Here is a 1,138,202-nt window from a genome sequence, read left to right as displayed (position 1 = left end):
ATGAAGTTCAAAGCACACTACGAAATCAAGAAAATAAAGAGTTATCTGATTTTGCAGGTAGCAAAACAGAAACAGGGCCAGTTAGAGACATTAAAATCTCAATGGAAGACATTTACATTGTGTTTATATACAGCAAAAACAATGCTTTGATCACTCAGTTTGGTTTGAACTGCAGGAGAGGAAATAACGTGTCCCTTTTTTGAGTGAGAAGAATGTCTGGCTGTTGATTCAGTCATGCCTAGTTTCTTTAGAAACCTACCTAAACATTTTACCATGAGAACTTTACAAACCAGGGGTCATCTGTTTTCCTGTGCAATCTGAATCTGAATGTACATTTTGCCATTTCTGATGAGGAAACGGTAAAAAGGGAGCATGCCACCCAAATGAAATGCCATTCTTCCCTGTATGATCGAGGGAAAAAAGGTAGTTTACTCTGAAGGCCCCCCCCCAAAAGGAAATCTTGACTGCCCAGTAAAGAATTCTGAACTTGGTCAGAGAGGATCTCGTTGAAAGATACTTACTTCCCATTAACTATACAAGGAGCATTGGTATTTTGTTTAGAGGCATGCTTAAGTGACCACAAATGAAAGTACAGGCCGGGTAGATAGAACCCCACATCCTGTATTGCCTTGTAACCTTGAATGATCCCGTGTCAAGGGGATTTAGCACGTATTTAGCACGTTGACCGCGACATACCCTTCAGTCTGCATTTCAGCTTTCAGTTGTGTGGGAATTTTTTCCTATCAGCTTTCAGGATCTTACTTTGTTCCCTCCATATGGGTCTGTTGCCACAAAATGACGTTGACCCCTGTTGGATTGCACAATTTGCAAAGTCATTTTGTTGTTAAAAAAAAACCAACTTGTGGTATGCTGGGCAGTGGTGAAGTTGAAACATAGGTCACAAGCTCCCACTACTTTATCATTCGTTCTCCAGTGTTTTGTGTGTGTAAGATGCTTTGATTGATAACAGACATGCCACATATAACTTGCATGATACGAGTTTAAAAAGAAAAAAGGGAAGTTTATGCGGTGAGTTCAAAATCTGAGTCAATGGTATCGCTGTGGAATTGGAATGGAGGGAAAGCACTGCATACAGGCAGAATAGAGAGCCCTACAAGGGAAGATGCTGATGCTTCCTTATGACACACATTTTTGTTAAAACACGGCCAAAGTGTTTCGTCTATGGGGACCATGATCAGCCAGCTCTGTTGCTTCTGCATCAGTCACTTACAACAATTCCTCTCTAATAAAGGTGTGACAAAGCTTCCTTTTGCTGTTAGTAGAGAATTTACTTCCAGAGAATTGGCATATCTGTCGATTTGCGGCAGACAAATGGTGGGGGTTAATTAGGATTTGTATTTGATATGGAAATGCTGCTGTGATTCCTTAAAGAGGCTGTCACATCATTGGCAACACAACAGAGCCTAAAGGCAGGCATCTCAAATCAGGTCCCTTGCTTAATAAAAATTTAAGGGGAGAAAAAAGCAAGGGAAAAGATAATAGAAGATGATAAAACACAATAATTAAAATAAAAACCAGAAGCAAGCCTGCAGTGGAAAGCTGCATAAGTGGCAAAAATGATGCGAGTGAACTCATGTGAATACTTCCGACAAGTGAATCAGTAGCCTATCTCGTGTCCCCCGTCTACGTTATGAGCAAAGTTCCCGTTTTTCACATGGTCCACCTTGTTTGGCCATGGTGGAGTTTCCTAAATCTTTAGAAAACACTGAAGTTACCATGTGAAACTGTAGGTGCAGTAGCTGAACATGGTTTAATGGATCAGTGCGTGCCAGCAGATGGGCACTGGGCCGACTCGGACCTGGTACCTGAAGGAATATGTGAAATGCCATGTCCTGCCTGACTGAAAAAGTTGTTCAGGGAGAGAAGGAAAGGAGCCACGTGCCCGTAAGGAAAGGTGGGAGACCTATGGAGAAAACAATGGGGAGTTGGAGTGAACTGATCAATCATTTTAATGTAATGGTGTGGGAGGCTTTCACTTGCTCTGTAATATAAGAGATGACTTACAGACCCCACCACAAATCTGTCATCAGAAAGGAGCAAGATCATCTTTCTCTTTTTCCAACACAAACTTGGTTTTGATATATTTAAACCTAATGTGTATGCCAGGCCTGAGTTGCCTCTGCTGCTGCTGTTTCCACAGTGGCTCTTGGGATGTGGGTATCATGTATCATACAGGAGCTGGAAAGCCAATGTTGGCTTTCCCCCTTTTTTTCCCCCTGTCCGTAGGAAAAAGTATTCTGCAAGGAAGGGATGTATTCTGCAAATCCCTGCTGCAAAGATAATTTCATGGGAGAATTCAGCGCTTGCTTGGATTAGAACCTGTCTTGCCCTGACATCAGTATCAGCGCCGACTCTGTGTAGAAGGCTGTGAGTGTCAGTGGGGCGGGAATCTCCCCTGCACACCTCCGTGTCTTGTGCTAATTATGCAGCCTTCGAGCTGCAGCTGGTGATCTGTGTCCTGTGTCTTTAAACAGTTCTGCTGGTGATGTTAATTGTAGCCATTACTCACACGGAGTGGAGATGATCTAAAGGAAACTGACAACTTTAAGCATTACGCAAAGTCTAAAAATATTAAATTGGTGATTGTTACAAGTAATGCCTGAGATTATGATAACTTAAAGAGTTTCAGGGTTTGGTTGCATTGTATCCTCAATGGGACTTAGTGTAGAATCACTTTCCCTTAAATATGGTTTTCCCTGAGGTTCATGTGCATCTTTCACGCATCAGTGGCAGAAGGAATTAAATGGTAGAACACGTGATTCTAAAACTATGGATATATTCAAAGGGGCACATATAGGATACCTGGCACTATTTAAAAACATTGTTTTGCAGTTAATTAGTGTTCAACTTGACAATAATGTCTCTTTTAAATAATTTGGTTCTCTAGCTCTTTCACCCTATAGGACTGTGAGATGTGTCCTACAAAACTTGCCCAGCTCTGCATCCTTTCTTCACCTAGCCCCTTCCATTCAACAAAATCTTGTCTTCTGTATGTACTTTTTTTCTATGAATAACTGGAGAAAACTGTAAAAAAAACCCTAACACCCTGACAAACTGCAGACAAGAGCTTGAGGATCACTATTTTAAATATTTCCCCTATACAAATCTCTGGTAACAGGGTGAAATGGAAGTTGAGAGCAACAGCTGACCTCGTCATAGAGGAATACAAGAAAGGCTCTGGCTAGGAGTCCCCACAGGTGTAGGGAGACAGTCATCTGAGACAGCTCTTGTGATTTAAGATGTTACCTTCCCCTGACTGTTAATTATCCTTCTTCACGTAGGGACCACTGCCCCAACATTGAAGCAACAATAGGTTATGGAAGTGCTCCTCTCCCAATGAAGGTTGTGCACAACTCGTGCTAACTGTTGATTCTGCACTCACGCAAATGTAAAAGCATTCACATTGTCTATTAATACAACTCTGTTATGAGAATAACGATTAAGAGCTGGTCATGGTGACATCTAAAATTGCTAGATTGGCTATCTGTGCCTTAAGGCTCTCGTGATCTGTAGTACTTGCGTAGCAGTAACCGCTGAATGCATTTTTTCCGCATGCACCGATCTACTTTGGAGCCTTACGGAAAATACTATAGCACCGTTATCAAAAATTCAAAAATTAGATTACAGGAGTAATTTGCAAACAGTGCTTGTATCCTCAGGATAAAATTTGTTTGTTTCTCAGTTTAGTACTGTTAGGACTCAGGGGGTCTGAGATTTGTAAAGCCAGGGCAAGTCTATCAATCATGTTCTCTCTATGTATAGTTTCAATAACTGTTCTCTTTTCACAACTTGTTGTCAGTTTGAATTTTATTCTTGGACCTAGTAAGACGGTTACTTTTGGTCTGTTGTGTTCCAACCTAAAATCTGAAGGTTAAGCAACTTTGTGAAACATGTCACTCTTTATATTGTATATTTAAATATCATCAGTTCTCTGTGATCAATGGGCTGCTTTGGAGAGTACTACTACTTTAAATCATTGTTGGTTACTGAGGAAGAATGACATTCTGTTAAATAAAATATGACCAAATGAAAATTAAAATACATATTTATTTTTGTGTTTGTGCCTGGGAGTGTTTGTCTGGCTTGCTTGTGCTGAAATACGTATATTTCAATTGAATGAACTGTACTTGATTTTTATCAAGGTTTTGAAAGAAAAATGAGAAATAACTGAGTGGTATATCAGCATGTAAGCTTTTTTCTGGTAACACTGAACATCTCTTTCCTCCCAACAGTAAGTTTCAGAGAGGTAACATATTCCACGTTTACAATACTGTTGTGAGCTGTCACTTCTTGGAAGTCTGCAGGTTGGGAACGTCTGCGCAGATGAAGATCATGCAGAGATGCGGCACAAGAAAAGCTCATTTTCTCCTCAAGGATACTTCCTGCTCTGCTGCCTCTTAACTTCTTCTGTACTGTGTTCCCTAGCATCGTCTCACGTTCATTGACTTTTCTTTTGATGCCACATCAGGGACAAGTGATGTTAGCTCCTCACAGAGATGGCTCATTCTTCAGGGAAATGTTGCTGTTCTCCGGAGAGAGTAACCAGGGTAGGACAGAGCAGGCTATGTGATGTCGAAGTGGTGCTTGCAGAATGACCATATTTCATTCGAGATTGTATTTTCCTTGGAAGGGAGAGAGCCAGTAAATGGTAGTTGTGTGTTTATGTGCTTCTCCAATGCTACTCTTTCTGTAGTATTCCTTACTTTAGGCACAAGAACACATTCAAATTTTCTGTACATTTTCTATATCTTAATTTTGCTTTACACAGATTAAAAAAAAAAAAAGGCTGCAGCAGCTTTCTGTTTCACACGTAAGCTCAGTGGTATAGATGCATTCCTTATGCCAATTCTGCAAGGTATAACTTCCCAAGAAGTACAGATTTTCCCAACTACCGTGTTGAAAAAATATTGACGGTTTGTCCTCTACGTGGGAATGTAGTCCGCCAGCTCCCGGGCGCTGCATCGTTGCATACAGTGTGTAAGCCATTGCTGCTCAAGGGTGCATTTCATCGTTACAGCTGTAACAAGATAGATGTCCATACGGTGCTCTGCTCCCTTTGAAATCCCTCACTCGCATCCCTCTTACTGAGCGGAATTAAAGCCCCTGTAAGCCGGTGTGGTTTGCTGCAATACCTCACTACAGCGCTTTGAGTTACAACCACTATCCATTTGTATGTTGCTAGGCTGCTTTCCCCTGAAAACAATGGGATCCCAGGGCGTGTGTGTGTGTGTCTGTGTATGTCTGCTTGTCTCCCCCCACCTCCCAGTTTGGAGCCCTTTTACCAATGTCAGTTATCTTTGAGACAACAACAGAGGCCCAAAGCTCGCATCTGCGTGGACATGTGGCAGCACGGTGTGACATGCCCAGGTTGCCCGGCCCTGTTGTGGGAGCTGGCTGGAGCATCCTGCAGCTCAGGTGTGCCTCCAGCACCTTCGGTTCCTACCAGAGGAGACCGGGCTGTGGGCTGGAGGATGGGGGAGGGAGTACCGGATTTGACTTTGGTCTGAGGGTTCCGGGATGCTAGGGCTACACAGTTTAGACATGTAGTACCATAAAAATATGTATGTGGGCAGAGGAGAGCAATGCATTTCGTTCTATGATGGTGAGCAGAGCGAGCCCTTGCTGTCAGACGCTGGTCTTTCTGTAGAGGCAGGAGGCCATACACGACTTCCAGCCAAAAGGAGAGTGCCAATGTAACTCCCACCGCTGTGGAGGCATGGTCAGATGCATGTGCAAGGAGTATGGGAGACTTGTCCGGGGAATTAACTACCTGTTGTGCTACCACAACTTTGGTGCAGCCTACAGTAGCACTGTAATGGTGTAGGATACAGCAGTGGGTAGTGAAATTTGGAGCAGTGCTATATACTTTCAATAGTACTGGTGGTGCTTACACAACTCTGTAAGTGTCTGTTGAGCATAATATAAACATGGTAAATGTTCACAAAGCCTCAAGGTCCCTATGACAGTAGAAAATAAAGTATTTTGTCTCGTTGCCCGCATGCATCTTGACAGTGCTGGTTTCATTCTCAAGAGCTGAGTAGTGGGGAAAAATAGCACTTGGCCTTCTAGACACGGACAGATGGTTGGCTGGTCAAAAGCCCTTCCGGTGCCTGAACCCTGACTGACAGTGTCCCTTCCCCTCTGGACAGATTACCAGGCTGTCAAGCAATCTTTCTTCCCTTCATCCATCAATTTACCTGTTGAAAGCTCTGGAGATCAGCAGCTGAGAAAGTGCATATGTAGCAAAAATATGTCATACTGGTCAAAATGGAAATTTTTTTTTTTTTTTTTACACTATCGTTCTCTTCTATTCAGAGCTACAACTTTTTAACTTTTATGAAAAATTTAACACCTTGCCTCTTCCCAAATTTACAGAAAAAAAATTATGAATGAAAAAAATATTAATGAAATCTCATTGTTTACATTTTATTTCCAGCAGTGGTAATGCTAGAGGAAACAGTTAATGTATTATTTGATAGCGATATTTTTTATTTGAGTTTCTGGAAACAAATACATTTTTTTTAACAGACAAGCAATTTCTTCCTCATGAAGCAACGAAGTAAGAATCAGGCTGATCTTACCATATCCAGTTCCTAGAATCGCCACATAAAGGCTAACCCTGATGAAGAAGCTGCTGAAATGCTCATCTGAATGAGAAGAAACTAATAATTTTTTCTTTTATTTTGATACATAAACTGAACATTTATAAAATTTGATTATGAAACATGAAGCTTTTAATTAGTTTCTAAATTAACACAATGTTGGAAACTGACAACATATTCAAAAGCTTTACCATTCTTTCTCTTTTTTTAATGCATATAAATTTCCACAGTTTATATGAAGCTACCAAAAACCAACAAGAAAATACCCTGAAATCTTAAAGTTAAATCTTATTAGATCCTTTTAATGCTCATATAGCAAAGACCTCAAGGAGAAATAAAGCATCTTCTTTGCAGAAATTAAAAAAACCCCAAAACAAAACAGAAAAGAAACAAGGTACGGCATACCACAGCTTATACTGATCTTTCTTGGTTTAATTTCTCATATATGTGACTTTTTTTCCTTCTTCAAAAAAACTGTAGCCATGAATCTCAGCCCATGTGGTGCAGCAAGGTAATGCACCCCTGTAGAAGCATGCTAAACTGTAATAGCTCCTTACATTATTATAGTTTCATTTAAAAGATTTAACCTATAGTGTATTTGAAAAAAATAAAGGCTAAACTCAATCATAAAATAGAGATGCAGCACTGAAGAGAGTGTTTGGAAAACCCCTTGCAAATATACCTGTCAGGTACGTAGTCTCTTCAAGAGGTATGGTTTGATGTCACTTTAGGGTATGATGGTCTTCAAGCTCCAGAATTAAAGAAAGGGGAAAATGAATCTATCTGCTAGTAATACATGTTAATCAGCTGAATTAATAAGAGATCATGCTATGGAAGAGTGGACTTAGCCTACTGTTAATTTCTCACTATGAGAAAACTGTCTCATTATATGGCTTTAGTAAAATGCAGAGGCAACTGCAGTGCAGTGTGGATTAATTAAAATTCAGGCATTGACTATGATTGACCTCAAGTCATAATTCCTATGAGTAATATCCTCTATCACTTGTTTTTGTGGAGGATTTTACAGAGTTTTTCCGGGAAAGTGGGAATGTGACCTACTGCCATTGCTTCTTCCCTTCTTTAAGTTCTCTAAAGCTCATTGCCTTTAAATTTCTCTGCTAATGGCCCTGCATTATTGAAGGAAGCAGATGGATCTGCTATGTAGGAACTTCTTTAGTCTTCATTTATAGTCAGTTCCCTGTCTTCTAGTTTTATTGATGCTGAGGTGGGTTTTGCGTTAGGGATTTTTTTTGGGAAGGTGGGGAGGTGATTCCTTTTTTCCATTCCAAGGTAATTCATCAAATGATGTTATCATAACCCTGCAGCTGCAGACATTTGTTTTTGACTGCTTGATACCCCCATTTTATTATTCAAAGATTGGCTGTTGGTAATGATTAAATATAAGCATCTTAGAAATGCATAATGATGCCAATTTTCTGCCTAGTTTCCCTTTTCTAGAAACACCTTATCTGTGCAATATAAAGCCCAAGATGACAGCAATTTACACCTCTGCAGAGACAATAAAATGCAAATAGTGTGGTTTAGCTTGAGTATTTTCTCCTGGAAATACTTAGTTTTACCTTCTCGTTATTTTCCCTTGTGCAAAAAACCATGCACTAATAAGATGACTGCTGTTTTGTTTTGTTCTTTTTTTTTTTTTTTTTTTTTTTAACCTCAGTTAAGAACTTGTCTATTACAAATGCCTATCAGGGAAAGCTGTGTATTTGTTGGGTGCCACATAATGAAGAGGCGCCTGCCTGCTGCCTTTCACCACTGCTTGTTTGCTGAGTGACATTTGTGGCTTTCGAATTGCAGAAGTGAGTTTGTGTTACGGGCTGAAGTCAATAAATAATGAGGGGCCATAGAGGCCAGATACGGCAAAGCTCCTTGGTTTGGATTTGAAATACACAAACCTCTTTATAAACGGTACTTTATATGGGTTTTAGTTTCTGTGGGATTTTTTTCACATAGCCTCGCTGTACGAAACTACTGTACCCTAGGGAAAAAGTATCGGTGCTGTCAGAGAACTAATTTTGGGAAGGCAGAGAATAAAACTGTCAGCTTTTCCGAGCTGAAAGAGTTTCCCAAAGGGACTTCTTATTTTGTGAAGAAAACTACCAGAGGCTTGTAGCATTACTGGTATCGATTTTCATGTTCTGGTTTGCAGTCTTTATTTGCAAGAGCATTTGATTAAAATGATTTGTCTTTGATTTTCCTTGTCAAAATGGCTTTGATTTTAAAATTGATTTTATGGCAGTTTGTAACATGTAACTAAAATGGTTAATTTTATATGGTTTTAAAACCATTTAATTTTTTTTTTATATAACATATAACTAAAATGGTTAAAGTAGTTGCATTTTTTTAAAAATCAAAACCACTGTTCTGAATATTAATGTTAAAGTGATATTATGTGTCTGAATTATTAACATTACATTTTTTGAAGGAAGTCTCAGGTCATGTTTGTTCTCATGTCATGTTTGGCTCTGTGTCAGAATAAGCTCAAGTGCCAAACTAGCACAATTTCTCATGGAAGAGAAATTCCTATATTGAAGTCGCTGTGATGCTTGACTTCTGTCAAAATAGGTCATAGATAGCAAATATATATTGGTTCCTTTCACTGATTCACTCAAATAAGATTAAAGAGACTAAGAGAACACCATAAGTCACTTTCTGATTTACTGAACTAGAAAAATAATCAGATCATTAACTCCCATCTTAAAATGTAAGACTAGTCTTCTGAAAAGTTTAGTTAATGCTTGCACCTGGTCCATAAATTTAAGCAACTCATCCCTCAGCTTTATCACCTCCCTGACATCCACAACTAGTGAGGTCCATAATTCAGAGCGCAGATGATTAATGTCACCCTATTTGGTTTCCTTACTGTAGCCCAGCATCAGAGATTGTCGGAACCTGCCTGCAGCTGCATGATGAGGCAGGGAGGGAGGGGACTCTTTTAAGCCTTTGAATTTTTCCCATCATGAACCTTTGCTTTCCCTATTCTGAGTGAGACTGGCCAGAATTTGTCCAAGCAGCTCTTTCCTACTGAAGATTTTGGATACAGCAAAGCTCAAACTTTGAAACATTTCAATCTCATCTACGTTTTCAAAGTAAATTTTTAAAAAAGTTTAAATGCATTTATTTTAATACAATTTTTCTTTTCATGATATATTAGTTAAAACAATGAAAAATATTTCTGCTTCAAGTTGGGTATTTTATTTTGTTAAAACTTCTGGGATATTTACATTTTGTTATAGTTTGAGACAAATATAATATCAGAATCCATAAATTGTTTTGAGGAATGAAATTTCTTTTTTTATTTTTTGCTTGGGTCAGCTTCTCTAGTTTGCTGTAGAGGACTTTTAGAAAGGTCATAATTTAATTAGTATATGCCTCCAGCTCTTCAGAAGCATATTCATCCATTCAAAATTTCAAAAATTAGTGTGACCAGCAGAATTAGGGAGGTGATTGTCCCCCTGTACTCAGCACTGGTGAGGCCACACCTTGAGTATTGTGTCCAGTTTTGGGCATCTCAATACGAGAGAGATATCGAGGTGCTGGAGCGAGTGCAGAGGAGGGCAACGAAGCTGGTGAAGGGGCTGGAGAATAAATCTTATGAGGAGCGATTGAGGGAGCTGGGACTGTTTAGTTTGAGGAAGAGGAGGCTGAGGGGAGACCTCATCGCTCTCTACAACTACTTGAAAGGCCATTGTAGAGAGGTTGGTGCTGGTCTCTTCTCACAGGTAATTAGCGATAGAACAAGAGGGAATGGCTTCAAGATGCAACAGGGTAGGTTTATACTGGACATTAGGAAAAAATTCTTCACAGAAGGAGTGGTCAGACACTGGAATAGGCTGCCCAGGGAGGTGGTGGAGTCACCATCCCTGAATGAGTTTAAGACTCGTTTAGATGTGGTGTTAGGGGATATGGTGTAGGGGAGAACTTTGTAGAGTGGAGTTGATGGTTGGACTCGATGATCCCAAGGGTCTTTTCCAACCTAAATGATTCTGTGATTCTATGATTCCTTTTTTTCCTTCCTCTTCATCTATCCCAAAGTTTCTGCCTCATCCTCTCTCACCTGAGAACAGCCAAAGAGATCTCCTTCTGAGGTATATATTAAATAAAGATATTTCCTTTCAAAATCCTACCATTATGAGACATACTATGTCAGATGCACTTTCTAATGTATTAACAATGTGAGAAAACAAACGCGTTTCTCTATAGCATGATAGGCAATGAACTCATGTACCTCAAGGAAGCAAAACTAACCACACCAGAGAGAGAGGGAATGGATAAGAGAGAGGGTAAAGTGAAGGTCCAGACCTGACAGTGATGGTAAGGAAGTAAAACATTAGGGTAAACACTGATGTGCTCAAAGTGTTATTCCAGCATGTAAGGGTTCCCATTCCGTTATGATCAGCTATCAACTGAAAATCAACTTACTTTAGCAGAGAGCACACCACATGTCATTTTGTTATTTAAAAAAAATAAATGTATTCCCTTTGCAGTGTTGTTGAGTGCCATCAGCAGTCAATCCAGAAAGTACAGGTCTGCACAGAGAGGCTATAATAAAAATAAAAATTAATAGAGAGTGATAACAAAGGTGCTGTAATGGTATCTGCACATGGAGAGTAAATGTGCTAGGACAGTTCAGCCCCGAAAACAGCCAGTGCAATTTGAGACATGATGAAAGCCTACAAACTCGTAAGTGGCTTGGAGAAACTGAATAGCCGCTTTTTTCTTCATACAAGAACAGAGTCACCACATAAAATGATCAGACTGCACATTCAGGATGCACAAGAGAAGGTGAGTCTTCATGCAACCTCTAACTAAAATCTCTACAGCATTGCCACAGGGCACTGTAGATGCTGAAAGTGCATACGACTTCCAAAAACATATTCATGAAAGAATTGTTCACCTAGGATCATTAAACGCAAAAGAATATGGCCACTGGCTCAGGGAGATCTTGAGACATGGGGCTCCAAGTGTCGCAACAGTTCACCAGGGCAGCATCAGTTCCTGCTTGCAGCGTTCTCATATCCTTCCTGGGCATCGGCTGCTGCCCACTGTCAGAAACAGGACTAGGTGGGCCTTTAGTCTGGCCAAGTATGGCTTTTCCTGCTTTCACTAAAAATAATTCACATGCTACAGATTTATGTAGTGTCTGACATTGCAAAGGATCTAAGATTTACTTGTTATAAGAGCTGTCATCTTTTGTGATTCTTCAAAGGCTGTTATGCTATAGGGTCTTGCTATCATTTAAGGCAGACGTGGGGAATTCATCTCACCCAGCTTTAGAAATCTACATGTGAGGCAATCACCTAGATCCCTCCTCTGATCAGTGAAGAAGAAAATCCATGGTTAGGGCCATCTCACCTAGGAGATGAGCTGTGTGCTATGGAGCCTATCACTCTGTAAGGGGAGCCAAGTGACTAATTCCCATGTAGACACCTACACCGCACTTGTCAAAATTTAGATATGTGAATCCCACTAGGTCTGGAACTAGGTGATGGTGTAACTAGGAAAAATGAACGTTTTTTCCTGTTTTTGAAATCAGCAGATTTCTATTAGCAGGGCCATTGCCCTTGACTGGTGTCCATGTGGAAGACAATGTGAAGGGAGAATTGGTAAGGAAGGGAAGTAAGTAGAGAGCTGTATCCTGGTTCTGCTTCCTCCCATTGCATAAAAATGGAGGAAACGTGGCTTTTTTTTTTTCAAAGTGAGATTTGTATGTTTTCTAAAACAATAGTGCAAGGGCAAACCAGCTGGAAAAACTGTCTGGAATACAGACTTTAACCAGGTTTGGGGTCTACAAAAGTGTTAAAGAAAGGCTTTGTTATCCAGAAAGATCCTTTATTTTCACCTAGAATGTAACATGTCTGAAGAAGATAAACATGACCAGAAAATAATATATTAATTTCTTTATTGTCATGTAATTCCTCCAAAATCACAGTTCTACAATTCGAAGGGCTAGGACTGAGAAAAGTGCATTTAAATCTTTCCTGGCTCTTAAAAACTGTGTTATGGAAATGGAAGTGCCTAAGAATGGTGTCAGACAGGAGAGGACACATAGCAGTGTGTCTGAAGGGCAGCACTAGGAACGGTGGGCAGATATGACTCAGGTTCAGAGGAACTGGACTGCATTCCTGGTGGTTGAATCCATTCACAATAGAATTGTATCCAGGAATATGACCTATATAATTTTCAGCATTGTTTCTGTTTTCAAGATAAAATCATCTGGCCTTCTGCCGTATGAAAGATTGTTTGTTACCTTAATGTTTTTCTTATCACCGGTGAAGAACAACTTCCCAAAGTCTATCTTGTATCTATCCTTTCAACTATCTATATAACTTTTTCCAAGCTGAAAATCATTCTCTTCACTTCCTCTTTGTCTGCATCTAAAATAGGTCATTGTTTCTTCATGATGACACTTAAACTGCTCACCACTTCTTCTTCAGCCAAATTAAATGTACCACAGTGCTTTGAAGATACTCCATCTACCTTGAGATAGGTTTTGTCATATAATCTATACTCCAAATGTTATGTTTTACATTTTTAATCTGAAGGGAACTACTTGCTGTCATGGTGTGATCTTCTGATGCAAAGGTACAGCTATGGGATACTTATGTGAAGGAGAATGTACAGTAAAAACAGCTTAAAATTATCATTTGAGTCAAGATGGGTGTGATTCATTTGACCAAATGTCAGCTACATATGAGCTAGATCTATAGACCCTAGTCAATAAGAGTCACTTCATCACATCCTGAAGCAGAAATCTTAGCTAGGGGAAACGGTTGGTATGAGTGGCAAGGGAGGCATAACGGGAAGCTGAAACAGCATACACACTGCACAGAGGCAGTACAGAGGAGAAGAGAATGTTTCCTTTAGAAATTATTAAACAGGCCCTTTCACACCTTTTATTTGTCATGAAAAGGTAGGTCTCCAAAGGAAAATGTTTGCTTAATAAAATACACTTAATCAGGGCCTTCATCTTTGAAGAGGCACCGTTGCACACCCATCTGCCCCTCTGCTTCACAGAAGACGTGTTGACTCGTGCTCTAAGTACTGAAACATTCTCAGGCTCCTCTTTCCAGAGGCAAGGCAAAGGAACGTACTGCATTATAGCATAAAAACCTTTCCAAATTGATCTTTATTATGGTGAATATTCAAGTCCTCAGAAGTGTGAGGAATGTAAGCTTGGGTTTTCAGAACAACTGATCTGCATGGTGATGGATCGATAGAAGACACTGCAGTGGATCTTAACAAAAAGGGCCTCTTAGCACATGCAGTGAACACTGAACATTGAACTACCTTTCGGGATGGATGCATACTGCCATTTGAAGTTTTTCTTCTTTCCTTAAAAATACCCCCCCCCCAAAATCATAGGGTCCTGTGCCGGATCTAAGGACTCATTGCCTATAAATCTGGAGCACAGTTCTGCAGTCAACCAAATCTCTCTTCTTTGAAAAATCCAGTCTCCATTCAAACAGCAGTGGAGGCTCGAAGCCTTCCTCCTGGAGGCTTTACTCTTAAGTTCTCCCAGTCCCTTTTACTATGGGGGTATCACAACCCAGAGATCCAAAGCTGTTTTAAGTGGTGCGGTTGGAATTTACCACATATTAAAATTCTGAATTACTTGTTATTTTTCATGAAGTGCAGGAATGCACTTCTGAATGGGCAGCGCTTACGCATTTGGGATTGTGGTTACAGTAATTTGGTTGGGTGGTATCAATGACTTCGTGAGTTTGAGCACTGGCTGAGCATTGACTCACGTGCGGACAGGGACCAGAGATGCAGCTCTGATTCTTAGCTCATGAGGCTGCGAGGGAACGATTATTATTTGCTGCTTGCAGTGGTCAGCAGGAAATTGTTTTGGTCCTCACTTGTTCTGTAATTTAAAAGGACAACTATCCTTGTACATTCAGGCTTTAAAGGAGGCAAAAGAGCAAAAGGGAAGTGAGAGAAGAGATGATAGCAAAGCATTTAAAGTGTTAGGGTACTTGTCTTGGTGTGTGAGTTGGAGCTTTATTCTATCTAATGCTGGAAGCTGCTCTCATTTAACAGGTCTGTAAGCACGTACCCACCCTTTGCAGAGCCATTGCCAGCTGTGCAGGCAGACACAGGAATCTGGAGATGGACCAAGGTGTGTACGGCTCTCCTTCAAAAGAGAGAGGCTGCATATCCAGAGCCAAAGCCTGCATATTGCTCTTGGCTATTTTTCAAAATGACTGAGAGTAGCATCAGAAGACTTGTGAGCCTGAAAACCAAGCGTGGTCAGACTATCTATTTCATTAGGAATCAGGACTTTCTGAGGTACGAGTTTATTTCAGAATGGCAGCTTGCTTCTCTTAGCAATAACCACCCCCCCCCGCCGTCTTTTCATTAACTGCCTGAGCTTGTAACACATCAAATAGCTCTTACCCTCCTGTACATCAGTGTACTACCTTCTTCTGGCGCCAGCCATGCAATTGCCTATACTTCTGAGTACATGTTGTACCATTATCCCCTGTCACGTTTCCGTGGAGGGGTGGATGGTAACAATGATTACTATATAGGTTTGAACAATATTTTCTTGGGATTTTATGAAAATTCTGTAGTAGAGCCACCTAAGGCTAATGAACAAAGAAATAAATGGTGTCAGTAGTGGTTAAAAGGTAATTTAAAGAATTCACAGCAGGAAAAGAAAATGCTGTACACAAACTAGTTTATAAATTTCAGACCACCACCTTAAATAGAAGCAGGTGGTAGCTTCCCTATTGCGAATCCAAGGATTTTTTTATTGGAAATCAATCATTCCTTCCATGGGAATCTGTTAGAAACTGTTAATCATAGCAATCTATTGCACCTCACTGTTTTGCAGCAGTCTGATCTCCTGGACTTGTATTTACCAATGATTTAGGATGGCTGGCATCTCTATAAGAAATTAATTAGCTGTACTCCTACTGTGTTTAAATTCTTGCATAAAGACATTGTATATTAATCATAGTTTTCCCCTGGGATTACAGGGAACAAACTTGGTACGTTTAGGAGCAAGCTTGGTTTCATGCTAGAGGACTGAGCACATTATTCATAAATAAAAATGCAACTATGAATATAAGGGAAGGAAGAATTTATAATAACAGTGCAATTTGGTATGATTTTGTGGCTTCAGACTGCAGCTTCAGACCCTCCTTTGAGAGGGGCTGCATTATGTTCCCCATCACCCATGACATTAAAGTCATTCACTTCAGCCCACAGCCTCTTGTCTTTCCAAAAAGGATTCAGGAGAAGTGCAGGCTATAGCTTGAGTCTCCAGCTTGAATGGCATGGAGCTCCTTGAAGAACTGGGAGGCTATAGAGGACAACACAGAATATTTGTTTTATAGAACAATAAACATTTTGTGTCCTGACATATCTTTAGTTTTTACTGTGATCATAATCTGAAAGCACTCCTCTTTCTCTTTGGATGAAGGCAGGGCACCCTTCCATCTGGGCAGAGAAGGTCCTTCTCTTCTCCTGATGGCTTTAGGAGGAGAACAAGCCCGAGTGTGTGCTTAGAGCAAAGACATATATCTGCCTGCTCTCGTGCATGGGCTGGTCGGGAGTCAGATTGTTTTCTGATATGGGCATGAGCTGGAAAAATCTTCCTGACAGATCGAAGCATGTAAGGGAGGATATTAGTACTGACTGTGTCATTATAATTGACAAAATCTGATATTATAATGTTTATGAAGATGTTTACTAAGACTGTTTTAATCAACATGTATGCAAGCAGAAAGCAGGTAGACTTCTGGGCGAGTACCTAAAAGAAGTTTTCAAAACAGGCTTTGGATCTTGGGCATATGGGAAAATTAAGTTTATATTTTAATTCAGTGGGAGAAAGAGCCATGTTTCCTGCTAGTAGAATAACAAGATTAATTTATCTTTTGATGTATTTATGCATGAGCCTGAAATATTAGTCTAAGCAGTTTAAACAAGTTAATTGGGAAGTTTTAACATAAAAAGCCGCAGAAGAGAGTCCTGTGTTTTCGAAGAAGCTCGCAAGGTTAATCTTCAGCAAGGCTGTGACTCCAAGGACATTAAACAGTAGCTGTATATTTAATAACTTGTTATATTCTTAATAATCAATAATAGTTTATGTATGCTTATTTCAACGGTGTAATCTGAGTAAAAAAACATGTTGAGGGAGGGGAATTTTTCTTTATAGCATAAATCTGTAGTGTGTCGTTTATCTTGCTTGTAGTAAGCAAAGAAGAGAAACCTGGTTATAACTTTCTCATCATTAGAAAGCTTATTTGAAGATGTATAATGAACTTTTACCCTATTGTTTTACTATGTAAACATAAATATTTATTGTAAGAACATCAATAATATGGTGTGTTTGAAAAGATTTATCTTACTGAAAAAATTATATATTTAACTGATTTGTGGCTATCCAAAAGTCCTGAAACATGCAGCCATACATCAAGCCCCATTGGTGAGGTAAATGCTTGCATGTATTTTGATTAGAATAAACAATGTTTTTCCAGTTGTCATGTAATTGGCAAGTCAAGTTCTGTTGACAAAACGCAGCGTGTTTTTGGCCTGGTGGAAGGATTAGGAGACTGAACACATCCTCTAGGGAGAGCTGTTAAATTGTGTTTTTCACTCCACCTACCCAGTATCCACAGCCTATCTGCTCACGGGAGTGATCTGCACCCTCTCTTTCAAAAAAACAAGAAGGTCTTAGTCACTAAAACCACAACCGGTTTCCCTGATCACTCTTTGTATAACAAGGTATTTGCAACAACTGCTGCTTACAATGAGGAGACTAGGGTTTGACCTGAGGGGATACACATTTCCCATCTCTGTTTTGTACCCTAGGTCAGGATATGGGGTGAGGGTCACAGGGACACTTGCTGCCGCACTGACCTGGAGATGGGGCACTGAGCAGCTCTGATTACAAACACGAAGGAGCAGGGGCAGAGGGAAGGGAGCTGCAGGCATGGAAATGCTGTGCTGCCCAGTGGTTACGGCACTCCCCTGCTCCTGAAACAAACCATATGCTTTACCCAAAGGGTGTTACGCAAAGGCAGAACAGAAATGGACGTGATGAGCAACAGGCAGTGAGAAAGGCTGCTGCTTGTGTGTGAAGGTAGTGGCAATTCCTGAAAGTTTCTCCACTAGCATTCAGGTGCTTGCCTTACCAGTGTCACATACAGAAGTACACACTCCTCCCCAACCTCAGCTCCACTATTTACTTATTTACAGTGACTTCATTAGCCCCCTTTCGCCTCGTTATCACTCTGGAAGCTCACGTTCAGTTGCTCAACCTGTGTGGTTCTCACTGAGTCCCTGTTCCATATGCAGTATTAGATTTCAGAGGCATGGTACACATGCTTTGGTCTAGAGATAGTTGGCACTTAAAAAGATCATTTGTTTGAGTGGGCCTAGACTGACAAGTTGGATGTCTTCATCATCATTATCTGCTGTCCTGGCAATCTATGTGTCATCCACACATTTTATCAGCAGTCATATTGTGTATTATTCGAGAGCATTAATAAAACGTTATTGAATTAATCCCTGCAAGGGGATCATCCTGTTAGAATATTCCTCACTTCAAGATGACTCTTCATTGACAGCTGCACTTGGGCATCTGCCAATTAGTGAGTTTTTAATCCATTTAATGTGCTCTCTACTGGTTTATAAGAGACTAATTTTATAATAAGGCTCACATGTGGTACTAAATCAAACACCTTATAAAAGGCCAAAGTTACCAATTACTTTTGTCGAAGAAGTTAGAAATTGCATCAAAGAAAGCCATGGATATAGTCATATTGGGGATTGAGTTAGAGAATCTGATTCAAAACATCTTCTAAAGATTTGTTTAAGTCTAATTGCATTGAAAGAAGAAAGAACTATCAGCCTGAACTGTAACTCAGGTGCAGCCTGCTTGCAGGTAAGTTTCTGAAAAGTGAATTAAAATCAAGTGTAGCGTTTTCAGTGGAAGGGAATGAAGATGCCTCCTCTTGCTTCTTTCTTGCTGGTATTTTCATCCCTGAATACCTTACTGCTCAAGTTGTTTATCATAGATTGTGAGAGAGGACTCAGTATGCTGTTCTATTGGACAAAGGGAGTTCGGGAGCTTGGTCAGCAGAGCAAGCCCTCTGCTCCAGACCTGCTTTTTTAACAAGCACTGATTCTTCCTTATCTTTTGAAAGATAGATGACAGCTTCGAGAAGACAATTAGCTTTTCCAAAGGAAAGAGGTGCAACACAGGATAAAGTGTCCAAACTATTCCCTCCTCTACTTCCTTCCATCTCTTTTTCTCAGTGATTAGTTTAGACGTCTCCCAATTCAGCCCTTCTGCAACCCATTTTTAGGTACCTGAAAAGATATCTACACAGGCTGTTGTCTACTGATATGTATGTGCTCTGCCTCAATCTAAGCCTGGTAAACATAGGTCTCCATTGGTCAAGCTGCCATTTTAGCACGGCACTCTGCTAGAGTCAATAGACTTTTCCTCTTTGGAGGGAGCAACATTATATTGCACTTTGGAGCCCTTTCCCTTCACAGCCCTCCTGCTAGAAGTGAAAATAATAAACTCCAGGGTCTTCAGCTGAAGGCCAGGCATTCAGTACATCAATGCTTTTGCAGCTCTAAGTATTAGCATTTGTTAATAGAAGGAAAATCTACCTTAGAAGTGTAATATGAGATCATTCAAACTAGTATCACATTAAACATTTTTTTTCTTTTTTAATTTATCTTACTTCAACAGGTGCCTAGAAACTGAGAACAGTAGCTGCACCAATCTTATAAATATTAATAGATCAGAAACAACTCTTAGGATGTTCAATACTAATAGTGATATTATGCAAAATAACAGCACGCAAGGAAAATCACGTAGACTTTTGGGAACCATAATATTCTATCTTTCCAGATCTATCCAGACGTCTATATCACGATTTTAAAATACCATAATTCCCTTGTATATGGCATCAGTCAGTTTTATGAGCTTTAGGGTAATTTAACCGTGCAGGTGTTGAAAGATTTAAAGTTACTGTCATCAGCCGTTCCTTCAGGTAATCATTGTTACTAGAGAAGACGGGAAGAAATGGATTTAAATATAATGATCTTGACAAATTGGAGAAATGGTCTGAAAAAACTAGGTTGCAGTTCAATAAGAATGAGAACAAAGACTAAGATGAAAATAAAAGCAGCACACAAGACAGGGAAAAAGGCAATTAAGTAGAAGTTCCCAAGGGAAAGATCAAGAGTTGTATTATAAATAAATATAAATATAGCCCTATGGGGTAAGGTCAAAGTTCTAACTAGACTAGTGTCTGTTTCTGACAGTGAAAAACATTGCGTGCTTAGGAAAAGACTACAAGAAACAGGAAGGGCAGAGTGCCATCTCTCCTGATGCACTCTTTGACCTTCTGGCACTCTGGATAAAGAGATTGCTGAAGCAGAGTCACATCTCCAACATCTTATTTTAGAATACCTTAGGTGATCTTCCATGATTTATTAAAAAGTCTCTGGACCTATACATATTTGTGCTATCCAAATCATCCTGTGGCAAAACGTTCCACAATTTAATTGTGTACTGTACAAAACTTTGCTTCCTTTTGTTTGTGTTAAACCTGCTGCCTATAATTTCATCGTATGCCCCTTACCTTATATATTATGAAAAATAATATTATTGTTCCCTATTTATGTTTTCCATGGTGTGATTTTTGTTTTTTAATTTAAAAACTCATTTAATAAATGTTGATTATGTCTTTCTACGTTTTAAGAAGGGTCCTACTCTATGTAATTTGTCCTCAGAAGCCATCACATACTTCTGATAATCCTTGATAATCCTTGTTACATTTCTCATTCTCTTCTGATTCTACTTTACCAGTTTCTGATATCTGCTCTATGATTTCTGATACAGGGTGGCCAGAATTGCACACAGCATTTGAGATATACACACACAAGAATTTTATTCAGTGACCTTATGTAGTTTTCTTCCCTTTCCCTTTCCTAAAAATGCTACATATTGTAACTGATTTTGTGACTGCTGCTGAATACTGGGCTAACATTTTCAAAGAATTGTTTACAGTATCTACAAAGTCTAATTTCTGAGTCGTAAAATCTTATTGAAAGCCTGCTGCGGTACATATAGAATTACAATTATTTCTGTTCATGGGATTTATTTTGCATTTATTGACTCTGAATTTCTCCTGAAATCTTTTCATGCTTTATCATGAGATCCTTCTTCAGCTATTTTCAGCCAGTTTAGCTGTGACTAACCTGAATGTGGGAGCAAGTGCTGAACCTCAAGTATAAGCCCATCTCTTACTTAGAAGTGGATCTACACTTCAATGAGTTGTTTGCCTCTGTGCACAACCACTCAGAATGTAAGATCTTTGTAAGGCCTTTGTGAGGCCTTTGACACGGTCCCCCACAACATCCTCCTCTTTAAGTTGGAGAGGTATGGATTTGATAGGTGGACTGTTCGATGGATGAAGAATTGGTTGGACGATCATATCCAGAGAGTAATGGTCAATGGCTCAATGTCCAGATAGAGATTGGTAACAAGCAGTGTCCCACAGGAGTCCGTATGGGGACCAGTACTGTTCAGTAGCTTCATCAGTCAGGACTGAGTGCACCTGCAGCAAGTTTGCAGATGACACCAAGCTGTGTGGTGTGGTGGATACGCCTGAGCAATGAGATGCCATCCAGAGGGACTTGGACAAGCTTCAGAAGTGGTCGTGTTTGAACATCATGAAATTCAACAAGGCCAAGTGCAAGGTCATGCACCTGAGTTGGGGCAATCCTCAGTATCACTACAGGCTGGGGGATGAAGGGATTGAGAGCAGCCCTGAGGAGAAGAACTTGGGGGTACTGGTGGATGAAAATCTGGACGTGAGCCAATAGAGCGTGCTCACATCCAAGAAGACCAACCATGTCTTGGTCCGCATCAAAAGAAGCGTGGCCAGCAGGTCAAGGCAGGTGATTCTGTCCCTCTACTTTGCTCTGTTGAGATCCCCACCTGGAGTACTGTGGCCAGCTCCGGAGCCCTCAGCACATGAAAGACATGGACCTGTTGGAGCGGGTCCAAAGGAGGGCCACAAAAATGATCGGAGGGATGGAGCACCTCTCCTATGAGGACAGGCTGAGAATATTGGGGTTGTCCAGCCTGGAGTAGAGAAGGCTCGGGGGAGACCTTATAGCGGCTTCCAGTACTTATAGAGGGCTTATAAGAAAGGTGGGGACAAACTTCTTAGTGGTGTCTGTTGCAACAGGACAAGGTGTAATGGTTTTAAACTAAAAGAGGGTAAATTTAGACTAGCTATAAGGAAGAAATTTTTTACACTGAGGGTAGTGAAACACTGGAACAGGTTTCCCAGGAAGGTGGTAGATGCCCCATCCCTGGAAACATTGAAGGCCAGGTTGGATGGGGTCTGAGAAACCTGATCTAGCTGAAGATGTCCCTGCTCATTGCAGGGGCGTTGGACTAGATGACCTTTAAAAGTCCTTTCCAATCCAAACTGTTCTATGAGTCTATGAATATAAGCACATATGTGTGCAGATACCTGATTCATGATTACCCAGCTGGCATTTATGCACAGAAATCAGACTTCCTCAAACATCTGTGTTTGCCCGTCACCAAAAATCTGTTCCTCAGTGAGTTAAATGCTGTCCTAGTTAAAAACATAGCTTCATGCTGCACAAGTGCTATGTGTATGTAATACAATCTATGAGTCCCAGGACTGAAAGAGAAGTCAGTCATAAACTCTGCATGTTGGTGCTATCAGTGTCGAATTCTTCTCAAAAGTTTAATAGATTGCTGTTGAATGGAGTGTGTAATGTGATTAATGACAACACCAACATTGGGGCCTGGTGGGACCATTTATAGTTTTCTGACAAGGCTGAGCTGGGAAAAAAAAAATAAAAGCTTATAGGCAGAGCTGCTGTGTATGTTTTTTGTGAACAGACGTGATTTCCATTTGTTCGATTTTATAACTATGAAAGAATTATTATAGAGCCTCCATCCAAAATGTTAAAGGTAAGCAGAAGACTAGGAAAATAATTTTCAAAATGAGGTATGCCCAATTAGGTGTGAGTTAGCTGAATGCCTGATTGTGCACCCAATTGACACATTAAATTTGTCATGGTTTCTTATTCAGTTTGGGTAATTGTGCATGCAAATGAACAGGTAGTCATGTAACCTGTAATTTCCATAAGTAATTGACATATTTGCATGTGTAATTACTTTCTTCGTAACTGAAACTCAAATTTTGACTACCTTAGGTTCATCAATGGCATGAGCTTTGGTCCTTTCAACAGGAAATGAAGTTCAGCGATCCACTGACAAAATGGAGTTCACCTCACAAAACCAGGGAATTATCTTGCCAACCTAGATTACCCTAAAATGTTCTTTTGCTGACCAAGGAAGAAGGGATACCAGCCTGGATCAGCAGTGATAGATGACAAGATCCTAGCTAAATGTAAGCAACAAGGATCTAGATACCAAAAGTTTACTCTTAGTAGCTACTAAGGCACTAAGATTTTATTTGAAAGGCATAAAAATGGGAATAGCTGGACAGCCCATCAAAGTTTTCTATACTATATACCATAGACACCTATATATTAATGCAAGAAACCTAATCACATCACTGTTGTGAAGTAACTGGCATAACAGAGATGAGGTAAGTCATGTGACTGGAAGATGAACATAAATCAGTATAGTAGCTCAAGGAGGACCAACAAGGCAGAAGGGAAAAAGTATCACCTTGTATATGGAAGATAACACACTTGCTTGGTGGTTGAAAGTGTAAACTGTATGCCAAAAGTCTCTGGTTAATAGTTAAAGAGAATAGGGAAGAAAGACTGCAGGTTTGTTGACAGATCTTGACAATTTGGTCTGAAAAACCAAGATGAAGCTTAATGGCAACATGGATAGAAATAACTGACAAAACAGAAATAGGATCAAAGACCAGATCTTTGAGACAGAATGTGGGATTTACAGTGGACCACAAGCTGAACATAAGTTAATAGGGTCGTATGGCTGGGAACATCATGCCTGGGATGTGCAATCAAAAATGCAGGATTTCTACTCCTCTCAGACCTGTATTGCCAAGCTGGATTGCTGTGGTCATTACACTTTGAGAAAGGTGTGAAGCGACTGGAAAGAGTCCAGGAGAATCTCTAGAAAAGATGGCCTCTGGGGCAATATTGAAAAAACGACCTGGGTAAGACACAGAATAAGAAATGGTTGGGGCAAGATAACAGACTTTAGGTGTATAAAAGTCTGCTACAAAGAATGAGATGATAAACTATTTTCCAAGTCCCTGGTAGATATAGAAACAGTAATTGGCTTTGTTTTCAGCAAGAAAAGATCGAGTAAGATATTAGGAAACACTTCCCATTTTTAAGGGAAAGTGACAGTGCTAGTCAAAAATATAGCTTTGTGTTGTATGAGCAGATGCCTGCAGAGGTTGTAAAATGTTAATTGCTAGAGATATTAAGAACAGTTTAGCCATATGTCTTTCATGAACGACACAGGGATAATTGATCCTGCCAGAGCTGGGATAACTGATATTCTCAGGGTTACTCCCAACTGTTGTTTATATAATTCTGTTATTTTATGGTTGTATTTAAAATTATGTATTTTTAAGAATTGCATAGGCTTTTAGAAAACCAGAATTGAAAAATTTTAACAGCCCAGCAGTGTATAGTTTCACAGCTACCTACAGTTCCTGTTCTCCCCCGGCCTCTTTATTTAGTGTCCATTTCCAGAAAAATAGTGTCTTAGTGTACTTGTCCCTTTGGAGGGACCCTGAGGAGAGGCTGGAGGTAATTTCAATGTCCACAGGAGAAAAATCATGAAGACTTTATTCCTTTGAAAGTTGGCTAATCCAAGCAGGCAGGGTTGTTAGGGTTGGATAATTCTCCAAGTCTGTCAAGAACAAAATGACTCTGACTTTCAGTCTATTTTTCATCATCTCTTATCCTGACTTCATGCTCTGAGTGTTTCTGGGAGGTAACTGTGGAGATGGTGCAAAACCCCCGGACTCATTCACTGCCCTTCTGAGAGGAGCTCCTTTTGAATCTTTGATCCAGAGATCCGAAAGCTGAGAACAGGTACTGGGAAGGGAACATGCGTGGCTGCCCCTACAGGTGGAGTCTTCCATCTTTTCTGAAAGTCGTATCCCAAAAGCCATGTGTAGTCTCAAGCAAAAAGCTGGAACAATACCCAAAACCAAAAGCTAAAGTTTTAATAAAATAGATATGACATATATTTTAAATGAAGATTACTTGGTTTAATTATTTTTAATAATTTTGATTATTTTAATGAAGATTTAATAAAGACAATAATGAAGATTCATGGTCAAATTTTATAGACCTGAAAACACCTAGCAATCCACATTAGCTAGCATAACTTTACAGTGGGAATCAAGAGACCTTTAACACCTTCCTCAATCTTTCCCCGCCCTTCCCACACCAGAAGTGGCTGGGCTAGGTGGGCTCCGCCGTCGCACTGCTTGGATCTGTGCTGTGTCTGCAATTGGCTAGCTTAGATGGGGATGGCATAAGCAGGAAAATCTAAACCACAATAGTAGTACGAAATGTGAGGCACTGGCATGACTCTGAATTGAAGCTAGGAGTTGAGCTTGTTGCATCTGGAGAAAAGAGAGAAATCCTCCAGAGCTTGTGGGGATCGCTTGGCTCCACCACTATTTCATGAAAGAGGAACCACAGCTTCTCAGGCCAACATACAACAAAAGGGCTTTGTGTGAAACACCCAGGAATAAGTCATAACACCCCTTACTGTTAAGAACAGCAATTTATATCCCCTGTGCTTGCAGTCCTGTAGGTATAGTTCTGAATTTATTAGCTTTGACTCTGGTAAATAAGCCTCTGCTTTGTCTTACAGCGAAGCCTGTGTGGTGTCGGGGAGTGAAACGAATCTGAGCAAAAGCAGCAAAGAGAGGGGGTCTGCTCTGACAGGGGCAGTCAGAGAGCATGGGTTGGGGTGTGCTGGCAGCTTGGAGGCATCCACCTCCTGGGGACATGCTCGGGGCGGGGCTGGCGTCCAGGGACCAGACTGCCAGACATGGCAGGGAGCGCTGGGGAAGGTTATGTCAGCGGCCTATGAGTCGGCAGCAGGAGGTTTCTCTAGAAGTCACAGAGGAGCTCTGTCTGCAGGAATCAGGCAACAGTAGATACCTGTCAGCCTGGGATCTCACCAGGGCTCCCAGAGCCACGGCCTGCTGGCCACCACACTGCATGAAACACGCTGTGAAGACCAACCTTTGAGAGGGGTATGAGTCAATGAAAACTAGTGGCTCTATGCAGAGGTTTGCCTTACTGAAGGCTTTTGTGCAGTCAGATCAAGCAGGGTTTAATGAGACACCTGGTCTCTGGAGGGTTCCTGTGCTGGCAGCTCAGCTGGGGCTACAGCTTCCTTTGTGAGAGGGGAAGGGAGGACAAACACATTTGCCATTTATACTGATAATAAAGATCACTGATCTTTGCAAATTCAGACTCAAAGTCGTAGCCATATTATTCTAGCCACTTTTTAAAACTCTAAGGATCTCCGCACTATGAAATAACCAGGCATACATTGACACAAGCACTCTCTTCAAAATATGAAACAAAACACACTGATGCTGAAAACTCAGTTGCATAATTTCTATGAGAGAGATCGTTTTATTTGGTATGTGAATGCAGCTGTAAGACCTGTTTACAGCTATGAGAATTTTTCCTTGTGAGTCCATATCTTCCCTGGGCTAAATTACATTTAAATAATGGGTTTGCTTTCAGGTTACTGCAGAAGGACAAATATTGAGACCTCAGAGCATTCGCAGTGAAATGGGGTCATAGTAGATGCATTTCAGTTACACTTGCAGCAATTTTGATTGTTTAAAGAAGATCTACAGAATAAAATTGTTCTATGTCTTACAAAACCAGATGCAGATGCTGCTTCTAATATTTTAACAAGGATTTTTTTTTCAGATATTATTGCTATGAATTAAATTTTCACTCCTGTGTCTCAGTCTCTCATGTATGTATATGTCCATGGCCAAATCCTGGGTCATATTTCTCGTCAGTCAATGAAGAAATGGTACAGCGTGAGACCCCTAAAATTTCTTAATAGTAGGCAATGAAAAGAAGTAGGCTGGGAAGCTGTAGGTAGGTGGCGTCTTGAGGGTATCTCGGAATGTCTTTACATTGTTTTCTACAGAAGAGTGTCAGCTGGCATCTGTCCAGAATAAGTAGAAAATAATAAGGTTCAATCAATAAGGATTCTTCCAAGATCAAAGTGAAGTAAGCAGGTATCCCCTTGAGGAAGTATTTTACTTATCAGAAGCTGATAAGAATTTTTGTATATCAAATTTGTATTACTTGTGTATCTGTAGAAGTGCTGGTAAGAACTGGGAACAGGACTGTTTCTCTTCTGCATTGATTTTGCTGGACTCACATTTTCTGTAAAAGAGGTTCAGTGATAGGATAGATTTGTGAGGTCCTTTCCTCCCAGTATAACAAAAAATTAGCATAACTGGAAAAAGTCATTGTCCTTTGAATTACGGCTAAGGAACATAGCTCCTCTCTTTGTCTAAATTGTTAGAATATTCCATTGGAAAGGATCTACAATGATCGTCTAGTCCTTGTCGGTAACAGGTTTCCTGCTATTCTCAAGTAATGCATTAGCAACGACAGTGCCAGCTACTGGTGCAGGAAGTGTTGGTAAGGTTGATGTGAAGACAAAGAAGAACTGGAACAGGGCACCCAGGAAAGTTTTTGCATCTCTATTTTTGGTGGGTTTTGAAAAATAAGACAGGTACAAATCTGTTGGTAGTAGTTTAGGCACAGCTTATCTTGCCTACTCAAGATCCCTCCCAGTTCCATTTTCAGTTATTTGTTGATTTTTAGCACATATCTCAAACTGTGTTGTTTTGTTTTGTTTGATTGTTTCTTTTGTTTCTTTTTGGGGGACCTTTTTTTTTTTTTTAAGCTCCATACTGTGAGAACCTAAGCTAACAATGAAAAAAATTAAAGTATGTTCCTACCTGCAGAGAAGGGCTGAAATAATTGACACTAAGGTAGCCTGAGGACACAACCCAAGAAGGATTTAACAACAAAACCCCATTCTTAAAACAAATCCTTCTGTGAACAGCGGAATTGAGGAAGCCTAGTTTCCTTTGGAGTCTTGCACAGCATTCCTTGCCTCTTCACCATCATAACCCCGACTCGCTGCAACTACTCCGTGCCCCCCACCGTGCTACCTCCCATTCTCCTACAAGACCTCTTCAATTGATCAGAATAGGAAATTCATTTTTCTCACACAACAAAGGATAATAATCTTCCCCAAGAACCTCATTTGCTTGGCTTATCTCTTTATAATGCTGCTCAGGCAGGCATCAATTGATTCAAAGCTGTGGAGATGGTGACTGCTGGCTGCTGCTGCTGTTGGGCAAGATACAGAAGCACTGATGTGCCCCTGCCTTTCCACCACAAGGTGCACCACTGCTGCTCCACCTGACTGGTGGTTTCGTTGTACTTGCCGGAACTTTGTGGAACTTCAGTACCTCTGTAAAAATGTGATTTATATTATTTAGTGCCCCAAAGTGACTCTGAGAGACTGGTGGACTGACAGCATGATCACTGAAGCCTCGATTAAATTAGATAAAATAAATCTTGCAGTTTTAAAGATAATGAAGTTTTTGGGAAACTGGCTCATAGTTCTTGAACTGCTGAAATTGGCAGGTCTGAAAAAAAAGTGTTTTATAATAAATAATTCGACAATCTAGTATCTTGAAAGCGCTGTCACTGGCTGCTTTAAATAAGCCTCTTTCTTTGCCAGGAATGTAACTCCACTCTTTCGTTTTAACCCCAGTGATGTGGAATTGTTCTGGTAAACTAATATATCTTTCTCTGGAATTGAGAAAACTACAACTGGCTCTAAGTCATATAAAATAAATTGTTTCAAAGATGATAAAAGACGTCCTGCAGATCTGATTAAGAATTTAATTGTTGGAGAGCTGCATTTTCTGATTATCAGGAGATATTTTGGAAATATGCTCATATGGTTTTACACCACCTGCTCTCAGGAAAGGACAAAACAAACTGATACTGATTCTTGTTAGTATTCCTTTGTTTTGTCAGCAGCTATGGATTTTCTTAAAAAATACGTTTAGATTCTTTTTCCTTTGGACATAGTGATTATAAACCCAAAGATCATCTTTGGTATATGGTAACTTGACAGTAGTTTATTAAGAGTAGTTACTTTTAAATTATTCTGTGTGTAGAATTTTCATTTTGATAACTAAACAGATGAAATACTGTATTAACCTGAAGCACATACATGAAATATTCATTCGTAGAATGGGCTAAATAAATATTATGAAATTATAACTTTAAAGACTCAGAAATAATACTCAGAAAATTACTCAAAGGTAGTATTGCTGAAGGACACTAACTCAAATAACTTTTAAAATTCCCTGCCATGATTTAATATGACAGGAAAGAAACCTCAAAGACTCTACAGCAGCAGGAGTTTTTGACTTTGCTATGACCGTCTAACCTAATTCAGTTAGAAGGCCAGGCCTGAAAATTATAGCTCTGAGACTAAAAATGGGAGGATTTTTATACATTTGCTGGTGATCTCTTTTTCTTTTCTGGTTGCAGGTATAAAGTAGGAAATGGGCATGAAACAAACCTATCATCAAAGGCCAGCCCGCAAATCACGTTTGAAGACTGAGTGTATGGAAAATAACATTTCTTCAATACCATGCTTTTTCTATAGTTAAAACAGCAGTAAATGATAGTGGCTTTGATTTCTGTACATTTATCCCTGATCTCATGGTGACTTTTTGTTCTCAGTAGGATTCGGTTGTCCTCAAGCCAGAATAAAAGCTTACATTCTTACTCACAGTGGAGCTGGGATTTACTGTCATCACATCCTCTGTTATCTCCTTTTGGACTGGAGAAGTAGAGTGAGTCCTGACATGAAGTATATGATACTGAAGCTTTGGATTTCATAGATGTATGGCAAGTTGAAGCATGATATAACATTGCTCTATGTGTCTCGAAACCAGCAGTGAGAAAGAAATGTCTCTTTCCCCTGAAAGTGATGACTACCTGTTGTCCTTCTTTTTGATTTTTGGACGTTGCATTTAGAGTAAAAATTTCTCTTCTACAGAAGCATGTGGATATGTATTGTATAACCTGCTTATTCAAACAAGCATTCTCCTTAATGGTTTTTATCTTTTCGTCACACTTAATTATTCCCACCACAGCCATATGTTGTGGTGGAATAATGCTGTTATTTATAGACCTATATATTTATAGACCTATATATTTGTATATATAGACCTACAGGCACCTCAGTAGGTCTAGGAAATTTGATGATGTGGAAAGACAAGGTCAGTTGTTTCTTTGCATTGTCTCCTTTCAGTTCTACAGCAGTTGAAAACATATTTTTCTCCTTGAGGGCCAGCGGGGCAGAGGGCGGGCTGCCCAGGGAGGCTGTGCTGGCTCTGTCTGGGGGTTTTCCAGCCCCCATGGTACACAACCCTGAGCAGCCCTGGCTGACTCCAGTGCTGAACCAGCTGCGGCAGGGACGGACCTGAGCTCCTGTCCAGCCTAAGCCACCCTGCAACCCTGTGGTATGTTAGTGTTCTTTACCTTCACTTACTGTAGTGTTCCGGAGAGGTGCCGGATGACTGGAGAATGGCCAATGCGATGCCCATCTACAAGAAGGGCCGGAAGGAGGATCCCGGAAACGACAGGCCTGTCAGCCTGACCTCGGTACCGGGAAAGATCATGGAGAGGATCATCCTGAGTGAGCTCTGAAGGCAAGGGAAGGGCAGCCAAGGGATCAGGGCCAGCCAGCATGGGTTTATGAAAGGGAGGTCCTGCCTGACCAACTTGATCTCTTTCTGTGACCATGTGACCCGCTTTCTCGATGAGGGGAAGGCTGTGGATGTTGTCTACCTGGACTTTGGTAAGGCCTTTGACACCGTCCCCCATGGCATTCTTCTGGAGAAACTGGAGAATCATGGCATAGACAAGTGTACCCTCCACTGGATAAAAAACTGGCTGGATGGCTGTGCCCAGCAAGTTGTGATTAATGGAGCAAAATCTGGTTGGCGGCCGGTCACCAGTGGTGTCCCTCAGGGCTCAGTTTTTGGGCCAGTCTTGTTCAATATCTTTACTGATGATGTAGACAAGGGGATTGAATGCACCCTCAGTAAGTTTGCGGATGACACCAAACTAGGTGGGAGTGTTGATCTGCTTGAGGGTCGGAAGGCGTTACAGAGGGATCTAGACAGGTTGGATCAATGGGCCAAGGCCAATGGGATGAGGTTTAATAAGGCCAAGTGCTGGGTCCTGCATTTTGGTCACAACAACCCCGGGCAACGCTACAGGCTTGGGGAAGAGTGGCTGGAAAGCTGCCCAGCAGAAAAGGACCTGGGAGTGTTAGTGGACAGCTGGCTTAACGTGAGCCAGCAGTGTGCCCAGGTGGACAAGAAGGCCAATAGCATCCTGGCTTGTATCAGGAACAGCGTGGCCAGCAGGAGTAGGGAAGTGATCGTGCCTCTGTACTCGGCACTGGTGAGGCCTCACCTCGAGTACTGTGTTCAGTTTTGGGCCCCTCACTACAGGAAAGACATTGAAGTGCTGGAGCGTGTCCAGAGGAGAGCCACCAAGCTGGTGAGGGGTCTGGAGAACAAGTCCTATGAGGAGAGGCTGAGGGAACTGGGCATGTTTAGTTTGGAGAAGAGGAGGCTGAGGGGAGACCTCATTGCCCTCTACAACTACCTGAAAGGAAACTGTAGAGAGGCAGGGGTTGGCCTCTTCTCCCAAGGGAATAACGGCAGGACCAGAGGAAATGGCATGAAGTTGTGGCAGGGGAGATTTAGATTAGATATTAGGAAGAATTACTTTACTGAAAGAGTGGTCAGGCACTGGAACAACCTGCCCAGGGAGGTGGTGGAGTCACCATCCCTGGAGGTATTTAAGAAACGTGTAGACATGGCTCTTCAGGGCATGCTCTAGTGCCCAAGATTATTGGTTTGTGGTGTGGGGTTGTGGGTGTGGAGTTTAGTTGGTGGGTGCTTTTTTTTTTTGTGTGTGGTTTTTTTTTTTTGTTTTTTTTTTTTTTTATGTGGTTGGGCTCGATGGTCTCAAAGGTCCCTTCCAACCACTAAGATTCTGTGATTCTGTGATTCCATATTTTTACTGATTTCAGAACACACCCCTCTGGGTAAAGATGAATTTAGGGACAAGACCACATTTGTTGCTGCCAGAATTGCCTATATTAGGAAGGAAAAATCAATCTGAAACATGTAGAGCCAACAAATCCAATAGTTCTGTGATTGAAACTTCTTTTATGATCCTCCCTGTGTGAATAGTAAAATATCAGTCCCTTCTGGAATGGTGAAACGAAGGTTTTCTTATCGAAGGACAGATGGGATCTGTTTCTCTGCATCAAAAGAGAAAGTCACTGGTATGAGGAAAAATTCACACAGGGTTTTTAATTTGAGATCTGAGAAATCAAGAAACTCCAAATATTTATCTGGTAATAAACTGATCGTTGAGTATTTCACTCAAGTGGGTGTACCTTTATGAGGATGTCTATGAAGATAGCAGCACATAGGCATTTTCAGTGGACAGTAAAGTTGATTCTGAAAAGGTTAGGGAGGTCTTTACTTTGTGTATTAGGGTACCGTTTTGCCTCTAAGCCTTTCCATGGCTTTTACTTTTCACTATGGACTACAACTCATGCAACCACCTGATTAAGCAGGTACCTGCTTAATCATGCACCTAAGTAGCCAAACCCCTTGCTGTGGCACCCGCCCTGTAACCATTTTTTGAGTCGACAGATTCAACTGGCCCTTTCAAGCCCTTTTTCTTTGACCAGGAGGACTGATGAAAGAACTACCTGTGCTCCAGAGTCCTTTACTGCCATTCTCAGCATGCTGTAATCCTTGTTTCTCCTCAGACTGCTCCCGGAGGTATCACTGATGCCCACTTAAAACAACAGCAGCAGATAACAGTCAGTGGACTGGACAGGACTTGGTAGTCTCTCAGTGACATCCCTCATATGAGTCTCCGGTAAGCAGCACACCTCTCTAGAGAGTGTGTCAGGTTGGCAAAAAGGTGCCTCCCTACCTCTCAGAACAGTCATCTAATACTATCACCCGTCACCTTTTCTTAGTTGTTCTGGTTGTTATACGAGGAGCAGATTGGGCTGCCTTACTCAGCTCCAGCGTCTTTCCTGATGTGACTGGCCTTTCCTCTTCACTCTGCAGAGCGGTGAAGCGGTTCTGCAAGAACACCTCAGGCTTCAGGGGAAGTCTCTTCCTCCTGCTGGTCCTTGCCATTGCAAGTTCCATTCTTCTGCGTTATTGGCCCCCCTCCCTTCTGCGTGTGCCAGTGGGTGAGTTTTTGGTTTTTTGGCCCACTGGTTTTTTAGGTCCACTGCAGACTGCACTTGGAACCAGCTATCTAACACATCATATAGGAGCTGTACAAGTGTGTCAATGTTTTGAGGAACATGGTTCATTACAGAGAAGATCCTTGTATGTGTGTGTTTTGTCGTTTTTTTTTTACCACAATAACATAGGATTGCTATATCAGATCAAACCACTGTCTCGTCATATCTTGTAGTCTGCCTCTTCCCCTAGCTAATATCTTAGGGTTTAAAAAACGGGAAAAAATCCTATAATGCACCTGGACTATTATGCAGTACTCTGGATCCGAGTTGGGTGTTGACAAGATTTCTTTCTGATCTCTTTTCCAAGATATGTTTCTGTATCAAAGATTTTCTTATCTGTTACTTCAGATGCATCATTGCTATAGTAATACAACTCACCTTTTTTTTTTTTTAAATAAGTCCATAATACTTGATGCAATATAAGGGGCTTAAAAAAATATCTACAAATCAATGTGAATTTGCAAGAGTTTTAATTAAGCACGAATGGGGCAGACCAGGAATCATGATGCTTTTTCATACAGAGAAAGACAGAAATAGAAAATAATTTAATTATTATCATATTGCTCCTTTCTTTCAAAAACAACCCATGATTTTTATCTCTGGTTCATTGTTACGTGGTCAGGGTCTTTTGTCTCCAGGTAAGATCATAGTGGTTTGCTGAATCAAAATAACAGATATCTGCTGAAGGCGATATGAATGCATTATTGTTATGCTGCTGAACTATTGTCAAGAACATAAATACATACGCAAAGTCGTAAAAGAATTGGGCATAATGTCAGGGTTTCTTTTGTAAAGTTTTCAGTTTACTGAAGATTTACATTTTTAATTACCATTAGTCCTTTACAAAAAAAATGGTGTGCAGATGGAAGGCATCATTTCAACAGGCCTGTTTCTGTAGAAGCTGCAGCTACCATACTGCTAATGGATAGCTGATTAATCAGCGAGCTGGCTGGAAACCTGTGTTTAGTTCGGTTTCCAGATCTCCCATAGACTTGCATGACCTTGGGTAAATCACCCTCCCTAAATCCTTGAAGGAACATCTGTCATTTTATGCCTTTCACAACCCCTGTGCAACGAGTAGGAAGCCATGTAGCCCAGCTTTGTATGACCTTCTTGCTGATTTACTGTGGCAGGAACTGACCCTGCATTACTTAATGCTACCCAGAGCAGGACTAGAGATGGAATTTAGGCTGGGGAAATCCCAGGGCTGTTCTGGTTGGAAGGAAGCTCTGCAGGTGATCTGGTCCTACCTCCTGTGCAGAGCTGAACTGTTATCAAAGTTATATCCGTTTGCTCCAGAACAGGCTGGATTAGTGAAAGTCTGAAAATCTCTGAGGATGGAGCTTCCGCAGCCTCTCTGTGCACTGGTTCTGTTGCTTACCGCTCTGATGGTGAATTTTTTTTCTTTTGCTGGAGCTTGGCGACCATTGCACCTCCAAGAAGAAACCTGTTTTTGTCTTTTCTGTAATCATACTTTAAGTTGTGGAAGATTGCAGCTGGTTTTCATTCTTAGCTTTCCCTTCTCCAGGCTGAAAAAACCCTGTTCCCTCAGCCTTGCCCCGTGTACTGCAAGCCCCTAACCACGCTACTGGCCCTCCTCTGGCCTGCCTGCAGGTCATGTCTCTTGTACTGGAGTGGCAAAACTGGAGACAGGGCCCCACATTCCTCTTCACAAGTGCCAAGCAGAGCAGAATAATCATTTTCTCCAACCCACTTACTGTACCCCTGTTAATGCAGCCCAGCGTGCTCTTCGCCTTCATCACTGCAAGGATGCACTGCTGCCTCATGTTTAACTTGTTTCCTACCATGATCCCCATGGTTTTTCTGCAGTCAACCACTAGCTAATCACAGCTAATCACTAGCCTGTGCTGTTGCATGGGGTTTTTTTCTGCCCTGAGGCGCTCAGATTTATCTTTGTTGAACTTTGAATCATTAACCACAACTTTAAGCTAGTTTGTGGTCCAGCAAGTGATTCACCCACCTTGTAGTTTAGTCATCCAGTTCATCTCCCCACATCTTACAGAGATTCTTTTAAAATAAGTTTTCTGTATTCCTAGTCCCATTGTTATAACTTAAAATTTTGCTCACTGAGTAAATGACAGTAAAAACACACAGGGGAAAGAAGTTTTTCCTTTTCATTTAGCAATAAAAAGGATTGATTTTAGAGTTTGAACATGCTATCAAGCAGAAGCTATTCTGGACAAAGTCTATAGCACAAATATTGCAATTTTATTGCTGGGAGAGAGAATACTGGGTCAGGGTGATTGGGGAATAAATGGTGCCAGGTGGCACTACCAAGGATGGACTATGACGGCTCTGGCTGAGAGGATGACAGAGGAGTGCTGAGAATCTGCACAGGATGTCTAGTTCTGGGGACTCTAGGTATGAACACTTTGGTGAGTCCTAAATGCAGCAGAATAATTATTCTACAAGGTATGAGTGAATGCCAGAGATTAATTGTCCCAACCATCTTGTTCACTGTTGACTTGCTGCCCTCCCTCCTTGTAGGTCAGTTATCATTTTGTGCAGCTTAATGGTTGTGCATTAAACTCCCAGAGGGGTGATGCTAGCAGGAGTTAGCACACTCAATTTCCCTGAAGCAGGAAAGTTGGAAACATATACATGCAGTTCATTAAATTTTGTTCTAATTAGAGTTCTATTAAGCATATTTATTTGACTCCTACTGCTATTTATCCTATGTTCTCTGGACTCATGTATTTACTGGAGTCAAGCATTAATGTTATCGATCAAATCAATTAATGTTATTGACCAATTTTCAGTGCTATTCCTACTATATATTTAATTCAGTAAGAAGTCTGACCTCAAGAATAAGTCAAACAAATTTAAGAGCAATGACCTGTTGAGTTTAAACGAAAATTAAATATTTGCTGTATCTGAGTAATTTCAGCACTACGTGTACAATTTTTTGGGCATATGTCTGTCCCTCCATAATGGAGAAATATTTGGTTTAGAGAGCACAGTGAAGTATTTTTTCCTTTGTGAAGGAAAGGACTCTAAAGAATCACGTTAGGAAAGGGAAGCAGAACATGTAAAAGCACAGCTGCCTGAAGGAAGAGGCAAAAGGAGACAACCATTAAGTAACTGGATTAACCTCTATTTGGCCTTTTTCAGCTGAGTGAGATTTATTTTGATAATATGCTGTTTGTTTTCTTCCAGGCTTGCACACAATGTAGAAGCCTTTCTCAAAGACTGAAAAAGAAATTGAAGTATGCATCTCAGTAAAAGTCCCTGACTGGGTAATAAAATAATACATCTCTCAGTAACTTGGAATCTGGAACAAGGTTGTCCCAGTAGCCATAACCTGAATAATACACAAATGGAGATACTATACTCTCTTATACACAGCTGCTTTCTGAATTACAGCTGCAAGGACAACCTGAGGAGGAAATGAGGAAGAAAGCTACTCTTATTTTACTTGAAAATGAATGTACTGAAGAAAAATTATCTATCTTCAATTAGAACAAAACACCAAAATCTAAGGCTTGGCAAAAATGGAAATCCAAAATGTATTTGATTAAAATAAAATAAATTTTCTTTTTTTAATTTTTTTATTTTTCACTGGAATCTAAAAAAACTGATTGTGCTTAAATTAAATATACTTATCTTAATTGAAACACAAAGTTATATCAAAGCAGGAAAGTGTAAATCTTTTGTTAGAAAAGATCAAAATAGTTAGTTTTGGTAAATTAGAAAGTTAAAAATCCAGGTATTTTCTTCTAACATCTTAGCCTATTATACAGATACATAATTGTAAATTTCTCTAACAAATATATGTATTACATGTACAGTCACTATATGTAGGTAGTGCTTATTTTTTTCCAGGCCTACATCTTAATTTATCTAGTTTCTGCCTATTTTGCTTGAGAAGAACTTAATCAAGAACACAGTGCATTTTCCATTTCTGTGGATGAAGTATATCAGGGTTCCCTTTGTCTGCTCTGAACATGGGTCTGGTGTGAGAGTGGTCCAGCCTATGACCTTCAGATGTATCCATCCAAAACACCCAACCCAGCCATAGCAACTGCATCTATTATTGAGATGAGGATGGGTTTGGGGCCACGGGCTGGATGGCTGATGTTTGATTTGAAAGGGAACAAAGTGCTGGGTCTGGGAACCAGCAGGAACAGATGGCAAAGATAATATTGCTAGTTTTGACTCAGAAGAGGCAAATAGAAATGAAGTTAGTTCACTGCTGATATTAAAAAATCAGAGTGCTACTATAGAGGAAGGGATCTGGTTTCCCTCCTTGTCCTTCACCCTCATTTAGTTACTTATCTGGGCTCATTTCTTTAAGTCATACATTTGGTAGCTATTACTTTCAGCTCAGACTTTGCAATGAATTTTACTAAGGGCTATACTTTACAACCATCTGGAGACTGAAAGTGTAACAGAATTTGAGTCTCTGCTCATTAAGAGCATATCTTTCTGCAGCGCACATGCTAATGTTTCTGTATTTGTACCATCTACACAGTGGGATCTAAATAGGATTTTGTTTAATTTGTTGGCCTGGGACCAGTTTTCCTAAAGTATCTCCTCTCTCCTCAGGCCAATCTGTTACTGCTGTGGTCAGAAGGAGACACATTTCACCCCTTGCCTCTGCACAGCCCAATTGCCCACAGAGGATACCGCAGTCAGCAGCCTGCCTGGCAGGGTCCTGCCTTCCAGAGGCGAGTGGGGTGATGGACAGGTTAAATGAAGCACAACCTCTCTTCCATGCTGAACCACTACCCCAGACACTTTCACACATCTCTCCAAACTCCCGGAGGACAGTTAGAGCCCCAGAAGCTTTGAAATAATGTCAGCACAAACAAACAGGTTGCAGAAACACCTTGTCCGAGCATTGGGAGTGCCAGAAAGTGTCGTGATTACTGAGTCTGGTGTCCCAATATCATGGGGATAACTACAGCATAAAATCCTTTTCATAAAAATAGCTGTTGTGGTTTAACCTGTCAGGCAGTTAAACACCACGCAGCTGTTCACTTACTGTCCCCCAGTGGGATGGGGGATAGAATCAGAAAAAAGGTAAAAAACGTGGGTTGAGATAAAGACAGGTTAACAGGACAGATAAGGAAGGGAAAATAATAATAATGATAAAACAATATACAAAACAGGTGATGCACAATGCAATTGCTCACCATCCTCTGACTGATGCCCAGCCAGTCCCTGAGCAGCGGACGCCACCCCCGGGCCAACTACCTCCAGTTTTATTGTTCAGCATGATGTCGTATTGCATGGAATATCCCTTTGTCCAGTTAGGGTCAGTTCTCCCAGCTCTGTCCTCTCCCATCTTCTCGTGCATCCCCAGCGTCCTTGCTGGCAGGGCAGAATGAGGAGCTGAAAAGTCCTTGACTTGGTGAAAGCACTGCTCAGCAACAACTAAACCATCAGTGTTTTATCAACATTATTCTCATCCTAAATCCAAAACACGGCACTATATCAGCTACTAGGAAGAAAATTAACTCTATGCCATCTGAAACCAAGACAATATCTACCGCTTATTCTATACCATCTACATCATGCCCAGGTCCAACACTCTCCAATACATCCCAATTAATCACTATCATCGCTCCTGTTTTTTGATATATACATATAGACATTCCTCTAAAATGTCCGTTGAGTTCATTTAGTCCATGACTCTGGACTCCATTTGTTATAACAGTCCTTCAGCGCAGGAGAGACGCAAACTCCTTCTTAAAACTAGCTAGGATTTTTTTTTTTCTTTCACAATATGACCTCTGGAAGGGCTGCTTCAGATCCATATTCTAATGACAGTTAATGTTACTGATGTTGCCTTCTTTCAATTTCAGTTACCTATGGACAATTGCTAAGCAGTTGTCCTCCTCAAGATTTTAGTGTCTTCAGAAGTTAGACTGTTTAATACAGAAAGAAATTTTGTGCATGGCTGCTTCTTTATATCTTTTACAGTCCAATCCTTTTCATTGAGAAAAGGCTCATTTCACCACATAAAATGGTTTGAATCAAACTGGTTTATTTTGCTTAGCTAAAAGATTCCTACTTGAGTTGCCTAGTATAGGATTTCCATGAGAAGTTATAATTTTAGATCCAAAAGATTATTAAATATCAGAGGTTCATGCCTCCTTTGTGACCTCACAGATTTAGGTATAAGATTGAACAAAGTTAATGAAATCTGCTAGTAGTTTTCCACTCTGCAACTTTTCTTATGACACTTTATCACCAGAAAATGTCACACACACTGGTTTTATGCTGAAAATCCAGTGCTGAACTAACTACGTAGTCTTCAAAGAACATAGAATGTAAACAAGTCCTAGAGAAAAAACAGCGCTAGAAGACAGGTTTAAGATTTACAATTCCTTTCCCTCAAATTTTGTGTAGAATTTCAGCTGAGAAGAAACAAGAGAGTAACAATGTAATTAAAATGTCAGAAACATTACAAATAGCACCGTTTGAGACAATACAGTTTCCTCTTGCCAAATCACTGGCAAGCCTGAAGGAAATTATATGAACTTGTGTGATCTCTTCCTTTTGTTAACAGTGTGGAGCAGGATCTGAACTTAAACTCTAAAAAATATTTCTTTATCCCTGTGATTAATTATGAAACAAAATCAGATGTAGCAACCAATGCATTTAAAGACATACACTAAACACTTTCCTCTACTGTCCTTATGCTCTGCATGAATCATAGAATCACAGAATACCAGGTTGGCAGGGACCTCAAGGATCATCTGATCCAACCTTTCTTGGCAAAAGCATGGTCCAGACAAGATGGCCCAGCACCCTGTCCAGCTGAATCTTAAAAGTGTCCAATGATGGGGAATCCACTACTTCACTGGGGAGATTATTCCAATGGCTGATTGTTCTCATTGTGAAAATTTTCCCTCTTGTGTCCAATCAGAATCTCCCCAGGAGTAACTTGCACCCCTTACCCCTTGTCTTTTCCATGTCACTCCATGTGAAAAGGGAGTCTCCATCTTCTTTGCAGCTACTCTTTAAATACTAAAACATAGTGATAAGGTCTCCCCTAAGCCTTCTTTTCTCAGTTATGAACAAATGAAATTCTCTCAGCATGGAAGTGCTTTGATGTGGGGAGATGTCTGTCTCTCCCCTGGTTTCTTGCCCTGGATCTGATGCATTAGGGAGTGAAAATGTGGAGTTTTAGACAAATGTGAGCAAGTAGGATTTTACCAGACCCTTTCTCCAAAAGGACCTTAGTACTATGCTCTCCATACAGTTTTCACCCAGCAGAACCAAGAACTGGAGGTTCCCATTTAGAGCCTTGTGCATCACATATAGCCCAGACTGCCAACGCTAACATTTCACTCGCCATCCCCGTTCATGTTTTGGGACGGAGAAAGAATCACTGATGCATAGAGAGAGTGAACTGGTCACTTGGCAGGAACCAGACATCGTTCTCTTTTGCAGTCCTGCCTATACTGTGCCTTTTTTTTTCTTCCAGAGTACTGCTACTGACATACACCTATGCTTCTCTCGAGCTAAAGATACCTCATTCCCCACCACAACATGAAGTAGCTAGAAAGTACAGAAAAACCTGCTATCCTGAGCCTTGACACTAGAGGCAATGGGTCATTTCACCTGCTTTTCCTATTGCTGTGAATAAGGTTGCAAAAAAAGACTCCACAAGAAGCTAAGGAGATGGAGGTTAAGAGTTAATAGTTTGATGTCCGGAAGCAGTACTGAATTATTTGAATGTTGAATCATTTATAGAGAATTTATGAGTTCTCATGAGGCAAGTGGGAAAAGTTTTTTTCAGGTAATGTCATATGTATAACACATTTTGGGAGAGAATAAAACAGAGGGAGGTCCTTGCCAAAATCCTGAGAGGATCTCACCAGACTACATTTTCTTGGATTTTTTTCTTCTCTCATCAGAAAAGAAAAAAGACTGTACACAGCTGATGTCTCCCTATTTCTGCACTGAATGGGTGTGTTTTTTTACAATGTAGCCAAGACATTACTTGTTGAATTATTTATTTTTCAACAGAGGACAAAAAGACACAGTGACCCCAGGTTTCACGTGTGAAAAGCTCTTCACAAATAACTATTTTGAAAGCCAGAGCAGCACGTAGGTGAGATGCCTTAGGTATGTTTAATTATTTAAGTTAACTTTCATCCTCTTTTCTCAGCAGGCTAAGCAATTTTAATAGGCACTTTTAAGGCAGACTGTGACAAATGTAGTGTCTCTCTGCTCTGAATAAGGTGCTGTGCTCCCTCATTTTGAAAATATTTTCTCTAGTTTCAGGAAGTGGAAAAGAACAGGTTCATATCTTAGAGAACTCAGATTGGGTTTGGATTTCGTTACAGCTAATAACTGAATAATATGTGTTAGGAAAGATGTTCTGAAAATCCACTAAGGGGAAATTGACTTGAAAGATGTGACCAGGCTGAAAGAAATGCTTTTCTAGCAATTTATTTCAATGATCAAATTGCCCTGCCCCCGGGACCTGAAATCCTAATCACACAAACAAATTTGGGTGACTTTCCAGCAAACAATAGATAGGTTTTAATAGAGTAGGCAATATGTTCTGGGACAAATGTTATTTACTGTCATAATTTTAAATCTGAAGCGAAGATGTATTCCAGTTCGGTCACTTAATATTTCAGATAAACAACAGATGTTGATGTTAGGAGAAACAATGGTGTCAAAACATGAATCCAGAAGCTGAACCCTTTTCTTTCCTTTAAGGGATAGAGTGTTATAAAAAAAACAAAACCAAAACCCAACCCAAACCATCATATTTGCTTTATAACTTGCTCTTTCATCTACAGGGAGCTGCAACACTATTTTTGCATAGGTACCTTTTTTTTCTGTATGTTCTCATAGCTACATCATATGCAGTCCCTCAATCATTAATCCTCCTTTCCATGCTTCTTCATTTCCAAATGACTAACTGTCAGGTCATTGTTCCTCTGTGAACAACCTTCTACTCTGTAGTCCTCAGTTTCACCTCACTCTGTTATTGCAGTATCAAAGATCATCTAGCTTTTTCCTACCCTCCCTGAGTTGATAATGTTGTTCTTTATTAGGTCTTATAAAAGTTTCATTATTACAGTCCTAGTTGTTTTGTCCTTGATGAAGTTCTTTGGCAATTAAATTAATTTTGCTGAAGAACTTTCTCCCGAACCATCATTCCTCTAAATGTACTCCTCAGCCTGGCAGACTGATTTCTGATGGGTTACAAAAGGGATCTTTTTCTCACATGAAAGGCAATTATCGTTTCTTTTTAGGTTCCACCAAAGTTGTTTCTATTAGTCTAGGAAAATTTCTAAGTCTCCTTAACACTGAAGAGATCAGACATAAAATCTCTTTTCCATTTGGATAAATGGACTACAGATTTAAATACACCACATGTTGGAAAAATTGCATGATCTTAGGAAAATGGTTAGCATTCAGTCACTCACATCTAGAACTTGAACTTTAAATTCACAGTGTGATTTATTCTAACATTTCATAAGCAGAGATATCAGTTAAGAAACCAATTTGGTACAGTTACAGGCAGCACAACATTTAAGAAATCTTAGAAGGCAGCATGCTGCACAAAAATTTCTCTATTATATATGAAATATTATATACTATACAGGACCTTTCTAAAATGTAACAATGATATGGCGCAGCTGGGAGTCATTTCACTACCAAAAAATTTAAGAAAATTAGCTTTATGACTGCTCAGATTTTGTGCTTTAGCCCTGCTTTTCCAGAATTATCCTGGGGATGCTTACGCAATGCTATTGGATCCCTTTTGGATTGCAAAAAATTTTGTTTGGTTCCAGGGATTATAGATAGCAGGGATTTATTTCCATTCCAAGTAAAATGGCTGGAAAATTAATATGAGAAGAAATTGTGAATATTTACCTGAATTTGGCTGGGAGGGACAAACCAAGCAAGATATGAAAAAGGACAATCATACTCTTTTAATATGTTAGAAGAATCTGTCTAGATAATTATCCACTATTTTAATGTTAGTTACTGTATTTAGTTTGTGTGGCAAGGTTTTGGTAGCACGGGGGGGCTCCAGGGGTGCCCAAAAAAGGCTGTGACCCCATAGGAAGCCCACGCTGGAGCAGGCTCCTGGTAGGAACTCTCGTCCGTGGAGAGAGGAGCCCACACTGGAGCAGGTTTGCTGGCAGGACTTGTGACGCCATGGGGGACCCATGCTGGAGTGATTCGTGAAACACTGAAGCCTGTGGGAAGGACTCATGTTGGAGAAATTTGGGGAGGACTGTCTGCCGTGGGAGGGACCCCATGCTGGAGCAGGGGAAGAGTGTGAGGAGTCCTCCCCCTAGGGAGAGACAATGTGTGATGAACTGACCACAGTCCCTATTGCTGTCCCCCTGTGCCACTCAGGGAGGAGATAGAGCATTTGGGAGTAAAGTTGAGCCCAGGAAGAAGAGAGGGGTGGGGGGAAGGTGTTTTAAGACTTATTTTTTACTTCTAACTACCCTGCTCTGATTGGATTGGTAATAAATTAAACTAATCTCCCCAAGTTGGGTCTGTTTTCCCCATGACAGTAATGGGGAAAACTCCCCAATTTTCAGTAATTACTGAGTGATTTCCCCGTCCTTATCTCAACCTGTGAGCCTTGTGTTATATTTTCTCTCCCCTGTCCAGGTGAGGAGGGGGAGTGATAGAGCAGTTTTGCTGGGCACCTGCTGTCCAGCCAGGGTCAACCCACCACAGTTACAGTAGTTGTCCTTTCAATGAATTATTTTGTTTCTGTATTTCATGGGAGTTATTGAATTTGACAAAGGTCTTGATGGGTTGGGGTTTTTTCATTCTTTTTTTGGTTTGTTTGTTTTTTAAATTCGAGGGAGGCTACCTTGTTATTTACAGATCTTGTGATTTCCAGAGGCTGCAGAAAAAAAGGGAAGGCAGAAAGAGAGAGAGGGAAAAGCTAGAAAGAAGAGGAATCGCAGAGAACTATTACCCTCCTAAATGTCGACATTTTAAATTTTTCTCAAATTACTGTGGGATAAAACTGCTTGGTGAGCATGTTCAAATGCTTTCATTCCAAATGGAATAAAAATAATCTTTTAAACATCACATGATGGCTGATCAGCTAGCTTTTCTGATTTTCTCCAATTGCCTACCACAAAGCATAGCATCAAAATAATTTTTCTGATATCAGTTTCTTCATTCTTAAGAAGAGAACAGGATTCTGTTCTAGTCATATAAAAATGTACCTTGCAAATAATGCCACTTCCGTTGGCATTCTTTCTCTGACATTCCATAGATAAAAAAGAATTGCTTCTTTCAGGCAAGTGCCATGCCTCTCATGCTGATTACACAGTGCCAATACATTTTAGCATTTGTAGATGTTGGATCTGATTTCACCTTTATATGGTGTGGTAAAAGTAATTAGTAATTTGACTAAAGTCAGTGGAGTTTTTCTAAAATGACTAAAAATGGTTTTAGTTTGAAAACATTGGTCCTTGAATGAAGAGACTTTGTTTCTCCAGTTATTTCAGTGGGGTTGGGCCACTTCCATGTTAGCAAAACTCCATTGAGCTAGTCTGCAGGAGTCATATTTAAAATTTGTCTTTATTAGAATAATAGATGATTTTGGTACAAACTTTCAGGTCTAGTATTCATATGTTCTTATATGAAGGAAGACTTCTCTATTTTGTTAACAATCAAATAGTATGACTTTTATTTACTGTCTATTCATTGATCTTTAGTATGATAGCTGAGCTCAGAACGGTAATGTTACCTATTTCTCTGGGTCCAGCGCTTCCTGTGCTGAAATGTGAAATTTTGTTATTTTAGAATAATTTCCTTAAATAACTTAACAGCTCTTCATATGTTTTCAGTTTAACTTTTTCATTCGGTTGACAGGCTTCATATGCATTTTTTGACCTGGATTTAAATTTGACCTTGGAGTATTTTCAAAATCAAAGTTTATTGAAGAAAAAGTAAAATAAAGAGTCTTCTCCTTAGAAACTGTTCTTGCCAGTATCAGAACATTCAGGTAAACTAGGAAAGACCATCATCACATTTGTTACTTAGTAAGCCTGGGACAAGTCTGCTGTTAGTATTCTAACCAAGAAGGAACTGGGAACTGCTGTGTTTATCAGTGAAACACATGAAATGAATTTTGGACCATCAGTGTCTCTGTAGATACATTACGTCTTTCTCCATCACTGACTTTGTCTGTTACAGTCTTAGACTGGCAGATTTTCAAAATCTAATAGTTCATTAAAGAAAAATGCTCGCTAGGCTCTATGCTGTATTTGAGAAGATACTATATGGGGCATAACGACTGCCTCATGTCTAAACAGGATGAGAGCTTGTTACTCAGCTCTTTCAGCATGATTCATGAAGCTCCTGAAAATGAAGGTGGCCTCAATTAAGAATTGTCTCAATCTGCTTTTTCAGGTCAGATCAACAGCCATATCAATATAGCTAATGGCTGCACATCTCTACAAACTATCAGTTTGCTACCCTCTGCTAAATAAGGTGCAGGAGAATCCTGTGAGGAAAGAAGGGAAATGAGATATTGTTATAAAGCATCTGTCAACAGGAAAATTTCCGAGGTGAAAGGCTCCTTTGACAAATTGAGTTGTCTTCATTGTCCTAAATTAGAGGAGAGTTGTAATTTATTTGCCATTAATTGACTAAGGAAAGAGAATGTAAAGGTGATATGAATTAACACAATTGAAATTGGAAACTTACCAAACACCCAAAATGGCAGCATGTCAATGGATAAGGCATTTCCACTTCAATAATGTACAGGAAAATAGAGGTCAGCCTCCTTAAAGAATTAAAAATTTAAACCATTCCAATGGGAAACATGTCCCATGTCATAACTCAAGCCAAGGCATATCTGAACTTTTCCCAATACTACATTACAGTTTTTTGACAAAATATTCTAATGCAAAGACAGCCATTCACAGAAGATGGACAATGTGAAAGCAATGAGGTAACAGTAACAGTAACGTACTATGCCAGCAAAACTTTCCAGTTTGCTGCAGAATCATTACCGAACCACAGGTCTGCAATTTTGAAATGGGCTGATCAGACTTTATGTCTGTTCCTGTCTCTTTTCTTTGTGCAGTTGTGAATTGGTAGGTAAATTTCATCCCAGTTTGGCAGAGGAGTTGGTTCTTAAATTGATTTTGTTCCAGAAAATGTCATGTGAACTGGCGCCTAGGTAGAGAAGGGGTGCCCATGTTGGTGCTTCTCTTGGTGGAAAAGCATGTGTAAATGGGAACAGTGGTAAGCCATCCAAGTGGTGGTGCACATCAGTACATCTTCAACAGGCAGTGTCTTGACCTGCCTCTTACTTTGCTGAAAAAATGAAGAGTGTGCGCCATGTGGCTACGTGACAATGGGAGAGTTCATGGCATTGTGGGAGTAAGCCATAAGGGTTAGACAGGACATCCTGAGACAGGGAAAGTTATGAGAGTGTGGAGGGAAACTACTATCATGGAGGGACATGGCGGATTCATTAATTCGAGTGTTGCAGAACAGCACTAATTTTTGCATCTTTTACTTATTTGTTCATCACAACGTTTATAATGCCACTCTCTTTTATGATCTCAAACAAATGTCTTCACCTTCCTCTTCCTTAGTTTCTCATATGTGCAATGATACTTTTTCTTGTTGTATCTTGGAAATGCATAGACCATTTAAAAAAAATGATTCTGTTATTAATCTTCTGGGAAACATCAGTCCAGTAAGTCTAATTAAAATAATAGGACAGTACAAAGTCGATTTTGGCAAGGATGTGTCATGAACATTTTATATGGAGAGAACTAATTCAGTTAATGTGTTGCTGGACTAATGAAAAAGAAAGTCTGATGACAAAAGTGTTCTGGAAAGGAACTTGGCAATAGTGGAGAGAGGTAAACCTTTCATGCTTGGAAGAAATAATGTGCAGTCTGATAGGCTTAAGAATGCAGAAGAATAAAATCAGTACTGGAATGAGTGAATAAGTTGTGTGAGGTGTATCAGACATCAAATGTCAATGTGAAACTTAGAAATTTCTGAAAAGCATGCAAATAACCACATTGAGGAGTCAGTAGTATTACTTCTTGAAAGGACTGGCTTAGCTTTGCCTAGCACTTTTTGACTGTGATCCTTCATTCCTCTACCTCTGGCCTGTAAATCAAAACACAGATTATACAGTCTAAAAAGGAATCACGTGTGTTTCAGTCACTTCCTTGCAGAGCTTGTGTTGATTATTCTTTGGGAACAAGTCAGGAACATAATGTAGCAGGCTAAGTTAGATAAGTAGTCTGCCTAGGCTACCTCTCTAGTGGTAAACACTTTGAGAAGGTGATTCACAGCAATCAGAATCAGCTTCTATCTTAACTGACTGCATTAAATATTTATACATGAATGGAGTAGGTATACCCCAGTTTGTATATATTTGGTATGAGGCAATTGCTGTGGTGTTTTATCTTCCTTGCTGGTGCACTAGAAGATACCAAGGGAAAAAATGGTCATACCGCTTCTTAATATATCAGAATCCTCATGGAGAGAAGGTAAGCCTGTTGCATTCTGGTTAAAAAGGAACCAAAGCGTTCCTGTGCCGGAGCAGTATGAGAAGAAATGATAACTCATGATCTCGTTTCTTTTTCAGATTCTGTCAGGGCTTCTCAGCTGTGTAGCATCCCATGAACAAAGCTTATTGAAATGTATAGATCCTGTTGAGAGTTATTAGTTCATTTCTTCCACTATGCAAGACTCAATACAGGAACATTACCTACATATTTATATATTCAGGTGATCAGTCTTTTTCTGCTTCGTGTGAATCTGTTGTTCTATGATACATTTACCATTAAGCAGCTTTCCCTGAGACTAACAAATTTGTATCAGATTCTAAGGAAGTGTCAACAAAAGCTCTTGATATGAATAAGTACAGCTGAGTGATGGCTTGGGATCTTTGAACGAGGATTTCCCAACGGAAGGGTCAAATGTAGACAGGCTTAACACTGCTCCAGGGGGCTAGATTTGAAGACACTTCACTCTATCTGAGAACATCAAGATGAACCACAAGGGAAAATCGTTTCACCTTGGAGTCCGCTACAGAAGGTGCTTTCCATATACAAATGAACATCCTTTTCCTGGTAGCATGACAATGTTATTTGTCTTGCAGACCGTGCTGGATTTTGTTTTTAGTCTCTTTCTGGAATATTTTAGTACCAGGAAGAAAAACTATGGTAGCATTGCTTTGGTATTTATGTAGTCACTGCATGTGTCACTTCTGTTGTGAGTACCTAATGAAGACAAATAAATGGTGCCAAAGATGGACACATTTGCTCTGTGTCATGATTGCTTATGATATAATGGAGCACAGGCAACAAAACCACAGCAAAGGTCAGCACACAGAGTGGGTAATGGGGAATACATCTGTAATTGTCCAAGTGTCCCATCAGGGTACGAAGGTGCCATTGTCAGTGGTGCATGGAAGTCGAATGTGTCTTCATACACCATAGAGCTGGTGCAGAACAGACATTGGCTGATGCTGCAAAGTTCTCCCATTGGCTCACTAGGGGACTTCATTCCTCATTTCATACACTGAAAGAGTAGAGACGGACTTAATGCACAAGGAGATTGGAACAGCAGAAACTGCTGATGAATGGACAAAGAAAGGCCAGCAATGGTACTGGCTTTTGTGATGTGGGCTTCTTTTCTTCAGGAAGTGAACTGGGAAAATAATGCATTTCACAGCTGGCTGCACTGTCATGTGGAAATAATGCTCAGGCAGGAGCAGCCAGGTCTGGCTTGAAACCAGCTTTCAGTACTGAGTCTTGGTGTCCCATTGCTATTCTCCTGACCTCTACAGCTGTTTGACTATACAATTTAGTCAATTACCAACAACAGGTTTGCTGAGCACCATGGTGTGAAAAATGAATAGTTAAGTTTTCAAGAGTTGTCTGATGACAGGTTATTTTTTGCTGGAGATGAATTGTTTTATTGGGTGGTCCTGTTCTGCTGCGCTCTTATGCCTCACATCTTATCACTCCAGCCTACGCTGTTTATTTTTACAGACATAAATTTGGTAAGTTGAAATACAGGTGCCAACTGCATTCTATCATATTGCACATGTGAGTAATTTTGCCAAATCTGCTAGATAGATGCAATAGCTCCTGGGGTCCTCCATTTTGATAGAGGGGTGCACCTCTGCATTGCGATCTAGCTGTATGTTGGTAATCTGTATGTTGTCAGTCTTCCCGCCCTCCCTGATGTTTCCAAGCTTGATATATGCAACAAGACTACTGTATTCCAGCCTAATGGCCTTATTAAAATTAAGCCTCTTGGGCACAGCTGGATTTTTTTGCAAAGAAGATGCTGTGTCTATGGCAAGAACTTCTATAACGGAACCAGGTGTTTCATTCTAAATTACTCCTACACACAGCCTGTTCTTAGGGTTTATGGATAAGCAACAGTAACAAAGTAGGTGTTTTTTAATGAAGGGTCAAGCAACATTGCACATCCAGCATTGCTCACTATACTGCAATCTACACAGTCCTCTGTACATTAGCCGTGCATGCTAAAACCCTACTGTAGAATGTCCTAGAGGTTTATTGAAAAGCCACTGCCAAGGAGATCCTCCTTTTTCTTCAGAACTGCAGATCTTCATAACTCAGGCACCAGTTCTCAAACAAAAACCTGAACAAGAGAACCCTCACAGGAAATCCATGTTTTTGATCATTTGTATAATTATTAGTGGAAAGTAACACATGGATTTCTTGACAATTTTTTGTAGATTAAGAAAATTATATCAGCAAAATATGTGCATGTTTAGTACCACTTTTGCTTTAATTCTTACCTCAATAAAAGAGCACAAATCCCCTTTTCAAGACATCCCCTTTTCAACATTACTTCACTGATGAATGACGATGTAGACCTGGGCTTTTCAGGTTGAAAAAAAAGTATGACTGAAGATATAAAAGAAAAGCATGAAATCAGGAGTATCATAAAGGACAGAAATAGAAAATTACTGTACAGTCCCTTTTAGTACAAAAATGGAGGTCAATCAAGTGAAACCAGCAAGTGGCAGGTGAAAACAAACTAAAGGCTATGATTCTTCCCTCAGCATGCTATTAAACAGTGGAGCCCATTCACTCCAAAATATTTTGGGTGCTAACATTTTACGGAGTTTAAAAAATGGTTAAACTCACAAAAGAATAATTTGTTAAAGGTTACTAATTAGAAAGACAAGCCTAGTTCAGGAAACTTATTTCTGAATGTTGTTGAATTTCCAAATAAAATATTGTACATCTGCCCTATTCTTGTATTATTTCCTAGGCATCTTCTGCCAGCAACAGACATTGATCTAAACAGAGCAAAAATATGTCCATTTTTCTTTTCTGGTGGAAAATTTGTCTAGTCTTGTTAAATGGTGTGCTGTTTTATTGCCCTCAAAGAGTCTGTGCTTTCTTTGCCCTATCTTTGGTGTGGTGTATACGGAGTGACTTATTTCAGTTATGTAGTTAAGAGGTCATGGAGTGCGACAGAAAAATTGAAATCCTTCTGACAATTCAAGATTGTATCTTTCTATCCAGTTGTTTTAGGGAAAGTGCACAGTGAGCAGGACCCTTCTGGCATACCTAATGCAATACAATGTACTGCAGACTTACCCAAGCTATTTCTAAATATGCTTCCAAGATCCTAATTAACTCACCTAGATGTGTCGTAGACTTCAATATGGTTATAACCTAACAAGTATGCAAAATCACAGAATTACAGAATGGTTCGGGTTGGAAGGGACCTTAAAGATCATCTGTTTCCAACCCCCCTGCCATGGGCAGGGACACCTCCCACTAGACCAGGCTGCTCAAAGCCCCATCCAGCCTGGCCTTGAACACTTCCAGGGATGGGGCATCCACAACCTCCCTGGGCAACCTGTTCCAGTGTCTCACCACCCTCACGGTAAAATGAATTCTGCCAAACACCTCCTTTACTTTCAGTAGTTTCATAACATTTGGTGATGCTTCTTCCCCCTTTTTCACGTTTCGTCTTGCCTGTAGGTTGGCCCTAGCTTCGTACCTGGAGAACACTTGCAAGAGCCAGGGAAACTAATAGGTTTTACCTCTTATCTCTCTTGACTGACTGGGTCATCCTTACAGCATTACAACACTTGATTCCACTCATATGTAAATATTCATCATTTTAATGGATAAGTGCTCTAAGCTGGAAGTAATTTAGTGTTTTTACTGTCTGCATGTATGCTTTCAGTACTATCACAAAGCTGAACTGGAATTGCACAATAGGTGTTAATTAACTCCTGAGAACAACTTTTGTAAAATAATACTTCTTATTCACTTATTAATACAAAAAACCCCACAACAGGATTGCGTATAGGAAATAAATTATCCAGAGTATGAAAAAAAAAGATGGCACCAAAATATGATGTATTTGGTGCAAAGAATTCACTGGAGAGATCTGAAGAGGAATTCAGTGTGATCATAGTGGCAGATAAAGTGAATGAAATTTGTTTCAATATGTTGAATAACTAAGAGACCGAAGAAGTGAGAATGTAGGAAGTTAGAATGCACTAGTCAAAATTTGGAATGGTCATATAAAGCCTAGTTTATTTTGTTGTGGAATGGAGAAGAACCCATAAATTTTAACAATATGGAAATAAAGACACTTGACATCATAGATGCAGTATTGGAAGGAGAAATTACGGTGCTTGAAATGGTACTGTTGGCTAGATAGGCATTTTTTCCTCCATCACAGGAAAAGGAAGAAATGACTTTCAATTTAATTCTTTAAATTGCCTCTTTCTCTGTTACCCTTAGAGCAATTACGTATTTGAACATGTCATTTGAGTCACTGACTAGCTCTTTATTAAAACACACACAAGGACAAGAAACAAGGCAAAGCCAAATTTTAGAGACAGTATGATGATAAATTTAAGCCCTGAACTTCAGCCAACAATAGAACTTGGGTGTGATGTCAGTCCTTCCAGTGGTGCAGTAATTGAGTGAACTGCAACACGGTTCACCATCAAGCCTTCACATACATGCGCCTCTGAATACACTCCACGTGTAATGTATGGAGAGCTTTAGTATGTCTATATGTTATTATCAAAATGAATAAGCATATTAAAGTCTACACATTAAAATTTTGCATAATAAAATCTTTCATTTATCATATGCTAAATGAAGTACACAGAGCGTTCAGAAATTATATGTCACCTGCCTGCTTTTTATTAATCAGCTGGTGTTTCATTGGAACTGTTCCTTATCTACAGCACAAAAATGCCAAATAAAAATGTCTTTTGATTTATTTAAGAAGTCTTATTAACTCGATTTCAGTTATAATTTCTCATTTAAGCAAACTTTTCATTAATTTTATCAACAAGATCAAGCATTAAAAATAATTAGTAATAGAAATACTTTAACAGTATTACACTATATCTTTATTATACCTTATTCACTTGGAAAAGGTACCTGTAAGGGAAACATTAAAACCACAAATGCATAATATAATAACTGGAATTACATTGTTGTTATTCTGTATTTTCATTATGATTTTTTTTTTCTATGACAGCAATTGCCAACACATGGGATCTTAGTACAAATCCAAGTTTTTCTAAAAAGTGTGAAGGAAAAACTTACTGAAAAATAAGAGGAAAAATCTGCAAATGAGGAGATAGATAAAACTTTTCAATTTTATTTTCCCATTTTCTGTTTATGAGAGGGTTTTCAATCTTTTCTTTACAACTTTTTCTTCTGAAATGCTTATAAGGCTGTAATTCATACCAAAAATAATATTTGTGGTATCAAAACCTTTTAGAATGGAAAGGTCGTTTGGTCTGATAGAAGATATATTTGGATAACTTGTAAATAAAGAATTCAGTAACATATTCTATATCAGTAACATATTTAGTATTCCACGGGCAAAACTTTAGATATGGTCTCCATGAATTCATACTGGCACGGTGCAATATTTTGGGGTGGGATGGTTATTCAATTTCTTAGACCCATTTAGAGTACACATACACTTATTACGTGACTTTGCATCTAAATCAGTTTCTTTAGGGAAACCGATTCCTTCAGACCTCCTTCAAACATACTTAAAAAACATTGAAAACAATGTCAACAGTAGACAGGAACTGAGAGGTATAATGGCTTATTCGGCACAATAATATAAAATTCAGGTGGTTTTTTGTGTGTGATTTATTATACATCTAGCATGTTCTGAGTATGTGTGTTGGGTTGGGTCCTGCGAGGACTGTCAGTGCTACTCTGTCTCACGGAGCTTGATTTGGCTGTGTCGAGCATGAGATGCCTCACACGGGTTTTGACAGTTTTACGCTTTGTCAGAAATGTACTTGTGGGTTTGTGAAGATATCAGATCAAACAGGAAGGTATTTAATGAGTATTTAATTTACGGACCTAAATTTTTCTTAAACTTTTTTTCGTGTATCTAGGTGCTTCTTTCTGGTTCAACAGCCAGAATAATTATCTTCAAAGCACATGTATAGAGAAATATATTGTTTCTCTCTTTTGTACACACTCGGTATTAACTGAAATACTTCTGTTTCATCAAGATACTGACAGACAGTCAAACAGTTGTCAATCCTTATAACAAAAAAGGATATGGGAATACTGGGATCCAGACTCCAGGCTTTCTTTTCTCTTACAACTTGTCCATGCCCTTGATCCCTCTCTGCCTACTTCAGACTGACATATATATGAAAGAAGGTGCATTTTTCTGAAGTTCAAGAGAAGAATTGGGGATCTCTCCTCCAGTTGGCATGGGGTAGGTGAAAAAAATGGAATTTGACAAAAAAAATAAATTAAAAAGACAATGTTGGCACTAAGAGTGATAAAGATCAGAGAGGATGATCTTTTTAAATCACTCTAGATGTTATGATATGCTAAGGCAGGAGTAAAATATGTGCACTTTCATTAAAGATGTAGGAATTATGACAGAGCCATGCACTCAGAGCTCTAAATTTGTCATGTTTGGTATATAGATGAAACAGCAGAATTATCTTGGATCATCTCTGGACCATTGATGAGTAAGTATAGCCTGGCCTGGGCTTGCTCTCCACAGTGTTGCCACTGAGGAGCTCACCACCGAGGGACAAGAGGTTCAGGGACAAATATTCTCTATCTACATGGTGGGAGGCACACTGCCTTTTGTATTGCACCTGATGGGCAGCTGTATTTTAAGGACCTGACCTTCCAGTGGTTTGAAGAGTGGAAATGTTCCAGTTGACTTCAACGGTGCAAATTCAGGCTTTCAAGTTGAGAGGAAAGCCTTTGCCAAAGTTTTATTCCTGAATAGGAATATTATTGGCTGCCATGGTTTCATCAGTATCTCTGCAGAGGAATGAATCACTGATTAGGAAATGAGTGGTTTACACCTCTCTGAATTTGACGCAACTGTAGTAAGTCAAAGGAAAAAAACCCACAAAACCCTGCACAAGCAGTATCAGTAAAAGAGTGAAATTTCCCCACGTTTTTATAATGTCCCAAACAATTCAAACAAACCTTATGTTCTACATAGTTCAGGGAGGGTGGGGACTGACAGGGGATACTGTAAAAATATTGTTCATAATTTGAGCTGATTTATACTCATGTTCTTTGAATCCCACCTGGCAGAGAGCTATGTTCTTTCTTTTAGCCTGTTTCTTATGTTACTTCTTTTTGTTCCTGAAGAGAAAACAGGATGGAAATGGAAAGCAGCCTGTTGTTTATAGGATCAGGGACTTAGCAGGAGCATTGGTACTTAGGGATGGCTTTTCCTTGTTTGGATCTGCAGTTACTCTGTGATGGAAGTACATATTTTAAATATCAGTAAGCCCTTGTATTGTAACTCTCCCACCTCATTTACAACAAAAAGACAAAGTCTACAAATCCAAGTTATGCTTGTTCCATTTTCATTCGCTAGGTATACTTATGTAAATAGTGGTGGCCTCTGCGAAGTGTCACCTAATCACTTGGTGAGAAAAAAACTCACAATTTGAAAGTCTAGTGGAAACTTATTCCTGTGACACGGAATTAAGAGAGGAGAGGGAGTGGGAAGAGAGAAATCACACTAATGTACCAAACATAATGTGAATATTTTTACTTTAGGCAACTAAAACCTGACAGAAATACAGAAGAAAGCTGCATTGCACTTTTTCCAGTCATCACGATTAAGGTCGTATACTGAAAGCATGTCCATTTCTAGCTTTAGTTCTAGGCACATAGCATCATAGTATCATAGTTGAGTCTCATACAGCTTTAGCCTTATGAAAGCTAGAGGGGTCTGCTCTTAGCTAGTTAAGAATACTGCAAATGAAGAAAGAGGTGTTCCTCTCATGGCTGATTCATCCCACCTCTCAGATATGTATTGCAGAATAGGTGAACTGTCATCAGGAATTACTGGTCTCTCTTCAATGACTATAGACTTAACATTGAGTAACTACTTGAGACCGGACACCTGACAAACCAGAGATAAAGTTAAAAGTGAGACAAATCACATTCAAAGTGTCCTTCGAGTGATACAGTTCCATATTCACTTTGAGTGTTAGCTGTTCTCCTTTTGTATAGCAGCTCATCTGCTCTCTGACCTATTGGGAAATCAGAAATATAGCCTCAGAGATTGTTCACAGTTTGTTTTACAGATTTATTCTCATAAAGTCTAAAGTAACAGAAATATGTAATACAGCTGGATTTTTTTTTCTCATTCCTCTATAGCTTGACAAATTAGGACAGCTGCAGGAATCTTAAATAACAGGATTTCATTTCTAGATGTTGGTACAACTCAATGTTTCTGGAACAGCAGTTGCGTCACTGAGATTCGCAAGGGTTTTACTACAGAAGTGAGGTCTGACTTATCAGAAATAAGTTTAATGTATCCCCAAATTTGCAAAGATATTTGAAAATATGCCATAGTATAGAATGTCAGAATGCAATCGTTTCAATGAAAGCAGCTCAAATGCTGTTTTGAAAGCTGGTTGACTTTCGAGGAGCATATACTTTGGAATTTCAGAATTTGTTGTTACACGAAGAAAAATATTAAGGATATACGCTGACACAATCATAGCACATAGGACTAGAATGGATATTGCATGGTGATCATTTTGCCCCTAGGCAGGATCAGCTATAATGTTGTCACTCCTGACACATGTTTATAGAATCATAGAATCATAGAATCATAGGGTTGGAAGTGACCTCTGGAGATCATCTAGTCCAACCCCCCTGCCAGAGCAGGGTCACCTAGAGCAGGTTGCACAGGAACGCGTCCAGGCGGGTTTTGAATGTCTCCAGAGACGGAGACTCTACCACCTCTCTGGGCAGCCTGTTCCAGTGCTCTGCCACCCTCAAAGTAAAGAAGTTCCTCCTCATGTTTAGGTGGAACTTTCTATGCTCAAGTTTGTGCCCGTTACCTCTTGTCCTGTTGCTGGGCACCACTGAAAAGATCCTGGCCCCATCCTCCTGACACCCACCCTTTATGTATTTATTTGTAAGTGTTGATAAGATCCCCCCTCAGCCGTCTTTTTTCCAGACTGAAGAGACCCAAATCCCTCAGTCTTTCTTCATAAGAGAGGTGTTCGAGTCCCCTAATCATCTTGGTAGCTCTCTGCTGGACACAGTACTCCAGGTGTGGCCCCACCAAGGAGTACTGTGTCCAGTTCTGGGCTCCCTGGTTCAAGAAGGACAGGGAACTGCTGGAGAGGGTGGAGAGGGACCTCCCTCAACCTGCTGGCCACACTCTTCTTGATGCACCCCAGGATGCCACAAGGGCACATTGCTGGCTCATGGTCATCCTGTTGTCCACCAGGACTCCCAGGTCTCTTTCCGCTGAGCTGCCCTCCAGCAGGTCAGCCCCCAACCTGTACTGGTGCATGGGGTTATTCCTCCCCAGGTGCAGCACCCTACAATTGCCCTTATTGAATTTCGTAAGGTTCCTCTTTGCCTTTTATCTAACCTGTCTTTTAAAAGTTCTGAAAAGTCTTTGGAGTCTGCCAATTTTCCACTGATTAAGTGTCTTTACAACCAGAAAGTGTTTAACCAAACCCTTCAGTATTTCTGATAGTTGGAGTGTAAGCGGAGAATCTAATCCTGGGAAAGTTTAGACTGGGTATTAGGAAAAATTTTGTCACTGAAAGGGTTGTCAAGCATTGGAACAGGCTGCCCAGGGAAGTGGTTGAGTCACCATCCCTGGAGGTATTTAAAAGCTGTGTAGGTGTGGTGCTGAGGGACATGGTTTAGTGGTGGATTTGGCAGTGCTAGGTTAATGGCTGGACGTGATGATCTTAAAGGTCTTTTCCAACCCAAATGATTCTATGAGGCCATGATTCTACGAGCCTATAATCCTGTCTTTATTTCTGCAGTGAGAGGAGTATGTGCATTTTCTTCTTCTTACCCTCACACACTGGAATTTTACTCAGCAACCAGAATCACATTTGTTGAAGTACTACACCATGTAGACCAGAAGAGACAGTGCCTACTATGGAGGAAAAAAAGACTTATTATATATGAATATTTGTTTTACATAGAGAATTCCTAGTATATGAGGTTATGCTTTTGTACAGCACAGGGGTATTAAGCCCAGGGCTGTGGTTTGAAAGAAAATTTAATGCTTAAAACCACTGTTAGCTGTTTTTCATTCGGTCATGAGAGACTGGCAGAAGCAGGCAATGGAAAAAATGTTTCATAGAATCTTCTGGAAGGCTGAGGCAGGAGCTGTGGGAAGGGAAAAAGTTTTACTGGGTGTGATACCAGGCTCTGCACATCTCTTCCTACAGCTTAGGTAGAAGGTACTTCATTGTCTCATGGGATATTAGTGATTATTTTTTTTCTTTATTCAAAAAAGAACAAAAGCATTATCTAATATTTGTTCCAATGGAACAAAAATTAAACATCTGAAGATGCCTTTGGACATATTAAAGGAGCAGAAAAGAGCAAAATTAATTAACTTTGGGCTGAACAGTTGGTTTTCTGTCAGGCAGAGTGATGAGATCTGGGGCCTTCTGTTTTTCTTTTTTGTACCTGTGAGGATATAATATAAATTACTGCCCAATGAAATTGGACAAGGGGATAAAACTCATTACACTTTTTGTATAATCCTACATATGTTTAAGTTTTTAAATTAGATGAGCTTAACAGTGATTGTTTTGCTTTTGTCAATTTTAAGGTTAAGACAAGTATTAACACAGTAATATACATTGGACTCATGATAGTTAAAGATCAGATGACTTTTTAGCTAAATTGTCATTATAATAATATATAATTATTATATATACTATTATGATTTTAATGTTAAGATGTGAGCCAAACCCTGTGCAAATACATAGCAAATGATGGTTACTAATGATGACAATTAACAGAGCAACCAGCCTAGAAGAGCTGAGGAGCACTCTGCCTGGGTGCCCTGTTTGGCATGAGCTGGGGGTAACTACGCTGGTTCTGACAAACTCATGAAGCAAATGACCCTCAGTCTTCACAACCGCAATGGGCCCCATCTCCATAAATACTTTTGAGACCATGTCTGGTGTGGGAGGTAATTGCCTGCGAGGTGACAGCAGTTCAGTCCACAGGAAGAGTCAGGATTACCAACACCTCACAGAAGCAAGCCTTTGTTGTATAGTAATTATCCAGCACATGATCATCAGTTTTCCAAACAGCACTGGGTCACACTGTAGAGAGGCAATTTTTATTTCCCCAGAGGAAATAACAGCCAAAGCGGTTTGGGGTGATGTTTGTCCACCAGCAGAGGATTGTACAGACAGCTTGATGTATTTGGGTGCTTGCCAGACAGAGAGGGAAGGAAGAGAGAATGCTAATTTTTTGGAGGGTCAGCAGCTTCGGATGCATAGCTGCAGATTTGTGCTGGCTAGGCCAATTGATTTGATCAGGGACTGATACCCATCAAAGCTATTACCAAAAAATAATTAAACAAAAGCAGACACAGTCTGCCTGTGGCTTGCAAGGGGAATGGATTGAATTCCCTGTTCATAAAACAGAACATGAGCATCCAAAGATAGCTCCTCAGAAATACTTGCAAAATTGAATGCTATGGTTCCAGGGAAGAATAGTGAATGCTTGAGTGTGCCAAAATTTAACTTTGTAGCAGTGACATTGTGGTTTCTTGAGTTCCATAACCTCCAAATAGCCCAGGGCCTAGTGTCCCTTGAGCCTTGACTTTGCTTTCATCTGCTTTCACTGTCCTCCTGCTTCTCGCTCTCTACAATGACCTGAAACGAGGTTGTAGAGAGGTGGGGGTCGGTCTCTCCTCCCAAGTAACAGGTGATATGACAAGAGGAAATGGCCTCAAGTTGCACCAGGGAAGTTTAGATTAGATATTAGGAAAAATTTCTTTACCAAAAGGGTTGTCAATTATTGGAACGGGCTGCCCAGGGAAGTGGTGCAATCGCCAGCCCTGGAGATATTTAGAAGACAGGTAGACATGGTGCTTACGGACATGGTTTAGTGGTGGTTTTGGCAGTGTTAGATTGATATTTGGTATTGATGATCTTAAAGGTCCCTTCCAACCTAGAAGATTCTATGATTCTATAAATACAGACAGCATGGGAAAAAGAGAGTGCTTAATATACAAACTGTTCTGTTATTTTGTGCAAGGTGAACTTTAAACAGTTGTGCTTTATTCCAGCTTGAGTTATTGGGTTTGATATAAAAGGCCATAGGATGAATTATAAGGACCTATTTTGGCTTTAAATTCCATGAATTTACAAATGTGCACTGAAGGAGAGTGCTTAGCTCTCTGCATATGCGTGTCCATAGGAGTACAGGTGCCTTGCTGCATCCACACACACAGAGACATTTCGTCTCATCAGCCTTTGCATGCTGTTTTCGCAATGACTGTGAAAGCTATGTCCGCAGATTGCTGGTATGGTGTAGCTCCACTAAATCTACTTTTCAAGCAATTCGCATTTGAGCCATCAATATGTAAGGTACCGTCGCCAGCGTAAAAAGCAGTCATTGCTGTCATCTCAGAAGACAGCATCTATGTCATGTGATTCTGGATTTAATTACCCATTGCTATTTTTCAAAAACAATCTTTAAAGTGTACAAAAATATTGGGGAAGGTCTTGCATGCTTTTACTCAGTGATCTTAGGATCTTAGTAAAAGTATCAAACAGCCTCGCATTTTAATTTATATATTTTTCTTTCACGTAAAAGTTTTGGTTAAGACAGTTATATAATAAAAAAAGAGGAAAAAGGAACCGAAGCAGATGATTTAAAAATAAAATACAAAGCCTAAATACAATACAAAATAAGCCTAAAATACTCAGCTCCATACCAAAGCTAAGTCTTTGCATCTTAGCCAATGGTTTTATTTTTATAGCATATTAAATTAGAAAACAAACGTTAGAGAATGGCTTTAACACTGAAAATATGTATATATCTAAACAAAAGCAGAGAATGGTACATACTTGGAAGCAAAAGACTGACAATAGTTACAGTCTATAGAAGCTGTTCATAGTAGGGGTCTCAGTATGAAGGGTGAAAGCTGTCAAACGGGGTCATACTCAAACCTTAACTGCTCTATTGCTGCAATTTTTTTCAGAGAATTTATGATGTCAACTAAATTGCAGAAACCCTTTTTATTGCAGTGTGCCAATCACTACCATCCATGAAACAGATGCCCACAAATAAATGAAAAACGTGAATTGGTCTCCTGTACCTGGATTAATTTGATCATATATCTGTCTTTGGTTACACGGACTTATCATTCTCGCTAATTGTAACACACAAACGATAGGACATCATCAGCACTGCTATAAACTGAAAATGCTAGATTTAATGCTAAACTTAAGTCGTTAAGTTTCAGGCAAATTAGAGGCGTGCTGTTGGTTTTATTTCCTGGAAGCTGAAGCACCCAGATGTTTCATTTTCAGTGACATTTAGCATTTAATAACCTCACTGCCATCAGTATTAATTTTCCAAGTGCCTTTTCTGATTCTGTTTTGAAAATGAAGATGCGAAAAAATGCTTTGGTACTTCAGTTTTCTTTTCTACTTCTTGGGGAAGCTTCCAAAATGATTAGCTAAATGATCAATCGGTTAAAAAAAGTGGATTCAGGATTGGATCCAAAGGTCCTTAAAGTGTATAGAATTCTATTAACTTCTATTACTTGTGCCCAGAGATGATAAATAAGGTGGCAAGGCATTAATGGGAAAACACTCTTGACAATTAACTAAAAAGAAAGAAGATTTGCTTGATTTAAACAGTCAGGGTCTTAAAATCTTCTTAGAAAAGCAGATATTTTAATTAGTTCTTATCTTCTGCTTTTGTAATTTTTTTTTTATTTTTTTTTGTGGATTTGAAAAGAACAGTTAATGCTATTTGACTCACCACTCCAGCTTCCTTGTTCTAGTTTACTAATTTGACCGATCAGAGAACATGTTGTCATTCCAATTAAAATGTCAGTGGTAGATATGCAAGTATATTATACCTATGTATACACTTACATATATATATATATATATATACAAGACAGCAGAACACTGTATTGACTTCCACACTCTAAAAACTCACCAAGCAGTAGTGATTTATTCAGATTTTCTCAAGCCACACTTACACCCACTCACATCAAGGTCAAGGAGAGAACAAAGAGACTCAGTTGTTTTGAGAAAGGGTGCCCGTATCACTTTGACAGGAAGATACGATACTTGGAGAGGCATATGGAAGATTCTCATCAAGTTGTCTTCATGTTGCCTTTTCTTCATTGAAATGCTACGGCTAAGTTCTAATTTAACAGCGTGGTACTCAAGACTCCTCCTTTACATTGTTCATCTTCTGAAAGGAAAAAAGCACAGGAGGTGGGTTGCACATTACATGTGCATTTATATCTTTGTCATTCAGCTGCAAAGTGTGGAGTATTGATGCCAGAAGCTTTATTTTCCCATTTCTTTGACAGGTTCAAAACCAGGAAGACCTTAATTTTGTAATGCCCCTCTGCAGAATGAAAAAGCAGCTGATTAAAGTGTTTCTGTTTACCCTTTACCATAATTACAATTTTGCAGTTTGGTCATTTGTTTTCAAAGAATGTTTGCTTTTTCTACTCGCTGGAGCTTAGCATGGGGTAGATGGGAGAATAAAGGTATTTCTGAGCAAAATTTAGCACAAAAAATGAGAAACCTTTACAATTATGAGAGGAAATATCACACTTATCAGGAAGAAACTGCTTACTACCTCCGCTACTAACCACATTCAGTGATTTGCTCATTCAGACACCAGACGATATTACCTAGTACAATTTCCTATTCGTAACTGAGACAAAACCCAAACGTTTAGGATATGAGCATGCTTATTACCATTAGATATTCTGAGAGAAAATTAGGAGAAGGTTTCAGGTAAAAACAAATCTGGAAAGAAGTTTGCCTGTGGGGAGAGTATCCTTTAATCTATAGAAAATTACACCACTTAGGTTTTTCCTGACACAGAATGAGAACCAAACCAAAGGGAACAGAGGGTCACATTGGTCGTTTGAGTAAGGACATATTTTTCCCTTTGAAAATAAGCAACTCATTCAAAGAAATGGGCTCAAAGTTGTAAACAAATTTTATCTAGTGAGTACTGGGAAAACAGAACCTCCTTTTTCCCCATACATAATAAAGGCGTTATCTGGAAACTGAATTTTTTGCAATACCTTTTTAAAAGGAAACATCACTGAGTAAATTAAGTTACTGAGCTTTTGGACCAGGCAAAATAACATTGTGTTCCAAAAATTTTACTCATTTCTATCACAATAAAAGACATGACTGGAAATTGAAGAAAACTCCTGAGAAATATTTACAGCAATAACTAACACAGTTCTTGAGATGTGGGCACTGCAGAACAGTTTGTTGTGTGGAGGTTGTATCACAAACAGTAAGCATACAGAGAAATCCGTAAACCAAGAGAAAAAAACATAAAAGCTTATGTTATTTCATTGTTTAATTAAAAAGGCTAAGACTTCTGCATTGAGAGGTACACTCTGTATAAGGAGGTTTTGCCTACAGGTGAATAGTATGACTACTTAACTATTTGGCTAATTAGGAATTTTGGGAGAACTCCACTCAGGATAAAGGGATGGTATGAAAGCTAGATGTCTAGTGACCTTTTCAGGTGTATAAATAACACATGCTTCATATTTTCATTTGCCTTTGTGTTTCTTCCTTCTGGAGAACTAAAAGGTGGCAGAAATATAACCTTCTCAAAGCCGAATCTTTACCAAATTATTTTTCTTTTATGCATAGTTCCTACCTAGGAGTCCTGATAAGGCATTTGATATTTCCTCTTATTTTGTCTTTTACCAGCCCCGCACACCTTCCCTTTCTCCTTGTCCCAGTACCATTCATGTTACCCTTTTCCTTTTTTCTTGGCTTCCAAAATCTCGAATCCTTGGAAAGAAGTGTTACTGCTGGTATGTAACTGTGCGCAGTCAGCAGCTGACTGTCTTAAGTCCAGAGCAGCTTAAACAACCAGTGTTCTCCCTAAGGGAGTAAGTCTTTCACTCATTTCTCACTATACCGAGTGGATTATACAGTGGGATGCTGCAGTGGAAGTAAAGCATTAAGTGAGATAGGAAAGGGAAGAGTCTTTCAGCTTCTCTCCTGAGTGCCTCTGTCCTGGCAGATAAAGCAAGCCCTCTGCAACTGTGTTTATTGCACTTCTCTTGTATTATGTTGGATTAAAGCGCAGTGTCATAGAGGTTTTCTGCAGGGAACGTGGCATCTAAACGAGACTGTACTAAGTAGTAAATGGCTGTGTATAAAAAAGCTAGCAGTGCAGCTCTGGAGTTGGGGATCAATGGGTTAAACGTTTGCGGCGATGTACAAGTTATGTGTGTTCTGTCTTGTGGTCTAAGTGTAAAGGTAGGACAAATAGCAGTTTGCTGCCATTTAGTAGGAGGTGTGCAGGGTCTGTGTCACATCCAGCTGTGGCGGGTTGCCTGTGGCTACCAGCCGAACTCACGCCCAGCCGCTCGCTCACTGCTTCCCTCAGGGGGAGAAAATAAGAAAGAAGAATAGGAACAAGAAAGCTTGTGAGTCCAGATAAAGACAGGTAGGCTGATTACTGTCAGGCACAAAGCAGACTCGGGCTGATGTAGGCATGACATAGTTTCGTGTGTGTGTGTGTGGTGGTGGAATATCACCACTTTCACTCTCTCAGTTTCTTGGTGGTTGTTTTCCCAGTTGTCTGGACTACAGACTAGTCACTGGAGATTGCAGGTTTGTCTGCATTGGTTGTGCCGTTGTATTTTAAGTAACTACTTAGGTGAACATATGTGACTTGGCTACAGATGAAGGCCTACCTTGAATGACTGCAGTAACAATTTAGCTTTTCGTATGTCAGAGTGTAATCCACAAAGTGTGTAAAAAGACTAACCAGGATAAGTATTGCAAAAGGCTCATTGGGAATAAATACAATGTTGAATGATTTATTTTTCCCACCTAATTGTAAGAAATGCCGCATGTTTATATTCAGAAGATTTGCATGTACTTACCTGGGATAGAAAACTTACATATGTAAACTCTTGTCCTCCACTTTTGGATTCACAGGAAAACATATCACAGCCATTGGAGCAAGGTTTATATTCTTTATTTTCCAAAATGGATAACAATCAGCATATGATTTTGCAATATTTCAGGCTAATTTGAGTAAAACCATGCAGTTCAGTTTTTTTTAAGTTACCAGATGGTTTTAAAGAGAAAAATGCTTGCCACTTTGAGAGCGGACCTGTTTCTTCTGTTCTTCGAGGCAGTCACTGAGCTTAGGAAACAATAATAAATGACTGGTTTTATATAATTTTTTCAATGATATTAATTGCTTATATTTCCAAAGCTTTCAGATACCTAATTTAAACATTATGGAAATGAGATCTGGAACATATTCTTGTCATGTCCCAACTCAAATAGGAAGTTAAGGCTAACTATAATGAACAAAATTTATTTTGCCGCAAGAAGCTGAAAAAATAACAGTTTATAGTATCTTAAAATTTTGTCCAGATTATTGGAATTAGATATAGTCTTGAATTAAATTAACTGAATTTCAGAAAGTTACAATCTCATTTTAAGACAGGTTTCACAGTAAAAACCTAGGGAAATAACATCCATAATAATATGTACAAAATCACATATTGGGAAGGAAAAAAAGTCACTGGAAATATAAAAAGTCCCACTGAAAGAAAACGAAAGATTGTCACTTTGCCATGAAACTCTGTTATTCTGTTGATAGCTCTGTCTCCAGAGCAGATTTCACAGTGACGGTGGGGGCATTCGCCATGAACACTTTTATCTGCAGTGTGCTCCTGTGTGGGGAGATCTACTCCTAGAGCAGGATCTGTTCCTACCTTTTTCCAGAAACCACTGTCTAGACCGCTCGTTGCAATGACAGTTTTTGCAGCACAGGATCTGTGCAATATGAGAACGCTTTAAGGCCAAGAACCCAGTTCGCCTGAGGCCATGACCAGTAATCAGAGAGTACCAACCTGACCCAGCAGTGCAACAACAAAACTTTCTGAATTGCATAAACCTGTCAAAGACTCAGTTGTCCAAAATTCACGTGAGTCGATTATTTGATTAAGGTAAGAGTAGGTTGGCAGCGAGACGGGTGGGGGAAGGGGCTGTTGTTATCTTGAACTAAGCTAAAAATAGAAAAGCAGTATATAATTACTGGTGTGATCAGACTCTACAAGTAGCCGGGTTGTACAAAGAGTACCATGCTGCTTCACCAGGTAACTATATAACTAAGATCACCGCTGTACATTTCACGAATTAAATGCAAAAATATAATAAGGAGATACAAACACATAGCAGCTTGCAAAAACATATGACTATTTACACTGCCAGACACACAGACAATTGAGATGGCAGTTTTCAGACATGTGCCTTCACATGGGTCAAATGCCATCCCATCTCTTTCTTAAGGCAACAAATCCATTATTTCTACAGAAATGCACAAAAGAATGTTGAGGATTGGCATATCTACTTCCATTTCTCCTCTATAAGATATCAACAGTACTGTGCTGTGAGGAAGTCCTTTCATTTCATCTAGTAAAATCAGGTACTCGGATTATTTCATATGCTCCTGTTTGTTGGTTTGAATTTTTTGGGTTGGTTTGCTTGCTTTTTTGATGATCTGAGATTGCATCAAATTGGCGTGTTTACCCGCTGGAAATTTGGGTTGCTTTAGTTTCATGAGGGGCATCGCACATCATAGCTTTTCATCTGACTTATGTTAATAACAAATGGCTGGCTGATATATTCTCCATTTATATGGCCTTCACTGCAAGTCAATCCGATTAACCCACAGAAGAAAAGCAGAAGTACTAAAATGACTTCGTTTTTTTCTTCATGTTGGTAAAACACTGGTTTTCCTCAACTTTGCTGTGTTGTTTCATTTTTTCTGCTCGCTTTGGGCTTTAGAAACTGAAGGGATTGTATTTCACCAACAGGCAGGGCAAACGGACCATGCTGCTACTGCTTCGAGTTAAATAGAAATATTCATCATTAACGTGACTTGCGGAGCTAACGTAGTGGTGGTATATTGAGCTGCTCAGCGCAAATGTGAGCTTCAGGCTGCACTGGTCAATGAGACATAAAAATAGCACCAGTCACAGAGCACATTTTCATGACTTAGTGAGGCTTTTTCCTGTCAGCAGTTTGATTGAACGTTAAGAAGAAATGATTTAGGATTGCAGGTAGTCTTGCAATCTTGCTGATATAAGAGCTATATTCAACCTTTCACTCCCTAGATAAGATTAAATGGAAAACAGACTCACTTCAATGCTGAGCAGGTAGGTAAAGAAAAACAAGGAGAGCAAAAGAGGCAGGAAAACACACACACACGCTCACACACACCATCAGGCCAATGCTTTCTTAGCATTGCAGCCTTTCCATGAGGAACGGGGCACTTTTTTACATTTCTGCCTTTGTCAAACACAGTTCATTACTGCTTGTTTTGCCTCTGCCCCATGGAAACTTTTTCCAGGTACCTGTGTCCAAGTGGATCACATGCTTGCAATGACAAATACCACTGTAACTACTGTGGACCTCAGCAGAAAAGATAAAGTGCAAAATGTGAGTGATCATACAACTCAGTCTCCCTACTGCCCTGGTTTCCTTGTCTTTCTCTTGGAAGTCTTTGAGTGAGTCTTTTCTTCCTTGTTCGAAGCGGGATTAGTGGGAAATTGCAGTCCAAATCCATTAGGTCCATTTAGGAAGACACATTGAAAGTAGCGGACAGGAGCTAGGAAAACAAGGAAGAGATGGTTAATGTCTATGGCTTCCAAACTGGGGCCATGAGTCCATTCCGTGTTCTTTCAGAAAACATCTGTGTAATTTCATTTCCGTTAAGTGAGTTATAACAGCACAAATCTCTAGTGTGATCACAAGCCAGGTTCCACATATCAACAAGGTTTTAGCTAAAAGGCTCAATGAGACATATATGTAGCACAAGATTAGAAATTATTGACAATTTCACATTTAAACCCATTATTCCTATCAATGTTACAGTCCTATTTCTCCCAGAATATTTGCATTTTGGGATAGCTGAATGGAAGTCCTCAAACTTCACACATATATTTTCTGATTTTGTATTTCACAGCCACTTTCAGATACATTGAGGAGTTCCAGGAGGACTCATATCTAATAGTGATAATGACATATTTTATTGGGTTTCAAATGAATTATCTTTTATTCTGAATAAATGAATAAATGACAGTACCTCTTTCCTAGTCTTTCACAATCAGGGAGGTTTTCTCCCTTTTGATTTTTGAGCACTAGGCTGTGTAGTCACGTTTTTTTCCATTATGTTTTAAAAGCTTTCAAGAAAACATACTTTAGCACAGATGGAATTGACATAATTTGTTCCAAAACTGAGTTTTGCACTCTGAGATTAACGCTGACAAGGTTTTAAAAGATAAGTATTAGTCAGTTATGTGTTTGGGAAAATGATTGGAGGCATGGTGGCATCTGAAACAAGTTAGTTTTCATGCAATTGATTTTCTGATGCCTTTTTCTTTCCTCTGCTGTTCATTCCATATTAAAAAAATTAGCCGTTCCCTGTGACAGTTCTGAACTGAGATGGACTCCAGGGCTCCCTGTGTTATAAACTGAGGTGCAGCGTTTATTTATTGACCGCCAAGTCACAGTGAATGGTGGAACACAGAGTGGTGCGTCAGAAATGCTTGATTATTCAATCCAGTTATATTATCCTCTGTGGTCTTCTTGGCTGATTCGCACAAAGGTTAAGTCTTTGTTATTTAAAAAGCGCACTCGAAAATGGAGTTGGAAAACGGATCCTTCTGCAAATGGCTTACTGCTTTTCCACTAAATCTAAGAAAGGAAGCGATTTTTTTCCCCAAATTTTCAGTATTTCTGATGTTTCTCTTCGAGATGAATCTGAGACTTCTTCAGAAAACAGAGACAAAGTGACTCCCGTGACTAGAGCTCACAGCCTGAACGTGACAGACCAATGTTTCCCTGTGAGGCCTGACAAGCCACAGACTAGGTGCATGGTGTGGATGTGCTATGTCCTCTACTGTTGGCTGTTTTACAGTGGTGCTTGGGCAAGACCAGAAAGTTTCTGGGATATGTTATAGTTTCAACAAATAGACTTAGTTCATCCTTGAACCAAGGTAATTTTTGTGAGTAAAACTAACTAAAAGTAGTATATTGCCACAAGACCCAGTACGATTAAAACCAATATTTTCCTACCAAAGTAAAGTACTCTGTCAGAGACTTCTCAATCAGATCTTAGAAAAAACAACAAAACTACCAAACACACAGCCCCCTAAAATTTACTCCCAGTTGGTGCCAGTTTGATAAAGAGAACTACCTTACAGGAAGAAAACTGCCAATCAAAAACTCACCTTTCTCTGTTTAAATGGAAATTATTTCTGCATATTCCTCTTATGGATTTAAAAATTAAATAAAATGTCAATAACCCTCTTCTTTTTGAAGAAGGCAAGTAGGGCATTGTGCACTTGCTACCCCCAATAAATACCAATTAATAGTTTACCTAAGGATAATAAAAATGATTAAACTCCCCTGTATTTTACATGCAATCAGAATGCAAAGAAAATATCTGTTTTGTTACATACATTCACAAAGTCCTGATACATACCAGCTTATATATCTACATACTTACAAGCCTTTTAAAGATGCTTATGTCATGTAATTATAGCATGCCTGACACCACAGCGTTTTCCAGAGTTGTTATCTGATAATCATTCTAAAATCACCAGTAGTACTGACCACTGCAAACATTTCACTTGGAACTTACAGTCTATTGTTAAAAGCCACTAAATTCATGGAGGGAAAAGGGAAAGGGCAAACTTTCAGATTTTTGCAACTTGGCCAACAGCCACAAACTAATTATGGTGGACTGTAATACTGAATTTGAAAAACCAGCACAGAAAATAATTGTTTGAAAAAAAACCTGTCTAAAATTTATGTGTATTTGGAATGTGTAGGGCTAAAGATTACCCTTGATTGTATTATTTCTGAGATACCTGTAGTGTGGTGAAGTGAGCTCTGTTGTTTGGCTAATATCATAGAATCATAGAATAGTTTGGCTTGGAAGAGACCTTTAAAGGTCATCTAGTCCAACCCCCCTGCAATGAGCAGGGACATCTTCAACTAGATCAGGTTGCTCAGAGCCCCGTCCAACCTGGCCTTGAATGTTCCCAGGGATGGGGCATCTACCACCTCCCTGGGAAAGCTGTTCCAGTGTTTCACCACCCTAGTTGTAAAATATTTCTTCATTATATCTAGTTTAAATCTTCCCTCTTTTAGTTTAAAGGCATTACCCCCTGTCCTATCTCAACAGGCCCTGCTAAAAATTCTATCCCCATCTTTCCTGTAGGCCCCCTTTAAGTACTGGAAGGCCGCAATAAGGTGTTTCCAGAGCCTTCTCTTCTCTAGGCTGGACAACCCCAACACTCTCAGCCTGTCCTCATAGGACAGGTATTTCAGCCCTCCTCTGGACCTGCTCCAACAGGTCCATTTCTTTCCTGTGCTGAGGGGTCCAGAGCCAGCCACAGTACTCCAGGTGGGGTCTCACGAGAGTGGAGTAGATGGGCAGAATCACCTCCCTTGACCTGCTGGCCACGCTTCTTTTGATGCAGACCAAGATATGGTTGGTCTTCTTGGATGTGAGCATGCACTATTGGCTCATGTCCAGGTTTTCATCCACCAGTACCCCCATGTTCTTCTCCTCAGGGCTGCTCTCAATCCCTTCATCCCCCAGCCTGTATTGACACCAGGAGTTGCCCCAACTCAGGTGCAGGACCGTGCGCTTGGTGTTGTTGAACCTCATGATGCTCACGTGGGCCCACTTCTTGAGCTTGTCCAGGTCCTTCTGGATGGCATCCCATTGCTCAGGCATATCCACCACACCACACAGCTTTGTCTCATCTGTAAACTTGCTGAGAGTGCACTCGCTCTCCTTTTGAATGTGCACTCGCTCTTATGTTTTATCTAATCAAGCAACCAGAGCTTTGAAACAGACATATTGTAAACGTCTGTTTTATTATTTATTTATTTATTATCTGTCTTCTTTATTGATGATGAGATTTACACTTTCTGTAAACTGAATGGTCTGTCTTTAACATATTCTAACTTGTTAAGTAAAACAAAGTTAGCTGCCCATTTAGTAAGTCTATGCAGGAGGAAATGGTTTCAGAATGACACTTTTTGCTATGTGTTTTTTCACTATTTCCCTTTCATGTTGCCCTTCTTAGGCTGCTTTATCATGCAAACCTCAGCTGCAAAATACACAGATAAAAACTTCATTCAAAAAACACCAACCCCTAGAACTGTGTCTGTATCAGAATCTGCAACAGTGTTACGATACAAGCCATAGCCAGGAGAACAATTGGAATTTTGGCATGCAAATAAGACTACAAATGCATCCCATTTTGCCTTCACAATTCCCACATTCAATGTGAATACAGAACGTGTCTTTTAATCTGAAGTGGGTTCTCACTTTGCATGTATTGTCTCATATCTTCAGGGCAAATGTTACCAAAAAAAGATGAACAGTAAGAGCAAAATATGTGGTTTAACACTTTTGTCAGCTTAGCTGAGACAAAAAAAAAGGGTTATACCTGGCCTCATGCTTCTGTTTAGAATGTAGTTTATGAGAATTAGTATATTAGTTAAATTTCCCTTATAAGTGCTACTAAGGAAACAAAAAAAAAGTCAATACTGGAAAATTGCAGAAATGTTTTTTGAACAAATTATAACCAAAGCTGTTATATAAGGACATCTGATATCTAAGACAAGTTCATTTCTGAAAGGCTGGAGGAGGGAGTATTTGCTTCTTTGTCTTTCACTTTGTGAAAGATAAAGGCATTTTTTTCTCTCACGAAAAGAGAGAAATCTTTTAAATGATTTATGATTTTTTAAAATGAGCTAGAATGCAAATGACATACTATTTGTTGTTAATTGTTCTCATTAAGAGTACTGAATGAAAAAGGTAACAGGTAATAGGTAAAAGGCAACTAGATGACACAAGTCCCAATAAGGGACGAGACACTAGAGAGCAAAGAGAATCCCAAAGCCGTAAGATTGCTGGAACAGTAAAACAGTGATTTTAGATGATGTTCAATTTCCATATATTCATATAAGGCAAAAATACCAGCAGAATTGACTTGGCTGAGAACCAGCAGGCAGGCACACTGAAGTCCAAACACATCCCAGAATGAGATCTAACTTTCAAAGTATCCATAACTGTCATATTCCCTACAGATACTATTATGGTGACATCCACAAGTCCTTTATCAACCCAAATAGACTGATTACTCTGTGTCTCGTCCCTGACAGAGGCAGTGAGGAGTTAAATCCATCTGTATGTAGCATAAATCATCAATTTCTGTGAATCTGTATAGAACATTAGAATCAATGTACGAGAAAGCCTCACCCTCAGGTTTGAATATTGCTTAGCAGGTGGTTACAGTTTTTTGCCTTATGGTGGCTTATACTGGTTTAACAGTCTTTATTTACTGTCTGAGCAGAGAGGTTCACACTCAGCCATTTACATTTCCAAAGCATGAGAAAGCAGACACTGATGAAGTTATAATAAGATCCAAAATCTCTTGCAGCTGAGAGAAGGGTTAAGGAATTGCTGGGAAAGAGAAGAGTTTTAAATCTGAATAGATAACCAGAAGAACCTTCCATGCTTTCCTTTCCAAAGGGAATCAAGGGGTCCTCTACCAGGGGTCTGTGACAAATCTGGACAGAGAAAGATTTTCATGAGAAGCTCAGTCACCAGGACAGAGACTATTAAGCATCTGTCAGCTAATTAAATGAACCCTGTAGTGGAAGAGACTATAAAACTCAGTGCTAGGTAAGCACTGACTTGTTCATTTTCATCCTGCATATTTATGCCTTAATAGATCCCTACACTCTAAGCAGTCTATTTTGGAATTGTTTCTATGCTCATCTAGCTGATTTAGTTCTTCAAGAAAACTGATGAATACGAGGGCACTCCATCCTTACAGGCATGATGGACCTTAAAATTCAAGGTTCTGGGACACTGGAAAAGAGCTTGGCTTCCAATGCCTTGATCCACAATTTCCAAAGGATGATAGGCTCTAGCTACACTTAAGCAATGTCTGGTTTGGGAACTGGTAATTCAGGGGCTAAAAAGGAAAAGCACTTTTCATTTCCCCCCTTAGCTCCATGCAGTCTAGTTGGGAACATGTTTAAATCCAAGGATGTCCAGGGACCTTGTGATAATTTTCATGAAAGCTTCTCCTGAGTTAATATGACTTAGTATCATTTTGGAGAAGACTAATTCAAAGTGCCAAACTACCATTCAAGTGCCTACTCAATGGGAGTTTTGTGCAAGGAATTATGGTCATACAAATAAATAAATAAATAAATAAATGCATTTTTTCACTACAGTCTTCTTTAAAATTAATCTTATAAGGAAAGGGGGTAGAAAATTCAGAGAGGAATAAAATTTACTAATTCTAAGAATGTAAATGTGTTCCTGTTTACTTGTCATACTGGTTAAAGTCCCATTTCTACAAAGCTCAGATAGCTGTTTTTAAGGCAAGCCACCAAATAAAATATTCATTAAAAAGTAAGAGCTTTTAGCAACAAAAGTTTGGTTATTAGGGAAAAATTACAGAGAATATGTGAGGAAACAATTTTTATTAACGATGTTTTCTAGTTTGAATAAAATTTCTTCACTTAGAGGCTTTCCTAATAGAATTCAACAATTCAACAAAGCACAAAAATTCAGGCAATCATAGCATTAGAAACAACTAATTGGTAACCAATTATAAGTAGGAGGAAAGTATTAACAATTTTTCTCATTTCTTTCTGATGGCTTCTCAGGAATGCACATGCTGTGTTTTGGTTCAGCAATCAAAACTCAACCACGCAAGAACAAAGAAAACTTGTTCCAATGACTAGGGAGCTGAACTTTTTTATGCTTACAGAAGGGTGAAGAAGAAAAGCAGGTATTTTCTTCCTTGCTCTGCTTCTTTCCCTATCAAATAATTTGGGCTCTTTCCCTTCACTATTCAGTAAATTTACACTATGACAAACTGACAGGAGAAAGCACAGGGGTGGATGGGGAATAGTTGTAGCGTGGAACCCTTGCTAAATATCACGTTTTGCCTTCACATTTTCAAATCCAAGTATCTAAGTCTTTGTGCTTAGATGCACTGTGTAACTGACATTTAATTAAGTCCCATTTCACTGAATAGCAAAGGTGAATGCTGAGGGCCTGTGTTTTCTTAAATTCATGATATGGTTCATGTTTAGATACTGGCTATTCAAAACAACACGGTTAATTAGATTTATCTTTTTTGGATAAATCTTTTCAGCTCCTTTCTTATTATTGAGCATGCTGTACAGTCACACTACTGCCATTCTCAGGAAGTAAAATGCTTAATGGGAAAGAGGAGGGAGGAAAAGAAGAGGAGAAATGTCCATTACACACGTGCAAGTAATATCAGTACCACTTTAAATCCATTCTATATAGCTAAAACATCCCCTTAAAATGACATTTTTCTAGCATTGTATAGACAATGTGTAGACAGTAAAGGGAAAAAAGAAATTGTCCCATGAGGATACTACTTTCACATCTTATTTCCTGTCTTGAATAAGGAAAGAAAAAGAAGAATGGTCAGAAAACATCCCTTAAAGCTACTTTCAAAGTGTCTGTGATATAATGCAATAATTGCTCATCTTTGCAAACACCATCCAAGTTTTCACATCCATTTTAGCAGGGGAACTGTCAGATAATAAGTTATTTAATAAACAAGTACCAAAGCTGTTTGAGTAGCAGAGTTAAATACTAGCAACAACATTGTTACTACAGCCATGAGAACTCAGATTGCACGTTCTCCTTAACAGCTCCTTTTCAAGCACCATGGAACTGCAAGGTCTGGAGAAGGTAAAATAGTTATATTTTAAAAGAGTAAATACACATCCTTTCAAAAATTGTGCTCAACAATGAGCAAATAACACCCAGAAGATTGCTCTATTTCTTAAGAGTGTCTGTAGTCCCAACTAACTCAGGAAATTTGCTAAATACACAAAAGAAACTAGCCTTCATTGGTGTTTAAATCAGAGTCACAAAAATAGTATCAGTACAAAGTCAGTAGTACATGTCTTTAATAATGCTTTCTTGGTATAAAACGTATTGTAAATGTATCGGATCAATAGTGCCAGGAGGTCACTCTGGTCATATTTAATGTCATTAGAAGGGGGAAAAAATCACCAGGGTAAAAACACGTATAAGATCCCAAGATGAGAACTGGTTAAAACCGGTTGTGATTTATTACTTATCAAAGTCAGTGCTCTTTTTGAAACATAACAACAAAGCTCAATGAATGAGATCTTTATTCTAACAAAACCAATTTCCGCAATAAAAGGTGAAATTTAATATTTCTGTCTTTCCACTTGAATGCGATAGATGACACCTAACAATCATTTAAGGGAACAAAAAAAATCTGTATTTTGCTAACTGGCTCTTGCATTGTCTAGTAAGAAGGCTTAGTGGATAAATAAGCTGTATGTTTAGAGAAAAAGTGTTATACTCCATGTTATGGTCACCGCACACAAACCACGTAACTCTCACGTAAATGTGTGAATATCTCCAAAGTGTGATATTCCCCCAAAATTCATTAAAAATTTCTTTTTGTTAGACAGTAGAACCATGCAAGATGTAACAGTACGACACATATGTGGTAATACAGACACTTCCAACAAAGCATAGCAATGATCAGAGCACGCAGGCTTTACAATTTTGCTAGCATTGAGCTTTCGAAGCTGGCATGATATGTTTTCTTAGTGAAACATTGGAGCAAATGAATGAATGAAAGAACGATATTTAAGAGGGACCAAAAAATTAATGCAGACCTGATCCAAAGACTATTATAGTCTGTTGGATTTATTCACAGTCTGCAATGATAATTACATGAGACTACAGTGGTATTTGGTGGACAGCAATATAGAATTGGATTTTATTGCTATTGCTCAATAAACAATAAGAGTATCTTGGTAGGATGCACTGTGTGTTGATCATGTACCTTAGGCATGTTGACGTGGCATGGTCTCTGTCGACTCATTCTTATGGCCAGCATGTTCAACTAATGTAATTACAATATATTGCATTAAAATCATTGTTTCTAATGAACTACCAGTCATTAAAAGATTGGTTTAAAACTTACATACGAACACATTTAAAACATATAAAACCAAAGAAGAAGGTAAAAACAATCAGGGATCTTATTATGTTAACAAGGATGGATACCAAATAAATGGAAGTTAATACCAAATATTTATTCAGCTGTGAAGGCATGGGATGGAGATAGGAGGGAAAAGGAAGGAAGGGGAAGGAAAGGGAGAGGAGAGAAACAGTGAATGATAAGGCAGTTAAACAACTAATGAAAGCGAAGCTGATGTTTGAATGATACAAGCGCTTTCTTCATTTTGGTTATTCAAACTGAAATCTTTATTAAATAAAGGGTGGGTTTTTTTGGATGCATGTAGCATTATGTGTACATATTTATCTTCCCTAGTGAGAATTTTTATGTTAGGAGCAGCAGCACTTCTTTATGACAATAAAAACTCGAGGAAAAGACTTGAACTATGCTACTGACAAACCCTGATATGCCTAAATTCATCCTGCTTAACATCAGACACTGGAGGAGCAACCTTCTGGATTTATCTCTTGCCGCATGAAGTAATGCTAGGAGGCAACTCAAATTTCCAAGGGATGAGTAACCCATTGGAGAAGTTGCTCTCTCACTGACCATAGAACTTGTGCAAAGATGCCCTTATTTAAGCGTCTATGATTAGGAGGATTGGATCCGTGCCTGTGTGCTACTTACAATAAAAGATGAAGCTAAATTAGAATGTCTTCCCCGCTCCGAATTTGCACAGTTGTAGGAACAAGTTAAAACAGAAAGAAACTGTAGGAGCTCAGTAGGCTGGCTTCTTTAAAGTATTTCAGAGCATCTGCTGCCAGTTCTGGTCTCACTAATAAGGAATTGCATCACATAATTACCATATGTCCACTGGATTTGACTATACTGATGGCAACCTGGAAACATGAACTCACTCCAACATCAGGCTGCCTGTTTTTCTGTTGGTAAATGTTTAAAAGTGAAATCTATGTTGATAAACAAGTAAGACAGTTGTTCTGTCCTCTAAGCAATGTGCCCATTAGAAGAGAAGGAATATGGCATTAGAGGAATTACTTTCCTAAAGTTCAAGAGGGATTTGAAGAAATGGCCATTTATCTGAAACTGAGATAAATAATCTCTGACTTGGAAAACTCTTGAAGAATTACATTTTGTACCGACCTTTCCTTCCACGAAATATGTCATGGAAATACATAATATTTACTTTTCTTCTCTTTTTTTTCAGTGTGATTTAAGAAGATACAACAGTCAAATTAAAGGGCAAAACCAACTTAACAATGAGAAACATTAAGATACTAGATATTGATGTTTCATTTGTGGCAAAATCATTCAGAGCCTTATACTGAGATTTTTTTTTCCTTTTTTTTTCATTTGACTTGGCACAAATTTAGTGTACATTTATAAATGCTGGGAGCCACTTAGTTTAATTTTAGCAAAATGTTTTGACCCAGTTAAGAGAAAGGGAAAGAAATCATTGTCCAACAGGAGTAAATACCATTACTAATTGGATTCATTTTGCAAAGATAGGCAAAACAGACTCTTATTACTGCATCTAAACCAGCATGCTAAACATATTTTTTTTCATAGTCTTCTTTTCTATAGGCTGCGACCCTTATATGTTGTTTAGTTAGACTAATTTATCCCTATGTTTACAGAAAAATAAGTGTTTCTCTAATAATTTGCTAGGAAAATCATTTTTAGACTTAACATGAGAAATAATTAATTCATTAATTAATTGTAAAAAACACCAAATTTTGATTATCTTGTCTGTTTTCAACTTTTGCTGATCCTCTAACTCATTTTTTTGCCAAAGATCCTTCTATTTCTGGGATCTCTCTCTGGACTCTGAGGTTTCCCTTAGTGTATTCCCTGGTAGAATTTTGCTTGTTCCCTTTTGATGTAAACAACCATTCCAAGCTCAGAGGGGACATTATCAAGTATGTGAGAGACTGAATAATGTTTGTGGACCAAGACTTAGAGTGGACTTTGGACACCTTGAACGAGATTTAGGTTGAATGACAGCACCTACGTTTGAAGTCATGTTCACAAACCAGCTCTCCGATGACAACAGGAAATATCCCTCCACTACCAGAGGTGCCTGATAGTATAAGAATTAGTCAAGAATTATTTCTAAATTTTTCCCAGTAGCCGTTTTGAAGTATTTTATGTAAAGGGGTTTTGAAGCAGAAACAGACCTTTGTATCAAATCGAGAAATCTTGTCTATTAATCTCCAGTACCAATGGCTCTTGTATTAATGGGTCTGGAATTATGCAAATTCAAGAGGAACAGGCAACTGGTGTTTCACCCTTATTATTCTGTAACTCAGTAGCCCTAGTGCCCTCCTGGGAAGCAGAAGGTATAAAGTTGAGTCTCTCCAGGTGAAGAAGGCTCTGAAAGAGTGTCAGCTAAATCCCTTGGAGAGTGCACAATGATTACACAGGTATAGAGGAAATATCACTGTCACCACCATTTTGAAAGCAAAGTAATTATAGGTGCATTTTGTCAAGGGCCTGATGTTGCTGCCGGGTTAGTTGTACTCAAAGCATGTCTGTCAGACAGGAATTGTTAATCAAGTTTCTGGATCCTAATGAAGTTTTTGTAGGAACTGTGCACTAGGCCGGCAGTTTTCCCTGTTTCAAAAACAGGAATATATGGGCCAAAAAAATCTGTGCTTGCATGAGAAGGTGCCTTACGGATGTAGAAACCTTAAGCTTTATGGAACATATTCAACAGACTGTTTGGGACACTAAAATCTTCAAAAATAATGTTTTGGGTCTGACCTTATATTCGTAAGAGTGGTTTTCACTGTTGATTGTCAAGGGCTCTCTCTGCTTGTTAATCTTCAGGATTTCTCTCTTACACCTTTTAAATGAGAGTCTATCAGTGGGGTCTGTAAAGTGTTTTCACGGTTGTGGCACAGCTGAAGTTTGCATAATAATAAGAAAATGTTCTCAGTCTTGAAGACTGAGCTAGTAAAATTCAAGTGCTCTTAACATGTAGGTAATATTTAGATGGTACATAAAAATTGAACTGAATCAACCCTACTTTTGTCACTTTGTTGGTAACTGTGAAAACTTACGATTGCTTATTGGGGAGGTGGTCTTTAAACTGAGTCCAAGTAACTCTCGTCATAATGCAAAGCTGATTGAGAATCAATCTCAGTAATTCCTATGTGTAAAAAAATCTTGACAACAAATAAACTCATGGTAAGGTAATGGAATTACCAAATACAGCCAAAGGTAAAAAAGGAGATTAGTTTAAAGCCAGGGATAGATGCCCCTCTGTAGAAGACACAGCAGGAACCCAAAGAGCTTCTAGATTCTCCCCATGAAGTTCTTTGTTTCAAAAGATAAAACTTACCCTTTGGGATTTAAATAGAATGTCTGTAATTCGTAATTTAGATTACAATGTCACTATGCTGAGAGGCCCTCTATAAGCTTATAATTAACAGAAAACCTCATGTATTTTTCTCATTTGTGGTGTGTATTTACAGATTTTGAGTTTCAAAACTTATTGCAATCTGTAAGAATTTTTCCAGAGAGATTTATTCAGGATCAGACCAGACCATAAAGCTTTCATTTTACCTAGCTACACAATATGGCTGATCTTTCTCCCTTCTATGGCTTTTCTATCTAGGAACCATCAGGAAGATTAATTCAAGTTAACTTTAAAAATGGATTAATTAGGTCATATAAAATTGTTACATGGGCACTCATTTAGAATTAAAACAGCCTTAGTGAAATTTTCATCAATCCAATTTCAAAATAGGTTAAAATTAATTAAATCAGGGTCACCTTAGTTCTTAATAAGTGACACTCAAGCATTTAGCACTGTTTAACTGAGCTCTTTAAGCATACACCTCTTGTTAATGCACAGTATTCCTCCATGTCTCCACTTAGACAAGCCTGCTGAGAATTAGTCTCCAAGTATTTCTTTAAAAGTCAACTTCAGAATAGTGGAATGACTAACACCGAGTTAGTTGTTGGAAAGCCTGCATATGCAACCTTGGTCCTCACAATTGTAACAAACATGAAATGTTGAGACATTCATGGGTACCCACGGAATGGAGGCTGTTCTACACGGACCCTCTTGCAAACAGCCATAACGTGCAGCTCATCCTGCTCTCATGCTGAGCGCTTCTACCGCAGAGTGATGAGCACCCTGGAAAATCTTACTGAATGAGAATATCCCGCATAGACACAGGTTTTGTAAATGAATGAGCACAGAACTTCTCAGAGTGCCAGCTCCTTCTATTATTTTCCAGCCAATGGCACACTTCTTTATGTTCAGAAAATACGAAATTAATATGAGTGATTTATTGCTGAATTCTGGTGAGAAAAAAAAAAAGATTAATCTCTACTACTGTTTTCATTATTACTTTCAGAGACACAACTGTTACAGTTAATGGCCCCTTCCTTGATCTATATTTCTATTTTTGTGAAAAGACATAATATCTTTTCTCCGCAACGTTATTCTTCAGCTTCTTTGATCTAGTTGCATTCAAAGACCAAGCTTCAGGAGTATGAGTTTATGCAGCTGAAGTTCTGAAAGAAACTGCTGACAGAATACCAGAACCGTCAGCCATCTGGGATACACAGACTCTCCGGGCAGCAAGGAGAATAGAAAATAGAGTATCTGCAGTTCATCACCTATCTATAGATGAGAGCTACCTGTCCTGCACTGATGAAGCTCTTTCTTACCTTCTCTTTTGAATATTGTGCACTATTTTTAAAGTAGTTCAATGCTTCTGTTTTATAGAACAGGACCAATATGTTTGTACTTGATGAAATTGACAAAAACTATAATTTCAGAATAAAGAAAAAAGATCATATTTTCCTCCAAAGTCTTCAAATGCTTCAGAACCAAGGAAAAAATAAAGGAAAGTGGTCTCATTCTCTTTCAAAATAATGATGCAAGGAAAAAATCTTACATATTGCTCTGCTAACAAGTTTATGTTCCCCCAGCACTGAGGAACATCCTTGATAGTGTCTCAAATGTCTCTCTTATCAAATCTCACATTAAATAGAAGATTTGGAATATTATTTGGAATATTAAATAGCAGATTTGGAAATCGCCTTTGCATTGGAAAATATGTTACAGGAAGACAGAAATTGCAAAGCAATAAAACAACTTTACAGTAATACACCAATCACCATGTGGTAATACAGACATGTAATGAATTCATCCACTTGAGTAATGGAGGTCTTCATGTGGTGATCACTATGTTCCATTGAATACCTTTTGTTGATAATATGATGAAATGATTCCTCTTTATGCTAGAAAACATCTGAGAAACTGTATTGCTCTCTATCACTGCAGAAGCAGAGGAAAAATTTAGCTGAGAAATGCTTTGTTTCATAAAAGCGCTAGCATAATATGTTCATATAAATGGTGTTCCAACTCTGCTTAATAATAATCTTAGTTTTCCCAGAGTTACAACTTCTTTGAATAGGCAGTAAGTATAGAAACTCTCATGTGCAAGAAAGCTTTAAAGCTCTCATAATGTACAAGGGTAGATGCATGAATTACATAAGTCTATTTACAACACATCTATTAACATGGAAGATAGCATAACTAGTTTGATTTCTCTTAACCGTGAGAATAATCCACACGTTTCTCTAATTTAACAAGGAAATTTATACAGGATTAGTATCAATCTCATTATTTTTCCTTTTTCATTCTCTTCCATCACAGCCTCTCTCTATTTCTGCCACATTTGCACATCTGTGGCCTTAGATAGCAGCACACTAAAACCATCAACCTCTTCAGCTCACTGTATGGCAAATGCAATACATGTTGCTTCCTGAGTTTTCAGCCATGAGGACAGTTGCAAGGTAATTGCAATAAACATAATCACCTTTTGATTAATCTAGATTTTCATACTCTGGTACAAGCCTTGAAACAAACTAGGACTTATATAAAAGCATCCAACTGTTCATTCAGGGTATGGTAGCTAGTCCTCACCACGGAGTTGAATTCGTACACTCCTCAAACTTTACACCAGGAGTCAAAAACTCTGCTTCTGTGAACTTGCAAATACATTCATTATACGGTAGAAGGAAAAAAATGGAGTTCCAAGAATTCCCGGTTTTTTGTGTAGGTAAGTTTCAGTCTGAGTCCAAGTGTCAATTTTGACATTTAGGACAGGAGAAAGAAGGGGAAAGAATTATAATTGCTTGCAGCATACAGGGGAGTGACATTTAATGTCTACTGCACATATCACCATTGTTTATGAAAGGTACAGTACTGTTTAAAATTCTGTTTAAATGTGGAGCATTCTAAAATTAAAGATTTATACAGCTTTTTAAATTGCTTATTTTTCCTCATCTGATTGCTTTTTAATATCAGGGAAAGGCTGAAGAACTGATCAAAATCTAAGAACATGGGAATCTACTCTATTCAGTTTTTGAAAGCTGAAAGATTTACTATTTAAATTTTTAGATTATCTCAGAATGTATAAATCCTTCTATACTTCCATTTATCAGCGAGAAGTATTAGTATTCAATGCACTGGTGAAAATGCACTGGCTTCATCTGCAAACAGAATAGGCAAAAGCTATCAAGTTCCAACTCAAGCGTACATCACCTAGGATTTGGTCTCAACTTTTAAATTCTCAATTTGAGCAAATACCAAAGAACAACATTCATAAAGAGAAATCACTTTGATGTTCTTCTGTAAACCTCTCATCCATTGCCTGAAAACTAACTTATTCTTTTTAGTGGACAAAGAATAGTTTGAAACTATTTACATAGTAAGCTCTGTTTGCAAAGCCAGTTATGAAGAACTGTTTGCACAGAGCTGCTTATGATCTGCGAAACATCCACTCATGAATAATTGCACAATTACAATGTAGAATTAAGTTGACGAATCATAACAATTACTGTAAATGAAAGCCACAGTAACACAGTTTTTGAATGATGTAAACTTTGCCAGAGTGTGATGTGCAGGAGAAAGTCCACTGACAAACAAGTTTAGTGCATTCCTGTTTTACACTGAATTTGGAATTTTGCTCTGTAAGGAAATTCTTTTCTCTCCTGGCAAACTATGTGCTTTAACTTACTGGTTACTTATTATGATTATTACGATTAGCACTACTTGATCTATATGAATTCTATATTAATAAACTAATAATAACTTTTTGCTAGCATAGATTCTACCTTCTGCATCTCTCAGTTAACAACAAAATCACTAAAAGGAATTAAAGTCTATAACTGACTCTATAACTTTGTGTTCCTGATTAAAAAAAAAAGAGATTAAAAAAAAAAGCTAAGCTATTCTTATATGTAAATGTCGTTGCCCTTATACAACAAGATCGTGTGAGCTCCACGTGCAAATATTTTCATACGAATAAACATGCTAACATGTGGATGCTTGATCTTAGCATTTATTTTGCATTTTTTCTTCCTTGGTGTCAGATTGTTCTGTACTTTTATATTTAGCTACCTTTTTTATTATTCTTCAAATATTGTAAGTTTATACCTATACCTATGGAAAAATACATATTTCTAAATACATAGATTTATATAACTACACATATATTACACATTTTATACCGTGTATATAGGACTCTAAAGCATTCTACTTATAGTAAAAAAGGTAAAAAAATCATATACAACAAGACAGTCTGGATGATTAACAGTAAAATTTTTTCCTCAGTAGTTTAAGATAAAAAAATTGCACTGGACAAACCATATTAATATTTAGTTCATGTTTGCTGTGTAAACCAGTTGCACCTCATAAGTGAGATTAAAGTTTTTGATCCTTGTCTGTCACGAATCAGTGCAGTTTCACTTAAGTCATGGGAATTAACTTATACTAGACAAGAATCTGGAATATATTTTTATTTTTACTGTAAGCTATGAAAAACATGGAGCTAACTGATAACACAATGCAGGGACAAGTCCTCCTAAGATGCCCCACCTTATTCACCTTTTTTTCAGGGTGGGTTGGGGTGGTGGGCACACTTTTATGGGAGACAATGTTTATTAATGTCAGAGAAAATAAATTGAACACGTTTCTCCTTATGTGGTTTTGTTATGGAACAGATTTTCTATGAGGAGCATAAACAGTGCACTGCCAAATTAATTACAGCCCACTTAGTTTATAAAGTAATTAGCTGAATTTATGTTTAAAAGTTTAGGAAGGTGGTAAAGCAATACCATTTGAGCAAATCATTCTCCACAGGAACAATATTCATGGGTTTGATTTACTTCTTGTTGCCTAGACTTGCCTCACATCTTGTCCCCTAGACTTGAATGAGAGGTGTGAAAAGATTGCAAGTGTGATCTCCTTTACAAAAAAACCCCAACCAAATCCAAACAAACAAAACCCCCAACCAAAACATGAAAAACAAAAAGGAAAATTTTGGAAAGGAAAAGGAAGTTCCTTTACAGTAAAAGGAAATTGTGTACCTGTTGTCAGGTTGTGATGTCGTGGAGCTTCTTTTACCGGCGGGACTCCTAAAGAACGAAACGTAGATGATAAATTAATCTTCAGTTTCAGGCTAAAATATTTAAATAAATTTCAATAAGCACCATGCTAGTCTCTTGGAATTAACTCACAAATTGGAATCTCTATAAACCAGATTTATTTTAAACGTGACTTTTCTAGTAAACTATTTAAACGTATAAATTTTATGTAGTAAGACCATAGAAGCAAACTCCTTCTAGATACTAGTTTAGGAAACTTTCACCAGCCCAACTAACTGGTATCCTTTGAGGTTGCAGGACTTCAATATAGTGTTTATGTGCAAGTCACTCTCTTTTACCAATGAAGAGAAGACATTTATGTCTTAGACACCTAACTTAATAAATTAGTGTAACATGTTACTATTAATTACATTCAGAGGTATATCAGAAAACTTTTCCCTGTCTGCATATTACTGTAGGGAAACAATCAAGGCAGTGCTGTGTCCAACAGGTAAATCAGAATATAAGTGACCATGAAGTACCTCTTACGTGTAAAAGGTGCTTCTTGTTATCAATGTAGTTATGTTACAATAGGAAGCTGGTGATCTAAAGCATCACACAGGCTATGGAGATGAGCTTTGCGATACCTCGTTGGGAGTTTAACAGCAGACTAAATGGGGATTACTAATCCCCTCTTCTGCGGATACAGTGCTGGAGGACCCTGCAGCCAGGCTAATGCTGCCCCAGCCAGGGAGGGTCAGAGGCAGGGCACCGCTGTGGCCAGATTGGATGTGCCTATCTAATCCTTGACACTCACGTGCAAAGGGGCCACCAGACGTTGTATTACTGGGGATTTATGCACAATTTCATCACTCTGGCTTACTTGCACATACACAGAAAGACTAACAAAGCTCCATTTTCCAATCCCATGAAAAAAAATAACGTTTGCATTTTCATTGCTGTTGGCAGAGATTTTCATCCCTTTATTACCTTTGCTTTTTTCATCTTTCAGATGTTTCTTCTCAATTGTTTTTTCTAGCAAGGAAAAAATAACACAGTTCAAGGTTGGCAAATTGAATAGTAAATAGATCATTACCTAGAGTTTTCAAATATAGTCCTTTGAAAATTAACACACATCTTTAAGGGGTTTGTTTCAAATAGCAATATATGCAAAATTGTAATCTCATACTATTTTTATTTTGATCTTCTACATATATAGGCACACACAGAGTAAATTCCTACCTTCTCTTTCTTTAGCTGTCTTTGTTTTTTTCAAGGCTAGAAAAATTTGCAAGGAAACAATATTAAGTGACAGGTAGCAGAAATATGGGGCTCTTGCCGTAAGTACATTGCACAAAATGAATTGCCTTAGTAATTTCCCTGGAATAATAACTGTGGTAAATGTGTCTCATGGCATGTATACAATGCATCTAATATTACAACAGTGGCTGGTACCGTTAGTGGCAGTAGCAGGTCTCAGCTGTCTGAAGAGTCATTGGAAATTGCAGAGTAGTTTGGAAACTCCTGCTAAAGGCTTCAGGCACTAGAATTCTGTAATTCCCTAACTACTGTCAGAATTTCTAATTATTGATTCCCAAAATGCATCAGGGAAGGATCCCTCTGCCTATTGCCTCGTTTTTACACTCTTTCCCAGGAGCAATCTCAATCATATGAAACAAATAAACAAACAAAAAAAACCCCCAACCCCAGTATATAGAGCTAAATGGACTTTTAGAACCAACAAACGTGAGCACCCAGAAGTCCTGCAGTAGAAGATTCTGATTTATTTTATTTAGTTTATTTTCTCTAATTGTACATACACGTAGAACATGTGCTTTTTTTTTCCCAGCATCCTTTTCCCCAACCTGCAAACACAGACGTTTGGTCTGTGACTGCGTTCAACAAAGCAGATTAAAATTAAGTAAGGTGTATCGCTTCAGACATCTGAGCCCATTTCAGTATTCCCTCTTGACTACAGCAGAAAACTGGCAGGCTGCCTTTCAATTGTTCATTTTCACTTCATATCGCCCAACCAGTTGTGATAACACTTCGTTCAATGCCTTCTGGTGCATGTGTTATCTGATTAACACTGGCTTGTTCAGTGCTGATCACCTGTGCCTAGCTCACCAAAACCTGCTGCAGAAGATGAACAGTGAAAATAACACATATCAGCTGATCAGAGCAGTTTTTGGTAGGGAACTGCATAGCTGCAATGCTGTCAGTTCACTGTTGCTGCTTTACATCAGCATTGTTCATTGTTGATGAACAATATGTATTCATCAACACTGATATGCTCATTAATTCTTTCCATAAGACAATAAGACATAACAGACAAACGTAGTATTTACCTGCTGTTGGGATTTCACCTGTTGGCTCTCCCAGAAAATAATCAGAAATGAAGGGGAAGGGGGAAGAAAAAGAATATGAGGTTCAGTACCATGTTTTTTCAAGGCAAGGAACCATTTAAATAGATGTCTTTCATCTGCAACTTTTCTGCAGGGTATTAATTTTTCAAAGAAATGTGCCTTAACAATGGGCGTGTACACAGAATTTCACACTGAAAGCTACGAGTCCCACTCTTTGAAGTGCTGTAATCCAGCATGCAATGGTTCCTGCAAATGCAAACAGCGTGCCAATCAAAGCTTTCTGGCACGAAATATTTAGAGTTATTTTTAAATGTGCATTCAAGGTTATAGCTGACTATGGTATTTTCTAAAAAATGTATACAGTTTAATTGTTACCTTTCTTTTCTTTTCATCCACCATCCCAGCCAAAGACTGACACTGACCTTGAATAGCTGGCATTCACCCCTGCATAACTCTTTCTCCTGCGTTATCAGTTTGCCTTGCCTTTTAAGAGTAAAACCTCTTGAGAGCTGGAAAAATTTGGACTACATCTTTGCACAGCACCTAGCACAAAAGAAGCATATATTCCTGTGCTATTATAATACCCATAATAATTAATGAAAAGTGATCAATGCAATGGGATAGAAATTCCCTGGTATGAAACATTATTACTCTTTTTAAATCAAAGGAATGAATTAAATTGTGATTTGGAATCCAAGAATTTTTCACACATCGCTAGTTCATTGGTCTCAGTTTTATTTTAGAAGCCCATTTGAAGGAAAGAGAATAACCTCAATAGCCAAGAAAAACTTTTATTCTTTGAACCTAGAGCTGGATAAAATAGGAATATGCTCACAAAATATTTCAAGGTCTCATTTGATTGAACTATCTCTGTGTTTTCTTCATGCCGAGTTTTGGCTTCAGATGAACATGAGGTTCTACACCTCACACCAAGGTGAAAATGTTTCAGTCAATGCTTTTTCAACAGGAAGACTGAGCAATTAAGCATGGTTTCCACTAACACATCCCAGGAAACTTTCATTCAGGTTTTCGTTCATAAGGAGACTCATAAATGTCAGTGCTCAATATCTAGGCACCACAAGCATTCAGCAAAGGCCAGTTTTGTTGCTAGTAAATGTTAGCATGCTTAAGTCCTTTAATATTTACATTTCTGCTTATGCTTATGCTCATAGTTGCTGAAAGCTGATACATTACTGCATCGTGACCCATGGATTAACATCCCTTCTCATTTTCACAAGGAAAAAAAAAAGATTTTTCTGAGGCACCAAATCTAGGAAAGGAGTTCTTCCTCTTGATTGCAAAACAAGGTTTGGTATTACTTCTCGCATGAGTAAAAAAAGCCACTGGTTTTGTTCTTGTTTGAGGTAACCTCTCACGATTTGAGAGTCTTTAGCTAGTATGCAGGAAGTAAATTCTGAATTTCATTACACATTCAAATTTGATATAGGATCAATTGCTGGCAAAGACCTTCCTGCATGCTAAACCAGAAAGTGTGAAAAATAAGGTAGTTTCCTAATTACTTTTATGATTGCATGGTAATTCACTTAGCAGGGGACTCTGAAAATGTATTTATTGTTAATCTGGGGACTTTTCAAACTCAACCTTGTATTCCTGTTTATAACCTGTCATTCATTTAATGATACAATCTCTCTACTGATTTAAACCCCGTTCACTTTTACAGTAAGACTTCACAGGGTATAATGTGTGAATAAATTTGGCCCAGGAAATGTGTATGGATTTATTTTACATTCCTACCAGACCTGAACTCCAAAATCAGTAAGTATTTTGTGTCCATGGCTACATCTCATGCTAAATTACATGATAGCTATGCTCATATTATGGCAAGCATACTGTATACCTAGCTGAGAAATACATGAAGCAAAGCTATACAGAGCTCTAGAAATAACGAAGGCAGTGATCCAACTAAGCGTTCTTCTTTGAGTGGAAAAAAGTAATTTAAAATAGATATCTCTGGTGCTTAAAATCTTGTACTAGATATATTCAAGGATTATTAGCTCAAAATAGGCAGTGTAAACAGAATTACTTTTGTATATGACCATAAATTTACCTGTTAGTGTTTTTGATTTTCTTTTTTTTTTTTTCCTTTCTTTTCCTGCAGGCCCTGTTAACCTTTATAATGATTTCAAGCAGCAGGATATAAGCTCAAGAATGTGGTACAAATATCCCTCTGCAAAGGTCAAGGGAAAATATCTTGGCTGTTCCTTATATTCACAATATGGCAGGTAATATAGCTCTTGATAAAAAAAAAAAGCACTGTAGACAGTGATTTTGAGTTAAAATGATCCTTATTGCAGAAAGCATGAGGAATTAGTCACTTAAATCTCTGATGGTTCTCTAATAGAAGACAGTGCCATCAGTGGGTCTCTCAGATAAATCAGTACAGAAGACATAAAATGTCAGTGAACAGATTCAGTGAACATAAGACTGAACAAATCTGAAAAATGGAATCAAATAGAGGAAATTTTACTTAAAGTACTGGCAAAAATGCAAATAAACCCACCAATAGCTTCACAGGAAGTAATAATTTTGCAATGATGACTTGAAAACTGAACACTGCAATTCAGAATTGCAGGAGATCCTTCAGTGTTGGCACATTTCAGATGCTTCTTGTTCCCCCTTCCCTTTGTAGCTGGGGTTCAGAATACCAATGTGTCTTCTGACAGGCGTTTAAGAGTGAGTATTCATCTTGTCTAACTTCAAGCACCTAACATAAGAGACTAATTTAGGAAGCTTAATGGCATCAGCTTGCCTTTCTTTGTTGTCAGCTTCTGACCTGGAGAAGGAAGAGGGCTGTGTCTTATGGAGCTTAGCCTTGGTTTTGGGTACTCTTTATAGATACTTTGCATCAGAATAACACCTGGTCTGGTTTTGATGTGCCAGGCACAGTATGAAAAAAGAAAACGAACCTGTTCTAGAGAGGCTACAAATAATTGTGAAGGTCCATACTTCAATATTTTCACAATTCAAGGCATACAGTGTAAACACTGACCTTCTGGTTGTTGTTTGATCATGATTTGCGGTATGTGACGTGCAATGACTTGCCACAATAAGCATAAATCCCAGTCTTTATCTATTCGGTAGTCTTACTGACCTTAACAAGGACATTACTCAATTACTTCAGTGGAAGTCTTTGTTATGCAAGAGATTCCCCTTGAATCCTCCTGAAAGCTGATCTAAATTGGGAATATTCCTTGGTCTTCTTTAATTTAATTTAGTTTTTATTAAAGTAGAAAAGAAAAGCGTATTGAAAAACGGCCAAGAACGTGCTCAGTGAATTCATGAAATAAGTCATTTCCAAATGGTAAAAGAAGTAACGAAAAGGTTGTCTAATTCAGTTATGCTACATGCCATTTTGTTATTTTTAATAAACAATATATTTGCATAAAGATAAATTATGTGTCTACACTTATTTAAAATCACCAGAACATCAATTATGTTACTAGCATTATTTACTTTACTTTTATAAAAAGTAAAAATTGCAAACAGAGTTTGAGTGTTACAGCTTCACAATATTAAATTATAAATGTACTTAGTTTTGGTGTGTTCAGCTGTTACTAAGCAGACTGAGTACAAGAGTATCTGTAGTATAAGCAGGAAAATAGCATCATCTAATATGACATAATTGCAAAAATGGAAATTGAGACAACATGCATCTGAAAAGAAGGTTTATATCCCGTAGGAAACAAGACGTGACACATACTTGCAGTGCTTTTCAGTTTGACTGGAAAGTAAAAAGAGGAAAGAAAAAGGGTGAGAACAGTCAGGTGCAGCATAATAGTGTTTTGGTGGAGAATGACCTTACTTCTTCTATGTATTTACTGCATATCAAAACATAATTTTTAGTAATCTCACAGTAATTAACAGCAATCTAATGATGGATAATAATAGTAGGAATGTTCTCATCTACACATGATAGTTGCTGTGCTAGAGTTAAGAATGAATAATACTAACAATAAGAATTTTAATTCTTCGCTTATTTCTTTGCACTGAGAAGCATGGAGAAGACATTTTTTAAACCCATGTTGATGGCTTCACAGTGCAACTGAACGGTGCTGCTTCCTATACCAGCAAGAATTTTGGTCCATCTTGTACAAGTGAGGCTGCATAGGAGTTATGATATGCAGAGATATTTATCACAGATGATGGATAGTGCCAGGTCACGATTTGAATAGAATATCATATAATACCTGCTATGGAGGAAAATTAAACTGCTGCTGGTCCTGAGAAGCTGGCTCATACAGGAAGGCTGTGAAGTCCAAGTAAATGGCAGATACCCACAAATAATTAGCAAAATGAAGCTATTCGAGGCAAGCACTTTCAGAAAATGGTTTGAAGTCTTTGCTGGCATAGCTTCTTTGACATCGGTGGAATTACAGAAGCAGAAATTTGACCTTTGATATGTATTTTTCCAGAAAACAACAACAGGCATTGTAAATACATACTGTGCTACCTTAGCTATGGTATGACAGGTCAAGGGCATTCTATACAGGAAAATAGATGAAAGGGCCATGATTTTTACGTTTGTCATATGCAATTGTATTTTGAGATTTCTTGAAATAACAGTTGTAAAAGTAATGAATGCATAAAGTGCAGGAGTGCCTACCCGGTTTTGTAGGTGGAACATCTTTTTCATGTCTGACTGCTTCATGCTCTGGATAAAAGAAACAGCATAATAAAATTGCCATAATGTTTCTACGTTATGTTTTGTATGTCTTTTTTTTTAAAATTTAATTTAACTAAGAAGGATTGCATGTATATTTTTCAGGAATAAACACTCATTTTCTGTCGCTTCATGCTGTTATTTTGGAAAAAAGCCAAATGCATAGTTACTGACAGATTATCCACTGCAGGATCTGCCACAAAATAGCGAAGTTCAGTAATACTGCACATGGCTCCACACATACAGCTACTGTTAATGTTACTGAGAGTTATGCATGTATCTTGAGGAAGAAGCCAGTTAATAGGGGCTCCCCTCAATTTCTAAAATGTAATTTCTATCTGCTTTCCATTTGTGTTATTTGAAAGGAGAGAACAGAGCAAACTCAGCAACCATCAGTTGACTTCTATGTTGTTGAGTCAGACGTACTTGAGCTGAATTCCCAAAGCCTCAAACACATCCTATTCCATATGACTATGTTATATCTAGCTGTGAAAATTAGAGAACTAGCACTTATTGGTAAGCAATGCAACTCTTTTTTTTTTCCCCTTACTGCTGTCCTTTCAGAATTAACAGAAAAAAAAAGAGAATTTATGTTAAGTTGCTGAAAATAGAAAAGATGAAGAAACTTTGTTTTAAAATCAGGTCTTACACTACATAATTTATAAAAAAAGTTGTACCTGCTTAAAAGGAATTGAAAAAAATCCACAAAATCTTATAGCATAGTAGCAGCTATGCCAAATTCATGTAAGTAGGGGCCACGATACATTCTAGAGTGGACGAATCAATAGACAGCTATGGTGGCCTTGTTTCCAAGTGATGTTTCCCACAGCTAAAAAACTGTACATCAGGTTCTCTTTGAGCAAGAAGAAAGACATAAAACTGGGCTATAAAGTGGAAAATGTTCAAAATGTGAGTAGCCCCTGAAAAAAGGGCATTATGCCTCAGCCCTTCTGCTACTTAGATGAATAATTGAACTCCAAGGAGCTGTGATTTCAAGTAAAGATATATGCTGGGAAACGCTGAGATGAAGACATAATAGGGAATTTCAAATGGGAAACAATTTTATGAGGTGTGAATTAAAAGTTACATCAGTAAAGAGTGATATTTTTCCCACATCTGGGCTTTTTTTGGAGCGTGACAGTATTTGGGAACTAAATGGAATATATATATTTTTTCTACTTTTGCAGTTTACCTTGCATGCTGAAGGCATGAAAATATAGAAAGTTGACAAACAGGCTGAGTGATTTGTTAAGGTATGGATGGTCTCCGGTTCTTTTTAACTGAGAACACTTCTAGATGCAGTTATACTAAAATAATAAATTATTATGAAGAAAAAGTGATGATGTCTTTCTTTTTTCTCTTTAATTCATCAGGAGTATTAATTCCACCTGACTAATTGTTAACGGTGATTTTTAAAAAGCTGCTGTAGTAATTTTTTTTGTTGAGACTTGTGATATGGGAAGCACAGAATAAGTTGACTCCTGTACTGATGAAATTGGTTATGGCAAATGGACTTTTAAATAGCAGTGACAAGACAATATGTTAAATGAAAGTAATGGAAGACATAGTGATAAAGACACTATAGCTTTACACAAAACTAGAAATTGTTAAGGGACAGTTTCCATAGGTTAAAGTCAAAAAAGCCACATATATCCAGCTATATTACAGGAATTTTTCTGATCAAGGTAGGTACCACGTACTTGCTGGCTTTGCCTGGACTACAGAAGACAAAAGAAGGTAAATTGTGATATTTAAATATAAAGAGAAAAGAGATTCTGCTTTTTTTTTCTTTTCAATATTCAAATATTTTTATGGCAGTCAGTTCTGACTTGTTCTTAGTTTCCTCTGCTCGTGTAAAGATGCACAGCATTCAGGCCCGTAAAATGCAGGTAAGCTCTAACATGTTTAGACCTTTGCAAGTCCCACTATCAGCTCCTGTTGAAACAGTACAGTATCCTGACATTTAACACTGTAATACATTTATGTGTTCCAGGACCATTTATCCCTGTGTAACAGTGTAAATCAGAAGGAGCTCCAGACCAGTTGACAGACAATTGGAAATTTTGGATGGGATTCAACTGATTTGCAACATCAAGAAAACATTTGTCTATACTTTTAGTCATGAGAGTGATAGCCATCTCCAAAGGATAATTCATATCATTACAAAATGTTTCTTAAAGAAAGATGGGATGACTTACCCACTCTTTGAAGTTGCCTGTTTCAAGCTCAACAAGTATTGATCTGAAAACTTACAAGTTATTTTTGTACTGTTGTATGTTAAGATAGCCAATCTGAAATACTGCATTTGCAGTTTGGTTGCATCAAACAGGAAAAAGATTTGGCACCTGACTCAAATCTTAGGAAAAGTAGTCAAGTCGATATTTCTAGCAGTTTTGTTTCCAACCGGTGCTAAACCACAGCTTGAGCCTTCTGATTTTTCTCACAAACTAAGAGTGAAGCTTCACTGACCCTAAAAAATTTTGTGAATTTAGGTGTGAAAATATTGTAAATTCAAAGATGTAATTTCTTCCTGCTTTAAATTGTTTGTCTGTCAGTAATTGCTATCTCATTGAAAGTTCAGGTTAGCAATATATTTAAGTACTTTGCAATAATTTCTCCAATTCTATTAACAGAATCATGATTCATATGGTTTTGAACAAGCTACAGCAGTTTATGATCAGATAAGAACTATCAAAACAATATTTTTATTGGATAAATAGAGTGCTGTAAAACATCACTTCATAGTAAAATGACAGATTATCATGAGAGTTCTGACAGAAAGCAATATAAACTCACAAATTATATGAATGTTCACAATTAGAGACAGAATCATACTATTCTGTACATCTATTCTGCTACTGAAGAGAAGAAAAACATACAAAATAAGAATAGAAATGAGGTATTAAACAGCACCATTCAGCTTAAAAGAAAACAGTATTTCATGTTATGGAAAATATTCATCATGATCATCATCACCATCATCATCATATCAAATGAAAATCCATTGTTGGCATCATTGTCTAAGATTTGGCCGTCTTTCATTTTATGTTTAGATCAAGGCTACCCCCAATAGAAATCAAGAGGTTGATATCTAGAAAAAGCCTTCAAAACAGCTTTGTGTAGACTGTCAGTGATGATGAAAATGTTCTCATTCCTTGGGTGACCCTTCAGGGTCATAGCAGTCAATATACTTGAATCTTTTCTGTGAGTATTATTGTTACAAAACCTACAAGGTATAAATCATAGAAAAGACCCAAAAACTTAGAGGTTAGTTCCAAAAACATTTTCCCTATGAGAAAGCCAGTTTAAGACCCATCCAAGTGCCTAATCCAACTGGCAATTCACTCTCCTGCATCACTCTCTACTTGGGGACTGTTCTCTATGCTGTAAATTCAGTTGCTTGAAAGATCTGAATTAAAAAAAAACAAAACACCAAAACCAACAACCAAACAGCAATGCCTTACAAGGATATTTGGGATCATTTCAGAGATCTGATTTACAGCTCCACCCCATTTCATTAGCCCAGCTCTGTCAGAGAGGCTGGAACAAGGAGCCCAAGAGCTGAAATGTCTTGACCTGGCTTTGTCATTGGAAAAGCTGTTCTTAGAATGATATCTGCAGTTGCCACTCTGCTCTAAGAGAACTTTATCAGTCTTATTTTTCCAAATACTGTAACAAAATGATTGCAATGCAAATGTACCACATTAGAAGAGTCATGAATAGTGTTTAACCCCCCCCACTACCCCCCAAAATTCTGGAGAGAATGACTTGTTCCTACCTGACTTCTCAGTGGGAGTTGTCTTTTGTTGTTTAATTTTCTCCTCTGTATTGTGAAAGCAGCATTAAAATTAGAAATTCACACTGTCTTAGCAATGGCACATATAACTGGAAAAATATCTTTGTATGTGATGTTATACATATGGTTCACAATGACAAAATTAATGCATGTCTTTAGCATCACTATCCCATTGTGGCACTGTAAAACAGCACGTATGCATTATGAGTTCTGACTGCATGGTGAGATCATACTTCACGGAAAAAATAAATTACCGGGTCTAATGTCTCAGCCACCAGAAAACAGCCACATACCTGGTAGTGTCTTTCAGGAAGGCACTCTACTGTTAATGTACAGAAAACTGTATTCTAATAACTCAACTGTTATAACTTTGTGGACATCACCTTGCCCAGTGTCTAAGTTCAACAGTTGGGTATTATACAATGCTGAGAACTCCTGCTCAGATATTGCCTGACCACAGTTATGTACAGACGTATCCATGTGTGTCTACACTCTGAAGATAAGAAAGTTAGGAGACCCCCAAGCACATGCTAACTTGCAGAGCCATATCCACATAGGACAGTGTCAGTCTGACCGTCAGTTCCTACCACCTGCTGCTGGCCAAGCTTACCTAGACCCAGCTGGATATCTGTCACAAAACCTTAGAGCAGCCCTCAGCTTCTGCTAATCTCGTGAGAAAAGCTGCCCAAGTTCACGTGCTCTTGAGCTGCCTGTGGCTTTGCTCTGCACAGTTCTCAGATGAGGTGGACCCATATTGACATCAGCCACCAGACCTGAGCTGCCTCTCCTCCAAGCAGGCTGGGGGATGAAGCTTCAGACAGAGGTGCAGGAGGACTACACTTTCTGATCAGGTGGTGTTTGTCTTTTAACTCCCCAATTGCCCAGTCAGGTGGGAATTGGGATATTTATTTTTGGATCTCTACACAGCCTAGTTTGGTTGACTTGAAATTTCCCCTTCTTGATCCTGTCATAGGTCTGCTCCCATTTTCTCTCTTTTCCCGTACCTGAATTCAAAACCCTCTCCTAACCCCTGCCTTTCAACATTCACATACATCACAACTTTTCTTTTTAAATATGTTTAAGACACATTCAGAATGTATTTCCCTTTCCTCTCCTTGATGGAAGCAGTTTACAGTCACATGCCTCTGGCCCCTTCCTTTTCCCCAAGACCTCTGTGAGGCATCAGATGCAAGCTGACAACGGCTGGGTGGAGGTCAGGTTGTGCAGGGATGTCTTGTCTCCTGAAGCCATTCAACTCATCTGAGTACTAGCTGGCTAGAAACCCCTCGGGGTAGTCTGTCTGTGCATGCACAAAGCTGCTTGTCTCCTGAACACGAGCAATGTTTCCAGCCTGGCAGCCAAGCTTGTTCTTAAACAAGATGATGGAGGGAGGTACTAGGAAGGCGCTGAGTGGCTGGAACCACCTGTGAATTATCTGATCCCTGGTTTATCCATCACTGTACCTATGTACCCTCAAACACAACCTCAAGAACTGCTGCTTTTGCGGGGGGGGGGGGGGGGGGGGGCTATTCCTCTGGAACCCAAATGTCCAAGTTCGGATACTAAATTCTAAATCTGCACTCCGACTAAATATAAGGATAGCACAGTATTTAGAAGGGCAGACTGCTGAGTGGTCTCAACACACGATATTTCCTTCGAATTTGGCATGTAACTTCCAGAGGATTTTTTTTCTGAGGGCAGAGAGCAGGTTTATCTTCTTCTCTGTGCTTATTTCTTTTTAACTTAGCTCTCTGAGATTCTCAGAGGTATACACTTGCGAGAGAGGCCTAAAAAGACATTTATCATATGTCAATAAATGGAGAGAAAGCCTCATTACTGTACAGTCCATGTTTCTTGTCGATAACCCAGCAATATCCAGCAAAGCTATTGTGCAAGTATCGACATGAAACATACAGCGATTGTGGCTTGGGTTTTGTTTGTTTGCTTTGTTTGGGTTTTTTGGGTTTGTTTCTGGAAGGAAATCAGTACTGATGGGGGAAAACACAGGGAGGGATAAAGCTCCATGGTTACTGATCTTTCCTATTCTTTGGAAAGAAAACATAACCCTGCATTGCTGTGCTTTTCAGTTGTTGTCTGGTAGGTGGCGATTTAATTTCTCTTCACTTGTATTAAGTTTAGGGCTTTTTTTGCCCTTACTCAGCTATTGTTATTGTCAGCTTCTTATGAAAGCTGTGAATTAAAAACTCTCGTCTCCGTTTCATTGCTCTCTGTGAAGCTAGAAATGTTTTTATAGCACAACCAGCAGCTTGAAGATGCAAGTTGTTGAGATAAAGTATCCTCTTTCTGCTCTTAGATAAGCTTTAGTATATAACGATGAATTTCACTAATTTAATTGGGGTGTTAAGTTTTCCATGTACCAATACACAAATAGCACCAGCATGCTGAATTCAAACGTAGGCTTTGTAATATCCACTAGATTAATGACAAGTAAAGCTCAAATTTCTTTGGCTATTATCCCCACTCTTTTGAACACTAAATAGGATATTTTTGCTTTTTCTAATTCTGGTGAGAATTTACAGCAGTTTTTGCTCTGTAACTCTAGGAGTCAATCAGATAAGTCTGTGAGTGGATGGCACGTCTGATCCACTAAAAAGTAAGGGAGGGATTTTCCTTTCAAAATGAATTCATTCCTGAAAGCAGAGTGTCTTGAACAGGCCAGTGGACTTGCATTTATCTGGGAAGAAATACGGTCATTCTTTGGTATTCATTCACCTACCTATTCCGCGACCTAACCACACAGTAACTATTTATCTGCTGATTCTACTGGAGAACACCCTCACCCGTTTCCTGGCAGATCTCCAGGAGGTGGCTCTATGTTTTTTCTCTGAGTTTCTAACCAAGGAAAACTGAAGGAGCAGATTATCAAAACTTAAGGACAGCACTCTCCACGAGGGAACACACTTCAAGACATCAGGAAGTTTCACAAAACCATTTCTGGTGAGGGTAATACATTGTATTTTGTCAAGAACCAAAGAAATATTTCCAATTTCTCATGTACTTTTTGTTTATTGTACCAATAGGAGCCTGACAAAAAAAAAAGAAAAAGAAAAGAAAAAAAAATTGATGACCTCATAAAGCTGGAAAAAATCCAAAATATTTTTTTTGTGAATATTTCTGAATAATCAGATTTTTCTTCAGCTTTTGAATAAGCTGAAAGTTTAAAGTTCTGAAATCTTTCATCGGAGAGAATTTCTTTCCTCTGCAGAACTCTAGTTTTGCAGTACTACAAGCATAAATATTCATTTTTTTCCCCTGACGTATCTAATTTAAATGGAAAAATATAAAGCTGTAAATATTTCTCTGTGTATTTCAGGCAGTTTCAGAAGAATTACATCAGGAATGAATCTCTTGCTTTTCTTGCTCTCACACACATACACAAAACACTCTTTAATTTAAACATTCCCCTACAGGATCAATATATTTTCTGAAATTCTCTAGTTTCTCAGTCATGTGATACTTCTAAGTCTGATGGCAGGAAGCATAGGAATAATAGTTTGAAGCTGCTCGGAATCAAGGTGAAAAAGGAGGGCACCGCTTTGTACAGAATGAGGCTTTTATAATTCAGTCTGCTAACTCAAGAGCACTCACTGGCACACAGCAGGCAGAAGCACTACTACCACCAGTGCTTGCAGATTAATACTTCCAGTCATCAACTGAAACTCAAAACAGCCAATGCTCTCCAAAGCAACCATTAATCTCCTGAGAAGAGATCTTTTATACTAAAGGAAATTTAGTTAGGGGTTGGTTTGGTTTTTTTCTTTTCTTTTTTCTTCCTTCAAGCATTTAGATGCCGAGAGCTTTAGTCTGGAATATACTACGCTATACAGGAATAAGATCCTAATCTTTCCAATGTACTGGTTTGTGACGTGATGCTCTGATCTTTGCAAATGCCTCACAAGGGAAATTTATTTTTATGCTGCTATCTGGATGAGATCAGCAGGACTGATTTCATTTTGCAGAAGAGATGAGTGGTCGTGCCACCTGGCTGGGCAACCCACTGTTTGGCCACCACCGAACCCTCTCAGGACACACAGAGCTGGATGAGGTGGCTTCCTCACTAGGATGCTCCTGCCTTGGCTGAGCCCATCTGCACCTACCAGCTGCCTGAAGCTCTCTGCTAGCTACTAAGACACAAAAAGTAGTCAACGAGGCAAAAAGAAAAGCTAGGCCTCTGTCTTCAAAGGCTGCAGTGAGAAACATTGCTTTTTTCCCCTGCTGACTTAACCCCAGTACTACAACTTCACTAAATCACTCTTCTCTAAATTTTCTCTAAATCTCTATATTTACTCTAATCTCTAAACTTCACTAAATCACTCTCACTAAACTTCACTCAAGGCTTGTAGGAAAACTCAAAATGTCTATGAAAATACTTAACTTACAAATAAAATATTGTATTATAAAAACAAGTGAGAAAAATAGTCAATGCAAAGGAAAAATTGTTTTCTTTCGAAAAAAAAGCAGGAAAAGAAACAATAAAAAAATGGCTGCCTGCTTATCATTGAACACATAAGGTTTTAAGTGGTTTATCTAATCACTTATTCATGAGGACTTCATCTTTATGTGAAGTTTAAACAGCAGCGCTGCCAGCAAAAGTCGATGGGATGCTGATACTTGCTCTTCAGTGCCCACTGCATCTGATAAGACATCTCAGGAGCGATGCAAGCAGAGCACCAATAGCTGAGTTTTCTATGAGGATATCTTTACTCTTGTTTCTTCACACCAAACCCAACTGTGGATCCCTGAGCGTCCTCCTCCTCAAAAAGCCTTGTGATGAGGCACAAAGCCCTGGTCTGAAAGGGGGGGGGACCCCTGTCCTGCTCATTGCAGTCAGTTGTCGCTGGTTATTACTTACAGTTTATCTGAGTGCATAGTCAGCCCAAGATTATTTTTTTCAATTGTTCAGCTTTTGTTCTTCTGAGATTCAGTAACTGGAGGCTGCGTCTGTGCGGGCTGTCATGTACCCAGTGAGATTGTAGCTCCTCCTTTTTGGGGACCAGACTCACTTCATGTAACAACCGGTTTAGAGAAAAGGCTGAAATGGTGTAACTCCCAATAATCCTCTTTGATGTACTGAAAGGCAGTAGAGAACTCCTTCCCCAAACTGGAAAATGGGTTTTGCTAACACTTTATAAGCTGTACTGCACTAAGGAGAGTCACAGGAACTATGAAAGAATGCCTAGCTCAAGAAAGTCTCCCAGTTTTGCAAAACACACAAATTCTTATTAAATGGAGCCTGGAGTTACTGGAAATTAAATTACCAAACCTACCTGTCTTAGTCTGAGAGATAGCTTTTTCATGTTTAACGCGTGCATGCTCTGAAAATAAGAAGAACGCCTACGTTAGAGGGCTTTTTAATTTTTAGAAGATTTTAGAAATAAAAGATTCTCTTTATCATTTTAAAAGATGCATTATATATTCACACTAGACTTGAGAAGAATTTTTTTATAAATATCTTTCTTCAGAAAAGGCATTATTCTTTTTCCTAAAATATAAAAATAATACCAAAGAAAAATAAATGTTTACTTTTTAATGTGGTTTAAGTAATCACAAAATTCCATTCTGTGTTTGTTAGAAATACCATAGAATTTCTAAAATTGTGAAATGCTTCCATGACTAATTTTGATTGCTATCACCTATCTTCTATATGGAAAATTTCTCCTTGATGTTTAATACAGAAATCATGGAAGTATTTTATTACAACAGTAAGTAGGGTTGTCTCATATAGAATGCCAAATAAAAGTTCATTATAGTGCATAAAAAAACCTCAGCTTTCCACATTTCTCTGTTAACCTGGATCCCATAGATATAATGTAAAGCAGTAATTCTCCAGGCTGAGAGAGTTGGGGTTGTTGAGCTTGAAGAAGAGAAGGCTCCAGGGTGACCTTCTAGCAGCCTTCCAGTATCTGAAGGGGGCCTACAGGAAAGATGGGGAGGGACTCTTTATCAGGGAGTGTAGTGATAGGATGAGGGGTAATGGCTTCAAACTGGAAGAGGGTAGATTTAGATTAGATATTAGGAAGAAATTCCTCACTCTGAGGGTGGTGAGACACTGGAACAGGTTGCCCAGAGAGGTGGTGGCTGCCCCATCCCTGGAAGTGTTCAAGGCCAGGCTGGATGGGGCTTTGAGCAGCCTGGTCTAGTGGGAGGTGTCCCTGCCCATGGCAGGGGGGCTGGAACTAGATGATCTTTAAGGTCCCTACCAACCCAAAACGTTCTATGATTCTAAAAATAATAAATATTATACTGCATTAAAATATAAGCTGTATGCAATTTTTTGCTATTTAAAAACAGTGAGATATCCAAAACCCAACATTATGAGACAGAAAAAAGAAAGCCCTGGAATTTCAGAGGAATGCCAAAAATATGTTTCCTTCTGATTTATAGCAGCTAAATTTAAATTATGTAGCAGGTGAGGGCTGCAGCATACCGAGAGATAAATTGCCTGGATCAAGCCCTTCCCAGAGAATTGCAATGACCCTTCCTCATCTGTGTCTCCCTTACTGTCTTCCAGTGAGAAGCTGCCATGGAGGCAGAGGGCACAGCTGGATCTTACCCCAGCCTGGATTGGAAAACAGTTTCCATGCGCACTGGGACCTGTGAAACACAGCTGGTCCTGCATTACAGAGTCATGGAAAACCATTTTGATAAGTAAAAATTTCCTGTGAGCTTGCGTTGATGAATCTCATCTTTAGCTGCTAACACTTTGGCAACACAAAGGAAAACCTTCCTCCCTAAAAGCTGAAGTAACAATATTATCAACTTGATACTTACTGTTTTCGTGAGGTTTCTCTGAGGTAGCTAGAAGTAAACAAAAAAAAGGTGTATTTTAATATTTTTTGACTGTAGTGCAGGATTTGATGCATTTATTCATGACATTTGTAGACTGGTAAAATAAATGTTCAGTGAAATCTATATTAAAACGTGCAACAGTTAGCATTGCTTTACTTATACTACCCACCCCAACTGGGACACTTAGTTAAGGAACACAGACACTCTAAATTCCTCGTTTATCCAATGTTTGATACAAATACCCCTGGCAGGCTCTGCACCTCCTTGGTGGGCTGAGTCACCCTCTCTAAATGGTGACCATATATCAAGCCTGGGGCAGCTACCTTGCTAAGTGAGGTGCTCAGTTCAGTGCCCACTGAGAGACAGCACAGCTTCAGACCACGAGGTGTCTGATACTGGACCAAGCCAGGTAGATAATTTTAGGTTGAGTGACGAAATGACAGCTCGGGCAGTCTAAATGTAAGAGTCCCTAACAATTGCACCTGCTCTAGTGAAGTCAATGAATTTCAGATGGATTCAGTGATACTCCATGGAGCAGAAGGATGTATATGAAAAGGTAATTAACGTAATCAGGACACATCTAAAATAAAGGACTCGGCATTTCAGTGTTGCAGCTCCTAAACTTTGTGCTATTTAATTTTCCACTTCTTTTCCAGAATAAACAGATGAGGCAAAACTGAAAACTGAGCTAATACTTTCCATGGACCTTAAGAGAACTTTTCTCAGGTAAAGCCAGAGCTCAGGGAGCTTTACCCAATGTCACTATTGGTGCTACAGAAGGAACTGAAATGCCAAGGCCTAGCCCACCAGATGGATTTTTCTTCTTGACTTTTGCAATACAGCTGTTGTTTTTAAGAGAATAAAGGCCCTACCACCTGCATGTAGCAGTTCGCTGTGTGTGAAGAGTATAATCCCACGGAGAGATGCAGCAGTGCTGGGAAGGAGCTGCCTCTGCAGGCCCAGCACCACGAGCAATAATTCTGCTGCTGCGAGCTCCTGGGCTGTGGTTCGCTGAGCTCCCGAGCCCCCACTCAGGGCAAAAACGTAAGTAACTGCTGTGCAAGTGGGTTTTTGTTTTGCTTGTTTTCCCAAATCGATCCTATTTTTTATCCAGTCTCTTATTTAATCCAAGTTGCTGGTGTGCATTTAAGGAGACAGCAACTGGTGATGGTGTGCAGAGCAAAGCAAAAATAACAGAACATTTTTGGGGTGATAGAGACAAAAGATACAAATTAAGGGTATATACTTGCTCCTAAGTGAGGAACCAGAAAAAAGAAACAGCAGAAAAACAGCGATCCTATGACAAATCCACATTTGTTATCTTTATGTGCATAAGAAAAACTTCTTGTAAATTTAGATTCAATTGTTTTGCCTAAACACTCCCAAACCCACAAAATATAGTTTCCTAAACCTAAAGCTTAAGGTAAATTCTTTTGTAATTGAGCATCCATGAAGTATGTCTGACACTTGAAGAGGAAAAAGATTTTGTATTGTGTCAAAAGACATAGCGAGATAAGCTCATCTAGCTATGAATTTCAATTTGAAAAAGGAAATTCATGGCAAATATTAAAAAAAAATCTGTACTTCAGGGGCTGGTATAATGACTTACATAACTATTACAAAATTTTGAGTCACATAACACTTTCAGTAGCCACCGACAATGATCACACCTAGGCCACATATGAATAGTATTCATTTAAAGACTTTACTGACACTGCTTAATGAATTCTACAAACAAGCTTTTGTTATAGCACACTTAGATCTGCAATTTGTTTTAAAACACTAAAATCCAAACAAAACCATTGCACCTTAACGTTCTGGTGAAGCCAGTTCAGTTATTTTCTTTTTTTTTTTTTTGCTAGTGAATGAGTCATGGAGAATGTTTAAAACATTAGGAAGTCAGTCCAGGTCTGGTCCCTCAAATCTAGGAAGGTCTCTGTGTTGCCCTTGTCCACATTGTGGCAGTATTAATTACTCAAACTCATATAGTGTTAGTATCCAGCCAGAGTTTGAACACTGAGATTATTGCTACCAGAGCTTTGCCTAAAATCTCAGCTGCCTTTTTTTTTTCTGGCATAACACTCAGAAATATTTCTACCTCGTATTTTGATGAAATAATGAAGATCATCTAAAGTTAAAAATTTTTACAGGATGTGTTGGTTATTCTAGAACATATCTATATTTGTTGGAAAAAAACCCAAAATGAAATTTTGAGATGGTCTTTGGGCCATAAAGATAAACTTTTATGTTTTGACAAATCTGATAACTATAATTTCAGTCTATTCAATATTAACCCTATCTTCCTTACGTGTCATATTATCTCATCAAAGATGTAATTCAAATGACTCAGACAATAAACAGAAAATTGAAAAATGAAATCCCAAGACCCTTAGTTTCATTTTTGCAGTATCACCATTGTTTATAACACAGATACCCTGATTTTTGTTCTACTTAGTGAAAATAGGAAGAAGATAAAAGCTAAATATCAATGAGCTAGTCAGACTTTCCAGAATACTTAGTGATCTATTATATGGTACTTAACCTAAAGGGTGAGAAATGAAAGGCTGTACTCTGCTGCTCTCACTCATTTCATGTAGTACCTTGCACTGAAAGTAAAGCAGCTCTATTTAAATTTTGTGTTTAAATAATATTTTGCCTAGATAATGCCCAGATAAGCCATGAAATTCCATGCTGCAAAATGTGCAGATGTTGAAAATTTTCACGATTTCAAAAAGTGACTGGGCAAATTAGAGAAAAATCTACCAAGTGCTCTTAAACATGAAGATACAGTTTCTGGCTCAGGAAGTTTCTGAGCTGAGATTGCAAGAGGTCACAAGGCGATTTCTGTGTGGCTGTTTTATTCCTGTACTCTTCCCTAGGCGTTTGATGGTTTGGCTATTGGTGGAGAGAGGACGTTGGATTAGATGAACTCTTGGTCTCACTTCAAACAGCTGTTCTGACGTTATTGACTAACAAGACTACATGTTGGGTAAATAACTGCTTGCTGTTCACAATGTTAGAAGAGTCCTAAGTATGTATTTCATCTTAATTTATTCAACAATTAAACTATATTAAGAGAGGGAAAAGGGTCAGATTCAAATCTAATGAAAACAGATGGATCTTTGATGAAATACTTGAAGGTACATAAGATCTAAACCAGATCAATGAAATTACCTGGTTCTAGCCTCAGCAAAAGCATTTCTGAAATTTCTTTTGTGTCATTCTGAATTAAATTTGGTAACTGGCCTTGGTAGTTATCCTGCTGTTTTTCACATTCACTTCAAATTTTCTTTGACTCTCGCCTGTTATTCTGAATGCCATAAGGGTATTAATTATATATGGCATATTTTTGTAAATTAGCTTCTGATATGGGTTCAGAAAAGAAATACTCTAGTTTATTGAAACATAAATTGGTGAGGCTAAAAGCAGAACATGCTTTTTGATTATAACATGTCTATTTTCCATCTGGATAACAATCATTTGCTGTTCAGACAGCAAATATATTTGTGAGTGTGCACACTGTGTAAGAAAGGAATATGTCATGCAAGAAATGAAAACAATGCCAGAATTACTTGTTTTAGTGAAGAATAACAAAATAATAATACATTGTAGCTGAGAAAATTATTTCTAATTGGATAGTCACATCTGTATTATAAATAAGAAAGTTACTTTCCCTTTGGCTAAGTAAGAGCCTGGTTCATCTCTCATTAAAGAGAGAACAAAGACTCTTTAACGGGATTTGGACTGGGCATTAGACAAACACACCCATGACATTAATCTCTAACACCATTACAGACCAAAAGAGGAATCAAGATCAACAGGAGTCTTTTATTGGAATTCTCAAGATTTGCGCCTTAACCTTCCAGTTTATATGTCATGAAAAAGGATAATCTTTGATTTCCTTATTCAAGCTAAGTCAGTCCATTCTCCCTGAAAATGAGCTCTAGACAAACTAACAATTTGGCCCTTAGACAAGCTAATGGACATTCCTCCTTCAAAATTCAGTGGGAATACTGTAGTCTGCAAGAGCTTAAGATGCCACAACATTCTGCCTAATCGTCAATGTGCTTTTAATTTAAAGTTGAATAAAACAGTTTTATTGTATCCAGTGCAAGGTTTTTCAGACTGTGGAGCAACTCTGTTATCAAAAAGTAAACCAGAATAAAACATATTCCTTACATTGGGCCAGTTCGGAATGTCTCAGATCATAACAACTTTGGAAAGAAAAGATGTTATTAGGATTTATCAATCTGTCCAAGACCAGCTCCCTGCCTTTGTGAAGTTATTGTCTGTACTCTTTGTCATTCAAAGGAGAAGTCAAATATTCCCACAAGTTTTCTAGATCAGCAGACCTGATCCCTCAAATCTGCCTGTGTCCTCTTCAAGTCCTGCTGGCTGGCTGAGCAACTGGCAGACTGATCATGTAGAAAGAAGTCTAATGAGCATATGTCTAAAAAAATGATTCCCCACAAAACAGATTAGCTGCAAAAAGATGGCTTGTTTGGAAATTGCCTTGACAGTGTATTGCCAATAGTTACCCTATAGATGGGTCAAAGTAAAGAAAGCAAGAAGAGTGTGGTGGTGCTGGTGGCACAAATAGAGGCAGCTGGTGTATGATTATTTTAATGTGTATTCTGTGCAAGCCTTGTCCTTACAGATCTCTTAACTCCCTACAGCATCCACTTTACATTTCTGATTACTTCAAAACTACCATTTTCCAAGATATTTTCCCAGGTTTCTACACATTAACGAAGTATTATTCCAAATTAACATGACAGGTATGAAAAACTAAGTGATTTATCTAAGACTATCTGGAATGTTTGCAGGGAAGCAGAGAACTTGAGCTTCCAGCTAGTGCTCTCACTCTTATTCATTACCAGGGAGTGCTTGTCTGTGCAACACCACACTCCGCCTTGGCCCACTGTTTCAGCAGCACTCTTGTGACTAATGATGACAACAGGGTAAATGGTTAAGGCAAACCCTCCTAAAATGCCACGGTTTGCCGTTATAATTAATAATTAAGGATTAACCGCTGATATTAGAGCCTGTAATATTCAGGCTGTAAAATTCACTTGCAACAGACTGATCTTTCTATTGCCAATTTCCACCAAAAAAGCTGGCGTTGCTCTCACAGTTCATTCTGCTTTATTTCCATTACCCGAGCAGCCTGATCCAAGATATCTGCTTGTATACAGTTAGCACGTTTGTGTCCTTGCTGTTTGGTTTGCCTTATACCTCAGGGCTTCATAGTGAAGAATGAGCTGACTCTTGGTTTTGGCGGATTTTGCTGTTGTTGTCTAGATCAACTTGTTTTTGAAGACTTATTTTTAACTGGCAATTCAAGAGTACTTTATATAACTGAGAAAAACAAAAAATAGTTCAGAAAGAGGAGGGAAGGGAGAAACTTTAGCATGGGGTAAATATAGTAGATGTAGCAAAGAAGTACAGACATTTCCAACATTTTTAAATGATTTTTAATGAGAGGAATTGCTTCAACTTGAATCTGAGATGCATGCCTATAGGGAGCATCAGTAATGATCCCAGTCTTTCTCTGTTTCCCAGTTTGTCAGTTAAACAATAGAAATGCACTGGGAAATGTAAGTCTTGTTGAAACAGCAATCTTGCATGATAGCACTGAAAGCTAATGTCTTTAAAGCACTCTAAGTCCTAAAATCCCAGGAGGACAAATCTTCCATCGACGGAGCTGGAAAGAATAAAATTTCAGTCAAATGTAGATGAGGTACATGTGCTGCATTAATGCATTTCATCTTTAGGCACGTGTGGTGATAGACCTGAAGAGCTTCCTCTCAATATCATCCTCAGCTTCTGACGTTTTCATGTGCTCTTCCCTGGAATTATGGGATGGGAACATACAGATGAGGGAGAATATGCTTAACAAGCTTTCACTTTTAGCAATATCAGTTTTACATTTACGTATAGCTAAGGCAAAACACAGCCAAGCTCAGGCCATGCTTTATTGCAACAGAAATGATTGACTCATAAAGGGTAACTGAGTGAAACCGGGCAGACTGAGGTTGTAGAACATTATAGTGATGACATTTTTTTCTGAATATTGAATTTAGTTTATGTAAAAGTAGTGTTGTTCATCTTTATGTATAAACAATTGGAGCCAAAAGGAGCACCTCTTGACGATGTTATTATTCATTAATATTTGAATCTTCAGTCTATTTCATAATGCCTGCTATTTGTGAAAGGTGCCAAACTAACACCCTGGGTCCAGATTCCATGCAAATACTTCTTTGTTGAGCTCCTTCTTAACTATGACTGGATCTGTAAAAGTACAATCATAGCTGAAGGTATACATTCTAGAAAAGAAGAATTTTGGAGCAGTGATTAGTTGATATTATGAGTGGAGAACAATAAAAAAATAATTAGCTTTTGAAAAGATGGACTTTTCCCAGTGTGCTACCCAAATTAATATGGTGATTAAAGCAGAGGGCTAATGACTAACTTCTAAGGCAGAACATCCTTAACCATCTTCGTTCCTCATGAAACGCTGATCACTGTTTTTGCTTTAATTACAACTTTGTAACAGCACATTTCTGAAAATGATGTCTGCATAGATAAAAAAGGAAATGAAGATTGCCACTAAAAGAACTGTTAATTCTGGAATTGCATCTGAATAGAATACCTCTGAGCATTCATTTGCAGACATCTTTGCGCAGAGGAATAAAGTGATAGTTTATCCCATGGGGAAATTTTTAGCCAATTAACCAAGTGTTATATGGCTATCCAGGTGTTTAAGCATATTATGCTGATTGACAGGTGAGAGTGTTGCTGACATGATGCAAATACACATGTATTACACCTAACTTATAGTAACAACACAGACCACCAATCACACAGATCACTCTTTCTTCAGAAATCACAGCTGTTTCATAATCATTAAAATACTAGTTTAGCTGTCTCCATTTATTGGTAGCAGGGGCTGAATAAATCACTGTTGTACTTTAAGGCAAGTAAGAATGATTAACACAAGTTGTAATCATTACTGCAATTGAAATGCTATGACAGATCTATCAATATGAATTGTTTTGCAGGTTTGTTGTTACTTAAGACATACAGAAAAATATCATCTCAATTTTACCTTGAATGGAGTACAAAGGTGTAACCAATGACAAGGTTTAGATTAAATCCTGTTGAGAATAAAATTCTGGGTATTTTTTTAAAAAACATGGATGCAAGTTTGCATCATTAGTTTTACATGTCTCAACTATGAATACACTGAAAACAAGGTGCTAGAAAGCTAAACATGGAATTTGCAGCTTAATGTTAAGAATTCCAGATTAAATATTTGCATTACCCCCTCTAAGTTCAATGAGAGTGTATACTCAATCAGCTATTGAGATCCATAAATGACTTCCTGCTTTTTTTCACCTTTCTTCTCTTTCGATGTCAGATTCTTAAAAGAGAAAAATTAACTAAAGGTTTAGGGAGAGTTCTCAAAATAATTCACAACAAACTATCCTGATGTTCATTTCAGTTTGTTTTCTATTTTTGTTACTAAGCCTAAACTATGTTCTTTGTATTAGGCAAGTCAGAAGTACGGTTATCTCCAGGGGGACAATTCTTTGCATTCTGACAGATATATAAGATTTACAGATGAAACACTTTCTGCAGATGCTTATTTCTCTCACTCTGAAGTGAGACTAGGGTGAATAGCTTCAACGTAGATGACTAATTTAGACATCTGAATTTGTATGAGTTAAAGTTTCTTAATGATTAAGTTCATCTGAGGATCTAGAAAAGTTCTTTAAATTTATGAATTCATTGAAAACTGTTGAGCCTGCTGCACTCACGATTCATCTGTCTACTTTCTACTTATATTGACTGGGTACTCTGGAGGGTGTTTTCTGGTCATGTCTTATCTTAACTGAAGTATCTGCAACATGTAAAGTACTTGAACCTGATCCCTCAAGATCTGGCCATCACTTAACAGAGGTTGTACAGATCACTAAGTCTCATAACGCTGCAAAATGGACATAAATTATTTATACCCCCCAAGATAGTTGAGACAAGGTAAACAGAGATCAAGCAAATTTCAGCTAACTGCTGTAGACTTTTTAAAGCATTTTCCGTATTTCATGCAAATTCTCCATTCATCAATATTCCTTGAAAATGCCGGGGGGTTGATGTTTCAGCGTGGGAAGTCAAAGCTCACCAATGTATGGCCAGTCATGTATTAAATGACAAATATGTTTAGGCAGGAGTGGATTTACATTGAAGAATACCTTGTCTGTAGTTTAGAGCCCTCATAAAGTGTTTGGTAAAAATGCCTTATTTAGTTCTTAATCTGATTCAGGAAGGCGATGTTAACTACCGGCTTGAGATCCTTTGGGCTCCATCTTGTGGCTAATTCAGTGACTGTTACCTCTCGAGGGAGATGCCTACCTTCAACCACAGCACTGCTAGTCGAAAGAGCATAGTAGCATGCTCTTTCGTACATATTTTCTCATACATAATACTGAATTTTTTACACTATTTTAAGAAATGCTATTAAAAGTATCTTTACTCTTTTTTTTTTTCTCTGTTTAGGAATACACATTCTATTAGGGGGCTGTGTAATACACTTTGCAGTTATAGAATTAGGTAGACCACTTTCCTATCCTTTGAGGCATGTCAGAAAACTGCATAATGAAGGTGTGGTTCATTTTTCACCAGTGACATTTCCAGATGAGCAGAACTCCCACTGCTATGACCATTTGCTTTATGAATAAGAAGGCTGTCTTCCAGTTTTTCTGGTCAAATACAAAATGAAGCAGTTCTGAAATGCACTGTTGCCCAGTTCTTTTTCAGTTTGGAAAGCATCTTGATTTTTATATACATTGAAAAGGGACACTGCTGTGCCTTGGCCAGTTCATAGCCCACTCTGTATGCAGAACAGCAGTTTCCAAGCGATGCGTGGAATACCATTACCATTAGGTAATGCTCCTTTACCAGACTGGCAAAAATATGTAGTTTGCGTTTATTGGGAAAAGGTCAAAATGTGATCCTGCATGCTCTCCTGTCAGTTTATTATTGCCAAAATTTGTCAGATGAATGTGGTTTTCGGCATTCTATAAACTAGTAAGTGAATTTAAGAGCAAGCTGCTGGAGCAATAATGCCGAAAATCAGAACAGGAGTCATGTGATTGACAGGCAACTAGCTTCCACATCTCACTAGCTTACAAGTACTCATAACATCTAATTGTACACAGTCCATATAGGACATGAGATTCCCAGAAAACCACTACCCTGAGTTAGATGCGCAGTCTAGCTTGCTCTCAGAAGCAAGACAGAGCCCTCTGTTTCATTCATCAGCCGTAGGGGACCCTGGAGAAACCAACATCCTGGCAACTCAGGTTTGTGATTCACTTTAAACAATGAGATGGTTCTTCTTACACCTGTGTCTGTGGATGCATAACCCATAGGGATGATGTGATGGTTAAATCCTGTTTGGATTCACTAGAATCACAGAAGTAATGAATCTTCAGGCAAGCTTTCCTGAGGCTGACCTGGAGGGAGAACTTACTAAGCTTGTTAAGGTTGCTTGCTTGACATCCCCATCTCAGTCCATACCCTCTTTAGTGAGAAATCAATAAGGAGATGAGAATGAATCAATAAGAAATTCCATTTTATACAGAAGTAGGAAACCTTGAAATTGGCCTTAATCTGGTTCCATTTCACACAAAGTATTTTTTTAATTCTCTGTGATTATGAAATATTTTTTAAATGTAAAAATACTGTTTCGGTTTAAAAATATTGACATTTCTTTCCTTTAAAAAGGGCACGTAAAACTGAAAAAATGATGAAATATTTTGGTGTTACAGCTCTTTTCATTGTTTTCTGGAGGTGCCCTGAATCTAATGGGCTTTATCTCACATCACCAATACTTGGGTCTATTGTAATTCATTTGAATCCCTGCTTGCAGTGCTTTGAATTATGAATGAGCGCTAAAAATTTTAGTGTACTGGCAGCCAGATTCGCTCTTGGGGATTTTAAGAAGTGCCTTCCTCATGCAAAGGGTTGCTACCTCTTGCCCTTTAGGAACTGACAACTTTTTAACACATTTCTATGACAGCTTCTCTACCCCACACATGTTGAAAGAAGGCATAACATGATGCTGGAAGCTGAAGCTGACTATTTTCTAGGACTACGGTCACAAAGTCTTAGCGAGCTAACCTTTCAAATAGAAACGGTTAATGTATAAATTGTGCTTTAAGGTTCTTGTTAGTATCACTCATATTTGGAGAAATCAGTGAAATATGTAAGCTTCCTCCATCTTAATTTTTTTCTTTTCTGTCTCTTTCAAACTCCTTCATGTCTGATTTATGCTCTGCGCAGAATGTACCGTCGATAGAAAGTGTCATTCCATCTTCTTCTCTTCCCTTTTTATGATGGCTTGCCACTCTGTATTCTCATTATTCTTGTTTTTCTAGGAAAGGGATGTGTATTTGAATAAGCAGAATAATTGGAGAAAGCTTTGTATACAGTACAGGGCATATGTGCTGCATGATTCGCATGAGAGACGATAAAGTGGTGTCTGAACTGTGCATGCTACTACCACAATATATTTTGGATAACGAGCCAGTCAATTTAGAGCACTGCCTGGCTACTTCTATTGTTTTGGCAGCTGGGTAAAAAATACTGTCTCTTAAGCAAAACCAGCAAACATTGCTCCTTTTTACTACAAGTTAGAGGAATACACATGTAGCCTGGAGCAACTTTTGACGACAACCGAATAAGTAGAAATAAATAAACCTGATGATTTGGGGAGTTAGCTATTAACATGCAATATTTTCTGTGTGGGGCCTGCACAGAGTGTGAAGCCAGATGAGAAAGCAAAAGCATGGTATGTTCATGTTTGGGAAGAGGCCTTTTTACTTCTCTCCAGTTGGACATTTTAGTGTATATCTACTGAAGACGGTAACATTACTGAACCAGTTTTCCTTAGTTACTGGAAAATTTCTTTGGACTACCATGTTTTTCACTGCAATCACTACCTTCCTTGATGACAATGTTGGTTATGGTCTCAGAAAACCAGAGGGAAGTTTAGTCCAAAATTTAAAAAAATTATTGTATCAGAAGAATGACCAAAGCTGACTTTCATTTTGCACCTCCATGTTTCTGTGAAGTAGGTTGGTGGTAATCGGCAGGATGAGGTATACCCTGCCCTGAGCCAAGTGCTTGAAAGTATCCTACCTATACTTGTTGGCAAAATCCTTTCAATAAATTAAGAAACCAGAGGAAATTATTTTTTAGCAGAAAATATAAAAAAAAGAAAATGAAATGGAAAAATTGAACGAACTTCAAAGAATGTTAATTAAAAATGCATTTTTTAATCAATTTTGTTGGAGAAGATTATGGTTAAAGAGGAAAAAAATCCTAACCTATGAAAAATGAACCAAGTGCAAGCAGTAGGTATTTCAACCAAATTCCCTTGATGTTCTTCCGTAAATGAATGGACCTGTGGCAAGGCTGACAGAAGTAGCACCCTTAGCAATTACCTCACTCCTTTCTTTCCATTAAGGATGTAACAGTCCATGTGATAAATTCAAGGCTGTGAACACAGCAGGCATTTTGATGCCTGAAAACCAATGGCTGTAAGCGTAGCTGCCAATTTTCTGATTGCCCCTGCTTCATGTGCTGCCTTTCATGCCTCAGCTGTTGCAAATTAATCTTTGGACAAAATATCCTTCTTGATACCTATAAAGCATGGTTGTTTTTGATAACCAAAATGAATTTTATTATTCTGTTAAACACATGAGGTGAAATTTTGGCTCCAGTGGAGTGAATGGGAATTTTGCCACTACCATCAGCACAGCCAAGATTTCACTCGTGAGCTGTTAAAACAGTTGAGACTATTATTTTTTTCCAGTTCAGTTAATGACTCTGTATAGGGATAACAGAAAAAATAATAAATTAACAGGATTGAAAATATCTTCATGTATAGACAGCAAAGGTTGGCTTCATCGTTCAACTATGTGAATTGCAGAATTTCCAAACTTTTTTGAAATGACAAAAGTCACTCCCTCCACCCTCCGCAAAATTAACTGTCCCATCAGTAAACTTCAGAAATAAAGAGCCATTTTTTAATGATTTTTATGATACTAAATGTCAAATAATCCTCTGAAATCTATGGAAGAGTCCTGGAAGTGTTCCCAGTTCAGTAAGCAAGATATGGATTATAAAGCAAATAACCAATAAGGTTGAATAGATTAAAGAAAAGTATTACCTTAATGCTGATATTTCATTATTTTTGCAGTTGAAATAAAATTGTCAAATTACAAAAGAATATTTCAACTCAGTGATTCTTATTCTGAAAGACAACACTATAAATGGATGTTTAAAATCTGAAAAATCCAATCTATTTATTTTTTACCATTTTAAGTAATGTTTTAGGTTCTGATTCAGGGCAAATTTTTCTACTAATCTGTTACAATACCAAAGAATGACTTCAGCAAACCTTACATTCATGCGACATATAATCTGAAAAGAGGAAATTAAATGTCCCTAGGAAAGCACCTTCTGCAAAGAACAAACAGCCAGGTCAGCATGCACGGCGCACTGCAAGTTTTGTTCTCCTTGACAAATCCTATCATGGTAACAAAAGCCTTTCATTTTCTTCCCAATCAGAACGACGAAGTGTCTGATACTGGGCTGTTTTGGCCTGTGGTAAAAAGGAGCTAACAATACTGGAAATGACAACTGTGTTATCACAGTAGGAGTAGATAAAGCCAGCTGATGGTAGCACATGAGGTGGTGTATGTCATCGCAATTGTATCACTGAATGAAAGAAACATTTCTCACAGCGGTCACAGCCTGAAAGACACTTCAGCAAAGGGAAAATAATTGATTTACCTTTCTTTTCCCCTTCCTTTTTCAGCGCAGCTGAAATGGAAACAAAAATACTGTATTTTCACATCCAAAGTTATAACATGTTATATTAGAAAAAAAGAATTCAAACTCCTATATATGAGACTTCTGTGTTGATATCTCAAACCATACATATATTATGTAATATAAGAATAGATTTGTTTGCCAGACGAAAACGTTAATAATCAGAAAGATAAAGTGTTTCTTCACAGACACCCAGCTCTGCTATTGATGAGAGCAAGTTCCAGCTTTCTACATTCCCACACTTAACTTTAGTCACAGTCATCGTTCCTCCCAGACACTAATACTGGGACATACGTGTACAGAGTGGGTATTTCAGAATCAACAATGAAAAAGGAGGATAGATTGGAATGGGAAGGCATGAAAGGGTAAGGAGAGGCTAGAAGAAGGTTATGAAGCATCATCTATTTTAGAGAAATTTGTGCCTTTTTTTTTTTATTTCAAAGCTTGTAGTGATAAAAAAATGCATAAAATAAGAAGCAAAAAACCACCTGAAGTCATGCTCAGGTTTCTAAGCCTCTGCCTAACATAGGGAATTACAAGACTTGATAATGCATCAATCCCACCTCCAAATCCTACAGCATGAGTTTTGTGGGAAAGAACATTGGATAGAAACTGGAAGGACACTGCTGCATATTCCCCATCTTTACTGTAGGGCCTCTTTAAGTACTGGAAGGCGGCAATTAGATGTCCCCAGAGCCTTCTCTTGTCGAGGCTCAACAATCCCAACTCTCTCAGCCTGTCCTCACAGGAGAGGTGCTCCAGTATCTGATAATTTTTGTGGCCCTCCTCTGGCCCTGCTCCTACAGGTCCTGTCTTACATAAGTCCATTTGAAATCCATGCACCCATCCTATATTTATAGGTCTGAATCTTCTAAAATGAAATCATGGATGTCACTTTATTCTGAAACATGTCTGCCAGAAGTGGCGGTAGTAAGCCTCTGCCTTAGGCTAGCTTTTGTGGGCAAAAGAAGACAGAGGAGTTCAAATTCAGAGCTCTTCCACCCCAGAAAAAAGCAAATGTCACCAGGCTGTATGAACAGACCTGATGTGTCACTGGAACTGGAAAGGAAACAAGCAGAAGCAGCGTTTTGCCCTTCCTTTGGAGAATGTGCCCTGGTGCAGGACAGAAATCAAGGGTCATGAGGCCAAAGGCAGGAATAGGCACGGTTTCAGGTGTTTGCATTTTGGGTTTGGGTGCTGATTTCTGCCTCTTCAGTGTTCTTAAAATGAAAAGTTCTTTTATTTCAAACTGTTAGTACATTTGGATAAAACATCTCAAAAAGGAAAAGGTTAAACCTGAAATTACTGAAATGCTATCTATCAATGGCCTGTGGCAGAAAGAGGATTCCGATTTCAAAGATTTTTCAAGGTTTCTGCCACTTATTCTCCTTTGAAAATGAAATAAGTTTTTACTATCTCAAGAATGTACCCAGCAGTGGAAAAAAGTCTTTATGCCTAGAATTAGTGAAAATTAAGCACAAGGTTTCCAGGAGCTGGTCCTCTTTGCAAGCACTTTGCTTTCATAGGTGATGTGGATATCAAAGCTGTGAAGTGCACCTTTCACAAAACTTTCATTACAGACGATTTAGTATTTTTCCCCCAGAAGCTGATATAGAAGCCTCAGTGGCTTTCGAAAGGCATACTTGCCACTTGAAGCATGTTGGAGGAACTCCCAAATCATCAGAAACCCCAAATATCAAGACTCTGTGTAGGGCTTGTAAGTTAACGTGCACTGCACCTCTGGGCTCCTCCTGACTTCAGTCCTGCCAGTTTATGGGATGTGCCTGACAATACTTCTGGTCCCAAGGCAAGCTCAGGCAGAGCAAGGTCCGTCTGTGCCTGCCACTGCATTTATGGCTAGCTATATTTCTGTTATTATGCTATTATATCCTGTTGTGACATCTATTTGAATTTTCACCTTGGCCACGGTTTATCTGAGGGAATGTACTGTAAATACTCGACAAATCTTAAGAGACAGAAGAGACCTCATTCTGACTACTGTTGCCAATAGCACTGCTCTGATCAAATCCTGCTATTCAAACTTAAAATGACAAGGAATAAATGAAAAAGAGCACAAACACCATAATTTGCATTGCTCTTTCAGAAGCTGAGAAATGTGTTTGTATCTGATATGCAGCAAAAAGATGGATAGATTAGCCAAGGAATTTGGTCTACAACTGATAAAAAGCCAGATTACCTGTTGAGAACAAACATGAGTAATATATTGTAGCTCGGCAAGGAGGGACATGAAATAAATTACTGATGTAGTAGAAAATGTGATGCTCAGATATGAGAGATGCTCTTGGCTGTGTTCTTTTCTACCTTGATTATTTGGAGAAAGAACAAATTCTTAAGCCGACTTTATTTGCACTGTACTAATGAGAGGTATCATCTAGCTCTTGAATTAGGAATTTGTACCTACAGACCTGTTCAAAAAGGACTGTATTAACAGCCTTAAAACCACAGTGACTCCATTTCGCCACCTGTCTTCCTTTCCTAGACCTATTCAAATCCAATTATACATTTCAAGTTAACATAGTTATCATATGAAGCAAAATATGTTTATCCCATATGTTTATTCCCGTTTCCAGGGATCATGAATGCAGATTGACAACTGCTCTAGAAGCCAGAACTGAGCACCAACATCTTTTATGTTTTGGGAATGGGGGAAAATAGTACCTTTATGAACTAGACCTATGACACGCTTTATTCAAAAATTTTTCAGCAGGGTGGGAAACAAAGGTAAATTTCCAGTGGTGGAAAGGTCACAAAAATGTGTCAATATAGTAAACACTTCATGGAAGGGGAAAAAAACATCAGCTTCAGGATCGTTGTATTGTTTTTAACTTGTATCAGAAACTTGAATCTAGGTCACCAGCAGTCCTTTAATCCCATAGATAGTGATGGTTCTGAGGGACTTGTTTCTGGCTGTTCAGCAAACAGAAACATTTCTGAAATCTTGAAAAAGTCTTGAAAACAACAAAAATCTTGAAAAAGCTGTTTTCTACTCAACAATAGTCCATTCCCTGTAGCTTTATTACCCAGGAGTAGCCAGGAACAGGTAAATACTGTCAAAGTGATTTCTTCCACAAATTCACCTGTTAAATTCACCTTGCTTATAACAAGCAATTGGTTTCCATCCTGATACAAGAAATTTAACTCCCTTTCTAAATTTACAATAATTAATTATGAAAATTTGGGCTATGAAAACTACATTTACATAAAGATATCCAGTTTCTCTGTGGTGTTTTTGAAGAGCCCTTGACTTAAATTTGTGATCTTCAATCTTATGATAGTGCTAATTAATCTCAAAGGTAATCTGAATCTTTCCCATTTCTCTTTCCATGAGACTATTGTTGCACTTTCCTAGCCTGCTCCAGTACTATATTATCAGGTAAGAATTCTGTACATAACGCTCCAGAGAAGATGCGTCTGATTTACACAATGACCTTAGAAAACTATATGCACTGACTTGTCTGCAGTAATACTTAAGTCCTTTCCTGAATTTACGTAGTTAATTTAGAGATAAATTCTTCTTTAATATTTTTCCTCCAGTATATATTACATTCCATTTATTGACTCTAAATTTTCATTCCCATCATGCTGTCCATTCACCTTGTAAATTCAGTGTATAGCAGCCCCTTCTGATCCTGAATTCTTTAACTAATATTATGTCTACTGAAAAATTCATTACATTGCTATTTCTATCTTTTCCTGTTAATTAAGGAATATAACATGAGTCCAGACATGGAATCATAAGCAATTATTCTGTAAACGGGCTGCAAGATGAAAATGAATCAATTGCTCTCTGCTTCCTAATCAGATATTTATTTTCTTCAATACTGGGCCTCTTAGGCAGCAGCTATTTATTTTCTGCAGTAATTCTTATACTGGAACTTTCCAAAGCCCTATTTAAACCACCCCATAAAGGCTGTGATTATTACTTTATTAAGATATTCAAAATACTTATTACAAAGGCATAATTTCCTTTTGCAGAAACCATGCAGCTTAGATCTCTGTCACATGATTTCCCAGATATTTGGTTTTGTTCTGACTTTAATTATGATGTCACCAATTTTCTGACTGATTTTTAAATCTCCGAAGAACCCTAGAACAATTTAAAATATTGTATTTGCCCTGACACTGTGAGACAGGCAGTTACTGATTTAGGTGAAGTTGGTGGAAGTTTTGTCTAAGTTCTTACACTTATTTTGGTTATAGATATGGAAGTTATGGTAAAACAAGATCAAATGCAGATTCATCCCTCTGTCAGGTACTCTCTGATAACTGTTCATATGCATTCTGTTATGCTGAAGTGAAAACCACCTCATGTAGGCAGCTACAGCACAGCAGCTGGCATTTACTAAGTTGATACCATCTTTGCCCATCTCACCATAAATTGCCCATCTGTTCATAGCTTGAGAAGTAGGTACTGTTTTAAAATATTTAAGAACTGTATAAAGTGGTCTTTCTCTCTCAGGTCTTCTGAACAGGTATTTTATCTCTCTCTTCCAGTCTTTCTGAGTTCAGAATTTGTCTTAGTCGTATCAAGAGAAATTTTAATCTTGTTAAGAAACCACACTTGATAGAACCAGTATAGTGAGAAACAGAGAGGAGAATTTAGCCTTTGAATTGTTTGGAGCGTCTGTGTTTAGAATGATTCTCATTCAGCAGGAAACACCTTTTCTGTCCTTTTCCTCCTCTGGTCCAGGTTTTAATTAACAGGTTTGGAGAAATAGCTTCTTATTCAATTATCTTCATGCATTTTATTATTAATGGGCAAAGAAGATGTTGTGGTTGAACTCCCTGCATAACCTGACTATCCCTTTTGTTCTGATCTGTAAACCATAGCTGTCAGACCTACTAAGAAAAATCTAATTCACTAGATAGTCCCAAAAAAATTTACAGTGTTTTACTCTTTATTACCAGAAATGCCTTAATGAGAATACATAAGCACATTTTCTAGAATGAAAGCAACACAAGTGCATGAGTTCTGCTTCAGATTATCAGGATTCACACTATATGGATTACCAGCCCCCCGTAAAGTCACTGAGTAGAGGCAGTAAGAGAGTGGTCACACTCCTGAGTCCCCTTTGACTGTGTGTGGAGTCTGGTTCAGCCTCTCATCGACAACTAAGGAACCAGAAATACTGACTTCTCCCACGCCTGTCTGAGGCCATGAAACCTGGTACCCAAAACACGTGAGGACTCATTCAAGCACTCTCCTAAAGATAGGCACAAATCTCTGTTTGAAAATATCACAAAAGGAGCAGGGCAGAGCTACCCAGGGGTCTGACCTCTCTGCCCCATCAGAGGGTGCAAATCTCTCTTTGCCAATCTCACTTTTCAGAGGGACTGCGAAATGGTTTTGGAGAGGGACAGTTTTTCACTGGATCTGTGCAGAACAGAGTGCAATTGGGCCATAAAATAGCAATAAATCAGAGGAAGCCTGATTCTGAGCCAGAGGGAGCTGTTGAGAATCACACTGTCCCGGAGAGAAGCCTGGTTTCTGGTCTCAAATATTATGTGAAACAATAATATAATGCAACAGGAATTTTGTTTTATTGCATAAGCATGTATAAATAAAAACTTATAGGTATGCATTCAGAGGACTTTTCAGAGTGCTATTCTGGAGATCCGGGACTCCCATCATGTAGCAGTCTCTGCCTCCAGGAAATAACCTAAGTATCAGTAGATGTACTTTCATTTACAAACCTGTTTTGACTACTGAATGTATATTTCTTCATATATATGCAGGTGCTACTTATTAAGCTTGACTATTTTCCAAAAATTACTAAAAAAATCATGTATCAAGCCATTTGGACAACGTTACACTTCATAGCTTGCCATAAAACATGCCTCATCTTTAATTTATATAAACTGCTTTCTGGAATTAAAATTTTATCTCCTTCCTTTTATAAAATGGTATTCATTCATATTATGTATATTATTTCTGTTCTTTTTCTCTTATTTTATATGTCTATTGAAGATTTTTTACAGAGAATTGCTGACTCACAATGGAGATTTTATACCTCCCACTATGACTCAGTCTTGGTATTTATATATCTGTCATTATCTTAGTGCCTGACTTTTAAAGCTCTGATGTTTTCTTGAAGTATTTCTTATCAGCAATTTTCAGTAATGAGGTTCTGTAATGGAGGGACCATTTGAAAAATTGATATTGCAATTTTTATACACCTAATATATCTACCTTACTCTTAGGTTCTTTATTATTCAGGATTTTCTATTGCAATTCTATATCCAGCTTGTGTGAATTCAACTTTCACATTTCAAAAATGTATTTATCTTAACGAAGGTGTTACGCTATGACCATATCTTTAAATGCAATTTACACTAGATTTGACAGATCTCTATAAAGTGGCAAATGCTAATCTGACTACTGCTGTTTCTCAAGGCGTTTTTTGGTTGGATAGTTTAAACTGAGATGTCCACTGAAGAAGTTCCCTATGTACTCTCACTTGGCTAAAAAAAGTACTGGTACTCATAAAGATGACCTCCTGTTTGCACTTCTTTACAGGGCAATGGCCACAAAATTTCTGGAACACTTTTCCCTACAGAGGCTTTTCTCAAACTGTCTGCCTGATCTATGTGACATGTCACTTATCATTGTTAAGAAAGAGAGGTTTAGTGAAGCACAGCATCTCACATGGATGCTTAAAGCCACTTTGTGCATTGGGGTTACACTCTTCTGACAAAATGTCAATGTCTTGTCAAACATATTCAGTGTCACTGAGTTAGTTGTATTTGCTTTTGGAAGTGCTGCATTCCTATGAATCCCAGCAGCTAAGAAATGGCTTATGAAGATCTGTCACATGGAACAGAAAAGACAAACAATTTTTAAAAACCTGCAGCCACTGAGCTGAACTGCCTTCAAAGTGAGCTTGTCTAAAATTTGCTGTGTCATGAACTTCGGTGACTAGAAAATGACTGAATCCTATTGTAGACACTAAGGTGGCGTCACTGTACACATGTATACAACTTGAGATATTCCCACTCAAGTTGCACTTTCCTGTTGCAGTCTTGCTCCAGGGGCCTCGAGGGTTCTGTAGTCCTGCTCAGACCAATCACTCTACAGACCTAACTGAGACACTCAGGACTTAAAGAGAGGCAGTTGGCCTGATCATGTGTCTGACAGCATCTAATTCAAATATTTTTAAGTTCTTATAGAGCCAGCTAGAGTCAAAGAGAAATGTTCCCACTGCTGTGCGATATCAGTTGCTCTCAGTGAGCTGTGCAAGACATCAAGTACATCCACAGGTGATGTGCAAGGACCCATGCTAGCCACTAGGAAAAACCGAAGCCAGTAGTGCTCAACTCACTTGGGAAGCTGCTCATCTCACTTGTGCAGACTCAACACTATTAGTCCCCACTAAATTATGGCACTGGTCTCACAAATATCCTGTTGTTACTGTAAAGACAACCAGTTCTAGTTCAGACTTCATCCAAGCCATTGTTCTTTATCAAAATAATCACAGGTGTCTCTAATGTGACCTTGTACTGCAGTGGAGTTAAACTCTGCATACTCTGCACTAAACATTCAGATCTTGGTTCTTGTGTCTTGACAAGTAGAAAACTGTAAGACTGTAAGATGATACAACAACACAGAATCTTTTATGTATCTTACAGTGTTTTAATCTATTGGTAAAAAAGTTAGCCTGTGTGGAACAATTCTGTGTGATATGAAAGTTCACTGGGGACATAGCTCATATTTTCTACTGCTATAATATAAAGAAAAATCTTTCATTGGTCCTATCAACTACAATGGGAAGAATACTTCATTTTATTAAAAAAAAAAAAAGAGATAGTGAGGTAAATCTCTTTGGTGTACTGAGTTTTGTTCTGAAATGTACTGAGCATAAACGATTTCACGTGTAGTCAGTGAAACTCTACAATGTTTAATTAAACATGTCCTTTCTTGAAAGAACTCAGTTTTAGAACTTGAAAGGAGCTGTTATTCACCAGTTGTTTCACTGGCTGATCAAATTGAGTTAATTAAGTCCTTTTTAAATACTTATTTTTCTGTATAGTTGGGTGGGGGTTTGACACTTCACTGAAGTTAATTCATTATCAGTTCAGCTAAAGAACTCTTACAGACATGTATTATTCCTTTATAGTATTTGATCTTTTGTAATAAATAGTATTTTACTTTTATTATCACTTAAATTTAAATAAATCAGTCTTCAAACCTGAAATATTTATGGAGAGCTGAAGTAAAAACTTATACAAGAAATTCAGTGGGAAGCTCAATAGTCAAATACTTAAGGATCTAATCAATGTTTAACTCTTCATTAACCTACCTATGTTTCACAGATATGTTTGCAAGAACCTAGCAGGAAGTCCATAGGCCTTGCGTGCCTGAAGCTCAAAATATAAAAGCCAAGTTGTACTAAACCAATAATCACTAGACACCCCTCCAACCGCCAGTACTTCAGTACTCCCTGTTGAATAAAGTGAACTAAAAGAAATGGTACAATAATGCATCCCTGTTTTTCTAATGTCCCTGACCTTGGACTATCAATCCAGGTTCATCTGCTTTGAATACTGCAAAGAGTTTCAGACTAATTAAGCCCTGGTTCCTCTTGTAGCACTTAAGCCTTCACTTCGCTTCACAATGATACCACTGTGCAAAGTAATAGCTGATTTTTACAATTCTGCTATTTACTATCTACATAGACTATGTGAAATAGCTGCACTTAAAAACTTGCAAATGTTATCTTTCATAACTTCATCAGAGAAAATATTGCCTCATTATTTCTAGTGATCCTTATGGAAAATCTAAAGATAGGAAGTAATATTATTCAATTATCTGAAGTAGTTTTCAAAAATGACTGGAAGGTTTTAAGATTGACTACTATATTCCCATGGCTCAAATGACTGTTATTAGTTAGGAAGTTATTACATATTCTTATCCATGTTAAATTATTTACATACTTAACCTGAGAGACTGCTTTCTAATGAGCAAGTGGTATTTAATCAATATGCAAATAGTGTCAAAGTAAAACTAAGTTTTATTTGAATTTCATTGATATGAATAAATAAACCTGAAAGTATTTGGTTAATTACAGTTACAGTTTTATGACTGCCTAAAAATGCTTAGTATTTAAGAGGTAATGTACTATACATTATAAATGATTTTTATTTGATGGCTAGTGCTGATGTTTCAAAGTAAGAAGAGAGACCAAAGCACAGTCAAATAATGTGTTAGAGAAAAAAGTAAAATGCAATCTGAAATGACAATTTTAAATAGAAAGAATAAGACAAAATTAAGAAAGAAGATAACAAGTCCTCGTAACTTTGGGGGCTATGAAGTACTACTGCTACAACTTGCTTGGATGCCCCATATGTATCTCTCATTTATCACCCAGGTAAAAAGAATGTTGAGCCGCAGAGGATGCAAGTCAAGGATATTTATGGATGGCTAAGTGAAGAAACTGGGATTTCTTTTGAGAATACTTGCACAAAGGATTTATTTTCTCAACTAAATCTTATGCTAAGGCTCAGCTCAACTTGGGATTGTTACCTTTTTCCTTAGTTGTAGTTGAGGTCTTCATTTCTTTTCCTTTTGAAGAGTCTGGAAAAGATATCAAACACAAAAATGGAAGCAGAAAGTTAGTAATATAAATATACACTGTGTCCATCAGTACTATAACAAACATGCATAACAACAGACCAAGCAAAATGTGCAAAAGAGGTATGTGTTAAGAATTAGAATTTCTGTTTACTTCAATAAAAGGCTCAACTTAAAATTTGAAAGCAAACCAAAAATAATTCCCACTAAATTATCTGGCAAAGTTTCTGCAGGTCAAATAATTCCTGTGCAGCCTATCATTTCAGCATGTCTTGTGAATTCAGTAACAGCTCTGTTACTGATTCACTCAGAATAGACCAGCATTCCAGATGCAATATGAGCTGTGCAGGTCAGACAGCGGTTAAAGAACCTCAGAATAAGGGTTATGATTTTATTATTTCTGAATCGTGTCAAACTCTGCTCCTTTCAATATATCAGATCTATTAATTGAGAAGAAGCTAGGTTTAGTTCCTTTTCACCAAAAACCTGTAATTCAAAATAGATTGAAACTACACTGAGATACCAGCAGACCCTTTCATGAGGATGACTGGTTATTTCCCAACCACATAATGATAAGACATTACCCTTTTCCTTTAAGGCTGCTGGAGGCTTCACATCTTTTCTCTTACCAGTATCTAGAAAGAAACATTTAACATTTATCGCAAGTCAGGTTAGAGAAACAAAATGACACTTGAAAAGAAAGCAAGTCAAACAGTTTGATATGTAGAGAGCAGAAAAGATGCGATAATTAAATGGATTTAACAGCACGGAAATAAAGAACAGGACAAAACAACGAGGTCATTCATTCATCCTTTTAGACTTGGATATGCAAAATAATAGGCCTTCAATATGTCATTAGTTTTGCATTTTGAGGAAACTCTTAAGCTGTCTCACAAGTAGGCAGTGAAGAATAATAACTTACAAAGAGGAAAGCAATTCTATAGAGCAGTTGGCATCAATGGATTTTTCTTTTGCTGAACCCAAATACAAAATTAATCCACATTGATACAATTAAAATATTAAGAATACTAGTCTTGAAAGCCAGAGGCTGCTGATAAAGGTAAGTGGGAGTTTTCTTTATTCAGGACTGACAAAAGGACCAGTTACTCATTTAGGAATCTATTATTCTTTTAATATCAAAGAGGCCATATGGGTATTACCTGTGAACAGGATTTTTCTTCCTGCATATATATAGCCTTTTAAAATCACAGGCAAGCTGGGTATAAAATAAGAGCAGTGTTCAACCTTCTAATGTACATTTATATATTTTATGTCACAATGAATAGTCCAAGAACATAATTTTATCTTTAATTTTCTGCAGTATATGTCAAAATATTAAAGGAGATGGGAAAAACTATTGATATTCTAGTGCTCTTTTTCTTGTACCTGACAAGACAGGACCCAGGACAGAAGAAAATCTGGAAGTTGGCTAAGCACAAATAAAGGAAAACTATGACCTTGTTGTGGTGCCCAGGTGAGATACATGGACTGACAATGCTCACAAAGAGGAGAATCCTGAGCGCCAAGTGGTGCCCTGGTTTCATTCCCCTGGAGCTTTCACAAGGAATAATATGTTCCTCCCAGAAGTGCATCACTTTATTGTATGCCTATTCAGTACCCTGCACTGTGCCAGTCATTATCTGGACTGCATTGAATATCTCCAGCTTCCAAAAAAATGGGACTTTGCCACAATTTGGACCTCAGATATGCCTTTATAGCTTGGGAACCATACACAGTTCTGCTAGCCCTGAAATTCTATTTCCCTGAAATTTTTGAGCTATTTCAGTACTCTTCAGAGAGTCATCAGTCCTTGTGAATCCTATAATTCTTCGCATTAGTGTTCAATACACATGACATTGCAACAAATAGGGTTTTCTCCAAATGGACACTATCAAACAATCGGTGACCTCTGTGTGCACAGCTAGCAGGCCAGCCTCCTGCAATTGAAAATATCAGAGATGTATGTGTCTATGTTGCAAATAAATTAGGAAAAACCCCTGACGCACCAGTCCCCCTCAAACACCTGCATCTGTCAGTAGCCCTCAGCCAGTCTCTCTCAGTCAACGACATTACTGAGCAATAGCCATGTGGACCAGATTTAGTCTAGTTCCCTGCAGGAATGTCCCCACCAAGGGTGTCAGACAACTTGTTTTTGACAGACTAACATCCAAAGATGGTACAAAAATACATTTTAGTTACTTCCCCCAGGATGCAAATTCAAATCTCTGCATTTAAAAGAAGCCCAGGTACTTTCTAGGGACCCTACTGGGGAACTGTATAGCAAAAATGTTAAAATAGTATCATGGATAAAGTAATCTAGACACAAATCAGGATGGGTTTGGTTTTCATCCTCATATATTCCAATTCAAGACCTGTTTGTAGCATTGAATAGCTGTTCTGATATTCAGTTCTGAATTTCTTAACTACTTTAATTACCTTTTTCCTTTGCCACCTCTGGATTCTTGGGATTTTTTCCTTTTAGAGAATCTGTAGGGAGGTAATTAAGCTTTTGAGACTTAGAAGATAGGACCACCTTTCTACGTTTAAAAGGAAACACAAAAATATTCAAATGGATGCAACCTTGACCTGTCTTTACATCCTCTCTAGTAACCATCTTATATTTTTTAAGTTGCAATAGTGTTAGTAGCAAATGCACCAGTAGAAGTTACTATAGATCACTCTGTGGAGACCTAACAGAAGAGAGAAACTGGAAAGGAGAAGGGAAAAATGCAAGTAAAGGTGCAGAATTAGAAATTCTTAGGGCCTTATCCAAGACTTCATGAAGACAGGAAGGATTCTTCTGTTTTCTCTGGTGGGCTGAAGCCTAATTTTAGCATGCGTTTTGGGTCAGCAAGCACAGGAAAAGCATACATTATGTTGTATAAACAACTAATATATAATTATTTTTTTTAATGCAACAGCCTTTTGACCTTTTACGTGTATGTATCAGGGACTATTAGGAGGAAATTGTTTTTTCCAAAGCGAGGAAGTAATTTCATAAGTTTATGAATGTATGTGCTCTAAGTGAGAGAATATCACAGCTTGCAGGATGCTGAGTAGACCAAATTACACTCCATCTGACAGGATATAGCACCTAAGGATCTAGAAAAAACATGCCATTTATTCCAAATGGAAGTTAACCAAATCTTCAGTAAAACTAGATAAAGCTAAAAGAAGATACTTTCCAAAATAAGTTATAGACTGATCATCCTTTTGGCTGCCATGGTACCAGGAAATGATGCCATTTATCCGTCTGGCTTTAAGTGTGAGTTGTAACAGAAAAACTTCACTTCCAAGGTGGCTGAAGCCTTTGGACAAATCACACTGTTCAGGGTTAGGTATTTAAATTAGGAGCCTGGTCTTCACAGCAGCAAGTGGGCTCCTTCAGGGGACTGACAGACAGCTTCCAGTGTGAAGACTCTGAAACCCTTTGAAGGACCCTCTGTGTTGACTACATAGGAAGCCTTGAGGCAACAGCACCCAAACTTCATCATTTTAGTCTGTGTGCACATTTGTGATCTCAGAGATCAGTGGCCACTGCCACTGTACAGCCACAGGCATAAATCACTGCCTTTGGCCTTATGGGTTTGGTGGCATGTGCCCATGAGGTTTTTTTTTTGTCATCTGTGTAGCAGGTTTCCCTCAGATTTCTTATGATTTGTATCTCCTAAAGCAGGTTCAGTGTTTTTGACTCTTACAACTTCTGGATGCAGCTATCAATGCAGGACACTTTCCATGGTGCACTGGCTTTCACAACCTCTGAGCCAAGGCTACTGAGATCACGAGTGCTCCTTCCCTTCCAGGGAGCAGGTTTTCATCTTCAGGGGTTTAAACAGGGGCTCACTGAAGACTTTTCAAGCTTCTGCTCTTGACTGACCACTTTTCCGCTGGTCCCAGAAGGAGAAAAACATAAAGTTGTCTTAAAGCCAACATTCACCTTGCTGCTTTCCTCCCACATCCTACTCCAGGGGTGAGGCTGGGTCAGGTTAGGAAGACGGTACAGAAAGATGCAGCAGTAGCAGCATGTGAACTCTTCAGGGTAAAGATCTAGTTCTCATGCAAATGACAACAACAAATAAGCAGATGGGAATAGGAGGAAATATAAACTGAACAGACACTGCTTTCCTGTAGGTGGGTCTCACAACATAATTTTCTAGTTTTAAAGAATAAAAATGTGTGTTATAAGTAAAGATAAATGCTACAGGCAAGATGTTTCATTTGACTTTTACTTTAAAGGAAGCACGAGCATTACATAGCAAGCACAAATCAGCACATTTGTTTCTTTAATGACAATGTACTATTAAGTATATGGCAAGAAATAAATATACACTACTGACATATTTCCCCTACAAACCTGTGCATAAAAATAAATAGGCTTATTATCCACACATAACTGATGTAAGAAAAGATGCAAAGATATCCCAAAAGATAGCAAAAGCAAACAAGAGGGAGAAAAGAAGCATTTGTTCAGAAAACAAATCATGGAACACAGGGTAAGAGTAAATTTACATTATCTATACAGCACAAATGCTGTCACTTTAGTAACTCAGCATAGTGCAATTCTAGTTAATTTCTTAGAAAAATTCAGTCAGGAGTCCTATATGACATATCATGAGCTTTTAGTGCCACTGTTAGAGACTCTGGATGAAGGAGCTTCTACTCTGATTAGCTGGGTAAGATATCTACCAAAAAAACCACATGGCAAATTATACTTTAGAGTTTCATTGGCTTCACATTATTTGAATATGCTTATGTCAACAGAAAATCAGCTTTTATATTCATTATTGTAAGTGGCCATCTTTACTTTTCTTTACTTCAGGAAAAAGATGAAAGGTAGTTTTAAATTCAGAAGGAGTCCTGAGATGTCCTTTATCACAAGACAATGGAAAGTATATTCTTCCACTGTTCTTATTACTGCCAATAAAATTAGACTCTAAGATTGGAGACAGTTTATTCACCTCATAAAATAGATAAGGTAACATTGTGAGGTTGTGATCTGTAGAGTATCCCAGCAATAACTCCAAATTCAAGGATTTTTTTTCTTATCTCTGCTTTAAATAAAAACATTATGCATCAGTTTATGAAAAATAGTCTGCTTTATGATAAGGTTTTTGATCTGGACATCATCCTTGTTCATCCAAACTTAGTCCATTCTTCAAACAGAATGAGGTATGATGATGCCTCTTTTATTGCATAAGGTGCCAGGCAAACATTAATCATCACATGTGTTTAACACCGCATCTAAAAATGTTGCTTTATTTGGTTTTACACGAATAGTAACAAACTCCCAAGATACAGGATTATGCTGCGCTGGGACGTGCTGACTACGCTGCAGCACACTTGGAGTCTTACCAAGATGAGCCAGGGGCTCCTGAGGTTACAGGAGCCAAGAGGGAAACACCAATGAAATACCTGAAAGGAATTAAGGGGTGCTCCTCTAAGAAGGTGACATGGCTGACAGCCCAGCTAAAATGCCTCTAGACCAATGTCTGCAGCATGGGTGACAAACATGAGGAGGTGGAAGCCACTGTGCTGCTAGAAAGCTAAGATGTAGTTGCAATTACTGAAACTTGGTGGGACGAACCCCGTGACTGGAATGCGGTGATAGGTGAGGAAGGGAGGGACGGAGGCATCGCCCTCTACATCAGGAGATGGATAGAGTGTGATGACCTGTCTCTGAAGAATAGCCAAAGCAGGTTGAAAACTTATGGGTAAGAATTAGAGACTGAGGAAACAAAGGAAGCCTTGTGGCTGGTGTCTACTACAGGCTTCCCAACCAAGGGGAGCCTATTGACGAAGCCTTCTTGCTGTAGCTGTAGGAGGCATCACGCTCTCATGCTCTTGTCCTGCTGAAGGACTTCAACCAACCCAACATCTGCTGGAAAAGTAGCACAGTGAGCTGTAGGCAATCTAGAAGACTCCCGGAATGCATGGAGGATATCTTCTTAAGCCAGATAATAGACAGCCCTACCAGAGGGCATGCGATACTGGACCTGTTCGTCACCAACGCAAGTGAGCTAATCGGTGATGTCAAGATTGGAAGCAGCGTGGGCTGCAGTGATCATGCGCTGGTGGATTTTGCAGTCCTGAGGGATATGGGCCAGGTGAAGAGTAAAGTCAGGACCCTGAATTTTAGGAAAGCAAACTTACAGCTGTTCAAGGAATTAGTCAATAGGACCCCCTGGGAAACTGCCCTCAGGGACAAGGGAGCAGAACAGAGCTGGCAGATCTCTAAGATCTGTCTCTAATATATGTTTATGTAGCACAGTAATCCAAAATGCAATAGGGAAAGCACATAGCCCAGAAAGGCACCAAGATTTTTAAGAGTTTCTCCCACACAGCTTTATACGTGCTTCCTATAGAGTCTTCACTGCCTATATATTTTGAACTGAGCTGTTCAGCTTGCTAATCTGCACCCGCATTTTTAGACACAGACGCTGAACTGTGCAAGTTTGATGTCTATTACAGGAAACAGCGATGGCTGCATCAGCAAGGGCTCTCAGGATCTGAGGGGCCGGGCTCAGCTGGGCTGGCCATCAACATCCCTGCAGGGGCTCAGGAGCCTGCAGTGGGTTTACAGCTGTATTCAGCATCAAGTAGTAGGTCGAGATCTTGCTGTTAGCAGCAGTAATGCATTGTGCATACATGACTGCACTACATGCGATAAAGAATGTGGTGTGATGCTCTAGCTGGTAACACTATGTTGGAATATGTGGAACTTTTATAGAGATTGTTTTGCCTTGTTTTCCTAAAGTGTAGGAAATCTGATATTAACATGGCCTGCACTTGATGTTTAAAATAAATTCTGGCCTGCCCCTTTCTGAAGGCTGGGTGGAGAAGGTCTAACCTCCTCTGTCATGTTAGAAGGACCTGTTAATAACTCAGTGATTGAAGTTGCTGGTCTATTGAGCATGAGCCCAGGAGATTAAAAGTGGCGCCATGGGAGCACTCAGTGAAGGACATGCTACAGAAGCCTGTTCAGGGCTGGCAAATCCATTTCCATGGGTTCTTAAGAAACTTTTGCCAAAGAGGAAAAACCTTTTTGGGTCTCTTCTTTCTTTCTTTTTTTTCTCCCCCCTGCCCCCATTAATCCTTTGCAACGAGCATCCGGCTGAGCATATGCAGGGAAGGAGGGGACAGAGCTGTCACTTAAGTGCCTCCTCTAATTTTTCAGCACAAGCTCATCAGGGAACAACAGATTATAAGCAGCCTTTGGAGAGGACCATGGGATCCCAGGAGAGTTTGGATATGCAGTTCTGGTCCAGATAACTAAGCTCATGTAAATGGGAAGTGTGTACATTAGGAATAGAATACACATAGAAGAACAATACATGAACCACAGGATTTTCACATTATTATAATTTACTTTTAATTTGTGTATAAAGAAGCGACTAATTAGTGATTGCCCAATTAAACATGAGTGAGTGAATGAACACAGCTTCCAGGATTTTGAAAATACGTCCAGTAATAAAATTATTCCTCCTTTTGTTTTAGATTTTTTTCATCTTTCCATAGTGTTGAACTAAACTCTTCATTCAGTTCTGTCTTTGAAATAGCATATAATGACTATAATTTAGAAAAAGCATTAATATGTCTATCCATATGGCAGGTCTTGTTATCCTGAAAAACCTAAAGAAGATGTCAAATAAGACTTACCCATAAATCACTTTTCCTTTCAAATACAGCTATCTCTAGAAAGGAGGGAAGCAATAAAATGGGTAAAAAGCACCCAGCAAAATAAAGGATGAAAGGAAATTCAGCTGAGCTACCACCTACTCTGACCAAATTCAAAAGAAATGGGAAGTGTCTGATAAAAAATAAGGAATAAAAGAAAGATTCACACCAACTGTTATGTTGCAGGCTGTTGACTGGATGAAGTTTTTTTTAACTATAGCTTTTACAGAGCCCAGAAAGCACCTTATCCACTCATATGCTCATAAATTTTACTTTATTCCTATTATGTTCACAGATTTATGCAAGCATTCAGTTCAGACTTTGTTAACTGGCTCCTATGAAACACTATGCATTGTACAGAAGAGAAAGCTCTTAAAAAAGTTCTTAACCATTACTCAAAGTGGCTTTGTGATATTTATTGAAATAATTTTGAGACTTCTGAACATTAATTGGCTCACCATATTCTATTTATGTCCTTTTCCCCCCCTTTTTTCATGCTGTGCGTCCTGTAGAAATTTTAACCAATTAAATGTTGATCGGTTAAGATTTATAATGGGAAAGATTTATAATGATTATTTTAAAATTAATATCTTCATTCTACTTTGTGTGGTTTTCAGCAAGTTTTATATTCCATTATGTATTCTTACCTTTATCTTTTAAAGATGTAGGATTCTTTCCTGCCTTTTCTTTAGCATGTTCTGTAAAAAATAATCTATTAATCTTCAAGCCAGAGTGATAAAAGGTTAACATCTAATAGCTCTGGAATAATGATTGATCAAGTAATTGATGGTTCCTAACTGAGCCATGATACCGATTAGACGTCTAATGCAAAACTGTTTTTCATCAGTTTTCGCATGCTCACAAAGTGAAACCACGAACTTTTCTTAAGTGTGATGAAAGAACAAAGATCGCTCAAAACTTGTTTCACTTTGCAGCTTGTAATAGCAAATGTTCGCAAGTGTTCCTAAATTCTGAGTTTAGACTTCTCAGTTTACATACAGATGCTTCATATTACAAAGACTTTAACTGCACTTCTGATCAAGGTAATGCCAATTAAGTTTTATCATAAATTTACTGAAATAGTATGGTCATAAATTCTTAACTAAACTATACCATAAAAACAAAAAGGCCAATGCATTGCAAGGCTTTTTTTCTTGATGCACATAGATCTTAGGGCTTTATACAATTTTGTTCTGCTGTGTTACCTTTATCTTTTGTAGCAGCTGGAGATTTCAATGCTTTCTCTTTTCCAGGATCTGTAAAAGAAGTATTCACACCAGTAAAGTGGCAGTCAGAAGCCATAACTGAGTGAAACTATGAGATGTAATCATAAAAGAGAATGAAGCACGTAGATCATATTAGAGACTATAACTGTATATTAGAAGAAATAATGAAAAAAGGAGTGATTGCAAGAGTTGTATGAAATTCACCTGTTTCCATTCAGAGAGTTCAGTCCACAAAGTATGTTTTATTGATTTAACTATGAAACCTATACAATTTGCAAGCTTCAAATTAATATGGGATGAGGATAGTTTTTTAACTTTCTTAACAAGAAAGGACAAAACTGAGCCTTTGCCAATTTTGACTCATCAAAGCCGGCTGTGGCCTACTTCCCTCATCTGGGATTGTCCATTCTTGCTGAGCAAGTCCAACAGTATTGAAACTATTAATTTCTGAGGGTCAGATGTGTATCAGATTGAGAGAGCAACACAATAATGGCAAATAGGAAGATGAAGAGTTCTTTTTATTCTGCCTATAGACAAGTAGTGAAGATGGCTAGGCCACACCATCCTTGATGGACACTGTACAAGGAAGGGCAGTCCCCTGCAAAAGGCATAAGAAATGATTTGCATCATGCAGAAAACAAGAATTCTGTTTCAGACAAAATGTGAGATCATCATTCTGGGCTGATGAAACCGAGGTCTCCAAGGATTTTGCAACCGAAAATAAAAAAGCAAATTAGACTGTCCCAAAACAGGCTAGTCAGAAAGAACAGAGACTTGGATTTTAAATTCTTGCATGTTAAATGAGTGTTTTAACCATATGACTATTGGTTACACTGGTTTATTCTTGTTATCTGACAAAAACTAATTAACAGATGTTTTCTGGAAAACAGTAAAATACAATGTTCTCCATCAAATCTGAAGCAAAAAATTCTTTCTATTGAGAAACTTGACAGCAATTCAGTGCTAGATCTTAAAAAACTCTGTTAGAAGACCCTCTTGGTTTCTACACATAAGATAAGAAGTTAAGACTCCTAATAAGGAGGCGGTTGTGCTTGGCAGATAGATATGAAACTTTCAGTAGCTGCAGTGAGTTAGTTGGAGTGATAATTGTTTACTGCCTTAAGCACACACAATTTACAAATTGTTGCTTTTGTGTCCAATAGTAACTTATCATGGTATCAATAAAGCTTCTTGTTCATGATTTGGTCCTTGGCTCTGTGTAAGACAAACTGAGTTCATGGGGAATCTGAATTGAAAGAATCCAGAAATAATACAATTTTATTTATGGTAGAATTAACCATCAAGTAGAAAAAATTAATTTACTGTTGACATTGAAACTCCTATTCTGTGGGGGCTGACCTCAAGGGATAAATGTTTCATTATTTTTCTCCTTCTACACTGTGCTTCTAAAAAGACAATACTTGCAGACAATATAATTTTTAAAGAAGACTTGGGAAAGGGATTTCTTGAACAAGGTAAAAAGTATAATTTTATTGTAATAAAGCTGTCTCTTTCCATCCTCACTACATCCCAGACATCTGCTTTAGAATCTACCCCTGCTCTCCTGCTTCTGCCTTCAGGTTTTGTACCCACCAGTTTATGATTCAGTCACTAATTTTCAAAGTGACAAAACTATTTACTGCAGATGTCTGTGAAGCATATACAGGGCAACGAAGTATCTCTAATAGTCCTAATAAAAAGTCAACACCAATTTTTAAATATTAAGTTAATGACAGAAATCTGTACTAACAGAAATAACACTGAGAAGACTGAAAAACTTGTCCATCTATGCAAGTTATGAAAAATTCCCAAGAGAGATTCCATATTCAGTGCAATGGTCTCCGTGAAAAGAAAAAAAAAAAAAAAAAAAGTGGCACACAAAGTCCTTTTTCTTTGTGTGCGTGTGTGTGTTTGTGTGATTTATGATTCAAATCTAAATACTAAGCTATTCAAAGCTAAATACTACACTATTATGACTCTATCAAAATAAAATATTTAATGCAAAATATAAACCCTTTATTTTCAGGAACCTGCCTGTAAGAACTTAAAGTTGTTGTGAACCTCCATTATTAAGAACACAGTTACCCAAACTGTTGCAGAAGATGTTACCTCAATGATGCAGTTTGAAAAAAAAAAAAAGAACATTAAACAATTCTGAACTGAAAGCTTAAGTCACTACTTGACAAAACTGACTTCAAACAAGCTTCCTTTGTTTTATCCCCAAACCAGGAAAACTTTGGGAAGGTGCTTCAGAGCCAGCTGTCATCTCCAGGAGAAAAAAATGGGTTTTAGGGTAGTGTGGCATATAACACAGACACTGCTGAAGAATTTAGAAAATGACCCAGGACTGACCTGGAAATGGGAAATTAAATTGTAAATAAACACTGGCCAAATTCTGTGGGACTGAACTTACTGAGGTCTGCTAGACAGGCTGCCATAACTTGGCAAAATGACAACTTGTAGCACAAATCCCATCGCAAGAGACTTGTGTTACTTGCTCCGTATTGATTTGCAGTGTTAAGCCCATGTTGACATCAGAATACACAACTGAGACCTGTAATGAGCCTAGCAGCTGCGTAGAGAAGAATTTTGTGTGTAAAATTTTTTTTTTTAATCAAACTTTGGCTTAAACAGACAGAATTTCTCAACATACCCATTATTATTATTGTTATCAACCTTTTTTTTATCAGTTCTAGTCTGTCTAATCAACCATAATCTGCAATTCTGATCAGCAGCAGGAGCTTTTACACATTTTTTTTCATTTATAAATCTGACATTGCTTTATCAGTTATAGGGAGAAGCAATATGTAAAACCATAGCTTACTTCCTTGTTTCGTCTTTGCTTTATCTGAGGAAAAAGAAGAGAAGGGAAGAAAAAGTGAAAAGAAAAAGTAGATATTAGAATACATGTTAACGTAGGAAATTATTTTTAATACAATCAGCTAATGAAAATGTATTTAAATATATGTTGCCCCTAAGTGCTTAAATATATCTCAAAAATGATTTCCACTCCACTGTTGCTTGACAGCATACGGGAAAAGGGTTCATGTTTCCCAACTAGTACCTTGCAGACTGCCAACAAGAGCATAAAAACCCCCAGTCTCATATGACCTGCTTTAACTGATGTTTATTAACTCCTTTCTTAGTACTATTGGATATCACAAGAAAAAAAATCTTCGCCTTTTCCTTATTTCTTTTAAGTATTAATTCTCAGTGGCCTTAGTAACAGGCAGTAACTCCCTGGCAACCATCTGACACTTGTTCATGTCATTTTTCAAACAAAGAGGGCAAAGAGTTAAAGCATTGTCTTTTTCTAGACACTTTTGGCAGTTCTCTGCCTTCTTGCTCTCCTTTTAACAGTTAAAAATGTTTTGTGCAACTTTGCTTTCCTACTAATAAAAGATCAGTCAACTGAAATGTTGCTACAACCTTTTAGCCTGTTTCTAGACCATAGGGATTTGAGGTCAAAGCTGCAACATCGAGTTTTATCACTAAAATCTTCAGGTTTCAAACAAGGAATGTATGTCCTGATTGCTAAACAAATAGATCAGCCAACACTCCAGGTTTTCCCGCAAGTCCCCTTATATTTAGTGTTTTTCTTACATTTCAAATCCCAATTTTGATCAGGTCTGAATCCATGTACTTTTTCACATGTATCCTGGTGTACAATAGCTAGCAGGGCAAATTATTTCATTTCTCAGTCTAAAAGGCAAAAATCCCTTTAAGTTTAAAAACTATTTCCTGGTGTATTCATATTTTCCTGGTTAAGAAGAGCAGTGCCTCTTTTCCTCAGATCTTCCATATACCTGGAACCAGTGAATTAGGTACAGTTTTCTCTTCACTTAAACATGACTCAGAGCTATTTCCATCACCTTATATTTCACTCTTCCATGAGAAATATAAGTGCACACTAATATTCCAAAAACTTCCTGAAAGTTTTTTTGGCTCGTTTATCTTTGAGTGATCAATGTCTTGGCAGTAGTTTCGTACATGTAAGGTGCAGAAATAAGAAGCAGAGGCAAGTGCTATCTGAAAGTGTTTATGTTCGCTTCTGTGCAGCAGAGGAACTGAGCTGCTGCCAGTCCTTGGAAGTAGCTGTAGAAATAGTTGCGATAGACATTACTCATTGCTCTTATTCCTTTGACTTGCAGAAACGAGATGGCTGCTGGCATGGGAAGACAGTCCTGCCAGTGCTGACTGCTGTCATGGGAAATAGTTTGTCCCCCTTTTGAGCTCCCTGGGTATCATCACAAACGATGGTTTAGAAATCCCTGCTCAATGCCAACTGTGTGAGACTATGGTTTGTACCACTCAGTCTGTGCTTTTTATGGCACAGTTAAAACATTTTGCAGCAGATAAAGTCCCATCTACTGGTGGCACATTGTAGAAGGGACAAATCTTACAGCAAACACCACCTCATTGCTGCATGAGATAGCCAAACAGAGGGGAAGCAAGCGCAGATGGCTGGGGAAGCACTTATATAGCAATGGGAAATGGTGTGGAGATACCCAGACTAACAATGACTGAAATCTAGGCCAAGGCCCACCTAATTATAACATTTTCCATGACAACTAACAAGCAGCTGACAGCTGCTGCAGGGCGCCTGCTCTGATTTGAGTAATGCTGGGTAAGGCTGCAGCTGAGAAACCAGAGAAAAGAAAGGGCTAATAGCTCAACTGACCAAGGCTACACTAGCAAATATGCCTTAAACTTTATTCTAAAGGTTACTGGCAAGTTTGGAAAAACTCCAATATAATAAGACTGAAAATGCCAAATTCAACATCAGGGCTCTAATTGCCAATTTGAGCACGAGTAAATACAAAAATCACTTTGGTAGACAGTTACTAACAAAATACAATAGATGAGGATGTATATCATACAAAGGAAGTCAGGGTTGATAAGCTTTGGATCTTTATGCCAGTGTTTTACTACTTTGCTCCTTACCGTACTAACCTAAAAAAGTATGGATTGCCTTTAACAAGTGTACAAGAAGCAGGTATGGAGGATATAATGCTAAAAGTAACAATAATAATAAATATGTGTATATAATGGGAAAAAGCACATCTTTATCTACATGCTTTGAGGCCCCAATCCTTTTCATTTTATGTTCACGATCATCAATCACTCAGTAGCTTGAATTTTGTTTCAGCCTGGGTGTAGACTGTCCCTTGGTGTTCCTGCTCTGGTTGGCTTGGGAAACTGTATGTAGACTTTGTGACCCACCAAATTACGTGCTATCAACACATGCAGTTCTTCTATCCTTTCTTCTTCTGGTGTTCCCAGTCCCAGGCATTCCCATACATGCCTCATCCGTACCAATCCTAAGCTTTTTGCTAAAAACATCTACAAGTGCTGCTCTCAAAACCTTTTGAGTTTCTCTGCAGTGGACCTTCATGGCTCTTCATGGGGCTAATGTTTCATTTGGGATAAGAAAGGCAGCTCAGCTGACTTTAGGGGGCCTTCACCTCATTTACCTTTTTTTTTTTTTTACCCCTTTACCTCATTGCAAGCCACTCTCTAATACTGAACAGTAAAGGCTGATCCCTGCCCAGGCTACAAGAGCAGGAAGCTGCTTCTTGCAATATCTGTGAGACACAAAGTCCCAGCACAGGACCTTTAAGCTGAAGCAGGCAGCTTGTTCACCTGAAGCTTTTTGTGGGAGTTGCAGTTTTGTGGAAGTGGGACAAAGCCAGTTTCCTGGCCAAAATTCCCTGTTGCTCTGATAAACGCACCCTGGCAAATACTAGCAGAGCAATGGATTTAAAGGTTACTGTCAACCAGCTGTCTGAGTTTTTTGTTTCTGTGCCATTGTCTTTTAGGAGAGATAATGCCAGCGTTCTTTGTTTTCTTTTTACCTTGCTCAGCTGCTTTCTTTGCTTTTTCTTCCTGCTTTTCAGGTACTGCTGCAAAACAAAGATAACGTTTAAGCAAGATTTCTAGTCAGAAGTGTTGCTCCAACAGACAGAGCTTTTCTTAAATGCTTACAGATTACTTTGAGGCAAATGATTTGAAAGATTTGCAACCATGAGAAACCCTTTCCCCTCCGATATATGACTACATAATAAGTATTTTTTACCTATCTTAAAAAGAAAAGAGGAAAAGCAAACAGGGAACTGTTTTCTTTCGGAAAATAAATAGCAGCATTGTCTTCTTGATCTCAGGTGGAATAGAGGCTAAACTGCAGCGCGTACATCACAAAGGAGGCAGCAAAGCAAGAAGGTTTCTACTTTGCCCAGCCATGTCAGAGTTCCCCACGCGAGTGTGGTTTTCTGTTTGCATCAGCAGAAACCTCCACTTTCCTAATTTTAAGCATGAAGTTAGTCTCACGGAGGACAGTGGGTCACGGTCAGACTGTATGTTACAGACGCCTAACTTGGTCCTTGTGAATACTGTGGTTCCTGCATGCAAGAGAGGAGTGAACCAGAGCACTTGTGCAGCAGGGTTGCTAGCCCTTTACTGATGCCGGGCAAAGCAGTTGTAACAGCCCAGGTCAGCATGGCTGGACGTATCCAATTATTATTCCCAAGCTTTATCTTGCACAGTTCCTAAATTGATTTGCAGAGCTTGAGAGACAAGGGACGGAAATTATTTATTCATGGTTCCACGCTAAGGTTTCAATGATCTAAGAGGAGGAGATACAGGATGGAATTCCTTCAGACACTGCTCTTTTAGGAAACTGACATCTTTTGTAGTTTCTGACAATTTACATGGCAGGTTTGGGAATGTAGGAGATTTCCTGTGGATGACTGAATATATTTAGGGCAATATATGTATTTTGTCATCTAATTGAATTATTCAGCATTAAGTCTTGCAAATATGTAAACATATTTGTTTAGGTGTAAGTGGCACTGCCAACACTTCACTTTTGTAAAGCCAAGCTTTTGTAGCCATAATTTATAACTGTTATGCTGAATGAGAAACATTGCTTTAATTTAAAAAGGTATCCTCTTACAGTGTTTGAGACAAAAAAATGTGTCATTAAGAAAATAAGCTTCACTGTCATTGCCTACTTTAAAAGTAATGCAAAGAATAAACAATCAGCATAAAAGGCAGGATTTAAAGCGGATGGTGAAAATTAATTTACATCAAATGACTGATAAGTACAGAAATGTCTTTGCAGCTATGGAGTTATCAGCACATAACATCCCCTCAGCTTGTTATTTCAACCTGTCAAGCACATAAATATTTTCAACACAGTGTTTTATTACAGCAAATCACAGCTGTAAATTAAGGCCTTGGCTTTTGGAACCAAAGTAAATACTGAGGGTCAAGTTCTGTTATCATTATTTATGCTGAGAAATTCAGGGAATTCAAAGGACCTACAAAGTGCCTCCATGTACACTTGCTGCTCTTGGAGGGCTGTCCTGGTGGCCCCCTCTGGGGCTGAGCTTGCAGCCCAGGCAGCAGGGAAACCTACTGAAGCTGCTGGGCATGATGGCCCAAGCAGACCAGCAGCGATAGTAAGCTATGGCCTGTCTGCAATGTCTGCAAGTGGGCTGGAGGACAACAGCAGGATCTTCTGTTTCCAGCAGGAAACCTTTCCTGAGACTCAGTGAAATGTCGGGTCTGGACAGATGAACTGCTTCACGTTGAGTTTAAAGATGGACGAACTCACACACATCAATCACTCCCTTGGCACTTGCTCTTGTTTATCCCAGGATGCTGTGGGGTGAGTGGGTGTTTGTGTGCAAGCTCCATGAAAATGGGGAAATATTGCACCTCTGCACCTCCGTTACCTCAGGTAACTTATTTTATTGAAGATAATCCTCAGTTTGCCTGTAAATCAAGTCTAGGCTGAAAGGATGACTGACTGGATCCACGGAAAAAAAATAGTAAGTACTCTATTTCTATCCATGTACCTAACTTTGTATTGGTGTTGCTGGACATAGAGAAAGTCAAAGAGGAGCAAAGTCCCTTCATATTTAGTGTAGATCTCTGCTATTAACATCCATGTTACTTAGGCCCAGATCAGCAGGGCTACTTGAATGAGCAGTAAACTAGACACCTACAAGCCTAGATAAATCTGGGCATTGAGCCCTGCCACCAAGCAAACCAATATCACAGTGCTTCTAAAAACCTTGCTGAAAAGGTCAACATCTTGAAGAATAATTTTATTTTAATATGGAAAAAAGGATACGAAAAGGGGCACCAGAAACCAGTCCCATATGCATTCCAAAATGTATTTTTAGCATCTAAAGCTGCAAAAGCAGCTACAGTAAGAGTAAAATGAATTCTTGAGAACTGTTGTTTTCTACAAATCATGTTATCCTTTTTAGCTATAGCTAAAGCAGTTTTGGTTTGTTCAATTTCTGAAAACCAGAATACTGATGGAAGAAAAATTGAAAGCAGTTTCTGGATACTGAACTGCAGGCTAGAAGAGCAAAACAGCTTTCTAAGGTCAGGTATTTAGAGTTATCAAATTCATGTGGTGGTGGTAGACCATGAGCAGAGTTATGATGAAGGAACCAGCCATCCTTGAGAAGTGTTGAGCTTGCTATTTAAAAACAACAACTAGTACTATTAATAGTATTCTGGCTATCAGTGCATTCAGTAATTCTACGACATTTCTGTGAGTGAGTGTTTGTAAAGAAGAACTTGCTGACACAGACCAGAGCTCTAGTAACTTTTGGGAACTGCCAAGTGGCATCATCTGGACATGGCAGAGTAGTATCTGGAAGAACAAACAGGACATTACATTATTCCTTTTGCTTTTTGAGAAGGGAGGTGTGAGCTAATTTGGTAATGCTGAGAGGTCTTTCATCATCAAGGTAACAGTCTGTATAAATAGAAAGCCTGCACACATAGTGTCTGTTTGGAACAAGATTCTAAAGAAGGTTTGTTTTGCTTCTATTAGAACAGGGAAAAGTTTTCCGAGTAGCTCAAGATTTCATGCCTTCCACTGGGCATTTTCAAAGTTCTTGCCACTTTTGAGTGGCAGCCTGAAAAATTATCTCTTTGTAAAAAATGGTTCCATTGCAGGTGTTCCTGATTTGAGAAGCTGATCCTTTAGCCATATGACTTAAGTAACATGGATGTATTTTAACTTGTTATAATTTTCTCCTCACAGAAGAATATCAGATGTTAAAAAAAGAAAACCCAACAAAAACCTCCAGAAAACCAAACCAAACCCACCCAAATCCCTTGCCTGAAATAATACAAACTAAAACTAATGCAAATAACAGAAAAAGTAGAAATTTGTCAGAGATCCATATTTTCAGTAAATTACAGTTAAAAAAAATAGATTAAGTAAATGGAGTCTGGACTCCAATGTGTATTTTTTTATTTCTCAGTGAAATTCTTGACCACTTGGCATAATGTAGATCAAATAAGTGATTTCTATGATAATTGTTTCTCTGGTTCCATCATAGCCCTTCAGAATCAAATGACAGACAGCCTAGCAGACATTGTTTTGTGCTGCAAGTAGCCAGGAGAGCAATTCATGAGTCAAATATTTCTGCAGTCTCAATAGTTGTAGGCTACAATCAAATTTGTCAGAATATTTTTATCCCAAAAGAGTCAGGTTGCATAACTAGCATCCACACCAGAAATATGCATTCCAAAATGTCACTGATTTTAAAGCTATTTTGAAATGTTTGCTCGGTGTGAAGGAAAGCTAAACGAAATCACTCTGACTGGAGACAACAAACACTTCACTTGCTGAACCCTGAGGTCAGAGAGGCAGGACATTACTAATACCAAGAAAACATGAACCTAAGAAGTGTCTATTATGATTTAGGAACTTTTCTGTTACATGGAGAAATGAAAAAATTCCCTGCCATGGTGGCGTTACAGAACCTTTTCTAAGAAAATGCAACAAAAGTTCATACGAGCCCGATAGTTCATCAGAAGTACAAGCTAGTGGGAAGAGCACAGACCTCTTTCTATGCCAGCAGATTCATATTTTTTAATACGAAATAAGAGAATTTCATCAAAACCCTCACTTTTTCCTCACAGGACTGTTTACCTTCCATGAATATGCTTAAGAATTTTAAAACTTGCCAGCAGCTGCTGAATATTGGAAACCATTGCACCCAGAGAGCTACTAAGCCTAAATGTATTAATGTCAGAAAAATGGGAAATAAGTAAATAAAGAACAAACAAATTCAGATTGAAAAGCAATGGTTTTGTTCAGACTTAGTGAAAGGTATAGCTATTAAAGTCTACTGGAATTCGTCATCGTAAGAAATATATTTAGAAGAAAATAACAGCATTCCTTTGTGATTCTTACTAAGAGGCAAAAGGAACAACTGTAACACTTTAATATAAATATCATTTTTCCCCTGGAGTACAGACTATGTTTGAGTTTCAAAAGTAGCAACATAAAGTTAAATTTAGATCACTTGTTAACAAGTAATTTTTCAGAAATTAACAATTACTCCAGAGCTCATATCACCTATTTCTGTTTAACGGGGGTTGGCAACTAATTAAAACTGTTATTTACTTAAATACTGGAGAATGATTTCATGTTCAACATTAGGCTAATTCTATGGTAAAACTAAACTGAGATGTCTGAGACCAACATTTTCAGTTGTGAGACTGCTCTTTTGACAACACAAATAACAGAATGATTCTTGTTTTATATAACAGAAACTTAGAATTTCTATTTATCCTTAATGAACTGTAAACGCCCTAGAAAATTTTTTCAAGTACGCCTTAATCCAATAACTTGTAAGGAGGGGTTTTCTCACATGCTGCAAAATGCTGGAGACATGATGAAGACATTATATATACAAATACTTGCTTCTTATCTAAATAAATATGAAATATGATATTCACTAGAAAGATTTGAGGCTATTCACAGCAATAAAGCATAGAAGTAAAAGCTCTGTTTTTTCAAAAAATCCTGATAATTCCAGTTGTAAACTTTACAACTGACCTAAACAGAATAACTTTAAATTAAAGGGTAAATATTATCATTGTGAATAACAATTTCAAAAGGTATAAGACAACATTTCCCAGTAGTGGCCAAAGAAAACCTCAAGTTTGCAGAAAGATACTTAATTCTGCAAGAAACAACTGCTTTGCTTCTTTTCAGACCCTGATGGGCACAAGCTTGTCAGAAATGGGTTCACAGATGTTGAAATGTTGACTTCATATGCATAGTGTGGCGTTACAGAAGAAATAAGAATGTATCAAAAAGATTTGCTCCAAGGCTTCAAGCAATAGGGGAAAGCTTTATTCAATCACCCAGCGCAGCAAGACTACCTTTATTTTCAGCTTTGGCTCTCTAGAATTTGCTAAAAATGCAAAAGCTTAACTCAACGTACTTTTTTTTCCCTTTAGTTTTTCTGTTTTGTCTGGTGGGAGTATAAAGAGAACAAATGCCTAAATTACTCTGGTTTCTGTTTTGCTCTATGCAATTAGCTGCAGAGCAATGACAGCATTATGAATTTAGCCCATGAAGCAGGGAACTTAGAAACATCTAATAAAGGGAATAATGTATCAGCTTTGATTTCCTTACATTAATCTCCACAGCTGCAATTCTGCAACCCTTCCTCAAGCTCCAGAAAAGCACTTTACTGCCTTGCAATTCAGCCTGACTGCTTGTGTCAGTATTTACTGGTGAATGAGGCTTCAGAGATGAACTCTAAAGTAAAAGAAGATGCTTGAATGATAGCTGGGTGTTAAAAACTGGAAATTCTTATTTCCCTGCCTTTGACTTGCGGTGGACAGCTCAGAGACCACAAGTCCGAGCAGTTGATACATGCAGTCCTGTCTGTTTGAAAGGGAACGTAAAGGAAGGTGGTCATTATATGAATAAACATGGACTGAGAGTGAGATGCAGTTTGTAATTTGCTATCCCATATTCCATTTGTGTCTAGGATAAAACTGGCATCTGTAATGTTCTTGAAGGCAATTCGGAGCTAGTATCTTGCATTGTATATACGTAAAAAGCCAGATGCTGACATGAACAATTTAAGTATTTTCTCAGCTTGAACTTAAGCCCTTGAGGTTTCTCACTAGTCCCAGTTCCCTGTGCCTTCAGGAAAGGAGCAACCTTTGGAGCAAGCGCTGGTACCCCACACCTCCCACCTTCTCACATGGGCAGTTCTTGTACAAAAGGAAGGCAAAAACTGTTTCACCAAACCTCCCTGTAAAACTGCCTGGACACAGTAAAGTAAACAACTGTTCGGTCACTGGGTTTGTGCTGCAGCTGGCAAAAAGAGAAATATTACTCTTTGTGTCATGTCTCTATAGAAGATTGGTTACTTCTCCTTTTTGCCTTTCACAAAGAGCTTACGGTTTGAGCTAGGGTAAGAAACCGAATTTTATATAGTTGGAGACTTACAGTTTATTAGTCTATGGACAGCTCAGGGAAAAGACACCTTTTTTTTGAGGTGCTTTGAGGTGCTGCAAGGAAGGAGCCATTATAATTTAAAAGGTCCGCTTTGTTTTATGTAAGTCATTTGTTAGCAGTTTTGTCACAAGAAGCTTTTTCATTAGCAGTAGTCAACAACAGCATTTTTCTATTTCAGTTTTAAAAACAAAGTTACCCACCCTTTGACTTCACAGTCTCAACGGATGCTGTAAAACAAAAGAAAACATTCCAGCAAACAAGTTTTGCAAATGCATAAATAAATTGAGATTGATCCTAACACCTCTCTCCTTGGTCAATATGCGACCTATCTATGCAGAGCAGGCATTCATTTTTTTCTATGCAGAGGACAACTGAAACACACACATTTTGCTTGTTTGATAGTCTCATGGCAGATGACTAATTGACCTGCAGATTAAAAGCAATGGGAAACAAGGTCAATATGGAGCTTCAATAGGTCCACTATTTTCAAGTAATGAGGATGAGAGAAGGAGTAAAAACAGGTTTCAGAACAGGCACATATCAAACATAGGTGGAGGGTATGCGATAGAAATCTCCTTTTAATAGTTTCAGTAATTTGGAGAAGTTAAGGATGTGGTTTTTTTGACTTTGATGAAAATTCAAAGCACAGAAATCTTCCAATAGTGATACAGGGGAAGATCCACTTTCAAAAGTTTTCCTTGAACATATATTATTTTGAGATTAATTTGTTTATTATTTTTCCTAATTAGATTAACTAAATCCAAATTAAGCAAGCTACCACGTTTCTCTTTCTCCGTTATTCACACCTCCATTCTGAAGCACTGTGACAGGTTTTTATGCTACAGAAAAGGACAGTTTCATTTTTCTATAAATTGACTGTCTACCGTAGGTATTTTTTGCTCAGAATATATATCACAGAAAATAGAGTCATCTGATGAATGAGTCATCAACCTTGGCTGTAAGAGAAGTTAAAATCTTTATGCTCTTCCAAATTTGGATAAACTGGAGAAGTAGATTCCAGTCAGTAAAAAGAACACCTAGCTACAACAATAAAATACATGGGCATGGGTGCTTGGAATAAAAGCCAAATAAATCAACCTATATTTTTCCTCCCCTTCATGCTCTGGAGCTCCTATTTTGTGTTTTGTTCTCCATTCATTTACTGTAACCTTTAAGCAGGCCCCCTTCCTGCTTGAAAAGATCAACCTTTTCATGGCTGAAATAAAAAATTATCACTCTCGTCATTCTCAGCAAGATTTGATCAGATCCCAGTTCCAGAAAACCAAATGGCTGCATGGATGCTCCGCAGCCATTCATTTGCTCAAGTAACTTTGATTAAACCAGCAAATCTTTATCTCTGGCTTCACTTTTTTTTGTCCCTTTACATAATCCTGTCCTAATTTAAAATTGAACCAGATAAATGAGACTTACTGTCTTTCACAGTTCTTACCACGTGCTTTTACTTCTTTCTTTGCTGTTTTGGCTGTAAAAACAAAGAAAGAAATAGGAAATATTGATTTCTGACATGAATTAATTTTAAACAGTAGGATAGTCGAAAAGTAAGATAAAAAGGGGAGCATATTCACCAGTTTCCATCATTTTTTCTTTCTTGTGTGGTTCTGAAAAAGAAAAAAATCAAGTATATATTTCTCTCCTTATATTGTTTTTTTTAGTTGCCTTGGACAATCATTTTCATGTTACTAGTAGCAGTTGGATGTGGCACAATCTTTTGGAGTCTCAGTCCAGGCAAGCCCTTCCCTATTTTCCTGCGTGTCAAAATAAAACCTTTACAGTTGTCATCAGTCTCTTCAGTGGTTTTCACACTGCGCAAACAGGGTCAGATTAGCTGTTAATAATGGACACCAAAGGATTTAACTCTTGTAATAAGGCGCTAAAAGGAAACTCTAGAAACAGTGTAGGTTAAAATACCTGCAGTTTTACTTCAGGGTGGTGTAAACGAAGGCCTGTGAAGCAGGCATGTGTGCCTCAGGACACCTGTGGTACGGTCATTGCCTTTCTTCACTGGAGAGACTGGAGAATAAGGAAAACATCTAGACCAGCCGCTGCCGCTCTACAGCCACGGGGTAAAGGGAGCGGGGCACGCCTCTTTTACACGAATGGGCAGCGTGGGGGGAGCCGTGGCCCACAGGAGCTAATCACCAAAAGGCGATCCGGGACCTGAAGCTGAAAAGCTTCACCCACCTAAACCCCATGCCCTCTGGCAAACTATGAGTGGGATTTACAAATTTTTACTGGTAGTTTCTGTAACAGCTCTTTCCATCTCGCCAGGGAGTGCTTCCAAACCCCCTCAGAGCAGGAGCAGGCCAGAGGAAGGCCTCTGCCAGAGGAAGGAGGGAGAGACTGGAAGTGTCTCTCAGAAAGTGAGCGGGATCTACCAGCCAGGGCTGACGTTCACAGTAGCAAAAATACAGATAAGCTTTTGCTGTCTGCAGATGATGCCTGCAGATGCTTAAAACAGCATAAGTAAAGGTTCTGGTGTGCGTTTGGATCCACACAGGCACGTTACTTCAAGAGTATCTATCTGAGCTGGCTGATTACAAGATAAAGGCCGTTTCTATTAAATACATACATTTGCCCATGCTCGTCGCTTACCGGTATCTGATGATTACATTTTCTCCATGCTTATTACAGGATATATTTGTATTAATGCTATGGTATACAGTTGTGGAATATTAATGTTTAAACAGTTTCCACTATTCAAGATATAAAGTTCCGTGTTCAAAGTGATTCTGAATGTTCTACCCTCACTAAAAGCAAGCCTATCCTTAAATTTGAACTATCCTTGAACTGAATAAGCAAAAAGGAACAAGAAATGACAATAGAAAACTAAATATTTTGATAAATAACATTAATACAAGTAATATTCACATTAAATATTCATTCATAATCAATGTTAATATTGAATGCACAGTGGACATCTAAAAGAGGTATACTCCATGCAGAGCTATTAAAACAATTGGTGTTAGAAAGGGCAGGCTGATCTGAAATATGAAAAAACCCCCACAATTTCTAAATTTTAAACAAAATATGTCATTGCTACATACTCCCTTAAGTTTGTATCAAGCAACACAGGTAGTTATATCTGAAATAAAATATTCATTTTTGCCTGAGTTTTTAAATCTATCCGAGGTGCCAACATTCATACATTTTAAAGAAAAATATAGTTCTTTAAAAAAATAAAAAATTGGGATTTTTATTTTTCTGTTTTTGCCAAAAATATTGATGGAATTTCATCAGAATTTCATAAGCAATATCTTTCATCCAAAATGTGTATTTTAAAGTATCAGGAGTAGTTGACTGAAATCAGGGACCCAGCTTTAATACGGTTATATAAAGCACATGTTAATGTATTTATTATATAACATATATGTGTTTAAAATATGATAGGTGCTTTATAGTCACATTGTATATGAGAGGTGAGATTCAGTGGAAATGGTCATGAAGCAGGTTGATGTGGGCAATTCAATAAACCAGGAATATGATTTTCCCGGCAATATGGAAAAATGATGGACCTAGAGAGTGAATTGGCATTAAATAGTTTATTGCCTCAATAGATATTATCTTTTCTTGATGGCATCCTACCTTGGGTGGCAACCTTGGTATAGGTCAAGTAGGAGAAAAATAGCAAAAAAATGAGGCGACAGAAGTTGGGACTCAGTAGCTTGTCTGACTCAATGAGCTTAATCATAACAACAGCTGCATCTTTGGTTCTGTGTAGCCCAAGTGCTCTTCAGAATATCCAATTTCATATAGATATTTTAGGAGCCATTCTGTGAAATGAGAATTTTGATTGGTTTTGTAAGGTTTCTGTTTTGCAATTGCTCAGGACTGCTTCCTGGAAACTGAAGGAAACGTAATTATGACTGTAGTGGTTCTGAGGCAATTATTTTTCCCTCTCATTTCAAGATCTGTCAGCTCTCATGAGATCAGGGAACAGTATGACAGTAACAACACTCAGCAAGTGTTTTTGCAAAGTATAAAATTTTCCATTTATTTAGCTTTGTTTCTGTTTTTCAAAACCGCAAACATTAAGAAAGTTCTATAGATCTTCTTTTATAAAAGTTTTACTTCCAGAAACGTATGAAATAAGATTGATCCTTCCCCATGGGGAAAAGAAAAAAAATTAATAACATAGAATTTGTTATCACGAATTTCTGGGGAGATCTGACATGATATGAAATTTCAGGTGATTCCTGCTTTGGTATTTCGATGGAATGAACTGAAACCTTTCATTACATGAGCCGTAAACTTCAGGAGAGTTCAGACCTAGAACTTTCCTTTTTGCTACAAGTTATCATTGCTTGATCTCAATGTCTTTTTTTTTTTTCTTTTCTTTTTTTGGTGTTTTGTTTTGTTACTAATGAATAATAAGTATGACACATGAAAGGATATTGCCAACTGTGGACACATTAGGCATTTTCCATGATACTTGTAATTCTTTTTAACTTTAACCATTTTTGTATGTATATGAGACGATACACCATGATTTTATTTAGAAAACTTGCTGGTAATATATGATTTTTCTACCTTGCATGGAACTGAGATTTGATTTAGTTTGACATTTCACCATCTTTATAAGCTCTATTGCTTTGAACAAATGGCTTTTCTTTTCTGTGAAAATTGGCAAAGTTATGTATAACATGCCCATAAAACCATATAAATGTATTTTTTGTTTCATTACTAGTGACATACTCCAAGACACCCCTGGAGCAGATGGGAGGAGAACCTGAACCTGACTCTGCAGCTCTTTCCTAAGCCACACTTTTCTCTAACATGCACACAGTGCTGAAAAACATCTAGGCTGGCACACTTCCTGTGGTGCACTTTCTTCTTTACTGCCAGGATAGATAGTCACAAAGCGCGATCCTCTGCCATCCACCCGGAAGGAACAATTGATATCCCATCCGAATTTGTGTAGCTATGTGTGCACATATATATGTATTTGTGTGTGCATGTGCGTTATGTCCTAATTCAGATAAAGCATTCATGTCCACAAAGTCTTCAGAATAATAAAAACTGTATATGGAATCACACAGACTGGGAAAACATTCAAATAAATGGCATTTCCAGTGGATTTGCTGTTCTGTGGTATGCACCTCATGTTAAATAACCAACATCCTCCTGCTTGCACTCAGTATCTGCAGAAAAATGGTGTTTTCTGTACTGGTGTTTAAATTTTGCCACAACTATTTCAATGAATCTAGTTTATATTCATTAAAGCCTACTGTTGTTATATTCCATATAGTGTCTTGAATACTTAAATCCTTAGAGAACAGAAAGTTAGCCTGGTCTTACAGTCTTGTAATCTTGGTTTTATAGGCTATATGCCTGTCATTTCCCTTCTCAGACCTTCATATCATGTTGGTTAATTAAAACCAAATGAGACAAGGTGGTAAAGCTCACCAAGATATCCTTTCATTAAGAATATTGAACATAAGCTAGATACAGAAAAGGTCCCTTTAGTCCCTCCTGTTGAAGGGAAAGGTTGCAATATGAGCTCAGTCACTTTATTAGACCTGAGATGTTTCACATGAGAAAGTTTTGCATTAAACTAGGTTTTTCCAGTTCTTCTACTCCCAAGAAGTACTTGTTCTGCTGTATTTGACTGCTGTTTTACTTACTGGATCAATGTAGAAAAACTCACTGCCACCATACGCTTTGATTTATAAAGATTATGAACTGGAAAAAATATAGTTTTTTCTGGAATAAGAACACACCAAGAAAATCCCTTACTTGGTGAGATCGTGCCATGCATATACCTGCTTCTCTTCTGTGAAGAAAAGTGAAGAAAAGGAAAGCAGGAGACAGTTCTCTGTATCAGTATCTTTGTATTAGAAATCTGCTACTATGTTTGGAATAATATTTGGGAATAATAATATTTAGGAAAAACTGTGCAAAGAAAGAAGAGAGGCCTGGATGAAACACAAATGCTTTCAGTCTAACCTGTTGTGTCTGTATCTTTTCTTCACGGGCGGAAAGCCACGGTACCAAAACTGAGGATGGAAGTCTTTACCACTCAGGAAGAATGTCTCAGGATCCCTTAGTGGCCAAAGGATTTAAAGACTTATCTGCAGAGGATTATGCTTTTAGTCAAGCTTTTGATACTGGAGGGTTATACTTTTTTGATTTTGCTTAACAAAATGAATAAATAAATAACTGGGGGGCAGGAGACGGAGACACTGCCTCATATCCAAACACTTGTTTTCACTAGTTGCCTCAGCCTCATTTTAATACAGTTCATTTCTTGTTTAATATAGCTCATGCATCATCCTGGATGAATGACCAAAACTCAGAGAGGAAGCTAGCATTAGGATAGACACCGCCAAATTGACCAAGGTCCCTAATTTTGGGTGAATTAAGTCAGTCCTCAGCAAAGCAAGCTAGACAGTTGTGTTTTCAAAATCCTCCCACATGCCCGTGTATCTGTTCTGCTATTGAAGTTGTTATGAGGAAGAGGCTGAACTGATCATACCTTGGTAAACCCCTCTTTGTGTTTCACAGGAGTCAACAGGCTCTGCCTTTTCCTCACAAGGTATACACAACCAAATAAACCCATCCTGAAGTTAGAATAACGGTAACAGTACATTGTCTTCCATGTTATGTGGACATACTTGAATACAGATTGCTCGAAATCTTCATTCAAGTCTAGTACACCTTTTCTCACCCATCAGAAAGCTAGATTAAAAAAAAAAAAAAAAGAAAAAAAGGTGATCAAAGTGCATTGAGCACTGTCCCTAGGATGTGAGACTTAGAAACTCAGGTCATTCTTAGACTTTAGATCCTTCTTTGAAGCTGATGGGATCTATCTTCCCATACTTGAGTAGGCAGAAAGTCTACCGTCTTTTTTTAGAACATCGGTTACATTAACACAGAGGGAAAGAAACACCTTCTTTCCACAAGGCTCCAGTATAATTATAATGAAGCCTAAAGACAAAGCTGTCTCTCAGCAAAGAGATAGGTACTTTCTTCTCTCCAGACTCTGAAATGCTCTGCTAGTTTCTGCAAAAGTTGCGATAATAAAGAGAACATGAACCATCATAAAGAGGAAATGGAAAGAATGCATATTTCTGATGTCTGTCCTGCTAGCCTGGCAAAGCTCCTCTCAGGTGGAGGAAAAACATAGGCAAATCTGTTGCTCAAGTCAACACTCTTGAAGCACGTACTGATGTAAATGTAGAGTATATTTGATCACTCCAAGGACAACAACACGCTTTCATCACTTTTGCCATATGAGAAGGGGAACATGTGGGTCTTATGGTTTCCCATCAGAAGGAGCAGAACCAATACACAGCGCAGATATATTCATAGACCACAATTGCCTAATTTCCCATTGATATAAAAATCTTTTCTGATTTAGAATCCTTAAAAAGAAAATTAGGTTAATCCTACAATTCTGACTAGAGAATTGCCTGTGCTCAAAACTGATGTACCACCTGTGAACAGCACTCTGCAAAATCCTTACACAGTACAAACAGAGACCTTGTGAAAAGATCAATTCTTAATGCCTATCGCGAGCACTAGTTTGTTTTAAGAACAAATTAACCTCACTTGTCTCAGGATTTCTGGCATGGCTATTCAGGCTAAGGCTCAGCTGGCAAAAACGGTAATTTTAAAAAATGTTATGTTTCTTTCTAGAGAACTAACATCTGCTAGTAGGTCTTTACCTGTGAAAAAACTTAAACTGCATTTCCTTTTACATAGGGATGTGAGGAGTACTTCCAGTCTTTTGAGGACTAAGATGGCTAAGCTGCTCAGATGTAGAGTATTTCTGGTCAATCCCCAATTAGTAGAAGGATACTCTGTTGGATTTTGAAAAATCCTGTGTTGAATCACATCAGTTTGAAGCAGGAGCACTTCTAAGGAGGCATGTCTACATCACTCCAGGTGGAATTTCTCAAAGGAGGGCAACAAGCAACATGGCAAATTACTGAGGATGAGATCAGGTGCAGCAGTTGTACTCATGCTGATAGACCACAGAAAGGTAAAGGTAATTCAGTTTTCTTAATAGTCTCTCATTGTGAGGTAAAATGAGTCATATTACTTTGCAATTGATTTACCCAGTGAGGTCAGTCATAGCTTGGATGGTGCTCAGCCATTACTACTTGCTCATGCTTTAACTCATTCATACTTCACCTTCTTTTGACAAGGGAAGGACTTCTGCTTCAAGCTCCATGACTCATTGAGAATATGAGTCTGGAACACATATTTCAGAAGAGAATTAAAACTTTGAAGCAAATACCAGTTATAGGTTTTGCCTGTCATTAGGCAAACACGATGTGCAGATTACATTAGGTAATTCAGTAACAAAAACAATAGACCCTAAAAATTAATACAGTGAGATCCTAAAGGAATAAATTTAATTTGAAGTTAATGAACTTAGCTCTAACTGTAGCTCCTGACTTAAAGCTGAGTATTGGTGTCAGCTAGCCCAATGGAGTAGGGTAGAATGAGACAGTGAGCAAAACCTTTGGTATATGTTCTCTTAAAGCACAAGACAAAGGACGTGCATCTGGTTAATTAGTTCAAAAGTCTTCTTTGACTGCCTTAATCGGGACAAGCAACTTCTTCAGAAGATATTTGCAGAGGCAGTGTCATGAAGGAGGGCATTGACAGAAAGCGCTAGAAGCGTGCAGTTCAATCAATAAAATGCTGGGAGGAGTCTACTAGATGTATGAAATAAACCCAGCAACAACTATTTCTGAAATATGTAAAGCTCCAAACTTGGGCACTCCAAGCAGCTGTTATAGAAGAGGAAAACGCTCATCAGATTATTTGTGGCACTGTGCAGACTAAAGTGGTACTGTGCATTGGTAATGACTTGTTTTGTACTTATGATACTAGCCTGCAACTTCTTAATACAGAAACTTTCAAATCTATAGTTGACGTAGACCCATATGATGATGTGAGAAAATTCATTTTTAAGAAACATCAGTGTGAAGCATATTGTGTTTCCATTTGCTCTCTCTCTAAAACACAGCACTGCCATATCCAAGAGCATCATGAATTGTAGATGTAATATAATCATATATGGTGTAGGAAACTTTAGTCCACACTACTGCTCCCCTGAAAATCAAGTGCTATTTTCATAATGGTGTTAATGATCAAGATGGGGCCCATTTATTCCCTTTCTAGCAAAGCAAAGGTGGTACCACTTCCAACAGACTAATGCCTGGGAAGGTAATACATACACATTGTATGTGATAGTCTCGATTCAACAAAACTTAAGCATGTGCTTAAATGCTTTTCTATGTTAAGTCCTTTGCTGAAATTTGGCCCAATTCTTGCCAAAAGTGTGCTTAAATCATGAAACAACTTCAGGGCTATGAAAGATTGCCAGCCTCAGAACAAAACCCTTTAAAATACCTTTTCCATAAAGAATGGGCACTAAAATAATCCTTTTAGCTCTGATTTGTATTTAAATAGCATATAATTTTGACCCCCCTTTTATTCTCCTTATTGTTACTTTCGCGTATTAAATAATTTCTTTTTTGTAGTTAACTTGCTCCCCCTGCCTTACTCTTTAAGTAATGACATTTTTGTGTTAGTAATACAACAGTACTTTGCTGCATTGCATAGAATGGACTGTGGCTTTTAAAAATATCTAGTAATAACAAAAGAAACAAGGCTGTATTTTTGGTACAAGTGTCTTCACGGTTCACTACGGTGTGAAAGTACAGGAAATTATTTTAACCGTATATGATCCTGAAACAGAGGATACTGTAAGGAATGTATAAATGCAACAGTAGTATGCCAACTATGAGACCAGGCATTTCAACATTCTAGTAAAAGTAGCAAAAAATATCCTGAATTCTACACCATTTACTCAAAAGTATTTTAAAAATTGGTGAATAAAAAGTGGATTTCAGATTCAAAAGCTTAGTGTGAAATAAGCTATTTCATGCTCCATTTAAATAAATCCTGTATGTACAGAATTTGAGGTTGTAAAGTAGAATCTTCTAACATTGCAAAATTCTTCTCTTTGAGGGCATATATTATGACAAGTCAAGAATTCGTGTTTCGTTTCCCATTCAGCTTTGTGGAATTTGTCTCCATTCACATAATAGATTCCCATAGATATTAAGAAATGGCTGAGTGATGGACTGCCATAGCAGGAAGGTTTTAGCTAGTGAGGGTATAATGAATTCCTGGCAAATCAGGAGCAGAGTCAGCTGCAAGGCTTCACTAACGCGGGTGGAGGTTCTCTGGGACAAACAGGTAAAGACCAAGACCCAGTTTCTCCTATCCTTCTGCAGGTTACTGGGGACTGAGATCAGATAATATCCACCTGCTCTGCAAAGACAGTCAAGCCTGCAACTCTCTCTTTAAAAACAGAAGGAAATTGAGTAAGTCAGGGAAAATGTGGTGTTTAACTACACAAAGAGTTAAGGTGGGAGAAAGCAAGAATTATACTAACCTGGACCAGAAGGAAAGCCTCTGTGATTCAAGAGGTCTACAGAATTATCCCGAACCTAAGCCAAATGACCCTGAGCAGCAGGATTAATACAAGTAGGGTTTCATTATTTTGTTTACCATTGCATATTCACTTGTTACCTGACTGAAGAAATAAACTGCAAAGCCCATCTATATGCATGAAATAAGTTATCTCTATCTTTTGTTCCTGAAGAGTTGTAAACCCAGAAAATAAACCCTGAGAACAGCTGTTAGAAAACTGAACAGACTATTCCAGCTACCAGAAGAATCTTCTTGGTGACACCTGTACCTCAGAAATACATACAGAGCTGCTAAGCAGGGGCAGTGGTTGCTTATAAAGACAAATTTCAGGGCACACAGAGGCACTGAGACATAAGATCCTGAAGAGATTGCAGGATAGCAATCTCTACTTAGGGCCATGTCCACATACGGTGAGAGAGAAAGAGGAAGAAACACTGTTTCTCTCCTTTTTGTCTTTCCAAAAATACTTGCATGGGGGTGTGTAACATGCAATTTACACTGGATTTTGATGTCTCTTCTCTTGGGTGATATATCTATACAAGTAGAGAATAGGGAGATGGATAGATAACGGGGGGATGTGGTGTTGAGAGTAAAATACATCTCTGACGTGTGACTCGAGAGAGCTATCTGACTGTGAAAAACCTGAAAAAGAATACATGATAATTTTGCCTGTTCCACTGTGTTGGTAAATTATTCAATAGAGATGCCGAATTTCATTAATCTTTCATAATATTTACATGGTTTTAGCATTCTTTCTATGTACTTATGTCCTATGTGTGATCATTAAAAGGCAACCAACGAGCCCAGCTCCTTAGTCAACCTTTCCTCCATTTCAAAGTGTACCTGCTATCCCAAAAACTTTGTGTTATTTCTTCCTTTTTAAGTAGAATAGCACTGGTTTTACCGTATGGCAAGTACAATGATTCTTCCCTGCTGCCATTTGAGTTGCTGTTGTTCACCTTGAACCAAGAATTAAAATAATTTGTCTGTTAAGTAAATGCTGCCCAGTACCAGTAGAACCAGTAGTTCTTCCTGCATTAGGCAGAGTGATCTGAACCTCTTCAACCGATCCTCTGACCAGTTTTTTCAGTATAGCCTGTGTTCTAATATTCTGTACCTACCTCATGAATCATTTCCTATATAATTTCCTATATAATGTCTTTTTTTTTTCTTTCTGCTTCTTACCAACAGTGGAAAAATCAGAGGCATAATAATAATAATTCTAACACAACTGACAGAGTCAGTTTGAGAGATTGGACGCAGCTGACATCTGAACACTTAAAACTGGCTATTTGTCTGTCTTACTTATTTTATTCTTGCTGGGTCCAAACTAAATTTCACTGATTTTCAAGGGGTAAATGGTGCTGAAAAAGAGTTTCTGTTATGAACCCAAAGGGAACAATGAATAAGATTTTTTTTTTCATGTCTGTGGAGAAGAAGATGGGAAAAAATATGCATTAAAAATCAACAATTAGGCAGTTAAGTGACAGTACAAAATCTGTTAAACATACTGTAAAATTAAATTAAAATTTGCAAGACCATTCCAGGGAAATTCTGAGCTGCAATTAGGATTTAATTTTTACAGTGTTGAAAAGCGTTAGATCTGATTTTTAAATCAGGCGAATCATCAGGGGAAAGCACTATCGCTGCTGCTTAAAGAAGGTGCAGGAGTGTTGCCTATAATGTGAGGTTATCCCATGAGAAGGACTCATGGACGAGCTGTTCGCGTACCTGACCCTAGCCATGGGAGTGTGTGGGGCTCAGTGGCACCGAGGATCCTTGCTGCCTGCTCGGGAACCCAGTCACCGTTCTGCTAATTTTGTTGAAAGTGCTCCCTGCGTGGTTTGAGCCTGTCTTATGGGCTCCCTTCCTTGCCCCGCACCACCATGCGCTTGCTGTCCTCACCCTGCCAAACCAGACCCAGCACACTTTCCAAGCTGAACTGTGATGTGCCCGTGCCTCACCGCTGACACCTGGACCACTCACCCAGCAGAGCTGGCAATAGCTGCAGGGTGCGATACATGGCACGGTGTGGGAGATCTTCCCAGGTGAGGCTCGGAGGAGATGGGGGCGAGGGAGGAGGTTTCCCTGCACCCCTCCTCAGGGAAAAACGATAGACAGATATTTTGTAAGGCTCAGTCACTCTCGGACCTGTCCTGCTGGCACAGCTGGGGAGGTGATGCACTGTGGTGAAAGAAGAGGAAATGACGGCAGGGTTTGAGATGGGGACATCGTGAGACGGTGTAGCTGAAGTAGACTAGTGTAATGAAATATCTTCAACTTTTTTTTCTCCCTTCAGAATAGGATTACTTGCATATACCTATGAAACTGTTCTGCTTTAAAGCCAAATACTATGCTCTCCAGCCCATCTTCAGATGAGTGCGAGAGGTAATTTTCTCCAGTTAGAGAAAACAGTACATTTGAAAATATCCACTTTGAAAATCAAGTAACAGATATTGTTTGAGGCTGGTTTCCTAGAGCAGCCATCAGTTTCCAGATGCAGAAGCTCTCATAGACATCCAAATTCCACATTTGATTTTTTTGCTTTCTCCATATAAATATATGGAGATAAAAATAGTGCACAGTGTATTAGGCAGGGTTTTCTTCACCAGTGACATTAAGACCAGGAACATATGTGATGTAGAAGCACTGGAAGATGATCAGCTGTGCTCCCAGTCTGGTCAGTCTGTTGACAGGACTAAACCTTCAGCTTTAGGCATTCTGGGGTACAGGCTGCAATGTAATAAGATACGTTGAAGAAAATGAAATATGAAATTGGATAATGTATTTAATTTACTGTACTAATAGGCAGCAGTCTAGTTACAATGTTGCCAAACAAGCATATTTGATATTCTGCTACGGTGAGTTATTCTGGGGATAAACTAATTTTCAGAGAAAAGTACCATTTGGGGAGGGGAAATAAAAATGTGGAAGTCAAAGCCTACTGCTCTTTATCACTTTTAAGGCAAACTAGATATTTAGAAATGTGTCAGAACAGACAAACTAATTTTTTTTCCATCATAAGCCATGCTAGTTTTTCCCCTTTTCTTTATCTTAAGCAGATTACTGTCATCACCATTCTTGCCAGCAAGCAGACTCATTGGAATATTTTTCTAAAATGAACACAAATATTGGATGCAAGCAGGTGGAATGAATTAATTATAAGCATATGGTACTAACATAACGATTTCTGCAGTGTACTGTCGAGACATCTAAGGGTCTAGCTATACAACACACTTTGGCAACAAAGCTGCTTTAAGAAATTATCAGTTACATGCATATAAATGTTTGTGGAGCTAGACTTACTGAAACGATCCAGACTGAACACCCTGACACACACACACACACACACATTTCCAGGAGGGTTTTTAGCTCTCAGCCATGGCAATGGTGTGGTTTATGCTGTTCTCCCAGTTGTGTTAGAACAACTTGAAGATGGCGTCAACCAAACCCAGCAGGCAGGGACTGGGAGCACGCATGGGGAAATGGCGCTTCTTAGGCCAGATTCACACAGTACATGGTACAACTGTACAATATGCCCTACGATAGCCTATATCGACTGCAATTCCAGTCTGCAAGTCCTTTTGTGGTAGAGGCAACTGAAGATGTTCCTGGCTTGCACTGATCCTTGATCAGCTCCTAGTCGCCCCTGCTGACCCAAGTTATTATTCCCTTATTCAGTGCAGGAGATCTCTGAGGTAGACCACTGAAAAGGTCTAAATTAGAGAAAGACAGCTAGAGAACAATCTTAAAGAAAAAAAAAAAGGAAAAATAAAAGATCCCAGATCCACACAGATCTACATAGCAACATACAGTGGGATCAGCTGAAGAGGGAGTGGGCTGGCCACTTCTGTGATGCCAGCACCAGGCACAGCTCAGCAGCACAGAGCCTGGCACAACATTGTCCGCCCCATTTTAGAGTAGAATAATATTACAGTTTTATTTTGATCACATTTTCACATACAAATTCCCAGGGGCTTTTTGTTGGTTAGTTTAAAATGTAGTAAAATTACAAATATCTTGAATATTTAGATTCTTATTCATTATATTGGGGGTTATTAAATTAAGCAGAAATGTGACGTGGAGTTTTTGAAGATGGCTGTGAAGCAGAAGAGATCAGAAATCAATAAAAAGTGGTGGATTTTTACAATACAATCTGAATTCAAATATTAATTTGTGCCATTATTTTGCTTTAAAAAGGTTTAGTTGTCTTTTTGGTGCATATTTATGCTTATCTAAGAAAGAGCTTCATCTTTGTAGAACATACTGTGAGACTAGCACTTTGAAAAATCAGATCCCCTTCTTGAAGTGCTCGAATACAGCTTCACATGGAAACTCATTTCTGTAAATATTGCTTTTTAAATCAGTGTTTAGATTCACATTCATTTTTTGGTCTCAGACCCTGCAGAATGGCCCACTATGCCACCTCATACCTGCCATGAGAGGACAAGAAGCAACCATAATGTTAGAGATCAATGCAAAATGCTTTTTTTCTTAACAAAGATTGCACATATAAATTATCACAATAATTTAGAACAAATGGACAAAAAAAACCCGCAAACCACCGACTTTTATATAATCCAGCAGATGGTGCTATGATGCAACGAACTGGTTCAAGAATACAAGAAATACACTGAATGTGAACATTTTATTCCTTTACCTGGCGCTGCTGTTTTTTTGTTAGCTGGGTTGGCTGCAGGAGCTTTTGCTGGCTCTTAAAAAAAAAAAGAAAAAATTAAATCAATTACTACAAAGTGTTTTATCTTAAAAATAAACAGAAATCTAAGGAAAGGCTTCCAATGAGGTACAGCCTGTGGCAATTTTTTCACTGAACAGTTAGACAAAGAGATTATCCAAAGAGAAAAGAGCTGAGTTGCCTTCAATAAACATAAAGGCATCAACAAAATAGCCAGCTGAAGGGCTAGTAAACTCTTGCTGTTAGGCACTGAACCACTACTTCTAGCTTTTTTTTGTGTCTAATAATCCAATATCTATTGGCAAAGCAGAGCAAAGCAGGTATCTAGGGGTTCAGGCACGGGCTCACCGCTCAGGCAGCAGCTATGGGCTGGGAGCCTCTGCATTAGATCTTGCAGCTATGAGAGCTGAAGGTCCTGAGCCAGCCTACGGCAGCTGGTGAGTATCTGTGAATTCATCAGTGGTGCCTCTTGGGATCCCACAGTTATTCAGGGTGGCATCCTTTCCCCTAATATGAACCTCCCTGATGAGAAAAAGTGAAAGTGGGCTACTTCTGCAAAGTACATTCACAGACACGGCTACACCAGGACTCTCTCTCCATCCTGAGGAATGGAGGAGCATTAGAACAACTTCATGCTTGATCCTGCATTTGAAAGATCAACCGCTGGGTTCTCCTAGCAGAGAATCGGGCCCTCTCAGGCTGCTTAACTGTAGTTCTTCTGTTCTTGGTCTTTCCATGAAACATTTGCACTATCCTCTCTTTGCTGAGGTAGGACATTTCCTTGCAGAATGAAGGTCCAAATGACAGAAGTGTATATGCGTCTCCAAGCAGACTTGGAGAATCTCAACCTTGGACAGAAGAACCCAACTAGCTTACTGGATGTATTTACTCTTTACCAGTGTTCAGTTAATCATTTTTATCCTCAGAATCTACTAAAACAGACTGTACTTGAACTACAATAATTTAACAAATATCCATAAGCTAAACTCCACTGACTTTCATAATGGATTTTTTTATATCAACTAGAAGATCCTCTAACTTAAAATTCACATTCCCATATTGTGAGAGGAAATAATTAATCATTTTAATCACAATCTGAATTACAGAATGCCAAAAAAATGTTAGTTAATCCTTCACATCTGTCATTGTGTTATTACAAAGAAAAAGAATATGGCTAAATCAGGAATGTAATTTTGAGTTCTTCCCCTCCAGTCTTTTCAGAAGTTCATAAAAGATGCATCAGATGTGAAACAGAATGAAAACAAAATATAGTTTGCATGTGTGGGATTGTTTTGTTTCCATCCATTTAAAAGTCTGCAGCAGATAATTATATCCTAACTTAGTTATTATCACAACACTGTAATTACTTGAGGTGCTCACCCCTCCTTCAGGGAAATATATAGAAGATCTTGAAGAGATTCCTTAGTATTACTTTCCTGAGTGCCTGTTCCTGGCAAAGAAGCAGGAGATACAACACAGTCTACAAGTGACAAGATGGACTTAATACAAAACTCTGTAACTCCTGCATTTATTCCCTTCTGAGCTCTCAGTTAGAGCTCACATGCCAGCAAGACTTTCTCTTTTTTATTCTTTTTTTGGTAACATCTGTGAAAACAAATTAAGTTAGGATTCTTTTTGTTCTACCAAGATTTTTATTTTCATTTGAAATATTTCATTTTGCCTGGAGAAGAGGAGGCTGAGGGGAGACCTTATCACCCTCTACAACTACCTGAAAGGAGGTTGTAGAGAGATGGGGGCTGACCTCTTCTCCCTGCTGACAAGTGATAGGACGAGGGGAAACGGGTACAAGTTACGTCAGGGGAGGTTTAGATTAGATATTAGGAGACACTTTTTCACTGAAAGGGTTATTAAACATTGGAATAGGCTGCCCAGGGAGGTGGTGGATTCACCATCTCTGGAGGTGTTTAAAAAAAGGGTAGATGGGGCACTGAGGGACATGGTTTAGAAGTGGCTCTTGTCAGGATAGGCTAAAGGTTGGACTCGATGATCTTAAAGGTCCCTTCCAACCTCAACAATTCTATGATTCTATGATTCTAACTACAATAATTTTAATTGAGGAAAAAAGTTTTGAGTAAAAACTTCTGAAATTTATTTATTTATTTAACTTTTAAGCAGCATTGAAACAAAAGTGTCAAATGTTTTAAACTTATTTTTTTGGAAGCATGCTCTTTTTAGTTTGTAATTCACAAATTATTTCAGTGCTAATGACTCTGCATCTTTATATGAACAAGTTTCAGCTGAAAATTTCACCCTAAAAATTTCACTCTTGTGATGGAGCTGGGAAGTTTTGCCGTGACAGCTGCTGGGGAGTTCTCCCATGAGAGGGATCATGTCCCAGATCAATAGATCCTTTAAGACCTGCTTGCAAACAGGCAGTTAGTTCGCTAACAGGACATTAGTTGCAGACTAAGTCCATTGAACCTTTTGTTCAACGTTTCTGCAGAATTTGGGTAGGAAACCAATGTATAAGCTTTTCTTGATTGCCAAAAGTCGTGTTTTAATAAATTCATGCAAAACTGAGGATGGCAGGGGATTCTTCTGCCATACAGGAAAGATCACATATGGAGACAGGAGTCAGTGCATTCTTTAATTATGAATTTGAATGAGATTTCAAAACTCTGGAGCTTTCCTAATTTTTCTTACATACTGTACTTTCAGAACAGGGATCTGAGCAGATGAAGTCTGACCAGTGAAACTGTCGTGCTATCCTTATTGTGTTGAGGCACTGATGCTTGCAAATTTGTAGAAAACAAAGGTGTAAGAGTTCCCTTGTTAATGATACCATGTTCTCAGAGCATTTTTTGGTTATTTATGCAGAAGAGCCCAGCCCCTGCCTCTCTTCAGCCTCCGAAGTCTCTCTGTCTGAATCTGAGGTAGCTAGATAGACAAGGCCCTTGATTCCCTTTTGTGAAGATAAACTTGATGGTCCTCAGCATGTTGGATGCTCAGTCTTCTCAGTTCATTTACCAAACTTGCTGCCACTGAGAACATGTTCAGCTGAGACCTCATTTGACATTTCCTTCCCCATGAAGCCTTTGGTTTTGAAAACTGTGATAGAAAAGAGGGGAAGGCAAAACTGTCAGTCACCAAGAGAAGTGTGGAATTAGAAGTAGGGTAAGAATGGATTTAGAATGTAGGAGGCAGATGAAGTCTAAACATACTATTTTTCAATTACAAATGGTGTAGCTACTTTCTTTGTATTTTCAACAATTCAATAACTATTACTTTGGATTATTGAAACATGCCATTTGAAACTACATGACATATAAAAGAGATCATAACCTATGGTACAGTAGTTTCTTACTTTTGAGTTCTTTGGACACAGCAGCTTCTTTTTTCTCTGTAAGATAAAAAAACCCACATATGCGTAAAAACATAGTTAGGAAGGACATAGGTAGATAGAAAACTGTAGTGTGTGCTTTAGTGATGAAACACTTATTTGCTGGAAAGTTCATTTGAATGATGCAGTGGCTTCTGATCCATGGCAGAGTTGCATTAATTTAACCTGAAGTGTAAATGCAACAAAATCTGTGTGAACGTGAACATTTTTGTTAAATTTCAATATTGTAATATGTGAAATTTGACATGTGATTGAGTTAACATGGCTTACGTGTACTAGCTGAGCCATGGTAGCTCACCATGTGCACATTGCTGGGTTGCAGAAGTGCACGAGAAGATGTGCTAAGAGCCTAAGAATAGAGCCATGTAATGAAAGGCATTGTCTTCCTACAATTGTTGACAATCATACCACTGAGGCCTAGTTTGCAAGGCTCCAAGTAACACCTTGCCAAAACTCCAGCTGCCACATATTTCCCACATGCCAAAACAAATGGAAGATTTACAGCTAAAGAGAGGAGAGAGTGAATCCGAGCCATCCCTCCAGTCCAGCCTGAAGAAAAGATCCCTGCTTCTCCAAACTTTTCCCAATGTTCAATTAAAGTTCAAGCTAATGAATTTCTCTCATTTATGTGAAAAAGAGCATATGGATGACTCTTACTAAAATTGAGCCAATGTGGAATAGCTTATGAACCTGAAGAAACTCAGTCAGTCCTACACATAAGCATAGGCAAAATCCACCCCTGGTTGATTTAAATAAAGTTACGATAACTCAGCTATACCAAAATACAGCATGGCCAGGCAGCCTACCAGAGATGAGACTGTTCAGTCTCACAGTTAAGGTGGCATTTTCGGGCCACTTTTTTGTAGGACTTTTTTCTGATGGCTGAGAGAAGATTTGGAATCTTTACTAAACAGGTGTAAGTGGGCAGAAATACTCAGTGATAGCTTCTCTCTCCATTATAATTTATGATGTTATTCTACCTTAGGGCTTTTATCTGGGTACAAAAAGCAGCCATTTTTATAACCATACTTGGGGCCTTATGTACCTTTTTCACTAGTCTCAGCTGTGCAAGTAATAAAGGGTTCATGGAGGTCCTGTGAGACAGGAATCAGAGACATGCACAGAGTAGTGATGGAAGTTACTCCACCGCGTACCCATGGGGAAATGAACATCCTCTCTAAGAATCTATAGTGTGTCTAGAATATTGGCAGGATAACGCTTATGTCCACAACATATATGAATGATAAACTAACTGTGCACTTAAACACTAATGCAAGAAATACTTCAGGGCAGAAGCTGCCAAAATAAGTAGCTTGCAAAACCAAGACTATCCCATTACTGATAATAATACAAAGTTACTTGAGTTTCTGTTGCTCTCTAAATTGCTGTAAAAAAGTTGATATGAGATAAGGTAATGCAAATGACTGCCAAGTAGTCTAATAACAAGTCTTGAAAAATTCAGGGGAAAATACATTTCTATTTGGGTGACATGCTGCTCTGAACAGAAATGTTTCTAGGTTAATCCTCTGCTTCCACTAACTCTCTGTGAAAGCATGTTTTGCAGGCATTACTTCAAAGTATGATAATTACCACATTTAGATGAAATTAATCATGAGGCAGCTTTCAGCCACGTTATCTGGCTAAGGCACCTATTGAAGCCTTCAAGAAGTGCCTATTAGTTGCCAGATATGGAAATTTTAAAGAGTGTATATTGCAGGGAAATGAATCATTTATCACAATAATCTTCTGTTGCTGGAGGTTATAAAAAAATAAATAAATTGGCAGCATCATTTACAATAACAGACTGGATCTAAATAAAGCCCTCAAGTTATTTCTTTCCTTTTTAAATAGAAGTCACCATTTATTAGGACTACATACTTTAGTATATTTTAAAGCCATAATTTATGTTAAAAGAACCAAAGTGTTTTTCCATAATCTGAAACACATAACATGTAGTAAAGTCTGAGTAAATATCTGGACAATTTTTCCAGTAAGAAAATCTTATAATTTGAGGGGTTTGGTGTAGTTTTGTTTTGGCTTGGTTTTTTAGAGCAGAAGAATTACCCATAGCTGATTCCAATAACACACAATGATATGAAAATGTAAATATTTGTACTCTTAGGCTATTCTTTTCAAGCCAAGGTGCCTAAAGTTTGATTTCTAAAGCCATACTTATGCAACTAGGCTGGAATGATTTACAGAAAATTGTCCAGAGGAGGTTTTTTAGGATCTTGAACCATGGAGGATCCTTTGAAGGTATATAGTATTTACATCTAGGCACCTCGCACTTGAATGAAATAAATGACCTCACTTGAATGAAATAAATGACCCAAGTACAAAGAATCGAACAATTGGTAGATCTTACAGAAGGTGGGAAAATTGATCAGGATTTCTGAAGTCCTTAAATGTAGTTACCTGCTGTAAGGCACAAATAGCACATAACTAAACAACTCAAAGGATTATAATACCAAAAATGAATTGAACAATTACTATTAATGTAATTAAAGTCATTGAGCATTTTCCCTCATTCATTTTTTGTTTTGTTCAGTTCTAGGGTTTAACTTTTATACTATGGGAGTGTGGTTGGCAAACACAACTTACAGTACAACAGGTTTTTATATCCATGATGTTTTTTTCTTAAAAATAACAACAAGCTCTCTGGCCTCTCAGTGGGTCTGTTTTTTCAGGTTAGTTAAGAAGAGGAATTTTCAGAAGAAATTAACTTTTTTCAAATGCCTGTGCTAGGCAACATATGAACATTATCCTAAAAACATCAGCCTAGGAAGTGTCATCTCCAGAGCTTTAGGCTATTTTCTCTTTAAAACTTTACATCTGAAGTCTGGTGACAGAAAAGGCAAGTGGATGGCATGAGAATGACACCCACACTTCCTGGAAGCCATGTTACTTCATTAGGACCCATATAACACATGAACATCAGCCTGGGTACTCTAGCAGCCTTGACCAGCAGCATGGTCAAAAGCACTGTGACTGTCCTTGCTATTGGTGATGGAATTAGTTGATATCCAGGGAATGCATTTTATTTTCAAGAAAAACCCCACTTTTAGAACAACATAAAGCAATTAAAAAAACTTTAGCAGACTTACTATAGGAGATAAAACTTCGAAATATGATGATTCTGGTAATTTGTTCCCCAAACTGAAACAGTCTATTTTTCAGAAGTTGCTGAGGACACATTTGATATTCAGGTCTTCTTAAAGGTAGAAGTGTAGAAGCCATGGGCTTTTTTGAAAGCACCTGCAACAGGCTTCAACAGGCTAGGCACCATAGCTAACAAAATCATCCGTCAGCTGTGGAGGACTGTGAAGCACCCTTTTCTTTTTACAGCTATTCTAAGGAGATATGTAGACAATTGTATTCTGGACTGTACTCTCAAAAAGCAAGCATTGCTTTTTGTACAGGCTCCCATCTTCCCAGGTGAATGAACAGGTTTTTCTTTTACTCACTCTCGAAAAAGATTAAAGTACAGTAAAACTTTTTTTTATTACTTTATTAAAAAACACTAAATATTTAAACAAACATGATCTGACTTTGTTCTTATCTGTACAGGCTAAAAGGATCAATTTTGAACTCAAACTAGAAATGCGCATCTGGCAGCCAGCACAGATGTATCTTAGTGAAACAGCAAAGCGGTGCTTTATTCTTTCGCCTCCTTTTAGCACATAGCTCGATCTTTTCCTCAGGCCTCGATCAGCATTCTTTTGAAGTAAACTAGCAGTACACAGTAACTGCAAATGACATCTAAACTACACATGGGGCAAGGAAAAAAATCCCTCTAAGCTTATATAGTGCCTTTCATGCCAGCGAGTCCCTAGGAGGTTGGTAATAAGCCATTAGACAAGGATGCCCCAGCGCTCTAGTAGAGAGTGTGGTTGTTTGAGTTTAAACAAACTTCCAAAATGGAATATTTCAAACATTGCTCTGAGGTGAGTTCTAGACCTAGAATTCTGGGGTTCACAAAACTTTTACACTTGTTTCAGCAATGGATTTATAATACAGTGTACATTGTACATTTGAGAACAGCAGATCTTTAGCAGCTCCATACAACCTATAATTTTTATACAAAAAAAAGAAGTTCTGGGAAATAAATAGGTCTCAAATTGTACTTTCTTGAAAGGTTTCTCTGTGCTTTTTCTTCCTAGAAATCTGCCACTCAAATATACATCAGTGTATAAAAAAATCTTAAATTAAAATTGTTGTTTAGATAAATGAATATTTCAGAGACAATATATCGTTAGCTCTGTTAATGATGCCTGGTTTAAAATAGCTGCCAAAACCCACTTTTACTATTGGAAGCAGTATTTTATATGTTTTATCTAAAACAACCTTTCTCTTTGGAAGCTTACCAAAGAACATGACAATAATATCAAACTTACAAACAGAAACTAATTTCAGCATTAGTTGGCTACCACAGTATCCGAGCTGAACAGTAGCTAATATCCAAATCAAACATTGTGTAACCCAATAGCTACGGCTAAGAATCCTAAGAATGCAAGGATTCCTCCATACTGGCTGATCTACACTAAGCACCAAGACCCTACAGAATTACTAGATGCCTCTGAAAGACATGATTCACTGAATCAAAAACTAAAGAGAAATTTAAAATGTTAAGCAGTTACTAAAGGAGGAATTCTCATCCTAAACCTCAGCTAGCACTGACCATCTGCCTTCTCTATCTTTTAGCTGATGATCACATACTAGAATGGACTTAATCAAACCCCACTGATTTGCTAATGATCTACATAGACCCACAAAAAATAAGTTGTGTGATGAAGATGCCTCACACAACGTGACCAGAGGTCTACCAACTGACTCAAAGAAGAATGTTTCTAAGATGACTTACAGAAATCTTGCATCATTGCTTGGCTCTTACGATATATTTTGACTTAGGTATTCAAATAATATTGTAATTAAAAGTAGCAGAAGAAAAAGAGAAGAGGGCAGAAAAATGAACAGAAACTTCAAGAATGAGAGAGAACTGTGATGAAAACTGAAATGATATTTTCCATGTTGTAAAGTCAAAACTGTGCTGGTTCTCCAGAAAAAAAAAAAAGCTGCTTGCTGTTATCACTGACCAAGGCACAATTTGAGAGCATGCTTTCGGAGCTTGGTTCTGGCTTTGCAAATGTAATACAACAGCAGAGCTTTTAAAACAATGCACCTTACAAGTACGACAGTTAATGTTCCCTTTGCTGCCCTGAGCAAGAGTTCACAAGAGTGGAAATAAAAACGATAGCAGGTGGCATCTGATGCCTGAGAGTTTCCATCATGTGAATGAAAAACATAATTAAAGTCGCCTAGAGACCAGTCTCAGTACAGTCTGCTCCCAAACTGGCAGATGTACCAGAATTTAAAACCAATTTATTAAGTAGCAAGATTTGCAGTTAATGTGATTTACAGTGGTAAAAAAGCAAGACACCCCAGATAGCGGAGCATTATGAAAAATGAACTGCTATTGAACATATAGTAATTAAACAAGCATTTTCAAACCTCCTATTGAAATATATTGTGGTATAGTGTTTCTTTTTTCATTTACTCGGTGTTCTTAAAACTTATTTCCACAAAATAGTATTCATTTCAACTAATATTCCAATGTTCTGAGAAGTGTTCAATTCCGAACTGTCTTTAAGAATTTGTTACTCAGTTGCTTTTTAATTTATGCTATTTTTGGTAATTTTACACTAATTGTATGGCATTAATGAAGCAATTGTCATCTTACCACATCTCAAAGCTTTTGGGAGTATTTTTTATTTTGCTTTCAGTCACTTCTGAAACAGCAGATGCCCATGTATAGGGGCATTTTATCACAGTGCCTACGCTTTCTATTGTAATGTCTCCATTTTACAATTAAGATTTTTAAAATTTCATATTACAGGGAATTAAAACAATATTGTTTCTTTTCAGTGGGCTTAAACTCTAGGAAGGGTCTATCAAAACTGCTCGTACTAATGTAAGATTCACTTTTTAACATACTTTCCCAAACTCCTAAAATTTGACATTGGCACAGAAGAGCTGTTCAAAAATACCAACATTTCTCCCACATGGAAAATTCTGTGTTTGGACCAACATTTGATTTTGTTCCCTGACTTAATCACTGAGAATGATATTGCCATATGCTCTGTGACAACTGCTGACAAAAACTCCTCTTGGCTTTCCAAAATATCATTTCTTGGTGAGCATAAGAAAGGCATCTCACTGCACCCGTGCGGGTGAAGATGTACACAAGGAAAGGCAAGGTACTGTGCCACTGCTGCTTCAGAGCTGTTCCTTGACCCATTTGGTGACAGCAGTAAACTCCCAGACCAGAGTTTAGCTAGCTTCCTTTGAGAATAACTTGGGAATAACAGGGAAAATTATTGTCTGAGGCCAGTTAAGTCTTGAATCCTACATTACAGGTTTTATGTTTAAATCTCTCCAGGCTGTAGGACATGAAGTGAGGGGAAACTGCAGATGATGTTACTATTGCTAGGTGAAAATGGGAGGAAGTGGAGCTTCTGTAAGTTAAAATCAAGTTTCCTCAGGCGACACGAGACTGGACTATAAGGAACAATTCTCCAAAGGTACTGATAACCAACGTGGGATGTAAAGAGGTTTGAGGAATTTAGGACTATGAAAAAACTAGCTAGCTAACTAACATGCTTCTGTTGATTACAGTAGAAAATCACTGATAGCACTCTAAAATTTTGACAGATCATTTTCCATTGAAGCAGGAAAAATATTCAAGCCCTTCCTTCCACTCTTTGTGAAGGGTGCCCTCACTCCTTACCATTGTCTCCGTTTCCTCCCCACTCACAGTAGCAAGCTTTTTGATCATTTCTTAGTTTCTTTGGTGTCTCCAAGTCCCTTCTGATCACCAGCACTGTCTCCTCACAGGATTATGCCCATCACCATTTACAAAGGAGCTCAATATTCTGCGCAGCCACTGAGTGTCCGCTAGCCCTGAGCAGCACAGCATCACAGGTAGGTAGTAGCCTAAAGCCTAAAGCTTTCCAGAAAGTTGTGGGGTAATGAGTATGGCTGAAATACTAAATGTTACCTCAGATTTCCCAAGATCATGAAAAAAGTTCACTCAATAGAGTAAAAAATAAAGCAAGTAGAGAAGGACGTGAGCAAACAAGTGATTCAGCTACAGTGGTAGTAAGGAACAGTCTGCACTTTGGGAATGGCCAATTTCAACTGTACCAGTGATTCATGGTTCCACTAATTAGTGATTTCTCCTTTCTCCTTTGTAATTGCTGAAATGGATTCAGTCTCCCCCACTGTAGAGCAGGTGGAAACATGTTCCACTGCCTTCTGTACTCATCAGGAGTGGTTTAAAAGAGCAGAACTCTGGAGCATGATGCGAGATCACAGTCATCCACACACAGGAAGCTGTAAGTGCAGTTAATTGCACAAGCTGCAGTCATTTAGGGGAAAAGTAATGGGGGTTTTTTGTGTGTAGCGAATTCAGGTAATAATCTTAATTCCTAAAATTTAAGAATCAGATCTTTTCCTGGAATAAACTGTCATTTGAATTAGTGTAAATATTGTAACAGCTGAAAATTTTCTTCAGCATATTTTACCTTTTCTTGAAACAGCATGGGGGATGTACTCTCTATGTTTTTCTTAAGAAAGCTCAGCACCAATACCTTTTGGATGATTCACAAGAGGAATTCTTTTTACAGTCAGAATAGGCTTTGTTAAGTGTATGTCTGCTATGAATCCTTGCAATATCTCTTTCTCTACTTCTCAACACATTTCAGTTTCTTTCTTTCTGTTGGATAGATGGATGTACAGATGGCATCTGTAGACATTATCACTAGGATGAAGATATTTTTTGTACTTCTGATCACAGATTCAGTCAGCATTCTTACTCTGAGAAAAGGGAGACTGAATAATGCAATGTCCATCCATTCATCTTTATAGGTGACACACTACTCTAATTACACTCCCGTAAGTGAAGCAAAATCTATGAGAAAGCAACCTCATGCAGAACCTACTGCAATCAAGCTAAAAATCAATGCAATTATAACCACAGCTATGTATGGCTCTTCCGCTGAAGAAGATCTTCCCATTTTATTATCCTAACATTCAATAATACTTCATCCGACTTAGTCTCTCAGAGTTACGTATAGCAAAACCACAAAGTTGGCTCTGCTTCTTGAAAAACAGATCAAGAGAATAAGCATGGCCATGGGGAACATTTAGTGAAAGGTTAAACAATTGTAACTAAGAGTGAAGTGTAAAGGATACCCTACTGTAAGTCAGGAATACCTCTGGTCTATGAACCTTCCTGGGGGAAAGGCATCCAAGAGACTGAAGAATACTTTCAAATAAGTGACATGAAAGTCTTTATCAAATATGTGTTCATTAAAAGCTTTTAAAACCTCATTTCAAGGTCAAGGGAAAATTTACTTTTTCTTTTTAAGTGTAAAGCAAAAGAAAAGAAAAGAAAGAGAATCAGCCTAATCCCAGACTCTGAATATTCCTAATGACTTTATTTAGCTGTGGGTCAAGCCTTTGACTTGCCCATTGAGTGACAGCAGGAAATAGATAGCACTGTGTAGGTATGTCATTGCGGTCTGGCTGATGTGTCTGTGAATGGGTGTTTTGCATAGAATAATTATCCTAAATATCAGACCTGCTGACTCAGATGTACATCTTATTTTGAAGGCACAGAACTGTTTTTCTTCATTAAAAAGATTAACTTTGTGTTGTTTGAGGGATAGGCATACTCTAATCCTGTTATTTCTGGATGTGACTGGAAAAATAAACATTGCATTAATCCCCAGACCAACATAAACAGGGTTGATGCAATAAATTAGATTCTTTAATTAAAGCTATGCCACCCAGCTGCTTGCACAGCACAGGTACTTCATTCTACGTATCTGAAAGTCCAAAGGCAAACTGATTATTTGGTTACCTTTGTGGACTTAGATTGAATATGTATCACCTTCAAGCTTGATTATTTCTAGTATCACATTTCCCCAAAAAGTTCTTTACAAGACTGACAATGCACTGTCAGAAGAGATTGCCTGCCAAACACTAAAATGACTCCTATGCTTTGCTCAAGGAAGATTCTCTTGCCAACTCATCAAAAAGTGAGTTTGTAGTACAAACCCAAGCCTCCCCCCTTTTCTCTGTATTTATTAAAGGGTTGACATTTCTAATTCTTTGCCAACCAGATCTTACCACCATCATTCCCCATTTGCCTTTCTTACATCACTCCCTGCTTTGTGCAATCAAAGATGGAAAAGAACAAACACAAAGAAAGAGGTCTGGGCTGAGCAATATTCAGCATAGCCTTGAAAGTGCTCAACTCACAATAGGTAGCAAAGGGGTCACTGAAAGGTGCTTAAAGCTTATTCATCTGCTCCTAACATTTCACGGACAGAGCAGGCACCTCAGCCAGTGAATATTCACTTTCTTCTCTTCTAGAGCTTTCTTTGCACAACATATGATGGTGGGCAAAGGTGGGAACGGAGACAAGAGTTTCCTCTAAAGCCAATGTGTACTAAAGGAAAGAGAAGGTCAGTCTTCCACCTCAGAGTTGCCACATCAATCGCAATGGAGAGTCAGTCTTATGTTGAGCCATTTGTGAGGTGACGGAGAGACAAGGGGAAGCCAGGAAAAACTTGTTTCTAACCCTTTAACTCTTCTTATTTCATGTAATTTCTAGCTCTTGAACACTGAACGCTAACCGTGTCCTGGAAGGGTGTAAGTGTTTGGTTTGGTCTTGGTGTAAATAATGTTACCCTTCCCATCTGAAGAACTCTTTCAACAGGCAATAAGGGACAATATTTTCAGAAACACCACAGTAGTCTTGCAACCTCTGTACTTTTTTCAAAAGTGATAGAGGTTCTCAGAACTGAGGCTCAGTTCTCTCAGAAAATAATTTTTCTGAGAATTATGTGCCTGGCCTACTCTGACATGCTTGTAAATCCCACCAGGTGCTATGCTACATCTTTAGGTATCTAAATATCTTTGAAATCTTGTTGTTGATCACTGCTGTTGATGGAGCATAAATTCAAAGTCCACTGAGTGCTTTGAAAATTTCAGTGTAGGACATATTTGAGCTGCCTTTTGTCTTGTTTCAGGAGCAGACTCCCTTAACAGCCAGTCACGTGGTGATCATGGGAATTGCTTTTCTGCTGTGTTTGCATCCCTGCTGGATTTTTTGGCTTGTCCCTCACTGTGACCCCAGTTTTATTCTTCTGCTGTTGTTTGAGGAGATACAATTTGATTTTTACTAAATAGCCATATCTGACTCTTGATGATTTCTGGAAATACCAATTAGAAAAGCAGGCTTTCACATTTTCTATGGAAGACTGAATACTTAAAGGATGACTACCAGTCATGTTCAGTTTACAAAGTCTTATAAAAATAATGCAGAAAGGCATTCTGTTTTTCCAATGAACCTGCAAGACAGTTGTCTCCGGCTGCATTCCTGTATTCTCCCCACTGCATTCTATTTTAACTTATCATGGTATCTCTGAGGATATGCCTCCATAATGTTCAAGGCTAGAACACACCACCAGGTTATCTAGTCTGACAGTTTTTTTTCAGGCACTCCTATATTTCAACTAGGCACCTTTTCAGCTGATGTGTATCTTCCATTAGGTAAACAATCATCTTCTGCAGACATCAGGGAAAGCAATATCCACCCTATACTGTGGTAGTTTATCACTCTTAGTGTTAAGAACATGTACCTCATTTTCAGTCCGGATTCAGTTAGCTTCAGCTCCCAGTCATTCATTCTTGTTAAACTCTTCCTACTAGATTAAAGGGAGCTATAGTAGCCAGAATCTTAGTACCCACAATAATAAAGTCACTTTTTTCTAAAGAGATGAATAGAACCCTTCATTCCTCTATGTGAAGAATATCCTTAATTTGTAAATAACCAGAGTGACTCTTTTCTGTTCTTTCTCCAATTTGGACACCATATCGACATGTGAGTTCCAGTCTTTCCAGTGCCTTGTACACAGGTGATGTGCGGCCATAGTCCATGTTCCCCATTGCAAGGTCTATAATTTCACGGCTGTATGAAAAAGTATCAACCTCAACTTGCCATTCACCTTGTCAGTTTTAAAGCGACTTTCCAGATGTAAATGTAAGTGGCAGTATAACACATGAGGCAGTAGGGAATTGGGCCCTTAGGTTAGAAAGACTATATTTGGGTGTCACAAGAGAGTATAACTCTGACTAATGGGATAAAATTAAGCAAGGGAAAATTTAGGCAGACTAGAATGAAATACTTCTTAACTGTGAGATCTATTAGGTTGTAGAATAATCTTCTGTGGGAATTGATGGAGGCCTAGTTACTTCAGACATTTAAAACTAAACTGGATAAAGCATTTGAAGATATTCTGTAAGGAATTATCCTGCATTGCCAGAGGGAAGGATTAGGTGACCTAGTAGGTCATTTCCATCTCCACTTTCTGTGATTTTGTTGTACAAAGCCCCACAAACAGGAAATTTTTATCAAAGTCAAGAGATGCCACTAAACCCTGTCTGTGTCAGAGAAAGAAGAGTGAATAACATCACATGCTGGTAACTGTGCAGGAATCCTAATCCAGCATTTCTGTGGGTTAGTAAATAAAACCAGTGCTGAAGGCTGGGTGCATAGTTTTTGTCTGAAAGCAGAAGCCTCCACTAAAGCAAAAATGTCAGGAAACAGCGGGTGAGTTATGAATAGGATCCAGGAGAAGAGGAGTAGGAAAGAAAAAATCAGGATGGGCCTGACATGCATAATAGTGTCATGAACAAGTTATTAGTCAGGAATGAATCAGCCTGTAGTATAGGAGATGAAACCTGAAGCTCCAGACAGCCAGCTGGGAAAACAAGGTGTTTTTTATAGGTTTTGGTGTATGGGCTTTGATTCATAAAATGCTATTACCGATTAAAATCATAGTTAAGATGAGACCAGAGAAGGGGTCTTTCCTAAGGGTTGTACAAACACACTGCAAGCCAAGCTATGGTGCCTGCAGAAAAGTACATGTGGATGAACAATCTAGCAGAGAAAGCTGTCAAAAGAATACCCATAATATCCTAGAGAAGGATCACACAGTTCTAAGGTCCATAACTTGATCTTCCTTTTTTTGTGTGTGCACTTTAATGTGATTTGTTCCTAAATTTGCTCTCAGCACATAACACACTCCCTTAATTATTGCTCTTATACAGTCATTTGTCTGCATGAGGCAACTCATTGCTTATTATTTCTGTTACTTTCTGTTACTTATTATTTCTGTTACTTATTATTTCTGTTACTTCTGTTACTCCTCCTAATCTCTCTAAACCTAGCTGCAAATAAATACGAGTTATAGGTTCCTGTACTGGATCTGGCTGGGATGGAGTTAATTTTCTTCATAGCAGCCTTTATTGAGCTGTGTTTTGGATTTGTGGCTCAACCACTGTTAACACGCCAGTGTTTTGGCTATTTCTTTTTTTTCCACTCTGCCTGCCCCCACCTAGCTGTGAATTGGTTGGGAAGGGACACAGCTGGGAGAGCTGACGCAAACTCACCAAAGGTATATTCCCTACCATATAATGTCATGCTAAGCAATAAAAACTGAGGGTAGAGGAAGAACAGGGGGAAGGGTGGCTGCTGTTTAGACTGTCTGGGCACTGGTCTGCTTGTGGAAGGTGGTGAGCAATTGCCACTGCATCACTTGTTTTTTTCCTCTTTCTTTCACTTATTAATCTATCTTTGCCTCGACCCACGAGTTTTCTCACTTTTGTTCTTCCTGTTCTCTCCCCCATGCTGTTGGTGGGTGGGGAGTGAGTGAGCAGCTGTGTGGGTGTTTAGCTGCTGGCCAGGGTCAACCCACTACAGTGTCTTTTTTTCGTTAACAAAAAAAGATTAAGCAAAGAAACAGTCAGACGGGGTTCTACCCCTCAAAACTCCTACTTTCCACATGTTGCAGCAGCCACTCTGAAAACAGGCCTGGACAATCCAAAACGCACAGTAACACATACGTGCACCCCAGTTGCTTACCACTGCAGTTTTTGCCTTTTCCTCATATTCTGTCCAATAAGCTACAAGAGAACTCATGAATAAGCATGTTTTGTTTTCTGTATGTGACCAGCCACTTTCAAAATACCTTGGGCTCTCTTGGTCTGGCTTCATGACTCCATTTTGCCCTTGTAAGCAGCCTAAATTGAGCCAGCTTCTGTACCTCACTGGCCCTTGCAGATCTGGCATTGAGGTCCTTCTGAAAGCACCCATCACCCTGCCGTCTGCTGACATCTATCGTGTGACATCTATCACATTAGGGAACATGAGACACGTGGCAGTGCCCAAGCTGGGCTGCTGAAAGCTGTCAGCACTTCAGTTATTTCCTAGCTGGAAATACACTTCTGGGAGTGGGCAGGGCAGAGCGAGGAGTTTCAAACCCTGCTCTTGAGAGGCAACAGAGATGGCTTCCTACAAATGTGTGCAAGCACAACCCATTTGCTCATCAGAAAAAATCTGGGATCAACATTTGGATCCCAGATGAAGCGTTCAATCCATTGCAGATGGATCAACCCAAAGCATTTCAAGCAGTGTGGTGTGCGTCTACTCCTCTAGATCAGTGGGTATGCCAAGAACGTTTTTTTCTAAGTGTAAGCTTATGTCATAAGGTATATTTTAATTTATTTTTACTTTTCTGGCAGGGCTGAAAGTACTGTCGTTCCAAAATGTTTCTTCTGGGAATATTGTCACATTTGGATGGCGTTCTAACATCTTTCTAACCATGACAGCAATAGGATAAGGAGCATGGGAAATAAGTAAAAGGTTCATCATTTCACCAGCAAACTCTTTAAATAGCCACATTTGAACGCAAACAACCAAAAACCCAAGCATATAGAATGAAAAAAAAAAAAAGATAATTGGCCACCAGGTGTCAGTAGTTGTTCTCTTGTAACGGATGGAATCCTATCAAGACTGCAAGGGGAATGGTTGAGCCAAGGAAGTCACAAAATTAAATGGATTGTTTTGTTGTTGCTCATATAAGGAATTTAAAAATGATCAGAGGATTTTGTCTTCCTGTCTGTATAGAGCACAAGAACAAAGAACACACTGTTGGTGTATAAAATGGTCTTTTTCCTCCATTTCCTATTAAATCATTGCCTTTTTTTTGCAAATTACAAAGATTGGTATTTAAAGCAAAGAAAGTACAGTTGATGAAAATGTATCTGTGGTCAGCCAATGTAAAAAGTCACTGGGACCTGGTAGGTCTTATTTGCTCTTGCTTGATCATCTCCACTCTGGCTCTGCCTACCTAATACTATAACATCCCTCCTTCAAAGCGTGATTAAACATAGACTTTCACCCCAGCTACGGGATCTCACTGGGTGACAAGGTAGTAAGAATAACCTGGTTAACTTGGTTCTGTGGCAATCATAAGACAATGTTTTCAATTTTTACGTCTAAGATTAACTTTTTTTTTTCATGACTGCAGAGCGAGTTCACTTGATTGTTACAGTGACATCATTAAAATGTACCTCGGTGTTTGTAATTTTAAACTCCCAGAGACTTTTCCTATTCAGGAGGCAAAGATTTAGTTTGGTAGCTAGAGAGACATCACCACTCCCCTCATCTGCTAACACTGCCTGGTGTGAAACATATGACATGGTATTATGCGTCATAGATATATCTTTATCATAGTCAGATCTTTATCAATGATCTCGACATGGGGATCGAGTGCACCCTCAGCAAGTTTGCAGATGACACCAAGTTGGGTGGGAGTGTTGATCTAATTGAGGGTAGGAAGGCTCTACAGAGGGATCTGGCCAGGCTGGATCGATGGGTTGAGGACAATGGTAGGAGGTTCAACAAGGCCAAGTGCTGGGTCCTACACTTGGGTCACAACAACCCCATGCAATGCTAAACGCTTGGGGAAGAGTGGCTGAAAAGCTGCCTGGAAGAAAAGGACCTGGGGGTATGGGTTGACAGCTGGCTGAATACGAACAGGCAGTGTGTCCAGGTGGCTAAGAGGGACAACAGCATCCTGGCCTGTATCAGAAATAGTGTAGTCAGCAGGACTTAGGGAAGTGATCGTCCCCCTGTACTTGGCACTTGTGGCTGCACCTCAAACACTGTGTTCAGTTTTGGGCCCCTCACTACGAGAAAGACACTGAGGTGCTGGGGCGTGTCCAGAGAAGGGCAACGAAGCTGGTGAGGGGTCTGGAGAACAAGTCTTATGAGGATCGGCTGAGGGAGCTGGGATTGTTTAGTCTGGAGAAAAGGAGGCTGAGGGGAGACCTTATCGCTCTCTACAGCTACCTGAAAGGAGGAAGTACAGTGGACAACTGGCCTGGGTGACATGTCTATACCTGAATTGCCCTTTGTGGAAAGTGGAGGAAAAGGCACTGACTATCCCTCTAAAGTGATTCTAAGACTTACCGTCAAAAAATGCTGCACAAGACCTAGGTATTTTTATTACCGTTATTATTTGAAATTATGCAGCAATAATGGGAAGGCAAGATCATCAATGACAGCCGAGCAGAGCTTTAGTTAGGAAATGGTGTGATGATCCAGGCTGACATTTTCATTGCTTTATAAGCTCATTTATTACCTATGCTATTTGTTGTGAGAACCAGAACAAAGTGGGAAAGGAGTTTGCAGCAATCAAACTTAAAGGCAAAGGCTGCATGTGAACATCATGAGTTTTTAGGAAAGCTGATACAAGGAGCAAAGAAGTTCCAGACTTGAGATTCTGAGAAAGGGACCATCAGGAAACACCCTGCAAGTAAACTATCAGTACCTGAGAACACCAATCTCTGCGTATTCATTTTCATGTAGGGCTGGGTGCTACATCTTTAACAGAGAGGGACCCCTTTCTCAGTCCGATTGCAGGCTGGAGCCCTCCAAGCTGATGCATCCCAATGTCCAGGAGCTTTGGGAGAGCCTGGCAAAGGCTTGTCTCTGCTGGAGATTTGGAGATGCAGCTCCTTTTTCATCCAGAATAGCGCTGGATAGATTTTTGTAAAATGTTTTGAAGTGTGGCTATGCCAGACCCTTGTGTCTGACAATTATGTTTGTTTAAGCAAGACCTCTGAGTTTGTAACAATGGAATTATCTATTTTTCAGGACAATTAACACAATGTTTTTGTACGAGCTGAAGGTCAGAGGATTAATGTGGTTTTATCTACAATGCATTTTTAAAAGCTAATTAAGAATCATTCAGTTCACTCTGTGCTAAAGACTGAGAACGTTTCACATTAGATGACTCTTGCTCCTCTGCAGCAGCAGAAAGAGAGAGAGAAAGGGAGAGGAATGGAGGAAGAGAGGAATGGAGAAAGAGTGAGCTGGCGTGCAAATAAATACATCACAGGGATGCACTTAATGGAGAACATTAAAAAATTCCATTCTGTTACCCCTAGAGATGAAATTTTCTCCTGGACATAAGGGCTAATCTAAAATATTAATCAGCAAAAATATTCATTATTTGCAATCACAAGCATTCCTTGTTAGAGGAGGAGAGGTGGAGAGGAATAGAGGGAAGCGCTGCTCTCAGAGCATTATTGTAGAGGCAGTTTTGTCACCTAGTGCTTACGGAGCATCTCTTCCTCTCTCTTTCTCTCTCTCTCGTGCCTGACAGCCTGCACACACCACCGTTCCTCTATGGGGAAAGCCTAGTTAACGGGCCTTCTGCCAGAGGTGAGTCTTCTGGGAGGAGATACGCGAGGGAGAGGAGCGGAGGTGGGATCGAGGTGCCAGGCAGCTGGCTTCTGGCAAGAAGGACCTGCCTGCTGGCACAGGGATGGGCATGGGTGGTGGTGAGGAGGCAGCGTGCCCTGCACGCGCCCCAGCTTCAGGGATTGCAAAGGTTGGGGGAAGAAAAATGAGACACAAAATCAGAGGCATCCAGAGGTAACGCGAGGATTTGAAAAGCAGGGGCGAGGAATTTGTTTTTAATGCAGTGGCCTCTGCCTAGCCTTTTAATGGGAAAAGGTAAGAAAATTGGAAGCTGTTCCTACACTCTTGCTTGTGGATGCTTATCGACGCTGCTGATTCAAGCGCTCTGAGGTTCATTTGCTGTGTCTGCCCAAAGCATGTAAATACTATCAGACGTTGAGGTACCTCATTTCAAAACCGGGCTATGCGCTACTATTCTGTTGATCAAATGTGGCAATTATTTCAGGCTTAAAACCTTTTAGGGATAACAATAGGTGCTGCCAATCAAAGCTAGAAAGTACACATGCATTCAAAGAGCAAGCTGAATGAGGAATAACAGCAACATGTGTAGCTAGAATATATTATGGATTACCATCGTTTTACACAAAGGCTAGTAAACTCTTCAAAATGCAGCAACCTACGGAGCTAATAAAAGGGACAGAAATGTGCGGATGTCTCGGTTTGTCTAATTTGTGTCTTTCTAGCATTGGTAGGATGACTCACTGGATTTAGCAACAGCTTGTGAAGATGAACATATTAATAACTTTATGCTGCAGCTCTGCCATAAAATGTAATCTTTTACAATTCTGTATTCTCAAGTGAAATACAAGCTTAGAACCAGAATAAAATTAGAGAAGATATTTGAATTGTCAGCTTATTTTCTTTTTAAATCTGTGTTCATACATTTAAATATGCAACTCAACTTGGAGAAGAGTATTCCCTTTCATCCCCATCCCTTCACCAGTGTGCCACTCCCTACTATAAAAGACTGGAACATATTTAAATATGGGGCTACCGGGATAGTACTCCAAGGTACTCTCTGTCATTCTGTGCATTTTTGTATTGTACCAAACGTAAATTAACATTTTCCTCCCCATCCATAAACACTTGAATAGACCATGTACAACTCAATGGCAAAGATGTTATGCAGACCACGTACGACTCAATGGCAAAGAAGCCAGTTGCGTATTGAAATTTGCATATGTAATCCACAATGTTAGTAAACAATGGGATATATATCCGTTCTGCTTTTGATAAAATTCAACAGATTTGAATGATTAGATAATTGAGCACAAGGCTTGCCTGGAGGACATAGTAACTATAGCTCTGAATCTTTCAATCCTATTTTAAACCTTTCTCCATGGTGTTAGGCATCACTCTAGTCTACAGAAAGGTTCATCTGAATACTTGATGGCTTGTAGAATGTTATATAGAAAGTGTCTAACAAATCAGAAAGTAGAACCAGTGTTCCTAGGAATTCAGATGATGACAAAACCACTAGACTGACCAATTTGTTTCTCCTTGATTTTAATGAGACATGATTTTAATGAGACACTTTCACAGGCTGTGTCACTTACTGGAGACATGTTTGCATTTGTGCATTAAACATACTTGCAAATTTACTGAAATAACGGGACAGAAAAGTTACAACAAGTTTAGTGTAGACAAGACACAAATGTTAATTTCTAATCTTTTTGAAAAATTTATCTTTTTATGCTAAATAGCATCAAATGCAATTGATTAGGTTCAGGACATTCACTAACTTTATTTTTAACTTTTTAAATAATTATTTGCTGTGTGTGCGTAAAGTCTCAGAAAGATAAATATCTATTTTCTACCACATTAAGTGGTTTGATATGTTGATCTTCTATCTATTACTTAAAATGAGCTGAATTTGTGAAATAATTTGTGCAAAAAATTATGCACTCCATTCAATCTTTCCATGCCATGCACCCTTTGAAATTACTTATGCTCTTTATTGATTTAGCGTATAAGAGAAAGCAGTGTTTCTAATGTTTTTGTAAAAATACATATATGCATTTATATAATGTGCATAAATTACTATAAATACATAATATAATGAAAAAACCTTACACACACATATATATAAGTATACTATGATGTCTCTCACTCTGTCTTGGATTCTTAAGTGATAATGAATTACATACACCCCTATCTCAAATGCTTAAAACCTGAAAATGCTTACACTAAATAGTCAGATATCTACTGCTGATAAAGACACTTCAATTTCTTACCTGCTTTTTTAATTTCAGGGACAGCTGTCTTCTCATGAGCTTTCTCTTTTTTCCCGTCTTTTTCTAAGATTTAATTAAAGAAAGTAATTTAATATGCTAGAACTCTGAATCATATACTCAAATATGCAGTCAGCCAAGTCCTGGTGGGCACGTGCTGAAAAAACTGTGACTTATTTGGGAGTTTAGTTCAGATTATTCCTTTATAGCACTTGCACCCAACTAGCCACAGAGCAATCAGCTGAAAATGAAAATTAATCAGTATGCATCAACTATGGATGATTTGGACCCTTAATAATTCATCAAAGGCTGGGCAAAAATCATCAGTGCATGAATGTGGTACCTTTTAGCTTAAGCTCCAGTAGCAATGAGATCATTAAAAAATAATGAATGACACAAATATTTTCCCATGAAAGCAAGACCTTAGTGGATTTTAGATGCTTCCTGGCAATGAATGATCCAAAATATTATTTATATGGATATCAAGGCTTTGCAGGTTTGTCACTGCAAGTTTTGGTTGTGATTCTATAAAATGAATAAATAAATCTACCCCATGTTCAGAAAGTGGTGTACCGTGCACTGCATGATATCTCCCATGAGTTTTGTGTGTGGCAGTGTCACTATGTCCTGCTATATATCGTGAGTCCATTAAATTGTTTAACAAGCCCATAGATGACCACCAAACGGGACTTTTTATTTGTCAGAAAAAGGGTTTAGAAAATATCAGACACTGAACACATCGGACGTCAGATACTGAAGAAGCGGTAACATGCAAATAGCGTCTAAGCAACTAAGAGAAGGACGATACAGAGCCAGAAGCATAGGATTAACCGAACAAAAAACAATGACATCTGAGCCAGGAGCAGGAGTAAAAGCTGAATGAGGCCAATAAGAAACATTCCCAAACCATACCTTTCTTCTTTGTTTCAGTCAAAGCCCTCTTTACATCAGTCTTTTTCTTTTCTTCTTTTCTCTCTAAAAAAGGAAACAGAAGTTCAGCTGACTGCTTTTACATATCTATATATATATACACACACACTCACTCACACACATGTATATATATATATTTAGGATCGGAATCCTTGACTGACTGCAATAGGTTCTAGATTTGATAAGCTTGTCACTCAGGCAGGAGTTTACTATCAGCAGCTCAGTTATACAGCTTAATACTCAGAGAGTGAATGTGGCGCTAAGGGTAGAACTGGAAGCAGTATGTACACCAGATAATTACTTAAATAAGTACTAATTCAAGAAATTATGCCCATTAACCTGGTGTAACTAAGAGTTTATTGTGGTGATTCAGTAGCCATGCACCTGTTCTGCTTCTTTTATAAAATCTGACTGAATGGCAGCAAAACTTGCAAGTGGTACTTGGGAATAAGTGAAGAATGCCATGAAAAGCCTGCATATATAATATATCTTTATAACGCTTTTTATGAATTGAACCTTTGAAACTGTCATTACAGGACTTCTGTTATTCATGGAGAATTGCAGCTAAAGCACCATCTACAAATGAACATGACTTGTTCTTTTAAAAGCATCTGCCTCTGTTTTGTCAATTAATTGGACAACAGTAGGAATAAAGATATTTTTTTCTTATTTTACAAAAGCTACAACAATTTAATTACTTATTCCATGAATGTTATTAATTAGAAAATTGAGAGTTCAGTAGAGGAAATGAGGAAGATATAATTCTTATTTTTCCTTTGGGAAATGAATCCCTGTTTTGATGGGGAAGAATACAAGAGTACAGGAACAGCTAATCTAAATGCTTTTTTTAACTGCTCATTGACAAAAAGCCAAATTTGTTACCTTCTGTTTGTGCCGCATGGCTTTGTCTGTTGATGTAGCTAGCGGAACTATAGTTTTCTTTTTGTGATGTTTTACTGTTATGAATGCGGATAAGTTCTATTACTATACAAAATGGCACAACCACAGGACCATAAGCCTTTAAGTGAGAGTCTTTTCTTTACTTGAAAAATATTTAAGGTGTAGGAATATTTTCTGAAGCCAGCAGATCCAAGACGCAAGTATACTATTATCCCTTGCATAAATTAACATGAAGATAAAGGAAAATTGAATAAAGTTACTTTTCACTTCTCTAGCTACCACAATAGACTTTTCTTCTGCATGAAAAAATATATACAAACAGGGAATGAAAAAAAATTAATTGAAATACTGCACAGCGTGTTTCCTAAACCAAAACAAAATATGCGTAGGTTTGATAGAAAAATTGTTATTTTCATCGAGTACATGAATTCCACAGTCTGTCCGTGGTGATTTCATAAATAAAGTTATTTTGCCTGTTGTGGAGGCAATATTCAGGGTCTCCAAACCATACTTCTGCTGATTTTCTGACAATAGTGTTTAACGTTAAGCATCTTCTTGACATGTTCCAGTTCTTTCTTGTTTAAACAGATTTGTTCGTTGCGTTCCCCTTGTTACTGTCTAGACAAAATGAAGCAGAAAATCCTTGCATATGTTTTACAGAATGTTTCTCCCGGTGTTTTGTGCTTAATTCTCCCTGATGAAACCCTAAGCGTAATGGACTTCAAGCTACAAATTCCTTGTGTCGTGAGCGTGCTTTATGACACTCAGGTTTCTTAAGCACGTATAGAGCATCAGAGTAGTGCTGATCCTCCACAAGCTTGTTTGGAGCTTCATTGTCTTGTATAAGTTAATATTTTTGTTGTTGTCTCTCTCTCTCTTCGATGTACTGTTCCAGAGACTCATGCTACAGACCATGGCTGCCTCCCCAAAACAGAAAACTCTTAGCCTCAGATTACACACAAGCTGTTCCACAGCTCCATTTTCCTCTTCCGCCTATGACTTTTCAGTATTTCATTTCCAAATGCAATGTACAGCACTTCTAATTTCTAAAATGTCATTTAGTTGTTTGCTCATTCTGCCTGATTGAACCAAAACTGTTGAACATATCAAATCTATCAGTTACCGCCAGAAATAAAGCTTCTTTCTAACTTTCTTACTTCCAGTAGCCTTTACTGCTAGTAACTAGAGACTGAAGTGCTAGTGGTACTTCTATGATTTCCATTTTTGTCTGAGTGCCTCAATTCTGCTGGAGCTGTTAACAGCTCTGCTCTTCCAGTTAGATTAATTTTTCTGCTTCCTTATACTTCTGGTGCTAGGTGATGCACAGGAATAATTTGTATGCCCAAGGTCCTTACAACCAACAAGATTCTCTCTAATCGAAGGCCATTTCTGCCTTTGAATTTGTAGCATTTTGCATGCTTCTGGGGCCCAGAGAAGCCATATGAAATCTGCTCCAAGTTTCATAGCAAGGTTCAGAGCCATACGTGTCTTGAGAGCCATGAGCTGAGACATGGAGCTTTGAGAATTGGAGCTTTGTATGGAGGATGTACAGTTAGTAGCAGGATTTTTTACTGCAAATAACCTAAAGCACAAGGAGACTACATCCCTGGCTGCAGAGTTGTTATTGCTAAGTCATTCCACCAATTAATTCCACTGACATAATTTTCTTCCATCAAGCTCTCAAGTTGCAATATTCAGTGTCCAGGGAGCCTAGAGACATCTAGATTCGTTATGAATTTTCTAGAGGACGATTGCATAGAGGTATTAAAGGAATGTGGCCCCTATTTCCCACTGGCACTGACTAATGCAAGGTATGCACCCTTGGTCAAGTCTGAGAAAAAACATCAGAGGGCTTCCGTTCACGTCTCAGCTGCATCTGGCCCCACTGATGTCCCTCACAGCGACTACTGACAAAAGTTTATGTAAATGAGAAGGACGGACTCGGTAAATGGATATTATGGAAAGAGCTATTTCCGATTTAAGGAAGCAATCCCATTTCTTGAGTAAATTTATTTCCTCTCAATTTGAGTGTCTCACATTTAGATTGTTGCATATTAAGTGTATATTTAACACCAGCAAAACCTATCGTTTCTGAAGCAGTAAATGCAGTGGGTTTTCTCCAGATATGTACACAGCTAAATTAAGAGGCAGAACAAATAATTAAATAGGAACTTACACAGGTCTTTTGCACTGTAAAATATGTACCCCATCTGTTGATTGAAAGTAGTTATATTTTTTTAGCTAGAAACAGGAACAGGACTACAAATGTCCATGGGTCAGCTGCATAAAGAGGGATCATAATATGGGTGAACAGTGGGTTACAAAAGGAAACACAAGGTGTTTTTGATGATTCAGGGTTGACTACAATATGGAATTCAAGTGCAATTGACTATTAAAAAAACTATTGCTATTGTTACTATTTCTTGATAATGTAATTAATGCTATAGTTTTACCAGGAGCACTAGTCCTGAACCCCATTTTACGTACAGGGTGTAAGTGATATGTGTACAAAAAGACCTCACCTTCAAAAGCCTGCAATGCATTTATAAGAATGAAATAGGATTATAAGCAGATGGAAGAGTAAAAGTGACAGAATCAGTCAGCAAGACAGCAATGGACTTTGCATTTAGTCAAGTTTCTTCTGTAGAATCTACACAAAAGTGGAGTTTTATGTAGTTTAAGGAGGAATCCAGTGAGCATGAGAAGTGTGGATTTGAACAGTGATGTGCTATTGAATGAGAAATTCAGGTAATTTTTTTTTCCTGGGGGAAAAAAAAAAAAGGAGCAGCATAGAATAGTTTTCTTGGGAAGTGACTGGATCAAAGAGAACAGCCCTAAAGCAAAGAAACAGCTGAGATGGAATTATTTACTGCTGAATAAGGTGTGAGGGACAGAGGACACCAGTGGAAATCCACATAAGATTCGACAAAGACCAAGAAAGAGGTGTTTCAATCTAAATTGCCTTTACCAGCTTTGGCAATGTCATTGTATCATTCTCATGGGACGTCAACTAAGTCTTGGACAACAGAGGGAGGGGAGATAACAGAAACATGCTAACAATGCAGCACTTGAAAACAGGCTTGGTAAGACCAGTGTGCTACTGTGCCAGCGTTGAGTGGAATCTAAATTTAGGGATGCATGTGAGTTACTGGGCATAGTGTCTTGGGAATGCTGCCCGGGAACTGGAAAAGGAAGGTGCTCTAAGAGTTTCTTCTCCGTAGTGCTCCAGATGCTCCATGTGCTTATGGAAAAACTGACTCTGGAAGGAACTGTCAGCTCATCCCATCCCCTCTGAGAAACTGAGGTAAGGAGGGCAGCAAAATACAGCCACCGGTACCTTCTTGTGGAGAAGCATGCGTATAACACTAACTAGTGGGACTGAATGCCAGAAGTTTGGAGATGTTTTGGTTCAGATAAGCCTTCTAAAGTTCAGATACTTATACAAGGCTTATCTGCATTTATCTAAAACCCTGTTGTCAGGAAATCTCAGGAGAAAAGCCCTTGTGAGAGATTTGGATATTGCCTGGCTTTGTGAAATACTACAACAGCTTTTCTTGCCTACTGATTCTGGTCCTGGCAGAAATGAGGAGCAGCAGAGATATGTGTATACTCACTTACATACAAAACAGAACAAAACAAACATTAATTTAGCTTTTCCTGAGAAACTATAATTCAGACTGAACGCAATAACTTCATTCCAGGTAAAACTTCATTCCATTTTTCTGCAGGCATCTCTGTACACCTTAGGCTGCCACCAGCATGATTTTAAAATACCATTTCAAAAGAAAATACAAATTGTATTTTAAAAATTGAATTTCCTTATTAATTTTGAAGACATTATGGTTGTATTTCCTTTCTTTTAATTGGTGACTGAAATCCTTTCCCTGCTGAACTCAATGAGTTTTGCTGTGGATTTCAGCGGGAGCTGGAGATCCTTTTAAATATTAAAATAACTCATTACCTTTCAGCTTTTGATGACATTTATTTCCCCTTTGATCTTGCTTAGGGTGGAGACTGACAATAACTGGTCAGTCGCACTTTTGATTCTAAACACTTTCATACACATTCACACAATAAGGACCCTTTAGTGTTACAAATTTTCTGGAGAAATTAAAAAAAAAATCAAGAAAATACTTCTGCTTAGTTTAGGATGCCATGAGGAATCATACTTTTAAGATTAAATCTAAATTTCAAGTAAAAATTTATCTCAGCTCTCTCTTTGAAAAAAATCCCTTTCTGGGATAAAAGTGTCCTTGTTGGTCTAGTTATTTTCTCTATGAGAAATAATTCTATCTTGTCTCAGCCAAACTACTGAAAAGTCAAGAAAGACCAAAGAAACCTAAATTGTATTAATCTGTTACAGTTTGTCCAAACCACGACAATCTAAAGTTCTTAGAATTGCTTCTTTTTGCACACAAACACATATACGCTCGCACACACGCAAACACACCCACGTACACTCTTTAACTTACAGGTGAGTGCTTAGGCCAAAATTAAGTGCATTTTTTTTGCAAAGCTGTGTTTAAACTGCACCATTTCATTTCAGCAGAGTAATGCAATACAATTTGTTCTCATATTGAGCAAGCGAAAGACTAATGGGGCACAAAGGTGATTGGAGATACAGTACACCCTGAAGTCCTAGGCAGTCTCTCCAGCCCGATTTTGCTTTTTGAAACTGCTTCGCTGTTTTCAAATCCCAATATGAAACACCATTTGGCAGCTTTGAAGATTGCTTATGGATATATTTTTGAGGTCTGCAGAAAGTATGTAATAGCAATATCATGCTCGAAATTCCTAGCGCTTTGATGTGACCCCCATAAGTGTTCCTCGTTTCCTCCTGCAGTGATTATAGGCTCCTTTTTCATGGCTCTGTTGAATTAAGCACCAAAACTATTCATTAATAGCATGGGGCCATATGTTACCCTCAGTAAACAACACAGTGTGGAGTGAAGGAGTACGAATACCAGTGTAATGAAACCAGGGTATGCATGCCAAGGGGAAAAAGAGAGGGCATGCCAACTTCCATGACAAGACCAGCAATAGAAAATCCATTGGACAATAGTCAATGGCAAATATGATGAAAATGTGATTATGACGAAGAATTAAGTTCCAAGGGGAGCACTGACTTCTTATGGTATGGCCTTCCCTAGCTAGAGCCAAACTAAGACAGCTAAGGCAGCAGGGTTAGCCTTCTCCTTCCTTGTGGCTGACATTCCTACTAGGCAACATGAATCGACAGCAGCACCAATTGTGTTACCAGTGGTGGGAAGGGTTTTGATGATGCTTTTTATAGGGCACGCTTTTGAGCAAGAATGTCTCAGGTTTCGGAAAACGGGATGACCAGGCTATGCAGAACCTTTTCTGCAAGGGTTTCCCTTTTCTTTCAAAAGAAACATGGAATTGCTGCCTTTGAAAGCCCAGAAAATCTTAATCCAAGTAAGTATTTTCCATTTGCAGGTGCAACATAAATAAAAGATTATTGCTTTTCTATAACAGTTAAAAAACATTTTAAAAAGTTAAAATAATGTTCAGAGTGATTTGGTTTTGTTTTATTGGTTAGATTTTGGTGATAATTTATTTTTAAATGCATAACCTAATACTGTAAATTGGATTATTGTTAATAATAATGAGAAAACACAGTAATATGCTTAATCAAAATACATATCTTTGTACATATTTTTTCTACATTCTAGTAAGCTTTTTTGCCAATGTCTGTTTAATTTTTTTCTGTCTTATGCTAGAATAAAAGTAGCACTGAAGACCCTCGTGTCATTTAGTAAAATGTCAAGGGCTTTCTGAAACAGTGAAGATTTAGGATTTTTTGTCATAGCTAAATCATTAGAGTTCACTGCTTAAATGCCTAATCTAAATCACTAAATAACTCACTTTTTGTGCATATTATTTCAAAGGTTTTAGTGTCTTCACTATAGACTTATGGAGATGTAAGACCCATATTTCTCAAAAATACCTTTCTTTTTATGCTGTGTATACAGTATCCCGTTAAAGCTGCCTAAACTGCTTCTTCTAATAAACTAGACCACAACCTAGTCCATTCTATGATGATATTTCTGACAGAAACATTTTTCTTGTTTCTTTATAGTCTCCCTTGGATTAAAATTTATCAGAAAATGGATTTGCATCCACAAATCATGTCAGTATTACTTAAAATGTTCTAAATGTGGAGAAAACTTCAAAATTCTGCATTTTGGAAAGATTTCTATTTTATCTTGAATCACTGTCTTTCACTAGAAGGATTTTTTAAGGGTAATTGATTTTATAGTACAAAAAACCTTCTGTTTTTTATAGAACAATCTGTGTACAGAAGAGAAGGCGGCCACTGACTGACTGTACAGAGGCAGATTGATTTGTACAAGATTTATACACTTCTGTACATCAAGGGAGCTTTGTCAAAATTTATATTGGCTTTAGTAATTTAGATACTCTTGGTTATATCCCCTAATGTTATATTCATGAACTGAGGTATAGACTAGAAATTCTTCTTAAGATAGTCAGATAGGTACATTCTATACAGCAACAAAGATAGATGCAGATGTCTTTTTCAATGCCAATTTAGCCTCCGCAGGAAATTTGGAGGAAGTTAAACATATTTCACAGCAACTCACTTTACTGCATTCTGCAAAATCTGTAACTAGAGAATTCAAACAGTGATCGAGAAAAAATAATCTTTTTTTCCTCAGAGATCCTCCGAAGACATCACAAAGATTTTAGATTTTTCTTTTTTACCTCATATAATATCACAAATTCTAGGAAGATGGCAAAGAACAGCCAGGATACTCCTGTCGAAGGAGGGGGATATTTGAGAGCTCATCATGATCCTTTAACAGATCAGAACAGTTAGGCTGACCACTGTTCCGTGATAGATGCTCTCCTACCCAAAGATACAAGCACAGATTTCTAGGACAATATAACCTGAATTCTGAAAATCAGATGCAATGCTGTTCGAAGTTTTTTTGTGATACAGTGGTCTTCAAAGTGGTACAAAGCATACTATCTGTTTGAGATCATAAGTAATACACATTAAGATGTCTTCCGCTGAGAGAAGGATTTTGATACACACTTCTCACGAAGGTGCTGTGATCTTATCAGAAAGCAAAGACATCCTATGCTGGACCAACTAATATGAAGCCTTACTAATAACTAAGTAAGCCTCTGAGCTTAGTTTCAACATGTCTTGTCTAACTGCAGCATCTTCCTGAGAGATTAACTTGCCATATCAGAGAGCATAACATGGGAGGACTATCAGAAAGTAAAGTCCTTCTCAGGTGAATGGGGAAATGGAAGAAGCTAAAAGCTATGTGAGCTGAGCAAAAAAGTCAAGACCCGAGAGAGAGATTCACAGAGAATCAATGTACACTGCAGAGCCATTTTAGGGTGTCAGTGGATAACAAAATACAAAGAGCTAGAGTTAAAAGAGGTGGAGAGGAGTACAGTCAAGGAGGAAGCATTTTAAAGTCAAAGTTCAGATAGCCATGGAGAACAGATCTGTTCAAATCACAGCCAGCATCAACGTCCTCCCTAGACGGCAGCATCAGAGTGTCAGCCAAGCTGAAAGTGCTGCTTCCAAGTCCTCGTGAAAGCTCCAGAAAGAGATAAGATAAAGAATTTAAAATAAGTTATTTTACTTTGTGTTTTGCCAAACAAGGTTTCCAAGCTTGGAACACAAGTAGAAGTTAGGTATCAATGTCTTTCTCTTCACAAATTCCCTTTCCCTCTTTCTCTTTTTTATTGTTACAGGGTCTTTTGTTTTGTTTTGTTGTTCTCTTCTATTGGTGACCTGAAACTTCAAACTCTTCATTGATCTTTGACCATAAGATCTCAAGACAGCAGTACTTTTTGAAAAGAGCCAAACCACCATGAAATAGGAGAGCAATCAACTGTTCTTTTCCCTTCTGACCAGATGAGTACAAAGCATTTTTCTTTCTGACCAGGAGATATCTGAAAAGTACAATTCACATGCATGCACTTCAATGCCATTTCTTGCATACTACTAGAATATAGTCTACAAATTGGGATTTTCTTACATAATCACCCCTTACCCAAAAGATTCACTGTGGAGGTGAAGGAAGAGAAAATGGCAATAACAAGGAGAGAAAGGCTGAGATTTAATACTTAATAACAATATTCTTTTTCTAAGACCTCACAAATTCAGCAGAGCATAGTTTCTACTGGGCATTGGATACTATCCAGGAAAAGCTTTCCATGTGAAAGTATCAAATAATCTAAAAACGTTAGAGACATCTGGCACATATACTGCCGCTATTTTCACCTTATCAGAAACCAAGAATGGTCCAAGATTACATAGTGAAAACAACTCAATCTAGAAAAAGGGTAAAATCTTTTCAGCTTTTACCAGCTGCTGCATGGTTTTGTATCTAGTGTCTGAATATCACTGAGTTGGAAAGCCTAGGGTCTAAATAGATCAGTTTCATAAATTTTCTGTGTGACAACCGTTCTGTTACTTCCTACGGTTTTACCTTTTTTCAGAGCTGATTGCTTCTGTCAAGGGCTGGGCCAGTCCTTCCATGTTATATAAAATACATTTCTCAATTAAGAAATGCTTGTACTTGTTCCCTATTGTGAGAACTTATTGTGCTGTCTTTAGCTATATTTATGATAAGAAGAATCTCCTGTTTCAATCTGTCCCTTCCCCTGATCAGTGATTAGAGACGTACCAGTTATAAAAGCACGTATTTAGAAGTCACAGACAGATATCTCTTCAACTATTTCAGAGTTCTAAATTTCTCCTCCTTTTCCTTTCTGACATTGTGCCAAATATTCCCATGAGTGAGTTAATTATTTTCTCCAGGGCTGAAATAAAGCTTCAGGGTTTAGGGTTCCTAAAGGCAATGTGGCATATTTTCTTGTACAGGGAAGGGACACAAGAGTGAAATTCAGCAGCTTTTCATAGGGGCATTTTGCAAATAATTCTTCCTTCTTCGTTTCCTCCAAAACTCTTGCATGAACAGTATTGTATCCTAGTGACTGGCCTTGAGACTTCAAGGGAATTTAGTTGTACAATTCTGAGCAGATAATCTCCCCCCCAATTTGTTTGCCAAATGGGTGTCTAATTTACATTCACAATTACCTCAATTGCATGCATAAATGAGCTAATGAAACACAAATGTGTAACTGGTCATAAATAGTCATTTCCATGTGCAATTGCAGTAATTGCATGCTCCTCATGATTTTGAAAATCAAGAACTTAATGCTAATTTGATGCTAGTTCATGTTGTATAACAGTTATATTTAAAGATTAAGTCTATCACTCAGCAAATGCAGCAGTATTTTCTATTATGTCTTTTTTCCATGATGGTTAATTGGTGGATAACAGTGTTTAACATTGCAGGGACTTCTTCTTGCTGATAAGCAGAGTTCAAACATTTCCCTAAAATAAGCAGGACTGCAAATCTATTTATATACTCTATTGTGTCACAATAACCACAATTTTATACTCCTTTAAACAGTGTGTTTATAAAGAAATTTTCATGTGAGGTAAAAGAGATTTTGGGTAAAGAGATAGTAAGTGACATAACTATTTTTATCCAAATGTTCTGAGTCCCAATAATCACATTACAGAAATATCTAATTAATTTAACTGTTTTAGTCATAGGTTCTGCCAAAATCATTAACTCTCATTTTCTGTTTCCAAATGCAGGCAAATCTTGTAGCTCTTGTTACTTATTCTGCTGCCATCCCATCTGTTTTTCTCTTAGATTGCAATTGCTTTCTGGATAACACAGAACTAAGACCTCTATGAGAGAGATTAGCAAGTGCCATGACATGACTGAATGACGCCCAAGTATTATACGAAAACTGATACATAATTACATTAAAAGACTCACGTGTTTTGTCATCATATGGTGCAGACACCAAGAACGCATATTGCAGTAGCAGTTTTAAGTCATCAAACATAGTCCGTTTTAAAATTAAAATGAATATTTCAACCATTTTACTGATATGATTAGACTGTAAACAACATAATTCAATTGCACGGGTTATGTTTTAATCTTCTGAAGGTAAGATCTGACTTTGCATTTTTCTTTCAGTGGTTTTAACAATAGGAATAGGGTTGATAAATGCAGAGCCAGAAATATTATGTTCATTACTACAGATAATACACAGAAAGATTACTGAATAACAATAGCTGAAAGAGTAATCCAAAGTATATTAAGAGGATAATGATGATGTTTACAGTTAAATGTCAACTTATGGCTGCACACCATCCAAATAATTTCACAGTTTGGGCCTCGATCCCATAATCTATTTCACTCAGGAAATCCCCCGAGCCATCTGTGGAAGTGCTATAAGGAATATTTAGGTCTTGTCATGCATATACGATTGTGCCATTCATGTCCCAGGTCTCATCCTTTGATCAGGTTTGTAACACAGGTTATATTTATAAACATAATTCATTAGAACGAGGAGAAGCGAATAATAGAGGAAAAAACTCAGACTTGCCTTCAATAGCTGCCGGTTTCTTTCTTGGACTGTGTTCAAGAAGAAGACGAGGTGGTACCATTTCCTTATGTCCTGCACATAAGTGTACAGGTTAAGAAGCATAGAAAATGTATTTGCTAACATGCTGCACAGATTCACTGGGAGGCTGAGCTCCCTTCAGAATTGTTCATGGTTAAAATATTACACTGTGCATAAAAGCTATTATCTGCCAGACACCATAGGAAGGAAATGTATTTCTCAACAAATAAAGTAATTTATTTTTAAGAAACACATTTTAAATCAATGAAGTCCAAGTGACTCAAGCATATGCTGAAATGCTTACAGTTCTATTTTTCTTCATTAGACTAAAAAACTCAGAAGAATAATGCTGTGATAATAAGGTTACATATTCATGATGCCTCTTCTACAGTAAAAGCTTATTTTCTTCTGTCAAAAAAATGATCTTCAGTTGTTCCCTCAAGTCCACTTATTATGAACTTCTTGAAACACCAGTAAAAATTATGATGTTTCTCATCCTCAAGGATTATTCTTAATTAGCCAGTACCAACCAGGTCATGCACTGAATACACTGATGAAATTCTGATTCCAGCTGCTGACTGAAACACCTCCACTCTCGCGGAGAGTTGAACTGTGCTCTCTCATAGTATTGAACTGGGACTTTCTGTACTGCATCAGCCTGTGTGCAGATACCACGCCTTATCCAAAATATTTTTGACTTCATTTCCCTAAAGGTTCACAAACAGATCTATTGCACTCTTATATTACTTATGCTTATTTTCTGGTTTATAATGCCTGTTTTCAGTCTCCTTATTTCCTTTCAATTCCTTTCTCTGACATTTATGCTCATTATCTCTCGCTATCATGTCATTGTCATTTGGAAAGCACAATTTGTTGTTACCTGTGAAATAGAATTAAGTAGTTAAATATAATATCGATTCAGTCATATTTATCAGCATACATCTACTGCACCAGAGCCCACATGCCATCAAGCTGTTAAATCTCAGCTCCAGCTCCACATCAGAAGCTCAAAGCCATGCCTCATGCTTGGTGATAGACTCAGAAGAGAAATTAAGGTCTTAGTGAGCCTTGGAAACTGCGGTATCATACTTACCCATCTCCTTTTACAAAGGTATGTATACTCATGGGGAATGCATGAGCAAAACATCACCTTGAAGACAGCAGTGGGATTTGAGCACCATGGTCTTAATGTTGTTGCATCTCGTCAGCATATGTATGATTGCAGGGAAACAATTTGTAAGCATGTAGTTTAGTTCATCTGGTAATTTGTATAAAATATCACACATGGAGCCACTCAAACTTGACTCACATGCCTGAATCACCGACAAGATGTCAACACATTGACAAAATCAATGCATTGAAGGTGCTGTGCAACAAATGGTAAAAATCTTAGGTTTTACATGTATCTCCTGTCTTGGCAATAAACACAAGTGGATATTTACCAATCTCATCACAGAATCACTCTAGCCTTAAAATGAACAGTAGGCAAACTTTAGGAATCCAGATGTCTAGCCATCATTTTCCAAACACTTTATGTCTTTAAAAAAATCATGCTGAAGCTGCAAACTGAGCTAATGAGATGCTGAATACCACTTGTTGCCAACTAGAACAGAAAAGTTATATCCATAACCTCCGACAACATAAACTTAATTAATTGAATTACTAGTTTAGAATGAAAACAAAAACAGTATAAAAATTAATGAAGAGCAGGTGAATAATATTACCTTTTCTGCTAAAGTTTAGTCCATTTTTTTTTTTTTTTTTTTTGTCCTTTTTTGCCTAAACCTATCTCTGGATGGAAGAAATGATAGATTTTGTAACCTGGACTAACTGTTTTGTGTGAAAGATGATGAAGGGCAGTGGCTCAGAATGTTGAGTAAATCGGTAATTAAGAAGGATAGTCAATAATTTGGACTGCAGTGTGGTATCTACTGTGTGGGGCAATGATCTAACACCTCTAGGTCAACGTATGGGCTGGCCCCATTATCTAATCCTGTTCTTTGCTGTAGCAGCAGTTTTCTAATGATTGCACCGGTGTTAGTATAATGCCAGTGCAATACCACTTATTGCTAATGACTTGTCAAATTCTATTTTATAGTTTTACAAGTTTTAAGCAAATCATTTATTTCATGCAAATTGACCACATGATCCAATATGAGAGTGTTTTAAGCACCAAAAGCTTAAGCTTCACAGATCAAAAACTTTCCCTTAGGCCAGAGTGTTTGTTCTGAGCAGGTTCCCATCCACTCTGATAAAAAGCTTCTTTAATGTTTCCATGTGTTATTAAATGTCTCTCTATTCACTTTGATGGGAATGCAAAGGACAGTAGCTAGCTAAATATTTTATCCATTCTTTTGATGAAATATGTTAAAGGGGATATCCTAAGTCAAATTCCTTCTCTCTTCCTTTTTGTCTCCTCTGTAAATTATAAAGAACAAGTGGCTTTCTGCAGTACAGAGAAATCATAAACAGAAAAGAGGAATTGGCCTCAGCAGATCAGACCGTTAGAATTAACGGTGTCTGCTATCTTGACTCCAGCAGTGGCCAGTTGGACACATATCCATGATGTAAATGAGAGGAAGGCAGGATGTTTTTAATGATCCCAGTGCACAATCAGATTAGTACATGAATCATGAGAAGTCATTATCCAGATTACCACTATTATTATTCCACATACAGTTATCTTGCTGCTTTAAAAATGCAGCCAGAGAAGAGCACAGAAATTTAGTGTCTGCATAGCTATTTGCTTCTCATTTCAAATATAGACTTCACTTTTCTACCTTAAGATAAGCCTAAAAGGTTCATTTGACTTGATTTTTTTTTTATTAGGATTTGATTGCTCCAAAAGGATATAATTGCAAACACAAAAATGTGCATACATTTCTACGCATAATCTCTCCATGCGGTTGTGCTACAGATACCTTCTTCATATATGATATTGTAAACAACTATCTGACAACAAATTACAGATGATGGAAAATGAAATAGTGAAATGTTTTGACTTTAAGCTCATGGGAATGTGCTTGCCAGGAGAAAAAGCGTCACGTTAAGACATGAGTAGCTTCCTCCACTCCCTGAAAGGAAAGAAATCTGCTGCAAAGATGAGTAGAAGGTTTAAGACACTAGATGGTAACATGAATACTTTATTGAAAATAAGATACAGTCCTCAAGCTCTGTGAAACTTCTGTCAATCGTGTTTATTAAATCACTCGAGATGTCATGAAGAAATTCATTCTGACTTGGTTTATGAATATTTTAGATTTTATATTACATGATAAGGAATACAAGACAAATTTTAATTACCTTAGTTTTCTCAATCTAGGAAGTGTCTTTCTACATGTGTCAAAAATGTCATGTCCAAGCATTGAGGATAAATTGATTTCTTGTGATAACAACAAATCATGATGGTTTTCTTTCTTCCCTCATCTGCCCAGTTCAATTTGTCTGCAGTGACCTTAATTGACATAGCTAAAGTCTCCAAATTTATCTTTCTAAATCAATAGATCATGGGATAAAAGAAAATGCTTCTAAAATTTTTCAATAATAATAATAGCAACAACAACAAAACAACAACAATAATAATAATAACAATAATAATAATAATAACAATAATAGTAATAAACTAAAGGGATTGTAGTGTGCTGAGTATTCCAGTTGGATATGGGGAGGTATAATGCCATGACAGAGAGCAATATGTGGCAACACCATTCCTATGACTGTACGCTTTCTCACATCCATATATCGGTTGTCTGACAGTGGGAATCCTGCAATCCAGCAGCACCAACACTTTGTTACAGTGTCTCTCAAATAGCGCAGCAAAATGTCTTCAGATAAATCTCATTCTGTCAAAATGTGACATCTTTCCCTAATGATATAGAAATAATTGAAATATTATTTCAATGTGCTCTTTGCAGAGTCATTTGTTATGAAAAGTAAATTCAAATCAAATGTTTCATGAAGCTTGGAACAAGACATGGATTGGCAGAGTGAGGTAAGACTACCAAATATACTGTTAGAGAACTGAAATCTTAATGGAGTCTCACCATTCTATCCAGTTTTCCACTTGTGATGTGTAGGTTGCTTGAAGTTAAAGAGGAGCCTCTCCCCAGTTATCACTGGTTATTCTTCAGACATTAGACTGTCGCTATTCTGAGGAAGGGTTCCTCCGCTTCATATGTGTGCATGAAAAACTATGAGCAAACTGTTTCTTATGAAGAAAGAATAGATTAGGATCAAGAGATGAGGTTGTGTAACTGTTTTGAACAATGCAAACGCTGATTGAGGAGAAGGCATGAATTGAAATACAGTTGCCCCAAATAGGCAATCTTTCTGAGAAATACATCATAACATGATGCTTTTATGTACACTAGTAAATTAAATGGTGCTTGGGAATATTACTGGGCTCTGGAATTCACACATACATATCCTGCCTCATTTTATGGAATAGCCTCTGACAATTTTGACCTGTACCAAGTAGTAATGTTTCGAACAATTCTTTGGTCTGTTCAGGAGTTAGCAAGGGCTGGGGACCACTCCCAACAGGCAGCCAGGATGCAGCCGGCCTGGTTTGACCTTAAGGTACTGTAATGGATGCAGATGACTCTATGACAGAGGGAATCACATTTAGAGAACAGTTGAGTTGAGTTTGATTTACTAATCTAGATGTAGCTCACAAGTCTTAAACGCAATAACAAAATTATGTCAAATGGAAAAAAAAAAGTTTAGACGAATTCCGCTTTTGACAGTGGCAGATGGAATTAAGGGGTAATAAAAGGAGGCTTTTAAGGAGGTCTGTCCTAGAGGCCAACATATATTTCAGTTTTTCAATTACACTTAGGATCTGTCTCTTTATTACGTACAGTGAAACTCCCATTTTGCGTGATATTACTTAAGGAAAAACACTGCTACAGAATATGCAACAATTACCAGTAGCAATATAATCCTTTACATTTTCATATTCTGTTACACCGGCTGTCACCTGGTTACTATTATGATGCATAAGAAAAGAAGAAAATGAGAGATAACATGGTCAATGTCCAATCTGTCTGTATGTTCTACTTGGGTCTAAAATGTATTAAAAATATCACAGATAATATTGGAGCTCTGTGTAGTGTCTAACTTATGTGTAAGTGTCTAACTATGTCTAACATATATTTTTAATATGTAGAGATTTGAGCTCATCTTTTTTGATGATGCATTCTTATATAAATTTATATACATTTATACCTATATAATATGTACCATGTGCATGCACAAGCATGGATGTATATAGGCATGCACATATATACACAAATACATACAGATATTTACTTAGTGATGTTTCTGAACAGAAAATGCTTTTTCTAGCACTATTTGATTTGGTAACTGAACAGGTGTGAGATTCCATCGGCGCAGATTCCTGGAGGTTGTGTGAACATCAGTTTGTCGGTAGGTTTTCACTCAGCCACCAAAACCAATTAAAGTCACAGCTGGGAATTTGTTTGATTTTTTTTTTTTCCTGTGGGTTTGTATCTTACACAATGTAGATATGCATAACGAGTGTACAAATTAGGCAAGCAAGAGAGGCATGGGTAGCGCTATGAGTGGGGTTTCTTCTGTTTTAACCTACAGCCAATGCTACTGGTCCAAATTAGAAATTCATGCAATGAATCTTAGCTGCATGACAGAGCTGCACAGGTAAATCCATTTACAAAAATATACCTGTTTAGATTCTTTTTCAGAGATTTTTACCACATTAAGGCTCCAAAATCCCTCTTTATCTCAATTAATATCTGTGAAAACTGTTGTAATTTTTGTGTTCAGAAGACCAAAGTCATTAAAGAGTTAAAAGTTAAGTTTTCACAGTTTTGTCATTGCACATTAAGTAAGAAGTCACACAGCCTTTCCTCACATTAAAAGAAAATTGAATTGAAAAAATTGAAAATTGAATTTTCTCCACTTCCTCCCATTATTTATCATGTGCATTTAGCAGGTAAAAATAATCCTACATGTTATGTTTAGAAATATTGAAAAACGGATCTCAAAGAACTAAGTCCTAGGACAGTGAAAATGATGGGTTATTGTGTGGAAATGATGGGTTATTAGAGTTATTGCTACATACTGCAGTGCAAAAAGACTGTAAAAGCAGATTATAAAATGAAAAGACATATTCAGCCTTCCACTCTCTCCCCAGATAACCTTTAATAAATTGGCATAATATACAGTTATCCCTAGCATAATTAACATGAATATCAGGAGTTGGTATGGATGCATACTTTTCACAATATGAAGTATCCACAGGAAAATAATTAAAATAGAGAAAAGAAAACAATGCAATTAAATACTTGCTGCTAACAATTATACAGAATGGAAGGGACTGATAAACTGTTCTGATGAAAGGCAACAGACATCGACTATGCCATGGGATCACTGTTCAGTAATCTATGAGTTATTTGTATTGGGTTTATCTGTACATAGCATCATTTCAACTGTCATTAGTCCAACTGCATCTCAGAAACCTTCAATGTTAAAGTCAGAAAAGCTACGTAGACATTACTTCAAGAATGCTAAAACTTTATGTTGTCTTCAAGAAAGAGTGCATATGCCAGGTCTTGCTAAACAAAAACAGCCTAGCATTGAAAAAATCAAATTAGACAAAATATAGTCTCTCACAATTAGAGATATCTATAGATGATGAGTATGTTTAACATAGAAGTCACGGGAAGTCCAACTGAATCCAAATAGCTGTGACAACAACCCAATAAGTTTTTCACCTCTCTGAATATTTTTGCCAGAATGAGAGAAACAAGAAGTTAATTGATTACATTACCTGTCGTGTCTATACTTGACAAACACCTAAGGGAGTGAATCTATAACCTTTTTTCTGAAGTAAAAATTTCAATAATGCAGTTTGAAGTCACAGCGAAAAGAAATGAGACTTTATTTGATCAAATATCAGGAGTAGAGCCCAAAAGTGCAGAGGTGTGGCTACTAACTCCTGTTCCTTGCTCCCACTGAAATCAATGAGACTTAAGTATTAGGTAGGCATTAAGTATCTAATACCCTTGAAGGTTAGGCTCTGTGTAATTCAGAAATTCAGTGAGCTTTCTGTTTCTTCTAAAAGTGCCATGGTTGTAATATTTTTGGGAATGACAAGATTATGACATGATGATAGTAAAAATGTAATGAAATTTGAGGCTAAAATTCACACCCTGTAAAACATAAGGTGATAGGTTTGATGCAATACTCCTCAGCAGCTGTGGTTTCTACAGCAAGACAGAATACATGGCCTGAACTCTTTCAGGCTGAAACAATTTAAACTAAAGCTGCTGGTTTTGCGTACAGGGTAGGAAGAATTATGAGAAATACTGGAACAAAAAAACTGTAAGAATGGAGATATTGATTACTTTAAGACAACCACATTTTGGTAACTTCTGTTTCTTCCTTCCCTTTCCTTTTCCCAGGAAAGATCCTCTTTCTCATAAAAAGGTTATTTTTAGGACAAAGGGTTCTGTGATTCACTGTCATGAGTTCCAACCCATGTGCTCAAAGCCTCCTCTATGATTTTAGGGAAACTGACCTAACTTACCATGCCTTTCTATCCCACTTATAAACAAATATAACAGAAATATTCTAAAATAAACATATAAGTAAACAGAATGTTGTAAGCATACAGCAAATAAAAATTCCAAAGGTTAACTTCTATGAAAGTGAAAGCTGTAAAGACTGGGGCTTTGTTCTGATGCTAAAATTACTTAGGCTTTTTTATTTGTCTCATTTGGACAGGAAATGCCCTCCATATGTATTCAAGAAAATATTTTCCTCCACGTTTCTTCCTTTTCCCCTTCTCTCATTCCCAAAATGACATAGCAATGCTATTACCACCAGTCATACTTTTCAGAGTGGCACTGCTGGTTTCTTGGTTGAGCCACTAACTGCTCCTGATAGATAATACCATTTGAAATCTTGTAGAAAACTTGTCATTTCAAGTCTGCATTTGTGTAAAACCCTTGCTTGCACATTTTTAGCATACTTCTTGAATGTATGTGTCTCTTTCTCAACCAGACATTTAAAAGTTAACTTTTAGACAGTCAAATCTAGATAAGTCACCCGCGGGATCCATTTATAGTCAATGGAGACAAATTGGTACCTTCAAAGCGTGATTCATCTTTTCTATCTTAGGCATCTTTTTTAGGATGAAATTGTCCTCTGGAGGCCTCTATTTCATACCATTGGCTATAAAGCCAGCTAAAGGTTAAAGTTTGGCAATTAACTCTTGGGTATCTAAGCGAGGTACAATGAATTGCAAGCATCTCATTTTGCAGTTCTACATAAAGATGACACTACATGCTACCAAAGTACTCCAGGACTAAAATCAACCGCTCTGCATGATTTTTCACACTATATAACTGCTGCCAAGTAACACAGTGCTCCCCAAACCCCCAGCGATTATATGAATGAATATCACATAGAGTGAAAGGATTTTGTTGTCAAGCTTAACTAAAAAAAAAAAAAAGATAAAAGCATTGCTTAGGTTTAATGTGTGTGGGCATCGAATGCCTTTTGAACTCTATGTTCTGTTTACTCTGTCAGATAGTACTAGTGTATTGAAGGACAAAGTGAAGCAAGAGGAAGGAAAGTGAAGCACCAGAGGGAAGAACAGCATTTCCTGACGAAGAAAAAGTAAATTAGTCTTGACTCATTCTAGGTATATGTCAGTAAGTTGCGTGTCTTTTTTGACAAAGCAGATACATGCAGAAAGTGGACAGCAAAAGGAAGAAGTGCCTGAACAGAGAATGGTGAAAGGAATGGACCTGCCACAGCTAACTGTCGCAGTGGCTGGGGACTAGATGCAGAAGGAAGTGGCCATCAGCAAGGCAGGGAGGGCACATGCTGCTCAGGCCACGGCTGAAAGCTCTTCTGTCCTCTGCATGGCATGTTCTCACAGCAGAAGACGTGAGGAATTACAGCTAAGCTGGAAATGTTTCATGATGGAATGTATCTTGTCAAAGCATTTGTAGATCCTGCCTACGCTCTTCCTATCTGTGTGGTAGGGTGACCAGGTACCATTTCTGTTATTAAAACTGAGCTTCACCATTTTCCAGCAGAGACAAGAGAGAATCTATATTTGGATGAGAAGAGTAACTTCTCTCAGTCCCACAATGGAGCTATAGGTTTTGCCTTGTTAATGGAAAATTCAGAAGAAAACTGAAAGACCTTCAGTATACATTTTTCCTTTTTCACGATGTTTCAGTGTATTCAGCATCAGGAGGTGTTTAAAGGCACATTTGCATAGATCTCAGCTATTTTCCTTTCTGTTAAAGTTGAGACTCATTGTATGGCGGTTAGCTTCCCTAAGAGAGTTTCAGGAGCATATTCTAAAGGTAATGGATTCATTAGCTCACTTACAATTTAGAAATATACATATTTTAGGGATATATAACCTGGGCTTATACAACTAACTGAAGGAGAAGGTTGTGGGTTGTCATGTCTTGCAAAGACAGAAGTTCGCTTGCAACCCATGTGAGGTTCCTAGTTTCCTGTAATGGTCACCATTTAAGATGTAGTTGGCTAGCTTGATTGGCTTAAGCAACTCCATGATGGCCTATATGGTTTCCCAGGTATTGTGTAAGGACATTAAACTTTACTTTTCGAAACTAAAGTGGTTGAGTCTCTTGACGATCCTCTGCAATACAACTAGCTTTTTTCAGACATTGTTAATGAATCTTTTGGAATTACCCTTGATTTTGAAACTTGATTACTGAACTATGTGAAATGGTTAGAATATGAAACAGTAGTAATACAATATAACACAAGTATGAGGATACTTTTCCTATTCCAGTCTCTCTGCCTTCACAGATTGGTTAATTTTCATTAAAATCGAGGAATTAGTCTCATTTACACCAGCAAAGGTTTTGGCTTTCTTTTGTATCACATAAGTCTGATTCCTCAGGGTGACTTGCAGTGAACTATCAAAGAAAGAGATCTGTTTCTCTCTACAGAAGCAGAATACCACGCATTCCCTGGGTAGCTACTTCTGAGAGAGTGAAAGTCATTTGCATTTTTTTTGGCAAAGTTACAATAAAGTGCCAGAAGAGTGTTGACAGATGCAGCTTTGTGTGCCAGCATCTGGCTCTGATCCATGGTGGGATGATACAAACAGGGAATAATGGGTAGCTGTTTTGCCTCTGTGGGATGGTGTCAGGTTTGTGTGCTGATAACGTCCCCATTAAGAGATCAATGTCATTTCAGAGTTTGACCAAATAGACACAGCTTTTGGGGTGAGAGGGGAGTCATAGGCAAGAGCCTTGTTAAAATGACATCAGTGGATATCTTCTAGTTTTACATAAATGAATAAAAATGTAAAGAAGCAATATTTAGACTCCAAATGACAGCTAAAACTATTGCAAGAATTGCACCTTAATAAATTAGATAGAAATTTTTCAATAATTAAAACTTAATTTTCAGTTTCTCATACATATTCTTAAAATTGCTTCTTTCCTTTGAGACTGTTTGAAAAGTATTCGGAATTTCCCCAGGAGATCACTAGAGGAATAAATGCTTCTGTCGTTCAATCATCTCCATTTATGTCATCAGCAGGAACAAATGTGTTGACAAGTGTTTCATCATACGAACAACTCTTTTATAAACTGATGGACAATTAACTGTCAACTCTGAAAATGAATCCAGATGAGTCTCTACAAATGTCGGGGTACAGTACTGCCCTCAGAGGGGGAAGACATGTTGTTTCTTAAGTACCCTTCCTGTTTAAAAAGTAAAAGTTTCACATCTCCAAAACACTCTCTTCACCGTTTCATTAAAAAAAAATCTGGTTTGCTTGTTTTCTACTGTAGGGGAGAAAGCTATTGAGTAGGTAGCATCAGAAAGCACCTCTCCATAGAAAAAAATAATATACTCTATTGTTCTCTCTCAAATGAGGAAGCATATAATTCGTTCCACAGTTTTTCATGCTGAATTTTTCCAAACAAGAAGCAAATAACACAATACTTTCTTATTTATTATGACTGATTTTTTTATTGCACTGCGTCAAATATATCCCCAGAGAAGCTACACTGGTATCGAAGTTGTCCCCATGTAAATTTAATGTAATGAGGTGCAAAGTTACACCCTGTCATTGATATATCCTCAACACATCCTAGTCTTTAATCAAGTAGGAGTGACACTTAAAAATAGTTCAAGAGCCTAAAGCGTTTTGCTATCTGAACAGCGGAGGGCAAGTATTTAGCTCCAGGGCTGCAGCCCACCCACAGCAAGTACAGGCAGTTTGACTTTCACAATTAGGCACTTAATGATCTCAGGTTTTTTCCAGTAATGTACTCCATGATACTGTAATATTGATGTACTTTTATACCAGTATCTCCATAAATCTCTCTGGATATTAAATGGCGAGTATCATACTGACAATTCCCTTACCACATTGTGTAATAACAATAATCCCTGCTCTTTGAAGGAATACTTCTTGACAATGGAAGAGAAGAGACAAGCCTTGGACGAACATTGTAAGCATGAAGGAAAAGCAGTCTGTCACTTCTTTTCGGGACCAAGCAGGCTGTAGGTTCCCTATGGACTCTTGCCACAGTTTGCCTGAATTTCTTAATTCTCTCTGTTTATAATTGTTGGTGTTTTTTTTTTTTTTTCATAAGCATATGTACTTCGGTGAGACTTCGATGATTTTTTAATGAGAAGGTGGGATGATTAGTTTACCCTTTAGGATGCACTCTTGTCATGTAAACGTGCCAGAAATCCTGCTGAATTTCTCCAAGACAAATATTTTTCCAACAGTGTAAGATTAGCAAAATCATCTACGTCACTGTGCCTTTTGGATCCTGGCATGGAAATACACATTAAACATATGAGGGTAAACTGATGAAAGGAAATGGTATGGCCACATACCTTTGCAGTCCAGTTATTATTAGAAACAGTCACGTAGTGGTATAAGGTACATAGCGTAATTGGGTGCTTCAGTGCAAAGATTTTAGATAGGCTAAATTGACAATAATATTACATCTGTGCTCCCACTGTCTTTGTTGTCAATTAGGCAACTGTAAAGATCATCCACTACTGAGTCCAGTCTAATGAGAAATGCAAGTTCTTTAACCAAAACTAGAACACAATAAAATAAACTTTCAAGTGATTAAAACAAAAACAAAAATCTGACCATAAATATACAGTACACTTGTGGGAAACAAGGGTGCCACGTTATGACCAAATACCCAAGAGATGCTTATCACTCTTCATTCAGCAGCACACAGCATGCATATCCACATGCTGAGGCGGGCATGCAAAAAGACAGGCACGCAAGAATACACTTTAGATAGCTGCGAAATAAAAAAGGCATTTCATTGGAAGAACTTCTTGATCTGCCAGAGTGGTTCAGAAAATGTAAATTGTATAGCAGGCTGAAAAAGATTGCAGGGAAAGCAGGGAAATAGTGGTAAAACAGTGTGGAACAGGGGGAATAAAATAGGGCAGATCCAGTTAACTTAGAGAAGCGTGTGCTACATGCTAAAAGAGTGACCAACTAGTCTCCCTGAAATCTGTCCAATCTGTTCAAACTCTCTAAGGCCAAAAACATAGTTATGAAAATCAAGTTAAAGGCTTTTACTAAAATAGAACTTTTTCTCCTATCAACAAAATATAAAAATATGAACAAGAACACTTGAAATATGAACAAAAACACAGAACAAAATTCAGGGATATCAAATAAATTACCAAATGCATGGAATGAACTATACTCATGAAATCAGACAAAAGAAAGTCAGGGGCCTTCTGTATCAGAAAGGCTGTCTTGGACCTCAGAAATACCAGTGCCAGCAGAAGAACAGAGGTGCCAGTCAGAACCAATATATCTCAGCATCTCTTAAAAAACAAGCTTTCTGCTTTAGGTTTTAGAATTTTTAGAAGTGAATCTTGGAAAATTAACCCTGGAAAATATGCATATTAATTCTTCATTTACAGGCTGCCAAAAGCAGTACAAAGCAATTTGGACAGAGTGATTTGTTAATGCTGAGACAGTACTGCCCATACTTGGCTGAGAAACTGGAGTCCAGGGATAAATAAGATCAGAAAATCTGTCCTTTGGAGGAAAAGTGGTTCAGCAGTCCCTCTGAGAAATTGTCACTTACCACATGCATGTTAGACAGAAAGTAAAAAATATTCTCAAGCTCCATACTTCAGATAAAATCAGAAAACAACTATTTATCCTGTATACGGTAGAGCTCAAGAGGGCTATCTATAAATGTCTCAGTAGAACCCAGGGCAGGTCACTGTTGCAGTCATGATATGCATGAGATGGACTTCTGGTTTAGCAAAACCTGTCAGAGTTTACAGATAAAACTCCACTGATATCTACTGTAGATGGCTGAGAACCTCAGATACTTTTCTTTTATAAAAAGTAAAATAAAAGTCTTGGAAGTTAAATGATACTGACATAATTATTGCAATTTACAGGAGGATATGCACGAAACTAGTCAGTATCAGGGACAAATGCTTGCCAGAGAAACAAAAAAAACAGCTAATGCTTCATGAAGCAGCTTAGCAAGAATTCTCCCTCCTATGGCTTCCTATGAATTTGCTGTATACACTTTACACACATTTTGTTCATTTTTTAAAGTTAAGACTGCAGTAACGCGGCAAAACTTTGAGTAAATGAACAAAATTTCAGCCTCACTTGTTAAAATCAACACAGCAGCATTAACTGACCTCCAATAGATTGTTTAGGAGACTGTCAAAATGTATTAATTGGCATAGTTTGAAAAGTGTATCTAATTAATGAAACACAAGGATCTGAGTTCTACTTTTAATTATTTGATCACTATAAAATGCCACCGTCAATGTCCTACTTTGCTATAAATTCTTACATAAAATGTATATAAACCTAAAATAATTTAATGTTGCCAGTAATGAATATGAATTTTTCAATAATACAAATATTCCAAAAATACTATCAAAGGATAAATACTGAATGGTATTGTTATTACTGACATCAGAAATCCATATATTGCGCCTAAAGAATCTAATGAGTGGGATACAGCTCTTATAAACTCACGAAGACAGAAATTCATATTTGGGGTAAACGATCCTACAAAAAGCCAGTATAACTCTGTGAAGGAATTTTCTATGAAAAAAAATGTGCTTTTTCTCTTTCACAAATGGCAGTATTGGGATTGACAGAAATGATCCCTAGATTGAAAGTATTGTGGTGTCAGGGCAACTGTAATTAAATTCTTTAGCTGAATTGCACTCAGATCTCTTTGTTTAGACAACATAATTTACCATAAAATATATAAACCGATAAAAGGATAAAATACATAAACCGATAAAAGGATAAAATATAGCAGATCTTAAAGCTAATTGGATATCAGGGTTATTAAAGGGACTTAGTGTGCTGGTGTTTCCCCCACATTTATCTATTCAAGAAAATGAACTACAGTAATGTTTCAGTTCCCAAAGGCCAGTGTGAAATGAGCACGTTGCCTGAGACAGGCCGTAACAAACACGAACTGAGCAGTGTTTGGTGGCACTCTCCTCAATGACTTCTGTAAAGAGCACAGAGCCGGGCATACCTGGCCTTTGCCTTGCTTCTCAGACACACGGTCTGGATATTTCAGCATTGCCTTTCACAGCTTGTGGCTTGACTAAAGCTTGTTTTGAAGCCAACGGGGTTTTTTTGCCTCCTACAAAAATGTATCAGGCTCCATCAAAACAACCATTCACAGCATTTAACTTCAGATGTCGACAAACGACTTAGCAGGTCAAAAAGCAGTTACTTTACAGGTGGAGCCCCAGGTGGACTTTTGGAGACTCTAAGTTAAGACCCTGCTTTATGACTTATTTCCACTTTCTAGGGCCTCAGGCTGTCACCCTAGTTGTTCACCTGCAAGTCCAGCTGACAGCCCAATGACCATTGAACATTTATCAGCTGTGTAACCAGAGGTTTCTTTGCACAACTCTGTCACAGCACACTCAAATGACAAGGAGAACACTGGGAGGCAGACAGTTATGTCTCTTATCTTCTGAAATTCAAGTCACTACAGACTTCCGTATCTATCTCCCTGCTCCCCTTTGTGGTCTTCCCAGTTTCCTCATAGCTCAAAAGGTCAAAACCTAAAAGCAGTCTTCTCCAAAACTCCCTTCCCACAGCATGTCTGCTCTGCCTTAGGAGAATGTAAAAGAGTCCAAGGAGCCATCTGGAAAAAAGGACTCTGATGTGTCAAAGCTGCTTGCAAATGTCAGAACTACAAGAGAGATCTTGAAGATCTCTATGTGAGTCTTGGTGTTGTGATTTATTAATGGTACAGCTGTGTAAAGCCAGAAACTGGGTGAATCACATCTGGTATAGGGGGTTATTTTTTAAATCAGTGTAACTGATGCTATCTGGAAGGTTTTGCTAACCTTTCTCTCACTCTGAACCTAAATCAGTCCCTCTGTTTATAGCTGGCTGCCTTTAGATGTCCTATATAAGAGGTCATATAATACTTTTCTCTCTTTTAATGGAACCCCCTATCTCTCTATGTCACTCTTTGAGAACAGGCAATACAGACCCTCTCCATCCAAAATCCCAAGCTTGTTCTTTTTTCCTCCACAAAAATCTGTGTCCTCCCTCTCCCCATTTTGGGAGTCTCTGTTTCTCAGCTACATCCTTAGGACTTCCCAGCTTTGACTGGACCTGGGCATGTCAAGAGAGGACCCAAGCCACAAGGCAGAGATAAGAAGACACAACCAATTCAGAGAAGGATCAGCGGAGAGCTTCTTGAGCAAATAACTGACTAAAAAAAGCTTGTAAGACTTAGTGTGTCCTTAAGTATTTTATCCTTGACTCTTTTCAGAAATATAATTGCTTATCGTTCCTAGGATTACGTCCTAGTAGTATGTCCTTTTACACTGGTTTTCAGAAGGAAGAATGTCTACTAAATAAGGTCAGGGTAGATTGACTTAATATTATGAGATGATGCTCAGACATTATCAGTAGGTCTAGCTTCTTTTTTTGGCTAGATGAGTTGTTAGAACAGATGAGCACAGAGATGTGGGAAGAGAGAAGACAAAGCACAGAAGTGATGGATCAGCTAAGATATTTTATGTACTAAGAACAAAAATGGCAGTTCTATTTTTGAAGCATTCTGGGGTTAAGGCTTGCTATTTGTGGGGAAAAAAACCCCAACAAGCTATTAACAATAAGCTCCTTTCTCTTGCATCTCAGACAAAAAAGCATGGAAAATTTTAGCAACTTCTTTAGCCTTCCATTGACTCTACTTTTAACACAACCTTAATTTTAATTCATGCATTGTCAACAGAAAATTAAAAGCTTTAATAATACAGCCATTAGCTCTTATGCTTTATTAAAACTATTTGCACACTCTTTGTTGCACTTGCGAGACCTTTCAACAGTACAAAACACACTTTTAATACATAAAAGGAGCAGAAACTCTCAGGGAAACAGAAGAATATTAGAACAGAGTTCAATTAGGAAAGTACCTGGATAAAAATCCCCTTGCGCAAACATGTCAATCACATAGCGACAGAATGCATATTGATCTAACAGAGCAAAAAGGAAAAAAAAGAGTAATGAAGAAAGTAAATTTAAAAGGTTGTTTCTATTTAACAGTGAAGATAAAACTTGGCAGTGCAAAGACACATTTCAGGGATAGTCTTCCTTATAAGTTTGGGGGTTTTTTTTCCTGACCTTCAAGTAATTCGCATGTTCAGAAAGAGAAAATTTATTGTCCAGATCTAATTCAAGCCTCTCAGCCAAGAACTTCAGAGCTACCAGTGCCCCTGAGCTACCATGTCTTCTTCTGGGCGGGCAGGGCCAGCGTGTGCCCCCGCTCAGCAGCGCGCAGCCTCCGTTCTGGCACAAGTACTGTGCAAACTGCTGCCTGGCCACAGGTCCCAGAGGCTTTTTCTTATCCTTGAAGATCCATTTCAAATAGTCACAGCCAGGTGGTAGAAAAATTCAATAAAGTTTTATATTACAGTATATTGTGTTAATACTGTTCTAGCAGTATAATCAATATGTACATTTAGCGAATGGGAATATAAAGAGAAGTCTGTGTACTTACACTCCTGTAGCAATGAGTTTTTCCATGGAATTATATTGTGTCACTACAGAATTATATTCCAAACACTAATCTTTACAAATATATATATGTATATATTAAATCTCTGTGTGTGTGTATATATATATTTAAACTATGCTATTCAGAAATTAAAAACTTCTGAATCTAAATGAAACTCAGATTTCCAAAATTGTTGATTGTCTATTGATTTCTCCTGTACATAAGCAGAGTTGAAGACCTTAATAAAAATTTCTAACATTAAGAATGGTGAAGAAAAGTTAACGGTTGTAACTGAGTCCAAAAGAATTGCAATAGTATTGCTGGATTCTCTAGTTGGCCAGAATAAAGCACGTTACCCCACTGGACTGTAAGTGACATTAGCTTTGAAAGTTAATGCTGATGACTAAATGCCAACTCTGGTTAGCTAAGTTAATTCCCAACTGTCCTTGAGTTAAGCATATTCATCCATCTGTCCTAGACTGTTCTAGCACAGTTCCTTGGCTACAGAAGTTACATCTCTTCCTCTCTCCACCTCCTGTTGCATCTGTCTCCTACTCACCTACAAAGCCACTTACTTTTGCTTTGACAACTTAAAACCAAACTTATGCAAACTTTGGAATACTTAAAATTTTAAAAATGGCATAGCTGTTATATTTAAATGCAAAATGACATTCCCGAGTGTATAACACTCATTGTATTATTTGTTTTCTTACACAGTTCACTGGAGCATCAGTATTAGTTGATGCTGAGGCATTTATGTGGTTGCGTGCCATAGAAGTCCTTGGGTGGAGAACTGCAGCTTTTAAGTCATGATTTCCTATGCAGTTGCAGAAATGAGGAAAGGGTTTACAAGCTCAGCAAATGCCCCATTATTTCTACTAGTTGATAGGAGCCTGTGCAGCTGTTTCCTGTTACTGAGATGACGAGGGTAATTCTGGTCGGTATTGTAGAACCTGGGGGAAACATTTCGGGATGTACACATGGCTGTGGCTATAAACGCTGCTTTTAAAACCTTTAATGAATATTCATAATAGTTTCTACTTTTGTACTTAGGAATTCAAAGTTATCATTCTGCCTGACTCCAGCCTTGTATTCCATCCTTAAGGAATCTGAAGAATTTGGCTGCACTATCTGCCCTAAGTCTAAGTGCTAATTTTCTGAAAAAAGCAGCAGCGTATGTGTGAGAAAACAAGTATGTACAAACCTATACTCTCAGTAAGCCCATCTAAAGCCACTGAAGTTAGCAAAGTGTTTGCACTGACTTCAGTGCAATTGCAAATAGGGCCTCAGTGAGTCAGTCTGTATTCATAACTAAAATGGGCCAATGCCAATTCTTTAGCCCAGAAAGCAGACGGCAGGGCACAGCTCTTGCCCACAAAGCTGAGTTTTCCTTACCCCTCTCTTGCCAAAACAAGTTGCCTTCGTCCATGCTGCCCATTGGGAAGAGCCCCTGGACTGTTTTAGGGCATTGCATGGAAGACTGCTACATGGCATGGGACCAAACTGTGTCAGGGGACACAAGCTGTACAGACAATCACAGGACAGAGCACAATCCTATGTCGGTTCTCTTTAGGTTATGTATATCATCAGTCTGAGGACCTATCAGCTCACACCATTTCATTGATATTAAAATTATCGATTTTTAAAACGTAGTACAATAGACCAGGATTAAAAGAGACTGTGTGTGTTTGGATTGTTGGATTGGTTTTGGGGTTTGTTCGTTTGTTTTGGGTTTGTTGGTTTTTTTTTTCTTTTTTTCCTTTTTGTGTGTGTGTGTGTATAAATGTAATTTGAATAAACTTTTTTTTTAAAAAAAAACTTTAATCTTGATTGTACCTGAGAACAAGGATTTTGTATCATATGATTTCTTCAGTAACTCAACCCCTGAAAACTGAGATTTATAAAAAAAAATGAAGGCAGAATGTTAAACTCTGAATAACAAAGTAGCATTTCTACTGTATATTAAATAATAAGGTGTACAGTAACTTCCCATTGAAGTTCATGGGAATTCTGCCAGTCATCAAAGATTGAAACCTAAGGAATTTTAAATTAATATGATTTTCCAAATGTCTCTTCATGGCTAAAAAATCATTTTAATTTAAACTCTCCTGTCAAAAAGAAAATTTCACACTAAAGTTTTCACCTTGTAACTCTGTAATAGTGGCAAAGATACTTATACAAGTAGTAATAAATCACTAGGTTCTTATTGATAAAAACTGTCATAGGTATTTCTATCACTGGATCTCATCTGATTTACCCTAGGAGATGACCTATCTTTTTTAATTTTAATTTGAGCACGGAATGATGCAACAGCAGGGACACCCTAACAACCCTTCTGGGATTACTGTTGTATTTTTTACATTGTTGCCGAAAAACTGTCAGAACTAATCCCTTGGGCATGGCAAAATAAGGATTGCAGGATCAGGAAATCTTGGCAAAACCGTATCGACTTCAAAATTATGTTCACCTTGGGTCACAGTGGGACTGAAATATAGAACTGAATTTTCTGAGAGCATCCAGCTGGGCAGCAGCAGCTTATGGTGGAAAAAGGAAGGGCAAAAGCAGAAAAGGCATCTTTCACTGAACGTGCGCAGCCCTATCTCCAGTGATAAGGGCAGTCTAAGAGGCTCCTTCCTTCCTCCACTCCAGCTGCTCATTCCCACTTTCCCCTGCCACGATTCAGCGCGCGGTCACTGGGGTCACACCCTAAAGCAGACTTACAAAGCGATCTGTTAATGTTTAACGTTAAGATGGATCATTTTGCTAATATTTATCAGGTAAGAGGAAGGGGGACACGACCCACAACCTGCCCCCCCCCCCCCCCCCAACAAACAAAATAACCCCACCATCGCTCTCCATTGCTCCCTGAAGTCTTTGCCGCCCCTACTTGCTTAAAATATTTTGCTGTCAGGGAGCAAAGTGCCTCATCTCCACATCATTGCTTTTTGAGACCCTTATCCCGACCGGTGTGGAGTGGATCTCACCGCGCACTGAAAAGCCTGTCAGAGCAAACAAAAACCGAGAGAGATTTGCACCTCACAAGAGGAGCTCAACAATTTGCTGAACTTTCCCCTTGGTCACAGCAATCAGCGTGGAAGATGCTGCCTTGATTTTATGCCTCAAAGGCTCCAGTATTTCGAATAAACCCCAAAATTACATAGAATACAAATAAATGTTTAAAAATGCTGGTTCAGCACATTATGCGTGTCAGAAAGGAGGCTATGTCTCAAAATCTCTCGGACTCCTAGAAACATATAATTCAGGCAACTCCTACGGGTTTCAGAGCTGAGGGCTATGAAATTCTGAGAAAATCTGCCCAGTCAGATTCAGATATCCCGGCAGGGATGGCTGTTTTGATGCTCGGGCATAACAATTTATCAGTGGTTATCAGCTGAAGGGATCAGATAGGTGCGCCACGCAACGCTGAGCTGCCTCTATCAATGTCAGAATAATCCTATGCCTGTCGTGTGGCAACTTGTAGAGAGAGGCAGGTCCTGCCACCTTCATTCATACAAAATTGTACCTAACACCATGGAATAGCCACAGGGAAATCAGGGAACGAGTCAGTGCAATTTGGGAGTGGAAGAATCCAGGCTGGCTCTGACAAAGAGGAGCATATAGTTAACATCTCTCTTTGGAAGTGATGCATATTGATTCTTTGTTTTATCACTTAATTTCTTCCTTTCACCAGGGTAATGGCATTTCTTTCCTTGTTAGGGGAAATCTGGGAGCTGTTCACATCAAATTACATCAGGCAGGTATGTCATTATGTCATAGAATACCTGACAACGTGACAATGCCTCATACAATCTGATGTAATACAAATTATTATGTTCCCTTTCATCTGCTGCTACTTTCCTTATTTAACAGTACGTTTTGTAGAAACAAAACGTAATTCCCAAAAGGTCATTGGACGGTCTGTATTTTCCCAAATAACTTTACTAGCAATACACTACATGGTATCTACTGAGCAAATCCTTGAAGACTCAGGCCTATCTGAAGAGATATTGGTCCTTGGTAAGGAGGAATTTAAACTTAAATGAATCTTTAGCCATGACAAACAGTTAGAATATTCTGGATATTTAGGTTAAACTTATTTTATTCTTGATAGACTCCTTATAGTGGTCTGGGATGCACCTGGAATTTATTTGTACTGCACTTTTCTTTTTCATGGGTGGCCTTAGGTCCTTGCCAGCTTTAACTCCATTCTCTCTGCTTCTTCCCTACTACCTTTTTAAGATCTTCGTCTGTTTCCTCCTGGTTTTGTTTACCTTTCTTTTCCGATTTAGTTACAGTCTGAAGAGCTTTCTCCTCCTTAGCTTTCGGTTTGGCCTTTATTAGCCCAACTTCTGTTGTTTTAGTCTCTGCCTGCTTGACCTTCTCAGTCATCTTTGCTTCTCCTTTTCCATCCTTCACTTCCTTTTTAACTTTTGCTTCCACTTTAGTGCTCTTTACTTTCTTCTCCTCTGCAGGTAATAAAGGAAAAGCTTTCAGTGTCATTCTTTCCCCCCAGAATAATACACAATACCGTTTATCTTGTGCTATTACTAATGAGTATTTCTTCACCACTGACACATGGCTTAGATCTTATGAAAGATATAATCCCCCAAAACCAGACAGACTTAAACAGAAATATGACATGCAAGCATGTTTTCCCTTCAGTCCTGTACCAAGTATTTGGCTATGGCAAATAATATTCAATGTTTTTAATGACAATATGTTAGCTTTTATGGCATAAACTAGTCAAACACAAGTTGATCATGAAACAAACAGACACGGGAGGTACTTCCAGGCTAAATCTGAGTAACTTTAGACTTCAGAGATCAGAGCTAAACTCTGTTGTAAGTGTCGTAGATTTAAATTGTGGCTATTTGTAAGGGTCAGTGTTACGCACTGATTCTAGGTCTCTGCCCAAGAATTCTTGAGTTCTTGAGTGTCCCTCTATGCCAATTCCCCAGGCTGAAAGACTAGTCTGAGACAGGCCAATTCATGATGTGCCCCACAGCAGAGTGAGATTTCCAAGTAGAATTACTGAATTGTAAATATCAGTGGCTGAAGCTGTACAAAAGTTGACGAGATCAGGCATATTCCTTCTGCTCATATATATCAGCAGCTTTTTCTGATCTGAGACATGGGTGCTGACAATAACTGTGTTTCTAGTTCACTTCAGTGGAAAATACAACAGTAATTTAAAATGCCACTGAATATGGTTTAAACTAATCTGTTTCGTGTGGTGTTCACACTTCTGTTTTCTTCATAGTTCTGAAGGTCTCCGTCCTTGAGGCAACACTTGAATACAAGAAAACCCATGGCTTCTGTAAGACTCTGGACTTCTATTTCTATTAAGACGCTGAGATGACTAGACTGATTTTATCAATGTGTAAACTGAATAGTTCTACCTATTCTAAACCAGAATACAGATACTTTTATAAGGGTCAATTCCTACTTTCAAACAAAGCCACGGCATGACCAAATATATTACTGGCTAGTGAAGAAAGAATTTCCTTAACTAGTTATTGTGAAAATATGTTATGTCAAATCTCTTACTTCTAGGCCTACTTCTACTTCATAGGGAAACAGTGGTTCATACCTTTAATTTTCATCTTTGAAACTTCCACATATTTTAAAAGACATCATGCGTACAACTAACACCTGGATTGTGTAAAGACATTTTAATTCGAATTTCATTTTAATTTCATGATAATGTCATGTAGCTGACTTTTCATATGCATTATATTCTCTGCTCCAATAAAATAAAGTTTATGAATTTTAACGTAAATTCTGGTGAAAATATAGTATAAATAAATAAGTACCTTTAGGAGGAGGTTTCTTTTCAGCTTTTTCATGTCTTTCAGGTTTGTCTTTTTGAATTACTGGAAATGAGTACAATTGTATATTAGGGAAAAAACACAACAAAGAATGAGAAAATATTGCTAAAACACAACAGTGTCCCTGGAAGTTCCACATTTTTTCATGTTTCCTGTTATTTGGTTTGCAAAAATCTTACTTCTTTTTCTCAGGTTCACACACACTGGGGTAAAAAGCTTAAAAATATCTGTTGAGACTCACTTGACCAGGAGACAAGGCAATCAGACAGATCTGAAGCTTTGTAGGGAGGGCTTATACGGCATATTCCAGATGCCTCAAACCTGCTCTGCTCAAGCTCCAAGCAGACACAGGCTTGATCCAAGCAGACACAGCCAACGGGAAGCTGTGCAGCTACATTTATCTTAGAGAAAGTGGGTTTTCTTAGCTTGGGCTCGCTGTCGTACAAACACAGCCACAAGCCTGGTGCTCACTCCAGAGCCTAGCTCGAGTGAGTTCATGTCTGCTCAGGATACACTGTGTAAACACACGCAGTGCAGTGTCCCAGAAAGGCTGTCGAAATGTTACGCAGAGACGTCTATCTTGGTTGACATCCAGACATATTGCCAGAACAAAACTGCCTTGAGAGTTAATTACACTTCTTTCAAGTGATAACTGCATAATAGCAACATCCTCTCTAACTGAATTCCAGCTTGGAATTGCTGCCTATATGAGCCATGATTAATATTTAGGCTTGTTTTACTTTTAAGATAGCTGTTTCTTAGACGGTGTGTTTAAATAGCGTTCATATCACCGAAGCTTTCTGAACCCTTTAACAGAGGCTGAAGAAGTACCCTAAGCCTTTTTATCGGACGTAGAGAAAACCTCCTGACCGTGGGGGAAGCAGCCACCTGATTTTCATTACGCCTGTTCCCTGAAGTTGGCCTGGAGCTGAGCATCCTCATGTCCTAGGGCCTGCAAGTGGCTGAAATGGCCCTTCAGCGCTGCTGGCAGCAGATCCAGTTTAGAGCAGCCCCCAGACAAAAGGGAGGTGAGCCTGGCAACGGATAGCTCAGCACACAGACGGCACGGAATGTGCCTTAGGAAGCGCTGAAGGCGACGAGTGCCCCAATGCACTGAGTCCACCCACAGGGACTCGCACGACATGGAAACTATTCAAGAGAGGGTAACACGTCGCTTCGCAGCAGCAAATCTCCCAGATGCAACGTGGCCAAATTCTTCATAAAATTTTCCAGGCAGTGACTAGAGTCATGGCTGCTATTAAACACAATAAAGCTCTAAGCGATTATTTGGTTAGCTAGCAGAAGATAAATGGGTAAACAGGCTGGCTGCTCGTTAGGAATATCTCAGCGATTCTTGGAAGTTATTTGCTTTTCAAATCTACAAAGACACTGTGGGCATTTATTTTATATGGATTACTTCAGTGTGATTTCACTTTATTAAAAAAATCCTACACTTTCAAGTAGAAAAAATGAAAAAATATCCCTTTTCAAGAGAGACTGGACAATGGCTGCCTTTCAAAGTCTTTCAAGGCTTTAAGTCTTCATTCTGCTTTTTCTCTTTCTTCACTCCCTACTTTCTGTTTTACATTTCTATTTAGAGTAAGGTCGAGTCCAATAAAGACTGATTTCTACGTTTGAATCTGTATTGTCTGCACGATTCAAATTAAACCTAATTAATTAATGTGTCCCACCATCATCAAGTTAATCTGAATGCCATAATAGACTGATGTCAAGATACATTGCTTAGGGGATTTTTGTCAAGAGTTAACTGAGTAAACGTAAGAAGGGACAAAGACTGAAACCTAACTTCATTATAGAAATATCTAACTTCACAGACAAAACATTCAAATGTCTTCAAATGCCAAGCAATAATAAATATTCGACTTTAAAAAATAGCATAACAAGGCAAGCTGATTGGATTTTTAAATCCCCCTGTCCGAGTCATGGTTAAAGATGGAATTATCAGTCAAAAGAATACTGAAAATCATCTCTTATACATGAACCTGCTTCAGAATATATATGATAATTAGTAGATATGTTAATCTTAACCTAAGCCACTTCTGCCATGGAGGACAGTACAAATCATGTATTGAAATGAAAATGTTATAGCAAAAAAATAATGGCAAGAAAATGAAAATCTATTTTTGCTTATCATGAAGATCCAGACTGAGAGTTAGTAAACACTCTTGCATTAGGTCTGCGCCAGATTGAAAACGGATACACAAGAGAAAGCCTTCTTTACAGGCAAATTACTGAATCCCATTGTGAAGGAAAAGACATCAAGGAATGGAAATGTAACAATCATAGGCTTATTTCTTTAGCTGCACAAGAATGATTTATAATTAGGTCTGTGCATCAAAACAAGAGAACTATGCAAGAAATATATGCTGAGCAAAGTTTCCCTCAGGGGCTGATCAAGACCTGCTCAAGCAAAAGTGAGAGCACCCAAAAAATATACAGCATGGACTATAAGAGCTTTATACTTTAAATACTCATCTCCACACTCTTCCAAACTATATAAGCACTAAAAACCTAAAACTGTACAATATCTAATACTAATTACCTTTAGGAGGTGCTTTCTTTTCATGTTTTTCTGGCTTTTCAGGTTTCTCTTTGTGAGTAGCTAGAAATAAATAACAACAACATTAATGGTTATTAAAAAAGAGAAATGTTGCATTTTAAGTGAGAAAAAGGAGAAAAAACATCAAGAAACACAACCAGGCACCGTGTCTATCCGTAGAAAGAAAGATTGATTCAGCTGCTGCTGTCTCCTGTTGATGCCAAAACACGTGATTTGAACTTTCAAAAACTCATCTACCACCCTGAGGTCTCTGCCATCAGCTGGGGGAGGAATGGCCTTTCTGGCACAACTGTAATCCCATGAAAGAAGTCAAGAAGAGTCATGCTTATTTGAGTTGTTTACTCATTCATTTTGTTTTGTTTATTAGTTTTGAATATCTTTAATGGTGTTCATTGGTTTGTTTTGGTTTATTGTTATTTTTGAGCTTTCTTGTTTATTACTTTGGTTCATTTCTGAAGGATTTTCTGAACTCCACATAACAACTAACGGTTTTTCCAGCTATGAATGATTAAACACTATAATTAATTACAAATCTAATTGCAATGGCATTATAACTAATGCTCTTTGGGGCTTTTTGTTTGCTTTTAATTTCCGCTTTAGAAATTGAAATAAAGTACACTGTAGTGACTAGATTTCTGGCTCAGGTTTCAGAATACACCTGGATTGTACAATAGTCACTGAGTGGTGGGTAGCCTGGACTATTCTCCTATGTGGGCTCTGATTTGCTAAATTTTTGCGATGCATGTTTACACAGTAAGTTGTCCACGGGTGCGCAGAACTGATATTTGTATGTGTCGGTATCCCCTGAGGTAGCCTACAGGGACCAGGGTGTGAAAACACTTGGCTGCCTATTTGACTCCGGCATTTGAGTTTATACTAAGAACACAAAAATGTATGCATGAGTATTGCTATGTACTCTCCAGCCTTGTGCCGGTGTTTCAAAAGAAAGTTCGAATTGTGGAAGACAAAGCAGTGCTGGATACCTATTTATTGCAAGTAGCTACGTAACGAATTAGTCCTGTCCTATTCAATGCCTATGCAATATGCAAAAACCCTGCTCAGTATTGTATTTAAAATGATTTTTTTTCACATGGCCTGCCCCTTTACCTTTGTTTACAGGTTGTCAGGTGTTTTTCCTGGATGACCATATTCTCTAAGCAACCGTATTTACTGTGACTCCTGGAAAGTCTCAGAGATTACTGGGAGATTATACTAATCCAGAGTATAAAATACATTAACTCCCTTCCTCAGGAAAAAACACGAAAAACATGCAGAAGGAATACAAAATGCTACTCTGTATGTCTGCAAACATTTATATGATCTCATTAATTTCATTTGTCAAGTTCTATAACACTTTTTTCCAATCAAGGGGATAGATAAATAGAAATTGAGTAGACAATTAGGATCTCAATGGGGGTACCACAAAATGTAAAATAAGTTCTGACATTAAATTATTACCTGTGTGCCTTTCCTTTTTTTCAGGTTTTTCTTGTCTTTCCAGTTTGTCTTTATGTATCACTAGGAAAGAAGAAATGTGCTCATATTTATTAAAAAAAAAAACAAACAAACATGGAAAAACTTAAGAATCAAAAATAATTCTACCAAGATAAGCCTTAGGAGACAAAATGACAAACTCTGTTACTCCTGAGATACCCGTTGTGTATCTGCACAGCACATACCACGTAACATGGGTGTGAGCAGACAGCTCTAGCTAAGGTACTGCTTACCACCCAAGCCATGGCAGCGAGCCTCAGCTGTTTGCTACAATAACATCATTGCTTCCAATTGTCTGTCCATTCCTGAAGAGAGATTTTTCAGAAACCGTCAAGGACTAAGCAGAGCTCACAGTAACTGCTGCTGCCTGCACTAAAAAGAGGACATTACCTGGGCCACCCCATACTCTGTCAGGCAGAGGCTGGTAAAAACCCTGGAATCAATCCTGGAGCATAAGAGCATCACATGCACAAATGACGCGTCTGTCACTTGCCAGCTGGCTTGAAATGGATAACCAGTAATGGATACGGATAGCTAGTAATGGACATGGATAGCTAGTAATGGACACTAACTGAGATCAGTCCCTGGCAAGGATGATCTCAGAGACATAATTAGATGCCCAGTATGTGCAAAGTAAAAGCTAACATTATGACAGTGGAAACTGTATTATGCTATCCACCCTGCCACATAACATTTTCCACTCACTTTTCTTAGGTTTTTACACAATAATTTTCCAGGCAAGGGGAAATAAGCATTTGGATTTTAGAGCACTTCAGAAAAATCATCTGTGAAAAAGCAAGCTAGCTTTAACTCTAAATCCTGCAGGGATTTCATCCCCATTCAGCAAAACTCCCTTTGTCAAATATGAAAAAATAAGGAAGTTCTTTTACGGTACCTTGAATACCATATCTAACTGGAAGCAAAAGAATTTAGGTGAGGAATTTTCAGGCTTTCACTTTTTTTTAGCAACATAGTGAAAAATACATGAGCGAGTTCCTGACATAGCTGACTCAGTCACTTGTAAGTGACTGAGACATTTCTAATTATTCTCTGTGTCATTAGATAACTCTCCTAAACTTCGTCACAGAAGTTGATTAGAAATTAGAATAGGGTGTTATTTACTCTCTCTGTTATCTAAATCTTGAAAATGAAATGTATTTACAAGAGAAAATAAGCAGTTAAAATACAGGGATGCAGTGAAACTTTCAAAAGGTGAATACAGAGGATCTCTACATGCAGTAGTGTTTTAGTAGCATTTGTAGCAATAGTTCACTAAACAAAACTAAGTAATACATTCACCTTAAGATAAAATACAGATAGGTAGACAGAATATTAGTAGGAGTTATGACAAGTTAAGTAAGTACAATAATTCCTATTTTTCTTCATTGGTTATCTGAGATTGGCTGGGATAATTTTTTCCTGTTCTAAGAAACTTTTAAAAACGTTAAATATATTCTCCACCTAAATCAAATTGAAGAGTTTCCCAGGTTTTCCACAAAATAACAGAAGTCTTAATGATCCATTCATGTTTTAATATGGGGCATCATAATCTCTGCTTTGTCACATTTCCAAATCTCAGAAAAAAATTCTGTTCTTACCACTGTTCCATTTTCTAGTCCTAAATATTCAAACAGAAACCTGAACTTATGTGCCTGCCGTTAACCTCTAGAGTCAGTTTTGCTAACTCAATGTATTTTGAATAATTTATATAAAATGGAAAAGCTCCGATCACAGACCATTAGAAAGGCCTAGTCAAGCACAGATTTCAAGAAGGTGCATATTCAGTTGGGTTGTGAGACTCACGTTCTTGGTCTGAAATAAATCAGCTGTGGCTGGATATTGGGTCTTCGCCTTGTTTGGGTGATTATTATGACCATTGCCTTACTTGCGCTTTCAGAATGGGTTTCTTCCTCCAGTCTGAGACTTCATTAATCACATTTTTATGTAAAGGGCATGTTCTCAGAAGGCTTTAAGTGTTTTGACAAGTAGGTGTGTTCAAACAAAATTCCATTTTGCCAAAAAATTCATCACAAGAGGCAAACTAGATGGTGGCTTTTGGAGCCCAGAGCTAACTCATGAATCGTGGGTGGAGAGGAAGCATTATCCTCATTCTGACTCCTACAACAGGCGGATCTGTAATTTGTTGTTGGCATACACCAACAGCAAATTAGTAAATCCTCTCTAACACCCTCTCTCCAGCGCCTCTGAAATGATTCTGGGGAAATTTTTTTTCTAAGGCAGGTCTCTGAAGCAGAATGCCTCCAGGGACCGTGCCCTCTATGTTATAATTTACTCATTATGTTTTGCTCAGATGTATTCCCAAAGACAAATATTATGCTTGGATTTATTAAAGAAGAATAAAAAAGGCACCAATTTATGCTCTGGGCATCTTTTACAGAAGTTAATAATACAATAAAAACTTATTCATTAATCTCGGAATATTATTTTAGCCTTTCTGCAGAGTGATGAATTCGAAGTGCTTTTAAAATCCTCATTCTCCTTCCAGCTGGCTTTCATAACACCTCTTGCTTCCTTAAACATAATTGGGATTTACAAGAAGGATTTGCGAGTCAATAGATTATACTGTTTTGAACCACTGGTAAAATGACAAAGAACATAAAATGCTGAATACGTACCCTTTAGGGGTTCCTTCCTCTCAATTTTTTCTTGTTTTTCAGGTTTGTCTCTGTGAATTACTAGAAATAATAAAAACAAAACAAAACAAAACAAACAAAGCAAAAACCCAAACAAACAAACAAACAAAAAACCAAAAACCACAGTAAGTCTGTAATCTGGAGGTATTGCGTACGCTTATTATTATTTCACCAAAATGATCAAGGAAAAATATTTGCAAAATGAAATAATGGATTTTATTTCTGAGTCATAGGTACTAGATGATGTATAGTCCTTTTTGCCAAATAAGTGATTAGTCAGCAACCTTAATCTAATCTGTGGGATCTCTTTTGGTTCCATTACACAAGCACCCTGACTCTAAGATTTCTGACAGAGGAAATTATTTTCGGTCTTTGACAGCATTGATTTCTATTCTTAACAAAAAACAGCTAGCATATTGCTTTCCATGCTCTTTTTTTCTTTATTTTTAGCTGTTACTTCAGCCACAGGATGGATTAACAAGAAAACACCTCTTTTAATCAGAGCGCAACTTCAGGAGGAGCAGCTGTTCAAAACACAACCAAGTACACGTCACGCTAGAAGCAGGCAAACACGAATCCTTACAGACTCTCTTGCCCACCCAAATTTCAGACCCTGTTTTCAGACACGGTTGTATTCCACAAGGTTCAGATAGGCAAAAACATTCCTTGTCAACCTCTACCACTAAAAGACTAGCGTTCCGCAATTTCAGGGAAAAAATATTTCCTTTGCAGTACTCAAGTTTCTGTCAACAAGTAAATGACAGAAAAAACAACTCAGACTAGAAGACAACTGGGAGTTTTATGCACAAGCCCAGTAACGTTTTTGCATACATTCATTTCACCAGCTTTGCAGCAAATGTCATTTCACAGAGGTGCAAGCATTTTTTTTTGGTTGGTTAAATATTTCCTCATTAAAAAATAGGCCCATGTCTTTAAGAAAAATCAGTCCAAACATTCATTAATTTCATTATGTTTTGCATGTGCTTGCATTATCCAAATACGTTCCCAGTCATAACAGGTAAATTATTGTTGATAACAATTAACAGTACAGTGGAAAGAGACTGAAGGGAGATTTTTCAAAGCCTTTAAGGAATGGGGACAACCAATTTAGACTGAAAAAACAGGCTGTGTAGAACGCAGCAGCACCAGCAATGTATTATTGAATGAATTACAGACTGTAACTCATTCAATTGCTTTAGGACATCTAGTAGCACGCCAAGGGGAAGCAGTCTCCTCTCGCCCTATACTGTGCAGAATTTAGATGATTGAATATTTTTGCAGAAACTGTAGCATGCTTTTACATCTTATATTTGTATTAGCAGGTGCTAGCTCTGTGCAAAACACTTTGAGCCAGCTTGTTGTCAGTTTTGGATGGGGCAATAGCACAGTTTTGCAAACAATAGCTCTGTGATGGTCAATGGCAGTGAAACACAAGCTCCTGCACATTGGACAAAAGCCCTTGTAGTCTCTATGCCAAAATATACAGCTGAACTATGTGGAACAGACTGGCAAACAGAAATCTTGGTTTTAGCCACAGAATATCTTACTTGTGTTAGTTTATTCTATTCTGCATCCAGCTCTGGAGCCCTCAGCACAGGCAAGACATGGACCTGTTGGAGCGGGTCCAGAGAAGGGCAACAAAAATGATCAGAGGGCTGGAGCACCTCTCCTATGAGGACAGGCTGAGAGAGTTGGGGTTGTATGGAGAAGAGAAGCCTGGAGAAGAGAAGGCTTTGGGGAGACCTTATTGTGTCCTTATTGTGTATTTCAGTACTTAGAGGGGGCCTACAGGAAAGATGGGGACCGACTTCTTAGTGGTGCCTGTTGCAACAGGACAAGGGGTAATGGCTTTAAATTCAAAGAGGGAAGATTTAGACTAGATATAAGGAAGACTTTTTTTTACAATGAAGGTGGTGTAACACTGGAACAGGTTGCCCAGAAAGGTGGTAGATGCCCCATCCCTGGAAACTTTCAAGGTCATGTTGGACAGGCCTCTGAGCTACCTCATCTAGTTGAAGATGTCCCTGCTCGTTGCAGGGGGGTTGGAGTAGATGACCTTTAAAGGTCTCTTCCAACCCAAACGATTCTATGATTTTCCATAGCATTTCCCTACCTCATGCATTGGTAAAAAAAAAAAACAAACAAAAACAAAACGAGCCTTGAACAACACTAACTGAACTGTCAGCAGACCTTAAAGCAGACACAAAAATCTAATTTAAGGTTCCTTCACATCATCAGAATGGTATAAAGGGCTAAAATGCAAAGAAACAATAATATTTGTGTGGACTCCAAGCTAAAAACATGGAGAAGGTATCAGTTCGCCCCTTCTTGAGAAAGAAAAGTAACTTCGTGTATCTGGGCAGGGAGCCTGGAATGTGGATAAGCAGAGACAAGGCTGGCATAAGCATAAGCTATTTTTCTCTTCTCAATGATAGGCTGAAGACGATCTCTGGCTAGTCCAAAAGCCCTGTCCTGTGTGTTAATATCCCCATACCCTCAGAGCTTGCTAATCTCAGGCTGTAATATTTACCATTACCTCTTATGGACACTGTCAGAGCTAAAGGCTTTTGGGTAGAAACTTATCCGGGGAGGGCAGGTGTTGCCAAAAATTAAAGGGTTCATGTTTCAGGGCTGTGATGACTGGCCATTTTTGACTCTTCAGTAACAGTGCAGCAGGGACACCCAAGTCCACGGAAGGGACCAAAGTCCACATTTCCTCTGACAAACTTAAATATGGTTTTTCTTTTGCATATTAACTAACTGTTTTTTCCCTCTGAAATGTTTTCATGTTCAGCTTCATATGTAGTCCTAAAAGCCCTGTCACAGAAAATACTTCACTGTCCTCAGATCTTTTCCAGATTTAGTTACTTGGATATCAATTTCTTTGTAAAGAACTTAATATATGCCCTTTTTAAAGCCCACAGCGCTTAGGTGCAAGCATGAGGTTTTAGAAATAAACTAGGCTGGCCGTATTGCCATGTTTCTGTGAAAAAAAATAGAGTTAATAAGATTTTCTTTTTTGCATATAAAAAATAAAGAGCAAGCGCATAAAAATGTTTGTAAGGCTGCAAAGTCAAGCACTCTTCAGCTGAAAAATGCTGGAACTAAAGCTGCTTATTCAACCATTTTATTTTCTTTATGACACACTGTAATTAAAAGATCACCTCCTTTTTTTTTTTTTTTTTTTTTTTTTTTAAATAGGATGCTGGATTCATCCAGAAAAAATAAGAAGAATAACTAAAAATAGTTTTATGACACTTGTCTAAGCTAAATTTTTCCCACAACTTATAGAAATTTTCTTGGACTTCCTTGCAAATACCAAAAAAGCATAAACTCAGAATGAACTGTTATTAGCATTGGAAAAAACACAACACCCCAACCTAATTTTCACTAACCTAGATTTTGAAAATTGCTGAAACATTTTTATATGACTTTGAATGAAAATTCAGCCTGAGGCAAAAAGATGAGCATGAAAAATTTCATCCTCAATGACAGGAGTGTGGTAAATTTATAAATAATCTGAAATAGGAGCTTATAATGGAAAATTTTAAGGTAATTTAACGATGTGTTCCAAAATTAATTGTATATTTCTACCTTCTTCACATAAAATTAAAAAGAAGAAGTATAACATATACATGAAAGATTTTTACAAATTTCAGTCATCTAATACTATATTTGATTTTCATCAAATGGAAAACATAGTGAAGGGGAATTTAATTTAGTTTTTCTTCGTTAAAGCATTTGAGAGAGAGACATTCCCCATCCCAAAAAAGCAAGTGCAAATAGAAGAGATGTAATAAGGAGGCACTGATTCCATACCTAAGGGAAGTAAAAATAGTTTCCATCTGAGTACGTCTTAAGTCTGCTGCTTAGTATAAAGCTAGGTGATGAGTGCAATAAGCATGAAGCAGAGATTGCTTGCTCCAGCTAACTGACTAAGTGCTTGTCTACAGAGCAACACTCAGGAAAGTTAAGATAAATGAACTAATACAATGAAGTTAGAGTGCATTAGTCAGAGAGCATTAAATCTCTGCGTAGATGCTTTTATTCAGAAGTAAAGTAACCTTAGATGGCTATAACTTAATTCTTCTTGAAGGAACGCTCAAAAAAGATATTTTTTTTAAAAAAAAAAGGAAAGGGCTTGATCTGGGGTGGAGTACAGGCTTCCAGGTCCAGGACATTAAGCTGAGGAAATTTCAGCAATTATTGAACTGTGGAGGCACCTGAACTCATTGCAAACCACCTCAGTTACCTGTGGAGGGGGACTGGGCTTGCCTCTGAGCTTGCCCAGATTTTCGCCGGCCGCCAACAGACATGACACATTGCTCACAGCAGCGCCTAACCCTGTGCTGGATTTAGCCTTCAACACCAAATGTAAATGCCTACATTAGAGCAAAACAATGTCTCAGGAGATACATGTTTGTACAATTTAAAATTAGATTTAATTGCAGCAGTCAGACAGTGTTACATCCATCTGAATTGAGATTTAGGTTTGACAGCTACTGGTGGTAGCCAACCTGCCCACAGCATTGGCTTCACCCTTGGCTGCTGTAAGCCCGCACAGCTAAATAAATACTTGACGGCTGTACCTGAGCCGCTACAGCTACATCGCTATCTGTACCACATTACTTAGTTTAAAGTTAACTCAGGTATATCTGTAGCCGTACCTCTAGAAATCGGGGTGGACAGCCCCTGTGTCAAATGTTAATATGCCATTTAACTTGCTAATTTTGCCAATTTATTTGGGTTTCTAGTATATTGTGGATTTGTATGGTTCAGCTCTATTTATCTATTCAGCTGTGTCAAATACCTTATCCTTCAGCTACAGCAAATTAAATTATGGGGATACATTATATTTGTCTTTATAATCTCATAATTGCTAAATATATAATCTCACAATGCTAAAACACAAACAGATGTATTCTGTGATGTTTAATATTTGCATTATCAGTTGGGCACTATTAGCATGTTGGTAGAGGTAGGAGGGACTGATATGTGCCAGGCATAATAAATGAAATAGTTTTGAAGGTCTTGGAATCAATTTGTCAAATCAGGCTGAATTCAGAAGTACTTTCTGAAAAAAATCAGAGAGGTTAGTGCTAATTCAGAGGCACGTGAATATCTGTCCTGATATCACTGTGATTTAATCTATGGCTGTCTGAGGTGGCATTTCCTCATCATATTGTCTTTTTCCATCCCTCACTCCAACAATAATGTATCAGTGAAGTATTTGGGAAAAGCCACACAGTAGATCAACCTTTTCCCATTCCTTCTCAATGCGTGCTGTAATAACAGATATTTTCCAGAAATGCAGGTCAATTCATTTAACTGCTAACATCATTTTTTCATAAAAATCAGAAATTATCAGATTGTTGGATCAGATTGGACCTTCTATTAGACAGAAAGTATATACTTCTATCTACTTTTATCTCAATATATTTTATTGTTGTTCTTCCCTGTTGCCAAAGGATTGCGTAGTTACCTCTTCTTCATTGATATCAATAGTGATAGTTATAACACCTACTTCTTAAACAGTCTTCATCAGCAGCTCAGAGCCTTGCAAATTCTGTGTATGTCACAAAATGCCAGACTCACAGGAGTGAGGACAGGACAGACTGTCCCATCCCTCAGTCTCTCCCCTCCGGGCAACTCTCCAGCCATGACTGACCCTTGCAGTGGCCCCACACTGAACTCGCCCCAGTTTATTGATGTCTCTCCTGCATTGGGAGGCCCAGAACTGGACGCAGTATCTAGGTATGGTCTCATGAGAGCTGAGTACAGGAAGATAATTAATCCTTTGCCTCCACTGACTCGTCGAGATCCTGCTTATACAGCCCAGGTGCTGCTGGCCCTTGTGAAAGTACTAATACATCAAATAAATTGTAAAGACCCTATTTTGTAGTGACTTTGTTCTTATGTGTACACGTAATCACGAAATAATTTAATTTCAGTGCTCTTAAGCATGAGTAAATGCTCTGTTGAATCATTTCTCAGAGTATTTCTTCTTTTTGGGATTAAATTGACTAAGTACAATAATTGAAATGGACTTAATTGCTAGTAGTTTATCAAAATATTTAATTAAAAGCAAATTTTAGGGCACAAGTTTGCCTGGCTCTTAATATGTAAGAATCTTTTATAATTTCAGCCACTTCCATCTGGGATTTGCATTCATTGTCTCTATTCCTCATATTTCAGTACAATCTTTTAAAAATGAAGCTTACGGATGGAACTCCCTTGTAAATCCTGGGTCTTGGATTCAGGGAGTTAGACTATTCAAAAATATACTTAAAATTATTTTTAAAACTCTAGTGTCCCCGTATTTTTGGGTGGACGACTGAAATCTGTTTGGGGTATTTGCTTCTATTAAAAACATTCAATTTACCTCTAGATTTTTCCTATTAAAAAACAATCATAAAATCATAGAATCTTCATGGTTGGAAAGGACCTTTGAGATCATCGAGTCGAAACAAACAGACACGCAAAAAAACCCCTACAATCTCTGCCACTAGAGCATGCCCTGAAGTGCCAAATCTACATGTTTCTTAAATACTTCTAGGGATGGTGACTCACCACCTCCCTGGGCAGGCTGTTCCAGTGCCTGACCACTCTTTCAGTAAAGTAATTCTTCCTAATATTTAATCTAAACCTCCCCTGCCGCAACTTCAGACCATTTCCTCTGGTCCTGTCATACAAATAAAAGATTGTATTTGCACACGCTTCTTGGAGGTACTTTAGAAGGTAACAGTAAAATTCCCTGAAGATTCATGCCTTTATGCGCTAGCTTGAGGCCAGACAGAATGTTTTCTTATAATTGTTTCTCCTATATACAAGATGCATTTTTGGGACTAAATATGAAAATGAAAAACAGAAAAAAAATATTTATCATGTGCTTCAGTAAGTGGTTGTATGACAAAAGGCTGCATTATCAGGCATATGCATAAAGGGACTTAACTAATGACACCTGAATGCTTTTTTTCTGGCGTCTTATAACTTCTTAGTAATCATTTGTGTTTTTAGAACACTGTGCTTGAAAAGACCTTAACTGGGATGCCTTGCTAATGGATCTGAGTTCATTATTGCCAGGCTAACCCACTGATACCCTAAAAAATTCATTTTCATACAACATGATTTATTAAGTAGTTGGGAAGCAGTTCTAGGCACTCCAGATGACCCTGATTAACACAGAACTGGAAAGCAAGCACTAGAGGTATAAAATACTATAAAAACACATAAAGAATATATACAGAAATTAATATAATTTTGTGAGGGAGGTTGTATGTATATACAAACACACCATTTTTAATGCTTCCTCCTGCCTTCTTGCTTCCTCCTGCCACTACTAAGCACAGCACTGGTGCATCAGGGAGATGCTCGTCAAATTTTATGTGGCCTAACCTTTACAGAGAAGGCTTTCTTAGGCAAAAAATCTGCACATATCCTAGGAAACTTCTTTGTTTACATGACCTCTGAAAACTGGTCCAAACCAGTTCCTCTGTTGATTTTTGGAAAGTGCCAGTTAGAGGAGATTACACAGTCTGAAAAAGAGCAGCTTCTCAAAATGGAGGCTTTTCTTATCTTTGATACACACCTGGCTCACTGTTAGCCGTGACTTCCTAACTTGGATGGCACCCACTGGCCTATAAATTCGCTTTCCTCCTTGCCCAACACACTTCATGCCTTTTGCACCAGAGGAAGTTCATCAGCACTCTACTTTCTTGCACCTTTGCTACAAAAAAGATTCCTGGATAAGTTTGGTCAGGGGAAACTTCTTATGAATGTGCATTTACAATATAGCCATGCAAACATAAAATTACACTATTTCTTAAGGTATAAGGTATACAGATTTTTTTGATCATTTGCAGTCTGTGCTAACTAATCTTTGAATGCTTATATAATACAATAGTGGTAACATATATAGTTAACAAATACTCTGTATATTACATACATATATATAGGTAAACAGATAAAAAAATACAGTTACCCTTTGGTGCTGCTCTTTTTTCATGTCTCTCCGGCTTCTCTTTATGAATTTCTGAAAACAATGCAATGTAGAATTATCAATATTAAAATAATTTTCACACATGAAAATATCAGATGCATTCACATAATAAAAAATAACTAAGTGCGTCAAATATTTTAGCAGAGACGTGGTTTTATCATTTGCATATTCAGAACGATATACAATAAAGTTCAATTTTACATATATATGCAGACAATATATATGGACAAAAATCATAACATTAAATGACTTTAATATTGATTCTGTTTTTAATTGAGCAATACAGCTAGTTTTAAAGTCAAGCTGGTCTGTAACAGCTATACAGTAAATTGTTGGTCATAATACAAAAACCCCCATGCTTTTACTAAACATTTTTCCTGTATGTATCTGGAGTTGTTTACCAGGATTAGTATTTTATGTTTTCCAAATTACCTTTGGAGGGTAAAAAATGTTCTTTTTACTTCATTTTCTAAATTTTTTTAAAGCTCAAATGCTCAGTTGGTAGCTCCAACACACAATAAAAGTTAGACTCAATGCTGTATACAAATTACAGAGATAAAAGTTGCCAGGTTAGGGATCGTTGTCTCGTGAGGATGACTCATTTTAATCATGCTGTATACCAACGCACTGAGAACTGCCTTGTTAGAAGAGGAAAGTGATACAGTATTTTCCTGTCCTTGCTATGCCATCTCTTTCGAACAAAATTCCTCACTTGTGATGTTGATATTAAATTATTGCTATGTACCTCTGCAACCAATTTTTTCCTACTGTCCTTATTGTGCCAAAACCAGGATAATTTAAAGAATGCAAAATGCTGAATTTGAGAAAATGCAAAGGAGAACTAAATCAAGCTTGCATAGCACTGTTTGCATATAGTGGTAGAAATTTAAAGGGCATTTATTATAGATGCACAATAAAGTAATTAAGACTCTACAGAGTGTCTGTTTTATGGGATTGGGCACGTATTTCCTACAGTAGGAAACCGATATTAATTACTGGATCAAATTCAGCTTTGACAAAAGCACATGCAAGTCTCACTAGACTCTATGGGAGGTGCCTCCTTGAATTTTAGGGTTAGATTTGGTTAGATTTGATCTGCAGGGTCTAAATAACAAGAACACTGACCCCAAAATTAATCCAACAGAGAAAAAGTTGTGCATATTACATATCAAGTCTAAGCAGTTTCTTTAATGCCTATTGAAGACAACTGAAATATTCCACTTATACCCTTAGTTATTTGCTCAGATTGTAACAGGATGCACATTGCCGAAGAGATACAGTAGGAAATGGTATTTTCCCTTCCCAAGACTCTGATCTTTGCATAGGTCCTTGAAAATAAATAGAGAAAGTTTTTATTGGGTAGCATTTGCCATCTGAAATAATGATTATGTCTGGTTTGCAAGACATGTAACTATTCTGTGGCATCAGCCTATGTTGTCTTCAGATAGAGAGAACATTATATCCCTGAGATAAAGGGTAATAAAGGCCAAAATACATATTACTGTTAGGCACTTATGTATGGCAGCATAACTAAGCTAATTATAAGATGTCATTAAGCTAAAAGGACTTTCCAGTTTTAATCTTGTTCTTTGCAGCCTGGGTGTGTGGTTCATTTATTGTTCTATAAACCTCAAAGGTAGTGATTAGGAAGAAATCATGCCCTATTGATTTATTGTATTTCAGCTGAGCCTGGATTATTCTTCTTTCTACAACTATGTGAGGATTTCTTTTCTATCAGCTGAGAGAACCTAGTTGATGGATTTTCAAACTTTTCCCACCTGTACTGCTTAAAAAGATGCATAAACTAGTTTAGGTAGCATAAGTGGTAGGAATGGTGCAAGATGAGATGAGCCGGAGGATTGCTCCCTGAGTCTGAGCACACATGAGCAGCTCTCCACGCTGCTGCTCCAGACTGCTTCCAAACCCTGACTTAGTGCATTTAAAGAAAGCTGAGTCGCTTCCTCTGCGTTCCAGCATACAGCGGACACATACCTCACCCAGCTGAAGAGGTCATCCTGCACACAGATGCAAATAGGGCCCACTAAGCGGTAAATCACATTCTTTGGGCAGTCTCATCTACACAGACATATATTCCTTGCTTGCCTTAAGATGCCTCAGCTGCGCTGGGTTCCCACCGTCTATTATGTGTCCCACTACAGAAAATAAGCCTATTTTTCTTGAAAAAATAAGTATAAACCTCAGTTATTTCTAAAAAAAGGCTTTTAAAATTACAGTGGTTTTAGGGAATTTCTTATCGCCAGTTTGACTGCAAAATATATATGGAGCAATGACAGTAGAGCTGCCCGTCTAAACCAGCCTCACACTGCATCAACGGTGAAGTTTACTTGACACAAATACTTCAGCAAGGTACACAAAAAGATATTTTCTAGACAGCTGCACCAAGAATCTCATCTAACTTGCAGCCACAATTAGGATACCGTCCATCACAGAAAACCCTACACAATTTCCTTGAAGTGAAATACATCTTCATAATACATAAGTGTGTGTATATATGTTTTTATATATTGCAAAGGGTGCCATCATTATGATCTCTTCACAAGCTCCCCATTATAGTTTGAACCATCATAAAAAATTGCAGCCTGGAACACATCAATTCTGATACATTACGATCTAAATTTTCCCAGCACAAATAAATCTAGTCTCAATATACGCTGATCTTGATCAATTTACAAGACAGAAAATAGCGACTCTTTGCTAACACCAAAATATTTAAAATAAGGAAACACATTAGATTATTGGAGATATTTTTTTTCTGCGCAGAGAGTTTTGATACTCTCTGCTTCATCTTTTATGACAAATAGCTTTAATTTTCTAGTAATCACATCATATCTTATTGCTGAGTTGACAGAGTGGCTATAATATCATAGAAGACTTACATGGCCAGTTTAAAGCATGCAATTTATCTCTATCAATGTGACACATTGTTAATAAATCCTAAATATTATGAATTCATGTTTAGAAAAATGACAGAATCAAGGAGCAGCAAGGATAATCTTTGTCACCACGGCAACCATCCTGATTCTTTACGAGATGACAGTATGGTTTATTAAATTATTGTAAGGGAGTACGTATTTTAAAAGCTGTATTTCATTGTTTGTTTTCTTCAGTTATCAAGCAGACATGAAAAATTATCTTTCCCCGTGCATTTCTTGGGTTTTGAACAGATAAGTACTTGATTTCCTTAAATATGGATATTGCTTGACGCCAGTTTCTCTAGACCTCAGGTCTTGTGCAGATATACAGAACATGCAGGGTGATTATTTTAAACAATTCCAAGAAGGGAAGCTAGTAGTCTCCTACTGACCGTATCAAGAGGCTGAAAGGAGATATGTTCAACTATACTGTTAGCAGGCTGATATATTTATGTACTGTTGACCCAAAGCAGGCCCTCACAGCCAGCAGAGGATCAGTATCGCAGTACTGAAAATCCCTGCTGAACATGCAGTTTGGGCACCGGCTTCCCCCACCTCACCCAGCTAATTTTCATTAACAGCACTTCACCGTGTCTGATGACAGCCCAGCATTGAGGGCACACTACAAAGTCCAAGCTCAGGGAAGATCCGGGTAGGAGAAGGAGAAAAACATTGCAGTCCCCTGATTGCGTGGTGCAGCACTGTGCGGGGTTACAGCAGCGAGAGCCGAGAGGCGCAGCCCGTCATGGTAGGGCATGGGGACATTCTCCTGGGTCCTCAAACAGAATTCCATTCTTCGTCTGCTCTCGTGTTTCCGATTTTGATTTTTTGTTATCTCCTTTTTTAACATAGTAAAATATATAGCATTATTCTTAGCTATTTTAACTGTATTATATCACGGTAACACCTATGGGCCTCAGTCCACATGAATTGCTTCAGGTTCCACATGAGTTATAACACCATATGATATCCCATCTCTGTAACAGAGGAGTTCGAACTTTAAGAGGGCAACATTTCTTCTCTTAGCAGGAAAGCACAGGCCTGCATCTTGCTTCATTAGAGGATGAAGCGGTGAGCAGCAATATGGCATTGCTAAAACAGCTCCTAGACCTCACCTTCTGCTGAGTTTCCATCTTACGGATGAAATATAGCTTAAAAAAACCCAATAAACCAAATACAAAATGTCAATGTTACGAGAGGCAAAGTGAGAAAAAAAGGGATTACTGTCCCCATCTGAAAGACAAGAATGTGTTACTCAAGGTAACCCAGAAAGTCAGGAAAAGAACTGGGAACTTAACTCTGATCCCTGAAATTCAATATTATCGCCTCATGCTTAAAGCCAGTGAGTAGTGAGGATGCAACATAGGTTTAATGTATCTACTCTTTTAAAGGTATAATTAAACTGATGGAATTTCACTTGAAATGGTAGAATGGTTCTTTCTAAGCAAATTTTACCAGTCAGTTGTCTTTTTCGTAATCTTACAGGTAACAGCGATATACACCTCCAGTGCTATGACATTCTTTCTTTTATAAATATCCAAGAGTGAAGAGGAAAATGAGTCCTATTCAGAGTACTAGTGAAAAAGAGGTTAATGATTTGCATTTGAGCAGTCAAAACCCTTACAGCTATTGCCAGCAATTTAATGGAGCTATATCCTTGCTAGTTTATCAAGACTAATTAGTAGCAGGCAGCTGATTATCCTGAAGAGTTGGTGGAAATAGATACTGAGGGCAAGGCAAGAGTGAGTGGTGTTAAGAGCTTTAGAAGATGAGAGGGATGTCATTTCTAATGTGTTTCTAGATGCTGTCTGTATGAAGAATTGTAATCAACTCTCTTGCTGCTGGGATCCTCAGGAGAAATTTGCAATTGTGCAACTGATGTCTATTTTTTAATCGAGATAGTACCAGCCGGTGAGGGTGACAGTTATCCTTGTGGGGCTAGGAGGAGAATAAAGGAACTTGTGCATTAGAGCAACTTCTAGCTAACTACTAATACATCATGTAGCTGTACTCTAGAGGAAAAAAAAAGAAACAACAAACAAATTTTGCAACACGAAAAAAACACAGTGAAAAAAAAAGAACAGGAAATATTTAATTGGGGAATTAAATTGGTGTATTATCTCTATATCCAGGAACCAAAGACAGTGTAACAGAAGGCTTTAAGTTCAGTGCTGGAAAGTCTGAATGACACATATGACTAATTTAGGTGACTTCCCTTCTAGCGTGCTAGTAGCACAGTCTGATCCCCAGTGTTTTCTTAGATCTTGTCCTGTTCTGAGGATTCATAGCAACTTCAGGTTGGGGTACAGAATACCTTTTCCTGAAGTCATGTGTCTAAGATCTTTCTTGAAAATGTGACAGGGGATGAATTGCCTTTTACGGATGAGAATGCTGAATGGTTTGTGCGCTCACCCAATGTGTGAGATACCAGGCCACAGTGCCTCTTAAGTATGGTTTCAAAATTGTTTATCCATCTCTTTGGAAATCACAACTACAATTTATAGCATTTAGAGCATACAATTTTTCTTTCGTGTTTTGCAGAATTATACAGCATCTCTTTCATTTGCTGTTAAGACTACTTTTGACAGAGGTCACAGAAGACCATTTCTCATTCTTCTTGGTGAAAACTCTGTGCTCTGGTGTATATTTACCCAAAAACCCACGTTGTTCTAAACTGTAAACGTTGCCGTGAAGTGACGTTGATTGGTCCTAAACCTATTCAGCAAAGCTCAGCTACTTTACCTTAGTTGCCTTTATTCTCTCCACTTGATACTTTGGCATTACTAGACAGCTGTCAGTGATACAGAGAACATGACCCTCAGATAATTCTGAACAATTTACCTATCTTGAGTAGCACACAGCAGACAAGTAGGCTTTATATATTCTCCCAAGAATTCAGGGCTTTAACATGGCCTTCCAGATATATGTTAAGCCTTATTTATAATGCCAGAACAGGACAAAAATAAATAGATTAGATTCCAGTTCAAGAGATATTAAATTGTTTCCACGCTATTGTAGTTTCACTGGTCTATAATAGACATTCATTGTAGGTGACCTGCTGATATCTTCATCATCTTGCTGAGGGGTAATTCCAGGATGATGTTTTATCTTACTTTTATTTTTACAAGACTATACAGAAAGGCATTTTCAGAACAGTGTGTAGGAACAGGAAAACAACCCAGCCCGTGTAAAGATTTCATTATAAACCACTCTTTCATAATCTCCAACTTCCTAACCTGAGCTTATTCCACTGCTCCTTTTCTCTTTATGTTCAAGACAATTGAGTATGTATATATTTTTCCATACTGCTGTTTGAAATAGCTTTCCTTTTGCTATAGAATAAAATAGCTTTAGCAATTAATGATGAGTAAATCATTTTATTACTAGGTACTTACTAAAACAGTTTTATCAGAAAATCCATGATTGGTGTATTTGACCTTTCCCCTTTGTTTTTATATGTTTGGGCTTTTTTGTAAATCTACCAGGGCTGCTTAAAAACTAAATCCTGCAAAGTCTTTCAATACAAAATTTCTTTCAGCAAAATAGGAAAATATTTGCTTTTCCTGAAAAGCTGAGATGAGAGGGAGTTTGACAAGTGTCCCAAGGTTGAAGAATTAGCTGTAAACATGGGAGCTGTTATATACTCTCTTAAGATTTGTTTCTTTGAGATAAATCCAAAAGTTGTACTACATCTTCCACCAGGAAAAAGGAAATGGTTCTGGGTAATTCCAACTTGAAAGCCGCAGTTTACCAAGGCAAATGGAACTTGACACAGTGCACAAACACTTGTTTTCTCTTCTTTCTAAAGCCTAACTGCTTTCATGTTTTGGGTTTACTTTTCCCTCTGTTAAGGTTTCCATTTACAGCAGAAAAATAATATCTTAACAGAAAGTTTTTTAAGGGGAGGAGGGTACTTGCAATTAATTAACTAATTATTTAATTAACTAACTTTCCTGTAAGCAGCAATGGCACCCTTCAGGAAGACTGTATGCGGACTGTTTTGTATGGAGGAATTTTAATGACTGGGCTTTTGAAAGAATTAAAAGTAGAATTTACTAAAAGATCTTCAACCCTAAATATTCTTACATAAAAGTAATTTTTATTCCAAGAATATAAATACGTTAAGACTTTTTTTCATTACCAGATTGCAGTTCTGTAGCTTGGTTGTGAAATGTAAAAGGAATGCTGATTACACTTCGATTAAAAAACAACAACAAAAAATAACCACCAAAGCCCCCAATCCAAATGAATCAGAGATAGAGCCATGTGATCAAAACCAGATTTTTCTTTTCTTTCTGTGGAAAGTAAAATTGTCTTGACATGTTTCTCTTTACGGATTCCACCCTGCAAAGATGTTATTGGACCAGTTTTAAATTATTTTTTTCATAATAAGTTTTATCAGAGTCTGCATTTAATTGAATGTAATTTTATGCAGAAAAAATGCAGACAAAAATTGTAGACCTCTAAACAGAGCAAAATTATATATACGGTAATACATAAAATCTCTAATCTTTATCAGCATCAAAGAAATCTTTTCCCATATAAAACTATTCAATAGGGGTTTTTTTGAGAAAGCAGGAAAAAATGGAATAAGGAAATCACAAAACTAACCACGGCTCCCCTGCTGAGCTTTAAAAACATCAGCTCTGCAGATGCTGCCTCAATGTATTAATCTGCAAATATACATTCCTATAAATTCAATCACTTCTAGATCCAACTGATTTTTTTTAGGGGCCTGTCGTGCGGAAGAGAGACACTGTTTCAGTGGGTCATGAGCATGGGGCTCCACTTGCTATATCCTCTCCTTGGCACAGCAGTAGCTGTGAGGGGTTTTGAGTTCTCTCAGAAACTCTCTCTCAAAGTTTTCTCTGTATCCTTTAAAAGATAGCTGGCAAGTTTGGATTAACGTGTTTCAACTCCAGTTGAAACTCAATCACTATTCTTCAATAGGCAAAAGAACTATAATTGAACATTCCTATTCTCTAGTGGTATATAGTTTTGTTTCATCTAGATAATACGGAAAACGTTTTCTTTACATTATAAAATGCTATTTTATAGTAGATATGCTATTACGGTATTGATCAGAGTAAATAAAACAAGATGAGATTTTTAAAAGAATGTTAATAACAGAAACGGATGCCACAAAAATGCAAAATGCAAAAAATGCATATCTGGAAAAGCAGTTTAACATCTGAGAATTGAATCAATCAATGATTTTCATCTTTTAACACAGGGTGTACTTTACACAAAGGTACACAAAATGCTTTGTAGTAAAGTGTAGCCTAGGGAGACAGTGAAAGCCTTTTAGAGAGATCTATAATAGCAACTCATACACAAAAAAGTGAACATTACCATATGGCAACACAAAAGAAACTGAATTCAGAAGGCATTACCAGTACAAATAGATGTATACTTTAGGGATGAATGGAGCTGCATAATTAATTTCTAAGTCACACACATAACAACCACACCAGCAACCTAGTTTTCAGGTTGGATCTATGGTACTCTGAATTTCTTTTCTCTAGTCCATTTCCCATTTTTCGGTTGGAAACAGTTTTCTGAACTTGAATATTACCTCCAGAAAACCCACTTGTTTTCCTGATTCTTCCAGATTTGTTACTGTATAACAAAAAGGACTTCAAAATGATAAAAGATTATGTTCTAATTTCAGCATTCTGCCCAGAAATAGTTAGTTGCCATATCAGCTACCAATGTGAATTTTTCCAGTTATTCTTCTGATATAAACTATAATAATAAAAATATTATTCATATGTAATTTATAGTTATTTTGAACTTTAGAAAACCCTTTTAGTAAAGAATTTTAAGTGTAAGAATCTTAATAGATTCTTATGTTTAAATGCACCTGGTAGCATCTTAAATATCCTAAGGTACTCTGTAGTCATCAGCTACCCTATAAGGGTGTGCTTCTCCCATAGGTCCTGTGTCATTTCTGCCAGTCCCACGCTGCATCTGAGATACCGTGTGGTATCTAAAATGGCTCTAGTCTGCTATGTTTATTCACCTGAATCCTGCCCAGTGTGTTTCTGTTGTGGGACAAGGTTTTTGCTTCACGATACGGAGTTAAAAGTAAAACTTCCGAATGTGTACAGGACTTCTTTAAGATAACAGATGAGTGGGACTAATTGCTTTTTAACTAATCACGTGGGAATTTAGGAAAGAAAAATGTCTTCTTCAAAATCTTTTTATGAAACCTAACTGGTCCAGCAACTTACTGCCACGGTTGTTTTGCTCCCTAACGGTAATATTCATACTGTCTGTAGCTTTGGGTTCATAGAAAGTGGTAGGTGGATTACAGCCACGCAAGAACTGTGTCCTTCTTGAATTCAGTGACGCCATGGCTCAGGAACTCCCTGACTGGGGCAAATTTCTAGAGCATGGAGAACTATTTTGGGAAATTATCATTGAATTTTTAACAGTTCTTATATCATTCCTGAAGCATTTGCATTGGTCACTCTTGGGCAGCAAAAGGGACTGCTGTCTCATCTACTGGGTAAGTTGGACTTTTGGTCTGATCATATATAACTGGTCTTATGTACTTAATAGATAAAAAAAATGTGACAGGCATTAGAAATTGCAGGACTAAAACCTGAAATATTTGTCGGTATATTTTCCGCTACCCTGTGTGAATACCAGAATGTCAGAACCACTTTCAAATCCAAATCAGCAAATCTGCTACCAGTCTTTAAGCAGGTTGTTCCTGCCTCTCCCCTTTCCCAAACAAAGCCATCATAAACGTTTGCTTCATCACGTTTAAAAGGAGATGTAGGAAATTATCTGATCTGAGAACCTCTCCTTTTGGGAGCATTTTGTTTGTTGTTGTTAGCACAGATTAATATCCAGATCTGAACAAACAAATAATTTGTGTTGAATAAATTCTGACTGTCTTAACCTTGGGGCAGAGAGGGAGTTAATGGGAGCGAGTGTCTGGAGTCAGGTCTGGGGGGACTGCACCTTGGCCAGAGCTGTTGAGAGTAAATCGGTGTAACTGATTGTATCCTTAGAAGTTGCCATGCCTTTTAAGAACATAACGTGCCTGTCTTCAGCATATTAATAATGAGCCTGATACTCGGGCAACAATATTCTGATTTGAACTTAAGAAAGAAGGATAAGGTGCTTTGCTAAAAAGTTTATTTGTAATTAACAAAGTTTCTCGCAACCTTTAACAGAAAATTCTGTTGTTTGTGGCTTCTTGTTTTAATCTATGATTTTTTAACTGTATTTTTCAAAAAAAAAAAAAGTTTTATAGCCAAGTAAGGAGAATAGAATCATTTCATATAACTATTGTATACATCTTTCTATCTCATACATAGGCTAACTCACAGAAATTTAGAGATCCATCTCTACCTCAAGGAAATCAAGTTTCTTTTGATTGTTGGTATAGAATAATCTTATGCCAATAAAAACCTGTGTGGTGATGCAGAGATGGTTAACAGTGTCATGACGGTGCTTTATTTCTTAGTCGACTTTCTAAGTTCATTATATTCATTGAAATGAAAATTACATACTTAGTGACTTACTTGTGTGTGTATGTGTGAAAGAGAGAGGGAGAAAGAGAGTGTGCAAAAGAGAGGATTTAACCTAAGCCCAAATATAAAATCAAGGAAGCATATCTTACAAAACCAATTTCCTAAGCTTCAAAGTATAAAGTAAAAAACCAAATAGTTCTCACCTTGGAATCTTTTTCAAAGGTTTCCAACAACTGACTCATAAGACGACATACCAGATTCATGTTTCCAGACAGAATGCATCAGCTGTTTTGAAGTGAACTAAGATGCTACTTTAACGTTTCCATGGAACACTTGAACAGGCCAGGCTGGATGGGGCTCTGAGCAGCCTGGTCTAGTGGGAGGTGTCCCTGCCCATGGCAGGGGGTTGGAACTAGATGATTTTTAAGGTCCCTTCCAACCTAAACCATTCTGTGATTCTGTGATTCTATGAACATACAAAAAACACTGCTACACGTGCACAGCTTCTCAGGTGTATCCTGGCCAGCTAAATGAGGAATCCATGTTCAGATTTTAAATTTTCAGTTACCATATGTAAACCGGAGAGAAGTTACAGAACAGTTTAATAATGACATTTTTACCCATGGCTGACAATGCTGAAGTGTGTGAAGTTGCCTGTATTTTACAGATCATTACTTCCAATTTTTTGCACCAGGTTTCTCAGCTCTTCTCCAAACTCACAACTGATGTCAGTAATGTCCACCAAAAAATAAAAAGTATTTCTCTATTTGTCTATAACAATAATTTCTAGTAAAAAGGACCAAAATATGAGAAAACATACAGCTGTCAAATAGTTGGATTTGTCTCTGAAGGTTAAACTAACCCTGAAAAAATGAACAAGACTGTCAGCCATAACCATTGTTCTATAAAGAAATGAAGCCAAAAATATATTAAGCCTGCAAGAAACTGTTATTAGGCTTCTCAATATCTTTTGTGAAAATACTCTGCAGTTTTAGCATGTTGAGAATATGCATTGTTAAAGACAGTAAAGTCCTCTACAGAATAATCTTTTACTTCGTCACTGAATAACACGTTTTTTTCCAGACAATATCAAATGTTCACTCTTTTCCAATTATTAAAGATAAATATTAGTGGTAAGACTTGGACCAGCAAAAATAATTGCAATAAAAAACGCACTCGAGGGGCATTTTCGTCCTTTCTAAAGGATTCTGAAACTGGTATTAGTCTTGTTGTGTGTGCAAGCTCATTGTCATTATTGTACTTTTATTATCTTTGCTTTCAATTTACATCTCTAGAAAGGTGATCTTTGCTTTCTTTGGGCTTGTAATTATCATTACACTTTTCTCTGCTTCCTTCTTCACTACACAGTGTCCTTACCACTCCCCTTGAATTTTTTCCAATGTGTACCTGTATTGTGGTACTAGCAATCTTCTTTTTTTTCAGTTACTATTACTATATTCCATTATAAAGTAAATTTTTTGCTAACATTTTAGCAGTCATAAAATCTGCTAGTCAACAAAGCAAAAGATTGAAGGCTTGTCCATACACCAAAAATAGGTATGGAGATTTTTCAAAGCCTCTCAGCCTATTAATGAATACCACAATAGCTGTGGGTTAGGTCCAATACAAATACTTAAAAATTAGGCACAGCAATCGCAATGCATATTTCCAGGGTGCAATTAGATTGAGATTTCCTCTAAATATGTGCAAAAAGTCAAACTATTCATCTTCTGGAGGTGGCAGTAGTGTACTGCACAATCTCACTGGATCATTTTTTTTGTTTAGGGTGTTCAAATGCCACAAGCCTAAGAAGAGTCACCTTAAGAAGGAAAATTCACAAAGCTATAGATAACAATGCTGCGCAGAGTGGAAGGGACTTTGATGCAGAAATGGTCCTTTAAATGAAAGCAGGGAATACTACATAACCTAAAAATTTGGTTCTGATTTTGCGGATCTAACTGCTAATATTTTGATACCCAAAAAGCCTTCAAATTTGTATAGATGGTCCTCCTTTGGGTCCAGCCCTAACAGCAGCCATGTGGCAAAAATCACGGGTGCAATGTCTTGTTTTGTTTTAGCAAGCTTTTCTTCTGGAACTCTCATTTCTGGACCATAGACATGACAGCACACATTAGTTAGGAAAAGCTACTCAAAGAGATGTGCACCTTGTGCTCAGAGGAACAGATTGTGATGTCTGTGAGAGTGCTACCCACATATGCTCGTCTGGAGCCCTCTCCTCTCCTACCAGGGTTTTGCCTTCTGCGCTCATGAGCTTTAGCCGCGGGAGTGAATCTCACTGCGCCGAAGCAGAAAAGCTGTTGACGCTAGGCTTTATCACAGAGCTCTCAGAAAACTTCTATATAGGCTTAGACCCAGGCAATTCAGCTCCTTGATGTTTACACAATTTTAAGAGAAGTCTGCAAAGAGGGACAGTAACGGCTCTGAGGATCTCACGGCTGCCTGTCACTGAGTAGACACGCGCAATACTCTGCTCTGGCATTTCCAAGGGACCAGTCGGTGGCTTCAGGCCACATGTGTTGCATTTCTGTAGCCCAGAAAAAGAGGTGACAAAATTAAATATAATCAAGGCCAGATCCTAGCTGCCAGGATGAAATGGAGACCTCCAGTCATCTGGAGATGGTAACAAGTCATCTGAGGATGTTGCTATGTGAAAGCTTACAGCTATACCCAGAAAGGGTCTTAGACCACTTTCTTTATTTCTTCCAGTCAAGAAACAACTTTCTGCAGGGAGGAAAGGATGGGACTCCTTATCCTCTGAAAGACAGAGAGAAAGATCTTGAGCACACATCCAGGAAGTGGAAAAGCCCACTCAAAATCTGTTTTACTGCTCAGGCAGATGAAGCATGTTTGAATTTGTGCCTTTTCACATTTGTGTGGCTGAGCTGCCCTGTAAGATACCAGCTCTAGAGGAATCACCATCTCCTTGTCCATTTCCTTCACACCAAAGATAGAAGACTATCAGGCATTTATCTCCAGAGCAGGGCTGCGAACTTTGAATACTAAGGAAAACATTTCAAGATGGCAGTTAAATACTCAGCTCCTTGGATGGAGGACTTTCAGGTCCGAACAATCATCTCATCACTTCCAACTGACTAATTTAAGCAGCTTCAGGCTTCTTTTGATGGCTTCTCTGAATTCTATTTCTACAGCCTAGTGTCCCAATGCAAAGTGCAAGGCATGAGCATGTCACCGATTTCCAAAGAAGCAGGGATTGCAATGCTGAGCATAGTGTTGTTCATAATGTTTTTATGGATGAAGACTTCCCAGCAGTGAAGTACCTCCACAGTACTCCCAGCCTGGTCAGCTACACTGGTCCATGGTGAGTAGACACCTTCCACCCATATACGTGGCGTCCCTGCCTACAATGTGCTACAGCTTCAGACTCTGCACCCACTGTAAAATTAACGACGCATTTCTCTCTTTGGGAGAAGAGACAGGGCAATGCTGAACCTTTTGTGATTCTTACTGGTGGAGTAAAGAGATTAAATGTTTTCCTATGCTGTCTATAAGTTTTCTTCAATCCTAACATGAAGGATCATCCACAGGAAGATGAATGGTTCTTGTCTTCAAGCCTATTAATTCCTTGGATGCCCTATTGAGACTGACAAAACGTGTCGTTAAATAGAAACCTGATCCAGTTCCAATTAACTTCAGAGAAAACTGGATTGTAATCTCAGCACCAACTGGGTTGATAGATTCTTCAATATGGGCATTTACCTATTAAGAATTTGATGGATACCAAATTCAGACCACAGAGGGCTGGTTGCACGTCTTGTTATTATCAAGCTGTGCTGTATTTGGAGAAAAAAACCACATCCTAGTTTTGAAAAGCTTTACATCCTATCACCAATATCTCAAGCCTTCTCATACATTTTCATTCTGATTTAATAGAAGTTGAACTTAAGTTTTATGTTTCAGCATAACAATTTTCATGTCTGAAAAGATTTATATTATAAACCCTACTCGCTTCACTTGTCTGCTTTAAAAATTCAATGATAACTAAGTAATTTTTTCAGAAGATTCAGAAGTAGTCCTTATTTTAGGGTTCTGCATTGGCACAAGATAAAATGCTTTTATAACACCTCACCATTATTTCTCATTAAATATTCTTTATATATTATTATTTCTTAATATTATCTATACCCAGACATACGTAGAACTCATATTGGCATGAATAGAAGTCCCACACACAGGACAGCGGTACAAATAATATTTCTGTAATTCTATTGCTTTTTTATGAACATTTTTCAGATTTTCTGGGTGATAACGAAAGAGTCAAGAATTCTCACAGAGCAGCAAACAGAACAGCAAGTATTATTACTCTAGTTTCTTATTTAATGAGTTTGTTAAAACACAACTAACATGGTTAGTAGACTGACAAGTAACTAATTACAGAATCTATGTCACAGATATGCTAGTTAATTCTTAAAACGGTTGCACAATATTTGCCCTCTATAGTAAGGCAACTGACCAACCTTTTTTCAGAGAAGGTTCCACTTCACCTAAACCAAGAGAAAACAACAAAACGTCAGAGAAGGGATATCATCATAAAAAAAAAAATCACATTTTTTCTTGTCTTGGCTCATTTTAATTAAAAAAAAAAAAAAATTCTATTCTTTATATGCTAAATGGCAAGCACTCTATTCTGAGATTTTGGATTTTTCATAGCATATCTGTCTTACCATAGAGTTTTTCCTGGGTCTGGGGTAGATTCAATGTGCAGTAGTAACCAAGGAAACGTTCAAATCTGTGTTTGTGCTTCTGAATGTTAGCTTGTGACTACAATTTACAATTTGCTTGATTTTATGCACGCTTCCATGTTTCAACAAAAGGCCCAGCGGTTCCGTTTTAGCTCCAAATAATAAAATGTATATGCAGGTTAGCAATGTTGTAAATCTAGCAACACTTCCATTGAAGTCCAAGTCAAAAAATACTCAATTTCAGTGGAACAATGAGCACTTGATTGTGCTGCAAGGTGTTATTCCACCTCCACGTAGGACATGGAATTTAAAGGAGTCAGCCTGAACGAGTGTGGCAAGCGTGCAGCCTCAGCTGCGCTGACTGCAGCGCACAATGGGCAGGGAGTTCACACGCACTTACTTTTTATGCCATAATGCAGTAAGTTGCCTACTGCCTTTTCACACTCCTGGTAGATATTGATGAAATTCCACTTGGACTAAAGGCTGGTGGGGCTGAGGTTTCCAAATATTTCTTAGTGAGCATTCAGATCTTGAATTTTTGTATGTCCTACTTGCATTAACACTTACCCACTCAAGTATTTGAGAGCTTGCAGGTGTTTTGGGAGCTATGAAACGGTAAAAATGAACACTTTTCAAATTTTAGCAAGCTCTCCATATTTCACCTTTTCTGTTTTTCAACCATATGAGAGACTGGCTTTCTGCTTGTGGCAAATCATATCTCAGAATAGGATGCCCAGTTCACAGACTCACATGTAGCAGCCTATCTATTAGTATTCATATATGGTGCTGATATAAAAAGCTCATGCACGCGTTCAAAAGGTAGAAATTTGATAATATCTCAAGTTTATGAACAAACAGGTAGAAGCCAGTTTCAGTACATGTTGCTTTTTAATTATATTCTGGTATAGCAAAACAGAATATAAAACAAACTACCGTGAAATGAAGATGTCACTCCTACACTCACTGCTTGTCACAATGACCAATATGATGTGACATGATGATCCACTACTGCTCTGCTCATCACAGGGAAATACTTTTTTTTATAACAGAAGGACAGTTATTTCCAAACTTGAAATGTTAGCAGTTTACTTTCATTTATTGGATGACATCAGATGAAGTATGTTACTATAATGGCAGAACCAAAATTTATAGTAAACGGAATTATTTGCAATATGCTATCCAAAAGTCCTTTAGTTCTGTCAAAATGCTATTTTTTCTTTCCTTTTTTTTTTTCCCAATAGATTGTCCTGTCATCAATATATCAAATAAAAAAGTTCTGAGTTTCTTGTTCCATCTTGTGTATTTACTGAGGTTCTTCAGATTCTTGCTGATTAAAACAAAATAGCTATTGCCATTCTCTGAAGCAGTATCCTGACGCATATTTTGGTTGCCACTTTGAAGTCTTGTATAAATTAACGCTCTTTACTTCAAGATGTACTAATGGTAATATTTAATTCTGACAGCTTTTCTGTAATGCTACATTAAACACGAGATGAAAGCTAACAAAGAGACCAATTTACTGATTGGAATAGCCAGTAGATGCTTTATTAGCAACAACGTTCACTTTTCATTTTGTTTGACCTTCTTGTCTGTGAGGTTAAAAGCTGAGGAAGCCAACATAATGCATGTAAAACAGCAGTTAGAGCAGTTACAGAAGTCTTTACATTACAAATACCTTCATCATTGTCATCATCATCACTCCATACGATGTCAGACAGAAAAGAAATAAAGCCATAAAGCCAATCAGTGGATTCTTCCAATGTCTCATGAATGATTCTCAGTGGTTCTGTGCTGAGCTTGTTAACAGATCTTCCTGAGTGCAGAGTTTAAAACAAAAGCGGTTTGAAAAAAAAAATAATAAAAACCTCCTTCAGTGATTAAAATTAATCTTCATTTTACACAGGGCTAATTATACTACCTCCTTTAACAGAAACAAAGATTGTGAATGTTAATATTTATTATTCAAGGGTCTGAGGACAGCTCTCCTTCCTGTGCAAGACTGGTATAAACTGTATCCTACTGTACTTGCTGTTTGCAGAGTGATTAAGGACCCAGTGGATAATTTGGTCTGATACTGGGCTCCAAGTTCCAACTCTTTTTCTGAGGCTTGGTTGGGCAAAGGAAAAATACAGATTTGATTCTACCTAATATTCATCCTTTTTAGATAATCCCTTCCTTTCAGACCACTTTTTTTCTCTGGCCCAGGTCCTCTGCCTCTTGTTGGCTGCTTAGGATTCACTGCTCTTTATGTCCCGCTCCTCATGTCACATCTCCCTTGTGCCCCATCCCTTACACAAGTCCTAGCTGAGGGAATTGCTGAGCCCTGGCTTAACCACACAGACAGGTCATGAAGTACATGTAAAGGATGGGAAGGCGGCAGCTGTGTAAACTTGGGCCAAAATAAACCTGAGTCCAGAATGAAGGGGAATGTAAAGTCCAAATTGTGACACGGAGACAGCTACTTTCAAACAGGTAGCATTTCTTTCACATATGCTTGTGCACATCTATCTGCATATTTAACTAGTTCTTGTCTTACTGCTCCTGTAAGCAAGTAAGCCGGCAGACAAGGAAGCTGTGTAGTTTAATGTTTTCCACTTTCCTGGGACCTCTAATGGAAGTGAGGCCCCTGCTCCCCAGTGCATCCACACCCAGGGAGAGCAACCATCAGTGGGTAATACAAGTATTCCCTTAAAGGCTTTTCCAATTGTAATTTCACCAGATTTCTCCGTACTCTGTTTATGCTGACATAATATTTCAGTGGAACTTTTTAGCCTCTGACAGAGTATTTCTTCTGACCTTTCTGTCCAGCAGACTTCTACTTTCTTGAAATCTGTAGCAAACACTGCTTAGGAAGAGGGACGGCTCTCCCTCAGTCTGTGTTACTGGTCACTGTACTTGAAACGGCAGACTGAATGGTTGACCTATCTGTGTGATGCTTTCCCACAAATGTAGACAATTGGAGGCAGATCACAAATACGATTTCAGTTGTTGGCCTAGTCTTGTTCCTAGGAGTTTCAAAAGAGATATATACACTGAATTTAACAGTATCAAAATGGGAACCATATCTCTGTTTACCACTGTCTTTCTGTATGCAAATATTTTAGTAGGAAGTTAAACACAAGTCTCTTCAGAACTACTTCTGGTTGCAGTGTTCTGACTCACAAGCCAAGTCTTAGCAGTAATCAGAAGTAGTCTTGCATGGACTTCCAGGTTACAAGGACAGGCAAAGTGCAGGCTTGAAGCAACTTCTTCTATGACAGCAGTATGAACAGTTATTTTTTAAAGTGCTGTAATGAAACATACTGGTAACTTTATCTGAAATTTAAATGCATCACTAAATAGTTCCTTTTATTTCTAATTAATTAACCTGAAACAGAAAAGAACAGGCTGATTTTCTATTGTTTTGCATCTGCTTATAAATAATGTAAACCAAAGAAATATTTTGGTTAACATTTTTTTGAAGATTGTATTATATAGAGATATGTTACTGAACAATCAGGCACAGGCACAGGCAAATAAATTAATCGAGTGCCATGATGAAATGACATAATTTCTAATAAATATGCATGATCTCATTCAGTGTACTATTGTGTACACTATTGTGTTCAGAAAGACCGAGAACTATAACAGGGAATATTTACTTTTATTATTATAAGGCATTTATTTGTTTGCATTGGCCTCATGCACTGAGATGTTTACATTATTTTTTCAACTGATTTGCCACAAATACTCTTCTCAATGTTTACCAGGAGAATGAATACCTATATTTAGGCTATTAAAAAGTAAATCTGCAACCTGACCCTTGACGTTACTTGCATTTCATTCCAGTCTAGAGGTGCTGAGGAGTCCAAGTGGACGAATAGAATGGATATGGCCAGGGGGGTCTTAGCAGAACTGAGGTTTTGATTCACAAGCAGGGATGGTTTAACTTCGGACAGCTGCCTTGATTTCCACTCTGGCTACCCACCCACCCTTTACCCACTGGTTGCTTAGGGGTGGCTCAGTTGCTTTTCCAGCCACAGGCTTTTACAACCGCAGGGACTACAGCTGTATGCTAAACAAGAATTGGTGTCGATTTATTTTAATATACTGGTCTATCAACTAGCAGTTCAAGAACGGCTTCACAGGTAGCAGAGCTGTCCCCCCAGGCAGGCAAGGGATACGCTCAGAGAAGAACAAGATCAAGAGCAGAGGAAATTATTCCAACCACCCCAAGGCAAGCCATCTTTGCTGATGAATCAGAGCTCTCAACGTCATATCCTGGTCTTTAATTCATCACAACTTCATAGCAAACTATGAAAAGGGATTAGATATTGTAAGTGTCCAGAGGCGAAATTCTCCAGTCACGCCTACACTAACAGGCCTAAGTTGGAAATCCTGTTTAACATAAAAAGTTTAGAGAAATCAGTTTGGGGCTGTGTAGAGGACACTTTAGTGGTAGTTGAAAAATTAAATTTTGTATACAAACAGATACTGCGAAGTCCACTTGCGGCCTGATGCAAGTGACACAGGCCTGGAAAGTTGTCTCCTTGTGCATAGATCTTCTGTTTAACTTTTGTTGTATTCCCTACATTTTTAAAAAGTAGTGCTAACAGTAAAAATGTATCCTAAAATGCTTAGGAACACCACACCAGAGAATGCTGAAGTGAAAATTACTACTTGATTAAATCAGTGCTTTTAGCTCTCTTTTACAATCGTGGGTTCTTGCCCTAGTAGAACAAAACACACAAGAAACAAGGGAAACAAAGCAATGCACGGGGTAACAAGTAGAGAGAAAGATGCCATTTGCCTCACGCACATGCAAAGAAAGATAACCATTTCCGGAGGATTTGCATACTCTTGCTTCAAGAGTGAAGCTGACAGAATGCAGGTTTTCATCACAAAGTTTGATCTTTATCTTTTGATGTAATTTAGATTATGATATTTATTTACAGATGTCCAGCAAGGGAACAGTATGATGAATTCTTTTAGAATAGTCTTGGATTCAACACATTCAGACTGGATTAGCTGACTTTTCATTTCTTGGCAGACCTTAGAACACAAATTATTTTAAAACTAAGCTCACAATATACTTCTCTTGCTAGCATATGTTATATAGTATGCAATATATATTTTTTAACTAACCTATAGCAATAAACTAGAATTAATAAATGATATATCATATATCATCTTGTGCTGGGAGTAACAGGGGCAGGATCTTGAATTTAAAATGTAAAAAGCCTTTATGAATACAGAGTATTTATCAGATAGATACAGGCTGTGAAGTTCTGCCTTTTGCTGAACTTGTAAATAGGGACCAAGCCAATTGTTCCTCTTAGATAATATAGAGGAAAGATACTAAATGTCTGTCAAAGTAGGACGGAGGGGAAAGGAAGCGAACGGTTACTCAGCAGGTTAAGCTCAGGCATGAAACATGCAATTAGTATTGAAGACCTTTTGTTGACAGTATGGCATTTCATTTAATCACAGCTTAAGTTTGGATTATCCTATTTAGCCAAATGCACCTGAAAGCCAGGTGTTGAACTCCTGGTGGTTTCTGGACTCCTTCAAAAGCCAATGCAAGAAGATATATTGTGACCTTCAGAAGGCAAGCCTCTCACTTTCCTCTGACACCTTTTATGAATTTATTATATGAATTAATTTCCAAAGATGCCCATCTCTTTTCATTGTCTAGGAAGGAAAGGAAGCCTGAAAAATTAGCATGGACATGACACCTTATTTTCATGTGACTGAGGTATATGACATGGAGCACATTAGTGGCACTGTGTCATATTTAAATCCTTCTTGTGATTGTACATTTTGGCTAAGCACTTAGATTTGTAACTTCATAATTAATTCCAGGTCAATATGACTATTCAACTTGACAGATTACTTGTATTCCAAAACAGCACTGGCACCAGCAACAACGCTTTGCTATAGCAAATTCCAGAACTTTCTGGCAAATGATGAAACTTGGAGGATTTAAAGCTGACAGATAAAGAATCCCAGTCAGATTGAAGGACTTTGTATACTACCTTTCAACAAAATCTTATTGTAGGAAAACTCAGCTGAATTCGGTTGGAAAATGTTTGTTATCTATTGTAGATATCTGCAAGAAAAATGGGAAGCTTTTTGGGATTTTCTTTACTAGACATAATCAAATTTAGTTAAAATAATTCTTTAAGAAATAATTTCAGGTGTGTTAGAGGTATTAAACACTTCTGTAAACTCCCTATGTATTTTGAAACTGGCTTTCATGATCATTACATCAAAATTTAACTGCTACAATTCTTTGTAGCTCTCCAGCATTATTGATACAGAAACAGTAATTTGGTTCAAAATGTGAGAACAGGAATTCTGACCAACTAATTTCTTCAGTTTTGAACTGTCCTTGACTCACAATTTTAACTTCAATTGATTTGAAAATAGAATTTGTACCTTTAACGGTAATTAATAACTCACATTCAACACAATTCTTTGAAATCAACCAATGACAAACTTCTGAATTCTTCAGTCACCATTAGGTCTGTTCATGGAACAGAAAATAATTTTCTTAAAGTGACAAAGTCACTTCACCTTCAGTAAACTTGTGGTATTTTGTGAACAGAATAAACCTTTTTTTCATCAGGACTGATAATGGGTCCTTTAACAGTGGCTTTTGGAAATAGGAATTGATTAATCACACGGTATGATTTTTTGTAGTGCCTCAAGCAAATTTGGTTATGTTTCATGGTCTGTGTCATTTATTCCTGTGAAGTGCACAACAAAAAGTGACTAATTGATTTATCTGTGCAAATCACTTCAGTCATTATCCCAGTCTTAATAATTCTGCCAGGAATGTAGTCTCTTATCAATCTTTTCTGCTTGTCAAATAGTTAAATATATACTCAGAGTTCAACCTATTTTAAAGTTGGTTGGGTTTTTTTAATGAATTGCAATGAATTACTTAATAATTGTTGGATTTTCATCAATTACATATTTTGACTCCAGTGAATTGAATGCAATTAAATTACAAATGACGGTAATTATCTGGTGTAAAGATTGATCTACGAGATATAATCTAATTCATTGATACTGACAAGGTGCAGCTGATGAAGATAGAGAATTTCTGTCATGTTTGATAAAATACAAAAGCCTACCGCTAATTTGTGATAATAAAACATATCCTAGTTTTAGTAGAATATTATGTCAGAAATATAGAGACCTGCATTTTTGTTTGAAATTTTATGTATTTTTAAGATTTTATATTATTATAAAATAGTAGTTTGTTTCTACTCTGCGGTCTTCTGAAGAGTAGGATCTAACATCATACAAAACTCAATACACACATAAAGTCTTCCATCATTAATATTCTAGTCTATCAGCATAGGTGTCCTTAGGTCTTATCTCCCTGTTTTACAGACTCACATTTTTATCATGCGTACAGCACTAAGCATCAGAACAAACTTTGGTGGGTATCATTGAATTATAAGTATAAACATAATAATTTAATTTTGAATTATAAGTGTATTGAGTTATAAGTACAAAAACAGTGCCAAAGAAAACTCAGACTCAACATTACCCAGCAATTTCCATTTTATAGGTAGTTAAACTGTAGATACGAAGACTACAGTCTGTAGTATAAATCTTCCCTGGCTCTTTCTAATATCAGCCTTAGACAATTATATTGAGGTCAAGTCCAAAGAGAAAACCTCACCTGAAAGTGGACAAAGGTATTTTACCCAAAATGAGCACAAAGTAGTTATAGCTAGAATCTACTTGCCAAAATTTAGAAAGAATTTCACAAAGTATCAAATAATTTCAGGTACTTTTGATATAGCCATACACATGGACAAGAATGTAGGTTTAGGATGGGCTTTACGTGTAATTTATATAATTTGATTTGATATCAGCTGAAAGGCTTCTGATTTGATGGATCGGATCCTAATTAGGTGGTGTGTTCTGAAAAAGCCAGTTATTTCATCTAAAATAATTTGAAGCTTTGTTTTTTCTCATTCCAAGGATTTGATTACCTGATGAAAAACACAGATCTTAACTTCAGATTAAAAAGGCAGTGCTGTTAAATAATTGTACAGTGGCATTTTTAAAGGGCATTTATGAGGGTAAAACAAGTATCTCCCAGCTTGCCACCATTTCCTGGGAATCTCCTGAGTGAGGGTGTCTGAGCTGACGGATCTATTTCAAGCACGATGTGAAAATCGGGAGGAGGCCATTGCAATGAGCTTTGCAGCCCCAGCCAGCCAGAGTTGGGGTTAGCAGAGAAGCAGTGCTGCCGCGTCCTTGGCACTCTGCTCGTGCCCAAGCTTGGTTATCACCGGCCAGCAGACCCCCACGCGTATTCAGAACACTGCAGGCAGAATGTCTTTACCAGGTGGTAAACAGGGATCATCGCAATGTTGTGAATAGGTGGCTATAGCGGATGGCAACAGGATGAACCAACCCCAGAAAGGCCAATAGAAAAAGAGGAAGAAACACCGTTAGCAATAACGAACATCCTCAGCTGTCGCTTGACTAAAGGAAGCAGTTACGGAGTGAAGTGAGGAGTTATTTCATCTCTGTGGGGCTGCTGTTACAAAGCAGAAATTGCAGTTCATTAAAAAGAAAAACAATACTCTGTACGTGGAAGGTAATACAGTATGAATCAGAGCAAAGTAAAAACACGGTTAAATAAGGCACAGGTATTTTCCCAAGTTACAAACATATTCTATTGCTGAAAAGAATATATTACATACAGTTTATTCTAGTTGAACTATTTTGATTTCTTCAACAGGAAATAACCAAAAAATTACATCACTGCAATTGTTACTGAAATGAATTACTGGTTTTGTTTGTTCGTTTATAATTAGAAATTTCACAGATACCATTATGGGCCAGCAAGTTGGTTTGTGTTTTGTACCCCATGAAGCAAGCGCACTTAAGCGTGCAAGACTTATTTCTTTTCTTAGATCCTTCCTTATTAATACAGTTTCTGAAATTTCGTATTTTCAACTTCATGACCTCATGAAGCTTGATCTATCACAATTTATCATCTTGTATATGCTAGACCATTTGGGATGAACGCAATACTCGCAGCACCGCAGTACTTCATAGACTGTCATTCTTTCCAGTATAAACTCATTTTCTAGGGGTTTATAACTCAGCGGTATGATTTGTTGCAGAGTGAAACACGGGAAGATGTCATCTAGGCAGCCCTTCTTTAAACTGGAATTGTGTTTAAATCCCTTTAATTGTTTTTATCATTATGGAAGACAGTGAAAAAAAATTTGTTTTGTAGGTTTTGGATACACTAGTGAAAGTCCCGTATAATTCAATTAAGGATTTCATTAAGAACTTTGAAATGCGTAAGCTGTTTATTCATGCTCTGGAATGACACCTGTAAATACAGTAAAAATTGTATTTCAAAAGACTATAGCACTGTTTTGATGAGTTCCATAGTGAGCACAGCAAGGGCCAACACCTTTTTTACGTCCCACTCCTTTGTTCTGTGGGAGATTTATCTAGGGTTTTGCAGGTATGGAAAAGCTTTTACCAATTATTTCAATTTGGTAAGACTGTGAAATACCTCTTGCACTAGAGGTATTTCATGATTCATTCTGTTAAGTTTGCTGGTGCTTTAAACTAAGCCAGAAATTAATCCTGAATAAGTGCAAAAGTATTATCAGTTTTAAAACTGGCAAATATACTGGCCTAAAATACAAGAGTAAATATAGGTGCACTCTTCTTTTTGCAGTTCTTAAAAATTTCCAGTAAACACGAGCCAGTAAACATGCTATAGAATGACTATAGCATGATCATTCCTGGAGAAAAAATGAATGTATATATTCCTAATAATGATTAACTTGCAAAAAACCCCCACTGAAATAAAGCCAGTAGCATAGCCATATTTTGCGGACTTCCACTTCTCTTAATGACAAAACAAACACTCTGTACCTGAGAGATTTTGCACCTTACAGTTTTATCATGCAGGTGACTGGGAAAACAAATGTCTGTGTGTCAATTACAGAGTACGAGCTGTTTGAAGTCTCTACCTTCTTGTGTCTTTTGTCTTCTGAACATATGGATTCTAAGTTTTTGTTTGTTTGTTTTCCTTTGCTGGAGAATATTAATAGGTATATCATCCTGACTACCCAGGGCCAGCCAAAAGCTTTCTGTGGCTACAAGACAATAATAGAAGAGACCGCAAGCTAAGGCAGGGAAATGGTGACTTCAGACTGTGTTAGTCAGAAGCTGATGAGAGAGACTCCACAACATTTTGGCCAGACGTTTTACCATTAACTTAAAAAGGAAGAAAAAAAAAAAAAGAAAAAAAAAAAAAAGCATTAAAGAGAATATCTGACTGGAATCCCTGCCGCTTGTTGTGGAGCTGGGAGCTCCGTGCCTACATATCCTATTTGCTCCCCGTTCCTGTCATTGACAGGCATTACCTCCTCAGAGATCTGCCTTTGCTGCAGGTCTCCGAAAAGCCTCTTTATGGTTGAGCAAACTGAATTATCCTCAACAAAGAGCCTGCTCTTTTTTTCTTTTATGAAAGCAGTCACAATAAGGTGGCAAGCTCACCGTGTTGTGTGGCTGTGCTATATTTTCACTTAGATTATTTTGTGGATAGTTTCGGGCCTCATAGATTTGGTGAGGTTTCGTTAGGTTTGATTTAGTCTGGCCTTTAGGTGACTGGCTAAATCACTATCAATTTACTCTGAATATTGAACACTCTGGAGCTGAAATTAAGGTGGTGTTAATTAGCTGTAATTGGTCACAGAGATGGCAGGGAATTCTGAACACTTTATTAGCCCATTAGCAATTGTGGGCCATCAATCTTTAGGAATAAAATAATCTTAAATTATTTAGTTACATTTACCAATTAAAGTATATAATCCAGTTACGTGTACAAGAAATGCGTGAAATACATTCATGAATTATGAAGCCAATTAACAAGGTGTATTTTCTACCACAAAGGATGGTAGTAATAACAAACTGCTGCAAAGCATTCATCAAACCAAAATTAATTATTTTTTTTAATTTCTGAAAATTCTGAGAATGTATAAGAGATCTTCCAAAGCATTTTTTTACTTATTGCATGTTCGTACACTCTACATACTGCATGGGATTCATAGTTTCTTATAACAGGCTTTTGTAATGCATGTCACCTTCATACCACATTAAAAATATTTCAGTCATGTTTATAGTTGTACAACACGACATGATAGGAATGCAAGCTTTCATTTCTTTCCTCAAAGGAATGAACATAACACACTAAAGCAAAACACTGCAAAATTTAATTTCCTTCTGGGTAGATAGAACAGGGGCGAATCTTTCAGCACTGATCTAATTCTTGGCTTATGCTTTCCTCAAATTCCGCTGCCAAAGCTGACTTGCAGATCCCATCTCTGTTCTAACCTCTGAAAAAATTGACCCATAACCACCAAGGAGGCTGAGCTTTACACATGCACCCCATAACACAGGGTCCTCTTGCAATATTTTCTATCATAACCAGCACCTCCTGAATACTACAGAGTACTATAGAATTTACGGTAATCATATTCTGGATGTGTAAAATTCCACAAAATATATCTTAAATCTCTCTATGAGTGGAGCTTGAATTCATGTCATCTAACTTCAGCTATCTAAAACATTAGCGTTATCCTCCCTCAGCCTCCCTCAGTTCTAAAGGCTCCTTTTCAGACAGTGAATAGAGAGGCCCCCCCCAAAAAGTAATTTACTGCATCTATTTAGGGATGAAATAAACCGCTTAATTTTCATATAGTTATTCCTGGGACAAATTTCATCTTGTATAAATTGTCAAAACTCCCAAACTTGATAGTTTACTTCTAAAAGAACATGAAACCATAGTAACCATGAAGCAAAATCTATGGGTTGGTACTCTCTAATCATAGAGGCAACGTGAAGTTTATACTGACAAATTAAAAGAATATATAAGATAAAATACAGGTATTAATACTCTACATGTTTTTTTCATTATTTGCCTTTAAGATAATGACAGCAAAATTGTTAATTGTTCAAATAAGAAAAAAATGCTTGAGTCTTCCTAGTCTGCTGAGGTCAATTCTGTTGTGTTTCTACTTAGCTCCATGAATCTCTGTGTAATCTCAGGGTGCAAACTCATAATACAGGGTGTTTCACTTCCTTTAGAGGACAGCAGCTCTGTAGTGTAATCAGGAGGAACAAATCTGTGTATATTCCTCAGTCACACGGTTCCCAGCCTGATTTATTAGGTCAGCCCTCTCTTGTTTTCTGCTGCAGTCAGCCCTGTGCAGTATAGTCACTACTAGCGGTTCTGCTATGGAGCAAAAAATCACCAGGACCGCCTGTATGAGCGAGTGAGTGAAATCCTGACTACAAAGGTCCACAGATCCATTCCTCACATGCGAGGATGGGAGCATCCACCCCTTAGTTGCCTTTGCGTCTCCACTGAGATCCCTGGCTAGATGCTTCCTAAATACCTTATATGAATCTAACAGATGTTTCAATGAAATCTTGCAATCACGCAGATGTTGATCAATAGATACCTCTAAAGTTCATCTAGTGCAATCCCTCTCAGTGAAGGACTGTTGCCAACACTGGATCCAGTCAGCCGTGGCCATCTAGCCAAGTATTGAACGCTACCAAGGATGCAGAATCTGCAGCCCCTCTAGGCAACCTGTTTCAGTGCTGCACTGCCCTCCTGGTAAAGACTTCCCCCCACCTCCAGTGTTCAACATGAACTTCTCAGGCAGCAACTTCTGGCCATATCCCCTTCATTATATCACCTGATAAAACAAGGTCTTCATCTTGGTAACTGTTTGTCCTCTGTCATCTTTGTAACTGCCCTTCAAAAAGCTGCAGGCAGCTCTTCGGTCACCCCTCAGTTTCCTCTTCCCTAGACTAGCCGTGTTCAGCGCTCTCAGCTTGCCTCATTCGTATGCTATGCATACTTTATGAACTTGAACTTCGTGGAACTTCAGGTAGAGAAATGGGAAAGAAATTGAAAGCACTGACTTATGAAGGTAACTGTTATTTAAGGAAAAAACACACTGAATATTCTGTGTTTTATAGATTAAAAAATATACAGTTGAATATAATTTCTTTCGCATCTTTAATTTACATTTAAACACTAGGAAATTAATTTTAATCATGCTTGCAAAACTAAACTTACAGTCCTGAAAATAACTATTCACTTTTTTTATGTGGTTCAGCGTGTTCAAAGAGCAGTGTCAAATCCAGGAGAAGTATCACTAGGTTTTAGATTTAAAGAGTCACTTAAAAATATGCTCCAAATCCTTCTTTCTATACGTAAAGACAGCATTACCTCCACTGGTGGCAAAGGGCTAAACTGTTGAAGGGTGAAAATCATTCTGGTATCAAGAACACCAGCCAGGTGGTCCTATGTGAAATCTTCAGCTATTTCCATGGAATTTTTCATAAATCAGTGGGTTTCACCTGGAAAAATCACACTGAGCAGGAGCTCAGGAGTTGAAACCCAGGGGTCATGGTAAGAGCAATGTAGCCATTGTTATATTTATGTAAATACAGAAAACAGACTAATACATCCTGGTCTGAAGGAGCAAAGCCGTTCCTTCTCCTAATATTTCACCACTGAGACCTGATTTAAATGCTCGCTTAATTAATCACTTAGGAACAGAAATAACTTTGGTAAGGAAAAGAAATGAATTCATGAACTCGAAATACTAAAGTATCATCTCTCAGAGATCCCCAGAAAATACGAACTCACCCTGCAGATTAAATTTCACATTTTTTTATTTCTACAACCTGGTCTGAAAATACCGGTTTCCGTCAACACCTTTGGGATTTAAGCTCATTTAACCAATACAACATGAACATGAGATTTTCATCTGCTTAGTTTCCTGCAGTCTGCAGTACCAATACAGATTCTCATTGCTTAACATTACCCTGACAGGTATATCAAGCATGTGTGAGCTGAAAGTCAGTTCAGGAATCACTTTAGAAGTTTTGCCCGAGTTATGCCCTTGTTTGTGACTGCTTATTAAAAACATATTAAGAACTTGATTGATTGACTGGTTCATTTATATTTAATATGGAAAATCAAAAGCAGAATATGGTTTCTCTCTCTTGGTTTACATCTGCGTTGTAACATTAAGTGTGTTGTGTACAAATTAAAATCTGATGCCTGTTTTGGGAGGATCACTCAAAAGGAACTTTACGTGTTTCTGTGACTTAAGTGAATTCCTTTTGAAAACAAAGACAAATGAGAAGCAAAACATTTTAGTGAGGTTTGTGTTACATTTTCTCCACAATTCCAGTTTCTATGTCATCCATTGATCCAGGATTGGTCAGTTTCTTTCAAGCTCTGTCTATGTCTCAAAAGCTTTTTAAGTAAATCTTGAGATCAATATTGATATATAGCAGGACAAAAAGCTATGGATTTATCAGTAAACTAATAAAGTCCAGGAAATTAACTTTGAAACATCAACTCAATTTGTTTTGAATTAAAAGGCTGAAGCCTGAATGTAAATTCCTAGTTAATTATCGTGACAGACGTGATAAGTTTAGATCTAGAATTCTTATTTAAGAAAGAAAAGGACCCTACTCATTTGTTTTCTGCTTCACTTACATGTTTCCCAGTCATTACGGCTGATTACCTCACAGAAGTTTTGCTGCTGAAGTGGCTTGCTGAACGCTACGCACCCTTTACAAACATAGGTAATTGATTTTATTTTCCATTGTATATCATTGCCAGATACAAGACATAAAAATCAAGTAGCAATGAGGTAATTTTTATTCCCCATTTCTTTCTTCCCATTCCTCAACCGTGATCACAGCCCTTGTACCACACACTTCATTTTGATCTTTGCCCTCAGTAACAAATGTGTACCCCAAAACTTGATCTTGTTCAGTCAGTTCGACAAGTCTTAAACTAGGCTAGAATTATTGCCTTATTGAAGACAAAGGTGTGAATTAGCTGATGTTAAGAAACTGGTCTTCTGTGCTTATGTTTTTGAAGATGAATTTAGGATTAGCATGTTTAGAAACCCTCTTTCTTGTCATTGAACTATGTAAGCAGATGTCAGAAGATTCAAGGCAACTATTAAAGATTTTAAAATATATTTCAGAAAATATGAATTAATAATTAATGATATTTTTCTTGAAATACTTTTATATAGAAGTTGCAAAAAAATAGTCTGACCACACATGCCTATATACATATTATATTACTGTCAACATACACATTTTCCAGGATGAGGATGGGCTGCAGAATGGAGAGATTTAAATTATAAAGATGTATGAAGTGTAAACTAATATGTTCTGACATTTCTCACAGTATCTCCTCTCTTGGTAAACTCATCAGAGACACTGTGCTGGCTCCAAGAAGGTGAGAGACATGCAAATTTACGTAATACACACTCCTTAATAAATTTTTAAATTTTAATACACAAGACGTCAAACAGAATAAGCTGAATTTTACCTGCAAAGGCTTTGTAATCCACCAAGTCAAACATTACAATAGCTACTGCCGACCAGGTAACAATCAGAGCAACAACAAGAAGCCATGCTGCTGGTGAGCTGAACGTTGTCACGAGGTCTTCTGTAACTGATTTCTTGCCCACTTTCATGGATGATGAGGGAATGGATCCGTTCTTACCATCTATTATCGTCGTGGTTGTAGACATACGTCCTAGGCAAATAGTCAAAGCAGAGGAAATAGAATGTAACATTTGGAGCTTAAAAATCAAGAATATGAATGTTGTTTTGAAATCCTTCTGTACTCAGAATATTGCAAATAAATGTAAATATTGCATTATGAAAGAGAGGCTCTTTTGCTTTCTGGAAGGAGTTTTTCCTGAGCTGGGGCGACTTTTAGTAAAGTTGATTTGGGAGCAAACATGGTGAAATAGCCATGACTGGCCTTTTTAATTGTAATAAGACATTTTTTAGTCTGCCATGAATAGCTTACAGACCTAGAAGAGTGATTGATGAAAGCATAACACATTATTACTCTCCAAAGGACTGTCTTGTTACGGGCTGTAGGCCAGATTCTCAGGTGATATGATTAAGCGTACTTCCATTGACTGTAATGGTGCTAATGTGTCTATGCCACTCAAGGTTTGGCTGGACTTACGCTGTCAAGGACACATTTCAATGGCAATAGGAATGTGTATACTCCATTTCGTCTAACAGAAACACAAATTATTTCCATGTCCAGTATCTTTATAAGTTGCAAAGCGTGTTGTAGCTGATTTTTAAATACCTACCTTTGTGGCATTTTTTATTTAATGCAATAATCTCCTAAAAAAACAAGAGTTGCAGTGCCAAAGCAGACTTTATTCCAGAAAGCATAGCTTTGGTACTAAAAAGGTGGTAGGAAGGTGAGTACCTATGTTTGCTAAATAAACAGTTGACACACATTGACTGTTTAATGGACAGTTAACAGGAGTGACTTAATCTACTTCTCTGTGGAGCATTAAGAAATGTTAATCCAGGACACAAACCAAAACTATGGTAACTGATACCTGACAACATTTGAAAGTTCTCATATTAGCCCTCCTCACAAAAGAAAGTGATAACCTGAACAATATTGGTTGGTATTTGTTTTCCAGTATATGCAATAAAAATAGCAAAAATATTCATAACTCCGCAATCAACAACAGTAGAAGAGCACAGTACCTCCACTTACCTTAGTTTACAATATCTGCTTGTAAGTTACTTTTAAAATATTAAAAGATATGTTGCATATGTTCCTGGTAGGGTTGATGATACCAACTCTCATAAATTAATGTCAGTGATTTCAGGGACCCTTGCCCACAGAGTTTTGAAATTTCAAGAAATCAGGTGATGCCTGGTTTGCTCATACCTTTGCTTTTCACCCTGAGATCACCTGTCTTCTGTCACAGCTGGTACAACCTACAAAGCTGACAATTTTCTAGGATGATGGAGATAAGGAAAGTGACAGAGCGGCTCTATAGAAGGTAAACAGATTTAGTTTCACTTTTCACATAGAAAATGGTAAATATGCCATGCAAACTTATTGGTAGAGCTAAGTTATCAGGCTGTTGAAGACTTTCAGATATTTACCATCACAACATGTATGTGGCCTCTATTTGAGAATCACTATATTGATATTCTTAAAGAAATAAACAAAGAATTAGATCCTTCATATTACCCATACTTACATATATTTATCCCTAAAAAAAGAGATGGTATAACAAGTCTTCCAATCCTCATGCTAATCAATATTTATTTTGTTTTTTTTCTGTAGAAAGTGAGAACAATACTGTAAAGTGATATTGAAATGACCTTTATGTACCTCACATACATCTGTAGAACAGGGAAGGACAATTCTGGTATCAGACGTTCCCTAACTCTTAATCTTCCATATCCGTACAGTGTTCAAATTCATACCCTGAATTATTATGTAGTGCATTGCATTTGTGTGTACTTCCCTTAGCTCTACCTTTTAAGCTTGCTTCTGCAGATCAGTGCCTTGCTTCAAGCCCCACAAAGCTACTCTGCTCAACAGCAGTGTTGTGTAAGAACAAGATTGGCATATTACATGTTTTTTGGTACTTATTTGAAATTTAGTCTTGTTTATAGAATGTTTATTCTGCTTATGAATAATGTCTATCTAGTAAGATAGAATTTATGTTCTTTTTTTTATATATTATAAAACCATCACTGCTTCCATTTCTCCAAACATAAATTTTGAATCAAACATTTCACAGCAGGAGAAAAAATCTGCCAAGTGACAGCTAGCAATAAAGATCAGTTTCCTAAAGTCAAATTCAGAATCAATAGCATTTTGTTACCCTACTGCATACAAAATGCAAGTGATTTGCGCATGCAACAGGTCATAAATGACACATTATGCATTTTTTTCCCTTGGGGATATCAGTCAGAGTTTATGATGTGTAAGAGAGAATAGAAAGTACTGTTTCATCTCGACAAATCTGATTAGTATCACAGCATACCTCCAAGGACATACTAATGGCAGATATTTGCACAGTTATAATACAAGCAATTAAAACTCTATGTATGTATCTGGATATAGACATATACATATAATTACCCTTCAAAGTAAAAATAGTTCCTTCCTGTTTAGTATACCTAACTTTTCAAATTCAGACTGCTATGTGTCGTCTTTGCTGAAGAAAACGGTTTCCCACAATTTATCAATCCGAGCAATGCTGCAGAGACAAAGCTCAAGTATGCTAGAAGGTTATCTATTGCATGCTTTTGGCTGCTGATGTAGCCAAGTCAGATTTCCCTTTAAAAACCCAGGACGTCATACAGTAAAATACAGCTATTGATGCAAATTTTCCTCGAAGTCAAGCTAAGAAAAATGTTTCTATACTGCTAGATTTTGCCGAGGCAGATTGCTTGCAGTATGATTCAGGTGCCTAAGAAAGGTCTCCAGTGTTGTTATAGGTGCTTTATGGTATTAGAGGCATCCACACAGGACTGGCAGGCATCGCCTACAGGACAGTAACTTCTGAACTGCCTGGAGGAGTCCAGACAGGATGCCCTAAACCACTGAAAATAGAAATTAGATTTTTATGTCCCTAGCTACTAATACAAACAAAATTGTCTGGAGGAGTTTATTTGATGACTCCCGAGGAAGAGTGTGTGCTGATACATAATCTCATGTGAGGAGGATTGTATATTGATACCATTGTAATTTCATGACTTCAAAAAGAAGAGGCAATAACACCAAGATGATTGCCCTCCCCCCTACAGCCACTCTGTTATTGCAGTACCCATGGTCCTATCCCGACGCTTTTCTGTGCCTGGTACCTGCTTTGCAGTCCCCAGTTGTTGTGTACTTTTTTGTCCATCTCCTACCAGTGTTAACCTCCTCTCCAAACCTACAGTGATGCTATTCACACATCTAGACCAGTAGAATAAGAAGGGACCTACGCATGGGCGGTGTTTCAATCAATTCAACCAGCAGCAATTCTCCTCTCTCTCAGAAAAACGCCAGAGTTAGCAAAGCTCCTGCCCGAGAGGTCAGTGAGGCCTCAGCTGCCCAGCAGGCGAATGAGAAAGACAGGTACTTTTGGTGCTTTGAAATCACCTGATGAAGCCTATCAATTTTTACTTGTAAAATTGACAGGGATCCTTCAGCAACAGGTTAAAATCAGATCCCTGAACTTCTCCAGACATTCTTGCTGCCCGTATAATACACATTTTCTCTCCCAAGACAAATTTCACTGTTTGCATTAAGTCAACCAGAATCCAAGTAAGTTTACTTTAGGATACTTAGATGAACACTGCAGTGGACACTGCAGTGGATCAGGAGATTCATGAGCAGATCAGTTGTCCCTATTTTGGGGGAGGAAACATCCGTCACAGGAGTGGAGGGTGCAGCTGAAGGCTGTTACAATTTCAGCCATCCAATTTTAATCCACAACCACATGTCTACTAGAGCCTCCTGGCACTTTGGGTTGTGATTGCTGTTGATTTTCAATGAGGATGGGAACTTCAAAAAGTTATATATACATTTCTATAAAAAGATTACTGTGGGGATGTATACCTCTGACTTCACATCACAATTTCTCATGCTCACAGGACTGCCCCATCAGGTCACAAATGTCACCTTTATGTCAACAGATTGATTTGCTAAATTCCAAACAGCTCAAATTCTGAGATTCTTACTACTCCTCTGGTTTCAGCGTTGTCACTTAGGATACAATCTGAAGACCCATAGCGTCTCATAGGTATAAATAAACCTTGACAATTGCTGACAACTTTGAGGAGAACACTGTGCGACTTTCTGAGTCCAGGGTGAGCTTGTAGTCCTGGCAGCTTAGATAAAATACCCTTTGTAGTTGTGAGCTGACCTCTCCTTAAGGCATAAAAAACATAAGAGTCCATGGCTAAGGGTGGGCACTCGATTTTGCAGTTCAGCAGCTATACCTCCCACTACCCTAGAGGCAAAAAAAAAAGAAAAAAAAAAAAGGCAAAACACAACAAAAAATACCCCTACTTCATTCAGACTTATGCAAATGTAAAATAGTAATTTTCGGTATTTATGGTATTTCATACTTATTTTAGGTATTACAGTATTTGCCAATAGCACCAAAAAAAAAGTCAAGTAAATATTTAATGTGAAATGCCTTTCTAAGGCTGTGTATATTAAAAGCAGAGGGCTTTTAAAAGAGGTTGTTCCCTTCTAAATAATAATATTGTTGCTAGGGCAAATCGGTTGGGATGCGAGAAGCCTCAGTGCAGTCTGCTCTAAATGAAAGAGCTGGTAGATTTTGACTTGTCTTGTCTGTTCCACTCCCCAGATGAACACTCCAACAAACAGGCTATAGGGTATTCTGGATTCAGGTCATTAATGGCTCCTGTTCGACCTATTCCACTTCACTTGGAATATTTAAATACTAATTAAGGGAGCAGAAAAGAGAAAGAATGACTGTATAAATTGGCATTGTATATTAAGCACCGGCTTGAGCCTTGTGCTTTAACCTGGTGACCTTATCAATCCACCACTGTTGCGATCAGGCAGGCAGGAGTCTCAGCTTATGGTAAGGAGGGTACCTCCGGGAGACGAGGACAAGGGATTAGAACCCTTCAGTGAAGGACTGGGCAATGGATATGCAATAATCATCTGCTGCATTTTTTCAGGACCAGCGTATCACCTTTAGTGAGTCCACAGACCTCTACAGTAATCATTTTTTTCCCATGCGGGTAAAATGCTTTTTAACACAAGAAAAGACTACGCCTATGCCTGTTGTTCAGGTGATACTGATGCCTGACTGTGGAGTTGTTCTCTTTTAATTTCTCTGCTGTGGTTTCTGCACCCTTGGTTTATACAAATGGAAAGGAAAAGGCAGAATTTCTGCTGTGGTTAATAACCAAAAGCTTGCAATAGAATAACAGTAACAATATTCTTTCCTGAGGAGGGCTAATGAATTTTGTCCAGAAAGCTTTTTCTTCATTGTAGGTATGTAGCCAATTCCCAGTACTTCCATAGGCACAGGGAGCTGGAAACTCTTCACTGGACTCATGCCTTTTGCCTCCTTTATACACTTGTGTGAGAACAAAATGCTGAGCAGAGAGAAGAGAGAACCTCAGAACCCGCTGTACACACCTGAACAGAAAGCCTCCACCGTCTTATCCAGCCAGCACCAGAGGCCAAGAGACGCAGATACTGGACGGTGAGTAACAGAGTGCAGGACAGATCAGAGAAAGAAAAGCAAGAGGAGTCCAGATGGGCAAACCCTTTTTCTCTCCTCCAAATGCTGATAAAGTATGTGATTACAGTGGATTTAAAACCACTTACTACGGAGCATCTGTAGTCCTGGTAGCCTTCAGTTGGTTAGGAACCGAGTTAGATCCACTAATGTGGATCATGTTTTCTATTGGACATACATGGTAACACAAGGGCAAGACTCTTTCTAGCAGTGATAGAGGGGCACGTGGAAACAGGGAAAGAAAGCTTAAATAGGCTTAAATAGGCAAATTCAGTTTATCTTTGAAATCTCCTCTCTCTCACCATTATCTGCACCGGGCTCTGTGAGTAGGGCAGCGATCTGCAGTTCAGCCCCGAAATGGGTGGTGGGCACCTAGTGTAGGTGGTCTGAGTACGAACAAGTTTCTGCAAGCTGTTGAGCAGAAATGTGATGATCTTAAGAAAAGCTAATTTATTTAGAGCTGCAGCATAAATCTTCTCTTGAGATGGCTGACATTCAGCTATTTCTTTTATTTTGTATCATATTACTTCCCTGTACATACGAATGAATTAACGCAACTGGTATAGCTAAAAGTGAATAATATATAAAAGGAGTTTCACAACTGATACCAGAATTTACAGACTTCAGAATTCATCACACAGAGTACGGAAGTGTTGCTCTATAGTTTATGTAATTAAAGCGCAAAGGGAAAAACCTCTCAATGCCTATGATGTATATATTGTCAAAATTCTCAAAATTAATAGGTAGCCTTTCTGCAGACTAAAGGCTAGAAACCTGTGACTGGGACTGCCTGTGCGGGGAACATTTGCAGATGTATTGGTGACTGATAGTTATAAAAATGTAATATTCTTTATGAAATGTGGAAAATAGGGTTGGGGATTATGCAGCAACCAATTCTACATGACAAAAGAAATAGAATAGAGATTATGGAATATGGAGAGGATGGTGCACGAAAATTAACTGAACAATTGAATTCAGAAGAGGCACTTATAATTACATGCGGTGCTGTGTACTTTTTTAATTTCCTTTTCTGTTATTATATCTGTATAGGTTTATTTTTGATCAATAGAAAGCATCTGATAATTTAAAGAAGTAAATTGTATTAATCTTTCCTATTCATTCTCCAAGAAATTACGTACACCAATCTTTTGATCTCATCAATTCCAATAAGAAGTTTGTAGAATAAAAGATACATCCTATCAAGCCGTTTCATTATCTAGTTCAAAGAAAGTGTGTACTTCATGCAGTATCAGTAAATAATACTAATAGCAGTACTACTTCTAATACATACAGCATTAAAAACTAGAAGTTTTTAATTCTGTATTCAGAGGTGTGATATATATTTTGGGATTGTAATAATGACTGTTTCTTAGGATACAGAACAGTGCCATGTGCTATGTGGGGAAAAAAAAAAAAAACAACAAAACAAAACCAAACCAAAACCAACAAACCAGATTGAAAAAATAATTTAATTAAGACTAATTAGAAAAACTCCATAACTCTATGATAGGAACAGAAGATTACTTTCCAGTGATGTATGGACAGATTACGATATGGACCAGGCAACTGCATGAAAGAAACCAGGACTTTTGACTACAAAGACATAATCTCTGAGTCAGGAATTTTCTTTAGTTCATATCCCTAAATGCTGAGCAAGTATTCTGGCAGGGCAGGGGTTAAGCACTTAATGTCTGAACTTACACTTTTTCCTCAGTCAGTGGCTGCTGATGAAGACAAGATAACCCACCAGCTGGACTAATCCTCTGACATGTTGGTTGTTTCTCATGCTTTTGCTGATCTCATTTTCACTAAATAAATACCAAATAAATAGCAAAGTCAAATAAATGTCCATTTTAAACAGTATTTTATTTCTGTTATTACTTCTCCACTGCTCTTTATTTGCAATGATACTTGTATGGAAACAGGATCTTTAAGATCTTTCTTTAAGACCTGCTGCTTGCAGTCATAATTCTTCCATTGTGATATTACAACCATTTCCATGTCAATCTATTGTGAGGATTACGACGATTCTAAATGGGAGGGAGCAGTGAGAGAAAATGAACTTTGAAGAAGCAAATCTACTATTTTTATGCAAATGTCCTTTATAATAAAAAGGAGAAATAGAAAATGTATGGGAGGATTTGTTTTCCCACATGGAACAATTTTTCAAGACCCGCTGTGAAGTGCTACTGATTCTCAATAGAAGAAATATGGAAAACTCAGAAACTAAGCTCCAATGTTTTTAAATAAGTTCCTTACTCTATTTTGCTCTTTCTTATATAATGCATCATATACCTGGTATAAATTACTTTTTGAAATAATTAATCAGCTGAAGCACAGCAGTTCTTCATCACACTCCAAGAATACCAAATCAAAATGCTTCCAAACCCCACATTTTCCACCTAGCTACAATTATTTGAATGCATGTATCTGATTTTGCTTTTTTCGGAGGACAGCTACAAAGATTACTTTAAAAATACTTTTGTGTATATACAAAAGATTGGTTGTATCTCATGGAACAAGTTGGCATATGTGGTTAACTCCTTGCTACGCAGATTCAAATGTTGGATTTGGACCATTACTGTACGCAAGGAGTCAGAATCCCCTGAGGGCAACCTGGTCTTCACTCCCACGGGAGCCCTCCCGATCAAGGGGACAAATCTCAGTAGCAGCAATTAAGGATGGTTCATCTAGAAAAGCTCAGAGCATGGAATGGGATAGTAGGGAAGTCAATCTTCCACAGTCGTCAAATTCATTCTGCTCTAGCAACAAGTGTAACTGAGAAGATTTTGAAAAGGAATAAGGATATACAACTAAGAAAAGCTATCTTTGCTTCAGACAGATTTCCCCTACAGAGAAGAGTGGGAACAAAAACTCTTACCAAACACTTAACCCACACACAAACAAAAAAGTGTAGATGCTTGCAAAACTAATAGGCACCATATGCATTTTTGGGGAATGCATCATTGGATCCTGTTGAAGATATACTAATACTAGCTATTACTTGTTCTGGAATAGGCCAAAGTATGAACTGTAGTATTGGATAAATTACCTGTGAAGAAGAGGAATTCTACCTATTTGTACAGACGTCTTGAAGTGATCTGAGAACTTCAAGGAGGGGAAGTAAAAGCCAGTTTCAGTTAGCCTCCAATTACATTGTGTTTTAAAATACGATCATCAATAAAATAAGTTAACTTCCTCTCAGCTGACGTACTTCTAACCTTGGACTTCAGAGAGCCCAGTTAGGTCAGATGATGTCTGCAGGATTTAGGAGACCACATCCCATTGAAAATTTATACAAGAAGAGTCCTAAACCACTTGAAAAGTTGAACTTCAGTGATTTGAAGCCGAATTTCCATCTTTCCTTATGTGTTTGAATTTCATAGTCTAGTAGAGCATTAGTTGATTCTTCAAATTAAGTGGAGGAAAATTTGTCTCCTATACCTTTGCAAGGAAATGTAAAAACCGCCTTCACTTCATTCCAAAATTGCTTATAAAGAACATTATGCCAATACAACCTTTAACCTTCTGTCTCTGCGTAGTTGTTTCTTGTGTTCATATGTATGTCAAAGAGCTTTTACATTATTCTGCTTATTCAAGTACAACAGACACAGAAGGGATTACTGGTTAGTTAGTAGTTAAAAGATCTTCTGTGTTGTTGAGCCTGCTGAAATAGTCCTATATGACCGTACTGTGGGCCTCTCTGCAATAATTCATACCTGAAATGACTTTGGAAAGAAAAGTAAGGGAAGCCCTAAGGACCAGGTTTAAAAGATAGCAGGTTTTATTGGGAAATTTTATAGATCATTTTACTTACAGCTATATCACTTTGTGTAGTAATTTCTTGAGAACTTAGAAGACTACAGGGGTTAAAAATAATTAACAAAGAATAAATTACTTCTATAAAATCTAAACTACAGGAGGTACAGTTGATAAGAACAAGAAAAATGCCATTTACTGCACTTTAAACCAGCAACCAAGTATGGTAAAGGGACACTGAGCTGCTCTTTTTTCAAAAGGCTTTGCCTTTGCATGATCTGGAAGTTGAACTTTAATTTTTTTTTCTTTAAATAACTATTCAGTTTGATATGTTTTTACGTTTTCTTTTGGAAATGCTGAGATTTGTTCAGAAATCAAATGTTTCATTTCCAGCTTCTTGGTATGTAGATGAGGTAAGAGTGTAGCTGAATTCTGAACACTAAACATTATGAATTCTGAATACTAAACTATCAGCATCCTGAGAAATCCATTGTTTGGTTGGTTGCCACCTGAATTTTTTTTATCAATCACTAGTAATACCTTCCTTTTTTTGGAAACAGATTTGTGCTCTAAAACAGTAAAAGTTTTACCTTCCTGTTCCTCTTAGAAATCTGACATTTCTGAAAGAGATGCCAAAGGGGTATATAGGTGTGCTTGTGAGTTGATATAAGCTGAGAGGTACTTTTTATCTTTTAAAATGTCAAAATGAAGGTTGGAGGAAAATGGTTGCCATTTATCTTTAAATAGCATGAAACCTTCTGCAGCAAGAGCGCTGTATGCATTCCCTTTGTTATTTGTTTTGGAAACTCAACTCTACACAGCCCTGCAGCCTTCAGAGGGGATTAGAGAAAAACACTGACTTTCTTTTTTGTTGTTATGGAAAAAAAAGAAAAAAATATCTGTTCCCATCTGTAAAATAATGATAATCATAATAAATATTGAAAGTCGCTAGGATAAATAGTAGGTTACAAATACCACTGTCTTCACTCCAGACAAGTGTACCAGTATAAAGAAACTCTGTAAAGAAAATTCAAGATCTTTGCTTCTTCTGGTGGAACTACCATTATCTCCTAAATAAGTGTGTCTAGGAATGATTAATAAGATCATTTGCTTGATTTCATTTATTCCAAGCTAACCTGACACTGGACGTAGGACCAACTGTGTATGTCTTAATGGACTGCTATCTACAGACTCTGAAAATGAAAGTAGTTCAATGGTCTCCACAACTTAAAGTGGAAGCAGCGTCTCACATTGCCAAGTCTTCCATATGGAGCTACCCAGCCATTACAGCACTCAAATATGGAGATTACCACATGCAAACAGTTTGAATATATACACGCATAAGTCATATTGAAGAGACCTGACCCCAGCTGTCTGACCAGAGACGGAAGAAAAAGACATTTTCGGCCAACAAGAATCCAGGAATTGCTATGCAAAGAACTATGTTGTAAAATATATACATATATATGTTGAAAAGACTTTGCTAAAAAATGGAGAAACAAAATTCCTCATCTGACAAAAGGGGAAAACTACAGTAAGTACTTGTGGAAAATCAGTCATCTATGTCACTGACATATCTCAGCTGTAAATGACAACTTACTATGAATCTATTACAGGTTGTGCTGTCTGGGAGACAGAAAATCGAGAGTGATCTACTGAAGAAAACTGTTATGTGGCTTGCAAAACAGTGTAACCAATTTCATGAGAGACAGTAGTTAGCTATAGCTTGGAATAAACAAGAACAGATGAATCAAGGTCCATCTTCTGTCAAGGAGTTACTTTATGAGAGTACTCCATCTGTACTTCAGTACTTCATCTGAACAGCTGAAGGCAAGTCCACTACGTAGGCACCTAAAATACTAGGGAAACAAAGTTTTCTAAAACTTGCTTTGAAACTTATGAGGCTGTCAAAATATACCCCCAAAATGCTTTCTGATATAATATCTGTATTCAGTCTGTATTCCCACAAGAAAAGAATTCTAGGAAGCAGTGGTAGTCATGATAGGAATGGCTCCTCTGAAGGTTTTGGTTTGTTTATTGTTTTCTTCTTTTTTGGTCTGAAAGCATCCTTTGGAAAATATCCCTTCAGTTTTAGGGCATGAGAGGGCTCTTGAACTGACACCGAGGAATAACATTCAGTGTTTAGGTAAAAGTTGATGGTGTGTTTTCTCATTTTCTTTTTGCAATACTGATTCCAAAAATCGTAACCTGAAGTTGAAGATAGACCTTGATAGACTAAATTAATATTTTCATTCATCTCTGGTCTTTATCTGGAAATAGGCGTGATGTCTATGGGCAGCTGAGACACGTAGGACACCCTGTCACAGTGAGAACAGTTGATCTTTGTTGAGGATACATATTAATAATACATCTGTCATCTAAAATGTGTTCTGAGATTCTCAAGAGCTTGGAAATATTTACACTATCTGACAAAGGTTTCTTTAATAGCAGCTAATGACAGATACTCGTATCTTAGAAGAAAACTTTGCTTCGAGTGTGTATTAAGTAACCTAGATAAAATGGGATATGTGAGACTATTGAGACCCATTCTAAGTAGAAAAATCTTTGACCAAGTAGGAAAACGTCACTGTGCCCTCCCTTACTCACAGCCATTTCTGAACCAGCTACCATGAATTAGCCATGTCTTAATCCATTTGATTCAGGATTATATCCTGACCAAGTTTTGGAATGTCTGAAAAACTTGTCAATTCAAGATTGATGAGAAAAGGCCATTACATAGCCTTCATGTACAGGTATGGAGTCTTAGCTATCTTTTCTCCCTGTGCAGATATTTTTGGCACCCCACCTACACACTGAAAAGAAGACAACCCAAGAAGATTATGATTTCTTGAAGGTTACCTGAGGAAAAAAAAAATTGCTTCAGTGATTGTATCCATGCCAGCCCAAACTGATTAACACCTGTCAGTGGAACAAGGTCATCACCACATTTGAGAAATTGGTAGCGATACCTGACTTTTACCCACAAGTAAATTGACAATAAATGAGACTATTAATAAGTCTGTCTTGTACCCATAACTAAGCCATTTTTTTCACACTACTGCATTCTGAACAGGCGAACCCAGAAGAGTTGTTCAAGAGCACGATGAATAGCCTACAGATCGGTTCAGGGACTCTTGCTTTTGTGAGCTGGAAATCAGGCCCCAAACCCTCCTCATCTAATTTTATAAATTACAAGGGATCAGAGATTGACCTGCGGCATAATTTTTCCTATCACACCTCTTCAGACTTCTGCAGAATAAATGAGATAAAATAATAAAGACCTCAACTGACCAGATATGACATTGAGTGGTCTCTAATTTATCCCAGTGATAAATGCCAAGAAGTGGTTAACTGGCTACATTATTTAGTTCCAGAAATTGAGCCATTCTCTATCATAATTCCTAGAAATATCCATCACCAGGCGTTGAGATATCCATGTGGCATATAAAATTAAACTTGAAATTATGGGCAAATCTGGATTAAGATGTATTCACAGGCAAGTACAGTTCCATGCCTTTCCACTACTACATGTCTGAAGGTACTATGGAACCAAGTTCAGCTTTTGTGGGTCAGCTATGACTTTTTCTTGCAAAAATGAGTGCCTGAAAAGCAACATTTTGATGTGTGTACTTAAAAAGGCTACTTGTTTCATCTCCAAACTGTAAGTGAAGTTCCAATTTCTACATCAACTCTAACTTGAAATGTCATGTAAGTTGCATGATAGCCATGGAAATATGCATGGAAGATACCAAGAAGTACAAGTTATTAAAGTCTGGTTTTTTCTGTGTGTCTTATATTAGTGTTATTATATTGCCAGGATATTTTCTTTGCTTAGTCTTTTCTGGTGTATAATAATGGCATTATACAACTTCTGTGACTTACAGAGAGAACTGGAAGAATTATCAACTCATGAACGTCAAGATTTTCCTGTTTCCTACAAAAAATGTTAAGTTATTTTCCCACAAGACAAAGTAAATCCAAATCCCAAATGAATGCTTTTTTCAAGTATATATGACACAATAGTCAGTATTAATGGTTTCCACATAAAGCAAAAATGACATCATTTTAAAGCAGCATCTTTTTCACCAAGCACAAAATCACCAATGCTAGTACAGAACATGTTCCTTATGTTATGAATATATCTATTTTTTCAGTACTAATCTGATGAATCATAAAAGTAAAAATGGCTTTTCCCCTACACCCTTGAAAATACAAATATTTATGCATATAAAAGCTGTAATACCTGAGGAGGATGTTTTTGGTATAGGATTCCAGCCTTAGAAAGGAAAAATTGTACATGGTACAATTGTTAAGTGACTCAGAGAAGTGACATCTTAATCTTGAAAATGATTCATATGAAAGATTTACTTGTAGGATAACAATCCCTTAAACTTATTCAGTGACAGACAAGACAAAAAACTTCCCTGAATTCAAAAATATCTAAACCAGGAGATTATTTATTTTTAATATCTATTTGTATAGAATATGTCTAAAATATCTTTTTATCCTACTTACAGTAAGCTTCTAAGCATATAACCCAAAACAGGGAGAACGCATTAATGATAACCCTGTGTGTTTGTAATATGCACGAAATAAAAATAATTTCTACTGAGAGACATATTTGTGAAATTATTTTAACAATATATTATTCAAAATTATAGAAAAAAATTCAAAATATACATGCTTGTGCAGAGCATAGAATGTTGCAAAACGATAATTAATTTTAATTTACTCTCATTGCATTTTTCAGCACTAGCATAGAAATGGAACAAAAGTGTTGAAACACCCCTGAGTTGCCTTTTCTGGGCACCTCTCTGCCTTACGCATGGGTGGGGCATCCATTTACCTACAGTTTTGGAATGTGAATCTTTCTGAAGTTCATAGCACCTCTGAATTCCTGGGTCTGAATTAAAACGCTAGACACTAAGACAAAGCAGACTTCCACTTATTTGGTCATGGAAGACTAATTAACATCTAAGTGGACTTCAGAAGAAGAGTCTTCAAATCTCAGTGATACATCTTCAAACCAATGAGAAACTTCCCACTTTTTTAACAGCATAATCAGACCAAAAAGCATTCATAATGTTAAAGTCTCACCTCTGTGCAGTTTAGAAGATTTTATTCTGAGTTAAAAAGAGCCTGCATCTCAAGACGCACCCCTCCATGTTGTTGTTGCTAACTGGTACAGAAAATGAGCTACACCAGGGAAAGATTTTGACCTGGTTGGAATGATAGTTTCCTTATTTCCTCCCATGGATTCTAAATCATATAATCTTTAGCATCTGCTGTAAACATGCACAAAGTCATCGCAAAACCATTCCGCTCTTGTTCACTAGCTGTAACGCCTCCCCACGTTCTCTGTAATAGCAGATCCATACAGCAGGAGCCCCAGTATTCCTAGCCCACAGTAACAGCAGGTGCTGCAAAGTTTCCACCCAGCCTGAACACCTTGCATACACATCAGATGCTTGCAGGACCTCTATGATGTTCCTGGCATCTCGCCCCAACCTTAGTTCTTTTGTGCTTCACTTCCTGACGCTCATGGTGACAGGAAAAAAGAAGAACAAAGTTGCATACCTATGCCTGAAGTTCAACCAGCATGCCTGAAAAGGATACTTATGCATATTTGTCCTGATTTTATCCCGCTGTCTTTCATCCAACAGAAAAACCCTTTTGTTCCTTATCAATGAAATAGAGACAGCAGCTGAAAGGACATTTTTCAGCCTGGTATTTCTTTCAAAACTCCTTATGCCGTATTCACAAATCTAGTGAACTCAAACACATTCATATAAACACAATGTTTTCCTATTTACTAAACCTTCACATAGTCTCAGGTCATATTCAAAATGTGAGATTCTGGGTATTTTTATAGATTTCCAAATCTGGATTTATTTGTCTAATATTTTTGTTCCCTCCAGTTCACACGCTGATGTTAAGGCCAAACTATTTTCATTTGAAAGAAAGGAAGTGACGGAGCGATTAAGTGAAGAGTGAAGGCCACACTGGAAGTCTGGGAGGAGGCAGAGCTGAACCTGGGTCTCCTGTTCTAACTTCTGGCTCACTGCTCCTCTACGTCGTGTAAAATTTAACCTAAATTTTTCACAGGCTTCCTCTGAGTGTACTTTTTTGTCTTTGCTCGTATTTTAAAGCCATTTATACACATTCAGCGTGCCTATAAAGTTTCTTGAAGTATTTCCATCTTGGATTTTAAGAATACCAAAGCTACTGCTACTTTCTCATTTCAGGAAACTTTCAAGCAATTCTCTGATGTTTCTTTAATATTAATACAGCAGTCTCAACTCATAACTTTGTCAGCTTAATGAAAAGAGATAGAGATGTCCTCTGCAGATGTAGAAGTTGATAGTCCTTTCTAAATTTTTAAGAAAGCTTTTGAGAGCTACTTAGTTATTCTGTATACATCTTTGCAAGATTTTGCCAGCCGTTATATTCTGGTCAAAGGCCTATTCATCATCTAACCTTTCTTTATTAATTTCCTTTTCCATTATATCAATAGAGTGCAGCTTCAGCTGTAATTAGATAAGTGCTAATAAATAAAAAATGCATACTTTCACATTTATTGAAGATGAACATTTACATTACAGTCGATATTTCAGCCTTACAGCTTACATATATTCTTATGGTCACGTAACTGATAATCTTTCACTCACTAACGCAATTCATCCCCAAAAAAGTACAATGCATTCAGAATGCTATTGAAGTATTATGGTGGAAGACAAGAATAGACACAAAGCGTATCTAAAATAATTGAATGACTAATAACGAATAATACGAAATAGAAGTAGGACATAAGACATTGTACTATACTTGCTATAACTTTTCTTGCCTTTTATTTAAGGTAGTGCTTTATTTAAAACTTAGGCCAGGTACCACATAGGAAGTGTGAAAGGAACTCTATAGGATGATATTCTTAAAGAACTCTACCCACATACTGCACAACATCCCATGTGCTCCCCAGGACCTGCACAGGCAGGCTGCTTTTGGCAGATAAGTGGAGAAAAGCTAGAGTGCTTTTAGGGTTCTTCTACCATTGGGAACTGTGACAAAAGCTTCACACCACCTAACCAGGCAAATAAGACTTAAATAAAAGACACGAGTCTTATTTACAGCTGAGCCTGTTTCCAAGTCCAGATCAACATGTCCCTCCTGCTCATCTTGCTGATCAGGGCATGAATGGTATTGTTAGCTTTTAAGGGGTATTTATAAGGCATCTGTTGGGGGAGAGAGCTGGAATGTTTTCCTTGTCACCAAATGGGCAGGTGCAGGCTAGATTTTCTTCCTTCCATTTCTAGAAGTGCTCAGATGTGGTGGACTACAACCTGACAGAGTCCCTTGGGCCATTCATTCCTCAGAGGGTACTATTCCCTTGCAAACCACTGCATGAATGGACTTGGAAGACCCTTAAACATCAGGGGCTTGTTGAAGTCACCATTCCAGCGGTCAAGTGCTGAAAACGTTATTAGGTCTGCAAGCCTAAGAAAGTGTAAGACCTACTTGTCATGGAAAAAAATTGTCAGGATTTGTGTTATGTACAACGTAGTTCTGTCCCAGCTGATACCAATTCACAGGGTCCTGAAATTAGTATTACCTTTAGTCAGGAGCTACTTTTCTGCAGAAAGAAGTTGAGATTAAAAAGAGGTAGAGTGCTGAAACACTTGCAGATTCATATAGTGGAAGTTAGGGGCATGTAACTTTTATACAGAATAAATTCAGGTGATACCTTCAGAAGGGCACAAGCCATGAAAATGGTATTAGTACAAGAGATCCACGGAAAATTAATAGTCCATGCATTGGAAAGTTCACATTATTCATATCTATGTCCAAAAAAAAGTGTTCATGAAATGCTGGTTATAAAATCAATGAACAATAAAATAATTTATGACTTCCTTATCTTCCCACTTCATTGCCCTAGCATCTAAGCAAGTTGGAAACACAAAACAAAAGAAATATTTCTACAACCAAAATTCAATCGGCAACTTACTAACTGATAATAGACTAAAAATACATGCTTTTTCACACAGAACATGTGCTCTTCTTTTTCAGCTGGTGAGACACTACTGTAGTTCTAGTTTTATTCACTACCATTGAAAATATTCTTTCCAGTCACTGTGACAACAAAAGGTAATATTTCTACATTTAATGTAACAGAAAAGTTTGATTCTTCCAATTAAAAAAATGAAAGGCATAGCAGAAGAGGAAAGATTTAAAGAAAACATAGATATGAAGTCCTGACTGTAGCTGAAAACAAGAGAATTGTTTCCAAAACCAAATTCAGATTTAGCAAACTTCATGTAGGCAACTTGCATTAAAGATCTGAGTAAGTGCATCTACTTTTTGAAGACTTAGAATTATTCAATTAGACAACATGAAATAATTTTCAACAAAAACTTAAAGATAACAAGGATTGTGTTAGCAGTAATAGGAACAATAGTGATTTCAAAGGTATTAACTTATTCAATGAGTCCACAAACGTAAAAGTGTTTAGAGTAAATGTAAAAAGTGGAATAAAAAGAGGACTGAGATGATAGAGAAAAAAGTGGAATGATATCTTCAAGAAGATGAGTGTAGAGAATGTATCCTGTAAAAACATTTTTTGTTAGCTGAGTTCAAGAAGGCTCCGAGGAGACCTTATAGTGGCCTACCAGTATCCTAAGGGGGCCTACAAGAAAACTGGTGAGGGACTTTTTAGGATGTCGGGTAATGGTAGGACCAGAGGGAATGGATTAAAAACAGAGATGGGACAATTCAGACTGGTCGTTAGGAAGAAGCTCTTCACCATGAGGGTGGTGAGACACTGGAACAGGTTGCCCAGAGAGGTGATGGAAGCCCCACCCCCCATCCCAAGTTTTTAAGGCCAGGCTGGATGGGGCTTTGAGCAGCCTGATCTAGTGGGAGGTGTCCCTGCCCATGGCAGGGGGGTTGGAACTAGATGATCTTTAAGGTCCCTTCCAACACAAACCATTTTGTGATTCTATGATTCTATGAGTTTTCATTCACTCTAACTTGAACCAGTGAGTCTGTGGGAAGGTTGTTTTCACTTCTATATTCCTTAGGGACAGCTGACAAAAGTTGCTTTAGTCAGGAAACTATTGAGACAACTATTATAATAAAATATACTTTCAAAAGTACACTGGAGTTTCTGAAGTTTACAGTATGATTCTGCAAAATCACAGACTCTAAGACAAGGCGCAGTTCTTCATGAAGTCCACTAAGCCTGAAGGTTTTAACACCTCCATTTCTCTATCTGCAGAATATTTTAAAGTACATTAATGTTGTATCTCATGTTTAATTTATATTTATTTAATAAAGCACACACTAAAAGGGAATGTACATACCTTTGGTATCGTTTACATTCAAAGATGAGAACTGAGAGGAGAAAGAGGAAGACAGTGTAAAACCAGGACTTCATATGCTTTTGTAAACAATCCAATTTTTTTAGCCCACTTTACACTTTTTGTTTGCTTTAATACCTGTTCTTGTGCAAAAAAGAAAAATATTGGTGTTTTTTTGATTGGTCGATTGGGGTTTAGAGACTGATCTCCATATTACGTAGTGAACTACAGGCTGTTCACCAGGTATCTGAGAAAATGAGTAGTGCTGAAGAAGATCTAGGGAATTCTCTAGATGCTTACCAATACAAGCTTTATTTCACTTTCTTTCCTTTCTAACTCTCAACGCAAGGACCTAATATTAATCATAACTATTTTTTAATATCCTGTGTGCTTACATCACCAGGAATTCAGACTTCTGCACAGTTTTTTGCAGACACCCTACAGGGCAAGAGGAAAGGTCTCCCAGCTTGTTCACACAAACATTGAAAAACAGGGAGAGGTGGAATTGGCTGAAAATGAGATTGCTGGGCTAGAAAACAGACACATAATAGCATTAGAAAGTGGTTTTTTTGTTGCTAGTTAAATAATTTCACCTGGAAAACAGCTGTGTCCTCCAGTAGGATACAGTTGACACTGGAATTCCTCCAATACAAACCACGTATATCTATTTTCAAGACAATATGCAATCCATATCTGTCTACATGGGCATCTTCAGGGAAAGAAGGAACATCTGGAAGTTAAAATTGTGCACATTTGAGAAATGCCAAGAAAATGTAAGCAGCTTAATGAAAGAATACAGGAGAAAGTGGCTGAATCTGCAGATACAGAGAATCAATGGTTACAGCTTGATGATGTTTGTAAATAAACATTACATTTCATTCAACATCCCTTAGAGCAGCTCAGGGCCACAGAGAGAAGAATGGGTGTAGGTTAGTTGAAATTTTGCATAATGTTTGCAATATCTAAAGGAAGGTCACATCATGAAAGAAATCTTGGCCCTTAGGCCTGAAAAGATACTTGTCTAGTTTTAAATTTAGGCACCTGTATTCCAGGGTCTGAAGCCTTAGTTTTAAAACTCATTGAAGATGAACATTTATTTTAAGAGCAATTTCTGCTATGGTGAAAATTTCTTTTAGAACATGAAGATTTCTGAGACTCGAGAACAGGCTCAAAATCACTGTAAGTACAAGAACCGGGAAGCACTATTGCCCTCTGTCCCGCTTGGAGTACTGGTGATTCGAGACAGCAAAACTAAGAATTTAATAGACAAGATGATTAGGGGGGGAACAAAAGGTAAGGAAAAGGAGCAGTGATGGTGGGTTGAAGAAGTGTGTGCCTATGGGGAGCGTGGGCTCAGCTGCCCTCCTCCCTGCACCTGGGGGTGTGGGGCCACCAAAGCCATCTAGCACTTGGAGGAGAGGCGTCCCACTGCAAACGGCTCGGGCGCGGGGCACTGAGGAAGCTTGGAGGTCCTGAAACCCACCAGATCTTGTCATCTCCGGCAGAGTGTAGAGTGGAGTAGTCTCTTTTATTCTTCTTTGGGTTATTCATATAAAAAAAACAGTCAGCAAGCAGAAAATGTAACGCATGATTTATATACCAAAATGGAAGAGGTAAGCACTAAAAATTTTCTCAAGAATTTTAACATTAACTTTTGGAGAGTTGTACAGTTTAATATTTACTTTACTAGAACATTAAAGCTTAACATTATTACCAAGAGGACTTTATTCTCTAAAACATTAAGGAAATCAAACAATCTCTACAAGTTAAAGTTACCGTAAGTTTCTAGTGTAGAGACTCTTTCTTGACACATTAAGTGGTTAGTTCAATGCAGTCCTGACTTCTAGGCACTACCACAATAAATAAAGAAATAAATAAAAATAGATCCAATGCCACCTTATAGTTCTGTCAGCCTCTGCAGATGCAGTATTATTTCTGGTTTTCTACGTTTAGCATGACACGCTGAAAAGAGGGTGGCAGCCATGTAAAACGAATCTAGTCATTTGTATCTCTTCTGTGATACTGCCTTTAGCACTGCACAGTGTGAAATGCATTAGCCTACACTGGGCAACAAATGAAACAACGGCAAATATATTCTTAAAAGAAACTTCCTGCTAATTAGTTTTTAAGACAAAAACCTGGCCCTCATCATTGCTTTGCCTGTATAGTTGAAATTATCTTAATTCATTAACTCGGGCAAAATTGCACATTGCCCCCCCGCCCCCGATACACTAATATCTGCATATGCATATTTAATTCACATTTAGTTTTAATTTTAAGTGTGTGCTGAAACCTCATCAATATTAGTAGCTAACCTTGCAAAGCAAAAAAGCTTTCCTGAAATTGCGTGCTCACATATTTGCAGCTGTTTTCTCCATAATTTCCGAAGTTACTAAATTTCCTTCTTTCCAGAATAACAGCCACCTAATGAAGTTTCCCCTGTGATCCTTCTTACATGACCTTTATATAAATCACTAAAAGAAAACAACAAAAAATCACCGGAAACCTCTGGTTTGATAGGAACTTGCAGGCAAAATATAATAAAGTTGTATTACAGAATCTATGGATTTGTCACTTGTGCTGAACGCAGGGAGTAACGGAGGTGTGTCTCTGGGCAGAGGGCCCAACAGCACTTGGGTTTGGAAGGGGAAGGAAGAGAGAGAGAAGGTTGGGAAAGAAGAATTTTGGCTATTACTGATCCGGAAATTCATCACTTCATTTGGTTTACTAACTGCAGAATAGAGCATTACATTCTCCGGAGTGCTTCAGATGGCTTTTATGTAACCAATAGAAAATTACAATGTTTAGAACAAGAGATGTATTTTAGGATAAATGTGTATCATGTGGATTAATTCTGCTTGGGCGTCTGATAACAGGGCTACTCTTGCTGTGAACAAAAATGCTTGTATTTAGATCTGAGTTGAAATGCATCTTACTGAAGTGGTAACTTTATCAGATTTATTTATATATTAAAAAAAAAGAAAAAAAAAGAAAAGAAAAAAAAGCTTTTTGAGCCCTTCCTTTTTTTTTTGAAGGAGGAGAAAATCTTGTGTTGTCAGAATTTACTCTCTACTATCAAAAGAACATCTTCATTAGCTTTACAGGTTGTGACTCAAATTAAGAGCAGAGTATGCAGTGGTTGTGCTCCAAGTGATAGGATGTTGTCAGCCATCTAGTCATGTGTCTGTCCCAGGCAGCAGGGGTCACATTCAACCTCTATCATGGATCTTTTGCTATAAATACTGTTAAAATACTAGTCCTGGTAAAAAACAAAACAAAACAAAACAAAACAAAACGAAAACCACCACACCAAACCAAAACAAGTTGTGAGTCTAACTTTGGGTATCTGCTTGTTAAATGCTCATATTTTTTAATCCTATCCTGAATGATGATGCAACAAAATCTCTAGGAATAAGGGGATTTGAAGTTTTCCCTTAAAAAAAGAAGAGCAATTGAAATGATACTAAATTCATGTTATGATTACAGTTTATAAAACTGTGAATAAAATGTGTTATAAAACTATGAAACATATATAGCCAGAACTGTATGATGTATACATATGATATTGCCTCTTTGGGATGTTAAGTTGTATCCTGCATCTTATATGCTCATGTATCAATTCAGCTGACTTCAGCAGGAGTTACATAGATAGATCTGAAGCCAAAATGAAGGTCCTACCTGTTATAAGAGGAAAAGGTGAAAGCAAAATGAGGATCTTAACATTTCAATAGATGCATTAAATTATGTCTCTAAAAACAGTAAAATAGTTACCAGAAAACTATATTTATGGTAATTGTGTCAATTGTGAATAACCTCCTAGCAAAGACTGAAACAAGATTTAGCCTTCCTGACATGCATAGAGAACCACAACTTAAATCTACGTAATGGAATATAGGAAAAAATTGAGTTGATTTACATACCAAAGAAGGCTACAAAGGCTTAGATTCATTGTGCCTTTGACAAAGGCAAAGGTACAGAGATACTTTTGAAGTTGTGAGAACATAAGCATGTACAGGGAGTAGCAGGTCTTCACTCATTACATATTTGTAGAGGATTTTTTAAAACTATCTTTGAAGATAGGAAGAGGAGACTTCTCCAGCGAGAAAGCTTTTCTGTGCCTGGAATTTTACATTTTCCTTTCTTATGGTAAATGCCTTCTCATGGCACCAAGCAGAACTTTTAGGCCAGAGACAAGTTCACACTGTGCTGTAGGACTGATTCTAAAAAAAGCCCAAATCAGCCACAGGACTCAAGTGAGGCTTATTCAGGACTTAAAGCCACAGGTTTTGCATTCTGATTTCTAAGGGCAAAACCCAGCACCGACCATGATTTTGAGGACATGAACTGATTTGACTGAAATTGTAACATAGGTAGGTTTTAGCATATGAGAGAGTTCGGGATGAGAAAACACAAAATCCTTATCATCTTCTACAGGTTTTCTGTTTAGCCTTCTGCACATTACATGATCTGTTTTGTTATCTCAGCTCTTTCTGATCAGTCTGAAGAATAATATAGCTCTTTAATGTGTGCTTTACCATGTTTTTCTGATTATGTTTTACATTTAGAGAAGGGAACGGAGTTTAATCTCCTGCATATTACCTGCAGTATTACTTATCAGATCTTGGAAGAGGGAGGAGAAGACAAAGAGGAAAAGGAAAACTACTACAGAGCAGAAAGAGTATCAGAGGCTATGAAGAAAAGGACAGAACGTGGGACAGGACAAGACGCGTTGGCAGCGTCATCTGGTGTCTCTGCGGCTACCTACTAGCGTTGCTCTCTCTACTATCAGCCAAATATTTGGTAGCCATGTACTTGCTTCATAATTCCTAAAATAGACTTACTTACAGAAATCAACTGTGCTGCAGGCAGGTATTAGGAATAAAACTAGAAGCTAAATCTTGCTGGTGCCTTTTGACCAGATACTGCTTAAACACATTCCTACATGGGGATCTAAAGTCTGAATGGTCATGTCTCACTGCACCAAAGCAAGATTTATATAAAGACAGGGCTAAGACTAAAATATGAAATAATCATAATTTCTGATAAAATTGTTTAAAGCTGACAAGAGAACATGGCAGTGGGATAATATGGATAAGAAGCATAGCTAGTTGTCCACAGCTTTAAGTCTGTAGATGCAGTGAGTCTACAGCTTATCTGCTTCATGTTCCCTGTTACCAGTCTGATATGGCAACGTAAAGGAGTAAGGATATTAAGCCCATAACTGTAAAGTTCTATTTGACCATACCTTTGAATTGCTTTGAAATTATTGCAAAAGCACTGTAGAAAGAAACATCGCTGCTGTTTTACACCTACCTATACATCTACAACTACTGAAGACATTTCATTATTAATCTTCAATACTTGTCCTTTTTAAGCCCCACTCAAATGATGCTGTGGTGGGGGAAGGCAGGGAATATAATAGTTGGTGTTTTTTGAATCACAAGCTGAAGTTTTCTTTAAATGCTTTTAAAAGTTAAATATGAAATTAAGAAAAACAGTGCTAAGGATGACACTTTTATACTACTATCTATTGAAATCACTTTTATGTAAACAAATAGCTATGATCAAGTCATTGTAGTTGTGAAGAAAGTAAAAAAAATCACGGAGCTGCTAGAAATCACAGGCTGAGCCGATGGAGTCAAATTAAGCTAGCCTTTTTTTTTGAGAGCATAACCTGTTTGCAAAGCAAAGAATATGTTTTCGATTTCAATTTATTTTACTATTTGAACTCAATTATTATCTTATTCTATGTCAAGAAGTAATAAGGATTTTTTTTTAAAGAAGAAAATATGTTTTCTTCCTCTAACTTTTGAACAAACATTACACAAAAGAAAATTATCTCTATCAGTTCTACATTCCCGTAGGATGCAATGGCCAGAAACTAAATTACAAATACTATTATATTTGTTTAATATATCCCTTAGCATATCAAAACAGGTTCTGTTTCTTTTCCTATATATCCAGTAAAATTACAGTACACAAATATATAATTTTAAAATGCTGGGTTTGTACCATTTTAATTGAATTCCAATTTCCATCCTAATGAACCTTGACAGAAATCACAAGTGAAAATGAAACCATTATCTAGTAAAAAAGAAATGCACCATTTACCATTCTCTATCATTAAAAAAACCCACGTAAAGGCTAAGAATCTGAATAAATGGCTCCTGAACTATAGAATTGTTTAATAGATAGAGATTTAGGTTATCTTTCTCTCTAAGAGTAAAAGGCACAAATTTAGTGTATTCAGTCACCATATTAGTTATCAGCCAACAGGAGTCAGTGTCTCTTTTCCATTCTTTTGGGGAAAAAGAATGATAGACTCATGCAAAAAAGATTAAAATTGCTGTTTTGAAATCTAGGTTTCTTGTTTGTTGATTTACATCATTATTAAAATTGGTTATTTAAAGGTTTTTCATTCAATCATTTTGATTTAAAGAAATCCACCTTCTATTTCTTTAAATATGGTTTAAGCTGGTAAAATGAGCACTGTCAACTAGTTCAGTCTCCTTAAACAGAGCAGAAACCAGACAGTATTAGCATCAGGGAGAAAAGGAAAGCTTCTCCATTTCTGTAATCAGCCGATTTGCCTCAAAGAGGGCAACTCTGGTTTCTCTGTCCTCATTGTGTCCTGGACTGAAGCCAGACCTGCATTATGAAACAAGTTTTAAACTAAACCAGTGTCTGCTTTCTAGAGCAGAGCTGTAAAAGCAACATGAATACACTTCTTACTTAGTGCTTACATTGTAGACAATGGGTAAAAGTACACAAAATATTTATAGAGTAGATTTTTTTTTCAAGGAGTACGTACTTGACATTGTAGACTGGGACTTTTGAGAATATAAGTAGTTGCACAGACTTAATTTTGAAATCAGTAGGAATTGATCACCCTCACTACCAAGGGTAGGAACCCTTTCACACTTGAAAATGCTGCCAGGATTTAAATATATTTCTCTTTACATAAGTAAACTTAAAATATGTTCCAAATACTTAAGAGCACAAGGTTCTTTTAAAGAAAGTGAATAAATGATCAGACCTACAGCCCACCTGTTTGCACACAAGTAAACACGGGTTAACTGCACACGCAGTTAGCCCATCATGAACTAGCATCACGGCTCATCAACTTAAACCTCTGATTTATAGGTGTTAAGGGACGCTGTCCATAGTGAGTTGACTTTCTAACGGTCTACCTAAGATGATATGTTAGAGTTTCTCTGTACCAACTGAACATGCATAGATACTGTAGCAGCTGTGAATAGCAATACCCACAAATTCTTACACCTAAAACTTAAGCTAAATAATTCGGCTTTGCACTTACTTACCTCAACAGGCTATGAGAAAGTACCCAGGCTGAAGTCGACCTGGGGTGTCCAGGCCCACAGGTATGGGGGAATCCAAGTTTTGTGGAATTTAAGTGAGAATTTGGAGCTTCTGTTCCCTCCAAAGACTGAGTTTTTTAAAGGCAGTCCTGGTGTTTCTGAGTTTTTGTCTCTCTGGGTAATTAGGCTGTTGACTTTATCTGGTACTTGTGAACAAGAGCAGACTGATTCCTTCAAATAACTGTTGCCAAAATTGTTGTATTTTCCTTACCCTGATGCAAAAGGTATAGTATCTGCTTCCTCATCAACACTGAAAGCCAGAAAAAGATGACACCTTTTCATTTTGCAAATTCACTTGTTGCTAATCAATTCTATAGAAACCCCCTAACTCAACCCATAAACAGCAGTCCGACTGAAGACTAGGAAACACTTCACACGCCTTTGGCCATCAAAATGAATCATCTAATCTAATCTATTCATCTCAGCTCCTTTAGCAGTTGGCACAACTAGCACCTCTAGCAGCGACTCATGAATTACCATGAGAAGTAGCTATCTCCCTCTTGCCCGCAGTGTGACTTCGCTAAACTTTTTGCCAACTGGAGACTGCTGATAGCTTCTGGCCATCACGCTCGTGAGGTCATTATGATTTTAACCTCTGGCTCTTGTGTGTTATTTCTCATACGTTATCAGTTCCGTGTATAGTAAACTTCAGGCATACAAACCACATTAAATCCACCTTTTGAAAAGGTTTTACATCTTAAAACCTTTCGTAGTTATCAAATAGCCTGAGAAAAGGACTGAAATCCAGTAGCTAATTTTGATTTTGTCACTAACAAGCTGTGTGTGGCCCCAGGGCTAGCCTGTCTCCTTGCAGCCTGCTCTGAGACAGAGGAAATGTGTAGCTGCACAGCTCTCAGCAGCAAAATAAGGACCAAATTGTGGCTCATTGTCACATTTCTGTTCGACTCCCGCTTCTCTATTGCTCCACTGGGGAAATAAGTTGTGTCAGACAAACAGCTGGCATAGAAACCTCATCTTTCTCCTCTCCTCACCTCTCCGGATTAGATCAGTGTACAGTCTGCGGTGCATTGCATCAGGCAGAGCTAAGTCTCTGTTCATTCTTCCCTGCCTGGAAGGATAAAGCACCAGGGGACAGCCGTCAACCTTGCACTGTGACCTGCAGTAGATTGGACTAGAAAGGACCAACTATAGGGCGGCTGCTGGAGCTATTGTGTACACAGAGATTAAGCTGTACATTGGTAGAAGAGGGGGCAGGCTTTTTGTATTCCTGTTTCATTGGTGGCAGCTCTAACTACATCCGCCATTGAGTCCAGTCCAATCCCCGTGTTCATGAACACAGCAGAGGAGCATAGATACCCGTGGCTTCCTAGGCAAGCTCTTAAGTGGATCACAGTAAAGTCCCTGATGGTTACAGAGTACTCAATAAGAGTCAAAACATTGTAGTAGTAATAAATAATAATAATAATAATAATAATAACAATAATAATAATATACCATCCTGAGAATGTCACAAAGACAGACTACTTAGTATCTGTACTGAGATTTTTTTTTTGCTATACCATTTTAAGGACTTCCATATTTTAATAGTACATTTCTGTGCTTGTAATATGAGGATGCTGAAGATAATCCTTTGGAATCTTCTCCTAAATATTTACCAGCAGGAGACCTAGGTCCTGCCAACTTTCTAAGGACATTTATAAATTGCTGTCTTCAGAGATATCCTTTTGTCTTTCACCGGGTACGCTTCACCAGTATTTCCACAACTAATAATCTGTAGCTGTGGAAATGAATAGGCAGCACATGTGGCTTGAGATGCAATAGACATGCCAGCATCATTGCTTGCTGGCTACATTTTTAAGCTACTTACTCTCATTGTCGTTACCATGATGTCGACCTGAAAGAGCCCCCCATCAGCCCAGTGGATCTGTCCCTGAATAGACTATGGTATTGGCAGGGGCTGTCAGAAAAAGGTACCTTGAGATGTGCACCAACAGCACCACTCTGCCAGGGCTGGACCATCTCTCTAAAGCAGCAGCCATGCTGGCCATGGCAGTGTTGAAGCACTGCATTGCTGTTGTGCCGTGCTCTCTGACGTGTCAGCATGGTACCCCAAAAGGCAGGAGCCCGACAGGCTAGCTGATGTGTGGCTGACGGTATAAAATAGAGTTAAGAATACGTCCCATAAAGAGAAAGTAGTTTAATCCTAATAAAGCCACAAAGACTCCAGCAAATCATGGGCTGGTATGTAGCATCAAATAAAATAAAATCAAAAAGGAATTGTGTGAAGCAAGAGGTATTTTAATTGTTTTTTTATTTCTCCAAACTATATGCTGCTGAAGTTTAGATTTGAACTTTCAGATTGCTTCATGAGTGCCTGTAGTAGCCCCAGAGGAAAATAAACTGCTGTGAAACATTAGCCCCGGGCTGAATTCATAATTTTCTGCCATGAGTAAAATTTCCAGTTTAAAAATCAGCCAATTAACATAACTCCATTCCAAATATAAGAAAACAAAACAAAACAAAACTAGGCTAAACTAAACTAAACTAAACTAAACTAATTATATTGCTTATTTACCTGTCATGCTGAAGGTCAGGTTACTGTGGAGCTGATGCCCCTTATCACCTGAAGTCTATTGCTTTGCACAGAAAAAACACAGAAGGCAGACAGGGAATATGACAGCAAAGGAACACCTGTAGCAACACTATAAAAGCACTATAAAACCATTTTCAGACTCTTTGTTTTATTTTTATTTTATTGTAGGGTGTTTTATTTTCTTTCTTTAATAAGATAAATGATTGAAAAGTCACTTGCAGACTGATTGAAAAAAATTCTATTTTTGCTATTGATTTTGCACTAAAAAATATTGCTAATCTTTTGGGTTTTTTGCTTGGAGGTACTTCCATAATGCTCCTCTGACACTGATGTTATTAATGCACGCACTTTGGAACACAAAATAATGTCAGAGATTTCCCTGATAGCAGCTACAATGTAATGAACATTTCCAACAAACCTAGTTTAAGAATACGCAAATAAACTAGCGCTAGCTTTTGGGTTAGGGCTGTCAGACTGAACCACCTGTTTTGACAATATTTGCTGCCAGAAGCAAATTACAGATCCGTCCAACTGCTGATTAAAAAATCATACGCGCATCGTCTCCTTGCTGTGGCTAACCAGACATCAGGCAAGAAGCGTACAATTTGACATAGTCCTAACATGAATCCTTTAGAAGACAACGGGCTCTCTCTCTCTAATAGTGCTTAATGCAGATCCTCTTACAAATATTAACAATGAAAGATGGAAGATGAAAAGTACAACTTTCATACGCTGAAATGCCACATAACCTTGACAAGTAGAATAAAAATAACTTTCAGAAGACTGTTTAAAAGCTTTTCTTTTTTTTTGTGGTGCCATTATTAAATTCTGATAAACAGTGGAGTAATCCACACTGGAAAAAAAGAAGATTGGAATGAAATTCATCTAAAATATTCAATATTAAATTTAAAGAAGGTTGTGTTTTAAATATATCCCCTGTCTGACTGCGGCTGATAAAATATTGTTATGCATCTAAAATGTTATTTAAATATGAATGGTCAGGAAATATTAAAGCACATGAAATATTCATATTTTAGAATATGTATTTATTGGTTAATACAATTGCCTTTCATACTTGCAGACCTAGCTCTGGCACGCTTATTTCAGGACAACTTTCACTGACTCCTTTAGAAGTTTACCTGAAGAAGGATTGCAGAGTTGATAGCCTTTACCCTTCAGTAACTTCATGCACAGTTCACAAATACTCTATGCTCCTTATGGAAAAATCAGGGCCACAAACTAAGCTATTCTGACTCCAGCAAATCTCCAATTATAAGGGACTACCAAAGCTTTACCTGAGCAAAGGCTTGAGGGTGGAACCACCTGACATTCAGATGTTCCCTTTCTTGTATCACTCTAATGGAGCTGCCTAAGCAGTGTTGTTCTGCAAATGACTCTAACGCTATTTTTAGAGGTGTACAGAGATCTAGCTTCGGTAACTAGGAGAAACTCAGGCTATAAGAGTAAAAAAGAAAAAAAGAAAAAAGAAAGAAAAGTAGAAAGCAATTCAACAAACAAAATGAAATGATCCTGGAGTGAAAGCATTATTTGCTAAGAGCAACAAACCATATTGACACACTGGCTCAATTACACTGTCAAAGTACATATCACTTTTGGTTAATTATATTTGAAAATAGTTACCGTACCTTCTGCTGTAATCTCGGCCATGATGAAGATGGTAAGAGATACTCTGTTAAAAAGGTCAAGATCTACTGTGGCAGCTTAGATAATACTTCTGGGTTGCTGGCTCTTGCAGGAGCTGCAGAATGAGAAGAGGGAGGTCCTCTGCTTTTTCTAATTCTGTTCCTTCTTCTTTTGCACCCCTCTGAACTTTCTCTTTCCTCTGCAGACTCCTGCCCTCCCAGAGCAACCTAGGGCCTTCCAGAGGCAACACTTAAAGCTCAGTCTGAAGTATCAGCTTCTAACAAAAATAGCCATGCCTCACAGTGAATCCTCAGCATGATTTTTTCCAATATCCTAAGAACCATGCACACCACAAATAAAAGTTAAAAGGCCCAGCTCTAAACAAGACAGGAGCACATGGAAAGGCAGCGAAAAGCAAAAGAACTGGGAAAGAACTGTCTAACACTCCTGCAGCCTCACTAGCATAATTGCAGTTCTTTGGAGGGTATGTCAGGAAACATGAAATATAGAGTTCAAAGTAACCTTATCCATCCCGGCTCAACTTTATTCTTAGCACACTCAGTGCTTAGCACATTCTTCCTGGCCTTATTTGGTTTGGGGAGGGTCCTATGAAGCTTACCGCTGACTAAGGGGGAGGGTAAATTTAGGTGGTTTTCTCCACTTTGATTCTTAGCCGCAGTTCAGAGCCAATTAAGACACCACTTTAAACCTATGAAAGTCATCTTCTTCAGTTTGGATTTTTTTGGTACTCTTCTGTTTTGCTGCAATTACAACACATAGCTGTGAAGTTCATCTAAGTATTACAGAACACTGTTAAAAACGTAAATAGTAATAGTTGATATACCCTAAATTCATGAAGGTAATATGCAAAATATTAAGCAGATCAGATTTTTTTCTAGGTCTGATTTATGGAAACAATTAAGCACTTCAAAAAAATCTCTGATTTTAAACCAGGTTTTATCAAACTGTATCAAAAATAAACTTTTAAACAAATTTAGAGGAGCAAAAATATTAACAATTTAAATAAGAATAATGATTTTAAAACCTGAGCAATCTTTTCATTGCATTGCTTGCAGTTTCACAGCTGTGGAATGACGTATGTGGGCAAGAGCTTGAAAATTAAATTAGCAAAAAAGTGCCCTCAAGCCAGCATACCTCTACATAAATGTCACAGTCACATGAAATCAGAAACCATCTTAAACAGTTCTTACTAGGGAACCTATAGTCAGCTCGTCTCTGCTACATGGGCTGGCATTTGCACTTCTCATCTTCCCCCCAGGAGATATAAGCACCTGGCTCTGTGGCAAAGTATAAGGAAAGGAATCTGTTTATCCAGTGCACAAGATGCAGAAGTGAAGGCTTACTGGACAGCTTACAGTCACCACCAGGATTTTTCTCTTCCTTCTACTCTAACACAATTCAAACCTGCCACATATCTGAAAATGTTAGCCTTTTCTAGCCAAAGCTTACAATCAGTGCTCCATCCCCTTTTTTCTTCAGCTCTACTGACCAAATCTTTTGCCCTGACAAGCTTTGAGTAATCGGTGCTCAGTAGTCAGTGCTTTTCTGATCATCCTCTTAACCCTTCGTTTGCACCTTTACCCTGACCTTCAGAAGATCCTCCTCACCAAGCCTGAAGAAAAGATTTTATACAGAATATTATTCCTTCAAAAAATACCCTTTCATGAATACTGAAATGTTCTGTGGAATCACATTCCCATCAACAGCTGCCTACAATAGCTCAGTGGTTAGTAAAGTGTTCTAGGATGTGTGACACTAAGGCAAAGCCCGTGTCCTTCTTAATTACTTCTTTCTCTTGTGCTGGAGCAGTGCCATTTCACATGAACAGTTAAATATTTTGGGTCATCTGTATTTTGACAGCTATGCTACTTGCTGTCTCACTTGAGATGTGAGAGGCATCATCTCAGATGACTACGCCAAGCACAGAACTAATCAATATTGCAAAGTCAGGATTGCTTTCACTTGTATTATCATTTGAAGTGAAATAAAATAATAAAGGCTCAGTATGGGTACATAAGAAGAGAGAACTGGGTAAAATATTCATGTCTGAATTTTGTTCTTGTTTTATGTAGCAAGATCCTGAGAATGTGGACTATACTCAGGCATATCTGCTTGTATAACTGTATCTCTATGGTTGATTGTCCCTCACTGTTTCCATTTCAGCTCCTACCACCTGTCCTCTCGCCCCCATGCCTTACTTCCTTGCTGCTATTTATGCTCACCCTCAATCATGGGCTGATATTCCTAAACCAAAATATAAGAGCAGAGGAAGTGAGAGAATCCAGCTGGAAATCAATTTTCCACAACATCAGCCCAGTGGCCAGAAAGAGAACTGCTTGGTAGTCTCTGCACGCCTTATAGAATCAAAACATTCATTCTGTGAAGCAGTCTAAAGCTGTCATACACACAAATATCTTACAAGAAGTACAGCTCTAGGCAACTGCATTGGAAGTTACAAAGTTGCTCCCTTTAAGCGGGGTAAAGTTAAGGGTGCTGGATGTCATATTTACTGGAGATAATCACAGCCTTTGCAAAAATACACGGAACTCAGGTAAACCAAGTTCTGCTTCTGTACATGTACATGTATTTTGAAAAATGAACATTACCACCTGAATTTTATACAGAATAACATATTTCTTCTTTATGAGTCTAAGCAAGGGAAATTCTCAATATTTTATAGGGCTGCTTAGAAGTTTTGTTAAAAACAGAACTTTAGCACCTGGCTGAAGTTTAGGAGTTTCTTCTACACTAATTTGTGAAATTCACATTATGCAGAAGGCCAGCACAAATGCTATACAGCTTTTTATCTGAGAACGTAAACATTAATCCCCTTACTGAGCTTATATAATGAACCTGACCCAGAATGCATTTTGGTGGGAGCCTTCTAACCTGATAGGAAATCTTTTGTAAAATGTCCTTTCTCTCTCCTTGTTCATATTTCAAATGAAAAAAAAAATTAAAGTTACTTTGGTTCTTGCAAGTGATATCCAAACCTGGACACACACAATTTCTCCTTGTTTTCTTCTCATCAGGTCTCAGGCACAATGTGAAAATGCTGTTGGTTCAAGTTAGCAGCAGATATTCCCTTCCCACTCCCAGGGGCTGCATGCTAAATTAAGTGTCCTGGGATCAGATCTCACATTCAGTGGGGATGGAGGGAGTTATAGCAGCAAGGTAAGTGTCCCTCCTCACACCAGATTCCTGAGATATACAAGTCTGTGTTAAAGAAAATGAAAAATGAAGCTTCTCTTTGCTCCGTAGTTGGCTGGATAGGGAAAAAGTAACAACCTTATGAAGATGGGAGAAAGTACCGTATGATGCTACAGATGTCTGCATGTAACCGTTCGCCTTGATCTCAGATAACGTGTATTTCAGTGAAAGTTCTAACTCATAAATCAAAGAAAAGCAATTATTGGAACACTTTATTTTAGGAAAATGTCAGAGGTTGACTATTTGACAGAATATAACACAAACTCTTGCTTTTATATGAAAAGTTGTGTTGTTCATATAATCAAAGTAGGAGTATACAAATACGTTATGAGTTGATTTCTGGGTTGCCTTGAAGACATCAGTAAAAAGGGAATAGGGAAAGACAATAGATCACATTGAATTACTAGGTAATGAGAGCAGAGACTTCCATACTGATACAAAGACGCATTTGAGGAATTGAGTAAAACCCTCAGTCAACAAGAAAACGCAGAACAGTATTTGAGCTTGCCTGCTAACGCATTACCAAGGAATTCTCAGAGTTCAGTCCTACAAAATCAAACTAAACAAAAGAAAAGGGCTTTGCATCTCAGTGCAGGCTCAGCAGCACAGCAGGGTCAAGGAAAGGAAACTTAACCTTACCTACAATATATCTGATGAATCCTGGGAGTACCTTGTTATCAGAAACAGCCAGTAATCAACTGATAAGAACTAAATATAGGATGGAGGTGTAATGCTAGGGAAAGGGTGGATGGTATTGAATCCAATGAATTGTAAAGACAGATGCAGAAGCAAATATAGGATTAGAGTGATGTCTGTCACTGAGCTTTGATGTGCATATGAAGAAAAATACTAGTATTTGTTTGAGGCATCAGCTGGTTTCCACTGAAACAGGCATTTCCACTCTTTTTTTGGTTTGATTTGTGCTTAGGAATATTGTTACTTATAGATGAGCTTTTCATTCAGTCCCAGTGGTAAAACCCTATGTTTTTCAGTATGAATAGGAGCACACATTCTTATTCTGATGCCCTTGAAGTCCTGATCAATCAGAGATGTAGTTGTGACCTTCTACGGACCATTGAACAACTCTAAAGTAATTGTTTTCCATTTGTAATTGATATTTCATGGGTAACAGTTGCAACATTTTTGATATCAGCATGACCAAAGTATAGACTTATTTTGGATATATTAAAGTACACCCAAAATACAGAACTAAACAAGACCTAGGTGTCATATCTGATCTAGGTTAAAGTTTGGTATATGTTTAAACATTCTCATAAATCTGCCTGCATCATTTTTCAAATAGAGTTGCATGCACAGTACCTTTAAACAATTTCTTCTTTAATATGTTAGTTGAACTCTGTACTAGATCTGTTCTACATTTAATGTGAACAACTGACAGACAGTTAAGAAGCCCTGTCTCTGTAGGCAGACTGGTCTGAATGCAAATCAGCCTCTGCCTGGGGGCAGATGACAGGCACACGGCGGTCACATCACCTTGGCACTCCGAGCTCATTAAGGGGCATTTGGTAGGTTAGGTTTCACAAAAAGAAATTACTCCAAAGCTACACGTGAGAAACTCAGCAGATACAAAATAAAATATCTATGATACTGAGTATTCCTCTTCACCATGGGCGATACTCCCAATTAGACATCACGCTGCAAAACTGCTGATGTAGCCTCAGTCTGGGTGCGTGACTGAATAATGAACATTTTCCAGCATACAAAAAGGCCCACTGATTATAAAACTACTTCCAGGGAACGAGAATGTTACGAGATATCCTACTTGGCCTTCTTGCAAGCTGACTGAGTAGATAGTCAGTGGAGGGAAACCAGGCTAAAGCAGCCCCCTTGTTGAAGAGAGCAAGTTTTTTCAGTGTTCTTTGCTCTAACTGTTCTATGCATGACTGTATGACTATCAGCTAGGATCAGGGAGGGAATCTATTGCAGCGTGTCAAGGTGGACTGCAATTGGATGAGATTTAGCAGTTCCATATTACACGCTTTTTCTTTTCCTTTAATCTACTTTATTCTTGCTATTCTTAATGAGTATTTTTTTATTAGCATCCTTGTGGCATTACTTTCACATCTGGGAAATTTCTCAGAAGCTGTCTCACAGATAACACAACGTCCATGATAGCGAAGAATGGATATCTGGAACTGATGCAAAGACAAAAAGTCCACTTTAATTGTCCTTTTCTTCAGGACAAGCTACATCCAAGGTCGATGGTGTACCAAACATAACAGGTAGCCAACTGTTTGGTAGAGATGGGGTTTGGTTCTGACCTAACATGAATTACCACTGTCAGAAATACTGATCAAGAACTGTTTTAATATCCTGATGAGCTTGGCGTGCTAGCTGGTCAAAAATGTTCTTTCAAAGCAAGATGACTTCAATCCTGACGAATTTTTGCTTGAGAACAGATCTTTTTTTCAAAAGATGACTGCTTTTTCAAAATTTTATTTTAAACGAGCTTTCTGTGCTGAAAGAACAAGACTCAGAAATATATCACACAAATATATGTATCAAAAGAACTAAATTGTTCCTGAACTTCAAATTTCAGACCCAACTCCAAATTTCCACTGATACATTTCAAGTTTGTCCTCACACCTTACTCTTAAAAACAGTTTCGATAGAAATCAGCATTTTTTTTTTTTCGGATATGATCACAGTTGAATACACTGCCAAAAACAGATTAAAAGAAAGACAAATTTCGACAAAAGTCTAATGTGAAAAGGCAGACAAATATATGTTCTCGTACCAAGTACTTTGGAAAAAATATGGGGTAAAACCAACCGGCAAGTATCTTCACTAATGCGAATCCCTTCGGGGACACTCGAAACTGGCTGTTCAGTCTGACCTTCACAACTAAGGGGAAATCTCACCTTCTTTTCCATTTAATGGCTTATTCTTCTGCTTGATAAATTACATTATGTACCATCTTAGACATTCAGCTTTGACTGGACTTCCCATAGTGACATTAGCAAGGAATTTGTCTCATAAGTAACTCCAGTCAAAACCTCAGGAGGCCCATCTGGATTTTGGCTCTTTCCTAGCCTTTCTGAGAGCAGATACTCAGGATCTAGGCACAGTGAATTCAAAGCCACCTCCAAGCTAAGCACTGTTTTTTTGTAAATGCAACAATAGTGTGGAAATAGGCTTAGACAATAGAAGGTTATACATCCTAGTCCTTTCTTGCAAGTTTAAGCAGGCCTTTTTTTTTCCCGGATGTCCGTGTGTGTGTAATACAGTTGCATCTCTAAGAGGGGTCCTGTAGACTGTGTGTGTCTCCTGTGGTTTTGTTTTTTTTTTTTTTTAACAGCAGGTTTTTCTGTTACTCCTTGGTCCCTGTTTGCCCTGGGACATTGGGACATGCTTGACTTATGTATTCCCACAGATGGGATAGATATCAGCTCCTGGCAGTGGATAAATCATTCTTTGACTTCTAAAATACAAAAGTCTGCAGCTGGAATTAACCCTTTGTGTCAGTCACCCACCCAGCAATACACAAACCTATGATGTGAAATATTCAAGAAAAACTGGCATCTGTTATTTGTCACAAATATATAGAGAGACAGATACAGAAGAAAGGAGAAAAAATATAAAGCAGGCAAAATATTTCAGCAATTATCAGCTAGAAGAAAGAAATTACATGACAGCAACCAGATTTATAAAAAATATGTCCATTTCAACGGTAGCTATAATTTTTCTTTGCATTTCCTTTTTCTTTCTCTCTCATTCTAGCCACAGTCTTGGACAGATCAAAGTCAGAATTACAGATGAAGAGCCCATTTTGTTATTATTACTACTACTGCCACTATTTTTTTAAAAATCTAAATGGGAAGCTTTCTCATTAGGCGCTTTAGCCTCTTTACAGAGCACAAGCGGAACATATGAATTAGTAAATTCAACCTTGTCAGTGCTGACAGCTGTAACTGCACTGAAAAAATTATGTCTAAAAAATAACAGGTCTTTTAAAAGGAAAAATGAGTTTGAGCATTAATATCTTTACCCCTCATCATAGCAGATATATACTGATTTTCCTTGAATAGCATGTCACCATTTGTCACTGTCAATCACATTAGATTCCTGTCCAAGCTCCAACATATGTCCAAAGTCAACTTCCTAGTGCAAACTATAAAGAATACTTGTTTGCAAAGCAGTTACTGAAAAGACTTCCTAAGTCTTCCTTACTCCTCTGCCTCTCTCCCTGAAAGAGCAGAACAGAGATAGACCAAATGCAGAGGAATACAATGATCCTAAAGAGACAGTTAAACCGTTTCTTTTTTCCAAATTCAGAGCTTAAATGAAAATAAAAGTATTACCCTGGAGACACAGTGTAGAAGATCCTCAGCTGCGTCCCCAGAGCTCGGAAGGCAAGGCAAGGACATTGGGGACTTTTGGAAGTTCCCGTCTGCATTCCCAGGGCCTGAGGAAACCGTGCAGCTCCGGTACAACTGGCACGAACCGCAGCTGCCAAGGAGCTGTTGGCAGGTGTTCCCTGTGGGGTGAAGGGGCTCGGCAGCCAGAGTCAGCAGTGCAGCACGTCGAGCCGTTGTGCCACCATAAAACAATCCAGACTGGGACACAAATTGTTTTCTGCATCAGGGGGACTTGGCCTCCAGTGTAAAGGTTTCTGCTTGAGATCATTTTGTGGGTCTTGGAAATAATTATATCTGTACTTGTACATTTTAAATTCATAGACACTTTTTGAAGTGAGTAGTTGGCTATAAAATCCCATTTTACATCCCTGATGCCTTAAAGGTCTTCCTCTCTGATCACTTGTGGGTCTTCCCCTTTCCTGAGCTACCCGGGCAGTTTAGACTTGTGCTCAAATTCAGGCCAGGGAAAAGGGTTTTGTGAAGCAAATGTAACCTGGATATTTGAATTCCACTGCAACTAACAATGCTACCTTATGACGAACAAGAAAAAAACATGTTTCTTGTTACTTAGGTAACAGACAATTGAGAGGGGAGGGTTTTATTTTTGCTTGAGAGAGGTCAGGTACCCACGGTTTTACTTAATCTCTGCAGAAGGCAGATATAGCAATACTCCTATTCCCCACATCTCAGAGTAACAACAAAAAATGTTATCTGTTTTGCAAATAAGAAACAGAGCATGACAGCTGGGGAAAGCAACCCTTTGGTTCTGCTGCAGTAATAACAAAAACGAGACAGCATCGAAACTACACATATGCAGGGCTGGAAGTACAACCAACCAGAACGTGTACTTTTCACACATAACCAAATTCGAGTTAATGTTCATGATCAAGTTTATGTCCCATATACTGCAAAGAGGTCCTCATAGAAATCTGTGTGCTGTGTGGTCCTGGGGGAGGTTATGCACAGAGGCAGAAGACCACAAGCAGTGAGAGGTGCATGCCAGTAGCAGGATTACGGTCCCAGTCCCCCTCCTTTGCTACCTGACTTGACAGACCTGCTCTGAAAATGACACCATCCCACTTCTTTTACAGCGTTTGTCAAGTGAGTCCTTCTTATCCCACTTTCCCAATCAATACATTTCTTTTCTTAGTTAAAAAACAACTCTTCACTTGTCATGGTAGTGCCCTGACAGTGAACAGCAAATGCTACTGGCAGACTAAATCCTAACAGTCTTTTTAAATCACTCAGAGTAACATTACCAGTTATTCCACTCCATTCTACAAGTGGGATGGGAAATAAATTTGCCGCTGCTCTTTTTTTCCTGACAGACTGCCATCAATGCATACCAGGAAGAGAACAAAAGCTCTTTTGCCTTGCCTGGCCATTCAAGGTCCATCAACCCTTTCACTGGAGTCAAAAGGAGTGGGGGATCAGGCACTTAAAGCCCGTGGTCCTGAAGCAAATTCATGTCTTGAAAAGTCCAGGTGTTTTTTGAGAGGTTCATTTAAAGACACCTGTCACTCTTAAGTACCAGACAGTTGGAGGATACTAATATTCTCTTGAATTCTTTAAAAGATATGACTAATGCTTCATGTGCCATAAGAGTGTTATCTGCAAAAATAACGTCCGTGTCAGTCATTGCTGAGTGATTAGGATTTCATCACTAACATTTATCAGTATTTCTGAGTCCTGAGTGTAAAGGATTCTGCCAGGTTACCAGCTCTCCTTCACCCTCAGGTGTAAAATCCAACTTACAGACTCCTTCACATTGTTTCTTTTGATCAGGGATGAATCAGACAAAGGTATGGAGTCTCCTTCCTGACCAGAATCTCATATAAAAAGATCAAAAATATTTCAGAAAGACTCCTGCTAAACTATTTATTTAACCACCGAAGACTGTGGCGTCAATAAGTTAGACAGTCTGGCATGATATAAGTCTTCTTTCAAGAAGTCAGAAATTGATCCTACAAAATTTTTGTCAGAATCCTGACGAAAAGCAATAATATCTAATGCAATATCTCAGGGAACTGAATGGAATACAATCTACTAACAAAAAAAAAAAAAGAGTTTTCACAGTTTATGCTAATGAATCCCTCCTGCAGTAGTGGTAATGTGGCCAGGTTCATATAAAACAGTCTTCACTTGCACACCGGCAATGAATCATCACTGGGAGGAAAAATGAAAGGGCATTAAAAAGTATGATAACCAAATTTTAGTTCATTTATTGCACAGACTACTTGTCTCCCATGATATGTGTGTGATGCCAGATGAAGAATATTTGGCTATGAAACTTATTTATGATAATTATCTGTTTCTGTTTGAAGGCATTAACGAAGGATATTGTTTCTGCATTCTGCTGCTTCCAAATGGAATGGCACCAGCACAGCAAATCATGCACCCCTTTTAAAGTGTAACTATCTCAGTGGTTCATCAGACAGAAGTCAGTCATGAAGTACACGAATATTTCAAGGAAAGTTCCTTTCCTGCTCCAGCATGGATGGAAGAAGCTTTTTTATCACCTGTTGCTCATGCATTACAGTAGAGGCCTGGCACTAAAGAACCTTTTCCTCTTGCTCACTCAACTCTATCAGTTAGAGCCCAGTTTTCAGACTGTCAAAGACGTAGTTAAAGCAAGTGAGAACTGCTGGAAATTTTGAAAACAGAATGGAGGCTATGTACTTGTATTGCATGTATACTTGCATTGCATATGCGATCAGTAATTGTAAACGTAAGAATTTAATTGAAAGTGTGTATGATCATACTGAAAGACAATCATTTTATTAAGCTATTCAAAGTTTTGCAGTCAATTCACCAATTGTCTTTCATTAAATGGACAACAGCAGAGAATTTGCGTCAGGTTATGGAAGGAATGTGTAAATGAATGAATGAATGAATGAATGAATGAATGAATAGTAGCCACACGTTTTAAAGGTCTAGTCCTTTATTATTTGGTATTCACAGTATAAAAGGACATGTAATATCTGTTACATTTCTTTGTGCAAACCTTGCTGCCCTCTTTTATTTATTTCTAAAATAATCTTGTAGTACACTCAATAGAATTGAAACTTTATTTTCATAACTGGGAGTATCAAGACATTGGATTTCAGATTTCAATTTAATTTTGTAAACTTTGTAAGTAGTTTGTTTTGCACTTCCTTGGACCATTACAGATATACTACATAAAATCCTGTAGTTCATCGGTAGATTGTTAGCAAGTAGTCTCACACAGTGGCAGCAGCTTACCCCATCACAGTCACTGATAGGAAGAAAATGAACATCAGTGAGCAAAATGCACCCCCACACACACCAAAATAAATTTTCAGATAATTTCTAAGGATTCAGTTTTCACGGTAATATTACACTAATAATTTTCATTTGTGTCTTGGCTAGATCCCGACATGTTGCATGTAGCCAATGCATAAGCTTTGTGTTACTTGTGGGGATGGGAACAATTACATTGCCCCAAATTTGCCTAAACATCTAGTCAGAGCTTTTGATCAGGCTGAGAGGATGCCTAAAAAAATTCTGCTGGCACTTTCTGAATGTGTTCTTGGAGAGGCTGCCTTGTGATGTCTGGCTAGCTGTGTGGGATTCTGATTATTCAAATCTCAAGTCAAAATACTGGAAAGTTTTGGGACCCAAGAGTTCAAGCAGGGGCCCAGATGTAGAAGTATATATAGCCCCAGGTTGAACAGTAGCAGCGTTGTGGTTCCTGGGTCTGTGGCTAGGCGTGTGTGAAAGTTCAGACCTACTGCTATAGCAGAGCTGGGGGAGACACAGTGAGGATCAAGAGCTGGTCATCTCACTTTCTGGACTTGTGCTAACCTTCACCAGAGGAAGTATCTGAAATAAATACAGCTCTGGGACAGCAAACAGATATGGGTATATAAAATAATTTATGAATTAAAAGTTCTGATTCAAGTGCATTCGCACACCCTGGTCTCGAGAACTGTTTTCTGCCATATTTTCAGATTTTAGACAGCAATTTATGTCCACAACTCTGAAGAGGTCAAGTGCCTCGTTTGACTGCATCTCACTTAGTTGATATCCTTTTTACATTTCCATTAGGGTGATTTCTGTTGTGCCAAAGGTGTCTAAAAGGAAACATTAAGATGTGAAATCTAACTGATTATTTTACAAACCATCGCAAGAATCTGAAACCCAGTGTGAGAAGTTTACACCTGTGATCACCTACTGTGTCTGTTGCTCAACACCAAAATAACACAGGGAGTATTCGTCTGTCACTATTAAAAAGAAATAAAACAGAACTATTAAATGTAAGCTCACCATGAGAATTTTAAATACTTTCACACATTTTTATAAGAAAAAAAAAAACACTTAAAAGCTATTTTTCAAGTGATTAACATTGATTAATTCACCACTAAAAAGATTATTTGCATAATTTTTAGGATATATAATTAACACAGTGATTTGTATGAACACTTTAGTCTTGAAAGAGTTTTTAAAGGTTCTCCTTTCAAATCAAGCTGCTATTTTTGCATTCACAACCAGTGGGGCATAATTAAATATATATGCCTTGCTCTTTGTACTGTCCACAGTTATGTTACACAGAGAATAAGAGAGCGTATTTTGAGGCTGTTCAGAAGGAGCCGCTGGGGATGGAAATGCTGTGCCTGAGCCTTCTGACAGCTACACAATATAGTGTCATTAAGGTGGAGGAATTCCAGTGGCAATTGCCATTTTACTGGTTGTTACAGTAGATGACTGCTGCTCACACCTGATCACTGCTGAGAGAAAGTCCAGCATTTTGTATTTGTTCAGTTCAAAACAAAAGAACAAAACCTGGTTGTATGAGAAAGTACGTTTAGAAAGTGTGAACGTAAAAGTGCAAAACCAAAAAGACGGGATATACCAGTATCTGCAAGATGAGGGGGGCACACTTAGTTTTCTCCTTTCCTTTCCGACTTGGAAAAAAGACAAAGAAAATGCAGAATTTGAAATTTTCTCTGTTTTCACCCTCCCTTTTTAAGATAATCTAGCATTAGAGCTCTTGTGATCCCAATGCACCAAGACAAGCTGGTAACAGGAAAAAATGCACCTCCTTTGCTTAGTGAATCTTTGGCGGCTGTGAAGCTCACACACTAATTTTGCAGAGACAACATTCTCAAGAATACCCTAACAAAAAGGTGAGCAGATCTACCACATAAATTCATCACAGTGTAGAAACAAATTGTCTGGCTATATCCACCAAGGAAAAACCAAAGTAATAGCAGAAAAAAAGGATACTTGGTGTGAACAGACCAGTGTTTTTCTACTGCTGCTAGAAAAATCATTCTGTAGCCAAAATGCCAGTTAATTGGTCAGTGTGTATCGATAAACCTCAGCTACTTCACAGATCAATATCTAATCTACATTCCTTTCCTGGCAAATTTTAAAACCTTCACCATATTTTGGAGGATCAGAAAGTCTACTATCACTACACTTGATGGCTTGTCAGCAGAAGGATTTGCCTTTTTATTGCAAAAAGAGGCACACGTGTACTTGATCGCAAAGATTTCCTTTAAAAGTTATTTATAAAATGACAGCCTCTTTTCTCTCTCATTTCCCTTCGGAAAACCTAGCATTCACAAATTTGATCTTTTGTCTTCCAGATTTTCAAACATCTCCTGAATCTTTACAATGTCAGATTGATTCTGTCATGGAATTTGAGATGAAGTTAGTCTCTTCTTGATATCCTTATTTCACTATTCTCTCTAAAGTCTTTATTAAAAATCCCCTGCACTCACAATTTATTCCTTTAGCTTTAGAAGTCATCTGGCACAAAAGAAATACTGGAACAAAATATTCCCCTGGTATTTCTCAAACAGCTACCCCTGTCTTCCTCTGGCAGTTTGAGTATGCTGCAGGGACATGTAGGTGAGAAGAGACTGGCAAGCCATTCTGCCTAATTCTACAGACCTGCTTCATCTGGTCCCATCAGGCTTTGCCCTCAGTCATTTGGGAGCACCAGCACCAGTGGCACTTGATCCCTGTGAAGACTATCAGACTGCTACCATTTTCATCCCCGTTGGTCCAGTGAAAGCCCTCCACTACCCAGACAAATCTATTCCCTAACTGTATGGAAATGAGGTGGATTCCCATATAGGCAGGCTGATGAATAACAATGGCTTGCTTTGTCTTGCAAGGGTCGTCAGAAATAAGCTGTACAATTACCCTTGGTGTGGTTGCTTAGACAGAAGATGATCAGCACGACACAAAACATCTCCAAGTATGTCAATAGTTCAACTAAGCTAACTTTTTTTTGGTGGCAAAAGAAACTAATTAATTTCATGCAGTTCATTCAGTCTCTGTCAGCAAAACTCCCACTACAGACAACCACCAGATACAGGCAACTCTTTCCTCCCCTTGTGAGCCTCCAGGTACTTTTTCTCACCACATTGAGCTTCCACCTGTCACCTGAGGCATACTGTTTTTTTGTTACTTGGACAATATCACAGTATTGGGGAACATAGAGCCAATTGCCAACAAGCAGCTTCTTTCTGGATGACCACAGCACCAGGTAGGGATCTGGCAGCTTCACTGCAGGGTCTTTATCATGAATGTTCTCATAGAGAGACTAGTGACTCCAGTAACAGTTGGAGATATAAGGTTGAATATAAGCAGCAGCCAAAATCAGAAGCCACAAAATATCAGTTCCCCCAATTTCCAGGTTTGTCTCTTTTTGAAAGAAAAAATTATGGTAGTAGTAATCCCATCCATCCTTGGAGACCTTCACTATCTTCTCACACCTACCTGCTTCCAGCCGATTTGATAGCTTGCCTAATTGATGAGACAGTTGCATCAGCGTTTCTACTCTTTCCATTTTAGCTATTCAGCACACTCACCTCAGTGCTCTCTGTCAAATCTCCTTAAGGAACAAAACTCAGAATGCAAGATGTGGACATCTCTATATTTCAAATTTGAGCCTAAAGTGGAGACTAAAAGCTAAGTAAAAGAGGTCAAAAAGCAAATTAAAAATTACGTAAGACAGAAAGATTTGTCATTCTGAACCAAGTGTCGGGGCAGTGATGGGCAAAAAATTCCATGGAAAAGTTTTGCTGTAAGACCAGTAGTCAGCTGTATAAAGCTATACTGATCTTTTATTGCAAATGCTTAAATACAGTCTGGTAACAAAACATATAACACTGCATATCAGGACCACCGGGGCCTATGAACCGCTTCCTGCTCTCACAGTAAGGAGCTGAAATATACCATTTTTTAACTTTAATGTGGATGAGTAGTGCTATTAATGTACCCATGTCACACTTCATTGCAGTCTAACACTCATTTGGAAAGAGGGAAAAAAGCTTTCTTGAGAATTGTGATAAATAGAAATATTCTGTTCAAAAACAGTCCTGTGGCTTTGTCCTTCATTTAAATCTTCTCTCAGGATCCCAGATTCTTACATGGAGTTTACCCCTGACTCAAATTATCCTTACGACTCAGAGCATACTGATGACACCTCTGATATTAACAAGATTCCTTTTTTAAGTTCTATTAATTATTTTGTTAGCTTACCTATTGCTGAAATCACCAAAGATTTCAACTTGACATGCGTTTCTTTGTATCAAGATAGAACAAATTCATCAATTGATTTAATTCTGCTGTATTTCTTCCTAAAATAAAACTATATGTAAGTTGTGTTTCTCACTCTATGCTTTAAATATGCACAGACCACTTGGCTGAAAACATCTTGGAATACCAGAGAACTGAATATAAATAATTCTATTAATTTTCACTGACTAAGGCCTAAATCATAGGGTTCTCCTCCTACCCGCTATCCACATTAGTCTTTGATGGTTAGAAGCTGACTGAACTTATAGATAATGTATCATTATTTTATTCTTTTATTGTAACTCTTAGTGCAACTAAAAAGGAACTAAAAAGTTACATGAAATGAAAAGGAAAGTTTGAAGGCAAAGGGTTAGTTTTTAGCAGCCTCCTGTCAGGTCACTGTAGAGCAGCTCAAACCTAAAGACCCTGAAGAGATTTCTTTGCTATCTTTGTATTGCTCCAAACCTAAACCCAGAAGGACAGTGTTTAGTGTTTCGGTAAAGGCAGATTTCACCACCCTGCAACAGAGCCCCCCATTTTTGTCCCTGACTTCTCTAAGAATATGAGAGAAGTACAGAGGGAACAGACAGTGAAAGCTCTCATCCCCAGCAAAGAAGCAAATAGAGAAAATAACATACACCTGTAATATTTCCTCATGAAAAAAAAAAAAAGTAACTTTAATTTCCTCCAGGGCTATTTTAGAGTGGAATTTCTAAACTTGTCTATGGACAAGGACAGTGTAAGAGAAGTAAACTGAGATCTGCGCAAGGAGGCGTTGCAAGGACGGTGCTAAAACACTGTCCTCCTTACACATGTTCACCTTTTCTTAGAGAGTCTGGTATTCTATTTGGAGTCTTTCTTTCGTGATCACCCACTAGTGAAAGAAAACACATTTGTATCCTTATTTAAATGACACGCAAGAAATTGTGAATACCAACTGTTTCTCCCAAGCAAAAGGTGATATGGCTCTCTGACTGCTGGTTGATCAATTTTAAATGGCACACACCAGTTTTCCCTTTACCCTAACAGGATTTAGTCAGAGATCAAGAGGAATGAACTTTCCCTGACCTCATTAAAGTTTAGCGTTGCAGAGCACATCATCAACCTCTACTCCACAACTTGACTTCCGTGTGTTTAAGGAAAGACTTCAAAGAGGTTAGAAACCATTTATTTCAATGTATCAGGACCGGCATCACACTTTCTAATCATTGGAGAAAGTAAAGCAGTAGCACCATCACACACATTTCGTGGCATTTATTGTTGGGAAAGGCCCCAAGAAAGAGCAAAATAAATACAATTTCTTAACAGTTATTAAAGTCAGGTTGTAATAAAGTGCAGTTTTAGAAAACAGTAGGAGATATCAACAGAAAATGTGCTAACAGGGAGCAATGGGAATTCATTTTGGAGGTAAGCTGCTGTATCCTGCATCTCCATATTCTCCATTAGAGAAAACCATCTTAAAGTTGTTTACTACAGGCACCCCATGTCCAGAGGTTCAGTGAACACTGGCTAGGAAAGTTGGGTTAGAACCTGTTAGGGCAGGTAAAAGGTGAAGGGTTTACAGTGCCTGAAATACAGTAGGAGTGTCTGAATGTCATTTCTAAAGTCAACCATTTTACACCCTGAATTAGACTGCAATTTTTTTCCCATTGGGCATTTCTTACGATATTTTTAGTTTTTCTACCAACAGAAGATAACAGCTTGAGTAATAAGAAATTCATTTCTCATGTGTTAGTGACAACCAGATGTTCAGTTCCAGGCAGCTAGAAGAAAGAAAAGCAATGGCAGACATGAAAAAAAAAACATTTCCTTAGATATTCAAGGACCCTGATTTCTCTTGTTCTGCAAGACTGTCACTATTCCATGTAGATACTTCTATGATATATCACTTAGGCAGCAAAGGATAGGAAAAACCTTATGTCACATTTACTAAAATATATTAGATATGTGTTTGAGTCTGGCAACTTTGAAAGAGTGATTGCTTTTTGAGCATGCAAGCACAACAGATACAAAATAGAGTATTTTTGTTATCTTCCCCCCCAAAATATTAAATAACCATATCAGAACTGCATTCTTTTTCTATTTCTTGCACAGATAATGACTGATCTATCATTTTTCTTTAATAACTATAGCTTCAAGTCTATAAGAACCTTGTCCTTACATCCCAAAGGAAGAGAATCAGTCTAAAGAAAAGGTAAAACATGAAAAAGAGAGGATGAATATTTCGCTATGAATGAGCTAAATATCTCTACTAGGTCTTTTCAGTGTTCCACACTCTGAGAATATTTCAGTACTTCTTCCATGTTAGATCAAAGTTGTCTGCATTTTCCATTAGCTGATCAAGACTAGAATATTGAAGATATGTTAGCCTTGAGCAAGCGACTGTGTTTATTCACTCACCCTGGGTAACCGATTGTATCACTCACTATTTCTTCTCCCTGCCAACTCATTTCACAGTGCGCTGGTACAAAGAGTTTGTTGACGGAGATCGAGTTTTGCAAAAGTGGCCATTACTGGCCATCAGTGTCTGCTCACTGTCCTGCACATAGGCTAGAGAAAACGGGGGAGGGATTTCCAACTCCCCGTCATAGATATGCAGTATAGCTTGTGTCTGAGCCCTTTGCAAAAGATCAGCCTATATTAGACATGTTAAAAGATCCTCAGTGAATGGAAAATCTAGGAAAAAAACAGGCATAGGCCACTTTATTTCTCTGGTTTGAGCCAAGGGTAGGACAAAGAGTAACTTAGAGCGGTAAGTCTCAAGTAGGAGGGTCAGTACTATGGAACCATGGCAGGTAGCTTGATACCGAGTGGTTCCTGTCAGCCACATAACAGAAAGAACTGACTTAATTTAGAAAAAGGTGTCCCCTGACCTCCCGATGGGAATAAGGATCAGGATCCGAGAAACGCTACAGGAGCCTGAGAAGGGAAGATTTGCTCTCCTCAGCAACTGTATTATGCACTGCAAAAACCCAGCACGAGCACATTTGTTCTGAAAGTCTTTCCAAGGACTATTAGAAATGGTATGGAATTAATGACTGAATGCCAAATTCTGAAGAAGACTAAAAATCTTTATAGAGATGCATGGCAACTCTATTTCCAGTTTCATACTAATCTAGGGATTTGTAACAGCTAATAATAAGCCCCTGAATACCTTTGGCACTCCTAGAAGATAGCCTAAAATGATGCCTGCCCATCTCCAGTGAATCCTACCACAGGTAGTAGGATGTCCCAAATCAATCACATGCCTGCCATGCTCTGTCTGCCTCTCTCCCCAACATACCGCAGGACTGCTGTAAAGTTTGTAAAATCTTGCCTGCTTCTGTTTTCCTTAGTTTCTGAGTCACAGGAATTTTTCTCAGGCAGGGAAGGGTGCTTTCATAGCCCTTATACATGACTAACCTCAGCCTTGACCTCAAAATCATGGAACGAAAGGGGGGATAAACTCAAGGCAAATAACCAAGATTTACTTTTCTTCTCTATTGTTTTCCTTGATTATGTTTTTTTTTCCATTTAATACACAAAGGAAATAATATTCACAGACTGGAATATGCCTTTTTTATCATCATTAATTATGTTAGATTAGCAGTCTCATGTTATTTCCTATATATTCATCTATTAACTGTTCTCATGATCAATTAACATTAAATCAAACCAAGTAAAATACAAGGTAAAATAGATAAATATCTACATCTGGTAAAATAGGTAAATATCAAAAAGTATGCTTAAATGTCTAAATAAGAAGGCAAGAGAAGAAAATAAAAAATAACTTTTAGGAAACTTCCTTAAATTTAAATATCAAAAAAATAAAAATAATTAATCTATGACACACAAGAGGGAGTTTGATTATCCCGTGATAATAGTTCCCCCAGGCCTTCCCAGCAGTTTTCAATCCAAGATATAAATAGCATCACAGTAAATGCTAACGGCTGAGTTTCACATTCGTTTTCCATGTTATCACCGTGCAGATCTTCAGGGATGCATGCCTGACAATGTCCATCATGTCCTTTTGGAAAATGAGCAGAATTTCAGATGGGGATGTGAACAATAGGTTTTAGAGAGAAAAATATTCCCATTTTTTTAAAACAAATTTTGAAATAGAAGGAGCTGCTGTTATGGAAAATCTCGCACCTCCTTTCATATGCAAAGTGTATTCCACCTCTGAATCATATTTTTGTGAATACCAGAACTCTAATAATAATCATCAGCATATTTCCACTGGTGTTTATATTTTGTACACAGATTACAAAAGAACATTGTATGGCAGCTGCAAAGAATATAGATTAAAAGCATGTTGAACAGTAACTCACCGGGCTGTCTATAAGCTATGAGAATTCTTGAATCCAGAAAAATTAGTGAGGTTTCAACCAATTTACAAAAACTGATAGGAGGAGGTAAAGTTTTTTAATACCTGGAAGGGAAAGGAAACATTTGCCATTAGAGAAGCAGATATCAGAGACGGTTTTATATACAAAATATGTTTTAGTACTTTTCACTAGTGTATATTTCCATCCTCAAATTCAGTGCTCTCAATTTAAATAAGAAGGTAAGGCAGCCATAAATACATGCTGGGAAGGCTTCATGACAAACTGGAACTCCTTAGAGGCACAGTTTACCATGTGTGATCAAACTTGACATATCCCAATTAATATACAGTCTCAGTAGCTTTCAGAGACAGCGTTTGACAGGGTCCAGTGGTCCTGTTACCATGTTTCAACTTGCATCTCACGCATGAATATATGAAAGGTAGACCCACTTACTTGCTTGGAGTTTATTCTTTCAGCAAAGATGCCAGAAGAGACTACTTCTTCCTATTCTAAAATTATAATTTTGCGCCAGAACAGAAGTGTGTATAACTTAGGAAGACACTTTTTGTATTCTCAGCCCAGACATAACACTGAAAATTCATGATTAACAAAAAAATAAAGTGTGGAAAATATTGTGGCAAACACTGGCCATAATTTTTACGTCTCTTACAGGTTGCTTTTCATCAGTGGTTCTCAAAGCTGTGTAGCATGAGACAACATTATTGACTGCCACTTTCAGGCACGAGAAAAAACCACAAAGAGGAATATATAATTATCAAGATCATCAATTACTAAAAACAGAATTTGGAAAACAAACCAGATTTCTTGGGTCTTATACCATGACACTGTTTCTATGTATTTCTCTGATCACCTCTGTACTCTTCAATAAACATTTAAGAGCATTGTTTTATTGTCTATGGTTCAGATTATCAAGTAAGAACTGGATGCATTTGATATTTCATTGCAGTGCTAAGCTTGTTGTCGTATCAAATCCACGCATAAATTATTTTCATTTCTGTTTTTCCTCAAAACACATGCTTACTTTCCTTTGCAAGTTTTAAAGAAAAAACAATTCAAAAACATTCAGAAAATAAATTTAAATAATCACAGGAGGAACATAATTTCCTGTTGCAAAGACATCCACTTACCTTCAGTTATTCTTTTCCTATTCTTATAACATGCCAGATGTTAATTTGGCTCACAACCCCTTGCATACAGCCCTATTGCAACTTTAATCAAGTGATTAAGAGAGCTGTTATTTCATTAGTGCATCCTTTTACTGATCATTGTGACACATTAGTGGTAGATAAAATGGGTACCAGCGGCTTGCTTCAAAAATTGCGCATTGTGGTTTCAACTGCAACACCACTTTTCTTGCCTTTCGACCTGCAAAGTGTCACTGTTCTAAACAATCCAGTCTAGCAGCTCTTCCATCTCCATATAAAGGGCCTTTCATTCTAGAGCAATAACTATTCTATTAGTCTTTTTTTAATATTAAATAAAAAAAATAAGAAAGAAAGGATAAAGCAAACCAGATGAGTTTTAATTTGCTATTTTCAAAGGCTTCTTGACACGAGGGAAAGACTTGTTAATAATAATCAGTCAGATATCTACCTCTTCCATCGCTTGTGGTAAAATTGACCTAACTTCTTAAAGAAGCACTATGCTACAGTTTCCTGGCCCGTGTATGCAAACGATTCAAGGGAACGGATATGAGGAGTTGAGTATTTTCTGTAATGGAGCATAATAAGAAACGAACTCCACAGTGCAACCAAAAGTTTATAGGGATTAAAGCAATGCTGTTAATGGTCAGAACTAAAGTATTGGTTGGTATTACCAGCCATCCATTTTTTGAGCTATGCATGAAAAATTTCAGAAGTTTCCACACAGATGACACAAAGACAAATTATACAAAACTTAATCCTTTAGTGAATGATATATACCTCAGATTTTAAAAATTCAGAAGTCTGTGAAATTCATCCTGTCTTCCCAGACATCTTCAGCTTCATACTATACCACCAGAATTCCGCATATAATGACAAAAACCATTTAGGTATCCGTATACGGTCATGATTTTGCCATTTTGGAGCATACTGACCAAGAGTTTGGGGCTCAGCAGCCCCGCAGCTGACTCCGATGTCCTTCTCAAGGGTCACCACACAGCCAGTGTCTCTCACTTCCCCAGGGTGGATCTGCAACTCTTCCACCGCCTTTGCAGAAGTCAGATTCAGCATGACAATGAATGGGTCACTGAAGAATTCTGTGATATTAATCCTTAAATGCTGTGTTCAGGGAAGAATTTTTAGCAATTAAAAGAAATCGCTACGATCAGCTACGCAGCTTAGAGACCAGTGGAAAAAGTAGCAGAGATTTTTGTCCAAAATGGGATATGATCTAATCTAAGGAGTATGTCAACTTCCTTCAACAGAGAAGCAGGCCTTTTAATTTTGAACCAGCAGGAGGGCCTAATTGAGCAGGTCAATCTTTCTCCTCAATTTCAACCAGAATTTGTAAGATAAACGGATTTGTAAATAGTCATTCATTCCACCAAGAAAAGATGGCTTTCAGAATCGCTATTAAAGAAGCATTTGACATCCTATTATTACAGTCTAATTGCTGCACACATTCACAATGCCATAAAATTGTGAAAGGGTATGCTGTTACTTTTTGCTGGCAAGTGTATTGTGATGTAAAATGTGCAGAAGTATAGGGTATGAAAGAACTATAGTGAAATTCAATTACTGTAGCATACATATAAGCTTTGAGGAAAATGTAACAGGAACATGCAGCTCTGTGTTACTGACAGATAATCAAAGTACTGGCTGCTTTTCACAAGTGTTGTAAGAAGGGGATTTTCTATTAAAGGTTTTTTTCAAAAAAAAAAAAAGTAGAATATGTGCTGCTACTTTAAAGATTACACAAACAACCAAACAAAAGACGAAAGAATGAAATACAGTAACAAAAATCACATTCAGTCTCCTGTAAACCCTCCTGCATCCAAAACAAATGCAGGATAGCCCTGCATTTTATTATAGGTTTCATCAGTAGATTCAGATCCAGAGCTGTGGTTAGGGCCTGAAAATCTTAGGCTGAAACTGAAAGATGCACTTCAGCTGCAAATATGTAGCAATTATCATGAAATGAAGTTCATTCCACATTTTAGCTAATCACCATGGAAACCTATATTCATTGGCTCCTAATTGGAAACATTCCAGACATGGAAAACATTCTAGGCTTAAGACTGCATAATTTCTTATTTAAGCAATTGTACTATTCTTCTGTGTTTGTGACAGTACGCCATGGCAATTTTGGCAGTAACCCTAGAGAAAATATATTTTTCTGAGAAGCCTGTCTTTGCAAGCATTTTTTGTGCTCTGGTGGGACTTCTGCCCCTGTAAGATTGCTTCGTCAAGCCACTTCTACCATTTGTGACATTAATACCTGAATACCCAGAAACAAGTATTATGTGCTAAAACCAGTGCTCTTACAGAGAAAGCCCCTGAGATGTCTGAAGCATCCGCTCAGACAGTACTGGCAAGGAAGGAGATTTCAGTAGAGATGGTAGGTTGCAGCGAGTGCCCAGCCCCTTCTCCTTGTGAAAAGGCAAGTGTCTGCATAAGGTGTGCACAAGTTGACGGTCTGTCACGTCAAATAACCAAGTTGCAGGAAAGAGTTAAAAGGCTGTGCAGTATTTGAGGAGCTGAGACAGAGATAGATAGGTGGTTCCATAACTATGGTGCTGTAGTTGACACCACTGAGAATGAGGCACCTTGGACGCTGGTGACCCACAAAGGCAAGACTCTCCTTCAGTCCCCACCCACCAGCATCACAACCATAAACACATATGAAGATTTAACAGCAGGCACCCACAGGCAAGATCTGCAAGGGGAAACTGTACCAGCAGCACACAGTGGATACTGTAAAAAGAAATCATGAGTTATCGTAGTGAGTGAATCTCTGTTAAAGGGCACTGAGGTGCCCATCTGCCAACCTGGCAGCAAGTCACGAGAGGTATGCTGCCTTCCAGGAGCTAAGGTCTGAGACATTGCGGAGAGGTTGCATGGACTACTATCCACTGTTACTCTTTCACATGGGCATGAATTACACTGCAAGCCAGAACCTGTGCAAAATTAAGGAAGACTATAAAGCCCTGGGGGTGCAAGTGAAAAACATTGGTGCCCAAGTTATCTTTTGCTCCATTTTACCAGTTGGAGGAAAGGGGGCAGCCAGAAATAGATGCATAATGCAAATCAACTTCTGTCTATGTGGCTGGTGCTGTCACAAGGGTTTTGGCTTTTATGACAATGGGACATTCTTTGGTAACTATGACCTGTTAAGGAGGGATGGAATACACCTGTTCAGAAGAGGTAAGGGAATCTTTGGTAGCAGGCTGGCCAACCTATTGTGGTGCACTTTAAACTGAAGGACTTGGGGGACAGCATCAAAAATGGCACCATTGCAACGAACTGGTGAATAAGCCAGGCCAACCAGAGCTGTCACAAATGTTCCTTAGCTGCCTCCCAAGACAAGAACCAGAAGGCCAACCACCTCAAGGGTGTATATGGCTATGGTGGATCCTCTTGCACCCCTCCAGGGAAACCTGAATGCTCAATTACCTCTCTGAAATGCCTGCACACCAATGCATGCAGCACGGGGAATAAAGAGGAAGAACTAGAGATCTGTGTGCGGTTGCAGGACCATGATCTCATTGCAATTACAGAGACATGGTGGGAGAGCTCACATGACTGGAATGCTGTCATGGATGACTATGTACTTTTTAGGAAAGACAGGCCCTGATATTTGCTGAAAAGGCAACACAGACAAGCACACACAGTCCAGGAGGTTTCTACAGAGCATTGAAGATAACTTTTTGACACAGGTGGTGGAGGAGCCAATGAGGAGAGGTGTGCACCTGCACCTTGTACTAACAAACTAAGAAGGACTGGTTGGGGATGTGGAGGCTGGGGGCAGCCTTAGCTGCAGTGACCATGAGGTGGTGGAGTTCAGGATTTTGCATGAAAGAAGCAAGGCAATAAGTAGGATTGCAGCCCCGGATTTCAGGAGATCTAACTTTGGCCTCTTCAAAGACCTACTTGGAGGAATCCCATGGGTTAGGGCTCTAGAAGGTAGGGGGGTTGAAGAGAGCTGGTTAGAGATCATTTAGGCAAACTAAACACCCACAAATCTATGGGCCCTGATCGGATGCAACCATGAGTGCTGAGGGAGCTGGCGGATGTTATTGCGAAGCCACTCTCCCTCATCTTTGAAACAGGTTTCCTGTTTGTTGATTTACATCATTATTAAAATTGGTTATTTAAAGGTTTTTCAATCATTTTAATTTGAAGAAATCCACCTTCTGCTTCTTCAAATATGATTTAAGCTGATAAAATGAGCACTGTCAACTATTGCAGTCTCTTTAAACAGAGCAGAAACCAGCCAATATCAGCATCAGAAAGAAAAGGAAAGCTTCTCCATTTCTGTAATCAGCTGATTTGCCTCAAAGAGGGCAACTCTTGTTTCTCTGTCCTCAGTGTGTCCTGAGTATGCAGAGGTGCAATGAGGAAGGCTAAGGCCCACCTGGAATTAAATCTGGCAAGGGATGTCAAGAACAAGAAGGGCTTCTCCAAGTGCAAGAAGGAAGACTAGGGAAAATGTGAGCTCACTGCTGAATGAGGTGCTCTGGTGAGAGAGGATGCAGAGAAAGCAGATTTACTGAATGCCTTCTTTGCATCAGTCTTTACTACTAAGGCTGGCCCTCAGCAATCCCAGGTGCTGGAGGTAAGAGAGAGAGCCTGGAGAAAGGAAGACTTTCCCTTGGTTGAGGAGGATCAGGTTAGAGATTGTTTAGTCAAACTCAACACCCATAAGTCCATGGGCCCTGACGGGATGCACCCACGAGTGCTGAGGTAGCTGGTGGATGCTATTGTGAAGCCACTCTCCATCACCTTTGAAAGGTCATGGAGATCAGGAGAGGTGCCTGAGGACTAGAGGAAAGCCAACGTCCCTGTAGTCTTCAAAAAAGGCAAGAAGGAGAAACCAGGAAACTACAGGCCAGTCAGCCCCACCTCCATCCTTGGAAAGGTGATGGAACAGTTCATTCTGGAAGTCATCTCTAAGCATGTGGAAGAAAAGAAAGTTATCGCAAGTGGTCAACATGGATTCACCACAGGGAAATCATGCTTGACCAATGTGATAGCCTTCCATGATGGCTTGACAGCTGGGTAGATGGAGGAAAGCAGTGGACCTTGCCTACCTCGACTTCAGCAAGGTTTTTGACACTGTCTCCCATAATATCCTCACAGGTAAGCTTAGGAAGTGTAGGTTAGATGCGTGGACAGTGGGGTGGATTGAGAACTGGCTGAATGGCAGAACTCAGAGGGTTGTGATCAATGGTGCAGAGTCCAGTTGGAGGCCTGTAGCTAATGGTGCTCCCCAGGGGTAAGAACTCCGTCCAGTCTTGTTCAACATATTTGTCAGTGACCTGGATTAGGGGACAGAGCGTACCCTCAGCAAGTTTGCTGATGATACAAAACTGAGAGGAGTGGCTGACACACCAGAAGGTTGTGCCACCATACAGTGAGACCTGGACAGGCTGGAGAGTTGGGCAGAAAGAAACCTAATGAAGTTCAACAAGGGCAAGTGTAGGGTGCCGCACCTGGGGAGGAATAACCCCATGCACCAGGACAGGTTATGGGTTGACCTGCTGGAAAGCAGCTCTGCAGAGAAGGACCTGGGAGTTCTAGCAGACATCTCCACAGGGCTAAGATTTGATCTCACATGTTGACAGGCAACATGCAACACAGCCATTGGTTTGGTTTTTCTTTGTGTCAAAACAGGTTTCTGGGTTCAATCTCTCCTGACAGTGGGAAGCACAGAGAAGTAATGCATATGTTTCAGTGTCTAGTGCAAGCTTTTTTGGATCATCTACAATGATAATGTGGAAGCATGTGAAAACATATCTTTACTCTTTCTATTCTTTAGCTCTTGGTTTGGACTTAGCCTTTGGCACTCAGTCCATATACCCTCCATGTCGCCTTCCGTATTTCACTCTCATAAGCTGCTGAGTATGTGCTCCTATCTTTACTACACAAACTGCTTGTCACAAGGAGTCTCAATATTATCAGGTTATTTACAGTCCATATTTAATTCTCTCTTTTTCTACAATGGAAATTGATGCAAGTTCATGTTCAGTCATGGGTTGTTTTACCTACTGATGTTGCTGCTATGTTAAATTAGTGTTTCACGTATCTATTACACTGACTTTAAAACCTTCCAAGTTTCAGGAACGTTCTTATTAAATATAATGGCCCTGCATACTAATTTATCTGGCATTGCAAAAACCTTTAAATTTTGTTCTAGCACTCCTTCGAGTTTCAAGTCTTGATATATCTGAGAGCTAAAGTTTGAATACATAAGGCTTCTTCTGCTACATCTCCTGAGAACCTTACGAATAACCAGTCTTCAGATGACTAATGTATCCATTCATTTTATTAATCCTTCCTATCTCTGAGTAGTGTTCTTTCTTTCATGCAAATGTTTGGCAAACTTTGAAGTTTTATGTTATTCTAGCACTTAGGAGAGTTCAGAGAGTGTTGATAGCTCTTGCCGAAGCATTCTCCCCAAGCCTTCTTATTGCCTTCAAAAGAGCCACTTTACTCCTGTAAATACTTACATGATGAATGAATGCGTGTTTACTGCTAGTTACATCACAAAATGAGCATTTTTTAAGTTCATGCTTTGAATTCTTATTCTCTAAAATCCATTCCCACAAATGGAACTCCAGAAAGATTGATGGTGTTAAATTAGAGCACACCTATTTTAAATCCGATTGCTCTCTCAATGATTACATTCCTGTCAATATCTTCCTTTCTACATGGTTACCAGGTTGCTCTGTTAGGATGTCAAAGGGGAGGCTGGGATGGCAAAGTGGGGGTTGGAAAATAAGAGGTTTTTTTCTACTTCAGCTGTGCCAAAAATTAATGCAAGAAATTAAAATTAGATTTCATTAAATCAAAAAGCAAAACAAAAGAAATTAACCTCAGGTAAAATAATAATAAATATTTTTTATTAATTATGTTCATTGTTAACACCAGAGTCACAGATAGCGCTTTGTTAATTTATATAGAAGACAAGGAAAAAAAAGGGCTGTTTTGTAAAAAGTGGTTGTCGTTGCCATCTCTTTCCCAGAAGCGCAATGCTTGAAAGACTCTGACAGGATGTATGAGGTAAGGATTTACTTTAAATCCCAGTCTTCAGTGATTTAAACAATGAAGTGCAGACTGGGATATCCCAGTTCAGGGATAATATGGGAATTTTTCAGCTTTCATGCCATACGTAACACCCCATTTTGCACCAAGTACTTTAATTTTAATCTAACTGCAGACAAAATCACCAAACCTTGTCTTTCTTATTTAAAAAGCCATCACAAATATTCAGGTTACATCATTCCCATCTTGGGATTTTGTTCCCCTCAAGACCAGCTGGGCAAGTTGGAGCCACTGTTGTCCTGCTGGGAGCACTGCTGGACGTCATCTTCACTGAGGAATGTTTCTCATTAGAATTTAACTTTTTGAGACAAAATACACCATCAAAAAAAAACCCCAGTGAACAGTTAACTGAACCACAAATAATGTTTATGAAAGGAAGTGGCTCCATGCTTTCCAGAGTATATCCTTCTTTATGCGTTCTCATGGGGGTTAATCTTTCTGAGCATAACTGAGTTTGCTTTAACGTTAGGTACATGCCTTCAAATAATGAAGCTTTTCTAAAATCAGCATTTTACTTTCTGAAAATCAGTTCTGGAGATAAAAAGTTGATGTGTGAACAAGATACGCGTGCATCTAGCCAGCTAAACCTCTCCTATGGTGGACAAAGAGATGCAGGCAGAGGGATTGAAATCAATGTATTTTTTAAAAAGGGGAATTAATTTTAAATCTTACAAGGAAGAGATAAGGGAAAACATGTATTAGTAGGATTCTGAAAGCAGAGAGGGCACTACAATTTGAAAACCTTAAAATACCCATTTTATAAGGTTAGTTTATACCCAGCATGTTATTAAAGTCATTTAATGGCATTCTCTTTCTAAAGAGCCCGTTTAGGACCTTGGACAGTACAACGGCAGGTGCTAATAGAAAACCTAGAAAAAAATAGTAGGGCCGCATTAATTCACATGGAATAGGCTGGCTGGGCTTTACAAAGTTGTTCTCATAACCTTGTTACTTTATAAAGCCGCCAACAGCTGCTAAGTCCAGAATTTGAGTACCATGATAATAAACACCATTCAAAATCTTTTTAACTTTTATTAAAGATACCGAAATGAAAAGAGAAAACAGTTAAACTTTATGACGTATAAGGAACCAAACAAGGCTAATTTTAAACAGCATTTTTTTCTATTACTGTCTGCTTTTGGTCTAAAGCTTTTAGAAATAGACTTCTTATATCACAGCTTTTAGATGGTAATAGCTGTCCATTTGGGATACAGAAAAAAAACTAAAAGCGGTTTAGATAGATGCTGTTATTGCAGTCTGTGTCCTTCAGAACAAAAGAGGATAAACACAGACAAAAAGAAGATAAAAACAGCAGCAAAAAAAAAAAAATGCAGCTTCTGCTTCTGAGCTTCACTTTTGAATTATGGACTAGAGTTTAACAATGTTTTAACTCTGACGAAGGCCATGCTCTCCTTTTGGCTAACTTGAAGAGGGCACATTCCTCCTTTGGGCTTGCATGACCCAGTACAAGACTTAATGGCAGGGTTGGGGCTTCCCTTCCCGAATTGGGTTTTTTTGTGTTTTTTTTTTTTTTTGCAAGGTGTTTGAGAATGGGTAAGTTTCTCCACCCATAATGAGAAGAGGATCCTGTGGTCTGAACAGAGGTCATGCTGTTCTAACCTGCCCTTCAGAAAGATGATGTGAACCTTCTAAAGTATGAACTTCCCTGAAATTCATTAGCATACTTGGATATGGGAAGAACTGAGAGGCTGCCCTAGCTAATCCAGGATGTCCAGTCATTCCACCAGAGACACACATCCTTTTCTGCTCATGGCTGTACTGCCTGAAGAGGTTACTTTTGTCAGCCAGAAGAGGATGAAGTATTTCACAGCAGATAGATAGTCTCTGTGTGGGGTTGGGAAAACCTCTACTAGCAGCAGATTATTTCAGAACATTACTTTAGTAACCTCTATGAGATGAAGCTGTGGCTGGCAAAACTTGGTTCTTATTTACACAGAAGACCAAAAGAGAAAAAAAATCAGGAAAAGAGAAAGGAGAAAAAAAGACATGCGAGGGAAAAAGTGGTGGTATTAGGGCTTTAGCTCATACTGTGAAGCTGGCATTTGCACTTAGTTGTCTCCATCTGGTCTAGTATGTTCGGGGTGTTTCTCACAACTGGCTGTAAAAGTTTTGGGTGTTACGACAGAATACCAAAGATCTTGTGTGCAGGACCCTGGGGGGTGGATCTCAGTTCTTTCAGTAAAGAAAAGGTGATTATCCTATCCTTTTAGCTTTTTTTATCCACCAAGTGCAGTAATTTTTGGACCCACACTCTTGTCTGTCAGACGTGATCTTAGCTCAGTCCTCTGTGGATAATTTTGTGATAATTCCTTTTTTCTTATTTTGGAAGAAAAGAACAGCTTGGCACAGTCAGTATAATACTGGCTTAACAATCTCTGTATGAGATGAATTCAGAAAGTCACCGAATTTGCATAGTAAACCAATTGAAATAATTACGTTGACAAACCAAAACCGTTAATTGAAGAACCTGTGTTTGAAGATAATGCCTTTAATTATAATGAGGTTAAATATTTCTGACAATGGCGAATCCTTCCGATGACATTTGAGTTGGGAAAAGAACGGTAATCCACATTAAATTCCATTGCTGTAACTTATTATTCTTCATAGACTCAAACATGCAAGTGAGCTATATCACAAGTTGCATAGTACTGATCTTTTTACCCTTGAGACTGTTGCAAATGTCTATCATTAAGGCAGCTTCAGCTAGCCAGTCAGTTAGTGTCAATCAAAGCCTGTGAGGCATTTTACAAATTAGTCCCTATTGATATATAATGATATATGAATTAAAAGCAAGAGATGCAGCCATTTGTCATTACAACAGCTAAGTTTCCAATTAGCCTGTTTAGCTACTTTTATTGTATATGCCATGTGTATGCCATGCATTTTTTATTGCTCAATGCATTTTAATTGAATAACACAAATGCTTGAAGGAGCTAACATTAAATCAGAAATCTTTGGGTTTTTTTAATCCACTGTGTGCGTGGAGGAAGGAAGAAAATAACGTTTCTTATTTTATTCTTAACTTCATTTTGCCTACATTATTTACTTCACATTTCTTTATGCACAGGGAGACTTAAGTTATAACCAGTGCCTTTCTGACAATATTTTGGGGCCAAATTTGGTGATAACAAAAGGTAATAGAGCATTCTTGGACATAAAGAATACAGAGTAGAGTAACTATGTCAGTGATGTAGACTAGCTTAAATCTGATGATGATAACTGAGTTGCTCTCACATTTTACAATGAAACTAAGATGAGAAGGTAATCCATATTTTTCAGAAGTCTCCTTGGGGTTACTTCTGAATACCTGCAATGAACCTGTCTGGATCTATGTTCCTTTGCGGGTGTGTTGACGTACCCCAAAATGCATGGTAAATTTGCTCCCCAGGATATTTGACAGGAAACAAGGGAACAGATGAGAAGGCAGAATGAGATTCTTGCAACTGTATTGCAGCATTTCTCTATTCCCTGGCTGGGCATCACCCAAAGCATAAAGAATCAATTCAGCAGCTGGCTGATAAGAAGCAAGAATGGAAAATTGATGCTGTGTCAGGATTGATGCTGGGTCAGGAGCTGCTTTCTGTAATTAGAGTAGGAAACTACTCTTTTAATTACTCTGTGTTGCTCTAGATTTTAAGTGGTGAAGAATCTTTGCTTATCTCAATTTCTAAAATGTATCTCTTTCACATATAATATTATTTATCAGAACAGTAACCCTACCAAGATTATTCTTGAGTTATTTGCATTCTACATGCCAATTTTTGCATATCAGATCTTAAGTATTTCAGGCATTGATTTGTCATTTGTTTGGCCCTTTTTACTCAAATAATATGAAAGTTCCATTAAATGACTCTTGGAAAATTCTGAATTTTAAGGTGACATAATACCATAAAGAATAAGATCCTTTTCAAAGAACAAGAATAAAGAAAACTTGAAGAATAAAATAAAATAAAAGTAAATTATACATTTCACATAACGATATCAAGTAGTTACACAAATCTGCTAGAGTACGGAAGAACAATGACAAGTAAAAGAGGGAACTGTAAGACGCTCTCTCTTCTGGAAGATTTCTACTCCAAAACTTCTTGCCAGATACTCTGTTTTGAATTTTCAAAAACAGTCAAGAGATTTAGATGTTAAAGTCCCACTGGAAGTCCCTTTGAAAGTCCTCCCTAGGAGAACAGTCTGGAAGGAATTTTGTGCAAGGAGTAATTAGGAGCTAGTGTGTACCTGTAAGCTGAGCAGATGCAGAATAACACCATCTGTACAGCAACTCTAATTCTGCAAAGAATTTAGGCCCATAATGTCACCTTCTTTACTTATTAATCTGGTTGTCCTCATTCACCAGTGTGCTTTCCCCTGTGTATACTCCATCTAGAGGGAGAACACTCAGAGTCAACTGTTTGCATTGGGTTTTTTAACACTTAAAAAACCTCTCTGTAATGAGAGTTAGGCTATTTACTGAACTAACAGTGCTTCTTTCATTGTAACATCCTGTACCACTTCTTCACATGAGGATGAATATTATATGAATGTTGTGGAGCACAGGTGCTGCAGGGTACGGACTGACCTGAAAAGGGAGAAATAAAGGCAGGTAAGAGGGGATTACAGGAAATGTTAAAGCCATGAGAGACTGCAGATACATAAGTGGGACAAAAAGAGACAAAAGAAGCAATATGAGTCAAACTCTTTTGAGGAAGGTGTTTTAAAAGGTTTTACAGGTATGATCTACCTTCACGCTAGAGAACCCTGTACTGCTATTAAAATAATGGCAAAATTCCTGAAACAGTTTATGGGAGATCTTTATTTTCCAGATATAAATTAGAATAAATGCCATTAAAATCATGAGCCTGAGAAGAGAGTTGATTGTTCTCTCATAGGGTAAATACCAGAAAGACATAAGAGCGATTTACAATGAAGGACAGAACTGGCATAAAACAAATCAGTGTAGATTGGTGAGGAATGAATTCAGGCTGGAAATTAGAAGCTATCTAACAATCTCAAGAGCAGGGTTCCAAAAGACTCAGCATGTGGCCCAGAAAAATAATCCATTTTATGCTGGAACAGAGAAATTTATGAGGGCAGTAGCATAATAGTTTCATATCCTGGGAAGTGATTAGAAAGTAAAAAAACCAAAAAACCAAAACCAAAACCAAACAAACAAACAAAACAAAAACAAAACCAAAAACAAAACCACCCAAAAAACCCATCCCAAACCCCTCCTGTCAACTGTTCATTTGGCCTGCTTTATATCATTACGTACTTAAACTTTAAGTAGCAATTATCTTCTCACTATATATTTGGACACAGCAAAGGAGAATCTGAATAAAATACAGCTAACATGGTAGAAATAATAACAAAGTAACATTGAGATTTAAAGAGAGCTTTTTAGGGAAAAGATTAAATTATGATAATATCTTCCACAGAAAATTTCAATAAATATGCCCGAGTGAGGTAAGTTCAGAATCAGTGAGACGAGGCTATGAACACATTTATTAGACAGAAATGACCCAAGTGAGTAATTTCTGTGAGTGGGGAAAATCAAGGAAAAAAAAGGAAATAGCTTTTCAGAAAAATGAGAACTTCAAGTTCACTCAAGGCAAACTTTCTGTGTTTTCTCTCTAAGCACAATAGTAGGGTTAAACTCCTTACTTTGCAAGCACCAAATTATCCTAGATGTAGCTCAAGCTTCAGATTTACATAAAAATGTTGGTGCAGTAGAAATTATTATAGCCAAGTAACAAGAACCACCTGACGAGAATTATGTCTTCTTTGAAAATAAATGTTTCAGTGTGCCTTTACTATTACTTCAAATACCTTAGCATTCATGTAAAAGCAAGAGACTATTATCCTGTGACAATGTTCTGTTCAATTCATATTATCTCTTAATTAAATTAATGTATGCTGTATCTCAGGCACTTATTAAAATAATTGTTTGCGTAAAGCAGGGATATCACAGATATAAACATTCCACTCATCTCGATATGATTCAGACATCTTTGCTAATGACTTACTAGAGTAAAAGTCTGGATTTGGCTTGCCCTCTGTCATAATAACTTACTAGAAATTGGGCTAAATTATTACACAAATTCTTTACTAGGCTTACAAAACTTGCTAAAATTATGAAAGGAAGATTTAAAGAAATATTCTGCAACTGTGTGTTCTGGTGATCCTGTTTCCAGGCTCAAATACCTAGGCAAAGTTTCAATTCATACAGATCAAACGTAAGTAAATGAGTAAAAGCACTGACCCCCTGCTTCAGAATACCACATAATAGATGGTCAGAGGGAGCTTCTGCTCTGGAATCATGAACCTGTGTCTTCACAGTGTCACTTGACTCAAATTCATCAATAGCTTTGAGATTTTCAGTACCATTTTCTCTGAGATAGATTTACCTGTTGCACATTTCCTACTAGCAGGAGACTTTCCAAAACAATGACGCGGACAGTCTCCCCTTCCTTTTTTTTTTTTTTTTTTATTCCACTCTCCCCAAGGCATATCTGAGCTGTCTGAAGATTAGTGAAAAAACTGTTTAATTACACCAAAAACTTGAGGTAAAACAAGTGATTTTCACCACATGTAGAGGCTTTCCCCAACAGGTATTAACTTGGTAATGTAATATTAGTGTCGTGGCATGTGCTGTTTAACAAAACAATGATACTATTGTCTTGAACATCACCTCAAGATGTCTACTATGTACAATGCTTAGGAATCAAAGTCAGCCTTTGATTGAACGCTTTTCATTTTCACTGAAACGGACATTAATCACATGGATTCCTGAGCCAAACTTATGAGCTTTACTGATGTCTTCTATGCAGCCTTGATAATAATCTTAACCAGATCCCACCTTCAGACTTTTGTGAGAATGGATCTAGAAACACACCAGGTGACTACGACTGCTCAATTATACTATCAGGTGATATCCTTGTAATGAGAAGAAAAATAGTAATAATACAGCTTCCTCATACACAGCTATTGCAGCTTTAGTCATGCTGAAGATACAGAACTTCCTTTTTGTATTGACTGCCTTAACATAGCCAAATGTATATTCCTGAAGTTTAAGATTTTGCTGAATGGCTCTACTGGCTTCATAATACAGGAAAAAAACCCATGGAATTACTTATAAATTGTGGAATTGGCTCCCAACCCAGGAAGAGATTGGTTGCTATGGCTGCTGCTTGTGAAAGCAGCTGGCTTCTTCAGCATCTGATTATTGTAATGTATTAAGTGGCAATCTCCAAGCACCAGAATTAAAAATAAAAATAAAAATATTAAAATAAAGCCTGCATAGACAGCATTAAGGAAAGCATTATCTGTTTGAATATTCCATGTCTCTACATTCCTTTTTCTGCAATGTTTCAGTTACTGGCCTCAGCCAGACATACTTATAGGACTTGATGGACAAACTGTCTCTTTCAGTATTGTAAATTCTATGCTCCTACTTCTGATAAATTCAGGTTGATGCTATTACATTTGCTTTCGCTTGTAAGGAGAGGTAGGATAATTCATTCATATCTATTCCTCTCAACTGTTTCTTTTTTTTTACCATGAAACTGGAAAGAAATAAGGAAAGTGAGGGATTATCTGTAGTCAGGATTACTAATTCCTAATTTTGAAACAAATTAATAATTGCTAGGATCAACCTGTCTTTTGAGTAACTTTTGCATACTGTTCTAAAACAGTGTGGATGATTTTTCTTTAGGTAATTTTATGTGTCAAAGAATGAATTGCAAACAAAAAAATGAAGTAAGCATATCAAAACAAACCGTAATTCATAATTCACTTAGACATAGCTGATTGTCCTCTTTTTTTCCCCTGTTTTTAGAACTAAAAACCGGAAGGTGTTTTGTTTCTTTGGTGTACAAGTCATTACTTATGCTTGTGTGATGTCAACTTGCTATACTGTAACAAGAAATTTCACGTTCAGCTACAACCACTTTCAGAGGGAATCAGTTGTTTTCAAGGCTTAAGCTACAACTGGAGAAGTTCCAAATCATTACCTAAATTTACATTCTATTCTGTCCGGAAATGTAATTTTATAACTTGCAGACCTTGTCCTATTCATTTTGAAGTCAATAGGAAATTTTGCAATTGAATTCAGTTTGAAAAGAGCATCCCTGTGGTTTTTAAGGGATAACTGAAGGTCACTGAATCATAGAATAACAGAATAGCCCAGGTCGGAAGGGACCTTGAAAGACCATCTGGTGCAAACTTACACGGGAAAGGGAGAGGGAACCTAGATGAGAACCATTCCATTCTCCTATTAGCCTGCTTAGATATGACTCATTGTCTATATTTTTATTTTATTTTATTTTATTTTATTTTATTCTATTTTATTTTATTTTATTTTATTTTATTTTATTTTATTTTATTTTATTTTATTTTATTTTATTTTATTTTATTTTTTTATTTTATTTTATTTTATTTTATTTTATTTTATTTTATTTTATTTTATTTTATTTTAAAATTGAAAGTGTCACAACATCTAGAAGAGACCCGTAGTCTTGCAGAGAGGATGGATGGTTATGGACATAAGGCTAATGTTCTCTCAGAGAAATGTCTTTTATGAACATGTACTGCTGAGACTTATTTCTTACATTTGAACTGCAATATAGCAGCCAGTAAAAGTATGTAGGAGCTCTTTTGTATGACAGGGGGGTGAAAACCTGCTTCCCTTAATCATCAGGTAGAATCCTTCAGGAGTAAAGGACCTGACTACTAATTCTGCTTTAAAATGGGAAACTTGGAGGGCAGAAGATTTCACCACTTAAAAGAACAAGGTATACTGATATCAGTCATCTTAGAATTCAGATCGCTCCCTTGTTGCAAAGGTTGTGCTAAATATAGGAATGGTTTTGAGATGAGGGAGAAAACCTACAAAAATTTGCAGAAAACCCTCATCTAGAAAAGGGTTTTTGCTTGTGAGATTTCTCACATACTTGAAATTAAACAAATGATTAATTTAGGCCAAATTCCACCACTTTACAGAAATCCTTGTTAGACCAAAATCTAATGATTTAGGAGAATAGTAGAAAAATAATTGCCAGATTTGTACTGTGAGTCAGAAAGAACAACAAAAAAAAGGCAATATTATTCCTTTTTTTTTCAGTCACTCTCATGCTATCTTTTCTTCCCAGCTTAAGAGCATTAGCTCAAGAAGCAGGGAGAGAAAAGGAAAGCAAGCATCCACCTAAGACAAATCTAATGATTTTTTTTGGTCATAAAGACAGGTTAATATTTTTGGCAACTTACATTTTTCCCTCTGCAGCTGGAATTCAACAGCTCATAGCTGTCTGCCAAAGCAGATGCATAATCTAGGCCATTGCCTCACAACTCCTTTTGTGAGTGTCGCTAAAGGAAACACTTTCTAAATAAATACTGTGAGAATCTTAAAATTAGAGAATTTGAATAAAAATTACAAGATTCACTTGTCCAAGTTGGATCAGAGGATCCAGATGGTTGGACAATTTAGGTATGGAGATATTTTTTCTCAGTTCTAATAAATACATGTCATTATTTCCTCCCTAACTACCCATAAAATAAAGATCTAGCTGGTAGTTCTAACTCAGAGGATGCTGTATTGACAGAACCAAGCATATTTCATGATATCCTATTAATCTGAATGCAATCATCATGTTATGTTGAACACAGGAAGAATTAAACCACCAGTGTTCACAGTCCAAAGGCTTTTTCAGCTAGTGTCGTGACTGTACAGTTTTCTTTTCAAGTACACTTACACTGCTGGGGTGATACTTTTCACTCCCTTTTTAATTTTGTGACTTGCTTTTCCAGCTGTTTGTTTTTTCCCTCTCTTTCTCTCTCTACACACACACAAACACATGCAGACATGTACCCATTCAAGAAAATAGTTAGCAATCTCCTCCTATTTTAGACCTGGGTGAAAATGGATGCTTTGTATTGGGGATTTGGAGACTGCTATTTACTCAGCTGTCTCCTATGAAAGCACTCACACTAATATTCCTGATAAAACAAACCCATTAAACTCACTAGTTTCAATAATGTTCTATCCAATGCAATATTTTTATAGTGCTGATAGGGATCTCCTTCAAATCAGGATAATTTGATGGAACTGTCATTTGTTACATACAGTTTAAACATTTCTGCATTTGGTTCTCCACCTCTGGAGGTCATCTTTGCTCAAAGTACAGGCAGCACAGCACAGGTTGTTCAGGGCAAGATTTCACAGCCTTTCTGTGAAACCTGCTCCAGTCTTTGATTACACTCACTCTGGTGTTGTTCTTTCTAATATATACTCAGAATTTCTCCTATTGTAACTTATGCCTGTTGTCTCTTGTGCTTTCAGTGCTGACTTCCAAGAATCATCTGGCTCCTTTTTTTTCTACACACCCTCATTAGTTGGTTGAAGACAGCAGTAAGATTCCCCTCAGTCTTCTCAAGCCTAAACAAACACAGTTTTCTCAATCTTCTCAACCTCATGTGTTCCAGCCTTTAATCACATCAGTGGTCCTCAGATGAATTCAATCCAATTACTCAATATGGTTTTTTGCAGCAATGGCGTGTGGATTCACATCTCTGCATATCTACTCATGTATCTATCCCACGGTTTACAGAATTACAGTTAGTCTAGAGGAAAAAAAAAATAAACCCCAAAACACTGAATTACTCCTTCATGGCCATTAATAGTGAAATAAGCAGGACATTTGGTGTAAATTAAACATCACCTCTGCACCAGCTGATGCAAGGAGGACCTTGGCATCTACTTTGTCATGCTTTTCATGCTAAAATATTAATTCTGCATAGACACAAGGTGTCGAACGACACAGACCTCTTATTCTAAAAATCTCAGTCAGTGTTCTCTAAAAGCTTCCCTAACTGATAACTATTTCTGACGTCGATTGCGGAAAGAGTCAATAGGTTTTAATGGAATATCCTTACTGAAAAAAAATGAGTTAAACACACATACTCCTACATCATGAATAAAGGTATTATAAAAAGAAGATGGAGAGGAGGAGAGGAGAGGAGAGGAGAGGAGAGGAGAGGAGAGGAGAGGAGAGGAGAGGAGAGGAGAGGAGAGGAGAGGAGAGGAGAGGAGAGGAGAGGAGAGGAGAGGAAGAAAAACCTCCTAACTTCTAGATACCAAGTTAAAAACTTGATCTCTAACAGATACAGGGTTATCAGGGAAGTAGTCAGAAACTCTTGAGCATGGCGTTAGGTAAACCTTATCTATGTATAACAGAGTTTGTTGGCCAATTTCATGGCTGCGTTCATCAAGCTCCTTTCTCAACCAGTATTGTAGTGAACTTATCGTAGTTAACATTGTCTTAAGACCAAAAAAATGAATTAGAGTGAACCACAAAGAACCACAACGGGCATTGCTTACCGTTTTTATATTCCTGCCATGAAGACAGATGTGTTCCTTTCATACTGCCTGGTACATGTATCCCTGAAGCAATAGCCACAGGAGGTCACTGTTGTTCACTCACGAGTCATAAGCTTGAATCACGGTATTTTTCGTGGACTGAAGCCAAAATGCGTGACTGGAAAATAAAGTTCTTTGCATTGTACATTAACAAAAATACGCAAAAATAGTCATTAACACGGGATATATTACATGCAAACATTAATTGTATAAAATAAAGAATATAAGTTAATATTTTCTTTGAAAAACAGTTTAAAATTATCCCATAGTGGCTGAAAAGAAGCAAGGGTATTATCTACTATATTTACTAGAACTTTCTCTGTAGTAGTTACTCTCCTCTGTAGCTGGTTATGGAACATTTGATGGGCTGTGCTGCCATAAGAACACCAAAAGCGTTTCAAGAAAGAAGTTTGCAATTGTTTAATTGCTTATCTTTTATGACAGAGATTTCTTTTTTTGTTGTTTTGTTTTTGCTTTTACATGTGAAGTTTAATGTCTTGAGAGGAATGAAACTGTAAAATGCTGAAATATTATGAGTGATGTGAGATGCTGTGGCATTAGACAAGCAAGCAATTAGAGCAAACCTGTGTACTGAACTGTGGTGTGAAGCCATTCTGACTGTAAATTTGCTTACAATTTTTTGGTCAATTCTTATAGCTATTATGCTGATAGCGTTTCTCTGCATGATTCATCCATTCATGTGATAATATCAAGGTACATTATCACAACATCTTCTCTTACAAGATTACATAATATATATGATGAATTCAGTGTTATGAGATTTCAGAGAAGGTACATTTATTTTTTACTAAATTATTCTAATTAAAGAATAAGGTGTCATATTCACCAATGCTATATAGTCATGAAATTAAAAACTTTATCGTGATCAAAATCATCAAGAGACTAGAACTGAAATAGCAATCAAAAATGTCAGCTGAATTTGTAGAACTGCATAATTAAAATCTTACTTCCCAAACTAAATCAAATTCACATTCATATGCTGACATTCTTTCAGGAAGGCATGTTTTTATGCTGGTGTATTTATCAGTGTGCATTTAGATGCAAAACCATGATTTTTTCTACTAATAAAATAAAAGACAACTTTAAAAGTTGATTAGTTTTTGCAACATCTTTTATCAAAGAAGTACCATGCTAAGTATCATATTAACTTGAACATTTGAGCATAAAAAAGCCTCTCTATGTTATGTACAAAAAGACTGCTTTAATAGGACATTAACACAGGTAAAACCCCCAGTCATCCGCTCAACAGTTCTTGCATTTATTTCTTCATTTTTAAGCAGGTGAGTAAATAAAATTCCTCATACTGCGTAATTATTTCATAACTTTGGATTCCCATATGGGATTTAAGTGCCCATGAAGAAAACTTAAAAATGGAACACAGTCATCTTCAGTAAAAGAGGAATACCAGAATGAATCTTAAAGGACAGAGCCTGTATAAAAAAAATGGATGAAAAACTGGGTCCTTATCCCCAATTTTTTTTTGACAGTATACTGCCTTAAAACTGCAAAAATAAATTGTCCTCATAATTAAATAAGCATTAGTTTAAATTCTACAGCAGATCTGACTACACATAATGTGACCTCCATGTTTATAGAAACAAAACATAGTATAATTACAAAATATAATTAACTGTACTAATTAAGCTATAAAATAGCAATAACTCTCAGTAAGTATCTCACTACAGTTTCCTGCTCAGCTGAATTTATGATTGTAAAGGAAGGCTAAAAGGACTAGATGCGGGAGTGAGTGCAGGAGTTCATCCTGCTCCAGAAGTCAACTAGATTTAGAAAATCTGTTGGAATAGTTGGTGAAAATCAGTGGCAACAGCATGTGCAGCAGATGGTTGTTCAACAGCGGAAACGAGTTTGTGTGTGCAAGGCTGCAGCCGCTCTTCCAGTAGCTGGTGGCCCTACCACGATATGAAAGGACAAGAAGGGGTTTACCTTAGGATTTATCAGCTGGGTGCCCAAAACGGCAGCTCAGCCAGCACTGCTCTCAAAGAGGGGCCAAACCGTTACTCAGAGAAATGTTTGATTGATGGGATAGCAATAAGGGGGTGTTTTCACTTGCAGAGCACACTATATAAAATTACTTGATAGCGCCATCATGCAGGAAGGGAGAAACCTTTTGCACCCCCAGGCTCGGAGCACTACCGTGGAACAACTGACTACTTTTGTTTTGGCTCTTATGTCCAAATAGATAATCTTGTTTTATTGTACTAACAATTGTCCTAACATATCTGACCTTTTAAACCGTACTAGCTGACAATTGTTGTACAAGATAAATGTATGAGAGGTGTTTTCAGGAACAAGCCATATGACAAACGATTTCAACTTAATGTTGCTTAGGTGTTTATCAAGTAGTGTTTTCCTTCTTTCTTTTCTATTTTTTCTAATAAAGTATTTCTGACTAAGCAAGCAAATAAACTAACATACCTCCCGCTACCTTGCCTTACTCTCTGTAACAAAAATCCTTACTGAAAAAATTTATCACAGGGTAAGGAGCATATTTTTTTAAGTGGAATCCCTTTAAGATATTGGCAACACATCACTGGATTTCCCGGGAAAGAAAAAAAAAATCTTCTTTCCTAGAAAATACATGTTTTAGTGCCAGCTACTATTCCACCTAAAAGATCAGCAACCCAGGAGACTACTTTTGATCCCTGAGTGTTATTGCCTAATGTGTCACTCCAGCAGATGATGATGGGGCAGGTGGAGGGCTCTTCTATTCATTTCTTTCAAGTGAGTTTTAATTTATTCTTCACCTTTTCTTTCACTGAGGACTTCTCTCCCTTGCCTCAGTAACCTACTTCATTCAACGTGTCTGCCAAACCAGTGAAGAAGAGACAGGATAACATATTTTTGTGTGAGTCATATGCTGGTAATGGTCTGAGCTATTTTACTGTCTGAAGTAGTGTAGCTCTTTCATCTCATAGGTAGTTTTACCACTACTGGTTAAAGGTTTAAAGGAATGTATCGCTGGTCTATCTCAGGGGCAGCTGACACACATTCAGAAAATACATTGGGGAAATTTTAGATCAGTGAGGTTCAAATATCATTTAGAAGAAGCAAGCAAAAAAAAAAAGCCTTTCATCACAGCCCTGTGATCTCGAATGTAGCTTTTGTATTGTATCTCTATAGCTCGTAACTTATAAGGACCAAATCTGTAGCATCTTTGAGAGAAATTTTTGAGATTTCATCATTTTAGTTGTTGTAGATTACATTTATAAGAGAAGAATTAGCATATTTGATGTCAAACCACCTGTAACTCTTTTATAAGGATCCTCATCATTTAAACAAACGTATTATAAATTCTGCCTTTCTTTTTCGACAAATTCATCATCCATCCATAGAGATGTAGAGATTCCTGCTAACATAGGCAAATCAGGACTTGATACCATTCAAAAGTCTAACAGGATATAGTAATAACAACAACAACAACAACAACAATAATACTATAATTATAATCATAATTGAACTTGTGTATAACATTAATATGAAGAAAAACAGTTTGTTCCAACTGTTGTGCAGATTTTTGGAATACCTTACTCTCTGTAAAAAAGTTTGTTCTTCCAAACCATGGAAACCAAGGTTCGGAGTCAGAAAAGGCACCATCTCTCCAATCACCAGAAACTTTGACCCTATTCATGTGGTACATAGACCACTTGTATATACCTTCCCTTTACGTGAGTGTGGTTTTTAATCACCTTATCAAGACACCTGGGACATGTAAATATGCAACTAGTTATCTTCAAGGCATTTTTTTAAAGCCATTTTCTCTTGGGAAATGTGTGCATGCATGTGTGCACGTTTTTGTGTGTGTAAACAGGGTCACAGAGTAATTTTGATCGGAAGAGAACTCTGGGGGACATCTTGCCCAGGTCCCCTGCTCAAGGCAGACATACATTCATTCATTAGGCTAGAAACAGCAAATTATTTATTTATATTAGCATCAGGACAGCTACCAAAAAAAGATACTTTAGTGATAAAATAATCTAGTACCTTGCAATTTTGTACATTAAGCAACACCATTTTTCAGTTACCATTCTAACATATGCACGTCTCTTTACATGCATATATATATATATTTATGCACACCACATATAAAGATACAAACACATAAGCTGGAAAGACATATGAAAGGATGTACAAATATATAGCAGAAATTGCATTTGTAAATAGAAGTATGCCTACGTGAAACATTCTAAAATAATATTCTTTTCCTCCCAAAATAAAGGCAAAACCCCAGAGGCTACTAAGAGAGCTAAGAGGTCAGAAGATAAAACCACTTGTCTTTTACTTAGACGAACCTTTTTAAACAAAAGTATCATATAATGGAGCCTGGATACAGGACGTGACATTTTGAGAGCACATCAGTTGCCCTTCAGTGCATTCCGTGTGAGCTTAACAAGTCAATGCTAACCTGGTGACAACTAATTAAGACACTACTAATGAGGCTGCAAAAATCAGGGTCCTTAGAGACTTCTGATTACTGACATCTATTGCTCTTTGGTCATTATATGGGGAGAAATGTCCCTGAGTGAAAGTTTGAATGTTTCAAATAGGTTTTCCAGAGCACAGCTTTCTGTGGTAAATAGAAAACAAATGTAGTTAATCATGCAGATATCAGCAAAACATGGAACATTATGCCTTTGTGTTCATGCAGAAAGAAAATGTGTCTGATGTAGATGTTTAGCTTTATAATAGCTTAATAGAACCAATATTTGGCATATTCAAATACCGAACTACAAACAAATGTGCTGTCACTCTGAAAGCTTTCATATGGTTGCAATTTTCAAATTAGCAAACTGAAAGTTATCTAAAAGGCAACATATTGTTATACTGTAATGGGCCATTATGGCATAACTTATTTACTTATTTAGTTATCTGTTCCAGCTTAAATTCAATTTCTCCAGATTTTGGACCCAGAAACCCCACAGGGCTTTTACGATTTGGCTTCTGCAAAGCCTACTCCTTTCTCAAGAAGCAGACATTTTCTTCTGGCCTGTATTACAGAAGCGTGAACACTACAGGTCTTGGCACGACATCTGAGTAAATGTGACCTGTGTAGGCATTTTTTCCCTGTACTTACCACCCCTATTACAAGAATAGTGTAATGCAAAGACTCCCTTGTCGTAGTATACCCTTGCACACAGTAATGCAACAAGACTGACCTGAGTCTATTCAGAGAGAAAATATCTGATCTCAGCACACAGGGAGAAGTTGAGTGAAGCCAGATTGCAGCCAATTGACCTGAAAGGAAAACATCCGAGCTCCTATATTAGTTCCATTGATGCTCTACTGACCAAAAGGCATTTATATTCACAATAATTTCCCTGTGATTTCTCTCCTGACATTTTATTTTCCTGGTTCTAAAGCAAAGAGCAGGAAAAAAGTTGCCTTCTTTATGCCATACACATAACCCTAACTCAGTAATGCTGTTTTCTCAGATTCAGCATCCTTCCCTGACCCAAACTTTAACTGCCGCAATGTAGATGTCTATTTGTGAAATAGCCACTGTAAACATACTGGCTTTATGGAAAGCCAGTCTGTGTAGTCAACATGGAGCCTGTTTAAGAAGGAAATGCATCTATAGCTTCTTTTCATTGTAATTACCAGGTCTCTGTTGACTACAGTGATAGTGTGTGATGATTTTTCAGAGATCCTTTTTTTGCTAGACGACTCCCAGAATTACCTCAATTTGCCTAATAATAACAACCCATTGCTCAGTGTAGCTACAGCTGGAAAAAACCGTTGAAAACATTACCTTGTTCCTTTGGCTTTTGTCTGAAGGGCTGTTTCTTTAAAGCATCAGTTCTTTCATTCTCGCATATCAAAGTGAATTTCTGAATTAATTTTGATCTTCCTTTACAAAATCAGAGTACACACAAGTGAAGAGTCAAAGTTCTTACCCGTGAAACTCAGAGATAATAACAGCTGGAATATTAGACTCAGGTCTAATTTAATGTTTTTCTTTTCTCTACAAGCATCTAAAACATTCAATTCGATTTTGGAATTTTACGCAGAGTCTGCTGCAGTCTGTTGAAGGATTTGCACAGATGTCCACACTGGATTATGATCCAGATATTTAGATTCTGTAAGAATTTTGGGGGAAAAGATGAATTCTGAGTTAAGTTTGGTATTCATACTGGTTGGATTTTCAGTGCTGCTGAATGATCTGGATGTCCTTATTTCTACATGCACACTGCATATGATCTTTGACTTTCTCCTGGTGACTCTTCTTTCAAAACTGTCTAAAAACTTTTTAAGGTTCTTCTCAGAGCTGCCTTCAATTTTTTTCAATATGTTCCTAATATAGAGATGCCCAGAACTGGTCACAGTATTTCGAGTGTAGTCAGGACAAGAGTAATTATGTCCCTGTTAATGCATGTTCTTTACCAAGGAGTATTTGTTTCCCTTCATAGACGCAATATTAAAATTGCATATCTGCTCTGCTGCCTACGGACACCCTTCCTCCTTCCTTTGAAGAATAATGAAAATCAGGCTATTACCTTCTATGGATTATATTGTTTTATACTGTTCCCCAAATGAAACTGTGTATGTCCTCAGTGGTATCTGCAAAATGTAATGTATTGTCTCCTGTATCATGAATATGCCATTTATTCTACTTCTTCTGAGCTTTTGCTTCAGAAAGAAAAAAAAGACTGACTTACCACTGATTCAGTAGGAATCATCTTAATAACTTTAGCTGTTGACAACGTGGATAACCTTTTCAATTCACGGTTATATGATTTTTCTCTTATAAAATCATTACATGATTTTATTTCTCTCTCTTTGTTTTAGAAGTAATTATATCATATCTATTGAGAAAAAATCCCACTGTGATTATATTCAAGCTATTTTCAAATTATTTAGGAAGGGTTTGCGGTCCCTAATGTAACACTGTAGTTGAAATCCAGTGCAGTCCTCACGATAGAGTTGGAGATTTAGACATCCCTGACTAAGACTACACCCAAGACTGTGTATTTAATAATAATAGGATAAAATACACCAACAATATTTGGAGCAGGAACCAGAAGCTGGCAATATCTTTCCTCCCAGATAAAGACTCTTGTCAATGGTTTGTTACAGATGGTTTTCACCTTTCTGCCATCTCTTTACAGAATGGCCCATTTTTACCATGAAGATGAGAAACATCTTACTGTTATGGTATAACTAGTGATTAGGACAGTTTCCTTGACAACAGAGTAGCACGTAGCTGTTTCTCCAGATTAGTCACACAAGATCTAGTAGCTACAAGCTACAGTACCAACTATATGATTAACAGTGGGGGAAAAGTTATTTATCCGTACTATATAAAAGATATGTTCAATCACATTATCCTCATTGTCTCACGCTTTAAAAGACAACAACGACCCATTGTACCTTTCTAAATGAAATTCATACATGCCTAATTGCAGAAGAATATTTTCTGATTCTCTGTTTCCATCTTCATATATATGCCAACTGAAGACTGTGGGAAAGTGGCTATTATCAAGATATCAGATAATCTAATACTACAAAAATACTCTTTGTAGTATTTCCTGTTGATTTTTATTCACATAAAAGATCTAAGAAACTATTGGTTATAACTATATTACATGATCTGTACACAGACCACCTCTCTTAGACCTTTTACTGGGGCTCTTTTTGAAGCTATCAGTGCTCTCGGTACTCTTGGAGGTAGGGCACTGCAAATCAAAACTCTCGATTAGTAGCCCAGGTTGTTCCCCCCGATTATCAACATTAACAAAAAACAGACCCATAAAATCTTCAGACAGTAACAGTAAAGCAAGACGTTTCAGTATGCTGTCTCACCTACAGTTTTAACTCTCTAAAACCCCCTACACAGGCATGACTTAATGACTTCTCTAGGGTGCATCTCTGCTGCCTTCTGCTGCACAGCATGCTGAGCCCTGAGGCCTGCAACGTGCTGGCTGGTACTGCTCAGAGTGATCCCATCTGGAAAGTGCACTCAGATTTCTTTCGCAGGGAAACTGGAACCTGTGTGGAAGTGTGGGGAGGAGAACAAGATCTTGCAGAAGAGCTGGTGCATGCCCTTCTCTTTCCCCACCAGGATAACCTGATGCATCTATACTTGGGCTTTGCTTTCTGTAAATCAAGATGCCAAGCCTGAATCATAATGCAGCACTCACGACTTCCACCTCATCATTCTTTGCTTTCTGCAAATGGAAACTTTTAAGCTTTTTAATATATATTTCATTTTAAGATTGACCTGAAAATTAAAATCCTGGAGGAAGCCCCAGAGGAATCCTTTGTTATGTTGGTATTCTGTATTGTATCATGCTAGGTTTGCTACTTTTTTCCTTTCCTACATTAAATCTTTTGATCTCACCAAACTGTAAGTAATTTATCACAAAAAATGCACTGTTATGCACTATGCCAACAAACAGAATGCAAATATTTCCCAGTTTGTCACACAGAGCATGTGTCATATCTTGTGACCAAATAACAGCAGCACACTACATATAAACAAGAAGATAAAATTCCTTGACAATATATCAGTCATCAGTTACCACCTCTCTCTCAAGACAGTGTAATGTAAAATTGCTTAACAATCACCTGCTGCTTTTTTTTTTCTTTTAATGAATAAGCCACACTGAAAAGTCTTCTAATTTAAGATAAAACGTACTCCTCCACTATTTTCTCATCATGCCTTTTCCTCAAGGAAACATCTGAGAATCTTGTGAAAAGAGGTTTTGGCCTCTTTTTCCTCTTGGACAGGAGTATTTTTCACTAATATATCTCTCGGCATCCCACCAATGAAGAAAGTTTACAGAAGTAACCAAAAGAAGTTTTCATGGCCTATTTGTTCTGTGACTTTGACCCAGTCTGTTGGAAGATTAAAAATCCCTGTTGAGAACTGCAGGTTTTAGAAAAAAACAGGGAACCTGGTATATTATAGGGTGATTTTCTAGATGCTATAAATCTTCACATTGCTTGTATTAGGACATGAATAGAAGGAACAGTCTTAAAGATAAATAAAATGTTTATAGACATTTATATGGCAGGTCAAATGGAAAAATTATTGTCTTTTATTGAGAGATAATGATTACTTCTTATGACTAAATTTTATAGTGCTGCATTATTTACAAAGCTTTGGGCAGACATTAAAACAGTCATTACCAAGGGGAGGATTCTCCTTTCATTCTGTCTCTGTTCTTTCACATAAAAGAACATATTGCAAATGTAAACACACTTTGAGCTGAATATATACAGTAGTTTTAACACTTTTTCTGGCATCTTGCTGGCAGATGACTGGCTGTGTGATATCAAAAAATGTTTTTGTGACAATTGTTTTATGCGCTTTTTAGTGAAACTTTCTTCTGATACATGTGCTGTCAGAATGCACATGCACAACATATTTATGCTCTGTTGGCCATCCATATTTAAAATATATCAGCTGGGTATAGGACAATGAATGCGGTCGATCTCAAAAGTCTACGCATCTCAGCTCTGCAAAGTGAAGAAATCCAGGTAGCTTTTTAGTAATTACACACCCCAATCCCTCTGTGTTTCTACTTCCTTGCCTGTGTCTATTTACTCTCATTTGTGTGAACATGAAGGAAAAAAAAGAAACACGTACAGGTTGTTATTACAGGCAGGATTAGTATTGGCAATACAGACAACAGCTGAGGTACCCCCTTTTAAGCCCAGACATCCCACAAATTTTCCCTGAAGACAGTGTGCTTCTCTGAGGCCCGGTTTTTTACTCATTTCTCTGTGCAGGCTTAGAATCCATGTGGCAAATATTAGCCTATACCACCAAGAAGTCGCTTTTCCCCTTCTGCTGGTTGTTCGTCTGAGCTAATTGAAAAGCCCGTGAACCAAGGAGAAGCAGGTGGTAACCGCCACCTCTGTGCAGCCGCGGGCAGGTCAGCTCAGAAGCCAAAGTCGTGGCCACCACCGCAAGCGCAGAGCCGCTCTCTGCTTCCCGGCACGTGAAGGCGGAACTGCTAATCAGAAGTTTCAGTTGGCTGCAACGTCGTTAAAAAGTGTGTGGGCCTGCATGAAATGAATAATCAAGACGGAAGAGGGGTGGGAGGCTGAGCTCCATTTACATCTGTAAAATGTAAAAAGAAGGCCTTACTCCTTTGCGAAAGCCACAGCCCACGGGGGAGCGGATTATTGCTGTGCAATTGATGTAGCCGTAAGCCGATTGCATGGTGTGTGGGGTGGATGTGGAGAGATACGAGGGAGAGAAGAGAATCCTATCGTCTTACGGACTCAATATGCTTCTGGTTAGGTAACGGTTCTTAAAACAGTCCCACTATGTTGACTGAGATGGCGGCTGCCATACGTATGGTGTAAAAAGATCACCTTGAGCGAATCATCCAAACTAAGCGCATCAAGGAGAGATAAAGCAGGCAAATTTGGAGAGAAATGAATTCAACACATACAAGATGATGTTAAAAAAAAAAAAAAGTTATACGGATCATATTCCTTTATTCACAATGATTTGCATTATCCCAGTCAGCTCTATCCACTCCTAGAATCTTGTTTGATGAAATGAAAGTCGCTTTAGTAAGATAGTTTGCAGAGGGCATGGAGAACGAGATTGTTTATTCTTATGTTATAACTTTATTACTCTGCATATTTGCAAGCGAAGTTGCTTACTATGAGGAGAAAAAAGGTTTATAGCTTGGGTATTCATTTCTGGTATTTGTGTTTTTTTACTTACATTTCATTTCCCATCTCATTTTTAGATAATTAAAAAGAAAGCTACAAATAGAATCAAGTGGAGACTCACTTATAACAGGGAACCTTGGCAAGGTCAAAACCTGCATGACTTAAGTATCTTCATTTCTTGATTGTAATCTTCAATATTTTCTGATCAAACTGATATAATGAGAAAATAGCAGAAGTGGGAAGATTTTCCAGTATTTCTGAGTCTTCTTCTGGTTTACCCTGTAGCCACGTGTTGAATGTACAGCTGCATTTATTTTTTTCTCCCAGTGCCGTTCAAGCAATGATCAGAATGTTCCTACCAATGTTTTGAGAGGGAAAGAAAGCCCCAGGACTAGCAAAAAGATCGCCTTGAGAGTTTTCTGCAGGAATTATCTGCAAATGAACCACAGAGGTTTTAAGAAAGTTTGGGGTATGGGAGGGATTTTAGCAAGTGAAGAAAGAACTTCAGTGATGTGAAGAAAACTCAGTGATAGAAGCAACACCTACAGGCAGCAAGAGCAAAAAGAAAGTGAGTCAATATGTGTGAAAAGCACAGTGTCAGGGAGTAAAACAGCTGAAGAAAAAGTGGTAAAGAAAGAAAGAAGAGGAGGAACAGGAATAAAATGTGATTGGAGAATACAGTTTTACTATGGATGATTTATTTATGTGAAATCCTCCTAACGAGTAGAGAAAGATTACTCCATGCTGGTTAAACCTTCTTTGACAAAACAATCCTGAAAAACAGACTGAAGGGGAGATTCGTTTTGGACTTTTACTGAATATAATGGTAGAAACAGTACTGAACTCTTACCCTCAGAAATAAATGGTCTTTTCTTTTACATTATTTACCATCTTTTTCACTATCATCTACCAAGCCGTTTCTTTTTGACCGTCAGTCAAAAAGAGAAAGTTTTTTTTTACTATTTCCAGGGAACTGTAGCAAAATGCTGATAAAATCCATGTTTGCTGGGAAGGCTTCAAGTCAAAGTTAGTCCGCCTTGGTTTGTGGTGCTTCTAGCCACAGGTACATGGGATAGCAATACTCAATAGCTGGCTGGAGGGATGGATGGGTAGCACACGGGAGGTACACTTGTATTGTTAGGTGAGGGCATGAGGAACTGAAATGTACCTCAAGAACTTAAATACTGAACAAGAAACAACACACACAATTTCCTAAACACAAAAATAGAGACAGGTGATTTGCATCCGCAAAGGGAATGAAAAAGGTCACTCAAGGAGGATGGCTCTCTCCAGAGAGGAACGTAAAGAAATACCCTGGACCATCAGTAAAAGGCACAGGGAGAAGGGAGCAACAACAAATCTTAAAGAAAAAGTACAAAATGTAGGAACAAATACAATAAAGCCCCAGATCTGGTGGCTGCAGGAATTGACAAACCTTTCTCATCCAAATCTAAACTTAAGGCAGAACATGAAAAATTGGAAAGAGCATTAATTGCAAGAAAACTAAGAGAGAGCTGACAGCTGCCACAGCTAAAGAAAAAAAAGAAATGAAATCCCTTTGAAATACTCAGTGAATTTTAGAGCAATTGAAAAAATCTGCAATAAATCTTCACAGGATACACAAAACAGGAACTTAAAGAACACAGTTCTTTAATGTTCTAGCTTTTTTAATGTTCATTTTTTAAATGCCCAAATGTATTACACATTTTATGATACAGTTAAAGGCCCAATCTCTGTCCTGAAGAATTCAATTTAGATTTAAAGCACAGCTTAGAACAAAAGTATTTCATAAAAAGAACTGGAATTGGTTATATCAGGCTACACTGTTCAGGTGGTTGCTTGTTAAGCTTATGTGTGTCTCAGTGGTTTATGAAATCCATGTTTCATGTTAGAAAAAGCATGTCAGAGATTAATTGTAAAGAAAGGTTTAAAGAAGGAGAAGCTTATGGGATGAGTGAGAGCAAACAGAATAGACCCTAAATTTCTAAAAATAATCAGAGACTGTTACTTCTAAATAATACGCTTGGCTGAAAACTTCAGGAGCCCATTACTATAAAGTAAATAGATCATAATTAAAGATCAAAGCTTAATCTACCTTCATGGCTCTCTGGTAGGTTGGTGATACCAGGGAAGAGGTTTACTTCACAGTTCTTATGATGAGTTGATAGTTTTTTTACATCTTTGCCATAGCTACCTTCCACCAAAAGATCTAATTCCTGTCCTGAGGAATTGTTTGACCTAAACTTTTCTTACATCACTCCGACAGAAAAGAAAATAAATCTGAAAAAATAAATACTGTTTTGGGGTTATCATTATAACTAAACTAATATACATTTAGTGGTCTGAAAGGTTAATATTTTTCCAACATGTATCTTCTTTTGGCACAATAACATCTTACTACTATCATCTCCACATATTAAATCTATCTCAAATCTCTGTGTCAGTTATATAGTTGAAGAAAATCACCATTCATGAAAGACAAATGGAAAGGATCTTCTTCAAGTATCCCATATAAACCACAGCGTAGTTTGCTGTTATCCAAATGCTGAGACACAAAATGTGACACTGGTATTTGATAAACTTTTTAACCCAGTGAGAAAAACCTGATGCATTAAAGCCCTTCCCCTACTCCCTATGAACTGGAAGCTGTTCCTGTGCTCAGGGATGTTTAATGGATGTGAATCACAGAGGAAGAAGATGCCTGAATCTGGAGAAATTCCTACTGCCTATCTTTGTCAGCACTCTGCTCTTCCCATTGGGAATTCACTTTCAGCCTCTTGACATGCATTGGATTGGGAACATCTAACTTCCACTGCACATTTTACCAGGCAGCAGGGCACCAGGGTCCTTTTGCAAATATTGCCTGAGGATGATAAACTAATAACAAAAAGGGAGGACAGAGGGGGAAAAGGAACAGAGCAGTCATTTAGCACAAAATCAAGACACAAAGAATAAGATTAATCAAAGCTCCAAGGGATGCGAAGAAGAAAAAAAATCTTTAATTGCCTATACTTGAAGGCTAGGAGCCTGGCTACTAAACGAGAATTGGGATGGCTCATTTATGAACATGAATTTGTCCTCATGAGCATTACTGAGACTTGATCAGGTGATCTGCATGACTGGAATGTTGAAATCACTGGTTGTAATCTATTTAGGAACAATGAAGCAGGGAGAAAGAGTGGAAAATGACACCTCATGTCAAAAATGGCACTACCTCTTCCCAAGTGCTGACAGAGTAGAAGCGATCAATATTGAAGGTTTATGGGTGAATATTTAACTGGCAAAGTGCAAAGTACCAGCTGGGATTTGCTGCAAGGAAAGTTTGCAAAGAAAATTTGCAGCAGGAAGCCAGGTGCTCAGCTGAGTACCTGTCTATAATGCAGCAGGAATAAGTGGCTGCGTTATCAGAGGGACTTCAGCCTGAGTGACATATGCAGAGGAATTTCTGATACCAGTGTTAAAACTTTTCAAGAATTTAAAAAAGTTCCAGGTGAAAATTTCTAACATATTACTAGGTAAAAAATCATGGTTATGCATTTATGCAAATTCCTAGATTTGCTGTTTGCACAGAGAACAAAGCCCAGCCAGCACTGTTTATGTATTGCTTTAAATGGGTTGATTTCAGAGAGTTGATAGCAATTAAGAACCAAATTAAATGGGGGGGGGGGGGGAGAGTACCACAATAAAATGAGCATACATTGAAGTAGGACTGGTGAAAATAAAGGGAAGAAAACTAAAAGAATACACAATCATTTTATAATGGACCTTGCCAGATCCAAGTAAATCAAGATGAATCAATTACAAAAGTGAAAAGGCAATAAGACCTGCCATGGCTGTTAAGGTCAATAGGAAGAGAGACTATTTGGGCTTTTTAAAAGGATATTAAAAGCAAATAAAATGAGAAGAACAATATTGGCTTTGTACTAGCAGATGGGAATTACAGAATAAAGAATAATAATGCAGGTAAGCCTCGTGTGCTCAGTGCACAGCTCTATTCTGTGTTTAGGGGGGGAAAAAGTAGAAATTTTATCATAAGGTAACACTGAAGTACTTTCCATTCAAGCGGTCACTCCAGAGAATTAAAAGGCAGTTACTAACAGCACACATTTCCAAATAAAAAGGTCCAGATGATTTTCATTGAGGAGTTTAGAAAAACCTGGCAAAGAAATTCTCTGGACCATTAATGTTGATTTTCAATAAGAGTTGGAGCACCAGAAAAGCCCCAGAGAAAAGGAGGAAAGCTAATGTTGTGCTAATATTTTAAAGGGGTAAATGAGATGACCTGGACAATTATATACCTGTCAGTCTAGCATCGATCCGAAGCAAAATGATGAAACAGTGATATAAGACTCAATTAATAAAGAATTAAAGGAGGATAATATAATTAATGCTGATCAACATAAGTTCATGGAAAACAGATCTTGTCAAGCTAACTTGATGGCTTTTATTGATGAGATTACAAGTTTGGATGATGATGGTAATTGTGTTGGTTTAAAAAGTTTAGATTTTGGTGAGCTCAATTTGATGACAATTCGATTAAGAAAACTAGAATGACGAAAAGTCAACATAGAACATATTAAGTTAGTCAAAAAGGTAGCTAACTGATACATCTCAAATTGTAATTTTAAATGGAAAACCACCACTGAATATGTCAACAGCACCTTGTACTATCTGCCATTTTAATTATTTCTACATAAAAGTAAAAAATAAATTGCTATGAATTTATCTTGAAGACAAAAAATAGCTTCAGTGGCATGCCATGAAGAGAACTGGCTACTTTCTCTGTAATTTGGGCAATTTAGCAAGCTAAACACAAAGAAACATATCTGTCTGAGCAGCGCAGAATACCAAGTCCCATAGCCAAGAACAGACAAGGTGGTTCAGAGGGAACTCATGGAGGAGCCTGTCCCAGGAAACAGAACCAGAGAAGGGGTTTTAGAGGTCATGGGAGATGCACAAGATGGACATGACCTCTCATCACGATGACATAAGCAAAAATGCTACAAGACTTTTTGCGTTTGATAATGTCACATTCACTACTCTATTCTCTTCCACTGTCTACATTTCTAGAAAATGTTGAACAAGTAGTGAGGATTTCAAGAAACGCTGTGAGAATGATTAAAGGATTATAAAACCTACCTGGTAGTATAAGACACAGGGAGACCAAGCTCTTTAGCTTATCAGTAGGAAGACTACGTATTGAACTGGTAACAGTCTAGATAAGCTTATAGAGAGAAGAAAACTTTTAACTTTTTTAATTTCTGAAGGGAACTCTTCAGTGTTGCAGGCAGAAGTTGAGCAAGAACCAGTTTTTGAAAAATGAGCTTTAGACAAGAACTAAAATGCAAATTTTTAATATTATAGCTTCTACTGAATCCCTAGGCTATATTACATAGAATCATAGAATGGTTAGAGTTGGAAGGGACCTTAAAGGTAATGTAGTTCCAAGCCCCCTGCCATGGGCAGGGACACCTTCCACTAGAGCAGGTTGCTCAAAGCCCCGTTTCTTTCTTTCTTTCTTCCTAATATCTAATTGAAATCTACCCTCTTTCAGTTTAAAAAGCTTTGTGCATTCCTTATTTTTAGAAGACTTTATATCATGTCTGGATCAGTATTTCCCCAAAGTTTAGTTCTATCAGAAATCAGTCCAAGGAAGACTTGAGACCTCTTACAGGAGGCCAATCTGAATCAACACAGGGACTCCACTTCACCTAGAAAGCCATCAAAATGTTATAAACAAACACAATTAGGGGTCGTCTTTTCTCTGATCAGTTGTGTGAGTTGCAGCCCACCCATGCTCTCAGGAAAACAGGAGGGTCCTCCATGACCGGAGTCCAGAAGAGACGATGAGATCTGCTGCATTTCTTTTACATTTCCTCCTTACACTTCACTCTACATGGAGTCCATTCACCTGCTGGCGTTACTCAGTGGGACGAGCTGCCTTCCGTAGCTTGGTATCTCTGCACCAGCTTCCTCCGTTCCCCGGCGGGCGGGGGAAGGCGGCGGCGCTGCGGGCAGCGGGCAGCGGGCGGGGCGGGCAACGGCGATCGCCGGCTGGAAATCGGTGCATCCACAGGCATCCGCAAGAACGGCCGCTTCCGAGTTCAGGTGTTGTGTCTATACATGAGCACAGTGCCCTCTTTTGACGGGTTGCAGTTTTATACAGAGCGTGAAGGTTCGGCTGCGATTGAGAACTGCTAGAGCTCTTCCAGCTGCTTAGATGGTGAAGAGTTCTCACCACAAAGGCAATAGGAGGGTTCCTTCTATTTTTTTATTTGCCCATCAAGTCTCCTCTTTGAAGATGAGCCTTTTTTTTTTTCCTCTTTTCCCATAGGACTTTTTTTTTTCCTCTCCATTTCTAAGGCTGCAATCACACTTCTGTCACAGCTTCCCCACAGAAGAAAATATCCCCGTGTTATTCAAACGCCAAGATTTTAGTTTCACTGGTAATCAAAATATTTGTTGAAAACAGAGCCCGTTTATTTCAGAATTAAAATACATTAAAATATTGTGTTAAATAGATTCTAATAAATAAAAAAATAATAAATTGAAATCAGATTTGACAGTGGATTATAGAAAAGGCAACTTTCAAGCATATTAATAGTAGAATCCTTAAAAATATATTGGTAGTGTAAATGCATCCATGATTCTGTGACAATGAAGCAAATAAAAAAAACAACAGTCGCAAAGAATAATTTGACCTCCACATTGGCAAATTTTAAAAGTGAAAGGAAATTCCAAAGCTAGGAAAATTATTTCTCCCTTGTGTTACCTTGCCCTAGGCAAAATGAGAACACATTTATTTTCCAGATGAGTTATATAGGAAGCAGAATGTTTAAGCAACTTGCTAAAGGTTACACAAGTTTATAGAAAACAGATAACAAAAATCTACCATGTCAATGTCCAAAGTACCTAACATAAGAAGTGTTTCAAACCTCTGTGCTCAGATCTGCTGAAACATAGGATCAATAATATTCATTTACCTAAACAATGCTTTAACATCCACAGGTGATAAAGCATTGACTAAAAATAAAGTAGTGTTAGCATTATTAGACTTTTTTTTTTTCACAGAAAGGCTAATAAAAGCACAGAAAATAATGGTATTAGTTAAGAAAAAACATTGTACAAATTATGTCCACAGAGAGCAGTAGTAAGCCTCCAGGTTGACAATTTTCTTAACCCTGCCTCTGTGTGAAGCAAGACAACGTGGCAAGGAGTCCCTCCTCCCCTCCGATTCTTCCTTTTTCCCATTCACCCACAGATGGTGGAGCTGTCTGAGAAATGCCGGAGCCATTGCATCCTTGCTGTCTCTCCAGTCTGGGTAGAGAACAAGCTCAGCAGCGAAGATTCAGTGACAGCACTTGGCTTGCCACTATTCTGTGCCCCCAGAGCAGGTTTTTGCCTCTTGTGGTGTGCTGCAGTTGGCGGCCAGGGAAGGTCAAAGACATCCTTGGGCACTGCTCTGCTGAGCTCTGCTCATACCTAATGGGAGCCCTGTGCTGCATCCCACTGCAGGAGGTCAGCTGAGCACCTGGCTGCAGCACCCCTCAAGACAGGTTTGGCATTCAGCCTCATGTATAATTTACTATTATTTTCTACTAGCTTTGATAACGGCAGGTATGTGATGGATACATTGTCTACAAAGTCTGTCTATGACAGAGTGCCAGGGACACATCATTCTCTTCTTCAATCTAACAGCTTGCTGAGCTTCCCCGTCCTATTCCCTTCATGTTTTGAAAACTAGCTTATACTTTGCCCGCACACAAGAAGTTAGAATGCTACTACTGCTACTCCATCCACTCCTTAGCAATAACAAAATGCCCAGAAAATTCCCTTACTGGTAAGCATTGCTAGGTAGAAATGATACATCACATTATTTACAAAATCCAGACACTCAGAAACCTGGTAAGCATTGCTAGGTGGAAATGATACATCATATTATTCACAAAATCCAGTCACTCAGAATCACTCGAGAAACTGAATACATTAAATTAATGGATTATCCTTATTACTTCTACTACTTATACCTCATCTAAGGTATGGATAATGTTGAATAAGGAAGGCAAATCTTATTCTTCTCTTCACACCAGTTCCAGTGACCGAGTATTTCTGTGCAGAGGGGAAAGGGAGCCTGTTTTTCTCTCCAGTAGCCAGTGTGCATGACACGGCCTCAGATCTCCAGCGTAGGTAGGAATAATGGGTCTTCCAAATAGGAGCCAAGTACTTTTTTGTCTTTGCAGTAGCTGGGATGTATCACGGCTTCCCATTTCTGCCCTTCATTTCATCCATGAAGCCATGCCCCTCCTAATTTGCCTCACCCTCTGGTTAGTTGTTGTCTGGTGACTTTTACAAGTCTTAAATTCATGCCTGAAAGGGATTAATACTGGTGTTCTCATTCAGTTAAAACAAAGATTTGCTTAGAAGATGTACGTATTTAAACCTACCTTAATGTTCCAAATATCATTATTTTCAGTAGAAACTGCTTCTTAGTTAAATGGCTTTCAGGCATCAGACTATTATATGACAGATGATTTTGTCACTATGCAAAATGTGAAACCTGTAATCAACTTGTTATGGCATTTCACAAAAGTATGTGACAGTAAAATAAGTAAACTGTCATTTGGGCAATCAAGTCTTGAAATCCTGCAGGAGGAAAAAAAAGTACCTGACACTCAATCTTCATGGTAGGGATGGGGTTCAAAAAATAATTTAATACCACTACAGTCTTACAGGTTTGAATAGAATTCTTACTGCAGTGTGCTTAAGCCTGCAATAATTTTGTATTATGTTTTAATCATGTATTTTCCCCCCTAATTGATTTTTTCCCCAGATAATGTACATGCACGTCACACAGCAAGGTCTGCTCTGTTAACAAGGTGTTAGTTAAATTGAAACAGTATTTTCCCTTTGCTATTGATGACAACATTATCAATTACCAAGCACTCTCAGCCTGGTTTGGTATTAGAACGGATACAGTAGGTAGAAGCCCACGCTGATTTACCAGCGCCTGCGACAGCCGGGGCAGCCAGGGTGCTGGTGACGGGGGAGGGCAAGCTCCTACATGGCTGGAATGCTTGGGATGAAACACTGCCGAATCCGCGCTGTGCTGGCTTTGACGGAGTTCACATAAAAGTTTTATTAAGGGAAAGGGATATATAAGCTACGGTTCATGAGGCGCTTGTGGCCCTTCATGCTGGTTCGTTTGGCCTGCGGCTTGTTCTTGGAAGTCCTTGTTCTCCCCGGTGGCTGCAGGTTTGATGCAGGGGGCTGGTAGCTGCAGCCCTCTCTGGGCTCCTCTCGCCCCCAGGCGCTCCCCCGGGCTTGGGGAAGGAACAGGCTAGGGACAGGCTAACAACTGATTAGTAAGTCCTGTGAAATCACAGGGAAGGCACCGTGGGGGGGACAGGGTTTTGCCATTATGCCACTGAAAGGTGTGTTCCCCGTTCCCCTCAAAAGAGCAGACACCATGGGTATACGGGCACTAGCAATGAGCTCTTATAACTGGGACCGTAAAATGAATCTGTAGCCTTCTGTTTCCATTCATCAGTGATTGTCACAAATTTTGGAACTGATCTCTTTCCTAGAGATTAATTATAGAAATAAGAATAAAATTACACTTGATTATGAGAAGAGTGAAAGGAAACAGAGAAAACCTATTTTTATCTTCTTGTTTTCTTTTTTTCTCCTTGTGGCTTCTTTATGGTCACAAACCAACTGGTGAAACCACTGAAACCTGCAAGTTAATATTTTGCATGGAATAACCTTCGGTGAAGAGCACTGCACAGCCTGGCTGCACAGAAAATTGGTTTTGTTTTGACAAAGTTAAGAACATTTGGAAATTACTCACTGAGCACACACAACAGGCCTTTTGTTAAGTCTAACTGGGAACCTACAAAACAATATTACTGTATGTACACAGCTGATCTCGCAGCATGCTGAAGCTGCGGGGCCCCAAGAACAGGCTTAGACTGGCCTGGGAAAAGCCCTGAGCGTTTGACCTAACAAGAGCTGAACGTAGCTCTCCTGTGGCTCTCCTCAAGTGCTCAAGGAGCAGGGAGCAGTCTAATAAGGATTCAGGGGTAGTGCTTTAGTCATCCTTCCCCCCCGCCTCTGCTCTACATAATCATACCATAACCTTTTTTTTTCCCCTCCCAATATATAATTTGTAGCTTCCCTAATTGCACAGAGCAAGCAAAGGCAAGCCCACAGCAAGCCTAATGGTGGTGAGTCTGTTGGCTACAAGGAGGAGGAATCCTCTTTGACATCTCAACGGCAGGTTACGGCTGGAGACTCTCTCAGAGAATCTAAACGTCACTGTTATCAACAAGATTTAACAGAGATGGAGGGATACTTTTCTCTTTACATCTCAGATTTTTGGAAGGTTCATGCTTGGAAAGGTGGAAAGACTGGAACGGCAGCAGAGGGAAACAGCACCAGAGCTCAGAGAAAGGTCGGGGAACAGAGCAGTTCACACAACTGACTGCTTTGACTTCATCTGCCTCTGTTGAGGACTTATTCTGCTCCTAAGAGGGACTTTACAAAGCAGCTCTGGTCAAAAGCAGAGACGGGACAAAATGTAGTCCATACTCATACATCTGATATTGTAGGACAGAGTGAAAAAGGCTACTCAGCTCCCGCTGGAAAATGGGGCAGAGACAACCCAGAGAAGCCCAAAGGAAGGAGAGGTTGAACGGATAAAAGTGACATAGACTGTTTGTGTGAAAAGGTAAGCCATAGACCAGGGGAAAATGGGGAACAGTGGCAAAGACACAACTACTTTGAAGTGCAGGAGGTGCAAAGAAGTAGATATTCTTACTAAAAAAGCAACACTATAGGAGAAGGTGCTGAGAAAAGAAAAGAATTAGGGAGGTCAAGGAAGCTGTAGGAGTCCCTGGGGATCATCCTTTTGGACTCTGTCACTACTGCCCACATTTTCCTTAGGAAACCTCCCACTGTAATAAACAACCGGGTTAGTTATGGACACACAGAGAACACTAGCTTCCTCTCAAGAGTCTAAAAGAGTACAAGTTACCCTTTCTGCTGTTAGCTTCCCACCTCCCAGTCTCAGATGATCAGATACACTGCTCTTGCCACTTTGCTAGTTTTACCAGGAGACAATCGCTGTGGGTAAATAAAAAGCGTTCTCCATTGGTTTTTGACCACCCCAACTCCTCAGTCGCGCAGGATTCACTCTACTAGAAGAGATCATTACACAAAAACTAACATGCCTGGGAGGAGACAGAAGTACTTATACAGCAACTGCAGAGTCTACTGCTACATCTTGTCTAGTTCAAATCTAAAGTTCAACCAACCATAATGCCAACTAATGTCTGCACACCAATGACACTTCTGTAAAATGCACGAATGGCATGCTGAAGAAGTCAAGAAAGACTCAGTCCAGAGGTACCTGAGCTATTGTCTGCCACTTGCTTGATGTCTCTGCTCTCTGAGCCTCAGCAGCTCCACAGCTTTATTTGTTCTCAGACACAGCTCTCCCAAGCTGTTGTCTCCTTAGGTCCTAAAGGGAATGTGTTCCCTGTGCTTGGTACTCTGCATGACCAGCGATTTGACAGGTCAATACTGTTTCTGATAGCACAGAAGCTGACAATCCGAAGGATGTCCTTATGGAGTAAAGGACAACCAGTGTCACCTTTGTGTGAGATTTGCTCCCCTGTGGAGTGCTCATTACGTTATAGGGCATTTTAGGAGTCATAACTGTTCATTTGACAGGCTGCCACCTATTTTGACAAACCCTCTCGGAAAGCGAGAGACAAACTGTCTGGGGTTCTAAACTTCCAGAGATCTTCCAGTTTCACGGATTATTTGTGCTGCAAACATCCACATGTGCGCAGAAAACCTAGTGGTGTTCCTCCAGTTCATAATTGTTGATACCACTGTTAAAACTACCTCTGCTAATGGGCAGCTCAGCAAAACAGTAACCTGGTCCGAATGCAATGTCAAGATTGCTGCTGATGACACAGCAAGTAAAAGCCTTTGGAGGCTGATTGACAGACCAGAACTTGACATATCATTTCCCACCAACTTTACGTATTCTGGATGCTTCTGACAGCAGAGAAAGGCTGGACCATGCCAGTAAGTATGGATGTTCCCCGTGGTGATGGTGAGCAGGACCAATTCCCTGCAACCAATCAATATTCTTCCTAAATTTGCCCGGTCTTGTCCTTCTTTTCTTGCCCTAACCCAGCAGCTTGGGGCCTCTGCTCCGGATCCCTCCCAGTCGGCCTCGTCTGATCTACCTCCCCCTCCATCCTCTGCTTGGGGTGGGAGGGAGGCCGATGCGGAGGGCAGGGTCGGGCGGGGGGGCCGTCGTGTCCGTGGAGGTCTCCGGGAGCTCTCCGCGCTGCCGGCCGAAGCGGCGGCGGCAGCCGCGGAGGAAGAGCGGGCTGGGGGGCGGCTTCCCCCTTGCAGCGCCAGCCGCGGCCCGGCAGGCGGCAGCAGCGCACCCCACCGCGGGGCTGTGGCCTCGCCGGCTCCGCGCCGCTCCGCACCGGCGGCCCGCGCTCTGCCCCGCTGCCGGCCGCGCCGTGCTCCGCGCCCCTGCCGCCGCCCTCCCTTCCCCCGGCGTGGGGCGGCTGTGCCTGGGCGGCCGCGGTCCTGTGCCGTGCGGGGGATCCTCGGGAGGGTTGGGCGCGGAGAGGTGTCCCGCCGAGACAAAGGCGCCCGGGAGGGTGAAGCCGCCCTCACAGACAAAGCGGCAGCCGCCCGTCCCCGCCCCTCCGCGGGGTAGCCCCCGGGCGAGGGCTTTCCGCTGCTGGGGCTGCCTGAGCCCTACGGGGAGGAGGAGGAGGAGGAAGGACGGGGTGGGGGGGAGGGAGCGGCTGTGCCGTGGGCAGGAGGGAAGCCGCTTTCTGAGCGTGAATAGAGCTCAGCACCGCCGCCTGCCTCGCCTCGCCTCGCCTCCCCGTCCCTCCCTCCTCCCGCCTCCACCCCCCCGCGCCGCAGCCGGCTGCGAGCCCGGATGGTTTGCGAGCGGAGTTGAGGGGGCAAACTTTGAAGCCCAGATGCCTGCGGGGCTGCGCGACAGAGCGCGGCTGCTGCTCCTCCTGCAGGCACCTGCCGCCGCCGCCGCCCTCCCCCCTCCCCCGGCGCTGCCGCCCTCCGCGGGGGCGGCCGGCCCCGCTGCCGGCGGCCGCCGAGGCGGCGGGCGCTGCGGCCGCGGTTAGGGCGGGCGGGCGGGCGGGCGGCGGGCGCGCCCCCATGCGGGTCCCGGGCTGGGGCGCGCCGGCGGCGGCAGGCGGGAGCCGGGCGGCGGCCGGGCGGTGCTCTCCCGCCGCCTGAGTGGGCGCGGCGCGGAGCGGGACGGCGGCGCGGGGTGCCCGGGAGCCATGGGCTATTGCAGCGGCCGGTGCACGCTGGTGGCGGTGTGCGGCGCGCAGCTGGTGAGTGGCGGCGGGGGCGGCCCGCAGAGGTGGCGGGGGCGGGGGGGGGGGAAGGGGCGGCGGGGCGGCTCCCCCGCTGGCCCGGAGGGGGAGCCCGGCGGGCGGGGGGGGGCGGTGGTGGAGCGGGAAGCGCCGAGGGTTTGGGAGAGGAAAAGGGGCGCGGGGGCCGGGATGGGGAAAGGGGTGAGGGAGCGGGGTGGGAAATACAGGCAGCGTTACAGGTAGTTTGGCGGCAGCTTTGCTGGGGAGGCTGCGGTGGGCGCACGGCGGAGTTCATCGTAAACTCGGGCAGTTTTTCCCAAGCGTTGTCTCAACTTGGTACCTGGTTTCCTCTGGCCTCGTGTAAAGCCGTGGCAGGGGCGATGCATGGCTCGCAAACAGTTTGCCATACAGGTGTGTGTGTGAAGTTGTTATGCCTGAGATTTTCTGCAGGTGTATATGTGCATATCCCTTTTCCTTTTTTTTTTTTTTTTTTTTTTTTGTCTTTCAGACTTACTGAGCAGTTTTTGTTAACGTTGTATCATTATGTTGGTACAGAAACTGCAACAATTATATATTTATACTTATCTATAGAGGAGAGACATGTGGCAGCACTTGTAAGCTCAGCTGCCGGCAAAACTAGACTGAGTTTAAAAAGTAGGCACTGAGATACAATAACAAAGAGACTGCCTAAAAATAGATCTGCTTAGCAAGAAGGTTAGACTGTATAATTGTATTGTAGCACCTTAAAAGTGACTGGGTTTAAAGTTAAGAAACTAAAGAAATGTCCCTTTCTGTAATATATAAGTGGATTATTTTATTGTTATCAAATCGGGTACATGATGTATAGACTTCCTATGGATTTGGATGCAGTGACACACAGATAAAGATCCATCAATGGAATATGCCCCATTTCTTATTTTCATTAGATCAAGTGTTTGGGTGCTGGCAGAACAGGTGCTGGAGGCACCTTTGTTAAGCAGTTAACCTTACAGCAGGCAGGAAATAATTCATATTACTCCATCCCTCGATGTCTTACTGAATAGTTTTGCTGAGAAAGTGTTAGTCAGTATCAATAGCAACCATCATTGTTGCCAGTTCCTCTCCTGCAGACAGGTACTAGGAAAACTACAGAAGACAAAAACCCCAGTAGATTTCAGGGACCAAAATCAGTAAAACAGTACACAGAAAAAGGAAGATGTGTTAGCAGATCAGAAATTCAAAATGCCTGTGGTCTTTCTATCGGGTGTAATCAACCCTTAATTCTTTTGTATGCTGGAAAATATTTTATTTGTATATGCTGTTCTCCACGTAAGTTATCTGATTCTTTGTAGCTGGATGTGTTTTATCAGATGTGATTTATTCATGCACACTGTCTAAAAAAAGAGTCTTGAATAGGAGTAGTGAATCTTGAGTGGAATGGTAGGAATGTAACCTTTTCCAGCAATTTGGAAACATAAAATTAATCACTGAAGTTCCTCAGACCTGTTTAAGTTTCAGCAAGGGGGACAAAAATGGTTTGAATTGTACCTTTTACTGATAAAAGTTGATTTATTTTTTTTTAATGCATTCAACAAACTATGACGACTATGGAATGTGCTTAAATTATTATTGTTCTGAAAGTCTGTGAAAAGAAACATATTTGCCAACTCATGGTGACAAAAATACATACAAAACTCATAGCAAAAACATCAACAGAAATGCCCCATAGGAATCTATCAGCAGTTGGATGAGCAGGTAAGCTGGTGTAGAATTGTAGCATTACTGTAAGCTACTTCAAAGTGGTTGTAAACGACAGCGTCAAATATATATATTTCAAAAAGTAAATATTGTATTCTGTAGTAGCTTAAGTGAACTTTTAACATATTTTCATATACTGAAAGCAAACTTGGATATTTTTACTGAGCAAGAAAAGGACGGGCTAGCAGTAACACAAATCTCTGAATCACACTTAGCCTATGTAATGACATTTAGATACGTTCAAAGCAGGAATAATTGTTTACATGAGAATAAGTAGTTGGGAATGGAAAAAATGAACTCTTCGCACTTTATTAAAATGACTTGTCATATTTCTTCCTGTGCCATATACCATCAGATGGGAACAGGTCATGAGTTTTCAGTCAAGGAGATTTAACTCTCCTGAGTAGGCCTATGGGTGGTTGATCAGTTGTCACTACATTTTAGGTAAAGGCTACTTAAGGGAGCAAATGATGTCGAGATTCATCCCCAAATTAGCAGCCACGTTAATGCAGATGTAAATGAAAAACAAAGGATGAAGAAGTTATCTGGCACGAGGAGATGGGCATGGGAAGCATTTCTACAATGGTAACCATACTTTAAAAAAATTGCATAAAGCTTTTCACGTGAAGAACTTTTATTCCTGATACCTGGGTTTCAGTTGTAAAATGGTCATGTTTGAAGTATAAAATATACTTTTCTTTGAGGAAAAAAGTTGACGAAAAAAGTGAAAAGAAGGCTTTCTTCCATTTTTTTTTAATGAAAATATTTTCTTCCAGCTCTGCAGAGCTAAGGTGTGGTGATATAATTGGTCTTTGCAGGCACTGTACAATAAATAATACTGAAGAATACTGCAGTTCAATAGAGAAGTTGTTGCATGTTGTACGTATATAGATGATGTAAGTGTCTGCGAATAGGCAAAAAAAAGGTGGTTGTTTCAAATACTGGTGCAGGAGTAGAGCTACATCAACTTGAGAGACCCTGCGCAAGCAGAATCATTTTCATAAACGCATTTCAAATGCTTAGAGCTAAGGCAACATACTGTACCATCAGATTATCAGAAAGCTCAAGGAATGTTTCTGATCTCAAGGGCATACTGATCATTGCTCCCCTGCTTATTAACATACATATACCTTCCTGTTTGTGCTCTCATTTGTACTATGGAAAACAACCTTTGACAGCTCATTTTCCTCTGCATTTGTAGCCAATGAGAAGAATTAACAGCAAGTAAAAGCTAATTTTGCTGATGTTAGGAACAAGGCATTGCCTTCTGTATGCCAAGCTAATGATCTCAAAATATCTTTTCATTTTTTTCAGATAATAATTTTGGTCTTTCTTGCCCTTTGTCCTTCTGAAGAGAACCCCGGGCATTAGGGGCTCTGGTGGTTTTTGTTGAATGTCAACCATCCCGGCTGCATTGAAAGAATTCTCTGCTATTGCATTTTGTCCTTTAAACCTCTTTATTTTTGGGTGTCTCCTTTTCTATTAATAGCTTACATCAGTAACACTAATATCTTGTTGCTTGGACTTTTTAATAGCAAGAGCAGCAAAGGTGAAACTGCCAAGATTATTGTTGGTTCTGTGCTTTTGGGAAGGCTTCAGGAGCCCCATGGAAACCAGTTTGAAACTTTTTATGTGTCCTCTATTGCTACTTGGGAAGACTCGGAGCGGTGGCAAAACAGTAAAAAGTAATACATGTTTGCAGCTTAGAATCTCTCTTCCCAAGTGCAGTGATGAGAACGGACAACATTTTGTAAGGAAGCTTGGAGTCTCCAGAAATCATTGCCTTATTGTTTCTATCCATCAGGCAAAGATCGCCATAGTCCCAAGGCTAGTTAGATGACAGATAATGCAGCTTTTGTCCTGCCTTCTCTCAGTTTCCATCCGAATTTATTTATATCATTCTTTTTGTACATTTTGCCTGTTCTCTTCTCTCTCTCTCTCTTTTTTTTTTTAAAGTAGATTGTAATACAGTTCAGATATTTTAGGTAAGTATTAAAAACTGTGTAAAATTTGTAAACAGGCTGCATATATATCAAGGCTCAGCTAGCAATTCTGTGGTATTGTCTGATGCTCTAAAGAAGCGTGTGCTACAGCGGGTAAAGGCTCCGCAGTTTCTGAAAATCAGTGTCTTTCACAGACATCAATGTATGACATTTGCAGTCTTCCCTTTTCCTCACTAACACCTCACTGTTTGGGGCGTAAGCCCCATGACCCACAACTTGGTTGTATCTCTCTGTGACCTCTTCCAGTTACGATTCTGGCTGAAGCCGCTGTCCAAGTGTGTTGTTGCGGCCAAGCAGAACAACAAAGGCACACAGAGCTGGTTGCTTTTGCTAACATAGGCCCAGTCTTTATCTTTGCTTTGAGCTAATGGAAAAAATGGTCAAAATGCTAACAAAAAGCTTGTACGGAAATGTCCTTGTTTTGTGTTTTTCCACAAATGAATAATGTGAATTAAGAGAAAATTCAAATATCTCATTAAAAAACGCTATCAGCTGAGGTAACTTCTATACTTACCTGTGATACCGATGTCCATAAACACATATTGAGTTACCTTGTTGCACATGAAGGCCCGTAAAGTGGTGGAACCACTCAAACACAGGAGATGAATTACATACAAACTGGGAAGTAGTACCTACCGTATGTCTTCTGTGACTTCTTCTGATGTCTATATTGCACACATGATATAAGCCTGAAGAGTGTCCTCTTCTCTTCCAAGTCTCTCATGCATTATAAAACATCAGTACATGTAACAGAGCTTGGTTCTTAGTGAAAAAGTCTGCCTTAGTGATCAGTCCTGTGAAGTTTTGGTTTTGGTTTGCCATTTTTAAGCATGAACAGCAAACATTCTTATGCTCCTTCAAACACTTCAGGAATGGTGATCATGGCAAGTTATAGTCTACATCACAAATCTACCTACAAGGTTTTTAGCACATGAATATCTTTGCTTGGGGAAAACCTCATGTTTTAACAGGTTGTGGGTTGAATTGTCTCTGGACCTTCAGGGAGTGAGGTTTGCCAGATTTTAGAGCTGCAGTCCCCCAGAGCAAAGGGGAGGCATTCACACCAGATACTCCCTCGGATTAGCTACTCAGCAGCTTTATGTAATAAAGAACATATTTTTGTTAATATAGACTCTTACACCGTGAAAGTACCATCAGGGTACTTTCCAATAGCACACCAAGTTACATAATTAGTGTGCATAACGTTTATTTTTTTCATTTTTGCTATAGGAAGTGGTAGTGACATTTTTAGGTTCTTTTAAACCCCCAATTATTTTTTTTTTGCGGGGGAGGGTTGTTTTTTCTTTTTGCGTGTGTATTTTAATTGTGTTTCATTGGCGCTGTTGCCAATGGTTTTCAATAGCAGCTTTAGGAGAAAGTGTCTGCAATGGAAAATTCTGATGACATGTACATGTTCCTATGTTTTCTGCTAGCGAAAGGGGAATTAAAGAAGCGGGCTTTCCATGTGGAATGGAAAGTGATGTTGTTACTGCTCTCAGGCTGTGGATCAGTCGGTTTATCAGTCTAGGAAGAGAGTAGAAAGAATTGGTTTCTGTGTTTTGGACAGTACTTATGTTTAAGTACTGCTTTTGAAATTGTGACTATGTCAACAGCTTGTGTCTGTGCCTTCCTTAAAGTTCTCCTTCTTGCTTTGTTTCAATTTTGGTAGGAAAGTGAAAGTCTTAGTTTCATTGTATCCAAAACCCATTGTGATCCTACTAGCAATGCAAAGGAAACAGTCCTGTGAATGGCAGACTTTCAGCAGATCTTTGTTTGAAAGCTATTGTATAATACTAAGGAATAGATTTTGAGGTGTTGCTGGGAATATATAAAACAAGGACTTGATCATGAATTCAGAGAGCTAACATCTTTTGTTGCTATGAAAGAAATATGTAGCAACCTTTTTAGGTTTAAGTAAGACCTTGATAGAAAAGTAAACACTCTTTCTATTCTGTTTTTGAAGTAAAATGCTGAAGATTCATAACCAAACTGTTTTTTTTTTTTTTCTGATAACTTGAGGTCAAAAATAGTGATGCATACAAAGAATGGATGTTAGAGGTAACGACCCATTATGTCATTTAATTTTAGTGACTTGACGTGCACTATGAATGGTACAGTATTATTTGTCATAGAAGTGTGAATGAATAATAATTGTGAATAACCAATCATGCACTTCAAGAAAAGCAGAGTATGTTGTTTCAAGTTACAGGGGTAAAAGATTTCAGACCAGCTGAATAGCAAGTTTGATGCTTTTTGAAGCTGAACTTCTTTAGCGTTCAATGAGCAGACTCAACATTCAGACACAGTGATGATGGGTAGGAGGGAAAGGTTTAGATAGATTGAGAGAAGAGGAGTTGAATAAACTACCTGAATATAGGGACCTAGAATATCTAGCAAAGTTATTCTTCTTGTACAGCCATGAGGCAAATCTTTGGCAGTAGGAATTAATTCTGTATTGACAGAGATATGAGCTAGCACCTTGAATGATGAGCAGCAGGGTGGTTTTTGGTTTTTTTGTTTTTTTTCTTTTTCTGTTTCTTTACAGAAAGCACTAAGTAGCATTTCTAAAAGACACTAAAAACTCTGTAGTCAGTGGAGGGAAATCTCTCATTCTGTAGTCAACAGAAAGGAACAGGCTCCATTGCAGAACGGTTCAAAGCAGAAACATAATGTTTTAAAGTTGGTAGTGATTTTACTGTCCCAGACTGAGCTGTGGGAATGTATACAATGCAAGTGCAGCAGACGAGGTTTGTAAACAGGTACTTGGTAACTCGTTCCAGCAAAGAATCTAAATCCATTGGAGGTCTTCTCAGTGTCCTGGTGCATCTAATCACATGGGTCTCAACATCTAGTTTCAGTTAGCATGAAGTTTTGAGAAACTTCCCTGGGCTTAAGGCCTGGTGAGGTTCAGCCAGTGCCTGCTCTGGAGGTTGGTGTCAGTGCCCAGTGAACTACCTAGGTATCCCCATACACTCCACACTGCTTCCACTCAAGAGATTGTCCTGGATGTACAATGCCAAAAGAGACAGCTATGCCCAATGAGAAAAGATGTGTCAGAAATCTTGAATTTCTATGAGATTTACTTATGATTCTGAATTTAAGTGACATTTAGTGGAGAACCACAATAGTGAATATTTTCATATTTGGTTGGGGCATGGGTATTAATGGTCTGACAAAATTGGAATAATCTCTGTAGGCTCCTCTGTGGCCAGAAGAGGGACTCTTTCAGGCGGCCTAAGGTTGTTTCTTGCCCTAAACTGCCCTTTAGAGTTGTGTCTTAAATAAAGTGGTCCTTCAGTTTAAGTAGGCTTTTTGGGAGGAGCAGAAAGAGAAGAGATCACAGACCCATTGTATGCAGTTTTGCCGCTTACAGTACTTGTTATTTACATTTTCCTCCCTCTTGCATTTTCACTAGTCATTTTACTGACGCCTTCTTGATTTTAATGATTGAGACATGCTGTTTTGGAAAGGTGTTTGTCTTTTCATTGACTGCAGGAGCCTGGTTTCACCGGAGCAATGTCAGCTTTTGTCCAGACGTCCTTTAAGATCCCCTAAAAAAATATGCTAAAATCAAATGGATAAAACCAATTTTTTGGTTTTTAGGTGATTTTCCGTGGCTTCCAACAGGAGCGAGAATGACATGGACCACTGTAATTAATGTCTGACCATAAAGAGTATGCTGAAAACACAGTAATTTTAAAGCATCACATAGTTTATTGTCATCCAGATTAATCCTTATTTTTTTATTATGGTGAGTGAAAGAGAGGGGCTGTTGAGTGCTATGTGACTGGTAAAGTAGAATGGTCACAATAGGTGAAGTGACATTTTCTTGCCCCTGTGGCAAATAAACATTTGACAGTTTGTTATTTTATCCCCTCTCCCCAGATGTATATGTAGCAGCTGGATGCATCTGAGAATTTTTTCAGCATTTTATCATTATAACCCTCTGATAGAAATGACATTTAGAAGAAAAATTACCGATTTCTGTGTTCACTAAAAAGTAAACATGCATAGCTAATAGTTCTATTCACCACAGATCATACTTATGCATTTTTAATAAAAAACTTGATTTTAATTCATACATAACTTATGAGAAATGTTTATAAGTTTAGGGCTCTGCTGATTCCTACTTAAATGTTTACATATATCCGGATACCTTGAAATGTCTTTCATTTGAGGTTCAGATTTACCTTTTATACACAAACTTGCTTCTCTGCTGCCTACATAATGATGTAATGTATATAAGAAATGCTCATTATTGTACTGATTGCTAAAATCAGTAAAAGTACCACTTATATGACATAAATGAATCTCAGATTTTCCTATCCTGTTTGAAGTAGTAGCTTTCTAACGTTGGGGCTTGGGGTTTTCTTTCTGATTTTTTTCTCAGTTGGGATGTTAGGCTGTATCTCTAGTGGCAAGTTACCAGTTACTTGAATGGGAATAGAAAAAGTCTGTCATATCCTATATTCATACCATAACAGATTAAGGTTTGGTTTCCTCACCCTTCTTTTCTTGTGAAGGAATTCTCATTAGTAGAGTTTTGCACAGAAGGCAGCGTATGAGGTTAATTCTATAATTTTTGAGAGGCATGTCGAAATTGTGATGCCTGTCATGTTTATACGTCATGTCACCTTTCAGAAGGAAAAAATGCAGGACCATTTGGAGATGATGGGAAAGAGATTCATGCTATCCCATTCAAGCATGTAATGAGTAGGCCCAGAACCACCTTCTGGAGGTGGCTGCCTCTTTCCGTTGACTATGTAGGGGTCTTTGAGTAGCTGCCCAGTTGGCAACGAAACCCCAGCCTCTATTCTGCATGCAACTTTATTTACTTCATTATATAGTTAAGCCTGCTCATCTTTGGTATTATCTTTATCCTAAAGAAGAGAGGATAGACTGTGAAATCCTTATTTTATAGAATTTAGGCAGGGTAAACACGAGCGAAGCATAACATTTCTCTTGGATGAATGGAAGTCGTGCTAGAGGCCTAGAACAAGGGTCAGAGGGCTGCCCCTGTTCACCTTGAATAAGATGTACTGTCTCTGAGTGATCCTAGAGTAGGGAATGAAATTGGTCTACATGAACAAGATAGTACTAAGAAATAGAGGGTCTTGAATCTAAGGCACTGACTAATATTTCTGTAAGAAAGCTTAACTGTCTTAGAAAACGATGTAATCCCTTTCCAGGTGACTCACACCATGGGTCAATTTACTAATTAAAAATTCCTTTAAACTCCTTCGTAGATGGACTACTAATTGGCCCTCAACAAGTATATTCTTCTCGTTTGAAGATAAAAAGCTTTTGTGAGGAAAGGAAGATAGATGCTACGATGTCTCTTTAGAACAATGCATGGATCTTTGAAAAGCCATTCTTCAATAATTAAACAAAATGTGAAGTTTGCAAATTTTTGCCATGGCCAACAATGGCCTGGCATTTTTCATTATGCTCTGGTCACAGTCTCTGTGGCAGGCTGTTCTATTACAGAGCACAGAAACAAAAGGAGAAAAAGGCCCGTTGTGTGTCATTGCTGCCTTCACAAAGCCAAAAATACATTAAACTCAAGATACTGTTCATTGTGCACTTGAGCCACCAGTGACAAAGGTGCTGTGAGTACCACTGAATATCAGGCAGTCATGTGTCATTACGTCACTGTTCAAATTGGCAGAGCAAATGACAGTAAAACAAATGAAAACATTTGTTTTCTATGCTAAAGGAATGCAAAAGAATAAGAGGCTTGTCTGAAAAAAAGAATGGAAAATATGGTTGTTATTTTTGCCATTAGTTGATTAACCCTTTTTTATTTATTTGTAAGTTCTTGGCCACACCCATCTGTCCCCTTGGGGCCAGTTAGCTTTTATTTGCTTTGACAGTAGCAGCAGTCACAGGCAGCAGCTGGTGACAAGCCAGATGATGGCACTGGTAGTGTTAACATAAGGCATGGGCTTCAGCATATCCTGAAAACAGAGTTCATTGTCTTGGATTTTATCAGACTGGCTTTCCTGAGTGTGGAGCTGGCAGTAAATTTGGTCCTTGCAGAGGGAATACCACAATAAGCTGGATGCAGCATGCAGCAATATACCTAGTAATGCCTCTTTCTGGTGCTGGCAACCTCACAAAATATTTAGAGGAGCTGCTGTCTGGTACAATATTTTGGGTTTGGGTTGGTTTTTTTTTTGTTCTTTATTTTTTAAAATGAAAGCAGTCACCTGGGGTAGGGTCGTAATGGTAGGTACAGAAGAAAGTTTTTGGCCTCAACCGCTGGAAGAGATGGTGTCTGTTCTGCGTCGTGCTAAACCGTGCTTTTTCAGATGCATAATAAAAGTTATTTATGGACACCGATAAAGTGGTATCTGTTGTATAATGTCACAGATAGGCATAAGGACAATAACAAAAGGCATCTGGTTTACTAAGCTCTATTTACTGCAGAAATGTGCTGTTCTTTGCGAATTGAAATAAAAAAAAAATTGGGGAGAGAACGTTGTGGGTTTTTCCTGGTTCCTGGCATTTCTTTGCTTTGCAGTGTGCTTATGAAGACAATTATGTGGGTCCCGTGTCAGTATTGTATTTGTCATGACTGGTGCCTTATTAGAGGACAGCTGTTCCTCTCTGCCCAGCACATATACGTAACTATCACTGACAATAATAGAAGTTATGAGTGTAACCCTCCTCTGCATTACACCGATGGGGGATGCTGGATCTTTCATGGTTTCAGTTCATTAACGCAGGTGTAAAACCAGGAATGATGCAGTCATGAAGCTGGGACTATTCACATGCTTGTTCAGAGTGCAGTGCCTGTAAGGAGGCTTTGAACTTCCAGCAGTTATTACTTGGCCCTTCTGACAGGTGAGTAAGAAAGGCCCTGTCTGAGTGCACAACATCTGAGTCTCTCAGACCATGCTGAGTGCCTTCACTGGAAGGCCAACTATTCAGGTCTCCATCAACCAAGAGCAGCCACAAGGAAGACTGGTGCGCAAGGGGGTGTTTCCACGTTGTAAGCGTTTTATGGTAGCTCCTCAGTCTCTCTCTAATTCCACGGGATTAAAAAAGGTGTGACCTCTCCAAAGCTCCTCAGGTGCGGTAGTGGTGCTTTGCCTGCTGTCACTTTTGCTGAGAACTGGACCAATTTGTAACAAAGAAGAATTTAGAAGTGGCACGGTGCCATCATAATGCCGTTAGGAGCTAATCTAAACTCAGCCGGAGAAACATGTTTGCAATGAACAACAAGGCTTGTTGGCCGTGCCAAACCCAAGAATGTATTCTCAAGAACCACCTCTTGGCATTTTAGCTATTGTAATGAGTTGCATGTGTACATCCTTTAGCACTTGCTTCTGTCTGCTCAGATCTCCATAGTGGGCAGCTCATACTGGTTTAGGGGATGTAAACCCACGTCTTTGTGTTCATGTAGGTTTCTCTTTTGTTGCTGTTTTTTGTTTGCTTTTCAAAATTTGAGCAAATTAGAAGTTCTGCAGTATTTGTGGTGACTAATTGGATTTCTGGGTGAGCACAAGCCCTGACTTTTTTTGGAAGGCGAAGACTATTAGTCTTAAAACTGCAGCATCTATTCCAGACAGTTTCCTTACTAATTTAAGACAAGACAGTTATACAAAGCTACAGTGATGAATGGATTGAACAGTTAATATTTGACATTTCATTTTATGATTATACCATTTAAAAATAGCTGTCTTTTGACACTGCTAGTATGTTTTTATATTAATTAGAAAACCTAGATTGATAGTAAGTTCCCTGTTACCTTTCAGTTTGAGATCTCTGGAGAATGACTGCACTGAAGGTCCTAGCTGCTCTGGTGTTTGGCACAAGTATGGACACATTCAATAAAAATGGCTTGAGGAGGTGGGGGCATTTATTTGCCCTCACAGCTGGACTGGTTAGGTAATAGAGAAATGCAGAATAGCATCACGGTCAGTGCTAAACTTTAAAAAAAAAAAGTTTTTAATTCACAGAATGACAGAATGTGTTGGGTTGGAAGGGACCTTTAAAGGTCATCTAGTCCAACCCCCCTGCAGTAAGCAGGGACATCTTTAACTAGATCAGGTTGCTCAGAGCCTCATCAAGCCTGGCCTTGAATGTCTCCAGGGGTGGGGCCTCCACCACCTCTCTGGGCAATCTGTTCCAGTGTCTCACCACCCTCATTGTAAAGAACTTCTTCCTAATGTCTAATCTAAACCTACCCTGCTCTAGTTTAAAACCATTGCCCCTCGTCCTGTCGCTACATGCCCTTGCAAACAGCCCCTCCCCCAGCTTTCCTGTAGGCCCCCTTCAGGTACTGGAAGGCCAATTGTCTGAGATATTTTAAATCTCTGTAAAAGTGGAAACTGGTGATACCAGCAAGTGCCAGAAGAGGCAGAACAGAACTTTAGAACAGCACTCTGAGGCAGTTTAGAAGGCATGTCTGTCATAACTGGAATCTATGGGAGTTGCAAACCTTGTATTTTAACCTCTCTAGATTTCAGGGGAACTAATCTCTGCACCCTAGGCCCACCTGCACAATTTAGGACAAGATTTTGTCTGCTCTTATAGATGAGTCCCTGGGTGGATCTTATAGATCTCTCCCTGAGGGATCCTGAGGAGCGCATACTCAATATCCTCCATGTAAGCTGTGAATGGTGGCATCCAGGAGGCCGAGCCATGGTGGCACCATTCTTACTCCAGTGCAGTGATGGCCACTGAGTTGGCCACATTCTTTCAGTGTTAAATGCTTTCACAGTGAATTGCATCAATTTCTCACCCATGTAATCCAGCAGGAAGGTGGAGGAGGAGGCTTGTGCTCATGCGGAGACCTGAGACTGGCACCGGCTTGTCTCTGATCTTCTTTAGTGGAGCCTTGTAGCTTAGAGCTTTACACCATTTATGTTGAAGGTGTGATATTTGTTGAGAGGAGAGTGCTGAGGCATGCTTGCTGAGACAAAGGATGGGTAATCTTCCAGGAGCATTTGCATGTAAGTGTCAACTTGCATTTGTGAGGAACCCGTCTTGATGAATGGTGTGGTCCCTGCCAATTCAGTCTTCCTAATTGTGCAGATCCTTCCTGGGGTGGTGCAGGTTTGTGCTGCCTCTTACATAAGGTTCAGCCTAGACCCAAATGTTCAGTGTGCGATGGTGAGTAACTGTGCAGTTCTACTAAAAGTATTGTGCACTACATCATAGCCATCCTAGAATATGTATAAGGTCAGTATGCCAACGCAGCCACCTGAATCCCTTTAGAACATCAAATTTGATAGAGATAAAATGTGCTTAGTGAATATTTTTTAAAAGGTCAAAAAGTAAAGATGATTTATTTACTTCAATTGAAATTCAGCAGGTCTTAGGTTAAGGTGAGGGACAAAGAAAATAAATCTCTAGAATTATGTTATCCTTGACAGAATATTGATCAATAATTGCCTCAGCAGGAGCTGATGGTGAGCTGAAAAGTAGTTTTACAAATTTACATGAATGTTTCTGATTGGCACTCCTTTTTGTTACATTGCTCTGCCTAGATTTTCATCCCACGCTTTGCCTGCACATTAATGTTTCAGAAATGTTACACCATCTCATTTTTGATTAAAAATGGGTTAGAAAATCCCATATTTCAGTTAATGTTCCTACAATGTAAGAAGATAAATATTTGCTTTGACATTATTAGCTTACTAATTTCATGAAGAAGAATGTTTTACACCACAGTGCTTTTACTGGATACGCCACACCGTGAATAGTGCTACCACAAGGAAGCTGGCCTTGGAAAGGGAAAGCACATTCCATAGGCATTTAATGATCACTTAGGGAAGATAGGTGTGTATGAAGTTCTTCTAACAAGAGTACTTATATTTGCAAAAGCTTATATGGTTGTTTTCTTGTTGTGTCTCCTTCACAGTTTTCCTATGAATACAGAAGTAATACAAGCTCTTTCACTAGCCAGCTAGCATAATTTTAAATTAGGTTTTTGTAGTGCTTGTTATTGGAGATCTGTGTCATTTTCTGTACCTCTGTCTTTATTTGCTGCCATGCTTCCCCATTCATGCAAGTGCCTGGGAGGAATTCCCACCAGGTTCCTCAGCGCCTAGGCTGCCTATCAAGATGATGGAGGCAGGCAGGTGCCCCTACATGGGGAATTCACTGCTTTTTGTTAGCATTTAGCAAACTTCACTTAGGTGCTCTAAATCCTCTGGAAGAATCAGTATCTCTGCCGACTTGATACAGAATATCGGGTCCTAAATTAGGGGCCTAGAGTACACAGAACACCTATGTTCTTTCTGTCCCCAAGCACATCTGGTGTCTACTTCTTTGTGCTAAGTGTAGAGTTGGTTAAAATATTGCCAAAACTTTTTTTTTTTACTTTTTTTTGTTTCTTTCTCCCCCTCCTTCTTTTCCACCCCTCTATATTTTTTTCAGCGCCTTCATCTGTTGTGCAACAGCACAGGCAAGCTCTCCTCATTAGGTAGCCTGTGGTTTGCCTGGACCAGCTGTAGGGCCCTAGTCTCTTTTGGTGGCGTGCTGACAGAGGATCTGGAGGATAAAAGACTCCTTTGCAGGGGCTGTTATCGCTTATCCTGACAGACACGCTGTGTGATGGGGTGTGCTGCTTCTGAAGCAGGCCAGGTCTAAAGCAGAGTTGAAAGGTAGATGCTCGCACCGTTCTCTCCTGCCACACACACGTGCGTATGCACACGCACACCCTGCCATAACCAGATTTGTTAAATTAGAGCATTTACTTATGGATCTGCACAATACATCAAGAAAAAAACAAACAAAAAAGAGGCTCTTTCTTCAGGCTTGCATATGTAATAAGATGGATATAATTGTAAACAGGAAATCTGTAAAATAGAGTTAATAAAATTCATCCTTATAAGGACTATTTAACTTCATAATATGACTGAGCCTCTGCTTTTTAAGAGCTGACAGGCACTAATGGAGTATGAGAGCGCAGTTTGCTTTCATACCCTCTTTTTGTCACTGTTCATATCTTTTAACTACGCAGATCCTGCTTATATTACTTCCTTGAAATGTCTTGGTAGTAAGAAAAGGTAGATAGAGCCACTGCTTAGTTGATATTTGTTGTATTAGCTTGCCTTCTGCTGCTGCTATGAGGAATATTGCTTATATAGCTATTAACTAGGCTATATAAGCAGCAAGAATTGCCTACTAAGTAGCTACTAGTTGTCATGGTTTGGGCCGCACTGGCCACTGGGATGAACGACATGAAATATTTCTGGACGCACTCACTCTTTCTGGTTCTTTTGTATGTCATTGAGGCTTCATGAATCTTCTTGGTTGCAGTTAGTCAGTGATCTGCTTGGTGACGAGGCAATGTCTAGCTAAACAAATCCAGCTACAGTTCCCTGGACTATCATCTTTATTCCCATAGGTAACTGTGGTTAAAAACGCACGGGAATATCGCTTCTGTTGGAGAAAAACAAGGGAAAGAGAGGCATAGAGGTTCCCCAACACATCTTGGGAAATGCATCTTTAGTGAAAGAAAATCCATTGACACTAAGTGAATGGAATGACAGTAAGGCTTATTGAGTTAAATAAGTGCAGTTAGGAGAATAAGAACTGGTCTCTGAGGTAGTAACAGAACCACCACCAGATGTGGGGATGAAGGAATAGGGAGGAGAGATGGAGGGAAGAGAAAGGAAAGAAAATACATCACAGATGGGACTGATTTTGAATTTTGGGAATTTAATTTCACAGAGATGTCTTTCCCCTAGGTGAACGTCTTTTTATACTGCTCTGAAATCTAAAAGGTTGAAATGAATAACAGTTTTTCAGGGATTCATAAAGTTGAAGAAAGCATGCCAGTTTGAAATATTTATTCAATATATGTATAGATATACAGGAAATGTATGTGTGTTTATCTAACAGGAAGAAAAATAAGTATGTCTCAGTGAAGTGTAAAGATGTCATATTTAACATCAAATTCGTATTTAAAGCAGAGATGTGTCAGGTACTGCAGGTGTACTGCAGTGCATCCGTGATAACACTCAATATATCAGAGTTGGGGACTTTCAAAGAAAAACTAATACACCTCTACAGCTTGAGGTGGAAAACTGGTCGTCTTGGGGAAAAGATTAGTAGGTGTAACTTAGGCACATGCAAAGTCTTAAACAATATGTTGAATAAAGGGTATGTATAAGCAATGGATTACATGTCCATTTTCAGCTGTGTTGCAAAAAAGGAGAGAGCAGCTTAAGCAAATATGCCTGAATGGAGTCATAACTCTGAATGTGTGTGCTGTGAGTTTTTAAAATAGAATCCTGTTGAATTGAATAGAGTCATCTTCTCCTACGCTGCATGGGTGGTACTCAAGACTTTAGGAGAATGGATGATAAATCTGATGCTAATGGAAGTATATGAGAAAGAGATATGAATTTATCTTGATGCATGTGTCACAGGTGAATTTGTCTTTAGCAGACCTACAAGCTAAGTAAATGATAAATGTTTCATATTTATGTCATTGAATTAAATGGGAAAGGTCATTCATTCTGCCACTTCCTACTATTATTATCAATGCTAGACTGCTAATTTGTGAGAAAAAGGAAGGAGAGCAGAAGAAAAGAAAAAGTAACTTGAATAATGAGTGGAGGTGGCAAGACCCAGGACCCTGCTGGGTACAAAGAAATACAGAACTCCTTTTCTGAGATGGTATAATCTCCAGAAGCGAATACAAACAGAGAACATCTGCTGATGGATCTTGCCGACCAGGGATCTCGTTGGTTCTGGCCATTCTTCAGAGGCATTAGGATGACGCCCCGTGGAAGGGAGAGGTCTTTAGAGACAACAGGGATGGACAAACTGTCACACACAGACAGAGATGTCTTTGTTATGCCAGCAACCAGTATTGCTGACCATCAGAACGGACGTTTCTTTGGTGGAGAAATACCCTGCCTTTCTGTTTATTCCAGTCACCCATAGCTTGCTCACCTGAGAGAGAAATCAGTTGATCCATTTGAGTGGTGTGGGTGGAAAAAAAAAAACTTTTAGCTTATGTGCCGTAGCAGCAAGCACGCACACTTAAAGTTCACTTTATAAAAACCCTTAAAAGTACACTTAACCCAGTAATATAAAAGTTGTAACATAGTCTGTAGTTTAATATATTTAGAAAGTCTACTATAGTCAAGCTTTGGCTCAGAGTTTACTATAAAGGAGTCAACATAAATTGAGGACCCTGCATAATGTCAGTAAGACAACCTTTTATTCATAAGTTGTATAAATGTTGATTTTTAAAGCAAAACTAAGCCCACACTAGCAAGAGAAATGATAAAGGCAAGAATGCATTATGATTGGGCAACCATAGTATTTTTAAGACTACCCACAGGGAGAGAACTTTTGGCTAAGACAAAGTGGTAGTTTGCAGGTTTCTCCTACTTCTGAAACATGTTCTTCTTTACTTTTTCACTCACTTAGCTTACAAAAACATAAAATAATTTTCCTTTTCCATTTTTCTTTTCATTATTTTGTTGAGTTGTACATGCTTTGTAGTTGCTGAATGTATAAAAAATTGTGTTATTTTGATTTTGTAGGGGGTTAATTCTTGCTGATGTGAGCTTTTAAGTGGTTGTTTCTAACTTCATTTTAGTAGTCCTTTAAAAATATCTCTGTTTGTTTCCTGAAGTTCATCAATCACCACAAAAAAAATTCTGTTCAAAATTTAAGTATTTATAAAATTCCCCTAAAGCTTTATTGGTATGACATTGATAAGTCTAGGCTAAATCGTTTTCCCTTAGTTTGCTCTTCTGTACTTACTCATCCAGCTTACCTTAGCTGCTAGTCAGGCCTGAAGACTACATACTTGTGCCGCTTTAGCTACTTGGTAAGCTAAGAAATAGTCAATATAGTGAAAGCTGTTTAAATTAATTCCATGGACTTACCTTAGGTCCTAACATAGGCTAGTTGCTTGGTTTCTCTGCAGTGAACACGGTGGGCAGGGCAGGCTAAAGTACTCCTGGGGCTGTGCTGAGGGTGGGAAGGTATCTCGTTCCCCTTCCTGGCTGGGTTTAGGTGCCCACCCACTGCCCATGTTAGACACCTCTGTGGGGTCAGGATCCACACCTGCAACCTGTGCTGGAGTCAGACGCTGAGGTCACTCTTTTGGTACTGAGGAGAGGCTCGGTCCTTTCTGTCACGATGTGTCTGGAGAAGGAGTGGTGGTAGCTGTAGTGCTGCCCATTTTTCACATAGTAAGTGACTTGGTTTGCGCACACAAGAAAAGAGCATCCATTTGTTGCCCTCTTGAGCAGACTGAGACTGAAGCCTTTGTTTCTCAGCCATCTTAAGAGAGAATACCCTCACCAGCAGCCCAGGAGCAATGGGAACATCTATCCATCTCTTATTCAGTTTGGGCCAAGAATCATAGAATTGTCTAGGTTGGAAGGGATCTTTCCCATAGAAAGAAATAGAATAGGACAGAGAAAGGAAAAAGAGGCTTGAGCTTCATATATGTGAAACTGAAGAGTTCCCTAAAGAAATGTACCTGGACTCAGTTCCTTGGACCACTCTACTTGTTTTCCGTGATAGAGTTATAAAATGCATAAGCAGTATGAGACCAGATCTATACTGGGAATTTGTTTATTGAGTTGGGTAGAGATAATCTCAGTCACGTGCCCAGAGTCATGACATCAATCAGTGGGAATTGGATCTGAAGCCTTAATCCTTGATGCTTTCCCTTTCAGGAGTGATCTTATTTAATTTCTTTTTTAGTAAAGTGGTTCAAAGATTAGTTACACTAATCATTGCTGTTACCAAAAAACTAGATTCAGGCCTCAGGACAAATGTCTCTTTATGAAACAAAAAGTCTTCTTAAAAACACTAACGAAATTCCTAAGAAGATTCCTCATAAACACTACTTTTATTACAATATCAAGTTGTTTTGTCAGGAAAAGCAGGATTAAGGTAGAAGGATCAAACGTAACTTTTCTTTCTTTCTTTTTTTTAACTTGCACTCTAAGATATGGTTGTTTCTGTCATCATCAGTAGTTATCAAAAGGAAATTTCTTAAGCTTGCTTTCTTCTGCTAAGTTACTGGTCATGGTCTGATTTTATTCAGTGAGACTTTAAAGCTGGTTTCAACAATAACAAAAAAAATGAGTATACTTTGAGTTCTGTGGGGCCTAGGAGAAATCCTGAGTAAGTCTAAATGTGGGCAGCCTGATAATTGTTGTAGCATTGCTCTTTTCATTCTCTCAGCGCTGTTGCCCTCTCTGTAGAGCAGCGTCGTGTGTGCGTAGCCTGCCCCAGGCTGAGTTTGAGAGTCCCCTGCAGGCGCGGGATGCCACATGTGAGGGGCCGAGGGCAGCGCACAGGGCACTGGAACTCTTCACTGGATTGTGGTCTTTTGCCTTTGAGTATCCCTCTATGGCTCTTTTATTTCTCCGAATAGCCCCCTACAGCAATTTCCAGAACAGCTGAAGATACTCTAATGTTTGAATCGAGATTCTTTTTTTTTGGACTCATCTTTCCTGGGTGCTCTTTTCAATATGCCTGGACCATGTTTGGCACAGAATGGAGGTTCTGCTGTCTGTCCCATGTTTTATATCCCTGGTATTCCACAGGCAGAACCGAGCTATTCTTTTACTAATTGATTCTTCTCTTTGGCTGTGTTGTCCTTTGAATGTGGGTGAAAAAAAGCGCATTGGGGTTTATTTGTTGCATATCCATCCGATTACTGTTGCCATGAACTTGCTGCCATCTGTCAGACAAGAAAAAAAAACGCACCACCACCCAAAACGTCCCCCTTCCAGTTAAAATGTACTTCTTTATGGCCTACAGTCTTTGTAAGTACAGTTCTGGTACTATCAGATGCATGATGTGCTTTCTGGGCTTATCAAAGGTCAGTGATGTTTCTTCATGTTTCCAGTGTCTTTCAGTTCAAGCAAGTGTGCTTTCAACAGACCGATTCTGAGTTTGTGCAAGACTGAAGTTTTTAAAAGTTGCCCCTGTTTTCAGTCACCCAAATCTGTTAAAATTTAAATATAAAATGGACATCCAAATGCCTTTCTGGTAGCTTTGAAAGTCTTAGCTTATGGGAGCTCAGTAGCAACTGCCAGAGTAACAGTCCATGAAACCTGTGTATCAGCCAAGTGATTCAACTAAATTATTGGTAGCCACCATCATGGTTTTGTTTTCATTGGCAAAAACATTAATGTAGTAGCTTTGCTGTCTTGCCTCAGTTTTTCATCCAGACTGCCAGTAATAAAAAGCATGATTACTTCATTGGAAATGTGCTGCTTGCTATAATTCCTGGAGTCTTCTCTGTTGTATTTTCTTTTCTCTGTCTTATTTTTATTTCTCTTATTATATGCATAAAAATAATCAGATGATGTTTGGCATTTGTAAAGCTTAGTCTGCTCCTTATATTTGGCAATACAAAACTCAGTCAGGCATCTTTTCCAGTTTTGATTACTTTTGAACGTAATGCCTTCTGGCTTTTAGCTTCCCGTTACTCACCTATATCTGCAATTGTAAATACTGTCAAAAAAGAAGAAATATAGTAGAAATCAGTTTCATGACTACTTTTCATTTCTCCCTTTTTGCTTCCATACCATCCCATCTCCCAATGAAGTTTTAAAGCATATGTATCCAACTGACTTCCTTTTCTATAGGAAGTAATTAAATGTTATGTTAAATGTAATTTATAGAAACAGATGGGCAATTATATGCACAATATCAGATGCTATCTCAGTATCTTTAAAATATATCCTTATATGAATGTTTACTCACGTACAAGTTATTCTCTCTTTAAAGAACTCTGATAAGTAATACTATGTGGTAGGTTGACCCTGGCTAGATGCCAGGTGCCCACCAAAGCCACTCTATCACTCCTCTCCTCAGCTGGACAAGAGAGAGAAAATATAACGAAAGGTGTGTGGGTCGAGATAAGGACAGGGAGATCACTCAGCAATTACTGTCATGGGCAAAATGGACTCCACTTGGGGAAAACAAATTTAATTTATTACCAATCCAAACAGAGTAGGGTAATGAGAAACAAAAACTAAATCTTAAAACACCTTCTCCCCACCCCTCCCTTCTTCCTAGGCTCAGCTTTACTCCTGAATTCTCTACCTCCTCCCCTTGAGCAGTGCAGGGGGACAAGAATGGGGTTTGTGGTCAGTTCATCACACTTTGCCTCTGCTGCTCCTTCCCCCTCAGGGGGAGGACTCCTCATTGTGTCCTGCTCCAACATGGGGTCCCTCCGACAGGAGACAGTCATCCACTAATTTCTCCAACGTGAGTCCTTCCCACAGCCTTCCCACAATCCTTCCCACAGGCTTCACGAACTGCTCCAGTGTGGGTCCCTTCCATGGGGTGCAGCCCTTCAGGAACAGGCTGCTCCAGCGTGGGTCCCCCACGGGGTCACAAGTCCTGCCAGCAAACCTGCTCCAGTGTGGGCTTCTCTCTCCACAGGGCCACAGGTTCTGCCGGGAGCCTACTGCAATGTGGGCTTTGGGCATTCACTTGATCCAGCGTAGGACCCTCCATGGGCTGCAGGTGGATATCTGCTCCACCATGTAGCTCATGGGTTGCAGGGGGACAGCCTGCCTCACCAGGGTCTTCACCAGGGGCTGCAGGGGAATCTCTGCTCCAGTACCTGGAGCACCTCCTCCCCCTCCTTCTTCACTGACCTTGGTGTCTGCAGAGTTGCTTCTCTCACATATTCTCACTCCTCTCTCTGGCTGCTGTTGCTGTTGTGCATGTTTTTTTTCCCCTTCTTAACTATGTTATCCCAGAGGTGCTAGCACCACCACTGATGGGCTCGGCCTTGGCCAGTGGTGGGTCCATCTTGGAGCCGGGTGGCATTGGCTCTGTCAGACATGGGGGAAGCTTCTAGCAGCTTCCCACAGAAGCCATCCCTGTAGCCACCCCACCCCTCAAAAAAACCTGGCCACACAAGCCTAATACATACTAGTAGCTAGAATTTGTATGTGAGGAAAGATTAATTTAAGAAAATCTTAAAGCCTAATTTCTGTTCTATTCAAAGCATAATTTCCTTCTGTCTATCTGGCACAGGCATAAGACCAGTTAAACTGAGTTTGTGAACAACTAATTTCGTGTTATGACAAAAAATGTAGACAGTGGTATCAGTGGGTCTAAAGAACACAAAAATAGTTATAGTGAAAAAAGAATGGAATATCTTCAATATTTGGCGACATCTGTCCTGTTAATTTGTATGGCAGTACTGAAGTTAGACTACAGCTGCGTTCTCCTAGTCACCATGTAAAAATATCAGATAACATAGATCCCTGTATGACAAAGCTGTCAGAGTGGTTATTATAGTATGCAAGTTTGGGTAAATTATCAAAAGTTACAAACTAGCGTTTCTAGTCACCCAGAAGAATACAAATATAAGCTGGAAATGGTTATCACTTGTGCTGTCTCCTTAAGCGGCCATTGAGAATCTCCTTAATTCTGAAAGCTCTTCCAAGAACTAATTGGAAAGGAAAAGGATCCTGTCATCTTGCCATTTATGTTGCCTCATCTTTTTTAGCCTAGAATATGAAAGATTTATGGCAAACAATAAGCTATTAAAGGTCTGCTTTTATGTATTTGAAAATTTTTTTAAGGAGCATAGTTTTCTGCCAGCGATAATGCCTGCTAAGATGGAAGTTAGGAGTATTGAAAACAGAGCTGAAGAAGTGACTGAAAAAGTGGTGATCCTTAAGTAAAGGTCCTGTGAACAAGTCATCGCGCCTGTTCATTTTAGATATCTGTTGAAGGGTCCCAGCTTGTCATCGCTAGGCTCTATGATAGTGTAAAATGGCTTTGTTTTACTACCATCTATGTAACATTTTTACTGACTTACAGAGTTTAAGCTCTCGGGGCCAATCCAGAAAAGTATAGATTTCTGTTGTTCACAAACACTCTGGTTCTTGTTATATATGTATACTCTTACAGCGCATTGGATCTTCAGTCTGTTTTACAATGCTCCGCTAAGTCATAGCAATATTTTGAGGACGACAGTCTCCCTGCATTTCACAGGAACAGAAAAGCTGAGGTTGCAGCATTGCTATTGATTAAGCAGTAATAAATAATTGTACTGAAGTATGGTGTCAGCTTCGTATTTAGCTCAACTGATTTCAAAATGCAAAACTTTTCTCTGAGAAGTTTTTCTTTCAGTGTTAATATAATTTTATTTTCTAGGCAGCTTGAGAAATAAATATTGTTAGAATGATCAAAGTGATTCACCCATGTTTCCCAATTCAGGCAAATATTTGGGAATGCTCATCATTAAGCTATGTGTGCATTTGGTCTAGAATATTAACTTTTGAAAAATATTTTATACAAGCATGTTTAATCAAGAGCAACAGCAATCAAACCAGTAGCTATACTGGTAGCAAAACTCGGTCCGGGTTAACAGCTTTATTTTGGGCTGTATTCAGTCCATCTTCTTCAAGGAATCTCTTCAAGGATAGTGTTCAGATTTTAATTAAACAGAAATTGCAATTGGTAAAATTAATTTTATTATGTAGTTCATTTTGCTTCACCTAATACTATGTATGTTTAGCTTCACGTATTTTCAGTTTTTCATTTATTCCTTGACTTTGTCATAGAAAATGTAGCACATACTGTAAAATTTATAATTGATTAATATTGTATTATTTTCAATTACCACTATACTTAAAATACTACTTAGATATTCTTACCAAATGATTATATACTGTTCTTAAAGTATTTACTTTTTTTCAATGGTTGAAGTAGTATTCTGGAAAAAATTACATCTAAATTACATCTCTGGCTAGAAAAAAGGCAAAACAAACAGGACAAAAAGAGGAAAAAATTGATTCCCCAGGTTTGCTCTTCTATCAAAGGTGGTTTTGAGATTTGTCATTGGCGAGCGCTCAACTTCGCAAAAAAAAAATTTAGACTTTGGAACTGAAAAGTGGATGTTTATTCTACAAGCCAAGGATTTTTTTGAAAATAGAATCACTGTAGAATTTTGTAAACATGGAAAATGGTGATATTTTTATTTTTTTTTACAATTGTTTTGGATAGATTCTGATTATTTATATTGTGTGAAAATAGTCATGTCCCAATAAATGTTTGGGTTTTTTTGTTTTTTTTTATCCTCCTGCCTATGCTATAGAGAATTGTAGTTCTTTATCCCTGGAAAGGAGAAAGGATTTCAGGCCTGGTTCCTACACAGATTTCCCCGCCTTGACAAGTGTCTAGTTTAGCTCTACTTCCTTCTTTTGTGGCTCCTTATGCAGGGCAGGTCCTTGCACTTCACTGCTGTGTGTGTCAGTGAGGACTCAGAGTGCTGTTGGCTTGCTGTAAAGGCCAATGCAGGGTTCCACTGTCTCGGTTTAATTCCTCTAAAGATGCAAAGATTTTTTAACTTTTTTTTTTTTTCCCCCTCCTAACAAGATTCTGACTTGAAAAAGTAGCCAGAGCTTTTGATACACAAGGATACAAGAATAACAGAATTCTGAAGCAACAATCCAGAATTCTCTTTGATTATTTCTGCTCTTAGACTTTTTTTTTTAAACACAATTTTTTCCACCTACCTTTAGTCTTTATCATTTTTGAAATATGTGCTGAGAGACCTGTCTGATCATATGATTAAAGATAATATCATAATGCGTTTCTTAATGGTGTATCATAAGGTCAGAAGATTAAATCTGCAGAGGCTGCCTCTTGACTTTTTTCTAAAATTTGCATGTGCCTTTTCTCCAAACTTTATTATAAAATTTTTGCAATTTTTCTTATTAAGAAGCGCATGCTACACATATACGCACAAAGAAAAGAGACTGAATTCCTCCATTTCAAACCCTATTAGCTGCTAGTTGAGTCTGCAGAGTCACTGGTAGCTATTGTAGGCTGCTTGTCCTCCCCTATGTCAGTCATTTAGTAGTGCCTAGCGTCTGCAGGATGCTCAGTAGATGGGTTTCACAGCTGTGTGCTGACCGCAGAGGAGCACTGAGACATGAAAAGTTGTGCAGTTCCTTTGACTCTGGGTCACGCAGAGGTGTCTGTCCAAAGAGGAAGGATGGTTCCCCAACTTGACTCTAGAGTTGTAAGTCTTTACCATTATCTGCTCTCAGCAAGCAGTTAAGAAACCTTTTGTCAAAATGTCTCATCTCCAGAAACAGTTGCTCAAAACAGCAAGATCTTGCCATCGATTACATGCTATATTCATTCTTCTGGATATCATATGATCTGCTGTTAGTGACCTTGTAATGTCTCTTATGAACCTAGGGGTTGAGTGAAAACTTGGGATGGGAAAGAAAGGTTCCATCTTCTGGGAAGGCTGTCTTATTATTTATGATTCCAGTTTCATGAGTCTTCAGCATCTTCGGGGTGCAGAGTGATGTTTAGTGTATTGCCAACACTCTGGAGGACAACTGAACTTCAACACCAGCATCTCCTGTGACATCATGAGACCTACAGTATCCAGACCATGAATCCTGCCTTATACTGCACCACATGTCTCCCTCCTTCATCTCTCTGTGCTGCACAGAGTGTCATTTTTCCCTTCCCACTTCTGTACTAGGTTTGTCCACATCCCATCTGTTGTATCCTTGCAACCCACCTACTCTATACTCACTTACTTTCCTAATTTGGCCCTCTTAAAATAAAAAAGGCAAAGAGCTCGGCTCCAGTATATGGTTCAATATTAGAAGTGATAAACTATGATGTCTTGCTCTGCCAGCATCAGATTACTCTACCTAAACCACATAATCTGAGCCCTGTTTCATGCCCCTATGTACCTGTTCTGCTCTTCTTACTTTTCCCTTTCCCTCCCACCATGATTTTTCCCATTCCCCCAGGCCTCCTCCTTTATTTCAGTCCTCCCTCATTTTCCATCTTGCAACCTGTTTCCTTCCCTGCTCCTTGGTCTGCTTTGTGGGAGTCAGGCTGCCTCTTCCTTCATTTGGTATCATTTGACATGACTGAAAACAAGTGAAAGCAACATTTTATGGCATTGACACAGAAAAAAACCCAAGTGGATTGAAGTCAGGTGGTGGTCTTATCTGTCACCCTCTTCTGGATATTGCTTTTCTACCTCAGAGACATATTTGAAGCAGTTTGTGAACTTCAGAATATGTAGGCACATCAGGTGGGCTGTATGTTGTAAAGATCCTGGTACTGTTTCAAGGGAGGTCTGACATCCTCACCAGGTCACCAGCTAATGGATGGAAGACAGATGTGGCTAGTGTAGCAGAAACCATGTCAGGAGTCCAACTCTTCATCATAAATCAATGCTCTTAGAATGGAAAATGTGTAATTTCTAACCTGATAATGTTGTAGCATATGAAGAAGATTTGATTGGTGAGAGAAATGGTGATTTGGAAGCAAGAGGAGTGATTCTGATGTGTACTTGCAGTCTCTGGCATGTGATTTTCTTCAGTATATGATGGTGTGTTTCTTTAAAATACAAAACAAGCATGTGAACTTAAGCTGTGAAATTTAGAATTGCATAATTAATGTGTGGACAAAAAGGTAATTGCTGGCATGTATTTTTATCTGGCTTTAAAAACTGTTAGGCAACCTTCCAGTCCCACATTTTGGAATTAAGATTCCTTTGCCACTTTCCAAATAAGTCAAATGTAAAATTGGAAAAAGCTTGTAATGTATTCTGGTAGTTCCTCTGCTGATTATCCTGACAGCGTGATTAATAAAATCACTATGTGATTTTACATCATACGGTCTTGGATAACAACTTTTGAAAGAAAGCTTCATTCCTACTCAAATTGAAAATACCTCTGTGTGACTTATTGTACACCTTATCAGAGAATTTCATACAGTTTCTTCTATCCATTCTTGACTGCAAAAGCCACTGGTTGCACTAAAGAAATGGGAAGAACACTGGATTTTGTAAAACACTGGCAGTCAGGCCAACACGCACTCTTAATGGACCGGAGTGACAGACATGGCAAGTTTTTGTTATTCTCCCTGGCAGTTTCTGAGTTAGAGCAGGGAAGTGATTTAATGCTGCTGAGGCCAAGGGAAGTCACAGTGGATGTGTCCGTGGAGGTTGTGAGGCACATGCTGTGGGGTCCCCATCTGCCTGGCTCTTCACTGATATAGATGGGATTAAGGTTGGATGATGAAGCAGTTACCTAGTCCCTGGGGATGCTGTTTTCGGAGGAGCCCTGACATAGCGTGGCGTACCCACCTGGCAACGTAGCAGCCACACAAAAGTAGTTGAGTCCATTGTTGGAAGTCTGGATTCTGGGTGAAGAAGGTCTTGATTCCAAAATTCCATCAACAGGCACAAGGTCTGTAGTCACAGTCCTCTCCATGAGTCACGCAGGGGTTTAAGCAGCAATGGCATTACAGAGCAGTGGCCACAGGCAATACTGCATCTGTCACACTATCTGAATATCATGAATTCATTAATCACAGAGTTTGTCGTAACGTGATTGCCCCTGATCTGAGGATGTGTGGTTGCCAGCAAGATTGTCAGGATTGCACTTTGACTCCCCATGGAAATAGTCTTTATTTACTGTATAATTAATTGGTAAGTTAAATAGCTGAATAAAACAAGGCCTGGCATTAAGTTTGACGCTGGTTTTCTGACAGCCCCTCAGGGCAGTGCTCTCCCTCTCAGTGTTCCCAGCATAATTAAATATCATTTATCCTTTGAAGGACTTCGCAGGTAGCAAGGAAAGAAAAGAGAACAGTGGGAGCAGGGAGGATGGAGGGGAAATAGAGCAGAGGGAGGGACCTTAGCATGGGGGAAAGGGGGAAGCAGGGATGGGATAGGGACAGCATTTGGGGCAGGTAGAGGTGGTCAACACAGGTCCTTCACTTGTATCTGAGAGCAGCCAAGGATCTCAAGTGGTTCAGAAACACAACCGAGTTGTGTTGTTAGCTTTAACATACTCACATATTTAAAAACACTTATCCCTTCAGCTTTCCGGTACCTTTTTTTCGTAGATATATTTAGAAGCACTGGGAAAATGTTTTAGAAGGTGAGGGACCATGTTTTTGTGAGTGGCCACTGCTTTCAGATAGCTCAATTTCAAGTGTATAACCTGAAATACATTAGGACATAATTTCACAGGGGTTTGTAAGCAGAGCTCCTGTTCACTGTATGTTGAATTTTGGATACAACATTTTTGGAATTTAAACCACAAGTGTACTTTGGATGGGATCCATGAAAATGTTGTTCCACTGCAAAAATACTGTCCCAAAGTGATTTTCTAGTTCCCATATGATGACATCAAGAAAAAAGGACTAGATTTTGGGTGCAATCTGCCATTTTATTCAACTGTGAAAGAAAGTAAAAGAAATATTATGCTGCAAGAAGAGCATATGATGCTAATTTGCAACATCAGAAATTGTGCAGTGGAGTTTACAGGTTCAGGTAATGGGACTGTAGTTTATAGAAGTTAAAAAGCATTTTGTAGCTTGTGAAGTAAGTTAAGAACTACAGCTTTGCAGTTTTCATCAAGAATCATTGATGATAAAGAGGGTAGAAATTTACTCTTAACTGAAGGCCTGTGACTAATTCTGTCTTTTTTCTCTCTCAGCAGGGATAAAAAGGAAGGCGATGGGTGACACAGGATGTATTGAATTAAAAAGTTAAAAATACTGAAGTGAATGTAGAACGGGCCTTAGGGTAACAATCAGAAAGCATTCAAAGAACAAGTCTGTTGATGAGTTTCTATCTAAAATGTAGGTACTTTGTAGACAGATAGATGAGATAAGGGATCAAATCATGGAGCTCATGGATTTAAACTAGCTGTGTTTCTAGCCCAGGGGGATTGCCATTCCTTTGGGGGTCTGTATTGCTGCTGTTCTCCAAATACTACCTCTCATCAATTACACTAAATATTAATGGCTTCACATGCCAAGGATTTGTTAATAATTTTATGGTAACTTGCATTTTCTGCAGCTTTGCTGTTGTCAGCCTTCATATATCTGTTCACAGTACCTGATTTTTGCTGCGAGCGTAAGTGCTGGGAGCTAAATTGGGGCTGACTGCTGCTGCTGCTGAGGGCAGGAGGGCCACAGAGCAAAACGTTGCTGCTTTTGACCTGGAAACTTGCGGAGCACAATCTCCGCGGGGAGCTGCAGATGAAGGTCTGGGGGTCCCCAAGCCCAGCAGCGCCACAGCTCCGGCGTATCCATCCCCATGCCTGGTCCCGAGCAGGGGTCAGAGGGGCCCTGTGCTGGCTCTTGCTTTTCCTACTTAGTTACCTTAGTTTCAGTGCTGTGACCCAGCATCAGCCGAACGTTGTGTGATTTGTTTCCGATGCTGTATGTATTCATTAGATGCGTAGGATAAAGTAGACATATACAGTGAGTCCATGGGGGGGAAAAAAAAAAAAGATAAAAATCAGTGAATCAGTAGCTGGAGAAACATTGTTATTAGGCTGTCGGCTGTTCTCAGCAGGGGCTTTCAGATACATGGCACAGCAGACTTCAGCCAAGTGACCTAGAAAGGCGTATGCTTTATCTATCTATTGCCCGCTTCTCAGGCCATAAAGTATGGCAAGTTAATGGTCGGTGGCTGTGTGCTGACCTCTCATGGGCCTGCCCTGCTGCAAACAGGTTTCTGCTCTTGCCCCACCTCTGTGCCCACACACACCGGGCAGGAATTATTTCACTGGGGCAATTTTGATTTAAGTTGGCCTCCCTCATATCTTTCCATAAAGCTATGGAGGCCGTTGCTGGTTTACCAGCAGGTAGGTGGAGGCTGCAGTCTGCTGTGCTGACCAGGGTTATAGCTGTCTGATTCACTGAGGTGTCTTGACTGTCTGTACCCTTCTGCTGTCTTCCATACATGCCATATGCTCTTCAGATCGTTTACTGTCATATTCTGTGTTTGCATGATGCCAAGTCCTGAGATCTGACTTGGATTTTACACACTACAAGAGTACCACTGTTACTATACTCTTCCATATACAGGAGCTGTTGTAATTGTCTCTGTTTAAGGCTTCATTTCCAAAGCAACACTGTAATATTTAATGCTTTGAAATTAGGCTAATTGGAATGTGCCAACCACCAGATCCTACCTCAGATCCTACCTCATACACTCACTAATCCTGAAGCACTGCTAGCGATAAAAATGGGGAGGGAAATATTCCAGGTATCTTTGCTTGGATATGGATTCTCCTACCTCACCACTTCCGTTGGTTTCTAAGCACAACAGCAATTCTTAGATCCTTCAGAAATTCAGATATGGCACAAAATCCAGCAGGAGCCCACACTTTTCACAAAAGTGAGATATTACCAGTCAGAATGCCTTGATGATGTAGAAATTGGGGCCTACTGTGCCCCCCACCTACCGTCTGGTGCTCTCAGGATCTCAGTGGGACCCACAGCCTTCTGAAGGCACACATGTTTTTTCCAAAAAAAATATGATTATGTTCAAAGACACATGAGTGCTCTAGCACACTATTTTCTACTGACCTGCTTTGAGTAGTAGGCGCGGTTTATCTTGAGCACTCCAGAGGCCCCCTAGAAGGATTATAATGCAATTAATTAACTAAAAGGAATATGATGAGTGAAGAACAAGATGTTGAATTTCTTTACACCTGCATCCCCTAGCTTCATAATGTATGCAATCTGAGTATTCTTTTAATGTAATTTTTTGCTCTGTCTCATTTTCCAGATTTCTTCACCTGCCTCCAGAAAGCTCATAATTAAGAAACATAATGAGGCCCACATGTTCATCAGTACTATTGAAAGCACTCATAATTAATAGCAGGATAAGGGTGTTACTGTAAGTGCAGGTGACCACTAGTGGTAGATGTGACATGTATATTGGTATAGAATATATATGTGAATGGTATAGAGTGAATCAGAATTTGCTTTGTAAGGAAAGAATGTAATCAATAGTGTAATACACGTATATAGATGTACAGATTGTAGAAACACATATATACCTGTGGCCACATATGGAACTGGGAGTCCCAATATTAAAGACAAACCAAAAGGCACAGAATAAACTTTGACATGAATCCTTTGCATACTTCTTTCATTGGTTAAGAAGAATTTAGCTCATGATTTCTGATTTGACTGGTTACTGATACTTCATTGCCGGATTGCCTACGTCAGGCCTTCAGCCCAAGCTCTTTGATCAGCTTGTGATGATATTTTCCTCCTCCTCACCCATCCTTACCCTTCTGGATATCAGTGAGGCTGTAATATTTTCTTTTAAATTTGACATTTTAGTATTTTCACGGTGACAGTTTGGTTTTGTGCTACAAGAATGGATGTTTGTGCCCGCTTTTTGCATTTTTAATTACTTCACGTGACTAGCCTAGCCAGCTTGTTCCTAGCAGATTGGTTCCTTATCTGCCAAGAAAGAAGCAATCAAAATTATGCAGAACTTCTCTGTACAAACTGGATTAACATTACACCAAGCTCAAGCTTTCTGTTTTATAAAAGATTTACTTCCACAGACTTTTTCTCCCTTCCCTGCCCTGCCCTGCCCTGCCCTGCCCGCCCCCCAGCCCTTCCAAATCGTTTGTGGGACAGACAGGCTTGCTGGAAAAAAAAATAATCCTGTTCTTCATTGCCCTTTTAAGTTAATTCTCTGTTGTCTCTGAATGACTGAGGCAAATAGTACTTATATTAAAATCTCTAGCCCTGTGGGTTCTGATGATTTCAGAAATCTGTTCAATGCACAATCCTTGGAAACCATCGTATTATCCTCCTGGGCATCAACCTTTTGCAGATTTGTTTACTGTTTTTCTTAGAATGGAAACTTAAACAAGGATCAGATGGCTTCCTTAGAAAGTTGGTGATCTCTTTATTAATACACTCGTAGCCTTTGGGCTGGCCCGTACCCTTCCATAAAAATACCTGTTCTACTCAGGTGTTTACAATTTCAGGGACATTTTGTGAAATTTCTAGACGGAGAAGCTGATGCAGTCTGAGCAGTACTTGCTGATCTGTTCTTTTTTTGTTTGGTTGTATTTTTGTTTGGTTATGTTGTATTTTATTTTATTTTATTTTTCCTCCCTGGAAACTTTTAGCAGTGTAGAATGTCACCTGGTTTATTTACTTCTGGTAAATTAACTGCAAAGGTTTCTGATTTTCATCCTGTCTTACTCTTTAATACTTTTTTCCTTTGTTTCCTTGTTTTTGTGTGCTGATGTTGGATTTTCATGTATTTTTCCAGCTCACATCTTCTGTGCTTGTCCTTTCAAATTATTTTAAAACTGTTCTTCCAAATTGTCTTTTCTGGGTAGTTACTAAAATACACTTCTCTAGTAGAAGTTCATCTTTTCTTACCTGAAGCCAGATAGCATGGTTTGGTTTTTTTTCTCTGAGGCAAATCTGATTGTTGGCTCTTGTGCTCTTACCACCGTTCGTGGTGATATTCCTAGCACTGGACTAAAATGAAGCCTAAAATCAAATCTTTAAGCAGGCTTACAACGGAAGCATTTTTGTTTTCCTCTGTCCTCACATATTACAAACAAGAGCAGATATTATGATTTGCTCTTTTTATTAGTAACATGCAAAGAGACACTGGAACAAAGGATTATGTTCAGGGTAATATCAATTTCCTGGTTGTTTTGTAACAAGATTAAGGGGAAGGGTGGGGGGAGGCCAGTCTACCTACTCCTGCTAATGACTTTGTCATACCCATCGTTACTGGGAAAGAACATAAAATGGAGAGAGGCAGCTGAGCAGAACAGCAAACTGCGGTGACTGGTATTGTTAGGGGACTGTTCAGTTTTTTGAGAGCTTTGTCATGAAGTACAGCTACCAAAGACTAAGGAATTTTCTTCTAACGTGAACCTCGTCGTTTAGGAAGTTGCTCTGTAACTCAGTGTTTCACTGATTGAGTGTTTCACTTTTAGCTTGACTATACATCCCTTCAGTGCCATGGCACAGTAGAGCGTGACTCCCATGACTTGGGATCTTCAGGGGCTTGTGAGCTGCTCAGATGCCGTCCCCTGGTCTGGGCCCCTCTGTGTGACTTGGTCACCCAAATGCGTAGCTGCAGAAAGAAGGTGGCTTGCCCGAAGGTGCCGTTCATACCTCACGAAGGAGCAGAGATGTGGCAGGGAAAATAAGGGTTATCCCCGTCTTATAAACTATTTCCTTTGGCTTCCTGAGGTGTAAGGTCTGAGTCTTCTGTCTTGCCTGGATTACTATTTTGGTATGAGTCTTGAAGGCAGGTGGCTTGGTTGCCCCTTCTCAAGCATCTATCATAGCTAGCACCATGCAATCCCATCACATTCCCATGACTGCATCTTCTCAAAAGGCATGGCTTTTCCATCAGACCAACCAATTGCCAGAAACGGACCAGCTTAGCACCTTAGTTATCTATCCTTAATTAAAATAAAATCCCCGAACCTTGAGTGATTTAGAGCATTAAGAATAAATGAGCCAGAAAAGTTAATTACCAAGATGATCATGCTTAGAGTAAGATGGAGGACTGATTGTGTGTATGTGCATGTGTTGGTTTTGGTGTGTTTTTTTTTTTCCCTAATGGAGGTAAGAAAGAGGTTAAGATGAAGTTTAGGAGCAGATAGGATGAGAGAGGAAAAGAGGCAAGTGTGGATTTTGTCACTGACATATTAAGATCAAGGTCTAGGAGAAAAGTGACTAACTATGAATGGTAGCTTCTCAATATAATGTGGTTGATATATTAGTTAAAATATATATATTTATATGTTTTGACCCATAATAAAGTTGGAATGGGGAAATGCGAAGTTCAGGGCTTTCTCACTGTTAGATTTTCCATTTGAGGCATTGTGTTTTAGAAAGTAACTATAAAGTGTAATTCTAACATCAAGCGTGTTCTTATGCTGGTTTCCATACTGATTCCAAAGTAAACGGCCATCACGGGGAATTCTGTATCAAACTCGTATGCTTTAAATTTGGTGAGGGTCTGTTGTGTTTTGCTTTCAACTTTTAATTGTGGCCATTTATAATTCATCCTTTATATGATAATGTGTGAGGATAATCTGCTAAGAATATTATTCTTCAATTAAACTCGGATGAATGGATGATGTTTTCTTGCTTCTCTGTAGGATCACCTATAGGATATGCATGAAAAGCAAATGAGTTTATCTAAAATACAGCTAAACCTAATTTAACTAATGTAGTTACTAGCTGCTCCTAACATCTGTGAAAATAATTTCACTCTAGGCTATTTTAATGTCAGCTTGCTTTTTGGGACTAATTGTGAATACGCAATAATCATCATATATTATGCAGAATAAGAAAGCAAGGACAAAGGTATACAAAGTAGGTTGGCTTGATTACCCGAAATTACTTACTCTCAGTTTTGCTTTGTCACTTTCTCTATTCGTGTATTTACAGTTTATATAAATAATCTGTGTCTGTGTTTCCTTTGGCTTGGTGTTCCAGAGAGGAAAAGGAAACATAAAATCTTTACCTGAGAGGAATAATTTTCTTTTCAAGAGGAAAGCAACTCTGCTAAGGTGGATAACAGCGAAAAGCCAATATTCTGAAAAGACCACAGTCTCTTGCAAGCAGCCCACAGGAATTCTAGTTCAATTTAGTATGAAGAGCGTGTATGAAGAGTATGAAGAGTATTGAAGCCGAACCAGAGCAACGGTCTGTGTGTGGGTGTGTGTCAAACAGTATGTTTGAGTCTTCACTGGACTCTGGATGGAGGACATGGTGATGGAAACAGGCTGTGTTGGCCATCTACAAGCGTGATTCCTCAGCTAATGGGTGTGTAAATGTGTTCACTGTGTTAATTTCATGTGAAACATCTAGACATACGATGTAACTGATGGTGGAAGAGGCACCATAAAACTCATTGTTTAATAACATGAATTGATCAAGACCGCCACCTTGACAGTCAAACCACCTTCTGAAATAACTGTAATAAATTGAAGTATAAAACCTCTCCTATGTGTTACTTCTAGCCTTCTTGTGCTGGAATTGTTGAAATTTGTGTGGTTCTGATTTGAAAAGCAATTCTCTGAAAAGAACATAACAAGGTTTCATTTTATATCATCTTTCTGCCTCTCATGAGTGCACAATTTACAAGTAAAGCAGTATTATCTTTTTATTTTTTTTTTTTTTTTCACCAGCTACCAACATACCTGGGACTGGGGACCGAGATTCTCACCATGGACTTTTAATAATGCTAAAAGGTCTTCAAGATGAATCATGAGTTCAGTACCTTCATATTTGCATGTTTATAACAGATCAGAATAAGTAGTAAGTTCTGTTGACTCAGGAATGAAAAGTTCCAGTTTGTGCTGTCTGCGTTAGCTCGGGAGGTTTCGTAGGACCAAAGTGCAGTTTTCATTTTCATCTCGGTTGATTACATATTGCTCTGCTGTGCGTGAAATGTAATACCAAGCTGCACCCTAGTTCTGCAGTGGTATTTCTTTAACATTTCCCCGTGGAAAGCTGTGGCCTGCCTTGTGGCCAGTTAGCTGCCCGCAACTGGGGTGGGCTGGTTGCAGCTGATTCCTACCTGCCAAAGTCACCGAATGGCGTGAAGCTACTGGTAGAATGAGTGTGCTGGAGGAGTATAGTAAAGAGACTACAGAAAATGGTAGGATGAGGCAAAAGACAGGGTAAAGACAGATGTCCCTCTAGGATTCATGGGGCTGAACTGTGGTGCAGGGTGCAGTTTGTTGCTAGAGAGAGAAGTCACGACGCTGAATACTTAAACAGAATGGACTTGTTGAATATGGACTTTCCCACAGGCAGCCAGAGTTTTTAAAGGTGTTTAGGTGCCAACCTAATGCTGATTTCTCTAACTGTTAAAATGCTTAAATAACACATCTGACACACACTGATGTCTTTGCTGTCTTGTGTGCTGCTATTATCTGCATAGGCATCTAAATGGTAGGAAGTGCTGTGCAAATAAAGGTACACTGAAAGAGAATATCCTTATTCATTATAAAAATGACCTTTGGAAAATACATGATGTATTAAAAAAATTGCTGTCAAGGTAATATGACCTACTACACCCATGCTAGACACCAATTTAAACAGAAATCCTGGTTAAATTGCATTTCAATACCAATGTCATTTTATTCCTCCTTCTCCTGTATATTTATCAAGCAGCGATGTACAACTGACAGTGCTACTCAATGGCAGATAATTTTGTTGTTAGGCATCGGTGTCCTAGCTAGAATTCTACGTTTTCCATCAGTCTTTGCTGTCAGGTTATTACAGATTATCCGTGGTTGTTACAGTGTTTCTGTTACTTAATGGCATGCGGTAGATATGACACAATATCTGATGTGATGGTAGACACGTGCATTTGCGTAGTGCATTAAACATCACTACTGCCTGACAGTTGAGCTGTGTCAGCATCTGGCATACAAATGTTACTGATCAATGTCTTAAATTAACATGAAGCTATCCTAAGTAGGTGTTCATTTGAATGTCATTACATTAATTGGTCTGCATAGACTTATGGCAGAATTATTAAGGCCATTGTAAAGTTGCAGAGGAGCAGTAGGTTGAACACACTGCTTGTAACCTGTGACTGTAAATGAATTCCTAAGCAATTACAAAAGACGTAGTTCTCGGAGTTTAGGTAGAAGCGTACTGTGATCCCTCAAAGTACCTGAATTATTGTAAAGCCAAACGACCCATAATTGACAGTTAGTTTTGGGGAGGAAAAAAGGGGGGAAATCTATTTTATTCCCATGAAGATTAAGCTGAATTTTTCAATAAAATGCATTCTCCTCACTTTCTGTGGTGGTACTTGCACGTTAAAAGGAAATCTTTGATCTCAAACCACAGTTGTTCTAGTAGCATTTGCCCGATGTTTTCTTAAGGATTTTTCTGAGTTCCTAGAAAACATGACGTGTTCACTTCAGCGAGTCAACAGGCTTTCGTTGTTATTTTAAGAATATGAACAATGATATGTTTTAATTAGAATACAAAATACGAAGAAGGGTACTGAAATACTACTTTATTCTTAACTCTGAATATTCTGCCACTTTTACAGCATGCAGTGTACAAGTGTGTAGAAGCAGCATTTTGTTTGATGCAAATTCTTTACAAATGGTTCTCTGAAGACACATAAGTGATGGCAATCAAATCTAAATTGATGATCTGCTCTATATTGCTTTCACATATGAAAAGCATCCTTAATGGGTGCTGTTCTTTTTTTACTGCATGTTTTATCTGTGCACCACTCTGTCAAGCTAATACAAATTCAGTTTCAGGGCATGTTCCATCTATATGATACAGTCTCTTAAAAATTCAGATTTAAACTTCAACATGAAGAAGGGATTAAACAGACTATTTTTGCAGCCAAAGTTTGTGATTGTTGTGTGACCAGAGTGGAGCAGCTGTAGCTCTGGGCAGGGGAATGTACTTCACAGATAGGGAAGTGAGTCCAAGACACAGATCTCTAAGTATACAACCATTGGAGTTCCCTGTTGACTTACCTAAAAGCATCAACTATTTAGTTCTTTACCAAACTTCGGCCTGAAGCCTCAATATTTCACACATACCTGAATTCCGGAATGGTAGATGCAGGTATTCGTCTTACCTTTCTTGATTGCTTATGGCAGAGAATTTCAGAATGACCTTATTCTATTTTTTTTTTTGTAATTTAAATGTATTTAATTTAAAGTACTAGGCTTAAATACCTAAATACCTAAAATATTAATCTGACATCATATTCTGTCATCAGTGCATATAAATACAGTCTGTAACTGTGAGCTTTTCAGCCTATATATTCTGTAGCTGGTAGTCCTTAGTGGCTATAAAGGCGCTGTAATCATGTAAAAAATGTAATTAAAGAATATTTTTTAGAAAAATACATGTATACTTTTTTTTTTAGATTGCCCATAATGGCTCCAGTGTGTAAACATGTAATTATGGAGTTTTCTTAAATGCTTACTATTTACTCAATAGGCCGTGAGGGCTACAGAAGGAGCTCTTTATTGCTTTGCAGATCATTGAACTTATAGACTGCATAATAGCTCCTTTGAAACCAACATGCGCTATTTTAATGTGGGTGCTGTGTGGAGTCCACATGCCCACATCCCATTTTAAAGACAGAATAGTAAAATGATCTTCTCCTAATAGAAAAAGCAGTTGTTCCACGCTATGGGAGACTTCAAACGTTGTTTTGAAGAACAGAAACCCGTACTGATTTAGGGAGATGGGGCTTAGGTTTTTGTTAGGTATCTTGTGACTTTTATTTTTAGGCTCTATGACCCAGATCGACATTTTTTCAGCTAAATAGTGGCTGACTGAATATAGAACTTCATAAAAGAAAATGTTGACATGATTTAACATTTGGGACATGAACAAACCAATTTTAATCTTTAGGAATCTGATGCTGTTCGGCTGTCAAGTGCTGGTATGGGAAATTTGCCAAGCTGGGGATCAGGAAGGCCTGGAATGGTATTGAGAGTGTATCTCTTTTGCCTGTTGTTTCTGGTATTAGTCAACAGTGTTTTCCTCCTGTTCATCTTCACAATTTCAGTCCTGGAGCTGGTCACTGAGGTGCCTGACATTCAGACCACTGAGCTTTTGGGGCCGTGCCCATAATGAACCTAAATAAGTTTTTCTCCAGGCCAGAGGTGAACAGGGAGAAGGCAGGAACAATTTTCTGCATTAATGGGGGCGAGAAGTGCTGTGGAGATAGACAGAAGAAGCAGGGTGTTAGGGAGAAGGACCAAGTTTGAAGCGCTTGCCAAACTGAAGGGTGAATCTAGCTGTCAGTCTGTGGCAGGGAAGAAAAGCATCCCGCAGGTGGTATGGAGACAAGGGTAGGAGGAATGAAACGCCTTGTTAGTTCCTCAGAAATCATAGTGTGGTTGTTTCTGTGTTCTAAGAGCTGGCAGCAAATATATGTTAGTTTAAATAAGCTATTCCTGCAGCAAAAAGGGGAGAAAATGCACCGTGTTGTGAAGACCTCAGTAGTGTTCCTGAGCAATGTGGGAACAGAAGATCAAAGCTTCCATTTTCATAATTTCATTTAACTTCTCTGATATATAATTAGCTACATCCAGATGCCCGAGAAATTATGTCTGAAGAGTAAAAGTGACACGAATTCTGAGTTTGACAAGAGTAATGAGCTAAAAAGCAGCGCGTATTCTGATGACTGAGAAGAGGGTATTGTTCTTTTCTTCTTTCATAAGAGCTTGTGACTATGAATTGCCTCAAAGCAAAACAAACTCCATCTCAAAACAAATCTTTTTGCAAGGGAAAAGAAACGGGTCATTTCAATAACTGCATTGTAAATACCTTAATTTCATAAAGTTGCTCACAAATGAGGAATAGATGAGTTTGAAGAATAACTGTTCCTAAATATGAATACTATCATTCAAGTTAGAGAATTTAATTAAGATAAGAGTTCTTAAATTGCAGCAATCTGTTAAGATATTTGAGATGAGTGTATTGTGAATGGAGAGTTTGCTGTAATGCCAACGTGCATGTCAAAGTTAGACACAGCACCATAAATTAGGAATAGCAACACTGTCAGATTTTATGTATGTCTTTCATTTTGTTTTTATGATGTAGTGTAATGATGTTTTGTTAGCTGACTAATTTGTTGATGTTCTACTGTATACAAAAGGGCCATTAGATGTACCAACATAAAAACATTTCCTATCAGTCATTCACAGAAGAGTTTATTAAAGGGCAACATTGTGAATATCTGATTGGTTGCTAATCCATTTTGTAGTTTGTTACTAGTGGCACTAATTGGCATTAACTTGGTAAAGATGAATAACGTTCTCTGTCTTCATGGCCCTTCAATTGGCTTTTCCATAAACATCAAATCAACGTACAGGTTGCACTGCTTTTACCTTGTATTGAAACTATTGCGCTGATAAGAGAGGCCCTTGCAGTCTAGAGCTTTTCAGAATTGCACTCTTTTAAAATATGTATTACAATCGTATATGCAAGTAAAATGTAAAGAAAAGTGATAAATGAAGGCAACTCCTCTGTTACTCAGCTTGTTTTTCTCCCCTTGAGCTGAAAATTGCTAGGATTGAAAGTGAAAGTTAAAAACAACGACATTTTAATCATCAGCCTTCTAAGTCTATATTAATAGGGACAGGTGGGTAGACAATTTCATGCCCTTCAAGATGATGTCCTCATTCTGCAGAGCCCTGTTACAAAGATCTTCTGGATAGGACTGAGATAACCCAAAATCTCCCTTTCCCTAGGAAGTGGTATGTGAAATGGGGCAATGAATTTGAAGATGACCCATCAACATAAAACTACTTACAACTGCAGTAGAGGAGGAAAAAAGAGTGTTGTCCTCTGGAAGTGTCTGTCCAGTTCAGGCATCTGTCTTAGGTTGAGATGGATTGTCCACAGGATAAGCCTATTTGTTTCCACAAAGGCAGCATAGAGTTTCTAATTTAGATATAACTAATTTTTTTATAGAAGTTTGAAGTTGGGTGATACACATTTCACCATGACTGTGTTACCTATGACAGCCCTTGTGCGTTGATTTCAGTGCATTGTTTATTGAACGTATTGCTCAGAAATCTCCATAATCTTGTGTACAGCAACTTTTGGAAGTTAATACTGTTGCTGTTTCTAAGGCAAACAAAGAAAATCATTGTGTGTTCAGTATAAAGCCTACCATGTCAATGTAAGCAACATTTCAAAATGCCTCTCACTAGAACGCACATCAGTAGAAAGTGTATGGAAAGCCTTTCATCCTAGCAACTAACATTTTGCTAATCTGTTGTTTATTCCCACACTGATTCTTCTTTCAGCTGCATGGATAAAATCATACTCTGTTCCCCATCTCCCAACTCTGTTAATCCCCTTTTGTTTTGTAAGCAGCTCCAATAAAAGAGGTAGAGTTGTATTTCCAATATCACTTAAATCAATCAGTGTTGAGAACTGCTGTTTGGGGATTCCCTATTAAAAATATAACAAAAAATAATATGTACAGGAAGATCAAATTCAAAGTCCTCAGGCTGTGCCTAGTTTCAACATACTCTTGTTTGCAGTATAAATAAACACCTAAACGATCTCTGAATTCTTCAGCTGTGAAGTTTTGTGCTTGTGCAGGGTCTAGAGAAAAAGTCGTCTGAGGAGTGGCTGAGGGAGCTGGGGTTGTTCAGCCTGGAGAAAAGGAGGCTGAGGGGAGACCTTATCGCTCTCTACAACTACCTGAAAGGAGGCTGCAGCGAGGTGGGAATTGGTCTCTTCTCCCAAGTAACAAGTGATAGGACAAGAGGAAATGGTGTCAAGTTGCACTAGGGGAGGTTTAAATTGGATAACAGGAAAAATTTCTTCACCAAAAGATTGTCAAGCATTGGAGCAGGCTGCCCAGGGAAGGGATTGAGTCACCATTGCTGGAGGTATTTAAAGACATGTAGATGTGGCATTTAGGGATATGGTTTAGTGGTGGGTTTGATGGTGTTAGGTTAACGGTTGGACTCAATGGTCTTAAAGGTCTTTTCCAACCTAAATAATTGTATGATTCTATGATTTTACTAAGGGGTATTTTTCACAGAGGGAGAAGAATTCTCTTAGATGTAAAATCTTTAATATCTCAACCTCCAGGTGTAGACAGGTGAAGCATCCTCTGCAGTGCACTTCGTAATAAAGTAGTCAGTGTCATGGGGCAGGTATAGCCATCAGGAAATGCTGGTGGCCTGGAAAGTGCCAAGACATTGGGAAGCACCTGAAGGAGAGCCATGGCTGGAGCTCTCCTCAGGAGGGGTGGTCATCTTAGGCCACAGGGGACCACAGGGAAACGCTGAAGGTATGTTGGTAGAGCTGCACTTTTTGAGAGTGATTCAGTCAGACAGACTGATGTGGTGGGGAGAAAGGCTGTCATTAAGCATGCCAAATGGTCAGTGTCGTGTATCCTGGGCGCATGTATTGAGATTCCCTCTTCCGGTTCGTACTCCCTCCTTCCTCCACCCTGTTCTCCTTCATTCCCTCCCCTCCTGCTGGAGACGAGTGGAGGATGGATTGGAGGAAGTAGTTGGGGAAGGTCAATCAGTTCACAGAGACTTGAGATTCATCCTCTCAACTCAACTCATGCAGTCAGTACATTTTATTCAGATGAAATCTGGAGAGCTTTTCTTCCCTGTGCTAATGCACAGAGATTCACTGTGGCGATTGTGTCCATTTCTGCCTTATGCCCAAACTTGTGGACTTCCTTATACAAAGTTGTTTGTGTTTATTCTTATTTTACCTTAAGCACTACTGAGCACTACTTTATCCTTTCTCTGAAGCATTCTTGCCTTTCCAGGCCTACTGATTTTGAAAACGGCAGCACACTACTGATCTCCAGCCGTACATCAGATATGTTTTTCTCTGTTCATGACTTACAAGCCTGTGACTTGCCCACGGTTGCCAAGAAGCTAATTATATCAAGCCATCATTTCCTCTGGGGTATAATTTTCATCAGCGCATACTGGCATTTTTATGAACTTACTAAAAACCCAAGACAGAGTAATCTGAACCTGTTCACAGAATAGTGGCATTAAACCCAGTCCCCAGTAAATAACAAAAAATGTTAATTGGCCTCTTCAGGTACCATAAGAGTCTTGAGGGGAAGGACATACAGTATGGATTGGCTCAAAAAGAGAAAGAATTGGGCTTCCCATCACATTTGGAAGGCATTTTGGAACTACCATTAATAGTATTAATGGGTCTCATGATCAGCTGCAAAACTAACAATGCAGTTTGCTGCACTTGGGGAAAAAAATAGTGATGAAGACACTGTAGAAAGAGTTATTCCCTTGTCTGAGTATTATGCTAGGAATGAAAAATAGAGATTTGCAAAATGTTTGGTGTTTCTTTTAGAAACCAGCCTATCTGAATGAACACCATCCAGACCGGCCGTTATGTGTCTCAGTTTATTTAAAAGTAGATTGGTTGCCAGTGGGTTCTTACAGCGCTTTTTCGCTCTGAGTTTAATTTAGTGGTCCAGATCCTCTGGGACATTTTAGCTCTGATGGCAGAAAGATCTAGGATACAGTATCACCCCAGTCAGTTGTGAATTTCCTGCAATGTGCCCAGCAGCACTGACTAGGCAGTAAGTTGTGGTTTGGGACTACCAGCAATAAATTTGCACAGACATTTTCTGTCAGAATGTTTTTTCAGAAAGACAGTGCTTTATCAGAATTCCAGTTTGGTTGAAATTTGGAAAGTGAAGCATATGAGCACCCACACTGTCTTACCCAAATACGTCTTCCTGGGATAGCTGGTGTTGAAACACCTCCGTAGAGATAAAACTCAGGTTAGTGTCTCTGCTATGCTTAATTTAAAACTTGGTCTCCCAGGTCTTAAGAAGGTGTTCAGATCTGAAGGCTATTTGCCGTTCAGTATTGTTGCCTTAGCTTGTTTTAAGATTTTGTTTTAGTTCCAGTGCTGAACGTGAAAAGATTTTGAAACCCTGATATTTTTGTGGGAGTAAAGCTCTGCTTCTCTCCCCAGTCTGTATTTGCCAGCTGGTGTATGGCAGAGTGGTCCCAAAGCTGTACATGAAACTCACCAGTTGAAGAGGCTGTAGAGATTTCATCAGTCCTTCCCTTCTCCTGTGCCACCTGGAACGTGAGGACAGCACAGGATCTCCACCAACGCTGTTGTTATGCTCTTGAAGGGGCATACATTTGTTAACTATGTTTTGAGATTGTATGAGGCTGGAAGGAGTTGTACACCGTACCAAAGGAAAGAAAACGATTAAAAAAAGAAGAAGAAAAAGTGATGGTGTCATCACTCAATTTGACAGGGGAACAGCAATTTGGTTTTGAGCAATGTATCTAGAATGGTTGTCACATCCTGGCTCAGGAAGGTGTCGGTTCAGTTCTACATAAGGAGTATTGGGGCATGGGAACATTTGACAAGGCTGCTTTATTTATTGGTATATTTTCACAAGCTTGTCAGGGAACTCCCAAGCTTGGAGTGGGAAGGGGTTGCAGAAGAGTGAACTTTAGACATAAAAACCTGTGCAATGTTGCTGAGCAGCACACAAAACCCTACCTTCAGGTTTTAGCACCTGAAAAATTTGTAAACATTCTGATGCAGCGTCAGTGTTTTTTTGTTCCTTTTTTTTTAAATCTATTTTTTTAAGTGCTTTGTGAAAACAGGAGAGATATTAAATGGTATGGACTTGATCTTTCACTAGCAATGCATAGAAGTGGAACCATTATAATTAATCAGTCACATAGGTTTACCACTAATGTGCATTCTGATCTGCATTTTCTTACCAAAATTCCTCTCATTAAGCTGAAATTACGTTGGTCCTTACTCTATTTCAGGTAGGACTTGCGTGACTCATAGACTTTGTAGTGATTCTATGCATGACTTGATTTCACCTCCGGCAGAGAATCCAGCGTAAGTTAGATAGCTAGATGATCTAAACAGGAGCAGATGGAAACACTATTCTGTAAGTTTTAAGTTGGGTTCTTAGTCTCGAGGTTGGCAGAGGTGCAGATTATCATATGCACACGACAGCTAGGGAAGGAACTGGGCGGCTCCTGTGAGAAACAGGTGGTCGATCATGCCAGAATGTATTTCTTTAAGACCCTTTATTCAGTTTCATCTTTTCTGTTTTCTCTATCTTCGCTCCAAAATATCTACAATAGAATCTATGAAGAAATCAACAGCTTTCTCTTTTTGTATTTTTTTTTGTTCCTTTTCTTGTATTTCTGTCACAGAAATCACGAATCTCAGGAATCTAACTAAAATGAAAACAAGGCATGGTATGATTCCCGTGGAAGATGAAGATTTCCATTCTGTTCTTCAGTTTTAAAGTTTATATTCCCGTCACTTCATAGATCTCTGATCCTTTCAAATGTTTCAGAATTTGACAATAAAAACATTTACCTACAGGGAAAGGAAAAAACCCAACTCCAAGACTTCAGCTCCTTACGTGACATAAAACATAACAGAAAGGTTCAATTAACCTGACCCAAGCTCTTCTTTAATAAGCTGCAGTTTATCCATTGTATCCAAAAGATGTTAGTGTGCCTAGTGTCTGGAAACACCATCTTCTGCTTTAGGAAGGTTATTGTACCAGTCATTAGGTATTTTCTGTTCAAAGTAAAGTATTATATTTTAAAATCCTTTAGTATAAACAAGCTGCCAGTAGTCATAGAAGTGTTTCGCCCTCTTCCTCAACTCTCCATCTCTGTAATTAGGCCTGGGTTTGAAAAATAAATGATTGGCTTTGGCATTTGTGTCAAATCACAGGAGGAATAAGGTAAAATAATTTTATCCTGCCAAGAAACATTGTCTCAAAACCAGTAGACAGAGAACAAAGTGCTGGTTAGACTACTTGAATGGTGAGTCGGGTGAAATTCTTCAGCCATATAAGATCACATTTGGTGATTGCTGAGCTTAACGCTGCTGTGGGCATTATGGCACCGACCTCACCAAGAAGGTCAGATGGGCACTACTGCAGCAGACTCTGGGTCAGAAGGCGAAGGGATCTGTAAGAAAACGATCTCTCTGGAACAAATATGGACTTCTGAAGAAAGCATAGGATTATATGTCCAAACAGCTGACAACTATTATAGAAGACACAGCTGGGACGAAGTCTGTACCTTATTACTGATATTGAATATTCTATAAGAAAATGCTGCTCTGTTAAAAGCAAACTAGGAGCAAACACTTTAAACTGCTCTATTACTCAAAGCTAAAATGAGCTAATGAGGTATCATATATATTATGCAAGGAGTTTAATAAAAATCTCATAACAATTTGTGTAACTTGGAAAGAGAATTTTTCCTGAATGGAAGGAAAGATTATACTCTAATAGTTATTTAAAAAAAACCCTTTAAAATAAATGCAGGATATGTTCAGGAACTGTGCAACATATCTTAATAGACTATTGCAGTGAAGAGGTTATATGGCGTGTACTTAGAACAGTTGTACCTAAGTAAACGAAGGCTTGCCTTTCTAGCTCACGATGTAGGGATTTTTGTTTATTCTGGATAAACCCTAGCTAGCATTTGTGCATTGCTCTAAGCATGAGAGGGAATAAATGTTGTTTTTTTGGGAAATACTACAACCAGAATGAGACATTAAATAATAAACAAGCTATGAAGGCATTTGCAGTAGGAAAACAAGACAGTGAAACTTCTCACCTTATGAAGACAAGAAAAGTGGATTTGACAAATATAGTGAGTTGCTTCTTGTTCCCAAAAAAGAGTGGTCCTTCTGTTAAGAGACAGTACCCTACTGCATTTGCAGAGCGCTTTTATACTCCCAAGGGTTTAAAAAAGGGGCAAATCTGTGATCCACACAAAGAACACTAAACCAGCAATGTTATTGATTAAGACTGCATTTCCTTTTCTCTTCACATATTTGAAGTAATTGCTTAGAATAGATTTTATTTTTGAGAGCTCAATAAATTAAATATAACCCTCCTAAACCTTAATAACATAAAACCTATTTTATGTTTTTTATGACATCTTGTTCCAACCCTCCTGCCATGGGCAGGGACACCTCCCACTAGACCAGGTTACTCAAAGCCCCGTCCAACCTGGCCTTGAACACTTGCAGGGATGGGGCATCCACAACTTCTCTGGGCAACCCGTTCCAGTGTTTCACCATCTTCGGAGTAAAGAATTTCATCCTAATATCTAATCTGAAACTCCCCTCTTTCATAATTTAAATCTGTTACCCTTTGTGCTATCGCTATACTCCCTGGACTCCTTCCTGGTCAACAGGTCCATGTCCTTTTGATGTTGGGGGCCCCAGAGCTGGACGCAGTACTCCAGGTGGGGTGTCACAAGAGTGGAGTAGAGGCGTAGAATCACCTCCCTCGACCTGCTGGCCTCCTCAACCTGCTGCTTTTGATGCATCTCAGGATGCTGTTGGCTTTCTGGGCTGCAAGTGCACATTGCTGGCTCATGTTGAGCTTCTCATCCACCAGCACCCCCAAGTCCTTCTCCTCAGAGCTCCTCTCAAGCCATTCTCTGCCCAGCCTGTATTTGTGCTTACAATTGCCCCAATACACGTGCAGGACCTTGCACTTAGCCTTGTTGAATTTCATGAGGTTTGCACAGGCTCACTTCTCAAGCTTGTCCAGGTCTCTCTGGATGGCATCCCTACCCTCCAGCGTGTCGACCACTCCACACAGCTTGGTGTTGTTGGCAAACTTGCTGCGGGTGCACTCCTCCTGCGGTCCATGTCACTGTCAAAAATGTTAAATAGTATTGATCCCAGTACCAACCCCTGAGGAACGCTACTCATCACTGATCGCCACTTGGACATCCAGCTGTTGACCACAATTCTTTGAGTCCAGCCATCCAGCCAATTCCTTATTCACTGAGAGGTCCATCCATCAAATCCATGTCTCTCCAATTTAGAGACAAGGATGTCATGCAGGAAGGAATAATAGAAATCTCATCTTTTTAACGTCTCTCATCATGTTCTCTAAACACAGCAGTGAAGAAAGAGATAACAGAGATAAAGTTAAGATGTGCTAACACAGAATGGTTCAAAGGATATTGCATGCATGTGCCAAAGAACACATATTCTTCACAGTTTTGTGATGTATATATTTTAAGACATATTGTTGAAACAGATGAAAAAGTTGCAACACACCTTTGCCGGATTGAAAACTTTACTGTGTGGACTTTTCACTGGGAATTTTGTTAATGTTTAAGAAAAAAATGGTTTCCAGTTGGTATTTCAGTAGGAGCTGACTAAATGGGCATAACGTATTAAGCATAAACCCAAAGTGTTAAAGGGCTTCTGTGTGTTCAGTAACTGTGCCTGCTAACTTCCCATCAGGAAATCAGGAAAAAATGGTGCAGAAATGCTCATTATTTTTTCCAGTTTTGGAGTAAAGCTTGTTTTTAAAGTAGCTTAGTTTTTTTGTTCAATTATTCTGTCAATGATATCAACACAGGGTCTCAATTATGTTTCTTGGTTAATTACTGCTTCAAAATGGGCAAGCGATGAGAATTAAACATCTTTGTGCTTAATCCAGAGAGATTATTTTGCAATAAATATAGTTTTTCAGTGACAAAGCAATAGGTATCTTTTAAAAGCTACTGTGAAAAATACTGTCTTATGGCCTTTCCATAAATGTCCCTTCTTTTAATTTTTGGCAATCTTTTTCAGCAGTGATTTAAACAGAACTTCGGCTACCAAGCAGAGCTGGTTAAACTGAAACCTCCCAGAGCTGTCTGTGCGTTCATGTTTTCTCTGCAAAATACTGCACTTGAATCCCTACAGATTCTTTAGCTTTCATCCTACTGAAGTGAAGCAAATAGGAACCATATATTCTGGCTTCCAAGACAAATCAGCAGAATATCTCTAGCTCCATGCAGACACCTGAGATTGTCTCACAGTTTTCTAATGCTTACAACAGGGTGTAACTAATTTTTTGGTCAGCATTACACTGCAAGTAGATAAATGCAGATTTAGAAATGGAAGCCACTCCACAGCAGTACAGCATTATAAGTGTGTAACAAAGCTACATTTTTGCCATGCCCTGTTTGACTGTTTTTCCAGCTGTCAGTACCTCTTCCTTTTCTTCCCCATATATAAGTGCAGTAACTTCACTTAGATTCATGCACAGAAATCAGCCTCTACTGTTAATGTTCTTTCCACATCTACTTCCACCTGTTTGTGGATATGTGAATTTGAGAGTTTGACTTTCGTAAAATTTTGCTCGTAATATGCATTAGCAAACCATTAGACTTAATCATTTGTTTGGCCCCAAATGGGTTTCCATTAGCACCCTTGTGGAAACTAAAATGGAAAAATGATTTGCTTATGAAAGGCAGAAAAGGAGAAATTCAGAGACGAGCGCTTTCCTGATCTATATATCTTTCTGATCAGCCAGCAGAAAATAGGACTGAAATAAGCATGGTCATTGAAAAAAAATCAGGATCACCAGCCACTCATGCTGTTTTCCCCCAGGACTCTGTAAAGGTTTCATTCTTTGATTCCGAAATGATTTCTTTTAGAATCATAGATATTCATGAAATATGTTATTTGGTAACAAGTCAGCCACTCTAGTTTAACTCTCTAGCAACACAGTTATTCTGTCACGGTCAATCACCAAGTGAGTTATGATTGTTGCAGATGAATCAAGAATTTCATTTGAGACAGGGATTTACCAGTCTTTCAAAGGGTTTGGAATTTTTTTCCTTTTCATTCTCAGACATTGCTTCAATTTTTTTTGTCACGTTATGTAAAATGCTCCAATATCAAGGAGTTCACAGACAATGGATGGAAAATATCTACCTTCAGGTACACTGTGGCCTAATGATTTTCCCTTCTAAGTTCTACTATATCCTGATATCTAGCCTTTTCCTTTGCCTCATTTCATGTTCTTATTCCTTATTAAGCATCCTTTGTCAGAACTAGTTAGTGTACTTAGCCCGTGTACTCATTTTTTTCTTCAAGGTATATTGAATGCATTTTTAATAGTGTTTAGGTTTGCATCAAGAGGGTGCTTTGAAATTAATCTCTTGTTCATTCCCAGCTTTAGGGCTGTGGTTCATAATGAGGATTTTAACTGGATCCCATTTGGATCAATCTAAACCAGGACTGCCAGGAACAAACTTCACATGCTTTTCTTACGAAAGCAAACTCAGGCCTTGGGACACGATTAGGGCTCATTGAAAGTACAACCCTCTCAAATGTGTAGGCGTCAGGTCCTCAGCGCTAATTGTTTTGCTCAGGAAATCCGCTGCTATTAGTCTTCACTAGATGCTGCTGTAGACGGAGGCATTTAGTCCTGGTTCCAGTCACACTACACCTAATGGAGTCTTATGCAGAAGGATTTGTTCTTAGAGATTACACCTCTGATAGTTGTGTCTGGATTTCTGAATATCCCACTTGGACGCATATAAAATGTTCTTTTAGTTTATTTGTCAATCTCATAAGTATTTTCAGTTTCTTCTCTGGATTCTTACTACTGTTTTCTTTTTCTGTGTATGTTATAATTCCCCATCGTTATTATAGATGCATTATTTGTAAGGAGAAAGATTGCAGGGCTCTATCACAATATTGTCAAGGAACTATAGGCACTATTGCTTTCCCCTCCTTTAAGACATTATAAACTTTTTTCTCATTTGTCTTTTATTAATATCCTTGACATTTCTACTGTAGGCTAGAACCGAGACTCAAGAATCTTGCACTCTAAGTCAGGCTGTACCACGGGCCTTGTGGATCACCTTGGCCGTATCATTTACTGCCCTGTATGGCTGTTTCTCATTCTCTGAGAGAAAGAAATAATTTTTGCCCAAATTTCTTAAAGTTTGAGATGAATAAATTAAAGTGCACGCAAAACCTTGATGTCCTAATTACTAGTGACTTTCAGCCACCTTGTTGAATATATTCTTCTCTTCAAATGCAAGAAGATGATGTTTTATAGTAACCTGAGCAAATACAGAATATAAAACAAAAATCAGGAAATGCAGGCAACTTACTACATTGTTGTGTTTACCTCACTCTAATTTTTATTTTTTTCCTCTCCTGTGAGGATGGATTAGAAATATTATGTAGTCAGGGAGCAGTTTTGAGAAGGTTTCAAAGAATAATATCAGACATTAGTACCATACAGTAAAGTTGTCTGGAAGAGGATTGCTACTTTGCTGAAAGAAATAGAAGAGGATGCTTCTTGGTCAGTAGGCTTTCCTTTTCTCTGTTACCTCCAAAGGGCAGAGAGAAGTATGTAGGTAGAAAAGGTAGAAACATGGTAGAAACACTGTCATCTATGTGAGTATTTCCTGTGGGTTGGTTTTTTTTTGTGTTTTGTTTTGTTTTGTTTTTTTTTAATGCATACTTTCTGAAGTTATTGGCATAATTTAACATAAATCCTTGCCTTTATCTCTGTGGTGAAGGCGGAGCGGAATGAAAATGTTACATAACTTAGGCAATGCTAAAATAAAGCATCTGACACTGGCAGAAACAAAAGCAGTCTTTTTTTCCGGGTGAAATTACTGGTACTGAAATAACATTTCAACAATAAAACATAAAAGTGATACACAGTGGGAGATCATTAAAAAGTATCCTGTCACTTGAATCAGACCATGTATTGTAATGCAGATTATATTGATTTGCTGCGAGTTTCAGATTGAAACTAGAGTTTCCCCCAGGTGAGCACAGGTACTAAATCTCTTTGAATTACGGTGGCAAGCAGCAGGGTAGTTGGTACAACGTCTCTCTTACCAAAAACTTGAGATCAGAAGGTTATTAGTAGGAGGTTTTCAGATTTCTTTCTGAAAGCTCAATAAATTATTAACCAACTGCATTCATATTATTCGCAGTACTGCTGATGGATAGTTTTTTTTAAAAAGAGCAGTGCTGTGCCTTTATTTTTGTTGTAAAGTAGAATATTATTCATGTTGTTCTTTTCAAAGATTAAGAGACATTATCTCAGGTAGAGGCAAGATGCCCTTTCCTAAGATCTAAATTCAGATCTTCCACGTTATAGTTCCCTGCAATTACCAGGCCTGTAAGGACAGTCCTTGTTGTTGCTTTTTGAAAATGTCCTAACTTTATCAGTTTTACCTTTGGTAGATACTGTGTCCCACATCCTCAAAGGATGTGAGCAGGAATAGGAAAAGCCATAACAGAAAGGCATGTCAAGACTATAGATGAGGCTGCTAGAATTACCCTCTCAAATGATCCTCTGTGACATTCGAAAGTATCAAATGGGGTAGCAAACTTCTCAGAGTTAATCTGATCAGTCTGCGTCATGCAAGATAGAGGTTTCCTCCCATTTAGGTCCTGTGATCTCTCATTCATGTCCTGCCAGCTGAAGGCCATCACAGTACAGACTGTCCCAGTTTCCATGACAATTCACAAAAAGTTCGGTGGGAACATGTACGATGGCTAATGTGCTGCTTTGGGGAGCTGAGAGACAAAGGACTGAGTAAATCTACTTCTGCTGAAGGCCAGTAGCAAGAAGCCTGACTCAGTTACGTTAAGGTCTCTTTAGGTTGCCCAAGTAGCATGAAGCAACCTGGCGGTCACAGAAACAACCCCAGTGTGCAAGGAGTAGCCTACAGCCAGAGCAGAGACCGCAGGACTGTATGAGTCTGCTTACAGCCTCTAAAGGGTGAGATCCATCAAAGACTGAACTTGTGGAAGGGGAGGCAATTAAAGAGAGAACAAATCTAGAGCTGTACTGCGCACCATTTTTGCAGACTCTGACAAGGAGAGGTCGGTTGTCGAGGAGGACCGCAGGAAGCACAGCTTCAGGCAGAGCAGCCCGAACCCCCTTTGACTTTTGCTGCTGAGTCTCAGCCTGTGTCAGAGTGCTGGAGTACAAAGTGTTGGTGATTCAACGCTCATCTCGTCTCAGCTCTTTGGTCTGTTGCAAAAATTGCATATCTGAGAGCTGGGACAAGGGAGTGGAATAAGATCAGAATTGCTCAGTAGCTGGTGGTGATACCTTTGAGGATCACACCACCGGTACTAAAAACTACTGTAGATTTTCATCACTTTTCAAAGAAACTGCATTCAATTTCTACTTTGCCTTGATGTATCGTATCAGATCTGTCAGATTCTGTTTCACATTAGATCTGGCTTTGAAAATATTATTTTACCATTTCTTTCCCTGAAAGACTTTCCAACTAAAGTGAGGGAGTGTGTTGTTATTTTATTTTTTAGCTTGATTTAGTACTCTGAAGCAGACTCTCTCTGTATTCTTATATTATTGCTGTTACTGAATTTAGCCCTCATAGAAGAATAGCCTTTCAGGCTGCGTGTCCCTGTTGCAGAAGAGATACGACTTGAGCATCTACTTTCTTGCCCTAGCATTACTCTGTCAGCATGCTCGCCTTCTGTCTCAAGGAGCACTCCTTAATCATGAAGAACAGTTCTTTTCAGAGATCTGTTTCATCTTGGGCATTTTTGCTGGGCCTGTTGTGATGGTACAGAGTTGAAGGGGTGGGATTTTTCTTGTGGCATTTTCTTAATTGGGTTTTGGACTGAGTCTGCTGTCTTGTGTCAAATAAACTAATGAATATGGAACATGGTGCAGGCAGTTCAAATCATCCTACAACCTTAAGTACCAATTTCTGTCAGTTCCTGTCAAAATTTTACCTTTTATAATTTTGGAAGGATTTCTTATGCTAAAACTGTAGCTGAGCTGTACCCCTATATTGTGCCAGAACTTCAGCTGAATGTGCGTTGCTTTATACTAACAAGGTGATTTTGCATAATTTGTGGATTTCTAAAGGGAAGGAGGGGAGATGTCTGACCAGGTGCAAGTCTGAAAGCCTTTCAGCATTGTTAAATTACTAGCATTTCAGTACAGGTTACTGAACATTGATTGAAAGGAAGTTCAAAAGGATTACAAGAAGAACAAAATCTCAATTGTGGACCTTAAAGTAATAGGTTTGTTCTTAACAGGTGTAGATTTTTGTAGCTCTAATGACATCCATGAAATTACACCTTTATGAAACTTTTCTTCTGAAAAGCTCTTCCTCTTGGATTATGCAGTTTCCTGCAAATACAAAGAAGAGAGATTAATTCTACTTGAAAATGAGCATTCATGATTTTGACTTGTCTTCTCAATTGTGATATACTGTGTCCCTATTTGTTTCACATTGTTTTTATTTTCTCTGACGTTCAAAATCTGCTGGAGAAATATTCTAGCTCTTGCCTGTTTTTCAGTAGATCGGTGTCTTTACCAAATGTTAGATTTGCAGCACACTATGGGATCATGCCAAAAGTAATCATTGCCTTTTTCAGTGTTTGGATCCCAAATTTCAATTAATTGCTGTTATTTTATTTATTACTGTCTTTTAGAAGACTTAGTAATACATTTGTACCATGCCATAGCACTTTTGGAGTAGAGCTAATGGCAAATTCATGGAAGAGAGCTAGCTGGCAAGAGAGCTAACTGGCAAGAGAAACCACTGAATTACGGCTTAGGAAGGATTGTTCAATGTGGAGCTCATGCATAGCAGACTTAGACGTGCCAATGGAACAAATGGCATTAGGGATTTTTGTTCAGTAGTTCTTTGATGTTTAAAAAGGTCAACTTGATCTGCACAGTTACAAGATATAAATTCATTTCTGTAATCAACATATTTTTTGTTTCAAGCTCTCACCCCTAGTAGCGTGAAACTGCATTGAGAAAGAAGCTCGTATTTTAGATTCCAGTTTTCCTGGAACATACTCCTATCAGCTGGTGTCACATTTGCCTCCTTTTCAGACATCTAAGCTGAGATTCTTTTCGCCCAGTAAATGCTAAAAGCTAGTCATCTCACCCTAAGTGACCCACTCCCTCCTTTTACCCAATGGAGAGAAACAGCTACATCAAGTGAAGGCAGATATCTCACATCCTCACAGTGAAATGAAGCACACTTCAGAGGTGCCTATTTCTCTCCATTGATTATTGCAAATCCTAGTCTAGAGCATAGGTTGTCTTAGCTAACCCGTCAATGCCTAATTTAGGCAGAATGACTGTACTCTTGATCCTTACTTCCAAGTTCATAATTTGTCACTGAAGCTTCTCAGAAGAGCTGACGCATGCAACCAAACTGCAGGAACGTTTGTTAAAAAAATACTAAAAACCATTCAACCAGGAATTGAAAAGCACTTTCTTAGCTGGAGGTTAGGCACGTCCCCCATTTGAACTCGTCCTTAAAAATGTAAGATTAAGCTCTGGGCTCTGGAAGCAGTCTTTAACAAATTATGTTCTTGACTCGTAAGAGCTGCACATATTACTGTAAGAACATGTTCCTGAAGTGAGAGAACTGAAAGGAAAGGGTAAAGGAAGACCTCAAAACTTAATGTGCATTAGCTGTTGGGTCAGTTGGTTAGATTCAAAAGAGATGTAGGGAGCCTTCATAGGCTGGAAACCCACACAATAAAAAGGAAAGACAAAAACAGTCAGTGCAGTCACAATGGCATATCTCACTTATTAATGACCCTTTAATAAAAGATTCTGGAAGAGAGTTTGTCTGTAGTTCTTTTATTCTTTCAGTTTAGAGTGTTAACTGACAAAGCTTTATGAAATGGTTTTGCACTCAAAAGAAGTTTTGTTCATGTGATGACCTCCAGTTTTAAAAGGAATATTTTTTAATTAATAAAGAGAAGGTTACAATTTATCAGCTATGGATAGAGGTACTAAAGCTGCTTTATAAAGACGAAGTCTATATTGAGGAAGAAATTAAGCAGCTTGATGTACACTTGTACATATTTTTTAAAAGGTTAGAGGTATGAAAAGTATGAAAGTCACAGTACCTTTCCTTTCCTGAGGTATTCCGACAGTTAAAATTGCTAGACCCTAAGAAATCGGGGCTTGCTGTTTTCTTCAGTGATTAACCTTAAGATGTTAGAATGTTAGAATGATAAGATCACAGAATTATAGAGTCATAGAATGGTTTGGGTTGGAAGGGGCCTTTAAAGGTCATCTAGCCCAACCCCCCTGCAACGAGCAGGGACATCTTCAACTAGAGCAGGTTGCTCAGAGCCCCATCCAACCTGACCTGGAATGTTTCACAGAATGGTCCATCTACCACCATTCTGGGCAACCTGTTCCAGTGTTTCACCACCCTCATTGTTAAAAAATTTCTTCCTTCTATCTAGTCTAAAACTTCCATCTTTTAGTTTAAAGCCCTTGTCCTATCGCAACAGGCCCTGTTAAAATGTTCTTTTACTCGGAACTCATAAAACAATTTGCGTATTGATAAATGGATAGTGCATTTTCACAGCTGCTTTCTATAAATAAATAAGCAAAGAAGCATTAAAATACAGTAATAGCAGCACCAAAGTTTTACAATGACCAATTTTTCAGCATTCCATATCTCTTTTCTTGCGGTAATTCTATACCACATTGCTTAGTTATATAGACAATGAAACTTTTGTTTCTTTATGTTTTGAGAAGTCATCATTGTGTTTGCTGTTCCACGTGTACTGGAAGATGATTGCCCTTCTAGCATTAACCAACGGAAGTTTTCCCACTTCTTTCATACTGGAGTTAGTTCTTCGCCTTTTCCCATGCAGAATATACTTTTAATACTGCCAGAAACCAACTAGAAGAATGCCCTTACCTGCAACTCCAAAAAAGTAAGAATCTCACTAGTGTCACCCTCCCACCCAAAAAAAAGAAAAAAACAAACAAACAAAAAAAACCACAAAAGAAACCCCAAACCCCCAAAGCAATAACTGAGCAAAAACATAGAAAGCCACAGAGTTTTACAAGATTTTCATACTTTAACCTCTGGATTGCTTGTCAAGAGACTGGCATGTTCTACAGGGGATTTCAGTAGGCAGCCACCAGAACCAAAAATTTAATTGACAACCACAGAACCAATCTTGTCAACTTCATTTGTATTTAAAAGGAGTTGATATAGAAGATCTCTGTGCAAGCTTAGGGAATTCCGCAATTCCCTTGTTGTTTATCTACTGTAGGAACACTTTGCAATTCATCTTCCCTGTCTTGCCAACATTGTAATGTTGGTGTCAGTAGCAAGCTCAACCAGAACTGAGAGTTCAACAGAAAAACTGGGGAACAAAAACCTAAGAATTTCTGCATAGCAAAGAAATCCAGCATAAGCATATTGGCAAGCTCTGCATGACATGGGTTGGGGTGAAGCTTCATGCCATGCTGAAGTATTTCTTGTTTGGTGAGGAGAATCAGTGTCGGTGCTGCTGTGTTTCATCGTCTCAGTTACTAAAAGAGTTTTGAAGTGCAACCCTAATCATAAAAGCAATGTTAATGCTTTGTGACAAATTTGAAGTCGATTAAATGTTTATTTACTTTACAGGACACACAAGGAATCTGTGTAAGTGTCATTATGATACTGTAAAGTATCATTTATCTCAAAGGGCTCAAAAGGTACAGCAGTTGCAGGAAAATGAGCAAAAGGAGAATGTTAGAGGAAAAAGGCTAAAGACAATGTCAGCTTTCCTCCAGTATTTCCTACTCTTCCTTACAGTTATCTATTGCTTTCTTTTTTCAACCTCTTTTCAGCTTTCCAGTGATACCTTCATACTTGTACCTATGTAATTTTTACCAATGTTTACTTATTCCTTTGCTTTAGCCCTAGATCTTTGCATTTAATGTGCTGTGTGGCAGTACAGACAGTACAGATTGCTCAGCTTTGGCCGAGGACTTCACGCATGACAACAGGCAGAATTTGAACTCTCTCTTTGCCTCTTTTATGAAATGCATCACCTATAAAAGAGCTAAAGAATATAACAATTGGTTTATTCAGAGGGGATCTAACTGGCTCATAGGCACTCTTCTGTGCCATTCAGAAAGCAGCTGTCAGACTAAATAAAAATACATGATAAAACAAACTCATCTTTTTAATTGATTTTAATCTAGCTGCATCCAGCCATAAAATGCATCCCATTGATGATATAGCAAATAGTGTGAATGCAATTAGTTAGCAATTCAATGTGCCTTCCAGAAAACAGTCTCCAAACCTTCCTGGAAATAACTTTCTTCTGTCATAATGAACAAATTTTTTTGGAGATGTATGAAACCGCCAGGTTTTAGAATCTCTTCAAATCTGAATTCTGATAATTTATATGGTCTTTCTGAAATTGATACAAAAACTTTGGTGGGGGAGGCAATGGATGCTCGTTTTAAAGGGAAAGAAATAACTGTGGCATGCCCTAGCATATAGACACTCTTCTGAAAACATTTGTACACCATGTTTTTATCTTGTGCCAGTCAGGGTGCTCTGCAGAACTGAAATAACTTCTTTCACATTTTCTTAAATGTACAGTTACCATGATTTGAAGATAGACTTCTATTTGTTTTTCGAAGTTTGTAGCAACTTGTGATCAAGTTGCTACAGGAAGGATATATTACAACTACTCACTAAAAACCCAAAACCACAAGTGGTAATCAGTCCATTAGTGTACCACATACCATTTCTAAGTGATTCTGGAGCATTCTCTGGTAAAAGGGAAAGTCTTAACGGAACTTCTCTGCTTCTGATACTTCTAATTATCTCAAATTGATTGCACAGGTTATTCTTTCTACATTGGATTACGAGCTGGTTTTAAGCATCCTCAGCCATATGATGTCCATGCCCTCAGTCACTGTGCAGCCCTACAGTGGTTGTTTCCTCTGGATCATCCAGATCCATTTGCTGCATGTGTTGCTACGTTCAGGAGGGAAAACAAGCACTTTCTAACATATAGCAATAGAAATAAAGTTGAAAGACCAAAAGCTACAACTGAGAAGAGCACTGAGGTAAGTCAAGAGTGACTGCCTCTGATTAGCTTCCTTCTGTTTACCCACCAACACACCACCTTCCTGTTTGTGGTGCAAATAGCCTTGTCATTGCTGATGACATGATAAGCAACAGCTTTTAATTTCCAAGCTGGTGCACCTGGATTTAGATTGTTGGATGACTATTATTACCCTTGTTCCTTTTTTTTTTTCACCTGAGTCAGTTTGTCTAATGGGAGTTATATCGAAGCACGAAGGCAAAACTGTCATTCACCGGTTTTCAGCAGGAGGTAGGCTCCTCCCAAGCTCTTACTGAAGGGTTGAAGAAAATTGTTTCTTTTGGAGTTTTTCTTTTACTGTGATTGAGGTATGAGTCGCTAATGAGATGGCTCCACAAAATGACCAGAAATGAGTAAAAATCAGACACTCAGTTCTTCTCAGTGCATGTAAAGATTATGCCTGGTTTTACAGCTGGTTCCCCAGTTCCCGTCAGTTTCTAATGAACCAGCACCAGGCTGCAGCTGATTGCCCTGGTAGGTAAGAGCCTGATACATTTTGGGCTCATACAGGAGATTAACTTCTGGTTACCTCGTGGCTTTTATACCGGATTGAGGTACCCTCCTTGTTGTTCGGTGTGCTTCAGGGGCAGCCCAGCCCTTGAAGTAACTCCTCTGCATACGTAGTGTTGTCCCGCTCTTTTGTGTACTTGAAAGTCTGCTCGGTTACTGAGCCTACCTCAGCTGCAGGCCACTTCTCTGCTCTCATCAGGGGGAAATACCCCTTGATAAGTGCTTAATCTTAGTTGAGTTGCTCTGCAGCATTTGACTCTCTACTGCAAGAAGGTTTGAAAGTTTTACTGGGAAACTCTTGAGACTTTTTTCATCAATGAGCTTTCCCAGCAGAGTTAATCTATTTCACTTTCCCAGCACCTGCTAAGATTTCTTAAGCCCCTGGTTTCTGGTACTTTTAAAATGATGTAATATTGTTCTCTTGAATAAACTAAAGACAGTTTAGTCTATGTATTTCTCCATAGTTGTCATTAATTCCAGTTGCGGTGGTACATGTAAAGGAAGGTAAGACTTCTCTTGGTTCCCTAAATTTATGGTGAAGTGAATGACCTTTATTAATGTGCTAATATTGCACATTTTTCCTTTTCAAGAAGTTTCTTTGAAAGTAGAGTTACAGGCATAATGTATTACTGTGACTAAGCATAATGAAATATCACTTTAAGAAAAAAATTATTTTTAGTTGTCACCTAATGAGCCCTACCTCTAGTTTAAGTACTCTCTATGGAATAACATGAGATTATTTTTGCCTGAAGGCTATTGCTATTAAATATTTGAAAAATACCCATAATTTATATAAGCTAGCTTCTCTCATTATTAATGATTTTTGCCTATAGGACTTTCAGCACTTTTGCATACTTCTTAAATGTATTGATTCATTTGACATCCTCTGGAAGTCAGATATAATTAAAAAAATTTGAAAGTGTTTGTTTACTGGAATAATTTTTTGAACTGCAGAAATAACACAGTGCTTATGCTAGAAAAAATTCTGATTATGAATCTAATGAGGATTATGTTGCTAAGTGCTTCTGTCTCCTAAAAGGCAAGAAACGGATAGCCACAATATGACATCTTAACACCAATGGATGAGTGTAACTGACAGTTTCGTTCCTCTGAGTTTTGAACTGTTGTTGAAAGCAATGAGACACTTTGCATGTTCTGTGTAATGCAGCATCCTTGGCTGGAAAAATGAAAATATGGAAATGGAAGATATTTGAGTCTAAAAGCATAAATTTCCACTAGGTCAGCAAATCTGCAGTGCAAAATTGACCATAGTGGCTACGTATAGAGTGCATTTAAGGGCTTAAAAGAACCAAATCATACTGCATTTTTTTTTCTTTTGAAGTGGAAATAAAATCCCGTCACTAATTCATTTAGGTGTTACATGTGTTATTCGTTTTGGAGGTTTTTTGGGTTTGTTTCAGGGCGGAGTTTTGGGGCTTGGGTTTTTTTCCCCTGTAGCAATAGTTAATAGGTGAAAAAGGTTACTAATTACTTTGTGAAGCAGAGCTCCTTCGCTGTCTTCTATGGCACTTAGTGCCCATTTAATGATGTATTTTGTGTTACCTCCATGGACTAAGAATGTGAGGAGAGAAGATAGAAATTAAGATATGATTTACATAAGAACTGTTCCTATTCTAATTTTTTAAGTTTACACAGATGAAGAACTTCACTTTCTGAGGACAAATGAAAGGACTGGAATGTTGATTTTATGGGAGTAACTCCTCTAGTTGAAGACAAATGTATTTGATTTTTAGTAGATCCTAGCAGTGTGTATTTATTTTAAATTTATTTGACACATTAAAAAGCACCCATCCAGGGTTGGAAATGCCTTTGACATTTATCGAAAATACAGCCGTACTCTAAGCAATTGTTGATTCTTTCCATAATTATACAGCCTAGGACTCAGCAAAGCATGTATATAACTCTAAGTACACACTTAAATGCTCTGATGGATAGGACAGCTTGGCTACTACATGGCAGCGCGGAAGAATGAAATGGAAAGGTCATGGTCTCTTCTGTGTTTGAGTACATCTGCCAGGGCAAAGAAATCAGAAATTGGACGAATTTTACGATGTGGATGTGGGACCAGCAGAGCCAGATTTTATTTCACTCTATCAGAACAGTGCCAGAGAAACGTGAAGAGGCACGTGGCAGGAACTCATCAGCCTGCAACACATCCTATGGCTGTTATAGTGTCTGGTGAAAATGCGATCAATGAGATCTCTCAGAGAAAGGAGAAGTAAACACCTAACGTGATCTTTGACAGCTCTTAGGAGCTGATCCCAATCAGGGTGTTGCAAAGAATATCCTTGCCCTTGCCTCAAGCGTAACTCGAACAAATGCAGTGTTACAATATTCAAAGTTAAGAAAATGTGGATCACTTAAAGATTTTTTTTTTTCTCTTTGATTCATTAGGAAGAGACTGTGCATTCCAGCTAAATTGATGGATTCTTGAGACCAGTTTTGCTGCTTCCACAGCCTCTGTTCAAGTAGTCTTACTTAGATGAACGGCCTGTTTAAAAAAACAAAACAAAACAAAAAAGGGTGTGTGTGGAAATTCCTAACATGATTTTGTGGAGATCTTGCATATTCTCGGTGACCTACATACTTTTTTCCACCACTTTATGCATTTATTATATATATAAAGCTGGGCTTTAGGCCTCGTTCTGAAAAGAAAATGCTGTAAACAAAAGAGTAAACGTACTGCTTCTGGTACAAGAGCCTTGTTGCAGCTATCTGAGGGGATAAAGTGAACTATGGGATCTCCTTAATTATAATTTTTAGGGGGAAAAACATAGGTAGCACTGTTTTAAGTCACAGCTTAAAACAGTGACTATGAAGTGTAGAAAACTGGCAAACCCATATTCACTTCGTGCTTTAGATTACGAAGATCACGTGCCTGGATTCTCAGCAGTTTCCTAGTGATCACTAAATAAAAAATCTTATTTAGTGGGGAGAGAAACTTAAGTTTTATTAGAAATCCTTTGGTTGGGAAAGTAACTGTCCTTCTGCTGTGCATTGAAGACAAAAAGATTGGTGTCACCAGGACTAACTACAGGGCCTTGTCATCTGAAAAGCGAGGAATCCATAGGTGGATCTCATTCCTAAGGTAATGGAGCCTTCCAGCGTGTGCTGTCCACATGGGTCTTGCATCCCAGGCTCTGGTCACTTTTAGTATAGAACAGGTCAAGGCAGAAGCAGATGGGTTCTGTGGAATAACTGAGCTAAGCACATGATATGTTGCAGTGACCCCAAGAGTACAGATATATACATCTACGTGTGAGGCTGACATCTGGTTTGGTGGCTCTTACAGTCTGTATAGAAAAATAAATAGCCTTACAATTAAAGAAGAAAAAAGAATCCAGACTCTAGGATCATGCTCTCATTTTATTGAGAAATTTTTAGATCACCGGATCCTACATAGCCATAGTCCTCCTTGATGGAAAGGAATCCCTTTCATTTAGGTACCTTTTTTGAAAGTGTGTTTTTGATACAAAGTTGTACAAGAATATATTCAGCTTTAGCCTTTTCAAGGAGGAAAAAATAGTGCAGGCTATCCTCAGTTTATAACCTCTTTCAAGTAAGCTGTGACCAAAAGAAAGAAGTGTCTGTCAGAGATCCTTGAATTTTTTTTCTGGGGGGGATTTCCTGACTGCAGGCTGCGTTACAGTTGGTCCTTTCCTATTGTATAATTATACCTACCCTACATGCGTGCACAAACACAAAAGGATATTGAAATTCCAGTGTGATACCTAGAAGTTCATTGAAATGGCAGTAACTGATACCTCTAAAATGATAGTGCTAGTAGTTCATGTTGGACTGTCGTGTTGCCAGGGATGTTTTCTTAGGACTGAACACAAAGACAAGAACTCAAACAATAAACAACTTGTCCAATCTCTATCACATGCATACTAAGCTTCTTGAAAGCCAGTGCTGACATATCTACTTACTGCCCTGCTCTCTGACCACATTCAAGCCTTGTATCTAAACCCACTTTCTTTCTAGGGTTATTTTGAGAATTTTCTGTAAACTTCCTTGAGGTTGATGTTCATTTTTGTTTGCTTTTGTTTGGTTTTTTTTTTTTTAATCTTTTTTTTTTCTTTTTCTTTTATTTTTCCCAGCATGTATATTCCACTATGGGTTGAAGTAGATATTAGGGACATGTAATCATGATAGGAAAGAAAGATATATTATTAAGTATTGAAAACAATAAAGCATGAAACTAAAGGAGACTGTCTTGCCTTTACTGTCTTCTGAGAACAGAGGAGTTTGATAAGGTGGAGCCATGGGTAATTTTGAGGGCTGGTCATGGTCTGTCCTCCAAAGATGTAGCATGCAAAAGGATTCAGGAAGTGGCGCGGGGACCCCTTCAGGGATTCTGAAGTTACAGAAGGATCTTAGTGAAAAACAATTACTTGGCTTTCTATAAAACAAAAGTACATTAAAAATAATGGTGTCCCAATCATGATAAAAAGTCAAAATTTTTGCTCTTTTCAATAAATTAAACTGTTCTTGGTTTTAAATAAAATGAAATAATTCTATATTATCATTTCAGTTTTGTGTACTTTTGCATTATTATAGATAGATTAATTCCCTCACCATCCCCCAAATGTTATTTTAAATCAAAGACTGGATTTTTCAATCAGAGAAATCAGAAACAAAATTCTAGGGTTTTTTTCTGGAGTTTTGAGCATCAAAAGCTGGCTTTAAAAAATTGTCCTTTTCTTTATAAAGATACTGTGTAGCACTCTTGCTAGATTTGCAAACTTCATTGCTCTGGAATGAATCTGTCCTATGTTCATCTTAAATGACACATTAGACTGACTTTATCAGAAAACTCTGCCTCAGGTATTGGTACAATATTTTCATTTGTCAGAAAGATTAAGAGAACACGTAACAACTCAAGTAGAGAATCTGAGATGCAGAGGAGTAAATACTGTACACCAAGAAACAAGTCCAGAAAACGAATTAGAGAGATAAGACTTCTTGTACTAGAAATTTTATATCTCTGGGCTTTTTCAGTTTAATAAATATAGACAGATACAGCTTCAATAGTAGTGATATTAATAAATGGAGACAATTGTATTCCAGTATGTCAAAAGCCTGAAAGTCATTGCCCTCTCCTCCCCAAATAAGATATTGACAAGAAAGGAGAAAAAAAATGTAGTTTTTGAAATACCTTAAAATGTTGAGGAGACTCCAGGCACTGGACTCCCATTATTCATTTCATGAAATAAGTTATTGCCTACACATCCATTAAAACAAAAAATAGAAATAACAGCTTAATTGGTACACAGGATAAGGACTAAACAGCATAGTAGAAGCTGAAACAAAATGGGAGGTTGACTTAGTCTCATGCTAGTGTCAATGCTTATTGCCATGTGGGGTAGATTAACACAAAACTATTTCTTATCAGTGTTTCTGCTTGCTTTATTTTCCCCTTTTCTGTCATCAGTTTGTTTTTTTTCTTCTAGTGGTGTGAAGTACTCTTGTAAAGCCGTATCGCTTTCCTCTTGACATTATCTGCTGGTGCTGGAAGTTCTTATGAGTGGGAAGTATACGTGTTTTCATGGAATCTCGTTGTGTAGTGTTTACATGTGGAAGATGTATGCTAATCCCCCTCCTGCAAATTAGCTCTTTAGATCCTTAAAATAGTCTCTATAAAATAGGCAAATGCAAACACTCGAGAAAGGTGCCTGTGTGGAAAGAGCAGAGTAGAATTATGCCACCCCATTGTATAGATTTGGCAGTGGCTGTATAGCTCCTACCAAATTTTCTGCAACAAATGTGTTTCTGAAAGTTGCAAAATGGGAAAAGTAGCTGAGCTCAAGAAGAGGAAGAACTTTATAATGAACACTATGAAAGTGATACAGACGTTTCCTGTATTGTCTGACAACTTAGTCTCAATTGATTCTGATACACGTACTGTGGGAGAGCAGAGGTGGCCAGAGCTTTCATAGAGATGTGGCCACATCTGTTCCTTCAAGTGAGCAACCCAAAACCACTAAAAGCAAGTAGGTCTTGAAACAAAGAAAACTCAAGATTTATTGGTTGAGATGGCTTAAAATAAATGGTTTGAGAGCAGATCTCTCTTACCCCTCCCAACCCACTGTGTTTGTTGAGTGGGTCCTGTCCTGCTGTCAATCCAGCAACTTTCATCAGCTTTCTGAGCTGCAACAAATTCTGCATTTTCTCTTCTGAACCTCTACGAATATATCTTTTTAATCATGAGCTCTGAGGCTTGGCTTTGAGCTTGTTCCCTGCTTGTCTTAGGAGTCTCTTATTCTCTGCTTTTGCTGGAGGCTCCTAGCTTGCTGTGTTTCTCAGTCATTCTGTCTGCTCCATCCTGTAATCAAACATATCCACTCCAAGACAAGCATCCACTCCCATCCAGGAGGCTCCACACCCGTTCTCAGCAAGTGCATATGCGGCATACGTGCTGCAACTGGCAAATGCACAAACCAGGACGGATGCCTTTCATCAGCCTCCCATTGGCCACCTGAGTGATGGGTTAACATGACAACACCGCAGGAGAGGTAGCTGTGCTGTGAATTTGAGGAGCCTGGTGGTACCCAGAGTCAGAGTGGTTACAAGGAGAAGAACTGTAAATGGAGTTATAGCCTGCTGTTGTGCCCAACATTTAGGAAGAGGTGGAGAGAAAGAGATAAGAACAACAAGTAATTAAGGAGACAGATCTGAAGGTCTGTTTCCTTTCATAATATATTCATATAGTATCAATTGTTTGTGTTAAAGGGTTTTGGCTGTCATTCCCTGCAGATTTATTGAGTGTGGGAGGCCAAGCCTCCTGTTCCAAGTAATGGTGAATGATGAATGACTGCTTCCAGGTAAATTCTTCCTCCCTCAGATGACAACAGAAAGGACCAGAATGATGTGTAGAGTCTGTCACTTGGTGATACGATTTTATTAAACAGAATAGTTGACCTATCTTTTAAAATGTAACATATAATAAAAAACTGAAAAGAATAAAAATAAAGTGTTTCTCAGCTTGATTGCTGATTATCTAGCTCATTCACATTGACAAAAGCTTGCGAGGGAAAAAAAAATACCAACCCTGAAAAAGAGTAGAGCCAATTGTCATAGTATAAAGTATAGCATGATAAAAAAGAAATTTTGAGTGAACAAATTTACAATTGACCAAAGCATAGCTGCCATCTGTCCTTCAAATAAATGAGAATGCAGCTGCTCAATGATGTTACATTAGACTAATGTACCAAGGACTACAAGACTAAATGATGACATCTGAGTCATTTGGCATATATGAAATGGACATTGAAATAAATCACTGTCCCAGAGCAAAGATCTCTTTGAAAGCAAATGATTCTGGCTCAGCATTTATTCTTGATAAGTTCCTTCTCCCCACCTCTGTTCCATACTTGCAGCACCAGTTGTGTAGCCACACACTTTAAAAAGGCACGAGCGTATGTGCCCCACGCAGGCTGCGCAGATTAAGCGGAGGCAGCACATGATTCACTAAACGGCAAAGGGACTTAGTGACTTAGTCAGAACCAATATGAAAGTGAATGGGTCACTTTTAGCCATTTGACAGTTCTGGCTTTGTAAGTAGGTCACGACATTGGAATATTAACGTATTACAGTGAACTTAATTATATGCAACAGCAAGCTTGTAAGGAGAGGATTTTAACTGTAGCTTCTGGATCTGCATTGAGTTCTATAAGCAGAGGAAAGCAGATGATTGATTTCCCTTCTTGCTTTCTTTTGTAAAGGAGCCAAAATCGTTTTATCCGAAGCCCTTTTTATTTGGATGTATAGACTGCAGATATAATTTTATAATGCTTCGTCTTAACGGTAAGTGGAGGGTGTCTTGTTGAGTGTATGCCTGTATAGTTGGTTTTGCTGCTACACTGCTTTCTGGAAAGCAAATGGAAATAATTTGAGAGAAAGAAGATGTTGCAGAGAGAACCTGACCTGGACGTCCCTCAGAAACACAAACCTTGTGGAGAAGATAAAATCTGTGCTTTGAAAGATCTTACTTTAAAATGCAAAGCTTTCTCCCACATTGGTGTCACCAATGAAGAGCTTATTTCGCAGAGGGTTCTGCTTTTAATTGTAGGGCACTACATCAAATTCCAGAAGATAAATGAACATGGAACAAATTTGTACTGGCTCTGTCAATAACTAATCTGACATCAGCATTTAGCTCTTGGACAAAGGGAGCTTTGAGATCCAGAGAAGATGACAAAAGGGCCTTTTCTTTGTGTTTTAATTTGAATGTTAAATTTCTGTCAGCTCAAGCACTATGTTATTAATTAAAAAAAAAAGGGGGGGGGGAGAAAAAAAAGGAAGCTGATGTTTGCTTCTTTTTCATAACGTGCACACATGCTGTTTTACTGAGACCTTTACAAGCTGCTGTTGGCTATCCGTACACTCCTGAGGCTGTTTTATTATTGTTCACCCTTTCTGCAGAAAACAAAATGCAGCAACTTGTGCCATGACATTTTGTGACATTTCCAGATATGAACATCTGGGAAGTTTAGTGTGACAGTGACAGCAAAGCCGACAATGATTTTCCAGTGCCATGTACAGCCCGGGCATCTGCAGTCATTGCCTTTTCATTTTATTTGCCTCTCCCTCCCTCCCTCCTTCTCCCACCCAAATGCTTAATAGAGCCCTTCTCTATTTTGGCCTTGAAGATAGAATAATATCCCACATTTATTTCAAAGCTGTGCGTGGAGCATTGTACATCAAGTGCATCACAAAGCGGTTCGGAGCAAAAGGGAAGTGCATTCCAGCTAGCAAGAGGAAGCGCAGCTGCACAAGTTGGTCTAATTGCAGACATTGGGTGGATTTGATCATCAGATGTCTACTCTGCATAAAATGGAAGTTAAACAGCTAAACATTAATTACTTCCATTATTGCATTTATATAATGAGATGAAAGGGAAAAAAACCCCAACAACCCACACATCTTGGGTAGTAAGCCAAAGGGAGACAAGGGGAAGAAACAACAAACAAAATGCCAAACGGTTGCTACATTTAAAATGTAAAATGCGTGATAAAAGGTGCACTGGAGGAAGATAACGGATTTATAAATGACTCAAACTGCAACACTAGTATGGTTAGTTAATAAAATAATGTAAAACAAATCAAAGGACGCTGAAACTTTTGAGAAATGTTATCAGGATCATCTTGAATTAAAATTATATTCATAAACATTGGTGACTGTAGGGAGTTATCAATAGCAAAAGACAGGACTGTGTGCCAGCTATGTAAGTTCGTGTTGGATTTAAATGCTGCATCTAACAACCTGTCTAAAGGAGGAATTTTTGATGTTGTGAAATTATGGCTTACTGTGACCTAACAGTATGAGGCACAAACACGTAGTCAACATGTTAACTTCATTTTCAGCTTAAACTATTTATTTGCCTTTTCTGGTCTCTTGGACCTCTACAGAAATTGTCTTTTGTAAGGAACTATCTCTCTGTTGCTTTGAGAGCCAATAGTGAGTGGCATTAGGAAGAACAAAAATCGCGTAATGTTATCTAGTGTGTTGTAGCATTTGCAGCCACAAGACCATTTGAAAACCTCAAAAAAATTGTAGCAACCAGGCTTTAAAATTACAGTGTCTTTTAAAGATAATTTGAAAGACTAATGACTCAAATAAAGCCTCCTTATCTTAAAAAACATTCAAACGGAAGATTCAGTATTGACCTTAAGTTTTATGTGTAGAGAACCTCTACTTCGGCACAGAGTGACAGCAAAATAGTTTATATGTAATTATTTTCGTTTGTATTTACCGCGGTCAAACACTGTACTGTGTTTGGCTGGTTTTAGGTACAACACTGGTCTTACAGCATTTTTCCTGCAGTGAGCGGCTTTGAAATATTCATAGTGTTGCTTTAAAAAAAAAAAGTGCTAAGATGAAGAAAAAGGTAGGGTACAAGAGGAAAGAAGTAATGTGTATTAGGTGAGCATTTTGTTCATATCCTCTAGGAAAAATTTATATTAGTTTGTTCAGAATTGCTTTCTTGGGAGGATGGGAACAGCCATGTGTAGTCCAGTCCACTATTCTGTCCCAGAATGGACCATATTCATAGAAACAGTGTCAGCTTGGCAGATAGAAAATTATCTTCCTAGTCCTTATTATCAGACATTTCCCAAAACACAAGGTTTTCTCTTCCTTGAAAAATACTGCATTTCCTCTGCTCCTCTTGAGAAAATCTCACCAATAAACTAATTTATGAGAATATTCCTTGAAGGCAAATGCTAAAGGAGCGTGGTAGCAGAGTGCAAAGGCCATGACTTGTCAACTGAAACCAGAGAATTGGCAGATTGGGCCCACAGAGCAATTCCTCGCTCAGACCAGAGAAGCTGATGCTCCTGGAGGACAAGCAGAGCTGGAGGATGTTTCCGTGTTGCTTTCTGGTGAGCGTCTGCCAGGCCACGAGACGGCAATGACTTCTGGTCACTAGGTGATTTTCTCCCTTCCCCTGGAAATATATATAATGAGTCAGAGCGAATGTTTTTTAGACTGCCATTAGCCAGTGGTTGTTTCAGCCTGAGACAATTCTGATTGAAATAAAGTAATTTCCTTACCCAGCTGAATATATTAAAACAACGGAGATTATAATAATCTTAACTGCAAAGTGGCCTGATGAATCAGATTCAGTGAAAGGTTTCTCTTTTGCCTCTTCCCCCTTTCCATCCTCCTCCTCCCCCAGCTTTCTCTTCATTTGAAACACACGTCTTCCTTTTACTTTTCAGGACCTTTGTCTTACTTTGCTTTACCCCTTTTTATCCTGCTGAAAACCTAAGCAAATTGATAGAGCGAAGCCCAAATACAGTGTCAACAGCCTACAGAGAGCTTTCCTTAGAAGACAGCAGGCACAGACTTGCTTTTCTGCTTCACAGTATGAGGATGCAGCAAATCCGACCAGCTGTTCCATGGAGAGTTTTGGCACAGTGAAACCATTTTGTGCAATGATGCTCTGGCCTAGCCCCAAACTTTCTTTCTCCCAAGCTCCCTTATGCAGTGTACTGGAGAGCTCAGTTGGCTGGGGATGCGGTGTCCCCCTTCCCCTCACCCCAGCCCCTATGCATCTTCTCTGCAGTTTGAGCCACCTGCTGAGAAGAAATATTCTTTCTATTGCTTTCTGTTGCTTTTGGCCCTTGCACATCAGTATTGACAAACACAAGGTTGTTTGTGTCCCCTTCCTTGGCTGGTGGCTGGATCACAGTGTTGCATCATCCAAAACACCTACTCTGCGCTGTCTTTTGGCTTGGCTAAGTGACCCTCCATTCACCCTGGCCTTTGCGTCCTCCTCTTGTGGCAAGAATAGCAAATTCAGTCCTGTTTACTGCAGCTCCTTTTCTTCCATTCCTAGGCCTTTCTCCTGAAATTTTCACCTCTGTGAACTGGCAAGTACTTTACAACATATCTAGAGAAGTTACTGCTCTTACAGTGCGTCTTTTCCCATCTATGTTCATGGCTGGAATCTGTTCATAGGGGCATGTTTTTTGTAGTTAAACTCTGAATTATTTCTCAAATTGTTTCGCAGGGATTTGTGTGAATGTCGCTACACAAACTCGTCTTGACTTCCATGTGACTCCCGTGCTGTAATCTAGCTAAGGACTAGTTTATGCATGTACATTGGTGGAAGTTTAAAAATTCCTAATAAATGATTCTTGCATCTGTTACCATCCCTGGATACTCCCTTGGCAATGTGTGGCTACTATGGGTACCCATGGGTGACCAGGCTGCAGTGCCACTGGCACGGGCACTGTTTGAAATCACTTTAGTTGCCATGTAAGAGGTTGAGGTACCAGCGCTGATGATATACCAGCATGGAATCTGGAAAGAGGAAATGGAATGAAGTAGGAAATACCTCAGGCATTCCAGTGATGGGATCCCAGCTCATCTGTCTGAAATGGACCGTGGAAATTTATGGATTCAACCAAAACATAAAGGGGTGTCAGAGGATACTTAGGCATCTGATGGAGCCTGAAACTGAGAAGGTTCACTTGGATTGTGACCCTTTAGCTACACCGTCAGGATGTCGGGCACAGAATTTTACATGGCTGTGACCCTTTAGCTAGTTTCTCGTGCCCCACTTGTAAGAGAGACTTCCATAGACTTTTTGATTGACATTGGTTCTCCCCCCACCCCAAAAATAATAGAAACCACACAGAATGGTACTAAGAATAAGAATTGCATTACATTGCTTATAAAACTGCAAAGATTGCAAAGTATATATTAAGCTAGTTTTAAGTAGCTTGAATGTGAGTTTTGCAAACAATTTAGCAAAATATATGATATGGAAGAACACAGGAATATTACAAAAATCAAGGAAAGTTAAAAAAAACCCCAACTGTGTGTTTTTTCAGACCATAGCACAAGTGACAAGTGTTAGTTGTGGTTCGTGTGCTTGTTCTGTCAATCCATCTATTAGGGGTTTGAGCTGTCTTACTGAGCCCCTGCTTGGGACTGCACACACACTATTACACTCTTTGATTTTCCCTCTGACATGACGCTATCTCTCACCCTGAAGCTCAGTATTATTTTACGCCATGTGTTAATTTCTTGCATGAATGCCTTATTTACCTTCATTTAGAGTATGCTGCAGGTGGAAACAGAACAGTACTTACTGGCAATATTTTTGGTGGCAAAAAACTGAAGGACAGCTCAGGGTCTTGCATAGCTCCAAGGTATCACCACTGTGAAAGCAATTTGGAGGTGTGATTTGTCATTAAGGAGGACTGGTTTCTTAAATACTGGTGCTTCATAGGACTAGCCACGTGTATGAAGTTGGGCAGCCTCTTCAAAGCAAGCAGATCTAACAATTTCTGGGCTCCATCCAAAAGCCACTCAAGTCAATGCAAGTCTTTCCTGGAATTTTAACCAGGGTTTGATCAGGCCCTCAGAAACATTTGTTTTTGTTTGAAAGTGTCTGGTAAGACCAGCTGAACTCTTGGTGCTAAAATTACAAATTTATGTAATAATTGAGTAAGGTTCCGTTACTAAATTGTTAATGGCTATCAGTAGCTGTTCTAACTACTTCCCCCCCCTTCTTGTAATATATAGTATTTACTACACATTGTTCTGTTTTATAAGCATATATATATATAAGCATTATAGAAGTTGTGTCCATATGATTTATATCAGTTTCCTTATAACTCAGGTGCCCTGACTTTAGTAGTAGTTACAGTGTGTATGCAACAAGGGTAGCTAGGTATGCATATACATTAAGACACTTTCAACCAGTGCAATAAGCTTTGTAGAAGATCCATTCAGTACTGTACCATATAGAGGGATCATTCCTTTTCAGAGTTTCTCATTGTTTTCCTTTGTTAGTTGGGTAGGTTTTGATTTTCGAAGAGGTCTTTAAGACACTTGCACTGCATGTATGACTTTTCCATCATCTTTGAGGTTTTCTATCTGTTTTGCTTTGCAACCATTTGTTCCTCTATTAATGATCCTCCGAACAATGGAGCTGGTATTTTCAAAGTAGTAGGGTACACATTTCTTCAGTTAGTTTTAATGACTGAATATATGGCTAATTTCCCTAGGCCGTTTGGGGAATGTACATTTAATTTTATATTTTTCCATTTTCTCTTTCCCCGTTCTCTTCAAAGGCTAATAAAACTGCTTTTCAGTGTTTAAAATTGTATTCAGCAATAGAAAGGTTTTAATGCTTATGTCTGTGTGTGGTTTTGGTGTTGCATGATTACCAGAAATAGATATTCACACGCGTATGACTGCACATGTGCATGTGTGTGTATATATATATATAAGCTTAAACCATAATTTTAATAGAGTAGAAAAGGAATGCAGCTAGATGTAAAGCGGTTTTAAGCTTCTGTCTTGTGCTTCTCTTTGCTTCTCCTTCGAGGGATGCAGAAACATGGTTTGTGTTTGCCTTGAGGATGAGTGCAGGGGCTCCTTAAATGGCAGCTACAAAAAATTCTTATAACCTTTGCATTTCAAGAGCAAAAATCCAGCAAAAGTAAAACCACAAGGAAATACCTTTAAAATTAAGCATATACAGTAATAGTACACTAATACTTTTGAGCAGTATAGAACTTGCTGTCATAAGACGCCACGAGTCTAAAGTTTAGCACAATTTCTATGAACACGCAAGCTTCAGGGCATAAACTAACTTCTAAATTCAAATTTGAGAAGCAACTTTACTTATTGAAAGGTTATTCCATAATTGCCAATTTCATGGTTTCTTGCCCTTTCCTCTGAAGCATCTGATGCTGGTCACTGTCAGAAAGAGAATATTGGACTAGATGAATTGGTCTGAATCACTATGACAATGGCTGTGTTTCTTATTGTGAGGAAATGATCGTTTCTGCCGGTGTCTTACCAATAAGAGCACTTCTAACATGTAGGCGCTAGACTGAGAAACAATCTGTGGTAACACACTTACACACTGTGATGATTTTAGAATGCACAACTTCTTTAAAATGCAAAATTGCAAACTGATCAGCCAGTTTTTATTGGAGAAAAATTAATTAACTGCCTTCTACCTTTTTTTAAAAGAAACACGAGCCAGTGTTCTGCTCAAGCTAATGAAAGTTCGGAGTTAGTAAATAATGCACAATACAGGAGGGGTGATGTATTTCAGATGAGCAGCTTATGACCTTTTCAGGAAAACAAACCTGAATCTGCTCCCAAATTTCAGACTTTTATCACAGTGATTTCTGGTCTATAACTTGGGCTTCTAGATAATACAAATAATAAACTGTAATAACAACACTTCCAAATATGATATTTTTATCCAGTTGTTTACTCTTTTCTTGGTTTCAGTAGTAGTGGCAAAACTAATAGTCCCTCTAAAGTAGTGAGTGATGCATCAGAGAGAAGCAGATACACTTCATGGGAAACCTTTCTGCGGTAGGTTACGCAGAGGGCTCTGGCAATTTTTTTGGTATTTTCTTCTTCTGTAAAAACTTTCTCCACTAGGTGTCCCAAGTCCAAGGAATGTGCGATTCATGTCTTCTAGTTTTAAACATTGACCTTTTTTTCCCAAATCAAGCATTCCTGTTAGGATATATTCAGTGTTCATTCTGATTAAAGTTAAAGGATTTATTCTATTCCAGCCTAGTACTTTTATAAAAAAGATATAAAAAACTAAAACCGACTCAGAATAGTTTTAGTAATCTTTTGCTTCATTCCTACCTCATATTCATGTAAAGGTGACCTGCAAGGTCATCACTGGGACCTTTGTAAACACTTAGCTGCAGGACTCCACAGAGTTGAAACAAATAGCTTTGAAGAATTTTTTTAGGGCTGTCCTTCAGAGTTAGGAAAAAGAAACATTCAATCCTTGTCTTAGAGCACAAGCTGATCCTTCTGGAACCATTGCATCAGATAATTCTTAAAGTTTCCAGAAATCTGTGAGAAAGAGAGCCAAACCGCTCCAAATTCAGCATAAAAATATGCGCAGAACCTGTAAATTGTTGGACATGCTGCGTACTTCTGTGCTGCGGAGAAAAACACTTCCATTAATGAGGCCTCACTGGAACCTGCAAAAATATTTGGCAAGGACCTTGAATTGTCATTGCAGATTCAAAGGCAGCAGACAAAATATACATATACTGTGTGCCATTTGTGAGGACAGAACAGACTGATGCAAACTCCTGCTGAGAGGGAGCCAAGATGATCAGATCTGCTTGGTCATAAAAGTTATTCACTGGCAAGCTTGCCGTTTAGAATGTCAAATTATTAGGTCCTTCTGGCATGTTATGATTTTCTTAATTATAATAAGTTTACAGATTTTGTTGATGAGGTCACCACAGGAGCATAGAAAAGAATTTAAATCCCTAATTGCTGAGGGACAGTTAGCAGCAAGAGCACCTTTACAGACAGCTCTAGATGCTGCAGTGACCACGTTACAGTCAGTGGAAATATGTGCGGTAATGAGCCGTTCTTTTCTTGGCTCTGGAGTTCTGAGATCCCAGGAGCGGTGTAGACATCAGAGGAGGATCTTCTGTTTGGATGGTGGGAATTAGTTCTGCATGAAAAAGGGCAATGCCCTTCACACTTTGGAGGATTCTTTTGCGGCATTTTTTTCTTTCAATGTGTACATGACTGCAGAAAAACAAAACAGAATTTTCTGATGGTTGGTCCATGGGCAGAGTAGGACAACACGGAAAAATTGGACTGCTCAAGGTCTCTGTTTCTTATTGATTTTATCAAGTAACAGTCCTTCTGATAAGATGCGTTACGCCAGGGGAGGTTTAGATTGGATATTGAGCAACCTGATCTAGTGGGAGATGTCCCTGCCCATGGCAGGGGGTTGGAACTAGATGATCTTTAAGGTCCCTTCCAACCCTAACAATTCTATGATTAGGAAAAATTTCTTCACCAAAAGGGTTGTCAAGCATTGGAACTGGCTGCCCAGGGAAGCTGTTGAGTCACCATCCCCGGAGGTCTTTAAAAGACACGCAGATGTGCTTAGGGACATGGTTTAGTAGTGATCTTGGCAGTGCTAGGTTAACGGTTGGACTCGGTGATCTTAAAGGCCTTTTCCAACCTAAATGATTCTGTGATTCTAAGACTGTTTTGAGTTACCATTTTAGTCACTTTTCCTTGCATTGTAAACTACCTTTTCTCATTCTTGGTGTTGAGATACTGAACAACATGGACTGCAAGGTCAGAGAATGCTGCAGGTTGCCTGATACCTGTCCCCAGCTGTTTTATCTTCCCCTTAGAATCATTTTGCCAGAATCTGTTGCCAGTGGAAGTGAATCTTCTCTGTATTTTGCAACAGGGGAAAACCTTCATGAATAAGAAGCAAGAATTTCTATTCACACTATTTCATGGTTTTTCCCCACAAAGGAGAGCTTGAGAGTCCTCCCTACCTTCATTGCCCTGTTAACATCCAGAAAGATTTCCAACACTTTGTTACATTCTCAGATGACAGTCAGAATTTGACAGCACCTACAGATCAACCTCTTGCATTTTTTTTGTCTAGCAGTGCTCCTAACTTTGTCTATGCTAGATAACAATATCACCTGAAAACATCACACAGGCACAACTCGGACATGTAGCTAACAATTCTGTCCTTATTGACTTCTGATATAAAGATCCTGGCAAAGTAAACAAAAAGAAAAAGTTATTTTTGACTAAGACCATGATCAGCTATATGGTTTAGGAGATATAAGGCCTCATGACGTCTCCTCTTTATATAATTTATATAAGAATTTGTTGGCCGTATAAGGACGGACTTAGACTCCAAGTAACCAATACCTTCCCAGCACGTATCTTGGGAATAATACAGTTACAGATCAACCATGTAGTGATCCAGGAGTTAGTAGTCAGAGATGGCATCTTTATAGTTAATATACCTAAATCGAATTATTGAACTAATGCAAACTTTCCTATATTTCCTGAAACTTCTGTCATTCCTGGTTTTCTTAACCATGCCTTGAGTTCTTGCTAAAAACGCTATCAAGCTTCCCTATAGATCTCATTTGTCTGCATAATTTCACTGGTTGTCATCTGATTATGGAGGACCTAATCTCAGTGTTTAGATGTTCCAGTCTTTTTGTGTAAAACAAATTAAACCCTTCTAGAGTTTCCATCAGACTTACTTGTTACTTATCCAAAGAAAGACCTGTTTTTGTCTAAAGATTATCTAAACAGTTTTCAGAGATAATCAAGCTATGTTATTAAGGTAACTGGACTAGAATCTCTGGGTGATACGTAGTTCCATCAAACTAGACATAGACAGGTTTTACTACCTCTTTGAGAAGCATCCCACTCACTGGCACATTTATTTAAAGTTGCACGGACTATTAGTTACTTCCACGATATGTACTCATTTTGTAAGAGTAGTATTTTGCAGTCTATTTTTAGGGTAGCTCCAAATCGCCGCAGTGCTTAGATCGAGTCACTGCATTTAAGTTAAGCAAGCATTAGAAACTCTGAATAAGCTACTTGCTTATACAACACCAGAAGTTCTTAGGCATTTGTTGTCCATAGCTTTATAATAGTGCATACTGTTCTGCAGCTGGCTCTCCTTTCCCTATATTACAAGGCATGATGAAGATTGTATTCTGCAATGGAGAAAGACCTGAATGTATCTTCATCTCTCCTCTCGCTGACACAGAGCTCACACTGCAACCTCTGCCAGATACTGCAGCATATTCCCTAACCGACATTTTGAAGCCTGAGGATATGCCATGGAGGTACACCATCCCTGGGATGAAGAGCAGACGTGTCAAGAAACTGTATTCAGCTTTTCTATTAACCACTAAAGTCTGTTTTGCTCTCAGCTCTGAGCATTTGTGTGGTGCTTACCAGCTCAGTTACTTTTGTTATTCTTTTGAATGTGTTTACACTTTGCTCGACTTTGAGAAAAGCATTATTGTTTTCTCAGCCCTGGGAATCATTTATAATTTCACATATAGAGGAGTAAGCATAACTGACAATATGTAAATTAACTGCTTGTTTTACCCGAAAGAAACCATCTTTAGATGAAATATAATTCTGAGTATTCTAATTCTGCTTAGTGCTCTGCTGCACTTGTTGGGAAAGTTAAATGGTATAATCTTCAGTACTCATCAGAAGCTCTGGGCAAGGAATGAACATTTTATGGCTTATCAATCAGTGGCTGCCAAAGACCTTGCAAAGAAAACGGAGTTTTGATTGGTTAATGTATGCATATTTGGAGAATTCTAGCCCTCTGAACGTAATATATTGTACTGCCTGAACAGGTGAGCAAAATACTAGCTACCACATTAGGAGAAATCCAAAACTGCACCATCTACAGTTTTTTAGAAAATCTTTACAGCTTTTCTTTTTTAAATAGGCTATATAGAACATCTGTATGAAGTATGGCTCTAAAGTACCCCTGTGCAAATGTGTGGCTGTGACTGGCTAAATCCTGTTTTTAAAATTACTTTCCCGTCGTTAACAGCAAAATTTGAATGTCTCCTTAAAGCCTGTTGATCCGTGGAGCTAACTTGCTAAGCCATTTCCAGCAGCCAGTGCCACACGTCACGATGTCAGTGCTTCGGGGCTGGGTTCACCAAGGCTGCCTTCAGCCTCGTAGCAAAGCAGGATCTGGTTTCTTTGCATCCAGACAGAGCTACCTTAACAGCTTTCCCGCTATCATTTATGACAATGGAAGTATCAAAATGAGAATGCGTGGAACAACTGCGCCAAGTGTCGTCACAATGTGGCAGAGAAGGTAGGCTGCTCCTCCTGGCAAGCACCAACACCAGCTGAGGTTAGAGCAGCCAAGTGGGTTGTGCCTATAACTGAGGGTACTGAACCTTCACTAAGAGGAGCAACTGGCTATTTCTACTCTGCTTGACGGGCAAGGCAAGTGCTACATGTAGGAGATGATACCTTTCTGCTGGTGGTTCATTTATATGACAGAGGTGCTCCACGGGTGATATTCAGGTAGTGTCCAGTATCTTCACCCCACCGAACTGACAAAAAGTAGTAAGGTTGCAAGGGAGTATTTGATCCGATAGATCAAATCCAATATATCCAATATCTGAACCTCCTAAAAAACATTTCTTAATAAAGCATCTTTCTAAATAAATGGCCATTTCAGGAGTGTTCTTCATCACAAAAGGTTTTAGAAGATGAGCCTGGTGATTATAGCAGTCATTGTCAAGGTATAAGGAATTTTAGCCTATGTGTCAGTACGTTAGCCAGGATTTTTAAGAAATTAAACCTTTGTATTAAATTTCAGCATAAAATACCATGTAATAAACAGAGTAAAAGCTATTACTCATTTTCAACTGATAGGTGATTTACTGTATGCAAATGAAGTATCACAGTGGAAAAACATTCAGGCACTTTAAAAAAATTAATGAAAAGTTATGCCTCCATAAATCATCATGTTACTGGTTCATTTCATCATTTTCCTATCTTATTCTGATGCATTTCAGAGCCTGTAGATAGGCATACCAGAAAAGGCAAACCAGAGGGTCGCTGAAAACTTCTGAGCGTGGATGGACACATCTGATCAGGAACTCCCGCCCCTGAGAGCAGGACAGCTTGTGCCAAGATTTTCCTTAGGAGGGAAGGACAGTGCAGCTCAGTATCACATTGAGCAGCTGTTATTCTGGAACTGACCGTCCAAGAGAAGTGGGATAAAATACCTGCTTCTACAGGGATGTAAGACAAGATCGTTTGGAACAGAGTCAGAAATGTATCAGCTTTCAAGAGAGGTTCATATTTCAAAAAGAAGAGGGGAAAAAAGGCTGTGTGGAGGGCTGTAACCTTGTTGAAAAGCTTTTTTTGAACAATGCAGTTGTGTTAAAGGCATGGGTCTGATGTCTTAAGAAATGTAAAGCCAGATGTATGCACATCTCGGCTTTCACAGTTCTCTTGCCTTAGATTGCAGCTATCGCTTTCAGCGATTGAAAATGCGTGTTGGCAATTGTAAATCTGTGTGTGACATTCTAGTAAGGAAAGACAAAGCTGTAAAAACATAGTGCCATAAATGCACTGACTTGCCTCCAGTGTCCCATTTTCAGCAACAAAAGGAAATAAGTCTTAAAACTGTACATAAAGCTCTCCTGCCGTATATTGCTATTATTCCTCATTCATTAAACACTTTCTTGCTATAATCAAACTTGTGGGAAAATGGCCATAGAACAAATGTGGAAAAATAAAAGCACAATTGCTTGTGCATTATTATTGCTATTAATCAGCACTGTGGGACTTGTACAGTAGTATGATGTTTCCATAGTATATCTTACATGTTCATAAGCAGTACTTCGTCTATGTAAAGTATCACAGACAGGATAGCAACGAGACAAACCAGAAAAATAATAAAAAAAAAAAAGGCAGTAATTGTATGTAGACAGGTATTTCGGCTGGGCCTCAGTTTAGTGCAAAAGCATGTTCAATATTTGCTGGAACAAACCCCGCATTGTGCAAACAAACGGGTATGCGTACTTGGATGGTCACCCAGAAGATATCCGTGCTGTAATGGGGCAAAAGGCCAGAATTTCTGGTAGCCTAGCAACAACACTATTCTGGACCAGAACCCCCAGGGCGTTGCCAGGCCTCTGTAATACCAAGCTTAGGAGCCCCTAAGCTAGTTACACTTGAAGCCCCAGCAGAGGCAGAGGAATAGGAAGTCTCCTAGACCAGGAGCTGGCAGAATCATAGCTCAAATTCTCATGAAAAGCAAAGGGATGAAGTCAAACATTTTAAGCGCTTCTGCCCTACATAGCTTGGAAAGTTTCACTTTGAAAATTGAAGACCATAAGTTTGGTGAAAGTACGGAAACAACTCGGCTAAATAGTACTGTTGAGTAAACACCTGTTCTGTGCGTGCTAGGGCTTCCCCTGCGCTTGAGAAGGAGACACGGCTGAACGACATTAATCAGGAGCAGGAACAAGAAGCAACGGAGGATTGGTCAGAAGCACAAATCCTTTTTTTTTTTTGCAAAAGTTATTTGTGCAACGGTTGCTGTGGTATCAGGAGATTAAGGGTCTGGAGAGAGACATTATTCTTTGAGTCAGTAAGTCCATAAATATAAAATGTAACCTTATGGCTCTTCACTTTGTCTGTATAACAGGAAGGACATCTGATTACAACAGGTGAAGAAAGCAAGAGATTAAAGAGCTTTTCTCCTGCTTTGATTTAGGATTAATTTTCCTTGATTAGTTTTGGTGTGTCTTCACTCCATATTAGCCTAAGTAATTTGTGGTTGAGGGTGAAGGTGTTGATTTACCTTTGTTCAGCACCAGCAGAGGTTATGACAGAGTTGCTGTGTTGCTGCTGTGTGGTAGGTGAACTGCTTGGGGGGGGGGGGGTGGGGCTGTTGCTTGTGGTATTTTGTACAGCTGTTAGCACAGGTGTTTTGAGTGTCTCCTGATAGAAGAGCTGGTTGGCTCTCCTGAGCTTGGAGAAAAAAGTACTGCGGAGAGGTATTCAAATGCTCTCAACCCTTCAGTGACTTAGTTTCGTCCTCACAGAAATCAGACTTGTTACCAGTCTAAATACGAACTGGACCTAAAGGCTATGCTGTGCTTCCAGATGGGTGTGACTAAAAGCTCCAGCAAACTCAGGTTAGCGAGTTTTTATGTGAGAGTGGTGGGATTTCTGTGTGTATGTTTGGCTGGCTTTGAAATGGTGATAATGTCATCACATTGTGAAGGATGTCTCAGTGGCTGAAGGTTTAAAAAAGTTGCAGGTATTTCTTCACCTCTGTTAAGGGTGAGTGGTTTGTATAGGTGGGTGGATTAAATTAAATTCCATTATGAGTTGTTCTTGTATCCCCCTCCTGCAGCTTTTTCTTATCGTCTCAGGTCTGTTACTCAGAGTGTGTGGGAAGATGGCTGAAGTAAGATTGCTTTTTCTATCTATCCAGTGGGAGGTTTACCACTGGATATGGTTATTTTATGAGTCTTTTCTGTGGTAGAAAGTTGATGCATGGGAACAAATAGAAGCTTGTTGAATCTTAAGGTAAACAGAGAATTAAGGACTTCATTAGGTGTTATTTTCCAGTGCCCTCTTCCCTATAATCCTGTAGGGCTGATTTGCCAAAGGGAGATTTTTGTTAAAATAAATTCTATCCCGGGGTGGGGAAACCAGGATGTGAGTGAAGATCTTGAATAATAACTGTTACTGAAGTTTTACCTTGTCTTGGAAGTTACTGTTTCACTTGTATCTCTCCTTACCGACAAAGACTGCAGTTGGACTAGTACTCTGATGTCTTGAGGCGTGGAGATGTAGTGCCCTACAGCCTCTCTTGTATTGGGAAATCCCGAAATAGATAATGTAATGGCTGTCAGATTTTCAATTGCAAGAACTTTGATCCTCAGCGTAGTGGTAGGAAACAGATGAATACATGGCAAGAGGTGTCAATGAAGTATTATGTCCTTATGTTCACTGCTAAGTCTCTATGCCATGAGACAATAAAGAAAATGATCTATGCAAATATCCAAAATTAAAATCTGTTCCTCTTGAAATGCAGTGCTTATGTATGTGTCTCTATGTATGTACGTATCTGTAGCGTAAGGGTGGTTTGTCTGCTTTTATAGGCTTGAAACGTGTTTCTCTGGCTAGTAGAGTTAAAACTTTGTCATGCTGTGTGGTCTTTGAAGATAACCACTTTTGCATTAAGGTTTCTATGTGATTTATAACATAAACCTGATGTATTCTGAGGTAAAGGTTTGCTTTCAAATAATTTGTTGCATAGTTAAAATAATAACGCATTGGTGAATTAAATAGTCGACTTGACTTTGCAAGCAGCCATGACTATTATGGTCAGAGTTTACCCATTGTGAGAAGTCAGGCTTTGGATAAGCGTAGGCCAGACATGTTTGGTGATGCAAACAATTTCTGCATGTAGAAAAATACTTAACAAATATTTCACCTGTTTTAACATCTGTTAGTTTGGGTGTGCTTTAACAATAAGGTATGTTTTGTTGATGCTTCTACTCTAAAACCTTTCTTGCTTTCCTTGTGAATTTCTAAATATCCTTTTTCATGATCTTTGCTTTCTGCAAGTGAACTGAGCAAGGGCACAAGACCCTAGTTTCATCAGAAGCAATTTTATTGTAGGTTATTAGTTGGTTGTGTCTTCAAGGCTCAGTGAATCATGGATCAGGTTTAAGTGGCAGGGAAGAGGAGAAACATATATAGTTGGACCTAAGATTTCACTTGGGAGCAAGAAGAGATCAATATAGAATTCCAGCTAGGGAATTCTAGTCCTTGAAAGATGTGACCATGATGTCAGTTACTTCATGTAAGGTGATAAGATTTTTCATTTTTTTAAGAAATTGCCCAAAGGCTATTGCAATAAAAGCTCTACTTCTAATAAGGATGGAATTCCTTGGCCAGTGTTCTGCAGTGGGTAACTCTAGATAATCACACTTAAAGCCTGCAAAGCCAAATATGTTCTTTCTTCCTTGGGCTCAAGTTAGTAAAAATAGTCTTGCTGAGGATTTAGAAAGTGAGCACTTGTGTGCAGATTTATGGTAGTTTTTACATCGAGCAGAGAAATGGGAAGCACTTAATTTTGCATTATTGAATTCTATTGACCTAATAGCTGCATTACTCGTGGTCTATATGATGATCTAAAGAAGTCTTCAGGTGGAAAACTTGGTAGATTAAGTAAAAATTTCTAGTTTTATGACAGAACTAGAAATGGGGGGGGGGGGGGGAGAAATGCTTTTGATCAGAGTTTTCAAAACAATGGAATTTCTTTGACAGCAGAAAAGATCGATTGGAAATTGGTGATCCTGTATACATAGTCCTAGCGTTAATGCTCTCCATCAAGAATAGTGGGTAACTTCTGTTATTTTTTTTTTTTTTTGCTAAATTAGCTCACTGATAAATGAGGTCTCTGAAGTGCAAGATAGTGTTAGAAAAAAGAGCTGTCAGACACTGAGTAGAAGCTGTGGAATAAAGGGAACATGGGCAAGCATGGTTGGAAAGATGGTCTTGGTTAAGAACTTTGCTCTTTTTATCTTGCTTAGCATTGTGAAATAAAAGCAGCTCTGCAAAACAGAAATTTACAGTGTGATCTATGTTAAAATGGAGAGTGCCATACTTTGAGAGCTTATTTGTGTATGCTAGAACACAAAATTAAAATGCTAAAAGCCTTCAATATAAGGTGGCTCATTTGGTAGTCAGTCACTCTAATGTAGCTCAGCTGAAATCAACCAGTGTAAATCAGTCTCCTGTGTTTACTTGTCAGATTGGGCGATGATGGCTTTTTTTTGTTTGCTTTATGTATAATTGAGATGTTGCAGGTTTTTTTTGAGAATGTTCTGGTTACAGCTGTATAACATCTTGCATGACTCTGGAGTCAATGTTCAATTTAAAAGATGTATTACACCTAAGAAGCGTTTAAGATTAAAAGGCTATATTTTGGGGAACTAAATGACTATACAGTGCCACTTAAATCTGCAACAGTGTTTACAATATAAAAGAAAGATCTTTGGGGTTTTTTGTACTACTGGAGACCAAAGCTTCAGAAGGCTTTATAGCAATACATGTTCTGAGAGAAAACTGTATTTTTATAGCTAAATTCCCAAAGTGGGAGATGCCTAACTCTCCAAATTAATACTGGAGCTAAAGAACTGTAAGAGACAGGAAGAGTAAAGTGCTTGGAAAATGAGGAAGATTAACAGACCTACACTTCTTTGTGTGTGTATAGTCTTTAATCAGCCTTAGGATACATACACTTTACAGTATTATTCAGCTCATAATCATATACACTAGTATTTATAATGTGACAATAATGAAAGTCTAGCTGCAACTGAGAACCGTTCATCTTAGTCATGACTCCATTCAAATAAAGGGAAAAGCATCTACCCTTCTGTACTGGACTGAGCTTGATAGCACTGTGGGTGGTTTCCCTAATGCTGTGGGTGTTGCGGCTTTCTGTTTTCCATCTGATTGCTTGATCATGTTCTTCATCATTATGGAAGAGTACAATAATTGGATTAAATGATTACACATATAAAGAGGAAAACAGGTAACATATTCTTACTATTTTTTTTTTGTTATCCCTTTGCTTCCTGAGTAGGCCCAGCTGAAGGTTTGGCTGTTGTCAGTGCTTTGATGTGGGCTGTGCTGGTATACTTTCTGGTGGCAGAAACAAGCAAACCCTTGTGCTTTTTAGGGTGGAATGAAGGTGCTATAAATACCAAAGAAATGATACTCAAATGTATTTAGGAAGCCAAATCCTAGTTGATATAATTACAAATGCTTAAGCCCCTTCTGAAAATCTCAGCGGCTTTGTGGTTTGAGTCATATTCTTTCTCCTCTCATAAACAATGTGCATGTGTGATGGAAGGGGAGGATAAAACATCCTCCTTGAAATGGTGTTGTGGTTTAACCCCAGCCAGCAACTAAACACCACACAGCTGCTTTCTCATTCCTCCTCTGGTGGGATGGGGAAGAGAATCAGAAGAAAAAAGTGAGAAAACTTATGGGTTGAGATAAAGACAGTTTAGAAGTAAAGCAAAAGCCACACATGCAAAGCAAAACAAGGGAATCCTTCACTAATTCCCATAGGCAGGCAGGTGTTCAGCTATCTCCAGGAAAGCAGGGCTCCATCACACATAATGGTTACTTGGGAAGACAAATGCCATACCCCTAAACATTTCCCCCCCTCTTCTTCTTCGCCCAGCTTTATATACTGAACGTGATGTCACATGGCATGGAATATCCCTTAGGTCAGTTGGGGTCAGCTGTCCCAGCTGTGTTGCCTCTCAACTTCTTGTGCCCTCCCAGCCTACTCACTGGTGGGGCAGTATGAGGAGCAGAAAAGGCCTTGACTGACAACAGTCAAAACCCCCAGTGTGCTATCAACACCACTCTCATCCCAAATCCAAAACATAGCACTATACCAGCTGCTAGTAAGAAAGTCAACTCTATCCCAGCTGAAACCATGACAGATGGATAGGGGAATTGGCAGAATGGGAGTCTCTCTGAAAACAACATGGTGAATTGAAGGGGCCATCCTTCAACAGACGGATTAGGGAGGTGGCAGCCGGTAGGAGAAGAGAGCAGGAAAGCAAAGCTGCACTCTAACACTTGATGTAAACTACATCAGCTGGAATTCTCTGTGTTGTCTTGCTCCAACTGCCCCCTTCAGTTAATCGCTGAGGAAGACGGTCCCAAAAGCAAATTAGCTCTTAGGATGGAAAATTTACACCAGTGGAGATTGTTTCATTCAAATCAATGAAAGTACAAAAACCCCCAGGAAATTCTAAAGCTTTCAGTGCTGCTGTATTTCACAAATTATCTAAAGCTCCATTCTGTCTCTGGACTTCATACCTTACCTGCCTTTTTCAGAGAGAGCTGAGAAGAACAGGCAATCAAGAAGAAAAATAAGAACATCAGTGTTTGTATGATTAAGGTTTTGGCGAGCTAGAATTGTTTTCAGCCATAGTGTTTACATTTACTTGGACTATTTCTATTTAACGAACAATTAATTTTGTGGCGTTCTTGCTGTTTCTTCTTGGAAAGATGCTTGAATGACATCTCCTGCAATCCAAGTATGCCGAACTCTGACTCTTTGTAATCAGGACAACATTGTCTACAGGAGGAGCCTAGATTAGCCATTGAAAAATCCAGAGGTCTGACTCGATCATTATCTTCGTAGACTCAAATTAGCTGGACTGTGTGACAGTATGTCTGGTCATTGTGAAGGCAGCCAAGAGCTTGAGGGAGTTCTGAAGTGCTGTAGGAAGGGTGTGTAGAATAGTGTCAGTGCACCACAAAACCAGGTAGGATCTTGACCCTGATTTGAGACACGTGGTCCTGAAAGTGTTTTTTGGGTACTGTGATTCAAAAGGTTGCAGCTGCTAGGAATGTGACCCTCGCTCTGAAACAACAAAACCACACCTTGCATTTGGATGCCAATTGTCAGATGCATGCTGGTAGTTAAATCATCTATTGGATGAAGGGCTTTAAGTAAACTATTTGAATAAAATCAAGAATAACTGACCATCTTCTAGTTCTGTCAATCTTGACCTAGACGATAGCACTACCACTGAGACAAAAGGAAATTCAGTAGCGGGACAGTAACTGAGAAGCCAACAAAAGATTGGTTGGTTGTGCTTTGTCTTGATCCAGCCAAGCTTATTGTATGACTTCCAGTCTATGAAGGTTGTCCTTGTCATACATTGATCTCTCATGTATTTAAATGCATTACAGGATCTTTAGAAAATTTTTGTCCTGGTTCCTACTTGGTAGTTAAAAACACAAAGCTCCCTTTGTGTCTTTTGCTGGTGTTACGCTATAGTTATCCCATTGCTTGGCTATACAGGAATTCTCTGTCACGGTTTGAAGGCAGTTATTGCCAGTAGTGGGCACCAACTGCAGCAGATAAAACAGTTTGAAAGAACTGTGGAAAAACTTTGAAGTTTCCTCAACAGGCATAACATCCGCTTTAATTTCTCATGTTTGCTGCCTGTAAGCCTCTTGCTGGCTGAGAAAAAGAGGGTATTGTCTCTCATCAACAGCAGGACTGTTTGCCAGCCCTTTGACTCAACAGGAGAATTTTGAGCTTTTGCAAAATTTGCAGTTGAGCAGATGGACAGTACACAGGAGGCCAAAATGACACAAAGGGAGCCCTTAGTTTGTAGAGCACAGTTTGGGTCTGTCTCTAGATTGTCAGCTTTGTGCTCTCTGCAAATGAGGCTGGTACAAAGAAAAGAGTACAGGACTGAGACTGAAAGGAAATCGTCTGTGATGAGTGAGAGCACAAAATGTGGGTCAAGACTTTTAAACCTCCTCCCTAGTTCTTAGAACTGGATAGAGAATGTGAAAATTGGAAGACTGATACACAAGAAGCTTTGTCCTTCCTTACTCAGCATATGCCTTAGAGTTAGCAAACACGCAGAGGGTTTTTGAATTGTTTCCACCAAAAATGTTGAGGCACGTCATTGAGACCTTGCAAAAGACATAGGGTTCCTTTCTAGTACAGCTTCACTTAGCTCTTTCTGCTCAGAAAAGCCTTAACACTTGAGCAATGCAGAATCTGGCTAAGACTTCACATAGTGACCCTGAAAAAGTGATTAATGCAAGAGGATAGTCTTTCCTCTCCAGAACTAGGAACAGAGAAGAAATTGAAGTCATAGGGAAAGGAAAGGAAGAAAAAAAAATATTAAGAAACACACTAAGGATTAAGAACTCATATACTCATTTCCCTCCTCAAAGGCTTCTTCCTTTGTTGGAGGCTGAGGCATTGGCACTTGACCCACAGGACTCGAAAGAAGAAACTCAGGACAGATTGTTCCCAAAGGATTTATTTGATACTGTGGTCAAATAGTCATAAAAACTTCAGAGCTGCAGCTGGCAATAGGAAAAGAAAAAGTAAAATGCAAAAGGAGAAATACTAATAGTAAAAGGCAGTCTGATTCTTTCCCCTTAGGACAAGACTTGTAGATAAATTCAGAGGTTCTTGAAGGAAAACTCTGAAATATCAACAATGTGGTATTAAAAAAAAACCAAAACAAAACCCCAACACCCAACCATCCACTGATTTCACTACAACATTGCTCTTCTGGTGTAATGTATTAAAAAGTAAATAAATAGGAAAAAAAAAAAAAGGGATTAATTGACACTATATTAGATGTCTTCCTAACAGTAACTCCCCACTTGATGTTCTTCTGGAAGTAAGACATCATCAGTGTCCTTGGCAGTGCAGTATTAACCCTTCCCTCAGTGGTGCCGTTCCTGTAGCTCTAGAAAGTTAAGGTCAATTGGAAAATAGATCTGTTAAGGGGAAAACAAAAAGTTTAATATAGCAATGCAAGAATATCTAAACCATGATCTTTTATTTCTTTCAGCCCAACCATACAAGGAATGATTACCCATATACCAGACAGACGTAAACCACAAAGGGACAGAGACAGGGAAATTCAGTCACCCCCCACCCCCCTCCCAACTTTCTGTTTTACAGAGACGCTCCCCAGGAGGAGAAACTGTCCTGCTTTAAGTCAATGTGGAGCATCCTTTGCATTCAGCAGAAGGAAAACATGCCCGAAGTGGGATGAGATGGTCTATGTAGCAATTAAGGAGCTATCTTATAACTTAGAAGACATGCAAAGGAGACTTCTGTCAGTGAAGTGACTGCCTTCAGTGGGATCGGTGTTTTCCCTCATGCCTTTCAAAACCTTAGGGCTACCTGTGTATTTCTGGAACGTGTGATTTTATTTAACTAAGAGGCAATACTAAGGCCAGGAAAACACTGATAATAAGCTTCAGGAGGTTTTCTGGGACACAACTGCTATTCTGGTCTCAGTCCAAACATGGATCTTAATGCAGCTTTGGGATCTTGCAGTGTTCAAGAGCTCATTTGGGACCAATGCACTAGTGCAGGCAGACCCGCTGTGGCAATCCATAATCGGCTGACTTATCTTCTGAACGTAGCAGATATGGAAACAGTTCTGACAAATGTTTCTGAAATTAATACCGTGTTGAATATTGAAAGCATGCTGGAAAAATTAATTCTCTTCCATAGGCCTTCAACAGGGGTTAAAAAAAAAGAGATTGGAGAGATGAGGCAAAGAGTTAGCCTGGTGAGAAGAGGGCTAAAGGGGATCAGTGTTTCAGAGACTGTTACCAAACCGGTGTATGTACATATAACTGGCATTTAGTTGGTACTTGGGCCAAGCTAGGTATATGAGCACTATCCACTTTTTCCTCCCTTATCTTCCAAACCCTTCATCAGAGTTTTTTTTTGGGGACTCTCAGTCATTCCTTCGTTTTTCTAGGAAACCTGCCCTCGCATTGTTTAATTCTGGTAACATACACTATTCAGGACTCTAGTTCATACATTGTACCTGCTGTCCAGATGCATCCTGTGGAGTTTACCAGCTAATGCAAGGTGGTATGGATTTTGCATTACCAGTTTTTGGGTAGTGCTTGCAGCTCAGAGGAGGACATTCTGTGAAACTGAGTTACATGGGGGTGGTGGTCTTGTGCGTCTGCACTCCTCATTGTCAGGTATCACTGCATGCAATGTTTTCCTGTTTGCCAGACTATTCAAACAACTGTATCACTGGAAAAGATTTAGGCATAAAATTGGCCTGCTTAGGTGATTTTATTTAACAGGTTTGTTAACGTAACAAAAGACTTTCTTGGGTGTTTGTTTTGTTGGGTTTTTTTTTTGCATTCACTGATAAAACCTTCCTTAGTGGCCCCAGTGTCATGGATAATTTAAGAAGCTGGGTTATTCACTGCTACAACTTTTCTCAAAGCTGATATCCTTTGAAGATTTGTTGCAACTATGGTTTTTCTATTCATACTGTTGGAAAGAAGTATTGGGGCCACCCAGGGCAATTATTATGAGCAGGATTTTCCTTAACCTAAGCTAAAATAACCTCCTTTGTCTCCTTGGGTGTTTGCCCCTAGTTGTTTATGGTTGAGTTGTGGTGATGTTGCACTAAGTTATATGGTCATGGTGACAGCAAGAGGGCATGACGCTACTTCTTTCCTTAGCCTTCCTCAAGGCTAGCACAGATGTCCTAGTTAAGAAACTTGCATGCTTTAATAGCAAGCAATGTAGATGCCCAAAATTTTGGATTATGAGGTTTTAAATATTAAGACCCTCTACTCATCCATTTTTTATTTTTTTTCTGCTATCTGAGATTTTTATGTATGCAGTCATTTACTACTTCTGGATCCATCTGAACTGCACAGAACCCATAACAATTCTCAAGTGAAAAATTCCTACTGTGGGGGAACACTCAATATGTAATAACAGGATGGTTTTTTTATGGTTTTGCCATATCGTTCATGTTTTCATCTTCTCTACGTAAGTTTGGGGTTTTCTTTTCCTTTAGTTTTAGAATTATTTTCTGTTGAAACCCAGAAGACTGCTGTACTTGATGTATAATATGCACTCTTCTATTCACAGAAGCTTGAGTTTGAATCTCTTGATTATTGCTTCATACAGCTTGATAAATGCAATATATCTATCTTCCTTTAGTTACAAGTTCATGAGTCTCTTGCCAATTTGCCTTTTTATAATAACTGTTTGACCATGGTGGAACAGGAGAGAGATGAAGAATGAGAAAGACTCTGTTAGAGGAATTGAGTTTGAGATTAGATTTTGACACTGAGCTGCAAATTTAAGTGTATGATGATTAGACACCAGATTAAGAGGTAGTTATGCAATGACACAACTTTATTCCTGTTGTTTTGATGTGGTGCAAACTCCGAGTAAGTGATGCTTGTTTAGGGAGAAATAGAATTCTCCTACCTCACCTCAGCAAGCACAAATACGCACTGAGGAATGCTTTCCTGTTATGCCTGTCTTCTTTCAGAAGCTGGACGAATGTTTGCAGACAGCCTGGCTTTGAGGAGTAATAAAACTTATATAACTGAAGTTACAAAATGACAAATATTGTTATTATATTTTCATCATATGCTGCTCAAGATCAACATTTCACACATTGGCCTGAAATGTAGTTATGCATTGAAAACCTTGTGAAGCTCTCAAGATGTAGTGGTACTGCCTTTGTATTAACTGTCTAAGAGCACGGATGTCCTCCTCTTTGGTTATTGCTTCTGCTGAGAGTTCAGACAAAGATTCAGATAAAGAACAGGTCATTGTGCAGTGCATCAAACCCCTGAATTGTCACAGGGCTTCTGTGCAACTTATGAACAAGGGTAAATGCCTGTAAATGGGATCTATAAAAGCAAGGTGCCTGCTTACTACCCGTGACCTTTTTCTCGTTCTCTGTCTAAATTGGTTTGGTATGACTACACCTAAATGAAAAGCAAGGCTTTTGGACTGTGGGAGACCTTAGTTATATAAATTTTGGGGCTTGAGTGATAGTTCAAGACAAGCTTTATTTAGGAAACAACTGTCGTTATTTCTGAGGCTGGTCAGTAGGTATATTTACAGTAGTGTTTTAGTTTAAAAAGCGCTCTGTTCATCTGAAGTTAATTTTGTGATTATATCCACTTACATTCTTTGGTATGCATGTTGCAGACTGGTTTCTTGTTGGACGAAGCAGACCTCGATGTGCACTATCACAATAACTAACGTACCACAGCTGCTAGTGAGCACCTCGTCCATGGGACCACGCTGTAGCTACTTTGAAATAAAAAGCCTGTGTAACATCCTTTGTTTCGGTGTGTAACTCTGCTCTTAGTGGACCGCAATATTTGCTAACATAGTTGTAGTTAATGATGCCAGTGCTGACATCAGAATTCGGGGCTCCGACCCTTGGAAAACTCTGAACTGGAACAATTCACCTAGACTCCAACGAGACTTTTACTACCACTTGCTCTTACGACAGCATCTCTCGAATCAGATCTGGCAGTGAAATTTCTAGATATTGCACAGAGGCACCCATGTTGGTGCCTAGAAGATTCAAAATAGGATTAATTTCAACTAATTCTAGACATCTACAATGTGAAGATTTGTCTGCAATAGCTGATTTATTGAAAGTTTGGGCAGCGAAAATAAATTAATTCATTGTGATACAATTTGATCTATTTTAGATGCCTACTCTAGGATGAAATGAATTGTTCCCTAGTCGTAGCTGTTTCTCTCCCTGACTTCAAAACAAAAAAAACAACCCACCAACCCCAAAACTAGGGTAAACAGCGTAAATGTAGTCAGCTACAATCACCTACAAAATAGGTTTCTTAAATTGATGTGTTTCTGAGGTTGAAGTCAGTTATGCTCCTTAGTGATGGAGAGTAAAAGTACTGCTCCAGAGTTTGTTTCAGGGATATAAACTTCCAATTTGAACACGACAAGGACAGGCATTCAAGGTCCACCATGGGTGGAATTCAAAATCTGTGCCCCAAAGTACTTGCAATGTTAAGACAGCAGTCCTACAAATGCATGCCCTGCTTGATATTTTATGTTGTTGGTATTAAATAGATGTTTTACTCTGTTTGGTCAGCAAAACGTCTCTTAAGAGCTTACTTTCACAAGTTATTTGAGCTGAATCTCCATAAATGTTATGTTTCCGTTTACAGAACGTACTGTTGTATTTTCTGAGCCTGTTTCTGAGAAACATACAGTAACAGCGCATTTGCTGGGCTCTTGATATCATGGCCACGTGTTTCTTAAGCAGGTGTCTGCATGCTGGACTTACTTATTTAGATTGATTATCAAATCACTTCTTCACAGCGTATCAGGTACAAGTGTGTTACTGTAGCAGGAAACGAGTCAACATTCACAAAGCTACTGAAATACTGTTTCAACATATTAAATCCTCATCAACAACAATACCGCATTACTTGGCACTTGCAGTCTTTGGGTCAGGGCCAATGCCTGATGTTGATCTGTTCAATACATTCTACATCCTAAAAGTTCTAGGAAACAAAATGATTGCATCATTTATAATTCTTCCTAAAAGTATTTGTGAAAGCTTAGTGAAGTGCTACAGCAATTAAAATAGCCCCTATGCTTACTAGTTGTAGTTAAGATTGTGTGAACTATGTTTTCATTCCAAACCTCTGGTTTGTTGCTCACAAACTTTGGCAACATTTTACTCTTCATACTGGCTTTTTCCAGTCATCTTTCCTACCTGAAGGTGGTTCTGGTGGTGTTTTATTGTGGACTTTTAGCAGCAATAACCGTTCTGCCATTTTTAAGTGTATGAAAGCTAGGGAAAAAACCTTTTGCCTTCAGTGACTCTTTGGATCTGTGTTTAAAGCGCCCCACTAGCCAACAAGGCTGGAGGTAGAAAGCTGAAATAGCCCCTACTGTGGAAAAGCAGATTTCAGTGTTTATGGTGAAAACTGGTTTTAGTTTGAGCAAATGAGGAGGAAACTGCAAAAATACACACATGCGGTTTTTCTGTACTTTAAATAACCAGTTTAATGTGATTTTTATCACAAAATATGCTCAAATAACTGTGGATATTAACCAAGGACTTTGCAATGGAAAAGCTGTCAGTTTTATGTCCCAAATAGCACACTGAAATACTGAGCAATAGCTGTTTGCTTACAGCATTTCTATAGTTCTTAATTTATCAGTGTCAAATAGATCACTATGTTTTTACTATGTAGCTGTTCCACGTTAACCCCGAATGCAATCGGGCAACTAAACTTTGTCCAAAAGGGAAAACTAATATGCCTTACCTCATATCTAATTTTCATGTGAGTTTGCATGTACGTAGCTCTTTCTGAGCTAGAAAACAAGCTGTATTTAATTTTTCTAGGTTTCAAATGCAACTTTTTGTTAGCTTTTCCACTGGAAAAGTATAGCAGCCTTTTATTGGTTGTACAGTATCTCTAAATCTTCCTGAATGGTATCTAAAACTGATGGCAACAAGGTTGTAGAAATTCACTTTATGTTACTGACATGAATTCAATCCCTATGATAATGATCTTAAACTTTTAGCTCTTCAGTATGAAGGGAATTGTTGTGGAAATGCTAGTCAACTGTCGGAACAAATATAGTGATATTAGAAGATACGCGCCGATGTTCTGAAAGCTGGTGTTTTTAATTTCGTGCAGTGCAATGATAAAAGATATTTATATACTTAAAAATACATGTTGTGAAAAAAGTTAAATGTTCAAAACCAGTCTTGTACAGGCACAGTTAATATACTGTGTCTGGGATTCCTGGTCTGTGATCAATGGTCTGTTTTGGTGTTTTTGAAGTGGAGACATGAGAACTGAATTAGGGCAAGAAACTTCTCTGTCCTGGGCTTCAGTTTCTGTCCTTGGATTTCTGATAGCAGCTGCGACAGTAACTCTTTTTTGAATGCAATATCTTTCTATGTATCACACTAATATCTGTGTTCAATTTAAAAAAAAAAAATAAATGGTGAAGTACCTTTTTACATATAACCCAGCTCTTTTGATAACAAGCTTTTTTCTTTCTCTTTTTTCCTCCCACTAGGGGTGGGAAGAGATACAGGGAATGGGAGTGGAACTGGCCCAAGATGTTCTGTAGAATTAGATGGGTGTGTTACTTATAAGGCAACATCCATCATTGCTCACCTACAATTGAATACCCATTGTCTCTTATTAACTTCAAGACGAAATTGAGACATTTCCAAATGCCACCAGAAATAAAGAATATGGATTGGTTGGTACAGTATTTTGAAGAATAGAGTGCAAAGCTGTTAATGAGCTGTAGTGGCTGCCTTCTATAAGACAGACAAGTTACTTTAATCAGAAAGGTCATGCGTGTCAGATAGCATTATTGTTTTCTGTGTTAGCTTGACTCTACCTCAGTCTGGGGGAATTAAGATTTCAGTGAACATTACTAATAGTTAAGACGCATGTCTGGGGCTGTGGATGCTCCTGCATTCAGCTCTGCTGAAATTTCACTTTTGATTTATTGGCATTGCTGTTAAATACTGCTTAAATACAACCAGCTTATATGTGTCACTGAAGCCCCTAGAGTCATGCAAGTGTTAAATTTATGGCACAGAAAATAGCTCAGGGACCAGTGAAGCACAGCTAGTTCCAGCTTGGGTTTGAATGCTAAGAGCACCTTCATCATACCCAGGACTCAAGTGATGTAGTCATCTTTCCTAGATATCCTGGAAAGAAAATGGAAGGGTTGTGGCTCAATTAGGCTGGGACTCAATTGATTTAGGAATTATCTGTAGATAACAATTCTCTGCAGGTGGTCAGGCCCTCCTAGAGGTTTTTACTTACTCAGTGATTTAAGGGGGTTAGAGAAGAATGTGTTTGGAGGCAGTGTCCCAAAGACAGTGTAAATACAAACTTTGTTCTTCCCTCCCCCGCCATTGTGTTCCTCGCTTTTGTGGATGTGTAAGCTGTATTGTGGCTAGCAACTATTAGTTACTGCATTAAAAAAATTGGTGCAAATATAGGCAAATACTTTAAGGTCTACCTTTATTTGGTATAAACCACCAGTTTCCCCAAATACATTAAGCCTTCTTGACGCACTTTTACAGTGTATGATCTAATGTGCATCAAACAAGCTTACAGTTTTCAGTGGAGTGCTGACTGAGGACTTGTTGAGCAAGTTTTCCTTTTCACAAGATAGTGGTTATCTGGATGAATTCCACCCTCCTGGGTGTCAGCAAATGGTTCAGGTTTGTTACTTTTTTCCTATCTGGTCAGTCTTATATTTGTAATTTAAGTCATGCACTAGGATTGTATTCCCCTGATTGGGGAACCTGTGATTTCTTAGCCAACCTGAAGGGCTTTTCTGCAACAGGAGATAAAAGTTTCTCTCAGTTCTGGTCTCTATCTCTGTCATGTTTTTTCTTGACTCCCAAGCATCCTGACCAGCCACAGTATTGCTGAGAGAAGCGTCAAGTTATTTTTGTTCTTTACTAGTGACTGTGGGAAAATAGTCCTATCAAGGAAATGTTCAAATTGGAAACGCTTTCTAAACATTATTTCACAATAGGATCTCCAAATAACAGAAAGCTGTATACAGGATAATCCAAGATAATATCTATATTTTTTGTCATACTTGGGAGTTTTTTCCTATGATCATGATTTTATTATACATGTGTATGCAAAAAAAAATGTTCATCCATTAAGAGCTGACAAAACTGGTTTTGTCCCCAAATACAGAAATGGTGGGGGGAGGGGGGGAAGTGAAGTGGGGGAACCCTCCACCATTCATCAAACCTGGAAGCATTTGGGGAAAGGTGTCCTGATGAGTGTTTCACCTGTGCTGGCCAGACAGCAACACGGAATGTGTGAGGTTCCGCAGGACTCCTGTCCTAGCAGAAAGAGTAGTGCTGCTGTTGACCTGCAGTGGTGCTAGACTGTATAGAAATTCCTTTATTGCAGCTTGAGTGGAAAGGAAGGGTAGTCATCTTGTATATAGATATAACAGACACGTAGAGTTCACTGGGAGGGAAAACAGGGGCAGAAAAATGAGGCAAAAATATATTTAGCTCGTTATTACTACTACGAGCCTTTTTACTGGACTGAGGTCAAGATTCTGTTCTGTGGCTGATAAAGGCTAACGTAGGAAATGATTGCTTTCAGAAATTGCATGGCAAACTTGCATGTTGATTCTTCTCATTGCCTGGGAAAGATTGTGTACTTTAGTTGTATTTTCTCCGCTCTGATTCACTGGAGGCTTCCTCTGACTTTTTTTTTATTTATTTTAATCTTAAGGTTTATTCTGCTCTGCTATCTAAGCCCTTTCTTCAAGCACAGTAAAAGTTGGATATTTTAACTAAATTCTTGAAACTCAGGTTAAAGAATCCAGTTTGGTGGTACAGGAAATGAGATGAATGTCTAGGTACCTGAAAAAAATCAAGTTTAGAACAGAGTCAGTGCAACTGCATAAGAGGACTGTATGTGTGCACACCAAGTGCTTATTAGAAATCATACAAATTGGTATGGCCTTTACCTGTGGGAGCTATTGTGCCTAAGTGAGCTGTGCAACTAAAAATTCGTGAACTTGCATTCAGCATTCCTTTTTAAATAGAAAAGCATCGGTCAGCACTTCTTGCCATACCTTCTGCCTGTGCAAAGGCTGTGGAGAATACTTGTCAAACGTAAGACTGTGCTCAGCAAGGTAAGTGTGGGCTGTCCTGGAGTACACCATCTTTCCCTTCAAAAGCCATGATATCATACAGGAAGATCAGTGCACTTTTCCTGGTGTGATCTGTGTATTCCGCTCCCATTTAAAGGCATTCTGAAATGTGTTTGGATACACAGCCAAGATACTTTCCCTCCTTTTATCCAAGCAGTCTGCAGCTCCAAGGGAGATGTATATCCTCTGCACAAACTATTTTTCATCTATTTTCATCTTCTCCAAGAGGAATGGGCAAGTACCTGTGCAGCCGCTAATTACAGAGTGATTAAAATAGACTTCTCGATTAAAAAAAGGAAGCTCAGCACTACTTTTTCAAGCCAAAGCAGATAAAGAAGCTGACAATATCAGGAAGTACACGCCAACTGAGAACAGCAGCAGCAACAACCAAAAAGCAGGGCCAGCAAAAATTGTCATAACCGTGTCAAAGACAATATTCCTTTTTGCACGGTCAAGAGGCAACACCATCTTTGAATGTACTACTTGCTCAATGCAGGAGCTGTACGCATAGGATGTGACAACTCTGATTACATTGAAACGCCAGCAGTGTTTTAGTATCTGTCAGCTCGTTCCTGTTTGTGACAAAGCTCTTCACCAAAGGAAAGCTAGGAAACATCTACATTAAAACTACCCAAGTCTATCCTTCCCTAACTGATTTTTGATTCTGAAGAAGAAAACAAGAAAAGCCATACCAGCGAGCATGGTTATAGGTTAATTCTGGAAAGTGTAACTTTAAGTTGCACTCTGCCAGAGTGAAAACTTGAAGCTTCCCAGTATAAATCCTCTAGATCATGAAGAAAAAAGAGGAAATCATAAACCTCTTCCTCGTGATGTCTTATGCAAGAGTGGCCTGGATTAAATGCTTAATGAAGGAAAAGATTGAAGATTAGAAATAGTACAACCTTTCTTCTTTTTTTTTCCTTTTGTCTTTACTTGTCCTGTATTTTATGTCTAATGATTAAACCAGGGCATGCTATTCAGTAGCATTTCAAACTTAGTCTATTTCTCACCTTTGCAAAAGAGGTGCCAAAATGACACTGTTAAATTTCTGTAGCCCCATATTATGGTGAGATGGAGAGGAGCAAAAGCAACATTTTGCAAGTTGCCTGAGAACTTCCATCAGGGTACCTGAGGTGCTATAGGTCAGATTAGACTGGTCCCAGAAATCAAAACCTTGAACCAGATACTCGTGCTAACACCCACTCAATCTTGTACCTGTGTAACAGAAGTGATTAGGAATGTGATATTTAAAATGTAATTGTCCCCTCATGTCCTCTGTCTTCAGTGTAGCTTGCATCAATAATATATAGGTGCTTATTCTGGTGGACTATGATCCCTTTTTTCAAAGCTTAGCTAGTTACATTTTTTAGATTTCCTCTTATGTCTACACTGTGCGACCGGTACTTTATTGCAGTAAAAAGTAATCATAGTGAAAATTCTGTAAGCAAAAGCCCTATTAACCTATTTTCCCACTCATAGAGTGTTAAATCTTGCTAAATTATATTTGCGTCCCTTCTGTTACTCCTTCTACCCTCGGACTTGTCCAGGGCAGCCTTGGTACAAATGTGATACCAAGGTTGCCGCTGGAGACCTGAGCATAAGGAGCTCTTAGTGCTTTGCTTGCCCTCTAGTGGCATTTTAATGGCTGGGGATGCCCGTTGGATTACACTGCTGACACCCCTAATTGTGGGTGCGTTTAGTCAACGAGGGCACAAACCCAAGAAGTTTTGTTAGCAGAACATCCTTGTTCTACCTTGTGTTTGAAATTGGAATCTATAAGGTAAAGGATACAGTACAAATGCAAAGAGCTTCCTGGTCTTGCAGGTGTCCAAGAGAATGCTTTGGCTGCAAGTGGGAAAGCTGTTCTTCCAAATAAAGTAAGTTACTCTGTTTACAGGAATGCTCAACCCATTAGAGGCTGAAAGTTGCAATTGGAAGTGAGATGAACATCGTCTCGTTCAGATGTTGCTGGAAGACTTTAATTTCATATAACTGACAGATTTTTATTGACATTTTCACTTCAGTGGTTTCTGTAGAATAATGTTAATTACAATTTGTTAGCTGTTTTTTAAATTAAAGACATAATGAAACGCTAATTTACTTGCATCTCAGAAGATTCCCCTAGCTTAGTCACAAAAGAAATAAACATTTTTTGATTTGCCTTAACATAGTATCCTTTTTCTCTAAATTGTGTTTTGGTGCGTTTGATAGCTAAAACTATCTTCTGCCACCCACACTTAAAACTTTGTCTGCAGTGAGATGGTTACACCCTGTTTTCTAGAACAATGATCAAAATGCCAATTCAGATTGTGATCATACAGCTGAATATCGTTCATCGCTCTTCTGCGGGAAAGTCAGCTGTAGAATAATGCCTTCCTTTCATTACTCTTTGGCACTAGGTACCTTTTGCTGCTGCTACATATACTGTTGACTATTGTTACCCTTCAATTACTCCTTTATGAGATGTGATGTTCACTGTGCAAGTCTGAAGTCTCTTTTTTTTTTAAAGTTCAGTTAGATTAACCAAACTTCCCCGTGAAATCAACTGCATCGAGTTTGTCCAGCTTCCTTCTCTGACTAGGACAGATGGTGGTCTGTACATGTGTAAGCCATACTTGTAAGGACCTCTTTTCAAATAAGTATTTCTCAAACAAAATGGTCACTTTCAAGATATTTTCAGCTATTGTTTCTCTGCAAGTTCTTATACTTTTACAATTAAGCATGTGATCAGATGCTTGGGGCTTTTCAAACCATTCTTGCAATAAAAATTTATTATTTTTCTTCTGATATAGTAATTTTAGACATTATAATGGACATGCCGGCATTTTCAGCTTTGAGCTTTTAAGTTGATAGAGTATCATTAAGAACCATTTCATTCATGCTGACACTATAAAATGATCTACGTTTACCAAGCATTAGCATAAAGTGAAAAGAAGTGGATGCTTTTGTACTAGTTAATTACAAAACATCAAATCTGCTAAAACAGCCATCAAACACTTGCATGCTGAAATAAATTCATTAATCTAGCTTTATTAGATGTCTGCTGAAAGCACAAGTGAAGGGTAGAGTACATACAGAGCAGGAAACCCATAACCCGTGAACAAGACTGGAAGTGCAGGTGAGTGTCCCTGTGCTGTATTCGGGAATTTATACCTATCACAGAAGACCCGTATGTTGTACTCTTGCGCAGCCCTTCTCTTCTGCCCACTGGAACCACCCTGCTAAAATACAGTAGTGGACTGAAATGCTGGTGAATTTGTGACTTAGTATGAGTCGTTCATGCTCCAGTGACAGAAAACGCTAATTTGGTAAGAACCTCAAAGCTGTACCAAGCTTGGTTGTGGCCACTGAAGTTATGTTTTTGTAGGATGGATGCTGTGATTGCGTCTACATTCAAAATAATTTCCCAGCCTTTGGAATGAGAACGTGTAGCTCATTAAAATGTTTACATATTTTCAGGTGCTGCTTTTGCCTGTAACAGCAAGCATGTTCAAGTATTTGTGTTTGCGTGTGCACAATTCAGGAGTTGGGATGCTTGGGTGAATGTTCCCGATGTGCAGTCTGCATGCAGTCACCCTGTCCCGAACAGCCAGGAGTTGGGCAGGTTGCTCTGTGCCAGTAGGCCTCGGTGTCCAGGAATGAGTGGCATGTTGCATTTACTAATATGGATACAGCTAATAAGAATCTACTTATATTTTCTGTGATATTCATTAGTAACTCACTGGTTTGAGATTGGTAATGATGAAACCAAAACTTGGTGGTCTTGTAGAGGCTCAATGAAGAAGGTCCAGCTTTTTGAGGTGTGTTTGATTCCCCTATCTGCATTGGAGAAGGGAGCAGTATTTCCATGTCATTTCAGAAGAAATACACATATTTTCTTCAGGAAATAATAGGGGAAAGAGCAGAAGAGAAACAGCTCTCTTGTAGCTGATGTATTTTCATTTATGCCCTTGAAACACAAGTCTTAATATCAATTCCAAAATTTCAGTTAGTGTCAGGTAGCTAGTGTGCTAACTAGGGACCCCTTTTAATACCTGAATAACAAAATGTCTGCTTTCTTTTTGAGTCTGCTCAAAGTCTCTTGATTATTTGTAACAAGGATGAGATGTGACAGCAGACTATCTAAGTTTACCTATCGAAGGATTGTTGCACCTTTATTAGTCACCAGCAGCAGGCTACGGGACCCTCCTGAACCTTGACATCTTCAGTCATCTGTCAGCTTCTGTGTTACCATGAGGCTATAAAGCGGTAGGTCCTTCAGATAAACTTTCTGATTGCTTTGTAAAAGTGAACTAGATACCTTTTTGTAATGATGAGGACTTAATGTTTATCCTTTGTAAAGCCTGAATAGTTCCTAGTAAAGATACGGGTTAAAGCTGTGCTCAACGCTTGCTTTTTTGTCCTTTGTTTTTGTCAGATCACCTCTCTTTCTGAATAGCAGGTGATGTTTACCTGTGAAATCAAGCATTCCCCTAAACCCAGCTTTACTAGTAATTTGGGAAACTAATATGAAAACTCAATGAATTTGCATTTTTTTGTTCTGTTTTCCAAGGCTGTTGTATGCTTGATTCATAAATAAAAATTAATTTTACATGCTATACTGTTAAATCAGTCTTTGAAAAGAACAAAAAGATAAGTGCAGAAATATACTTCATGGTATTGCATATCTTGAAGCTATTTTGCCTGAACAATATAGGACTCCGATACGTCCCCATTTTTGAGATAGCTTGCCTTTTGTTGCATGAGGCTTGATGCTGAGTAAGACTTAATACTGAGAAGGGCAAAGAGATTGGTATGTAGGAACTGAGGTTCCAACTAGAATGATTTATAATGACTTTTTTGCTACTCCTATTATCTGAAGAATATGACAGTTAGCACTTTTTCCAGCTTAGTTAAAATGAGATGCCTCTTGGAAAGCTTTATTGTCCCTCCCTTTAACTAAGCTGAAAGAAAGTTGGAGCCAAAGGTAACGGATGAACCCCTCCTGTTAAAAGGAGAGGCTCCATAAGAAGAAACTTATGAAGGTTTCTTAATAGACAGGGGACTGATATTGCTCAGTTCTTGAGAGTTCCAATTGAGTTTTTCAAACTTAATTGAGAGAGTTCTTGAGAGTTCCAATGAGAACTTTCATTCATTTAGTCATTTGTCAGTCAAGGCTAGATCTGCAAGTAGTTTTAAGTCTGTTTTCAAAGCTCCTGGTACAGGGACTTCTTTGTAATAGGCAGGTTTATGGGAAAGCATATATTTACTAATAATAGAAAGTGTAAATCAGGTTAGGGGTTATGCTGTACTAGCTTCAAGCAAATAGTTTCCATAAAATGTTGTATATAAACATGCTTTACCGGGGGCTTTGGAGTTAGCATGTGATTCATTTGTATTCATGTATAGCTTGCGTGGGCTTTTTAATGGCACAAATGTCAATCTGTTAGATTCTTTCTTCTTCTTATGAATTGACCTGTTTAATTTCAGTAGTAGACGTATGAAGAGAATCATGTGATCCTAGGGTATGTATGTCTGTTTATAGCAAATCAATTCCATTCAGACAGCAACAGGAGCTCAAATAATAATGACAAGAGAAAGGTGAAGGTATACTGAGATTAACCAAGAGTCTGCCTACAATAGATACCCAAGCCATAAAAATGTGCACAGGATTCCAGAAACTGATGATGCCCTTTCAAAGGAGAGCCTTGGGCGGAGGGAATTGGGTAAGTGAGAGACTGCTCAGAATCAAGCAATGGTTTATGGGAAAGGTCAAACTGCTCAACTGTCAAAGCTCATTGCTTCATCCTACCATGCAAAGTGCTAACAGAGTTTGCACTTGCAAGGATAACAATTGTACTGTTTCTTCTGAGGAAACATGGGAAAGCATTAGATCTAGTGAAAGTGAGCCTGACAGGATGCATATGACTGTTATCTTGATTATAAACTAGGGGAAGGTGGTGCATTGCAACCCAACGACCAGGAAGGATCATGCTGGAGACTCTGAGGGATGATAACAAAGAGTAAGTTTAGCCTACTGAGTGGAATCTCCCTAGACTGTCTTTTGAATGATGCAAATGGGGGAAAAATAAAGTTTAGAAAGGTTTGTTTCAGTCAGCAAAAGTTAGCCTCCTGTGATTAATGTTCTCCTCCTTCTCCTCTGGAAGTCTCTTAACAGGTAGCACACTGAAACTAAGAAAGGAGATGACTGGTAAACTGCATTAACATGGTCAGCCTCCATACTACTACTTGGTCATCAAAACTCATAAAGGATTTTCAGCAGGGACTCTGGCAGACAATGGGTAACAAACACCTTTCCTTTGGAGACACTTATTTCTTCTTGATGCCCTGCAGCTACCTTTCTTACCTTGCCAGCACTAACATTGTACATTGACATGGCAAAGTAGCAGCTTTGAAGGGAAATGGGCAAGAAGCCTGGTCAAGTCAAAAAGAAAGGAATTGTTGTAATACACCCTCAATAGCCTGACTTGGAGTGATGGAGGTCCTACTTGCTTCATATCCAGTAGGCAGGGTACAGAAACAAAATCTCCGATGTATAAAGAACACGTAGCTGTAATGAATGTGAATTAATGCATATATTGATAGTCGAAGAATTTCCTGAGGAGAAAACTAATTATCTAAAATATTTCAAGGAAACTATGAAATGATATGGCCAGCCCTATGGAAATTTCTCTTGACCCTTTATGTAAAACCTAGAGTGGCTGTTATTTCTGTGCCAATTTATATAGTATGGCACCTGACTGCATTATAAGTTTAAAATAATTTTAAATATTTCTCTGAACAGATTTTTTTATTACTTTTATAGCTTTGCTCACAATGTGTGTTCTGAGTACGATGAAGTAGAGATAGACAAGTAGAGAGAACTCTGTATTCATGAGTGGTTTCCACAAACTATTATAAAAAAAATGTAATGGCTTAATGGTATTGATCTTGATCTTTTTCCTTTAAAGGCAAAAAAGACTTAATTTGGTGTTATATATTTACATCACATCTTAAAATAAAATCTGCATAGTAAGATGGGTTTCTTCTATGTGTTTTACTGCTGAGGATTGAGAGTTTAGTCACTTTTAAGACTTGAAAGCATTTCAGTTTTTGAGATGTAAATAATATTAGTGTTTTCACACCCATTATTTAAATAGGTTTAACAACCACACTATCAAAACTGCAGCTACTATGGCATTTAATATTGAGACTTCACATAAAATGAGATTTTTATTTTCAGTTCTCTCGCAAATTCGCTTTTATCTATCATCTGATTCTGTATCTCCAGGGAAGTCTGTACAGATTTTGGTTCCCTCAAGAAAGAAAACGTGGGTTTTGAGGTTTTTCATATGTTAAACTAAATTCTCTCATCACTGGAGTTAGTGCAGGGCCTCACAGGTCTTATCATCTCACAGGAGTCACATTAACATAAACCAAAGGAGAGAGGTGAAGATGGGGATGGGTCTTACTTCTATTTCTCTTTTTTTTTTTTTTTTGGTAACATCACAAATGAAGCAAGACTTCAAAAAAGTGGAAAACCAACATTTAATTAACATGAGGCTGGAACGTTCATAGCAATTGCGAGCTGTTAGTCTGAGACATTAACAGTTAACCAGATCTAAAATCTGCATCATATAGCAATCCAGTTTGAAATGCATGAAAAAATTTGGAGCAGGCACAATGTTTGAAGGCATGAAAACCTAAACAGTAACCTCTTCTTAATGGTAGTGTAATTCATTAGCAAAATACTACATCTGCATTTTCTTTATGCTTATTTAGGAGGTATCAGCTTGCTAGTTTGTTTTTTATCCTTTTATCTATGGCTGTGTAGAACTTGAAATGTAATTCAATATGCTTAAAAAAGCAAAACAATCGTATATAGCTATACTTCTCTGCAAAATCAAGAACAAAGGCTTCCTAGAAAACAATAGAATTGATGCTGGCATTTGTTTTCCCTCCAAATGTCAGGAAGTTCAATAATACACACCCTGAGAAATCAAGTAGGAATGTATATCGGGGGGAAAAAAGCAGAATAAACAGTTTCTAAGAGGCATTAAGGACGCACCCACAAAAAAGGCCTAATTGAGATGAGAACATAAGTGTCCTCTGAACACAATAACTGCGACAGCTTTTGAGGGCCAGCTAGTCTGTCCAAACTCTAGCAAGGCATTAGCTGAAAGGACAAACACATGCATTTTTAATATGCCTCATTTGGATCATTCACATCCTGGCCAGTGTTTCTGCCTCCGTGAAAATAGTTTATGAAGCTATTATGGAATTTTGTTTAAGAACATCATTTCTGCTTGGAGAGAAGCCTCTGAATAGATCAAGATCATTTGGGCCTTTTAAAGAGGTTGCAGGTAATGGGAGGAGTCCAAAGTGTGAACTTCAAAAAGTATGCAGATAACTCTGCATGAGCCTTGCCTTGGAAAAAAAATAAACTCTTTCATGACTCAGTTTGCAGCTGTGTGTGTACATTATGTGTATTTTTGCTGAATGCCTTTGTCATTGACATGATGTTATCTGAATATACTTTGCAATGGTGGGGCAGGAGGGGAAGAAGCGTAACCCTCTCTTTACCATCTCTGAACATATTTAGAAATGAGAAATAGCAGTCTCTGAATATATTCATAATAGTATGACAAAATCCCAACCCTGCTGAAGTAAATAGAAATTTATAAAGATTACAGTAGTATCAGGATTTGACTTTTAATTATCAGTACTTACAGTATGTTCGCACAGTGCTCTCCCAGTATAGATTAGTAATTGCTTGCTGCCTCAAAAGTCTTTGTTTAATTATATCTAGGAAAGAAGAGTTCCCTAGAGCAGCTGATATGTGATGATCTCTTTTATAGAAGCTAACAAGTGCTGCCAAGGATTTCACTTAAGCTGTCCGGTCAGGTTTTCAAAAGGGATCAAACCCCAGTGTGACAGTGATAATCATGTTAATATTTGGTGTTGAAATGGAGCTGAAAGTATCTGAGAATCTTGGCCTGGGTTTGAATTGCAAACTGTCTTGTGAATTGTATAGGTGGGAAAACTACCAAGTGAGATGAATGGTCTTTGAAATTAAAGAAATGAACATTCAGTAAGAACCAAAAATAGCCATGCTGCCCAAGTAAAAGTTTTCACTTGACTAATCTTTTTTCGAGTGAAGTTAATCTTAAGAATGCTGAAAGACTCCTCACAAGTGAGAACATTTTCTATGTATAGCAGTTTAATATTCTTATTTTTATAAAGGCAAGAGACATGAAATCCCACCCTGATGAAGTCAAAGGGAATCTCTTAAATGTTTCATAGGAAACTGGGATTTTTTTTTTTTGCTTTAGGTCTTCAACTTGGGCTTTTAGAAAAGCAGAGGGAGGGTGAGTGTTTGTTTATTTTGATGCTTTTATTTGCTAGAATGAAAAGAAGAAGGAGAAATCAAAGTTGCCTGAAAGACAAAATATAAAATTGCTTTTAATCTATTTCAATAACAGCTTTCTCTTCCAGGATATCAAATGCTGATTTAAAAATGTGGAATCAATGAAACCTAGACATATGTGGATACCTGTATGGTCACTCAAATGACTCGACTGGTTACTGAAGTGCTAAATGAAAAGGAGAACGTAAAATATTCCAGGCTGGAAGGTTAAAATATTAATGAATCATGAGTTTCAACATCATGAGAGCTCTAAAAATATCTAGATGTTTTATTCAGGTTCTGTTAAAAGGATTTTAGGTGGAAAGTCACTTACTTTCTTGCCTTTTGTGCTCTCAAAGTAACTATGGACATATATGTAATTGTGTACCATCTTTGCAAAGCAACATCATGCTCAAATCAGTAAAGAGTCTCTGCTTGGTGTTCCTGTTCCAAATAGGGTCTTCCATTTTGGAGATGTGACTAGCTGTGGAGACTTCTACAGTATAAATTGTATTGGGATATGATGAGTTGGGCATCTAGTGTTGAAACTTTTGTTATTACTTTGGGGTTTGTTTTTGCAAGAAGCACAGTAGTTGTGAGGGAACAGAGGAATAACGTTAAGGATCGCTGTTGGAAAGAGTTGACAGCCCCTGCAGATTTATACTGAACATGAATTCACAAGCCCACTGCAGATGAGAAGGTGCATTCAGTTGGATTATAAATAGACTGTAGTTAGCTTTGAAATGCATCCATTTTATTCTGAGCTTCCAGCAAAGTCCTACAGATATGCAGCTCCAGTGAGAGCTCTAAAGTTGGTAATAAAGAGAAAATGACAGGGGTTTTATTTGGAGTCTTCTGACAGCTGTGGAAGAAAAAGAAATCCATACATTGTTGTGGCTGATTTTTTTTTTCTACAAACAGTGAAGGAGTAGATAAAAAAACTTTCTGTTCTCAGGATCTGTTCTTGTTCTGAGACAAATGTGCTCTGTGACTGGAAAGGTATATGGTTCTTGAACCCTTTTCTTCACCCTGTCCTTTCTTATGCTCAGATGCAGTAATCCCATGTGTACTCTGGAAGAAGCCAGGTGCTTCTTGCTTCTAATGGAGGTGGGAAGACAAGACCTATGCTTTTGCTTTTGCCAGCAGAGCATGAGGTATAGATCCACAAGCTGGTCCTCACCTGAGCACACTGTTCAGCACAGTGCTTTTTGTGATACTAGCAGTAAAGGCAGAGCTGCGTGTTGCCCAGCATGAATTAATAAACTTTGTCTTGTGTAGGGTGGCTAGGTCCATGGCCTAGCAGGGTCCCTATTTGACTAGAGTGTCTGTGGAGTAGACTATTGCATGGTGTAGACCTGTCCTAGGTGGAGCAGCAGCAGTGTACCATCCAAAAAGGTATATAGCAGCAAACACGTTACTCTGTGCATATTAAGGAATAATTCTTTGTAAATCTTCCCTGGTTACCACCTGAGGCAGAACTACACTTCTTCAGCCTCATTTTAAGTATTTATTTTGGTGACTGAATGGACAGTGTGTTCTTCTAATGTACATCTCAAACATATGGGAAGTTTTGCATTCAGATGGTCGTTTTTGGCTTTTTAGAATGTGACTGAAACAGGCAATCTCTGTCCCATCACAAAACATGAGAAAGGGTGATGTGTGTTTTGCTGCTAAACAAAGTCAGAGCATAACTCTGTAGATTCTCAAAGTAATTTGATGTTGCATCAGGAGACAGATGGCAGTAATAAACCAGCAGAGAGCTGAGAATCTTCAGCTTGCATCAGGAACTTGTTGGTCTCTTAACTGTCACCAGTTTTGGATTCTATCTAACCATAAACTATCCTTAGAGGGGACATAAGGGTGAGGTCTTCATCATCTCCCTTTGCACACTGTATTTTCTACACAGAATCTATGGTGGGTTTTCTCACCAGCTGTATATGAGTGCTTGCACACTTTGGGATTTGTCTTTGCACAGATAAGAGATAAAATGAACACAATATACAGTTTAATATTGCCGATAGTTTTCCAACAGAACCCAGAAAGGATTAGTTTGTGCAAATCTGGTGACCAGCTGAGGTCCTTCAGCTACTCTGTAGGACTTGTAGGCAGTAGGAGAGCTGCTGTATCCCTAAGTTGACACTGCCTGACAAACTCTGGTTCTTGTGGACTTTCTGCAATGCTGATGTAGTCATTTAGGCATGAAGTAAAACCAGGCATATCTAAAATCTGTAAAAAGAAGAGACTAGTGCTGGTTCTCCTAAGAATTTACATACTGTGTAACTGAGGCCAGGAGAACTATTGACCCCTTGGTAAGATCCTTTATTATTGGTTCTGTGCTGCTACTGGGTTTCCATCGTAAAATAACTGGATAAGCTATTTAATTTGCTGCACAAACCTTAAATTTTACAGTTATCTCAGTACTTTTTGATGGAATTCTCAACCATCATGCTGCATTTGTGTTAGCTTTTGGGTTTAGAGGTGCTTTTATTATTCCCAGTTCCTAAGAGCCCAACGACGAGCTTATCTTGGTGGCTTTAACTTGCAACCCTGCTTGCTAAGACATTCTAGGACTGAGCCTATCAGTCTTTGGATGGCCTGTACTTTCCATGGCAGGTTACTGCCCTCTCTCTTCTCTTGAGTTGGATATGTGTGTTTTATTGCTAGAAAGGGAACCAGGCCCTTCAAAAGCCAGTGCTGCACGTGATGGATTGTTACAAGTTATGAGACAAGTTAGGTCACTTGGCACTGTCCAGACTGGATAGAATATTGAGGCCGGAGCCAGGATTTAGCAGGGCAGAAAGAATTCTTATGATCCCTGTTATGTGTCACTAATCAAGGAACTGTCATTAAGTACATGGCTGCCATTCCAGCAGAAATGTTTGGGTTGGTCCCATAGTTTGATCTACATCCAACAGATTATTTTTGTTTTTGTTCATAGGGACTTTTGTGGCAAGTGTCTGAAAGATGTGATAGCAATCAAATAAATAAAACTATCATTGTAATTGGAAAGGAGTTTTTAAGTATTGGATTGCTTTTGGCACTATTATAACTTACTTGGTGTTCATAGATTCTTTTTTGTTTGTCCAAAACTGCAAAATTTGCAGTTCTCTGGGTCATAAAATCTCACATCACTATATGAATCCAATTATTAGACTTGTTAGAAGCAAACCAACGTGAAACACTACAAATCTAATACTGAACGAAATCAAGCAATAATCATCTCTGTTCTTTCACCTCTTGCTGCGTTCTGAGCATTTTTCTTACTGTTTCTCAAGCTTCCAGGCACCATTTTCTTTCAAGAAGTCGTATCTCTGTTCTCTCTGGGTGTTCATCAGTCTCCGTTCAGTGCTTGTCTTGCTGCCTATCTCATTCATAACAGATACCAGCGCTGTGAATTTTTTTAGGCAACTGCAGTCATTGTAGTTGATGAAATGTTTTGGGGCAATATCAACTCTCTCATGCTAAAGCAAGAATATTGTGTTCAGTTTTCTTATTGGAAAAAGCTGAGAACAAAAACATACTGTTGTTGCAAAATATTCTGTCAGTCTGTGCACAAGTTCATATTATCTTGAGAGCATGCTTCTTGTGATTATTCTCCAAAATAAATAACCGTTTTCTTTTACATACTTATTTTTCCAGTGTGACTGTTCTAATGCCATTGTGCCACTACTGAGTGTAGCGCACATTTAAATAACGGCCTCCCTTGTTGAGTTTACTTTGTTGGAAGTCAGACAAAAAAATATTTTTTTATATGTAAATTGAGTACATTTGGTCATTGAGATACAATGAGCATAGAGCATAATGATAGCACTTCTATAGCCACATTTCAAAGTACAAGTACACTTCATCTTTTTGACCCCTTTGTTCTAATGCTGGAAATAGATGTTTGCTGCTGCATGAGCTTCCATAATGTCACGTGAAAAGTTTTTTAATCAAAGACCTAAGAATCTTATTCCATTGAACAAAAATAACAATTCTGTAGGAGGACTGAAGCTTTAAGATTATTTTTTTTTAATATTCAGCTTTTGCAATAATTAATTGCAATGGGCATCAAAGAGTTCCTGTTGTGCAGTTTGCAAGGAGCTCTCAGCTGTCGCTCCAACCAAGTCCATATATCTACATTGCAATACATGTAATGATGATCGATATTTTCTCTGTCAAAATATGTTTGCTTAGCTTTAGAAAACCTCTCCTCTTCCTAGGGAAAAAATTCTGCTATTGTGGGGACTCTTATTTGGTAGCATGCACAGCAAGACATTTGAAAGAAGCAGATGTCCAGGGTGGGATGGAGAATTAACAATTCTGGTAGTGAGACTTCTTACTACGATCTTGGGGCTCATATTCATGAACCTTAGACAATTTCCGTATCATCCAAATACTGGATGGTGCAATCCGATTGCTCTGACTACTTGTAGTATTTCTCTGCTCAGTGTGTGGCTTATGAACAATATTTTGCATTTCCCATAATTTTCTCCCCCCCCGCATGCGTTTCCTCTTTGCTTGTACAAATGAAAACAACAGTTGACTCAGCTCAGTCTACCACTGTTGTTTGCCTTTTCTAACAAACAATCTCTCATCAAATGTGTAGAGAAACTTCAGGAAGGAGTCTGTAAAACAACAACAAAAAACACCCCACCACCACCCCGCAACCCAAAACTGTATTCATGGAGTAATTTATTTTAAGATGCTACATAAGAAATAAACTTACTTTTAAGGCTGGATTATAGATCCTGTGACTTTACTTAGCATCTAGCATATATTATTTGTCTTATGCGTGTATATATATGCATATTTCTTAGGTAGGTACTACACTGAGTTTTATTCCACTAGTGTTAATTCTCAGAATATCTCTATTTAAAACAGAAAGACATATCTTTGAAGAAACTTTTGTTCTTTATTTTTCCCCTCTGCTCACAAGAGAAATTCTCCACCCAGTCCAGCTCCCACCCAAGTAAGTGAAATATGCAAGGCTTATATGCATTTTACTCTTAGGTCATAGATTCTTCTCTGTCTTGTTTTCCCTCTTTTAAAGACCGTGAGCTGAGATGCAGAGAAAAGTTAAGCTGTCAGCCAACAAGGAAAAAAATGTAGTTACACTGCACTGAATTTTGCATGGTAACGTTGCATGATTTGACTAAGTTGTTATCCATTGGGTGGTCTAGTATCATCAAAACCCTTTGATACAAGCACTTTAATCTGTTATTTTGTCCCTAGGTATCTCTAGTCAGTGACCCAAACGTTCCCTCCAGAATGTTGTTTAGTCTATTCTTTGGCCTGGGCAAAGCGTAACAGCTTCAGCAGGAAGCTGAAGCGCTCCTGAAATACTTGATGATAGCAATTCTTAAGTTCTCATATGCTTATCTATTCATGAGCATGCTTATCTTGAAACGTGTAAGTTGCTTAAAGTGAGATTTCCTTTCATGAAGGCTATTTCTGTAACTTGTCCACTTTGTACTGTTCCTTGTTAATTTTCACATCTCTTCTCTGCCTTTGCCTCATAACTTCTTGCGATTCCTATCGTTACTATGACTGGCCATAGAAGGTATGTCTTCCCTGATCTCTTTTACATGGTTTATGAGTTTGTAAAGACTGAAGGAGTGAAAATACAAAGTGAGCAAGGGAAGTTATCTGATAGGATTCATGCGTGAGGAAAAAGTTGGGTAGTCCAATCAGTTCACTAGCTCTTGCTTATGCTGTAGTATCAGAGGATAATTTTATTGCCTGTTGTATTAATGTGCAATTAAACTGACTGTACTTATTCAAAACCAATTTTGATATTTTTAACCTATAATGCTTGTATATTATAACTATGGAGTTTTCTGAGACTATAACAGGAATGCCTGATGAAGGCATTAAGGATGTGTTCAGGATTATTCTTTATATTTTTAGCAATAGGCACACAAAGGAAAAATGAGGAATGGTATGGATATCTGGAAAGTATCTAGCTACACAACTTTATAACTATTCCACACTGGTTCTTGGAAGATAAACTTGGTGGTCTAGGGAGCTCATCTGTAAAATTTATGAGCTGGATCACCATGTTTTGTGTGGGTAGAACGTGGGGCATGTTTTACTTCAAAATGACTGAAGTATTCTGAAAGCCATTTGTCAATTTTAGCAAAATGGAGATTTTGGCCTAAGGGGATGGCATGTAAGCAGCTCAGTCTGAGGTGTCTGAAGTACTTACTACTAAACCTAAGAAATCCTGAGTTAGATGTATGGCAAAAAGCCTCTAAAACAGATTTTCATCTGCCCTCTTGGTAGTTGCTATTGAGTCTTCATTTCCAGAAGACAGTCTGTGCTCCCGTCTCATTTGTGAAGTGGCCCGTACAGCATTAATCTCCTTCGCACTCTGCCACAGACTTGAGAAATATGCCTACCTGTGGACTGATTTGGGCATAAGCGCTAAATCAGGGTACTTACTGGGTTAAAGTCCAGAACTCGGGGCCTGGGTCACTCTCTCAACCTATGTGTCGTTGCAATTAGCCCAGAAATATGGATGCTGCTGCCAGAAAGAGCCCAGCTGGACTCCCCTACATGTCTCAGCCAGAAAAGGCTGGTAGTTAGAAGGAGGATCTGATTTATGTTGGGAACCAAATTTTGTGTGGAGTCACTAAAGAAGAGTAATGCAAAACCCTTCCCTCTCTCCACCCCCCACTGTGCTCTCTGTGAAGTTAAGAGCAATAAAACACTTTAAAGCTGTCCTCAGACACCCTCATTTGCCTCGCAAAGCTTTTATTGGTAACTATCTGCTGGCTGATGCTGTAGCTTTGCAGGCTGAGTTCACTGTACCATAGTAGGCTGAACAGCATCTTGCACATATGATATATCACCTTGATGCTAGTCAGCCTGTCTCATAAGCTGAAGCGCGTTACTGGTTGATTTCATAGTTCATTAAAACACTTGCATTTTCCTCCAGCAGCTGAGTGGCAAATGGAAATACCAGTGGGTTGCAGAGACTGTGCTACTAAGTAATTCTAGCCTAACTGGCCATGCCTCTAGTAAGCGGTAAAATCATTAACTGTGCCAGCACTGTTATTAATAACGTCTCATTCATCTCATATCCGTGTTCCTTGACTTCAGCTGCTTTTTCTTATGCATATTATTTAACGCTATTTAAAATTATTCCCTAAAAAAGAGAAGGGAATGGATCTAATTCATCTCCTTATAAAAAGCTCTGGTGCTGTGTCTTCAAACAATTATGTCCTCAAAATTTAGACAGAAAATAAAACTGAATTATTCACTTATTTCCAAAAGGCATTCTTATGCACGGCTTGATTTACCTTGATTAACATAGCAATTAACCACACATTTCAAAAAGCGTTGCTAGTATTTTTAGCTCGAAATAGACTTAGATACCTTAGAATTTCCTACTGTATTCCATCAACGCTGTTCAGACTTCAAATGATACTTAATTTTTGCAGGTACAATAAGAATTCATTTTAAATAGACTTTGATAATAACTAACTTAATGAAGTGATATAGTGTTAATGCTATGTTTATTTCTATTTTTTTTTCTCAGCGCTTCCTTGGCAAACCCCTTTAAAATAACATTTTCAGTTAAGTGGTGTGATTCTTATGAGGTGAATATCCTTTCCTCCTTTTCTCTGGAAGAGTTTAGGGGCAAACTCGAATGGTACAGGCAAAACGTTGGCTTCGTGATGTTAACAAAAAGCAGTCAATGCAAAAAAAAAAAAAAAATGAAAATACAAATAACAATCTGAAGCCTTTAGCTTTTGTTTTTGAGTAAGAATAAGGAGCTTTGGTTTTATTTTTTGTTTCCTTCCTAGCAAAAAAAAGTCTTCTAAAATGGCTTCCAAGGATTATAAAAAACTTCTGTAAAATTATAGCACTAAATAGCAGAGGATTTTTTTTTCCGCTTGTTTTTGTCAATTCCACTTTTCCATATAGCGCTTATAAAAGATTAACTGAGAGCACGGTTACAGTGTTTGCCAGGGACCATGCTGTTGCAGTGTTAAGTCTAAAACTCAATAACAGTTTTGAAAACTTCTTCCGCAAATGTGAACCGTCTCTGTGTCCATTTTCAAGAACAAGCCTTTGACTGTCCTTGGAGGTTGTGCTGAGTATGCAAGCTGTAATATTGCTCTGAGCCCAACGAGGTTTGGGTTTTATTTTATACACTCTTGGGGAAGAAGTTTGTTGTGTCCTAGGGTTACCATCCTTTCTAAAGTTCTCCTTTTCACACTAAACAAACAAACGAAAGCTTAATGGAAGTGGATAAGCAGGAACTGAAGAAAATGGTGCCTGTGAATTGCAACATAACATCAACAGAAAAAGGAGCAGCAATCCTCCTGCCCTTCTCCCCTCCGCTCCCCCCCAAAAAGGGAAAAAAAAACAACTCAAACACAACCAACCTGCTAATCGAACAAAAAACTACTCAACAGCAGATGGAAGTTAGGGCAAGTCAAATGTTTGTTATGAGCTTTAAAAGGCGCAAAAGAAAGAAGTGGTCACATCTGAAGTCTGTTGGTTTTGTGTTTTTTTTTCTTTTTTTGAGAGAGTGTATAAAAAAACATGTCTGTATTATAAATATACGCACAAACCATCATGACTCTGTCCTCTGCCAGTCCTTCCAATGTTTATGTGACTGCTGTACAAGTGAGTTTTCCCGCTGATGTGGCAAGTAGGTAGATTTGGCGCAAATGGGGACTGGGTGGTTTTTAGGACCATGTACAGTAAGTGCTTTGCTTGTCACTGAGTCATATCTGTAGGGGCATGGGCAGCAGTAATGATTAGGAGCTAAAAGAAGCTACTTGATCTCTTTGCTTGCTCCCTTAGCATTGGTTTGTTTAATAATTGCTACTCTGCAAACTTTCATAGGGATGAAAAGGTGAGACTGACACAGCAGCGCTGACTATTTCTGAATACTGGGTTTTGAAATTGAGACCATTTAAAAAGATGGAAATAAGGACAGCAGATACCACTTATCACAGTAATTTATCTTCTTTTTAGGGAAACATTTGACAATATGCTATACAGCAGGTTACTCTCTGAATAGCGTAGTAGATTTTCTGGGGAAAATACAATGACAACCAAAATAGAATCATAGAATAGAATCATGGAATGGTTTGGGTTGGAAGGGACCTTAAAGATCACCTAGATCCAACCCCCCTGCTGTGGGCAGGGACACCTCCCACTAGACCAGGTTGCTCAAAGCCCCATCCAGCCTGGCCTTGAACACTTCCAGGGATGGGGCATCCACAACTTCTCTGGGCAACCTGTTCCAGTGCCTCACCACCCTCACAGGAAAGAATTTCTTCCTAATTGCCGGTCTAATTCTCCCCTCTTTCAGTTTGAAGCCATTACCCCTTGTCCTATCATTACACCCCCTGATAAAGAGTCCCTCCCCATCCTTCCTGTAGGCCCCCTTTAGGTACTGGAAGGCTGCTATGAGGTCTTCCTGGAGCCTTCTCTTCTCCAGGCTGAACAACCCCAACTCTCTCAGCTTGTCCTCCACAGCCTAGGTGTTCCAGTCCTCTGACCGTCTTCGTGGCCCTCTGCTGGACCCAGTGGCTTAAGGTAGGAGTTGAAGCCCATCTCCTAAATGGCTGGATGTAAAGGGTAGGGATGAGGCGCTGAAACATGTAGGTTGCAATAGAAGAGTTGTCATATTAGCTGAAGGGTAACTTCAGCCTTATTTTTTGCCAATGTTTACAGTGTTATGAACAGACATCATAGGAGAAAAATAAGATAGTGGACTATTTTTTGGTTTTTCCTACTGTTACATATGATGAATGTGATGTTTTCAGATTAGACATAAAAATATGATTTAGAAGTATCCGGAAACAGTACTGCCACTGATTGGCATATTCAAAAATGTAGGTAGAACCAGAGATTTTGTTTTCTTGTTTATTTTTAAGTGGTCTGTATTGAAATATGTAGATTTTGTGACAGAGTATGAAATGTCTTCTCATGGCACCTCTTCATAGTCTGCAAGTGTCTTATGCAATTCCCAGTGGCTTCAGTGTATGCAGGATCAGGCTCACAGTGGATAAATTTGGAAAAAGATCTCTAAAAGAAGTCAAACACATCTTTCTGCTTTTTTAAAAAGGAAAAAAAAATTAAAAAAGCTTTTTCTATGTATTTCTAAATTAATTTTCTTGTTTAAGGCGCTCTCAGTTTTTTCTGTGGCTTTTCTTTTAATTCAGTATTAAGCAGGCTTTAGCACACATTTAGTTTAGTAAACAAACAAAAAATCCCCCCCAAGAATTGATCCTTTGTCCTATTTTTATTATATAGTGTGCTACTCCTGCTCTAATTCATCTGATTTTATTAATAAATTGAACATTAAAAAAAATAGGCTTTTATGGTGCTGTCCTGATTCATTAAACTGCATGTCATAGTTCACTGTCAATGCAGAAAACTTAAAGCTGTTCCCAGGGTTATTCTGTCTTTTCACATGCACTTAAAATAGTCTATCTGCACTTAAGAGGTTTTTTTCTAGAGCTCAGCCTGAGCTACCTGCCTAGGAGATAAAGTACATTTCCTTAGGCTCAAAGTCAGTTCTGATAGACCGTAGCCAGACCTCATTTCTTATAATTTTTTCAACTTAATTTTTCCTAATGTTTCTCCGTATCATGATTTTTCTCATTACCTCCTCTCCTAATGGTACCACACCACCTGAGGTGCTTCAGCACTTCATTTCTACTTGGGCTGTGTATTCTGGTTCAGTGATGCAGGTTGATTTCCATTCATCACTAGCACAGTATTATGCCTTCCTGAATAAATCCCCTACTTTCCTAATGGACCAAATTACTGAAACCAACATTGGCCGCCTCTTCACATTTCTTAGACTGATCAGGCACTCTTGAAACCTCTCCTTAGCTTTACAGAGCAGCAGACTTTGCTGCCTATCTATTTTTATACAGGCAAACTGGACTCAAAGAGAACTACCCAGGTGCCTAAAGAGACAGGAGCATTGGGAGAATACACAACATGGTATCTAAGACCTCAGCAAGGGCTGGGCAGGCGCCTAGGATGTGGGATTAATGGGAGACACTTCTGGAGTAGCAGCTGGAGAACATACAGGATACTTTAAAGTACTTAGATGCCTAGTTTTAGGCTTCCAAATCACTACCCAGAATTGCTGCTCTGAAAGAAATTGTTGCAGTTAAAAAAAAAAAAAGTACTCAGTCCAAAATATGCACTTGATTTATATTTTTTTTATTTAGTGGTTTTAACCATCATAGTTGCAAAGCCTTTTCTAATTGCAATGCATAAAGTTGCCAAAATATGTATCTGTACATGGTCAGGTCTTCTGAAAATCACAAGAAATATTTGAATAAATATGACAAATAGGAAGAAGTTAAGGCACAGGGTGTCTGCGAAGATTCTGCTTCTTCTAGCAAACATGAAAGAAAATCTTTTAATGGCAGTAATTGTTTCTGAATATGCTGTGGTCCTGCACTGGAGGGGGGGAAAAAATGGTTACCAAAGCACACACACGTACACTTTAAGCCTTACTTTTACTTTTACCTCTTTACACTTCCTTCAGTCTGAGTAAAAAAAATAGCACTAAGGCATTCATAGAGAATTTCATTTTCTGGTCTTTGTACTGCTAGACTATTTTAATTTCCTGATAGTACCAGAAATAGCCACTTCAAAATTTCAGGTTTAATTTTCTTAAAATTGTGAAAGCATTTATTTGTAGAAACCAGGCTTTTGGAGAATCTCTCTTTTTTTTTTTTTTTTTTTTTCTTCTCCTTGCAGAAGATCCTCATCTTGAAGAGGGAGGGTTGGGGGAATGAATATCCACTTGTATTAATGTTGGAAATAAAGTAAGGCTAAAGTACAATTTTCTTTCAGTGAAGCAATGGAAATGAGAAGCGGTGCTTAAAAAGTGCTAATGAAGGACTCAATTATGAGGAAGCTGCAGAACTCAAAAAGCACCCAGGAAATTGCCACTTATTCATATTGTGGTGAAACACATTTGGTCCTATTGGGTATAAATTTTTTCCTGAGCTAAAGACATCATTATTTCAGCTATTGCATAGCCTTGACTCCCACACACAGCTGCACTGGTATTTGGGTTTGGGCATGCAGCAGTAAGCATCACTGGGGCAAATTTCTCCTCTTCCCCCAGAGTGGTTAGAAAAAGGAAGGGCAGAACCTGATGTAGCTCAGGAATACAAGGAAAATAGGTAGGAAAAGATTCCTTGAAAAGTCTGATGCAGAGTGTCTTCCTCATTCAAGGCTTCTTTTAAGAGCACTGTCTGCCCTTATGTATTATTTCATTCTCTGCTCAATAGAGATTACACAAAAAAGTGAAGCATTATTTTGCTTTTAATAAGTTCTGTGTCAGTGAAGTGACATTTCTTTGTTGGAAACAGCCCAGTAACGATGGCAATTAGCTGATACCTCTGTACTAAGTATTTTCACACCTAGTTTGAAATAAAACAGCACTTAAAAAGGATAGAGCAACTAATGATAACTCTAGGTGTGATCAAGGCATAGTCTCAATGAGAACAGAGCTCTTGTTCTTTGTTTTTACTATGGTTCCAGGCAAAGACATCTGAAGAGATTTGGCTAATTTAATGAATATGGTGTTACCTCACACTTGTCCCACTTAGGAAATAGAGCCACCAGCAAACTGCTCTTCATCTGTCATTAATGACAAACACCAGCCCACAAAAGAAAGAAACATCTAAATTATTAACTGCCTGATCAGCAACTCAGTTGGGAATTTCGTAGGGTCATGAATGCTGGCAGGTTGCCAGGGAAACGGGAATAACTTAACCAACTGCTTAGGTTTGTTGAAAGATGAAACCTTTTTACATATTTTTGGTGGCTAATAGCTGAGCTGGATTTGCAAATGATTGCTGAAATGGAAAACACAGTAATTCTTTTGATTCAATACAGACAACTGAGACAATGTAGGTTTTAATTTAGTCTTGATATACGGGTTTCTGTTTTAATTCATGAGAAACTGCTTGGGTCTTCATCATTGTTGCCCTTCCTCACCTTTTCCCTGCTCTAACCATTCATTAATACCTTGTACGAAGATTTCTTGATATCTTGGCAATTTGCAAGCAATTAAATAGTGCTCTGAAGCTCACTTTAGATTAGCCTCCCGAATATGATGAACCGAAATTCCAAGTGGTTCGGGTGCCATCGCTTCTGCTTAACATTTTGAGTCTGGCTCCTTTGTCAACCATACGCCCTTCAGGACCAGGAGTGGGTACGTGCAGTGGCTGAGGCAGTTTCCCTTCATTTTGGATGATAAAACAACCACCTGGAAAGGCAAGTTGAAAATCATAGGCAGAAAAATAGCTGTGTTTGACTGGGAGTTAAAGATTCAATCTATGATTTGGAAAGATGAGGGACTGTTCTGGTTGGCAGGAGGACTTTCCTGCCTGCAGTTAGGCTGTAGTAAGTAGTGAAATGGAGTCTATGGCTCTAAAACTCTCAAAATTCTCTGAGAAGCTCATTAGAATTGATTGCTAATCTATAGGGCTTGCCTGTTCTCCTGAGCATTTGCTCATCTGGAAAGCATCCCGTTGGGAGGGGAGGAAAACAACTGTTACAAGAAGAATCTCTTTATTCCAAAACTTTGTTTGCTAAAAGAATTGGTCCCTCTTCATCTGTTTTGTTTCCTGGTTCTTAGTATGTATGCTAGCACTGGTCAGCAAAAATAAGCAAAGAGTTTTCAGTCACTGAATCACAGAAGGGTACCTGGTTACTGTAGGTAGCATCATTCATTTGACCCCTGATGAGACACTTAGAGAGCAGACAGTATATAACCATCAGTGACAACAGTCAGTATTCGCCAAATATTAAATGATCTATTATTCAGCAACTGATTTCGTGAAGTTTTTGTGCTAAATAGGAGCAATCATGAGTAATCATGCCCATGAGCATTTACTGAGAAGACAAATATAATTCTCAAGTCTGACCGGTCTGGATTTCCTGGGACAATCTGCAAGAATAACAGCTGATGGGAAACCTGGAATCAAAAGGCATGCAATAATCTTTGACCAGCAAAATGTCAAAGATTGAGGCTTTAAAGTATTAGCTGTCTTTAAGAATTTTAGATTAAACTGTTTCAGTTACGCAGAAGTCCTATGGCATCTGAAGTCAGGTTTTCCTGAATTGTCATCATTGGAGTTAGAATAACTACCAAATTCTTATTCTTTTATGAAGTGTTGTACCAGTCTGATATTCTCAGGTTGGACAGATTAAAATATGTCTGATCTTTACCATTCAAATGTGCAATAGAGAAAGTTATATCATAGAATCATAGAATGCATTGGGTTGGAAGGGACCTTTAAAGGTCATCTAGTCCAACCCCCCTGCAGTAAGCAGGGACATCTTTAACTAGATCAGGTTGCTCAGAGCCTCATCAAGCCTGGCCTTGAATGTCTCCAGGGATGGGGCCTCCACCACCTCTCTGGGCAACCTGTGCCAGTGTCTCACCACCCTCATTGTAAAGAACTTCTTCCTAATGTCTAATCTAAACCTACCCTGCTCTAGTTTAAAACCATTGCCCCTCGTCCTATCGCTACATGCCCTTGCAAACAGCCCCTCCCCATCTCTCCTGTAGGCCCCCTTCAGGTACTGGAAGGCCACTGGAACGTCTTCCTGGAGTCTTCTCTTCTCCAGGCTGAACAACCCCAGCTCTCTCAGCCTGTCCTCATAGGAGAGGTGCTCCAGCCCTCTGATCATCTTCTTGGCCCTCCTCTGGACCCGCTCCAACAGGTGCGTGTCCTTCTTGTGCTGAGGGCTCCAGAGCTGGACACAGCACTCCAGGTGGGGTCTCATGAGAGCAGAGCATGTTACCGTTTTGACTGTTCCAAGTCACCGCTTCTCTTTTCTCACCCCTTTGCAGGCTCCCATCCCTTTACAGTGGCTGAATAGGCATAACTTGCCATCAGCATACTTCTGCTGTATTCCTAGATCTGAATGCTGACTTAACAACGGAGAACAACTCATCTCATTTAACTCACCTAGTTGTCTAGACCCACTTTATACTTAGTAGAGAGAAGCAAGCACTTCGAGGAAGCAGTTCGCTCTGTCCAACAACGTAAATACCTGCTTTTGGTGTGAGTCCACTGACTTCATGGCAAGGCACATCTCCTTCTGTTTACAAGAAGTGGAGTCTGGACAATCAGCTCAGATATCTGAAGCATTTAAATCTGTATCCAGGCAGATGAAATGCACCCAACTGTCAAAGGGCAGGTAAAATTATAGCTAGTACTTGGATATGAAAAGAAACCATTTCTCAGTCAGACTTTCTCAGATCCTAAAGCATTTCCTTGCTGGTTAGGAGGCTTGAATAAAAATTATATTCCAGGTAGCAGTCTAGTATTTTGCATGACAGAAATTTCCGTTGGTATGTATTGTCGTATGTACATTACTGGATCTAGTTCCAGCTGGGTTTTTTTATGCTACAAACAAAGTTATACTGCGCACATTCACAAGAGAAAATGTCACTTTCTTGCCCAGACTACCAGAATTTTCTCTTCTAGAAAAATATGTACTTTGTCTCTTTTCTTGCTTAAATGTAGGAACAACTTTCCTTTTACCTGGGCTAGGAAGATAATAAAATTCTTCAGCTGCTCTTGCTTATATTTTTGTTTGGTTCTTTTACAGGCAAACCTCTTACAAGTATAACAACAGTAAAATAAACTCTTTACATTACCTGTCAGTAAAATGGGGAAGCAAAACTATACTCCATAGTATTCAGCATCATCAAATCCATTTCTTCTCTATTTCAAAGTAGTGTTTTTTAAACTGCTAATGAAAGCATTATAAAGATTGGCTTCTGAAGGGGGAAAAAAAAGCTTTCATTTTTTTGCTTCTCATATTCTGTCTGCCATCCGGTTACGGCTCAGAAACACAACCATTTTGCTCTTCAGGACTAAATTCATTTGATGCACTATCAAAGTGCATTCAAATTATCAAAGTCTCATTCTTGCCCTAGAATATGGTATTGAAGTGAGAACACTGATCTGCTGGCATTTCACGGATAGCTTGAAAATATCGAGCTAAGAAACTGCACCTGAAATTACTCATAGTTTCTGCTTGTAGGTCATTATCTGTTTTCCCCTCCTACCATGTATTAAAGTATTATTTCCCTGTAGGTTGATTGTTTTCCCTCTTACCATCTAGTCAAAAGCCTCAATTTTTTATTCTCTATAGTGATCACTTAAACTGGGAGCGCTGAAGCTTTCACAGCTGAAGAGCTGCTTTAATATCAGATCCAGTTAGAGAAAGCCACAAAAGCCTTGCATACAACAGGGACTCAAAGAAGAACGCAAATATATTTATTAGTGAATTTTAATGAGAACTGTTATGGTAAATGAAGATCAGATTATCAAATGAGATTTAAAATATTTTTTTTCTAAGTTTTACTATCACAGAAATATAGTACATGCCGTTCATACCAGTCTGTAACTCTGGCAACCTCTGCAACGAAGTCTGGATTAAAGAGGAGAGGAGCTAGACTATATATGTGTACGTGAGAACAACGAGGTCATCAACTTCTGATGGTGTTCTAAGATCTTTGTGATCGTTTACCCCCTCAAGTTTTCCATGCTCTGCAAAGGTATTTCTCAGCAACTACTGTATTACTCCTTGCTATTGTAATACCCCCACAGTACGGTGTGATACTTCAGCTTGTCTCCAGTAGTGTCTGAACGGTAAAATGCTGTTGTTCTATGTAAATTAACGACTCGTGCGACTTCAATGTCCTTCATATTTTGTTTCTAATACTCAATCTCTGTTCTAAAGAAGGCAGATCATTAAAAAGAGCAAAACACAGAGCTCAGTCAGTACCTAATAAGAGTTAGTATTTTTCAAAAGCAGATAAGCACCTACCAAGGACCGGGAACTTCTGAGATAATCTAGGCAACTTAATGCCATTGATATAGTCACTTGTAAAGCAGTCAAGTATTAGTGCTCTTGTGTCAATTGCTAATGTCTCTGAACGCATCCCTCTGAACCTCTTGGTGGTCGTATTTGGTTGGGACGTGGGCCCAAAACGAATGACATTTTCTACCTCTTTTTGACAAAGTTTCTTACTGTCCATTGATGGTGGTTTGTATCCCTTAGTAAAAAGGCTATTGTTGTGTAAAGCGATACTAGCTACTCAAGGTAACTGATAATAGAAAAAAAAATTATAATAAAGAAAATCTTTAAATAATAATTTAAAAATATTTTTATATGAATTATTAGACCTTGCTAGGTGATGTTTCTGGAAGAATTTTCACCTTCCTTTCTGTCCAGACACTTGCTGCAAAACAAAGAAAAGAGACCATGACGTACAAGTTCATGGTTGGAGGTCTTGCAAGGTCAACGTGAAAAGCCCGAGGTGTGATTAGTACAAGGATGCTTTGCATGAAGCATAAAGATCAAATACTAAGTCTGAATTTTGGGTAAAAAAGATCAAGTTTGCACAGATGAAGAGGATAACAACAGAAAGGAATGTTTTCTGTTCCAGCATTTAATAAATAATTACAAGTGCTTACAATCCACCAAACTTTCTTACAGTGCGCAGTATCACTTTTCCAATCCTGAAAAAGGGAATGGTGCTATTAGTTCACAGCTCAAAAGCCAAGTCATCAAGAGCTGGAATATTTCTAACGAAAGCAATGGCGTCTGGCAAATATTTGGATTAGAGGAGCCATTGGTGCCTTGATCTGTGTGTGCTTACTGCAGAAAAGAGTCCCAAGAGCTTTTTTTTTGTGCATGTAAAGCTGCTGAAAGTACTTTTATTTCATACTGCCGAGGCAAAATAGAGAAATAGGAGTTCTACCAGTTTTATGAGTTACAATTTCCATATTTATAGATTATACTCAATAATTAGGTATTTATATCATCCACAGTAATTAATTTTGTCTTCCTAGCATTGTAAAATATTCACACTTGACATGTTTAACATCTTTTTCTTATGACTAATTAGCAAAGCGACAATATTCACTTATTTCAGTTTTATGCAGGGAAGTGGCATTATGGTAAAATGGTCATTTATCATTAATAAGTGTAGCTGAGGAGGCTGTTTGTTCATTTTATATAATCCTTTCAAATTACATATTGCATTATATTAATAACGTTACACTGGTGTTTTTGCAGCTCTTTCTGTGCAGTTAGTAGGCATCCCAGTTTGCAGTCCATATTCCACTTGATCCTTGGCACTCGCTGAATGCTGTTCTTACTGGAACTAATTTGGAGGGTTGAAGAAATCAGGATTTCTGCCGTCATTTGTTTTACTATGTTCAAGGATAAATAAGCGAATAAAATTGTGCTCTGATGGTTTTCAATACAAAGCCCTATGAGAGTGACTTGGTCCTTCCTTCTATCAAACTTTGGAAGTCTTTCTTTATCTACTAGAGTTCCTTAGCTGCAATGTTCGTCTAGGCCACTAGTAGGAAATTTTTGGACTGTGGCCTCTTATTTAATTTGTTGGCTTTTTTGCTGCTTTGGTTGGGGGTTTTCTTACTTTCTTGCGTAGAAAATGCTATAGCGTATATTAAAGCTTTTGAGAAAGCTTTTTGACTTCCAGTGACAAAAAGGATTTCTACTTTTGACTTAAGTGACTTGTTTTCTGGTGCTCCATTTTTTTAGTTTTCTCTTTCAAGTTCTGAGAGAGCTTAGCAACCTTCAGAAACCAAGGAATATATCCTACTGAGCAGCTGTGTTTGCTTTTAAATTCCAATAGCTTGGGTTTTTTATCCCCTAGGGTATGACACTCATATTTACATTCTAACATCTTTAGAAAAGCTCCTGTTGGCCTTCAATTTGGCCCCAGTGCATATAGCCAACCTCTTTAGCATTTGAGAGGGACAGCCTCAGGATATCTGAGACCACCTCTGTAGGATATGGTATTCTTCCATGTCTGCCTTTTCCTCTATAGATGTCCCTTCAGGAAGCTTTTTATATCTGTAACTAGCTAAATAATGACCAAGCGGAGTGAAAAAGTAACATACTTGTTTTCCCACGCCATACAAAATGAGAATACTCTTTTAGAGCTTAGGGCCAGATTTCATGGCCGCACATGTTAATTGGCAAGCCAGTGGCCTATGGGCTTTCTCTGTGCAACAGGAAGCCAGGGTTGGTTCGTGGTGGTGGCTGGTAGCGGTGAGATACAGACTCATGGGAAATATACTACTGTGCTAATGGTTTACTGCAAGCTTGTCAGAAGATTAAATAATATTGGCAACAAAATTCATTATTTGGGTTGTGTCTGTTTGAACACTTATGAAATGAATCAATTTTCACTTTTTCTTCTCATACATGTTTGCCCTTGTCTGAACAATCGCTGCAAACCTCAGGCACAAGAGCTTAATTCTTTACTGATAGAAACAGGGATGGTAACCTAGTAACCTTTGTCTTGTTCAGAGGCTTAACAATGAGGCTAAGTGGTTCTTTCATGGTGGTAGTGATTATAGTGTTTCAGCTTATTCTTTTTAAATTACATTTAACTCACTTTTAAAAAATCAGAATTGATATAACGCAGTCTTCCAAAGGGCTAAACCAAGATCAGGGTCACTACAGCTAAATCCTTGCCCTTCTTGCCTGCTCCCCCCAGCCCCCCAGTATGTAAGCAGTATATAAAATTATCATGTTAGCGTTGTCATGAAAATAACAGTATGTGCCTGTTTTGTCTGTCCATCTCATTGCAAATGCGATAGATGACAAAATCCAGACAATGAGTTCTCTCATTTCTATAGATATCTAGATACAGGTGGAGAACTTGAAATAATATTGTTGCTGCTTCCTCAGATATTTAATCCTTTTTCTTGTACAAGTAATTTATGGTTTTCTTAGAACTCTTTTGCAGAGCTTAGACTCTTAGCCAAATCTCATTCAAGACAACAGGATGACTTTAATGGATTTCAATAGCTATGCAATCTTTCATCAGTATTACACTTTGGAAGCAGCATCCAGCTTTTATTGCTAGCAAAACTTTCAATACAAAAGCTTAATCTACAAATTCTAGCTGTTCCTTGCCTACCAAAAATGTTCTGCCAAAGATGGAGTCCTACAGTAAGGCAACGCTTTTACAAAACATAATTAGAGAAAAAAAAAAAGGCATCTTATGCTTTTCTGAGAAAACATCTGTTTCAAGGGAAAAAGATTAAAATCTTCCAACAGTCACCTACACCTACCCATTTTGTTGTGTCATGTTGGAAGAGCTGCTCAGAGACATGAAGGGAGCATGAGAATAGAAAAACTCATTTGAATACTTGAGTTTAGTGTTTTTTCCTCACTTTGCCTATTGCTTGTTAGATATCAGTTTTTCTTTTTAAAGATTAAATGTTTTTATTATTTACATTACTGAGTGATTGAACATCATCTAATGATGAATTAATGGTATAAATAGAAGAATTAATCTGTTAAGATACAGCAACTTCCTATTTTTACGTTGGAGTTAGTGCCTGTTTTATTAATAAGTGAAGATCTACAAGTAGAGATCATGAAAGAGTCGCTTCATACATTTAAGAAAAGATTTTTTTCTTTAAGGCACATTTTGGCCACTTATGCATTATCTATCTTATTTAGAAACGTTGAAAGGTTACCTCTCCTCTCCCCTCTGCCCCGATGCATTAGTTACGTTAGAAATGTTACTTTTGCAGTGTGGAAAGCACTATAAGATTAATAGATTTTCATTACAGTATAACTCTAAAAGCAGTTAGAGAATTCCAAGGAAGCTTTATAGCACGGTCAAAATAATAATTCTAATTTATATGTGTGCTTATAAACTTGCTGGGAAAAGTCTCTGCTCATAGGTAAATAACTTGCTTTTTTAGGCTTGAATGAATAACAGAAGCTACTGTGAGAGTGAATAAAATTAAACAAAGACATTCACTAAAGCACTGAAGATAGGGAGCAAAAGTAATTAATCTACTGTAGGTCATAAAGAGGATAAGCATATGTGGAGAGCAGTAAGAATCCTAAGACCAGTAACCTGATTTTACTTGTGAGACAAGTAGTGTCATAAAACCTAGCAGAGCATAAGTACATGGACACTAGAAGTATTCCGTTTAAAGCAGTGTGACGTTTCATTTATGGAGAGTACAAACCCTTAAGAATCAACTTGCCCTATTCTCCTGCTAGAGCAAGACTGTGAAATCTTGATGAAACGTTATTTTGGCGAAATAATCCAACACTGAACCATGGTAATGTGAATTACTCAAGATGGGCCTAGTGATGTAACAGTAGTTCTACAAGATAGAGACTAATTTATCTTTTATATCTATTTAGATATTTATATAATAGATATACTTTTATATATGTATATTTCTATGCATATATATCATATAAAGCTAGTAAATTTTCCAATAACTTTAGATTTTACTGATCTTATGCCCGTTTTGCTTATTTGTTTGATGATAGCCCAGTCAATAGTAAAGGAAAATAGATGATAGCTATTAGGCAGCCTGTATGTCTTTAAAAAAGAAAAAAAAACCCAAAACAAACAAAACCAAAAAATTCCCATCACCCCAAAAAAACCCTACCACACCAAAACCATAAACAATCAATCATAAAGTCCCCTAAAAATAATAGGTTTCATTTTTTACTAAAAATTATTATCTTATGATTCTCCTGTACAAATTAGACTTCACTGTAGATTTAATATCATGCTGGGCATTTAAATATACTTTTGGAATGAAGTAAGACCAACTATAAAATTGTAATAAGTGAACTGGTGGCCTTACTTTCCAGGTCCTGCAGGGCTCTGAGTCCGAAACAAGTTCTGACAAATAGCTGGGAAACACACACACTTCAAGGTGTTTTGGTGCGGGTTGAGTGTTTTATTAATAGATGTTTAATGATTATGCAGTACTGGGTAAGTATTTGTGAATTTACCAATTCTTTGGAAACTGGGATAATGGCAGTGATTAATATGCTTTGTGTAACTGTAAATCTGTTTGGGTCTAGGAAAAGAATATAAAGTGGTTCTTTATGGGAGGTACCTCTTCTGAGTATATGAGATTAGTTTTAAGAAGGAATCCTTAAATATTTATTAATTCATCAGAAAGAGAAAATAAACAACGGAAGCTATTTCTATCAAAGGCATTGAAAATGTTTGGTTTTTTTCTCATGTTTGAATCATGTTCAGAAGGGATGATGCGGGTTAGATGTATGGAAGCTCTAAAACATAAAGATTTTATTTCCACATGTATATGTAGTGGGCCTACAGGCTTAACTTCTTATTGTTTTGCTAATACACGGAATCTACTGGACTAAATGGAAATATAGCAATGAATTCCGAGACATTAATAGCAAATGCAGCAACACAGGTGTAACTCTGTGCCTGGAGGGAAAACCTCTCTGAAACAGTGAGCGAACACTTGACCGTACTTTAGTCAATGGCAATGTTTCCACTGGCTACAGTGATTTCTGAATGTAGCCATCTCCAGCTGCCTTAAACTCTGCGTTGGAATAACTTCCAATTTTTCTAATTATCTTTACTTCATTTCGAAAAGGCAGATCACCTTGGACCTCATGAATTAATGGTTTTGTTACGGATCAAATTAACATTTCTTGTCACATAGCTTGCTTGCTGAAAGACAAAAAGATCTTTTAAGATTAATAAGATCAAGTGTCTATCTAACCTACTTTATGGGCAGAAATCACCTGTCCTCAGGCACATGCAGCTCTTACAACATTTCTGAACCTTAATTGTTTCCTCTGTGTGAGTATGGCATATTAAAGCAAAGCGGCTTTAGTATTTCTCAGTTTACAGATGTAGCTGTCACCTAGAAATTTACATTTAAATATTGGAAGCCTTACATAGCCTGTCTCGTTTGAAGTTCAACTGTGTATTCAGCGTATCCGTATGGATTCTTACGCAGAACACTGATAGTGCTTCTTTATATAGAGTAAGTTCAGTTTGCTGTGTATTCAGAAAGGGTACTGGGCTGAAAAAGCAGAGGGACTGTAAATGTCTAATAAGCCATTTGTACGTGTTAGCAATTCATACAGAAAACGTTTCTGGTCCCTTTCTCAGACAGCTTTTGCTCCCAGCGTCCCGTGGCGTATTGCATTGCGTGAGGCTTGTTCTACCCCGTGGTCAGGGCTGGGCAGTGGGGCTGCTAACACCCTGGCAAAGAATGTGTGTAGTCCCCTTCCCTTCACAACCTGCCGTCTCCAGGTATCGTACCATTACAGCTAGGATCTGTCCCTGTGTGTGTCGGGGTGAGAGAAGGATCAGAAAGATCCCACTGCTTGCGACGTTTTAATCCATTAAAGACAAAGCACAGAGTGCAGGGGTGGTTTCCCCCTTTTTCTTTCTGCTCAGAATGTGCTATGTCTAAAATAGGCAAATAATAACCATGTGTCGTTAATCATTAATAGGCTAGTAGCAAAACACAGGATCAGCTTAATCCTTTTGGACATTGACGAGTGCATGCTGCCACTTTAAATAATGGCATAAAAGGCATCATTGCTACCCAGTATGGATTTACCATAGTAAATGAGTTTGAGTTACTGTATATATTCTGCACTCCATACCCTGTTATCAATAACAGTCCTCAGGCCTCACAAAGGGCAATACGAGCAGGAAAAGAATAATTGCCATTCTGCATGGAGCCAGTTTATTGATGAGGTGGACAGAAGTAATATTTTTAGCCTGCTGGGTGTCCATCTGTAAGCAGTTTCCTGGAGCTGCCACTTCTCCTTTCTCTGGAAACTGTTATGGCTTTGTCTGCCCAAGGAAAATAATGAGATCCATCTATCAAACAGAGAACAAACAATAAACTCTATACCTTCCAATTAATTTGTTTTTCACCTCTGTTTACCAATGTGCACGCGGTTAACTATCCATCATATTATATGCATGTAAAGTAGTACATTTTTCAAAAGGTTGAATCTATTAACCCTTTTGCCAGCAAAATATATCTGCATGCCCTGCAGCTAAACAGGAGACTTGGGAAAAAATCAATCCTTTTGAAGTGCCAGAACCTAAAAACATAGAGCGTGCTGTAAAATCATACTGTCCAATCTTAAGTTTGTACCCTCTGTTATGTTAATAACTGACAGTCCATAAAAATACTCATTTCATGGAACAAAAATGCATTTCAGTCTGCCCCCAAATCTTCAGTAATGAGTCATTTCAGGATGTAGTATGTCTATATTAAATATAGAGATCCCTCAGAAAATGCATTGAGCTGGTACTTGTAGCTGGAGTGGCTTCTCACCATGTTATGATAATTCACTTCTTTGTTCTAGCTGTTCTTCCCTCTCTTAGGTGGTTTTCCACTGTTCTTGCACGGGGATTTTCAAAGGATGTGGGAATGGCCATACCAGATGCTGACCAGGCTATATAGTCCTTTTTGCTATTGATATGGTAATATCAGAGCTTAGTTGTCGTGTTTGTTTTTTGTTTGTTTTTTGTTTTGTTTTGTTTTTTTGTTTACAGAACGCTGGTCTGTTACAGGGTTTTGCTTTTGTGTCTAGAGTCTTGCCATTTGCATAATTAAGAAGCACTTGATACCAGGTATTATTCATCCACTTGAACAGGTTTGTGTGCTATTTCCATGTGTAAAGCATACGAGTTCAATTTTTCAGGACACAGATGGTGTATGATAAAAACCCTAAGAAGCCAACTAGATAGAAACATTAAAAATCTGGGTCTGTACCACCATACACACAAACACACACACACACACAAAAAAACCCACAACAACTGAGAAAACTGGCTCCTAGGAATCAACTTGTTCCTAATATCTCATTAGCTTTTAGGGCATAAAAGGCTTGAACAGTGAAGAAGATTCAAAACAGTGTAGTTGGGCTTCTCACAATATGTCTGGAAAAATGCCTAGTGCTAGAAAAGGAGTGATGCTTTAGATCTTGGCATTCTGGCTGGCTAACTAGGAATAATGTTGTATGAATGGCTCGAGCACTGTATCATTGCCATTAGCCCCTCTGAAATGTAGTAAAATTCCACTGAGGAGGAGCTTGCTTGCTTTTTAAAAAGGAGAGGAATCTCTGTTATGAAGGAAAAGGTTAAAAGACTTTACAACTGAAGTGTGACGAAAGGAAAACAAGATGAGAAAGAGATAAAGCCAAGAAGAAAATGTCTTCCTATGTATTTCTCTCTAAATCAAATCAATTTCTAGCTGCCCTAAGTTAAACAATTGGTAGATGACATTTTATGCAGATGAATCAACGTGTTCCCAATTATAGCTGTATATGCAATATCCAACACGCAGTCAGCATTTTAACTAGTATTTTTTAGCAAGCTGCTTTGAGCTCACCCACAAATATGTCATAGAGAGAAGTCTGTACGTTCTGAGTAAGTGTGAATTAGAGAGGCAGATGTATAACCTGGGAAGATTTCCAGATTCATCTTTCTTAAAAATGGATGTGTTCAGCACTGGCTACGCTGATCAGGATTATTCTTTGTGCCGCAAGCCATCATCAGCCCGATGATAATTCGGAAATAAGCCCAGGCTCACTAACAGATCATGTGTTTGATTGGTCCTGGCCTCAGCCATAGGAACTGGTAAGTCTTAAAGGAAGGAACTGTCTGATCTGGTGCTCTCTTGTATTTCTGTCTTGGTATTGGGCGGACAAATTCTCAGCCAGTATGAATTGGCACAACTCCATTCAATTTAATGCTTAGCTAATGATCTGCATTAAAAAAAACCACAACACAGCACACTTATTAGTCATGAATTTCTTATTAAACATCTGAAATTATGAAAAGTTCTCCTGCACTTCCCTGCATTTTTGGCTTTTGTCCTCCCATCTGGTTGTACGACTATGGTTTTAACTTCTATCCTTTATCACTTATGCGTTGTTCGTTGCTACTACTCTGCCTTTTTCTCTGAAGCAGCAACAACTATTTATATAAAGTTGCTACACAGTACTAGACCCCAGTGTAGTTCATTTAGTCTGAATTTCAACACAGTTCCTTTAAAAACCATCCATGCAAAGTGATTTCCACTAGGATGATACTTATTTCAGTAGGGCTGGAATTTTTTTCGTAATGTTGACATACACACTTTGATATTTCACATACATTGCAATGCACCTGTACCACAGGGGATTTTGACGTTCATCATTATTTTTTTAGTAATATCTCCCTGGATAAAGAGACAAATAACAGAAAGTACACGGTTACTTTAGATTGGCAGAAGGCTATTGTGCTCAACAAGGCTGTGGTGGAAGGGTGTGTTTTCAAGCAATAGGGTTGGAGGCTCCAAGTACTTGAGTCCTAAAGTTTCAGTATCAAGTTTTATTTAAAGTGTGAGTTCTCATAAAACGAACACTAGAAAGTGAATGTTGATGAGATTCTTTTGCCTATATAGGGGACTACAGATGAATTGGGTAAAACTTATTGAAAATCTTGTTCAAAACAAAATGATTTTAAGGCCTGATGGTCAGCTGAAATTACTCTGAAGAGCTTTAGTGAAGTCTACAGAAGATACATAAATTCATACTTTCCCAGAGTACGGCCTATATTTTATAAAGGCTTAGAATATGACATGGTGAAATGAGAAGAATTTGGCTTGAGATATTTCTATAAGATCGATCTGCTTTGTATGGTCAGACTCCTTAAAGCCAACGTGTTTGGCAGTCTGATTCACTACTTATAGTTCACTTCAGACCATAGACCATCAAGTAACGACAAGCAGTTTTTCTTGAGTTACTCTGAACTGACTTTGGTTGCCAAGGTATTAAACGTTTTCTGGCACTTAATGAAAATGTTACTTATGACATTTTATATCCACTAATCAAGAGGCTGATGAAACTTGCATGCATCTACTGTCGAGATGCAAGCTTGATAACACTAGATGCATGTCGTCACAAAGAAAACAGTATTTAGTGCGTTGTTTGTTTTTTTTTTCTTTAAATTCAAGATAATTTAAAGAAATAGTGCTAAATAGGGCAGAAGTGCTGCACCACTGCCTAGAGACAGTATGCGAAAAGCACCGTATTTGTGTAAGGGCTGTCTGAGGGGAGAAATGCATTAGTCTGAGTAACGTAGGCTAGTTTCTGCAAGATTATTACGGTAAAGGCTTTGCAGAGATTTGTAATATGCATCACATACTTTCCAAAAGAAGGCTTACTATGATAGACTGGAATAGCTTAGTGTCTCCAGGTCCTGTAATATTATGCAGCGGTTTGGGTTTTTTTCCAAGTGCTTCAAATATTTCATAATTGAATAATATGACTGATAAACTTCTGAAAGTAAATGTGTAAAAGGCAGGTTTCCAAGCAGAACACAGACCCTTCAAGCTCTGCTGCCTGGCCTCAGTCCACTAAAGCACTTATGTATATATGCAGCTTTAAACACCCAGCAGTCCCATCATCTCCCTTTTTAGGTCTCAAATCGCTTGCATCTGGGAGACTACTTGGGTACTTGAGTTTATTAACATGCTGAAGTTGTTTGCTGGTTAGGGTAGGTTTAAGGAACTCAGCCCAAAAAAAGTGCTTTCTTTGTGGAGAGAGTTCTGCTCTGTGGGAGGGAGATGTGACCACGTCTTGGATCACTTTGTCTCTAGAATGAAGTAGAAACTTCCTGCGGATTCTGCAGCAAGAAGTTCTGTAGGAAAAAACAATCAAAAGTTGAATAATGGATGCATCTGCTGTTCTTTCTTATTTTAGTTTGATCTTTGTATGATTTTAATTAATTGTTCTAAAGGATACCTTAAAAATGTAGCATGAATGATCCTTAAGCAGTATCTATCCACTGCTGCATGAATAATAAATTTCTAAACTAGAAGATTAGATGTGGTGCCCACTGTGTGATGGACTGTGAATTGTTGAGAGGGAGCCTTTGAATACTAAAAATGTGAAAAAGAGCATAATTTGTTATGAAGAATATTCATATCTGCTTCAGATAATATCACGGTATAGTAAGAAAAAAATAGAAGTACAGCCATCTTGAGTTACTTTTTCTTTCTTTTCAAGTTTGTTTCTTGGAAATAGCAAATAATAATCTGTTGGAGGAAAAAAAAAAGATTGTTCTATGAAAACAGAATCTGATTCTGATCTCCTCTTCACTGATGCTAATTGCAAAGTTCCACTTGAAGTGGGGACTGTGAAGGGACACACTGGACAGCCATGGCCCACAGCATATTGGCAGAAAACTGAGGAAATCTGGCAAAAAACAAAATAATCAGTTATAAAGTTTTGGTCAGTGGAAAAGTTTTCAGCATGTCGTAAGAAGGTGTAGATCTGGAGAAAGTATGACTGTTAGGAGTGTTTCAGAGGAATTGGTCACAAGGAATGAAGTAGGTAAGATGCTGTAAAAATCAGCCCCTGATGACAGCCTTCGTTAAACGATTTATTTTTATTTTTTTTTAAAAGAAAGATATTAACAGTTACTCTAGGAGTTAGACTATTTTAAACCTTACTTCAGTATTTCTGAAAGTATTAGGGGTGGAAAAATAATCACCCAAGCATGATTTTAATAGGAGGAGTGTTAAGTTTTTTACCAATGGAACTATGACACATAAAACTTACACTGTTGATCCTGTCAGATTAATTTAAGGCAAGTATATTCTTCTGAGTTGCACTAAAAAAAATTATGAAGTGAGTACGATCAATACTACAATAGTTTCTGGCAAGGAGAGCAGGAGGAAAAGAGTTCTGTACTTAGTTACAAACACAAAAGCATAACTTCCTGTGAGGGAGATCGGGTCTAGTTTCTGCAGATGTTAAAATAAATAGTGCTTGGTTTACATGTATAATATTTGTGTTCTTGAAAGAATTTAGAAATCAAATTCTTCCTTTGGAGGTGTTAAGCTTGCCTGCTTGGTTAACAGAAGCCAATGCCCCAGCTATTCCCACCAGGACTGGGGCTCCTGCTATTTGCCTCTTAAGGTGATTAGGGTTTCTCATGTTTACATCTGAGACCTCAGACACATAAATGAATTTATCCTTGCAACATCCCTGTTGAGATCTGGTGATCCAGACCTGAGCTTACCCCCAAATCATTGTACGTGTCGATCCGCGGGAGCCCTGGGAGATTAATCCTCCCTTCCTGCGTAGAGGAACCATACTGCTTCTCTTGCCTGTCAGGCTTTACGCATGAGAAATAGGGCGAATTTTACCCATAGGGGATGCCTTATGATGAAATAAGATGAAAACTTGTTACAGAGCATATTTTAAATTCATCCTTGTATCCTTTTTTTGAGGTATATTTTTCCTGTACAAAGCAAGTGGTAATAAAAATTTCACTTTGAAAGAATGTTATAGACGTGAAATGGTGCCAATAATTTCACTGTTGTGTTACAGGGTTTTGAAAAATGAAATAAGATACTCAAAGCAATTAACAAACATCAGATTTTCATTCTAGATGCTGAATGTGATTAGAAACTGCAAATGAATAATGCTTCATTCCAGCTGTTCTGGGAGCAGGTTTTCATGCACCATAGCCATACTAAGCATAGCTGTACTTCTATTTATTTGCACAGCCCATCAAAATACCATTTTGATTAATGGGCTTTACTCTGTTAGAGAATTGCAGAGTTATAAACTGAGTCTCTTTGTTATAACAGAGCGGACTAAATCTGTGATATATGGTAAAAGTTGTAGAGATTCTGTTTGAATCAAAAAGTCTTTGGACAAAATTCATATTAAGGTTCTATTTAGCAATAATGTTCCAAGATGCATTTTGGTTCTTTGTTTCATGGAACAGACAGTTTTTATGTGCATAGTCTGCAGTAGTAATTGCAATAGGAGCTAAAGTTTATTGCTTTCCAATTCTCCAGCACAGTGTGGTTTTACTCATTTAAAAGTTGGGGTTTTTTATATCAGTTCCAAACCCTACTAAAGGGAAAAAAGAAAATACTCTGCAAATTTTTTTCATCGTGAAGACTCTCAGGCTTTGCTGCCAGTACATTGAAGAAACTGTTTTTATTAGGCAAGTGAGGAATGTAGCAGTCTTATAAAAACAAATCATGGACAAGCTCTTGGCATTGCCTGAGATATCTCAGATTTTAGTGCTAAGCTTATGGGAACCCTTTTCAGTTAATCACTAGTCACACTCTAGTGATAAAGTCATTGTAATTCTTTATGGTGTTTTCTTCCCTGTTGATTATGTGATACTCAAACTATCAAAACCCATATTCCTACTTAAAGTAGTGCTGTCAATTTGGAAATGGGAATTAAAGGTCTTCCAAAGAATTTTTCCCCATATACTACTACTTCATGTTAATTGCGTAAAAGCTTTTGTCTGAATGTGCTTCTAGGGCTTTAATCATTCATGTGCTTGCTTGGAAGCAGCAGCCTCTCACTTGATCATGTATTATCCAAGTGATATTAAGTAATTTCCATATTAAGTTTTCCATTTGCTTACAGTAGTTTTATGAATGGCTGTTGTGTTGATTCTCCCCCGCCTCCTTTTTTTTCCTTCCCCTGGTCCTTCCTTTCTCTATGCATCGAGGTTAGCTGAGAGCCTGCCTCCTAACACTCTTTGTGCTGCTCCAGAAAAGCTGGGGCTTCCCTTGTCATCTAAGATGAAGTTTTATGTCACTAACTGCTTCTGCTCACTGATAGATGCAGTGAGCAGAGAATTGCAAACTGCTTGGGATATCTGCATCGCTTTATGCTTTGTGCTAGGTCTTGATTCTCCTTTGCGTTGTTCCCTTTGTCACCTGTTGCGTCACTGCAAATGGGAAAGCTGTACCATTCCAAATGGAAAAAGTTTTTTAGTTGTGTAAAGTCATAGAAAAAGGGGAGTAAAGCTCATCTAGTCAATCATTCTGTCGCTGGAAAGCATCTTACCTTCATCCGTCTTACTTGCAAGATCTTAAAAGCCTCTGATGATGAAGACTATATAACGTTTGCAGGCAATCTGTTACAGAACTTCAGTGTGTTTGTCAGTAGGACACGCAGCTGTGTGTGTGTATATATATGTGTATGATCATACATCCAGGCAACTTGAAACTCCCCTCACAGAAATTAATGACCCCCTTGCTACTTGTCCTGTCCGCAGTGGACTCGGAGAACAAGTAATTCTCTTGCTTCCAGCAGCCTTTTACATGTTTTAATCTGTTTTTATATCTCCAATTGACATCTTAGGAACTGACTAGCCCCTCTTCTTTGTATCTTTTCATCACAAAGGTAGAAGCACCGGAGTATAGCAGAGTTCTAGGTTTCAAATTCTATGTTGTTGGGTTTTTTTTATTATTTTGTCTTTTTACCAAAAAATGCACATCAGCTCCCCAGAGAGTGCTGCTTTTTTTCCTCATCTCTTTTTGTCTGCATTTTGTTTCTCTTACCAGCATTACTCTGTGCAGCTTTGGGGACTATTTTTAATTAACTACTGCCTTGTCGAGGGTGGAGGCCCACATGCATTGTGCTTTTATGGACAGACATCAAAATGGAGGCTTGTGTTTTAATTTTTCTGCAGTACCACGGCAGTGCTAGGAAACAAGGTGATTAGGTGTTGATTACGTAATCGCAGATACATCTTCACATTCTGAATTATTTTAGCACTGTTTCTCTAAAAGCAGTGCTACATTATAATAATTTTGTATAAAACATTGACAAGCTAATTGTAAAATTTGCCTTTAGAAGTAATGATATAGAGGTTAATCTGATCAAAGCTGTTGTGTTTGGGTTTTTTTAAAGACATTCTATTTGACTTGGCTATTGCAATTATATTTGTAAAACTTAGAATTTTACAACAGATTATGTGTTTCGTGGCTTTTATTTATAGATACACATATACATACAATATGGTGTATATTGCTTCATTTTCGTATCGAGTTGGACGCTTAGTGCGTTTGAAGTGAGAGAAGCATAACTGATTTGCTCCTTTCTCTGGAAGTTGGTCGTAACATTAAATGCAGGCACCTCCTCCCAGCAGCGCCTTGAGCTGGTACGGCAGACGAGGCACCAGGCACTTTCTGGATGCGGGGTTTCTGAGAGCATTTGCTGCACCCTGTTTCCTTGTCAGACCCCTGCTCCTCCTGGAATGCACACAGGGATAGGAGCCGACAGCCCCGGGCAGAGAGACGGGGTATTGGTGGTGCTGGGGAGCCACGACTGTGAGGTGGAGGAACCGAGCACACAAACATCACTGCTGTGTTCATACACCTCAGCACCCACCTCCCCCCAGATGACATCCTTTCACTGCATGAAGAATTATTCTTCAGAGGCTTGCCTTTCGTCTGCTAATCAACAGAGCTGATGTTATATTCTCCCCTTTTTGCTTTTATCATCATCCACTTGGCTTATTTTTCTGTAGCATCAAACTCTCTCTAGCTTTAATTCATCTCTCACACAGATAAGTCAAAAGCTGCAATTATTTACAGTGCGTGAGGAGGAGGGAGGGAGCGCATTAATTTATAAATCATTTTAAATTTACTATTCATAAAAGGTGGTGTATGGAGAGCTCTGGCCTCCATCCACTCAGCTCAGCCAGAAAACAACAACAGACCTGTTTAGTCAGAAGTAGTGCCAACTATTCCTGTCTCCTACAGCAGCCTTATTCTATAGGGACCACCTGAAAGATGAGAGGTCCGCCTTTCCCTGACCCTGCACAGTTTGTGGCTTTGCTGCTGGAAAAGTCAATACCCCTTCTAGTTCTAAGGCTGAGACTTTTTCACTGCGATGGGACTGGGTTGTGACTGTTGGCTTGTTTTGCCTAGATCGGAGAACTGCTTCAGCATTGCTTTCAGAGTGTTAGTCTGGGGAATGGTGGCCAGGAGACAGACGTTGGACTATTCCGTACAGGGTATTAAGGTTGCTGGAGGTCATTCAGTTGGAACTGTGGGGAGGGGGGGAGTAAAAAAAAAAAGAAATTATCTCAGCACATGTTCTTAGACTGTATGCCATTGAATTACAGAAGACTGGATGAGTAATTTTCTGAGACAAGCAACGTGTAAAGAACATGTGTGGAAGGAAGAATATGTGAGTACTACCAAGGCTCTTCTCAAGTTATGAACCAAGCAGCACAGTGGTAGCAATGGCTAACAAAAAATATTTGTTAATGATAGCTGAAAGAAATGCTTCAGAGTTACAAGCAGGCAAATATCCTTGTATTGGGCTTGTGTGGACAGGTTTTTTGGGGGGGTGGAGTGGCTGCAGGGGTGGCTTCTGTTGAGAAGCTGCTAGAAGCTTCCCCTGTGACTGACAGAGCCAATGCCAGCCGGCTCCAAGATGGACCTGCCACTGTTGAAGACCAAGCCCATCAGTCATGGTGGTAGCACCTCTGGGATAACATAGTTAAGAAGGGGGAAAAACTGCTGCACAACAGCAACTGCAGATGGAGCGAGGAGTGAGAATATGTGAGAGAAGCAACTCTGCAGCCACCAAGGTCAGTGGAGAAGGAGGGGGAGGAGGTCCTCCAGGCGCTGGAGCAGTTTCCCCTGCAGCCCCTGGTGAAGACCCTGGTGAGGCAGGCTGTCCCCCTGCAATCCATGGAGGTTAATGGTGGAGCAGATATCCACCTGCAGCCTGTGGAGGACCCCATGCTGGAGCAGGTGGATGCCCAGGAGGAGGCTGTGACCCCATGGGAAGCCTGTGCTGGAGCAGGCTCCTGGCAGGAGCTGTGGCCCTGTGGAGAGAGGACCCCACGCTGGAGCAAGTTTGCTGGCGGGACTTGTGACCCCGTGAGGGACCCACACTGGAGCAGCCTGTTCCTGAAGGGCTGCACCCCGTGGAAGGGACCCACACTGGAGCAGTTCGTGAAGAACTGCAGCCTGTGGGAAGGACTCACATTGGAGAAGTTCGTGGAGGATTGTCTCCTGTGGAAGGGACACCATGTTGGAGCAGGGGAAGAGTGAGGAGTTCTTCCCCCTGAGAAGGAAGGAGCAGCAGAGACAACGAGTGATGAACTGAGCACAACCCCCATTCCCGTTCCCCTTGTGCTGCTTGAGGGAAGGAGGTGGAGAATCTGGGAGTGCAGTTGTGCCTGGGAAGAAGAGAGGTGTGGGGGAAAAGCGTTTTAAGATTTAGTTTTTAGTTCTCGTTACCCAACTCTAATTGGATTGGTAACAAATTAATTTTCCCCAAGTTGAGTCTGTTCTGCCCATGACAGTGATTGCTGAGTGACCTCCCCGTCCTTATCTCGACCCATGAGCCTTTTGTTATATTTTCTCTCCCCTGTCCAGCTGAGGAGGGCAGAGATAGAGCAGCTTTGGTGGGCATCTGCCATCCAGCCAGGGTCAAACCACCACAGTCCTGTAACTTAGAGAAGAAAATTAAGAGTATATAGCTGAGTATCCCCTGGGTAAGGACTGTAGGTGTGTTGAGGTGGATAGCTGTTGTCCAGCTGGGCTTCACACAAGCCCCAAAAGATGTCAGTGAAAATATATCATAAATGTTCATCAGTCTTGGCATATGCAGTATGCTTATATCTAGGTACTTATGTGGGCTTCTGTAAAATATCGATGATTCGTATGACACATACAGAGAAAATGCTGGGAACTGGGTGTTGTGATACCCCGTAAAGGGCTGCACCCTGTCAGCAGCTCTCTCAGATTGGATGCCGGTTCTGGCAGCAGCTGGTGTCAGGGAGTTGTCTGCCAGCCCCACATCCCTGCGTGAGCACAGGAACATGCTAGGACCATCCAGCACGCTCTGTGCAGTCAGATCAGAACCTTGAAACACGAAATGCCTGACAGCAGCTCTGGCATTACTTGTGCTGGGGGATCACTGTGACACTCTTACTCCTCCTTCCCATCTCTAGGTCCATGCCGAAAAAAGTTTAAACTATTGTATTTGCTTTGGGGCAGTATCTTAAATGACACAGTGCCTGAATCTAGACTGCCACTATCTACCCAGTTTTGAAAGGAGATTGCTAATTTCTTCTTTAAATTCATCCTTATTTTAAATGAGTCTTTTCTGCCCCAGCCTTTCACATGGGTGATGGTGAGGGATGGCCAGGGCTGTGCTCTGTAGCAGTGAGAGCTAACTTTTAAATTACCTGCATTTGCCACGTTTTACCTCTAAAAAGCCTTTGAAACTAAAGCAGGGACAGGTGTGGTCTTCCAAATTCAGCTGGGTTCACTGCAGACAATACTACCCAACTGCCAGTTGATGCTGAATGCCTAACTCTTACCTCCCTTAGAGCTCTACAGTTTAAAATTAGCTGAGCTGGTTCGTCTGTGTCTGCTGATGAAGTAAATGAGGTGTGCTGGGGAGATTTCTCCCTGCAGAGTTCTGAGCTGCATAAAGGACCTCTAAACAGAAGAAAATAAACTTGCACGAACGCTTTCTCCAGCTTCATCCACATGCACTTTTCATCTCGCACTCAGATGTGTCATCCTATAAGCAGGGAATTCTCCTTCTCGCAAAACGGAGGGATGATATACGTTTGTGCCATGCTGTTCTGAAACTGGTCCTTTTTGTACTGCCTAGAATGCCTGTCGAAGCCCTTGGGAGAAGCAGCATAAAGTGGGGATCGCAAACAAGTGACGCTGAGACTTACTGGTACCGTTCTCACTGAGTCAGTTCTATGAAAACAAATTTCTGTAGTACAATCATTACAAGACCCTCCTTTGCAGCTGTACATCAATAACTCTTCCCCTCTCTTCCTGTCAACAAGAGCAAAAACTTGTAAATGATGCTGTGTAACGTGGAGCAGTGGACTCTGTGAGGGTTTTAAGCCCAGATATCTGATGCAGAAAGGGAGCTTTGCAGCTTAAACCATGTACCACACTTTTGTAAATGGGTCCCTGTGGTGTTATAGTAGGAAATGAATGACCTGCAGTGGACAGCAGGGGTTTTGCATGAGGTTTAAGTACTGCAGCCTGTAACTAGCAGTATTTTTAGAATGCTGTTAACCTCCTTGCATGCTTTAAGTGCAGCGTACTCTTAAATATTTTGCTGGAGTAAAGGGGTAGTATGCTCAGCATCTAGTAATTTCAAATATTGGATTAGTGCTATATAAATCCTTTGGTTTGGTTTGAGTATTTTGAGTTCCAGGCTATTTCATTGTGGGGATATGCACAGGAAGTCATTTCAGACCTGTGTTTTGGGAATTGTGCATTTGTTTTAATAATGTGAACGCTGAGGTGCGAAAGGACTCATTTGGAAATGAGTAAATAAGTGATGGGGGAGTCAGAGTATTTTATTTTCTTAATTAAAGTGAGAGTTTATGGTGCAAGTGTGTAGTTAGAAAACAGCTAATTCTCAGCTGACAGGATTAGAATTTCCATAGAGAAATGTGCATTAGAGGGTGTATTTGACTGTACTATTGCAGCATCTTATTTTGTAAATTTGAACTAAATTGCTGTTGCTGGTCATCTTATAAATGCTGCTAGAGAATTGGTGGTGTAGTACTATTATTAGTACTGTTTCCTTTCTGTTAGATGGTAATTTTTGAACAAAACTAAATATCAGTTGTAGTCCCATCAGAGATAATGGAAAAGGGGGAGGTTAGTCTTTTCATGCATACAAGGGCCTGAAAAAGTTACTGTACTGCTTTTCATTTTAGCTAGTTCATCTAGATCTGGAAGTCATTTATGCCAACACACAATTGGTCTTAGAAGTATGGAGTGATGCGCACTGTCAGAAACCTCAGGAGCAAAGCTGGAACACTCCTTTACATTGTAAAGTGATGGACTCTCTACGATGTCATATAATATTTCAAAATCTGAGAAGGTGACAAATGTACATATGGAGATTAGGTTTTATAACTAATTTTACTGAAAACGTCAGTTGTCCAGAAGTGTAATGATGGGAATCCTTAATTGTCTGTGCTAATAAAATGCATATTATAAAATTTTAAAAGTCATTACATTCAGAGCAAAAAGCTAATTGACAGCCAACAGTGGAAGCTTCAGTTTTAAAATATTGGACCATAAATTCTGAAGAAAATAATTGTATATACAGAAATCAAATTTCTTGCTATAGGGAGTAATACAGAGAGCGTGCCTTACAAGTGTTGCCCATGAATGCTAATTTCTTCTCAGTTTTAAATTCAACTTATACAAACTAACCATAAATAAGTGCAAATAGTAAATTTTCACAGTCCAAAACTATCCAGGCTTTAAAAAAAATTATTAGAAAGAAACTGCATTTTTAAAGGCCGTATTTTTAATCACATATGCAAGTGAATTAAATGCATGTTCTTAGAAGTTTTGCTAAATCAGGACTTTAACTTATCATTTTGCTTAGGTGAGCAGTTAAACCCAATGGATCTACACTAGAGTGGATGTTACCCATTAAGACTTGATTTAGTCTGACAATTCAAAACTACTTCAAGGGTATGTGATGCTTCTCTGTCCCACTGCCTCAGTCCTACACCTGGTGGTCCTTCCCCCTTGTTTGCTCTGGAACTTACCATTGCCTTTGGTGGGTCCAATTCAGCTCACTAACTTTGTAGAAAATCATGCAGTTGAGTTTTCCAGATCACTATTATTGCTTTTAATTTAGCAGCATGAATCAGACTGGAACACAAAGTGGGACAGAGTGGTGAGAAATGGAAGTCTAAAAATGGTATGAACAGGACCACTTCCTTTCAGAAGCTCCTGGTGGCTCAAAATAGTATGTGTAATGTCATCTTGAGCAGAATGAGTGCTCAAACTGCATGATATAGTCTTTAGATATTTGCAGTTTTCTTTTTCATTTTAGAAGCTAGTTAAAGAATATGTAAACCAATATATAAATAGGATTTCAATATATAACAGAGGCCTCATAAGAATGATGAAGAGGGATGTTTTACCAAGGTCGATATTGACAGGACAATGGTTTTAAACTGAAAGAGGGTAGGTTGAGATTGGACATAAAGAAGAAATTTTTTACAATAAGGTTGATGAGATGCAGGAACAGGTTTCCCAGAGAGGCTGTGGATGCCCCATCATTGGAAGTGTTCAAGGTCCGACTGGATGGGACTTTGAGCAACCTGATCCTAGTGGGAGGTGTCCCTGCCCATGGCAGGGGGATTGGATTTAGATGATCTTTAAAGTTCTCTTCCAACCCAAACCATTCTGCGATTCTATGAAATGCAGAAATTTTAGAAGCTGGTTTTGGGGAGGGGGAGGTTGGGGTTTTTATGTTGGTTTTTTTTTTTTTCTTTTTTCTTCCCTCCAGCATTTTTTTTTTATTCTTCTACCCTTTCTCTGCTACTACTTTTTAAGTGTATAACTGTAAATGTTGCTGTCTGCAGTACAACTCATTGCTGTTCTGAAGCATCCTTGAATTTGAGGTACCAACCTATATTCTCTCCATAGCCTTTTTTGAGCTACTATTGCTGTTTTGTTCCTCGAGCTGCTGTGTTTTAATCTGTTGAGTCTAAATAGCATTTGGAAGAGTATCTCTGAGTTTTGAGACTCATTCTTGAGGAACATAAGCTCTGCGTAATACCCCTTCTCATGGAAGGGTTTCATGAGACACTGATCTGGCAGTAGCTTACATGTTGCTCAGCTGATTGAATGACTGGCTGCCACCAGAAGGAAGAATTCTTTCTTCCCGCTCCTGGCTGAGCTGGCCTACCCCGTGGCCTGTGCTGGTCCTAAAGGGAAAGCAGCAGATATTTACCCAAGGAAGCGTGGCAAATTTTGAGCATGGATGGATACATAGAGTTGAAGCACTTTATTAAAAAATCGTGTTTAAAAAAAAAAAAAGTCCCAGTAAACCACAAAACTTGTTGAGGTATAGGGAGGGGAGTGGGGACAAAAAGGCAGGTGGGAATCAGGCACAGTGGCTTTCCGTGGTATAGAGCCATTAGCTCAACTGCAGGAGACACTACAGCTGAAGAGACGGTCCAGTGCTCTTGCATCTCCAAAGCAGCACTTCGCTAGGTAGTGTGCTCACTATTCAGGAGGCAAGGAGAGGCTTGAAGATCCAATAAATAGCAAAAAAAAAAATATCCTGCAAGTTAAATCTTCCCTGCATATTTACTACTCTGAGGCATTCAGAATATTTTTTTTGTCAGTGTCTGCAGATACTCAGACTCTCCAGTCTCCTTGTTCATGCCTCACTTGTCCCGTCTTTATAATGCTATCTGTGTAGATCTAGTACCTCAAGCAGTAAAAAAAGCATTCCCTTGGACTACTATCTTCTCTGAATATTGCAGTGGCTATGAGGACTTATTTTGGTAAAAGTGTGCGGGAAAAACTGGGAGTATTTTTGTGCTCGTTTTCCATCCCTTTTAACTCTCTTTTTCTCCTCTTTTTAAAAATTATGATGACTATCTATTGTTTTAAGCTCACTCATGCAGCCAAGTTTTATATGGATTGTGCTGTCCCATTGTTATTTTATTTCTTATTTGAAAGAGTGACAATTCTGGTGAATCACATCTATTGTTCCATCTTGCGAGACAATGTGACACAAGATCTTTTGAAATTCGGGGATTGAAATATTGGCAACAGAGCCCCTTGAAATTGAGATGATGTTCAGAAACAAAAATGAGTTTGCAATTTTATTTTATTTATATGTGTGCATATATATGTTTATGCGCGCATGTATGCGTGCATATATATAGAGAGACAAATCTTTGAAAATACACACATGAATGCCATACATTTACACGTGTCTGCTAAATTATAACACACCTTAATGACCTGACATGGTCAGCAGCTCTAAACATAACCTCCAGATCGCTATTCCTTACTTTGTTATCTTGTTCTTCAACTAAAACAAAGAAAAGCACATTTAGAATGGAAGGCAACTGTTTTCACAGGAGCTCTGGATGAGCAGCACCTCTGAAATTTAGAGACTGGAATAACTTGTTCTTGTCTAATGATAGATTGAATTAGTTTAGGTATTTGAATTAGAATATTTGTCTTAGTCTTCCTTTATCTCTTCAAGATATATACTTCAGCACATTTTTCAATTAAAAAGAAAGACTCTTGGGCTGAGTTGCTAAATTTCAGTATAAATTTTTATTCTGAAGTTATAAGCCCCCAAAAATAGCAAGGGGGAAGATTATAACTGTCTGACACTACCTTATCTATATAGCTGAGAACAGCATCACTACAATAAAAGAAGATAGCAGTGTCTCCCATTGATTGTTGTTTGATGAATGTAAAGCAATTTACTGGAATGCAATTAGCATTCGCAATCGCATTACCACGGGGAATTTTTTTATGCTGGCTTTGAATTGAAAATCTATACGTTTTGTGTCCATGAGTCACTTCTAAGGAAGCTTGCTTTCTCGTTTCTTTTTTTTTTTTTGGTTTCAGAACTATAATTTGTGGAATGCTGAAAGGAAATAAACCTAGAATTTTTATGTTTAAAATATGCTGAAGGACAAATTGTACGGTATATCTACTGCAGTAGATGACTTGGATTTAAATTTGTAATGCTGTGCATTGCTGGGGAATTAATTTTTCGGGGTTTTTATAAAAGAAATACATCTCTTGTAAAACAAACAGCTTCTGGATATGGATATCTTAGCAACCATGAAATAATTTTATAAATGTATGAATTAAGAAGGTTGAAGTACACAGATTAAATAGGCAAAGCAATATACTGAGACAATAAGATCCGTGTACAATGGCAGGGTAAAAATACTGCAAGAAGTAACAAAGCTACCTCTTCACAAACGTCCATCAACAAGAAATGCACATGCATGCAAGTGCTCAGTTGGACACACCGTTCTGTCTGCGCTTTAAATAGGTGTAAATTTAGTTATGTCCCAGTTGTGATTATTTCTGCATCACACAAATTGTATAGAAATTCTTTTGAAAAAATACATAGATGTGTTGGTTCACAATTTGAATTTTCTGTGGAAACATATGTGAATGACTGTCGGTGTTACTGGATAAATCTCAGCTGACATGCAGAAGGTAACGATGAAAAATGCCTGTATGTTGTAGTGGGCTGTCAACATCCTGCTGATGGTGACACATGCATACAACAGCAAAAATAATCTGTCTGGTGCTTTTTAATGGCTTCAGTACATTATGGACCAAGTGCTGCTATCCTAACTCAAAGACGACCACAGAGATTTATTTCCATAGAGAACTAGCCGTGAATGTTTGCTGTTTTCAAAACACAGTTATTTTTAACACTATCGGTTAAAGTTGTCTTGCTATAATGGTAAATAGTGTACCTTAACCACTTTAGGAGAAGCGTCGCTTTTATGTGTTTGACTTTAGAGGTCTTACAAACTCCCATTGTCTATTGCACCTTGTGTACCTTAATCTCGGTGAGGTCTAGAAAGAATTGCTACTGAATTCTTGGATACTGTATTAATTTTCCCACTGGGACGTTATCTTCTGAGCTTTTAAAGGACTTTTTTTTTTTTTTTTTTTGTAATGAAAACCTTTAAAGAAAGCTTAACAGATAGGAATAGGAACAAAGGAGTTTCCGTGTTTATAAATATAGCAGTACTAGATCCTGTTAGTTCTTTTTTCCACTGAGATCTTCCTTCAGTTTTAGTGGTAACAATGGCATTGTAATGGTGACCTTCTTAACTGGGTTGGCATTAATATTTTAGTGGCGTTAGAATTGCCTGTGTGCCCCATTGCTGCCTTGCTTAGGAAAAAGCATGGTATCCCCATTTATCCCCATTCACTGCTGCCGTCTGTGCACTGGCATGTCTGCCAACCTAAGGAGAGGCTAGAGGCTCTGGGACACATCTCACATTGGTAATAAGCAAACATGATTTAGGTAAACTCACTGGGGTAGCAGTGCAGCCCCCGCTTCCTTCAGAATTAACTCTTTGCTGCGTTTTTCTTTAACATGGGTAATCCGTTAATTATTTCATATTTTCCACACTTTCTCCTTGAGGAAAAAGGCTGGATACTTTTGCCATATCGACACAGCCGCGAATTTCCTGTCACTTCTATGAAGACCTAAATCAACCAATACCAATATGAAATGCAAGGAATGAGGTAAAATTTTGACTGTATGCACAGAAGCCATAATCATTTTCTAAAAATAATTAAAAAAAAAATAAAATATAGATTTTCTGTTTCCCTGTCTGAAATACCAGAGACTTTGTAATGATGAGTTTCAAGGCTGGATGTGTTCCACATACAATTATTGCAGACAGTTTTCTTGAGGAGGGATATTTGTATACTTCGTATCTTAAACTTTTAAAATTAAGCTCTTTATGCATCTTCTCTTCTGTATCACTGTCATCCTCAGACCACAAATTGCATTGCTGTGCCCTTAGTTTCCTCACCAAACGGTGCTAAGGCTAAAAGCAGAGAGTGGCTTCGTCCTGTCCGGTGCAAAATATTTTCTTTAAGTCTGTGCTGTCATTTTGTGTTTTTAAGGCTGGTTTGGCACTTTCAAATATATTCATCCAAATTCTCTCTTAGCCTCTATTCTTCTGGAACACAAGTATTTCCTGGGCTCCAGTGGAGTTTGGCTTTTCATCCAGAAACCGCTGAGACTAAACTGTGTACGTAATAGTTGTTATTGAGCACTGGGCGGTACCTACCCAGCGTCCAGACTGGGGAAGATGCTGTGCTGCTGCTTTTTCTATTCTATGAGCAGTGACATATGGTGTCTGGGGGACAGGCTGGCTCAAGAACCATCATCTGGCACGAAGGCAAGAGTGTGCCAGGCAGCTGTTTAAGTTACTCTGCTCCTGTGTGATCAATGACTCCTGCCTCCTGATAACTTTAACTTAACAGGAACCAGTGCACAGCAGGGGATAGGAGTCACTGTTTGTTGTGTTATTGATTATCTGATTAGTGTTGTCTTGTCTCTGAAGGCAACAGCTCCTGTTTCTTGAAAGGATAGGACTTGAGGCTTCACGCAGAGCCTTCTCACGGGGCAAAGGCTGGTCTCTTGCCCTGTGGAAGCTTGTTCCCATTGTGGGAGCCTCTGCCTGTCTTGAAGGAGTATCAGTGGAAGCCCAGAGCCATCTTTTCACACAGAGGCGAGAATATAAAGATCATATGGGAGGGAATATGAGAAGCAATTGCTCCTGTGTGTACAGGAAAGAAGCAGGAGATCCTTCAAGGTAGAATTTAGATGACTCCAGCAGCTCATAAAATATCTTTCCACTTCCATGTGAGGCAGGCATCCTAACTTACGATGCTTAGTGCTGCTTTCCCTCCACCCACCCTATGCCTTTCAAGCAATGTGTACGAGCATCCTTTTGACTTTTTTTATTTCATATTTTTAAGGACCTTCACAAGCAGAAACTTTGTGGTATCCCTTGTAAGAAGGTTAGTGTGTGCTGCGCCTATGCAAGCTCTGTGCAGTGTTTTGATTCCCTTTTGACCCTGGCGTTAAAATAGTTGGAAATTACTCAGGGGAAAGAATAGGTTTTGGAGATCGTATCTCTCTCTACCAGCTATTGCATCCTGGCCAAGCCAGGGAAGGCTGTTGTACCAGTACAGTTACTGCAAGGGAGGCAGACCAGAAGTATTTCATGTGGAAGCTGGAGGACTTTTGTTCAGGCTAAGCAATGAGTGCTCAAGACATGCCAGTGAGTCTGCGTGTTTTGAGAACAGATTGTAGCAAACACAGTTGGCTTTGATTAAATATGCAAGTGAGCCACTTAAATAATGAACACTGGTAAAAGTTGGAAGATCAGGAATTGCATGCCTTTCTGGGGTTAAAACACCAAATTGTGTGTTAGTTTCACTAGTGTGAAGGGGAGTAGGCAGGAGGAGTCATCATAACAGGTTGGAGCTACTTAGAAATGGTAAATCAAAAACATTTAAACCTGCTTTTAATGCAGCTTCTGAAACAAAGGAGGCAGCCCAGCCCCTCTAAAAACGTGTAATTATCATGTGGAAAGTGGGATTAATTTATAAAAATAAATAAACAAACTGCTGCACAGATTGGCATTACCCATCAGGAGGACAGAGCAAACATTATCAGTTCAGCTTATCAAATCAAATACAGGATTTGAAAAAGGTACACTGAGGAAGAGATCATGGAAGCTTCAATCACAGCATTTTGCCCAGAACTGAGTCTTGGGAGTAACTTGGAAGAGAAAACTGAGCTTTGTCTGCCAAAAGTAATGCATATCTTGAGGTCTCATTTGCATCTTTTTCCTGATAATGAACTTTACAGGCAGCTATCAAGAACAGAAGAAGAGCCAAAAGAGCCACCCCAGGATTTATTAGTTAAAAGTCCTGAATGGGAACAGTAAGTGTAATTTGTTTTGGAAGTATATTCTCACCTCATGTGTGTTCCTCTATTTCCATCAACTGTGTTTTGTTTGATGCTGTTGGGATTACAAAAATATAGCATTAATTCATAGATGAAAAATAATTTTAACAACTTGCTGTTAACACATTTGAAAGATACAAAGCAGAATAATAGCAGAAGACGGAGAACAAAGTGGAGGCAGGAAAGTGGTGTCCTTTGAAACCTCTGTGTGCTGAAGTCACACCAGTAACTGAGGCAGCAGGAGTCTTTCTCAAGGGTAAAAGTGTCTCAAAATGTAATTTCTTCTCTGAACAAGATAAATGAACTAATGGCCATGGCTGATGAAATTAGACCATAAATGCAGAAATTAACATACTAAAGTTAATAGTCCAAACACGTAAGAGGAGCGCATCTGGGAAGAAGAGTCTGGCCAAGGATCATGGTATACACATTTTATGGAGATGCTTATGAAACCCTTTCAGAGTGGGGGGAAAAAAGATGCGGTCATCAGGTGCTGTGGAAAGAGGACCTCCAAACAACTGCTCTGAAGGGGAATGCCAGTGCCTCAGGATCTGAAAGTCAGGTTCAGTGCCTTGCAAGGAAAATTGCTAGGTAGAGGGACAAACCTGAGAATGCACTTAACTTACAAGGAGTAATATGTGCTTGGCTGTTGAATAAGAAGTAAATTAAAGATAATCAAGGTCTCAAATGATTGGCAAAATGATGATTTCCTGAGGATTTTTTGAGAATTCTTGTTAGAGCACGTATTCTTCATAAACGATGGACTGAAGTCCTTTTTCACTTAGAAACAATGACAGTGTGACCATTTCTGTGGTGCAGCGTACGCATGAAAGGAAAGTAGATGGTCAGGTATTCAAAGTTGCCTTAAGGACAGGGAAGTTGGAAGTGAACCTCTGGGAAGACTCGTCTTCTAAATCTGCTTTGTGTTCCCCATATTCACGTCTCCATTGTGTTGTTTTCTATGCCATCTACAGAGCCTGCTGCCGTCTGAACAAGAGCAAAACCAACTGCTCACTTGGTACTAGTAACTGTTACAGTCTTCCCCTGTTGTGGTTTGTCTTCTGTGCCTCCTTTTGTTACCTTTGAGAAGGTAAACCCAGAATATCTGACTATGTGTCAGAATGCTAACTACAGCTAAAAAGTATTATTAACTTCATTTAGGAAGGCTGAAGTTTCTGCCTTGAAGTTAGGCTGTAAGTGACAAATGTCACCCTTACCTCCACAATTCTTCACGCTTTATAGCCATAACAACCTGCTAGCCTGTGTTTTCACTTCTGCAAGGCTGAATGTTACAGCACACTGAATGTTACAGCACACTGGTGGGTAGAAGAATTACCTGACTGCAACTTTGAGAGCAAAGGGAAATCTAATACTGTGCTTTATTCATTATTCTTCTCTTGATATGAGGGAAATTATATATGACAGAGAAATGAATAACGGATCTTTTAATGTTGCGTAACATCCTTGGGCATACCATAAAGTGCCAAGATATCTTGGCTAATAGCTATTGCTACCAACCATCAGCAGTAAAAAGCTTCTCCATGGACATTAAAGCTGCCATCAAGCCTATTACACAAGAAGATAGCTGAATAATACCAAAAAGAAAATCAACCTGTTGTAAAAACGTTTCACCGTAAATCACAGATCACAACAGGTAACTGTAGATACTTCTCTCGATAATCAAGATAACACATGAGTCTGGTAAAAACTCCTCATGACACAGGAATGGGAAGAACTGTGTTTGGGAAAAGACTGTATTTTTCTGTGACATGAGGTAATGAAATCAACTGACTAAAAGGTGCAAATGGAATCAAGTCCTTGAAAATAAGTTGGGTGCCTAATTAAATAATCATCATGGAACTGGTTGTGATATCTCAGCCGTAAAGAAGAGACCAGAGGTTTGGACACATAAAGTGAAACAGTCAGCTTTACAAAGCAACTAGAAGGGATATGTTTGCAATGTATTTGCTTGACAACTGTTTCTGTCTTATTCGTTAAGAACTCTTAAAAACTTGGAAGTATGAATAGATGAATACTTTTTAGGGACAAATAACACTCATACAGTATTCAAGTGGAAAAAAAAAAAAGTTCTTGTTTCTCTCACTTCCATTTTAATAACCCCAATAACCTGCTTTTCTGAAATATGAAGTATACTTTGCTTCAGTCTTTTTTTTTTTTCTCCTCCTTGAAATAGAACCATCCTCCATAGACAAAGACAAAAAGAAATTAGAAAAAAAAAAAAAAAGGCACCCCAAAACCAAAGGAAATTAATAACAAGAGCAATCCAGAACACAGAAGAGATTCCAGCAATAGTCATTCTGGCAACTAAAATATGTGGTAATGTGAAAACGTTACATAGCAGAGGAACTGTGAGTTGAAAGGTAGAAGTATTTCATCTGCCTCTGTGAAATGAAAGAGCAATGTCCTGTGAGGTAGCTCACAGGAGAAGCTTGCAAAACAGGAATTATTGTAGGGCAAGTGGAGGTCTTCTGACTACTGAATAAAGAACCACCACACTTCTGACATTTGAATATAGGAACACCTAGCTATCAGTGTTTTAGTGCTTTTGAGGATAGCAGATGATGGAATTGTATTTGTGTTTTGACATATTTGATATTTGTAGTTCTTCCTTTGTATTGCCAAGCATCTTGTTCAAGACTGATTTGTTACTGATAAATGATGCGATACTGATTTGTTATAAATGTTTTTTTTTCTAAATCAAAGGTCTGATAATTCTGAGTAATTTATCAGAATGATTTGGTCCATTTTTTTTTTAAATGTAGTTTTCTCTGTGCCCATCAACTTTTAGAAAATATTCCTGTATGATTATATCATTAATATATGGGGATATTGAAGTGTTCAGGACAGATTATCCTTTTGAAAGGTGGAATTACAACTGTCATCATGCTTAATATAGACTGAAATGAAGAAAGATACACACCCATTCGTATGGTCATTAGCAGAATTTATAAGAGCCAAAAGAGAAGGATGCACATCCAAACTGTCATCTCTTAAAGGATAGTGGAACTTGTGGAAATCTCATAATGAATGTTAATGTAAATAGTAATTCTAGAACAATATTGCATCATGCATGAAGAGGAGGCAGTGACATAGCAGAATGCTGGGACTGTATTTAACCTTCACACATTAGGTGCACCCATGTCTGCAGAGAACATGGAAAGAGACTCAAGGTGTACTCCCAGAAAATAAGGAATTTTTTAGGAAATGAGTTACAGTGGGGCTTCCTTGGATTCTTGAGTTTGGATAAGAAAACAATGAAAACTCAGTAGTAACCACCCCTTCTCTGAAAAAAACCTTCATGTTTGCTATATTTTTATAATGAAATACCTGTAAACACCGAAAGATGCACTAATATGACCATAAACAAAGGCTCTTGCAAGGGATAAAGCTTCAGAAATTTTAGGAATAAGGATTGTTAAGAATTAAGGGTGACTGAGATAATCTTTGATCTAGTACTGGTTTGGTCGTGGTTCCCAGAGTAAAAGTTCCCAGTAAAAATAAAATAATGAACTTTTTCCTTGTACCAATATGATCAGTCTGTCGTATTAGAACTTCAAAACACGCTTAATCCTCAGTTTGTGTTGGGTTTGGTTTTCTACTTTGTTTTTTTTTTTAAAGTATCAAAAGCTCTTCACAACTTCAAAAGTTTTAGGGCTTAATGTTGATTACTATGAGGGTTACTGCTTTTTTAATCCAATTTGAACTGTATTTCATATCTTAATGACTCAAAAAATATGTGCCTTAGTTGTTTTTGATCTGAGCAGTATGAAACACAAAAATATACATATCACTCTCCAATAGTTAGTAAGATTAATCACTGCGTAACAAATAAAATAAGAAAAGTTACTTTAAAGTCGGGGAACTTGTGCTTCTGCAGAGCTAAAAACCATAATTTCTATATTGATTACAAACTAGAAAATTCTGGTTCCTTTGGATTTTTATACTTCATTCAAAGTAATCTAATTCTACAAGACTGTATGATCACACCACTTAAATAGTGTTTGGGTTCTGGTTTTTTTTTTTGTTTGTTTTATTAATATAAAAAAAAACCTTGGTGTGTTCCCAGGAGAAAGGGTATGTGTTTTTTATTTTATGTATTCTCTTGAAGAAAACGTTTAACGTGTAGAAACTCCTCTGGATGCAAAAGGTACTATGAAGCTGTTTAGTGATTTGCAATGTTAAAATACCTCTCATGGGAATGGATGAATAAGCGGCTGATTTGATCAGGCAGGTAGAAGACAAAAATGGTACAGATGTGGTTAATTTGTTCTGAATGTACCCATATCCTCAAGCATCTACTACCTCGTTAGTACCTTTTCTTGTGAATTGGCACTATATTATGTGAGAATATCTACATATTTTACTGAAAATTCCTTCTTTTATAAGAGTAGTATGGGCGTTAATAAGCATTCAGTCTGTCAATATACAGGAAACAGCTCCTAAGGACTCCAATTTTATTTTTTCCTTTTGGAAAAAGAGTAGGAAGTGATCATATTTTCAGCAAGCTGCTTTGTATTAAACATCAAATTCAGTAGTTCCCATGGGTGCTATTAGATGTACTATCATAATGGCTGCTATACTATTTGAAATAGCAGTTGGTGAAGCTACAGTGTGTATGTAATAATATGAATGTTCCTGTTTGTGTGAGCTTGTGCACATCCGTACCCATGTGTGAATATTTTTCCAGTCTCTGTTGCTTCTTTGATCATACTACTTTTGTGGGTATTTATGACCCAGACAAGGTCATTCATGTGAGCTGTGAAGACTTAAGTTTGGAAAACATTGAAGAAAAAGAAGGCATGCGCACCCCCTCTACCCCCAGGAAAAAAACCCAAACAACAAACCACCCAAACCCAACCTGAAACAAGTAAGCATTTATCTAATGAAGTAAACAACGATGTTTGCATGAATAAGTCATTGCTCTGTCTGTTTGTTAAACTGATTGACAGAGGAAATTAAAGTTATACGCTACAGTTGCAGCCTTCCCCCTGCCTCTGATGTCTTGCAGCATTCTGCCTTGCATTGGATCATGATGGCTTGTAGTGTAGTCCTTGCAAACTCTGCGCTCATTGCAAAGTTGCTCAAGTTGTTGTCATGACTTAATTAGACAAATTAGCATACAGAAAGTGATAAACAACTGTGTAGCCCCACTGGCGCGTTTATTCACTTTTAAAACAAATCCTGATGACTAGGCAAACAGCTCATGATAGCCTACATTCACAGCCATTTTTTTTTAGTGAAAACTTCTTTTATGCTCACTGTCATGGTGTAACAGAGTACAAACCAGTTTTCTGTTTTACTGTAGAACATGTTGTATCTTGTTCTATGAATTTACATGTATGTTTTGTTTGTCATTCATAATTGGACCACTGAATCAAGAAGAATGTCCAGCCACTGGTACTTTTTGCTTAGCGTTTTTTCTGAGACTTTAAACTGTAGCCAAAATGGCCTGTACTTAAGACCACACAAACATTTTTCCTAAGCAGGATATGTGGATACTTTCTGGCGTTGACAGAGATTAAACGTTTACCTTCAGATGTTTCCTGGAAAAATGGAGATAATTGAGAAGAAAGTACAGGTGTAAACCATAGCTCCATTGGCCTGGGCAAAGGACAGTTTTCCTTCCCAATTTCCACTGCATATGTATTTTTTTGTAGTTACGTAAAAGTGTATTGTAAGGCTTGTATCACAACTAAACACGAATTTCTATACTTGTTTAGTATAAAATGAAAGGGCATCAATCCATTTACATCTGCAAGATGAGTGTCTAAGTATGAATGTTTAGAAAGACAAAGCTGTTCCTAGACAACTTTATCACATGTTCTGTCAAGACACCTTTGCCTAGGTATAAAGAATTCTTTTGCATTTTGCAAAGGAGTCTTGAGCTGGCCATAGCCTGGAAATGGAAGTACTTGGCTTAGCTTTACAGAGAGCAAGCCAAAACGTACTAAAAGGCTCCAAAAACTTCAAAACTGTTCCATAACAGAGAAACGAACTTGCAGTTCGACCATATGTCATTCAACAGCAGCTTCCCATCTTCTGATTGAGACCTGTTGAAAACAAAGCCTTCCACATCCCTCCTGCTTCCATCTAATTTTCCAGTTAATCCAGGCCCCCTCGCATTCTGCTCGTTCTCAGGGCTGGCTCGCTGCTGCAGGGAACCTCTTGCTCCTCGGAGCAGTGTCCCAGCCACCCTGACACAGCAAGTTACCTGCCTGTTTTCCCTTCTCCTTGACAGCCCCATTTGCTCTCCAGAAGCTTCTCCCAGCTGGACGTGCTCAGTTGCCCTCAGAAAAGAGGTAGTTTTTCTCACCCATCAGGAATGCCTGCCTAACCAAGAGAGATGGGAATAAAGTAAAAAGATGTCTGCCACTGCCTTACTGCATTTTTTAATACAATATGTAGCTTATCAAGCACTTATCAATTGTGAACTGGAAATCTACTTGAACTCTACATTACGCCAGATTTTTGTTAGATGCAGCAAACATGTTCTTGTTTCCAACCTGGAGCTATAGACTTTGTACCTGGCCATCTTTATCACGCGTCTGCTGCTCTTGGTGGTGCCGTTCAAAAACTAACGATGCCTTCCTTGGCCTCTGGTGTGTCAGGATAGCACACAGGATATTTTACAGTGGCAACATGATCTTGTTGCCTTTTTCTATGTCATGCATATCTTCTTCAAATATATTGCCCAGGGTGTTCGAAGACACCATCGCAATCATTATGTGGTGCAGGGTTTCTGGAAACAGTCAGTGGTTTTGGCCTTATTTCCTGTTTAATGACCATTTAATATTTAATGTGCCGCCTAATTTGTCATTTTAGTTTTTCCATCCGCAGTTGAACTGGTTTACCTTTGGATATTTTATGAACACGTCATTATCTTATTGTAATCATTACCTGAAAGATTAACCTGTAGTTGATTCATTCTTCAGAGTATGTGAGGTTTTCATGCTCGTTTTTTCTAGTTATAATTCAAAATGTCTACAACTGCAAAAGAAAATTAGCGTATTTCTTAAAAAGAAATTAAACACGGGCCTTCTCATCTTCAGCAACCTGTACAAGCCACAGATGCGGCATGTTATCATTTCATAATCCATCCCCTCCCTTGTGCTGATTTGGCGCTGTCTTGCATCATACTGGGGTTGCACTAGCCAGGGCTGTATCGCGAGGCCTTTGGGTGGTGGGTAAACCAAGTCTCTGCTGATAACTCCAGTTCGAGTGTGCGTATTCCATGCCGCGCATCTCCGTCTCTCTCATGTTTCATTGGTGTGGCAACTGTCTGATTAGTATAATGAGCGAGTTGAACTTGAAATGATAAACACCGTATCCTTTAGGGGACTCTTTCTTTGCTGGAAGCAGGGCTGTCTTTGAGGTGTTTCTGGCAGTTGAGAAGGCCGTAACAGCCCCCGACGGCCTGCCTTGCTCACTTCTTTCCCTGGAGCGGCAACTGCGCTGCTGCTGTCATCCCCGGTGAGGGGACAGGTTTTTGCGCTGATTGAAGGCCTGTTTTCGCAAAGGAAAAGCACTAAAATTCTGAAAGCTGTTTGTCTCTCTTCTGCACCTGGTGTTTTAGATTTCCACTGAGTAAATTGCAACCTTTTCTCGCTATGCTTCCCCCCCCCCCTTTTCTTTTTCCCCCAAAGGCTTAGTCTTTTGAATTTAAATAATAAAAATCATAGAACCAATTTGCCAGTGTCAGAAAAAAATTGTAGAGTCTACAAAATATCTACATTCACTATAAACCACCTGTGATTGCATAAATTAAAATGAGCATTACTACTAGTAGTTACTCTAGTAAAACAGTCATTTTACTATAGTTAAATTACTATTCCGAATATTTGAGAGTTGTGTTGTCTTTCAAGTTAACTCTTGGGCAGATATTAATGCTATAATATTAATATATCTTTAAGGAGCAGTATCTATAAGTGATAATTATAGATTTATATCTGGCTTCTCTGGGGCTTCACAGGTTAGGTCGGAAGAAAGCATTACTGTACTTTAACAAGCTTCAATGAAAAATCTATGCTCTTTACTTCTGTTTTGACAAGGAAAAAAACCCACAACAATCTAAGGAATGGCAAACCTATACTTAATCTTTACGTTACCCTTGAAGATTGCACTAAGAGGCTAATTTTCAGCTGGCCTACACAATTTTTCTCAGATGTCCTACATCCTTCCTAAGTACTGCGTGTACGCTCCCTGATTTCTATGTAGAGTTGCCCCCTGCCTGTGCTAATTGCACTTTGGTTTTGTTTTTTTTTTTCATAGCACAAACCTACAATCCTAGTGAAGTAACTGAGATGCAGTGAAATCTGTGAACAAGTGGCAATTCTGAGATCCTTTGTACCTTTCAGCAACTACTTTTACAACTAGACTACCGCTTTTGTCACCTATTTAAATTATGTTTCATAGCTTACTTTGGAGAACTTCAGTGTTTTAGCACTGAAAAAGCTTTTGCACCTCATCCAGAGATGGCAGTGCACTGATATGATTTCATGGAGCCAGTCTCCATAAATGGCATCATGTAATTACAGCAACAGCATTTCAGTTGTGATGATATTTTGAGAAAAGGGAGAAAAAGCCTCTCTCGCCCGAAGCATCCAAGTGGCCTAAAATGGTAGCGTACATAACTGCCAGAGTATGAAAAGCATGATATACTAGAGCCATCAAAGAATGGACATCGGAACAGATGAGGAGAAAGAGTAAATGTCACTGAAATAGAACAGATAATGGCTTTTTGCTGCCACATAAATGCTGAGGCCACAAGGTGAAGCAGAAGACATTTCAAAACAGGCGGCATCGATCCTGTGATAACAGTCCCATTACCATGATTTTATTTCTGTGACACTGCTTGATTGATACAGATGTAATCATTTAATTTCTCAGTTGCTGGTGCAGTGGAAGGGTATTTCCTTAGCGCGTGCCCAAGACTGCTTTCCTTGCACAGTCAGAGCTCCCACTCCTATCTCTGTACCAGTACTAACATAGCAGGATGTATTTTGCTTTGAGGCAACTATGTGTAATTGTGTGTGGAGTTTTTATTACATATTTTTGTGGATAATCTAGATGCTTCCTGAAGTTTCATAATCCTTAAGTTGCATTGCTAGTACATTATGGTTGTGCATCCAGCAGTATGATAAGTCATAAATACTGAAACTGCTAACAAATATAAAGCAGTCATTTTGTCAAAGCTGAAGCCAAAAAGAAAAGAAGGACTGGTTTTCAAATGTAGGAAGTTAGTTAAAACCAAGCTATACGAACTCTGCTTACTCTAGATCTAGCCCTAAAAATTTTCTTGTTGTGGGATTATTTTTTTTTTTATATCTTGAGAAGTCAAAAAATAAGTATTTTCTTTCTAAGCAATGTTATGGTTAATAAGGAAAGTGATAATTAGACATCTAACAAACATTTAAAAGGAAAACGTGAATTGTGTGTGTGTGTGTTTATATTTTTTGTGGAGTGATTAACGACTGTATAGCTGTAATTATTTAAGGATATAAGTGGGGAAATGTCTGTAAGGAATATACATTTCATTACAGCAACTGATAGGGTTGGAAGAGGGATGTAGACAAGATTCCTGACACAGAAACCCTTTTTCCTGCATATGTTTGTTCTGTCATTCAGGAGTGCAGCTCAGAAACTACAAAATATGCTATACATCTTTGCCGAAGTGTTTATAGTTTATGTCTTCCAAATTAATTTCTCTAAGTTATACAAACATATTTTAAGTTTTGAAGAAGTTCAAAGTATATAAAAGACCTTTTCAGTCTTACATGAATTTATTCTATAATTTGCCTTATCCAAATGACTAATACTGCTAAAAAAAAAAAAAAAAAAAAAAAAAACAACCCACTTGTTTAATTATTCTGGAGCTCCTATTACAGTGGTGGTGGTGTTTCTTGAGTGTTTTTCTGGAGATCTTCTAGCTGGCACCTTCTTGTATGTTTGAACAGTAATAACGATCAACATGCACTCGAACAGGACTAGGAGACCTCCTGGTTTTCAGTCTCATTTGCATCACTGTAAATCAGATATAAGTCTGACCTTTCCAGATAGCATCTTAGTCCCAGTGAAATCACTACCCTAGTGACTCCCAAGTAGCTTGATAGGTACAAAATTAGAATAAATAGTGAAAGATTATTGGCTAACTGATAGGTGACATAAAAGTACCTAGTTCGTTCACACTTCCGTTATTATAAATAAAGACATTGGGCAATTAGAATTCTGTATTTTTTTTTTTGTCTTTTTGTCCTGTGCAGTGGGGAAATTCTTAACTACTGCATCTAGGGTATTATCAAGTTTAATTAGTTTGTGTTTGTTCAGCGCTACAAAGAGTATTATTGATATTAACCAAGCATGAGATGATTGAAGTATTTAGCGCTGCTGTTCACTAGAACATTTACAGAGAGAATTTACTGTGAACATATATGTTCATTTAGGGCTAGTTCTCGTTCATTCTGGAAAAAACTATCAATGAATAGAAGATTTAGCTATTTCACATGTCAGAGATTTTGTTGACATTTTCATTCAAGAACGTTGAAGTTAAATCACAGTCTTGATTTTGATGCCAACTGTTCTGAATGTTTGGCATCTCAAGGACTATCTACATCTCAATTTATTACTGGGATTCCTATAATAGAGAAGACAATAAAAGAATATCAGAATTAAGACTCTTGCTGTTCAGGAAATTCTTACGCTGTGGTTTCCATATGGGACCTCACTTGCTGTTGGCTTTTTGCACATCCTTGCTACCTAAACTTGAAATCTTTTTTTGTACAAATGCCAACCTGACCTCAAAAATAAATATGACGTCTTCAACAAATTCTAATTATTTTGTCAAGGATTGGGTCATCTCTTTTTACTATATCCATCTGGGCACAAAATACCAAACAAACACTGAATTCAAACATCTTGGGATATAGCCCTTTGTGCTTCATACAGGCCACGCTCTCTTCCCGCGCCCCCCCCCCCCCCCCCCGCCTTCTCCACTACATTTTCATAGGTTATTGGAAAGAACACTTCAGAGACTTCAGTGGAGTCTACCTTCCAGACTAAATCTTTTTTATTCCTTGAATAAGACTCCCTCCATCACTACCCATTATGAGGGGACATGTCCAGATGCCCCAACGCAAGAGCAACACTAAGTGCGCTTTTTTTCCCACAGGTCCTTCCGAGTGCCCTCAATTCTTTCAACTATTTTCTTTTCTCTGTATCTATGTCCAGTGCCGTAATCCCACTCAGGCCTGCGTATGGTCAGAGAAACATTGCTCCCAGTTAGTTATCTCCTCACACAGTTTTGTTAGTGATCGTGTGAGTGAAAGGGGACAAATCTCTTTGCAGCTATGCCCATTGCTTATTGTCACTTGCATGGAAGTGCCTTTGAGGTATGGAACTATCTGAGGTAGCTGAATTACCTATACTTGCTGAAATTTATCAACTGTAAAATTATTTTTCTCCCTACTCAGAAATTTTACTCAAAAACTGGTTCATTCACCATATGATTACTAAATATTAAAGAAAGACACTTACAAGAAAATGAAATTAAAACAAAGCATCTATTTTTGCCTCCTGTCATCACCAAAAAAGTTTTCTTCTTCTAGTTGAGCTAAAGATTATCATGGCCTTCTGCAGTACACATGCCACCTACAAAAAAACTGCTCCACATTCACTTTTAATTGAATCTGAATTCTTAGTGAATTGGTGCAGTTACAGCTTTGAACTTCAGTTCAGTAATAACCTCGTAACTTATTCACTGTAGATTGTGCAATGAGAGGGAAGAATTTGAATGATGAATCTACCACAAGAGATCAATTAAAAAAGCAAGTGGTATCCATTTTTCTCCAATTTACATCTTTTAAAAAGCATTTACAATTTTTGGTGTAGTCAAATATTAACTTAAACGCAGGTTTGTAATTTTTCTTCTGGTGGAATCCTGAATTTGCCCTTCATCTAATTCAGATTTTAAACAGGTTCTGCTGCTTGTTTCCCAAGACCACCATGTCCTAAAATGCTCTTTGCTGCTTTGTTGCCATGACATTTCAAGGGTGGGCATTAAGTTGTTTTGCAGAAGTAACTAGAGCATATTTCACAGTTAAGAACAGTGTACAAAATGTTGAATTGTGTATGCATTTTCAAAACCATTGTTCCTGTTTTGCAAAAATAGCAACTAACATTATAGCTATTTGCAGCATTCTCTTAGGAGAATCACTGAATTCCTAGACGCTGTTCTAGAGTGTTCCTGTTGCCATTTTCATAGAAACACAGAAATAGCCTGCCTGATGTTTTGGGGTTTACATAAAATGTGTGATCATTTTCACTAATATTGATGGGATTACATAGAGCAAACATCTAAATTATTTGGAGATCAGCCTCTAAACATAAAGCAGGTTCTGCAGGCTTAGAATTATTGAAATGTATAAATCAGTATGTTGCATCACAGACCCTGAATGTGATGAGGAACTTGCTGAGATTTCATCTAATCAATAGAAGAATTTTTGGAAAGAGGTGGAGCTAATACCAAGGTGTGTTCTGCATGGCCTTACCAAGGACAGCTTAAAACACGTGAAGAAAAAGTTAAAGCGTTTCTAAGCAATACCATATCAAAGGTATTTCTGTTTTAATACAAAGGATATTTTCTGCCTGATTTTTAAGACAGATGTTGTGTTTTAGAAGATGACAAACGAAATAGATGTTCTGCAGAGCATGGTTTCCTATATAGCAAAGAATGAAAAATACGTTGCCAAGACCGCTATTATTTGAGATAACTCTCTTATTATGAGATTTAAAATTTTCCCTGACCCTGAGCTCGTATGCTGCTCAAATCCATACTAAATGGAATCAAGGATAAGTCACCAAATTCACGGTATATCATTAGTAGAGCTGTTTCCACTTCTAGGCCGTTCTACAGAAAAATAAAAAAGTGGGGAAATAAGCAATAATTTTCTTATAGCTGAAGTATTTCAGAGGACTGGTAATGCCTAATTTGTTTTGCTTGTTTATGACAAAGTCTGAGGACAAAGAGGTCACAGACAAACCAGTAGAGCAAATTAGTCTCAAGATTGCTGTAGTGGTGAGTCTGAGCATGGATGGGTAGGGTGAAATTCACTGGAATAAAACTTATCTCTCCTCAAGCTCATTGTGTTTTGGTATTATTTGTAGTACTCTCTGACAAAGATGTGTAGCGTTGTTTTGTAATTTTACTAATGTTAGTAAATAATACAAAGAATGAACTCATTTAAGCAAAGGAATGCAAGAAATTTTTCCCACCGGTACTGTATTTAACCAGGATATATTAAATTATTTTTATGCTCAATGTATCATATAGGACTATGGTTAGTATATGATACAGGATCCCAGTTCTGTAGATCTTCTTTTTGTAATGTGGCCTGTTGCACTGGTTAAGTGCTCAGGTAGACAGATTCCTGTTTTGATGATACTAGGTTTTTAAGTTGATATCTGTACGGCTTGTGCTAAATGGGTGTATATGTAAATCCAAATAAGTAATGAAGCATGCATACGTTCTTCTTTATAATCTCTATTTAAGATCTCCTTTACTTCATGAAGGCAGGTTGCTGGATTGCTATTTATAGTGGGGTTGAAAACTTATGAATATTCATGACATTTAATATGTCTTATATCTGATTATTCTGAAAGTAGTACGGTTCCCATAAATAAATATTCGAACAAGCAAATGAACTGCAGTGGAACTATAATGCCTATCAGTGTTATCCAAAGAGCAGTGAAGCAGGCACTTTTAGCAAAAGATAAAACTCGGAATAAAGCAACTTTATTTTTTCCACATATCTCTTATTTTCTGAATAGGAAAGGAATAAAGTAATACATCACATGGAGGTGAATATGACTTGTCTAATTAAAAAGCTGATATAGAAAAGTAGTCTCGAATCACATAAATAGAAAAAACACAGATATTCCCTAGAAAGTACTGAATATGTCGGGGGTTTTTTTAAAGTCTGTATTCACTGTGATCTGTATTGTGCTTCAAGATGTATCACAGTTTATATCGTAAAGAAGAGTTGCATGAATTTTGCTTACCTTAATATGCCCTAAATGCAAATATTCAAGACCTAGTGGGACATGATCCCTGGAAGCATAAATTGAAAGCAGATGAATGTTTCAAAGTGTAGTCACAAATAAAATTAAAAGAAACTAAATGCATGGTTCTCCCATTCTAAAGGAGTATAGAAAGCCATTTAGGAACAATTTAAAGAGTCAGTTTGTAAAATATTTCTCAAAACTTAAAAAAAAATGGATTTGGAAAAGCTGAGGAAAGCAATTATGTTCTTGTGGGTGTTCTAACTGCTTAGGGTTCTGGTAGTGCACTGCAAATTCAACTTAGATATAGTTCCTATAAATGCTTTCAGATCAAACAAACTTGAACTAATGGGAACTGCAAGTTATTTTTATAATCCTTTCAGTGATAACCATGCACACCACACTTAAAAGATAAAATTTCTCTCCTTCTTGGTCCTGAAGAGAGGTGTTTGGAAAAACTCATGGTTCAATTTTTGCTTCCAGTGAATTAAACAGAGTTATGATCCTTTTTGCTGTAATGAGTGCAAAATGACACAGCTACACCACCTGTGGAGGGCTTGGGGTGTTTGGGGAGCAGGGGGGTCTGTTTTGTTTCATGTCCATTATATCTTGTGAATGAGATTAACATCAGGGATGCCCATGGCGGAATTCTCACCCTCCAAAATGGTTTATTGAGGAGGAGGAACTTTACTGTTATTTGTACTGAGTTTGCGGTGTAGTACTCCTTAGGAATCCATTGCACCTTTCTCTTGAAGGTGCTGCCAACTGCAAAGAGGAAATCAGACAGGCTGGGGGCAGGTACCCACTGAAGAGCCACCTTGACAGCTCCTGGCTGTGCTGTTCTTAGGGACGTGCTGACGGTGGGGCAATCCCAGAGGTGCCCCCTTCACCCTTCCAATATCCCTTTTGCTCTGGGAAGCAGAGTGCTCCCTTCTCAGCTTGGGATGTTAGGGTGCTTGTAGGACATTCTAGGCTAGGAGTCCTCCCATCTCTGTCTTGTTTGACCCAGTGCTCTGTGGAGATCAAGCAGACACCATCTCCGAGGCAGTCTCTCCAGTATCCCTGGTGTGGCAAAGCCACACTCTAGCCTATTGTGCACATGTGCTAACAGCTGGGTTGCTCCAGACCACGGCATTGCAAATGAAACACTACGGTTTAAATGTGCCCAAGTGATGCTATGGGTTAGAGTGCATATAGATGAATAAGACACACCAGGGACAGTGCAGTAAGACTCAGCATGGATTACACATAATTAGGATGGGGAAAATGAGTGAACAGCATACTAATTACAGGAGCCTGAAATACCAGCCTTGGTATCCCTTTGCAGTGATTGGCAACTACCAGTTCAGAGTGCTCAGCGGACAGCCTGAGCAAAAGCCATAGATAAGTATAAAAATAAATTTGATGAGTTAGTTTTTGGAAAATCGTTAATACTACTAGCCAGATATGTCCAAAATGTTTTTGTGCTATTGCCTAGTATGAAATCTGCTTGAATCTTCTTTACTGTTAGCTTAAGGGAATTAAGTATCAACTTAAACACTTTTGCCAAATACAACAATCAGAAAATGAGGAACTAGTACAGTAATTTTTAGAAGCAGAAATTTTTTCATCCTCAAAGTAGCAAAAGAACTTGTTTGTTAATATCGGAGAGAAATCACCTTTGAGAGAGAATATTTTTCTGTACAAGTTTCAGGAAGGTTTTATGAGAAATTGTTACGCAACAAAAGAAGTGATCACTGAACCTCTGATGTCAATAAAAGGATCAGTTTCTTAGTTCGTATTTTCTGCCATATTGCTGCTTTCTGCATCCTATCAATTTCTTTTGTCTCTTCTGTTAAGTTAGCTCTGGGATTATGATAGTTTGCAATGCCTTTTACACACTATCCCTGCCCTATTGTCTCTCATTTGATAATAAAACATCAACTGACTCAACTGATTCAGCCTTCTTTCCACTGTCCACTTTTCTAGATGATTGTAAAAGAAGTACCTCCTTTTTTATTTTTTTTTCCATACAGCCATTCATATTCATGCAAGAATTTTGAATTTTAATATAGTCTACCTTAGTTTTATGTGGGAAGGAAGACACAATACAAATTTGGGAACTAATATGAAAAACACTGCTTTTTAGCTTTTATACCTGGTTTTATTTTGGTAATGTTTGAGTCTTGGAACTTGGTTACTTCAAGGTGATTCAGCAAACAGGCCTATGTTGAACCACAGTCATTGCCTTAGGTCTTGCCTGAGAACCTTACGGGCAGGATTCGTCCGTCTGACTTTTACTGAGTACTCCAACCCAGTCCTCTAGGCAGCAACTTATAGTCAAGAAGACCGTAGCTTCCGAATGAGGAGGGTAATTCAATTCACATATTTTAGATGTCAGGTTTTTTGATTGAATGAATGTCCCTGTAGAGGTCTCTATTGTTTCCTCTTGGCCCCAGAGGGAGCCCAGAGGGCCAGGTGAGAACAGATGCCTCTGTGGAGAGCTGAATATGAGATCAATCCGCTGTTTTTCTTCAGTTTTCTCTCTTTAACGATGAATCTGACTTTTAACTTAAAAGACTGACATATAGGGGTAAGGGCAGTTTATTTTATTAATGGAGATGTTTTTAGGAATCAGGCTCCTCTTCTGTATTTGATCTCTCTTAATAAGAGAGATGTCTTGTTTGACAAAGCTAGAAAAGTTGTGTAGGGTGGCACGGACTGGTGTCAGTACCAGCTCAGTGAGCGCAGGAACTTCAGGGAGAGATCTCCAGCACCCCATCCTCCCTCGCAGACTGTGTCTTTCACACTTACCTGTATTTTTATTGTTAATAGAAGACATCTAATTGTTCTTTTAGCCATGGTCCCTAAGTATCACTACTGCTATCGCATCACTCAGGTTTCTTTTTAACATTTAGCTGTTAATGACTTATCTCTCTTGTTTGTGAAAAGAGGCTCTCCTCATCACAATTTGCTTTTTCCATTTCCTGTTTGCTTCTGTCTCTTTTTAAAACATTTTCGCAGTGTTTCTTCTTTTCTTTGTGTTTTTTTTTGTTGTTGTTGTTTTGGCTTGGTTGGTTGGGATTTTTTTGTACATTTAGTTATAATTCTTAGTAATATTAAAGGGTCTTACACAGAAAAGTAAAAAAAAAAAATAAATAGAATATCTTCCTTCTCTTGTTTAAGCTTATTTTTCCACTTGATTCTGTGGTTCTTTTAAGGTATTATTTTCTTCTTGCTTTTTAAAGCTAAATGCAGCTGTCTAATAGACTATGTTGCCTTCTCTTAGTACTTTAATTGGTATTATATCTCCTTGACCTAGAAGAACAAGGGCACTTTTTCTAAAGCCAGCAAATTATATACTTCAGGTTGTGTAGCAACATGGTGTTGATGAGCAACTCCTTTAAAGGAGTTCTGTAGAAAGCACTTTCAAATTACAATATACTGAACTAATAATATCTACATTTTTTAGTATGGTATTCATATGCTGCTGTTAACAATGCAAATCTAATCCCATCATTAAAGTCAATGTAGTACAATTTTCTCTACCCAAATTTAGATCTAAAACATTTCAAATAATTTCCAAAATATTGTAATAAGCGTGATTATTAATAATCTATTATTTTCATTAGTTAAAATCCATCTTTGGGCATATTAAGAAAGTGAGAGATAAAACAAAATAAAAAATAGACTTAATTAAAAATAGGGACCAAGATAAGTCAAGCTGCAGAGTGCAGCTTCTAGAAATTATCGAGCAAAAGCTATCTTCTTGTGCATTTCGGAGTGGAAATACACGTAAACCCATGCTTCTTATTTAAAATCTTCAGCTATGTGTATGGAATAAAAGCAATGTTGGTTAATCTCAAAACTTTGATGTGGCCGAATGTCAGAATTATGCAGCAGTGTTAGAGTTCAAACCATCTCTTAAACTCCGTGGGGATTGGGGTGGTAATTAAAGTCCCCTTCCGTTCCCCCAAGGTCTGACCATTAATTCCCCTTCCTTTCCAGCGAGGACTAAGATTCTCCTTCATGCTGCTCATTGCCACAGATCAGCAGAGCTTATGGTTTCTGTAACCAGGGACTGAATGTAGGAAAACAAGCGCTTTGGCGGCTGGAATAAATTGGCTGCCAGCATGGGACTGTAATTGAAGCACAAAGCTAGACAAAGCTCACCTTCCCTCTGCCCAGCAGAGAGTCATTTGCAATGCTCTGTGTCACTAGCCCAGGCATGGAAGAAGATGTCAGCCTCACCTTTTTTAATTAGGTGCTGAAGGCTAAAAATATTCTCCTTGTATGCGACAGAAAGACAAGATAAGGTACACATGCTGACTCCCACATGCTGCAAAACTAGTAAGGTTGCACTCGCTGAATGGCAATCGAGTTAAAACCGGGGAAATGTAGCTTCAATGCAAGCTTCAGAAGGGAAAGCCGGAAAGAACCCTACATTTCACTTGCAAACAGAAAACTTCACCTCCCACACACTGAGCTCTAAGAGCGGCAGCGTGTCCCGGTCCAAACCTGCGGACATGCACAGGGTCATACAGTTCTCTTGGGCTCTCTCCAACTGCAAACCATTGAGAGCGCTGAATAATGCCACAAAGGAAAGAGAGCTATAGTTCTGCTAGCAAAGACATTCTGTCACCTTTGGGAACTGTATCTTCCTGTAGCAATTCAGAGACTCTTCAAGCTGGGAAATGGTATATGTGTTTTGGCAGGAATTAAACTTTCTAAAGAGGATGTAGAGCGTTAGGTAGCTAGCAAAATAAAGGATATTTCAGACTTAAATAAAAAGACCAAAATAATTGTGCCATGAAAAGTCCCTGGGAAAATGCTGTTAGCACTTTTTATTCTTGCTGAATTTTGTCTAGTTTAAAACCATCTCAGCTACTCTGTATTGAAAAGCGCTACCATGCCTAAACTTGAATGTTGCTTTATTTGCATTCTACTCAGAGAGGACCCAAAGCAAAAGCAGGGGGACAAAATACTAGACAGAGCAAAACATTTAAAAAAGCAGGCCCCCTTCTCCTCAGATATACTGATTCCTGTGGGAGACTTAAGTAGGGTTATGAAAAATTAAATGCGTTGATGATGATCTTTTCCCTTTCCTGACACCAGCTGTCTGGTTGCATCAGTGTAGGTACTCTGACAAAAGGGTGCTGAAGTATGTGATCTTTCAGGTCAGCTTCCCAGTAGAGAAGTGATGACATTAGCTTCACAGGGTTCTTATCTTTAATATAACTTATTTTATTTGCACGCAAACATCGGTGTTTGACCAGAGATGGCCCATTATGATGCAAGGCAATAGTTTCCTCTGGTTATCTCAGAGCCACGTTACGTTACATAGTCAGAAACTAAAGCTAAGAATAAATTCTGGTTTTGGTATATCTCTTCCATGCAGGACAGTGTATAACCCAGCCAAAAACCACCACATGCTTTCCCTCCAAGGATGAAATCGCTAAGCAGTCAAGCAAATCAGACTACAGTTAACTTCATCTGGTGTCACCTCCCAGATCAAATGTTACATTCCGCTGTCTACAGGTTGCCTTTCTCATGGGGGTGGCTGGTATCTTCAATCCCTTATATATTTTCTACATTTAATACTGGGAAAAGAAAAATGTCCTGAGAGGAATATGCTGTTCAAATATAGGAGGAAAAGAGTTACCTTAAACTGGATTTATGGTGATGCCAACCCTGTTGTTGGGTTTGTTTTTAAAGGTTTTTCTTGGAAGGGGTGGTATCGTGCAGAGTTGGGTGGAATGGCACAGGAAGGCCCATTTAAAATTTACAGCTGAGCAGGAAATAGAAAGTAAATGTAATCAGATGTCAGAGGTTTCAGAGTAGAGGAAAATTCCTCTCTAAGGGTTCAGCATTGGTTTACTCATGTGAATTGCTGTTTCTGTCTGTTTTCATAAACATCTTCAGTGACCTCAGAATCTTTTCCACGTACTTAACTAACGAGATCCTTTTTCTCCTACATCGTTGCAAGTGCAATCTGTAAGGTACCTGAATCTGTCTATGTTGACAGTTTTAAAGATATTTTAAAACCTTTTCCAGTATTGATAGTTCCACCCGCTCTTCAGAAAGGGAGCAACTTTTTTTTTTTTAATATATTACTATTATTATTATAATTATCTTTAACAAAGCTGAATGAATTGAATATCATCCACAGATATTCAGTCTGCAGGGCAGGAGATCTCCTGAATAAAAGATGGCATTTGAAAGCTCTGTATCTTTGGTTGATTTTGTAAAGTCAGGGATGGTCACCCATATATATGATGGTAGGATCACGCCCTTCAAAGTGCCTGTACAAGGTTTTCTGATTGTTTATAACTCTCAGCATCCTTTAGAGTTATAACCAGTTGCACAGTCAACATTTTTTGCTACATCACCTACATGTCCTTTTGTCTGGAGTCCTTCATCCATAATAATCAAATCATTTTCTTTCTAGTGTTCTAAATACTCATTCTCCTTCCACTCAGTCCTTCTTTGACTAAGTGATTTTCTTTTTTTTTTTTTACAGCAAAAATAACAATGTGTTTAAAATTTTAAGACAAATCCATAGTTGTGAGGAAAATGCAGCATTTTTCTTAAAAAAAGCGCCATGGTTTATTCAGGAGATTTCTTTCCGTACAGATTAATAAAAGTACTTAGGGCTTAAAATGAATCCTTCAAGAATCAGATAAACCTTAGTTTAAGTCATTTAAAAAGTGGAAGCAATGTTATCCAAAGGGTTGTTGTCAGTAAAAGGGTAAAGTGAGGGTGCACAGTACCATCTCATTTATTCAACACAGAGATAGGAATGAGAAAGGTAGTGGAAGGATTTAGAGAAACTTTCAAGATGAACGGTAGATTTTCCAGTAATTTGAGGTACATGGATGATAAAAAATTCATTATTTCAGAAGACGATGGATGAAAGATTATAGTTAATGAAAGGGATGGATATCATAGGAAAAATATTATAAATTTGCAGTTAATATCCAAGACAAAGGAGGTAAAACAAAAAGCAGCGAGAATGTTCTGATGGGGAGGCTCTCCCTCTCCATCCAACCCTTTAGGTTGAATGTCTGGTACATAGGCTCAGTTATTACCCAAGACAGCAAAGAAAGCCCTGGCAAGTTTATCAAGGGAAGTTCAACTTTAATATAAAAATCTATCTTTTGGAGGCAGACTGCAACACCACCAGTTTTCTTTAAATTTTATTTTATTTTTTAAAAAGGCCCTTGAACCTACGTCTCACAGAGAATTGTTTAGAGTTGTATGGCCAGTGAAGAAGTCTAATGGTTGGGTTAGTTTCATAAGGAGAATTGTGTGACAGAAAATCTTATCAACTAGTAATCGAGTCAGCAAATTGGGATTTGTGATGAGATGAGAGAGACAATCATTCAAGGATGCCTGGACAAAGAAGAGTACAAGTGCAAATGAAGAGGAGTGAATGAAATTGATCACCCATCACTCAGAAAGATTAGTGATAATTAAACCACTGTGGCAGGATCTGATTTATCACAGCACCAAATCTCAGAGCAGTTATGGTTAGTGATGAAAATAATGGTTAACAGAAGTAATGTTTACCTTCAGGAAATCAGTGACATAAATTATTTCCCATCTCTGTTGCTAGCTGATGGAGCCCTGCACACCCTCTATCCCACCATGCCAATGTCTGTAAGTTGTGTCTACAGTAGTGACTGGTGCAGCATGCAGAAAGAAGGACAGCATGTTGATTTGTCATGTTCTGTTACTATTCTAGGAGTATATATCTGTATTTTGTGTTTTCTGGCAATGAATTTGATGCTAGTTGCTAGTCTACATACCATGAATCTGTATCCAACAGATGACACAAAGTATATTTCTGTACAGTCATCCCAGATGACCGTCCCCATTGCATGTGCTGTTACTAATAGAAACTCATGCATATGTGGTGAGTACACTGGTGGGTGATCTCCGAGAGGATGTGTTTTCCTCCTGAGGAACATGTGAGGAGCACTTTACCCTGGCATATTACTTCAGCCTTGGTTCTACCTGAGGAGAAAGCATTTCAAGTGTATTTCAAGGTGTAGTTGAGTTCATACCGCATGACTCAAATACAGATGCAATGCAATGCATTTCTATCACTTTACAAGGGAAAAAGATGGTTCCAGTGCACTAAGTGGATTATGTAGATGCACCCTATGTAGATGTCTTGCCAGATAGATAATTTGGACTCCCTCTAGTTAATTTCTGGCCTAAGAAAATGTTATGATTGCCTACAGAATGGAAGTTTTCTTATTCTTCTGGCAGGGCAATTCTAAATTTTACATGGTTTATCTGTAATATGCTGTATACTGTTTTTTCTACATTTTACCGTAAAAGTCTATTCAATGAAATGTCAACACAAGATGAAGGACAGATTTGTTCTTGGTATGCTAAACCAGATGGTATCCACAGAGATATGTGGATAAGGGGTTGGTTCTCTTTGGCATATACAATATTTAGATTGGTATAGCTATGAATGGCAACTTGAGCATCTAAGTGTCGTATCTGTGATCGCTTCCATCTATGGCATGACGTAGTTTAAAAAAAACCCAGCACATTACCAAATATCTTTGTATGTAACTGTACTCATTCATTTTGTGGATGAAGTCTTTTAAAGTATGTGTGTTTACGGTGTCTATTCCACATATACCTTTTCCAGGGTATAATTCACATTTTGAAAGTAGCATTGGGCAGAGGGAGAATCTCGTAGGCATACACATATTTAATCTGGGGAGCAAGTTCATTTCTGTCAGGTTTATTTTTCCCCAGGGTGTCTATCCGCCATCAGTGATTTGTTTAATGAATGCATTTTAGCTATTGCTTCAAATCTCACAGGATTAAAGTTCTTAAATATTTTAATGTCATTAGCTACCACTGGAAATCTCAGTGTAATTCTGAATAAGATAGTTGGGCCAAGGTTTTCAGTCTTCTTTTCAGTCATGTGTGTTTTTCCTGAATGTAAATTCTAAAGGGAGTTCTGCTTCTCCTGCGTACACATTAGAAGTTTGACGGCTTTGTCCTCAACACACAGTAACCTTCCTTAAGACAAAAGATAGTATATGCTGGTTGCAATTACTCTGTATGGATTATGTTTAATTCATGTGTCCTTCCTATCAGAGGTTTTGCTTTGCTTTGCTGTGTGGATTGTTTAGAATTTATTCTTGATCTAATCTTTCACCTTTTTTTTAGTGGAGCTTCTCTTTTTTGTATGTAGGCCTTCGCAATATTTTTCTTGAAGAGTACAGGATAACGCTGCCCGGGATATTTCCTGTTGCTGGTTCCTATGTTTGGCAGCACGCAGCATCAAAAGATGATTCGTTTCATTGAAGGATTCCAGTCAGTCACTGATGAAGGCTATGAAGGCGGTGTCTTTGATTAGTCACAATTAAGTGGTATCCACACCAAGGAGATGTCTTTGACAGGAAGAGATGCTTACACTGACATCTATGCAGGTTGATACTGTTGATCATCTTCCCAGAGCCATTATCTTCAAATTCTACTGGGTTTGGAAGATGTTAGTGGTCTTTCTTCAAATAAGTAGAATAAGAGGTTGAAAATAGCTGTAGTTGCAAGAAGCGGGTATAATGTTTCTGTAAATAAATCTTTAACGATGGGCATGGTATTCTTTATCTTTACTTGAGAGGCTGTACATGTGCAGGGGATGATTTTGTGAGTTTCACAGATGCCCTGATTGGGAATCATTGGGGGGTTTGTCCTTTTTTTTTTTTTTTTAATTGATTCAGCAAAGAACTCATGGAGAACCTTGGTTTCTTTCCTTAATCTCTAAACACCAGATAAGTTTATATGGCAAGCTGGGCTCCTTTGACTCAAGACAATAAATATCCTAGCGGAAATATTCTTAATGTTCTTCTCTTTATCATAGTGTGAGTCCTTTAAAGCTGTAAAGAATAGAAATCCCTCTTCTAACTTAAAGAAAACTTTTAAATCGTGGGAGTTATATTTAATATTCTGAGCTAGTACTGGAAAGCGCTCATCTACAGGTGTGCAGGTGGATGCTTCCTTGTGCATCTGATTCTACCTGTGACAAAGCACTTGAACTGTATATGAGTGCTGAGTGAGGCTCTAATTCAGGAAGCTTTTTTTACACTGCTGTGCAGCTGTGCTTGGACTTACCCAATTAGTCTGGTGTAAGTATACAAGTCCTATCTTCTTGTTCTGTCCACCAATTTCCATTAGAACAAATTTTCTGGATAGGGCAGTCTCTTTTATTTTGGTATAGTGGATCATACAGCTCCTGAAAATATATAAAACTACGATGGGCTGAGGCAATTCATGGGAGGAATAAAAACAATATAATGTCCCAAAATTTTAGCTATATACAAGTCTGTCAAAAGCATTGGAGGGATTTATTACATACATAACAAAAGTAAGAGTCACTTTGTATTTTGACTTCTGTGAACATGATTGACTAAAACTGTGTACTATGCTCAGGGTTGAGTCCTGACACTGCCCTGTAGACTGTCTTCAATACTTCCTTTACTACAGCTAGAGCAGGGTTTAATTTCCATTTTTTATGCCCACATTACATTGGTCACCTATACGTTACTAATCCATCAATTTTTTTATCATCTTCTATTCTTAAATAGGAGGAGTACAAAATAAGAAAATAAGCGACTCCAGATATTCTCAGTCCTTTCTTCTCCAAGTTGTTGTCTATATTTTGGTGAAAAGGGTGCTAGAGAAGGTAGCCACCTTCTGCCATCCATGGAGCAATTTTGATGGTGCATAATCTAATACGGTGTAGTTTCTTAAAGGAATATATTTTTATTGCCATAAGGCAAAAGCAAATTAAGAATGCAGAGAAAGTTCTGGTTTTAGTCTTCTGGATTCTAATTTTAAAATCTTAGTTGCAAACTGATATGATATTTGAAACTGATCATGTTGTTGATGATGAAAATCATTCAGCATCTGGCAAAGTCGATCCACTTGTATGCACTTAATGTTTCATTTATGGATTCATTTGTTTTATTTGATTAGCTGGGCTCTTGTACTCATTCCCCTGAAACACTACAATGTAATGTTTATGGAAGTACATGTGACCTTGGAGATATACTTCCAGCCATTCCCTTGTCTTATGAGAATACAAAATCCATATGGTGCTCTCCAAAAAGGAAAGTGCTTATGCTGCTTTGATGCCAAATTAGTTGTCATTACATTTGAATAAAAGGTGAACAGTTTGAGGCAAAATCTAATTATCATCTATTGCTGCTTATATTCTTTGTGCAAATTGAACATTTACATTTTTTAATAACAATGCAGAAGATCAAAGTACATCTTTGTCAATTTTGCTTATTATTACCATCTCTGCTGGTGTCATAAACTCCGTCACTGACAGACTGACTGACAGAATAGCTAGAGAGCTAATTACTTGAAATAGGTTTCATGAAAGCTATTAATAAAGTGTTGTTGCAATTATCATATGTGAAAACATGAAAAGAGTGCTATATTGGAGCACTTTGTTTCTATTGAAAACTTTGTTTCTATTGAAGAATGAACACAACTTGACTGAAACTATTTACAAACTTGTAATGAATTTTTCATTCAAAACAATTCATTAAGAAAGTGGATAGCTTACATTTAATGAAGGAAAAATTTCAACTTTTCAGCTCAAAAGACTTAATTTCAAAATGCACTTTTAAAAAATGGTTGACATCATTCACAAAAATGTACGCCTAAACTAAATGAAGTGTTCAATTTCTAAGTAATCAAGTTTTGTTTGATATGAATTGGTTGCTTGAACAAGCCACAACCCTTTTCAAGTTGATGTAAAAAAAAAGAAATCCCTCCTCTTCTTAAGCCTACTAATGAAACCAATATCACTAGAATAGAATAGTATTTCAAAGGCTAAGGATGTTGGACGAAATGTTCACATTTAAGAATACATTTCATCAGTAATAATAAAATTAATATAAAAACTGGTAGGAACAGAAGGCTGTAGGAGACCATTAAAGAGGTCTTTACGTTCAGTGCTCTAGAACAGCAGACAGACATCAAGCAATTACACAACTGATGGTGGTCCACAAAACACCTGCCCCATACAGAACAGGCCACAAAGCATTTTCTACTATTTTATGTCAATTCCAACAGCTAAAGGACTGAACATCAAAATTAAAAATAAAAGTAATGTGCCAGAGAGAGAGCAAAGAGATCAAAGGCATTGCTAGTGTCCTAACTGCCTCCAGGTGTGCCTGCAAGAGGACTCTTCTCACTGTGCCATTGGAAGTTGGACCTAAGAGACAGTCCCTGACATGACTGAGGCTGAAATTGCATCCTGTCCTCAAATCTGGAGATCAAAAACACCCTAGTCATATGATCTATACGTTGACAAGATAACTGTGAGAGCTGAAATTGTGTGCTCTTTATTTTGTATATTTGTTTGACTGACAGTTTCTGGAGTGTTTGATGCAACTAGCCAATTACACAGTCTATGGATTGAAACAAAAAAATCCCAGATTATGAGGATCATTCCTGCTCATGCTGGTACTGTTAAGTATTTGGGAGAAGCAAAAGGACACAGTGAAGCTCAATGCACTTCCACATTCAAAAAAATATTTGTGGAAATTTTTTTCTGTTCTTGACTCGGCTCTGGCCAAAAGAAAAATATTTTCATTGACATCTGAAATGATGCATTCAAACCAGTTCGGGGTCAGATTTCTAAGGCCTCAGTATGCATTTGGGGTCACAGAGCTTGAAAAAGTTAAACTCCTCTTTTCAGTTTATCAAAAGCATTTCCCATGGTGACACTGACGACCAGATTTTTCAGAGGTCAGCAGCTGACATGCTGATTTTCCCTTGAAAATCCTCTCTTGACTGTGGGAGCTGGAAAATGCTGGTGATGGTGCACTCCCCACAGTACGCAGCCGCTGAAACTTCCAAGCAGAATTCAGTTTGAGGGATTTTTGCTTGTACAGCTTTATAACTAGGCTGCATTGAAAGATTTCTAGAGTGTGTTGTGTTCACAGATGGTTTCATCAACAGCTACATTAGTGCTGAGTAGACTTGATATCCTGTTTGAGTGTGCTTTCCCATCAGAACAACATACTTCGAGAGGAATACGGCTGGACCTCTCTGTTCACAAGTAGCTAAGAGAATTTTCAAGCTGAGTGTATTCTATGTGAATGTCAAATAGTCAGCTGCCAAGTAATGACACTTCTGACATGCCTCAAGCTTGTAACACATAAATAAGTTTGCAAGTAAACCCAGAATTTCGTTGGTAATATTAGATAAATACTATCTTGCTTGAGCTCCTGAAAGCTGCATTAATATCTTTTACATGTAAAATATGTGATTGGATTCATTCTTAACATCTTAAATGGATATTTTAATGTGTATTAATTTTAAGGAATGACTGGGAGGTTTATTGGAGGGAGGTAAAGTGATGTCTCTGAAGCCTCACTGGCTAATCAAATTGCTAAAAATAACTTTTGATAGTGTAAACCCCTACCCCTAGATGATTTCTCTCATCATCATCCAAGATGTTGAAGAACTGACACCTGCAGAGGTTTGCTGTCAGCTATTCCAAATGGTTCTGAATGTAAATCCTCCCCCCACAACAAATATCTTTCAGTAGAGGGTGTAAGTAGTGTGTAGTATGCCAAATCTTTGTTTTGTGTACATTTGGCAATGAAAACTCATCTTATTTAAACTGGTGTAGACTGGCATTCATGTTCACGCTCAGGTATTGGTCATGGAAGGAAGGCTTAGGGAAAAAAGTGTGCGCCTTTGCTCAGCTCATTTGTGCTGCTCCACACAGTCCATACAGCAAAACCAGAAAAACTTTCATACAACATACACAGATATTTCATAGGGAATGCAACAAAAGGTGGGACAATGCAAAAGTGAATCAAAAGTACACGGACTGGGAGACTTCTTTCTGCAACTGAATGTTGCTGAGAATTGCTATTGGTCCCTCTACATCAGCTCCAAACTCTTTTCTTCTTCTTTAAAATAGATCAGGACTATAGTTTGGTTTTCCAGCAAAAAAACTAGGTAAATGTTAACGCAATCAACTGTAGTTATAGTTTTCCATTTTGAAGGCATGTGTTTAACTCCAAGAAGTTGATTCATTTGTCCAAAATAATGACAAAAAAAGCCAGTGTGAAAGCTGGCCAGGAGCAGGAATCATTCGATCTTAGGTCCTACACATTTTAAACAACCAATTAACTAATTTCACTCCTAGTTTCTATATTCTGTATCTTCGATCAGTCTGACATACTGCAGTCTGTTCCTGTTTAGATTATGCATTTTTCTTATTGTGTTTATGTCAGTCTGTGATTTATATCTACTTCTGATTATATGTATGCTCGTACTTTCTTGAAAATATAACTAAGCATATTAAATATATGCGCATGTGTATATATATGTGCATGCGTGTACATTCACATTTCTGTGCAAATACAGAAAACTGGGAACTTGGGAAGGATCACAGCAGGTTCAAACTAAGTCAAACTACGTTAAATCTGTTGTATTAGTATGATATTAAGGTATTTGATCTTTGGAGTTTTACTAGTTTAGGCCCAGAGTCACAAAGCTTGCTCTCTTTTCCTAGTCTTTTTTGCTTGTAGTCTCAGCTGAGAAATTGGGTATTGAGTGGGCTACAGAATGGGAATCACCTGTGCCTACTGGAGATAGTAATTTAGAATTAGAGATATTTTGTATCAGTGGACAAATGTGAGATGACTGGCAGCAACAGAGCGTGTAAAGGGTGTTCTGCAGTTTAGAACCATCTTACTATAAATTGAGGGCTTAGTGGTCCAGACCTAAACTTAGAAAACAGAATCTTTGTATTCACACAGTTATATCTGTATGAATGAGAGAGGAAAGATGTGAACCTCTTTTGCAGTGGTAGTCTTTTTGACAGCCTTGGGGTTGAAGCTTTGAAATGCACAGTTCCCTTTGGTCAATATGGACACTACCTTTCCCAAGAAAGGTTTCAAGAGTAAGTTTTCCCCAGCGTACCTAGTTAAATACCTTCTTTCTCATCTTGCTTGCACTGGGCTGCACACCAAATTGGCTGTATTTCAGTGCTGCCAAATGTGTACAGTTTGATAAGCACGTTGTAGCAAATCTTCAGGACGCAAGGCACTGTATAAACGTCAAGTTATTTACCCATTTTAGAGCATTTTATCCTCCAGATACATAAATCCAGCACCATTTGCTAACACAAAATTAGCTTTTTAATGCTATAGGACCCTCCAATGTTACACGTATAGCAACGTCCACATCCTTGCTGGTTGAAAAGCCAAAGGTTGATGTGTCTAAGAAAGTGAAGCTTCAGCAATTCAAGTGCTTTATTCACACCAGATTTCGAATCACATTAATAGGCCGTACTAGGTCTCAGTTCAGTGCTTCTGTCGCCCTGCCTTCTCTTATGAGCACTATGGACCAAACATGCTCATGTACATACAGTCATCACTCACAGAAATCAGCATGAGCAGTAAGCGTACAAGCAAGGGCAGAATAGGACTCCCAAGTTTCTTACTGATAAAGTCAGCATAGGAGAGCACGTCGTTTCTGTCTATTACTATATTTGCTTCATAGAAGATTTATGACTTCTTTTTTGGCAATTAGTTGTGGTCGCCTGAAAACTTGGAAAAATGGCAGAAAGCCTCCTTGTTTGTTTCTAGGCTAGTGATGTATTACACACCTTGTGTTTTATCTTTGTTGGTGTTCCATCGTGAATTACTTTTTTTTTTTGTCAGACTATTTCCTTCAGCTTTCCGTTGCCTAAATTTGTCTTACTACTCTCATGTCCTTTTCTTAGAAGAAACAATCAATAGAAAGTGCTTTTAGCAGTGGCACAGCACAGTGGTTTACTGCAGTGTAGGTGCTGGGTGGTGTCAACACTGCTGACCTTCTATATATTGTGATTTTGGTTAAGCAGCAGATATTATGTGATGCTGCTTGAATACGTATCTTTATAGTGCCTGGTCATGTCTGGAGCTGGCCTTTGTTAATACATTTGCTTTAGATTTCGAAATAAGACCTAAGACAGAATCTTATTTGCCATTTTTAAATGCTTCTCAAAGAATATTTGTTCACATATAAAGCATTTCTATTAACAATATAATACTGAGAAAAGGGAACACGAAAATATCAAGTATGAAAATACATTCTACCTTCACTGGATTTTTACTGTTATTGACAGCGTGGCAGGGTGTTAGTGCTTGTTCCTCATTTTAGACCTGTAGATATACTTTATATGTTAAAAATCTTTGAGAATAAGGTCCATTCCCCTTTCAGGACTGTATGCGTGAGATTTAAACTCCTGAGACCTAAGCTCTAGAGAGAATTTAGTATGAATTCAGAACTACCTACAAGTCATAGTCAAGAAATACTTTCTTGCTTGGCAATGGCCTCCCAAAGAAGTGGTAGAGAAGAATGGGAGCCACAGACACATCCGGTGGAAAATGGAGTCTCAGATGAAAGACCTCAGCTCTGGTCTTTCTTCAGCGTTCATAGGCTTAAATCTGTAGTGTACCCATTGCCCCAGGTCTCCCTGTGGCCGTGCAGTTGTGGGCAGGGGGTGAGCGTGGTCCACCTGTGGCTGGAATCAGGCATGGTGCTGCTAGGATTGTAGGAAGCAGACGGTAAGGAAGAGAGGAGCATCAGGGAGCCTGGCTTCAGCATTCTGCAATGGGTCTATCATCAGTGGGATCTTAGACCAGTTCCTGAGGATAGGTGTACACTTTGCATAGCACTCACTTTGAATGAAGAAGAAAACTACTGTCTCGTCTGCGTCTTATTAGTTGCTTCTCCACAGCAAAGTGAGTCAGATTCTTGGCTTTCTTAGAGACACCCAAGACGACTTCAGAGTTAGGAAAAAAGCCTGAACTAGGGTAACACTTAATATAATGTCTGATTTTAATCTGGTTTGATTAGCTCAGACTTAATCATGGCTTTGATTACCTGCCTCGGGAAACATTTGGGTGTGAGGGCAGCCTGTCACAGCACCTGTACAGCTTACACAGGGTCTTTTCCAGGAGATGTTCAGTGTTGAAACCCAAGGAGTCAGATTGGGTTTCCTGTTCTGGTGAGAATCTCGTCTTTCCTCTACTCAGTTCATCCTCTGCTATTATACTTTTTTTTTCTTTTTTTTTTCTTTTGTATAATTATAGCAGCTAAATAGCTTTTGTCTTCCTTTAGAATTGTAATGTCTGACTGAAATTAGGAGACGTCAGTCTCCAGATGGTTTGAGATTTTCACAGGCCTAAGTTAAGTTGCAAGAGAGAAGTTTTTACAAATATTGTGTTAGAAACACAAAACAGGATGTAGTGTTACTACGCCAGATATATTTTTTTTGTTTTATAAAGAAGATACTTGGTAGTCAGCAATTTTTTTCCCTCAGTCTTCACTGGCAATCTTTTTTCACACACCCCTCGAGTGGATAGACCATGAGGCAGGGACTGGGGGAGCTAAGTCCTTTCCACTGTGAAAGAAGATCAGGTTTGTGAACATACATAAGTCTGTGAGATGCACCTGATGAGATGCGTTCCAGAGTCCTAAGGGAAGTGGCTGATGTAGTTGCCAAGCTATTCTCCATGATATTTGAAGTCCTCCTAGAAGCTATGCTAGGGCACATGGAGGACAGGGAGGTGATTTGAGACAGCCATCATGGCTTCACCAAGGGCAAGTCCTGCCTGACCATCCTAGTGACCTTCTACAATGGAGTGACTACATCAGTGGACAAAGAAAGAGCTATGGATGTTGTCTGTCTGGACTTCTGTAAGGCCTTTGACACAGTCCTCCACCATGTCCACAAATTGGAGATACATGGATTTGATGGGTGGACTGTTTGGTGGATGAGGAACTGGTTGGATGATTGCATTCAGAGAGTAGTGGTCAATGGCTCGATTTCCAGATGGAGACTGGCGACAAGTGGTGTCCCTCAGGGTTTTGTATCGAGACCAGTATTCTTTAATATCTTCATCGATGACATAGTGGGATTGAGCGTACCCTCAGCAAGTTTACAGACAACACCAAGCTGAATGGTGCAGCTGACATGCCTCGAGGACGGGATGCCATCCAGAGGGACCTGGACAAGCTCGAGAAGTGGACCCATGTGAACTTCATGACATTCAACAAGGCCAAGTGCAAGGTCCTGCAACTGGGTCAGGGCAGTCCCCAGTATCAATACAGGCTGGTGGATGAAGGGGTTGAGAGCAGTCCTGCCGAGAAGGGCTTTGGGGTACTGGTGGATGAAAACCTGGACATGAGCCAACAATGTGTGCCTGCAGCCCAGGGCTGCAACCGTATCCTGGGCTGCATCAGGAGAAGTGTGGCCAGCAAGTCGAGGGAGGTGATTCTGCCCCTCTACTCTGCTCTGATGGGACCCCACCTGGAGTACTGTGTCCATCTCTGGAGTCCTCAGCACAGAAAAGACATGGACCTGTTGGAGAAGGTCTAGAGGAAGGCCACAAAAATTATCAGAACACTGCTTTTATGAAGAAAGGCTGAGAGAGTTGAGGTTGTTCAGCCTGGAGAAGAGAAGGCTCTGGGGAGACCTTATTGTGGCGTTTCAGTACTTAAAGGGGGCTTATAAGAAAGATGGGGACAAACTTTTAGCATGGCCTGTTGTGGTAATTGTTTTAAACTAAAAGAGGGAAGATTTAGACTAGATCTAAGAAAGAAATTTTTTGCAATGAGGCTCATGAAACACTGGAACAGGTTGCCCAGAGAGGTGGTAGATGCCCCATCCCTGCAGACATTCAAGGTCAGGTTGGAGAGGGCTCTGAGTAACCTGCTCTAGTTGAAGATGTCTCTGTTCATTGTAGGAAGGTTGAACTAGATGTCCTTTAAAGGTCCCTTCCAACTCAAACTATTCTATGACTCTGATTCTAAGATGTACCTTGTCACAAAGCTGTGAGATAAAGCCTCACAAATTCTGGAGCCTTCGTGCTCGATCTTTTTTGTTGCTGAAATTACCTATGATTGATGTTTGCAGAGGCAAAGAGTAGAAACAAAGAACCTGAATGATAATCGGGGGACTTCAGGGAGGTTCCATGATGAAAGCTATAGTCTATTTCTGGAACAAAATAAATTATGGTAATGCAAATAAAAATGACTACCTGAAGCCATCTTTTAAATACCTTTGAGAATCAGTGTAAAGTCATTTGGGAGATTTTTTTAAAAAATTACTAAATATTATCTTTTTGCCTTTTTACTTCCTGCCTAATGAAGATAGCTTGGCTTCAGAAACTTTAATAAGTGCATTCTGTACAGATATGTGGGAATACAAAGAATTTGAAGACCTAAGAAAAAGCTACACTAATGAAATGCCTAATACAGATAAACACAGGAAGCGTTGTTTTGCATTTTGCCTGCTTATTTATTGTTCACAGAGACAAGTAAAGGTCATCTTTTGCTAATGGCATTATAACCTTGGCCTCCTTGGTATCAAAATGTTAAATATTGTAAAGAAATGTTTCTGTGAGAGGAGGATTTTAATTATAATAAATCTTTATGTTTTCATTATAGCACCAGTCCATTTTCTTTCCATACTGAAGTTCTCAGTAATTTATTCATGACCTTTAACTGCTTTTAAGAAATGTAGATTGGGAATTATTGCTCTCTTTGCCATTGGAAGTGCCAAGGCAGGAATGTCTTGAGAAGCTTCAAGGGATTTTATTAATGAGATCCAGTTCTCACATTAGAATAAAACAGCTGAAGCTGCTGGTTTTGCTCATCCTGGTATATATGTGGAGGATCAGTGTTCAATATCGCATGGAGATTTTTGATCCAAGATAAACAAGTGGTCAGACCACATAAGGATACGCATTTTATAATGAATAATCTGGTTTGTTTAGGATTACTTTTCAGCCTTGTGATTCTGACTTCCCTCTCCCTAAAAGTTGAGGTAGTACAAAAAACCATCAGTTCAAATGCTGAGTAAGAAATGGAAAAAATTTCTCCGTATGTATGAATGTATGAGTAGGAGTATATAGTGTGTCTACCCATGTATATGTAACGTACATTCAGAAACACAGATGTAAAATGTATTTCTTCCCAAAATACCTTCATCACAATGGACTAACAGTGTAGACACAAACTTCAAAGAAAGATTTAGAAAGCAGACACTAAGCAAAGCCTGGCAGGCTGACAAGGGTGGAAAGCTCAGGAACCCTCTCTATGTTTTCTTACTTCCCATGGTGATCTACTCTGAATAACTCCTCCATCATCTGATGGAAGTAGGTTTGGAGACAAGGGGAAAAAGCGGCAGGGAGAAAGAGATTGATGCCAACTGGCTGTGTGAAGAGAGAGGCCATGAGAGGAGGAAGGAAGACTGAGAAGCAGGTATTCAGTTTATGGGCCAAGACTAAGAAGACAAGCAGTCAAGTCCTCAGAAATTTGAATTTGTATATGGTAAATTGTTTAGCATTTTCATAGGTGCTAAGAGCACCTTCACCAAGGTCTGCAACAGCTGTGCACTCCCTACAATTGCAGCTCGCACCACTAGTAGGAGTGCTAGGGACACAGAAACTGAAACACTGGGATTCACGTCCCAAAACGTTCTCTGCAAGCTTCCAGACAGCGTGCCTCAGGAACCAGCTTTAGTAAGGTATTAATGGATATACTAGGTTGAGGTTATAAGAACTTCTTTGAAATAATGAATTTGGATTAAGGAGACTACGACTGCATCTGCGCCTGCAGGAGAGGGAATGGCAGTGGTGAAATTTGCAAGTGAAATTTGAAATTTCCTGACCGAAATTTGGAAGTGAAGGTTCCAGAGAAGGATGCTGGGATTAAAAGGGAGAAGGAGATCAGGAATGGCTAGGCAAAGTACATGCTATCTCAGACCCTTTATGCTAGCAAATAGTTGTGAAACATTGACAAAATGTGCATCTTTCTCAGAGAGAATGACATAAGATGGCAACCTCTTGGTTTATTTGGTTCCAGCAGGACATTCTGTCATGGATCTGTACTATCTAACCACTTTGATGACCTGTACCTCGTATTGACTGTTTGAGTTTGTGAACTTAATATTTGATCTTTGGAGATGAAAGGACTAATTGTTACCAGATACAAGTTCAGATCTCTAGCGTTTAACACATTCTAGAAGTGGCAATCCTTTTTACTATACTTAATTTAATAATTCATGCTCTCTGATATAGTCTGTTCTGTGCATTAGATTTTGTATAGACAAATACAGTTAACCTGCCTTTTGACTTACTTTATTTACTCTTATTCTCTACCTACTTACTACTCTGAAGTGATATTTTTTTCAGAAACCTCTCTTTCAACTCACTTCCAATTTTGTAGAAAAATTTACTTTGGTCGTAGTTATAATTTACCACTGAAAGAATAATGCTTTTAAGAAGAAATAATTTAGAATTATGATAAACTCAGTTGTAACCTTGTTTAGAGGAATGACTCTTATTGGCATGTTTTGTTAGAGGTCATGAGAAGCTCACGTCCTATTTCTTTTCTAATGATGAGGTGATATGCTCCTTGCAGGCAGCAGAAATTTTTTTTCCAGCATAGTGTCTTGTGGCTAAAGTAGAGTTTTATTATTTTATTGATGTAAGGTGTAATACAATGGAACTGAAGCATAAGGGTTTTGATCTCATCAGTATAAATTAATAAATGTACTGTAGAAAGACATTTATTGTGATGTGCTTTATTCCCTAAATATGTGTATGGCTTCTCTCCATTTATGAATGATTTTCATAACAGAATTACCTGTGCATCTTTGCTATTGACAAGAAATATTTCAGCTCTTCTGAGGATATCCTTAATATTGTAACAAGTTCTTGAACAGCATCAGGCCCATACAATGCATCATATCACTAAATTTTAGATTCAGTTGCAAAATTTGGCTTGAGCTTCCAGATTGTAATACTTGCCAGGTGTGCTCAAATTCAAATGTACAACTCTGAACCATTTTTACATGATCACTTTTTACTGTATTATATGCATGACCAGTAAGCATTTACCATTAGATGCCTATCATTTAGCATTAGAAGATCTGATGACTAGTTATTTGGCAAACATATCCTATTTAGGTTTAAATTTTACATATTAGGGCCTCCCTAAAAGAAAATCTCTTCAGAATTTAATTGTATAAAACCCAGTATCTACCAAGTGAATGGAGAGAGAGAACACAGGGGACTCTGCAGATGGGAAGGAGGAAACTGGGACAAATGGTAAAAATGGAAATGAAGAAGGGGACTAAGAGATTTCTAGAAGGAAGACAGAGAGGAAATGGGGAGCACAGAGCTGTCAGGGCAGGGCTAGTTCTGGCAAGGGATGGGTTTGAGTGTTTTGGATGATGAATTAGTAAGGACAGTGACTGAATGGTATTTGGGATCAGGAGGGAAAAATGGAGAAAACAAGGATGGGTAAAGCGGGAAATATTCAACATGGGTCAAAGAAAATAAGGCGAACTTAAACGAGTTAGTTTAGATATTAAAAGTAACATTTCTGTGGTAAAAGCCTTCTTGGTAGGAAAAAATATCCTCTGCAGAGCACTCAGTATGCTTCCTCTGTTAGGTTGGACGCTTCAACTCGCTCTGTTCCTCAGTACATTCTGTGGTATAGACAGCCTAGAGCTCAATGTCTCAAGGAGCACGCTAAGGTTGGTTGAGTAAAGAAACTTGAAACTGAGTTGATAGGCTCAGTACAGGTCCAGTTTAGTCAAATAGGACTGAGAAAATGAGCAAAAATTAGAAAGAAATAAAAGTGGGAGAGGAACAGGTTGGAAGAAGAAGAGAGGAAAGGTCAGGCCTGTGAAGATCAGGCAGACCGGCTCCCCACACGGTCAGTGCCTTGGGATGGCCTCCAGGCTTCCCAAACACTTCCTTCTTCTGCTAGCTGTAAATGTTTCTAAAACCCTCCACCAGGTTCTAGACTGATGTTTACATTGGTGGTGCTTCAACAGTCGCTTGCCCACTGCTGCTGCTACTTACTCTGCTTCCTCAAGTAGAAAAATTAGGTGGTGGATTTAAAAGCTCCCCAAATTGCTGGATGTTGGAACACTGATGTAAGTAAAACATCAAATAAGGGGGTTTGGTTTTTTGCTCTGCTTTTAAAATCAAGCTAGACAACTAGGAAATAATTTGCAGAAATAGCTTAAAAGGGCACAACTGAAGTGATGAAAGCAGAGCTTAACATTTGGAAATGACATTCTTCTGCAATTTCAGCTCCTTTCCCTTCTAACATACTCGCAAGGAGTTTTCTTGTTTACACTTCAAACAAAGAGCAGGATGGGCCTACTCTGGGAATTCATCAATACTGAGTAGTGAAAGTATTTTTTCTAATCTGACTTCTGCCGCACTTGTTGCAAAAGTTGGAAAGCATACCCTTAAAGTAGGCAAAGGTCTGCAGGAGAAAAGGGAGCATTTCAGGATAGAAGTAGTTGCCGCTTGCTCTGAGAAGTTGTGTTCTAAGCCTGCCACTGACATCAAGGTCCTATTTTATGCCTGACAGGTGATTAAAGCTGGCTTTTCCTAGATGTGATTTTATGTTCTTCATTTTTAAGATTCCTAACCTAAGATGCAGACTTGCAGATGTGAAGCTTGTCCTCCTTCTTGGAAAATGGGCTTCAAAGTGTGAATTACTGCATATGCTCAGAGCCTTGAAAAACAGGTCTTAAGTGTCTCATCCTGATCCTCAGGAAATAATGGATGCCTTGACCTTCATCTCTCTGTGCTACAGTTGTAGTAGCCAGTAGTGTAAAGGCTGTTGTGGAAATAAATTAGTGAACTTTTTGCAAAATCATATGAAGCATGGAAAGAAGCACCATCAAAGTAGCTCTGAGAAAATTAACAAGTCTGCGAAGAAATTAATTACTCTGTCTTTAGAGCAGGATGTGAATAGTAAGCTGTAGGAAATGCATAGAGCTGCATGTGGAACAACAAAGAGAAAACAAAATATTGAATTATTCCCTAATTAAGTGGCTACTGTCCATCAGGAGCCCTGAATAAGGCGGATATTATGCAGAAAAAAACAGCATGCAGTCAAAGACATAATCTTAATGTATACGCAAAAGGGGCTATGTAAAAGTTGCACAGTCAGCCTCTGGAATTGCCTTGCATTTGAGTACTCAACCTTGCAACTATTTTAACGTTCTTTGATTAGAATTTTGTTTCATAAAAACTTGTGTGCTCATAAATCTGTGTATATTTCTGCACAAATGTTTATTTCATAGTTCCTAATTGGATGATTGCATTCTGTTTCTGTAACAAACTAGATTTTTCCTATTCAAGCTTTAGTTTTAGTAGACCCTAGAGGCTTAATCCAGGATTGAATTTTACTATTCAAGCATGATTATAACAGTCTTTCCACCACAAGTGTTATTACTGTTATAAATTATTTGGGGTTACCGCTTAATATCTTTTGTGCTAAGTTTCTTAATGAAATAATTCGGTTTTCTTAGTGTTCTGACTGTTAAGGTCTTGTCCTGCAACTGGAGGTAACGTTGTCTATACCAGATGACTTTTCCTGGACATTTTGAAGTCTCTAGTCTACAGGTTATTATTATCCCCGGCCTGCCCTCAACTTGTACGTTTTAAAAAAATGAGCTGTGAGATGTCAAGGTAACCCTATATTCAGTACTATTACCACATTTGTCTGTGGTTTCTGCCAAAAAAAGTGATTCCCGTGAAGTACAGGATGATTCTAAAAGCCACGCTAAAAGCTCACAAAGGATTTGAATATAGATTGGCTTGCAGCAGAACAGCAGCTGCCTTCAGTTTGAAATAGCGTCAAACAAAGGAAACGGAAAGTCGTTCTCCCGTGTGTGCGTCTCGGGGGTGTTAGTCTGTCTTTTACTTTTCTAAGTGCAGTAGAGATAGGAAGAGCTTGATTTGTGCAGGTGATGCAGAGGAAAGTGTGGGCACCGCTGTTACAGAAAGTAATTTAGAACTGGAAAAAAGAAATCTTTACATTGCTGCTGCTGGAGGAGGACTTAGCCAGAGAAAAGAGCATCCTGTCCTTATTTTGAAAACATCGCAATCCCATCTTTTAACAACTAGTCATAACCGCCAGTTATTGCACAGCCTGCCAGAAATGCATGTAGGCTCTCCATCTAAGTCAGTGATGGATTAGCAATCGGTATTTCCATACATTTTTATTCCCATTGTAAGAGGACTCCCAACCAATACATCTTATAAAAAGGCATAATAGCAGTACAATGTTTTGATTTTTAGAAACTGACAAAATCCTTTCCAGTGACTGCAATCTCCTCTCGACACAGATTCTGAAGAACCTGGAAAGCTACTCTCTAGAATTGTAACAAAGTGAAATTTCTGTTTTGCAGAGTATTCTGCAAAGTTTAAATTGGCAAGCTTCAAAGTCAGAATATTGAAATTAAAATTTAAAAAACATAATTAACCTTAAAAAATGACATTTTGCTGTAACATAGAAATATGCTTCTGGAACAAGAAGCTTATTCTGAAATCAAAAATGTGTTCCATTCCCAAAATGAAATTTGATCAAAAAGCGTACACTGCTGTAATAAGTTTCAATATTGACAACGTGCCTTTCTGTGTAGTTTTTCTGAAATTGAAGATACTTTCCAATGGAAAATTGTTCTGTCAAAAATTTTCTAATCTGTTCAAGTTGTACCACCCTTTTATCTAAGCCATAAGAATAAATGTATTTCTTTGATATGGAAATTCATGTCTAACTAGGAATAGGAAGTCTCTTTCTGAGCTTATAATGCTTTCATTAAAAGTTATGCGAGTTTAGCAGTTGTGCATGTTGATGTACTTGAAGACAGCTTTCTCAGTTCTATGAAATTGTGTGGCAAGATTATAAGATAAAAATATATGTGAAGTCCTGTTTTAGTGACAAACGTTCAATTTTCTTGTAAAATGAATGGACTGTAATGAAGTAGAAATATACATAAAGGAGGTTTTTTTAAGTTAGAGTTCATTCTGATTTGGAACGAAAGCTACAAAGAAAATAAAAAAAAAGAGACATATAAATCCTGGGTGCCTGAGAGCAGAAGCATCGTTGCCCATTTCAGATTCACAAGATAGGGAGAATCTGAGAGTGGTGGAGTCCACCCTGCCTTGAAGTCTTGAGTTTTTTTGAAAGCACGTACACTGGGGCTTCTGCATTCCCCAAATCTCTTCCTTAGCTTTTTAGCTAGACTATAGGATAATTGAGAGCTTTTGAGATGACTCTTGGCATCTCAGCTCTTGTCTTCTTTTCTGCCTACTACAGTGTAAGGCCTGGAAGCTCAAGATATTCAGATGAATACTTGAAGCTGGCAGATAGACTTGGAAAACATGGGTTCTCCTGTAAATTGACAGAAATTGAATAATATCCGTGAAACACTTTCAGTGAACCAGTATTCTCCTCCAGAAGAACATACATCATAGAACCTCCAGTGATATCTTTCTTCCGTGGCACAGCTGTTTTGACAGAGCTGTCTGCTGAAGCCCTTTTTTTACAGCAGAACTACAACTAGCCAAAAATCTCAGTGCTCCAACTTTATCTCCTTGTCTTTGTCAGATGTGGCTGACTAGAAAAAACAGGACCATTTTCAGAATGCATAATACTGAAAACCAATGGTGACGGGAAAGGACCGACAGAGAGGCATGGCAGTGCTGGATGAGGAGTTAGCTCAGTGACTGACAGACGTCATAGTTGACAAGTGAAAGTTAGGGTTCATTGGGAGGCATAATTTGAGCTAACCATACACATTGCCAGGTTCTAACTGAGCAGTAAAGACCTGATGTGGTCAAGGATTGTTCAATGACTGCAGCAGGAACTGGAAAAGCAAACAGGGTGTTGGGGTGTTTAAGCAGAGAGACAGAAAATAGCGCTATGTGACACATAAGTCAATTATAACCACTCAGCTGGAATGTGACATTCAGTTCCGGTCAAAAAAGATAATTCAGAAAATAGAGTAGGCATATGAAGAGAGGCTGAGTAGAAAGACTTCCATATAAAGATTCCGCATATTATTTTAATTTAGAAAGAATTAAAGAGAAGAAATGATGGAAATGTGTAAGTAGATATATACGGGGAAGATAAAGCACGTTCTCATACTTACCTTTTGTTATTGTATAAGAAAAAATGGATAGAAAATAAAGAACAAAAATGTACTTTTGTAAAATACAAATTTTGTAAGCACAGACTACGTGTGAATCTCATTTTCACAGGCCAGATAGAATTCAGGCCAAGATCTTAATACAGTTTATAAATGAATTAGACACTTGCATGCTTCTTTTGACTTTGTATTATATCAAATAAAGATTTTGTAAGCAATATGCCTTTCAGGCTTAACTCTTAAGAAGAGACATCCCCAATAGGCAGATTATTCCATAACTGTTCATTACTTTCCCCAAGGCATCTCGTCACGCTCTCTGTTTGCAACAGGCTACTGGAATAAACCAGTGTTACAACTTGTTCGTAAAAGTACACTGTGTGGCATTTTGAATGCAATATTTTTAATGACATTAGGCCTGGCTATATTTAAGCACTTTTCAGACATTGTGACTTAAGCTTCAAGAAACATACTATAAATTCTTGCCATGCCTCCTATCAAAGATGACTTTCTGCTCTAGCTCATTCTCTGTATATCAGTGATACAGATAACAGGGAATACAGACAAGAAGCAATACAGAAAACAAGAAAAAGGTTTATCAGCCAAAGGAAATATAACTCAATATACAGTACGATGACTGGCTTGACTTTATAGTCCTTCCCGTTTACAAATCTTCTCCAACCCAATATTAAGTTCAACTCTAACAAAGGCTCTTAAGTGTTTCCTAAATGAAAAGGTCTTTTTTTAAAGTTTGTTGTTTTAGCACTTCTTTTTCTTTAAAATTTGGCTGGAAAAGTAAAAGTATTGTTCACCTGAAACGTCAAGGCAACCAAAACATTCAAAAACATCATGAAGCATTTAAGATACTTATGATTAATTAGGCAATCTATTAATGAGAGACTTGAGGAGCAGTCAGAGATATTTGAAGTGTGCTTAATTAATAGGTTTTATGATCCCTTGTTTTTTCAGTGTTGGTTGCCATTTCAGAGTGTGACATCAAAGATTTACAAGCTCGTTACATTTGCACATTGAGTTCTACGGTTGCTCATGTGGACTGCTACAAGAGAGCATAAACTGCTGTGGTCCAGGGCCCTCTCTGTTACATGTCTGTACTCAGGAAAATGAGGTCTCTACCTTGTTCATGCTTCAATACTAGATTTAACAAATAAAATTTGGAATGAAATCTTGCCTTCCTGAAATCAGCGACAGTTTTGTTGGTCACTTCAGTGGGAATAAGTTGCAGGTACTCTAACCTGTCTCTAGTGATAACCAACTGTAAACTGATATAAAGTCAGAATAAGCCTGTCATAACAGTTCTCCAGAATATTATCAGCCACTCAGTTTAAGGTGTTTACTTCATATTTACTAGCTCTGATAGTCCCTACTCCTTTAACTTGTCCAATCTCCCCTTATTTTCGTCTAAATTTTTATCATCCTCATACTCCTAAAGAAGTATTTCCACAGCTCAACCACACATTGCATCAACATCTCCCTTGGCTTCCTACCTCCTAGATTTTGATACCCCATAGTTCTTGCATTTGAAAAGATGGGGAATGACATAACGCTTTCTACTATAGTACAACATAAACCAAATTAAACATCTCTCTTGCTTTTCTCTGATAGGGACAGACCAACGTGTAGTTCCAAAAGGAAAGATACAAGTCGTCCCACTGAGTTTTAAGCTGAATTGTCACTGCAATAGAGAATTTTGCCTATTATTGGTGATATCACAGGACCCTGTAAATTATTTTTATTAAAAAGGAAAAGGCCTTAAAGCCTCCAAAGGACTTGTTTTAATTCTAATGCAGAGCTTATCTTTAGGGAGGAATGATAAGATGGAAAGTACATTTATTGAATTGCATTCAGCATGGGCAGGAGTTCTGCTGCACCCAGACCCTTAGCATTTGTTACTGGTTTGCTGTGGTAGCTCCTCTGTCAACGTACCGGTTCTTGCTGATTGCTTACCTGGAGGCCCCTTATTTTCCTTAAGTTTTACAAAGGCCAGAAAGGCAGTTAGTGCTGTCTGTAACATTTCACGTGGGTGACCAAGAGAATGAATTTAAGTTTTGAAACACCTTAGATCACCACCTTTAATATCAAGGTGGTTGTATTCAGTTGATACCTTGCATTAGCATAAGCAGATAATCAGCTGTGGGACCATGGGAGAGGCTGGCAGGACACTGGAGAAGGGAAAGAACAGGCTTGAGACAAAATTGCAGTGCAAGTTCTCCAATGTGTGAGAAATAGCTAAAGGTGCCATGCCATAATATTATGGCAGACCGATATGAACTGGATACAGATACCCACCCACGCCGAATTCACAGGATGACGTGGGTTTTAGGACTTGAATATTACCTCTCAAAATTCAATGGGAGTCCTTCCACTGACTCTAATGCAAATTAAATGAGGCTGCTCTTCAGCAACGTGGTTAAGAACAGGCCTAGTTTTCAGGCACATGAGTAATTGACTTCGGAGGGACCTGGTACGTCTAAGTACCTCAGTGAATTGAGACTATATTGAATGATAGGCTGTCTGTTAGGACTAACTAAGATGTGAAGACCATAAAATCTAATGGAAATTGCAATATGAAAGTAGCAGACTTTAGTTTCATTAAATTTTTTGCTAAACATGCTGCATTTGATTTCTTCATTTCCATTCATGAAAATCTTCTTTAAAACTCTGGCTTCTAGTACTCAAATTTATTGTGAAATGGTTAATATTATTTTGACAGAATTAAATATGCCATCAAAGGTCAAAAAGGAAGCATGCTTCAAAACAAAAACACTTAGGAATGATACAGAACCCAGTCCTTACTAACCCAAAAAGGTAAATGTTTTATGTCAGGTTGGTTTTAATTTGTAAGAAATGTCAGAAAAGATATGCTTTGTAAAAATTTAGCATGGGGGGATAGAGTGTTGTTTAGTGCCTGTTTTTATGCTGCCTGAATTTGTTTCTGTTGTAACTAAACAATGGAATACAGTATCTGTAATTATTCAAACAGGCACATTTGCAGTTGTAATTCATTCTTTCACATGCAAAACTATTATTTAAAAATGAAAGGGAAGAAATGAGCTCTTTATGGCTTCAAATTAAAAGTACCAGTTAATATGATAGAGTAATTTATAACTGTTAAAAATTAAAGGTTATTCTTTTGATTTTGCTGGTCTTACGTAGATTTAAAGGTATCAGCCAACTAGTAGCAACTAAATTTAAGACAGTAAGGGTGATTCTGTTATTCTGTTTGTTTTCATAAAGAATTTTTTAAATTGGAAATACTTACGCTAGTTGATTTTAAATGTTGGGACAAGAGGTCTTTCTCTTAACCCTGTTCAGCTGTTACTGGCCAGAGGTTTTAGACATTTCATCACAGCTGGGAAGCCTTCAGCTAGCAGAAGTCAACAATTTCTATTCCATCTCTTTTTCTATCTGTCAGGGCATCCTGGTGTATTTGCATGCTCGGGTTGTGCTCATACCTGATCCTGTATTAGAGCAGCTCTGAAGCTGCCCTAAAATGCACAGTGTTATAGTGTTTGTTACAGAAATGCAAATGCTAGAAGCTTAATAGTTTCTAGTTTTACAACAGTGTAGTTTTATACAGTGACAGCAGGATAAAACTTGAAGAACACAGCAGTGATGCAAGTCTTCCTCATAAATAAGTTTCTAAGAAATAGATGCTGAGTAAAGGTGGGTTCATCCATCGTTTATTCAGGTTGAAGCAAAAATTTCCGTTGACTTTAACTTTCCATAGGTAACTAACCTATGGTAGTGTCAATTTTTGAGGGTTATCTTACAAAAAGCTTGGAATTAACATGTTTATTGTTAGGTCCTGTTTTATATTGTTTACTAACCATTTGGGCATCAGATTAGACACTATAACAATCATTTGGGTTGAGCTTCTTCACATGTGCTCTCTGTGAGTTATAAAAGACAATGACTTGGAAGTGAAAATATACAGCTCACATGGGTAGCACAAGCAATTGTTTTAGCTAGCCGTGCCTTTCTTTGTATTCTGATGCTTCGTATTCAGAAGAAGAATAAATCCTCAAAGTCTTGTACTCTACAAAGAACCTGATGTACGGTGTGTGAGGGTTTGCTCGGCTTTGTACACTCTGCATGACCAAATCTGCAAAAGCAAAACAAAGATAAAAGCTTTTTTCTCCTGAGCATTTTGTTTTCATAGAGACTAATAGCCAATTAAGAAAAAAGGAAATATTTGATAGCTACAATCTAGTAATATTATCTGTCCCAAGTCAATTTGACACTTGATATGCTGTTTCCTCTTCAGCAATTTTACTACAAGGGGCAATTTAAGCATTAAAAGAGAGGGACTGAGCTGCCTCTATCTTGCATAGCTGTTTTTTTGTATATAGGTGGTGTTTTATCATTACAGCAGTGACATTTATTTACGTACATAGATGCTCCATAAAGAAGATTCATTCGTATAGTAAGGGCTTTATTAAGACTGATAATGACCTCCTGAAGAAATATTATTATTACTTTAAATAATTTAAGGCTATCGAATTGTTGGATTCTTCTTTCCAGACTACGAGTAAAAAAGATGGGAAAGCAGATATACCTGTTTTGTATGTGCATGTTTTGATGGATTAATGCAGGATTATTGAATAGTTTTGTAATTTCAATAAGAATACCTAAGCTGTCACAAACATATCTAAGTTGTCAGCAACAGCAATGATGTAGACTCATCAATAATCAATAGCTACTGAAAGTTTTGATTTTTAGTTAAATAGTGGTTTTTTTTTTTGAATCATTGCAACTCAGTGCATGGCCAGTAGTCCTAATAAGTGTTTTTTTGGTGGACCAGCGTGCTGAAAGGGAAAAATAAATGTCACTAATTGATGATTTTTTGTAATGGTTAAATAATTACTTTAGGTTGTTCCCAAGATATTTTTTTTAAAGTGTTACATATAAATACAAGTCACTTTGCAAACCAAAAGCAACCACTGGGCTAGAATTAATAGCTGTAGTTGGTGACAACTGAAACAGTGAATGTACCTATTTAAGTACCTCCATATAACACGCCACTGGCATTTAAGGCATTCATTAGGTTCTGATCAATAACTGCTTTATCTGTTAGGTGTGGAAAATTACCGCTTTTTACATATTTTTTATAGTACACCAAAAAATTGTTTGTTACATAAAGTCTTCCTTTGGTTAAGTGATAATCCAGAGCAGACCGTAACAGGGCTTTTTTTGTTAGCGGATATTTTTTTATTTTTGGTTTCAAAAAGCAATTGCAACTTATCATGTTGAAAACAACAACAAAAAAAAATAGAATCACTAATGGACCTGACCTATAGTGTTCTGGAAGGGTATATGCGAGGAAGGGTCACTTCACACTGCTCCTGTTCTTAGACTGTTCTCTCAGCATCAGCCACAGGCCACTGTCCAAACAGGGATAACAAGACAGGCAGACCTTGGTCTGGGTATAGTATAACTGTGTCTAGTTATGCCTTATTTAATGTGGGCCTGAAGAAAATCTCAGGGAAATTATCAGAAAGGTCGTTGGGGAATAAGAAAATGACACCTTCTCCTCTTAATGCTCTACAGAGGTCATCATAATCTTTGGCAGAAAGTAGTTTTACAGGTGAGTGCCTCTAAACAGGAGACATTCTTGAAATCCCTCCCTGAAATATCTATCATCTCCATTAGCTTTTGTGGATTCTTCAAATATCCTTCAGCTCCTAGCCCCTTATTAGACTATAATTACTAAATTAGAGATTACAGAAGTTGAAATGTATCCTTTGCCCTGTGTATAGGTAGGAATGTCTCTATTACTGTTTAGTTATGGATCTAGAATTCCCTGGTCACCTTCTTCCATACAGACAAGGATATACCCTGTTCTAGTATTCAGCATTCTCAGTCATCCCTAAATATGCTCCCTGCCTTAAATCAGTTTCCTAGTCCTGCTTCTCCTCAGGCTTTCTTACATAGTCAGGATGGTTTTTAATTAGTTAAAATCCTCTCGACTCCTCTGGTTTGCATTGCAAAAAAATGTTGCGTGTGGAGTTCCCTGGTTTAATAGTTCACGTCTGGTTTACGAAAGCACCTCTGCTGTTTCCCATTACAGGCTGAAAAAGAAAATATGCTCAGCTAAATCTCTGTAAATATAATGATTAGTAATTCATATATATAATCCATGAGTTGGAAATGCTGGCTTCAGTCCTGCAAATACAGATGTCTTTTCAGATGCATGCCTTTTGTTTGTTATGCTTCAATGATTGCATTCCTGTTGGAAAATATTTCTTCATCCTGGGACAGCAAAAAAGACTCAGTGCTTCTGTCTAGTTTTCTATCCAGTATAAATGAACTATTTTGAGCATCTTCTTTTGATTCTGTCAGTTGTGCTTATTAATGCTGAGTTATGAGAGTAAAGGCTGGGGCATTTGCAGCCTCCCTGTCTTTGCCACCTGTGACAAAGGGATTTACACGTTCCCTTCTAAATCACTTCTTTTGATAAAGCGGGATTGACAAATATTTTGTTTCTTTTTGGATATTAAAGGACAGATCCTCATGCATATTCACCGTTACTCGATGGCTTTGTGAGATACAGGATGGCCTGGTACTGTTTCCCCCCATACTAAGGAATATCCTCACCACAGGAGCAATGGAGAGAACACGGAATCACGGAATCTTCAGAGTTGGAAGGGACCTCTAGAGATCATCTAGTCCAACTCCCCTGCTAGAGCAGGATTGCCTGAGGGCTGCATCCAGGCGGGTCTTGAAAATCTCCAGAGAAGGGGACTCCACAACCTCCCTGGGCAGCCTGTTCCAGTGCTCTGTCACCCTCACCGTAAAGAAGTTTTTCCGTGTATTTGAACGGAACTTCCTATGTTCTAACTTGTGCCCGTTGCCCCTTGTCCTGTCGCTGGGAACCATTGAAAAGAGCCTGGCTCCGTCCTCCTTAAACCCACCCTTTAGATACTTGTAAACATTAATCAGGTCCCCCCTCAACCTTCTCTTCTCCAGGCTAAAGAGTCCCAGCTCTCTCAGCCTTTCCTCATAAGGGAGGTGCTCCAGCCCCATAATCATCTTGGTTGCCCTTCGCTGGACTCTCTCCAGTAGTTCCCTGTCCCTCTTGAACTGGGGAGCCCAAAACTGGACACAATACTCCAGTTGTGGCCTCACCAGTGCAGAGTAGAGGGGGAGAATGACCTCCCTCGACCTACTGGCCACAGTCTTCCCTATGCAGCCCAGGATGCCATTGGCCTTCTTGGCGACAAGGGCACACTGCTGGCTCATGGATAATTTGCTGTCTACCAGGACCCCCAGGTCCTTCTCCTCAGAGCTGCTTCCCAGCATGTCCGCCCCTAACCTATACTGGTGCTTAGCATTCTTCCTTCCCAGGTGCAGGACCCTACACTTGCTGTTGTTGAACCTCATTAGGTTCTTCAAACACATTCAGTTCCCTGCTAGAGGACTCTCGCAGGTCCTGGTTAGCATGGCGCAAGGAAAGGAAAGAGCGTTAATAGGGCTGGAGCTATAATGATTAAGTCCTCTGCAGGTTTTGTGGGCCTACTGATAGTAAGTAGTGTAAGCCCTACCTGAAAAAAAAAATTCTTCTACGTAGGTTTATACACAGTTTAACCACAGGTTTATGCCAAGCCCCCACTCCCAAGGCCAGTGATATTTTACAGGCAGACCTGCGTTCATTTCCTTTGGGGTGCTGAACATTTTCCTCTAATTAAGGAACAGAAGCTAAACTCAAAACAGCAAAAAAACAGCAAAACACTCTCACTTATGTATGGTTTTATGTATGTTTTGTCAGTATTTGATCAAAACTTACGTTCTCAGTCATGCATGAGCATGCTATTGTACCAGGTAGTCTATAAACATGGCATGAAAATATTGCCCTTGCTCAAAGAGGTCGTAAGACAAGAGATGGCAGGTTGCAACAGACAGATGGGGAAGTGGGTTGAAACAAGGAGACGGAGCTGCTCAGCTGAAGAGGCAGCGTTAGCAGCGTACCAGCAACTTAATCACTGTCAGGCAGTGGAAAGCTTCAAGGAGGGATTTAAAGGAGGTTAAAGAGGAGTCTCTGTGGATGCTTACAGGGAACTCCTATTAGGCATTCGAGGCAACTTTGAAGACTGTATATTTCAAAATACAGCTACTAGCAATGCAAGTGTCATAATTTGGTCAGGGACAGAAACTGTGACAAATGAAAAAAAATATAGGAAATTAATAGTCTATATAATGTTTTGAAATTTGTGTGAAGACAAGTCAATTAAAGTTTATGCTTCAATGGGCTGCATTGCGATGATATGGTCAACACAGTGCCCTGAGAAAGTGGTCCTTGAAAAGCCAGTAGATATTTGATGGTGGCAATTGGCTTTGTTAAAGCAAGACTTTAGTGCCTTGCTGGAGACCTCTCTGTTGTAAAAACAGTCTCTGATAAACCATGTGTGAAATGTAGGAAAAAATCTGCATACCTTTTTTTTGTTGTTGTTCAAGTGCAGTTCAAATTTTTGTTATTTCTATTTTCTTTCAAATCAAATGTCATTTATTTTTCTGTGTTACTTAAAAAGACCAAATTAGTGTATTTTGGTTTTTCCCTCATATTTTTACTCCATTATGACTCAGGCTATAACAGAGACTTTCTTATCATTCAGCTATTCCTACAAGATGAGCATGAATACCTTCATAGAGCTATTTTCCACATTATAGGAGAAGTAGTTTTCTGGCATAGCACCTTCCATTGAGGCAGGACTCTCTGATTGAGGTAAACAATTTGTATTTAATTTATCTGATTGTTTTGACTAAAAGGATTTGTAAAAGTGAAATCAAAATAAAACCCCTTTCCAGATCTCTAGAACAAAGTATACCCACTTCTCATCTAAAAATACTTTTTTTCTGAAGTTAGTCTTAATTTCTCAAGCATTTAACAAAAAAGTGAGTTTCAGATTAAACCAAATGGAATATTTTCTTGACCTGAAGCACCTTTTCTGAATGTTGGTGGTTTTTTTTTTTTTTTAATTCTAGCAATTTTTTGGCCTAGCTTGGCTAACAGTGAGGTCTTTTCTTATTTTCCAAATTTATTATAAAATAGAGTATTAATCTGTCAAACATTGTGTGTGATGGTGGCTCAAATTTACATTGCATGCATAATTGCTACGTATATTGTCTAGATTCCTGCTGTATCAAATATCTTTGGATGGTACACATTAGGGAAGATGAGTATAACAGTTCTCAAATTTCCATATGCTCCTTTAGCTTAAGCTTTATGTACGTACTGGATTTTGGGTGACCTAGAAGCTGTATAAAGCAATGAAAAGCACTTGTATACCAACTATTTATTTTTTTCTTCTTGTCTGTCTGTCAGGAGAACTCTTATGCTACCCTCAACAATAGGAGTGCTTCATAGTTTTAAATCTTTAATTCACCACCATATGGCATATGTATTAGCCAAAACTGTCAATGGAAAAAGTGTAAATTTATTACAGGACTACTTTTGTAAGCATGAAATGTATTTAAGAAAATCTGGCAAGGATCCAAAAAAATCTATTTTTATAGAACTAAGGGATTTTGTAAATGGTATGGAAAAATTGAAGCAGTGTAGGCTTGAGTACTATTTCTCGTGTGTAGCCCACACACTACTAATAACGATGCAAAAAATGTTTCACTCACGATGCAAGTCCACCTCCCGGCTCTGCAACAAGAAAATAAGCACCGCTCTCTTTCTTTGTTGTTAAAGCATCCACATTAGTTCCAAATGATTCTCTTGTGCTGAATTGCTGTAAAAGCTCTTTGGAATAGCAACGTCACCCTCTTTGCTATTTTTTGCTATCTGTGAAGATGGTTGTGCGTCTTCTAAGCAGTGCACATGTGTAGAGCTGATGTAGTGGGAATAAGGAATGCCATGTCTGATTCATTAGTTGCAATTACTTATCATTATTCATTATTTATTTTGATTTATAATGGATAAAAAGAACCTACCCAGGGCCATTTTAGCATGAATGATAAATGGAGTCTCATAAAACGATTAAACTGGCAACTACTGCTTGTCTCTTAAGTGGACAATAATTAATGTAAGATTAAGAAAATTCCAACCAATGCTTGCCTCGGTCTTTTTCATGCAACTCTAATTATAAAATCTGGCCAATCTTCCCCAATGCTAGGAAACTTCTGGAAATTTTTTAGCAAGTGATGAAGAAACAAATTAAGGCCTCATATAAAATAAGGCACTTTTCTTATCACAATCAACAAAACTTATTCTTCAATGTCAGCAGTCAATTCAGTCCAGAGTCTGCAGGGGACTACAATCTTGTCATGGAAAGGTTTGAGTGAAAAATGCTTTAGTTCTTGCGCAGGGTATCTGTCAGAAGATCTAGAACCTTTTCTGCAAGCTGGGAATTGTCTTTCATGATACTAATGTAGTACAGCTGTACATTGAAAAACTAAAATTCCCCACCAAGAACAGGAGAGGACATCAGCTGTTAGGATGTCAGGACATTGTTAAATACAGTAATATTGTATACCAATCAATTCAATATTTCCTAAAGCAGGTGTATTGAAAAGTACCATATAAATATATATATATACACACACACAATTACATACACGTCTTTTTCAACAACTTATATCAGAATTATACTGGAAAGGGAACATATGTCCATAGTTCACATACTTTCACTGATTCTATTGCTGTTGAGCACTTAGGTGCTATGGTATTTCAGTTTCTGTCTGCCTAGTAATGCTATTAACTTTGCTATCCTTTGTAAAAGGAAATCTTGGTGCCTAGGAAAGCCTTGCAAATATAAACATAAGCGAACGTAATTGGGCTTGCGGTCACCAAGAAAGCAATTCTAAGTATCTTCAATTCAAAGATAAAAAGTTTAATTTACCTATCATTATGCAAGTATTCTTTCTCTCTTAGGGGCAAGAAGAATTTCTTGAAAGGGGCTGCCTGCCTGTCCTGTGGCAGGCATATTCTTATGATATGCTAAAGGAAATTAGCTGTCTGTTGTTGGTTGCAGTGATTTGCGAGCAGAGCAGTTCTCTGTAGTGTGACTCTCAGTACATATAAATGGGAAGCAGGATTTATCCTTGTCAGACAGTCTTCAATGAAGCCAGGCCTCAGTATTTTATGAAACTGTAAGAGCTGGAGGTCTTCATGTCTGTGCCTTGAAGAGAAAAGAAATTTAGTGACCAGTCATCTGTGGGACATTCCTTTAGTAAGATCTGCATGGTGGAGTCCTATAGTTGTAGGTAACAGGAATATGGGTATTTTTGTTCAGTAAATCTTGCAAGGGACAACATAGCCCCTGGTGCCTCCCTCAGTCTTTCTTTTGCCCAGTGTGGTGTTTAAATGAGAACTGTAGGAGCACCCCTCAGTTCATGGGAATACCATTTGCCCTTCTTCTCTGCTAGCCACACAACAAGAAATGGTGTCTTGTTAATCAAGGTTATCCGTCAATATATCCACATCACCTATGCAACAGGCCAATTGAAAGGTTTCTACTCAGCCACCTAGGAAGGCAGTATGTCTTAAGCAGGCTAGTGAGTATTTGTGAGTATAGTACTAGTTGTTCTGTCAGCTGTAGAGCTAATGAGAGTGCCTGGTTTCCTACAGACTTTTGTCCTTTAATCTCTCAGATCTGTCTTCCATGGCAATAACATCTGTTCCTTCCTGGGTCTGTCTGTGACACCCCTGCAGATAAAGCATTTTGTCATTAGTCTGCAGCTAGACATGTGCAGAGTGCCTGGCCCAGCTGCCTTCAGATGGGGTGTGTAGCTGTTATTCTGTCTAGCTTCCCTCACAGGAAATTGTCTCAGGATGTAGCTGTGCCCACCGTTATCTGTTTACCTCCCCTTTTCCTAGTCCCCAGTTTTATCACAGCTTTTAGGAAATCAAATTTTCTTTGAGCCTTCTACCCCTTTGCCCAATCTACCTGAAATTGGCCCACTGGCTCAAGTTATTTGGGAGATGTCAGGGAAAGACAAGGAGATAGCGTAAACCTTCTGTCTTGAGACATTTTAAAATTAAACCTATTTCTTAGAAGTCTACCTTTAAATATATATCTGAAATATCTGAATTTGATAAAATGTCGTAATATTTATTTCTATAATGGAGAAAAGGAAAATAATCTGTATTCAGTACATTCACAAACATGTGTAGGATCCCTTATATACTATTTAGTCTGCAGTCTTCACCATATTAATCCTGTAAGTAAATTTATGAAGCTCACTTTCCCAGCAGGAATAGCACAGTATTTGAATATTTTTTTAAGCAGTGTCTTGGATGTTTTTATTACCGTTTATTGACCAACAAACAGGATTTTGATTGACATATACAATGCCAGGATTTGCACAGAGTTTACGTAAAAGCAATAGCAAGTGTGGTGACTCGTGTCCTAGAATCATTTTAGACTAGAGACTGAGACCTCTGCTTTTTTATAGCTTCTTGCAGTGTTTTCACACTTTCTGTGTTCTAGGACTCCTCTGTGCAAAGGCTGATGTTGTAGACTTCTCAGTCACAAATTTTGCTGTATAAGGAGAATAAATTGGGAAGCTGCTAGTTTTCTATTACACATACCTAAAAGCATAGATTGTAGAGGACGTAAAGAAAACACTAATGCACATGAGAATAATTGGCTTTATTTAATAGTAGATATATTCGCCCCCCTTCTGAATTAAGAGTTAAATTATGCATAGACAACATAATAGATTACTCCCCTCCGTGCCCTGACACTTCATCACTTAATGGACAGATAGGTGGAACTTCAGAAATAAATTATTACCATTAAAGAAAAATATAATCAAGTGTAAGAACTTGATTACCACTGCAAGACTTGTCCTAATATTAAGTCTGCAGCGTGTGCTGCATGTAAATGCCTGGTTTGTGTGGTAAAGGGCAAGATGGACGGCCCTGCTACCATGTGCTTACTAATTAACCAGCATTGCAGATAGCCTTGTCATGAGACAACAGTCACCTCCAATACAACTAGGAAGCAAATGATTTTGCTGCTCAGACCAAAAGATGGATACAGAAGCAGGGTGGATGCCGCTGGAACAAAAGGAAAGCAGCTCATGGAAGACTATTAGGTGCCAAAGACACTTTTTCATTGTTTATCAAGAGTTTGGGCCCTATAACATTACTAGACTTACAGGTTTTTTTACTAGTAGCCCTAAACTGAATGGACAATGAAAAAGTGAAGCAGAAAGGAAGAGCTTAAGCAGACAGTACTGCCAAGGTCCATTAGTTTTATTCTATATAATCAATTTTCTGCTATTCTTCCAACATCTTATTTAATGTTTTCAACACTTGCAATAACTTTTGCCTGTCTCTTCTCTTAAAATGCATACATTTATATGCAACAATGAAAATAAGTTAGGGATTTGTTAGAAAATGAATGTTTTATGATCAGCTGTGATAATTCTGTTTTGTTTTATTTTATTTTATTACAACAGCCTTAGCTGAAAATCACACGAATGTAATACAGTTTTCCCAGCCAGTCTCATTTTCCTTACTGGGTCTAACAACACATTTGGGTGTGAACACCTGTTTTTAATAAATAATTGAAGCTGCTGATCTCATGCTTTTCAAGTGTCACACTAAGATAACTGATATGGGAAGTGTACTGTGAAGCAAGCTTTAGATTTTAAGAAGTGAGCTATTATAATAACTTTTAATAGGAATCACAGCAGTTAAAGGAAATTAGCTATCTATTGTTGGTGGCAGTAATTTGGCAGTGCTGCAGTTCTCTCTATTATGACTCTCAGTACATATAACTGTATTTCCCACTGCTTCTATCCCAACCAGCTGATAAGACTAAGTAATTGAAAACAAAATAATACAATACGTTTCTACTTGTGGGAAATATAAATAATTATTCTGTTTTGAACATCACAAAGTATTAGAAAGGATAATATTTTAATCCTGTGAAGATGCAGATTGTAGTGATAATTCCTAGTAACTGTGGGGTTTTTTTCTTCCAAGGAGTATGGATCCATCAAGCAAAGAAGTGTATATACTTTCATTTCTCTTTTTTTTCATGAGGGACAAACCAAGTCTTTTTAGCCCATGAATGTAATTCAGTTATTGACAGTGTAATGCCTGGGCCACCTGTTCAGAAGCTCACAGCACCTTACAGAGCAGTTACACCACATGAAGCTCTGCTCATGTCAGGGAAGATCTCCACTGACAACAGAAATGTATTGCCAGGAAACTCTTTCCAGCCTGGTGGGTTTTATTCCACAGAATTTGTGCATGGTTTTCAATGAATGCTTAAAAAGAGTCTTTAGTAAATGTGTAATATTGTGGACTTAACAGGGAGAGGATAAATGTCTTTTGGCCCAAGATGCTAGTTATTTTTATTTGTGTAGCAGTATGGGGAGAATTTTTGACAGTAGGAAAATTACTCACTAACCCTGCCTACAGTATTAAGGAGAGGCATACAGTCTTCCTAAGGACTCTCTCCCTCTGCTGTCACTATTAAATATCACATTCATTATTGTTTACAATGGATTTTAGTGCTTCTTTTATTGGTATTTATTCCTGAGCTATTCCTCTGTTTTACCCTCCCTGGCTTTGTACAGCTGGTATAAGAGGTTAGTAAAGCTCTGTGTCCCAGCCAAAGGGCCTATATATGTGTCCTTCCTGTATCTTGACTTCTGAACAAGGTGGGATCAACATGAGTATAAACCATGGATTTCCAAAGACAGAAAACTTGGGTTCATGAGCCATAAACGAGCCTCAATGTAATCTATGTAGATGCCCAGTTCCTACAACAAGGGGGCCAGGACCAAACCGTACGGTTGCATCTTAGTCTGGATAGAGCCTTGGAGAATTTTGGCTTAACTCTGCTGTTTTTATTATTCATTACCTTTTAAAGTACTTGCTCTCCTCAAAAAAAAAAAAAAAAAAAAAAAAAAGTGATAGAATGGTCATAACAGTTAATGGTAATTAGTAATCAAAAATCTCCAGCAATATTTACAGTGGAAGCATGATCACTTCACTATTATCTTTGACTAAAGTTTATAAATATTACATGATTTCTAGATAGCTAAACTATAAAATGGCAATCACAGAGTGTTGCAGGTGCAGGTTACGTGTCGTATAAATATTGTTTAACTCCTGAGAAACAGCCAAGAGAAGAAAGGAGAAAAATAACCACATAAGAGCCCTATGAGTTGAATGAAGAAAGGCTGCTGCTCCTGAAGACACGTTGTTCAGGTAGCAAGAAGAGGCAGTCCAGTCCTTTTTATGTCAGATATCTAGCTCACCACTACAAGTATAGAGAGACAATAGTCAGTGTTTGGTGCGTGTCTCCTTGACTTTTAGTTTGTATAACTTTCTATTGCGGATGTGTACCTAAGCATGGGTTGTACCCACACTTACTACTTTGCTGCTGCTACTTCTCCTTCACTGTCTGGCAGAGAGAAGCTCCACATGCAAGGAATGGCAACCTGGGCTCTTGGCTCTATTCGTTTCAGGAAAGATCAAACTCACCATCTCATGTCCTAATCCCTCTTCTGAGTGAGCACATGCTCCTCCCTCCACGTTCGACTTAGGCCACTGTGAGTTAGAAGCACGGAAGTCATGATGGATAGCTCGTTGGAGGGGGGCAAGGCTCTCTTTGTGTCTGGAGAACTTAGAACAGGCATTACTGGGGTTCCAGGTCAGTCCCACGAACAGAAACATATTCTACTTAGGACTGCTTTAGACAAAGAAATAGCACCACAGCAGCAGCCAGGAGCCAGTCCAGTGCCAAACACTTTGCTACAACTATGTTTCCTCATGCTCCTTGTGGCCTTCTGGCTCGTGACTGGCTACCCACAGTCTAGCTGAAAGGGGGAAGGTGGAAAACACATTGACCCTGAGTTAGAAAGCAGAGTGTATTGGTGTGGACCTAGATGAATCTCAGGTATTTAAACAGCAATTTAGATAGGCAGATCTGGTTTATTAAATAAGCATGGAATGATGACTTCTCTCCCACACCTGGAAATGCATCTACCTGAACGGGATTACAGCTGCTGCCCACACTCTCTCCCTTCTTTGTCAATGATAAGAACCTCTTGAGTTCTTAGCAGATGGTCTAATACCTTGATGGATTGCTCAATATTTAACTGAATATTTAATTTGCTTTTCTAACTTCACCAAAGTTTTGTATAATGTCCTGTATTAGCAACAAAATAAACATGTTGGCAGGTTAAGATTAGGTTACTATAATCTATTATTAGTGAAAGGACTGGCTTAGAAAAATAACCAGGAATTTATAGTAGCTGTATGACATGATAAACAGTTTTAGTGTAGGACACTAAGGGAAAAAGAAAATAATGTTGATATTAAGGAAAATAGAAAACGCAATAGTTAGGGGATACTTTAATGCAGGGAAATATTTTACATAATTTTTAAATTATCTGTATATATGAAACAGCCTTCATGTAATGAAACACACACAGCAAATCTTGTAAATCCCGCATAAACTTTCATGTATGTTCCTCCACATTAATGCATTCCAGATAACTGTTGTGAAAGTTTTTGTTTCTTATTTTCTTACACAGAGGCAAGAATAGCGTACTAGGAAATCAAACATGTGACTCCACTAGTAATACCAGTGAAGTAAAAAAAAAACCCAAAGGACCAGGTTTTTAAGGGTATTTAGATACTCTTTGCTTTCAGTGTGGGCCAGACAAAGCCCACACTGAAGCTTAAACCAGCACAGTTTCTTTGGCATCAGTAAAGTTGCGTGTGATAAAATTGGCAGCAGACTTCCATTATTTTATTGAAAAAGGGCAGCAAACATCAGTTTTTGCGTAGGTATTAATCTTTATTATTGTAGTCATTCCGAACCATTGTTTCTAGAAGTCTGAAAATTGTGTCCCTTCAGTGTATGTCTGATGATTACAACTGAAAAGAAAATTTGGGGGAACTGACAACTGACCCCCAATGAGTATATCTGTGTATTGTAGGTGAAGTTTCATGCCTATTGAATGAAATTGGTTGGAGATCCATTTGTTGCATTATCCCCTGTGGTTATCTTGAAAAGAAATACATATGAGCAACCTTCCCTTTAAATTGAGGTGGGGTGGTTGTTTGCAAATTGTCTTAAATTCCTTTACTTTAAGCCAATATGAGAGCTCCAGAAGATAAGCAAAATGTACAGAACAACCTGATGTCGCACATAGGTCAAACTGCTTAGTACACAGCTGTGAGTAAAGGTGCTTACTAATTAGGTGAAAATGATTACAGAAGAACTATAGAGATTGGCGCAAAATAGAACAGAGGCACCTGACAGGAATGAACACTGTACTCAGAAATGACAGCATGAGAAAAAAGCCACTGTCTTGGATTCTTATTCACAGGTTAGTCAGATAGTTACAGTAAATATTTTTCATATTTGTCAAACTAAAATGCTGTGGAGTTTATTTTTAGAGTATTCATGGTTTATTTAGAATTAAGACCTATAATTTCCAGCAGCTGTCGTTCTCAGTATAAGGATGCCAGTGCTTGTGCCTAAGTGGCAGTCTCATTAACAAAAGCTCTGCTAATTTGCATATCATCATAAATGTACTATAAATCGTCTTTTGCTGTAGTCTAGATAACATTTTTAAAAGACTGTTGCTATCCTGGGCGGGGAAGAAAATTCTTAAAGAATGGTCTGTTGGGACCTGTAACCATGGTAACTAGAAAGCCGACTTGCTATAATTTGTTGTAATTTAAAAAATCTAATACTGATTTACTTCTTACTTGACAAAATATAATGGGATCTCTAATAAAGAAGCCATACAAAAAAATGTTGTGCTTCTACTTAGTGTTGAAATTCACTAAAGCTGTATTTTGGGAAAATAATGTGTTTTCTTGGTAATATTTTAATAAATTTTTGTTTTCAATTGTGTCAAGAGATTTTATCATGATGATACTACCTATGAAGTTAAGCTGGACTATATAGGTCTTGGTCCCTTCTAGTGAGTATCTAGGAAATCGTTGCATAGGGCACTTCTAATAGCACTCTAATGAAAATTCTAGCTGTATGTGCTTGCATGTTCTCCTTCCACCATTGACAGTGCCGTATCCTTCCATGCTCTTGTTGTAGTTCCACTTTGAACAGTTGTTTTGCACAAGTACCTAAAATGTACATACAACAGTTGCCTTGTTCAAGTAAAGACATTTTTATATTTTGATATAAAGTGTAAAAACTAAAAGCTAGCATTCAGAGTAGCCCTGCCTCCCCAAGCGCTCTTGAAGGAGCTGAATGGGAGGGAGGGATTCCTGCAAATCAAGACTCTTTTGGAAACAGGAAAAGAAAGGAAACAGAAATGTTGAGTCAACTCTTCCCAGATTGGAAGAAAGAGTCGCTCTCTTTAATTACATTTTAGAACTGGAGAACTTTGAAGTCAAGGATTAGCAACCTTCCTACTTTGGGATTTAAATAAAATAGCTAATTAGCCCCTAGGAGAGAACAGGAGTCCCATGAAGTTGAGCTTTTGGCTTTGTTTTATGCTTCCATGACCTCTGAGGATTACGAAGGTTTTGTTTTGGAAGTAAAGGACCGTTTTGTGGGAAACTGTAACTCAAGGGGATTCCTGCACGAGCCGATTAGAACCTGTGGTGTCTTTGTGCAGAGATTGACCAAGTGCAGATTTCTAAGAATTAAGGCCCAGATACTGAAAGAAAATTACTTCTGTCAAATGTTTTGGCTCTCAGTGCTTGCTGAACAAAACATATATTCTCCATATACCTTTCAATTATAGTAATTGCCTTGTTCAAGTGAAGACGTTTTTATTTATTCCTCATACTTCCAAGGCAAGGATGACATTTACTGTTAATTCTTGAGGGAAAGACAAATTACAGTCTCCTTATGCTGTTCCTTTCTCTGACATTCTTTGCAAGATCTCTCTTCTACTGTTGTGAAATACCAGCCTGTTTCAGTATCTGAAGTTCGCAGGTGGGTTCAGACAGCATATACACACCCCTTAATCCTAATATTTGCAAATTTAATGAAAAAAGCTTTTGAATGCGCTGAGTTAAAAAAAGGGTGAACTTCATATCACTATTTGTCACGTCCACATCAGTAATTGATGGCAGTTTCAGAAACCGCCATTAACTTAGAATATCACAAATGAAATGGAGAGTTTTCAATATCAATCAAAATTTCAATGTAGCAATAGATTAAATAGTTTCTATGTTGAAGTCTATCCATTTGAAGAATCACCCAAAAGGCAAGCTGTCTTTTTATAGAATTTATGTGCTTTGAAGCATCTTTCTTTCTATCAAGAGTGAATATATGATATAAACTCAGGAAGATCGGTTTCTATAAAATACATCTAGATTTTATGAGAGAGTCATAATGGAAGAAAACAAAGTGATGCAATTAGTGCAAATCCATCAGCCTGAAGCTAGGAGAACTAAGAATATCTTCTACCCATATTTCTACTGTTCAAAATTTAGCACTTTCTCCAACACAGTTTCATTTGGGATCTCCTTACAAATGATCTTTGAAGTGTAGTTCAGTCTTGTATATGACATTTTGTCAATAAATATCTTTTAAAATCAGTATGACTGTGAGAGAAAAATATCAGCAGAATTTCTCCTGCAGGTGCACATCAGCCATTCTGCCAAGTTCTAGCTCTTCTTGGATTCTTCTTTGAATTGCTGTTTTATTATGTTCCTTTTAGGGAAAAGGCTTTCTTCTATGGTAATTATAATCTTGAGACAGCTCAAAATATTGAACTGGTTTAAAAATAACACTCCCTTAATAAAGAGGGACCTGAGTCAAAGGGTAGTATATCATTATGTAATTAAAAGGTACATAAAAAATTCATATGCACAAGAGATAAGACTTCAAAAGTTCAAATTTAACTTTTGAATCTCTGATTTTTGATGAGGGAAAATTAATTTTGCATGAAAGTAGAAGCTTACATGGAACAACTTAAAAAGGAAAAAATATATCTCCATTGTCCTTTTCACAAAAATACCTGGAGTTTCAGATTTGGGGTTTTGTCTTGTTTTGTTTTTAAACCATCTTAGTCTATTTTTATGCTATTCTTATTTCCTCTTTGGGTGCATTGTTAATTTAAAGTGATTTTTTTCTAATTTAAAGTCAAATTGACCTCCTTTTCTCTATCATGATAAAGCCTCTCTGTCTCGTATAACCTTTCTCTAGAAGAAAGCTTTTACATTACTGTGTTTCAACAGTGAGTCTGGTTTCATACAAACACATCGTTTGAAACAACAACAACCAGAAGCTTCATAAACTACTGAAAATATAGATTTTTCTACAACTAGAGAGGAAAAACATATGTTCTATAAATTATATTCAAAGAATTTATTTTTAGTGCTGCTCTTAGCTGGAATATGTCTTGGTGCTGGCAATATTGCACCTGAAACAAAATGCACTTGAATAATCTTCTATATCAAGTTTTACCAGAATTAGTTTCATGAATGATAACCAATTATCACTTTTTCTCAAAGTCTGGAAGAGTACATCCTGTTGGGAAAAGCTACTAGTGTCTCCTCAGGGTGCTGTCTTTGCTGCTATGTGTTTGGATTGACCCACCATCCTCACTTCCTCCCAGTTTTCAGGTGCCAATACCCACTCAAAATCTGTGATGTGTTATCAGTAAGGTAAATATCAGAAACCAATTCAGGTGAGATAAATGGGGATAGTAGGTTTTATGGCAGCACTGTTTTTTGTAGTTGTGGACAAGGTATATAGGAAAGGAGACATTAGATAGAGTGGGGAAATATGAACTCATCATGAAGAGGACTGGTGTCAGAAGCTACAAATACAGATCAGGAAGACAGAAGAAGGCATCAAGCATAAGGTAAAAAAAATAATCAGCAACAATAGGAGTGACTGGATGGCATGAATGCTACGTTGGGGAGAATAGTGGCTGATGGAGGAAAGGGCTGCCATACAGAGGGACCTCAACAAATTGGAGAAATAGATTGACAAATCTCATTCAAGTTCAACAGAAACAAATGGAAAGACTTGCTTCCAAGGTGGAATAACTCACTGGAGCAGCACAGTCTGAGGACTGATTGGATAGGAGCAGCTCTGCAGAAAATGAGGTGGGATTCCTGGTAGACAGCAAATTGATTGTGGTTCAGCAGTGTGACTTTGTGGTAATGAAAGGTAATACTACATTAGTAGCTCTGCCTAACAATCGTCTACATTAGCTAGAGTGGAGGCAACAGCTCAAGGAAAGGGATTATTCTTCTTTTTCAACAAAGGACTGATGCAATTCCATCTAGAGTACTGGCTCTAGGTTTGGGACTCTCAGTACAATAAAAGCATTGACAAACTTGAGAGATTCCAGAGAAGGACAGAAGAGGCTAAAGGAGCTGAGCTTGTTTAGCCTGAAGAGGAGAAGAGATGGGGATGGGGAATATAACTCCAATCTGTACTCCCAAACGCAGATTACAGACAGGAACAGACTCTTTGTCTCTGCAAATGAACAGTTGCAGATTGCACCAATAGAAATTAGGATGAGTTATAAGAAAAATGGGTCTTACTGAGAGTGGTTTGACAGTGGAGCAAGTGTTCAGAGAAGCTGTGGAATCCCCACCCTCGGAGATTTTCAGAACTCAGCTGGAAACTGCTCTGTGCAACCTCATCTAACTTTGAAGTTAGCCCTGCCTTTAGCAGGAATTTGGACCAGATGGCCTTCAGAGATCCCTTACAAATTACTTTATCCTATGTTTCTATGATTCTGTCTTTCTACCTAAAAAAAAAAAAAGAAAAAAGAGGTTTGGGGTTTTTTTTAAGTTTATCAATTGTGATTGGAAGCTGCAACTCCGTACATAAAAGAATTCCATACATCATTCAAGTCAGGGGTGCAGACTTTAGTCTGTGTGCCTCTGTATTTTTGACATGCTACAAAGCAGTCGTTGGAAAACCTGCTTCACAAAAGCTGAAAAACCCCAGCATTTTTATGACTGTACATTTTAGTACTCCTTGCCTGAAGTGTTTAGCTATTGTAAGCTAATGATACTCTGCCCAGGGTATAATAACTATACGTAACAGATGTTTTGCTGGCCTAGTATTTGGCTGTAGTTGGCAATCTTGTATTTTGACGCTGCTCAGTGTCAGCTGCGGAGCTGACACTGCATTTCAGGGAGGTGTATCGTGGACGTCTCAAATTTTTGACCTATTGGAAATTTTCGTTAAAAGGTATTACCTTATGTCTCTCCTTTATAACTGACCACACAAAAATATTTCTGGAGATGAACTTTTACTAAGTAAAGTATAAATGGGCAGCTGATTGTCAGGTTGGAGTAGGATACTCCATTATTGGCATTGGCAACTAGTCAAGCTGACATCAGTGCGTCTGTCCACGCTGTGGACTAATCTGCTGTAAATTATGACTATAATGAAAGCAAACTAGTTCAAAACTTTATTTTGAAAATACCTGCTAAATTGCTATTCATTTAGAACCGTACAAGTACTTCTGACTCATTCACATCCTTAGTACGTATCATTTATATACTCTTTACTAAATCAAGCCATTATCTGATTTGGGGGAGGTCATTAGTGGTTAGGAGTATATATTCAAAGGGAAATGAATATGGTTCTTCCAGGGAAAAAATAGTTTTTGTAGTATTGTAGATTAGTTTCTAGAGGAATGCTGTATAATAATAACTTAGTGGTGTGTTTTTCTTCTGATGAGAATCTATTGCTCCAAGCTCCATTCCTGCCCTGACGTGCTTGAAAAGTTTTCCCTAGTCTTCAGCAGTCTGTTTTCCTAAAATGGTGCCATTCAAATGGGAGCTATCAAGTTTTTATTATTCCTGGTTGAGGAGATCCATGGCGTGGCTTTGATACCATAGACTCTAAGACATTAAATGATGCAGCAACTGCATACCCTCATTAGAATTCTACTTGCATATAGAGAGATTCCCTTAATTGTCATATCCTCAAATCGCATCTCCTCTGTTACGTAAATGAAGTGTAAAAATGGCTTACAGCTCCTGCAAGATGCACTGCTGTACAAAGAGCTGCTCATAAAATTACTGAACAGAATGAATGGATTAAGAACATTCACGCTGTTACTTTCAGTGGATTAAATCTCCGTGCTTTTTATTTCAAGTTAATCAGCACTTTGTACTGCGGGACGAAAAACCAAAACCCTGTTCACTAAGCCTCAATAGTAGGAATCATTATCATGCCAAAGAACTTTCATTGCCATGAATAAACTGCTGAACTTTTAGAGATGCCAAATTGCACTTCCTAAGTATGCACTATTTGTTCTTTTTGAAGTGAACATAGAGGTTTATTACGTGATGTATTCAAAAGTTTAGAGTTTAAAAAGTTTCACAAATAATCTAAGCCATGTTATTCATTCTGCCTAAATTGTAGTATGCACTCTGTATAATACACCTTAATATACTCCCACACGTGATATTAATTTTTGTTGGAGGTGGCTGGATGACATAGTGTGGTGGGTTTTTTTTCAAATTGCAGGTCTTAATAAAGAAAGAGATTTTGGTTTTTGACTTACAGAGTGCACAAAAATCCCATATTACTCTGTTTCACTCTAAAACACTTAAGCAAGTAAGGAATATTTTTCATAAAGATAGAAGACGCACAAATGTGAAACCATAATAGAAGACCTTGTGTGACATTGACATGCTACATGAAGTGCCTCTCATAACTATTATATCATATATATACTGTAACTTTTCAATTGTAATATGTATTTACAAACTCTAGGCAGTCTTTTGAAAAATACGTACCTGCTAGTTTTTCCTAGAAGGAAGTATAACATTGACTATGTCCTTATTAAAAAAGCATAATAAACCTCAACTATTTTCTCTAATAAGGCTCACAGATGTGCCACATCAGTATCAAAACCTGAAGATGAATAGATGATACTAAACGAGTATCATGGGTCTAATACCAGTTGTATCAAGTTTGCCAGATCTTTTCAGGATATTGGTTATTTTATCAGACTAATTTTAAAAAGAGGGCTGAGGGCATTTAGGAGTTTTAAGCCAAGATATGTTTATGGCAACTAAGGTATTCTGGAAATACTGTGGGACTTGGCATCATTTCTACTTCGCCCATGTGCTGTAGCCCCCTTTTCACCCCCTTTTCTAGAAGTGAATGTTTCCCTTTTCAAACACCTTGAGACTAAATCCCTGTTTGGGCACCCAAACAGGTGATGTTTCTGCTGTCAATCTGTACCTTAAGCCACAACATGGAAGAAAGCAGGGAAAATCTACACTTGTTTCTCATTACCATGCCTAAGTAATTATTTAAAATTACCTTGGGTAAAGCTTTGGGTACATTCAACAATCCCAAAAGTCTCATTCAGCTATTACTAGCTGCCCTCCCCAGGTGAGTCTTTCCCCCTTGCTCCCTAAATTGAAATGTTTCTTGTAAGAATGACCAAAGTTACTGTCATAGCTTGTGTAGGGCCACAAATAATTTTTTTTTACGGTTTCTAACTATATTTTATTTAGACTGTTTCCTTAGCTTGAAAAATAATGAAGGCTGTAAAAAAAAAAAAGTCTATAAATAGGAACTATTTTATGTATAATCTGAAGAAAGTTCTATATCCATAATTTAAATGCTAGAATTGCAAATGACTGTCAGTCAAACTAAGGGCTACTGTAGTCTCGTAATAATCGTGTAACTCCTAGCTACATAAGAAGTGTTAACCAAATGGTCCGACTAGAAACCCCATACACTTCACACACTTGCTGTATGAGGCACTGCATGAGACTACTGGATGTTTGAGTTCACATTCAGCAGAGTGGAGAACAGATCTTTAAATTCTCAGTTCAGATTGGGCGTTTGCTCATGTGACACAACTACCTGGTACTAATGTGGGGCAATGGTGATCATCCTTTTAACCCCAGCTTATCCTCAATAAACCTTTGCACAGAAGTATAAACAGCTGCCAGGAAAGATAAGAGAACACATTCTTCTGGCTCACAGCTCAGTGTGCTTCCCCTAGGCTACAGGGAATTTATTTCTTGGAAACATGTAGCTGAAGGACACTAATTTTGTCGTGACTAGCCAGACAACAGACAGTGGGATTTGATTGAAGGACCTGATACTTCCAAATTGTGAAAGTCTTGATGTACCTTTTATAGAATCATAGAATCATAGAATTGCTGAGTTTGGAAGGGACCTTTAAGATCATCAAGTCCAACCGTTAACCTACCCTGACAAAAACCACTTCTAAACCATGTCCCTAAGTACCACATCTACCCTTTTTTTAAACACCTCCAGGGATGGTGAATCCACCACCTCCCTGGGCAGCCTATTCCAATGTTTAATAACCCTTTCAGTGAAAAAATATTTCCTAATATTCAACCTAAACCTCCCCTGACATAACTTGAACCCGTTTACTCTCGTCCTATCACTTGTCACCAGGGAGAAGAGGTCATCCCCCATCTCTCTACAACCTCCTTTCAGGTAGCTGTAGAGGGTGATAAGGTCTCCCCTCAGCCTCCTCTTCTCCAGGCTAAACAACCCCAGCTTCCTCAGTCGTTCCTCATAAGGTTTGTCCTCCAGACCCCTCACCGGCTTTGTAGCCCTTCTCTGGACACGCTCCAACACCTCAATGTCCTTCTTGTAGTGAGGGGCCCAGATTTTCTTCCTAATCATTAAGCACCCATGTTGCGTTAAGCACAATTAAGCCTTTGAGATTTTAGTCTTCATCTGTGTTTGATGTAGTATCCTGCTAAACATTTCCATTTTGGACAGGAAATAAGGATCACAAATGGGAGGACCTCACATCTATTTCTTTTGTCTTCCTAGGCAGTGGCAATGTTTACTTTTTTTCCTTTCTAATTTGATTTTATTCAATTATTCAATGTTCTTTCCCTAGTGCATCTCAAAGTTTACAAATATAACAAATATTACAGGGTGGATTTTTATCTACTTGATTCTATCTTGTCTTTCCGAGTTTGTCATATCTCTGTACAACTGCTGTTAAAGTCATGACAGATGGGATCCATTAAATTCCCAGATCTGTGGAAGGTCAAAACTACTCTGGAATTCTTTATCACCCTATCACAAGTCATAGTGTCATCCTCATTGAAAGGTGTTAAGTCAGAAAGTCAGTCCTGTTTTTCCTGATTTTAGCGGCTGTAACTGGGTGCAGCGTAATTCTTGACCCTTCTCCTTGACGCTTCCCAGAGGTTTGCACGCTTTTAGATCTGCCAGCATAACAACATAGATTTCTATCAAAAAATGAGACAGCATTAACACTTAAGGCTGCCTTGAACCAGGCCATGCTGGCCTATTTAAGAACGACAACTTACGCGCGTACTTCCCCAGATCCAGTGGGGCCTGTATTCCTTTAACCCAGTTGAGCTCTAGGCAGCGTATAACATCCCGTCACAACCTGAATGATCATAGCTTTTGTAACCTTCTCTTTGCATGTGCACTTAAAATGTGCCCCTGGATTTATGGTATGGATTACAGTAGGTCAAGCAATATTTGACTGTATCACTTCTGCATCGGTTCTTCAGTCACTGGCTAGATCTGATGGTTCTTTACCAAAACACCTAAGCACCTATGTATTTGAGAACAGGAGCTCTGGGACATCATCCAAAAGCCATTAGGTCCTGGAAGGTCCTGTTTACTTCAAGCTCGAATAGGTCCCTAATAGGACATGCCATTTTGGTGCCATGGTGTTGATAAGGCAGGGGAAGAAGCTGAGCTGTTGCAGATTAGTCAGGGCAGCTTATGGTCTTTATGCTTCAAAGCATGTATGTAATTGCCAAACCAACAGAAGAGGTCAACTGGGTTTTTTTTATTTTTTTGCTAAAGGAAAAGCTGCCAGAAAAAAACAGCCAGTAAAATTACAATGTAAGCCAAGTATGGGAAAGTTGTTACCACAAGAAGTTTCTCAAAATCTCTGTCCTTCAAAAATATTGCAAAAACTTTGTGGAATAAGGTAATGCCCATCTTTCAAAAAAAAATTAGCATTCTTAAAAGAACTCTTTTTTTGATACTAAACATTTGCAGTAAAACTTTCCTTTTTAGTGCTATTTAGCTGAGCGACTATTTACTCTAATAAACATTGGTTGAATAGTGGCACAAGAAACCACAAGCAGATACCATTTAAACCCCAGCCTTATTTATGTGAGAGTGACGATACTTTCTTCTTGACCCAGGACCTTTCCATACTGCTTGTAGCTGCATGGACAATTTATTGAAATCATTTGGACAAAACTACTTTCCAAATAATAAAGAAATGCCATGGAATATATTGTCTTGAATACAATTACTTTGTTTTAAAATGTTCTTATGCATGCCACCCGAAAGAATTAAGCACCTTGCATTCCATCCAGAGCACTTGCCATGCTTTGCTGTTATAGTTGCTTGCGTGGCAAGGACTGATCAACCCATGTGCTCCTTCTCCACTGCTGAACTCAGCAAATGGTCTGTGCAGAACTCCAGCAAATGGGCCTGTTCTCTTCTGACGACGCATATTGTCTTATGGACCATTTTATAGCTTGTGCTTGTTCAATTTGTACCTTAATAGATACACTAATAAATAGACTATCCATGTAGTTCAGCTCTTCACTTCAGAAAGGTGAAAGGTGTCATGAAAAATAGATAACTAAAAAGAAGATGAGGCTAAATGCCTTGATTTCAGTAAGGTCATGGGAGATTTACGCCTGCTGATATATACCTTTTTTCCCACAGCAACCCCAAATAAAGAATGGTATATATTCTTTTAAAAATAAAGAATGCTGTTTTATATTCAATTAAAATATATTACCTTGGTATGACTTACAGTCCTCAGCTGCAGCCAGATCCCTTTCCTGCATGTACTCAATTCCATTCTGCCAGCCCTTATTTGGGGAGTCTCTGAGATGTGAATTAATCTCACTGTGACACAAAAATCTTAATAATTTATAAAAGCAATTAAATGTTACTAAAAAACACACTATGTGTAAGATCTATTCAGGATGGTATTTAAACTGTAGTCAGCTTGCTTGCTTCTGTGGTCAAATATGTGTCCTTTGCAAGAAGGATAACAATGCTAGGGAAATTTATACAGTAGATATAAACCAAAGAGATTTGGAAGATAGTAGCAGCTAATAAAGAATAGAACAGGAATATAAGAGAAAAACATGCAGGCATCAGCTTTAGAGAATCTCACCTCAGATATGCCAAGCAAACAACAAGATTATTCAAATTTGCATGCATCTCTGTCACTCAGAATATTTTAAAGTATTTAAAGCAATTTTCTCCTGTTTGAAAACAGAACAAAACAATGTGAATATGTTCCTGTGCATTCCAAACACTATTGTTTGAAATAATGTCTTCGAGGATACAGAAAAAATGGATTAGCCATCTCTTAATTAAAGCAAACTTTGAGAGGAATTATGTTTTGACTCTGGGTTTTGTGATAGCAGGGCTGTGGGCCAGGATAGAGGTTTGGGGGCTTAGTAGTTCTGACAGCTCTCTAGTAGCTACTGTAAGCTCTGATTCATTCTGCTTTGCTAGTAGGGATGTACTTCCATCACTTGATGTTAAAAAAATAGCCCTATAATTGGCAGCATCAATTGTCTGGGTACTGAGAGGGAGGAATTTTAAATCCATCTCTTCAGGCTAAAAGGATACTCAATGTTTATTCAATTTTAATGGAGATACACTTACAGGAGCATCTTTTTTTTATATACTTATTTTTTGGGGGTTCAGAATGCATTCCAGGCATGAGATAAAAGCCTATGTGTATTCCGTCATATATTCTGCTTTTGTGGGATGTGGGAAGTTACTGGGAGGCTGAGGTGAACGCTCTCTAGGTCACTGTAAGACCTTCATAATATTTGAATCTCTACAGGTATGTCTCTTGATTTCACAAAGGGCAATAATTTTGTTCATATTTAACCCCTAGACGCATCTAGTCTGGTGTCTTGAAGTCAGGGAGTGCAAGGACACACATAAGGAAAAGTATTTGGGTCCTTCAGAAAAGCTCCACCGATACTGCAGGGTTGAGAGAAACAGCATTTATTGTCAACAGCTTCTTGGGTGCTCCTAGCTGTGCTGTGTGGCTGCAGCAGGAGTAGGAGAGAGGAGCTGGCATCCTTTCCCTTTCTCCCAACTGTCAAAATCCTCCTACCTCCTTGTGTTTTCACCAGAACTCTCTACCACATACTCACCCATCAATCGGCCTCTGCAGCATATGTCCTTCTACGTATTATGGAGGTTTCTTGGCTTATGAAGTCTTTTCGTGTCTTGAACTGCATGCAGAAGTACCAGCTTTTCTACCTTTCTAGAACAATTTTGACAGCTGTAAAATTCTATCGACTGCAAAAATACAAGATATAATCCAACCTGAATCAGCGACAATCCCTGTGTGCATAGAGGGAGAAAAAAATATGCCTGTTTAAATACCAAAATCTTTGGTAAAATGATGTGAAAGGACAGCTTGAAACAAAAAAGTCAAACACTATAGAGTAAATGGCTTTTCAATCTTTAATCCTATAACTGTATCTCTGTATTTCAGTTGACACACGTCAATGTATTGCTATGTAGCAGTGTAACTCAAGAATCAGGTGACTTATTCAGAAAAGCAATAACTGATCTTTTGTTTCTTTATTTCAATTTCTTATTTTTATGCACTGAAGAAAAGTATATAAATGAGGAAATTAGAACGAAAAAGTTTTAAAATCAAGAAGGTTACCCATTTTATTATTAGATTTTTTAAAATTCCCTCATTTTGTATATAGTTCTATATTTCTTCTAAAAACTCAGAGTTATAGCTAGAAAAAGTTGAATGGGGTGCATCTACATATATCAGCTATGAAAAAGATTAGTAGTGATTAGGAGACTGTTCATATGTAGCGGGTTTTTAAGTCCTTTTTTGACAGGTCAAAAAAGGTTACTAGGGGTACTGTTTTCTTCTTTTCCCAGAGTTTGCAACTGATTTTACGTTGAAACTCTGTATTGGGTGAATGGGAAGGTAAAGATAACAAGAGAAGAAGAAATGTCAGAAACGGTGGCTGTTAGATTACTAGAGTTCATTGTACACCCATGCGGACAGGGATGCTTATGTTATTCTCATCAGCCCTCTACACCCAATAACAGGTAAAAAGTCTGTCTTCTTATAATAGCTTATTGACTAAGCTGCAGCATCCCCATAATGGAAGGGGCAGAAATGACCCAAAGGCAGATAAGTTGACTGAATGACTCAGAAAATCTTCCCGTTGTTTCATTAGTCCTAGAACATTATCTCTGTCCCTGAAAATGGTCAGTGTTAGTTTAAGTCCATTAATTTCTTTGAATTTGAACTAAGCGTAATCTGAACAGGTTATCTGGGGTAAGGACCCATCTTCTGGACCCAGTCTTGCCAGTTATTCTTCTGGGAGTTGCGTAAGTATGTATGTTTTCAAGATACCGAATTTTGAAACATCAACTTTAATAAAACATTGAGTTAGCTAAATGTGCCATGGCAACCTTAAGTTTTTAATTACTTCGTGTTTAATGTCGTAGCTGTATCATCAGTTTTTACAACAATTTTCTAGTGAGATTTGGCCTGTAGATCTTGGATCATAGCAGTCAATGCTATCAAACTTAAAATTCATCATGTTTCAGCAGGGCACAGAGTTTTTCCATTGTTTCACTTCAAACTTGTACGCTCTAAAGGAAGACAGTGCTGTTCACAGAAATGCATGAAAAAACATTGTCAGTGAGAAGGTTCACATGGCAAGGATAAAGTTATTCTTGCTGGCAAATTATCTACAGAAGATTTCACTGTTTATCAGTTTGTGAGGGATTCCAAATTCAACTCGTCTGTTCTGGAGTTATATTTTGCTGCCAATCATTCTGACACTTGTTATGTGCTACAGAATATCAGCCTGCAGATCACTTACGAGGTCTTCTCCTGTGAGGAGTGCCTCCAGTATTTGCTATTTTCAGTCTATGATTAGCATGCTAAGTCATATGATAATTTTCTGTGATTTAAATTTATATAAAAGCAAAAGCTTGGACACAGTGTCTCTTCCCTAGAAAAATATATATATCAATGCTTCTTATTGCTTGGATAGGAATAAAATTAAGTTGATTAACTACTAGCTGTATCACTGAAAAAATATAATGGCAATAAACTAATTTGGGAAAGGCTCCTCTGTGCTTTTATCTGTAGTACAATAGAGAATTACTGTGCAGGTGCCTAATATTAAATTGGGATGAATGGAACTCTTAGGATTTTTATTTTGTTGTCTAGTTTTGCTGGTTTTATACACTTATTGTTTTTAATATTTGTAGAAGACTCAGTCATGGCTTAGGACTCTCTGTGTGAATAGCAAACAAAATGATGGTTCCTGCCCTAAAGTCTGGCTGCGTGTCGGGAGACCGCCCCATCAGAGATGAAAGAAGAGGCAGGACTGATGAGTATGACAGGCAGTATGTTAACATTCTAACTGTTACCAAATTTTGTCGTGGCTTCAGAACAAAGAAAAATTTTATGGAAGGACATGAAGGAGAATAATAAAGTACTTCTGCATGTGCTTACAAGGAAATCTTCCAAAATCTGAAAAGCAAAATAGGAGAAAAGAAACAGGTGTTTTCAAATGTAGTAAATGGATGGAGGCTTGGATCATGAGCTAATCAGTGGCAGAGTCGTTTTTTGTGGCTGATGAGAGAGAAATAGTCTTGTTATTTGAGGCTGGTATTTGAGTCAACGGTGAAGGAAAGGCGACAAGTGGGTTGGAGTGAAATGGATGCCCCTGCGCAGCGCACTGGAAACAAAGATCCTTGGAACAGTGTTATGAACAGAGATAAGAGAGCAAGATCACGTGCATCCAGGTCAGAAAAAACAATGGCAGTGTCATTAAGACTTCAGATGACAGAGACCTTTATAATTCTTATATAGATGTGCAGGTGAAAAGGCAAAAAATACCTAGGATGTTATGCAGTCAGAATCTGAGAGGTTAAAGCTAAGTAAGTACTTGGGTATTTGCAGGATATTCTCTGATTTAACATCTTAGTTAATGATTTCAAAGAACTAAATGACATGTTAATGAAATTCATAGATAACGAAAGTTGACAGGAGATGCAAACATATTTAGGAGAGAGAAGGTATCCAAAGACTGAAAGAACTGGTTACTTGAGAAAATAAATAAATGTAAATGCAGTAAAGCAGGATTGTTTACAAAGTGTTGGGGTATTAGAAAAAAAAAGCCTGTGATCGTTAAAAACTTAATATCTTTAGGTCAAGATCTGTGACAGAAGTGTGGAAAAGATTCAAAGGTGTTATTTGAGACTTTGTTATAGATTGCCAGTGTTAGGTTATACAAAGTTCGGTGTAATGTTAGTATTACAGGAATAAATGTCCTTTGGGACATTTGAAGTTGCCTGATTAAAGAACAACTGCTGTAAATTATAATAGGTTTTACATATTTTTACACCACTTAATCAGTCTAGCAACAAAAGAGTATTTGATACTGTACAGTGGCAAGTCGTTGTATACGACCTGTTGTTTAAAAACAACACTGCGTGTGTGTTCCTAAAATGGATCAATGTGATGGATTACATAAAGAATACATAAAATCTATATAAGGTTCTTAATTTTAGAAAAGAAAATGTGAATAAAATAATTATGTAGACTGTCCAGTGAAACTAAGTGGACTGAACAGTTCCAGAATTTAAAAATCACGAATGCAAAAGATACTTGAGCTAAGGGAAGATATTTCATAAGGAGCAGCTCAAGTTCACAACAGATAAATAAATTGGTCTTTTTTTTTAAAAGGAATTGAGTGTCAGCAGATAACTTTTTCTTTTTTTGACTAATCAATATGAAAGCTACATATTAGAATTCAGCACGCACTAGGAGTGTGAGTATTGCCAAATATTAAGCCAAGCTACATCATACAAAAAGTAATCAAAACAAGAGGTCTTTAACCATGCAAAATTAAGAATAAAAAAATGAAGAAAAGGGCTCTTTATTCTAGGAACAGGCAGATGTTAAAAATGGCTTATTTGCCCCTAATTCTAAATGAAAATCTTGTCAAAACTTTCAGTAAAGCCAATAGTATGGAATATGGAATAAATGATGAAAATGAGGACATGAAAATGTGATTTACTGCTTCACAGGAAAAAAAAAACCAGCTTAAAAATTTCTGTGTGATCCAGATGGGGGAGATTAGATATTCTTCATTCCATAATTTTGAAAGAAACGTATTTAAAGGCACAGGTCTATTTGATCAATCTATCCCTCATCAGCCTTTCCCAGCTGATACCGTATACCCAGAGAACAATGGTAAAGCCTGCACTTAAAATTTAGAGGGAGATGTTAAGTGATTTGAGATAGTGGGTTGATCTGGCCTTAATAGCATGTAAAGCTTTAGAACAAATTTCAGTTGAAATTACAATGAAATGTATGAAGGCAATTAGAAATGGGACAAAACACAACATGTTTTTAACTCTAATTTTTCTTTGATAAATAATTTTCTAGGCAAATTACATGCAGTAAAGCTCATCTATTTGGACTTTAGTTAAATATTTGATACAGTGCCAAAGAGTAAATTAAAAGTACGATTACTACAAGAATTTTAATGTGCTGCGAGGAAATGACTAAAGGGGAGAAAACCATGTGTGATATTGAAACGGATAAGATATGCTGCAGGGGAAAGGCGTTATTGCCTGAGATTTTTAGCATGAGTTTATAAGGGTTCTCATTTAATATTTTCCGTAATGACCTTAGTCCAAAAGGTAGGAGGATGTCATTGGTATTTGTCTATGATACATACTTAGAAGGATTTTGTCAATTCAAAGAAGAACTACCACAGGAAAAGGAAAAAATTAGAAAAAAAAAAAATGAGGACTAAGAACGGGAACATGGAATTAAATTCATTAGTGCAGCAGATAGTCATAGATTTAGGGACTGCTATGAATTTGCACAATAAACTGGGAGACATTCAGTAGGGGAACAGGAAAAAGAATTGGGTATATTAGGTGACTGAATCTTCAAAATCATTCAGACGTGAAGAAAGCAAACTCAGTTGAGGGGTTGGCTCTGAAAATGAAAAAATGCTAATGTTGTTGTGTAAGGAAGTATTAAAGCCTCCTCTGAAAATCTTTGTAAAATTGAGGTTACTAAGTCTAAGAAAAAATGAATTCACAATGTAGCTGGTGAATGAGAGCATTCCAAAAGGATCAAGCAGGGGAAAAACTTAAGTAAGTAAAGGATACCAAGAAGCTGAAAAAAACTAAAGCTGAGAGCAGATATGATTGTTTCCTGTAAGTCCACCAGAAGGATAAATACAGAAAGGAAGATAATTACAAAGTTAGAAAGTACTTATACCAAGAGAATTAATTCATTATAAACTGTCAGTTAATTATTTTAAGCTAGAAGGTAGAAGATTTTAACCATGACAGCTTTGTGTTTAAAGCTTTCCATCAGAAGTAGAAAAATAAGAAACTAACTGCTTTTAAGATACATATTTACTTCACAAAATAAATCACACGGAGTAGCACTATGTTAAAGTCAGTGAGCCATAAATTCTTTTTCAACCCAATGTTCCTTTCATAACCAAAGGGAAACATGATACAAGTATCTGAAAGATATTTCATTTTTCCTTCCCATTATTGTTTTTGGTGCAGTGCACAGTGGTAACATTACTGTAAGAGTACTGGAATATAATACCAAAAAGGATAAAATTCCTCTGTTCCTTTTGGCTGTGAAATAGCTCTTTAAGAAAAGCAATGGTAGGTTCATCTCCTGGGACACTTAAAACCAGATTCAACAAGCTACTGAAGAAAAATACAGTAGAGAACAAACTGACAGTGAAATGCAGAGGCTTAAGAAGCAGCTTTTCCCCTCCCTGCATCCTGGAGTGCCAGCCCTTCTGCTGTTCTTTGCTCTGGTGTGGCATCTCCAGGTCTGCGCACAGCGCTGCTGCCCTTCTGAATGCAGAGATTAGCGAAGTAGCTAGCGCAAATGTTCAGGAGCTATTTTCAGATTTAAGTAATTTTCTATTTCACTTTTTTTTTCTTTTAATTACAACAACCACTCGCCCGTAAATTGTGCATACCCTTTGATTGTTAATGGAAGATTTAATTTTCTGGTTGAATATTCTGTTGAATATTCATTCTGATTGAATATTTGACTCAAAGAAAATAGCAGTTTCTGGAAACTAACAGCATATATCCAAGAACTATTGAGAAAAATATAGAATTATGGAAGTCTTATATTTTCTTTCTTTTTTTTTTTTTTTACTATAAAACCAAAAAATGGACAAACTTGTCCAGGAAAAATAAGTACATTCAGTTTTCTGTGAGAAATTTCACTTGCAAGTAAAAGCAAAGCATTTCCTAAAACTTTTCTGAATCTAATCAGTGTTGCTTTGGGAGTAAAGCAGAAAAATCCCAGGACTGTCACATCAGAAATATCTGCTTTTACTCTCACAGAGAAAACAGTGTTTAAACGTCAAAATACGCCACGACTGTGGACTTCTGGAGTCATTGTCTTTTAGGCAAAGCTAAACAGGTTACAACCCGCAAGCAGACCATTCAACATTCACAGAGTCTTTTAGACTTAACGGTGTTTCACTGGAAGTCAAGCAATCCATACGTACATTTTAGCTTTCAGAAACATTTATACTGTGGGAAGCAATTCTGCACTGGGATGGAAAGAGAAGCAAACTGTAATCTAACAGTATTTCTTATCACCAGCCCCTTTTGCCAAATTCATCTTTTATCCCATTGGCTCAAGATTTTACAATACATCTTTTTTATGCTTGAATAGATTAACCAAGTTAACAATTTACACTAGGATGATTGAATTCTCACTTTGAAGGTCCAATTTTGAAAGACAAAATAAAAATTGTGAACTTTCGTTAACACTGGTGGGAGGAAGAAGAAAATTTGGCTTCTGGGTCTGGCACTGAACCACTGAAATTGCCCAGTTTAATTCTCCAGATGTCTGTGAATTACTAATCCGGCATAAAACAAAAGCAAAATTTATCTCTTGTTTTTACTGCACCTGTTACGAAGGGTTTATTCCTTCCTATCTTGAAGAAGTGTTACAATTTTAAGAAAGCACTTGCTCTAGTCTTGTTTTTAAAGTCTATGTTTTTCTTTCGAGATATGTAATATCACAATGCTATTTTTTACATTCTTTATAGAGCACCGAAGAGTTCATTGAGGTCAACGGGAAATAGTAGAGTTGCTATTATTTAATGGCACCATTTGCAGTAAGACCAAGTTGCTAGGCAAAGTACTGTTAGATGTACTATAAATTTAACAATAACATATTATTACATGTGTAAATGGCCTAGAAATACTCCATTTAATAAGTACATCTTGTTAGTTGACACACAATTATGTTAATGCAATAGAATTGGAGAGTAATTTAAATGTAATTATCATTTTAGGGCTTAAAAGATAAATCGTACAGAACATGGAACTAGTTCTCATAGAGTATGTCTGAAATACCATTTTACCTCTGAAATTTATTTTTTTCAAGTGGAATAGAGTACGAGTGATTTGTAAATCAAAATAGAATCGTGCTGCTGAGTGCTTCAGTTTGGTTCCCAGTTTAGACTTGCACAATTAAGACTATCAGAAAACATATCCATAACTGAGGTTCAGAATAATCATATGTGTATCATGGCTTCTGATTTTCTGTTTTACTAATGCATAACCTAATAATAAATACTAAATAATTTTTCTGCATTTGTAACTCTGTCTTGTCTATCTGCCTGTCTATCTATCTATGTTCATGGTTTTCATTTTTATAGAGATAACTAACTCAAGATTCATTTGCTGCCATTAATTGTGATAATGCAAGTTTTGGAAAAAATAGATAATAATAATTGTGGATTATTTATTGATTTCACTAGGTCCTTATTGTTTAATGTTGGTCTTCAGAAATTGGATTTTGTTATGAATTTAATTATTATGAGATATATATTTATTTTTTTACATTTCATGTCTTGTTTTATATTTAAAACTGCTCTATTCCCTTTTAGAATATCTTAATAATCTTTTTTTTTCTCCACATGCATTTTTGGGACATATAGTACGGCTAAATTTAAGGTGCTGAAATCCTTAGTGGTGTTATTATTTTGACGAATGAGTGCTTAAATTCTCAACCTTAGCACCATATGATTATTAGTTCTTTTATCACAGAAATAGATAATTAATTATGGTCAGTCTTCAAGGACCACTTTTATTTGCTTTGATCTTTTTGCTAATAGTTCACTAGTGAATAGTTTCACTAATAGTTGTTGAACATGTACAGTGTTTTTTCATGCTTGTTTTGCTTGAGGAATCCATTTCTTTTCCAAAGTAGTATTGTTATTGGGAATACATTCTTTAATATTCTGCTTAAATTTTCCCTTTCATACCCACAGGTTTTTACTCCTCCTTCCTCTGTTCTTACATCCTTTTTCTTTTTCTTGTACTGTTGGCTTGAATGTATTTATAGACTGCAATCATGATTTATTTTTTTTTTGTGGACTATAAATTTAAGGTTTTCACCATTGACTCATTTTTTTATTCTTCTCACTCAATAACATTTTTTTTTCTGCTCCTCTTCATATTTTCTCATGTTTTTCTATGTCCTCCTTACACTGAAGTGCTAAGAATACAAGATTTATGAAAAAAAGAGTGAACGAGGAAAAATACATGCAGAGTTATAGTTATGAAGACACACCCTCTGTCAGTGAGGAGCTAAATATTTATGCTTTTTATGGCAGTCATATGATTACGTACCTGCTCTGCAACAGAAACAAGATCCTCTGCATGCCTGGGATAGAGACAAGTTCTCCTCCCATTTTCTGTTTCTTGTCCTTAGGTATCCCATTTCCTGGATTAGTGACTAATAATCATTAGGCTGTTATATAATAAGGTGAGGGCTGCCACCAAATCCGTGGTTACTTTATCCTTCCTGCCATGTTTTTTACTGGAAATGGCTGAACTGCTGTAGTTTGTGCTGAACTCTTGGTTGTTTATGCCCTGAACACTGCCACAGAACCAGGCACTTCATGAGATTTAGGGTCCTAGTTTGCAAGTCTGAAATGGACTGGGCCAAGAGAGAGGCATGGATTCGCTCACCTCTGCAAAGATTATTACGGCACTTAATGCATACCATAGTAGAAATTCAGCTGTCTTGGTAATTTTATTCAAGACGGTGTAGGCACTTTCAGCCTTTCAGACTCACTTTTTTTGTATTATGCTTTTAGAGTTAGGGCAAAACCTAACCTAGTCTTTTAGATGCTTAATATTAACTTCCACCACACATCAAAACTTTATGTGTCTTTCTCAGGTGTCAGTATAGTCAAAAGTTGAGTAGTATCTCTAGCTGCCAGAATGACTAAATTCCTTACAAAGTAGACGGCAGCAGGCTGATGCCTCTGAAGACCTGCAGTGTTGGTATGGATGCTTTAGCCTGCCCAATGTGTTTTCTCTGTTCTGGTCATACATCTGACTTAGCCAACTGCAGAAGGCAGCATTGGTTGCTTAAGCTAATTGTCTGCCTCTAATGAATGGTGTTTACAAAGCCAGTAAGAAATACCAGTCACCTCCTGGCTACCCTCCTTGCATTGCCACCTTTTCTTTGCCATACAGTTTCAGCAGGAGACAGAGAGTTCTTCTCTTCAGGATACCACCGAATGTCCCTGCTCCACATAGTGTGCTTCTGGAGAGAACACCAAAGCCTGTATGCAGCTTAGAATGAATGTTGCCTGCTTTCCGAATCAGTGTTTAACCACTAAGCTGTTAAACAAGTAATAAGCTCCAGATCCAACTTTTTACATGGAGTTTAAACAGACTTCATATCTGTCTGCCTGATTCTGGATCACAATGGAGCCTTTGGTAGGAAGTGACATCTCCCCTGCCTTTTGAGGGAATTTAGAGCATGCACAGATGAGTAAACAGGGTAAGACAACCTGGTTATCTTAACCACCTTCAGAATTATTCTGCTGGAAAGCAGATTTGTTGGAGCTCAGTTTGGGGACCACATTTGGTTTTAGGCAAAAAAAATTCCAACCTTTGCTGCCAAGGCAGCAAAGTAGCATCCTAAGTATTTTTCCTGGAAATTCCTTAAACATCTGTGAATCCACAGATTTTACTTTCTCCCACTACACACTGACAGAATAAAAGAACAGTGCAAGGGCCCATCCCACAGTTTTGAGAAAGCTCCATTGGCTCCTACAGTCTTCAGACAACTGACTATAAACACAGTGAAAGAGTAACAATTTTATTGTTCCGAAATCCTGAGACTACAAAGCAAGGTCTTCTTAATTCAGAAAAAAGAAAATTATTTGCAATTGTGTGAAGCTGTACTATGACAAATGTTTCAAAAATCTAGAAAATTTGGGCAAAATCCTCAGCCTGATGTTAAGGCTGCTCTGATCTATTCTGTTTTAAAAAGTCATTTGCAACACATCTTGTACAGCAAATGGAAATTTTGCCTTGTGTGTGACATTCTTGTACACTTTTTTAAGCAGCAGGGATCAGGCTGTCAGAATGGTCTATAGGCATAAGTGTTTTTCACTAAGGGCACTAGCATTATTCCAGCCATCTGTTCTAGAATAAATTTCATCCAGTAGGACTTTTTAAAATTGGTATGCTTTTTGCTGTTTTGGTTATGTTTGACTGAATATTTTATTTGAAAACTGTCCGCCACTAAGTATTAGCCAGTCAGCATACGCTGCCATTTTCCTCAGGAAAGCCTGGTGTGATTCAGGTTTCACGTTGGGGTAGATGTAAAAATGAACTTTAATAATGAACTTTTACAGAATCAGAACTGTATTCAGAATGTATCGTTGTGGAGGAAGAAGAGGGAAACTGCAAGACAAGCAATCCAAACCCGATTTAATAATCCCAATGGCTTAGTACAAGCTCATTCAATTGACAGAGCATCTTTTAAGGGATATAAATTAACAACATATATAAAGTTTTGAATTCTGTCTGAGGTGCAAACATTGTCTTGATCTACTAACTATAGCTTTCTGAAGCATAAAGCTGTCTCCATAAAGCATCCTTGAAAAGTCACTCAGAAAAATTTACCATCTTAACAACAGAACATACAGGGGGAAAAAAAAAATAAAAGAAGAAAGAAAACAAAGAACTAATCACTGAAACTAAGGCTGATGAACAGAAACTGGTTTGGCATAGGGGTAGTTTATATAGAGTGGCAAGGGGAGGAGGAATGAAATTGGAGTGATATAGCTTGGCAAGAGCCTGTCCCTCCAGGACTCTGAACAAGAGGTATTTGCTTCTAGATGACAGGTTCAAAAAGCCTGCTGACACTCAATAATATTTTTTAAAGCATTATCATCCTCCCTTGCACAACAGTTACCGTCTCAAAAACAGAAGAAAACTTGCACATAAGGTGCTTTCAGTTCTCTGATGGAACTTCTATCAATAGCTTATATTTATACAATGTAATATGATGTATTTGATTTGGTCAATGCTACATAAAACTCACATTTACTTCATACATGCATTTCCTGTATTTCTTAATTGCTTTATAGAATCATAGAATGGTTTAGGTTGGAAGGGACCTTAAAGATCATTTAGTTCTAACCCCCCTGCCACGGCTAGGGACACCTTCCACTAAACCAGGGTATTCAAAGCCCCTTCTAATGTGACCTTGAACACTTCCAGGGATGGGGCATCCACAGCTTCCCTGGGCAGCCTGTTCCAATGTCTCACTACCCTGACAGTAAAGAATTTCTTCCTAATATCTAATTTAGATATTTTAACAGTTGAAAACTGTTACCCCTCGTCGTGTTGTTCCACTCCCTGATAAAGAGTCCATCCCCATCTTTCCTGTAGGCCCCTTCATAGGAGAGGGGCTCTAGCCTTCTTGATCATCTTCATGGCCCTCCTCTGGACTTGCTCCAACAGGTCCATGTCCTTCTTATGTTGGGGGCTCCAATGCTGGACGCAGCACTCCAGGTGGCTTCACCTGGAGTGGTAGAATCACCTCCCTCGACCCGCTGGCCACACTTCTTTTGATGCAGCCCAGGATATGGATGGCTTTCTGGGCTGCAAGTACACACTGCCGACTCGTGTAGAGCTTCTCATCCACCAACACCCCCAAGTCCTTCTACTCAGGGCTGCTCTCGATCCATTCTCCACCCAGCCTCTGTTTGTGCTTACGATTGCCCTGACCCATGTGCAGGACCTTGCCTTTGGCCTTGTTGAACTTCATGAAGTTTACACAGGCCCACCTCTCAAGCCTGTCCAGGTCCCCCTGGATGGCATCCCTTCCCTCAAGCATGTCAACGACACCGCACAGCTTGGTGTCATCCGCAAGCTTGCTGAGCATGCGCTCCATCCCAACATCCATGTCTTTGACAAAGATGTTAAACTGCATCAGTCCCAATACAGACTCCTGAACAACACCACTTGTCACTGCTCGCCACTTGGACATTGAGCCATTGACCACAACTCTTTGAGTGCGGCCATCCAGCCAATTCCTTATCTGCTGAGTGGTCCATCTGTTAAATCCATGTCTTATATTTAGAGACAAGGATGTCATGTAGAACAGTGCCAAATGCTTTGCACAAGTCCAGGTAGATGACGTCAGTTGCTCTTCCCTTATCTACCAACACTGTAACACCATCGTAGAAGGCCACCAATTTTGTCAGACACAATTTGCCTTTAGTGAAGCCATGTAAGCTGTCATTGATCACCTCCTTATTTTCCATGTGCCTTAGCATAGCTTCCAGGAGGATTTGCTCCATGATCTTCCTGGGCACAGAGGTGAGACTGACCCACCTGTAGTTCCTCAGGTCTTCCTTTTTTCCCTTTTTAAAAATGTGGGTTACGTTTCCCCTTTTCCAGTCACCAGGAACTTCATCGGACTGCCATGACTTCTCAAATATGATGGATAGTGGCTTGGCAACTTCATCTGCCAGTTCCCTCAGGACCCACAGATGCAACTCATCTGGTCCCATCGATTTGTGCACCTTCAGATTCCTCAAATGGTCTCGAACCTCATCTTCTCCTACAGTGGGGGGTTCCTCATTCTCCCAGTCCCTGCCTTTGCCTTCTGCAACTTGGGTGTTGTGGCTAGAGCCCTTGCTGGTGAACATCGAGGCAAAAGAGTTGTTGAGTACCTGAGCCTTTCCCGTGTCCTGGGTGACCAGGTCTTTATTTTTATTCTGGAGTGGGCCCACATTTTTCCTGGTCTTCCTTTTATCCCTGACGTACCTATGGAAGGTTTTCTTGTTGCCCTTGACATCCCTGGCCAGATTTAACTCTATCTGGGCTTTAGCTTTTCTAACCTGATCCCTGGCTGCTCGGACAATTTCTCTGTATTCTTCCCAGGCTACCATTGGAAGCTTTTTGCTTCCAATCTCTGTTGGCTTCTTTTTTATGTTTGAGCTTGTCCAGCAGCTCCTTGTTCATCCATGCAGGCCTCCTGGTGTTCTTGCCTGACTTCCTCTTTGCTGGGATGCATCGCTCCTGAGCTTGTAAAAGGAATTAACCAGCTAAGAAAGCTGGGCCCCTCTTCCCTCCAGGGCTTTATCCTATGGCACTCTGCCAAGCAGGTTCCTGAAGAGGCCAGTCTGCTCTCCTGAAATCCAGGGTAGTGAGCTTGCTGTGTGCCCTCCTCGATGCCCTAAGGATCTTGAACTTGACCATTTCGTGGTGTCCTGGTTTGAGGTAAAACAGAACCAACTTTCTGTTCAGTAATTTTATTTCTTAGCTAGGTCTCTTCTAACTCTCTGAAATTAACAGCATGTTGCATCTAAAACGCTTCGTTCAGAGTGATAAGACAGTTTGTGCCAAGGAATGGTACACAGAAAGGCTCTTGCTTATACTTATTGCTATAACACCCAAGGTCAGCTAATTTCGTTATTTGCCCCGTTAGAGGGTCGGAAGCGGAAAAGCGTAGAGGGAGTCCCACCTGCAGGGAGGAGCGGACAGGACAGGTGACCCAAAATTAACCAACAGGGATATTCCATCCCATCTGCCCCATGCTGAGTATAAAAGCTGAGGGATCAAAGGGTCAACGCTCTTCCTTCAGTGGCTGACGTCTGAGGAGGACCCTGTCTGTTCATCTGCCTTTGATCCCTTTCCATGTGTTCCTGACTCCATCTGTGGAATCCAGTTCCCACCCGTCACTGAGTCCAGCCTGGGACTTCCCCAGTGCCTGCCAGTGACATCATCCTGGGAGCTTAATATGGTTTTGTATATACTGTGTCTATTTCATTATTTCCCTTTTTATTTTATTATTAATAGTTCATTAATTAGTTTCTTCTAAACTTGTAAATCTCTTTATCTCTCCTCCTTCTTTCCATGCACGAGAGGCTGGGTGGGGAGCATCTGTTGCCGGCCATTGGCCAATTTGGCCAAAACCACAACACATGGTCACTGCAGACAAAGCGGCCCTTGAGCTTCACATTCCCCACCAGCCCCTCCTTGTTGGTGAGAACAAGGTCCAGCTTACATTATTTTTCCTAACACACTGTTTTCCCTAAAATAATATTGTAAGTTTTGTTGTGATACATTGTAAATGATGGCTAGGCAAAGAGGAAAGACACTGAATTAATGGCATCATTGAGAACAAGTCTTCAAGACTGCAAGGGAATTTAATAACTATCATTTTTTTTCTGATCTCCTTAATAGCCAGAGTATGCATGCACTGCTTAGTGCATATGTGAATCAGAACTGCCACAGCTCAATCTTGTCTTTTCCTTAGGTCGTTGGTGGGAGTCCTGGGAGAGGGGACATACAGAGTCTATATGAAGATTGAGGGTTATGATTTCATTAGTATCTGGACATATTGCTGGACAATCAGAAGGTCATAAAGGACAGGACAAGGGGCAAGGCTGTTATGGCAGTGGTGGGTTAAGGATGATGCTTTAGGTGACCTGCCCATCACTACAGTTGGTCAGATTTAATGTCTATGTATCAATCCTTTTGCTCCAGGTCGGAGAAGTCATATTGAAATGCCTGGGTTTCACCGGGGCAGTAGTGTGTCACAAAGAAACCCGGGCTGTAAGTGTCAATGCAGCAATGGGCTCAAGGATGTATCAATTCATCTTCTGTGCTTGCTAAAGCAGGGAGTTAAGCCTGCTTTAGAAAACTCCAAGATAGGGATGTTTTGGTTACCCTTTTTCAAACCTATGCAATATGCAGTAAAACAAAGTACATTTTATGGATTAGGAGACTATTTTTGAAATGCTTGACTGAGGGCTTACAAATGGTTCATTGACACCAAAGTATGATTACACAATGACCTTATTTCAACAAAGATTATTAAAAAGTTAAAATTTTTATTTTATGCAAAGTGTATACCAGAGGAAAAAAGGTAAGTCTTCCTTTTTTTTTTTTCCTGAGTCCTATATCTGTTGATCACAGAAAGAATTCAGAATTAAAAAATGTTTTCATCGTGTGTCATTCCAAACCATTAATCCTTTTTTTTCACTGTGAGGTATTTTCTTCATCAGTGAAGGGAAAAAAAAAAATTAAAAGCCAACAGGCTTTCTTCTGTTCCCTTTTCAGGTGTTAGGTTAATTTTGTTGCTCCATTTTCAGGAAGAGCAGAGACAATAACATGCACAGTATGAGAATTAAATTTATCCTCATTCTTGCAGTTCTGTAAGTTGTTAGAGTGATCTGTATCCAGAGAAATAAACTATAAAACCTATTCAGAAAATCTTTTTCTAAAAGGAGCTATTTCAAAGCCAGAAACTTCAGTCTTTAAAGCAAAGCACCACAAAGTTATCTAATTGTTGTGCCACAGATTTCTTTTTATCTCAGCTCTTTCATCGGTTTGTGAGTTTGCTTGTTTTGTTTTGTAACAGTACCATTTTCAATCTCTTCTAGTCTTTTCTCCTTGAAGAGTAATACTCATCCACAGTTTGACCTTTTGCCAAAGAGCTTTGTAGTCTATAAACCCTTTTCTCTCCCTCCTACTTTCTCCAGAGTGATAGCTCTCTGGGAAATGTATTGCTTCCTTCCCAGGCTATCAGGAGTAATCCAGTCAGGGACCCCCACACCTTAGTAAGACATATGGAAGGTGCTGCAGGCATTTAAACTGGAATGTGCTTCACCCTATTGACAGTTTCTTGCTTTGGCATGTGGGAATGATCATCGATTTATCTCATTCAATGTTCTGCCTCTGGCAGTGGCTTATTACACACGATGCCAAAAAGGAGATCATACATATGGCACTTGAACAACTGGGTTATTCTGAGTGAAGTAGGATGAATTGATTCTTTCAACTTGAATGTGAATATTTTTCTCAATTATTTTCTTAACTAGTGTGTCTATGACTGCAGCATGCCTGAGAGTCCCTTGGCTGGAGTTCCTTTGAAATAGAAAAGATGAAGAGATGGCCAGATGTGGTGATATAGGGTATTCCAGAGAAAGACAGATACGAGATACAGGGTGAGATTCAAACAGAGCCCATCCTCCATACAAGGCACAGGAAATGGAGCATCCTTGTCAAAGTCCTTCGTGATCACAGCATTGTTATGAAAAGCGCTTTTTGCCAATTATATTGGAAAGATCACCAGTGCCTAGTATCATGTTGAAATTCATCACAGGGAGGAGAGATTAAAGAAAGGGTGCGTCCAGATCCCTCTTTCTTTGGGATATGTTTAAAGATACAAGACTTTATCTGTAATAGAAAATCTGACCAGAACAAAAATGCTGTTAGCATGTCTGTATTTGAAAACATTTCATTATTTCATACAGCTGCACTTAAAAAGATATCAAAAACCAGACTAATAATTCGTGAGCATTGCACACAGTAATCACATATAGTTTTTTTCTGATTGCAAATTGAAAGTTGTTTTATGTTTACATACAAGTCAGATTTTGATTTTGGCTTTTTTTCTGTTATTTAATCTTGTCATTTGGGGCCTTTAGTAGATAACAGGGCATCATGTTTTCAAATGTCAGAGCCAGAGGTATTTTTTTTAGCTGGAGATTTTTTTTCTGGGACAGGGAGAGATGGGCTTAGGACTTGACTAATTAAAAGTGATTTGTTTTCATGATCTGGATGAAGTGTTTTTGCCAGATGCCTAAGATACCTCTGAGACTCAGGCAGAATTTTGTCACATCATCCAGGAAATCCTTATCAAAACACAGCTTGGATCTCTGGCGGCACTGGGTGTATGGTTTGATAAGTGAGTCCTATTTTCTTGTCCGCACACCAGTCCTTTGTAGCAGAGGGCATTTATTAAGGAAACAGATGGGGAAACATCAGTTATCTTTTGTGCCTTCTGCTTTCTATAAAGGCCAGCAAGACAAGGCAAGCTCAACCAAAATAATTGAAGGCTTCGTAGAATAAGTCAGGTAAGTCAGGGGAAAGTAGATTCACTACAGCTCCAGTAGCAGTATAGTTCCTGATAAAACAAAGTGTCTTTCATGTAGATTAGTAAAACAGCTCAAGTTTTGAAAAGCCAGAGACCTTATATTTCATTTTTTCAAAGAAATTTAAATCAATGAAATTACTTTATACTGATACAGGCTGTTGTGCTAAGTATACATGTAACTCGTATAAACCAATTCTGAACAAATGTTATTTAAAAATTGAAGGCCTCAGAGGTGGTGAACCACCACCTGCAATTTTTATGAACTTCTGCAGAAGTGATCAATAATTATAAAAATCCTAAGAAAGTTATCTTTAATCAGAATCAGAATCATTAAGAGCAATATTTTTGGTCCAATAAATAGCTTTTGTAGTAGTAACTCATGTCTAATGCGATTGTGTTTCTCTTGGTTTTGTGGTGGGTTGACCTTGGCCAGCTGCCAGACGCTCACCCCGCTGTTCTCACTAGCCTTCATCAACAGGACAGGGGCAGAAAATAAGATTAGAAAAGCCCAGGGGTCACGACAAAGGCAGGCAGATCACTCACCGATTACTGTCATGGAGAAAAAAGACTCGGCTTGGGGAAAAATAAACTTACTTTATTGCCAATTAAAATGGATTTGGATGGTGAGACACAAAAACTAAGCATTCCCCCTCCACCCGCCTTTTGCCCTCACTCCTTCACTCCTTTTTCCTTCACTCCTTCATTGCCAGCCTCTCCACCTTGAGTGGCACAGAGGGATGAGGAATGGGGGCTTAGGGTCAGTCCGTGACGGCTCCTCTCCTCTACTCCTTCCTCCTCCTGCTGTTCCCCTGGTCCATCCTGGCCTCTCCAGGGACTGCAAGGGAATCTTTGCTCAGGCACACGGACCTCCTCCTCCTCCCCTCCTTCTGGTATCACCCTGGGGCTCGAAGGGCTGTTTTTCACACATTTCCCCCTCACTTATCGCTCCCGGGCAGTGTTTTGCCCCTCCACACACAGGCTTTCCCTGAAGCGCCACCATCTTGTCTGAGGGGCTGAGCCGGGCCCTGTGGTTGGGGGGGTTGGAACCGGCCGGAACCGGCTGTGTCTGGCTTGGGGCAGCCCCGGCCGCTCCTCACAGGCTCCGCCCTGCAGCCCCTCAGCTGCCAGCGCCTGGGCACCTGCACCAGCACAGGTTTACAAGTAAAATACGAGTTAATTAACAATACTGGAATAGGCATTGCTGAGGCGCGCCCTGCAGTGGGTGGGTTGGAGCCAGTTGGAGCCAGCTGGAACCGGCTGTGTCCGGCTCGGGGCAGCCCCGGCCACTCCTCGCAGGGGCCGCCCTGCAGCCCCTCAGCTGCCAGCGCCTCGGCACCGGCAGCAGCACAGGTTTACAAATAAGATGTGAGTTAATTAACAGTACTGGAATGGAAATGATATGACTTAAGAGGTGATTTCTTTCATCCGAGCTTTGCTCATGTCTGGCTTTCATATTTCTAATAAGGAGGAGTTTTATACTTTTGTTCACTAATGATAAATTTCTTAATTTATAGAGCTGAATTAAATAAATAAAAAGGTAATCACAAAAAATCTGAGGTGATTTCTCATAAAAATCCTCCTGAGAAAAATGCCAAGGAAAGTGAATAGTACAGGTTGATATGACTTCTCTCTATTTTTTGAGACAGTCTCTGCTATATACATGTACAGAATTACAATAATTTAATTGAATTTAGTAATCGAATGCTGCCGTAGCAAGCATTGCACAATCACACAAACTTGTGTTGGGCAATAGCCCATAAAACAGGCTCTGGAAGGACAACATGGGGTTCCTCAGCTGTACATACTGCCACCAGGGAGGACAGAGCGAGGAGCACAGTAATGTGGAGAAATGATCCAAGTTAAGAAACGCAATGACAATGAACAATATCACACTAACGTACATGATAACACCAAAGCTCGCTCTTTTTAACAATTTCTTAACGCTATCACAAATGTTTGTGCAAAGAATGTAGTATTTTTCTACAGCATGTGTATATTGGTTCGTATTATTTTGACTATGTTGAGATAGCTGATGATATCGCTCAGACAATATTACTGGGTTTCCTGCTACAGTGGTCATGATATTTACATACAAGTAGAATTATTTTTCATGTTGCCTATGTTAATGACAAAAATGGTTAAAAAACACAGAGATAAGAAGCTCAGATTTCTAAGTAACCTTTTTTGCAAATACCAAGTGTCTACCTAGTTCTGCTAACATCCACATTTACTGGCTTTAAATAAGAGGAAAAGAAGGGTGATTCCCTACCTTATTACTTTCTGTGTCCAGATCTCTGTCTTTTTTAATCATTGCCTGTTTTCCATTGGTATCCCTGTTGCTTTCCAAGGCAATGAAGTTGTCGTATCATAGCTACAAAAATGCAGTTTATCTATAGGATTCTGATACCAACTGGCTGCATACTGCTTGCATCTTCTGTTATCTCTAGTCATTTCCCTTTGTAGATTCACAAGAAGAAGAAAGCGCTGTAATTGTGGTTTGGAGTTCTCTTAAAAAGAATCTTTTTTATTTTTATGTTTTATTTTTTTTTAAGAAGATCTGTCTTGTGTAACATAATGTAATTGTAGAAGATAAAGGAGCCTAGAACTCATAGCTACCTCATCTCAAGGAAGCTGCAAAGTCCTAGCTAGATGATAAAGAGAGGAAACTCCCTTATCCAACCTGTTTGCTATCATCATTGGCATAAAAATAAATGGCTCATTCGCATTCTGTGGCCCACAGCAAATAGATTACTAGTTTAGGTATGGAAAGTTTCAAAGCGGAGATTAGGCATATAGGAAGAGTTAGAAGGCTAGTTAGCAACAAAGTCTTGTGTGCCTTGCCCATCACTCATGATTTCAGTTACCTCTGCTCTTTTCAAAGCAGAACTCAAATTTCTCATGCTCAGCGTAAGCTATACATTGTTACCTGAAATTGCTGCACTTTACTACTAGTGCCAACTTCACCTTCCATTTTATAACTTAATATGGTGTAGCTTTTTACTGGCCACCATTCAGTGGCTGGCATGTGGCTGATGAAGCACTCAATGGAGTTCTCCATCTGCTGTTACATTCTTCCTGTCCAGGCTTCGTAGGGCATGTATTTTCTCTTCAAACGTTACACTTTAAGGTTGCAAAGAACTTTTTCTGTCTTGTGCTCCAGCTTGCATGGTGTTGCACTAGCCTGCTGTATCTATGTGATATTTTTTTCTTTTGAACATACACGTGATACAAGTGATTTGTTCTTGTTGCAGTGAAAGTTCTGGGTGGGGGTGTATCCTGTAGCAGTTACCAGATGTGTCACCTCTTGATGCCGTGCCAGCTAGTGTTCATCCAATAAAGGGCCAATTAAAATAAGGAAGTTTTCATATTTTGGATGCTTTTAAAGCGTCAGGAACACCATCACCTTATTATTAACGTACCTCACAGTCTTACATTTTTTCATAGTATACATTATTAGAGCCAGGTTGTAATACAGGTAACAGATGCTTATTAGAAACAGATAGATGGCTCTCTTCTGGTTTTTGATAATGAAAGGAAAGTGCCACCTAACAGTTGTCTTCAGTACAAGCAAAGGCTATATACTTCACTGGTTAGGGCTCTCAGCAGGACTGAGGACGTGTCAGCTATTCTCCATGCTGGGGTATTCAGCTGTTGTTTGGGTGAATTTTGGTAGGTCTCAATCGTTCTCATTCTTCAGGCCCTTTTTTTTAAATTGAGATAGTGGTATTTCATGTCCTTTTGTGAGAATTTTTGTATAAAAGGCACAGTAACAGACTTCCAAATTTATTTATTTATTTATTTAGGCAGGGTTGCTAATCACCACAGAGAAGCAGAACAAGAGGAATCATAGAATGGTTCAGGTTAGAAGGGACCTTAAAGATCATGTAGTTCCCCTGCCATGGGCAGGGACACCTCCCACCAGACCAGGCTGCTCAAAGCCCCATCCAGCCTGGCCTTGAACACTTCCAGGGATGGGGCATCCACAGCTTCTCTGGGCAACCTGTTCCAGTGCCTCACCGCCCTCACAGTAAAGAATTTCTTTCTACTATCTAATCTAAATCTCCCCTCTTTCAGCACATCAATACTTATCCCAGGATAGACAAAAGTTACCCATCCCAAAGGATGGATGAATCCAAACTGGGCCCAAGTTTTCCTGTAGTCTCATTTTATCCACAAATACTTGACCTGTGCCTTAGTTTTGCACACCCTCTTTCCCCCCTTTATCTTTACGTGTAAGTAAGTGGGGCCTTTTACAGGATTTTTCTGAATTTTTGAACTAGTGTTGTTCAACATTAAGCTTATATAACATGTGCAATAAGATTAAAATGAAAACAAGGGGATAAGGAGTTGTAAATAATGGAAGTAATTTTGTTTTGTGTTCTCCTATTTTTTGCCTTTCCCATTAGCCACTAGAAAACAGCTTTTTACAGGACCTGAGAAGAGATTACGGTCCTGTGGCGTTACTGAAATTTAAAGGGGGGTTGTCTCTGAAATGATCGTGTTTAAAAGTAATTTTATAAATAAGTTTAGGCAATATGATTTTAGATCATGTTGCTTTGGTTCCTGACCCAATTTAAATGTAAACACTTTCAAAAGTCTGAAGGCATAATATTCTGTGATTTAAGCATAAGTATACATATTCTTGTATGCTGTCAGTGGGCATAATTTTAATACAATTTGTGATTTTGCAGTAATTTCATTGCAATTTAAATTGAAAAGAAAAAAAAGCTGTAAGCTACTTCAAATGGAAGATAAAAAAAAAACATAGTAGATTAGAACAAAAGATCCCCTAACCACAGAGACCTGCCTCGGGTGGCAGCCAGTAGCAGTTGCCTAGAGAACAGTGCAGGACCCTGCAGAGCCTAGCCATTCCATCAATTTACCCTCTCAGGTTTCAGCAATCAGTAATTATGAGACTTAAACCAAATGCTGTGACCAGACCATCGTTTCTAACTGTTATCAATGGACTAATTTTCCATGAAATTCTCTATTTTTTTTTCTGTCTAAAGCGAAAAAGTCTGTGGTAATATTTTTCCAGGTTTCATTATTCAGCTTGTGAAACAATATTTCCTTTTTTTTTTTATTGTTTTCAGTTACTCTCACATCATTGCAGTTGGCCATCTCTATTGCTAGTACTAGGAGAAATAATAAAACTTGTTCCCTACTTATTTACCTTGTATCATCCCTGATTTTAAAGACTTTTTCATATCCCCCTACAGCTCTCTCTTTACTGATTTCAAGAGTCCTAGTTGGCTTAGTCTGTCTTCAGTAGAAATCCTCCACCATTGTGATCATCCCTGTTACGTTTCTTTGTACTTTTGCAGTTTTACTGTGTCTACTGCTGCAAGCATGCTGCTCTCTCCGATAGTGCAGTTCTGTTTCATTGCCCACTCCTTCCTAATGATTTCTAAAATTTCGGTTTTGTTTATCATCAAGCTGACATTTTATGCTAACTATCTGGAATAATTTTATAATTTCCTCAGTAGTAATAATTAATTTAGAAGCATTCACTGTGTATGTTAAATATTCTTTCCCAGGGAGGTACATAATTTTGCATTTATCAGGAGTTTATTTGTTCTGTCATTTTGATGCCTAGTCATTCAGTGCTGTGATATCCTTTGCAACAATTTGCTGTCGATTTTAATATTGTCTACCTTGCAAATTTGGATAGTCAGAAGAATTCAGCACTTCCATACATAACCTCTTCTTACAACATGTTTTCTTCAAGTGTTCAGTATTGCCAAAGTTTTATGAAGGAACAGGTATGCTGAGAAGGTTCAGTCACTGATTCTTAACATCCTTCAGCAAAAGTAGTGTTGATTCTGCCGCAACAAATTATATTCATCAAAATGTTTTCCCAATCTAACGTAATTGTAGTCTGCAATACAGGAAGAGAAGAAGCTGGTTGAATAGCATTTGACCAAAGTTATACTCCATCACACTGACTGTTGATAGGACATTAGCTGGTGTCACCACTGGTTCCTGATCTCCTTTTAGGAGGGTGGAAGAGAAAGTCCAGTGTATAATAATGCTGAAAACTAATATGTACCTTTTCACCTTACAGATTAAACTGGTACACAGAATAAAATATTCAGAAACATTTAAATAAGATAGAAACTTAATAATTAGAGAAAGTCAATGAAGTCTACAGTTCCAAGGGACTTTGTCTTGAAATCAGGATTTAAATACTGCCTGGGTGTATTACCCTGAGATTAAAAGATTTTGTCTGAATCCCATGGGGAATCTGTGGCAGTCCTTGTAACAGCAGACGGCATGACAGTTTATTCATGGACTATCAGTTGTATCAATTAATTTAGTAATAATTATAACTTTTTCAGATTAAATGGATGGATCAGATTCAGTTTTTCTCACTTGGGTGCCTGCACTTAGTCAGACCAGATGTCCCTCTGGAGGCCTTCAGAGACACATACTTTCATTGAGTATATCAGAAATTTGGTGGAAGTTCAATACCTAAAACACAGACAGAAGTTAGGGTTCTAAATTAGGTAGATTGGACCTCACCTCTGTTTTTTAAATAGAAGTTATGACTGTGATGGGCAAGTGTCTTCTTTCCTAGGAAAGTAGTGTCATTACATGGGGAAGGTTTATTTGCTCAGCTGTAAGGGTTTTACATCCACGTATGTGGTGAAACCTACTTCTGGGCAGGGGATGCAGAAAGAGACTTGATCGCAGTTTAGCAACATTCAGCCCAGCAGGGAAGGCAGTTTCACCTAGAGGAGGGCAGCTATGCAGGAAGCAGTATTTCCTATCTGAGCTTATCGCAAAGTGTGAAGATGAACTTCACTTCAAAAATATCATTGGCATTGGCAAATTTGTCAGCTTCGGGCAGAAATCTGCTGGCACCTTGGTTAGTTGCCCACAATACAAAGGTCTTTGTCCTGGAGTTTTACTTTCTGGCATGATTTTCTTTGTATAGTGCGATAAAAGAAAACTTCATGACTCCTGTTTTTAATTCATATTTTCCCAGATGTGCACAAGCGTTATCTATTCCTTCTCTCCAATGTTGAACTACCTGTCAATAGCAGGGCATTTAGAATGGACATTGGTTCTTTCTTTCCTTGGCTGCAGTAACAGAGCAGCAGGGGTGAAAGAGGTTGGCTCTGCTTCGGTTATTTTTTACTGCTCAGAAAGAAGGCAGCAACGTAAGCTCCTTTTCCACCTAACTGTACTACTTGCCAAGGAGGTCAGTTGCCTGCATCTTCATTTTAAATGGAGTTCTAATCAGTATGTCATCAGGCTAGGGATAAACCACAGGATAAACCATTACCCCAGTCAAAACAGTGCCATGCAACGCAGAACAGGAAGCGGCAGGTGCAGCGTTCATTGCACAAAGGTATGCTCTTGCTTTAGCACAGAAGCAACACACACAGTATTATCAGATTATCTTTTCTTGAGTTAAAAATACCCTCTCTAGAGGTCACCTATAGCGTTAAGAAATGTGAAGAAATTTGGTGTTATGTAGATGTTATTTTTTCCTATTATTTCATTAATAATAGGAGTCCACTTTGAAAAAGACATTGTAGTTACCTTCAAATAATTGTATTAAAAGCTACTGTCTAGCAAGGGTTAGAAAGTCAGTAGGCGTGCATCATTTAAAACACTGGCTAATATGATTGTAGGAAAAAAGCTCTACTGTGTGATTTTTTACAATCTTGTGTAATATAGCATACGTTATGAAATTAAATTGAACAGTGTTATCCTTCCTCTCCTAGTCTAATCCACACTAAATCGGTCAAAAACAATTATAAGTACCTCTTTTTTGAGATGTCATGATTGGGTAAATGATTGTTTTTTGTATAATTTGAGGAGGTCATTTACTACCAACACAAAGCATGTAAAATGGCTAGATTTAAGCAGCTAACCTAACGTTGTCAGCTCTTCTCTTTTTTTATTTTTTTATGTTTTTTGCTAGGCACTGTAGAAGAGTCTGGCTCAAGCAATTTAATTTGCCTTTCATAGTCTATCACAAGGCTCATGATTATTTCTTACAGCAAAAAATTCAGTGCAACAAATTAGTAGATTCTGCTATGTTGGTTGGGCTGCATTCCAATTCCTGCCTTAGCGATGCTGGCTGCCTTCAGCGCTGCCAGCACAATAATTATTGCTGAGTTTTCTAGACCTCATCAAACCAGCAAGGTGATCACCCCCTTGGAACAGCTGGGGATATGAGGTATGGAAAAGTAGAAAGAAATTGCTGCGACTTTGTGCTATCATGCCAGCAAGTGCCACTTGAATGATAGCAGCTATTGGCAGGGGTAGGGCTCGGCTGGAGGAGAGCTTGCAGCAGTTCTAGATTATAGCTTTTGCTGCTTCCAAGGAGAATTGCTGTGGGCACTGAATTAAAGCAAGTAAATTGGAAGGTGAGGAAAATGAAGATTTTGAAGGCAAATGTAGAAGTGGAAATGACGATTTGTGACAATGGAGCAATTTTTGTTTTACTATATGTGATTGGCTCTTTTATGAAGCAAAAAACTTCCACAAACACCCTAATGTCAGCTATGCAGGTTTGTTAGGCAGCCCTCTCTAGCCTTCCTCACATAATTAAGGTACCAACCGGTGTCAGCAAATTGATATCATTCTTGTTCCAATACAGAGAAGTATACTACTACTTATCAGTATTTTACCATAGGAAGTACAGAAGCAAAGTAAAAAAATAATCTTATAGTCATCATCAAAAATACTTGCTGAGAGACTGCTACTGTGCTTGAGTGCATATTTTGGATAACCAAATGAGTTTAATCCAGGACACTTGACACTAACCTTTACACAAAATAAGCACCCAGTAGAAATCAGAGTTTAGCCTCAAGTTAGTTTATGTGAATTATCTCTGTGTAAATCAGAGAAGTGTTATTGACTGCAATAAACATTTATGCAAATAAGAAGACCCATTATATCCCTTTTTAGTATCTCTGTTTTTTTTCCTCTTTCTCCCTTTTGTTTAAACATTTTAGTTTTGATCCAACTACTTTTTATTTTCTGGACAGTCTACTCACGTGGAAGTGTAATATTTTGACACCATTCTCATCACTGGGGTACAGTGGCACCTATTAGCAGTTCACTATGGAATATAGCAAGCATTCATCGTGAATTGCCATTCATCATGTGTTTCATGCATTGGCACAAAGTCTTTTGTCAGGGCTGTCTTTTCAGTCTTAACAAACTGGGAGTAGAGCTTTGTGTTTCACTATCTCTTAAGCTGAAACTTTATTATCGTACTCCATTTTTCACTATTTGCTACCTTGTAAATTGATAAGGCTTGGCTGCAAACAGATAATATTTCAGAAACAGTGTACTTAAGAGAAGGATATATGTGTATGCATGTGTGAATTGGCATACTAAAAAGAGGTCAGCATACCGTATTAGTACATTAGTCATTACAGACTAGCTTTTTATTCGTTACATTTGTCATCAGGGCTAGGCAAAAGGAATTGCCAGTCTGCCTTTTAATTTTATTATAGCTTTAATGTTGGAAGAGGCAAGGGAATGAGACTGTAATCTGTACTGCTTACTTACATTACAGAGGCTGTGCTTTCCAGGGGCATGGCATGGGGTTTGTGTTTCTTTAAAACAGAAAGCTTAGGGTCCAATTCATTTAAACATATTGTTTCATAAAACCAACAGAAACATTTTCTTGTTTTCCTTGAAATGTTTAATGGGATCTTTTTGAGGGCAGTGTCTTGACTGACTCACTCTATCTGTCCACAGGGCTTGGAATGGTGACCCCAACACCAATTGCCAAATGACCTAGGGTTTTCCTGTAATTGCTATGACAGAATATGGTGTTACATATGCTGATTTTTATTTTTTTTTTTTATAATCATGTTCCAAAGCAGATTGAATACAAAGGGTGAAATATTGAAAATTGCTGCAAATTGCCTGGCTCTAATCAATGATTCTTGAGTTGACTTAACAATCTTGAACGAGCCTATGAGAATCCTCCATTTTCTTTACCAAAAAAAAAAAAAAAGCTTCACCCTTACGATAGAAAATTCTGTTTGTGGAACTGGGTTGTAGAGAACAAGGGGTGTTCCCCAGCTGTGGTTGAATTTAAAGGTGCTGGACCTGGGTCACTGTGCATCTGGAAGATGAGATCTGAAACCTTGTACTTGTCCCTGGGACTCTGGTGCAGAGAGCAGATAACAAGTCTGACTCTTAAGGTAGCCATGTTGCGGAGAAGACGCATTGCTGCCTTCAGCGCTACTTGGAGTTCCCTAAGGACTAATGGCTTTATACACAGGTAATAGGCAAAGTTCAGCAGCTAGAAACTTTTCTGACTGTGACTGATGTCAATTATCTCACTTCCATAAAGCGGTCTGTATAGTTTAAATGTCAGTTTTCAGGTTGTGCCATGGCATGAAAATGTAGCAGGTGCTTCATATATTCTATATAAGAACAATGAATATTCCAACAGGAGCATTTTAAGAGAGATTTCTGTAAGGTCAGACAAAGTCAGCATCCTGCTTAGCCAGGTTTAGTTGTGGAATGAGTGACTATGAAGCAAGGGGTGCTTCATAGAGACTCAGTGCCTTATGGGTCTGACATGGATTAGTTGTCATTCACTTGCTTTGTGGACACTCTTATATGCCTGAATACAAGTAAAACCACCATAGTGACTCTAGATTGGCTATTTTCACCAGATACAGTCCTCTGATACCAGATGCCCGGTTCTTATTATCACATCGTTCAGCCCTGATGAGATAGTGAGTGGTCCCTGCCAATACCACTCAAAATTATTTGTCTAATGACGTTTCTTACAGGTGTGCTTTTCCTGCTGAAAAGGAGAGGAAACTAATTTTTTGTTGTTTTTAAAAAGGGAACTTTTTTCTATTTTTAGCTGAAAAAACATACACAGAAGATAGTTTCACTACCTCAAGTTAATATACCCTAGATACATCCTCTTGTCAAATCCAAAACAGCATTATCACATCTTTGTTGAGTTTACAAGTGTAGTATACTGTGATTTGGATCACTGTGTAAAAACTAGTTGTGTTGTTGTGAAAGAAAGTGAGACCTGTTTTATTGTCAAATATTTCCATAAAGACAGAAACAATTTGAAAGTATCAGATAAAGCTAATCTTTCTGAACGTTCTCTGAATGCTTGATTTTGCCTTCAGGCTTTACTGCAGGCAAATTCAGATTGTGCAATTATAAAATATTATTAAAGCTTAATTCAAAAGTATTTTTATGTTCAGAACTGGCTCAAGGCTTCTCAGCAGCATCAGTAAAATTGGATTTTGCCACCTTAAAGATAAGGTGTGGGAGCCAGGGCTTTGATGCTCTTGCTAGAAGAAGGGAGCAAAGGAGAGAGAGGAATAGGGCTAGAGCAGAGAGGTGGAAGGGAACCCCTGAGAGATCAGTCTTGGTCTTCCCATTGTCAGTGGCAGAGCAGGAGAAGATGGGGTTGAGCATGTTGGCAGTGTTTAAACCTGTTCTTTCCAGTGGTCACTAAGCCATCTATCGTGGTCCTTCCCTTGGCCACAGTCACAGCTAGCCTGTTACAACATTATCTTGGCTTTAAGGTAAACATGAACCTCATAACTTGACACAATTTATTAGTTTGAGTCTGAACTACTTTTGTGCACATTCAGTCCTTATCTTCCTGGTTTTGGTGGAGTGCAAATACGTCTTATTAAAATAAGGCACAAATTCTTATTACAAATGATCATGAACAGGAAATAAATTACTTTATAGGGATTAAAACTCTTAGCACCTCTAAGCCACTAAAATCCTGGGGCTGAAATACTAACAATGATATTTAGCCTCATGGGTAGAACAGCGTACATGAGAGATTTTTCAAATTTTCTTTCAGGCTTTTTTTTCTTTCAGAAAGTTTTTTCTTTCTTTCAGTTTCTTTCAGAACCAGGATGTGGTTCTGATACAAATCTAAATCTTGTTGCTGTTGGCCAGCCAGAAATAAGTAACTCTCTAGTCTTAAAACATACGCACATGCACACACACACAAAATTTGCTGTAACATGATGTTAAGATTTGTGATCTAAATTGCAGCATGAACATAAGACCCCAACCCATTTAAGCTAGTCATTGGGATCAAGTGTGCAGCTATATTTAAAACTTTGCTCTGAAGACAAATGGATACACTGGAATACTCTTCTGGTTTCAACAGTATTGGAATCTACTATACCTCACAAATTCTGAATTTTTGTTTTAAGTTATTAACAAAGGTGAATTTGGTCTTGTATGGTAAAAAAACAAAACCAAAACTATAGACATCTGAGACACAATTATCTCTATAGCTCTGTGCAGCTCTATAAAATATTGCCATGAATTCAAGTATTTGCTCCAGGTTTCAAAATTTAACATACCTTAAGTGCAACACTTATTTAATTAGGCTTTTATTGTAATTCTAGGAATGTGGTTCCTATAAGGTTATTTTTAAAATAATTTGAGGAAGCAGTATTAAAAATACCAAATCATTGAGTGTAAAATTAGGGACTTCCCCTTCCGCCACCACCCCCCCCCCCCCCCCCCCCGTCATTTATCTCTTGCATGGATATTGGTATTTCATGACTTTTGCAGAGAAAGTATTTTGCAAGAATAGAACTTGTTGATCAAGCATTTTGCCATCAATTTCTTCTTTTTTTTTCTGCCCGCCCACACAGGAGGCGATTCTTTCAGGGAAGTACTTGGAAGACAGGGTTTTGATTTTGTTATTGTTTGAGTCGCTGGGTCTCTATTTAAGTATGGTGAAGTCTAAATATTTATAAATTGTGAATATAATACCCTGAAGATATGTTCAGTGCACAGTAAATCATTTTTATTTAAACCGTCAGCTTCACCAGCTCAGCTTTAGCTAGAATCTTTCTTATTTTCATGTCATAAGTAATAATAACTGAAGTGTTATTTAGATAACAGTTCTGCTTCTCATTATTACATAACGGAAAACCTACTGTAGAAAGCTTGTATTTACCAGGTTTTTATTATTACTGTGTTCAGTTAGAGAAGGCAGCAGCTGAGACTTAGAATACACTCTGTACCCATGGAGAGCCCTGTTGTCCTCAGCAAGTCACAGCAGAAATCCACTTGTAGACAATACGATGCAGGGATGTGGTCTTACACAGGATTTTTAAAAACTATGATTACCTTCTTATCAAGTGTGGTGAAGGCCTATTCCTTCTCTCAGCAGCATCAAGCGGATTAAGGACAGGGGCTTAGTATATACGTGATTCCTTTAAGGAACCAATGGACAAGTGGAAACTAATTCCTTCTTGATTTTAACTTGAATTACCTGTGCTTGTGATGGTTTTTATTAGATGTGCTGAGAACACCATTGTGTCGACAGCTCTTCACAGAACTTAATTTTATTTTTCTCTTTCTTCTTACAGAAAAATTCAGATCTTTTTTCTTTCCCCGCTGTCTTGCGGTAAAGGACTTGACTCATATGCACATATACACTTGCAGATGTATAGGTGTATTTTGTATGGATTTGACTTTCAAAATATTCTGGTTTTCTGCTGGCTAACTGTGGAGAATTCATTGGGTAACTGGGCCCTCTATCTCAGGATACTATCTGAAATGTCGATGAAAAATTAAATGAACCTCTCTAAGGAATGGGACAAATGTATGCATTCTGCCTCAAAATGATGGAAGTTCTGGGGAAGGGTTAGCTGAGGATGTTGTACATGATGCAGGTAGGATTTAGCATTAGAATTCTTTCATAAGCCACAGGTCCAAAATACTTACATTCATTGGGGTCTTTTTAACTTTCTATGCCATAGAACCAAGAACTGAAAGTGGTTAAAAAACTGTATGTCTAACTTAAAAACACACCAAATTATTAGAAGCTGTGGGCATCTGATGCCACACAATTGAGCTGAAGGGACTTAATGAGTTAGTGATTAGAGCTTAATTTCTGTAGCTCATTCTTAGCCTGCACCAGTCATGATATAAACCACGGCTGCTTAATTCTCCTTCACTGTGATTTAAGCTAATACTCTCTTCTTCCTTTGGAGTGAGCTGAGAGCCTGTTACCATGACTCAGCTGATGAGTCCATCCGTTGAGTCTGATACTGTCCCAGGCCCCAGCGTACTGGGTTCCTCTGTGCTGGGCGTGCTGTCCAAGGGCCATGGCTGGCGGGGGCCGTACATACCAGCTTGTGCCTGTGTGCGCTTTAATTTATAGCAATGCAAAGTTTTGATTCTGTATTATTGTGAAGTAGTCGTGGTTGAGTTTCTTCTCAAGGAGCTTGCTGAGGAAAGGCACTTTGTCATTTTCCATTTTGGAGTTTGTGTTATAAATCATCTTTTGACTGGTTTCTCCTTTGTGGTTCCTGTCTGAAATTTTAGTCCAATCATATACTTTAAAAATCATCTCAAAATGGTTTTCTTTATCCTCTGGAAATTCAATTCTTAGATCCCTCAAGGTCAGTAACACTGTTAACCTATTAACAACTAGCCTCTGACAAGAATCTGGAAATAGCTTGAGCTATTCCAACTTGACAGTATACAGGCTGATTTTATTTTGTATTTATTTTTAAAACAGTTAGCAGAAGTCTGGAAAAAAATAATGTATTAGTAAAAATGGTTCACTGTAATTACACTTAACTCTTCTATAATTTTATCAGTGATTACATAAGATAATCTGTCTATGATATTTTATTTCTTTGAAAGCCTTAGAAGACAACGTGGTGGATGTTCATTTTCTAACATTACAAACTGACTCTCCATAACCCTACATTTTGGGTTTACTGAATTATTAAAATGTAGTTGGATTAGAACTTATTTTTCTTTTCTTACCATAGTGTACATTTTCACCCAAAGGATCCATTTTTCCTCATGCCTGTTCTCATTTTAAACTGTTTTTTTCCAGAAGAAGAAAGAAAATGGACAATTCCTTATCTATTCCTAGAGTTTAAAGATTATTATTTCTTTATCGCACCTTTTCTTTGTTCTCTGTAATATCCTTGAAACATCATTAAACGTTTGAAGCTGGTGGATTTGATTTGGAGAAAGAAGTGCAGTTGGTTAACCAAAAAATTTAAGTTTTTAAAGTAAAGGGGAAAAAAAATCATTCAAAATCAGGTCTAAATTTTCTCTTGCTATGTAAGGAAATCCCTTATGATTCTGGCATCTGTGGAAGAGGAGGAAGCTACATAATACTGTTTTTAATAGATTTTGTCAGTACTTTGTCCTGCTTTTCACTTTTCCCCTTTTAGAAACACAGACCGAATGAGATTTTAATTTTTTTTTAGTAACTGCATGTAGTAAGTCCATATTGTTTTTCTGTTTTTGTTTGTGGGTTGTTTCTATTTTCTCTCCACCTTCATCCCTTCAGGAAGTGGGAATAAAGGTCTAGTTCTATCCTATATTTTCCATTTGATAAATCTGCAAGGCACCTTGCTGCGGTAGTCTGGTCTTCTAAGGAACAGCAGCTGCATTTCTGCAGCATTTTATATCTGCACAGTGGACCAGAACGCTCCTATTTCACACATCCAGCAGTACCCACACACAACTGATTCCTTGGAGTGACAGGAGAAAGTCTAATAGCAAGTCTGCCTATGGCAAACATGAGGTAGATACATAGGGACAGAGGTGGTGCGGACCTGTCTCCTTGTTCTGCACCGCCAATGTTTACTCACTGCCTTGTGTGCCATGTTTGGGGGTAGGTGTCCCCCCCCGAAGTTTCAACATGGCCACAACATCTGAGGGCGTGGATGCTTGGTGCTGAAGAAATTGCGGTACATAGGCGCGTGGGAAGCGACGATTCGCATAGAAGAGCCATTTATCCAACACAGCCCCATAAAAATCTTTTGGTGGAACTATTGTGTCTTTCACCAAAAGAAAAAAAATAAAATATATTTGATGCATGATAGTGCTGTTTCCTTTTAACCTCAAGTTGCAGCAGGAGTATTGGGTTTTCTACTTTCTTATATAATTAACTACTGTGTTGCAGTTTTTCTCTATAATTGGCATACTTAACTGTATGATTTCCTACTGATTGAATGATTTGCGTCATCCCTTGTGTTTTTTGCTTGCTGAATGCCTGCTGTTACTATACTAGAAGCTTGTACAGTCTAGACTCTTTTTGCTACTGCTTTGCTATTGTCATTTAGTCTATGTTCAGCTGATGAAAATAAGAGCTGTGTGCTCAGAGTGAGCATTTTCCCTTTGTTACCTGTTTAACAGCACTTAAGGTGTAGCAGATCTTTTGCTGATACCCCTAATGGACATCACACAGACCTACATAACACTGCTTTATGTCATGTGTTGGTCTTTTTTATATAAATTACTGTGTCAGTAGTAAAGGAAATATTTCTTAATGATAAACTTAGAAGTACAGGGAGTCTGAGATTTGATGAAGTTCCTAATACAGCTTGGCCTTCTTTTTCTTTCTTCATCACGTTGTCACCATTAGAATATTATATCTTGGGCTTCTGGGAACTCCTCTATGATGTTGCTGCTAGGGAGAGTTGTAGGATAGCACAAATCAGTTCATTAAGATCTTGGATGATGTAGGACAAAAATACTCTGACTGGCTATAAGGTGGATGCATTGTGTGAAAGGAAATCTTTGTTGTAGAGAGGAATTCAGTGGTTGTCATGAAACCCTGAACTTTCACATTCAAAATGATATGGGAGACAAACTTGCCCAGGTGTATTTTGAGAATCCCTATGGCTGGATGCCAGGTGCTCACCAAAGCTGCTCTGTCACTCCTCCTCCTTAGCTGGACAGGAGAGAAAATATAAAAAAAGGCTCATGGGTCAGCATAAGGATAGGGAGAGATCATTCAGCAATTACTGTCACAGGCAAAAGAGACTTGGGGAAATTAGTTTATTACCAATCAAATCAGAGTAGGGTAATGAGAAATAAAAACTAAATCTTAAAAACACCTTCCCCTCATACCTCCCTTCTTCCCAGGCTTAACTTTACTCCCAAATTCTCTACCTCCTCCCCATGAGCAGTGCAGGGGGATGGGAATGGGGTCAGTTCATCACAAGTGTCTGCTGCTCCTTCCCCCTTAAGGGGAGGACTCCTCACACTCTTCCCCTGCTCCAACATGGTGTCCCTTCCACAGGAGACAATCCTCCACGAACTTCTCCAATGTGAGTCCTTCCCACAGGCTGCAGTTGTTCATCAACTGCTCCAGTGTGGGTCCCTTCCACAGGGTGCAGCCCTTCAGGAACAGGCTGCTCCAGCGTGGGTCCCCCACAGGGTCACAGGTCCTGCCAGCAAACCTGCTCCAGCATGGACTCCTCTCTCCACAGGGCCACAGGTCCTGCCAGGAGCCTGCTCCAGCACAAGCTTCCCATGGGGTCATAGCCTCCTTTGGGCACACATCTGCTCCTGAGTGGGGTCCTCTACAGGCTGCAGGTGGATATCTGCTCCACCATTAACCTCCATGGGCTGCAGGCAGGGGAATTTCTGCTTTGGCACCTGGAGCACCTCCTCCTCTTTCTTCACTGTTCTTGGTGTCTGCAGAGTTGTTCCTCTCATGTATTCTCTCTCTATCTGCAGTTGCTGTTGTGTAGCACTTTTTCCCCTTCTTAACTATGTTATCCCAGAGGTGCTACCACCATGACTGATGGGCTCATCCTTGGCCAGTGGTGGGTCTGTCTTGGAGCCGGGTGGCATTGGCTTTTTTGGACACAGGGGAAGCTTCTAGCAGCTTCTTACAGAAGCCAGCCCTGTAGCCCTCCCCTTCCCCCTGCTACCAAAACCTTGCCACACAAACCCAATGCACCCTATCTTAAAGTTCAACATATGTCAGTAAGTACTATATAATTAACACTCTTTTGCATTTGCGATTCTGGTGTAAGTGTAGGCTGTCTTTTTATTGGCAAGTTTTCCTACTTAATTTCAAAATTGTTGTGGCAGTGGACTGCAATGTGAAAGTTGAAAAAGTCTCCCATAGCTATATCATGCAAGAACAGTAGCGAACAGTAGTTAATTATTCATTTAGTATTTGATCTCAAAAGGTGTTATTCTTTAAATGAATGGAGCGTGTGGCAGATACACTTAATTCAATTAATCCACAGCGTAATATAAACTGAGTAAATAGTCAGCTGTAATTTAATGAAACTTTATAAAGAAACAGTTTGCTTTTTCTTTCTTTCTTTTGTGTGTGTGGTGTTGGCATTGTTGTTGTTGTCATTTTTGTTTTTATTTTTATTTTATTTTTTTTTTAATTTTAATTATTCACATTTTCATGAAAATCATCTATTCACCATTCTAGTTAGTGAAATCGTTGGAATGGTGTCTAAGAAACTCCTTACCCTTTCTGTCTAAATTTAATGCACCATCATGTTGCCTTCTAATATTCATATCAATATTATTTTTATCAAAACATGCCATTCTGCTTATGGGTTGGGGTGCAGTGCTGTGTTTTGATATAATGTCTGAACACTAGTTAAAGGACACCTACTATTTGGATTCTGCAATGAGATCTACTGATACTGTTAGAAATTCTACTTTTTAATTTATCTGCTTGGAATGGTGTTGCCTGAAAACAGTCATCAACAGCCCAAGATTGTCCCTTAATTCACTTTTTAAAATTAAGTATCTAGAGTCTTGAGTAACAGCTTATACTTCACCTGATGTTTGTGACAGTGGGAGGAGGTAAACTAAAGTCATTATTAGTAGAACCAAGTCAAAAAGTTGCATGCGTTTGGTTACAGGTTAAAGCCCTCTGACAGGATAGCTGGGGACATAGGGAAGAGAAAAGATCAACAGGCAGGGAAACAGTGGAAGTAAAGATACAGGACTAGGCTGAAGAATGGGGTTTGGAATGGAAGCAAAGTAGCTGAGATGATGTCATAAGTCTGCCACTTATTTTCAGCACCAATACCCTAGAGCATTATACCATTTACTAGTATATGTAACAAAATGATTTGTGTTTCTCCTCCTGCAAACATACCATCCTAGTGGACAGTTTAGTATCTCGGTAGAATTGCCCACGTGAATATTTTAGCTAGCTGAATGTAACTCAGTAAATTGTCAGTGAGAAATGCAGCTTTCATTAAAACAAGAAGGTGAAACATTTCAAACTCATTTCATGTTACTGCTGACTGAAGTATTTCTTGAATTCAGGGCAATTATCTTGGGTATGGGAAGGGTAAATGCCCTAAGAGATGTTTTCTGGTCTGTTCTAATCTATTTATGCTTTTGCTTTTTAATCTTAGGTTTCTGTGCTCGAGAGGCAGATATTTGACTTCCTTGGTTATCAGTGGGCACCCATCCTGGCTAATTTTATACATATTATTATAGTCATACTTGGCTTATTTGGAACCATCCAGTATAGACCTCGCTACATAACAGGAGTAAGTATTTAATTTTATTTACTTATTCTGATGTGCATGTAAAAAAACAAAAGGTATTCCAAACTCTATTAATTAAATCGAAATCTTATCTTGGTTTAACTTTCTTCTGTAATATTGTGTATGTACTTATTATGCTTTTGAGACACCTGCAGTAGTTAAGTGGCAACAACCTACAAAAGTTGAAAATCAGTATGATGACAAACTACATGACAATATGAACTTTCAAGAAGTAAAGTCAGTTTAAAGAATTACAGCATCCTCAGAATTACAGGGATTTAGAGCTAGAATAAATGCTAGCCATAACTTTCCTAGATACGCTGGACCTCCCCAACAGATCCATGATTTATTATAGTTACTTATTATTGTTATTAACCATTGTTGCTGAAGTGCCTGTTACATATATTTTTGTTAGAAATTACAGTCCAAGTTGAAAATGAAGAATGAGAATACGGTAAGAAATGCGGGTTTGATAGTTATTGACTGAGGGCTCCAGAATAAAAGTAAGGATTTGGATCTTTATATTTTTAATCCATTTCTTTTCCTTATTCAGCTGCGTCTCATACACAGACTCAATATTGCTGTACTCTCTGCTACAATACAGTATTAATGAAATCCTCATTTCATATGCTACGTTCATTTTTTTTCCCCATTTGTAGGTCTATAAAAGCAGAATGACAAATCGGAAAGCCATCGTTCAGAACACCTTTTGTTAGAAATAGATTTGCATAACAATATTTCTATCAAAATTGACTGCTAATTCAGTTAAAGCTTGTATACTTTTCAAAGACAGAGAGCAGTCAAAAAGATTTGCCCGTACACAACCATATTTTCATGTCAAATGAAAGTAACTTCACTGAATCTGTACCTGCTTCTGCAAAGTTTCTTTCTTCTTATACTGTTGTTTCATATACCAGTGATCACTTAGGAGATAGAAATACTTTGCTTATACCCCTGTGCTGCCAGTCATATTGCAGTAGCGTGATGCTAAGGGTATTATATTAAGATTTGTGTCTGTGTTTCTGTCTCTGTGATTTCCTATATGCAGAAAATGTGTGTCCACATGCATAATGTCTTTACGCATGCACACAACTGAATATATTCCAAAACATATGCTATTGACATGGAAAACTATAATGCAAGCCTTAAATATTTAGAGTATTTCCTTCAAGTCACAACTCTGGGATTCACGTGACTGTGAACTGGGATTTTCTTCTTCCATTTCTAGTGCTTTGAACAGTGAAAAAGGCTTGAAAATAATAAAATAAATAAAAATAAAATAAAATTCAAGCAAGTGTCATTTAAATAAAAAGAGTAAAAAGTTCCATCTCAAGACTATTCCAAGTAAGAAAAACGAGCATAAGCATAAAATGCTTATCTGAGGTAAACAAAAAAAGCTAGATTTAAATAGGCTTTTCAATAGGAGTACAGAAAATTACCTGCTACAACGATGAGTGCATTGTGAATGGGGAGGAATACCAGCCTTATAAATAGGTACCATTCACTTGAGTTTCTGGATGATACTGTTTGTGCCACACCATCCTACTAATTTTCACACATATCTTTTCTTAGATCTCCCCCTCACCCTCACTGTGTAGCCCATCTGGCTTTGTGAGTTTGCCCCCCTGGATCCTCTCAGTGAATTGGATAGAACCAATCTAAGGTCAAATTGTTTGTCTTGCTCAGATTTTATAATAGACACCTGAATCTGCCATCTCTCACAGGCTGCTTAGGTGAGGAAACAATGACGAAACTTTCATCCTTCATTTAGTTGGACCAACTGAGGAGCGCTGTGATTTTTTTAATTTCTGCTGATGCTCTTTTTGGAGAGTAGCTAAAGTCAGGACAGAGGAAATGGTACTCGTCACTGGAGCTAGAGATAAGGGAACTGCATCCTTTTCTTCAGTTCTGCTGAGCCCAGAGTAGGCACCTCGTTGAAACTAGGCAAATCTCAGTGGTGTTGTCTGACACCAGGAGTAAAGTTATGAGTTCAAGGGTGAGAAGAAAGACAACAGCCTATAAACCTGCAAGTGTGTAGCTATGAGGTTTTCAGGTGAGTGGATGTAAAAACTCAGATTTCAAAAGATTCTGCAAGGGTCAATCTATCTTGAGTGGACCCTATAGGATCCTTAATCCACAGTCACTTTAGTGCCTCAAGTATAGCTTGCTTCAACAAGACTATGATAAATTTTCTTTTTACAGTGCATGCTTCATAAAGGATATCACAAAAATGTTTTCCAGAGGTTTTGAATCATAGGTTAAAGAGAACAGGGAGGTTTTAAGGTGAGATCTAAAGAAATGATTCAGTGGCTTAGGGAGAAGAGGAAATAAGTTTTAGAAAGATGGGACACCACAGGTGAGAGTGTCCTTGAACTTGCAAGAATCACAGGGAAGTTTAGAAGTGGGTGAGGGGAATAGGTGACTGCATGGTTTCAAGCCTTGGAAAATAGTTCAGATTACATGGGATGCAGGAGTTGTGGTGGACAACGAGGACAGGAAATTGAAGTTTAATATCACCAGAGTGGTTAATTGTAATACAAGTTCAGTAAGAACACATTCATTTTTGCTTGTAAACCTAAGCCATTAACCAATAAATGAGCAATTGATGCAGGAGGTGAAACATCTGTTCTCAGGGTGGGAATGAGTGTCTGTTCAAAGATATCTTTTCGAAAGATAATAATTAAGCCATTTTTTGTGAAAACAATAATGATAAAAGACTGCTTAACAGCACAATGTTGAAACGGAGAATAAGGATTTCAGTAGGAACAAAGGTTAGCCAGCATAATGACTAAGATGTAAATGTGGTTTTTAGCAGTGCTATCATAGGTTCCATCAATGCAAATGCCTGAGAGGTAATAGCAATGCAAATTACTGAGGGTTCTGGAGAGAAGCAATGCTCTTCACCTGGGTAGGGCTCTGCCTGGAGGCTTGGTTTCTCCCTGTTCGGTCTATGGAGGAATTCCAGCTGTGCTGATATGCTCAGCGCATATTCCTCACTCTACTATGGATAATTAGCCACCTGACTAATCTAGTGACATTCTACAATGGAGTAACTACATCAGTAGACAAGAGAAGAGCTATGGATGTAATCTGTCTAGACTTCCGTAAGGCCTTTGGTATGGTCCCCCACAGCACTCTGGCCCCTAAATTGGAGAGATATGAGTTTGACAGATGGACTGTTAGATGAATAAGAAGCAGCTGGATGGCTGCATACAAAGAGCTATACTCAGTGGCTCAATGTCCAAGTGGCAACCAATAACAAGTGGTATCCCTCAAGGGTACATACTGGGACCAGTATTATTTAATATCTTCATCAAGAACATAGACAATGGGATTGAGTGCAACCTCAGCAAGTTTGCCGACAACACCAAGCTGAGCGGCACGGTTGATTCGCTGGAGGGAAGGGATGCCATCCAGTGGAACCTTGACAGCTTTGAGGACTGGCCCATGTGAACATCATGAAGTTCAAAGAGCCAATGTCCTGCACCTCGGTTGGGGCAATCCCCAAAGTCAATACAGTCTGGGGGATGAAGGGATTGAGACCAGCCCTGCTGAGAAGAACTTGGGGTACTGGTGGATGAAAAATTGGACATAAGCCAGCAATGTGAGCTCATATCCCAGAAGACCAACCATATCCTGGGTTGCATCAAAAGAAGCGTGGCCAGCAGGTCGAGGGAGGTGATTCTGCCCCCCTACTCTACTCTGCCGAGACCCCACTCGGAGTACTGTGTCCAGCTCTGGGGCCCACAGCACAAGACAGACATGGATTGTTTAGAGAAGGTCCAGAGGAGGGCCACAAAAACAATTGGAGCGCTGGAACACCTGTCCTGTGAAAATGGGCTGAGAGAGTTGGGGTTGTTCAGCCTGGAGATGTGAAGGTTCCAGGAAGAGCTTATTGTGTCCTTCCAGTACTTAAAGGGGACTTGTAAGAAAGGTGGAGAAAAACTTTTTACTAAAGGCTGTAGCGACAGGACAAGGGGCAATGGGTTTAAACTGAAAGAGGGTAGGTTAGATTGAACACAAGGAAGAAAATTTTTACAATGAGGATGGCGAGACAGTGGAACAGGTTGCCAGAGAAGTTGTGGATGCTCCATCCTTGGAAGTGTTCAAGGTCAGGTTGGAAAGGTCTTTGAGAATCCTAATCTAGTGAAAGATATCCCTGCCCATGACAGGGTGGCTGGAGTAGATGATCTTTAAAAGTCCCTTCTGGCCAAACCGTTCTGTGATATTATGATTCTATGGTGAAAAAGAGCAAGGAAATGCTATTGAATGAACTGATGTTTTCTGGTTCCTGCATATGGGAAATCTTGTCAATGTCATTCTACTGTTCTTTTAACATTTCTAGAAAGCATTCTCAGAATATATAAGAAGGACAAGAAGTTCCATTTGTATTGAATGTCATTCTCTTCTCCAAACAGAGGAATCCACCTGACAGCTGAAGCCCACCTTATGGCTACAGTGCTACAGAGGTAGCACTGTAAAATTAAGTATTTGTTTCTTCACTGCCATGGGAAGAAAATAAAGGAATGTCTATTGGTGCTTGACAGTGACATGAACAAATAGAGAGAAACTTTGAAGTGAATACTGAAGTGTAAGAATTTGAGGAAAATCATGTCTAGGAGGTAGACTCCACTGTAATATCCACTGCTTATTTGTATCTTCTAGACCTGTTATATTTACTTCTTCTAGAATTAGTTCCAACAAAGAGAGAATTTTTGTACAATTTTGTAGGTTTTATTGAGCAGTCTTATAGACAAAGCAAGAGTGATAAGAAAGTGTAAAGGCATTTGCACTGAAGAATAAATTCTCCTGCCTTGAGCATAAAGTGAAGATCGAATACCAATAAGAGTGAAAAATTTTAATCCAGAAGGAATTACCTTGTTTCAGACCTGTGCTAGTAGGAGATTGTACAAATTGTTTTTTCATAATGACCTGTTCATTGCACAGTTCAAGTGGACTTTGGTTGTGTGTGAAGAAAAATTATGCAGTGGACAACAATGTTATTAACATTTTCCCAAGGATTAATTTATTCTGTTCTAGAATTTCCTCCTCTTAAACATTATAGTAACACCCCTAATAATAGTGAGCATAACAGGGACTTGTACAGACCACAGTAGACTAGCAGAAGAGAACAAGGATCTCAGTTTGACACAAAGCAAATATGCAACCTTTAAGAGCAAAAAGAATCTTGTACAGGGTAATACCTGGTCACATTAAGTCTGGGAGGAAAGGATAGATTATTACCGGTACATTACTTAACACGTAATTGCTGATATATATTAAAAAAGAGAAAGAGGCAATTACCTTATGTCTGAGCTTCTTGCAGCATCATCAGTCTGCCAAACCATTAGGCCCTAGAGAGTATAAGTGAGTTAATCTATGTCTTTTTAAAGACTAGACATTGTCAATGGCTTCAACACCCCTAGTGGGATCTACTTAATGCCTTATATGACAACTGGCCCTAAGTCTACCGGATCTGTTTTGGAATATTTCAGTTGTATATTGCAATTTAGTATCTTCCATGTACAGCAGTTCGTCTCTCATATGTACATACTATCAAACATCATTAACCATGCCATAGAAAACTGTAAAGCCAAGGACAGCAGGGTATCTGCATTTCTAGAGACATGCTTGCTGAGCTACTTTTTTTTTTAATTTTAAAGACAGGCTCCATGTAGTTAATGATTTGGCCAGAATTTTTGACGAAAAAAAATTTCAGGAGACGGTTTTACTAAATCTTGTAAGAGAACCAGTTTTCAGTTCTTTTTCCTGATGAAACAGTTAATTATAGTAAAAAAAAAAAAATTCTTATGCTTAACATTTTTTAATAACTGAGTTCTTCTGAGATTAATTTACCTTATTGACCTAATCCGATTTATTTTCCAGATACTTGTTTTGTTTAAAATAAGAAAATATGTGTACTCCAGCTCAGTACAGGAGTTATTACAAAATGTATTTTACTTCTGCTTTCTTTATAACTGTTGGGAAAAAAAATGTATATAAACCCATTTAATGAAGAGGAGGATGAAATTAAATGGAATGATCATTGTACATTCAGGTCAGCCTGCAAGACTTCTTTAAGTCTATGAAGTCAGACTCCAACCTGAGACTGCTCTCTATAAAGCGGTTTCTCAAAAAGTACTTTTGTCTCCATTCTGAAACAAATCATTCAGTTGTTCATGTTAATTACATTTATGTGATGATTTACTGTGTTGCAACTAAAATGTAGACATTTATAGAAGGACGCACGTAGTCACAAAAACTACTTACACAACTTTTCAGAGCAAATGATAATTTGAAGACATAAGCAGTAATCTTCTGCATAATCATTTTGAGCTAATGCCCAATAATGCTATAAGTACAATTAAGTAAATAAAGACCTTGAACATATTAGTAGCAGCTTTGTCTGTTGGCCATCACAGGAGACTGTGAATCAGGATACTGATTCTGTTTCAAAATGTGCCATTGGCAAGATGTTTTGTTTGCTAACATGTCGTTCAAGCACACATAATGATATTCCTCAGTTTGTTCCTTGATTCAGTAGTTTGCCATGGATAATAACGAATGTGAATGTTTATTCTGTAGTCTGTATCTATGCTCTTTCAATGTATTCAGTTACTGAATACAACATTACTAATATTCAACACAGATTACTGGTAATTTTAATTGTAAATTAATGAACAAAATAGCTATATAAATAAATAGATACTATATCTCCTTATGTTTTGAAGAAGACTAGCCTCTTAAACTTGCATTTCTGGCACAAATGTTTCTGAAAAGACAGAATTTATTTTCTGCAAATATCACTCATACCAGGAACAGAATTATTAGAATTATTATTTTTTTTAGGTTATTCTGTCACTATATTTACTAAAATCTTTGCTGAATGTGAACTAGAAAGCTGGCTGAGCAAGACTGAAGTAAATCCACTTAAAATTGGAAATGGTACTTGTATGAAACATTTTTTCACTATCCATGATGTTCTCAGTGGAAAATTTCCAGGATTTATTGGTTTCAATCATGTTGAAAATATCATGATGTAAGTTGATTTGTATTTCAGTACTTACAGGCCAGATCAAAACCAGGAAGCGTGTGACTGCAGAGGTTGCATTTCCATGTTAGTAGAAAAATCTTTGTCAGTAAAAACTTAAGTAATGGCTAAAAAGTCAGAGGTAATCCAAATGTATATATACCCACTGGCAAAGTTAAAACAGAACAAAAGAGAGGTGTCTCAATGACAAGCGATAAAAGAGAATGTTGTCAGAATAGTAATTTCCCCAAATAGTGGAATTCCAGAAATTAAGCACTATATAATGAGTGTGTGCCTTAAACAGGGAGGACAGAATAGCTAATTTATTTGGGAAGTGCATGTGTATAAAGAACTTCTTACCCTTGGGATAAGAATAAGTGGAATTACTCGTCCGGTAGTTTCAAGTCACAGTAATATAAGGACACTACCATTATATTTTCAATCAGAAAGATAAAAAAGATTAAATTAAATACAAACTACACAAAATGAAGATGATAGCATCCCACAAAGTGGTCATTGTGGAAATCTCTGTCCAAACTTAAATAGAACGAATGCCCAGTCAGGCCAAACAAAATAGTTCCTTTATGCTTAGTCATTTATTCTTGGGGCTGTTGATTAAAAATTAGTCACATAGAAAGTTTGCCTTGAGTTGAAAGTAAATCAGATGAGTTTGATCATCAAGTAATAGTGACTACAATATTAGTGGTGACTGTGCCTCAGGAAATATCAAGAAGCAAACATTTATTACTAATTCTCATCTTGGTGAATATTGTGGAATAAAATCTTGATCATAGTTTAAGATTCCCAGAGACTCCCAAATTAAAAAGGAGACGAAGCAAAGGAGAAACAGCACATTCATATGGCTACTTAGTAGAGACAGTTAACTAAAATAAACTTCTCTGTGAGAGTTTGTGTCTGATGAAGTAAATTAAAAAAGAAAATTACTAACATTATAATACAGCATAGGATTGTATAGAAGTAAGAAAAACCTTTGAAGAGCAAAGTGGATGACCAAGAATATGAGGACAAACAAAAAAGTATAGAATAAAAATAGAAAACTGTAAAGAGTACTAGTAAACCTTCAAAATGAGTATTGCAGAACCATTTTTGGGATACTTCGGTAAAACTCCAAATCATAGCATGAATTAAGACTATTACAGTGCTGGACAATCTACCTCAACCCTGAATTAACCCCAGGTTTCATTCATGGTTTCATTTTCATTATGCCAGATAAATCGATGCTAAATGAAGCACTGGTATTTTATGGTATACTAATTACTGCAGAGGGGCACTTTCATGAAATGCTTTCTGTGCCATGAATAGCAACACGAATTCTCCTTAGAACTTTCCATAAGTATTTGATATCATTAACATTCTCTTCATTACAGAATTTATACTAAATCGTTTGGTTGAGGGATGCTTGCTGTTTGTCAAAGCGCACATTCCTAAAAAGATCCTCGGTCCTGGTCACCCTTTCAGTAATCCTCGGTCAGATCTCATCAGTGTTTTCTGAAATATCTCCATGTTCGGAAGTACCTGGAGCAAGAGCATGTTATTTCAACTTTTTCTCTTAAAAATTCTTATAAAAGATTACTGATGACAGTTTGGATGTCACAGAAGAGTAGTGTTTGGGATTCTTTTTATAGTCTGTCCTTTCCCTACTGGGTGCTACCTCCATAAGAATGACCTTTGTAAACTTTGCCAACTGCTATTTTATTGGAGAGTTTTGCTCGCTTCTGGCAGATGCTGTGAAAAATTAGTAGGGATGTAAGTAGAAGACTGCCCTTTGGATTTTAAACAACATTTGCTGAAAGGGATTTCAGTTCACGGGGAGGTATGCTGTTTAATAGAGTCCTTTTGCTGCTGTTGTGCTAAAAGATTAGATTTTAGTATGTTGTGGATTTAAACGTGCTCTCATTTATATTTAAGAGAACAAGCTCAGCAGTTTATTTTTGAAACTGAATCTAGCCTACTTCATGGTAGGGGTGGGAATGTGAAGGGAGTAGAAGTTAGTGAATAGCTAACTGGTCAGAGTCATAGCTGTAGGGGTTTGACTAATCTAAAATTTAATTCTGATGCCTTGCACACATACAGAACTTGAACAAAAAAAAGCTTAAGTATTCCAATGGTCAAAAAGTCGTTCTTTCCTTACGCTTATTGGTTAGTTTATCGATGGAGTATTAAATATCAGTTTAAAAGAGGTGGTCTGCTTTTTTACCTGATAATAAGTCCAGAAAGCTAGTCTAGGCTTTGATTACACTGGACTTTTGATTTTGACTTCTCCTTTTAGAAATATTTTGATGACTTGCAAGAGATCTCAACAGATCCCAAATTCTCCAGCCCTTGAGATTCAGCTAAGTCTTCAGCAAATACGTCGGAGAATCACTTCCAGTTTAATATTATAGAGTGTATCTGTCTTGACTGTATGGAAGAAGATGAAATAAGGTTGCCTACAGTAAGTTTCTGTGGCATTTGCTGCCTTTTTTGGCTCTTGACTTCAAAATTTTCATAATATTTAGAAAAAGGACAACACAAAGTGTTTGGTTTTTTTCATAGAAATTGTCTAAGTGAAGTTTGACTACTTTCATCTGCGCTCTTCACTGGAATATACTTAGGTGTGAGGCATTGATGTACAAAAGGATTAATCTAAAGGAAATTATGAAAAGGAATTTTCTGTTTTCAGAAAATCTGACCCAACTTCTTCTTAAGAAAGTGTAAAATATTCTTTCAAGTTTACACAGTACCCAGTTAGTCGGCCAGCTCTAGGGGAGGGCAATGGAAAAAAAAAACCCACCCTATTGGTCAGAGAAGTAGACAAGACATAAAAAGGAAATGATCCCAGTTAAGAGACTCTAAGTATCTGATTCCTCTAAGTTTTGTATCGGACATTACTTTTTCAGAAGTCCCCTACTGCCTGAAAACAGAGTTCTAAAGAGAAAAAGTGTACCAGCCCTCTAGATTTTCATTGTACATAGTTGAATGAGAAGCTGTCAGACTCCAAGAGGCCTTTTAAATAGTAAACATTTTGAAAACACAATAAACTCTTCTCACTTATTTGAGCATGAAATCTATTAGGTTCTTAGAGCCACTGAATCTTGAAAATTAATTTGGGATGTTTTCAGAAAATATGGTGAAAGACACCCTGGGCAAGACTCCAGGACAGAGTTTATTCAACAGCAGTTCTGCTTGAAGTTTTGTTTTCTTTTAGATTGAGATGGATTTTCTTTAATTTTCAGAAGGTTTTTTAAGTTTTCCATTATAACAAATCCTTTTAAAGATACTTAGCTAATACTGTTTTTTAAAGTGATATATATGTTGAGTATTAGAAGATGAAAGATTTTAATTTGCATCATATAATGAAGTACAGCATGGATTTCCAGGAAATTTTATGCAGAACCTGTTCAGTGCATGAAGCTGACTGATATTTTTAATTTAAATCCTTAATTATTAGTTTCATAGCAGGTTTAACTGGTGTAGAATTAAGCTACATTCAGTCTTCCCTAATGCTTTCATCCTCTTTCAATGAATCGTATTCACATTTAAAAAGTAGCCATTCAAAATGTCTCTCCCTCATCCATTCCACAGAAAAAGAAGATGGTTTTCCAGGGAGGCTCCAGTGAGGGTTACACTTATGTGTAGAACTACTAATAACATATAACGAATATGGTATTTTATTTTCATTCAAACTAGAGCACTCCCTAACAAAATCCCTGGAAAGGTGCCAAAACATGAAGTTCCTCTACATTTCGTTTTCTCTTTCTTTAGAATAGATCCTCTGGTTTGTCACTATAATGATGAGTGGGTTTTGTTTTGCAGGTTTTTTTGTGGTTTTTGTTTGGTTTTTGTTTTGTTTTGTGTTTTTTTTAAGAACAAGCAACCTTTCTGTTAAAATAATGTCTAATTGGCACTTTGTAGTTTGAAATACTCTAAAAAGCATGGAGAATCAATGACTTAGCTGATGATGTCTTTAACATATACTCAAAGGAAGAGATTAGAGAGAAAATCCATGGATTTTGCTACCGCTACCTAAACTGCAGTTGAAAACATTAAAATTCTCTCAAATACCCAATAGCTCTGGCCAGCTAGAGATAATTAAAAACCAAGCAAGGCTAAGGTAATGTTTCCACTGCTTTGAGATGACCTCTGTAGTTCAGTGCCAAATATTTCTCTTTATCTAGTGTAAATAGATTTCTTTGTATTTCCTACAGTTCCTTCTATAGATGTTACTATGGATTTCCACATTGTTTATTTAGTATTTTTTCTGGCTAACATATATTAATTACTGCTGACATTCACTTATCTAAGAGGTTATAGCTCCGTCTTTTTATCTTGTACGTGTTTATGGCATACATTCATGGAGTATCTGTCCACCTCAGAGCTTTTAATGTCTCTGTCCTTGTGTCACACTACTGAAGTAGGGAAGTACTTCCCCCACTGCTTTACAAAGTGGGAACACTAAAAGACTGAGACATTTTCTCAGTACCAGAGGAAAGGCTGTGACAGATGAACATGTGAATCCATTTTTCTCAAGTTACAAGCCAGTGCTTTATCCACTGCATCCTGCAAACTACCAACTCTCTGTAAAATCTAGGAATAAAGACCGGGACCGCAGGTACTTAACAGTGTGGAATGCTTCTCCAAGAAAAAAGAATCATAGAACAGTCTTTGGACAGTATCTCTCTCACCAAGGGAAAAGTCTGCTGATGCCTCAAGCTGTCTTTGTGATAACTCTTTTGTCAGAGTCAGCGGCTGTTACGAAGGCGGCTGGGACCCGTAGTTCCACTCCTTCCAGGAAGAGATTAATATGTTTTAATTAACAGATTATACCACAATGAGATAAGCATTAGAAGAGAACAGGAAACATCGCCTCTGGTCCAAACTACCTATCCGAGTCTCACATTGCTCTGCTCTGCTGCCTCTCCTCGCAACAGGCTGCAGGTTCAGAGCTTGTTCTGGAATACAGTCGCATAACAACAGCTCTGCTGCCGCTCCTCTTTCTCTTCCAGCTCCTTCTCTACTCCTGTGTATGTCTTCCTTTATTCTCGTCATTTTGATTCAGCCACTTATCTCTACACGTGTAGTTAAAATGTCATTTAGCATGTAGCTAAAACGAAGCATTTTAAATGAAGTGAAATCTGAACAACAGTACTTACCAATACGTTGCACTGAAATCCAGTTCTTGCTTTGGCCAGCTGATTAACATTTGGGCAGTCTTGGGCATTCAGGTGAAGACGACTTTAGTCATAGTAGTTTTATATCTCTACACAGCATGACCTGCCAGTACCTGAAGTCCATCCTTATCTTTTCTTCCAGAAGTGTTTTCTAGGCAATGTGACTGGTTCCCTTTTTTTGTGAGTTTCGTTGTCATCCTGATGTTGTGCTTCAGGAAAGGTGCATTGAGAATCACACAGAGCTATACTATCCCATGCATTTACAAATCACCATTTCCAATTTTGAGAGAAGATGGAGATGATTTTCTTTAGTCATATTCCAAATGTGACTTTTTTTGCCTTCCAAACAAGAACGTACATAAAAATCTTTCTGTAAATCTCCTTGTTAGAGTTCTCCTTCAGAGATGTTTCTTACTTTCCGTCTGTACTTATCTTTTTCAATTTTTGATGTTTTCGTTATGATTTTCAACTCCTGAAGCTCCGCATGAAAAAGGACACACTTCCTTTTTTTCAAACTTTACCTGTTGCTGTAAGTACCACTACCAGTGAAGATACATTTTCTGAATGGCACTGAAAGGCAAGATAAACGATGAGTAGAGCTATAAAATGCACTATTAAACATGTTCTAAAAGTTCCATTGCTCCCTGTTTCTATAATTTAGCTGTCAAAGGCACTATTTATTTGCAGGGGGTTTTTTATGGGTCATTGTGTATATTTGGGCATAGATGTTAATCCCCCATACATTCATGTTGGATAAACTTAAGTATAAATAATAAATACATTTAAAATAATAAAGATCATAATTAATAAGTGGTTTATGTGCTGTGATCTCAGCAGATATGATTTGAATTATAAATGCCTGTAAGGATGGAATTTTGTGTATCAATATAAATTTTACTTCTAAACAAGTCTAGTACAGCAACGTTGTAGTTTCACAAGTAAACACTATGATTCCCTCTATACCGGTCTGAGCTACCAATGGTGCTGCTGCTCGGTTTGTTTCCTATCTGCAGTTTCCTTGCTGTTTCCAATCATACTGTTCCTTAGATTTATTTATTTATTTTGTGAAGCTCTACAGCTGTTTTCGTTGATTTCAGTATCAATTTTGGGTGAGTGCAGACATAACAATTTTGGTTTTCATGCTGCTTTATTCAGCCAATAAACCACTTAAAGATTCTGTGGTGCTTCTGCTCTGAGACCAATGCGTGTTTTGTTTGCTTTTCTTTATGGGTCAAAAAAAAATTACATTTAGCTGTGGTGGGTTGACTGTCCAACCAGAAAAAATGCAGCACTTATTAGAAATAGATACAGAGGTTTCCAAGTGAGTTAAATCACCAGCTTTGGGAATAGCCTAGGTATTGGTCCTTGGATAAAATTTTTTCCTAAAGGACAGCATTCTGTAACTAATGCATAAACAAGCACAATTGTTTCAGCCATGTTTCCTTTATTAAATGTTATGAATCAGTGATAAATATGAAAATAAAATCATTCATTTTAAGGTGGCATCATTTATTTTAACAGTTTGCTGTTAAGCAGTTTGGCATTTCTAGTCTAGATCTAAAGTAATCTTCTTCAAAACTTTTCTATCATGTATAAAACCAAAAAAGTTACTCATAGCCTGTGACACTGGGCACTCTGCATATTTCACCTTAATTATGCATCTGCCTGAAGAACAAGCTCCTGTTTGAAATTTAATGAGTTAACTTTTTTACAAGTAACTGGTGTGGTGCTATGTTTTGGATTTGGAATGAGAAATACTTTTGATAGCACACTGGTGTTGGTGACATTTTTTTGTGATATGAAAGGTACAAAGCTTCTGGGTTCTTACTGTACTAGTCTTTCACTTACTGTACTAGTTAAGCCAATTTTGGATTTTGTCTTGATGTGCTGTATTCTGTAAAAAAATTAGATTCGATTTCTGTCTTGAGAGACTTACCCATGTAGTAATTTTAATTATTAGCAATATTAGTGGTTTTGCCTGCATGTCTTAAATTGATTGACAGTGCTTTGCCCTCATAAAGATGTTATTGTTAAATTCACATAAGTATAGACACAATGCGAATAAGCAGCCTTTTGTGATACATGTCTGTTTCTAAGATACGTTGCTCTTTCTGTGTCAGAAGTCTCTTTGAGATGACACTCAAATTGACACCGACTTTTTACCATTCAATAACTGAATTTTAGCGTAACCGATTCTAAAAGATATACAGTTTAATTTATGGCCACAAAAAGTCTGAAAATGGGCATTGGTCAACAGTTTACATTTCAGCTCAGATACAGATAAGACCACAAATAAACAAAACTGCATATATTTTTTAGAGCCCTAAAATTGATATTTAGGTTTATTCAAGGTACTGCACAGGAGTTACATTTACCACAGAAATTCAGGAATCAATATTTTAGTGTAGTAGGTGCAATCCCTAATCAAAGTGCAAAAATGTATAATTACAAACAAAATGCAAAATGGAAACAAAATCCAGTCCACTCTGAACTTACAGAAAGTCACAGGATAAAAAAAAGAATCCACATGTTGACTAAAAAGCCTCAAAAGGACTGACCTAAGAAAAGGCATGTATATGTATATACAACTGTATATAAACAATTCCACTCCAGAGAATTTACCCATAAAAATGCAGTAGGCACTCTACTGATTAAGAAAAATTGTCAATATATGAACATGAAATGCATATTTTTATTTTTTGTGTCTTAAGCCTGGTGTGAAAAGTAATAATTAATGTAAGCTGGAGGTTATAGTAAGTTAAATAATATGACTGCAATGTCTAATGCACAGCCACTGACATCTTTTTTGGAGTTGAACATAAAGTCTGTATGTTAGATGACATGAAAACTAGCAAAATAGTCACGAAATGAGCTAAAGAAGTCTTAATACATGCTGTTATTTGGGCTCCATTGCACTTTAAAAGATGTGTCTGCATAGCAGGAGATTCCTGTACAAACCATATCACTGAGAGTCTGTAGGAACTACAGAGATCTGACTAAATCAGGGTAGTATTGCGTATGTTCATGCATGACAATGACTAGAGATTTTAAATACAATGTTGCCATCCCCATAAGACTAGTCCTCATTCCACTGGTGGGAGAGAAGATGGGACAGTTGTGTTTGTCTCTTTCTGCCATCTGGGAAACAGAGGTGCCAAGTGCGAGCTGGCAACATTGAAATCAATGAGAATTTTTTTATTGTCTTCAGAGAAGTTGGATTTTTCTCTGTGTGTCACCAGAGTAATCCTGAGCTCCAGCTGACACTAACACCCATACTCTGCTGGTGCCAGGTATCCACGTTCTCCTGGCCATTGCTCAGAGGCTGCGTAGGCCTCCTGGCAGTCCAGTTGCTGCTCTGTACACTCAGACAAGGGTACCCAGAATCTCACCTTTCAAAAGAAGAAAAATCCTTTTGTGAAGCACATAGGCGTTCAGGCAAGAAGCATGCTTAAAAACAATACAAACTTGCTGTGGAGTTACTCAAGGAGAACCCGGATGTTTCTGAAAATTTGCAGTTGCACTAGTATGCATTGTAAAAATGTCATATGGACAGGATATTATTTCAGTTCTCTGAACTGTTGAATGAACTTGTATAGATAAGTGGACCAACCTGACAAGGGTAGTGTGAAACACTAGAAATGTGCGGTCTTCAAAATTATTCGTTTTCAAAAATTACCCATTGGAAAAATATTTACCTATGTGTTTTAAAAAGTCATTCTTATCCTGCTTAATTTGTTTACACTGAGTGCCTATGGCTCTCGTCAAAGAGATCAATTGTTTAAAATACTCAGTAGAATGGGTTTTTCCACTATTCCCTCTTCATCTGGATAGAAAGAGATGGCTATTCCATACCTGATTTTATCATCTATAAAAAGGGATAGGTAAAATGTTGCAGTAATGCAAATCACAAACTAACCAACTGAAAAATGGTTGTGGGATCAGTGAACAGTTCATAAGTTCTTAAAAAGTATTCGAATGATCTTTCAGAAAAAGAAGCTAAAGTCATGTAAGATACTTACACTGTAGGCAAATAAAAATGGTAAAAATATTGGTAAGGGCTAACATTGATTTTGCAACAGATTTTACATTTAAGCAGTACCTTATAAGAAGGATAGAAAAGAATAAAATCATAAAGAGCAAATTAAAAGAATCTTGGTAGAGATGAAGAATTACAAGCTCAGCAAGTTGTATATATTATTTTCTGTAAAGTATATGAATATTTTCTGAAATTGTTTAGTGCTATCAGCAGTTATTTCTTTCTCTGTAGGAAGTCTATCCAAACTTGTGCCACATCATTTCAAAATAGGTACCGTTCCTAAAAGAAAGGGAGACTTACTGAAATGTTAGAGTAAAATTTTCTTGTCTTCAAAGCAAACAAAAGAGAATATGGACTTAATCACACTGTATTATTCTTGGCCTTTCTTCTTTATAGAAAACCTTCATTAACTATTGTTAAGTAGTTACAAACCTTGGTGAATGCGCTTTCCTCGCCGTTTATATAACTTAGGTCCCTATATTAGAACTTGTATTCCTTAACATATGCTGTGTCTGGGTGATAATTAGAGATTCTGCCATCTCTGGGCTCCTGGGCTTAGCTGTGGTGCAAATTGTCTACTCATCTGCCCTTCTCAAAAATGGAGTCTGCAGAGTTCTGCTGCCTGTGGTCTCATGCTCTAGTTAACCTGTCTGTAAAAACTGTCCCCCCAAGGTCCAACGCTCTGGGAGCTTTTTGTGTCTTTTCAGTTTTTGTAAGTTCTTTTTAATCCTCTTATCAGCCTTTATATCTCTGTCTGTCTTTCTGGATCTATGACGCAAAACAAGTCCCTGGCATAAAGGAAAGCAATTTTTCAACGTCTTTCCCCATCTTCTCTATTTTCTTCTATATTTTCAAAATTCATATTTTTATTCCTATTACTACAAAAAAAAAAAAAAGGATAGCGAATTTTGTTTTTATTTATTTTTGTTTTAGCTTGGCTGTCTCCTTGGAATAATTACCGCTTCCTAAGGCTAGGTTATTCCCTGCTAATTTGCTTTGAGCCTTGTTTAGATACGGTGGTGAACTTGACTGATTCCAGTTCCACATCTGAATATAGTCTTATATATATTCCAGAAAAACCACTAGACTCCCTAAGTTTAATATATACATATTCCTCAGACCATTAAAACTATGCTGATGAGAAGAGCTGCAAAATATTGGCTTAGTGACAAGTGATCTGGAGTGCTCCAGTCACAGACTCCTAGGGAGTTAAGAGTACATTAAAGAACAGTATGTTGGACTGACACTGTTTTTGAATGAGTTGCCTAATAGTACCTGAGTATTTTCCCATTATTTGAATGACAAAATATTTCAGTATGTTTCTGTGCTTGCACAACATTAACTCAGGTGTCCTATATCAGCTTTCATATTTAGCAACTATCCAGGTTTAGCCTGATGAATTTGGCAATTTCCTTTCACAACCAGCAATGTAAATTTTCAGAGAAACTGTCATTTATTAATTTCAGTGATTAGCATTTGCTTATATTAGCCTCTTTGTGAAATCCAAGTAGAGATACGAATGCTTCAAGCTGTGGTTGGCTTTACGAAGTCAACCATGAGTTTACTTCATGATAAAACCAAAGTAGCTCATATACACTAGCATTTTTCAACTGTTTTATTGCTATTGCTAGAAGCCTAATTTTATTACAATTTAAATTTGACATAGAAATATATTTGTTTTGACAATTAATTTATTTCTACCAAGATTTTTCAAGTGTTGCTATATAGCGAGGGTGGTAGGTGAAAGTAGAATAACTCAATACATTAGTGACTGCTTATCTGATATGTGAGAGAATAAGTTTTAAAATTCTGTAGGCTCGGAAGTGCTCCTACCCATCCTGTTCTGGTGCCGTATTATAAGGCCATTGTCTGTTCTCAACAACTTCTGTTTAGCTGTTAACTTTTTAAGTGTTTTGTTTTGGTTTTTTCTCCAATACACTTTGAAAACAAATCTGAAATGTCAAATCTCATTTTGCGTAATGGGAAAGTTTTTTCTGGGCACTTTGTTAAGTATTCTGTGGGGGATTTTTTGCTCTTTTGGGTTTTGTTTTTTTTTCAGTGAGGTCTTAGATTAGGTAACTATAACATTTGATGCTTCCCATCTCATTTAAAATAATGAATGTGCTATACTGCAGTGAAAACTGATTTCCACCTTTGTAAGGCTTTTCTGCTGTAAAACTTCTGTGAGGAGTAGCATGGTAGGAGAATGGAGAATGATATTGTTAACAGTTTAACTATTTGAAGTTTTCCTGAGCTATAGATTAAATATTTATATCTACCAGAGGGAGAAATGCTATTAATCCATTCCTCATGAAAGGCTTCTAGTCAATAGTTGTGTGCATGCTGTGGTTGTCACCAGTGAAAATGGAAAGCTTTTAATATACATAACAGATAACAGTTGTAGTTGAAATTCTTTTCTTTTCTTTCACTAATCCAGGGAATAAACTGTATCTTAAACAATAAATAGCTGCATTTTAGCTAGCTACTTATTTTAAAATGCTTCTCCAATTGTAAGTTTTCTTTTGCCATTTATGTAATTCTATATGTCCTTCCGCAATAAACACTCGTCCACAAATTTGCCTCGGTTTTTAGCAAATGAGGAGAGTTTTGCTATAACTAAATTATATATGACCTCAATTTGATTCTAATAAAAATTGCAGCCCACATAATGCAAGGTATAACTGAATATTCAGTGCTAACTTTTTCTTCAGAAGTTTAAAGATCCTTTCGAAAGCAAAAATGAGTACAGAGTATCATGATTTCATTACTTTGTACATTCTTTAGTTAAAGTATTGCAAATATTGTGAAAAGGTAATAAGAATGTTAAGGGTAAAAAAAAGGTTAATGTTGATGCTAACACAAGATCTAATTAGAAGTTTTTCATTTCACTCATTCATTAAAGTAGTTGAACTATCCTTTGATTTTCTATGAATAGGCAGCTGTGTGGAGCCATGAGAAGCTTGCTGAAGTGAACAAAGGTATTCAGACAACTAAGGAACCAGTCCTACATACCCCTATATGCATGTTTTAACTTCTCACATATCAGTAGAACACTGAATTCAGCAGGACTACTTAGGCATAAAGAGAAGTATTAACACATTTGGGGAATTGTGGCTACAAATTCTGATCCACAGTATGATTGACTGAAAAGAGGACTTCCACTGGAATTTGACACAGACCTAAAACATGACAGCAAAAACAACTTCTCTTTTTAAATTAAATCAAATTTAACTGCAAATCTACAACGTGAAAGGATTTTTGCCTACTGAGCTTTCTACCCATCATAAACAGAATGATGACTTTGCATTTCAGATCTATGGAGAATGTGCATTTGCAACAAGCATTTTGAAGACATCTTACCAAATAAATATATCTGATCAACCTCGCAAAAACACTTTGGAAAATACATATACAATGTATCAAATTAATTTACATTGCTCCCCATGTCTTCTCTTCCTGGCAGTATTCTCATAAATGACCTTCAGAAGCATGAAACTTCAAGGCTGAGAGACAAAAAAGCCCCATGATTATAATCATGTACATTTGAATATTTGTTGAAGTTGAAAGCAAATCCTACATTCATGTATAATATTCTTAGTTCACTGTATTGATTGTTCAGGTAAGTAAAGCAGCAATGCATACATATAATTTCAGATGATTTATGAAACAGTCTAAGCAACAGAAATATGTACTATTTTTAATAAAATTAAACAGAAGATCAAAGTGTTAATTTTAAGCTTGGTATCTAGTAGCCAATGCATCAAGAAGTTGTCTTGTATGGTGTTTGAGTCAAACTTTTGAGTGATAATGTATTTATATTAATATCTTTTGATTAACTGTGAAGTAAAAAGGTCCAGTTTATAAAATTTTATTTCTATGCATTTGCAGTTTTGAAAATGCATTTATAAGCATTATCACCTTCTCATGCAAGTAATAAATTATACGTTCTCTGGAAAATTGCAGACTAATTTCACACCTTTTAGTTTACTAAGCTTCCCTGGCAGAATGCTGGGATTTGAATTATCACCCAGTAAAATGCATGGTCTGAAAGGTTGCTCTGTTAATATCATTATTAATCACTTTTGTTCCAGTAATTTCTAAGAGCCAACTAAGAATGTGCTTTGTTGTGCTAACCAATGTACAAATACAGTAATGGTGGGATAAGATAGTAACTTGGAGAGAAAAGTTGAAAAGTAAGGAGAATCATAGAATCATAGGATTGGAAGGGACCTCTGGAGATCATCCAGTCCAACCCCCCTGCCAGAGCAGGGTCCCCTAGAGCAGGTTGCACAGGAATGCTTCAGGTGGGTTTTGAATGTCTCCAGAGACGGAGACTCCACCACCTCTCTGGGCAGCCTGTTCCGGTGCTCTGACACCCTCAGGGTAAAGAAGTTCCTCCTCATGTTTAGGTGGAACCTCCTATGCTCAAGTTTGTGCCCGTTACCTCTTGTCCCGTCCCCAGGCACCACTGAAAAGATCCTGTCCCCATCCTCCTGACACCCACCCTTTAAGTATTTATAAGTGTTGATAAGATCCCCCCTCAGCCGTCTTTTTTCCAGACTGAAGAGACCCAAATCCCTCAGCCTTTCCTCATAAGAGAGGTGTTCCAGTCCCCTAATCATCTTGGTAGCCCTTTGCTGCACCCTCTCCAGCAGTTCCCTGTCCTTCTTGAACCGGGGAGCCCAGAACTGGACACAGTACTCCAGGTGTGGCCTCCCCAAGGCAGAGTAGAGGGGGAGGATGACCTCCCTCCACCTGCTGGCCACACTCTTCTTGATGCACCCCAGGATGCCATTGGCCTTCTTGGCCACAAGGGCACATTGCTGGCTCATGGTCATCCTGTTGTCCACCAGGACTCCCAGGTCTCTTTCCACCGAGCTGCTCTCCAGCAGGTCAGCCCCCAACCTGTACTGGTGCATGGGGTTATTCCTCCCCAGGTGCAGCACCCTACACTTGCCCTTGTTGAACTTCATAAGGTTTCTCTCTGCCCAGATCTCCAACCTGTCCAGGTCTCTCTGTATGGCGGCACAGCCTTCTGGTGTGTCAGCCACCCCTCCCAGCTTTGTGTCATCGGCTGAGGGTGCACTCTATCCCCTCATCCAGGTCATTGATGAATATATTGAAGAGGACTGGACCCAGTACTGACCCGTGGGGAACACCACTCATCACTGACCTCCAACTAGACTATGTGCCCCTAATCACGACCCTCTGAGCTCTGTCTTTCAACCAGTTATCTATCCACCTTACTGTCCATTCATCTAGCCCGCTCATCCTAATCTTCCCTATGAGGATGCTGTGGGAGACCATGTCGAACGCCTTGCTTAAGTCAAGGTAGACCACATCTACCACCCTTCCCTCATCTGTCTATCCATTCCATCATAGAAGGCTATCAGATTAGTCAGACATGATTTCCCCTTGGTGAATCCATGCATGTTGAGTACTTCTGATAGCTTTCTTTTCCTCCACATGCCTTGAGATGATGCCCAGAACGAGGTGTTCCATCATCTTTCCAGGGATGGAGGTGAGGCTGACCGGCCTGTAGTTCCCCGGCTCCTCCTTCTTGCCCTTTTTGAAGACTGGAGTGACGTTGGCTTTTCTCCAGTCCTCAGGCACCTCGCCTGTTCTCCAGGACCTTTCAAAGATGATGGAGAGCGGCCCAGCAATGACTTCCACCATCTTCTCTTTCCAAGAAGAAAATGTAGCAATCACAGTGACAAAGGCAAGAGTAACGCTGAACTGAGGAGACATTTCTTGTGTTTTATGGCAAGGGCATACACCAGGCTCCCATTTTGAAAGGGATCCCCCGTTTTAGATCCTAGCACCTAATGACCACACACTAAGTCAGACAGGACTTCTGTTATGGTCTCCTGGGGGTGTCAAACTCCTTGGAGGGGCTGGGAATGGGAGCATCACCCCATGCACACCCTCAGCATGCTGAAAGACGCTGCTGGGACAGAAGAGAAAAGCATGCCCTTGCAGAGGCTCAGCACAGGGAAGTCCCGTCATAACTGCAGAAAGGTCTCAGAGGCTGATGCTCCGTCTGGCTTCTTTCTGTGATTGTTAAGGCAGGAGAGTCCCTCTGAAGTTTTACCTCATTTGCCTGGGGAACAGAGAAGGATCACTGTGGCTCTGTTTGTCCATAGCCTGGTGTCTGCTGTTCGAATGCTGCCAGGATACAATGATTATGGAAGAGTTTATTGATTATCTTAAAATAGGAGCTTACAGATAAGTGTCTTTTCAGCTTTGTCTCCTTTTCTAACAAGATGACACATTAGATGCCATACAAGTTATTAAATGTCTAGCCGCTATCAGATACAGGATGTCACAAAAAGATCACACAGTTATCACAGGCCAGCAGATGTGAGGATTTAAAATCCTTGTCTGGATTATAGCCCTGGTGTAAATACGTGGGAAGCTATTGCTTTCAGTGGAACTTTACTGAATGTACCATCTAAGAATTTGATGTTAAGGGCTGAAAGTAGCTTTTTAGAATAGTAGACAGAATGCTTTTTTCCCCTGTGGTAAATGAAAAGAAATAACCACTACCACCACCACCACCACCACAACAAATCAGCAGCATAACTTTAAGAGTAATTTTATTAGAGCCTGAGAACAATACCTGTTTTGTCAACACCTTCCCCCCTTTCAAAAATGTCATGATATTGCAGATGCAGAACTTAGTTGAGGTCTTGCTTTTTGTTTTTATTACATGGAATTCTCATGGAAAGAGGCAACTTGATAGCATTAGAAAACTAAGCCATGTTTTTTATCCACCAAACAGACACAAGCATACTGTAGTCGACATCTCTGTTAGCATCTGCATTATAACCTGCCGTGCACCTAATCCTAGGCCAATAGGTGAAATAGTAGTTTAGTTCCAATATTAATATATGTAAATTTTCCATGACCAAATATTGCAATCTTTGGCCTATCTGCCTCATATAATCTAATCAAAATAGGTATTTTTACAACATTCACTACTGTGGCTTCTGAGTGCCTTCAAATATTTTACATTTTTAGCATTTTAAAACTGAGAAAATTAGTCATATTTCTATGAAGAAATATATAGATACAAAGATAACATCTTCTTCCAGCATAATCTGTTGCTTTAGGAAGTTTTTTAACCTCTTTATTTCATTTTTTTTTCTTTTTTCTTCTTCTTAGTCCATTGTTTTTATAGAGGAGATTGTGTATTGTCATTGGTAAGGGAATTCAGTTCTGATGTGTACTGTCGGTTAGATATCCACTACATTTAACAAAACCAAAACCCAAATTTCATTCTTCAATAGGATTATATTTAACATTGCATTTTATTCAGCCAGGTTTCTTATGCTTAGCGAGTACTTAAGTTCTAGTGACTGCGATGGACTTTGCTGAAAGTTAATCATATATATTTACACATATTTTTGAACAGGGATTAAATTAATCATGCTAGATTAGAGCATTAGATCTCTAAGAACTATGTAAGATTTCTGCCCGTGCAATAGCTATTACCTGATGATGACCCCAGGATTCCTTCATTTATTGCTGTTAGTTGATTGGTTCTGTCACAGAAGAGAAAAGCTTCAGAAAAGTTTGATTTGTCCTCCTGAAATCTTCATAGGTTTGGACCTGGTTTTAGAATCCAGTGTGAAATTCCTGAGTGTGCTGGGTAAATATTTTCAGCGCCAGCTTAATGTTTTTCCACTTTACTTATCACATAGCAAATGTACTGTCAAATTTTGCACTGTGTGGAGCTTGCTAAAGGGGAAACACAAATGGACATGCGGGAGTAGCGTATGGCATGCACACAGAGAGCGTAAACATCAGTAAACAGGTTCTGCAGCAACTCCAGTGCAGGTCATTAAGAAATGAGAACTTTGAAGGGAAGTCATGCTAAATTGTACCATTGTGTCTCTAATTTTTAGCCCTTGAAACCAGTCAACTCTGAGTCAGTTTTAATTATTAACACATTTGGGTGGCAAAGGGGAAAATACTGAGGGATAAGAAATTAAACAAAACAAGTGACTGCTTCTGTGGGTGGCAAGAAACAGCAATGTTTCTGTTATGAAGGTAGAAACAGTCGTCATAGATACAGAGGGAGATGATTCCGGAGCCAGTTAAAATGTCCATGGAAAGTCAGCCAATATTTGATAATATTGCTAAAAGTGAAAGGAAAAGGATAAATGTGGGGGAAAAAAAACCCAGTATGGTGAAGTTCACAGTCTACAGCTATCCAGTTTTACTCTCAAGCGTAAATATAGCAGAATTATTGCATCTCTGATTGACAAGAATTCATGAACTCATGATTTTGGTTAGAGCTGTGTACTCTAGCAACAGAATAGACACCATGAACTGAAGTTCTTGGGTCCTGAGTTAACAGTAGAGCAACAGGTGTTGCAGTTGAAATAACTGCAAACATTTTAATACTATTTAAAAATTCTTTCAGATTAATAACCTCTGCTGGCTTTAGAAAAGGTTTTAAAAATTTCTGCCAGGAAGTATGATAAGATGATGATGAGGTTGTTGTTAGTTTTTTTGTAATTTGTTGAATTTGTTAGAAAATATGGTAACGTTTTTTCTGATTCTTGTGCTTGCAAATGCATCAATAAAGCCATCAAAGCTTCTCAGACACTTGGCCACAAAGCAATAGGAGTTTAAAGATAAGACTATAGATTTTTTAGTAAGGAAATTACAAGAAAATAAGGAGATATCATTTATGGAAGCGGGGTGGGGGGAATAAAGAAAAAAAAGTAGTTACTATGCCAGGCAAAACATTGAAGACTGCTTACCTGATCTTTCCTAAGACAGCAACACAAGGCAGGAAATCTCATACTATTGGGAAATCTCTAAATATGCCAGAAGCAACTGACAAGCGTAACGCTATTCTTGGAGTACAGCAAAGCTACAAACAAGCTAAAAAAATATTTCAACAGTATGTCTGACAACAGAATGAAAAAATTAAAGACATGAGTTCAGTTGTAAAGTCAACCTTGGACAGAAATGGCATTAGGCTGATATTTGAATTTTACTGGCTGCTCAGGTGATGTTTGGATTACTTGCTAGGTATATTTGCACAGTTTTTATTGCGTTATTCAAAATTAATCTGATCTAAAACAAAAGTATCCTTGTAAATAACATTGGAATAGGAACTTTGTAGTGGTATCTATAATTCTTTTTTTTTTAATCACATTAACTGAAAAGGAGGATAGCATAGTAATGAAATAGCATTTATACTGATGATCTAACAGCAATCATGTAAATGTAATTAGATATATTTTCCCCTTCCAGGTCTCAAACATTTCCATTAAGAACAAAAATGAATTCTTATTTGAACACTGGGGCTAAAATCCTTCTTTGTTATTATTAGAAAGACATAACTCTGTTTTTCTCCTTTTATTCTTGCAGTGCTGTATGCACATTTAGAATTTATTAACATTTTGAAGTTTGTTCTTTTGGCTAGAAAATGCTGAACACAGCTTAAAATGTCATCATAGGAGGGTTCTTTGAGTAAAACAGCATCCCTTTTTCTCCAGAGGCATCTAAATTGGCTGTGCAGCTCTCCCACTTGAGGATAATATGTAACAAACAGGAATAAAAATGTACTTTTTTACACTGGGATCAAGTCTCCCACATGTTCTTTTGTGTTATTCATTACTTTTCTATCTGCAACACATTTTTTTCTTTGTTTTACCTCAGATTTTTAAGCCCTGATTTAAAGTCTTCAGAATTACAGGGGCTACTGCATAAGACTCTTGTCCATCTATAAATTGCCTTCCTTAGCATTTGACCTGGAATAAAAATGATCTTATCCAGCTAGAAGGTAGTTAACTTTAAACAAGTGCATTTTAAACAGTTAGACAACTTTTACATACATTTTTCACAACTGATCTTCAGTTCAAGAATCAGAAAGAAGTGTTATTTATATCACATAATAGGTTTCTGTTAGGTATCCATTACTGAAAGGGTTAGAGCAGGTATACTCTGCATTGTTTGGGAAAGTTTTACCCTGAACAATCTTTTTCTTGATAAACTACCATTTAGAAGTACAATGGATGTCATAGCTATTTCCAAATCAGGACTGGCTTTCACAGAAATGTTCAAGAAATGTTTGTCTGTGGAAGCGCCACAACCCTTGTGATATATCTTCAAAAAATACAGCTCTCTGGATAATAGTCTTGGTATCTTCTAGTTGTGAAAATAAATGAACCCAAGCCTTCTTTTCTGCTTTCTAATTCCTAAGAATTAACATAAAATGGGAAAATTAGCCATAATACCAACTCTTACGGCATTCTGTTAATTACATCTGTGTGTCCAGACAAGCTATGCTTTACATGTCCAGCATAGGGTCCATTTCTTACTTGCTTTCTAACATATAGAGAGTGACGGAAGCAAACTAATCATACAAAAGGTTATGAATTTGCTGGACAGCGCATTATTTCTTTCCCCTGATTTCCTGTGATTTCTTTATTGCTATGCCAAATCCCCAAGGTTTGGAGTAGGTTGGGTATCAAAAGGCATATGGGAAGGAGCTGTAGACTTGCCACACCGAACAGATATTCTCACCCAATCTGTCATAGCAGTGATTTATACATACTGGCTACAGATGATTTTGGGGAAGGATTCTGAACAGTGCAATTCATGCCAAAGTCAAGAATTTAGAGGACTAACATGTTTCTTAAGACAAAGATTTAGGACTTTCCTGTAGCTGGGTAGTTGTTCCCATATCTTTCTTTTATCAATAAAAATGTTGTACTGTAGGCTTTTTAAGGCTTAATTTCTGCAGGTTTGTATATAGTGATCTTTCAGTTTCCACAACAAAATAAGGTATTAAGACAGAAATCCCTGGTGAATCAAAACAATTGTACAGACCAGCCTTTGGCTTCTTTCCAGTGAGAGTTGAGAGATCACATCTGCAGTCTGCACTTGAGACCTTCTATAAGACTTGCCATTTATTAGTTTGAATGTTCTGCACGAATATCCCATGGGATAACTAAAAAAAGATCCACTTCATTGCTTCCTAATACACCTTCAGCAGGCAAAAGCATCTGCACACTTAGAAGAACAGCTCTGGGGTAAATAGGGAATGTGAGTTAGATATCCCAGCCACACAGCAGCCTCTTATGATGCTTCATCTGCTTTCTGCAGCATTTTGTTCCAAAATGAGTGCCATGGGAATTTCATCTTGACAATAGGTTCTCACTTAAACCAGGAGCAGACAAGGTTGCCACAGAATTAAGTCAGCCAAATACACTGCAAATGTTGGAGCTGGGCAGAGGACCAGCGTGCACTATCCTTTTTTCCCCATCCTTTCACCCCCAAGCAAATGTGGACTCAGGTTGGGTGATACAAGCAAGTGCTCAGTAATGGGAAAGGACAGAGATTTCTAAAGATCCCCTCTTAGTAGGTCTGCCTTCTGCTACTCAGCCCAGTTAACACAATGAGCATTTGCATAAACCCTGAGATGAATCCATGTTGACACTGCTAAGCCAACGCTTTCTGATTCCTTCAGACCAATTCTGCCTGGTGGGGGAGAGTTCATTTTCTACTTCTATAGCTAGGTCTGTGTGACAAGTCTATGGGTGTTTCAGATTTCCGTCTTCTCATTTTAATGTCAAACCACTTTGCAGTTACTTCCATTGCTTTTCAATGGAAGTTTGGTCCTGCAGCTAAGAGATTGCAAACATAAGCTAATTGTTCTTTTATCTTTCTTGGCATTTCATTAGTGTTCTGGGACAGAATCCAACTGCCATGGAAGTTTTCTTAATCCTCCAACTCTAATTTCTTGCTGACCACTACTGACCTGATAATGATACTCTGACATTTTTCTTTTTTTTCTTTTTTCCCTTGGAGTTTTATAGCTATCTTTCTGGCTTTTGTTCCCAAGTGCTTATGTGAGGCACAGATCCTGTCTACATTTTAGAATTACCTTTTTCTTCTGTCAGTGAAATTACTCTTTTTATGCCTTAAAGATGGGACCATATTCTGCAATGATCTCTTGTGTTTATGTATTTGGACATTATCTTGTTTACTTAAACTTTCACTCAGTCCTTTCTCTTTTGAGACTTTTTCTCTAACTCTCTTTGCAGTATTAATATTCTTATTTCCCTTACCCTTCTTGCTTTGGAAATTCACCCGTTTGTTCTCTATATTACTCTTGCTATGGGATGTCTGTAATGAAGGAATGAGGGCAAAAGTATTTCTAAAAATGAGGAGAGTTGACCAGCAAAAACCAGCAAGATTTGAATAATCCACTGAAATTTCTTGTAGACGAAAGGACAGCAGAGCCTTTCTGTGGGACTCTGTTTCTTTTGAAGTATCATCAAAGAATGGGGACATCTCTGCTGAATGTTACTGAGGTCCCAGCAGTGCGTTTACTCAACATCTGAAGTTCTAAAGGGGGATAGGGAAAAAGAAATAACTGGATCTATGTAATGATCTGCATAATGATAGTCAGGTTTGGCAATAAGTGTTTACACATAAAGTTGTCTAGCATTTTCCATTACAGGACCTTGATATTAAACCACGTTTATGAGTGAGCTACGGTTAAGCCCTTCAAACTAAATTTTTGCCTAAGTCTATTTATTATTTTACATTTAAAGCAACTCAGCCTTTCTGATCATCTAGATCAATGGAATTAACAAAAAAATCAATGGATTATGTTTTTTATAGCCATTACACTAATGAGTTCTAATAATTCTTTTTTGCAATGTCAATGTGACATTTGACATGGAAAAAAAAGAGGGAAGAGATGCCACAGGGCATCGTTTCAGGCTGTCGTTTGTTCCCGTTGCAAATTCATCTAGCTTTGTTTGAATGGGCAGTGATTTCAAATTAGGGGATGGCAGCAAATTCTAGGCAAGAGAGCCAGCGTGCAGCCGTCCGTCCCACAACTGAGCCGCGGTGCTGAGGGAGCAGGCGCGGCTCGTACTGAACAGACGGACAAACCCTGGGGGCTGCGCAGGCCCTCACTCTGCCTGTGCCACTCCTGGCTTGGGCAACTGGCACCTGTGTGGGATGGAGAACAAAAGAGACCATCCTTTCTTTAGGCCATGTGGAGGAGAGGAAGGAAGCCATCATTCACTGCAGGGAGAGGGGGAAGGGCAGAGCACAGAACCCTCTAGCCCATATAATTGTGGGTGGTGCGGTGTTGCCTCCTGTGATTTTGTTGCCTTGTCACAGAACTGTTCTGAGAGGCTAAGGGTCTCTAATGTCTCATGTGTAGATCAACATCTTCTTGTAATAGTGTTTTAGGGTTTCTTTTTGTGTTCAATGTTTCCTTTAAATAAGATAGAAGTACTTATACCTATGTATTAACAGAAAACTTATCTTGGACCTAAAAGAGCATTCTCCTCTGGCTATCATCAGTTCATGTGGAGGACACTGCTCATCACATGTGGCTACCTGACTGCATAACACCCACTATATAAGTGCAGATGTGAAAATACCTACATGCACGCTTTTACACGCACTGGAACAAGAGTCTAATAAAGCTACAAATGCAGCACCCAAGACTGAGAAAGTTTCAGAATTGAAGCTGCCTCTGTGACCTTTATTTAGCCACCTGTGTTTTTGAATTATGCTATAGTCTTTAATTGTGTGATCAAAGTGACCATCTCCTTATTAGTGCACAACATGGGTGATGAATAATGTGCTTGCCTTCCGCGTCCCAGACTCATTCGTGGCAGAAATTTCTCATGTCTAACATGGGACTAATAACTATTACCCTGCCCAGCCAGGGTCTTAGGAAGGTAATCCATGCTTAAGATGTACTCAGAAGCTGCAGTAAGTCATCTAGCCTAAGAAAATCCAACAATCAACTGAATGTGGATGATGTGTGGATGAATGTCAGTAAATAAAGCACAAGGCTGGACTGGGTGACGAAGATAAAAAGAAATATTGAACAGCAGCATCCAGTGAACCTTTGCTGTGATACATGAGAAAGAATTGGATGTTGATGTAAATTAACATGGGTCACTTCTCATTCTTACTTTTCTTAATTTTTCAGTATTTTACTTACGTTTTCTTTGAATGCTTGGAAGCATATTTTTTTTCTTTGCATGAAATACGTTATTGTGCTTGCACGGGAAATTATTTTTGAAACATACAAGCAATGAGGCCAGCAGCATATTCTAATTTAAATCAAGCATGAAATATAAGCATGAACTTTAGCTTGCATAGTTGCAAGTTTTTTCAATGGTCACAAAGTTATCCTGTTGATCTTAAGGCAACAGCAATTAAAAAATGACAGTATTTTCCTACTGGGTGTTTCAGTACTTATTTCCACATACCAGGAGGAGTATGCACTTGGTCTGGCACTCTGAAATGGAATTGGAGACTGGGAGAAACCTGTTCAATTTTCATTATACGTTACAGAATATGGAATAATTAAGTCTGGTCTCTTCAAAAACCCATTGCTTTTCCAAGCAAAGTTATCAGTCTGTCATGCTGTTGTCTCTTGTCATAAAACTGTCATCACAGTCTCTCTGATGTGGCAATGCTGGGGGCACTGGCAAAGCTTCTTGGCTTGGTGGTGCTCAGATTTTGCATGGCAAACTAGGTTGCTGCAATGGAAGTCACATGGCTCTTCTGCCACAATGTGGGAGCTACCATGCCTTTCATTACTAATGTCATCAAATACCACCTTGACATCTGGATATATTCCCACCCCATTTGAAGTATCAGCTGTTTATTTCCTCACTGTTGACCTTTCTTACCTCCTTATAATTTGTTGAGCTATCATCCTTTCAACAACCTGCACTTTTTTTTTCTTTTTTTTTTTCTGAAAAGTGCTGGGAAAGGGTCTGTGTAACACTGAGTGTTTATCAAAATAATGGATATGCTTTTCCATCTGAGCTGTGCATAGGTTCTAATACAAAGAAAGATCTGTAAGAATCAAAGAATGGAGGAAAAACTGGGTTAGGAGGAACCCCTGAAAATCATCTTGCCCAACACCCCTCGCAAAGCAAAGCAAAGTTGTATAATCTTATGTTTCAAGGCAGCTTTTGGACCCTGTAGTCATACCGTTGGGTTTCTTGATTGTATTTGCTATATCTCCTAAAGTTGTTATATCAGAAATCATGCTGTAATTGATGGTATTAATGATACATGACAAATTCGTACTGGTACCTTGCAAGTCAGTTTAATTCCCTCATCGTGTAGTTCTCAAGAATTTTTTTTAAAGACTTTTTTAATTTAAAGGTTAAATAATCTCCTTAGATTCCAATTTGCTGAGTTAGGACTGCTGTAAAAAGAATATGTAGTCTAGCCTTGGCTTGAAATAACATCTATGCTGAACAATGATTGTTTTCAGGTGATACATCCAAAGAGAACTGTAACTGTATTTTAATTTGATTTTCTACACTATCCCCATATATTAATGATGGATTTACAAGAACTCTAGAACACTGTACTCCAGAGGTGTTTTTTTTTTTTTCATAAATCTTTTCCAACAAGTCTCCAGCCTTTGGATATCTCATTAATCACCAGTTTGTTGTAGAAAATAATCTTTTGATGTTGTAAACGTTTCTTGACAGAACTATTTTAACTAACTGCTTTCACCTCATAATCAGTACTTTGTACAATTTATTTTTTTTTTTTCATCATAGGAAATAAGTAAGGTTTCCGTGAACTATTTTTCATTAAATTCCTCTTGAGAATGTGAAAATGACAGACTTCTTTATGCCTAAGGAAATAATGTGATGTTTTTACTAGGAACTATTCTGTGATTAAAGGTTCACATCCAAATAGCTGCAGTTTCTTCTTTTACTTTTATATGTAGATCCAGTTTTATTCTATTGTAGTTGTTAGTTTTGATGCAATTATGTTCTCCATGGAATTTTGTGACCTTGATTTATGCAATGAGGAGAAAAACATTTTTAAAATAATATATTTCTTAATTAAAAGATTGACTAAACTATGGATACAAACTGAAAAAAAAAAGTTCATTACATTTCTGTGGGAATGGTGTGTCATCTCTGTAGGACAAACTAAAGGCTATTTAGAACATCTCAGGTATATGTTGCCATATAATAATCCATTTGAATTCCTTTTTAGTGTGATCCAGTTCCTGCATTTGCAAAGCTCTCTTTGTTTCAAAATGTGTAAAATGAGGTGAGGTGGTATTTTTGCATGGTTTTTTGTCCTTTGAATTAGCAGCATTTAGTGCACAATACTTAAACTATACCCCTAACCTACCATACTCTCTGGATTTTATCTCATAATGGCTTTGTTTATCAGTATCTTATCTGTAGATACTGCTTGCTTTCCCTTTGACTACCATTACCATATCTTTCTGTGGAAAAGAGATGTAAAAATGGTTTTGGCAAAACTCATCATCAGTGAGTGCAAAAAAAAGTGCTCAAAGACATAGTCTATTAGTATCTCAGCACTAACATTTCTTCCTCTGAAAGAAATGGCACTTTCAGGGTTATACAGGCTACCCATGTAAAACCTTTATTTGGCACCTCTGCGCACTGAAACTGTCCAACTAGCTGATAAGCGGGCACCATGCCACTGAAGCAGATGGGCATAGCTGTAGAGAGCCAAAAGACAATGTATGTGCATCAAGTGTGGATGTTGGTGGCAGGCTTCCCAGTCAATGATGTCTTAACGATTAAATGTCCCGAGTTTTTTGCATCTGTAGTTACAGAGATGCCAGCCTTACTCCTGGATGGTCTTTGAAAGTCTCTCCTGTTTTATTTTTAAGATATTATAAAGAATGTTTTGAGAATGCTTGATCTAGAAGGTCTTGAGACAAGAAGATTAACAGCAAAGGAAATAGTAACAACAAAACAGTAAAGGAAATAGTAATGATAACCTTTCTGAGTCCAAAATAGGCACATGCCCTCACCCAAAACTGAGACACAAACTGGAATTCCAGAGGAAGGATGGCAAAAACATTATTTTGGGTATTCGAGAGAAGCAGTGGAGAGAAGCAACAAGTATACTCAGAGAAAGAAAATCAGATCATAGAATCATAGAATACCAGGTTGGAAGGGACCTCAAGGATCAAAGGTACAATCAGAGAAACGCAATTACCATGATTTTACCAAAAAAGAAGGATTTGGAGGTTGCATCATGAATGAGGAATGAATAAGGAACATTATGCTATTCTTCCATTGTATCACATTTAGGGAAATAGAATTTGGCCAGTCTATGTGCATTAAGAGTGCTGGACAACAAAACTACCTGATTACATCACCAGTTTATTCTCAGAACTGAAAGAACCTATTGCATGCAATAATTTTAGCTAATGTTTTTTGATGCAAGTTGAAAGTGAAGGAAAAGATATGCTAAGAGAAGGTTTTTTCTTTGTTTTCTGGATAATACAGAGCCAAACATGCACACAGAGCCAGGTATAAACCTTCCCGAGGAAGGCCATAGTTCATCCAACAAACAAAAAATGTATGATGTGTTCTGGTGATTTGAGTAAAGTCAGATATTGATTGATTGATTGATTGATTGATTGATAAATAAGGGAGACAATTTTATAATCAGACTTCCTTTGAATATATACAGTCTGGTTTCACTGTGAAATGAATGGTTTTTTAGACACACATAGTCTTAAATGAAGTCACTTGAAAATGAAGTCCATTTTGCATTTTATGGTCTTTTAGAAAGACTGATGTTTGAGTACCTACTTTTATTTTATTGTTATAGCTTCAAATTTCTTTTTTATCTCATTGAATATATTCAAGATTGAAAAAGACTGAAAAAAGCCATGTTGTATTAAAACATACTGATCTTGACAAATCAAGCAGTCTTGCCAATCAGATGTACCAGAAGGGAATAAGGGAAGGGGAAGTGTGTTCGTTGTCTTCCTCTCTCCCCTCCCTGTGGCTCATTAGCATCACTCAGTGAGTCAGTCACACTCATGTGGGCATGGTGACAATCTCATAGGTATGCACCCCCAACACTAGAACGTTGTATCTAACCCAGTACTCACCATACAGTTTCATGAAGCTAGTTTTTGTGTCTCTAGAATCTGGCTCCATCCACTCCAGCTGTCTTAGCCTCCTAAACAAAATTAAGTCTGGCCCCATACTACAGTTGGCTCTAGACAGCTGTGCTAGTTGGTGTCCCTTTAAATACGAACACTCTGCAAATCCATTTGATGTATGTTTGTTATCTCCAAAGAATGGGGAGTGACCTTTGCAGTTGACCGGTGCTTTCAAAACAGCCACTAGCCTCCCAAAAACTGAGTTGCCAGCCAGTGACTTTGAAAGTCTGTGTGCTCTGTTCCCCAACCCTGAAACACAAACGCTCCTAGTAGCTTAGCCACCTCCCAATTTTCTTCCAAAATTTTGGAGCGTTTTTAGGAATTTTTGAAATTTGTGCCTTACAAAACAGTTCGGAGAGATGTAAGAAAGCACCTGATGGTCCTCACTTATATTTCCTGTGACAAATGTATTTTTAGCTTCAATTAAATCTGTTTTAGAATATGAAGGACTGAACTCAAAGCCCTGTGAACTCAATGGCCAGCTTCCTCATGGCTTCAACTGTTAAGGAGTTAAGCCAGAGAAAATGAAAAGAAGAAAACAATACCTGGGAAGCCGAATACAAACCTCTCAATTTATCAAAAAGATGTTATTGTAAATTGTTCAGTTTTAGCAAGAATTTTGATGCATTCACTGAGGGAGATGGATTCCCTTTATGAATAGTTGCAGTTGGCATCCAGATACTGAGGCATCAATAAAAGAATCTAGATAAATGTCAGTAGAGTTCTGTTCCTAGCAACAGTATCTATTGATTTCGTTTTTTGCATTCTGTTAAAAGTGAACACTGAAAGAATTCTGAGTGTCCTGATTTGTATTTTTAATAGGGAATTTAAATGGGTACAGCTGCTAAAAACTCCATTAAAATAAACTGTTCAATGACTGAATTATAATCAAGATTTTTCTTTTTGGGTGTTTCTGAAAAGGCCAGAGACACCAAGGGAACAGCCAATACATGTCTAGCTCCACCAACATGCTGATGTCTGAAGCAAATTATGGCTTACTACCTTTCCAGTGAGAAGCGCTTCTCATTAGATTACAGCAAGAATATATTTAAGTTTATTTTATCTGGACAAAACCATCTTGCCTTCCTGGCTGCACACTGTCCAGTTCAAGCAGGAGGGAGAGACAATGTTTCCACGCAGGTCTGGTCACTCGGCAGAATAGGCAGCTACTATGGCTGCCTGAGATTGAAAAGGACCTAGAGAAGTCTCCTTCTCTGGAGATATTCAAAACCTACCTGGATGCATTCCTGTCCAACCTACTCTAGGTGAACCTGCTTTGGCAGGTGTCTCCAAAGGTCCCTTCCAATTCCAACCCCTACCATTCTGTGATTCTGTGATTCTGTGAAGTGGTCCTCAGCTGGTGAGGCTGGTTTACTCTGGGTGAAATGCAAGCATATGGCAGGGTGAGCACATCACAGAGTCTATGTGGAGAAGCGCTGCTGCCCCGCAGAGGGTTTGAGCAGTCAGTGAGGCTTGTTGGACTACCCTCAAGAACTAGTACCATCAGCGCAGCCTCTTAGTAGGGTGATGGTCCATAGACTGGGCAATGGCAGGGAGGGAGCAACGCCACTTCTTGCTAAGGCACTATTACGTATTCTGCAGAAAAACAATTGCACAATCTATTCTTGAGCATTTTCCAAAATATTTCTTAACAATCGAGGCAGACTTGTATATATAAAAATGTTCTTCCACCTATTGCTTTTGTGCTAAATGTGTGGGATTTTTTTGCAGCAGGTTTATTCCATAGTAAGAGCCACTCTCAGGTGATGCCTTGGATAAAGCAGTAGCAGATCATAGTAGCCAGTAATCTTATTCATTTTTCTTTTTCATTGGTAATTCACTGGTAAAATGTTTGGTGGTGCTACAAGTAAAAGTGAAATTTAGAGCAACAATTCCTGCAGTTTTTCCCTAAAATTTAATAATACATCCACAGAAGACAGCTTGAATTCTTGTGAATGCAGTTTCTACACTGATCACTATGTACGAACTCTGAGGAAATCCAGGGCCTGAAATGCCCTTAGTGTCTTAAGAATGGTCTAGAAGGCAGGGTTTGGAAAAATTATTTCAAAATATTTCTAGCCCATGCATTGAAGAACCAAATGACCTCCAAAATCACATCATTTTGATTTCTCTTTCTTTTTGTTTTTAATGCCAACTATAATATGAATTTAATAATGCCATTTCAAAGCCATTATTCAGACTTTTAGATCTTGTACAACATTGATTTCTAGTGCCATTAGCTCTTGAGGTAGATGGGTAGATTCATATTGGAATGGAAGCAAATGGGTAGAAAAGGATTGAAACAGCACTATTTAAGGTTCTCAAGTTATTTCTCAAAAAATAGAGATATTACTAGAATTCCAATATAATTAAAGCATTTTTGAGTGAGATTCTCTCTACTGAAGTGTCATCTAGAGTGATTCTCTCTACTTAAGTGAGAATTACATATCATGTTACTTACATTTAATTAGTCATTTCTATTATGAGAGACTTTATAATCTCTTCCACAAACAAAAGAAAGAATGCTGAAAAAACTAGGAAAGTAACATAAGAGGAAAAATATCCATCCATCTGCAAATATATGCATGTATATGTATGTGTCTGCAGCTGAGTGGATATGTACTGTGTTGCAGTAAATTGAGTATTCAGATATTTGAAGTTGCTTCCTGCTGGTAAATATTTCACAACAAAGATGTGATCAAAAGAAATATAGGAATTGAATGATGAGTGAAGCCAAACCAACAAAATCTCTACTGCTAAGGCAAAAAGATAAAATAAGCATATCCTGTTAAAATTTCTGCCTTACCTTACTTTCTTTAGTACATAAAATGTACTTTTGTTAAAAAGGTCATAAGCATTAACATATGGATGCAGAAGAAACCTAAAAAAAATCCAGAACAAAACAAAACAAAAAAAGAAACAAGAAGAAAAGAATTTGAGATCACAAGAAGAAAATTTCTCTGCTCCCCATTTGTAAGAAGAATAGCAGACGTATAGTCTTTTTAAAAAAAACCCTCTGTTTAAAGTAACTCTTTAGTTACAGAATAGTTTCATATGGGGATCTAGAATATTTGTAAGACCCTAGTATACATAGTAGATTGACTGTACAATGCTAAAATGGAAGTTATTTATTTATATGTGCCTACTTTTACATTTTAGCCATTCACCCTTATAGCATCATATGAAAAGAAACCATTATTTATTAAGAACAGAGTGACTACACTGAGAAAATGTTGTGTATCTTTCTTATGAAGGCTGTATGAATGGGCTGATATGTTTCTTGAGTTGTTTATGGGTTCTTGGAATGGAGGTTTTTCATTTAGTGTTTAGGGTAATATTTTAAGATGGTACAGTCGGACACTGAAACAGACACTGAAAAACAAACAAAAGTAATGCAGTACCCAAAAGTAGCTTCTATGTTATCACTTCTCCCAATCTTTTCCACTAAAACCTAAAGAGCTGTGAATCCAAGAAACAGAAAATGAACAAATGAATGATTCAAGCTTAAGCATTAATAGACCGTCAGTGTGTGGGGGAAACAAGACACAATAGTTTTCAGATGTCTCTTCAGCAGTCCTTTGGGGATATTTTACAGTGGTGATGTGTTTAAATTGCTTTGTTCTTTTTGTTTATGTGGAAAAAAGGGAGTGCATATCTGCATAGTGTACTGTTACTATCTCATTTTTGATGTCACTGGTACAAGATTTTTAATGGGCTCTGTGACATTGGGAATTTTGCCTTGGAGGAGTTTAGCGTTCCAAACAGCAACGATGGAGTGATCTGTGTCAGACACTGAGAAATGAGCTGAGCCCTGGAAGTGTCTTTTTCTTTCAATTGACTGTAATGGGAATCTAGACACTGCTCAAAGTGTCTGCATTGCAGACATCTAAATGTGGACAGATGGATACTACTTCGGCAGTAATGTGCTCTGTAGAAATCCAGCTTCTCTTATGCAGGAGTTGGAGCTATGTCTTCAAAAAGAAAGCTCAGTTGCTTTCAGTCAGTTTTAGCAGACAACACTAATTATTAAAATGTAATGTAAAGGAAGTAAAATATCAGAGACTTTTTGTACCTGAGGGAGCAAAGGGAAGGAGAAAATATATGCACATTTGTGACTGATGAAAGGCTGAGGAGCCAAGGTCTCACAACGCCAAAGGGTTAAAAAATTTCCTGATAAACGCAAGCAGACAAACTAGACTGTCATTGCAATTTGAGACAGAAAAGTCCAACAACTCAGCAATGGATTGTACAAAATCAATTCATGTTCACTTAGAAACAGAAACCCACAAAGATGAACAGTGCTGTGACACTATAGCCATGATTGATTAAAAATAAAAAAATACCATCAAGAAAAGGTCTAAGTCCTAACAATATGAAGAATTGGGACAAACAAAACTAGTGCAAGCTGCATGCTGTGACAAGCAACATGCAATAAAAAAAAATCCAGAGGATTATATCATTCTGTAAGAGCTTCCCAGTACATTCAAGAAAGTGAATGAACGTTTATTGAAGTTGAACTGGTTGCACAAAGCCCTCTGCTGCCAGGAACATTATTATTTGTTGTCCAGGCTACTGGTTTTGGCCCTGAGCTCTCTCCCATTGAGGCCTGTAGGTGACTGCTGGGCAGGGAAGACTTTCATCTGGATCATTAAAAGCAGAGCGTGGTTGCTATTTGTGTTAGACTGCTGAGAGCAGTAGTTCTGCTTAAAACAGCTGGTCCTCATACATTCAATAACTGAATCTCTCCTGGGCATGAATTTGGCTCCTGATTCCGCTTTGGAGTCAGGCTATGGTTTCTGATCCTGCTCTGCACCGGTGGCTTCACACTGAACTTGGGCTGGCCTTCTGCTGGCTTCTAGAGCTGGACTCCCTACCACGCTGTGCTGCCCACACCCTCATCAGCTCTCAGGGGAAAGCCTCAGGCAATGGGAATGGGAAGAAAATGGCAAAATGTGCAGAGCAGATTAAATTAGAGAATGGTGCCTACTAAGTGGCCACATGAAGTCACCCCGTAGACTTCTGTAGGTGGCACTTCAAGTGGACTTCTTCCAGGGGAGTCCAGGTGAGGTCTTTTACTAGTTCCAGGAAGATGGAAACAAGAGGCAGAACTTCTGCTGTTTGGTGCTTAAGAGGTTTGAACAGGCAAGACCACCAAAGTTATGGCAACTAAACCATGGACTTCACTGTTCAGGAACAGCTGACTCCACCAAATAATTGTTTGTATTTCAGAGGGGCTTTTCAAAGGTAAGCGGAGCTGTAGGCATCTCAAAGATTAGCTGAATGTTATCAGTAGTTTAGATGATAGTATGTTGGTGCCAAGCGTTCAGAATTTGACTTATTATGAGATTTGATGGGGAAAATATAAGTTTGAAAATTTTATTTCTAAGTAATGTATCTTCATAGACAGAGGAGATTAGGGGAAAATAACTTTAGAAGCAAAGTTAATCATAATTGTGGACAGTTGTTACTGTGTTATTGGAAAGAGGTGCTCCATTCCAGACATGCTGGGCTCAAGGTTATCTTTGAACAACTCAAGTACTGTTGCCCAGGTAGCATAAAAAAATCACACTTTTAGTTACTATGGTAAATGTAGTAGTTATCATTTTAGAAATGCATTTAGTTTCTTTTTCATGACTGGAGCGCAGAAGGGTCTTGGGGCATAATATTTTCAGATTTGGAAGAGTCTGAAAAAAATTTTGTACCTTTCTAAAAAGAAAATAATTAGCAAATCACCAAATCACAACAACAATTCAATTGCTTTGAATTGCACAAGGTAATATCTTGTAGGTCTGGAGCCCTTGTATCCCTCAGTCAAATGTGACTGTTATCAACTCACATATCAAAAAAGAATTTTGGAGCAAGAGAGAAATGCCATGTAAAGTTCTGTGAAAAAAATGCTTACGTTTAAAATGCTCATAGCTATCAGAGTTGCTCACCATTTATACACAAAAGTTGTGTGACGTCTTTCTCCTTCAGGCAAAGTGACAAGAGTGTTATGTGCGAGTTCTTGTGACCAGGTTTATATGAAAGGCAGTAGTGGGCTACCTGGACCTTTGGTTCTTGTGTCCTGTCATCATTTTTCTATTGGGCTGTGGAATTAAGTCCTGTCATTTAATTTCTTTGATCTTCAGTTTCCCTGATAGTAAAATGGAGATAATGCGACTTGGTGACCTTTGAGAGAAGTACGAAGAGGGGTGTACGGATTCTTAGTATTACAAGTATTTTAGTATTTCAATTTCCCATTCACTATGAAAAAAGACATCATATAGTAATTTCTGATGGTTGATAGCAAATTTTCAAACCTGTAAGTACACAGTATCAATAAATCATAAACTAGGTAATGCTCATAATTCTTTGTAAAGGGTTATAAATTCATGTTTACTTGAAGAATGACAAATGTATTCTACCACATAAGAGCTGTATTTATATATTTTACAAAAAAAGAGGTAACTTTTAGTGACTGGATACAACTTCGCAAAAATAGTAAGTATTTCAATCTTCAGTCATAGCCTTCCAGTTATACCTCTTTCCAGTTTGGATTTCCATAAAAATAATAAGCTGTGTTGTCACTGCTATGCCACCTGTCAGTATCTCCTGCTTGGTCAAGTGTGTGTTCATCAAGGTTCTTGTCTTGTCGATAGGTGACTACTGTAACATTGTGGTGGCTTCTGTCAGATAATGCAGCTGTCTTGAACTCCCACGTATAAGAAAAAAATACAGCTATATCCCTTTGAAGAACTCTTATAAAATGTGTTTCTAATTAGATACATATAATAGAGAGTATCAGAGGGATTTGTTCATTGTCACAGACCTTCAGAGCTGAATCTCTGCAGCAATTTTCTGAAGCAATAGACAACAAGAGGTATTTATGGCTGCATGTGATCCAGTGAGAAGAGGTGTGCTAGATCTGAAGCATCTGAAATATGAAGCAGTGGGAAGCAGAAGCATCCTTGTATTTCAAGATAATTATACTTGGTGTTTATCCGCAGAATTCAGGCAGCAAGCACTTAACGCAACATTTCAAAAGGAAGCAGTTTAAAACAAACTTTTAAGAGACGTTTTTAAGCCTTATCTGTAGTCCAATAAGAGCAGATGCTTGTTAAAAGAGTGTATCTAAAAGTCAGATAATTTTTTCTTTTTTTTTTGGTGATAGACTAGACAGTGGAAAAGAAAAGTTTCACTTCTTCATGTAAGGCTCGATGCCAGGACAAGCAGCTCCAAAGTGCCTTGGAGTGTTCTGCTGGATGTGCTGTGCACAGGGAGCTTTTTAATCAGCTGTTGCATACAGGCAATGTGACAAGTTGTACCATGAACAGCCGATCTAAGGAAACCTAGTTTCCGGTGGCTCTGTCCCACATTTTTCCTATTTGTGTTGGCTGATAAAAGATAATCTTGTACATCTTCCTGTGTATGAGGACATTATAGAGTTTCTCTTCCCATTTTTAGGCTTGTTTTCCTGAAACTTTTGTGAAAAAATATCTTTGAATCTTCTAGCCTTTTTTCCAGTTTGCTTAAAATTGTTCAGGAGCATAGGAGTTCTTTCAAGGGAACAGACATCGCACATGGATGTTACTGCTTAAGTCTCATTTCTTTGGGAAACCAGGCTAAATGCAGTATTTAGAATTTTCGCTATAAGAAATCCAATTACCTTTGTGTGTCAGAAGGAATAGTTGTATTAACTCATCAGACTATTTGTATACTTGTATATAACACTAAAGTATTAAAATAATTGGCAAAACGCAGCAAGTTAAAATGCTGCAAAGTTAGAAAAAAATGCAAAATTAAAGTTATTGAATCTAAATTAATTTTTCCTTCTCTTGTTCTGGTAGTTAAAATGCTCCATGTTACATGCAAAGCCAGGTGTACCATGAGGAAGCTACAGGAAAATGAAATGCTCAATATACTTAATGTCTCAGAGTTCAGTTTTAAAAAAACTGTGAATGTGTTAAGACCATGCATCTGAATTAAGTTCCTATGTTCCAAAATTTTATGAACAGCCTGTGTTGAAAAGGTAGATGTGCATTAGAGTGGCCATGAGATCGGGCCTAAATTTTACTCATGTTTGGTTATAGTCTCATTTTAGATCTCCTGAGAAAGGACAGAATTGTATTATTTTCACAGTATCTAGAAGATTAAGTAGAAAATGGCATATTGAATAATAAACAATCTGATGCAAAGCCGCTCTTCCAAGAGAAATGCAAGAATCCTACATACAGTTACTGAATTTAGAGAATGAGATTGTCATTCATGAGAAAAAATGGTTTGTCATATATTTTTTATAAGGGATGGATAATGTACAGTCTAAAATTTTGTCTGCTTATTCAGAAGGTGATATAATACAGAAGTGTGCAGAAAACAGTGTTTCCCAATTTGAAAAAGTAGTTTAGCAAAATTTAATCAGTACAGTTAGGAGAAAAGACAACAACACAAGAAAAGTAAGTCTGTAAATACTTGAGAGAAATGAGATGGTGATATATAAGGAGGAAAAAGCCCTCAACTATAACAGGTAGGGAACAGTGCCACACATATGCAGTGCCACAGGTCTGTGGAATGAAATTGGCAAATGTGCAGAATTGAATTGTGTACAACTAGAGGATAGCTACAACAGCCATTAGAAAAACACTTGTAGATCCTAAGGTTTATTAGATGATGGAATAATTTGCCAAGGGAAGTTCTCAAGCACAAATATTAGATAACAGTAGCAACAGCAGGTCAAACTTTATTATACAAGATCCTCCAGCATTACGGCAGGGAAATGTAGTTTCCAGTCCTAGCACGTAAGGTCTTATGAATACAAAAAAGAAGTCAAGGAATAGACAGAAGGAGGGAAAACATATACTCCATTACTCACATCAGAAGTGTGAATAAGAAGTTTGGCAACCACCAATAAACAGATATTGCTTAAGCATGAATACTTGTCCTATACACTGTAAAATAAAACAAAGTAAAAACAAACAACAAAAAAACCCAGAGAAACTGGCAATTTAAAGTACGGTCTGCCCCTGAGGGTGTTGAAAAATTATGAACGATGCTTTGGAATATCACAGAATATATTGATAGAGGCAGCTGTCATGACCAAATCCCTCCCTATTTTGTAGAAATAGTGCAAAATAACCTATATATAGGTTTAGTTTTTTGAGACTAAATCCAAAGTGTGGCAGAAGCCAGTGCCTACTTCAATTAGACTTTGTTATTTAGTAAGTTATATTTGAATAAACATTTGAATAAACAGCTTTGCACTTCTCACATAAAATTGATATTACATGCCCCTCTTGATATTGCAGTATTCCCCATTTGAACAATAATAAGAGATCGGATTAGTCTCTATTCAAATGTCAGATCTCTCAACTGTTTTCTCAGATACAGATTTTCTGATGTGTCAGAGTACTCACTAGGTCACTCTAGATTTTGTCTGTGAAAGGGAAAAATTTATTCTTGATTCTCTATGTAACATTTTTATTCATATGCACCAGATTTATGGTCTGTTTTTGTCTTGGATTGAACTAATGGTCTAATAAACTAAGTTTAACTCAGTTGATTCTGAAATTATTAATGCACTGTTTCTCTCTTCCTCCCTGCAGTATGCTGTCTGGCTGGTCCTTTGGGTTACCTGGAACGTGTTTGTTATCTGCTTCTATTTGGAGGCTGGCGACCTTTCAAAGGTAATTTACCACTGGATACATTTAAGCCATCAGCACTGTGTTAACATGCCCCAGTTGAAAAGCTGTGTTTTGTTTTACTCATCCTCTTGGTGTTGTTAGAATGAGGATAGTAAGATGGAAATTTGGAGTATTCTGGAAACGTTAGAAACTTTTAATTTAGACTAATAATAATGAGCATATACCTTCTGATGCCCACAACAACAATGGTATATATTTTTTAAAAGAGAATTGCCTCTTTTTGCCCCCTCAGTAACTCTGCAATGCAAATTTCAACTCTGTGAGAGATACTAATTAGTGATTTCATGAATACAAAAAGTTACCATCTCAACGTTCAACTAGTATTTTTTGTACCATTTAGCTTGCTGTTACTTAGCTGGATTCCTTTCAGGGGTCTTATACTACGGCATAATAATTATAAAACAAGGTGTCTCGTTAAATTGAAATGTAGACTGAGGTACCAGAATAGATTGCCATTTGGCTACAGCAGTTTTTAACTTTGTTTCTTCTGGTAGGAATGAACACTTATACGCTGTTGAAATCCATAGGAAAGATATATTTACCTAAGAATTCCATGTTTGTAGGGTTTTATTGACATTGTAAGTGATAACACATAAAGTGACAGTCGGTAATGGGCTCAAATCAACATCTCAAACCAAAACTCCTACTTTCTAAGGTATTCCCAGAAGGCTGGCAATCTGTGGGATAAAAGATTAGCAGTGGTAACAAATTATGTTATTAAAGTAATAAGCTTCAACTGAGTCTAAATATTGCTGTCCATGCTGAGTTATGTTTGCAGTAGTGTGAACTGACCATCAAGGAGAATCCCACGTGTGAAAAAGATCACATTCTTTCTTTGACTCAGATATTTAATTGCTGTTCCTTATTAAAGGGAGCTTAGTCCAACTGTAAATTAAAGATGTAATTCTCTGATCCTTTGTGAGTTGCTGATATGTTATGATGTAGAAAGTTAAACACAATTATAGGAAGAATAAATAAGGCAAAAATACTTCCTTACCTGTATTTTCTCTCAAATCACCCCCAAAGTAGAGACTGGGATATTTCATCCCCATGTATTGTGTTTTTTCAAAAGATGCAGACTTCAAAAGGATCAGAATTTCATTTCCTGAGGGCATAAAGTAATTTTCTGCAGGTAAAATGATACAATTTCTGGGTTTTATACCTTCAGACAGGCCCAATCACATTAAAAGCTTGGCAAAAACATAGTAAATAAAATAACTTGCATATATTATCTTTTATTTGGTTATAATGCTTTCTGTATTGCTAAGTGAACTAATGTATATAACAAACCCGGCACCTGTTGTACAATTATACTCAACCCAATCCACCCTCCTTCCACCTACTTCTTTCAGCCACCTGTATTCCTAAACTTGCAAATGTTGGGATTCTTCTTGTGTCTGGGGAAGTGAAGGGAGCGGGAAGGAAGGGAGAAAGGAGAAACAGCTGTTTGAGCACTGTGTTTTAATGGGTACAAAACCAGCTTAAGAACACTAGTAAGTGCTACTTGTAATAAAGATGGGCCCAAACCAGTATCTAAATCTGGAAATGATTTTTTCTGTAGTCTAGGTCTGCGTCATCTAGAGTGTTTCCCAACCAACCGTATGGTTCAGGCTTATATTTGGATGCGGTTAAAATTGTTATTTGGTCTTTAGAGGTATTATTTGTTCCAGTGATACGATCTCCCTTGAAATACTCAGTATAGTATATTCCTTCCACTTCAGCTGGTTTTCAGAGCAGCAGCATTTGTAAAGAGAGGGAGAAAAGTTCCTAGAAAATAAATTTAAGAAATATGTGCAGATCAACTCATTATCTACAAAACGTATAATTCACACATGGGACGTCACTCTCCTCTTCTGTTTAACTGCACATGGTACATCAGAACTTGATCAAATCTGCAAGATCCAGGGCCCAGGAATATATGTCTAATAGAAAGATACCCATATATTTGGGTGGATAAAACTTATGTTCCTGTTCTAGATCCTTCAGAGACTCCAACTGTTTTACAGATGTAGGAATCTTACAAAATGGATCATTTTAAGTTTTATGTCTCTCAGTCACATTCATACGTCTTGCACTGAATCTTCTTTATTATTTATATTTTCATCTGAGAATAATTGCAACTTCAAATCTGTAATGATGCTCCTGTGTATTTTTTTTGTGTTTGAAATGGCACGTAGAACCTTGAAAAAATCTTTGCGTCTGAATCGGTTCTAAATAGAGAATAAAAAATAACCTTTAGGTAAGTACTAGAGGGATGCCTCTGAGGTTGTAAACTATGAGAGAGGATCCTGCACAGCATGGCTTTAGGAATTGATAAGTTAAAATTACAGTCAAATAATAGTTCAGCTGGGTATAGTTTATTTTTATATGTATAATTTATAGCTTTCTACAAAATAGAATAAAAGAAAGGCTTTTTTAAAAAAGTTTTGAGAACAGCTTTTATTCTGTGTGTATGTACATCAATTTTTCCATCATCATCTGCTGATACAATGGACAGGATGTATTTCAATTGTTATATACCTTATTACAAAAGGCTTGCTAGCTTCATCCTTTTTTATTTTAGTTGTGGAGCGGGAGGTCACGACATTTTTACAGCATCTCCTTATTACACTTGATCAGGCCTGCAAATACTCAGAAGTTTTTAGAACAATGAGGTAATCATCTCTGAAGAGACTGAGGATGCTCAAGGATTATTGGGGAACAGCCATGCAAATCTGTTTGCGTTATACATCATTGCAATCATATGTGTCTTGGGGAAAATGGCATCACACTAAGTATTTTCTGTCCTTGAGTCATGGTAGTCTTTGCTGAAACTCTTCCATAGCAAGCTGGAATATTAATGGTTTTGTAATAAAGGTTTGTAACAAAGAGGAAGGGCAATCACTTGTTAACATTGATTGTTATGTGGATCTGTGAATGAATGCCTAGAGAACCCACTTCTCGGACTTACTTTTCAGTATTACTCTTCAATAATATTTAATTAGTCTGTGTCTTGTTTGCTTGCTGGTGAGTGCCATACTCAGTATAAGTAGGACTTCAAGGTTTCAAGAGTGGTAATATTTATTTTGGCCTGTGGCTAAGCAACTGTAGCATACAAAAAGCATAACCTCTTGTCTTGAATGAGGCACATCTGAAGTACGCTAGTGAAACAAAAAGGAAAACATAACAGAAAGCATCTCTGAGAATATGTAGCATTTCAATGATTTGTTTAAATATATCAAGAAAGGACACAAGGGACTAGGTTCAGCTATCTTGGAACAACAACAACAACAAAGCCCAAAACCACAACAAAAAGTAAACAGTCTGTGTAGCATTTTTTACTTTCTTCTTCAGACAAAACTCCCATTTACTTCTACGGGATTCGGCTGCAACCTCTGAATAAAGACCCTCAGTAGAAAGAGTGCTGCAAATGTTGACGTAATGAAGAAACAGCACTCTTGCTTCAAGGCTTCCCCCAATGATGTCTAAGGATCCCACAAGCAGAATAGAAGCAGAATTAGAACCATCAAACTCCCATTTTTAGTTTCAAAATGAGTAGACATTTTTTCACTGCAAAATTTGCATGGCTGAGGTTGCACTGCTCCCATCACAAGTGTGGGAGTGTAGAGATGCTGTTGCTGTCTGTTACTGGGAGTCAGGCGGAGGCTGGACTTGGGGTGCTGAACAAGGGGCACCAGCTGGGGTTCAGGTTCAAAGCAGCCCTTGCTGCACATGATCCCAGCCTTGTGCTAGTACTTTTGGTTCTCCTTGTATGCAACCCTGCTTGTGTGACCAGATACAGTAGCTCCCCTCTCACTGCCGCCTAGCTGAGCTCCAGTATTGCTTTGCTCTAGTCCCTACAGTACAATGTGAATGTGACCGAGAATACACTTTTTGCAAACTCATTTTATCTGTGAAAACTGACATAGTTTCTATTTGTATGGCATTCTTGATATCTTCCTTATTTATACCTAATAACATACAAAGGTTACATTTAATATATTAAATCATAAGGTTGTACTTATATGTCTTTTGACACAAAAAATAAGGTGTTTGAAAGTCAAACACTCCAGTATCAAGAAATGCCAGAATTAAGGTTGCTTGTATAAGCATAATTTAGCTCTCTCTTCACATTCATTTTTATACAGCTTTTAATTATGCAGTCACACACAACTGTATTTTTTCTTTTTCACGATCCTTTCCTCAATCTCTGTACAGCATGGCCTATTTTAGAGATGAATCAGGTTTGTCAATTGAGTGAGGCTGCCATACTGGATCTTACTCCGTGTATTGCAGCAGTCAGAAGAAGCTTAATAAAGGGGCAAGGAAAAAAAAATATGTGCTTTTCTTATCATGTGTGGCCATTACATATTTTGTTTTCTCCTCATTGGCCGTTATGCAATTAATTTTCATACTTCATACAAGTAAATCCTGTACTTAACTCTGCTCTGAAAACATGTAGAATAGTACTATGAAAGCTTATGTACAGAATTGTGGCACCTAGGAACCCTAAGCACAGTGGCAATAACTTGGTGTTGCGTGAAAAGGGGCCAAGCGGTTTTGGCAGAAGATAAACCCCCTTGCGTTCTAACACTCCTCACCGAGGTGGGAGGCTAGGCGCGGCTAGGTTTAAATTCTGAGTGATGCCCAATTCAGCACTATCAGTCCAATTGCGTTTAATATGTATTAAACTATCACGATTTGGATACACTAATAGTGGACTGCACCATCAGTCTAGTCATGCTCCTGAACTAGCACGGCCTCTCTCGAGTCTTTGGTCGCGTTCAGTGAGAAAGCGAAACGACTAGCTACTTAAACAGTGCAGTTTATTTAAACAGCAGATATACAGGTTCTTTAGGATTGCCGGTGATAAATACACTGTCTGCAAAGCACGGGCAAATAAAGATATTGTTAAGTATACAAACACGCAACAAAATTATAAACGATACAGCCTGGCTATAAATGTAGGGTAGAGATTCTCTAGAGAAATTTCTAAGTCCCCAAGAAAGCACTCGGTGTAATCGAAGTCTTACCCAAAGGCATCCCTATGGGGGGGAAGAAAGGCTCAGCCCGTCGACTGATCCCGGAAATCAGCGATGGAATTCTTCGCGATGGTGTCTTCTCTGACATCCCCTCTCTCTTGGGCTATTTTATACTATTTTTTATCTTCAAAGTGGAGTTTGAGTGACTTTAGTCATATGTACTTTTATTATAATTAATGTATTCAAGGAGCAGTGTTCACACCTCGGGGGAGGATAGCCTCCGGGATGGAGGTGTGTTTTGGTACATTGTGGTGAGCAAAGTTCGCACAAAGGACAGCATTTCATCAACATTTGACGAAATGCTGGCTTGGGTGGTGTGTAGGCCGCTTATCTGTTCCGTAGTACCATCTTGTCCCCATATCTGCTATTCGTCACAAGAGAAGGCCACGGAACAAGCGCGTTCTGTTCCATCCCTCATGTAGTTTCGCAAACAACCTTGTACAGGGAATCACAGATGTGGCATTCTTCGCATGCTAGCTGCGGCTGTATTCTACCTCAGAAGCCTCTTGATTTTATGACTTTCCTTAATGTGTGAACAATGCTGTATTTTTGTATTCTTGGCCAATTTAGTAATTATTCCACACTTGGTTTAACTGCAAGCGTCTGAGTCTGCTCAAAACCAAGAGAGAAGCATACCAGAGATGGAAAAGTGCCTGAATACCCATTGAGAACTACAGGGGCATTGCCAGGGCATGCAGAGATGCAGTTAGGAAATCAAAAGCTCAGCTCAAATTGAAACTGGCCAGAGAAGTCAAAAACTACAAGAAAGGGTTCTTCAGGTACATAAAAACCAATCAGAAACAGAAGGAAAATAGTGGCCCACTGTTAAACAGGAGAGTGAATTAGTCACCAACAACACTGGAAGGGCAGAGGTTCTCAACACTTTCTTCACCTCTGTCTTTACCAGCCCTGCTGGGGCCCAGGCCTTGCGAACAGCAATCCAGGTTGATGCAAACACAGACCCACCGTCAGTGAAGGAAGAGTTGGTATGTGAACTATGTGAAGCTTGACCCCTACAAATCGATGGGCCCTGACAATACCCACCCGAGAGCGTTAAGAGCACTGTCTGATGTTGTGAGGCCGCTCTCCATAATCTTTCAGAAGTCAGGGAGATCAGGGGACATGCCAGAAGACTGGAAGAAGGCTAATGTCACCCCCATCTACAAGAAGGGCTTAAAGGAGGATCTGGGGAGTTACAGGCCCATCAGTCTCACTTCAGTCCGTGGACAAGTTATGGAACGAATCCTCCTGGGGACCATTCAGAAGTCAAATGAAGCATGTGACTAGGACAAGCCAGCATGGATTCACCAAGGGCAAATTGTGCTTGACAAACCTGATCGCCTTCTATGACAAAGTAACCTGCTCAGTTTATGTGGGGCGACCAGTGGACATTGTCTGAACAGTTCCCCACAGCCTCCTGCTGCAGAAACTGATGTGTTACGGTCCAGACAAGTGGTCTGTGTGATGGGTGGGGAACTGGCTGACAGGCCGCATCCAGAGGGTGGTGGTAAATAGCTCCTTTTCAAACTGGCAACCTGTCCACAGGTGGGATCCCCAGGGATCAATATTGAGCCCAATGCTGTTTAATGTCTTCATAAGTGATTTGGATGGTGGGATCAAGTGTGTGCTGAGGAAGTTTGCTGATGACCCCAAACTGTGGGGAGAAGTGGACACTTTGGAAGGGAGAGCCACCCTGCAGGAAGACCTGGGTAAGTCTGGAAAAGTGGGCTAACAAGAACTTTATGAAGTTCAACAAGGACAAGTGTAAGGTCTTGCACCTGGGAAAACATAACCCAGTAATGCAGCACAGGTTGGGATCTACCTGGCTGTGGAAAGGGACGTGGGGGTCCTGGTGGACAACAAGCTCAATATGAGTGAACAGTGTGCTGCTGCGGCAATGAAAGCCAACAGGGTGCTGGGTTGCATCTACAAGGGCATCACCAGCACAGATAAAGAAGTCATTATCCCACTCTACTCAGCACTTGTCAGGCCACACCTGGAATACTGCCTTCAGTTTTGGTTCCCACTAGACAAAAAAGTTGCTATTTTCATTCAAATGAGGTTAATTCCTTTCCTATATTGTCCTGAGCTGCAGCAGGGGGAACATGAAAGAATAGGAAAGATCAAAAAAAAGACTTATTTAAAATTTAAGTTAAATATGAGACAAAGAACTGAATGTCTTGTAGTTGTTAAAATGTAAACTAAAGAAAAATATATAATCAGGTTGTTTTCTGCCAGAAGTTCTAAGGGAAATAAAATGTTTCTGAACACATTGTCTCCTACCCGCCCCAAATATCTGCAAATATAAGATAACTTATACCCACAAAATCACAGACTAATTCATGTTGGAAGAGACGTCTCAAGGTCATTTAATCCAGTCTCCTACTCAGAGCAGCACCAACTTCAAAGTTAGATCAGGTTGCTCAGAGTTTTAGCCAGTCAAGTTTTAAAAGTCTCCAAGGATGGAAATTTCACAACCTCTAGTTCTTAACCATTCTCACTGTGAAAATTTTTCTCCTGATATGCAGTTTCCGTTGCTGAAATCTGTGACATTGGTTCTTGTAGTCTCATAGTGTACCTCTGAGAAGAGTCATGCTCCATCTTTTCTAACACCCTCTTTAGGCTTTTAACTGAAGTTGAGTACTTCAGCTTTCTTTTTGTCCTTTCTGTAGTTGAATACCTATTTCCAGCCACACGCAGTTTGTCGCACCTCACAAGAAAAAAGCTAATTGTCATATAATAAATAACCGGTTCACTTTTCACAATTTTACATGCTTTCCTATGGAAGATAATTGAAGGGTCTTCACATATGTTTAAAGCTATAAAGTATCTTAAGTAAAATGTGGAAAGATGAAGGTTGTTCTTGTTATCTGGAAGAAGTAACAACACATTCAAAAAGAATTAGAATCCTTTAGTTCGAAGACAATTCAATGTATGTCAGCGTTTAAGTTGTTTGACACTGTATTTAAGGAAATACTGAAAACATTGCATATAAACCTTGCGGTCAAATAAAATGCTGAAAATGTATAACTCTTCCCCTTTCCTGGTGAGGTAGTGTATGAATCAGGTAGGTTAACCAAAACTTGGTGAAGGCTCCCCAGTATCTGATAGGGAGCAGGAGGAAGGCAATAGAATGGCATTGCTGGGGAATACCCCTGAGGAGAGAGACTGCTCTGGGAGTCCAGAGAAACTACTGGAGAAATGAAGGTTTAGGGAGAGAGTTTGCTGCTGGTTTGTTATCTGCAAGTATTACCCACTCTGTAGCTGAACTGCAAGTTTGACTGTTTTCCACATCATGAAAACAGAGTAATAAAGACAAATGTAAGAAATCATTTAGGTGGAATTCCCCAACTGACAATGTACACTGTGATTAAAATCAGCATTTTCATACTCATAGTCATGGTTCATAGTAAAGTAAGGCCAGAAGGGACTTCAAGATATGGGTAGTCCATTCTCCTGCCTCCAGCCAGGCTCAGGAACCAACCAGGACTATGGGAGACCATTAGACACAAAAGATCTTGAGGAGGAAACAAGCAGTTTAGAAATCCACACACAGCTGATGTTCATGCATTGGCAACTTTTCACCACTGATAAATCCAATTCTACCTTGGTGACCTGAGATCTTAGTCCAGGATTAGACAGATATGTAATGCAGCCCATCCTTTCTCTTTTACTTTTCCATTGTATGACGCTAATGGGAGGAGTAAGAGACAGCAATTGTCGTAGCACTTCCTGCCAGCAGAAGAATTAACGTCAGCCCTGCATTGATGGTTGGGATAAATGGAAGGGGTGGGAGAAAATACAGAGCCCATGTTTCCTCCTACCATTCCATTTGTCCCCACCACCTTATCCAGCAAAGTTGTAAGGAACAACCAGAAACAGGCACCTCCTAGTATTTTTCCTCTTGAATATCCCAATATTGGCAAGCACACATCCACCTATGTGTCTGATTTTCACATGCCACTGCCTGGATTGGTACCTTGTTGCTCTGAAGTGCAGTTTATATCCATATGCAAATTAGCTGCAATAATGTAAATTACTTCAGGATATGATTTGCATAGCTTGTCACTCATGATGCTTAAAAAACATGCTGGCTATGAGTGCTGAACAAGTTATGCAGCTAATATACTCTGATTTTAAAGGGACAGTTTGGTGCCTAGATGAAGCTGATGAAAGAAGGAAACAAAAGAAATGGTTCATTCATCTTCAGTGTAACTCAGTTGTAACAAAGCAATGAACTTGGCAACAAGACAGATTTTACACCAGTTACACTTTCATTCTGCATTACTTCTTGTCCATTAGTATAATCGTTATACGGCTACACGTTATAATCGTTATACGTTATACATCTACTAATTATTTTTGTAAGGTGGTGGTTCTTAACAGTTAAATATCAATATTGCACATGCTCTAATAAAACAACCTGCAGGATGTTTAATTTTGAACATATTACCTTCCTTGGATGTTGTTTTAACAGATGTCCTGTTAAGATAACAGAGAAATTAAATTAGTTTTCAACTCAAAGCATCTGGTTAACTTTGTAGGTAAATGCCTTTGAGCGGTAAATCTGACCAGGGTTTTCAGATAAATAGCTATCAGAATGTTTTAAGTCAATGACTTTATTTTTTCACTTCTATTACTTAGGGCAGATTTGACATGCTTGATCATATATCTAACAGATGAAAATTGAAAATAGTGCTGGCAACCAGCAGTGTTAGGTTATTCTGAGGGTAGTTTCATGGGTAGATACTATTAAGCATGCTTATGGTTTCAGATAATTTAGTTTTGCAGCAATTTTTTGTAAATCTCAAGATCTTTACCAGCTAGAAGATAACTGATTATAAAATTTAAACTGTTTATTACTGTAGACATAGCATATGGTGGAAAACATTTAGATAAAAGTGGAATTTTTCATCTCTTTAATGGTGAAGTAAATTGATAGGCAATCATTCAAAGTATAGAAAAATATGAAATATGGTTGTATAGATTTATTATGCAAAGTTTATCTTTTATAATTCTAGGACATATTTTTTGTTGAGTTCATGAATAAGCATACATCTGCATGTTGATTTATATATGCACACTTTTTCCCATAATCTAATAGTTATGCACTGAGTAGAGGAACACATGAAAATGAGTAAGTGTAGTGACTGATCAGGTGGTAATTCTATATGATAATTTACACATGTGCGTAGATATTGTATAAATATCATATATGTGTGTACCTAAGTATTAAGTACCTTAGTTGTACTGTTAAGATCAGTAAGCAGTTACTTTAGTTACTTTATGCCTCACAACTGCATATATTATAGTTACATGAGGTTTTAGTATATACCTAAAGGCAGTACCATGGATATTTCTGCAAGTCTTTCAAATGCTACAGCCAAAGCATTGCAGAAAAAAAACCAAACATATATTTATGAGATTACTTTTTAATATTTATTAATTATATTGCAGTACCATCTAGTGGCCCCAATTTGATATCAGGGTGCCATTATCCTGTGAGCCCCAGACACATGTAATATAAATAGAGCCTGAGCTAAATGGTGCATAGTCTTAGCATGTGGTGAAAGAGAATAAGTGTGAACCAACAAATAAGAGACTAGAGGGAGACTGAAATCTTTGAAATTCCTCATGAAGTCTGGATTTTCTCAACTTTCTCAAGTTTTCCCCATGTTTCTTATCAATGTGAGGCGGGATAGGCAAGTGACACAAAGCCCTACTTTTGATTGGGCAGCAATCTGTAAGGAAATCACTTTTGAATGGTGTAGTGCAGCATTGTTAGCATTTTACCAGTTGTGTAAAGCAGTGGGGGAAGACCTTCTGGCTTTGCTTAACATGAAAAAAAAGATAAATTTCTTTCCAGTGAAGCACATGCTCAGAAGATCACAGCTACAGAGGGCATGTTTGCTGTGATAGCTCTTCTTGGGAGTTGTCTGTGCCTCATAGACAGGACCTTTCCCATGGATATATATATATATATATGTATATCAGGCTCTGGAATGGGCTATGGACAAGCGCTGAAGTGTTATTTACCATAGTTGAGAGCTGGGGAGTCTGCCAGAGCACTTACTCATCTTTTGTAAAAGTATGAAAACATACAAAAATATGTTCTGCTTTTTAAAAATGAGTTAAATTTCACTGTCTCGTGGTGTCAGCTTTTTGTTTCATTATTTATTCTTTTTGAGTACTTACGCAATACTTTAAGATAGTCCTTAACAATTTGTTGTTCTAAATGTAGATGCAATGGCTAGAATGTACTTTCTCCACATCTGCTTTTCCTTGAAATAGAAATAAATAATTGACCTCCTAATTATAATCTATCAGATAAGCTCCATCTTCTGAACCAGGGGTCTACCAGAAGTTTCAAGGCAACACTAAAAAGATACATTTTCTGAGGAGTTTAGTATTACCTGGAATTTCTGAAGGAAACAATTCTGATTCTTATGTCACTGAAAATTATGCCAGTGTTAATCTAGTAGGAAATAAAAATTCTGTCTTGCCTTCAGCATCTTTTCACATATGAATAAGCATTTATTGACCTGGGAAAGCAACATGATCTGTGAAGCACTCTTCTTTTTTGATCCTGTTTAATATTGTCCAAGAGTGATAGAACAGTGTGAGTGCTGCCAGCAAGCAGTGCAGTGTCATTTTTACCATACTCCTTTCTCACCACTGCAGTGGCAGCAGCAAGCTCACGGACCGTTCATAAGGTCATGCACTGAAAATGGCTGCAGTGGCTGATCATCTCTTACAGCGGTTCGTCATCTTATAATACTCCGGATTTGCAGTTGCCCAAAACTGCTACTGAATGGCAGCAATCTGTCCTATATGGATAAGTGAATTAACTAATGTCAACTTTGATAACTCTGTAGGATTTGACGATGAATTTTTATTAATTGTCCATAACAAACCAGAAAAATTATTCTCTGGCAAAACCTCATTGACTTCAGTGCTGTCACACTGCAGCTGACAGCACACTCTCAGCTTGTTTGGTTTTGTTGATTCCGTATGCTCAGTATGAAGGACTAGCTATGAAAAATATTCGGTCTCCTTTTCTAATAACTCACTAAACTCGATGATTACCTTTGTGAATTTATCCCCAGAGTATAAGTTCACTCTAGTGTTGATGTTTTCAAAACTTGCTGATGCTGTTTCAATGACATTAATTTTAAGGGGCATCCTATCTATTCAGGACTAGACTGCTGTACTACGGCATTATGTCCCACTTAATCAGGCTACCACAAACACCTATTTGGGTAGAAATTGGATTCTGTGTTTTGAGGGTAGGATTTGATTGATGAAATAACCTTAAGAATTGAACAAAAGTGTGGTTTATTGTGGGTTTCATTCTAAAAGCCTGTTCTTCAGCAGGCCACAGTGTAACTCAGGCTATTTTTCTTCCACCCTACAATAGTTGGCTAATTCAACAATAATGAGGCGATCAGTAACATGCTGTGTCTGAGTATCTCACCGGTATCTTTAAACTGCCAATGAACCCTTTTATAGAAAAACTGCTGTTTGCAATGTAGAGGGAGAGTAAGATCAGAGTGCTAAAAACTATGTGAAAAAAAAAATACTTCCTCCTCTACAGATAATTGAGATATACTTCACTACTCAGATGAAAAAAAAAAACCATGTTGGATTTGTCAGGCTTTTGACTTAAAAATGAAAGGCTTGCTCTATCTATGTAAGGGTCCTGTCTATGACGTCCAATGAGATGTGCAAAGCAATCTCTGTCTTCCTCTTTCTCTCTTTTCTTGGCAATTTTGTATTTGTTACTCCTCTCTTTTCCTCCCTCAGCTTATTGAAGCTGAATACTTTGTTACCGTGGCTTTGCTCACCGCTGGCCCATTCCTCTGAGGCTTAGCACATCCAAGTGTATTCTAGCTGTTTTGGCTAAACTGGAAAGTTTTATTTTGCTTTGGAAATGTGGGGAAACACTGCATTGTAGTGTAGTTTCATTTACGTATTTGTCTTTAACTGCCACTTACAGAATACACTAAATGTTGTAATTCTGTACTTCACTGCCCACATGCACCTGATTCGTAGTGTTCCCACAACCCACAAATGTTCCTAAAACCCAAGTACAAGACAACTGTCCTGCAGCAGCAATGATGGGGATTGATTTGCTTTATGTGGAGAAGTTAAGCAGTTGGAATATACATGTTCATCTTGAAGTTCAACTTAAGGAAATTTTTTAAACATTTTTTCCTCATGAGAATAGTCAATATCATGTTTATGTAGGGGTGTGTGTTCCTTCATATGTTGCATATGACAGCATAATATGAATTTTAATGAAACATTGTTAAATATATTGCAGATACAATCTTGTTAATATACAGTATAAAAACTGTTTGCATAAGTAGTCACATAAGAATAATATAAAAATTGATACCATGGGTTATGCAAAGGTTATCTGTGAACATTAGCATCTACCCAACGGCAGTTAATCCTAGGTGTTCAAATGGCCATGTAAGAAATATTGCTAAGGGCAATACTGAAAAAGATTCCTCCATTGGAAAAGCTTTTATTTAAGCCTAGGGAACTAACCATTTGCTTTTACTGAGAAACAAACATGCACATACAGATCTATCTATCTATCTATCTATCTATCTATCTATCTATCTATCTATCTATCTATCGAGAGAGATATGTATACACACACACATATTTGATCAGTGTTTTCCATTTCATTTGACAGCACATGTATGCCATTCTGTATCTTGATTCTTTTTCTTTAATATTTTTTTTATTTCTTTATTCCTACAGGCATGAATTCTACAAAAAAAAAAATCGAATTCTGTTCTTAGCTCTTGTTTATTTTACATTTTTTGGTTTCATCAGATGTTTGTGTGTTATGTGTGCTTGGGTTTACATTTTGCAAAAATATCCCATCTTCTTTTAGTTATTCTGTCTTGAATAGTTCCTATCCTACTTGCCAAATACTGTCAGTGCCTTTGTGAATGGTTTAATGAATTTCAGTCGCGTAAGTAGTTTCAGCTTAGCACAAGGATATACAATATAGCATAATTTGTGTAGAATCAGAAAACTTTTGAGCTTCTAACTGTGCGTTTTTCATGATTGACAAACAATGATGGGGTTCAAAGCATGAGGTGTTTCCTAAAACTACAGCTTCTGTCTGTTGTGTTTGTCTTACTGAATTCTGTGCTTTTAATTTTTAATAAAGGAAAAAGTTATGAACTCAGACAGCTGTTTGGAAGAAGAGGTTACAGGAGTGCTTAGTAACAACAGACTATGATACTATGTAATTAGGTTTTTTTCTCTTCATTAGCATATACAACCTGCTACAGGAATGAGAATATAATGATAATTGCCAGACTCTTGGGTTTTCACACTTGGAAATAGTGTAAAGTACAAATCCGAAGTAATTGGGATTCTTTCAAGAAATGCCTCTCTCCGTGTAGTGAAAGCAGGAGCTTGTAACAAACTATGGAGACTTAATTTTGATGTTACATTTCTGGCAAAGCATCTCCAGGAGATAATAGTACTTATCCTGATTCAGGTCTCAAAAAGAAAATGAGTGTAGTAATCTTTAACTTATCATTAAAAGATGTTTGTCTGTGTCACAGTATGTAGCATTAATGATTCTGCAGAAGAGAGTTTTCTCTAAATGAAAAGTCACTGAAGACTAAAGTTTACTGAAAGAGTTCACATGGGAAGTTTGTTTGATTCCTGTACCCATTCTGTTTAGCTTTAGGCAATGTTTTCAGTTGTATTTCACAAGCAAAAAATGTGTCCATTAAAAAGAATGTATAAAAAGTAATATTTTTTTTTTTACACTGATAGTATCAAGTATCATCCCTTCCATGTCTCATACAGAGGCAGTGCAAAATATTACAAGCACAAGTGGCAAATTACATATAAGTAGAGTGTTTTTTTCACATATAACTTATGACTTCGATAACCCAAACTGTTAAAAATTATTTTCAAATAATATTCAAGTAATATGCTCTTTCTTTAAGATGGTGGCTTATAGGCATGAAAACATGGACTCATGGAAACCAACCAGTAAGCCATTGTGAGTCCAGCGTCTTTGGCTCCTTTTCAGCAGAACATGCCACTGTGTGCTACCATCGTCCCATGCCCACATGACATGTCCCTTCCCATGTGTAGTTCTTCAGTCTCTCTTACATCTTCTTGTCACAGTTCCCCTGTTTTCCTAGACACCTGCCTGATGCAGGTGGTGATAGGCTGAAACACTCTTTGGAGATCCCTGCTTCCCTGCCTAGACTGCCAACGTAGCTCAGAGCAGATACCTGACTTCTAGGCAGCTAAAGTTAAATGAGCTGAATCCAACCCTAAGTGCTTATCAGCCATTGAATTCATGGTAGTTAAGCACAACGGGATGCCTTCCTTTAACATCAAGCTCCTAATATATTTAAAAATCTGGTGCCATGGAGCCTAGATTGCATTTAAATTGGAATTTGAGTGTTTAGTCTGTTAGTAATTTCTGAAAATGGGGTTTGAGTTCTAGCAAAAAATTCCTTATGCTTTTTTAAAAATCCTGCATTTATTGATTTGCATTCAAGAAAAGGAGAAAGAATAGCAATGGTAGAGTTTTCATTTATAAACATACTGAAAAACTACTTCATGTTTTCAGTTGGAGTTGTATAGTTTATTTGATTCTTCTCCTTCATTGATTATCATTTTATTTCAGAGTAAGCCAGCGATGCTGCACATGAAATAAATTGAAAACCTGCCTACCATGTCCATGAAACAACGGGAGTCAGTTTTGAAAACCTTATGCAAAAAGTCATATCAACATGCAAATGAATAATAAGCATTTGGGTTTTCAGTTCAGAGCATGAATAGTTGAATTTAAAAAACTGAGATCCTTAAAAGGCAAGTGAAGTAAGTGTACACTTCAAAGAAAAGAGCAATGTCAAGATTTTGTGCCTCTATATTGATTGGTACTATAGAAGACACTCCTAACAAGAAAAATGGAAAGACTGCATGAAAAATTCAAAGCAAAAGATCTGATCTGAAGATTTCCAATACTGAGCAAGGGATATATATTCCGCCTAATTAAAAATTTAAGGGTATATATTTATTAATGGGTGTTTCTTATCTGTAGTATTTTCTTTGTGATAGGCTTCATGGTACATGTTAGATAAGGTAAAAAGGGGAAAAAGGCAAACCATTGAATATTTAAGTCCTTGTGCAAACAAATATTTTATTTTACTTTTTTAGAATTAAGTATTAAACTAAAAATATGGAACTCCTCTATTTTATACATAGAAAGTCACGTGTCACTATGTTAAGTATAAAGCCCTTTGGGATGATGATTTGCTTTATCATTAGGATGAAAAAGGAAAAAAAAAAAGATAAGCAGATTACATATTCATGTGTTACTGATGTATTGAGAAAGATACACCCATATGTCCAGAATATCTTGTCTCTTTTGCTCCTCTACTTAGGTGATGCTAAATTACCTATAGTAGAATTATGGAAACATAAAGATGGACTAGATCTCCTAGCATCAAACCAAAACGATTTTACTGAATACCTTTGACCTTTTATGAACAGGCAGGACAAACATTCTCTTTATTATACCATCTGCATGTTGAAAGACATTTATCATGCTGATCCTTAATTTTTTTTCTCTTCTCTAGACAAAGTAAATACATTTCTTTCATGTTTCCTTATTGCTCATTTTTTCAAGGTCCCTTATTCTTATGTTCTTCTCTAGGTTCTTCCCATGAATTAACAAAAAAAAAAAAAAAGATATTCCAGTTGAGACCTCACCAGCACCAAGTACAGCAGACCTATAGGACCTTTAATATTTTATCTATAAAGCTGCCATTAAGGCTTTACTGAACCAGATTTTCTGGGTTTTGCACAGAGCTACAGTGTTGATTCTTATTTCTGAGTCACTATTACAATCTCCTGCAGTTCTCTGCCATATTTTGCTACCTTGCCAAGTGTTACATACTTTCAATCTGTCTGATTTCTCCTGCCTACAGGAAATGCTTTGCTCTTTTCTTTATTTAATTCACCTCGTTGTTCTTGGGTCATCTCTTCAATTTGCGGAGATCATTTGAATTGCAGTCCTGCCCTCTGCAGTGTTTGCTATCCTTCTTCTGCATGATATAAAGTTTTCAATTCTATTACCCAAATCATTCATGAAAATTTTAATAGAGTTGAATCTGGAGTGGATGCCCACCTTCCACTTCAAACCCTTTCTTAGCCTAAAAGCCAAACACAGATAAATACTTTTGTGAACAGGTTTTAAACCAGCTGTGCAACTAGTGCATGGTGATTTCCGTCCATTATGCACTTTCTTAGGTGGCAAGTAAGTGACACCACGCAGCCCAGAGTCAGAAGCCAGAATAAAGTCAAGTACATCCTGTCTACTGCCCTGCCTCCCCAAAACTGCCACAGCCAACTCACCTGTCATAGCTGACGAAGGAAAGTTATTTTAGTATGAATTGCTCTGGAAAGCTCATAGAAGTATCTTTTTCATCTTACAATTTCATAAGAACACAGATATTGATGGATTAGCAATTTTGTTACAGAATCTCAGGGTCGAATACAGACTCACTCTTCTAAAACTGTAAAAAAAAGTCTGTCTGTCTTTCTGATTCTGTCTGGTTGCTCCTTCAGCTTTTTAATTAGTTCTGCTTTTTTTTTAGGCAGAAACCTCAGCTGAAATCGTGTCCCTGTTGAAGTCAATGCATGTGTGTTTGTTTTGTTTTTTTTTATTCCATTGACTAAAATGAGGCCAGAAGCTGACATAGACTCTTCAAGGGCTTCTCAAAGTGTCAAGTCTTATCCTTAAAAGCACGACGATGTCTTGCGAATTCTGCACATCAAAAACAATTTCATAATAGAAGAGAAGATTTTAGTTTCATTGATATGGAAATCATGTTATGGAGTATGCATCGTGCAAACATTCAGTGTCTAAACCAACACCGTGTAAGGCATGCATAGATAATTTCCATCCTTGCCAAAATGTTGTCAAATTAGATTTAGTAAAAAAGACGTACTGGTATTTATCATCATAAAACACAGATAAACATATGAGTAATGGTATGAGTTCTGTTTTGTTTGTTGGCTTTCATATTTCAGTGAACTTGGAATATAAAAGATGTGCGAATGTTAGGGGATCTGAATCTGTACATGAAGAAGTAAACATTTATTAATCTATTAAATATCATCTGCTTGCTGAATGAGCCAGTTATTTAACTGCAGGAACATGACTGTAGTTCAAATCACTTGACTGAACCTTGGGAGATTTGAGTCCATTTTTCAGCTCTGGCACAGATTTCCTGTAAATCAGAGCTTCTGCCTCAACTTCTGCTCCCAGTTCTTGCCAGTGTAAAACAAAGATGATTGCAGCTGCCTCTATGAAAAGAACAGCAACACAGTGAGGTTAAACTCAGTGTTCCTCAAGTGATTCACAGTACTAGTGGAGACACCTAACTCTGATGGTTCACCATGTCCTGTTCACATTGGGTAATTATTTGGAGCCTTGCTCGTAGAAATAATTCCCTTCCTCAGTGAGATTACAGCCTACTGCTACCATGACAAATATTCATCAATACATTTAACCTTTCTTCTGCTAACTTTTGCTATGGCTATAGTCATATGATATATTTTTATATTCAAATTAATTGTAGAATTTTATGGGAAAAAACAATTCTCGTATTAGAAACTATTCACTTCACCACCTGATGAATGACAGTCAGTTTGGTCCAAAGATATTATTGTCTTTACTGATTTGATGAGTATAATTGGATTAGAGGGGTCTATTTGTCATATTAAGTTTCCAAGCTATGGGGAATTTGCTTTCTTTAAGAAGCTGATGAAAGTAATATAAAAGATAAAGAAAATCAAAAGCAAGATTAGGCACTTTTACTTCTTCTTTCTGTATCATTTGAAAAAAAAAAAAGTGCTATCCTGAAAAATGACTGATAAAAAAATACAGAATTTCAGGGTTCCTGAAAGTTGCATATCTATGTTTTTTAAAATGATATTTTCTTGGGTTTTGCTTACTACTTCACAACAGTCAGTGAAAAAACATTGGTAGGAAATGTGTTGCAGAATCCTTGTAATGAATTATTTTGTCTGGATTTTGGATGAACAGATCTGGAAAACAGTCCCGGAGAACAAATCAACAATTCAATCTATTCTGCATTAGCTAAATGTAGTTGTAAGTGTGCCTTCCTTTTCTAGTTATCCTTGATGTTATAGAAGCCATATGAACAGTATTTTTCTGGAAATAGTATACTCACACACTTAATTAAAGATAAAAACTGGTCACGATGCAGTCTGCCACTTTGGATGAATCCTTACATCTATGTATCATTTTTTGTGGCATGGAGGAAATGGGGAAAAGGAGGATGATAAACTGAACAAGTTTCTTTTAGAATTTCAGTGACTTTTGCTTAAAGGTTATTCATATATCTCTTAAAATATATTTACTTTGGGGATTATACAGGCTAAACATTTCTACAATATTCTAGGTGCCCTAAACAAATATTCTGTCTTAAATCATGGAGATTAACTACAATGCATTTAAATGAATACTGATGCACTGAAAGTTTCTGTTTGTCATAATTTAAGGTTTCATATTTTGCTATAGAAAAGGTGATTGTCTCTGAGAAAAACTATGGGATGAGTAAAGAAATTTTAACAGTCATTCCTATGGCATGACATTAAGTACAGCTGACTTTTTTTTTTAATCTCACAGGAAAAAAAAAGTCTAATCTATGTTTAGGCATCACTTTACATTTTGAAGTATCTGAAATAAAATTGTAAACAATAGGTATAGGAATCACATCATCCATAGCTGAACCATAGCAGTAACTGAGGCAGAGGTACGAGCAACTGATTTTAGATCAGAGAAGAAGAGAAGAGGGATATCCTACCCAAAAAAAGAAGAATTTAGTTAACCAGAATGTGATTAAATCCTCCTGGTCATCTACCTTAACACAGAGGTGACTTCTCTACTTTAACAAAAATATGATGGGACCTTTAGCAATCACAAACACGTAAGCATTAGACTATTCATCAGAGCTATCAGTAAAGGGAAGTCTATAAGAAAAATTATTATTTTTCAGCCCAGTGTGGCCTTGACCTGCAGCTACCCCTCCAGGAGACCTGAGGGCTTTCTGTGGGAGAGAACAACATTCTAAGAGCAATGTCATTTCCAGTGGTGCAAATGTAATCAGATAGAAAGCCAGGGATTTAGCTATAATGTTCTGTCAGTAAAATGCTGGTAATTTCCTTTTTTCTTCTTTTTTTTTTAATATTAAAATATTACTTGATAATCAATAAGCATATAGGAAACAAAGATAGAAAACAAACAGATAATTTTCACAGGGGAAGAACTGGCCGATGGATCCTAGAAGAATTTGTGCTAGAACATTTGCTCCAGCAGAATATTCAGCACTGGTCAAGCAAAAACGATCAATAAAGTGAGATTACAGAAATAGCTGAGTATAGCGAGTACTTCGAAAGTTAAGAGGCTGGGTAGAATTGCAGACTGATCTTGCAATCTTTGTATTTTACGAAGTAGCGCTGATAGGACAATTTGACCCTGATGATAAATATTCAGTAATAAGCTCTAAATTAGCTGTACCACCTAGGAAAAAGATCTGCCATGTGACAAGTTCTTTGAAAACATCAGCTCAATACTGAAAAAACAATGTTAAGACCTGCTAGAAAAGGAGCAGATCACCAGGCAAGGAATATCACACTACTGTGAAAAAACATGGTGAACTACTGTGTTAAATTCTCTTCATTTGTATCAGAAATAATTAATAAAATTGTTCAAGAAGAAGGATCAGGGATGTCAGAGTGGTTGTATGAGGGGTGAATTACTGTCACAGCTTCTTGGAATATAGAGTATTTTCCTCCAGTATCAGTTTTACACTTACAGTGTCAAGGTCTGTATTTCCAGCTTAGGCTACGGTTCCCCTGGTTTTTTGTTTTTAGGAAATATGACACATTTTGATTTGTTGCAATGGAAAAAAAAATCCGCAATAAAAAACTGAGGGACAAAGACAACTGGCAAAAATTGTTTAGGAATTTTCTTGTAATTACTTGGTTTTGCTTTTGTAGCTGGTGAATCACCCTACCTACCTTCCCTCCCTCTCCTCTTCTGCTCCAGTAGAGCAGAGAGGAAGACAGCGGTGATAATCCTCTTGGACTGAAATATTTTACACTTGTTTGGTAGGTGATAAATGCTGCATTCCAAGGGGATTAGCACAGTGAAACGTCACTAAAGGAGTGAGAGTTTCTGCATGCACTCTAAACAATTCAGAGCCTCCTTGGATCAATGGTAATTTCCATACTTTTTCTGTGGGAAAAGCTAATGCAGGAGCAACAGTCACATGAAGTTAATGAGAAAGCATTTTTTGAATAAATTATATTATTCTACTGCAGCTACTGTGCTGTGAACACATTTAATTGTTGTGGGTTGCGTGGGTTTTTTTCACTACTTTACACTAATTTGTGAACTTCTGTTCAGTTAAATCTGAACTGAGTTTGTAACATATATTGTGTCTTCTTGGCAAAGGAAGGAAATTGTAGGCAACTAAATGTTCTCACCCAAATGAAACATTTGTAATGATCAGCACTACAACCACCATAAAATCTTAATAAATATATATCCTAATAAATGCAAAGGGTATAATATTGCAAGTGAAACATTTCTGCTTTTAGTGGATTCCTATAATTTCTTTAAGCATTTCAATTTCTTTAAAACCAGTCCTTGAAAAGACATGCTGAATTTTCAAGAAAGACAACTGAAAGAGCATTTTGCATTTCCTCCCCAAATCTATAAGCATTTAAAAATACTTCTGAGACCATTCAGATTTGTTTCTTACCTTAGTGAAAATAATGTAGTAAGTACAGCATGCTTAAAATGAGAAATCAGTTTGACGATTACAAGCTGTTTTAACTTCATTCTTCCAGATATGTCAAATTTATGGTTTTAAAAATGTTATTGCTTGAAATTTCTTCAGTCTACATAGAATAACAAGGCAAATAACCTATCCTAACATTGAATCCAAATGATATGAGATTTAAAGGACCGTATGGAAAGAGCAAAGTGAAATTGTTTTCTGATTTCATGATGCTTAAACATAGAATGTAATCAAAAGTCTTACGGAAAATGCTCATTTATGGACATTTTATATTTTACTTCATTTTTCCTATTCTGTCATGTGCTATGCCTAGTCATGTCCTAATGCCCAGGCAGAAGGCTGCAGTGGAACACCAGGAAAAAGAACCCACTAGCCCACCTAATACTATATATTTCTACTACCAGATTATTTTGAATTTTGAGCTTTATGCTAGAGCTGCGTGCTCCATCCGTGACAGACTTCTAGCTACCCAAGATGGAAATACTGCTTTTCATCCATTTGCCTGATAGAGATTGAATGCATCATTTTAAAAAAAACACATGCTTTGAACATATTTATCTTTACATTGAAGCACTATTGCAAGATAATGTACATTGAATTGATGCCAGCAGATAGAGGCGTGTTTGCTCCCCCTTGAAGATTATTTGTCTTTGTAGTCATTATACAGGTTATTGCCATACCTGATCTCAGTATTGAAAGTGTTGGGGGGAGAGGGAATTTGCATAATTATATTTTATTTCCATTTTAAAGTGCAGTTTATGCAGCTCTTCCTTCAACAACATGGGATTACAAACTAAGGAAACGTAGTCACATTGCATGAACCTGTTGATATGTGATGTAGTGGAGAAGATGAAGAAATGATAGGCCAGAGGGATCGAGGGCATTCAGCCTGGATGTGAATTGATTGATGGGAATATTGATATACCTTCCCTTGAGTATTGAGTTACCTTCCCTTCACCAGTCCCTTTTGCAGGTTTTCTATCTAATGACTTACAGAGTGCTCAGACTATACATACCGTAGGCTGTTTTAGGAGAAATCTCTCTCTTTTTTTTTTCAATATATAATTTCATTGAAATGTTAAAAAAAGAACTAGTGAAGGAAGAATTCAGAAAACACTGAATGTAAGAGTGTTTCTTGTCTTCAATGCCTTGACATGAATTGCACACCTTAAATGGTAGGCAATCTATTTAAAATAAATGTTAAGCTAGGAGAGGAAAATCCTAATATACCACAGTACTGTATGTTTCTGAAGAAAATGCATTTTTTTCTATTTGAGAAAAGGTACCAGTTATGACTAATTAGACCTTGAGTTTAATGCTTAAATATTGTAATTTTTTTTAAGCCATCATATATAAAAAGCCATCAAAAACTACATTTACAGTGCTTGGCTTAGAACAGGTTATTTCATGGCTTTGTTCCGGCTTTCCAATATGAAATGCACTTATGATGGCAGAAGATAAAACGATGCCTCCTCTGCTGATTTAGGCTATAACATTTAAATGCCGCAGTATCTGGAAAAACTGTCTGCATCTTAGTGGTAATTGTTAGTAATTTGTTGGACTGCTAGAAATCTTCTCAACACATGCAAAATAGAAGAATAAAATATTTCTACGCTAATGCTGCAACACTAAAAATATCTAAATATTGTCAGAGAACTGATTTGATGGTTAACACCAAAATTTTTCCTTTTCATGGAATATAATTTTTTATCACTTTAAACAAAAGTAATACTTGTGGCAATAAAAATGCACAGTATTGGAAAGTCCATTGAATAAATTTCCATGTAGATGAAATATTATGTGACTTTTAATCTTCATATTTGTGCTCCTAAAAGTGCAATAAATTTTTTTAACATGGGATGATATCTCATAGACAAAGTTACACCTTAATCACCAACCTCAAAAGCTGGGGAATTAGTCAAAATTTTCTTAAACAAATCTAATAAAGAGGTTTACATGTTGCATCTTTTTGCTTAAGACACATTTCTAAGTAGTTCAAATAATGGATATAGGATTTTGGAGGTGGTTTTTTGTTTTGTTTTTCAGAGCTGACTGTATAAAATTCTCTGGAGGTTGCAGAAGGACTGTATCCATGTGTGAAAATGCTGAGGGCTTGTGTATGGGGTGACTTTGGTGCAGTACACACACCAGCACGAGCATTATGTAGGCGTCAGGCTCAAGATAGTAAAGAATGGTCTAAAAATGATTCTGTGCAGAAAAGCATGCATATAAAAAATATTTTTTCTCGACAGATCTGATATTTTGGGGCATTCTGGTTATATTGTCAAGATCAGTTTGTTCCTTTTTATTGCCTCATTACAGTGTTGGTACATATATGAACATGTAGACAGGTTTTAAAGTCTTTCCCTCATCTAATCATTGGCATTATTTAGTGAGTTACACTTTTAAACCCCACTCAAGGTTATTTGGCATCATTCTTGAGACATATTTACTGGCAATTGGGAGCTACAAAGTACATAAATTATCTCACCAAATCTTTGTCCATGTAGTGGCATGATAAAAGATGACACTGTTTGCATTCAGATCCTATACTGAATTTTGTGTGTCTTTGTTCTTTCATCGAGAAACCATTTTAAAAAAATAAAATTGGAGCCATGTATCTAAAGTCTTTTGTAATTCTAGGATCACATCTTAAGAGTTGTGGTTGTGGTAGATGTGTACATATCTGTTGTAGCGAACCATTTTGCTGAAATACTTTAGCATCTTCCTCTTACCTTAAGAATCATAGAAAGCAATGTATTTTTCACCAGGATGTGAGGTACAGTTTTTGCTTCTGAGGATGAGAAGTATGATTATTAAATATGGTCATTAAATAATACCATTTTTTTTGCCAGTACGTTTCAAAGTTTGCAGGAGTGAATTTAAATTGAGAATAGTCACAGCAATTATAATACAATGATGCTAATAAGGGACGTTGTACTGTCTTTTACTATATTTAAAAAGTGTAATACAATACAGTACTGTGAGCATTCACCTGACTGAAAATTTTAGCATGTGAAAAGGAAGGAAGGTGAGGAAAAAAGGGAGTTGTAAGTGTTAGAAGAGGGGTTGGATGCTGTACAATATGAGCTAGAATATATTTTTAAATAAGGAGGATGTAGTTTTTTATTGTTTCTGTAAAGATAACATATTTAAGTAACCCAGTTTAAAAATAATGTGACTTCTTTTACCAGAATTATGATATTCTTGAGTTTCTGGTGCTTTTTAATGGGAAAATCTTTTCGTTCAGTCCAATTTTACATCATCAGATATGTTCTCTCCTGCAAAAAGTCATTAAAATGGTAACTCCTGCTGAGGGAGACAATAGACCCGTGTTTTGTTGGGGGATAGTAAAAAGGTCAAAGGTATTTCTTGAAATGTTATTGCAATTTCTCCTTTATACTTGCTATGTACTCTTCTGTTGAAAATTACATACTTGTGATCTGAGATGTAAGTAATCCGTTTTAAGACTGTGAGAGCCCATTATGATCATCTAGTTTGATCTTTTGAATAACACGGTCCTTTGAATTTCACTGAGTAATTTTTCAAATTCTGATGGAGTTTCTTCTTATCTTATAGAAAGAAACTCATTCCAGTCTAAAAGATTTAAAGTGATGGAAAATCCACTCTTCTAGATATGTTGTTCTACTAAGTAGGTATCTCTAGTGTTAAAAGATTGCTCCTATCTCATCTGAACTTATGTAGCTTCTACTTCCAGCCTCTACATCTCCTTATACCTTTGTCTGGTTAATTTAATGTCTTCCGTCATCAGAAATTTTATGTTCATATTTATATTGTCTTCCTTCTTACACCACCCATACTGTATCGTCTTTACCAAGTTTACACTATAAAGATTACTACTATTAGACTGCTAGGGTAAATTAAAAAGATTGTGACTTTTAAATCTCTCACTGTAATTCAGGCTTCCCAAATCCAGAATAATTATTTGAACTCTTCCTGGAACGATTTTCACTTTTTCAGTCAGAAGGTCAGACATGAGAGCTGTTTTCCAGTAATGATCTCAACAGTGTAAAGAACAGAGTAAATAAAAAGTCTAGTCCAAACACGCACTTCCTACGTATATGTTCAGGGATTGCATCTGTTCTCTTCTCCCTCATTTTACTCTGGGAATTCTAGTTCATTAACTGCTATAGATCTCAAAATCCTGTCTGAGAATGATTTTCCAAATTACAGGCATTCATCAGAAAATCTGTGAGCTGTGTTCCTATTTCCTCATTGTAAGTTATTAAAATGTATTTGTTTTAAAAGTCGAAAAGCCTTACTCTGTAATCTGGTATACATGTAGCACTGTCTGCTCTTTTTACTGTTCATCATTCCACCATTTTTGGATCAACTGCGTGTTTTTGCTGACATGAATGTACAATTTCCTCTGGATAAATGAATATCGGATAGTAATTACTGAAAAAATTTGCACTAGCCCACTAAAAATTCCTCTTCATGCAATTGTTCCCAATAAACAGCTATTTTCTGACATTTGCCAGTGAACTAGTTTTTCAAAGGATTAGTATGTGCTACAAGGAATTTTGTATAGTGCTAATTTTTAATATGAATGTTGTGCAGACAAATGCCCTTACAAAGTTGTATTATGTCAACACACTTTCCTCTGTGAACTGAACTTGTCACCTCATCAGAAGTTTTGACAAGGTCTGTTTTCCATAAAACTGTGATGATTGGCACTAATTATGCTACTATCCTTTAATTCATTAGTACTTTTATGTTGCATCAGCTTTTCTGTGACTTTGCCCACAACGGAAGTTCAGCTAACCAGACTGTAATTATTTAGGTCATCAGGTCTACCCTTTGCAAAATACGCTACAACAGATAATTACAGGATTTTTTCCTTTACATTGTGTTTTATAAACGTAGCTTTAGATCTTCAAGCAGAATGGAAAGTACAGTTTTGTGTAGTATGTCCTTGAAAAGGACTCAGATTTGCAGGCCACAGAACAGACTGTCCCACACAGGACTGAGTACCTGCAATACACACGGAGAGGCTGAATATTGCTTACTTTTCACATGATGGAGTGCATACTGATGCTGCTGCTGGAAAGGTTACAGCCTCCTTAAATTCTTCTCTGCTCCATTAAGTCACCCCATATCTCAGATAATCTCTTTCAGTGGTATGTTTTTAAAGCCTCTGTCACAGTTCAGTATTGTTATCCTGGTCCTGTCTGTTATGGCAGCGCATCACAGAGTATATGCTCCAGAGAGATCATGAAGATGGATGAAAATCACTACATAGAATGCATGGCTCTTAATGACGAAGGATCAGATGAACTTAAATGTATTTAGAATAGGCACCATAGAATATTTACGGATTCTGGATCTTTAATTCTCAATCTCCTGATCCTTATGCAGTTATAATCTCAGGGCCAGATCCTCAACCAGGGTAAAGCAGCGTCAACAGGCAATGCTCTGTTGAATGCCGTGGTGCCACAATGATTTCTGCAGCAGCTGAGCAGTTATCTTCATTCTGAAATGGCATTAACACAGTGTTTTCTTCCACTCCAGCAGAACAGCTACAAGAGTTGCATGGCATTACCAAAAACTTTTCTGATGTCTTTAAATTTAAGTATTTACTATGTATTTGGAGCGTTTACAATTTTTTTTGGATTAATACATCGAGAGCCCCTGTAGTCATACTGGAGAACAGAAGAACAGGAAAGTGGCACAATCAGAAAAAAACACTTCAGAAAAAATATCTAATATTTTAATGCCTGCTCTCGCCCCTTTGGTGGTGCGCTTTTAGGAAACAAAGCTTAATTTCTTGACTTTACAAACACAGCCTTCTCTTGTGCAATAAATTAGGTTGGCATATACAAAGGGAGTAACTCTGATTTGTAATGTTATTTTCCCAGATAATCAGATATACATTTTCTTGCCATCTTGAGCTTAGAAAATAATTGGAGGACAAAGTGTTCTTGAAATGTGCCAGCAAAAATTGGAAGTCCTTTTATTTTGAAGTTGCACTGCAATCCACTGAAAATCAACAAAAGTCTTCATGTGCAGGGATTGAAAGTAAAGTACAATAACCCTGGTTTCTGTGTGGAAGAAGAAAAGTGTAAACAAAATCTATTTGATTATCCAGATTTATAGTAAGTGTATTGAAATGTATAAGAGGTATAATAAATTTGGGAGAAGGTAAAAAGTGATCTGCCTATTATGCCACAATTGAGGATTCGTAGCAGATGTCACCTTGAGCAACTGCTGGACCATGTTCATGCACATGTACACATACAAAGCTTAATCAAGTTATTTTTAAAGATAAAAATAGTGCCAATTAAATTTTTTTGTTATAATTACATGAAATAACATGGAATAGCCTGTATTTTTATAGTTTACATTGCATTGCAAGGAATCTGTGAATAGTCGTCTCTGGTTCAGAATTCTCCTAAGGAGATGTTTTCTTAGGAAATTTCTAATGCTTATTGCTATTAGGAATTTAATGGGTCACTTTTGTCAGATGTTTCTGAAAGTTTGATAAAATCAAGAAGGAAAAAAATTATAAAAACTCCTATCTATTCTGGAGACAATATTTATATTTGATTTCGCATCCTGGGAAAGGATAAAATGTTGTGCTTTCCAAAATGTTGTTGTAATTGGTTTGCAAATTCCTTGAAATAGGTTTAAGGTGTTTTCTTTTTAAGTGAACCCAGTAAATACTAATTTAGTAATTTTTCTATTTATCTGATATATTTTTTGGTATGAGTAGTCTTCTGGTCTCAAACAGCATTTATTTACCTGTGATCTGTAAACAGCATATGTATTATCTGTGTATTTTATTATTATCTGTGAACAGCATATGTATTATCTGTGATCTGGGTCGAAATAACTTGAATTGAATTTGATAAGTTTGAAGCATAACGATTCCCCTCCCAGGCTATGGAAATTTGTGATTATCAGATAAAGAACCCATTTCAGCTTTCTGAATCTGATACACAATTTTTCTTTAGTTTATTCATTATAAAACACCATAATGCATGTGGTGGAGAAATTAAATTTCTAAATTATAAAATATCTACAAGTTCTTGAATTTCAACTTTTTAAAATAAATGTATCATACCGGTCAGTCATTAGAGAGATTCTAAGTAATTCACACTTTTACCTGAGACCTACTTGCCAGTTAATCTGTCTATAGGTTAAGTTTCCCTTCCATAGAGAAATAGTCTGCAATTAGTAGTGCTTATTTGTGGCCAGAGGCTCTTGTGAATCCCTAGTAGTAGACCTCAATGTTACATAGGGTAGCTGTTAGTTGCGTTGCTTAGAATATACTCAACATAAGAATCAAAAAGTATCGAAAGGTTAAAATTATGTTTAATTTGCTCCTCCCTGAAGAATTATTTTTGTAATATGTACATGTAATTTTCTCTTCAGAAAATGAAATCTAGAGAAATGATGGATTCATAAGGCTAATGATAGTTCATGTCTTAAATACCTGTCTTTATCTGTGTCACCTTTTCATACAGATAGCTTCTTCTAGTACATGTCCATAGAAAAAACACGTATTCTCTATGCTTCCCTTTCAGTCTGTCTTTAAGATTTGTGCTCACTGTGTTGGTATCAAATAAATGGTCTACTAAACGTTAAATAGAAGCTACGTTATAATCAACGTTCATATTAAAAATTTTCAGTTCCATATAGATTTACATACATCTCCAGAAACAAACATGGCCAACTCTACCATATTTGAAGGGATGCTGGTGAATTTTAAAGATTAGCATTCAGGCATTTGGAAAGGGAAGTCCCAATTTTTTATTTTTTTTTTATTTTGGGAAGGTAGTATTACACAAAATGTGAATAGATGGTCATACACAAATTTTACATCAGGGCCACTGCCACATTAAGTGCACAGAGTGCTAGTTATGGTCTACAAAAGCAGCACAGTATTTCTGTTTGTGACAAACTTATTTGGTACACATTATCGAGTCTCTGTGTAGAGTAAGAGCAGTGTTCTCTTGAAGGCTGCCTTTATAAGTAAAACTTTTCCTTCAGAACAGTCACCCCTTCGATAAAAAAAGTTTATGTATATTGCTTAGCCTTAATAAGGACAATTTTTTGTTCCCTGATGAACTTTCATTTGCAACCGATACAGCAATTATGAATTAAAACTCATTATATATCAGAAACTAATGTATGCTAAGGTACTCTGCTGAAACATCACATGAATAGATTAGAAATAGTTGTGCAAACTGCATCCTGATAACTGCAGTCCAGTTTTCTTTGCAAGTGGCTTGACACAGGCACAGTATTAACAGAACAGGAAGAAAAATCAGGCATTTCAACTCCCTGGCTGTTCCTTAATCTGATGGGAGCTGTTCCTTTTATCTAAATTACATATTTTAAGGGTGCCTAATAATCCAATTACACTGCATCTAAAAACTCTAGCCTATCTTTCTAGGAAGAATGCCAATAGTATTAACAATAGTCCAGAGCAGTTTTCGAGAATTGTCCCAAAACACTTCACATAAGCTTGTGTGCTTGTGTCGTCCCTTCAGTGCCCTAAAATAGTCTAAAATAGTACCAAATCCTCTCAGGCAGCTCAGCAGTTTACCGCACAAGCAAAATCTTGAGTTTATATCCCAAAATGCTGTTTTGCCTTCTCACATTGCAAGAAGTTCCCCAGATATTTCATAACTGCAAGTCTTGTCTGCCCTGATTGTGTCTCCCCTGGAAGCTGGCACACTGAGTTACCAAATGGTTTCTCAATATTATGCTGAGACATTGGTCTGCTACTGAACAGAGGGAAGAGTGCCAAATACTGAATCACCAGTGCTACTTTCCTTAGCACCTGGGATTTTCTTCGGAATGTTTCCAACCAATTATTATGCGGGCCAGAATCTGCTTACCTTATGAGATCTGACAAGATCACAACCTGAAGAGACACAGATGGTAAGGTATTCCCATCATCACCAGCATCCACAGGCAAATGAATTATTTTCTGTTCAGATCTGCTTCCAAGAAGACCTAATATTTGATGGATATAATTATGTTAAATGAGGCTGAATCCAGGACTAGATATGGAATTATATTTGCAGTGCATAGACAATATATCTCAGTTATGGATATATGACAGTCCTAATATCTAAACTATGTGTATACAGCAAAGGGGTGTATAAAAAAACCCAAAACTAAACAGTCCTACCAAAGGAAAAAAAAAACAGACTTTGCGTGCTGGGGGTGGGGGTGGGGCAGCAGAAATTCAGTACCTTTCAGAGAACCTTGAAAGAGGCCTCTTTCTCTTTCCCTTCTTTTTCTTTTTCTTTGTCTTTGTCTCTCTCTCTCTCTCTCTATATATATATATATGTATGAATTCAAATGCTACAGACATGAAAGAGTCATGGGAGAGATACAGGTATCACTGTCAGGAAAAAAAAACTTTAACCCAAATCTCCCCGTCTCCCCTCTGAGATAGCTGACATTAACAGTGGAGCCCACGGGAGTGGTTCCACTCAGAAGGCAGGGGAGACATGAGAATAGAGACACCCTATGGTAACGTGGGAAGTCTAATCACAGGGTCATTGAAGTCATTCCTACTTTCATTTCTGACTCAGTGAACGCCTTAAAATTTTACAAATTGGAAGAGCTTCCAAGTGTGTACTTTCAAGGAAGCACTGCTACTAGATCTACCCAGAATTTCAGCAGGTGAGGCTGAGCGAGTTCTGTTTCAAAACACTTTCTAGCTGACAAAAGATGGTATTTATCTGAGTGATGGGAAAGTCTAAATCAGGCCAAGGGGATTTAAACCTCTCACATGAATTTTAAATTGTCTAATCACTGTACTGTCAAATACAGAAGAAGAGGCAAAAAAAGAATCTCTTCAATTTTACTGGTGATGTATCATAAGAGAACATTTTGTTAGGAAATGCTGGAATCAGTTGTTTAAACATTTAAACTTCTCATTTGGTGGTCTGCAAAGATGGATTCTGAGCAAAGACAAAATGCAACAAATGAAAGGAATTAACAGGACTGAAGAAATAAAATACACATCAAGTGAAATGTAACAGTCCAGTTTACGTGTACATGAAGTCAAGGATTTGTACCATCGCAGCATCTGGTTTTGAACTGCAGATATTTTTGAATCTCATCTTTTCTGACAGTTGTTGCTTTGCAGCCTATTAATCTTTCCAAAATCTCTCTGGATTTTCCTTAGATCTTTTTTAAAAAGATCTATTTTTTCTTTCACAGAAGTCATTTTGCAATTCTTCTCTCCCTCCGTATCAAACTGCCTTTCTCATATAGTTGAATTGCAGTGCTTTGGCTCAGAAGTTTTACAGTCCTTTTCAATGATCACAACTTGTGACCCTTATGGAGCACCTACAGTTCATCTACAGCAATAAAGATGAGTCTGCCTTGATATCATTTACCTGTCTCCTGTTTCTGGGAGCTTTCTTGTCCTTCAGGGCTATCACTTCACCAGCAGTGAAACTGTGCTTCTAATATACATATTTCTATCTGGAACGTAGATGAAAGGAAAATCAGTCTGATTAATATGCTAAGAAATGTTATTCTTCTGACTCACTTTAGGGTGGGAGCAGACAAGCGCCTGAAGAAAGGCACTTTTTGTTTCTCTTGTGTGTTCTCCAATCCATAAATAAATACAGGGAAGAATATCAGCTACCCAAAGGAAGAAAACCCTCCCATAAAATGCTAAGAGAGACTTGCCTTCATACCATTGTGTGATAGCTATCATCTCAGTCTTCTCTGCAATTATGATACCATTTTGCTTTACAAAACTGCTGCAATTAGCATCTTTAAATATAGTCCTTTCAAAGTATGCTGTTTAGCTCAAATTTATCAGCATTTTCATTGTATAAAGTTCTGTCTTAATAATCCATGAAGGTCAAGCTATTAGGAAGACACGCACAATCTCCCAAAGAGCATGCCTGAAGCACAGTGGAAAATTCATGACACTTAAGTGACTTGGCTATAATTTCTTTTCATCTCAACAGCCCTTAAAACTCTCCACATGAAAACAGCAATAACCTTATGACAGTTGCAGGGCAGTGTGTTTTCTGGACTTTTGCTAACTTGACTTTTTTTTAACCTAAGGGTAATGTGCGATGTCAGCATATTTGCAAAAAGTTAAAGACAGAAACAGACTTCAAAACTGTAGTATTTTTTCATAAGAGTCTTACAATACTTTAAAAAAATACAGTTATGTAGATGCACTAAATTTGCATATATGTAGTATTTTCTGTGGATAGCCTGGATTTTTATGAACAGAAAAGAAAATCCATTTCAGTATGCACATCCTTTTTTGTGCCTCACAATGTTATTTCTTACACATATTTGTTCAGCTGCCTTTCTGAATTTGTTTCTTCCTACAGTGCTTGAGTCTGCATGAGGCTGTGAACTTTATACATTAATTTATCTGAGAGGAGAAGTTGCATAAGGATTATTTTAACAATTTGTGTTTCAACAATAAGATCTGAAATCAAAGCATTTGACCACAAGTTTTAACTTTTACAATGTAAAACAAACAAACAAACAAGCAATAAACAACAACAGAAAAAAAACCAGACACCTTTTAGACATACTTCTCTTCTTCTCCTGCAAATACCACCATTAAGGATCCAAATGCATTCAAATTTAATCCACTTTTAATTTGGGTTCACGTCATGGATGTAGATCTCCTTCTTAATGCCTTTTGCGTTGGATTTAATAAGAAATTTTTGAAACAGTTCATGAAGTGATATTTATGGCCCTAATCTTGATCTCCCAGGGTTCTTTGTATTTTATTTTTTGTTTACATTTAATTCATATTTTTCTCAGATTTTTTTTCTGCATACTGTGTGCACATTCTTCTAGTTTACTGATCCATCAGCTATGCGAAATTCTATGTCATTAGTAGAGTTAATGGGGCAAGCAAGTGTCCATTGTCTAATGATACACGCACCCTGATACAAAAGCAGATGAAATAACATTTAATAGAGTTTAATAAGGAAAGGTGAGGGAGTTTGCTGCTGCCCGGGTCAGTGTTAAGAATGACAGTAGTCAGTGCTAAAGGAGTAGAAAATGGGCAGCTGATGTCAGTATTCAGACATTTAAAATAATTAAGAAAGACACGCTCGTTACCTGCTGTGTTACAAGTATCAGATTTGAACACCTTTTCGCTTGCAACTTACTGGTATTAACATGCCTTCTAAGGGGAACAGGTTGGTGGCTTGTCACATGAAGTGTTTTCTCTTGGAGAACCACTTTTAAATTAGACTTAGGTATGCATTATATTGTGTTAACGACTACATGGTTTCAGTTTTGAGCCATGTTATGTACTGTGCTGGCTTTAGTTTATTATTTGTTATGGCATGTTTTCTACTGTGAATTTTGCCATGGTCAGTGTGGCTGGTAACTAAGGAGAACTGTGTGGTCCACCTCCATACAGCTGCACCTTGCCAAAATAAATGCAGGGAACAGGGAACATGTTAGATCACACTGCTTTGTAATGTCACCAAACTGCAGAATTTATTGCCTCCTGTCCTGTCACCTATACAGAGGGGCTTACAGGCTTGATTGCCTACCCACAGGGATAAGAAAATCAAATTTTATGTAATAACTTCAAAACCTAAAAATAATAAGTTGGAGAAATTCATTCATCCTAGAGCACAAAAGAAACTAAAATCCAATCATTTCGGCTTAGGTCATCTTCTGTGCTTCTCTTCCAGGGGCCCAAGGAGACGTTTCAGTTCAATGTAATCAAACAAAAAAACCTGACTCCTAATTGTGATTTGTATTCCTAGACAGTGGTCATCAAATCCCTAAGTGTCCTTGAAGTTATAATGAGTAAAGTCAGAAGTGTAAGTCATTTTATTTTACAGTCTTACATATGTTTCTAAGTGTCTCTGTCCTTTGTTCCTTCGTGTAGAGACTTTGTGGGCCTAGCTTGATATTTTTTACATTTTTAATAGATATGGCTATTTGCTTAAGGACAACTAAGTTCTTCAGTGCTGGAATTAATGAGTAGTATTTACATAGTGCATATCAACTCATAGAGGATTCTGAAAGAAGATGAATCAGTAACTTAACTGGCTGTCCTGTAGTAACTAAATAGCTTCGACATTATATAAATCTGATTGTTGGTGATTTTCATTTTTTTAAATAACAAATTCATAAAACAGTTTCAAGATTAGAGCAGATATCTACATAAATACTTTTAGTATACCCACCCTATTTTTCTATTTTGCACTTTGTTAAGAATGGAAACAAAGGAGAGCAGAGGGTTTCTTCTCCACTGAAGTAGTATTGTGTAGTGAAGGATTTTATTACTTTTTGGTCAGGGGATGTATTAGGAGTCTTAAAAGTCAGAATAAGAGATTAACTTACCAACAACTTAAGGTAAATGTAAATTGTAAGTTCACAGGAGTCATAAACTTAGATTATTTGCCCAGTAGAAGTGAGCTTGATTGGCTTTCCCTCTCTGTCACCATGTCAGATGTGTGTGTTTGTATATGTGTATGCACGTGTCTGGTTAGTGGAAGTCAAATTGCTATTTTTTATGGGAATATTAAGCCTTGCAAGATGCAGTGCTCTCCAACAACAAGATCGACTGTGAGTCTTATTTCTACCACCAGGCTCTATGGCTTCATATAAAATTCCAGAATTCTGATAAACTGTCATGGGGAAAAATGATAAAGTGATTTATACTCAATTTCACTGGAAGGGAGAAATGCAGAGGCTGTCACTCTGGGTCTTCAGAACAAATGAGTTACAGTTCATGAGGCAGCTCAATAAGGCTATCATTTCCCATCAGCTCCTATCACTGACAACCACAGATTTACTGGATGGGGAAAGGGAAAATGGCTGAGTTTTGGTGCCAGGTGAGTCGACACTATTACTCCATCAACCAGACTTGTGTAGACAAGAGGCTACCATGAATATTTGATAGAAGCTTCTTCCCAGAAGTGCCTGTAGAAAGCAGTAAAGCTGTTCTTTCATTTGTGTAAAAAAAGCTCTCTGTATCTCTATTTGGATCCTGTTGAAAATGTCCGTTTGTAAACCGCTAAGGTTTCTCTGATTTATTTTGTGTGTGTGCATTTCTTTCATTCAGCAGTCTGTTTTGTGCCACATGGCTTATTTATAGCCCTCGTAGAATGAAACAAAAGAATGCTCAATCTGCTGGGGTTTCATATACAATGCATTTGTCCGTCTCTGTCTCACAAAAAAGCAATACAAACACAGCCTCAGAGCCACCTGTGCATGGCCAGAGGAAAAAGGCCTTTGATCTGCCAAAATTACAAATCGTTAGAGATATGTATGTTCCACTTCCAGGCAGAAGAAGATTCAGGTCAAAGATGAAAACTTACTCTGTGTATATTCATGTTAAAATAGATCAACATAAATGACTTCTATATTATCCCAGCTTTCTGTTGCACAAAACTTTCCTGGCAATTGTTGGCATCTGTTCAAAGAGCTGCTATGTATGCTACCTGCATTGTTTGAGGATGTTTGCACAGGAGGATTTCTTAACAGAAATTCAGATTTGCCTCACTGATACTCAGATGCTAAAACATTTAGCTTTTTTTAATCTTAATGATCAGTAATGGATTTGGTCCCTAGATGTCAGGATTAAACATTCTCTTAGTCTGGATTGTTGTGCTACAAGGGTGGGATAATACCTGCAGGTGTTATTGCCTGTTTGCTTTTGAAGACAGAGATACATACTTCCAAAGGAGAATTTAATATGGCAGTTAGAAACAAGGCTGTGATGTTCTCACTCACACTGATATACCTAATTCTATGTGCAAGTCTAAGTTGTGAGTCAAACACCACTATACCTGAATCAGTCATCAGAACTATCTCTCTATCTCATAATTACCTACAGAAATGAGATATTCTCCAACCCTTTGCTTGTGTCTGTAGCTTAAACAAAATATTTTTAAAATACCTGTTGAGTTACAGAAAAACCTTCCATCACCCACTCAGAAAAAAAGAGATGAAGAATTCACAAAAAAAGAATCCAAATTATTATTAAATATGGCTTCCATTAAAAAAAGGAAAACCAAAACCAAACAAAGAACCCCAACCAAACAAAAATCCCCAACATGAAATATCATTTATGTGGTTCTGCAAAATCCTCTAGGGTATTTATTCAAGAGAATGTTATCTATTCTGGTCTGTAAATCATTCCTCCCAGATCTGCAGTTCTTTACCTAGATAATAAATAAATAACTACATAAATAAAAGCATTATATCCCCAGAACAACCATGAACTGTCTTCATTTGTGATTGTGTTCCTGAGTTTCCACAGGAAACTTAATTTATTATTTTCATTTTAGAATCTGAGAAGGCCATGGCAAGGATATACAGGCATTGCAGCTATGACTAACCTAGCCCCAAAAGTGGGGATGATGTCAGATTTGATTTGACACAGATGGTTTTTGTCTTGCAATGAAGATTTAGAATAACCTTAAACCTTTACACAATCATGGAAAAGTATAGCTAACACATATATTGCTAACGTTAAAATGATGGTTTCTTACCTGAAATTTTAAACTAGTGCTAACAGTTTTGCTTTGTTTTGCCAAGAAACCAAATATGTTTCCAAAATATTGTTTGTGTGTTTTTTCCTACGTGCTTGAGCCTTTCCCATTATTGCTAATAGGTACCATTTCTTTTTTCACATACTGTTCTGCTTTCATTTGCTTTAATGATTGAAAGCTGTGTACGAGCTCTATCTTTAATCTTTTTCTCCTAAGCTTTGAGAATCTCAGTAAATACACTTTCTAAAATAGAAAAAAAAAATTCAAAGTCAGATCAGATTAACGGGTTTGTCATTTCGTGGACCATTTTTCATCTAGGAATAATAAATACAAAGAAGTATTTTCTGATTCGTATTTCTCTTTCCCGGAGCTAGAGATGCAGACTGATGAAAATCAAAAGTGTGTCATAAATGGATCAGACTGTGTAGACAGAGTAAGGGGTGCAGGATGACTGCAGTCAGAGTCCTCATGTTGTCGTATTTGTCATCTGTCATGTTAAACTCTCAGAGTACATAGCAAAATACAGACTAATCTAGTCTGAGAAATCTTAACATCTATTGCCACAAGCTTTTCCAGTCCTTTTTTCCTTGATTTATCTAAATGCAGGAGATAGTGATGTTATATCAGAGCTTCAAAATTCTTTATGTAGGGAGCAGGAAGTCATAGGAATCCCTGCATCACTTCAGTTTTTGTCTTCTTTATGTTCACATAACTGACCACAAAAAGGGATAGTAAACTGGGATACCAGGGCTCCATGATCCTTATCACTGCAACAGTTCCCCACGCTCCGCAGTGACTGAAGCCGTGAGTATGAACTGGAAGAACTGCATTTTTTCAGAATATTAGATGATTTTTCACAACCTGGAGCATCCTGTATCTCTGTGAGTATTATGGCAGAAAGGCAAGGCAAAGAATGGAAAGAAAATAGACAACGGAATGAGGAAAGGGGAAAATGGATAAAGCAAGAGGGAAGGGGAAAAGGGGGAAAAGGGGAAAAAGGGGAAATGGAAACAGAAATGGAAAGGGAAAACCATACATGGCAGAAGGTTTCTCGATTAGCAGACAGACTTGGAAAACTCTTGCATTTTCTGAAATTTTAATTCTAACTTGAGTTGGGGTTATTGGTCAGGAGTGAGTTCTCTTTGAATTTCACTCAAATTTTACTTTGACTTTTGTTTCTTGTAGCATCAGCTAGGAAGCATGAGCCACAAATCATCAATTTATGAAGTTTTCCAAAATTTGAGGTGGCTTAAATTTCTCATTTGAGTCAAGATCTTTTCTAATTTTATCCTGTTTTCCACTTCGCTAAAGAGGTGCACACCTGAGAGTGCCAGGAAAGTATTTTTCTCAGTTTCCCATCCCATCTTGCCTAACTATAACTGACTGTCGAACAAATCAGAAGTTAGAGATACCTATCCTTGCTGAAACAATTCTTCAAAAATCCGTGATGACACCTGGTACACCTTCAATTTGTCATATTTCCTTTCTGGGCTTCTGGTTTCAAACAAAGACCTGCAATGCAAGAGCAAATGAATTTAATTTTCGGTTTTAGTCCATAGTTCACATTTGAAATCTATTTGCATCACAGAACGACTATGAAAGCTGGCAAGAGTAATGGCAGAAGAAAAACAGAACTGTGATAATCAAGCATGATGAATGTATAGCTGAAGGGTATCACATGGGCAGTTGCCACATTGCCTGCCTGTCTGCCTTCCCACAATTTCTGGCACTGGATTTGTATTTCTTCAAACATCTTGTTGCATGAGAGTCTTATTCTCTCCCTCTGAGTTTGCTCTCCCGTGGACAAAACAACCAAATATGTGAGGTTTTTACCAAAGTCTGTGGAGAATCAAAGGATTTGGAGTCAGTGCAACAATACCTGGTCTTCTGTACTTGCAGCAGTCCTTCTATATAAATATTGCACATTAAAGTTATCTTCAGGAAGACGAAAGTGTCTTGTGAATCCCTCATTTACAGTTTTGCAGGTGAATATGTGCATGATTACATGACATTATCTCCATTTTATTTTCTAGTAAAACTATAAGAGCTGTTAAATGTAGAGAGCCTGTGGAAAAAAGATAAGAACTCACTAGAAGGTATTAATTGCTGTCACAGTTATTCATGGATGAATTATATAAATTCCTCTGTAAAACCGGGCTTGTAAGAAGGCAGCTGCTGAGCCATTTTCAACCTGTATGCAGTTATATAGCTAGTGATAGGCAAATCTGGCTATTCGCCTAATTGCATCACTCTACTTTTCTCACATAGGCTAACATGGATGCTAGTTTTTTTACAGGATGAGAAAGTATATATCTTGCTCAAGAAACAAATAATTTACTTTCTAATAGTTGAATCACCCCTCAGATTTCTTTATTATATTCTCCATTTTCCAGTAATAGAATGCTGTTTCTCTGTAGCCATTCAAGGTGTAAGACATATCAACTTTTCCATTTCTTGAAGTAAAATCGTAATGGATAGTGTGTAAAGAACAAAGATGGACCTAATCCATGGTCCAGCTAAATGAGAACCACACTAGGCATGATGTTGCTTTATTTCTTTGAGCCTTGATATTATGAATTTTCTGGTCCTGTTCAAGAGTGAGGATAGAATCAATAGTGACGAAAGACTTAAGTGTTAATAAAGTTGCTTGTTGGTCATACATTGCAGCTGCCGCAGGGCTAACTCCCTTCTACATTTCTCATGTCTGTTAGCTCTGCTGCTGCCTTCCAGGTAGCTGCTGGAGCTGGCCCATCCTCCCCATTGCATGGCTCCACCATGTCTCCTGCTGTCTTGTCTGCAAGAACTTCTGTTTATTCAGACATTTGGGCTGACTGAATGCACATCGATAGACAGCTCATAAAAAATGTGGAATGTCCAGCAGTTCTATACAATGCCTGGCAGTAGGCTCCTCAGAGCATGATTTAGACACCATCAAGGGGAGAAGCAAGGAGGGTAACTGCTGTAATATCAGTGATGGGCTAGAGGGGAGGCCATATGTCACTACAGCCTTATTGTCATCTGGTGATGTGAAGCGTGTGCTACCCTGGGCCGTTCTCACAGGGTCAGGGAGAGAGCCAGCCCACAGAAACATTGACTTTTTGCACAGTAGCACGTGGGTGACATGGCAATCACCTGCCACGGGGAAGATTTCAAGTTTTCTTTCGATCCTGTGAAAGTCAACCCTAAACCTCCAACCATACTAGAAAGTGATTTGGCAGCAATATTCTCTTTAGAGGTAGTGATACTCTTGATCATTCAAGCACAACTTGTTATAGACCATGGAATTCAATACTATTTAGACTTGAGAGAGTGGAGGTATGGCCCAGTAATTCAGAATGTGGGAGCCAAGAGTCTCAGATGCCCACAGGAAGATCAGGGTATCTGAGGAGCATTGTCTCCCTCCTTATCTTCAAAAGCCTCAGTGGAAATTGCCAGGTTTATATGAAATATCTTGAATTCTTCAAATTGATGTTTGCCAGTGGAAAACATTTCATTTGGTGAATTTGCAACCAGGTCTCCTTCTCTGCAAGATGTTGAGAAAAATCTGACAAGAGACCAAATTCATGTCAAATTTATGTTGTAAATGGAAATCTGTCAGTTCTGTTGGCAACAAGGACTAATGGTTTGATTGTCACATAGAATTTGCAATAATCCAGTTCCAACAAGCTGGAAAAATTACTAACATGGAACACTTCATCTCTATAAACATACTGATATATACAGAAAGCATTGATGCACGCCAAATTCCATTATTTTGTTTCATCTAAAATATGCATTTAAAAATAGTGATTGAAGGTTTCTCTTTTTCCACAAAATGACAGTCACCACATCTTCTGGTTCTTCATGGCTTGCTGGCTTTACTTATTTCCTTCCTGCTTGCATCTAGAAATAATTCTTTAACCCTAATCAAACTATTCTTTTGAGAATCATTTTTAGGCTGTCTTAACCAAATTTATTTCAACAATAGTATAGTGCCTCTTCACATGCTTGGCCATATAAATATATATTATCAAGTCTACCTGAAACACTTATAACTGTTCTTGCTTGTAGCTCAACTATTTAAATAAAGGTTTTGATCTTTGACAATGGAGTCACGGGTTCTTTAGAAGTTTTTTCTGTTCTTTCTTAGAAAGCTTGGTATGCATAGTGTATACTACCAGAGCTGTGAAGGACCTGGAATTTCAGTGCTTTCATAAATACTTCATGATTAATATTTTGTTTCACTGGAAATAGAATAAGAACGTTTAAAAATCTTTCTCTTTCAGCTCGACGTTTTGCTTCCTGTTTGAGCTTTTTAATTTTATGTGAATGATTTACAATACAAATCTTCAACTGCATTTCAAAAGAAATAAAAATTACAATATTTTTATTTGTGTATAAAGCAAGCTTTCTTGAACCTGCCAGTGTTCTCATGGACCATTTTGATTGTAGTAAATGAGCACTTCACAACAGAAAATATTTCAAGAATCTTGGTATGTTTTTAAATGCCTTTGTGCATTTCTGGCTGTGTTATGCCATTTTGTGAAATTCCTCCAACTTACTCTGAGCTTTTGATGATCCCTTCATGTTCCGTTTAGACTTTGTTATCCTACACTATGAAGAAGTGAGTAAGGTAGAATAACACTCTTATTTCCACTGGGTTAATTCTGTGCAATTTCTACTGATATTTTCCATCTGTCTTTGCGGCTGATGATCAGGGTCTTCATACTAAACCTATGTAGTTTCTTTATTATGTGTCTTTTGCTTTTCTATTTGCATTTTCATACTGGCTTTACTATGCTTTGCTACCTTTACTGCTTTCTTCTTCTTTAGCTTTGCTTTTCTATCTTGTATTATCACACATTCAAAAAATTGTACATATCTCTCACTCTAAGTCATTCATTCATTTTTTTTTACTTTATGATTATTATTCTAGGCATTTCACTTTTCTTAATTCATGACACTTCCCTCATAAAAAGATAAAGCTTGACTACTAATACTTGACAGGGCAATTAATGCAGTGCTTTTTGGGAGATACACTGTGCTTGTTTAATATTCTTGGCTTGTACTAGTTGGAATTTTATTTTTCTGATTACATTGGCAGCGGGAAAAAATGAGTTTTAAATTTTCAGTGTAATGTCAGATTTTACTTCTTTTTTTATGACCTGTGTCTTGCCCTGTCTCTTATATAAGGAAAAAAACAATGAAGTGCATGTTATTGTACTATGTTAAAGCTTGAGCGTTTGGGATTTTTCCTCTTCGTGTCATTTAAGCTATAATAGTAGCTGGCCTAGTTGCTCAACATACTATTCTCTGACTCACATAGCAGCTGATTGAATGAAATGATATGAATTTTTATCCCAGTACTATGAGACTATTTCAGAAGTGGTATAAAATGGGCATGTCTGCTCAGAGGAGCCCAGGGAGTAATTTTTTCCATGAAGGAATCAAACAGAAGCTCAAATAAAGCTTGTCCTTTTTTCTTTCCATAATTCATGTTACTTTCTTCCAAGTGGGATGGAAACATTTTGTTCAGTTCTTTAAGTGAGAAAATTGTTTTGTTTTCCTCATTGTAAATTAAGCCTTCATGAATGCCTAAGCTTGTATGGGGCTGCAAATTGCCCTATTTTGGTCTGACTTCAGGGAAAGGCAGCGAATTTCCAATATTTACTTCAGTGCCCTTGAAATCGGAATCTGGACCATTCTGGTTTTTAGAGATGGGGGACCTCAACTCATAGAATCACAGAATCACAGAATGGCTGAGATTGGAAGGGACATCTGGAAATCATCTAGTCCACTCCCCCTGCTCAGGCAGGGTCACATATAGTAGGATGTCCAGGACCACATCCAGTTGAGTTTTGAGTATCTCCAAGAAAGGAGATTCTTAAGCCTCTCCGGGAAACCTGGAGCAGTATTTGACTGCCCTCCTCACAGTAAAAAGCGTTTCTTGTGTTCAGATGGAATTCTATGCATTTTAATTCGTGTCCATTGCCTCTTGTTCTCTCACTGGGCCCTACAGAAAAAGAGCCTGGCTCTCTTATCTTCATTCCTTTCCGTCAGGTAAATTCCTTTCCTTGCTTGGTTGATGGGGAGTCTCTCCTTCCCCTGTCATTTCTTGGGACTGCAGTGGGGAAGATGGGTCTGCATAAATGCCTAAGCTCATCTGGCACTGTGAATCAGACTTTAGGCAATGGTTAGTGCATTGTGGGTAACTAAGAAGCACCAGTCTCATAGCGTAGGCAGTGCCTTTTGGGAAACAAAAAAAAAGGATACTGGAAGGAAAAAAGTAACACATGAATGCTTTTATCTGAATTTGAGCAGGTTGTAAATATTCTTAGTGTGTCATTGCTCTGTAACTCAGAAATGATAAACATTAATGGAAAGTAGATTTAAAGAATCCACGATAGTGTCTGCTTGTACTTAACTCATTCTAAACCACCTGTAGTAAGTTCCTGTTCTTTAAATTTGGTTTCAAATTGCAAACTCAAAAACATGCCCTGAGCTTAAGAGAGAGGAATTTCTCTTAAAATTAGGTGACAGAAAAAGGGATCTGAATCATTAAATGATGCTATCCATAACAGAAGAGGAAAATCACAATCTTATTATGCACTGTTTCAATCTTTTAAGAGCTGAAACGTGAAGCTGAATTTTTGTTAACTGAAAATGTCTTTGAATTTGGAGTAAATCAAAAAACGACAGTCAGCACAAATATATGAATCTTTGGTAAACTCATCTCTCAATCCCTATCACATTCTGTGCTCAATGCACACATAGGCTTCTAGGACTTCTGCACAAATGTCAAGGGAGTAGGCATTCCAGAGGCTGCGTAGATATATCAATTTATTTCAAGTCACTGAGTCCAATAGTTCAGATGCTGAATATTCTGGTGTATATTTAGGATAAAACATACTATCTGAAAATATCCATCTAGGTGGGTAAATCAACTGAGAGAAATATTATTACTGATAGATACATGGGTTTTGTGATGTAAAATCCTTTGAAGAAAACATTGGGGGTTTGTTAGCAGAAATAAAAGGCAATGGCGAAAGCAGAGAGGGATGAAGACGTAATCATTCAAAGATGTTAAAAGTTATTTTTACAGGACAGATTGTTAGGGAAAATAGAATATTTATGCTATTTATTTGGTGATTTGCTCTTTCCCAGAGCTTTGGTCAGCTTTTAGTGTAAAGTAAACATATTTGCAGAAAAAAAAAAATTAATTTAGTCTACCTGCACTTTTTATCAAAATCACAGTGCTTCTTAAATGCCCTTATGGTGTTTGAGAACTTAAGGTGTATATCTTTCAAGTTGCTTAAGAATTGGAACTCTGCTGCTTAGGAGCACAACGTATGAGTTTGTAGTGAGGCATGAAAAATAGGTGTAGCCCAGCTGTGAAGCAATATAGGAGACAGCTGAAATACATGTCAGCAAAACTGGAAATAAAAAACTCAGTTAAAATCACGATATCTCGTAATGTAACCTCAGTTACTCTGTGTAGTAGTTTTATTGGGATTTTGCAAGTTCCCTCTACGTGTGTATATTCATTGAAATAAGATCCAGTTATGTTCAAAAGTGGAACCCTTATGTTTAGAGTTTTCCACAAATTATGATGTATACCTTCCGTTATACTGATATTTCCTTTTCATTAATGCATATGCAATCTAAAGATGTTGGGAAACAAAGCTCTTTATTTTTTTTACCACATTGCTTCTGCTTTACTTTGGGAAAGTCATTTAATATTTGGATTAAACTTTTTAAGAAAGGATCTCTAAAGTTTGGCTCCTACATATTTCAATGCTGGTGACATGTTTTTGGAGCTATTGGGTACAGGTGGTTGTTGTGTTATTGTTTTTATCTCTATGGAAAATTTTGACATAAACAATCTGTTTACTAAAATTCACAGAGGAGTGTTTTGTCTTCCCAGTGAAGGACTGGAAATATGACTTTTAGAAACACTGGTTTTGGTTTAAAATTTGGTGAGTTTTCCAAAGAATACATTTATGGATACAGTTAATGAATATGTTTGCCTAATGGAAATTACTTTTCCAATTAGAAGGGTTTCAGGGATTTTTTACCATGCCTATGCTTTGATCAGTCCAACAGTAATGACTGCTCTCTCTCGACTGTGTTTTTCTCTCCTGTGTACGGGAGTATACAAATCGTATCACCATTATGGCTGTGCACTTCATACTTGGATGATTTCAAAATTCTTGCATATTTCAGAATGCTGTCTGCTACAGGGGCTGGTTGAAGGCAAGAAAAGGTGCACATAATGCAAAAATACAAAAACATTCCCTGCCTCTCTGTCTTCCTTAACACAGATTCAGAACAGCTATAATCTGATGAAAACTAACAATACAGTAGAAAGTCTAGTTAACCATACTTATGCAACTAATGCTTTACACTGTGCCGAAATTAATCGTGTATGTAAATGTGAATACTGTAATAATGGTATAGTAAACGAAGCACTGGCATGTCACATCTACGGTCATTTAAATCTAACGTGAGGTTTTAACCACAATTAGAAGAGTGTTTTAGGGTTATTACCTGTTAGACAGTAGTCCCCCATTATCTTTAATAAAGAAAACAGAATTTATCACAATTAGGCTTAATTGGCAATTCTCAGTCTGTGTTCAGCAGAATATCAGGACTGAGACAGACAATCACTTTATTCCTTGCATCCCCAAAGGTGATTTTCCTCCGGTCATATACAAGCTCAGAGATAAACAATATGAGGATCTCATTTTAAAAAATCAAAATTATGAATTCTTCGTCAGTAGCTATCACACACTTCATTCTTCCCCAAGTTAGGCATTCTAGGCAATTCAGTTAGCAGACAGGACACTTCAGTCAGAAATATCTCAAAGTATATAACATTAGATACACAGAAATTGAAAACATTTGCTTTACAATACTTCCCTGTAAAAATCTCTGGCACACGTCTGCCTGTCATTCGTGCAGTTGCTTCATGGGAAGCAGGGAAAATGTGGGAAAATGAACAAATCTAGTTTTTATTCCTTTTATGTATGTAATTCCCATGTTTCAAAATCCTGCCAAATGTTGTTGTTCTAGATCAGTGTTAGGGTGAAGCATGAAAGCATGGTTCTATTTCAGAAATTAAAAAAAAAAAAGTAAACTACTGGCCTAACCTATGATATGTTCAGATTGGACTAATCTAAAGGACAGTCATATTCCCGAGAATATGACAATAGATATAGACAAATAATTACCTTTGTATTATTTGAAATGTAGTAATTACTGTCTTTGGGGAAAATTAACGTGAAGTGACTTCATGGTACACAGGACTTTCTTACTGAATTTGGTATCAAAGGTACTTATGGATAGTGATAACAAGATAAGAGGAACAATAAAATCTGCCACACTTTACTAATAGTGAATGCTTAAGCAAGAGCAGTCTTACATCTCAGGATAAGTTTTGTGTTCAAATGATAAGATTTTTTTATTTTCTTTCAAATACAATGAGTGACCAAAACAGAACTGAAGAGTTTCTGGTTGTGGGACATTTTGTTCTTAAATGAAATGTTGAGAAGTTACAATTTTTTCTTAGGGTTTAAGCACAGTATTCACTTCCAGATGAAGTGCTCTCCCTAATAATCCGTTTCCATTACACCAGCATCACCTCTTTCAACCTCTCTAAGAACACTTTTTCAGCATCAGAAACATACACTTGATCCTTAAGAAAAGTAAAAATAGATGCAGATGTGGGGAATATAGCCACATATTTTGATAAGAATAAAATATTATATGCCAAAATTTATTGTTTTGTAAACTGGGGGAATGAGAAAGGAATAATCTGTCTCAAAGCATATAAATGCCAAGTAGTACAGTATCTGAAGAAATTTATATAATGAAGAATCAATATTTTACTCTTTCACTTGACATGTAAGACGTGTCTTGAAATGTGCTGGTTTTGACCTATGAGCAATGAAGAATTTAAACAGTCTCTTCAGTGCAGTAACAACACAATACACTTATATAGCGTCTTCCCTAAAGGAGTCACAAGGGGCCTATCTGTGATCTTTCAGCATGTCAAGCATACTAGCTCTGACTAATTTCTAGCATGGTGAAAGGAAAAATGAATGTTGTTTAGGTCTCCTAGACAACAGTCTATGCTTCAAAAGTAGACTATGCAATAGGTATATATTTGATTCAAATCTAGGATGCAATTTGTGAGTGAAACAACAAGAACATCTGGCATTGTTTGCCTGAGCTGCTTCAGATGGATAAATAAAACTCATCCAGGTTTCAGTATTATTCAGCTCTAATAATATATATTTTTATAGATATCTAGACAGCGATACATCTCCTCCATTTTCCTGATAGAAAAATTAATTCCATTAATTTTAGTGTATTGATCTTTCTTATAACATAACAGTGATGGTTGCTAGGTGTAATTGCTGTTTTCCAAATGGGCAAATGCATTCTATAAACAAAAACTTGTGATGTATTTCTTTGTTCCTCTTTAGATATTATTTTTAACAAAAGATTATGTTCCATCTTTTTAGACCTATATTTCTCCTTATGCGTAGTTTAACTTTCCCAATAGATGTCTGCTATCCTCAGTTGCCAACCAAGGTACCACAGTAATATGAATTAGACTGAAATTTTTGTAACAGGCTATGGAAAGGGGAATATTCTCCACAGAAAGTAACAAAGACGTAATTAAATCCGCAGTGCTTTCCTATATGCTGATGATGACATCTTTAAAACCACAATTATGAAACAACCTCAATGTGATTTCTAGCGTATATGTTATCATATATAAACATTATTTTGAAGTGTTGATTTGAACAACACCTCATAGATTAACTACCCGAATGAACTGATTTTCAGCTGCATCAGATTTCAGGTGAAATTCCAATTAGCTGAGCCAAATTTAGCTAAACCTTTTTTTCCAGGACTACTCCTTGTGGAAAGAGGGAAAAAATCAACCAAAATACTCTAAATGGTAAAAAAAGTCGACAATTCTTCAACGACATTTTATCCTGAAGAAATATACTTTCTATGTGAATTGTTGAATTTTGGCAGTGGAAATAGATTCAGAGGCTATTAAATAATGCTAAAGTAACATAAAAGAAAAAAATATTTTCTAAGAAAATCAGTGTTTGAGGTCCCACGAATTAAGAAAAGCATTTTATGATAATTTGCCTCCAGACTAATATTACTTTTCTCTAGCAGGCAAAATAATTAAGTTTGCTTCTTTATTCATTCACTGTTTTCAAAATTTGTCATAGCCACAACCACTGAAGTTTAAAAATATTAATTCAAGGATCCATAAAATTTAAATTATGCCTTTATAAAATTAGATGGGCTTGCCAAGTTATTTTTCATTTTAAATACTATATGTGAATATATAAGTAGATGTGCTGGTTTGTAAATTAAAATGTGACACAGCTAGACATTTCAGCAAGTAGTCTAAGTGAAAAACAGACCTCTTTTGGTTGCCAGTCTGTATTCTCTCATTTAATTTCAGAAGCAAAAACTTGCCATATTTACATGTCTGTGACAATTCTGATGCAAAATAATTAGATAATTGTAATTAACAAGTATCTTTTTCCTCTCATTAGAAGACTTGATATATCTTTCTAGAGCAGCTGTTTGGCTGTCAAAATTGGCCAAGTAGCTTTTTCCTGTTAAGGAATGTTTGCAGGAACCGTTTCGCTGCTGAAAATAGTTTGAAAGTTCTTTCAGCTGTTTCATCTCGATGTTAACTGCAGTGTAGTTATCTATAGGAAATAAATTGAAATTAGTTGTTTTATGGCATTTTAACTGGAAAGTATGTACATTTTAAGATGAGAAATGAAAAGATTAAGTCAGAATAAGAGAGAGGATTTAAGCCAAGTAAAGCAGTAAATAGTAATTTTTTACATGAGAATGCTTTAAAACATAGGTATAAAAATGGACTCTTTTCTACCCTCATACCAGCTTTCATAGCAGTGTAATTCTATGGTATTTGGAGGATTTTTATAAAATCACATCTCAAGCCTCTGTGCCATAAATCCCTGATAAGAAGAAAAGAAAACCCTTGTAACTTCAGTGGGACTTTCTCCTTGCACTTTGATGTTGGACTGCATTTGCATGGGGAAGGGGTGGGGAAGAGTAGGATGCAGGATCAGTGCCTAAATGAAAGGAGCATCTAGCCCAGTGAATTGGGGAATACAAAGGATGAGAGACTGTCAAGTCACTGACAGTTTTCTTGTTGGCGCCACCCCATGGGAGAGCTGTTGCCTGACCTGGCATTCTTCTACAGTTTCCAAGTTTCACAGCAGCGTGTCAGAGGCTAGTCAATGAGAGCAGATCAGTCTATAAGCTGCTAACTGCTGAAAGCTGAAAGAATGCACCAGCAAGTAATGACTGGGTACGTGCCTGCACACGTTCTCCTCTGAATCTTCCAAAACTGGTCTACGTCATAAAAAAAGACACCGGATTCTCTTACGGTTGAGTGTTGTATGGATAGAGGGTTTGTTTTCACTCTCTGGGAGTTGAAAGCTCAAAGCAATACTGCATATTCGGCCACAAAAATGCTATTCAAGGCTTTTTTAAGGTAGAAGGCTTTGCAGTAGCACAGCCTCCATGTCATATTGGCATGACTTAACTTGTGTCAGGTTATATTGAAGGACAGACTATTAGAAGAACTTCAGAGTACACACGGTTTAAGCACTGACATTTGGCCACAGATGCCACTGTGAGATCCCAAATTGCCATTGCAAATAGCTAGAGTATTAATGGGGAATTAAATCTCTTCCAGTAAAAGATGGAGACAGCATCTTCTTTTATGCTTCCCTGCCCTGTCTGAACTACTTCCCTTTTATAACGGCTGCATTTCTGCCAACTGCCTCATCTTTGCAGCCAGGAACTATAAAAGCAAAGTGTCCTTGCCATTTGGGAAAGATGTTGACAGGAGGTAGATGCAATGATCCCCTGCATACTTATGGCATCAATTCTTTCCCAGTAGCATCACATATGAATAAGTGACTAGCTGCCAAATGCCATTCTCTGGAATGGAGACATTTAGACAGAACTGGAGAGTCTAGTTTGGGTCCCTAAAACAGCAAAATTCAAGTTCTCATCTCTGCATAAGAATGAGCTTAGTTAGTATTAAAACAGAGTTTATTGATGAACAATTTAAGTGGGCATAAATAAGGCATTGAAATAAATGTTCACACTTTACAAATAAACTCCTGTGATATGCACGGTGCATAGTGGTGATGTAAGTTATAGCATTATATTCAGCAGTAAGTTGGCCATTGTATTTAATGAGAATACCATGTATTTTCCAAGGCTAAGAGGACAGCATGGGTCAGTCTTTGGTCCTGAAAGTTAAGCAATGCATTTCCGTTTCATGTTGACTGCAGGAATTCTATTCAGATTTGGGTAAGACTTCCAAATCTTCCTATGCCTGAGTAAAACAGATCATAATATCAGACTATCCCCTGCCCTAATATGTAGTGAGCATAAATGCACTGAAGTGATCTGCTTTTTCAAACATTACAGTGTAGACCTGGTAAGTACCGTCTACAGAGTGAAAGCTGTGTTTCCTCAATGCTAAATTTGAGCATGCAATGTGTATGGAACTGTAATGCTTGGCGCACTGAGCAGATGGTAAAACAGAGCTCTGCAGGTGTCAGTATATGGAATGTACAAGGATGGTTGATCTAAATGGCTGAGAGCTCCTTGCAACATACAGGCAGTGAAGCAGCACATGACTTGTTCAAGTCATTGTACTTAAAAAATTGTAGTATGTCTTTATATTAGCAATAACCTATTTTGCATGGATGAATAGTGCAAATTATAACATTCGGAAAGTTATATTGTAATGTAGGTAGAGTTTCCATGGGAGTCCTTGAAGCTAGTGTGCTATTTACTGGGAATTACTGGACAACACATGCCAAACAGTGCCTACTAGCTGTTAGGCAATTCAAATGTCACTGCAGAGGCAGCTATTTGAGAAAAACAAAATTACAGTATCTTTAGGCACCTCAAACTGAAATGGTGGTTGTCTACTGGAAGCAAGTTCATTCTCCTTACAGAAATTTGTGTAGCTTCTCTTTCTAGATATAGTGTCACAAAGCGTCAAAGCTAAAACTCCTCCCTGTTCTCGCTTTCTATGTAGCCTGTGTTGCCTCATAAACGACTGTAACTTTTCGGTGAAGAAAGAAACACATCCTTAGAAGACAGGTTTTAGAAATAAAAACGGCAAACATTTCACACTGTGTAGAGGTGTGATATGTTACAAGTAATCTTGGAAGAAATGGAGTAGTGGGCAGAGTGCAGGTGGAGTGCTCAAAGCTGCATGTATAATTCACAGTTAGTGTGGTGGGTGCTATAAAAAAATCAATACATAGACTCGAAGACAGATGGAATTTATCACATATCTCTGCTATTTGTCACCTGAATATCACCAGTATATATAGATACATCTGTATAATTTAATCTTATTTTCCTTCTAAAAACACATGCTAAATGCATATTAATTCCTGCACACAGAACCAGAAGTGTTTAGTGTAAAATATGTCCAGGATGTTGTGAGGATTTAGCTGGAGATAACTTGCATAGTGCCAGAAAAAAATGCATCTTTGCCGAATATCGTGTTTATTCCTCAATGAGAGATTTGTCACATCAGTGCTTCATTTTGGATAGCTCATTCTGTTGAAATGTACAATAATTACTTAACCTGTAATAAAATATGACAAGACAACAAAACCTATTAATAGTAGCAATCATTATAGCACCCTAATTAAATATCTTATGCTTCATTTCCATAGCTAGGCCAAACACCGATTTCTGACAGGTAGAGCATTCTGATTTTGCCATTTGATAGAGATCTGCAGTGTAATCCTAAAAGAATGAGGAATCGTTGAGATATCGATGTATGTTCTTGCTATGGCAAATAAAATATGGCCTTCAGGACTTTGATATGATATTGAAAAATGACCTATTAAAGGGGAACAGTAGGAATTTGAATTACAATGTAGAATTTTCTGTTTTCTGAGAGGGACCTTCCTGCTAGTTTAAATTGTAAACACCTGAAAATCCAGTGTAAATTGATGTTATATTTACTGTGTAGCAGTCACTTTAATATGCTTGCCTTGAAGCTTCAAAAGCAAAATCCTGTGTATTAATACTATGACTTCAGAAAGCAGGGAGAAAAATAACCATTGATGCTTATAAATATGAAGCCTGCAGAGTATAAGCAAAAGAAATTTATAGAGAAAACCTTGAACAATTCCTACGGCAACATCAGCCCAGCTTCATTGTGAACTGTTGAGCCAGAAATGTGAGAAAATGAAGTGACTGAAGCCTGTCAGAAAAGAAAAACAGCTAGTGGAGTGGTGATATGAATCCACAGACGGCAGCATTGAATCCACTATCTTCACTGCATTGATTAAAGACTGTTACTGTTCAGGTGAATTGAAACCTTCACTGAAGCCATGGTGGAGATGAGAACAATGAAAAGTTGTTTGTCATTTGTAACTCGGTAGGACTCTGAAATAAGGAACTGATTTCTTCTTTTTTTGCTTCAACTGAGTTATATTAGATGGCTCATGGAAAGAAATATACATTGCGTACGTTTCTTGCCATAAATACCTTGGTTTATAGTACATGTTAGCAATCAGATTAGGTAAGATCCACAATGCTAAACTTTCCAAATATAGCGCTACCTTATCGCTGTAGGTTATAGCTTGAGTTCATCCAGTTTACATAGAACAACGCATCACACTTGGTCTCATTTGAAGATGAATCTGAACCTTGCAGACACCACAGGGTTCAACGTGCTCTACTCTCTCCTGATCCAAATTTATATTGATATTTCATGGCAATTGCGATAGAAAACAGTTACACTTTTTTCTTGACAGAAAAGATTTCAAAATTTGTTCAGTAGTTGAAACTGAAGAGTGTTTGTTTTTTTGCGAGAAGACGGCAATTTTTATTAAACCTTCATCTTTTTAGCATTTCACAGCTTGAGGACAGATTAACTGATCAAAGTCAGAGACATCACCTCCGTGATACTCCTGTGGCCCAGGTGACTGCCAGGGTACCTAAGCCAGGTCTCCCACATTTCAGTCACACCTCCTACATATACAGTTGCTTGGTGCTATGAGTAGGTCTTCCCAGCAACTTGTGTAGGAACCGCTGCATTTTGAATAGATAATTCAGGGAAGTTATAAGTTACATTTGACCTGATCTGCCTTCATTTCTATGAAGATAGTCTTCTTCCCATAAAGAATCTAGTTTCAATACCATTATCAGATATATTATTCATGACAGGCCAGAACCTGTAAACATGAGGTATGTGGAAAATGCCCAAGAAGCCCAAAAGAGTTATCCAATACTGGAGGCTTGTCAGGAGTTGACATCAGTTTGAGATCCAGCAAAATGCTATGATAAACCTTTCTACTGCCTTACATGGAATAAGTTCTGTAGTTTAGAGCATACCACAAAGAATGACTTGGCTATACCTTCAGGAACACAGCAGAGCAAACCTCTGCTCTGTCACTCATATATGCATAGTAGCAGAAATCAGATAAAGAGCATTCCCTGGAGTTTAAGGGTAAAATAATTATTTCTTCCAACAGTTTTTAAATTAAGTTGGCATTATTTTAAATCCATGAAGTTAAATTAATTCAGAATTCTTTTCGTCTCTCAGTCAGTTATAAAACAGAATATAAATTTTGTTCCTGATGCCTCAAAAAACTATGAAAGTCAACCAAAAAACCTTCTAATTTCTGTGAAACTGCTTTGAAATATGACTTACAATAGTAGTATTTGACAAAGCATCCTCAGCCTGAAAAAATCGACAAAACCGAAATAATCTGCTATGTTGCTGTCTTGCTTCTACTGAAAAGCTTTCAAAAATCAGTGGAGAATTCCCTAGTGATTTTACAAGATAACCTCCTTTTAGCAGTTGAAAACTCAGCTTTTTCTATATGCTTCATCATCTCAGTATTTTTTTTTTGGCATCACTGCAGAAAAGACCTGAAACTTTCAGGAGACATTTGTTGAACTGTTAGAATATGAAGACCGTGTTTTGAGTTTGCAATGTGAAGTCACAAAATCAATAATTGTTCAGGTGGAACAAGTTTTTGTTTCAAATGACATCAGTTAAGAGTACCACATGATTTCAGTAAGCTCGCACTCTTCATAGAATAAAATTGTGAGCAACTCAACATTCTGATGTAAGTTTATTTAATTAAATATGATAATTTAGAATTTATTAAGTTGTAGTTAAGAAAGGATCTCTAGGATTTTGTAGGTTGTTGAGAAATTTTTCTCTTTTACTATTTAAAATTTTTTGTATCATTCCATCCTTGCATAAATCTTTTTAAGTAGCAGAAAAAAGTCAATCCTACTAAGGTAAATTCATATATCAGGCATAGAGCCAAAGCAAAAACTGGCTGTTGCATATTCCTAGTTTAAATCTGGTGCACCTGAATGTAATTAAATGCAGATTGTTAGTTAAAACAAAATACTGGTGAAAGAATATCCCTTCAAAGTAGTTTCCCTAGACACTAATTTTTGCAGGTTTTTGCAAGATCTTCAAGATGAAAAATGGCCAAAAGGAAAGCCTGATCAGGCACTCAGGTCCTCTTCATTTCTTCTGCATAAGCTGACCTTGCTTTGTCAATTTAAGAAACTCAGTACTGCAATGGTAGCAACAGATAACATAAACTATATTGCTAGCCTTCTCAGTCAGCTAGAATGTCAAGCATATATTTCGGTGGTGCTGTGTGTTTTTCTACAACTACCAATTAACCTTAAGGTGAAGTTCAAGGTGTTGGTATGTAACCCTAACTGTTTAACATCCCATTTCCTGCAAGACAACTTTTCAGTCTCTGCATAGCCATGTTTCCTATATTTAGTTACCCATCCCATGGGTAGTGAGGTTAGAAGTCACATGCTATTTGTAGTGCTGGGCTCGTGTTTCTGGAATTGATCCTTTCTGGACAAGAGTAAGTGTGATTTATTTTAGAACACGACATAAGCTGTGAATTACGTTCAAGTTTTCTACTTTGCATCCCTTGCCATTTAGATTCCCGACATTTTCTTGCAATTATTTGATCCTTCCAGGGAGTTAGTTCACTTGCTGCAAGGTATCACACAGTGAACTATTCCCTATCATAGAGAAAAAAGTCCCTTGTAATTTTGTTCATGTTTAAATCCTAAAAGGATCCCAAATCATGGAATGGGAGTTTTACAGACGTGCATCTTAATAATTACAATGAAACTTCATTAGGATCTGTGCTGCTGTATAAGTTTGGGAGGAAAATTCTCTGTACATGCTAAGCAAGGAGAAAGAATGAGTCAGTCACTATACAGGTTGTGGTAAAAAATGGAAGTTTCTTTCACAGAAATGTGAATATTTGATATGATCTGAAGCAGTTATTACCGGACTTTGAAAGAAATGTTTATTATTAGTAAGCCCATCCCAACCACTGTTATAATACTTATACTAGTATTTGTGATACCTTGCAATAGCTCACGTGGGAGAGAATTGAGAGACAAGAGCATTCTATGTCTTCCAAATATGAGCTTCTTATCACCTATAATTAATTTGGTGACAATATTATTTTTTACTTCTTTACTTTTGTTTACCTTGTACAAGATATAGAAATGAACAAAAATCTCAGCAAATGTTCGTTTTCACTGGTACTCTGTGGTTAGGCAATGAATGTTACAACAGAACAAGTAGACTTATTTCTTTATGTGTATCCTCCCATCTTCTGTTAATCAGTATTTTTAGGACTTTCTGAATAAGAATTTGCATCCAGTTGATTTTGTTCAGTAGCGTATAATGATCCTTTCTTCCATATACTTCTGTGGTAAATTTTCTAGTCCATTTAAAATTCTGGCATTCAAAGAGCCTCATAGCAGTGAACTCCACAACTGAAATGTGTGCAGCATAAAGAAAGTCCTTCCATTTTTTCAGTTCTATATTTCATTTGGCATCCTCAGGAGGAGAAATAATGAAAAAAATAATTTCCTATTCACTCTTTCATCATATCTGTCATTACATATAAGTTTATAACCCTGTCTTCTCCAATCTGTAGAGTCATAGGCTGTCAACTTCTCCCCTCCGCAGTTATAGCTTCTTTTCTTATGGAAGCCATTCCACTTTTTGATCAGTGTTATCCCATTTTCTGCAGCTTTTCAAGTTCTTCTTTCAGCTTCATGTATTTGAAGATCAGGTAAATAGAACAGTGCAAATTATCCATAGTAAAGCTACACCATGGCTTTAAAGTGGCATAGGGCAATTTTGGTTTGTTCTCTATTTCCTTTTAATACTTTCTGCTGGTATATTTGCCTTTTAGGTACCTCTGAGTATTGAGATGAGATCTTCAAAACTATCCCCCAAGTGTTCTTTCTAGACTAGAAGGACTATAAATACCCAGATTAGAAGATACCTTCAGGTTTTATCAGCACTAAATTTCATCTGTTATTTCGTTGCTCAGTTATTCACCATTACAATATCTTGCAAATCTGTTACACATCTCTGTTCCAGTTCTGACTATCTTGATTTTTTTTTTATTGTAGAAATTAAGAAAAGTTTTGAAGTGTCAGACATTTGCACATACTGCCTGTATTCGTTCTTCAGTGAATGCAATTCAGTTCAGGTGATTTGTTTCTGTTCATTTTATCATGTATTGATATACTTTATCAATTTATTCTAAAACCTATTCTACTGGCTTTCCATCCTATGACATATTAGAATCATGCCCAAAAGGAAAAAAAAAAAAAAAGAAAAAGAAAAAAATCCTTGTAGTGAACACAATGAGTAAAAAAGAATTAGTTTAGTTTTTCTGCTGTGATCTTGTCTTTAGTGGATGAGGATTTTTCTGGAGAAACTGGCTGCTCATGGCCTGGACGGGCGTGTTCTTTGCTGGGTAGAAAACTGGCTGGCTTCTGCGCCCAAAGAGTTATGGTGAATGGAGTTAAATCCAGTTGGTGGCCAGTCACGAGTGGTGTTCCCCAGAGCTCAGTATTGGGGACAGTTCTGTTTAATATCTTTATCAGTGATCTTGATGAGGGGATCGAATGCACCCTCAGTTACTTTGCAGATGACACCAAGCTGGGTGGGAGCGTTGATCTGTTTGAGAATAGGAAAGCTCTACAGAGGGATCTGGGCAGGCTGGATCTGTGGGCCGAGGCCAGTGGAAGGAGGTTCAACAAGGCCAAGTGCCAGGTCCTGCACTGGGGTCACAACAACCCCATGCAGCGCTATAGGCTTGCGGAAGAGTGGCTGGAGAGCTGCCTGGCAGAAAAGGACAGGGGGTCCTTTTGACAGGTTGGCAGCCCATTGAAGATGAGCTGGCAGTGTGCCCAGGTGGCCAAGAAGGCAGATAACGTCCTGGCTTGTATCAGAAATACTGTGGCCAGCAGGACTGGGGAAGCGATTGTCCCCCTGTACTTGGCACAGGTGAGGCTGCACCTCAAACACTGTGTTCGGTTTTGGGCCCCTCACTAGAAGAGTGACATTGAGGTGCTGGAGTGTGCCCAGAGAAGTGCAATGAAGCTGGTGAGGGGTCTAGAGAACTGCGGTTGTTTAGCCTGGAGAAAAGGAGGCTGAGGGGAGACCTTGTTGCTCTCTAGAGCTACCTGAAAGGAGGTTGTAGCAAGGTGGGTGTTGGTCTCTTCTCCCAAGTAACAAGTGATAGGATGAGGGGAAACATCTTCGATTTGTGCCAGGGGAGGTTTAGATTGGATATTAGGAAAAATGTCTTTACCAGAAGCATTGTCAAGCATTAGAACAGGCTGCCTAGGGAAGTGGTTGAGTCACCATCCCTGGAGGTATTTAAAAGATGTGTAGAGGTGGTGCTTACGGACATAGTTTAGTGGTGGACTTGGCAGTGCTGGGTTAACAGTTGGACTTGGATGTTCTTAAAGGTGTTTTCCAACCTAAACGATTCTGTGATTCTTTGAGTGCTCTTACAACACACTGATCATCTATAGGCACTGAAGACTTTTTTACTGATTGACCTCTTCTAATGAGTCTGTAAGAAAAAGGTTATTTTCTGAGTTTAATGCATTTACAAAGTACTTCCTCACACTCTCTTTTTTGCCTGTGTTGTCATGCTTTTGCATTTAACTTCTTTCTGTTCTTCTAGTCTGGACACAAATTACAATTTCTGAAGGATATCTCTTATTGCTAATAGCTTCTTTTACTCTTTTTGGTCTGCTTAAAATATTGCTGATGAATAACTGATGAATGTTTGTGGTTCTGACCACCATATTCTTTTTTGGGCACATAAAGACACTAGAATTTATGTAGACTTGGACAACAGACAGCAAGCCAAGAATAAGTCACACCACAGCCCCTGGGCTGATTGCTAGCTAATGTAGACACAGCCATTGTTTATTCTGAATCTCCTCACTGTGTTTTGAACATTACCCATGATAACAGCAAGCATTTTATCTTTTAAGCTTTTCCTTTTCATTTGTTTTTAACAAACATCCATGCTTACTCTTTTAGAAATTAAGTATTGTTCTGTGGATTTTATTTTTCAAACACGTTTCCTTAAAGGGTACAGGTAATGAATATTTTACTATGACTGTTATAAAATGGCTCTTATAGCCATTATGCCTTAAATCAGACTCTGCGCAGCTGTACCATTTCACACAAAATGCTAAATGGAGTAATTTTTATATATATATTAATATATATATAAAATACGAATATAAATAATTGGAAAAAAAAATTTATCTAGCAATGGAATATATCAAAGACTGAGGATTCCACATTGAAAATTAGGTATAAAGTCTGCTAAAATAATAGAACACCCTCAAAGAAATGCATTTTTAGTAAAAGCATTTACACATTCATCTACTACAGGCAGAATGCTAAATTCATCATAAATATAGCTGCTATTATTATATGACAGAACAGTGAAAAGCAGATGGACCTTATTTGCAATAATGTAGCTGGGCTGAAGGTATTTTTCCACCTCTCTTCCTGCATTAATAATGACAGGTGGTGTTGGAGATAATTTTAACCAGATTATGATGAGCTGTCGTTCAGATTCAAAGACTTTTTTTCCAGCTTCTCATGCTTGGTATATGACTGAACATACTTTTAAATGCAGTTCTTCAAAAACAGCATTTGAAGATTTGTGTGTGAGAGAAATGATGAGGTGCTTGCCTTTTCTGAAAAGAATTCTTTGAAAAACTTAAAAAGGACATATTTCAAAAAAAGATTCCTCTGACTTTCATGTGAAGATACCTATTTTGATATGAAAATGCTTGTAAGTGGAATTTCCAAATAGCAGATTCCCCCCCTCTGAAAAAAGAATCACAAACTAGATGAAGAACAAAAAAGAATTCTGTGCTTACTTTAGACCTTGAAAGCTAACAAGGTAGTGTATTAATTGCAAACTGATTGCAAGGTAGTGTTTTTTTAAGAAGGAAATAAGTGTATACATTTATGTGGTACTTGGTTTACCTCACAACTCAGTGAGTTACCTTCAAAGCTGGCTCAGCCCTTGAAGAGAATTTCAGTTTCTTAATTCACATTCTTTGAGTTTCACCTTCTGTGCTATGTGTATTTATGCATATGAATGTATGCAGATATGTGCAAATGACTGCATATGTTCAAACTTTCTATAGTTGTTTAACTGGATGTAGTGGGAAAGTAAAGTAAAATAGTGCTTAGGCTATAGTTTATAACTTAAGTGGGGGAAGAAATGACTTGTGAAAGGGTTAATACCCATAACAGCCCTATTCAGCTGAATGAAGATTCATATTAATGAAATGTTAAATAGAGAACTTGCACTTTCCATCATCTGTTTGTGATGAAAAGTTTCATTTTATGAAAAGCAAAGTCTGTTTTCAAACATATGAAACTGAAGATACAAATAAAACAAAAAAAATGCATTGAGTCCAGCCACAGATTTATTTTGAATGACATCTGAGTTACCAGGCTGCACTAGTTGAAAAAAAAATGGTAGCTACAGGTACTTGATCATTTCAAAAGACTTGGTTTGCTTGGGAGTATTAAAAAAAAAAAAAAAAGAAGAGTATAAAAACCAGTGTAAATTAAGCATGTACCACTCATTGGGTCTGAATAATTACAGCTTCTGGGGATTTTTGTTTATCCTGCCTGCTGAGGCTAAAATTTGACATACTTTGATTCTGACATCTGCAGTCCCTCTGCAAAAGTTTATATCATTGCAAATACATTAGAGTAATAATGTGGTGCTGCCTGAGTATGTGTTTGAATTCATTTTTGTCATCAGGGAACTATTCCTGTCCTGAGGGAGAGCTGGTAGCAGATTCCTGGCAGCCCAAGGCTGAGGCTACGGCTATGTGCTCCTCCTTTCTTCTGTTTGTACATCAAGTGACTTTCCTAACTATTTTGCCCAGTTGAACCCTTACCTATACTTGCATCAAGCTTACAATCTGTTTTAAAATGCAGTTTAAGCAAGAATAGGTCACATCAGTAGGGACTTCTCTTCACCTGGACTAGGGTTATACATAGCCATGACTTTAGAGAGTCCTTAGAGGAGTCATAGTAATGTCTGTCCTTCTCAGTGTAAGCTCACTGAGACCACTGGAAAATGATTCAGAAAACAAAGATGTTTCTCCCAAACCAATTGCCTGTCATAAAGAGGGTCTACATAAGGCTTAGTTTTCCTTTAAAACACCTTCGTGCATTTGAGGATTGTTCCAATCCAGTATTGGATTGATCATCGTATGAAGTGTTTGGTAGATCCTTGTAACATGCTGTTAAGTCTCACTCACATGCGCATTGCAGTTGCTCTGCACAGTAACCCTTTTCAGACATGGGCTTTGTTAGTTACTGCCCAAAGTAGCAAGATAATTAGCAATATCAGCAGATAATCTGCCGCTAAAATTTATAAACTTGCCAGGCTACATCTTAGCTTAAAATTTCAGCCTTGGATCTGTGATACTGTTATATTGGTTCAACCAAATGTAATAAATCTAACTAATTTAACTAAACCAGTAAATGAAGTTGTGCAGCTACTTTTATTGCAGTTTAAATGAGGCATTTTTCAATTTAGCATAAATTGGAATCTCTTTAAGCTAAACTGAAATAAACTGCTTTTAAACTGAGTTATACATCCACAATGGAGTTTAACTAATTCACTTTACAAAAAAGCTTAAGTTAATAAACCACAAATCTCTTGTGTGAACAGAACTTTTTTCTTCCTGTACAAAACTGATAAATGACTGTTAAACAAGGTTTCCTCGCCTTAATAGAAAAGTGTAAAAGGAGTCATATTTGACACATGGTAATCAGATCGCATCCCTACTTTGCTGAAATATGCTCAGGTAGAAAGTAAAGGTATGAAATAAAAATTTAGCTTGGTTAGAATACAACAGTAAGTGTAAACACTAAAAAAATGTGTGTTACAATATAGATGAATCACAGCTTTCTGAAAAGCAAATGCTTGTATCATTAAGGAGTAGTAAGAACAAAATAAATAAAATATCTTGGTTCAGGGGCTGGATTCGTCACTGTAATGAAGACAGTGGAACTGCAATGATTTATTTATATTATCTAATGACCTACCTTCTTCTAATATGCTACTGAAATGTGATTTCTTTCATACACAAGCCTGAATACAGGCCAATAAAGTTTAAGAAAAAACCCAAAACATTTAAGACAAACAGTTATTAATCTTCAAGCATGTGCTTCAGTTCTGTCGAACTCATGAGTGAAAAGAGACTTAAACATATACTTATGGACTTCTTCCAACTGGAACTCTGCACCATTATTACCTCTAGCTATGTAAGTACAGGTTCTCTGTGTTACAGTGGAGTATAACTGAGAAGAGAAATTGCTTTTGACTTCAGAATAACAGAGTACCTCGGAAATATTTTTATTATAGCAGCCTGAGGCCTCTCAGTGGACGAGAGGGGTCTGGAGTAGTATAATTCTGCTGCAAAAGAAGAGCACATTCTACTTTGTATGGATACCATGGATCATACCTATAGGGAAATTGTATTCAAGATCGCTTTCATCAGATTTTGATACTTCTTTTAGATCTGATTTCACTGAACTCTTCCCCAACAAAGAGCAGCAACATTTGTGCTAGGCTGCTTAACGCTAAGTGTAGCAAGGTGGGTGTCCTCACTGTGACAGCAGAAAATGAAAAAGGAACAAGAGACTCGTAACAAAAAAACACAAACACTTCATGTCTGAAGCCATGGAGTGGTTCATGCACGGTTTATTCATGACTTAGATTTATCTTGAATCCTCCACTTGAGCAGCCCTTCCCTTGATATTGTCTTGCTGAGCTCCAGATCTTCTGGACAAGCAAAGTATGGAGGAGAAAGTGATGGACGCCTTCTCACCCTTTAAGAGAGGAAATTGCCCTTGAAGAGGCATGGATCTGGATATTGCACCAGGACAATTAAAGGGAGAACTGTGGCTGTATGTTTTGATTGTCCTATAAGACTGTATCAGACAATAGGGAGGAACAAGTCTGAGGCCATAGGTAGGATCACAAAAAAATTTTGGTTGATTAGTCATGAGGAAAAAGAAAAAAGGTCAAGATCCTCTTAAGCAGGCACTGTGTTGCCATAGCAGAAGGCTGACATGGAATGTCTAACTCTTTTTAAACGGTGTGTTTCGTTCAGGATAAAACGTTGCCAGAATTCAGTTATTTAAAAATAAATAAGCAGCAGCTTGAATGCAGATAAAGGTACCCAACTCAATTAGGAAGGATTTTTTTTTTTTCCAAATCTGAAAGCAGGCATTATCCTCCTTCGATAGAAAAACACAGCTGTGCAGTGCTGAGATACTAATGCATTCTGCATTCAGCAGATTGTAGGGAAAACAGACATTCTTATTTTGGATACAATTCAAACTTCTGGCAGTGTCTTCCAGCTTCTGAGGTCATTTGCATCACTTCATTACAATGCACACACATTGTTCATACCTTGTTATATGCCGATTGACTATAAGTAAGTATTTGCATGTTATTGCTCCATAGCTTATTGAGAGGCATTTCATTTCAGAATTTTAAATATTTAGTGACCAGGTGTTTAACTGCCAAATACAAATTATCACGTCTGTTTCTTATGAGGAAAAAATCCAACCAATCCAGTAAGACATTCTCAGTACCCAGCCAGTGAAGTGTGTAAAAAATGTAGTGAGCTAAATTCTGTTCTCATTTAAAACAGCATAAATGTGCAATTATTCCTCTGAAGCAAAAAATACACCACCAGATATATTTGATTTTAATTAAAATTAGAATGTGGACTCTAGTGTATCAGTATGTTAGTGATATTTTATGTTAAAACACAAATAGAATGGATGGAATCACTAGTCATGGGAGGAATAAAGAACACAAAGAGAAAATATACTTCAAGCTTTTGGGCCATTGTTGTTTTCATCTTTTTCCAATTATTCACATTTCGTATTTGTTCTGCTTTGTTTTCAGTGTTCTTGGTTTTGCTTGTTTGTTGGGGTTTTTTTTGTTTAATTGATGGCTGACTGTTAGACTCTTTAACATGTACCTAAATGAAAATATCTTCATTTTCAAAGTCATGAAGCATCTTCTGCTCTCCTTCATTCAGTCGCTTTCATCATTTGACCATGATATGGCTACTAAGGTGAATGTAATGGAATCATAAAAAAGACAGATGCAGACTTGGCTTATCATAGAATGATATAATCATAGAATCATAAAATGGTTAGAGTTGTAAAGGACCTTAAAGATCATCTAGTTCCAACCCCCCTGCCATGGGCAGGGACATCTTCCACTAGACCAGGGTGCTCAAAGGCTCATCCAGTCTGTCCTTGGACACCTCCAGGGATGGAGCATCCACAACTTCTCTAGGAAACCTATTCCAGTGTCTCACCACTCTCAGAGTAAAAAATTTCATTCTAATAGCTAATCTAAATCTACCCTCTTACAGTTTAAAACTGTTACCCCTCATCCTATCATTACACTTGCTGATAAAAGAGTCCCTCCCCATCTTTCCTGTTGGCCCCCTTTGGGTACTGGAAGGCTGCTATAAGGTCTCCCTGGAGCCTTCTCTTCTCCAGGCTGAACAACCTCAACTCTCTCAGCCTGTCCTTGTAGAAGAAGTTCTCCAGCCTTCTGATCATCTTTGTGGCCCTCTTCTGGACTTGCTCCAACAGGTCCATGTCCTTCTTACGTTGGGAGCCCCAGAGCTGGACGCAGTACTTCAGGTGGGGTCTCACCAGAGCAGAGTAGAGAGGCAGAAACACCTCTCTTGACCTGCTGGCCTCCTTGACCTGCTGGCCTTCTTGACCTGCAGCTTTTGATGAAGACCAGGATGAGGTTGGCTTTCTGGGCTGCAAGTGCACATTACCAGCTATTGTTGAGCTTCTCATCCACCAGCACCCCCAAGTCCTTCTCCTCAGGGCTGCTCTCCGTCCGTTCTCTGCCCAGCCTGTATTGGTGCTTGGGATTGCCTCAACCCGCCTGCAGGACCTTGCGCTTGGCCTTGTTGAACTTCATGAGGTTTTCACAGGTCCACCTCTCAAGCCTGTCCAGGTCCCCCTGGATGGCATCCCTACCCTCAAGCATGTCAACCACACCACACAGCTTGGTGTCATCGGCAAACTTACTGAGGGTGCACTCCATCCCGCTGTCCATGTCAGCAACAAAGATGTTAAACAGCACCTGTCCCAGGACCGACCCCTGAGGAATGCCACTCGTCACTGGTTTCCACTTGGACATCCAGCTGTTGACCACAGTTCTTTGAGTGCGACCATTCAGCCAATTCCTTATCCACTCAGTGTCCATCTGTCAAATCCACGCCTCTCATATCTAGAGACAAGGATGTCATGTAGGACAGTGCCAAATGCTTTGCACAAGTCCAGGTAGATGACGTCAGTTGCTCTTCCCTTATCCACCAATGTTGTAATGCTGTCGTAGAAGGCCACCAATTTTGTCAGACAATTTGCCTTTAGTGAAGCCATGTAAGCTGTCATTGATCACCTCCTTAATTTCCATGTGCCTTAGCATAGCTTCCAGGAGGATTTGCTCCATGATCTTCCTGGGCACAGAGGTGACACTGACCCACCTGTAGTTCCTCAGGTCTTCCTTTTTTCCCTTTTTAAAAATGGGGGTTACGTTTCCCCTTTTCCAGTCACCAGGAACTTCATCAGACTGCCATGACTTCTCAAATATGATGGATAGTGGCTTGGCAGCTTCATCTGCCAGTTCCCTCAGGACCCACAGATGCAACTCATCAGGTCCCATGGACTTGTGCACCTTCAGATTCCTCAAATGGTCTCGAACCTCATCTTCTCCTACAGTGGGGGGTTCCTCATTCTCCCAGTCCCTGCCTTTGCCTTCTGCAACTTGGGTGTTGTGGCTAGAGCCCTTGCTGGCGAAGACCAAGGCAAAAGAGTTGTTGAGTACCTGAGCCTTTCCCGTGTCCTGGGTGACCAGGTCTCCTGTTTCCTTCCGGAGAGGGCCCACATTTTCTCTGGTCTTTTTGTCACCAACATACCTATAGAAACTTTTCTTGTTGCCCTTGACATCCCTGGCCAGATTTAACTCTATCTGGGATTTAGCTTTCCTAACTTGATCCCTGACTGCTCAGACAATTCTCTGTATTCCTCCCAGGCTACCTGTCCTTGCTTCCACTCTCTGTAGGCTTCCTTTCTGAGTTTGAGTTTCTCCAGGAGCTCCTTGTTCATCTATGCAGGCCTCCTGGTGTTTTTGCCTGACTTCCTCTTTGTTGGGTTGCATCACTCCTGAGCTTGGAGGAGGTGATCCTTGAATATGAACCAGATTTCTTGGGCCCCTTTTCCCTCCAGGGCCCTCTGCCAAGCAGGTTTCTGAAGAGACCAAAGTCTGCTCTCCTGAAATCCAGGGTAGTGAGCTTGCTTTGTGCCCTCCTTGCTGCCCCAAGGATCTTAACTCCACCATTTCGTGGTCACTGCAGCCAAGGCTGCCCTTGAGCTTCACATTTCACACCATCCCCTCCTTGTTGGTGAGAACAAGGTCCAGCAAGGCACCTCTCCTTGTTGGCTCCTCTATCACTTGGAGAAGGCAGTTATCATCAGTGCATTCCAGGAACCTCCTGGATTGCTTATGCCCTGCTGTGTTGTCCCTCCAACAGATATCAGGGTGGTTGAAGTCCCCTATGAGGACCAGGGCTTGTGAACGTGAGGCTGCTTCTATCTGTCTATAAAGTGCCTCATCCACTTGGTCTTCCTGGTCAGGTGATCTGTAGCAGACCCCCACTGTAACATCACCTGTCCCTGCTGTCTCTTTAACCCTGACCCGTAAGCTCTTGGTCAGCTCCTCATCCAGTCCAGCCAGAGCTCCATGCACTCCAGCTGGTCATTGACATAGAGAGAGACACCCCTTCCTTGTCTCCCCTGCCTGCCCTTCCTGAAAAGCCTGTATCCTTCCATTCCAACACTCCAGTCATATGACCCATCCCACCATGTCTCCGTGATGCCAATAAGATTGTAGCCCTGCAGGTGTGAGCACATCTCTAACTTCTCTGGTTTATTCCCCATGCTATGTGCATTTGCATAGAGGCATTTAAGTTGGGCCCTTAATGAAGCTGACTTACGGGCTGGAGTGGCTAGTATTCCTTTGTGCTTCACTCCAGGTGCTCTCCTGTTGACCTGTGACCCTTCTTCAGGTTCTAGGCATCTATTACTGGCATTGTCATCAAACTGGTAAGAGTGGAATGGATTGAGGTTCCCCTCCCCTGGCAACTCTTGTTTAAAGTCCTCTTCAAGAGCTTGGCAAGCCTCTGACCAAAGATGCTCTTCCCCTTCTCTGACAAGTGGACCCCATATGTCAGGTAAGGTATTTTGAGTAGAAACAGGCAGGTAATGAAGCTATTTCAGAAGGCATGGCTGAATCTTCGTACGAAATAGAGGGTATAGTCCCAGTGTTTTCATCAAAAAAGCAAGTATTCAAAAGTAACAGATGTAAACAGAAGCTATTGGGATGGTCAGAGGTTTAGAGAGCTTGCAAGAACTGACTAAAAGAGTTCAACTTGTTCAGTTGACTAAAGAAAAAAAGTAAGAAAGATGACAAGAAGAGAGTCGTCTTTCCTTGATATCTCCTCCTTCCTTTGTAAATTAGTGTATTAGAGACTTACTGAATCGCAGAAAGCTGTTCCATACTACCAGCCATCTCTGCCACTTAATGTGTACTGTGAATAGTATCATAACCTCGTGTCTGAGATATGTGGCCAGAAGTGTGTACACAGTATTCGAGATTTCCCTGCATTATGATTTTGTATTGTGGCATAATTATGTTTTCCATTTTGTCTGCTTTTGTTTAGTTTCCTATTTGGTTTATTAGAAAATAATTCAAATTTTCTATTTGTCTTTTTATTGTTATTAATGTTTTCAGATCTGTAATCATTCCAAAATCTCTTTTCTGACTGGTAATATCTAATTCAGAATCCACCTATGAATTTGTAGGATTAGAGATTTTTTTTTTCCTTGTGTGCTTTACTTTGTGGTAGTTGGCATTGAATTTCATTCACATATTATTTATGCAGAGAGTTAACTAGTCCTGGTCCTGGTATGCAAGCTACACCTATATTATTAGACCTAAAAGGATTCAGGCAGGGACTGGATCGCTGGCTCAAGTCCGTATCCTTGCATTGTTTTAGCCAGGACCCTGATATAGTTTTTGTCCCGTGCCAACTAGTCATTGCCTAGACAATTGTCAAGCACTGTTTGGAAAAGAGGGCTATCGAGAGGCTTTTTAAATGCAGTTATAGGATAAGAAATATGTAGTAAGCAAATTTAGCAATGTTTGTACAAGCTACACAATTTCAGCTGTCCTCTGGGCCAGAGAGCAGGCCCTGATCTTTTATATTTACTACCATACACATTGTCATAGCGAACAGGACTAGACGAGACCCAGAAGATCAATATGAATTTTACCCAGGAAACTCCTGTCAGATACTTGTGTAGCCTAGTTTTAAATGTCCAATGTTTTTACAGTCATTTGAATGGAGTTTCCAAATCATGGCTGCATAGCTTAGATTTACAATTAAAAAAGTTTTTATGACATTGAAGGAAAATCTTCTACTTAAACGTGCTACTTTTGTCCTATTCTCTTATAGAAGTAATAGATCGGTTGCCCAGCAGCAGTTGTTACCATGTTCACCCTAAGATTTGCCTTTATGTTGCAGAAAATCTTGTACTGTTTCCTCAGATTGTCATGCCTGCAGCTCTTCATCTCTGCTTTGCCATGGGCATCTCTGCCAGCTCACAACTTTGCTGGGGTCCAGAAAGAGCTGCTTGAAATGTTCCAGTTGAGTCATTGCCAGTGTTGAGATGAGAAAAAGATTGCCTCACTTGTCTTACAGAAGATAATGCTCTTTTGCTACTTCTACAGCTGTGTGAGAAAAAAACCTTCTTTCTATTGGCCTCGTGGTTCTGAGACCTCCAGAAAAAGTAACATCTGTTTTCTTTGTTTCCTTTAAACTGCCCATCCATTTTAAAGAGAAGCATCTTGCTAAATCCTGGATGTCAAAACAGATGCTAGACATAATTAACGCACAAGTCAATGCTTCTTCTAGTTATCTCTACCTGTCCTTCCTGAGTGAGCAATAACTGTTGGCTTCAGTCAGTGTCCTGATGATTCTCAGTTATCGTACATTTGACCATATAATAGGAATTCCATTTCACTTGCATGTTTCCTCTACGTCTGACCTGACCGTAGAGGCATCCATCAGTGAATTCCTCGCTATCCAAGTCTGTGAAGTATAACGTAATCTCACCACCACCAACGACCACCACCATGACTTTAGCCTTCTGAACAAGAGCCAGTGTTTATACTTATCTGTAGGCTTTTGTTGCTGACACCACTACCGTTTTCATTAAAAGCTGCAAGGTGGTGTGATATTCTCAAGGTGAAGATACTATATTCCTCCTCTTTTTCATGACATGACCTCTCTCCCTCCTTACCAGTTCATTGAACTGCATCCCAGCATCAGAGCAGCCAAAGTATTCTTGTCAGCATCATTGCACAATTAGGTATTCATCTCCACATTTCACTTGCTCCTCACCGTGCGTGTCTTCTCTTCTTATTCTTTCCTAGCAAGTAAGGATAGACCAAAATCTCAGAAAACGCAGCCTGTGATGTGAATTAAATCATCAGTTTTTCAGGTCCCCACTTGTTAATCTTGGTATAGCCATCTGTAAAACATAATATAGAGAGAATAAATGTAACCTATATGAAGTCAAGTAAATGCACAGGACTGACAGGAAGCCCACCCAGCCCTCCCCTCCCCCATATAAAAGAGATTGTACCAATGGTACTTAGGAAATTGATGTACTTTTCCTAACCTGAAACCATTTTTCTTCAGGGATATTCCATTGCAAAAGCCCTTCAGAAGATGTGCAGAGGCAAAACACTTTTATCCACTGTATTTCTTATGTTTGCGCTACAGCTGATTCCTACCAATCATCTCCAAGGTTTCTTGGTGCCAAGACTACCATTTATTTTAAGCAATCTGGAATATCTTAATCAGATACCTGTATTTAATTACAGTGTATAGGTATGCCTTCTTTATTCACGGACTTTGAAAGAGAATGATTGATGAATGGAGTTTCTTAATCAGAGGTAATGATTAAAACCTCAGCTTTTAATACTTGCTCTAGATTATGGACTCATTTCTTTTACTATTTTAACTTTAAACACTACAGTCATAAATGTTTCATCAGACAAGTTTAGAGTGTTCAAACTGGCAAAGTATTCTGTTAGGTCAGATGATAGCTAAAAGTTTGGTTGAAGTGCTGTGGCCTGTTTTATGTTCCTTTTGCATCACAATGCCTTATTTGGGGCATTGTGATATTTTATTATTTTATTTTTCAGCTAAATAAAAATCAAATTTTAGTCTGGAAGGCTTCTAGATATTTTCTTTCCTTTTGACTGAATCATTGACGTAAAGCAGAGGGGAGACTGTGTGCATGTAGGAGGAATGAGTTCTTTGTAAAATAAGCAACTCATCTATGAATTGGTATCCTAATAACTAGGAGCACTAATGTTCTCCTATATCTTCCAAATAGAAGTGAGTAGATATTTTGTTATTGTGAAAAAAATACAGTGCTTTAATCTTCCTTTTCTTCATGTGACATGTCATTGCTTGAAAAAATACATGTGTTTAAATCTTCAGTTGCTGACAAGCAGTGATCTGGTTTGATATCCAGGCTCTAGCAAATACCTTTTCTTTAAGGTAGGAATGCCCGTTGTTTCATGTTGATTTATTTGTATCTGGGGTTTTTTATTATCAGTATTGCATTTAGAACTGTAAGCGTTTGATGTTTTTACATACCTGCAGTGCAAAACCAGAAGATTTGAATACATTAAATATTTTTTAAAATTTTAAATTAATCTTAAGGGTTGTTTAAGAGCAAAACAAATCTAAACCAGTCAAATTATAAGCAATTAAAAATAGATTTTAAGATGAGCTTCATAAAGGATCCATAAGAAAGGCTATAGAACATTTGAGCGCTAGCTGCCACAACTTAATATATATTGAGATTTTCTATTTTCAATGTTTTTCCTGAGTTTCCTGTAGAAAACAATTGCTTTTATAAATTTTACTTGTCTAATTTTCTTTATTTTTCAAATGCACAGAAATAGAATCTAAAAATAGATGTTGCTGGATTCATCTTCATGCCTCCTGTTTTCCATACATTTAGAAATTTGTCATATGTGCATTGTCAAACACACTGCACACAGAGAGACAGAGCAGAGCAGCTATTGGCCTCACTGGCTGAAGGCGGTTTATTTGAACGCCCATAAAGTTTTCTGCCTCTTCCATGACAAATCATTCAGAATGCTCTTTGTTAAAAAGCTGCCTCTTCATAAAAAGGCTTAAAGTAAAAACTTAACTGAAACTTAACATCTCGCCTTTTAAACTTCAGATTCCAGGGTCCCAGCATTCATTATCCTCACAGGGGAATGGGAGGTGCCCTTCTTTTAAACTAAAACTATTAGGACGCAATATTGTAAATATCAGACTGTCAAAAATGTGATTCTTTCCCTCCTAAGCCTTTAACTGATCTTGATAAAAATGAGAGCTGTTTCTGAAGCTTGATATATCTTAAATACTGCAAAGGATCCCATGAAACCATCTCTAAGCAGAGTTAAGATAAATGGGCTCAGAAAATTGTCCTATGGCAACAGATATTGTTCTTACATGTTGTGCTTATGAGAGTCCTGCTTTGACATGTTTAAGTTTTGAATGCTAGCAACCACTCATGTGCACAGAATATTAGAATACTGATTTGAAAAACAGAAATAGATGTTCACATTAGCTGTTTTTTTACTTCCCCCTCTACAAGGCTTATAAATATGTCATCAAGTATGCCTGGGCCTCACTTTAGCTTCTGGTAATTCATTTGCCTTGTTGTGCTGTTATTTATGTCTACTTGATTGCCAAAATAAAGAGGATGCCCAAGTTAGGTTATGTTTTATTTTTATTTTATTAACTCCAGCCTTGGTCTCTTGTTCCCTTTTTCTTGCTTAGTGCCATTACAGACATTTCATTTATGAGTACTATCAGCAGTTATGAAAGAGCAATAAAAATGATTGAGGGTCTGGAAGGGACTGATTTATGAGGAAAAGGAGAAGAGCTAAATATGGAGTGCCTGTCTAAATAATGATTCATGAATGATGCGCTAAATATCTGTAAGTGTTTTAAGAGGGTAAATGAGAGAGGAATCGAGCAGGGTGGTTCAGACAGAAGTAACCAGGAGTGACTGAATGGAAGAAAGTAAGGGAAGGATTTAGGCATATTTTTCTTTATAGCCATATTTTTCTTAAAGTAAAACTGCGTGCGATAAGAACAGTTTCCTAGGGGTGCTTAAAGCAGTGCTGCAACTTGACTGAAACAAACACACGATCAAGATGCTTTAAGAAACCACTCTTCTTTGAATCAGTAATATTTACGAGTTGCTTTTGTATACGTATCTGAAAGCGCTCTGCAGCCAGTACTTAACACCTTATGACACCTTTTGTGTCAGGTAAGGAAAGAGTATTAGTAAGCAAAATCAGTCTAGACACAGATGTTTACAAATTTTGACATAAATCGTTCACAACTTTCATCTTCAGTGCTTTAGTTTGAATCAGAAAACTGGGAAGAAGGAAATACTTTGTCTAGCAGCCTAGTTACAGTACTCAGAAATCTCAGTCCCTGGTTCCGTCCTCTCCTTTATTTATAGCTATTTGACACTATGTCTGTTATCTCCTAGAGGAAAGCCATGTATGAAACTGTGTAAAACATAGTAAACGTAGTAAAACTATGAAGATTTTGAGGTGTATTATTCCTATTTTCATAGGACATAGAAACTTAGAAACATAGTAAAAACTATGAAGATTTTGAGGTGTATTATTCCTATTTTCAGCTAGTCAAGCTATCCCGCTTCCTAGAAAATTCTTCTGCATGAACTGCAGAAAGGCACTGAGAGTGACTCTGTAGCATGACAACCCTGGCAGTCTTCTCAAAGTCAGACAATATGTGTCAAGTTTCCCTGAGCAGACAAGGGAGGGTAACTTCCAAAACCTGGTGAGTATTCTGATATTGGTTATTCTGGTCATATCACCTGGATATTCTGAGATTGTGTAAAAGGAGCCTAGAGAACTAAAATGTTTCATTCATCCCCAGCATCGTCTCTTATTTTCTGTTTTACACATACTGTTGTATTCAATTTGATCAGAAATATTTTTTTTCACTTTGTCAGTTCAGCTTCCAAACAAAAAAAAAAAAAAATAATATGACTGCCAGCTGCCAGTCGTAGGCAAAAATGCTGCCATTCCCTTCTAAGTCACAAACATCCTTCTACCTACAAAACTGGATGACCTAAAGCATTCACAGTACTAAGGTTAGTGAAAGCCTGCTGCCAAATGCCTCACAAGAATACCAGTGAGACAAGAAAGAGAGGGGAACTTTGAATCCTGGGAAGTTGCTCTCCTCTTTTTAGGAGATCCAGCATGCTCTTATTTTTGCAGTGTGGAGTTAGAAAGACAAGAAGCAGTGACTGTGTTTCCCCTGCTCTGACATTTTGTAACCTTATTTCCCTATTAGAACACCCTGCTGGGTTGGTAATGTTCAAAAAACGTAGATCCATTTCAGCCCTTTCATGAGATGCACTTCTTAGAGGTGAGGAAACGGTATAGGATGTTTCTGTAAGAGGACATGGAACACAACTGAAGAATCAGAGTGGCTTAGGTTGAAAGGGATCTCTGGAGGTCATCTGGTCCACGCCATCTGCTTAAGCAGGTCCACCTACAGCCAGTTGCCCAGGACCATGTCTAGACAGCTTTAGAATAGTTCCAACTATGGAAACTCCACAACCTCTCTGGGAAACGCGTGCCCGTGCTTCATCACAATCACAATGAAAAAGTGTTTCCTGGTGTTCAGAGGGAAACTCCTCCATTTAAGTTTGTGCGGATCGCCTCTGGTGCTGTCACTGGGCACCACTGAAAAGAGCCTGGCTCTGTCCTCTTTATGTCCTCCCTTCAGGTATTTATTTATATGCGTTGATGAGATCCCTCTGAGCCTTCTCTTCCTCAGGCTGACTGGTCACAGCTCACTCAGCCTCTTCTCGTATGAGAGATGCTCCAGTCCCTTAATCATCTTTGTGGTCCTTTGCTGGACTCTCTCCACTAGGTCCATGTTTGCCTTGTACAGGGAAGCAGAGAGCTGGACCCAGCACTCCAGGTGTGGCCCCAACCAGTGCAGAGCAGAGGGGAAGGATCACCTCCCTCAACCCACTGGCAATGGTCTTCCTAATGCAGCCCAGAATACCATTAGATGCCTTTGCTGTAAGGGCATACGCCTGGCTCATATTCAACTTGCTGTCCACCATGATCCCCAGGTCCTTCTCTGCAAAGAAGCCTTCCAGATGGCCATCCTTCAGCATTTATACTAGTGCCTGGAGTTATCCTTCCTCAGGTGCAGGACTTCACACTTACTTTGTTGAACCATGGTCAGGCTAACAATACTCCATTTTTAAACAAAAGATATACTTTTTTCCTATCATTCCTTTTTACAGACATCCTCTTCTCAATTTGCATTTTGTTTGATCCTGCACCGTTAACAAGGAAGTTTTCTTTTCACAATTGGCCTGCTTACATATAATCATTCAAATGTTTCCATGGAACCTGCCATTTTGGACTGGACAAGACCACTCAAGATCTGTGGGCTGGTCAGGAATCAATACGTTCGGTCTCATTTTTAGCTTTGTCAGGGAAAGCTGATATCTAAAGGTCTTTTGATTTTTACCATGTAAGGACTGTTAACTTTCTCTATGTCTGCTAATTTCATGTCTTGCAGAAAAGATAGTATCAATGAAACAGCTTGGAGGAGAAGAATGTTTGTTTTGTCATACAATCCTGAATCCTAAAAGCTATTTTGGACTTGCATTGGTTTATGTACCAGTGTTAATTACAGAACCAAGTAATATACTAATACTTTCTAGAAAACAGCAGTAAGTGTAGAGGTTGCACCACATATCATCTGTGTTAATAGATAAGTATGACTAATGCAGTGTACATCAAAAAGAAAACTATCCTGAGGTACTGTGCATGAGTCACAGAAGCTGTGGTATTATATTTAGAATAAAAATCAGACAAGAAATAACAGACTCCCAAAATTTAATGAGGTCATTTAGTTAAAAAGTGTATTCACAGTTTGTGTCAAGCTACAGGCCACTGTTATATGTGCTTGGTTCTTTTTCTTTCTTTCTTTCTTTTAAATTCTTTTAAACAACCATGTGCAATGGAGCTATAAATTACCATAATATTAGTCCATAGCCTTAACAAGGTAATATGAGGTGTCTGCTGTTTTGTTTTGTAATCACATTGCCTGCATATTATAGGAATCATTATGGTGAGAATAAACATCTCTAATATAGATTGCCTTATAGGTGAATAATCCTTACTGTATCACTGTAGGTGATAGAGGCAACCTAAGAAAAAAATAAAACTGTTTCAAAGATGGTGAAGCCCAGATACTCAAATACAAACAGGTAGGAGAGTCACCTTTTTAAAAGGTTAGGGGTCAGCAAAAGTGCATTGCTTCTTCCTTCTGCTTGGAAGAGGAGTAATGATGGGTAAAACACCACACAAACTACTGTCATGGATTCCTCTCAAATGACAGTCTGCTCCAGTTGCTGAGCTACTCCAGGAAAAGGGAATACAGGTTCTAGTAACTTAAGCAAAAGAGCAGGTTACAAATATAACTCTTGTCTCTTGGGTGTTCAGGGTGTTGGTTTTTTTTCCTTTTCCTTCTGGAGTAGTATAGCTTTCAAAGAAAGGGAGTTTTTAATTAGTTGCTTCTCATATCCCCTGTACATATCTGAAAAAAACTCCTCTCTTTTTTTCTTTTTTTTTTTCTTTTCCAAAATGGTACAAAATAAAAGTGGTGGACTGACAAGAAATGAGTATAGTTTCTTACTATAAGCTGCAGTGACATGTTCTTTCAGGTTGGTTTGTACCTCTCTCTAACGTGCAGGAAAAGCAAATACTGCAAAATCCTGCTATGTTGAACTATTACTGAAATTTTATATGGAGAGGAGATCTAGGTTTATTCAAGAACATGCTTGCCGAACCACAAATAATACACTATAAAAGAAAAGGCTCTCTAAATGTTAATGTCATCATTCTTTTACACATTCCATAAACTCGAGGACTGTCAGGCTACAGAGCACCGTGGAGGATTGTTCAAGAGATAGTCTCTTGCCATAGAAATATAGAGATATTCAGCACAGGATTTGAAATAATGGTGGGGAATCTTTTTTCAGTTGTCCCTGTTTGTTCACTTTTTGTTTTTCTGAGATCTGTTTCATCGGTTAATAGCTTAACCATACAGGCAGGGCAACATAAATTAATTATCCTAATACTTCAATTGCAAATTATATTCTTTCTGCTTCAATCCTGGAGCTAGCTGCTAATCCTGAGTTAGTAGACATTGTTGGATATTATCTAACACTGCAGAATTGGACAAATTGCTTTAAAAACAAACAACAAGCTAAGCAAAACAAACAACCCACAGGAAAAAGGAGGAAGAGGTTTTTTGTAAAAAGGTTTTCTATTTCAGCCTTTAATTACCTCCTAAAATAAATCTTTAAAAGTCACCTTCGTACCATGGTGTTTTCTATCCTTGACATTGAACATACAAAACCAAGAGGTTAATTTGAAGATTTTTGTTTAGGATGCTCTGCACTTTGCACAGTATACTAGATGCACAGAATCTGATTTTATCATGTAGCAGAAAATGAAATGCATTACCATTAAGCAAAGTACTTTGTTGATACTTATCTTATTGAAGAAGAGGACTTCGAAGTGATGCCAGCATGTTTGGTAATTAATTGAGGTGGTCAAAAACCATGATGCTGTAAAAGACTCTCAATTTCTATATAATGCTGGTGTGTTTTTATCCCCTACAGAGATAACAATTTGGTTGCTAGGAAACTTACTTGAGTTTAGCAAAGAGTAATGTAGGCATCTCATCTATGGAAATGATGCATGAGTCAAAAGCTATGGTACTTAAGGAGCTACTTACCCTAAAATGCCTTTATTTTTGGTTTACAATGGTGGACAGGTTCACCTGTCTCTTAGAAATATTTTAGTGTATTCCGTTTTGTTAGAGTGTATAAATGTACCTTAATTTAACTCCATAATATAGATTTCCCTGAGAATTTATGGGATCATTTCATTACGAGAAACACACACGTATTCAAACCATAAGTATCAGTGAAAGAACTAAGGGACCCAACCTGTCTTGCCTTAGTCTGTCTCTAATAAAATAATTCTGCAAATCTAACACCATGTAAGCAGAAAGAGGGAGAGGGACAGAGTTATTCTTTGGCTTTGTCCTTTAGGAAAGAGAACCTTAATTCTGATTCTCTTTGACTTAGTCCTGAAGACTAGGCTATCTTTGTGTGGTGTTTGGTGCTGTCACTTCACCTATGCAGTCTTTCACCTGCAGCTAAAACAGAGGCAACTTCAAAAATGTACTTATGCCTTCCCCACTCTGAAATACAGTAATGACCAAGATCATTTAGACAACCCCAGGGGCAGGAACCTCACCTAGACGATGGGGTATCTTAGATGCTGCCCTGTGTCAGCACCACCGTTACACAGAATTTAGAAAAGGTTTCTATTCAAGGATGAACTATACGAAGGCAGTGAAGACACTGATATACCTCACTTCTTACTCTAGGGACATTTCCCACCCGGCCACAGCTTTACTCAGATTCATTCCTGTTACCCTCAACTTTAGGCAGACGCAGTCAAGGTGATAATCTGACTTCGTAAATTTTTTTGTAACAAAATCTATAGAAACATTCTGTGTCTCTGTTGAATGCTATTGGCTTTATCCTTTTTGAATTGTATTAAAATTTTCTGTGAGCTTTCTCTTCTTAGAGTAACCATGGCAGCATAATTATCTTACCTGCTATTTCCTTCTTTCCCCTGTTATCAGTATTTTTTCTAGGGGGTTGTAAGTATACGTAAAAATAAAACCCCGCTTTAAAATAACATTAGGATGCTTTGCTGACATTCATACCCTCCTAGTTTTATGATCACTGAGGCAGATTTGCTTTTGGCAGTGGGAGTATGACAGCTATCACTTGCACTGTGCAGGCCACTTTAGCATTGTTGAGTTCGTAGAAATAGCATCAAAAAATGATGTCTGATGCTCTTCAGTAAAACAATTTATTTCTGTTTCCTGCTGTAAAGATAATAATGATATAAGTTTAAAATAACAAGTCAAAGAGAAAGGAAAGCATACCTTATGGGTTTCAGACTATTTACCAGATTCCTCACAGTCAGTATCTGAAATCATAAACATTCAGGATATTGAATATGGGTTCCAAGCGTGCTGGTGATTATAATTTTTTAGTTTTAACTATCATTTCAGAGGAAAAAATATTTCTCTAAACTTCAGTCAAAAGTACTCACTCACTTATCAAACTGATTTTCCTAGAGACTTTGGAAATGCCTCTGTGGAACTCGAAGCACAAGCTTCTTTCTGTTTGTTTTTTTTTGTTGTTGTTGTTTGGGTTTTTTTAGTATGTGCTGGCATTAAGCATATGTTTTGGTCAGGAATAGCTCCTTATAGAAAAACTATTTATATAGCCAACTACATTAATCTGAAACAGAGTGGTAGGGGAGAAGTATCCCAGTCATCAGGCATCCCAGAACAGGTGAATATAAGATATAGAGGGATTTTAATCTATATAAAAAACCTCTCAGAAATTAAAACTATGAAAGTAATGAGATCAGCATTTTTATTGTTATGAAAGCAATTGCAGAACTGAGATTTTGTTAAGAAAATTAATGTAGATATCCTGACTATAAGAGAACAATCTGAAAAGATGAGAGGGGAGACTTGTGAAATAGTGGGGGATTAGATCTGGTAAAATCAATAAAGTCCTTATGAAAGGTAAGCAGTTTACCTGTCTGTACAAGAGGTAGGCTAAGGTATTATTCAAATTTTATGGTGTAGGAGTGAAACTGTTCTAAATGTAAAAGCAATAATCAATATTGTAAATGTAATTATTGGTCACTGATTATCATCAAAATGAATTTTTGAATTTGGCCAATTCTGCATGACTGAGTTTGAAAGCAGAAGAAAGAATCAAGGGATTCTTGTTTTGAAGAGGTCTGAACTAAGAAACGCTGGTCCTTTATGAGACTGAAAGAATATTTGTTGAACTCAAAAAGCCCAGAAAATTGGTTTCCATGGATTCTTCAAAATCAAATCTGTCACTGACTGAAGTTTTGTCTGGTCATGGGCAGAAAATTGATGAGTCTGATGATCCTGCAAAAAAGACATTTTTATTTCATCGTCTTCATCAAAACATAGTCACAATGTTAATTGATATTTCTTCTCCAGAGCTTTCAGCAACATTTTAACATCTGCTATATTCAGGAGTAGCTTTTATTCATTTCCGGCATCCAAAACACTGCGGAGATCAATCTGTGCTGTATGACATAAAAACAACTGAAAGGCAAAATCTTCAACTTGATCAAAAAGTTAAAGTTTCCTTTTATATGAATAAAATTGCCTTCAATTGAACAAAATCATCATTAAAAATAGTGAATAGAAGGCTTACATTCACAGATTTGCTAACGAATTTGGCAAGCAAAAAGAATACAGTTAGTGCTAAAGGAAGAACTAAGGCTTAGGTCTTGTGACAGTTGTGACCATCTAAAAAATGTATTAAGGAACAGACGTACAAACTGTGACTTAAAATAAGTTAAAATTATTCAGATTCATCTGACCATGAAGGCATAATTAGACACATCACCAACTTAAAAATTCTTTAGTGCCCGGTGACCCTGCACATGTCCAGAACTGAGATCATTTGAGAATCCTGTTTTCTACCTAAAAATCTATGATTTGTATGCCTGCATTCTCTAAAGAGCTTAATTTCTAACCTAATATAGACTGAATTTTTGTGGCATTCTAGTGGCTAGATTTCTTGTATAGAAAGCAGGTCATCTGGATTCAGTTCTTTCCTTCCCATAACTGCATTCAAAACCAGGAAAAAGTCTCCCAACTCCTAGAAAGATGCTATAGTCAAAAAGCTATGCAGAAATACTTCAGAGTAAAAATCTCTCCGCCATTTTGAAGTAGAGACTCTGAAGTGAAGACCTCAAGAGAGGGAGTGTGTAGAGGGAGGGAGACCTCAAGAGAGGGAGCATGAGTCTAGAGCCTTGTAATGGGCGAAGAAAAAGATATTAGTTCTGTTCTGTTAGTGCATTTTGTGTTTCAAAGTCACTGGCTAAAATATTGAATAACAACTCTTAGAGAACAGATCCAAACCCAGATCTCTTCTCTCCTGATGAGCATCTGTACTTCCTAAAGACTTGTAGCTCTGAATTCTTCCCTGCAGTAATACAACTTCAGAAAGATACTATGAAAGTATCTCTAGCCTGAATAGCATAACACCTGGTGCTTTTTTTGGAAACACAAAATTTAGATTGTACTCCCTCCCACTTGTACATCCAGACCTGACAGAGGGGGTTGGACACCAAACAGAAAGAAATTACTTAACATAGAAGTGAACGTAAGATTGATACGAGATGGTTTTTATTTAAAGCCTTTTTTTATAGGGCCTAACATTTCCTGTTAGCTTGTTCACTGTGTGAGATTTTTAGGTTACTGGTCAAATACTTAGCCCAGAAAGCCCAAAATTCATTGTGGATCAACATGCTTAAAATTTAAATGCTCCAACAGCCGACTTGTAGTCACCTAAGTTGTTCATTAGAGCTATCACTACATAAGTCAACAACTATAGTAATGCCAGATGGTTAATCAGGCATGATGTCTGGTCTAAAAATCCATACTGTCATCCATGCAGTTAAATGTTCTCAATATTAAAATACCTCGTGCAGAATTCTGTGTCCAGGTTGCTAAGGATCCAGTTTGTAAGCCCAGGGACTGCAAAACAAGTTCACTGCTAATTTGGCACTACCACTCCATTAGCTACAAGTGCAGCTCAGTAGGAGAGATTTTCAGAGCAAAGCTGTTGGTGCTAAGAACTTGCACGTGATGGGGCGTTCAGAGTCAGATCCATAGATGTAATGCATGCAGCAGTGGTAACTCATTGGGAGGTTCCTAGAGTACGTCTAGTTTATTTTGCCCTAAAGTGCTCCTGTGCAGAATTTCTGGGACTGCTCTGCAGTGTGAGCCGAGGCACAGCAAGTGAGACGATCTGCAGTCCTGTCTGAAATGGAACCACTAAATTAGTCTCACCCTTGTGTTGTAAAAAACCTGGAAAATTGAGGGACTTCAAATGAATGTCTGAAAGAATTCTTGGATCTTGAGCTGGCTACATGAGACCATGGGGTCTTAGAAATGCTCTGGGGTCTCTGGTTACCCCTGCAGGCCAGGCAGCTCTGACATGGACCTGTGAGAGGAGCATCCCCATCTCTGTAGCAGCAGTTGCACACCAGGCAGCACAACGCAGGCTGGACCAGCACCTACGTTAGGGAAACCCTACCATCTCCTTGGCAAGGCCTCTAGTTCAATGTTTAGGCACCAGAATGTAGGCATCTTTTATACATGGGTGTCTTGTGTGCCATGCTATGCAACTATGTTGTCAGTATTGTGAACAGACACACAATGCAGTGGAGCACACAATGGAGTTGGAGCAAATCTTTTCATCCGAAAGTAGGTACCTATCATCTGGCCATCTGAATCACTTCTTAGGCTCCATTGACTGCATCTCCATTGACTGCAGCAGAGCATTATAGGCCCGTGTAACGGCAATGTAGATACTTACCACAGGAGCAGACACCTATGCGAGACATGAAGTTAGGTGTCTTAATCTTGCACTGGATTTGTTTCTTGAGATCAGGACTTGGCCATGCTGAAGTTCCCAAAGATCTTTATAAGCATCAGCGAGTATTCTTGTTCAAATCGTTCGCATTAGGATTATTCAGATCAATATGAACCTTTATAAATGTTGAGCCTTTATGAAGGAGTAGATTTTGAAAGGGCAAATAACTTCAACAAGAGAATGTCAGTGTCTCAAAATAGACTCAAAAAGCTGCTCTCCCTTCACAGTGAAACTAGATTATTTAATGCTGTGTTATTTGCAGTGTGGTGAATTTTTAATTTACAACATGAATTTATTTTTGGTTTTGGAATAAATATGATTATGGAGTAAATTTAGGATTTTCAATTCTGCAGGATTTCAGTAAGATAGTAATTTTTAGAAATTTGCAGGGAAATCTTGCAGCCAATGAAAAATTCTCCCTCTGTTTGGCTGCTGTTATTCATTCCTCTCTTGCAGAAGAGCAGTAACTCATTTCTCCATGTGGTGAGGGACGGATTGTTCTTCTTCACATGCAACAGACGCAGACAGTGCCTCACAGCTGAGGGGCTGGGGTCATGTCGCTATACTTAAATCACTGCTTTTAGCTTTACAGCTCTTGTTTTACTCTCTCTGCTTCCTTTTACTTCCTCCTTCTACATCACTCATCCTGGGAAGCAGAGAACAAGATCTCCCTGCTTTACAGAGGCAAGAGTCCCTCTGTAAGAGGCAAAAAAAATATTTTAGAGTTATAGATGGGAAAGGGGAGGAAAGGCTGGAAGTTGGTGATCAGGGACGTCTGTGTTTTAAGAACAAGCTTAACTATGGGAGAACCGAACTTCAATGTGATATTATTGGAAGGCAAACTGCAGAATGAAGGTGTTTCTTAAAATGTAGCTGATACAGAAGTGTAGCATTTGAAAAGAAAAACTGTTTCAGAAAAAGAAAAAGGAAGTGCTTTGGAGGAGGTGAAAGTGATAAAGAGGGAAAAATGGTGAAAGTTTTTTGGAAAGGAGGTAGACAAGCCAAAATATAGGTGCTGGTATCTGAAAAGGAGAAAATCAAATCTGCAACACCCTTACATCTTTTTTCAAGAAAAATGCATCAGTAACTCCCTGGCAGTAACATTTATAAAGGGTGGGCCCTCATGGGAGAGGTGAGAAGGCAGAGAATGTGGTTTTGTGTGTGTGTGTGTGCCTGTATTTGAGATTTTTTTATATGGCTAAAAGTAACCTTTCTTTCTTCTCCAAGTTTGTCCTTTATACTGAAAAATAAAAAGCTTTTAGTAATTAAAAGCCCTAAACCAGGAAATAATAAACTATGAAGGATACATTTTACACTTGAAGAAAGGCTGAATGTCTTTCAAAAGCTTTGATTGCCCTCAAGCCTTGATATAGTACTGTCGCCAGATACTCAGAAATCACTCATAATTTTTATGGAACATCTGTATTGCTAGAATGTAAAGCACTCATTTCAGTCCCATCAGAGTGTTTTCCTTTTTAACACAAAGAGTAGTGTTGTTATTGAAAAGTGCACTCGTTATTTTTTTCTCTGCTGTTTTTTATATATTATGCAAACCATAACCTACGGCAGATCACTGCACAGGATTTAGAGAGAAGGGGCCTTCGCTGTTTTCTATTCCTAGTGATCCAGACTTTGATTTCTAACAAATTAAGAACTAGAAGTATTTATTTTGGATAACTTTATGTTAAAATTATTTTCAGAACTAAATTAAAAAAACTTTAGTATTGAGATTATAGCCGAGCAATTTGGTTTTTCTCATTAATTCGTATGAATTTATTAAAAACTGCAGTTTCATGGTCCAGACATATTCAAAGAGTTGGGTCAAAATTAGCAAATGGTTTTCATCAAGAAATGGGAAAATGTCAGTTTGTAGTACCATTGTTTAGGTAGTTGTTTTGACTTTATTTATTTAGAGTTTATTTATTTTTAGAGTTTATTTCTTTAAGCAATTTTAGAGTATCTTTTCAGAAGTTTTAATCAGTCTTTCAATATGAAACATATGCTCTTGATTTAAATCATATGAAAAAGTATAGTAATAATTAGGGTTTGATTGTTACTTTGATTTTTGGTAAGAAAAATTGAGTAAATTACTTTTGTGCAATGTGAACCATATTTGCACACTTTGTTGTTGTTATTGTTTGGCCACTGATTGAAGAATTAATTTTCAATTTATTTTTGTAACTGAAATCCATATATAAAATACATCTCTTAATTTTTATTATTTCTGTGACCGAATAATAGAATGGTTTCACTAAAGAAAAATGTTTCTTTTTCAGAGTGCAATTACTTCAAGGTATCATTTTTGCACTTTGCATATATAATAGGAATGACTAATACTATTCCTTGCTTTCAAACACTTCATCTGTGCTTGACACAGAGAAAATGTCATTCATTACATGGTGCTAACACAGTTTCTGTTCATTGACCCCAATTATACAAGCTCAGGCTTAAGAAAGCACTTAGGCGCACACTTGAGTTCCATTAATGGGACCTGTTGAATGGGGAAAGGCAGACACAGGCTTGAGTGCTTTGCTGAATACGGCCAATCTTAGGCACTAACCCTGCCAGCATTAACATCCCATGGTACAAGAGTAATCTCATTGATTCCAGCAGGGCAGCTCACACAAATAAAAGGTCAAAATTAAGCACACATCTGAATATTGGAAGAATCTGAAGCTTAACGTCTGTCTGTGTAGTTAACTGCAGATAACTGCAAGCTAGCCTTGTCCACAATGCAACTGGCTGCATACATACTAGCTTAAGTCCTGTGGCTGTTGTGTTAAGTCTGGGAGGATATTGTTAGATTATTTCTTGAGCAGCCGCTGTGTCTGCTACTTCGGGCCATCGTACACCATTGCACAACAGTGATGCGTATCACGGATTCTGTTCTGGGATTTAGGGGGAGAAGAGGCGCTGGCAACAGAGTTGTCCATGCATCCACATTATATGACTACATCTCAGTCACAGTCTATGAAGAAATTAGAGTGGCTAAAAGCATGATTCACAATTGCACAGTTCACAGTAGAGCTGTCGGAGGCAGGGCGTTGGAAACAGCTCCCCAGCTCTCACACTGGACAGGATTTCCCCGATAAGGGATTCCTCATAAACTACTCCCATCAGGGACCAGGGGAAAACAAGGCTTTCTCATGAAAAGGAGAAATAGCGATGGTGGCCAGGGGAAAACAAGGAAATGAAACTAATTTTATTGAAAATCTATTTTTTCTGCAATATACAGACATTCCAAAGAGGAAGGGAAGCTAAAGGTAAGCATCTATGGTTAAAAAAAACCCCTTGTGTCTGCACAGAGCACACAGTTTTCACATGGGCAAGGAATTTGTGGAGAGATGGTATCTGTAATTCTGCACTAAAGCATAAACCAAATTTGCAGTTTGTCATTCACTTTACTTTGATTATTCCGTGTTCTTATTGCTGAAGTGGTTTATACTTCCACCTGACAGTCCATTGAATTGCACACAAACTAACTCCAGTTATACTTGACAGACTCACCCGTCCTTGTAGACGGGATTACGCAAAACAGCCTTTCTCTCTCTTATGTCACTACAAAAGCAATGCACTGATGCTTCAGGTGCAGAACTCATTGCTAAAAATATAACCTGCCAAGAAGGAAACAAATGTATAAATTGCCTTTGGCCAGCCATCGTATTTAATTGCTTTCCTAAACTGTATTACCTCCTAGGCACATGCTGCAACACTCTTGTATCAGAACAGATAATACAGCATCATGGTTTTTCAGGGAGAAGAAAGGGATTTTAATGAAAATGCCACGTTTAATAAGAAAACTCAATAATATTCAGTCTTGGTTGTTCCAGCTGAGATATTAATGTCTTGCACTTCTTTCTGGAATTCAATAACTGAGAGGGAAAAAGGTAGAGATGGAGAGTTAAAAGAATACTTGGCTGTGCTAAGCATATAAGGTCAGTGGAAATGTTGGTGGAACTGATCTAACAGCACTTGCCCTTTCAAGATTTTTTGCACTATTTTTCAAGACAGCTCGAAGGAAACTTCTCATCTGCCTAAAGGCTAAAAGTGCTAACACGCTTTTACTGCGAGGCAGAAGCTGTATCACATGGAGTCCAAGAAAATTCTGAAACATGCGATATCTTTGTACTACCACCACCTTGTATGCAGCGACAATGATTGAATGCAACTGCTCTTCCAAGTCAAGGACTGGAAATGGTGAAAACCTGGTAGTCACATATTGAAAGAAGCAGGTTTTACATTCACCAACTGTTTTCTGCTTTAAAATGCTCTATTTGATCTAAAAAACCCTGTATAGAGACCTGCTGACTAGGGACCCATTCTGTGGAGTTATGTGCTTAATGTAACAAACATGAGCAGACCCATTCACTTTCATGAGACCATCCTGTGCATAAAATTAAGAGTGAGTGCTTTTAGACCCCAGGAGATGATGTCCATTGTTGTCATATGTAATTGTGATCAACAGAGATATTTCAATTAGAGACTCCTGTGATTTAGGAAAGCCTCTGCTGAGGAGATATTTGAGAGGGACTGACTCCTATTCACTACGTGTCCCTCACTCCACAACTGCCGATGAAATATTGCTGCATACGCGGCAAATCCCAGCACATCAGAAAAAAACTGTGGGCAGCAATTGAAAGGTATTTTGATAGAAATTTTAGCATGTAGGGCTTCCTAAATTTCCTTATTTTTCCACTGAAGTCTTGCTATTTTTGGTGTCTGCATTTTTTTAAATGACGCTTTCCCAGTACTTCGGAAGACCAAAGTTTTGCTTATACTTTTTGTCCCCTTTTAATTCTTATTTTGGGATATATTTTATTACTGAAATGAATAAAAGAAAAAAGAAATGATGACTGAAAGTGAGTAAATCTTTTCATCCCAACACTTTTTTTCTTTTTGAGCAAAAGACAAAATTTACAACACTACTCTGTTTCATATATCACTTTGCTTACAAAAATGTGTCAGTTTAAAAAGAACAAAACTGAACATTTTACAGTGGCCAGTTTTATACTTTCAAAAGTAAAATTATACCCTTCAATTCTAAAAGTAAAAATTAAACAAACAACATAAAAAGCCTGGATATTTATTTTTATAATCCAAAGTAATGTGTTTCTCCTAACCTGGGCACGAAAAATATTTTAAAAAACAACATAGTAGCAAGTAAAAAAAATAATTCTGTGGGAATGTAGGTTTCTCATTCAGAGCTAAATGTTAAACATTACAGTTTATTCAAGCTGAAGTGTACAGAATTTAAGTAAATGCCCAATGGACCATGCTCATTCATTTTAAAAATTCAGCTGCTGGAAAAGGATATTTGGGTGATGATGATAGTGCTTATCTTTTACAAATAGTGTAATAATTAAAGCATTTTCCCAGTTGATGTAAAGTCTGACTTATAGGTCTCTACATCAGATTTCCTGATCTGCTGCTTCCATGGAAAATTTCTCTAGTAAGTCGGGCATAGAACAGCTAGGAAAAACTGGGAAAACCAAAGCTGGGCCACAGTGCAGCGAAGTATACAAGATTTATGAGGCCAAAAAGAGAACACAAAAGCATCTAACTCCTTAGTCAAAAGGTTAGCTTACTCCTCTTGAGGGGGGAAGAGCCAGTTCAAGTCCTTGTCCCCAGGCTGGTTTATGTATTAGTCACTAGTGAATTATTGCATGAAAAACAAAAATAAGGTACATAAATCAATGCAGGATAAAGAAGCTACTTTGAAGTAAAAAATCTTTATTTTCAGTGATTTTTTTAATTTTTTTTTTAGGGAAGGGATAATACTTGACTGTTCATTAGATTGGCATTGTAGGATGACATGGCGTCCAAGTTGATGTTGCATCGGTATCCACTCATACTGTATTTCAAAGACAGTTATCCTTTGGATAAGCAGACTTTGGGGTTTATCTAAACGGTACATAAGTAGAAACAGTTTGAATGACCAAATCACAGAACTGATTGATCACAGTTTGGAAGGGACCTCTGCAAGTCACCTAGTCCACCCCACCTGCTCAAAGCAGGATCAAGTGTAACAGGTTTCCTGGGACTATGTCTAGATGTCTGTTTTGAATGTCTCTAGCAATGAAGACTCCACAACCTCTCTGGGAAACGCGTGCCCGTGCTTCATCACAATCACAATGAAAAAGTGTTTCCTGGAGTTCAGAGGGAAACTCCTCCATTTAAGTTTGTGCGGATCGCCTCTGGTGCTGTCACTGGGCACCACTGAAAAGAGCCTGGCTCTGTCCTCTTTATATCCTCCCTTCAGGTATTTATTTATATGCGTTGATGAGATCCCTCTGAGCCTTCTCTTCCTCAGGCTGACTGGTCACAGCTCACTCAGCCTCTTCTCGTATGAGAGATGCTCCAGTCCCTTAATCATCTTTGTGGTCCTTTGCTGGACTCTCTCCACTAGGTCCATGTTTGCATTGTACAGGGAAGCAGAGAGCTGGACCCAGCGCTCCAGGTGTGGCCCCACCAGTGCAGAGCAGAGGGGAAGGATCACCTGCCTCAGCCTGCTGGTAGCACTCTGTCTAATGCAGCCCAGGATACTATTGGCCTTCTTTGCCATAAGAGCACATTGCTGGCTCAAGCCAGGATGCCAGGCCCTTTTCTGCAAAGATGCCTTCCAGATGCTCAGTGTCCAGCATATATACTGGTGCCTGGAGTTACCCTTCCCCAGGTGTAGGACTTCGTTGAACCATGAAAAGGTCAGGGTAATGATGGAGTTGTTCCTTCCCAGATTCACGACATTTCCTTTCCCCTTGCTGAGCTTCATCGGATTTGTGTTCACCCCTTTTCTTAACCATATGAACCAAATATGATTATACTCAAATTACAGAACTTACGTGATTTCAACTTTCCAAGTGTCCAACATAACAAGTCCTCAGGTAGCAGTAAACCTATGCTGCAAAGTAATAACTGATGTTTATTTTCTTATTCAGGTCTCAGTTGTCTCAAAATAGAACCACTGAAAAGTTTTGAGCTTTTCAAGTACAGTATAGTGTTATGGGTGTCTCCTGTTCACTGATTTAGAAATCACATAATCAGAGAATATCTGCTTCTTTTTTTGATTTAACTGTCTGTTTTATCAAATGCAATAAATAAATTGACTTGTCTGTAGCCGTGAAAATCAAGGATCAAACTCAATTTCTTGTAATGATGACAAGCAGAGTAGTCATTGAAGCAGAAAGGATCCCCTGCCCCTGCTGAATAGTTTGTACCTAAGTAGTACTGTCACCCTATTTCATATTCTAGTGCAAGTCAGCTATGGTGGCTTAATGAACCTCATCTTGACATCAGTCTAGTTTTATGAGCGTCAATAAATATATTTCAAAAACAGATGTAAGATTCCGCATCTTGTTACACCCAACATCTAAGCCAGCATCCAAACTGTATGCACAAGCATCTTGTTAATGTTGGACATGAGCAGCATGCTTGAAATTTGGGTGAAGAAACACCAATTGCAGGAAAGAGGTTTGGAGGAAGAGGCAGGACACCAGTCTGTGTGTGCAGGGCTAGGATTCTTCCGGTAATTCTACACTTTTGTTATTAGCTCTTGTAAGTAAAGAAACAATTCAGACTTATAAAGCACAAGTCCTCTAATGTAATTAGGTAGTGCACAATGCATGAAACAAAGTGGAAGGGATCTGTCTACTAGCACTCACAGCAAGGAAGAGGGGGAGATTAATAGGAAAAGAAAGCAACATATTGGAACAGAGCAGCAGGAAGCATGGAAAGACTCAGACCACCTATAATTCTTATTTCCAGGAAAACAGAGCAACCTTGCATAAACAGGAAAGTGGTGGTAACAAGAATTAAATCTGTGTTTGGGGAATGAGGGTATAAAAATAAGAATATGAAGATAAAATTCATTACTACCCCTTTTAAAGGACAGATTAGGAAGTCAGTGAGACAATGTGGCTACACATAACTTTCTAAATATCAAATGGCTGTCAAAAACTTGAGTACTACCACACAGGAGACAATAGATTGGATAAGACCTGTCTTTTAGGGAAAATTGATCTGCATCTGACATCAGGTGCCCAGTCTAACCATAAATCACTCCAGATCCCTCTGTAGTGAGTAGAGAAAAACAAACTTCTCTCCAGAGCAGTTCATCTCATCCTAAAAAAAAGTCAAAGATTATTTATCTCTACTTCTTATAGAAATCTTCAGTTAGTTCTGATTTAACTGTGAAACTAAAAGGTTGGGTGAAATAGATTTCATCAGTAAAGGCTCGAGTGATATGATTTCAATTTTTTTTTTTGTTTACTTTGGAACCACAAATGGATGTCAACAAATTATTTATCCCTACAGCTGCCACAAGACTGTACCTAGGAAATTTCTAACATGTTTGTCAAATCTGTTGAGAGTTTTTCAGGGTTTGTCAAATCTGTTTGTTAGTTAGTTTCTCAAGCACCACCACAGCCCTAGATAATTTCTTCCAATTTTCATTACTTTTAACATGAAAAGACTGTTATCATGGAAAAGAAATTCTGCAAGGATTATTGAACTTGTATAATCCACTGTGCTGCAAGATTATTTCAGGAATTTAAGGCAGTATATTTGCCCCTTCTTATCTGCCTCCCTAGGCACCTGCTTCTGGACATTGACAGAGACAGGTCACAAAGCAGGATGCATTTTTGGTCTGACCCATTACAGCCATTCCATCTTTCTAATGTTGCTCCTTACTTTTCTCTTCTTAGTAAGGCCATACAGCACCAGTCACTTTGGAAGAATACAAAGTTAGCTTTCGAGACGTACCAGAGTCAAGATCAATTGTGAGATCTGTAACACCAATTTCCAGGAGGGATTATTTCAAAGAAACAAATTTAACCACAACAAGTGACTCCAAAACGAGAGTGACCAAGCTACCAAGGGTAAAAGTTAAAAGGTGACAATCCCTGCTGGAGAACCAGAGCGCCTGGCTAAGCTTCAAGAGCTCAAACAGCAGGACAGAAACACTAAGTGTTTAGGCACGCAAGGTCCAGTACCGATATCATTAAGATCAGTGTGATTAGAAGGAAAATATTCACTCCCTATCCAGTGGTGAAAAGAGGGTGAGGAATTATACGAGCCATCCCTTCAAGGCGTCTTGTATTCTGATTATCCCAGCAGGCCTGTGTGAGTCCAGCATCAACAGCTGTGCTCCTTCTCAGGCAGTGTCAAGGTTGCCCAGGGATGGCCAGGCTTTTAGACCACAGTAGAGTTTGTTGAGAATAAAAGACTAGAGGAAATAGATCACAGAGCAATAAGCAGCTTACAGTCACGCCTTGCTTTCCTAACTCTGCCTATTGCATTTGTAGGAACTAATTGTCTTTAGTTTGGGATTTTTTTTTGTTCTGGTTTGGTGCTCCCTATCCTACCAAATATGTATCATGTTAATCTCTATCAGAGTTATGGATAAATTATAGAAACAGATAACACCCTGATACTGTAACACACATATATGCGCAGAAACACGTATAACACTTGTAGCACATCCATGCAATAGGTTTTGAATATTTCATGTACCCATAGCATCTGTTGTTATATGTCAATAGAATATTCATTATTACATGATTCCAAAGCATCTCAACTGTCACAAAAGGTGACATCCATTCCACTGCTGCATTTTGCAACTATGCTGTTAGATCAGTGAAAAATTTGATTCCAGATGATTTGTGGAGGCAGCTGCGACGTAACCCCTGCCACTCTGAAAAGCAGAAGTATTATAGTGAAGGAGTATGACCAAGTGCTAGTGTTTTAGAAAAAGAAAACATTCTGAGGCCAGTGGCCAAGTGCAGTAATTTGATAAGAAATTCCTGAGAAAGAGAAGGTTTATAGATGTTTGCAAACATCAGTGGCACTGAACCCTAGGGTGCTGGACAGAGAAATCCATATATTTCAGTTCAATGCAGCATCAGAATATTCTCAAACTGAACTAAAAGAATTATAAGGGGCTTGTACAGCTTCCTAATAGATAGCAAAGGCATAGTGCTAGGAAATAACCACTATGACAGTAAGAAAAATGTGAAATAGATCCTGAAGTGCAGCACATGAGACTACAATATACAGCACTTCCTTGGTTTTGTTGAAGCTCAGAAGGAAGAAAATGGTAAATCTGTAAAGAAAAGGCAACACTGGCCATGCTGAAACTTGCACAACTTTCTAGAAAACAGTGAGAAGCTCACATAAAGTGGGGTTCTGCACTGCACCTAAACAGTTTCTCAGAACGTGTAGGTGTCATCATGAGTCCAGTGATCATGTTCACACCTGCGAGTCCATCCAGGGAAAAGTGTTTTCTGTATGTGAACAAACAAGGTTAGCCGTGTAGGTAGGGTGCTCCGAGAGGGAGGAGAATGCCCTATAAACACAAAAGAAGGGAGAGTGGAAAAGCTCAATTAAGCCTATCAGGAATGACCAAAAAGGAAAATGTTTCCTCATGCCAAAGAGTATTGTGCGATGTCCATCAGAGGAATTACAGACAGTACAAAGAAGCTATTAAAATAATGTCAGGCTAAGCAGGCACCCTTTAATAGCAAAGGAACTGCCGATCTGAGACTAAAGAATCCTGTTTGGTTCAGCCACACCTCAGATAAAACAAGTGAAAGGCATGAGACTGAGCCTCAAGGGCTTCTGCTTATGCGACAACACTACACATTAAAGGATGAAAATAGGAAAAACTGTCCTAGATTAGGAGCAGTCCCTTTTCAGTGGCAGTAACACAGCAGACAAGAAAAGGGATATTGTTTTGATCAGCATACCTGAAGAAAGATCTTGTTTATTAAAGGAAAAACTTGAGAGTGAAGACCATTTTGGTAAATCAGCTGTAAACTTGCATATCTGGTCCAAGCAAGTTAGTCAAAAAATTTCAGAGCAGAAAACATTTTCAGGAGTGAAGAGAAGCAGAGAGTTGGAAAAAAAGGTTGAAGGAGATGCCTGGAGAACAGTCTACATTTTGTAAACAGCCATAATGGTAGGTAATTGCAGTGTCCCTGTAAACAGGTTTTGTTGTATGAAACTTGTACTTTAGTCTTACACATTCTTGTAAAATGCAAGCAACAGACAGCAAGACAAAGCTGAATACCTTCAAAACATGAGAGCGTTCAGGTGTTCTGTCAACCCCTTGTTTTCCCATAGACAAGCTGTGCCTGTCCAAACTGTCATCTGGTATAGGCTGGATGAGGTAGTAGCAAGAGCAGAGCTACTCTGGTATGGGGCGATGAGCTGAGGGACTGAGGGTGACTACAGCACAGGCAGTGCCCTCAAGGACCTGGGCGCAGTCCCACAGATCCAAGCAGGTTCCACAATGATGGATGTGACAGGGCTTGTTGACAGTCTTAGGCAAGAAGAGGTAAAGGGGCCGGTCCAGGGTCCATCCAGGTGAACAGCCAGACGTGGCTGGAGTTAGGGCTGGCGATGAGGCTATCCAGTTCATAATCCAGCAAGCCCAAGGCTTAGATGTGGGCTGTCCTGCTCCTGGTGAGGATTCAGTCTCTTGCAACTTACGGTATTTTGCAATGGGACTGTGTTCATTACTCCAGAAATGTGTAATGCAATGCTAGCACTGCTCTGTTTTCTAAATGTACAAGACCACACATTTAGGATACCAACTAGTGGCAGACGGTCCTACCATGCTTTACTGAGTTTTTTGAACTGATGAGGATACATTATTTAGAAAAATGTAGTCAATAATTTATCACAAGTCATATGGTATTAAAAGACAAATGCTGCAATAGTGCATCAGTGAAAGCTTTGCTTTCCCAGGGCTAAAGTAGGAGAAAAGTGTGTTTTATTAATATTTAAGAACTTTTCTGTAACTGGTAAGACCAGGTTCTTATTGATAAAGCGTAACAATATCAGTCATATAGGGTAAGAGTCCTCAATGCATTCTGTAGTTTGCAATGTTAAAACAATGGGGTTTGGTTCTATGAGATTTTAATACAACCAAGTGACCTTAAATCCTTTGAAAACTGTGAAAAGGCACAGATTTTATAGTTTTGCATAGTTTTATGGTTGGTACAGATTAGTGAAGTGAAAATCAGAGAGGTTCTGCTTCAGAAACACATTCATTTGTATAGGCAGAAAACGCAGCCAAAGAGACCTCTTGGGGGTTTGTGGAGCTTGTGTTGAGTCAGTGGAAGCCTCTGACTTTCCCAGAAGAAGGAAGGACTGTGGCATGGGGTGGTACGGTTACTATTCCTGGAACAAGTGAATGGGAAACTGTGTATTACACAAAGATGGATGCAAGGATTTGCCTCTGTAAAGCTCCACATTTATCACATAAAAATTTATTTTTTGTCTCCTTGTATAGCAGCCCTGCAAGTGACCCTTTACATTTGGCTATAAAAATAGTCAGTCTCAAAATAAGCATTTTTCTCATGCTGTGTGCTGGATCAGCACGCTTCCTTACCACAGTTTACACAGAAGTTGATAATATCTTAAGAAATTTTCTCTCTCTTGTTTGTAAAGCACACTGTATTGTATGTGAAGGCTGGATTAAACACCTTGTTGGAAATTAATACCACCTAGCAGCAATTTCTTACTTAGAAAGCAAGATTCTCTGGACTAAATTCTTTCCAATAGGAATTACCATTGATTGTACAAATGACTCTGGATGAAGCATACTTGCCGATACTATTAATAACTAGTTATTATTAGACCACTAAAGTGCCTTAGCATTGAATCCCAAAAAGCTCCCCAGCAGGACTTAAACAAAGGAATACAAAATCAGCTGAAGTGCCAAGCTGGTCACTTGTTAAAGAATCATTTGCTTTCTTGTCTGACTGAGACTCGCCACTAGACGTGTTCCCTCACTTTCTCTTACCTCCCTTCCCAGCTGAAATAAGAATTATACTTATGTGCTTAGAAGCAGAAACCGACGTGTGCTGCAGCACTAGGGAAAACATCTATGATGTTGTTAAAATATTTATAAAGCTGGATTCAGTGAGATGCAGTATCTCCTTTTAAGTTAACAAGATTCTCTCAACTGCTAGATAGAAAAAAAAATAAAAGACACCTTTAAAGTCAACCCCCCCTCAGATAATTTTTGTGGTAATCTTATAAACCATGTAATTCACAACATGATTTAAAATACTGTGCAGTGCCACATCCCAAATACAGACCAGTATATGCACATAAGTGCATATAGAATACACGTATACTATTCTTAAGTCTCTATGCTTGGAAAGATTTTGCTTTAGCTCTAACTCTGGAAAGAGAAAACATTTCCAAGACAACAGGAAAATAATTTTGTCATTGTCAAGGTGAAACCAAAGTCACCCATTTGTTTCTCTGAATATTCATTTGAGCTAGTAAGATTGGAGAAAGCATTTTCCTCATAGTAGCGGTCAGGGCTGGATTGCTTTTATGTGTCTTAGATAAAGCTATTACGCCAGGAGTAAATTAAAGGTTAATATACAGTATTTATTCCAGTCAGCCATATCATTATTTTTGCACTGACAATAACATCTGAAATTACTGATTTGAAATCACTAATTTAGAAAACAGAAAAAATTCTATATGCATGACCGTAAGACCTTGCTACTGCTTAATATTGTTGGCAAATTTCAGCACACACAGGCCAGTTTCTCACACAGAAGACCTAGAAAACATGAGCAGCGGAGGCTACCAAGCCACCGGGTGAATCAAACCCCCTTATGGTGTGTGCCTGTCTGTCAGAGAGGTGCATATACATATATCTTATCGTTTGGGAAACTTAATTTTCTGTGTGGGCAGTTGGGAGGAGACTGCCTTTCTGGACAGTAGACCCCGGGCAAACCACTGTCCTGCTCTGGTCCAGCAGCGGGCAGCATTCATGGACCCTTCCCTCCCTTCCGTCCCTAACACAGAGTCTGGACATCCCAGGCTGTGCCCAACCACTCCTGCAAGCCCCTGCAAACACCTCATCCCCCAAGGCAGTTTCCTAAGAACCTCTCAAGATTAGCTTTTCATTTTTTAACTCCATCGTGTAGTTCTGGCAATGGGGTCTGGACAGAGTTAGTGCCCATTGCTACCCATGAATTTGCATGCAAGAAAATTCACCTATTCCAGAGAAGAAGCAATACAGAAAGTCAAGGGCAAGTATTTGTGCAAGCTTTCTTCTCTTTGGGTTTGGACAGTGCTTCGTATATTAGATGCTGAAAGGTTGTACAAATTTTGACTTTGGAATTTAGACATGATTTCACAGAAAGATAATTGTGTTTGCCTCTCCCTGATATTAATAAAGCGGGTACGTGGTGGGTTTTTTTACAATTGTAAGGATAAAAATAGGTGGATGCTCAGGAAAATGATGTTCCTGACAGTTTTAATGCAAACAGTGGTATGACAAAAATGTCAGTTTTATTTAGAAGCCATAAGGGGTCATTTTTGGGTCAGTGCCCTGGAGCAGACTTGCCAGTTCCATGTCTAATTTGGACACGAGTTGGGATCTGATTAGGACTGAAACTAAATTATAAGCAAACAAATAAAATTCCCAGCAACTGAAAAAATTGGTTTTGGCTAGCTCAACTGATAAATAACGACAGGGTCAAGTCAGCTTTATGGATTAATCTGGATTGCTTGGTGAATCAGGCTCATTTGAAAACTGCAAACACCACCAAATCCAAGGTCATGCATCTAGGAAAAAAAGATGTAGGTTATTCCTGTGAGATGTTAGAGTATCTTGGATTGCATTGGTGCTGGAAATAATTTGGAGGCACAAGAGATTAGGGAAAGTCTCTGTTAGACACTGTAGCTCTGAGGATAAACATGACCTATAGATATAGGGTATTGCATTTGGAAACTGCGGTTTTTTAGTCTCCTGAATGCAGTTTTTCTGTCAACAATTTTAAAAGAATAATGAACAAGAGAGGAGTGGGAAAAGTGTGATTAATAAAACATAGCAAGAGATATAGGAATCTCAATCTATTCAATTTGTTCACAGAAAATAAAAGCAATCTGAGTAATGAGCAGAGAATTTCTAGCAGATTTTTCTTTAATCTAGGAGAAAACAAAGTTGCAGTAAAACGTAATGATTGAAAAATCTAGGTAAATAAATTCAAAATGTTTCTTTATAAAAAAGTAGTAATTAACCTTCCCTAAAGAACTGGAGGAGCCCTCGAAGTATTTTAGCCAAGATTGTATACTATTTTGAATCCTGTACAAAACCTCACTGGACAGTATCTTTGAACTTGGTGAAACTGTCTGAAATTCTCTGCCCTGTCCCACAGAAAATGCAACATTACATTCTGACTTTAAAAACTACATTTCTGGTAATCATGAGCTTTTTCTCCAAGGAGCTCTACACTGGAACTTCCCGAAATCCTGGTGGCATTTAGCATCTCCTGCTTCCTCTTAGATTCTTTTGGCTAGTGTGACCAAATTCCACAGGAGAAGTCTTGATTACAGGTACATTTATAGGGAGATTTTTGTATAGATGTGTATGACAGATTAGGATATACAGCTTGTTTTGAAATCTTACCTAAACCCCTGAATCATTGTTCATTCTGCATACTGAGGTCTGGTCTGCAGCTATCTGCATTCAGACAGAAAATAATTACATTTACATATGCAAACAAAATCATCTCCAGTAACCTAGGTCTTGGAAGCAAGGTCATTGTATTAAACTGATTACTTTTATCAAACTATCCTTAGGAGAAAAAAAAATAAAAAAAAGAAGAGAGAGAGAGCAGACTTATCCAGGCTTCCTTAACCCTTCAATCAGTGCTGTATTTAGCAGCAGGGATCACAAAGTTTGAGTGTGTTTTACGTGGTTAGTTGTGGAGTCTGATTCTAATTGCTTCTACTGTCTTTGGGGATGATTTCCATGAAGTGAGGCATCACTCATCACAAGCAATAGTGCCACAATTAAACCTTTCAACAGCAGACTCAGCAAGGAGAATTACCCAAAGCCCACCGTGGATAAAACTTTGTATTTTTTAGATAACCTTATTGACAAAAAAATGAATTTGAAGCAAGAATTTGGATCATAAAAGTTTTGGGGTTTTTGCCAGATTTTATCATGAATTCAGGAGCAGCAAGAAAAAGAACAAAAGAAACTCGGTTTTAAAATACTTTGCAGATCAGCAAGATTTGTTTATTTATTTTTATTAATAAAAAAATAATCAGTCTTTCTTTGATATTCTTGAGCACAGAGACCCTTGACTTTGCATCCTTAACGAAGACATTGAGCACAGCAGTGGTCTCGGGCATGTGACATTTTATCTTGTGTTCATTTGATAAAAGTATCAGACTTCAAAAATGTATTTCTTCAGAAATGTTAGTAAATGATTTAATGTTAATGAAATGTTACAGTTTTCATGTTATCTTTATAAAGTTATAACATCCTGTCATGCTGTCCTTTATGCATTAGAATTTCAGAACTGAAAGCCACCCATACATTAAGCAGTCTGGCTCACAGCAAGGTGTTCAACTTGACATTTTGAAGAGCATAGATATTTCTATCCCTTGTTTTTTCAGCTTAATGCATTATAATTATGCATTTTAAAGCATTTTTACTCTAATTTATTGCTCTTCTTCCAAGGAGTATTGCTCTTGAGTCTCATAGAGCATATATTTCATGACAAGTATAATTAATAGATTTTTCAAAGCGACTCCTTTGTGTACACTCTGTTGCATCCAGTGTTATTTGTCAGAATTTAATATAGGTAAATTTGGGGGGAAAAATATCCCTCAAGCTCTTGTTTATCTATTTATCTATTATCTATTTATACAATAGGAACAGAAATATCTGTTATTCTGTGAAAATTAGTATCATACATACTGAACATTTTTCAAATGCACTGTGTACTATAAGATATCCACTATAAGATACTATAAGATATCCACTATAAGATGTGTGTTATGAACGATGCAGGTCTGGGCTTCCTGTGTAACTTAGGCTGTGAAAAATTATGATTTTCTCTCTTTGTGGACTGTATATGGCTTCTGTCTTCCTAATTTTAGGAACCTGAGTTAGTCTGAAATAGCCACCAGAATTAAAATCCCGCTCTATTTGAATTTGAGGTGCACAAAGTAACAAGATATTTGCCTGTGTTCTATGAGTATATCCGCTGATTTATTTCAGTCACACTCACAGTGGTTTTATTCATAAACATTTGTACAAGGAAGACTTTATTCATCAGAACAGTCGAGGAAAGGGAATGAGTCATGAATAGTAGACAGAATAGATTTATAGAGTATGCACAGCTAGTAGAGGGCTTCATGGCCCTTTATTAAAGCCTCTTTTTTGCCGTTATCACAAAAGGCATCAAAAACTGTGAATATTCATGTGTAATTCATTAACAAACAAGGCATTTTTCCTGTTCATAATGTGTAGGTCATCCTTTCTTGGAGCAGAAATAATACCATCTGATTTTGGTGATTAATCAAAGTGCACAGAGTAAATAGGAAATAATCATACTGACCAGTTATGAATAAATTCTACAGGAGGTTAAAAACTGTGCATACAAACTACTACAAATAAACAAATACAAAGATTTAATTAACAGCCTGCTCAGGGATCATTTGCAAAATGACTGTATTCATCAAAAAAGTTGTTCTCCATAGTTAGTTAAAGCAATAAATATTCACTTTTTAATGTTCTATTGCAGTGCTTGGACAAGCAAAATATGTTCATATACTCAGCCTTCCATGAAGTTGGGAAATTTTTGTTTTATATTCATAGTTAAAAAGGGGGGTTAGGTAGTTCCACTATTTAGAACATAATCTTAGACATCGGAAAAAAAAACGTGCAAAGTGCAGAACCCAGAAAGGATGGCCTATGAACAGCCAAATACAAAACAAGTTGTTGCATGTGCAGAGGAACTCATGAGACCTGATTTCCTGTGATTTTGCATCCTTTACAGTCGTTATTGCTGTGGCTGCCCTCTGCTCACCCAACTTATTTTTTCACAACACTCTCTTTTTCCCCTTCAGTGGCCTCCACAAATAACCCTCAGGTCTTCCCCAAATCATCCCTACCCTCACTTCTCATCTGTGATGATACCTCAGTTTACCAAAAAAAACCCAAACAAATGCACCTACACAATGCATAGCACCCTGTCACCCTGTTTGCTACCTACCTGGTTGGGCAAGAAATGCTGATTTTGCTGGTTTCCTGGCCCAGGTACACGTGCTGCCCACAGAGCCACCAAGTCAGCCTGCAGAAAAAAGGTGTAGATACATTTTAAGCTTGCCCTCGGTGGATATAGTAATAGGTTGTCTCTCCTCTTCCCTGTTTCCTCTCTTCATTAAATTTATACGGTTTTAATATCTAGATGTCTCTTTTAGATTTGAGCCAGCAGGCTCAAAAATTACATAGGAGAAGGAAAAAAGGAGTTATACAGAAAGAGAGAAAAATAGCAGACAGACAGTAGGATGCTCGAAGCTTTTTATTTTTTTCCTTAGAAAACTAATCTAAAGAAGTTCCTCTAATACATGCTTAAGTACAGAGCTTGACATATTTATTTACTGGCTAATTAATACAGAAGATATGGGACTCGGGACACACGCACAGTTTATGCGAAACACTGGCTGTAATTGAAAATAACAGTTTTCAAAGACAGATGATGTTGTGTAGGATCGGTGGCAGGTCTCAGCAGGCAGGTGGTTAGTATGAAGTATGAAAAGCCTGCAGAAATGTTAGTAGTAGTCGACTAGGAAACTGTCATTTAATCTTCGGACTGGTGGGAACTCAAAGTGGATGGCACATTTAGCTTTGGTGGTTTTTCACTGCTTGGCAGCCAGGAAACCCAGGAGAGACATGAGCAGCCCTGGTTATTGAGGGCAAATGTGGACACAATAGATCTGTCAGGTTCTCCATCTCTGTGCTAAGGCATCCTTTGACGCAGTCAGTGAGGTGCCTGCTTGTCTCTCCGTTATAAATGTCTGGGCATTTCCTGAAGGAAAAGAAACCCACCCAAAGAAAAAAAACCCACCCAATATATTCTATTACGGGAAGTGTAAGTAAACTTTTATGCTTCTTATAATAAATCACCTTCTGACTGATGGAAATGCCTACCAGTGTTCACATATAGAATGCAGAGAACAGAGAGAGGTTTTTACATCTGTGATATTTTTCAAGTTTCTTGCTGTTAAAAGAATAAAAATACAAAAAAGAATAAGCTCCTCTTCTGTTCCCCCCAAAATACCCAAGAATTCCACCTCTTTATGAATAATAAGTTATCCAAGCGCTTTTTTATTAATCACACTAGTTGCTTTTTTTGTTAATGACACCTCTTCTTTGTGTAAGCACATTACCTAGGTGTATAAGCCATCAACCAAGACTTTCTCTGCCAAGTACTGTACAAACACAGGACAAAAAGATAGTCCCATGCAAAAGTGTTCACTGTTTAAAGAACAAAAAAACCCCAGAGGCTAAGGAACGTAAGATAACATAAATATTAGTGGTAGGTAGAGTTAACTTTATTTAGGATAATTTAACTCTGCAACTCCATGCTTTCCTGTTTTTCCCATATTTCACTTTGGCTTTGGTTAGCTGGTTGCTTTTCTCTAGTTCCTCTGATATTTGTGGGTTTAAGACTGTAGTATTCTCATATTTGTTTCCATTTGTTTTACAGATATGTATTTACAATCATACTCAATTTTAACAAAGAGTTGGAGATGGAGGCTGTCCAAAAATAGTATTACCTTGTGGTTTGTGCCTTGTAATTCTTATCCAGTCCTAGCCAAGGACCATTTTCTCCTCAGGCAGCAATCCTTAATATCTTCCATGTAAAAATACTGCACACTTGCAAAAAAAAAGGATATCTAGGAATTAATTTCCTGCAACAGGATTTAGTATAAACCCTCTTTACCTTCTCACACTGTGTCTTGAAAGTACAGAAGCCCATTAGCTTCAGAGTGTGAATTCTGTTACACCACCTGCCTCCTTTGCTCCTGCAAGAACTACAGTAAACACAGCACTAATAAAGGTGGTAGATTGTTTTTATCCACCCCAGTTTTAGATTTCCATACTTTTGGCTTTTAAACTACTTTCTTCCAATGTACAAGGTCGTAATAATTCTTTGCATGTTCCAATTTTTCCAGAGAGCTGGATGAAAGGAAGGATGTATATTCCAGCGTTGGTTCCCAGTGCAAGCAGTTACATTTGCTGATAACAAAATGCATTTATCTTCAGTGGCGTTTTAGATAGCTGCACAACCTGCTGCGTGTTCTAATGAAACCTGTATCACCACCAATTAGACACCTGCAGAAGAAGTGGGCTATGCAAATGTCTTGCCCCCCAAATGCTATTTTCCCTCTCTCGTTAAGCTTTCAAACTAAATTATATCACAGTTAATGGCTAAAGACTTTCCCCTCAAATTTCAGCATTGCATGGAATTTAGCCAAACATCTCCCGCTGGTTTTAAGGAGTTGTGTGACTGCAAGTCTTTGAAAATGGATTTGCATTGCTTCCCACATGCCTAACCCGACCCTGCACCTGACCACCTTCCTTTCCTTGCATACACGCACAAACAGAAATGCACTCCCTCCCTCCCTCCCTCCTCCCACCCTCCATCCCTGTGATGAAGTATTCTGATGGGCTTGGCACACAGTAGATTATCGTTACGCTTTTCATCTCTGGAGGTCCTTGAGTTCAAATGTGACTAGATGTAAGTCATGCTTGCTGTAAACAAACATTTGTTGGTTATATACACAAGGTGGAGAATAAATAGCGGGTATCTTGCTTATAAGGTTATATTTCCATCAAGGGTTTCCAATGATATCATAAACCACAAGAGAAAAGCAAACATGATTTATGAAGTTGCCACAAGTCCCAAGATAGAACAGTATTTTGGTAATTCACACTTACCAGTTTGTTTCATGTGAATCTCGGGACCTGTTTTAAGCCCTGCCTGGTTTTCAGTCCCCATCTTGCTCTCACGAATATTGCATTAACCTTTTATCTGTTCCTGGCTCCCGCTGTTGCTGCCCCATATTCCAATTTGTCTGGCTCCTGCTCTGGTTGCTTTCATCTCCTTCTCCAGGGTGCTCTCTGCTGAATGCCTTGGCAGAAGCTGTAAGCATTACCCCATATCTTTTAATTACACATGCAAGCATATTTCTGAAAGCAAGCTGTGCGTTCGTAAGTCAAAATTGGATTATGAGATGCCTAAACAGTTTGTGCTCACAAGTGAGTATAAATATGGGAGCATCTCTGAAAATGTGGACAGCACACATCTGGTAGTAGGCTCTACGTTCCTCCCTTGCAATTTTGACCATATTGGTGTAAGTATTTCTTGAAGAAAAATGTCTCAAGAAAAGCTAAACAGAAACTTAAAATGCAATTTACAAAGGTGGAAGGAGGGTAGTGATCCAGAATTGTACTGAACCTTGACCTACTATCACTTAAACAACATCCTCTTCACATGTCAGTAATTGTAAGATGGCACAGAAGAGCTGTCAGTGCTCTGCAGAAAGAAAAGTTGGACTTTTTTTTTTTTTTCTTTACAAGTTGGACTATCCCAGCCACAAAAGTGAAGGTTCCTTCATATTTTCTATCTGTAGTTATCATAAAGATTGAACATGCCTGTGACTTACGATTTTTTATTGGACAATCTCAGTAAGACCAGTTGTAAGAACATCCTTGGTTTGTGCAAATGACAATACAAATTAATGTTGTTCTATCTTCGTGCACATTCATGCATTCTAAAGTCAGAAAACGGGGGACAGGCTGAATCTGATAATGAACTTCACTTCCTACGTATAAATTTACATTTTAAGTCATATACAAAGCTAGAATGACTTTAAGGCATTATACCACAACTTAGCTGACCCTAAAACAAGTAATGCACTTGTAATGCACAAAACAAGACCCTAAAAAAAGTTTAACCCTGTTGGGCATCTCACCCCTACCCAGCTACCTCCTCACTTTCCCCCAGGCGGATGGGGGAGAGAACTGGAAGAGTAAAAGTGAGAAAGCTCGTGGGTTGGGATAAAGACAATTTAATAAGTAAAGCTGAGCTCTCAAGCAAAGCAAAATAAGCAAAATGTGAAGAAAATTAACTCCATCCCAGCCAAACCCGGTACAACCATGGATCTAAGATGTAAGTGGACTATACATATAGATCAGGATTATTTTTACATCAAGTTATGTAACCTGTTGACAGTATACATTGTACATGTATTTAATTATAAAACTTACAATCTATTAAAACACAGGTCTCTCTAAGAGTTATTATTTTTCTAGAAAAGAGGAAAAAATACTTTTAGCTTTGCATTCAAGTTCTTATTTCAGTTTTTGCCTTTTTATTCTCCCTATGGTATTAGTAACAAATTTTTCCAGTTCTAGTAGCTTTGAAAAATATGGGCAGCACATTGGAGAGAAGTGTTACTCTGATAGAAACATCAGCAGTGTAGTCTTTCTAGCTATCTCAAAAATGGCAAGAAATTTGCACAGTAATGTTAACTACAAATATTGCCTTTAGCACAGTTCACTGTAGTTGGCTGTAAAGTAAGCATTTACAATGTGAGCTTATCTTTGTCACAGAGACCCTTGCCCAAGGGGCAAACTCTGTGAAAAGGGATGTCAAATGACTATTTAGTGAGCAAGGCTTGCGTGTATTCTCTGGATGGGTTTTTTGGTATTTCTTTTGTTAGCTTGCAGTAGCACCTGTCTAGGTGACAGAAAACATTTGAGTTTGCTTTATTTGCTATTGCTCACAAAACCTCAGAGAATAAAAGTGTGCAATTATTCTGAGTCTTAAGAAAATGAAAATTTTAGATAGTGCAAGAAACCCTATTGCTAACCTGCTTACCTGGAATATTTTCCTGACAGCACACAAGATTTTCCTGAATCACGAACAGACACTGTTGTCTTTCTCAGAATGAAATATTATTATTGATTAAAATGTGTTTCTGTTGTTAATTCAATGTGAGGAAGGTATATTCCTTTTAAAGTTGTTCTCTGTTAGCCTGCATAAGAAGATGAGAGAAGTTTAGGACATTAGTCTGGGTGGACTGGCTTTTCTGTCACAGTCCTAGCCAAAAACCCAGGGCAGTGAGTGGAAAGATTCCCTGGGTGCGCGTAAGGGAGTTCAGAACCCACCGAAACAAGCAAACTGTGCTGCTTCATAGCAACAGCTTCAGCCTCTTTCAGCTATCACTGTAGGGTGGCTCAAATTCCTAAAAACTGCAATATGTTGTTGGTTTTGCAATTACCTCTGTAGTATTTGGTGTTTTGCTTGAATTCTTGTTTCTGGAGTCAGTATTCACCATGCAGATATGCTTCTATTATATGAATATCCTAATGAAGGATCTCAAAAATATTAATTTAAAATTTTTTAATTAAACCCCTCAAATTTGTTAAGAAACGCTTGGAGATATGACATACCTGTACCCAAAAAGGTTCAGAAATCAATAAATGGGAAAATTCTTATTTTTAAAAAGTCCTGATGTTTTGAAACTTAATCTCAGAATTCTGAAAGCTGGGTTGAAAGCCAACCTAGATGTATGGGGAAAAAATTGGGTTGGACTCTTTCTCTAACAATTTTACTGTTTTTCTTAAGCCAATACACGTTTCTTCCTGAGAACATTTAGAGTGCATCAGTGGAAGGAAAGAGCAAGCTGAGAAAGAGATGATCATCCTGCTACAGGAACTTGTCAGCAAACAATTTTTCTTGGCTCCCTAATAAGTCTTTCCAACTTTCTCCCCAAACTACTTAGTCATACACAGGTTAATAGTTCTGTCAGGGTCTTTTGGGGCTCTCTGGGTTACTATGACCTGCTAGGAGCCATCAAAACACTTAAGACTTCTCCAGTCATTGAAGAGAGATTGGCATCTTCAGAAGGCTATTCATTCCATCTGCCTTGGAAGCCTTTCCATAACCCTCTGTAGGCCGGCTGGCTAAGAAGGGAGCTTAAATGATAGACTGAAATCTGTCCTTTGGATGACTAAAATTAGGTGGGCTACAGCCCAGTCTTTGTTGGTAGCATTACGTAATGATTGCATATTAAGAAGCACTTGGTGTTGTTCCCGTACAGCCAATACTACTTTGTCAATTTTTGTTTTGTTTTATGGAACAACTGAAGGATTGTTTTGACAATACGCTATCGATCTGGAAGAATCACAATCGATAAGTATTATAGCTACTCAGTGACTAGATTATTAGAAAAATAAATTAGGAACTATCCTGCTTGCAAATAACCATTATTTCACGTGTTGGGTAGAAAAAATTGTATACATGTCATGGCATATTGTTCATTTGCAAACACAGAGAGACCTTTTCTGATGTTATAAATATCATTTATTGATCAGACATCATGATAAAGTGGTTTCTTTTGGAGAGCTCTTTGTCTAAGCCCTCTCTTTTAAATTAAGAATCTATTTTACATTATACAACCCAACATAAAGATTATGTGCCTGTATGTGTACAAGCAAGTCACTTCTCTTTCTTTTGTTTCAACATGACTGACTTGGAAGCCCTTCTTATTAAGAAAAAAAGTAATATCTGTTTTCCTCTTGCTCCGGCTGGTCCTTGTGTTCAGGTATAGCAAACATACTGTTTCCTATTGCGGTTTGTGCTACAGGCGGTTCTGCCATTTGCATTTGTACATCATATGCATTTTGAAATGAAGACGTGACAGCTTAACTCCATGTTGAAAGCAGACTTTGGTATTGGTATTGCTCTGTAGTTTGTTGTTTTGCTTTGCTTTGTTCTGCTTTGCTTTGTTTCTCTGGAAGATCTCACAATCTGCTGTGAAGATTTTTTGTGTTAAAGAATGAAAAAAAGCAGCATAAATCCCACAGAGACAAAGTAGTTGGTGCAGAGCAAAATTGTCACAAAGCACCAGACACTGATAGAGATTCAAGCCTTTGGGTCTGCAACAATAAAAATACAGCAAGGTAGCCACAGCTTCCCTATAGGGGAATTTGCCCTTTCCAAGCACACCTCGCACATTGTGTTGATTGAGGAATGACAAGGTCTGAAAATACAGCTGCTCATCCTTAAACAAAGTAGAAAGAGGTTATGATGGAGAAATACACAGAATTCAGTATACAGAAAGAGGTTTCCAAACTGTGACATGCACCACTCTGGTCTCCTTCGTAAATAGCAATAATCAAAAGCATCTGGTTGCCTGTGTACATGCGTTTGTCTTACTCGGTACTCTGCAAATGCCAGCTCACAGATAATCACATGTGAACCGGTGACAGAATTAAAAGTAAGTGCATAGAGACAGAGGGGTGAGGATGGGTTTCTGGAAAGTGGAGAAAGTACAGGAGCTGACAGGGTGGTACAAAGGAGAGAGATGTTAGGAAAAAGGCTTTAAGGACAAAATAATCCATATGCTGTTATTTTCAAGAGGTTATTTTTAATGCAAAACTGTCTAAAAATTCAATATCTACATTGTAAAAGTTCAGAAGCCGAATCAATACAAATCATTGCTGCTTAGGTCTGTCTCAGATTCTCACTGAATGATGAGCTGAATACTCAACCTGAGCAGGGCATATCAACTGCCTTAGCATAGTTACAAGGAAATACCAGGGCAGAGAATTAATTAATAAATGACCACAAAGTTTAAGAAAAAAGGGGCTGAAAATATTTGGCTAACCTATTCCAAATCTTATGATAATACAGCTTTAAGAGTAAAATTATGTGTCTGTGGTACAGAAAGGAGTTGAGGAAAAAAAGAGGTACAGGGAAGCGCAGTGCCTATCCTGTCAGCCCACATGGCTCAAGCCCCTTTATCCTGTGTCAAGAAGAGGAGTACAGTGCTGGCAGCGTGTCCAGCATTGACCAGTCCTTTCAGTAAGTGGAGCAGATGGACCACAAGTGCTGTAGTGTGCTGAAAGACCCTTTTATTTCCATTCCTTCACAGTGCGTGCAGCTGACCCCTGAAATTACAAGTCCCACCAATTAAAAAGCATGATAAAAATCTGATCTGGAAACCTTGCCTTCCTCCTGTTCTCCCACCCTTTCCACATCTGGGAGTAGAAGAGCTTTGTCAGAGCCAGCGTGCTCTTGACCTTCTTGAGTGAATAAGACAAACTTCTAGCCTTGAAAGATGCACTAGACTTTTAGTTCCCCTTTTCAGCTTGTTCATGTCTAGCCGGATGTGTGCATAGCTATCCTGCTGGCTCCTGCACTCCTGGTAGAAAAACTGGGAAGAAAAGAGGACTTATTCTGCATCCAGCAGCAAAGGTTCCCCAGCACACCTTTAATATATGCTCTCCCACTTTATGGCTTGTTGCTACTGTTATGCTAATCACTTTTCGGTGACGTGGGAGAAGTTTTCTTCTCATTTCCAAAAAAGCATTCACTTATTTTCTCTCAGAACCCAGTGACCTGATAGGCAGGTTCAGTTACACACTTTTTTTTTTTTCTTTCAGTTAGAGAATTGTCGTGTACCAGCGCTCAGAGAGAGTTTATGAAGCACTAGATGTATTGTTGCCTTCAACAGACATTTGCAGACACCCTTTGAAGTAACAGAGATGAGCTTGAGGGACTAGGAGAACCTTTGGGCTCAGTAATGATCCAAGGACGAGCCAGGGGAGCTGCATTATCAGAGGGCCTAAGGACAGCATTCATTCTGAGCAAAAGCAAGCCTACTGCAGTGGTTAAGTTACCACCCAAGAGTGCTCATAACACCACGTTCACAAAAACATCATCACAGTGTATATACACCACAAAATGTTTTCTCTTTCTTTAGGTGGTTTTCATTACATAACTGCAGGATTTCTCCCCTTATTAGCATAAATCTTAATGTATTAGTCTGTGGCGCTTAAGTATGCTGTAAAATATGCAATAAGGCTGACAATACTGCCAAGCCTTACCTTCCGATAGATGATTTTTGAGTCTTTAATTTCAGAAATTTAACACTACATTAGCTCTAGTTTTTGCCTTAAAAAGATAAGACCTTGTTACACAGTATTTTGCTTGAAAATAATTGAATGTTCGGAGCTTTTAGTGGAAGCAATGCCACTTTGTAATTTTTTTTAGGTTTGCTTATTATATCATTCTTTTTGAATTAAGTGAGTGTAGCACTCAGAAAATGTTCCATGTTTCTAATCTACAGAATAATGCAGGTAGTATCTACTCTCCAGTCTACAAATCTCTTCCTCCAGGTTTTATGAAGGTAGAGATTCTGGAGAACAGGGAAGTAATTCATTTTCTGTACTGATCCAATCCCTGGCCTTGCATCAAATGTTAGAAGCAACTTTCACAAAATATTTCTTCCTTCCTTTTTTCTCTCATAGACTCCATAAAATAAGTCTTTGGGTACTGGTGGGAAACATCCATCATGGGCTAAAGAAAAAAAAAATTGTCTTCTTTTACGCGTTGTAACAAATGTAAGTAAGGAGTGCAGCAGCATAATAAGAAAACATAAGGACACTTTGAGAAATGCTGTTCTCTACTGCAGAAAAGTGTATGGTGTCCTGTTTTTAAATAGTACTTTGAGGTGTTCCAAATTTGTAACTAAACATCATGTTCATGCACAGATTAAGAAGTGAAACAGGTGAATCTGAGGCCTCGAAAATCTTTATTTTAAGGTGTAGTGGTATAAATGGCAGATGCTGATGATGAGATATGTCAAGTCACAACCTTCCCAGCTCACCCTGACCAATATTCTTACCTTAAAAAAAACCAAACAACAAAAACAAGCACAAACTTTCCAGAAGATAGCATCTACCTCCTAGAGAATTCTGCTTCCTTTAGAAAGAAGATTTACAGATAGTCCACATCAGCACAAAATAAATGTCTTCTCCATTCCCGGTGCTTATTCATCCATTTCCCACTACTCCCTGCAGGGGAGGAGAGGTCATGAAGTGATTCCTGCTATCTACCTGCAGCCTCCTCTCTGGAACACTGCATCCTTACAAACAGACTTTATCTTTCCTGTGTTGCTGTGAGATAAGAAAGTTCTATCTCCTGTTTAGGAACTGACAAGTGAAGGAAATAGAAGTGGGGGTTTCTGTCCCCAGTTATTAATGTATTTTTACCAAATCTTAGAAATCTGCCCAGATCTTTTACATCTTGGCCCGGTGCTCCTATAAACTATGTCTGGACCCAAAATCCAGGTAGCATCACATTGCTTAGCTCTTCTTACCTCCTTGTGCTCCACTAAAGGTGAATATACTTTAAGAAAATATAAAACAGTGGGAAAACTCTTTTCTAATGACTGAATACTACAGAGCCCATCAAAGAGAGAGACTGTATGCCAATGCAAACAACATTTTGGATGTTGTACAAGACACTAAATAAAGACACATCCAAAATTGTATTGGAAAAAGCTAGTTTAGTAAATGGAATACACTGCCAGAAGAATTAAAGCAAGCCTTCTTTTGTCTGATGAGATGGCATCCTTCAGAACCCTGTGAAAATTTCTTTAAAATTCCCTGAAAAGCAGATCTTGTCAATTGAATACATGGGTTACAGCTCTGCAATACTTATTTATAGCAGCAGAACCCAGTCTATAAACAAGCGCTACACCCCATGTCATTTGTTATGTTCTCTGTATTTTACTGTGATTAGGACAAACAGCTAGATCAGTCCTACTTCTTGTATTTACAAAGTAGCCCGATAGATAGTCGATACGGCACTTTTCTGTAAGGGATAAGGACAAGCTGTGCAAAGCAGGCTTCTCCCACCTCCTTTTCTCTCTTTGATCATTACTCCTTTCTTTCATGTTGTTTTCAGCCAAAAAAGCACCACATGACCTTTGAGAAATGCCAGGAAAACATTATTTTCTCTGTGCCGCTCCAGTTTGCAGACATCAGGTACATCCTTACTCCGAGCCCTGCTCAGCGTTAAGCGGCCCTGAGACAAGTCGTGCTAAAGTGCTTCTTGCTGCGCTCTCGGGGCTGCCACGCACCCCTCCTGACCTTCTCCGACTGCTAAATGTGGCTGTGGGAGTTTCGCTAATGAACAGCATTGCACCATCCATTTGGCTCCCACCGCTGCACCTCCTTAGAGCGAGGGAGGAGCAGCAAATAGATGCGGGTCCAATACCTCGGCCTGACTCACAAGGCGATACAGCTGCCGCTGCTGGGTTTTGTGCCCTTTTTCTTGTAATTCTTTCCAGAATGATTCAGATGCATTTTTTTCACAAATATCCCCAAAGTGTAGAAATGTTGAATGCATGTAATAGAAATAAAATAATCAAATTATATGTGATAGGAATAGATGAAGAAAATTTTAACCAATTAAAAATTGTAGCTTTTTCTGCATGCGTGACTTTGTATGTGGGGTTTTAGAATGTGAATTTCAAACTGGATAAAAAGTTATCTGTGGATAGTGACAGAAGTACAGGTTTCAGGTTTTATGATCTCACAAGTTTTGACAGATGAATCTTTTAAAAAAAATATCTCGGGCATAAATTGTGTATAAGGGCTTTTACATTGCACTCATTCAGTCAAAAAAAAAGGGATGTATTCCATTATCATGATTGCACTTCTTTTTAAGTTCCTTGGGACAAATACTCTCTTCTTTCTTCTCTGTATAGTTTCCAGTATATTTTTGCACCACTATAATATAACATTTGGCATTTTGAGGTGCCCTGTGCCAGAAATAGGCATTTTATCTTGCACTGTATGATAGAAGGAAAGATGATTTAATATGATATGTAGACTAGCGTACTCAATCTTTATCTGTACAAAGTAAGGTACTGCCATTCTGTAGCTATTTTAATTGGGCCTTAGGCAAGTGAAAGAAAATATTTCTTTATCAGCGCTTTCAAAGGGAAAAAGTCTAATAGAGGGCTGGATGGGGAGCCCTTCCTTTCTGATGAACAGCGAAGCGTTGGTGCGCTCCCCGTGGAACAGCCTGGAGGGGGCTGGTGGCATAGAGCATGCACACATTCACCTGTGCTGCTCAAAGCATCCCCACTCAGAAGAGATGTGATCGTCTGATACAAGTCCCAAATTAGTTTAGCCACACCTTGTGTGGCTACAGCACATTTTCGGGTTTGGCTTAGGGTGGTCTTGTTTTGAAACTCCTGCCTCTGCTACACACAGTTTCCTTGTTTACTGTCATCAATGCCTGCATTGGCCCCGTGTTGTATTTACACCAAATGGCACCTGGCTCAGGTGGCCGAAGTCCCACGTTGATGTCAGCCCCAAAGTCACAAGGGGCAAAGCACCCTCTCTTCTCCACTGGGCAGGGCATGTCCTGGGGTAGCATGCTGCTGACATCCAGGTCCTCCATGCACCTGCCCCTCACTTGGCTTTGCCCCGGGAGCCCCTGCAGACCGTCCCGTTGCAGGGTGTAGTCGTGCCCTGGCACTCCGGATGCTCCTCCCTTATTCCCATGGCCTCTGGGAGGAGCGAGCTGGGTTTGGGCCCTTTGCAAAGCAGCACAACTCCTTTTGCAGGGCAGCATGGTGCAAAGAGACACAAGGAAGAGAAGGCAGAAATAAGAGTCTTCCTCGTCCCAGCCTCTTCATGTCCCTTCTGGTCGTGGATGCACAGACAAGAGCAAAATAGCAGCTCTGCAAAGCGGTTTTCCCTGCTCTCCAGGGAAAAGTGGGAGGTGAACAGTGATGGGGAAGCAATTTTTTGCCTTTCTAGTAGGACCAGAGCTGGATTAGGTGATGCAGGAATATATTTTTCCTTGCTTTCTGCAGGCATGTGTAGATAGTTTAAAACAGGCAGAGCCATGACTCTGGTAAAAGAAAATACAAAATGGAAACAAACCACAGTACTAACAACAAATAAAATTGATGTTGTGGTTGTGCCAGATACAGAGACACAAAAGAGATGTTATTTAGTTACATGTTCCTTACTTTCTGATGATACATTTGCTCCCTGCTCTGCATTCTGCAGCTCATTATGCGGTTGAACGCTGTGCAAGAGAGTGGGAGTGGATGCCATGCTTCCTTTGTGAGCAGCTATGCCAGTGACAGGATTTGAGCGTATCGGGCAGATGTTTTATACACTAAGGCTAAAAACCCATTTTCTGTGAAGTTGAATATTGAATGATGGGAGTGGTATCTTGTGTTAATTTTTATTTTTCTTTTGGGTGCCAATAAAAGATCAAATCCCTTTCACACATGAGGTATAAGAACAACTGTGTTTTGATAATAGTTCAGGGCGAGAAGACCATATTAAATTGGATCTCCCTAAATCTTCCAAAGCAAGAAGCACAATTACATTAGAACATTACGGAAACTCAGTAGGTTTTTTTGGATTTTTATTCAGTCATGTGCTGTCCAACTATCAAAACCCTGTCCAATGGACATGACATTGCATGATATACTTCAAAGCCAGAGCCTAGGCTTTAGGCAGTATTATAAAATGATTTCTTTTGGAAAACAGCAATGGTAAAAACCGTTTGCAGACTGTCCACATGAAAATTCGTACACACGTCTCTTTGGGTTTGATTCAAGATCCATGAAAAACCTGTTTTAGTGCTCAGGTCTTGTGTGAATAGCCCTGACTATCAGAAGGAACAAAGCAAGAGGAACAGAGAAAATGAAAATAAAAAGAAGGGATTGACTCACTGCTGTTAGATCAAGTCTGCATTTCATATAAAAAGGCAGAAATCTTTCATTTGTGACTGATACTGGCACTTAGCAGATTTTGGTGTTTTTAAGTTTTTCATTTAATTAAAAACTGCAGTATTATTTGGACTTATAGATTTCTCAGGGAAAAGAAAAAAGTATATGGTCTTTGCACTTACTGCACACAAGACAGATAATTTAATCAATCCCCCTGTCACTTGCATTTGTCTGTCTACAGGGAAAACCAGTGATACCATCAGCAATTTGAAATAATTGTCATTTAAGTATGTGTTGGATGAAAGTTCATTTTATTGAAGATAGCTGCCTCTTACTATTGCATGGACAGCAGCCTTTTTTCCTCCTTTTTTTTTTTTTTTTTTTTTTTAACTTGTATTAAAAGAAGGAGCAGGTGAAAAAAAATAGATCACAGGACACAGGACTCCCTCCTCCCCTCTGCCTACCTCCTTTTGCTTCCCCAGGACATGAATCAATGGCCTCAGCCAAAAGAAAGCAGTGCATCTTCCTTTTCTTTCTGTGACACTAGAAGGACACAATCTATGTAGCACCTTTTTAAGCTGCTATGGTGAGATCCTATTCATGATTTCCAGCTATGTTGAAAAATCAGACCTCCAAGAGCTTTGGCCCTGCAGTGGGGAGCTGAGCAGCACCCAAGATGAAACACAGGCTTTCTCACTGGGGTGGGATCTATTGTGTTAGCAGTTACTCAACAGCAAGCTCTTTAAATACCACTTTTTGCTCAAACGTGGTTCCTGAGCCTACTGTGGAATAGCGTGAATAGGAGAGGAGACTAGAGAAGTTATTTAAATAGATATATCAGATTTATGTAGCAAACAAAATGTAGTAAATTCTCCTAGCTGACTAAAGATTTTTTTTAAAAACAATCTTTATATGGTAAATAGGATACCAAGCCAAAAATTACATTAAATCTATATAAATTGTGGAGTCCTGTTCAAATAAAAGGATTTATGCAGGTGATTCTATTAACGGCATTGATATCTATCTGCAAAAATCCCCATTTTTTCAACAGGAAAAAATGTTTCTTCATTTAGAAAGCATCTGGACATCAAATAATGTACTACCATGGTCCATCCTTTCAGTAAGTAAGAGGAGGATGGTATTCTGCATGCAATTATCATATACATTTTCAAATTATGCAGCAAGATATTTTTAAGGGATTTTTAATAGAGTGAAAAATAAGACTTTTGGTTATCTTTCAGAAAGCTAGAGCAAATCTGGCATCTGAAGTCTCTTTTTTTTTCTGCCCAAATCATCTGTAACATTTATTGAGATGAGTTAATTCATTTTTATCAAACAGGAATGAATTTATGCGGAAGAGGTACTGAAGAATTTGTAGACATATTTCTTTAAAAAACTATGAATTCTGCACCCAACAGCTTAAGTAGCTGTGTGGGGTTTTGTAATTGCTTATGAGTATTCACAGTGCTCTGCCCAAATAGTCAGTAGAGTGGCTCTTATGATCAAATGCTAACATTTGATTAAGTTTCTATATAAGTTTTCCTTTGTATTAGATCAGAATCCTACCTGCTTAAGCCTGGAGGAGGGATGTGTTTTCAGAACATGGGAGGGGAGGGGGAAGAACATTCATTATTTTGTCCGAACATCCTACAAAAAATTGGTTTGCCATTTGTAAGTTGTGGACCTGAACTCAAAATTGGAAGGAGCGCTTGGGTCTTCATCAACCTTATCACGACTCTCATAATTTAGCGAATGTTTGTGCTTACAGAAAAAGATGAATGCGCCCATAGCAATGTAGATGTACTGGGACGCCGTATGCCTCTCCCACAGCCTGCGTGTGGCTAAGTTACCCACACTGAATGCTATGGTGCTGCAGCTCAATGGTTAACCAAGCTAGCTGAGACCGGCACAAATCTGTGCGTGCACTGCAGCTGCACCTCCGACATGCCCTCGGAGGGCCTAGAAGTCCATCTAATAACACTGCATCCGGTAGCAAATCTCCAGCTGATTTCCATGCAGAGAGACTCATGCCCAGCTCACCCTTGTCTTAGTGTCTCATGCTTGTCTCCTGCGCTGATTGCATTTTGCCTTTTAGACTGTAAACAGTAAAAATCTTATGTTTGATGGTCAATTGCTATGGGGAGGTCTAGAGATGCACTCCTCAGCACGATATGTTTCTCAGTGGTCGATGTCAGGTCTATACTGGGCACCAGAGCAGGAAGCATGAGCAGCAGGTCCTGCCATTGAGGTGCTCAGCACTGACTAAAGATCTCGGTGAGAGGTGGAGCTCACTGTCGCAGGCAATGCACCATGCCACAGGGCTCCCTGCTGTGCAGATGTACCTGCTCGGGTGGGCATTGATACCTATGTTGCTGTGTAGTTTTTTTGCCTAGAGAAAAACTACCTGTTACTTTCCGCTCACCTAGATAAGGTCTCTCCAGTACTCTTGTACATGTTTAGCTAGAGATTTGCAGAATTATTTCAAGGGGCTTTTGAATCCTATTTCTGCTACATTTGTTAATTGAATATCTTGTGTTATGTTTTCAAATGATATTTATTCAATTTAGTATGAGCAGAACAATTTTGTCACTCTCTAAGTCTAATATCTGGAATCTCCAAGTATGATAACTTGGAGGTATTAATCAAACAAGTGTCGAAAATAACTCTTTGCTGAGGGCGGGGGGAAACGTAGTGATACCCAAAACCTCTGGCTGACTGCTGGTAGAGGTGAGCAAACGAAGCCTGTAGGCACTATGTTCAGCACAAAATATTCTGGGAAGGCTTATAGGCACACTGAACATCTTCTGGGAAGCCTGAAAGGACTGAGCTGAAAAGGAACAAGCAGAAGGGGAAAGCCAGTTGATGCTCTTTATGTTTGTCTCTTATAACCGCCAGGAAGGATCTTTAAAAAATATTCTTTGAAGAGGGTTATTTATTTATGATTATTTTATTGCAAGTCCATGCCACTGATGTGTGTTTTGATATCTGTTCGTTCTCTTAAATGCTTCAACCTGTTCCAAAGTCAGCAATGCATCTGTTTCTGTACTCCTCATTCTTATATACAGTGTGCAATCATTAGTGAAGTCTGTGGCTGATATTTAACGCTCCTCCACACCCAAAAATAATGAGAAACTATTATATAGCCACACATACCTTCTGTTTACCTTGCAAAAAGAAAATTTTCACAGAAGCTGACAGAATCAGAAAAAATACCGATACTATTATTAATTATGTTTATTCCACTAGGATTTAGGGCACAATTTATTTTATAATCTATTTTATTAAAAGCTTTGATAGCAGTAAAGTATACTATCAATTATTTTGCAATGTTCATTTCTCTCTAAGGAAATTTTCAAGGCCAACTCTAACATGAAGTATCTAAGCAGAAGAAAAATACCGAAACTGCAAATATCCATATATGAAGTAGCAAAGGGTTTTCAAGACTACCTGTAAGGTCTCTGTTTTATTTCACAATGGGAAGATTGTCCACTACTTCTGAAGAAGTGGTCCTGTAAGACCAATCTGTAAAAGTGTAGCAGGACGAAAATAAGGTTCCGCGTTTCAGATGTTGGATTTCCAGGGGTTCACTCATGACAGGGCTGATTTGTTAGTTTCGGAATGGATGAAATTCACTGCTTTAGGCAGTCTGTAAACAAAAGTCACTTACTACATTCAAGTCTACCTTAAGGTCCCAAGTATGGGTTGTTACTGATATGCTAAATAACATGCAGGGAGCAATTTTTTTCATTTATTTAATCATAGAATAGAGTCATTGGATTGTCTAGGTTGGAAGGGACCTTTAAGATCATCGAGTTCGATCATCAACCTAACACTGCCGAGTCCACCACTATACCATGTCCCTCAGCACCATGTCTATCCATCTTTTAAATACCTCCAGGGATGGCGATTCAACCACTTCCCTAGGCAGCTTGTTCCAATGTTTAATAAACATTTCAGTGAAGAAATTTTTCCTGATACCCAATCTAAACCTCCCCTGGTGCAACTTGACGCCATTTCCTCTTGTCCTATCACTTGTTACTTGGGAGAACAGACCCCACCTTGCTACAACCTCCTTTCAGGTAGTTGTAGAGAGCGATAAGGTCTGCCCTCAGCCTCCTTTTCTCCAGGATGAACAATCCCAGTTCCCTCAGACAAGCCTCATAAGCCTTGTGCTCAAGACCCTTCACCAGCTTCGTTGCCCTTCTCTGGACACACTCCAGCACCTCGGTGTCTTTCTCGTAGTGAGGGGCTCAAAACTGAACACAGTGTTCGAGGTGCAGCCTCACCTGTGCCAAGTACAGGGGGACAATCACTTCCCCAGTCCTGCTGGCCACACTGTTTCTGATACAAGCCAGGATGCTGCTGGCCTTCTTGGCCACCTGGGCACGCTGCCAGCTCATCTTCAGCCAGCTGTCAACCCATACCCCCAGGTCCTTTTCCTCTGGCCAGCTCTCCAGCCACTCTTCCCCAAGCCTGTAGCGCTGCATGGGGTTATTGTGACCCATGTGCAGGACCTGGCACTTGGCCTTGTTGAACCTCCTACCACTGGCCTTGGCCCATTGATCCAGCCTGGCCAGATCCCTCTGTAGAGCCTTCCTGCCCTCAAGCAGATCAACACTCCCACCCAACTTGGTGTCATCTGCAAACTTACTGAGAGTACATTTGATCCCCTCATCAAGATCACTGATAAAGATATTAAACAGAACTGTCCCCAATACTGAGCTCTGGGGAACACCACTTGTGACTGGCCACCAACTGGAGAGTTGTGGTGAATGGAGTTCACCACAACTTTTTGCGCTTGGTCAGCCAGTCAGTTTTTTGGGTTTTTTTATATGTAATTGTCTGTCTTCCCAAAGCTCCAAGGAAGTCTTTTGGAAAGGTTATATACGAGGCACAACCTTCACAGGAAGAAAACAAACATGGTACCCTACCTCCCAGGAAGACCACTTTCAGAATAACAACTGTGCTGAACTGTACCCATTGCTGAGCAAACACATGCCAAAGCCTCTTGACTTTGGCGTTGTTTTTTCTTTGGGGTTGTTGTTTCTTTTCAATTGTTTTGCACTCCAAACATAGAGCGGGATACATGGAAACCAACCCCAACCAAGTCTTGCTATCAAACGTCACATCAGGGTTTCATCATATGTTGCAACAAAGGGAAAAAATTGTGATGTATTTTAATATATACTGCTGCATCTGCTCACAAAATGAGGTAGTCTTATGAAATTTTACAGGAAGAATATATTTAATTATCTCACCTCTACTAGGGAATGTACTAGGCTGAAGAGCTGTGAAGTGTATTTAATGCTATTTTAAAAGATAAAAACAGTGGCAGTGGTGGGAAGATTTACATTTAAATCATATTTCAATCAATCTTAAAGGTGCTGTTTACGCAGTAAAGGTATAAAACATCAGCTCATTAAATATGCACAATGTTTTCCATTGCAGAAAGGATGCGGATTGTACTTTCGATTTCCAAGCAAATTAAACCTGCTGTCAGAAAGCACACTGTAGCAGGATACAGTGGGCTCTGTGGAAACCAATTTAAACAATTTATGCTAGTGCTTAAAAGTTGGGTGAATTGGATTTCAGATAAATTCTCAGTGGCAAGCTTAGATTCCTTAACCTTATCTCATGTAGGCATGGAATATTTCCTCTTTTTCTGATCACAGATTAAGGGCTATACTTTTACATTCCATGCAAAGAGTTTCAACCATGAGTTGAAAGAGTTGGAGTGGGAGATCCTACGTAGAAGGCACAAAAAATGTAACGCAGTGAGACAGCCTCCAGTACTTGGCAGCAACCGGCTGCATCTTGCCACGTACACATCAGGGATTGCTCAATTAACATTAATGTATGTAGCTTGCAGACCAACGCGCTCATCCCTAGCTTTCTTCTGTGCAAATGCAGCCAGCCCAGTCAGTGACCCCATGTTATCCTAGTTTCCTTTCTCATTTCAGTTCACAGCCAAGTATAAATGGCTTTTTGGCCCTTTGAAGGCTGCATAAGTGACCAGAATGTGCATCTTCAAAACTAATGTATTCCAGTCAGCCTACCTCATTGTATGGTTTTCCTGAATCCCTATGCTGTGAAAAAGAGTAGGGCAAACCCTGCCTATCCAGTGCCTTGTAGTTTTTGTCTTAAGGTGTGATTAGTAAACTACAATGCAAATTAAGTTTTCAAACACCAACTTTCTGCTCCTTTCCAGTGCTCTAATGAACAGCCTGGGACATGTCTTCACATATAGATTTTTATGGTATTTACTGTGCTTCAAAAAAATACACTAAGAACATTCCAAACACTGATTCATCATCTAACTGAGAATGCTGTTGGGAAAAAATGTTTATCATAAAGATGAGGCCGCAGAGGAACTGCCAGCATTTAATTAAAAAGCATCTCAAATAGCTGTATGTGTAATGTAAACCAAAACAAAATAATTTTGAAGGTAACCAAATGTCTAAGGTAGGATAATTTTATTGAACAAGAATAATTTCTTAGTAATAATGCATTTATGTCTTTAGGTTAGAGGATTCTAAAGCCCTTTACAGACTGCATGCATTATCTTCACTGTGTTCATAAAAATAAACAAAGAAGTTCTAGATGGTACTTTTAAAAATTAGATGACTCAGCAAAGTCCTTTTATGATTCTTTCTCAAAAAGAGTCTGGGAGGCTTTATATTGCCATCATATCCTCCCAGTCAACATATTGTTAAATTGCTGCCACTGCTGAAGAAATTGGGCTCTGTTTGTACAACACTTAACCATATTTTCAGCCATCTTATCTCTGGACAACAATCACAGTGAGTCCAATTTCTAGCCATAAAATCTATTTTTCCAAAAGTGGAATCTGTCTCCCAAAAGACTCCCATCAGACATTTCTGTTAGCATCCTTCAGGTTTCCTCTGGATGAATCTGTCATGCAATTAGGTTACTGATGGGCTGCCACGACAAATAGTTTGCTGCTTGCCTTTTGATGTGTTTTTGATTTTGATACTTTAAGTATTTTCTGCTTCTAAATATTGTCTTCTGGGAGCTGTACCCACTCTGTTTTATATTTTGAATAAAATACTTACAGCAGCATCTCTTCTTTTTGAATCCAAAGAGCAGACTATAATGTGTCATATTTTTCCCAAGAGTGAATTTTATTTTGAACAATGCTTATTGTATTGTGGAATAGTCTGTAGACTAAAGAGCATATTTAGTTACTGTTTTTCTGTGACCTGAGAGTTAGCCAATAATTCTCAGTCCGTTACTAATAATGTACAGCTGATTAAATAGGCAGTGAAATCTGTCAGTTGGTAAAGTAAATGTTCTCATTTTTCCAAAATATCTAAATAGTAATGTTTTCTGTGCAGCCTTCATTTGGCTCTGCTGCCTGTGGCTTATGATACCATCTTTAATTATTTTATGATTTAGTATTTTTCCTCAAGATCTCTGCCTTGTTCACTGCACAGTGGAACGGATCTGCTGATAAATCACATCTAAGCAATGAAAGAGACTATTGTCTGTAGGACCTCCTTTGCTGAAGTTGTAATAGTAAGGCAGGAGCCTGTGAGATGGAAAAGCTAAGACAGATATTGCTGCCCTGGAGGACTAGGTTCTACTCCTGTCTTTACTGCTTGAGTTTCTGAGTGGTGCTACTGTCCACTTTCTAGTGCCTAGTAAGCGTATTCTTTTTCATTTGCACTGAGATATTTTTCTAAGAGAAAAACACACTGAATACTACCATAAAACTTTAAGGGACGGAAGGTCAAATTTATCTTTTTATTATTTTAGTAATCCTATAATTAAAATCAGCAGCTAGTTCTGACTGCTTTAAGCTATGTTGGAAGAGTACTAGCTAGACAAAGCATGATGGCCTTTAAATTGAGTTACAGAACTACTTTATTGTACAAGATCAATGCTAAACAATTATAGAATACATTCCCAATTTCTCACTGATGCAATTTTCCAGTTTCTTCCTGCCTTATTTTTGCCTAGCTTTCCCTACACCAGTATGGAATAGTTCAGGCCAACAAGACTTAATTCATTGCTTAAATTATTTATTTAAATTCCAATCAGAATGAGCTTTTATAAAACTAACTTCATAACCTTGTGCATTGCTGCTTTTCATTACCGTATTTAATGAATAAATTATGAATGCAGATTTTAATGATATAAATGCTTTTGAATTTTGCAACACATCTAGAGGCAAAGAAATAAAATGGCCCCTTAAAAGAGAGGTTTGGTACTGCAGGTGGTTAGGTAACTCCTTAGCTCTTCTGCACATGAGCAGTGACTACTCCTATGTTTCATTTATGCAAATGCGTAACACAAATCAGGATCTGCCCCTAAACAAGTCGACTGACCTGCAAATAAATTTGGGTTGAGTAGTGATGAATATTGTTGTCTGAGGCCTCCAATTCTAGTTTTATTGTATTCTTTTCTCTTAGTTGTTCAACATCCGTGTAACTTAAAAACCAAATTGCCTTGGTGTTAATGAGGCATGATTACTTCCACTTTCTAAATGCTGACTAATTATTTTTTTTAGTTTCTAGGTAGAAATACTAACTCTTAAGAATAGTCTACATTCACACTTTTCATTTAGGCAGTTAAAGGATGGGTTTTCCTAAAGCAGTTAAGTGATTTAGGAATACAAGTCCAACTTGTTTTAAATGAAAAGCCTTGGTCAGCAGAAGGTGGCATAAATGTTCTAGAGCTCTTGATACACTGGAAGTCAAATATATCAGAAGATTTCTATGGCCTAAAACCACTTTGTCAATATCCAGGTTATAAAATAAGAATAGATAAAGAACTAGAAATAAAAACCCATAAAATAATAGAAATTAAAATTACTAACTTTACCCAGGTTGGCCTATATTCAAAATTTCTCCCACCAGTCTTTCTTAAGTATGGGTGTATTCTACTGTATTTTTATGCTGTCATCTTTCTATTGAAAGTAAGTAACTAAGTCTCAAAAAATTAGTTTAAGTTAAAAGAGTAAATATTGAAATTTAGAGAGAAGGCTTCTAATTTTTTTCATAAAAAACTCAACTTCTCTGTGAACTTGTCTTTAACACTGAACCTGCTGTCTATTTCACCATAATGTTTACCAATGTGTTCAATGTCTTTTGCATGCTTTATGTTATCAAAATACTATTACTTTTATGAGATAAGGAGGCATAGGTAATTATGGTATGTACTACTTAAAAGTATGGTAAAATCTACAAGAAGTTGCGGGTTTTATGTGTTAAGGATGTTGCCTTTGTACTGCATACTAAGGAAAAGTAGTAGAAATGGTACTAACTAGCAAATATAACTGCATGTTCAAATATTAATATACTCCCCATATAGTCATTATAACTAAAAGGAAAAAATTGCTTTTGAGCATTTCATATTCATCAATAGTTCATGAAAATACATAACAAGTTATGACACATCTAATAAAGATGAAAGGGATGAAAATCCTAGTGAATTTTTAATACGGGTAATAAAGGGCATTAATACAGCTTAATTATATCGATAAATAATTAAAATTACTTTTTAAACTATGTTTTATTTTTATTTAAAATAACTTTATGTGGTATTCTTGGAGGAATTATGTACATGGCATTACAATGCCAGACGCTCTACAAGGGGAAGTATAAGTTGCTCTATTGATTATCTGAGTAAATATGGCCATTTAAAACATTCTTAAGACTTTTTAGCCAAGATGCCGTATCTGTTAAAAGCATCCTTTTAAATCCAAAGTTTAGATAAATATTACATAACAATGAAAATACTCAATGGTCTGTCCTGAGGTCAGATGGCTGGTTGGGCTGCCACTCTTAAGGCAAGTCCATTCCTGTACACATCAGCATACCACGGTGTAACGTGGTTGGCTTTGCAGGGGACACATTTGGTTTTCAGTCAGCTCAGGTACAGCTGACTTAAGGGGAAGGTGAGTGTTTGATTTAAAACCAGAGGCTTAAACCAAAGTTCAGTACTAAGTCCCTAGTTTTACCCCAGTGAATTATTGTAACTTTATTACCACAGCAAAATAAGCTAATATTTCATAGGAGCATTAACTACTTAGCAATTCAGGGTTGACACGCTTTTAGCAAGATCAGTACTAAACGCCCAGGTTGAAATTTGTCTTTTTCACCTTTGCTGTATTTTGACAAGGGAGTGCACCAGTGCACCTCCCTTTCTCTCTTTCCTCGTGTCTGTCTGCATTCCCTACCTGAAGCCTCCTGGCACTCACCTAGAACCATAGAATCATAAAGTATCTCAAGTCAGAAGGGACTCATAAGGATCATCAAGTCCAATTCCCTGCTCCTCACAGGACTACCTAAACCTAAACCATATGACTAAGAGCATCATCCAGATGCTTCTTGAACTCTGACAGGCTTGGGGCCATGACTACTTCCCTGGGGAGCCGGTTCCAGGGACCAACCACACTCCCAGTGAAGAACCTTTTCCTAATGTCCAATCTGAACTTCCCCTAACACAGCTTCATTCCATTTCATCATGTCCTACTGCTGGTCACCAGAGAGAGGAGATCAGCACCTCCCCCTCCACAGCCGGCCTTGAGGAAGTTGTAGACTGCAATAAGGTGACCCTCAGCCTTCTCTTCTCCAAGCTGAACAAACCAAGTGACCTCAGCCGTTCCTCTTAAGTCTTGCCCTCCAGGCCGTTCACCATCTTGGTGGCCCTCCTCTGGATATACTCTAATAGTTTGATGTCCTTCTTATCTTGAGGTGCCCAAAACTGCACACAGTACTCCAGGTGGGGCCGCACCAGTGCAGTGTAGAGTGGGACAATCACCTCCCTCGACGGGCTAGCTGTGCTGTGCTTGGTGCACCCCAGGACACGGTTGGCCCTTTTGGCTGATGCGACACATTGTTGACTCATATTCAGCTTGCCATCATCCCAAACCCCCAGATCTCTTCCCACTGGGCTGCTCTCCATCCTCTCATCCCCCAGTTTATGTGTATAACCTGTACAATTTACTATTGTAACTTGTTTGGGCTTAGCAGCTACCTGAGTTTCTCTCCTTCTGGTGCTGAGAGCCAAGGAAACAGTGATCACAACCACCTGAATCAGCCAGTGCAGGAAACTTTTACAGGGAAATATATATTTTCTTTTTTTATTTTCTTTTTTTTTCTTTTTTTAAGAGAGACAGATATACTACTTGCAGTACTGCCACCTGATGACAGTTTCAACATATCTAAGTGCCTCCAAAGGTCCAAAGGGAAAGGATCTTGTGTCCAAGACTCAAATGAGGCTAATTTCTGCCTTCTTCACCTGAAAAGTTCCTTGGAAATCTGGCAGGGGTGTTTCTTAACAGCTCTGGAGACCTTTAGTCCTTCTCATCAAAGTACTCTCCTGATCTCAGCAGTGATCAGACCAAAGTGATCAGATCAGAGTTACTAGTTGTGTCCTGTCCTGTGCATAAAGGAATTGCCAAGTTTTCACTGACAGGTGACTGTCTTGAACTATCCCAATCCTCCTGTTTGACAGGTCCCTACCGAGAAATACTTAAACTGCAACACCGAATACACTATGCCAATAAGCAAGCCAACATCTGTATTAATAAAACATTGAAATCCCTGAATGTTTGTCACAACCTCCACATAGTTAACTTTTGAAATATTTATTAAATGCATAACACTTGGTGGAGTTGTCTGTATTCTTATATTAAAAAAAAAAAATAGTAATTCATGTCTAAAGCAGTGGATGCCTACAGGAATTCTGAGCTTTTGGTAGGAGCCAGACTGCATCTTTGCAACAGCTCAGGAACACCTGCTTTCCAGAGATAGAGTATGACTGGTGCACTTCTTGCTCCTGAGGAAACATCGCCCCCATGGCCTCCTATCAGACTAAAATTAAGATTGTTTTTTTTCCCCTGTCTACTTATAGCTGAGGGTAATTGAATGGGTCACAAATATGTGAAAGAGGGAAAATCTCTCACTGGCCAATGATCTTACAAGTCATGAGAAACTTGTAAACAAGTCGAGAGCAACACCACGGTTGCCTGGATGATAAGAGCTTCATAGACATCTATAAACTCCCCTCTCTTGTGTAAATGTTCAAGGGAATTATTTAGTCATGTACTAAACTAAGCCACTACAAGTAAAAAATTTAGGATCAAGGTTTAGTGATTTTATTTCACAAAAGATTTATAAGTCAAAAAATGATGCTTGCATTTGATTTAAGAGGAAAAGCATACAAAAAATGTACCTAGGAAGCATACAAGAAGAGGGGAAGAGAAGCAATAGCTGTCTTTGCTTTAAGAAAATTGAAATCTTTCATGCAGAAACACTGAAATTTGAAAACGAGAAAGGAGATAGAGCGTATCCACTTTAGTGAACATGGATCATGCCATTTCAGACACTCATCTGGCTCCCTTTGTAGCAGATGACCTCCAACGGTCCCTTCCAACCTCAACCAGCTATGAAAGAACGTGTTCCCTTGCACAAGGAGACCTCTTGCCAGCCAGAGGGAGACCGAGTGCCCCATGGGCCAGACCACCTGCTGAGTTAGCCCTGAGGATATGGCTCCTTCATAAAACAAGGTGCATGTCCATGGTGTAGTTCATCATCATCTGGCTTGTACCATTTTGGGGTTGAGAGCGAGCCCATGTATTCAGTGTGCAAGGTTACAGCCTTTCATCCAGCTTCATGTCAATCTCTTCTGCACTTCTCCCTTCAACTTTTTAAAACAGACCCTCCACATCTGAGGGCCTTCTGGTAACACCTGTAAATGATTAGATGGTCTTCTGTAACCATTTGGGTCATTTATGTTCTTTTCTTCTTTTTTCCCTTTAGAAAGACCTTGAAGAAGGCTCTGGGGTTTTTGGTAATGACAGGATAATTTTAATAGAGGCAAGCAATAGTGACAACAGCCAGCACTAAATACCACGAATTTGCAATAGGGATAAGGCACATGTCTTTTGACTTTCTTCAGAAGTCCCTCCTAGTCCCTCACTGCCTGCTGCTTACAGAAGTCCTCAGGTACTTTCCATGCCTTTGCATTTTTCCATTAATTTCTACATTTGCCTTTTAAGCCTCCATAAACTTGTCCCAGAGGTCAATATCCCACAGCAATGAGTTCTGCAGCTGAATTACAGTTTGTGTTACAACAGTTTATGTCTGAAACTTTAACTAGCTTTTTTCAGCAAATATTTCAAGGCAAAGTGTCCAGTGCAAAGCTACAAGACAAGGGGGTCATATCTGGTAATGAATTTCCTATCCTTGCTACTCAGATGATCTTCATGGCTTCAAGACAAATAACAAAATTACCTTTTTTGACATCGCCTGCTTTCAACTTTGTACTCATATAAAGATTGAGGTTACAATAAAGAAACTTGATTTCTTATTATTTCATTGCCCGTACCCATGAACAGAACTTGGTAAATACCATTCAGTGTCCAATGCCTTAAAGACAAATTTATATTTTAAAATTAGGTGAAGGCTATAAAACCTTGTGTTGAAACATTTTGATTTTTGTATTGCTGAATCTCCATCTTGACACAACGTTTACCTAAGATTCAAAAGACCTTATGAGTTTCCCACTGTCTTCAGTATTTAATTAAAAAAATAAATTCTCTCTTTTGATGAATTTGCTCAAAACATAACTATGTGGTCATCACAAAAGGGAGTCTCCATCTAAGTTATGTTTGGGGTTTGCTCAAGCACTTGCGTGCCTTTTAAACAATTCAGCTAGGTGACACAAATACTACTGCTTGTGGAAGAAGTTCCAAATGACAACAGTGTATAAAGAGATACTGCCAAAGCAATAACGGACAGCAATGTCAGTAAAAGTTACATAAAATCAGGACTGAAATTCAATTTTGTGTTTTTGCTAATCATATTCAGCATTACCATGCCTTAAAGAAGAATATATTTCTCAGTGCACTAAAATTGAATCCTGTTCTTTAACGACAAATACTTGATCTTGTAAGCAGCTACATGGAATAGTATTAAAATACCTCTGTTGACATAGAAACCTTTGTAATCTCTCCTTTCTTTTTCTGTTTTATTTTGCTTTTTCTGAGCCTGTCTATAAGAACTGCATATCAGACAATAGATGAAACAAAGCATTGCTTGGGTTGTTCTCAGTCATTTAGTGCATTGCAAAGGTCCATATTTGAAGGGATTTGAATTTCTTTACTTCCTAATGCTGGATTTTGGGTTGAACTATGGGTACCTAGAACTCTGGGAGAAGGATGTCTTTACAAAATATAGTCTCACAGGGGACAGTTTGGAGACTTTTTCAGAGGATTCAAACATGCCAGTGATTAGACTTAGCTGAAATCTATGTTTCTGAAAACAACGAGCAAACTATGTGTTTTATCTAGATTTGAAACATCTAATAATAAGCACCCACTGCAAAATATGAAAACCTTGCCTTTCTCTTCTCAAGATTGCTAAAGCTATGTTAACATTGCATATGCGACCCAGGGTCAGAGCCCCAGGCTCTCACCTGCCAAGTCAGCTGTCATGGCCAATTTATGTCTGTGGCTTCATTCCCAGCTTGGTCTCTCTGTTCAAGCAGCGCAATTCAGGCCCAATTCCACTCAGCAACCGGTTGCTGTTAAGGGGCAGTGATTGGGTTCAGTCGCTCACAAGGATTTTCCGGAGTGCAGGCACAGCTGTTGCGAGAAGGGAGCTTTGTGTTTCAAAAGAAAAAGAGAAGTTCAAGGTGAAGGCTTAGCTGTTTAACTTGCAACTGGGTGCTACTTTGTCAGATGGGAACTTTTGGGGAGGATTGTTACTAACTGTATTCAGTATTCCTATCACTTCATGGTAGTAGGCTGAAATTTTTCTTCATTGTGAGCCTAATACAATCTATTGTTTTGGTTTACCTGCTTACATAATATTTGTGGAATAATATCCTAATTGGTTTTGAACTCTGATTTATTTTTTTTAGCAAATTTTTTGTATGTGTAGTTTGACATCCAGAGGGATTTCCCAGCGTTTGTTTAAGTTGCATAGTTTAAAGAAAAGTGAGAATTGTTCAATGAAGAGTACCCGTTAAACTCAGGGCCTAACATATTCAAATTAAGTAAATTGGTAAACTCCAACTCATCAACTTGTGCTACCCCTAAGGGTAACACATGCTTAAGAAAACAAACCTAGGGTTTAATATGCAGCCTAAACAGTCTCAAATATACTTCTGCAGAGGGGTAAAGTTGCAACCTTCCCACCACGAGAAATAAATCAGACATAATTGGTGTGCAGTTTTGAGTAGTACCTTAGGCAGTGCAGTGAATAATATCCCAATTATGCTCCCTAAGACCACTTTTGAGGTATTCTGCTGTGGATTCTGGTGAAAATCAAGCATTGCTTCACTGGCTGGCATACATTGGCATAGCTCTGACCAGAACATACAGTTATGATTCAAAACCTTCATAGTATTTTCTTAACATGAAGAGGATTATATGACTTACTCTTTCATCTCTTTTCTGTTTGTTCATTAAATGTAGGCAAGAAGAAATTAAAAACTACCTTTTGGGCAATTTGTGGCAAAAGATTTCAACATAAAGTAAGAAAGAAGACATGAAAGAGAGTTGCTGAGCAGTGAGATTCACCAGCAGAGTGTCTTTTTATTGGTATATAAAAGATAAAAAGCACATGAGACCTGAAAGTGAGAAAAGCTGTAGGATTCAGGAATCCAGTGATTAAAAACTCTGAAGAAAAGTGGAGGGAAATTCTCAGCGAAAAATTTAAAGGCCTCGGATGACCTGCAACTAGAAATTAGCGTAAATGAAAATCATAGGCCTTAGAAAATTCTGATCTTTGGGAGGCAGATTGTTTCTACTCAGTAAAATATTAAATCTCTGTTCAAGTCTTTCAAACACTTTCCATGACCAGGGGAAAAAATCTGGATTTTGAACCTGCTTTGAATCTGGGGGGGTTTAAATTGTGATTTCAGTTCCAAAGTTAAAACTGTCAGCTGTTTTCTGGATGTGAATTGGGCTCATGGGCTTGACATACTTTCCTTGAAGATGTTAGACTCAGTCGGCTGCAGCTGGGTGTAGCTGTGTGGTTGTGTCTCTGCGTGTGGGGGTGAGTGCGTGTTTTAAATAAGAAACTGAAAAATACAAGGGAGGGAGTGCGTCTTACAGTAAGATATCTTAACCTGCAATGCTTGTCTCTGGTTAGTGCTGTTACCTACTACTTTAGTCTTGAATTTTTCTTTTAGTGAAAATTAAAATTTGAGTTTAAAATTATTATTTCTTGAACATATTTGTTTCCATTTAGCGTCATGTTTTCTCCTTTATGAGAAAAGCTTTACCTAAGAGAAATTAATTGGGAGATTCTACTTTTGTACTTTTACTGAAGATAGCAGAGCAAGGTTTCCAGAGAATTTGGGCCTTTATCATATGAAATGGAAAAGATGCTGTCAGGGTTACAGCAGCAAAATAAACAGAAATGCCTGCTTCTCTTTCCTCTACCTTCATCTGTTTAGGAGTTCTTCTAAGTCCTATAGCCTTAGTCAAAAGTAATATCAGGGTCCTTTTTATTATTTATTTTTTCTTTTGAGGAGCCTGTAATTACTTTTCAAATACCGCACTCCCGAATCCTTCTCTGAAACAGGCACACCTTCTCCTCTGTAGTTCTTGACAGAGTTGAGCCTTCTCCCTCTCCTCACATGTATTATTTATGTGAGTACGAAGGAAAGCAGAGAGGAATAACTTGGCATATCTACCATTGCACACCATTGAGCAGAAAGGTTAGGGTGCAAAACACCACAAAAAGTTCACCATAACTTTCCAGATTTCATGGGCACTTTGGAATATTTTACCTCTTTGTGGGCAAGGTGTCTAGCTTCTGCCAACATAGCTGGAAATTAACCATGACAACATATACTTATAAGACTCGTACACTGCAATAAATGAACCCAAGCAGTAGCAATAATTTAGAGCACACAAGATTTTCCTTTACTACTCTTAAATAAGAAAAAAGTCTAGTAAAAAAAATGCAAAGGCAGACTGTGTTTCAAGTAAGATATTTTGTTCAGGTTATTCATACCTTACATCTTCCCTAGGCAGAATTTTCTCTCTGTCTAGCCATCATGTAGAAGGAGGAATGGAATAGCTATTTTTGGAGTTTTGCCTACACCTGTTAACTAGGTGACAGGAACAGTGGGAACAGTAAACTTCTGTGAATGTAGGCCAGCAGTAAGTTGCTAGCTTTCTGCAGAGAAAGAGGAGAATATTAGTATAATTTCTTTCCTGGGATGTTCCTGGAGTGGAAGAGCATCATAACATCTGCCAGAATAGGCACTCCCGCATGGCTAAAGAGCTGCTTAAGAAATATATTCAGTCCTAGCAGTCCCAAAAAAACTCTTTGACCTAGTCTAACTCTAGGCAACTGCATTTCAAGCCTATAACCCAGTGCAATATTGAGCAAGGCAGAAAGAAATGCGTATCTGAGCTAAGCTACAAACCTGAAGGTGCAGGACGTTGGTGTGTGCGACTGTGAAATCCCTGAGTCAAGGCACAGAGTGGCTATTATCTGAAGGAAGCATCCTAAAAATGTAAAAGTCATTGCAAATATAAAATTCGAATGAAATTATAATTGCATAAGAAGAAGTTTAAACTCTGAAAGGTGTTTCTAAAATGAATTATGCGCAGTCAGTTATGCTGCGGGAACCATAGTTCTTCACAAGTGTTTATGATCTCTTTCACAGTGTTTTCTTTCTTAACTATTACCAATAAGAGAACAATGCAACAATGACATTTTATGAAGGAGAGAGAAAGCTTTATTTACCACAGATGAACATTTAAAACCAGAAAGTTAGAAGATATATGAGGAAACTTCTCCTATGAGCATCTCCATTAAAGAGTTTCTCATCGTTAATGATTGCCTTCTATATTCATAGTCTATATTCATAGCTCCATCAGAGCTTTGCATGCCATTTAATTCAAGACCACTTCTGCTAGGCTGTTGTTTGCTGATAATCCTTTACTACTATTCATATCCCGAGTGGTGTAGTAATAACCTATCAATCTCTATCAACATGAAGGCTGATTTTTTCTTATGTGCTTTACAAACCCATAAAAAATGCAAGTACACACAAATACAACATGACTTTATCCCTTTGTTTAAAACAAAACAAACACTGAAACAATTGTTTTATTTTCAATTGTAGTTTTTGTCACTATGAGCTTCCCATGCTTTTCTTTAGACTTTATTCAAATGTTTTCAAGTCATAAAGTCAAGTCATAACAGGACAAAACCCTTGAATATCATTTCTGCACTGGCAGGTAAACAGCTGAACAGTGTATTTTAGTTAAGGTTTTGTTCCATAGTCTGTATTTCCTCCTGAATCTGAGCACAAAGTAAGACTGGGGAATGGAAATTTGTGGTTTTACCCTGTATTAGTCTACAAAAACAATTTTTCTAGATTACTGAAAGCAGACAACTAAGATGGAGAAAGATTAAATTATGATATGTTTTACTGCTGTATCTAAAGCTATTTGTGATGGAGCAAACTAAAAATTCAAGTAACAGTTCAAATTCCTTGTTCACAATACACAGTCCTTGTTTACTGATTTAATGAGTCTATAAAGCTTAAATTTAAAGACTTGTCATTAATTTGAAATCAAATGTTGGTCTTGGATTTCTTTGCAAACTGCTGATGTAAAGGATGCAGCGTTGTGCACTATTTTTTTCTGTTGATTTTGGACTTTTGCTGCTTGCAATGTCTTTTACCCCTGCCTAGTCAGGTATTCAGCTGAGTTTGCCTGTTGACAGTTTGCTATTACTTTTGCTCTAAGTTCTAGCTGGATGTAGGACAAAGGTTTGTTAACCAGGGCTAGTAGGTCACAGGATTTAGCAAGGCATCCCAGGTAGTTGTTATGTGCCATATTCTGATCACTACAATTACCATTTTCCTGACCTGAAAAAAAACTTTTCCAGCTGCATGTATTTTCTCATTTTTGCATTGTATGAGAAAAACTTATGTACCTCCACTCCACCTGTAGAGAGAGAAAAATCTGCATGAGAGGAGGAAAGGCAGAGAAAGGGCAAATAAAGAGAAAGCAGAGCATGTTGCTTCTCAGTTACTGCACGCTGAGAGATTCATCTTCCCCAGTGTCTCCAACTGACCTGATTATCCAGATTACCATTTTAAGTCAAGGTACCTTTGGAGTATGATTTCTCTACCCTATGTTATATAGGGTACAGACCTATACGTATATAAAGGAACAAAATGTATTTACCTCTACAAGGGACTGATTGCTTTGATTGTAAAGGGATTCCAGACATCTTGCTTGGTTTGCTTTTGCGAGTCCAAAAATTATTACACTTTAGACATATAAAAATAGGTGAGAAAAATCCCACCCTGGGTGCCTAGAAAAGAGTTAGATCAAAGCAAACCTGCGCCTTGAGTCCCAGTATCTGCGTTGAGTAAATAAAGCCCGCCTGTATGACACGCAGGTGGGATTCAGCTGGTGGCAATTCATAACTCTATGTTTAGGTCAGTCAGGTTTCTCTCCATTGACAGTTACTGGAATTATATTTAATAGAGTTAATGGGCTCTAGGATACAATTCACCTCATCTATGAGTAATCATCTAATACAGGTCATATAAATTACAGCTTATGAGTGAATGTTTGCCTCTACGGGCTGTAAAATGGGAGTCTATAACGTAGCAGTGAACGAGGAGCCTAGCATCAAGGTGAGAGCACCAGGCTTGTAAATACCTGGTTCCCAGAATACAGTCCACAGCTTTTGGTTATGGACCAAAGCTACACCCTATGGCCAAGCATTAAATAAATGAGCAAAGTTATTTATTCTGATGTCTTCTGTTGTCTTCACCCTCATTGATTCATTTAAGCTAAGTTATACTGTCTCATAATTAATTGGGCTAAAAGCATGCTCACAGACCCTTGTAGCTGCTCAGCTGACAGGAGGCAGCTTGTTAAGTCACCACAATTCAATTGTGTTTGATCGTACTGCTATAACCTGAAGATTTGGCTTTCCTCTGCTGTGGGTTTAAATCACAAGTAACATCCCTGAAGACATTAGATTTATTTCACAGAATAAAACCAACATGAGAAGAGAATCAGGGCCTCAGGCCACTCGGTTTATACAACAGTAAAAGGGAGAAGGGAAATTTATGGATGATATCAGCAAAGAGGGTCATAAAACCAAACTTAGAACTTGAAATAGCTATACTAATTAAGAAAGTGGATTGCAGAAGTTGGAGATTGTAATGTAGATATCCACACAGTACAAAACCATAAAGAGCAAATTTTTCTTTTACTAGAAATCCAACTGTTGAACAACAGCTGAAACCCACATGGGTCTTGAATCATGAGTGGTTTAACTTAATCAGAGGCATAGGCATATATATGCTGCGCTATGGAAACATACAGCTTAGACAAATCACTTAAGTGAACATGAAGCCTTTAGATACCTAAAGTGAGTATTTCCTACCATGTTGTAGGTATCTGAGGCATGCACACAATTTGATTATTCAGTTAAATACATTAAAAAGCAGAAGCAAACCCAACATACCATACTGTTCAACATTACAAAACAATTATTCTATTCAGTCAGTGCTTTAAAAACAAACCCATTCCAGAGCAGCTGGAAGCCTGCAAGTGACATTTATAACAATTGCAAGCAGTAGTTAACATAATGTAGTAAAAGAAAAGATTGACTCTTTTGGTCTTTTTTTTCCACATATTTTACTTTTAAATTTATATTTGGTTTATGATTTTCATGTAATATCTTGCCTATTCTTTTGTCTCCCCTGAAAAGTTCTAATTAACAATTCTCACTGGCTTTGGTGCACCTGTCACTAGAATTCCTTCTAATGTGTTTTAACATGTCCAAAGTCTGGTCCAGAGTGTTTTTATACCAGTATGTGTATTTTGCTCGTTTGTTTGTTTCAAATTCAGGTACATCCCTGTAAAGTGCAGGTTTCTCTACCAAAATGAATTATGCCCGGCATGTCGGTATAATGGTGCTCATAGCTGATGAATTACTTCTAAATGTACCTGTAAATAAAGAAGCATTTCTATGGGTTTTTCTTAAATCTTGACGAGTGACCTCTCATGGGTTTGTGTCATTTAGGGGAGATGTCAGGAAAAAGCACGGTAAGCCACATCAAAGAGATACTCCACAATGACTCATGCCTGAAGAAAAAGAAAAGCATCTGGGAGCAGAATGTAAATGCTCGGTTTGAAAGGCTCTAGCCTGTTCTTATTATCTCAGTGAAGATGAATCATTAGGCTGACTAACACCAAAGCAGATCAGTTCAGACTCAGATTCCCAGAACCAGAATGACCCAATGAACTGGATTTATTGTGCTAATGCATCAAGACATGGTGCTGACTATGAATGCTCCCATTAGCAGTGCAGTAGTATGAGTGGATATTTTACTTAAATGACCAGCCAGCAGCTATAAAGTCAGACCAATGAATGAAAATCATTCATTGATAAAAGGCTAAAACGCATCATAGTGGGTGGTCAGTCACCTCATGTATCTTTAGGCAACAAAATTAGTGTGTGAAGAGTTAGGAGCTGTATTTACTTAGGCATCCAATGGACTTAAGAAATGGAAAAGAAAGGCTGAAGCTATTCTGCTGCACAGAAACAGCTCCAAAGCCAAGTTCGTGGCCAGATTCAGCAATTGCGGAACCAATCCTGGAAATGCCTTGACAGGTCTGGGGAAAATTGAGGTAATGCTACATGCCTTCCAATACACCTCAGGCTGTATTTACCTGCCATGTGGGTAAGCTCTAGACCTCATCCATCTCATCTGCTGTTATTAGGGCTTTTATGCAACTGACGTCAGATGGTCTTAAGGTGCTAGGATTTGTCCTAGGGAAGCCCTGTGCTGCTTGTTGCTGAAACACAAGCTGCTCCAAGGCTGCGTGCACAAACAACGTAGGTACAAGCTGTCAGGTCTTGAGGGTGCCCAGGACTTGAAGGATGTCCAGCCAACCAGCTGGCTTGGCGGCCCTGTACACATCTCCATAGGCTTCGTAGTTGTATCACCTGAGTTAATCTCCTGCTCTGAGTGTCCCTTTGGAGGTTTCAGCCACGCTGCAGTGACTGTAGAAGTGCAGGGAGACCAGACTTCTAAATTAGACACTTTATCCAGATTCCCTAGTGCTGGGCAATGAGAATCTCCACCACTATAGAATCATAGAATGGTTAGAGTTGGAAGGAACCTCTAAAAATCATCTAGTTCCAGCCTCCCAGGCCTATTGCTGCCTGATTCCCTTCACCACAGGGCATTGGAATGAACTGGTGCAGTAGTTACAAACATGAATTTTAGCTGTTGCACACATATCCAAAGTATTTGGGGTTTTTTTTAAAGACTCGTATTTGGGAGGAGGGGGAGGGGGCATACTGGGGAGGGGAGGCTGTTTGTTTTCCATCCTTCCAGACCCTCAAAGAGGCACAGCAGACTTCTGATTTTGAGACAGCAGGAGAGCAATATGGGCAGCCCTAAAGCACCACGTAGTTGTACTTTTGTTCCTCCCAGACCCTTGTAGATTTCTGCATGCAGTTCAGCTCATCTGGGCAAGAATTGATTAGAGTTTATAGTGCTCCATCCGCATTCTATATGCAGGGATTTTCAGAGGAAAAGAGACCCAGTGACAGCATGTTGCACAGATCAATAATATGATGGGTTTAGAAATCTTTATCCTTAAATAGATCAGTACAAGCCTAATGTACTATTAAAAGATATTCTAAAATCTTAGTGGATCCTTACTTCTCGTGTTGCCAAACCAAGAGTTTTGGTAGGGACTCCTCTGTCATACAATTTTATTTTGCTGCTGGATGTGGTCCAATTCCCCAAACAGACAGGAGAAATCCAGCCACAAGCAATGGCTGAAGAGTTCTCATGCTGAAAAGACCGGAGTCATTATCATAGCTGTTATTGTGGCATAGCCTATATTTTAACATATAATTTTCTGTCATGTAATACCAACTAATGCCATTCAAAGCTGTTCAACATATAGAACATATAGGAAGTTACAAGTGAATTTTACAAATTTGTTTCAATGCAGTATATGGTATTTAATTGATGAGATAATTCCAGTTATTTAACAGTAAGGATAGGCATGTCTGCACCTTCGTATTTGCTTTTGTGGGATGGAAAGGTCCAGAGATCTTTTCTAACACTGTTTAAACAAAGAGGAGAATGAATCCACTATTTGACTTTCTGACTTTGTATTTCTCTTCTTGTGGCCTGTGCTAGGAAGAGTGAGACACTGTACAGCTTTTAATAAGCCTTTGGTGGTCAGTTTTAGCCATAAAAATAACTCAGAATTTCTTTCATTGCCTTTTTACTTTCAAAGAAAGCTTAATAATTATGTTTTGGAACTTGTTTCTCCCCTCCTTTCATACACCTGACAGGGGAAATTATAGAAACTGCTACTGGTTCAGATTTTACTGTAGACTAAGCTTTGTCTGAGATTGTTCATCCAGAGCACAGCTTCAACTTATGACAGCTTCTGAATCTGTGTAACCTGGCTTTTATTTCAGACATTTTGAGCTGTAAATCTCTCACATCTCACTGAATCTTATCAAAATTAGTGTTGATGTCTGTAGTACTCAGAAAATGAAGGAAAGGTCAATACCATCAATTCAGCTTCAACTGAGGTCATTCCAGCATCCAAGACAGATCCTCATATAAGATATGATGACTCATCTCCTTGAAGAAACCTGCAGCATGGTTCATTTCTTGGTTATTGTAGAAAGATGCATTTAGTCATCAAGGTCTGCTGCTGCCAAAGAAAGGAAAAGAAAGAGTTGTCTAGCTCTCACCTTGGGGAACAAAGTTGGTTTAGTTCTCCATCAGCGGGCATCTTTATGCCTGCCTGGTCACAAAGCAAGTGTTGTTTATTCAGGGGTGTGATAGGTCTTATGAACACAAAAGCACTATGCATTTTATCAATATAGGCATGTTTAGAGACAGATAGTGCTGGATACAATATAATCAGGGAGGAGCACACAATCCCTCACTAACATAGTCTACAGTCTGATAGATAATAAGCATCCAGAGAGTGAAAAAGAAAGGAAAAAGTCAATACTACTTTTGCATTTGGCATAATGCCTTCATTTCCATTGTATCTTTCTCTCTTTTAGTAAAAGCTTCTGGGCAAACCTGCTGGCCCTAGAAGTTATGACCCAGAGAATACAAAGCCCATCCTCTCAGAGAATAACCTGTACAGGGGACCCTTCCACAGAAGGATGAGCCTGAAAGCTGTGGGAAGGAAGGAAACCTCTGAAGGGAACTTCAAATTCTATGAATCAAAAGAGCTGCTCTCAAAAATGTCACTCTTCTCTGTTTCAAAGTTGCTGATGGTTACCTGGTGTACTTATAGTCAAGTAACCTGGTTCAGTATGTCCCTTTATTCCATGCGTCTGCACCGATTTAAAGAAAAATCTTTCCTTTTTGTCTGAAATTGCAGGACAGACTCAGATATTTAATAGGAAGGACGTATAATTTAATGTGAGAGTGAAATGTGTAAGAGTAACAAATATTGTGTGAGTTTTAGTCCTTAGTGAATCCATCATATTTAAAACTATGAAGTGAAACAAAATATTTGCTACCAATAAAACTAAACTTTATTGGGAGCAAGTAAGGTCTAATCATTTAATATATTTGGACTGTATTTAAACAAGGCAATAAGGCATTAGGCGCCTGGAGAGTAAGGTAAGGCATCTAGATAGTGAAACTGGTGAACCAGCAGCTTGTACTGAGGAAGCTTCATTGACCGTTTGATAGTTGGTATTGTTACACTTCCCAGCTGTGTTTTGTTCACAGTCTCAAGAGGCTGCTCTTAAGTCACCTTTTCACTGTTTATGCTTTCTGAGGATGCTGGAGAGCTGAGGATGAGGCAGCAGAGGCAGGAGAGCTGGCCGCAGCACTGGTGGTGGGATCCCCAAACTGAACCTGATCACTTGTGGCACAGGAACATGGAAATGATGAGCCTGCTTATACAGGTGGCAAAGAGATAAACCTCCTGTTTCCTTGTAACATCCGCCTCTGGGCTTTTCAAAACGGGTAAATATTGCCTAAAATCTGTATCATCTCCGCTTTTGTTGCAGTCTAATGCTATGAAAGTCTGGCATTACTTTGAGTAGGAGTCACCAGCTGCAGCTGTCTGACAGTGAGTTGTCTAAGGCGAAGCTAATCAGCTAGAGGTAATCATCTGGGTAGGTGGGATGATTCATCCACCGGAGGTGGCAGTCACTCCTCAGTCCTGCCAAACGAGCCTAAACAGCTAGCTTAGTCTAGAAACTTAGCAATCAGTCAGCCAAAGATAGGTGAGATGAATCTTAACCTCTGCACATAAAATTACTCATATCTAGTATGAAGCTATCCTTAGTCACGGAGTGCCTCAAGATGATAGATACAAGCCAGTACATTTCACTGCAGTAGGTGCAAGAATATTTCAAAGCAAGAGTGGTTCCCCCGGGGGGGAAGAGGGGGATGCATTTAGACTGGACATTAGGAAGCATTTCTTTACTGAGAGAGTGGTCAAACATTGGAACAGGCTTCCTAGAGAGCTGGTCGATTCCCCAAGCTTGTCAGTGTTTAAGAGGCATTTGCAAAATGCCCTTAATAGCATGCTTTAGCTTTTGGTCAGCCCTGAATTGGACAAGCAGTTGGACTAGATGATAATTTTAGGTCCCTTCCAACTGAACTATTCTATTCTATTCTATTCTATTCTATTCTATTCTATTCTATTCTATTCTATTCTATTCTAATTTGCAGACATGAATTTCCTGTGGGTTTGAAATTTTGCTGCTGAAGGCCAGCAAGAAAAGCTCAGGGTCTTGTTAGCTGATCATTTTTACAGTCTTTAAATGGGGTGATCAGTGATCATCCTTAAAAAACTTATAAATTAGTCTCTCAGCCACAACTTTTCTAACAAGCTGCTTCTCTTTGCCTGGTTTTGAGGGAAATCCTTGGGCAGACTGAGAGAGGGAGTCCAGACAAATTTTTTTAAGTGTGTATATTTTATTTCTTTTGACCAATGATCTTAAAATGGGGATATATAATAGTAATTTCTCTGCTCAACTTTGTAGATAATCTCCTCCCAGCAATGAAACAAAATAATAACAATGATATGTGCTAGGTTATTTTTTTATCTGTTGTCAACCTCTGACACCAACTCTGCCTTACTGCATTGCTCTGGAATTTTCCCTCAGACATGTCCCACACCCTGTTGGGCAACTATCGGAATAATTAAGTGAGCCTTTATCCTGCTGTTTGTCCTGCTGCACAGCCTGCATCATCTGGCAACATCTGTAGGAAAAAGTCGAGCTCTGTCATTAATTACAGTGTGTTGATAAGACTAAATTCTGTTTGTATCATTTGTCTTGGAAGTGCAGGTGAATACATGAACTGCTATAAATATCCTAGGTTAGTGGATAGTTTTAAATTTCAAACAGACTTTTCTCAAATGATGTCTGGGGAAAAAAAAATGTTGGTTTTGGATGCACATGTGAAATCAAATCCCCAAAGGTTTTCAGTCTTCTTCATTGCACTCCTTTTCCTCACCTGCTTTCCAGGGGCAAAAAGGGAGTGAGGACATGAAGCACATTATACAATCCTTCCTGTAATTTGCTCTGAAAGTCCAAATTTGTTTCTAAGCAAGTGCAGAAAAATGGCATGTTTGAATGAAATGAAAAATAACTGAGGATAAAAAGGTTATTTTTCATTATGAAATTCCTTTTTTATTATTATTACTGACTTCTTGCTGCTTTAATAAATCAGCCAAATGGTAAGAATTGGTGATGGTGAAAATTGCAGATGAAGGGGTAGGTATGCTATTAGCAGCATGGGATGATGTTCTTTCTTCTATTGGTAGTTGATATATTTTTCTGTCTGTTCTTCACCAAGAACCTGTTCATGTGATTTCTTCTCCACATACTTGAAAGTCTGCCATGTCTGCATGTACGTGGGTCAGAAGAACAGTGCCTTTTATTTTTTACAGTATCATATAGATTGCACAATTCAAATGTTTCAATATTTGCTGTGCTATCACTCCAAGGCTAAGGTTAAAACGAGTTAATTTTAGAACAAAGAGAGGCATTGTTATTAATTTCCAGAAAGTATTAATTTTTGTTGGGATATTGGGCAGCAGCTAGAAGAAAATGAGATAAGGTAGTATGGGTCTCCCTTTATAAAGGATTTTGTCTTTTATGGTTGTGAGCATCTGCGTGTACTCATGTACTGCAAAGTTTCTGTGAATACGGAAGGTGTCTGTGTGGGAAAGGATAAGAACGAGCAGTGGAGTGGAGCTGAACTGTCTCCTTAGGGAAACCTATTAGGTGTTTCTACATTCAACTGTGGAGCTACATAGCACTACTTAGCTTCCACTGAGATATCCAGAAAAAGCTTTTTTATTACAGCTCAAGGTAATTTAATGCAATTCAGGGTGTTTTCTTTTAGAGTGTTTTGCAACTGCCTCCTGCACTTTAAAGTTGTGGAAAAATATTCGAGTAGGAATAGTCAAATCTGCTTATATGTTAAGAACCTTTATATGTAATATAGTTTTGTCATTTCCAGTAGCTTCCTAAAGAAAAATACCACCTATATTATCTACCAGATAGAGCTATTGGTAAAATCTGTTTTCAAAGATCAGCTTGATGGTCTTTTGTAAATTACCGAGGTCATTAAATCTAGACCTGATTTTAGAAAAAGTGAGTTTGGAGATAAACAGAGATCCTACCAGTCTGGAATTGTATCGGAGCTCTTTGATTCTATTACATGCATCACAGACTCCCTGGTGTAGCCCTGCAGGAATCTGTTCTGAAATGAGCCTCAAGGACCATGAAGAGATTGATCATTTATATAAAATAATGTTCTTTTTCTGGTTTATTCTGTTTGTGCAACCACTGGAAAAACATTTCCTTTCTTGACAAAAGCACTGTTCACCATCCAACAGGTCTTGGAGAAATATTTTATTTTGCACCAGTAGATAGAATTCTTATTAAATACTTTGCCATTATGTTAAGTAATGTTCTGTGTGCCTCTTGGCTTCTATTTTTTTTCTTACAAAAGCATATTAATTGTACCTACTTTTTCTGTACATTGGATACAACATGATGTGAGGATTTGTAAAAAACTCTGATTCATTTCAAGCATATTGAACAGAGTTTGATCACTTAAATTTAAAAAAAAAGAAGAAAAGGAGAGAATTTCAGATGGATTGACTTCTGATATATGTAAATCCTTTAAGAAAACCTTATCAACAAACTCTGTAAGTACAAGGAAAATTTAAAATGTGAAAATTATGTAGTCCCCATGCAGCCTTTATCTCCTCTTCTTCCAACTTGTTGCTTTGGTTTTTTTCTGCAATTTCAGAAACATTAATATCACACTGGAAAGGAGATATCAATGTGTTTTGGAAAAAAGCACCAAAACCCAAAAAAATGGGGAAATGTCATTCTTCTCATTTTTTGGACACTAATTCAGCAGGATGTTTAGGCTTATTCCTAACTTTTGCCGTTGAAAAGCATTAGAGTACAGCTGAGGCTGAGGTTTGTTGGAGTCCTAACTACCTTGCTTATCTGAGCCTCTGAATAGAACCTTTTTTATATAACATAATAGGTTTATAACAGAATTCAAGCTTAAGGAATGTCAGGTCCTCATTTATGGTCTTGATCTTCTCCATTTCTGTGGGAGTCACCACCGGTCATCTGCAGTAGTTAAAGATGGTGGAGAACATTGCCAGAGGTTTCCTTGAGTTTGACATTTTAGCAAAATCGCTAACAAATTAGTATTGTTTTTCTGATGCAGCTAATCCTCTTTTCTCCTGCGATACAGTTCCTTTTGATCTTTAGGTGAAACATTTACACATTTGTAAACAAAAATCTAGTGGCGTGAATGTCTGCTTGGGATAGCAGATGTGATATGCACTATACTTTCTTTCATAGATTATATTATTCTCATAAACATATTCTCAAACTCTTTAATAATTTGACTCTAAAAAGTAATCCTATCATATTAACAAGCAAAATTGTAATTGACCACAAGACCAATAAACAAAGTAATGTAGTAATTTTTTTACTGTCATAAATGTCTGGAAGGCAAAGGGGCTCAAGAAAGCTGGTTGATAGTCAAAGACCACTTCCTCCAAGCTCAGGATCGGTGCATCCCTAAGAGAAAGAAATCGGCCAAGGGATGCAGGAGACCTGCATGGTTGAGCAGGGAGCTTCTGAAAAAGCACAAGCGGAAGAAGGAAGTCTACAATAAGTGGAAGAAGGGACTGACCCCTTGGGAGGATTGCAAGAATGCTGCCAGAGCGTGCAGGGATGAAACAAGGAAAGCCAAGGCCACCCTGGAACTAAACCTGGCCAGGGATGTCAAGCTCAACAGGAAGGGCTTCTACAAGTATATTGGAAGCAAAAGGAAGACCAGAGAAGTTGTGGGCCCACTGTTGAATGAAACAGGAGCCATGGTGACGGAGGATGCGGAGAAGGCAGAGTCACTGAATGCCTTCTTTTCTTCAGTCTTTACGGCTCTGCCCAGCCCTCAGGAGTCCCAGGCATTGGGGGAAGTAACGGGGAAAGAAGAAGACTTCCCTTGGGTTGAGGAGGATCGAGCGAGGGATCAATTAGATATTCACAAGTCCATGGTCCCCGATGGGATGCACCCGAGAGTGCTGAGGGAGCTGGTGGAAGTCATTGCTGGGCTGCTCTCCATCATCTTTGAAAGGTCCTGGAGAACAGGCGAGGTGCCTGAGGACTGGAGGAAGCCAGTGTCACTCCAGTCTTCAAAAAGGGCAAGAAGGAGGAGCCAGGGAACTACAGGCCCGTCAGCCTCACCTCCATCCCTGGAAAGATGATGGAACAGCTCGTTCTGGGCGTCATCTCAAGGCATGTGGAGGAAAAGAAAGCTATCAGAAGTACTCAACATGGATTCACCAAGGGGAAATCATGTCTGACTAATCTGATAGCCTTCTATGACGGCATGACTGGATGGATAGATGAGGGAAGCGTGGTAGATGTGGTCTACCTTGACTTAAGCAAGGCATTCGACATGGTCTCCCACAGCATCCTCATAGGGAAGATTAGGAAGAGTGGGCTTGATGAATGGACAGTAAGGTCAGTAGATAACTGGTTGAAAGACAGAGCTCAGAGGGTCGTGATTAGGGGCACAGAGTCTAGTTGGAGGTCAGTGATGAGTGGTGTTCCCCACAGGTCAGTACTGGGTCCAGTCCTCTTCAATATATTCATCAATGACCTGGATGAAGGGATAGAGTGCACCCTCAGCAAGTTTGCTGATGACACAAAGCTGGGAGGGGTGGCTGACACACCAGAAGGCTGTGCCACCATACAGAGAGACCTGGACAGGTTGGAGAGTTGGGCAAAGAGGAACCTTATGAAATTCAATAAGGGCAAGTGTAGGGTGCTGCACCTGGGGAGGAATAACCCCATGCACCAGTACAGGTTGGGGGCTGACCTGCTGGAGGGCAGCTCGGTGGAAAGAGACCTGGGAGTCCTGGTGGACAACAGGATGACCATGAGCCAGCAATGTGCCCTTGTGGCCAAGAAGGCCAATGGCATCCTGGGGTGCATCAAAAAGAGTGGCCAGCAGGTGGAGGGAGGTCATCCTCCCCCTCTACTCTACCTTGGGGAGGCCGCACCTGGAGTGCTGTGTCCAGCTCTGGGCTCCCCGGTTCAAGAAGGACAGGGAACTGCTGAAGAGGGTGCAGCAAAGGGCTACCAAGATGATTAGGGGACTGGAACACCTCTCTCATGAAGAAAGGCTGAGGGATTTGGGTCTCTTCAGTCTGGAAAAAAGACGGCTGAGGGGGAACCTTATCAACACTTATAAATACATAAAGGGTGGGTGTCAGGAGGATGGGGCCAGGATCTTTTCAGTGGTGCCTGGGGACAGGACAAGAGGTAATGTGCACAAACATGAGCATAGGAAGTTCCACCTAAACATGAGGAGGAACTTCTTTACTTTGAGGGTGTCAGAGCGCTGGAACGGGCTGCCCAGAGAGGTGGTGGAGTCTCCTTCTCTGGAGACATTCAAAACCCGCCTGGACGCGTTCCTGTGCAACCTGCTCTAGGTGACCCTGCTCTGGCAGGGGGGTTGGACTAGATGATCTCCAGAGGTCCCTTCCAACCCTATGATTCTATGATGAATCTGATCCTGTCATGAGAAAGGATACCTTGACTTTTAAAAGGTCATTTCTCTTAAGCTGTAGGAGGACTAACAAGCTACTTATAAATCTTGCTGAAGGGAAGACTTATGGAATCAGTACATAATTACACCTAGAATTCATTGGTTTTATTCTAAAAGGATGGTGAAAGTAGAATCTGCTGAGACTTCAGGCACCATGCTTAAACCATTGAAATAAGTCCTTAATACTGTTACCTAGGATTTAATCTTAATTTTTTTTTCTGTATAGATCAAGTTACTCCTCAGAGAGAGAATTTATTTTAATTATTTAATTGTACCAGACACTTAAGGATGCAGTTTTGCAATAAAATGTATTCCAATGGTTATGTACATTTCAGTATATAAAGGTATACAAAGTTTGCCCTAGATTCAAGGGAGGACATGCTGATATTTTGAACCCAATAGGAAAAAAGGATTTCCTGGATTAGGGCTTTGTTTGTGGCATAGATAAAGAATAATGGGAGCTGCAAAGGGGAATATTTCTCCCCTACTGCAAAGTTACTGGGAAAATAAAAGGAGAAAAAAATGGAACCACAGAGGTTTTGATAATAAACCTCAGAAACAACATCGGGGGTGGGCTTGAAAGACTGTGCTTTTAAAGTTATTTTTCAAATTTAAAAAATAATCTATTTTCTCTGTTCATTTTAAAGATAATTTTAAAATCAAATGAACAACCTTTTTATGTACAATCAATAGTCCCTGAATATGTAAATGTAGCTTTATAATCAATATATAGGAATAAGCACTAAGGTAGAAATATTATCATTGACAAAAACCTCCCCATATAGCTGACAAAAAGTGGAGATGAAATTTATATTTCTAAATATAACCTCATGGTAAATTTTCTTCCCCTCAGTGTGAATTAGTGATTGGTACTGAAGGACAAACAAAAATTAGATTTGAGATATATAGGTACAATAACTATACTAAAAGTAATATCAATACAATATGAAAGATACTAAAATATACTAAAATTAACTCTTCTTTTGAAGCCTTAAACTGCAATTCAAGAAACATGCCAACATGCCGTATTTATTGATTGATATGGGAGGACTGCAGCAAAAGCTTTAAAGTGTGAAAACTTTCTTGAGGAGTAACATGTAATTGTCAATAAACTGAGTTTAATGTCCTTACTTCATCCTGAACAATGCTTCCTTTTGAAAGAAATTAAAGTCATTTTGTCCATTTGTCAGGCTGATCAAGACTGAGCTCTCCATTAACATATGAAGAAAAAAAAAGAGCTCCTACAAAGAATTGGACACGTTGACAAAAGTGTGTGGAAATCTGCTTTACGAGTTTATTGAATGTGTAGAAATATCAAACCAAAAAAAAAACAGAATTTGAGATAACTTTATATTGTCCCCAAACGCTTTAATAAATGCAAATGTGAGAGCAAGCTTTGAGATATTATTGAAATACACGTCCCTGGTTATTTTACAGTCTAAAATTCCCATACAAAAGCATGGCTTCTGTCCAAAGGCAATTTCCCTAGATAATCAAGGAAAAGCTTTGCCTTTGCTAGCACAACTGTGTAATGTACTTTTTGTATGTAGACTGACAAATGCATTGAAAAGCATACCAAATTTGTTCTGTTTTCCCTGACCCAGCAGAAAAGTTCAGAGGTTTTTTGATTAAAATGGATGTTTGACCTTGGATTATTAAGTAGGAAAAAAAAAAGAAAAAGAGTATATATAAAAAAGTTTTATTTTGATAGTCTTTCAGTTCTTCCTGTCATCCAATAAAGCAGAACATTTAAGTCTTACTATCAAACAGCTATAACTACTCTGTCAAGCATGACTTTTTAAACCTGTCAAGCAGTCATTCCTTCTCTGTTGCAAAACACCTAACTTCAAGCTTCCTAGCCTTCTTCCCAAACAAAAGTTTCAGAAAGATATGCAGAAAAATCCCACTTTTTAATTTAAAAGCCTTTTTATAAACCCTTACTCAAAAACAGATCCTGAAACATGCTCCAATTCACATTTCTGATGAGAAGCTCGGATAACTGGTATTTCTGCACTGAGGTCACAGCAACTTCTATAAACAGTAGTTCAGTGGGGAACTGTGTGAAACAGCTAATATTTTGGCCCATTGGTTACCACCTGTCAAGAATTAGTGCGCTATGGTATTTTGTTATCAAACTGTCAACATTTGATTAAAAGTTGTATTCTTTAGTTGTAGCACAGGTTGTGTAATTAAAGTGTTGTCTTTCCGTACTGCCACCTCAGCAGGAAATTCTAACATAAAATCTGTATCATTAATAAGCTACTGAAAGTAAATGAAAGTGACTTTCTCTGGCACTGGATAGTGTTAGAAATTTCTATATGAAGCCGCCTAATACATTCCACTAAGAAATCCCATTTTTCAGCAGCTTATGACTTTGCCTTAGGTTAACTTTTCATGCTGAAATTTTCCATATTTGCTCTCAGCTTTAGGCTTTTCTTTTTCTTTTGGGGAGATAAGTGTCAAATTTCAGCAGAGGTTCAGGTACTTCAAAGAATGAGAGCAGATGGTAGTTTAACCAAAACGAATTCCCAGGTATTTGTCTGATGCATTGTGGACTATTCATACTTTAGAACAGCATTTTGGCAAGAGAAGTGAGGACTGGTGTTGAAGATAGGCATCTCTTCTCCATTGAAAAGTCAGATTTGGCCAAATTAGTGGAATCTTAAAATTTCCTGGTCCACTTGTTCAGTGGGTGCTGCCAGGATTTGCCGCAGATCCCCTGTGGGTGATCCAGGCACCTTGCTCCTGCTCTGGTCTTACAGTGTGCCAACTGCACTGAGTCCACCACAGCCCTCCCGGGCACATGTCCCAGAAGCATAGAGGCTTAGGATCAGCAGATCCCTTCCTTGTGGCCCGGGGCAACAGAGAGTTGCGAGTCAGAATTCCTGTTTGCATGCTAGTCTAGCTTTTCCAGGAATAATAGATTACAGATCTATACCTCCAACTCTCTTCACGTTTTTATAGGAGCTCCTGTCGACTACTATTTTGTAGTCAGACAGCGAACGCTGCTTGTGTGTCTTACGAAAAAAAAAAAAAAAACAAGAAATTGTACAAACTCTCCTGTGGAAGATCTGAGGCTGTCACTCCATCATCCCTTGGCAAATTTTCTCTACTTAGCCAGGGAAGAAAAAGGGAACCCTTTCAAGAAGGTCCTTTCAAGTAATAAACCTGCTAATTCTTAACTGAGAGTGCGTTTCTTTTTGAAGATCAAATGGCTAGGTAAAGATTAACAAAAAGTCCTTATATAAGTTTCTTTTGACTGTCACAAAAAGTTGGGAGCATCCAGATGTGTGCCCTGCTGGGGTTGGTTCCAGGTTGGGATGTTGGAGGGAGTGCCCACAGCGCTCCTTCAGGGGCAGAGAGTACCAAACGGCTGAAGTTTCTTTCCGTAGATCAAGAGGGATAATAGGAGATATTCAGTTCTGGATGTTCTTTTGTTGCCCTGCAGCCATTTTCCAGTGCCTCTGACCCTAGCCTTTCTTTTCTCTAACCAAAAAATACCAACAACAAAAATTAGGCATAGAGCTATTTTTCACACAGACTATGCAGTTATACTAACAACTTTGGTGACACTTAAGAAATTGATACAGTTTTGTGAAGACTTACAAAGTCGTATGACAAAAGGGACCAAAATGTTCTTCATGGCTGAATCCTGGGCTTTGTTCTGTTGTCCTCTGAGGAGAAGATACTAGGAAAACAAAATAAGAAACAAAAAGCCCAAGCCCAAGATCATTTGTCTCTTGACTCAGATGCTCAGCAATGTTGCTGACCCCTGAATCACTTTCAAAAGCCCAAAACTCTCTACGCCAGAACCGCATTGGCATAAGCTTTGTCTCAGGACCCCATGATAACTAAAATGAGTGAGCACAGTGATTGTGCAAATTGAACTAAAATTATACAATTGTTTTGTTCACAGCTTAAGCACAACAGCTACGGTCCTAGAATAGGAAGGCAAAGAGCTCTCTTAAAAATCCTGCTCACCTTCACACTTTAAATCCCTCAAGATCTTGCCTTTGGGGACTTGACAAAGTATTGCAGTATATGGAAAGACATACTTGGCTTTAGTTGAGTTATTTCTGATCTGTGGCCAACTTCACACCCAAGGTAGAATGAGGCACTCTACTCCTCATACCAATTCAATACTCCAAAAAAAAAAAAAAAAAGTGTTTCTCACAATACAGAGATATTCTATTTTATCAGTATGGATAACATTAACTATACCCATTGTCTTTTACAAAAAGGAGACATGAAACCAATATGAAATCAGCCCTCAATTGAGTTTGTGGCCATCTTTGCGCAGGTAACAGAAGAGACATGTAGTGACTAGAGACTGATATTTGGAATCAGTGGGACATCTCCATTTCTGAGGTTTCCCCCTCTATTTCATTGCAATAAACACATATTTTGAGATGCAAAAGGCCCCAGGAGACTCAGTCCTCAAAGCAGAGACTTGAACTTGCTTCTTGAAACAAGTTCACACCATCTCCCTGTAATTTTCCAAAAGGTTTTTTCTTTGAAAAGCGTACTGTATGTGGGCAGAGGCAATATTACAACATCTTCACAAAGCATAATGAACTCTTCTAAACAGCTCAGTAACATACTCCATTTTGAATGTGTTCAGTACTGGCCTAAATTATTGCAAAACTTCCCAAGTTTTGAGCAAAACCATCAGTCCCAGGGAAACCACTAGAATATCATAGATAACGTGTATAAGTTCAAATGTGCTTTAAAAAGTATCCGCCTGCAATTTTGGAACTGCTGACAGTGAGTCAGAGCAGGGAGGCAGGTTTCTGCATCTGCTATAAAACTAGGCAAAGCCTTCTGCTTTGTCCTATTTGGCCGTAACATTTTTTAAGGGCTGGTTTTAACAGAGTTACTCTAAGTAATTAGTGGAGCAGGATTTTCATCAATGCATAGAGCAGCAGCTAGGAAAAAAGATTGCACATCATCTCAAAATGTGTAAAAGCAGGAATGTTTTCCCTTGGAAAAAGGCACACAGCTTATTGTAAATGCCAGATTCAAAGCAGTATTACACTGCAGGCAGGCATCCTAAAACCAGTAAATACACAGCACGTCACAGAATATGCAATTAAAATGATTTATATGCATAAATAGAGAACAAAAACTTACTTTGCAGCCAGCCTTTTTCCCTCAAAAGAATAGGAAAGGAAACAAACTGCATATCACAGATATGAGTCATGTTGTTTCAGTCACTACTGAGAACAGCCAGAGATTACCGTGATGAGATCAGTATAAGGCTCTATGTTGAATGAAATGGTATTGCTTAGCGACAGCGGAGAGGCTGAATTTGTGACAGCAATTCGAGAGACTTATACTGAGCACAGAGAAAGGTGGAACAAAATGGTCATAAAAGCACCCACAGCCATGTTTCAGCTCCATAGCTGGTATCAGAGGCAAGTGGTTTTGCTTTGTTTTAGGTTAAACACAGAGTCTGTCTATATCATGAGTCTTAAAAACTTCATGAAGCTGGATGAAACCTGTAAACGGAGGACTTAGCAGAAACACAGAAAAGCAAAGCTCCCAATTTTAGAAAATAAAAACATCTTTTTAGTCTTTGTACTGAAATGCAAGACACAGATTTCATAATGTTATAGAACATGTTACAGAGAGAAGAAAAAAGCTGTTAAAACACCAGGACATTCTCACCAAGTCTCTGGGGCTAGTATGAAATGATTTGCTGCCTTTATAGTGCTTTGTAGATTTTCATTCACAGTGAATGTCTGAATTTGCATATAATGGTTAACTCTTTGAATTCCCTTTGCAGCATGTTATTATTCTCTAATCCTTTACTTTTCTAAGAAATTAAAGTGTTCTTTGGTAAACCGTTTGCATCAGAGAGTTGCCTTTGCAGATATCTAGGCTTTGCAGATTGGCACATATTTCCCAGACTCATGCAGAAACAAGCACCTCCAAAATGATAAAAAGACAATACCAAACCATGTGTCTAGAATATATATTCCTACTGGGTTTCAAATCAATTCTGTGCAGGGTAGTATTAAGACCTTTCTGAAAAATCCATATTATTCACTAAGCTGAGCACACGGTGCCATTGAAATTTATGTGGTTCATTCTTTAAGTTCTGCATGGGGCAAAGTCATCTGGGGTATAGAATATGACTATTATATTTGAAGAAACATACAGATGAAATATGGAGCAAATGCTCTAATGAGTTGCTGAGAAGATCAAGTCCAATTCATTATTTTTAGTGTCACTGAAGCCTACCTAATAACATCACTTCTGGATTTCTCTGAGGTCAAATGATAAAATGATGTGGTTTATTTTTGTTCCTGGATGGAATAAAGGAGCCCCAGAAATGGAAAAACAAACACAGATACAGAATGAATTTTAATTCTGAAAATTTTTAAGTATCAGGTGATATTTTAGTTATTTCAAGGAATTTTATCCCTATAATGAAAAATGTTAACATTGCATTCAGATTAATTTAGCAGCCGATTATATTCACAGAGTTCAGCCTAAATAATTTTGAAAAGCTGAAGCTGTAAAAAGTGTTTTATAATTTTGTGGTGCAACATTGTTTCAGGCAGTTCTGATGTTATGAATAACTGCCACTCGTTTTGGTGTAGGCTCTCTATTAGTGTCTCTTATTCATATGTTGGTGTACTTCATGTAGATCCATGGTATCTGGGATATAGAAAATAATACTCCGTTTTGAGATATAAAAAAAAACCCACAAAAATTTTGGATTCTTTGTTACTTTTTGCTTAACTCAAAAAATTTATTAAATTGATTTGAAAATAATTGTTTTCTAAATGCTTTGTCTACCAAGTAAATAAGATCAAACTCTAGCCGTTTCCTTGGATGCAATCAACAGTGTGCAACACGTTTTCAAGTTACGAATCTTGCGGGACAATTTTTGTTTATTTGGCCCTACGAGGCAGATCAACAGCCAAAATGCAGCAAAAATCATGTATATTTTGGCTGATGAAAAACATATGATGTAATTCCATGTACTTAAAGCACGCTACATTAGAGCATTGACTGTTTCCTTGCTGGCAGAGTTTTGTTCTCTCTGCATAGATTTAAATTCTTATGTTCAGGGTATAAGAGAGTACATAGCTGCCCATGGAAATATGGAAGTATGTATAGTATGAGTTCTACAAAGGAACAAGTAAATTGACATTGGCGTGCTCTGTGCTAAACAATGGTTGTCTTGCTAATTCATTTAAAAACATAAAAGACAGTAATCACTGGTCGTGATCTTTTCCCCATTATTTCCAAACCTTTCATTAATTTTTACTCTTGTGACTCTCATTAACGTCATAAGAGTTGTCTCTGAGGATGGGATCATTTCACATAGAAGCCCAATATGATGATTTGAGGAACTTCTGAAGTTGTTTTCACTTTATGCAATGTCTGTAGCCTATCTTGTCTCTTAACATAACTTTCGCTATGAACCCTCAAAGCTTTTCAGCATGTGACCGACTCCAAACAGGATGTCTGTGAGGGGCTGGGACTGTTCAGGAGATGGGGCTGACCTGAGGATGTCCCAGGACATGTCCCAGGCAACTGACCCTGCCTTCCCATGCCCCTTGGATATGCAACAAAACTTGCACTCAATGTTCTTAAGCACTTCTCATTGCCAAACTAGTGGGCATCCACTGCATGTTCTCTACAGCAATGGCAGCATCGAATGTCTGGAGCCACAGAGACCGTTGAACAGCATGTCCAACCCAGCCCAGGGCCATACACAGGGAATTTCCATTTGAAGCAGGGGTAGATACTCCCCAGTCCCACAGCATGCAGTAGCTGCAGAAGGTGAAGCAAGTGTTTGAATGCTTGTCCTTTAAACGACTCAGAAATTTAAATTTTGTTCCAGTTGCTCAGAGCCTGCAGTAAATACAGTATATCAGAATGGCCTGTGGGAGGACCCTTGGCGTGAAAACATGAACTTTGACCCATCTTTGTGTTCTTTCACCAAGTAACAATGAACATCTTCTAGCAAAAGTCTCTTCATTGCGGATTGTAAAACTATACAAGAAAATACGGAACTTCCCCTGAACACACTCATGTATACTTTCTCCCTAGTATTAAGTAACAGTAGATAAGCTTTTGAAAATTTTATGTAGTACTCATGGTCTTAACTTTGTTCTTATTCTATTGCTACTATTAAATCTCTGCAAATCTCTCCTAAGTAAGGAGAGATGCTTCTTAATCTATATGGTAGTGTGATTTCCTTTTTCACAGATGGATGATATGGGGTTTTTTAAATTATTTCATTACTACAGGCTTTTTTGCTTTTATCCCTATCATAGGCATATAATTAAGCTTGATATAATAGGAAAGTTTTGTTCCTTATTAAAGTATTGTCATTGAATGAGTTATGTAGCTGGAATATTACAGAGACTTCTCCAGTAAAAAAGCTAAAAATATGACTCAGTAACTGTTGTTTTGTTTTTCAAGGAATGGTATGATAAAAAGCAATAAATTTCAGTTCTATGAAGAATAAGCCAAAAAGTATGTTAATGAGCACAATAATTTATCTCTGTTTTTAGCGTGCTTGTGCCAATATACCTTTCAACCTCATAGCGAGGAGGATAAGGTCAGTTTTACTATGACCCCTGGTGGAAATTGGGTACAGAGGACCCTCAATTTAGAAGGAGAGTTTGGGAAGTTGAACTTCTTACCAAATAGACCGGAAAGGCTCATTTTATTCTCTGAATGCACTCAACTGCATTGAGGAAAAAAATGAGCAAGACAAGAGCAAAATTTAAAAAAATGAGAACTAAGGGAACACTGGATCACATAAACATAATTGCTACATCACACTCTGTCTACAAATGTGCCATGAAGCTTTTTATTGCACCTTGCATCCTAGTTCTGCCTGTGAGGTTTGTGCAGAAAGTACCATTCCAGCAGGTTTTGTCATGCAAGCATGCTTTTGTGTCAGTAATTTGCTAACGCTGTCACCTTACAGAATGCAGCAGCATTAATCTTAGGAGTAGCACGTTAACGTTCCCCAAATGATCACAGTAGTCGGAGCACCTGCATCTGGTCTCTGCCTGCTGCTAGTGCTAAACCCTCCTCTCACAAAGATGATCTGCCTTTTCATCTTAGGTTTGGTCTGAGAAAGGGAGAATTTCTCATTAGTGGGGTGACTCCAGCACAAGGCTTCTGGCCCCAACAGATCAAAAGTTCCAAACTGACCAACACGCAATTATAACACACAATTATAAACCTTTAAAATATCAGTCTTACTGTGGGCTTTCCAAATGGCCTTACTCACCTTATTTTATAGGGGCCTGTTGACATTTGTGGGTGCCTAAGCAGTGGCACTTTTACTAAACAGGAGGGAATGTCGTTAGCTCCAGCTGACCTCATGCATATTTCCATCAATCAACTGAAAAGCCTTTGTTCCTGTCCATATCCTGGCTACGTGCAGCCCTTGTAAACACTTCTTTAAATCTGTCCCTTAACGAGCTTCAATCACTTCTCAAAAGGGTCTAATACCTATGAAAAATGGATCTTATATTCCCTTTCATATAGAGGTGAAGAGCATGACTCCATTTCTAATCATAATTTTTATTCTTAGGGCACGGTTGCCAGATGTTTTTCTTTGGTAGGTAGAAAGGTATACAATGTAAAGAAACATTGAAAAAGAGCTAAACAATCAACTCTTAGCAAATATAGTTCTAAAGCTTGCAACACCGAGATCGTATGCTTCACCTGTGTAATACAACTGATGACACACCTAGCTGCCATACAGCAAAAATCTGGACTCCACAGTGACGCTGTAGGCTGAGTTAGAACCAGCAAGGTGATCAGCATGCATGCTAGTAGCATGAAGTAAGCAAACACTGTGCCTAGGTGAGGAACAGCTTCCTGGATTTTTTTTTTTTTTTTTAATCATCTCCTTTACATTTGTCACGAAAATTCATGTAATTCTGAAAAAATGCAGAAGGATTTTTTAGCAGACTCAGCAGCAGATGTCTGGCAATATCTATGCATGCCAAAACAAGCACTGTGAGGTGTATTTCCATCAAAAAAACTCCATGTCTTTGTAAGGAATGATCTAATAACACAAGATAGATTAAAAACCAATAACCCTCAAACTTGGAATTCCTTTTTAACATTATTTATGGAGTTTTTTCACAGCTTCACATGAAGTTTTCACTGGTGTTATCTAAATCGTTTTTAGGCTGCTGTGGTGGTATGCAATTGAGAAAACTGTGAGCCCCCTGGAGGTTACATTAATAGTTTACATCTTGATAGGGTTGTTAAATTTGTCTTGTAAATATAGCTAGTAATTGATCTGGAATGGTAAAACATTGATTATTGTTCTCATTTCCTCCATAGTGAGGGTTTTCATACACTCAGAACAAGGCACAAATACATCTCATTTGGTATTCAGCACCATCAATGGAGAAGGAAGGAGGGGTGGGAGTTGCTTATGGTTGTGATGTTACCACCAGAGAAGGAAGTTTTTATAAGCTCTGAGTATGTGTCCCTTTGAAGTATTCGTTGCTGTGGTTTACTCAGAGGAAGATGAATTTGGGGGCTAGAAGCCTGTGGGCTGACAACTGACACTCGTAGCCACAGATTGATAATATATTAAATTGAGATGTCATCTGTTACTTTATAAGCAACATGGAGTATAAAATAGTCTTGATGTAGCAAAGTTTCCTTTTGCTGGACTATAAGTGAAGTGCTATTGAAGAAACAGCCTACTGCATACAGTACAGAAGAGTTTACAACAATTATCTATATTGCAATGGTATATATTTTTCAAGTCATTTGACAGCTTAAAGTGCAACGATGTTGTCTGACATAGATTTAAATGGGGTAACTCACAAACATACGAAAGATAGTACAGTAGGTTGTGGTATGGGGTTTTTTTTTTTAAGGAGGGCTTTTCCCTAGAAAAATATTTTGTTGGAAATGTTGGAATAAATTCACAGTATATTCCCCTTTGGAGCAAAGTTTATTCCTCTAGCATTAGCAGAAATACTGCAAAAGGCAATTTAATTACTCTTATGGCTACCTAGCCATTAGTGACAATAATCTAGAAATGTACAATATTAAGTACTTATGTATTCGCCAACATTCTCAGAGGTGAGGATTTAAAAATAAGTCAAGATTTCCTGTGCAGAATGTGCTTTTCTAAAAGCATTTCATTTATAGTACCATAAAGGTGATAGAAATTGCATTAGGAGTTTAATTCCCAACCCAATCAGGCTGATGAAAAAAAAAGTCTTCTAATTGCCTAAAATACATTTTGGATCTACTCTTTGTTCACTTGTATTAATTGTTAATATATGAAAGAGATAAATTGTTGTCGTCTTTGTCTTCTGAGGGGAACTTCTAGACTTTTGTTAACTAAAGCAAATTCTAATCTTGTAACTTCATTAAGCAAAATAAGGAAGAGAGACAATTTCGTCTAATGGTCCAAAAACAAAGCTGGAAAAGAATACCTCTTCAGTCCTAATTTGGCAAAATCAAGACACTTTCCTGTCTCAGTTTCTCCACCTGTAATGATTTTGCTACTACCACTATATACCTCATGCTATTCATTAATTCTAAAGTGCTTTGAAAATATAAGGAGTCAAATGTTGTTATTAAATCACTAAACAAAATAATTAAACTGTCTAAACAGAATTACAAAGAATAATTAGCAATTAAACAGGATGCTATTATCTGTGCAGTGTGATGATGAGAGCAAAACTAGGAGAATGCAGAACCCATCTGAATACAGAAGAAATAAGCAACAGCGAAAACTTATGTAAGTTTCAATTCATTAAAATGCACCTAAATGACTTCTAAATACATTATTAAATACATATTAAATGATCAGATTTAAGACTCTGAAAATCATTTCCCCTTCTATTTACAAATGAATTTTGTTGTTCAGCTTCAGTTCTACATGATCAAGCAGAAACTCCTTCCTGAAAGTATCAATGAAAGGGAAGCCTCCAGCAATTTCATCGGTGTCAGTCATAGCTAGCTAGAATATACTGGTAGTACCAGATCTGTAACATATCCTTAATCTGTGTGTTCTTAAAACCAAATATTCCCTTTAGCTACGTGCGTTCAGATCTCAATGGAAGTCATTGGGAATTGTATCTGGCATCTCTGGGCAGAATATGACATTTAGTTTAGAAATATGTGCTTTTACAGTTTATAAGTAGGCAGGTAGACTGTTAAACAACATGTCATTTCAATGGTTTCATTGACAGAAGAAGAAAAAAAAAAAAGAAGATATGACCTGCAACTCTGAAAGAAAGCCCAGCAACTGTCTCACTTATTATTCCCTTAAAACGAAAAGACTAATTATCTTTTGATAAACAATGGGTGCAATTTTCTTCATGGATGTGGTGACATCTTTGAATTATCCTATTGAAGGTAGCAGTAAAGTATAACAAATATATTTACAGAATCAGCGATTATCCTAGGAAGTCCAGTTTGAGAGTAAAACCCATCAAATGTTTAAATCAGCAAGCTGGGGTCTGGGATTCTGGTCCAGATCCATGACTTGCCACAAACTTCATCAGTCAAAGTCTCTTAGATCCAGATTTTTCAATGGATTTAAATGCCCATCAAAATGGATGTAGGCATTTAAATGCCATGGAAATCCTGGGCAATTCTCTTTGCAATTCTCACTTCCCCACAGAGAAAAATGTGACAAGAATATGCTTCTACAGCGACAGGAAACTGTGAACATAAATACAATATCTTGATTTATTCAGCCACAGCACCACTACCTAAAATAGGTGAAGTTGCAGAGTCACATGCTCTTCTCCACAGCAAATGTGAAAATACCAATAGTTCTGTGCTGTCCCGAACAACAGGCGTGTCAGGGAGCCACGATGTCAATAGAGAGATGCAAATACGACATAGTTTGCATATAGAGTCAGGCTGCAGGAAATTCAAATGAGCTGCTTTATACAGGCACCAGTCTGCTGACTTCTCACCAAAAATTAGGAATGTGGAGGAGGCATTCAATTCCCAATGCGTTTTCTCTTTTAGAAGCTTTTCCAGATTGTTGTGTCATCATTAAGCATGTAAGGACAAACAACAGAAAAAAGGTTTCTTCCTTTGGGTACAGTGGTGAGTGGAAGCAATGCAACAAGAACATCTCTACACCATATTTTCAGATAGGGTAGCTTCAAAAATATTGAAAAGGAAGAAATTATTTGGTGAATAGACCTGATTCCCAACACAAGATAAAAATACTGTACGGAACAACACGTGGTGTCATTTCTTAAAATAAAATGTTAAAATCTATCTTCGTTGCCCATCATAGGTATAACCAGGTGAAGGCCCATAAAAAAATGGGGTAATTTCACAAAAACACTTGTGTGACCTGCTGACAAAAGTCTCATTTTCACAAGTGATGTAAATACTCTAAAGACTTTCTCTGAGATGCTCTAATGAAAGTGCGTTTGATCATTTAGTTAAACAACCCAGGGAATCTCAGGAAAGATTTACGGAATATTTAGGTGTTAGCACAAATGAGCAATTACCTATAAATCCCAAGAAACAAACAAGAAATATTAGTACTTTTTAATCAGAAAAGCACCTGATTTAATAAGAACTCTTAGATGAATAACTGTGATCCGAAGTCTCAATTTTGAGTGTTTTGCCAGTTACTCTAGAGACTAGTGGAGTGGAAGAGACATAAAGGTGAGTTCCCTCACTTGTTTTTAGAGTGTTGAATCATACCATGTAGACATCAGATGGTCCCAGCCTGGGTAGTGAGAACCAGTGAGCACACCAGTGAAGTGATTAGGCAGAGACAGCTCAAGGCGATGGGGGGAATCTCAATGCACTATCCAAGGCAGACAACCAAAAGTAAGAACTGAGCAGGGCTAAGAGTGACAATGCTGGTCTAGCATCCAGGTTGCAGAGCAGGATGCCAGGCAGGTGAAGAGTTGTAATGGGAGATATATCTTGGGGAAGTCATACAGTCATGAGTGAGGTAGCACAGGTGAAAGGAGAGCTATTAGAAGAGGAAAGACCATTAGAAGCCACCAAAAAACCCTTGTAATTACCTGTAAAAGGCAACCAATAAATTTGGTGATTGTGCTATCTCCTAGGAGCCAAGCCAGGCCCCTAGGCAAGTGCTGTCACTGCTGATTGACAGATGCTGGTATTTGTCTGATAACTGGTCAGAGCACTCAATAAATACTTATTTTCTTTACAAATTAGAAGACACATACTGGTCAAGGCCACATCCTTTTATTATTTGGCTTAAGGACTGTATGAGGTTGACTGGCTTTGCTTAAACATCCTTCATTGGCCATGACTATACCACATGGGTCTTAGCTGCCCAAATATACTCCATCATCCAACCATCTGCCAAAGTTTATTGTATCCTGATGAAGTACTTCACCTATTTCAGTTTAAGAGAGACAGATAAGTTTGAAGAATGTAACTAGTCAGTCTTTGGTAAGACTGGTATTGGCAGAATTGGTTTTGACTGCATGACAGTTAAAGAAGAAGTTAGTAATCTCTGATATATTGTGGAAGTGAGGAGGTCTTCAGCCAGCCCAGATCCAGTGGGAAAAAAACAAGTGTATCTGATGCCTACCTTACTTGCTGTTTATTTTATTAGACTTGACATAATGGACTGAATTCAATTGACTGAGTTCTAAGATATTTTTGAAGGTTTTCAGGTGCATGCAGATGAGCATTTTTAATTTTCATTTGTAAAAAAACAAAACAAACCCAAACCACAAAAAAATCAAAGTTTTAAGGCAAGTATAAATAAAATCCTTTATTAAGCTTCCCTCTTGAAAGGCAACCCCTGAAGAGCATTAGGACAAAGTGCATTGCAGCTTCAAGAAGCACAATGACATCAAGAAACACTACTGCTGTATGAATGAATGATCAAATGTACTGACTAAAAGCATAAAGAAGTCATAGTAACCCATGCCAGCTCAGCCCTCTTGCGCTGTGTCACCCTGTCTAGAATGTGCACACTCTGTGAAATGCAAAAGGATGGGCAGAAATAAAAGAATTCATTTTGTCCCATTTATTAGTCACCTCCTGGTTTTCTGGATACTGCTCAATAATAAGGGAATATTCTTCACTATCTCTGTTGTGAGTTACATTATCTCAGATTAATTTCACGTGTTTCATAGAATTGTGCCTGAAGAAAGAACTATTACATGAAGTTCTGAACTGAATACTGATGTGGCATTAACAGCCTTTACAAATAAAGCTTAGGGGTTTAAATGACAGCGTAAGCTAGGTCAAGTCACAGCAAACGAAGCCTTTTAGCATTGTGTATGTTCAAGTCAAATTTATTAGTTTCTAATGAAAAAAACTGTCTCAAAAGCTTGGAGCGTTTTCTAGTGAGTAAAAAATAAATGAGCACAGCCTCTTGAAGCCAGAAACATCTAGTTTAAATCCCATAAAAGAACACTAGAAACAACCTGCCGGAGGGATCAAACAATGTTTAAAAATAGTAGCCACAATAGCAATGCACTTTACGGTCTTCATGTACCAGAGGAGGCAAGTTTGGAATCAGTACCCTTAAACAAATGAAAAAAAAAAAAAAAGCTGGCCTATGTGAAAATGTGCAAGTACTTTTCTGCAACAATATCTGTAGTTTAGCTTCTATCCCTATAGTTGACGAACAACCAAGAAAGTCCAGCAAATGTTTGCAGAAATTTATATGGTAAGCATGTAAGACTATTCACAACCTACATCCATTGGAAAAATCCTTGGGAAGTTGAAGTGTCTCATTTTTGGAAACCGCAGAATTAAGTTTGTTACAAAGCTGCAATTCATTCCTGATTGTACATAAGCATTATAATAGATTCCCACGTAGTGTTTGCATCCTACTATTTCCTGCAAAGATATGTCTCAGACCTCTATTCACACAAGCTACAGAGTGTTAACTTAAATCTCACCTGTTTGGGTTTTTTTTGTCCCCTCTTTGTTCACTAGGTGTCTTGTGATGTAGTTATTTTATGCCATTCAAAATCCGCTACTTCTGCCTTGGTGGACGGTGATCAAAAAGGGAGGAGAGTGAAAGAGAAATGGCAAGACGTTAGGCTTTTTGTTTCCTCCTTACCAAGCATATTGGCTTAAATACGTATTCAAGTTGTTTCAGCCATCCTTTCTCCCAGGAAAAGGGTAGTATTATACTACGTGCCAGAGGAAAGGAAATAGAAAATGAATTATTAATTTAAGTGCAAGGAAGATGTGAGAGGGCATTTTATATAGTCAGAACCATGAGAGATTTATTTGATTTAGGTTAAATACTGATAGCCATATAGTCCCAGCAATGTGCATCTTACTGCACAAGCCCATCCAGGGCCTCTAAGCAAGTGGCTGAATTATTTTGTTCACCTTCTTCATTAATATTGTTATGTAAAATTAGTTAAATTAAAGCTAACCAAGGCACATATATCTAAGCTGCAAACTCACACTGAATTTCAGTGTCAGAAGAGAAATTTTTACTCCTTGGGTGGTTCAGTTAGTGTGAGCCCTCATACAAAGCCCGCACTGAAATAACTCATATGTCAGTTTGTAACATAATTATCGTAATGACTGGAAGACAGATGGGATTCCAGTAGAGATTATAAAACTAAAAGATTCATTAGACCAATTGCAGCATGATTATCCAAGAAAACTCAGGGTCTGGATCAGTTCAAATAGAATTAGAATGCACTTATTTTTTAATATACAATTTCCTGATTACAGAGAAATCTACAAGATGTACCTAAGACTTCTGAAAATATATACTGCTTATGCAGTATGGTGCTAAGGGTGTTGAAAGGAGGGTTGAATGGTAAAGATTCTGCTCTGAATTTATCAGATGTGTTGAAGCAAACATTATACACCAATGTTATATTTTCTTGTCCGTAGTTCTTTTATATAGACGTGACTCGTCCTTCTACTCTTTGTTTTCAGTGTACATATTGCATGTACAAGATATGTATCAGTAGGATCTGTTACCTTCCTCTTCTTGGTCAGATTGCAATGTTATTTTACCAGACCTGTAGTTTTCCAGGCCGATGTGTATTCCTATACTCAAAATGTTCCTAAAATGAACGAAGCAGAAACAGAAGTCCTATTTTAAAGAGATTTCCCATTAAATTAGACATATTTCTTTTTACTAATCCAATTGTGATGATTTGAACAACATATTAACATCAGGGAGTTTGCTAATAAGTGTTTTCAATAAGCTTTATACTCTTTCTGCATACTAAACTAAGGAAAAATTCATTATCTTGATAGATTAATTTGAAATAGATTTCTAACTCAGACATCAGATAAAAAAAGATAGCTTTGACTATGATTTGCTGACAATAATACAGTAAGTAACACATTAAGAGATTAAACTTTTCACAGATTACATACTGTTCATCCTTTTCAATCCATTTTTTAAAAACCTTGATACAATGAATGAAATTGTTTCAGATATCCTCTTGATCAAAGGAAATTTTGTTCATTTTTTATTTAAGGCAAATGAATATGTACTTATCTTTTCCTTCTATGGGCGTATTAAGACCAGTCATAGAGACTTTAGGGTTGGTGTTCACTGGTGAATAGCATCAATGATGCATTATAAGATGAATATTGAGCATGAGCACACAACGTACACACAGAGATATACAAAATATCCTTAAATTAACAGAGGGTGTATATGTAGCCAGGTACTCAGACACATATAATCATATACATATCTGTTAGGATACATGTCATTTATTTTGGTTCCATTTCAAGAAATCAGCAAAAAGTATGCCTTTAGGAGGACAAGGAGGAGATTTCAATATTGCAATGCATGGAGCTTAATTCAAGTACATTGACATTAATTCGAACTTTCCCTTCATATCAGTAGACCTTGGATAAGGCTGTCTTCCAGCTTCAGGAATACTAAGAAAAACATAAATAACCCAAATTATCTGAAATTCAGACATTTAAATTATGGTAGTCATCTGGGCCAGTGGAAAATAGTTGTTTCCTTACAAAACACTTCATCACAAGTATCTTTGGCACCTGTAAAAAAAGATTGATATCATTGACACATGACATATGACAGGGATCATCATCCACTGATTTCACTTATTGCCCTTCCTTACATATAGAGAGGAAGTAAGTGTGTCTATACATACTCACAAACATGTATATAGGCAGTGATGCATATCTATATGCATGTATCTTTGCATCTGTTCATTTCTGAGAGTTTCTTCTAAAGATGTTTATTCTTAATGGTGTTGAGACAGAACCAAGAGTATTTTCATTTATATTATGCAATTTAAAGGGATCAATTTAAAGCACTTGTTGCCATTTTCTGCCAATGGGCAGAGAAAAAGGCAGAGGCCTTTTTATATCCTATTTCTGCAATCCGTAGTTTTGGGGTGAATGGTTAAACAACGTGCAGGGCTTGATAAATAAATGAGGCTCTAACTCTGTAAAATAAATCCAATAAGTATCCCCTCAATGATAAGATTTTCCATCTCGTCTGATCAAGGAGTTTATAATCTTCCATTTGGGTTTTATCAAAGATTTAGTTCTGTCTTGTTATAGATTATTTCCATGTTTAGTAAAACTGTCTGCTCTGTATCAGAGGAATAATATAACTCTAATAACTTGATTTTAATAGGAAATATCAAGTATGATTGTTCACTCTGATTCATCATTCGGTGGTAATATCAGAAACTCCATTTCACAAAATTATATCCAGAGATCCAGTAAAAGTGTTTATCACTACTGAGCAAACACTGCCACTAATGACTGATTTAGAGAGTTGCAATATTGAACAGAACATGGCTCTTGCATATAGAACAGGAATCATAAACTTTGATCTGCTCTTCATCAGAAGGACATATTATATTTTAGCCCAATGATTAGTATCTAGTTTGAAGCTAGAAAAAGGAGCTTTACCTGCTGATATTTCAAAAGCATATGAACTCTGTGCAAGAATCAAGAACCACTGGATCTAATCCATCCATAGGCATGTTACGTGAGTATTGGCTGATAATTACAGCTGGTAGCAAAGGACCTTAAGTAGAGACCAGAATTATTGAAGATAAAGATCACAACAGGTATGACGGCAGCTAAGGAGTGGAATAATACTCAGTAGGAAATTAGGACTGAACAGATATGAAAATCATCATCCGAAAATGGAAACTAGGAAAATTACTTTCAGGTTCACACAAAGAAAGCAAAACTTACACGCATGGTTACCTGTCACACTAACCATAGACTAAATTGGTTACACATTTGCTCACCTTTGCAAAATACAGAAGATATCAAGGGGCGCTTTGTTTGCAAGCATATGTTTCAAAGCAAATAATCTTCTTAATTTTCAAGCAGAATTTCAGTATTCTTCCAAAGGAAATTCCACATTATATACTTAACTAAAACAATTTTTTAATGCATGAGGGAATTTCAAACTTATCCAATACTTATCCTAATACTAGCTATTTCTGGTTGAAGCTGATGAGGGATCGGGAGAGTAAGTCCTATAAGGAGCAGTGGAGGGAGCTGGGGTTGTTCAGCCTGGAGAAAAGGAGGCTGAGGGGAGACCTTATCGCTCTCTACAACTACCTGAAAGGAGGTTGTAGAGAGGTGGGGGTCAGTCTCTTCTCCCAAGTAACAGGCGATAGAACAAGAGGAAATGACTTCAAGTTGAGCCAGGGGAGGTTTAGGATGGATATTAGGAAAAATTTTTACACTGAAAGGGTTATTAAGCATTGGAACGGGCTGCCCAGGGTAGCTGAGGCACCATTCCTGAAGGTATTTAAAAGGCAGGTAGACATAGTGCTTAGAGATATAGTTTAGATCACTGATGGTTTTTGTCAGTTAGGTTGATGGTTGGACTAGATGATCTGAAAGGTCCCATAGGCAATTCTATGATTCTATGATTCTAAGTGCCTTCTTAGCACATCTAACTGCAGAAACCATGATGTTGGGTCACAGGTTATGTATATATATACTATTACTTATTTTTCATCTGATTTATGTGTATTCCAGGATATCTATACTTCTGATTTTATTTCTTAAGTATATGGAGTTGAATTTAATGCCGATATCTACCTTTGGATTAGTATCTAGATCTGCTCTAAAGCCAAAGGACTTGCAAACAAAGGACATTTTAAGGTGTGATTCACATCATACTGAAAAAGACTTCTATACCTAGTGAGGTGACTCATATCCTGAAAGTGCCTTTTCAGCTCTACCAAATATATAAGTGACTAGCTCAGAAGTAGACAACCAAAGCTAGAGAACTGCATCCTAGCCATTACAGGTCATACTCTGTTTCAAGAGTTCCTCAGAATGGACTGTGCAGTCCTCTAGGAATCATCCTATCAAAAGTTGGGAACCTAAGAAAGAAGAAAATTTTTATAGAGGGTCATTCACCTAAAATTACTTCTATAAATGAAAGCTCCCTTTTCTTGCATTAAAATTGCTCATATCTGTTAGAAAACTCCAGGGAAAAGTCTTATATTTAAATTCAATTATGTTTATGCTTTACATGTTGGATACTTCCAATTATTATATTAAATACATCAAATCTCAGTGGAATAACTAGTGATAAGTGTTACATATTTATAAATATGTATTCCCAGAACTGTGCTTTCAGTCGTTAGAATCATAGATTCACATTGCTGAATGACTCAGTAGGTCAATTAGTCCATGTCCCCAGCCTAAAAATGTACGAAAACGTGACAGAAGTTTTTCTATCTTGTTTTTAAATGCCAGCAACAATAGATCCCACAGACTATCCAGGCATTCCCTCCAGTGATTTTCTGTCCCTTGGCTTCAGAAACTTCTTTCCCCAAGATCTAATTTGTATCCTCTTTGCAATGAAGGCTAGTTCCTGGGCCACTGAAGGATGTTTCTCCATTATAGACAGGGAAACAGGTTACTCAGTTCTTTTGAAAAGCGAGTTATACTCTCTGTCCTCTCTGTTCTGAGCCAGGAACCCCAGTTGCTTCTATTTTTCTTCACAGGTCTTGTTTTCAGACATCTGCTCATTCTAATTGCTCCCATTTGGCTCCTCTCTAGTCAGTCCTCTCTTTTTCTTGAACTCTTTTGAGCAGAAGCCTTGCCAATACTCAGCCAACATGAATTGTATCAGTGCTGCAGACTGCCCTCCTGTTTATACAACCCAGAAAGTTCACTGTTTTTCTGCAGCCACACGACAGTGTTGACTTCTATTCATGTTGTGAACTGTGATAACATTCCAGTCCCTTGTGAGAGAGCAATGCCCAGGCTGTTGTTACCCGTGCTGTGTCTGTGCATTTAGTTATTTCAACATAAGTGTCGTACTTTCCCCTTGTCCCTGCTGAATAGCACTTTGCAGGACAAATCTCAAGTTTCTCAAGATTATTTTGAATGCTACTCCTATCTTCAAACATACTTGCAACCTCTCAGTATACACTTAATAAGTCTTTTCTCTATTCAATCATTCACGTAATTAATCAAAATACAGTAGTATTGGACCCACAACACATCACGGCATAGCATCACGTGATACTTCTTCCCATTATGAACATGAACTATTGAAATTTTTCTCTGGATATTGTTTTCGCTTTTGCAGAATGCATTATGGGTAGGTCAGAAAAGAGATGTAATGTCTTGATTTTGACAACATTAAACTTTGTCTCATATGACCAAGTTTATGTCAATATGCTAAGGAATCACAGTATATTTACCAATATCAGCAGGAAAACCATACTCGGAATGAAAAAGATACCCATGTCACCATCAATATGGAAGTATAGATTAATGGGGTCAGTGTACATCTTGGAAAGTGTTTATCTGAATGTCTGGGTTCAGTATAACAAACTTAGTATCACATACTGTGAGACTCCCGTTAATTTAATGAAATTATTGGCAGTGCAAAAAATGTAATAAATTCTGAAGTTATCTAGGATTAAGCTGTAAGTCTCCACATGTTATAGGACTGAAAACTGTGTAAGGGTAACTCAATGATGAACTTTTACAGGATGCTGTGCATTCGGTTCAGGTGATAAAATAGTGTGTAATTAATACTATATTTTAGTGCTGAGGTGCGCTAGGGCAAAACCAAGAAGTCTGTCATTTCCTAACTTTTGAGTCCCAAACTACGCAATCTATATTTTCAGGCCTAACTCTGTCATTCATTTCTGAGACTGATTACTTTTTTTTTTGAGAGATGTATGCCTTAATTTAATAATACTTTATAGATCATTCTTTCAGATTAAATTAAAGCATTTCTTTTCAGTTGGAAGCTTATTGGGCTCCACTGCTACCTTTTCTGGGCAACTTCATCTCCCATTGAAGTCAGAATTGCACTAACACACATTATAGAAAACTGCTCTAGTACTAGGAATTCAGAGAAATTTTAATAATTCCAATGCTTTTGTTCAAGAAAGAAAAAAAAAATCAGTGATGTTGATGTAAAAGCTATGTGTCTTGTAAATAAAAGATCCCTCTTACAAGTATTTTATGAGAGTTTTACTCCAAAGAGAGAGATAGAGCACATGTGGTATATTGCTGGCACTTCATAGTGAAATGTTTATATAGATACTGCAAAAATGAATTATTTATTGAAGTTTATATATTTTTCCATTGGGCAGATATACATTTCCTTGAAAATATTTTTACCCATTCTATATTTAATAAGCCAGATATACTATGTTTATTCCTTGACCAAAAAAAACCCAACCCTCTACTTCTTTGAATTGACAGTGTCTTGTAATATTCTTAAGCACCAAGAAATCAAAGAAGAGCTCTTTGTATCATTCTTCCCCCTGTGACTGTTCTATTGTGTATACCAGCTTTCCAATTCAAAGTAATAAGAGCATCGATCTTCTAACATCTTGACAGTGGAGTTCCTCTAATTCTGCATTAGCGCTAAACACAAACAAAAAATTTAGTATAAGCAGCCCCAAGAGAGCCTTCAACCAGATTTCTGCATTTCCCTGGGCTAAATCAGCTCCTGAAAACTTAATTTAAGAAACTGACACAGACACTACAGTTAGAATGGTAAATCTACTCCCCGTCAGTTTCTTAAATAAAGTTTTCAATCACTGATTCAGTCTACAGAGATAGAGCTCTGTTCTAGTTACTCCTCTCAAGCTACGCTCATTAGAGATCATTGCTCCTAGTGTTTCATCTTAATCCTGGCTGGAAACTGCAGAGTCTTTGGATACAGAGATGGATACTGAAGAGATTTTCTTAAGTGAAATTTTATCTAGCCAGCATGAAATGCTTGCAAATAAAATATGCAAACCTAAGTACTGTCATTATATGACTCAGATGGAATGAATGAAAGGGACAGAAAATAATTTGAAAGAAATTTCCTACATTTTTGAGCACTTTCATTGTTTTATTCCTGGTTATTTGTGGTATTTCATTAGCAAGATAGAGAAGAACCCTAAATGTAGTTGCATCGTTAAAAATCTCTACAAAATCTTTGGGGCCAATATCTATGCCACTCCAATGCAACCTTTTCCTTCCCCAGCTCACTGAAGGAGACACATCTGGGTTGTATCGAGGCAGAAAGCACCTAAGTTAGGTATCTACTCTTGGTTGCTGGAAGCACGTTTTCCCTGCAGAGTATTGTACAAGTCAGATTTGAGTTGCTCTGCTTTTACTACTGTCGTGGTCCCTGGTATGTTATAATAGGATTTTGATATTCATGCTGCAGGAAGACAATCTATTCTGTAATTGGGATTTTTTGTTTACTTGGTTGGCTGGGATTTTTTTTGTTTTTTGAACAACTGAACAATATTTCTAAGTCTTCAAGGAAAGACACATTGAATCACAAAATGATTTAGGTTGGAAGGTGACCTTGAGCAACTGCCTTCTCAAAGGAGGGCCAATTAAATTACATTGTTCAAGGGTTTTTTTGGTCAAATTTTGAACATCTCCAGGAATGGAGTTTTTACCTCGCCTCTGGGCACTTGTTCTAGTGTTTGGCCATTCTCATGGCTAAAAAAAAATAATTAAAAAAAATCCTTACATCTGGTCAGTTTACTGTATTCCAGCTTGTGTTTGTTGCCTCTCGTCCTTCTCCTGTGGACCTCTGAGAGCAGCCTGGCTCTGCCTTCCCTAGACCCTCCCATTAGGTAGTTACGGGCAGCAGTAGGATCCCCTCAGGCCTTCTGCTATTAGCACTGAACTGGCCCTGCTCCCTCAGCCTCTCCTCAGACACCCTGTGCTCCAGTCCATAACGAGCTTGGTGGCCTTCGCTGGACTGGCTCCAGTATGTCCACGTCTCTTTTGTACTGGGGACCCCAGAACTGGACTCAGGACTCCAGGGGTGCTCTCACCAGTGCTGAGCAGAGATGAAGGATCACCTTCCTTGGCCTGCTGGTGACACTCCTCCTAATGCAGACCAGAAGGTTTTTGGCCACCAGGACCCCAGGTCCTTTCCTGCAGAGCTGCTCCCCTGCCAGTCAGTGCTCAGTCCCAGGGAGAGCTCCAGGGAAGCCCACACATTCAAACTGCCTTGGGACCAACCACTGTAAATTTGAACAGCAAGGTAATCCTCCCTTTTGCACCCTGCAAGATGGAGCAATGCATCCAAACATAAGCCTTCAGTGACAGTGGAGTTGGCACCTAACGTGAACTGTCACTGAACTATCATTAATACATAACTGATCTAGAAATTAATTTTTAAGGGTGCCTGCCAGATACTAGATCCTACTCTTCAATTAATAGGGTTTTCTGTGTTGTCTTTTATGAAACATCTCTTCTGTATTTGCACTTTAATACCTGAAGTAAAAAGCAGGGGCAAAGACTGTTTAAAAAAGGAAATATTCGAATCCGTCTGTATTATTTTTCCTTATATTAATTTTATTTAACTGTTAAAAAGAGAATAAAGCTTTTACAAGACTGCAGTGGAAAATACAATACCAAACAGCATTTGTTACATCATTAAATAACATGGTTTATTTGTTAACCACTGTATCTTCCACAAAATACCAGATGAAAATATTTGTATCTAGGAGGGAAGAGAATTAAATCACAGGAAACAAAAGCTGATGTAAAGAGTTTTAGGAAGAAATAATGTGCTATGTGGAGAATTACTTGTTACCACTTAATAGTACCATCAGTTCAAAACTGTAAAGCTGCACACTGACTCTGCATAATACTTTGTGTACTTCTTATGTATATTATACAGGCTGATATATATGTTGTACGAACTGGTGCTAAGTGTAAGACCAACAAAATAACGGATCATTTTATTGAGGTGATCTCGCCATCATAAATTAGGTGTTCTTGTATTATGTATAAGAACACATATATTCTTATATATGCAGGTAGTCCTCTATGTTTTAGCAGCATTGCATGCTGCATAGTCAACATGTAAAAGAGTGACAGGCTATTCATCTATGGATTAGTATCTTAATTGGTTTAAATTGCTACAGTTCCTTTGCTGTACATGAGGCACTTACTTTCCTGCGTACTAGCTAAAAATACCTAGCGTGGCATCATAATATTATTCCTCAGGGTGTGCTTCTGAAAACTTAATAAAAACCATACATTTACCCAAAGTTATGCACTGAATCTTTTTAAATGGCTTTGAATTGTTCTTAGGAGGCTGCAGTTTACTGAAGTGGTGGGCATTGTCACGTCTTCCAACAGCTCACAAGAGGGAAGGACACGTGCTTGAAGCGTTTGCTAACATCAGCTTGTTTGATATTGTAGTTTCTTTATTAATGCAGGGGACAAAGTTTCTTTTTAGTCTGTTTCCATGAGGCTTGTACTGTCAGAATATAAATTTGCGAATAGCTGCTTTTGCGTTTCTTAATCAAGGAGATTTGAAGCTGTATCACCTACAGTGGTTATGTGGGGTGCTAACATTTTCCATTCCAATTTGCAAACGCTGCCTAAATGCCCTAGTAAGTCAAGTTTGGAAAAGTGTAATATTTTCTCCTGAAAATGTTGAAACACATTTTTAACAGTATTGTTCACATTCTTTTCTTTCATTTTGAAATCTAAAATTACCTAAAACTGAAATTCCAGAGTAGTCTCATTATTCAAAATTATTTCTGAGGCAAAGTGTAGGGAAAAAAAAGAAATATCAGCTCTAGAACAGGAGAAAATGTGCATCTTGGTACTTACAAATAATTCAAATAATTCTCAAAAGCAGGAAGCAGCCAATATACAAAATATCTGCAATTCACTCTGTGTTCAAGCTAAGTTAGATCGTATTATTTCTGTACTTAGATGACAGTAATGCATAATCAAATTAGTTTTAATAAAACTAATCTGTGGTCCATGCTGAGTGACATAATATCACACCACAAAAAGAGAGAGCAATTTCACCTACTGTTAAATTAATTACTGCATGTAAAGTGAAAAGAATTTGATTTATCAAATCTGAATATAGCCTTAGGTATTCTAATAACCGTCATCAACTGCAAGGACATGAATGAACTCTTTATGAACTAAAGTTTAGTGCAGTCATATAACGTGGTCCTGTGATAAATGTCTTTTTCATTTAAAAAAATACATACAACCTTTCAGACAGGAACTAAAGGTGGTTTTCAAAGACCGTGGGGTAGGTATAGCTCTTGCCACACTTGAACACTGAAACCTGTGACACAGTTTTTCCTGTGTCATCTGGTGGCGTTGCAGCTATGCAATCCCTTGAAACTGGTAAAAGGCACATTTAGGAGTAAAATGTATCAAACTAATGGCGAGAAACACCCTTGCTATAAACATTCAGCAGTATTGCAATCGAGACTGCTACATGCGAGCTTTGTGCACATCATGCTGAGTATTGGTGCGGCTTCGCTGATGTGACTTTTGTTTTACTGTCCCAAATTTGCAAGCTACATGAATGCTGCACAGCTTCAGATCTGAATCTAATTCTGTGGATGATGACATCTATCAGCCTGGTCAATAGCGGTGTAAGTTGTACTGAAAGAGCCTGAAATAGTCGATGCAGAGATAGTTATTCCGCACCATTTCTTGAACAAGGCATAAGGGCTATATGGAGCTGGGCCACACTTCCACTTCTGCCTCTGTGCTTCCCCACCATCACTCTGTGGCTGGCTTCGTGCTCAACATCTTATCTAGGCTCTATAAGCAGCTTTTCAGAGACCTTCAGGAGCACTTAGCACTCTCTTTCAGCTGGGTCCTTTCTATTGACTTGCAGAGGAATTCAAACCATTTAAATGTGGCTATTTTATTTCACACTGAGAATGCAAGTGGGTTGTGAGGACTAGCTATGCATTTTAAATCGATGCTTTAGCTCATTGCAACCTCCCAACAGAAGTGAACCCTTCGGAAAATATTCACCTGGGCTAGATTTGAATCAAAGTAAGATGACTCCACATGCTTTTTAGTAATATCTTGACTGATCCAGGCTTCTTTTTAATTATTTTGTAACCTTAATGCATATAAAATCACTGCTGGCTAAAAGTGCATAGACTATAGAGCACTATGTACAACACGCATTTATCCTCAGCCTGGTGTTTCATGAAGTCCTTCTGCATGACAATGATCTTATGTTTCCTAACACCACTTCTGGGATAACAACGTTGTTTCTGTGGTCTGAGAACTCTGTTCAAGTCTACTTACTGTTTCCTGCACATGCTGCAGGTAGTAGATTTTCCTAGATTTGACAGCAGAGGCTGATTCAAACAGAAAAAAATTTCTTCACTGTAGACATGAGCTCCCCCCTAGGGTCGTGAATGAATTTGGTAATTTAAAGCAAAAAAAAGATAGACAAGATAATTATTTACTTTTTAAAAGAGAATAAAAAGTCATAGGAAACAGAAAACAAAGGTTTGTCACTGTACACACGCACTTTGTTTTACAGCACCTAACTCTAGGTAGTAACCAACACCAAGGGACACTGAACAAATCACATCAGCTGGAATTTCTTTCTGAAAGAACACTCTATATACCTACCGATACACAACTGATACACCTATATACACTCTATAAACCTACTGATGTTTATGTTTACACCATATGCTTCTGCATCCTTCCTTACTAAATGTTAGACCATGCTAAAATTTTGCCTTGGACAGAGATGATCAAGGAAACTATTCTTGAGGTTGTTCAGCAACTCACTAAACCATTTCTTCTAGAAAAGGGAAGTATTTTAAGGATATTTATTTCATCCTGTTATTTTACCCAAGGCCTAGACCTATCTGTTTGCAGCCTGCAGAACTGTGTTCCCAGCTCACTGGAAGCTCTGCATAGTCTTCTGGATGTTATCCAAATATAAGATGTCCTTGTGCTTAGAAGGGTTTTATGTAGAATTAAGAGGTTATATATATTTGTGTCTGCAAATTGTAAGCTCTATTGATCTGTGTATTTGTCTAAGTAAACCAAGACAAGAGATATACCTCCTTTACTGTTTAAAAAGAAGGGAAAATAAATTAGTCCTGAGAGGCTAAAGAACTTAAACTTCTTTAAAAGCATTATGCCTTACTCATAAAAAACTAGTACTGATATATTGTGAAAGTAGTGAGATCATGTGTTTTAAACTCAAATAACCAGGGCGTGGGAACCATTCAGAACATTCTCTTCACCTTGGAAAGAGATCCAGTGCCACACTGAGTTTAGTACAGTCATAACAGAATCACAGGATGGTAGGGGTTGGAAGAGACCTCTGGAGATCATCCAGTCCTACCCCCCTGCCAGAGCAGGGTCATCTAGAGCAGGTTGCACAGGAACACGTCCAGGCAGGTTTTGAGCGTCTCCAGAGACAGAGACTCCACCACCTCTCTGGGCAGCCTGTTCCAGAGCTCTGACACCCTCAAAGTAAAGAAGTTCCTCCTCATGTTGAGATGGAACTTCCTCTGTTCAAGTTTGTGCCCATTACCTCTTGTCCTGTCACTGGGCACCACTGAAAAGATCCTGGCCCCATCCTCCTGACACCCACCCTTTATGTATTTATAAGTGTTGATAAGGTTCCCCCTCAGCCGTCTTTTTTCCAGACTGAAGAGCCCCAAATCCCTCAGCCTTTCTTCATGAGAGAGGTGTTCCAGTCCCCTAATCATCTTGGTAGCCCTTTGCTGCACCCTCTCCAGCAGTTCCCTGTCCTCCTTGAACCGGGGACCCCAGAACTGGACACAGTACTCTTTGCTAGTTTGTTTCATGGAACACAGATTTGGTGTGGTTTGAAAAGAGACCACGTGCCACCACCCTGTTTCCAGCTCTGGACCCCTGCCCTAAATCAGGCTGCACAGTTCCACTCCAAAGCAGACACTTTACCCTCTAAGATATCTGTGGGATCATCATCTTCTGGTACACCAGTAAATATTTAAATTGCATCTTTGTACCTTCAGATTTAATCCAAACTTCAGAATAGCTTTGTCTTTTGGAATGAAAGAAGCTACTTTTTATTGCCTTTAATAAGATCTGGTAATCGTCCCATGCCCATCGGTAGAGACAGAACAACGTAGATCACCTGAGACTGGAAAACTTCCCACTGCGCACCCACATTAACAGAGTTTGGAGGCAAGATGTTTTCCTCAGAGAATGGCAATTTGTCATAACAGAAACTTTTCAAAACAAGGTATTACATTTAACTCAATTTCCTTCAACAAATTTTCTTAATTCCAGAATGGCATCCCTGATTATTCTACAGTGAGAAATAAATAAGATTCCACAGAGCTAGCTACTACTCAGGGATGTGAGTGCCTCTGGTCAGCTGCCTGTTTCAGTGTATTTTGTCATTGCACAAGGTTAAATCCTAGAAATTACAAAAATTCTAGTGCTCAGGATCTTCACTAAATATGTACAAGAGCCAAATTAAAATTTTTGTGATAGCAAATTCTCAGTCCCCATGATAAGTGATGTTGGGCTACTGGGATGGGCTTAGTTCTCTTCTTCCGCCCCCCAAAAATTCTAAGGGTCTTAGCCCAGGGCATTCTTAGTCTAAAAATATTCTTTTTAAATATGAAAAATATTCATGGGATAGTAATAATCATTTAAACCTTGCAATGCAAACCAAAAGTTTCTATTTTCTTTTTGTGATATTTTTAACGGAAGAACTGTATAGATAGAAAACTTTTAAACAAAGACATTAATGAAAAATGTTAATGCCGCTGAACTGATGAAATTAATATTCTGGAGTTTAGCAGGTATCTTTTTTTTTAATGAGTTGAAACAGAGCAGAAAAAAATGTTAGGTATGTCAATGTACATATTCCAATACTAGAAAAATATGGAGATCTTAATTAAGATAATATTGATTGCAGCTCTAACAATTTGATAAGATTATTGATAGAAAGTGTATCATAGAATAGTAAGTGACAATGTTAATCACCGTATAGTAGTACCTATGCTTTTTGGGGACTATTTTGTAGTATTTTATTAATATAACACTCTAGCTTCATTTTAGGAAAGAAAATCAGGACACCTGAGTCATCTCTTTCATGCTAGTATCTTTATGAGGAAACCATTGAAATCTTTGGAAGTACATTGGAAATCACTTAAGATACAGTTGGGACATTTTTAACAGAACACTAAGAAAAGCTAACAGTGAGACTTTTGCTGGTTTTCATGGGTGAAATAATCAGAAGTAAATCTGTTGGGTGGATTCAGACTGGTTAAATCCTAACCGATTAATGACACATCTGTAAATCAAATTTGGAATTATACTAGTAGAAAGTTGTTTTGTATGAGGAAATTAAAGACCAGGATTCTAGGTTACTAAAAAAAAATATTCAAATGAGTGAGAGTCACACATACAAAAAAGCAGAGATGCTAAAAATCACTTCAGATGCAACAGGATAAGAAAGATCAGGAACGTTAAATAACCATGATCCCTGCACAATTATTCAATAATTATTTCTTGTATCTCAACTGTAGATTAAAAAGCAAAAGAATAAAAAGAAAGAAAAAAAAAAAAAGAAACCCATCTGCTAAGCTCTATTTTGACCCTTCACTGAGGGCAGTTTTTTCTTTAGACGGGAAAAGATCTGCTTGCATGAGAAAATGGTACTGCCTGATGGGAGCTAGTTTTAGTGGAAAAGTGCGATAACAGAAGAAAAATAATGCCTGTAGAGGCCTCTGTGCATCCAAGGCATCCAGAACTACAAATGCTTTCAGACCCTGATCTTTTATCACTGAAAGCTTGTGTGATCGCTCATTCTCCAAACAGCCTGTTCTTGCTAGCTTGAGTTTGAAAAATGAAACAAGTGGTTACGTGGTTGTATTTGACAAAACTTGTACAGAAGCTTGGCAGGTTACACAGATTTCAGCAATTCCTAATTAGAAGAATGTGAGAAACTTATTTCCCATGACACAGCAAGCCACAACCATTGAAGTCAGTACAATTTAATTTCCCTGAGCCTGCAAGATCTCCTGGACTTTCAAAGAGGATCAGCCTGAATCACTGCTGCCTCATTTTTCTCTTGGCACTGTGTATGGGACCAGCTTCTCTAAGCTGCACCTAACAAATATCATTGAAACAGTAATATATTGTAATTACCACATAAAGATAGTATACTTACTAATATGTACTAGTAGAAATACAACACACACAGAGCTATCTTCATTTTGAGCACTGCTGTCTGCCAGCTGCTTCTTAATGCAAAGAAGGTTGTATTAATTTCTGGCAACTCTTACAAAGCTTGCTGCTGCTGCGTTCTGCCATCAGCTGTCCTCAGCCAAAAAATGTTATGTACTATGCTTTTAACCCCAGCAAAAGTTGTTATCTACCGTATTAAACACAGGCACAAAACCATCAGAGCTCAACATTTTTTACAGACTAAGCTGAAATAAAATTACAAACTTAATTTGAAGATGTTGCAGCTTCTAATCTCTGAGATCTGAGTCTCTGAGACCTCCAAACTCTAGCCTTTGCCTAATCCAGCCGTACTTCTCCTGACTACTACAAATACCAGCACATTTTAAGAATGTCAGCAAAGATGTCCTACTAAATATTTTTCTCTGTTTTCTTTCCCTCCTTGATGAATAGCGAAATCTAGTTTAACGCACCAATTTTCATTAACAGGCTTTACAAATACCAGCAGGATTTACAAAAGCGGCACAGTGATCATCAATAAAGCTCATACAGATGTATTTCTCTGTCCATGAAGGAAGCAGCTGTTTGTTGAATTTAGAATAATGAAATCTTCCTTGACATACAGACTGCGAACAACACCATATTGGCATGCCCAATGTGTATCAACAGTTCTTGTTAGGTTTCATAGCTTCAAGGCTTATCAGACCATTTCTCTGCATTTCCCAGAATAATGTTTGAGCCACAGATGTTGGAAAGAAAACAGACCGCAAATACACTGGAGAGTACAACAAATCCCCAGCTTCCAGTGTAGACTTTGTCTATGTCCGCTAAAACTGTATTCAAACAGAGAATAAAGTAAATAGCAAGTGGAGTTTGTCCAAAAATAGCTCTAAATGTTTTCAGTATGGGAGATGTTAATGATAGATACATCATCCCCCCCTTGGCTTACACAGTTCTTCAAGGAGATTCAGGCCCTTATCAGTTTCTCACTTTGAAGTAAAACTTTTTCGTAAGCTGGGTGACCTTCACTACTAAGGAACTGCTCTGCTTATATGGTCGCATACAGTGGGATGTGGTTTGAAGGTTATAGGCAAGTTCAAAGCAATTTATACCTGAGATGAGCTAACTGTGCAGCAGCTGACTTTGTAGTGATTAGGCTCCTTCTGCGTTTATTCTTATCCCATATATTTTGGAGATAGGAATTTACAGGTTTTAACTTAGGTGTTTGCTCGTGGCAATCTGGCTTCATTATCATTCTCATTCCAGCCAAGTTTGACCTGAGCCGTGGATGATGTCTCATCTTACCAGAACCAGATTTCACCTCCACTTATTTTTTTGCTTTCTTTCTTAACTGATTCAATACATAATAGCTAGACTCCTTGAAAGCCTTCTCAACCATATTATTCAAAGATCTTTAAGATTTGAAATCAGGGCTTTCAGTAGGATTTATTTGTTTTTACTAATATGAAGAGGAATATAGCATTTCTGTGACAGGTATCAGGCCTATTGTATGAGAAGAGGAAACAAAACAGCATTTTACTGGTTACCTGGAGATAGGAATAGGCTGTAGATCTGATAAAGATCTGTAATTTTTTACTAGTAAGCACTGAAAGACTATTCCTGAACAAACCAAGATTATTTTGTCCTAATCACAACATTCAATTTATCTGCCAAAAGATGATTTGAGGGCAAGGGAATTTTCTAAATATAAAAAATTATTCCAGAAAATCATCTGGGGATAAATTCAGGGATGGAAGAAAGCTGGACTTTGTGAAGTTTTATTTACATATGTAATTATAAATATTTTAATGTGTGGTATTTCCCGTGTAACTTGGAAATTTACTTGTGTTTTTAGCCTGTGAAGTTTTGGATTACTGCACCCTTTGTGAGCAAACATAACCATCTCTAGTGCGATGATGTTCCAACCAGCGAGCCCAGTTTTGATCTTTATGTTTAGCTCCTCCTGATCCATTTTAACTGCATCTGGCAGATGCATAACAAATACTCAGTTCCTGCAAGCCAGTTTATCCCTTTCTTTTTCAAGGAATACATTTTTCATCCCTTGTCTGCACTTTGTAAAATATTTTTAGTCCATCATGATTCTTGTGAAGGTAGGTATTGCAAATGATAAAATAGATAAAATAGGGCCAGACAATGAGTCCTATTCATTCATGCTGCATCTCTGATAAGAGACTAGAGGTTAAGAATTTTCCATGGTAACTAGAATGGCTTAAAGGTCTTCTGACAATAACATAATGGATTCCAATTTTAGTCATTCAGGAATAAATCTATTACTTTATGCAGAGTTACTCCAAATACACCCATTCTTCACCAGGTGAGGAGGCCGGTGTTATACTCAGGGGCAACAACCCTGACTTCAGAAAGAAAAATAGTTTTCTGACTTGGATGTAAGGTAAAAATGCCCATTTCCAAGAAACATCTGTCAGACACTTTCCAGTGCCTACAGCTTTGGTGGGGAGGGGTCTAAAGAAAGAAGAGGTTTGTTGGGGGTGAAGACTTATAGCCATAGGTAAATATATCTATTTTGGGGAATTTTGCGTAGTTTATACACAGGTTCCTTTGATCACCTTTAAATGCTTGAAGTTAGTTGCATGACTAAATTCATTTTCATTTTCTCATAGAGCTTATTATTTACTGGGTTGGGCTGTTGTGAGAATGTAGGGTAATTATTCATCACAAAAATATTATGGTCCTTCCCGCAATCTTCCCGCTTGTACAGGGTAATAAATGATTTTTTTTTTTTAAAGGTACAAAATATCTGCCCTTTTAGACAAGAACTGCAACTTAAAGAAAAAACATTCGGCTACACTACAGTGTTAAGTGTAATCACGGATTGATTGATGCGTCAGTCATGACATTATCCAAAACCTCTCTGGATGGAGTTACCTTTACATGAGTTACTGCAAAAAAGGAAAATAAGTGGCATTAAAAAAACGACCATTTTTGAAGGGAGGGAAATGTGGACACAACATATCTGCTACTGAATGGCATTCTATTTATTCCTTTTGGCATGGTAAACCTTATTAAATAGTTACATTTTAAAATCTTGATAAGAATCTTAATTATTAATGTCATCAACAGGCTGAAAAAAATGTAGGTCAGGTGTGTGGAGAGTTTGGCTCTGCAAAGACATTACTTAAAAGCAATTTTTTTTGCATGACTGAGCACATGTGCACACAGACTAGATAGTCACAATTTACAATGAGGTTACACCTATAAATAATTTATAAAGGGTTGGTAAACACTGTAGGCTCTTACAGAATCCACCAAGTCCATAGTTTTGTTATAACTATGTATAACACCCTCAAGTAATGTGCAACCAAGTATAATTTATGAAAGTCATATCCGTTGTATTGTTTATGATGTATATTAATCATTTATTAATCCTTTATGAACTATTTATAAATGCAATCTTAATGGAAGGCATGGCTGACTGGTTACTCCATTGCACTAGTTGCATGGCAGTTAAAGGTTGCAGGCCTCTTTGCCCCTCTTTTTTAACAAGCTAAGCAGTGTTTAGAGAAGGCAACATCACTAACTTTTTCCGTACAGACTCCTAGGAAGTTAAAAATCTGAAAGAGGTGTTACAAAGAGACTATTCTTGTAAGCAAATGTACAGAATCCTTTTTTACAACTTCTCCAATATTTCAGCAGAACTACCACAGGTCTGCTTCACAGAGTCCATGAGACAAAACTCCTTGCAGATGACCCATGCATATTAAAGTCTATGAAGTCTTGGTTCCCAAGGACTCTTGTATATTTTGGTACGTCAGACCACCAAAATATGGGCCGTATTTCCAGGAAATGTGCAGAGGGCTGTTGCTGTATAAATGTGCACGTCCATCAGTTCTTATGGTTTCCACAGGAGAATGGGCAATGTAACAGAAATGACTGCTACAGTCTAGGATACCATAATGTCTAGGAACAGATCCTGGCTTGCAGGATTATTCTTCTGCTCCAAAGCAGTTCTGCCTGCCAAGATACAGGTACTTGTGCTTGCTGCAGGCAAGCTCCACCAACTTTCATGTGACAGTGCAGTTTTATCGCTGCTCTTTGCTTCTTTATGCATCTTGTGAAATCTCTTGCTGAGGCATTTGATACCAGAGTACCATCCCAGCGCATTAATTCTTCACTTGTTCTTTTGCAGGAAACAGATCTCATTCTGACCTTTAATATCTCCATGCATCGTTCTTGGTGGATGGAGAATGGGCCGGGCTGCACCGTGACCTCAGTAACCCCAGCCCCAGACTGGGCACCAGAGGATCATCGTTATATCACTGTCTCGGGGTGTTTGCTTGAATATCAGTACATAGAAGTGGCTCACAGTTCTCTTCAGATCTTCCTTGCAGTAAGTGTTTACGGATAGCTTCACTTCCACCACCATTTCTAGATTTCTTCTTGCAGAATGTCATTACCGGAACAGTGGAGTACTGTGGCATTCCTTTACAAACCCTGGCTCTATGTGTTAGTGTTGTCTTGCAGCTAGTTCAAGGCACCTGTACACGAGAAGCTCCAACATGTATGTTTATTGTTTGACATGACGCACTCTGGTTTCCTGACCTCCCTTTTGACCATGCCACAAATCCTTTATAGCAGGTTATATTCAAATTACACTATAGGATGTAAGTTGTGACATAATAAGAAGTTACAGCTATTGCTGTGAAAGCCAAAGCCAAAATGAAGGAGAAATTTTCCACAGTAAAAATAGATTCACTGATCAGTTCACAGGACTCAAAACTGATCAATTTGGTTTTGACCATATTAGTCAATATGCATTTGAGGTGAATGGGAACGATTCTTCCCAAAAGAAAAAAATGTGTTTGTTGTATGAGAATCAAAACCAGAAATCTTAAGTCTTTTTAGGAGGAAAAGAATCTACTGTTGCACTGCAGAAAATTTATAAGGAATGGAAACATCTTCTTTTGGGGAAAATTGATAGGCTTTTCAACTGTATTTACCTGTACTAATAATTTTGCCTTGTGTTGTCTCTGACCGAGGTGAAAAGATGACATAACACTGAATTAATCACATTGAATGGCAATCTGCATTTCTATTTATTATTAATTGCTCTAGTGATATAAACATGTTTATGCCCAGATGGAGATATATATGACTGCAAATAAAACCGTTACTATAGATCTAAATTTGGACCAGTGCCAGGGTGCCCTCTGTATAAATTTTTTGGTCAAGAGATTCCAATGCTTTGCCTGAAGAGGGACCATACTGGTAAAAGTGAGAGGAAATCTGGTTAGCCAGATCCAGGAGTTAGTGTAAGGCAGTTGGACAGTCCATAATATATAACGTGGCCCTCAGCTACCCAAAAAGTGAGCAGTTTTTCCATCTGTCCATTCCCTAGCCTGGGTGTAAATGGCCAAGTATCAGGTGAGTTTGGGACAATATATCTCTTTGTCAATACATCTCTGCGTGGGCTCTGCGTGTAAAAGATTGGTGACTGATTCACCTGAAAGCCCTGGTACCTCCCTTCAGTGGAGCCATCCCATATCTTCTCCATGCTCCTCGCTACAGCCTCCTTTCAGGTGACACCCACCTTGCTACAACCTCCTTTCAGGTAGTTGTAGAGAGTGATAAAGTCTCCCCTCAGTCTCCTTTTCTCCAGGCTAAACAACCTCAGCTGCTCCTCACAGGACTTGTTCTCCAGACCCCTCACCCTTCATTGCCCTTCTCTGGACATGCTGCAGCACCTCAATGTCTTGTAGTGAGGGGCTGGAAACTGAAGACAGTGTTTGAGGTGCAGCCTCACCAGTGCCAAATACAGGGGAATGATCACTTCCCTAGTCCTGTTGGCCACACTATTTCTGATACAGTCCAGGATGCTGTTGGCCACCTGGGCACACTGCTGGCTTATCTTCACCCAGCAGTTGCCCAACACCCCAGGCCCTTTTCCTCTGGGCAGCTCTCCAGCCACTCTTCCCCAAGCCTGTAGCGCTGCATGGGGTTGTTGTGACCCAGGTGCAGGACCCGGCACTTGACCTTGTGGAACGTCATAACCATTGGCCTTGGCCCATTGATCCAGCCTGTCCACATCCCTCTGTAGAACTTTCATACCCTAAAGCCCTCTAAAGGAGATATCCAGGCTTCTTTTTCTGACTTATTTTTTTGTACGTAATGAATGATGAACAAGAAACTTAAGGAATATACAATTCAAGCTCAATTCTGTTCATGATGCAACAAGATTTTTTGTGTGTCTGTGCTTAAACAGAGCCATGTTTCTAGATAAGGTCATTCTTTGCAAGCCAGGGAAGTGGTTCAGAATAACAAACCACTGGTAATCTGCTAGCTGTAACCGACTACAGCTGGGTTTATATTTCCATTCCTGTTACTGTGAATGTGATTATGAAAGGTAAAGAGCTACACAGTATAAGTATGGGTCAATTTTCCAAACCTGATGCTTGCAACTCTACCGTTTGCATCATTTTCGCGTTTCCAGTTCTGGGCATGGGGTTCTTTTTCAAGTAGAAATGCTAGCATAAATTCACTATCATATTAAATGTGGTGAGAAACAGAGGAATTGCCTGACACTGCTCAGTGACATATAATACAAGTTAGAAGAGCAGATAACTTGATTTTCAGCAAACTAGCTTTTAACAAACCCAAGCCTTAGATCACATTTATCTCCAGTTAGTAGAAAGAAGTTAATCTTTCCTTTCAATTTTCTTTTATGGGCACTTAAGTGGATCTTGCACTTTAACTGTAAAACTATAAATTGCAACTTACAAATTTGTTACTTGCTTTCTATTTGTATTTCTGTATGTTCATGACAATGATCAAGCTAATGTTGATCTTGGGTTTTTCATGGACTGGTGGCACTGCAGCATGTTTTTAAGGATGTTCTCTACTGCCTACATATAAAAAGTTACAAAGACATTCAGCTTCATTGAGGACCACTTATATCAGTCTTTGGAAACATTACACTGAGTGTATTTTGTACAGCTTGCCAGTAAGTTCACAAGGAATCCAGCTATAGAAGGTTAGGCTTCACGTAGATGTGATATTTGCTGCGGATTATGTAGTGGAAAGAATATTACAGCTAAGATAAAAGCTATAAAACCTCCTATGGTTTATACTATCTAAAAAGCAAGTCTCAAGGTGGGCTGTGGAATATTTCAAGGATTGCAGACAGATACTCTGCTGAGGACGTGCAGAATACTCATAGTCTCCAAGACACCTTCTCTCCCCAGAGCAACATGTCCTAGAAGCAAACAGCACCAGATTGTGAACCATACGAATGCTGCTGCTAATTTTGTGCAAGTCAACACAGATTTTAGGTTTTTAAGAGTGAAATTTTGGAGAATTTTCATTTCTTCTACTGCTTAAACAAAGTAGTAATTAAAGCAACTGGAAGGTTAAATGATCCCAAAGGTTAGGAGATGCCTCAGTGTGCAGAATGGTGGTGTTCGTTGTGTGATACCAGCCTTAGAGACTAAAGAGAGACAGATGTGATGACGCATAGGTATTTTGCCAGCTTCTCCTGAGGAGGGAATTGTGCTCAGGATAAACAAACAACTGGGCAAAATTGCTAGTTTACCTCACACAGAAGAAATAACAGAAAAATCAGTTTGGTGGTCTCTATACTTTGACCAGCTGAATGCTCATGGTTTAGAAAATCTTCAAAATGGGGAAGAATTGAGAACTAATGTGTGCAAGAAAATGCTCTGATAAAAAATGGATTGTCCCAATTTGGATATTTAGTACTTATGTATGCAAAGCATGTCTGGAATAACCCACAGTGATAATAGGGGCTGCAAAGCAGCCACAACCGCTCCTTTTCCCATGACACAGAGCACTTACGGTATTGGGTGATGCTGGTAGAAGACTACAGCCTCTGCAGAGCCTACCCGTAAACCGATCCTTGTATCACAGGTATAAAAAATGACCATATAATGCACATTTATGCCTGTCTTGTAGCCATTCCCATGTCAGCACATTACTTCTTGCTCAGCTGCTGTCTGATTTTTTTCATGTTTATGGAAATGTATTTTTAAACACTTCCACTGATTTTTCACTCAATTATTGCGGCAGTTGCCTCTCTGAAGTGGTACACCACCAAAATCTCAGTGCCACACATCATGCTTGTCAGTTTTTACTCTGTGCTCCATACCAATACCTCCTGTTTGGTTCTTTTGAGACTGAGCCACATTGCCGCTACCTTATCTCTACATCTTACCATCTTCTTCCAGCAGGTTGAAAAGAGAGAGGGGTTCAGAGTGAAGAAAGAAGAATGCGAGGGAGGGGAATCTATTTCACTCTTAAGTGCAGCTTTGCAGCCTGCAGTGCTGCAAACTAAACAAACATATTTTTAGGGCACCACCTGCAGCACGCAGCTGTATGGAACTGAACAGAACGGCTAAGGGTGTGATTTGTTCTGCTTTGTGTGAAACCCTGGGGTCCGGGAAAACATGTCGGGAAGGTATTTCTAGGGAACAACTCCCTCCTTTCCTGCCCTCCCCGATTCTTGGTGAATATCATAGCTGAATCTGTAAAGGTGAGATCTTAGCTTCATTGCACTTTGGCAGTGCCGGTAACTTATTTAACGCTGTGCTGATACATGGAGAAAAAAATGTATGGTTTCAGCCACAGCTAGTTCATTTGTTTTGTTGCACAAAGCTAAGCCTCGGTGCAGCCTATGCTCACATACTGGGCGAAATTCTCCGTTGACTCTTCTCTCCCTGGGAAGTCCCATTTACAGAGCTATGACATCTTGAGCACCTGGACCATCCAATGTGCTCTGCAAGAACCACAACTCTTCCTGTCCTTGGTGCCTACATATTACCAAAATGAACTGGGCTGCCGATGGCATGACTTGGATACCCGTATGCTTCATACATTAAAGTGTCCTCATGTGCTTAATGGTTATTGATTCTTGCTGCTTACGTCAGAGAAGCTATTTCATTTTCAGGACTACTGGGTTATCAAGGATAGATATACTTAAATTACTGATCTCTGGAGAGAATTTTTCCAGGTAAAGAATGAGGTCAGTGGTGCTAATGGAGATTTGGTTTGCTACTGGTTTGCAAAATTAGAGTTGCATTCTCTATAATATTTACAGAGTGGAAGATGAATGAAAGCTCCCACCCACCCCTAAGTGATAGGAGGTACAGCTGCCACTTCACCGTGGGGAGGGCAGTGCCTGGGAGGGCAGTGCAGGGTATACACCCCTGCTAACCTTGGCATGTAATATCAGTGCGTAAGGTGGTCGTTGGCTCTGTGTATAAGTAGTATATGCATCCCAGCCTTTTGGTCACACAGATAAGAAAGCGTCACAAGCTTGCAGTTTCACAGGCACTCACAGCCATCAATGTCTAATTCTAGCTACAGATCCTAAGTGCAATTTTTTTTCATTTGCACTTCTAATGGAACTCTTGTCTTATAACAGAAGGTGGGAATCTTTTCAGTTCAGGCCCTGAGCTGTGGTTCAGGTCAGTGGATTCTGCTTCCAGGTCTACACAGTGTCCTTGGGAAAGTCATTTCACCTCCCTGTGCCTCTTCCCAAGTGCTGCAGGGAGGAAAGCATGCCTAAATTTTTCATGTTCGGTTTAGACAGGCTCTTTTCAATGGTTCCCAGCGACAGGACAAGGGGCAATGGGCACAAGCTAGAACATAGGAAGTTCCGTTCAAATACACGGAAATACTTCTTTACAGTGAGGGTGACAGAGCACCGGAACAGGCTGCCCAGGGAGGTTGTGGAGTCCCCTTCTCTGGAGATTTTCAAGACCCGCCTGGATGCAGCCCTGAGGGATGTGCTTTAGGCAATCCCGCTATAGCAGGGGAGTTGGACTAGATGATCTCTAGAGGTCCCTTCCAACTCTGAAGATTCCGTGATTCCGTGATTCCGTGATAAGACACTGTACCATTTGCATAGATAGGGATCTCTCGCATCTCTCAAAAAGCCCTAAACATGTGTGGCACTCACTACAGTAAGGCTTTTGTGTGGTACAAGGAAATTATAATAATGGTAATTGCATTTCATACAGAAATGGAGCTCAGATTCTCTACATCTTCCTTCTGCCTGTGTTTTACTCTTTGATTATGCATGACCTGCCCCCACTCCCACAAGGCTCTTCTTGCAAAAGTCGACAAATTAAAATCCATTTGTAGATCAAAACTCTGAAAATATGCAAATAAAAGATCAGCCTTGGAGATAAGTGTGACAGAATTACATATCTATTTGCCAACGCTGGATTAAAAGTATTTATTATGCTTGTCTTTTACTCCTCACTTACACACTCACAAGTCTATTGATTTTAGTGGAACTAAGTGCCTGCGTTATGGGAATAAGACTAATGTGAAGGCATCACCTTAGCCGATTTGGTTTTTAGTTATAAAGCCCTCGAAAAGATGAACTGTGTAATATTATTCCAGTAAAATGAGTGGGGGGAAAGCATTTCTTATGTACTGTATCTACATTATTGATGGTAACTTACATACCAAATAAATAAAACCATAAGTAAACTGTTACATAAAAGTATTGACCATTTTCATAGTGATCCTGTCCACTGACTTTTATGTGCTGTATATTAGTCACAAGTCCTTTTTGTTCCTTCCTGCATTTATACTTGAGTATATGCTTCATGCTATCATTAAAATTATTATTTCATGCTTTAAAATTTGTAATATGCAATTATCCATCCATACCAGTTACAGTAAATGTATACTATTTGGGATTCTGCAAAGTCTGCGTCATGCATAATACCTTTCAAGCTCTGATGCTGTCAGATTGATTTAAAACATCACGAAGCATAACTGTGTTATTAAGATGCAATAATACAGCTATGCAGTTAGGACGCCAGCATCAAAATCTCTGCTCTGTTGCAGACTTACAGCATGACCTTTGGCAGGATGCTTAATTCATGCCAGTTATTGTCTGTACTATACAAACAACGGTTCTTAAATATTTCAGAAAGATGTTGCCAGGGTAATTCCATTAAACATTGCAAGGTAATCAAATATTACAGAAATGTGGTCCATGTGTGTATTTAAGCACTTAGAACAATAGAATAGCATTAATGTTCCCTGCTTCTTTTAAGGATTAATAATAATTAGAATAGGGTACTCTTAGAATCCTTAATGTTAGCGTAGCACAGGTGACATCAAATAGCCTCGTGCCCTTGTGGAGAGATGGGGGTAGTGAGTAACCACGTACTCTCGTCAGAATTTCTTTACTGGAATGTCTGTTTGTGCTTTAGACCCACGTACTCAAATATGTTTCTAACAGTGTATCACTTCAAAGGCCCCAACAGTGCTGAGGACAGTATGATTGCAAAGCAAAGCAGCAGTTCGTGTCCAAAAGAGCTAACCTGCAAAGTACAAAACAAGCCAGCCAACCCATACAGACAGAAAAGAGGGGAAAGGCAGGAAAACAGAGAGGGAATACTAGTTTGCAGTTTCAGTTTGCACCTCCTGTTTGACCATTGTCAGCTTTTTTGTAGGCATGATTGAAAAGCCCTAAAAAGGGTTATAAACCAGAATAATGAGCAAACTTTGCACTATCTGCTGGAAAATTCTCCTAAAAGGCAGCAAAAGAGGAAAGTGTGTGAAAGTTTGAAATGTATTAAGCGGCTGACAACTACTTGGTGGCTCATCAGCAGCGCACTCTCATACTGACAGGAGGGGACAAGCCAGGTGGGACAAGCCACAGAGGGCCTTGCAGGTGAATGGAGTAGTTGAATTTCACTGGAAGAAACTAAGCAGAAGAAATGGAAGGTTAAAGCAAGCTGTGGAAAATCATCTCTGCAGCAGCCTTCCAGATGGGCTCAGTCTAGACGGAGGCGTTGGTCAGGAGCAAGGAGAGGACATGGCACATGTAGAGGCAGGATGCTCCTCTGAAGCTGTGACTCACCAAGTGGGAGATCAGGAGGGCATCAGCAGGACAGCAGAGGTTAAAGAAACAGAGAGCTTGTAAAACTTCTGCATTTAGAGCAGGAAAGGGAAATGAACCTTCTGTAAAGGAAAAGTACATTCTATCTCTTTTTTCTTTTTCCTTTTAAGTTGTTTTTGTTTTTTTTTTTTTAATGTGGGAAGACAGTGACAAGACCTGAGCAGAGAAAAAGACTAGCAGGTCCTCCAGAGACACCAACAAATGACACAGAAGGACTAAAAGAAGAGAGCAGTGGGTGTAAAGCCTGTGGGTGCATCAGCACGACAGACTTCATGATAGGAGGAGGGGCAACAGAGCAGAGGCAGGGGAGGTGAGGGAGAGAGTCATAGGAATGCATGAAAAATAAAACCTGCCTGATTATGGATGTCATTAGGAAGGAGACAAACAGCAAAAGGCTGTTTCCGTGGGTCCCAAAATGCGCATGAGTGGAATCAAACAAAACATAAGTTGGCCCTGGATTGTTCAGGCTGAACTGCTGAAAAGTTAACAGGCAGGTCCTTTTGTCAGAGCTACAAAGGCTCAGGACTCTAAGAAAATGTACCGTATTAAAGGTCTTCACTGAGTTCAGATGGAAGATACTCATCTTTTAGGAAGTGTCACAGTTTGATGTAGGCTTTGGGTTCTGCTAATAACCCACCATATCCCATTCCTGCACTCAAAATAAGTATAATGTGATATGCTAAAAAAAAAAAAAAAAAAAAAAAAAAAGCTAAAGATCAGATCTACTTGTCTACTTGCTGCTAATGCAAAAATCCAAAGCTCTCACAAACGCAGCAGTAAACTAACAATGGGTTCTTAATTTTCCAGTTCTCAGTTCCTTTGTGCTGACCTTACAGTAATAAGCCTGATGCCATTTTCCTTTCCAGCCCACACAAAGGTCTTCAGTTGTGCAGGAGGCGCATCTTGCACATAAAAGCCCTCGCTCAGATTTACCCTTGCTAATTTTGTTTCCCCACCTCCCTTTGGACAACAGCCTCCACCTCTTCCTCACACATGTGCTCACACACATACCTGGCAGATCGGCTGCCTCCTCCTGTGCTTGTAGAGTGGGGAGAATATTTATACGTGAGAAAGGAGACAAGAGCTCCCGTAATCAAGTTTTGACTCTTTGAACCTAATGGGGAAAAATAACATTATTTAATTAAGGTGGAGTTCCTTTCTAGGGCAACACAAAGATTGAAAGAAAATTGATTCTTAATGATATAGATCGGTACTTTAGAAAGACTGGTTTTTCTCGGTGCAGGACTGGGCAAAATCAGCACAATGGGAAGAGGGTATGAATCATTGTAAAGTGCTAATTTAATAACACTGTCGTGCCGTGTTAGCAGAGGGGCAACATCAGGTTCAGGCATCTTTGACATGGCCTCAGAGCACAGTATATTTCTGTTTCTCTGTTTGACAATAGCGTTAGAGCATGTGTCATTAGTGTTTTGAGGGATTACTATAAGAGATTTCTTTTTGCCTACAAGTGTTATCTGTTGTTGCTTCTATCAAATTTTACCTGCATTTCTTCACCACTCCTTGCAGAAAACTGAATCGTACACATCAAAGCATAAACGGTTTTTTAATGAGCAGGGAGCTTTGTCAGTAGAATTGTACTCATTCATTTCCTTAAAAGCTTCACATCTTAATGAACTGGGCTCATAGAAAGCCAAGTTATATGATAATTGTCTGAAAACAAGTTTGCTCCGACTCAGTGGAGAGAAGTCAGCTTTAAATAGAGTTACCTGACCAACGCACACAGGATTGCCTCTGAGAGGTTTATTTCCCTGGCAGAATGAAAAGCCACAGCAACAGCAAGAGCTGAGGCTGGAAGAAGCAGTTCTACCTCTCACAGATCCTTTTGCACTAGCAAAGAAAATAGTGAATGGGATTTTGTGGGGGGAAGATCGGAATTGTGATAACCAAGAGCTGAACATTAGACTCATTACTTTGAGGCCTGAGGGAAGTTTTCCTGAGAATTTGTTTTGACCATCTCATATGTATTCCTTCACGCAGGGGACTCTGATTCTGGCTGACCCTGTAGGGTAGATAGTTATTCGATACAGCAAAGAGGTTACGGCTCCCCAGGCTCAGTGCCGCATGGCTGTCCTGGGGCTATGTGATGCTGGTGGTGCTGTGCTGACCGGTGATGCTGGCTTGCTGACTCGCTGACTTGCTTCCTCCCAGAGCTGCAATTTAAATTATTCCTCAATTCCAGCACTAGGGCAGTCCTGCTACCATTTTTATGACACTGTCATAGCATAAGAGCTGCATGTGAACACTTTCCAGCTGTATGCAGGTCAAAAGCCTTTGTTTGGGGTCTTCTTACCTAGTTTTGGTGAGCCTCTATGGGTTTTTTATGGTTTGAAGAGGTTCTGGACAAAGAGCCTAGTCCGTTCGATTTTCTTTCTCTACAAGTGAATCAATATGGTAGAGAAACCAAATTGCATATGCTTTAGATGTAAGAATAATATTAAGAAGAATAGCAATAACAATAAATAGCACAAGCTATTTATTGTAATCATAAATCATAATCATAATTATCATAAATATTCCATCAAAACATGTAATTAAAGAAAAAGGAATCCCTCTTCATACTGAAAACTCATAGTCAAGTGACAGGTTCACCAACTCCATTCCGGAGATGATTCTGGAGGTACAAACAAACACATGAATATAAATATTCATGTGTTTATTTATATATTTCATATTTTTAATATAAATACAAAAAAACATTCACAGCACAGATGTACCTCGGTATCACCGTGCTCATCATTCTTGCTCTCTGACTTCTGCAGTGCTGCAATTCTAAGGGGAGTAGGGTCTGAGACAACTTTTAGTTGTCAATTTCCTGAAGCTTTCACCTTTTAAATGGCAGGTAATATTCATTACTGAAAAATGTCATTCTTCCATCCAGCTGAAGAAAATTACTCTCCCTTGAAATCAGGGGTAATCAGTTCTTTGCACATATTCTCAGTAGACGTCAGCCAATTCTCACCACTTCTTTAATAGATGTTATCTTCAGCACTGGTTGGGCAGGTAGAGAGCACATTCTTGCACCGCTCATGTGTTTGGGGGGCTTTCAAGATGTGCTCCTTAGTAGCACCATTCACCTAAACTGCAGCGTTATTGAGTTACCAGTTTTTCAGTACCCGACTGCTCGAAACTGATTGATTGGCATAAAGTGGTTCGTGTTTTCAAACATTTTTTTTCCTAGCAAGCAGCATTCTTTTAACTTGAGCTCTGCCAATTTAACCTCCATTCCTTCCGAACACCAAAGGAAACAGCTATTTCTTAATGTATATAAATTAATAATGAAAAGTTGGGACTTTTCCTCTGCTTTATTTTATTTTTGGATGTCCAGGTTTTCTAAGAACAGTTCAGTCATGTGTGCATAGTCACAACCTGAGGAAAAAAATATCTGCAAAACCACAGGAGCATTTGTCTGCTGGTAATGATTGCTGCCATAGATGGGAATTCAACATTGACACGACAGAATTTATTTTTCCTTATATGTAGACAATGATCAAGTAGTGACATCTGGAATCTACCCCAGAGGTTCAAGTCAATAAAATATTAATAGCTGCCATTTCCAACGAGGAGGGTGTAACAGGAGCACAGCAGAGGAATCTCTGATATTTTTGCAGCTATTGTTCTTCCTAATTAGTTAACCCTTTCCCCTTCCACACACTCTTCTCCTAAAGATTAGGGAAAATAAATCTGGGACTGAGACACAATTCCCTGTCTCCAATGTAGGTAAACTGCCGTTCAAATAGCCCTGTTTTCTGTGAGCTCTCTGTTGGGAAGTGGCTACTGGCAAGGGTCTGGATCCTCTGGTCCTCCTGGCTCCCACCGAAGCTGGGAGGAGCGTGGGCTGACCACACACAGCTGATTCCCAATGAAAACAGGCACAGAAATCAAGACTGTGCTGGGCAGCGTCATCTGAAGCACTCACCAATTTACCAAGAGATTACCAAGGCTTGCCTTAGTGATTGAATCCAGTGCATTCCGTCATGACAAGCAGGGAGGGTAGGTGGAAGAGAAGGACTATTGAGCCTGGCTTCAGACAGCCCCGTTCTTCCCATTCCCCTCATTCAGTGAGTACGTATTAATAGTCACTTATGCGTAAGAAGAAATAATGAGGTCTAATGAATCTCCAAAGATCAACTATTTCATAAAAGCAAATGCCACACTTTTATCAGCTAAAGGCCTCCAAGTCCAACATCAGCAGCAGAGGGAATTTTTATTTTAAAGTAAATTGCACCCAGTTTCGGTAAATTATCACAGAATGATTACTCGACTTTTATCCAGTCAATGTTATGCCTCCCTAGTGAATTGGTTTATTGTCAGTATGTCTGCCTCAAAACATGTCTTCCCTAGAAAGCACTCCTTCATTCAGCTTCTGCCGCTGGAAGCAGGCAACAGCTTGAAGCTAGCAGCTGCTCTTGAACAAAGCTAGTAGAGGTGCAGAAAGGCTGCTGAATCCATAACAATAAGCACATCATGACATAATTACAGTAAATCTCCAGAGTGGTCTTTACACACAAAATGCCATATGTTTTCAGTAGAGGAAGTGTGCATTAGTAAAACCATAGTATAACATAAGCATTTTTCATAGTAGTCCTGTTAGCACGAAATTGATTTTTTATCTCGAAAATTAGCATTGACAGAACAGAGGATAGCATTTGAATGGTCAGCTAGTTAGACTGGGGGGGATATAATTAATATCCTGAAGGGCAAGAGCAGGTGATAGAAAGGTTGGGGGGGATTTTCCAGTTGTAACTGTGCATAATCTAATAGCTGGTGCATCCATTTAACCTTTGATATGTTCTTCTTTCACCACTGCATGTAATAGCTGTTCTGTTTTCTAAATGTCTTCATTTGACTTTGAACAGGTTAATAGGATTTACTGCTTCTGCAGCCTGCCTATACAAAACAGATTGTCAATATGGACAATACTTTGTGGCCTGTCAGGGAATAATAGACTGCTTTCTCCATCCCTGCTTTTAGGAAGTGATTTAGTTTCCTGAAGATTTAGATACAAGTGGGAGAAGCCGGGGGAGGTATCTTTTCTGTGTGAGTCTAGCATGAGCTGGCACTGCTAAATAGCCACTTGGCATTTGCTGTGTCAGCTGGTGGTGCTTGTCTCATTTGCAGATGGCAGCCTCCTGATTCTCCCTTCGAAATGTCGGCAGAAATTTCACTGTGGCTAGGTACCAACTGTACAAAATGCATAACCCAGATATGTTTCAAAGATTACAGTGGACTCTTGCAAACATTTTCTGTTACAAACTGCATGAATTGATCTTGTCTTCAAACGCATTAATCTCCTAAATCATTGTTTTGTGCTCTGCCTGAACCTGCATTTTAGGTTTCAGTGGCTTTGTGTTTTGTAAAGATGTTTCTAAAATCACTGTGTGTCACAAGAAAAGGATTTTTCCCTGGCTGTTAGCTCTTTCTTGCCATGATTATTGCTTCCTGCTGCAACAATCAGAATATAACGATGCAGCAAATTTTACAGGAATGTAAACTGTATGAACTAAACAAATTGTCATTTTCTAAAGTATCGGGTCCTTTCCAAATGCCGTCTGCACATTTACACCTTTATGAGTTGGGAAGCTCTGACTGACTGAAAGTCAGTGTCTTTAAAAATGGTGATACTAGTTATATGTAAAACATAGGTAAGCAATATGTCCTGCATTTTCATAGAATCGTAGAATCATAGGGTTGGAAGGGACCTCTGGAGATCATCTAGTCCAACCCCCCTGCCAGAGCAGGGTCACCTAGAGCAGGTTGCACAGGAACGCGTCCAGGCGGGTTTTGAATGTCTCCAGAGACAGAGACTCCACCACCTCTCTGGGCAGCCTGTTCCAGAGCTCTGCCACCCTCAGGGTAAAGAAGTTCCTCCTCATGTTTAGGTGGAACTTCCTATGCTCACGATTGTGCCCATTACCTCTTGTCCTGTCCCCAGGCACCACTGAAAAGATCCTGGCCCCATCCTCCTGACACCCACCCTTTAAGTATTTGTAAGCATTGATAAGGTCCCCCCTCAGCCGTCTTTTTTCCAGACTGAAGAGCCCCAAGTCCCTCAGCCTTTCTTCATGAGAGAGGCGTTCGAGTCCCCTAATCATCTTGGTAGCCCTTTGCTGCACCCTCTCCAGCAGTTCCCTGTCCTTCTTGAACCGGGGAGCCCAGAACTGGACACAGTACTCCAGGTGCGGCCTCACCAAGGCAGAGTAGAGGGGGAGGATGACCTCCCTCCACCTGCTGGCCACACTCTTCTTGATGCACCCCAGGATGCCATTGGCCGTCTTGGCCACAAGGGCACATTGCTGGCTCATGGTCATCCTGTTGTCCACCAGGACTCCCAGGTCTCTTTCCACCGAGCTGCTCTCCAGCAGGTCAGCCCCCAACCTGTACTGGTGCATGGGGTTATTCCTCCCCAGGTGCAGCACCCTACACTTGCCCTTGCAGGGACAAGATCAGTCTCTTTTTGATCCTGGAAATAGTACTGCCGATGGGAGGTTCACTGTGATTATAAACACCTGAAAAAGACCAGAAGTAGTAGTCATTTAATTTATGATTTTTAAATATCAGGGATGAACAAAATCCCACCACAGTATGTTGTATTCCCTATCCTGAAATGCTCCTTTTGTGTAGCTGCTCAGCTTCCTTAAACTTTCAGATTCATTTTCATTAAAACAATGTAGAAGAACATGAGCAAGAAGAAGGAATGAGGTTTTTGTTTCCTTGTTGTATAATGTCCGCAAACTAAAAAAAAAAAAAAAAAATCAACATATTTGTTTACAAAGTCATACAAAAATATTATCCTTTTGCACACTTACTGGGAATCACCTCGGATTGCGGGAGATGCATAATATCAATTTGGATACTAACAGGAGATGATGTGCTTCCAGAATAACAAAATTAATCCGTCTTATTACCAGACAAGGGACAGCCACAGGTGACAGCTGCCATCAGGGGACTGAACTAGTGCCCTGCACTTGAGCGATGTTTAATCTGGGGAGTTTGATCTCAGACCACCTCTGAACTTTGGGCTGAACTTTGTAAAGGCGCCTTCTTCAGCACTAGCACACTTACGAGCAACAGGCTCCGTTTGATCACAGCTCCTTAGAGAGCTCGACTCAGCGCAGGAAGCTTTGAACAAGTCTCCGGGGGAATTTCGAAGAGGGTATGAAAAGCGATTAGACCATTAGCCGCCTCATAGAGTGATTCAGTGGCATTTTTGAGTTAGCTTATGCAGCTGCACGGATCATTCAGGAGCTTTATAATTCTTCCTCTAACTTCAGGTGTTTAAACAAAACTGCACTGAAAGTAAAAAGCAGCACTTTTCCAAAAGACTGTTAAAATTCTTTTTCTGTCCCAAACAGACTGCCAGCTGGAAAAGTACAAGCATTGTTTCAATCCCCTAAAAATATGGGAGGATCTAGAAGGATGTAGTTTCCGTGTCAGAACCTTTAGCACCTAATACACACTAGCTTAATGTTTTGTGTTTTCTAAATACTGGCTCAAAAGACAAAGTGCTGTAAAATTACAAAATCTTAACTCCTGGTTAGTGCGCATGAACACAGGGGTTAATTTATCATCATGTCTGAAAAGCTAACTCTTTTTTAAATTTTATTTTTAATATCTTAGGGAAGTGTACAAGAAACCTATCATGGTTTTCCACTATCTACAATTCATTTCAAAAATCCATTCTTCAGATACTTTTCAAAACGGGTTTTAAGACTCTCTGTAATTACATATGCAGAATTATTTATACAAATCCTAGAATCTAGTATTTTGCCGTACACAACAGTTAACAAAACAAAGCCTCGAATGGTGAAATTTGTATTCAAAGATTTATCAAACAATGTCTGAGAGACTTAAGTTTCCCATGAAAAAGACGTATCAGGTGGAAATGGTAAGTTTTCTGAATTGTTAAACCATTCAACATTCCTCTCTAAGGCTTGCCTACTGAAATATGAAAACATTACCTTAGTTCAGTTAGCATTTTCTTATTCTAAACCAAAAGTTACTACTCATGTTGTTTGTTGCAGTTGTTATTGCTTCATCGTTGATGCTGTTGTTGTGGTAATTTGATTTTATCGTATATAATTATTGTCTCTCGATTTGATCACTTAGAATATCGAATGTCATTCAGGGTGAAATCAGAAACTGAGTATCACAGGCTGCCAGATTATTTTTGTAGAACTGCCATCCTATACTATAAATTTATGTTGGTTTACCCAAGCTACTTTAGTGTTCCAGATATGTGACATAGCATCTATTGAACATTACTGAGCTTTACACGAGTTATCCAAATACAATACATGTGTTTGGGTTTTTTTACAGCACTTGTCAAAATTGCAACCTGTTAACATAAACTTGGGCATCGTTCAGCCAGCCTCCACACACAAAAGCACTTTGGCTATACTTCATGCAATATGGGGCCTTTGTTTGCTCTCCTTCCTGACAAATGACCGCACTGAAGCTACAGAGACAGACAGACTGCCATGGCAGAGCATACAGCAATTTGGAACATGCGTGGGGCTGGGTTTTTTTCAATGCCGTCTCCATAATAATACACCTGTGACTAAAGCAGGTGATTGGAAGTGGAGCGGATGCATACAGACAGATGGATTAAGACAGTAGCAATTGTGCTTTCACTTGATTATAATATTAACAGGCTCCAGGTGATTTCTATTTTTCACAGCGTCACTCATCTCGACAAATCCCAGCAGCCTTGGAAGCAGAGTAGAGATGCATCCTGCTTTTCACATGAACCTGTTTCCAGAGTGAGCACTTAAGAGAGTTCTTCTGTCGAAAAGCAATTAGCTTCTGCAGTCTAGGGTGCCATTTAGAATATCCAGGCTCATGTGTTTCATCATAAAATTGACCTTTTTAATTTTTTATGTCTGAGATTCCCCACTAAAAGAGTAAGCATTAAAAAAATACAACCCTAGAGAAAATACTGAAGGCACATGTGGAATTTATTAAAGGATCTCTGGCCCTGAAGTGCTGCAGATAGCAACTCCATCTGAATATAATAAATATGAAGTATGTAGTATTGTGTGCTTAATTTTTAAATAATTGGTGTCATTAGGTAGCATAATGATACCGATTACATAAAAAGCATAGGAAAGCAATAAGTGCTACATTAACAGACTCACATTTTTCCTGTAGTAATTGCTTTTCCAGCGTCTGCTTGTTGATACCTTTGAATAACTGTGTACTAATTATCCTAATGTTTCAGAGTTTGTTTTGCTTTTTAGTAACATTGCCTGTCTTGGGCGTAGATTTTTTGACAAAATTTTGCATCATTTTGATGTAATGGAGATTTTCAAAAGACACTCAGGATAGGCAAAAAACCCCCTCTTCTGCCCAGACAACTTGAGTAAAAATACTGCCAGCAATACTAACATTTTCCCTCCATTTCTGAGAACGATCAAGTTTCCATGGAGACATTAGAGAGTTTCAATATTGCAAGAGTACTCAAGATTTAAAGTACAAATAGACGTTAAGCACTAGGAATTTCTGACAGAAGCTGACATAGTTTTAGACCAGTCCTTCGGTACTTCTGCTCTAAAATTTACTAGCAAGTTTCACTTGCATCTCTACTCCTTAGACAGAAAGAGGATATGACAGAACCTTTAGCTTTGCTTGGAAGTGGTTTGAGGTCAGCTAAGATTCTTCATGCTGACATCTGTTCCTACTTGTGATCTAGTATTCAATATCCCTACAGAATGATCCTCTCTTGTATCAGGGTAGACACATAGTGCAGAGAAAAGCAAATTTAGAAGGAAGCAAGAGTATACGTATATACAAGATACTTACATGGATATGTGTGTGCGTATATGTATATAATGATTTCATAAAGTTTAATTTGGCTGACTGCCTCACAGTGACAGTATTTCTTAGAAATGAATAAAGCAGAACTCAGTGCAATCTATATAGAAGAGATCTTCAGATCATAGAATCATAGAGCAGTTTGGGTTGGAAGGGACCTTAAAGATCACCTAGTTCCAACCCCCCTGCCATGGGCAGGGACACCTCCCACTAGACCAGGCTGCTCAAAGCCCCATCCAGCCTGGCCTTGAACACTTCCAGGGATGGGGCATCCACAACTTCTCTGGGAAACCTGTTCCAGTGTCTCACCACCCTCAGAGTAAAAAATTTCATTTTAATAGCTAATATAAATCTACCCTCTTCCAGTTTAAAACTGTTACCCCTCATCTTATCATTACACTTGCTGATAAAAGAGTCCCTCCCCATCTTTCCTGTTGGCCCCCTTTAGGTACTGGAAGGCTGCTATAAGGTCTCCCCGGAGCCTTCTCTTCTCCAGGCTGAACAACCCCAACTCTCTCAGCCTGTCCTCATAGAAGAGGTGCTTCAGCCCGCTGATCATCTTTGTGGCCCTCCTCTGGACTCGCTCCAACAGGTCCATGTCCTTCTTGTGTTGAGGACTCCAGAGCTGGACGCAGTACTCCAGGTGGGGTCTCACCAGAGCAGAGTAGAGGGGCAGAATCACCTCTCTCAACCTGCTAGCCACACTTCTTTAGATGCAGCCCAGGATGCGATGATGTGCTGTAGAACGTAAATATGACATGTAAAGAAATGGTTAAGATTTGTGGTTTCTGTCATTCATTGGACTGTATCCAGCTTCAGACCCAGCCTGTGCTGTCTGGATGCTAAGTTGTAGAAATTCAGCAAAGACATTGTTATGTAGACATTACATAGATATCATCATACCTCAGTAGTCTATCAATCAACATCAAAACTCTATCTCTGAGGCTGACAATGAACAATGTTTCAGAAGAAGCCATAAGGTAATTCAGTTCCCATACTGAATTAACTGGATAATACTGTACTCTGGTCCGAATGATGACACATGAGAGAAATCATTTTTGCTTGAGGATGGGTCATCCTTTAAGAAAATACCAAATTGCTTAATTTTCCAGGAGTTAAACAAAAAAACAAAAACCAAAAACCAAAAACCAACCAAACCAAAAGACAACCAAACAAAAACCGCAAGAAAACCCATCTATGCTGTGTCATTTAATCTCTTGAACGTTCCCTCCTTCTCACGTCTGAAACTGTTCCATGCAGCACTCTAGGTCACTTTTCTTTCTTCCTCTGCTCACTGTGGATGGTCTAGCTCATTAAATTGCATGGCCTCTTTCTCTTTTTCTCATTTCCCAAGAGCCCAGTTTTGCACTTCTGAAATTTGTTTATACTTACAACTTTATTTCTATAGCCTTTCTCTTCTCTTCCTTGTTCTTCCTGCCAAATGGTGCTGGTTTTCTTGCACCCACTTTTTTTATGTTTTCTGAATCACCCTGAAGCCTTCTGTTTTGCCTTAAAGCTTTTCAAACATTTGAATTTATGTAAATTACTCTGACTACGACCACCCTAACCCTTTACTTACTCAAGCAGCTTGTACTTTGTTTTCTAACAGCTCCTTCCCAATTAGCAACTTTTCTCTGTTCCAAACTCTCTGTTGCCTTGTCCTCATTGCAAATCCTTCTTCTTCTCAGTTTTTACCCCATGGTGTGCTTACTGTGTATGTTTGTCTTGTGTTATTTAGACACAAACCTTTGGGGCACAGGATGTCACTTTATCTATGTTTATAATACACAGTCTAAAATTATTGCCCTCTGTAAAGCTATAGTGAGGGCACAATTATTTGACGGATAAATCAATTTGAAGGAAAGCTTCCAATGATTAATGAATCTGTCATATCAACTAGGACTCCTGCTAAGTGTTTTTGAGGTACTGACAAATATAACAGTTGTTAATTATACCAGCCGTAGCCTGCTTAGTGCTCAGGCAAAGTTTTACTGTCATTGCAATGGCAAGGAGTCTCTGAAAGTTACTTTGCTATTGTTTCCTTCCCTTCACAACACCTGCTGTAGTAAGGAATTTTGTGTTCTGGATTTTGCTTGTTAGAGAGTTATTTAAGCTTAAGCTCCCGCAAGCCGCGTTGTGAGGAGAAGGAGCACAGGCAAAGATGGAGGACTGAAGCAGCCAGAAGAAAGCACTGTACTTAGAAAACTAATTTTCCTCTAAGTATGGTAGATTGCAGCTCCCTGAAGCAGAGTCCTTGCTTTCAGAAAACCAATTTCTGGCAGATTGCAGAGGTTATTCCCCTTTGGTTTTCCAGCATCAGACAGGAGATGGGAATGGAGGACCCTCTCTCAGGGGGCTGGCAGCTTTGCGAAAAAACAGATGGGACCTGACAGGCTATTTCCAGGAGACGGAGTCTCTGAAGCAGGAAGCTGGGATGCCTGAACGACTATGGGGATAGCTCCTGCTTTTAAACTGGGTGAATCAAGGACTCTCTTGACAGAATGCAGCATCCTTTCACAGGCTACCAACTGTCCTGTTTGTTATGCGACAGTCTTATCAGTCAAAGGTTGTATTAAGAATTGTGAAATATTTGACTAGAGTAATGTTTGACCTGTACAACACAAGCTGTCTCTACTTGTTTTTGATGAGGACTATTTGTTTTGCTTTGTTAATTTGTGCCCCTCCCTTAATCTCCAGCCTCCGTCATGTAAGAGACCCATCTCACAGATAACACCGTATCTCTTCACCCGGTTTCACCCACAAGGGACTCAAAGCAGCCCACTTTTACTTATTTCATATAAATCCTTTAAAACTAAAAAGAAATTATTTTCTGAAAATACTTGAAATTTAAACAGTTAGAGGTCTGCTCATGACAACCTTTGAAATTCTAATCTTTCATCTTGGAAATGTAATTGAGTGTTTGCAGAAGCTGCAGACTACGTCTCGTTGGAAAAGGGCCGTCCCCAAGGAGGTAGCTTTGTGTTTGACATGCATGCAGGCAGGTACCTTCTTTACCAACTGCAAGAAGGTGTGCCAGCTTTTTAGCAAATGATGAGAATAAGCTTCTGCAGAAAAAAGAAGGCTGGGTGAAAAGAGCCAATATATAGGTCCTGATCTAGTCTGCCAAACAAAGGTGCTACGTTTGTAGTTACTGGAGAAAGATAGAAAGATAAATACTCCAGAAGGGTGTTCAGCTCTTAGATGCTCTTTCTACTTCTAAAAGGAGAAGAAAGAAAGATGCTTCTTTCTAGAAACAGAGATGTACTGCAAATGCAGATATAGGTTTGGTCCGTGGTTTGTGTGCAAGGCAATGTGTACGGGCTCTTTCTCAGTGCAGGAGAGGACCTGTGAACAGAGACTAAGGTCTCATATACAAGGGGTGTGTGAAAATCCACATCAGAAACAGTGCTCGTTTCAAAAAATTGATTTGCAGCGGGTGCTTCCCACCATTGGAAAAAAGGGGAGGTGGCAATAAAACCTCACTGACACAGGAGGCAGGAATCTATATACAGCCTGAACCCAAGTTGTGAAAGTTGTAGCAGAAGATTGAGTCCTGAGTCCATGCAGTGACTCCACAGCTTTAACTCACCTTCTGTCTTCCTGCCCCTGGGCTGTGGCAGGGTCTCATGTGACCCCCGTTGAATCACTGCTGATTCTATGGGTGCCTCTGAGAGCTGGTCTATGGGTACAGCACTTGCAGTTCTGCCCCATGCTCTCATTTACAGCAAGGGCATTCTTAGAAAATTACTTTATCACTGCACCTTGCAGAACTATTCCTGGGAATCCCTTCCTTACCTTGGTCTTTGACTCAGCTAAAAGCCACCATTATTATGGCCATACATCATTACATCTTGCACAGGCATTCAATAAGTTTTTAAGCAGCTTTCTGTCTTCGAAGAAAAGCACTACATTCTAACATGTTTAATAGAGCAATTGCTTGTTGTGATATTAGGAACAGGTTTCTAATATCTTTTGCCATCATAAACATGTTTTTCAATGAATTTCAAATATGTCAGAAACTAAATCTGGTGTAACGTAAACATGTAAAGTTGGGGTTTTGATGCGCACCAATGTATTTGGAGCTGCACACTCATTCATGTAACAGAGATGTGCCTATGTTCATCAAGTTTTAATTAATAGAGTGCTTGCCAATTCCTCTTTAGACCTTTATTATCCCTTTCTTTTAATGCACTTCATTCATCACTTTTAAAAATTAGACCAATTTAGTAACATAATTTGAATCCATAATTGAATTTGCTAGCTACTCTCAGACTTTACAAGTTAATCAAATGGCATAGTTTTAAACACATTTTCAGCACTCGGGAAAAACTATGTCGGTGTCCAATCAGCCCATTTAAAACGGGAAACTCTTATATCTCTTTCTCAGCCAGGATTTGTACTGATTAAACTTTCTCTCCTCACAAATAATAGACTAGACTTTTTCCGTTCCCTGATAAAAATTAATAACATAAGGCTACGCGGAAGGATGACTAAAGTATAATTCTAGTTAAAAATGGGAAACGACAAATAAATGAAAAATGCTAAGTGAGGTGGAAGAGAGACGTGTAATTGGGCAGCACTAGAACCATATGTCAAATGCCTTCACAGGAAGAGGCAGGAAAGGAAAATCCCAACAGTAGCTCTGTGAAAACACCAGAGCAACTACTTCACTTTCTTACCACAGTGCTGTGGACTCACCAGGGACACCTTGCCTGGTCTAGCATTTGACAAGTTAGCGTCTCTGTTTACGTGTGCCGTCACCCAATCTTTTTTTTCCCCATTATCTCTCTCTCTAGGCCTAAAAAAGCCACTCAAATTAAGCTACCAGAAAGTAACTCAAGTAAATTAGGCTGGACCCACATGCGTCTTCTGTCAGAATGAGTCAATATATCAGAAAGTTGGCTTGTTTTAAGCCCTGATATGTTTGACCTGTTGCTTCTGTCAGATTTGCATGGATTTGTGTCAGACGTGATTTGAAAAGTCTGGCAAACAGATAACACATATATATATATGTTACATGATTCTGAGGATGTGCATGTGTCTGGAGTAGGAGAAAAGAAAATGTTGGATCTTCTTGGAAATATAAATGGAAAATAAGGATTTGAAAATTCATGTAATATTGTTATGAATGTCTTTAGAACCAGTTCATTTTCCTGCCCCTGGCTATAACTTTGTCAGCTGGTATAACTTTGCCAGAAAAAGCATAGATGTTCATGACATTATATTTAAAAATAAGAAATCTGAAATCTGCTCATGAAAATGGCTTAAGCTATAGCAGCAGAAAACTGATTCTGTCAATATATTCTACATCCCTTTTAGTAACCTTTGCTCATGTGGCTGTATTGATTCTCAATGCAGATATATGCTTTCGTTTTAATATTATCCTTCTGCTTTTTCCTTCCTTTGTTGGCTTGTGGGCAAAAATGTTGAGCAAATGATTCAATGCAATCAACATAATCCTTTGCCCTTCCTCTCAACAGAATAAACATCATCTATAGAGCATAAAATATATAACTTTTAGCAGCACCAGAAAGTCTTGCAAATGGCACGTTGTGGCTTCACAACATATTTATCATTAACTCCCCGAATTCCTTTCTTAACAGCTTTTCTGGGCAGCCTGTAAAGCCACCCCAGCTAATAACATGTAGGTAGCATGGCTTCACTGGTGACAACCGGCAGCGAGCAGGAAAAAAGAAACTGGAAAAGGGGTGGCCAAGTGCTGGCATTGAAATGAGAGATGTGTCTTTCCACTGCTCTTACTTTTCTTTCTTTTTTTTTTTTTTCTTTGCTGTTATCATCACCCAAATCTTTTCCTGCCACTTCCTCTTCCCTTTCCTCCTATTGCCAATTTAACAGAACAAAACAACGACACAACAGCTGCCTAACACTTGTGCAGTCGAATCTTCACCCCATTCATGTGAGAAAACGTTCAACCTTTCATCAGCTTCAGAGCTGTAAGACTACCTACCTCTCGGAGCATGAACCTCTTTCGGGACTTTGATGTACGTTTGATACTGGGATGCAGCAACAGTAATTGTATTGCTAAACAATTGCTGGTCGAGATCCTCTCCTCCGTGCACGCAGCTAAGTTCGTTGGCTGCCTCACCTCACTCAGCATTGTTGTGAACTCAGGAGCTCTGCTGCTGCTTCTTCAGCGGAAAAGCAAATTAGTAGAGCGTCGTTGCACAGTGACGTTTCACCACATTTCAACATTTCATTAGTTTGGAAAACCCCCAGAATGGTTCCAAACCACTGTGTTATTAATTTTAATGTTTCTGTATGTTTTTATTCTAAGTAGAATATACAATTATATTAGATATAAAGACGAGTATTGTGATTCCTTGTTGCTCTTTTTTTCCATTAAGTAATTAAAATGGGGGAAAATTACATTTAAATCCCCCTTTTTTTTATTTAGTAGCTATTTTAAAGTCTTTCAGAGTAACTAGTACTCCTGGCACTATTGCTTCTGTGTAGCCCATAACAGAAAGAGGCAAACCAGTTTTATATTTTTCTAGCTTATTTTCAGTCCTCACTTAGGATTTTCAATAAAGATCCTAGAAATATTGTACTAATTTTATCTTTAAATAGCAAGATGAAAAAAGTTCGAGCGCACTGGTTGTTATAAAAAAGACCATTTAATTCTCTGTGGGTATCAAAGTAAGTGAAATAGTACTTAGAGCTTCAATTAACAACATTTGGCTAAAGGCCAGAGAAAAATTAACAAAGATCTGGAATATTCTTCTCAGACTGATTTTTTTTCCTGATAGAATTATACTTTTAAAAGTAAGTCCTACCAGACTCTTAACTCCCCAAAACCTGGGCTCATTTCCAAATTTAAACTTGAAGATTTATTGCATTTCCACCCTCTATTCTGCTTCCCAGGCACTATCTGCTTTCGGCAATTAATACAAACGTTATGGGGTTTGATTTGCTTCACTGCAGCGTGTGAACTCAATTTCTTTTCATTTGTAGCTTTGAAATAGCATAAGCCTCTTTGTGACAGACTTTCACATTGCACCGGCACTGCTTACTGAGCCATGGGCTCGCACCATCAGCGCCAGCTACGCCGACTGCATCCCTTTTGTTTTAGTCTAGATATGCTCACTTTGTGCCATGTCAAGGCAGGAAGTTCGAGAGACAAGTGTTAGAACTGGGTTGGAAATGGGTCTTTCAGCCATCTGACTAATGACATGCGTAGTTTTACATGAGTTAGGATGGAAGTGGAGGAAGTCCCAGGGCTAAGAAGATTACACGGCCACTCCAGGGATTAGAGTTTCATTTATTTTTATTGTGCAGAATGGTATTCTTGCAAGGACAGTGACATGTCGCATATCACAGGTTGTTCCCACATTCATTTGCTCACACCCTCACAGATGAGCAAACGTGCCCAAAAAAACCAAACTTTATAACTATCAGCTCCGACCAAACTTCCACCAGTCTCCACCACAAGCCATTACTGCTGCAACTCCTCTTGGAAATAGCTGGTGTCTTTGTGGCTGGAGCAGATATCAACAATAGATTTGAGCTGGTATTAATAAATCCATTAGTAAATCCTGTAGAGACACATTTCATACTTGTTTCCTTCTCAGAATTTCTTCTGGGGAAGAAAAAGTTCATCAGATACAGAAAGGAAAACTGACTGATTAAATGCAGTTGAGAGTACAGTATCCCATCCCACAACTGAGAGCAGGCTGGAGAGCTTGGCCACCAATGTAGCTCTCAACAACTCTCAGGGCTGCCGTGGCAGCCGAGCACAGGGACAACTGGCCATCCCACAGACAAAGGAAGCAGCCTTCTGGGATGGGCTGACAGGTTTTGATGGCCACAGTGCATTTTAAATTGCACAGTTGTTACACGCAAAGTCGTCTTACATGCTTGATATACGCAGCTAAGAATTTATTGAGATGAACTAAAGTTTTAACAGTCTTATCAAAACACAGCAGTTATTGTTAGTCCAGTTACAACGATACTAATAGTCATAGTCTAGATTATCCAATTATTAGAGGAAAATCTGATTAACAATGCAGTTAAAATTGTTATGCAAAAACTTTCCAGTGCCTACCCCTTTCTCTGGTTTTATACTCATCCTTCCAATGTTCTTCCGGGTCTTAAGGCCGTGACGTTACTTTTACTTGTACTGTCTCACAGTCTGAAAGAAAGGTAGCTGAAAGGCAGCATCCTTTCTCCCAGACCGTCCTGCTGTTGAAAAGACAGGCTTTATAATTAAATACACTGGAAATATGGAAAGATGATAGAAAGAGTTATGCTTATTCCCAAGACACTTTTTTTTCCGAGATAACCACTTTTCACAGCCTTTTTCACAGCCTGCTGGAGGGGGGGGCAGGGGACGACTCCTTTTATCCCATTTTCCTCTGAAGAATGAAAAGATAGGAAAGGGAAGAATGAAGAAAGCTGAGAGAAAAAAAAAGCCAAAAACCAAACCAAGATCAAAATATAGTATTGATATGATAATATATGTGAAGAAAATTAGACATTCTTGAAAATCAAACAAAGGTGTTTCATCTTCCATTCCTCTCTACCGTTAACAAACATAGTTCTGGTGGTGGGAAAGATATCTGAAAATCTAAACTTTATCAAAATAAAATAACCCAAGTACTATGGAGAGTTGTCAAAGATGTAGATTATTCTCCTATCAAATCTTGCCTTAGATTTGTTTACCCTAAATCATCTGAGTTACAAGCTGCCTCTTAGTACCGTACACTGGCTGTCCTCATTGATACCACCTGAGAGTCAATGGCTGCACGTCTTGAGTTTAGGGTAAAGATTTTTAGGCTCACCTCAGTGAGTGTCGTTGTTTACAGGATTTGCCTCCATACTGAGGGACTGTGGGGCTCTTTCAGCCATGCCATTTACAAGTCCTTCTAGTTATAAAATATGCAACCTGGTTTGCTTTTTGAATAAATAAACACCTGCATATGCAAAAAACCATAAGCATCACCACAAATACGGGTGTGAGGTGAAGAGCCAGAAAACTGGTCTCGTCCACTGAAGAGCCATAACTGAAACTTGAGTTACAAGATGCTTACATACTAATCTCAAAAAAACCCGAGTATTTCTGTTCATTGAGTTGTACAGGGAACAGCTAAATGCAATTTCTATAGAAGCATTGTAAATGCCCACTTTTCAGGACTGAGATGGACCTCAGCTGCTGCCTAAATGGTCTGTATAGCTGGCTTGGTAAGAGCTGCTGAGAAGGAACTGAGACTGTCTCAGCTCTGTACACGTTTCAGAATATCCAGGCTGCTAGAAAAATGAGTCTTAATGTCCAAAGAAGTGTGAGTAGGAGCCCTGCTGTGAAAATTTTTTTATCGTAGGTTGGAGCTGACATTTATAACAGCAGTAAAGCAATTGTTGGAGCTTAATAGGATGATGCATTCTCAGTTACTGCTATGTACACATATCAGCTGAGATAGCCTCTGCTATCAGCTGGTATCATCCAATCTAGGTTAGCAGTCAAGAGACAATGATGTGTCATCTTGTCACAGTTAAAAATAATTCTGTGAAACTTAGAGTATCACACAGTTTGTCAAGTATACTTAATTGAGTTAAAGCAGCTCAGCCACTGATCAAATCCCCGTGGTATCGTAGTGACATAATAGGCAACAACACATGACAGTACAAATTATGGAGAGTCTTAAATGATAGGTAAATAATTTGAATTACAAGAACAGAAGTGCATCAGGGGATGCTGGGAGCACTATAATAAACCCTAAATGCAATGCTCCAATAGTATCGCATCTACTTGCATTCTTGATCTCGTTCACAGGTCCTTTCATGTACTGAGATATACGTGAAATTACAAGTTCCAAATAAGCCAATTTGTTTTGTTCTTTTAATATTTGAATTCACACTGGTGTGATTTCTGTGTGATGCCCATTTTCAATTTACCAGAGGTATTTTAATGTGTCTCATTTCTGTGTTTCCTATTTAATGAGACATATACCACACAGTGGTAAACTGTGAGCTGGCTTTGTTTTTCAGGTTTTATTCAGCTTTTTTAAAAAAATAATCCTAGTTTGATTCTCCCCGCCTTGCTTTTGTATTGCCACTGTTCGCTAATTCTCCACGGGGCTGACTGGAATATTAGGACTTGTCACATTCAGCAGTACAGGGGGCTCTTCCTGGATTGCATCTATTCTGAAAGGCACTTGCAAGACCAGAAAACAATTGCCATCCTTGTGAGTTGTTGCTTTTCTGAACGCTAGGAAGGAAAAGAGAGAGAGTCCTAAAAATTATAATGAAGTAAGTATGAGTCCAAAGGACGCCAGGCACACATCTGGTGGGAGGAAACAGTTCCCAAGCTAATTTTAATATCAGTTTATGCAATTTGTGGAAAGTTCCTATTAATTTATTTCAAGTTAAAGTCGTTCATTCTTTGACGACTTAGTCCAGCCCACGCATGGAGATGCGTGATCCACCTGATGTCTGGTGGGGGTCGTTGATACCTGCACATCCAGTCGCATGACCTGGATATTTGAATCATCAAAGAAGCTACAGACACTTTTGTTCATGTGCTGATAAACCAGGGCCATTGGCAGAGCAGGGCAGAAACTGCCGTTTGTGCTTTTTCCTCACGGGTTTGAAAACACCTTTCTAACCATGGGAAATCGAGTCTCAGAAAATTGTACTATTTTAGGAGGACTGTCTTTTGGAGCACAGATAGGTAATATGGGAAATTTCCCTATTGCCAATGCCTGCCCTCATTTCAAGAAAACAACTGGTGGCTAATGAGCTCTGTAAATATGCCAGCTTTCAGTGATTTTAAAGACAAATACAGTTATATCTACTTTCCAGTTGCTAGTAAAGCGTTGTTAGTTTCTTCCATTTCACCCACAATGTAAAAAAAAAAAAGAAAGAGAAATTTCTATGTCACATCAGAGGGTTTCTCACCTTTCTCACCAACTCAATGAGCTACTAAATCATCCAGACATTCTTTAAGAGCCTTCAGTTGAAGGTCTTGTAATTCCTTCTCATCTTCAAAAAGAGATTTTTTTTCTTTCATTTACTCTTAGTTTACTAAGTAGAAAACTGAAATCTTATTTTCTGGTATAAGAAAAGGTTTTTAGGAGCACATATACCCCATAGGTTGTGTTTCTCTCTACTTCTATATCTGGGCTCAGGTTAAAGAAGTAGTTCTTCTCATCTTTGAACAAACTATCCTCCTTGAATAGCTGTATTTTTCTGTTTCTAGACTATCAAGTAGAATCAGGATGTACATCAATCGCACTTATTCCCAGGTTAGGTGTCCTCTAGCATAAGTCAAAAAAAAAAAAGTGAAGCAGAGTTAGTGGCATAAAGGTAAGAGAATTTTTTCTACTCAAGTTTTATCTTGAATGTGCATGTAGTCTCTTCTTGTGATGACTGAAAAGCACAAGGAATATTTATCTGGTCCAACATCTGGCCTCATGACATCATAGTTTAGATTTTTCATTTGTTTTCCTCTAAGGAAGTCTTTTCTAACATGGTTAAATTGTTTAGCATAGAAGTCCAACAGCTTTGTGAGATATTCTTTATTGTTCTTCTATCATCTGGAATTTGCATTTGATTTTCATTAACTCATAAGGAAATTTACCTACAAACTGAAAAATAATTGCAGTTTGACTGGTATTGCTGATTATACCCTAGTTCTTGTTCTTTTAACTACAGTATGTTTATCATAGCTAAAAATATTCCTTCTCTCACTTTTTCAAATAGGCTTTCAGTTGTGGTGTCTACCACAACTTTTCATTTACAGCCTGCTAATACAACACTCAGAAAAATCACTGTCAGATTTCACTCCTCTTTTTTCAATGTGTTAGAATGGTGCAGCCTCAGAGATAAATGAATATGAATCATGCTGATAAATTATTATTTTTATCATTCCAAGCAAAAAGGTCTGAGGTACTCTAGACTCCCTCTCAATAGAAGTTTAGAGAGGAAATAATCTGTGGTAACAGATTGTGAACAGCTGTGGAATAAAGAAATAAATCATGTAATCGTATCAGCACTTAAACCAGTAATAGCTGTTTTATAATGGAGGAAAACAGGAGAAGACATTCCAAATACCAGGGACAGAAAGACATAGATTGCCTTCATAAAATCATGCGTTCAAAAGGGTACTTAAGTACTCTTGAAATGTAATTCCTCATCTTAGACAATACTGTAGGATGGTATCAATACCTGCTACATTTTGCTATACCCTTTCAGTTTCTTCCCTCTGAACTTAATTTGTACCATCATACTCAGTTGTTTAACATTTTCATTTTTATCTGTTTATTGGGTATAGCTGAAAACAGTAAAAGGGCATAAGCACTGTGTAACTGCTGATGTAATAAGAAAATTGGAGGATTATTTGCAAAAAATGTAAGAAAAAGATATACGAGTGGAAATCAGAAAAATATGTTGTGTTGGAGTTTTTTGCAAAAGCAATAGGATTTGAATTTCTCTCTGATATGGAAATAAATTAGGGAAGAACAGTGTTGCTGTCTGCAGACAAATTACCTGTGCCAGAATAAGAAATATCATATAAAAATTCAAAAACTATCACCGTGCTGAAAAACAACTTCATATAAACTGTGTTATCACATCTTAAATAATTATTTTGCCAAATCCAGCGTAAGTATAAAAATATTGCTTTATTTTCAAATACATTTGTAATCACTGGTATTCTTTGTTAGTATTCATTGTATTTGTTTTGGAAGTAAATGGAGGGTGCTGTAGAACTTCCAATAAAACAAAGATTTGCTCCAGGATACTCAGTGTACAAAAAGACATTTATCAGGGGATAGGTGAAGATTATGTTTGCTGCAGCACATTCAGAATTGCATAGATGTTTGATTTTTACATTCCCGTCAAAGCCAAGAGAAAGGAAAGGAAATATTTTGTTTCATTCATAGTTCTATTTATTGCTAAAATCAAAATACTGTCTTTAGAAAATAGCATGATTTTTTTTTAGAAAATAATTAACTGAAACAAATTCAGTGAGCTTCACACAAATGGGCCGATAGTTTCAACCAGTTTGAATCTGCATTCTTCAGCAAATGAAACCTGAAAATGAAAATGCTGCTGAGCTCTACCATTCATCCCAACATAGCTAACCAATTTTGCTCGTGCTACTAGAACTACACAATCTGTTGATGGAAGGTCACAAGATCATTTTAGTGCTGAAGTACCTGAAATCATTTCACAGATATAAAAAACCTAGCGTAAAGCTGAAGCATCGCTGTTCTCTCCTAGGTTTGCACAAGTTACGTGGGAGCACAGTCAAGGGGATGGGAGAACATTCAAACAACAGTCAGGCTCGTGCTGTGTGTTTAATCTTAGAACATAAAGCATGAAGTTGAAGAATTTTCTATTAACCATCCAAAAGATATAAAGTTCAATTGGATCCAGTACTATTCAAGGCTAAAAGAAGTCTTTTGCTTACTTCCCAGTAAAGGACAACTGTCTCTCGCAATTAAACTAGATTTTCAACACTTTCAAGAAATGTTGAGGACCAGAACATTGATTAGAGCCTTAACCAATTTACAACTGCTGAAGCGTATCAGGGTGATTGCAGGGTCACTCATCTACAGTTTAATTGGCACCAGTTCTCTAGCACTGGTGGCAAGCAAAAAAAGGAAGAATTGCATGTTCTCTAGCCACATTTCACAGAATATTGTTTTTCAGTAAACAGATTCAAATACTGATATTCTATCTGTACCAGGCTCAAATCCTGGACAGTGCAGTGCTGTAAACGTATTGCTGTCCATATGTTGCTGTGCTGGGGAACAGTATACATTAGAGATGGAACATTTCAATAAGTCTATAAAAACCTCTAAAACAATTGGTTTTCTTTTTGCCTCACAGAGTAGATTTGTAGTTGCCATCAGCGAGTCCAATAAAGTACAACAATCAGTGACTCAATGAATTATTATGCAATTTATTCCATGGAACCATTTTGAAGTACAAATATGATTTCTGCATTCAACAAACAAACAAAAAAAAAAGAAACATCAATTTCTGTTATTGCTGCTTTCACTATTACTGCGATTTTCATAGGACTAGCGCCGGCAGTTACATCTACAAAGAGATTAATCATCTAAAGGAGGGCTTTGGCAGAGGAGGGCTATTCACGTTTGATTAGTGAGATTCAGACTATGTCAAACAAAATGTAAAATCCCTTTACAGACACTGTAGAGAAGGCTCAGAGGTGATTCAGAGCATCAGTCAGATGCCCGCTGTCAGACAGCATGATGAACTATTTGCTGCCTTTGCTCTGCTGATGTCTCACCCTGTGAGTGCGTGGAGTCTGCATTTGCCTGAGCTTTCACCAGTAGACTTCCCTTAACATCTAATATTTTGGTTTTGCTCATAAGAATCAGTCTTGCTGTCATTGGGCAATTAGGTAACTGTATTTAGTCTGTGCCCCCCTGGCCTCTGATTTTACAGTTGCTCTCATTTTGCAGTTAACTGAAGGTAATGTGTGGCTGTGAAACATGGTTTTGATCATCTGCTGACCCCACACTGCCCATCCCAGGCACTCGAGAGCCATGCAGCTGAGGAACTGCTGAAAGGAGATAAGGGCTGAAAACTGACCCTGCAAAGGGAAAATGGTGGTGTGTTTGTTTCTGACTTCATAATTACTAAAGGTGGAAGCAAGAAGGCTGCAACGAGGCTGATGGCAGCCATGCTAGAATCACAAGGTGTGAGCCCAGACCCAGCTGGATTCCAGGACCGAACCCTGCACCGAGCACAGCAGCTGCTTTCCGATCAAGGACCAGAACCCAGGACTCTTCCCTCTCCCACCTGCTTAGAAAATTCATGTTTCAGAAGTGAACACTAGGAAGGAACATGAGAATAAACTTTTCAATGTCTAATTTTACTAGGGCAGCAAATCTTGGATTTAAATTGCAATGAGGAAGATACAGAAGCAGCATATTATTTCTGTGTTGAACATAGAAGTAGGGAGTTTATTGGCATGGATCAACTAGGCTAATCAAAGAATTGCTACCAGGGGAGGTTTCTAAGGCACTTTTCACTCCTCCAGCAAAACCTTTGTCAGGAGCAATATAGATAGAGCTGACTCTGTCTTGAGGTTGGAAGAGGCAGTAGATGTGCTTCCCACTCTTCTTCATATAATTCCATGTGTTCTTTAAAAATGGATTATAAGCCTGAGAGGTGGGATCCAGGAGGCAATTCTGCATGTATACACACGTGAAAAAGAAGAAAATGTATGTGATTGTCAGAGAAAAAAAATCTTACATCATCCTATGAGAGGGAACAGAGCAGAGTTTAGTACAGTGGTTGCCAGAGTTTTTCTTAGACTGGCCCAAGTTCCTACTATTGCTTCACTAGGAGCTTTCTCCAGGCTTCTACTGTTCCTTCCCCTTCCACACCATTTTTGGACACAGTGTGTTACCTTCAGGACAGTCACCATTGGGACCTGGACAATGGATAGGTGAAGACACATGGAGTGTAATCAGTCTGAGCCTTTCTGTGCCTGGCTCCTGCCTCTCATTAACTCACCATTAATGGGGGGCTGGGGTGGGGGATTACAGACCAAGAGGGACAAAGACAACTGAGGGGATCCATAGGGTGGATGTGGGGAGAGGCCACCTGCAAGACAGATTGTACACCATGGCTGTACTTATTCTTTGAACACAATCTTACTTGAGTTGAAGAGACAGAAGTAGCGCTGAAGGGCTAGGGAAGATCAGGGCAAGCGATGAAGATGAATGGAGCATAATCCAATTTGCAGCACTGCCTCTTCCTTCCTGTACTCGCCTTTGACCTGCAGTGCTGCCTTGAATTAAAGAAAATGTAAAGACAAGCATTGTCAGTCACAAAAGGGACAGACAGACCTGCTACTACCACCTCTCCATACTTTCATGTTGTCAAACCTCACTAGTTGACACACCTGGTCTAAAAGAAAATATTGCCTTTCTGATGAAGACAATGTGAAGTATGGAGCAGAAATGTTTAGAGCTGCTAAGGGAAAATGAGACAAGCATCTGGGCTGAAATTAATGGAGGGAAGAGGAGTTCTCACTTTTCAAACGAATACGTTGTCACCATGATCTACCCAGAGAAGCCTGCCCATCATGACAGGGAAGGGGTAGCCCTCATGTATATTCAGAGCAGGGCTGAAGCTCCCTACAACTGCAATTGTACTGAATGAATCTAGAGCAAATCCTGCATGAACTCATGCCTGTGGTGCAATGCCTAGGGTCCCAGGGTCTTGGTGCATGCTACAGCCACCAGCCTCAGTCCTGACAACCCCCAAAGCACCACCAGCTAACGGGGAGAAAGGCACCTTGCCACCTTTCTAATCCTTTCCCTCCTCATGGCTAGTAAACTCCCACCTGAGTAGAGGACACATGGAGAACAACTGTAAGGTTATATTCTGCCCTAAATTAGTCATTACTGTGTTGGGGCTAATTTCTCAAGGAAAAAAATTTCATCTTCCTCAGTATTCAAAATGAGGGGTTTGAAAGGAAAAAAGTGCTTTCCGTGATGCCTTTGAGGGAGGTCTAGGAAAAAGCTTTCAAGAGTACAGGTGTGGGACACGCATCCTATGCTAAAGAGAAGAGATGATGATGATGCAGTGTAGCAGAAAAGGAAATGGTATTTTGGCAATGTGTATCATATGCACTTAAAGATGTCATGGCCTTCTTCCTTGGTATTCACACATACACACAAAAACTGCATCATGGCCCATTTATTTTAAAGCACTGCTGCAGTTTAACACTGATTCCAACTCCAGTGGAGCAATATTAAGGAATAGAGTGTTGGTTTTAAATGTACTACACAGAAAATATGTCCAAGGGATTCATGTATATAAGTCCTCTGTACTGCTTTAAACACTTCGTCCCTAAGGGCTCCTATTCACTAAACTGTTTGTTTGGGTTTTGTGCAGCACAGACATTCAAAAAACCCCAACACTGCTAGCATGTTTATCAAGTAGGGTGGCCAGATGTTCAGGAGCACCAGAAAAGACAGAGGTTAAATATCTCCCTCAGGGGTTCCTCTTCTGAAAATATTTTATGACTGTGGGTTATTCTGAAGAGTATTGAACTGCCTTTTTCTGTTGCCTTCCCGCGGCATCACACAGAGCACAGGGAAGCAGAGGCAGAATGACAAACACGGAAAATGAAAGATCAAGAAAGGGCTGTTCTTTACATTTCACAAGCACCCTATCATTTCTGTTAATATAAAATACTAGAACCCAAAACAAAATAAAGAAGTACAGTATATAATTCTTTATATACAGTATCATATTATAATGTACATTGTCTCAAGCTCAATGCTTAACTGAGTTATGAGGTTTAGCTTAATGAGGTTTAGCCTAAGTTAAAAAAAGATTAAGACAGCTCATGTAAATATGCACAAATTATTTCAGATGTCCTGTTAGAAAATCTGGAAAAAATCCAGTAGGTCTTTCCAGAATTGGAAATTTTGTTTTGCTTGGGGTTTTTCTGCTAGTTTGGTGGCTAGTTATGTGCTTTCTGTCTTTGCATATGTCCTTTATATGTGTCTATACTCTCCCCTACTCTATGATTATTTACATTTTCACAATCAGGCATAGGGTGATCGTTTCGGTGTGGCACGGAGTTTCTGGCTGAGAGCACTTTCAGCCATGGTGAGACAGCTGTCCATTACTAAACTTCCTTCCTGGTATTTTACCTTTAAAATGTTTCCAAAATTATTTTACTAGAAAAGAGGTTTGTCTTTTTTTTTTTTTTTTTTTTTTTATCCTCCTGTGCTTTGGGGTTTCTTCCAAGAACGTATTTTCCGTCATAATTAAGAAATGTGTTAAACCTGGCAATTAGCCTAATTGATGTAAAAACCTGATTGGGTCCTGAGAGAAATGAATTTCCCCAGCTGAACCTTAACAAAGAACAGCTTAGCACAAAATAAGGAAGAAACCAAAACATGCAAGACTGCTAGGAAAAAAACTTGTGATGCTTTGAGGCAAGGTGAAAGTAAAATTCCTGTGAGCAGACTGCTGTGTAGGTGTTTTAAACATAAGAAGTCAAGTGTTTTTAAAATGCTTTCCTTTTAGTGCGTAGACCTAATATACAGCCTTTAAAAGGAAGAGTAGAAATGAGGAAGAGATGCCCGTGAGATAAAAGATCTATCAGGCAATACTATCAGAATGTGGAAAGAATGGGGACTGTAAAAAGGCAGTTGTTAACAGGCCAGAAGAGTGACTTGCTTTTTTGTTTCTCTTTTCTTCTGGAAATGCCTATTACAGAACACGGCGAACACAGTGTGTGTAGGGGGTGCGATGACAGAGGCCTTAGCCATATGGTGCTATCAGCAGAACTGTGTGTTAACTGGTAAAACCACAGGTAATGGTGAGCGCACGAAGCTCCAACCTGAATGAGAAAGAGCTGCTGCAAACTCAGGTGTGCGCGCGTGTGGTGGAAAACTCTGAGCCAAATAATGGGCTCAGCTGCCAAAGTATTTCTAAAATATTCCAAATTTCCCCTAAGAAGACCTTCTTTTCCTTCAGGTCTGATGAATTAAATATTGGCTGAGAGCCAGGTACTAATGAGTTCCAATTTTGCTGATAGAGAAGTTTAATTTGTACCTGAAATTACACAGAAATTCAGTCTCTGAGACAGCATTAGAGCCTGTGTTCTTAAATTCTGCCCAGAGTATGAGGACACAGTGACCTCCTGGTAAACAACTTCATCTCACTGTATCTCCCATTCCCCGCTTAAAAAGGGAGGTAATAAGTTACCTGCTACTCTGCTATAACCTTGGTGTAAATTCTTTGGCTTATGTGGAGGGGAAAAAAAAGAAATTTGTTGGAATTACTTATTTTTGTTGGCTTGAACATATGTGTGGGAAAGACAGTTCAGATTCATCAATTCTGATGAAGAGCTGGACAAGTGGTGCTACGTGCAGACCAACTTCTACGGGACGGGTTTGATGTATTTAATCTAGATCTCAAAAATGGTTCAAGAAATTGCTACATTATTTTGTGTGTTCTGATTTCTGCTAGTGCACTTTTTCACTGCCATAAAGTGTCTGTGTCGCATCCATTTACATTTTTCTCGTAGTGAGGACAGAAAGGTGAAGCAGACACAGCAGGAAACATTCTTTTTGATGCTAGTATCTACACTGAGTTTCCTTGACCCTGTGTTTTAATGTTTACTTAACTACTTACTAAACTAAAGCTGGACGTAAAACCTAGATGACGTTAATGCTCAGTATTGGTGTGCCATGGCATGAGAGCCTCTAAAGAGTGCTGACTGGATGCTGTCAGACAGTGTTTCCCATAACATCTTTTTCACTACAGTTAGTCTGAGGAGGAAAATACATTGCCTGTATGTAGAAATTCATAAACTGTAATAAGCAGGGAGAACGGAACAAGTATGGCCCATCTCTTTGCACCAAAATCTCTCTCCCTCTCTCTTACGTATGTGTACATATGTATGTGCACACACACGCACATGCCCTTTATGAAGAAATATTTTAAAACAGCAAAAATCTAGAAATACTCTTGCCATCTTCCCATCCTCTATTGAAAGGTGGCAGGGAGAGGAAGGGAAGGGATGTCTGAAAGGAATTCTTAGCATCCCGGGAAAAAAGAAGTGAAGGAAGCACTGCTATTTATAAGGAGCACCATCTATGTTATGTACTGTACACATGAGTGAACACCTCACAGAGGAAGGTAAACGTGAATGGTGGAGACCTAACTTCTAACCGAGAGAAGGGGTACATCCCCTCATTGATGCAAGGGAGATCTTAAATGTGGTCAGTGGAAAAATGTGAAGGGAAGGTCTGACTGGTCCCAGTTGTGCAGCAAGTACTTGCGCTAGTTTGTGTTTATAATCAGGAGACCATTAATCTCAGCGAGGCTGTCTGGGGAAAGTAAATACTAGTGTAAGTACAGAGATTTGGAGGATAATAAAAATAATAATCACACTAACAGTATGTGTTTCGAGTATGTTGGCAACCCTTTAGATCATAGCAGTTAAAAGGCTTAAAAAGTGAGTGTCCTCAAAGGGTATATTTTTGTTCATAATAAGACAGGGCCAGAGAGAGAGCTCAGGCACTAGACTCCTGATAAATTATGTTATTTTTCATCTTATGCCCTGCCTCTGTTTTGAGTACTCCCACAAGCATTTTCTATGACAGTATATGCACACAATTTCTGGAGATAGCTCCTTTCAGAGACCTCTCCCAAAAGGCAGGATGGTTAAGACAGCACCATGTTCAGCTCCCTCAAGTTTACACATTCCCCAGTGTTATCCCCAGATGTTTCAAACCTTCAGGCACCCCTTCATATCCTCCCGCTACATACAAAAGACATGACACAATCCTCAGTTTTACATCCAGGAGTAGTTCGCAGAGTTAAAGATGAGACAAAATCAAGGGACCATCTCAATGCAGACATCAATATCAAAGAAGAACGTTTTCTGCTCTCTCTCCTCTGCCTTGCCACCTTCCTAAAAGAAAAACTTGGATGGGTATGATGAGGCACAGGCATTTTACGGTCCAGCAACAGTATACTGGAAGGCAAAACCTCGCTCTGTTGGGCTGTGACACAGCTCTCATTGTTTCAGACACTTTGAACTGAAAAAGAACAAAACAGAGAAGATGGCATTGCCTCAGAGCTGTAAGTCCCCACCATGTAGGACTCGTAGGAGTCTCAGTTAAGTAAGTGCTTTGCAGCCTGCACACAGCCCCTGTGCTCTAGCTGGAGCTGCACCAAAGCGGTGCAGACAACAGCCAGTCTACACAATTTGGCCTTGAATCCAGAGATTGGCCCTTGGCCCTTTCCTATTTAGCAACATAGCCATAGCCAGCGTATCTTTCCCTGCATCGTTAATTACCCAGCTCCCAAGAATGTACCCTATTTTATGAAGACAAAATATTTCCAGTTCCCTAGGCAGCACGGTGCCTCCGCCTCATTAGTGTGGCCCTATTCCATGAGACACTTGATTTATGTCACTGTACAGCTTCCTGCCATTGCTGGCTCTTTTAATAAACTTTCATGAAGGCTACTTGCTGACAATGGAGGGCTCCACCAGCGGTGTGCTGCCCCAGTGTTCTCGTAGTCTTCAGTCTCTGCACCTGATCTTTTCATGAGAGCAGATGTCTGGCCCTGTGGTTATATGGTGATCGGTGGAGAGGACCTGTGTTTGCCTCAGGCAACCTCCTGCCAGCGGTACAATGCTTATTTTAAAATTTTGCCCCTCTGCACATTTCATACTAATCCACATTCCTCTGTAGAATAGAGAAGCCAAGAATATTATGCCCCGTAAAAAATGAAAAATTAAAAGAAAAGGAAGAAGTGAAAGGAGGAGTCAAGCTGACACGTTCCCTCGCTCTCTTCTCTTTGCCCTACTCCCAAGTGTTCTTTACCTTCTTTAAAGCCTCTGCGTTTTGTTGCAGGGGTATATTTTAAGATATTATTTTCTTCCTTTTTTCGAGATTTCAATGCAATTCCTGACATAAGGGTTGAAGCTTTTGAGGTGTGCCTTCTTTCCCCATATTTCCATATTAAATATTAAACTAAGGTCCAGAGTAAACTGGCTACTCCTCTCCTGGGATTCTTTGGATTTAATTCAGCACTTATATAAATAGCAATGCAAATTACATATCTAGTGAATTAGGTGTAGTAATAATGGTGTAATATGCACTGTGCTACTTATTACTGAATGTGCAAATTGAAGTTAATTTACTCAGGAAGAAAATAGTAAAAGAAATCATAATACAGTTGAAGGTAATTGTACTCTGCTGTACCTGAATGAGCTAGATACTAATTGCAAATACTTTACTATCACTACAAGTTTCTCTGCTATTCTTCCACTAAAGCAAAGTGCTCATTTTTCCCCATTTGTAGAATTAATTTCTTTCACAAATAGTGCTATATACTAAAATTGTTGCATACTAATATTGCATGTACCATGTTAGAGTAGCAAATCATGAAGCCAGAAGAAAATGCTGCTGTTATCTAGTTTGACCTCCTACATACCACAGGGCATAGAGATTCCCTGCATTAATTTCTGCCTGAACTACGGTTAAAAATACATTTAATCTTGATCTTAAAATGTCCCATGATGGAAAGCTCACCACAATTGTTCTTAAATTTTACCTTCAACTTTCTTCCTTGTCTAAATTTCTAGTTTTTGGTCCAGCTTGCAATACAATTACCTGAATCATAGAATCATAGAGTTGTTTAGGTTGGAAAAGACCCTTAAGATCATCAACTCTAACTGTTAACGTAACACTGCCAGGTCCTCCATTAACAGTGTCGCTAAGTGCCACATCTACCTCCACTTCCTTAGGCAGCCTGTTCCAATGCTTGACAACCCTTTCAGTGAAGAAAATTTTCCTGATACCCAATCTAAACCTCCCCTGGTGCAGCTTGAGGACATTTCCTTTTGTCCTATCACTTGTTACTTGGGAGAAGACACCGACCCCCACCTTGCTACAACCTCCTTTCAGGTAGTTGTAGAGAGTGATAAGGTCTCCTCTCAGCCTCCTTTTCTCCAGGCTGAATAACCCCAGCTCCCTCAGACGCTCCTCATAGGACTTGTGCTCAAGACCCTTCACCAGCTTCGTTGCCCTTCTCTGAACATGCTCCAGCACCTCAGTGTCTTTCTTGTAGTGAGGGGCTCAAAACTGAACACAGTATTGGAGGTGGGGCCTCACCAGTGCCGAGTACAGGGGGACAATCACTTCCCCAGTCCTGCGGGCCACACTATTTCTGATACAAGCCAGGATGCTATTGGCCGCCTTGGCCATCTGGGCACACAGCCGGCTCATATTCAGCTGGCTGTCAACCAATACCAGCAGATTCTTTTCTGCCAGGCAGCTTTCCCAAGTCTGTAGGGCTGCATGGGGTTGTTGTGACCCAAGTGCAGGACTCGGCACTTGGCCTTCTTGAACCTAGTACCATTGGCCTGAGTCCATTGATCCAGTCTGTTCAGATCCCTCTGTAAGACCCTTCCTACCCTCAAGCAGATTGATACTCCCACCCAACTTGGTGTCGTCTGCATAGTTACTGAGGATGCAGTTGATCCTCTCGTCCAGTTTGTTGGTAAAGATATTAAAGACAACTGGCACCAATATTAATCCCTGGGTAAAACCACTCATGACTGGCCACCAACTGGATTTAACTCCATTCACCACAACTCTTTGGGCCCAGACAGACAGCCAGTTTTATACCCAGCAAAGAGTACACCAGTCCAAGCCATGAGCAGCCAGTTTCTCCAGGAGAGTGCTGTAGGAAACGGTGTCAAAGGCTTTACTGAAGTCTAGGTAGACAACATCCACAGCCTTTCCCTTGTCCGCTAAGGGGGTCACCTTGTCATAGAAGGAGATCAGGTTAGTCAAGCCGGACCTGCCTTTCATAAATCCATGCTGACTGGGCCTGATCACCTGGTTGTCCTGTATGTGCCACATGATGGCACTCACGATGATCTGCTCCATAACCTTCCCCACCGTGGAGGTCAGACTGACAGGCCTGTAGTTCCCCGGATAAAAAAATACCTGCAGCATCCTGTCATTAGCAACATTTTGCTTCCCGTTTTTATGATTTGTGATAAAATTTAATCTTCGCTTAGGTAACCTGCTTAATCTCCTCCCTACTTTGCAAGCTACTCTATATTTCTAGTTTTCTAATTGTTCTCACGATTATTCCCTGAACGTTCTCCATTTTTTCCAAATTGTTTTTGGTGTGTGGACATACATAGAAAAATATTTTGAAAACTAGTATGAGTGGCACCACTGTCAAATACAAAATGTAACATTGTCATTTATCCTCAGTGTTCCCATTTAAATAACCACAAAGCACACTATCTGTTTAACCTCAGTGTTGAACTGGGAATCCACATTGAGCTAATTATGCACTATGAACCACAGGTCTGCATCACTACTCCAATGGCACCCCATCTGTGAGGCAGGCTTTCTTCCCTCTCTGTGTTCAAACACTTTATTTTCTTGTACTTGAAATAACAAGAAGTCCAGATTCCTCTGAAGGAGTGTCAGTCTTCTAGCCTTTCCATAGTCTAAATTCAGTTAATTTTTAACACTGTTGTAAATATATATAAACTCTAAATCTCCTACTTTGTTCTGCTAGAGTAGCATTAACCTCAAATCATCAGGCTTCGGTCATCTAAAAGTTAATATCTAGCCTAAGCTAGATAGTAATGGGGCTTCTTTCCCAGCCATGGGAAAAAAACAGACACTTCTAGAGAGGTTCGTCCAACCTAATTTAGATAATTTAGACGCCTGAAATAGGTGGGAAGATTTTTTAGCTCCATAGGTGTCTGTCTCTCAGGCACTACAAAGGAAAGCTAGACAGCATTTATTTTAGCATTATGGGGAAAAAGGAAGATAGTTATAATTGTCATCAATTATGTTCATGATTTGGAAGGTGAAAATTTCAGAAGCTGCTAGAACAATGCTGAGCAAGTGAAACCTGAGGGCAAAAACTGTGGTCTGACATATCTATCATGGCCATTCCCCTGCGTCACAAAGAACGAATAAACAAGCAAGAATATTTGGCTGTTAAAAGAAACATCATTGCATTGGTATTCCATTAATCCCTCACTAAGCACAGAGCTGCTTTGATATTACCTTGCTGTTTTTGGAAAAGTGTATAATTCATGACAAAGATGGTGTAACTGGAAAGTATTTCAAAGTTAGTATATGTACCACAGTCATTACATTCAAACAACACATTATGTTAAGGTTAGCTGTAAACACTGCTGCTACTTCAACATTACGGTACACGTGTGACTAGATCACATATTTCCAGGTGTGATATAGTGGTTGACTGGGGGGAAAATGAAATTGTTGGAAATAGCACAGGAATTCAACAGATAGATGGTTAATAGAAAATATATTACCAAGATTTTTGCTGCTTGATAGCAGGAAACAGAGTAGTTGTTGTGCGAAGACAAAAGATACTATATTAGAATATAGAACGTCCCCACGATAACATCTGTTAGAAACAATATCAGTGCAAAGAAGACACATGCAAAAGGGTGTGTGTGAAAGATGCAAATGATGACCCTAAACTGATTGAAAAATGTATTGTTATCAGGGAGGAACCTCAGTAGTGAAAAACTGTGCCTGACCGAGGTAGCAACACGGACAGTGGAGACAACTGCACCACTTAGTGGGCTCAATAAGACCTCAAGATCAAGCATATTGATATAAGAATGAAGAAAAAAATATGCCATCATCAGGACCTTCATATTTGGTACATAAATGTAATGACTTAAAAAGAAGGCTAAAAGCAGTTTGGAAGGATGTCTCCAAAAGAACACAGTGGAGTGTTAGGATGACTCTGTGAGAGTCAGATCAGATGGATGGGGAAATCATGATCCATATTGTGTGTTGAAGTTGAATGAGATAGCTTGACCAAATAATCAAAATGAGGAACAAAACGATCCCAAAGCAGGCTTTTGTGCTGGATGCCATCCTCCAGATAAAATAGATAGCTTCATGAATCATGCAATTAACATCACTCTGAATACCAGTAGGACTTCCCATCTGTTTGCTGCCCAGTTGTATAAAGCCTTCCTTCATGACTGGATTGCTGCATGCTGAAGATCAGAATGAAATTCAGAGGCAAGCACCTGCTAATCAGGCACCTATTAAGCATGAAGTCTAGCACCTTGTTGTGGTATTATGCCTTTGGTGGCAATTTTGCAGGCTTTTCATGAGAAACTTGCAAGCACCCAGGCTTTCTGGGCACATAAACAGCCACCTGCCTCTGCAAATTTGTTGCTTTCATTGCAGAGGAACAGCAGGCCTCTGAAAATGTGAACAAAGGACCGTGAAGGCTGCAAAAGAAAAGTTGACTGTCACATGCCCAAACTGATCTCAGACCTGAGCACACACTCGTCTTCTTCTTTCTGATGCCCTGGTTTCCACCGAAAAACAATCTGGGCACAAGTTCTAAGCAGTAGCTTTGCCAACCAGGTCCCCGGTCATTCAAGTGAAGGGACGAAGACCACAAGATTACAGCAGCTTAGCCAAACTGGTCATTTAGACACAATCTGGGGCATCTTTTGAAAATGGGATGTTTCTGCCCTAACAAATTTTGGGTGTGAAGTCTGTTGGCATTTTCAACTTTAATTTTAACCTATTTCTTCAGTATTTTTAACATATCTGATCTGCTTCAGTTCTTTGGGAAACGGAGACCTGCTTATTGGACTTGTGTCAACTCTGGTTTGTAGACATCTAAGCAAAAGATCTGTTTTATTTGGGTAGCACATTCATATGTCAAACCTTACAAATTGTACCTTTTATCTCTAATAAGGCCTGCTACCGCTCCAGTCCCTGTTCACTGAATGTTTGGATGCTGTTTCATTTGTCTTGGCATAAAATATTGGGGGTTTTCAGACTCTCTGTGTTTTTCCCCCATCTTCTATAACTCTAAATTTATTCTGTGATGTCTCTGGCCTGGCCTTCCACTGGGCTTGCATACCTAATAGGTTATACATTGTACCTTTCCATGTTTATGCTGCAGACTTATGTCGTTGCAGATTGATGATTTATTGCGTGCTAATACTGTTATACATTTTCCAAGAATTATGTATATTCTCGAGCATTCAAAAGATAGCATTAGTGTTTTACTGTGCTAAACAGAGTGAAAAACCAAACAAATCTATGAGTTTATGCAAGTGTAGCTCATCTGTAACAAGAAAAACCTTCACAAAGATAAGGTGGTTTATCTTAAATCTTAGATCAAGCAATATGTTAATGCATATCTTCAGTGACGTGTCCAGCATTTAACAAAGTAATAAAGCGTAATAGGGATGGAGTTATTAAAAAACAGTTGTTTTCCTCCACAGTGAAGTGTTCCAGGATCTATTCACCTGATCAGCTAGGATTATCAAGAAATTTTATGATTTAATTGAAATTTTCTTGAGTTTGTGTGGATGAAATAGAGCTATCCCTTTGCATTTGCTCCTATCAAATAGAATAAAATAGATGCCTAAATTGGTATGATGTTTATAAAAGATAAAATTTCATCAAAAGCTTTCAAATCCCACTTTCAAAACTCATTCACACACTTCTCCACCTTGGTCAATTTAAAAATGGGGCTTCCATGTCAGGTTTACTTTATACAAAACATTTGTCCACTCTGCCCAATTTTTTTCTCTTATGTAAGCATTAAGTGTGGAAGAACTTGCTAACTGCCTGTCCAAATCACAGAGCAGAATTTGGTAAAATGAATTGCTAGTTTCCTGCAAATACATGGCCTATAGAAATAATCACTTTTCACAATGGTTCGTAACAGCAGGACATACATTTTTGCTTCAATTATCATCACTGGCACCTTGCCACTGTGGAAGGCAGAAGTCCAAAGTAGCTGGTAAGGGCTGTTCGCTAGCTCAAAGCAAAGTTTTCCATGCAGCATCGTCAACTATTTCTCAGATTCTGTCTTCACTCCTCCTAACAGAGAGCAACTTCCATATTTACCTGGCAATGCCAAGGTATTTAAGAATGATATTTGTTGAACACGTTATATTTCAGATGATTAAGGTAATGCTTGTGTTGAGTTTTTTTACTATTTATTCATTAACTTCACAAATTATGCAAAAAGGCATGACCTATGGTGTTCCAGATGCAACATACACGATGGCACAAGGAAAGATGAGGATGCTGAGAGTAAACAGTTGGTGAAAACACCTAGTTTTGTCTATTCTATAAAGCAGGATAACTTCAGAAATAAATATCCTAGCTCAAGAATGTTGTAATTCCCTAGCTATTGACCTGAAAATCACGTAATCATTCCAAATAACTAACTTAATTTCCTAACCCATGAGTTTTGATGAAATTGAAGGTCTTCATGCTCTACCAGCTTACATACCTAGAGGTGAGGCCAAATGGTAGTGTGTCAGTAGATGATTTAAGGTGTCCATGATTAAAGGAGATGTAAACGACAGCTGTTAGACAGTATGGATATATCTCCTGATTCCCAGTATTCTCTTATTCACGTTAGATAGTTTACTCTAGTTTTAGGGCACCAGTGAAAAAATGAAGGGCAAATCGACATGCCTGTGTGCACCCAAGCACCTGGTCTCTTTTTCCATCTGCGCTGGCAATTATTCCTTCCCCTTTGACAACACACTTCATGGCTTCAGGTACTGTATCATTTTTCTCCAAGCAGTTCTCCAGTGCTTTATACTGCAGTTAATGTTTTTCATCTTCTTTTGGAACATTCTCCTGATGCTTCCTAGTAGATATAACTTTGTTTGCTGCTGACTAGCATTATGTATCTGGATATTTGAAAATAGGCTAAATCATAGAAAACGTTCCAGATGAAAGATCTTGAATTATAAACATGATTAGAACTGACCTGTAACAACAGAATGTTTTGTTCCTTCTTCTGAAAGGTCTAACTCAACACTATGCACACTTTCCCTAAAACTCTTATACCTCTTTCATAAACTTTTAAAGATATCAGTAGAAATTTGTCCACTTACTGTGGATATATAAGAAACCAGGGGAAACATTTGCATTAAATATGATGTATTTTGGCTTTACATTATGTTTCTTGTTGCTATGCAGCTGCACAACTCAGCTGCCTTCAAAAATGGCTGTGCGAGTTGGACCTCATTGCACAGCGTCATATTGCATTCTCTTATGTCTCGCCAATTAAATTATCCTCCCTGCCCTGTATTCTGCCAAGGCAATAGAACCAGATGAAATAAGGTCATACTTCTCAATTTTGGCACTAAATGGTGATGTAGGAGAACCGAACATCTAAGAATCATTTCTTCTGTCACCCTCAGTAGGATATAACATTGTCTTTCATTTTTCAAAGACTTGGTGCATCTGTTCAAGTCAATAACACCAAATCTCTATCTACCAAAGATTCTCTGTCAGAGCTGCGTCTGAGAATTACAATAAATAAGACACTATAAACAGTTGGAATAAAAAAAATAATATAAACAATATTAAAAATAAAGCATTAGCACATTGTTGTTCTTCAGTGTTCTTCGCATAATACTTCAATATAATGGATTAAAAACAATGTAGAACAGAATACATAGCTATAGCACTTTTCATGCTCTCCATCCAAAATCTCAAACCAAAAGTCATAATGATGACTGGAACCTTACGGTGCCCTGGTGAAACAGGCACTATTATCTCCATTTTAAAGATTTTGTAAGGAAAAAAAAAAAAAAGAAAAAAACCATGATTGTGCTGTTTGGAGCTCGTGTTAGGGAGCACTGTGGCTCTGCATCACAGAAGTGGGAGCTTCTGGAGGTAAGAAGAAAGGCAGAGCATTTTCAGGGACAAAAAAGGAACACAGCTGCTGTACCAGCATGGTGGCCATTGTGTGTGCTGCTGCCAAAACAGAAGGAAAAGGGCTATGGCCTTTTCTCTCACTTCATGCAGTCCATTGCCAGTATGGAGGCTGGATGGAGATTGTCCTTCTCTGCTGGTGCAGAAGCTTCCCCCTACCTCTCCTGCAGGGGCCAAGGCATCCCAATCTGCCACTGGGTGGGTTGCCCTGAGTGACCTGTGCCTGGAACAGGTGACAGAGCTCCAGCCTTCACCACATGTGGGTTAAAAAACCCACATACCTCACATTTTTCATGAAGACAGTCATGTCAAAGTACTGCTGTCACTTGTGCTCTTCCTACCAGAGCAGCTTCTGCATCAGCATGTTAAATAGCCTTTTACTGAGACCTAGGGAAGAGATGTGTGCTGGCTACTGAGAGACACACAGAGCTTCAGAGCTTCAAGCTGACAATCACTGCTTTAGAGGATAACGAGAGATGTGCCCGGTTCAGATGAAACATTTAGTTTTAAATGGGCATCTGATGTCTGCCAATGGCAGAGGTCTAATTTAGACTTCCTTGATCACCGTGGCTGGCACACTCCCAGGTACTGCATTATATTAACAAGGTTCATAAACTGTCAGATATAACTCATCCACTTAACTCCCTGCATCAAGGCATAGACTCTGAGGACACGGCCTTTCCGAGAATGTTCTCTCTTTGTAATTCGTCATTCCCCCCAAATGCCTCATGTGATATGATGTTACTGGAATCTTCAGCTAAAAGGATCAAGTGGTTGTGGTCACACATAGTGCAGACTTTATTCATACGTCATCTGCCACTGCAGGTGGTGACTGGGACCTCTGCCATCAAGCTATTTCCATTCAGGCCAAGGAGATCCCTATTTTTCATGCTGAATAACAAGGGAGTGGTCCCCTGCCCTTCAGCAGAAGGGCCGTAAGGAGAAAAGTACCTTTGGCCATGGAATCCATACTGTCCTTCCTCTCGGAGGCTCTAGAGGGTAATCTCTTCGTACCAGTCAAGGCTGCATGGTGTGATATTCCTTTAAAATCTCCAGTTGTTCTCCTTTTGCAGGAAAGGTTTCACAAAGTGCTTTGGCATTTGCTTTTTCGAAACCTGCTTAGCTGATTTTTGCTGAATGGAAAAGGTAGCACTGAAACATATCTTTTATTATAGATTACAAAGGTGGAAAAAGCCTGCAGTAGGCTAATGCTGAGAGGAAAAATAGCATTGAAACATGAGCTGGGTTCAGTTACTTTAACATTAGATGCCACAGGAAGAGGTTTTATTGACCTTGAAACCCCCCTGACACTTGATGCTGTTATATTGTGCATCCAGAGCAAAATGTTTGTGCTAAGCAATGCATTTGCTAGATGTATGGATCCTAGGGAGATGTAATGATGTGGAGCACCCCATGCAGACTGCTTTGTATTTTCACTGAGATATCTCTCTTTCCGTACTCCTGAGCATGAGGCTTGAGGAAGCTATTTGATTAAGATAAGTTCATTCTTCCTCACATTCCTTACGTGCATTGCCAGAGAGAGGGGCTATCTTGTCGGATACCCCACCTTCCCATCTTGTGCATGGGCACAGACAGCCAGAAAGCACAGGCAAAGCCTCCCCTTGACTTGGTCACCTTCCTGGCAGCTCTGTTGCTCATGTCACTGTCAAAGAGATCTGTCTATTGCTCTGCTGTTAGTCCATAATTGCCACTGGGCTTCTGAATGACTATTACTGTGTTTTAATAATCAATCAATATTCAGGTTTATCATTTCAAGCCCTATTCTTCTAGATTACACCATCTAGAGCTTTTCCCATGAGTGCCTTATTTGGTTTTTTTTTTGTAAGTTAAAGTAATGAACTCGACTGTTCAGGTTGCTGAAGAGCTGCTTCAGCAGAGCTGTGCACTTTGCGTACCGTACATCAATCTGCCTGGTCAACACCGCCATCACCAGCCGTCGTAGCAGCACTTTGATCAGCGCATTATTAGGCCGTTACACCATGACCACCACCATGAAGCCAGCGTAGTGCCAAAGCTGTCATGTACCATGAAGCTTCCCGACCCTTCAACCGCCATCAGAGCCTTCAAATAAACAGCAATTCATCACAGGGAAAATAAATAGCATCACAGGGAAAAAGTCAGTTGTTACTGGAAAGCCTCTCTCACCTCTGTTGAAATGTTCTGGCTCTTGCCATTTATATGACAGCATTGCTCTAACTTAATCTAACATGTAATGATGGAGAAGGGCAAATTACCTGTGCTTTCTTTCTGAACTTTTATTCTGCACAGTTTTCATGGTTGGCCACAATCCTGAGAGTCTGGCAGACACAACAACATATTACTCTCTTTCTCATCCTCTGTTCGCTCTCCTCTGAATGCTTCTCTTTCCCAGATCCAAGGGCCTGGTGTTCACACTCACATCATCAAGGTTCACTTGCCATATGGGTGCCTCAACATAGAGGGATGGCTTTTCACTGAATGGAAGCACTCATATGTGTTTATTTATCGGGAATTCAGAGTTCTGTTGTACCATCAAAATATTTCCCCCTGTACAATCTGCACAAACTTCAAATATGCATATTTTTTTTTCCTACTGCCCCTCAAAAGAGTGAGTAGCATTGATAATCAACTGTTTCTTCTAATGTAGTTCAATTTAAAATGCCAGGCATTCATTTGGTGGGCTGTGAGCAGTCTGTGGCTTTGTTAGATCTGCAGCATAAAGAACCAATTTTTCTTATCCTAATCCTATGGCTGTCTGGAAAAGGTGACACACAGTTAGACATAGTGATAAGAAAAGCTACTGCTGCCAAAGGCAGTCAGATACCAAAGCCAGATGATTAAACTATTCCAAAGCATTCCCAGAAGACAAGAGGGGGAAAAGGTCCAAAGTTTTTTTCCATAAAAGTTTTCTTGCTATAAAACCTTCAGAGCAAAGCCCACATACAGACACACATACACTTCTGCTTTAATAATCCATTCCTGTTATTAACAGAATGAGCAGGGTGATGCGTATTTTAAAGCCTTTTACTTTAGTTTTCTTATTTCAGCTTCATTCTGTGTTTTGTTGTTTTGCTGTTGCTGAATGGATAGAGCCAGCTGCCCTTGTTTTGAAAATAAATGGGATGATTTTTCCCAATCTACACAGCTCTAATGGCTAAATCCCTTTGATGTGAACAGCAGTCACTGCACACTGTTGACCCCTGTGCAATCAGAGCTCTGTTCTAACAGTGGCAAGTTGGTTTTCAGAGCTACGCCATGAGAGTAAACAGAGCCACAGACTTTTCCATTTTCAGGGCTTCCCAAAGACTCAGTTTGTATGGAATTAACAAAAATGTGTAACCAAATACATCCTTTAACCCCAATCAAGTGAGAAAATGTAAAGCGGAGACAATTCTACAAAAGCAGAAAAGGGAAAACTAAAAGTTCTCTAGTTTTTAAGAGGGTTCTTTTTGCAGCACGAATGCCTTCAGCCTGCACTGAGCAATGCGCACTTGAGCTGTGCCCAGTACCTACTGAATGCAGCTGATGGTGAATTTCCCCCTGGCTTCCCAGCCCTATCATTGCTCTAAGCTGCGAGCTGGGGACCAGCCCAGGTCAGCCTGCTGTGCCCTCCCCTCTGCCCCTTGAGACCTGCCTGCTTCAGCTTCCTGAGGGGATCCAGCAGAGTTCCCGCCGGAGCATTTCACCCCAGGAATGTAAAGCTCAGCACTGAGACTGACTCTACAAGATGCTCTGCAGTTCAGTTAACACAGAGGTCGGCAACAAGCAATCTCTAGTTCCACCTCGTGCAAGCCGGTAGCCCCTGTATTTTGGGTTGTCTTTGATCTCTGGAGCAGGAAAAAGGACATCCTACTCTTCAGCTGTGAGATGAAATCATGGAAAAGCGCCAAATATCATGTGGTTATCAAAAGCATAAATCACGCTGAAATACCTAGGAAGAGGGAAGCTTCGTAGAAAGTTTTAGGTCAGATTTGCAGAAAAGTCTCACTAAACTTTCAGGAAATTTGGGTCAAGCCGAGTGTCTGTAATACAGCTTCAAAACAGGTAAGTATCTCTTGCTTTCTACCGTTGTTAAAGGTTTGCACAGCTCTTATCTGACAAGCCACAGTGCTGTGATTTTCAGTGCCCCTGTGGTCTCTTCAATTCATCAGGTGAAAAAGCTTGCCAGGGAAGACGCTAAGGGAACGGCTGCCCTGAACAAGACAGAAATGCTCTCAAGTGCCCAGCAGCATTTCAAACAAAAGCATTCTAGCAGGTCTTCATGGTGATCTTCAAATACTTATACAAAAAGGAAATCTACAGAAAATTGGATAGTCCACTGAGAAATAAAGAAAGACTTTATGCTAAGCACCTTCTAGACAGCTGATATAAAAAAAGATTATGATGCACTAGTTGAAATAAATGCAATTTTTATCACACTTCTATTTTCCAATGTGTCTAGATTTATCTGTATTTATGATTCAAGTTTTTACTGTGCCTGATGAAAAAAAAAAACCCACATAACCTCTGGGGCAGCTTTCAGCTTGAGAAAGGAAAGAAAAAGAATTTGACAACTACATAGACTAAGAAATTATGGTTTTGGTTTGGTTTGATTTGGTTTTAAATTTTATGATTGCCCGCTAGATATTATTGTGGGCAGGGCAATTTAACATTGTCTTTCTTTAATAATTATTTTATTGCACTGAATAAAGCTACTTGGCCATACTAATGAATTGTTCTTTCTAGACAGTGCATAGATAGTTAATTCTGTTGAAGAATGATCAAGACCACACGGTCTACATTCCCCATCAGGAATCTGGCCTGATATCAATAGTTTTCCAATGCTCCTTTTACGATGAAAGATAGTTAAACTTGGAGGAATGACAGAGTTCTCATAATATTAAATGTACGCACAAATAAAAGCCTGCCTCAACAGGGTAGTTCCCATGGAACATAGCTTGAGTTTTATATTAAACTCTAGCAATGATATTCATTCACCCATGTGGCAGTGCTGCAGGCAGTGAAATACTTGAAAGGGTTTTTGCAGGGAGCAGCTTTAGAAGCCCCATGACACCGACTTAATTCTACAGATAGTGAGAGAAAGGTCTCTGTCTCACCTTTTCTGCTAAATAATGAGTATGATTTTTCTGAGAATCAATACACGAGACGCTTTCTAGATAGTAATTCTCCAGTTCTTCAGTTGCTCATAATCTATATACATATATCTCCAGCTTCCAAAAATCCATTTTAAAGAAACACTGTTCCTTAAATGCACACATTGCAAAGGCTTTATATGTGCAGCCTCCTGTAAGCTTAAGAAATATGATTAAATTGCACATGGGTAGACATGTAACATCACAGCTTTGCAATATAAAGTTCCCAGGGCCAAAATTAACCTCCGTATAATTCTTCATTATTGTTGCTTGAACTAGCCCATTTTTTGCTAAGGTCTTAAAACCACAATATTTGTAGAATCCTGCAAAAACTTAGTAATAAAAAGTAAATACATAAGCCTCAGCTGTTTCAGAAGGTACGGTAATATCTTTCCATAGGAAAACACAGTGGGTTTATGGTTTTTAACTCTAAAGTCCTTTTCTCCTGACAAATTCCAGATATAGAATAAAGCATGCCCATTTAGTGAAGCCAAAACCATGTAGCATTTCCATAACCCTTAACTCATGTATCTTCATCTTGAGCCTTCTCCTCATCACCTTCTCCCACTCAGATCCTAATCACTTTTAATTTTTGTTTCTTCCTTGTTGTCATTCTTTTATTTCAGGTGTCCAGCTTAATAAAGATAACTCTTGATAATTATGTATATAGATATTGCTTTAAAAGAGGGAAAGGTGGGGGCCTTGACCAGGAATGATGGGTTTTCATATAATAGCCTTTTTCCCAAATCTGGTGCTATTTGCAGTGTATGAAAAAATTCATCTCCGTGAAAGAAGTGAGAAAAAATAGCAAGACAGGATTTTGATCAATACTGATTCTGATTAAGTTTGATCACAGCACTCGACATTTTGAGCAAGTCTGGAAGTACACTCACAGAAAACTCAGGGTCTGCTAAGAGTCTCTAGCAGTGTAACAGGACACCGCTGACTTGGGTAGGGACTATTCTGTCTACTTTTTTGTTTGCCTTATGTGGCTATAATAAGGCAATCAGATGCATTAACTTAATTCTGTAATTAATCTCATCGCCCAACTTTCAGTAGTGCTGTTATATTGCTGATTTATTTTAGGCTTTTGCTTGTCTTCATTTTTTCCTGGACAGAAGGAGTGATGGTTTTATCAAGGTGTTTATTGGGAAAAAAAAAACCTAAAAAAATTTAAAAAGTGTTTGGATCATTGTATATAAAAACAGTCATCAGATGCCATCAAAGTAATACCCAGGGAGCTGGTGCAGAGATAGGCAATGTATCACTTTTAGAAAGAGCAGTGTTCATTTATACTGTCATATGGACACATCAGGGAAAGTTGTAAACAGCAGATTTTTTCAAGCTGCAGAAAATGAGGTTCATAAAAAAATGCATTCACTAATCACTATATGTATAAATGAGCAGGAGTGTTGTTAATGGTTCCTTCTCCTCTGGAGGCCCATACTACAGCATTAAAATGTGAATGGGACAGATGTAGACACCTAATCTGGATGGGTCTGGGATCCAGAACTGATCTTCTGTTCATTGCACCTATTTATTTTTATCACTGCATGGTTTATAAAAGAAATCTCGATTAATTTAGGAAAAAAAAAAAGGAGAGATGCAAAACAACAAGAGTTTTCAAGCCAGGTTTCCTAGTTTTAAACTGGTTTTCTGAGACAGTCTGGCTCCTTTTCTTCATTATCTCTGAGGTCTTATTCCTTTCTTTCTCACGTGAGACAAAAATCTTCCTGAGATACTGAATCAGGAAGACTCTGCTCTGTGTAATTCTCATGAACTGCTGTGTTTGAGCGCTTCCCAGGAATATATCAAGTGATATGACTAACCTCTACCATTTGGGTTTGTTTTTCTTTTTTTTTCTCCCATCGTCTTCTTCAGGTAGAGGAGTGTGTTCAATGGAGTGTTTTGTTTGGAATTTATTGTATTTATTTTGTGCTGTACGTAGCTACATTGCAGTGTGTTCTTTCTTAGAGAAACAAGGTCAAAGAAATGCCTCTTGCACTATTACAAAGGTGGCAAATTTTGTGAGAGCCCTTCATCCGTGTGGGCATTCATTAACTAACATTAATTAGCAGACTGGTCCCCAAGAAATCTCTGCCGTGTGCGTAGATGAGCTACACCCTTCCTACAGGAAGTCTGAGTCCACTGGGGAGGAAGAATGTTCCTGATCTCCATCCCAGAGCTCTCTGTATTCACCATGGGCTCAGGCCATTGAGCGTCCTCAAAGTGAAAACTGCCGCTTTCGGTTCCCAACCTCAGCTGCTGCGTGCCCTCTGCTGCTGATGCAATTAGAAGATAAATCTTGAATAGCTATCACTGGATCAGAACTGATAAATTGCTTCATTAAAGAAGAGAAAAACCAAAAAACTAATGTGATGTTCAAATTAAAACAAAATTATTATGTGTAGCAAGCAAAGGGTTGGATAAATGTGGGAGAACGGGAGGTTTATTTTATGAACTCTGATTATCTCATGGGAAACAAACTTCCATTTGTTTTTAGAAGAGAACAATTTCTAGCTTTAAGGCACTCTTTTAATCAGCAAGCTCATCTGATGAAACGCTGTAGGATTTACTTATATATCAAAGGAGTTCCCTAGACATTTAAAGGATGCAACTGAATACAATTAAAAGATCAGTTGTAAGCACACTTTGTGATAGAGTTTGTTTGCTGTGCTTTGTGAGAGAAGTTTAGTTAATAACACGTGAACTTGGGGTGTTTTAGCAGATAGGAAAGTATTGAACTGTATTATAAGAAAAGCTTTACCATTGCAGTCTCCTACTAGAGATGCAACTATTCAGCTATCTTGGATCTGATGGTCTGTAAAAAGAGAACAGAGAAACTATTAAGCCAAGGTTCGCAACCAAGAATGGCATCACTTATGAACAACCTTTCTGGGCCTAATTTGTTGCTGAATTAAGCCTCATGCCATGTCATTGAAGTCAATGGGGTTATACGGGGCATAAGCGAGTGGAGCAAATTAGCCCTCTGTCTTGAAGCCAAGAAACCAAAGGCAAGAGTGATCCAATAAACAGAGATGAAATGCTGATATTAGCTGAATGCCACTGTTCTTGGTACAGTGTGTTCTTTGTGTCCAGCGGTGAATATTTCATCCTTCCCAGGTGTAAAATCTTCCCAGCAGCACTATAAGGCAGATTTATAATAAATGACAAAATTAATGATTTAGTTCTGTTGTAATGCAGCTTCTGGGCTCCTAACAGGGACTTAAGCAGTTAGCAGACAACATCTATGCTGGCTGCAGTGTGATCTCCAAATCAAGTCGTGATCTCTTCAGAAAAGTCTTGGGGCTGCTGGCCTTTTTTCTTCTTTCTGTATCCATCTCTCACCCTTATAGATGTTAGAAGCTAGCATTTGCACGTATGGAGAGCTTTCTACATAGAAAACTGAGAGAAATACAGGGAATATCTGTGTAAGAGCTGGAGTAAATTAGGCACGGTCACTGCCTCGGGTATGAAGGTGCTAGGAAACAGAATGAATTTACTTGTGTTTTATGTATACGGGTAATATTAAGGGCTCTGAGAACTCACGATATTTCAGTGATTGTAGGTGTGCCTTGGATTAATTAAAAAAAAATAATCCATTTGCACTAACCAGTGTTCATAATAAAACATGGTCTTCCTTGAGATTTTACCCTTTTTACTGTCTGACCCAGTGATTAATTTGTCTGAAATTAAGATCATCATCTCCCTCAGCTGGAGATTATGCGTTTTGCACCACGCACACAGGGAGCTCAGACCTGGCTGAAGCCTTTAGGCATTTTTATTATCCGTATAAAGAACTAATTCCCAAAGTCTACAGTTGGGTTTACAGCTCATGAAAAGATCTCTGTGAGGTGACCTGTACAGAATAACACATTTCAACAGCACGGCTTGCTTTTCACTACAAAGACATCAAACAACCTGAATTCTTTTGACATCCTACCATGCAAACTTCAGTGATGAGCTGAAGGATGAAAAACGGTTTGTTGGCAATCAGTAGAGAAAATTCTCCAGACTTCCATGTAAGGGAAGCCGTGTAAAGCATGCAACACATGGCACATGCTGCTGCTCCAGTATTTGTTCTGTTGCTTCTGATGTAACTTCTCAGTGATGACAAAACTTGGTGAAGGGATTAGCAGAGAATTTACATGTTACTTGGCCCATGGCATGTCTGATATTGACTGTTTATTCCCTTTTTTTTATTTTTTCAGATGCTAGTGAAGGCAGATAAGCAATCTGCCATGGTACTTGAGAACCATTCCAGATTTTCATTATCTTTAAATCCTGTTGCTTCTGTTTACAATTCACTTCTGGGCATGCTCTAAGGAGAAGAATGAAGGGAACAAGATACACAGAGTAACAGAATAGTAGGGGCTGGAAGGGACCTTTGGAGATCATCTAGTCTAGTCTAGGTTGCACAGGAACGCGTCCAGGTGGGTTTTGAATGTCTCCAGAGACGGAGACTCCACCACCTCTCTGGGCAGCCTGTGCCAGTGCTCTGCCACCCTCAGGGTAAAGAAGTTCCTCCTCATGTTGAGATGGAACTTCCTATGCTCAAGTTTTTGCCCGTTACCTCTTGTCCTGTCACTGGGCACCACTGAAAAGATCCTGGCCCCATCCTCCTGACACCCACCCTTTAAGTATTTATAAGTGTTGATAAGATCCCCCCTCAGCCGTCTTTTTTCCTGACTGAAGAGATGCGAGTCCCTCAGTCTTTCTTCATAAGAGGGGTGTTCAGCTGCAGCATGAGATGCTGAAGTAAATACATCCAGACCTATCCAAAGTGATATCCATGTCTTGAAGGCTTGCAGGCTATTGCAGATACAGAAACAAGTCCTACTAATCCACAGCCCTGATTTCAAGTGATAAAATACGACCATAAAGCCAGTTTACAAGTGCACTGAATTTGTCCTTGGTTTAGCTGGCAAGGTTCTGCTAAAAAGAGAGTTCTGCTAGAATGTCAGGTTTTGTTGGATAAAAAAATCTTATTTTGACAGAAATATTTGCATTTTCAGTGGCTAAAAGTCCACCATCCAACCACCGATTTGGTTTTCTGTTTTTCAATAATTGAAAAGAAGCCAATTCGGTACTGGAAAAATTTTGATCAATTTTTGGAGTTTTTATTGAAGGATGTGTTTTTCAAGAAAGATGCAAAATTCCCCTGATTATTTCCAGTTAAAATTAACAAACTGTTGTGAAGAATTATCATTACCTCATCAAACATGGTCTGGTGAATTTTGTTATTTCTGTTTCTATTGTTGTATTTCTAAAACCAACTCTTGTTTTTCTATTGTATTTGCTTTACATCTAATGCTATTACATTCTGTTTCAGCTGGCGGGCTTCATCTATGCCTGTTACGTTGTGAAATGTATTACTGAAGAAGAGGACAGCTGTAAGTACTAAAGCTTTATTACGTACAAAATGAATTCTTTTTTTTTTTAAATCACTCCTCCACTATGCCGGCTCTTGCTGGCTTCAACCTAAAAGTCTTATTATACTGTAGCCCAAAGATGCTTTCTGTCCATCCTTCTTGATCTAAAATTTGCAAATGCCTGAAAGACAAAGGAGTCGTGAAACACAGCTAAAAAAATACGTGCTCCTTTCTTCTGAAAAGATCATTGTATTTTTTTTCCCTCACAGCTTAGCTTAAGACATAAAATTAAAAAAAAAAAAATAAGGGTCAAAAAACCCAGTTGGCAAATACAAGCTTTTTTTTTTTTTTCCCTTATTTCAGATTGCTATTAACTATCTTCGCAGTAATTGGTTACCACTGAGGGTATAGCTCTTCTGTGTTGACTTGTGTATTGGCTTGTAAAAGCACTTCTGGCAAAAAAATAGCTTTAGATCATTGCAGGACCTTCATTTATGAGAGGCGAAACTGTGGAGCTCCTCTTTGCTCCTGCTGCTCCCAGGGTACAATTACAAGGAGCGAAATGATTTCATATAGATGTATGTTTGTGTTTCTTCTCCTTATTTATATCAATAGAAGCCTGTTGAGCAGAATTTGCTCTTATTACATGCTATGGAGTCAAGCCATTTCATTTTTTCTCCACTCTAAGCTTGATTTTTTAAAAAGGGCCACTGTAGCATTTCAATACATCTTGGGATTCATACTAAAGCACTTTAGAAACAAGTATCAGAACTGCATGTAACTTTGATAAAATATACATGAAACCAAGAGAGAGCTCTGCAACAGGAAGCTAAAGGGTTTTTATTTGATTGAGAGCACTGCTAGGGCTCGTGGGGGTTCCTTTGTGTGTTCTCCTGCGTAGAAAATAACTGCAACCCTATAATCTATTGGCAATACAGTGCCACTGTGAGCCATCAAGGGGAGATTTAGTGCCAAAATCAAACCACACTTCAGAGGTCTTTCCAACTATGCTCATTTCAGTTGTCTTTGTGTTTCTGTGGAGGAGAGGAAGTCGTAAGAGTAAAAAGAGTTTGGGACAGCATGTAGAGCAGGGGTATGTCACAAATAGGTCTTGTCTTTTTAGAGAAGGACCCAGTTATATGTGTTTTCTCCTACTCTCACATTAAGTGCATTTTCTATCAAATAGATAGCAGAGTATCCCTGCTATTCTCCCTCCAGCAGAAGAAGAATGATTCCTTGGCCCCCAAATGAAATCCCATTTAATATCATTCTGCCCTCTCTTCTCAGGGCTTAAATCTTTTTTTCAACCTTCCGTAATACTTTAAGGCATGATATAAGTAAGAAGCGAGGAAGGGCCTTGTGACTTGGCTCACCAAACCAGCACAGAAGTTGGAGCACGTCTGAAAGATTTCTCCTGTGGTCTGTAAAGCGGCATTGCTGGCAGCAAAGCGCCGCGGCCAATATGGTATTGTTCTCTGCTCACTGTGGCGGGAGCTCCCTGTTGTTCAGAAGCCACAGATTGTCATGCTTCTTTGAACCTTTTCTTGCCATCGTCTTGCCTATTTTGAAGCTTTTATTACTTTGTTAGTACACCTCTGCCAGGCTTCCTCTTCCAGCCAAGGAGACATCTTATCCATCTGTGAGCATCTCTCTGGGGTACTGGGGCAAATCCCCACCCAGCGCAACGAAGCCAGCACACGCTCAGGCGCCGCAGCCTCACCTCTGGTGGGGTTTGGAAGTGTGGCTGGAAAAAAAGAGAAAAAGGGTACTTCTGTGGCTGAGTCTTCACAACACTGTAATAATGCTTAGATCAGACTTGGTCCCTCAAGGTATCATAAAATTAAAGCAGCTTTAATTTCTACTAGGAGGCTGCACCTAGCAGAGAGTAAGAATGCTTCTACTTCTCTCTCTGGTCAGACATCCACTCTGACATGTGTCAAGTGCTTGCTGTGACAGTCAGGGACAGCAGTCTGTACAGATACCCCCTGCTCAGGTTTCATGTTAGATTCTTTCATTTCCATTTAGATATGGTTTTTTGCCTTTTCCCTCCATTTTGGCAACACATCCGTCTGTCGTGCTCCTCTGAGAAGTGATGTATCCCTTATGGATGCTATGTTATTTAGTATTTATACTCCAGAGGAAGATGCCTAAGCATAGCTTCCTCAGTACGTTCATGGATGGAATCATCTCATGCAGACCGAGTGAGTGCAAAGGAGAAAAGCTTTCAGAAAAAGTGGAATATATCTCAGAGCCATTGCTAGACCTTCCTGCCTATGCAAGTCTTTGGTCTTGAGGTCACTCCAGATCCACTAGCTGTGTTTCTCTTCCATAGATGGAAAAGATGACTTTTCCACTTTTTCAATTCTTCACCCCTGCATTCTACTGTGGAGCAATCTCTGTGGCACAGAGGGATGAAGACACCCCTTTTGCCCACAGCGTACTCCCTTCCCCAGACTCACTGGACATCTAACACAGCAGAATAAAGCTTTACTCTGCTGCCCGCCAACCCCTACCTAGCATCCATACCTGTCAAGGGGTGAGGCTGGGTTTGTGCTGGCATGCAGTTTGGCAGCTGGTGTTTCCTCTGTGTGCTAAAGATGTGTCAGCTGTGAAAGATCCTCTGGTAAAACCAGAGTCACCACAAATCAACTCTCCCACACCACTGCCCTCCTTTCCCAGCTTCTGAAGTGGTCTGTGAAGAACAACAGAGGAACACTGCCACCTTCTTACTCACATCTATATTGACAGGAGAAATATAGATCTCTGGTTTTCAGGACAACTCATGCCTGCAAAAATGGGATACTTCACTGCCAATCACAAAGGACCATAAGGATAACCATATTGGGTCACACCAAAGGGGCATTTAGTCCCAAGTCCTGTCTGATGAGACAGAGTCAACAGAAAACGCCTGTCTGATGAGACAGAGACAACAGGAAAAGCCTTTTTCTTCCCATGATGGATGTGGTGAACACCCATGCACTCAGTTCTGTTTCTTCTGTCTCTGCTAATGGGCCATAGGCTATGGGAGCAGCAGCAGTCCAGAAGAGGAGCAAAAGAAGCAGAAACACTGAGCCTGGCAGGACTGGGCAGCAAGGCATGAGACTAGAGAAAAAGTCACGCAACATCCAAAAGCCAGACATGGGTATGTTCCAGGTTTTAAGCAGAGGAACATATCGACACTGCTCTGGAGCAGAGAAGGTGCCTCATCATCTGTTGGCACAGAGCCTCAACTGTAGAAACACAGTCAAGTTGCTCTTAAGCTGCTTCAGCTGAATTAGCTTTGCTCTCAGAGTAATTGGAACAAGCTGAAAGAATTACTATTTCTCCATTCTTTATGCAGATTTTATTAAGAGAACAAATGAGTGAGGGTAGAATTAAGCAAACATTTCGCTAAGATTAACCTGCCCTGACCTCACTAAAGGATTAGGAATGGAAAAATACAGTGATCAAATCAGGGTCATAACTATGGCCGAATCAGCAAGTCTAGAGGTTTTAATTACACACCAAGTAAATCCAGCAGCAGGCCCCCTAAATCAAAGCACAAGTCCGCGCTAGCTTTCATGAGAACAATCTGCTTTGGGTTAATTCTGCATCAAGGATTAAAGAGGAAGCTGCTTTCCCTCCTGGTACAGTCCCGAGCAGCACTCCAACGCTGGGCTCACCAGAGCCAAACCACAGCACCCATCCCCAAGGGTCGGACAAGGCTGGCTTCCCTTGTCTGTGGGCTGTCACTCCAAAAGGCCCCTTCTGCATCCCGTTTCCTGGGGCTGCACAGGGAGGAGGAACTGTGAGGCTTGGAGAACCTGGGGTCTCCATCTGGGAAAGACGGGGCAGGAGGGGTGCCCAGCAGGGCTGCTGCCGAATCGACGTTCTCCTCTTCACTGTTGCCACTGGTATGCCTAAGCCATTGTCATTCTTACATCATTAGCATTATTAGCTGCAGCAATTAAAAATAAAACATGAAAATGTCGGCAACGATCATTACTTGGAGGCATTCAACGGCTGTAAACTTATTGGAGCTCCTCATTTGTTTTCCAAAATCGTATTAGGCCTGCATTTTTCAAAGCCTGCACATTATTTTTAATAACATTGAAATGTTCATTTAATGTGCATTTCCACGCTAGCAATTTGGCTCCCTGCTATAAGCTGTTACTGCCTTACTAAAAGAAAATTCAATGTATTTTTGAAAAATGCTATTAAATATACAGATACTTTGTGGAAAACCCTGGAATGTAAGCAATAAAGCAGCATCCTCCAGGGCCTTTTTGTCTGTAAGCAATTATAAAAGAAACCTGGGTTACTGAAGTGGCAATTCTGCCCTTGCCTTGCAGGTTCTGTTGAGGGAAAGGGGACTGGCTTGTTATTAGAGGAAGGAACCCCAGCCTAGACAAAGCCACCGATCCGGTCTGTGTCCCACAGTGAAATCCTAATCCAGAAAGATCCCTTGCAGACATAGACAGGGGAAGAAACAGCATTTACCTACCACAACACAATGCCAAAGCAATAAGAGAATAAATATGGCCTGTCTGACTGTTCCCTGAGTCCCATGAGGTACAACCTTTGCACAATCTCCCACTAGCAGGGATCCAACTTGTACGTATGCTATCTTCTTTTCTGTTGGCATTGTTTCTAGGTAAACCGCAAAGCAAAAGAAATTGCAACTGGGTTAAATAGATTTTTTTGCTGCATTTTCCCCTGAGCCCAGCTTTTGGGGATGTCTGGTGCAGCAGCAAAGCTCTGCATAACCCTTTAAAATGATTTCACAACCCCCATAAAATCTTGAATTCAAGATTCTATTTGAATTACTGAAAACATTCAGGAAGACAATACCCCAGATAGGGGGATATCTACTGGTGAGCAATACAGCATAGCAATCATGCGCCAATAACCTCGGTGCCAAACAGCAATCCACTCTGGAATCCTAGGCCTGACCTGGGAAGTACAAAGGTGATGGCAAAGATTTTCTTTTAAAAGACAATATTAAATTCATTAGTTGTGAGAGATGTGAAATTTTGACAAACCTATGGGATAGCTATAAAAACCTTTTATTTTTAGCCTCTTACAGGCTGCCTTCCACCTCTGGGCAGGGTATTTAACCTCTACATACTTCTGTTTCCTATATTTAAAATGGGAAATAATCACAGGGACAAACTCACAGGCGTATTGCTTCATAACTTTGAGCCTCTGGGATGAAAGGCACTATTGAAGTGCAGAATATGCTCAGGTATCACTTTATTTCTGTGCCAAGTGCTTTTCACCATCTGCTTAGCGAGACATTACAGAGGAATAATAACTCGGCTTCCATCCCTGCTTAAAAATCTCTAAAACAAAGAGAAACCGGTAGCAAACGTTTTGGTATTAATTCTGCTTCTTTATTTCCCTTCCCATTTTCTGATGAATATGGCTATAAATTCTGAGACTGCCAGGACAGGAGAAAGATAGGAAGGAAGCAGAAACCAAGGCTGAGGGAGATGGCTGAAGATGTCTGCAACCATCTTTCTGCATCAAGGCTGGGCTTGAATCCACCTCTGGAGGTTGTTGTCCTGGGCAGCCTTGGCAGGTCTCTTCCCCCCACCCCTAGCTGAGGGGTGACACCCCAGCAGCAGTGTAAGCTGCCGCCCTACTGACGCAGCGTTATCTGGTACACTTGTGTAACACGACACAAGATAGGAGGTACCAGGTCTATCCAGCCCAATATCCGACATCCAGCAATGAAGAACATCTGATGCTTACTTCCATGCCTATTTGCCATATAGGCATATAAGAACCCAGCAAGTTTGTGGTCCCCCAAAAACCCTGACAGTAATTTGCAGTTCACGGACTTCCTTAGGCAGGAGTGGTCTCGTTGTATTTTGTTGCCCACAATGATCTTTTGTTCCTGAAAGTGTGCTCCTATGTTTGTACTAAGAACATTTTAATGAAACACAGCTACCCGAGAAAAGGAGTTTCAGCACCTCAGCTATACGTTTTGTTAGTTTTGCACCTACCATTTGTGTAATGTGTCCCATGTCTTTCTCTGGAAAACAAGAGTCATTCCATCTTCACCTTTTCCATGCTGCCACAGGTTTTATAGACCATCATCAAGGGCCTCCCTCAGCCTATGTGGGATTATTAAAGAACTTGTGATTGTTTTTTGGTACTTTGGATAGTTTTTTCATTTTGTCATTGAAATAATAGAAGCGGAATCTGTGACAAAGGAATAGTGGTATCATGAGGAGAAACATATTTGCATGGTTTTGGTTCCTCACTGATGCTACAAGAAGTCAAGGGTGGTATTCGTATCACATACCTACATCCGCATGTAATTAGGCCTGCAATCAAGATTTTCACTGCAGTCAGTGGAGGCAGGGATGTAATTCCAAGATGTAACTCCAAAGAGCAATTTGCCCTGTCTGTGGTAGACACCTCTCTCTCAACAGGGTGAATCACTGGCCTGACTTGTTTGGTTAATGCTAAGGACACCCTAGGCAGTCTGCAGAGGCAACATAGGAGCAAATAAGCGTAGGAACAAATACAAGCCAAAATTTAAAACACAGTTGTTCTCCAGCTGTTGAACAGGTCATTCATGAACGAGAACTCAATGAACAGGCTACAAAAGCTGAAGCTACAGCTTGGTTTTGCTCAGCTGCACTCTCCAATTTACAGCCTGTGGCTAAATTAGAAGATTTTTCCATTTACTTGTTTCATTTAGTGTGGTGACTGCTACGTGAACTAAGTAAACCAAAGGGAGGGAAATGGGATGCCTTCGGCTGTCAGGATGCTGATGGAAGCATGGAGTGAGGGAAGCTTTTGAAATCCCATGGTACTACTTCATGCTTGTCATCCTAAAGAGAGCTGTCTTGGAGAGCCAGGAACATTTAGGAAATTCCCTGAGATGCCTGTACAGCATCAACCTTTCGCACGTATCAATAGCTGGTTCCTGCGTCATTATTTCCAGTCATGTCCTGTCTTGGAGGGGACCTTTCGCAGAGCAGAAGGCTGGTGTTGAGCATCTCCTTGTCACCGGCGCAGAGCACAGGCACTCTGCGTCCCACAAGGCGTGCTCGCTGGTGAGAAAGCGCAGGCTGAAAATGTCTGAGCTGCAGAGCGCGAGGCTGAAGCGCGGGTTGGCGGGGGGGAAGCCTATGGCGGGAAGATATGACAACTGAAACCAGCTGCATTTGAGATGCAAATGGACCTGAGCGGTCCAAGGTGTCACAGGGCTTGGCAGATGTTACACAGCCTGGTCTGTGATCATTTGGCACCGCACTGCAGAAAGAGAAACAAACTTAAAGCTCAGAGGAGGCGCAGTTTGTTTAAATAATAGCAAGTAATTAGTCTGAAGACAAAATCAGTGATGGCATTTTATAATTACAATTAATTTAAAGGTTAATTTCCTTTGGTGCTAAAATCTTATTTAAAACATTTACCAGGAAAGGAAATTAGGATGTTACTATCTGGATGCATAGAATGCTTCTGGGAATCCATGCCTATTATCACTAGAAAATTAGGTTAGACTCAAAGTGGGAATTTCTATTCATTTTAGTGTATAATAGATGGTGGTCAGGGCCTTGAGTCAGAAGGGTTGCTTAGGGTAGACTGTACGATTTGCATTTTCTTTGTTTGTGGGATTAATTGCAAATGTTTCCAACAAAAGGGCTGGGTTTATACATGAACAAGCTTGACATGAAAAGAAAATTGGTTATGGATTGCTGCCTTCGTAACTAATGAAGTTGATGTTCAAGGAATCCCTAGGAGACAGGGCTGTGGTATGAGGCAAATATATAAATAAAATCACACGGGGGGAAATGGTGGTGTTGCTGGTTCCATCTGTGATAATTTCTCTTCTCCCTCACTGTCTTCCCTGCCACTCCCCTTGCATCCATCACCGCCTCTTGTGGGGATTGTCAACCTCAAGTTTAAAAAATGTCTAAATAACATAATGGAGAGCTTGAAGGAAGCAACATTTCCATTCCAGCAGCTCATCACAATGGGATACTGCTTAATAAAATCAATGCATTGTAACAGCCAGGGGGATATACTTACCTTGCATCATTTGTTTTTAACTATTCACCACCCATGTTTTATCTTTTCAAGAGAGACAAGTTGCAGAAGTATTGGAAAAGATGTGCACGCGTGAAAAGGGAATGAAGAGTTAACATCTCCTTTACAAAGAAAGATACACTTCATACCAAAACATTTTGAAAATATTACTTGTCTTGTCATGAGTTAATTGTTTCAGCAGAGGAACACAAAGAAGTCCAGATGATGAAACAATGTCCCCACACGTTTCTGTCAAACTGGCAGCAGAAACGAGGTAGTTACTAGTGACGGCTCTGACAACAAAAGCCGCAAATGATTTGAAGAGATGCTCAGGTTGTTGCTGCAGCTGAATAGGATGTGGTCTTTCTGGCCATGGAAATGTTTTGACATTTAAAAATTAACAAAACTCATATGAAAAATCAGGAAAAATCAGCCAAATCTGAGACTCTCCACAAGCTGAAAGTTGCATGGAAAATATTTTCAGGCAGACTGTCGCGTTTTGTTTTGATGCCGGTGTAAGACTTCATTTCAATGTGAGTCATTTCCTGCTCTTTGCGCTGAAGAGCAAGCTTTGGAGGCAGACGCTCCTGTGCCATGCCCAGGGGAGCATCTCCTCCTTCCCCCTGACGGAGGGAGGGCAGCTCGGGCCCCGCTGAGCGAGTGCAGGCAGAGGAGCAGCCCGCAGGTGGCCTTGCCCACCCCAGTTTCCCAGCCTCTCGGGGGGCTGGCTGCCTCCCCAGGCGTTCAGCTAAAATGAGCGGGTGTAACAGCTTGGCCCGGCCAGCCAAACTCAGTCTGGACTGAAGGGCAGCAACATCTCAGAGAGGAGCAGTGATGGGCTGCTGCCAGTAGACTAGACTCATTAACCAGTTCCAGTGGCCCTGAAAAGGACACCTACCCACAGCCCCTTTAGTGTCTACCCCACTGAGACGGTCCTCGCGGTTTCCTACATGCCTGGAACATAGCTTTGTACTAAATTATTTTTGTCAGCATGCCTTCTGTTAAAGTTTTCCATATTACTTTTCCTTTTAAATATCTAGATAGGTCTTCATTAGCATTGGACTGTTAACTTTCATGGATTTGGGCCTTAATTCTCCACTTTGTTGCACCTACTAATGATTCTTATTCTAATTTATTAGTGTGGTGGTCACACTTGGAGGACACTGCCCCAGGCATTTTCTTTTTCCTCCTTTTTTCTTTTTTCCTCTCTTTATTGCTTGCCCCTAGCAATGATCTGTCTAAGAACGTTTTTTCCTAACGATTCGTTTGATAACTTCTATGTTAATTCTGACTACCCCACATTTTCTTTAATTCTTAGAATGATTTGTCAGTCAAAAATTATTTCAGGGCTATTATTTTTTTGCTCAGTACTCAAGCATGAAACTGAAAGCAAATGGCTATCATCCAGCAGTGTCCAGTTTAGAAAACTAATATATTTTCAGAATATTAATGTTCTCGTAGCTGAGTGGAGGCCTTTTACAGACTCTTCAGTGAGCACTGCACAAGCCCCACTGAGAGCTTGGACAAGCCTGGCAAATCCTCTCGGGGTCAAGCGGCAGCCTACCTGGCTGCAGCCCTATTTCCAGGTCTTTAGGCTTGACAGGTGGCTTGCTGCATTTATCAGATACAAAAGGCAGCGCTGACCATGGCTATGCTCCAGCCATTTCCTCCCGGTTCTTGTTCTGGCCTGCCCTATGCCTCGTCCCTGTTTCTGCCTTCAGCTGCGGAAGCCTCGCTCGTGCCTCCCAGCCCTTGCTTGGTCACGCCTGGCTGCTCTCATCTTGGTTCCTTTCTGCTCAGCCGTGACCCTGGTTCCCACCTCCCTGACATGGTTCCTGCTGATGGCCAGCCCTGCCTCGCTGAGGCATTGCTCCAGAGCGTAGTCTTCCTCACCTCCTGCCCTGAGGCTCTGCCGCTGACCAGATCCCTTCTCCACCTGTGAGTCAGAGATGCATTTTACCTTCTCTAATTTCTAGACGCTCGGCATCATTCATACTGGTGTTTTCTGCTGGGTACAACCTTGTATGCAATATCTGCATCCCTGCTTGGTCCTAATTATAGGGAGTATCAGGCTGAGATCCCTGTCAGTACCTCTGTAAGAGTGGTGACACCAGGTGATGCTTATCAGCTTTCACAAACCTACGTTACCTCCCCAGTCCTACATCTTATCTCAGAAGGGCTGATCAAAGAATTAGACAGGGGATCAGCAGCAACAGACAGAAGAAGATGCTGCAAGCCCTTATCCAACAAGAAACATGGTAAGAGGAGACAAATCTGGAGGAAAAGCCCCCATGAAGCAAAAAATTATGAAATAATTTTGACTATTACAAAAGTAAACAGCATGGAAATAGTGGCAGTGGGGGAGAATCTCAGCTGAGAAACTCCACCGAAATTTGTGTAGGAGTTTCCCTTTGCTGCTCCTGCGGATGTCGTAGGGCACAGAAATGCCATGAGGTTACAGTTTAAAAATCTGAGGTTTTAGTTTCACCTTGCAAATGGGTGAGCTGGGAGCACTCACAGGCAGTTACTGGCTGTTTGGCAGAGGCGCGGTTCATTGCACCACAAGAACCGGACCGAGTGTCCAAGTCCTGACACCGTTTCTGAACCCTCCTGCGCCATCAGGAAGGGCACAGCCTCACGTCCTGGCAGATGCCCTCCTTCCCCCTGCTTTGCCGCGGCTTGGCTCTATCCCCTTTTGCGAGTCTAAATCGCTGTGCGCTCAGCACAAAGACCAATAACGTTTGATTACCGTTGTAAGCAAACTTTATTGAGATTGTATTCAAGCAAACCTCCTCCTGTGGCCTATAATGTGGATCGGCCACCAGGCCACGCTCACAGCATAAAAAGGCAGCAGCACTAAAGTGCTTGGAAGTGTCTTCACCAAACAGCGAGGCGGGTAGCAGGAAACTGGCAAAGCTGCAGAAGCAAGGGTGTTGCCATATGTTCTTTTATGTTTTTTCCTGTATGTCCTTTCCAAAGTTATTAAAACTAAGCCTAATTTTACTCCCCTCCATTTTTTTCCAAGTTTGGCCAGTTTTTAGCTACCAGCATTTGTGCACAGCTCTCTCTTGCCTCACATACTGCCTTCTGCACCAACAGTGCCTCCCGTGACGTTATTAGCTGTAGTTTTTTTGCCATCTCTCCTCTCTCCCAGCTACACATGTAGTGGAGTAGCTTGCTGTTGGCAGTGAAGCTTAGTCACTGCACCTCTCAGGCCTGAGTCCAGGGGGACAAGTCTTTGTCCTGCGGTGACAAAGTACATAAGTGTAAGACCTCACATGTCAGCTGTAGCACTTGTACACCACGTATTCTCTCTCTGGTATATCACGCGGGAAATATGTTCAGTCATGACATGCATGTGCACGAAGCATCCACAGGCACATGCACATATGCTTCTCTGGTCATTAGCACTTTTTAAATGGTACCATCTTTATCCTGGGTAACTGTAAATTTTTAATACTATTTTAGTGCTTTAGAATCCTGAATATATTTAAGGACTACCATGATGCCAAGCAGTGTACAAATATGAACGTCATGTTTCTTGGAGCTTGAAATCTCTGTACTAGACAACAGGCAACTGGTGGATACAGGCAGAAAGTGAGCACAAAGAAACTATGAGCAAATATTATTCACTGTGGTAGACAGGAGTACAAGGACATTGGCAACCAAATTATCGCCAATGGAGCAAAGAGTTTCAGGTAAAATAATGACAGAACTGTTTGTGAAGACATTCTTGCAAAAAGAGAAAGCGTTTGGAAATTATGCAGGTGTGCAGGCCAGGCTGGCAGCATGGGGTTAGAGTTTAGCTTATAGAACTGGAAGGAGGACAGACTGATATGAAGTTTCTACAAAAGGCTTTAAATGTAAAAAGGTTTAGCTTCTACTTGATGATATGGAAGATGAAATCAGTAGCAGGATGCAGAGAGGAGTAATCTAGCCAAAGAGATGAGTCTTGCAGCCTTTGTCTCAAATACACATTTGGTGAGTTCAAAAAAAAAGGAACAATTGTGGTGTTTGACGCTGAGAGCCCTGAGTAAATGTTATAGCTGTTTCAATAGACAGAAGAGTCTTCCTCTTCAATATGCAAAAATAATCTTCAGAAATTAAATCGTGCACAGCCCAAACCAAAGTTGACATCTAACTTATATCCTCAAGTGACAGGCAAACTTGAGGATACAAGTGCCATCTTTCACTATGAGAGGCAACAGAGAAGGTTAGGGAGGAGCAGCTAAGAGTTCTGGTTTTAGCCATGCTGAACTGGAATTGATGTTTAATTATCCATGGGTAAATATCACAGAGTGAAGCCGAGATTTTAGTTTGTATAGAAGGAGCAGAGTGAGCACAAGCCAGGTACCCTGTGACACCTCAGAGAGCTGATGACAGCCGAATTTGTGTTTCCAAGCGCGACTACCCCATTTACAGGAGGTGGAGAAAAGTAAAAGGCAGAGGTTACTGCTCATGGGAGTCCAGCAGCGTGTTGGAGGGAGAACCACCAAGAGAAGAGGGGAATGATGAAAGGAAGGAGGTGAGCACCTCCAGAGGAGAGAGCAGAGGCCAGTGAGGCAAAGGTTTCTGGAAGAGGAGAGCAACAGCTGTGCGAAAGGTGGCTGGATGACTACGGAGACAACTGTGTGCACTGGGTTGCCAGTACCCAAATTTGGATAGGAAGAGGTGATTTGACTGTGGTTCCAGCTGCATGCAAAGGACAGGACACAATATGGGAGAAAATCTTCTACAAAAATGGAAGAAAGCGTTCGACAATGTTTGAAAACATCAGGAGAGAAAATAGGACAAGCAAGGATAAGGGTGGGGTTGATTTTTTTATGAGAGGAATTTACGTGTATTTGTACTGTGAGGGAAGTGCAAAAAAACAAAAAAGAGATCAAGAGAAAGAGTCTGTCACTGGGGCAAGCAGAAGTTTTAGAGGACAGAATTCCTGTGACTGTAGTAAGAGAGAAGGGGAAATGAACTGTAAAAGGAGGAGTGAAAAAGGCTGTCAAACTGAAGAACAGAGGACTACTTCATCAGTTTGCTCATACAAGAAATGGGAGAGATGGTGTGCAGAGAACATGTGGAGATGGGAGGGGGGATGCAAACAGGAAGGTGATGAGGGAGTCTGGGGTGGAACTGATAAAGCTGGAAGAGCCAAGCTGCTTCAGCAGGGAGATGGACAAAGTGAAGGAGGAAAGGAGGAATAAGCACAGAAGTCACCCTCGTTAGAGAATTACTGCCAAAGACAGTTTCACTTTTAAAGACAGAGGCATGGGCAGGAAGCGGATGCTGTGGTGAAGGCAGGGTTGAGTGCTGGCAGTACGCTCACTGCTGTGAGAGGTAGGGCCTCATGCATCTAGGGTAGGGGTGAGATAATCAGCAAAACAAACAATAGTGGCAAAGGAACACAGTAAGGAGAGGGTTTGAAAGCAGCCAAGAAGTCATCCATACTGCACGTCACATGTTGGCCAGGTACATGGCTGTTTCCCAACCTTTCCCTTGCCTTTTCTTTGCAGATGAAGCCGCTTCCACATTCTGAATCTCTATATCCTTTCATATCTACTCTGCATTGATTTTTGCAAGCCTACTTAAATGCAAGGAAAGCCATAGCGTCTGTCACATTTCCATACACATATGCCCTAAATGACTTTTTGGGTCAGAACCTAAGCTAATGTAAATTTCTGTTCAATATCTTTCCTTTTGCTTTCTACAGGAAGATGTTAATGCTTTTACTGCACACTGTTTCCTTTCTCTTTGTCCATCTGTTGATTTCATCAGTTTCATTGTTTCTCACAGCTAGTTTTCTAGAGTCTCTTCTCCCGTAGGTACTTCCATGTTAATGGGGTCTGGTTTTTTTGCATCCCAGTTTAATGGTCCCTCTATACACCACAAGCTTCCAGAATGAAAAATTTATGCCTCTCTTTCTGTCCTGATATACAGCAGAGACGAAGGGGACTGTGACTGTGAGCAAAGGCTGAAACTTCACATCCCTGTGGGTATTTAGCGATAGAAAATACATCCCTACTTTGAGCCATATGTCCTGTTTGTGTTACAGTTGTAACCACAGTCATATGTCTGACAAGCCCCTTAACACCAACAAAGGAAGAAAACATGCTGGCTGAATTTTTTGTAACGCATTTTACAAATAAATAGTACTGTTATTATCCTATTCAAGTCCAGCCAGGAAAATAAGCATCTCAGCACCCACTATTTCAAAGGAATGGTGTTCTGTGATTGTTTGTATATGGACATACGCTTTTATTAAATCAAAATATGACAAAAAGAGACACTTGTGATAACAGTGACATGTAAGATGAATGTAAAATAGAATGGTCAAAAATGTGTATGATGGATGAGGTTAAGGATGGAAGCCTCTGTAGCAATTCAGCTAATGAGCCTTGTTTTATTCATCGCATGTTACTGCTGCCAGGAATGTATCAGTTGTAGGACATTTTTAGTGACCTTTCAGGCACAGCCAGGAAATGCCTGCAGAAAGGGCAGCATTTTGCATGCTTTAAGAAACTAGCTCAGTGTCCTCAGAGAGCTTTTAGCACTGCCTGGACACCCCAGGCTTGGCAGCGCTGAGAAACTGCCGCCATCAAGAAAACTTGCTACAAAAAAAATTGCTGAAATCCTCTTGTGCTGGAGTTCACTTTCTATTACCTACCTTTACCTGCCTTGCAAAGTTTGTTGTTGTGTGTAAGAAGCCATTGTAAGCCTACAACAAGGTCACAGTAGTACTATCTGCCCTACCATCGTTTACTTACACACATGGGAACTTCCACTGTCAGTTGAATGCAGAAATGCCTCTACAAGCTTGCCTTGTTTGTCACTTGACAATCTGGCTTGTTAACACTGTGTATGCTCTGTGCAACAGGCCAAAGACACAACACGTGGAGATATTCAGCAGGCATCTTTCTCTCATGCCCACACAAACTCATTTTACTCAAAGAATGTTTTTTCTTAACACGTTGATTTAGCTTTCTGAAAACAACCCTAAAATCACCCTTAAGACCTTTTGCCCCACAACTGCAAAACAGAGTATCTATGCCTGCAGCCCTCTAATAATGGTTTACCAGTTGCTTGAAGGGTCTTGTGAAGTACACAAGAAATGCAAAGCCGTACAAATGCATATAAGCACTAACTGTAAAGTGACGTGCGTTGACACCAGTGAGACCCTCAGTCCAACACAGGTATTTTCAGGTATTGTCAGAGGTCACGAGTGAGAAAAAAAAAAACAAACTGGGCAAAATATCGACAACCCATAGCTACAGCAAGGACATGTCCAGTCTTTTTACTGCAATCTTTGTGTTTGAATAAGAGAGTTTTTATTTCCTCTGAATTTAGCAATTCATTCAACAATATTCCTATAGCAAATTCTTTATTCTGTGCATATAAACTTAGTATGCCTCCAAAGACATGATCACATTGTAATAAAGTTATTCTGGTGGTTACAGACAGTGAGTAAGTAGGAAGCAACAAATGGCATTTATCTTGATTTTAGCAAGATTTTAACCCTGTGAAAGGTTTGTAAGCAGTCCAGGGAAGCACTGTCCAGATGCAGTCATCATAGGTTGTGTGCAGTATTGTTTAAAACTCTATTTGAAATTAAGTTATCAACCAGCTGGGATGACATTTCAGATGGGATCCCACTGGGACCTTAGCTAGGGAAATCATTTTCTTCGTTATTTTTGTTAACAGCAAGGATGATAGAGGAGAGAACAATGGTAAAAATTTCAGAGGAAACCAGCCTGGGAGGGGTACGAGCACTTGTGAAGACAGGATTAGAAGTCAGAATGATCGTGAGAAGTGGCTTGAAATCAAGAAGATGAAATTCAATACAGACAAGTGTAAAAAAAACTCCTGTGGGGAAGAATCAATCAAGTGTCTTCAGATAAAATATGGACTACTTGGCTAGACTACAGTTAGTGACAAAACATAAAAATAAAGATCTGGTTATTAAGCGTTTGTATGATGTTGTTGAAAAAAGAAGAAAAAAACACCAAACCCATCCACCACCACCCTCCACATTATTCCAGGTAATGTACAGAAGACATACATGGCAGTTGTTCCAGTTAGTCCTGATTTGTGCCCCACTCTGTAAGAAAAACATAAGCAGGCTGAAGAAGGATCTTCAGGCTTGGAGATTTAGAGGCTTGGAAAACATGGGCTGTGAGAAAAATTTGAAAGAGCTAGGTATGCTTAAATCTGGAAATGATGGATAGCATGAAAATACTTTTTGAAAATCCTTAAAAGTCATTATGAACGAAAAAAAAAGGCTCATTTGTCTTCATATCCATAGGGAGAAAAGGCCAAAATGTAGAAAAGTAGGTAATTTGCAGGAAATTACATTTAAATTAGACATTAGGAAGTTAGGCACAGGCAAAGGCAACACAGAGAGACTATAGAACCTCCTTCACTAGAGATGTCAGGGATTAATTTAGTAAAACATGATTCTGGGATAGGAGTATACGTAATGCTGCCACAGAGCACAGAATCAGCTAAATTATTTCTGCAGGGACCATTCTTGCCAGGGAAGAAGGTGGATGACAGGTTCAATATGTCTGTGATTGCAATGGAGGCATACTGTACCAGTCCAGTCTACTGTTTAGGCGTCTTTTTTCTTGCAAAGTAAACGGTGGACAGAGGGGTACAAGAATTTGATTTTATAACATGTCTGGAATGCATGTGACTGCACTGATAAGCGTGGCATACGTTGAGGGGTACCTTAGTGTAAAATAACCTCATAAATGCAAGTTTTAGTACCCCAACCACTGTGAAAGTTCTCAAACCAAGGGTTATGAATTTACATTTTGTGATTTTTATGTGAATGTTACTGCATTTTAGATCCACAAGAGGCTATCTTCTATCGAAGAGCCTTTTCTCTTTTCTTTTTTTTTTTGCTTTTAATGTACACAGAGCCCGTCTGTCAGTAGCAGTGCCCAGACCTGTGAAAAATGCACTTCCATACCTGAACTCTTTGGCCCTTTTCTATCAAAATAAAGCCAAATTCACATCTGCTATGTAAGAAACAATATTTCAGGGATGAGAGCTGCCCACAAATAACCCCCAAAAGCCAATAGTTGGGTCTCCTGGTGCAAAGGAAGCAAAGGGTGTGCTTTTACCTGTGTAAAGAAAGCGTTATAGCAGAGAAATAGGGGTCTCGGACTCAGATGAGATTGAATTGCCCTGGAAATTGTTTAAAATAAACATGAGAAGACCATCGGGAACTGGCAGTGGTGCGAATTAATAAATAACTCCCACCCTACAACCTTCCTGCAGACCTCCAGCGCCTTGAGAGAAATGCTGCTTTCCTTAGATCTGTGAAGCCTCATCTCTGAAGCTCAGATAAATTGTTCCAGCTCTCTGTTCGTGCATTTCAACCCAAATGTCAAAGCAGGGAATCAGAGAAACTCCTGTCTCTCAGACAGAGTCGGATCAATGTTCTCTCTCCTCTACATCTCTGAACCACAGTATGACAGCAAGCCAGGCACAGTAATCATAGTCAGAAGCAATGCATTCATGCCGATAAGTAAATGGTTTTCAGCATTCGTAGTATCTGAATAGTGTGTTGTTTTGTGCTCCAGTGAGGTGGTCTACTTGAAAAAGAGGGATGTGTGGCTATTTCTGACAGACAGATGGCTGTTATAAATTCCTCATTGTCTTTCTGTGATTTTAAAATTAATTTGATTTTTAAATTAAAAAAGAGACTTTGCCTGCCTTTAATTTTTTTTACCCTTTTTCTGCATCTCCACAATTGGCTGGTCTAATTTTAACAGATTATTTGGGGGCCCGTCAAATATAATCTGTGTGCTGGGTAGTTCTTGAATGATAGTGCCTATCACTTCTGAAAAGATGTTGCTAATGAAAGCAATTTTCCCCCTTTCAGTTGATTTCATAGGTGGATTTGACTCTTACGGCTATCAAGGTCCACAGAAGACATCTCATTTACAGCTACAGCCCATGTATATGTAAGTACTTAACTTCTGAGATATTCTGCAAAGTGGCAGGCTGATATTAAAGGATCATTAAACTGAAACATGACGTGACTCAGAAATTCAGAATAGGCAGAAGCCCTTTTTGATAGACCGAATTCAAGCTACACTTAAGTGCCAACATTACTCTTCTACTGAATTATAATGATTTCTTAGGGAGGGATATAATATGTCACAGTTGTTTAAATAACACCCAGCTCTCATCTGATTTTCCCCCATTTTCATTCAAGCAGGTTCCACTCAGAGGCAATGAGAATTTGGTGTAGTAAAAACTAGTCAGGTCTGACAAATCTTGGTTGCAAAGAAGTGGTTTTTATTAAGACTTATCAAAAGTTCAGCAATTTGCTAATTTAGTGGATGCATTTAGCGTTTGTCTCACCCGCGCATCTGTTCACTGAGGCACCTCTGTACCTCATTTCCAGTCTCCACATTAAAAAAGAAAAACACAAAACAAATGTAACAGCATATGGCTTTTAAAACCAGTTTGAATAGAACACAGTGTTTTACCTAACCAGTGAGTGACAACTCCATCCACTGCCTAGAAGTGCAGCCTGATATATTTGGGGATTAAATGGGTAATCAAATCTCAGCAGATACACACAACCGGAGTACATTCACACTAGAGCTAACACCCAGCCATAGACCTGTCCAGGAATAATCATCTCCAAATATTTCCTGTACTGATGCCAACTGCAATTCAGAACAGTCCTGACTGCCCAGATAAATCTTACCTCGCTGCTGCAGCCTTTTGAAATGTTATTCACCATCACTATTTGCCATCACCTACACGGTAAAAGCACGGCACAGAACAGCTCACAAAAGGGCAACATTTACTTTTTTCCTTTGTTTCTCTTCTGAACACATCTTTTGAGGAAAAGAACTAAATACAGGCAAACGATATTCATCCCAACATACACTTCCATTCACCTTTGAATGTAAATTCATTTCTTCTGATTAGTGGAAGCAAGTCTGCTAATGGATTAGTGGATTTTTGCTTGGAACTGGCGTTTACTCCTTTATCAGTGGTACAATCAATTCTGCGGTAGTGCTTAGGATTGGGCCCTTTGGGAGCTTTGCTAGGAGCTTTTTAATAATCTCAAATTACAATAGTGCATATCTCCAGTGCCATCTTAACTTCAGCTTCCCATCTGTCTGTGCTCAAGTAAAGATTTTTCACCTGCACTTTTGGCACAGTGCTGCGCATTTAGAAAATGTTATTTCCTGCCTAGTATTATGTGTGGCTCGTAGGTACTTAGAACGATTCTAATCCTATTTCTTTCTCAGTATACCATACCTTGTCATCAACATATGGGGCCCTCTAGCTGAGATATTATCCCATTCTCTTTATACTCTCAGTGTTTCTTCCAGAACAACAGATTGCATTTAGTGAGCATCTTCATACTGACTGGAAAGAAATCTAGGCCTGTGGAAAAAAAAAAAAAAGGCGGCAATATTTTTGCGCTTGTAGCTGAGATGAAGAGATATATGATTAACTCATGTAAACTGTGTTCTGCCTTATTTCAATGCTGCACGCTCACTTGAGTGTAGGTGACTTCGCTGTCTTAACTGAGAGACAGAAATCAGTATGTGAGCTGACGTTTTGTCCAATCAACCCACAAAAGTACCGCCATGTCCCAGCCACAGTCAAACAAAGACACTTCATGTTTCTCTCTGAGTGTATAGTATTTGACAAGGTTCTCTAGAATTGCTACAGTCTGTCTTTGAGAGGCTTTTACGGCATTTAGTAATACCTTTTGGTTATTTACAGCTGAGGCGCACCAGGAGCACATGCATATGTATTCACACTGCAGTTGCTCTGTAAATGTAGGCAGACCATTAGCTAGTGGAGTGACAAATTCGAATGTCAAATTAATCAAGCCGTGGTTTGATCTGCTTGTAGCACTATTTACAACAATATTACATACTGAAAATCAAAACATACTGATATGATAACAGCAGGCCATACTTGGTGTTTTAAAGCTTTATTTGTTGGGAGGAAGGGTTTGGTTCCCTAGGGATCTTGTTCCCCAAAGAACATCAGTGATAGCCTCCATAGTATTCAAGGAGGAAAAAAAGAATAATACAGGACTTTACGTTAGTCTCTGGCCAATGTCACCTGCACTTTACAATGCTCAGCATCTCTAGGGGATGAGTAAACACTAAGAATCATTAAACATAGAAAGGCAGAGGATAGGATAGGATAGGATAGGATAGGATAGGATAGGGTAGAATTAGAGTAGAGTAGACTAGACTAGACTAGACTAGACTAGAATAGAATAGAATAGAATAGAATAGAATAGACTTCTGCTTTATGGAGTGCCATACTCTCACCACTGCCCAAGGTATAATCATATCCATCCAGGATACAACTATACCCATACATATCCATATAGCTGTATTCATATCACTATTTCCACAACTTTATCAATTGCTACAAAATGTCTTTGAATCCGTAGGCAGTGGGGGATACATTAAGCCTGCCTAATTCCTGCAAAAGTTCAAGAAAACCTGAAGATAGCTTTTGCCAACTCTACGTCCTCTACTATTGAGGTTCGCACTGGGTGCAACTCATGTGGAGCTCTGGGTTTATGGGAGAAATAGAAGATAGTTGCCTTTAAATCATCTGGTTACTGACTATATCCAAAGGCACAATAACACCTCTTTGTGTTGTCTGTGGTGTGGTAGTACCTACAGGTGTCCTAGGCATGCTACAAAAGTGAAGAAGAACACATGGCCTCGGCTTTGAAGAGCTTGTCAAAACGATCAGCTTCTAATGGTTGTACAGGTTCTGTCGAAATGCAAATTTCAACATGTATTTCAGTAATAAGCACAGAGAAACCCCCCTATATTTACCAAATCAATTCATATACAGAAATAGTACAACTCTCAAAGACATATAGAGTTGTGTGGTGGGTCTCAGTCATCCCCCACGTGCTGCTTGCTGATGTGAATTGATTTAGTGGGTTGCAATGACAGAATTCCATCAACGCAAACTTCTATTTCAATTCAAGCCAGACAGATTTACATCCAAGCGATTTAAATCAATTTTAACTGTTTTATACATGCACAGTTTAATTATTATCCTGAAGGAATGCTGTGTTTAGTAATTGCAATCTGTTAGGACACACTGTTTTGTTACCAGTTTCCTCCTGTGTGCTAAAGTTAGCACTTCATTTTGTTAATTTGGGGGTTATACCGAACCTACACAAACTCACACGTGCAATTAAATATTGATTTATTCAGGCTCTTCATGTTTACATTTCTATTGTGGCAGGACTTTTTTATCTACAGGATTATTACTTTTTATTTGTGATATCAGTCAAGCTCTACTTATGAAAACATTCCAATTCAGTTTAAACACACAGTATATTTGTGTGGAATTTCATCAGTTATGCAAAACTACCATAAATGAACAGGATACTTAAGTAAAAAAAACCTCTTGATTTATTAAAAAGAAGAAAAAGATTTATTAAAAAGAAAAACATTATCTGTAGATAGTAAATTGAGGTGACTATCTCTGGTTACCATTTCCTTAAATAGTCTAGAATTATTAGATTCAGACTCACTTTGTTTCTTTTCTCTATGTTTTAGGCTTTGAATTCCAATCATAACTCTCCTTATCATCTCTCCCAATTTCACGTTTAATTTAAATCAGCTTCCTTTTTAAAGAGAAAAATATATTCCATTTGGAATTATGTTTTATATAAAACACTGGTGTTTTGGGGGAGAATTCTTATCATGATGTTTATCTACCTGTTATAAACGGCTTTTTTTTATTATTTAAGTGCCAACAGCGTGCTCTATGCTGTACAAGCCAAGAAGCCTAGACAGTCCCTTCAAAACGAATACGCTTTTTAAACAGAACGGGACAGAACCGGTGCTCATGTACCTCCTTGCAGTGTGGCCACAGCTGATGTACCAAAAAGCAGCTTCCTGGCATTCTGTGCGGGAGATGCCGGTGCTCATTTCCAGACCATGGGACAAGAACACAATAAGATGGTGGAAATCAATTGTCAAGAGAAAATTCTGCTCTTGGGAGGTGACCGAGGAAGGTGACTAAACACTCCATGGCACTGATTCTGCTGCACATGAGAAAATACAGTTATAGTTGTGGAACAAGACTGCACTGCATGATCACTGCTCTAAAAATAGAAGGAAGGAGGGAGGGGAGAGAGATTTTTCTTTATGTTTTTCACAGTAAACTTGTTTGCTGCTCAAGAAAAGAAGAAGTGAAGCAAAAAAAACGCATGCGTGTCTGATGCTGATGCCTAATGCACTGGAGAAATTGCTCAAAAGCAGTTCAGCCCTGAAGTGGAGCTTGCTTTCCTCATATTCTGTGAAGTCTGAGAATCTGCATTAAAGAAATATATACACACACATATACTGTATATGCATAGAAACACACACACCTATATGCACATAGACCCCTTTATATATGTGTGTGTATATATATATGTCCACTTATGTGCATTCTGCTACCCAAGACAAGAATTGGTAGGCATTGCTTTCAAATAGAAGGCATTTAACGACAGTTTCTGGCTGATGGGGTCCTACCTTTCACCAAACATGAGAGGGATTTCAAGTCAATAACTCAGGGACAGAGAGGTGTAGGAGGGGTTAATGTCTTTGCCCTGCTATCATGGTCTCACAGTCTAAGGCTGTAGGTGTTCATCTAAATTGCACATGTGGGTTGGAACTAGCTGATCTTTAAGGTCCCTTCTAACCCAAACCATTCTATGATTCTATGATTCTATGCTGAAGGTACTGCCTACTCTACCATTCACTTGAAGTATAAATGAAATATAAGCAAGACACAAGAAACAGCACCTAGACTATAACCACCGCGACACTCAGCAAATTCCTGCAGTTTAAACCTGCTGTGCTATTGTCTCCTTAAGATTCGTGTTTGTGGGATTCAGACATTATGGGCAACATTCCATTTAAACAAACTGCCAGCTAAGCCTTGCCTAGCAACCATCATCTTGTCTGTTTTAGGCTGAAAGCTGGAGTTACAAAACACGGGTTTGGGACAGGACTCTTCAGGTGTACAGGGCTGTGGCACTCACACATGCTCTCTCCTTTGCCAATGAGCCTCGGGTGACTTTCCCAGGCACCTGAGATTCAGCCCTTCTGTCCTGCATAACTGCCTCACTTCTTGCCTTTATAAAGACAGCTATATTTCTGATGAATTATTACAGTTCAGGTCATCTTCCAGTTGACACGTGGATATATAGTTAAGTTTCTAATTAAATATCGCTTCTGCCCAGAAAGGTTTAGAAAACCTATGCTGACTTCTCCAGAGAGAGATCACCTGATTAATCACCTTGCCTTTCTGTCTTCTTCCTCTCATGGGTACCTTAACCATTACTGGTTGGTGGCTTACACTTGCTTGCAAAAGGGCACCAGATCAACGGGGCTGGGATTGCATAGGTATATGGTGGATTATAAGTATCTTTCTTTTTCTGTCTTTCTTCTAGGTCAAAGTAAACAAAGAGGCTACTCAACGTGGGCTGGAGGACCTGTCAAAGAAACTGTTTCAGGATGGCCCCCTGCTTCTTCAAAGAGCAAAAAAAATCCATTTTTTGTGCTAAAAAAAAAGAAAAAAAGAAGCTGATTGAACAGTGAGACAAAAAGCAACGGAAACTTCAGCCCCTCTTTCTAACAGGTACTAAAGGGAGATGCCCGAGGCCCCCACCTTGGACATCCTGCCTCCCAGCACCAGAGGGACAGAGCAGAGGCATTGGTGCCATCTTCTGGCTCTTCCCTACCCAGGCCACCCCCAGTGTGGCCCGTCTGGATTAGGACATGAACCCAGCCCATTCAGTGCTTTCGGAGCCCACTCTGCACTCCTGGCCGCGTCGAGTCTCCTTAGTCAAGACAACACTAAAAATACCAGGATGACCTTGCAGCAGAAGTCAACAGACAGCGCGTTGTTTGCCCTGAAGGCTGTACAGTTCATACTTGCCTTAACCCAACTGCGTTGCACATCAGAGAAACTCCGTGCAAGCTTTCTGAAGTAACGTCCTTTAGGCTCAACTTGCTGCTGTTAATTCCGAACGATTTCTAAGTCAGTGGTTTTCTTCTGTTTGGTTTTGTTTTGTTTTTATGTCAGGGAATAAGGCTCTGTTGCTCCATGGCTCCAGAGCGACCAAGTAGAAAACTGCCAGCTGTCTGAGAAGTGCTTTACTTTTGAGGCTCCACAGTGGTCAAGACACAGTTTATAATGGTTAAGAAAAAAAAGAAAAAAAAAAAAGAAAAAAGACCTTTTGGGGGTTGGGGTGGGGAAAGGGGTAACATAAACTAATAATTGAATCTACTGGAAATAAGCAGCAGAAACAGTGCTTCTTAATCCCGCTGTTTTTATTTATCGCACTGTAGGTGCTTTTATAGCTATCTCTAAATGTCTTTTACTAACTACAGAGACATCTGCAGATTTCTATCAACAAAGGCCAACTGAATATGTACTAGCTACGTTTACTCTTTTATATCTAATTTCAACTGAAAATTCTCTGTAAGTGAGCTTTTTTTTTCTAATTGCGCCATAAGGGATCCATATATTTTATTTTTTGGTTTCAGCTAGGGTGGGCGGGGAGGGACTAGTTGAGTTGAAGAAATATTGGAGACCTTTTTGTGGTATATTTGGGGGATCTGTTGTGTGTTAGAACGTGTATTTTATCTTCCTGTATTATTGTGGCTGAAAAAAAACTGTGCTGTTACGTAGTTGGCAACAAGATGCCTTTGGGAATTTTGCTAGTAGGTCAATGTGTATATGAAATACTCTGAACTCCTAGGAACATATGTTTTGTTCTACATCTGATCTGTATTTTCAAGCACTTAGGTGGCTTTCATTAGGAAAAAACCCAATATTTTGCTCAGGCTTTTCAGAAACTTGGATTGTCATTGTTTCTTTGCTCAGACCTTGCATAGGCAAACGCACGCACCTGCCACACCTGAGGTGACCACGTAGCTTTTGAGGGCAAGGGGGAAGGTCGGTGCTTGGGAAAGGCTTGAGTCGCCCCTGAGCCTCTCGCTTGTCCTTGCTGGCCGAACCCTCACGCACGCAGGGCTCCCGAGCTCCCACGGCCTGTGCGCTCACGCCACTCATCCATCCCTGTACAAACCAGTGCCCTTTGCTGTCTCTGCATGGATGTACAGTGTCACAAGCAGCAACTCTGGACAATGACAGAGGAACAGGCATTCACCAGTGAAAACAAGATACGGGACATGTTCAGGAACTTCACTTGCATTTATTCAGTGAGATTTTTATATATATATATATATGTAAGAATGTGTGTGTGTGTATATGTCTATGTATATAAAATACGCAGGAATAGCTATTGACAGGGGCTGCATAACCCAGGAAGCATCTGATGCAGGGGGCCAAGGGCTCCAGCCCCAGAGCCCACTAGATTTCCTGCAGGAATTAGGCACATGCCCTAGGCCTGATCCCATAAAGCATTCATTGCAGGTTTGGATCTCAAACTTAAATTTTCAGACTTGGGTACCTGAAATTCTGAGTTCGTTCTGGGTAGAGCCGCGTTTCACTCCCTGGGAAATCATGCACCTTCCAAGTGCCAGGCTGAAATTTCCCATAACATAAAAAATTGCAAAAGTTCCTTCTTTAGGTAGTATTAAGTATAGCAGATGTATAGTATTAAACACAATGTAGAGGCTTAACTGGAACAAAATGGTTGTAACAGGGTATTTCAGTTTTCCCTGTATAACAGTTAATCAAAATTATATTTCTATAAAAATGGGGGTTTTTAACATGAAAAGAAACCAGTTTAGGCACCTAAGCAGCGACCCAGTTTTCAGAAGATAATTTTCCGTACGTTTCAGTGATTTCCTACAGAACAGCAGCTGCTGGTAGTTAGCAATTTTAGAAGTCAGACAATTTAATGAAGTGTCTACATGTAGCTTTTAGGCCTGATTTTAATTTAGAAAATTGTGGCCTTAAGTTCTCTGTGTCTTAGTCTTCCCATCTATAAAACGGGAATAATGTGGGCCTCACGGGGTTTTTGTGAGGCCTGAATTGTTAATGTTTGTAAAGTGCTTAGGAAATAGGAAGCACATCTAACTATTAAGTATTACAGCATACATGTGTATTCATATATTACATATAGAGCAGATATACACACACTCACATACACACAGTATACATATATATATATACACATACATACCTATATGAAGTTGGTATTCATAACCCTGCTTAAGTTGCAGTTAAAGCACCACCATTAAAAAGAAATTAGGACTGTTGACTACTAAACTAAATGATTAGTGAACAGATCTCTTCTGGAAGCAGTTTAGAGCACAGTAATGTGAGAATATCTGGATGACATTTTTGATTTGTACAGCTGTATCCTCCTCAAAATCCAGTAAAGAATGTTATTTTTCTAGGCTGGGCTTTTGTTATAAACTTAAATATTCAGAAGGCAAGAGATACAATCCAAATGTGTCTTTTTTTTCTTTTCTTTTTGGCATTTGTTAATTCTGAATGTATTTTTAACAAAAGTGATTTTTTTGACTTACTAGTGTAATTTGCATTTAAAAAAAATAAATGGAAAAAATATAGGTTTCCAAGCTATTCATGCCCCCCTGCTGCTATTCACAACTTTCAGGAAACTTAGAATTACTGCTCCCAACTGAGCAACAATGCAGGATAAAGAATCCCATTACATTTACATGATGACAGTCCTGATCTGTGCAGAGCATGGATGTGACAGCACTGAATAGAAATTGCCAGGTCATGACACCATTTTAACTCTGTCATAGGTAGCAGGTATTTTCATTATCACTGACACTAAAAGGTTTCTTTTACGAGGCTGACTGCAATAGACTCTTCACTTCGAAAACGGGGATTTTTGCCCACTCATCAGGAATTTTAAGCCTATGATAGGTTTACAGTTGCCAACAGTGTTAAGTATTGCAAAAGTAATCCTTGTGAAGAGGGAGCTATGTAACATGGATATTTCCACTGCATTAATATTCTTTTATATGCTGTTCATTCTCCCTACACTGAAATGATGAAATCCTGTCTTAGGCAACGTCTTCATTGAGCTCACATATATTGACAGCTTGCCTGAGGTCATTTTGGTATAGCTGGTGTACATTTCCAGATACTCAGTCGTGTTCTCCTAAAACTAGTCCTTAGGAAGACAGTTCATTAATTATTGTCATTGGCATTTTTTTATGCGATAATTGTAGTGTGAGTGATACTTCTCAGTCAGGTAAGCAGAAATGGTTTGTGTTCCACTCGCTTAATTTAAGCACTGGTTGCAATACTCAGCTGCCATACGGCGTTTTGACAGAGGCGAGTGCAGTATGTATCGATCTCTGGATGTCTCCGAATAGGAGTGGCTATTAACTCAGTGACTGGAGGTTTTGATCACTTGCACTCTCACCCTCCATTTAAGCACACGGATAGTAAGCAAAACAAAACTCCATACATCATCAGTCCTTCCAGCTTGTAATATTTTTATATCCAGTCCTCTCTTTTCTTTTTCAATACAATTACTCAGAGGATGAGGATTTTTCTCACAAAAGCGGAAAGCCCCGTGTATAGTCTGTGTAGGTATTGCTTCCTTGCTTTCTACTGATGAGTCTCTTCAACATAGCTGAGAAAAAATAGATAGACTTTTTGAGTTTGTTTTCTAGCTAATCTGACTCTGGCTTCTTCACGGTGTATGTGTATTGGTGACAGACACTAAAGGTGAGACAGGTTTTATTGAAGAGCTGATGCACAGAAATACTGCAGACAGCACAGTGTCCACTGCTGCTTGGAGAAAGATGTAGGCTGTTGTTATGCTAATCAGTCTGCTCCAAGCTATGTGCAATATTAAACGTAATCATAATGCATAAAAGAAACTGCCCTTTAGAACTGCAGTTATTCATCCATGTATAGAATTGGCACAAGACAGAAAGAGCCAGTAAAAGACATTTCCTTCCTGTAATCACTAATATGCTTCACCCCCAGCCATGGACTGGAGAAATCGTGCCTGTTTGGTCTCGTGTCCTGACAAGTGCCTCTCTTCAGAGCTTCACCATGAGGGGCGATAGCCCCTGTGCAATTGTGACTTTTGCCTAACTGAGCGGGATAGAAAAAAAGATTTTGTACCAAATGTAGAGTTTTAAGTAGCATCATACATACCTTTGTTGCACATCTTTCTCCATATGTAGAAAAGAAGGCTCTTTTAAAATGCACTCTTCCTTTATTTCTTAGAATCCAAGACAGATAATGTCTTTTACAAGCATCTTCCAAATCCTGAGATCACCAGAGAGTTTTTTAAACAGGTCCTACCAAAACACCACCTTTCCTGCTCTCCGTTGAGTAGAAAACAGCTCTTGAGGCTTCCAAATGCCTTGGGATTATTATTTTGGATTGATAGGAGCACTGTGAAACACAAGAATTTAAAAAATTGCTTGGGGTCATCTCTGATTCAAAATTAAATCTCCTGTACAAAAGCTTCTGCATTCATGAGTGGAAGAGGATCTTTGCTGCCATCTGTTACCTAATCACTTCCCTGTCCTTGCCTTCATCTTGCTGGGAAATAAGTTATGTGGGGCTAAATGTGAAGGAGCATGTTCATATTCAGCTTGTGCTCTTCAACAGTCTTCTGTTTGGCCGCACATAATGCTATTTCATACATATTTCATTTATTTCTCCCTGTCACCAGCTTCTTGTCCCATTCTCCCTCTCCCTCTCTGTGTGAATATAACCCCAAATACCTTCCCCAAATTACATACTGGTCTGTCACATCCATTGTTTCAAGCTGTTCAGATAATGATGGTGATGACAGTCATGAAGGATGGTGTCACTGTGGATATGTGCAAAACTGGAAGAAGAGGAAGCACAAAGGTTACGTATATCCTCCAAAGGCCCCAGACATAGGGAGATGCTTAACAGAACGGTAAAAGTTGGCAGTCCTACAGAAGCCAGGAGGTACAGCAGCCCTAGTAGGAATCATTTTCAAATGTGCAATTACATTTGCTAAAGCTATAGTTCAGTGAGTACAAAGAGAGTCATAAATATCTGGAGCTACAAAAGGCACAGGTGAACTAGAAGGAAATTCGAAGAAAATGTGTTTGTGAACACGTTGACTGAATTAGATTCACATTTCAGTCTCTTCAAATTTGTCTCAGTTTGTTTTTTTTTTTTCTCTTGCAAACATTTGGATCGTTGGTTCCTATGCACGCAGGTGAACTTTTTGTTCCTGGGAGAACACGTGAGTATGTGCAATTGCATTAATTTACATGGGATCCTCAGTATTCATGCATCTATGTGCATTTGTGCTAAATGTTGGCTTATTTCTCTCAATCATACACACACACACACACACATACATACCTGTTATCTGAGTATATTTCATGGTGGGGATACAAAACCACACACACAGTCTTTCACCTTTTCTACTTAGCTTTTCCTATTCCTCCTCTCAATAGATTCAAAGCACTCTGCTGTTAAATTTTGATTAATCAAAAAGTGGGTGTCAAAAACCTTCAGGAAAAGGAGGAGGGTGGGGAAGAAAGGGAAGGTAGAAGTAGAATTATAAGGTGATATGATTAGTTTAAGCATGTACGTATGAGAGTTGAGGAAAAGAATCAGCCAATTATATCTCACTAGAGTATCCAATTAATTTATGATAGCTCCATATAGATGTATTATATCATATCCTGCATTTTAAAGGCATCAAAAGCAGTAGCTATGGAAGAAGAACAACATTGAAGGGACTGCAAATTGATGCCGTCACAAAAGGTTGATGGATTGATTCAATTAATCAGTAAGTCATTTCTAAGAGTTCTGCAGGGATTTATTTACCAAACACTTACATTGTTTATTTTGCTCTCTGGAGGGTATGTGTAGTGTCATTTTTCTTCATTATTCTTCTTCTTTCATTCATCAATTTTTGACAAATATTTTTATGCCGATATGTGGCATGTTGTGCATGTAAATTGTCCACATCTACTGATTTAAAGCAATACACTCTGAGCTTCCAGTAGCCAAGAACTTTTGTTTATTTCCCTCAGGTCCTGAGAAATACTAGCCATCTATAATTAATATAAAGACTTGTTTTCCATTTAATCTTTGCTTTCACTGTCTGCTGAACGTGACAGGGATGTAAGGTCTTGTATAGCATAACATGTGGGCACCTGCTTAAACCTTAGCCAGAAACTTAACTATGAAAAACATTTTGAACACTCTTGAAGCTAACTAAAATAACTGTCACATCTTTGATTTGACCTTATATTTTGTAGTTCAAATCCAGGAAAACAATGCAAGAATGTTTTACAAGTGTCAGCAGTTTCACTATGTTTTCCATAGGATTAGATAGCTTTTCTATTTTAATATTATCATAGTATGTGCTTCAAAGTCAATATACAGAAATGGCAAAATTAGACAAATCACGGATTGCGAAATGGCAGATGCTGGCCACGACAGAGGTCTGTGAAGGATGAAGAACTGAAACAGAAAGGAAACCATGCTTTGAAAGTGCTGAGTCTCATTTGGATAAATATTTTTATTTTAAAATATCAGGAACAGTGAACTCTAAATAAAAAAAAAAACAAACAAACAGCATTTCTCGTGTTTGTTGCATATACATATGTAGTGTGGGTGTGATTTTCAGGCATTTTCAGCACTGGCCAAAATCTGACCCCACTTTAGGTGGCTAGGAATGACTTCTCAGGAAAAGCAAAAGATCACAGTCCCAATCAAAAGAGCCGTGGCAGCCTGCATTGTGTGACAACTTTCCCCAGTGGATTTAGAAAACTCCACACTATCTATCAATGTAGTGACAAAGTATGAGGAAAACGCTGAGGTACCTTTTTGCCTCAGTCTTTAATAGTCTTTAATAGTAAGACCACTTGTTCTCAGGGTACCCAGCCCCCTGAGGTGGAAGACAGGGACAGGGAGCAGAATGAAGCCCCCATAATCCAAGGGGAAGTGGTTAGAGACCTGCTGCACCACTTACACACACACAAGTCTATGGGGCTGGATGGGATCCACCCAAGGGTACTGAGGGAGCTGGTGGAAGTGCTCATCAAGCCACTTTCCATCATTTACCAGCAGTCCTGGCTAACTGGGGAGGTCCCAGATGACTGGAAATCAGCAAATATGACACCCATCTACAAGAATGGCTGGAAGGAGGATCGAGGGAATTACAAGCCTGTCAGTCTGACCGCCACGGTGGGGAAGGTTATGGAGCAGATCATCGTGAGTGCCATCATGTGGCACGTACAGGACAACCAGGTGATCAGGCCCAGTCAGCATGGATTTATGAAAGGCAGGTCCGGCTTGACTAACCTGATCTCCTTCTATGACAAGGTGACCCCCTTAGTGGACAAGGGAAAGGCTGTGGATGTTGTCTACCTAGACTTCAGTAAAGCCTTTGACACCGTTTCCAACAGCATTCGCTGGAGAAACTGGCTGCTCATGGCTTGGATGGGCATAAGCTTCACTGGGTAAAAAACTGGCTAGCCGGCCAGGCCCAAAGAGTTGTGGTGAATGGAGTTAAATCCAGTTGGTGGCCAGTCACAAGTGGTGTTACCCAAGGCTCAGTATTGGAGCAAGTTCTGTTTATCAAGGATCTGGATGAGGTGATCGAGTGTAGCCTCAGTAAGTTTGCAGACGACACCAAGTTGGGCGGGAGTTTTGGTTTGCTTGAGGGTAGGGATCTGGCTGGACAGGCTGGATCGATGGGCTGAGGCCAGTGGTATGACGTTCAACAAGGCCAAGTACCAGGTCCTGCACTTGGCGTCACAACAACCCCGTGCAGCGCTACAGGACTGGGGAAGAGTGGCTGACAATTCTCAGTGGTATCCAGCAATAGGACCAGAGGCAATGGGCACACACGGAAACACAGCAGGTTCCCTCTGAATATTGTGTGGGTGACTGAGCAGTGACACAGGTTACCCAGAGAGGCTGCGGAGCCTTCACCCTTGGAGACAGTCAAACCCTGACTGGACATGGTCCTGGGCAACCTGCTGTAGGTGGTCCTGCTTGAGCAGGGGGGTTGGACTAAATGATCACCAGAGGCACCTTCGAACCTCAGCCACTCTCTGATTCTGTGATTCACCTCTCATTTAAGCTGTATTTGTTTCCCATTGGAAATATTCCTAGCATCTCAAGGGGATGCAAAAATCTTGCTTGCTTGGCTAAGAGAGTCTCAGAATTAACCTTCATAGTGAAAATAAGAATTTTATGTATGAAAAAAAAGCTTTCAGGAAAAACATTGGTTTCTAAAACGTATGGGTTATTATTTTTCCCTTCTTTGAGTTTCCTGCAGTTGGCTACCTGGATAAAATCCCAGCTCCATTAAGGTCAGTAGGAATTTTGCTGTTTATTTCAGTGAGAATTCAGGACTGCACTCTTTGCAATTAAGATGCCTGAATATTTGCTTTCCTTGAAAAACAAAACCACACAGCAATTCCCCCCGATAATTTTTAAATGCCCCTACAAAAGTTCTGATTTGTTCCACTTTCATGCTCAGCATTTGCAAAATGCACGGTGTGATGATATAAAAATTTTATCTATGCTCATTTGTGCTGACCTACATAACTTGCTCGTTGCCACATTTGTGCCAGTAAAATCTTTCTAGCGTTCCCACTCTTCCGTGTATTTCATTTCATGTGAATGAATATAACTCCAGGGGATTAGCACCCTGTGAGACTTTCTGCAAAACATGAGTATTAAGGAGGAATCAAAAAACATTTCCATAGTTATTTGGCCAATGTGATAGTGGGAATTTGCTACATGACTTCTTTTCCCTTTAAAAATAAATGTTAAATATTAGTTGTAACCTAAAATTCTCAGTCTATATATTTCACATCCTTCTGGCTTCTTGCTCAATTGCACAGAGCTCTTCAGACTTGATAAGTTTTCCATTGACCAAACTAATCCTTATAACAGATAAAGCACAACCTCAAAAGATGTGCTAATAATATCTAGTGCTTCTGGAAATCCAATACTTTTGCCAAAAGCATCACTCATCCTGGAGACTCTCTTGTGCAAAAATGGCTCTCATTCGTTAATTCACAGCCTGAAATGAAGTTCCTGACAAAACTCTGTCCAAGTGAGACCCTCACCCTGACAGTCATTGATGTGTACAACCTCATATTCTGCTCCATGAAAGGAAATACATGAGAAAACAGCAGCACTTCTTCAGGCCTGTTCCCTTCAGCTTCTCTGTCTCATGCCTGGACTCTTGAGACTGTTGCCCCATGACAGTCTCAGTTCTCATGGGCACGTTGGGTAACTAAATTGGTGAGCACCAATTAAAATTAAGCAGGTTCTCTACGTCCTGAGTGACAAAGCATCCAGTGTGTCAGTGCTGTTGTGCCACCTGAGCAGGGCCAGCTCTAGGCACACGTGGAGCAGAGAAGCCCTTCAAGCAGGGGCAGCCAGATCTACCTCCCTGCTCCTGCCAGAGCCCCAAACACCCATCAGCAGTTCTCAGAGGTGACCACGGGATCATCCAAGAGGCCACATCCTCCTGATACCATCAGGAAAAGCAAGTCTGGGTCTGCCAGAATCTCTTCCCAGGTCTCTGTTTTAACTTGGATCGTGCCTTTCTTGTAGGAGAAGCAGTCAGACTTTTGTCTGGCTACAGCTTTTATATTTGAGGTGACAAAGACCTGCCTTGCTTCGCTCCTCAGAGACTTTGCACTTGCTAAATAGTTAGTAAAATTAGAGGAGGGAGTTTTGGCAAGCAGGGACAACACTCCAAAACTTTTGCATTAGAAAAGGTATAGCTCAGATGCACTTATGAAAAATAAACTCTAGGTGAAAAAAAGCTATGTCGCTGTTTGAACTTGAACATATTCAAACCTTTTTTATGGCTGTGAAGACATCTTGAGTCACGTGCAAAATTATTTAGTGTCATTATTTTTATTACTGCTTATTGATGTACTTATTTGCTTTACTTATTTATTATTTTATAATTCCCCATTTCAGTGGGGAACAGTTTACATTTAGAAGTACATTTTACATTTAGAAAAATCAAAGGAAATATCAGGAAAAAAAATGACATGAAAGTGTCATACAAGACTAGATGACAGCCATGTTAACCGTCAGGATCAATCCCAAAAGCCATCCCCAGACTCAGACCTACAAACCATCTACACTGAAAAAAACTCCTCAGTCTTGGAAGCCATCAAAATTATGGCCAGAAGCTCTGTTTAACTCAGGTTGTTAAATTCTGTTTAACTGGGTTGACTGGTGACTCCTCCAGATCGTCTCCCAGTCCCAGTTGTGAAATGGAAGTTCATCATTCAGTTTTTGTCCCTGAATTATTCCTTTTCTGCATTTTGCTTTTCATCTGTATAGTCCGTAACAGAACCTGGAGAGAGAGATCAGATGAATTCCTAGAAGGACCAGTTGTCATGTAAAACTACAGGAGTTTTGGGGGAAATACAGATGGGGGAAGGGTCCCTCAGGCTGAGCCTTCTCAAACATGATGGGGCTGTTTGCAGTTGTAAAGAACTGCATTCAGCAGCCCAAGTCGCCCCTTCAGGTACCTTATTTCTCTCGTGTCCATGAGGAGAGTTAACCTCAAACCAGACTCCCAGTTTCACTGAAAGTCAGCAGATCTTAAACTCTTCTTGGGTATTTAGCTTCTTAGGCCTTTTTGAAAGCCCCAGTAATGTTTATTTTCATTTTCAAATTCCTCTGAAATGGAACAGAAGGACCTTTGAAAATCAGTGTTCTGTGATTAGACCCTGCGGACAGGTGCACTTCGCTCGTCAGCCTAAATAAATGCAATAATCTGATTCAGCCCTTGAGTTTCAGGGCTCTACACGTATTAGACTCTGTAATTTCCCTGAGATTTTTAACAGTTTGTATGGAGAGAGAAACAGAAACTTCATCCACATCTGCGCTGATATTTTTATTTTGCCACTGGTGACTTTTTTTTTTGAGCTCATGATGTAACAGATGCATGTCAGTAACAACAAAAATAGCTGATCTGCAGCAGCCCACGCACTGCAAGAGTTTGTACAATACTTTGTTACCCTCTCACTCCATCACTTCAGAATCCCTTCCTCTCCCATCTGTCCTAAACAAGTGGGAGAGGCTTTTTGCCAGAAAAATGCGTTTTTTTAAAAGTACCTCTCTGGAGGATGGCATAACAACACTGCCTTAAGAAAAATGTTGTTAGCCCTTCCCGTGTGTCAGAAGGGAAGCTGCTACTAATTATAACTAAGATCCTGTCAGTTATCCGAATTCACTGGTAATTCTCACAAGATCCTGAAGAAAGTGAGCAAACACATTAACAGGAATGTGCCAGCAGCAAGTCCCTATAATTCCCTTCCTGGCTTTCTAAAACCTACTGCGGGCTTACAGCAGCCACCGCTTTGGGCCACAGCCCACGAAGCACCTGGAGCCAGCGCGGGCGGCCTGATGCAGGCTAGCAGCTGTCTCGAAAGGGGCACATCCACAGCAGGAGAGCAGTGCGATAGCTGATGATTTTTTTTTTTGAGGTATCTGGAGCATACTGGTGTTTTGGGCAACAGAGGGAAAAAATCTGTCACTTGAGCTCCTTTACCTGAGAAGCTAAGTGGGAAAAAAAACCCTTCCTAGTCCAGCTCTCTTAAGTAAAACAGGGTGTGCATTAAAGCGTCGCGCTGTCCTCCCTAGGGGGTTCGGTATAGCCGGTTATATCGTGTTCTTTGTAGGATCCAAAAGGACAGAAATCTGTCTTCTGAGACGCCTGGGTACAGCTGATGTTTCTGCAGAGCCAAGTCTTCCCCAGGGACCGTTCCTGTAAGCCTGGGCACACAGGACATGCATGTAAACCAGAAAGGACAGCTTCACGTGAAATCTTTATTACTGGAACTCTCTCATACCTCTCTGGAAGTATAAATGTGCATTCAGGGCAGTGAGAGAGTAAAACACACCCCTCTGAAGGTTCCTGCACTTGCTAAAGGAGCACGAAGGGAGCTCCCTTCATGAAAACAAGAACCCAGTCCAACACTCAGCAGGAGGGCAGATTAAGGCCCCTCCTTCTTCAAAGCTTTTGACTGTTATTCATAAATAACAACAGGTGCAGTAGCTGATTTATTTTATTTTTCCAAAATACACAGCAATGCCGATTTGGTGAGGGTTTGAAAGGTGGGATTTCTCAAGCCGAACACGACCATGGAACCTTGCTGCCGGGTGCCGGAGCACAGCAGCTCCCGTACCCTCACTGGGGTTTGATGCGGTTCATGTTCCCGCGCAGAGGGCAAGAGAATTAGGGGGAGCGGGGGGGAAGAGTAGCAAAGATTAGCAGACAGGGAAGAATGCAGTATATTCGGTAAAAGCTTAATGAGAGAATCCCATGGTAACCGTCAGGCTTTGGCTTTTGTGTGCAGCTATCTACAGAAATGCCACTGGCACGTGTGGGGTTTGCTGCTGACACTTTCTGTTAAAGAGAGAAAAATTGTGAGAAGGCATAGATTACTCACAGGCTTGGCAACGGGACATAAAGCTACGGGCATGCCACATGCACTTGAGCATGGTGTCCTGGAGAAGATGATTTCAAGGTATCAGGTAGTATTTACAGGAGCCATAGTATGGTATGGGCAGTTAAAACAGAAGATTGTGTGCTTAAACTGCTTTCAAAACAAAAGGATTTTTTTTCTTTCTCAAAGAAGATGTGCCAACCTTTGTATAATCAGATTTTCAAAAAATAACTTCAGAAGCCTCCAACTGCATGTATAATATTCCCTTCCGCCAAGTAGCAGGTACCATTTAATATCAGGTACCAGGTCACTTAATAACTGTCTGGATTAAAAGTCGAGAGTCTCTTCTCTTATTTTCTCATCTTGAAGAGCCTGACTTCACCCTAACTTCCACCTAGGCTTTAGTATTAACTGCACTGAAAAGAATGGAAACAAATGGCATTACATAGGAACAAATTATCAATCCATGTAAAGACAGGCTCAGAACAAAGGTCTTCTTCCAAACCCTGCTGGCTGTGACAGCTGACAGTGTCACTGTCCTTCCTACTGCACTGGCTCGTGGGAGTAGTGATCTAGCATCAGACCAGCCTGAAATAAATGTTACAGTCTTTCAAATTAATAAAGATGTAAAAACCAGTCTGTTATCAGCAACTCAGGCTTGGCACACGCTGATAGCAACCAAGAAACATTATTTAGGGGTCGCTCCCTATGCCTGTCTTGAAGTGGTGTTACAGAAACATCATGAATTACTGCAATCCAACCGTGTTCTGTCACACTCTGCCATAAACATGAGATCTGCAGACGCCAGCCCCTCGCGCTGCTGCAGATGAACTGCGGTGGCACGTATTACGCGGGGATTTAGAGAGTCTCGGTGCTGAAGCTGGGAGTTTGGGGCACTCGGGAAACTTGTCGCTGAGGAATTTGCTCACTGACAAAGTGTTCCTTTACACATCCGTGATGGTTTTGCAGGTCTGAGTCACCCCAGTGAGTCACGCTGTCAGCCAGGAGTAATGTTATGTGCCAGAGTCAGGACGACACTCAGGTCTCAGGGCTTCTCTGCATCTCTCTGCCGCCTGCTCCCTGCCTTTGGCTGGTAGCAAGGGATATTTCTAGCCACCAGCTTGGCAGCCCATGTTACCAGTTCTTGTTGGTTAGTAGAGAAGTGCCCGGGGTACAATCGGCACCTTCCAGGCACTTTTCCCAACATGAAGAGTAAAATGTTTAATATTTATCTGGGCAGCCTGAAATAGTTCCTGAAATGGAAGAAAACATAATTTTAAAGGAGAGATATTCACTCTAGAAGAGCTGGAGTAACATCAGGGAACTATTTATTGGCTTTGGAAGTGAGCTGAAAGAAATGAAACGACAGCACACCTTAAAACTGCGTCATGCGCTGTCTGAGTCTTGGGCTATGTTGTCCGATTTGCTCAGCTGGCAAAGCTGACATGACAGTTTCACACTCGTCAGAATTAGGGCCTAATTCCTTAGACAGATCACCTCTCTTGGGTATTGTCTTTCCAAACAAGACCCTAAGCTGATGTAAAAAATCTGCTGCTGTATCTTATTTGCAAAGCAACATTTGGACAGGAAATACACCCCTTCCTTCACGCCATCACTTGTAATTTTCGTACTTAATAGAAAATTGTGATACCAGCTCTGAAGTTTCTCATTAATGAAATGCTGTCTGTGTCAAGGTAAACCTCTAATGTGCAAAGGAACTTCAGAAACTCAATGAGAAACAGCCCTGGTGACCTGTTCTCCGTGTCCCTGCTCAGCTGGGGGTTGGACTAGCCCATCTCCAATGATGCCTTCTCACCTCAGCCGTTCCGTTCTGTAATTCAAGGAAACGTGTCTTCCCTCTCAGCAGCAGCAGGCATCCTTGGCAGCCAGTGAGCACAGCTTTTCATATAAGACCCTTCTTACAAATTCAGGGTCTATATACTTCTCTGTTACATAAGTGTAAGCATACAAAATTGTAAAATGTGCTGTGCCAGAATCACTGCTTGCAGAAGATTTAAATCGGAACACAGCTCAGTACCTGCCTTGAATGCACAAATGGTGATAGGAAACAATTCAAGCTTTAAGGCAGTAAGGTGTTTGCAATAGATAGTACCCCAAATCCTGCCTGGAAGATTTGGAGGACCTTATCACAGCGAGTTCCTAGATCTTGAGCTCCTGTGTAGGTTGAATTCTCCTAGACACTCTGAGGAGGTGGATGGTGCTATTCCACTTCTTTCTTTAGAAGGGTATCAGAAGGTCATCAACAGCTAAACAAGGCAGGCAAGTGTTAGAAAGGAGATATGTGCATGGCACAGGAAGATCCACAAAGAATGAAGGAACTTTAGAGCAGGTCATGAACCAGATGTGTATATTTCATACCAAGAGAGAGCCCGGTCAGCTTTTACAAGACCAAACCATGAGTTTGCTTACCCAGATGCAGGTGGACACAAATTCCATTTCAGTTGATGTGACAGTGAAGTTCACTCCTTCCATGGGTAGCTGTTATGGTTTGAGAAAACCCGTAACAATTTATTGTCATTTAGACAATTATTCTATCACCTGATGACACCGCCCCACCCAGAAAGGGGAATCGGGGAAAGCGAGGAAACACAAGGGTTGAAATATAAATAGATTTAATAGGATAAGACTAAATAATTAACAATAATACTAAAGAACCAGTATTAATCCCGATACTAATGTAAGATATACAAGAATTATACCCAGCCAATTCTATCAGCAGGAAGCTGTGCACTCCCAGCAGTGGACAGCAAATATTGGACACTGTGAGCACAACGGCTTCAGGCGGAAGGGAAGGGCTCACGGGTCCAGCACCAGGGCAAGAAGTTCTCTGGACCACCGCCATCAAGGGAGAGAGAAACTACGCAGCAAACTTTCCAATTTGTATAGAATATGATGTTCATGGTATGAAATAATCCTGTTGGCCAGCCTGGGTCAAATGCCCAGGCCTCGCTCCTCCTCATCCCTGCACATGGCAAGGCTTGAAAACACTGAGACCTTGAATCCCACATAGCCTAGCTGGCGATAAAGTAAATATTTTCACAAATTCAGACACTAGAGTCTTACAAAAGTGGAGTTTTCCCCAGCATTAGAAGAGACAACCCAGGACAGTAATGCAAGTCCAGGCAATGGGACACTTAGGAAGCTTGCTGTGTAGAGTAAATATCTCATGTAAATATATGCATCTTTGGGGTCTCTGAGCAAAAGCTCTGTGTGCATGCTTTCGTAGGAAAGATGAAGCTCAAAGAAACCACAAGGTCTGAACCAGGGTTAGGATGCTAGGAATTAGTATGGTTAAGCCACAGAGGGGAGGCACCTCAGCAGATGCTGATGTAGTCCCTCTGACTTTTAAGTTGGGATTTTCTCCCACAAATGTATCAAAGCCTGTTCTGTGTATTCATACGTATGGCCGCTAGGTCAGCCATGGAGTGTGTAGGCTGTGAGCTGTGTTGCCTGTTTTCTCCCAGAGGTAGGTGGCTTGCTGGGAATCACCTTCCGCTTGTCCCACAGCTTGTGTGGTCACCACCTGCTGTGCTCATACTGATGCAAGCAGCCCCTAAACATCTGTGATTTCACCCAAAGAGGAACCCCTTCTTTGGCTCACTAACACCCAGCCCAGGGTGATCAGTTATCTCACTGGAGCGGCTCTGGTCCTTATAATACGGTTTTGGAAGGGATTTTGTACACTGGCATTTTTATCTTTAATAGTATTTCTACTTTTTTTCCCTTTCTGTTCACTCAGCTGTTTTATTTCACCCTGACATGAGGTTTTGGAACGGGAAAGACACTCTTTTCACCGGGGTTTACAGCTTTGCGCTTTCTGCTTGCCAGAGCCTGAGAAGGTCAAATGTTTGACTCCCGAGGTGCATTTTAGCAGCTTAATAAACAAAGAAGTAGCACTCTTGACCACCTCGAACAGTATCGGAGTCCGCTTGCTGATTTGTGTGCACTTCAGCCAGCCCGTGCGACAACGGGCAGTGGCGGTGGCTGCATTTGCCTCTGCCTCTGCTCCTCTGTGTGTGCCTGCGCGTAAATGAAACGCCAGTGCTTTGAAATTTTTCAGAGGTGCCCTGTGGCTCGCTGCGTGAAGCGGGGTCGCTACTGCTGCTTTAGCCAGTGAACGTCGCCTTTGTTCCGCCCAGTCCAGAGATCAGCGATGCATTGCCTACTGGAGCTACTTCAAAAATATTTTTGTAATTATAATCGAGCGTCAGGTTAAGGGTATCATCTGGATCGGTTATCCATTGCTCCTGGGCTCTCTAAAGTACATCATCTGTTTAGTCATTTCCATACTGGAAGTATCTATTAATTCATTAATGCAGATTAGCTTATTCAAATGTTTCAAATGTTGCCATACACTTTTTATAGCCATATGAAAGAAAAAGATACAAAACATCAGCATGTCCTAACCATGTGTAGTCTTTCACACACATTTGGGACCGATGAAGTATGTTTGATCCTCAGACTTCCCATAACATCGTTGTCAGATTCATAAATCTTTTCAGATGCCTGGAAGGAGTTTTCTTCAGTGTCGCTGCTTTCTTTCCTTTCATTTTCCAGTTAACTTTGATTTTTTCACACTCCAGAAGTCCTGATAGGCCAGGAGAACTTGGTTTTGGGCAAGCCATCCTGACCTATTCTTTTAAAAAATTCATCACATTGATGCTCTCTATTTTTCCTCAGAATTTCTGCTCCTTTTTTGCAGACACTAGTACATGTTGCTGCAGGAATTTCTCTTCTGGGCTTGTATTTCTCTTTGAAGTCATGCCTTTGTAGGTTTATGATCATGTGCGAAGTCTAGATGGTGCAGAAGCTTAAGATTTGTCAAGAATATCCCCTAGAGGTTTGTGATCTATTTCAGCTATACTGCACAGTATGTACTGACATCCAGTGACGGTGGTAAATTCTTTTCTATTTGAGTATGATTTTCCTGTGATAGTTCTACACTCTCAATCCTTATGCCCCCAAAGTGTCTCCTGCAAAATACTGCTTCGTCCACTATTTACAGCATATCTACCTTTTCAGTGCTGTGACCTGAATTTCTAGGAACATACCCTGGAACTCATCCAGTGACTTTGTTGCTGCCATTTATTGTTGTCATTTATTGTGGTTTAAAAATGATACAGCCCCTGTGTTCTCAAAGTTCTCATCAAATTTTCCCAATAAAATCTGCTTTTTGCTTTTTATTTTGGGCTTCGTAGCAGGGATCTGTACTAATCTATGCTAGGTAAACAAGCAGGCTTATTATGGATTCTGATTTTTCCACCCGGAAGCTGGAGAGTTGAAAATGCTTTATCATTTTTACTTTGTTTGAACAGGTACAAAGGTATTTTTTCCCAAGGTCTGATCAAAGTAACTCACACAATACCAATTTTTATTTTGCTATGAGTCAGTTTTAGATGGCACTCCATCTTATGAGTAGTGCTATTAGGATTTTGTTGAGCGTCTGTATATACTAGATTGTCAACAGCAAGGACTCCTACTCCACCTAATATTTCACCATGCCCTTTCTGGACTTGTGCAGATGTTATATGAATATACCAGAAGGCATATCCTGCAAGAGCTGTCTTCTAGATGGACAAGTGAGTGTACTGCGACTCCTTTGTCCAATCTGACAGTGTCCAGAAGCAGACTGTAATTGCTGAAGAGGGCCTGTAGGTGATGTCCTCTAGGGTGGTTAGACTGGGCTTTAGAGGGGAAGAAAAGGCAAGTGAGAAACTTGCCCTAAGGGTCATGTCCCATGTGATCACATAGTCTAGCAGAAAAAGGGAGAAGAGTGGGAGCTGCATGGTAGCTTAGGCTCAGCAGAGAGTCTCCTTAGTTTTGATGCTTGATTTTGGTAGCTACAGAAGGTCCATGATCACTTATCTCGTGCCAGTGTTGGTAATCTCAACCACTGAGCTTTTCCCCTTTTTCAGTTACGCTCAGCGTTATGTTGCCGTCTCCTGTCACTAATGGCAGTCATTATGGCACGTGTACTAGTCACTCTGCACGTGGAAGTAGCTGAATCCTTGGAGTCTGGGAGGCAGCAGATATCCTTTAAACACACCAAGAAAAGCTTCCTCGATCTTTTTTGCTGGGAGACAAGTTTATAGGCATCCCACAGAGTATAAAATTGATATCATGCTTCCTGATGCTAAGGCAAATGTTCTTAGGAGTGGCTCTGCTGTCATAGCTATCACACGGGCATCAAGATTTGTCCAAATACTTACATCTAAACCTGCATTTCCCCAGTACGCCTTCATGACATTATCAGCCTTGCTGCTATAAACTCTATGAATGTTGTGGCTTAGACTTGACATTCCGAGTTGTTCTGCCTATTCCGGCAGACCAGCTCAGGTAACCAGGTGGCGTAAGTACATTTCCTCACACTGCATTGCAGCAAAAGTGAAAGTGGCTGGGCTGTTGCTAAATTCTCCACCCCTGCTCTGCAAGGACCCGGACTGTATTTTTCGCTGTGCCAACTCTGTGCAGAACGCTTTACTTTTACACACTTCGTGAATATCCTTCTCTGACAATACTGGCACAGCTTTCCTCCCCTATTGCCTCTTCCACCTTCCAGAAAAGGATGACTTTGGCCTGGCAGATGTCCTGAAATCCTAGACAAATGGTCACTGTCCACACACAGGGTAGCTTTGTCTCCTCCTTAGAGCAAGTCCAACATAGCTGAAGTTCATTAAAACCACTAGGCATGTGCCGTCCAACTGAACTGCGCATGCACTGCAAATCTGGGCAACCAGTGCATGCACAGCCATTGCCCAGCACATGCACAACCTGTCAGATGCTTGCTGTTGATGTACTGCATTTGTACGCTCCTTGTCTGTGGACTTTGATCAGAAAAATACGAGGACCCTAGCCAACAGCAAATTTATCTGGTCTTGGAATGTCAACTGTTTGGCAAGAAGCCCTGCTCGGAGCATTTTTCTTTGAATGATGTGGTCTGACAGACACTGGTTGCTTCCTGTGATTGTGCTCTGCCACATGCTTTCCTTCAACTGCTTTTCATTCCTTGATGCTGTCTTCATAGTTTGGGTTTTTTTTCATTTATACTTCTGGTTTCTGGCTATACAGCTCTCCATTGTATATTTTTTCATGAATTAGTCTTACGACCCAAGAAGTCATCTTGGGCTCCTTTCCCATCTTCCTCCATTCATATATTCATTGTGTCCTTCCCTGTCTGAAATCGCTCTGTTTTCTCTTAGAGATGCTTCATCTGACTACTGCGGCTGATGTCGCTTTGTTCCTTCTATACATGTTTTCCAATTTAAATTTATCTGATGCCTGAGAACCACTTCTTTTGCATATCTTTTTGAGTCTATCTCTTAAATTGTTCCAAGAAGTCTCTTTGCATCACCATCAGATTATTTCCTTTCTATTTCCTATAGAAAATATCACCTTGCTCGTATGTGACAAACAATGGTCTCCTTTCCCATCGTTCAATTCTGCTCTGTCACCTACACTTGTCTTGACTCTGACTAGACTTTTGTCTTGTCAGCACTTGTCAGCACTTATACTTACTTCCATCCTAACCCTTATGTTTTGTATGGACATCTCCAAACTTGGCATCAAGTCATTTCTTTTCTTCTACCAAACCCTGCCTAAAATTCTTTTGTCCTAGTCTGAAAGGTCTAGTCAGGAATGGTCAGGTAGATTCTTCTTCTTTTTTTAAGGAAAAAAATTAAACTGTTTCTTCTGACTTATGTAGGCATCCCCTTATGTTATTATCATTCTTCAGTTTTTCTTCCTTCTCCTTGACTTTTCACTTCTGCCTACTTTAGTCTCTGCACTCTTTCAAAACATTTTGTAAGAAAGCATTATGCTTTGTGTTGGTTGAATTACAGAAAAATCAAAATGACCTACCTGTGCACACATGAAATTTCCAAAAGACCACTATTTAGTAAAATGAAGATGAAATTTAATCAGCATTAAGCAAAGTCAGTTCTCTTTGAACAGGACTTTTGGCCCCTGACAGATTTCAGTGCTTCAATTCAGTGGAAGAGCAGCTCAAACGTCACCTCAAAACCAGTTGTACTCAGTAAACTACACTGACACTCTACCACTCGTTCAAACAGCGGTTTGGGAGCAGCCCTTGTTCCAGAGAGCCGTACAAAAGCAAATTCCAAATTCTCTCAAAGCAACTTATCAGGAAACATGAAAAAGTGAGCTGAGCAACTCATCCCTGGAGTATTCTGGTTGCTGTTAGGATGACTTAATGGCAGGAAAATAGCTCCGATTTCCCTGTGACTGTGGTAATACAGTCTGCACAGCTGATTACCAGGTTGTCATCTTTAATGAAGTTGAAAACATGCTGACAATTCAGTAATGTTTTCCTTTCAGCTGTACAAATGCTGTGGCAACAGATTACAGCTGGATTGTAAGTACTTAACAAGAGCATTATAAAAAGGAAAGAATAATTGGGATGAGAGAGGAAAAGAGAGAAAAACATGGAAATAAATTAATTTAATGAAAAAGAAATACTTTTCATTGCTCTAATGTTTAGAACTGGAATAGCAGAAAAACTAGTCTGCAATGTATTCCCCTTAGTGGTTTATGTACCGATTTTAAAGCTGTCTTTCTGCTTTTATTTTTCTTTCACTAGGAAAAAAAAAGTAGACAAATTGACTTCTGCAAACTGTAAGTGTTAAATAGAATGACAGACCAAACATTTCACTGGATGCATTTTAGATAAATGTTGCCATTATTCTGAGTTCCAGCATAACCCACAGTACTTTAATTTTGTTATGGTGATGTGTGTTTTGGAGATCTGTCTTGAGGTCAAAGATTCTCGTGGGTACAAGCACAAACCTCAGCTCTGATTTGCAGTAGAAAATTAAAAGCAAAATTTAGTTAAATCCACTTATGGCTTCATGGAGGTATTTTCACCTCAGAAGGTGAATAAAGATGTTCAGTGAAGGATATGAAGTAAAAACAACGCCTAGAGAAAAAGATTTTGAAAATATCTTTTGAAATTTTGAAATTTTCTGCAGAAATACTCAAGGCCACACCTTGAGTATTGTGTCCAGTTCTGGGCACCTCAATATGAGAGAGATATCGAGGTGCTGGAGCGAGTGCAGAGGAGGGCAACGAAGCTGGTGAAGGGCCTGGAGAATAAATCTTATGAGGAGCGATTGAAGGAGCTGGGACTGTTTAGTTTGAGGAAGAGGAGGCTGAGGGGAGACCTCATCGCTCTCTACAACTACTTGAAAGGCCATTGTAGAGAGGTTGGTGCTGGTCTCTTCTCACAGGTAGTTAGCGATAGAACAAGAGGGAATGGCTTCAAGCTGCAACAGGGTAGGTTTAGGCTGGACATTAGGAAAAAATTCTTCACAGAAAGAGTGGTCAAACACTGGAATAGGCTGCCCAGGGAGATGGTGGAGTCACCATCCCTGAATGTGTTTAAGACTCATTTAGATGTGGTGTTAAGGGATATGGTGTAAGGGAGAACTTTGTAGAGTGGAGATGATGATTGGACTCGATGATCCCAAGGGTCTTTTCCAACCCAGATGATTCTATGATTCTATGATTCTATGAAATTGAGTGAATGTGTGTGTTTGTCCATTTCTGCACGTGTATGCATGTTGCAGGGGAAAGACAATTAATAAAAGCACTGTAGATGACCCATCTATCAAGAGTAAAATTCATCTCTTATCTCAGTGCAGTCCAATAGCCAGCCAAACATACAGATCATTTAAAACATCAGCAAAATTAAGAAACTTACCCTCAGCATGGAATAGAATATGGATCCACAGTCTTTATTCTAGCTCTTGGTACAATATGTAAAATAGATTTTGTCTACAGGAAGGCTTAGGATAACAACACCAGTTTCTTCACCCCTGCTTTTCTGGTACCTTGACGATGCCACTGACCAGGAAGTAGGTACAGATACCTTCTCGCAGACCTTCCTAGGCCATCTCTACCATTGTTGATCTGAGTTCAGGATAGAAAGCGTTCTTGGGAGCAGCTAAATAGCTCTACAAAGAGTATATGGCATGTTTGCCCCATGCAGAAGACATCTTTTATTCTATTAGGTAAGAAAAAATTACCTACAAAATGTGAGTGTATACCTCTCTTGTCTAAGCTGCTCAAAACAGCTGCCACACTGTGCATGAGAGGTTTCTGTAAGGACATAAAAAAAGTTCAGTGCAGCTGTCCAGCTACGCATGCATCATGCTAGCAGGTTTAATCAGGTTCTACATCAACAGTACCATGGCAAATACAGCAGACTCCTCCGTTCATTTCTGTGCAGTTACAGCGCAATAAATAACGAAGTAACTGGTTGTACATATTTCAAAATGTCCTAGATGTCTATCAAGGTCATTGAAATGGAGTTAAAACTATATAAATTAAAAAAAAAAAAAAAAAAAAAAAACCAAAAAAAACCCAAAACAATAATCCAAACCAAACCAACCAACCAAACAAAAAACACAACAAAAACCACAAGCAAAAAAAAAAACCAAAACCAAACAAAAAAAACCCCAAGAAACCAGCACAGGGTAGATACTGCAGCAGAAAATATTTTCTAGGATGAAAAGAATGGTCAATTTGGGGCACAAATGCAAGGAAAATACAAAAGAGAAGGCACTTGATTAATGCTGTTTATATATATTCAACAGAAGTTGCTATGCTGTATTTCCCATTTTCTGTTTTAAGAGTGCTAATCGTAAAGTATATTTACAGCAGAAAGCTAAATATTCTCTTTCCATCCAACCAAGCCAGCAGGCAAATTACCATGCAAGGAGAGTTTAAAGTTCTGGTATGCTGCAATTTGCTATGAATCATACACAGTCTTACTATCTGACACCCTGTAAACAACTATTTTAAAAACAATATCAGCAGTACATACATTTAATTCCCAGAAGACCCACTACAATTCCTTTGCTTAGTGTCAAGGAGTTTGATTCACAAAAGAAGCAGTTGGTGCTTATCTGTAAATCTATTTAGCACAAGAAGACAGGCCACCACTTCAAGACGTGTTCATCAGTTTGATACCGCATTTATTCAACCTCTTTGGATATCGTGGGAGGGAGAAGAGGGCTTTCTTGGGCTTTTCTGAATCATCCACCTACACGGCAAGTGCAGGTGAATGCAGGACAGGTTGGCTCAGTGCCACCCCACCACCAGTCTCTGGAGGAGCAGCTCCCATAAGCTCTGGGCTGGCAGCAGCCGCCCGTGGCCAAAGGGGCCGGGAGCTCAGCACCGGTGGGGAACAGCCACAGCCACCTCCATGCCCAGGGTCACCTCGCAGCCAGCTGCAATCACCCAGTCACCTCTTTTCTCCTGGCTAAGGGTAAGACATTTTGGACACAAGTTCAGGGGCAAGTCCGAACTCGGGCTGCTGGATTTACAGTGCAATGCCACGTTTGCTCTGGCACGTATGTCTGCAAGTTGCAAAATAGCTGGGAGAAGAGTTTGCTATTTTTGGAGTAATCCAAGAGCCTGCTTACAAATGCACCGTGTTTGTGTACTTTGCAATTAGTATTTCCTAATACTCTGTCCCGTAACACATTTTCTATCAATGGCTACTCTGCTATTTTATACAAGATTACTCTACAGTTTAATACAGCCTTTGGAGAACTCTGTGTTTAAAGGGCTCTGGCATAAATCAGTTGGAAAGGGTTGTCATGTAATGTTGTGGCTCAGGTTAAGTAATGCCAATCAGTCAGGTCTCTGACCAAATAGACCTCTGTCATACTCCTTTGCTCTGCATGATTTCTGAATTTTCAGGGCATTTTACAGGCATTCATAAGCAAAATCTGTCCATGCTGCAAACTGAACAAAGGCTACGTGGTTGTCATCTACTGGTACTTCAGCTAATTTGTCTCCGTCAGCTTCTGTCTGCCTGCAGAATCATCTGAGACATGTGCATAGTTTATTTTTGCAATTTGTGAACATCTTTAGCCTGCTTACCTCAGAAACCAATCCTTAAGCAATTCAGCGACCTGTGTTTAAGTGAAAACTTTGGGTTTTGTTTGAAATAATAAACTGGCCAGAGGTGGAGTAATCACCGTTCGAGATGGGTCCTATAAAGGTGGGGTTTGGGTGGGAGACATTTCTAGATAGACAGCTGGGTAGGCTTGAAAAGAAATTGAGGGAGTGGCTAATATCACCCTTCAATTTGGCATCTGCAATGAAGACAGACAGTAAAATCAGGTTTCATCAGCGCTCAGAGAAAAACTGCTTGGGCCCCCGTGGCAATAGACATTATGTGGTGCCTGAAGGATACAGCTGGAGACGTTGTGATACAAGGGTAGTAAGCACGTGTTGCAAAAGATACTACGCAAGTTTTGTACATTGTCAAGAATTTACCTTGTGTGTTTATTTCAGTAAAAAGTTGTTGAGCACACTGTTTCCCAATGATGACCTGACTCTCCACAGCAGGAGCCCCACAAGATACTCAGAGTATCAGGATGAACAACCCGACTGTAACAATAAAATCAGTCTCTTCATAAAATATCTGAATGTTTTAGAAATTTAAAAAGAAAAAAATAAGTGTATTGAAATAATTGACACTCTGAGTAGAATACACATTAGTGATTTTATACAATTATTTGTTTCACAGGTGCACTCTCATATAAGTAGCCTGAACTTGTGAGGCACTGAGGGCAGTACAATTTTGCTGTCTGCCATCACCCATGGGTCTCTTCAGTTGTGGTGCTTCCCACATTCTTGTGTCTCGCTGAACATGCTTTAAATTGCAAATGCTGCTTCCCCAGTGTCTTGCTAAAAATTTTAGTGAATCACGCTTCCTTGTTTTCTTAGCTTGATCCAACTAAAGGATGTCTAAAAAAAAATAAAAAAAAAAACCTAAACAAACAAACAACAGGCAAAAAAACCAAACTGTTATCATCTCCTTTATTTTTTAAGAGATTTGAAGTCAGGCAGTTATTACTGTTTGTATTTTTTTCTTTGTCTTCCTGGGTGTTTGCACTTATTCCCAGTACCTATATATCTCAGCAGTATGTATAGTATCAATGTGACCTGCTGTATTCCACGCAACCGTTGCTGCATGGAAGCTAAAAACTCCCCTAAAACTTCAACTTGCAGAGCAGACGAGCAGTTTCCAGCCCCCATCTACAGCTCAGGACGTGTAGCAACCTCATGTTTTAACCCTAGAGATGCTCTGTTCCAGCCCTGAGTTTCAGCCAAGAGGCAATTATAACCTTTGCTCCTCCCTTTAGATTATTCGCTAAATTGTTAAATGGTACCAGTTCTCAGAATGGCCACAAGCCTTTGGCTTTGAATGGGGTACATCTGTATTTGCTATCACCCTTTGTTTATGGTGTTGCAGTCAGCTTTCAATCTGGGTGACAAGTTTCCCTTTCCAAGTCAATTTGAATTAATTTCGAGATTACAATTTTGTGCAACACCCTAATTAAAGGCGGGAGTGCAATCCAAACACAGAGCATCTACAGCTTTTTCTTCACTCGTGAATGCTGTGATTCTATTTTTAAAAGCAGTTAATGACTGTGGCAAGGTGTATTCCTTCCAAACTAAGGCCGCTTGTTGCTTGTAGCTCTTTAATACAAGAAGAGGAGGGGAGCCAGACCCAGCAAGTATAAGCAAAAGAAGGCACCTCCTGATGCCTTTTTGATCTCCATCATTCATGATAGCACCAGAGCGTCATCAGTGTTAAATCATAACGCAGGAACAGTCCCAGCACATACTGTAGATAGCAGTAGCTGGAACAAGGAAGAGTTATCTCTCAGCCCAGCACTGGATGCATTTAGACAGACCAAAACGCCTTGCCTTAGTAATGTAGTAGGTGAAATAAAGAAATGGGAAACCTACACCTTCCATTGAGCTCTTCGCTATTTGATTCCAGGTTCTCTTGCACTCAGCGTTGTGCCTGCGAGATGACATTCAGGCAGGTTCCAACGCTCAGATTAGACTGCCCTAGAGACTAAAACATATGGGACAGCCTCATCAAAAAAAAAAAAAAAGCACAACACCAGCAGCTGCTCCAAGGATTATATGTTAATCTAGTTTGGGAGAAAAGTAAAATTAAATTTGCCTTAATATTTTTTATACATAAAACAAACTTGCGTGGATAAAATAGCTTTGGATCATTAACAGAGTGCTGCGTATACAGTCTGCTGAGACAACAGCTGGGTCTGTTACCAGACCCAGGCCAGACAGACTAAACAGCACTTTGTACCTTGTATATCGGACACAAATAGAAGGGTCTTCTCCCCTTGGTCTTATTGTACCTTCTTTCGGGTTTTTGATATACCTTATCTTGATCCCATCAAGAAATCTTAATCCTGGTCCACAAATGTTTTTTACAAGAGCTAAAAGTAGCTTATCAGCTCTCCCCTTGCTATTCTTTAACAATCACACAGTTACACAGTGAATGAGACATGCTGCAGAGAGATTAACGACTTCGACCTGATGGAAAAAGCTGTAGAGTTACAGGTGAGATTTTCTGTCTCTTCTCAGAAACCTAGCGATATCACATCTGCCTACCCTCCTGATCGCACGTGATAGATTCACATTATTCACGGGATCAGTAATTCATAGGATTCCCCCATTATCACATTTCCCTTTACCCCTCTCCTTCTTCACAAGGAAGTATTCTTCTTCCAGTATACACCATTCAACTGGAAAATTTAGCCTGTCAATAGCCTCAAAGTGTTTCTTGCAGCTCAGAATAGTGCTAAGGAGCTTGATCTGAAATTATAGATATAAAGAAAACTCAGGCAAATCAAGATTGGGTCAGATTTTTCACAGAGAAAACTACCATTACAGGCCATGCTTACACTCTTAATTAAAGAATCTTCATGCGTACCATTACTGAGGCTGTTTGTCAGAACTGCCAGCTTCTTGTTACATCTTTTGTCCTTTATAACTAAGAAAACTTCGAAAGCATGGTAGAATCTGTGAAAATATGATCTTAAGCCATATAAAGTACATGGTACTGAGTACTGAAACAGATAGTCTACTTACTTACCAATCAAAAATATCATAAACAGGCATGGTTCTTGCTAACTGCCTAGTGCCATCTATTGATGAAAGAATAAAAGTTGAAGGCATTTGCTGCAAAATGTATGCAGGCAGTGACCTTCAGCTAGACAGCACAGGAGGGGGGGACCGGCTGCAGAGCCTCCACGGTACTTCTGCTGAGGTTGGGCTTTATGCCCGTTCCTCTTCCCAGACTCAGAAGATCTCCTGGGAGCTGCAAGAGGCAGGACCTGTTCTTGTGCTCACCGTATGCCTTTGTACGGGCTCGGTACCCACCCGATTCCTGGTAGCACTCCTCCCTTATGCTCAGTCTCAGTAGGGAATGGAGTGGTCGGTACTCCCCAGGATCTATGTCAGATAGCAGGAGGCTTTTCCCATTCCACACAAGAGACAGCTGCAGCCATCTAGCTGTGCTTCATTTCTCATCAAGTATTCTCATACCCAGGAAAGAAACATTACAGGTATGAATCAGTTCCAGATTAAGAAATCTATTTAAGCCTCTGCATGTGAGCTAGCTACCAGTGGAATTCAAGGATTCCGTACTTTTGTTGAAACATTCATGCACAGAGACAAGGAATACACCCAGGAGTGCCCCACTGGCCTCCAGCTGTTCTTCCAGAAGGGCATGGGTCTCTGCAGCTGGTGTGTCATATCAGCCAAACCATTGCAGACATCTCAAGGATCATCAGACTTCTGTGTTCAGGCAACTGAGTCAAGGCACCAGACAATACTGTCTGTGGAGTTTTTTGGTTCATTCTTTGCCCCAAATAAGACACCCGTTTGCTCTGTTGAATGACACCCTAAATGCCTCTCACAATAGTGGAAGTCCAGACACCAAACTTATATGTAGACATTTGAATTTAGATGTCTTCTGGAGCTGAACCTGAGCTCATGTGTCTGAAAACCATCCAGCCACTCTATACAATGCTACTTGTTCAACACCTCCATTTAATTCTTTCCTTCACAGGTCAGTGCGATTGCTGCCCTGGCTCTGGTCAGACATAACAAACACCTTCACTGAACTGTTAAAGCTTCCATCTAAAAGGTTTTATTTACCTATTAACAAGCGAGAAAAAAGAGTTTTGGAAAGATAAGCATAAAGGCTGTGGGATTTCTGATGTACATTTGTAAAATGACGGTAGGAGCTATTCAATTCACAGCTCTTCCATTCTGTCTCCATCATGTCGCAGGATTTGTTTGCTGGTGCTGGATGGAAGTAGTCATTCACAGCAGAAGGCTATAGACAGCTAAGCAGCAGTGGCTTTATCTAAGTGAAGACATCGAAGGACCAGTCTAGATTTTAGATGATAAATTCCAGAGCAAAGACAATTTTGACATTACGTAAGGCAGCGTTCAAGGACTGAAGGCTTTGGGATGTGAAAGTTGTGAACTAGAAGTGAATGTGCGTAACTGTATTGCTTTAAGTTCTGTGATTTTGTATAATAAATAATTATGTAATAACTTTTATTTCTGAAGCAAAGTTATTGCTCCCAGAGTGTTGCAGGCATGACAAATAAGTTAGACCTCTTAGGTAACCACAGAGGCACAGGAGGCAGCAGTCCAGGGCATGATCTGAGAGCGCTGCAAGCCCCCTGTGAGAGAAAGATATCGATAGACATTGAACTGGGAATGCACTCTGAGTGACGAAGAAAGATCAGAACAGTTTAACCTCACCACTGCAGTACCTAGACCCATGTAGAAAATCACCGTGGACGCAGAGGAAACAAGGCAAGGGCACAGAGTCAGCTGAAACTCTTTCTGCAATAGCCACGCACCAAGCACCCACGGAGTGGGAACAGAGCAGAGGGTGGGCTCTCCTAGTCCTCCACTAACCCAAGTGATCGAATAGTTATCAAACTCCTTTAAAACTGGTCAGATTGTTTTGCTGCCAAATCATGCTGCCTCTGAACCTTCCCACTCCCATAGTTAGGCCCTTTCTACTAATTGAAAATGTTAATTGATTCATGGCTAGCTTATTCCCACCCAATCTGATTGTGTGCAGTGATAAAATACAACAGATACTTCTTTTCCGAGCTTTTAACTCTGCTTCTGTCTTTGAATTACATTAGAGACTCTCAGCAGGTATGAGAGTCCCATTGAGCTAGATATCCCACTGGGATCATACATAACAAAACTCAGTCTCCAAGTTTTAGTGATGTGCTATGCACGACATCATTATATATTTCCAGACCAGGGTCAAAATGAGCAGTTGGCAAGGCAGAATTAGTCTGGTTAATGAGGCTTTCATTCCAGGAAAATAAGAGAATGTGATCCCTCATATCTTTGTTTCCGTATAATAGCTACTTTTGTGTAATGATCAGAGTAGGGTAAAATATTGTTAGTGATTCAGAAGAACAAAGTAATAAAAGGGCTTGAGTAGCTTGGAGGGAAGAGAATGCACTGAACTTTAAAAGATACTTAATGCATCCATAAATAAGCTAAGATACTATTATGTACAGCTCATGTAGACTCTCATAAGAAGCACTAAGAGAGTAATGACTCCAAAAAAAACCCCAAACCAACAAAAACCAACCAACCAAACAAAAACCCTAAGAAGGACAAAAATACACATTTGCTCTTCCCCCCCTCCCAAATCTCAGTAAAGATCAGGAGGGTGTCCTTAAATTGTACCCTCCACAAAAACCCTGCAGTACTTATTTGGCAAATGAAAAAGTCTTTAAAATGTTTCTAATGCTGCATTTCATTGCTATATGCTTTTTTCCCCTGCTAATGAATACCACGATATCCATAATGTATAATGTATAGAGATATTGTTTTCTTTATACACATGAATTACTAGTCTAATTGGTCAGAAATGTTTAAATGGTACAATGATTTTTGGTTTTATAAAGGCTTTTCTCCCAAGCAGTGATTTTTAAAAGCAATAATTGAACGTCTCCAGCCTCCCAAAATCCAGTGCTTTCACTAGAACTGAAATTTGTCCCCTATCAATTTTTCCTTCAGTCGCAGCATAGAAAAGGAGAAGAAAACATTGGGGGAGGAGGGGAAGGAAAACCAGAAGAAATATGATAGGGATTGATGTTGACAGAGGAATCCCTGGGTTCCCGTCTCTCCTCTGAGCGCTCTCTATTCATGTCACTCATGCCTGTATGTTACACAGTGTGAAGTCAGTGAGCAGCCCTTGGAGCCAAGAAGGGAAAGCTTGGGGTTATCCCAGCTATTCAGCTGCAACAGTGCTCTCTTTGTCTTCCGATTCCTGTGAAGCGCTTGTTATTTCGTGGGAAGCAGCATAACTTCAACAAGAGGGATTTAAGTTGTTCTCACTGGTATGCTACCACTCCACAACCTGGGCCAGATGTTTCTGGAGGGGGAAAGAGTGTGTTGCTGCAGGCAGAAGAGGGCACGCTTTTGTGTCCCAGGTCACCCTTTTAGTACTAAATAAAAGAGGGTGTTCTCTTTTCATTTTATTTTAAGGTAAAAGGGGACTAACCAGTGTACTTCCTCTGCAGCCTCACTGGAGATCACCTTCAGATTAGCTTCACTAGGGCAGGCATACAGAGGAGCACTGAGTTTGGGGGTTTCCTGAGGATGATGGATGAGGTGGAAAATGAAAAGCACCATTCCGCAAAACTCAATAGTTCATGTCTAGTTTTTCCTTAAAATTTATTGACTTAAATAATGTTCTCCACAGTAGTTTTGACTCAAAATAATAAACAGAACATCTCTGAGCCACAGTTGGGGTCCCTGCGGTGCACGGTACAGGAGAGGGCTGGGGCCTGGGAGGGAGCAGCAGGAGGACCCCAGTCCAGCAGCCTCATGCCTGGCTGTCCTGACAGCTACCCGGCTAAGCTGAGTTTGGGGACACTTTCTCTGTGGCTCTGAGCAACAGAAGTAACAAGGCCTTGGTGTCAGGGAGAAGCACCACAGCAGGAACTTCCAGGTCACAGCAGCTTCCTCCTGGCTGCTGGCACTGGCTGTTCGCACCAAATGAGCTATCTTAGCACTGACCATCGTTTGTCCTCGTTGGCACTTAGGGCCACGCATGGGTGAACAGTAGCAGTGATAAACCATTTACCAACAACAGGCAGTAAATCACAACTTTTTCATGCCTGCAACAAGGCTTTTCTCTACCTTGGTGCTTTCTTAAACTGAAATGTCATTTTGCAGCTCTTCATATAGGTCGACACAAACAGTGAAGTCACTGTCAGAATGTCCCACACCCAGGCTCAACGTAGGTGAAGACTTCCCTCCTTCCAAGCATGAAAGTCCGTTCTTTGCAGTCACGTGCGGTGCTGCAGCCCTGGCAGAACGGTACTGCCCTACTCCAGCAACAGAAAACAAGAAGGGAGACCAAAGGTTGTAAACCATGTATTGCAAGGAAAAGCCGTATTTAGGAGTGCAGCTGGAGCCTCTATTTTAAACTGTGATACAGTCAGAACCCAAATTCCTTATGGACAAATGCTGAAACTTTTAATCTGCAATAGTGGTCCTATCACTAATCGTGAAGATAAACACTTCCGTTTCCCTTTTTTCCCCCATCAGAGTGACTATTTTCCAAAGGTGACTTCTTTTTTAACAACTGTGCTCTACAGTCATAGTGTTTTGCACAAGGGTAATTCAGAAAGGCAAGATTATTTGAATTGCAAAATGTGTAACACGATGTCTAAGACACAATCTTGTTTTAGACTAGAATAAGTATATCTACAAAGTATGCTATTCTGCAAAAAATGTGTAGTAGGATATGATATGCCAGTCTGCTTGATTGGTAGGTACAAAGTCCACTTTCTTTGGCAGTAGGTGAGTACATGGATGCAGCTCTGTTGATACAGTTTGTTGGTTTGTGAAGCTGGGTAATCAGAGCTGGTGATATTGGTGTAGCGAGATGTACCCAAATCATCCTATTGGAGAGAGCTTATTTCAGCTGATTAAAGCCTTAAGACAATTTCTGTATAAATTCTCCACCCAGAGAAAACTTTTTTTAATGCGTTGAAAAAATGAAGTCAGGTGACAATGTGTTTATTGGTATTAGAAATGTCTTTATAACACTTTATTGAGACACTATAGTGATGCTGAGGTCTCAAGTGAGGACTGGTCTCAACATGGTATCTTTGATAACTCATGTGAAAAATTCCTCCAAAATTGGCCAAATTATACGTCCATCACAATCCCGCAAGTGCAGCAGAGACTGTTGAATTTTTAGACAAATAATTTGTATATTCCACCTGCAGTGGTAATGTTGTATCTCCTTGTGGCTTTTCCTTACTTATCTGATTTGATATGCCAGGTTCTCAGCATGAAAAATCTTTTTCCATTTTGGGCTATGACAACCGTATTATATTTTCTCCATAGTTTCTCTGCAGTTCTTCTGCTAGGGTTTTGTAGGATGTAAAAAAAAGACATTATTTCACCTCTGTTTTCCATATTTGTTCCTCCACTCTTTTTTCTTTCCGCAGAGTTCACTATAAGGATAGACCTCTGAGGGACAGTGCAGTGAAGGAGGGCAGTGTCCTTACAAATCTCCTGCTGCAGAACTGGAACAGTGTGTAGTGAATGAGGTTGGCAGTTGCAGGAAGGGACAGGGTGGTCTCACAGGAAAGGGAACTGAACATTGCCCCAGTTCTGTCAGCGTCAAAGCTGGGAAATAGATTCTGTACCACCCTCCATCATGGAGTTTATATGATCCTGACCAAGGCATTTAAACCCAGTTGCTCACTGCTGGGCACTCACTGTGCCTAACATCTTTCTCTTCTGGTTAGCCAACATGAGACAACCAGGTCCAGGCTTGCAGAAACACCAAATGGTAACCTCTGACACTTTCTTCTTCCAACCACACATCACCTCATGCATTGGTACCCTGTTTCTCACTCTCTTTTTCCAGTTTTGTATCAACAAAATGGGTCTTTCTGTGGGAATCCTGGATTTAACTTTATTACAAGGAGTCCATGTAACAATGTGTTAGAAGTCTGTCAGTCTGGCTGGAGCCTGTTTTAGGCTGAGTAACACTGAACACTGCTAAGTAATGTTGCTGCTGCCAAGCTAAGTTAAGGTCACGCTGTTGACCCAAGCAGTAGTTGCATTAGCGTTACAGATATCGCCCACTTCTAGCAGGTGTTTGTAAGCTGGGACAGCTCCAGACCTGAGAAGGCAGATGGCAGCGGCTCTGTTGTATCTGTATGTCACACACATAAACACCCCATGAAAACAATGGGAGAATAAGTAATGCAGGAAATTGGGATGAATTTGTTACAGAAGTGAAGCTTCAGCCAGGGAACAAAAGGCTCTACTGGTTATCATCTGGCCAGGAGTTTGCCACTCTTGTGCTGCCTGGGTGAAGGAAGCCGTGGTGACACTAATGACTGAACTGCGTGTGACAGAGGTCAGACTGCCTGGCAGAGGCCGCTTTGAGGGAGAGCCATCAGCACAGTAAATACGAATATAAAATTAGCTTCATCTTTTACCTAAGGAATGATAGCTTCCTGATTAAATCCCTGGTTTAATCTCCGATTCTACTAGGCAAGTTCTGCTTGACCTTGGGGTGACACTGAAAAATGAAATCCTGCTCTCAACTAGTTTAATGCCTCCAGCGGAGCCGAAACACGCAGCTCTTCTCCAGCAGAGTTTCAAAGGTGTTCAGAAGCCCCAGGGTGAAGGCTGGCATTTAGCAGACAGACAAATAAGCATAAACAGGTTCTAATGAACTCCCTTTGAAAATTAGATACTTAGCCTGCTCAGGCATTTCTGAATAACCCAGCAGGTGCTGATCTTCATCAGTTTTTGAAAAAATGTAGCTGCTTCTGCCTTCTTTTCAGCTGCTCACTTTAATAGTACACCCCTAATGCACTGAGGTGCAATGACTATAAATTCACTACTGGGTACAAACTGTTCAAGCCTGGAATAATGAGCAAACTTTTAAGTCCCTTTGTAAGTATGCAGGAAACAAATGTTAAAGAGCCGACCAAATTGCTGAGTTTCTTGCACTGATGATAAATGCACAGGAGAGGGGGCTGTAGGACCAGATTGATTTTCTCTGAAGAAGTCTTGCAAAGCTGAACACATGAGGATGGCTAAAGGATGATAGAAATAATGAGAAAATAGCTTGAACTTTAATGTCAGCCATTTTTTTTTAAACGTTTCTGAATAATTTTGTGTTATATGTAGGCAAGATATAAGGACTTTAACATCAAACAATGTTCTTAATCTTACCTGTACGTTCCAACTGCAGAAATATGTCTTAAATAAAAGATTTCTGACTGCTTTGTGTGACATAAACACCTTCTAGGATTATGAGATCAGCGTGGCATAAGTGCTGGTGAGTGCAGAGGGGGCAGCCAAGTGGAAAACAGGCTACTAGGACTGCTGGGATAGGTCAGCTTGAAAGACGGGAATTGGAGAGCAATCAGGATAATTTTACATTCGTCCAGTAGAGGCATGGAGTTTAGACATAAAAAAGAAAAATAACTTTGCTACCTTAACATGTCTGTTCTTGTCACTTCTTCGTGTGCACAAGGTCTGTTACAGGATGCTTCTCTTTTGACCTTTTTAAACTTAATTTGCAAATAGTGTAGCAATAATGGTTGCATCCCCCAAAAGTTGCCGCTTTTGTAAGATTATCTCCAACCTGATTAAAGTGGCTCAAACGTTGCACCATGAGATAACTTTCTGAAAGATATTCTAAAAAATTAACCAAGAAGATAGCTTCAGCAGATTTTAATACAGGAATCCACTACAAATGCTCCCTCAAGTATAAAAGAACTAGTAAAAGAAAGCTCCCAGCAACATTTACCAGGAGTACCTATCGTCCAAAACTGTAACATATGTGCTGATGTTTCATTTCCCACACACAGGGTACTTTGTCGTGGTCAGACACAGTTTCTTTTCTCAAACTGAGCTTTTGGAGGCTATGTCTTCTGTAGTGTCTGACTTACAGACTCTAATGCAGCCTTGGCATCGCATTTCAGGTGTCTCTGATGCCATTATCAGAGTTAAACCACATATTACAGATCTCTCTTGCTAATTTTATGAAGTGCTTGGAATCACAGACATTCTGTCTTTAAAATAAAAGACAGAAATTTAAATGTTTTTTTCCATAGAAAATTGACCTTGTGGAACTGTATTTTTTGCAGGGTTTATTACTTCTATTTATCTTCTATGGTAATGTCCTGGTTCCGGTGGGGATAGGGTTAACTTTTCCTGGTATTCCATGCCATGTGAGCCACGCCCACCCTGAGCTGCCGGGGGAGGGGGCAGGAAGTTGCTGCTTAAAAGCGGGCTGGGGCGTCCCGGGTCCGGCCGGTCGGCGAGCGGCGGGGAGCGGCGGTTCCGTAATCGCGTTTGTATATTCCCCTGTCCGTGTTGCTGTTGTTGTTTGCCTGTTCCCTTTGCTGTTCTGTTAAACTGCCTTTGTCCCAACCCAAGAGTCTTGCCTTTTCTTACGATCCTTCCTGTGTTAGGAAGGCACGTGCGAGCGGCACGTGGTTCTTTGTTGCCATCTGAGGCTAAACCACGACAGTCCTTTTTGGCGCCCAACGTGGGGCTTGAAGGGTTGACATAACGACAGAATCCAACTAGAACGTGGAAAAAACGGTTTTGGTTTTTTTTTCTCTTGTATGCATTTATTTTATTAGGTAAGTAGTCACTGGTCATCATGTTGCTTGGTTTGTTCTCATGGCTGTGTTACATAAATTCCTATATGGCTTATGTACTCCCTGCGATGCTGTTTACCATGTCTGGAAGAGGGATGAGGATTATCATTCTGCTGTCCTGTGTGATATCTGTTTACGATATGATAACATCACTGTTCAGACGGTTATTTTGGGGTGTTTATGTGGTTTTGTTGTCCTGTCCGTACATTGGACACCGTCTCTCAGAATTTGTTAATAGTTTCCCCAGCCCTTTTGCCTCCCTTTTCTCCTTCGGGTCAGGTATGACAGCTTTTGAGAATCTTGAATATCCTTGGGATACTCAAACTAGTGTGTTCCTAGTGTTATGTCTCCTGAATACGTTCCAGGTCTTGTTTAGGGTTAAGCAACTATTTAAGACTACCACCCGGAGATCTGCTCCGAGGCTGGATAGTCAGGGGTGGCATGGCATGTGGGAGAGCATGGGCAGGTACCTAGAGAACTACTCGCCTCCAATGGTCTGGGACTTCACCCCTGAACAATTACAGGACCCTGATAAAGTGGTAGAATATTTGAAGGGAAAATGTTGTGGCTATTCTAGAGAGGCACAACTCACCGCACTGTGCTGGGCCCTGGCCAGTATCTACCAGGCACTGCTCAGAATTATGCAGCACCCTCAAGGGGAAGAGATGGAAACCAGACCGGCGGCCCCTGCGGCGGCCCCTGCGGCTGCTGCAGCCCCTGCGGCGGCCCCTGCGGCGGCCCCTGCGGCTGCTGCAGCCCCTGCTGCAGCCCCTGCGGCGGCCCCTGCCGCTGCTGCAGCCCCTGCGGCGGCCCCTGTGACGGACACTGCGGCTACTGCAACCCCTGCGACAGACACTGCGGCTACTGCAACCCCCGTGGTAGCCACTGCCACTGAACCAGAGAACCAACCCGTGCCGGTATCAGTTGCCCCCATCCAGAAGAAGAAGTACACAAAGAAATCAGTTCGCTTAGTAAGAGATGATGATGAACCAGGGCCATCACGAGAGCAGGAGGAAGAGGCAGAACCAGAGATAATTACTCGATCCCTATCCTTGAGTGAGCTGCGGGATATGCGAAAAGATTTCAGCCGACTTTCAGGCGAGCACATTGTCACCTGGCTGCTCCGGTGCTGGGATAATGGGGCCAGTAGCCTGGAATTAGAGGGTAGGGAGGCCAGGCAGCTGGGATCCCTGTCTAGGGAAGGCGGCATTGACAAGGCGATTGGGAAAAAGACCCAAGCCCTCAGCCTCTGGAAACGACTCCTGTTAGGCGTGAGGGAGAGGTACCCCTTCAGTGAGGATGTTGTATGTCAGCCAAGCAAGTGGACTACCATGGAAAGAGGTATCCAGTACCTGAGAGAATTAGCCGTGCGGGAGATGATTTATTATGACTTGGACAATGCCGACTTACCCACAGACCCTGATGAGGTGCGATGCACAAGGCCCATGTGGCGGAAGTTTGTACGGAGCGCACCATCGTCATATGCCAACTCCCTGGCAGTAATGGAATGGAAAGGTGAAGAGGGACCAACGGTGGATGAGGTAGCTGGCCGGCTCCGGCGATATGAAGAAAGTCTCTCTTCCCCCCTTGTCTCAGCTGTGGAGAAACTGTCGCGGAAGGTCCAGCAACTTGAAGAGAATATGTTCTACTCCCCACCTGCACGGGCCAGTATCTCAGCTATTAGAAGCAGGCATTTCCCCACTCAAGAGAGAGAGTACAGAGGGTACACACCACGAGGCACCCTGTGGTTCTACCTGCGGGACCACGGAGAGGACATGAGGAAGTGGGATGGACGACCTACTTCGATCCTGCGGACACGGGTACAGGAGTTGCAAGGAAGGACAACCACAAAAGGGGATCCCTCCAGGAAAAGTGCCGCCCCAGTTTCCAGTGGGCCGTTCCCCAGACAAAGCAGAAGGCCTGATCTTGCTTCTGATCCTCTTGAAGGAACTTCCAAGTCATTTATGCAAGAAGTGAGTAATGGATACTATGACGAGTATTAGGGGGGCCCTGCCTCCGGCCAGGTGGAGGAAAGGGACAACCGGGTTTATTGGACGGTGTGGATTCGATGGCCTGGCACATCAGACCCACAGGAGTATAAGGCTCTAGTGGACACGGGTGCGCAGTGTACTTTAATACCATCAAGCTATAGAGGGGCAGAACCCATTTGTATTTCTGGGGTGACAGGGGGATCCCAAGAGTTGACTGTACTGGAGGCAGAAGTGAGCCTAACTGGGAATGAGTGGCAAAAGCATCCCATTGTGACTGGCCCAGAGGCTCCATGCATCCTTGGTATAGATTACCTCAGGAGAGGGTATTTTAAGGACCCAAAAGGGTACCGCTGGGCCTTTGGCATAGCTGCTTTGGAGACAGAGGAAGTTAAACAGTTGTCTGCCTTGCCTGGTCTCTCGGAGGATTCTTCTGTTGTGGGGTTGTTGAGGGTCAAAGAACAACAGGTGCCGATTGCTACCACAACGGTGCATCGGCGGCAGTATCGCACTAACCGAGACTCTCTGATTCCCATCCATGAGCTGATTCGTCAACTAGAGGTTCAAGGAGTGATCAGCAAGACTCGCTCACCCTTTAACAGTCCCATATGGCCGGTGCGAAAATCTAATGGAGAGTGGAGGTTAACTGTAGACTATCGTGGTCTGAATGAAGTCACGCCACCGCTGAGTGCTGCCGTGCCGGACATGCTAGAACTCCAGTACGAACTGGAGTCCAAGGCAGCCAAGTGGTATGCCACGATTGATATAGCGAACGCATTCTTCTCAATCCCTTTGGCAGCAGAGTGCCGGCCACAGTTTGCTTTCACTTGGAGGGGCGTCCAATACACCTGGAATCGACTGCCCCAGGGGTGGAAACACAGCCCCACCATTTGCCATGGACTGATCCAGACTGCACTGGAACAGGGTGAAGCTCCAGAACATCTGCAGTACATTGATGACATTATTGTATGGGGAAACACAGCAGAAGAAGTTTTTGAGAAAGGGAGTAAAATAGTCCAAATCCTTCTGAAAGCTGGTTTTGCTATAAAGCGAAGTAAGGTCAAGGGACCTGCGCAGGAGATCCAGTTTTTAGGAATAAAATGGCAAGATGGACGCCGTCAGATTCCAATGGATGTGATCAACAAAATAGCAGCTATGTCTCCACCAACTAGTAAAAAGGAAACACAGGCTTTCTTAGGTATTGTGGGTTTTTGGAGAATGCATATCCCAGATTACAGTCAAATTGTAAGCCCTCTGTATCAAGTAACCCGGAAGAAGAATGATTTTAAATGGGGTCCTGAGCAACGACAAGCTTTTGAACAAATCAAACAGGAAATAGTCCATGCAGTGGCCCTGGGGCCAGTCCGGGCAGGACAAGATGTTAAAAATGTGCTCTATACCGCAGCCGGGGAGAACGGCCCTACCTGGAGCCTCTGGCAGAAAGCACCAGGGGAGACTCGAGGTCGACCCCTAGGGTTTTGGAGTCGTGGATACAGAGGATCCGAAGCCCGCTACACTCCAACAGAAAAAGAGATATTGGCAGCATATGAAGGGGTTCGAGCTGCTTCGGAAGTAGTTGGTACAGAAGCACAGCTCCTCTTAGCACCTCGACTGCCGGTGCTGGGTTGGATGTTCAAAGAAAGGGTCCCCACCACACATCATGCAACCGATGCTACATGGAGTAAGTGGATTGCACTGATCACGCAGCGAACTCGAATGGGAAACCCCAGTCGCCCAGGAATTCTGGAAGTGATCATGGACTGGCCAGAAGGCAAGGATTTCGGAATGTCACCAGAGGAGGAGGTGACGCGTGCAGAAGAGGCCCCACCATATAATAAACTGCCAGAAAATGAGAAGAAATATGCCCTGTTCACTGATGGGTCCTGCCGTATTGTGGGAAAGCATCGAAAGTGGAAGGCTGCTGTGTGGAGTCCTACACGACGGGTTGCAGAAGCCAGTGAGGGACAGGGTGAATCGAGCCAGTTTGCAGAGGTGAAGGCTATTCAGCTGGCTTTGGACATTGCTGAGCGAGAAAAATGGCCAGTACTTTATCTCTACACTGACTCATGGATGGTGGCAAATGCTCTGTGGGGGTGGTTACAGCAGTGGAAGCAGGGCAACTGGCAGCGCAGAGGCAAACCCATCTGGGCTGCTGAACTGTGGAAAGATATTGCTGCCCGGATAGAGAATCTGGTTGTGAAAGTACGCCATGTAGACGCCCATGTACCGAAGAATCGGGCCACAGAGGAACATCAGAACAACCAGCAGGTGGATCAGGCCGCCAGGATTGAAGTGGCTCAAGTGGATCTGGACTGGCAACGTAAGGGTGAACTATTCATAGCTCGGTGGGCCCATGACTCCTCAGGCCATCAAGGGAGAGATGCGACATATAGATGGGCTCGTGACCGAGGGGTGGACTTGACCATGGACACTATTGCACAGGTCATCCATGAATGTGAGACATGCGCTGCGATCAAACAAGCCAAGCGTTTGAAGCCTCTTTGGTATGGAGGGCGATGGCTGAAATACAAATATGGGGAGGCCTGGCAGATTGATTATATCACACTGCCACAAACCCGTCAAGGCAAGCGCTATGTGCTCACAATGGTGGAAGCAACCACCGGATGGCTGGAAACATACCCTGTGCCCCATGCCACTGCCCGGAACACTATCCTGGGCCTTGAAAAGCAAGTCCTGTGGCGACATGGTACCCCAGAGAGAATTGAGTCGGACAACGGGACTCATTTCCGAAACAGCCTCATAGACACCTGGGCCAAAGAGCATGGTATCGAGTGGGTGTATCACATCCCCTATCACGCACCAGCCTCTGGGAAGATAGAACGATACAATGGACTGTTAAAAACTACACTGAGAGCAATGGGTGGTGGGACTTTCAAACACTGGGATACTCATTTAGCAAAAGCTACCTGGCTAGTTAACACCAGGGGATCTAACAATCGGGCTGGCCCTGCCCAATCAAAACTTCCACGTACTGTAGAAGGGGATAAAGTCCCCGTAGTGCATATGAAGAATATGCTAGGGAAGACAGTCTGGGTTAGTCCTGCCTCAGGCAAAGGCAAACCCATCCGTGGGATTGCTTTTGCCCAAGGACCTGGGTGCACTTGGTGGGTGATGCGGCAGGATGGGGAAGTCCGATGTGTACCTCATGGGGATCTGATTTTGGGCGAGAATAGCCAATGAATCAGATTGTGTGCTGTTAATTGATAAGTAACACTGTCACTGTATGTCCTCATTGCTATAATTGATATCAGTTGTACTACAAGTAAGGCACAGGGATGGTGGGATAAGAACTGATCTCAGCAGCTGGCGCCCAGCAGTTTCCTCAAGATCTACATCTTCAGCCCACGGACTGCGTGCATGAGCCACACCAGGTGCACCAGTCACAAGCTCCGAAAAATACAGCATGCAACAGACCAGCACCACCTAGCATCTCACCTGCCCCGAGAGACTGTTCTAACAAATGGAGCCCAAAGCCGTGGATTAAAAGAACTCAACGGACACTTTGGAGGGATGACCCATAAACTAAGGGCATTATATGTGTGTATATATATATATATATAACAGGGGAAAGTGGTGGCAATTCATTGGAACCTGCTGGGCATGGCATAGATGGTATGGAATAAGGGGTGGATAATGTCCTGGTTCCGGTGGGGATAGGGTTAACTTTTCCTGGTATTCCATGCCATGTGAGCCACGCCCACCCTGAGCTGCCGGGGGAGGGGGCAGGAAGTTGCTGCTTAAAAGCGGGCTGGGGCGTCCCGGGTCCGGCCGGTCGGCGAGCGGCGGGGAGCGGCGGTTCCGTAATCGCGTTTGTATATTCCCCTGTCCGTGTTGCTGTTGTTGTTTGCCTGTTCCCTTTGCTGTTCTGTTAAACTGCCTTTGTCCCAACCCAAGAGTCTTGCCTTTTCTTACGATCCTTCCTGTGTTAGGAAGGCACGTGCGAGCGGCACGTGGTTCTTTGTTGCCATCTGAGGCTAAACCACGACAGGTAATGAGAAGGTGCTCTTGATTGAAGGGCTTGGCTAACAAATAATTCACAGAAGTGTTTTGGATTTTTTTCTACCTCAGAGTGAGTACCTGAGGATTTTTTGCATTTTTTCCTAGAGACCAGTAATGAGTTGTGGTTGCTTTTTACCTGACCATTATATTTTTTAGCCTGTGCATACTTATAACTCACAATGCATAATTGTGAGACCATCTGAATAATGGATATTTAGCATCAGTGAAATTCTGTGCATAGAAAGGTAGTCCTGGACCTGCTCTACAGACTGGCAGAAGTGAAGAAAAGTGGGCTTCTCCTACCCCACCCCTAAACGGGGACTTAAATGAGAGGGGATGACTTGCCTTCCTGTTGCAAGGTACTTTCTCCATTGCTTGGGAGAAAGTCAGGACTAGACCAGATGCTTCCCTTTTAGGTGACCAATTTTAGATGAAATGAAACTCCTGGTCAGGGCTGAATCAAACCTTGTCTGAACTGAAAAATTCCCTACATATTTTTTCGGTAACCTAGGTAAATTTTGGCTCTTATTTTCCTCCCAAGCCCTATTATGAGAAGAGACAAGCTATGTCCCTGAAGGCTTGACTAAAGCAGATGCCATGGTTATTTTCATTAAAAAATACAGTGGGAGGAGGAACTGTACCCAGCTTTTACACAGTAGGTGACTTATTAGATAGCTCACTCAAGATGTGGAGGATCCACATCAAAGCGATTCAGTGGGAAACAGAAAAGCAGACAGGCAAAGCTCCCTGCCTGCATTCCTCGATTTGCAAAATGGGACTATCCTGGCTCCGTATATACTCCTTGAAAGAGTAATTTCAGACAACTGACAACAGGACAAGCTGTGTCTCCTTGCCCACGTCTTGCACTACATCCCCACCTCCCAAGACAGCCAGCAGCACAGATGAAGCCCACAGACTGTTCATCCCAAGGGGCTCCAAATGATACATGCTGGCTGCTCTGAGCCCAAGCTGGCCAGGGCTCAGTCTGAAGGGGAGACTCAATAATCTAAGACTGCTACTGAGTGTATCAACGTTTTTTGATGACAGTTTCTCATCTTAGGTTCCGTATTCTTTATTTTTATCAAGTCCCATTCACAAAGCCTCAATGTAAACAGTGCACAAAAGTTGTTTGCAGAAAAATTTAAATAGCCTCACGGTATCCAAAAACAGTGCTGAAATCTCTTGCACGCAGTCTCCCGGCACCTCATCTATGAGATCCCTAACAGACACAAGCAAGCTAAGTGAGGCATGATTTCCCGTATTAGACCAGCTCATAGAGCTGCAGAAAACAAGCAAGCTTTCAGGCGCAGAAGTCCTGCTTCCCATCTCAGGGAAAAGCTCCTGATTCAGAGTAAAGAAAGGCCTGTGTGTCCCAGACAGAGGCGTCTGTCCGAGCCTGGAGGAAGGGTTGTGTGTGCCCAAGGCCACGGTGCCTTTGCTCCAGCACAGCCCAATGGGTTTTGCTGCAGTATCAGTCAGCCTAACAATAGGTATTATTTCTTCTTCAAAAATTGCTGCATCTGCATTCTTAGACTATCACAATTACAACAGTGTTGCCATTTATATAAAATAAAACCCTAAATCATCCCACTAACAGGGAGCAATTTGTTCTCTGCCCTGGTCGCCTTTTGTCTTTCAGTGAATGTAACCCTGTCTCCTCTTGCCCACGTCTGCAACAAATGGATGCTAAGGGAGCATCACAGGAAATTAAAAGTTTCCTTTTGGAAATACCTACTTTCAGTGATTGTGCAGGGTTTGTTTTCTTCCCTCCTCCAAATAGCAGCTGCTGAAAATTTTAAAGGCCTGTTTAACCTTCAGCATTTTTACACAGTTCTTGCATTAAGGAGAGGAGGAAAGAAGGAAGGCAGGAAGACAGGAAGGAACAGCAAGCACTATGCCACCCGTGCTCACGGTTTATTTTGTATAATGCTTGCTGTGGAGCAGTCCATCTAGCCTGTTGTGCTCTTGCCAAAACTAGTCATAAAAGATTGCTCAGGGAAAAGTAAGAACACGACAAGTATGTGCAATGCATACATCTAATGCTCTTCCAGCCATCAATTATTTCCAGCTTGGGGATTTTCAGGGCTAGATATAGCTTCTATGCATTTAATATCTCCTCTATGAACTTGTTCCAGATCCTCTTTTAACATCTGCCTCTTTTGGTTGACAAGTTAGATCCACATCTCACAGTGGAAAGAATCACCTCCTTACTTTACGTGTACATACATTGAATTTCATCCGCCATTTTGCTGCCAGCTCACTCAGTCTTGTGAACTCTTCCTGCATCCCACAGTTAGCCTTACTACCTTAAAGAAATTAGGATCATACACAAACAAATTAGGATCATACGCAATCTTTCTTTGCCACTGACTGAACTATGGTTGCCTATGAATACATTGAACAGTACAGATCTCTGGACGGATCTGAACTACATTGGTAAAGTCCTCTTGCCTTCAAAGACTGACTGTTTCTTCCAGTTCTGTTTCCTATTCCTAAACAAGTTTTTTATCTTTTCTCTTCTATGGTGGCTCCCTAGTTACTGTATTTTACATGTTTTGTCTGCTGCTAAACCAGAATACATATGGCAGTCAATGTAAAGACAGCAAAGAGTATACAAGCAGGTGTGCAAGCATGGGACCAAGGTGAGATGACAAGGCTGGTATGATCTCACAGGCTGTCTCTCCCAGTGCTTTCAAGGATAGCTTCTGCAACTTCTGACTGCATCTAGCCACCTGGAGTCAGAAAAAGAGCTTTCTAGCTTGGTTATTGGGAAAAAAACCTTGAGGGCACCTAGTCCTCCAACTTCCAAGGTGGTCTGCACACCCTCTAGGCTTAAGGAGTGACAGAAGCCCAAGTCCACTGAAGGATTCATGAAGCAGCACAGACTGGTCAGCCTGTGTCTGCACCCCAGCACTGCCACTGCTCACTCAGCTGAACTGCTGAGCCTCTTCATATGCTCTGTATGACAGCAGAGTCCCACCTCACAGCCACATCCAGTTGCAGAACAGCTGTGCGGAGATGTCCTGCTTACCAGAGCTGAGCCAACATGGTCTTCTCACCAGGAATGGGCTATGGGCAGAGTCAGAACATGCCTTCCCCACACCACCCCAGCAGAGATCTGCCTGGGTAATGTGGTTGCGATGGCTGGACTACCCCCGGCTCCTTGCCTCAGATGTAGAGTATCTCCCCTCCCTTCTCCATCCTGAGCTCTTCTCCATTACTGGTGATTAGCAGCTGACAAAAATCTCCCTCACAGCCAGTTTCAGTGGAGCTGGAAAAACTCAAGACAATAACATCGTACCTCACTGGCTGGCATCCCACAAGTGTGTGCGTCTGATTCTAATTTCGTCCCAGGGCAGGTCCTTGTTTTCCTTTCCTTCCCACCCCCAGTCCAAAAGAAAATAAAAGTAATCGGACCTTATTCTAGCCAGCTGGCCACCTTAAACAGGCACCAGCCCTGTTTGTAGCACAGATGCATGAATACTCAGACAGAGACAACTCTAACATCCATGTTTTTTATCTGAATACAAAATATTGTGTTGTACCTACCACGCTGCCCCACTCCACTGCCACTAGTGTAAGTGCCACCTAATATCAAATGCTCTGTCCTCCTCATCCTCACCACCCTCCTCTTCCTCCACTGGCCTTTGGCAAGGGTCCTAGTCATGGCAAAGTCCTCTTCTCCTGAGCTGTGGCATTCCTGGGAGAAAAGGAGTGCCCCCCTCAGGCAATCAGTCTTGTTCTGGAGAGCAAGGACATATAGAAGATATATAGAAAATATACAGGATGCGGGGGAGCAGATTTTGGACCAGTATTTCTTTGTTGATTCCATACACACTGCTGCAACACAGAGCAGAGCTGTTGCCCTGGAATGCCTTAAGGATGGCATCCCTCTACATGCTCCATGAAACCAAGGGTTTAGAGCTCCTACTGGACCAGAGGAGAAGACAGGGTGGGCTGGGGAGACCCTTCAAGAGGGGCAATGGTTCCTGGTTTCTGGACCATGCAGTGCTGCTGAAGGCAACTGGGGGGGTAGTTACCTGGGCAGAGCTCACTCACGTCTCATGGGGCTGACTGGGTGGGCTGGAACAGAGAAGCACAGCAGCTGCAGCTGAGGTAGGTTTCTTCAGAGGGCCAAACACGGATAAGTGCTAAGCCTAAGGCCTGCTCTATTTTGTTTTTAAATGAGGTGCTTCAGGCTATTCTAGAGTTGCTCAGCAACTCTTTTGTCAAAAGAAGCTGGTGTGACTTCTGCACTGCCTTGGGGCATGGAGCCCACAGGGAGGCTCCTGCCTGCAGCATCAGGGACATCTTCTTCACCTCAGCCTCTGTGGGAGAAAAGAACGAAGTTATTCTTGGAACTGAATAACAACAACAGGTTTTGTCTCTTGACAGAAATAGTGTGCAGCATTTGTCTCCTGACTTGCTACCCTGAGGACAGGACTCGCACCTGGAGCCCCAGCCATCCCATGCTTACCCTGCATGTAAACCCAAGGGAGGTGTTCACAGCCATGTTCCTGGCGCTGGAAAGCTCTGGCTAACCCAGGCCTGGGTATACTTTTAAGAGTGGTACCAGGTGGGGTCCCTTGGGATATAAGAGAGGGATCCCACGGGTCTCTCGTTCTGGAGCTTTCAGGGGGATGGTTAGGTTTGCAAAGCGAGCACTCACCACGCGGAAGTACACGCAGGTCCGGAGGAAAACTCATGAAGAACAAACCCTCCTCGAAGGTCCTGAGGAAACCCCAAGTTTCTTCTACCAGCACCAAGGAAAGGCTGGTCCTGGCAGAGGTCAGGCAGAGCCATTCTGTAGGTGGCACATTCAGCTACGGCCTGACCTTGGTGCATAGAAGTGTTTCTCTGTGCTAACAGAACTTCCGTGAACCAGGGTGACAGCTATGGTTCTTTCCAATCTTTAAGCAATATAACAATTAAGAATTGTTAGTACTATGGTTCTTCCTTTACAAATGGAAAGAAACCAAGTTAGGACATTTCTACATGGTAGCAAAGAAAAACAAAATTAAACTATGTTATTTCCTTCCAGTGATGTAGTGATAATTTTTTTTTAAAACAAGACAAACTGGTTATTTGGTAAATGAAAACTTAGGTAAACTTGCCTATTTGATAGGTAGCAATAAATAAATAATTTATTTATTGCTCCACATTGAAGTAGATAAAATCCATTTACCCGTGTTTCCCTTTGGCCACCCCATGGCTCTGAATCTTGGCCTTATATTCAGATATTTTCACTACAGACTCATTTATTCTTCTTATTGTGTGGCTAGAAGTACACCACACATGCATTTAGGTACTACTACTGAATTTCACAGGGAATGGAAAAACAGAAAACTCAGATTACTCACCATTAAGTGTCTTCCAAATAATTTGACAAAAGCATTCCACATTTTCTGTCACTAAATAAACAGAGAGAAGCCAAATGTTTTGAAGTTTCAGTCACTAGGGACCCCCAGTGACGTTAATTCTCCTGGAATGTCATTTGACCGGTTAAACCGAACGAGTTTTTTTCCTTTGTCCCTGGATGGCGCTTCTTCTTTAAATAAAATAGTAAACAAAAATCATTACAACTCTTCGTAAAACCTTCTAAAATGACATATTAGGATTTTACTATCTTGTGTGCTTTTGAGGACATTTAGCTTGATGTACGAAATGGAAAATTTCCCTGGGAGCAGAAAACACACCAGGACCAAAGGGATGCTGAAGACAAACAACTGAAAATCATTTATCAGATGCTAACTAATACTTATACATAAAAGGCATTTATAGCAGAAAAATAATAATGGAAATCATCCTCCTTCTGTCCAAATCTGTAGAAAAGCAGGGGGAAAAAACATTTAATTGTATTTGCAGCAGGAAAAACAAGGCACAATACATGTACCTTGTTACCTGTGCCACATGAGCAGTGATTCAGAAACTGACGTACCAGGGAAGCTCCAGACCTTCTCCCATATGTGTATACATTATCCCCAGCGGTGCATATAGTGTCTCTCCCATTACAGAGTAAAGCGAGGCAGTAAAGCTTCACCCTGCTCCCCATACTGATCCTGCCTCTCTGCCCCCTGTACCTGGGAAGTTGGAACCCGCCACAGCGAAATGACCTGGAGGCTGATCCTGCGGAGCAGGAAGATGGGAAAGTCCCCAGTTAAGAAAAACATTTAAGGAAATGTACAGTCGACGAAAATGTTAGAGTTCTATTGAAAGCAAAAGGACTGAAGAACATTTCTAAGCCCCATTACCTTCAATGAGAATTAAATATGTGATTAAAGGTAAGTGCGTAATTTTGTGAATAAGAATTCTTTAATGACCCTTAAATCTACAGCTGTCTCATCAACGTTATCTAGAGGGGAGACAGAAATTATTTCCAGTAATCTGAGACTGAACTACTTGAAAATTAAACTTTATGATGAGCAAGGGAAAATGATTTATGTTGGAGATCTACAGTTCCCTCTCCTCCTGTCAGTCAAAACTGAACCTAAATCTTCCCCTCACACACATAAAATCCTTAAGGGTTTTTATTATTGCACATTTTTATTACTTTATTTGTAGTTGTTATTTTCTTTTTAAAACTAGGTAGAAGTTATCTAATAATGATGTTTGCCCAGATCAAGACGTCATATAACCCTCTTAAAAATTGATGGTCTCATAAAGTAGCAGTTAAACATGCAGAAATTGTCTTTTTCATAGTTTAACTGAGCAAATCTATAAAAGATAACCTATGTACCTTTAAAACACCATCAGCACGCACTGCCACCTCTCATCCCGCTACATCTAGGTGTTGTATCCTGCAGCGTCCCGTCTGCCAGAGCAGAGTCAGCGCAGATGCTGCCATCCCACAGTGTTGCTGAGCGAGCCAAGGGCCACGCGTGGGGCAAGGGGACATATGGACAATGCCCAGAGGTGGGCAGCCACACAGCCCCACTCCCATGTCCCAGCGGCATGTGGAAAACCACCCCAAATCACAGACCCAATAGCCGAGCTCCTGTATTTACGAGCAGTGTTAGTCAACCTTTTCATAGTGCTGGCTTCTTATTCAAGTCAGGTCTTTTCAGGGTGTTCACTATTCCCTAAATACTTATTATAAGTAAACTGTGAAGGGAAAAACCCCCGATCTCATGATCTTTGAGAACTTGACATTCCATAATTATACTGTGCTTTTTTTCCCTTCAAAGTGGTTAAGGCAGGACTAGAACCATATCTCTTGACTTTTTTAATTGTCTCCTCATCTGTAAGCTTCATACACCTTCTGAAATACAGAGATCTGTTCATAAAACAAAAAATTGCAATGTAATTTTAAATTTATTTTGTCTTGGTGTTTTTAAATAAAATAAGAAAAGACTAAAGAATGTTTAGGTATTTAATATTTCTTGCCTTTGCCCTTGTACTGCACTTCTACCTCTTTTTACATTGCACCCTGAAGAAGACAGGAGGAAAGAGCTGCAGTACAGAATGAGAGGTCATTAGTATTTTTGACTCTTCCTAACCTGAAAACTGAAATGTTTTTATTATTTTTAAGGAGAAATTTGCATTTTCTCCTGAAAGGTTTATCATATTCTACAGCTTTCTATTCCATAGGGTTGTACACTTTTATACCGTGGAAGACTGACTTGGTTTCTCCACAACAGTATCCTTCTAGTAGTTCGTACCTTAAACACAAGATGTCATGTTTTCAGCCCAAATATCTTAAAGCAGGTCAAAAATGGTTTTTGCATTGGATAAATTCCAGTATTACTGGAATGAAGAAAAACACTAAAAAAGTAAGCAAATAATGATTGCACAATCTCTTTGACTGGTATGACAAAGCTTTGACCATCAGTTCTTTGTGTTTCTACATTACTGCTATTCTGGAGATGCCAGACTAGGAAATTGGATCTGGCTCTCCATATCCTGAGACTGGCAAAAGGCAGAACACGGCACCATCATTTGATCTTTGTAAATTTTATCTCATCACTGGAGGCCTGCTCTGTCCCTTCTATGCCCTTCTGAAAGACTGTACAAATGGGAAACACAGACCGAAAGATAAATGTAGGATTATGGGTTTGGAATAATACATAAAATCTTGCTGTTTAGATAAACTCCCTCTGAAAGCAGAGATTTTTTAAAATAGTCTATGGTGCATTGTACCAAAGTAGCAATGGCTCTGAGGCATGAAGCGGGATCTAGACCTAAATGTTCTCAAAGCATAAAGCTTTTAATGAACAGCATTGAGGACCAAAACTAATGCTACAATGGAAAAGTGCTTTTGTTCTTAAGCTGTGGTCTCTGATCAGATCCAGCTCTAAACCCATGCGACCTGGCCGCCAGCTGAAGGAACAGTTAGCCCTTGAAGGAGCATATTCCTGGTTTGAAACTGCAGAATGACACTCACATGCATCGTACTTTCTTAATAACCGCTCTGTAGCTTTTACGGTCACATGCATTTAAAAAAAATTACTTTTTTGCGTAAGCTCTGTGTTGATTTTACACACGGTCCTACATTCATAAAAGGTTTCCTTTCCAGTCAATTGATGCATTTCACTGATGATTTTGATTACAGATCTCAAAGCCGGTAGGGAAGGGAATTCTTGTACCTACAATACCTTGTAGGTATTGACTTGGTAGCGGAAGGAAAGCTCTCACACTCAGTTTTCATATATTGTTTATAATATAATCTAGAAAATACTAACCACAGTACTATATATGTACTAAATGGATTTTAAACCAAACGTTAAATGCCTCTAAGTTTAGTTTCCTCTAGGTTACAGCCAAAGCTATTTGAATGCTTTAGGATTTGAAATTATAATATCCTCCTGTCTACAGTGGAGGCTTTTTCCCCCAGCCCAGAAGAGAACAGAATTAAAGCACTTACAGTTGTTCCTTACTTTGGTGCAGAGCTTAAAGGTGATCAGTGGAGGAACAAAAAAAAACAGTACTACAAGCAAAATCTGCAAAGCAAAAATCCGTAGCAGACAACAACACGATCACTTAATATATGGCAAGGTAGCAGGAAGGAAAATAATGTCCTGGAAACCTCCACTTTCAAAAATGGAGAAAGAAAATTGAGAAACAAAGAGATCTGTACTGATAAAGTCACAGAAGTGGCGATTCAGGAAGCAAACCTGTAGAGGAGCAGAGGCAGGACTTCCAGAAAAGAGGGGCAGAACAGGCAACCTACTTGTTTTCCTCCTGAATTCTCTGCAACAGGATTTCCTCATCACATCATGCGGAGCCATGTAAATATGCCCCCTTTGGCTACGTGACAGGAATCATTTCCTCCACCATGCTTGCAGGGAAGGAAAGTAAAAAAGAGAGGTCAGGATCTTGGGGATTTGTATTAGCAGATAGCACTTAGTCAGGAAAGGGATAAAGATTACAGGGGAAGTGGTGCTATTGGTCTGTAATTCTTTTCTGTCACATAGGCTTTTTATATCAATCATAAGAAATATGTGGAAAAAATTAATCTTTACTATTCTTCACTTTCAATTTCTAATTGGTGCTTAATGCAGGGTACAAAGATTTCAAAATGTACCTAGAACAAGCTCATGACCTGGAATTTTCTTAGTATCCACAAGTGTAAAGGTAAAAATTTATCTGCCCAAGTTTTCAAATACTTCTGTGCATATCTCCACCCCAAGTAAAGAAACATTGTAAATCAGGTATTTTAAATGATGGTAAATTTATTGGCATAGTCTTATCTGTGTTCTCTCTGCTTCATGTATTTAAATATCGCGTAGATTAGATAGTCTAGCTTCAGCATTACTGCATATTGCACCCCACAACCAAGGAGAATTAAAATGGTATGATTGCACGCCTAGGTCATCTTTTCACTTTCTGAGCTGAAAGTTCAAGGCATCTATTTTCAGCAGTGTAAGAAGCGTGGACCTTGCCTAAATAAAAGCAAGGCAACAGCTGTGCTGCAATGATTTAAGTCCTGTAACCCCATTCACATGGACATAGTTTTGTCAGTTTAAAGGCTTAAGCTGCTCTGGTTTATTCCCAAATAGGAAAGGAAAAAGACTGCCCCAGTATAAAAGCATCCAACATATCTTCATCCGCTCTAGGAGCTGCATCAGTATAACTCCCAGGCAAAAAATTGCAAGGCAAGCAAAGCTGTTAACCTGGAAGAAGCACGTAGGCTTCCTTAATGGTCTGTTTGCAGGAATTGCTGTGATTCTTCCCCGTAACCCTTCCGTGTGTCTCAGTGTTCCAGCAGAGCTGGGACCCCAATTCATGCTTAACACAGTCACAGAGAAAAAGCCCAGACTCCTGCAGCAGCACCATGCCTAAGCGCTCAGGAGACATCAACAGCTGCTTTGTTTTAGGTCTGGTCAACGTGCAATGTTTCGCTGGTTACAAATGGATTCATAAAAGCCAAGACCAGAAAGGACTCTTCTAATAGGTTTGAGTCTTATTTCCTACCTATGTAATATGTACAGAGTACACATAATCCTTGTTTGACAGGAAGGTAACTTCTAGAAAAGCATACATCAAGCACTACAAAATCTATTACCTCTGTTGAGACAGTAGATTATTTTTTATTATATTAAGACATTTTATCTGAAAAAGAATAACACACACAAAACTCCTTTGTGTAACTGCTCTGTCCTTATTGTTAGTCACTGTATTTATTACCACCCTTCTCATGAAATTATTGAGCAATGGCAGGACTCACACTAATCCCTATTGAACTCTACTGGAAACAGCCCCGCTTGATGATCCTTTCCTACTGATAATTACTTCTTGATTTAAGTTACCAGTTTTTCATCTACTTTACATACGTACTACTTCATTTGCAATGTGATGTGTTTTAAAACAAGAACAGCATGCAGCATTAAGATAAACACTTCACCCATTTTTAAATACATGCACACTTAGTCAATTTTAGACATTTTAGACCAATTTCTTGTCCTGCTGATGTGACTAATGAAGCTGGGACGACATTATCTAGAGGTACGTGATGTTAACATACACTGATAACTGATTTATTTAAATAAAAGTGTCTTGGTTTGGATATTGTTTCATTGTCATTGACTCAGGTTATACCAGTTTACCTTCAGTGGCTCTGAATTGCATCAATTTAATTTCACTGATTTAAAATCGTGCTGTTAGGGCCATGTTCAGATCAATTCTTAGCTTACAAAAATTTATTGTAAACCTCACAGTTGTGTCCCGAAGGAACCACAGATAAATGTTTTCACTGGAAAATAAGAAGTACTCAATAAATGCACTTCATTAGTATCGGCAGCATAAAGACAGCCTACAGCTGTTTCACATATGAATTGCTTAACCAGTAGATCTTTTTAGATGTGAAAAGTTCTCTGGTGATAAAAACTTAAAAGACAAATCTGATGGCAATGACATGGTTATATGGTGCTCTCTTCTCTTTATTTTTATGCTCTCTCTTAAGAGCCACTGTTGATGTAAAAGTGAAACTTCTGACTTAGCACTGAAGAATATGATGGTGAGAGTTTTCTCCGTGAGACTAATTCAAGTTTGTTTGAGGTTTAAAGTTATACCAATGCTTTTTATCTTGGTGCTCTGAAGCTACAAGTAAGTTAGTCTTGGTTCTCGTCCTCATGAACAGAGTTTCATGTAGCAAGAACCCACCACAACTGTTGGCTTCCCAGCAGACAGACACGTGAGTGGCTCCTTGGGAAGGCTCCTGTGACAGCTTGGCGTTTTTAAGATTTTTTTTTTATGTTGCTGATAAGCATACCAGATCCACAAAACAAACTGCAGGGCTTTCGCCGCAACCTTGGTTTGCTGGCAGGCTCAGATTCCACTCTGACAGCCTAAAGATTTTGTTTTCTGTCCAGACAGTATCTTCAAATGTTACATTTTTTTCCCCCAGTTATGCTTCCCTAGGATAAGAAGTTTATTGATGCCCTTTCATTACCCCAGGGATTGTTTCAACATGTCTTTTTATAACTCCATCCAGGACTTACTGTGCAAACCAAGCGACTAACCTTATCGTTAGGGCAAGATGTACTAATGTTGTTCCTAAAATGGCTACTAAAAAACAGCTTTTGTAGGGAGAGTGCAAACCATTTCTCACCTATATTTACCAAGTTCCTAGCTGAACTTTTCAGTAAAAACAGCTTTCAACTGCAGCCTGTAGATTGCCTTATCTGCCCTGCACTTCTTAATATTCTCACTTTTGGCCTGTTTTAAAACAAGACGTGTTAGATAAGAGCATATTGGAAAAGACTTTTAGGAACAGCTCTTCCAAGGTTGCTGAGTACTACATGCAAAAAGACACACGATGTTGTGTACAGACTTATTACTGGCATAAGTATAAATTTACAGGTGTTTTCAGCTGTATATAGTAATTCCTAAGGCAAAATGCATGCCATTTACTGGCATTTTTTCCGACGTATGCTATGAAGTATTTAAGAATCAGCCTTTAGTTTAACTATGGGGGAGCGAAGAATGTGCCAAGCAAACCAACAGCACATAGCAAAAATAGTGAAATTACCTTCCAAGGAAATAATCTAACTGATTCCCTGTTAATTGCTGTGTCACAGCCCTTCAGAAAAGATGTGTGACCTGACACTGCTTTGCATCACATATTGGATGTGTATTGCATCAAGTAAACCGTTAAGTTTTGGTCAAGGCAATTCACTGCCTGTTCCCATTTCTGATGCTTCTCAATCCCCACTGCAGCGCACCATAGTCAAACTATCTATAGAATGATCAATACAACATATAGAATAATCAATATACCACTACTTTAATTTTGCAGAAGCATAATTCAGCCTCCTTTTTCCATCTGACTGTGAAGATTTTCTGAGCATGGCACCTCTACAGTGAAGCTAGCCTTACAGGCTGGAAAACACAGGGGATTTGCAAATTAGGGCCAAAGCCATTAAATGAACCTTTATTTTGACCTATGATGGTATGAAACTGACATCATCTTCTTCTGCAGAATGACTTACCAAGTGTAAGCAGACATTACTCCTTGTGGCAGCAATAAAAATAAGTTTATGAAGAGGAATTACGGCATTTTGCTCCTGCTAGTGAACTAGATTTTATTCTGGCCTTGCCTTCCTTGGTAGAATGGTCACACATGTCCTACCAAAGATTTTCTTTGGCCCACCAAGTGAAATCCCACTGGAAATCCGGACACATTATCTGAGCAAGGGAAAACGTTTAGATTCCTGCCTTCTTACACAAAGAGACTGTGAGGTTGAAGGTGGGTTAAGCTCCTGGTGTTAGCTTATGCATGTAAAACCCTCACAGCACACATGTGTGACTCAGTAATGACTACAGCCCAGCATCACAATTCTCATGAACGTGGTGTTCCCCAGATAACGAAGTAAAAATAGGGAGAAGTATCTGAACATACATAATTTTACTTTTAGCTATAAAATGTGCTATTAATTAGCTAATTTCCCATGACACGCTGGATGTTGAAATGACTGCATTTTGTCCATGGTATGGCAATACCTTGAGGCCTCAGCCGAGATTGGGGCATTCACCGGGCCAGGCGATGCCGCAGCTGCGAACGCTCTTTGTCACACACAGCTTACAGTCTAAATAATTGAGACAGGCAAAGGGTAAAAGGGGAAACAGAGATACAGGAGTATCTCGTCCAAGGTCACACGGCTGGTCAGTCACAGAGCTGAGATTAGGAAGGGGGCCCCCGGGTCCCCACTCCAGTGCCTTCACCGTGAGACCGAGCTGCCCGTCCCCGCTCGGCTGGCGAAGGCAGCTCCATTTGTTACACCGGCTCCTTGAAGAAGCGATAAGTCTCCACGGAGTCACAAAGCCTGTAATGGGAGCCCCCGCCGATAACAGCGGGGTTTGTTGAATTACAGAGATGAGCACAAGGAAGCCTTCAAAGTCATTCTGAAATTTGGCTTTTAGAAGTAAAGCAGCATAATTAAAAAATAGCTCATTTGAATAGCTCTGTGTATCCCCACTGTCTGATCAGGTTAATTACTTAATTTGATTATTTCTGAAATCCTTTTAAATTATTAACATTGTAAAAAAAACACAAACCTAGTACAAAATGATAAAAGCATAATTTGATAATCCTGTAATAAGGGTAGACAATTGTTTTAACAAATGTTCAACTGCTTTTCAGGCCTGAAGCTAAGAAGGAAAAGATAGCAATTTGCACATCAGAGAATTACTCACAATATTTTCGAAAACGTAGCTGCTAAGTCTTTATTTTACAAAACATTCTATTTGTGTCTCATTCTGCATAGTTAATTAAAACAATAATAGCTACAAAATATATTTGCCCTTCAGCAGAATTTACTCTCACTGTGCTGCTTTCAGGTAATCCTGTGGCCAGCTATTACTATAAAAATAACTTCAAAGGCATATTAATAAAAATAATGCAGTAATGAAGGTTTCTTTCTTCAGGAGAGTCTAAAAATGCTGATGTAGTTTGGAATGGTCTCATGCCTGTACTGCTGCTGACAGTGGTAAATAAATTCAGCTTCCTCGAAATGACTGCATCGCATGCAGGCTGGGCATTAAGGCATTTCATTCCAGATTAATGCTGATAAATGATTCGGGTGCTGTCTGCTGTTAAGGAGAAAATCGGCGATTGTGGGATACATGGAGCATAGCTGGATTCAGGTGTGGTTCTGGGACTAACACCGAACAAGCCCACCTGGGGAAGCAATCTGTGGTCATGAGATTCCCAGCTCAGTCTCAGTTTTAAACTCAAGAACTTAAAAATATATACTGCTGCTTAAAAAATATATACTGATGCTTAAGTACCTTGCTTCACTCAAGCGGTTCTTTGCATTTGCTGAAGATGAATGTGATTCCCAAGTTATGAACCCAGGTGACATGAGGGATGATAATGTGGTAAGAAAGTCGAGGAAGAATAAAAGATTTGGGTGAGAAGGAGGAAGTTCCCATCAGCTTAAGCTTCTGGTGAATCTAGCCCTCAATGGTAAATTGGATTCAGCAAGATCAGGAACAGAAACACATTCATGAGTCCATCTACAAAGCTTCAGGCTAAACACAGAGCTTTGTGGAATTTTTAGGAAGAGAAATATGTGATAGGAAAGAAGAGAAAGATACTAAAAACTAAGTGATGCAGGCAAGGAATTAAGAAAAAAAAACAGTGTCACAGGCGTAAAGTAGGATTTTGAAGAAGTGTGTAGGGTACATCGTTCCAAAACAAGAGAAGCATTAAGGAAGATGCATTGAGGTTGCAGGTGCCCTTTAAAAGATGACTTGAGACATCGATAAGACCTGTTTGGAAAGATACATAAATTTCAGAAAAGCATTTTCTCTCCAGATGTGGGCAGTAAGCACGTATGTCGTCCAAAAGGTTTGATTCATTTAGGCAATGCCTTCTCTGCTTGAAGAAACTCACATACATGAATACACCTACCTTGCAATTCCAGTGATGCGCCGATCACTATGTTCTCCCCAAGGTTTCTAATGAACGCATATGCAAAAGCTATCTATTGGAATTTCTGGAGATACTTTCAAGATACATAGTTATATTTTGAAGTTTGTTTCCATAGTGCTAGATAAAAATAATGGCACAGACTGTTTTCCAAATAAATACTGAAACAATTAAACTAGGCACAGTCATTCTTCCTGATTTAATTAGGATGTTCATAAGAAATTATTCTAGTGCATGCCTTTTTCTAACCTTCACTTTCTGTAGAACATACGTGACTCTTTCACCTCACAAGATGAACAGAAGCCCAAGCAGGTAACTATTTTCCTTCTAACTGCAGAAACATACTGCATAACTATTAAAACTGAGTACTGTCAAGGACACTTTCTTTTGCATACTATAATTCAGATGCTAGAAGGACTTTTCTAGGTAAGTTGTATGACTGAATCTTCCTTACCACCAAACAAGTTGTGCCCATGTATCCCACCTAAACTCAGAACTGCAGATGAAGGAGAAGCTTTAAGAGTTCTGTTCTCACCAGGCGGTCCCAGAAAACTCTTGTCATGACTGCAACACCATTGCCACAAGCTTTTGTCACAGAAGCTTAAAGATATTTTTTGGTGAAAACTCTCAAACCACCATAGCCAGTTTATAACTTCTGAAAGCAGGACCATGTCCACAGAGTAAGTGGCATATACGGGATGTATTCTGGAGAATGTAAGGCAATATATTATATGTGAAGTGTACAGAACAGAGAGAACTACAAATGTTGAGGGGTAAACTTGAGAACCTGAATTTTTACTTTACTTTCAAAATAAATATAAATATTTGGTAAAGACATTTCATAAAATACACAGAACACATTTGCAATGGTAGGCAAAACAGAAAATGAAAATTTTAAATACTTGGAAAAAACACTTAATAGCAAGGTAAAAAAGAATCTCCCCCCAAAAAAGTAAGTAAGTTCTATACCCAATGACCCAGTACATGGCTGTCAGTTACTTACTGCTGTACATAGGAAAAGAAATCTTCAAATTTCCTCAGAGGCCATCAACATAAGCCCAGAAGAATGGATGTTAATTACTCATCCTAAAAATATTAATTATTTTTAGTAAAAGTAATTTTCACGAAGTGTCCAGAACTACAGCCTTGGGAAACTGAGTCCTCCTTTTATATATGTATATACACACACAGATAGATATATATATAGATAGACAGATATATACCTAGCTGGTACAGACAGCACAGCCTGCTTTAGCTCTGCTGCGTTGCTAAAAGTGTCCAATCAGTTTTTAAATTCACTACTGGGCTGTTTCAGTGATTGTGCACGGTAATGAATTCTGCAGTTTGCTTATATGCTGCATACCCTAGCGCTTTCTTTTGCTGAAGTTTTATGTAAGCTTGTGCTCTTTGATTAAAGGAAAGAAAAGAAGGGAGGAAAGAAGGAATGGAGGGAAAATAAGGAAGGGTGGAAATTCTCAGGCAACACTTTGTAAAATTTTACAAATTGGTAAAAATTAAATTCATTGATGCAATAGCCACCACAGCTCCTTTGTTCATTGTGAATAAAAAAACCCCACCCAAATTCAGACATTACTAGAACTGAGGCAGTCAATTACATTTATTGTTTGAAAATACAAGTGCCTGCCCTGGAACTCAGCTGTGGAATTTAAAAATCAGGCATGAACAAAACCCATAAAAATACCTATTCAAACCAAACCACCCAATAAATAACCCCCCTTAATAAAGAAGAAAAAAATTGAGAGATCTGCTGCGTTCCCAGAGGTAAGCAAATCCAGGCTCTGGTGGACAACAGTGGATAGAGCTTTGCAAAATTGGGGATCCATCACAGAGAATGAATGCCCTGCCAGCTGCTTCCTCATACTTCATTTGCAGAGCTCAAATGTGTGAATCTCTGTGGAGTTTGACTTGGCGGTATATCAAAGGAAGAAAAGTCATCTTTCAAGCAACAAGACTCGGTTCCACACAACTGTGCTCAAACTCAATTACGTTATCGTAAACCAAACAGTTTGGCAAGAAAAAGGTTTATCTCTGTAGGATAATTTATTTGAATCTGTTATTTTATGCAAATCTGGTAGTGTTGCTATCTTTTTAATAGCCTCCATAAGGTTCTATTTAAAGTCGAGACATGCTGTACAGAGAGTGTAAAATGCGTGGACCTAAAATCGCATTTTAAAACAAGAAGGTTTTAGCAACAGAGTCATTCTGGATGCAAATCTGACTCATGGTTCCTCAAAATCTGGGCAACAGCCAGCCCAAGATAGATCCCATTAAGCTGCCAGTCAGCAGCAGAGCAGCCTGTTTGGGAACCTTGCATCCAGCCCTGGATGGGCTCCTGCTTCACGCACCCAGGCACCCACCAGTGGTGCACCGAGCAACAGAACCAGCATCCCTCGCTGACCGGTTGCTCCCTCACCAGCTCCCTTGGGGAATAAGCGAGTGCCGTGCAACACGGCATCCTGTTTTGTCAGATTACTGGGGGCTTGTGGGGGGGTTAGGGTGGTCTCTTTTTGAAATGTCATCTTCTTTGAGGTCATTCGAATATGAATCTGTGTGAAGGCATGGTGGGAAACACAATTGGTATGTACTAGCAGGTCACGTTATCTTTACCTCAGCCCAATGTTTCCTTCGGTCTACTATTGTATAACTTCATACTTTTAAAATATGCCTCAGAGAATATATGCAGAATACAGCTAAGACTTGTAGCAAAGCGTACATCTGTCAAGGGGCCATGTGGCAGGGAGTGGCAGGGCCCCCTTGGGGGCTGCCAGGCAGGACCTCACCAGCCAGGGCTGGTCCCACCACCCCACCCAGAAGCAGGGCAGGATGGGGGGTACAGGCGGCAAGTGAGGACAGCACGTTTGCCAACTGTTCACGGTCAGGACCAGCAGGACCCACAGCCGGGCACAGGCCACTGAACTATCCTCAGTCCATAGTCTGGTAGGGCACGGGCAATTCCATAACTCATATTTGCCTAACACTTCCCCTCAGCCAAGCACAATTAGCATTGCCGTTCTCAGTTCCCCAGGACCATTTTTCCCCTGCTGTGCTTTAGCACACGCATTTCTGAATTAACAGCTGAGCAATATTGCTTGCTCTTGCAATGATGTTGTCTTTCTAGCTTTTTTCTTTAAGCTCCAGCTTCTTGAATGGCAGAGTTGTAGGAAATTCTGATGTTTATTCATTCATTAGAAGTTTTACACTTCATATCTTCAAAGTAAGCTTTGGGAGCATAAACTCTAAAAGCTCAAATAAGAAAAGCTAAATAAACGTATTGTTTAAAAGAAGTAATTGCTCTATATGATCTTCCTGCAGGAGTAACTACAGTCTGACAATGCACAAATTCATTCATGCTGACTTTCAGGTCAGCTTGGGTCTGGAAGAAATACAGCATTTTCAAGCCGAAGAGTCCCCAGCAGATGTTGTCAGTTACCACACAGAGAGCCTGGAGTGTCTCCATTTCCAGCCTTCAGCAGGGCAGGACAGGCTCCCCATGTGGCTTTCTGGGAGGCTCAGCTCCTCTCCAGAGCACACACACACTTTGGTGCTATGAAGGGTCCTCCAAAGCTGGGCTGGCCCCATCCAGTGTCCTCGACACCCCGCGCCCTGGCAGGGCTGGAGGGCTGCTGAGCTCCAGCACGGAGCCAGAGAGATGCATGACGCTGCTCTGGGTCCTACGGGGCCTGCGTGAGCTGCAGCTCATGAGCTCACTGGGGTTGAGCTGACAGCACGCAGACATCCCTGGTGTCCCCCACTCTCCTTCTCTTCTTACTCTAGTTAGTCCAGCCCCATGCCCTATCAAGCAGAGCAACTGACTAACTTCTGATTAACACTCTAGACAAAGTTTGGGATGGGAACTGCACAGACCCTGTTAAGTTACTCAGTTGCTGCAGGATCAGCTCCGTGACGTCTGCCCTATGTGGCGATGTAATTGATGATGTTAAGGTCTGGAGATACCACCTTCACAGAATCACATGATTGCCTTTAAGATCACTGAGTTCCAACCATCAACCTAACACTGCCAAGTCCACCACTAAACCACATACCCTCAAGCACCACGTCTACCCATCTTCTAAATACCTCCAGGGATGGTGACTCAACCACTTCCCTGGGCAGCCTGTTTCAATGTTTGATAACCCTTTCAGTGAAGAAATTTTTCCTAATATCCACCCTAAACCTCCCTGGCCACAACTCGAGGCCATTTCCTCTTGTTCTATCGCCTGTTACTTGGGAGAAGAGACTGACCCCCGCCTCAACACAAGCTCCTTTCAGGTAGTTGTAGAGAGTGATAAGGTCTCCCCTCGGCCTCCTTTTCTCCAGCCTACACAACCCCAGCTCCCTCAGCCACTCCTCGTAAGACTTGTGTCCTAGACCCCTCGCGAGCATCAAGCAGAAGCACTAGCGTACTATCCGAGTCTCAGAGCAAAACGCGCAGAGGCTCCTCTAATCCCCCAAACTGCGAGTACCCAAACGACCAGACACTGTTTTGGACCGATGCGGATCCACCCGTTTTTAACCGTTTAAGTTGTTTTTGTGAATGTTGCCGCAACTGCGTGTTTTCAGTGCACGGCTCTCACTGGCCCAGCTTATTCCTGAAGGCGCACGGCAACGATGGCGCCGCTCCTGCTCGCTCCGGTTTGTTTTCTGTGTGGGCTGGTTTCCAGGTCGGCTGCCGGGAGTCTGTTCGGAAGACGTTATCCTCGCAGCAGGGAGGCCTTATGGCGGTGAGACGGGCGCTTGCTTCCCAACGCCCCCTCGCCCTTCTCTGTCGAGACGCAGACGACTTCGGGGGAGCTCCGACAAAGGCTGCCCCGGCGGCGGGAGGAGATGGAAGGCGCCGGGGGGGGCGCGGGGGAAGGACGGGCACACGGCGGGGCCGCGTCCGGGTTCGGGGCCGGGTGCGTGGCCGCGGGGTGCGCGCGGGCACACGGTGTTTACGGTTGAATGAGGGGCGAGGCCACGGAGCGCTGCGTCAGAGCGGGGCGGGGCGGGGCGGCTGCGAGGCGCGGCCGGGCGCGCTGCCCCGCGGCACCAGGGGCGGCTTGCCCGCGTCCTCCTGCCCGGCATGGGGGTCGGGCTCCGGGCGAGACCCCGCGGGCGGCGCTGACCGGAGCGGCACCTGCCGTTCTCCTCCCCCGCAGCCCCGCGGGGAGGAGGCTGGGCGGCGGCGGAGGAGACCGGCGCCCGCGGGCGGGCGGCGCGGGGCTCGGCGCGGCGGGCCGCGGCGCTTGGGGCTCGGGACCCGGAAGCAGAAGCGGGGGTCGGGAGGCGGCTGGATGGGAAGGAGCGGCGGCGGCGGCGGGCGGCGATGGGGGAGCAGCAGAGCTCGTTGAGCGCCCCGCCGGCGGCCGCCGCCGCCGCGCCGCCGAGCCCGACCGGGGGCCTGCGGGAGCCCGGCCCAGACGAGCCGCCTCTGCCGAGAGAGGCGGCCGCGGGCGGTGGGGCGGCCGGGCAGGGGCGAATCGGAGAGCCGCCGCCGCCGTCCGCCACCAGCTCCGAGCGGCGAGAGGCCGAAGAGGAGGAGGCGGAGGCGGCGGCCGGGCCGGAGCAGGCGGCGGGGGAACCGGCGGCCCTGGCGGAGGAGGGGCCGGGGCTGGAGGGGGGCAACGGCCGCCGCCGCCCCCCCCGGCGGCACGTGTACTGCACCGTCTACTGCGTGGAGAACGACCGGCCGGCGGCGGCCCCCGCCTCCCCCCGCGGCGGCCCCGGCCCCGGCGACGGCCCGGGCGTGGGGCAGCCCCCGTCGCGGCGCGGGGTGGCGGCGGGCGGCGACCCGCTGTCGGCGGGCGGCAGCATCGAGGTGGTGGACTTGTACCTGCTGCCCGAGCCCTTCTCCGGGCTGATCGCGGGGGAGTTTGGGCCGCTGCTGGTGCTGAGCTGCCGGGTGTGCCTGGAGGAGAAGCCCATCAAGCCCCTGTCCTGCTGCAAGAAGGCGGTGTGCGAGGAGTGCCTCAAGCGGTACCTCAGCTCCCAGGTACGGCCCGGCAGGCGCTGGGGTGTGCTGGGGGGGAGGGGGGACGGGACGACAGTGCCGGCCGGGGCGGTGGTATCTCCATCCACACACACACACACACACGCCCCGCCGTGAGGTCGCGGGCCTGAGCATCGCGCCGGGTCCGGCCCGACGGGCTGAGCCCCGGTGTGGGTGGGATGGGGTGGGGTGGCGTAGGAAACCTGTCCCATCCCCTACGGAATGCGTTTGGCAGCCGCCCGCCTGCGAGCGGCTGATTTAATGACCATTTGTTCCCCAAGTGTTTGTCTGCGCGTCGTTACGCAGCGTGGCGGGTTGTTCGCTTGTATGTTTTTAGGCTCTTGCCCATCTCTTAAAGGATTTTCTCTTTGAATTCTGAAACTCTTGCTGGCACCAGCTTCCTTGAAAGAGGAGTGCAGAGAATGATGAGGAGCAGAGTTTGGGAGCATGAGCAGCCGCTGCTGGGTGAGGGGCCGGGGGTTTCGGCCCCTGTCCCACAGCCCCTCGCACCTTTCTGTGCCTGGGCTGCCGCTTGTGGCAGTGGGCGTTCAGCGTGCTCTTGATGGACTCTGCAGCCCCTCGGCCTGTTCCTCTGGGAATACATCACATTTAGTATTATGCCAGTTATGTAAGATTAAAATAATGGGGGGGTCTGTGTGGCTCTTTGTGAGGAATCACAGTAAAAAAGAACTTTTTTGGGGGAAAGAAACCAAAACGTAACAACTTTTCCATCCTGGGTAGATAGGTACTCGGGTACCGGCTGCTTATATCTTCATCGCTGTTTTTGTCAGTCAGAACTGCTGTTTCAAACCGAAATCGGCTGCTTGAAAGCAAAGCTCTGTCTTCCCTAGTGTTTTTAGTAGCTAGTTTAGCATCACAAAACACTTGCGCATTGTTCCTGCCGCTAGTGTAGGCATGCCCTAAACCCAAAGAGCAATGGGAGAAGTATGAGTATGTGGGAAAAACAAAACCAAATAAACCCTTTGCTTACCACCTTTATGTTTTTATTCAACAGAAACTTTTGGGATGTGCTCAGTGGAGACATGCTGGTGTGGTGGTGGAATGAATTTTTACACCTGTTGGGGCTGGGAGCTGTGCTGGGGCAGCCTGTGCTCCCGCTGGGCTGCGTGTGTAGGGACAGGATGGATGGCTACAGCTACCCCTGTGCACTATAAATAGTTGTTGGGCTGTTCTGACCTGGGAACATTTCACTGCTTGGAAATTGCATGTGCTGGCTGAAGTGAGGCATGTGCTTCTCTACAGGTATTGGTAGCCTACATAGCATTTACTAGTCCTGGTAGTGTTTGTTCTAGCTTATACTAAGCTCACTAGCATTTTTATGGACCATCTTCATTAAGTTTAGATAACAGGGAAGGGCTTAACGCGGGAGCTCATGGATGGAAGAAGCGGAGTTGTGTTTTATGTGTCTCTGGTAACACTGAAAGTCAGGAACACCTAACAAGCCTTCTCGAGACTTTGTGCACGGAGCCTAGAATGGTTGGTTTGCAGTTAAGTGGTGGACTGGAAACTCCCAGTAAGTTTTTAGAGTATATTGCCAGCGCACATTTGTGCCACCTCTGTATTTGCCGCTGAGGTCATGTGTCAGAATATTGTCTTGCTTTGAAGCTGGGAATTGCAAAGTGGTGTGATGTCAGGGTGGTCTTCTCTAGCTTCTGCAGGTGCCTGCAGCTTACAGTGATCTCATGGAAGTTATGTGATCTGGTAGCTAACGCCATACCGAAGAACTGTTCTGCCTGGTTTAGCCTGGACTCTTGGAGGATGATCCAGCAGCTCGGTGGCTGAAACAGCTGTCTGTCCTGGGAACCAGGTATACGCTCCATGAAGTAGGTTTAACATTGGCCAGCTGTTGGATGTGTATGCAAGGATGCCCTCTTCAAGGAAGCCGCTACTACTGCTGAGCGCTCTGCAAAGCTTGTCCCAGCAGCTACTAAAAGGTCTGCTTGGCAGGTAGCCATACGGGTACTTACTCCTGTGCATAAAAGATGGGGCAGGGATACAGATGCAGAGGGGAGGATGTCTACAGCAAGGATACTGATCCTTGAGGAGGGAGATCCACAGATTACTTCTGTGGGCACATCACAAATGCTGTTATGACCAGGCAGAATTTTAGTTGCTTGATAAATTTGTTCAGAGAAAAAGGAAACAAAATACCCTCAAGTAACAGACCAGTCTTCTTCCCCTATCTTCCTTTTTTGAAAAGAACAAGAAAGTGATATTTCTTTGAGAAGAACAAGAAGTGATGTATTTTTACTTTGTGCTGTGGAAAGGACCCTGTGACTCATCCTGAGGAGTGAGAGAAGGTTTCTCCATGTCGATTATAGTAGGGCAGTTTCTGGGAAGGATGAGTAGAAAGGCAGTATAGGATAGAAAAAAAGTCGCCTTTCATCTTTGAGACTTAGCACTTCCTGTAGCAAAGAAAATGTACCAAAAGGAGTAAATGTTCAAAAGCTGTTTCTGTTTGAAAATTTTCACAGATTTTCAGTTTGGATACAGTCAGCTTGATTTAGGAATGTACCTGAAACAAACAAAAACAACGAAAAAACAACCCCCCAAGCATTAATATGCATTGTTTAGATCTGCTTTCCTTGTCAGAGAAGTAGCAGTCTGTGCCCTTTGAGAGGACACTGTCTGACTCTAAGTCTCTGGAGAAGTGGTCTTTCACGTTAAAAGTGTGGAGTATGTTGGCAGAAGTATAACGCTTAAAATAGTTTTGTTTCCTTTAATGTCTGTGTGTGTTTTCCCACTGAAGAAAACTGGACTCCTGATAAGGTTTCATCATGATTTCTGAAATGATGCTTAATGGAGTAGCAAAGTAAAAACCCTGTTAATGCACTCTGCCCTTTTCTATGCAAACATATAACAGCATCAAAACTTCTGCCTTGGAGCTCTTTATAGATCAGAGAATCAACCGAAGTTTTAGGCATTGTCGAAAAGAAGATTATCCAGATGAAAATGCTCCAACTGCAGAGTTTGCTCGCAGTGTTACCGGCATGCCGGAAAATGAGGGTAATTGATTTAGGAATGTCGCGTTGGAAGGTGCTTAGAGGTCAAATCCAGCCTCTCTTATCACCAGCACCTTGCTGCATAATCCCTTTCAAAGATTTAATGGCTGGTGCAGAAGCTTAGCAGGCGAGCCTGGAGCGCCCAGGCTGATCTGGAGCCTGACTTTTGGTAAATTGCGTAACTTTACCTCTGCCTCAATTTAGCTGTTCTTTCTCCTGGCCTAATACTCACAGACCCTCAGGGTTTTTCAGAGCCTGACTACAACCAGTTTATCTACCATTCACAAAAGAAGTTCTGTGACTTTATTCTCTTGGACCCAGAGAAATTGAGGGAGGGGTAGGTATGGGTGATGGGTTAGCCTGAAAGAGGTTGTGGCTCTTGCACCTAAGGACCTGGTGTGGGTCTCACAGAGCCTGGGTTGGGTCCCAGCCAGCCCTGTCTCCAGGAGTCGATGCAGCCCAAAGCTGTTCTTTGTTGTTATGCTTAATCATGAATGTAAAACAGATGAGGTTGAAGAGTGTGAATGTTTGAAATGTCAGTGCTCTTCCAGGACCATGGTGCTTGCAGAGGCCATCTCCATGGGCTCTCAGGTATGTGCTGAGTGAGGTCAGGGTCAGAAGGGTGGAAGAACCGTTTCCCCTTTGTCTGGGAGCAGCGGGCTTCTACACTCATGCATCCAACGTACAAACTGGGGACAGGCAGGGGGCGAACCAAGGCACTCGGTCTCACAGATGTAATACTGCAGTTCACGTCTCCTTCACTTCCCATCTTCCTCTCCATTTAACATGGCACCAAACGTGGGTTATTCCAGAAGCTGTGTGCACACATAGGTTTGCTAAATGAGTGATTCACTTCCTAACCTCTCCCAGCTACTTGTACGTCTGAGTCAGAGGGAGTATTTGCGCCTGATTTTGCTTTTTTTTCCTGTGTTGGGCAGTGTTGTTTATTTTTAAATAAAATTTACAAACAAATAGGTAGGAGGAAGGATTTTGACTTGAGAGAGAGAAGACCTAAAGTTTAACCAGGTTTTTATATTTAACTTATCCTGGACTGGTAAAAGGGCTAAGGTTTGTATGTGTTTTCTCATCTCCCTAATCTGTAAACGTGACAAGTGCTATTCAGAACAAGTCTCACTTGTCACTTTTTAGCAAGTATTGACTAGAACAAAATAACATTTGCTGTTTCCTAATGTCTATAAAGTACAATATGTTCTCTAATAAATATTTGAAGCTCTCTCTGTATAATTGTATCTATACTTGTTTCACTTTTCCTATAAAGTGGCTGTAAAAGTTATATAGAAACCTTGGTGATTTGACTGCCTGCTTTTTCTACATGCAAATTAGGAAACTTGATAATCCAGTTTTTGATCCTATGCTCATTAGTGATGCTTTATTTTGTAAATCTTGTAATTCTCCTGGAGCTGTCATTCTTATATTAAAGGACTTTGGGTGAGTTAATTTAAAGAGCATACTATATTCTTGATCAGATATTATGGTGCTTTAATTATAGGGACTCTAATGAGATTAGTGGCTGTGAGTAAATCAGAAGGGATTGTTGGGGGTGGGGAGGGGCTGCATCCAACAGCTTATTGTGCATGGATGGTTTTGGTGGGACTAAAATCCTGCTCTCCTGAGCAAGAAATGTTGAGATTGTCTTCCCACTGCCCAGGACCTGTCATTACCAGTCTTCCTCTCACCATGGCCTGAGATCTTGTTTTCGACGACTTTCCGTGCATGTTCTCTTTCTGAAAGACCTGGGGAAAAAAGCAGCAGACTGTTACAGTCAGGATTTTGTGGGGAATGTGATTATAAAGCCAGCTAGTGGAGAGGAGAATTTAGGAGCAGGCTGTATTGCCTAAAACTAGTACCAGCTTGGAGCCAGAGGGACTTGACACCTGTGTGCCTCTTCAGGTGTCTGATTGTATCATGTAAATGATACACCTTCAAAGCTGTAGTCTGGTTGCTGATGAAAACCAGCCGGCAGAAATGCAGGCACCAAGTGCTGAATCATCTGATGGTTAATGAGTTGCCTGTGCCCTGAGTAAAACCAGAACACAGAAGGGCCACTGTCATTCAGTGGGGGAGAAGCACTGTGTTTGCAAGGGTTATTAATCCAAAAACATGCTCTAATGCTAGCTAACAAGTTGCTAGGACAGCTGCGGACTGGCTACCAGGAGGTGATGGCAGGGTTAGCCACCACCGTCCAGCTGACGTTGCAAGAACACAGAAGTTTCCAGAGGAGGAAGAGAGGTGCAGGAGGAGAAGAGAATATATTACCTGCTAGATTACAAGCTTTCTAAGCCAAACCGGCCACTTCAACCACTGTAAAGGTGGTTGTGTTTCTGAGTAGAAGGATGAGGAGGAGGAGGCAGATAGACCTGGTCCATCACCTGTGAGCAGCCTGTAGGCTGCAGGAGCACCTAAACTTTTTCACTATAATTTTCAGCAAACAGCTTCAGAAGGTCTGTCCTGTTCTCCTGAGGTGGTGTATGCAGTGCCAGTGCCAAAATGCTGCTGCGTAGCCAGCTGCCCAAGGGTAATTGTTGCAGTTCAGGATGACACCCAAGTACCTTTAAGACTGTAAGCATTAGTCTTTAAATTTGACTAGCCATATAGCTGGCTTTCAGTCCCTCTTGAATGCTTTTTGATGGATCCAGTTTGGGCCAAAACTTAAGTTTGGAACAAAGTTTTATAAAATCAAGCATTGCTGGAAATGCTTTTAAATTCTTTTTAAAGAAAACTAGTTCTGAGCAACGTTTTTGAATGATTATACTGCTTGGTTGTCCTGGTGTGTGAGGCCTAGGTGCTCTGTCAACAAAACACCACTTTGTGTGGTAAGTTTGTTCCCTGAGTAGAAGTAGCTGCAAACCTAGTCTGCATGGATAGCTATGATTTCCTCGTTTGGATAGGTCTTTGCCAGATCTAGAGCTGGAATATGTGGTCATTGTTTCTTTGCCACACTATTATGCTGGGAAGGGGAAAAAGAGTGGCTGTTCTTACAGGTAGGAAAATTTCTATTAAAACTCTGATCTGTAGGATTGGAGATGTGAATAGAAAAGATGGTGTCACCTTTGAACAGTTGCAGGAAGGCTTTTCCTGATGGGGGAAAGCTTGAATTCCTGGGGTGAGGATAAATGGTGTCGTGAAATTGTTGATGTTGGTAGCGAAAGGGGTGAGGATAAATGGCAAGTCCTGCAGTGGTGCCATGAATTTGTTGGTATTGATAGCAAAGGTGATTTTTGAAGGGTAAAAACTTCGTATGCTTGTGAAATTGCGGTGGGAGATGAAGGAGAACTGGTTTTGTTTAGTTTGGGTTGAAATCTAATTTTGAAAATGCAGAACTTCTGTGAAGCAGGAGCCCTGCTTGTCAGCTGCCTCCATAGCCAGTGTGTTGCACCTCGCTGGTCTGTCAGTGGTGTTGGCACTGGGGACCACAGACAGGCCGAGCCATCAGGAGATGGTCTGCCGTGTGCCTTCCCTCCCACTGCTCCCACCAGCTGTTCCCAGGAGCTACCAGGCACAGGTATGGACTCAGTCCAGGGATTTTAAAGTGAAATGAGTTGAAAACTGAACTGTTGGATTTTAATTGCCCAAACAAAGAGGAAAGAAGGAGTTAAATGGGGACTGGGAAGGCCTTCATCTCACCTCTGCCCCATTCCTCTGTTTCTCCACCCAGAACAACTGTTCTTCCAACTGCTGTGGGGCCTCTTGGCCCTTCATTCCTCTCTTCTTCTTGTACAAATATCTTGCTTCCTGCTGTCTAAACCAGCCGGGCTCGAGGAAAGTACGTATCTTACATGGCCAGGATGTAAGCGCATTGTCAAAATGATTGAGAGTTGTAAGGGATGTAATTTCTTCAGAAGAATTTAAGCTGGTGAAGAAGGGCATTACTTACCCACCCGGTTACCCTGGCTTATCTGTCTTTCAGTATTTTTTAGCTGTTTGCACTTATGTTTATCTTGTTCTTTTTTAATACTTTCTTTATAAATTATATTTAAAAAAAAGTCCTTGTCTATAAGTTCTCATTAGCTAAGTACCTATGACTTTTTCTAGTATAGAAAAAGTGACAGATTTGTCTAGTGATGAAGAGGTTATTTAACTCTTGAGTCCATTTTTAAGTACTTGAGAAAATTTTGGTAAAGCAAAGAAATTAATTTTATTTGGAAGTTAACATGAACATAAAAATAACAGTATTTCTATTGAATAGCCAATTTTTAAATACATATTTTTCTGCTGTGGCACACATACATTTATTGTATTGGTAAATAAGCCTTGTGAGAGCAGTTGCTTAATGTAAGTGAAATAGGGAAAAAATTAGGATGAAAAACAAATTCAAGACTTTAGTCCCAGAGAAGAAGACTTTATGGATTTCAGTGCAGAAGGTCAGTAGTTTAACCCAGTTTGGGAACTGAAATGACTTAGAGTCTGCGCTTACCTTAGTAGCCACCTCACTGCTTCCATTTAAGAACAGTGTATATTTTCATTGACAAGCTTGTTGGGATGTATGGTTGCTCCTGTTTATATACTTAATTGTGAGAAAGGCGGTGCGTTTCCTAGATTACAATTTCATGAAAAGATAAAGAAATTTCTAATGCTACCCCACTTCCTTTTCCTTACGAGCTTTCTAGTAGACCGTGTAGTGCAGTTATAAAATGGCAAATGTCTCTCTTATAAAGAATATCACATTGAAATAATGAAAGTATCTTTATCCTTCCATGTTTTTCTTTCCCCAGTGGTGTTTTTAAGAACAGTACAAACTATATTGGGTGTTCTAGTGGAAAATATAAGGGGCAAAGTTTGACTTTCTCAAGCCTAGTCATGCTGATGCCAGTGTGTATTGCTTTCTACCACTGACATGATACAAATGGCAGCAAAGGCCAAAATCTCTAGTTTAATTGGTTTGTCTCCCTGATCTCATAGGAATGGTGGTGTATCAGCTCAGGGGTGTAGGATGGGGATCTGAATGACTCTGTCCCTGTAGCTTGTAGGAAAGGGAAGTCCTATCCAAACTGTTTCAGCTGTGATGTGACTCTGTGGGGCTGCTCACACAATACAAGGAAGGAAGAAGAGCGAGAAGAAGGTTGCCAGGATGGGAAGGGCTTGGAGATGTTGTAAGAATTGGTTTGCCCCAGAAGGTGGGCTTGCTCAGGATAAGCTTTCATGAAACAAAAGGGAATCATGAAGACCGGTGGCCTTCATATATAAGGTGAGTGCTTGGCCTCTGATTAAACCTGCAGCTGAATACTGGCTGGTTATTCTGGTAAGTGGTGGTGAGAAAGTGAAATGGGACTAGCTCTCTCTGGTTTCCTATTGGATGGGGTTGGGTAAGGAATAAATCTGACCTCAAACACCACCCCACCCCCAGTATTTTAAACATGGTTTAAAGTATGTAACTTGGGTACAGGACTTCTAAGAAAATAGTGGATTGGTGTTTTGCTGGGCTGCTGGAAGGCTTTTATACCCTATAGGCAGCAGAGAGGGGTGGAGTAGGTAGGTGCAGCATGCCATCTGTGACATGATTACGGAGGCGCTGTGAGAAGTGCTGCTTTCCTGAGCAGGCGAAAAAAGTATATCACTATTATCAGTACCATCACTGCTGTTTGAGGGCAAAGAAATGGTGAAGATGGTCGTCTTTGCACTTTCAGCTATTTTGATGTTGCTTGCTGTGCGAGTGCACTTTGGGGAGAGGACACCTTGTGCCTTTCCATTCCAGCGCACCTGTGCAGTGCCAGGTATAATCTGTCTGCTTAGAATTACTCCTTTAAAGGCCTTACGGAAGCAAATATGTAAACTGCTCAGTGCTTTTTCAAGTGCATGTGCAGCTCAGTTGTGCAATAGCTTGGAAACTCTGCTTAGTTAACTTTATGGTATTAACATGCAGCTTGAAAAGAGGAAAGAATGTGCAACTTTAAAGTCTTTTTGGAATGGAGAGATCCAGAAAAGAGCAAACATGCCCCATATGGTATTTGACACCAAGTGTTGCATACCGACTACAAAATGTAGATGTTAGGACTCCACAGGGAATTACGGTGGTGGTAATGTTTTTCATTGTGGTGGACTAATCCTACTCAGAGTAAAGCTAGAAATAGAAAATCAGTCGTAGAACACTGGAGTTCTGCCTGAATGTTGTTGCTGTTAGAGACTTATGGGTATTGATGTATATGTGGCTATCTAAACCTCAAGGCTGAAGTGAAATACGTTAGTAAAATCTGAGTATGTCAAAGTATGCACTTATCTGTGGTCCCCATTTTCCTTACATATGGACAGTGGAAATAAGGCAATCTCAGAATTTTTCACCTATTTGTATAGTGGAAAATAGATTGACTTACTTTTGTTGTATTTCGCAGTAACACATGAGAGCAGTTTTCAAACTTCTGAAGATGTCCATTCTTTCAAGGCATTATCAGGAGTTGTAACTTTATTTTAAATTACTAGCAGCTTCCCAGTGTCTAAGATTTAAACCTTCTTTTTAGCTAGCTGCGACTACTGCTGTTGGACATTACTGAGTGCTTTTGCCTCAGTATGTGTTTTATGTGAAAGCTTGATTGCTATTCTTTTTCTGAGAGTAACTTGGCAAATCCTGCCTGAAATATCCCAGAGTGTAATGCTTCATGAGGACCTCACCTAGGCCAATGCAGATGGAGACATAGCCAGACAAGGCCAATCCACCACTTCTAGTAAATTAAGGATCTAAAATGAGTTCTAGATCTCATTCTTTTTCTTTCTGTATCAAGAGAAGCAGACCTCTTGTCTGAAGCTGAAGGTCTGCAGTCATTTTAGCTAGCAGCACTGCTCACCCTTCCTTCAACTTGGTCTTTACTGTTTCTGCATCATCTGATCCGCCTGCAGAAAAACCGATCTGGGTTAAAATTAACCTTTTATAACCATTACTGTCTTATCCGGTTCCTAATTATCTCACGCAAAGCATGCAAATGTTTATTCCATCACAATGTGGTACCAAATAAAGCATCTGTGGCTAAGCAGGGTCATTTATTTTGGCAATTGTGACAGCCTGTCGGAACAAAACAATTGAAAAGGCAGCACGAGGGAAGGGGAATAAAACATGTCCAAGAGGACTGCACGTGGAGGTTTGCATTGGAGCTTGATGAAATCAAACCTGCAATTTGGTCTTGTTGCTGCATCGTTTCCTCTTTCACAATCCAGACGGAAGTCATGGCCTGTCCACTGCCTGAAGGTGCATCTGCACTCACAGATCTTGGACAGGTGTGGTGGCACAGTCCGGAGTGTTTCTCTGAGCTGCTCATGGCACTGAGGTTCTCAGTCCAGCCCGGGCTGGTACTCACCAGTCCTGTCTTCTGCTGCCTGTGGTGTCATTAAATAAGAAACTTTCAATGAGCTAGAATTTTAAAGCATCCCCAAGTGTTTTGTAACATAGAACAGATTATTCCTAAGGCAGTTTTATAAGTGAAGTTTTTCATGTGAATATTCTTGCAAATGGGACACCTCTTTTTTTTTTTATCTTGTTTGTTTCAACAGTTTTAGTTTGCTGCAGCCAAGCAATGCCAAGTATGATCATTTTCTTGAGAAATTTTTCCCGCACCAAAGATCTCTGAAGAGAAGCTCCTTGTTGCTAGTTACCTGCTTGAATAACAAGTAAGAAGATGCAGAGCTCAAAATGATTGAAGGATTTTGGGGGTTTTGTGTGGGTTCAGTTGTTTTTTTGTTTGTGAAGACACAAAATGCTTGAAGACTGTTATTAAATGTCACGTTATTTAAAAATGCACAACAGAACAAGGTACAGCACTGTCATGAACTGGTACGCATCATCTTGAGATCTTGGCTTAAGAAACTCATTTACTGATTTTCTTATGTGATGATTTTAATTTTTCAAGTAGAAGCCCACCTGACTGGAATGTTGGCAGGAGGCAAGGAATCTGGGTTAATGATGACAGATGATGCAAGAGGATAATAATGATATTTGAGGATGTAGTAAAGAGAGGAGAGCAATGAGGCCACTGTGTGTGGGGAGGGCTTATTTGGAATCTTGGGCACTACTGTTTAAGAAAAATGTCAGGAACCAAGAAGGACTGCAAGGAGAAGAGTGCTGTCACATGGATGCAGAACTGTTTGTTTTAGCATAATGAGATCTGGGAGGAGAAATGACTGCACTCTCTAAATGCACGAGAAGGTAAGTTGGGTAGGCACTTCTAAAGAAGTTTTGGCACAACATAAGCTATAGAAATTGCAGTGAATTAAGTTAGGCTAGAAATTAGTGTGAGCTTGCACATTTAGGAAAGAAGGGAAGCATCTGGGACAGCCCCTCCAGTCTCTGTGCATTGTGGAAGAAGGGTGCAGTATCTGAGCGATTTTCAAAGCCAGCACCTTTGATGCCAGCAAAAAGGACTCACTATGTAGCACCATTATGTGCTGAATTTGTCCCAGTTGGGTGGGAAGGCTGCCTGCGCATCTGAGAGTGTGCTCTGTTGAGGAGAAGCTTGAGTCCAGTGAGAAAATGATGGAAGAGTTTTTATTGTCTGGCATTAGTTTGTTTTTTTTTTTTTAACCATTGAACACAGCAAAGGATTTTCTAATGTTCAACATGCACCTGCAAGCAGTGCACTTCAAACCACGCCTTGTGTCCAGCATTTTTTGGTCTGTAAGGAATCTGAAATCAAATATTTCACACTGTTTTTATGAGAAATGGCTTTTAAATAAATTTCAAAACTGTGTTTTCAAGATGTGTTTTTGGTTGGACTGATCTGGCTGATCTGTCCCCTCCCTCCGTTGACAGAGAAGGGACTGTATTGCTGTTACCTGACTTAACCTAGGTGATATAGGATGCCTTTGTGAATTAACTCTCCAAGGGAATTAGTGCAGCAGGCTGTTGTATAAAGAAACTTAGGAGAGAAAGAACAATTAGCAAAGACCAGTGATTGATTGTTTTAGTTTCCACAGATTGCTTTTACATGAAAACAATGAACAGAACAGATGGTTAAGGTACCAAAGAAGAGCTATGTAACATTGAAAAACAATCTCTGAAAATGGGGTGGTTTGGGTGTGGGATTTGTTTTGATTTTTTTTTTTTGTGAAACTATAGTTACCATCTGGCCAAATGTGTTGCAAATTACTGGAAGGTGGTAGCTGCTTGTTGTTGAACTTCCTTGTCTTTCTGTTAGTCTTCAGTTTAGCTGTGTGCTTCACTTGAGAGGCTGCAGCATCTTAATTCTGGATTTATCTCTTGATGTCCTGTTCTGAGGTTTTTTTCCCTTACAGTTTTTTATACCAATCTCTGACATGTTTTGTGGAAGGATTTTAGCATCCTTGAAGTACTTATATGTGACTGGCAGGTAGTCTTTTGGTAGCTTGAGGTGGTTGCAGGGTGACTTATCTGGGATTCTGAAATCCATCCCGGCTCTGTGCCTGGCCTGGTGTACATAGAGAGGGCTTTGCTGCTGAGAAGGCTGAGATGCAGTAAACACTGAGTTTCTGTATTCATCCAAAAATACACCTGCAAGCTGCGTAAATGAACTTGTTGAAGCTGTTGTGCTCTCTATAGCTGCTACATGCAGAAATTAGATCTGCAAGGAAAATCAACAAATCTTGTACAAAGGTAGAGGCTGGGTAGCCAAGCACACCTCTTACATCTTTAATGTCCTGCATGCGTTTGCATCTTTGAAGACTCTATAGCATTAAAGGATATTTTTATTCAATTCTTGTTAAGTTAGGTTTATACCACACTAAATTGGTCTCCTGCAGGGTTTTAGTTTCATGTAGTTCCTCTGAGTTCACCAGTGAACTCAGGAAAAACTAATTGATTCATTTTTTTTTGGCTCTGAAATCGGTATCAGGCGCTAATCTGGTCACAACAAGCCTACTTCTGGATTTGAACATACCTTATACAAACATGAAGAGTGATGCGTGCTGACACCAACAGGCACTGAAACATTAAAAACATTTCTGAAAGATGTAGGCTTATGATTTTTAATGGATTACTTCATATGTGTAAGCTGTGGTGGAAAAACTGATGAGAACTGTATCTGGAATGTATCAACTAATAGTTTATCTTGGGTAATGGCCTATTGAGTCTCTTGAAAAATGTAGAAGTACTGCCCAAGGAATAAGAAAAGGCAGATGAAGTAATTGGCTGGCTAATATGTATTTTGAGTGGGTTATAAAACCTTTATTTATGGCAGGAAGTGGAGCTTCTTCAAAAGGTATAAGCTTATCTAATGAGTGCGGTAGAGATCCTGGAGAGTGACCTCTGTTCTCACCAGCTTCCAACTTTTGCTCTCTTTCTTCTTCCCTTTCCTGGATGAGCTTCCTTTCCATGGTCAGGAGCTTTTTAAAATGGTATTTCCTTTCCATAGCGATCCTTTTGCTTATAGTATTTGCAGTTATGCTCTGAAAAGGTCGAGATTTATACAATTTAAGACTAACTTGATCACACTGTAGATTATTCATCAATGCCATTAAAGTGAAAGATGTATATCGGAAGAACTCAAACATCTGTTGCTGTGTGATTTTGGGGGAAGGAATTGTTATTTGGCCACAGATGCTTCTTACCTCTTTCACATCTTTGGAGTCTTTTTTTCTTCCTGACAATGTATAATTGACCAGAAGAGAAAGACCTCCTTGCAGGAGGATCATTGTAATCAAATGTCACGTCCTCTTGTCTGTCCAGCTGATTTTGAGCAACTATGATCCATGTAGCAGATTTGTCCTGGAGCTGGCCATTCTTTGTACTGGTGGTTTCACACTGTAGTGTTAAACTAAGATGCTTAAGCCAAGGCTGACCCTTCATGACACATTAGTCACATCTGGTTTAAGCAGCTCTTCACCGTTCCTTGGTATCCCTGTACACCCCTGGAGCGGGAGCTGAACTATGTTCATGTCAGCCAAATTACAGCTTCCCCCCCCTCCCCCCCTTACTGCAAGGTCATGAGAAGTGTTGTTACTTGCAGTTTGGAGGACTTGGGATTTGTCTCTTCTGGACAAGCTGATGCTACTGTGTTACTCAACAGCTGCCTATGTTTTCAGCACACTGATTTTGAAGATCAAGCTCGTTAGCCTTGTAATTCTATTAAGCAGATATTTTTGGTGGTAAAGTGGAGCAGTTGTGAAATTTAGAAGTATAAAATCATGAAAGCTCATTACAAAAAAGTTTTTGAAGACACCCCACCCCATCCCCAAGTAGCAGAATTATTGTTTTTATTCTCCCTTTTCTTTCCTGTCTCTCAAGCTCTAGAAATGAGGAGAAGAGGATGGGGTAACCATGAGATTAAGATTTCATTTGTCTGCTGTTCCGCCTTTTTTTTTTCCTCCTCTCTTTGAGCATAACTTTGTATGTGGTGGGAGGACGCTGGGAGAAGGAGTTAGTCTTTCTCTGGAGCAATAGAGCTGCTCTCCAGAGTGTTTTGCAGGTGACACCCTTATGTGTGGTGGCACAGGGGACAGGTTTGCTCAATTACAGCTTTAATGTTTCAGTTAAACCTGTATACTGCGTTGGATGTAATAAGAGGTGTTTTGATTCGGCGTAGGTGATCAAGCGCTGGTGCAGGAAGTGACTAAGATGGCTGGGCAGTAGGGCTGCACTAATGAGACCAGAAAGAAAATGAGCTTTATTTAAAAAAAGAGCAGCTGTCACTATACAATCTAGAGAACATGTCACAAGGCAACAGGAAGTTTAGCATACTATATACTGTTCACTTAGCATACTATTCACATTTTAGAAATGATATTTTCTGGACTTTAGGATTTAGAGAAGTTATCTGCATGTACCATGTCTTGACCTGTACAACAGATAGGTTAATTGAGCAAACAAGAAATTACTCATAGCTTTTTTTTCTTAAACTGGAAAAAATACAGAATTAGGATAGCTGATCCTAATGCTGTCCTATAGTGTCTGCAGTGGAAAAACCTTGGAATCGTGCCTACTAGTAACTCCAGTTTAAACTACCTTGAAAAACAGTTTTGCTTCAACTTTTGGGGGAAAGGATGGTGGGCTTTGGTATGGTTTCATCTGGAACTAGTTGCAAACTTGTAAAATTCTAAAAATGCTGTTTTGCTTGAAAACTGTAAATTTCGGGGGAGCAGTACATAACTGTTGAAATTTCCTTGAACCTGTAAATATTGTATGCAATGACACTGACTACTGCAACAATAGAAATATCTATGATAATTGAAACTTCATACTGAAGTTAAATTACAGATTATTCCATGAAAGAGGAAGTATACATTTTGCATAGCTTCCTTTCTCCTTTTATGTTGCCTTTTTGATTTTTATGTTTGGGCTCTTGCTATTAGTTTCCTTCTGAACTTGCATGCCGCAGGAAACTGTAATACTTCTGGAATATAGGCAGAATCGTGATGCTCCCATCTTAGTGGCAGTTAAATAAAACAGTCCTGGTCTCTTCCTCTGGGCTTTCCCCTCCACTTTTTTTTGTTTGGTTGGTTTTTTTGTTCCACTTCTCTGGTTAGATCTCTTGAGCAGTTTCTGATGGTTGGACAGGTTGCTATACTGCACTCAAATTTGCGGCTCAGCGGGTTTGACTTTCTAAGTGTCTCTTAAAGTCCTTCTGGTGCACTATAGTCAATGCTGCCTGTATACAGTTTGTCTAGTCCCATGTAGGACATGAATCCGCCACCTTCCATCATAAGATGTTTATCTGCTGTCATATCTAATGAGGAAAATCATTGAAGTCCCATGTGACTTCAGCAAGTGCATTTTTTTGCACGAGTAAAAGTATCTTCTGTGTATCACAGTTGCAGTTTATTGTCTGCTGTTAGAATTGAGCAATCCTAACCCGAATTTCTAGATTTTCTTTGTTTCTTCCAAATGGAAATGTTCCATCCCACTGGAATCTGTGGGGAAAATCCTAGCAAAGAGTTGGTTTGGATACCTCAGGGAGTGAACTTGGGAGAAATCCACTTATTTTGTTGTTCCTGCCAGCATATTAAAAAAAAATAATTAAAAAAAAAAAAAATCACATTTAGGCTATTTCACTAAAAATCTTCAGTGTTTCAGTGATTGAGTGGGGAACTCAACATTGCAGGATATCTGTCTTCATATTTAGAAATAAGAAGAATTTGAAATATAAAATATGAAAAACTCCACAGGGGATCGAATGATACAGGATAGAAAAACTGCAATTAAACATGCAGATTTTTCATTAGGTGGCGTAACTCACTAGTAATTCTGACAGCATCAAGCCGTCCCAGTCTTGTGGGACTTGTGCAAGATTCACTCTCCATCCATCCTGGCTGTTTTAGACCCCTGTAATATCCTACGGAGGATCCTGGAGCAGAGTGGCAGTTTCCTGGTGTGCGTACATGTTCCTTTCCTGCCATCCAGGAGGAGCAGGCAAACCAAAACACAGCAAGAACAGTATGATGGAGGTGGCAGAGGAATTAAATTGAATGGGATAGGAAGCCTTGCGTCTGGATGCAGGGCTATGACATGGGAGCTACAAACCGATGGCAGTCTTGTAAGGCTTCAGATGTGGAGGATGAAGGCTAATCGGGGCTGGCTTGGCGAAGACAAAGAGCAATTTGGTGTGGGGAGGTCTGGCACAGAGAGACCAGAAGAGAGGTGGGAAGCAGAGGCGGGGAGGCAGGGTGTCTGCTGGCTGGGGCAGGGTGCTGGGATCTGCTTGCTCTCTGTGTTTCTGCCTCGGATGGGATCTCTCCTGGCAAATCTCTCTCTAGCAGCAGATCAGCATAAAATGACTGCCTAGTACTGCTAGTGGTTATTCCATAAGTTCAAGCGTCAGGTTTTTTTTTCCTCTCTATATGTGACGACTGGCTTCTAGCTTGCTGACAAAGTGCATAGAACCTGATATTCTCCCATACAGCTGGTTTTGAGGAGGGTGATTACAGCTTTCATGAGTCTGAGAGCCGTGAGATGAGAGAGAATAATGTAGTAGTTAAGGTAGGAGAAATGCATCGTTGCTTTTTCCTGGCAGTATTAGAGCCTTCCAGGGTGATCCTAGCCAGTTCCCCAAATCCACACTTCTCCAAGATGACCACTTAGTGCAGTGGCTTAGTTTGTGAACTCGCCTTTGGCACTCGGAGTCACAAGGAGCTATGCTTTGAGGTAAATCAAGGTCACGTTAGGAAAAAGACATTCTTATTTGCAAGACGTTCGTATGCTATTAATGAGAAATTAATAACTTCTTTAGAGGTTTGGTGTGCAGAAATAGCTGAGGATGCACATTAAAAAATGCTTTTATGATCTCTGTTTATTTTAGCGTTCTTCCTGTGTGGTGAAAGACTTGCTAGCCTGTTCTTTCTTACTGATTACAGTTTTGCAAATGAGAAATCAAATGGCACTGTAATTTGCACTTAGTTTTAAGCATTTAAGCATTTGCACTTAGCCATAAGCATAGCCATTTGTACTTTGAAGACTTGGCACCCAAAATGTACATACTATATGGAAATTAGCACTGGTGTGGGGTTCCTTTTCTCCTGATTTCGACAGGCTGCTCTCCATGTGAAAGCGTGAGATGTAACTGATCGTTTGGGGGAATCATTGATCAGTTGGAAGACTCGGGCACTTTTCTATTCCATTTAAACTATATGTGAGTCTTTTCTTCAATCTCCTATAATTCTTAGCATACTTACACTACAGTATTTGTACTAAGCATCTATTTTAGTTGAAAGCAGACTCCAGAGACATCATTATTAAAAATGGCTTTATAAATGGGATACCCTATGCACCAGAATACAACAAAGGATTAATTTTGCATTTAATAAAAGATGTTTCATTAAAACTAAATGATTTCATAAAATGTTCTTAAACTTTCCCCTTACTATTGCTTGGCAGCAAGTGGCTTGTGGATTTAAGTGTAAGCATTCTTTGGCTTTTTCAGATTCGTCAATTTTACCTGAGTGACCCAGTTTTAAAGGATTATCTTTTAATATAAATTTTAACTGATTTGTTTAGTTAACTTTTTTCTTGCACTTGAGGTAGATTACCCTGTTCTGAAATTAAGTTTGACCAAAAAAATAGTCTTTTATAGACGCTTTCAACTGTTTCAACTATGTCACCTTCAATTTATATAGGGAAAACATAGAGTATGGGAGGGAGGAAAGCCAAAGAGTGGTTTTCGTTCAGTTATCCACTGAATTTCAGAGGTGCCATCTTAATGTTAGTATCATTAGTTACTTGGTACTAACAGTTTAGTAAGTCTGTGTGTTTGTAGGAAACGGAGTTGCATGGGCACCCCACGGGCACCAGTGGGATACCAGCTGATCGTACTGGGCAGGGAGGGGCGCCAGGGACTAGCCCTGGAGGGATGCTGCTGCCTTCCCTGCCTATCCAACTGGGAATAAGGGAATGAGAACGTCAGTGAGCCTGATCTCTTGCTACCAAGGAAACTGCTGAGACATGTTTTAACAAGTACTGGAAATCTTGAAGAAAGTCCTTTATTGGGAACTGTCAGGCTGGTTTTCTACCCTACTGTTGCTGCCAGAAATTTTCAGCTTTTATGATACTTCTGGTTCAAAAGCCTATAGCATAATTGGGGTGGTGGTGGGGAATCAAAAGCAGGCACATGTGGACAGAAATTCCAAAATGGATGAGTTTTACTAGGAAATAATCACAGTCATGTTTGTTCTTCTGCAGGGCTGTTTTGATTCTTTTAGAGAAATGTCAGTACAACTCAGAACTTAGCTCTGCAGCAGGATGCCACCCATTTCCCTCGCTGCAGGCAGCATTTTGGTGAAAAGTGCATAAGAAACACATCGCTTATCTTGGTGTTTGGATGTGCTTCCAAAACCACAAAAGTCACAAATGCAAATATTACTGCCTTTCTTTTGCACAGAAAATCAGTGTGCTTTGGGGCAGCAGATTCCTGGGCAGCAGCAACAGCAACAGCAGTTTGCAGCAGCAGCTCCTGCTGTCTGGTACAGGTGCAGGTTAAAAGGAGACTTTAAAAGTGCAGAGCCTTCCCTGGATGAAGGTGTGGGGCAGCTGGAGCAGTTCAGAGGGTTGCCAGCCTCTGTGTGTTTGTGGTTATAGTGTGGAAAATTAGATGGATTCAGAAAATTTTGAAGAGCTATCGTTTTTCCCCCCTTGTGTGTCAGGCAAGAGGACATTATGTTCCAGGGAAAAACTACAGGAGAGAAAAGGTGTGGCTTGTGGGAAAGGCAGAGCCTTCCTAGGAAAGGCTGAAGTGGGTACATCTTCTTTCTTTTCCCTGAACTTTCTCTTCTGGTTGTCATCCTCTCCCCAGACAAGCTAGAGCAGCCGTGACTGCTTTCCCCTTTCTGAAGTAAACTACTGCAGCTAGCCAGGCCTCTACAGAAGCTTGTATCAGTGGCAAATGATCATTAGTGATTGCTTAACCATAGAGGGTAATTGCTGTTTGCAACTACTAGGTAGTAGTATTTGCTCTTGAAGAACGGTTGGGTTATTTTTCGGGGGGCGGAAGGGAAGTAGTTCTTATCCCATTAAAAATCTGAAACAAAACTTATATTTTGAGAGAGGTCATATTTGGATAGACAGGTCAGTGGTGTTTAACGTCATGTGGCGTGCTTCCATTTCAATGAAAATACCAATGAAATGCTAAATCAGATACTTTTGAACAGTTTTTGTCTCCTTGCTAATAAATATTCTGTGTTTCTTGTCTCTTTGTCATGAAAGCTATCGATCCTTTCTTTTTGGTCTTGGCAAAATCTGTAGTGGAGTGGTGCATGTCCTTGTGTAGAAGCCCTCTCTTCCGTTCTCTGTTACCATGCTACATAACAATTCCATTCTCCTCCTGAGCTGCTTTAGTTCCTACTTGTTAACCTCTCTCCCACTGAGGACTGTATATATGCTTTGGAAATAATTAATGAAACTAGAGTTTCCTCAGCTAGTATTGAATTCAATTACTGATGGAGTCTGTGGTTTCAGAAGTGGAGATGGGTACAGTTGTCTTGATACCTCCCTCACCTCAATTCACCTGCTCACCCCCTGGTCCCCAAGCTGCAGCCCTTACTGGTGGTGGTTTGAAAACACTGATACCTACCGGTAGGAACAAAGCCACTTCTTTAAACATTCAGTGTGGCAGCCCAGTTTCTGGAGCCCTGCAAAAGTTTAATTCTGGCAGAAGTGATGTTTCAAGGTATCTAACAGGCTGTTCATCACTTTCCAAACCCTCGTAGTCAATAATCCTTGATTTTTTTATTTTTTTTTTTGAGGGGGTGGGGGTGTGTTAGACAAGTTTGAAGTAATTTTGTTTGTAAATAGATAGGCAGTATCTACAGAAATGGTAAACAGTGGCTTTCTTCCAATTGTAGGCATTTTTTCCCCACCATAACTGTTTTTAAGTTGGAGTCTGTGGAGGTGATGTCTTTAACCTTGGAACAGAACAATGAATTGTATTTAGCAAAAATTCTGTGCAGTGTATGTCAAGTTAGTGAGGTGTCCTGTTCGTATTTCATAGTATTATCTTTTATAATCATTGTTTTATTCTTACAGTCAACTGCTTCACAGTGTGTTGTAGCCTGTGTGACAGTTGTTAATAGAGTTCCTCCCTGCTTCTTGTTCAGAAGCTGCCGAGGATACCTATTAACTTAGTTGTTTCCTTACAAGTAATGCTTTTCTTCATCTTAAAAAAACTAGTTCCTTCATAACTATTCCCATTGCTTTAGCTTCACAGATAAGACTCTTGTATCCTCCCGAGACAGTTAAGAGAACAGAAATAGTGCCAACAGAAAAGCAGAAAGTGTGAAGACCGTCTAAAAGGCCACAGGGTGGGTGTTCGGGCAGATGCCGGGTTCAGACCTGAAGCCCAGTGAAGGATTTCCATGCATGCTGTTGAGCATTTTAAGTACTTGTACAGAATGGGAAAATATACGTTAGTACTCAAAAAACAAATAATCACCTAGCTATGCCAAAATACAGGCTGTTTTCTGAACAACAGTAATTTTAGGACACGTGTGCGGAAAACACTGATGCATAGATTCACACGGAGAAGGAATTGTGTGCAGTCCTCTAACCCTGATACCATAGTTGCCGTTCACAGTTTTTACTGAGGGGAGCTTCTGAGCATATTTCAGGCTTGTAGCTTCCTAAAGGTAAGCAAAGTTAACACGAGAAGTACCTGGTACATGATCTGAAGGTGTAGACTGACAAGGCAGGTAAGACAACTGGTGGCCAGCTACCTCTGCAAGAGTCCGTCTCCTTGGCTGTGTGTTTCCCACTTTTCTCTTGGGTTGCGAACTAGTGATCGTATGTCACAGGGAGAATTAATTCAGCTGCCTGATCAATTGGAAAACTAATTTAAAAACACTTCAGTCTTCTCTGTTAGCCAGCTGAAGCTTCTCTTCTTGCAGCCTCGCAATTGCTCTCTAACACAGACATGGAGGAGGGAAAGCTATATTGACTTCTTCCATAATTTTTTAGCCATTAGGCAGGGTGCAATCTGAGATAACAGCAGTCTTGGCTGACTGTGACCTGCTAGAATGGCTGAAGGGGTCTGAGACCTGGGGAGAGGTACCCGGACCAACCGATATGTGAGTGGTCTGGCTGGACCTGCACATCAAACCTTTCAGGCCTATTGGTCACATAACTGGAGATCTTGGGCTAAACTCCCAGTGATACAGGGTGAGCAGAAGGGATTGAAAACGTGATAAGACAGGAAAGGGAAGCCTTAATTTTACCTTGTTTGGTTTTTTTTTCCTCTTACAAGCAAGTACTTCCACAGTCTTATCTGATCACAACAATATTTTTGCAAGAATCAAATCTTTTTCTCACTGTTAACTTTGAAATTTTAGATAAGAGTCTAACCTGGGGCACTTTGACTTATTCTTCCTCTGTTCTTCTCTTCTGCCTGGCAGCAAAAGCAGGCTCTCAGAGCAGAACACTACAATGCAAAGGGTTCATGAAATTCACATCAACGTTTTGAACTCCTAAAGGGTTTATAATAAAGGTCACACTATCTTGTTATACTTTTTTTGGACATAAATTTACATGTATAAACAGCAGATGAATAAGCAGTAGTGTTTAGGGTTTTTTGGCTTTTGAGTTTTTTTTTTTAAAAGATAACTTGGAACAAATGGGAAACTGTAATTTCTTCTCTTCTGGCAAACCTGGTGTGAAAATGAGTGTTTTAACGACCTAATCAGCTGATAGAGCTACCTTTAGGAATTTAAATGAGTTTGCTTCATGTTTTCTTTGCTTTATGAAAAAGTGGTAAGCAGAATATATTGTTCTGAACACAGTTAGGGTTTGTTTTTCCCAGTGTAAAACGTCTGTGTTGTCTGCTTCTCCCCTTGTTTTGCGGTTTCTAATGATTTTGTGCCATTTTAAAGATTGTAGGTGCTTGTGACAAACAAAGTCTGCAGCAATCAATACACAAACATTCTCCATTATTCCAGCTGAAGGCTGTCTTCCAGCTTCTGTTGGGACCTAATTCTGGCAAACTGTCAGGGAGACTAACCTGACATGGTAAAACCCCCCGAACTACTGACGGTTTGACCAGCAGGAGAATCAACTCTGATAGCTGGGCTGTTAAATACACTGTTTAGAAATCACTGAGTGCTAGTCTAGTGCAGCTCTCTACTGGATTCTGGGGCAGAATTGTTCTTTGAACTTGTATGAGAGGATTTTTCTTCTGTGCCACAGTTTTCTGCTGAGGTATCTTAGGTAATAGTTTAACTGTTTGCTGATGGGTAATTTGCTCCTAGCGGGGCGACACTTTTGCTTTGCTTTCACTTTTGCTTCTCCAAGTATGGATCAGAGCCACTGCTTAAGCTTTTGCCTTGAACTGTTCCCTGGAGAAGGCTGTGCTGTTTGGACATCTTGATCTTGGACATTTGCTCCCTGTTGTGGCTGTATCCATCACTGCATTAAATGTGTATTGAAATGTGGTTTAAACTTAAAATGCATTATGAGAAATAGCTTCAGAAACTCATGTGAAACTGGAGCTTCTGGGGTTTGTCCAAATGATGGTATGTGGGGAGAAGCTTGGAAGCCCCTCCTGCATTAATGTTTCCCAGGAAGTATTTATCCCTAAAAATGTGTCACTAGTCTGCTTATCACTTAAGTGATGTAGAAGTTACCAATTTGTTTCACCTTGTGGTAGTTTTCGTAGAGTAGCTTTTCACTAAAAGCAGCTTTGTTTATTGTGGCTAGGTACTGGTATGCTGACATAGGTCTCTTTTCAGGAAGGGAGAGCAAAATAACTATTTAGAATTCAAATTGCAGCTATTTTGTAACAACTTCAGTGCATAAACAAATTTCTTCAAATTACCTTGTTTGTAGGGGAAGCCAAGTAATGATATTTTAAGTTCATATACTCTACCTTGAATCTTATCAGTGAGGTATGTTACTATCATTCCTGACAATCACCTGCCAGTTAAAAAGTACTTTTCAGGCTTTCATCTGCTTTTGGTTTCACCTCTGCAACTCTGCTGTTCCTATATGAAATTTACCAAGTAAAGAGGGTGCAACTGGTTTCATGTCTGATACTGAAGAATTAAAACATTGGCTGTTAATATATGCACAAGAAAACTCACCTGCGACCTCAGACCTAGCAAAGACATGGAAAATAAATAGTTGTAGGTAGCTTTCTTAAGGAAAGCAGGACGGCTTAAGAATGGCTACAAAACATTTGTCCTTTTTTCTATAGACCAGGGAATGCAGATGATCATGGTGGTTAACAGAATAGTTGAGAGATTTATGTTTGAAGTTCTTGCTATTTTTAAGTCATCACCCACATCTGTGGCAACTCTCTGTTAGGTTTTGTAGCCATCTCCTGGGATGAAGTAGTGAGACAGCTGGGAGCATACCTCCCCTACCTCCATCCCTTGATTATGAGAGCTTTTCTTTGTTTTATGCTAAACGCCACTTTCAGTTGGGAAAATATTAAGCACCCTGAAACGTTTCCTCAGGGACAACAGTAAAACATAACAAGTTCTATTAGCTATCGCTCGTGATACCAGCGGGACTAATCTGTATTAGAGGCTCAGTAGTACAGATAACCGAATAGGTTGTGCGAATGTACAGAGGTTTGGACCCTATTTTATTTGAAAGGGGAACACTGGTTGGCAAATGTGAACTTGGGAGCCTTTTCCAGCTTTTGTGTCTGGTTGGGACCCTGCCTACTAAATAGTAGGAAAATGAGCTATTGACCTCCTTTTTCAACATAAATGGTTGTAGAATAAATTGTCACTGTTGTTGATGGATTTTGCTTGGCTCCCCCTGAAGACTAAAGTGCTATTTCTCAATGAAGATTGAGACCATGTATTTTTCACTCTTCTATAATGCTGTTATGAGTGCTCGCTTTTTGTCCCTCTTTAAGAAATGCATGGGAAAGGATTCGGTTGTGATACTAATTATTGTTAATAGTTAACAGTGTTATTTCCTTGGAATTCATCTGAATCTGGGTTAATCCAGTCTGAACCCAGTGGAGGTCAGAGTTTTGACTGTTCTGGACTTTGTTGTACATGAGATGAGGAAACAGCTATGTTCCTTTTTAAGCATTGCTCCTGTAAGAGACCGGTACATAGATAAAAATTACCTGCTCAAGTAACTGAGCACGCTTTGGTTTAATCTTAATTGAAAAGGGAGAATGGGATTTTGATGGGGTTTTTTGTGTACTTTTTTCTTCTAATTTATTGTTTTCCGAGGTAAGTATTTAAATGAATTACTGTAAACACTCACATCATGACTTACCTGTTTTTGGGAGGTCAGGCCCCTAAATGCTGCCACGTGGCAGGGGAAGGCTCCTGCGCTGCTGCATGGTTGGTGGCTGCTGTCATGCCTGCCTCCCGTCCCGCTTGACCTGTTTATTCCTCTCCTTCCCGGTATTTCAGTCTTGGCTCTTGCAGTTTGTCTGTTCCTTGCTAGAGCACTCGGATGAGCAGAATAGACATGGGTTAGGCTTGGCTGGTAAAAAAATTCAAACACAGATGACAGTTTCTACAAGTCTTATGCTGGCCAGCTGATTAAAGAGTTAACCGACTGATTTTTATAGTAGTTGTTTTACTTTAGTAAAAGTTGTTTTACTTTAGTTGGTTTGTTTTGGTTCTGTGCTATTTGGCTGTGATGTTTTTATTCTGATGCTGGAAGTCTGACAAACCATTACCTTATGCTGCTTCCCTACTTGCATTTCCTAATGCTGCTGAGCCCCTGTGAGCAGGGCTCACTCGTGAGATCGCTGGGTTATTGGAGCGTGTCGTGGTACGTGGATGGTCTCCTGGCCCTTGCTTTGTTTCTGGAATGTCTTCTGCACTAAAACCAAGCAGGTGTGGGTCTTTTTGGTCATGTTCCTTGGCAGAAGCAACTGTTCTCAGTGCTTGGATATATTTGCTTCTGTTTTCCACCCCAAAAAGGGTGGGTACTTGTCTCAGTCTGCTGTCCTCCAAGCTCTTCTTTCATGAGCATCTTTGGATCTTTTACTAAAAGTGAATGTGTGTTCTAAGGAATGGAAAAACTACCATGCCCATACTTAGCTAGCATTGCTAGTATGCACACCTGGTCAAAATAAGAAAGCTCTCATGCATTTCCTTGTTCCCTTTAATGAATGCTGAGAGACCTGTGGGTTTCGGTCAGATTCCTCCAAGGTTGGCAGTTTCTGCCACGCTTCTTCCTAGGTTACGTTCCTCCACTGGGATTTCCCCCTCCGTCTGCCCCCGCATTCATCCCCGGAGGAGAGATGAAAGATTGCTTTATCTTGCACGCTCCGGGGCTCCCAGAGGTCGTGAAAGCTTTCTGTCAGCCGATCTCGGTCTAACTCTGGTATGCTCTTTGTCAGAGAGTGTCCCAGCTCAGTGTCAGCTGTCCAGGTTTACCAGCCCTGGTTTTGTCCGGCCACGGGACTAACCACTGCCTCTGCTATGGGTTTCGGCTCATGGTGGATGCACGAAAAACAGAGCAGAAAGCGTGTAAACTCCATGGTTGCCGATGACACACACTAGGCTTGATGAGTAGTAGCAGGCGGAAACATGACTTAATTCAGCGCATTTTTTCTAAATGCATTACTGAGGTAAAATCTTCTCTTCCTTTTTTGATTAACTTGGTGCTAGAGAAAGTAACGGGAGACAAAAGGGTAGAGGGGAAGCTCATGCTGAAGCAGGCTGATAATTACTTGTTTACACCTTGTGAGGGAGAATTTTAGTGTTAATTCATTTTTCTATAAGTAATTTTCTCTAAATGCTGTTCCTGTGTGAACAGAACAAATGGAAGCCGAGTGTTCCTGTTGACATCAAATCCACGTGAGCAGGTAACACCTGGTCCTGTAGAAGGAAGGGAAAAGGAGTAGACCTCAAGCCAGCATGCCGTCAAATGACAAAGCAAATCAAGAGGCCTCGAAGAAAAAGGTTTTTGGTTGAGTTTAGGTGTATTCTGAAGAATATCTTGCTAGCTTATCCTCACAGTTCTTTAGGCGAGTCCTGTATGTGACTGGAGTAAAAAGAAGAGTTTGGATGAGAAACAGACACCGTGGTTTGGTGTTTCCCTCCAGGCTGCGGGGGCAGGTTTTGCCAGTTAAGGTTTTGGTTGGTTTCTGGGGCTAAAGCCGCTCTGGTGGCTGCCTGCGCAGGTGATGCCAGCTGTGGCCCTGGCTGGTGTGTGGCTGCAGCATCCCGCAGCGCCCTGGGGACGTGGGTTTGTGTAAGTGCACTCCCTAAAGCGGTCCTCAGAGTGTCATGGATGAAGCTGGAATCCTCCCAGCCTGTGGCTGAGGTTGTGAAAACTAGATGAGCTTTGAGAATTTAAATTGATGCTGCCTTTAAATACACATTGTAAAGCATTCAGAAGACATGCTTTAGGAGCAGAAAGGTCAAACCTTTGATGTACTGGTGGTGGTTGGGTTGCAGTTACCTACGCCGTGATTCCCTCCCAGCTTCTTGCTTTTGCAGGCCTTTCCTCCTGAAGGATGAGGTATCAACACGTTCTTAAAAGGCCCTGAGATTTTTCTTCTTTTTGTGTCTTTTTTAGTTGGCGATGTGATAGTTAATGCAGATTGTGTAACGCTGTGTCTAGAAGAGATGTTGTCTGCTCATGCCTGTGAGTGACTTTCTCTTTCTAAATGTCACATGGAGCAGGAACCACCACGTCATTGTCACTGCTTCATCCAGGTGTGTAGTACCAATGTGAAAGGAGAACAAAGACTTTGTGTCCTCAGAGGACAAGTGAAGGTGAACATCCTGAGGGACTGTTTTAGGGTTGGTCTGCGTGAGTTTGTGACACAATAGAAATCTGATTATTTATTTTTTTGAGTGCAAGTCTCTGGTTGTACTTTTGTTAATAATAAATGTCCATTTTCAATACAACTTAAAATGCGCATCTGTCACAAATATAAAGAAATTCTTTGGGTTTTCTGTCTTTGAAAACCTGTCAGATATTGGTGCTGGGAGAAGTTAGGTCCCTGAGGTGAGCAAAAGTGGGCGGTTTTTTTGGGTGGTTTTTTTTTTTGTTTGTTTGGTTTTTTTTCCCCTCCTAGGCATCATAGAGGTGCTGTTGACATTTGCCACCTTCTTTGAATTGCCTCAGTCACCTTCCTCATTCTCCACTGACTGTGAAGAAAGACTGGTCATTCTAGTTGTTTCGGTGGTCACTCAGATATTTCCTGGCATAGCAGAAAATATGAATTAAAACTAAAAATTAACAATTATGATTTCAGTGCCAGCGTGCAAGAGATCCTCACCACTTTGAACTCTCTTTGGCTCATTTTGAGGTCAGCAATATATGCCCCACTAAGGCTAGAGAAGCACTTCCCTCCTAGGAAGGGGAGCGATGGCTCTCAACTAGAGTGAGGTTACAGGTGGTTGTTGGCAGAGAAGATGGTGGGATGACTTAATGAGAAAGGGATTCAGAAAGTAATTTATAGCAAGTCTGCTGTATTGAGAAATGAATAAAAGAGGGAATAAAAGTGAAACATACCCATGGAGTATGGTTTGTGAACAAGTGAATGACAGGCAAGAACATGGGTGAAGATGTCCAGTGAGGAAGTGGCACACAAGAAACCCGGTCTGTTATCCTGTTTGGTGGTGATACAACTTAAGTAGCTCTGAATCTAATTACTGTTAGTTCTAGCTGTTCATTCTTGCTTGTTCTGCAGCCCTGAGGATTTGTACTGTTTGACAATAAGGAAGGAGGACAAACGGACTGAAAAAGAGAATCTTTTTTATAGGATTTTTTTTTTTTTGGTAAAAAGAGTTTGATGGAGAATGCCAGAGTATCACTGGCACAAATCAGAGGCAGGGGATTTGGACTGCTGAAGTTAATCAAACCACAGAAATGGTCATGGAACCACAACCTTAAAGGCAGGTGCAAAATGCTTAGTAAAAGTTTTCACTTGTTGAATAGTGTCTACTTGGATTCCATTTGGTTAATACCTACCACTATGGAGTCCTGAACCATGGTGAGCCCTTCAAGTATTTTCCAGAAGTTCTTTTTTTTTTTTTTATAAAGAAAACAAATTCAAAATTACCCTCTCAGCTTCCCAAACCTACAAGAAAAGTGATCATTCACTGATTTGCAACTTACCAGTAAAAATAGCAATGTTTCCAGTGAACTGGAAAGCGATGGAACCTTGCTTATAAATAAAGGGAACTTTAACCCATTTGTTTCTTTCCCTGTAGAATATGAAGGTCCTGTAGACCAGACTGTCTCTTCGCTTGCATTTGTGCATTGCCAAAATAATATTTTTTATGCATAACATCCTTGGTAGTTTAGAGGTGAGAAATTGGCACACTGGTAGAAATTGAATTTCTCTACAGAAGTGCAGATTAGACATGGCACTGTTCACTTTTCTTTCACCATTAGTAGGTGAGAAGTAAGAACAATTTACTGGTTTATTTAGCATATGCATCTCTGAACTACGAGTAGAATTTCAGTTAGAAAATGCTAATTTGTATTTGTCTATTTTAAAGTAGAAAGCCTGCACAGGTTATGTTACATCCAGCTTGGGCCAGGCTAAATGACAGGTATAAATCAGTGCTTCCACTGTAGTTTGAACTTTGTTTTCTGTGTAGCTAACAAAGATTTCCTTTAAAAAAGAAACTCAGGGGGTGGAAATAATTTTCTGATTTAAAGTACCACGCCATCTGTTTCTGTTTTCTGCTGCTGGTATCGCTGCATTTTGGGGCAGTTAGTGGACCAGTGTAGAGTCTGGGTGAGTGTCCCCCTCTCATCCCTCCCCAGTCATTTCAAGTAAAATGTCAAGAATTAGGGGGAGGTACATATTGCTTTCCTCATAGTTTAAATGTTAACCTTTTTGTAGGATGAAAGTCACAAGAGGCTGCTTTCTCCTTACGAATTGTAAGCAGAGCTAGCCCCTGCTGAGGTGCTTTACAGAAGTGAGGCACAGCTGGGTGTAGGAACTGGATGCTGCCTGACATTTAACACTGTATTGCAGCTCAGCTGGTTTTAGACGTATCCGAGTCCGTTCCTCATGCTGTGAAAATACACCATACTGTTGTGTACACTGAGAGGTCTTAAGTTCTTAATACATAGTCGTATTTTGAAATTCAAAGATTTCTTAAAACTTCGACGTTTGACATTGTGGTAAGCTGATGTTGAAGCATAAGGCTCTTCAGAATTTCTTTAAAAAAAATCAAGGAAAAGAATAAAAGCAGTTATTTTTACCCATAAGAGATTTTTTTTTTCTTTCCCATTCTGTAGCACCTTCTGGGTCTGCAGCAGCAGGTAGCCTGACAGGCTACCTCTAAAGCTGTACTTAAATCAATTGCCGATGCTAGTTCACAAACAAAGATGGACTGTTTTGGTAAGACAAGGCTCCATTGAAGTTACTGCTAATAAGCAAACCAGCTCTGTTCACTTCAGTCCCATTCAAAACACAGGAAAAGGATCAATCTTGGCCAAACTTGAAATGCTGAAACTATTACAGAGGACAAAAATGATTTGCTTCAAGTGGGTGTAAAACATATTTTCAAAATAAACACTGAAACCACACTTGACTCTTACCACATATATTAATCATATTCTGTGTGGGCACGAAATACAGAAAATGTTCATCTTTGTATTCCTTTGTTTTATTAATGCAGGTTTGTTCTAACTAGCATTTAATATAAGCAGTGCTTCTTAAGTACCAGCTTAGATGCCAGATACAATGTGCCTTCCTTCTCACTGTGAGTTGTTACTCCATTCTAGCTTAGTTTACTCTTAGCAAAAGGGTTTGCCTCTTTTAACATTTCCCTAATGCTTAAAAATAAAAACCACCCAAACCCCTGAAGGTGTTGTAGGGGGGGTTAATTTGACTATTTGGTTTTAAATACTTCTTTAAACAGAAGCTTATGCTAATCTGTGCAGTAGTGCAATAGCTTTTTATATTCCTGTGGCAAATTGTTTTCCTAGTTTAGCATTTTTGAGTGCTATAGTGCTGGATTGATCATCATCTGCTTTTTTTGAGGACAGCCCCATGGTGTACTGGGCGATTGCTCTGAGAAGAGTCACTCTAGTGATGTAATAGGCTCAAGTTCAATTTTTGCATGCTGCTGCAGCTGAATTAGTGTCCTATAGATATAAAATGTGGACATTCCCCAGCATGTAGTTTGTGGGGCTTGGGGCTTTTTTTTTTTTTTTAAATGCCTTTGAGTGCCTGCTCCTGGAGTTACAGTGATCCATGTAAAAGCCCAACTGTTTGAGCCTAGACTTGTTTGCATGTGGTAGAGCTCTGCTCACTTTTTAGAGCTGGAAGTGAAGTTCAGGGAAGCTCCCTTCTGAGAGTGGGTATCTTGCTGGGGGAGCTGCCTCTCCCCTGTACCGCAGGCAGGTCTGCCGGCACCCTGAGCCAAGGCTGCGCAGGGCACCGTGGCAGCCATTGCTCCCTGAGGTTTTCTCTGGGCTGCACTCTGGTCTGGGACGGGCTGCCGACATCCTCACCCTGCTTTTCTCTCTCTAATACATACCTAACCTCTTTGCTCTGCTTGGGTTTAGCTACGTTGCTGGGAGAACAAAGGTAGTGCAGTAGCAATTTTCTTGAAATCAGTATGTATGAGCCTTGGGTTTTATACCATTTTGTTATGACTCTTCTAATCCTCTGGCTCCTGACTAAATTAATTATCATCCAGTTAGAGCCCATATGGCTCCATTGCTGAGGCAGCAGTGACAGGGTTGTGCTGGTTGCAGAAGTTATTTTTTTCCTCCTTTCTCAGCTTAAGTACTGCATTAATGGAGTCTCTGACATGTCTTCTGGTACCACTATGCAGCAGCAAGATCTGCATCCAAATCTGAGGTGTTCCTGTTGTATTTAGTGTATTGTTTGGCAGATTCCCATAATGGAGCATGTTTAAAATATAAGCAGTCTAGGGAAATGAAACTTGCCAACCTTGAGGCAGTAATTCCTAGAAAGAGATTGCTGGTTACACCATTAAACCCCTTTTTCGCTGCATGGAGATGCTCGCTAAGGAAGGAATTGGGCTGGTGGTCAGCTCCACTTGTACAGTCAACACTCATTCAGTCGAGATTACTTGAGGCAGACACAAACATGCTCGAGCCGGGTCCTTGCAGACTCTCAAGATCCAGCAGGGTTTATTAACTCAGGCTCAGTGCCAAGCAAATGCAACTCTGCTGCTCTCAGACCAAGTAGGATCTGCTGTTTTGGCATGGAGTCTAAGCTGTTAAAGCTTGCCAAGAGTGAAGGGTGCAGACCTGGGTCCAGTGCTGTTCTCGAACCCAGGCGCTCTGGAAAGGCGGTGTGGATATCTGACCGTATGGATCAGCTTGGGACCGTCAGGGCTCATTAGATCAACAACGTTTTCAGCCCTGTTAAACCTGAGCTTGCTTCTGTGCGTGTTTTTGGTTTCGTTGTCTTTTTAGTTGTTGTTTTTAAGGCTTTTTTGGGGGGTTTTATGGTTTTTTGGGAGGTTGTTTTTAAACTCTACCTCTGAGTTCTGGGAAAACTTATTAGCTTGGTCAGCCCCAGGCTCAGCTAACGCTTTCTCCGTATGCGGTGTGGCATATAAGGAGCTGCTTGTAAGCAGACTGCAGAGGCACTGAGCTTGCTGAGCAGGAACCAGCTCAAGGCTAGCACTGAGTCAGAGCTGCTAGACTGATGATCCTAAGTTGACTTAATTTCTCTGTGCTGTGATTCCCAGCCCGTTTTGGAGTGAAGCAGTATACAAACGTTTCCCCCGCCTGCTTTCTCACAGCCTGTATGAGCCGTGATGGTGGTGCGCTGACCATTACACCGCAAGCAAGGAGTGCTGGGTGGGTGCTGCTAGTTAGGACTTGTGTTTTGGTTTCATGGAGTGCATAGATGTGATATGTACATTGAGGCGTTTAATAACTGCAGTTGTCATGTGGGTAATGAGCTTTTCTGTTTGGATTTGAAAATACTCTCTGGAAAAAATGCAGTGTGCTTGGACTAAGTCAAAATAATTTTAAGACAATATGTTTGATAGTCTGTGGATTGTTACAGGACTTGAAATTATACTTCCTCACAAAATTCATAAATGCTTGCTTATCTTTTCCAAGCAAAAGGTCATACAGCTCTTCTGGGTTTTTTCATATGCAGGTGCAGCTGGGACAAGCGGATATAAAATGCCCGATCACAGAGTGCAGCGAACACCTGGATGAAACAACTGTCCTCTATAACCTGCCCCACGACGACATCATCAAGTATAAATATTTCCTGGAACTCAGCCGCATTGACTCCAGCACCAAGCCATGCCCTCAGTGCAAGCACTTTACAACCTTCCGGAGGAGAGGCCACATTCCTACCCCTGCCAAATTGGAGAACAAATACAAAGTGAGCATGCTTGCCAGGGTTAAATGGCGCTGCAAAAGTAGGACGGCATTTGGTGGGCATTAAATGAGACTTCTTACATCACTGGGGCTGTGTGCGAGGTGTAATTAAGAATGCGAATCTGTAGTACATCATTGATTAACTACTTAATTGATTTCTAACAGTTCAAACAGTTGAATTTCAGTCCTTCTTTCTTTGGCAGGTGGCATAGTTTTGTCCTGACACACAGTTTAAAGAATGTCTTCTCTGACGTGCAAACAATATGGTCACGATCAGAAGAGACTGGGGAAGTTTTCGCTATAAGATATCTTATAGCGAAATATCTCATATCTTATCTTTCGCAAAGATAAGTTTTCCCTGAAACTCTGAGCAAGTGAATTCTGGGCATTTATGGTGTTATGCTGTTGGCTTGTTCCTTCCTTAGAACTAGAGGTTTTGTCTGTCCCGCTTCTTGGTTTTAGTTTCTTTGGTCCCTTCCCAGAGGTTATACATTACTGTAGTCTCATCACTGACAATACAGAAAACTTGAGAAACAGAAAAAACCCCACTTTTACAGCATTTCTTTTAGTAGAAGATTTGCTTGTACTGTTACTTCAATCAAAGATAAAAAGCAAGAGATTACAGTTAGAAATAGCTTTGAGCTGCTGAAGGTCCATCTCAGATCCAGAAGACAAAGGTTCTGTCTGCAGCGTCATGCTCTGTGTTAGTTTTCCATCCGGTTATTAGATTTATTGTGGTTAATTTCATGATTGAGCTGGCCTTTCCTGGACAAACCAGTTCTCCTCAGTAGGAGTTTAGATGACTGTTTAGATAGCCCTAATTACACAACATAAGATTCAGCCCAGTATAGAGATTAAAAGGTGGAAGGTTGCGTATCCAGTGAGTTGAAACTTTGGTAAAGCTAACTCTTGAGTTATGAGCTACTTATGTATATCTGTGCAGCGCATGAATTACGTGCCACAATGTCTGTTGGACTCAACATTTTCAGGTTTTTTGGCATCCTACACAGAGGTGGAGAAATTCAAAACCGCAGGTAAAATTCCTTCTGCCCACAGCCATTCTCCTTCACCCATCCGCTTAGCATTCCCTCAGGTGTAGACAGGATGCACGGTTCAGGGTACATCAGATGTTGTAATGCTTCTGCAGCAGCCTCCCTTAAGGTGCCAGAGGCTGTTACTGTCCCACTGATGTGGGTCGCAGGTGGTGCAGCTGTTGTATCATGGGATGCCAACTCTGAGAATGTTCCCCAAGGCACAAAATGGGTCGTTCTGCCCACCGGTGCTCTTTTACGAGTTAAAGTGCTGTAGTTAAAATGTTCCCACCACTTCCCTACAAATCATAATCAGAAGGAATGGGAGACTGTGTGGCGCATGAAATAGTGCGAGCCGGCAGCAGTTCCCTGCTCCTGTGGTGATGCAGTATGTGTAGCTCTGATCTGCAGAGCTCACGTCTCCTTCTGGGAACAGATTCTGGCAAAGCGTGTCCTTTGAGCTGTAGCCAGTTGTTGCCTGGAAGAACGTCTAGTTGATGCTGGTCAGAAATATAATTAGGACAGTGCTAGCAAGCAGCATGGATGGTCATAGTCCAGGGCTTCAGCCTACTCCCTGAACCTGTGTTGTTTTCTGGCATAGGTACGGTTTTAGTGACTTATTTTAAGCTTAGCACAGGAAAGAGTTTTGCTGCAGGGATAAGATTTAAAAGAGAGACCATGTATAAGATTTTGCATATATGAACAATTACATGCACATGTAGCTGGGGACCATTATTACCTCAGTTTTCTGAGATTCTTAGGTGATTGTTTGTTTGTATCATAACTTGTCTGTGCCTTAAAATATAGGCTCTTTGGAGGTACAGACTCATTTTCTTCTGCATATAGCATAGGAGGCATCTGGCTGGAGACTAGGAGAGTCGAATATTCCCATACGAGCAATATAAACAGTAATTGCGCCAGAGGAATTCTGTGCCAGCAGCGGAAGTGCTGCCTTCAGAAGAACTGAGTCATGCGTGGAGAAAGTCTACGCACGAGCCTGCTAGTGGGATCACTGCACATGAGGCCTCTGTGCCAGTACCTTGGCTCTCCTGTACACTGCGACAGGAAAACACTGGAAAATCCAAGAGCACATTTGAACACATACTTTTGAAATTTTGTTAATGGCATTCTTAAAATTTGATACAGTATTTAAAATTGTAAATGAACTGAACACTTAAATGTAAAGAGATAGCGAAGTGATTAGGTAGATTGATTTTCCTTACTGTAGCTGGTTTGTGTCAGCTAAACTAATCGAAGCCCAGCAGTTCAGTTGGCTGCTGCTGTTTTTCACTTTTGAGATCAAAGTCTCGGTGTGCTGAGCCTAGAAAGTTAGCTGGTGCATGTAAGTTGTTAGAAGGAGGGGAAAAAAAGGGAACCTTGCTCTTCAAACCTCTCTTCTCCCGTTAGTGACACTTAGGACAGCACAGTACATCAGTGTGACTATTCAGTTTCCTATATCAAATACTTGTATCACAAAAGCTTTAAGTAAGGACATACCCCCATCCTGTCTCTTATGACCTAAATTGGGAGTGTGAGACTTGGTTGTAGGCAAGGTCCTAATAAACCTTTGGTCAAAGCTGGTATGCCAAAGTGCAAAGGAAATGGTCAAAAACTGAAAAATGGGTAGTTCAGTTTCTATGCATGGGAACAGATACAAGTTCTACAAGAGTGAGTATGTTGGCTTGTTCTGTGAGGTTGTTTTTTTGGGTTTTTTTTTTTTTTGGTGGAGGGGAGGGAGGAGGGTTGGAGGTTTTTTTTCCCCCCTAAGCCCTGTATTTCACCTGTGGTTTTAATGTTAGTTCTTTGACCTGCCACGAAGAAGCAGTTCTTGATTCTAGGACTCTATTTCTGCCTTATCAACCTGTGAGGTTCATAATGAAGATTTCTTGTTCACTTCTGTCAAGAGACACACATCACATAAAAGAAGGGTTTGAGTGCTTGGCTTTGGAAATGTGTTTTTTTAATGCCGTTGTTATATAAACTATCTTTTGTTTGAACTACTCAAGAGTTTCTGAAACTTGTTGCTCTAGAACTAGTAGGAAGCTGTACCTACAAAGATGCTGTGATAGAGTGGATCTCTGTAGTTCATATCAATCTATTCCCCCCCCCCCCCCCCCCATTTTTTGGATCAGATTTTAACCTTGAGTAGCAGATATCTTCATGGCCACACATCACTTCATTCTGCCTTGAGCCTGAACTGCTGCAGACATGGTGATTTTGCCATGCTCTCCCTCTTTGCTCTCAGCTGTTCATCCCTGCCAGCTTGCTTTTGCTCTCGTTGATGTTTTGGTGTCACACTGAGAGCTGGATCAAAGATCAGCTCCAATGGGATACAAGATTTGTTTGTTTTGTTGTTGCTTATTTTCAGCTTGTACAAGAGAGGGGATGGGTGGTGATGAGGAGGAGGCAGCTGTTTTGGCAGGAGCCCATATTTATTTTAGAATTACGTGACTGGGTAGCTGTAGCTAGAGACTGTAATTCATGTAATCAGTTAGTTGCACAATTAATTCTGCCATCCCGTTATATAGCTAGTGTTGCACTAAGCAGCAGAAAATCCCACTAAGCCTTTTGCAGCTTGAGGCGCTCAGAATATTTTTAATGTGCGGTCAGTTTTGCTGTTGTCATCTCACATAGAGCAGTGTTTTGTGTTTTACCTACCAATTTTGAAAGGTCTTTTCCTGGGAGGTGAGGAAAATGATAGCTTGAATAGTTTGCAGTAAAGAGGCTAGCTAAGAAAATGGAAAAATATTAGCCTCAAAGGTCAGTGTTTCAGAAAGCTGAGAACCAAAAAGGTTAGTATGAGAAGTTGTGTAATCTTTTCTATTTCAAGGGAGACTGACCTCCAGATGGCATGGAAGTTTGTGTATATATCCATCCTCTCAATTCTGATCGACTGAAATGGAAGTCGTAAAAGAAATGGGAAAATGTTTGTGTGAGGAAAAACATATTTGAAAACAGACTAGATTAACGTTTTGGGGTTTTCTTCTGGATACAATTTATCTGCTTTGCTGGACTATATATTTTACTGCTTTAAATTATATGTAGATAGCATTTCTGTGTCCTCGTTATGATTTCACGCACTAAAACTGAAGCATAAAGCAAATCATACTTGACTTTTTTTCTTGCAGCGAAAGAATGGAATAAGAATGTGAAAGACTGCTGTAATTGCAATTGCCCGATTGTGTTCCTGTTTCTTAAGCACGCTGGTGTCACACTGCATCCAAGTTTGAATAGGTTTAGGGTTTTGTTTTGTGGCCACTAGTTCCAAGAAAAATAAGGTTCACAAGTACTTAAACTGCTTTTTTTGCATGCTTAATGTATGTCCAGACAGTATTGAACAGCAGAGACATGAAGTGGCATATTCAAAATGTAAAAACTATTTACCAGTTCAGTTTTGTGGAAGGCCCTGTGACGGGTGGCAGGTGGAAGAGGAAACTAGGAACTCCAAACCCGGTAATGAATAGACCGTTCCCACTTGTTTACTTCAGTTAGTCAGGGCCATTCATGGTAACAAACGTTATTCTGAGTTCATGTGGTTACAGCCTCATCCTGTATTTCAGTACTTTCTAAGTAACGTGTTTGGAAACATCTGATGTCACTGTGCGTGTATAAGATTAAGTATATATCCTGGTGGCTGCTATATTTCTTGCAATTATATACATGCTATAATAGAAAGATGGAGCCTGCAATGAATTTGTGTCAGATTTTCACCAAAAAAAACCCACCTAAAACCAAACCCACAAAACCTATGTTTTAAATTATGTTGACATTTTGTTTAAGAAAGAAGCTTTAACTTGCAGCTTCCTAGACCTGTCAGTGTGGGTTTGTGTGTTTTAACATTCATGTTCCATCTCAAATGTCTGAATACTGCAACTGATAAAAGCTTTCAGGTTGCAGAACGCTTAATTGTGGCTACAAGCTTCATCTTTGGCTGAGGCATAAGAAATACTGAGTAATACGCTGTGATGCCTACTACAATCTGTCTTCTCAGCAGTAGGTCACTGTGACATGTATTATTGAAAAACGTAAATTCAAAGCTTGGGGGGGAGCTAGGGGGGAAGTGGGGAAAAAAAAAGATCCGGAGATACTGGGCAGGTTAGTCACTAGTAATCTAATCTATTTTGTGCATATTGGTTTCTAAAGGATTGTAGAAGCATAGACCAGTGCTTTCTGTTAGTTTGTTTAGTAGCAATAAATATGCTATGCTTTAGGTTCTTCAGAGTGGGAATTTTCTTCTTTTCTCTTAAGCTGTTTTTATTAGGAGAATTAATTTGGGAATCAGAGATGCAGGATAGTGTATTTCCTTTGGTTTAGTATCTGGGCCAGTAGACCAAGAAATCGGAGACAGGGCACCGGTTATATTTTGTATTCCATTTGTTTTATACTTCAAGTCGGCCTTAAACATTACTGTGTTTTCATGCAAAAAGTAATAATATTTGTAATCCACACATTGCAACTTTAATGTATTGTTTCCCTACAATTGTTGGTTTTGCTTCGTTTTGTGCTGCCTACCTGTGTCTTCAGTAATATATTTCATTGACAGGAAGCGTGTGATAAGTGTGGTTTTCTTCCGTGTGAGGTGTCTTACTGTGTGCCCTCGCAAAAATGTCACTTTGTAGCTATAGAAATCAGTCAGTCATACTTGCACTGGGTACAGGATATTAGAATTTAATCTATTTTAATATTACACTCTCTTTGAGTCTGCTTGATATGAAGGAAACATGTATTCTAACACTTAAATTCATGTATGATTTATTTTTTTTACAAGGGTAATGACTAGTAGATGGTAACTGACTAAAATGTTAATTTGTATGAATAAGAAGAAAATAGAATCATAGAATTGTTAGGGTTGGAAGGGACCTTAAAGATCATCTAGTTCCAACCCCCTGCCATGGGAAGGGACACCTCCCACTAGACCAGGTTGCTCAAAGCCCCATCCAACCTGGCCTTGAACACTTCCAGGGATGGGGCTTCCACAGCTTCTCTGGGCAACCTGTTCCAGTATCTCACCACCCTCATGGTGAAGAACTTCTTCCTAACGTCCAATCTGAATCGACCCATCTCTAGTTCTAATCCATTCCCTCTGGTCCTACCATTACCCGACATCCTAAAAAGTCCCTCACCAGCTTTCTTGTAGGCCCCCTTAGGATACTGGTAGGCCACTATAAGGTCTCCTCGGAGCCTTCTTTTCTCCAGACTGAACAACCCCAACTCTCTCAGCCTGTCCTCATAGGAGAGGTGCTCCAGCCCTCTGATCATCCTTGTGGCCAAAGGTGGTGGAAATCTGTCAACTTCTTGATGGTGCTTCCTGTCTTTGCACCTTAGCCTTATGCCCAGGCAAAGGATCCTAGAGAGGGACATGCTGTCTTATGGGTACTGAGAAAATTAGTAATTCTCTTGACCGCTAACTCCCATTGTTGCATTTGCTGATCCGTAAATGTGGATTGGCATAAAGAAGTAAGCTGAAGTGATGCACTGAGCACCACATCATACAGTCTGCCATTAAAGGTAAAATACTCGGTTAAATAGTGCCGCACAGTCAGAGGTGCATCACTTTGTACAAATGAAGCTATGGCTGTTATACACTGCTGCAGTGTGTTTTAAAAAAAAAAAAACAAACCCAAAAAAACCCCAAAACCTAAACAAACAAGCACAAAACCCAAAAAACCTCACACCAACAAAAACCCAAACTTTATTCTCTACAGGTGAAGTTAAAGATAACTGCTGAAAAATGGGTCATCTAGGGTCATAAAAATGCTCAGCTTGAGCCATTGTGTCAATTAGGTTTTTAATGGGAAACATTAAAGGCAAAAAACTAAAAGCTATCTCTGCATATAGAACTTGGGGAATAGCATTAAGGGTAGCAGACGGCTTCATTTCTCGGTCATGCATCAGAGATCAGATCAGCTTTGTAATAGCGTGCTGGTAGTGACGGATGTAGGAATTGCACATATAAATAATAATTTTGGCTGTCCCCCAGCAAAATACTTAAAGGGAGATCAGGGCGCCTACTTTGGACTCGCACTGGAGCCGAGGCAGCACACCACCAGTCGACATGTCTGAGCAGAGGGTACGGCAACTGGTGGGAGTGAGGACTTTGGAAATATGTTATGGGGATTTCAAATGTGACTACACCCTAGGATGTAGATTACACCTAGTCTACCCTACACCCTAGTTTCCTGAACAGCACCCCCGCGCCACACATGGCCAGCACAGACACGTCCATGTGTTGGCGGTGATCCAGATCTGGACTCAGATACAAGCAAAAAGTTATTTTTTGGCTGGCTGAATTCTTCAGTCCCGTCCATCAGCTGGTACGAAGACAGGGCAGTGCCAGGCATGGGCTGCAACTGGAACTGGTGGACTGGGCTTGACAGTTGCCTTCCCATCATCCAGGCTGAGACATTTTGCTGCCAAACACAGCAGAAGTGAAGACATTGCAGGAGCCTAGATGTGCCTGTGTCTAATGTGGCTTCTAATTCTTGCTTTCCTTAGTCATGATCCAGGTAGGAGGCCTGGCTTTCATCAGATAAGCACCTGCAATGTGCCTCTATTTATTACTTCTACAAACACAGCAGCTGCTGTAGCTTTTTTCAAAAAAAAATAGCCAGGCTCTGGAGGAAGACATGATGACAATGGTACCTGTTTGACGCAATGATTTAAAACCCAGGGAGTGGGAAGAGTAGATCCGTTCTCAATTTAAGGAGCTTGGCTTGTGGTTTTTGCCATTCTGTGTGGTCTGTACCAGGCGGACTGTTTGGCACAGCTTCAGCTTGCCCTTATGCAGTCAAGTGCAAAAGAAGGTGCCTGAATCCCAGGTGGTAGTTGTGGCCTTGGTTGAGACCCTTGCTCTGGGACCCTTTTCCCAGGACCATTTCTAATATAAGCTTCATAACCCATTCTGGGCTCTGCAGAGCTGCTTCAGAAGACCATGTAGTCCCTGGTGATGGCCTCGGCAGTGAAGTTTATAACTAGAAGACTGAGATCCACCGCACTGAAAACTGGCTGCTAATTTTTAGGTGGTCTCATGCATATATTGGAGGCAATTGAATAAGTGTCCTGGATTTTGGCTTTTGGCATTTGAGCCACATGGTGAATTTGCGCAGCAGTTCCTATGCTTAAGCCGAGCTACTTGTGTTCGTTTGATTGGGACCTTTCCTGGGTTCAGCAATTAGTTCTGTATTTTCTCTCTTTTAAAAAAGAAAAAGAACAAGTTAGCTTCCACAGCTTCTTGTGTTTTTAAAACAGGGCTCGGTGTTGGGACCATTTCTGTTCACATCTTTATTGATGACCTTGATAAGGACATAGAGTGTATCATCAGCAAGTTTGCAGATGACACGAAGCTAAGCGGGAGTGTTGATCTGCATGAGGCTAGGGAGGCTCTACAGAGAGACTTGGATAGATTGGATCGATGGGCCAATGCTAATGGAACGTGCTTCAACAAGGCCAAGTGCCTGGTCCTGCACTTGGGCCACAACCCCATGCATCACTACAGGCTTGGGGAAGTGTGGCTGGAGAGCTGCCTGGCAGAAAAGGACCTGGGGGTTCGAACTGACAAGCGGCTGAGCATGAGCCAGCAGTGTGCCCAGGTGGCCAAGAGGGCCAATGCCACCCTGGCTTGTATTAGAAATAGTGTGACCTGCAGAAGTAGGGAGGTGATTGTCCCCCTGTACTCAGCACTGGTGAGGCCACACCTTGAGTATTGTGTCCAGTTCTGGGCACCTCAATATGAGAGAGATATCGAGGTGCTGGAGCGAGTGCAGAGGAGGGCAACGAAGCTGGTGAAGGGCCTGCAGAATAAATCGTATGAGGAGCGACTGAAGGAGCTGGGACTGTTTAGTTTGAGGAAGAGGAGGCTGAGGGGAGACCTCATCGCTCTCTACAACTACTTGAAAGGCCATTGTAGGGAGGTTGGTGCTGGTCTCTTCTCACAGGTAATTAGTGATAGAACAAGAGGGAATGGCTTCAAGCTGCAACAGGGTAGGTTTAGGCTGGACATTAGGAAAAAATTCTTCACAGAAAGAGTGGTCAGACACTGGAATAGGCTGCCCAGGGAGGTGGTGGAGTCACCATCCCTGAATGTGTTTAAGACTCATTTAGATGTGGTGTTAAGGGATATGGTGTAAGGGAGAACTTTGTAGAGTGAAGTTGATGTTGGACTCGATGATCCCAAGGGTCTTTTCCAACCTAAATGAGTCTATGACTCTATGATTCTAAAACAGACATCTCAAAAGGTGTTAGACCTTTGCTGGGCAGCTACTCTCTTAATTTAAGAGCAGTGGTTTCAAAATGGGCTTTCCAGTTGGGTCAGCGCCTATCTTGCAAACATGTGGTGTTTTCTCATTTATACAGATCCAGTGTCCATCTTGCCAATTTGTCTGGTGTTTCAAGTGCCACTCTCCCTGGCATGAAGGCGTTAACTGCAAAGAATACAAGAAGGGAGACAAGTTGTTGCGTCACTGGGCCAACGAAATCGAACACGGGCAGAGGAATGCCCAGAAGTGTCCAAAATGCAAGGTGAGCTGCTCTCCCTTGGCTTGCAGGTAGTGTCTTCAAACCGTTTAAATATGTATTTCAAGTAAATATTTGTAGCTTCTGGTCAGCCTTGGAAATAGAATTCACGCTTGCTGTGCAGATCCTTGTCAATGACCGATTGAGGAAAACCGGTCAGGTGTTTTACTTGCAGGTTCCCACACTGATTCTGCAGAATCTATGCACGTAAAAGAAACACTAGGGAAATCCTAAGAGGAGGCCTTAATGTATGCTTATAATGAATGTGTGTTACAGTACAAATTTTTCCTAAAATACAGCTGTAAAGCTTTAAGAGAAATATGGTACCCTTTGTCAAGTTTTCCAGAGCTTGGGTGAATTGAGTTCCTGAGAAGGCAGAAAGTAATCTATCAACAAGTTAACTAAGGGAGACTTCAAGATTTAGTAAAATCAGAGGTTTTTTGGCGTTAAATGTCAGTTCTTCACAAGCCTTTCCCATAAATTAGTTTCATTTTCAACAAACTGAAGTACAGTCCTGTGCCCTAAAAACGTCATTAATCTCTTCCAGGATAGGAAATATTTCCCACTACTCAAATGAGGTGCAACAGCCCCTCACACCCCTGCCCTGGGTGCCTTTAATGAAGGTGGCCATTATGTTTTGTTCACTATTCTTTTCACAGCACTTATCTCCAGCTTCTGACAGAGTAGTAAGTCAAAATCTTGAGAGTCTTGGGAGTCTGTCTTTTTTGAAAGGGAGTGTCTAACCTGGACCTATCTGTTGCTCTACATCTACTTCATGGAGAGGACAAATTAAGAAAATGGGAGCATTTGGTAGGAAATAAATGTTGAATGGGAAGATTAACTTCTAAAAGTCCAAAGTATACTTTTTTCACAGTTTGAGCCCTACCTTCTGCAAATAGGAGAATGTTTATCAGTTATTTTGGTCTTGAGGAAAAAATGCCTGTGATGTCATAGCTTGAAATTGAAAGATTTTAAAGTACTAAGCAAAATTTGGAATGCTCTGAAATCAGCAGTCAGTTGTTTACCCTTCTCCCATGCACACGTGACATTTGAACAGAGTTTTAACAGCCTGCCGTTTGGTAAGAGTTGATAGGTTAGAGCCAGTTCTAAAAATGTTCATTTTCTGGGAAGTCTTACAGTAATATCTTTTGAGAAACTTTGTTCCTTTTGCAGTGGGAAGGAGTATCTGCTTTGGTTTTAATTCTTTGACTTGTGTCCAGATTGAGATTTTATGACAATGTGGATGATGTAACTACTGAAATAAGTTATCCAAAAAAAGAAGAAGTAAATGCACGAAGTAAAAAACTATGAATGTGGAAAACCAGGGGAAAGAGGTCTGCTAGCTGGAAAGAGAAAGGAACTAAAAGTGCTAATCCTTATGTGCTTATCCTTTATTTTTAAATTTAAAACACCAAACATACAGCTGTTTTCACTGTCTGCAAAAGAAAAGGCTGGATGCTTGAAGCTTGTGCAGGTCAAGTCACTAATTTTGAAACCTGAAGTTGCATGAGTTTGGCTATTAATTCCAAAAAGACTATAGGTTTCTTTTCATAAGAAAAGAATATAAAGCCTCCACTGTGGTGGGAGGCAGTATGTAAAGTTATTAAACTAATGCAGAAAAAGAACCTGTATTAAGTCCTTTCTGGTACTGTGGTATTATAAGTGAATATCGAAGAGGGATCGAAGTGAATATTGAAGAGTTTAGCCTTTTCATAAACTGTATCACTACCCATACTCCTGATATTTTTCTCCAGAGCTGAAAGAAGTTCTTCTTGCCTACAACCTTAAAAATGTTTATATCAACATGTTGTTTTTTAAATCAAATCTATAACCAGCAAGTAATCAAGAGAACCACTTAGCCAGTGGTTACTGGTACTGTTCTTTTTCTTTTTTCTTCCCCATAATCTGTTATTGAGTAGTTATAAAAAAACACATACAGCATTCTTTATCTTCATCACAGCATTAATAGATGTCTGGGCACATGGGCATAAACATAGCAACAGTTAACAATTTGGGGTCAGGGGACTGGAGCTAATACTTCCTCTGCCTCTCTCTCCAGCCATCCCCCCAAAACCCCTACATAAAATAACATTGAATCAGACGACTGTCGTATTTCCAAATAAACTAGAGAAAAGAGTGACAGAGAAAACAGAGTTGGTGATATACTGTGTGATATATCCTTGTTCTGGATCCACATAGGCAATGTTTCAGGTGACAACGTATTTTATTTTGTAAGTGCATAGATTCTATTTAAAGAGCCTCTTGCATGTTTTGTGTAAAAACTTGCAGCAGTCGAAACTGACAAACAGATTGAGGAAAAGTCAAGAATAAATTGTAAGCGTCAAGATATTAGTATTTAATCTTTATGCTAAAACTGAAGCTAAGAGAAATTAAAGGTAGAAGCTTCGGTAGAGGTAGAATTTCTTTACTGAGATAACTTGTAAACTTGCTGGTAACTTCCAGTGTAAACTGTGGCCATACTTTACAGATATCTTCTGGAGATAATTATATATACACGCAGATCCATATATGCACACAGACTCTTTCTTTAAGTAGCTGTACCACCGAAGCAAAATGCACAATTATTACCTTGTCTGGGCATGCAGGTGAGAAAACAGGAGCACTCTTATGGGGGGGGGGTGTGATGGGCAGATCCTCAGGCAAGTATTCACAAGGGTTTTTTTTCGGTGGTTTTGGTAAGTGCTTTGAAAGAACATAATCCTTTGTAAGTGAATACTAGCGGGCACTGTTAAATAAGCTTAAACTGGGATTCCTTTTTCCTGTAGGTGTACACAGCTTTAGTGCACCAAATAGAAAGACTAGATAAATATAAGCTATTTCTAAGATGTGCTTACATAAGCAAATAAGAATGTTACACACTGTCAAAATACGTAATTGTGGATTCATTTTGTGATTATATATCAGCATGGTAATATTACAAAATGCTACTTTTTAAAAAAACTATATCTTAAATTAATTTTGACATATTTTTTGTTTTTAATAGAGCCTTTTCCAAATCTATTATACGCTCTTTTGCGAAACGCTGCATTAGACCATTTTTCTCAACAAGACTTGTTGGAAAAGTGCTGATCTTGTTCTAGAGGGAGCTGGCTAATGAGGGAAAGCTTGCTACATGCTATTAGATGCCTTTTCATCAAACCTGTAACCTTGTTTGTCTTTCCCACTACTCTTCTAGGGTTTTATTTTTTACGATTTCTTGCGACAGTGTGTTTGCAGCAAAATGCCTTTTTTCCACTAGTGGTTTTACAGCACAGCAAACCAAGGAAATACTTCATGTTGGTGTTACCTTACCACAGATATCAAAAACACGTGTCTGAGGAAACACCAAACAGCAGCTCTAGCTTAGAAAGCTTTGAACGGCAGCAGAAATTCAAGTAAACAAGGATGTCAATGCAAATCACGGAGTATATACTTCTTATCTGTGGATTGGGCTTTGAGCAACCTGCAAGGTGTCCCAGCCCATGGCAGGGGGGTTGGAACTAGATGATCTTTAAGGTCCCTTCCAACCCAAACCATTCTATGATTCGCTGTTCTGATTAATATGAGTGTTATCAAATAAACTGGGGCATAGTTTTTGAAGGTGCTCTGCAAATTACTTCCCATCCTCTGGAGGGAGGAGGGTCCTTTTATATGAAGGGATAAAGCTGTGCACCAGGCTTTCTTCAGCAGGCGTGGAGGAGAAATGGCCACTGTCTTCCTCAGATCTCTTGGAAGCAATTTCCCTGGAAGATTTCTGTGAGAGGGCATGTAACACGCAGAGGGTGTAAAGTGAGGGTCTGAAATAGCCACTGTGCTACTTCAGTTGTTTCCTTACGACTCTGACCTCTGTGTGTTTTGCTGCTGATGTATAGTTTTCACCCCTCTTGTTCTGAGAGCGATTCGTGGGTTTCTGAATGACGAAACTTTTCCCTGTAAGGCAAGGGTGTGTCTTTGGGTCTGAGCAGGCTCTGGGTGCAGGATGAAGCTGGTAAGACTGACTGAATGCTTGGAGGCAGAAACTGGGCCTTGCGGTCATCGTGCTCTCGCCTTGGCTCCTCCATCCCCACCGTGCTGCTGGGGACCCCGCACTTAGAAGGCACCAAACCCTGCACAGCTACAGCTAACTATAGCAAGCCACATTCCCGGCCCCGTACATTCCCCCCGCTCCCTGCTGCGTGCCGGGGTATCGCCAGCGGAGCAGGAACACTTGTGGTGATATCTGACCCATCGGTGATCGCCTTCCCAACCTATAGATTTGTAATCCATCTCTCTCAGTGGATTGTCCTGAGGGGAGGGAGGCATGTCCGTGTGAACGAGAGCTGAAGCTGATCTGGTGAGATGTCATGTCTCAGGCTTGAAAGCAGCTGGACCAAATCATACAAAGTTCATCTGGCATTGTCAGTCTGCGTGTATATGATAGGGAGTCCAAGCCCCGCATCTAAGGTTAGGGGTTTTTTAATTTCTTTTTTTTTTTAATGAATTCTCTCCTCACTAAAAAGGGGAAGTTTTTTGCAATAAAAATATAGGCAAGTACAACCAGTTGTTGCAAATTTGCAGCTTTTGAAGACAGTTATGTATCTGCAGGTAAGTATTCACTAAAAATTTTCTAATACTTTACTTTTTGAAGAAGCCAAGATAAATTACACGTAATTGCAATATGTGTCCCTAAGACAATAAATCCTATATGAACTTCTTTTGTGTTTTAAGAGGACAGTATGTCTGACGGTTTTAGAGCAGAAACAAGTAGGTTCAGAAGTGATTTATAAGTAGTGCCTAGATAACTGGAGCTGGGATACTTCTAGGAAAGTGTGGGTAGAAGGATGTCAGACAGTATCCAAGAGGAGGGTATTTATGAAAGGTATTGATGGTAGAATGTATAAGGCTATTGCCAGCAGCTCCTTGAAATTCTTACTACCATTGAAAATTAATTTATTTTTGAAATGTGAAGTAGTTTTGGTTTGCATCTCAGGTCTTGATAGGCTCTACACATGTACAGATTTTCAATTAGGATGGATGGTAACTTACCAACTAGATTGGGTTGGTAAGTTGGAGAAGAGAAAGCAGAATTCAACAAGCTTGATTCAAAATGAAAAGAAAGCAACCAGTTAATTCTCATTAGTGTCATAAGATCTAATTCCCTCACTTACATTTTTAAGATAGAGATATGTCACTGGATCAGCATATAAGGAAAGGTACCTTTAAAATTGCAAAACGCTTTATAGTTGCTCTCTGAATTTCAGTCCACTGAAAAACTGATTGGAATTAAATTTTAAAGTTAATTCGTTAAAATAGATTAAGTCACAATTTCAGTACAAGTTAATCTCTTAGGAATTAAATTAAATAACCTATGGCTCCATGACTAGCATCAACATTTTTGATATAAGACCTGAAAAGTAAAAGCAAAAGTCAAACTGTCAGTACCCGTTTTTTAGAAGAAAATAGTGTATAACTTCAGAAGTTATGCTTAAATTGGTACAATACTGGGTAGAGTTTTCATTCGACTTAGCTTCCACAATGCTTAAATGTGAAACTTTTGAACTCAAGTAGCTTAAAAAGCTCATCAGCAATGGTATTTTTTTCAGGTGCTTCTGGGAAGCAGGACAGGTGTGATACAGCAGGCTGCCTCAGGGCAGAGGGGGATCAATTGCTTGGTCAGTGTGTTTGCATCCCTTCTGTGGGATGAATGCAAGTCCAGTAGAATACTAGCCCAGTAGAAAATAATGTTTTATAGCCCAGTCCTCTCTTTCATGAATGTCTGTGGAAAAGAAGCATTTGAAAGTGTAGAAATATGAATTCTGAGATCACTACTGTTGGCCCAGGGATGCTGGTAGGTGTACCTGGAGCTACTGTTAACTACATCTGCCCTGGAGTCTTTTACCAGAAGTATTGCTAGTGGAAAGCATTGTGATGTTACATGTATAAAGTGCCAGTTTCAGTATCTCTTTGGGTGAGCGAGATTTCTCAGGTCGCAGATGAACCTTGATCGGCACCAGAGAACAAACATGCTTGACGCTCTCAAGAATGTTGGATACGCCTGGAGTCACAACCCTGTCTTGAGGTGAAAAGCTTCAGTTGTACCTGAGCTTTCAGTGTCTCTGGTGCTTGCAGGGCCACTGAGGTGGTGATGCCTTGTCTTTACCTGTACCTCCTTGCAAAATCAATACATGTGGATATGGATTAAGAATCTGTTGCAAGTTTCAACAAATAAAATTCCAGTTGGATGTAAGGGGAAAAAAAATTCCCAGGGAGGGTGGTAGAGCATGGGAGAGGTTGGTCAAAGAGACTGTGACATACCCATACTTGGAAATTTTTAAAATCTAGTGGGATGAGCGCTGGAGTGATGTGATCTGACTTTGCAGTTAGCCCAGCTTGGAGCTAGGGGTTAAAATAGATGACCTCTGAGGGTCACTTCCAATCTCAATTACTAGGTCATTTTATCTGCCATTCTACTGTGGAGCATGGTCTCGGGACAGGGAGTCTTTAGCAATTTTTGTGAGCTGGAAAGGTGTGTGTTTACCACCCTGTTAGCTATATTTTTAGTTGGCAAGATTTAGAAGTAGCTGAGTAACTGCAGGTGATTTAGTGAAATACTCAGTTCCAGGACTACTCACTCTCCCAAGACTCTCAGAACTATTAACTAAAATTGAAGCTTTACCAGATCTGTGCAAAGTAGGTAAATGTACCGGTTTTGCAGAAGAGTACATGAAATACAGGAATGGAGCTATTTATGCAGGCAATCAGCAGAAAGATGCCTAGGCAGAACTTAAGCAGCCCAGCTTCATGCTGTACTGTGGGCATTATGAAAGCTTGGCGTAATTCTTTCATACGGTTTATGGAATATTTCTTTTTTCACCAAAAAAAAAAAAAATCCCATACTTTTTAAATCATTCACTCTAACAGCAGAATCTTTCTGGTGTTCATTACAAAATGCTAAATCAATTTGCGATGGTAATGGGAAAGGGAGTGGGGCCACAGGTGGCATAAGAAGGAAACCCATCCACGGAGGGGTCAAACAGAGTTCATAACTATATTTACTCTGCTGCTTTTATTTTTAAAAAGTTTGGTGCTAACGTATCTGCCTCAGTAATAAAAGCAAGTTTTCATTAAGGGCAAGGATCACTCAGATTCTCATCTGATACAAAGAGTGTTTAAACGAAGAGGGAGGATTATATAGAAAACGATGTATCGAAATCTGGAAATAACTATACCTTATGTTTGATGCTGTGAAACATGCCTTAGAAAACCATTGTTGTCTTAGGACAGCTGCAGTATTAATTAATGCAAATGCTGAGTTAAGCAGGGGGTTGCTTGTGGTGTCTTTTCATCTGGCGCATGGACTGCACGGGATAGTGCCTGCCTGCTTCCCTGTGCTTAGGGAGAGGGGAAAAAAAATATCTTTTCTCTTTTATTTCTGCTCATACAGATCCACATCCAGAGAACAGAAGGGTGTGACCACATGACCTGTTCACAGTGTAACACTAATTTCTGTTACCGTTGTGGGGAGAGATACCGCCAGCTCCGGTTCTTCGGAGATCACACCTCAAACCTCAGTATCTTTGGATGCAAATACCGCTACCTCCCCGAGAGACCACATTTAAGGAGATTAGTGCGAGGCTCTGTCTGTGGTGAGTGGATATATGTTCCTCCTGGAGAGCTGTACAATGAGGTGATGGGGGGCGATAATAGTTAAAAATTATTGGCTTAACGTATCAGATGGGCAGCCTTTTGTTTAATTATGTAGAAGGTGGTTTATTAAATATATTTAAATGTAAAGCATTTGCCCTCCCTGGACTGTGTATGAATAAGTATCACGTCCTCTTCTGATACTTTCTGTTTCCTAACCCTTTTTAGTAATATCTAAGCAAACTGGAAAAATACTGGCCATATGCGTATTGCTGGCTGTGATCATTATTCTAAAAGCATATAGGAGAAATAGATCAGAGCAGGAACCTTTTTTAAATGAACCTCTGTGTCAAGCATTTGTTTGAATAAAGCGTTGTTTGCATTAGAATCTGACCTGGTTTTGAAAAAACAAACTACTCGGGCCATTTAAATAGGAGGGCATTTACCTTTTAACTGTTAGCTTTGCTTCAGATAAAATCCAGCTTAAAACAAAATACAACTGTATACATTGATTTATCTCACAGGAGTATAATGCCGAAAGCTTGACTTTTTATTTAAAAAAAAAAAAAAAAATGCATTTCTAATTTGCTTTTGAACCATGTGTATATCTGTCTCAACCTACAGAAGCACAAGAAAAACGGATAACAAAGTAGATCACCTTATGTCATATGTTGCATATGCATTAATTTCAGTCGTTGTAGTGATTTTACAGCGTGTAAAGCTATCTATAACATTATAGGAATTTATTGTATTAGATGTCAAAAAACGGTAACCTGTAAAGGGAAGCAGGACCTTTGGTACTTTGAATAAAAGCATAGAAATAAGAGATGACTTGGAATTCACCTAGGATGAAGAAATGCTTTGAGCTTATCAATTGGTAATGCTGAACGTAGAGGCAAAGGTAAGATACTGAACGTGTGGAAAGAGCAATCAGTAGACCTGTGGTGAAAACAGGACTTCTGGGCCAAACGTGTTCCAGTAAGAAAGCTAGGTGATTTCCATTTTAGAGTAACACAAGAGTTGGCACACAGACTTATAGGCCTGGTAATAAGAATGCCAATCTTGCTGATCTGCAGAGTTGTGGGAGGCTCGCAAGCCTGGAACGCTTGTTTAACAAATGACATTAACTCATCCAGGCCCATTAGTTTGACCTGAGGAACTTGCAAAGCTTTAGAACAAATTTTGAGAGAGGTGAATTAAAGGTGCAGAAATAAATAGGAAAGTGGATAAAAATTCAAAATGGATTGGATGTCCCTACTCTGATACGTTTTGTAGAGGAAAATTCCAACACATGGGAAGATCGAGTCTAGATTAAATAACGATGCTGGCGCTAGAGCACATGGGTATAAACTGTTCATGAATAAACTTAAGCTTAAAATTTCAGAGGCCGTTTCAAAGTAAGGTTTCAGAACAGCTTTCCATAAAAGCCACAATGGCCGACAACGTAAGCTATTTTAAAATTAATTGTGGTACATTTGGTGGAATTAGTAGTATCTGTGATAGCATAGGATTGTGCTCAGATTCATCACCAGTTCTGCGCTGCTCACATGCAGAGTCATGGGTTATCCAAAGATTAAACCTTCTATGCACAATCGATACACAAATACAAAATAAGTGTTTCTTATCAAAAGATAGACCTGCCATTTCTTTCAATGGTTTACATGACAGGTATCTGAATAAGCCGTTGGCATGTTTTAATGTCACGTGCAAAGTCCAAAATATAGGTGCAGGTACTGCATAACTACTATCCTTGTTTGGTTTTTAGGAGCAATAATGCACAACCTTTTCCTTTTAAAAAGAAACAGCTTTTAGGAGTAAGAAAGAAAATTAGTTTATTTGCAAATAGTGACTTAGAGGCAGTAAAGAAATGTGGAAGTGCATATGTCAGTTAAAGTTCAGTGGTTGAAGATATATACATTCATATTTATAAAAACACGCATAGAGAAGGTGTAAGATTTCACTTTCATTTCCTGTTTGCAAATGTACTTGTGGTTTGCCTTAATTAGTAAACCAAGAAAGATTAGCACAACTTATGGCCTCATCTGAAATTTCTCATAGGGTTTTTGGTTAAAAATTTCTCTCCAGGATTACCTCTGTCATACAACGTTATTTTCCACAGAAATGGTCGTCATTGGAATAGAGACAGAGCTAGCTGAACCTGCCAGCATGTGTAGTAATTGCCCTCATTTTTACAATGGTTTAATGCCCAGATTGACAATGTTTCAAAGAATTCCTCATTGATACCCGTGAGCCTAAATCCCTCAGTCGTCTCTAGAGCTCTATATTTATATTTTAATATTGACCTGGACCCAGTCAGGGTCCGGGTCCAGGACCCTTAACACTCCGGACCCTTAACAGAATTAATGCTTGAAAATAAAATTAAAAAAAAAGTTCAAACAATTTACATCAGATTCAGGAATTCATCTCGCTTCTCTTCCTCTATTGAATTAGATTTTGGTTATGATTAGCATATGTGAGCCAGTCTTGATTTTTTTTTGTAAACTTTTTTTCCACACAAACACACATGTGGGCACTCACACACTTTTTTTAAGAAGGCATGATGTTGTAAGGGCTTATCTCCTGACATTGTTGTTTCCAGACAGTATAATCCCAAACTGATACTGTTTGTGGATTCTGCCATCTTGAATGGTGGAAATTTGACAAGATCTGCTGTCTTTTTAAAACTTCAGCAGAATTGATCAGTGCAAATTGGGCACATGTAGAATTGGGATGGGGAGGGGAGTAAAAAAACCAACCAAACAAAACCACAAACAACCAAAAAAAAAAATCAAAGCCTCCCAAATTAATTGCCAAGTGTAAGGGTCTGAATTCGTCCCCAACAGCCATCAATTAGAAATAAGATCTCTCTCACTGTGAATTTCCAGTAATCATGGTTTTAGATGCTTTCTTAGGTAAGGTTTGTATCTGAACCTTTGCTTAATAACTATCAATAGATGTATCCTTCACCAACTTATACAGTTCTTAAATTATTTATAGCTTTGGCTTCCACGTTATCTTTGACAGATGCTGTAGGATTTCACTATGTTGTGCAGAGAAAGTACTTTCATCCTTCTGTTGTGTGTTTGTGTGATTTGTTTTTTTAATAGATAGCTGATAATTTCATTGGCTACTTCTTTTATCATAAAATTGAGTAAATAATAATAGCTTGCTTACCCTCTCATATCTTTCTCTTATAGACCCTCCATCAGATTCTTCTTTGTCATGATCTTTGATATTTTTTTGTTGCTTTGTTTTGAACTGAGCTTCCTAATCATAATCGTTTAAGATCAAGTTGAAAACTGAGAAATGATTAATTCCAGTTAGGGATCACGCCTAGGCTCACCAATGTCCTGGTAGCCAGAACTGTAAACATCAATACATCAAGGCTTTACCAGGCAAGAGTGGAGCGTTATCATCACGAGGTGTTACTGCACATTCAGAGGGTCAGCAGAAGGCGTTAGAAAGAGGAGGTGGTGGCAGAGAAATAGGCCATTAGAAGCGTGGTCTCTAAATTTAAGTAACATGTAGCAAGAAGTGAAGGTTGGATTTCCTGTAGAAAAATGCCTCTGCTACTTAGCTAAGTAGTGGAAATTAAGAGGACGTTATCTTGGCTGTCAGTGGGAGAGGGCTGAGGTGTTGCTAGATACGTTTTCTTCTGTGACTTTAGTTTATTCTCTTGCTATGGAGAGGAAATCCTTATTTAAGCAAATGTGGTGATTTTGTAATGAAGGTTATTTGGCTTGTTTCTGCCAAACCTGGGTGGGTGGGGTGTTTAGAAAGGAAAGAACACTTCATGGCAGGCTGGCATGCTATCGTGGTTTCTGTTGAGAAGTGAACGTTTGTGCCTCTGATCACAAACTGTTCCGTAGTAAAAATAACAGAAACGCATTTATGGCAGCATAAATTCAAACGTATGTTTCTTCATAAATCAATGGTTTTGTAAAGGTAATAGAAACCACAGGGAGAAGAAAATAAACTGGGAGCAGAAGTGGCCTCTGAATTGAAAACTTCTCTCCCTTCTTTAGCCAGCCCATTTTTTAGAGAAACTTAGTCTGTGACCAGTACGGTAAGGTGAAATGGCTTTTATCCTTCAGTCCCAGTGGACTTAAAAATTTCATTCCCCTAGCAATTATTTGGCTAAGTTATTGAAAGCAGGATGTTTGGTTGTAACTGGAGTTAGTGATGAATTGCACGGAAAGGAAAAACATGTTCAGCTGTCTTAAATGTACTTAAGCTGCCACTTAAGTACCACTTGAATTCAGTTGGGTGAATTATATTCAAAGTCAATTGCCAGTTACTTCATGGATATGTAACAGGACACAACATGTAATGATGCTATTAAAGCAAATGAAGTTTTTTTGCAAAGTAAACAGCATTACAAATAGGCTTCTGAAAGTCTGTTTTCAGATCGGACTGATGTGCACTCCTGTCCCAAGACAGAGTGCAAGATTCATTTTGTGTGCATGGCTTTGAGCACTGCAGAAGGAAGCATGCATTTCTAGGATCCAACCTTCATTAGCAACTTTAGGATTTAAGTCGGTCTGATTTGTAAAAAGTCTCCGATATACACTTAGTAGGAGTCTTTAAAAACAGATGCAATCTTGGATTAGAACTTAAATCTACATAGATATAACTGTTTTGATTTGTAAGTAGATACTTTTAGTGGCTCTGTTGCTTAAACATATAATGACTTGGAAGACAAAACTTTTTATTTCTCATATGCTACTGATTAAATTTGTTTTCTAAAGCTAGTATATTAATTTTTTACATGGCAAAGAATTCTCTAAGGATTTATGTGGTTTTGTATATATTACCCTAAAACCCATGACCAAACCCAAAGTTATGCAAGGGGAAAATATTCCCTCATGTTTCTCTAAACGTTTCCTCATTTTGCAGAAAAACATCATTCTCTATATCGCAAGCAGTGCAACCCCTCTGAGACACCTGCAAATACAGTTATTACATTGTCACAGATGTCTAAATCTTCATGCTGAGTAACTCAGTAAAGAAACTGTTTACCATTAATTTCAGTAGAATTTTAAAAAGGTTCCCTTTTAGGCTTGTTCCATTTGCAACCATTTCTTTTTAAGTTATCTTTAAAAGCCAGCTTTGAACGTGACTAGACTGGCTATCATAACCTATTGCTGAGTTCACCACGTGACACAAGGACTAATGACATGAGATTTTATTCAGCTCTAGGGCAAGTTTTAAGTTTTACATTTTCTCTCTCTGCTAGCAGTCTCGGGGCTAACAAACAGTGGATCTTTGGGAAGTTTAGTGCCTGAACTAAACGTCCTTGATCTCAGCAGCATTTCTTGGTGTATCACCATTCCCTCTATGATTGAGAGCCTCATAATCCTTCATGCTCCGACAAACGATGTGTGTCAGACTGGAATTGGATCTAAAGTAATGTTCAATTCAGACATGTAAAATGGAGCATTTACAATTGTTTCATACAATGCTGATAAAAATGACTGGAGTAGAAGGTACATATCTGCTGCTTTGCAGTGATTGCTGCTGTTGGTACAAGTTACCTGATGGTAACTTGTGCAAGTCTTGTGCGCCTTGTGTTAACTTGTTCCTTAATTTTAGTTTACAAAGGTAAAGAAAGATAAAGGATTTAAAGGTGGTAGATATATAAGGAGAAAAGGTATTTTGTTTTGTTTTTAAGGTTTAGTCTTTAGAAAGAACGCATTGATAACCAAAGGAAGTTATTGTCCCATGACAATGAAAGGTCATTTTATCCTATAAGATCTTGGAACTATACAGTACTCATAGTTTCATATTCACAGGCAGAAGGAAAAAGACACTCACTCATGCTTTATTTCAGCTCTGAGTTAGTCAAATGTAAGTAAACAAGTTCTTAAACTGAATTAGCTTAGAAACCATTCTTTTTGTCTGCAAAGACATTACTCCAGTCAAAAGTGAGCTTAGCCCTTTCTGCAGACCCTGTTTCTGTGTACTTAGTCACCAGTTCAGCGTTTTAAGGTTTTTAATAATTTTGGTACCAAACGTCATAATTTTCTAACTTTCTGATTAGATAGCGATTAATAAAGTAGAGAGTTCATACCTTAAAACAATATTTTAAAAGCTTTACTTCGAAATTGTTAAAGGCTCTCGTAATTTTGTATATGTTTTTAATCACTTATTTTTTGAGGTTTTCTTGAGGTTTTTCCATCATTCTACATTCCTTCTCCTGTCTACACTTGAATAATTTATTCGACAAGCTCTGTGTGTACAGAATGCAGTGCAGTGGAGTCCCAAGAAGGTTTACCATTAGGATGCCTAGCAACTAGAGTAATACCAATAATATTTGCCAATTTTTTTCTTCTAGGAATTAATCTTTCCCACCCACAGCACTCCTATGAAATTTAAAAGCTATCAAAACAGAGCATAAAAAGGACCAATTCATTTAGCTGCTGTAAATATTTCCAAAATATCTCATTTTTCCTTCAGGCTGCCCAAATTAGTGGCTCAGGTTATGGAGAGGTTTGCATCATTATTGAATGAAGTAATCCATTTACTGAAATCTGATACAAGTGACTTGAGAGAGGGAAGGGCAGGGAAGAGGGAGGTAACAAACTCACTTTTCCTCCCTTTCTAGAGGTGATTTTTCAAACCCATGCTTAACTTAGAGAATTGCTTAATTTCAAATCCCTGATCAAACTGCTGGTGGATCAGTAAAAATGCCTGCCCTGCTGCATTTTCAAACAGCTGAGGTAAGTGACGTCTTTGACCCGACCGCTCAGCCAACACAGCCAGGGAGGTTCTGCCATTTAGTTGAAAGCACGTAACGCAAAACAGATAACTTAGATTAAAAGTTGAGTTTCAGCTTAAGTGTTTCAAAAGGAGCCCTGCCTTCCTTCTGTGCACTTCTACGTATGATAAACTCGTCGGAAGCAAAGAATGTGAGCACGTTTTATTTGTTCTTAGTGTCTTACGCTCTAGACAGTGCTGCACGGCCTCGCTGCCTTACTCATGTGAGAGCAGCAACGTATTCTTTTAAATGTTGATCCAAAATAGACTTGGCTGTGGTTTGATTTAGACTGAAATCGCAACTGTACACGAGGACTTCACCCTAGCCTTTTAAAGCAAGCAGAAGCGTATTTAGAGGTGATGGTCTCATCTCCTTGAGCTAACCTAAACTCTCCAAGACACTGGTTTGCTTGGCAGCTTTCCAGGGTGGATGCTGTACAGTAGGATTCCGGAGAAGCCAAATGATAGTAGTCTTATAGCTATCACATTCCTTTCGATGCCAGAGGGATTCCAGAATGGAAACAGAAGGGAATGCAAGCTAACTGTTAATGGACAAAATGAGCTGTGCTCGGAGAATTGGGGTGGGTGAAGAGGGCAGAGAGAAGTGTGTGCAGGGAGCTGGCTGAGTGGCGATAGCTCCTAGCTGGCTTTGTAGGATGAACGTGCAAATAAGAATCCTGGTAAAGTATTTTTAAAAAAAAAAAAAAACAAAACAAAACAAACAAAAAAAGAAAACCAAAAAAACCCACCAGCTTTTGGGAGTCCGATATTGAAATATTTATGGATGGTTGGAAAGGGAGAAATAAAATGCCAACTTTAAATTGTTTAATGCATTTTGCATTTCAGCTGGAAAACTACTCATTACACCCCTAATACTGGTTCTGGGACTGGCACTGGGAGCCATAGCTGTTGTAATAGGTAAGAGTTCTGTATGTAAATGAGCCTGATTCTGATTTTGCAGTGACTTCCAGTATGACACCTCAGTATTTTCATCTTGAAGTGATGGACACAAAGTACAAATTTCATAGATACCGTTTTAGTATAAAGCACATGACTTTTTTCTAAAAAAAAAAAAAGTCTTTAGAATATTTTTCTTACTTGCATTTTATGCTAATTAGCTTTATTTTTTTTTCCCAATTATTTGGTTGTTAAGGCTTTTCTGAACCAAAATCTTTAACTAGTATAGATAAACTAGTAAAAAGGCCAGCATAACTTAACATAGTGCTGGGGACAGGCTGACTTAGACCTTCCCTTTAATCCCCCCCGTGGATCACAGTTTTAAGTTCTTGGTCATGTGCATGGCAAGATTTTTGGGGCACTAGCCATAGTCCCAAGAGCCCTCCAGCTTGAAGATGCAAAACACCAACAATAAAGTGGCAAATTGGGATGAGTCAGTCTCAAAATCTGATTCAGCGCGTAGGCTGCCAAATTGGATTCCATCACAAAAACCGGTACTGTGAACTCATTTGATAGAGTATCAAAACTCTGTTAATGTAGTGGTATTAATGTGGATGCAGTTGTTCTAGCAAATCTGGTCTTTGCCTGGCTGAACTGAATGCTCCCACAGAAATGAAATAAGCCGTAACTATAAATATATAATTTTACTCATATAAGTGCATATCCACTATCTATGTTGGCAGTAATATGTCAGTCGGGGATCATGCTACTTCACAACTCTTCACCAAACTACTTACTGTGTTGAAAATTTGCAGTGTGTGCGCAGCCCTGAGGCATGTTGGTGTGTGGCACCTTTATTTTGATACAGTAAAGCCAAAATCTATCAGGATAGTTACATTAATGATATTGTACATAACCAAAATACCATTACAGCTTTTCTAGACTACATCTGTCTAAATAAGGAATATTGCTATTAATTTAAGTATTTAGGCTAAGAATACATATTTTTTTTTTTCTGTATCAATATTCTGAGTTGGATTCACTGAAGATATCTATATTCTTTTTAGTGGCATTTTTATGCCAAAAATATAGGCAATAAAGACTTCTTAATGTCAGTAAAGCTTATTTTTTCTTAGCAACCTGGTACGATTTATGATGGAAAAACTCCACTCTTTTGCTTACATTCGAAACTAAGAGCGTTTTGCAGTAATACAATAGCAGTAATAGTAATAACACCCAGTGAGCCACTGAAGTCCCGTGCTAGGTATGGCCAGGTAAGATACAATCAAGAAGAGGTCTATGAGCAGTTCCAAAAACATTGATTATTTATGGGAAAGTTTTGGGTAAATACAGCAACATTTACTGCCAACACAACTATTAAAGTCATCTCACTATCATAGCTAAGAACTATTTTACACCATTTACAAGGCTGTTGAGCAAAGCCAGGACCCTGGTGAGTGTAGCAGTCTTTTGTTATATGTTATTACTGTAGTTGTGTCTGAAAAAGAAGTCTTTCACCGTTTTCAGTCAGCTGATTGCAAGAGAAGGGAGCAGATGCTTCTTATTTGGGTTTGAAAGAGTACCTCATGACAAGCTATTTTTCACTCGAATAAATCTGATTTATTTATTTTTCCTTTCACGGCTTCCTTTCCCTCAAAAGACTTTTAAGAATAAATAGTTCCCTTCCCAGGCAAGGATAAACATTTGGTATTACTTCACAGTAGATAAGGATGTTTGTAAAAATAAATACTACTTTAAAAAAGAAAAAAGTAAAGCTATAACATGCTGCCTCCATTGCCTGTGAAACTGGTTGAGAACTAGTTTTGTTAAATCAGCCTTGAATTTAGATCTAACGATTGCCAAAAGTTTAAGTTTGTATCTTACACAACAGCATGGTGCAGGAATTAATTTGTCAGAGACAAATTAATGAGTAGGAGCAGGGTGAGTGGGCATTTGTTGTAAAGTAGACAGAAAGTGTAGCTTAACGCATTACCGAAGAGACTGTTGCAGACTAGTATTTTTTTCTGCTTGTCCAAATCCTCTTGAGACATGGAAAGCTGCATTTAAATCCTCTACGTACCTTGAAAGAACACAATGCATGCACAAAGGATGGCATTTAATTATTGTTTTCTTCTTACTTTTCTCTTTTGGCAGGTTTATTTGTGTTTCCTATCTATTGCCTTTGTAAAAAGCAGAGGAAAAGGTCACGGACAGGTATGCCCTGGTAAGGATGGACCTTACTCGCCTGAACTGAGCTGGTCCTTCAAGGGCTATCCGCGCTTTGTGCAACAGAGCAATACAGTGCTGGTAACAGCATCAAAGCCACCGCCCTGGAAGAAGAACGGGGGGGGATCTCCTGCCATCTTCCCTCAGCCGAAAACACTACTGCAGACCAGAAAGCCTCTTTGCTCTGGTGCACTCTGAACAAGATGGGCCCCCTGACTGCTGCTTTTTAAATGTTTTGGGGTTTGGTTTTTTTTTTATTATTATTACTTTGGAGGGGTTTTTTTGAGTCTAAGTTTCTGAACTAGACAATCAAAGTCTGTATTGTAGCCAGAACTCTACTACCGATTTGGCCTGTGAAGAAAGCATTTAACTGCTAACATGTGCTCCGTTTAACTTCAGCGTCGGCCTTTACGGGGGAAATGCTTAGAAGTGTTTGGACTCTTACTGTATACTGAGCATACTACTTTTGGTATTAAAAACTACTTCTGTAAATAACTTCCATCACACAGCATTCTGTTCAGCATACCAAAACCCCGTCACATGCCAGAGAGCACGACAGCTGGTTATCTTCTGAGTCCTCCTGCTAGTGGGCAAGAGTATAGATTGCCACCGCCAAACTGCAGTGCCTCAGAGGGAAATAGCCTTAGTACTGAAGCTCCGTGATACTTAGAGATATGCTGATGGGTTTCACTTTAGTATTTAAGTTATGACAGTCTGTTAATATTGACTGGGGGGGTGACAGATTTGTTAGAGAGTACAGCATTTTAAAACTCTCCCAGTACAGAAAAAATTCAAAGGGTTTAGATAACAAAGAAGTGTCAGTGGCCTGTTCTGTCCCAAGATGTCCCTGAAGTGTGATGCAGAACGTACAAGGAAATGTGTTTGCAGGGAAGTTGGAAACCTGCTTTTCTGTTCGGACTTGGCGTATAATACACATGCTACACACTAGTTGTGTGAAGATTGACTTGATGAAATTTTATAACCTAAAAAGCACGTTTTGTTTGTTCGTTCAGCTATATAAGTCTTAGAGCATCCGCTGATGTCTCACGAGGAAAATCTGTGGATTTTGGGTAAGGGGAGGAGTCGTGAATTCTTATGAGACCATTTCATTCTTATTCTCTGCTTCCAGTGTTTGTCCTCCTGAGATGATCTGAAGAGAATAGCGATCCTTGCTCTTTTTTCCTAACTTCAGAGTACCACTGTTTGCCACCAGACCTCTTTCTCAGCGCATCGCCACAACAGCAATGTAATTCAGCGTTAGGAATCAGCTACTGAGAATTTTTTCACTTTTAGTTATAATCCAAATTTATCGTACAAATATAACTTAAAAGAAAAAAGATAATAAAATAAATTTGTGTAAGCAGAACACTGAAACAATAAAGAAAGGAACTGAATAAGAGAAATATCTACTTTATACTTTAAAAATACAAGCTGATCTTAAAGAGAAGAAGATTGAATTTGTACTGTGAAGGTACTTTTTTTTTCCAGTACATGTGTTTGAAGATACATATGTGTGTGTGTATATATATATATATATATGGGGAGAGGGGGAAGTAGGGAGATGGGCAACGTCCTAGAGAGTCTACAGACTTCAGAATTTAGGCCCACAAATAGCATATGATTTGAGAGGATGTACTTTGCACCACGTTCTTTGAAAATTGTTACTAAGTTTAAATCTAGTTGTAATGTTTAAGTAAATAGTATTCCACCCATCAATGTAATACTGTTGTTACAAGATACTTTGCTTTGACTTCAAAACCTCAGTGGAAGAAACTGCTGAATTTTGTTTACCTGGAAACAGAAATATCAACTTACCATAGTTGGCTAGTATGCTTATTTTCTGTCAGCTTCTGGTTTTGTTTTCTTGGGGTTTTTTTTTCTTGTTGAAACAGTGTGTACAAGCACACCATAGTAGTCAACAAGTACTTAATATTTCCATTTGAATTTAAGGGCATGTTGGCCCTGTCGTCGTAACAGTAGAAAGAGTACCTTTCTAAGATTTGCAAATTAAGCAGGGAAACAATGACATTTAGAAGTAAAGTTCAAAGCCTATTATCAATGCAAATCCACCTGTTAATTAGATTTCTTCTGTGACACATCAGTTTTCTATTTGTGTTCTGTCAGAGGTTGGAAGCTGCCTTAAAATCGGTCTAGTTTTTGAGTGTGTTTTCTGAGGCTGTACATATCAGTTGTCTTTTTGGCTTACTCAGGGATTTTTATTCCTTTCTTTAAATGTCAAATAATGAAGATATTTTTGTATTATTTAGAAAAACCTTCAGACCTCAGAGAGAGAGAGCGATCTGGGTTTGCAATGCAGTCTGTAATATGGTGTCAAACTATTCCACTTGAGAATATTTTAGTACTTGAGATTATCTGTAATTAACTATACAGTGGATTAATTTCCTTTCTTTTCCTGGTTCTTTCTAAATATGTGGGATATTCTTACAGTCTTTGTAGCTGTTTTCACTCTGCCATGTTTGCCATTTTCAGTTTCTGATGGGAGTTCAGTAAGATCTGAAATTAAGGTGCTAGAATAAAGAGCATAAAAGGGAAGATAATAGATCTGCACTTATTTATATTCAGAAAGCATGTCATTGTGGGTGGAGGAAAGGAGCACACATCTCAACTCCGACATTATCATTTCATCTAGGCCATTTTGGTTATATCGGAACAGATTAAATCAAAGGGAAATGGTTCTTCATTTTCTACACATAGCAAAACAAGGCATCTTTGACCTTGTAAAGACAAGTGAGTCTAATCTTGCTTTCTCTGTAAGGGGGGGGAAAAAAGGGAATGACAATAATACTTGCTTTTGCTTTTCTGTAGAACAGGAAAAATTTTCAAGAGCCAGGCAGAGTAGGGGTATGGAAGTCTTTTTCCATCCATATAAAAATATTCCCACTTGAATACAGTTTTTCATCAATATTATGTAACATAACCAACTGAAATATGAAGTTTGGTACAAAACTTCATTCAATGAAATGTTAGCTTTTAAACAGCTCTTCTCATATCATAGGAAATCTTACATACATCGAAGTCATTTGTTTTACAAGAGTTAATTTATCAGTTTGAAAGAAGTGGAATTAACTTTGTTTTATGGAAATTCAAGGTTGTTTTTCTTTCATTATGTAAATGTGTTTTGTTTTTTGTAACTGTGTTCTAAAGAAACCATCAGACGGTTCTAGTCCATCTTCATTACCAGAAGACTTCATCAGGCAGCTGAATTAACCTGCTAAGGCAGATTTCATGCTACTGTATGCTAATTATCAGGATTGCTTTCACCACATTTAATATTTAAGATTATTTATCCTTGTGCAAAGCTGTTCCTTAGCGATACCTGTATTCAGACTAGGAAATGCTTAAATCCATTCTACGTTAGCTTTCTATTTCCGGCTTGCCTGGCAGTGGATTTGCCCAGGCGCTCAGGTCTCCTTGCAGGCACCCTCCCAGCAGCGCTGCGCTGTGTGTGCCCTGTCCTGCGCCCGCTGGGGAGGCCCGGGGAGCTGCTTTCCCTTTCTCCACTAAGAGTAATTAGTTGTATTTCATTAATTGGGTCAAGTTTCAGGGCTGCTCAAGCATGTGAGTGGCAGGATGAGTCTGCTTTCAGAGCATCGTTAGGTGTATTTGCAGAGCTTATCCAGGAGCTTCAACTGGAAAGTAGTTGTGCTTTTCCTTGTGTCAATCTATTAGCCAGTGAGAAGAAGAAACCAAGTAAGAATATAAGCAAGATACAATTCTGAGTAGCCTTAGCTGTAGTTGACCCATTGGTTGTAGTTCCATACAAATAAATCTGCCAGTCTTCAGTTCTCACCTCCTCTATAACAAACAGCATATTCATATCTTTCAGATGTCATTAAAATACAGTGCACTTTGAGTGATCTGTTATCTTCCTTTGGGGCAGTGCGAATGTGTAAGGAAGGAAGGATTTTGATTGTACTAATGCTGACTTCATAACTCTTCCTGGTATGTTAGGGTTTGGGTTTTTTTTATTTACATCTGTTTATTGGTTCTGAAGTTTGATCAATGTGAAGTTTTGCTTTATTAAAAATATTAATTTGCAGGGACTATTGCCAATTTGACTAGAAGATGTTTTGGATCGCTATCAGGTATTCTTTTTAGCCAAGGGGCTTTCTGCTTTTCCAAAGACTGACATAGCTCGTGAGATGTTAAATGGTCTGTAGGTAGGGCAGTAATTCTGTCAGAGGATACAAATTTTCTCCAGTGATAGAATGGTTTCTCTTGCTGGTTAGGTCTGACAAACTGTTTCATATTCAATGGCCATATAGTTTGACATCTACTCTTGAGTTTTTCAAAATTTAGTTGTGGGGTTTCATTTCTTGAGCAAGGCTTGCATCATTCATAATGCTTGGTATTATAATTGGGTAGGTCCAAGTTGTGGATCAGAACCATGGATTACTGTTACTCTTACAATATATATTAGATCTCTGATTTTGCTGATGGAAAGAATCCTACCTGAGGAAATTATGGCAGAGATAATCTCTTAATTTAATTTTGCAGCATTATAGTTGCAGTGGGCCAGCTCCATTCCTGACATCAGCCATAGCCCCATTAAACCAGAGAAGTTGTACCCGTTTTTATGCCAACATGGAGTTTGGCCCCAGATACTTTGATAAATATATGTGGAAGCGTGTTGAGAGCCATTGTGGAGCAACTTGAAAATCTGGTTCGCTTCTGAAGAAGTGCAAACTACTATGGAGCTGGTCCTCTCACTCGCAGGGTGATACTGGTGCTGTTTAATGAGTGCAGGAGAGGCCGGGGAGTAGGGAAGAATATCCAAACAACATTCTTATTAGAGCAAATTGTCAGGGGAAGGAATACTAGCTTTGAATATAATAAAGAGACCTTCTCAGTGCTTTGAGTCACCAGTAAAGTTAGAAAGAACGTCCTTAGGCAGTGTTAAATAACATATCTTAAAATTCTGCTTTCTTCAGTGTAACAGTGTAGCACAGTGTAAGAATGGGAATTACAGCTGTTCAATATTTTCTGGACTTACATAAACTTGAAAAAGAGGGCACACGGTATTTAAAAAGTTATGTTGCTGATACATTTGGTGGCTTGTCTTGCTACTGTTATGTGAAGACCAGCTGAGCCTTGATTCAACTGCAGGACAAGCAGTGTTTTCATTTAAGTACTGCTCAAGCTATAACACAACATCCCCCAATTTCTTTCTTAATAAAAGTAACAAGTGCAGCTTGTTGCAGTTACACAGGACTGTCCCTTCCTGGCTGGTTCTTCCTTATCATTCTGTGCAGAAGGGCTCAGGATCTATACGTTCCCTCTCCATTGCTTATATTAGACAATTAATCACTGATGCTCCTCTGAGCCTGATGGTGAAATACCATAAGGTAGGGAAATGAAAACTGATCTTCAGGTACATGCTCTGATTTCAAAGGTAAAAATGTGTAATAAGCTTTAATTATTTACTCCCTAGTAAAAAAGAAACACACAAATTTCTCAGCATAATTCCAGCTGTTTATTTCCAAATATATGTTCTTTTTTAAAAAAGGAGTAGTTATAATAGCAATTATTTTATTTAAAAAAAGGTGTGTTGTGCAAAAGAAAGCCTTTTTGGAGCTTGTTTGGTTTATCAAAACTTGAAAAATTAGTCTGAAGTGTTTTGGATGGATCAGAGTCAGAAGAGAAATTTATTGTGTAAAAATATTTTATATTTTTACAATAAGCATGGATATTGCACATACCTGCTTAAACACAGTTGCACGGTAACCCCATTCAGTGTTTATCTTGTTGAAAACTTGTCAGAATGAAAACAGTATTGTTGAAATTTTAACCTGCTGTCACTGAGCATCATGCTACTAATACGATGCCACATTTACCTCTTTTAGGAGGAAAACCTACTTACAGAATCCAACCAAGCTGTTCAGATATTTTAAACCTGTCCTATAAAAGTGCTGATGCAGTCAAGAAACACTTTCATGCCTTATGCAAGTTCTGGGTAAGCAGATGGATTCAGTCTTTAGTCATGGATGATCTCTTTGTATAAAAATGCACTCTTAAGAGTTCTTCATATCACATTTGCATTCTGCTGCTTCGTGTCCAGAAATTGCAAGGACAGGGGTAGATTTACATTTCACTATGTTTACGATCTTATAATAAAATGTTTACCATATTTCCATTTGTTATACACTTTATTTCTTCTTTTCCTTCCACATTTCATAATTTCAAAATGACTTGTGAAAATGACTGAAGATGAAATTGGACCTAGAAAATGTGATCTCATAAGAAGTCATTTCAGTAATGCTTTGCTGAGCTACACCAGCAAAAGATTAATTCTGTTGTATTTAAATTACTTAAATGCAAAATGCTGAAATCTGTTTTTTCTTCAGGGCTTTTAATTTTGCATTTTTTTAAATATGATTAAACAGCACAGTCTTCGTTATGTAACTAACCATCCGAGTCCAGATAACTTTTTAAGGTATTTGTTAATTCTTTAGACTATGGCAGAGACGAGGATAATAGGTGCTTTGAAAAAGAAAACATGATCTCTGTTTCTGAGGAGGTTGTCCAAGCTGAACTTTATTTTAATTCCATGACAGTTCAGTGAGAAATCTTCCCCTGACCCCATTTCTTTTCTTTTACATATTTTAAGGTAAAGAATTCCTTTTAAAATAGGGTTAATTTGAGTGGCAGGAGGTGAGGGTAGTGAGATGACAGATCACATCCTTTTTAGTATACAGGCTTTTGGCACAACTAAAGTGCTGGCCAAAACACTGTGGATTCATTAAAAAAGCAATTTCTAACTCCACGTTGGAGCTATATTCAAACTAGATGCATCAGTGATTAGAACTTTCTGTAGTATATTTGGTGACTAAGAAGTTATAAAAACTGGAGGTAGGCAATACCAGTGTAATCAATGCTTGAATTCCGGTATTCAGTGTGTTTTGTATTATGAGAAATTTTAAATGTGTAAGTGCCTTATTGCTTGAAACAAATGAAAGGTGTTCATTCTCCTCCATAGAGCAATATGGGGATTTCTGTTACGTGGACTCGTACAGACAGACATGTTAAGCCAAAGTAACCAATACCGGTTTGCTCAGAAAGTTGAAAAATGTTACGTTAGTGAAGAAGTTATGTTTTTGCAAATTATAAAAATAATCTGGCATGCCTATTTTAATTCTGATGATCCCATTTCTGAGGGTTTGTTTTTTTTTTTTAACTAGCTGTTCACTCCTCTTCCCATCTCTTCTTTCAGACTTCTGCAGAAATGTATCTTATATGTGTTGTCAGAATGGGTTTGGTCTTCCAGCATAACCACCTAGGAGTTTGAAACCACTTAAAGCAATGCAACTTTTTGGAGAAGAGAATTCAGCTGAAGTTAGGTTAGACGCCAGCCAGTGGTGTGTGTACCCTCGAACTCCAGGGCTCAAATGGGCCCTGTTGGCACTAATGCGTGAAGACGGAAGCCCTGAGGACCGTGGTGCACAGAGGTGCGCTCTAGCTAGGTTGGGACTTAGAGCAGTTTAACAGCACTTCAGTGCAATCCAACTTGAACTAACATATCTTATTAATATCAATTGGTAATTCCTCGGGGGGGGGCCGTCAAACAAGCTTGGTGGAGCAGCTCTGGGATCTCTGCCCAGCCCTTCATTGCATGGTCAGAGGTATGATCTGAAAAACTAGTATTCATTTTACGCTCTTCAGATAGCTTCAAAATGGATACTGTAGGGTTTATTTCTTTTTCTGGGGTTACTTCCTTTCCCAGAAGACAGCAGAAATCTTACCTTTTCTGAAATAGATTTTCCGAAGGACCTGTTTTTTCTTACTAATATTGCTCCCACTTTTGTCCATCTATTGAAAGTCAGGTGCCAAAAATAAGCTACTTGTCTAAAATTATCTTGAATTAGATGAACTTCTGTTAGAAACGATCTTTTAAAAAATACTGAAGTTATATAAAGTTATATATAAAAATATTGAAGTTATATATTTTCAGAACTGTAGGAAAGGCTTCCTCTCTGCCCCCCCGCCCCGCCCTGAGTTCTTAATTAGTAATAACTGTCACTTGCAGTGTTATTTTTTTTCATGAAGCATCACACATGAGTGTTTAATCAGGATTCAGCTTGCATGCCTGAAGTTTTTGGTGATAGGGAATTTGATTTAGAGACATACTGCAATAAATTATAAGAGAATTATCCCTCTTACAGATATCTTAATATCTTCTATTTCAGTATTACCTCCAGTTTTTAGGCGTTTACTAAGTCATTCTATAACCCATTGAATAGGAGGCACCATATATCAAAATACTTCTTCAATCTTAGGAGTTACTGTTTATTTTTAAAAGTTACTTCCTTAAATGACATTTTTTTTCTCCTACAACCAGCAGGCGCACAACCAAAATGCTGATAAGGCTTTTCCATTATCTTTCTCTTGCATTTAGCTGATAACTATTTTTTTGTTGTTGTTGTTGCTGCATAGTTTTGCAACAATGGTCTTCATGCTGTAATAACTTGACAAAAATATTTGTTAGTCTTGGGCAATATTTTACAAAGAATCCATCTTCAAGTTGGTATTTTAAATGTATACCAGTAATCACCGTTGAGTGCTACCTTTGTGGCTGCTTTAGTTTGTGTCGATGTTTTGTAAGGATTATTTCTTGCTACCCTCTTCAGAGTGCCTTTTAATTTAGGAGGCCTAGAGACGGTTCACTGAAGTTTTCTGTTGAATCTATCATAGTAATACCTGATTATTTTTTTTTAACCTTGTCCTGATGAATGTAAAACTAAAATCATGTTCTTTAAAAAGCTATAATAGACACAGGTTATATATGCACATGTACATGCATGGATACAAGGGAAGGTGTTCTGCCAATGTTTGTCCTGCTGGACAGGACCTTTTGAAAGTAAGTGAATTTTTTAACAGTTTTATTTTCAAAATGTTACCTCACTAGTATTCAGTAGTAGGTATGTCTCTGTACTGCTTCACTTTGCTAAATACAATCACATTCATGGTAGGCAGTTTAATTTAAAAGACTTTGCAATGAATCTGGTGTCTGTATTGAGAGTGAAGTTCGTAAGTCAAAACTTACGGTATTTCGTTTCCTTTAAAGGCATTCCTTTCACTTAACACTGATATCCCAAGCCCCTGTTAACCAACAGACTGAAAAAGTGCTTCCCCATGACGAAATGGAAGAATGTAAAGTAGCGTTTGAATGCACTCCACCTGTCTTAGAATCAATATGCAGAAATAGGGGGATGTTGTGGATTTAATGAATTGTGGGATTCGTTCACTTGCACACAAGGGGTTTTACAATGTCATCTAGTAACGTCTACCTAATAAAGTTTTGAAAAAGAAAGAGAAAACTTGTCTGAATGTTTAACTCTTTTTCTTTAAACAGTTACATGCATGCATGATAGTTGACCGTCTTCAAGGAGTCTTGCTTTTAAATCTGTGATCTTTTTTATGATTCTTACGCAATCCAAAAAAAATCCTGCTGAATGATTTAAACTTCAGAATCTTTGTGTTCACAAACACTGTATTACAGTCACTTCAGTCTTTAACTGCTTTGACACTGAAAATTAAACCAGATGTAAAAAGCCAGTTTACTATGATGAATATTTTTATTTAAAAATACTCCCTGCCATATGGTGTAATTTCTGGGCTACTGCTTTCAGTTTTAAAAGCATCCTAATATGCAACACAAAATTTTACCTTCTTGTGAAATGTTAAAATGTTAGCTTAAAATAACCCAATACAAAATGGAAAATATGCTGGGATCCAATTTTCCCATTCCCTTGTCGGACTACTTCCTGAAGCTCCAACTCTTCCAAAGACAGTTTGTAGAGAAGGCTGTCTCTAGCTGTAAATTTGAAATATGTAATCCGTTAATTCAACCAGGTGCCTCTTTCTCTGGAAAGAAACTGTTTTCAGTGTCCATACTTTGGGAACTGACAATATTGATGGAATGTTTTGTCTGATGTGTTGGGGATTTTTAAATTCTATGCCTAATTGTGAAGTTGCATTTGCATGTTCATGCACAGGCAGACAGGGTAGCACGCTCGCCTACAGTTCCTTTCCGTAGGAAATAACGCTGAAAAACAGTTCACTGCGGTGAAATATGCAGCAAAATCTTGAGGTCTGCGCTAGGTGCCGCTGGTCAAGGACAAACCTTTCAGCCCTCGCCCCAGCCCCCTCCAAAACAGTCAGGATTTGCAACCAAATGTCAAGGGCATCATACCAGAGGTTCCTTATCTGCGGGAATTCTAGCGTGCAGCCTGCAGCAGTGGAAGAACAGTCAGGAGGCCAAAGAAATCGATATCCCTAAAGCTGAAACTGAAGTTAAAGGCGAACTTCTCACTTGCAATCTCAAACTCTTTCACGAAAGACAGAAAAGCAGACTTTGATTATAAACGTGGTATTTCTCTGAGTAAATAGCACTAATGTGCTCCACGGGGATTACAGATACATAACCACAACCTTTAGGTTCCTCCCTTCAGATCATTGACATGTGCTTTTGTGGGTACTTGAAATAGTGATTATAGGAAATGAAGATAGGTGTTTTCCCTAAATCATTTATGCATTTGTTTCTGCTTATAAGAAATTACATTTAACCATTAATAATTAAAAAAATTAACACTCCAAAATTTATGAATGAATATTTGAATTTCTTGTGTGTTTCCATAGTAGTTTGGCTTCAGCCACAAAATGAGACGCTAATCTGTTGGACAGTGGGATATGTGAAATACTGGCTAATGAGAACAGAATTAGAATTAGCAGCCACGTGGGTAAAGCTGTCACACTTTGGAAAAGTCAGTGTGGCTTTTATAAATGAGTCTTCTTGCCTTACCAACCACAAAGTTTATTTGTCAGGTCAGCAAGTCACCTTGTTTATATAGTCTGTTTGCATTTCTAGAAATCTTTGTTGGAATTCCTTACGGTAGCCTCAAATGAAACTAAGTAGACATGATCTAAGACAGAGGATCTCACATGGACAACGTGGACATTGTGTGACTGGAAGATACAAAACAGTTGGAGTAAATATCTTTTGCAGTGAAGGGAGGAAGCCAGTTGAACTCTGCAGAGATCCGTGCTTGGACTTTGCTCTTGAATGTATTTGCAAATGATGTGAAGAGAAAAAGGTAAGCGATGGAGTAACAAATGATGATGGATAGTTACCCAGAACGGTAAAGATGAGAGCTAGTAACGATGATGAAATGAATGGTTTTTTGGACAACAAACAACAAAATAGAGGAAGACTCTTCAGCATGGGAATGGTATGACTGATACGTAAAGGTTATCTTGTTTGTGATGAAGGTCTCTATATTTGAATGATGCAGATAAGACAAAGTAGAGACCGAGTATTCTTTTATCTGAAGAGATGATGGACCAGGGAACATCAAATGAGGCTAGTGGGAGCTCTACCAAAAAAAGGGGGAATCTTTATGCAAACAGGAAAAGACTGGTGGAATCTCCTGCTGAAGGACATTGTAGATGCTGAGGGCTGAAGGGAAATTAGAACATTTTACAGTAGAGATATCTGTGGCAAGGCACCAGGTGTATAGGTGCCCTGTGTGGCTCAGGAAGTCTTCGAGTCAAAAATGTTCGGAGGCCTAGACAGTAGTAGATGGGCGTATTTTTTTGCTGTATCTTGCATCTTTCCCCAGACATCCATTTTTGCTTACTGTCCGAGACAGGCTCCTGAAGCATCATTCTATCCCAGTATTTCTAGGTCATCCTCTTTATTGAAGGTTGCTAGGTAGGGAGAACGTCATAGTAGATCCCAGCAGTGATCCATTGGGGACGGGGGAAGATGGCCTCTCCCATCCTATTTGGCTGTAGAAGACACTACCCCACTTCTCCTGAGGTGCAGATGCTGATAGGTAAGATTCGGATTTGCAAAGTTGAGAAGTGGTGCAAACCTGTTCCCTTTGTTGTGTGCTATTCTCACCATCACCTAATTTTGTTCCGCCCGATCTGAGCAATGTTCTTGTCTCAACCTAATTTCCACCTAGCTTCTTTTTTGGAGGGCTCTTTTTTGTTGTTTGGTTTTTGGTTTTTTTTTAGGAATCCGTATGAATGCGTTGGTTAGTGAGGGGTGGCATCAAGTCTGAAGCCTCGCTGAGGGTGGGTTTTAGCAATGATACCCATGACAGGCAGCTTCCTGGGGTGCAGAGGAGCTGGCGAGGATAATGGCTTCTCTGCTGGGGCCAGCCATGGTCAAAGTGGTTGCCTCTAGCTGTTCTGTGCTTGGTGCTTCCTGCTTAACAGCTGAGCTGCAGGGTCTCTTAGCTGGTATCCTGTCAACTGAAAGCGATGGCAGGCTCAAGTCGTCGGTGCATCGCACCAGAACGACTCTGTGGAGCAGAAGTTGTTTGTCTGGGAGAGGGCACTGCGAGGAGGATGCAGCGTGTGGGCCCAATCAGCACCCACCCGCCATCCTGGCCTCTCACAACTTCCCCCAACCCGTTTTGGTTTTAACTTCTTTACTTACAATGTCTAATTTAACCTTTAGTTTGACCGTATGTTTATTATTTATCAAAAATTATTTCAAAAATGCAGCTTCATCTTAATTTCATCTGACTCTTATGAGGTGATGGACAAGTCCAAGCTAATAATAGAGGGGCAGTGGCAAAACCTTTGCCAAATCAAACAAACATTAATTCAGCAGAGCTTTCCAATAACACCTTCAATGTTTCGGACCTTCAGTATCTGCTGTTGCCTTTTTCTCAAGCTCCTTTACAGCAAGTGCTTTATGAGACCACTCCTCTTATGACGCTAATTTTAAAAAACAGTTTACTTGGATTACAGGCAACATATAGTCTCCATTTATCTATCGTTTATTTATTTATTGTAATCTTGAATTAGCTATTTTGTGTCTTCACCTGAGAAATGAACGTAGTGATGTTATCTTTCACGTAGCAGTAAAAAGGAGACAAGCTGGAGAAAGGCTGACTTTTCCTCTCCCACAAATGAGCATTCAAGGACCAAACATGATTGTCAGAATTGTGCCTCGTAGAAACCAACCCACGTGGGGATCCCCGGTCAGCCTGATGGGGGACAAATGGAGCAGCTGTCTCTGCCAAAGCTATCTCTTCAGCTGACAGCCCGGCGGATGAGGAGTGCTCTGGAAAAGGCGGCTGAGTGTGAGCTGCAGTGATTGCTTTGGTTGTGGCAACCTGTCCTGAGCTGCCGTTTTCCCCAACTGCTTGAGGGGTAAGCGTGGGGTGTGTGGACGGAGCCCTGGACTCGGTGTGTGTGCGCAGGGCTCCTGCTCCCCCTGGGCGGTGGGTCCAGCCGAGTCATAGCAGAGCCCTGCACATCCCAGCCTTGCTGCTGGAAGAAGGTGCGGAACCTCCTCCTGTCAATAGGCAAAAGGGTAATGCATTACCGGGTATTGTGTTTCGGACTGTCATCTTTTCAGAGCACTATGTGGATATGAAAAAAAGGGCATCCTTCAGCACAGAGTTTCTCGGTCTGCTGTGAAGTTAGCTAAAATAGCTCCTAAGCTGCAACACGTGGATTTTAGAAGAATACATTCACATGATGCAGTATATGGCGCATATGCGTGATTGTATTACTATGGTGTGAAAGCTTTTGCTCTCTTAATTTTTTAAAATAGCTATGTAATACGTAACAATAATTTATATACTATAATGTAATAATATATATAAATATGTCCTATATATGCATAGATAGATAACAACAGCAAACTAATAGCATTAATCATTCCTTGCTGGTTTGTCACATTACAGAACAAAAGAATTACAGCAAAATAATTTTAAGTGCTGCCTGGTTTCTTGTCCATGTACAATATTCTTTATTATTATTATTTTGCTAATTTGCTTATCTCCATGGCATTCTTTGGCACTGAGTTATCTACATTCCAGTGTGGAAATGTATGTATTTATTTCAGTAATTGCCTTTTTATATAATTATTACCCGCTATCTTTAAGATAAGAACAAGGAACTGTGAGATTGCTGTGGATGTGAACATGTATATTGAAAAGTGAAATTAGAACCAAGAAAATGCTTTGAATTTGTAAAGATGACAACATACGATTAGCAAGAAAGGAAAATGACTGTTGTGAAGGCACATCTGGTGAGAATTTTATGTTGTTTTTTAGGTTAGAGACATCAATGTTAGATTGATGTACTTGAAAACCTTAACAGAACTCTCTGATGAAAAGCAGAGTCCAGTCGTCGTTTCTGCCAGTTCCTGTGTTTGTTAAGGCTTAAAATGTTTAAAATTAGTTGTTCCATGGAAAGGAAGATTAACAAAGTCTGGTTTCTTGTGGATTTATTTTCTGTGCTCCTCCACCATAACCTGTTTTCACCTAGTGCATCCTGTATGAGCACACTCCTTCCCATTAAATAGCTCCAGTTCTGCCCTATGTTCGCTAAATTCTCGTCTGATGCCTTCTCCTCCTCTGTAGCTCAGCAGGAAGTAGCACACAATCTGCCTTTTTCTGAAGTATGTAGGTACCAGTTGATCATTTGCTAGAGCTGTCCTGGTTGCCAGACCAATTTTCGGGGCTGGCAGGCTGGCTGGCCTCCCACCAGGTAATGGTGACCTGGTGCTTCACTTTTTTTCCCAACTGGAGCACTTCTACTTTAGTCACTCTTGCCCAGGTACTGATTTTCAAAAATTGTATAGGAACCTGACATCTTTGAGCATCGTTACTTGAGGCCACTATGCAATGTGGTGCTATAAGCCTCATTGCTGTAGAATCCCAGAATAAAGTGCAGATTTTCACATGTGCGTATGTAAAGTCCTCCCTTTAACTTCACTGTGAGATTTCATTTTTTGAACCTTAGTATTAAAGCACAGCACTGGTAAGTAGATGATGGAAAGTGTGCCAGCTGTGTGTTGGATACTGCTACAAGCAGGGGGTATGAAAATTTATAAAGATGAGGAGAAGAGTTACATAGGCAAACACAGAATAAATTCTGGAGCTAGGAATAGAAGTTGAAAGCTACGGATAGTTTAAACCTGATCTTCCCTGGCTATGGAGACTATTTCTTCAAGCAGCAAGTCTGACTATGTCAAGAATCTCCAGCAAAAATTTCCCGGAACTGGAATTTTCTAATTCCTTTGTGGTGCTGTATGTGTCACCAGCCAAACAATTGCTAGAGAAGGATATCAAAGAGAAACTGCTAATGAATTCTGTTGCTTTCCATTTTTTATTAAATAAAACTAGATTTTCTTTAGTTTTAAGTTTAAAAAAATGTGACATATATATAACAAATGAGAAATTACTTAACAAAGTTAACTTTCAGTCGTCACTGTTTTGCAGACTAAAAAAGCCACGGATCTTCAGCCATCGATCATTTCTGAAACTGCACAAATGATTCAAAATCTCCAGATAACTTTCTCAGTCATTTGAATTTATTCATTGTAAATAACTCCATTGACTAGGTTTATTCTGTAAATGCTCTGCCTTCGATATTTCAGAATCGTGGTGTTTTGTTTTTTTTTCTGAATTGAAAGAAGCTGTTTTAAAAAGATGCTGTCAAATTCCAAGAACCTGTTAAAACAGTTTCAAGTTATCGCTCTCCCGCTATGCTTAACTGTGTGTTTTCATCATTCAGTGTATCATTTTATGTAGGTCAGAAGCAGGGACTTCTGGATGAATAAGGCATTGATCTGCAAAGATACCTGAGCACTTGGGTTACCTATGATGTTGTGTTCTGTATCAGCGTACAGGTAAACATCAGTATACACCTATTGTGTGCAAGTAATAATTAAATATGCAAGTAAAGACTATACCAAAAGTGATGTCAAATGTATTAAGGGGTCTGCCTTCACCATTTTTTCTCCTGGAGTATTTCTGTTGTCGTAAACTTAAATGCTACAACTAATCTTACCAATATGTATTATTCAACTTTCTTAAAATTATTTTTCTACTATCATAACAAATTTTCCCACATTGGCGAAAGAGACAGTTTTCAGCTATCTCACCCAATTGTGGTCAGTTAAGGCCTTGCTCTAATTAAAAGAACCAGCCAGAGATAGAAACTAGGGACTTTTAAACTCAGGACAAAGCAATAGACCGGCCTAGCTAAAACAGAGCAGTTATGCTGTGATAGTTACGGTTCTTACGGCCATTCTGTTCTGGAGTAAAGTTACTTTATCTAGGAAAAAATCCCTGTATTTGCTTTTTTGGAATACCAGTCTAGAAGCAAGTGCTTACCCACACGTTCCTTTCCCTCCTGGTGGTAGTGGAATGAGTAGTTGACTATAACCTTGCCTGTCGTTTTGGCCTGGTAGACAAGTATCCACAAAATTTTGGTTCAGCAGGAGCCATGCAGTCCACCAAAGTCTGTCTCCTTGCCTAGATGGACACTAAAACCAGTAAAGAGTTTGCTTTCAAAACCCTAATATTTCATTGTATATATGGAAAAAGCTTTCTTATTCAGTCTGGTTATGTTGGCAAAGATATGAAGCCTTAGGAGACAAAGCACTTCATTCTGCTAAATCTCTCATGTTCGTGCCCACCTATTTTATTGACAGCCCACCGTGCCAGAAAAAGGAAATGATCAAGTGGGTTCAGAGATTGACGTTAGATTTATTGTGTGTTAGTGGTTTACATCATGTTTAAGTAATATTGTATGACACGCTTTTCTGTAACCAGGCACTTAATGAATTTGTGCAGGAGTTAACGTACATTAAAAATGACCCAGTAGAAGAACAGCACATCAAGCGTATTCGTTATTATAAATCAAATTAAGGCATTTTTATGAGACGTTTTGCATGTAATGAAAAGGAAAAAAATGGAGCCATTTCACTGAATAAGAATATTGTGCTCTTTGCTCATGAACAGAAAACTAAACTGGAGTAGACATAATCACTGGAGTACTGTTCAGAAATGCACTGAAATGAGATAGGGTCGCTATATGACCAGCCTCAGTGGATTTGATGGATGCGAGGCATTTTTGAGAAGGTGCCGTGTACTTGGGAGCCTAGCGTCAGCCTTATCTGTTTGAAGAATGCTGCCCAAACTCATATTTTAAAGGGGAAAGAACTGCTTGAAAAAAATGGGTGGTAAAAGCATGTATCTTCGAAAGATTTTTGCAAAATAATGGACTATAATTATGTTTTCAAAATAGATTTTAGCCAGATGCATACTCTGCATTTTATTGTGCAGAGTTCAAAGATAGCTGAAGTTTAGAATTACCTCCCTTTTTCGTGTGTAACTGCACAAGAAAGATGTATTCACCCACCACCACAGGACTCTGTTGACCCCGCAGAGATTTTTATCAGAGGCAACATACCGTGTCACGCACAGTCCTCAATATGTCACTGCCTCAGCACAGAGGCTCTGGCTCTCTGCAGACTTGACCTAGTCCATCACAAACAGAATATTTTGCCTGGTTCACTTCTGGCCTCTGGACACATTTCTAAGACAGAGCCAGGGCATAAATACTGCACCTTGAGAAGCCTCAGATATCCATTGATGTCGTTTGGTATGGTGTGTACAAACAAAAGTTGCTCCACGTGTTAAGTCGTGATGAGCCACACCAGATGTGTTCAAGTGGTTGGAAATCTAAACAAGTCCCATCCTTACTCACCCTGAAAAACCAGGATCTTTCTAGAGCAACTCGTAGGAGCCAGGAAGGGCTCTTAGCTGGGAGCCATGTGGCATCCCCTGGGAATAAACAAGTATAAGAGTCAAGATCAGATGAAAATGGTCCAGTGTTCTTAAAACATCAGAAAAAAATTACGTATCACTCCATTATTTATTCTAGAAATTCCCTTGGTAGCCAGTGTTTTTTAGACTGATGCGTTCAGATGTTATGTCTAAAATTCTATTTTTAGATAACTGTTACAAATAGTGATCTTTGCTTACATGTCACGTTTTATCAATCTAACTAGTTAAAATTACTTCAGCTGAAACATTACTGAAAGTACTACAGAGGCTGAGACTGATGTTATATACTCATAATTCATAGTTTTAGCATGTCTGGACATACTGCTTTCAGCAAGAAGGTGACAGCAGGTTGATGTTGAATCTGTGGAATGCTACCAGGCACTGAGCATGCAAGTTTCTGTTTGAATGCAGATTTTCATATGGATTTTTTTTTAATATTTTTTAAAGATTTATTAGTTTGACCTGAGAGACAATAAGGCAGATGACTGACTGCTTGCTTGGAAACACTTAGTTAAAGAGATGAATGAAACTTTCACTAGAAAACGCCCTAAGTATTTCCTGACGGGCATTATGACCTCAAGCTGGTGGCTTCCATTTGGAACTAAAGCAAAAAGAAGTTGCTTAAATATTCTGCAGAAAGAAAGAGGATGACTTAATAACTGGATTGATATTGTATATGATAATTATTTTTTTCAATATCAACAAATACATTTTTTTCATGACCTCTCCCCCCCCTGCAATTTGACAGATCACTTAGACTCTAAACGAATCTGTCCTCTGATCATAAATGTCATCTTCTTCCCGGAGGGCAACATATTTGATTCCAGTCCTTGGTCACTCACAGGTAATTTTTCTCCTACATTTTCAGTCCCTTTCTACATTTTAATAGGAAGTGATCAATATTTCACACCAGACTGTGGACATTGGGACAGCATGGGCAGAACAGAATGGGAACGGCCAGTCCGAGGCTGGTTTCTGATCCTCCAGAGGCTGTAGTGCTCAGCCAAGCAATGGCTTACCTACTCACTCACAACAGTCTACCTGAATCAATAACTTCTGCATTTCAGAGCTTGTATGAACAGTTGTGCTGGATCAGACAGAGCCTGATAACATATGACTTGAGTAGTGTAAGAACTTGGTAAGCACTCTTGGAGGCTGCAGGGTCTTCTGGAAGAGGAGTGGTATTTTCATATTGCCTCGGCCTTTACAGGTATTTTTAAATGAAATTTCTCAATCATTTTGTAACAAATGCAAATTTTCGTTAGTCACAATTTAGCACACGTTACTCGAATCAGTACGTCCTCATGATTGTTTGGAATTTGGAATTAACACTAGATGCCAATTATATGTTGTATGGGAACAGACAGGGAGCTATCAGCCCCTGCTCACTGCCTCTATGTCACTCATGAGACTTCTGTGCCCCTGCTGTATATACCCTTATGTAAAATTCTCCCCGTCCTCCCTCGCCCAACTTGTCTTTTCCAAGATGAGGAGCCCCAGCCTGCGAGGTGCTCGCACAACAGAAATTCTTCCAAGTTCTTCCAAGTTCTTCCAAATCCAACAACTGCCCTTGTTGCTGTTCTCTGTTCCTTTTCCATTTCTGTCAGGTCTTTTTTGAGATGGGTAGTGTAGTGCAGAAGGTAGACAAGACGTGCACATGGTCCTGAATATCTGGGAAAATAGGGAATTTTTTAATGGCTTAATCGTTCTTCTTGTATGATTGGCTTTTTTGACTGCTAACAAGGAAGTGAAAGTTCTTTGAAAATATCTGCTGTAACACCAAGGTCTCATTCCTGAAGCCTAGTCAGTCTGTACTAGATTGAGAACTGGGCAGGCTGTTTAACACAGTGACGAGACACTAGAGGTAGGAGGTTGTTTCAGTTTCCTTCTTGATTAGCTTTTTTTTTTTTCCCTTGTGGAAAAAGAAAAAATCAGTTCTGACACCATTTTTTTTTATGAAGTTATTTGTTACTCCATGTTTCCTCAAGTGTAGATTTTTTTTTTTCACTTTATAAGCCTATATATACACCCTGTCTCCTCAATATTACAATCTGAAGAACAGCCCTAATAGATTATAGGAGTTATTCTTTCTATTTTAGAATACCATCTCCAGCAGTGAAGAGCCCGCTCAATTGTTGCTTCCACAAGAGCTGCAAGAAACTATGCACTGGGCAGATGCTAAATAATCTGGCAACAGAAAAAAAATCTTCCTTCTAAATACCAATAAGTAAAATACTGATGTATGCCCGCATGGCTTGGGTTCTTCACAGTTCTTTTTGACAGCTCTTGTAATTCATCTGGTAATTCACAATTCTTTTATATTCATCCAGTTTTGAAACCCTACTTGTCTCTTACCTACAGGGATAACCAATGTTTTGTTAAATGATTCAAAATGTTCCCCTTTTACCTATCCTCCAACTTCTTATGCAGCCTTAGAACTAAAGGGCAGATTTTTCTCCAGAAGGAAAATTCCCTGCTTGTCGTTTTCTCCACCCACATTAGGAAGTTAACTCATCGGAAAAACTTCCAACATGCTTATGGACATTGTGGACATATATGTATAGCCAAATTTTTAGACTGAGCGGTTTGTTTTGCTTTGATGGTTATGTAAAATTGTAAAATAATGAAATAGTGTATTTTTTATATGCAGATTACTTTTCCCTCTAGCTTACATATATATATGCATTATTACATATCGCAGTATTCATTATTATATTAAAGGATATGTTCATATGTACATATTACATAGGTATGTACGTAATTTGAATCCTGTTAATTATTGAACTCTTTTTAGTCCTCTTCATCTGATGGCACTAGGTTCCTACATAGTTACGTTAATTCTCACACGTGTGCTTAAGCAGCAGCGCGGGCACCAATGCTGTACTGAACTGTACGTGCAATTGTGCTGAGGCATGTATGCTGACCAAGGATCCCACCCCGGAGAAGCAGGTGGGTGCGAAAAGGGAGAATTTGGGAGGAAAGCAGTAAGGGTTGAGGTCTTCCACAGAACAGATGGCAACATTCTTTCAAACAAAAGACGGAGTAGCAAAGCCTCAGGTCGGGCTTTTCAATGCTATGTGCTGCTTTCAGCACAGCAGATGAAAAACTGGAGCTAACCGAGCAGTTGGAAGCAAGAAGTGTTTTCCAAGAAAAACCTGCCTTGAAAAGTGCTTCGTGTGCACGTTGGAGCTGGGGAGCCAGTTGGGTGATTTTGCAGTTTGATGGTAGTTGTGCTCTGACAGGCTGGTATCTTCAAGCTCTTGGGTTGGGGCAGTGGCTGAGAACAGGGACTGTTTAATATGATTTGGTTACACTTCTGTGAAGCAGTTTAAAAATACACAAGTAGCAGATAGACACTGTGCATAATAGTAGCGAGACAACTGTGCCAATGAATGCTTTGTTATGCACGGTATTGGCATTTTTGAACATGGTTTCTGATACCAACATCCCACCCTGATCAGAAGGTAATCAGGAGTAAATATGATTGCAGACACATGGCTGAGACACATCTACCATAGCACAGATATCAGAAAGCGTAGTTAAATCCCTTCCCAAATTGCAGTAGGTCACACGGCATCTTTCACAGGACTGGTAGATAATTTCCCATGTGCACAGAGTGGTGCACACTCAACACCAAGGCCTGCACCTCAGTGTAACTCTATTGCAGCTAGACAACATCCTAATATCTTCAAGGTGTCCTCAAGACAGGTGCCTTTTGCACTTCCCCTCCTTACATTGTTTCCCTTCTGCACTCACACTCAGCATAACTTTCACATTTTCCCTTCACAAATCTACCTTGGTGCGCATTTTATTCCCTGCCTCTGAAGACAAAGTGGAGCCAACGAGGCCATATGTGCTGGTGTGCAAAGGGAGGAGGTGGTTGTCCACTGGGTTGTTCCCCTGGTGCTGTGGCAGAAGGGTGACAGTGTGGCCTGATCTGAGAAGGCGTCAGGCTGCAATCTCTTTTGCTTCTCCAGCTCTGGAGTTCCCGTGCATCCTGTATGTCATCCTGCCTGACTCCATGCTGAAGGCTGACAAAATGCTCATTCTGTGCATGCGGTTGCTCAACATCTTTTGTAAGAACCAGGAGCATGCATCTGTCCTCCCTTGGCTAGAAACACCAAGCACCGGTGATGCCTCAGGAGGTCGGTGGAGGCTGGACATATGTTCCAGGGAGCAGGAATGGATTCCACTGCAGTGGTCTTTCTGAGGCACGAGAGCCCCATGCATGCTACAACGAAGAGATGAATGATAAAACTTCACGCAGTCAGATTCACCAGGTCTTTGGGGACTTATTCCATACTCTCAGAAGGCGTCTACAGACTTCGTTAAGCATACAGCCTACAAACTCTCTGTGGGCTTACAAGAAGACCTGTGCAGGATACTTACTGCAACTCACATGTCAGCCCTTAGAGGGATGATTAGGAGCATTCCAGTGATTTTTTTAAAGGCATATAATGTCGTTCATTCTATCCTGAAGCAGAGCAAGCCACCTTTTCTCCAAGGCCTAAAAAGTGCAATATGCAAAAGGTTAGGAGAAGCAGCACCTGGGCAGTCTCCTTCCTGTAACTTCTCCAAAGAGCAGCCACACTACAGCAAAACGTCAGCTTGTCTGTAAATTCTGCCTCCAGCCTCCTTAACACAAGTAAATACAAGCTCCTTCTGTCACCCCATCATTGCTGTTCACCATGCCCAAGTCCTAAGTCCTAAGCATGGATCCCGACCCACATCCTTTCTAATTACCAACACTGTTCCTCTTCTAATGCTGAATTGCCCCTAAGCCCTCGTATTGCTCTCTGTCCCAAAACAAATCAATCCTACCAATTACACCATGCTAACCTAATCTAAGAGCCCCCTGAAAATTCTTGAGCTTGCTCTCGCCTAACTCTGCTCATGGTGATACTAAGCCATGGACGAAGAGTCAATCTCATTCCACTGCTGAGTCAACCTGCTCAGATAAGCTAATTTTATCCTGTACTCAAATATAAGTGAGAGTCTTGAGAATGGTGAGGCCGTGATGTTGATTTCGGAAAGGAAGTGACTGTGGGGTAGGACACACTGACAGGGATGTGTATGAGCAAAAGGAGCACATCAGGGACCTGTACGCACCTGGTTGTCCTTACCTACAGGGTGTAAACACCAAGTGGGTAGGGATTTGCGAGGGGGAAGCCACATGAATCCCTCACAGATACACACGTTTAGAACAGTTTTCAGTGCTGAAGTTACAGCAGGTGAACGGTAATACCTAATCTTCAAATATCCATGATATCAAATGATAAATGTATGTTTCCTATGAAAATGAAATACGATTCAGGCTTAAACTTAAACTGTATTTCAAAAGGTGACCTGGTTTTAAAGTGTTTTTAGCTTTGGTTAAGTGTGTAAAGCATTTGGCACCATCAAGTGGTAAAACGGTGTACTGCTTATTCATAGCAGTCTCGATAATAAAAGGGGGCAATTACATAGTTGCTTATTAGAAAGGTGCCTAAAGAAATCTTTGAATACATTTTACTGAGCTTGTTTGAAAAGATTCATGAGGTTTTCTCAGGAAAAGTACCTCATTTAAATGCTTGTGTTTCCACCAAATTGGAATCAATCATTGTTTCAGCTTGAATGTATCATAGTTATGAACATCGGTATTTTTCAGTCTGAAGTACTGAGGTTGAGTTTATTTACAGACGATCAACATGCAAGTAATGTTCATTTTAGTTTAAAAGCTGGTACAGGGTTTTTTGTTATTGTCCTTTCTTTGTAGTGCCTTAAAAATGTTAATTCTATAAAATGGGAGCAGAACCAGTAGCCTGCATTGTTACTAGGCTTGCTTAACTTGTCCTTGCTGGCCATTGAATGGGCTTGACTGGGGACAGCCGCTGGTAAAGGCATTCTGCAGAGAGACAACTGTAGGAAGACAAAATGAATAGAAATGAAATACAGAATTTAAAAGAGCACAAATAATTTGGCTGTAAAATAACAACAACAACAACAAAGTCCTTTGCTGGGCCAAACCCAATTCTGCAATCTGAAGAGATTTTAAATTATGCAGTAATCATGCATCATTTCAATTAGTACCAGCCTTGGTACAGATAACACTTAATATATGCATAACTTGATTAAAGAAATAATTGACCTACCTGTGGGGTAAAATGAGATATAATTTCCTAGTTAATTGTTACATAAATGTTTGTAATTTTGTCAGTGTGTGCTTATCAAATAGGGATAAAAAAGACCTTTTTGTTCAACAACAACAAAAAAAAAATAGAAAAAAACTTGCTCCCATTAAAATAATCTTTTTCATTATTTAAAAATTTATTTTAATGAGAAGCAGCCTCTAGTGTATGAGATCATACAGCTGAAGAGAAGAGACAGGCAAATGAGTTGATCTCTGAGAAGGAAACGGAGATAATTTGTGCCAGGCAGGAATTAAAAGAACAGCAAACGAACCTGAATAACAGTGAACAGAAAATCCTTATGTTACAGTCAAAGGTATTTTTCCTGCTATCACTGAATAACTCAAAGCATTTATTTGGATTGACTCCTCATGTTTATCTGAGGAGAAATATCTGATGCAGAAAACATTTCTCCATTTTGCTGTGGATACAGGAGACGGAATTCAGCTTATCAGAAAAGGAAATGATTACTGTTAGAGTTTAAATTCCTTTCTTTAAATCTACTCTTCAGCCACATAAGCACAATATTTTGGTAACAGATGAAGACTTAATTCTCTACTGTTTGTTTGAAATCAGTGTTAACTGAGTCTAGGATTCTGATAAATTGAAGTGGGGAGCGTTTGCAGACTCTGCTAGGCTCCTTGAAAGTCAGGATGCTCAGCATCTTCCTACATCCACAGCCCGTAATGTTATACTTTTTATATCTCTCTTGGATTCCCAAAAAGGGGCAGGAAAATTTGAAGGGCATTTTGTGAGATCTTGACCAAATTTTAGGAAGTTATATGCAGAAAAAAAGTCTCAAAATTATTTTTTTTAATACCGGATATGCTCGACTGCAGTAGCTTGTCCAACATCAGGAAAGGAGAATGTGCTCAGAGAGAGAAAGACCAGTGATTCCAGCAGCAGGGAGAAGTGCACAAAACCCCTCTCTCAGTTTGTTCCAGTGTTAGATGCTAGAATCCCAAATACAAATGTGAAGATATTTGTGTTTTTTGATAGAATGGCACTCCTTAATGATTAATCAAGATGAAAATATTTAAGGGTGCCTCTGTTAAAGTAGGAAGGAGGGAAAGAAGGAAGGAAGGAACGTTTCAAAGAACACTGGGGACAGAGACAAGGGAGATATGCTGAGTTTTATAAAGCCTACAACCATTCTTTTGTGTAATTCCCTTGTATAGATCTCAGCCAGTCATTGTAAGAGAATGATTGATAGCAGCAGTCTGCTGTCATCCTCCAAAACACAGCACTTGGTGGGGGGGCGCGGGGAAGAGGAGGGGCTGCTGCAGGCTTTGTTGTCAGCAGTGAAGATGCTCTGGGGAATGGCAGCAGAGTGCTCTGCAGGCAGAGGTGTCTCATCTCCACCCAAGCGCCAAGCCAGGTCCCCAGCAGGAGCCGTGTGTCCCTGCAATAACACAGCACTGAATCCCAGCTCCCGTGCTCTGCCCTCAGCTGGGCTCTCCGGCTCTGTGTCGGGCTGGCTCCTGTCCCTCCAAGCTGGAGCACAGGCAGAGTGCACTGAACAGCAAAGTGCTCTTCACGTCTGCCTCGGGAAGCTTTTGTGGGAACGCTCCGAGTAATGGAGTGTTTCGTTTCAGGCCTCCGAGAGGAGTCTGCTCTGTAGATCACACAGCCTCCCGTTTGATCTCATGTCATCTTGACTCTTACTGAATTTAGAATTTGCAATGCCAAAAGAGCAAGCAAGGATGTCGCTTTATCACATGGATAAAACCATGGCTTAACAAGTGGAACTTGCTCTAAGAAAAATGCAAAAGTACACCAACGTGTCCAAAAGGAATACGTAGCCTGTGTTTTAATGTTATTTATAAATTGGGTGAAAAATGGGGAACCACTAGACTTGTTCTCTTTCTAACCACTAATAATTAAGCAAAAGATGACATCAGAATGTGTGGCAGATTTTTAATAAGCATGCTGCCTTTTATCCCAGAGTATTGGCATCCCAAATTAGTGGTATGTTTTACAGGTAAGCTGTCAGTTAACCAAAACTTGAATCCTCTTGTTGATGTTATTTTGTCTCCTTCTATGTGTACCATTAGCAAGCTAAAGCAGTGTGCAGAACAGCAAACAGCCGTGGAGTACTTCACTTTCTAAAAAGAGAAGAGAGGTTCTGAAATGGCAAATGGCTGGGCCTGACATGGAAAATATTTTATGAAATAGCAATGGTGCAAGAGCAGGTAGCAAGCAGTATCTGGTGATTTGGTTTATGGTAGTTGGGATCTTGAGGGTATGTGAGTCAATTCTAGATCCATTCTATTTTCAGTTGTGGGTTGTGCTCCTCAGGGAGGCTGAACTTGCTCTAACTGGGCACTCAGTTCTCTGAATGCACTCTGCTCGTCGTGGTGGATTGATGACAGATCTTCCTTATTCCCTTTTTCTTAAAGAAAAAAAAAATGAGACTTTATTCTCATGTTTGCTGATTCTGTGATTGATTCTGCAGAGGCATCCTTTGTACTGTTAAAGAAATCTTATTTTTTTCAATTTTTTAGAAAAATCAATCATCTCAAGCGTTTTGCCTAAGTTGGGAAATCTTAGAAAATCTAATGTTTCAGGGAAGTGTAATTCGTATCTTTGCATCATGATGCTAAATGAATGCATAAGTAAAGACATAAACCAGAGTTCATATATAATCTTTTTCTTCCTGTTGGTTACAGTTATTTGTCAAAGAATTACAGTTTGGTTTTGGCGATCCAGATAATAAACAGCCAGGAATGTTTTCAGGTTGGTTCAGTCACTCACAGTCTCATGGCAGGATGCACTTCCATTTCGGTCTGGAGATACAGGATTTAAGCCCCAGAAATGTCCATTATATCCAGCAATACAGCAATAATTAAACGTGCTAGGCCTTCCATCAGTATCGAGAGCACTTCAAAGAAAGAACTCCTTTAAGAGGTTGAATTAAATGCTTCTCAGCAACAGCTTGTGCACCAGCTTCCCAGTTCATACATACGTACATGAATGCTTTCTAATCCAACAGAGGCTAAACAGTCCCACTCAAGAGTTACACTTGTGAGCTACATGTGAAAAATAAATTGTATCCTTGCTTTTAAGATAGCATCTTACCTTTTGGATGCAAAGAAAGCATTCTAGAAAGACACAAGTAACTGCATCGGTTCTGCTGAGTTAAAATTAAGTCACACTGGATCTCTCATGATTATTTTAGCTGTGTCAGAGATTGGTTTTGGTCCATTAAAATGTTAATCATCATAATATAGATTCCCTAGGAATCTATATTATGATGATTAACTTTCTTAAGAAAGCTGACTTTCTCAATAAAGCATCATTTTGCGGTATTTTTCAAAAATATGTTGTACAACAGGATTGGCACATCACTGGATGAATGGGCAGAGAGGTGGACTGAAAACTGTCTGAATTACCGGGCTCAAAGAGCTGTGTTCAGCAGCACGAAGCCCAGCTGGAGGCCGGTTACTAGTGGTGCCCTGGGCTGCATGAGGCAGAGCGGTGCCAGCAGGTTGAAGGAAGTGATCCTTCTCCTCCGCTCAGCACTGGTGAGGCCGCACCTGGAGTGCTGGGTCCAGTTCTGGGCAAACATGGACATACTGGAGCAAGTCCAGTAATGGTCCATGAAGATGACTGAGGGGTTGTTATTTGAGGTAAGGCTGAGAAGGCTGAGACTGTTCAGCCTGGAGGCTCAGGAGGGATCTTGTCACGGGGTACAAATGCCTGGTGCTTGCAGTATTACTGGGGCAGCCTCCATGCTTTGCGTGGTGCTTTGGGACACAGGCAACGCTCTCTGTAAAAATGGAAAACCCAAATAAAATGTCATTGAAGAACATATGCATTGGGTCAACACAGAGGAACTCCAAAGGGTTTACAAAAGCAGACCAGGTGAACCAGAAGAAACAGCTGATGAGCCTGTGAATCAGAAATTGCACTTTTAAGTTTCACAGAGGATGGCTGGAGGACACAGCTGGTGTCCCTCTGCCCACAGCTGTTGGGGAACTTACAGCTACCTGGGAGTCTATTTCAAGGTGCAGGCTGGGGCTGTGTCTGTTTCCTTATCCTTGTGTCAACGGCCTTGTACAAAGTTTTCATTTGCGTGAGTTAAATCGATTGTCCAGTGTGTCATTTCTGATGTGTGTAGTTTCAACGTGTCAGGAGACATGTCTATGCCACCACTTCTGTGGAAAGGTATTTACTAGGAGGTAGGAAGCTTTGGGGGTATAAATCTGCTTTTTGAAGCTGTTAAAAGGTTAATTGCTGGTCTGACCAAAAGCCTAGTGGCAACCTGACTTATAAACCAGGATACTTACAGCTTACATGAGGTGGCAAGAATTTCCTTTAAAAGCACAGTGATTGTAGCAGAGAAGGATGAACAACGGCAAGCAGACTTGATGAATATACAACAGGTCTCCAAACACAACATGGTGTTAAGTACACTTTAACAGTGACTCAACCTACAGGCGTTTAGCTCACTTCTAGCTGCACAGAGCAGGATTCAGTTTTCTGTCACTTCAGGTATCGCAAGGAGTCTCACCTGTCCTGGAGCTGCTGCTCCAGAGCAGTGCAGACATGACATCAGGGCTATACTGCACCCTTCTGCTCTATTAAGATGTCTCAGACCCACAAGGAACTCCCAGGTTTGTCTGGATGTTTGTCTGTAGTTAACTGAATGTTCTCCGTATAGAATAATTCAAATACTTAAATGTCTGGTAGTATTTTAGATATCCTAGGGTATTCTGCCTGTCCCAAGATGACACTCCACAGATCTCCCACAGATTCTGTCATACATGCCAGCTCATGGGGATATATCAGGTCTTCCGGGACACCTAAAATTGTTCTACATCTGCATGTTTAGGCATTTTAATTGCCTTCCTACATGTAGACATCTAAGTTTAGTCATACGCCATCTGGTGCTGAAAGATACCATGAGGGATTTGACTCTGAGCTCGGGTGGTTGCAGTTCATCTGAACCACTCTAGAGCTCTGTGTCCAGATGGCATGAACCCACCGTGAGAAATATTGGGTTTCTTTGTTACTTTAACATGAGAGATGACCTTTTATTTTGACAAATAGAGTATTTAATCTCACAAGTTATAATTATATGAATGAATATTGAATTGCTTATTGCGGTATACGTATTCTTTAGAAAGTCCTAAAAGCATAATGACCACCGACTTGCCCCGTAGGAAAGATTCTCAACGCTGTAGCAACAACATAGCAGCAGCTCATAGGAAGGAAAGATTAATTTATTTTAAAATAGACTGATTTCATTCCATCACGCTGTGATATCCACAAACACCAGGGTGCGTGTAAGCAGTTGGCCGAGCATTCAGGCGCTAAGGCACCATGTCCAGGCAGCCTGTCCGGGATCGCTTGCAATGACATGGGGGACGAGGGGCATCAGGTTTGGAGCCCCTCCCCACACTTCCTGGGCTCTTCTTAGGACGTGCTGATTTGGGGATATTTCTTATCACACCCTTCAGGATATGACTGATTTATCTCTCTAGCTTGTCCAACTTCTGTGAGTCCCCAGGATTTAGTCACTGTCTCCATTTCAGATCTGCCGCCTTTAGGTGTCAGCAACCCATACCATTTTATTAGCCCTTATCCTACTGGTATTTTGCTCTTATCCGTTCACATTCACTCTCCATTCATATCAGTATAAACGTTTTTAATACAATTTTCCACAGCCCTGCAAGATTCCTGAGCTTCTCTTTTCCAATGAATTATAGGCACTTTGGTGCCTGATGACAAAAATGACAGCTTTTGTGGGTGATAGGTTTTCTTCCCAAAAGTCTCCCAAGCTTCTGGTGTTGCCCCTGAGTATTTCAGGAATATATTACGATAAACTTCCCAGTTTCCAGCCCAAAACTACAAATGAAGATTACAATTCGCTTCTATGCAATCACTTCATCTGTAAGTTCAAGTCTGAGCAAACCTGCATATTCTCTCTCTCTGTTTTATTGGATTCTGGTGAACTGTCTGGTGTGCCTTGCCACTTGCTCAGCCTCATTGTTCACTCATTGTACATTATCCCTTTCCACCTCAGACAAACTGGGAAAAAATTTGAGAGGGAAGGGAAGAGACACTTTCCATCGATAGTACAGTCAGAAATCTGTTCGGTAATGGAGAAAAAAAATTATTTCACTTCTAAATAATCTAGATGCTCTCTGTGAGTTTTCATAATACTCTGTCACTGACTGTCATATATTTATCAAAGATTACCTCAGCGGCTAACCAGAACTTTATTACAGAGATGGCAGTTGGCATCAGATAAAGATCTTGATCTAGATTCTCTCTGCATCATTTACAGAGTTGGGAGCAGCTACTAACTTTCTCCCGACAATAGGAGCACAGTGATCAGTGCCAGATAGCTGATGTGAAGTTCAGTTCCGCACATCCCTGTTATGAGAAAGTCAGGATGTTTGAAGGAAAACTGAGCTGCGGAAGAATCAGGCAGGCATTTTTCATTCATATTATTAAGAAGAAAATAATTTTCTGCACGTGATTCCATCACAGAGCATGTTTCATACAATGCTAAGTATTGAAACATAACTTCAAAAACCACATGAGGTTTGTATCTTTGTTCTTACGTTCTGTTAGCTGCAGCTAGAGAAAAACAGGTCATGGTAGGAAAAAAGAGAAATTATTCAATACTTTATCATCAGACCATTAAGATAATTTGGAAAGTAGTTTCAGAACCATTAGAAATATCACGAAAAACTGCTTGTAAAAGTGGAAATGTGAGATTTCAAAGTCAGATTAAATCACTAATGAGCAACCTCTTCAGCCCTTTTTATCGGTTATAATTGTTGTCATCCGCTGCAGGCCTGGCGTGACACCCAGTTCCAGGTACTGTGGCTCACATAAAGGTAAAAAAAATTACATAGAATGCATTCCATATGATTTTGCGTGTTCCTAGTACATCTCATGCATCCTTACAGCCTGGAAGAAACCTTAAGAACATCTGCTAGACCCATAAGAAAATTCCATTTTGCAGAATTGTGATCCCTTAATAGAATCTTATGAATCTGGAACATGTGTAAAGGAAAATATTGTCCCAAAGTAGACACACCAATGTGAGAAAATTAATGTAGTGCTTCTTATTTCCACTGTCTCATCAGCCCCAGACCTGTCTTCTGCTACACATGATTTCCTTGTTTACTGAGGAAGGAAGAGGAGAGAGGTTTTGGGACAGGTTTCATCTTGATGTAAGAAAGACATTTTTTACAGTGAGAGCAATTAATCACTGGAACTCCCCAGGAATGTGGTAAGAGTCCATGTCACTGGAGGTTTTCAAGATGTGATTGGATAGGGTGCTAGGTAACCTAGTCTAGGCTCCCTTCCCGTGAAAGGTTGGACAAGATGATCTTACGAGGTCCCTTCCAACCTGGGCTGTCCTATGCTTGTATGGTTCTATGAATTAGTACTTAGTTACTGTGGTGGGTTGGCACTGACGTAAACACACCCACCGCGTACCAGAGTCATGGTCAGAGTCGTCAGTCAGAGGAGCACATGGTGCTCTTACATGCTCCAGGCATGTAGGAAAGGGTGGTAGTCATTAGAGCTAGGAGGCACGTGAGAGGACTTGTGGAAGGGAGCATTGTTGGAGATACTGCTGGAGATGCACTCCTGGGAGGAGATACTCTGCGCTGGAGGATACTCTCTGAGGGCCTCTCTGGTCTGAGGTACTGCAGCTGTGGGTGACCTGACCCATGCTGAGGCAAGGAGACCCTCAAAGCACTGTGGCCACGGGTGACCTATGCCAGGCCGGGGACTCACTGGTAGCTGTGGGTAACTCACACCAGAGTGGGGACACTCCCAGGGGATTGCAGCCCCTGGAAGAAACCACACCAGAGTAGAGCAAACAAGAAGTGAGGAGAATTGGAGGGAAAGACTAAGAAGCAAGCAGTAGCAGAAAGAAACCATTATGTGCTGACCCCAACCTCCTGCACCATTCATTGCCTCACCAAGGGGACTGAGTGTGCTGTGTGGTGTTGGACTGAAAGTGAGTCTGGGGAAAGAGAAGGATATGTGTTTTGCTAAGTGTTTGTCTAGTTATCTTCACAGGAGATTTTTTTTTCTCAATACCCAAATCAATAAATTTATGTTAATTGGCAATACATTAAATTAACTGAAATTCCCTGAGTCGAGACTGTTTTGCCCATGACACCTGCCCATCCCTGAAAACAACAAGAAGGTTTGACCAGTGATTAGTGTTAAGAGCCTGCTTTGTGCCGCCTTTCACTTTGACCACGAGGAATTTACTTGGTCTCCCTGAGGAGCATTTTCCCATTTCTAAAATGAAAATGTCTTTCAAAAGAGGCACCATTAATATATTTCATTTCAAGATGCTGAGGTGGAATGGTAATGGGAAATCATCTGGTAATAGAGTGGGGGAAGACTCCCAGGTTTGGGCAAGATATTTATTTGCAGAGCCACAATGGCTGGGCTGTGCATGCACTCTGAGGGTCATTTGGGGCATGTAAATACAGACAGAATTGAAGACATAAAGAGTAGCAGGCTGCCCAGAGAGGTGGTGGAGTCTCCGTCTCTGGAGACATTCAAAACCCGCCTGGACGTGTTCCTGTGCAACCTGCTCTAGGTGACCCTGCTCTGGCAGGGGGGGTTGGACTAGATGATCTCCAGAGGCCCCTTCCAACCCCTACTATTCTGTGATTCTGTGACAATTGTCCCTAATTTCCTCTAACCTCCATGGCAATGAGATAGTTATTTTCAAACCCATGCCTAACCTAGCTCACTAAAATTAATTTCATAACCTCCTCCCCCACTCCCTTGAAATACTTCTCTTTAAATTAAATTCAGCCCCTTTTTTCTAAAATAGTAGTCTCTTGGCCAGCCTGTACAACAGCTCTGTCAAATGGTGGATTTTAACTCTCTACATTTCCAGCCTCATCTATTTTGCCATGGATTGATTCTCTTCACTGTGAGCCAGTATGCCTTGATGGTAAACAGCAACTAAGCCTTCACAGTCCCATGCTCCATGTGAAAAAGCCCTTTTGGTCTGTCATCTAAAGCAGACTGAAGTGAAATGTTACTGCGCCAGCAGTTCCAATAGCTCCATATATTGGAAGAAGGAAACATTTCTTGACATAAATATATAGTTAAACTATTGAATTGAAGGACTGGCTAGACAAATATAAACTGAAGAAAGACTTGAAGTGTGTAGAGATCCTGCAATTCATTCTCCAGCAAGTCTCTTTCAAAGTCATCCTTAATTTGAGACCACAAGTTAGCAAAGAAATGGAGGGATGATGTTATTCCCCTCACTGGTGTTGCACATGCAGTTACACTGTGTGTGTACAGCCCCAAAAGTCTTTCCCTTTTGAAGATCTCAGGCTCCTCTGAAAAAAGCATGTGTCCCTTCAGCATATGATATCCAGACATAGTATCTCAGTATCTCAAAGTATCTCAAAGTTATGGTTTCCTCTTCGCCGTTTTTTGCCCCCCAAATGGAAAATAATTTGGTTTTATATTTGGTACCTGTCATTGTTAAACATATAGAAAACACCTGTACTCAGCTATTCAAGATCTCAGTAATACCTCAGTACCAACAATACTAACACCAACAACTGAGTAATACCAACAATTTCCATTGGTATTTTGCAGTTCTTACACTGAATTATTATTTTGTGAATTATTCAGCAGTTTTTCCTCCTTATTTTCCATGGAAATTTAATAAGAGCTTAGGATAGTCAGCATCATGTAGAATCCTGCCTTAATCTCTATCTGCAAAATGCATGCGGTCACTCCCTACAAGCACGGAGAGATGCACTGAAGTCTGACACTAGATTGAATGGTGTCACTTTTGCATTGGAGGACAAAAAACAGTCAGTGTAACGTCATAAACATAATAAATGCATTTGATGCCTTTTACTGCTGTATTGTGAAAATGGTGTAATCTGCAGTGTACAGTAACGCATAAGTATTTCAAAAATTGAATAATTTGGCTTTTGTTTGATTTTGTCTGACCTCTTAAAAAAAACAAACAAAACCCAACTGTTTCTAATTCCAGCATGAGAAGAGAGAGACAATGACCTTTCTCAGGCAACAACTAAGCTGCTACCACTTGATCAAGACCTTTTAAGCCAGAAAACAAAGTCTGAATTATGTCAATCTCTTCAGACAGAAAAGTGGAAGAAAATCTCTCACAGGGTAAATTCTATGACGAATCTCACTGAAATCAGTGATATATGTGGAACAATATGACAATGGGTCCCTGCTGTACTGGAAGTAGAAAATGAATCAGCTACTTTACAATTAAATGACATCATTTCAGTGGGGATATTAATTTTCTAATCAGATTTACCTTTAAAATGCTGATTTCCTAATTGTATGTTACAGGAGAATATTAACTTGTAAACAGCTGATTTCTTTTCCTGTGTAAAATGCCATAAGATGAATGTGTTACTACAGATCTCATAAAGATTATAGGTTTATTTCCCTAAAGTTATTTAGGGATCTCCTGAATGTAGAACTAGTTTTAGTTTTTGCCAGTACTTGTTAGGTAAAACACTACTTGGATTTTCTTTACAGAAGAATGTGTTTCTGGTGTGGAAAAATAAGTAATATATATGAATGTAAAGAATAAATCAAATACAGCATCTAAAAATTTAGTACAATTTTCCATTGTTCAGTAATTCAAACAACATATGGCCCTGTAAGATTTTTAATTATGCTTCTACATAAAGAGTGTTGCCAATATTGTTATAGCCCTGTAAGTAAATTGGGTGCTCAGTTTTCATTATGCTTCATAGAAACTGCTTAGGCTGCTTTAAAAACCTCTGCCTGTATTTACAGAAAAGTGCATGTTCTAATTATACTGATAGTTTCACATATTGAGAGAAATTTCTCAGCTGTTTCATGCACTTCTGGCTGGACTTGGGTTTGGGTTTTTTCACGTAGAAGCTGATGGCATTCCTGAGCTCAAATCTTGTCACGGTAGGATGTCTCTTTATTTGAAACTATATGAGTACAGGAATTCATTCTTCTGACAACCTCTGTTCTGCTTTTGTAAGTGGTAAATTCCAGCCTAAGGAGATGTCAAATCACAATGAAGAGAGGCTTGCCTAGAAAAAATAATGATAATTCATGTTTTACAGTAATTCAAATTCAAAGCCACCAGTGTGTGTATATTAAAGCAAAACATCATTAGATGTATAGAAATTAAGGCTACCGTGGCCTTAGTTTTCTAATGTGATAGAAAAGCAAAGTTGAGAAATACTTAAGTTTGACACTTCGCTATGTTCTACAATATTTTAAGGAAAATAACTTATTTTTTACATAAGTTTTTTTTTCTTTAACCTCACTGCATAATAATTTTCTTTCTGATTTGTGTTTCTTCAACTACGGTATTACCTGTTTGTATAGCTTAACAAACAAATGTCCAATACTTCCCCCGTCTGCCTTTACTCTCTTTGTGTTTTTTTTAATATTACAGACCTCAAGAAGCTGTGTGTCCTCAGTGTGTCCTAGAAGGCATTCAGTAGTATCATATACACAAATTAGATATGGTGTCTGAGTGACAAACATATGGATACTCAGCCATGGCGAATGCAAGATCGATAAAACAAGTATTCTGGGGCCTTCCACAAGTGTAGTTAACACAAGCTGGTAGCAAAGTGTGGAAGTTATGTTGGTACGAGCAAAACCTAGAGTAAATCTGCATTGCTCTCTGAACTGCGTATCGTCACCCCAGCTTACAGTGAACAGTAGGATACGGACCTATGCACTGGAAAAAACTTCATCTTTACCTAAATTGCTAAATATAGGTAAATATTTGAACGTACCACAGGAGGTACTACTCAAAATCCTCAGGTACGTGAGTAAGCCAAATCCTTGTTCACTTCTGGCATCTCCTTCACAGTGCTGATTACACCGGGTACTCCTGTCTGCTCAGGAGGGTGCCTGCTGCCACCAGCGCCCTGGGGGTCCCCGGTTCCCCTGGGGAGAAGCCCCAGGCCCTTCCCCTGTTGGGGGACAGCCCTGGCCTGAGGGACAGGGGAGGTGGCGAAGAACAACTGTGCAGCCGAGGAAGCCAGGTGCTGGCCTGGGCCAGCTCCCGAGCTGAGGGGCCAGCCCAGGCTGTGCGTGAGGGCTACCAACATGAGATTTGTCCTTGGGACACCACAGGCTTCTCTGGGTAGGTCAGCTCTCCTACCTTTGCTCCTTTTGACCCTTCAGCTAGAAGCTTTACTTTTATACTTGCATCCAAGCCCAACATTTAAGACTAGATTTTCATGTTTGAGCGACACAGGATTAATTTCTCTTTCAGTACTTCTGCTTTTCAGTGAAGTCTCTTCTGATGCTTGGGAAAACTGCACTTTGGGAAGACACTAGTGTCTGAAATTTGTGAAAATATTTACTTTATCGCCAGGTAGGCTATGTGGGTTTCCAGGTGCCTGAGTGTTTTCGAGCCTTGCCAGACATGGGGATGAGGAGGAGCGAGACCCGGGCACTTGACCCAAGCTGCCAACAGGATTATTTCACACCATGAACGTCACATTCAATATAAATTAGAAAGTTTGCTGAGGAGTCTCTCTCTCTTCCTTGATGGAGGCCATCCTGAGATCTCCTTGTCCCAGTGACAGACCCTTGAGGCCTCCCCTTCCTCCCGAAGCCAGATATTTGCCGTCCACGGCTGGCAGAGCACAGCTCCCTACCAGTGTAACTGGCCGAGCATAATCCTTGTGTATTTTATATCGGTATCGGGACCAATACCGGTTCTTTGGTGCTATTATTGTTAATTATGAAAGAATAATTGTCTAAACGACAATAAATTGTCGGACACCACTCTTCTCCGCGATCACATCCCCCGTGGCCGCCCGCCCCCCCCACGCCGTCCCGGCCCGCTCGCCTCAGCGGCGGTCCCGCCGCTGAGGCGAGCGGGCCGGGACGGCGTGGGGGGGGCGGGCGGCCCCAGGTGAGCGGCGCCGGCTCTGCCCGCCCCCGGCCGCAAGATGGCGCCGCCTGCCCCGCCCGGCCCGGCCCCCGCGGCGCGGAGGAAGGCAACGGCAGCCCCGGAGCCGGCTGTCAGCCCTGTCAGAGCCGCGGCGGACGGCAGAGCTACCCCCGGCGCCATGGAGCCGCAGGCACAGGGTGAGTCTCGCCGGGATAGAGCCGCTCTCCCCCGGGGAAGGGCCGCTCGGGGAGGGAGGGGGTGGAGGTGCCCCGCGGCGGGGAGAGGCTGAGGGGAAGCCGCGGCCCCGGGCACCGGCGGGAGGAGCAAGGGTTGAGGTAGCCGTGGCGACCCTGCGCTCAGCGACATGGCCCGGCCCGGCCAGTGGAGCCTCCTCCATCCCGCCCGGGGCTCCCTTCGGCTTTCCTTATTTTACTCTATGGTTGGGGGGAGCGGGGGGGTGACGCGCCTGTTCTCCTCCTGCTGGTTCTGGGGGGTTTTCCCCGGCCAAGCAGCCCGGTTACAACTTGGCGTGAAGTTAATCTCGGTCAGGGAGTGGGGTTCTCGTTGCTTGTTTAAAGTAGTTTTGGGTGAAGTGTCCTGCCCGGCCGCCGCCGGGGATCCTTTCCCCGCCGGGCTCCATCCTCTGCCCCTCGTGGGGGGCGGACGGGGAGGACGGGGCCAGCCCGTCCCCAGACCCCAGCCCTCCGCCTCCTCCGGGGAAGCTGCGGCGTGACAGAGAGGCACCTCCAGGAGCTGTGACCACCCTCCCCCGGCTGGGCTCCCCGCAGAGCCTAGACGAGCATAAAATGGGATGTGCTAAAGCACTCCTAGTCTTGCAAACCCGGCTTTCTTAATTTGAAGCGAACACTTTTCTTTTTCTGTTGCAACAGATATGCTTAAGTTAGCTATTCCTCTCTCTCTGGGTAAAGTTATTGGCCTGCAAACAACAGAAGAAACTTTTAATGCAAGGTTTAGATGGTGTTTGGGTCAACCTAAGGTATTTAGGATCCACAGATCTTGCTCAGCTTTATGGTCTTGCTTCTGTTTTCTGAAGAACCTTAAGACTTTGCCACACATGTCCGTAAGTCAACAGTACTAAGCAGGTGGTACAAATATTTCTGCAAAAGCAGAATGTTTAGAAACCATTTTATGTCATCCATAAAATAGGGCGATGAAGTAAGGGGGGAGACATACACTCATGGAAAGTGACAAAATAGCCTTCTGGAATAGTTAAAAACTATCTTAAACCAATACACGTAAAAGAGGCAAATGTTGGTTGCAAATATGGTTGTACATAAAGGAATACAGTGCGAAGTTTGAGTTCATGATGCTTGTGAAGGAGAAACACCATGCTTTTGCCGGAAAGGCTATGTGCTGTCCTAATGGATACAGGGCTGAAGCTGATTGGCAAAATAAATAGATGGGTGGCTCGGTTCCTGAGGCTTTTAAAAGTCAAGGTTAAGATTATAGCTAAGACTGTTATTTAAACTAATTTTCTGAATACATCTGTACAGATACTACAGTGAGAACCCCTGTTCTTTAAACAGGAACTTCATACGGTAGAGGATTTGATCTTTTCTTCATTTTTAGAATTGATAGAAAACAGTATCTCATTCTAATTAGCCAGATAGTGATATATACGCATGTGAATTTTTTTTACCTTCCTTGAGTAGTAAGATGAATAAATATGTTCTCAGTACACGTTAAAAATTCTAACCAATAAATGTGTTTTGCTAGTGTATGTTTTGGTCAGCAACTCTGTTACTGTCACAGGCCTTTAATAAATTATTCTTCTGGATGAATATCTATTGGATGGTAAGAGAATATAAAAGCATTTTGTACTGCTTAATTTTATCTAATTAGGGATTCTTGGCCCTTCATTTTTTTTCATGCAATTCAAGGAGCTCGGGAGCTTTTTTTTTTTTTTTTTTGGTAATCTTAAACTCAGTTGACAGACACATATGGGACTTTTCAAGGCTATACTCAATTCTTAAGTCACTTCTTTCTTCTGTTTCTCACCTGTGTGCTTTATTTCTACAGTTTCTCAGAACAATCTCCTACTACTTAAAAAAAATATCTTTGTTACATTAGCAATACAAGCTAAGATTTTTTTGTGGTAGGTATTTGCATGCCAACAAACCTTTGTTCCAAAATGTCCCTCTTTCCTTCTAGACTTCATTCAGTGCATGCTACTGCAGTTATGGAGACTTGCTGACAAAAAGAATGTAACCTGTATGTGTCTAATGCAGTTGAATTCCATTAAGTACATCTAAGCACTGACCAGAAATCACAGTTTTTCAATCCCACTATGCAATTTGCAGAGCATAGTTGTAGGAGGTTACTAACAAAACAGTAGCAATTTGCTTGGAAAAAACCTCCACTTCAAGTACCTGCTTAAGCAGCAGGAGAAATGTGTATACATTTTAATGAGTTTATGAATTGCTTCTAAGGAACCTTTAGATGCCCACAGAGAAATGAATCCTGAATGGTTTGTTCCAGTGTGCTCTGCTGGGAGACTGCATTCCAATTGAAAAGACAAAGTAAAAGCTATAAATTTGAAAGCACTGTCGAGTTTCTCATATTTAGCACTTTAAAGATTTTCTTCAAAAGGACTTTTCTGCATAATTGTGTGGTTTGTGCCATTTTATATTGTCCTGAAGGGAGGCTATGCCTGAGTAGATCAATTTCGTGTTGAAGAAATGAAGGATTTCACATGCAAGGATGAAATGTAGATTTCTTCAGAGCAGGAAAATAATTTTTGTCAGCATTTTTACATAGCAGCAAGAATCAACCTCATAAATCTTAATGCAACTGTTGACAAAAAAAGAGTATTGTTAGTGTAACTGTATCAAGGTACTGCATAGAGGTCACTGCTAACATCAGGAGTTTCTGTGTGGTTCAAGGCACAAAATAGCATCTGTTCATGCCCCAAAGACTGTGAAAGTTACGTGCTCTGATGTTGATCTTAAAGCAATACAGAGATTTCATGGACTGAAACAGAATTACTATTATACTTAAATATATTGAATATGTCTTGCAGCATTCATTCTAACTAGATGAGACAGTCTACCAGACAGAGAGTAACAGTAATTAACGTTAAAATTATTTTCTAAAGAAATAACCCTATGTTCCATGTAAGCAAATTCATATGTGTAATAAAAATCACAAATTGTGCTTTACAGAAATTGTACTTTTAAGCCTCTTGGGTTGCTTTTATCTTTGATAACTTTTTCCTCCTAATGGTCCCAGAGCTAGCTGATCCTGGGAACACACCAGCTATACTTATACTAGGTGCTAAACGTTCCATAAGGGCATATTTGTTTTCTTTCCTGTGGCTGCCAGTTATTTTGAAGTGAAAAGTTTGGAAGTCTGAAGAGCACTGTTTCTCTCTGAAAGACAGGAAAATCAGAACTGTGTATTTCCCTCTCATGGTACTCATTCTGCTTCATTGTCAATCTACTACAATCAATCTTCAATCAATCCTTCTACTCAATCATTCAGATTAACTGACTATCCTGCATAGCCCTGCTTTCTAGTTTTAACTGAACATCTTCTAATAATGTCAGTGCCATGGCTGTCTTCATCTGTCTGTCATCTGAGAATCCCATGTGACTTTTAACACTGGAGCTTTGGTCTTTATACATGTCTCTCCTTTAGCAATACTTCTTCCTTTTTTCTTGTATCCAGCTATAATTGTACCTCCTTCTTTCTCTATCCTGTCCGGTCTTGATTGTTTCACTGATAAAGTTTGATGCTTTCTCTTCTTTGCCCCTTTACCTACCTAGGTAGGTAGCTCAGCCAGCTTCTTGCACTTCCAGCCTCCGAAAGAGTTTTTGAGACATCTCCCTATTCTAGCATTTCTTCTTACATCTGTTTCTGACAGATGTTCTGTATCCTCTGCTAGTTGAGCATTGTAGCCATAATAGCTTGCTGTGGTTATGCATACGCCTGTGAAGTATTGTGGTGAGAGCTGTATTTAGTTCAGATGTTAGACTCCTCCTGGAGGCCTATGTCTTGTAGGTCTGCAGCGATGCACTGCTTTCCTCTGCTGCGTGCAGCTGACGTGCTCCATCTGTGATCCTCAGGCCAGTTGCGTTTGACATGTGAGGTTACAGAGCCGAGGAGCAGCACCTGGGCATGTGCCATTTGGCTGGAGCTTATGATCAGAAGAAAATCAGTAGAAGTTGCAGCATTAGCCCAGTGGCCCTCTCCCTGCCACAGTGGCACCTGTCATCTCGTAGTCAGATGATCTGAGGTGTCCCATGGTGGCAGACAGTGCTGAGGAGTTTTATGTTACCTGTGATGTGGGGTACAAGACTCATCAAAACAGGGCATTGGCAGCTTGGTCAGCATTCTCTTTCCCTTTCTCCTCACTAGGTACTCATGTGGTTACTAATACAGATATGAATCTGGATAGTCAGTCTCACAGTGGGGATAAGGCACACACGGAGATGTTACTTCACTGCAGCAGTGCTGTGGCCGTCACTCCAAAGCACAGTCTTACTAGAGAGGGCAGCATCTTCCCTAGCCTCATGTTGGGGTTGGTGGCTTTACCAAGGAGCGCTGACTGTTTTGTTTTGTGTTCACCTTTTCCTTAAGGGCAGAGTAAAACTAGTGACTTGGGGCTGATTGTTCTATGAGAATAAAATCCCTCTGCTTGGGTAAGTCCGTCAGCACACAGGTTGGCCAGCATTGTTATACGTGAGAAGATGGGAAGGATAAGGCAAGGGGAACCTTAGTTTTCTTGCCCAGCAGCAGCTACTAGTTGCTTCCATTGTGAGAAGTGCATTTATGTTCCCCACCTGTCTTTGCAAGGAAAGTGCCTGGCTACGCATGTTTCTGAGGCTTCAAGATTCACTCTTGTTAACCAGGGGTTTGTGCTGTCTCCTTACTGCCCTCTGGGGCTCACCCTTGCCCCGGTAGGGAAAGTGGGAGAGAGCACTTCCCAAACGGTCAGGTGGATATCGGGGTAGTTGAACCAGCCTGCGATAACCTGCATATTTGACTGCATGATGGAAGTCTCAGCTGCCTTGTTAATAAGATCACATGAAGATGAGGTCAAGTGAAAATGGTAGGGTTGTAATTTATAATAGGATAGGATAGGATATAATAGGATATAATAGGTTATAATAGGATTCTTAAAAATTTAACAAGAGTGCCCAGAGCTTGAGATAATTGCTCTTTCATCCTTTTTGTACTAAAAGGAGGAAAAATACATGCATGGAATGAGTTATCGGTATATCACATTTTAAGCAAATAAATGTCTGAAATCAAATGCAGTGCTTCTGTTTTACCCTTTTGAACCTGTACTGCTTTCAGCTTTCTGACACTTGCCACAGGATGAAATTCAGTTTGCTGAGGCTGAGAAAATTTCATGCTGCACAAGAGAACTGAGAATAGAAGACAGTGGGATTTGGGAAAGAGATAAGAGATACCTTCTCTAAAATCTAGGTCCAGTCTTATAAAGCATTGTAACTTTGCCAGGTTTACAACCATGAAGATACAAAATGCAGAATGCACAAACTCAAACACATCAAACCCTAAAACAGGTTTTTAAATTCTTGCTCTCCTTTTTTTTTTTCTCCTGTTATCTTCTTATTTGCACAGGACTGCTGGTGTGAGTCCTACTGTGAGGCAGCACAAGCGTATTCTGAGTTTGCCCTCTGTCAGTGTTCTCAAGTGCGCTAGTGGAAAGATGATTCTGCTGGTGCTGTTCTGATGTGCCTCGCTGACTTGTGCAGTATAGTACAGAAATGCGTGGAACTTTTGAGGTGCTCTGCTTAGGCCATGTGCTGTTTGAAGGTCAAGGATGTGGCACAAGCTTGGCAGAAGATTGCAGAGGGATTGAAGTATATTCTGTGTGGCTGTATTTAGAAATTTAGATATTGGTTAGTAGCTTGGTTTGGCGTAATCCTGGAGTTTAGGGTAAGAAAGGCTGTAGTCAGCCTTTGTTTCAGAATGTGTTTTAAGGGTAAAATTAGATCTTTCTTACTAATCACAAAATACCTCTTGGGGTAATATATAAATATGAGATCTGGGCAGGCTAGTTTTGTCTGATTTTATTTGTATTTCATAGAAATGCACAGCGGCAATACCAAATTTTAGAAATGTAGTGTGTGGTAGTCATATCGCTGCTCTCTAAACTGGGCTTTTTTGCTGCTTCAGTCTCTAAACCTGTCATGTACGAGAAATTGTGAGAGGGAACTTACGAATCTGGATTCTAATATCAGATGTCACACTGACCTTCTCCAAAACCTTGGACATATTAGCTGATTTGTTTGATTCACTAGGTCAGAGGTAATGCTGGTTAGCTATCTTTGAGATCCATGGATCAAAATCATGTAATAGCTAACTAGACTATCATCATTACACTTCTGCATCCATGGCATGGTTGAATGTTGCAGGTGGATAACTGTGAAAGGCACAGTCACAAGTGTTTGCACTGCACTTTAACACTAAATCTCCTTTTCTTTCTTTTGTCCTGTCTCTCATTCACTCTCTCTTCCACTTTGTAAAAATAGGTGGGATGTCAGCAGTGAGGATCTTTCTGCAAATGTTCTTATCTGAAAGTGTAAACAAATTCAGGAATGTGACATATGTGAAGTGATAGTGCCTCAAGTACCATCTTATCTTGATGATAAAGGTCTTACACTGAGTCTCTCATTTTCCCTCTCCTGCTTGGCACATTGTACCTTTTCTGTGCTTGTAGGATTTAAGCTCTCTGGATACTAAAAAGGGCTTCTAAAAGGCTGTTCTTGTTAATTATTTCTGTGCAGGGTTTCTTGAATTTTTTGATTCTTTTTCACTTATTCCAGTAAGAAGGTATTGTATTTATATTAATGGCATGGTAATGTGAAGGATCCGTTACTGGATCGCCAAGCAGACAAGAGAGTTCCCACTGCAAACAGTCACATAAAACATTAGGAGTTTTGGTATTTTCTCCACACTCTCTGTCATTGAGTTTTCTTATGTAAGGCTGATTGCTGAGAGACATCTCATCTTTGCAGCTGAAAGCCAGGGCTTTTACAACAACCAAATAAGAATAATACAGCAGTAAAATTTATAAAGGGAGGCTTATAGAAATACGGAAAAGTCATGGTTATGTGTGTGTATCCTGTGGCCAGATAAAACAGCTTCTCTCATTTAGTCTGTTGTCCAACTAATGGACTTTCAGATGCTTAGGAACTATGTAGTCAGGGATCCAGTTCTTGGGCAATTTTTACATCTTTGTTTCTAGTCACTGAAGGAGAATCCAGGGAGTTCGGAGAAGCAGGTAGTGCGTGTAAGATCAGAAGGAGGTCTAACATCCTGTGTCACTTCCAGAAAAAGGAAGGTAACACTATGCCTTGAGCAGTCGGTTCCTTCTGAAGCAAGGAGGGGTGTTAGGAAAAATGCTTGCTTCTGGGTTTTTTTGTTGGTCTTCTGGGGTTTGTTTTTTGTAAAGCTGTCCTGCTATCACTACTAATTTACCTTAGCATGCTGTTAGCCTCGCTGTCCACCAAGAACCTAGTCAGTAAAGTGTTTTGAAGTAATGAAAGTACTTCAAATGTGTAATGGAAAGCAGTCACTTCTCAGCTTTGCTTTTCTAAAGGCAAAATTAGACTTTTAATGTTTTTGTAGGATAATAGAATTTAAAGTACTTTTAGCAACAACAGATCCTCATAGTGCAAACTCAAGATTCAGCGTTTAGTATAACAGAGGAACTAGGGCTCTAGTGGTGCTTTTGGCAAGAAGAGACATAAAATTACACTCTGAAAACATTTTTGATATTCATGCAAGCATCAAGTGTCTATAGATATGGTGTTGGTTTTCCCAGTAAAAAGTGTTTGCACAAAATGTTTTTGTAGCAGGCAGTGCAGTTTATTTTCATGTGCTTGCTTGCTGGAAGGGCTACTTTTGTTTGCTGGGTCAGTAAAGTTGTTATTTGCTTTCCAGGCCCCAAGGGACCAGATCTTGCCTAAACTATTTCTTCTTTTGAGAACCATTCTTTCTGGTTTGTTTTTTTTTCTTTCCATTTGTACAATTCAATTTCTGCCTGGGTTCTGCTCTAGCTTGTGAAACACCATTCCTCTTTAGCCATCCAAATACTTGAGTTGTCCCTCTTTAGCACCTGTGCCACACTTTAAGCTGTATTTAATAATTGCCTAATAAATAAAGTTATTAACTTATAAATTGTAAGTGAAGTATGGAAAGGATGATTAAAAACTATGTATGGTGTGGACTTAAAAGGCTGCATGATTTATATTCTGTAAATATTTATAAATGCTGGCTGAAAGGAGCCCATGCTTTTCATGTTTGCTTCTTTGGTAAAGAGTTAGGTTTTTCTGTGTTCGTCTGTTTGTTCAGGTAGTTCTCTTTTCACCAGTTTCCTCACCAGGAAATTGTCTTGCCACCTGGGTGGAACTAAGGTGGTACAGGTTTGTGGTTACTAAAAGGTTGCTTATAATCAGTTTAAAAGTTTAAAGTACTTTTGCATAATTCCCTTGCAATAATTGTTTTCATTGTGCTTTAGGTGGATTTAGTAATAAATTGTCATGCTGATGTTGGCTCAGGCATTTTAGGTGCTTGTCTAATTCCTCTTTCTATGCTTTACACTTTAATTAAAATGTTCTTAACTCCACTGAATAGATCTCAGATGGGTCACTCCAGGAGATGCTGACAGATTTGGAGAATGATTTGGAGCAAGTGTGTTTAGTTAGAGTATATTCTGAGGCTTCAAATGCTTTATGTTCTTTCTCTGCTGGGTTGGTGCATGCTAAATTTTTATTAAAAAGTGATCAGAGGTAGTTGTATTTAAACACAACCAGATTTTCCTTAGAGACAAGTAAAATGTATGTACATTACAGAGTTAGAGGGGCAATTATGCCAGGAACAGAAGATTATCTTCTGTTCAAAGTATTTTAATAGGCAGATGGCAGCTATTAACTTATTATTGTGGGAGGAAGGAATCAAAGTCATAATCAGGGAGAATGATGTTTGCCATGTAACTAAACTATATAACCAGTGCTGTACACTGTTATGTGTATATGAGAATACTGAAGAACCAGTGAAGCCATGTGGTCTTCCAAGGGTAAATCCTTCAGTCATGTTATGGGTCAGGTGGTGCAGAAGCTTTGATAGCAAAGAAAAGATGATGGTGAAGAAGGAACAATTATTTGAACAGCCTGACTGATTTAAAAAAAAAAAAAGGCTGCTGAATAATGTCATTCATATAAACTGAATCACAGTGCGGTTTTGAAGATTTAAATAGGGTCTTTGCACAGTTAAATAACAGATATTTCCGAGAAACTGGAAGTCAAATACTACAGGTAGAGGAAAAAATATGTCTCCCCTTGTGGTTTTAAATTGCTTCAAAAAATAGAGAAGCATAGATAATAGGCAATATAGATGAAGTCTGCATTGATCACAAGGAATAAAGAAGAGTATGTAATGGTAATAGTTTGTACCCATTCGAGAGAAGTTCAAAGATGGGAACTAGATTTAGACATAGAATTAGAAGGCTGATTGGTTGTGTCCAGCTCTGCACAGAAATACGGTGCGTCAACATGTCCTGAAAGGGGAGCAGCAATATTCTGGTCACAGTTACCAGTGCTGCATGTGGGAATCAAGGACAGGGGAAGGGTAAGAGAATAAGATTTTGACAATTGAGTTGAATAGGGATGAAGATGTGAATGGAAATTATTAGCAGAGATGCAAGCATTGGAATACTAGTTTATTTCAGAAAGTTGTGCTATGTCCATCCTGCAACAACATCCTCAGAAAAGTCTTCTTATGTAAGGTAGTAGAAGAGCGAAAAGAAGGCAAAGACCATCTTGACCTCTCTTTCGAGACCTTCTTAAGGTACCAGCTTTACAACAGGCATGATAACAGACTGGGTGATCTGTATGGATTAAAGTAGAGGTTTGAGTGATGTTCTTGCCACTGAGTGTGATCTAGCGCAACCTCAAGGGTGTAGCAATTCGTGCCACGCACTTAGCTAAACCCCTTCCTTTTCTTACCTTTTGGCCTGCCATTACCTGTGTCTGGAGCAGCTGTCAGAGAAGCTTGACCCACTATGGTTCAGGGCTTGTCTTCCCTGTTGATCTTCAAGGAGGAAAAAACCATGCTGTCTCTGTGACAGCTGCCATTTTGGCTGGTACTTGAGGGTAAATCAGGGACCTCAAAGGCTGAGACAGTACAGTGTGGCTGGAAGTGCCAGTCTTTGTCTCCTAGTCTGATAATTAGCCAACCCTCCTGTGATACAGTCATTTGTGTAACTCGGGCTGACTGCAGAGACTTGCCTCCTGTCTTCAACCTCTACCCAACAGAAGGAAAGGCCAAGAAACCTGTTTCTATGGGAACTTCACAGATACCCAGGGCCCTAAACCCCAGATGTCTCCACCCACAGCCTCACTAAGCAAACACATTTCTTTGTAATGGCATGCTACAAAACACTGAGTGGGCAAAGCCACAAAATTAATGATGCCAGAAACTCTGAAGGCCAGAATGTGGAGTTTAAGATTAAGAGCAGAATAATAAATACCTCATTTCACAGTTCAGGGTGTTGGCAAAAAAAAAAACTGGAGGAAAAACAGATGAAACTTTGAGTAGAACAGGCCCAGCTAGATGGTGCTATTCTGATTGAGGAGTATTTTGTGCGGCCTGTGTCTAAAGAATTGAATGTCACGCTAACTCCAAATTCCAGGTTTATCAGAGCAACCCGCTGCAGCAATGGCTGCCTACCTGCAAGGCAGGGCATTTGCAGGAAACGAAGAGGCACAAATTAGAGCAGCTTTTCAATATACTTGGAATATGTGTTTTAACAAATAAAAATGTGGTTTATCTTAAACAAAGGGCCTGTGGAAGGGAATACATGGCCTTTGTCTCTGGTAAAATGGATTGTTTTCAAATAACATTCATACAAATCAGCTTTATTTTTGTTGGTTTTAAATGGGAATGCAATTGTGTTGCAGGTAGATGCATCCAAGAGTAGGCGAAGTTTGTTTAGGGAAGCCTGGAGGAGGTCTACGCTGTCAGATAACCTGCTTTAGGAAGGCAAGTGCCCTGGCGCAAAGTAGCTAGTCTTAATTACGAAGGGGTAAAAGGGTATTGCAGCCTGAAGCAGGTGGTGCTTACACACTGGGGGGGGAGGATGCAAGACATGCCTCCTCTGAGGACCGTGTTGATTCCCTGCCTTTTCTTGGTGGTGGTGAGCTCTTATGTAGCCTAACATAAACATTTAAGAAAAACTCAGGACAGGAACTGTGCCTTTATCTCAATTTAGTGAGTGATTTATTGTTGTTAATTTATAATTATGATGCTGCCTACAAAGCTTAGTCACAGCTCATGGACCTTTTGCATCAAGCAGTATGCAAAAAGACAGTCCTGGTCCTTAAAAACGAGATATTTACTCTCCTGATGTGAGAGATTGAGCAGATGTAGGGAAGGATAATTTGTCCCTTCTCTCTCAGCATTCCTAAATGTGTATTTTAGTATATGTAACAAAGCTGAGGCATTTAATCTGTATTAAAGCAATGGGAATAATGAATTTGAGCCTGAAGAGAATAAGAAATCTGTTGTGTGACCAGTTATAATTGTTTCCAATGTATTTTCCCTAGTAAGTTTACAGGATGAGAAGTGACACATCTGTCTTACATGTTGAAATAGCTGGATGGGGGTGTGGGGAAAGCAAAGCAACCTGCTGGCTGGAACAAGATTTTCCTCATTTTTAAATTAGACTTACAAAGATCTTGTTAGTTATGTGTTTTGTGATCTAAATGGTACAAATTATAGCTACTTGAAGAATTTATTTTTTAATTAAAAAATATAACATTATCACTTGCAGCACAGATACTTTGTTGGAATTTAATTGAGGAGGCTTGTGAGTTTAACTATACTGCAGTTAGATTGCTATCTAGTGATATTCTTTTGCACCTGGCTTTAGAAAAGTACAATAAACCAAACCTTTCTTAGGAGAGAAAGGTTATTAAATCCTGCCATTAAGATTCTGTGATCTTGATTCAGTGAAGCAGATGTGTGAGCTTAATTATACAATTGGTGGAATCGCAGTCACTTCTACCAGCTGAGGATGGGACCCAAGGTGCCTGTCTATTCTGAGATTAGAAAAATGTACCTTTATGTATTTTTAGTGTGAAAGGGTGGGTTTAAGAAATTTAACTGACAACTTCCACCTCTGACTGCCAGCATTTCCATGTCATCGCTCTTATCTTCCCCTACATTGCTTTTCTCTAGTCTGATTATATATGCTTTATTCCTTCCTTTGTTTTATGCAGTCTGTTACAGTTTCTAGAGTACCTTATTTGTAGAGAACAAGTCTCTTTTGTGACTCAGTGCCATCTACTTTCTCATTCCCTATTATTCCATCGTGACTTCATCTTTTTTCTTTTTTTTTCCTCCTCTGCCTAAAGAAAGAAAAAGAGATGATAACCCTTCCACTTGTGGCATCTTTTTCTTACCCTTGACCTCACAGAAAGTTGTGCAGAATGATCAATAGAAAGCACAGTAAGTGGTACAATACTGTCATTACTTTCAGTATTGACATAATAGAAAGAGGCATCTGCTGTCTTTAAATTGTTACAAAGCAATTGTTGTGAAATGTATTTCCATAGCTACAGCTTAGAAAGCAATGTCGCCCTTGTCTTCCCCAGGCAGGCAGGATTATTATTTTCTACAAAGAGAGCTAGCTATTGGATACAATTCATAAGATCATGCCTACCAAGCATTTTTGGATCTTTCAAATAATTATTTTGTTTGGAAGATCAGTTCTTAGGTTGAAGCTTGGTACCTACTTTTAGTTAGTGTTATATATATTTTTTACTATGATTGCTATTCTTACTTTTATCCACTGCATTTCTATCTTTGGGATGATTATCAAACTTACCAATGTGTATGGCTTCTTGGTGCAGTGGCCAAGCTGTGGAGTCTGTTTTCTGCCAGCTATTCGTGTGTAGATTGTAACTCTTTACTGGCATAGATTGGCAGCTGTGTTAATGGCTTCTGGAGGAAAAAAATAACAGCGAGATCCTCAATGTATGATTAATTTCTTTTTATTTTACTAAAACAGAGAAAAGAATTAGCACACTACGACTGGCTGTTTATCCAGGAGCTTTGAATAAAAGTGTTCCTTTGTTTGGAAACCTGCCAATCTATCTCATAGCGATGCATAGATTTGTTATTAATGTCAGGTTTTGCAAAGGTTAAGAGATGGAATGGAAAGCTATAGCAAGGTCTGTAATGAGCTGCTCCAGGGATGACTGGGGACACTTAATCTGGGATGGTAGACTCTGTCCTACAGCTCTTGAACACCCGAAGGCTGTACATCCTTCCTCTTCTTGACACCACCCCCAACCCAAAGCCCGGTAGAGAGAGGAAATGAAGACACTTGCCCATCCATATCTCTCTTCCAAGGAGCATACTCAGAGGAAAAGAAAGATTCATCCCCCACAGTCACAGGAATTAGAATCTACAATTTTGTTTAACGTTTACACTTTTGATCTGCATGACCTGTGTGTCTTGAGTTCTTCACTCTCTGAACCAAGATGAACCCAGCCTCTAGTTTTATTTTCCAGTCATAGCTTCAAAATCAACCTTCCTTCTGTCCTGTAGGAGAAAGGTGGGCTGTGTGGTAATGTCTAGGCTCATGAAGTTCAGACTTGTCCACACTTAGAACCAAACTCAGAAGGGAAGATCTTCCTTCAAGTAGCCTGTTTTCTAGGTGAATCCTCCCATAGTAACTACCAAGTGGAAAAAATCATACTGGAAATCCTCACAATTTTTAATAGTTTTTCTGATCAATATAGTTATTTACTGTATGTGCTTCTAGTCCCTTTTCCCCCCCTTAATCTCTGTATCTGGCATTAAGACTACATTATAAAGAAGATCAAAGACACTAATGCAATGTCTGGACAGTTCCTTTGTTCTACTTACCATTTCATCCCTTTGAAGACTTAATTGCAATTTAAATTTGTAAACAAGTGTTTTCCAATTTTAAATAAGAAACGGTTCTGCTCTGCTGTTAGCTGCAGTATAACAACATGGCAAACGAAGCTGTAACGTGTAATTTTGTTTACTAGAAGGGTTATACAATTAGAAGATGTTTTCTCACTATTTGGTACGTATATTAGACAAAAAGGTAGGTATGCTATTTTTAACTGGTTGAGAAACAAACAAAAAAAATAGAGCACTAAAAGGGCTTCAACTCTTAACTGTTTTGTTAGGATAGAGGATCATCTATATGTTTCCCTGAAATGAAAGTCAGAGAATGTACACAAGCAAAAATTTGGTGATCTTGCCTTTAATTTTGCTGTCATTATGCTGTCAATTATAATTCAATGGACATCACTGCCAATAGTGTGGGTTGGGGTTTTTTTTGTTTTCTTTCTTTTTTTAACAAGGTCAGCATACAAAAATTAGCCTGATACGTGGTAGTCTAGAACATGAGCCTGAGATGAATATCAAGAAAACACATAAAAACCCACTGACTAAAACACCTTCATGCAGTTAATCTTTAGATACCCGAATGAGTCTAAAAAATCTGTCTTGGATTTTTATCATTGCATTCTTTGTTTAATTTAAATTTTGTGGAATAGTTACAGATCCTGTAGTTTCTAAGTGGCTTATTTAATTGTCATCCCTCCAGTTCTAGTAGCAAACATATGCACAGGTACAGATTAATGCCAAAACAGTTTCTTGCATTAAATCAGATCTAACAGCAGACTGTAAAACTAGTTATTAGTCTCAGCCACAACTACCATGATTTTTGGGAGAAAACTCAAAAATGCCCATGAAGTGTTTCAGCATACTGTAGCTCCTTGTATGGCGGTTGTATTATCTTGTCGTATGAATCCTTCAGAAGATCACATTAAATGTGTTCCCTCAGCTATCCACCCCCTACTTTTTCTGTATAAATATCCTAATACAAAGGTGTGTTCGCTCAATTGTTTTGAGTTGGATCCTTCTGTATGATTTGCAGTTCCTAATTACTGATAATCCCATACTTTTCATATTTCCTGCATATTTTATCTAATTATATGTGACAGTAAGTACTAAAACTTTCTTTAAAGTAAAAGCCAAACAGCTCTTTGCACTGATTTATACCTACTATATATTTTCCCATAGTTTATCAGGGCTTTTTTTTTTTTCCTTTTGAAGTAATGTGTGTCCAGACAATTGCTAGTTTGCCTGTTTGAGGAGTATAAATGGATTACACAGGAGTATATTCTTAGTATAATTTTTTGTAGGAAAGTAAGGTTGTATGAGACCATAGGGACCTTCAGGTCTTGTCCCCAGCAGTCTTAGGTCACAAGAAGAGGGGCTTTCTGGAAGAGATAACAAGGGAGGTAGGCTGGGTTTTGCATCTGTCTCTGGGCAGAGTCCTGTGATGGCACACCTCAGAGCTAAATCTTGATTGAGCTTCTGGATTGAGTTTAATTGCAATTGGAAGAAGTGGAGAGAAGCGAATAGGCAACAAGGTCTCCTCAGCTGACCATCGAGCATGAAGGGTGGGAAATCCATGAAATAGGTTCTGAGATGGCTTCTGCTCCACTGATGCCTCCTGTGTGATTTTTCTGTGGAAGAGAATCACTGGGCACCAGGCACAGCAACTGAAATTAAATTCAGGAGAGCCAGGATTGGCTTATTCTGGACAAGATGTAGGAGGAGAAGAGAATAGATGTTAGTAAGTAGTGGTGTGGGGGCTTTGTCCTCACATCCTATCTGTTAGTGGCCTGCTTGAATGAAACTTGAAAAACCTCTACTTTAGATGAATACGTGGAGGTCAATGCCTAAAATGTTGCGCTCTTAGTAAGGAACATGAGAGATGCAGGACATCAACAATGCAATGGGTACTTGTGATGGCTGATCATCTACTGGATGAAGCTCCTAATTCATTCTGGGAAGCCTGCAACACCTATGCTACAAAGTGAAGCAGAAACTATTTGCTCACCCAACAAATAAATTGCTGTTCTAAATGGATGGAAAGTTAATTCCTGATTCCACACCTGGATGTTGGTATAATTCTGAAACCATAGCAGCTATGCATCTGAACAATTTTAATAACCACCACAATTCCAGTTTTTCCAGTTTTGACCACAACTAAAAACAAGGTGTGATACTCAGTGTTTCTGGGAGGAGTGGGGAAGGGGAGCAGTGGAATGCAGCTTGAATCTGACTGGAACATCAGATTGATCTTTTCTTCCCCCCCCCCCCCCCCCCCCCCCCGCCATTTTTTTCTTCTGCTGCCAGATATCCAACAAGATTTTATGTTAATCCTGAAAACATCTCAGCTACTTGTACAACTCCCTCCCCAAAATGACCAAACCTTCTATGCATCTTTAGGCAAAAATACTGTCTCTCCCAGACCAATGAGCTGTGCGTTGTCAGGTTACGTAGCTGGGCAGGAGAGGAAAATGCTTGCCCAGGATTTTGAGACTGTATGAGAGCAGTTCGTACAGGTGGGCATATATGACATACCTTAAAGCGGACTGGGGGGTGCTAGGCTGCTCCTTGGAAACCTGACCTTAAAGGGTGGCTACGTCACTGTCAGGGACTTGCAGTACTCCCCTTGGTCTGGAGACTGTATTGTAAATGTGTGAGATGACAGTGTCTAGAGAGAGAAAGCGGTAACTGCAAGAAATGTTCTGCTGTCTTTGCAGTGTAGCACAGTGCAGAGATAACCAAGCTCTGAGCAACTGGTACACATGTGATCCAAAGCAGAGGCCCTACCTCAAGGCTCCACAGCAGTATGTTATGTTACCGGCGTGCCTGAGTTGATAAGCTGTGTAACTTGGCATGGCTAACTAGCAGAGAAAAAGTTTGTACGGATGCATCTGTAGTCTGAGTTTGAGCTGGTGCACGCTGACCTATATTGTGCTCCATTTCAAATATAACAATGTCCTAATTGTAACCCCTCTGCTTATTGTTGCTGCTTTAGCAATGCCATCGACTACGTAGAACTTGACTTTCATTTAGCAGGATTAAGGCATCGTTATGTCTGGGGAGTATCAGATATCTTGCAGTTCTAGAATTACTGTGAGTCTCGGTGCAGTAAGATCAGTTAAATTTAATAATCGGGGTAGGAACCCTAGCAGAGTAGGTTCTTTCCTTTTGCGAGCATACAGGTAAAACTGCTTTAGCTCCCTGCAGGTAAAACTGCTTTGGCTCCTGCACATAAATTACTAGCTGGTAATTTGGCAGTAATGATTCTGACCAGGCATATATTTGTCACTTCATATGGAAAACTAATTTAGCCATTGGGAAATGTTTAACTTCAAAATTTTATACTCTCTATATTTTGTCAGAAGGAGCCTAAACTAAAAGTTAGTAAGTAATAAATATTTTCCCTAATCCTGTAAGTTAGGAGAAAGACTGACTTAAATTCATTTTACAGCTTCTCCATACTGTCAGTAAGCTATTGGGAAAACACAGCCTTGAAATGTCACTTGACCAGATTCACAACTTCCCAACAAGTTTGTTTTAATAAGCGGCTATGATCACTTGAATACTATTATTTAAGATAGCTTAAATTTAATGGAAAATATAGGGTTTGTGTATAAATCAACAAATGGAAATTGAGGTGCAGCGTGAAAGCTATCATATTCCAATACTGCAGGAATGATCTGGCTTGGACATCTGATCAAAATGCCATTCTGTATTTTAGTTTCTGTGAGAAGTTACAGCTTATTTATATAACTATAGGTACATTATGTTTAGATATATAGTTATCTATATAGATATATACTGTATAGATGTATTTAATTCCAGGTGAAATGGAAACCGGTTAAGTTCCTTCTACCCCCAAAGGAAGAAGTGTGAAACTAACACGAAGAGCTGTGTTCCCTGCTCAGCTGCAGGAACTGTGTGTATAAACTGAATGTCTGTACATGCACACAAATGAATGTCTGCATGGCTAAAGTGCAGATTTCTTTTTTCCAGGGTGAACGAATTCCAACATAATTGTTGGAATTGCATGTACATGGTGAAGTATAAAAATGCAGTGTTATCTTAAAATTTTGACTTTTAGATACCTAAATCTGTTACTCTTTTATATAGTGTAGAAAAATGCTTAAAATCTAGGACTCGGCTCTAACCATTTAGCTGAATCATAGAATTGCCTAGGTTGGAAGGGACCTTTCAGATCATCGAGTCCAACCATCAACCTAACACTGGCAAAACCCATCACTGAACCATATGGCTAAGCACTATGTCTGAGACATAGCCCCAGACACTGGTGAAGAGATCTTTTCAGGTCAGATTCAAGAAATGAGTTTCTGTTCCTCAAGTGGAGAAAAGAGACTGAGAAGTTCACATGCCCTAGCGCTAGAACTGAAGCATCCTTCCTATGCTGATAGACCTGGTCCAGGACTAAAACTGTCAGTCAGTCATAAGTGGTGAGAGGATACCAGTGAAGCTGTCTTTAACAGAGTAGAATGACAACAGGAGGTGAAGTGCAGGACTGAGAGCTACTAGGTGTAGCTGGAGAAAACAAGGATCATGAAGGAAAGACAGAGACTGAGAACAGCAAGGGAGGAGTGAAAGTTGCTCGTGACAGTGCTCATGTGAGGAAGTTTCAGAACTGAGACTGGCTGGAAGAAGGTTGCAACCCACAATATGGTGGAAAGATGTTCAGACTGGAACTGTGAGACGACTGAAGCCAAGTCTTTGCAGAGCGACAGTTACCATTAGGGAGGACTCTGGTAGTGGCTTGAGCAAGAAAGTGGGGACTGAAGGATCAGACTAGATTTCAGAAGACTTAGACAAGAAGCAAGAGATGAAAGTTGGGGCTTGCACTGGATGAGGTTGCAGAGGATCATGCAGAAGATTGACATGTGTGTGCCATTTGGAATGGATTCTAATTTCAGTTCAATCTTGAAGTTTGAGCTTGACCATTGGGTCTAGTTAAATGCTACTCAGTTGTCTTTGCTGATTTTGGCCCATGTTGGCTTCCATCTCTATCTACCATTGTCCAGCAATTCTGGCCTCTTAACCTAGCCAATTCCGAACTAATGCTGTCCCATGAGCACAGATCTGCCTTCTTTTTAGCTCAAGTATCAGTTGTTCCAAGATTGCCTCATCTCACATCTACCCCAAAGCTTTGCTTGAGGGTTTTCAGCCTTAACCCTGTTGCCCCTGAGATTCTTCCCAGCATTTCCAAGAGCTGCCCTGTACTGCTGCTCCTCCATCCATGAAAAAAGAGACTGCTTTCAAGACCATGTGGACTAAGTTTAGCCTGAATCCCATAGCAACACTATTAATCCTCAAACAAATACCAAACAATTGTGTTTAGAGATGAAGGGTTGTTAATAAAGGTGATTTGGGAGTATTCCTACTGAATAAATGTGTTTTTCTTTTGTTGTGACTTCACCAATCTAGGTTTTCCTGGCAAGCTGCTTTTTGAGTAATAACTAAGGTATAAACTACTTCTATATGCTTTCATAGTTTTTTCGAAGGTTTTGTGCTTAAGGGTGGTGCTCTAATCTTACATATGGTGCCAGAGAGGGGTTCAGCACCTCTGTTGCTGCTCTTTATCTTCCCACTCAGGGGAGGTTGTAATTAACAAGGCTGAGTTCACCACATTATGCTCTGCAGTGAAGTCGATGGCATGAATCAAATCAGTTCTGTTCTGTTAAATAGGAGGAAATCCAGGTACACTGAAGAATGAACACATATAGATGTCAGTGGTCCGCTGAGATGGCTGATTACCCCACTAGAGAACTGAAATACAGGGAAAAAGTGCTGTCCCAGATGTAGCCTGGAGGAGAATTTTCTTCCGCAACAGAAACGGATTGAGAACTTTAAAATAAGTTCCAAAGGAGCGAGAATGTTTTGTGTTGTTTTGTTTGCAGACAATGAAGAATGAGAGGCTATTAATGGCTGGAACCCCAGCAATCATTCTTCTCTTTACTGAATGATTGGGAGATAGGATATATTTTGTTTCCTCTGTATATATTATACCAGGCAGGCTCAGGTCTCGCAAACATTTGTGTGTGTGTTTATCCTGGTTATCATACCTGCTGATCCTGGTCTTGGACACGCAGAAGAAGAAAGTAACTGGAGGTCCAGTGTAATTGTTCACCCTTCACAGGTTTACATTGAGTGATCAAGGCATGCTTTTTTCTAACATTTAGAAAGTTCAAACAGTAGGTATGGCATTTGCTTCTGAAAACTGTGTACATCTGTAAGGTTCTCAAATTGCTGCAATAAGAGGTACTTTTAAAGCAAACTTGGCACAGTAATATACTTCCTGTATTGTTCATTGTACTAAAGCCACTATTCACATCAGTGATCCACATCAACCAGCTTTCTTATTTTGAAGAAAAAGCTTTCTTTTTCTCTCTTTTTTTTTTTTCTTTTTCCCCTTTTTTTCTTCTGTATTGTTAAAAGCAAGGAAATGCCTTGTCAGGGACTAGTGGGGTCCAAGGTAATTGCTTTCTGGGAATGAGCAGTGTTTTCACATATTAAATTGCTTCTGTGCAGAGATTATCATCTGATACTTCCAGTAGCTTTTCAGAAGCAGAGAGGAGCAGAATCCAAATGACCTTTAGCAGGAAAAGGTTGTTTTGGTTTTCTTTAGTTTTTTTTTCCCTACTGGATGAATATTGTATCATTCTTAGATTTTAGGGGAGGTTAATATCATAGCTGAAATAATTGATAATGGTTGTCTTGACCTTTTAACTCTTTACTTTAAAGGCCTGTTGGAAACCCAGTCTTTGCATGAAGCAGATGAAGATGTGGTCACTGATGTTGATTTCACCAACATGATTTCTGAAGAAGAAAAAGAAGAGTTAAAGATTGAACTAGCCAAGGTAATGAATTTGAATTTCTATGAGTGTTACTGTTTGTAATTCCTTAAACTGGAAGATACTAATTGCAGGATGAAGTACACATCATAAAGGTATGCCCTTCCTTTTTAGTAAAATTAGTCTAGGTTACAATAAGGTGAAGCAATTAATTTCCTTAGATATTTTTTGAAAATTAAGTATCTTCTACTCGATGATTGTAGAGAGAAAGTTAAATGTACCTTACCATTTCAGTCAAGATGTGTCTTTATTTATAAACCTTCCTTTATAACAAATGAAAGGTGGTGCTCTTACCAGATCTATGGTATTGTTGTTACAGTGGTTGTGACACCTGATGGAAAAAGATTCTTTGTGTGGCATCAGGGGAAAAGCTGATGATAATGGTTCCAGAAGAGATTGAGGATGATGAGCACAGTAATTTCACCACATTTTTCTTTCCTTTGGCACTGATGTACTTGGAGAGGGTTATATTTTTGGTTTGCATTTGTTGTTTGTTTAATTAAAGAGCTTCAGGAGATGTCATGACACCATGAAGAGGTTTAAAAATAACACTTAATAGCAAGGAGATTGGAGGAAAAAGGTGTGAACCATGTGGTCTTTTTATTACAAAGATTAAAGAGATTGTCTAGATTTGATCTACAGTGGGAGGGTGGATTCAGTTTTAATTACTGCTGATGAATAGTGCAGAAACAGAAGTGAAATTCCAAAATGGAAAATGAGAGAATGGGAAGAAGTGAGGGTTTACTTATTTTAAATATGAGACAAATAACAGAAATTACATCTGTATGATAGGGGGGAGTTGTTTTTGTCATAATTGAAATAATGAATTTTTAAGACAGTATGTTTGGAACTTCACATAGCAAGAATAAAGTAACAACCATTTGAAGAGTAGGAAACTCGAAATTTGGGCTGTGAGCATATACCTTCAAAGTGTAAACTATCTAGGGAAAAAGTATTCCTTCATAATTCTTCCATAATGCTCTGTGAAGCATTTGCTGCTATTACACACAGAATGGGCATATTCCGAGGACAATTCTTGTGCAGAGATTGATCCCTGTCTTTCATACAACAGAAATATTTAAATTAATATTAAGTTGTAATATTAAATACTTTAAGAAGTCACATTCTTAATGACTCTCGAGTCATTTACCTTCAGTGCTGATTTAGGATGTTCTAGTGAAACAGAACCCAAAAGATTGTTTTCTCTCTTTGTTTTATCAAGCCTTGTGTTTCCGAGTTGCTAGTTAATTTTTACTTCTTTGCTGATCCCGTCACTTCTGTAAATAATAAGGAGGAAACTGAAACTTTACATGTTCACTTTATCACATAGCAATGAGATAGAAGTTGGGATGTTCATTGTTGTCTTTTCATCAGGATCAGAGGCAATGGGCATACACTGAAATACAGGAAATTCCCTCTGAATATTAGAAAACATGTCTTTACTGTGAATGTGACTGAGCACTGGTGCAGGTTGCTCATAGAGGTTGTGGAGTCTCCATCCTTGGAGATATTCAAAAGCTGTCTGGGCACAGTCCTGGGCAACTGGCTCTACGTGGTCCTGCTTGGGCAGGGGATTGGGCCAGATGACCTCCAGAGGTTCCTTCCAACCTCAGCCACTCTGTGATTCTCTCCTCCTTTCTGCTGAAAGGGACTTAAGAGGCAGATGGAAACAAGGAAGCAAAAACCCCATAACTTCCTGCAACCATCTGAGAATGATATGCTTCTCTCAAGAGAATTTATCTCAAGAGTTTCTGGACATCCTTCCTGCTTGCTGATTTCTGTGGGAGTAGGGAGTTCTCAGTGGCTCATGGTAGAAATGCTTTAATTCATGTACCAACACACAAGTGAGAGATTGCCTTTCAAATATTATGATCTTGGCCAACCTGGATATTATTTTCTGAATTGCTCGCAGCAGTTTACTGGCATACAGCTTATGCTTGAAAACAAAATAAAACTGCTAATTACGCTAAGAAAGGTTTGGAAAACTTGAATTTAGAGTGAACAAAATCTAAACTTAAATGAGGCTTACGATTCTCAGAAAAAAATAAAAAAACATGTAAGACCTTGACTCCAGAAAGAAACCTCTGTGGGAATAGGCTAATGTTTCCTTTTGAAAAGCTGCTAGTCTTTACTTTCAAGCCCCCTCTCTTCCACCAGTGGTACTTTTGTTTTCTTCCATGTCCTTAATGTGTTAGGTAATGCCTGTTTGAGCCTGTAGGAACAAGCACCTGTCATCTTATTGTTTTGAAAGGTTCAAATCTTCCTTAATGCTGCAACCACTTAATAGTTGATATAATGGGGAGCTGTTGTGAGCACCTGTTGTGCATGTATTTAAACAGAAAAAATGTGTTCCATCTCTGTGTTGTGTATCTGCTATATATATATTCTGTCTTCTTCCTCTTCCTCCATCCTTCCCTGATATTAGGAGGGGAACTAGCAGTACTGTTTTTCTGACAGGTTTGTTGTATACTCTTTTCCTATTCCCCTGCTAGTGGTCTCTTTGTACTGGAAGCTTTTCAGAGTGTGGACTAATTCTATTCTTGTATTTATAGTCTGGCTAACACATCAGGGCTCTGACTCTAATCAAGCTTTGAAATTTCTACAATGCGAGTGAAATGTGTAACTCTTACAGGAACTTCTAATGTTCATTTGCATTAACAGAGGTCAGTCTGATGCTTCAGAATAATAGCAGAAAATTGTAGCCTGAAAACTTTACATAAGGCCAGAAGCTTATTAGCAGAACAGATTTCCCACTCCTCTCCCCCCCCTTTCCTTTCTCGGTGTGAGGAGCATGGTACAAGGACTCCTGAGTCATGATGGGGGCTGAGGTTTTGAGCTATCTTGCTCACTGCTGTCAGTTGTCCTTCCATCACGCTCATCAAAGTAGTCATTTACTCCTTGCTGTCTTCCCCCTCCCATACCTTCACAAAAGCATCTATCTGGTTTGATCTACAAGCTTTCTAGCTGATGCACAGGTTCTAAGTTCAGCTATGTGTGTTACTGCATGTTTATTCCCAGTTTGAGGAAAGATGTTAGTACCTTTTTCTGCAAACTTATCGCTAATTTTATTTATGTGTGTACCTGGGGTCTCTGGGTGCCCTTCACCCCAGGAATAACTTAAAAGTCAACAGGTACTCAGCCTGGAGGTGTGAAATTTGAGCTATATGATTTGGTGCAGCGGTGAAGGGCCTTGTTATTTTTTTTTGTGCTATGTTACTCTGTTCACAGTTACAACTGCTTGCTTTAAAAGGCTACAATAGTAAGGTCCTCCCATTTCCTTACAAATATTTTATGCATTTTAGTATACATGTGCATTTAGTTACAATACTCAGCAATTTTGAAAAGGGGTAACAATGCAATGACAATCACTAGTTTACTAAACACAATAGCTAATCAAAATTTAAGGGTCCCGTGGATTGGCTTCATTGGGAGGCCGTTTTTATGTATGTTTGCTGTGACTTTCTTTGTGTCTTCTGAGACAAAAAGGATTATGTGAAAGAATGGTATAGAGAAGATGCAGTCTTGTGACTTTTTTTGTTTTGTTTGAACGCCAATGAAATGAAGGAAAAGATTATTTGCCTCCTCATAAAGTGTACCTCTTTCTGTTATCAAGTGCCCCCTCATAGTTGCTCTTCTTACCAGAGATATAGCTGGTCCTTCCTTATTACATTTTTTTTTTGTCTGTTACGTGTTTTCCAGCTTTTCTCACAGAATATAGCTATGCAGAGAGTTGATGTTCAGCTCTAGCACAGGTGGGCAGATGCGTGCTGCAGCCTGGCTGCCACGGTGGTACCTGTGGTGGTGAAGTGCGTTAGCCTTCCCTGAGGATCCAGGGTATTTTCAAGCCATGGTTCCATGATGTGAGAGGTTTTGTGGCACTGCCCTTTCAAACTTTCTGCCCCTGCTATTTTCAGCTGTGTGCCTCCTGGCTGCTTTTGGTGGTATGACTGGGCGGTGCTGTGCTGTGACATAGTGAAATGCCGCTGTGCAGGGGTGAATCATGGTGGTGCAACTGAAGATGGGTGTACCAGCTCACAGGGCCAGTGGGAGTTCTTTGGGACAGCACTGGCTCCAAGGCCTCCCTGGCAGGGGATCGCGGCCTTGGCTTCTTTGCTGGCTTTGCTGTAGTTGCCTGCTTCTTCTAGAGTTTTTGTCAGCATATTATCACACTGCTTGTGTTGGTTGCATAACTCACTTTTATTTCTTTAAACAATACCTGACAAAGCCTCGTACAATTTCCCCTGGTGAGGAGGGCTGTGCAAACAGCCAGGCCAGGGCACTACACTTAGTCTAACTTAAAAGTACATGTTTAACTCTGCTGGCTTCTGTTTTCTGTTGGGGTTCCTTAGTATTTTAATCACTTACTGCCTTGATCCTTAAAAAAAACCATAATAAATACTCAATTTACTATTCACCTTACCATTCAACCCATTCATCACTATTATTCCAACCAATAGCTCAATCTTTCCACCTCCACATTTTACATAGCATTATGTATATCTCTGAATATAGATAATACCAACTGACACTTTTTTATTTATAGTAGTTTATCCAGAATGCTCCGTTTTACTGAATAAGTACTTTCTGGCTTGTATTTTATGAGCTGTTTTGTGAGTGTCTACTGGCAAAAATGGAAAAGGTTATATGTTGGAGAATTACTGGGGTGTTTCTTTTGAGGCATGCCACCACCTTAAAATAATGTTCAACCTCCTAAAACATACAGTTTGCCCTAAAATAATCAAAAAAAGCAAAACAAGGGAAAATACTTTTTTGTGTGTGTTTGTGTGCTGGACTTCACTGTCCTTCTTCCATATTATTAGTCAGTCCCAGATTTCAGAGAGATCTATCTGTAATTGTGGATTTTTTTCCTGGGGTCTCACCTTTGTGTGATTTACATGTTACTCGGGTCAGCTAATCATGGGAATTGTAGTGTCTTAGGTGGTCAGCTCTTCTTCTTGCTTTTACACGTGTCCCACGCAGTAATAGAGGAAAGAAAAAACAGCTATTAACCCTGTTTCCTAAGCCCACAAAAAGGGAGAAGGGAACTTTGTCCCTATATGATGTATCTGTATTTTCCTTACTCTGTTTCACTTAGAATGGAAACGTGAAGACTGGAAGCTTGTATTTCTGTTGACTTAAGCCCTAGTTTCATAATGGAGTCTGCACGTATAATAGTTATAATAGTGGACTTTTCAAAAATGCCTAAGCAGGTGATGCCTGACTTCCATGGGAGTTAGGTATGTAACCTACTTAAATGCTTTTCAGGATCCAACTGTAAGTCCCTAATCTTTTCTGTCTAATTCACAGTCTTCAATCACTGGTATCTGAACACTTCAGGGTGGCTTTGTATTTTCCATTGGTTTCAAATTATGGAACTTGAGGAGGATTTTCTGAAATCAGAACAAGACTCTGATGTCTAAAGAAAAATAATTTATTCTTAATACAGACAAAAATGTTGTTCATACTTATGCCATTGAGCACATGGTTAATGCTTGCTTAGGGCTTTACAGCTTTAGGTGTCTATTCAATGGAACAGATGGAAAGTAATTTTAATAGAAGCCCTCAAATGTTTACATATACAGGTACCTAATGATCAGCCTAGTGCTAGTCCATATGGAAAGCATTAATGTTTAAGTACATGTAAGCATACTGGTATTGGTTTAAGTCAAGTTCTTTAGCAGTGTTACTCAGGCAGACTTGTGTTTGCTGTGGGTGAGAAACAACTAAAGGGATCTCTGAACTGCTGCCTGAGGAATGCTGACACCTGTGATTTCTTCTTGCTGTAAGCATTTAACCAGTTATCCTCTCAGAAGAGAAATTCATGTTGCCTCTTGACAGTGTTTCATTTGCAGGTTAGGAATATAATGGAGCATAAAAGATATGGGAAGGAAGAAAGCAATTTTGGATTGTTATGTATTCTACCGGTGAAGTGTTGATATCACAGGCATCGGTGAATACTGGTATCTGCTTCACTGAGGTCATGATTTTGCCTTGTGTTCATAGTCTTGCTGCTTAATTCCTGAGCTGCTTGAATAATTTAGATAGCAGGTAATGACAAAAGAGAAACTGGTAGCTGTGGTATTTGAGGGTGAGACTTTTCCAAGAACAAAGAGCTTGCAGCCAGTTTTACAAGGAAGTAGAATGCATGAGTGTGTAAAATAAAAATAATGCTGGTATTTACATCTTAAATATAGTCCAGGAGGTCAGCAACTGATGCAGCTCGTGCTTGCCTTACTCCCTGCAGCCTATGGAGTTAAATCACAGGGAGACTGTGGTTCCAGGGAACTTAACATATGGTAATCAGATACATTACCATATGTCATCCTATTAACATATGGAGGAAGGAACACAGTTGGTAAGGGAACTTCTAAACCTGAAGTGAAAGGCAGCTGCTCTGGTGTCACTTGCCCTTGTTAGCTTCAGTACCTCTGCGTGCTGATTGGATCGATGGGCCAACGCTAATGGTATGAGCTTCTACAAGGCCAAGTGCTGGGTCCTGCACTTGGGCCACAACAACCCCATGCATCACTACAGGCTTGGGGAAGTGTGGCTGGAGAGCTGCCTGGCAGAAAAGGACCTGGGGGTTCTAACTGACAAGCGGCTGAACATGAGCCAGCAGTGTGCCCAGGTGGCCAAGAAAGCCAATGGTATCCTGGCTTGTATTAGAAATAGTGTGACCTGCAGAAGTAGGGAGGTGATTGTCCCCCTGTACTCAGCACTGGTGAGGCCACACCTTGAGTATTGTGTCCAGTTCTGGGCACCTCAATATGAGAGAGAGATCGAGGTGCTGGAGCGAGTGCAGAGGAGGGCAACGAAGCTGGTGAAGGGCCTGCAGAATAAACCTTATGAGGAGCGATTGAAGGAGCTGGGACTGTTTAGTTTGAGGAAGAGGAGGCTGAGGGGAGACCTCATCGCTCTCTACAACTACTTGAAAGGCCATTGTAGAGGGGTTGGTGCTGGTCTCTTCTCACAGGTAATTAGCGATAGAACAAGAGGGAACGGGTTCAAGCTGCAACAGGGTAGGTTTAGGCTGGACATTAGGAAAAAAATTCTTCACAGAAAGAGTGGTCAGACACTGGAATATGCTGCCCAGGGAGGTGGTGGAGTCACCATCCCTGAATGTGTTTAAGACTCGTTTAGATGTGGTGTTGGGGGATATGGTGTATGGGAGGTCTCTGTAGAGTGGGGTTGATGGTTGGACTCAATGATCCTAAGAGTCTTTTCCAACCTAAATGATTCTATGATTCTATAATTGGCTTGGGAGGCTCCTGGATGAAGAATGCAAACCCTGCTTACAGGACTGTTGCCCCAAGGGGACAATCCTGAGATGGTGGCAGGCTGATGCAGTAGTCCCTCCGCTCAGTCAAGTGTTCTGGTCCTTGCCTTGCTAAAACACTGGCTTGGTTTAAATTTTTCAAATAATGTCCACTGCCAGGAGAATTATATGCCTCTGTTTGGGCAGAATGGCATCTTCACAACTTGAATTCGCACAGTTGGGTTAATAACTAGGAGCTTTGAAAAGGCTAATCTGCTGTGTCTTCTGAATGCTTTTATGCTTTGGGTAGGACCTGTTCACTCATGTTAATGGTCCATCTGCCATATATTTTTATGTTACTATTTTGAAATATGTAGGGCCTAAAAATATAGATAAGACTCATGTGACAAGGATGTAACTTTTTATGATACTCTTGTCATATGGTATCCTGCAGGTTTTTTTTTTTAACCTGCTCCTAAGAATTTGCATCTATTTTTTTCATGAGTGGAAGACTAAAAAGCTGCAAATATGAAGTTAAAACCCTATGCATTCAAAGAGAGCTATCTGCCTGCATTATCCAGTCTTCCTTGTTCTGCCCATTGCCATTTTACGAGTGAATGGAAAGCTGATGTTTGAGACTCCTAATGCCCCAAGGCAGATCTTGGTTCAAGTTGCTAAATAGTCACTTTCTTACTGGAGAAATATCTCTCTTATCAGATGCATGTGTATGATGGTGCACATAGGTGACACGGTTTGAGATATTAATTTAATGTTGCGTCAGCTCTGTTCTGGACATGTCTTTGTGATTTCCATAAGCACTTGAATCTCTCAGTCTCTAGTCACCTACAAAAAATGCAAGTTTATGTGAGAGTCATTTAATCTCTTGACATAGTGTGTGTTTATCGTTCTGTAGGAACAGACTAACACCTTTCTCCTCCTTCTTTGTGTCTCTCAGCTAGAGGATGAAATTTCAACTTTGCGGCAAGTGCTATCAGCCAAAGAAAAGCACCTGGTTGAAATTAAACAAAAGCTTGGCATAAGTCTGATGAATGAACTGAAGCAGAACTTTAGCAAAAGCTGGCATGATATGCAAACAACTTCTGCGTGAGTACAGACCTGGCATAAATTCATTCTTATATGTTATGTAGCATGTTGTAGTAGTTGTCTTGATGAGCCCTGGTATGAAATTTAGCAATTGAAATACCTGCCAAGTGGAGTAAATGGCAGGGACAAACATAGCAAGCTCCTTGGAGCGAGGAGATCTGAAAAAAAACCCTTCCACAGCAGCAACATGCTTTGGTACTGTGTCGCACCTCACTGTTGCAAAATCACAGCAACTAGAAGTGTTGCGGCACTGAGGTGGTTATCTTCTTGTCCCATAATACACTCCTACAGAGTCCTTACTGAGCAGAGAAAGGATGTTTTTAAATCTCAATGTATTATATTTTTCAACTTCCAAGAGAGACAATGTAGAAAAATAGTAATAATAAAACTTACAAAAACATTAGCAACTATTTAAAAAAAATGCTACCATCATCTGAATTATAAAGAATACTGTCAGGGTCAGTTGAAGAGTGACTCTGTTTAATTCCTGCTTTTGGTCATCTAAAAGAAACAAAAATTGTTGGAGTAACTTTACTGTCTTTGAGGTTATCATAAGTCCTACGTCTGTCGAGTTTTTTGCTATTTTCCAGCAGCGTATTCTTAGACAAGTACCTGGCACCTCTCACAGCCTTGGTTTACCACTGTGCAGGATAGATAACTAGTTCACAAGAGTTCAGTGAAACTCGCCTTGTGTAATGTGTAAGCAGCTTTGATTTCACAGAGTGAAAGGTAATGCATAGATGTGGAGAACTGTTGCTCTACTCTGCTGTTGTTGAAATGGTTTTAACTTGTTTTTATTTATTTATTTATTTTATCCAGACCAGTTATGCTGTGGAAGTCTGTAGTCTTAAGTCAGTTGCTGCCTTCCAGGAGGGTGCCTTTTAAAAATGCACCAGTTCTTGGATGAGGAGGCAGAGGAAGGAGGTTACTTGGGCTGCAGCTTGCTGCCAAGAGCTACTGGTACAAGCCTTTTGTCTCGCATAAGGAATGAGTTAAAATATACATATGGACATAGTGATAAGCCCTATCCTGAATCTGCCACAAAAAAATTTTCAAACCCAGGACAGGCAGTGTTACTTGTAAGCTTCAGACACTTTTTGCTCTGTATCTCTGATGGGGCATCACTGAAGGAAATGGTGAATTAAACTATGAATTCCAAAGCTCTAGGAAAGTCATAATTACTGTGGAGCTCGTCTCAGCTTCATACTGATCTTTATACTTACACAAATGAACATACTATATTCCTCTCAAACTTTTTGGGCTGAATTAATAGCAACATTGGTAGAAAGAACCACCCACCTTTCATCGAGTGCTGTCTGAAAAGTTATTTGATTTTTTTATTTTTTTTTTCCCAACTGACAGCTGAATTTGACACTTTTAGGGAGAAGCAAGAGTGAGCTGTTCCACAACAGAGCTGAGCCTGGGAGTCGACAGCAAGGCAGGCAGGGCAGTGGTATCGCCCATGAAGGAGCAGTCCCACAGTACCTGAACAAAGAGAGCAGAACAGGTCCAATGACAGTAAACAGGGTCAAGCCAAGAGTTCAGATCTCCAGGTGAGTCTGTAGTGATGAGCCAGGTCCAAGGTCAAGCCAGGAAGTAAAATCTGTGGGTCAAGATCAGTGAAGTACCTGGCCAGATGCAGGTATGCCAATAAGGTAACTCAGGCAAAGGACCAAGGGCTTAAACATAGTCTAAGCTTTAGTGTAGCTCCCAAGCAAAGAGGGGAGAAGCTTAACAAGGCTTCTCCCAGCTCTTCCTCACACAGCACTGTCACCACAGTCTTGCCCAAGGTTACGCAGTTGTGCAGTGTTAGAGTTGGCCTTCCATAGGGTTGTCCCAGGCAGCCAAACCCATGGAAATGGGGGGAGAAGGGTTTGCAGTGCCTCTTGGTGCACTCAAGGCCTTGATAGAGACTTGGAAAAAATATAATTCTTTCTGCTTTAATGAGAAGTTAAGTAAGGTATAAACCCCTTAAATGGAAATATACTTTGTAAATCTCCTATTTCTAATTTACAGACAGTTTCTCCGCTACGTCCTATTTCTCATGACACGTTATTAACAGGGGCAGCCCTGCTGGCTCAGTGAGGATGCCTGGCATGTGCTAGGAAAGGATAGTCTAGACACACTGTAGAAGTTTTAGAAGAGAGGAGGGGCACAATACACCTGAAGCAAAATTACTGGGAGGCATGAGCAGAATTTTGAAACAAACTTTCATTTGTACTTGAAATTTGGTAGCAAATTCCAAGACAGCTTCTCATTTTCCCTTCACAATGTTGACATTTTCCATAAGGATAGAGAAACTTAGGAGACTTTATCAGTATGGAGGCTGCTACTTTTATTTAAGATGCATTTCAAAAACAACAAGCCATTAAGCGATGAGCATCCACAAGTAGTTATGTGGAGCTGAGAAGCAGGAGTCCATTTGTGCCCTTGAAAATCTTGATGTCCATGGTCCAACTGCTTTATAATTCTGTCTGACACTCATTCCAGTACACTGATGCTGGTACAAATCATGGTAATCCGGCATTCTTCAGAATGGATGTGTTAAATAATAGAGGTGATTCATTGTTGCTGCACCAAAATAGCAATGGCATAGCATTAATCACCAAGATTCTCTGATTTAGTAAGGATGAAAAGCCTGTTTTAAAGAAGAAAAGTTCAAAATATTTACATCCTTGTTCTTTAGACTTCTAAATCCACAATTAGTAATTTTAAATTTTAAAAAGACATGTTTTTAAGTAGACAAATTTTGCTTTAACTCAGTCTTACTGGGTTTTGTAGCTTCTGTGCTTTTCTGGAAGTTAAAAACACTTTTCTTTAATGAGGAACTTTTAAAGCCACAGAGAACAATTAAGCACTAAATTCTTGTCCTCTTTTTGTTAATAATCTTAAGCTCTCCGTTTAGGGATGTATTTGTAGGGTTAAACTGGACTTAGAGGCAGAAGGATGAACTTCGCTCAGAAACAGTTCTGTAAAGTGTCTGAACAACTAGTTAAGACTCATGACCTGACTCACAGGATGGATGCCACCTGGAATGACTAAATTTAAACTTGAGGTTCTATTTTTAAGCATTCACATTTTAAATGGTTGTCTATGGGTAGCTTAAGAGTTAGCCTGAGCATGCTTGACATGCACATGTCAGAAATTGTCATTAAAGGATTGCTATGCTTAAAAAAAAAAAAAAAAGTCATTGTTTTCATACAGAGGAAAGCTAGAGCTAGAGGTCAAAGCGCTGATGTCCTCCATAGATTGAAGATTATTTCAGGCTCAAAATACAGTTCTGTACAATCTGTTTCCTTGTCACTAATTCATGTTTTAAGGTATGCAAAAGCAATTCTAACTATCTCTAGTAAGACATAGAACAACAACAACAGAAATGTGCAGCCTTTTTTTGTATCAAATCAAGGTTTTTTTAAAATCAGCTTTGTTTTTCTCTTAACAAAACCTGTAATGTTGTTTGCATTTTTCAGCCTTGTACGGAATACACCTGGAAGTCATTGACTTATTATGATGACCAGAGTCATAGTGCATTTTCCAAGTTCCTTGTTCATTTTGTCTGCTATTTTCTGTGCACTGATTTTTAGTATAATCTCTTAAAGAAGGCAGGGGTTTCTACTATAGAGGATATTGGTAACTAGAGGGCAAATGATTGCCTCAAGTTTAGTTTGCTTTCATGGTGGTAAGGCATTCAACTGGAATGACTTCCCACACACACCTTTTTAAAGATCAGGTTTCCAGTGAATAGAGGTGGGTGGATAGGCAGTTAGCTTCTAGCAATGCAGGGTTTTTTAATTTATATTCTAAACATAGATAATTCATTCTTATTTAGATGCTAGAAGCAGGGTAATGATGTCATATTTTGAGGTTATTTATTTTAGCTTTAGGAATCATTAAAAATATCTTTACAGGGATATTTACAAAGACCATAATTGAGCTTTTCTAATTAACTTTTTGCTACAAAGGAAATGTTTTATGTAACCTGAATGCAATATGTTTGCTTAGTTAAAGGTGTTTGATTGTTATTGCTTCAATAAAGTTTACACAGCTCTCTCTAGCCTTCCATACTTCAGATTTTCACTGCATAGTGCGTTAAGGTAAGAAGATAGCTTCCATAATGATTGACCTAGTTTTATACAGAATCACAGAACAGTTGAGGCTGGCAGCGATGTCAGGAGACTGCCTGGTCCAACTTTCCCCCTCAGAGCAGGGTCAGCTAGAGCAGGGTGCTCAGGACTATGTCCAGTCAGGTTTTGAATATGTCCAAGGATGGAGACGCTACAGACTCTTTGGGCAACCTCTTCCAATGTTCAATTACCCTTACTTTGAAAAACCTTTTTCTTTTGTTTAAGTATTTCTTGCATTCAGTTTGTGCTTGTTGTCTCTTGTGCTTTCACTAGATACCACTGAGAAGAGTCTGCCTCTATCTTCTGCACTCCCATCAGGTTATCTATAGATTGATGAAATCCCCCCCCATGAGCCTCCTCTTCTTCAGGCTGACCAGTACCAGCCTTTCCTCATATGAGAGATGCTCCAGTCCCTTAGACACCTTTATGGCCCTTTGCTGGGTGTGCTTCTGTATGTCTATGTCTGCCTTGTACTGGGGAGTGCAGAACAGGACCCAGCACTCCAGGTGTGGCCTTAACCAGGGCTGAGTGAGAGGGGAAGGGTCACCTCCCTCAACCTCTAATCACTCTTCCTAATGCAGCCCAGGATACTGTTAACCACCTTTGCTGTGAGGGCACATTACTGACTCATGTTCAACTGGTGGTGTATCAGGACTCCAGGTCTTTTTCTGTGAGGCTGCTTTCCAGCCGGTTGGTCCCCAGCCTCTACTGGTGCATGGGGTTATTAATCCCAAGCTGCTGGACTCTGCATTTCGCTTTCAACTTCATGAGACTCCTGTTGCCCCACTTTTTTCAGACAGTCAAGGTCCCAAGTAATAGTATTCTTCAATGCAGTTACAGAATTGCATTGTGTTATATATTGAGGAGGTTTCATGGGTCCATTTATCCTCCTTACCAATCCCTCACACGTATCACTAAGAACATAGATCCACAAGATACCTTGACCTTTGCTAAGTATATATATTGTAACCATGCTCAGCTTTGTCTGTCTCTCAGCTTTCAAGTTGGTGCTCTTTTGTACATCCCTGGGGAAAAAACAGTAGGACATTATAGTGTTGTCCTCTCGGGAGATATTTTGGTACTACTGAGTTTCTAAGGAGCTGTATCTGTAAAATTGTCCACCAATAACCTTACTCCAGCCTAATAGTTCCCAGAAGCTCCTTTGTCATTCTTTCTTGAAATGTTAGCAACTGTGAGAAGGTGTAAGCCTCCTCTGTTTTAAATGGATAACCTTTCAGCCTATGGATGTAATAGTAATATAATTACAGAGATAGCTTCCAGGGAGATAAAAATGGTTGGGTTTTGCTACTAACCCCCCAAAAAAACCCAAATACTCCAGACACTCAGACCTCTGTAAGCAGCAGTTCTGCTATGGCTAATAAGTAAGTAGAATAGCTAAAAAATTAAAGAAAACACATTCTCCCCTTGAGGGGTGTAGTAGTGAAATGAAGTGAAATCTGTTGAAGCCCATATATGTACTGATTCCAACCAGGGCACTGGGAAGCTTTTGCTGTGGTGGAAAGTGGACCCATGCAAGACTGCCATTTAGGATAGGAGTCTCGCAAAGCTCTGTTTTCAAAATGACTGTTAATCTTTTGCCTTCACAGACAAAAATTGTCACGTGTTGTAGAAACAGAAAATCTCATGAATTAGTGGCCAGAATCAAGAGAGCCGTAAGTGCTAGCTCTGAACAGCATGTCTTCTAGACAGTGCCTGGGGCTTTCTCAGGTGGTGGCTGTCTTGTGAAGACTTTTTAGGAAGGTTTCAATATTGCCCTGCTCTTACATGCAATACTTAGAATCATAGAATCATTTAGGTTGGAAAAGACCCTTGGGATCATCGAGTCCAACATCAGCTTCACTCTACAAAGTTCTCCCTTACGCCATATCCCCTAAAACTACATCTAAACGAGTCTTAAACACATTCAGGGATGGTGACTCCACCACCTCCCTGGGCAGCCTATTCCAGTGTCTAACGACTCTTTCTGTGAAGAATTTTTTCCTAATGTCCAGCCTAAACCTACCCTGCTGCAGCCTGCTGCAACTTACCTGAGATTTGGGACAATAGCATTCAAGGTGGAGCTGGCCTTTTCCTCCAGAGACAGAATGAAGATCTCCTCATTGACTAGTGGTTATAAACTATGTGAGCAAGCTTAGTTCTGCTGATAGAGGACAATTGTATGGGTTTCCACAAATAGTGGGAACTTAATGTTTTCTAATTCAAATTTCTGCCAGGTGATGAGAAAATAGAAAGTAATAGCTGTGCTGCATGTGTTTTAGAGTTACAATCTACTGTATCTGCAGTCTTCATTAGTATAACTCTAAATATATAGTAATGTGTTCCAGAAGTTCATAATTTTCTCAGGAAGTCAGATATAATTTGTGAACAACCACAGGCCTACTGTGACTTTCAGGAATTCAGTATACCGTGTTCCCCCACACATACTTGCTATGAGTGGTAGTAAAAGAAATGTGGGTGTTTCTGTTCATTGCAATGTGTAATCACCTTTTGACATGTTCTTCTGTAAATTTGCAAGTAAATGTAGCAGTTGTGTAAGTGAAGAGGTAGGCATGTTAGCTTTAGCAAGCATATTACCTGCATGTGAGCCTGTGCTATAGGAAAGTAAAGGGAGCCTCTCACTTCCACTGACTTTGTGTCCTTTGGGTCAGATCAGGCAGTATTCTTCTTCAAAGACAATTTTTTAGCCCCTTTTCCACATGTATCTCCGTCCTTGAACTTGGACGGATGGAGTAATGAAAAATAAGGTTGGAGAAAGGACTTGGAGGAGTTAACTTGGCCTGTTGTCATTTTCCCTTTTCTAAAAGATGTGTGTCCGCTTGTTTACACCAGAAGCTTCATCTAATGGAAATTCCCCAGCAACGTCAGGTGGTCTGTTCCAGATCAGTGAATATAGTATTAGTTTCTCTGGGAAAATTCCACTGTAGTTATGAATGTGCACCAGAACATACAGACACAATATTATACATATCTTTATGTATCTCTATCTAACTGTAAGGAGCGTGGGGGAGACCTGAGTGTAAATTGGAATCTCTGAAATGATCAGAATTAAAAATATCCAGGAAGGGGTCAGTGGAAAGGGGATGGGGAAATAGAAGGAAAGGAAAGGGAGAAATGGAAGAAAAAGAAAGAACAGACAGGAAGCAAAGGGAAAGAGGATGAAGGAAAAGGAAAGGAAATGAAGGGAGGAAAGGAAAAGGAAGGTGAGGGAAAACAAAAGAAAGGGAGAGGAAGAAAGACGAAGGAAAGAGAGGAAGAGGAGAAAGGAAGGGGAAGAAAGGAGAGGATGGGAAAGGGAAGAAAGGAAAAGGGAGGCTGGGATATCTGTATAATTTTGTTGATCTAGTATACAGTACAGAGCCCACAGACAGTGTTATGGGCATAGTTTAAGGTGTGATGAACTGTGAAGTTTCAGCCTGGAATGTCTTAAGCTCATCTGTGTTTAAGCCAACATATTGTGGCTTTTCTACCTGGAGATCAACGGTACCACAACTGCTTGGTTTTCCCCTATTCTGTGCTGCATTGCACAAATAGTGCTTTTCACACAACTGTATCCCCAATTTTTCCAAAGGTTTTGAAGATTACAGTGCAGAACAGCACAGAATATTGTCACCTTTGTCTGGCACCTTTCCTGACCTGTGACACTCTCCAGCCTACTGAACAGTCATCTTCCATGTGCTATGCATGGATTTCTGGCTGCAGGCAGGTCCCCTGCGACCTGCAGAGGTTCGGTTCCTTCAGCTCTGCCCTTCCTCTCTCTGTGGGAGAGGAACTACCTGGGGCGTACTTCCTTTGACTGATTTAGGCATATGTACCCATCCAAGTGCCAGCACGGTTTCAATTAATTCTTAATATACCTGGCAAAGGGAAGAATGTCTAAAAAAAGTACATCTGTCGTTGTTTGTTTTTGAAGTTGGAATGAATTTCAGGTCAGCACTAAAAAAAACACAACTCCACAAAACCTTAAAGTTCATTTGTGAGCAAATGTTTTATGTACATGTTATCTGCCATTCATATATGCATCTATTTAATTTGAGCATGAGCATAATTTAGTTAATTCTGTGCCCTGTTTTTCACAGAAAACTGACAGAAAAATAGTTGACTAGCTCAGAATTTCTCAAGAGATCCAGATGCCTTACATGGAATCCAGAGACATCATTTTTTGCTAACTAATGGTTTGAAAACTAAAAAGAAGGAAGCTCCATAGGGGATGGCTTATGCTACCAGGCTCTGCTCTACTGTATGGTTTTGTTGTTAATTGTTTGCATTTTGTTGTATCTTATGTAAGCTTTATCACAGAAGAGGGTTTCTCAAACGCATTAATTTTGCCAACAAGCATTGATGGAGAGGCACAATGCTGAATGAAGATGCACTAATTAACAGATGTACTAATTCTACAAAAGCTGAATTTAAATTCTTTATAATTTACTGTAGTAGGTCAAATGTGCAGCTTGCCATGCCAAATATGAATATTACGTTTTTTAGCTTACTTCTGTCAGCAGTCCATGTGCTGCACCTATGAAGGAAAGTTAGATTTACTCCGCCATGTGAAGGCAATTCTGTACTGACTTGCGATCAAATAGCGTGCACTATGACTATCTTGTCTTATCCTGGAGATGATGCTGGTCATTTAAACATCTAGTTCTTTGGCCTCTCTGTGTGTCTGCTCTCTGGCTATACTCTATGTGAAGCACTATATCCTTCTCATGTTCTGTTTTACGAAACAGTATCTTCTTTCATTGGCTTTCACTGGCTGTAAAAATCAGCTAGTGGGACCTGGTTGTCATGTGATAGTACAACCTAAATGCAGTATATGAAACTGTCAAGTGAAAAAGCAGTCAAAATATGCTACAAATCTACTTTGCTTAATTCGTATGTTACAGTACTGGAGATGTGAGTTATCTTTAAAGCTTCTTTTAAATGTGTTGGGCATATTATCAGAATATAACTACAATATTGGTATATTTTATGCTAACTTCTAATAATCAGTTTTTTAAGAATTGCTTTTGTTAAAGAAATACCCTATTTTAAAAAACAAATTATAATGAGAAGGTGGTGGACGAAACTCTTGGGTGAATGTCATATAAAAAGGTAATGTTCAAAATCACACAGGTGAGTTTTATTTAGAAGTTTACAATTGTGACAGCAATTCACATACCATGTTTGTTTAATCTTTCTTGCCTATAAAATACATTGCAAATATTTACTGTTAAGTGCTAAGTGAAAAGCATGGAATATGATCCTTGTTAGCCACTACCAGCAATTCTTCTGTGCCATGGAGTATGTTTAGATGCCACAAAAATAGAGAAGGCATTTCTACTCTAACTACATAAATCAAGTAGCCTGTTTCTGCTTTTACTACTGGGCATCTGGCATAACGCTGTTATACTCGGGGAGGTTATGGTGACTTTGTATGCGTGTAAGAAAGGCACAGAGCCTAATGATGGTTTTGTGTAAATATGAGTGAGCGCTGTGGGTTGGATGGAAAGTGATATTTCTTTAATCTCTGTGTTCTAAATCCTCTGAGTTAGTTTCTGCTGGAGCATTTCTGTCTGAAGGTTTAGGGTTACTGACCTTATTTCAGACGATGGCTTACTGTCCGTTGAGATGCTCTCACCTGTCCTGATGAGCTGGGTGGTCAGTACTTGCCCAATGATTGCCAGCAATGGCTGCTTGAAGGGCAAGGGTGTACGGGTATTGTAGATGACTTAGCATGTTGGAGCAGTTGATGGTGTTAGGAGGGCTTAAGCCATACATATGGCACTTTTTCCAATGAATAAATGTTAGTGTGTCTTACCTAGAATATCCAACTTTATTTCTGTTCTTAAAGGTTTCTGAAAATTATGTAGGTTGTTCAGTGCATTAAAACAAAACTGCAGAGTGATGTGTGTTACATGAGGATATGAAAATTACTGGCTTGGATTATTAATGCTACGTAAAACTGAGAAGATTCCCAGAAGTCAGAGAGAATATGTTGGAGATCATTGTTACCAGAGTGTTTGGCAAAGTATCAAATGAATGCTGTAAATATGACATAACTATGATGATAAAAATAACTGAGTGAAAATACTGTGCTGTATATCAATACAGAGCATAACCAACGTGAGGCAATGTGCTCTGTGGAAAGATAATTTATTTATGAAGAAGGCATAGTGATATGCATAATGCTGGAGAGACAGGGATGGGGGGGGCTTGATTTTTAAGCTAGCTACTGGTGAGCCCTGCTGAGATGCAAACTACCATTTCTTGTCTCTGCTGACAGGTATTGCACGTTCCACTGCATTTTTACCTTTGGGGTTTTTTTTTGTTGTTGTTCCTTAAAGCTCCTCCTCAGCATTGTGGGGGCAGGAGGGAGGTTGATGTCAAAGGGCATTTTTTCCGAAGTTGGTGCTGAAAAAAGACCAGTTGTGTAAGAGTCTTAGCTGGATTTGCACTGTTATGTAACGTCCAAAGCATTAGGAACATAAATGCAGTCTCCATGTCTTCCTTGCTAGTGGAAATACTGGGGAGGATGATGTGTTTATGGGATTTACAGGGAAAACACAATATTAGTTGGAATGTCAAAATTGGTGTAGTTTCAGCCAGTTCTCTGAAAGTGTGTTCTGGCCAATGTAGTGTTCAGAAATATGTAGGGGACTCTAATATTTCTCAATTAAAGTTGAGTGTGTCTGCTGTATGGGGCATTTGGGACTGTTCTGTTAACAGTTTTACACAGTGCGAAGAACCTGCAGCAGAAAGGTAAAACATGAAGACGTGTTTTTTTCCATAAAGCTAAATAGGCCTGTGAATAAAATGAACTCCAAAGTGTCTTTTTCAAAAAATTAGTTCAGAAGGATATCTGCAAAGTATTTTATTAGGTACGATCAACCTGTACATAAATAGGTTCTGCTGCCAAGCACCTTTTAGACCTGGAAGTCAAGTCTTTAGACTTCATTTTGTCATTAGCAAAATTCCATTTTTTTAAAATAGTTTAGGAAACTTCTCTGTTAGGAAAATGCCTAAAGACTTGTTTGCAATAACGTAAGCATTTTAAGAAATGACCATATATGTATATATTAGCCCACAGACATTAGAATATTTGATTATTTTTTTTTTATAGGCAACACTGATCAAAAAGCTACATGCTCATAGTTTGGCTGAAGCATCGTTAATATAAATTTTAGGGTCTCATCCCACTCTAGTTTATACAAGAGTATATCCACTGACAGACAGCAAGAGTATGACATAGCTATTAAACTAGTTAAGCTTGAGAATGAGGCCTCAGTGAAATAAGATCATTGCAATCTTGCTGTGTCCAGGGACAGACAGCAGAGCTGAGGAAAAAGTAGACCAAATGAAAATAATATTTTCGGTGGTCTTTGTATTCTGGCAGAAGAAATAAAACAGGTATAACCAGTGCTCCTACCTTTGTAATTGTAATTTGTGCTACTTTGGTCACTGTTACAATGTCTTAGCTCTTGTTGTCTTTCAACATTGTGCGTGTGATTGATTCAGTTTCTCTAACTCCAGGTTGCTAGAGGTTTGGTATCCTGGTTGCTTCCTGGACTGCCTTTCTAAGTCAGTGAAAACAGGCACGAGCACCTTCATAGAACGAGCCATTTCACGTGGCAGTTTTAGAACTTTTTAGGTCAGTAGTTTGAAAGATATTTTGTGGCTTAGGCATGTAAAATCAAAAGTGTTTGTGTTGGGGAAAAAAAAAATTGTTGATAGACTCTGAAAGAATAGAACATTACTTGGCATTTGCCTTCTAACCTGTAGTTTGTAAAACACAGTCCTTAACAGGGGACTTTCAGCCACAGGTGCTGCTAGGTCTAAAAGGACCCAACATAAAATGCGGTGTGCCGTATTGCAAATGTTAATCTTCTCTTACTTCCCCTCCTGCATCCACAAGGTTATATTGCTTTCATATAACTTTCAGAAGAAAATACTCTGCTTCAGGAATTAGGCAGTGGGATTTTTTTATTAATCTCCAAGTGTATTTTGGTACACATTTGCAATCTTACAGATGTTGTTCAAAGGAGAAGTAGAACCAGTGGAACTGCATTTCTGAATTTTTCATGATCGTTTCTTCAGTTCTTGTCTGCCAATGCACACCGCAGGATACAAGACTGATTATAATGTGCTCTCTTTTTGTTACTAGGTCAGTACTTCTAATTCTGAGCTTGTCTGCGTCACTGGGAGTATCAGATAATTTACTCGGAAGGAAGCCTCTGACATGCTCGGAGTTAGTTTACTCAGCAAAAAGGCATCTGTGCAGAAAAGCTTATTGATTGCTCTGAGAATGCAACTTGACTGTACTGAAGGGTCTATGTGGGTCAGAGCGTATATTCCCGATCAGTAAATTAAGATGTTTCTGTGTTTGAATGTGTATACTATATGTGAAATAAGTTACTTCTAAAAAGAGTCAGCGCTATTGAAAATATGCATTCACTGTCTAGATTTTTTTCATCTTTCTTTCTCTGTCTCTCCCAAAACCCTCTTCCTTTAAAGAAATTCTTAAAAAGTAAAATCGTAGCATATGGAAACAAATTTGATTTATTTTGTCTAATACAAAATATCAATAAGTGATTTTGAAGTGCATCTTTTAAATGTATCTAATATGTATATGCATGGAATAGGAGAGTTTATATGTCCTTTTTTCTGTGCTTTAGACAGCAGATTTGTCTACCAAGTCAGTGTCTGCTACGAGAAAGCTTATTTGATGTAAATTTACAGAAAATGTATTAAACAGGTGTTCAACAAATCACTGCATTCTACTTTTAAACAGCTTGCGCTGACCCACTCAGGGGGTGTTATCTGCAAGGGGAGAAGATGCAGTGAAGGATTGCTCTGGAGGGTGTTTTGCTCACATTAGGATTAAACCGCACTTAGGAAGCTGCGCAGAAGCGGGTGTCTTTATAATTTATTTTGTGCTACAGTTATTATGTTTCTTAACCTTTCAGTGGATGGGACTGTAAGATGTGGAAATAAGGGGAAAAGGAATTAATGGTAGGGGATTCTAGCTTCTCTTTTTTTAATACTTATTATTTCTATTCTATTTTTTTGTTTCCAGTTACAAGAAAACGCATGAGACACTGAGCCATGCAGGACAAAAAGCAACAGCAGCTATCAGCAATGTAGGAACTGCTATCAGCAAGAAGTTCGGAGATATGAGGTATAGGGATCTGCTGCTTCTCTGGTCTTATTTTGAGGACAAAAAGTATGTCATCTGCCAGCTCTTCCTTCTGCATTAGTGTTTTAAAGATTCAAGTAGTCAGAGTATTTTATAATATTCATGGTTTCAATCAAAAAGAAGGGATAACAATGAATGAAGATATAATTATTATTTGAGTTCTGGTTTAAAAAAAAACAACCTGCAATTTGAAGTCCTTTTGGAATAACTTTGCAAACTCAAGGAAATGTATAAGTAAAATGGAACAAAAATATGCTGTTAGATCTTTATTAACCCAATTTTATTCATACATGGATTCTGGAGACCAACATCATCTGAAGAATACAAGCCTGCCTTGGAGGTGCTTGTGGAATGATAAATCAAAAAAATATTTCAGGCTAATTTTTATCAGCTGTTTCAAGATGTACAAAGGCAAAGTATTGTTATGCAGTTCTATGTGTAAAAAAAAAATACAATGAAAGTAGCAGGAGTAGAGGTCAGGAGAACTGTCACTTAAATGCAACTTAAATGTCAGACTTTATATGCTGATGTATGTTTAAAAGTGTTGGTCTTAAAGTTCCTCAGAATGAGAGCATAAATGAACAAATTGTACACCGTAAACCAGCACTACAGTTTTCAACTTGATAGCAGGATTACAGAACTTCTCAGGTGTTTTAGGATTTGATTTTTTTTTGTGATGAAATAATTGGACAAGGGTTAAGTCTACAATATATTGTTTGAGCTGCAGAATTAGAGCATCTCATTTATTAGAGTACTCACTTTTTTTGTCACTTTGTAATGTTTGAGGTAACCGTCTCCTAAGCTCTGTATGAGTCATTTTACAGTATTTCAAGTATATATGGTGTTTTTGTTGCAGATGGCTGAAGTATAGTTCTTGGCAGCTAAAATTTACTTTTACACTTTTTAACTTTTAATCTGAACCTTAAGAAATCTGTAGAGTCCCTCCTTTACACTTGCCTTTTACATACAGCTTAATAAACCCTCTACAGAAGTACTACTGTTTTTCGAGGTGAAACTAGAAAAAGGAAAATCTTCGTCACTGTATGATCTGCTTTACAATTGCAGTTTAAAATGGAAATGTAGTGAGTGACTTGCAACCAGGGTATGAACATAAACTAAGAATTGTTTGACTCAATACAGTTAAACATCCATAGGTAGTATGTGCCTAGAAAAGGATATAAGAATAAGGAGGCATGCAGTTACATTTTTCTAGTACATTTTTTTTTATCATTCAGCAATCTGAGAGCTGAAAACTTTCTAAAACAGAGGTTTGACCTTTTATGTAAAAGTCTCTGAAGGGCTTACTTCACTAATTTATCTTTTTTTTTTTTAATTTATTTTAACTTGTATGATCTTTTGACATTCATAACGCCTCATGTCTCCCCAGACAAACAGATAGTTACGTGGTAAAAAAGTGCATGGTTTATTTGTTTGTTCATTCATTCATCCCCTTTTCTGAGTCTCCCTGGTCTTTCTTTAGATGCCTTCTGGCTCTTCCATTATGAGAAACAGTGAGTGTAGTCCTTCTGCTGTCCCTCATTTCACTTACAATTTCCTGTGGTTTTATCATATTTCACTTCAGTTCCCGCTTTTCCAGGCTGAGGCTCCAGTTGCATGAGTGGCTTTCACAAGCCGTCTTCTTACCTTTTGTTTCATCTTATTGCCTTCCCTGCCTTCAGAGTTGTGTTCTGTATTTTTGAGAAATGCATGAGATGCGTGTGCTGCATGTGGCACCAACATATCCTCTGTTTCATTTTCTGTTCTTTCCTAACACTTCCTCCTGTAACAAAGACAAGCTCACTGCTCAGTGAACAGGTCCTGTTGCTGCTTCCATGCTTTAAATCCTACAGCAGTGACCAAAGAGTTGGTGTCCAAATACCTTGAGCACTGACTCTGATCACTAATCAGAGAGGGAAGCATGACTCTAACAATTCAGTACTTCTCAGGTCCTGTCATTTGTGCTTTGTGTAATGTGTGAGATTAACTGCAAGGGCAGAAATGTCTTCACTGTAATAGAGCAAGTTTTTCCTTTAGTATTTCTCTTAATTAATGACTGCTACCAAATTCCTTTGTCCTAGCTATCGGTACCAACCCTCACCCCCATGGTGATCGTGCTTTTTATTAGTGCTTGGAAAGCAGATGGGCGGTATTTATCTCACTAGCCCTTTAGCCAAGGGCCGAAAGCAGGGGCTAAGTCCATAAGCATTTTGATTAATTGAGAAGTTTGTTTCTTTGATCAAAATGATTACTTTGAACCTGGTTGGGAATTTTTCAGGAAAATATGAACTACCAGCACTGCCATTTTTTGTGGACGCTTATTGGTTTTAGTTAAGTTCTCATCCAGAATTTTCCCGACACTTGATGATGAAGCAGCACACAGTATAGCCAGTATCCCATAGTTACGTAAAGCATGGCATGACTTGGGCCTTCTGCATCTGCTGAACATCCTCAGTCTGGAGTAGTGGTCAGTATGCTTACCTCAGCAACAAAGCTGAGGGACCTTGGCTCAAGTTGTGCAGATGCAGTTCTGTGTGGGCTCACACTGTAAACCTTATCACTTAAATGACCTGGTTTTAAAAATCTTCCTCTCTCCCACTCCAGTGCCAGCCATGTTTGGGGGAGTAAGCTGTAAGGGGGCATGCATTCTTTGTTTCATTGTTTGCTTGCTTTTTTGCTAATCCAAGTCATTTTATTTCAGTGATCTAGTATATGGATTATCACCGCCCCCTCCCATAATGCTGATTTAAACACACATCGGACTCTGGCTTAATTCTCTTGGTTAGGCATTAAGGCTGACAGTCACCAATGGCATCCAGATGCAAATCCCTGTTCTGCTTTCATTCAGAGCAGACACTTGAAACTGATTTCTAAAATCCAGATGATCGTCATAATTCCCAGTATGTTCAGCAGTCTGGTGTGTTTGGCCTTTGCCCCTGCCTGTGGCAGTGGTGATTTTGAAAGTGCTCGTAGTCAGCCTGATGTTAAATATTGAAGCCTGCCTTCTTTGTGACACAAAATTCTGCTTTCCAGGTTGCCTGCTATATCAACTGTACAGAGCACCACGTGAAACTTGTATTTCTGTTCTGAAGGTGCAGGGTCTTAATTTTCACCTTGTATTATCTCTAAAAATATTACTAAAATATCATATATCAGCAACAGGCCAGATTTTGGTGTCTGAGTGTGCTGTTTTGCTGTGCTAGAATTCAAGAAGATGAAAGAAAAATTACAAAATTCTGTGTCCCCTAAAGAACAGAGAAGTCACCCTTTGGGGACAAAGTGCTTTTCGTGCAGCTGCTGTGCTTCTTTTATCCCCACCACAGCTTCCCAGTGTCCCAACTCTCTAATTCATTTTGTGCATGAATAGTCAGTAGCATTTTACATCTTCTAAATTGTGTATTAATTATTGGTGCTTGTAAGTTCTGATTACAGTTGTAATGCATTCTATTTAATATCATCATGTTATTAGAAATACCAGAAATGCATATAAAACCAGTATACAGCTACTTTTGATTTAGGATACAAGCCAGGCACTAGTAATACAGTTAAGATCATAGATTCTTCATTAATAGCTCTTGTGATTAATGATATGCCATCAGGATTTTCTGTTGCCCCTCCACGCCCAGCTCATATTGTCTCCTTTAACATGTTCTGACATAGAGAAGGGAGGCAAAGGGGAAGAGAGGAGTCCCAGATCACTCATAGGACAGTGGCATGGGCTCGGGTCTCTCAGAAGTAGAGGTTATGCTAACATTTCAACATGGTTCTTGTCACGTAGAGCGCAGATGTGATGCAGAGCTGAGGGTCTTTATCCCTTGCTCCTTTGAATACTGGTAAAGTTTGGATCTTTTCATGCAATACTGCTGGATTACTCTCCAGCTGTCTATGTGGATCAAAGAGTTTCATCCCTGCTGATGACCTTTTTAGTAACAAGTTGTGATACCAAGTAGGAGGCTTTCTGATTTTTTGTTAGCTTAAAAATAAAAAAGGGAACTACTTATACTACACTACTACATGCACACTGCCACATATATTACTACTACACAAGTAAATGCATTTAAAGATTAAGCTAACAAAGGCATGCATGCAAATTAGGATGTCAGCAATTATACTGCTTATGCATCCTTCCTTCAGCTGTCTCGTACATTTTCTTTAATTACACGATAGCACAGACCACTTTCAAATTCAGTGCCTGGGATGAGCCAGCTCTAAAGATGAATGAAGATAATACAATGCCTCATTCCTTGCAGGAGCTGGAAGGCACATGTGGCAAGAGACAGAATAGTGCAGGGAGGCAGAGCTTGAGGGCACAATGGTGGCAGCTGAGTGTGCTCCTCAGAGATGATGGGAATCAGCACAGAAGGCACATGAGGTTCCAGAGGGGTGGAAGAAGGCAAACTTCATCCCTCTGGAAAGGGGCAAGGGACATTCTGTGAAATACAAAGCAGATACTGGGGGGGTTGCATTAACCTGTTATTTTCTAAATGTCTAGAAAGCATGGTGACAAAAACATAAAAGGGTTTATCAAGAACAATTTATCTTGAACTGACGGCACCTGTCATAGAGGATGGAAGAGAGGCCGGAGATGTGATAGAGCTTGACTTTGATAAGACTGACCATACTGTTTTTGCTCCTGCAAGTGAACTAGAGTGAAAGTGAACTCTCTTTGAGTTTAGGGAGTTGAAAATGGTTTTCAAAGAATAGGTCTCAGTAGCTCACCATAATGCAGGATTTTGCAGACATCTGTCCTGAGTCTGCTACTCTTCAGCATTTTCATTACAGGTTTAGATGGTGGCATCATGTGTACACTTAAAAGCCCCAGGTGACTGCAGTGGGAGGGAATCCAAGCACTCTAGATAGCAGGATTAGAATTCAAATTTGTTTTAAATGATAAAATGAAATTCAGCGTAGGAAAGTGTAAGGTGCTGTCCTGGTTTATTGACAGATGGAGAAAAAAACAAAAGCAGAGATGGGAAGCACTGAGCAGCCAACTGGGCGGTGGCTTTGCAGATAAGGGCCTAGCAAGTGCTAGCCTAATGGCTCACAAATGCAGCAGGGGTCAATGCTGCCATGCGATCATTGCTTAATTCCAACAAGTGTTACAGGAGTGTTGTCTATAAGATTCGAGAGATAATAGCTCTTCTTAGCTGTGATGAGGACTCAGTTGGAGTAATCAGGCCAGAGCAATGGCACCACCTTTGGAAGAGTGTGCAGGTGAACTGGAAGGAATGGGGAGAAAAATTAAAAAAAATTAAAAATCAGCTTCAGAAAATAGAGCCAGTCAGCGTGTTTGAATGAGACAGCTTTTAGGCTAGGCAAGTGCGGCTGAATAACGAAAGGAGAGGGAGGATGTAGTAAGTTAATGTGAGAGATGTGGAAAATCATTCACCTATAAAGCTGAACAGGGGCACAGGTTATTTCTGAAGGCTGTGAAATCTCTCTCATTGGAGCGTTTTAGAAACAGGTTAGGCCAATATCTGTTGGAGATGGCTCAGGTATAATTAATCGTCTTTAGTGCCGTGGGAGTTGATTTTTGGTGTGCCTTTACTGTAGCGCCTTCTTGGGTTTCTTGTGGTGGCGGAGTATTGCACACCCTTTAGCTGTGCACTTATAGGATTTCCTGTGATCTAGGAATGGTCTGGGCACTTAAAAGTGTTGCTGAATTCACTGGGAGCTGAATTCCTTGAAATATTGTAGCTGTCATACCCATAACTACCGTTCTTAAACCTTTGTGTCTCTGATATCCCCTATAAAGGAAATAGCAATATTTTCTTACTTCAGAATGTAATTTCATAAGCATTTCTTTTGCCGATTGGTGAAGCAGTTGTTTTCTCTCATTTCTACTGACACTCACCCCTTCATTTGTGCTGGCTTTTAGAGTTCTGCAGTAACAGTTTTCCAGTAACAAAGATTGGGTGTACAAGTATCTGTACAAGTATGGAGAAGGGGGTGGCTGTTACTGGGAGTCAGCAGGTAGTACAAAGAGGCTATGTATGGCAACAGTATTACTTAAGTAGGTCTAGACAGAAATGTGTTGTCAAGATAAATCCATGAATGTTTGAGAAGCAGCAGCATACATGATGGTGAGCCCTGTAAAGAACCCTGAAGAAATCAGTGCTTTTCTTCAGAGCAAGGTGTGAATATTGTTCGGTAAATAATGCATCACACTGAAAAAGGATGTGAAAAATAAGTATTGAAGGGATGTTCATTAAGTGTGCACCATCTATCTGTCTCACTGCATGAGGCAGGTGTTCCCTTGAAGTGGTCTGTAATTACAGCCTACATCAGTAACACACAGATGAAGGAGAAGCTGTCTGCCTCATCATTTCTCGACTTTGGAACCTTAATGACATCCTTTGAATATTGTATATCAGAGTGCCTCTCCCAGTTCTGCTGCCTTAATTAAGTTTCTTGTGAGCTGGAAAACAGTGTCAAAGTGTTTCAAGTATTGTTTGCAACAAGGAAATAATGTTTTAGAAAATGTCATTTTAGGATTAAAAGCCCCTTATGTTTTCCATACCCTTCTCTACGGGGAGACGATTAAGAAATCCAGAGGGGAAAAAAGACATTTGCTGCTGATGTACATGTAAAATTCCAGTTTGCCTATACTTTCTATTTAATGAGATTAAGGTAGGATTTTGGGTGGGAAAAACAGTCCTCATTGTTTAAATCTGATCTAATAACACAAACCTTAGAAGACAAAACTTCCGTTCTTCGTTACACACAGAACCGGTAACTGCGTAGTGAAGGAGTGTGTGAACATTTTTGCTTTGAAGGAATCTCAAGTGATTCATGTTCTAGTGTGAATTATTCCAGTGTCAAGATTTGAATGCAAATGATTTTATTTTTCTCCTCGGGCAGCTTCACATGCTACAGATATGTATGTATATTTTTGTTACATTTTCATAATACTTTTAACGCTTGCTTTTCTTTCCTTGTGCATCCACCACAGATCGCATTCAATTGGGTAAGACACATTACTCTCCTTGAATACTGCCTCTTTATTTGGCAGGATTTGTTTTATGGAATGTAATGCAGTAACCTCTTTCCTTTTAGCATCATTAAATATGATATAAACATATGTGACTTTTATACTGTAACGCCTCATTTTTACAGCATGGTGAGTATAATGAGGAAAGGACTAAGGGGCGAGAGTGTGTTTGCCTTGCTCTTGAGTAGATTAGTCTCAAATCCAAATAATGAACACAAATGTTGCTCTTTGGAAAACCTATTTATATGTAATCCCATTCTCTCAACCATCTTTTTCTGTCAGAAGTTGGAACATAAACAACAAACGCTCAGTAAAAATTCTATTCAGCCAGCAAAGTTTTATGAAGATTGTATAAAGTATTTAATTACCTCCTCTTCAATAAAGCAAAAGTATATTAGTTATGAAGTGTACACGGTAACTCTTTAGAAGTCTGGAGTCCTGGAGGAATTTCTAATAGTAGGCCAAGTTCCTAACATGATTAAAGGGGCTCTTTAGAGCTTGCTTTTATTCATGCTGTAAAACACTTCAGTATATGATGAATGATAAAACAATTTTGATGAATTATAAAACAATTTTATGTGTGCTGGAAGATTCTATAAGTGGTTTTACGTCCGTTCACCCGCCAGAGGGGCTGAATCCCCTGCGGTCCCTCTGGCCTTGTAGCATCGCCAGTGCATGGGAGAGCTCAAGAACAATTTTTCTGTTCAGCTAAGTGATCCTAACGTGGCCTCTTACTTCGCTGAGAAAACTTCAAAATGGGGCATAGATTGACCTTCCTGTCTCACTCTGACGTGAAACCAAATTGCAATGTTGAGCAACCTTTGTCGGGAAGGATCTCTGCTCTCTGCCTCTGCGCTGATCACCATCACAGGCATGTGTGTCTTTAAAAAAGCTTACTGTTTTAAGCTCCCAGTAAAAGAAGATGTTGTCACTGTTCCTGTAACTTGCATCCTTACCTCTGTAAAGAAATTAAAAGATGAACTCAGTGAAATGTGCACTTAGTATTCAGATTGTCTGTCACATGCCATCTCTCAGCTGTGCGAATTTAATTTGGCACATGTAATCTTCTTACTTAAACCTTCGTATTTGGAATGTTTTGCTATTAGAAGAGGAGCAGCCTATGCTGAAGTACTTCCAAATTCTTATTTTTGCCTATTTGTCATGTATTACAAGACTAAAATGGCAAGCATGCTTGTTTAATTTAACTAGGATTGTTAAAGATTTGCTGCACTTGTGAAATGTTTGGGCTAATCTTTTGTAAGTCTTAAAAATGATGTGAAAAATTGAACGTGAACCATTTGCATTGTCTGCTGTCAGTTCTTGTCTATCTGAGCTTAGCAGAAGCCTTAAACTATACACAACAGCAAACAGTTCACGTAAGATCTCTCTGTCCCACCTTGCCAAATAGCTCTTCCCCCCCCCACACTTCCCCCTGCTCCCATTTCTGAATCTTTAATCTGAAAAAAAAAAAAAAATCTTTTGTGTGTATATGGACACAGTGCTGCTCTGAATTTGTATCGTTTAGAACAAACACATGTGCTGTTTATATGAGAGCTTTCATTTTTTAATGCTATAATCATGCTTTGCTTGATGGCAGCCAAATGTTGGTGTCCCTTAAAGTAAAGCTCTCACTGTTCTCAATCAGACCAGGCTGCAGCTGTCAGTCAACACTGAAAGCAGCCATGCATGAATTTTTGAAAGGGTACATACATAATGTTCAGACCTAAATATCCTTACGGACAGTTCATACACTTCAAATAAAGATTCATAGTCAGAACAGGCTTGATGCTTCCCAGCAGCAAGGAATCGGTGACGCTATGATAGCAGAGTTGGCTTTGCTGGCTCAGGTGGGAGAATGTGGTGAGGGTGAGTGGCCATGTGCAGGGCTGAAGGAGTGCAAGAGGATTTGGGGATCTTTGAGGGATGGCGAGGCTCCATCCTCCACTTGCCAACCTTCCGATACTCTTGCTGCTGGGAAGTCTGAGGAGGGAGGTGTGGTGAGGAGAGCTGGCTGAGAGCTGTGGAAAACAGCTTTCCACTCTTGGTAGTGTTGAGGTGTGAAGGTGGAGGTGAAATGTCCTAGAGAGAGGGGGGAAAGCAACTGCTGCAGCTGAGAGCGCTGCCTTTCTGGTTGAAGAAACCCCTTGTTAAGGCAGCCTGTTGTGCAGGAACCTGTGCAAATTGGGGGCTGGCACTGGGTGTTTGGACTGTGTACGATGTACATGCAGGAAACGCAGGCAATTGCCTACTCACCTCCTGCCTTGAACCAGCTCTGTGTTCACAGACCCGAGGTGCGCTGTACTCGCCCAACACACAGCTTATCGTCTGTCACTGCAGAACACAGAGGTAGCTCTCTGTTCCTCTCTCATGTGTTGCATGTCTCTGTAAATAGCAGACATCTGTGTCATTTAAATGGATGTTGCCAGGAACTGTTTTGCATCGTTCTTTTGAGCCCTATTAAATTGCTGATCAGTTGGCATGAGAATGTCATGGTAAGATCTTCAGTCCTGAAAGTGAGCTGGAATTCACAGGTGAGTTTGACAAGCTTTTGCTATCAGGAGAGGGAGAGTACCAGCACTCTTGAAGATATATATATATTTTGTTTAAAGTTAAATTTAAAAAATATGTTATAATCATGTTGCAAACTGGATTTTACAGGGGTTTTTTCCTTATCTTTTGTTTTCATCCCACAGCTACTCTATTCGCCATTCCATAAGCATGCCTGCGATGAGGTAATGTGCTACCCATATTCTATTTGCTATGGTGATGTTCAACAGTGTGACGAGGGGGGATTTGCGTACTTTGATCCTGATCCTGCAGTTTTCAGTTGGATGAATAGTCCCACTTCAATCAATTAGGTTATTCATAGGGGCTGCAGGAGAGGCCATCTGTGTTTTTTTTCCTTCTAATTTTATTAACTGTTTAATCTCTTGTACAAGCCTTTGAGTAAATGAAGCAGTTCTGAGATGTATTTGGGTAGTTGATTGTTGTTGGTATTACTGAATCTGAAATTCAGTTGTTTTGCTGTCTCTACAACATCATCCAAAGCCCATGAACGTCAGAGATGCTTTCCACTCCAGCAGGCTTTGGATCATGCTCCTGTGGAGGGATTTTATATGAGTGCTTTCATATTTTAATGGCTATAATCATGCTTTACTTGACTGCAGCCAAATATTGATATCTGTTCAAGTAAAGCTCTGACTGTTTTCAATAAAATTAGGATCCATCTTTCTTTTTAGCCCCTCAGCCTCCGAATACATGAACATCCCCACTCCCTGCCAAGCATGTGGGGAAAATAAATCTCCTAACTCTATGATGGATTCTAACTCATTCAGCTTCAGCAGGTGGATACTTTAAGGCGAGCGTTCACCAGTGTGACCTATGGGTCAAATGTAAGCCATAAAACTCAATTTCTCTCTCCTTTTGACCCTTCTTGCCTTGTGAAAAGTTTATCACCTATTTAACAGAAATCAAAAGTAAACCTGCATTATTTTTCCAATTGGCTTCCATTTGCCCTTTCCTTTAAATTAGGGTCAGTTTAGCTTAGCCTGATGAGAGGGATATGATGTAAATGTATGTGCAGAAACAGAGGCCATCATCATGCTCCTGGTAAGTTCCCAGAATTTGCAAGGGGAATGAACTGGAACACTAAAGTTTTAGCAGCCGTTGGCTTCATGGCTTTGTGGAATGAAGCGCAGGCTCCTGCATGTGTTTGCCTTTCCCCACGGATGACACAGACGCGCGGGCACCTGCCAGCGTAAAGTGGTTCTGCCACATTGTTCCACTGTGAGGGCACCCTCCGTTATGGTTAAAGATCATTGTTATCTCTTACTTCGTGTAGGGACAAAGGGATGTAGTGTTTTTAGTGCATCTTGTTGGCCCTGTTATTAGGAGGTAGTAGTTTCTGTAATCTGAATGCATTTAAAATGAGAGAGAAGCTATGTTTCAAGCTTTGGAGAAAGAAAGAAAGAATGAACAAGGTTGGTAGGCAAGCCAGCAAACAAAATATGTGATTTGGTTTAAGAAGGAAAGTCACAGCTGTTGCTTTTATTTAATTATTATTCTTTTAAGATACGTTCAACTCACGGTTTCCCAAAACCAGTGTTGTGTTCTATTCTACAGGGAGTGAAAGGCAGAGAAAAGCTTAGCTTTGTCAGAGGGCCACCTTTGGAAAACTGTCTGTAAAGTCTTTGAAAGCAGCAAGATACACCTGCGGTCACAAAATCATGGAGTGGGGGGGGTCAGGATTCCTTAAAAACATTTTGGACCCACTTCCTATGTAGTTCTAATCTCCATCATCCCAGCCTTAGGACATTAAACTGTCATCTTTTTAATTGTGTAAATTATGAACTTGCTCATCAGCTGAAAAAAATGGTAATTTCTTGATAGCAACAACACAAATGAATAAAACCGTAGAAATGCAGCACTACAGACAGCATTCCCTGGTTGTTCTTCTGAGAACATGGTAAATGTGTCAGAGGGTAGGCAGGCCAGTCACTGGTTTCAGTTACTAGGCAGGTTCTGCTTTTGCAAATTTGTAGCTAAAAAATACTCATCCAATTACCGTAATTGGATTTGACTGACAGAGCAGAAGTGGCTGTTCATACCCTATCAGTCTATAGCCCAGTGCTGCCAGCCAGCCAGCCTTTGTTCTGTCCTAGCATTGTGGCTTGGTAAGAACTGATTGAATTGTGGAGTTACTCCATTATGTTTGCAACTGACTCTTCTTTCCTTCAACTTCCTTTTTCTCCTAGGAATTCTCCAACTTTCAAATCGTTTGAGGAGAAGGTTGAGACCACTGTCACAAGCCTTAAGGTAAAGGTTAGAGGCAGAGTTACATGGCTGCGCGTGTTAAAGTGTGACAGCTTAGTTGTCCCTATCATTTGTACAGGAGACCGACTGAATTTAGAATCATCGAATCATAGAATTGTCTAGGTTGGAAGGGACCTTTCAGATCATTGAGTCCAACCATTAATCTATCATTGCCAAAACCACCCCTAAACTATGTCCATAAGCACCATATTTAAATACCACCAGGGATGGTGACTCAACTACCTCCCTGGCTTGATAACCCTTTCAGTGAAGAAATTTTTCCTAATATCCATCCTAAACCTCCCCTAGTCCAACTTGACGTCATTTCTTCTCGTCCTGTCACTTGTTACTTGGGAGAATAGACCGACCCCCACCCTGCTACAACCTCCTTTCAGGTAGTTGTAGAGAGCGATAAGGTCTCCCCTCAGCCTCCTTTTCTCCAGGCTGAACAACCCCAGCTCCCTCAGCTGCTCCTCATAAGATTTGTGCCCTAGACCCCTCACCATCTTCGTTGCCTTTCCCTGGACACACTTCAGAACCTCCGTGTCTTACCATTCCATCAAGAATTTCAAAGAACTGCAAGAGAACTAATGGAAAATGAAGGCAAGGTGCAAAGAGATAGTCTTTCTCTGCGTTGTTACTAAGAAATTACTTCTGTTGTCTGCCGAAGTAAACAAGTGGTCTCCGAAATGCCAAAAATATGAAAAATATGGCCATACTAAAAGGGAAAGTAGAGACATCTCATAAGGTGTGACCACTGTTGATTAAGCTGTGCAAGGCAGAGAACCACGTGCAGATGCAAGGTCAGATTTTGAAAGCCGTGTGGGCTCGTGAGCTTTGTGCTGTGCCCTGCCAGACAGACGCAGCCCTGTGCCTGGCAGAGCGAACTTCCATCCCTGAGCTACACGATACGAGGGACGTACTCACCAAGCGCCCTGCACTCAGCTGGTGGGAGCTGTCGTGTAACTCAGGTGTGATTCACGCCGCTGGTGTGGCTCTTGGCACTGAACCCGCCTTTCTTTAATGCAGCCGTGTTTCCTCTCAAATGTCAATGTTTTGTCTGGATTTTAAATTTCAAAACTACATTGACACGTTTGCGTTGGGACAGGAGGATCTGATGGCAAAGTTACCAGTTATCAATAAGAGCACTCATAGTGGCTCTTACACAGCAGGGCAGACATGGCAAATTTGCAGTGAGCTAACCTTTGCTGCATGGTAAGGCACGTTCAAGGGGGGAACAAGAGGGTTTGTCTCCCAATGGCTCTTATTAATCAGATTAAGTCAAGTGTGCTCATAAAATGGCACTTCGCTGCAATGGAAAGATTCCAGCACATTCCAAGTGCACTTTGTCAGTGGACAAGGGCCAAATTGATCACCCCTCATTTCAGGGGGAACTGAAAATACTAGATTAATGTCAAAAGGCGTTACAACTTGTAAAGCATGAAAAAGGCAAAAAAAAATGGCCTTCCACTTGGGACAGAAGGACATTACTTCTTACAGAAAATGCAAATTACTGCTAGAACTGAAGCAGCAGGTGCATGGGGAAGGTCTGTCTTTTCCATGTCACTATGAAATCGTGCAGCAGATGATATTTTCCAGTCAGTGTCTGAGGAAAGTAAGCAGCAGAGAGCTTGATTTATTTTTATGTTTCTAAATAAGCATGTCCATCAAAGAATGCAGGGTTGCTCTGTCGTTTTCAGATTTTTTGAGTGTTCAGGTTTATTCAGTGATAGGCTGTTGTGACAACTTTAAGTTGTGAAAGTGTAGGGTAAAGTCATTTCCACTGCACCGTGTCAGAGAAGGAAACATCGCAGTTTCACAGGTGGGAGGCTGCACCCCAGGGAAAACTGGGAGCATCCCAAGGAGCTAGAACAGAACCCAGACCTCCAAAGCCCCAGCTCAGTGCCTCTCCACACCTTCCTATTCATTCTTCTCACCTTCGCTGCAAATGCTTTTTTATACTCAACCTCACTGTAGGAGAAATCATTCATGCAGTGGGGTGCATCAGCTTGGAAGGTCTGAATTCCTGTCTGGCACAGTCAAGCGAATCACTTGCTTATCCCTTTGTGTTCCTTCTACCCGTTTAGATAACCAATAGATACTTTACGAACACCCGCCCAGCCTGCTAGATACAGATTTTTACCTCTTGAGATGGGAACTTTTAGTGACTCAAACTGCCAGAGCAAATATCAAGCTTACTACTACCTTATTTTATTGAACTCTCAAGGTAGGCAAGCTCCTGTGCTAGCTCATGAAACAACGGATTACATAGGATTAACTCTTTGGAAACTTAGGACACAAAGTTCATTTAATTAAAGTAATCTTCCTAAGCATTCAATGGCTGACAGGCTGGAAAAATGCCAGCTTGTCTTTTAAGTCCTGCTGCAGTTCTAGGAGTAAAAAGTTTTGCCCTGTCTTCAGGCCTGAATCAGCTTCGAGTGGGCATATCAGCAGGACAAACCACAACAGAATGCTCGCTTACCGAGACAACTCGGTCAAAACGGCTTTGTCTCTTCGCCACTTAGTCTTGACCGTTTCCAACCTTTAGATAAAGCTCTGTCTTTGTCAGGAAAACTCTGTTTCAGAGATTTAGCCATGTTGGGTTTTGGTTTTAATACTTATATTTAAAAATTCAGCAAACCAAAGTATTTTGAAAGCAGATGACCTGTGAGCACGTTGTCGTGTGTTTGATTCATGGAATTTGGTATCTCTTCCTGCCCTCCCCACAGGAAAATGTTGTGGGCAGTTTTATGTTTCAGTATTTAGGCAGCTACAAGTATCTAAAGGGAGCCAAGTTGCTGGTTTTGTCCTTTGGTTACTGTTTCTGTCCAAAATCCCAGTAGGGTTTATGTATTTTGAGAGCAGCGGTGTTACCGTTGCTGGTGGGTGCGCCACTTTACTCAGCAAATGAACCAGTTCATTTTAATACCCGTCTCTTATTTGGCTTGTGTAGAACTGTAAAAAACAGTGAAACTAGTGAGCTACTCATATGAAGAACTGCACTAAGTTTACTGGTAGGATATAGGATCCGGCCTGGGACCTACTTAGGGACTGGTTCCTTCAAGCATATGATAAATGCCACTGGCAGATTTTTATGATTGCAGCCTAGAAGCTTAGAAATAGGGGGAGGAAAGGGGTTGCTTTATTTGACTAGTTTTATGGCTTCTGTTCTGAGAAAAACCCAACCCCACGTGTTTGCTGCCTGCTCTGAACAGTTCCCAGCCCTCCACGGCCAGGGGGTGGAATGCAAATGGGACTCACTGTTCTCGTTTGTTTGCCTTCTTTCAGACCAAGGTTGGTGGGACAAGCCACGCAGGGGGCAGTTTTGAAGAAGTTCTCAGCTCTACGGCCCACGCCAGCGCTCAGAGCTCTCTTGCTGGCACCCGACTCCCTGAGAGTGAAGAAGAGCTTCAGTGTTAGACCACAGGCCTTCCTGAGCCTCACCCGCCTCTCTTCAGAGACTGATGATCAGCCAGTGATTTTTAGACCTCCCTCGCCACCCAACTTGTGCAACAAGGTTTTGTCAGCTTTGGAAAATTGCTTCCCTGGCCTTGTGCTGGGGAAATGTTGTCTCTATTTGTATTTTGGATGGGCCATTTTATCATCAGGTACTTTGTACACCATAGAAACCACGTGCAAGTTATTGACTTACAATGCTCTAAATTCTGTGTTAAGTGACCAAAATAGTTTTCATTTTCACGTAACTTCCCTCCAATGATCTTCCAGTCTCTGTTCCTTACTTCTTTTAGTTTACTGTTTTCTATCTGCTGGTTTCCAACTCCCCTCTTGGTGCCACATCAGACAGATGGACCTAGAGCTGTGCAAAGATTTCTACTGCCAGCAGTAGTCCATGTACCAGCTGTCTACCAGCCATACCACGTGCCCTTTGCTCAGGAGTGTCTGGACATGATCTATTTCCTAATGGAATTAAATCACTTATTGTCATAAAAAGTTTTTTCTCCTTCACTGCTGCAGTCCGGCATTGCCCTCCACCCATTAGTCAGCAGAGTTAAGGAGGACCGGCAGAGACACCCAGTGATTCGTTCATATAGAAACTGAACTGATGGGAACTGCTGATTTAAGATGATCATTGTACCTGGAAAAGCTTCAGTTTAAAAATATGTTCCGTTGCTTGTTCTCTGTTGTTTGATAAGTCTTGACAGTGTAAGTTAATCGCAAAAGGAAGTGGAGCAGAGCGAACCTCTAATAATTTTGACTCCCTATCTTCCCGTGAAAAATAAGGGAAGGTAAATTTATGAGCCTCAGCCAAGATACAGCCTTAAGTGAAAGAACACAAACCCAACAACTGGCTCGAGATGTGCCATAGGTTAGAGAGCCCACGCCTTCCGTCCGCATTGCAGAGCTGCTCGCGTAAACCCTGTTACCTTACAAGACAGAGGCTGAGTAGGTACTTCACTTTTGGTGTCAAATTTTGTCGTGCTTCACTCTGCGACATAATTCCACCAACGGCATTATATCTGCTTAATCACCAAGAGCCGGTCAGCTCTCAGCTTTGCTTCAGCATGTTTTCTTGCATCCTTTTAACATATTTTTTTTTTCCGAAGAAAAGAGCAGCGCACTTGTGACACTATCTTGTTGTCTAGTGAGCACGTGTCAGTCTGCATGTTGCAATCCTGAGTTCACCAGACTGAGATGAGCAGAACTTTGTCGATAAACAGGATGGAAAAACCGTCTGGCTACTTTCACAATGGATGCTTTTTTTTTTTTTTTTAGCATAAGCCAAAGCTTCAAATCAGTGTTAGTGAGTTTGACATTACAGACTGCTTAAAATCTTGTGAGGAAACTTGGCTTTAAGTGATTTATTTTTTTTTTTTTTCTTTCCTGTGTGGCTTTTGTTATAGCTTTTACAAAGTTGGAAGTCCTTTTGTAATGTTCTACTGGACATAAGTTAACTTTGGACATTTATATCAAATGCTGCTTTAGTGCGATTTTTAGCATGGAAGCAAATCTAATTCATTTTTTAAAGTAGCTTTCTTGTAATAGTTTGCTAGCTTATTTTACATGGTTTTGTGCGTAAGTGTGACTTTATTTAAATAAAGAAGGTATTAATGGTCAACTTAGTTCGTGTAAAGGAAGTTATTGATATTCTTACTGAAAATAAATTTCTCTCTTACTCTTTTACACTTTGTGATGTTTTCTTTTTAATTCTGTGTATTTACCAGTATCACTGTGCATGTCGAAGCCTTGCTGTTTCACTCCAGAGTATCGAGGTAAATGGCAAGAACATCATCTTGCCACAACAAACGGCCATTCCTACAGTTTTCAAAACCTGCTCGGTCCCTTCTGGACTTAAACTGCCCCATGGCAATCTGCTTTGAAATTGTTGAGGTTCAAAGGAGAAAAATGATGGAGCAGAGTTCAGCAAAAGCGAAATGCGCGGCAGAAAACATCATGTAGTGCTAACGCTATTGACCGTCTTTTGAGCAGGGCCAGCAGCTCTACCAAGGTTCAAACACAGAGTCCAAGCACTGTCATCTTCTACAGGACCCTGACTAGACCTCATTTTATTGCCATACACATATATGCACATCTATACATACACACACAGAAAAATGCTTCTGGGAACCCAGTAAATTGTTTTTAACTACGCTCATTAAGAGCATACTTTAAAGAGCTTGTGTCAGTACGACTGCCAGTGGAGGCAGGGGGGCCAGACAAGCTTCTCTTCAGATAAATCCTTACACGTTACTGTCATCACAGCAGCTGCCACTACGTGTAGGCTCCACGTTGATAGGGTGGTCAGGAGAAAGAGGGGGAGGAGGTGACTTCCTCTCACAGGCCCTATGTCCAGGGCCTAGGACACTTCTCCAACACATCAACAGCACACTTCGGTGCTGCACGCGGAAGCCTGAAGCCCCACAGGCTGTTTGCTAACCTTTCTAGCAACGCCTCAT

At 39.2% G+C, this 1,138,202-nt stretch overlaps 4 protein-coding genes and 1 long non-coding RNA gene across 18 annotated transcripts; 4 read left to right on the top strand and 1 right to left on the bottom strand.

Annotated features, from left to right (window-relative positions):
- Positions 1-64,576: 64,576 nt before the first annotated feature.
- Positions 64,577-294,324, bottom strand: TRDN (triadin). Its single transcript, XM_074580841.1, has 39 exons — positions 293,764-294,324; positions 263,348-263,557; positions 256,277-256,318; positions 249,605-249,742; positions 247,705-247,731; positions 232,771-232,821; positions 224,772-224,831; positions 222,100-222,159; positions 220,624-220,683; positions 218,046-218,105; positions 216,504-216,698; positions 211,652-211,711; positions 195,161-195,232; positions 183,764-183,826; positions 182,855-182,917; positions 163,907-163,942; positions 160,546-160,599; positions 146,999-147,031; positions 146,863-146,895; positions 145,613-145,639; positions 138,970-139,017; positions 135,939-135,962; positions 133,094-133,144; positions 132,536-132,586; positions 126,651-126,701; positions 124,799-124,849; positions 124,167-124,217; positions 114,587-114,616; positions 101,708-101,734; positions 100,204-100,251; positions 94,898-94,942; positions 92,820-92,837; positions 91,063-91,110; positions 90,160-90,180; positions 86,421-86,447; positions 85,315-85,350; positions 85,063-85,107; positions 84,076-84,123; positions 64,577-67,241 (listed from the first exon to the last, which is right to left on the bottom strand). The coding sequence occupies exons 1-39, from the start codon at positions 293,783-293,785 to the stop codon at positions 67,099-67,101; spliced, it is 2,229 nt and encodes a 742-aa protein (XP_074436942.1). The 5' UTR covers positions 293,786-294,324; the 3' UTR covers positions 64,577-67,098.
- Positions 187,856-209,421, top strand: LOC141741025 (uncharacterized). 11 transcript variants are annotated; one of them, XR_012586236.1, is made up of 6 exons: positions 187,856-187,985; positions 192,437-192,603; positions 195,504-196,289; positions 199,093-199,169; positions 205,754-205,931; positions 206,628-209,421. It is a non-coding gene; the product is annotated as an uncharacterized LOC141741025 (long non-coding RNA). The 11 variants fall into 11 exon arrangements; XR_012586235.1 differs by lacking the exon at positions 187,856-187,985 and adding an exon at positions 189,979-190,117; XR_012586243.1 differs by lacking the exons at positions 187,856-187,985; positions 205,754-205,931; positions 206,628-209,421 and adding exons at positions 189,979-190,117; positions 203,905-204,815.
- Positions 294,325-356,801: 62,477 nt separating the features above from the next.
- On the top strand, positions 356,802-918,452 carry NKAIN2 (sodium/potassium transporting ATPase interacting 2). Of its 2 annotated transcripts, XR_012586233.1 has the most exons (8): positions 356,802-356,992; positions 612,990-613,127; positions 656,923-657,003; positions 836,859-837,059; positions 894,176-894,236; positions 912,118-912,199; positions 916,009-916,275; positions 917,701-918,452. XR_012586233.1 is itself a non-coding variant. In XM_074580840.1 (7 exons), exons 1-7 carry the CDS (start codon positions 356,939-356,941, stop codon positions 917,708-917,710), a joined length of 627 nt encoding a protein of 208 aa, XP_074436941.1. In that variant the 5' UTR covers positions 356,809-356,938; the 3' UTR covers positions 917,711-918,452. The 2 variants fall into 2 exon arrangements, 1 of the variants encoding a protein (XP_074436941.1); XM_074580840.1 differs by lacking the exon at positions 916,009-916,275 and having other exon boundaries at positions 356,809-356,992.
- Positions 918,453-980,642: 62,190 nt separating this feature from the next.
- On the top strand, positions 980,643-1,050,643 carry RNF217 (ring finger protein 217). Its single transcript, XM_074580838.1, has 6 exons — positions 980,643-981,607; positions 1,014,057-1,014,290; positions 1,023,670-1,023,834; positions 1,031,252-1,031,453; positions 1,039,054-1,039,125; positions 1,041,259-1,050,643. The coding sequence occupies exons 1-6, from the start codon at positions 980,942-980,944 to the stop codon at positions 1,041,330-1,041,332; spliced, it is 1,413 nt and encodes a 470-aa protein (XP_074436939.1). The 5' UTR covers positions 980,643-980,941; the 3' UTR covers positions 1,041,333-1,050,643.
- Positions 1,050,644-1,078,107: 27,464 nt separating this feature from the next.
- Positions 1,078,108-1,137,689, top strand: TPD52L1 (TPD52 like 1). 3 transcript variants are annotated; one of them, XM_074580836.1, is made up of 8 exons: positions 1,078,108-1,078,216; positions 1,098,705-1,098,820; positions 1,107,025-1,107,173; positions 1,120,368-1,120,469; positions 1,127,437-1,127,451; positions 1,130,169-1,130,207; positions 1,132,230-1,132,290; positions 1,135,576-1,137,689. In XM_074580836.1, the coding sequence occupies exons 1-8, from the start codon at positions 1,078,198-1,078,200 to the stop codon at positions 1,135,705-1,135,707; spliced, it is 633 nt and encodes a 210-aa protein (XP_074436937.1). In that variant the 5' UTR covers positions 1,078,108-1,078,197; the 3' UTR covers positions 1,135,708-1,137,689. The 3 variants fall into 3 exon arrangements, with proteins under 3 accessions (XP_074436937.1, XP_074436938.1, XP_074436936.1); XM_074580837.1 differs by lacking the exon at positions 1,127,437-1,127,451; XM_074580835.1 differs by lacking the exon at positions 1,127,437-1,127,451 and having other exon boundaries at positions 1,120,368-1,120,514.
- Positions 1,137,690-1,138,202: the final 513 nt, after the last annotated feature.

Source organism: Larus michahellis, chromosome 3, assembly GCF_964199755.1.
Source record: "Larus michahellis chromosome 3, bLarMic1.1, whole genome shotgun sequence".
Taxonomy (NCBI): domain Eukaryota; kingdom Metazoa; phylum Chordata; class Aves; order Charadriiformes; family Laridae; genus Larus; species Larus michahellis.
The sequence above is the reverse complement of the archived record's forward strand: the minus strand, read 5'-3'. Positions and strand labels throughout refer to the sequence as shown.

Bases quoted from the DNA above. Each gene is read 5' to 3' on its own strand.
- TRDN (XM_074580841.1), bottom strand. From the start codon at position 293,785: ATGGCCGAGATTACAGCAGAAG. The intron at 132,587-133,093 runs GTAACACAGCAG...TATTTTTTACAG, and splicing joins AGCTGCTACAAAAGATAAAG to AACATGCTAAAGAAAAGGCA. The intron at 84,124-85,062 runs GTAATAAAGGGA...TTCGTTCTTTAG, and splicing joins GAAAGATGAAAAAAGCAAAG to GAGTCCCGCCGGTAAAAGAA.
- RNF217 (XM_074580838.1), top strand. From the start codon at position 980,942: ATGGGGGAGCAGCAGAGCTCGTTGAGCGCCCCGCCGGCGGCCGCCGCC. The intron at 1,031,454-1,039,053 runs GTGAGTGGATAT...TTTGCATTTCAG, and splicing joins AGTGCGAGGCTCTGTCTGTG to CTGGAAAACTACTCATTACA. The intron at 1,039,126-1,041,258 runs GTAAGAGTTCTG...CTCTTTTGGCAG, and splicing joins AGCCATAGCTGTTGTAATAG to GTTTATTTGTGTTTCCTATC.
- NKAIN2 (XM_074580840.1), top strand. From the start codon at position 356,939: ATGGGCTATTGCAGCGGCCGGTGCACGCTGGTGGCGGTGTGCGGCGCG. The intron at 356,993-612,989 runs GTGAGTGGCGGC...TTTTAATCTTAG, and splicing joins CGGTGTGCGGCGCGCAGCTG to GTTTCTGTGCTCGAGAGGCA. The intron at 657,004-836,858 runs GTAATTTACCAC...GTTCTTTTGCAG, and splicing joins AGGCTGGCGACCTTTCAAAG to GAAACAGATCTCATTCTGAC.
- TPD52L1 (XM_074580835.1), top strand. The intron at 1,098,821-1,107,024 runs GTAATGAATTTG...TGTGTCTCTCAG, and splicing joins TAAAGATTGAACTAGCCAAG to CTAGAGGATGAAATTTCAAC. The intron at 1,120,515-1,130,168 runs GTATGTCATCTG...TTCATCCCACAG, and splicing joins TCTTATTTTGAGGACAAAAA to CTACTCTATTCGCCATTCCA.